The 949,105-nt window shown below is 45.6% G+C and overlaps 2 protein-coding genes and 4 long non-coding RNA genes across 26 annotated transcripts in view; 4 read left to right on the top strand and 2 right to left on the bottom strand.

The window, feature by feature from the left end:
- Positions 1-107,828: 107,828 nt before the first annotated feature.
- LOC309606261 lies at positions 107,829-201,245 on the top strand. The gene is made up of 2 exons (XR_014231741.1): positions 107,829-110,963; positions 151,801-201,245. It is a non-coding gene; the product is annotated as an uncharacterized lncRNA (long non-coding RNA).
- A 72,710-nt stretch (positions 201,246-273,955) lies between these two features.
- Positions 273,956-345,920, top strand: LOC309606255. Its single transcript, XR_014231731.1, has 9 exons — positions 273,956-286,971; positions 287,171-293,049; positions 293,400-295,453; positions 301,192-301,348; positions 309,348-309,648; positions 309,983-311,766; positions 312,192-312,624; positions 317,241-317,332; positions 343,558-345,920. It is a non-coding gene; the product is annotated as an uncharacterized lncRNA (long non-coding RNA).
- A 557-nt stretch (positions 345,921-346,477) lies between these two features.
- Positions 346,478-400,629, bottom strand: SNX19 (sorting nexin 19). 17 transcript variants are annotated; one of them, XM_082343078.1, is made up of 12 exons: positions 398,511-400,625; positions 396,252-396,390; positions 395,033-395,133; positions 394,805-394,924; positions 392,446-392,576; positions 391,156-391,252; positions 390,503-390,683; positions 387,941-388,070; positions 365,905-366,089; positions 365,023-365,110; positions 363,947-364,085; positions 346,478-353,876 (listed from the first exon to the last, which is right to left on the bottom strand). In XM_082343078.1, the coding sequence occupies exons 1-11, from the start codon at positions 400,221-400,223 to the stop codon at positions 363,953-363,955; spliced, it is 3,018 nt and encodes a 1,005-aa protein (XP_082199204.1). In that variant the 5' UTR covers positions 400,224-400,625; the 3' UTR covers positions 346,478-353,876; positions 363,947-363,952. The 17 variants fall into 17 exon arrangements, 12 of the variants coding, with proteins under 12 accessions (XP_082199204.1, XP_082199203.1, XP_082199205.1 ...); XM_082343077.1 differs by having other exon boundaries at positions 363,924-364,085; XM_082343079.1 differs by lacking the exon at positions 346,478-353,876 and adding an exon at positions 363,175-363,624.
- A 63-nt stretch (positions 400,630-400,692) lies between these two features.
- LOC309606252 lies at positions 400,693-772,432 on the top strand. Of its 2 annotated transcripts, XR_014231717.1 has the most exons (9): positions 400,700-400,815; positions 446,804-446,915; positions 560,218-560,406; positions 652,131-652,285; positions 654,050-654,078; positions 692,973-724,784; positions 728,041-728,410; positions 757,715-761,790; positions 771,253-772,432. It is a non-coding gene; the product is annotated as an uncharacterized lncRNA (long non-coding RNA). The 2 variants fall into 2 exon arrangements; XR_014231716.1 differs by lacking the exons at positions 654,050-654,078; positions 728,041-728,410; positions 757,715-761,790; positions 771,253-772,432 and adding exons at positions 638,978-639,150; positions 737,034-737,052 and having other exon boundaries at positions 400,693-400,815; positions 724,641-724,784.
- LOC309606266 lies at positions 544,982-556,009 on the bottom strand. Its single transcript, XR_014231746.1, has 3 exons — positions 553,475-556,009; positions 550,864-553,162; positions 544,982-550,825 (listed from the first exon to the last, which is right to left on the bottom strand). It is a non-coding gene; the product is annotated as an uncharacterized lncRNA (long non-coding RNA).
- Positions 772,433-803,819: 31,387 nt separating the features above from the next.
- Positions 803,820-949,105, top strand: part of NTM (neurotrimin) — a 935,126-nt gene continuing 789,840 nt past the window's right edge. For all 4 annotated transcript variants that reach the window (XM_082343112.1, XM_082343113.1, XM_082343114.1 and 1 more), the window contains exons 1-2: positions 803,820-803,929; positions 805,286-805,490. In XM_082343112.1, coding sequence (XP_082199238.1) covers positions 805,409-805,490 — 82 coding nt within the window. In that variant the 5' untranslated portion in view covers positions 803,820-803,929; positions 805,286-805,408. The remainder of the gene's footprint in view (positions 803,930-805,285; positions 805,491-949,105) is intronic.

The raw sequence follows: 949,105 nt of genomic DNA on the forward strand, positions 1-949,105 counted from the left end.
AAAGTGAGGAAGGTAGATTTCCTGTTCCCTTAGGGCGTTTCCAACATTCACAGTCTGGGTTTCTAGGCACAGTTATGCTTTACACTTTGGTGGATGATTATTTTGTTTCAATTTGGGATTCAGAGATGAGTGAGGGGTCTAAAGGAGGGGCTGGGACAAAGCTTTGGCACTTGATAGAAAGTCGTCGTGGAAGGAGCGGGGAGCCAGAAGAGCCTACATGACTCTCCGAGCTAGTTGGAGGCCTGGACGGGATCTGGAGGGGCTTAGGGTTGATGTCTAAGCTGGCAGTCAGCGACTGTAAGATCTCTGTAAAATTACCCACAACCTTGTCACATTTCTGGGGTTGTTATTTTTGGTATCCCTTCTGTTTTCCATTGTGGCAATTGCCAGCAAAAGCTTTGTGAGGAAAAGTTCCCATGGGTTGGTTTGGGGGTAAAGGAAAAACTGTTTCTCTGCCTACAACACTTTTGATACCAAATTCATGTGGTTTTTTTTTTTTTTTTTTCCTCTCGCCAACCAATTTTCCAACTCTCCGGGCACCAACTGGGTGTCGTATAGTTTCATTCATTTCTGGAATTAGCACCAGCCTCCGCAGGTTAAGAGCTCAGTCCCACAAGACTGCCTGCACTTCAGACACATCGCAAGTAATGGGTCCCCAGGGTCCGCACACTTCTGACCTACTTGGCTACAAAGTTGAGGGTTCCCACAGTTCCCTCTCAGGCTTGATAATTTGCTGGAATGGCTCACAGAACTCAGGGAAACACTTGCTTGTGTTTACTCGTTTATCATAAGGGACATGATCAAGGACACAGATAAGAGTCAGACGAGGAGGTACATAGGGCGAGGTCCAGGAGGGTCCCGACGCAGGAGCTTCTGTCCCTGTGGACTTGGGGTGCGTCACCCTCAGCATGTGGATATGTTGACCAACCCAGAAGCTTCCCAACCACATAGTGTAGGGATTTGTATGGAGGTTGCCTCGCACTGGAAACTGCAAGGGATTGAAAAGGAGCTCTGTACCAGGAACCAGCATCAAAGACCAAATATCAAAACAAAAAGATACTTCTAGCACTTCTGTCACTAAGGAAGTTACAAGTGCTTTAGGAGTTGTGTGTCAGGAACCAGGGGACAAAGACCAATATACATTTCTTATTGTGTTGCAGCAAATAACAGAGGAAGGGGAGAAGGCTGGGTCCCACCCCGCAGCGCAGCGAGTCTGGGGGCTCAGGAGAGCCCCAGGCAAAGTAATAGGGGCAGCGACTTAACACTGAAACGTCGAAAGCAGACAAACCTGCCTGTGTTTTCAAGCTTTCTGGAGAAGGAAGGAGCAGTTTCCTAACCTCACTGGCCTTTAAAGAGAGGCAGGAACAATTTGCTTTGTAATTCCTCCTCGGGAGAGGAATGTCTTCTTGCCCCAGTAGAGAAAAAGCCTCTATGATTGCACAAAGGTCTTGATTCCCTGGGCCATGCTCCCTGTGCCCAGCGAGCCCTGGCTGGTCCCCAGCAGGGCTGAGCTGGCACAGCCCACGGCCGCGTGTGTAACCCCACAGTCTTTCCATGGCCCCTGGCTTGTGCCCAGCCCTACCGGGTGAGTCAGGCCTGAAGCTGGCAGTCCTAGCAGCAAGTCCCAGAAGAGCCCAACGTCTCCTTCAAGCTCCCCAGACGCCACCCTCACTTGCCAGCCCACGTGGCCTGGAGGGGATTGCGGTGGCACCCTCACTGCACCCACTGTGAGGCCCAAGTGGGAGGAGACCCCTTACCGCCTCCGTCCTGGGGCCCTGGAAGGGGAGGCTCCTCCCTGCCTGCATGACGGGGCCTCCGGCGGGAGGAGACCCCAAGCTGCGTGGGAAGCTCAGCTCCCCCTCACCTCCCACCCGGCAGCACCGCTCAGCCCGTGCGTGCAGCTGGGAGGGCCTCGCATTGTTTTATTCTGCGCTTGTGGTCAGTAATGTAAATCACATTCCAAGCACTGGCCGGAATGTTGTTGAGGGAGATAACAGTCCCTGGCTTCCAGCGGCATTCCAAGGACGAAGCAGAGCTATTGGTTTCCAAAGGAGAGCGATCTTGGCAGAAAGGGCAAGATAGAGGGAGAGGGTGAGAGAAGGGAATCTCCTCCTGAAAAGTGGGATTTGGGAAAATGGTGAAAGTACTGTGATGGCAAATGCTCGGAGGTTGATGAGGTTTCAGCCGCATCCCTGAGCTGTCACAAACAGTCCCCTTCTACCCACCCCTCTCCCCTGTCCCCACGCGGGCCACAGTCTCAGACAGTATATGCAGGGGTTTAGGCCACCGCTCCCTGGGACTTCTGACCCCACGGGACTGGGATTCTAGACTCATCAGAGAGGACCTGTCACCACCACAGGTCATCAAGCAGAGACTCCTGATGTGGGGCTGCTGGTGGTGAGGATTTTGAGGAAAGAGTCTTTGGGAGGCCTAAGGACATGTATCTGGGGGATGCCATGACCCCGTCAAGGACCCTCCTGGGCCTGGGTCTGCAGAGCGTGGGGATCTGGCCCAGGCAGCAGGTACACACACACGGAGAGCAGGGCCCGGGGCCGGTCAAACACCAGGGAGCGATTCCCAGATGGAGGCTTCCCTGGGAACATGCGTCAGACCAGGAGGGATGATGGAGCTTGTCTTCTCTGGAACTATGAGGACCCTGCTCCGTGCAGGCAGCGTGTAACCTACAAACATGCTCCCACTTGCTCTTCACAGCCACCCTCTGTGGGTTGATCCATCCAGCCTTCTAGATGCTGAAACTGGTCTTTCAGAATATGACGTGACTTGTACAGTTACCCTGGCGAGTGGCGGAGCCAGGATTCAAGCCCAAGTTTGCTTCCTTCCAGAACTAGGCTCTTCTCTACTCCGCTGTGCTTTAGGAGGCCTTGTCAGCCTCTTGGTACGGCAGGGAGACAATGACCTTTCTTCAGTGACCAGTGTTCCGTTCTTCCGCCCTGAAAGATTTCTTGGGATGAGTGAGAGCATGTTCTTGAGGCAATGTTTTGTGGTTTCTAAAGGACTTCTTAACACAACCCAAACATGCCCTGATTCCTGTACAGGCAGACCTGGGAGATATTGCAGGTTCTGTTCCGGATCACCGCAATAAGGCAAATATCGCAATAAATCGAGTTGCACGAATTTTTTGGTGTCCTGGTGCATATAAAAGTTATATTTACACTATTCTGTAGTCTATTAAGGGTGCAATAGTATTATGACCAAAAAATGTACATACTTAGATTAAAAAATACTTTATTGCTAAAAAATGCAAACCATTGGGACTTCCCTGGTGGTCTAGTGGGTAAGACTCTGCGCTCCCAGTGGGGGGCAGTGGGGCCTGGGTTCGATCCCTGGTCGGGGAACTAGATCCCACATGCCACAACTAAGGAGTCCATATGCCGCAACAAAGAGTCTGCATGCTGCAACTGAAACGATCCCGCGTGCTGCAATGAAGATCCCGCGTGCCACAACTATGACCCGGCACAGCAAAAGAAAAAGAGAGAGAGAGAGAGAGAGAGAGAGAGAAAGAAAGAAAGAAAGAAAGGAAGAAAGAAAAAAACTAAAAAACATTTACTAAAAAAAAAAAGCTAACCATTATCTGTGCGAGTCGTAATCTTTGCAATACTAACATCAAAGATTACTGTCACAGATCACCATACCAAATATCAAAATAGTAATGAAAAAACTCGATATAGTGTGAGAATTACTGAAATGTGACACAGAGACATGAAGTGAGCAAATGCTGTCGGAAAAAATGTGCTGATAAACTTGCTCAACACAGGGTTACCACAAACCTTCAATTTACAAAAATGCAATATCCGCGAAGCATAATAAAGAGAGGTGCAATGAAAAGAGGTCTGCCTGTAACCTCTCCTAACAGGAAACCCATGCACTTGACTGCTTTCTTGGTATGTTTCCCAGGGGAGCGTTTTCTGAGGTTTTTTAGGGCTGGCATTTGACTCTTGGAAACATTCTGCCACCAAATGAACCTAGAGTTCAGAGAAGCCCCAGAAGTCTCAGATGGTTTGAGCTACTTTGAGTCAAAGGAGCAGAAAAGAACGATGAGATGTGAGTAAAACTGGCAAGGGAGTCCAGCAACCCCCATGACTCTTTATTTTCCCTGAAAACCTGGCAGGGGAAAAAAAAAACAAACCCAGAATTTTTTTTTCATTTTTTTCCTTAAAATAATTATTAAATATTTAAGTCATACATAAGGAACAAAGAATAATAAAATAAAACCTAGGTGCTAATCACCCAGTGTAAGAAATAACACATCACCAGTAGAGTTGAGGCCCCCGGGGGATGCCTGCCCTTTCGTGCCCCTCCCCACCTCTGCCCAGGGTAGGGGTGGAGCAAACATGACCTTGAATTTGGTGTTTATCACCCCCAGCCATTCCTTCATTCTCTCACTACATGTGTCTGTATCCCCAAACAATGCCTAGTTTGCTTGGTGTGCTTTTCAACCGTCCATGCAGGGTAGCATGTGCATTTACCTGCAGGGACCTGTGTTCTTCAACCTCTTACCTTCTTTGCTTACCGTTCTGCCTGTAGGCGTCATTCACGTGGGTACATGTAGTTCTAGTTTGCTTGCTTTTCAGTCTGGTATATTATTTCATTATTTAGATAGGAATGATGGACATTTAGGTAGTTTCCAGAATCCTGCTAATACAAACAGCTCTGCTGTGAAGATTCCTGTACGTGTTTTCCAGAGCATGTATTATGTGAGAGATTTTAGGGGTGGAATTTCTGGGCCATAGAGTATTTGCATCTTCAACTTCATTATGAGCTATTTCCAAATTGTTCTCCAATGTGATTTTACCATGCCCAGTTTTCCCAATTTGCCTTACTATTTTTTAGGGGCTGCCTTACCCACCAACCAGGGTTGCTTCTTGACCCACTAACCTGTTGGGTAATGATTCACCTGTCTCCAATTTCTTTCTCTTTTTCTCACCCTCTGGCTCCCAGGATTCCAGCAGGAAATAGGCACACTCAACTTAGGATAATTTGAGGAGAGAGTTAAATAAGGAGCAGGTTACAAAGGTGTGGGCCGGGGTAGGGAAAACCCAAGGGCTCGTGCAGCACCCCAGGTAGTAACTGTTGGGCTTAGTTTCCACACTCCCTGAAAGGTGAGGGGAGGAACGTGGTGAGGACCAGAGTTAGGGAGCTCTGTGTAGACAGGGCAGCCGGACATGTGCTGAGACTTTTGATTGGGGGACACAGCTTCAATTGCTTTAACTATAAAAGAGGGAATAACAGTACTTACCTCTGCAGCTTCTGTGTGAATCAATGGACCGATGTGTCCAGCAGAGTGCCTGGGCTGTAGCAAGCACTCAGTAAATGCCATTAGTTATTACTCTAAACCTGGAGTAAGTGACACTGCCTCCAGAATTCTCAAAGAATTTTCATAGCTGTTATTTCCCAATCTGTGTTGAAATATAAGTGGCTTAAGGTTATTCCTTTCATAGCTGTGTCCCCGACATTTAAAAAAATAGGAACTGTGTCATCTCCACTTTCTGTACTTTTCTGGGACTCTGCCTACTGCCTTTTCTCTAGGACCTCAGGAGTCAACATGGTTCCTGCTTCTTGGATATTGCAGAACTATTTCTGGGGGATGACTCTCCAAGGTTCTGAAGAATGAGTTTCTCAATCTCTCCCCCAGTTTTTATAATGAAACATATCAGACATACAAAACTGGAAAGAGTAGAGTTACCCTCTGCTTAGAATCTGTGATTATTATTTTACTGTATTTTCTTCATCTCTTTCATCGAGAGACCTTTTTTGTCAAACCATTTGGGAGTTGCACGCTGACACTTCACCCCTAAATACTTCAGCTGCATTTCCTGAGAATAAAGATTGTCTTCTACAGTCTACTATAAACATGATACCGTTATCATACCTAAGAAAACGAACAGTTCCGTGTCAGCATCTGATATCCAGTCCATATTCGCATTGCCCCAGTTGTTCCAAGAATGTCATTTATAGGATTCAGTCAAGCTTCTCACCTGGAATTTCGTTCTCTGGTTGTTTCCTCACGGTGCCCTTTGACTTGTTCCATTTCCCCCTGTCTTCCCCGCGTGGCTCTCATGCTGTCCCTGGCGTCCGGGGGCTCGTAGTGCCTGGTGTTCCACTGCTGGTGAAGCTGCTGGGTGACTTGGTCTCCTTGACTGTTTTTTAGGTGCCTTGAGGCCATTCACACCCTCTGTCCTCCGTGGAGTGGAGCTCAGCCAGCCCTCTCCCCTTCGGTTCCCCTACTCTTCCCTGAAGTCCAAGGTCCCTCTCTCCTTTTTACATGTACATTTTTTTTTTTTTTTTGGCCCCACCGAGTGGCTTGTGGGATCTTAGTTCCCCGACCAGGGATCGAAGCCGTGCCCCCTGCAGTGGAAGCACGGAGTCCTAACCACCGGACCGCCAGGGAAGTGCCATCTCCTTGATCTTCAATACCCCAAGACGCTGTTAGGGTAAAATAATAGGCGTGCACCTACTCCTATGAAAGGCCTTTCATATGTCTTCAGTTTTAAGTGGGTCATTTAAATTCAGTGATTCACTCATTTACTCCACAAATATCTGTATACCTGCCAGGTATCGGGCACCGGCACTAAGACTATCCAGAATATTCTTTTCTCTGCTTCCTTGCTGCTTCTGTGCTGGGTTCCTCCGCTCTGTCTGGTTGTGGCCCTCATGAGCTCGTCTTCCTCCTTTGGCCCTTCAATGCTGCTCTGTGCAGCCCTCTGCACAGCTCATTTCACACGCTCCCCTCCCTCCCCCCGCATCACGCGCTCTCCGGTTGCTTCCGTGAAAACCAGCACAGGGATGGCTCCTGAGTCTGCATTCTAAACCTCCCCTGGGCCGGTGCTCGCCAGACGCTCCCTGGCAGGGACCCCACATCTCATCACTCACTAGTCACATGACTTAATTCCACCTCCCAGATGTCTTGAAAGCTGTCCCCTCCGTTCCTGTCCACGGCTGCTGCCTTAGCGCAGGCCAGCATCACGTCTCATCCGGGAAATGTCAGGAGGCTGTTCCCTGTCCTCTGTGGTTTCAGATTCATCCCCTTTCAGTCCTTCCTCCAGGAATGACTTTCAGCCTCGATAGTAGATGGCCCATTTTGCGCTCTCCCGGCACCTCCGTGTCCTTCTGACACTGCACTAATGGTTTGTTTGTCTCTTCAGTTATACTCTGAGGACCTCGCGGGTGGGCCCTAATTGACCTTGCACTTGTGCTTGGCACACAGCCATAATATAACAGTAATAGCCATCCCTCAGCATTAACCATATACGAGGATTGTGTTAGGAGCTTTGCTTGTATTATTGTATTTATTCATCATACTAACATTATGCATGATGTTAAATTACTGTGCCCATTTGCATATGAAGAAGCTGAGGGCCTAAGACGTAAAGGACCTAGTATGTGTTCTCCCAACTTCTAAGTGGCAGTCAGGTCTCCATACTCCATATTTACTGAATGAGTTATAGAATGAAACCTCTTGTCCTGGCTCTCAGGAGGCTCACATTTAACTGGGGGGACAGGCGGATGACCGTGATGTGGCGTGGGAAGGTATGTGTTAGGTCTCGAGGTCTCGAGGTATGTGTTAGGTCTATGGGATTGTAGGAGAAGAAGTTGCAGTGATAATTTTCAGAGGATCTGGGAAGACCTCACAGAGGAAATGATGCCGGAGCTGGGTCTCAAAGAGTGAATAGAATTTGCTAGTAGCTAAGGAGGGAAGGCGTTCCTCACAGTGGGGCCAGCATGGACAATGGCACGAGAGTGTCAGGAATGGAAGTACTTGCTATGGTAGGACTACAGGGTGCTTGGGGTGGAGTGGTGGGAGATGAGGCTTGAAGGCTGGGCTGGGGTCTCATCATGAAGGCCCTTCATGCCACCTTAAGGAGTTTGTGCTTTGTTTGGTGGGCAATAGAGAGCCATGGAAAGATTTAAAATCAGATATTTAACTCAGATCAGATTTTAATCAGCTCACAACTCCGGTGAGCTTGAGCAAGCATGGATTAGGATAGGAAAAGACTGTTGGCAGAAACACCAAGTAAGAGGCTCCGGCAATAATCCAGATTCAAGACCATGAAACCTAGACCAGGGCAGTGTAAGTGGATTGGAGAAGATGACATAAATTCTAGAAATGTATACGGTTAAGGGTGAGCTGGTCTTGAAAACGAACTGTGTACAGAGTATGACAATGAAAGAAGTGTCAGAGGAAACTGCAGATCAATGTTTTCCCTGTCAGTGACTTCCGTGCTTTACAAAGGAAGTGTAAAATGAGGTCATTCTTTGACACATGGATATGACCATGGAACAAGGGGAGAGGAAAGTGGAAATTCTTGATCTCCTGTCTGGATTAAGTTTCGAAAATATAGTACTGCCAGGGTTCAGAGGGATGTGATGACTGATAGTTTTCTTTTCTCCTGTTGCTCCTAACTGCCAACCACACCTTCTTACTAACTGCCTTAGTTCCTGGAATCACATCCCCCTCCCTCTAATCTTACTATTCTGTGGTTAGCTTGGCACCAAGAAAACATACAAGGAGACATGGGAGGTTGAAAGGAAAAGGAAAGAGCAATCAGAGGAAAAGACAGTGAGATAGTTCACTATCTTTTCCTCCACATACAGTTGAAAGCAACTGTATGGTATTTCAAATGTATTTCAGCATAGGTCATATAAACAGATTTATTTTTTAATATACCCCCTGTATCTTTCCATTAACCATACACTGTGCATAATATATTTCAATACACATCTCTCAGGATGGGAATAGCAGGAACATATGTTAACAGAGTTATATTAACTCTAGGGACAATACCACTGGGTTACGAGATATTATGCCTCCATATGGTACCCATAAAGGATCCTGTGGCTTTATGTGTAACACATTCTGCTTTGGATTGGCAAATGGATTGGAGTCAGGCTGAGAAAAATGAGGATCTTCCGGATGAGAAGGTTTATGTACTGTTCTGGGCAAGAAAACCTTCTTAAAAGCAAACTGGGTAAACCTCCTTGCTGCCCAATCTCTATCTAAATGAAGATTCCAATGGTTAGGCCACTGCTATTTTCTCCCCACCATGCTGGGAAAGTCTGACGCATACATATTGCCTTTGAGATAATTAGATAAATACCTAACTGCTTAATGGGAAAGTCTCTCCATGAGTCTAGGGCACTATGTCTGAGTCACTTTGCTCTTATTTCTTCAAAAGTCACCTATCTACACATGGCTCTGGTAGCCTGGACAGTCATGGCCTGAGAGTCAGGAGACCCAGCCTTCTTTCTAGGCTATGCTACCACCAGGTGACTTTCTGCAGGTGACTTGTCTTTTCTCGGTGTCCAGTTCCTTTTTAGATGAGGCATTCAACTTGATCAGTAATTTCATGGTCCCTTTCAAGCTTTAAGACTCATCAGTTCCATAAATTGGAAATCTCAGCTCCAAGGGGATTTTCAAAAGCTTTTGTCTGTCACTTTTTCTGAAACAAAAGAAGATGAATTTTTTGGCTTTATACTTAGGAAATTTCCATGCTTCCCCACTTTTTTGGGAAGTGTCCCATCCGAAGCATGCCTACCTACTCTTCCATCTGCAGGCAGCCCTTGGAAGGAGAATAAATATTTAAGAAATCTCACTGCAACATAGGTTTGCTACTGCCTCTGGGGTTTCCTTAGTCCTTCTTGACTTCTAAAGTAGTTTTGGATGTCATGGACCAGGAAAGTGGTATTAAATATTTCCATTTCTTCCCTCTACTTATCAAACCCATACCTAGACACCAAAATCTGTTTTAAACTCTGCACTGCTGCCCAATGGGTAGCTCTCATCATTGCATTCTCTTTATACTGGGCCTTGGGGAGAGAAACCTGGACACCTTCTGGAAAGTGGGATAATAATAAGGCCGCTGCTGCTAATAATGGGGGGTTTTCTACATCCCACCCAGGCACTGTTAAGTCTTTATATGCTGTGTATGTTGTGTGTGTTTATAGCTTATAATTATTTATATTTATATTATATTTATATATATATATATATATATTATATATTTATATATATATATATTTATATATATATATATTTATATATATATATTATATATATTTATATATTATATTTATATATATATTTATATATATATATTATATATATATATTATATTATATATATATTATATATATATATATTATATATATATATTATTATTTATATTTATATTATATTTATATATATATATAATATATATATATTATATATATATTATATATATATATAATTATATATTATATATATATAATTATTTATATTTATATTATATTTATAATTATTTATATGCTATCCTCACAGCAGCTTGATAGATAATAGAACAATAAAGTTCAACTATTATTCCCATTCTGCAGATTAGAAAACTGACATTGGTTAAGTGACAACTAGGTTGGTAGGATTTAGGGCTAGAAACAGTGAGAATCGTTCCTCCTGGGTCTCTGATCTCACAGAAGTTCTCAACAGCCGAGTTTCTGTCTCAGCTGTTGTCTCAGGCATCAGAAGAGAAGGGATTTATTCTTGGACAGTGTCTTCAGTTTAGTCCGATAATTGTCTATTGTAGTATGTGCTTGGAGCTTTATAAGAAAGAAGCCCAAGAAATGGTCCTTGCCCTCAAAGGGCCTATAGTCCAGTTCAGAGGGCTGTGCAGAGTCTTAGGAAATAAATAAGTAGTGCAGAGTAGTCCAGAAAGTTTCCTAGAGGAGGAGGAGTTGGGGTGGGTGAGGACAGCCCAGCTTGAGTCTGGAGGCTGGAGAGGGATGGGAGGTGGCAGAGTGTGCATGGAGTGGAAGGTCGTCATCTCCTCGAGGCAGGCACTGCGTCCTTCCTTATTCTTTTTCTCCTCTTTCCCCCTTTTCCGTATTTATCATTTTCTCACCAGAATCCAGGAATGTGGAATATGAGACATATAGACTCTGCACTCAGAGGGCTCACAGTCGAAGGGAGCGACTGTATGATTAGCCTGAGCAAGGGCAGCAGCAGGGGTAGTGAGGCCTCTGCAGAGGCAGAGGTGCTGTGCCGGAGAGGGGCGGTGGGAGAGGGCAGATAAGAACCGGGCCTTGAGCCCTCACCCGGAAAGCTGGGGCTTTATGCTGAGCCACAGACATGGCGAGTCTGGTTTCCGAACAGGGACTAGCATTCTGAAATCACATGGTATTGACTGTTTTTAAGAAAGAGAAATGAGGAAAGGAGAGAAGACTATGGACATATGCTTTGTGCCAGAAATGAGTCTCTGCGTTAATGCGTTGAACTCTTTGAAGCCAACTGCAGGGAATTCTCCAACATGGCTGTGCCACGGCCTCTCTCCACCGGCAGCTGCTTCTGGAGGGATTTGGCAATGACAACTGAATTGACTTCTAGTGTCACATGGCTTCCTAGGTCTTCGTGTGGCCTCTGTGAGTTTAAGGAATTGTGTAGGAACTCGAGAGACGAAGAGCTGGAGCTGGAGACAGAGCAGCCTCCTTGACTTCGGTGAGGCTGAGGGCTACTGTCGTCCTCCTGGAGTTAAGCCTGTGCCTGACTCTTTTCCTTTTTAGCTCCTTCTCTATGAAAAAGGTCCAGTGCAATCCGAAAAATGAAACGGGCACCATAAAAGGGGGAGCAGGAAGCCAAGTGAGTGCAGAAAAAGAACAGTAATGAATTACTTAATAAACTACATGCATGCAAAACTCAAAGCTCCCGGGCGATAGGTATTGACTTACAAAACATGCTTCTTAGTTGACATGAGAACTGTTCTTTGATGAATGTAACCTATGGAAACACTCACTCATAAACGTGCAAGAATATTCCTAGGGATATCCATTATAGCACTGTGTGTAATTGAAAAGGAAGAAAGAAGAAAGAAAGAAAGAAAGAAAGAAAGAAAGAAAGAAAGAAAGAAAGAAAGAAAGAGGGGAAGGAAGAAAGAGGGGAAGGAAGAAAGAGGGGAAGGAAGGAAGGAAGAAAGGAAGAAAAGAAGGAAGGGAGGCCTTAGATTCCTACAAAAAGAGAACTATTTAAATCAATCGTGGTACATTTATCAAAAAGAATTCCATGTGGCAGATGAAAAGAACTGTGATAAAGCTGTGTATTAGTTTTCTGGGGTTGCCATAGCAAGTACCACAGACTGGGTGCCTTAAGCAATTTTCTCATAGTTCCGGAGGCTGGAAGTCCAAGATCAAGGTGTCAACAGGGTTGCTTTCTTCTCAGGCTTCTCTCCTTGGCTTTCAGCTACCTTCTCCTTGTGTCCTCACAGGGTCTTCCCTCTGTACCTGTCTGTGTCCTTTACTCTTCTTATAAGGGCACCAGTCATATTGAATAGGGACCCTAATGACCTCATTTTACCTTAATTACATCTTTAAATGCCCCATCTCCAAATACAGTCATATTTTGACATACTGGGGGTTGGGACCCCACCATATGAATTTTGGGGGAACACAATGTAGCCCATAACAAGCTACACATACTCATATGGAAAGGTGTCTAGAATTGTTAAAAATAAATAAATTGAAGATCAGTATAATAAGTATGATACCATTGTGAAAAAACTAGTATGTATGTAACAAATATGAATGTATGGGGACTTCCCTGAGAGTCCAGCGGTTAAGACTCCGTGCTTCCAATGCAGGGGGCGCGGGTTCCATCCCTGGTTAGGGAACTATGATCCCACGTTCCGCGAGGTGCGGCCAAAAACAATTGAAAAATATATGCATGTATGTACACCAAAAAACATTTGGAAGGATGTGCGTCAAACACTTAGCAGTGGAAATCTGTGTGAAAGAGGTGGGCATCGTGGTGAAGGGGAGATGGCTGTGTAACAATGGATTATGGGGATCTTTTTCCCATTTATTTATTGTATGAATTTCATTTTTAATATGTTTATTTTGGGGATTAGCTTAGTGATAAAGAGCACAAATCCCTAGACTGGGGTGGTTTGACTCATGATTTGAGCACAGACTCAAATCCCAGCTTTGCCTCTTTGTAACTGCTTCTCTAAACCTCTGGGGCTTTCTTCGTAATGGGGAAAATACTAATAAGATTTTTATGACAGTTACATTAGATAATGAATGTGAAACATTAGGCACAGTACTTGGCACTAAGTACTAAGACCAATGAATGTTAGCTATTTTTATTACCGTGTTAATAAAGAAAAAAAGCTCTCACTTGCAACTTGGGGTAAAGAGGTGTGTCCTTAACCCCTGAGTGTTGTTAGTTGAATCTGGTTCAATGGAACACATAATTGAAAGTCGGCCACGTATGCGAGGCGCTGTGATAAAATCTGCAGAGGAGCAACTCAGGTCAATGCCTGCCTGTGAATAGCGAACAACAGGCAGACACAGCTTCGTCTACAAAATAACCCTAACTCACAGGAGTCTTGTGACTGTCTGAGGGAGAAACACCTATAAAGCACTTAGTAAGAATTCAGTATAAGACAACCATCGTTACTGTTATTATTGTCCTCTCTTTTGTAGTAAAATCTACTTGGAAAATTAAATTTAGAAGGCAGCTCAGGAAGGACAGATTCAGGGAGATTACTTAAGGGAAGTGAAATCAAGCCATGCACATTCTGGTCTATTCCAGCCATCTCTAGAAGCAGATAGGAATACCTGTGATGGCTGGTCACTGTGTGTGGTCTACTCGGGTGAGGGGGATGGCGGTGGGGTGGGGAGTGCCGACAGATTTCCTTTTTCTCTTTTTCTTTCTTTCTTTATTAACTTTTAATTTTATATTGGAGTAGAGCCAATTAACAATGTTGTGATAGTTTCAGGTGCACAGCAAAGCGACTCAGCCGTTTGTATACATGTGTCCATTCTCCCCTAGACTCCCCTCCCATCCAGGCTGCCGCATAACACTGAGCGGAGTTCCCTGTGCTGTACAGCAGGCCCTTGTTGGTTATCCTTTTTAAATATAGCAGTGTGGACATGTCAGTCCCAGACTCCCAATATTCCTCTTTGGTCACCAAGAGCGTCTTTGTATATAGCTGCAAGTTATATCTACTTCGACCACTGTCCCACCCTGAGAGACTGGTCTTTTCCTGGCACTTCCTCCACGTGAATGGACGCGTTCCTGCAGATTCTCGTTCCTCGCCCTGTGCCTTGGAGCACACTTTTGTTCGTGGCCACCTGCTAGCCAGTCCTTGGTCAGGTGCACTGTGTTGGTCACCGCTCAGAAGTGACGGCGACGTCCCGGCACTGGGGCTTTTCCCTCTTGGGCTCATTAACAGGCCGGGGCTCGTCATCTCCGAGTGGGGCGCGTGCCCTTCCGGCCCCCTCTGCTCCCTGCGCGCCCCCTCCTCCTCCGCATCTGCGCCTTCGGACTCCTCCGTGTAACCCTAAGGGGCTGGCTTATCAAGACCCACTTGACTGAAAAATAAAAAGACTATTTGGGATAGAAAAGGGGAGCAGTCCATTCCTCCTTTCCTCTGAAGGAAGTCCTGTGGAATTGGCCTTTGAGCGAAAGCGAACGTATATGTACGTATACGTACCCGTATGCGTGAACGCGTATATACGCGTAGGCTTTGGGCCCGACGCCGGAAGCTGGGAGGGGTCCGGCCAAGGGGCCGCAGGAAGAGGCCCAGGGAGCCAGCGGAGGGAGAGGGACGGAAGGCGGCGCCTGCAGGTGGAACCCTGGTCTCCAAGGCCACAAGCGACGGGGAAGCTCAGGTGAGTGGCCGTCGGTCGGGCTCACACCCGCACCTGGAGCAGGTGCGGGGCCTTGGGGAAGCCGGGCCGCGGAGCCGCCTTTCCGCTCAGGCTCCAGAGCCAAGCGGCAGGTTCAAGGCGGGTCTGCTGTGAACACGTGTGACCTTGGCTCCTTATCTGTACCTGGAGGTGATAGCAGTACCTGCCTGGCAGGTTCGCCGAGTGGACTAGGTGAGATAACCTGTGAGAAGGAATACCGAGCGCCTGGCGCTCTTCGTGTCGCCCGGTGCGCGCGGAGCGTGAGTGACGCAGGGCGCAGATGGGGGCGCGCGGCCGGCGGGGAGGGGAGGCGGCGACGGGTCACCCCCGCGGCTCCCGAGCCCCGCCGTCGCTTCCGGCGTCTCACAGCGGGTGTGACTCAGGCAGATTCTTAGGGGAAACGTCCCCCTCCCCACAAGGTCACTCTTCCAAGCCCCCAGGGTCCGGAGGGGCACCTCCTGAGCTTCAGGCCTCAAGGGCCCTCTTTCCTTGTTGGATCCTGGGGGCCCGGCCGGCAGAGAAAAGTGCCTCGGCTGCTGCTGTCGCCGGATCAGAGCAGACCCCACCCCCCTCGCCGGACAGGCGTCCCCCGAGAGGAGAAGGGGCCGCGGCTGGCTCCCCGGGGCCTGCGTGGTGGAAATATGAAGTGAGACCTTCCCTTGCACAGGGGAGCCTGAGCCAACCCCGGCGCGGCTTATCGCTTTGCTCAGCGCAGTGTTTGTTTTAAGAAAATCAAAGCACGTTCCTCTTCTGCGTCGAAGGGAGCAGGAGCGCGCTGGCCGCTGCCTGAGGAGGAGGGCTGCCGGGTGCCGAGGGGTCAGCTCACAGCTTCCCTCTTCTCGGTCCCCCTCGGGTCGTCCCCGTGCCCCTTCCTTGCGCAGCTAAGCGTTGTGGCGTCAGATTGCATCAGAGGCCCCAGACTTACGGCTGTGCATCCTGCAGTCTCTCAGAATTTGGCTCTGGGAGGCGAGGCTGCCTGGAGTTCACCCACCTCTGAGGACCTCGGGGCTCCCCGGTCGCAGCCCTTCCCCTCCGCTCAGCTGTAGCCCTTCCTCCGCTCCAGGCTCTGCAACCCCAGGCTTCTCCTTGCTGGACCATCCCTCGTGACTCCAGCTTCTAACTCACGAGTCTGCAGGCAGGGAGGCCTTGGCTGGACAGGAAGGTTATCCCTGCCGTCCTCCGATTTCTGCCCCTTCTCCTTCCTTCCTCCCATCCCAGACCCCCTAGTGGTGGAGCCAAGGCCATGTTCTCCCTCCCTCGCTCCTGGGAGGGTCAGAGCCCCCGGTTTCCCCCCCACCTCCACTGAGGGTCAAAGTTTCTTATTGGCAGCCATTGAAGGGGCTGAGACCAGCTCTCCAAGGCCCACCACTGGATTGGGAACAAACAGCTCATTGTTTGAGGTGCTTTTAGGACCCCTCAGAGTCCACTGGGTCACCGGGTGCCCTGGGCCAGGACTCGGACGAGGCCTGCGTGTGAACTCTGGAAGGCCGCTTGGGGCTTCGTGGAGCTGGGTCACAGCAGCAGCAGTGAATAGTGGGTAACCCGGGGAGTGCTTTACAGGGTTCAGATCGCTTTTCATGGCCAGAGTCTTGCAGTATAAATTGCAGTGCGCCTAGGTTTAAACTTTTTTTTTTTTTTTTAAATATGGGTATTTTCAAACACACAAAAGCAGAGAGAATAGGACAGTGAAAGCCCAGGTACCTGGTCACCCAGATTCAGGAAGCCCTGACTTTCTGCTGCTGCTGTTTCCTCAGCGCTGGCACCACCATGCCCAGTTCTCGCCTCTCTTTGCAGCACTCTCTTCTTTAACTTGCAAACAATTGATGACTTTTAAGATGAATTTGTCACATGCCCTTCTGCCACAGTAATTATGGTTTATTATCGTAGCTTTTTTTTTCTACTCAGGAGGCATGATCTGTTTTAATAGAGAGCTGAATCCAATGGCAATTTATTGTCAGAAAGAGCAGCCCAACCTCATGCCAAATGGAAAATAGTTGTTTGAGGCAAGCATTTTCCGACACCCAGTCAGACAGCATTAAATAATGATGTGACTGGCCGATTTCGCAGCTGTGTGGGGCTAGTGGGTCGGCTGGGGGCTGGCTCGTACTGGAGCCCTTTCTGATCCTCCCCCAGAAGCAGGGCCTCCCTGGGTTAGAGGCCTGTCCTAACTGGTTTGGGGAGGGGGCAGCTGGTTTGGGGAGGGGGCAGCTGGTTTGGGGAGGGGGCAGCTGAGGATGCTGCTCTCAGTGTTATTCATCAGCCTTTTAAAAGGACCGACACCCTGATTCCTGCAAAAGGCAGCTCCTAGAAAGGGTTTATCTTTCCCAGTGTCGGTATAATCTTTTTTTCTGACAATGAGAGCTAAGAACGTTATCATATTTTGCTTTTTGCCTTGGCTACCAGGAAGCTTAGCACTCAATTTAGAGCCCACTTGCAGTGACTGTTTCACCTCTGGTTGCAGTTAACTTATCTCCCCCAATTCCTCTCTCCATTTCTGATTTCTCAGTTTTGCCTTATGTGCCAGGGCTTAGGGGTTTTATTGTACCCAACCTTCAATTTCATTCCATTGAAATTAGGAGTGGTAGAAATTAAAAACAAAAGCAAACAATGCAACCTCACCTTCCCTGTGATCCTTGCCCACGGAGACTTGTTTGTGAGAAGGCAAAGAGGTTAAAGTACTAGGCCCAGTTCACGTAGTAGGTGGTGCATACACACACACACACACACACACACACATGCACACACACACACACACACACATATATATAAAATGCCTTTATATATATATATACACACACACACATATACATGTATATACAATGCCTTTACACTTTGTAATTTATGGTTTATACTTTTAAAAGGGCTTCCTCATCGGGAGCAAATTGTCTCAGTTTGTCCTTGATTCAAAGAACTCACTGCCCACTTTATCTGTGTCCTACTAGGCAGTATGGGTGGACAAATAAACGTAAAACAAACACGTGTCCTCAGGGAATTTACACTTTAGTAGGGAATATCAGACATGTTCATCTAATTATAACACAAGATAAGAAGTGTGGGAGTGTTTTAAATAAAGTTTTTAGGGGTTGAGAGGAGGGAGAAGTTATTTGAAGATGAACTAGGGCAGACTTTGTGTAGATGGTTGGCATTTAAGTTGATTTTTTTTTGATGTGGACCATTTTTAAAGTCTTTATGGAATTTGTTACAATATTGCTTCTGTTTTATGTTTTGGTTTTTTGGCCCTGAGGCAAGTGGGATCTTACTTAGTTCCCTGACCAGGAATCGAACCCACACCCCCTGCATTGGAAGGTGAAGCCTTAACCACTGGACCACCCCAGAAGTCCCTAAGTTGATTTTTGAAGGTGAGGGAAGGCATAGATGTAGACCCTCCTATCTTGCTATGACCTCCATGTTACAGAGGATGAAATCAGTGCAGAGAGAGGAAGGAAGTTTTCCCACATCACCCAGTTAGAAGATATTACTGTTGTAACCACGCCATCTGCCTCTCCGTGTTGAAGCTGGTCCTGTGGCTTTAGGGCAACTGTAGGCTGGATTGAATTTGTTCGTAGGTGACAATTATTTAATTCATGCTACTTAAATTGTCAGAGCCCAAGCCTTGGTTTTTGGGGCAGTGCGTTTTTTTATTTGCAAGGGACAAAACATTATCTTGAGCTAACTTAGGGTAAAAAATGGGAATGCATGGAGGCCACCAGAGTATCTCAGATCATTTAAGGAAGTGTTGAAGAACCAACTGGGGCTCAGAGACAGCTGGGACCGGGCAGGACATGTCACAAGGAGCCACTCTTTGTATCTGTGGTTCTATCAGAGTGTCAGCCTACCTCCCCCCAACCTTCCTGCCCTCCCCAGCCTGTGCCCAACCTTCAGGGCTGAGCTTGAATTAGGAACTTGGGACATGGATGTCTTTTTCCCACGGATGTCTGCCCTTGCTCCGGTCTGATATAGAACTTATTCTTTGTCTGGCTCCTTTGAAAGCAATTGTATGTACCCCCTTCCTTCTGCCTGACCTCCAATACCCCTCACAGTCCTGAAGGAGAACTGGCTTCACGTGGTTCTTAGGACAGGGCAAGGCAAGGCGGCCCCGACAGCTGATGTTTTGCATCCCCTGCTGCCATGACTTTAGGATCTGCCGTGTTCCATTTCTGGATCTCTTCAGCTCTCCTTTTGTCATTTTTTTAAATAAAAATTTTTATTTTGAGATAGCTGCAGATTTCAGGCAGTTATAAGAAATCAGAGAGAGCCCATGTGCCCTTTACCCAGTTTCCCCAATGATAACATCTTGCAAAACTGTACTGTAATATCACAACCAGGATACTAATGGTGATACAGAGCATTTCCAGCATGACTGGGTGTCTTCATGCTGCCCTTTTATAGTGATTTCCCTCTCACTCTCATCCCCTCCTTAGCCCCTGGCAACTGCTAATCAATAGTTTGTTCCTCTTTGTTGTGAGCCGTATTCCATGGTATGGCTGTACTGCTGTGGGTTTCAGCATCTGGGCTGTTTTAAGTTTTTGGCTAACATGAAAAACCCTGCTTATATAAACATTTGTGTACAGGTTTTTGTGTGAAATGTCTTTATTTCTCTGGGATAAATGCTAAGAAGTTCAACTGCTAGATTTATGGTAGTGGCATTTAAAAAAAAATTAGACATACTTAAAGAATTAGACATTTTAAAGTGCAGTATTAGGTTCACAGCAAAATTGAGCAGACAGTGCAGAGATTTCCCATATATTCCTGGCCCTCTTGCACATGCAATCTCCCCACTATCAATGAGCCTACTTGACACAGCATTATTGCCCAAAGTCCACAGTTTGTAAGAGTTTACTCTTGGTTTTGTACATTCTATGAGTTTTGACAAATGTATATGGATCCACCATTAAAGTGGATCACAGAATATTTTCAGTGCCCTAATATTCCCCTGTGCTCTACCTATTCATCCTTCCTTCCCTCCCCGCCAGGCCCTGACAACCATTGATCTTTTCAGTACCTCCATAGTTTTGCCTTCTGAGAATGTCATATGCAGTAGTTGGAGTCGTACAATATGTAGACTTTTCAGATTGACTTTTTTCACTTAGTAATATGCATTTAAGTTCCCCCCATGCATTTTCATGGCTTGATAGCTCATTTATTTTCAGTGCTGAATAATATTCCAGTGTCTGGTTGTACCACAGTTTATGTGGCCATTCACCTACTAAACGATATCTTAGTTGCTTCCAAGTTTTAGCAATTATGAATAAAGCTGCTATAAACAATCATATGCAGGTTTTTGTGTATACACAAGTTTTCAACTTATTTGGTAAATACCAAGGAGTGTAATTGCTAGATCATTTGGTAAAGTATATTTAGTTTTGTAAGAAACTGCCAAATTGTCTTCTAAAGTGACTGGCTGTACCATTTTGCATTCCTGCCAGCAGTGAATTAGAGTTTCTGTTGCTCTACATCCTCACCAGAATTTGCTGTTGTCAGTGTTTTGGATTTTGGTCATTCTAATAGGTATGTAGTAATACGTTACTGTTTTAATTTGCAATTTCTTAATGACATGTGATGTTGAGCATCTTTTAATATGCTAATTTTCCTTCTGTATATCTTCTTTGGTGAGGTGTCTGTTCAGGTCTTTTGCCCATTTAAAATCAGGTTGTTCAGTTTCTTATTGTTGAGTTTTAAGAGTTCTTTGCATATGTTGGGTATTAGTCTTTTATCAGATATATCTGTTGATATGATGAATTATATTAATTGATTTTCAAACGTTGAACCAGCCTTGCATATCAGGGATAAATTCCACTTAATCGTGGCGTATAATTCTTTTTATACATTGTTGGATTATATTTGCTAATATTTTGTTCCACATGAGCTTGAGAAGCATCTGTGTTCTTCTGTTGTTGAGTGACATAGTCTATAGATGTCAATTATATCTGGTTTATTGATGCTTTTGAGTTCAACATAGAGTTCAACTATGTCCCTACGATTTTCTGTCTTCTGGATCTGTTTCTGATAGAAGGGTATTGAGTCTCCAACTATAATGGTGGGTTTATCTATTTCTCCTTGAAGTTTTATCACTTTTTGCCACACATTTTTGATGCTCGGTTGTTAGGTTCATTCACATTAAGGATTGTTATGTCTTCTAGGAAAATTGATCCCCATGTCACTATGTGATGCTCCTCTTTATCCCTGATTACTTTCTTTGCTCTGAAGTCTGGTCTGTCTGAAATTAGTATAGCTCTGCCCTTTCTTTTGATTAGTATTAGCATGATGTATCTTTTTTTTTTTTTTAACGTCTTTATTGGAGTATAATTGCTTTACAGTGGTGTGTTAGTTTCTGCTTTATAACAAAGTGAATCAGCTATACATATACATATATCCCCATATCTCCTCCCTCTTGCATCTCCCTCCCACCCTCCCTATCCCACCCCTCTAGGTGGTCACAAAGCACCCAGCTGATCTCCCTGTGCTATGTGGCTGCTTCCCACTAGCTGTCTGTTTTACATTTGGTAGTGTGTATATGTCCATGCCACTCTCTCACTTCATCCCAGCTTACCCTTTTCCCTCCCCGTGTGCTCAAGTCCATTCTCCGTGTCTTTATTCCTGTCCTGCCCCTAGGTTCTTCAGAACCATTTTTAAAAAAATTTTAGATTCCATATATATGTGTTAGCATACGGTGTTTGTTTTTCTCTTTCTGACTTACTTCACTCTGTATGACAGACTCTAGGTCCATCCACCTCACTATAAATAACTCAATTTCGTTTCTTTTTATGGCTGAATAATATTCCATTGTATATATGTGCCACATCTTCTTTATCCATTCATCTGTCGATGGACACTTAGCTTGCTTCCATGTCCTGGCTATTGTAAATACAGCTGCAATGAACACTGTGGTCCATGACTCTTTTTGAATTATGGTTTTCTCAGGGTATATGCCCAGTAGTGGGATTGCTGGGTCGTATGGTAGTTCTATTTTTAGTTTTTAAGGAACCTCCATACTGTTCTCCATAGTGGCTGTATCAGTTTACATTCCCACCAACAGTGCAAGAGGGTTCCCTTTTCTCCACACCCTCTCCAGCATTTATTGTTTGTAGATTTTTTGGTGATGGCCATTCTGACCAGTGTGAGGTGATACCTCATTGTAGTTTTGATTTGCATTTCTCTCATGATTAATGATGTTGAGCATCCTTTCATGTGTTTGTTGGCAATCTGTATATCTTCTTTGGCGAAATGCCTATTTAGGTCTTCTGCCCATTTTGGGATTGGGTTGTTTGTTTTTTTGATATTGAGCTGCATGAGCTGCTTGTAAATTTTGGAGATTAATCCTTTGTCAGTTGCTTTGTTTGAAAATATTTTCTCCCATTCTGAGGGTTGTCTTTTCATCTTGTTTATGTTTTCCTTTGCTGTGCAAAAGTTTTTAAGTTTCATTAGGTCCCATTTGTTTTTTTTTGTTTTTATTTCCATTTCTCTAGGAGGTGGGTCAAAAAGGATCTTGCTGTGATTTACGTCATAGAGTGTTCTGCCTATGTTTTCCTCTAACAGTTTTATAGTGTCTGGCCTTACATTTAGGTCTCTAATCCATTTTGAGTTTATGTTTGTGTATGGTGTTAGGGAGTGTTCTAATTTCATTCTTTTACATGTACCTGTCCAGTTTTCCCAGCACCACTATTGAAGAAGCTGTCTTTTCTCCACTGTATATTCTTGCCTCCTTTATCAAAAATAAGGTGACCATATGTGCGTGGGTTTATCTCTGGGCTTTCTATCCTGTTCCATTGATCTATATTTCTGTTTTTGTGCCAGTACCAAACTGTCTTGATTACTGTAGCTTTGTAGTATAGTCTGAAGTCCAGGAGCTTGATTCCTCCAGCTCCGTTTTTCTTTCTCAAGATTGCTTTGGCTATTCAGGGTCTTTTGTGTTTCCATACAAATTGTGAAATTTTTTATTCTAGTTCTGTGAAAAATGCCATTGGTAGTTTGATAGGGATTGCATTGAATCTGTAGATTGCTTTGGGTAGTATAGTCATTTTCACAAAGTTGATTCTTCCAATCCAAGAACATGGTATATCTCTCCATCTGTTTGTATCATCTCAAATTTCTTTCATTGGTGTCTTAAGAGTTTTCTGCATAGAGGTCTTTTGTCTTCTTAGGTAGGTTTATTCCTAGGTATTTTATTCTTTTTGTTGAAATGGTAAATGGGATTGTTTCCTTAATTTGTCTTTCAGATTTTTCATCATTAGTGTATAGGAATGCAAGAGATTTCTGTGCATTAATTTTGTATCCTGCTACTTTACCGAATTCATTGATTAGCTCTAGTAGTTTTCTGGTAGCATCTTTAGGATTCTCTATGTATAATATCATGTCAAGCATGATGTATCTTTATTCATTTACTTTTAACCTATATGTGTCTTTATACTGAAAGTGGGTTTCTTATAGACAATGTATAGCTGGGTCCTTTTTTTTTTTTTTAATCCACTGTGACAATCTCTGTCTTTTAATTGATATATTTAAACCGTTGACATTTAGCATGATTACTGACATAGTTGGATTAATCTCTGCCATATTTGTTACTGTTTTCTATTTGTTGCCCTTGTCTTTGTTCCTAGTTTTGTCTTCCACTCCTTTCTTGTCTTTTGTGGTTCTAATTGAGTATTTTATGATTCCATTTTCTCTCCTTTCTTAGCATATCAGTTATACTTTTTTTTTTAACTTCTTTTAGTGGTTGCCTTAAATTTTGAAATATACATTTACAACTAATCCAAGGCCACTTCCAAATAACATTATACTGATTCACAGGTACCGCATATACCTAATAATAAGAAAGTTATCCTAGTTCTTCCCTTTCATCCCTTGTATCTTTGCTGCCATTCATTTCACTTATACATATGCATAAATACATACACACACACACAAGCATACACAATTGAATACATTGTTGCTATTATTATTTTGAACCAACTGTTATCTGTTAGATCAATTAAGAATAAGAAACTAAAAGTTTTATTTTACCTTTACTAATTTTTTCTCTGATGTGCTTGCTTCCTTTCTTTATGTAGGCCCAAGTTTCTGACCTATATCACTTTCCTTTTCTCTGAAGAACTTCTTTTAACATCTATTTCAAGGCAGGTCTAGCAACAAATTCCCTCAATTTCTGTTTGTCTGAGGAAGACTTTATTCCTCTTTACTTTTGAAGGATAATTTCACAGAGTACAGAATTTTAGGCTGGTCATTTTTTCTTTTCAATACTTTAAATATTTTACTTCATTTTCTTCTTGCTTTATGGTTTCTGCTGAGGAGAATTCAGATGTAATTCTTATCTTTGCTTCTCTAAAGGTAAGGTGTTTTTTTTTTTTTTTTTCCCCCTGGCTGCACTGTACTGCATGTGGGATCTTAGTTCCCCGACCAGGGATCGAACCGTGCCCTCTGCAGTGGAAGCGCAGATTCTTAGCCACTGGACCGCCAGGGAAGTCCCTAAAGGTAAGGTATTTTTAAACCTTACCTCTGTCTTCTTGAGAGGTATTTTTTTTTTAATCTTTGATTTTCTGCACTTTGACTGTGACATGCCTAGGTGTCTTTGTTTGTTTGCTTGTTTTTGCATTTATCCTGCTTGGTGTTCTCTGAGTTTTTTGGTTTTGTGGTTTGGTGTCATTAATTTTGGGGCAAAAAAAATCTCAGTCATTATTGCTTCAAGTATTTCTTCTGTTTCTTTCTCTTTTTCTTTTCCTTTTGGTATTTTCATTACATGTATGTTGTACTTTTTGTAGTTGTCCCAAAGTTCTTGGATATTCTGTTCTTTTTTTTTCCCCAGTTCTTTTTCTTTTTGCTTTTCAGTTTTGGAAGTTTCTACTGAAATATCCTCAAGCAAAGAGATTTTTTCCTTAGCCATGTCCAGTCTACTGCTGAGCCCTTCAAAGGCATTCTTCATTTCTTTTACAGTGTTTTTGATCTCTAGCATTACTTTTTCTTTCTTCCTTAGAATTTCCATCTCTCTACTTACATTGCTCATTTGTTCTTGCATGCTGTCTACTTTATCCATTAGCGCTTTTAGCAAATTAATCATAGCTGTTTTAAATTCCTGGTCTGATAATTCCAATATTCTTGCCATATTCAAGTCTGGTTCTGATGCTTGCTCTGTCTCTTCATACTGTGTTTTTTGCCTTTTAGCATGTCTTATAATTTTTTTCTTGATGGCTGTATATGATGTAAAAGAAACTGGTAAATAGACCTTTAGTAATGTGCCAGATATTGGAGGGGGGAGGGAGGCTTTCTATAGTCCTGTGATTAGATCTCAGTCTTTTAGTGAGACTGTGTCTCTGGAATGTGAACCTTACACATGCTGCTCAGTTTTTTTCACCTCTGTAATATCAAAATTTGTTACTCTTCATTTCTTAGTAATATCCCATGGTATGAATGTGCCACATTGGTTTCAGCATTCACCTACTGAAGGGCATTTGGGCTGTTTCAAATTTTTGGCTATAATGAGAAAAGCTACTATAAATATTTGTGCATAGGTTTTTGTGTGAGAATGTCTTCATTTATCTGGGATAATTCCCAGGAGTGCAAATTGCTGGGTCATACGGTTGTTGCATGTTTAGTTTTTTAAGAAACTGCCAAACTGTTTTCCAGAGTGGCTGTACCATTTTATATTCCCATCAGTCATGTGTAAGTGATCTTGTTTCTCCCATCACTATTTTTTATTTTAGCCATTCTGATAGGTATGCAGTGATAGTTCAGGGGGTTTTAATTTGTATTTCCATAATGGCAAATAAAGTTGAACATCTTTTCATGTGCTGATTTGCCATCTTTAGATCCTCTTTGAATATGGCTCTTCATGTCTTTTGCTCATTTTCTAATTGGATTATTTATTTTTCTACTGAGTTTTGAGTGTTCTATATATATTCTAGATACTAGTCCTTTGTTAGATATGCATTTTGAAAATATTTTCTCCCAGTTTGTAGACTTCTTGATAGGGTCTTCTGCAGAGCAAATGTTTTGAATTTTGATGAAGTCCAGTTTATCATTTTTCCTTTTGTGGATTATGATTTTGGTCCCATGTCTAGGAACTCTTTGCCCAGCCCTATATCCCAAAGATTTTCTCCTATTTAAAAAAAAAGTTTTACAGTTTTATGTTTTATATTTAAGTCCATGATCCATTCTGAGTGAAATTTTTAATGAGGTGTGAGACTTGGATTGAAGTTCATTTTGTTGCCTCTGGGTGTCTAGTTCTTCCAGCACCATTTGTTGAAAGGCTATATTTGCCTCCATGAATTGCTTTTGCACCTTTATCAGTAAACAATTTGGCATATTTGTGTGGGTCTGTGTCTGGGTTCTCTATTCTGTTGCATTGATCTGTGTAGTTTTCCTTCTGCCAGTACACACAGTCTTCATTACTATAGCTATATAATGTCTTGAAATTGGGTAGATGATTTTCTCTTATTCTTCTTTCTCAAAATTTCTTTTAGCTATTCTAGTTTGTTTGCTGTTCCATCTAAATTTTAGAGTAACTTTGTATACAGCTACAAAAATCCTTGATGGCATTTTGATAAGAATTATGTTAAATCTGTATATAAATTTGGGGAGAATTGACATCTTTACTATGTTGAGTCTTACAATCCATGAACATGATATGTCTCTCCATTTATTTAGGAATTCTTTCTTTCATTAGCATTTGGTAGTTTTTAACATAAAAATTCTGTACATGTTTTGTTAGATTTACACTTAAGTGTTTAATTTTTTTCAGTTATTGTAAGTGGTATAGTATTTGTACCTTTGGTATCTATGTGTTCATTGCTAGTATGTAGAAATGCAGTTAACTTTAAAATGTTTATCTTGTACCTTGGAAGCTTGCTGAACTCACTCAATTCCAGGACCTTTAAAAACATAGATTCCTTGAGATTTTCCACATATATAATAATGTTATCTGAAAATAGGGATAGTTTTATTTCTTCATTTTGGATCTGTATGCCTTTTATTTCCTTTCCTTCCCCTATTACACTGGCTAGAACTTTCAGCACTATGTAAATGAGAGAAGTGAGGGCAGACGCCCTTGTTTTGATCCCAGACTTGGGGGGGCGAAAACATTCATTTTTTCACCATTAAGTACATTGGCTGTAGGTTTTTGTAGATGCTTTTTATCAGTTTGAGGAAGATCTTTCTATTGCTAGTTATCTGAGTGTTTTTATGATATATAGGTGTTGAATTTTGTCAAATGCTTTTTCCATATTGACTGATACCATCATGAGCTGTTTCTTCTTTAGCCTGTTATATGGGGGTGACACTGATTGTGAATTGAGTCACCCTTGCATACCTGGAAGACATCCTATTAAATTATACACTTAGTCAAGTCAAATTCTTTTCTGTATTGCTAAATTCTATTTGCTAATGTTTTATTAAAGATTTTGGTATTATATTTATGAGGGATACTGGTGTGTTTTCTTTTTCTGCGTTGTCTTTAGTATCAGGATAATGCTTACTTCATTAAATTGAGAAGTGTTTTCTTCTCTTCCATTTTCTGGAAGAGCTTGTATAGAATTGGTGCTAAATCTTCTTTGGGTAGAATTCTCTATGAAACCGTTTGGGCCCAGAGATTTCTTTTTGGGGCATTTAAAAAATTACAAATTCAATTTTCTTAATAGTTAAGGACTATTCTAATTGTCTGTTTCATTTTGGATGAGTTGTGATAGTTTGTGTTTTTCAAGAAATTAGTGTATTTCATTTAAGTTGTTAAATTTATGTATGCAGAGTTGTTCATAGTATTCTCTTATCTTCATGATGTTTATGAAGTATTCAGTGTTAGCCTCTATTTCATTCCTAATATTATTAATTTATATCTTGTCTTTTTTTCTTTTTTAATCTTCTTAGAGTTTTGTCAATTTTATTGATCTTTTTAAAGAAGAAGTTTTTTGTTTCATAATTTTTTTCCCTATTTTAGTTTTCAACTTCACTGATTTCTGCTTTTCTCTTTGTTTTCTTCCTTCCACTTTTTTGGGTTTATTTGTTCTTTTTCTAGGTTATTGAGGTGGGAGCTTAGGTCCTAGATTGGAGACTTACACTGTTTTCTAACGTATCATTTAGGCCTATAAATTGCCCTCAAAGCACTGCTTTATCTGTGTCCCACAAATTTTGATATGCTGTTATTATTGTTTTCATTCAGTTCAATTTTTAAAAAAAAATTTTCCTTGAGAATTCCCCTTTGACCTATGTATTATTTAGAAGTGTGTTGTTTATTTCCCTGTTATCTTTCTGTTATTGATTTCTAGTTTGGTTCCACTGTCGTCAGAGAACACACTATGTGATTTCAGTTCTTTTAACTTTGCTGAGGTTGGTTTTGTGGTCCAGGATATGGTTTATCTTGGTATATGTTTTGAGGGAACTTGAAAAGAGTATGTATTCTGCTGTTATTGGGTGGAGTGTTCTGTAAATGTCCATGAGATCCTGCTGGTTGATGATGGTGTTGAGTTCTTTCATACTCTTGGTGATTTTCTGTCTAATTTTTTAATTAATTTTTGGATAGTGGTATTAAAGTCCCCAAATATAATTGTGGGTTTGTCTATTTTTTCCTCTCAGTTCTATCAGTTTTTGCCTCACATATTTTGCAGTTTTGTTGTTTGGTACATACACATTTAGAATTGCAGGGGAAGGTCACCTTCTACTGCCAGGTGAGAGTAGAATTCTGAATCCCTCCCTGGATCTGTCTAATGACACCTGAGGAGGCTCCTCATTACTGCTGGGCATGGGGGGGTATTTCTGGCTCCTTGCTAGGCCTCCACTGAAACTTCCTGGCTGGCAGGGGGAGGAGTGCCTTGTTCTGCTTCCCATGTGGCCTCCACTGACTCTAGGGGAGGGAGGGTGTGTTGGTTTCATTACTGCTGGGTGACAGTGAGTCCTGTCTCCTCTGACACAAACTCTGCAGGTTGGGGGTTACCTCATTATTTCCATGTGGACTTGAAGTCCAGGACTCCATTGGTCTCCACTTGGACCCCAAGGGAAGGTGACATCACTGCCCGGTGGGGATGAAGCTCCCAGCGGCCTTCTTGACCTTCTAAGTGACAGTACCATGCAGGGATGTTGAGGGTGTCTTGTTGCACCCTGATGGAGCAGGTGAGGGGTAGCTCCCCACCCAGCTTTCCTGGATCACAGCCTTTTTCCGTGGCATTTGGCTGGAGTAGAGCGGTGATCGACTACAAGTTTTCTGTCTTTCTAGGCTCCCTTTTCCAGGTTCTTTGGCCAAAGAGAGAAGAGTTTTTCTGGGAGTTTGTCTGTTTTTGGGTCTGTTTGCTGTCTTCTTCAGCTCCAAGTCTGGTACGTACGAGGAAAAAAATAAGCTCAGAAAACTGACTGCTGTGTTGTCATCAGATTCTGAGGTCCCTCGCCAGTCTGCCTTTTTCTTTCCACTTTTCAGAGTCTTCTTGTATTTGATTTGTATATTCTATCCAGGACTTTTAGTTGTATATGGTGGAAGGAATAGGAAAAATATGTCTACTCCATCTTCCCAGAAATGGAAGTTGAGCTCTCTCTTTGAACCCTCAACAAAAGTTATCACAATAGTCTAAATTGGGGACTGGGATCCTGGGGAAGGGCAGCTTTTACAATTTTTAAATTTAATTTTTTTATACTTTAAATGTTTTAAAACATATATTAAAAATATATTTAACACTTAATATTAACAGCCAGGAACTGTGCAAGCTGCTTTACAAATATCATCTCATTTAACCCTCACAATTACCCTTTGTATGGGCATTGCCGGTGTGCTCAGTTTACAGATCAGGAAACTGGGGCCTGGTAAGCAGTTTACCATGAGTTGCTCAGATGGTGAGTTTAGAGTTGGGCTCTGAACCTGTACCTGATTTCAAAGATTCTCTTGAGAGGCTAACCTCTGTGTTGTCTGGGAGGCCTGGCAGGCTGCTGGCTTGTTGATGGTTGTTGACTGAAGGAGTTATGTCTGTTATTTGGCCAGAATCTTACTTGCTGTGGTCATTGGTGTCTTTCAGGACTCTCACTGACCCAGGAGGGTACTGGGGACAATTCTTAGAGTGTCAGAGGTTGAGCTCAGGATCTCAGGGACGATTCTCCCTTTTTTACAGTCTCCAAACCAAAACAAGTCCTTTCCTTATAAAGGGTCTGTTCTATCTGACTGCCTCATAGAAACTTGGATTTGTTTAAAAGTTTGGCCAGGTTCTTTAACCTGTACCTAACTTTATTTGTACCCCTGAGTCTCTAAATTAGAAAAGAAAGTCTTCCTCAGCCTACGGAGGCCTCTGGCTGTGCCTGTGAATGCCTGTAAAAGGAGATTTTTTCCCTGTCATATGCTTGCTGGGTTTTTTACTCAGGAGGCCTGGTTTAAAACCAAACATATAACATTTGTCTTGGAGCTTAACTAATTCCACCAACCTGATGTTCTCTTTAAAGTGCAGTCGTGACTGCAAAGGATGTGGTGAAGAAAAAAAGGAACACCCTTCACATGTCATATCCCTGTCTCTGGCTGGAGCTGAAAGCCCACTTTTAACACTCTTTCCTGCATGGGACCTGCTTCTATTGGGGAAGCAGCTGGGGGAAGGTGAAGGTTGAGCATTAAAGCGATAGAATTTGTAGGTTCCTGGGAAATGTAGCCACATGCAAACAAACGTGTGGGTGTTCCTTGATTTTCACCCTCACATTTTAGAAACTGTGATGAACCTGTAGGCAGAAAGAATGTGTCTAACTTGATACAAAGGCTTTGGAATCAGAGACACATTAGTTCCACCTTGGCTTCTCCACTTGTGTATCATTGGAAAGGGTCCTTAACCTCTCTGAGTGTCCGCTTCCTCAGCTGTGAAGTGAGGATGACAACACCTGACCCAGTGTTGCTGTTGGGAGGATTACAGTAGACAATGCAGGGAAAATGCCCTGTACAGAGTAAGTGCCCTGTGAACATTCACAATACATGACACGATCAAAATGCAACTTAATATTTTGTGTGTCTCATCATCCCTGTAAAATTACTCAGCATGTGCAATCTTCTCTTGCCCTAGAAGGATACTCCAGCAGGTACATCTTACCAACACATTAATTCTCCAACAGCCTCAATTCAGAAACTGCAACGTCCAGTTGAAGACAATAATAAAAATGCTGAACTAGATTTAATGTTAAACTTCCTCCCCTCCCTTGGCTCAGGTGAGCCTCAGGTGGGGTCCCTCTGGAGCCTGCAGTAGGAGCGAAGTGAGGGATGTGCTTGGTTCTCTATTTTTCAGCCCTTTCTTCTCATCTTCCTCTCTTACCTTCTGATTGGTTTCTTTCCCCTCCATGGATGGGAAGGTGGATAAGGAGTGGTGAGAAAAGGTAGGGGGCAGAGGACATAGAAAAGGTTCATTCTTGACTGGAGATTTCCCAAAGTGGCTTTGTGCTTTGGGTGTGAAGAGCACTCTCTTGTGTGGGCACTTTGGTGGGTTCTCCCAGCACACTCCCTTCTGCAGACCCCTCGACCTAGAAGCTGTATTTTAAATCTACAGAACTGTATAAAAGGAAACCTGAACAATATTATTTACTTAAAAAAAATTGAACCTTTCTGATTATTTCTTTGGGGATGTGCTAAAATTACAAGTTTATTCAGTGAAAATCAAAACCAAAAATAGTTTGAGGCAAAACATCACTCTGAAGTGATGGGTGAAAATAGAAAATGCTGTGTTAAGAAAGCCATGCTCACTAATATTTTGCACAGTGCATTACAAATGAGGAACAGCATACTGAAGGTATGTAAGATGTTTTACGTAAGTCTCATGGTAACTACAAAACAAAAACCTATGGTAGATAAAGACAAGGAGAAAGGAATCAAAGCACACCACCACAGAAAATATCAAACCACAAAGGAAGAGAGCAAGAGAGGAAGATAGGAACAAAGGAACTACAAAACAGCCAGAAAACAATGAAGAAAATGGCAATATTAAGCCCATACTTATCAATAATTACTTTAAATGTAAAGGGACTAAATTCTACAATAAAAAGACACAGAGTGGGTGAATGGAATAAAAAAACAAGCCCCAATTAAATGCTGCCTACAAGAGACTCACTTCATCTTTAGGGACACACGTAGACTGAAAGTGAAGAGGTGGAAAAAGGTATTCCATATAAATAGAAACCAAAGTATAGTATATAGCTATACTTATATCAGATAATGTAGACTTCAACTAAAAAACTGTCAAAAGAGTCAAAGAAGGTCATTATATAATGATAAAGGGGTCAGTTCATCAAGTGGATATAACAATCGTAAATATTTATGCACCCATCATAGGAGCACCTAAATACATAAAGCAAACACCAACATATCTGAAGGGAGAAATATAAAGCAATACAATAATAGGAGGGGACTTCAATAATCCACTTTCAACGATGGATAGATCACCCAGACATAAAATCAGTGTGGAAACACTGGATTTAAACTATATGTTAGAGGGACTTCCCTGGTGGCACAGTGGTTAAGAATCCACCCGCTAATGCAGGGCACACGGGTTAGATCCCTGGTCTGGGAAGATCCCACATGCCGTGGAACAACTAAGCCCGTGTGCCACAACTACTGAACCCACGGGCCACAACTACTGAAGCCCGTGCACCTAGAGCCCATGCTCCACAACAAGAGAAGCCGCCGCAATGAGAAGTCCGAGCACTGCATCGAAGAGTAGCCCCCACTCGCCACAGCTAGAGAAAGCCTGCACGCAGCAATGAAGACCCGACACAGCCAAAATTAAAAATAAATAAATAAATTTATTTATTAAAAAAAATAAACTATATGTTAGAGCAGATGGACCCAAAGGACATATAGAACATCCCATCCAATAGCAGCAGAAGACACATTCTTCTCAAGCACACGTGGTTCCAGGATAAGTCATGCAGCCACATCCACCTGGGCCATGTGCATCTTTACTTTCTCAGGAGTGACCCCACACCAGGTCGCTTTATCTTCTTCCGTTGGCAAGAAACACAGTGCAGGTTTTCTGAGGAATCTCGTAGCAGCCCCTTCTCACTAGCCTTGGGGTGAGACGGTCACCCCAAGTGGGGGAGGGGTGGGACTCGCAGCTCAGCCACAGCTCTCCCCACAGAACTTTCTTCCTGCACCTTTTCCCACAACTCTTGGTTCCCTTCCTGTATTACTGATTTGCCCAAGCATCCCAGAGTGGTGCAATTTGTCCTGGAACATTTACTGCGTGAGGTCCACACATAGGAATTGGTCTCATACTTCTGGTGGTACCAATCTTTATGATATGAATTCTTCTGCTGAAACTTTAATTTTAGCATCCTTTCACACATTTAATAGGCCCAGAATCTACATCTTTTTAATTTTAGTTACACTCCCTTTCCTGCCAAATCCAGGCTGATTTCTTCCCTTTCTGCCCTCCTGACAAAGGGCTCTGCGTGGTTACCCCGACCAAGTGTACCTTGTTCCCCACCATTTTGGAGAACTGGTCCCAAATGATGACACTGGTCTTCAGTGCTGAACTCCAGGTTCAGTAGCGGTCCTCACAGGTGGACACTCAGATTCAAGCGCACATCCGCCATGGGCATGGGTGCGGGTGGGAGGAGGCAGAGGGACACGAAGACAGGAGAAGCTGAGCTTGGGTGATCAGAGTAGCTTGCACCCTGCAGTGTGATCAGCGGACAGTGCCTCAGCACTGGCACCTCTGCCCCGGGGGAGCCTCAGCACAGAGGTCAGCAAGGTATCCGGCATCAGGCTCAGCTCAGAACTGTGGGGAGGTTGCAGTTGGGAGGACAGCATGGGTGGTGGTGGAGAAGGCTCCCCTCCAGGCTGCTGGTGCCCGGGGCTTCCCCAAGCGTCCTGGAGCTTTCCAGGCTCGTTTCCTGTCTGTGCTCCCTTCCTCGCCCACCTCTCTCACTAACTCAAGCCCTCCTGGGGAAGAACCTCAGTGAGGACCATGCAGGGAGAGGAGGGAAGGGGGGCACAGGGACTGGGCATGGTGCCCTTCCAGACCGCCCCCTGAAGCAGCTGGTAGGACCTTGGCCAGTTGGGTTGTCCGCTCCTCACTCAGAATCTCCCCAGTAGCGCGAGCGGCTGCGGTCTGCGCTCCAAGCAGGCATGAGGACCAGCCCTGCCCAGCCTTCCCCCGTTTGGCTGACGTCCTGCATGCTGGCCCCAGTGGCGCACACACCTAGTTCTCATGCTGGAGCTCAGGCCAAGTGGCCTCATCTCCCCCGCAGCCTCCGCGTGTCTCCAGCTGATGATTTACGGCTGCCCGTTAACTCTATTCAAACGGCTCAGCTCTTGGGAACATCTGCTCTGCGGTAGAGCAAGCTGTGTTTGCAGTGACACATGGTCAGACTCTTCTGGGGACAGATTAGGCTCACAGAGTGACAGACGCCTGAACTTCTGCTGCCTGGGGAAAGCCAGCCTCCCTCTTAGCTCGTCAGAGAGCAAGCAGACCTTCTCCTTACCTTCATCCATGGCCCCAGACCTCAGCAGGGTCCCAGGCCTCTGCCCGGTCCTCTTGCCTCCAGTACCTTCCCTCGTATTCTGGCTCTGATGGCAGAGAGGAGATCGTAAGTCTAGACCAGTGATTCTTAAAGCACAGAGTGCTGGGCCCACCCCCAGAATTTCTGATTCAGTAGGTCTGGGGTGGGGGCCAATAGCTTGCCTTTCTAACAAGTTCCCAGGTGCTGTGATGTTGATGATCTGGGAGCCCCACTTTGAGAACCACTGGCCTTGACCAACCCTAAAAGGAGGCACCTCTCTGGGCAGGTTAGAAGGATCCCAGGGCTGAGTGGAGGATGGATTGGATGCTATGTTGATGAAATATAGATTTGGGCGGGAAACCTTTGAGATGCTGAGCTCTCGGCAGAGATTGTAGGGACTCAGGTTGCCAAAGACCGTGTTGTTCTGGAGTGAAGATCTCCCAAGGGTCTGCACAGGCTTGAGGGAAATCACATGTATTGATTTAATCAGCCCCCGATGAGTCTCAGAACCCCAGTGTCAGAATCTGGGTAGAGAGCCCGCTGAGCTTGGTTCGTGGGCACGGGGTCGGCCGCCCCTGCTTTGCTGTCTGGGTGTCTGTTGAAGAGTGTGGTCTGCCCAGCAGGCGTCCTGGGAAGAGTCCACACCACAGAGCCTGAACCACCCGGTGGAAGGACTGTCTTCTAGGGAGGCGAGGGACCCCAACCTGGACTCTCCAACTCGACTCCTGGAGGACTCTGCCTTTGGGCACCTTGTCCCCATTGCCTACACTCTCCCCCTGCTCAGAATTAATGGCACCTGCTCAGAATCTGATCTGCAAGCTCCTGCATCGGCCTCGGGGCTTGAGGAGGCAGCTGAGTCTCCACTGCACGCGTATCTGTTCCAATCCCCAGCTCTCAGGAGGCCCACGTGGTCTTGGTTCCTGTTTAGCCAAGTGCAGGGTGCAGGCCAGGGCTGAAAGAATCCCGCAGTGATCTGAAGGGTCAGTGCTCGTGTGGAGGAGAGATGACATCTGGGCAGACAGGCCACCGGTCAGGCAGCGCCGAAGGAGCAGGTGCGGGTGAGGGTGCAGGTGGGGACAGTGGATCAGCTCCTCGAAACCACAGTGGTACACAGGCGGCTGGCCCCGTACGAGATGGACATCTCGAAATGTGACTCTCTGCTCCGAAATCCATCCCTCGAAAGTGTCCCGGCAGCCCAGGGAAGGCCGTGTGAGGACACCTCTCTCCTGCAGACACTCCCTCTGCCCTTCTCCTTTCCGGCTCTTTCTGATGCCTCCTCTCCCGCCCAGCCCTCGCCTGTTTGGCTTTGGTGATTCTTCCTTCCCAGGCTGCTGCCCCTTGGATGTGGGCTTGGTGACCAGCATGGAGAGTCTCGGGGGTGGCAGGTTGAGAGAAGGGGACGGTGATGTCCAGTCGTGTGTTGGCCCTTTGGTGTAGCTGGGTGTTGCAGAACAAGAGGAACTACAGAGGAGAATACTGAGACTCAGGAAAGTTACCCACTTGCCCCCAGTAGTGATTAGTTGGCAGAACTGGGATTTGGTTCCAGAACCCGGGGTTCCCGAGCCTAGTTTCCTCTATCTCCCAGCCCCCTTATGTGGGATCTCCTCTGAGGCTCTCCTTAGAGTCACCGATATTTGCAGGAATAACAGGAGACAAGTATGCCTTTGCATATAATTCGCCTACACCTGTCCACATGTTTAAAAAGTCTGCCCTCTCTGTGTCGGTCAGGGTTTAATCAGGGAAGCAGATCCACTATTGTGGGAGTTATGGGAGAAGAGATTTCTTATAGGAATGGATCCTACACCACCTGGGAGGTGCTGGGCAGAGCTGGAGGTGTGCCAGTTGGAGAAGCCCCCTTGCTGAAATGACCCCACAAAGCAGGAGGGGGTGAGGAAGTCCACCGGAAACCAAGTATCTGATGGCCAGGCCCCCGTTTCTGCCTCCAAAGCTACTGAAGTCCCACTTCTGGCTAAGTCTAACCCAGAACCATCCAGGGAAGGGGATTCTGGGAAATGGCTCCAGTGTAACCCAGTTGTCAGCAGGACCATTTCCACGATATATTTTTGGGTTCTTGGTTATTAGTCAGTGAGTTCAATTCCCCCCCTACCTACTTTCTCTGACTACAAACCTTACACCAGAGAGGAGAGAGAGAGACCCTTAGGGGCTCTAAAAAAGTCCCTGGGAGAACTTCTCTGCCATAACTGAAATCCACTGATTTTCCTTAAAAGGCAAATTCTTCAAGGCCAGCCCTGCATAGACTTTAACCCCGAGCCCTGTAACCAGGGGGATCACATGCCCTAGTTCCCCAGCTCCAGTGTACAGCTGTTGTGCTGCATAATTGTTAACGATGCCCCCTTGCGTTCTCAGGAGGATGCTGGTTTGGAGGACAGATCGTACGGTCGCTTGGCCTTTACCTCAGCATTGAGTTGTACTGGCAGGTGAAGAGGGTGGGGAGCTGAGGGCACTGAAGTGGGGCTGCTGGGATTCCCTGGAGGCCCCACCTTCTACCCCCTGCTTCTCAGTCACCCAGGGTTACCATGGGGGGAGGGGAGGTGATTGGGCTGCAACATCAAGATCTGATGCTGAAACAGGGAGAAAACCGGACTAAGCTCCCCCATCCCAGTGCCCCTCTGCTTCCCAGGAATTCCAGGAGAGTTCCCACCAGGTGTTCCTGCTCTTCCAACGCCTCCCCAATCCCCTGCGCCCTGGTCTGGGGCTTGGTGGGCAAGGGAAGCCCAGCCAGTGCGGCTCAGTGCCCGCCATAACCTCGCTCTTCCCTGGGCTCAGGGTGGTGCTGCCCAAGGTCTGGGGCTGCGCTTCCGTCCTCATCTCCTTCTCGTAGCTCAAGGCCATTTGCTTAATTCAGTTTTGGCTCCACAAGAGAACTGTGGTTTAAGTCAATGGTTAATTGAAATCCGAGACATTTAACATCTCTTTCCTTCAGGTCTTGGGTTTACTACACGAACGAGTAAATGGAATGAATGGAGAAATCAGTAGCTTAGGTAAAGATAATACATACGTGCTATGGGGAGGCAGTTAGGATGAATCTTACCATTAAATCTGCCTTCACGACCTTCCCAGGTCTGGTACGAGAGAATATTCCTCTGGCTGTTGTGGAAACCATGATGGTTGGGCCCAACTAACACAGGGATTTGGGAAGAGAAAGCTCAGGCTTTGTTTGGGGGACGGAGGTGGGGATGGGGCCTTGGGCAGGTGACTTAAGCTCTCCAAGCTCACCTTCCTTCTCTGTAGAACTGGGATGACACTACCTGCCTCACAGGATGATTAGAAATAGGGAGGCATTATTTATATAAATCAATCAACAGTAAGTGATCACTCAGTAGCGCTCTTGGCGACGCTGGTGTTTATTCTCAGCCGTCCCCCAAACGCAGTTCTGCTGTTCTACTCGCATCCTCCAAGCGCTTCCTGCTCGTTCCCACGCTGCTCCTCTCTAGGCCACCTCTTGTCCCCTGAAATGCTTCCCATCCACCCTTTTCATGCCCGAGTCATGGAGTCCCATCTCTCCACGAAGCCTTCCTGAGGTCTCTGTGTCTCCTCTGAGTTCCTTCCTTCCCTTGGCACTGATCACGCTGCTTTGGGTTGCCATGTGCCTGTCTGTGGACAGCTGCGGTCTTATCTCTCCAGGGAGGTGGTCGGGTCCTTGCAGACGGGAAATCTTTCTTTTTTATCCCCTCCTGGTACAAGTGCTGGCTCACGCACGCAGTGGTGTCTGATGACAGCTTGCAGAACGTCAGATGCAGCCTTCTCTCTAGTACCGAGCTTTTATGGGAAGACAAACTTGAGAACAGTGGAGTGTTTACTCCACAAATTCCTCCGTTTCCCAACAATATCCTCAAGATTGTATCTGTCCTACCCTCCCCCGTCATTTCCCAACATGGACTTCTGGGGTTGCAGCAGAAACCTAAGGATCAAAGGACCCCACCGTCTGAGGAGGCTGCATTTCAGTTACGTTCGGAGCGTGCTTCTGGAAGTAGAAACGTCCTTCCCAAAGTACTGGTCCCAGAGAAAAGACTGGTGGCCACCTTGGCCTTCTTTGCCGTTTAAGCGTAGTATCTAAAAGTAGCCCTTTCCTTGCCAAGAACATCAGGGCTTGGCTTGGGAGGACTGACGTGTGTGTGTGCTCACACGCATGTGTGCACATGCGTGTAGAGAGGGCTGATGGGAAGGGGACAAGGTGGGGCTGAAACTTCATCCAGATTGACCCCATATATTTGGATGTGCCGCAGATGTAGGAACTGCATGAACATTAGTTTATAGCCATGGCATTCTTTCAAACTAAAGTTCACTCAGAAATTCATATATAATAAAACACACCAAGGTGGAGCTGCTCCGGGGGAACCCAAGGGTGGGAGAGGGTCCAAGGAAGCTCCAAGAACATTATCAGAACTGATACCATGAATCTCATTTTTCTTGCCAAAGAAGGAGGAATACTGGCGTCTTTTTCACTCTTAGAAAGTGCCTAGCGTGGGAGGAACTGCTGTTAGGGCCCATTTACATTTTACGCCTTTCTGTGAGGTTATGGAGCCTAAAGTCGGGCGATGTTTTTGCTTCAGCCTCCGGACTCCTTTCTCCTCTGCTCCTGAGGAGGGGCAGACGGGAGGTGCCGCAGACTCAGGCAGTGACAGAGTCAAGTGCGCTGTGGCCTTCACAGCGTTGCTCGCGTCCAGGGTGGAGGCGGCAGGATCCCCCCGAGCGGGACTCTGCGTGGAGCGCAGCGTGGGAGGCGGGCGTCTGTGTGAGGCCTGGGTGGGGGGTGAGGCCCGCCGCGTGTGGTCCCTGCAGCCTCGGGGCCACGGGAGGCTCGGGCTTGGATGTCGCTCTGGGCGTTGGAGGCGCTTGGGCTGCTTCCAGCAGAGCTGGTGGGTGTTGAGAGGCCACGGGTGACGGCTGCGGGGACGGCACCAGCCCCCGCCCGGCCTCTGCGGTGGCCGGTTTCCGCCGCGGCCGTGTCGCACGCTGTGTGGGAAAGCGGGGCGCCCAGGGTGGAGACCCCGACGGCGCGGGTGTAGCCTGGGAGGGGCCTGGGAGGGCGGCCGAAGTGCGAGTCTCGAGTCTCTCGGGGCGGGGGTGGGGGGGAATACGGAGAAAGGGCTTGAAAAGCCGGATAAGGCATTTCTCCAGCGCTTGGCTCTTTATCTCTGAAAATTAAAGCCAGGCCTGTGCTGGAACGTTCCGCTTGAGATTCTGCTGGGAAGTTTAAAAGATTGGGGAAGACTGGTTGGCCAGTCGGACTTTTCTGCCTCAGTTGATAGCATATGGGCGGGGGTGGGCACACAGTGTTTTGGTGTTTATCCTTCATCGGTTGGTTGTTGAGTACCTGCTGGGTTCCAGACCCTGGCTTAAGAGGTGGATGAAACTGAAGTCATGGCTCTGCTCTTAGAGAGCTCATGGTCTAGTGAAGAAGGCAGGCAAGTAAATAGATGATGGCGTGATAGGATACTCATCCTGGAAAATATCAATAATATATGATATATAATATATTTATTAGCACATAATAGGGTACTAATATTAATATACTACTATTAACATACTAATCTATTAGTATATAATATACATCAATTATATAACTGTGGATAGTAACTTAGTAGAGTGTATATATACACATACACATATATACACTATTATGTATATGTATACATACATGCTATATAGTATATCATATAGTATGTATACTCTATTGATATACTGTATTTGGATGTATAGATCTGTATATTGGTATATATACGCGTATAAGTACTTTGCTGTTGCCCTTACCTCCGCTAACTCAGATAATCCCTGCCACAGTTCTGTGCTAGTAAGTGCATTAACTGGACTTGAACCCCACAGTCTTCCCTCAGGTGGATACAGGGTGCAAGAGGAGATCTGAAATAAGAATAACTCTGCCCCCAGGAGTTGGAGAGGTTTCACAGAGAACAGGTTGTCTGCCCGAGATTATGGCTGTCTCCGTGTTGGGGGTGGAGAGGCGGGTGGGGGGGGCGTGGAAGGTGGTCCGAGTAAAGTATCAGTACTTCCTGGGGCATGGATATGGGGGAGAGAAAGGCATACGTGTCAGGTCAGCCCAGATCAGGTCTGGGAACCAGAACACACCCTGGACCGTCCAGCCCAAGCCCCGTCCTCCCACCTCCTAGAGGGCAGTGGCTAGCCCCCCCCCCCCCCCCGGCAACGCGTGCACAGTTCTATCAGCTGAGTGCAGTACAGGCTGCAGGCCGTCCTGGCGACAACAGAGCTGAATCCACCAGTGTGGGGAGGGAGCGGAGGTTGGGGGAGGGCTGGAGCTGTCTGTTTCCCAGCAGTGGTGCCCGTCCCGGCCCTGAGCTCTTTGCCAGAGGGGTCAGCGTAACCATGGAGAGGGGAGCTGCCTGAGCTGTTGCTCAGCCTCCGGCACGTGGAGCCCGGTGGCCTGGGTCAGCTGGCCATCTGCATCTTGTTGCGCGTCCCTACTCCTGGGAGCCCTGCTCTCTGGCCCATCTGTCCAGCTGAAGGGGAGGTTTTCAGGCAGAGGGACGTTCTTGCTGTGTTTCTCTAACCAAACAGATGCTTCGAACAAATAAACAGACCAGGAAGCTTGGAGGGGCTGTGTCAGGCTTCGCTGAGACGTGCTGTCCTTTTTGAAGGCTGTTGACGTGCTCAAAGGGATCAACATCCAGGGCCAGATCATATCTGACCGTGTGTTGAGGCCAGAATTCTCAGATCATTCATAAAATGACAGTATTTGTTGAATGCTTTACGGTTTCCAAAGATCCGAGATCACCAGCCAACAAAGAGTGGACGGGGGGCCTTGCGTTCAAGTTCTTGGCCTCCAAATCGTGGGCTCTTTTCTCTGCCTGTGCGATTCTCAACCTTGGTAGGTCCGTCCAGAGAACGTTAGAGGGCCCCTGGGAAATTGCAAGGTTGCTTTGACTGACCCTGTGATTGTATCGATAACAGACCCTTGCTTCCTTTAGGAGAACAGGCTGGAGGAAACCTATAGGTTAGAGCTCTGAGGTTTTGTTCCGGGGACGGTTCCCTGTTGTCAGACCTTCCCCATCCTGGGGCGGATGGTGAGCCCAGCTCTGCAAACAAACAGACCTGGGTTTTTGGACTCGGCCTCCATTCAGCAGGACCTTGGATGAATTCCTTCACTTCTCTGGGTCTTGGTTTCCCTCTCAGTAAAGTGGGGACGACCATGCCTTGCTCATGGGGTTTTGCGAGGACTCATAGGGGAGTGTTGAACAACTGTGACCTCCCTTCCCGTTTCTCTCCTGGCTTGTTCCTCAAGCCTCTTCTGGCAGGAAAACCGCATCCAATTGCTTGGCCCCCTCCTCCCTTCCCTTGGCTGCCTCTTCTTCAGGCTGCTGCATACGCTCATCCAGCCCCGTCTTAGTCCCCATGAGACTCAGCACTTGGCTACTGTACAGCTCCCTGCAAACATGCTGATAAGGGTTTGATAGTCTTGACTGAGATAACCCCATACAGTCGTCCCTCCGTGTCTGTGGGGGATTGGCTCTAGGACCCCCACGGATACCAGAATCTGCAGATCCTCAAGTGCTTTGTGTAAAATGGCGTAGTATTTATATATAACCCTCGCACATCCTCCTGTACACTTTAAATCATCTCTAGATGACTTACAATGCCTAATCCAATGTAAATGCCATGTAAATAGTTGCCAGTGAATGACAAATTCAAGTCTTACTTTTTGGAATTTTCTGGAATTTTTGTGCGTGCATGTTTGTGAATAATTTCAACCCGGACTCGGTTGAATCCACAGATGCAGAACCCGTGGATACGGAGGGCGGATACAGTGCTTAGCAGAGCAGCTGGCTTGCTAACCTGTTCAGGAAATGTTAGCTATGACTATTACTGTTAAGTGGGATTCATGAGGGAAAACTGAAATGATTCACAAAATCTTGGGCCTGGAAGAGACCTTTGCGAATGTTCTTCTCCGTTTCCGCTTTTGACAGATGAGGTCTCAGTGGCAGAGTAAGTTCAGCTGTGGGGGTAGGTCCCGGGGCTAACTCATTCATTCATTCATTACCACTCACCGAACACTTACTCTGTGCCAAGTGCTGCACCAGGTATTGGTATAAGGAGACCCAGTGCCAGCCGCCAATGAGCTCATCATCTCCCTGGAGAGGCAGACACATAAGCAGGGGACAGTGCATGTGGAAGGTGCAGTAGTGGAAGCAGGCATGGGGGTTTGGAGAGAGTCAAGGAGAAGCCTCTATTACATTGTCAGAGGGTCGGCAAACACTTCCTGGAGCTGGTGGTGCCTGAGCTGAGCTTTTAAGAAGCAGACTCTCAGCAGGTTAAGTGGAGATTCTTGGTGGGCAGATCAGGCGTTCCTAGTGAAGGAGGGAAAGAACACAGTGCCTCCAGGGGAATCATGCGGCTCCTGACTTTTGGAGCCAGACTCTGTAGAAGAGGAATCTCGAGCAGGAGTTTTGAGGAAGAGAGAACGCTTAATTGGTAGAGTGAACTTTCTCTCCTGAACAAAGCCTTGAAGGCAGAAGCAACAAAATTGTATATGGGGCCCTGCAAATGGATTGGAGTGGAGAGGCCTTGGCCAGATGACGGGATGGAAACTGGTGGAAGGCTTTGAGGTCTGCTCGCTTTCTCAGGTTCTTCCCTGTGGGTTATAGGAGAACACATACATCTCCCAAACATATATTTGCTGAAAAAAGCATTACCATAAAGGGAGTAAGAAAGCAGGACAGCAGATGAGCGCGTGGCATCTGTGAGTGTGCAGTGCTTGTGAGTTCAGTGTGAGAGCCGTCTCCCCGAGGGCAGAGTGTGCAGTTGTGTGTTAGGAGCAGGGTCCCACGTGGCGTGCGCGGCCAGTGCGGATGTAACAGTTCTCTCAGTTACCTGCTCACTGCCCGGAGAGGACAGGTGAGCATCACCTGAGAAACGGCACTTCAGGGGTTAGATGGGCACCTCCAACCAGCAGGGGGTTCTTTTCTGATACATTTCTTGTTATAATGCAGCATTGGTCAGGGTTCTTGGTTGTGAAGAAAAGACTCCAGCTGGTTAACTTAAGCAGAAACTAGATTTATTGGTCGTATTCACTAGCTCTTGAAATCTATGGGAAGACGAGTGAGCCAGTCTTGGGCACACACCAAGGAGGCAAGGCTCTGCCAAAACCCTACTGTGGGAACAGTGGGCTTGGGGTGCTGCTTCTGCTGTCGCACCTTCAGGCTCCACTCCCCCTAGAAACCCGCCTTCACAAGATCATCTCTAACTGGTCCTTGGCTCTTAACTCGGAGTTAAACTGTGTGGTAGCCTCCGATGGGCCACACCTCGGTCACATGCCCTTTCTCCAGCTGCGAGGGAAGAGGGGGAGGAGCTATGTGGCCTCTTGGGCTACCAAGGAGGCCTGTCTTCCACTTAACTTGGGATTTCTTCCCCCAGTAGGAGAGTGTTTGGATGCTGGGTGGCCCCAAGTGACAAATATCTACCATGTTCTTTGACCTTATAGGTCTGGCTCTCAAAGACCTTTGTTCTCCAAAGCTGCCCACCTCTGCTTCCGTAGCAGTTCTGAGGCCTGAACAACTAAGGGGTTTTCTCCATCAGTCTTGGGAATGTCCACCTCTTTTTTTTTCTAATACTGATTTAGTTCTTTTTAAAATATTTATTTATTTATTTTGGCTGCACCGGGTCTTAGTTGCGGCACGCAGGATCTTCGTGGCGGCATGCGGGATCTTTTTTTTTTTTTTTTTTTTTTTAGTTTCAGCATACGGACTCTTAGTTGCAGCATGCATGCGGGATCTAATTCCCTGACCAGGGATCGAACCCAGGCCCCCTGCATTGGGAGTGTGGATTCTTACCCACTGGGCCACCAGGGAAGTCCCAGGGAGTGTCCACCTCTTGAATTCTCTTTTTTTTTTTTAAGATTCCAATCACCTCTTGAATTCTTGACTGGTCTCCTCTAACTCTTTCCCTGAAAATTGGATACTACTTTTCTTTGATTGAAAAGAGATACAATTGCTTAACTATAAAGAGGATTCCTTCTTCCTCTGAGAGATTTCTGCCAACAGACTCTTCTTGCCCTAGACTGTGTACATCACAGGTGGGCAGGAGGGAGGGGGCCACTTAGTCAGTCTCTCTGACTTTTTCAGCTTTTCCCTGCTTTGACAAATGGCATAAATCACACTCTCATTGGTTAGGCCCAAGTTAAAAAAAACCTAAGAGCCAGCCTTCCTGCTTTCCTTCCTTCCTTCCTTCCTCCCTCCCTCTCTCCCTCCCCCCCCTTCCTTTGTCCCCTCCCCTCCCTTCCCCTTCTCTCCCTCCTTTCCTTCTTTCTTTCTCTCTTGATCTTTTAATGGATCTCATTTGGGTTGCCTCAGAACTCACCTGACCATGGATTTACCTCCTAGAATCAGAGGAGATGGTTGGGGAACCTGCGTGGAGATATGGGTTTTGAGCCTCTTTGGAATGCCAACAATACTTGTACTGATTTACTTATAATGAGAAAATCTGACTCTGTCCATAAAATGGTCTGAGATCATTCATCTTTCAAAGGGTCATCTCTTGATTTGTCAGAGCACTAGGATGTCCAGGGATGGATAATACAGACCTTTTGCTTTGCTTCCTTTTTCTTCTTGCCCCCTGATCTTTAGCCAGTTGGTTATTTCCTAATCCTGCCACTGGAGAATGAAAGAAGGAAGAGAAGGTGAAACTCGTTTCCTTGCCTTTACATCTCATGAGCTCTCTCTCCAGGAAAAGTTTCCGTGTGGATGGCTCAAGATGTCCACGTTAAAATGAAGTCCCTGCATAGTTTATCCATGTCTTTCTGCCACCCTTCAAATTTTCTTCCTCTCCACTATATCTCTTCATTAGGTCTAGGAACCTTGCCAAAAGCCTGCATGATGACGTGAGGTCTTTAGGAAACCCTGCAGACCTTAGGTTTTTATCAATAGAAGCTATGGCTGTTCCAAATACAGAAAGGACATAATTTCATGATTGCCCAAATTTCTCCAAAGGTCAGAGTTAAATCTCTTTATGGAATCAGTTTGCCTCATAGGGGTTAAAAGAGGAGGGGTAACATCCCCCTTCCTGTTTAACAGATCACATTCCCAAGGTGAATCCAACTGGAGGAGTAGAATTTGGGGAGGCAATGGTTCCTTAATCACTAAGGTGTTAGCGTTACGAAGAAGTTCCTGGTCAGTTGAAGACCAGAACTAGAATCTAACTTTCAGCCCAAGGCTTGGTGGGTTAGAGCCCAGGGTTCAAAGCTCCACCACCATGTGTGACTTCCCTGTCACAGGCACATGGCATTATCAAGTCTCAATTACTCATGACCTTTAACTCTGCTTTTCCTCCCTTCTCTTCCTCTCTCCCCTTCCCTGGGGGACCAAGACCCAGAGCCACATTCCTGCATTATCACACTTCCTTCTGCAGACTGGACAGGCTCATTCCAGGATACTGATCTGTGTGAAAGCTCTCCAGGGCTGGTGGGAACACTGCCCCCAGAACCTGACTTGTTTCAGAAGCTTATCTTCTGGCACTTGCTCCTCCAAAGAAAAAGGCTTAGGCAAGAGGATAAAAGAGGCAGACCAAGGTTGTGTGAAGTGGAGTGTTCTGTGCAGACTCACAGCCCACCCTACGGATGACAGTGAGAATGAAATAAATCTTGCCTAAGCCCCTCACCTACAATTTATAAGAAATAAATGAATATGTCCAACTTCCCTTTTACCTGGCCACACTCAGGGTCATTGTCGTAGCCCTTTTATTACCTACTCTGGGTCCGGTGAGCTGTGGCTCCAGTGGGGTTACCAGGTGGAATAGTCATCACCTATGGCTACCCCTAAACAGGAGCTGTGCCTTGTCAGTTTCACTGGGAGAGGGTGTGGGGCAAGCTGGTACCATGGCTAAAACCTCCGTCGGACGTTAGAGAGTTTTAGTGAGGGATGTGGGTAGCTGTATGTATGTATACACACGTGAATATGTGCAAGAGGGAGTGTATATTTGTTGGGTCCTCATGTTTGCTTCAAATGGATGTTTGGGTTTGAGGCCAGGGGGATGGCAGGTGCTGGGAGAGGCGGAGGATGGGGGAAGCTGGAGCTGGGGGAGTGGAATGGCTGCGGTAGGAGTGGGGGAGGCGTGTGAAATGTGGGTGGCATGAGAACTGATTTTACGGCTGAATGGAGCCTGAAAATTCTTTGTCTGGCTAAAGTCAAAGAATAAAAATTTTTTTATGGTGTAGAAATGATTTTATGTTTTCCCTTCTCTTCTTTGGTTCCTTTTGTATAATAATTTGCCAGACTCCCTCCAAAAAATCCCCCCAATGGGTTCAGGGTCCGGAAAGCACTGCTGAACTCCGTGGGAAGGAGTGGCCACAGGGGCAGAGTGGGCTCAGCTCTCTGGGCTGCTGGCTTCCTCCCCTGCCAGGAGGCCAGATCCCTGCCCACCCATTTGGAAAGGCTGCTGTTTATCTTTTGTTTTGGTTTTCATTGGCACTTTCTTTCTTCCTTTTAAACTGTGTCCAATCAAATTGGCACAGATGAGGCTTGGGTAGACCAGTTGGAGCCATCCCGTTACTCCTGCCTATTGAATTCTGGGATTTCTGCTTCCTGCCCCATCCTGTCTTCTGACCCCGACTCACCCTGCCTCTATTGACATCACCCTTTATCCTCCTTGTCTGTGTCTATAACTCTTTGGTATTGGGGTGGCAGTGGTGAGTGTCATAACAAAACCATTAAGAGAAAGGAACGCATTTTACCAACATCATTAGCCATTTGGATCCTCATTGGCCCCATACTTTCTCCATTCTGCAGACAGAACACTGAGTTATGGAGAGACAAAATGGACCGCATGCTTGCTTTACCGGACTAGTAATGGGTGTGGCTTTTCGGTTCTTCATTTGGTTCTTTGAACACTCATTTCCTGTTCTTACCCGATTGGAGATACGGAGGAGACAGTTGGATCATAGAATTTTACAGCTGGAAAAATCCTTATGGAACAGTGGCATAGAGGGGTCTTCAGTAGTGCTCTGGGGACCCCCCTCGGAAATGACCTGCTCGACTTCAGTCTGAACAGCTCCATGCCTACTGACTACATATCTTGAGCTTTGGCAAGTTGGAAACTCCTTGGGTGAATTTCACCCACTTTCTCTATTTAATGATGAAAAAAATGAGCCAGATGATCAAAAGAAAACAAATATCTTCAACCAAGAGCTCTACTTACTTGTAATCTGTTCACTACTTAAATAACACACACATACACACACATGCAAAACAAAGCCCAAATGTTTTAATATTTAGTTGCCATTAATTAAGACATGTGGAAATGCTTTACATAATCCTAGGGGTAAAACCGTGTGAAGTTTTTGTTAAAAATGCTTTTTTGGGCAGGGCAGGAGAAGTTTGTTCTCAACGTAAATGACCATGGCATGGGACAGTCTTGACTTTTATATTTTAAGAATGTAAGTGGTGGTGACATAGTGATAGGAGATAAGGTCCAGATGCTGGATAACAATGTTAAGGCTGCTGATTAAACTTCTTTTTTGTTGGTGACAAGTGATTCTTCTCTGGATGTTGAAAGTAACAGAGTTTGGGATAACAAACTGGAGAAAGAAGAACTTGAAGATCACCTGGTGGTTTATTTCCACCGTCATTGGTCCTCTGCTGGAAATGCTTTGCTTGCTGCAATCCTAAATTGAAAGAGCTTGCTTGGCCCGCAAGGGGCTGGGTGGCCACAATTAAAACAAAAAGCCAGAAAATATGAATTTCATCAATATGAAGCTCATCTATGCAATTGTGCAATGAAATCTGATTTCAACATATCCTAATATCTTGCCTTGCCTGAATATTTTTTTCGGTGAGTGATTATTTGAAACAATAATTCAGAATCTTTTCAATTTTAGATCCCCAGACAGTGAGATCATCATTGCTCTCATCCATTTCATGTAAAAGTATTGGAATATGGGAATCTTTAGATCATTGAATCTGGAGGAACATATAGATCATGTGGTTCAATAATTTCCAAACTATTCTCCAAGGAGAGAGAGAGAGAGGGAGAGAGAGAGAGAGAGATACTTAAGGGTAAGGAGTTGGTCCTAAGTAGGAGCTTTTAGGCTCCCCAGGTCCGCTTCAACCAGAGAAACTCTATATGGTTGACTGTTCATATCACAATTGCCTGGTAGAGCTTTAGAAACTGTAGTCCCTGATACAGATAGATCTTACGTTGGTTAAATCATGGTTTTCAAGCTTTTTTTTTAGCCATGGAATTATTTTTTTCTACATAAAATCTTCTGATTATATATATGTGTATGCATATATACCATTTATGTATATGTATATATTTTATCATATATAATATACATAAATGTAAATTATGTTATCATATGTTACATATGATAAAGTGTATGTTATATAAATAAATGGCTAATACCAGAATGAATGTGATTGAAGAGTAAGTGGAGGACCCAAAGCCCTACCAGCCTGGTGTCCTTGGTCTTCTGAGATACTTTTATGCAACTTTACTATTTCAGGAACACAGAATGGAAATCAATACTGTAGACAACAGGTATGTATCCAAAAGACTATGTGTAAGTGGAATCTTTGCAGATGAAATAGCATCTTATTTGCCCATATGCACTTTAGCTGAGGCAGAACAGCCATAAGCAGACGCCACGGAAGAAGTATTTTAAAGAGATGGCAAAGTTGCATTTCCAGTGAAGTAGCATAGCCGCAGCCCTCGAGAAGCAAAAGCGGTAGGTAAGCCAGGCTGTTTCTGATCATCAGATGGCCCGGATGGTCTGGGATGAAGCTCACTGTGAAAGGGGGTGAGTGCTCCAAATGAAAGACAAGATGCCCAGCTGAACGTAACTCCAGGTACCAAACTAGCTGATGGCAGCTCCAGCAAATCCCGAGGAAAGTTGTCTTGGTTTCCATGTGGCATGGAAACACTTGAGATCACCGCTGTACCATCGAAAGTTCATTTTCTAACACTGTTTCCGATGCTCTGCTCCTGCTCTGGCCCCTTCAGTGATCCCCACACTGGACACACCCTGTGGGCAGGCATCGGCATCCTTCAATTCCCTGAGTTGCTGGGGCCATCAGGTCAGCTGGCCTCCTGTCCTTGCTCAGTCATTTTGTTTGTATGTGGACTTTGGGATTTCCTGAATGCCCTGGGTGAGGCATGGGCAGGAGATTTACCAGGAAGTGGTGGGATTACATAAGGCAGAGGTCAAAGAAAGCATTTGGTTCTAGGTAGGGACTAGTGAGTAATGAGATTTTTAATTTTTAAATCCAACTATAAATTTTTCTTAATGAAAACCATCTAAGGAGGTTTTATGGCTAATCTCATGGTTGCTGTTTGCTTTAGGGGAGTTTTTGAGCCCCTCCTGTTGTCAATGGTCACATCTATACAATAGGCGGCCGGAAATGCGTTCACCTTCACAAGATGCTATTTCCAACCCATCCTCCGTGATTTGGGTGGGTGGGTTGTTTGTCCTGAGTCACCTGCTTTTCAGCATAGCCCATCTCATAACTCATATATGACTTTTTCAGACGCCGGTTTGGGGGTGTGGGGTAAAGTCTGTGGTTTAAGAATAGGCTTTTTCTCTGTGGGAAACTGGGAGGCCGTGTTACGGTGATCCTGGTCTCGGCCTCTTTGCACAGTTAATTAATTCTAATGACAAATATTTACTGTGTCTCCAACAAAGCAGGCCATGCTCCAACTGACTGAGATGCTCTGTTGTGGTATTGGAGAGTGCGTTTGAAAAAGTAATGATTTTAAAATGTAGTTACCAACCCCAGGGTCTGCAGGCACAATGACAGGCATTCTTCTGGCTTGAAAACCATTCTTGACCATGGGGGGACTTGCCCACGATGTCTGGGTTGGAGATCTTGCTTCCTTTCCACCGCTGGGGGAAGAGAGGCAGTTCTTGGCCCTGCGCCAGTGTTTGTAATCCTCCCAGCAGGCTCCCACATCTTCTGGGTGGGCCTGCGTCTTTTGTTACATGTTTGTCCCCTAACCCTGACCACTTCTGAACTCTCACAGAGAAGGCGCCCAGGAGCTGTTCAGTGGGGTAGGCGGGCTGGTGGGCGCCCTCAGGCCTAATTTGTTTGGCTTCTCTTCAGCCCCTCAGCACTAATTCATTTGTTTGCATTTGGTTAAAAAAAAAAAATCTGTCTTTATTGTCTACCCTTTATTTCCTGGAATTTGACATGAAAGTTGTCATTGTTTTAGTTAGTGGCCTGCAAAGGAGTAAACCATTTGAGCAGCAATTCTCCATGGCAGGGGTTTCAGATTATTTGAGTTTTAAGTCTGGGTGTCCATTCTGTTAGAATTGAATGTGCACCGAATTTGGGGCAGGGAGAAGGGGGGCTGTATTCATTTTTGAACTCTTTTAGGCTGTAATGAAAACCAGCTGCTTCTCCAGCAAGTGCCTTACTTTTGCCATTAGAAAGCCTCGCAGTGAAGCTAAAGCTATAGAGGTGTCTTGTGTTTTGACTTTTCCTCGTTTAACCTTCTTGCGTTTTACCTTTTATCTTTCAGTCCTTCAGCCCTTGGTGGTGGATTGGTTGGTACCTTCTCTCCTGACACCTTCTGTGTTTCTGGCACTGTTGGCCCTTTTAGTTAGTGGGGGACCGACTTTTCCATCACTCAGCCGTGAGGGCGGAAGTGGTAGATGCCTCCTGAGCAGGGTGGCCCCTTCAGTTTGCATCTGGGCTGAGGCCCAACTTCTCTGCTGGCCGCATATAACCCTGATGCCAGGTCCAAACAGGGCACATTATTTTGGGTGCCAGGAGAACATTCCTTCACATGTGCCATTCTACTGGGCATCTCCAGTCACCTTTTCTCCAGAAGAGTAGCACTGAATTAAAATCCTTGCCTGGGTTTACAGGCTGATGAGCAGGAGGGTGGCGGGGGGGGGACAGCAGGAAATGTAGCGGAGGGGCTGCACAGGCCATCTCCACCGTTTTGGTCCCGTGAGACTGCGGAGGACTGATTTACTAGCTGCTTCCTTCACCTTGCACGTGTGATGCAGGCAGATGAGGGAATGCACTTTTTTCCCGTCTGTAATCGAATGCTTAAAAATGGGGCAATGAGGTGAGCTATATAATGCAAACCTTCGTGTCGGAAAATCCAGAAGAAATAGGTAAGGAAAAGAAGATGGAGTGAAGACGGCCTGAGGGAAAAAGAAGATTAAAAATAAGTGAAGAGAGGGACTCCCCTGGCGGTCCAGTGGTTAGGACTCTGCGCTCCCACTGCAGGAGGTGCGGATTTGATCCCTGGTCGGGGAACTAAGATCCCGCATGCCTCGCCATGCGGCCAAGTAAAAAAAAAAGTCAGTCTTTAAAAAAAATAAGTGTAAAGGATTATTGGGATTGAATGGGAGAGAAAGTTCAAAAAGGTGAGTAAAACATCAGTAATGGAATCAAAGAAGGCATAGGAGGACTTGCTCCCTGCCCTCCTCCCCTGAAATAGAGAGAAGGATTGGGGGAGGGGTTGACCAGGAGATTGAATTTATAGGTCAGTGGAAGAAATGGTGAGAATGAGAATAAGTAACTCAGATTTTTAGGTCATTGGACACCCCTGAAGCTGTGGGTAATGTGCACTTCAGAAGGATTTGGGCAAATTTCCGCAGAACCAATTCGGAGAACGTGATATAGTGTGTCCTGACTCTTTATGGAGGACGTGCTCTGTAGGACCAGAGAAATACACGCAGCTGAGGCTTTACAACTGTATCCAGTTTCCGTGTAGTTCTCTTTCTTTTCTGGTTCTCACAACACTTGTCTGTGTTCAGATATATTTAGCTCCTGAGTCTCTTCAGCACAGTGAATTGCTTCTGTCATTTACTCAGTTGGTTTTAGTATATTTTCTCGTTCCTCAAAAGACTGAGATTCTTAGGGACGAGGAGAATGCTTTATTTTTCTTTTGTAGTATTCACAGCCTTGCGGGGTGGTGAGCAGGTGGTAGGTGCTGAGGTAGATGGGGCAAGTGGTGACTTCATAGGAGAAGCCGGCTCGCCTGTCTTCCTCCCTCCCTCCCTCCCTCCCTCTCTCCCTCCCTCCCCCCTCACTCCCTCCCCCCTCCTCCCTCTCCCTTTTCACCTTCTTCTCTCCATCTCTCCTTTCCTTCCATCCAATATTTGTCAGAAACTGACCACGTGCCATGCACTGTTCTAGGCCCTGGGCATGAGCAGCGAACAAGCAGACAAGATCTGATGAAGCTTACGTTCCAGCAGGGGAGGAAGACAACACAAGGAAATGAACATGTGCCTAACACACCATGTGCTATGGAGGGCGGGGGAGGGGAGAGAGGGTAAAGAGGCAGCAGTAGAAGGAGGGCAGGGGTTCCAGTTTGTACAGGGTGCAGGGAATGTCCTTTTTAAATTAGGGACATTTGAGTAGAGGCCTGAATGACATGGAGAGATCTCCTGGGGAGGAGCGTCCAGGTGTAGGGAACAGGGAGCCCAGAGGAGAACATGCCCAGTGTGTCTGGAGGGCAGCAAGGAGGCTGGTGGGCTGGAGAGGGTCCTGAGGGGCAGATGAGGTCAGAGAGGGACCAGGGCCCGGACCACGCAGGTCCTTACAGCCACGGTAGGTAAGCATATCGGATTCTCCTTCGGGCGAGATGGGGAGCTGCTGTGTGGAGGTTGGGAGCCCGCAGGGGCTGCTGCAAAGTTGAGGGCAGAACGCTGGCAGCTGGGACCGGGGCGGGGGTGGCTGAGATGAAGGCAGTGGCCGGAGCCGATGGTGTTGGCTGATGGGCTCGAGGAGGGGAATGACGGAAGTGCCAGAGGTGAAGATCACCCAAGGATTCGGGCCTTGCCCGAAGGTTTGTGTGTGTAACTTGAGGTTCGTGACTCTGGACAAGTCCTTGGATGAAGGAAGCCTGGGATGAGCCTGGGCCTCCGTTTCCCCATGACTGGTCTGGGCTGATGAACATCTGAACGGTGGTGGCCACACCCAGCCTCAGGTCCAGGTGAGAGGGGCATAAGTGAGGTTCAGGATAAGTCATTTGTTCATTCTACACGTATTTACAGAGCATCTATTATGGCTGCATTCTAGCCGATGGTTCAGGTCGTTTCACCTCTTTTATCCAGCTGGCATCTACTGTTGTTTTGGGACCTGAACTCCTTCTGAGTTCAAAAAAATCCAATCCAATTCTACTTCAGTATGGTTGAAGGTGGTCAGTGCTCTGTAAATAGGTTTTAGTTTTAGAGCAGTTTTAGGTTCACGGCAAAATTGAGCAGAAAGTACGGAGATTTCCCATATGCCATCTGTCTCCACACACACACAGTCTCCCCTTCTGTTAACATCCTCCGTCAGAGGGGTGCACACGTTACAATCAGTGAACCTACAGTGGGCGTCATCATCACCCAAAGTCCATAGTTTACAGTATATAGTTCGCTCTTGAGTGAAGCAGTCCATGAGTTTTGACGCATGTATGATAACATGGTTCTGTCATTACAGTATCGCACAGAATAGCTTCACTGCCCGAAAAATCCTCTGCATGATCTTAGTTCCACCTGCTCGTCCCACCGCTGCCAACCCCGCCCGCCGCCTAGCCCACCACTGATCTTTTTATTGTCTACGTAGTTTTGGCTTTTCCAGAGTGTCATAGAGTGGGAATCATACAGCATGTAGCCTTTTCAGATTGGCGTCTTTCACTTAGTGATGTGTATTTCAGTTCCCTCCACGTCTTTTTATGGCTGAGAGCTCATTTCTTTTCAGTGCTGAGTAATATTCCATTGTTTGGATGGACCACAGTTTATGTAATCCTTTCAACCTACCAAAAGGGATTCTAATTGCTCCCAAGTTCTAGCAGTTAGGAATAAAGCTACTTTAAATATCTGTGTGCAGGTTTTTGTGTGGGCCGAAGTTTTCAGTTTATTTGCTTAAACTTACACAGCACTGTATGTCAATCATATCTCAGTAAAACTGAAAGAAAAAACCAGAAATTGCCAAAGTGTCTTCCGAAGTGTCTGTACCACTTCGGGCTCCCACCAGCAGTGGGTGAGTTTCTTTTGCTCTACATCCTCAGCACCCTTCAGTGGTGTCAGCGTTTTGGAGTCATCCCTCTAGTAGGTGTGCAGTGGTATTTCATCGTTGTTTTAATTTGAAATTTCCTGACAACGTGTTGTTAAGCATCTTTTCACATTCTTATTTTCCACGTGTATATCTTCTTTGGTGAGGTGTCTGTTCAAGCCTTTTGCCCATTTTTTTAATCGGATTGTTCATTTTCTTATTGTTGAGTTTCAAGAGTTTTCGGGTGTATTTTGGATGACAGTCCTTTCTCAGAGGCGTCCTTTGCAAATACTTTCTCCCCGACTGTGGCTTGTCTTCTCATTCGCTCGACAGTGTTTTTCGCAAGCAGACGTTTTTAATTGTAATGAAGTCCAGCTTATTGTCTTTCTTTCATGGATTGTGCCTTTGGTGCCGTATGTTAAACGTCATCGCCAAGCCCAAGGTCATCTAGACATTCTCCTATTTCGTCTTAGACAGGTGTTATTTAGTGTTTGTTCAGTGCACTTTAAGGACTGTATATGGCTTCTGAAACTGTCCACTCAACTCTTCCCTTCCTTCTCATCTCTTCTTTAGTACCCCATCTCACGCAAGTGAAAAACACAGATTATCATAACTCCCAACAGCTCGCGTTCTTCTGCCTCACAGATGGAAAGGGAGATTGTTTGGCTTCTAATTAAGTCTGTTGGAGGATCCTAGGAGACCCTGGCCAACAGGCCACTCCTGATTTTCTCCACTGTTTTATTCAGAGATACATACCTTCTCGCCTACGGCCTCAGCTTTCTTATATTACTGGGCCTGCCGTCCACAGCTGCACCCCGCCTCCCCCGGCAACCTTGCCCTGGATTCTCTCACATCCCGTCTGAGTCAGGAATAAACTGGGCCAGAACCGACTTTAAAACTCTTTTAGTCAAGGCTTTTTTTATTGTTGACAAAGTTCTGGAAATGATGACGGTTGAGCTGACTGGTATATTATGTTCCAGTGAAAAATTGTGATGATGCAAAGAGCAACAGTGCCACGAAAATCTTCAGCGCATCTGCACCTACACTAAGGTTGTGGGTTACGCCCAAGTGACCTCAGCGTCATTTTGACCCAGTTTGCATCTAGGACTGATTGCCAATTTCTTTCAAAATCCTGTGCTGACTTCACAAACCCCTAAAATTTGGCTTTCCTTCCCAGTTGCCTTTATTTTTGGCTTTGCTTTTGCTGCGTGCTGTGCATAAACCTTTCCTTAGGATTTTGGAGGTTTAACTTTGACTCTTGTGGGTAAGTGGCCAGCTTAGGCGCCATGACCCTGAGGAACCAGAAACCCAGAAGGGAAGTCATGGAAAATATCCAAAGAACTGGATATCCATCCTCCTGAAGCAAGTTCAGAGCTGGCTCAGAGATCTGGTAACTGCTGCATCCTTCAACCCAAAGGTGGCCAGGGCTGGGGCGGAAGCTGGGGCATGCCCAGTGCAAGGATGGAGTTGAGGAGGAGTTATGGCGTCAGCCAGGATTGGGTGAAGGCAGCACTTTGGGGGAACGCTGTCCTGCCAGCAAGCTTTGTGGGAAAAGAGCTAGTGATAAAATTGTCAAGTGTTATTAGGAAAGATTATTTTAAAAGTACAGTGCCCATGATTAATTTGTAAGCAGAGAGGAGTCGAAGGAGAAATGGAGGATGGTGCATGATGGGAGTGGCTCAACAACGACATTCAAGCAGGTGAGAGAATCACCTGCGGGGGCTGGAGGAGGAGCAGAGGCTGGAGGGGAGCCAGTGTGTCAGAGCACGGCCCCTGGGGTCGGCAGTAGACTGGTTCCATCACAGCCACCAGGGAGCTCGAGAATTTACCTAAGATTCCAACTGAGTGGGTTTGGGTTAAGACCTAGGAATCTGTTTCCAAAAACAGCTCCCTCCCTCGCTCCATTCCCATGTCAGGCTGATTAACCTGTGGGTGTGTGAAGTCATCAGCTTAGACAAGGGGTAGGCAAGAGTGTCTGGGCCAAATCCAACCTGTAGAGACCCTTTTTTTACAGCCTTGAGTTAAGAATGGTTTTTTACATTTTTAAGGAATTGTATTAAAAAAACACACACAAACTAAAAGCAAAAAACCCAAAAAAGAATATATGACAAAAATGTCAGTGGCCTGCAGAGCCTAAAATATTTACTACCTGGCCCTTTACAGAAAAAGTTTGCCTCCCCTGGCTTAATAGGGGATAAATAAACCTGATGTTACAGCTGGTGAAGAGGTAACACAATGGGTCACCTTCCTTCCAGGTAGGGAACCTTTGCTTTGGGTGTGGTTCTTGTTGCGGAGGGGTGCACTGCCACTTTTTAAACTCCTTTGTTTTCAGGTGCTGGTAAGTGCATCATATTTGCACCAAGGCATTAAGGTTATGGATAAGGCAGGGATCCAGTGGGCTGCCCATTAAGGGGATTATTTAAAATTATTTCAATGTTTCCTTTGTTTAGCTGGGGGAGGAGAGAGCAGATCAGACCTTGGAAGTTGAGGGAAAAAATTATCGGTTAGACAAATATAAGGCACTTAAGTAGGCATGTATTGTAATGAGATAAGGGTGGACTACAGTTTTTGAAAAATGGCTTTGCAAATGCTGTCTTACCTCCAGGTATACAAATTTGCCCAAGAGGGAGGGAAGGAGAGGGGGAGGGAAGAAGGGATATGAAGAAAGTGGAAAGGGAAACTTTGGGAAAGGATCTGATCCCAGGCTTTCTTGAAAAGCTAGACCAGTCACCCAAACTCAAGACGAAGGCTGAGGCTCGTGGCAAGGGCTGGTTTTTGTGTGCCCTTTGCAGCCAGCACTCATGCCCAGGGATTGCAGGTTGAGGGAGTTTGGCTGCAGATGGCGTGTGAGGGAAGATCTGTGACGCTGGTGTCTGTGTGGTGTTCCCCAGGTAATGCTGAGAAGTCCATCCTGGCTCTAGGGGCAAATGCGGACTGTTGATCTGAGTGGGGTTGTTACGGGGAAGAACAAAATCTGGCTACATGTTGGATCTGTTTCTTTTACTTTAACCTTTGCTACCCGCTGCTTTGGTTCACTAAAAGGGTACTGTCTATACGTAATGGCCTGCCTCGGGGAACCCTGCCCCTCTGCCTGAATGTTAAACCAAAGTGCCTTTGTTCAGGGAAACATGCTGACCCTGTCCACCTGTGGATGGCTGCAAGAAAGAAGAAATTAACACGTCCCCTCCCTGAGGCTGGCCATTCCAGGTGATATTTGCAAAACTTATGGCCTTTTTACTTTACTTCCTCATCTCCTCCCCTTCTCTGTTCTATAAAAGAAACTGGCATCCAGACCCCGGTAAGATGGTCTTTTTGAAACACTAGTCTGCCATCTTCTGGGTCTGCGGGCTTTCCGAATAAAGTCGTACTCCTTGCCTCCACACCTCGTCTCCCGAGTTATTGGCCTGTCGTGCGGTGAGCAGAGCAAGCGTGGACTCCGTGACAGGGTGAGTGGTCAGGGCAACATCCACGAAAGCGATGAGCCACTGGGTCGAGGATGCGGTACCTTTGAATTCAGTGAAGCCTGGGGTTCCTGGAAAACTCACGTACAAAGTAACTGCGAGAGAGAGACCCTAGGCTTTCTGCCAATACGTCATGGGGCTTGAACAATTTGCTAAAAAGCCCAAAGCACCATATTTGCCTTTTTACCCTGAGTCTGTATAGGTTGGTCACACACATTCATTTATTCCTGTACCACTGTGGAAATAGAGGCTAGGGAAGTGGAGTGACTGGCCCAAGTCACACACTGAGTCAGGGAGTCAGAACCCCACCCAGGCCTGTGTGAGTCCAAAGTTACTCTCCTTCCACGTGACCGCGGGCAGAATCATGGATTATTAAGGAGATCCTATGGATTATGAGCCATTTTCAAACGAGAAAACGGAGGCTCAGAGAAGTGAAGCAATTTGTTCAAGGTTGCTCAACTGATGACCAGAATTCCTGTAGGCCCGCTTCGGGAATGGGGAGATCTGAGTGGCCATGGACTTTCAAGAACTTCTTATCAGAGGCATTGAGAATGTCAAATGGAGTGTGTTGAAACCCATAGGAACAAAGGAGCACTGAGGGAAAAGCGAGCTTTGCAGAATGAACACATCTCACTTTTCTTAATGACCTGCTAGTCGATGCCCTCTTTGAAAGGGCTTTTAGAGGGCAGGAAGGTTCTAAGCCGTTTTCAGCAGTTTGGCTCCAGAGAGTACCTATTTATATATTTATTAGCTCTTTAAACGTTAACTTGGCTGGTCTGAAGCAATCACCTCAGAGTTTGGAGTTCATGGACACAGGCCAGGGAAGGGAACATGCCTCTCCACCCAGCCCAGCACCTGGGAGCAGGAGTCTTGGCGGACACCCAGCCATTGGGCACACCTGTGATCTGGCTACCCTGACCTGTCAGGTAGCTCGGGTGCTAATGGCAGTGGAAGGGATGCCCAAGAAGGGGCTGGAAATCAACCACATCTTCAAGTTCCTGTCTCAGGGCCCCATTTGAGAAGCTGCCACTGTCCAGATGAGTCCAAAGGCCAAGATCTCTGCAAATCAGTGAATTTTCAGAGCATGGAGGGTGTACGGTTTCCTGATGTGTATATCTCAGAGAAGCCCTGGTACACTTCAGTTTCTGAAGATGGTGCAATGCCTAGAGAAGTTGTGAAATGTTCTTGGATGATGCTTCAGTGCAGAATCTAATCACTTTTCTGGGGTAAGTTGGCCGAGGGCGTTCTTAGAGGTGGGAAAAGGACTGGGTGACCTCTTTAATCTCTCGTCTTAGAGAGGTCACAGTTTTGCCCGTAAGAGCTAAGTAAGATGCAGACTCATGAAAATGTGACAGGAATTGAATTCCTGGGGGCAGCTGGCCCAGACGGGGGAGGTTATTCAGACTCTTGAGCCTGTTTCCGGCTTTCCCTCCCCAGTGCAGTGGATGTAAACCCGAGTAAGACGTGCAGTGAAAGTGGACACTCCCTGCCTTTCATCAAGCTCGGGCCATTTCTGTGGTCAGAAAAGATAGCACAGGCCTGGCCTGTTCACCCACAAAGGGAGGGTTATTTCCCTGCAGGGCCTTTGGTAAAACACTCAAAGGAGATTAGAGCTAAGGAGGCCTTAAAGAATTTCTTGCTTGATGCCCTTGTTTTCAGGGGAAGAAAATAAAGCTCAGAGAGGAGATATGAGTGATTAACTTGAAGCCCACACAGTATGGTAGGGGCAAGGATGAATGGGACTCCTGGTCTTCAGATTCTCAGGCCAGTAGGTTTATGACCTGCTGTACTGCCTTCTACTGCCTCTCTGAAATAGGGCTATCATATTAAAATCCACAGTCCACAGCAAAAGGAGGGAGGAGCCAAATTCATTCATTCATCCATTCATTCATTCAAAAACTTTACTGAGCTGCTGTTGGGTATAACGAAGAACAAAGCTGGTAAGACTCCACCCTCATGGTGCTCATAGAAACAGGTGTTTGTGGAGAACACACGTGGGCTTAGTTCTCTTGTTCTTTCACTTTCTTCAGTTGGTGAAAAACAGATACAGTAAGTCTCCTATATATAAACCTTCCAGTTGTGAACTTTCAAAGATGTGAACGTGTGTTCCATCACCATCAGGCACGAGTGAAATTGCAACTTGCCCTCCGTCTCCTATTGCTGACGATCCTTCAGCTCTACCATCTCCCACCTCCTCTCCCTCCTCCAGGCAGTAGTTCTTCTTGCCTGTTCACTCGATGCCAGCCCCTGGATGCCAGCTGTTGTACTGTACTACTGTACTATTCAAGGTACTGTACTGTAAGATTAAAAACGTTTTCTTTGGGCTTCCCTGGTGGCCCAGTGGTTGGGAATCTGCCTGCCAGTGCAGGGGACACGGGTTCGAGCCCTGGTCCGGGAAGATCCCACATGTCGTGGAGCAACTGTGTGCCACAATTGGCACGGGCTGTGTTCCATAACTGCTGAGCCTGTGCTCTGGAGCCTGTGAGCCACAACTACTGAGCCCGCACGCCACAGCTGGTGAGGCCCGTGTGCCTGGAGCCCGTGCTCCGCAACAGGAGAGGCCCGCGCACTGCAATGAAGAGTGGACCCCGCTTACTGCAACTAGAGAAAGCCCGCGTGCAGCAACGGAGACCCAACGCAGCAAAAAATAAACAAATAAGTAAATAAATTTATTTAAAAAACAAAAAACAAAAAAAAAGTTTTATTTTTTCTGTACTTTTTCTTAGAAAAAAAAATTTATTTATTTATTTATTTATTTATGGCTGTGTTGGGTCTTCGTTTCTGTGCAAGGGCTTTCTCTAGTTGTGGCAAGCGGGGGCCACTCTTCATTGCGGTGTGTGGGCCTCTCACTATCGCGGCCTCTCTTGTTGTGGAGCACAGGCTCCAGACGCGCAGGCTCAGTAGTTGTGGCTCACGGGCCTAGTTGCTCCGCGGCATGTGGGATCTTCCCAGACCAGGGCTCGAACCCGTGCCCCCTGCATTGGCAGGCAGATTCTCAACCACTGTGCCACCAGGGAAGCCCTGTGTATGTTTTTTATGTATTATTTGTGTGAAAAGTATTACACCTGTTAATTAGTATTAAACCTATTACAGTACAGTACTGTGTAGCCAATTGTGTTAGTTGGGTACCTAGGCTAACTTTGTTGGACTTACTAACAAATTGGGCGCTCTTGGAACAGAACTCGTTCGTTTGCAGGGGACTTACTGTACACAGAAAAGGAGTTTTCAGGGAGGTGGAGAGAGGGAGAGGGCGTGGAGGAGAGAGAGGGAGAAGGAAGGGTGTAAGAAGGAGAGAGGCAGAGAATATCTCCCAAAAGGCATGCACAGGGAGGGAAATATTTGGCTGCTTCTTCTTCTTTTTTAAAAATTAATTGTGGTTAGCTGAACTGTATCAGACTCCCTTAACTCTCCCCAATGCAGACTTTTCTGCTTTCTGGTAAACTTGAGTTGCTATGGTGAGAGAGCGGCCTGGGACAAGTCAAACGTAAAACATTGGAAACAGCACCCCAACGCAGTGCAACACATCAAAGAGTTAATTAGAATGACCTGCCATGTGTTTCCCATTCCCTGCCACAGATTCGATGGCCTTCTGACTGATCACCTGCTTTTCCAAGCAAAGCTTTAGGCCTGTTCTCAGCTCTCCTTTCTTGCGTGTGTTAAGAATGGATGAGGGCACAGAAGGTAGGGGAAGGGGACGAAATGTCTGTTCCTCCAGAAGCCTTTCCCAGGTCCTGCTGGGACTCTTCCCGTTTCCGCCCCTAATCTGATGTCATTCGCCTTGGTGACTTCTCTCCTAGGCATGATTACAGCTAACTTGTGAAAGTGTGCTCTGACGTCCGCAGGAACAGCCCACAGGGCACCTCCATGCTTCAGTTGGTGCCATCTGTTCCACAGCCTTGGGCAGCAGAAATGGCTGGGTGACCCTGCTTCCCATGTACAGGCTTGGGGACGGAGGCCCAGGCAGGGGTTAACGGATGGCCTGCGGTCATTTCCACGGACGTAGGTTCGAGCTTGAGCCTCTGAACTCCAGGCCGCGGCTCAGCAGTTCTTTCTGCAGTTCTGCTGTGCTGTCAGTGGTTTGTGAACTTGGAGGGCACAGGGCAACGAGCATCTGACCGTGAATCAAAAAAAGAGGGGAAAGCCGTTTCCTCTGTCTCAGCTGTAAAGTCAGAGAGTCGAAAAGCGGGTTTACCTCTCACGTCCCAACCGGCTCTAACATCCCCTGCTACGTGGTTTCATGATAGGAGGACATGGACTGAGGCGGGGCCCCTGAGAGGCAGTTGTGGGTAGTTCTATAACATCAAATATTCCATTTTGTACAGAAATGTATTTATTCAAAACGTTATCATTTCTTTCTGGCCATACATGATCATTCTTAATATTAGTGGTTAACCTTTCAGATCTAAAATTTGATTTCACATACCAATAGGAATGGCCGTCATCAAAAAATCTACAAATAACAGATGCTGGAGAGGGTGTGGAGAAAAGGGAACCATCCTACACCGCTGGTGGGAATGTAAGTTGGTGCAGCCACTGTGGAGAACAGCATGGAGGTTCCTCAGAAAATTAAAGGTAGAGTTACCATATGATCCAGCAATCCCACTCCTGAGCACGTATCTGGAAAAGATGAAAACTCTAATTCGAAAAGGTACATGCACCCCAATGTTTAAAGCAGCACTACTTACAATAGCCAAGACATGGAAACAACCTAAATGTCCATCGACAGAGGAATGGATAAAGAAGATGTGATATGCACATACAATGGAATACTACTCAGCCATGAAAAAGAGTGAAATAATGCCATTTGCAGCAACATGGATGGACCTGGAGAGTATCATACTAAGTGAAGTCAGTCAGACAGAGAAAGGCAAATATCATATGATATTGCTTATATGTGGAATCTAAAAAAATGATACGAATGAACTTATTTACAAAACAGAAATAGACTCACAGACATAGAAAAATTATGGTTACCAAAGGGGTAAGTGGGGGGAGGGATAAATTAGGAGTGTGAGATTAATAGATAAACACCACTATATATAAAACAATCAACAAGGACGTACTATATAGCACAGGGAACTACACTCAGTATCTTGTAATAACCTATAATGGAAAAGAATCTAAAGAATATATATCTATACATAGATATGTATATATGAATCACTTTGCTGTACACCTGAAACTAATACAGCATTGTAAATCAACTATATTTCAATAAAAATGAAAAACAATTGATTTTAGTGGTTTACCCAGAGGTGTTCAATGAGTCAGGGTTTAACCAGACCAACAATGACAATGCAATGACCAACGATAACCAACAATAAAAATTGCAAGCATTTACTGGGCACAAAACAGAAAGCGTTTTTTTCTGGAATATTCTAATTTAATCTCCCCCAACAACCCGTGAGGGAGGTACTGTTGTCATCCTTGTCAGTGAGGAACTAGGACTAAGATGCCAGATTTGCTTAATGTCTTCAGCCAGTTAAGACTAGATCCAGGACTGAAATCCAGGCAGCCTGTCTGCAGAATTGGCTCTTTTACTGATGGAATTTGCTAAGATACAGTGGGTGAGGTTCTGGTTAGAGGTGAGCGAGGGCACTCATCTTTGGAAGGCCCTCCACTGAGGACACCGAGGGACAGGTAAGACTTTCCTTGGAGATCTAGGATCAAAGGGATGCTTGGAGAGATGCTTCCGTCCGACAGGTCTGATGATGTAGCAACAACCCTGGGTGGTGGCGGAGATGCCCCGAGAGTCTCACTCTCAGTTTCCTGACTCCTGCGGACCCTCACCCTCTGTTATGACAACACAACATTACCTCAGATTCATTGCAACTCAACTGAGTAGGTTACCACGAGCCACATTCCAGCGTGTGTTCCTGGGCCCACTCTGATGGGACTTGTGGGAGACTCTGGTGCCCTTAATTGAATTTGTAAGGCATCCTGTTCTCCTTGACGGAAAATGGGGAGAAGCCCTGCTCCCATCAACAACACATTTTACAGCCATCTCCCGAGTGGTTTATTTCTGTAGATGGAGAATCTCAGTCATTTTATGTTCTTATTGTTTTCAATTTACTGACCAAATTCTGGGACCAGACCCAATTTGAGGTTTGTAACGTCTTGTGTGTTATTATAGAGAGAAGTAGGGCACAATGAATGAATTTCTCATTTTTGCCTCTGATTCAGGCCCTGGTTTTTAAGTGGGGCAGTAGGAGTTCCACAGTCATGTGTGTAGATATATGTAGATACAGATATACATGCATATAACACATTTAATCAGAAGTATGCATATTTGATCTCATAGACTGTCTCTGGGGAGAAACTCTCTGGCTTCGTTTTTTTATGTAGCTCACGTGCTGGGCTGTGATAGACTCAGCTCCTACCCTTTCGCTCTCTTTGCTTTAACACTTCTCCCACATCAAGTGTTTTCATAACAGGAATTAGATCGCACATTATTTATCTCGTAATTAATGTAATTTAACACCACTTATGCAGCACATGCTGTGGGCTGGACACTGCTCCAAGCACGTTACAAATATTAGCTGATGCAATCCTATTATAACTCTTGGAAGTGGGTCCTATTACTGTCCTCGTTTTACAGACCAGGAAATTGAGGCAAGTTTCCTTATCTGCTGCAGAACTGGATTTGTATGGCGGGGAGTGGATGTGCAACCCTGCTGCTTTGTTTGAGAGTTCTGTGTTTTGTTTTCCATACAAAAGAATGACAAAAAGCTGTGATCTGATAGTGCTGGGAGGGAGAGAAAAAGAAGAGCTATTCCTCTTGAGCAGAAAAGCCAGAATCATCAAAGGCTGGATTTACTTAATGATATACTGGTTTTATGGCTAAACACTTATAACTATTAAAAACACTTTTATTATTAAAATTCCTGCAGGAAACATAACTTTGTTATGGTGACACTTAAACTTTCTGGCTTCTAACTTCCCTACCCTTTGAAATAATTCTGTGCATAATGTGATTTTTAATCATCTGTGGTTTCTTTGGAATGCAGAGATCATGTTCAAGCATCTCAGGGTGTCCTTCTTAAGGCTCTAGGCCTCCTCGTCTTTGCATACAAGATGCCTATTGCCCAGGATACTTGGTCTCCGTCCTCCAGCAGGCAGGGCTCCAGGGAAGAATGTCCAACAACAGCCGAGCCCTCCTCTGACGCACCAGAAGCCGAGGCTTGGGTGATGGAGCCCGTCAAACCTGGGCTCACCCCACGAGTGGCTCACGTGTCTGAGCTGTGGCTTTGACCAGGATGGTAGTGGACAGGGGCTGGGAGGCCAGTGAGTCAAGCTGTGCTTTGGAGGTGGAATAGACAGGACTTGATGGTTACCTAGTCCTGGGGCAGAGGAAGAGGGGTCCGCTGTAGAATAGGAATTGTCTGGATTTTTGCCTCTCACTGACGTGGGTTCAGGGACGCTGTCTTCCTAGTGCGTCCCACAGTGCTTGGCACCTAGTAAACAACTGAAAAATATTTATTGACTTTGTGTATGAATGAGTGATGGGTGAAGAAAATGTGACCCGACAAAATTCTGTGACCTGCCGAAGGTCACGTAACTACTTAATGGCAGAACTAACTTTGGAATCTAGGTTACCTGAGTATGATACAGCTTTTGGAGTTACGTCCTTTTTGTGGTCTCTCTTGTCTCCCTTTCAGATGTTTAACTCTTTGAAGGCAGGGACTGTGTACAGATCAGTATAACAGAAGCTGCTATTTGGCAGTGGAGACTGAGTCAAAGCTGTATGTCTGTGTGCATGTATGTGCACTTTTTTTTTTTTTAATAAATTTATTTATTTTATTTATTTATTTTTGGCTACGTTGGGTCTTTGTTGCTGCACGCGAGCTACTCTCCATTACGGTGTGTGGGTTTCTCATTGCAGTGGCTTCTCTTGTTGCAGAGCCCGGGCTCTAGGCACGTGGGCTTCAGTAGTTGTGGCACACGGGCTCAGTAGTTGTGGCTCGCGGGCTCTAGAGCGCAGGCTCGGTAGTTGTGGCACACTGGCTTAGTTGCTCCATGGCATGTGGGATCTTCCTGGACCAGGGCTCGAAGCTGTGTCCCCTGCATCGGCAGGCAGATTTTTAACCACTGAGCCACCAGGGAAGCCCTGCACTTTTGTTAGACACGATGTGCTTTTCTTCCGGGGGTGATGGAGCGGGGAATTGGGGAAAGGCTGGAAACTGACAGATACTGTAGGATTCCCAGGTCCTTCCACTTCCACAAATGGCCACTTTACTTTTTCTTTGTCTCTGTCCTTTCTTCTCCATTCCATCCTAGCAACAGCCCTACCTGCCCCTTGTTTGGATAGCAGCCTCTTCACCGTCCCCTTTTGTCTTGTTATGTACAGGCCACTGGCCTCGTGAAATACTTGTCTCAGCTTTGCCACGCATTAGCAGGGTGATGTTGTCCAAGACATTTATTTTTTCAGAGCTTGAGTTTACTCATTTGTCAAAAGTAGATAATGACAAAAAATCCCCTCCTAATACTGTAAAAATTTGTCGAAAGTAACTGTGAGAATCAGGCCAGACCACAAAGGCTGGGCCAGGCTGGAGCACTGGAGAGACCAACCAGCCAGACTTGGCTCCGGTGACCTCCTCTTTGGTTCGCAATTGGGAAACTTCTGGAGGTTTCTGTGAAGCTGTTGAGGACAAGGCCTGCTTTTGGGTAAACCTGCTGTGTAGGTTCTAAAGGGTTCTCATACTATTAATGCTGTTAAGGTTCTAGTGCCAGAATCTTCTCTGTGCTGGATATTTTTGCACACTTTATCATATTTGATCAACACGACAAAGGTGAGTAGATATAATTATCTCCATTTTTTCTTTCTTTTTTTCTGGCCGCACTGCATGGCACGTGGGATCTTAGTTCCCCAACCAGGGATTGAACCCGCGCCCCCTGCATTCTAAGTGAGGTGTCTTAACCACTGGACTACCAGGGAAGTCCCAATTATCTCTGTTTTACAGCCGTGGTACTGATAGAAATGTTAAGTAACTTACCCAAGACCACAAAATCAGGTTTATTTCATTCCCAAGCTTATTCATTTTAAGTGACAGTTATTTTCAAACTATATACTTCGCAGGCAGAATCTGTGTCATGTAACTGTCCCCCCGGTGCCTTGCATGTAAGAAGTACTTAGTGCATATTTTTTGATGCATAAATGGGTAGATACCAACCTGTTTTATAGGTTATAAAGTTGAGGGGCTCTTGGAAAAGAATTAAGATCTCTGAGAAGACTATGGTGGGCCTGCTTGAGGTCTAGGCCTAAACTGAAGCTGGGATGCAGAAGTACAGAAGAAATGCTAGAAAGGAAACTGAGTAGTAGTTTGAATGAGATTCCTTCTTCTCCTTTTCATGCCTTCTTATTCAGTATTCGGATAATTTTGTACTTGGTGATGGAGGTTGGTCTATTTCTTCTATTCACTCAATAAATATTTACCAAACGCCTATAGAGCGTCAGACATGGTGGTACACACTCTAAATCAGTAGATCTTTGATTTCTCTTATCCTCACGAGGAAGGGAAAAGAAGGAGGTTGGAGAGAGACATGCAGGAGTATTGGGAACCATTGGTACTTAAGATGTTCCCATCTTCTCCAGCCTTCAAAAGTTACCAATGCCCAAATAACAGTCGTCTAAGTCTCCATTCCACTGCTATAAAGGATTCAGTATTTTATTAGGTTTTCCTCCTCAAGTAATTTTTGGGAACCCTTACGGAAACGATTCCCCAAATCCTCCCGTTCTAGCCAGGCAATCTGATAGTGTCTGGCTCTGGTACGATGCTCTGCTTCTGCTGGTCACTCCTTGTCCTCTTGTTGCTTCTCCAGGCTGTTGTCTTTCTGCTTCTTCCTGAGGGCAAATCAAAAAGTTTCTTTATAAGACAGCTTAAATCTAGATTTAGAAAAAACAATCTAATGCTACAGGTCAATAATTCTTAGAGTTATGCTCAATTTATATGCCCAAATAGAATATTTAACTTCTCAACATCTCAGTTGGAAGTATTTGCATATATATCTATATATATATATATATATATATATATATATATAGATATAGTGCCTGAGTGTTACTAAAAGGTAGCATTAAATGTTGCTTCCAGTATATTCTGTAATATACATGTGTATCAAATCATCACTTTGTGCACCTTAAACTTACACATTATATGTGAGTTATATCTGCATAAAGCTGGGGGGAAAAGGCAATAATCTGCTTCATAAAATATTTTAGAAATTATAAAAAAAAATATAAAGAAAACAAAACGAAAAACTTAACGTATACCATATGCATTTCCTTGCTATTATGCAGTATACTTAATTACCATTTTGCTAACTGCATGATCTACTCATTAGATATACTGGTTCAGTTTATGAAACCATTGTCTTATGTTTTGTCATTTAGGTTGTATTCAATTTTCACTTTTACAAATAAAACATTAGTAAACATTAAAAAACTGTTGCTTCTAGAATTAAAAGGCAGTCTTTGCTCTAAAATACAGAAGAAGTTCATTGCAACCCTCCAATATTTATATAACTATTAGGAGGTAGAATCTAAAAGGAAAGACCAGAGCATAGTGTCTTAGCCTCAGTTCTACCTGAAGTGAGGGCCTTATGGAGACAGTTATTTGGGGAAGTGATATCACTGAGCAGGAGTTGGGCTGGAGGCAGGAGACTGAACAGGGGGAGAGAGACCCGCATGTGTCACTGTGCTGGTCACTGCCATGGGTGACTGAGGCTCTGTCCTGCTGGGAAGTGTCTGAGAAACTGTGGACTGCACCTCTCCTGCCTTAAGTACAGACATTGGGTAGTTTCTCCACTGGCTCTGGCTCCAGTGCCCAGTGATCCAGGTCGCCCCGTGGGTCATTACTTCCCTCACTTCCAGGTTTGCCCGTATGTCAGATGACCGGTGAGTGAGGAGGTGCCCTGGGGAGGAAAGTGAGACCTAGCAGCTACTGTCAAGTTCAGCCTGCATTCCTCTCTGAACTGTCCCTTTTATTTATCATGTCGCTTTCAGCCAAGAGCTGCTCACCAGTTCGAGGGTCAATTGCTCATTAAGGCTGTGGGCTGCCTGAAGAAAGCACAAATAATATGCAGAGTAAACTAAAATCAGAGCAAATGAGATGGCCTTTGCCAATGGCGGCTCCCCCTGCTTCCCATTTTTCCTCGGCTGCCACTTATTTAGTCACTTAGTGTCCCCGACGCCGCATTAGGCTCTTTACAAGGATTACCTGTCTGGTTTAATGCTCATGAGGTGGACACCATTACGCTTCCCTTTGGAGGGTTGGTTGGCAGAAGCAGACATTGTGGATCTGCTCTCTCAGTGCACCCCTGTCTGTCGCCAGAGGAGTGAGAGGCTTTGATATACGTGAAGACAAGTGACTATTCTCACTAAGGCTTGGAAAAGGCCTAGCCAACCAACCCCCATCAGTCTTTTCTGAGACTCTGCTCTATTTTCTTCTGAACCTATTATTTATTGGTTTATCTCTTTGCTTATTTTCGGTTTCCCAGCACTAGAACATCACCTTTATGGGATTGGGAGTTTATCTGTTTTGTTAGCACATTGCCTGGGACATACTATGTAAATATGTAGTTAATACATATTTACTACCGAATGAAAAAGGAAACAGCAGCTTTTATTGGTGTAGGAGCAAGGAAATTCGTCCTGTATGAGACCCTTTTGATAAAGAAGGGGGTATGGGTAGCGGCAAGTTGCAAAGTCTCAGGGAGCAGATAGAGGTCTCAACTGCGAACCGGCACAACGTGGAGTCAGTGATGAGGAAATGCAGAGAAAAAGAACGAGAAGGGAAAAGATGGGAAGGATTCACTCACGGTCACCCCATTTATCAATATTTATTGGACTTTAGCTGTCCCGGTACATAATAGAGGACACAGTGGTTGGATACGATGTGATAAAATGTAGGGAAAAGAGCAACGGGGGTGGGGGGCGAGGGGAGATGAGAAACTGGAGAGATTTAGAGGAAGAAAGAGGCCTGCAAGAAGGCTCCCTGTAAAATATTTGCAATGGCCCGGCGTTCTCTCTGAAGCATCTGCGTAGAGCTGTGGTATGTGTTAGGGAGAGGATTACAAGAAGTCTCACAATAGAGGGACCTACAGAGAATTTGACTTTGTGGCCAAGTTTTCAGAGTCAGAGGGCAAAGCTAATGTTTTCTACTGATGCAGGTCATCAGATGTCATGCAGAAACGGAGAGCAGCTTTCGTCAAGAAAAAAACAAGAATAAACTAACAATTATGGAAAAATTAGTTCCCCAAGGGTGAGTTTCTTGAAAGTGGCAAGGTTTAGAAAACCTGAGAGGAAGAAGCAACCAAACCAATCGTCTTGGGCTTGGGGGATGTGGATCGTGGGATTGGGTGCCGTGTATTCAGCCAAGAGTTGAACCTGAACTCTATGTCCTGTGAATCACTGTCTTCCTCATCAAAATGAACTTGTCACACAGACCTGCAAAGAGGTTGAGGATCCCAAGGGTCCCAGGACACGTGCCTGCTCTTCCTTCTTTGTGTCAGAGCCCCTCTTGCAGGGCTGACGGGCTGTGCTTCCTGTCTGTGGGAACAGGGTGTGGCCGGGTTGGAGGCTGGAATCAGAAGACCTTCCTGAGTCCCACCCCCCAACCCCCTGTCTTTCTGTCTGTGTCGGAGCTCTAGGGGACCAGATCCCAGGCTGGCATTCCTGACCTTTCCTGAAATTCTCTGTGCTGTTCTAACATAATATCACTGTTATATAAGTGATATAAGTCAAGCCAGGAACATGCAGTCCAGGGAAGAACTAAGTTTTCTGTTTTGATTTCTTCTTCTTCTTTTTTTTTTTTTTTTTTTTGGCAAAAACTTGTTGCTCCCATCCCTGCGAGGGCAGAAATCAAGTCCGCTTGGTACGGAGGGGGAGAGGGTCGTCTGCTTGACAGCACTGTAGCCTGGCGCCTGTTCTGGAGGCCCCGCTGGTTGCAGAGACACCCCGTGGAAAAGCGGGGCGTGGGGTGCCCTGGGCTCACCCGGGAGGTACTCTAGCTCCCACGCTGGCTCCCACAGATGTCAGCCAGGGCCAGGTCCCCTCGGTGACCTGGACGGCTGATCTGACAAGACTGCCTGGATCACACAGTGCACAGAGCGCCATCTGAGTTAGGGTAGAGTCTCATCGAGGGAATACTTTTTCCCCAGTAGAAGTTACAGGAATTATTGAACAGATTATGAAATTGGTATCATTTCTGGGGTCATCCTTCTATCAGCTGCCCAGGCTGGAAAATTTGGGGTCGTGCTGAAATTTCTCCCTTTCCTTTATGCCCTTGATAGAAGCAGTGACCGAACCCAGCATGACAGCAGTGTCTCTCAGTGACCCCTTTCCTCTTGCCCTGCCGTGCCCAGGGCACTCCCCGCCCCGAGTCGGGGAGGCAGCCGGGAGGGAGGGGAGCATGGGCTCTGGAGAAAGACACTCTGGGTGTACATTTTGGCTCTGTTGTGTGACTTGGACAAGCTAACCTTTCTGTCCCTCAAGTTATTCTTATAAAATGGGATTGACAGTACTTCTTAGTTTGCAGGGAAATAACATTTATTAAAATGCAGGTGACTCAAGTCTGGTCCCAATTGTTCTTTTAGATGAGGTGATTAGTAGAAAAAAGTTTATAAGGATCTGCACCAAAATGTTAATAATGTTTTTCTATTGAGGTGGGATTTATGGGCTTTTTAAAATAACTTGCATCTTTGTGCTTTTCTATATTTTAAAAATTTCCACAATGAACACGTGTTACTCTTGTAACTAAAAATCATAAATAGGAATTAAAATTCCACCAAACCTTCAAGAACCAGCTGAGATGATACTTTTATTAAAATTTTCCAGATCTTCCCGTTGGCAGAGATCAGTCTCTGAGCAAGTTACTGAATCAATCACAGGTATCTTGCTCACCTGTTGAATGGGGCCTAAAATCTTTAAGTGAAAAAAAATACACTATGATGTATATGTAATATAGATATGTATTATATATATTGTATGTGTGTGTGTGTGTATATATATATATATATATACAGTATTCTCTGTGTATGTATATATATATTACGATATATATATATGCATATATTCCAATATGTTTCAACGCCTGGTTTATAGAAAGTACTTAATAAATGCACTTTTCTTTTCCGGAATACCAGAAGCACTTTGTACCTCTCTTTAAGCACTTAATGTATTTTGTTTTGTATTATGGCTATTTGTGAACTTCCTGTATCTGCTGCTAGATTCCGAGACCTCTGAGGGCAACAGCTGTGTGCTCCTCATCTCTTGCCACATAGGGCTTAATGTCTTGTACGTCGTAGGTGCTAAATGTACTTGTTGAGTGATTGAAAGCCCAGGTGAAGGAAGAGGCCCCAGAAGTAAATGCTGAGTCTGAGTCGCGCCCTCCAGGGATTCGGGCATTCAGTGTCTGACCCTGGGCCACCTGGGTAGTTGCTCAGCAAGGGTTTGTTGGTTGGGTGGGCACACGGCACACATTGCAACAGGGACCCAGGGTTCTTGCAAGGGAAGCAGGAGCCCAGGTGAACGAGCCCGGCCCACGGACGGTGCCCCAGTCACCGTGAGAAGGTTGGTTCTTAGAACTGGATGGAGTCCCTCCAACTCCAGGACCTGCTCCTGAGGGCCAAGGAGAGTGAAAGAGAAAATGAAGGAAAGGAGCAGGAAAGAGTGTTTGCTTGAACGTCTTAAGAGACTGGGGAGGAGCAAATATTCCCGCTTTGGTGACAAGGTGGGGAATAGATTCTCCCCAGGTCAACTGCAGCATCACTGACCTCCCCTCTACCGACCGTCGGGCCCAGGAGGACTTTATCACGAGCAAGAGCCATGATAGAGCTTGGCAACTTCATAGAGCTTGACACTCGGAGCAGAAGAGAAAGAAGAGAGCAGGGGCCCCTTGGCAGCTGAGAGGGCTGGGGATCTGGGCATGGGGGAGCACTTCCTGAGAACTCCCATAACCAGTTGTTAATAAAAACTGGAGATTTTGACAGATTGGATAGAAGTGGGCAGAGCCTGAGTAACGCTGGTTATCCTGTCCCTGTGGTGCTCTTTTTCTCTTGGCTAATATGCAGCCCAAGGAATATGTATGGATATAATCTATATATGGTGTGTTTGGAGTGAAGAGGTAGTTTGAAAGAGAGAAACAAGAAATACAGAAAGGTTAGTGATCCACTGAGAGAACAGATGTGCCAACTGGGACACAAGACAGGAGGAAGTTAAACCCTGATCTCATTGTCGTGTTGTACCTGCTCACTTATAGCTCAGGGAACCATGGTGGGACGGAGTCCCAGAGTTCTAGCCTGTTCAGTGGGCTCCCAGGGGTTCATGAGACCTCATGTGATGTCACTGGGAGCAGAACTGGGAGGAGGTGGGACTTTTAAAAAAAATTTATAGAAGCTTTATTGAGATGTAATTTCATGCCATGAAATTCACCTAAACTGTACAATTCACTGATTTTTAGAATATTCATGGAGTTGTACAACCATTGAGGAGGTGGGACTTTGAATGTTCTCTGACATTTTCTCCAACACCCTTTGCCAAGAGTTGTGATATTCACGTCTATCTATTCACTGAGATAATTTGTTTCGAGAAGGAAATAGTGTAGGGGGCTGGTGTTTGTGTGTATAAGTGTGTGTATGTGTGTGTATGTGTATGTATGTATGTGCATGCATGTACGTAAAGAACAAATAAAAATATACCTCTTTTTTTTTTTTTTGCATGTGACACAATGTTTGTGATATTCTTGGTACGACCAGAAAAGAAGAATAATTAAAACTGTTACATATTTGAGTATGTAACTTTAAGAACTTAGTGATTAAGGAGGTGTTAACAGAACACCAACATAGACAATGAAATATCTTTTGGGCACATTACAGATTTTGTCACTGTTTCACATACATCCTTTCATCTGATTCTATGACAACCGTGTGGGTAGAGGTGGGTAGAGTACTCTGGTCCCATTTTACAGGGGAGTAAACACTGGGAGGGTGAAGGGATTGTCCACAGTGAGTGACAGGAACTGTACCTAGGCCTTTAGACTCAAAATCTCTTACTACTGCACCGAGAGCAGCAACCTTTTGCACCTTATCTCTCATTTTACACCTTTTATATAAAACATTTTATATCTCAAATATATACATATCTTAGATCTTACCAATCATTCTATCAAAAAATCTTGGTGTTATTCTGACAGAAATAGAAAGTCCACTTTTCCTGAGAACGGTGTGCATATATTCATAGTCTGTTTCTCTGTGATTTCCAATCAAGCTTATGGACATAAAGTTTTTTAAAGACTATTATTGGGAGTGCACTGAAGATGATATCTTAGTTGTTATTCTGAAAGCGGTGTGTCCACTTTGACCTTTGTGTCCCACTGATGACACCCCCCACCCATGGGTGGTTCGGACGACTCAGTGGTGTTGATGTGGGTGCATTGCAGGAAGGAGGTGAGGGAAAACTAAAAGACTGTGAGTGTGGTGGGCATGCAGATGTACTGCCAGGGTCCTTTGGAGGGAGGACTTGTTGCCCGGGTGCTGGGAGTGTTGTCAGCAGACAGCCGCCAGGGCTCAGACCCTTAGGGAGCTGCCTCGCCCAGGGTCACGCCCTTCTGGGGGTGGCCTGCTTCCAATGACTGATCAAGGTGGAGTGTAAAAGTGCAGCTATTTTGGCCAATTCAGGACCACTCCGAGGGGCCGTTTGCTCCAGTGTTCCCTGTAGAGCCGGCCGAGGGAGGCTGTGGAACCTTCATTACAATCTGACCCCTTCCTGTGCCCACTCCTGCCTCCTTCCTCTCCTTCCAGAGGCTGGGGTCCCAGGGGTGTTCCCCGTCTATCACCCTGAACTCTGCACTCCTCTCAGGGTCCATGTCTTGGAGAGCTCAAACCACAACAGTTAGCTTTAGCTATGCTTTTTTTTTGGAGCAGGGGTTGGTAAACATTTCTGTAAAGGGCCACATAGTAAATGTTTTAGCCCTCGCAGTCCAACTCTGCCTTGGTAGCATGAAAGCAGCCGCAGATAATACGTGGATGAATGAGCCTGGCTGTGTTCCAATAAAACTTTATTTACAAAAGTAAGTGCTTGGCTGGATTTGGACTGTGTGTGTAGTTTGCCAGAGATTTACTGATTACTGAAAATTACTGCTAAATTTCAGATAACTGGGGAATTCTGGAGAACTCCTGATTAATTTCTTCATGACCACGCTCTATAAGTTATAGAGCAGTTTATTATTGTGCATGCCGAGTGCTGAATGCTGGGTAAAGCCAGTCCTGACAGCCCCCAAACACAGTTTCAACATAAGACAGACGTACGATCTAATGTGAGAAGGGACGTCTAGCAGTTGTCTTCCGCCCTGCACAGAGTCATTGCCCTTAGGCCTGGTTCATCACTGACTCTGGCATCCCCTTCCCGGGATCCATGGAGATGGAGAAAGAGGACTCCCACGGGGAGGGATGGAGGAAGGAAAGGGCCGGGCCTCCGCCAGGACCTTTGCTTGTGCTATTTCACTTCATCCTCTCAACCTGTGTCGTCCCCACTTCACACGGGAAGAGATGGTCTCAGAGAAGGTGAGGAATCTGGTTTGCAATGCTCGTCAACAGGGGGATTGATTTCAAACCCTGTGTCGGGCTCGAAAGCCATGCCCTTTCCACTACCCCAAGCTGACCCGTCGCCTCGGCCTTGGATTGCAGATGGTTTCTCTTTAAACCCTGATCGTTTCTGCCTGAGAGGGTTTGGCGCAAGAAATTGGATCCCGGACCAGCTCTCGTGGCTCTGTTCCTGGGGTTCACTGGAGGCTGAGTTTCCACATTCTTGCTGCTGGCCAGCTCTGGGCCGTGGCATCTGACGAGCCGAGGCTTTTGGCTCCTTGGGCCTGACGGGGCGGTGCTGGCTGTGATGGGTCCACTTTCCTTCCGTGCTGGTATGAGTGCGGTGGGGGCCTGCAGCAGACCCTCTCGCCTCCCTTCTGTGAGGCAGCCGTCATCAACCCCCCTGGCCTTTTCTTCACAGCCTGTTTCAGGAGGCTGGCCAACTCCTTGGGAAGGTGAGAGAGGAAATTGGGAGGCTGGGGGCTGGAGGGACCCGTGCTCCCACTGTGCTCTCTTACCCTGGGCTGATGGAAATAGCACTGCTCTGGTCCCCAGAGACCTGGCTGTAGCCCGGGCTCCGCTGCACCTCAGCAGGGTGGCCCTGGGTGAGCCCCGGAGTACCTTGGAACTGCTCTTCTTCCACGTGAGAAGGGTGAGCGTTCAGCTGGTCTGTTCACTGCATGGTGTGGTTGTGAGTGACAGGTGAAGGAAAGCAGCGGGAGAGGGGGCGGGGCGGAGCCCAGCGGTTCTCACCTGTCAGCGCGCATCGGCACCGCCTGTTCAGGAAGGCCAGCTGGAGCAAGAGTGTCTAATTGTGAAGATCTGGGGTGGGCCCTGGGAAACCTGCCTTTCTGACAAGTTTCTTACTCATCCTTCAAGGCCCTTTTCAAGTTTCTTTTCTGCAAAGCCTTCCTTAAGTACTGATCTCACTCCTGAACTTTTAAGCTGGGACGTCCCACAGATGTCCGCACTCCTGTGTGATGTCACCATGGCACAGCAGCAGCTGCCTGCATGCTCTGTTGGGCAGGATGCTGGAACCACATGGAGGCTCAGGGAGGAGATGTGTGGACGGGGAGGTGGTGGCGTGCACGGTATGACAGATACTTGTCGTCCCCGACTTAGAGACTCTGCTGTATTTTCTGTGTGCTGGGGTTGGCTTTACAATGAAATGATGCACTTCCTGCTGACAGCTGCAGTGTCTTTTACTGCTGCATCTTCTCTGATGCTTGGCCTTGAGCACATCACTCTGTGCACAGGACCGTGTCCTGTTTATTTTGAGTTCTCAGGACAACCATAGTGGTGCCAGGTGACGGCAGTGGCTGCAAATATTCTTTGCTTAGTCAAATAATAATTTCCAAATACTGGAAAAATGTTCCCCCCAATTTTTGTTCCAGTCACAGTTTCACAATGGTAAACATGATGTACTTTATTTGTTTATTTAAAAATTTTATTGAAGTGTAGTTGATTTACAATGTTGTGTTAATTTCTGCTGTACAGCCAAGTGACTCAGTTATACGTACATAGATTCTTTTTCATGTTCTTTTCCATTATGGTTTATCACAGGATATTGAATATAATTCCCTGTGCTATACAGTAGGACCTTGATGTTTATCAATCCTGTATATACTAGTTTGCATAAACACGAAGCACTTTAAACTTTAATCTGTATTATTAACAGTTTCCCCGTCACTTTCTTAAGTCTAGACAATCAACAAGCCAACAAATCAGGCCTTGATTTACAGTTTTTGTCAATTTTTGTGGTCAAAATACTCCCACCCTGGCCAATTTCAAGCTACCAAAGTGGTGCCACTGAATGCAGAGCTGAGGAGAGATGCTGGGTGGCACCACTGTGTAGTATTCCCACCACGCAGACACAGTAGACAGAAATAACCTTACAGCACAAGTAAACTTACAAGGAAGGGATGGGTTTTGAGTATTTATTACCTTTTTAAAAATATAATTGATTTGGTTGGTTCGCACAATCCCTAAAACTTTAACAACTGGCTCTTGTGTGTTCCCTCCAGCATACCACTGGGTGAATTGGTGTAGATTTGCATAAGTTAGGGCTTTTTTGGTTGCAGTGAATAAAAGCTTAATTTAAACTGGCTTAAACCAAGAAGGTATATTTTGACTCACAAACTTGAAAGCTTACGGAAGGGGAGGATGGGTCTGGCTTCAGGTCAGGTGTCATTAGGATCTCCTCTCTCTTTCAGCTTTTCTGTCCTCTGTGTGGTGTCAAGATGCCTGCTTACAGCTCAGGCCTCATCCTCCGAGATTTTAGTCTGCCAGAGAAGAAGCAAGCGTTTGATCCTCCTGGCTCTGTGTTCCGTGTTTGTCCCTAAACCAGGCACTGTAGCCAGAGAAGTGTGAGGCTGTCTGCTGTGGACTAACTTGTCCCCCACCAAACTCATATGTTAAAGCATGAACCCCCAATGTGATAGTATTTGGGGATGGGGGACTTTGGGAGGTAAAGTTTGGATGAGGTGGTGAGGGTGGGGCCCTCATGATATTAGTGCCCTTATAAGAAGAGTCCAGAGAACTTCCCCTTTCTCTCTACCATGTGAGGACATGGTGAGAAGGTGGCCATCTGCAAGCCAGGAGGAGAGCCCTTACTGGAACCAAATTGACCTGTACCTTGATCTTGGACATTCCAGCCTCCAGAACTGTAAGAAATAAATTCCCATTACTTTGACCACTCAGTCTGTGGTATTTTGTTATGGAACCCTGAGCTGAGTAAGACACTCTCCTTGGCCAGGCTCACCCTGACAGCTGGGGTGGAGTCAGTTTCACCCAAGTTCCTGGACTGAAAGTGGAGAGGGAGTGATTCCTTAGGGGAAATTCCAGATAAAGTTACTAGAAGGGCGATTGGAAGCAGGCAGCAAAGCAAATATCCATTGTAAGACCTCTCTTTGGACAGAAGGAATAGTTTCCTGACTCAGAGGGTTCAGGTATCAGGGGACCCTTTCTGGGAATGGGATTGGAGCACTCCTTCTGTGTATAAGGGGGTAAAGAGAGGAGGAAAAGATGGAGAGCTTAGGGCCAGCCGCTGTCCATGTAGCTCCATGATTTGGGGCCTTGGCCTCCCCCTGGGGGACATGGCAAGAAGTTTCTGGCACAAAGACTGCTGTGAATTTTGCTCCCTGAGTCCCAGGTTTCCAAGTTTAGTGGCTTGGGTGAGAAGTTTGTGCCTGGGAATGGGAGCTCTAAGAAGAAGTATCTTTGCAGGGGAGTATCTTGCTGACACTAGGAGTATCTAGCTGATACTAGGAGTTTCTAGCTGATACTAGGAGTATTGTGCTGGTATTAGGAGTATCTTGCTTACACTAGGAGTATCTAGCTGATACTAGGAGTTTCTAGCTGATACTAGGAGTATCGTGCTGGTACTAGGAGTATCTTGCTGACACTAGGAGTATCTTGCTGACACTAGGAGTATCTAGCTGATACTAGGAGTTTCTAGCTGATACTAGGAGTATTGTGCTGGTATTAGGAGTATCTTGCTGATACTAGGAGTATCGTGCTGGTACTAGGAGTATCTTGCTGATGTTTGGTGCGAGTTCTGGACTGGCCTCCCCTCACATCACTCCTTAAGACCCATCGCCCTTAGCCCGAGAGCAGCCCCTTGCACTTGGTGGATGAAAAATTTTACAGGTGTCCAGAAAAATGAAGTGCAGGCGGGAGGGTCACAGACCAATATCTCCACCAGAAGATTTGAAAGAAAAGGAGCTGGGGTGAGCAGTGGGCAAATATGGATGCAGCATTTTATATAAACTTCTAAGGCGGTGAAAGGGAGAGAAACTTTGAGTAGAACCAGATGGTGGTTTATCTGTTCCAGACTAATGGCTGGTTCCTCAGGGTCAGTCAGGGCCATGGGTACAGGAGAAAACGCCAAGCTTCCTGGCCGGCAGCAGTTCCAAAATTCCCTCTATCCTCAGAGGTTGACAAGAGATGACCTGGTGTTAGCCCTGCACTTTGGGGTTTATATGCAATGGAGTGGTGTGGGAAGAGCCAGCCACGTGCCTGTAGAATGTGCAATACAGTGAGATTCTCTCGTGTATGCTGGGCACTGAGCCAGATGTTGTCACACACTCATCTTCATTGGATCACTTCAACTACTCTCAACCGTAGTCAGTTTTTCCCGTTTACAGAAGAGGACCCTGAGGCTCAGAGCCCACAGTTGGACAGCTAGTAAGTGGCATTGCCACGCTCTAACCCAGACCTTTCTGACTTCCATGGCCCCGTTGACTTCCTTCACACGAATGTGAGCTGCAGGTGTAGCAGGCACTGGTCGGGCCGTCTTCACACGGGCAACCATCCTCTTAGCTGTTCTACAGGGCAGAGTTGTGTCTTGTTTGCAACCACACCCCTAGTGGCTAAGGTGAAAGATGAAAAAATACAGATTATGTATACTTTTCTTAATAGCCCTCAGAGTAGGCATTTAAAAAATTCCTACTGCAGAAATGAGGGAACTGAACCTCAGAGTTCAGATATGTTTCCTAAGCTCTCATAGATTGTTACTCAAACTCAGGTCTGTGTGGATTCAAAGCTGGTGATCTGTTATTTGGTGTATCTTCCCCCTTGACCTGCCCTGGGGGATATTCGGCTCCTATCCCCACTGGGTTGAGAGTGAGCTGGATGTGGACGGGGACGGGGACAGTAGAGTGGTGGGATTTGCATCAGTCTGGAGTTAAAAGAGGAGCCAAGAGGTAGACCAGTAAGCTGGTTGCAGTCACTACCCCCTTTTTCAATTAGAATGTCTGCTTTACTTATTGCAATTTCTTTCTTTTTTTTTTATACAGCAGGTTCTTATTAGTTATCTATTTCGTACACATATTGGTGTATATATGTCAATCACAATCTCCCAATTCATCCCACCACCACCCGCCTCCCCCCCGCCCCCCCACTTTTTCCTCTTGGTGTCCATATGTTTGTTCTCTATGTCTGTGTCTCTACTTCTGCCTTGCAAACTGGTTCATCTGCACCAGTTTCTAGATTCCACATATATGTGTTAATATACGATACTTGTTTTTCTTTTTCTGACTTACTTCACTCTGTATGACAGTCTCGAGGTCCATCCACGTCTCTACAAATGACCCAATTTCTTTCCTTCTTATTGCTGAGTAATATTCCATTGTATATATGTACCACATCTCCCTTATCCATTCATCTGTTGATGGGCATGTAGGTTGCTTCCATGACCTGGCTATTGTAAACAGTGCTGCAGTGAACATTGGGGTGCATGTGTCTTTTTGAATGATGGTTTTCTCTGGGTATATGCCCAGTAGTGGGATTGCTGGGTCATATGGTAATTCTATTTTTAGTTTTTTAAGGAATCTCCATACTGTTCTGCATAGTGGCTGTATCAATTTACATTCCCACCAACAGTGCAAGAGGGTTCCCTTTTCTCCACACCCTCTCCAGCAATTATTGTTTTTAGATTTTCTGATGATGCCCATTCTAACCAGTGTGAGGTGATACCTCATTGTAGTTTTGATTTGCAATTCTCTAATAATTAGTGATGTTGAACAGCTTTTTATGTGCCTCTTGGCCATCTGTATGTCTTCTTTGGAGAAATGTCTATTTAGGTCTTCTGCCCATTTTTTGATTTGGTTGTTTTTGTTATTTTTTTTTAAAAATATTGAGCTTCATGAGCTGTTTTTATGTTTTGGAGATTAGTCCTTTGTCTGTTGATTAGTTTGCAAATACTTTCTCCCATTCTGAGGGTTGTCTTTTTGTCTTGTTTATAGTTTCCTTTGCTGTGCAAAAGCTTTTAAGTTTCATTAGGTCCCATTTGTTTTTTTTTTGTATTTATCTCCATTACTCTAGGAGGTAGGTCAAAAAAGGTCTTGCTGTGATGTATGTCAAAGAGTGTTCTTCCTGTGTTTTCCTCTAAGAGTTTTATAGTGTCTGGTCTTACCTTTAGGTCTTTAATCCATTTTTTTTTTATGCTAAATGTTTTTTTGTTTTTGTTTTTTTTGGTAATTTTTATTTTATTTATTTATTTATGGCTGTGTTGGGTCTTCGTTTCTGTGCGAGGGCTTTCTCTAGTTGCAGCAAGTGGGGGCCACTCTTCATCACGGTGCGCGGGCCTCTCACTATCACGGCATCTCTTGTTGCAGAACACAGGCTCCAGACGCGCAGGCTCAGCAATTGTGGCTCACGGGCCTAGTTGCTCAGCGGCATGTGGGATCTTCCCAGGGCTCGAACCCGTGTCCCCTGCATTGGCAGGCAGATTCTCAACCACTGCGCCACCAGGGAAGCCCTCTTTAATCCATTTTGAGTTTATTTTTGTGTATGGTGTTAGGGAGTGTTCTAGTTTCATTCTTTTACATGTAGCTGTCCAGTTTTCCCAGCACCACTTATTGAAGAGGCTGTCTTTTCTCCATTGTATATTCTTGCATCCTTTATCAAAGATAAGGTGACCATATGTGCGTGGGTTTATCTCTGTCCTTTCTATCCTGTTCCATTGATCTATATTTCTGTTTTTGTGCCAGTACCATATTGTCTTGATTACCGTAGCTTTGTAGTATAGTCTGAAGTCAGGGAGTCTGATTCCTCCAGCTCTGTTTTTCCCCTCAAGATTGCTTTGGCTATTCGGGGTCTTTTGTGTCTCCATACAAATTTGAAGATTTTTTGTTTTAGATCTGTAAAAAATGCCACTGGTAATTTGATAGGGATTGCTTTGAATCTGTAGATTACTTTGGGTAGTATAGTCATTTTCACAATATTGATTCTTCCAATCCAAGAACATGGTATATCTCTCTGTTTGTGTCATCTTTGATTTGTTTCATCAGTGTCTTATAGTTTTCTGAGTACAGGTCTTTTACCTCCTTAGGTAGGTTTATTCCTAGGTATTTTATTCTTTTTGTTGCAGTGGTGAATGGGATTGTTTCCTTAATTTCTCTTTCTGATTTTTCATTGTTAGCGTATAAGAATGCAAGAGATTTCTGTGCATTAATTTTGTATCCTGCAGCTTTACCAGATTCATTGATTAGCTCTAGTAGTTTTCTGGTGGCATCTTTAGGATTATCTATGTATAGTATCATGTCATCTACAAACAGTGACAGTTTTGCTTCTTTTCCAATTTGTATTCCTTTTATTTCTTTTTCTTCTCTGACTGCCGTGGCTAGGACTTCCAAAACTATGTTGAATAATAGTGGTGAGAGTGGACATCCTTGTCTTGTTCCTAATCTTAGAGGAAAATGCTTTCAGTTTTTCACCCTTCAGAATAATGTTTGCTGTGGGTTTGTCATATATGACCTTTATTATGTTGAGGTAGGTTCCCTCTATGCCCACTTTCTGGAGAGTTTTTATCATAAATGGTGTTGAATTTTGTCAAAAGCTTTTTCTGCATCTATTGAGATGATCATATGGTTTTTATTCTTCAATTTGTTAATATGGTGTATCACATTGATTGCTTTGTGTATATTGAAGAATCCTTGCATACTGGGATAAATCCCACTTGATCATGGTGTATGATCCTTTTAATGTGTTGTTGGATTCTGTTTGCTAATATTTTGTTGAGGATTTTTGCATCTATATTTATCAGTGATATTGGTCTGTAATTTTCTTTTTTTGTAGTATCTTTGTCTAGTTTTGGTATCAGGGTGATGGTGGCCTCGTAGAATGAGTTTGGGAGTGTTCCTTCCTCTGCAATTTTTTGGAAGAGTTTGAGAAGGATGGGTGTTAGCTGTTCTCTAAATGTTTGATAGAATTCGCCTGTGAAGCCATCTGGTCCCGGGCTTTTGTTTGTTGAAAGATTTTTAATCACAGTTTCAATTTCAGTGTTTGTGATTGGTCTGTTCATATTTTCTGTTTCTTCCTGGTTCAGTCTTGGAAGGTTGTGCTTTTCTAAAAATTTGTCCATTTCTTCCAAGTTGTCCATTTTGTAGGCATATAGTTGCTTGTAGTAATCTCTCATGATCCTTTATATTTCTGCAGAGTCAGTTGTTCCTTCTCTTTTTTAATTTCTAATTCTATTGATTTGAGTCTTCTCCCTTTTTTTCTTGATGATTCTGGCTAATGGTTTATCAATTTTATTTATCTTCTCAAAGAACCAGCTTTTAGTTTTATTGATCTTTGCTATTGTTTCCTTCATTTCTTTTTCATTTATTTCTGATCTGATTTTTATTATTTTTTTCCTTCTGCTAACTTTGGGGGTTTTTTTGTTCTTCTTTCTCTAACTGCTTTAGGTGTAAAGTTAGGTTGTTTATTTGAGATGTTTCCTGTTTCTTGAGGTAGGATGGTATTGCTATAAACTTCCCTGTAAGAACTGCTTTTGCTGCATCCCATAGGTTTTGGGTCATCGTGTTTTCATTGTCATTTGTTTCTAGGTATTTTTTGATTTCCTCTTTGATTTCTTCAGTAATCTCTTGGTTATTTAGTAGTGTATTGTTTAGCCTCCATGTGTTTTTATTTTTTACAGTTTTTTTTTCCTGTAATTGATATCTAGTCTCAAAGCGTTGTGGTCAGAAAAGATACTTGATACGATTTCAATTTTCTTAAATTTACCAAGGCTTGATTTGTGACCCAAGATATGATCTATCCTGGAGAATGTTCCATGAGCACTTGAGAAGAAAGTGTATTGTGTTTTTTTTGGATGGAATGTCCTATAAATATCAATTAAGTCCATCTTGTTTAATGTGTCATTTAAAGCTTGTGTTTCCTTATTTATTTTCATTTTGGATGATCTGTCCATTGGTGAAAGTGGGGTGTTAACGTCCCCTTCTATTATTGTGTTACTGTCGATTTCACCTTTTATGGCTGTTAGCATTTGCCTTATGTATTGAGGTGCTCCAATGTTGGGTGCATATATATTTACAATTGTTATGTCTTCTTCTGGGATTGATCCCTTGATCATTATGTAGTGTCCTTCTTTGTCTCTTGTAACATTCTTTATTTTAAAGTCTATTTTATCTGAGATGAGTATTGCTACTTCAGCTTTCTTTTGATTTCCATTTGCATGGAATATCTTTTTCCATCCCCTCACTTTCAGTCTGTATGTGTCCCTAGGTCTGAAATGGGTCTCTTGTAGACAGCATATATACGGGTCTTGTTTTTGTATCCATTCAGCCAGTCTATGTCTTTTGGTGGGAGCATTTAATCCATTCACATTTAAGGTAATTATCAATATGTATGTTCTTATTACCATTTTCTTAATTGTTTTGGGTTTGTTTTTGTAGGTCGTTTTCTTCTCTTGTGTTTCCGCCTTGGAGAAGTTCCTTTAGCATTTGTTGTAGAGCTGGTTTGGTGGTGCTGAATTCTCTTAGCTTTGCTTGTCTGTAAAGCTTTTGATTTCTCCATCGACTCTGAATGAGATCCTTGCTGGGTAGAGTAATCTTGGTTGTAGGTTCTTCCCTTTCATAACTTTAAACATATCGTGCCACTCCTTTCTGGCTTGTAGAGTTTCTGCTGAGAAATTAGCTGTTAACCTTATGGGAGATCCCTTGTATGTTTTTGTCATTTTTCCCTTGTTGCTTTTAATATTTTTTCTTTGTATTTAATTTTTGATAGTTTGATTAATATGTGTCTTGGTGTGTTTCTTCTTGTGTTTATCCTGCCTGGGACTCTCTGCACTCCCTGGACTTGGGTAGCTATTTCCTTTCCCATGTTAGGGAAGTTTTGACTATAATCTCTTCAAATATCTTCTTGGGTCCTTTCTCTCTCTCTTCTCCTTCTGGGACCCCTATAATGTGAATGTTGGTGCATTTAATGTTGTCCCAGAGGTCTTTTAGGCTGTCTTCATTTCTTTTGATTCTTTTTTCTTTATTCTGTTCTGCAGCAGTGAATTCCACCATTCTGTCTTCCAGGTCACTTTTCCATTCTTCTGCCTCAGTTATTCAGCTATTGAGTCCTTCTAGTGTATTATTCATTTCAGTTATTGTATTGTTCATCTCTGTTTGTTGTTCTTTAATTCTTCTAGGTGTTTTTTCTTTAATTCTTCTAGGTTTTTGTTAATCATTTTTTACATCTTCTCAGTCTTTGCCTCCATTCTTTTTCCGAGGTCCTGGTTCATCTTCATTATCATTATTCTGAATTCTTTTTCTGGAATAAGAATCTATCTCCACTTCATTTAGTTGTTTTTCCAAGGTTTTATCTTGTTCCTTCATCAGGTACCTAGTCCTCTGCCTCTTCATGTTGTCTGTCTTTCTGTGAATGTGGTTTTCATTCCACAGGCTGCAGGATCATAGTTCTTCTTGCTTCTGCTCGCAATTTCTTTCTTATCATTGTATTTTTTTCCCCAAGTGGAAGGTTTTTATTTATTTATTTATTTTGCCCTTACAAACATTTTATAAGTAGAAAATATTATTCAGAGGTTTCTTTGGTTTTTAAAACTTAATGTCTAATTTATTAAAGTTATATACCTACTATATAATTTATAAAGTTATATACCTAGTTTTACCTTAAAGTTCAATTTATAAATTTTATTATGTTTATAAGTTTATCAAATGTTGTCAGTTACTTTTAAGGAGGTGTTTGATTAATAATTGGGCCCATTTGTAGACATAAATGCCTCTAAGCTTTTAAAGCTGCATGTATACATTGAATATTTTAAACTCATTTTGATGTACTTCAGTATCCTAACAAAATAAACCTTCTAAAATTTTAAGTAACTTTTATAAATTTAATAAAATAAACTTAAATATATGGCGGTCCTTAAGTACACTAACTGTTCCAAAACTGTATATAAACTAAGAAAAATTAAACTTATACAAGTCTAAATCAATTAATCACACATTGAAAATTGGAACTTTCAGTATAGGTATATTTTATAATAGTTCAAGGAAGTTGTCTTGAATGTTACACGTACTTATACTACCAAATAGGCACAGATTTTTTTCTTAATGCATAAATATTAATGTTCTAAGTTTGATTCTCTTAAACATTTCTATTCTTAGTTCTAAATCTCCCCAGAGTTGAAAGATGCATACCCACTAAGGAAATAATAATGCCATTCCAAGCAATTTTGGGAGAATTTGGAGATTTTAGCTAGGATCTTAACCTGGATTCTCACCAGCCCCATCTGTAGCCCACACCAGGAACTTTATAATGCTACGAGCTATTGGTCTTGTATATGGGACCGTACAAACTGGTGTGACCACACGACTACTTACCGCTGGCACCTACCCTGTTTGTTGGGACCTGCAATGTCCGGAGTGTTAAGAATTTACATTCATTTTACTCCACTAAAGCTTTGTCTAGTCGTGGAAACCTGCAACCAACTCAGGCTGCTACACGGCTTGACTTGATTTCATTTTCCTTTGTCTAGGATATATTAATTTCTTTTCCATTTAGCTCCAATGAGCTTTGATGTTGATGGAATTCTATCTTCTTTGCATATTCTTCCTGAGCAGTAGGACCACACAACTCACACAGTTATTAAAATGATATCCGATTACATCCTGCAAGTCTCACAGCCTCTAGGGCCAAATGCCTGATTATTTTACAATGGTTTCTATTGTTTCAAAAGATGTTTTAAAACATAACACTGGTAGAATCTTCAAGATTTGGAAGAAAGAACAAATATTTTGGGAGCACCTGCTAGGAGCCAAGTTACTTTATGTATATTATTTCGTTTTTGTCCTCCAACACACCTTTCAAGTGTTTATTTTTCTCCCCATATTCAAATGAAGAAGGCGGTTAAGTTTCTGAGGCCATATGGCAAATAAATGGTGAAGCTAAGACTAGCTTTTAGGATTGTTTGCAGAATTCATGATCCTCGATGCTGTTCCCATGGCTGTGAAGGTTTTATTACCAGGCTCTCTGAACCATGGGCCCAAACTCCAGAGTTCTTCACTCTGACCACCAAAACTTTCTAGTTCAGTCTGGTCTTTCCAGACCACTGCAGGGCTCCAAAGCAATATCTGTTCTCCTTCCCCTCACGGTCCTTAAGTCACCCAAAACACGGTTCAAGATTTCCAAAGAGTTTCATGACAGCAGCCCATGGACGGCAAGTCCTAAGATGCCAGTTACAGCCACAGCCATGGGTCCATGTCCCGGGTCCTGAGGGGACAGCCAAGTTCAAGCCTGACCTTGGCTGAAGTCCTAACAGTCCTTCAGCCCCACCCTAGACATCTTGGGCTTCCTTCCCTCTCTGGGAGGCATCCAAAGAGTCCTAGAGATGAGTGCTTTTCTTTGCCTTTTTCTCTGTTTGCCCAGGTGAGTACTGCTCTCTCTGACAAGCCGTAGTGCAGCTTAGGACTCAACACCTTCCTGCGAAAGAGGGTGGGAATTGGGGGGTGGACACAGCTCTAGGGGCTGAGCCAGCTTCCTCTGCAGCCCATAGGCCAGCCGGGCCTCTTCTTTCCAGTCTATGAGTGCAGGAAGCACTCATAGACATTCCATGTCCCCTTTGCTGAGGGTGGGGCCCAGCAGGTGGCATTTGAGTGACACCTGCTGTGGAGACCAGTGTGGCCCGTGGTGGACGGGAGCCACAAACACAACCACCTTGGGACTGGGAGTAGGAGTCCCTGACTCCCGTCTTGGCTTTGTCATTGATGAGCTGTGTGATTTTTGGGCCGAAGTATAATTTAAGGTGGCCTCTGCCCATTGTTTAGAATTCTTATTTTATTTTAAAAATGTTCTTTCTGACTTTTTTAGACATAGGCTTTAAAAAAAATCACAGATCACTCTTGCACATACATAAAAAAGGAAAATATGAGTGAAATAAACAGATTAAAGTGTTCTTAAAATGTCCTCATATTCCTGAGTTGCTTTTTGGCTTAGGCATTAAAAACCCCATTTTCCCACACAGTTGTCCTGAGTGCGAGGTAAGGATGTGATGGGAACCTTCGCTGATGGTTGTGATCTTGGGTGGCCTTGGCCCGCAGTGGCTTGAAGCAGGATTTCGGTTCCCGGCCAGAGATTGAGGTCGGGCCGCGGCAGTGAGAGTGCTGAATCCTAGCCACTAGACCAGTGACCAGTGACAAGGCCCTGGCCCTTCGGCTTTGCAGAAATGAATTCCCACAAAGTAGGAAAGTAGTGAAACAACTAAAGTGTTTATTAGGAGGAAAAATAGTACGTGTGGATAGACACATGGGTGGACTCAGAGAGAGTCGCGCCCTTGTGGCAGTTTAAATCACTTATATGGGGAATTTCTTCTGTGTTTCCTTTGGCCAATCTTGCTTTGCCTGGTTCTGAGTCCATATTTGGTTTATCTCAGGGTCCTCCCATGTGTACGCCCATCTCTTAGCCAAGATGGATTCCATCGAAGAGCCTTATGGGTAGGTTGACATCACTCCCCTTTTGACCTCCAAGGAGCTTTTCTGTGCATGTATAGTCAGTCAGGAAGGTCTCCTTGACTTCGAGCATGAGAAATATGTGGTCCCTGTCTCTTATCTGGGCAGGGCTCAGCCTCTCCTATCTTCATCTTGGAGTATCTGACCACAGGGGACAAATTCCAGCTGCTCATCCTGGGGTCCATCTATCTCCTGCCTCAGTTGAAGGTTGATGGTATGGTGACAAGGAAGGCACCCAGGAATGCCCAAATTCTGCCTCCCTAATCACACTCCCAGCAAGCCTTCTAAGAGTCCTAAGGCACTGCCCAGGGAGCAGTGGTTGAACAGGAAAACAAGTGTCACTTGGCTGTCAGTCCTGATAACTCTCATCAAACTAAGAACTCTGATCAAAGGTCCTTAGAGCCCAGGTCATGGGAAGCCTAATGAAGGCCTTTGCTTTGGCTTTAAGTCCCAGTTTGGGACTAGCCTGGGAAGTGGGGGTTAATGGGGGAGACTGGGGCCATCTCTAAGGTTTAACTGTCCATTTTGCACCAGGAGATTCTTCCTGAAATCCTTCTGGTTTTCTGGTTTCTTCATCGAAGGGTAGCTCAGAGCACCATATATAGCCACGGGCTCTGGGGCCAGGTCCACACTCTGGACTGGCATGGGTGCCAACTGTTGGGCCAGACGCAAGAGCTTGAATCTCAGTCATGAGGCTGGGTCACACAGCCGGGAGAAGACATCTGAAAGGGAGTCAGTGGTTCTGTGGAGCTCCATTGTTTTCTGGAAGAGGCAGGCTGTTCAGTGTTAATAGCCACATTCTTCTTGCAGACAAGAGAACCTTTGGTGGGATGATTCACTGCCCCTCCCAACCTCGCCTTCCCTTATCACTTCACAGGATGCTGCACAGACAGAAGGTATTTAAACCTGTGGGCTTGGACCCGTTTTCTCCTCCCTCCTAGATAACCAGTTCTCTTTCCTTTTCACTATGGGACTAAGCAGGGAAGTGGGAGGAGGTTGGTATTAGTGATGGGAAATGATCCTTTCCCCCTCATCAAGAAAATAATCAAACTTCATATCCCTAAGTGGCCTTGAGGAACCTTGGCTAAAGTTTCTTGCTCAATTCCCAGGAAGAGCTGAGAAACTACTTAAGACAAGCATGGGGTGATCCTAGTCGTCTGTGCTTTCCAAGCAAGTAGAGTGGATTGGGACACCCTGTGAAGCCAAAAAGATGTGAGTATGGATGTGTTTCAAAGTGGTTACAACCATGGGTTTGGAGCCACAGAGAGCTGGTTTTGACTTCTGGCCCTGCTACTTACTTTGTGAGATTGGGCTCTTAGCTCTCTCTAAACCTCAGTTCCCGTCTCTAGAAGTGGATGGCAACAATGCCCACCTTATGTGTGCAGTGACGCTCTTAGCCCAGTGCCTGGCACCCCCTAACAGTCAATAAATGATAGCTGTTATTATTACCTAGGGCGGGAAGGAGCCGATGACTCAGCACAGAACTAGCCATTTAGCACAGAAATTCCTCTTATAGTCCATTGCCTTCCCTACCACCATCCCCGCCCCCCCCCCCCCCCCAGCACAATCTACTAATATCTGTAAAATCTTGGCACAGTGCGATGTCTTGCCTTAAATGATGTAATGAAGGAGCCACTGCCAGGGTGTGGTGAGATGTAGTGAATGTGTGAAGATGTGGTCCCAAGTCAGGGGATGAGGATGAGTTTACTAATTCTTTCGTCACTAGATTATTATGACAGTCCCATCAGCCGGTGAAATGTATCATTGCCATGGTCCAGTTTTCTTCTAGTTTCTGGATAAAGATGTTAAGTCTTTGGTTTTTAAAGCTCCCAGCACCTTCCCATCTCTAATTGAAAACAATAATTATAGAATGATGTTTCCAGAAATACCATCAGGAACTGAATGCTGATTTCTGTGTAAGAGCCCATCTGTAAAGGGGGATATTCTGTGACTTTATTAAACTCTTGTCCTTAGGATGCTAGCATTAAAGTTATGGGTGGCTGCAAGCAGCTTTAAGGATAAGGAAAACAATAAGAAGCCTTTCAGTGCCAAATAGCAGGTCTTTTCTAGGTAAATAGAGTCCGCTCCTAAGGAATAGTTCAACCAGCTAAGAATCTGGAAATCCACATTGTGGCCATTCATCACAGTTGAATTCCAACTTATTCCAGAAGTTGTTCAGACTGAGTGAGAGACTGAGGCACCTTATTTCAAAGTTCTCCCTTCATTGCTCAGCTGAAGAGCCAGACCAAAAGGATTTGAAGATAAGGAAAAGTGAGACTCCAATTAGGGTTGAACAGTTCTTTATCAGAAAGTCACAGAGTGTTGGCTCTGGGAAGAATCTCAGAGATGGGCTAGTATCCTGATCCAAAGCATTCATTTTACAGATGTAGACTCAGGTGTACGTGGGTGGAGTGCTTAAGATCACTGGAGACCAGAGTCCAGATTTCCTGGTTGCTGGTCCTGGTTCCTCTTCTTCCAGAAATCATTGTCACCTGTTTGTGGGTTGCTTGCTGGGTATGAGGGTATGGAGGTTCTAAGACACCTCCTGTTACACCATAGTACCGTGTAGTCAGATAAACAAGGTATGTTCACGTGAAGTAGTAATAGTATTTGAGGCTTGTGTGATAGGCACCATCAGTGTGATGGGAGTTGAGGCAGAAGAGGAGAGATTTTTTCATTTCTGATGGGCCAGGGAAGCTTTCAGAGAAGGTAGGATTTCAGGAGGGTCATAAAGAATGTGTGTGATTTGGATGAGAGGAGAGGAAGGCCATTCTAAGTAGGACAAAGACATGTTCAGAGGAGAAAAGTTAGGACAGTAAAAGGAATATTTACGAGTCAGAGACAGTTTGGCTGAAGTGATCATTTTCCTGGGATCACAGGTGTTATAATTGGAAGGTGTGCCAGAGATCCTGAGACCCAATTCCTTCATTTTACTGGTGAGAGTATTAGGTCCAGAAAGTTAAAGTGGCTTGGCCAAGGTTACATGGCTATGAAGAGCAGATGGGGGGGTTACAACCCTGGCCCATGACTTCTTATCCAGTACGTTTCCCACTACACCCTGCTGACCTAGGGCAGTGATAACAGAGAGACAGAAAGACCACAGAGGACCTCGCAGGAGACACAAGACATTTGTGAATTAAGCACTGAAACCTTTGAATGTTTTTGAACTGGGCAGTTAACCCGTGGTCAGAGTGATGAGCTGGGGGTGGCATGCAGGATGGATGGGAGGGATTGAAAGGAGAGGCACAGAGAAAGTGACCAATTAAAGACGCCCAGACCTAGACCAGCTATGAAATAACAGGAACTGAGGTGGTAGCAGGAGAGAAGATGAAGAGGAGAGGATGACTGTGAGAGAGATTAAGCCATTGGCTATGGGAGAGCCAGGGAACAGGAGAGGATGGAGTCAAAGGCCACTCTGCAAGTTCAGGGTTGACCAGTTGTCTGTGGAAGAAACCACCTTACACTTTCCCCTTAGCTCTTCACTCACTTGTTCATTCTTTCTTTCAACCAATGTTTTTGAGCCTGTGGAAGGCATTCCATGTTCACCCCAGCCAGCAACCCACTGAACGTGATGCTTTTGTTGTTTTCTTGGGATCTGCCCCCTGGAACTCTTCTTGGTCAGAGTTTTTGGAGAGAACCGAGGCTGAGTCAGGAGAACAGCTTGGTTATTGAAAAGAAAAGAACCTGATTGTCTGGGAGGGTGTTGAAAAGCCAGCAAGATTTCAAACGCGAGGAGGATCAAAATGTCCTGGGAAGTGGGGAGGCGGGCCCTGTGCACACAGAAGCTCCTGGTCTTAGGGAGAATAAAAAATGCCAGTGTGATGTCAACCAAGGGACTCTTGTGCACTCAATAGCTGCCTATAGGAGTGGTGAACACACTTGGTCCTGGGGCCAGGCTGGGGTGGCTCTAGGCACGGGCTGCTGCCTCCCCGGAGAGTGGAAGGGCCTGTGTCTACCATCAGAATGGGGGCAGGTGCTGAGGGCTTCTTACGTCAAAGGGGGACCCCAAGACCACAGCTTTAGAAGACGGATTGCTGCTGAAGGCAGAGTCTGTGCTTTCCTCCCCGTTCGCTCTCTCTCTCGGTGATTCGTACCCCCACCTGATCTTTGGATGCCTTTAATGACTATGCTTTGTCTTTCTCCCCTTGGCAGTTGTGGCTGTTTTTATCCCGAAGGTTTAGTCTTACCAACTGGACTCTTGAACAAATATGACAAATAGGTCAAAACACATGGACCAACTAACAGATTCGTTGTAGCTGTATTGAGATGCCTTCTCTCCTGCACCTGGGCCAAGTATAACAGTTCTAGGCAGACTTTGAAATGATTTAACTTATTTAACTTATTTTTATTTCTGTCTCCTAATAATACCAAGTGAAAATAGGGTGGAAGGAGGTCCATAAAATAGGTTGGGGAAACACGGTCAAAACCTCCAAGTCAAATAGCTTCCCATTCACCTTCCAAAATGCATGATTGCTGTGAATGTCCTCTGGTTGCCTCTTGTACCCTCTGAGGTCAGGGTGGTTTGGGTTTACAGAGATGCTCTGGAACCTTTGCTCCGCTGCTTTCTAGTGTGTGAATCTGGTAAATTACACTGAGTATCTCTGGACTTTGGTCTTCCTCTGTAACATCGGTAGGATCCCTACTTTGCATAGTGTTAGCAGGACAGTTTAGCAAGTCTCTAGCTAAGAGGAGGTGTGGATTAGGATTAGATCTGGGTGAGACCAGCTCAGAGTTTAGGACCTGGTGTTCAATTCATACTGGTATCTCAGAGTTATTTCCTATGTGGGATGCTGGGATCAGAGAAGATGGATCTCAAATGTGATCATCAGGAAAGAGGTGCCTGTGATGGGGGCTGCCAAGCCCGAGTTCATCCTGAAGGTCAGCTCCCTAGATACCATGGACAGATGCCCATTTAGACGTGATTATAGGAAGCCCGAGGGCCGGGCAGTGAGTGGTTAGGGGAGTCGTGTCCCGGCACGAAACACTCGGTGACTTGTGCGAGCTGCAAGCTGAGCCGGGAATGCCATCCAGGTGTCCTGACTCCCCACCGCCTTCCGCGCCTAATGATAAGGCCCCTTCCCTCTCCCTGTATCCGGGGTTGGACATGTCGGGAGCCAAGAGAGTGACCTCAGGGCATCCGGTGAGCTCACTCTGCTGCTCTGGTCTGGATGTGGAGAAGTGCTATCGGAGCTCCGAGGGAAGGGCTTTGCACCCTGGTTTTCTCAGAGGCCAGTGGTGGGAAAAGGTCCTTCCCTGGAGACTAGAAGGACTTAGTGAACTTTGAGAAGGCTCCAGAGGCCTGGGCAACAAGGGCCACTGAAGCGTTGAAGGGAAGGGAGAGAATGATTGATGAGGGAAACCTAAATGAAAGAACTTGCTAGCTTGACCTCAGCACCAACTGAGGGGCGTGGGAGAACATTCTGCAAATATTTCAGAGGCATCGGTGCCAGAGAACTCAGTGGCTGAACCTGGATGCAAGGGAAGGGAGGGAGCGTAGGGCTAAGTCTGTCAAGGAAATCTTTCCCAGAGCCGTCAGGAGGCAGGCCTCCTCCTCAGGGACCCCGTCTGTGTGGGCATCTCCCCATGGCACAGGGTTTAAGGGCTTGCAGGTTCCAGGATACAGACCACAGGGGCCAGGGAAATAGGCCCAGATCACTTTTCCTGTAGAGAAACTGGGCAGAAAGCATAAAGCAAGACAGGAAGTGGGGCTTCCCTGGTGGCGCAGTGGTTAAGAATCCGCCTGCCAATGCAGGGGACACAGGTTTGAGCCCCGGTCTGAGAAGATCCCACATGCCGCGGAGCAAATAAGCCCGTGCGCCACAACTACTGAGCCTGCACTCTAGAACCCGTGAGCCACAACTACTGAGCCCACGTGCCACAACTACTGAAAGCCCGCGCTCCTAGAGCCCGTGCTCTACAACAAGAAAAGCCACCACAGTGGGAAGACCGCGCACTGCAGTGAAGAGTAGCCCCCACTCGCCGCAACTAGACAAACACCGCGCGCAGCAACGAAGACCAAACACAGCCATTTAAAAAAAAAAAAAGACAGGAAGTGAGAACCAGGTAGATGGGAGAGCCTTGTCTTTCTCTCTCTGTCCTCTTCTAATCGGTTTTCTGGGGGTCCGTGTTATCTGTGTCAGTTGTGGCCTCTTCCCCCTTCCCCAGGGCCCCTCCCTGTACCATCTTCCTAGCCTAGGCCTCCCCAGCCTTCACAGGCAAGTTCAATCTCCACCTTCTTCAGGAAGCCCATCCCAGCCTCAAATACTGTCATTATGCACCCTCCACCCTTGAAGAGCCACAATACTAAAGGTTCTGAGATGTCCTATGGTAAAGAAATATTTTGGAATTTGTTTATCCTAGTAATTCTTCAATCTGTTTGATCACAAAATTCTGGTTTTAGGCAACTATATTACATGCTGGCTTAGAGGTTTCCTCCTGGTGAGGAAGTCATGTACATATGACTGGCTCCCTCAATCACATCCTAAGAGCTTCAGTGGCGAAGACCACATGTGCTGCTTCCTTTGCAACTCGCATAGCACATATATCAGATCCTAGGTGCCCACAACATTTGGGCTTAATTAAAAGGGAAGAGGAACATCAGAAACCAAATGAAAAAACAAATGACAAAACTGGGGAAAATTTGCAATATACGTAGGAAGGAATGATATCTTGAACAGAGAGAAATTTTTGACAATAAGAAAAGCAGTGAATGCTGCAATAGAAATGGGAAAGAAATCAAGAACATTCAAATCACAGAAGAAGAAATACACAGAACTTATATACATTCGGATAAGTATTTAACCTCACAGTAATAAAAAATATGAAATAAAAAAATGAAGTGCCATCTTATCAATTAAGCTGGCAAAAAAGAAAGGGTTGGGTAGTGAGGATATAGGGAAATAAGCACTCTTTTACACTACTGGCTTTTTTTTTTTAAATTTATTTATTATTTATTTATTATTTATTTTTGGCTGTGTTGGGTCTTTGTTTCTGTGCGAGGGCTTTCTCTAGTTATGGCAAGCGGGGGCCACTCTTCATCACGGTGCGCGGGCCTCTCACTATCGCGGCCTCTCCCGTTGTGGAGCACAGGCTCCAGACGTGCAGGCTCAGTAGTTGTGGCTCACGGGCCTAGTTGCTCCGCGGCATGTGGGATCTTCCCAGACCAGGGCTTGAACCCATGTCCCCTGCATTGGCAGGCAGATTCTCAACCACTGCGCCACCAGGGAAGCCCACTACTGGCTTTTTAAAAAAACAGTAACTTTTTTTTCAAGGGTGTGCTAAAAAATAGTAATTTTCACATCACAAACCATTTATCAAAAACCTGTTATTTCTGGCTGTGTAATATTCCATAATATGGAGTGTAAAAATTCATTTGGCTGCCATTTTGACTGGGCATTTAAGTTATTTCCAAGGGTTTGTCTGATCTTAGATTACTTCCTTAGCATCAAATTTTAATAATGTGCTAGTTATATACTGCTATGTACCAAATCACCCCAAAGCTAACAAAATATTAAATAGTTCAAAACAACAATTATAATTAAATCTGGTTTCTGTGGGTTAAGAGTTTGAACAGGGTACAGTGGGGCAGCTTGTCTCTGTTCCATGATTTCTGGAACCTCATCTGGAAGCCTGGAGGCCTGGGTCTGAATCACTCCCGTGTCTGGCATTGATGCTTCAATGGGGCTGTCAGCTGGGGCCCCTCCATGTAGCTTCCTCGTGTGGCCTGGGCTTCCTCACAACATGGCGGTGGGGATCCGAGGGCAAATAAGAAGGGTATGGTATTAGTTTCCCCTTGCTGCTGTAACAAGTTACCACAGACTTAGTGGCTCAAACCAACACAAATTAATTTTCCTATTGTTCTGGCAGTCAGAAGTCTGGAATGTCTCTTACCTGTCTGAGGTCAAGGTGTTGACAGGGAGGTGCTTCTTTTGGAGGCTCCAGGGGAGAATTCATTTCCTGGTCTTTTCCGGCATCTCAAGCTGCATTTCTTGCATTCTCTGGCTTGCGGCCCCTTCCTTCACCTTCAGAGCCGGCCGCAGAGCACTTTGCTTCAGTGTCACATTGCCTTCTTCATCTTGGTCAAACCTCCCTCTGCCTCCCTCATGTAAAGACAGTAGTGACTGCATTCGGGGCTCACCCAGGTAATCCAGGGAGACCTCTCATCTCAAGATCTTTGACTTAATCACATCCACGACATCTCGTTTGCCTTATAAGGTAGAATTCACAGAATGGTGGTTGGCAGAGACTGGGGGGTGGGAAACAGGGAGAGGTTGGTCAAAGGGTACAGACTTTCAGTTACGAGATGAATAAGTGCTGGGGATCTAATGTACAGCATGGTGACTATAGCCACGAATACTGTGCTGTACACTTGAAATTTTCTAAGAGAATAAACCTTAAGTATTCTCACTAACAAAGAAACAAAGGGTGATTATGTGAGGTGATGGATATGTTAATGAATCCGATTTTGCTGATCATTGCACAATGAATATGTATATCAAATCATCGCATTGTACACTTTAAATATATTACAACTTAATTTGTCAGTTCTACCTCAAAAAAGCTGAACAAAAAGGTATCATTCACAGGTTCAATGGACTTGGATCTGCACAACTCCGGGGGCGCATTTTCAGCCTACTGCAGTGACTGAGGGTTTTCTTTCTCTTTTAGCTGGGTTTAGGGGAAGCCGTACAGTGGCATGGTGGGAGCTGTGGGTGGAGCTGTGGCACTGGGGCACTGGGGCAGCTGTGGTGGGCGGCGTGGAATCTGGGTTACTTGCACACGCAGCTTACTCATGCCCTCTGGTCCTGCTCAAGCTCAGTCCCTGAAATGCCCTTTCTGGTTTAGGGGGATTGTCGCTGGGAGCATCAGTGTTGTGACTTGGTAGGTCTGACGGAGCACAGCTTATAATGGGCAGCGCTGAGTGTGTGGTCACTTGGTGTCCTGTGGTCAAGCATCCTGTCTCTCCCAGGGCCCAGTCATATGCTAATGACTGTGCTTGAATGATTTATAAATCCCTGCTGGAGACAGCATAGACTTACTTCAGAATCCCGAAGGACTGCGTGGTGATTTTGCCACCAAGCTGACTGTAATATCTATTATGATGAATCTTTTCCCAACGCTGCCACTAGCAACACCACAAGGTCTGCCAGATAAAATGGCCCAAGTGTCAAGGCTATTAGCACCATGGCTTGGACCTGCTGCAGAGAACTTTCCTGCTCTGGAACCCCCTCAAGGCTGCCAGCTTCCCATGTCATCCAGTATAAGGAGAAGGACAACATTTCTAGATGTGGAATGTGTTGTGTTAAGAACCCAAGGAAGGGACTTCCCTGGTGGCGCAGTGGTTAAGAATCTGCCTGCCCACGCAGGGGATACGGGTTTGAGCCTTGGTCCTGGAAGATCCCACATGCCGCGGAGCAGCTAAGCCCGTGCGCCACTACTACTGAGCCTGCGCTCTAGAGCCCGCGAGCCACAGCTACTGAGCCTGTGCACCACAACTACTGAAGCCCGCGAGCCTAGAGCCCGTGCTCTGCAACAAGAGAAGCCACCACAATGAGAAGCCCGTGCACCTCAACAAAGAGTAGCCCCTGCTCACCGCAACTAGAGAAAGCCCGTGTGCAGCAACAAAGATCCAACACAGCCAAAAAAATTAAAAATAAATAAATAAAATCTATTAAAAAAAAAAAAAAAAAGAACCCAAGGAAAGCTACCAGGCACTGAGCATCCTTCTTTGTGGTGGGGATGCAAGATGCAGCAGTGCATCTTTTACTGTGGAAGGATATCCTGGATGCTTCTTACTCTTGTACCCTAAACACTTAATTGAAGTGACTGATCCGTGGATCCTCGTAGGTTTTATAAACCACCCCTGGAGCGCATGTGTCTTCCCCGTGCCTCTTGCCTTGTCTTCCCAGCAAGCATGAGGTTGCTGATGTAGTGGGTCAGTGTGATACCCTGTGGGCTGTCTAGGCAGTCAGATCTCTTTGGATTATATTGTGACAGAGGGTGGGCGAGTTCACACAGCCCTGTGGAGAATCTGTAAAGGAATATTGTTTTCTGCCGCACACAAGTGCAAACTGTTTCTGATTCTCTTTTTTATTTATTTATAAATTTATTTATTTATTTATCTATTTTTTGGCTGCATTGGGTCTTCGTTGCTGCGCACGGGCTTTCTCTAGTTGCGGCGAGCGGGGGCTACTCTTGGTTGCGGTGCGCGGGCTTCTCATTGCGGTGGCTTCTCGTTGTGGAGCATGCGCTCTAGGTGCATGGGCTTCAGTAGTTGTGGCGTGTGGGCTTCAGTAGTTGTGGCTCGTGGGCTCTAGAGCACAGGCTTCAGTAGCTGTGGCGCACGGGCTTAGTTGCTCCGCGGCATGTGGGATCTTCCCGGACCAGGGCTCAAACCCATGTCCCCTGCATTGGCAGGTGGATTCTTAACCACTGCACCACCAGGGAAGTCCCTGATTCTCTTTTTTAAATTGGAATGGAAAAGAATGCATTTGCAAAAGCAGTGGTCACATACCCTGAGGTCTTGTTAATCTGCTCCAGCAATAGTGTCACTTTGGACACAGCAGCTGCAATGGCAGTTCCTACACATTTAGGCCTGTGGTGGTTTATAGACACTCTCCGTAGCTTGTTGGTTTCTGCAGGGACCAGACTAATGAATTAAATGAAATATTATAGGGATCAAAGACCCAGCATCTTGTGGGTCATTAATGCTGACACTCATCCTGCCGTCCCCCCAGGGACATGATACTTTGGCTGCGATTCAGAGGTTCCCAATGAGCTTTTCCAACTGTGATAGCTCCGATCCCGTGAGCCAGGGATCCAGCGTGAGGGTTAGTCCATCGGCCCAGTATCCCAGCTCCAGTGACATCCTCGGGGACTGTGCGCAGCAAGTCTGTGGACACAGGGCCTCTGCGAGCTGAACCTCAGCCAGGCCTGCATTTGTGACCTGGCTCTAGAGGCCTCATTCTAACAGGGGAGCCATTATGACGCTTTGGGTCTCTGGCTGTTGATGTCAGCTAGGACCCTCTGTTCAGCAGTCCTGGAGAATTCTGGTTCTTTCCTTTCCCTTATATACGATCACCTGAGCAAATGGCAGTAAGACCCTTTGGGGAACCACAGGGTATGTATTTGCCGTGGAGTTGCAGGGTCCCTCCTCCTGGGAATCTAGCCATCTCTCCGGTCAGTGGTTCCAGGCAGCTGTGGAGCGAGGGATCCTGCAAAGGATTGTGTTTCTTATTTGAGGTGACCGTCTGCCTTCAGCCTCTTGCTCCTCCAGTGGTGACTTTTTGGGATTATAGATACTCAGCAGCACCCTTGTTGCCTCTATTTCTTGGGAGCTTTGTCATTCCTGTGGGTATGAAGAAGTCCAGCTTTGTGACTGCCTTTCCCAACGTCAAATTTAACTGGAAATCCTATATTTGCTAAATCCAGCAATCCCGGCCCCTCTAATCTTCTTAGTGATCGGTGGCCTGGGGAAGAATGGCCTTTGGGTTCTCTAGGGACGGACGTGATGCCTTAGCAGGGCTTCTGCCTCGCAGTCTGTGTTGTGCACCCCAGCACGCCCGCTCCCCCAGCCTCTTCTTGCCTCCCTGTGCTGTCTGCCAGAGCAGCTGGAGCATTTCCGTTTGCTGAGTGGCCATTGCTTTCCCCTGGTCTTAGGAGCCATCCCAGCAGCTGTTTGCTCCATTCCCTGTGGTCCTTTCGAGGGTGTAAAATCCATTAATCAGAGAGAGTGCCCTGAAGTCAGTCAGTGTCTGCTTACCTGGTCTTACATCCTGGTCACTTTGTTTTTGTTTTGGCCTGTCCCAATGTACTGATAGGAACATACCAATAATCCAATATTCTTTCTTTTTTCCTTTTAAAAAAATTGGGGTATAGTTGATTTACAATATTATACAGTATTAGTTTCAGGTGCACAACATAGCGATTAAAATTTTTGTAGCTGCATCCTGGCTACTTTGATCTAGTGCCTTCAAGCTCAAGCCCAGGAGTGATCCCGCGGGGCCTGCTGGCACGGGCATGCTGATTCTTCCACTTCCTCTGGTGGGTAGTTTCTTTCCTTCCCTCTTGGACACAGCGTATGTGACGTGTCTGTCAGAGTCACAGAGCTGAACTTAACTCTAGTTAACTGTTCCAGCACCCAGGAGAGGGGATGGGGTCAGCTTCGAAGGGGGCACCTCTTGCCTCGTGGGGAGAAGGAGGGCCCTGGAGCACCGTCCATCGCTGAAGTGCTAGCTGTCTGTAGGGAAGGCTGGGCCACCACTGCAAGGCCCGAGGCTCTGGAAGGACAGGAAGTCTGCAGGGTCTACATCTTCCATCAGGACGTCCCCGGTTTTTCAGGGTCCCACGTTTTGCCCACCAGGGATCTCCCTTTTGCAGAAGAGACCCACTGGCTGAGTATTGAAATGCTTCTGGAGCTCCGTGTTTCTGGAGCTCTGTGACTCTAACAGACACTGAGCCTGTCACTTAGCTGTGTCTGTTTGTCCACTGCAGGGGACAAGGTCCTCACTGGGGGCTCCCTTGATGGCCCCCTAGCTCACACATATAGCCATTAAATGTTAGTGGCCCTGGTGTCCGTCCCTTTGCAGGGCAACGTTGTAACGCAGCAGTAATCAGCCAACTCTGCTGTCTTTGTAGGCATTATCCCGCCCATATTTTAAAAATGCCACAGCACTCCTCTCTACTGGGACGTTCCCTAGGGCACCACTGGTGGAATCTTTAGCGATGTGGGCCATCATCTTGTGCTAGACACCATCTGTGCCTCATCTACCAAAAAGGATGGTGGTGGTGGTGGGGTCCAGTGCCCAATCCTTATCTTTTTCTTCTTGGACCACTCCTGGGGCTACTTGTGTGAGCAGTGTCCTCAGAGAAGCAGATGCCAGTAAGGATGAGAAAAAATGGGGAGGGGGCTGAGGGAGCTGGGGGAGCATTCAGCCTGTAGTATCGGTCTGTCCCTGGGTGAAGGTGGAGGAGAGAGGGGAAGGTTGGTGGAAGCATCTCAGTCTGCAGTAAAGTTCTGAGAGAGACCCCAGGGGAGTGTTCAAGCCGAGGTGGCTTGTCAGAGGTGCGCTGTGTCTTCTAGTTGCTGGCCTGCTGAGAATCCCTGCCATTTGCTGGGAACAGCCGGTGGGACGTGTAGCCTCAGAGTGACAGTAGGGATGGAGTTCAGAGACTGGTAGCTGGTGCTGTCAGCCAGTTAGTCTCCTACCACTGGGGGCATGAGAGGGGCGTTTCCATGGTTCCCACAGGGACCATGTCCATATGATCTCTGGACTCCAGATCAGAGGCTGAATTAGCACCACCTTCATTATCGTAGAGGTTCTAACAGAGGCTGTTATACCCTTGCCTTGGTCTTTATCCTGAGCTCCCCATGCTATATTGGCCGCTTCCTATATTTGGTCTGTGCTGTGATTTAATCTGTTATAGGCTATATTTTAATTTGAGAAATTTTACTGGGTAGAGAGACTGGAGATAAGTTGTTGTATTTATATTCTTTCTAAAATCTGAGTGCAGATTGATCAGTTATTTCAAAGTTTTTCTCTTTTTATAATATCATGTAGCGCTAAAGAAGTCAATGCATGTTTTCAACATGCTGCCCAAGTTCACACGTTCATTATATATATTTTCACTCTCCAAGTTACTGCTGGATGTAAGTTTACCAAATATTTCACCGCCGTATAACACAAGTTGCCATTTTCTTAGCCTCTGCCTACTGTCCAGTTTCAAAGCCCAATGCCATATATTTTAGCTTTTTGTTGTAGCAGAATCCCATTTCTATGCCAGTAAATATCAATTTCTATGTCATTAAATTATTGTTTCAGTAATAGTCCATAACAAACAATCAACAACATCGTATACAACAATGAGGCTTGATTGAGCTCATGCCTCTCTGAGTTAGCAGACACAGGCTGGACCCTGTTGGGGCAGCTCTACTCCATGGGTCTCTCATCCTTCTTGTGGGACCAGCAGGCCAGCTTGGAAGGTTCTTTCCAAGGTGATGGCAGAAGCACAGAACAAGTTCAATTGTATAAGTGCTTCTTTTGTCCTTGGTTACTTTGCACTTGCAAACCTCCCATTGGTCAAAAGCCCAGGGGCAAGGATGCCATCCTCTGCTCCTGGAGATGAAGAGAGGAGAGAATGTTTCTGAACAATGATCTCTTTGACCACAGGTATTTACTCTATCTTTGTTGCAAACCACGTTTCCATTTTATTGTTTGGAGGTCAATTCTGCTTTCAAAGATCTTTGAAGTCAAAGAAGTTAAAGTTTTCCTGGAACCAGAAGGCTAATTTTTGTAAACACTTGTGGGGCTACTTTCAAGTCTCTATGAATAGTCTAAGATTGAAGGTAAAGAGGTGGTCTGAGAAGAATGGGTTCCTTGTTGGAATTCCACCCATGTTCCCTTTGTATCTTAGGACTCCAGGGGAAGCCCTCAAAAACTCTAGAACTCTCCCCAGCCACTGACCCCAGGAACAGATAGACAAGAGCTTTCCTTCTGGTACACGATGACTTTCTTTTTTTTTTTTTTCCAGTTATCATTTATTGACCAGTGACTGTGTCAAATGCTGTGTTAAATGCTTCAAATGTGGTATCTCACAGGATCATCATAGTGCCATGAGGTTGGCATTCTTATTACCCTTATTATACTCTCTTCCGGATGTGTAAGTGATATGCCTTAAATCTCACAGCAAAGTAAAAGGGATTTGAACTTGAAAGTTTCTGCTCTGACTCCAAAGTCAGTGCTTCTAACCTTTTCAATCAACACTAACCTTTTTATCTGAATCCTGCTCCTGTCTCCTCTTCCATCAAAACAGAGACATCTCTACTGCCCAAGAGGCTCTTAAGATCCCAATGAAACCAACAGAAACTGCTGACTCAGCAGAATTTAACTATAGACCACTGTCAGAGGTGTAAATGGTGCTGGGAGGTTAGCCTCGCATTGAGTGTCGCCATGAGAAAGTACAGCTTGCTGAAGGTTGGTTGCCAAGTACCGCTCTGTGCCCTGGTCTGTGTTGAGGAAGCCGCAGGGGCTGTGCAGAGGAAGTCAGCCCCTCCCTGCCAGATGCTCCTTTTCCTCTCTTCCTAACAGTAAATGCTGCTTCAGGAGGCTCTGCATTGTAGGGCGGGGGCCGGGGGTCAAGGGAGGAGGGGTGGTGAAGGATTTATTGTCCAGTGAACAAAAGACCAAGGGACTCCCTTTTGGAAGTTTCGTTTGGGGTCTCAGGCCATCGACACAGAGCAGCTCAAGCAGAAACCCCACGACCACCGTGTTCTGGAAATTTGCTCTAAGCTGTCTTCCTCTTTCCTCCATAATCCCTGCCCCACTCGGCTGCCCACTGCCCAGCTCAGCATCTCTGGCCGGCCTTTGTCTCGGCAGTAAACTTTCTAGCTCCATCTCCGAGGGAGTTGTCTTCATTTCAGGGTTGGAAGCGCCTCACCTTCAAATTACACAGTCAGTTTCTCGAGAAGAATGAGATAATGGACCTGAAAGTGCTGTAACAGGAAAAAGGAGAAGAATGAAGTAGAAACCAAAGCGTCGCCCCCCTCAAGCCCCATGTCCAGTGTGCAATTAAAAGAAATAGAGAGAGCTGGATTGGCCAGAAAAAGTACAGGTGTTTGGGGGGAAGGTGGCAGGAAGGGAAATTTCTAACTTAGAAGTGGCCCTTCCTGTAGGGACAGATTAACTGGGGACCATGGGAATCTGAGCTTAAAATCCCTGAGAGCTGACAGCAGCTCATGATAGCAAGCCCAGGGCCTCACAACTTCCTGACATGGAAACTCAGGTACAGAAACATCTCAAAGATTTAGAAGTTTACCTAGATCAACCCTCTCCTGCTCCCCACTTCTCTCTCCAGCTCATGCTTGGTTCTCTTTGACAGCTCAGCTTGTCTTCTGCCCTCTGGTTGGAAACATCCAATCATGCTAAACTCCCTCTGTTCTGAGACAGAGCTTTCTCTCCTTGGGCAGGTGATGGTGTTTTACCTTCACCACCCTTCCTGATCCACTATGCTCTGGAATTGGAGTTAAAGCACTGTGAGCAGGGTTTGGAGGTAAAGGATGTGTTGAGGGTGTGGGAAATAAGGAAGAGAGGATTTACAGCATTTCCCTGTGCAGAGAGAGTAAGAGGCAGATGAGGCTGGAGAGGTACTGGGAGGAGGTGCTCACAGGCTGCAGTCAGCTGGATGTGCTCTCAGTCCCGGACTGATGCACGAGACGCAGGCATCCCAACCGCCCTCTTAGTAAATGGCAACCCCCCAGCAAGAGGCTGAATTTCCCCACATGAGGGTTTACAAGATCTTGCCTTGGCTCTGGAACACAGTTATTCCCAAAGCTCAGAAAGTCAGAAAATGATGGAGTAGCAAGGAGACAAAGAGTGGGGCAGTGGGAGAAAGAGAAAGAGGGAAAGAGGGAGAAATCCACAAAGACAGGAAGTGACCCTGAGAGACGGAGCATAACAAAGGGAGGGGCAGTGAGTGTGGACAGACAGGGAGAAAAGCGTGAAGAGTTAGAGGGTAGAGGACAGAGGAAGAGAAACTGAGTGACTGCAAGGCTGCCCAGGGCGGCAGCATCTGTGATGCACCCTCGTGGCTTCTTCTGGGCGACCTGACTCCTCCAGGACCAGGTCTCCAGGCTGGGGACCTCAGCGGGCAGGGCAGAGGGAGGCGGGGGCTGCGTTTGGAGGGCTGTGGACGCTTCTGCTCTGTCTGACCTGGTCCCTGAGCACCCCAGGAAAATGGGCGCTGGCTGGGGAAGGGGGGTCTGGGCAGAACCGCTGAGCACTGTCACCACCTGGCCTCCTGCTGCTGTCAGAGAGGCTGACGGGAGTAAAAGGTGGGCCCCCGTCCCCCCAGCAGGAGCCCCTCAGCGGCCATCCGGACAGCCCTGAAGCCAGGCAGCGGGCGGTCCCACCAGGGACCTGGGAGGGACGGGGAGGGGCACAGGTGCACACGTGCAGGTGGCTCCAGTGCTTGCCACATCTGGATCCACTTATGAGATGAGAGGAGAGACATTCCAGGCTCGCCGCCCCTCTTCTTAGGGGTTGGGAAAATAGACTGGGGTGGGCTAGGGGTTACGGCCCAGGGTGGCTGGGAATTGGGCCTGGTGTGGGCTTTGTGTTTTCATTTTCATCAGTGAAACATGTTTGCAAAAAACCTTTTCTAAACTCTGAAGAGCTATTTGCTATTACCCCGTCCTCACCACAAGCCCTGGGGAACGTGGTCCCCAGTTTAAAGAAGAGGAGGCAAGGGCAGGGGTGGGTCACAGGGTCATGCAGGAAGACTCCACGTCCAGGGCTCTGTCCATCTTGGTGTATTAGCAGCGGCTCTCCTGAAGGCCTGGGATGGTGTTAGTTCTGGACTTTGCTAGCTGGGGGAGTGGGCAGGACGTGGCTTTCACTCTCCTTAGGTGCACAACCTCAAAGTTGAGAGCTATGTCTCATTCGGCGGACAGTCCGAGCACCTCAAGCCCGAGAGGCAGCGTCTCAGATAATGCTGAGATACTGTTCCGAAGAGGCAAGGGGGGAGTCAGGATATATATTAGGAGTTTTTGCAACAAAAGACCAGGTAGTGGGAACATCAAAAGATTACTGTTAATCAAAGAAAACCAGACATCTCAAGTTAATGAAATTAGCACTTTTCTATGTATGGGACGATGCAAAGTCTGGGCTCACTGACATCATTCCTTTGATGTGCACCTCGGCTGTCTGGGGCCAGTATCCTGCGTTTTCACATCCTGAGTCACTTCAGGTGCACTGTTGTCAGGGGTGGCTGCAGCAGTTGACTGCTAGACGGTGGGCATCCTGTCCCGTACTGAGTTTCCTCAGGGCTCACCTGGGGAGGCTGTAATGTGTGGCTTGATGGCTGCAACATCTTTGTTTACTGATATGGCAGCAGTATTTTAGTTCACAGAGGTCTACCTGCATTACCTGTGGAGCTGCATGGAGTAAAGGGAAAAAAACATTCCCTCTCTTTGTTTCCCACCCCTGGGGTAAAGCCACCAGCTGCTAAGCATATGTCTAGCGTGTGACTCTTGCCAGGGCTCACATACCTAGGAAGGTACACTCTGGGCCCAGTAAAAAATCAGAGATGGTCTGCCTCTCACAAGAAACCCTGGGGTAGGGGAGAAACAACTGGATACCAATAGCACATTGCAGGGTGCAGTGGAGGGGACCTTGACGTCTTCCAGTAATCCCAGACCCTCCCCTGCCCAACACGGCCAGCCTCAGTCAGAACCCAAGGAACTTGGGTTGGTAGGATCCAAATTTAACCCTGCAAGTTTTTATTTTGTGCAAGCGTGTAAAGTTTGCTGCGGGAGGTTGAAACTGAGCAAACTAGTTCCGTCTCACAGTCGAGTCGATGGGCCAAGACCAGCACTCCTGGACCCGCAGTAACAGGAGTGCACGTGCACAGAGAGGAAGGAGCAGACACGGTGCTGTGTGAGATCAAAGGAGCGAGGCGGTCCCTCCGGAGAGTGAGAAATCAGGGAAAGCTTCTCGGGAGAGGTGGCAAGCAGGGGGCCATTTCAGATCTACATGGAGCTTCACAGTTTGCAAGACTTTTGCATGCATTACTTTGATATACAATGTTACGGTAACAAATGTTGGTGAAGTGGAGGAACAAGCAATAGCCTGCTGCTGAAAGCATAAATGGAGCATAAATGCGTGTAATGTACTGGGAAGCAACCTGACACCATCAGATTTCAAAATTGTAGGAATTTGTGCTGCAGACACCCTGACACATACGGGCAGATGGGCGTGAACAAGAGACCCACTCTCACAATGTTCGTAGTAGCCAAAGACTGAAAGCAACCCAAGTGTTCATCCCTAGGGATCAGATTGTGAATTACAGGACATCCAAGTCGTGGAACCCCGTGCCGCCATCAAAAAGAATAAGGTAGCTCCGTACGTGTTGTCATGAAAACAATCTCTAAAATGTAATTTTAAGTAAGACGTAAAGCAAGGCAAAGAGTGGAATGTACAATATATTCTCATTTGTGTAACAGTTGGGCACGTGTTTATGGAGGACCAGGAAATTTCCAGAAGGACACACAAAAAGCTGTTAACAGTGGTTATTTCTGGGGAAGTAGGGTGAGGGTCTGGAGTGGGAGATGAACTGTGAAAACATTTTCAGTGGTTGTGAAATGGATCGTATAGTTAGAAGGGTACACTGAACGTATGTGCTATCTGAAAAGTCATTACAAAACAGGGCAGACTGAAGGCATTTTGTGTAATAAATTCTTGTACTCAGAATTTAATAGCATTTGCATATAGTAATATGTTACTCTTCCTGTTTGAAACAACCTCTGTGAGGCAGACAAAAGTATCTTTTCCCGTCGCAGCTTCGCAGGACTGGCAGGGGCCGGGTGCTTGGTGGGAAGGCGTGGCAGTCTGCGGGGGCTGGAGGAGGCGGGGCAGGAGGAGGCGGGGCAGGAGGAGGCGGGGCAGGAGGAGGCGGGGCAGGAGGAGGCGGGGCTGGAGGAGGCGGGGCAGGAGCCCCGAGCCAGGTGCTGAGCTGGGGTTGCCAGGCCAGGTCTGGAGTTTGTTAGCTTCCGAGGACTTATCTGGGGTTTTGGGGAGTGACACCATCCGAGACTTACAAGGAGGAACTAAAATCAAGTTGACATGTACACACTGCTGTATATGAAATAGGTAACCAACAGGACCTACTGCAGAGCACAGGGAACTCTACTCAACACTCTGTACTGACCTATATGGGAAAAGAAATTGAAAAAGAACACATACACACATACATGTATGCGTACAACTGAATCACTTTGCTGGACACCTGAAACTAACACAACATTGTTCATCAACTCTACTCCAATATAAAATAAAAATTAAAAAAAAAAATCAAACGCTCCGATGGTCAGCAGGTCCATCAGCCAAGCAGAGTAGCCCGGTTGAGGTCGGGGGGAGGGGCTGGTTTTCCCGGCTGGACTCCAAGAGCAGCGAGGGCGGCACCTGCTGACCCTGCGGGGGGCGTCCTGTCCCCATTTTACAGACGAGGAGACTGAGTCCCACGGGGAGCAGGTACCTTGCTCGAGGCCACACGGCTGGTACTTGGCAGGGTGCGGGGATCGGACTCCACGTTGCCTGGTTACGAAGCCCGCGCAGCCCTCTCTGCGTCCCGTTTCCCTCTCCCTTTGTCTGACGCCCGCTAGTGGTCTGGTGGCCTTGCCTGCCTCTTACTCTGGGAGCTGGTGACGCTGGCCCCGCCTCCGAGACGGGTGTGGAGGGAATGCCAAGGTGGATACACGTGACTCTGGAGGCCCCCGGGCCCTCTGGTCCCTTCACCTGCCCTCCGTCCGTCATGGGGCCTCCCCGTGCGTGAGGAAACTGCAGGGCAGGGGAGCGGCGTCGAGAGTGAGTGGAAGCTTCCCGGAGCGCGGCCCGGGGGGCGTGTGGGCTCGGGAGTCAGAGCCCTGGGCCTCCCTTTGCTCCTCTCTAACCTCGTGGGCCTCTGAGCGGCCTTGCGCGTGCCCAGCTTTGCGGGGTGTCTGCACGCAGCTTCTGAGGCACGGAAGGCGCTGATGGCGGTGCTCCCTTCCTGCCTCCGCGGATCACACCAGTTTTATCTTTCAGTCTGGCACATCCCACTGATGAGCGCCATTTCCTGATGTCTGACACAGACTCCGGAGCAAGATTTGGCTAGAATCCTAAAAAAAAAAAAAAAAAAAAAAGGAGGAAAGAAAGAAAGAAAAAGAAAAAGAGGAAGGGAGAAAGAAGGAAAGAGGGAGAGAGAGAGAGAAAGAAAAAAAAAAAAGAAAAGGAGAGAGAGAAAAGAAGGAAGGAAGGATGGAAAGAAAGAGAGAAACAGTAGATGCTGCAGGGTGGCCTGGGTTCTGGACCGTGACCCCTGGATTTGTACAGAGGCACGAGGGAAGCCAGCCATCCTCCGGATACTGCAGAACTGGTGAGGAGCGGGGCCATTTTCACAGTCTCGATTCGGCTGTGTGCCGGCCGGGATGGCGGTCGGGTTTGGTCACAGGGCCTTATTTGTTTTGGTGGAGCCACAGGCTGTGATAGAGGCCTGCAGGGCCGCCTTCCTTCTCTGGGAGTTTGGTGGGAAGCACCAACGTAATAATCCTGATTTATGTCTCTAGCCAACCCCCAAGCACAGCTCCAGCCCTGACAGAAGTAATTCTCCCTTGAACAGAAACGGGTGGGAAAAGTGCCAGTTTGCGCCTGTGCTGTACATTCTTCTCCTTGACAGGACGGGGCTCCAGGAATATTTCACCTTCATAATCTTGGCCACAGTCGGGGGTTTGCGAAGCTGTCTAAATCCAGTTTATCAGCAGGAATAAATGCCCTCAGACTTAAAAAGTGGGAAGCTGAACTTGGCTCCGTTGGGCTGATGATTTATGGAGAAACGGAGAGCTGGGAATGGAGGAGGTGATGTGGGGCGGGGGGAGACAAGGTCTGTGGGGCTCCACTCACAGCCTATAGAAGCAGCGGCGTGTCCTGTAACGAGAGATCGGGTTCCAAGATATATTTCCTCCTGTGAAGGATACGGCGGCTGGCACCCGTCACGTGGTAGGGACAGAGGAACTCCGTAGGGATGCAGCTGCCTTTGGGATGCTTGGGAGGTGTGGGATGGACCCGAATGGGGCCCAGGGCTGGGTCTGCGAGAGCTGTGGCCTTGAGGTGTGCGTCCTGTCCCTGTGGGACCCGCTGCACCTGGGTTCCCTTGTTCGCATCCTCCTGCAGCTCCTGAAACTCCATTCTCTCCATAAATCATCTCAGACTGATGTCCCTATGGAGTGTCCTCTCCCTCTGCAAGGACCACTCCAGGACCTTATGTGGCCCAGCCAAATCAATGGTTTTCCTCCTTGTACATTTTGCCATGTGTTCTGTCTCTGTGACATCTGTGAGGTGACCCCCAACTTCGTGCAGGTAGAATCTCAAAGAATAAGCAGTGTGCTTGACACAGTGGGATCTGGGGTCAGGCTGCCTGGGCTGGCATCTCAGCTGTGCTACTTAATAGATGTGTAATTTGGGTGAGTTTTCCCCATGCCTCAGTTTTCTCATCTGTAATATGCGGGCAGTAATCGTGCAAGTAAACCCATTATTGGGAGAATGAAATTGAACCATAACTTAGCTCAGTATCTAGCACGTGGTTTTCGTTCATTACACAGTCTCATCAGAGTGATTGGTGATGGAGATGGTGATGATGGTGATGATGGTGATGATGGTAATGATGGTGATGGTGGTGATGGGGAGGATGGGGAGGATGGTGGGGAGGATGATGGTAATGTGATGGTGATGATAAGACAAGCATGGCTTTACAGTCACTAAAAAATACTGTGAACAAAGGACTGTTTTAAACTGCAAACCTTTTTGCAGGTTCTGTAACTAAGCTGTCTTTTGCTTTTTTGTAGATTTTGATAATCAGCACCGGAGTCTCCTCTCAGCTCCTCCCTGGGCACAGCGCAGTGAAAAGAGCATGAGCTTTGGACTCACACGGGCCTGGAACAGAACTGTGATCATGGATAGTAATCCCTCTGAGCCTCAGTTTCCTCATCTATGAAATGGGAGCGGTGATGGCAACTTCACACAAGTGTGGGCGGAGGGGTTGAGACGACCTGTACAGCCCACTGACCACAGCAGAGCATGGTGAGTGCCCACCTACTAGTTTCTTTTTCCCTCCCTTGCTCCATAGGTTCTAGGCTTCATCTGTCTAAATCCTCTTTCTCTCTCAAGATTTGTTTGAGACCTGCCTGCTCCATAAATTCTCCCCCAGATAACTGGACAAATCCCCTGTCCTTAATACATTTACAGCTTCACGTCACTGAGTTGGAGATGCCAGGTCACTTTGACCTGCTGGGCTGGAATGCCATTGCTTTGGGTTTTGTAATCCTGAGGCTGATTCCCTTCGACTCAGAGAATTTGCCCAGAAAATGTAGATGTAACTTGCTTCCCAGCTAGAAGGAAGACTCTTCGAAGGTGGTTTTCTGTCTCACCCGCAATTGTGGATCTCGCTCCTAGCACAAAGCCTGACAAATAGTGGACCCCAGTATGTGACTGTGGAGTGAAGGAAGGAACGCATGACGCTCTAGAGAGGCAGGGAGACCCTTTACAGTTCAGAGAGGCCTCCCTCGCCACTCTGGGGGAAGCTCTTACCCAGCACCAGCTATGTGGTTATGTCAGAGGGGCTCAGGCCTCCAGTGTGGCTCTGCAAACAAGGGGAAAAAACCAAGAGCTTTCTGATTAGCCTGCTCTGTTTGGATTGGCATCAGGTTTTCAGTTGGAATGAGAGCCTCGGACGTGAATATCGGAGTCATTCCATACGAGAGGAAGCCTTGTTGGCTCAGCCTCCAACTTTGATGTGGAGCATATGGGCCTGGGGGTGCGACCTCAAGACAGGAGGGGGGAAGGGCACAGAGGGACCGCTTGCGTTTGGAACTTCCCAGGTCCTTCCCCGGTCATTCCCATCGGCCGGGAGTTCTAACTTGCCCGGCATGGTCAGGGGTCAGGAATAGCAGGTTCTAACCTGGGCTCTGTTGCTAGCTAGCTGTGTGACCTTAGGCCAGTCACTTTACCTCTCTGGGCTTCAGTTTCCCCATCTGTAAAATGACAGGGTAGATTAGATGATCCCTTCTCATTGTTCTATGACATTTTTTGTTAGTCTGCAGTTTGTTACATCCTGGCCAGGGAGCACTGACATTTCTGATGTATGTTGAAGAGTTGGGGGAATTGGGAGGAGATACTGAGAAATGGAGATGTAAAACACACCCTGAAATGGAACCCAAAGCTCCTTTCCCCGGTCCTTGGCACTGTAACTACCTTCCCCTCTGCTTTTGCCTGTCCTCTACCGGCCCCCAAAGATGAGCCTCGTGGGAGATGCCGCAGGTGTGGAGGAAGCGCTGGACGTCCCTTAACCTGCGAGCCTTGGTTTTCTCATCTGTGTGGAGACACTGCTGCCACCTCCTTTACTTGGGGGCGGTGAGGTTGGAGCAAAGTCGAACGTGTGCTGAGCCTTGGAACGTGTCAAGCAACACGTAAACATGAGGAGTGGCGATTGTGGCATAGAGCTGGCCCCACTGGGAAAAACAGGGCGAACGTCTCTCTGCAGGTGGCCCCTTTCTTCCTCGAAGATGCTTCTGCTGCTCTCGGTCAATGGCCTGCCGTGTTCGGTTTTCCCGGCCCCTTTGAAGCAGAAACGCTGCCGTCTGAGTCTTTATTTCTCTTCACGCTTTCCCCCTGGTGCAGAAAACGCATTTTCCATGTGATTTGGCTTAACTGGCTTATCGTGTGCGACAGCATCTCCAGGTCTTAGAAGAAGAGCGCTTTTCTCTCAATCCCTGGGGCAGATGCCAGGGACATCTGGGGTCAGTTTGATGCTCTCCTTCATGACCCGGGCAGAGCTGGGTGTACAGAGGTAAGGGCACTGCTCCTGTGTTTTGGTTTCACCACGTGTTAGTTGAGAGTTGGACGGAACCTCAGGTAACATAGCCCAGCTCCCCTCTTGGACATGAGAGTGAGGGTCTGGCTTGAAGTCATCAATCGGGCTAGTTTAAAAGGCGCAGGGACCAGGACTCAGTCTCTGGACCACTTCTAGCGCTCTTTCTAGGGTACCACATAGATTCCTTTCTTCTTCTTTCACTCACTCCCCATCCCTCCCCATTCCTCCCTTCACCTTTGTCCTTTTGCTCTCTTCTCCGGAGCCCATTTGCTGTAACTCTCAGAATGGAAAAGTTTTCTGAGTTTCTGGGGCAGGCAGGCTGCTTGGTAGGGTTGGGTGACCCCAAAGCAGCTGGGGCGTGTTCTCAGGACGTCACATCACCGGGGAACATCCAGGGCGTCCGTTCACTACATCAGCTTCTTCCCAGAAATCCTGGGGGTGCAGCAGCTGGAGATCCCACCCGCAAGCCCCACGGCTGAGGGGTCGGAGACATGCCCTGTGAACTGGGTTCTGTGGTGCAGGTGCCCCCGTCCCCCGCCCCCTCCCTCACTGACGTGGAAGGAGGGCTGGTGTGTGTTGAACGCCTGCAACACAAGTGCGGGCTAAGGTCTCCCCCCCGCCCGCACCCTTACCCACCCCTGCCGTCTCGCCTCCATTCGGGGCATCCCGTCTACTTGGCAGCCGTCTCCAGGGTCACCCAGATAGCGCCGGCCCAAGTTCAAGAGCCCCTTGCGGCCCAATACCGCGTTGGCTTGTAAGGGGAGCTCACCCTGGGTAGATTTCACCCTCTGGCAACAGCTGACTCTGTGTATTCAGACGAGAACAATTTTCTTCCCCTTGCACTTTCAACAAGTTCAACCTCAGGGCACCCCCCCCCCCCACAACCCCGCCCCGCTCTGCTGCCCCAAACAATAAAAGGCAGAAGGAGAAGGTACAGGGTGGGGAGACCATCTGCGCTAATTGAGCTGTCTGCTGAGCCCGGGTTTCCTGGATCTGGGCTGTCTCAGGGCCCAAATGGGCCAGTTTGCGGCTAATGGGAAAGGGAGCTGTTTTATTTCCTAATCACTCTTAGAGATAACTGCTCAGTGCATGGGGGAGACGCCTCCGCAGCAGAAGCTGACTGGCAGCCCCATCGCCGTCCTTCCTCCGGGGCTGGGCTGGAGCTGGCTCAGCAGGAAAGCCGGCGGGGCTGGGGAGCATCCTGATGGCCTCAGTGCTGTGTCTGTGATGTGTGACGTACCAAAACAAGTCGGGATGCAGTGTCCAGGCACAGCCTGGCGCTAGGCTGGAGCCCTCACCTGGGCACAGCTCCCTGTTGTTCTCTTACCTCCACACTCCCAGCCAGTGACCACCCTGGAGAGGGGCGATTGGCTCAGAGCCCCTCCCCATGGAGGAGAGGGCTGGAGTGTCACTGCCTTTGGCCCTCCGTGGTCTAGACTTTCACGTGAAAAGACAAGTGTGCGGTGGGTGTTGCTCTGATTGGACCTGGCCACTCTTTGGTGTTGAGGTCACGTGCGCGCAGGGCTGGCAAGCTGGGCTCGTTTCATCCCGGGACGTGACGGCCTGGGATCCGATCAGGTTTGGGAGGCTGAAGGGAGGGCAGATGCGGAGGCAGCACGAAAGCCAACCTCACTGTCATTTGAGAACATTTTCTTCTCCCCAGCTTGGCGTTCAAGGCCCTCGGCTCTCTCCCTGCTTGTCCTGCCAACCTGGTGTCCTTCTCCTTGTCCTGCCCCCAGCCCTCACCCACGTCCATCATTCCGCGAACATTCCCGGGACTCCAGGACGCCTTTGCTGTCACCGTGCCTTCTGCTGCCACTGTCCTTCCCTCATGTCCAAACCACAACCATAAACTGAGTCCTTGGTTATACTCCATTTCTTTCCCGACTCCTTGTATGCCCCTCTGAGCGTTTCCTCTGGACCTTCTTTATCCCGCCGTTAGACCACCGAGAACAGTTATGTCTGTTGCTCATGAAGGGTCCTGTCTCTCTCTAGCTGGGTTGAGCTCCCTGAGAGAGAGATTTCCTGTTTCCTCACGGCTGTGTCCCCAGCTGGGCTGGCACAGGGCCCTGTGAGTAGGTGTGAGATAATTGCCGGGAGGGATGAGCCATCCTGAAGCGTGCATCACCATACATTTGCATAGAGCGTACAGCGCATTTACATAGCGCGCCGTAAAGATGGAGTTCCGGCTCTCGGTAGCTCTTAGCCTTATTGAAGGATAGATGATTTACAATGCTGTGTTAATTTCTGCTGTATAGCAAAGTGATTCAGTTATACATATATATAATTCTTTTTTATATGTTCTTCCATTATGTTTTGTCATAGGATATTGAATATATTTCCCTGTGCTATACGGTAGGACCTTGTGGTTTATCCATCCTATATATGCTAGTTTGCATCTGCTAACTCCAGATTCCCCTATCTCTTTCTTATTTTCTAGATGAAGAGACTAAGGTTCCAACAGGTGACTTGCTGATAGTCATATATAAGCAGTTAATGACACAGTGAGATCTGCTCACTCTGGTCACCTTGTCTTGTGGTTTTTGGAGAAGGCTTTTCTATCAAAGCTCCTGGGGTTTCCAGGGATAGTTCTGGATTCCCCCACCTTGCCTTGTCAGTCTCACCTGACACGTTCTAGTTTGAAAATCCTGGGAAGCCTGCTCTAGACCACTCTATGCCAAATTCTGGAGGGGAACCAACTTAAATTCAAAACACCACTTGCACTGGAACCCCAGGTCCTTAGGCCCTTCCATAAGCACTGCTGGATTCCTAGCTCTGTCTCCTGGGGCATGACCTTGCAATGGATTTTAGATTGTAGTTGATGGGAAGAAAAAAGAAAATTGAAATTAAAACTAAATGAGAATAGCATGTAGAAACGTGGGGAGGGCAGATCTGGGAGCTGGGACCCTGGGTTCTAAAAGGAGAAAGATGTTCTTCCCATGAACAAGTCATCTGCAGGCTTCCAATGAGTCTCGTGTAGGGACAGGGACACCTATGCCCCCAGACTCCCTCCACTAAGAAAAGGAGAAGGTTCTGGACTGGAGCTTTCTCCAGGTGCTGGGCTGATCGAGTTGGGCTCAGGCTCAGGGCTGGTGAATGAGGCATCTGAGAACAACTGGCCAAGTCCTCAGAACCTCTTTGGCAACTAGATTTAGGAACCCGTTGGGGTGAAGGGGAGAGACGCAAATATTCCCCTTCCTCCCTGACTCAACAACCTTCATGAGCCTCATTTTCAAGCTCTGAAAAGAAGTGATTTCTAACTGTCTTTTCCTTGTCCAGGGCTCTTTGGAAAAAATAAGACAAACAGGGTTAGAAGGAGGGCAGCCCAGCCAGGCGGGTGTCCCAGCTGGGGATGTGCCCAGGATGAGCCTGGGCACCGGTCTTATGGGTACCCTCGTCCCAGTGGGCCTGGGCCAGCCCAGGTTTTCTCTCCTCTGCCGGAAGGTGATGGGGGAAACAGGAGGCCTGGGGGCGTTCTTGGGTGCTGCCCCAGCCTCTGCTTTCTCCCTTTCTCTGAAAAATGTGTGTTGTATTATTTGACCGGAGAGAACATCCTTTGAAGAGACTGTGAAACCCAAAGAAAGTCTTTTATTTGCCATCCAGGGACCTTCTTTGAGGGCTCCAGCCACAGGGGTCAGAGCTGGCCAGAGGCCCAAGGGCAGTCTTCCTTGAGTCTCAGATGTGAGCTGTGGCTTCCAGGTAGGGGCTGAGATTTGGATTTGCCTTGTCCCCACGTGGCTTTTGGCTGCAGGGCTCAGGGAATCCTACTGCCAGGAGGGACTCACTTCCACAATCTGGCTGGCTCAGGGCCTGATGGCCCCGTCCAAGCAACCGTGGCCTGCAGACCACAGAAATGGTTGGATGTTGTGGTGTGGGCCCTGTTCAATCAGAAGCATCACCAGTGAGAAGAGTTTGGAGCATTTCTCCGTTGCACAAGTCCACCTTGAATTTTGCCTTGCCCTACCCACGGTTTCTCGGTCACTAGTGTTTATTCCCACTCTCTCTGTGCTCAGAAAAGAAACTCTTAGGTCTATTAGCTACTTGAAGTGGGACAGGATTTCGGGGATACCTGAGGCTCAGAGGTCAGGAGAAGGAATGGAGAAGGAGGTCTTAAGACTTGTGTTACTTTGTGCAGTCAGACAGACGTTGAAGAAACTGTCATGTCCTGATTTTTCCAATTGCTATGACGCACAAACTCTCTTCTTAATCATTTTTTTTTTTTTTGGACTGTGTGTTTACTTCGGGCCCTGGATCCTTTGCCTGGATTTCTTTAGATTGGCTGTGGAAACCAAAGCCCAGGGAAATTAGTGCTATTATTTCTAAAGTCTGCCATGGACTTGTTTTCTGACCTTAGAGACAGCTGAGAGAGCCTCTCTCCCTATATCTTGAATCATGCTTTGTTACCCGAGGGGAATCAGATTGGCTACTTTTTCTAAGATCTCTATATATCAGGAAGAGAAGCAAGTGGGCTAGATTCTGCAGGGCTTCAAAAGGCCAAACCGGGAATAAGAAAACTCAGCTGGGTCCAGAGCCGGCAAAGGTGATGAGTTGTGAGGTGTCATTGGAACCAGGCGAGTTGGAGTCCCTGGAGATTTTCCTGAGGGCATCGTGTCCCCAAATTCCACCTTTTGCCTCATCTGAGAGGGTCTGGCTTGGCAGAATGATTTTCCAGGAGTGAACTTCCCTCTTCCTTCTTACCCTTCTCCCTTCAACTTAAAACCTTGTCTCTACTCCACTGATTTCTCCAGGTTTTCCATTTTAGAAACAAGGGCCTGTTAAGCATAAGAAAACCAAACGTCTGCTGGTTGTCATGTGTGCTTCCAGAAATAGTGCCCAGCTGCCATTTAAGATCTCAAAGTCAGAATTGCCAAGGAAGCATCTGAAGTGGGCTCGAGGAGTGGGGTGACTTGCAGTGGCCTGGTGGCTATTCGACTCCACACATGGACCACGTGTTCCTTGGGTAGTTGGACTGTCTCTTTCTCTGGGTCCCTCTGGCTAGTCTGCAGCTCAGCAGCCCCCAGAGGATACAGAGAAAGATTTGGCCCTTAACTGACCAGAGATTAGCCACCATTAACTGCAAGACAGTTAGGGGTCTGGTGTAGCCCAGAGGTCAAGAGCAAGTGCTGTGTAGCCAGACCCACCTCTACGCTTCCTTGCTGTGTGACCTCGGGCAAGTTATTCAAAGAAGGTCCCTGGCGGGTGTCCCAGCTGGGGATGTGCCCAGGATGAGCCTGGGCAACGGTCTGTTGGGTACCCTCGTCCCAGTGGGCCTGGGCCAGCCCAGGTTTTCTGGCCAGCCCAGTTACTCAAAGAAGGTCCCTGGATGGCAAATAAAAGACTTTCTTTGAGTTTCACAGTCTCTTCAATAACTAAAGCCTCATGCATGAGTGGGGATAATAATATCTGCCTTATAAGGTTGCTGTAATGATTAAATAACATCGAGGAGGTGCTTAGCAGAGTCCTGGCCGAGAGTAAGCACTGAGTACACGGTCGCTATTAGCAGATGTAAATTTACCTGTGGTGACGCTCCTTTCCTGGTGTGTACAAATCTCCCAATGTGATGAGCAAGAGCTGGCTTTCTTGTCTGGGTCACCCACTAGGCTGTGAGCTTCTTATTCTGTTCAGTGCATTTCCTTGGAACCTAGGAGATGCTCTCTGTTTGTTGAATAAATTAAAGAATGAACTGCTTCAGTAGGTTGGGAGAGAGGCAACTCCTAGGGTGAATGTCTAAGTGCTTCTTTGGAGAGGACAGGATAATGTGACCTGCCGAGACCCCCCCCAGCACCAATTTGCTTAGAGTCTCCGGCAGCTGGAGATAATGCTGAGACCAAGAATTCGCCCAGGAATGGGGGTCTCGGGGAGCCTTGTGGTTTCTGTTCTGCCCCTAACTCAGGAAGGCCCTTTCAGTGCAGTGCAGACACTCCCAGGCCCCTCATTCCACACCAATCTTGGGGTCACCGTTCACATTAAAGTCCCCGTAGATGGTGCCGGTGGAGCTGTGCCCTGTGTGGCCGAGCGGCTGTACGTGGCCGCCCTGGACGCTCCCAGCGTTGCGAACAACCTAGATTCCTTGACACTAGGACTTGCCTTCCAAAGGATGGGTCACTTTCAGTGACCTGAAAGAAATGAGGGAGGTAGAAAGAATAAAGGCAGTTACAATAGCTCCTCTGGAGATAGAACTGCAGGACCATGGGGGAGGGGGGGAGGGCACGGCGAGGGTTCCGTGTCCTGGAGCCGGCTCGCGGGGTCACGAGACCTGACAGAGGGCATCTCTTCCCCACTCCGTGGTGAGAGCATTTACACCACGGAAAGCGGCACACGACAGCTGGTTGTTACATATGCACAGCGCACCCCTGATTTCGGCTGAAGGCCAAGGACGTCCATAAGAAGCCGGAGAGAGGATGGCAAGGAGGGTAGAAGGAGATCCGGGGTGTGTGTCAGCCTCCCGGGGAAACACCAGTGGGAAAACGGAGTTTCCCTAGCTGGATGCAGTTTGAAAAGAGCTCACAGGCCCAGCCTGCTGAGAGCAGTTGTCTTTTCAGTTTGAGCGCTGTGATAGCATGGCAGTTTGGCATTAACTCTTTCTGGGGCTGACCCTGCCTTGACACATGGGGGATGCCTTGGGCCTGAGGCAGCTGGACTTTCCCAGGAAACAAAGGTGGTGGAGAAAAAGGTGGGAGCAGCCAGTGCTGCAGCAGCCCAGCCCCCGGGTCCACACGACTGCCCCCGGCCTCCGTGCGGGTCCTGCTTGGTGCCGTCACCTCCCCGGCTAAGTGCTGGGAGCTCTCTCCAACAGGTAAGACCCACATAATAATCTAAACTTCAGTTTCACTCAGCAGTGTCTGACATGCAGTGGACACGCTAAAAAGAAAGAAAAAAACCCTCATATGGATGGATGGAGGGTTTGAGTATGCTCTGAACTGTTTGCTTATGTATATTATCTCACTTATTGGGTTGGCCAAAAGGCCATAAGATGTTATGTTATGGAAAAACCGGAACGAACCTTTTGGCCAACCCAAATTGTAAGCCTAAGAGCCCTGAGAATCGAGCACTGTGATTCTATTCCCATCATAGCAAAGAGGCCCTGAGACACAGGGACCCCCCTCCCTAGGAAGGGACAGACCCACGATGCCAGCACAGCCCCCGTTTTTACTGGCTGTGCTGGACACTTGGTTGGGATTTGAACACATGTAGAGGAGAGAGAGGCAGATACAGTGTGACCTGTGTAACCTGTGCTGTCTCTGATTGGTCCTGGCTCTGAGGCTTCGTTTTATCTGGGAAACTCTGACACCCCCTGGCACAGTCAGGCCCACTGTAACACCCCTCTCTCCCCCTGGGGGTTTTAAAAAATGTCCACTGGTTCTGTGCTCTGGCCCCCAGATCTCTTTCTGCCTTTCATCTTCCATTTGTTCATTTAGCCGCTTGTTAAAGCCAGCTTATTCCTGGGAAAGGTATACCGTGTGTGTGTGTGTGTGTGTGTGTGTGTGTGTGTGTGTGTAATAACAATAAGAAACCCAACTCCTAAGCCTCAGGTTTCACTCTGCTGCTTGTTAATTTTAACAAGGCAGCCGGAGGTTTGGGCTGAGAGCTTGCTTTTCTATCAGCCACAGCTTTTCCTCCCCCTGGATTTCCTGTGTGTAGTTTTCCGAGGTAAAGAGTCGTGGTAGAGGCGAGACTGAATCGCTCCAAACTAACAGCAGCAGCTCTCAAGACCTGGGCAAAGGGAGCCTCACACGGGGCCAACCTTGGTCCTTCAACATAAGAACCTTTTATAGCACACTGGTTCTGGGCCGGGGCTTGGCTCAGCATGGGAGACACAGCACAGATGGAGACGATCGGGTCTCCGAGAAGCACAGTCTAGTGGTAGGGGTTAGCCGTGCCCGAGGGTTATTACAAAACCCTGCACGATGCTCCGGCAGTGGCACAGGCTGAGGCTGGAATGCAAAGGAAAGAGCAGATTCTGGACCTGCAGTCTTCTTGGAGGAAGTCAGATTTGAATTGGCCTTTGAGGGGTAGGCAGGTGCTTTTATTTGTTGTTTTAGTTTTGCCTTTTACAAGCAGGGAACAGCCCGTTGAGTGAAGGCCCAGAGGTGAGCAGCTGTGGAAGCAGTGACCCCCCTGGGGAGATGAGATGAGAGTGCAGGTGAGGGTGAAGGCAAGGTGAGGAAGACCCCTGGGAGCCAGGTCGTGAGGACCACGTAAGGTCATATAAGGAGTCTGGTTTTTTTTTAGGCAAATGATGGTCACTATGGGCTATCATGTGTTGGAGGGACATGACCAGAACTGTGCTCTAGAAAGACACCTGGTAAGTGGTCCTCTGGGTCCAGAGGTGGGGGTCGTCACTTAGGAGGCTGTTGGGATGCACACGAGGAGGAGTGAGTGCCGAGCGAATGGAGAGGAGGGATTGGGCGCAGGAGACGACTCGGGGGGAGGCCAGGAGCTGCTGACGGTCACTCTGACGTCTTGAACTCAGGTGATGTTGACGTTAACAGACAACAGAGATGAGGAGCCAAGGAAGGAAGGGGAGGGGGCTTTCTGAGGTTGAGTTCGAGTTCAGCTGGTAAATCACTGAAGCTACAGATGCTGCAGATCCAACTGCCAGCTACAGGTGCGGTCAGGATACTGGCTTTGGGTTTCTCCGCATGGAGGTGAAGCAGAAATTCTAAAAGAGGAAGATGATCTTCGAAGGCAACACAGGTGGGGTGATTAGAGGGTGAGGAAGGGAATCAGGAGAGTTTAGGGCTCCAAAGCCGAGGCGAGGAGAGCCTTTGAGAAAGGGAGGGGTCCATGTGCTAGGGGCTGCAGACAGGTAGGGGTGAGAGGTGGGAAGACTTTGCCATTAGGAAGACACTGCTGACAACCTGGGGAGAGAAGATTCAGGAGGGTGGCAGCCTCGGAAGTCACAGCATGGAGGCTTGGGTGGAAGGTTCGGAGGTGTTGCCTACACAGTATTCATTCATTAGTGCATTCATCATAAATCCTCTGAGCGCCTGGTGTGCTCCAGGCGCTGAAGTAAGTAAGCACCAGGGCTACTGCAGGGAACAAGCAAGATGGAGACATTTTCTTTCTTCCATAGAGCTTGCAACTCAATAGAGTAAGCCCCCTGCATACGAACCTGCAAGTTGGGAACTTTCAAAGATGCGAACGTGCGTTCGCATGTCCAATTAGATAAGTTAGTTCACGTGTCTGGTGTACATTGTCACGTGCGTGCATCCTCTACAAGTGGTTGTGCTTTTGTGTACTTTACTGTATGGTACTGTACAGAGTACAGTGTCTTCATTTCAAGCCCAGGATGTCTGGAAGCAAGCGTAAAAGCAGCGGTGATGTAGCTGGTACTACTGTACTTCTCAAGGTGCTGTCCTGTAATATTAAAAATGTGTTCTTTAGTTTTCGTGTTTGTTTGTTTGTTTATGTATTATTTGTGTGAAAAGCATTATAAGCCTTTTACAGTACAGTACTATATAGCCGATTGTGTTAGTTGGGTACCTAGGCTAACTTTGTTGGACTTACAAACAAACTGGACTTGCAAACGCGCTCTCAGAACGGAAGTCGTTTGTATGTAGGGGACTTACTGTAGAGGAAATAAGCATTAAACCCAGAATTACTAAGAGGTTATTTAATTGTATTATGACCTCTTAGTCTGAGGATCAGGAAAGGCTTCTCTGAGGAAGTGCCATGGAAACTGAGACCAAGGCGGAGTTAGTCAGGCAAAAGCGGGGGGTGGGGGGAGTGGAGGGAAGGGGAGGAGGGGGCAGAGCAGAGGGCCCAGAGAAGAAAGGGGCTTGGTGAGAGGGAGGGACGAAGGGGAGATCCCTGGGGCTCCCTGAACAGGAGGGTGTGGCTTCCTTTGGAAGTTTGTCAGTGGAGCCAAGACAGATATGAGCGTCTTGAGGGGCAGAGGTCTATGTGAAGCTGTGGTGGTGATGAGGGAGAGTCAGGGTGGGAGGCGGGCCAGAATGGGAGACTCTGCTGCTGGTGTCCAAGGAGCAAACACGGAACTTTCTGCGGAGGGGGCCGCATGGCGGGGACTTCCTGGGGCCCCCAGGACCTGAAGGCAGCCTCAGGATGACAGCCAGTGAGAAGCGGGGGCCCCGTCACGCGTCTGCAAGGAAGCCACCTCTGCCCACAACCTAAATGAGTGGCATTAGATTCTTCCGAAGTCGAGCCTCCCAGTGAGAATGCAGCCTCCACCGCCTCCTCCTGAGATCCTGAGCTGAGCCCGAAGCCCTGATGCCCGAAGGCTGTGGGGTAATAAAAGGGTGTTGTCTTGTGTGGCCAGGTGTGTAGTTTGCTACCCAGCAACAGAACAGTAATACGCTCAGTATCTTAAGGCTGAGGTGTTGGAGGCTGTGGGCATGGAGTCGTAGAGGACGTGAGAATAAGATGTTGAGAGCATTGGGAAGGGCTGCCAGCTCTGTGTCTGGGTAGAAAGGTCATGGAGGAGGGCAGGTAAAGAGAGGATGGAGGGAGAGAACTAGGCGAGGAGGAAGACAGGAGTCTCTGATTCTCAGAGACATTCCTGGATAGACTTATTTTATCTTTTCCCCGTTTCCCTTCCATTGAGAGTGTCCTCTGCTCTGAGACGTCCCCTCCTCCCTCCTCACCGTTAGGCTCTTCCCCAGTGACTTAATGTAAGATGCTGAGCTAACTAGGGCCTGGTTGGGGCAACGCTGATAATCATTTAAAAAAATGTTTTCCTTATTTTTCTTTCCTCTGAAAATATTATTTACGTGAAAGTGCATTAAATATCTCAAGTCTATTTTAATAAATTTTAAGTTAAAAACTATAATTCACCCAGAATTCTACCATTTTAACCTATTTACTGGTGTTATTTTTTGGGTGGTTCTTTCCAGCCTCTTGACACGCAAGTATACCTCTACATAGTTGTGATCACAGTTACATAGAAAGCTGAAATTATTATTTATATTTTGTGATTGCAAGACTTACACATGCTCCTTAAACATGTACATATAATGTTGAATTTTCCCTTACCATAGACATTCTTCCATGTTTTTTCATAATTTTTCTCGTTATTTTATGGCTAATAGTCTATAGAATTGAAATAATTTACTTTAATATTTGTAGGTTGCTATGGTTGTTAAATTTTCTAGATTATGCTTTAAAACCACCTTTATGCAAATAACTTCTTTTGAGAAAAAAATTTAGGATAAACTCTTATAAGTGAAGTTACTGAGTCAAAGGTAAAAAACATTTTTATGGCACTAGATGTATATATACCCATTAAAAAAAAAACGTCTAAAGGTAATTGAAGTACTGCTCTTCCTTGTATCACAGAGTAAGCAGTTATCTGAGATAATTCCCTTAGGACTTAGCCCTATGACTGGGTAGTGATTTAGGAAGGTGACCCTCTTAGGGCATAGGGGTCTAATTCCCACAGATCACCCATCCGTCAACCTATCCCTTCCCTGTATCCACCCATCTACCCACTCACATATCCACCTACCTATCCGTCCCTCCATCCTTCCATCCCTCCTTCCCCAGTAAGCATCCCCTCTTAGCCCGGCACAGTGCTCCCACTGTTATTAAGGGAAAGTGATTAGGGTTACTCCTGTCTTCCATACATAACTCTGTCTGAAGTTTTTCTGACTTCCTTCCCCTTCTCTGGTTTGCCTTTGATGTTCACTTAATCAATCTTTTGGGTTTAAAAGTTTTGGCAGAAAGAAAACCTTGGCCCATCTTATGTGCCTCCCTCCTCATCCTTATAAGGACACTTCTGCTCATGTTCCAGACAAGTAGTGAAGATAGAATAGTATTGTTTCCACCTTAAAAAAACAGCTCCTGCCTTTCACAGGAAGAGAACGTTAATCCGTGCTGGTGATATGGTCCTTTCCCTGATGCCAGGCCTGCCAAGAAATATGACACAGTAATCTTATTAAAACAAGGCGTATTGTTTTCCACAGTGTGAAGAAAATTAAAGGGAGGCCATTAACTCAATGGTTCTTAGGATTTTGAGATTCTTCCTTTAGGTTTTACACCCCACATACTTCTGTTTTTCTTAAATTTCGCTGTGGTAGGTTGGGCAGTATCTCTGCAGAGCTTTGGAAAGGACGTGAGGAGAAACAGAAGACATGGACGGTGCAGCCAGACCGGGGGGTGGACCTTCCCTCCCTCCCTGCCCTCCTCCTTCCTCTCATCCCTCTTTCCTTCATTCCTTCCTTCCCTCCTTTACAGCATTCCTGAGCCGAGCCATAGGAATGAAATTACTTACATCAGCAAGTCTCCTGTTCATTCTCAAGCATTCTGGGCTTCTATATCTGTGTGTGTAAAGCCCGGCTCTGCCATCATTCAGAGAAGGAAATGATTAGGTTTGTTTCTCCGGAGCCTTCTCCCTCTTCTAGTGACCAGCGAATACTTTCTGACAGAACCTGCTTTGGTTCGCGTCAGTCTTCCCCACAGGAAAATGACTCTGTCTGAAATGAAATGCATTATGTGTCCAGCGCTGTGTGACCTGCCACCGTCCACACTAAATGTGTCCATTTTTAACTAGACCCCCGCGTTTCTTTGAAATGATTATTTATCCTTCCCCAACTTCCCTTGTCCACTTGCTCTCCTCCCTCTCGGTGTTTTTCTTCCCTGCTTTTCCTCGCAGCCTAACATTTTCAGTCTTAACCGAGCTCCTGGGTTGTCTTCGTTGAGCTGAAGCCTCTCTGAGGACACTTTTTCCTCCATTGACTTTTTCTGTAGTGTTTCTCTTTTAGGTAATCCTGGCTTTATGCAGAAAATCAATCAATAGATATGTACTTGGTGTGTATGTGCAGGACACTGGTGGGTGTCTTGGAGGAAAGAAGAAACTTGGTTCTGCCCACAAGGAGCTTGTAGAGTATTTGGGGAGAGGATCTGGGCAGTAGGAAAACTTCCCGCCAAATCCCCCAAACGAGCCAAAACCAAAAAACCAACGACCCTACGGTTTGGTGTATTCCTGTGAAGACTTCTCTTCGCAGCTCTTCCTCCACTGAGCTCTTCCTTCCCTACGTGGGAGTTCTCCTCGAGGGCAGGGAGTCCTCTCTATAGGCCCACTTAGCTCTGGTCATTCACCCCGAAGAGCCTTTACTGAAGGCCTTCTGTTTGTCAGTGCTGTGTTACGCCGGATACTGGTGCACAGCTGCTGGTCAAGCCAGGCAGCTGAGCTGTCACAGGATTTCAGGAGAAGGAAGAGGTCACTTTGGGTTGGGGTGGACGACAGGGTGGGCATTAAGAACGTGAGCATTGGGTGCATGGGCAGGGGGGCCCACAGAGGCTTTCCAGGTGGGAGAAGCAGAGCTAACAGGAGCACAGGCGCTGGGTGGTGTTAACGCAGGTCCTGGGGGGAGTGGGGAGGACGGTCTGGTTAACGTGGAGAGTTTCTGTCTGCGGCAGATCAGGTGGGGGAGGACGGCTTTCGTGCTGGGAAGGGCCGTGGCTGCTCACCCAGCCATGCTCCGTTGCCCAGCTTCTCACCTGCTTGTAGGCACTTTCTGCTGCTTCCTGGCCCCTTCTCTCCTTTTTCCTCTGATGGACTGGGGCTGGGTTTCTGCAGGCATATCAGATTGCAAGTTCTAATATCATGTTTGGATACTGTGCACCGCTGTGCTCTTAATGCAAACATCTGGCTTACCTCTGCGTAAACCTGTCTGCTCTTGAGGGCCCCTGTGCCTCCGTGTTTACAGAAGGCTCTCGACTGCTTTACGTATTTACAACTCTCAGCTTCAGTTCTCACACAGAGAAGCCCAGTCACAGATATCTCTCAGAGAGAACTCATAAAATCATGTCATGTGAGGGCTAGATGGGGTTTTAGAGCTCAGACCTCCTCGTTGCATGGGTGATGCCACCAAGGCCCACAGAGGGTGGTTGTTTATCCGGGTCCATGCTGCCAACTTGCTTAGTCATCACTTATGTGCCTATTGTTCATGTATTTAGTAAAACATTGAAGAAGTGCCTATAAAGGCCACATGCTGAAGCAAATGTGAATAAACCATGAGGAACAGACTTGAGGAACTCACATTCTAGTGGGACAGACTTAGGAAGAGATCATTACAAGCCCGTGATAAGTGCTATAATAGTGAAATGAGCAAAGGGGGGAGGAAGGGGTTAGCTTTGTCTTGGCACACCAGGGAAGACATCACGGAAGGGATGTCTTTATTTTTGTTATTCATTTTTTTTTTTTTATTGGGGTATAGTTGCTTTACAATGTTGTGTTAGTTTCTGCTGTACAGTGAAGTGAATCAGCTATATGTATACATATATCCCCTCTTTTTTGGATTTCCTTCCCATTAGGTCACCACAGAGCATTGAATAGAGTTCCCTGTGCTATACAGCAGGTTCTCATTAGTCATCTGTTTTCAGAAGGGATGTCTTTAGAACTGGACCTCGAGAGATGAGGAAGGGGTCACCGGGCAGAGATGAAGCAAGGACACCCCAGGCAGGGGGGAAGAACAAAATCAGCCAAAAATCATGGAAGGGGATGAGTTGCCCTGGTCATGATAAGGGTACACTGTGGCTTGAGGGTGGGAGACACGGCCACCGAGCAAGGTAGGGGTCAGATTGTGAACGGCTGGCGGGCATGTGGTCCTTGCTAAGGTAGCACTGAGCTGGTGAAGGTCTTTCATCAGGAACTGGTCTGATTTGACTTGTTTTTCTTTAGTACAATACCATCTATGATATTGTGGCAGAGGACGTGGAGTGTGAGAGACTGATGGTAGGGAAATGAATCAGAGGATTGATACTTAAAGTCAATCCTGATGTGGTCCTGACTTTGTTTGGTGGTAACAGATTTGCAGACGGTGGACCTGATTTGGACGATGTGTCTTAAGTGGAAAGGACAGGAGTTGGTAACCAAATGGATCTGGGGGATGAGAAAGAAGGGAGAGAGGAGGGTGGCAGAAGTTTTTAGCTTGATGGGCCGGCCATTCATGATGGAAGCATGTCATTAGCTGAAGGGATGTAGAAGGACGGGTGGATATGGGTGGGGAGTGAAGGGGGACATGCAGTGACTGAGTTGGTTACATGCTTCCAGGAAGAGAGGGGCAGTGGGGGCTGGAGATTTGGGTCTTGGCATTTAGATCTGGGTGTTATCACATCACAAGTAGATGTGTCAAGGCTGTAACCCAACGTGAAATTGACGGATTCCCGGTTCCAAAGTCTAATCCAATCACCAGGCTGTTCAACCTCCCTTTCTCTATCCACGTCCCAGTTCTTGTTTGAATCTGACTGGAGTGAAGGGAGTTGACTAAGTGGCCTCTCTCACTCCAGTCAAGACCAAGGAATCCCTGTTGTGTGTCTTTTCTTTTTTCCCCCCCCCCACCCCCGAGTCATTTCCCACGACTGATGGCACCTCAGGACTCCAGGGGAGGGCCCGTCAGATGGAGTTTATCTATTTAATGAAAAGGACTTAATAGTTTGGTTTTGTTTCCCCTGGTTCTTTAGTTTTCTTTCTCCCTCCCTCTCCTTCCCTGGGCTTTGCAGGGGGGGGAACGGGTCAGCAGCTTGGCCAAAACATTCTTGAGTATTTAATTCTTCGGCTGTTTTACAAGCCTGCCTGGTTTATGTAGCTAATCTCTCTCGTGCTTGTCCCTAGAGGAGTGTGAGTGTGTGTGTGTGTGTGTGTGTGTGTGTGTGTGTGTGTGTGTGTGTGTTGGTTGATGCAGGAGGCGGGGTATGGCCGTGGGGCCCTATTCAGTCAAGAGGCCTGAAAGCATCATAAAGTCTGGGGTGCCTGCCTGTGCTCAGCTCTTCTGTCCTTGTCCACTGGGTCCGGGTTTCTGTGCATACGCTCCTCCCGCCTTCTTGTTCAGTCTGGGGAGCTTGGTGAAGTTGTTTGTTTCAAGGTTTGCTGTGAGGTCTGAAGACTCTGCAAAGATATAGACAGACCCGACCCCAGGCTTTTGCTGTCTGTGGGCATCCCTGTGTCCAGAGCCGACAGTGAATAGCCACTTGCTTAGTCACTCCCAGGCTGTCTCTTTCTTCCTTAGAATGACACTGACCACTAGGGAGTTTTCTGCTGACCCAAGTCTCCCACTCCCTGCTGCCTTTCTTTTGCAAGAACTGTGACCAGCTCTCACATGCAGCATGCTCTGAATTCCCGAGTCCAGAGACAGCCCTCCCAGCCAGCCTATCAAGCTAATATTAATTGGAACTTTTATAAAGGGCTCCCGATCAAGGAGTGGAGGACACGGTGCGACAGCAGGGGAACGGGCTTGGGAATCAGAAAAATGCAGGTGGTGGTGTGGTGGTGTCTCCACTGTAGCAGGCCTGTTTCTCCCTGGCAGAAAACGAGATGACTCCGTGATTCTGAAGTTTCCCAGATGCCTTGGATTTCATCTTAGGAAAGTATGTACATTCCTGATGGATGGGCAGTGGGAAAAGAATAGTTTTTGATGCTTCTTATGTGCTAGGTCTTCTGTGAATGCTCGTAGACATCATCTCACTAAATGTGACAAATCGTTGAGAAATAGACATTACTATTATTATTATTATCATAATTATTATTATTATTTACATTGTACAAATGAAGAAACTGAGGGTCAGATGATGTGTCCGAGGTGGTTCTGCTAAGAAGTGCAGGGCCGAGCTGGGTTCCTTAGACCCCACACTGTAGTACTGCATGATTTTTATGGCATTTTCTCCTACACTCACATATCGGATTCCCTCCATAAAAATGTGTGGCCAGGCTAAGTATGATTATCCCCATTTGACAAATGAGGAAACTGTGGCTAAGAAAGGTTAAGTACTTGGCCAGAGCCGCAGGGCTAATTAGGAGTAGAGGCACTCTTAGATCTTGATCTGATTCTTAGTCCAGACTTTTCCTGCCTACTCTTTCTTGTCACTGCTGTACTCAGTCTTATTCCCGGGTCTTGTTTTTTGAAGTCTGAAAAATTCCCCTGTATTAATCTCCAAATTTAAAGTGTAACTTAAAGAGTCCCAGGGAAAACAAATCAATTGAAGTGCTTTCCGTCAAGGCTACAAAATCCACCCCAGAATTAATGGGACAGTTATTGTTTATAAAATGCTAACTTGATTAAAAACATATTTGTTGAGGATTAGCAAGTCTGTAATAGCTATAAATCTCCTTCATGGTGATTAGAATCTTAAAGTATGTTTCCAATAACAATGCAATTATTATATGATAATTGCCTGAGTAAAATAGAACTAAATGCATATTTGGTGAGTATAGGTTTCAGTCTTTAACACACGATGAGCGTGGGATTGTGGGGTTGGGACAATAGGAACAACAAAGGTCTCTTTAAAAGAAGAGAGTGAATGGGAATATGAGACAAGTAGGCAAGGCCCCCCAACCTCCTACCCTCTGTGCCCCAGACCTGCCTGGGCCTTGTTGACTTTTCACATGGTGTCCATGCCAAGTGTTTTCACTGCATTTCCAGAGGTACCTAAAGTATTTCCTGGGCGTGAGTCAAGGAAGAAGAAGCAAGGGGGCAGGGCCAGCAGACTGGGCTGTGCGGCCAGCCCAGGTGGCTTGTCATCCCTTGCCCTGCCCCAGCCAACTCTTTGAGCTGCTGTTGGAAGGGTATAAATAGAAGGAATTACATAATAGTATCATTTTGTGGGAACAAGGTTTAACAACCACCATAGAACTGTTGGGATTCCAGTGACAAGAGTTTTGCTGTCACTGTGATCTTAGGGGACATTATTTATCATACACTGAGATGGAATCGATGGCATATTAAGCTATTCGACAGATAGCGTTTCCTATACCAGATGTGACCATGTGGTCTTAATCATGCACTCTCATATGTCAGGCCTTACATTATTTATTCATTCATTCACCCATTAAACACGTATTTATTGAGTGCTCATTAATTGTCAGGCACTGGTAGGCATTATAAGTGAATATATATGAGGGATAGAATAAGCCACACTCTGCTGATGTGATTTTAGGGTGTGGGGAAAAGTTCTGGACTAAACTGTCCCATTACTTTTTATTTCGTTTATTCAACAAATATTTATTGAAATCTTCTTAAATACTAGGAATGAATCTAGATGCCAGGTCTATGGCAGGGAGCAAAACAAATTCTTGTCCTCATTGGGGATACCTTCTTGATGCCTGAAATTAGTTTATAGAGGATAAAATGTTCCATTGCACAATAAGGAAGAAGCCTTGAAAAGGTCTTCATATTAGAAAGAGAAAAGTAAAACTATCTCGATTTGCAGATGACATGATCTTGTATATAGATAATCCTAAAATATGCACAAAAAACTATTAGAGCTCATAAAAGAATTCAGCAAAGTTGCAGGATACAAGATCAAAATAAAGATATCTATTATATTTTAATACACTAGCAATGAATGATCCAAAAATAAAGTTAAGAAAACAATTCCATTTACAGAAGCATCAAAAAATAATAAAATACTTAGGGATAAACTTAACAAAAGGAGAGTAAGACTTGTGCATTGAAAACTATGAAACTTTATTGAAAGAAATTAAATAGTACCTAAGTAAATGGAAAGATACCTTGCATTTATGGATTGGAAGACTTAATATTGCTAGGATGGCAATAGTTCCCAAATTGCTCTTCAGATTTAATGCAGTCCCTATAAAAATCTCAGCTGCCTTTTTTTGTTTGCAGAGATTGACAAGTTCCTAAAATTCATATATAAATGCAGGAGACCCAGAGTAGCCCAATCTTGCAAAAGAAGAAAAAAGTTGGAATATTCATACTTCTCAATTTCAAAACTTATGACAACGTTTCAGTGATGAAGATTATATGGTACTGGCATAAGGAGAGATATATAGATCAAAGAAATAGAATTGAGAATCCAGAAATAAACCGTTACATTTATGGTCAATTGATCAAGACAATTGAATGGGGAATGAATAGTCTTTTCAACAAACAGTGCTGAGGCATTTGACTATCCACATGCAAAAGAATGAATTTGGACCCCTACCTCACATCATATACTCATATCATTAACTAAAACTGGATCATAGACCTAAACGTTAAGACCTAAAACTGTAAAACTCTTAGAGAAAACAGTCATTTTGGATCAGACTGTGGTTCCTTATATATGACACCAAAAGCACAAGCAACCAAAGGGAAAAAAAAATAAATTGTACTTCATCAAAATTACCAACTTTTGTGTTTCAAAAGTCACAATCAAGAAAGTGAAAAGACAACCCACAGAATGTAGAATATATTTGCAAATCATATATTTAATAAGGATCTGGTATCCATAATAAAAAAAAAAAATACCTTACAACTCAACAGTGAAAAAGACAATCAGCCTAATTAAAAAATGAGCAAAGGATTTGAATAGACATTTCCCTAAAGAAGATATATAACTGGCCAATAAGCACAGGAAAAAATGTTCAACATCATTAGTTATTAGGGAAATGGAAATCAAAACCACAATGAGGTATCATTTCACACCCACCAGGGTGGCTATTAGAAAAGTAATGGACAATTATAAATGTTGATGAGGATGTAGAGACAGTGGAATCCTCATATCTTTCTGGTGAGATTGTAAACTGGTGCAGCCACTTTGGGAAACAGTTTGTTAGTTCCTCAAAAAGCTAAACATAGAGTTATCATATAATCCAACAATTCCACTCCTAGGTATATAGCCAAGAGAATTGAAGACATGTATCCACACAAAACTGTGTACACAAATGTTCATATCAGCCTCATTCATAATAGCCCCAAATAGGAACAACTCAAATATTCAAAAATTGATGAATGGATAATAAACTCTGGTATATCCATACAATGAAATATTATTCAGCCATAAAAAGGAACAAAGTACTGATCCGTGCTACAACATGGATAACTTCGACAACATTATGCTCAGTGACAGAAGCCAGACACAAAAGATCTCTTATTGTATGATTCCATTTATATGAAATGTCTGGAAAAGGCAAATCCATAGAGACAGAAAGTTAATCAGTGGTTGTTAGGAGTTGGGGGAAGGAGAGATTGAAGAATGACTGCTAATGTTTATGGGTAAGGGGTTTCTTTCTGGGGTAATGAAAATATTCTGGAATTAGATTGTTGTTACAGTTGTACAGTTTTGTGAATACACAACCACTGAACTGTACACTCTAAAAGGGTGAAGTTTATGATATGTGAATTGTATCTTAATAAAAAGTGTGAGAAAAAATTCAAAAGACTTGAAATGCAAACACTCCTAAGAGAAGCTGTAAATGACTGATTTTTTATCTATTGCAGTATCTGGTACACAGTAGGTGTTCAACATATATTTGTTGAATAAATGAATGAAAAATCAAGTTTTTTCCCCTAGGAATCAGGTTTTGATGAGAGAAGAGACAAAAGGCAAAGAGCAACTTGAGGGAACTACAATACAAAGCAGGGGTGGGTGGGTGTGGATGGAGACCAATAGCTAAGACATTTCATCTTTTCATAATTTCACCTGGGCCTGGGGCTGTCTCTGTCTGCTCCTATAGCCTCCCTTCTCTGACCTGGTTTGGTTTTGCCCCTCCCCTCCCAGGGTATCCCTAGTGCCTGTTACGTAATAGGATCTCAAGGAAGACTTGTTTAATAAACAAATGATTGAAACTTCAGGAGCTTGTTCTAGCCTCCTTGGTCATTTTGGGGAGAGTTGGGCGCTTGAGGGAAGTTGCAGTTCTTTGGAGAGAAAGCCAGGTTCACCTTTTGCAGCAGGATCCTCTTACTGGACAGAAAACTAAGCCCTGGCCCCTCGGCCCTCTGCACAGCTGTGTGCAAGGCTTGGAATCCCGTTCCTCATTCCCAGGCGACGTGGCCTGGAGCTAAGCCAGGCCATCGGAGGGAAGGGATATTCCGGAACAGCAGATCCTGCAGTTATCGGAGGACTTGACCTGACTTAGTGGTGGGGAAAGCCGTGGTGGGTTCAGTCCTTTCTCTAAGCTGTGCAGCTGAGAGAATTGGCCAGCAGTTACTGTGAGGGCTTTGCGGACGTGTTCATAGTTAGCTAAGGACTGTACTCGGTCGACAGTACACGTGTTATACGGATGGCTTCGTACATCTGTGTTGTTAAAGAAAGTATGAACTGTACAAAACACACATTTATGTGTGTGAGAGAAGCGTGTATTCATTTAACGAATACTTCCTTACATACCTTAAAGAATACCATTAAGAAACAAATTCATTAGAATAATGTAAGAAGGACAGGACCAATTTTTCGTCCTGCTCTGTGACTAAGTGTGGGTCTTTGGACATGTGACCTTACCTCTCTGGCTCCCATGTCCTCATCTGCAGAAATTCAATGTTTCGTTCCTAGCTCTTGAGTCTGCCTTTTTCTGCTTACATGCCAGAGGTGATAAGGGCAAGGAACATGAAAGCTAAAGCCTTTTTAAAATAATTATTACCAAATAAAATCAACATGAAATGAAGTTCTCTTATAAAATCAGGAGCCAATAATAATAATAGATTTTACTCTGCTGTAAACTAAGCATGCCTGGGGTCAAAAAGTGGGACCCAAGAAAAGCCTTTAACTCAGCTTGGGGAACACATGAGTTAGTCCCTCTGCCATTAAGCATTGTATGCAGGGCTGATCTACGTGCCTTTTATTTCTCAAGTTCTAAAATAATGTGATAGTAGCTAACTTATTTTGAGTACTTCCTGTATGGCAGGTGTTGTGCTAAACAGTGTGCTGGTTTTATGTCATTTAATTTTCATGACAGTCTTATGAGGTAGGTATGATTATTCTCTTCCTTTTACAGATGAAGAAACTGAAGCACAGAAAAGTTTCTTGCTCAAGGTCAACAGATAGTGAATGACAGAGAGAGATTTCAAACACAGGCAGTGTAACTGCAGACCCAGCACTCTCTTAACTACTGTACAACACTGCCTCCTGTCTTGGGATTCTAAGACGTGAAATCCTGAATCTCGTGAGATCCCTCCCAAAACTATAGAGTAAGATGTAGGCTAATAGTAGTGTTAGTGGTTTATCATCAAAGGAGGAACAACCATTTCTTGAACTATATCATGGTTTTGCAAGAGGATTCCTTTTGGTAAGTAGGATGGCTTAGATGGTGTTGGCTCAGTCATTGGCATGGGTCATGCGGAGCCTGGGCACAGCACCTAGACCCCATCCTCTGTGTCCTTCTTAGTTGATGGCAAGCCACAGGGCAGTCTTCAGAGTCTTGGTTTTCTATGGTAGTCTGCTCCTTGGTTCTGATTTGGTTTGTGGGCATAGAGAAAATAAACAGAGAAGCAAAGAGAAGAATGGAGTCCTTTTGGAGATGGGGCTGAAGGATGTTTCAGGGAGACCACTTATCACTGCGTCTGTGATTCAGAGACAAAACTAGCCAACAAGTGCCCACTGACATGGGAGAGCAGGCCTGAGGGAAGCAAGGTTGGTTCCACTCTCCATGGCGAGGTTCCCAGACTTTGGTTTATGAGCAGTAAATTCCTCCATGAGGTTTGTCTTTTCATTTTATTAGAGAAAGTTTTCCTCATAAAGTTCTCCCCCAGACCATCAAAACTCCCTCAAACTCTTGGGAACTGCATTCCATCTGCATGCCTTGTGGTTTCCTCCCCCCACCCCCCAGTGTATCTTCTTCCCTCTCTTGTTAGTAATTCCATTTCGGTCTCCCTCTCCATCCACTCCATCCCAGTTAGCGATCCCAAGAAGCTTTGTTTTTCTAGAGCTGCCATTTTGAAAATGTTGCCTCCTGCTCTAGGAACTGCTTTAAGGGAAAGACAGATACTTCTCCACTTAGCCATAAGATGGGGGGGGGGTCACCCAAGGATCTGCATTCCTAGCACAGTGGCTGGCACCTACTGGGCGCTACATCTACATGAACTATTGTCATCATTAAAAATCAGATTTTTCTCCTAAAACCGAGTTGACATTCTCAAATGTTTTGAATCTAGAAGACCTGAGAGTATGTGGGATTGCATGAATCACCACCGCGGAGCTATACAGAAACCGATTTTGTTATTCTTATTCCTGACAGCTCACCACAAAGTGACTTCCTGAAAACCCCGCAGAGCGTTAGCAAAGGCCCTGGGAAAAGGACTGGGGACCCCACCTCGCCCCTTGCTATGTTAGGCAGCAAACCCTGCTTTCCTCCGCCAGGACCAGCAACCCGACGACGTTCCCACTGCCAGATACTAGCTTCCCTGCCGAGTGAGGCAGGTTGGAGAGGCAGATGTGAGCCAAGTGGGGCGCGATTTGAGTCGTATCCTGGGAAATGTGTGTCAGCAGCAGGTGAAAGATGTTAAGTTTCGTGTGGACTGTGCACCGGATGAAAGGTGAGGAGCACAGGAGCCCTCAGCTTCACCTTCGTGCGCAAACCCACTTTCTGTTACGTGGAGAACTGCACGGCGAGGCTGCAGGATGGAATGCAGAGCAGTCCTGGGGGCCAGGGATTAGGATGCGGGGGGGGGCGGGAGTGCTGACATTAGGGTCCAGCTTCTACCAGTCATGGGACCACGAGGCCCAAAGAGGCAATAATTGCACCGCGATGTGAATGTACTTGATGTCACTGAAATATACACTCGAAAATGACTAAGATGGTAAGTTTGAAGTTACGTGTATCTTACCACAATTAAAAAGAACAAGCTGAAAGCATAGAGAGTAAAGTATTAAACAACATTAACAACAACAACAAAGGCAATACTTTGCCCCCAGTTCTTAGCCTCAAGCAACAGAATAGGGAACCAAACAGCTGAACTTGAGGACCAAGGGGGACGGAGTGTGTGCAGGCCCTCTGTGCAGACCGTACCGACGTGCACTTTGATTATTAAGGCTCCATCTGGGCCTCTGACCACTCATCTTGCCCAGCGTCGTCCCTGGGACCTAAGAGGAGGTCTTTCCTCACCAAAAATGCAGGCTCCTCCCAGGTTGAAATTTTCTTCCAGGGGTTCTGCCTAGGACCTAGCTGTCAGCACACACTAGCTCTCAGACACTTATCCTGCACGTCTCCCTGCACCGCAAAGCTTGGGCAGACATCTGTGCCTTCCTGTTCCTCACTTGAGACAGCCTGATATTTGCAAAGGAACACTGCTAAAAACTAACAGAAATCAACGAGGAAATAATGACCCAAAGTACAAATTGCATTAGTAGAAAAGAGGCTCTACTTTACTAAACACATATTACAGATTAGTCAGAAAACTAAGTGCTTGGCGTGTCATTTTTAATCCTTACGATACTGTGGATGGAAATTACTAGTGTGCTTTTTTAAAGTCAAGGATACTTCTGCTCAGAGATCTTAGGCACAGAGTGAGGCTAAACCAAGACTCAAACCCCAGTCTGACTGGCTCCAAAGTCTTTACTTTTCCCTCTGTGCTGCTCCTAGATTTCCCATCCAAAGGCTTCCGTAGAAACGGCAGAGAGCTTTAGCAGATGCCCACGTGCCCATGATAACCATGTTCTACCCCTGTTTTCAGGCTCGTCTTTAGGCCTGTGTCTGCCCCCCTTAGCTCCTGCCTCTCTGTTCTAAGCTCACGGGGACAGGGCTTTGCTGGCTCGCTCACTGCTGCACACCCACTGCCAAGAACAGAGCTTGGTGCAGAGTAGGTGTTCATAAATACTTGCCAAATGGAAGAAGGAATGACTGATTTCTTGGTGACTTTGCATTCTCCCAGCACTCAAGGGCTGGTCTCTTTGTCCATCTTGTCCTGTTTCCAATATCAACTTTCATTTGTAACTCATTATTCAGACCTCAGTGACTTCCTTCTTCATATCAGTTTCCAAGTAACCCTGTTAGCTGTCAGTAAATTTGAGTTCCATCGAATGGGCAAGTCCTTTCATAGCCCACGCGACCTTCCTTAACCACCTGCAGAGCACCATGGGCTGTATTGTTCACTCAGGGGAATAGTGATGGTGATTCTCATCACGGTGATGATGCATAAATAACATTTATGGAGCAGTTAATACGCTACAGGAATCAGGCTAGGAACTTTCCATGCATCTTCCAGTTTAATCCTCATAACACCTTTGACATAATCATCCCCATTTCACAGATGAGAGAAACTGAGACTGGGAGAAACTGAGAGAAGCAGGTTTAGTGAAATGGCCAAGGTCATGCATAGTTCTCTCTGCCTCCAAAACTTTAAACCACTTTGTACTTTGCAACCCTAAGTTTTTCTGCCTATCATGTCACAAAATACACTTAGAATAAGCTCCACCTGTTACAGCAGACCTATGGTATCACAACACCCTACAACAACCATACCATCTGCACCATAAAAATCATCCTTTTGCACATAGACTTGGAAGAGCCCACTTGGTTGATGAGATTGTCCCATCCCCCCTCCTTCTGGGATCCTCCACCAGCGCTGCATTTCCTAACCCACTTCCTTCCTTTCAAAGAACGCAGCCCTTCCAGAAAGCCCTCAAGCTGTATAAATTTTGCCTGGACCCCGTTCAAGATCAGTATTTTACACTTAATCTGCTTCTCGATGGAGTAATCAGGATCAAGAGGATTTACGAGGAGCGGTTCCCTGGAGCCTGACTTTTCTCTCATGTTTCATCATTTATTTATAGTCTTGTGTCTTCTGTGAACTTCAGCCCCATCCTGGGGCCTCCAGTTGTGTGATACTATCGGATGGCCCATCACTGCTGGAGTGGATGTTCTTAGCGATGAAAAGAAGAGGTGGGGGCGGAGGGAAAGTATGGGGCCTTGATGCTCTGGCAGCTCAGTGTGGGCTGGGGCGTTGGTGTGACTTCTCTGGAGCTTGCGGTCAGCTGCCTCTCCACCACCTGCCTTGATTCGATTCTGGTTCTTGGTGGTCAGTTTCCTCGGGATCTCTAGAACCCAAGCCTTACCTTCCTTTGCACCTGGCTGGCTCATCTTTTGCATTGAGTTCAACATTGGAGGTGGAGAGGGAGGTGGGGGGAAGAGGAGAAGTTTCAGTCCCCTATGAGTTCAGATGGAAAAAAGCATACGGGATTTGAGCACATCTCCGTATTACCCCTGGAACGGTTTCAGGTTTTTATAAGACCCAAGCAGCATCTGCTGATGCCCCTTCTCTTCAAGGTCAAACGTTCCATGATTCTGGAGTGAGCAAATCTGTGTTTCCAGATTTGTCCAGGACCCCGTCTTCCTCACCTTGACTGGAGCCTGCACGGTCCTGATGGAGGCTTCCTTTGCAGCCTCTTGCAGGCTCACGTTTGGCGAGGTGGGGCTGCCCGTCCTTCCCTCCTGCTGTCACTTTGAGATCACTGCCCACAGGGACTGATTCTTTTCTCCAGAGACTGTTTTAAAGTTCATGATGTTCACTTTTTTGTTTGTCTTTCTGTTCGCTGCAAGAGAACTCTGAATTCTGACAGAAATTCTGCCAGTTAGAAAGATAATTTTGCAAGGTCACTCAAAGTGTTGGGAAAATTGGATACCGGAATTTTTAAGATCCCTGGTCCACCAAGGGATCTTCAGGGCTCTCACAAGATCCAGAGAGAGACCCATATGACAGCCCTTGGGAACTTTCCCCTTTTAAATGCTTCTGTTTAGTTATTTATGTTTAAAATTAATTGATTTATTTATTTTTGGCTGCGTTGGGTCTTCATTGCAGTGCATGGGCTTCTTGTTGCGGTGGCCTTTCTTGTTGCAGAACACAGGCTCTAGGCGTGCGGGCTCAGTACTTGTGGCTCGTGGGCTCTAGAGTGCAGGCTCAGTAGTTGTGACGCACCGGCTTAGTTGCTCTGTGGCATGTGGAATCTTCCCAGACCAGGGATCGAACCCATGTCCCCTGCATTGGCAGGTGGATTCTTAACCACTGCACCACCAGGGAAGTCCTGCTTCTGTTTATTTTTAATAAAATATTTCCACACATACAAAGATAAAATATAATGTATATAAGATATAAAAGATAATAAATACTCCTGGACCCGTCACCCAACTTGAGAAATAGAATGTTGCCAAAATGCTGAAGCACCCCTTAGCCCTCCCTATTGGTTATATTCTCCCTTCAGGGGAATTTTATGTTTACTGTTCTTTTGCTTTTCATTACAGTTCGAAAGCTTATTTAGTAAGATGAATCTATTTTATAAATTCGTGTGCATTTGAACTTTATATGAATAGTATCACATGGGATAATTTTTTGTGTCTTAGGTTTTGTAGATTCATCTGAATTGATGCATGTAGCCATAGTTAATTCATTTTTACAGGCATATATGACTACGTCACACTTTTTTTGCCATCCCCCTGTCCCTGTGCATTGGGTTGTTCTCCATTATGCTATTAAAGGTAATACTGCGGTGAATATTCTTGGCTGTGTTTCCTGGGAACATGGGCAGGATTTTCTGCTGGGTCACAGTATTTCTCTGCGTGGATCCTCTTCTTACTCAGTGACCTTGTTCCTGGTTGTTACCCTCAGAGCCTGTGATGCACACGCTGGTGGTGTAAATGTAAACAAAGCACAAGGCCTTCCTTGGGCCACTCCCAGTTTGGTGGAACAACTAATCCCGGCATTCATGCTGATCACCCCACTGGAACCCCGGCCCAGAGTTCTTGGAGGTCAGCTGGCCTCTCTCTGCTGGTCATCTTACCCCTTCCCTGCCTCAAAATCACTATCTTTACTTATTCCTTACCCCTGACCCCTGCCACCTTTTTGGATCCCAGACAGTCTCTGCTTTCCAAGTCAAATCTTTGACCTGTCCTCTTGATTCTATCCAGTGGACCAAACCCCCCAACCACTCTTTCATACATTTTTATTTTCAGTTCACAGTTTTTCTGTAAAATTATTGTAGAATTAGGCTCTTAGTAGACACATTCCAGTCTTAGTTAGGATTGGGCTAGAGACTGGACAGGATGACCCAAGGCAGTCTCTGGACTCAGCAGTGTGGCTTATCCCGTGAACTTCAGTGCTGTCAGTTTCATATGAGTGAACCTAGGCCTGATCTGCCTGCGTACCTGTCTGTCTGTCTCTTTCTCTCCTTGCTCCCTCCACCTCTCTTTCTCAAACTTGCACAGACGTTGTAAGAACACTGATAAGAACCTTTCCCACCATGACTCTTGGAGAGTAAGTTGGTGACATGATACACCATCAGCTCTGAACACTTTCATGTGTATTTTCTGCAAACGAGCACTCTTATGCATAAGCAAAACACAGCCACCAAAACCAGGAAATTGAGTGATCCATCACCACCATTTAACCCTCAGACCCCATTTGATTTCTTCTTACTGTCCTGGTAAAGTCTCTTATAGCAACAGGATCTGGTCTAGAACCAGTCACACCTCCTCAGCTCCTTCAGTCTACAGTAGTGCCTCGATCTTTCCTTGACTTCATGCTCTTGACAGTTTTGAAGATGAGCCCAATTATTTTGTAGAATGTCCCTCAGTTTCGGTTTACTGCCGTTTCCTCATGATTAAATTTAAGTTATACATCTTCGCTAGGAATTTTCCAGAAGTGATGCTGCGTTCCTCCCATTGTGCTACTAAAGGGCATATTATTTAAATGTGTCCCATTGCTGAGGATGTTAATTTTAATCACTAGATTAAGATGGTATCTCTTAGACCTCCTCACTGTAAAGTTACTTTTCTCCTCTTTATAATTAATGAATATTTCATGAGAAGTTGCTCTGAGACTCTGTAAATATACTGTTAATCATAAACTTTCAATTTATTCATCAACTTATTTATGTCAGTATGAACTCATGGATTCCTATTTTATTCAATGTATTTTTGATCTGTTGCTATTTATTATCATTATTTATTTCGGTACTAAATTGTCAAGCTGGCTTTTGTGTTCTTGTGACATGTTCCATCATTCTTTGAAAACTGCCTCATTTTCTGGCACAAAAAGTTGTTTCAGGCTCATCTTTTACTTTTTCTATTCTGTCTCAGAATCAGCCATTCTTCTAAGCAATCCTGGATTCTTTTAGTGAAAAATGGTATTTGGAAACCAAATTCTGGGTGTTAGATGACTTTACTGCTCTTGGGGTGTTACTGCTCCCAATCCCCTCTCAGAGGGAAGAGCCAGGGAACGCACACGTGTTTACATCTATGTTCCTCTGTGTATTGAGGACCATGAATTCACATTTATATCTCTAATTCCAGCCCATAGGGTTCATTCCAGTTTTTTTCCTTTCCATTTTGTTAACTGTGATGGTGAATTTCATGTGTCAACCTGATTGGGCCACAGGGACCTCAGATATTTGGTTAAACATGATTCTGGATGTGTCCATGAGGGTGTTTCTGGCTGAGATAACCATTTGAATTGGTAGGCTGAGTAAACCAGATTACCTCCCCAGTGTGGGTGGGTCTGATCCAATCCAGTGAAGTCCCGAATAGAACATAAAGGCTGAGTAAGAGAGAATTCACTCCCTCTGCCTGACCATCTTCAGGCTAGGACATTGGTCTTCTTCTGCCTTTGGACTCAGACTTGGACTGAAACTTACACCGTTAGCTCTCCTTGTTCTCAGGTCTTTGGACCAGAATTACACCATCGGCTCTCCTGGGACTCCAGCTTGTTGACTGCAGATCTCAGGACTTGTCAGCTTCCATAATTACGTGAGCCAATTCTTTATGATAAATCTTGTTCTCTCTTTGTCTCTCTGTCTACATCTATATTTACATCTCCTACTGTTTCTGTTTCTCTGGTGAATCCATACTAATACAGTAGCCCAGTGGAAAGCCTGGCTTCCATAATTCTCAATATATTTACTTGTTTGATCAGTCATCCTATATGTTAACCATTTCCCCTTACTTCCAGCACCCAACTCCCCCTATATGGAGACTGTCTTCACCTCTCTGAGGCTCTGACAACCTGTGCTGGCTGCCCTTTTGCACACATGGCCTCTTTGCCCAACGTGGGCTCTGAGACCCCTCGAGGGCCCAGGTCACCCTCTTGTGCTGACACCTGGCTCATGTTGCTGTCCCTTCCCCACTGCTTAAATGCCTACCTTGCTCACCTTCACCAGTAGCTTTAGGACTGAATTATTAGGAAGGATAGGGAAGGGGAGAGACAGGAAGGGGAGGGAAGAGAAATGGTGGTGAAAATAAAGAGGAGGAGGAACAGGAAGAGGGATCTGATTTTTCTTTTAAAATCTAGCTCCTTCCTTGCCAACTACTTATTTGCCATTGCCACCGATGCATCCTGTAGGTGCTTTAAAGTCTACATATCTGAAGCTGTTGCTATTTCCTCTCTAGTAAAAACTCTTCTCTACTCTTCTACTCAGCTGATGGGAGTACAAATGGTTTATTCTTTCTGGAGGACAGTTTGGCAATATGGTTCAAAAGGCTTTAAAAAATCCTATACATTTTTTGACTTCAAACTGTACTTTTAGGAATTTATACTAAAGAAATAATTAAAGATGTACAGAGAGATTCAGCTTTAAAAATATTAATTATAGCTAAAATTGGAGTCGTGCAGAATGTTTTGTATCAAGGGAGCAGATAGAGTAAATTGTGATAAATCCATAAGGTAGGATCCTATGTAAACAGTATAATAATGCTGAATTACAGTTATTGATGGGGAAAGATGTTCACTGTATGTTGTTAGGTGAAAAAGGTATAAAATGGAATGATCCTAATTATAATGAAAATATTAGAAATATATATGTGTAGGTAAAGAAAAACTTTGGAGGGTATATCAAAAGGGAATGTTAACAGTCAGATTATGGACTTCTATTTTCAGGGTTTTTTTCCCCTTAATGGAGTTTCCAGGTTTTTCTTTACTGAATACTTTTATTTATACAATAATCAAAAGTTACGGAAAGAAAACAACACACAGCCTTGTCCTGACTCTACCATCTCTGTTAATGGTATAGCCATTCTTGAAGTCATCAAACCCTTTGGATCATCCTGGATGACTCTGTCTCATCGGTCACAGAGTGCTGTTGATTCTCCTTTCACAGTACTTCTTGAGGTGTCCCTTCCTTTCCTGCTGCCACCTCCCCAGGTCAGACCTCATCACCTTCCGCTGATGGAGTTCCACTCCACCCTGACCCAGGCAGCCAGGTGAGTGGCCTTGGGGTAGTTCTGTGATCACCTTTCTTCCTGCACAGAAATCTCCAGTGGTCCTCTGCGTCCTGAATAAAGGTTGGATGTCTTAGCTCAGCCTTCCATAACCTGGTCCCAGCCTGTGTTTCCTTACACTGATTTCATAATTCAGCTCTGTGCTCCAGCAAACATGTTCTAGCTTCACTTTCTTCAAACATATATTGTATTTCCCAGCTTCTGTGGTTTGCTCAACTGCTGGCCATTCTGGAATTACCTTTTCCTTCTACCCTTATTTCTACTCATTCTCCAGTGCTCCGCTCATGTCATCTCTTTTCTGGTGTCTCTCCCCGTGGGTGCCCCTGGATGTAATTTCCCCATCTCCGAACAAGGTAGCATGTTGTGCCCTTCCCATTTTATAGCCCATGTTCAGCACTCTCTGCTTTCTTCAGTTGGGCACACTGTCTCCCCTAGGGTATAGTTAATCCACCCCAGAATCCGAGCCTCCTTCCTCGGAATTCTTCAACCTTCCTGTCCATTTCATTCCCTACTTCATGTTGGAGAAAACCAGAAATGGAGATCCTAAGACTTGGACTTAACTCCTTAATCTTCTTCCTTGAAATTGTCTGCTTCTCAACTCACTGGGCTATAGTTTCCGCCCCTCAAAATGCTCTCAAAATTGACCTGGCAAAGATCATCCTGATCTCCATCTGCTAAATCCAATAAACTCAAGTATGTGAGGGGTACAGGGACTCTGTAGCTGGACAGAGTAGGGTTGGAGTCCCAACTTCCTCTTTCACTGTCTCTGCCTTGTGCAAGTTACATATGTTCTTCAAGGACCAGTTTCCTCATCTAGTAAATGGAGGGGAATAATTGTACCTTCTTACTAGGATAGCAGTAAAAATGACACGTGATGATGTTAGAGAGTGTTTGGACCCGTGTGTTGGACACTACGCAGTGCTCTGTAAACATTAGCTACTGTTAGGACACCGTCAAGTCTAAGCACCTTGCACTGGCTTCTACCTGCCCTTCACCCTTATCCCCTCTTGCAGCCGTGCCCTCCTGCCCATCCCATACGCTTTATGCTTCAATGAGAGCAGACTCCCTAGAGCTTCCCAAGCACACTCACTCTGTTCCATCTCTGAGGTTTTGTGTCTGCTCTTTCTTTAACCAAGAATATCCTTCACCCATTCCTTGTTTAACTGATTGAACTCCTATCCAGCTTTTTTTTTTTTAAACATTGAGGATTCTTTTTAATATTTATTTATTTATTTATTTTTGGCTGTGTTGGGTCTTCGTTTCTGTACGAGGGCTTTCTCTAGTTGTGGCAGGCGGGGGCCACTTTTCATCGCGGTGCGCGGGCCTCTCACTATCATGGCCTCTCTTGTTGCGGAGCACAGGCTCCAGACGCGCAGGCTCAGTAGTTGTGGCTCACGGGCCCAGTTGCTCCGCGGCATGTGGGATCTTCCCAGACCAGGGCTCGAACCCGTGTCCCCCACATTAGCAGGCAGATTCTCAACCACTGCGCCACCAGGGAAGCCCCCTATCCAGCTTTTGAAATCTAATTCGCAAGTCATCTCCTAGTGAAACCCTACCCGCCTCTTCTCTGGCAGAGGGAGGATTTCCTTCCTCGCCTGTGCAGTCTTTGTACCTTGCCTGTGTTTCCATGTTGCGTCACCGCACTGCGCTAAATCTTACTGTTGACGTTGTCACCTCCACAGCTATAGCCTCCTTTGCTCGGTCCCCATTCCTCTTTGTGTGTGTGCAGCACGTCTTAGACAGTCAGTAATATTTGCTGTATGAAAAGCATGGAAGGAGGCAGAGCTCAGAAAGAGCAGAGACCGGACTTGAGATCAGGACTTTTTACTCCTAATGCCATTTCCTTCACTGACATCCCCCAAAGTCACAAGCACATCGAGTCAGTTTTTCGGGTTGTCATCTAATGTCTGATGGCCCTGGATTGACCCTGAGAGTGAGATTTACTGTCTACTATTATAAAAGCTTTAGACCCCAGCCCATCTCAAAGGACTTGTGCAAAGAAGGGACTAAAGTATGTCAGAAACCAGCGGGGAGGTGGAAGGTTCTGAGGGTGAAAGCAGGAGCCTCCAAAGCCCCCATCAAAAACAAAATAAAAACTCTTTCTAAAAGCTCAGTAAAAAGAGAAAGACACTTAAAAAAAAAAACTGATATTAACGTGATCTCCAGGCTGTGTTTATTGAAACAATCTTAGGTCCATAATCAAAACAATGTTTTTATCATTTCCCCTCCAGGCTGGTCACAAGCTACAAACTGGATCGTTTGACACACATCTCTCGTGCACTTGAAACTCAAATTGAAACTCTGCCATTGTAACTGTACAAAGAAAAATAACTTTTCAAAGCCCCACATATATATTTTTCTGATTCATCCTTTTGATATTTTACTTGGATCAAAACCCAAATTCACTTGGTTTTCTCCAAGCACACATTTGGGCTACTTCCATCATTGTTCTTGGAAATGATTTTTCCTTTTGACATACTGTGCGTTCAATATACAACCTGGTCAACGCCATCACAGGCTGTGCCAGGGACTCCCTCATGGGGTGTCAGGAGCTTCTCTGAAATATAGTCTTCATGTAGGTTGACCAGCTGCTTAGTTGTGCAATGTTCAGGAAAGTGTGTGTGTGTGTGTGTGTGTGTGTGTCAGAGTGAGTGAGTTCGGTGTTTGCTGGGGGAAATGCTGGGTTAGCATGTTTGGAGAATTTCTGTGGCCTGTTGGCTGATATGAATAAATGTCAGAACATGTTTTGGGAAGATATGTGTGTATGTTTTCATTTATCTGAGGGAGGAACCTAAGCTAGAGGAGACTGAACTTGGGGAGACATTGTGTCTCCTGGGTGATGTAGGCAGAGGACGTTTGTTAGGACAAAATGGAAAGCTCGTCAAAACTGGCAAATTTTGACTGTATGTCTGGGAGGGGAAGAGTCAGCTTCTTCCAGTGTCGTGGGGTTTTAGCCTGGCAGCTTGTAGGAACGGAGGCAGCCTGTCGGGGGCACGGGCAGGAGAATGGAACTAGCTCTGCTTTGGCCTCACGCTCAAGATGCCAACCTCCTTGTTTTCCCAGGCCATCCAGTGGGTGCACTGCCACCACCCAATAGAACTCAGCTCCTCTATGTAGCCTAAGCTCTGCTGTACCTCCTCCCGAGGCATTTCCCTGCCCCGTCACAGGCCTTTGCCCCTACCGTCCCCTTTACTCTTATGCCTGGTCTCCTCTTTCCTTTGTTTTCCTGTCGTATCTCTCTTTGTTATTGATGCTGGCTGTCTTCTGCTCTCGCGGTCTGTGCCACCTTAGTTCACGCCCCTCTGACTTTATTTTTGCCCGTATTTTCCCTATTGCTTCTCACCTCTGCTTGTCTTTAGACGCTGCCTTCCTCATTCATGGCTGCTCATCTTCCCTGCCCTTCTCTTCTTCTCCCCCAAGCTCTGCATCTGTGCTATCAAATGGGAACCTGGGAAAATCACTGGGCAGGTAAGGAAGACCGCAGTAGAAGACTGAAGGAATATAAATGCCACGATAGGCAGGAACTATTAGAATTCCTTGGAAGAATTCAAATTCTTTTCACTTGGGCTGCTCTGAATACACAATGGGAGAATCAGAGCCAATCAAGTAATGATGCTGCCTCTGGCTCATTGCAGTTCATTTTTAATAAATGTTACAGCTGGATACAATGACCAGATGAATTTTAAGGTCCTCCCAGTGCTGAGATTCTATGGTTGGTAGAATATTACAGCTGTAATATTTTAAAACCGTGTATTGTCTACAATCACGGGTGCTGTAATTGTCTAGTCTAATTATGGCTAAAGGCCATCCATTTATGTCCTAGCTACAAGGACCAGCCACGTTCTAAGCTCTGCAGAGTCGTTGGAAAGGCATTGCTTTCCTCTCCTCTTGTCGCTGCTGCAGCCAGAGCCAGGGAACTCTAGCACACCCAGACCTTTCAGAGAGGCCAGAGACGCTGCTTTCCAATTCCTCCCACAATCTGGGGAGGAGATGAGATAGCAGTGCTTTCATTCCAGTGTTGCTGTGGCTTCAAAACACCATAAAGCAAACCGAGAATGGCCCTGGCAGAGACTTCAGTCCTGGCCTCGGTATCCTCCCTGTCTTGAAGAAGGCCTGTCAGAATCCTCCAACTTCTCAACAAAAGTAGGTGGTGTGGACATGGATGTTAGGGCCCCCTTGAGGAGGAACCTCTAGTTCTTGGAGGACATCCTTCCTATGATCTTCTGCCAGAATTCAAGTGGCTACCAGGTAAGGGACTGTATCTTGGCTTGACTGGCACCTGGCCAGGTGTGATGGGGAATTTTATGGGTCACCTTGGCTAGCCCACAGTACCCAAGTTTTTGGTCAAACACCAGTCCAGATGTTGGTGTGAAGGTATTTTTTTAAAAGATGAGATTAACATTTAAATCAGTTGACTTTGAGTAAAGCAGATTATCCTCCATAATGGAAGTGGGCCTCATGCAATCAGTTGAAGGCTTAAGAGGAAAGAGACTGAAGTCCCCCAAGGAAGAAGGAATTCTACCTCTAAATGGCCTTTAGACTCGAGATCGTAACATAACTTTTCTCTGGGTTTCCAGACTGCTGTTTTTGGACTTGCCGGTCTCCGCAATCACGTGAGCCAATTCCTTAAAATAAATCTCTCTCTCTCTCTCTCTCTCACTCTGTCTCTCTTTCTCTCCAGTTGACCCTTGAACAACATGGATTTGAACTGTGCAGGTTCACTTATATGCATATTTTTTTCAATAAATACATACTGCAGTACTACATGCTCTGTAGTTGGTTGCATCCGTGGATGTGGAACCACAGATATGGAGACTGACTGTAAAGATATAGGCGGATTTCTGACTGCACGGGGGAGTGGTACCCTAACCCCTGTGTTGCTCAAGGGTCAACAGTGTTCATATATACACATCCTATTGGTTCTGTTTCTCTAGAGAATCCTGACTAATACACCAGGCGAGGACTAATCTGGACAGAGAAGAAGGTGCCCTTTGTTTCATTGGTTAATGTATCCCCTGCAAGAAGGTCCTTAGAACAACGCACTGAGTGTCCAGGATTAAATTTGATCCTGATGAATGACTGTGTTTGTGTCCCCACTTCAGGGTGACCAACCATCTTGGTTTGCCTGGGACTGAGGGGTTTCCTGGGATGTGGACTGTTTAGGGCTAAAACTGGGAAACCTAGGAGTAAATTGGTCAACCTACCCGACTTTCACAAATTGGGCTGCTGATTTTTCTCTATTCAAGTATCCAAACTTCTGGAGAACATTACAGAGGGCACCTCTGGTGGACTTACTGAGAAACTTAACGTCCCCCTAGATCTTGGTTATTGATACAACAGGTATACAGCACCTATCACAAACATGTCATTTCAAGGCTCTGGAGTTGCATCCAGGAACCAGTCAGAGCCTTACATAAACATGTTCTCCTAATGTCCCTGAAGCACTTTAATTATGAGTGTGCCTCCTGCCAGCGAGTGCATTTGTACCCTGGCTGTAGAACAGTCCTGAGATTCTCAGCACTGGTTGCCACAAGCCACAGCAGCCCCTGCCCAGGTCCAGTTCTGTGGGCATGGTGCTTGGGGAAGCCACAGCTGTGTATCCATGAGGCCAGGACCGGAACCCTGCCTTATGAAATACTGATGCTTTGTGACTTCCAGTTTTCTGGCAAAATCCCCTGTGACTGTCACACGCCCTCCAAGTGCCCCTGTGCTAAGTCTTTCATGCCACAGCCCCTTCTTGTGACTGGCTCCCAAGTGGAATGTCTGTGCCCAAGCCCCCCAGCAGAATCTACACAAGATCAAGGGCCTCCCTCTGCTAAACTCCTTTCCTTTGGGGTATGGTTCCTTGGCCCCCCAGTCTGTGAGATGGGATAATGGAAGAAGCTGGGGCTTGAGGATGTTGATGCCCCCTTGCCTGGTCACCCTGTTCCCCTCCTTTGGGGGACTGAGTCACAGCCTCTCGAAGAGACTAAGGTCTGGAGGGCCCCCATGCCGTCAGGTCCTCACAGGCCAAGCACTTCCATGTGGCATGTGGTTCTTGATGGGAAAAGCTATCTGTTGGGGATTATTGTGTTGTTATCTGCCAGACACTAAACTTCAGTGCTCAGAAAAGCCAAAGCCCCACGCACTCTCACCCAGTCATAGCCGCTGGCCAAGAAGTGCTCACCCCCCCAGGCATGGGTATCTGCAGACAGAAACCAAACCTCTCAACGGCCTCTATGGCAGGTACTGCGTAGACATCTCCCTCTGTGCAGCAGATTTTACAGATGAGGAAATGCGCTCCTAGAGATTAACTGGCATGTCCGATGTCGTGCAGTTTCCTTCTTCTGATGCCTCACAGCTTAACAAATCACACATACGTGATATACTTCAATCTTGGGTTCATCCCCTGTGAACGTGACATGAGGATGGATGTGGGATAGACTGTAAAAAACAGCCACAAACACGCCTCTCCCTGTATGATAGCTCGTGCACTGTGAGCTTGCTCTTCTCCCATCAGGAAGTGGAAGCTTGCTCTTCTCTCCTGGAATCTGGGCTTGGCCAGCCAACTTGCTCTGGCTGATGCGACATTAGCAAATATGCCGCGAGATGAGGCTTGAAAAGTGCTTGTGCATCGGGACTTGCCTTCCCCGCCTGCTGGAAACCTCCTTCTGCTCTGCCTCGTGCTGAGACGTGAGATGAACCACCAGGAGGGCTGTGATGCCGTCTTAGACCCCCAGCTCCCAGCTGACCCTCCCACTGACTGTAGTTGCATGATTCCAGGAGAGACTGCTCAGCTGAAGCTTACTTAATTATGCGTAGATTTGTGAGCTAATAAATAATTCAGATGGTTTGTTATACAGCAGCAGATAACTGATACGGAAGGCAAAGGAGCAGCAAATGCACACCCACACACCCTCACACCCACACCCACGTTCACACGGCAGATAATCCCATGCCGAACTAGCGTTATTTTGCACTGCACCAAGCGGAGGACGCTCCCTGCTAAACCTGCAGAGAGAGCCCGCCTGGACCGCTGGGCCTGCATTCCTGTCTTTCTCTCTCTTTCTATTACTTCCTATTATATTCTTATTTCAGACTCTGTGTTGGGAGGGGTTGGCGGTGGCGGTGGAACGCTATGCCTGGGACTCTCTCCCTTCTACAGGATAATGAAGTACTAGTTCTCGGGTTCATGCTTCTGCTTTGCAAATTCTAAAGCTGCAGATGTTTCAAGAACGCACAGTTCTTCCTCCTTTCCTTCTTTCTGTTGAGCTCAGAGTTCAGTGTCTCCTTTTGCTGTGTGTGTGTGTGTGTGTGTGTGTGTGTGTGTGTTGGGGGGAGAATGGGAATGGGAGGAAGCGTCCTCTGACCCCTCTATGAGTGGAGGGTGGGGTTGATGAGAAAACGTTGAGAAGTGTCCACTCCAGGGTAGGGTTGGTTTGTATATGAGTGTGAGGATGAATTTCCTTCCAGATACTAATTCTGCCTTCCTCTCATCTAGTTTACCTGAGAAATTACAAGAGAAATTTGTATTTCTCTTTGGAACATAACGTAGGCCTTATTTCTTATGACCTAAAAATCCTGTCTGTTTAAACTTTCCATCCAGTGAAAAACAGTACCATTTATACGAGGTATAAGTGTCCTTTCCCTCCCCAGACTAAGTTTCTCATCATTATTGTATTATGTTTAGGCACTCATGGAGTGCATTGTAATTTAAAATAAAAATATCTCAGATTGTCACTCAGTTTTTCATACTATGTCTTTTATAAAAAAGAATGTCAGCAAGATTTGGTTCGATATTTTGGTTGAAACCATCCAGCAAACATCTAGAGCAGGAGATGGCAAACTTTCTGTAAGGGTAAAGTAGTAAATATTTCAGGCTTTTCTTTCATGTGGTTTTGGTCAGAGCTACTCAACTCTGCTCTTGCAGCACCGAGGCAACTCTGAGGCAACAGTAAATGAATATGCATGGCTGTGTACCAGTAAAGCTCTATTTTAAAAAGCTGGTGCAGGCTAGATTTGGCCCGGTAGGTCATAGTTTGTCAACCCCTGCTCTAGGACTTGGGCTTTCTGAGCTGTAGGCACACAGTCCTTGGAGTTATACATCAACCTTCCCAAGAGGACTTTGATTATACGCACTGCGACGCTGGTGTTGGACCTTCGGTAGTATCTAATCTCATCCTTTTATTTTACAGGTGAAGCAACAGGGGCTCAAAAAAGTGAAGCAAGATCACCCAGAATTAGGAAACAGAACCCATCCTCCCGACTCTTAGCCAAGAGTACACCAGTTGCAAGGTATCCTTCTTTGAAAACTTCCAGCAAGTTTCTAAGAGCCTTTAACAGTAAGAACAGCTAACATCTGTATGTCATTTTATGATTTACTATGGTAGGACACGGTATCCTATCTTGTACGTGAACAGACTGATCTCATTGACTTAAGTGACTTGCTCATGATTGCAGAGTCAGTAAGTGATAGATCCAGACACAAGCTTGTGCCTTTGGACCCTAAGACTGGTGCTCTTTTTAGCTCCCTCAAGCCTGATTGCCCCGTAGACTCAGTTCTGCAGAGAATGCTCCACTCGCATCGGTCTGGCAGGGTGCAGAACCAGTGAAATAGGGAGAAGGTGGTACCTTCCCGTTTAATTGGGAGCTTTGGTCCTGAATGTGCTCCTGGGTAGAGCAGTGGAGGGGATCCTTCTTCACTCCTGCCTTTGACGATTTGATCCCGAAGTCTGCGCCTGGCTGGTGTGAGATCTTACAGTGATCCCAGCACTTGAAGTTTAGTATCTCCAGTGTTTCCTGGCACTGCCCCAAGACATGCAAGAATCTGGAATCCACATCAGCTTTTGTTGCATAGGTTCTCAGAGATTAGAGAATGCAAGGCACTTGCTGAATAGTGGTCGTTAAATACAGAATGATTCAGGCACATAAGCTTAGCCCTAGAAATGCTTTCTGCAGCCTGTCTTTTTTTTCCTGAGGGGAGGAAGTGGTGAGTTTGTGCATCCTGGAGGCCAGGTACACCTGGGACAGTACAGGGTGCCCAGAGACAAGGCACTACCTGGTATCTGTCAGTCCCTTCTAACCTCTCTGTGACGACCTGCCAGGGCTGTGGTGCCTGGCAGCCTCCTCCCCATCACACTCCTGAACACTGCTGAGCCCGGCCCAGCTAAGCCCAGCCTGCCAAACAACCCGGCACACAGAGCACAGTGAGCTGCCTGCAAGAATGCAGGGGCTGCGGCCAAGGCCTGCTTGGGTTGATTATCATTTATTGTGGTGTATTTATTTAATTACATTTGCAATTTCTTCTTTATTTTCCTTCCTTGCTCTTGGATGGCTTATGACAAGACTTTCTGGCATCACATCTAATTATACTACTTTAAAATTCTCCCTTCACTTTCAATCTACTGGCGAATATTTTTCAACAAACTTGATGGGATTAAAACTAAATTGGCCAGATGGCTTCTTTGCACCTAATTTAGCACAGCCCAATGGTGCCAGATTTCCAGGGCACAGGGACCCTTTATCCCCTCACTCACTTCCTTGAGCTGCTCAGCTCTGTTCTGCCTTTTATATTTATCAAATCTGGAGGTGGATTTAAGGAAATGCACAGATGTTCCTGAGCTAAGAGGAGCCCTGAGGCTTTAGGGTTTGGCAGAGAATTGCAGTAACGTGCTGGGAGAGGCCCTAAGTGGCATGAAAGGTCATCCTTTCATCGTCCAGTTCTGCTCCCTAGAGCCCAGCTAATAAGGGGGGTAAATGGGCTAGAACTGTGAGGCTGGACCTGGGTTTCATTTTCTGTCCCTATTATGTTCATTGTCTAAATTGGTTAGAGGATATGAGAATTTTCTGGTTAACGCTTAGATTTGTCCATCTATCCAATATTTCCTAAGTTCCTCTAACATGCCAGGCACTGATCTAGAAGCTAGGATATCATTGTGAGTAAGAACGACAGTTTTGCTCTATCAGAACCTGTGGTTTATTTAGGGGAAAATATTAAATAAAGGTGGTCCAGGTGTTGGTAGAACCCTCCTTTTTTCTTGGAACGGGAATCTTTCATAACCCACAAGGAAATTAGGAGTTTTGGACTTATCCATCTTTCTTCTCCGTAGGTGTAGGTTCTTCCTTGAATCTTCAATCTCAAATAGCATTCACTAGATGAACACAGGGGTTCACTGACTCTTTGTTTCTCAGACTCCAGCCCATGAATGAGGATGCAGGGGGATCCAATATTGACCAGAGAAATTTGCTGACCTGCCAGTTCCCTCTTTAACTGTAATGTTAGGTAAAGATATTACTCTAAGGTAAACATAAGCTTTGAACATCAAGCAACAAAAGACAGCGATCATGAAGAAGTAGGAAGCATATGAGGGGAGTCCTACAATTGCCCCAGCTTACTATCTGGAAAATGTTTTCAGGTCATGATACAGATGAGAGGAACCCAGGCAGGGCAGTTTCTTTCCTAAGTTGAGAAGATGGAGCTGGGAGTGCAGGAAAGCCAAGACAGCTAGGATTATCAGGGAAGATCACCAGAGAGGAGAGAGCTGCACAGAGAGGGTGTCCCCTTCAAGTGTTCAGCTGAGTACTGATCAGGCCATGCACATGAGAAAATTATCCAAAGTTGGGGGAAGAATCACCTTGAAAGCATTAGGGAAAAACGATAACTGAACATCACATAGGGTTAGAGTATTGCCTGTTTCCCAAATCCGCGGTAGAAAATCTCATAATTTAAGGGGCATCAGGTAGAGTTTTAAGAAGAGTCTTCCTCAACAGTGGGGAAGATTACTCCTACACTAAATGCAGCTCTGGTTTCCACCTAGCAAAGTTTGAAGCAAGTTCTGAAAGGGTCAAATGTTTTCAAGTAACTTAGCCATATTCTAAAATCCAAATTTGGAATATTTATAAGGATACAAAAATATCTAGCACATGACAAGGTAAAATCACAATGTCTGGCATCCATTAGAAAGTTACTAGATGTGCAAAGAAACAGGAAAATGAAACCCATAATGAGGAGAAAAAAAATCAATCAACCAAAAGTGACACAGAAATGACACAGATGATAGAATTAATAGGAAAGGACATCAGAACAGTAATTGTGACTGTATTCTGCATACTCAAAAAAGGTGGAGAAAGGATAGAACACATTAAGTAGACACAGAAAAAATGTTTAAAAAGACACAAAAACTTCTAGAAGTGAAGGTTGCAGTGTCTGAGATTTAAAAATACACTAGGTGGGATCAATGACAGATTAAATATTGCGGAAGAAAAGATTAGAAACTTAAGGACATAATAATAGAGACTATATAAAATAAAACACAGAAAAATGCTGAAGAAAAAAAAATAGACCATTAATGAGCTGTGGGGTGACTCAAATGGCCGAATAGCTACATAATGGAGTCCCTCAAAAAGAGGGCACATGGTAAAAAAATTGAATAAATAACGGCAAAATTTTGTTCAAATTTACGGAAATAATAAATCCACAGATTCAAGAAGTTAAAGTATAATATGAAGAAAACTACATGAAAACACATAATCAGTTTGCTTAAAACCAGTTATAAAAAGAACACTTTAAAGCAACCAGGGGAAAAAGACACATTGTATGTAATGTGGAACAAATGGAAAACAAATAAATTTAAATTCAATCATATAAATGTCAGTGGTCTAAATACTTTAATTAAAAGGCAGAGAATATCAGCTTGAAACATAAGACACAACTTTATGCTTCTTAGAAGAAAGCCAATTTAAGTGTAAGAACACAAACATATTGCAAGTGAGGGATGGAAAAAGATATACCATGATAATACTAATGACAAGACAGCTGGATTGCTACATTATGATCAGATTAACAAGGATTTCGGAGTAAAGAATATTACTGGGATACATTGGGTCATTTCATAATAATAAAAAGGTCACTTCAAGAGGACATTATAAATCTAAATGTTTACACACCTAATAACAGAGCTTCAAAATACATGAAGTAAACACTGATAGGTAGGACTGCTAGATGAAATACACAATTCTAACATTATAGTCAGAAATTTCAACATCCTTCCATCAATAATTGACAGAACAAGTAGGCAGAATGACTAATTATAAAGAAGACTTGGAAAACACTATCAACCTACTTGACCTTAAAATTTACATTTATAGAACACTCCATCTAACAAAGCAGAATACACTTCTCTTCAAATGCACATAGAATATTGACCAAGATGTGTCATATTCTGGGCCATAAAACAGTCTCGATATATTTTAAAGGATTCAATTCATGCAAAGTAGTTCTTTGAGTATAATTGAATTAAATTGGAAATAAGTAACAGAAAAATTTCTGGAAAATTCCTAAATATTTGGAAAAAACATACATCTAAGTAAGCAATGGGTCAAAATGGAAATAAAAATGAAAATTAAAAATTAATTTAAACTGAATAAAAATAAAAACACAAAACATCAAAACTTGTGGGATGCAGTTAAGGCAGTACATTGAGGGGTGTTTATAGCAATAAACACCTATATTGGAAAAGAAGAAAGGTTTTGAATCACTGATGTCAGCTTTCACCCTGAGAAATTAGAAAAAGAAGAGCAAATTAAACCCAGAAGAAAAGGAATAATAAAGATCAGAGTGGAAATGAATGAAATAAAAAAGAGAAAACTATAGAACAAAAAAACCCCCAAAGTTGTTTCTTTGAAATGATCAATAAAATTGATGAAACTCTAGCCAGACTTACTAGTAAGTAAAAAACGAAGAATATGCAAATTACCAATATCAGGAATGAGATAGCTGATAGCACACTGGGTCCTACAGATGCTAGAAGAATAGGGCAATCGTATGAACAGCTTTATGTCAACAAATTACACAACTCATATGAAATGGACAAATTCCTTGAAAAATATAAATTACCAAAACTCATTCAAGAAAAATAACTTGAAACCTTCCACAAAGTACACTACAGGTCCAGAAGTCTTTTTGGGTGACTTCTACCAAACATTTAAAGAAAAATACCAATTATAGACAAACTACTTTAGAAAACTGAAGAGGAGGGGGCACTTCATAACTACTATTATGAGGTCAGTATTAGTCTGATATCAAAACTAGGTAAAAACATTATAAGAAAAAATTATCGACAAACATACATCATGAACTTAGAAGCAAAAATGCTTAATAAAATGTTAGCAAATTCAATCTAACAATAAAGTAAAAAGAATAATGCCGCAAGACCAAGTTGATTTATCCTAGGAATGAGAAAGTTTGATTTAACATTAGAAAATCCATGTTATTAACCCATTAAAAAAAGGAAAAATATATGAGTTTTTCCATAGATGCAGAAAAACATTTGACAAAATTTAATATACATTCATGATAAAAACTCAGCAAAGTTGGATTAGAAGAGAACTTTCTCAATCTGATAAAGGCAGTCTACAAAAGTCTCTTCGATTAACATTATTCTTAATGTTGAAAGACTCAGTGCTTTCCCTCAAAATCAGGAACAAGATAAGGATATCCATTTCAACCACTTCTATTCAGCATTATATTATAGGTTCTAGCCAGTACAATTAGGCAAGAAAAAAATGAAAGTCACCCAGATTGGAAAGGAAGAAGTAAATTGTCTTTATTTATAGAAGACATGCTTGTCTATGTAGAAAATCCCATGCAATCTACAAAAAAGCTACTAGAACTAATAAGGGAATTTTGTAAGGTTGCAGGGTATAAGATCAGTGTTTAAAAATCAATTATATTTCTATATGTTAGCAACAATCAAAATTAAAATGAAAATACCATTTATAATTGAATCACAAAATAGAAATGCCTAGGGATAAATTGAACAAAAGATGTGCAAGATGTTTACACTGAAATTACAAAGCAAAGCTGAGACAGAATTAAAGAGGAATTAAATGAAAGCTATATTTTGTTTATGGATTGGAAGACCAAGCATTGTGAAAATGTCAGTTCTCCCCAGATTGATCTACGGATTCAATACAATCCCAATCAAAATCCCAGAAGTTTTTTTTTTTGAAACTTTAGAAAGTTTCAAACTGATTTACAAATTCACTTGGAAAAGCTTTTAAGTTTAATTAGGTCCCATTTGAAAAAAAAAATTTCACTTGGACATATAAAGGACCTAGAATAGTAAAAATAAATCTTAAAAAGAACAAATTTGAATTAATCCTTGAACACACTTTGAGACTTATTATAAAGTTAACAATGTGGCATTGAACTCAAGGGATGCAAATAGATCATGGAATGTAATAGAGTCCAGAAATAGATCCACACATGTATGATGTATACAGTCAATAGATTTTAAATTTTATTTATTAACAGACTTTATTTTTAGAGAAGTTTTAGGTTCACAGAAAAATTAAGCAGAAACTACAGAGAATTCTTATATATCCTCATACTACCTTCCCACCCCCAGTTTCCCCTATTATTAACATTTTGCATCAGTGTAATTAATATGTTATAATTGATTATAACAATATTGATTAAAATAATACTGATACATTATTATTAACCAAAGTCCATAGTTTACATTAGGGTTTGCTCTTTGTGTTGCACGTTCTATGGGTTTTGCAAAATGCAAAATGTCATATATCCACAATTACAGTATCATACAGAGAAGTTTAACTGCTCTAAACCTCCCTCGTGCTCCACCTATTCATCGCTCCCCAGGGATCTTTTTATTGTCTCCATAGTTTTACCTTTTCCAGAATGCCATATACTTTGAATCACACAAGTATATAGCCTTGTCAGATTGGCTTCTTTCATTACAAATTTGCATTTAAGTTCCTCCATGTCTTTTCCCGGCTTGATAGGTCATTTCTTTTTAGTGCTGCATAACATTGCATTGCACGATGTGCCACGGTTTGTTTATCCATTCACTTACTGAAGGACACCTGGGTTGCTTACAGTTTTTGGCAATTATGGATAAAGCTGCTACAAACATTTGTGTGCAGATTTTTGTGTCGATCTGTTTCCAGCTCCTTTGGGCAAATACCAAGGAGTGTGGCTGCTGGATTGCATGGTCAGAGTGTGTTTAGCTTTGTAAGAAATTGCCAAACCATCTTCCAAAGTGACTCTACCATTATTGGCATCCCCACCAGCAATGAATGAGAGTTCCTGTTGCTCCAGATCCCTTGCCAGCATTTGGTGTTGTCAGTGTTTTGGATTTTTGCTGTTTTAATAGGTTGTGGTGGTATTTCGTTGCTGTTTTAATTTGCCTTTCTCTGATGACATAGGATGTGGAATACCTTTTCATATGCTTACTTGCCATCTGTATACCATCTTTGCTGTGGTGTCTGTTCAGGTTTTTTGCTCATTTTTAATTTGGCTTATTCTCTTATTGTTGAGCTTTGAAAGTTGAGTTTTAAGAGTTCTTTGTATGTTTTGAATACTAGTCAATTAGCAGTTATGTGGTTTGCAAGCCGTTTCTCCCAGTCCGTCTTGTCTTTTCATTTTCTTCACAGAGTCTTTTGCAGAGCGAAGTTTTAAATTTTAATGGAGTCCACAGTTCTTTTAGCTGCAGTCCCTTTATTACGCAGGAGCCCTAATGAGATGGTGGTAATGTGTGGGTGAAGGGGGGAGGGGAAGCATTCTGTGATCACCTGACTATGTCTCAGTCATAATCATGTGACTGTGAGCCTGTACCTCTGGGCAGTGACCTTCATGACTGCTTCTCAGCTTCTCCCTGTGCCCTCTCAGGCAAGACTGGAAAGCTAGAGGAGGCTGGAGTTCGGTTTTCCCGTCACCACGTTGACAGCCAGAGGGGCTGGTGTTGGGCATACTGCTTCTCCCAGGTCAGTCAGGCTCTGGTGGAATAGTCTCCCTTGAAGGCAGACTTTTGTTAAGGAGAGAGAGAGAACTCTGGGCATGTTACAAAATGACTATTGCTCTCCGGTTGGAAGTGTGAGGAGATTTTTCTCTGATCTTTGCCCTGAGAACTTCCTGGGGTTCCTGGAGGGTAAACTGATGAAGGTGTGGGGGGCTTGCCTAAGACTGGGCTCCCAGGAGCTTTTAATCGCTCAAGCTAGACCACAGCTCCCTCTGCAGAAATTAGTTAATTATCCCTTAAGTGTTCCTACTGGGCTCCAGCTAGGGTTTTTGCTCCTGTAAGTTCTGTTTCTCTGTATCCACCTGTCACTGCGATTTGCCCTTTGACCTCAATTCTCTGACAGATCTAAGAGGAGCGGTTGGTTTTTAGTTTGTTAGCATTTTTTCTTGTTGTGAGGATGGGGATGCTGACTTCCAAGCCCCTAACATGTGTGACTGGAAACCGGAAGTTGTCCCTCGATTTTTGACAAAGGTACAAAGGCAATATTGACAAATAGTAATGGAACAATGGGATATCCATATTTAAAAGAAGAACTCTGATCCGTTCTCTGCACTATATGCAAAAATTAACTCAGAACGCATCATAGAACTTGAACGTAAAACTTAAAACTATGAAACATCTAGGAAAAAACTAAGGAGAAAAATCTTCTTAAACTTGGGACAGGCAAAGATTTCTTAGATACAACATCAAAAGCATGATCCATGAAAGAAAAATTGTTAAAATAGACTTCACCAAAGTTAAGTATTTCTGATCTAAAGACACCACTAAGACAGGCAAGCCACAAGGAAAAAGTATTCGCAAAGCACATAGCTATTAAAGGACTGGTACTCAGAATATATAAAATCTCTTTATTAAGAAAATAAACAACCTAATTAAAAAATAGGCAAAAGATTTGAACATGTGCTTCACCAAAGAAGATATATAGCTGGCAGAAAAGCATGTGAAAAGATGTTCAGCATTGTTTGTTATTAACGAAATGAAAACACAAATTAAACCTGCAATAAAATACAGCTGCAGCCCTATTAGAATGTCTAAAATTTAAGAGCTTGACCATACCAAGTGCAGACGAGGATATGGAGGGCCTGTATCTTTCATACACTGTTGGTGGGAATGTAAAACATGCATTCCCTATGGAATGTTTGACAGTTTCTTTAAAAGTGACACAAGTACCATAGGACGCAGCCATTATCATCCTAGTATTCATCTAAGAGAATTAAAAGCATATGTCTATACGAAGGCTTTTACTGAATGTTCATAGCAACTTGTTTGTAGTAGTCTAAAACTGGGAACAACTCAAATGTCCATTAACAGGTGAGTGGTTAAGTTGTGGTATATTCGTACAATGGACTACAGTCATCAATAAGGAAGTAATGAAGTATTGATACACCTGCAACAACATGTCAGAATCCCAAAATAGTTATCCTGAGTGGAAGAAGCCAGACATAAAAGAGTATATAGTGTAGGTTTCCATTTATATAAAAGTCTAGAATATATAAACTAATTTATAGTGACAGAAGGCAGATCAGTGGTTGTCTGGGGATGGAATGTCAGGGTGGGGCTGAGGAAACTTTTGGAGTGATTATATATCCATTTATATATCCATAGACTATATAAGCATATGTCCATATAATATATATTACATATATTTATACACATACACACACATATATATGTGTGTGTGTATATATATGTATCATTAGCTTGATTATGGTTTGGTTTCATGGGTGTATATATATGTAGAAATTATCAAATTTTTACATTTTAAATCATGCAGTTTATTATGTGTCGATTACCCAAATAAAGCTTTCAAAAAAAACCAAAAGTAACTAAGTGTTGGTGGGAAACTCTTCCCAGATTAGGGAACAGTATTGTGAAGTCCCTGATACAGGAAACAGCTGTGAACAAAGAGGACCACTGACTCTTCTAGTGAAAGGGACCGGTGAGGTCATCTTATCCATCCCCCTGTCCCCATGAAGGTAACAAGGGAAAGCTTTCCAAAGACAGGATTCTGTACTACTTTTAAGATGTTTTGTTTTTAAAATTACTGAATTTTGATCATGTTTGTATCGGGCCACATGGTATTCAACAGTATAGCAAAATCCTTCTCCCACAGAGCTCACTTTGCATGGGAGACAGACAAGATGATGGAGTTTATAAACAGTATGTGATACAGAATGGCACAGACGGGTGCTGTGAAGCAGAGAGAAGGGGCGGGGGTGGCTAGTAGTTTGTGGAAGGCCTCCCAGGAAAACAGCAAATGCTGTGCAAATTTGTGTCCCATCCCCAGAGGGAGATTGCAGAGCCTCTGGTCATTAGCATTCTGATTGGGAGAAATTCCCCTGTCTAACAAGAATCCCTTCATTATAATTAACATTATATCTTGTTTTCTCCTAGAAGAGACAGAACTAGCATATCAGTAGGTTATGACATATCACCTTGCCTACATTGGAGGCATGAAAAATTCATTTGTACATTTAAACTTTTATATAGTCTCTGCCCTCAAGTTGAGATAACTGTAGATTCACATGCAGTTTTAAAGAGCAATACAGAGAGATCCCGGGTACTCTTTGCCCGGTTTCCCCAATGGTAACATTTTGCAAGGCTAAAGTACAATATCATGATCAGTATACTGATGTTGGTAAAATCCACCAATCTTGTTTAGATTTCCCCAGTTTTACATGTACTCGTTTGTGTGTGTGTGTGTGTGTGTGTGTGTGTATTTAGTTCTATGCAGTTTTATCACATATGTCGGTTCTTGTGTCCACTCTCAGAGTCCTGATATAAAATAGCTCCTCATCACAAGGATTCTTTGTTTCCCCCTTTAGAGGGAAACACCACTTTCCTCTCACTGCCCAGCCCCTACTGTTTCTAACCTATAGTAATCACTAATCTCTTCTCCATCTCTGTAATTTTGTCATTTCAAGAAGGTTGTATAAATGGAATCATACCATACATAATTTAGGGGGATTGCCTTTTCTTTACTCAACATAATTCTCTTGGGATTCATCCACACTTTATTGTATAAACATAGCTCATTCCTTTTTCTTGCTGAGTAGTATTCCTTAGTATGCATGTACCATCATTTGTTTAACCTTTCACCCGCTGAAGGACTTCTGGGCTGTTTCCAGTTGTGGGCTATTATTACAAGTAAAGTGGCCATGATCATTCATGTGCAGGTTTTTGTGTTTATATACGTCTTCATTTTTATGGGATAAATGCCCAAAGGGACAGTTGCTGGGTTGTATGGTATTGCATGTTTAGTTATATAAGGAACTGCCAAATTGTTTTCCTGAATGGCTGCCGCATTTTACATTTCCACCGGCAATGAACGGAGAGGTAATTCTGTTTCTCTTCCTCTTCACAAGGATTTGATATTGTCACTGTTTTTTGTTTTGGCCATTCTGATAGGTATCTGGTGATATCTCATTGTGGCTTTAACTTATATTAGTGTGTGACTGTGAACAAGATTTAACTACAGAAAGGAAAAAAAGAGAAGAGTAACAGGTGTTCAATAAGAAATCTTTGGGTCACTCTGTTCACCCAAGTTGAGGAAGGACCTCACAAAGCCCTCCAGGGATAGATTGAAAGAATGTTCTATGGGGTACAGAATAAAGAATGCTGCCTGCCAGGTTGGGTTTAACAATACACTTGCAATGTATACAGGGAGCTTAAGGAGTAAAACCTGCTTTTAAAGATCTTGAAAATGTATGCACGTCAGCATGTTTATGCATCATAATCATTTTCTAAACTAGAGAGGACTTGAATCTTCCAACTTGCAATCTCAGTTCAAAGATAAGCTTAGGACAGCATTGTCCAAAGTGTATTCTCCAGAACTCTTGTTCTCAGAGGTGCTTATAGATGTTACGGGAAGTAGGTGAAAGCCAGTAAAACTGGCTTTATGAGAAGTTAGAATATGAGTAATCATGTGAAACTCTTGTAGGAGCATCTACTCTGCAAACGAATAGGTCTATTTAAGCCATGAAATCCCTCTCTTTTGAGGAATACACTTTGGTGATGCTGACCTAGGGAAAAGCTTATGCTCTGCAAATGTAATATAAAACCGAGATTGGAAATCAGTCGGCTGTCCGGGAGCAGTTAAGCAGGGTTCTCTGCTCAGGATAATAATGGTAAAAATGCATACCTTTGTATATTATTTCTTAACTTTATTAAACAGCCCCAAGAGCAGGGGTCTGGGCTGTGGTGTGCCAGAAGCCAGGGTCAGGCCTGGGAACCCCTCCCTCTGATGTGAGAGGGGGTGTCTTGGGGAGAAGCCAAGTGAGAAAGCATGGTGGGCTGTCCAGGAGAAGGCTCCGGGCAGAGAGGAAGACACTGGGTGTGCACCAGCGGGAGGAAGCTACATTTTTCAATAACATTTTTCACAGATGCTATCACCTTTTCTACTGTTCGACTTCAAAATTGCAACTGTTCTACATCAATAAGAACAAAGGTGGGAGGAAGAGCCTGGAGGAAATCCCTTGGCCAGTGAGTGCAGGGGTCACATCTCTCTATAGGGATGAGAGCCAGGAGCCTAGGCAGGGACAGAGCCATTAAAGGTGGCCACGTATGAACACGTCCCCTGCTCACCTTGGACCCATTTAAGAGACTGTGTGTGCTCCTGGGTTGACTCAGACCTAAGGCCCTGATTGTCTCATTTCTCAAGCGGGAAGCAGTCTCAGGACCATTTCTTTGGCTTCTACCCTCTCGGGAGACCAGGCGCTATGGAGTGATTGGATATTGCAGGGATCTGACGTTTCTTTCACTACAGACTCTAACACCCCATCCTGTAATGTCTAGGCTGTCGGACAGCTGTGCCGGGGCTCAAGAACTCTACGTCGTGGCCTCTGAGCAGGCAGATTTGGTCCAGAGGGTATGCTGCTGCTGGTGAGTCCTTCTCAAAACAGAATTTTTTTCTCTGGTATCGCGTGGTGGTTTCAGAATGGGGGCTGGAAGGTAGTTGAGGTGTCACACAGACCAAATGGCTTTCTTTGTGTTCAGAATGAGTTGGGCATCTTTAGAAAGCTGTTCTCTACTTGCCGTCTTTCTAGAGACAAAGTTGTAGGTGCCTCTGAGCAGAGACTTCCTAAAGATTCATCCTGCACAGAACTGGTTCCAGAACTAAGGGACCACAGGAAGAGGAGGTGGTAAAGAAGGAGGACTATACTGAGATCTGAATAAGCTTGGAGGAGGCCAACTTCTCTCCCACTTTCTTCATTACAGAGAGCGCTGGGGCTTCTGCAGGGAGAGGCAGTGGACGAGGGTTACCATGGGGTTGTGAGGTCACAGCCATCTGTGGACCAAGGGGAAGCATAGGTGGAAGCAGTCCTGACTCCCTACCCAGTCCCAGGGGGCTCCCAGCCCTTCCCTTACAGCTTGAAGCAGACCGTTGCCCCCATACTGGGATTCCAATGCCTAGTTTATTTTCTGGAGCCCCCTGGGGCTGGGTGGGGAGTCAGGACTGCTGACCCAGGCCTTGGTCTGTGGCTTCTGTAAGTTTTATTACGTTAATATAGAGTCAGAGACCAATGATCCTGACCCCCTCTGGGATGCAGAAAATTCTTAGAACACAGACAGGACCCAGCAGTTTCCTGGCAGTTGGATGTAACATCTTTCGAAGAGTGGCCTTACCTCGCTGTGGAATAGGCACCAATACCCAGCCTAGAAGCCTTTGCTTCTCCAGGCACCAGTGGGTAGTGGGTGAGGGTGCCTCCATACGGGGTCCCTTTTCTCCCTGGCCTGGAGGGCTGGGGGCCCTGCAGGTGGTGAGCAGGCAACTGATGGAGCAGTGTGGTCCAGGGGTTTGGGCCACCTCATGGCGCAGGGCCTCTGGCAGCCTTCTCAGAACTGTATCTGATTTTTACCGGAGACCCTGGCTGAGAATCCAGAGCTCTGGGGCTTAGTGAGCCCCAGATGTGTCCATTCTCTGACACAACCGGTGAGTAGCTTTTCTGGCTACCTTCTTCCTGGCTGCCAGGAGCTCTGGTAGACTTTTTGCAACAGCTTGCCATTCAGAAGAAAGGAACTGCCCACATTTCTGTGTTCTCTGCCATAAATGGGAAAAAATATGACAGAATTTGAATTGCTTTTCTCCCCCCGTGGGATAGAGTATTTTACGTTTGATTATTTTCACCCTGCTTCATTCCACAAGGCATATGAGGTGGCTTACACAAATGCATCTAAAGGAATGAAAATAAATAATCGAATGAGTCAGGGTGATGGGAAAATATTAATAAAGTGAAGCCATAAATAATTTTATCACCCAAAAATGCACACGCTGTGGTCCTGTATGTATCCTAGGGTTGGGTCACAAGTTTGCACGTATGGTGAAGGAGGTTAAAGTCCTAAAACACAATTCACTGAAAATTTTAACCAAGGAATAAACCATGCAGTGTTTGAGTCCAGAACAGGACACAAGTTGTATATCTAAGAGCAACTTTTTCATTTTTCTTTATTAGTTTTAATATGCTATTTGATTTATACAAAAGGATATTCATAACCTATATGTAAGTTATACATTACAGTAATATAATAAGTATCCATGAACCTGAAGGATACATTCCCTAACTTGTATCTACCCACGTGCTCCCTCTTCCTCCCTTTGTCCTGCTTCTTCTCTCCCGCCAGAGAGAATCACTATCTGAAATTGTCTTTACCATTCTTTGGATTTTTCATTTTGTTTTATCCACAATGCATAAATACAGAAATGATATTTTGTTTAGTTTTGCTCTTTTTAAGTTTTGTTAAAATAATATACCAATTGAAGTCTTCTGGGATTCTTTCTTTTCCATTCAACGTCGTTTCCAAGATTCCCTCATGTTGTTGCATGTATGTGCGGTTCATGCTTTTTTACTGCTTTGTAACCATGCTTTTTGTGAATATACCATGCTTTATCCATTCCCTGTTGTTGACCCTATCGGTAGCTTCTCGTATTGTGCTATTATGAACATTTGTGCTGAATCTTTTTGGCAGATGTCTCCTGGTGCATGTATTCCAGACTGTGTCTAGGGTCATATGTGTGAATAGAATTATTGGGTAGGCTTTGTAAGATAATGCCAAAGTGTTTTCCAAAGCTGTTGTACCAAGGTACAATCCTGCCAGTAGAGTACGACCTTCCTCAAATCCTTATCCTTTCCAATATTTGACATTGTTAGACTTATTAATTGTTGTCAGTATAGTGGTATGAAAATGATCTCATGTGACACTAATTGCATTTCCTTGACTGGTAAGACAGTTGAATTTCACGTATTGATTTGTTTCATGTTTTTCCTCTTCTGAGAAGTATCTTTTTCTTATGTATTTTGCATATTCTTTTATTGGGTCTTTTTCTTATTGATTCATATGAATATTTTATGTATCTTGTCTTCGGCCAACTTTTCATTTCCTAGCCAGGCGATTTTGTTTCTGACTTCAGTTTTTCTTCTATATGCTGATTACTCACAAGTTTAAGTATTCAGCCCGAGACTTCCTTTTGAGTGCCACACCCATGAGCCCAACCGTGTACTCAACATCTTTACTTGGATGTCCCGTAGGATTCCGAGGTTCAACGTGTCCAAAATTGAGCTCATCATCTTCCCACCCTGGCCGAATTCTTTAATTTTGTTTTCTATCTCAGGACCATCACCACCAACGACTCAGGTGTCCAAGCCCCAAACTTAAGTGTGGTTTTTGATGCAAGCCTCCCTCATATGCTATGCTCAGTCCATCAGTTAGGATACTAATTCATAAATATCCCTTGAATCCATTTTTGTCTCTGAAACCTGAATGCCACTTCTTTATTCAATGATCACAGGAAACCCTAACCCTTGCAGAGCCCTCCTAACTGGCCTGTCATCTTGCTTCCCTCCAATCCACGCTGTGTAGTGCAGCCAGGTGATACCTTTCCAAAGCACACGATGTGGTCAGGTAACTCCCTGGTTAAACAGTTTTCATGGCTTCTATTTCTTACGAAGGTCCAAGCCCAAGAGACTCCTCGTCAGGCCCCACTTCACCTCTTGCTCCTCATCTGTGGCCAAATCCTCTGCTTGCCCTGTGCTCAGTTGTACCCAGATATGGTAGAAACTGTGTTATCTGATAAAATTAATAAAAATTATTGGGTAAAACAGAGAACCATAAAAATGATGTATACATGGGATGCATATTTTATTTCAAAACACGTAAATGTACATTTATTCAGCAATGTTTTGAAATAGGGCCAAGACCTTTTCTTGGAGTGTCTGTAAGTTGATGGGTGTTGAGAGTCATCTTTCTTGCATGAACCACACCAGTAATGGATTATTTATGATTTCCAGTTGCAGTCTTCCAAAAAGTGTATCATAGACTTGACACTTGAGAAGCAATGTGAGTGCGTAATTCTTCTATCTTTTAAAGGCTTTTTTTCCTCCTCAAGCTGTTGAAGTTGTTTTACCCATACCTAATTTGATAATATTTTCTTTTTAGGATTCACCTTCCTGAAATCTTTTCAAAGCATTCTACTTAGAATAAAAACAGCAACTTTCTTTTCACAATCATATTTCATGAGTTTACATGGTATTTAATTAAATTGCATTAAAACTGACATAAACAGCTTTGGGAACAAACACAGCTGACCCTTGATAAGCATTTAACTCATCTGGGGGTGCAGAAGTGCACAGGCTTACAACCGTGCATGCTCAGTGTGCTGTGGGCGGCAGTCAGTTTGTTTTACAAAAGAGTTGATATAAGGGAAGGCTGCTTTAGAGAAGGTCTACTCTATTTGCAGTTCTTTAAATGCTCATCTCCAGGCTTTTGCCTGAGTCGTTTCTTCTGCTTCGGATCCTGTTTTCCATTTAAGTTCACTCCTAATTCTTCTTCAAGTGTCAGTGTACTTATCGCTCATCTGATAAGCTTTCTCCGACTCCCTAGGACTTGGATAGAAACCTCACTATGTGCTACCATGGGTTTCTATCTCCCTCTCTGAGGTTCCTCAACATTTGGGGTCAGATTATTCTTTTGTGTTGGGGTCTGTTCCGTGCACTGTAAGATGTTTAGTGTCATCCTTTGCCTCCCCTAGATGCCAGTAGCACCCTCCCCCAAGCTGTGACAATCAAAGATGTCTTCAGATGTTACCCATGTGCCCTGGGGGACAGAATTGCCCTGGTAGAGAACCACTGCTCTAGATTATAAATGTTTTTTGAACGACTGAATGACTTTATTACTTGGCCTGATACAAAATCGAACAGCAACAAAGCAGCCTATAGATTCAGGAAAGTACTCAGGTGCTCTTTCAGGCAGTATCTCCATCCTGCAAAATACATTTCAGTGCACTTTTTATTTGGAGCTTTGCTGCCGGCCTAGGAAGTTGTTTTTACTGCCTGCAGGAAAATGCGATGATGTTTTGTATATTTTATGTTATTTTTAGCCTGCTTTGCCATCTGCCCAAATCTTAGGCCTTCATAGTGGGAAAGACATTCTACCGGTCAACTGAGATCTACAGTACATTTCCAGGTACATTTTGATCTCCGTGCTCCTGAAGTTTGTGTAGGAATGACTCTATGTAAGAAGGGAGGGGTGGGTTAGACGCACGGTTAGCTTAGCACGCCATCCTGTTCAACAGTCTCTCTGTACTGTACCCCTTGCAAACCAGCTCACTAGACCTCTAGGTGGGAATCATATTTCCTGGACACTGTCCCACCTATCTATGGGAACTTTAGTCATTTGTTTGACAAATATTTTTGAGCACCTAATATTTTGAGCTAGACGCTGGATTAAATGCTGACCATCATACATATGTTATGTGATTTACCTAAAAATAAGTTTAGGTGATAGAGACACTAGTCCATCATTGGACTCAATGCTGGTCAGAATCCTCCGTGTTGTCTAGTTTATGCCTCCCTCGATTTAAGGGAATGTTGGGAGGTGATTAAGAAGACAAAGAAATGGTTAAAAGGCTGACTGTCTTGCTTGAGGAATTGCCGTGAACACTGAGGTTCTCGCCTGTGGGACATCAGCAGCGAGGTGACAGGTCTCATCTAGAAAAGGGGTCCCTCACAGACGCACGGGTCCAGGCAGCACGGACACCACGGATGCCTTCCTGACCTCTGTGCTGTCGGCCCCACTGGTGACAGCGGTCTCACCCACTGTCCTTGAGACCCTCCCTTCCGCCCTGCTGTGTTTGTGCTGCACCTGGGCCTGCAGGACCGTCCCGCGGAACTCTCACTAGGAAATCCCTACCTGCTGAACTCTGCTTGGGGAAGATAGGTTTACCTGAACACTCCCAGGAATAACTGTTGTGCTTTGTGACTTTTTCCCTCCTTGAGCTGTTGGAAATACCGAGTTTGATGACGAAGCTCTGACGGGCACACTAGCTTTCTGTTAGCTGACTGCCTGCAGAGGATCAGAGGGAAATTCCTGCAGGGCTCCCTGCTCTGGTCCACCCTGGCTTCATTTTCCATCTCTGATGCTTCCAGCCGTGCAAACATACACAGCGTCACCATGGCGACTCCGGGACAGATACATGCATGTGAAGAGCGCATGAGGCAAATCTCTCCTCTGATGCATTGTTAGGAGAGGAGAAAGCCTTTAAAGGCTCTCAGAGCCACCCTGTTGCCCCCTGATTTTCACACAAGAGCAGCTACCTCACTCGTCAGCATAATATCCTTTCCCTTGTATTTTGCTTTGCTCGTGGAAGTGACCTCAAGCTCAGGGAGATGTCACTCCAGGATGAACAGAGCCTCGGACCCCTAGACCCACCTTACGTGGTTTGCCCGCTGTTGGATGGGGCTGTGGCCTCCACACTGGACTGTAAGCTCCCTGTTCTCCGACCAAGACCTCTCACCTCTGTGAGCGTCTGACGTTGACCCTCCCACCTCTATTCCCACCATGCCCACCTCCTCACATTGGGGTCATTGCTCCCCTTGCTTCTGTCCGCTTTCCCCCCCAGCCCCCTGCCATCCTGTGTCCCATCCTGTGGGACAGTCTTTCCAGGGCTATTCCTGAGGGAGCTGGTTATGACCATGTCACACTGGGTTCTGGTTCACGTCTGACCTTTTTTTCCAGGTGAAATCAGGCTTAAGTGAATACAAAGCAATGACAGGGAGAACGGCTGCAGCCTGAAGAATACACAGCAGCAGCGAAATGGGGGTGCAAATGGGCGGGGGTGGCTCAGTGGGGGGCACTGGGGGCAGAAGAGGGGTCGGCGGGTGCGGGGAGCAAAGGGCAGGGCTTATCTGTCAGCCCCACCACACGGGGTGTGTCCAGAGGGCCAACTCTGATCACTTGCTAATACGTTTTGGGTGCTGTGCTGGGGAGGGATGCTGCCCTCTGCTTCTGCACTAGAGGGTGATTGATGGTGGTCACTGGCCGATGCCTGTGGTTGGTACGGCAGGCGAGGCTTTCTTCCCCTGAAATAAATGAGTGTATCTTCCCTAACGGTGGGGAGGAAGAAAGTCGATGACCAGGTATCTCTTTGGAGAAGGAACAGCAGATCAGAATAGGTCAATTTTCATCAAGTCAGCCCTCGGTTCTAGAAGGAGAGTCCACCTACTTTGTCATCAAGCCCCAGGTTCTCTGTCTGGCTTTCAGGATTTGCCTCGACCTGGCTCAGACCAACTTTAACTCCACCTTCTCAGCACACCCCTCCTGCTGCGCCAGGCACATTGCCTTTTTAGTTCTTGAAGGCAGCATCCTACTGCCTGCTTCCGTGTCTTGAGTCCTTCCCCTGCCTCCTGAAATCACTTGCTGTAAAGGCCGAGCTCAGGACCACTGCCTTCACCAGTGTGAGGACAGGTGCCTCCTGGGGGGGCTCTCTCCTGCCCCCTGCAGCCCTGGCCCCTATAGTCCGCACACGCGTCTTCCCACACGGCCTCCTGTGTGTAAGGCCTGTCGTGTGGTAGACGGAGCTCCAAGCTAGAGACTGTTCTGCTTACCAAGCCCCAGGGACAGGGCCAGACTTGTGGGGAGTGCTTTGTTACCACATGCTGAGATTCCGTCTTCTTCAGAAGTCTGCATTGCCCCTGTGGCACGCTCTTGGTTACCTACCCAATCTGCATTTCCTTCTTCTGCCTTGGTCACAAGACCCGGTGTTACTCCAGTAGCCTTATGCCCAGCTGAAAGGCAACCTTTCCCAGGCTACTACCCAGCTAAGGGTTAAAACAAAAGGGAAGCAAACATTCTGGGGCAGGACTTCCAGGCAAGTTTCTTAAGAGGAGGACAGAGTTAAGTGTTCTGCAAATATTTCTTTTCCCAGTTTGCAGCTTTTATTTTCTTAACAACGTTTTCCAAAGAGAAAAAGCTTTCAGTTTTGGTGAAGTCCTGGTGGTCACTTTCTTCTTTTATGCTTCACGCTTTTGGTGTCATAGCTAAGAAGTCTGTCTTACCCGTGACCACAAAGACTTTCTCCTGTATTTTCTTCTAGTATAGTTCTAGTTTTAGCACTTACTTTTAAGCCTCTGGTCCATTTGAGTTAATATTTATATAAGGTGTAAGGTGAGGGTCAAGGTTAATTTTTTTCTCTTTTCATAAGGATGCCCCATTGTTCTGAGTGCCATGTGTTAAAATGACCCAGGTTTTAATCTAGCATTAGGGGCCTCTGCGGCTGGGCTTCACGGGGTCCTAGAACCACTTGAACTTGCTTGTGACATGTTGTGAGTATGTGCACATATAACTTAGGAATGGGAGGATGGAAATGGGGCTTTCACCAGGTTCTGGAAGGGACCCCTGACCCCCAAAAGGGTGCAGGTCCCCACTGTCACGTAACGCAGCCTTCTTCACCTCACTGAACAAGGGCAGCCACAGACTAGAAGAAAGGGACGTCAAACAGTGCGTGCGAGCCCCTTTGGACTTCCTGGGAAGAAAACAATAAGATCCGTTGGGAGAAAGCCTGTACAAACATACACAAACTGCTCTTAATAATAGTATGAGAGCAGAGGCAGTAAAACCTTGTAAAGTCTGGTACTAGGCATCTTTAACATAACACATAATTCACAGCGGCTGTGTGTTTGTTTCTTCTGGACCACTGTGTTTTAAATGGAAGAACCTCACTGAGCAAGAGTGTTTAAAATGAAACTGTAATTAAGGGGATTTTGTGAAAGTGGCCGAAATTAATATTCAGAATTCAGAGTCTTGTAATCCCCAAACATCAACCAGCTCTCATCACCAGAGAGCATCGCTCGCCGACAGGAATGGTCGTGAGGCTCTGAAAACAGCGGATGCTGAACCCCCGGAGCCGCAGGACACCCGCTGCCCTGGGTCTGAGCAGCAGTGGCCACTCCCCCGAGGGTGAGGATGGGACACACATTCCTGACGGGAAAGAGAGCTGGACACTCATCAGCCTTTCATTCCCCGGGGCAGCTTCTTGCCCCGCATTTTCCAAGATTTTGGTCAGACCACCCATCAGCTGACCTTTCCAGGTCTCTGTTTCCTGGGGAGTGTCCACTGTGACTCAGACCACGACGCTGGGGCCCCCTGATCCACGGCAGCCGCAGCCCCGAGCGCTGGAAGGAATCTTGGATGTTGGCTGCTCTGGCCCTTTAATTGACGGTGAAGAACATCGGCGCCCAGGGAAGACGTGAAGTCACTTGCCCAAGTTCACAGCTGTAGAGGCAGAACTGGAAGTAGAAGCTGGTGTCCTGACGGCCACACCAGCCTGCTTTCCACTCTACACGGAGGAGAAAAATGGAAAAGCAAACAGACCACGGAGTCAGCCGGAGCTGGGTTTGGGTTCTGACTTTTTCCTTGTAACCTGTGTAACTTTGAAAAGTCACTTAACCTTTCTAGTTTGCAGTGTCCTCATTGGAAAACAGAGATAAATATTCAGCAAATATTGATTAAGCACCTTTCCTGGACCAGCACTTGCTGCTTTTGGTCCTGGGTACACAGGGAGGGAGACAGGCCAAGTCCCTTGGCCCGAGACATGGCCCTTGTACCCTAGAGGGTGTGAAGGGTGGAACAGGGCCTCTCTGAGAAGGTTATTGTCAGCATTAAATGAGGAAGGGAGGGTGGGGTGAAATGGGAGATTGGGACTGACATATATACACTACTGTGTATAAAATAGATAACTAATGAGAACCTACTGTACAGCACAGGGAACTCTCCTCAGTGCTCTGTGGTGACCTAAATGGGAAGGAAATCCAGAAAAGAGGGGATATATGTATACGTATAGCAGATTCGCTTTGCTGTACAGCAGAAACTAACACAACTCTGTAAAGCAACTAGGCTCCAGTAAAAATTAATTAAATAAATAAAAACAAAAATAAAAATTCACTTATAAAAAAAAATAAATGAGGTGGTAAATGTGAGTCTCTTAACACAGTTCTTGGCCAAGTAGACATTTAATAAATGGTAGCTGTAATTGTTACTGTATATTCCAAATATACGTATGTATGTATTCACAGTCTCCCAAAAGAGGGCAGACTGCTGGGGTGGCAGGGCCCTGTCTCAGTTTCCTGTCCGGGATCAGTGTCTGTGCTCCCCAGGCGGCCCCTGACAGTCTGTTCAGGGACTAGAGTACTGCCTTCACCTACCTTCAGATTCTCAAGTATCGTCCTCACTTCTCTAACAGCCTAGTGATTAATCCAGATGCCACCCTCAGTTTCTCAGTGGGGACCTCTCCTGGAAGTCTGCAGGGGCTGGTGACCCTCCTCCAGCCGCCTGTGCCCTGCAGCTGGCATTTCCCCTGTGGCCCGCTCAGCTCCTTTGCACTCCTCTGGCCCTGCTTTGGTGCTGGCCTGACCTGCCATCTGGCTCCCTGATCCCTCATGTGGGACAGGTTTGCTCTCTCCTGCCCGGCGCTGTTGTCCTCCCAGGCCTCTCGTAAGGTGCAGGTAATGCGATTCCTGCCAACAGTCCAGCACCAGCCCTTAGAGCACCAAGTACACTCCCGGCTTCCATCTCATCCCATCTCCAAGCCCACAGTCTCTTCTGCAGTAATGGGACCTATGGGTGGGGAGAAAAGCCCTTGGCTTTAGAAGCTTGTAAACTGTACATCCACCAACCCTCACATGTGGGGCAGGGTGAGCTGCGACTTTGGTTGGTGGGTACAGACAGAGACAGCCGTTCAGAAAGGAGAGAAAATGAGAATTAGAATGACCCATCAACACTTAGCAGGGGGATGCTGAAATCACGTCTCTCCTTCCACTGTCAAATCTCCATGATGTTCTTGTGAATGCTCCCTGATATATCAGAGTCTATAAACAGTTCAACCCAAACTAGAGAAAGTTAGGGTTATAAAAAGAGCAATATAAATTTAAGAGAGTGTGTTTCTGGATGGCAAGCCAGTTTCTGAACAGTTCATGTCTCTTCATCTTGTCTTTAGTGAAGACAATTGAGAATTAGGTAATGATAATAGCTAACAATTATGGAGCACTCAGAGATACTGTTCTAAGTACTTTAGAAAAATTAACTTACTTAAGCCTCAAAACAACCCTATGAGGTAGGCAGTACTGTAAGTCACTGTATTATAGGTGAAGAAACTGAGGCATCAGGAGGTTAAGTAATTGGTCCAAGGATATGCAGCTGAGGTCCAACCCCTGGCAGTTTAGCTCCTGAGCCATCCTGCACCACCACCTATGATCCATTTATTACTCAGTAACTCACACAAGAGAAATGCTTTTTATCTTATCCCAGGCAGGAGCAGTAATTTCACACAAGTGTGCATTCCAACCACATTCTGTTGTCAGAAGCTGTTACTGGGGCAGCCGTGGAAGGGGAGGAGCGGGCGCACATGCCAGGTTGTGGTTTTCCTTCCTGTTGCTTCAGGGCAAGAAGGGGATCTCCATCCTTTCTTCCCTTGGAAAGCTGGGTCATAGCCTTCCATCTCTCTGTAGTGGCAGCCTCTGATCCTTCCACCTGGGAAGGCTCCCTCCTTGTCCAGACTGTTTCTGTTAAAAAAAAAAAAAACTCGTTAAAAAAATCCCAGAAGATTTGTAAATCAAGGTGTACTTGAATGAGAAGTGATTATTCTGATTGGCAAACTGGGGGTCAGGAGCTGGGCATGGATAACGCAGCCCCCTTTCTCTGCGTGCTTCCTGTATCTGCCGATGCACTCCCCTTATCCTTGCTTTCTACAGCAGAGACTTGAGAGGGTGGGTTCTGCTCCTGCAGGTGAGGCATACCTGGTCTAGGGCTGCCGTGGCTGGGTGGTTAAGTCTGGTGAATTTCAGAGTTCAGTGTGGGGGAGCCCATTGTTGCTGCACATCTAAGCCATGTTTCCCAAAAGTTACTTTGGTAGGAAAATTGGTATTGTTATCTTGCCTTTTAATTTGGTTCCAAACATGCACAGGGAAAGGGGGAGCTAACCATTTCCTTTCCTATCACTAGAGTTGGCCAAATCAATCTTGAGGTATGGTTAAGAATATACATAGGTACATATACACAAATATACATGGATAAAGAGCTGTGAATCAAGAATCACAAGTGTTTCAAAGAAGGATGCATGTGGTGGTTTTACTTTCTTCCCCTAGGCTGAATCCACTATGCTTGGGAGCTGGACTCTTAGGAGGTAGAGAAGGTCTGAGTGTCCTAAAGTAAATTATCTGTTGTCCATGGAGCTGAGGTTTCCCCAATCTGACTTTCAAGTAGACAGGATGGAATGCAGAAGTAGGCTCAGAGCAGAGGCAACTCGAAAACCTAAGTGGTAATGCCAAAACAATACTGGGCTGGACTCAGAAATAGATTATATGAGTTTTGGTTAGCCTGGGTTTGGTGATCTCAAACCTTGACATACAGGAAACAGTTAACTAGAAAGATGAACAGATATGTACCATTTGGACAAGAATTTGTTCACTACCACAGATTGCATGCAATAAATGTCATTTCCTGAGTGCCCATTATGTACAGGCATTTCCATATCCACTCTTTCAGTCATTATCCTGACCAACTTATTGAGGAAGCTGGGAAGCAGAGAGGTTGAGGTTAAGGGAATTGTACAGAATCATAGAGCAGGAGATGAGATTTGAGCTCAGGATTCAACAGGGCACATCTTTTTTTTCCATTGTATGATCTAAGGACACAGGATTCCATTAAGTATGGAAAAATGACATAGTCACTGTTTTTTAAGGAGCTTAAAGTTGAACTGAAGACAAATACACACCCATGATAAAAAGATTAATTGTCAAATATGCTCAAAGAGCTAAAGAGCTAAAACATGAACAAAAACTAAAGGAAATCAGGAAAACAAAATGAGAATACAAAAAAAAAGAGAGAAATTTTTAAAAATAAATTTATTTATTTATTTATTTTTGACTGCGTTGGGTCTTCGTTGCTGCATGTGGGCTTTCTCTAGTTGTGGTGAGTGGGGGCTACTCTTCGTTGTTGTGTGCGGGCTTCTCATTGTGGTGGCTTCTCTTGTTATGGAGCATGGGCTCTAGGCACGTGGGCTTCAGTAGTTGTGGCATGCGGGCTCAGTAGTTGTGGCTCGTGGGCTCTAGAGCACAGGCTCAGTAGTTGTGGCACACGGGCTTAGTTGCTCTGCGGCATGTGGGATCATCCTGCACCAGGGCTCGAACCCGGGTCCCCTGCATGGGCAGGCAGATTCTTAACCACTGCACCGCCAGGGAAGTCAGAGATAGAAATTATATAAAGGAACTAAACAGAAGTTCTGCAGCTGAAAACTATCATAGCTTAAATAAAAAATACACTGGGGGGGATAAAGAAAAAGCATATGGGAGATGGTGGACTAGGAAGACCCCAAGCTCATCTCGTCCTACAAATACACCAAAACTACAAACACATATAGAAAAACTCTCTCTGAGAACAACCTTAAGACTAGCAGAACAGCTTTTCTACAACCAAGGGTATAAAGAAAAACCCACACTGTGACTGGTAGGAAGGGAAGAGAAGTGATCTCGTTGGGACCCACACCCCTGGTCGGCAACCAGAAGAGGAGGTGGCTATCACAAGCTCGGGGATCCTCCCTAAGGAGTAGGGGTTCGAGCCCCACATTGGGCACCCCAGCCCCAGGATCTGGCACTAGGAAGACAAGCCCCCTTGGCTGGTTTTGAAAAACAGTGGGGCTTACTGGAGGGCTGTAGGAATCAAGACTTCACTCTTAAAGGCTCACACACAGACTTGCTCACTCCCAGGGAAATGCAAATCAAAACCAAAATGAGATATCATTTCACACTTGTCAGAATGGCTATTGTTAAAAAGACAAAAAATAACAAGTGTTGTTGAGGATGTGGAGAAAAGGGAACCCTCTTGCACTGTTGGTGGGAATGTAAATTGATGCAGCCACTATGGAAAACAGTATGGAGGTTCCTCAAAAAATTAAAAATAGAACTACTACATGATCCAGCAATTCCATTCCTGGGTAATTATCTGAAGAAAACAAAAACACTAATTCAAAAAGATATATGCACCAGAATGTTCATAGCAGCAGTATTTACAATAGCCAAGATATTGAAGAAACCAAAGTGCCCATTGACAGGTAAATGGATAAAGAAGGTGTGATCAGCTATAAAAAGGAAAGATAGATGAGCCATAAAAAAGAATGAAATCTTGTTATTTGTGAAAACATGGGTAGACCTAGAGGGTATTATGTTAAGTGAAATAAGTCAGACAGAGAAAGACAAATACTATATGATTTCACTTATATGTGGAATCTGAAAAACAAAACAAACGAACAAATATAGTAAAACAGAAACAGACTCACAGATACAAAGAACAAACTAGTGGTTACCACAGGGGAGAGAGGTGTGGGGAGCGGCAAAATAGGTGAAGAGGATTAAGAGGTACAAACTGCCAGTTATAAAGTAAATAAGTCACAGGGATGTGATGTATAGCACAGGGAATATAGTCAATATCTTATATGAACTTTGTATGATGTGTAACCTATAAAAAAACTGAATCACTATGTTGTACACCTGAAACTAATATAAATATTGTAAGTCAACTATACTTTAATAAATTAAAAGAATAAAGGGAAAAAAAAGTGAAAAATTCATGAGGGGGTTCAACGGCAGGTTTGAGCATGCAGAAGAACCAATGCAGAAGATAGGATGATTAAAATGATCCAATCTGAGGATCAGAAAGAAATAGGGACAAAGAAAAGTGAACAAAGCATAAAGGATTGGGAACTATCAAGCAAGTCAACATAACATTATGGGGTCCCAGTAGGAGAAGAGAAAGGAACAGAAAGATTATTTGAAGAAATAATGGCTGAAAAGTGTCAAATTTGATGAAAGACGTAAATCTACGAATGCAAGAAGCTCAACTAACTCCAAGTAGGCTAATAAACTCAGCGACCCACTCTGAGACACATTCTAATAAAATTGTTGAAATTTCAGAAGAGAGAAACTTGAAAGCAGAAAGAGGTAAACAACTTGTCATGTAAAAGGGATCCTTAATATTGTAGGTTTATTACCCAATTTCTCATCAGAAACTTTGGAGGCAGGATATAGTGGGATGATATATTTAAATTGCTGAAAGAAAACATATTGCAGTTACGAATTCTGTATCTGACAAAAATGTCCTCCAAAAATGAGATATAAATTACGATGTTTCTAGATAAGCAAAAGCTAAGGGGTTTTATTATAACTAGATCTGCTAAAGGGAGTTCTTCAGGTTGAAATGAAAGGACACTAGACAACAATTTGAAGCTATAGAAAGAAATAACAATCTCCTGTAAAGTTAAATACACGGATGAACATAAAAGCCAGTATTATTGCAATTTTGGTTTTTAACTCCACTTTAAATTTTCTACAACATTTGTAAAGCAAATGTATAAAAAAGAATTATAAACTTATGTTATTGGGCAATGTATACAGATGTAATTTGTGGTGTTACTAACATGAAGTGGAGGGCAGAGCTGTATAGGATTAGAGTTTTAATATGCCATTGAAGTTAAGCTGGTACCAATTCAAATGAGATTATTACAATTTTAGGATATTATAAGTAATCCCAATAGTAACCACAATGAAATATACACAAAAAGAAACAAGAAAGGGATCAAAATGTGTCACTACAAAAAATCAACTAAACAGAACAGAAAACAATAATGAAGCAAATGAGGGAAAGAAAACAAATGGCAAAATGTCAGAAGTAAGTCATTCCTTATCAATAATTACCTTAAATATAGATGGATTATACTCCCCAACCAAAAAGGCACAGATTGAAAGAATGGATTAAAACATATGATCTAACTATAGGCTGTCTATAAGAGACTCACTTTACATCTAAAGACACAAATAGATTGAAAGTGAAAGAATGGAAAAAAAAAATTCCATGTGAAGAATCACCAGCAGAGAGCTGGAGTGCCTACATTAATATCAGAAAGAATATACTTTAAATCAAAAACTGTTACAAGAGACAAAGACAATGTATGTTAATAAAAGCATCAATTTATCAGGAAAATCTAACAATTATAAGCATACATGCACCAAACATCAGATCCCCCCAATATATTAAGCAAACATTGACAGAATTGAAGAGAGAAATGGACAGCTCTACAATAATAGAGACTTCAATACCCCCACTTTCAATAATGGATAAAACAACCAGATAGAAGATCAATAAGGAAATAGAGCATGTGAAGAACACTGTAAGCCAATTAGACCTAGCAGACACATACAGAACACATCACCCAATAATAGCAGAATACATATTTTCTCAAGTGTACTTGGAACATTCTCCATGATAGATCATATGTTAGGTCACAAAACAAGTCTTAATAAAGTGAAAAACTTAAATCATACAAAGTATCTTTTCTGATCACAATGGGCTGAAGCTAAAAATGAGTAACAGGAGGAAAATTGGAAAATTCACAAGCATGTAGAAATTAAACAACATAGCCTTAAACCATCAATGGGTCAAAGAAGAAATCACAGGGAAATTAGAAAACACCTTGAAACAAATGAAACGAAAACACAACATACAAAACTTCTGGAATACTTTAAAGGGAGTGCTAAGAGGGAAATTATATCTATAAATGCATCCATTAAAAAAAATAAGATCTCAAATCAATAACTTAACTTTATGACTTAAAAAACTAGAAAAAGAGCAATCTAAACCTAAAGCAAACAGAAGGAAGCAATTGATAAAAATTGGAACAGAGATAAATAAAATAGAGCCAAGAAAAACCATAGAGAAATTTAATGAAACCAAGAGTTGTTTCTTTGAAAAGGTCAACAAAATTGACAAACCTTTAGTTAGACTGACTAAGAACAGAAGAGAGGATACTCAAATAGCTAAAATCAGGAATGAAAGGGGGCTACTACTACTAACTTTACAGAAATAAAAAAGATTTTAAGAGAATGCTATGAACATTCGTACACCAACAAGTTGGGTAATCTAGATGAAATGGACAAATTCCAAGAAACACAATCTACTAACAATGATTCTTGAAGAAATATAAAATACGACTAGTAAGGTGATTGAATTAGTAATTAAAAACCTCTGAACAAAGAAAAGCCCGAAGAATGGCTTCACTGGTAAATTCTACCAAACATGTAGAGAAGAATGACCACCAATCCTCAAACTCTTCCAAAAAACTGAAGAGGAGGGCACACGTTTTAGCTCTTTCTATGAGGCCAGTATTAACTTGATACCAGAGCCAGACAGAGACAATACAGTAAAAGAAAACTACAGACCAATATCCCTCATGAATATTGCTGGAAAAATCCTCAAGAAAATACTAGCAAACCAGATTCAGCAGCATATTAAAAGGATTATACAATATGACCAAGTGAGTTTTATTTCTGGAATGCAAGGCTGTTTCAACATAAGGTAATTAATCAATGTAATATATCACAGTAATAGAATAAAGAAATAAAACACATAATCACCTCAATTGATGCAGAAGACCATTTGACAATATTCAATACCCTTTCATGGTAAAAAAATACTCCATAAACTAAGAATAGAAGGAAACTTCCTCAAGGTGTTAAGGCCACCTATGAAAAACCAACAGCTAGTATACTCAATGGTGAAAGTGATAATTTTTAAAAAAAATCAGGAACAAGACATGAATACCTGCTTTCATCACTTCTACTCAACACAGTATTGGAAGTTAGAGCAATTAGGCAAGAAAAAGAAACAAAAGGCATCTAAATTAGAACGGAAGACATAGAAGTATTTCTGTTTGCAGGTGATATGATTTTTATATATAGAAAACCCTAAGATTCCCCCCACACAAAAAACTGTTAGAGCTAATAAACACATTCAACAAACAGTGGGATACAAAATCAAGATACAGAAATCAGTTGCCTTTTTATACACTAGCAATGAGCAATTTGAAAAGGAAATCAGGAAAACAATTCCATTTACAATCACATCTAAAGTACATAAAATACATAGGAATAAATTTAATTGAGGAAGCAAAAGACTTGTAAACTTGAAAATTAAAAAACATTACGGAAAACAATGAAAGAAGATATAAATAGGTAAAGAGGCAGCCTGTATTCATGAATTGGAAGATGTAATATTGTTCAGATGACAATAGTACCCAAAGTGACCTTCAAATTTATGGCAATCCCTATCAAAATCCCAACAATATGTTCTGCAGAGATAGAAAAATTCATCTCAAAATTCATATGGACTATCAAGAGACCCCAGGTAGCCAAAACAATCTTGAAAAAAAAGAACAAATTTGGAGGAACATTTAATGGGGAAAGGACAGTTCTCAGTACAACTGGTACTGAGAGAATTAGATATCTACAGGCAAAAGATGAAGTTGGATCCATCCCTAACACCACATACAAACATTAACTCAAAATGGAATAAAGACCTAAACATAAGAACTGAAACTATGAAGCTATGAAATACAGGGGAAAACTTCAGGACATTGAATTTGACAATGATTTTTTGGGTGTGACAGCAAAAGCACAGATAACAAAAGGAAAAGAGATAAATTCGAATTCATAAAAATTAACTTTGGGGCATCAAGGGACACTGTCAAGAGAGTGCAAAAGCAGACCACAGAATGGAAGAAAATATTTGGAAATTGTATATTTGATAAGAGATAATATCTAGAATATATAAAGAGCTCCTACAACTCAATAATGACAGCAAAACACCCAATTCAAATATGGACAAAGGGCTTGAATAGATATTTCTCCAAAGAAGACATACAAAAGGTCAATGAGCACCTGAAAAGATGCTCCACACCACTAAGCATTAAGAAAATGCAAACCAAAACCAACAATTAAATTCTACTTCATATTTCTTAGGATGACTATTGTAAAAAAGGCAAAAAAGGAAAATAAGTGTTGTCGAGGATGTGGAAAAATTTGAACCCTTTTGCATTGCTGATGGGAATGTAAAATGTTGCAGCTGCTGTGGAAAACTATTCTGTGGTTTCTCAAAAAGTTAAACATAGAATTACCACATGATTCAGAAATTCCACTTCTGTGTACCCAAAGTTATTGAAAGCAGTGACCCAAACAGATACTTGTTCACCAATTTTCAATAAAACTTTATCACAGTAGTCAAAAGGCAACAACAACACAAATGTTCATTACCAGTGAATGTGTCATACATACGCACAGTGGAATTTTCAGCCTTAAAATGGAATGAAATTTTGATACATGGTACAACATGGTTGAACCTAGAAAACGTGCTAAGTGAAATAAGCTAGACATAGAGGACAAGTATTGTATGATTCCACTTACATGAGTATTTAGAACAGGCAAATTCATAGAGACAGAAAGTAGAGTAGTAGTAGTTTCTGTTTGGGATGATGAGAAAGCTCTGGAAATGAATAGTGGTGATGGTTGCACGACATCATGAATATTCTTAATCCCCTGAATTGTACATTAAAAATGATTAAAATGGTAAATTTTATGTTATGTTTATTTTACCACCAAAAATCACAAAAGAAACCATTTGCCACCACTTAAAAGACAGCAATAATGTTATATGATGAGTAGATATATTTTAACTTGTATTTTCCCAGAAACAATTGTTCATACTAAATCATCCATATTCTTTTGCTTGGTTCTACTTTATAACCAATGATATCCCAGGTCTTTGCGAGATGGCCAGCTGAGCTTTGTGGTCCATATGTGAGAGGATTCTCTTATCCCCTCCACCCCTCACTTGTCATATATACAAATCCAACATATTAATATTCACTTAAAAAATTGAGATGTAATTGACCTATAACATGATATTAGTTTCAGATGCACAACATACTGATTCAATATATGAATATATTGTGAAATGATCACCACCATAAATCTAGTTAACAGCCATCACCACATACAGTTACTGTATTTTTTTCTTGTGGTGAGAACTTTTAAGATCTGCTCTCTTAGCAACTTTGAAATGTACAATACATTATTATTAACTACAGTCATTTAAAAACATATGTGTTTATTTAGGTTTTGGAAATTAGATGTAGACAGAGCGCATATATTTATTGTGGTCGTGATTTTTAAATTTTCCTCTCTGAAAAGCTACTTAAAATTGATGATTTATTTTATAATCAATGGCGTATGTAAATAGGAGAAATATGGTGGTAACCCTAAACTTTAAATGGTGTGTGAAAATCATAAGGAAGTAATCAGTCAAGAGGGAATTAAGTGAAAGAACTTAAGTGAGGGAGACTTCTTGGTGCTAACTTCTGGGGCTGGCTGGAAAGTGGCAACACAAAATAAAGAAGGAAGGAAGGTTTACATTTTAAGAGAACAGATGAGTAGAGAGGTATCAAGACATAAATATGTCAGTCTCCATTCTAAGACCTTTATATATGTATGTTCACCCATAAACCTCATGACAAGCCTAAGAGGTGGATTTTACTATTAACCACACTTTACAGATGAAGAAATTCAGGCACAGAATAAGTAATCCCTGCAAGGTCACAGCGCTAGTAATTGACACAGCTATGATTTGAACCCTCTCACCACCGCTAGCTCTGCCTGCTCTTGCTCCTGGTGAGAGAGGAATCCTTGAAAAAGGAAATAAGTATTTACTGAACATTTAGAACTATTAGCAAGCGAATTTGTAATGGTTGAACACCATTATATGGTTGACTGTTGGCCAAGGAGTACGTGAGAAAGGACCTTCCTGTAACTGGTGAGTAGGCTGATTCTTGAGGGTGTATTTTGATTTCTGTATGGTGGAAGCACGGTTGGACTTAGACCTGTAGTGGGTGAAGATACCTCCCTGTGTGTGGGAAAGGGTCTCTCCAGGTGGAGTGAGTCACAGTGTGTTTTGAGTGTGGGGATATGAGAATGGCTTGGATAGGCAGTGTTTACTAGGTAGTCATAGCTAAATGATTAGGTGCTTGCTTTCATGACCTCCATTTTCAAATAAGAAAATTGAGCCTTAGAAAAACAGAGTAACTCTCCCACAGCTGGGACCCCAATACAGGCCTGTCTGACTTGATCCCCTGAGCTCTGAACTAAAGAGTTAGGGAAGCCTGCATCCTCAGCCAGACACATTTCTGGAGCTTTTCTCTAAAAAGCTTGGCAAGCTTTGTGTTATGTTTTTGTAAGGGAGGCGATGTCTTGTTCTTTTATGTGCTGATTAATGCTTCAGAGCCATTCCAAAGGGAGGTCTCCAGGGATACAGGACTTCCTGTGTTACCCACAAGCTTGATATGTATATCTTTTATGTCTTCATATAATTGGCTGATAAAAATGTTGAACAAGAGATGACCAGAACTGGGCGGCATTTCAGAATAATCTCAAAAGACTGACATTATGGGCCAAAATCAGTAAGATGAAATTCAACTGGGTAAAATGTCCAGGCCTCACTTAAGGTTAAAAATAAATTATATAAATACAAGGTGGTACAGAACTGGTTTGAAAAAGCTTGGTTGACTGCTCTTAAGATAAGACCACATTGTGAAATAATGAATCAAAGAGGGTGGATTCTTAGGTGGCATTAAAAGCAGGATTCATATCCAGAGCAGGGGAGATGGTACACCATTGTCTGTGGTGCTGGTCACGTGGTTTAGGTCCACCCAAAAAATCAGATTAATTCTGCATGAAGAGGGACCCTGACAACCAGAGGACTGCAGTCAAAGGGAGTGGGATGGTTAATTGTTGAGAAAACCATGACCAATGAGAAATAATTCAGGATACTTGAGGCAGAGAAGAGCCTCGATAAGAGAAGCCTTTGAGAGCAGCTAAGTTACACATTCTTCACTGGGAGCTCACTAGAAATTCTGAGGCTCTCCTGCACCAGCAAGCATAGGTATGGAGAATCCTGGGGTAAGGAAAGGATAGAGAACATCTCGTCTTATTCTAAACAAACACGTCATGCTGCATTTCAACTCTGTTGTGAGCGTCCCGTGTTGTCTTGGGGCGCGCAGTGAGTCAGTCACATCCTAGAATTACAGTGGGAAGTGGGGCCCATCCTGCGGTGTCCATTTGATGGCCCCGCCCTGAGGTCCAGATGTCAGGAGGCACTGGATTTCTAAGGGAATTAGCCCGAGGGGTAGACTGTTTAGATGCCTCTGGCTCTCCATGCTAAGACTCTCTGTAAACCTCTATGATCTGAGCTGACCACAGGTAGCTCCGGATACTTAAAGGGAGCTTTCAGAATTGAAGAGTTTCCTTTCTCTTTCAACAAAGTCTATTGTCCAGCTGTGAGAACCCAAGAAAGTCATCTTTTATACTCATTGCTGAGTAACAGCTTCTTTGTTCCAGTAGATATGATTGATTCTATAAGTGGACAGCTTAAGAGCGCCATAATTTAACGGAAATTAAAAAATACATTTGTTTAGATATTATTCCTAAATAATAAAGGAGGCAGGTAACGTGTGGTAGGGAAAGAGAGTGGTCATGGAGCTGGAAGACACTAGGGTTTAGACTACAGTGTTGGAGTTGAGCCTACATCTTAGCATTTTTAATAAAGAACTGACGATTTAATGAATAAGAGATAAACTTTTTCTAGAATCAATACTTTTGTTGCAAGGATCATTGTATAAATGATTGCAATGGCACAATAACTTCGTAGAAGTTTTCCTTAAAAATGCAGAAATGCCTTTCATTTCTCTGTTTCTTACACCTACCCCCAACCAAAGTCAAATGCTGGAAAACAGGAAGTACTTGATAAATGTCTGTTGAAAACAGAATATATTTTAAGAACTGAGCTGTTTTGTATAGACTATATGCATACTAGGAATTAAAAGAAGGTAAAAAACTATGTTTCATCTGGGCAAGTCATTATGAACTTGGGTTGAGGCATAATGGTGAGGGTTCATGCATGAATGGTTAAGAGGTCCCTGTCCTTGTTATCATTGAAATAACCTTTATATTTAGGGGATTTACATGGAAACGTTAGGTTTGTCAAGGAGCTGAATTATTCAGCTCTCCCCATCAGAGTTTAGAAAAAGTCCTCAATAGTCTATAAACTCACCTGTACCCATACCTGTCTTCCTTTCCTTTCCTTCAGCCTTGGAGGACAAGGCAGTGCTTTTTCAACCTTTCTGTGTTCTTGGCACACCTTTAAATTAAGAGACTCAAAAAAAAAAAAAGTATAACGCCAGCAAACAACTAAGGGAAATGACTACATGAGGCAAACAAAGCTTCAGTGTGTACAAAGGAATCCCCAGTTATCATGCTTTTCATTGTCTTTCTTCAGCACCAGGTTGCTGTTGCAATGTTTACTGCCCCTACTGAGCTCTCTTACATGGTCTTGAAAAGCTCTAGCATGTTCCAGGAAACACGCCACCCTTCTTTTGCACCGGCTTGTCACTGTGCTCCGTCTCTCACCTCTTATTTACAGGAAGCTGTAAGCAGCTCTCGGCCACCCTTCCAAACCTTCTCACTCAGCATTATGCCGGGCAGATATTGGCGATTACAGTGCGGATAAGCGATTGCGATACAAATAAATCTCCCACACTGATCACAGCGGTGTAGGGCACGGAGGTGAGGCATCCCTTCTTCCGCTCAGGCTAACCCATGGGCTGTGTCCTTGCCTTGTTCCCTCCTGACTCCTTTGGGACTTTGTCCTCTGTCATTTCTTTCTCCTTTATTTTCAACGCCCCCGCCTTTTGACTTCAAATCTCTCCCCCTTCTTCACTCTGTCCTCCCAGCGACCCTCTCTTTTTACTAGCTTTTGGGGAAAGTGATCTATGTTCACAGGCTCATTCTGCATAATCCATTCGTTTTCTCAAACCTCTCGCAGTCTGGCTTTTGTGTACGTTCGACTGCAATTGCTCTTCCTTGGTCACTGCTCACCTTCTCGCAACTCTTTTCTGGGCTCTTTCAGTCCTAATTTACTGGAACTCTGCAGCATCTGCTCATCCATCACTCTTTCCTCTTCAAGATCCCTCTTCCCTTGGCTCTTTTTGCGCCACGTGTCCAAACACACCTTCTCTTTCCCTCACAAATCTTCCTTCCTTCTGCCTACCCTGTAACTGGGTGCTCACGCTTGATCAGCTCCTCTTCATAGGCTAATGCTCTCCCCGGGTGATCTTATCCACCCACAAGCTTTTCATCATCGCTTATGTGTGGATGACTCTCAAGTCTAAATTTCCAGCCCAGACTTCTCTTCTAAGCTTCTAATTCAACATGTCCGAAGTGGATCCCTTCTTCCTCCTCTGAAATACACCTGGAATTTTCTATCTCACTTGGGGGCAACAGCCATAAAGTCACTCAAGATAGAAATCTGATGTTATCTTTGACTCTTCCCCCTCCGATTCAGTTATCAATTCTCACTGTTTTTCTTTTCTCAGTAGTTCTTGAACGATTTTTTTCTGGTTCATCCCAACAGCCATAGCTTTATTTCAGACCCTCATCTCTTCTGTCCAGATGGCAGAAACAGCCTCAACACTGATCCTGCTGTTTCCAGACCTCTCCCTCACCAGTTCATGCTCCACAGAGCCATGAGATTGATCTCTTTAAACCTAAACCAGGCATATCACCAAACCCAGCGACTTCTTGGACCACAGGCTCCAACCTGACCTAGAGTCTCTCCATCATCTCCCTCCCCATCTCATCTCCCACCACTTCGGACCTGACTCCTTCCCCCCCCCAGCAGTGAGCACAGCAGTACATGTGTCCTTCCCATGAAGCTCAGATCCCTCCACTCTGGTCTTCCCTGCCTTTCTCGGCTCCGATCAAAAGTTTGCTCCTTTCTCCTCCCAATCTCTTCCCTACTAGCTACTCCCAATACAATTCCCAGCCCCTCCTGCTCACCCCTCCTGTGTCCAATGAAGCAGATATTCCCAAGGGCTCAAGAAATTTTGTCTGTAGACAGATGTCACTCACCGCACTGATTTGCAAACTTTGTTTCTATAACAATAATTATTTTAAAAACGACCAAAGTAACATGATGTACGCAATTCAGAAAGCTTAGAGGAAAACATCATTCAAAGTCCCTCTAGTCCTAGAAACTCCATTATCAAAACAGTGATAGTTGGGGGCTTCCCGGTGGCGCAGTGGTTAAGAATCTGCCTGCCAATGCAGGGGACCCGGGTTGGAGCCCTGGTCCAGGAAGATCCCACGTGCCGCGGAGCAACTAAGGTCATGTGCCACAACTACTGAACCCACGTGCCACAACTACTGAAGCCCGCGTGCCTAGAGCCCATGCTCTGCAACAAGAGAAGCCACCACAATGAGAAGCCCGTGCACCACAACGAAGAGTAGCCCCCGCTCGCCGCAACTAGAGAAAGCCCACGCACAGCAACGAAGACCCAGTGCAGCCAAAAATAAATAAATAAATTTATTTAAAAAAAATAGTGATAGTGGACGGTGGTTAGGACTCTGTGCTTTCACTGCCGAGGGTGCAGGTTTGATCCCTGGTCGGGGAACTAAGATCCTGCAAGCCGTGGGGTGCAGCCAAAAAATAAAAAAATATATACAAAATAAGCAGAGATTCTAAGTCTCTGCCAAAAAAAAATAGTGATAGTGCAGATACTACTCCAGTCCCCTTTCTGTGTGTGTAGGGGCGTATGGATTTTTATAGAATAGTGGTATCATACATCTTTCTTTCAAAATATATTGAGCACTTAAACATGCTCTGAGCACAGGCCCTACCCTCATTCAGCTACAGTCTAGTTGGAGAGTCAGACATTAATCAAAGAGTCACACAAATGAACACAAAGTCTGGTTCTGTTTACATAGTTGAAGAGGATGAAGGAGAGGCACATGGAACCTTGAGGGCATAAGATAGAGACACTGACTACTCAGGAGATGAAAACGAATGAGTTAAGATCTAAGAGAAGCTAGGAGTTAACCGTCTCGGAAGGGTTGTGTATTGTCGAGCCATCTGCTGTGAATGCTTCTTTTTCTTTCATTTTTGCACTTAATAAACTGCAAGCATTTTTGTGGTTAAAATTTATTTATGACACTGAAGTACTTTAGGCATAGTATTCAATCATATGGATATATTGCAGTTTAATAAATTTCCTAACATCAGTATTTAAGTATCCTACTTTTTATTATGAATTATGCTGCAAGGAATATTTTTGCACATATATCTCTGTGTGTGTCTCTGATAATTTCCTAAGGATATTATTTCTACAAGTGGGAGTGCTGTGTCCCAGGGTGTACTTATTAAAGTTTCTGCAATTGACTGCCAAATTGCATTCTGGAAAGGCTCTCCTGATCTACTTCCCTTCCACCAGCCGTGCGGGGATGCCGGCTCTGCGTGTCCACAAGCTCTGGCACTCTTCTCTCTTTTCAATCTTGACAGATTTTAATTATTAAAAAAAATGGCATCTCACTGAAGTTTTAATTTTTTTTAACGTCTTTATGTCTTTGCTTGCCATCGAGGCTGAACTTTTAAATAGATTTCTGTGTGTGCAAATTTCTTCTGCCAATTGTCTATTTGTGTCACTGTATTGTTTTCAAATTGTCTCAGTATTTTTTTTCTCTTTAGCTCGTTGAAGGCAGAGCCACTTTTGGCCCAATCTGTTCCCTCACACATAGTCGGTACTAAAAGGAGGCTGTTTTTAAGTGACTGGTTTCTGGGGCTTCGCCAACTACCTGGCCCGAGTGAGGGTGGCAGCAGACAAGGCAGTAGACTTTATCTACTCTCTTAGATAATCACCCTGATTAGAGAACAAGATCTTCCCTCTGAATCACATGATTTGGTGACACATACAAGATTCACTTCTGCTACTACACAGCCCCATGTACCTAATCTTAAAGATCCCTAAAATATAAGGAAGAACTGAGCTCAGTGGTCTAACATGTCTCTTCAATATTATCTTCTCCTTTAAACCTCCAGCTCCCAAGAGGTCATGATGAAGCCAAGGAGAAGGGCAGTGGGCAAACACTGGATAGCTGGGCGAGGTTCCAAGCTAAGATGCTGAAATCTCTAGGGCCTATGAGTAATCAGTCTTCAGTGTCTGCGAGGCAAGGATGAGGATGGCGGAAAGGATATAAAAGCACACAATATATGCAGTGATTTGAAGATATGTGTGTTTATCCAATAAAAGAAATGATTTCAGGAGTGAGAAAATATAAAATCTGTCCTCAATTGCACTTTAAGTATAAAAGCTATAAAAACACAAATTTTTATAACTCAAATTGGATATGACATAATGGGTTAATAAAGGAACGTGATTTACTTTGCACAAGCCACTACTGCTTATAAGTTTATTCATTCATTCATTCATTCTTCGTTCATTTTACAAATATCTTTTAAGTTCCTAACAGGAGCCAGACACTGTGGTAAGTGCTGAAAGCTCAAAGGAGAACAGGACAGCCATTATCTGTCTGGAGATGAGAGAATCGGGAATATCATTGCGTCAGGATCAGGAATTAGCTCTGCTCTGGGGGGCCATCAGCTGTAGTGTGTAACATGCTGACTTCGCTTGAGTGCCTTCGTTTATCGTAACAGAGGGAGATAAGGGGTTAGAAGCATTTGTAAGAAACACTGTTAATGCCAGTGCTGGTGGTCATTCAGTAGTCATAGGAAGAGCAGGCAAAATCTTTTGGGTAAAAGGAAAGTGTAACCAGACACTGGATTTGCTCAGTGGTGTTTTAAGTTTTAAAACTATCCACTTAAGGCTTTATTGTCGAAATGTCTTCATGAAACAAATTGAAAAAAAAACCACTTTGTTATCTTGAGTCTAAAGCTCTCTCACTTTAATTTCCCTTTTTTTATTGAGTGAGTCCTACTATAATGCCTTATTATAGAAGGCAAGTTTTCCTGGGATTCTACTTTGAACGACGGGACAGCCTGCATTTGAGGTCTATCTCTTGCTCTGTGTGGCCAAGTGTCAAGGAATGCCAATGACCAGAAGCTGCAGGGAAGCAGATTTTGGTTCAACATAAGGAAGAAGAATTTTGTTAAGGAAGAAAACCAGAAAGGATTACCATTTCTTTCAGAATGGTAATGAGTTGTCTCTATACTAATAGCAATGATGATAAAGATAAGGATGATAGTTTGGGATTAGCAGATGCAAACTGTTATATAGAGAATGGATAAACAACAAGGTCCTAATGTATAACACAGCGAACTATATTCAATATCCTGGGATAAACCATAATGAAAAAGAATATATATATGTATAACTGAGTCACTTTGCTGTACAGCAGAAATTAACACAACATTGTAAATCAACTATACTTCAATTTTAAAAAACAGCAAATAAAAAAATCATATTAAAAAAAAGAGATGAGGACGATAGCTACAGCAATGACACTTTCTGTCCACGTACTACGTTCCCATGTGCTGCGCTACAAATTTTGCATGCATTGTTTCATTTAATCTCAAAAATACCCAAGACCTGTTACGATCCATATACATATATAGATGATAAAAGTGAAGATGAGCTAGGCTGAACTACTGACCCAAAGTCACAAAGTTAGAAAGGGACAGCACCAGGCTCTGAACACCTGCTTTGGAGCCCCAGCTCCAAAGCCTCTGTTCTCAATTATTAGGCTGCTTGGTCAGGTGTTCATCACTGGAGGTGTTCAAGCATAAATTGGATTATTGCATGAATGAAACTATAAGGAGAGGATTCAAACTTCAGATGAGAATGGGGGTCACTGGGCTGGGTAACAGCTAAGTCACTAATTTCTAAGCACTTTTGGTAATGGATCCTGTTGAGAATTTGACAACAGTCTGTGGGCTTTCTCCTTAGAAAAATCCATGTGTGCACACAGAGGCAAACCGTCACAACACAACATTTTGGAGAGTGGGGATGCTCAGGAATCCCTTGGCACCATCTGTGGGCCCTGGGTAGAAAGTCCTTGATCAAAAGACACTTTTGCTCTGGGACATGCTTTTGGAGGTGAATTTCCCTCCAAGTTCTAACTACAGGTGTGGCGATGGTGCCACCACCATATGGCTCTAATAGGAAAAAGCAAAACAAAACACCGAGGTAAAACAGAGAAGCCCTTTTGACACGTTTCTCAAAGCAGGCTTTATGTGCCATTGGAAATCTCTCCCTTGGCTGTTACAACTTCAGGTGCATTCTGAATGACTCAGAAATAGAGACGCAAACCATATGTAAAGCCTCTCCTCATATTATTATTTATGGGGCACAAGAGCCTGTACCTCCCCAGCAAGCCCCATTGCCCATAAAGATGGGAAGTAAAGCCTGGGGAGGAGGGGCGAGATCGTGGAGGGAAAGTGTCTTGGAAGGAAATATTTTTATGTGTTGTTGATTTCTGGTTCCTGCCTTGCCTCGCAGCGCATGTGTTTCCAATCTGGAATGAGCTCCTGAGCTTAATATCTAGAGAGAGGCCATCAGGCCCAGGGCCCCTCCTCTACCGCTCCACTCCCTGCTCCCCGCCTGCGCTCCAGCGGATGGGAGCTCTGGTTCTCCGGGTCTGGAAGACATTCCTCAGCTGGCCCGGGCTCTCCGAGTCTGGCACCCGCCTCAAAAACACATACGCATGTGTGTGAGCACGTGTGCATCGTATGGGGTTTCATTCTCATTTAAACCTTCTCGTTTGGACGTTTGGATTGCAGAAGTTTCCGGGGGATTATGGATGCGTGTTAGGGCCTTCTGGGTCCCCTGGGGAAGGTTACAGTGTTTTTCCTCTCCTCCCACCAGCTCTGCTATTTTAACGCACTGTTAACATGCTGAATTGCTTTCGCACCGTCCTCGGAACGGACCTTTCTGCACAGGTTCCTGACGATTTCTTTGTGAGGCTCTGCAGGTAGGCAGGTTTGCAGAGCAGGAGAGAGGCCAGAGGATGTTCAGCAAACATGTTTTTGTGTGGCTGTAGCCCTTGTTTCTGCTCTGCTTTGACTCGGGCCCTCTAACTTGTCTTCGAGCCATTGGTGAAAGCCTCCCAGTTCCTTTCTCTGCCTCTACTTTTCTTCTCATTCAATTCATCCACCCTGCTGGTTGCCCAGCAACCTTTGTCAATCGCAAAAAATGTCATCATATAGCTTAAAAGCCTCCAGCGCCCCCTGACATTTTCTTATAAACAATAATCCCAATAACTTCTACCAGTTGTGGGCTCTTACTCTGTGCCAGGCACCTAGCCAAGCGTTTTTCGCACAGGACTCCCGATAGCTTCCAAACCACCTAACCAAGTGGGGCTTACTGTTCTCACTTCACCGATGAGAAGCTTGAGAGTCTGTACCCAAGGTCACACAGCTGGCGAGCACTGACATTGTGCAAAGTTGTGCAGCTCATACCTGTGCAGGGGCGCCAGGTGGCTGGTCAACCTCGCCAGGCCTCTGCTTGCCAAGCCCTTTGCCTCAAGAAGCCCCTTTTCTGATTCACTCTGTATTTAGGGGGCAAGTTTCATCCTTCAGGTCTTAACCAACTACCTCCTGTGATTGCTGCCTTCTGGGCTAGTCCATTTGCTGCTGGTGCTGGTAGGGATACAGAGATAATCAAATAAGGCTCCTAAGCTCAGAAATGCACAGTTCTGTTGGGGAGATGGTACAGTGATGGCAGATGGCCAGTGGATAATTCCACTCCCATGGGCTAAGTGTAAAGGTAGGACTATACACAACACACTCTGGGAACGCAGAGGAAAACCGTCTTATCCACCTTGGTTAGGGAGCAGAACACCATGAAGAAGTCCAGGAAGGCTTCCTGGAGGAAGATGATGTCTGAGAAGTCGTAACAGCGAGGCCCAGTTGGCCAGATGGAGGTGGAGGCAGAGGAGAAGAAGGAATGCCAGCGGTAGGAACACGAGCACAGAACGAAAGTGTGAGGAACAACATGTTTTGGAAAACCCCTTTGTGAGTGAATTTGCAGTGGAGAAACTTTAAATCTTAAGGGAAGATGCAGTTGGAGACCTAAGTCAGGGTAAACCTATGAAAGCACTTTACAAAAAATTTCCCATTCTCTAAAATAAGGGTAGAGCTTCCACACAACTTAAATTATCCTGACGGCACCTGGTTCCTCTAGCCAGGTCCCAGGGGTGCGGGGAGGCTGGGGTGCTTTGGGGGAAAGAGCTTTGAGGCACCTGTACTGAGCTGCACATCATTTGGGGGCAGGTTTTCTTACACTTCCTCCCAAGTGTCTGGGACTTTTTTTTGTCTTCACTCTGCTCTCTATTCGCTTGGTGCCAAAGCCCACCCTGTTGCTTGCCCATCACACCCACCTCTGCTCCAGTTTCACTCCAAGCTCCACTGGCTAGGGAATTCTAAGGTCCCCTCCACTTCCTTATCCCCTGGGCTTCAGTGTATGAAATCTACTCTCATTACACATCGTTTCCCTTCTGTTCTTGAACTATTTAAAAATGTATCCAGGGACTTCCCTGGTAGCTCAGTGGTTAAGAATCCGCCTACTAACGCAGGGGACACGGGTTCGATCCCTGGTCCGGGAAGATCCCACATGCCGCGGGGCAACTAAGCCCGTGCACCACAACTACTGAGCCTGCGTGCCACAACTACTGAAGCCCGTGCACCTAGAACCTGTGCTCTGCAACAAGAAAAGACACTGCAATGAGAAGCCCGTGCACGGCAACGAAGAGTAGCCTCCACTTGCCGCTACTAGAGAAAGCCCACACGCAGCAATGAAGACCCGATGCAGCCAAAAATTAAAATTATTTAATTAATTTAAAAAAATGTATCCAAAGTGATGCCTGCATAGAGTCAAACAGTGTGACAGGGATGATAAAGTGTTTCAAGCCCCACCTTCTCTCATTTATATATAAGTTGCGTCGTTTGCAACTCTCAGCTTTTTCATTAGGTATTGATAGTCATGTTTCCGAGTAATGTGCTATTATTTATTGTTGTTGTGTTTTCATTTAAGACATCACATGTTGGCCTCTTACCATAGTAGATGAGAATTTTAGTTTTATCACAGTCTGCCCCTGCAACACATACATAGTTTTCCTTCCTATATTCCATAATTCACAATTTTGGTTAAACCAGTACTACACTTTTACAGGATTATGGTTATATAAATATTAATAATTGAGCCACAAACTGTAACAATTACATTACTTTCTTTTATAAAACTTTTTTTATGGAGTCATTTTTCTTCACTAAAATTTCTATGAATCTATCAAACTTAGGCCTCCAACTCTTAGAGCATTGTAAAAGCTCTCTCCACAGGGTCAGAAGCACCAGGCAGATCATTGGTCTCCCCGCCCCTCTCAGGCCCCTTCCTGTGCCTGCCCCGCCTCCTCCTGCTGGGATCTGCACTGACTCCTCTCCAGGCCTGCTGTCTGGCAGTCCCTGGGTCCTCCTTCCTCCGTCCCCACCGTCCCGCTCTCTTCTGACTTAGACCCCCTATTCCCTGAATATTGCATCTTCTTTCTTGCTTTATTTTCTCCTTCCTCCACTATGGTTGGTGAAGCAGTGGCTTCTTGAGAAGGGTACATGGGCGATAAAGAGTACATGGGAGGTAAAATTTTGAAAACATCTTTATTCTACTCTCACACTTGACTGAGTTTGACTGGCTTTAGAATTCTGGGTTGGGAACGATTTCTGCACATACTTTGGAAGGCATTGTTCCATTGTATTTTAGCTTTCTATTGTTGCTCTTGGAAAGTCCAAAGCAATTCTGATTCCTGATTCTTTATATACTAATTTTTTCTCTCCAGTATATGTGTTACTTTTTTTTTTCTCTTTCTAGAGGTTTTTAGGGTCTTCTCATTATCTGGCCCTTTCTGAAATTTCACAATGATATGTCTTACATGGATTTTTTTTCATACTTGGTGGACTCCTTCAGTCTAGAAACTCACTTTGGTTTTGGGAAATTTTCTTGTATTATTTCTTTAATTACTTCCTCCCTTAGATCTTATATGTTCCCCTCAATTGGAAATTGAATATAGGACTCTCTGGATTTGTCCTCTAATTTCTCACTTTTCCTCTCCTAGCTTCCATTCTTTACTTTTGGTTCTGGGAAATTTCCTGAACTTTAACTTCCTCTCCATCCAATTGCTTTTTTGTATTTTTAATTTTCACTAACACTTTGAATCCCCAAGAGCTCTTTCTGCTTCTCTGAATGTGACTTTCTTCCAATAGCATCCTGTTCTTGAATGTGGTATCTTCTCATCTGTCTGAGAATGTTAATACCTTGTTTTGTTAAAAAAGTGTTGCCTGGAAATAGAGACACAGATGTAGAGAACAAACGTATGGACACCAAGGGGAGAAGTGGGGGTGGGGTGGTGGTGGTGGGATGAACTGGGAGATTGGGATTGACATGTATACACTGATATGTATAAAATAGATAACTAATAAGAACCTGTTGTATAAAAAAATAAATTAATTAAATTAAATTTAAAAAAATGTTTCATTGGGATATAGCCTTTCCCATTCAAAAAAAAAAAAAAATGTTGCCTGCTCCCTCCATTGTCTATCTGTCTGTCTCTCTGTGAATACAACTTTTCTGCTTAATTCCTGTCCTCATGTTAGAGGCTTTCATAAAATGTTTAGTGAACTCAGCTGTCTTTGCTTATTTAAGAGTGAGACACTACAAAGCTTTTGGAAGTTCTAGGGTGGGGCCTCAGCTTGATGAGGGGGGAGTTTCATTGTAACATTCTTTTGCTGGGAAGGAGGAGAGACCCACAGTCTTCAGTATTGTAGGCTTTTTCTTTTATTCAGAGAGGACTCTTCCAGTCTCCTGACTAGAAAGGCACAGGCCTGTCTTGCAGGGTTCTGGTGTGTCAGGGGGCACAAGAGTGGGGGGCCTCCCTGTTCAGTTTGTAGACCTTCACATCATCCCTCTGTTTCCACAGAGCTCGCTGGCTCTGCCCTCTGCCACATGTGGTGTCCCCAAGTCCAGAACCTCCCTGTTGCAATCCTTGCTTCTGGTGTTGGGGAGAGAGTCATATGGTATCTACAGGGTTGGAAAGGGGCCGGGGGTGGGTCTAACTCCTCCTAATATAGACTTTCTCTTTTCTCAACCTCCAAATAACCTCATCCACCAACTTCTGAGCCTTTCTGAGGTTCTGTGTTCCAACTGGGCTCCTTGCTATCTCTCCCTCTGCGGTCACTCACTTTTTTTTTTTTTGCCCCTCTGGTAGGTCAGTTCCTGTTCATCCATCCACTTCCTATCTTCCAACGTTTTGTTGATGTCTGTCCGCTGCTGTTGTCTCTCTCATTCTCTGTGTCTCCTTATGATTTCATAATTTTACCTTCATTTTATTAGCATTTTAGAAGAGAATATAGGTTAGTGATTGTGTTCACTTTGCCATATCAAAGTAATATTTTACCTTCCTTTTCCTTTCCTGATCTTTAATCCCTCTTTTTAAAATTATTTACAATAGTAGAGAATGCAATTTGAATATGTTGGTACTAAAAAGCTTGTGTTGGGACTTCCCTGGTGGCGCATTGGTTAAGAATCCGCCTGCCAATGCAAGGGACATGGGTTCGAGCCCTGGTCCGGGAAGATCCCACATGCTGCGGAGCAACTAAGCCCGTGTGCCACAACTACCGAGCCTGCACTCTACAGCCCGTGAGACACAACTACTGAGCCCATGTGCCACAACTACTGAAGCCTGTGCGCCTAAAACCTGTGCTCTGCAACAAGAGGAACCACTGCAATGAGAAGCCCATGCCCAGCAACAAAGAATAGACCCTGCTCACTGCAACTAGAGAAAGCCCACGTGCAGCAACTAAGACCCAACGCAGCCAAAAAAAAAAAAACTGTGAGTAAAGGAAAGTTGCCAGTAGGTTTTGGTGTCTGAAATAAGTCCAAGGGAGTAAGAATTCTCATTCCCCAAAGGAGGCAGTATGATCTCTTGAAGCACGACACTGGATGGTGGTCAGGAGACTTGAGTTCTTCCAATTTTAATTCTCCCACTAGATAGCTGTGCAACCTTGGGCGGATTAGTTCTCCTCTCTGGGACTCAGTTTCCCCCAGAAGAAGAGTGTTCTTGTTCTTTATTACTAAGTCCCTGAGACTGAGCACTCACCTAAGGAAGAGCAGTTGTTGGCAAGGAATCGTGCATGAAGGCAAACACCCATAAAAGGGTCCACGTTCCAATGAAGTCCTTACATTTTTATTAAGTTTTCTCTATGTATTCTCAAAGAATCTTCTTAATTTAGGGGAAAATATTTTTTTCCCACTGTCTCTGAGATACTCTCCCCGTTCCCTGAAGCTTTGGTGCCAGCTGACTTCCAGGCGAAAGAACCTGCCTTTTCTCAAATAAGAAGACATTCCTAAAAATAGAGTAAGTTCTTTCTCTAGGAAGAATTTCAGTGAATCATGCTCCTCAACCCCCGTTTAGTGATATATTTATTTGTGCACTTGGATGTTCAATGCCTGCTTTCTCTGCTAGATCTTAAGTTCCATGAGGGCAGGGACCTGGTGTGTCTTGTTTCTTCCTATACCTGTTGTTCCTTGCCCAGGGCCTGACACATGATGGGCGATTTAATGAATAAATTGGATAATAACAATTCAGAGATTCTAAAATCACCCATTCCCTAGAGAAAGGGACTCCCGACACAGCAGGGAATTTAATTGTAGATGTGCTCTTATCTTCAGATGAGGGAAGGTGTGGAAGAGCAACTTTTTATGGTGGATAAAGAAGAGAAATAGGGATTTTATTTGAAACCAATGAGGAGTGCTCTGGAGATTTTGAAGGAAGTTGGAGTTAATTCATTCTGTTTGCTTTTGGCCCAGAATATGACCCTTGTATGATTACTGATTTGGGAGTGGTATAAAAAGAATAGAAAGGTTACTGTATCCTTAGTGTATTACATGTATTGTTTTAGTTAATTCTCTCAGCAACACAGGAATGTAGGTATTATTATCCTGATTTTACAGATAAGAAAACTGAAGCACAGAAAATTTATATAAATTGCTCACAAATACAGGTGGTAATGTTAGAGGTAGGTTTTAAACTCAGAGAGTCCAACTTCTTAGCATCTTAAAAAGATTAAAGATAAGGAAGAATTCTTATATTTATCCTCATTTTTACTATTTCCAACACTCTTCATTTGTTTGTGTAGATCCAAATTTCCATTTGGTGTCATATTCTTTCTACCTGAAGAAATTCCTGTCACATTTCTTTTAGTGTAGGACTGGTGGCAATGAACTCTCTCAGCTTTTTTTGTGTGTCCGAAAACATATTTTTTAAAATTCATTTTTGAAAGGTGTTTTCACTGAATATAGAAATCTGGACTGATGTTTTTTCTTTTAGTGCTTTAAAGGTGTCTTTCTATTGTCTTGTAGCCTGCACGGTTTCTGACTAGAAGTCTGTGATAATTCTTATCTTTATTTCTTTACAGGTAATGTATCCTTTTTCTCTGGCTGCCTTCAAAATTTTCTTTTTATCTTTGGTTTAAAGCAGGTTAACTATGATATGTCTGTTTGTGAGTGTGTGTATGTATGTGTTTTAATCCTGTTTGTGATTCTTTGAGCTTCTTGGATCTGTGGTTTGTTATCTTTCGTTAATTTTGGAAAATTCTTAGCTATTAGTTCTTCAAATACCTCTTCTGTCCTGTTCTCTCCCTTTAACTTCTGGAACTCCAATTGCACATATGTTAGACCATTTGCTATTATCTCACAGCTCCTGGGATGCTCTCTTTTGTTGTTTTCTGCTCTTTTTGGGGTCTCCATTTCAACCACTTGGGAGGGGAATTGCCTATTCCTTTGAAGTTCCCCCAAGACCCTCCTCTCTTCTTTCCAAATCAATTTCTTGTCTACCAGAAAGTGTATTATCAAACATTACCTCTTCATTTGGTGACAACTGAATTACTCCATTTTGTGTGATGCAATAACAGGAAATTACGTGGATATAGACAGAAACTCTGATTTATCCATGTAGATTTGGTCCACACAACAAGCTGAGAAGCAGACATAGAGAATCTAAGTAATGTGGCCAAGGTCACACAGCTGGTAAGTGGTGGAGTCAGGCTGACTGGGTCCAGAGACCCACGCATATACTCACTGGTTTATGGTGCTTCTCTAAAGTCGCTCAGCTAGAATTGTGAGAAACAGACCCAAGTGTGTACCTTCCATTTCTAAATACCAAGTGCTTTCCACCATGTTAGACTGGAAAGATCAGTTCGGATGAGGGAGTTGACCTGAAGGAACTCTTGTGCTTTTGGCCTTGGGGGGTGGGTGTGTAGAAGGATAATGAGATCTGACATGCCTCTTTTACCAAATTAGACTCTACTCAGTGGGAGCTAATTGTCCAGGAATCTTGTCTTTCTTCCCTTACAGAGATCTCTTTCCAGGACAAAATCTGTTCCCAGCTGTTTTCTCAGCCTCAGAACTGAGGTGAAGGGACCACCACTGGTGGAAAGTCCCTCTCTGACTTTAGTAGCCCATTTCTGAGGAAGGGCAGAAGGCCACACTACATGTGCAGGGCACCACAATTGTTATCAGCTCCAGAAATTGCCCAACTCTGAGAGTGCTGACAAGGGCAGGTGGTTCTGCAAGATGGTGCTTTTTAACAGCAGACATGGCCAGGGAAAGAAGCAGCCTACGGAAGCAGCTGTGATGTCTCAGGGGCTCAAGTCGCTCCAAGGCATTTCCAAGAACAGAGAGCCTAGGTCCTCTGGGTGCTGCTGGTCTTTGCAAACGTCGGTAAGCAGTGTTCATGGATTTCTAAACTCCTCAAAGCCCAGGGAATAAATATTAGAAAAAGCCACAACAGTTTAGGCAGCGTATGCCATAGAACGTCAAGCTGGTAAGGGAATGTAGGGAAGCCACTAGGGTGGAGATGGGCTCCAGTGATTTGTTAGCTGTCTAGTTACCTACATCGATGCTCTACTAGGAATATGTGAAGATAAGATAGATATAAAAATGGACATTTATGATGAAGAAAACAGTGTAATACACCTTAAAATAATCACAGAAATAGTTATCAAGTATTTACTGTAGAAAAGATATGATTCCAACCATTTTGTAGGCTCAAAGATTTTTCAGATATTATCTCTGGCTCCTAGAAACATGAGCCTAACTGGAGAAAGAAGATGTACACATAAAAAGCTAGTCCTATATGACAGCATATGGGAGAGGCAACATGAAATATTTATCCTAATATAGTCATGCTTGGTTTCAAATCTTTTATTCATCCTGTGGTTTTAGCTAACTACCTGAGCCACATTTTCCTTACTTTTAAAGTGGGAATACTGCCATCACCTCATACAACTACTAAGTATTAAATGAGGAAAAACATGTAAAACACCTAGGTTGGCCTTAGGCATGTATTCAGACCTTAATGGTTGTTGGATCTAAATGTAATAAGTGGTTGTACTAGTTTGCTAGGGCTGCTGTAACAAGGTGTACAGACTGGGTGGCTTAAACAACAGAAATGTATCCTCTCACTGCTCTGGAGGCCAGAAGTCCAAGGTCAAGGTGTTGGCAGTGTTGGTTCCTTCTGAGGGCTGTGAGGAAGACATGCTCCATGCTTTTCTCTCAGCCTCTTGTGGTTTTCTAGCCATCTTCGGTGTTCCTTGGCTGGTAGACACATCACCCAAATCTCTACCCTCATGTTCACATGGTGTTCTTCCTGTCTGCATGTCTGCGTGTACTTTTTACAAGGACACCAATCATATTGGATTAGGGGCCCACCCTACTCCAAATATGGCCTCATCTGAACTAATCACATCTGTAACAACCCTTTTTCCAAATGAGGTCACATTCTGAGTTATGTAGGACTTCAGCATATGAATTTGGTGGTGGGAGTGGCTGTGTGCAATCTAACCCATAATGGTGGTAAAGGAAAAAATATTCTAGAGAAGGCAGAGGAGATGGAGATAGATCACTGGTATCCAGGGTGATCAGTGAAACCTTCTTAGATCACGTGGGACTTGACCCAGGACTTGGCAGTTGGCAGGGACTTGGTGGTGGTGAGGCATGGGGGGCATGATACTGGGGGAAAATGTGGTGAGCAAAGATGTAAAGGCGGAAATGTGGAGGTGTGATTAGCTGGATGGGAGAGTATGGGCCAGGGAGTACTTTGGAGGCCCTTGACTGCTCAAGTAAGGAGTTTGCACTTCATACTCTTGGCAGGAAGAAGCCCTTGAAAGCTTATGACGCATACCACAGAGACAAATCAGCAGTCCTAAGAAGGCCTGAAAAATGTAAATATTTGCCCCAGTTATTGAAAATGACACTAGAGACCCCTATTAGTAGTGCATTCACTAAGAGTTACTTTGCAGTAGTGGATTGGATTGTGTGAACTCCTCCGGTGTCCACTCTGGAGCTCTTTGCATATATGCGGCCCCTTGGCTGTTGGACTTAGGATTATGGTCTGTAACCAGAAGAGAGCTTGTCTGTGGGCCAAGTGACCTGGTTTATATGGCAGGCGGACCAGATGAATAGAATACGTAGTGTTCTCAGGGCTGAAGGGAGGATACACAATGGAGATCTGGCAGACTGTGTTAATAGGGAAATGCTGGTGAGGAAGGGGGAGCTCCAAGGAAGGGACAGTTGGCTCACTGAATGGAGAGATGGCAGAAAACACAAAGAGCAGTTTTAAGAAGCTCAGGTGTCACAGGCTGCCGCGGCTCACTGCCTAGGCTGTTCATCCTCGCTCCATTAGAATCTCAACACCTAGGTCATCCAAGAACCAAAACCTCATGGAAAAGTGAAAAATGTACTCAGTCCATCAATCGTTTGGTCTATAGGATGCCAGCTGATTTCAAGGGAAACTACTGTTTAATCTCAGTTGTCAGTTGCCATGGCAGCAAACCAGCACTGCCCTAGTGTCTGACACATCTGACCCGTCACTCAGCGCAACAGCAACATCTGGCACCAAGCAATTCTTGTGGGCAATTCCGCAGTCACCACGGGCTGTGTAGGTTCGGTAATTAACTTGTCATCACCCTCCACTGGTGGCCAGAAATTTCCACCGGTTCTGGATGGCTTAGTTCAGGGTGTGAGCCATGGTGTGGGAAGGTTTTCTTGCCCTGGCTCTTGGAACCAAGCCTGGCACTTCTGTTGGGAGAGTTTGCTGCTTGTCTGTGTACTTTCAGTTATGCAGAGTTCTGCAGTACTATGTTCCTATTACAGAGAGAACCCAAACTCAAAGCACATGTAAGCTGACCAGACCCTTCTAATGTGTAAATACTTAGATTTTATATATAACTGGCATGAGACTCACGGTATGTAAAAAACTGCACTGGGTTCTCTGCACCTGGGTTTCTTTCCCTAAGGTCCCCTACTCACTTGAGAATTGGATACCAAACCTATTTCCTGCCTGTAGTGACCCTTGGCTCTGATTATCCCCCAACATGAGATAACACATGTAAAACACACTTGTTTGGCACTTGACATATTGCAACCTCTGAATAAATGGTGGATTAAAAACAATACTTACAATCACTCCCAAAACAGAGGCTTCCCAAGTCTAGAAATCACCTTGTATTTTGGGTTTCTTATGAACAGTCGTATCCAAATGGTAACCCTGATGGCAATTATCAGGGAAGGAAGAGGTGTTGGCTTCTCTGGTGTGGTCAGCAGTCAGGGTATCAGCTTTAATCGGTGATCAGGAAGGAGGTGTGTGCTTTCCAGATGTGACGGGGATTGGTGGTCCTTCTTGTTTTCTTTCTCAGCTCTAAGTCGTTCAGTAGAAAACTCCAGAGCTAGAAGACATTTGAGGGTAATAGTTGATTGTTCCTAGTTTTACCCATTAAATTATGTCAAGTTAGAGAAATAATCATTCACCTTTTTGTCTGTGGCTTCAGTATTGTTCTGGACACAATGAGATCCAGAGAAGACAGAAGACATGATTCCTGTGATCAGAAATCTATCATTTAGTTAGCTAAAGAAGACATTCATACCCGAAAACAATAAATAAAGAACCTCAGGAAAAGATTTTCAAAACTTCCCAGGTACTACCCAATGCAATCTATAGATTCAATGCAATTCTTATCAAAATATTGGATTGGCCAAAAAGTTCATTCAGGTTTTCTGTAACATCTTATGGAAAAACCCAAACAAACTTTTTGGCCAGCCCAGTACCTTGCAGAAATAGAAAAATTTATCCCCACATTCAAATGAAATCTCAAGGGACCACAAATAGCCAACAAAATCTTGACAAAGAACAAAGTTAAAAGTCTCACCCTTCCTGATTTCAAAACTTACTACAAAGCTGCAGTAATCAACATAACATGGTACGGGCATAAAGACAGACATATAGACCAATAGAATAGAGAGCCCAGAAATAAACCCCTGCATATATAGTCAAATGATTTTAAACAGAAGTTCCAAGACCATTCAAAGAGGAAAGGACAGTTTGTTTGTTTGTTTGTTTTTCAACAAATGGTGCTGGGAAAACTGGATATTCACCACAAAAAAATAAAATTAGACACTTACCTTATGCCATACACACAGATTAACTCGAAGTGGGTAACAAAATCTAAATGTAAGGGCTAAAACTATAAAACTCTTAGAAGAAAACACAGAGAGAAAGCTTATGATACTGGATTTGGCAATGATTTTTGTGGATATGACTCCAAAAGCACAAGTAACAAAAGAAAAAAAATAGATAAATTGGACTTCATCAAAATTTAAAACTGTGTGCATCAAAGGACACGGTCAAAAGAGTGAAAAGGCAAGCCACAGAATGGGGGTAAATATTTGCAAATCATATATCTGATACGGGATTAACATCTAGAATATATAAAGAATTCCTACAACTCAACAACAAAAACAACGCAATTAAAAAATGGTCAAAGGACTTGAATAGACATTTCTCCGAAGAAGATATACAGATGGCCAATAAACACAAAACATGCTCAACATCAGTAGCCATTAGGGAAATCCAAATTAAAACCACAATGACACGCCACTTCTTACCCATTAGAACAACTGTTATAAAAACAAAATGAAAACAGAAAATAACAAGCCTAGTAAGGTAGTGGAGAAATTGGAACGCTTGTGCATTGCTGGTGAGAATATAAAAGGGTACAGCCACTGTGGAAAACAGTATGGCAGTTCCTCAAAAAATTAAACATTGAATTACCGGCAATTCCACTCCTGGGTATATACCCAAAATAATTGAAATCAGGAATTCAAACAGATACATGTACACCAATGTTCACAGCAGCATTATTCACAATAGCAAAAGGTGGAAACAACCCAAATGTCCTTTGACAGATTAGTAAACAAACAAAACACAATGGAATATTATTTAGCCTTTCAAAGGAATGATAATTATGAAACATGATACAGCATGAATGAACCTTAAAGATATTAAGCTAAGTGAAATAAGCCAGACACGAAAGGACAAATATTGTATGATTCCACTTATATGAAGTACCCAGAGTAGTCAAATTGATAGAGACAGAAATGGTGGTTGCCAGGGGCTAGATGGGTGGAGGATGGGAAGTTATTGTTTAATGGGTATGGAGTTTCAGTGTCAGGAAGATGAAAGAGTTCTGGAGATGGATGGTGGTGATGTTTGCACAACAATGTGAATGTATTTAATCCCATTGAACTGTACACTTAAAATGGTTAAAATGATTTTATATTATATTTTACCACAATTTAAAAAAATTCCCAGGGAATCCAGATGAAAAAAAAGAGCAGCCTGGGAGAGAATGGAGAAGGATGGCTTCTTGGAGGAGCAGGGTCTTCACAGAAGTAGTGACTGCAGATTGACAGGGGAAGACTGAAGAGCACTTGTCAAAGGCTCAGAGTTGGGTCTGGTTATGGGAAAAAAATGTTTGCAAACCATATGTCTGATAGGAGTTAATATCCAAAATAAACAGGGAAGTCATACAACTCAACAGCAAAAAACCCAAATAACCCAATTAAAAAATGGGCAAAGGATCTGATTACTTTTCCAGAGAAGATGTATGAGTGGCCAACAGGTACTGTACATGAAAAGATGCTCAACACCAGTAATAATTAGGGAAATTCAAGTCAAAACCACAATGAGATATCGTCTCATTCTTGTCAGAATGGCTATCATCCAAAAGACAAAGCTAACAAAAGCTGATGCGGAGAAGAGGGAACCCTCTTTCACTGTTGGTGGGAATGTAAATTGGTGCAGCCACTATAGAAAACAGTATGGAGGTTCCTCAAAAAATTGAAAAAAGAGCTGCCGTATGATCCAGCAATTCCACTTCTGGGAATGTATCTGAAGAAAACTAAAACACTATGTCAAAGAGCTACCTGCATCCCCATGTTCATAGCAGCATTATTTACAATAGCCAAGACATCAACAGACCAGTGCATAAAGAAGTCGTAAGATATATATATATATATTTGTGACAACATGGATGGACCTTGAGAGCATTATGCTGAGTGAAATAAGTCAGAGAGAGAAAGACAAATACTTATGATCTCACTTATATGTGGAATCTAAAACAACAAAAACAACCAAACTCATAAAAGAAGAGATCCCATTTGTGGTTGACTGGAGAAGGGAGTGGAAGGAGGGGGAGTTGAATGAAAGTGGTCAAGAGGCACCAACTTCCAGTTATCAGAGAACTAAGCACTAGGGATGTAATGTACAATATGATGAGTATAGCTAACACCGCTGTATGGTGTGCAGGAAAGTTGTTAAGAGGGTAGATGCTAAGAGTTCTCATCCCAGGAAAAGAAATTTTTTTGTATCTGTATGAGATGATGGATGTCAAGTAAACTTATTGTGGTCATCATTGCATGATATTTGTGAGTCAAATCATTATTCTAAACTTATACAGTGCTGTATGTCAATGATATCTCAATAAAACTGGAAGAACCCCAGTAGGATCTGGTTAAGATACGTGTGGAGGGTGCAGAGAGGCCTGGTCTGGCAGGAGCAGGAGGCAGGTCGTGGCTCGCTGGGCGATGAGGCTGGATAAACGTGGGGCGGGGGCGGGGGGTGAGTCAGCAGGAGGGCTGCCTGGTGGTGGCTGGGAGAGACCAGGCCGGCACATGCCAGGAAGAGGAAGCATTGCCGCTGTGTTATCAGAGTGGCCTGGCAGAGAAAGAGCAGGAAGAAGGAGACAGGCAGAATGGCCAGGACCCTGCTGAAGCCACCAAGCCCAAGGCGTCAGGGTTCGGGCTAGGGGATTGGTAGGCGTGGGAATGAGAGGCCCTGGTGAACCTTTGCAGCCGGGCATGATCCCCACCTTCTCCTCTTGGTCGCCAGTGGTCGTCTGGGCCCTCCGCAGTGAAGAGCGGAGGGTCAGAGCTTTGAAAATGTGAGTCAGATGTGTCTGAGGGATAGAGAGAGGGCTTATCTGGGGGAGTTTCTCCAGATTATGGTCTAGTAGATGGGAGTCGGGTTAGACGATAACTAGGGCTTGAGTATTAATTTCTCAGTTCACACCATAGCCAGGCACTCTGGAAGGTACACACAACAGTGACCAGGAAGACAGGCACCTGCTCTCACGTGGCTTCCTGCCCTCGGTTTGTGTCATCCCTGTTGCAGTGAGCTCACCTGTGCCAGTGCCTGGCTTAATACCTGGTGTAGAGTAGAGGCTTAAAATGACACCTCTTGTTTTCACTGCTTCTCATGGTTCTAGGTGTCCCATCAAGTCATCCTTCATCACTTTGTCACTGCTCGTGTGTGCTCTTTGCACACACACCTCTCTCCCCTGCTCTTTCTGGGGGCTGTAAAGCTAATCCCGGATCAGCCACAGGCATGAGCTCACCGGGCGTGAAGTGGGATTGACGTTGCCTAGCAACTGGGAAAATAGCTCCCGCGGGCCTCACGGGGGCTCCAGAACCTCATCCCCGGGGCACGTGGGAACGGAAGAGCTTCAGTTGAAATAAAGATACAAACAAACCAAACTGGTCCCCAGACATCACGCTTCAGGCGCCTGTGTCTCAGGGGAATGATGATATTTGCATCCTGCTTAACCACCTTTTCAAGCTCCAACACGTCCCTGCAAGAGTCAGATAGGAGGGATGAGCAATCAGGGCTGGAAAATCTGTAAACCCTGCGCACAGAGATTCACACACACACACACACACACACACACAGCGATGTAGAAATGCACACGCTCACGCACTTGGCGCTGACTTCCTGTTCCGTCCGTCAGCACTGAGTCAGGGGAGCTGGTTGCATGTCAGAGGCCATCAAGCATCCTGCGTGTTTGGATCAGTGAATGAGGACACAAGTCACTCAGGTCAGAGATGTTATGCAACCCTGTGTGATGGATGCCTGCTTCCCTTCCTTGTCTTTCTCCAACACACACACTTCTGTCTGAAAGACAGAAGCCCGCTGTCAGCCATGCCACGTGGGGAGGCGGCGGGTGCTCAGGAACTAATTCATGTCTGCAGCCACGGGTAGTCCTGGTTTGCTTGTGGAGGTGCTTCAGGGACTCCGTTCCTGCAGAGGGATGATTTTAGGGTAATGAGAGATTTTTCAGCAGGATAGCTATGCTGAAGAATTTTCTGCCAGATTGCTAGGTCAGAGGCAGGAGTAGGGCAGAGTGAGTGATGCAGTGACCCCGTAAGGATTGCTTTGCCCCCCTACCCCCCATCCGTGGAAGGTGGCATGGTTAAAAGCCTAGAAAACAAGGCCTGGAGAGATGAGGTCTCCCTCCACCTGTAGGTGATCACTCGTCCCACCAGGAGGAGAGTGAGGTTGGCTGGGCTTTCATACTGCAGGTTAGTGTAGTGGGCCCTGGGGCAGTTTGGCGGGGAATGAGTCCTGGGTCTGCCCCTTACTGGCTATTTGGCCCAAGTCCTCCTAAGGACAGTGAGACTCGTGATGCCTCGTAGGGTGGGTGTGGGAGATATTGAGGGTGTGAGCGTGGTTCAAAGCCCAGACCCCGGAGCCCTGGTAACTTTTCCCACTCTGAAGACCTAGCATTTGTGTGAGCTTTCCTACTTCCAGATCCACAGCCGCTCACCTCGGTGCCTTTATCTGGTAGAATATCATCAGCTCTCCTGTCCCCCAGTCTCTGGCCTTGACTGTTTGACTCTCACTTGATCACTTCCTGTCTTTTGGCAGGTCCTTTACGTCACCATCCCTGCCCCCCACCCACCCGTCATTGTTCTGACCCTGTGACCAACTCCTAGCTTGTTAGAAAATTCTCAAGCCCCAAGCCAACATATAACATTTATAAGATAACTTAATAATGGCAAGGTTTTAAAAATTATTAACCCAATTCATATATGCTTAGACTCAGTGCTTTTACTTCTTCAGTCATAATTTGAGTCTTGGGACTGGGCTAGAGCCAGGGTTTCTGGTTCTGATCTTGTAACATTTTCCTCCTGCAGACCTGAGGTAGGAATTAGGGTGACCCTGAGTGGATTGTGAGCCAGAGCTAATCCAGGATGAATCTGAAATGAAAAGGGGTCTGTAGAAGTGATCATCTCCCCATTCGTACTTCCAATTCACTCCAAATTTCACTCCAGTTTGGCTTTACCCTCACCACTATATTGAAATGGCTTTTGCTAAAGTCGGGAATATGTGCTCTATCTAATGGGCATCTGGGCATCGTTAAGTTTTTTGGACTGTTGTATATTTTAATACAAACTTATATCTATTCAGAATATAAGGTATGTCTAATTATTCAAAGTTCCAGTGGCTGAGATTATCACAAGCATTAGAAAGAGAACGCATACTTTGTAACAAACGTGAGCTTAGGCACAGTTTTACGTACAGTATTTTACCTTCAGGAAATCCAGAATCTCTAGAAATTATTAACATTATAAAGAGGTTGATTTTTTTTTTTTTTTAGAAATTCACGTTCTTTCTTTCTTTATTTATTTATTTATGACTGTGTTGGGTCTTCGTTTCTGTGCGAGGGCTTTCTCTAGTTGTGGCAAGTGGGGACCACTCTTCATCGCGGTGCGCGGGCCTCTCACCATCGCGGCCTCTCTTGTTGCGGAGCACAGGCTCCAGACGCGCAGGCTCAGTAATTGTGGCTCACGGGCCCAGTTGCTCCGTGGCATGTGGGATCTTCCCAGACCAGGGCTCGAACCCGTGTCCCCTGCATTGGCAGGCAGATTCTCAACCACTGCGCCACCAGGGAAGCCCCAGAGGTTGATTTTTATAAGTGTTTCCCCTCAACTTTGGCTAAATGTACCCACATTAAAATACTGACATTGTCTTTGATCCTGAAGGAGAACTGTATAGTGTATAGACTTGCTTTAAACCTTACTCAAGAATGATATTTATGCAAAGCTCTCTGTGAGATATATACTCATATATGTTAGGAAGATAGCATTCTGAATTTTCACATTCCCAGGTAATGTTAACCAGACTAAAAAATAAGCAGAACCAATGCTATTATATATGTCCTTTTGCTGGGAAATTTCTCAAGTAATGGGGTCGCATTCAGGAAATAATCCTCAAAAATATAAACTCTTACACAAAATTTCTCTAAGTAAGCCTCTTTTCAAATTCTTCAGTTGACAGCAATACTTAAAACTCTTTCACTGTAAACTCTTAGCTTGCAATGTTTTGATTTTTTCCTGAATCTTGAACATTCCTAAGTGCCATTAAATATATTATCTTCTGCTTCTTCTTAAAAAGAACTAATGTTCTCAGAAGGATCATTATCAATGTCCTCATCTGATTCAGAATCGACCCCTTTAGCTATTTGGTTCTGGGGCAAGAGTTACCTGGATGATGAGCTTGACCACCTTTGTAGGAAAAATGTCTTCTTCCACATCTGGTCCTCCTCCTCGGTCACCTCCGAGTAACATTCCAGGAAGGCAGCTGTGTTCTAGTCTTAAAGGCGTCTGCTAGAGACATATCTCTCGATGATGCTGAGCTTCCACTTTGAGTAGAAGCATCTAGAACCGTGCCGGGTTTACCAGTTTATTATAAAGGATACAACATGGGAACAGCCGAATGAAATGCAAGAGATGCATAGGGCAAGGTGGGGAGGAGTTTCCACCCCCCCCCCCCCAGCATGTCCACATTCCCCAGCCTGGAGGCTCCACACCACTCGTTTCCCCTTCCTTGTCCACATGGGGCTTTCACACCGCTGACCGCTCCCTCCTGGGACACTCTGTTGCCTTCTGTGACACCACAGGCTTTGGTTGGCTTCCTGCTTCTCCGGCCATTTAGTCTCTGTCTCCTTTGATGGATCTTCTCCTTCTGCCCAGCCTTTAATCTTAGAATTTCTCAGGTCTTGATCTGAGAGCACCTTGTCTTCTCATTTACTTCCCTCTGGGAGATCTCACCCACATCCATGGATTCAAATACCATCCATAGGAAGACTACTCCCAAACTTATGTCTGTAGGTAAGACCGCTCTGCTGAGCTCTGCACTCACACAGGCAGCTCGGGTCCATTCTACCTGCTACCCAAGTCCATGCACATCTCCCTCTCCTCCACCCCATCCTGCGTCCACACTCACTGTCCTCAGGTGGATGACTGTGACAGCTCTGAGAGGACTCTCTGCCTCCACTCCCATGTCCTTTGCACTCAGCCGCTAAAGTGATTATTTATAAATGCAAACCAGACTCTATCGTTTGCCTGTGGGACACTCTTCACTGGCTCATCATTATTCCTAGAATATTCCAATATTCTTTTAAAAATTTTTTTAATTTAAAAAAATTTTTGTCCGTGCTGCATGGCTTGCGGGATCTTAGTTCCCCAACCAGGGATCAAACCCGAGCCCTCGGCAGTGAAAGCGCAGAGTCCTAACCGCTGCACCGCCAGAGAATTCCCAAATATTCCAGTATTCTTAACATGACCTCTTAGGTCTTGAATGATCCCACTCCTGGTCATGTCTTCGGCCCTCTGGCTTTCTTTCGGGTTCTTGAATTTACCATGTTTCTATCCATCTCAGAGCCTTCTCACATCCACTCCCTCGTCAGTTGTGCCCCTTTTATATGCTTGTGTGGTGACATGGACTTTTCCTTCGTGGCTCTTATCACAATTGGCACTAAATATCTGTGAAATTATTTGTTTGTTGTCTGTTCCTCCCACCGAAATGCCCCTTAAAGCCAGACACGTGTCTCTTTTGTTCAACTGTTCATCCCTAATGCTGAGCAGAGTTTTTTTACTCAGTAAATACTTCTTGAAGCACCGAATAAACCAATGAGGGGATGAGGGGATGGGAAGACCCTGGCACCCGGCTTTTGCCTGAACCTCAAAGTGGTTGTTCGGGTTGGTGCCTCTGGATAGAAGTGAAGCCTGTCTTTCCTCCAGATGTGGATTGTAGACTTCACAGGGGGGACTGTCTGTATTAAGGTCTTTGGGCATCCCCGAGGACAGCATTGTGTGTGCATAAGCTTGGTGGCAACCCCGTGAGCCTACAGGGTGTCCAGCTTGGTTCCATTGTGAGGAGGGAGATTGTGTCATTGCTTCACTTTGACAAGTAATGAATTGGTAGCATGATGCTGTGAAAAGAGCAGAGTTCAGGCTCAAGCAACAAATAAACTTGGGTCTGAATCCCAGTTCACCAGCCTATTATCTTGTAAAATCAGACAAGTTATTTAACTTCTCCAAGCCTCCAGGTTGGGTACCTATGTCATTGGGTTGTTGTGAGAATTAAATGATATAATCCACGCTAAGTGCTCAGCTCAGGGTTTGGCACATAGAACTGGTTAAATGTTGCTGTTGTTGTGCTTTATTATCAGTGGTCCCAATTCTCTAACAACAAACAATTATTAGATAACGATTAATAATAATGATTTGACCTTGGCTGGGGTGTTTCCTCGAACTGTAAGAGTATCATCTTTCTTGGACCAGATGACCTCTGTAGTCTCTCCAGCTTTAAGATTCAGTGATTCAGGGAACTTTGAGGACTCATGCATTCTGGAACTCTTTGAAACACTTCCATGGGAGGGGTAAGGATCATTTCTCTTTGCAAGCATGCTCAGTCAGTTGGATTGTCCTGGAAGATATGCAGGAATGACACACAGGGGAGAGGAAAGTCTTGGCCACTCTGGCTTGGTCCTGCCTGGAACCTGGTACTTGTGGGTGGAACTAGAGACAGATGTGTCATGGCAGCCACATTATGAACATCTTACTGGGAATGATGGCAGGAGAGGAACCAGAGAAGCAGGATGACCTGAATTTATTTTCTTGGAAAGAAGATTTTGTTGGCAGAACTCCTGCTTTGCCTCATACATGGGCAGACAGGCTAACGGAGCAGGAGGCATGGGGTTTGAACCACTCCCTTGCTGCTGGCCAAGCCCGAGAGCATCATCTCTAAGACCGTGGACCTTGGCTCCAACTCACACTTGCCTTCTTCAGAGGTCCCGGCTGTCCTTCTGCCCCTTTGGTGATCTGCCATTAATCTGATACATGTGGACTCTGAATCCATTTGGATGAAATATGTGGGAGGAAAAGAAAAGAATGCAGAAAAGGACAGACTTCAAGTGGGAAGAGATGGGGGGTGAAGAATGGAGGTATCCCAGTGTAACAGATAGGATTCTATCCGGTGGAGTGACAGAAAACCCCAAGTTAACAGTGATTTAAGCAAGGTGAAGGTTTATTTGTCCCACGTATGAATGTTAGGAGGCAGATTGTACCGTGTTGTGGCTCCACAATGCTCAGGACCAGACTCCTTCTATGTCCCTCCTCTGCCACCTTCAGCACGCACTTTCCAACCTGTGGTCCAGGCTGCTTGCACTTGTGCATTCTAGGCAGCTGGGAAAGGAAAGAGGGAAGAGGGGAGGGGAGGGCACGTGCCTTCTGTTTAACGGCACCTCCCAGACATTGAACACGTTGCTTCGACTTATATCCCGCTGGCCAATACTTAGTCACATGGCCTCATGCAGCTGCAGAAAGGCTGGGAGATGTGGCTTTATTCTGAATGGCCACATGCTGGCCTAACTTTTGTGGGGTTCTATTACTGAGGAAGAAGGTGAGAACAGCCTGAAGACAAGAACGGCCCCTGTAGAGTGATGTCATAAGAATAGTCACGGTCAGCCTCGGGCGTCGGCTCTGGGGCCAGGCAGCCAGACCTGCCTGGAATCTTCATTCTACAGATGCTAGCCGTGCAACGCTGGCACATTTCTGAATCTCACTGAACATCAGTCGTCTCTTCTGTAAGTCACACTAATAATAACCACTTCAGAGAATTATCACCGGAATTTTAATCGCGGTCATGTTTGTTAATTGCCCGGTATCCTTCCTGGCAAGCAGTTGGAGCTTACGATAAATGTTAATGATGACCCTGTGTGTTTTGGATGGGGATACTCCCCAGGGATGTCCTTTTCCTTTGGCCCAACTGGAAATGAGATTTGTAGCTGGCTGTCATCCTTCTTGTGACCATGACCCACACCCTTCAGAAAGACCATCATTTTCTCTTTAGATAGATCCATCTCTTGCTTGGGTTTTGAGTTCCTCTGGAAGCCAAGATCTCCTGGACAGAATGGAGCCCTGACGTTTCAAAAGTCATAGCTTACGAGAAGAAAACATCAGTGAATTCCCTCTTTAAGAGTGCTTCATTCCCTCAGACGTGCATTTAATTTAGGCTTAATAAAGCAAGTATTTAATAACTGCTTATTAAAACATATCTGTGGCTTGTGGTGTGCCTCCATTTCCATCTTCTCCTCCCCCCACTACCTAGTGGTCAATGTTTGTACTCCTCCAAAAAGATTTTTGTTAATTGCTATTCATTGCAGGAAAAGAACATGCCAAAGGCTACTCCTTCCACCTCTGTCCCCTTGATGAGCATACCCCAGCCCGTGCCCCTAAAATACAAGGCGTATGGTGAACTTGGATATCTGCTGGATGGCTCTCTCTTGCGGGCTGTGCATCTGGCCCAGGTGCTGTGCCTGCAGCTGGACTGAGGCAGGGCTGGGCTCTGTATGTTTCCTTTGCACAGGACCGGCAGTGTCAGGTGTGAGTTCTGATCAAATTGAAGGATAATTGAATGATACTTGACATTTATGCAGAGTTTTGCAATTCATAGAACATTTTCCTATGTCAGTATAAATAACAAGGAAAATACCAACCATTTATTGAATATGTATTCTAAGTATTTCGTATACATTATCTCTAAATTTTACCATCCAGCATGATGGGCATTATTTTATACCAGTTTTACAGATTAGTAAACTGAGGCTCAGAGAGTAGAGATGACTTAACAAGGATGCAAGCTCAAAGGAGGCAATTCTCAAAAGAGGCAAACTTGGGGCGCAAATGATTTTCCTGATTCCACGATACTTTCTTACCTCTTAAGGGAGCAAAGTAGAAGAAAGAAGAAAAGGACAGACTGGGGCCATACAAGCTCTACCTGGAAGGAAAGATTTTAGAACCACAGCTGAAGAGTCCCTGCAGAAAGATTCTGCATGTTCTAAACAGCCCAGGAGCCACTCATCCTTTTGCTGTCTCCCAGACTCCTTTTGAGCTGGGGTGAGGAGGGCAGCTGTCTCTGACGATTACTGGCTAGGAAGGCTGGAGAGAGAGATGCTGTCTTCAGACAGGACAGCTGAAGCTCAGCACCACTGGCAGGTGGTCCCATCAGGAGGAGCTGGCAGGACACCTGATTATTATTAACAATGCCATTTTTTTCCCTGTTTCATGTTACAGTTTCCTTGGCCTCTTTCATTCTCCAATTGTTTCTCTTATGGTGAGATTCATACTTCTTAAGCATCAATACATATGCTTTTTCCTATAATTTTTATAAAACAGTTTCAAAATGCATTATCAATATTACTAGTAACATAAAAACTACTGAGTAGCATTTAATATTTCTGTTATCATTTAGATGTGCTGTGCAGTTGGGCTATTTTGTGTTTTTGATGTTCAATTTTATGGCTTGTTTTCTTTTCCTGTTTGCTTTAATGGTATTGTTTTTATATCTAAAGCACTTACTTATTTTTTAAATTTCATTTTTGTTTTATATTGGAGTATAGTTGATTTACAATGTTGTGTTAGTTTCAGGGGTACAGCTAAGTGATTCAGTTATGCATATACATATATCCAACATTTACTTATTTGAAATACAAAATATTGAAAAACATATGCTCAGAAGATTTCACTCTCATGCATAACTTCTGCAGTCAGTTTTCTTCAGGGAACCACTTTCACTCGTGTCTGGACTCTTCTTCCAATTATTTTTGCAAATACGTGTGTGTATGTATATAAGTGTGTTTTTCGCAGATACTTATCTATTGAAAAGAAGATATTCTTATTTTTTTCCTCATTAAGATAACACAGAATGTTTAATTGTTAAATCAGACTTAACGTGGATCTAGGTCTTACCCGGTTCCAATTTATATATGATACAAAGACATAGGCAAGAGTCACATTCCAGCCAAGCAGTCTTCCTTGGAAGAGGTGCCGGACCATCCATTGCTCTCCAGTGCCTTTTCTCTTGCAGCAGGATGTGTTCTGCTTCATGTTTAACGGGCAAAGATTCAGCAACGAACATGGAATGTTGCTGCTTTGGCAGAGAACTGTGCAGGGTTCCCGCGTGAAGGTTAGCTGATTTCCAACACCGAGGGTAGAGGCGGTGTTTCTGGAAACTCAGTGATGCCATGTGATCACTGTTTGGTCAATGCCGTTTGGGGCACTAGGTGCATCACTGGGGTAAGAGCTTTACAAACGCTGTCTCATTAAATTCTCACAACATCCTTGTGAAGTCAACGTTATGATCTGTTTTACAAATGAGGAAAATGAGGCTTTGAGGTTAATGCCCGAGGATGCACAGCTGATTAGTGATAGACCCAGGATTTGCCTCTAGTTAGATTCCAATGAGCATGTAACTACTATATTAAATGCAAATAAAGTACTTATCACAGTGAAATACTTAGTAAAGAGCTGAGGGCCTGGAACATAGCAAGTACTCAGTTACTGGTAATTATTGTCTAAGCAACAGAGTTTTGAGCTCACCGGGGGCAGGGATGGACCATTGCATATATATGTATTTTTTCGTCTCCAAGTGTACAATGCAGGACCAGCCCGTAAATGCTTCACAGTCGCTGACCGACAGTGGCTTCAGAAGTAGGACCATCAGCGGAGAAGGAACAATGTCACTTGAGTTCAGTGCTAGCTCAAGGCATGCATTGTGGACATGTTTGGTGACAGTTGACGCTCGCCTTTCCCAGAGGAGCCCAGACTGCTGGGTTAGAGTCTCAGGCTCTCCTGGGGGTGAAAGAGCCTGGGAAAAGCCACGAGAAGGAACAATAAGGTCATTGCCAGCTGTAAAAGTTCTAGGATTTGGTTTCCAAAGAACAGGGAGAGAAAATGGGCTAACTGAGTTTTCAGATCTCAGTGCATCCAAGGGGACTTTCCTAATTCTTGTAACCAGCCACTAACTGGTGAGTCAAGTGTGCGGTCAGAAAGCAGGGGAGAGGCCAGTGTTGAACACCCTTTTTGGGGGGGAAGTGTCCAAAAATCATTCTGGCCTAATTTACTCTCAATCTTTGTAGGAAAAACTAGGGGCACTCAAAGGAGCATTGCATGTTCGGACCAGCATTTTCCAGCCTGGTCGGCAGCTCTCCCCCAGTCACACTTGCCATCCTCTCCGTGTGGTGCCTCCCTCATCCCAGGAGGCTCGGGTCCAGGTCCACCCCCCAGCCATCCGGTCCATCAGCCTGTATTGCGTTTGGTCCGCTCTTCGGCTGAGGGGACCCCTCAGGAGCCATGATTAGCTCCCCACTAGGGCAAACTCCATTCTTGTCCAGTATGTGGACAGCGGGTCAAGCCAGAAAGCTTGGGTAACCTTGAAGCATCTGCAAGGGCGTCATCCCAGCCCGGCTCTGGGACACCCGCGAGGTCCACCTGGAAAGGACTGATGGGGCTTTGTGAACAGGCCTCCCCGTCTTCATAGGCTGACAGCTAGAGGGAGTTAAAAAGATTTCTTTTGGGTTTATTTTGGGGTGGGTTTGAAAGCTCCCCCCTCTTGCTCTGTTTTTCTTTTTAGACAGCTTTGCACAAGGGGCAAGTCTCCTGCCAGAAGACCTCGTAATGCCCCTCTTCGGGGACTGAATTTATCCGCTCAGCTGTCCCTTGTAAATTTATTCCTGTGTGAGATTTTTCCCAAACCATTCATTCCTCCGCTTAGCTCAGGCATCTGGAATGCAGAAAAAAAAAATACATTTTTCTTTTTCTTTTCTTTTCTTTTTTTTTTTTTTTTTTTTCAAGAATGTGCTTTTTGTGTGCTGGAGGGGCTGGGCTGAAGAGAAAACAAAACAAACGTGCGCCCCGAGGCCCATACACCCACGGGTGTATGTGGAGGCATGGGGGCCGCTCTGGGTTGGTGGGTGGCACAAGGCCCTGGAGGCCAGCGAGGAGACGTCTGCAACGTGGGCCTCAGGTCCCCAGCCTGGGCCGGCCGGCCAGAGGAACACCTCACTGGGTGTTTCCATGGCAACATCACAGTTTAACTGGAATGGAAAGCCTCGTGCTTTAGAGCCAGGAGCGGCTCTCCAGCTGCACGTGTGCACCAGGCAGGTCCGTGGGGAGGAGTGGGGTGTTGGGAACTTTTACTTTATTTTTCCTCGAGTGATTATGGTCTCTGAGGCAGGTGAGGGCTGTGGAAGGGCTGGAGGTGACATATGTGCTTAAAGAATTTGGGTTGCCTTGGGGACAGTGAGAATTTTTCCTGCAAGGCATGACCTCTGGGGAGACCCTGCGTCTGGAGCAAACAGAGAAAGGCGTGCTGGCGTGAGCAGGGTGTGAGCAGCTGGCCTGCCGGCCTCTGCACCCCCAGGATGTTTCTCCTCCCGGGGTATCCCAGCCCCTGTGGATGGTTGAAAATTTATCAGCAATGGCAGAAGAGTCAGGACAGGAGTTTGCCCCGTTTCCTGGAAAGGACCCCAGTGCCTTGGCGCAAAGAGGGTCTGCAGTGAGCGTTAAGCACAGGAGGTTAGCGGTCCGGGCTGCGTGCTTCTCCAGCCGCAGGCAGATGGACACTTGTGCCCCAGTTCTGGGTTCCTGCCCGTGCCCGCAGCATTTTGTGAGGGCTTCTGTCGAGAGCAGCTGCACGGGAGCACGGAGGTCCCTACCCCACCCAGAATCTCAGTTTTCCCTTATGGGCTGGCAGACATGTTTTAGAATCAATGAGCCTACTCCGTCTTTTTTCTGCCTATGGAATATATGTGCCTTTTGGATGCAGGCGCCACTTATATCCCTACAACACAGGGTAAGATTGGGGGGCTTGCAGCGCTGTGCTGATTTTTCTCACATTCTCAAGGGCCTGCCACCAGTCTGGGAGGCTGAGCTAATTTGCATGCTTATGGTTTTAGGGAGGGATCCCTTCTTCTGTTGTGTGCTTGGAGACTCCCTCCCCTTTATCTGCAGCTGGGTTGATGGGGCTCAAATGACTGTATGCCATGTCCAGGAAGAGGCAAAAGAGAAATGGAAGAGGAAGCGTCTGTCTTTAGGGAGATGGTGGTCTGATGGGGAGTATGGGAGGACCTGGAGGGCCACACCAGACTGGAGGACAAGTCAGAGATGGGCAAGGCACAGGCTTCTCAAGCTTCAAGGTGCCTAAGAAGCAGCTGGTCCTCTTGTTAAGGGACCCATTCAGTCACTGTGGGCGTGCTGAGGTTCGGCCTTTCTGACAAGCTCCAAGGTGATGCCCGTGCTGCTGGTCCTTTGGCTGCCCTTTGGGTAGCAAAGGCTACAATACTCATCCCGTGGGGACAGGAAGGGAGTTTTGCACGGTGGAGAATGGAAGGATATTCTCAGTATGACTTTCCTGCCATTGTCCGCTGGCAGGGTGGTAGTTTTTCTTTTGTGAGCTCACCTTTCCTGGTGTTGTCCTCCCATAAACACTAAGCAAAAACCCACAATTCATACACCAGTTGTCAGTGTCAGTGTGCCACTCCTTGGAATGAATGAGTTTAGGGGCAACTGTGGAATTGCAATATCACTTCATGGCTAAGGGTTCAGCCCTTGACGTCAGACAGACCAGGATTTGAATCCTGGCTCCGTCACTTCCATAGCTATGCAAACTTGGAGAAGCTACCTGTTCTCTATATACTTAATTTCCTCAACCGTGAGGACTAAATGTAATAATCCGTGTGAAGCACCGAATTTATACTAGCGATTACCATGACTGGTTACTCAGTTATTGATACATGTCAGAAGTTACGAGCTGGAGGCCCACAGGCTATATCTACCCTTTCCCCGGACCCAGATGGGTTTTGTTTGGCCCGTGCAGTATTTTAAATAACATTGACTTAGTTGCCAACATCTTAAAATTGGGAAATTTCACCTAACAATTGGAATTTGAGGCTTATGTTGAAAAATCATTAGCTCTGACAAACCTGGCACCAATTTCTTGCATGGGAACAGCCGCCTAGTGGCGGGGCTGAGCGGGGGCTGGCAACTTTCCATGGGGTCAACGCCTCCATCTCACCGCCCTCAGCCCCGTCCTCTCGTTTGCATTATCTCCTCCCTGTGGGCACGTGCCCTTGGGTCCCCACCCCTGTAGGGTCCCTTCTGACTCTAGAATTCTAGTTACTTTGGCTCACTGATGTGTAATAGGGGCTTCTGGAACTCAGCAAGTTAAGGGGTACCTTGCCAATGACACACCTACTGCTTAAATGAAAGAACTCTGGGGGCCTCTTCTTTGCCATCCAACAGAGCGGCCGCCTTTATTGCTGTCAGGAGTACCTCGGGGCCAGAACCGTCTGGCTCTAGAAAGCCTCCCTCATCCATCACTGACCACTGGTCATCCCAGTAGCCTGTCTTCCTTGTCTCTCCCCAGAGTCTAAAGTGCTCTGACCTCGGCCTTGCAGTTTGGGTACGTGCGTCTCTTGCCCTGGTGCTGACATCTGGGTGATATATGAGCATCCTATGCTCTCGTTGGACTCTTGCTTTTTTTTAGCGTCTCCAGAGCTGCCTGGACCCAGTGCCCGTGAACTTTGCTCCTGGAGTTAACGGCAGCGCTAGACTCTGCTCCTGGCCGTGGCCCGGAAGTACTCCTGGTGCCCGTGTGGGAAGGGCCATGATGGGAAGGAGGCTTCTGGTTTGCTCTTTCTCTTAATCTCCCAGCTTTTAATGTTTTACGGGCCGGAGGTGGAGCTACATGGCAGAGAGGAGGCACGGAATGAAGATAAAAGCCCTGAGCCTTTGATTCTTTTCTTCATGGGCTCTTAGGTGGACCCACAAGTTCATGGAAATTCCGTGAGCGCTGAGGCCTAGGCAACTCCCATAAAGTGCGTGAGCCCTGGGGAGGCGCTGGCCCGGGTGCGAGGACCTCCCAGGGCCTGAGGTCTGGGAGGGACCGCTTGGCTGTTTCTGTGGGTGGATGGGCTTCTCTGATCCTTCGTGAATAACCCTGCCTGAGTTCTGGCCTCTTCCCCACAGCTTCCGCCCTCGGGGTGGGGGGTTTCAGGAGTGCCGTGGCTATTGGCTCTGTGAACAGTGAGAAGGAGGTGCGGCTGCCCTTTGGAAAGGTGACTGAGGACTCTGTTTACCAAATTCTCCAACTCTGGGGACACGTGCTCCACGAATGTTAGTTCGTAGGTTTGTGAGAGGCGGTGGACTAGGGACTCGGTAAACGAGCTTCGACGTTGTTGCCGTCAGCTCTAGAAAGTGGGCACAGAGCAACAGAGCATTTTCACAAGAGCCGAGGAAACTACTCGTTTGTGCAGAATCAAGCTTGCTAGTCAGGTCCCTTCAACCAACTTGCCAGGAGAGCCAGGAAAATCCCATTTATTTTCTAGAGTATGGAGCGCCTTTAGAGAATCTGCTCATGTTCAGCGATGTAAAGACAGCTCGCCTGGAGCAGAGGCCAGGGTACATCCCCTGCACGTCTGGGCACGAGCGGCCTTGTCCTCTCCAAGTGTCCGGCTGTCCCGGCTCGTGCAGACAGGCCTCCCGGGGGCTGATGGGATTTGAACCCGGTGGCCCGAGGCTGGCCCAGAAAGAGGCTGCTCGGCCCCCCTGCATCTCTCACGGCCCCACCTGCCTGAGTCTGTTCCCCACAGAGGCCAGGTTCCTTCGCAGCAGGTCACCCGAGGCTGCGTCCTTTCCCACCACAGATCTGCAGCAGCAGCATCTGGAGCTCTGCAAATGCAGATCCACTGAGTCAGAGCCTGGAAGGGGCCGGGATGGCACTGCTAACAAGCGCCCCAGTGACTCTGAGCTTCAGAACCGCCAGACTCACACGTGGACTTCACAGACTCACACGGAGAATGTTTCTCATTCCTCCACTTAAAACAGTCTTTCGTAGTGTCTCTGCTTAGAGCGGGGAAGTTCCAGGAACCTAGTGCCAAGCCCAGAGGGGACAGGCTGTGGGCTCCCCAAGCAGCCCATGCAGCCTCAGGTCCGGCATCCAGGGCCTCGTTACCTGGGACGCCTGCTGCGAGGGAGCGTGTGTAACCAGCTCTAGATGTCCTTCCCGTCAGGCACCAATTGCTTTCTTTAAAGGCTTGAGCTGAATGTCCCCTGGTTCCAGGTGGAATGCATTTTCACTTAAAACCATCAAATGTTGGCTCTGAAGGGAATTTAGAGATCTCTTCCAGAGCCCCCATTATTATAAATGAGAAATTATAGGCTGGAAACAGACAGAAAATGCTATGATGATATATCCCTGAATCCCCATTCAAGGAGTTTCATGGAGAGAGGGACTTAGGAGGAGAGCAGTCAACTAGGAACAAAATCATTCTCCCCAAATCCAGCCGTTGCCTGGGGAGAGATGACCTCTAGTTTCCTGAGAAGCCTTTTAAAGGGGAGGTGGCTGCCAGGCAGGGGTTCGGAAACCTGTGCTCCCCAGGCTTTCCCGTCGGCTCAGAGAGGACGACTCGCCGGGCCCCAGCCTGCCCGAGGAGACTCTTCACCCAGACGCGCTCCAGCCCCTAACTTGCGTGCGGTACGGTTTATTCCGTAAACAGTAAGTGCCAGTTACGTGCTGAGCTCTACTCTAGGCCCTGGGATATGCCACGAACAGGAAAGATGGGAGCTACTTTCACCGAGCTTACACGCTAATTCTAAACTTCCTTAGTTCAGTTTCTGTATTTTTAACTGTCCAGTGCCTGCCTTGGGAGAGCGTTTTGATGCTTGGATTTTTGAGAAGGAATAATTCACTCATTTTCTCATTCTGGGGATTTTCACAGGCAGGACTGCAGTGTCAGGCCTTCAGTGCACCCAGTGGGCCAAGTGCTGCTTCAAGTGCTGGGGATTCGAGCGTGTACAAGGCAGACACGGTCCCTCTCTCCTTCTCGCAAGGAGCTTGCAGTCGGGTGTAGAGAGACGGGAAATCAATAGATAAAGAGCAGGGTAATTATGGTGGTGAGTGCTTGGGTGATAGGACAGGGAGTGACTGGGAGGAGGGGGTGACAAAAGGGGTTGCATCGGAACGGAGATTTGAATGAGAAAAGGAGCCCGTGCAGAAGTAGGACAGAGAACAGCACGTGCAAAGGCCGGAGCAGAGAGAAGGGGAGAGGCAGGGGCTGGACCACACGGACCTCAGGGGGCCTTGCTGGTGGAGGTTGGGGTTTAAGCTACAGGGACGTGATCTGATTCACATTGTTAAGCGGTCCTCTAGTTGTATTGAAGAGAAAGGAGGTGGTGAGGTGAGGAGGAAGGCGGGAAGTCTGTTGGGAGGCACTGCAGTCGCGTGGGCAGGAGATGACAGAGGCAGGAGTGGAGGTGGAGAGCTGGCGTCAGGAAGGATGTGTTTTGGGGGAACAGCTGGAAAGATTTGGGGCTTGAGGGCTTCTTGCGTGAGAACCCTTTGAAAAGCACGAAATATGTAAGGGAAGATTAGAATTTTCTAGAGTCACTTTGTGAGCTTCAGAAGGGCGGGTGCCGTGTCTATTGTGTGCACCACTGTGTACAGGACAGGCTCACAAGTAGACGCATGGCAAACACTTCCTGAATGAGGAAGTGAGAGGAATGGTGATCAATGTGGACGTTTCCTTTTTAAAAGTGAGATTAAATTAACCCAGAGAAATTAGCATAAAATGAAGTACATGTATCTTAACGTGTTCTCCTTGATGAGTTTCACTCTGGTTTTCTGTGGCCATGTTACCAAGTTCTGGCTCGTGTTTCAAGCTGCTTCTCTTCTCTGCCCATGACCAGACTAAAATGTGACCTCTCGAGTCTTGGTGGATGGGGCTTCTGGCGTGGAGCCGTTGGAGCCCCTCCGGTCACTGATCATGAAGAGGGCATCGTGACCACAGCTGGTGTCCCAGCATCTCCACGCTCCGGCCGAGGGCATCCCATGAATGAAGACAAGAAGGAGTTGCTGAGTTAGCTATTAATCCAGTTGGGACTGAAGGTTTCTAGGAAGAGCAAAGGGCTCAAGTGGGTCTCCAGCTGTCTGGATAGAGCAGAGATCTGGGCTGGAGAAAGGGGCAGGAGAGGACTTGAACCAAGGGAAGGTTGGTGCATCCTGGAGAAAAATGACTCGAAACTAGGCGGTGGGGAAAAGAGATGCTGGCCGTCCCCCCAGGGCTGCGCTCAGCGCACTCCCTTGACAGGTGCGCCACCGCCTTGGCTGTTTCTCAGCTCTGATGCGGCAGGGGTTAGCTGATAGATTGTTGTTTGGTAGAGATGCAAATAATTGCTGTTGGAGGCAAAGATAACCACAAAGGTTATTATGGTTTGTGACCATGTGAGACATTAGCCAGTTTAGGTTTTAACCTAGTGATCTTATCCTAACTTTTCTTTATTCGACTGCCTATAAAAAAATCAAACTTTTCAAATTGTCATCTGCAGCAGTTTGAAAGTCTTACTGCTCCCCTCATTGCTTAATGGATTGTATAAACTCTGTGCCACGTCTTCATTTTATATTGCCCGAGAGTCATCATGTCACCTCTTTGAAAATGGCCTTTGTGTCATCTCTTCTTCTGAAGCTGTATCATTTCCTGCCCTCACCCGGTACCCCCTCCTCTCCCTGCCCCCTCCTAGGCAAGCTGGTGGGTGCGACAGCGTGCCTGTCTGTTCACCGTGTGTGGAGGGAGGTGGTGTTTAAACACGGCACTGAGGATACAAACACACATGGTGAACAATCTGTTTAGGTTTCCATTTGCCAAGTTGTTCCAGGGTCCGGGGTTGCCAGCTCGGGAACCAGTGACTCATTCTGAATGGAAACCCTGTACAGCAAAGTGAGGCTCCATTCTACCCCCGACAGGGCTGCCGTGACCCCACCTACCTGGCACTGTCTCCCCCCTTTTCATGTGCCCATGGGAACCGGGACTTTACCTCCACAGGGCTTTCCTCATCAGACCTCGCAAAGTTGCCAGGTGGGGTGGAGGGAAAACAAAGGTGGCTCTTGAAGCCCCAGGAGCTGGCCTTAAATCCTGACGCTCCTAGGGTGTGCAAAGGGCTGAGGGGCAGGTTGAGGTGAAGCAGGAACAGTCTGCGGCTTGTCAGGAAAGGAGCAAGAGAGTAATTCCATGTTAGCGCTGACTGACCTTGGGCAGCCTATGGCTGCATAATTGCCTTGTAAAACGGCGTGGAGAAGCCGTGTCTGTGGAAGTGGCAGATGGCTGGGGGCCAGGAGTCCTCCCACATCTGGCAAAGCCACAAGCAGCGCAGCGTGGAGGGTGCAGGAGCCGTGGGTGGAGATGGGGGTGGGGAGGGGGAAGAGAGCAGGCAGGGCATAACCCCGTCACCCTCATCTGTGTCCCATCTGGTGCATTTTGCCTCCGCTTCCATGTGCTCTGTCAGGATGGCAGTGACAGCTCATTCTTTGTTCCAGGTGAAGTATGAAGTGCTTCACATACGTCACTCAATCTTCACAGCTGCCTTATGGAATAAGTAGTATTATCACAGAAGAGATCACTGAGCTCAGAGAGGTTGAGCAATTTGCCTACAGTCACACAGCAGGCAAGGGGCAGAGATAGGACTCGAATCCTGGTCTGTTTGGCTCCCCAGCACCTTATTACTATGTTATACTCGCCCCTTCAGGTTAGATTGCGAACTGGGTTGTGAAAAAAGATTTATAAGGGGATGCAGTAACTGCCAAGTTCTTCCCTCTGACAGGATTGAATTTTCGGTGCGGCCGTGAGCTTAATGAGAGCAAAAGCTCAGGCCTTACACTGCTTTATGTGCCCTCAGACTCCAGAAGTGCTAGGCGTGCACGGAGAGGACAAAAGCGATATTACTGCTGTGAACTTTCATTAGGAGGGATAGAGTTCTGTTACGGGTTTGGAAAAAATCCATCCTCTCAAGAGACTATATAATGCTCAAAACAGCTTTAGAAATTCTCTTTGGAAATTGCTTTCTGAGCCTCAGGCACATAAATATATTTTTATATATATCCTCAATCATGGCAAGCCTGAGTCCTTGGAGGCTAGCTTTAAATGTTCTAGAAATCCAAAGCCTGTTCTGAGCCAGATTTGGTGAAGGAGGTGAAGGGCCAATGTCAAATCTTCAGTTTTGTTTCCAAACAAGCTGGTGTTGGGATAAAGCAGCTCTTCTGACGGGCTCTGAAGACGCATCTACGCGAGAGGAATTTTAACGAGGTTTGAGCAGACGCCTGTATGTTGGGTCCTGGCCTGCTCGCCAGCGTCATCTGAAACTGCCTCCTGCTCACCCTCTGTCCCCGTCACCTGGCTTCCTTTCGGTTCCTTGGGGCCGACACGTGTCACCTGCCCGAGACCTTTGCCCACATGGTCATCTAGCACTCTTTTTTCCGGGCTTGTGTGTCCAGCCTGAGCTTCAGTGTCATTTCCACGGCGTGACCTCACCTGTCATTCCCTCTGTGGCGCCCTTTTTCTTTGCGATTGTGACGACCAGCTCCAGTGCGTTTTTACTTGTAAAGCACCTCGGCTGTGACAGCACCTGCGAGCCCCACGGTGGCAGGCACTCTTTTGTTTTGCCCACCGCTGTGCCCTAAGCATTCAGCATGAGGCATATTTTTGACGTTCAACCAAAGAATAAATAAACAGGAGCCTCCAAGTCACCCTAAGTTACCAAGCTGCTGCTCTGCCCACCTCTGAAGGGCTCCCCCTTCATCCACAGCCACGGGTCTCCTTCCTCTTTGTGCTTCTTGAAAGACACTCCTCAGGCTGTTTTTACCTGTCTTTTCTTTTCAGGCTAAATTTCATCTTCTGCCCCGCTCTCTGGAGAGCTCCACCCAAAGTTTCCAAGGGTCCCATGCTCATTTCTACACACCTGCTCTCTGGGCACCGGGAACCCATCTCGAGGACTAGAGTGATCTTTTTCCCTCTTGCTCCTTTTCCTGTGCTTTTTCTCTGGAATGTTCTAAATTCTGTCCAGTCTCCTGAAAAGAACCTGTAAAGTGTTCTTCACCTTCTCCTTCTCTTCTTCCATGTTCAACTTGGCACCAAGAGAACTTAACTCTGCTCATGGAATGTCACTGGCATCTTGAATTCCCTATCTATTCTGATGAGAAAATTCCAGGGTCAGCCCTCACTATTTTTCTTTCTTTTTAAAAAAAAAAAAATGTATTTATTTATTTACTTTTGGCTGCGTCAGGTCTTAGTTGTGGCACACGGGATCTTTCACTGCGGTGCGCAGGCTTCTCTCTAGCTGTGGCTTGCGAGCTCCAGAGCGTGCAGGCTCGGTAGTTGTGGCGTGTGGGCTTAGTTGCCCCGAGGCATGTGGGATCTTAGTTCCCCGACCAGGGATCGAACCTGCATCCCCTGCATTGGAAGGCGGATTCTTAACCACTGGACCACCAGGGAAGTCCCAGTCCTCGTTATTTTTCATTTGGACGATTGGAACAGCCTCAGAACCTGCTCCCACCCCTAGGCAGCTGTCAGACTTTCCCCCAACCTGACAGTTCTTGTTGAAACAGCCATCTAAGTGCCGTGTTGACCCTCCATTGTCTAAAGAGTAAAGCCCACACTCTGGCTTTATCCACCGTCGCGTCCTTCACTGTCTTCAGCCCGGGTGTTCTCAGAGTGTGGTCCACCATCGCATCCTTCACTGTCTTCAGCCCGGGTGTTCTCAGAGTGTGGTCCACCATCACGTCCTTCACTGTCTTCAGCCCGGGTGTTCTCAGAGTGTGGTCCACCATCGCGTCCTTCACTGTCTTCAGCCCGGGTGTTCTCAGAGTGTGGTCCCTGGATCCTCAGCATCACATCATCTGGGAGCCTGAGAGAAATGCAGATCCTTGGGCACCACCCCAGACCCACCGAATCAGAAACTCCTGAAGGGGGGCCGGGGGAGCACGCCATGTTTTCCTCAGTCCTCCGGGCGATCCTAACGCTCGCTGGAGTTTGAGGACCTCTGCTCTAGCTGTGTCTGGTTTGTCATTTATCTCTGAGAATTACCATCCTTTTTGGGCCTCCGTGCCCTTGCTTGTACTTTTTCATCTGAGTGGAAGAATTTGTCTTCTTCACACCATCCCGCACTCTATGCTTCTTCCACCTGTCAAGTTCCTGTTCGTGATTCCAGGTCCTGCCTGAATGTTACTCCTCCGTGAAGTGTTCCCTGATTCTCAGTCAGAATAAATGGCTCTCACCTTTGAATTTTCGCTGACTGTGCCCCTGAAGTCCTGAGAAGCGTTTGCTTCTGCCTTGTTAATTGTTTGTCTTCCCCACTGGACCGTGAGCTCCCAGAGACCGGTGTTGGTGATGTTGTTGTCCCAGTAGCCACGGCCTCCCATGTAATAAGCATTTTCTGAGTTGACTTCGGTCAATGTCCTATTTCATGTGCATTGTCAGGAAAGGGTGAGGTTTGTCTTGGGTAGAGAACCAGGCCAGAGACCAATAGCATCCCACCCCTCCAGGAACCTGATGTCCCAAGTTAGCTGCTCTGTGGCTCCTCCCATGTAATTGGGTCATCCAGAGTTGGGTAGCTTGATTTTGGAGACATACCTGCAATGGCTGGAAGCCTCTTTCTCAAAGATAGGATATCTGGAGTGAACAGAACAGAGAGCACATCATCAGATGGTCAGAAGGATGGTGATAGGAACGACTCAGGACTCCAAGCCCACATACCTAAGCTAACAAAACAAGTGGAGACTGTCATACCCCCGCCCCTCAGTAAAGAAACAAAGAGCTGTAGCTTTTTGATCTACCAGGTCAGCCAATTGTTCCTGGTATGGACATGGCAAAGCACTTTTAATTATGAGGCCATTAAGTAACATTTGATCTTTTTTTCCCCCCTTTGCTTGTAATGAGCTGAATTGTGTCTCCTAAAAAATCCGTATGTTGAAACCCTAACCTCCAATGTGACTGTATTTGGAGATGGGGCTTTTAAAAAGGTAATTAAGGTTAAATGAGATCATAAGGGTGTGGCCCTAATCCCCATAGGACTGTGTCCTTATTAGAAGAGGAAGAGACACCAGGGATGCCCCCCAGAGAGAAGGACAAACAGATGAGAGGACAGAGCAAGAAGATGGCCATCTGCAAGCCAAGGAGAGAGGCCACAGGAGAAACCAACCCTGCCAACACCTGGATCTTGGGCTTCCAGACTCCAGAACTGTGCGAAATAGATGTTTATTGTTTAAGCAGTCCAGTCTGTGATATTTTGTTATGGCAGCCCTAGCTGACTAGTACACTGCTGCTTTCATTTTTTTTCTCCATCCTTTTCTTTTCCCGACTCTTATATTCCCATCTACTCAATCTCTATCTTTCATTATTTTATTTTCTTTATTTCTTCATAAAAACAACAACAAACCTGACAAAAGAGCATAGACTAATTCAGAGACTGTGGTTTCGAATTTTATTGGGTAGCTCAGAATCAGCAGACTGGAAGTTTTGGTTTCCCTGGTAACAAATCTTTCATCTGAAATCATGTGTGCCATTAGAGCTTTAATATATATGTATGCAAACGCCGATAAATATATATATATCTGCTCACAATTACATGTCACTTTGGTGAGTCTTGTGGGTCCACCCTTCCTGATATGATTCTGGGCTTTCACTCAGTTCTAATGTGACTGGAGACTAAATGATTAAAGAATTTAATTTATGCCCCAACTTAAGTGAGGGGCATATTTCCCAATTCTGTCTCCTATATCCTCCCTCCACCCAAGATCTTCAAGTCCCAGAAAATAATCTAAGAAGGGAAATCCTTTGCTGTGCCTTTAACATGACTATTTCAGTGATCTCTGGAATAGATACTGCTTGTTACATAAGTGGGAAAAATGTGAGGATACATGCAACCAAGATGGAATTATTTTAGAATGGAAAGGAGATACAATTAGCCAATTGCTAATTTTTTCCTGGTATATGCCAGGGCTAGAGATTACATCCTGGCCCACTACAATAACTGAGCAAAGAAACAATAATGATGAGGACAATCACAATTTAAGAAATTTTCACCTTACCTTATATAGTTTTGTCATTTATAGATGATACTATGAAAGTCCTGAGGAATTAGTATTATTGATTCAATTTTACAGATGAGGAGAAGGCAAGATCAGTGGAGGTATGGGGTTTGCCCGATGTAGCACGTAATCAGCAAGTGTCAGTACCAGGACATGAACATCCAAGTGTGATACATCTTCCACTGGTATCTGTAAGGGCTTTGACTTTAAACTATTCCTTCTTTCTTCCTCATTCTTTACGTCCTTGCCTTCTGGGATGCCAATTTCATGTATGTTAGGCTCTTTATATTCTGCATATCTCACACTTCGGTCTGCCCTTCAGTATTTTTTTTTTTTTTTCTATTCACATGTCTTTAGGTTCACCAGCTTGACTTCTGCTGTTAGAAACGTCCAATGAATTCTTACTTTCAGGTATTGCCATCCTAGAATGTCCACTTGCTTCTTTTTTTGATAGATTCCAGTTCTCTGTTGAAATTCTTCATCTTTTCAGCCATCTTTTTTGCACACCGTTTTCTCTGTTTTCTTTTAAATATTTATAGTAGTTATCTTCAAGGTCCTTCTCTGCTAAGTCTAACCTTTGGATATTTTGTGGATCTGCTTTATTGTCTATTTTTTTGCTCGTGAATATCGGTCACATTTTCCTACTTCCTGTCATATCTCATTATTTATGGTTGTTTGCCAGATGTTTTGTATAAAAAAATTGAGAGTGAAGTTAAGGTTACTTCCCCCCAGGAAGGCTTTGCCCTTTCCCCAGAGGGACAGGCAGTGTAAGGGGCTCATCACCTCGACGCCATGAGAACGTAGACTGGGTCGTGCCTGGGTTGCAGTTGGACTCAGTTCTCTCTGGCTTCAAATGTCTCGGGGTGAGACCTGGTGCGTATTTGTCCCAGGCCCCTTCCTCTAGTGGGACTTTGTCTCCTAAGAAATGTGAGGCTGAGGGAGGTCCGACTCTTGGTCCAACCCCTATCTGGGCGAAGTTCCCCTGGGCTTTGGATTGAGATCTTGCTGTGTCTCTGTCACTCTGTCATAAAAATTTAGCCTCCACATCCTGCAGGTTCAAAATCTGCCAAAGGTCTGATGGGGAGCCCTGTTGGGTATGGAGGCAAGCCCCTCCCACTAGTGTGACCATCTCCCAGGAGCTTTGAGGCTTTGGGTGATTTCACTTCTCCTTGCTGGCTCAGCCCCCAGTCTCCTGCCCACCCCCAGTGCAGTAACTGTCCTGTGGGGAAGCCAGCCATGCGTCTGGGACTCCTCTGGATCCATGCCCTAACACCAGGCTGCAGAGCTTGGACAAGCCCCCCGAGTTCTCTTTTCTCTGCACACGGTAAGCCCGGTCCTCAGACTGGGCCTTGGTAAATGCCCCACCCCGCCTGGGGAAGAAAACTGTCAGCAACCTCAACTCACTTTGCATGTGCTCTTTCCGTCTGGGAGTGTCATTCTTATAGTCCTCTTTGCTGCTGTGGTTCTCCACACTGTTTTTAAAAACATGATTCTGTGATGTGTCTTTATTTCCCCGAGCTGTTACAGTGGGAGGAATGCCTTGCCTCTACCTACTGACTCCTACTCGGACGCAAAAGTCTAAAAATTGACTATTTTTTATATCTATTTTTTTTGTCAGTGAGAACACAGTGAGTCACATTGTTTTGCCAATATTTTATTACGAACATTTTCAAACATACAGCAAAGCTGAAGTTTACAGTGAACAACCCATGTACCTAGTGGTTTGTTGGTAAGCTGGCTCTCTGGATGAAAAATTTAAAAAGCTCTGATTTGTATGGTTTGCTGATTTCTATGGTGTAGACATTCCCACCATGGCCAATTTCAAGCTACCAATGTAACTTGGGGAAGATTTGGGCAAAATCTGCTCTCGTGAGCGAGTGCAAGGACACCACTGTGTAGAACCATCACCTAGATTCTAACGCTAACATTTTAGTACCCTTGTTTTTTCACATGTGTATCCGGCCCTGTTTCCACCATCAATCCATCTTATTGTCTGTGAATATCAGATAGAATTCCCTCTAAATACTTCAGCATGCATATTAACCAGGGTTTAATATTTGTTCACAGTATTTCTTCCGATGAAAAAGGAACTCTCGGTCTTAATTGTACATTGGTTGAGTTTTGACAAAGTCTTACCCTTGTGTAATCCAGACACTATCAAGATATAAAAGAGTACATTTATCCCAGAAATTTCCCTCAAAGTTTGGCCAACTAAAGCTTTTAGCTTTTCTAGACATGAACTGTCACTCACCCATGAATTCTTCATCATACTTGATCATTTCATCCTAAATGTATGTCTTTGTATTGGTTCCATTTGACACTCACCAGGAGGAATAATCAGAAATTTGCAAACATCTAACTTTGAAAGTAGGTGCCTCTTAAGAGCCTGAGAGCTTCGGTACCAATAATGTACACCCTCAGTGAGTCATGCCAAAAAAGCATTGCAGAAGTCAAACACAGATCAAGTCCCCAGACCCCCAGGTTGGACAAGCAGCCTCACACCCCATCCCTTCAGATTCCCTTCAGCTCCAGCTCCCATACTAAGTGTATGTGAATTAATTCGTAATAGTCCCACGATATCATTGTCCTCCCAAGGAACAAGCCTTTCCTACCTCCCCCCCCGGCTGAGCTTGACCACACTTCACTTGGCAATGTGTGCATTTGGCTTTCACCTGTCATATCTCAAGGAAAAATATCAGTCAATAGCGAATTGAATTCACAATTCAGGAAAACACTCAGCAAGAAAAGGGAGAAAACAGTCATTTGCCTTCAGCTGTGAGGAAGGATATGTTAGACTCAAGTAGTGCGAAATATGGACAGCGTCTCAAGTTCTAAACCACAAATCCATGTTCCAGATGAGGAAGGCAGGTTTGGAGAAGAGCAACAGAAATCTCTTGCCTAAAGTGCCAAGAATTATTATTATTTTCAAAAATAACTTCACATATTAGCAATGACAGTGACCAGGATATGACAGCCGCCTTTTATTACTGAGAACTGTTAAGATCATAATATCTTACACATGTGTCACGGTTTATATAGGTTTTGTTCTGGTTACCTCACTTGCCAGACCTGCTAAGAATGGATGGAAGTTATAAGAAGGCAGGTGTCTTTAACCATTAGAGCTGGGTAACAATTACATGAGTTATTGGTAGAAGCTTCCAGATTTCATGACCACATGACTCTCCAGTGGCCATATTTCCCAAACTGAATTTGGGTCACGTTTTTGCCAAGTAAAAATATGATACCCGGAGATAATAGAACATTCAGGAGATGGTTGTTGTTATTCAGTTAACTCAACAAAGATACAGTTTTTCTAGTCTCTTTTTACATACGTACATAGTTATGCTTTGGAGGATAATAGTTCATGAGTTCATTTAACCGTTTTCCTACTATTGCACATTTTGGTGTTTCTGATTTTTCCATGTGACAAATATTGTCACAATAAATATCATAATATAGAAAGCTTTCTCTGTGTGTTGAGTTATTACTTAAACATAGACTGAGGGGCCTACTCCTTTTTAACACCCTTGAGCAACACAATAAAATCCTCTTCCAAAAAATTTGTATCAATTTACAAACCTGTATAAAATGTATCAGAGAGCCCATTTCACTGCACTCTTACCAACACTGAGTGACCGTAATATATTGGACACTGAAAATGTGGGCGGTTCATGAGGATCCAGGCTGGATATTAACTCTCCAAATTTGGGGAATGTTATAAAACAGGCTCTGATTGGTAGGTTTACCTGAATGAACTTGAAGGTCCCGTCTAAACGGCTAGGATTATATTTCTAATCGATTTTAATTGCAACATAGCTAGTTCTACCATGATTGGTTTTACACTAAAGCGATTATTTTCCTCAAAACACTGCTAAAAATATACAGGAAGAGCCTAAATGGCATAGCTAGTTCATATGACTGATGTTGGTGTAATCTTTTGTTCCTCAGGATTTTGTAGACTAAAGTGGGCGTGCTTGCAAATTAATTCACACCAGATGCAAATTATCTTTATTATTTAGTTATATATGTGTATGTTTGTATATACCATATATATATATATATATTTCATATGTATATGTCAGCTCAGGCTGCCATAGCAAAATATCTTAGACTGGGTGGTTTAAGTTAACAGACATTTATTTCTCACAGTTCTGGAGACTGGAAGTCCAAGATCTGGGTATCAGCATGATCAGCATGGTCGGGTCTGGTGAGAGCTCTCTCCCTGACTCACAGATGGCTGCCTTCTCTCTGTGTCCTCACACGGCAGAGAGAGAGAGAGAGAGACAGAGACAGAGACAGAGAGAGAGAGAGAGAGAGAGGGAGGGAGAGGGAAAGGGAGGGAGAGATCTTCTTATAAGGCCACAGTCCTGTTGGGTTATGAACTTTCCTATGGTCTTATTTAACCTTAATTACCTCCTAGAGACCCGATCTCCAGATATCATCACATTGGGAGTTAGGGCTTCAGTGTATGGATTTATGGGGAACACAGTTCAATCTATAGCAAATGTATCTTTAATAAAAATGTATTTGGGGGATAATATTTTAACAGTAGTAAAATATATTTTTTAAAGTATAAGCCATCAAATCGGTTTTGTTTTCAGTCTGAAGCTTTTGTCTCAAGCATCTTTCTTTGACCCCTCGTGCCATCTATCAGTACTTCCTGAGTGAGATGGGACACTAATTCTCCAAATAAACAGAGACAAACAGCGTCCAGCTTCTCTGAGACGTTGACCTCAGACTTTGTTCCCTTCAGACTAAGGATCAAGACCCTGTTACGGTTATCTACTGCTACATAACACATCATCCCCAAATTTAGTGGCGGAAAACAATAATCATTTTATTATCGGTCATGGTTTCAGTGGGTCAGGAATTTGGGAATGTGTGGCTGGTTGATTCTGGCCTGGGGTCTCTCATGTGGTTGTCACCAGATGGTCATTGAAACTGGAACGGTGGAGGAGAGACTGGAGCAGCCGGAGTCTGGCCAGGGCACTCTCTGTCTCTCTCTGCACTGTCTCAGGGCCTCTCCGTGTGGCTCTTCTGCCTGGGCTACGTTGTGCTTCCTCACAGCATGGTGGACTCAGGGCAATCAGACCACTTGCATGGTGGCCCAGTGCTCTAGCGTGGTGTTCCACCTCACAAGATGACTCAGCCTCTGAAGCCATGCAGTGTCACGCCCTTGACATTCTGTTGGTTACAAATGAGGCAAAACTCACCCACATTCAAAGGAAGGAGAATTAGATGCCACCATTTGCTGGGAGGACGGCAAGGTTGTGGAAGAACAAATGGAATGAATTATTGTTGCATCCAACTTTGGGGAATACAATCTGCCACAAGCCATTTCATAGAGACTCCAGACCGAGAAATGGATGTTTCCCACTAGCTCTCTATGGACGGTCCCAATCCTGCGACGTGGTGTCCTGTTCTGGGCACTTATTTTAACTGAGGTGCATGGGAGGATGTGAAAGCTCATCCTATGAGGAATGATCCTAGGAACTAGCTTCATTTTTCCCTGGTTGAGAGATGTACAAGGACCACACTAACTTGGCACATTTGAAGGGTGCTTGTGTAGGAAAGGGAGCAGGTCTGGTCTGGGCTTCAGGAGGGTGGATGAACCACAGGGCTTTTCAAGGACCCTGAGTCAAACTCAGAGACTTCCTTGGCCAGTTACCTCTATCTATTACATATTCTGCATACAGATTTCTTTTAAAATCTCTGTTGATTAAAAAGAAAAAGTTTTCAAACCACTGGACTTGATCAAATAAAAGAGTGCTACAGTGGCAAGGTCACGAACCTGCCTGCCAAGGTCACCAACCTGCTGGGTGGTTTTTGATGGTCTAGAACCAGGGTCAGCAAACTTTTCTGCGAAGGGCCGAATAGTAAATATTTTAGGATTTGTGGTTCATACTGTCTTTGTTGCAATATTAAACTCTGCCATTGTCACATGAAAGCAGCCACATACCACACATACATGAATTAAAGGAGTGGTCGGACCAGATTTGGCCCACTAGCCATGTCCACAGTTTGCTGACTCTGGTCTACATCAGGCCGGCTTGAGCAAGTGAGCTGAAAATGCACTGGTTTTTCATGGGGGTGAAGAGCTCCCGGAAGCTGGAGTGGGGGCAGAGGGAACATCGCTGCTGTGGTGCCCCCTCCTTTCTTGGGGTGAACTCACTCTGACTTTGAACAGATTCTCTGTGTATGGCTGGGACATTGGGAGCCACGCATGCTCAGACAAAGGGGGGGACCATAGTAGGAACAAGAGTGCACAAGCCATCCATTCTTATCACTGTGTGTTTCATTATTGTACTGCAAGGTCTTTGGAAAGAGAGCTGAGGCTTTTATTCGCCTTGAAACCAGCTTCAACCCCCAGAACAATGCTGTCCATTCTGTGGATGGTCAGCAAACCCTCGCTGACTGTCTTTGTTTCTTCACCTGCGATGAGAGCTTCCCAGGCCCATATGGAAGCCTAAAAGTTCACAAGGGACTAATTCAATGTGACTCTTCCAAGGGAAGTTCAGTCCCTGTGGGAAGTGATTACACACTGATGGAATTTTTGTGCACTGCAGGGAAAAATGATCTTTGCCTCTTGGCTGTGTTGCAGTAGTAAGTGGGAGACGTTATTTCTAAGAGTGCAGCTTTTCCCGGCACTGATAAGGATGGAATGCAGGCGACCATGGAGATTCAGGTCACTAATTAGTCCCAGAAGCCTCTCTGCCTTGAATCACTGTTACATTAATTATGCAACAAATTAGAATGTTTGCAAAGGCCCAGGGCCAAGTGTGCTGCGGAGGCTGGTGACAGCATGGAGAGATCAAGGGACGTCCCGCCCAGCACACCTCGGGGACCAGAGGCCAAACCCAAGGCCTGAGCACGCAGTGACCCTGCCTGATCTCTGACCCAGCTGCTTGCATGCTTGCAGCCTCCTGCCTGTGAGCTTGTTGTTGGCACAGAGACCGACAAAGGCGGGGGTGGGAAGGAGGCGCGATGGCCACCCCTCGCTTGGGTCCGCCCTCTGAGTTCTGCTATAGTCGTGCTCAGCCAAGAAGAGACACCACACAGCCATTTGGACATTTTATTTCCACAGTAACACATAGAAGAGACTTCCAGGTGTCTGTTAACGAGGATATAACATGTCTGGACTGTTGTCTGCCTTTGGGTTTTTATCTCAAGGTTTTAGAGTTGGGTGGACATGGCTGTAGCTTGGGTTCAACTCTTTTATCTCCTCCTCCTCTTCCTCCACCTCCTCCTCCCTGCTTGTCTTCTCCAGGAGCATAAAACCAAAATATACTCAGTGCTCGGTTGTAAAATAAACAGATGATAAATAGCAGTCTCTGTGCCTGTTGGGCTATAATTCCATCGAGGGCCTGGGTTGAAGTCATAAACCATAAGACGTGAAGCGTGACCCACAAATAGGCTTCAAGATGGAATTACAGCCCCATAATTCAAAATGGACCTTTGAAAAAATAATTCTCAAACCCTAGTTTTAATTCGGGAAAAGATCCCCGGCTGTAATGACATCTTCTGATCAGTTCATCAGTAAACAAATAATTCCTCTGTGTAAATCTGTGACATTTGTTAATATTGGGTTGAGCACCTTACCTGGTCTCTAGAGAGGTTACAAATGAAACCAGGCAGTGGTGTCCCAAACAGAACCAAAGAAAGGGAAGCTGTAGTCCCACAGTGAAAAAGTTCACCACAGATGAACATAAGTGAGCACAAGGTGAGGATGCAACTTGGGACTGATAGGAAGAAATGTGGGTTCCTGACAACAGGGGGCTGTCATCTCTCAGCTCTGCATTTCACACCTTCATCTTCCCTGTTCTCACTGTTGTGATATGTAGGGACTGAGGCTGAGGACTACTCAGATTGACATAAATTCCATCCCTGCTCTGTATCTTGCCTCTTTTCTAAACGTGCTGGCTACTTTTCAGACTGATTGTCCTTGATCTCATAATTCATTAAAGCAAGTTGATCTCGTACAACTCAAGAGTTATGAGGGGCTTTTTCAAGATGGTTTCTTGTGTGATGAAAACAAATATTCACACCTAACAGAGAAAATAAACCAAATCCAACAATTCTGCAGGAGGTGTATGTTTAAATGGCAGCTTCTGGTGATCATAAATTAAGCCATCAGAACCCCCTAGGGATCCACTGTAGCCTGGGTATTAAATGGAACAACATATGTGCAAGGGCTGGCAGATGGGAAGGGCTTAATATATGGTCGTTCATGGACACGATTTGTACCATAAAATCAGAAATTCTTTATGTATGCCCTTGTATATAGCTATGTGCTTTCTTCAACAAGGCTGTTATCTATAACAGAGATCTATAGCTATGAAGAAAAGAAAAGCAACAGAAAAGAACAATTTAAGATAAACTCTCAGGCCAAAATGGACAAAGAATAAGAATTTTTATCAGAGTTATTGAGGTGTAAGTTTCATATGGGCTTTGTATTTAATCTACTCTTTCTTTTGTAGTTTCTTAGAGTGGAAACTTAGATAATTAATTTGAGATCTTTCTTTTTCAAATACAAGCATTAAAGTTATAAATTTCCCTCTAAGTACTGCTTTGGCTGCATCCCACACATTTTGATATGTTATATCTTCATTTTTGTTTTGGTTCAAAATGTTTTCTAATTTCTCTTATGATTAAGTTTCAACTTACAGGTTATTTATTTTCTAAAGGTTTGGGGATTTTCCAGAAATCTTTCTGGTGTTGATTTCTATTTTAAATTCTGTTATGATCAGAGAACATACTTTGCATGATTTAAATTCCCTTAAATTTACTGAGACTTGTTTTATGATCCAGAATACAGTTTTTCTTTGTGAATGTTATATGTACATTTGAAAAGATTTCGTATTCTGCTGTTGCTGGATGGAGAATTCTTTTATTATTATTATTATTATAAAAGTGTCAGGTGTACAGCATTTATAGTTCAACATCTGTATACACTACAGTGTATACATTTTTGTATACACAAAAAATGTCTTGTAGGCAGACTATAGGTGTTTTGCTTTTAAAATTCAATCTGACAATCTCTGATTTTTGATTAGAGTATGAAACATTTTTTTTTTTAAATATCTTTTGTGCAGGTGTGCTGTTGACAGATCCCTTCAGTTTTTATTTGTGTGCAATATTTTTTTCTATCTCTAACATTCTCTATTTTGTCTTCATTTTTGAAAGATAATTTTCCTGGGAATACAATTCTATAAGAGTTTCTTTCAGCATTTTAAGGTATTGCTCCATTTCCTTTTGGTTTGCATATTTTATCATAAGAAGTCTGTTGTCATGCTTGTCTTTATTACCCTGTATGTAATATACCTTTTATCTCTGGCTGCTTTTAAGATTTTCTTTTTGTCTCTCTTTTTTAGCAATTTGATTATAATCTACTTTGACATGGTTTTCTTTATATTTATTCTGCTTGGGTTCCACTGACTTATTTTGGACATGTGGGCTTATAGTCTCCACTAAATTTGGATAAACTTTAAGCTATTATTTCTTCATATATCTCTCCTTTTCCTCTCTGGGACTCTAATTATACATGTTAGAGTTCTTTAATATTGTTCCATAAGTGCTATATATAATTTTAATTTTTTGTTAATCTTTTTTTTCTGTACTTAATTTTGGACATTTTCTATAGCTATGTCTTCTGATAGTTTACTGATCTGTTCTTCTATAGTGTCTAATCAGCTCTTAATCTATTCAGTATATTTTTTGTTTCAGATGATTTAATTTTCACCTCTAGAAATTCCATTTCAGGCTCTCTCTCTTTTAAAAACATTTCTTTTGGCTCCTCATCATGTTTGTGTTTCCCACTCCTTCTTGAGCATATTAAGTGTATTTATAATAGCTGTTTTAAAGTCTTTGTTTTCCAGTTTCTAAATTTCTGTCATTTCTGATTCTGCTTCTATTTACTGACTGTTTCCTGGTTATGGGCCATATATTTCTACGTTTTCGCATACCTGTTAATTTTTTCCTTGATGCCACACGTTGTGAAATTTTATATTGTCGAGTGCTGGATTGTGCCATATTTCTTTTAATTGTGTTCAACTTTGTTCTGGCATTCAATTAGAACAGTGGTTGCCTCTGGGCAATGGTGACAATGGGGTGTTGGTTACGTGGGTGTGTATTGATATTTGTCACAAAATCTACCAAAATATACACTTATGACTTGTGCATTTTACTTTAAGTAAATTACACTCAATAAAAAATATTTTTTAATGTTATACATGTCATTTTAAAATTTTGAAATAACCAAATATATAGAGAGCAGAAACAAAGTTCTATTTCACTTCTCCTCAATTATCTCTTAATTATTCCCTCTTCCCCAGAATCTCACCACTCATATAACAAGTTAAATCATTATCTCCTTCAAAATCTTTATCTATGGATTACAGATATAACTTCATGGTTAAGATCACAGGCTCTAGAAAGTAGACTGTCTCAGACAGAATCATGATTTTAAACTCCTTACTAAATTAGTTTCGCCTAGCTTTGAACATCATATACATGGACTTAGAAAGTAAGCATCATTATGTGTCTCATCTCCCTCCCTCATTGCCATATTATTTAGGTTCATTGTTGTTATTGCTTGTATCAATAGTTTATTCCTTTTTATTGTATTCAGTTGTATTTACCATTTTATGGTAATTCCCCAATTTGTGTATCCATTCTCCAGCTGATAGATATGTGGGCTGTATCCAGTTGGACTGTCATGATAAAAGTTTCTGGGAAATTCTTGTATACATTTTTGGTGGACATATGTTTTCATTTCTCTTGGGTAAATATTTAGGGATGAACTTGCTGGTTTAAGTTTAAGTCTTTAAAAAACTCTATTTTTGGAAGTGGTTGTACCATTCACCTTCAGCAAAGTGTGAGCATTTCAGTTCCTCTGTATCCTTACCAGCACATGGTATGGGACAGTTTTCTTTTGTTTTTTTAAATTTTAGCCATTCTAATAGATGTGTAGTGATATCTTTTGTGGTTTTAATGTTTATTTCCCTGATGACTGATGATGTTAGTATTTTCTTGTGCTTATTGGCCCTTCGTGTATCTTCCCTTGTGTAGTATCTGTTCCAAGCTCTTTGCTCATTGTTCTGTTACCTATCATAGTGTAATACAAATACTCCCATAACTTAGTGGCTTAAGCAGCAGTGTTGAATTTTGTTTACGAATCTTCAGTTTGGGCAGGGTTCATTTAACCACCTGATTTCTGCTCCACCTGCATCAGTTGGGGCTGGAATGGTCCCTCCAAGATGGCTCAGCCACATGCCTGGCAAGTTGGTGGTGCCAGCTGGGAACTCAGCTGAGGCTCCCACCCAGGAGCCTTGGTTCCTTTTCCTTTTATGTCATTAATGAGAAATCAGAATGTATAAAAAAGAAATTCTCTCAAACATTAAAATTATATTTGCAGATGGAGATTACAGTTTCTTTTCTTCTCAAGCCCAAGAAGTACCTGAAAGTGTCTAGGAAATAGTCACAGACTAAATACAGCTTATCTTCTCAGGGCATCAATTTTAACTATGCAATTTTGGGTAAAATCACATTTATTTTATATTAAAATAAACAGATAGATAATGGTATAGGATACAAATGGCATATGAATATTTGAAATTAAAAGTCATAATTTAAAAAACTCACCTTGGAGAGAAACCTTAGGGCAAGGATCTCAGTTGCTGGGGGATGAAGGCTTTCTCTCCTCTGGGACTGTGACAGAAAAGTTTGAGAAATTCTACAGACTCACGGAGCAAGGAGTCGAAGTCCTGCTCTTTATTTAAGATCTGTAGCCGTGACTGGATCGAGGCCATAAATGTGCTGTATTTGCCCAGACATCTGCTCTATTTAGTTTATTTAGTTTTAGTCACAGAATGAGCAGTTTTTACCCCGTGTGAGGTGCTACCCTCAAAACTGTTCATCTGTTCCTCAGTATGTCGTTGGCTGATAGAGTCTGAATGAAATGTCTGTTTCTCTGACCCTCCACTGAGTCAAGATACAGTCAGCAGCCTTCCCTTCTCTTCTAGCTGCATACAGGACTGAGGATACCACAAACCATTCCTTCCAGTTGACTGCTGAGGGGTACACGAGGAATAGTTTTTCATTGCGTTTAGGGGTCCCAAGTATTCTGCCTTGCACATGGGCCATCAGAGCACCTAGAGCACCAGCCCTCTGATATAGGACAGTAGTGACCTTGACAGGCCAATACCATGAAAGATGAGCAGGAACTCCCTTCTTAAGCCATCTATCATTCATAAACACCTTGATTCAGACTAGCTGGCCATGAAGTTAAAACATGTCCTTAAATTCTTAAACACTATTACCATCAAAAGGTGGAATCTAATCCCCCGTCCCTTGAACATAGACCAGCCTTGGTGACCTGCTGTAATGAACATAATTAGGTAGAACTGACATTGTGTGACTTTTCAAACTAGGGTAGCGGAGGCAGCACAGCTTCTTCCCAGAGTGTGAGCCTTCTCTTTCTCTGTCTCTATCTCTCTGTCTCTGTCTCTCTCAATATACATTATTTGGGGCCCTGAGCCAACATGTAAGAAATCCAGCTACTCAGAAGCTACCAGGCTGAAAAGTCCACGTGGAGAGAACGCGTGGACATAGAGACAGGTGCTCAGGGGTCCCTACTGCTCCAGCCTCCGGAGTCTGAGATCTCCCAGTCCAGGCACCAGGCATGTGAGTAAGGAGCTTTCAGAGGATTCTTGCCCTCAAGCTGCCCCAGCTGCTGCCACGTGGAGCAGAGAGGAGCTGTCCTGCTGCCCAAATTGCAGAGTCACGAGCAAAGTAAATGTTATGTTGTTGCTCTAAGTCACTAAGTTTGGAGGAGGTGTGTTCAGTAGTAACAGGAGATCAATGGATTCTTTCCTATTGCTTAGCAACACTAAGGAAATGGGACATAAGTAAATAAAATTTTGGTTATAGAGGAAAGGAGTATGACAGAGAATCCAGGATCACAATGCATTAAAAGAGAGAACAGGATTAAAAATGTGGAAGTTAAATTACTTTCACAGATTTTATTTGCAATAAATATGTCTGATCACAGAACCTTGGACGTTTTAATTTGGAAGAGATCTTAGGGCTCATAAAACTCAATCCATTTTTTTTTAAGTGAGGCTCAAAGAGTCAACTGACTTGGGCAGGATTCCAGAGCCAGACTAGGGCCCAAACCTCCAAACTTCCACTGACAGCAGTATCTTTTTTCTCAAAGACATAGGTAATAAAACTCACCAATTTAGCAAAAAACAAGGACAAAGTCAAATAAACCAATGTAACAGCAGCAACAAAAGTACCCCACAGCCTACATGGCTATTTCTAAAAGTAATTGTCCTTGCTAAGCCTCTACCTGCCTGCCGTGTCCCTACAGTTAAGTCCTTGATATGTAAAGGGAAGCAGCTGGAGAATTTGCAGTTCCAGCTCTTCAGGCCAAGAGAATGAGTCTCCCCATCCTACTGTTATTTCATCACAAACGTCGTCAGCACATTTGCGAAGTGCTTACCATGTGCTACCAATGGTGCTAAGTGTACTTTGTGCGCATCAAGTTTACTGAGGTGTAATTTACGTATACTACAAAGCAACCATATTAAAGGGGTAGTTAGCTCAATGAGTTTGACAAATGTATGACCTGTGTGGCCACTGCTGTAATCAAGATACAGAACATTTCTATCCCCTCACGTCTAAAAACTTCCTTTATGCTCCTCTGCAGATAATCCCCTTTCCCTGTGCCCAGGCACCCTGAAATCCTTTCTATCACTAGACATTTTTTTTTTGCCTGCTCTAGAATTTCATAGAAATAGAATCATACCGTATGTAGTCTTTTGTGTCTGTCTTCTTTCACTCAGCATGTTTTCCAGATTCCTCAAGATAATTGTGTGTATAATAGTTTGTGGTGTTTTACCGTTAACTAGTACTCCATTGTATAGCTATACCACAATCTGCTTATCTACTCTGTGATTGATGGATTTGGGGGTTGTTTCCAGTTTGGGGCAATTATGAATAAAGCTGCTATAAACATTCTCATAAAAGTCTTTTTGTGGACGTATGCTTTTATTTCTCTCAGGCAAACACCTAAAGATGGGTTATATGATAAGTATACATTTACTTTATAAGAAACTGTCAAAATGTTTTCCAAAGTAGTCGTATTATTTCACAGCCCTAACAGATATTTGTGAGGGTTCCAGTTGCTCCACAGATTTGTACTCTAGTGGGTGTGCAGTGGTACCTCATTGTGGTGTTAATTTATATTTCCCAGGCAATTAGTGGTGTAAAATTTTCTTATTTCTGTTTGCTACTTATATAACTTTTTTGTGTTTTTTTTTCAAAATATGTGAAAATTATTTCAGTATACATAGGGCTTAATTAATGAAATATTTTATAATACTGAAGAAATCATATGCCAAAGTGTGCAACTGAAACTTGGCATACAATAATCAGTTATATTCCTGAATGTTTTGAGACAAAAGAAGTACTTAAACAACAGATGGTCAACACCCTGAGTTCTAGACATCACAGCACCAACGTATATTTTGTGTGACTATTGAAATATATGAAAAATCTCAAAAAGAGACAAAAGAAATGTTAGGATGCTTTCATAATCATCTTAAGAAGTCTTTTTCGTCATTAGAATAAAGATGCCTTGAAAAAGCAAAATAAGCCTAAGAAAGTTTTTCGGCAGAAAATATATAAAAATTGTTGAGAGCACAAAACAGGGTAAATGGGAAAAAACCCACCATGATAAACATGTTGAAGCAATTGATACACAGGTTTTATTTAAAGACAGGACTCTGTTAAAGCAAAGTGAGGAGTTTAACAAATCTTCTTCCCCCAAAAAACAAGTAGAACTGGAAAAACAATCAAAAACAACTATTTCAGGGCTCTGATAATCAACCAGGGACAAACAAGAAATTGAGAAGTGTTTATTCATGAAAATCTGCTAGAACTTTGGATGATAAAAGTGGAGGTCTACAGAGAATCTACAGCCCTTTTGCATGGAACTGTTCCTCCCCCAAACCCCCTCCAAAAGCTTGGTCAGCAAAGTAGTCTTACAAGGGCAGGCCTGCTCATGAAAACCAGCAGCTAGAGGGGGCTGACTTGATTTGGGTGGAAGGCCAAAACCCATTCCTGGCAGCATTATCAGTAGAAGTATCATACCTGATAGAAGTGAATGGGGAATTCCCATAGCTTTGCTAACCTGAGTTTGTAGTCCCAGTTGTGGCAAGTGACAGACCAGTCAAAAATTTAACAGGGAGATGCTGGAAATGAGAGGACCATAGAAGGGATAGATAAGCTCTCCATACCTCCCTGGATGAATAGGGGACAATGCTCATCTTTACGGGGCACCCAAGAAGGTCCAGAGGAAAGTAAAGCCTAGGAAGACTGGAAAACTGCCTGAACTTTGAATGCTTCCCTTAACATGCACACAGATCTATCAGCAGAGGGTGGAAGCTTTATAGGCTCAAGGTTCTTGAGCACAACCTCTTATGAACAGTTCACTTACCAGTAAGCTATGCAGACACAGGACAACCCCTAGGAAGCTAGGCAGAAAAACAAAACAAGAATTTAAAAACAACTGAGCAGAGGCATCAGTGGCTGCATGTCTCAGGGAGATAGATTCTGCGGATTAAGTCCAAGTAAGTTGCTAACAACCACCACCTCATGGAAAAAATATAATCCAGAAATGTAACAATATATGGTCTAAAGTGTCAGTTTTCAAGAAAACATCACGAGATATTCAAAGTAACAGGAAAATGTGATCCATTCTCAGGAAAAAAAAAGTCTGTAGAAACTGAGTGGACCCAGATGTTATATTTAGCACACAAAGGCTTCAAAGAAGTTCCTAGAATATATTTAAAAAATTAAACAAAAGTATGATGGCAATGATCCTCAAATAGGAATTCTCAGTAGAGAAACAGAAACAATAAAAAGGAACCAGTGGAAATTCTAGAATTTTAAAGCACAAAAACTGAAACAAAAAATTAATTAAATGGGTGAATTTGAGATGGCAGAATAAAGAATCAGTGAACTTTAAGATAAATCAATAGAAACGATCCCATCTGTAGACTAGAGAGGAAAATAGATTGAAAAAATAATGAACAGAGCTTCAGAGACCTATAACACAACATTAAACACACCAATGTATAATGGAAGTCCCAGAAGGTGAAGAAAGAAATGGCAGAAAAAATACTTGAGGAAATAATGGCTGAAAATTTCACAAATTTGCTGTAAAATATTAATCTACACATCCTGAGTAGATCAACAAACCCTGAGTAAAATAAACATAAAAGTCTCCAGCCCAGACATCACAGTTAAATTATTGAAAACTAAACACAAACAGAAAATCTTAAAAGCAGCAAGAGAAAAACTCATCCTAAACTGGGGAACAACAATGCAATTAATGGCCCAGTTCTTATCTGGAACAAGGGAGGCCAGAAAGCAGTGGAATGAAACAAAGTGATGAAAGAAAGTAGTCAACCATGAATTTTATATCTCAGAAATTAACATGAAATACAGACATTTCCAGATAAACAAAGACTGAGAGAATTTATTGTTAGCAGAACAGCCTTAGAAGAAATTCTATAGAAAATGAAAGGAAATGGGAATTCCCTGGCAGTCCAGTGGTTAGGACTCCGTGCTTCCACTGCCAGGGACCTGGATTTGATCCAATCCCTCGACCCCTGGTCAGGAACCTAAGATCCTGCAAGCCACGTAGTGTGGCCCAAGAAAGAAGGAAAGAAAATGAAAGAAAATGAAAGGAAATGAACCAATATGGCAAATCCACAGGAAGAAATGAAGAACACTGGAAATGGCAACTGTGTAGGTAAATATAAAATCCATCTGCTTGTATAAAGCAATAATTATAACATTGTATTATTGGGTTTATAGCATTAATATAGGTTTAATATATATGACAATAATAGCACAAAGGAGAGGGGAGGAAATGAAGCTATATAGGAATAAAGGTGCTATATCCTACTGAAATTAAGTCAATATTAATATGAATTATATTGATAAATTAAGATGTATATTTTAATCCCTGGAGCAAACAATAAGAAAATAACTAAAAACAAAACAAAACAAAAAAAACCCAAATCAATAGAGGAATTAAAATGATATACCAAAAAATGTTTGTTCAACCTAAAAGCTAGCAGTAAAGGAAGAACAGAGGAATAAAAAAGACAAGAGCCATATTGAAAACAAAAAGCAAAATGACAGATGCAAATCCAATCATGTCAAAAATCACATTAAATAGTCCATTAAATAAACTAAACAGTTCAATGAAAATAGTGATATTATCAGATTAGAAACAAAAGAAAGATTACACTATGTGCCGACTACAAGAAACACACTTCAAATTTAAAAAATACAGCTAGATTGAAAGTTAAAAAATGGAAAAGACATATTATACAAACAGTAAACAAAAGAGAGGTAGAGTGGCTATATTAATTCATATTAAACAAAATAGTCTCGTAGAAAATACATATTAGTAGAGAAAAACAGTGACATTTCATAATAAAAAGGTCACTACATCATGAAGATATAATTATTTAAAATGTATATGCACCTAACAAGACCCTAAAATACAAAGAGCAAAAACTGAGAGAATCGAAAGGCAATATAGACTATTCAATACTTATAGTTCAAAATTTCAAGACCCTTGATATTGATAGGACAAGTAGGTGGAAAATTAATAAAGATATAGAAGGTTTGAAAAACAGTTAACTGACATGATCTAACTGACATTTATAGAACACTTTACCCAACAGAAGCAAAATACATTCTTTTAAGGGCTTGTGGGACATTCTCCAGGAGAGACCATATGATAGGCCTTAAATCAAGTTTCCATGACTGTAAAAGGATTGAAGTTACTCAAAGCATGTTTTCCAACTGCAATAGAATTAAATTAGAAAGCAACAACAGAAATCTGAGAATTCCCCAAATATCCGAAAATTAAACAACACATTTCTAAATAACCCAGATCAAAGAAGAAATCACAAGGGGAATTAGAAACTATTTTGAATAGAATGAAGACAGCATATATAAAACTTTATGGGATACAGCTAAAGAAGTGCTTAAAGGGAAAGTTACGGCTTTAAAGATGAATATTAAATGTATTCACTGTCGAGAAAGACCATCGTTATAAACTAGAAAAAGTCTTATTGTATGAATAGATCCTAGACTTCATTGGTTCAGTGTTGGTTTCTCTTTGTCAAAGGTTTTTAAGACTTTAAATGTATATCATTGCATTTTGTATATATATTGATACATACATAACATATAACATATTATAAAATGCTTTATCAAGGAAGGGTCTTCTAGACTATCACCACAGACACAAAATTCATTCTAGGACCCAACAAAGCCTTTGGTCACTGTTAACGACGAAACAATACTATGACTATACTGGGTTTTTCCGTTTGGGGCTTCCTCTGGCTTATAAATTCCCAAGGACAAGGTGCTGGTGAGGCTGCACCCAAGGCCAGATTCCTTGTTGAGATTCAGTGGGGCTCCCTACTCCTCTGCCTCCTGGGCCGGATGACCTGAAACAAAGCCCTCTGAATAGCTCTTCTCTCTGGTCGCCCAGGCCCCTGGTTTTCCTTTTTAATTTCTTTGTAAAATACCCACTTTTCAAAGGGTGCCTGTTCCTGAAATAGACACCCATGGGAGGGCAGTGGGACGGGGTATCACATCCATGGTTGCTATCTCGGTTCCCTTGACTGCTCCGTATTGTTCTTTCTTCCCGCTCAGCTGGCAGTCCTGGCTACGCCCAAGGCTTGACTGGTTTGCATTTATGTGGCTTATCTGCACCCGAGTCTATTCTTCCTCACCTTTGGGCTTCATTCTCTGCGTTCCCTGGTCATCTTTCTTTGACACCATTGACCTCCAAAGGTCTCTCAGGGGATTCTAGGGCTGAGCCAGAATACAAGGGGAGAGGTGTGGTTATCAGAGGTCCCAGACTGTGGGGGGAGGAGAGAAGAGGAAGCTGTCTTCTCAGATGTTCACTTATCAAGCCCAGTTTACAGGCCCGGGCAGTGGACCAGCTCCCTCTGCCTAAGTGCAGGGGGCCGGCTGCAAACAGAAGGCCCTGCCCGTCCCCACTTAAATGTCCTCATTGGTCTGTCCAGGTCACCCAGGGGAGAAGAAAAGTTATTACTTGCAGAGAGAGCACCAAGGAGGTGGGCTTTAGGAAACACAATTGAATTGTGAAGAATATTAATCAAAGAGGGTGTGAAAAACCAGGGTTGCTGATGTGAATGAGGCCAGGTCATCGTGGGGGGGTGTGGAGGGATGGGCGCCAGTGTCAGGGACGGCACAGGTGAGGGATAAGCACGACCAAGGGGCATCAGTGGCGGGGCCAGTGAGAACTTGTGTCCTGGGCTCAGAACCAGGTCTCTCCCTGTATGGCTGCAGACTGAGCCTGAGACACTGGAGGAAGTCTGAAGACTGAAGGTGAGTGGTCACTATTACTGTCCACAGTTTATAACTACTTCATCCTTTAAAGGCCTTTGTCTCGTTCTCTATGTTCAGTCAAGCACCTCTTTTTTTATAATCCCATCTTTTAGGAAACTTTCAGGCTTTAGAACAGCTCTCTCATCAGAATCATTGGGGCAGCATATTTATTTCATTCAAGCATGTATTGAGCGCCTACTGTGTATATGCCATGCAAAGAGTAAGCCTTCTTGGGATGAGGAAGCGACAGTGGGAGACTTGGGGTTCCTCTCTGCCGTTAGATGGGATCCGGTCTTGATCTTGTTTCCCTCACAGGCCCTCGGTGACCAGTGTGAGCTCAGCACACCTTTGCTGAGCTGGGTTGTCACCTGAGGACCCTGACGCTTTCTGCTAGTGCAGCAGGACTGGTCCGTTTTCTGAGGAGCCTGAAAATAATTGTGATTAGTTGTGAATGGTAATGATGTAACAGCACTTGCATCTAAGTGAAAGTAGGTGACAGAGTGGAGAGGAGTGGAAAGGGCAAGATAGAAGAAGAAAAGTTTTCCAGAGAACAGGGGTAATGGAGAGGCGTTCTGGGGATAAAAGGTAGAGCTGGTTAAAGGGACAAAGAGAGCAGCCAGCAGCCAGCCGACGTTAATTCACGAGCGGGGGCGTGAAGGGGAGCTGTGTTCCCAGGGGACAGATGGGCATCGCCGTGCTGTGCGCTCCCAGCCTAAATGTACAGAAAACACCCACCAAACGGCAACTGTCTGTGTGTATGCTTGCGGTGTCGGTGGGCTCTGCAGTATCTCAGGAAGAGCCACCGAGGGCTTCAGAGGGGACACAAAGACAAATATAGTTTTTTCCTTGCAAAAAAGGTCACCAAAAATATTCCAAGCCTGAAATGCTTCGCACCAAGCCATCTGGCCACCCGGAGTGACCTGAGTATGGGGTTGGACCGTGCGTATCGTAGCAGTGCAGGTACTTGGGTTCTGGTTGGCCTCATCGGGGTGCACCCCCAAACCGTTTCTTGGGATTTGGGGGCGATGTGACCTGTAGAGTCACTGAGGCAGGGCGTGAAGGGGAGGGGCGGGCAGAAGCAAGTGGGGAAGAAGGAACCCCATCTGCCCTCACCTATCCCATTGCATCCTCGAACATTGCCTGTCCTCTTGGCCCAAGCTGGTGAAGAATCGGGCTAAGAACAGAGTGAGTGTGGAGACGCTCCTTTGAACAGGTGTTAGGAGACAGATCTCCCCGCTTGCCCACTGCCCGCACAGACAGGAGAGGGCGGCTTGTTCCACCGAAGGCTTCTGTGGCCTGAACCACTGAGGGGCCAACAAAGCAGCAGCAACGTGGTGGCGAGGCAGGGATGGAGCACACGTGGGGCCCCCCTGTTCCGAGCCCTGAGTCTCCTTGTCCGTAAACGGGCTTAGTGCACCCCACCGGTGTGACACACGAGGTGGTGTGCGTGGGAAAGCTGCGTACAAAGTGCTGCAGCGTGTGTCCCCGGCACCCGGAGGTCCCCGGGCGGGGCTGGGTCCCCGGCAAGCTGTGTGGCTGGTCCTTTGCCCCACTTATCCCAGCACCGCAGCCACTGGCACTCGCCCCTGCCCTGGGACCACCTGGCTTGGCGGAGGCGAGCCTCTGTGAGGGGCTCTCTCAGCTCTCTATGTCTGTTCCTCTCCAGATGCTCCTTGTCCAGGGCAACCACACACACAGTGCCATTTTGCAATATATCTTCATCTTGTAGAGAAGAGCCTTGCCTCCTCTTCCTGGCTTGGCATCTGCGGCCTGGCTGCGTTAGTCTTGAATGGCCCTGGGCTGCCTCGGCCTCGGAGCTGGCACGGCCTTGTTATGCCAGCTGGAGAAGGACGACACACCTGCGGGGTGCGAGGCGGGGTCTGGGAGGTGGCCGGGCAGGGGTCCTAATGACTCGAGGTGACACAGGCTTGCCAGCACGACCTCACCTCTTTATCTCCCCAGGCAGGCTCTCCAGGCTCTGTGGAGGAACTGGGGTGTTTGTGCAGCTGCCCCGGCCCTGGGGCAATGCTCCGTCTCACCTGGGGTCACGCTTTCTGGCCTCCAGGTGGGGTCTGTGCTCAAGGGCAGGCCCCTCTCAGGTCTCTGGCTTACAGAATACTCAGGCTGCTGTCTTTTCTTCTCATTTCATGTTTGGACAAGGTATTGTTTTAAACAAGAAAACTGAAAAACAGGTGGGCTGTGGTTTCCAGACTTTACATCTCCGGCATCATGATAGAAACCAGGAGTCAACCCATCTGACGCTCCGGGACCTGATTCTGCATTTCTGACACTGGCAAAGTCCTCACGGAAGAGGCAGTGCTGGAGCTGCCAGCTGGGGAGCAGGCCGGGGCTCCCCATCCCCTCCAAACGCCACTGTCCCTTCAGCCAGAGAACTCGGGATGGGGGCTGACTAAGCGTCACGTGCTGTGGGGGAGGCGCTGACCCACCATCTGGAACAGGCGCCTGGAGCTGTTTTTCCAGGGGTGGTTGGTTACAGGAGGTGCTCAGTCACCAGTGGTCTCTGCCCCAGTCACCCCTGGAGCCCAGGCTCTTCTTTAGAGTTGGGGGTTCAGCAGTGTGGGACTTAGGACTGTGTTTTTCTATGTACAGAGTGGCCCTTTGAAGGATCAAGTCTGCATCCCACATGACATCGTCTCCTCAGAGGCGAAGAATGAATTGTTCCCAGCGGGCTGCTCAGCTACACGTGACATAAAGTAACAAGCGACACGGGACTGCAGACGGACCCCAGAGACCAAGCTCTGCTTCCTCATCACCCGCACGAGGGATCTGAGTAGAAAAGAAGTCTTGTGAACACAAGAAAAAGTATTTGGAGAAAACATTCTGAACATTCGCCGTGGACATGCTTGTAACAAGGAAAACTTCTCAGAGTCACTCAGGGTTGCCAGGGGCTGGCTCATCGGGGGTCCCTGTGAAGCCCCCCTCTCCTCACGGAGGCGTGGAGTCTGCAGGAGAACATGTGTGGGAACACCTAACACAGTGTTCCCCAAAATGTGCTCCATGCAGCCCTTGTCCTTGGGAGTCATTTTTATCAGGAAAGGGTTCCCTGGTCACGTAAGATTGCAAGATGCTGCCTGCCCTGCTTGGAGAGTCACAGTATACATTAATGACACCTAAGAAAACTTTTAACTGAATTTAACCCCATGCTTCCCAAATTTGTTTGATGGTAGAATGCTAATATTGCAAAATATCCGTGGAACACATTTTGGGGAAAGCTGCTTTACTGGAAGATGTTACATGATGCCTGCAACTGGCAGTATCTCCTTTTCAAGCCAGGAAGTTCATATTCCTCAGGGCTCACGGCCTTGGTTCATTTGAATGGATGAGTGGTCCGTGCGGGCTCAGGGCTGAGTTTGCAACCCTCTCCTGCAGACTAGAAATTTGATGTGACATCCTTCCGAAGGATAGGGAGCGGGGGATCTATTGCCTTTAAAAATTAACTTTCTCACATTGATGATAAAAACTTTAGGGTTACAGAAATAATGCATTTGTGCTCTGAGACTAAAAGGTTAATCCTGTTCAACAGTTTTCCATCGGGATCTGTTGCTCTGGAACGGCCACTTAGGAAGTCTGGATGGAGATATTGTTTTAAACGTCTGAGAGTCAGAGACCTTTACTTCCATGGTTTCCCTTGGAACTCAGGCTCGTGCCTGTACCAGGCCCTCCATTCTAGATTTACTGAATGGAATCCATAGAGCTTAGCTTTATGTAGCGTCTGGCAACCAAGCGAGTGTGTAGTCCTTTGTGTGGGTCATTCCTGACTTATTTGCACGTCTTGGGTTTTTGGTGGACAAGAATTTATGACCTGAGGTTTGGAAATGCTTAGTCAGAGCCCCAAACCTTCCACAGAGTTCCTCTAGGCACTTCAGTTCTGGCCTCGCTTACAAAGGCTTCCTATTCAGCACTTCACACATTTTCTTGGGAGCCTTGTTCCTGCTGGCACAGAGCTCCATATTCTTGCCTCACCTGCTACTCTTCTGATAATTCATCATGTGGACACTGTGGTTTCTCTCCTGGCTGCATTTTGCTGTGTGATGTTCACCCATTGCCCCACCTGGACCTCTAACCCAGCTTCAAAGCCCTGATGGAACATTCTGTTCCCTTACAGTTACCCTTCATCTCAGCTAAGAAGTCTTGAAAACCTGTTCCAAGGGGTGAAACACAGGCTTACCTATGTTCTTCCTCTCCCAGCCCACTAACCGATTTCATGTCTGCTATAGATTTACCTTCAAAGGGGAACCAGGTGAAAGGGGGACGCAGAAGACCACGTTGAGTTCTGGGGCTGCTTCGGTTTCCCAGTCTTGATAAATTTCCCGGCTAAGAAAACATTCCCCCTGGAGCCATCTCTGCTGACCCCTCTGTGACACCTTTGGGGCTTGACAGCAAATCAATGACTCCTGAGGTCAAAGGAGTTCTGGCTTCAAAGGAAAGATGCCAGACATGGGTGCCTTTGCTGGCCGGTGTCCCCTCTCTCCTTACTTTTGATTGATTCTTATACACTGAAGGAGACAGAAAGTGCCCATCAGTCATCCCACAGGTCACCCCCGACACACGCTTGTAATTACAGTGTGATCGCTTGCTGTCTGTGTGGCGCATGCGTGCTTGACCCGACTTGAGGCTCCTTCCTTCCAGCCCCTTCCTTGAGGGCAGGTCCTGCAGAAGGGCACCATGTTATATGCATTGAAGTGACTCAACAAAAGCCTTTTGACTAAATCTGGGTTTACATGATGTTTAAAAGAGAAACATTAACTCCGCTCTTTTGTCTACATAATGTCACTTATTTGACGGATTATTTCGCCAGACATTGCCAGCTGATGCACATGGCAGCAGAGCCAATGTGCAGGGATGTGTCTGGGCGTGAGAAGCGTCCCAGCTTTCATTCTTTGGATGGATGGAACTTGTACAAAGTGGTGCTTATCCAGTGTGCTCATCACTTCCCAGGAGCTGAGCTGGGATGGGCTTAGGTGGTCCTTAAAACTGTCACCCAACAGGATAACTGCAGAAACCACAGAATAATTTGCAAGGTGCATAGAAAAACGGTTGCCTCAGATGTGCCCTCAGCACTCACCCGTATTTACATCGTGGAAGAAGAGTTTTGCTTCTTTCACAATGAGCTCTATGTGTCTCTGCCTGGCTTTCTTTTTGCGTGGGCCACTTCTCTTCCCTGGACCCAGCCTCTCTTCCTTTCTTTGCCCTGCTTTCCTCTGAAGGCCACCTGTGTATGCTGACTATCTCGATGGTAGCCAGGGAAATATACACAGAAACCCTCCCAGAAATAACATGGTAAATTCTGGTGCAAGGGGGATTGAGCTGTATCACAGTGCCAGGGACGTCCAGGAGGATTTCTCAATTTCTGAAAGTCTAGGATGGATGCATGGCTAGAAAAATTCCTAAATAAGAAACAAACAGGCAATGTCACCATGAGGTTCTCCTGCCTTCTCATTAAAATCTTCTGTTCTCCTGCCTGTCATCCCCAGCTTCGACATTGCCATGGGCAAGGAGGGTGTGAGCCAGATTTTAAAATAATTGTGTAATCGACCACCTGGCCTTCATAACAGTATCTGGCCCTGGACTTTGTGTAAGACCTTAGGCAACTTTTTAAACCTGAGAGGTATATAGTCTGAAGGCAATTAAAATAGGTGTTAGCCAGAGCCACCTGGAAATGAGTTCTGACTCACTGATGGGTGGCAGTCAAGAAGATATTTTGCAATGTAACTTCATCAGGTCTGAGAGTTCATTGCGGGGCCTGGTGTTGAGGAAGAGGTTCTGGTTACGTAAATATCTGGTTATCTACAGTATTTTAATAACAACGACCCTTTAAATTTTTAATAATAAGTACCTGATTATTTTTTATTTTGTTTTATTTTGTTTTATTTATTATTTATTTATTTATTTTTGGCTCTGTTGGGTCTTCGTTTCTGTATGAGGGCTTTCTCTAGTTGCGGCGAGCGGGGACCACTCTTCATTGTGGTGCGCGGGCCTCTCACTATCGCGGCCTTTAAATTTTTTAATGCTTATTATGTGCCAGCCGTAGAGTTGGATGTCATTCTATAAAAAATTTAGCTCATGTGGAAGGTAATTTTACTGTCCTCCTCATTTAGCTGTGAGGAGACTGAGGCTTGGGGAGCGGGAGCAACCTGTCTAAGCTCGTGCTGCCACTTGACCCCTGGCCAAGTCTGACCCAAAGCCCAGTCACTTCTGCTCTCTGCTCCACTGCCTCCTGGATGGTAACAGAGGGCAGGATGGGGAGGGGTCATACGAGCTTCCTTGCTCTGAATTCGGGTGGAAATAACCACGGCGTCAGGCACCCCATTATTGGGTTTGGGCCCCAGCTCCAGGCACTAACGGGAAGCCTGAGTGAATGACCGTGTTTGATAAGGGCAGTGATTCTGACAGGGTCTACACAGTTCTCTGAGAGCAATGCCTATCTCGTAGGGTCTTGTGGTTGAACAAGAGAATGTTTACAAAGTGCCTGACAAATACTAAATAAAAATAATTAGTTATGAAAGTAGGTGTTGGAAATTTTCAAGTCATTTCACAATGACAATTTCAACCATTTTTCTTCCCTTTCATTCTTCCCCAGATCATTTCTGGTCAAGATGGAAATTTGTCTTTCACGTTATTTAGGGCTCGGTTTCCTGAGTTCTTTTTACCCGGGACAGTCACATTCTTTACACCGAACACAGCAGCTTCTACAAGAGCAATTCCCTTCTGAGTGTTTGTGGCGGTAAAAATGATGAATCTTCATAGGGTAATAATGATTATGATTATAATAACGATTCCCACTTATTTAGTATTTAGTGCTAATGTGCTAAGCCCTTTTGCATGCATTTTCAATGAACTCTAAAATAATCCTATGAGATAAGTGTTATTCTACACATTTTACAGATTAGCAATGTCACCCACTTTCTCCAGGCAGTCAGCGTCTGGTTTTGCCTGGTCACGGGTTGCTGGTAGGCACCCAAAACTGTGGGCGTCCTGGCACCTTCCCCATCTCTTCTGTAAAGAATGGTCCGTTTGCTGGCAGCCATTCCCAAGCACAGTGTCTGCCAACGCAGGGGTCTTCCCACCTTCTCCGCAACGTATGTGGTATAGCCTTGTATCCGGGTGTCCTCAGACCCCCCGCCCATGTTCTCCGTATACAGTTACTGGCACATCCTTCCCTCCACCTTCCGTCCACTGGGACTGCTCGCCCACAAGCTCATACCCATGAGCATGTCCTCTATCAGGAGGCGTTAAAAGTCACAGGACACCATGGCACAGCCTCAGAGAGCCAGTTGTACTCCAAGTGTGAGGACCCAAACCAGCTAAGCAATTTTAACCTGTCACGTACCGCTTAAAGCATGTTTATAGCAAAACCTTCTATAGAGTAGAATGCAACACTTCCATACATTTACAAATAATGCAGTCTGGAGGAGAATACGTCCCTAGACACCAACAATCAACGTGCTTATGTGCCTCCAGCAGGTCCTTTGGTGGAAGAGGCTGAGAAGTTCCTGACCATGATATTTATGGACAGTTTACAGTAGCTGCATGGGCACAGGGTAAACAACCAAGAGAGTGTCTGAGCCAGCCTGATGGGAGCTGCCAGTGTGACAGATGGTATGTGTATGTTGAAAATCCAAACCAAGCCTGTTCTTCGGGCATCTGAATTAGTTTCCCTGGGGCAGCCATACCTAGATCCCACAGGCCAGGTGGCTTAAACAACAGGAATTTATTCTTGCAGTACTGGAAGCTGGAAGTCTAAGGTCCAGATGTTGGCAGGTTTGCTTTCTCATGAGGTCTCCTTCCTTGGCGTGCAGAGGGCCGCCTTCTCAGTGTGTCCTCTCATGGTCATCCCTCTGTGTGTGCAAACTTCCTCTTCTTGTAAGGACACCAGTCTGACTGGATCAGGACCCACCTTAACGGCCTCATTTTAACTTAGTCACCTTTCTTAAAGGCCCTATTACAAAATACAGTCACATTCTGCGGTGCTGGGGGTTAGGACTTCAACATATAAATGTGGCGGGACACAATTCAGCCCATGACAGCATTTAAGGCAGTGTCACAAACAAGGCGACACCTTAAGTGGGCTCTAAAGCAATAACAGGGGCTCGCTGGCCACACAAGCAGATGAGGGTGAAGCTGGGTGGGGAAGGAGCCAGTCCAGACAGCGCCCTGTGTGTGTGGAAGCGCAGGAGGCCACATGTTCTGGAGCCTGGGATGAGGGAAGGGGTGGACGTGGAGCCGTGACGGAGACCACACCAGGCAGGGGGCTGAGCTAGCGGCCTGGAGGGGGACAGTGATGGGGCCAGATCTGCACTGAGGAAGCTGGTCCTAGACATGCCAGAGCATGTGATGTGGAGAGTGAGACTCGGATAAGGGGGGCTGTTAGAGGGTTGATCAGAGCCCCTTGTGGGACTGGGTTCAGCAGGTTGAACCCAAAGTCTCTTTTTCAGACCTAACTTAGTTCCCTTCCGTGGGAGTCGAAGACCATGTCCCTCATTCACAGTGAGAAAATTACTGTAGCTAATATCTTGCAGAGTAAGTGTGTGTCAGGCAACGGTTTAAGCCCTTTACCGATATGAGCTTATTTAGCCTTCTCAATGATTATTCCCCCACTTTACAGAAAAGAAAATTGAGGCCCACTGAGATCATATGGCCTCCCTAGGGCCAGAGAACTGATGGGGTAGAGCCAGGATGCAAGCTCAGGCAGGTTGGAGCCCTTGCTCTTAATCCCCACCCCGCCTTGTCTCTGCTGGGCAACCAACTACCCGCTGAATCCCTGCAGGCTGGTGGTGGGTTTCTGTCCTGCCAGCTTCCAGGACGTGGAGCTTGTTCCTCGGAACTCCCGAGGTTTTGTAATAAACGTCATTAGGTTGACTGAACATAGGTAAATCCTTTCCCAGGCTACTAGATTTGCTCTATGACACATTCATAATTAATTATTGCTGGTTGAATGTGCTCAGTGGGCTGAAGCTGGAGGTGGGATAAATAAGACTTTGGCTCTGTCCTAAGGAGCTCACAGTCTAGACTCCAGAGTGCATGTGAAGGGCCCAGTTACTACAGTGGAGAAACAACTCCGGAACTCTCCATAACAGAAAGCTGCATTCAGAGGGACGGTATTGCAGGTAAGAAAGGGAACATCCTTTCCTTTCAGAAGGGGCTCCCATCACATGCTCCAAGACAGCATTACAGGGAGATGGTGGCAGAGGGAGGGACGCACTTATTTATGGAACTTATCACTGGGGGGTCATGGCTGTGTGTACGGATGAGACGTCTGGACACGTCTAAGCAGTAGACCCACAAGTGCCAAGGAAGCCAGATGGATTCATTCATTCATTCATTCATTCATTCCACGCATACATTGATAGCCCACTATGTGCCAGGTGGTCTACTAAGTGGTGAGTGAGTATAAGATTAAACCGTCTTTCAGGAATTCACTGCCGTGGTCTCACCCTGCGGTGGGGATACGTCTTGTCATTAAGCATCAGAAAACCCTTCCTCTGTTTCTCGTCCTCAGCACCCACTTGGAAGATAGAGGCCTTTGAACAGGACTGGGTCTCAGTGCCCTCCCCACTCAGCCAGTGAGCCTTCTTCCTGTTACATTCGGCATAAAATATCATAGGGAAAAGCTCTCCTGCTGTCCACACTGACGCATCACCTTGGTACTCGGGTCTGAATGAGCATCTCGAGACAAAGTGCACGCAGCCCATCAGTGACCCCCCTCACCTGAAACAAAATCCCCTGGATGTGTATAGAAACCATAAGAGCTCATTGTCACAACCTTCCATCGTTCCCACCACCCTCAAAAGGCACTGACTCCAGGAAAAGGGCTCTGGTTCCGGGAATCTTTTACTCACCATTGCTCAGAGAAAGTCTCCCTCTTCTGTGTGTTTACAATGAGAGGGAGAGAAACTGAGGCTGCTGGACGCCAAGAGGAAACAGACACAACTAAATAACAAACAGTGAACAAACACAAATAGTTAAGAACAAATACTGGCTTTGCACAAAAGCCAAGAGTGTAGGGGCCCTGTCACATTTACAGAAGGGAGCCTTGTTCCCACAGACAGGGACCACCTCCGTGTCCCAGCCTCCCTGGACTTGGCAGGGATTGAAAGTCCCCGAGGAAGCTGGGTACGACCTGCAGTGCACCATTTTGGAAAGGGTAGAAGGTGTGAGGGGCTTCTGGACCTTTGTGGAGAAGTCACGAGGGGCTGGAGTTGTCGCCTGCAAAGTCCCTTCCATTCTCAGGTCCTCTGAATTGGCTTTCTACCATCTGTCTTTTACAGTGTAGACAGAGTTAATTAACTGCCCTCACTTTTCCCACTGCTCTGCCTCGGTGGGGAGGGATAACCAGGAATAACTGATTCACACATCCCCAGAGAGAGGGAACTGCAGAGAAAAACTTGCCTTGGACAAACAGTCTGCTGTCCACCAAGCAAAACATGTGGACATTTGGAAATATCTAAATGATCGGTGGACATTCTTCAGTTTTAATTCTCATGCAGCAAGTGCCTTTTGTGAGGGGTCCACCGTGCATATATTTAGCATCAGGGAGACTTGGCCAGAAACGAGTGTGTGTGCGTGTGTGTGTATGTCTGTGTGCATAAGCATGCATGTGTATATATGCGGCTGTCTGGGTGTGAGTCTGTGTGTAATATGAGTGTGTGAGAGAGCATGTGGGAAGGTGTGCGTGTATATGAGTTTTATGTGTGAGTGTATATGAGTGTACGTGAATATGCCAGTTTGTCAGTTTGTGAAAGTGAGTGTAGGCGTGTGTGAGAGCTTAGTGAGTGTGTGTGTCTGCGTGCACACCCAGAAACACATGTCCATGTGTCTGAGGGCTCTTGGAAAACAAGACCCTGGATTCCAGCTGGTGATATGGGCAGTATTTCCTGAAATTGCTTCTGACTCATAAGCACTCTAAGACCAGCTAAAATAATACAAAACAATTCAAATATGCAGAGACTTGGGTTTGCTTTCTTTTGGTTAGTTTACATAAGGGAAGTTGTTATTGAACAGGGAATTTATCCGAAGGTTTCCTGAGTGCAGCCCTGTCCTGACTCAGGGTGGCTTTTGCTTGCCTGTGCTGCTGGCCTGCATCAGGCTGTATGTGACAGCTGCAGTCGTAACCAATTTTGCTCAGAGCTCAAGGTTACAGAGCATCTGCCTGACCTCATCGCGGTTTTCATGCCATGGCATGAGCATATAATGGGAATCACAGCAAGCTGGAATCAGGAGTCCGCGTGACCTGGGGAAGGTCAGCGAAGCTCTTGGAGCCCAGCCCGGTCCCGGACCAACCTGGGATCCACACCATCTGCCTTTCCTGCCTTGGAAACGGATGAAGAAAAATGAGAAGCACATTGAAAAAGGCACCAACCTTATTACTTGGTGATCACCTTTTGATACTGAGCAGTAAAGTCAAGTGACTCTGAAAGTCGGCCCCTGTGGTCTCTGAAGACCAGTCTGAATTTCCTTAGGTTTCCACGACTCCTTGCACTGTAGCCACCTACGAAGGGAGAGAGAAAAGGAATATTGTCTCGTGTACTGACTGTCCCAATCCACTGATTTAGAATAAGCCTTTATGTTCCACTATCTCTAAATAAAGTTTGATTTGAAAAATGCCTGAACCTCTCTCTTTGCTCATGTGCTCCTGTCTTGGCCTCTGTCCTTCCTGCAGGGGATGGCCTGTCCCCCACACATTAGAGGCCACCTCCACCTCCTTTGCCTGGGGAAGCCACAGAGCATCCCACTGGGGTGGGAACACAGCGTCACACGGTCCAGATCCCCGGCTGGACACACACCGCGACTCCACCCCCGCAGTCTGCAGTTCTCTCCTTGGAAGGGAGAGTGAGGCCTGGGTTCCAGGCAGATCTGGGCAGACGGGAATTCCACCGTGGATGCCAGCTTAGACTTCCTCTCTTCAAAGGGTACACACTGCGGGCACAGATCATCTCTTTGGAAGTTTAGATCAAAGAAATAAGAGTCAAAGATAAAAGCCGTTCTCTCGTGCCTGTGATGAGAGCCAGCAGAATCCCATTGTCACTGCCCTAATTTTTTCTTCGCCTCTTAGCCATGTCCCTCCCTGACTTTGGAAACCTTCCCTGTATTGAGTGAATGTTCAAGGGGCCCCTCTCTGTGTGAGGTAGGGCTTAAAGGAGAGGCTGCAAACAAGACACACAGGCCCTGCCCTCATGGCGCTGCAGACAAAAACAGGAAAGGAAGACACGAGCCACGAACTAGGGTGAAATATCACGTGTTCCGAACGGGGTGTGCATGTGGCTGTGAGCACAGCGCTCAGGGATTTCGCCTTCTCTAGGGGTCAGGGTCGCCATCCTTGGGGAGATGAGGTGAAATTTGGGGGGCCTGCAAGGTAAGCTCCATGAGGACCGTCCCCAGAGGGTGCCTTACACAGGAAATGCCCCCTAAATATTTGTTGAAGGGATAACAGAGGAGTTAACAAAAGGGGATGGTTCTGTGGAGGAGACGCCAGGCCGAGAGAACTTTGCATCTGACGGCCGGGTGCTCAGCCCAGCAAAAGAGGTCCTCACGGCCGCGCTGGACAGAGCAGCACAGGGAGCTGGGGGGAGCCTAGGAGCCAAAGCTCGATCAGGAGGCAGAGGCCAGCGGGCGGTCTCCAACTTTGTCGAGGAGTTTGGGCTTATTCGGGGGTCACAGGAGCCAATACACGCTTTGAGGTGCCACCACGCTCAGACAGGTACTGCCCATGTTGAAGTGGTCCTTCTCAAACTCTAATGGGCCATGGAACCACGTGGGCATCTTGTTAAAACGCAGATTGTTCAGTGGCTGGAGCCTGGGGTTCTGCACCAGCTCCGAGGGCCTATGCTGCTGGTTGTAGGCATTGCACTTTGAGAAGCAGAGGTACAAGATGCTGTGGAAATGTTGGCTTCCTGGCCACGTAATGACCGATATCTCTTCATGACGGAGGATGTGTGAAGTTCTGTGGTTCATTTCGGTACAAAGGATAATCACATCTCAGAAATGGCATGGGTCTTCATTCTGAGGCACCTAACCTTAATAACTCCTGTTTCCGGGAGGAAGGGGAGCCTGTCACTGGGGACATCGTCTGCTGGTGGTGACCAAGTTTAATAGCAGCAGCAGTGGCTCTGGACCCCAGGTTTCCCAGAGTATCAGCTAAAAATTCTTTCTCCTTTACTAAACCAGCTCCATTTTTCACACGGCCTTTCGCCTACTGTGTCCCACCAGGATATGGGTGGAGGCCGGCTGTGCCTAGAACAGGCCGTCAGCTCATACCGGAGAGGATTCTGGCCACCGCCCGAGTCCTGGAGGATTAACTGCAGTGCTCTGTGGCCTTGGAGCCAGGCCAGCCCAGAAAGTTTCCCAAGCCCAGATTAGCCACAGCCTGAGATGTGCTCGCAGTAACACTCTCATGGTCCTTCTCTTTTCTGGATTTTAATGAGTTCAGGAGCCCACCCATCAGGTGATGCCCTGGTGCCCAGAGTGAATGACCAATGCTCCAGCCACCAGGGTGGGTCCTGGGAAGACCTACAGTGGTAGGAGGTCGCCTGTGGTGCTGTAGTGGGCAGCAGGTATAGAATATTCCTCCAGCTGAAAATATTCCTCACTTGCTTGTCCTTGTTGACTCCATTTCCACCACCAGTTATTCATTCTTTGGTTTAAGCACTGCCTCACTGCCCATTCTTTTTTTAAAAAACCTGAGGTTAACTGTTAAGTCACTAACACCTTAGTAAGAACTAGGCCATCAGCTCTTCCCCAGACATTAGGGAAGGTGTCTTGGCTGGAGAAGGCCCCTGCGATGGGGACGAGGACCAGAACAAAGCAGAGAAAGGAGAGGCAGGAGACATGAGATGAAGCTTGCTAACTTCACCATCTCGTCCGGGGCCAACTCTGATTTTGACCTCCAGATGCTTCCTATTTTTTATGGCTCCTAATCAAAGTTGGTGGTGATGTAAGGAACTGGAGTGAAACCAGGCTTTCAGGTTCCAGGTGGAGTTTACAGTAAAGATATGAGTAATACCTGCCACTTGCATGTGCCTCTCTGTCCCACAGACAGTATGAATCCCTGGAAAACCATGTGTGCCACCTCCAGGGTGGGACAGAGGTGAGGCCAAGGTCAAGGACAGAAAGTATAGGATTTCTGAACAGAAATGAAAATGCACTTTGGTTCCATAATACCTCCCACAGTCCCTTGAAATAATGCTGTGTCACCTTCAGAGCACCGCCACACATGTGTCTTTTCTTTTTTTTTAAAGATTTTTTTGATGTGGACCATTTTTAAAGTCTTTATTGAATTTGGTACAATATTGCTTCTGTTTTACGTTTTGTATTTTCGGCCATGAGGCATGTGGGATCTTAGCTACCCGACCAGGGATCGAACCTGCACCCCCTGCATTGGAAGGTGAAGTCTTAACCACTGGACCGCCAGGGAAGTCCCATGTGTCTTATCTTTATGTCAACAGTTACGCTGTCAGAAAAGAAGGCAAATATTCTACTATGGCATAAAGGCCACTGAGGGATGTGTGATCCCCTGAATTCATGTTTCTGAGCGCCACACTGGAGTGGCTTTGGAAGCCGAATTTTAACTGTCTGTAGGGGTGGGTGGGCTTGCCTTTGAGAAATTCGGAGGACTTCATAATAGAGTTGGAGGGTTACATACATGGCTGAATTTGATCTTTAAGAGGGTGGGAGCTGCGTCCCGCTCATGTGGGCATCCCTCTCGGCGCCCAGCGCAGTGCTTTGCACCTATTATGTTCTTTTTTTAAAAAATAAATTTATTTATTTTATTTATTTATTTTTGGCTGCGTTGGGTCTTCGTTGCTGTGCTTGGACTTCCTCTAGCTGCAGCGAGCGGGAGCTACTCTTTGTCACGGTGCTTGGGCTTCTCATTGTGGTGGCTTCTCTTGTTGCAGAGCACGGGCTCTAGGTGCATGGGCTTCAGTAGTTGTGGCTCACGGGCTTAGTTGCTCTGTGGCATGTGGGATCTTCCCAGACCAGGGCTCGAATCCATGTCCCCTGCATTGGCAGGTGGATTCTTAACCACTGCGCCACCAGGGAAGTCCCTGTATGTATTATGTTCTTAACAAATGTTGGCAGAAGCTTAATGGTGGTGGAAATAGTCATAGACCTGGCATCTGAGCAGGGCCTCTTTAAATGAACAAGATTTTAGGAGACAAGGCCTGGGGTGGAAGGTATCCCAGAAGGAAGAGCTATGAAAACCAAAGGCATGGACGGGGTTTTCAGGGATTGGAGAGGAATCCTCCTGTTTGCTTGGAGCATAGAGTGTGTATCAGGAAGAACTGGGGGACAGGATTACAAAAATGAGGTCGAATCATATTGGGGAGGACCTTGAATTTAGAGATTCGTGTAGTTCAGAAGCAGTGGGGCAATGTGGAACCCATGTCTACATGTGTTTGGGGTACAAGGTAGGCTAACAAAATGTCAGATGGGATTTATTTCCACACTACTAACACATCTTATTTTTTTTTGCGCGCCTAAATCTTTTTTTATTTTTTATTTTGGTTCCAATTCATCCTTCTCTCTCTTTTTTTTAAATTTTATTGAAGTATAGTTGATTTACAATATTGTGTTTAGTTTCAGGTGTAAAACAAAGTGATTCAGTTATATATATATATATATATATATATATATTCTTTTTCAGGTTCTTTTCCCATATAGGTTATTACAAAATACTGAGTACAGTTCCTTGTGCTATACAGTATATCCTTGTTGTTTATCTATTTTATATATAGTAGTGTGTAATGTTACTCCCACCCTCCTAATTTATCCCTCCCTTCCCCCTTCCCCTATGGTAACCTTAAGTTTGTTTTCTATGTCTGTGTAAGCCACCTTCTTAATGCCAGAACAAAGCAATTTGGGAGGATTCGTGTAAACCCAAACAACCCCTAAAACCTTGACATTGCCTAAACTGTAATCTGCAGCCCTCCCCTTGGGAAATCTCTAATCCTCACATCAGTGACCACCTGAGTGGTACTGGGCCCTAAATTTTTATCTCCAGCCCATCCTCTCTGGAGCTTATGATTCCAGAAACTATCTGAGCATCAGATGTCCAGTAAGTGCCAGATGTCCCAGATGTCCAGTAAGTGCCTCACCTCCAACTTCTGCTGCTGTAGACCCAGTATTTCCCCTGATCCTCTTCTCATATCTCCTGTCTTGGTTCAGTGTATTCACCTGATCACCTAAATCAGAAACTGGGGGTCACTTTTACCCTCATGCATCTAAACAAGAGCCTTGGGGTCCCATTTATCAGCTATGGCCCCTTTCCTACCCTGGAGAAGTTTGCAGTCGAAATGTTTTGCCTTTTCTTTTTCACATTTCCCTATGTGTGGGATTTCTCCCAATTCAGCCAGCTATGATCTTCTATCTCTAAAGTGGTAGCGGGGAGGAACATTCTACTATAACAAGAAAATGGAGAAAAGGGGTCAGTATTCAGTATCTGACTACCAACCTAGGATTTCTGAGTTCTGATAAGATTAGCCTTCAAAGCAGGATTCGTTGAGAGAAACACCTTTTTTCTATATTCCTTAAAATACCAATAACATATCAAGAGTCAGCTTTTGGGGGCTAAATCTTGAACTTGCCATAAGTCAAGGCTAGAGAAGTCTCAGGATCCTAAGGAAAATTCCCTCCTTCTATGAGAGGAAAGAAAGCCCAACCCTTGTGTCCAGTGAGGAGTGGGAAGGGGGAGACGGCCTGAGAGGTCGGTCAGACCCATGTGTCCTGACTTCTCCCCAGCAAGCTGAAGCGCCAGAGGGTGGGGTCGGTAGAGGAGTGGAGGGAAAGGCGTGGGGCACCGAGGGCTGTGCCCGCCCCTCACTTAGAGGCCCGCATGGCCCTGCACCGGCAGGGAAGCCACGGCAGGGTAAGGACGGCCCCGTGGCGCAGTGGGCAGTGAGCGTGCCTGGGGTATCGCTCCCGGGCACCCCCTCCTCCGTGACAGGGAGGGATGCAGAAACCCCTGTGCGCTGTGCAGGATGCAGGCCTTCAGGGGGAGGATGGAAGACGTGGCACAAGAGGCAAAAAGGGGGGCTGGTCCGACAGGGACATCTCCAGGCCCGCCTGAGTCCCGAGAGCAGAACAGGAGCAGGTGGGGCAGCGAGCGGCAGAGGCAGCGGGCTCCCAGTGCTCAGCGGGGAGAGGAACGCTGCCAGGCGCCCAGAGAGCCTGGGGCCCGGAGGGAGACCTGCGGGTCCCAGCCTTCCAGGACACCCAGACCCCGTCTCGGGAGAGGCCAAGCCGTGGAGCGGATGCCTGAGGACAGAACTTTACCTGAGAGACTGAGTGACCCCAGTGAGACTGCTGGAACCAGAGGAGACCCGAATACTCTCAATTACAAGGGAATCTTATCTGGTAACAGAGAGCCCTGAGGAGCTGACACGCTACAGTGCAGACCACCTCGAAACCGTCATGTTCAGTGGAAGCAGCCAGTCATTAAAAGAGCACACTTTCAGTTTATTGCCTTTGGTTGGAGACTAAAGGTCACTGGAGGAAACACCCCTTTGCAATCCCCTGGTCTGCAATGAGGAAACTGTCACCTACACTGTACGAATCCTCTCTGTGAGGACTCAGGAAAAGTGCTTTGGCCTTAGATTCAGGAAGGTTGTTCTTCTCCTGAACAACTGGCTGACGTTTATCTTATAAGCATTGTGACACGTATAAAGGATACTTCCCTGCTGGTGTTGATTGCTGGGTAGCTGGGAGCCAGATTCGTGATCCATCCCTTGTCACTCCCTTCTCCTTATTTAAGCACACACAGACACAGACACACACAGGCACACACACACAGACACACACAGACACAGGCACACACACACAGACACACACACACAGGCACACACACACACACAGGCACAGACACAGGCACACACACACAGGCGCACACACACACAGAGACACACACACAGGCACACACACACACACACACACAGACACAGGCACACACACACAGACACACACACAGGCACACACACACAGACACACACACACACACACACACACACACACACACACACACACACAATGTGCTCATCTCATGCCTGCCTCCAGTTTTGGTCCCTACCCTATGCTCTTTTTCTCTGTGTTGTCTGCTTCTGTTTTTTAATATCTTCCTGTGTTCTATGTGTATGTACGGAACCATTCTGTTTTGGAATAAGTAGGATAGAAATCAGAGCTCCAGAACATCTCCTGAATCTGCCCCCTTGGCTCAAGGCTTCCTGCGTCCCCGTGGATTGTTGTCAATAGGCTCCTGATTGTTCCCCCAGACTCGTGTCTCATTTCTGTGCATTCATGCTCCACACTGCTGCTAAAAACATCTTTTCACAATTGCCTCTGTTCATAAATCTTCCATGTCACCCCCTTGGTTTTAAAATGGGGCCACGTTTCCCAGGTGGGCATGACCCAGGTGTCAGCGCCTGACCCGGCCGGCCTCCCACCTCCTTCAAGGCCGGCCCTTCCTGTCCCTGCACCGTGCGCTCTTTCCCCCTTTCTCTCGGCCTCTGCGCGTCTCTCTTCCCTCTGGATGCCTGTGTCCCCCGATCTCTCTGAGGAAATCTCACTCATCTGAAGCCCCCGCGTCTGCACTCCAGAATCCCTCGGAGTCGCTTCTGCTTGACTGTAACCACCCCCGTGGTCGATGGGCTCCTTAGAGCAGGGACGTTCTTCATCTTTGCATCATGGGTCCTTAGTGCTGGGTTTGGTTTATAGTAATGATGGTTGAATTAATTTGAGTATGTAGAAGTTGATGGCTTACAAATAATATCACCTTTTCTTTCTTTTCCACTGAATTCAGAACATTGGAGACTGATGCTGAAATCAAACAGAGGACGAGACCAAAATACCAGCTTTACTGCTGCTGAAGTTAGAAGCTGCAGCATAGATGCCGGTCAAACCAGGTTTCCTAGGGCTTTGCTCCAAGATCATTGTTGGGATGAGTCAGCTGGGGACAGCTGGGTTTTCTAGAGCAGATCTGGTTACCCAGAATCACTTCCTCACTCCTCGAGACAGAGACAACCCTCCAGACTCACCCCCCCAAGCTGGGCCTGGGCCGGGGCCGCGTGTGCTGGGGCTGTGGATGCTGAACTGGGTGGACGCAGCTGCTCTGGGGACAGACCCATCCCAGAGAGATGCCTGGAGGAGCCCAGCCTCTCACTCAGTTCCTCATTCCCAATCCACCTGCTGTTGGGTAAGTCGCTCCTCCACCAAGAGAGGGGACGTGGAGGAGAGGAATGTATTCCCTCAATACCTTCCCAAGGTGAAGTTTCTGTTTGTGGGCCAAGAGGACAGAACCAAGGGAGAGAGGGTGTTAGGCAGGGTCCTATCATTAACACAAAGCATTTCTTACTGATCTGAGCAGAAATGACAACTGGGATGTACTGAGCATTACTATGAATCCTGCTGGGTGGGAAACTGACATTATGGTTGTGTTAGAAAAAATAGTGTTTTATTTTTTTTTAATTTTTATTAGAGTATAGTTGATTTACAATGTTGTGTTAGTTTCAGGTGTACAGCGAAGTGAATCAGTTATACATATACATATATCCACTCTTTTTTTTTTTCAATTCTTTTCCCATATAGGCCATTACAGAGGATTGAGTAGAGTTCCCTGTGCAATACAGCAGGTTCTTATTACTTATCTATTTTATATATAGTAGTGTGGATATGTCAATCCCAATCTCCTAATTTATCCCTCCACCCCACCACCCCCCTTATCCCCTGGTAACAGTCAGTTTGTTTTCTACATCTGTGACTCTACTTCTGTTTTGTAAATAAGTTCATTTGTACCCCTTTTTTTAGATTCCACATATAAGCGATATCATATGATATTTGTCTTTCTGTGTCTGACTTCACTCAGTATGACAATCTCTAGGTCCATCCACATTGCTGCAAATGGCATTATTTTGCTCTTTTTTATGGCTGAGTAATATTCCATTGTACATATGTACCACATCTTCTTTATCCAGTCCTGTGTTGATGGACATTTAGGTTGCTTCCATGTCCTGTTCCATGTTCCACTATTGTAAATAGTGCTGCAATGAACATTGGGGTGTATGTACTTTTGAATTAGAGTTTTCTCCAGATATATGCCCAGGAATAGGATTGCTGGGTCATATGGTAGTTCTGTTTTTAGTCTTTTAAGGAACCTCCATACTGTTCTCCATAGTGGCTGTACCAACCTACATTCCCACCAACAGTGTAGGAGGGTTCCATTTTCTCCACACCCTCTCTTTTTATCAGTTAGAAATGCACATTGAGATATGTATGGGTGGAACAATATGGTATCTTGGATTTATTTTAAAATACTTCAGCCAAAACCAAAAACAAAATAAGAGGTGAGGGGAGGAGCAGAAATGGGTGAAATAATCAGCCAAATACTGATAATTGATGAACTGGGTGATAGGTACACAGGGGTCCATTATGCTATTCCCTTTGATTTTCTGAATGCTTGAAATGTTCCATAACAAAGTTTTATATGAAAGGATATTGGGGAGCTTAGGGAATCTCTTGAGTTGTCTACTAAACCAGGATGGGAGGTAAGGCATCCAGGAGTGACACCCCAAGCCATCCACAGGAGGGTGACCGATGGAGGCCGCCTCTGGGTCCCCCACTACTGCCGCGTCCAGGAACCAGATGCAGCGGTAACCTCCGTCCTCTGCAGCCAGAATGGAGCTTCTTCGGACGACTGGCTTCTAGAGCAAAGTCTGGGGCAGGAGCGGGATTGGCTGAGCCTGGGTCACCAGGCCCCCATGTCCTGCCCTGACCGGGGCGGTGAGCATCGGGCAGCTGCACTTCTCTGGTGGGTGGTGGGCTCTGCCTCGTCCAGTGCAGGAAGGGGAATCCATCTTTACAAAGAAAGGTTAATTTCCACGGCGAAGAGGAAATGGTTCTCCCACCCTTTGAAGCGCATTTCCATTTCCATTAGGTTTTCACTGTAGCCTCTACAGCGTTAGCTCTTGTGCCGTTCTTCTCATTTTACAGGTATTTTCATACCCGTTTTCCTATAATTCTAGTGATATTATGTTTGTCGTTTACAAGGTGTTCTCACACTCATTCTCCACAACCACCGTGTGAGCCAGGGTCCTCCCATGTTACAGATGAGACGCACCCAAGTCCCCAGGCCTTTGAGGAGGTGACCTCAGACTTCAAAACCGTGAGTCCCACCCTGAGACCAGCCTGTGTCGTTTCCACTGCGATGCAACCAAACTTACGGCTATGACTTTCGGCCAGGTTTTGAGCATGTATTCTTCTTTATCTCAATCTAATCAAGAGCCAAAAAGTCATGGATTTTTGTCCTCTTTCGGTAACTTTTTGGGATAGTTTTTCTCAATCCTTTGAGGCTTGTCACAAGCAAACACAAGAATACCAAAATTCTATGAGCAGTTAGAATTTCAGACAGAGCTGTAAACTTGCTATCACTTCTAGGCAACATCGAAGAATACCCGGTTTAAGATCCCTGTCGATCAGTTGGCAGCTCCCATAGAAGCCCGGTGAGTTAACTGTCAAAGAATCTGAAGTATGAAATAGGTTGAAAGGCGATTTTAAACCTGGAAAATGGATTGGTGATGCAGGACACTGTTGGACCCCAAATACCAAAAATCAACGGAGATGCTTGCCTGCGATTCCCGGCAGCCTCCCCGAGGAGTGTTTACACAGGGCACCTGGAAAGGGACGGAGCTCTGCAAAGTGTCAGGGAGGGGCTGGTGCTCTGGATGCAAAGAACTGGCCTCAGCACATTCCGAGGGAAAAAGTGGAGAAAAAGTATGACGTGATGTCAAAAGAAGGTACGGGCCCAGCAAGCTCTCCCCTGCTGCTTAATACAGGAAATATTTCCCAAACATCTCGGCTAATCCTGCACCGATACAATGAGAAATGAGCCCGTCTGGCGGCCAAGCAGTTATTAAACAAGGACAAGAAAATATTCCCGCCCATAGCAACGGAGCCAAAGATAACAGCGGGGAATAGTGAAGCTGCAGAGAAAAGGCAGATACAAAACATTCAATCCTGGGAGCCCCCCAAGGCGACTGACGCGTGAGAAAAATAAAGGGCCTCGTTTTGCCCAAGAAGCTAAGCAATGCTCCCGTGCCCTTGGGCACGCTCCCTTCCCTTGTAAACCCCAGGACGTCGTGTACGGCCAGGATCCACGGGAACTTGGCCTCAGGAAAGAGAGAGATAGGCGGTAGAAATGACAGGCAGGACTGAACCGAACCGGGGCCGCACCTTGGGGCTTTCAGAGCTGGTAACTGGCCTGTTGATGCAGCAGACGTGGAAGGCAGGAAGATTCAGGCTGCGTTCTCACTGGCAGGAACACGGGGTCCACACACACTGTGGGTGGTGCAGACTTCGTGTAGCAGAGGGAGACTTGCTTTCCAATAAATACTCCTCTTCAACGCCCCTTGCTTATCAAAGTGCTCACTTTCCCAGTGTTCTTCCGAGCTCTCTGTTCAAGGTGGGAGGGAACTCCTCCTGGGTAGTCAATCTCTCACCGACACCTTGTGGCTGCATCCAAGGGGAGCTGTTCCGTTTGTCTTTAATGAAGAGGTTGAGTTCGTGCTTCGTGCTTCGTGCTTCGGCGGCAGCAGTAGCAGCTAGTGAGACGTGGAGCCGGGGGGCAGAGGCAGCAGCAACTGGAAAAGTACTACTACTTTACAGCTGTACTACTGTAAATAACAGTAGTACAGCTGTAAGTAGTAGTACTTTTACTACTTTAAAAGTACTTATGTTATTTGTCACTGCAACAAACATGTTGGAGAATCTTGGAATTTTATGGCTGAATGGATTTTTAGAAATCATCCAGTGGGCTTGTTTTACAGAAGGGAAACTGAGGCTGAGAGTTTAAAATTGTTTGTTCAGGAGGAGCCTGGCCCTGTCCTCCTGGCTTCTGGGTCAGCGCACCGTTCACGGTATCATTCTACCTAGTCCCCTCCTTCAACTGGGAAATACATAAACTAGACTCATATTATTTTAGAGTTCTTTTAGGAAGAAAATGAAAAATCTTCCCTGTCTTGGCGACCTGCCCACAAATTGTTAGCTTCATTGGTCCACAGCAAAATTATCCAAGTTCCTTTAAGTCATCCTTGCAATGTTTTTAAATTTTAAGAAGTTAAGCCCCTGTAATTCTATACGGAGGTGAACTGTGTGTGTACCGGCAACACCAGTTCCAAATCCACCCACTCTCTTCCCCTATGGGCACGCTCCCTTCCCAGTACATCTGTCTTCTACAGAGGGGCTGTCCACATGATGAGAAAACCACAGGCTGAAGAGTACAAAGTTACCTCAACAGTTAGTTCTTTGCTCTAGACCACGGATGACTGCCCTCACACACCTTGAGTGCCCCCTACTCTCCAGAGACTGAACTGACCTACTTTGGCACCACGTGAAGATCACACCTGGGTCTCCGACACACACGGTGAGGAATGCAGCCTCGGGAGTCAGACGGCTCTCAGCTGTGCAAATGACACACCCTCTTTGGGCCTCAGTTTCCTCATCTGTAAAACAAGGGTCAAAATAGTGGCTCCCGGGACTTCCCTGGTGGTGCAGTGATTAAGAATCTGCCTGCCAGTGCAGGGGACATGGGTTCGAGCCCTGGTCTGGGAAGATCCCACATACTGCGGAGCAACTAAGCTCATGCACCGCAACTACTGAGCCTGCGCTCTAGAGCCCACGAGCCACAACTACTGAGCCCGTGAGCCACAACTACTGAGCCCGCATGCCATAACTACTGAGCCTGCGCACCTAGAGCCCGTGCTCCACAACAAGAGAAGCCACCGCAATGAGAAGCCCGCGCACCGCAATGAAGAGTAGCCCCCACTCGCTGCAACTAGAGAAAGCCTGCACGCAGCAACGAAGACCCAGCACAGCCAAAAATAAATTAGTTAATTAATTAAAAAAAAAAAAATAGTGGCTCCCTCAAGGGTGATGAAGGGCAAATGAAGATGTAATGAGAGAGTCCATTTAAAAGGTTTCAAAAGAGGGCTTGGCACAGAAAAATTGCTAACTATCATTATTTCAGTGACTATTGAACTCAAAAAAATGTAAGGAAAAAAATGGGAATATTAGATTTCTGCCAACAGCCTGGTCCATTTATCTTTAAGAGCATTGGCTTATCTCCAGATTTCAAGCTGCTGGGGACAATTTTACAAACTTTTAATCAGTTGCTTTCCCTGCAACTCCAATTTCAATCTTGTGTGCATGGAAAGGGGTGGGGCAGGTATGCTGAGACTATGGCTCTCCCTTACCAAAGCGCTACGAGCACCCAGATGTCTCCTCTCATCAGTGTTGATGTGTCATCTCTTGACCCTTCTTAAATATAAGTTTAGCTAAGACCTCCATTAACATTTTCAAAAGGAAAACACACACACACACACACACACACACACACACACACACACACACACAAATATAGAAACAATTGAGCAAAAGTAGTTTAGATTTCTTAGAGTATAGTCACCAATTGTTGGTTGCCAGAGCTTAAAAAGTACCCCGTCCTTACCTCGTTGTCTTTGATATGACCTGGATAAATGACAGTCAACAACTTTGAACTCATGGCAGGTTTGGGTTGGCCCAGCTGCCAAGTTGGGCAAGAATTCGATCCCTCCTGGAACTTTCTCCACAGCCCTTTTTCCAGCTGAGGGCTGGTGTCCATCTCCTCTGGACCCTCCCTCTAGGTCCCACCCTGTTCTGGTCCCTTAAGTGAGAGGGACCCTTTGTGTCCGTCTCTGGGCTTTGAGGCAGCCTTCCGTCTAACCTCTCTCCTGGAGTTTTCCGTGGTTCCAGATTCCACCTTTGCCTGTTTGATCCTTTCCTCTCTGCCTGTTCTATTTCTGTGCAAGTTTTGTTTGGCTGAAGCACGTCCACCCGCCAGAAATGAACACTTGTTCTCCCCTTCTCAAAGGCTTCCGGTCTTCATCCATCATCGAACATAGCAGTAGGCTCTGGCCTCTGTGACGGCCACATCTTTCTCTAGGGTCAGCCGGCCTTACATCTCCTCCTTCCAAACCTCGACTTCCCTTTACCACCACCCATTAGGTTCTCTTTCCCTGTGATCTAATTTGTTGTGAGCAAATATACTGGGACCTGATTTGCTGGACACAAATGATGGACAGCTCCTTTTCTCAATGACTGATCAAATCTTTTCTGCTTCGCTTTTTCGGCACTACCCCCTTCCTCAAATTTCCTTTGTTGACTCATTCCTCTGGAGGCTTTAAGAATCTTCTGAAATTCTGACATAAGTTGATAGAATTGAACACGTTATGCGCATACTGTATCTTCCACATATAGCAGATGGAAAAAGACATCATTTCCACCTAAAGAATATGAGGCTTATTCCTTGTCACTTGGTTGAACAAGGATTTATTTACTCCTTGGATGGTTGCTGAGGTGATGGATGGGAAGTGTCACTGCCTTAGGTAACCCAATCAATTACTTGCTGCCAGTTGTAACCAGTTTGCTGAAAGAGCAATAAGCAAGGACCCGATACCGTTCAGGTCACAGCATATTGTAGAAAATAGTAATTGTATTATGACCAAAGAGATCCAGATACTTTAGCCCCTGGGGGCTCTGCCTTCTCCAGGCCTCACACAGTTGCCCTGAGAGCTGAGGGAATTATTATCTCAGCTCATCCTAACGCATGTTGCTCAGGCCCAGGAGTGGGGAAGCTTGGCTTGAGGTTTCCAGTGGGAGTACCTTAATTGTGTATTTACACCCCTGCCCATCAAACCTTCTCCATCCAATCTCCCTGCTCCAAGTCCGAAGAAAGTCTTGGCAGATCCCTTTGCTCTCCCAGGTACTTTCAGGCATAGTCTCATTTTCCATCTAATTAAAAAATATAGGACTTCCCTGGTGGCCCAGTGGTTAAGACTCCGTGCTTCCACTACAGGGCACATGGGTTCGATCCCTGGCTGGGGAAATAAGATCCCACATGCTGTGCGGCACGGGCAAAAAAAAAAAAGATAAAATAAAAAAATAAATAAAAATATAATCTCTTACCCATTTCGAAGCTTCTCCCCTTGCCCACAGCAGGCTCAGAACCTGCATCAGGCAGCTGGGCTGTCTTTGTCCCCCTGCTCCACCTTCCTTCCGATGAGTTTGGGTGGAAAGGAAAGAAGAGATGAGGGCGGCCTTGGCTGGTGCCGTTGATACTGGGGTTGGTGCCTGCGGTGTGGCAGACACCCCAGTGCTGACTTTCGGCTGGGACACCACTGCACCCCGCCCCCCCCACACACACCCTTTCCTGTGGGTCACCTCACCCTGGAAGGCAGCCGCTCTTTAACTGATGCCTCAGTGCTGACCCCTCAGCCAAAGGGAAAGCTCAGTCAGGGTGCGTCACCATTGGTGGACATGCAGCTGCTTCCCCTGCAATCCCTTGCCTGTGTCTTTGCATCACAGGAGGCACCAGCCCACCTCCAACCTTTGGGCTTTCCACATACGGGGGAGACACCAGTCTTCCGATCCAGAGACAAAGGATAAGTTCTTCCAAAATCCCTCCAGGCGTCCCTCCAGCCCCTGGTAGCCCTGGGGCTGTGTTTACCATTCAAAGCCCCTCAGCAGACCAGCAGACCAGCAACCCACCCCACCCATATGTCAGGAGAAAGAGGAGAAAATGAATATGGAGGCAGGTTGCTGATAAGACTCGTCGGGAGTTTTTTGTTTCTTTCAGTTTTAAGAATTAAACCAAGCTTTCGTTTTTGTGAACTCTCAGCAATACTTAGTGCAGCCTGCAATGAACATTCATCAAAGTCTATCGTTGAAGAAGTGGTACTGCTGCCCAAGTCTGTTTTGAATCCAGTACGGCTCTCTTTGTGCTGTTTCTGCAGCACCAAAGTCCTCATGTAAAGCCTTTCTCAGAGTCCAGGTTAGGCTTTTTACTACTACTTGTGCCCTGGATGCTGTAACCTGTCTTTTAACACATCATCAGAGACCCTTGAGATTCTCAAATGATTATGTTTCAAATGTGAGAATTGTAATGCCTTCCAGGAAAAAGATGTTTTTCTTAGCCATACTCAGCAAATCCCATGCAATATATTGAATGATCTACATGAAAATGTTTGGGCAGTGCATTTCCTCAGAGGGCAGGCCGCCACATTCCTTACCTATGAATAAAGCTTTCTAGGTGGCACAAAGAGGTAATGCCCAGACTGAAATCTCCTGAGGCCAAGTTTTCTCCAGTTGACATTCCCCTCACAGCTGCTAGTATCCTGTGGAATGGGCACCACTATTACCACAGCAGAACCAGGGCATTAGAGGAGCGGCATTTTCACACTCTCCTTGGAGCTCCTGCAGTGGGTATATTTTGTAAATGTTACAGAGCCAGTCATTCAGAATATACAGAGATGGGAAAAAAACATAAAGCAGGAAATAAAAACAAACAAACAGAACAACAACAAGAAAAAAAAATAACAAACAAAAAACCCAATCTCCTCACCCCAACACCCAGAACTGGGAGCAAATCCTTTCACCAAATGTACTGTTGGTGATGTCAGAGAGGAATGTCCTACCAGAGGCTGTTAAAAGCATTTAGAAGGTCATATAAATGGAATCCTACAGTATGTAACCTTTTTTTTTTTTTTTTTTTTTAATGTTCACACTGAGCAGCTTGTGGGACCTTAGTTCCCTGACCAGGGATTGAACCTGGACCCTCAGCAGTGAGAGTGTAGAGTTCTAACCACTGGACTGCCAGGGAATTCCCAGTAAGTAACCTTTTGAGACTGACTTCTCTCACTCAGCACGATGTCTTCGAGATTCATTTGAGTTGTTGCCTGTATCAATATAGTTTATTCCTTTGTATTTCTGAGAATAACAATGTAATTAAACATATCAACAAGCAGAAAAATGCACCTTTTAAAATCATCTCTAAACAATAAACAGAAAATCATATGAAAAATTCAACATTCGTTCCTGATTTTAGAAGAAATCCCAGAAACAGAAATAATAAACTAGAAATAAAAGGGAACTTCTTCAATCTGAAAAAGGGTATCTACAAAGAGCCTGCAACCAACATAATTCTTATTGCTGAAAACCTCTGTGCTTTCCCCGTAAGATCAGCAATAAGGATAGAATGTCTGATCTTACTATTCAACATTATACTAGAGGTTCTAACCAATGCAACAACACAAGAAAAAAAAAAAAGGAATTCAGATTGGGAAGGAAGGAAGAAGGCAACTTATGTTTAATCATAGATGACATGATCATGTACATAGAAAGTCCTAAAGAATTTATAAAGTGCTACTAGAACTTTGTGAGTTAACTCACAGTAAGTGAGTTAAGCAAGATTGAACACAAGGCTAATAAGCAAAAATCAATTATATATCCATATTCTAGCAACAATCAGACATTGATATAAAAGGAACAATAGCATTAATGATAGCATCAAAAATATGAAGTACTTCAAGAAAATAAAAGATGTACGAGCCCTGTGCACTGAAACTACAGAAACATTGCTGTGGGAAATTAAAGAACTAAGAAATGAAGAGATATATCATGTTCATGGATCAAAAACTCAAGCTTTTAAAGGTGTCAATTCTTCCTTCTTTGATATATAGATTCAATGTAATCCCATTGACAATCTTAGTAGCCTTGTTTAGAAATTGACAAGCTGATTCTAAAATTTATGGAAATGTCAAAGACCTAAAATAGCTTTTGAAAAAGAAAAATCAAAGTTTATGACTTACACTGCATAAAATCAAGAGTCATTATAAAGCCACAGAAATCAATATAGTGTAGTGTTGACATGAAGACAGAAAATTAGATTAGTGGAACAGAAATAAGCATTCAGAAATGATCCCATGCATATATTGTCTATTGATATTTGACAAAGGGGCCAGGGTAATTCAATGGTGAAAGGTTAGTCTTTTCAACAAATGGTGCTGGGATAGTCATCTGTGGTAGACAAAATTCTAAAGATGTCTCCCCCACATTCTGTATTCTAATTATTCAAAGTAATATAGGTACTATTGCTAAAGGTACTTTGTAGATGTAACGAAGTTTATAGACCTTTAGATAAGGAGATTATCTAGGATTATCCACATGGACACAATATAATCACTTGAGTCCTTAAAAACAGAGAAATTTCTCTGGCTGGAATCAGAGCTGTTGGATCATATGGTAACTCTATTTTTAGTTTTTAAGGACCCTCCATACTGTTCTCCATAGTGGCTGCACCAATTTACACTCCCACCAACAGTGTAGGAGGGTTCCTTTTTCTCCACACCCTCTTCAGCATTTATTATCTGTAGACTTTTTGATGATGGCCGTTCTGACCAGTGTGAGGTGGTACCTCATTGTAGTTTTGATTTGCATTTATCTAATTAGCAATGCTGAGCATCTTTTCATGTGCCTGTTGGCCATCTGTATGTCTTCTTTGGGGAAATGTCTATTTAGGTCTTCTGCCCATTTTTGATTGGGTTGTTTGTTTTTATATTATGAGTTCTGTGAGCTGTTTGTATATTTTGGACATTAAACCCTTGTTGGTTGCATCACTTGCAAATATTTTCTCCCATTCTGTAGGTTGTCTTTTCGTTTTGTGTATGGTTTCCTTTGCTGTGCAAAAGCTTATAAGTTTGATTTGCTTATTTTTGCTTTTATTTCTATTGCCTTGGGAGACGGATCAAGGGAACTACTATTAAAGTGAAGGAATTGATTGGGAAAGAATGGGATCCTGTAAGTTGGAATGGAGGTGTGTGGGAAGATCCCAATAAAGCTGAGGATGTGGAGCCCCTGAATCCTGTTGAGTCTTCTTTCCTGGTGGAAGAGGTCACCCCAATCTCAATGTAAGCAGCTTTGCACCACCATTAGACGTGGCCTCCCCTCCCCCACTGGGAGTAGCCTCTATACCTCCATTTGAGGGGATGCACCCTGTCTCGCCTGAGGAGACTGTGATGGCCTCCCCTGAGGTGATTCTCATGCAAGACACTGCTGATTCTCCTCAGAGCCCACCCCCACTACCCCTCCTCGTTTCTAGACTCAAGCCCCAGCTAAAGATGAGGCACAAGGTGTGACCCACGAGGAGGTGAGCTATACTCCAAAAGAGCTACTTGAGTGTCTTCATTCATCCAGATTGAAATCCATGGAACATGTGTGGGAATGGAGATTAAGGAAATGGGGTCATGGTGGACATCGGATCCAGTTTTTCCCATTGGATCAGACTCACAAAGCTGAAGTTCTGCATTTGATGTTGCAGCTTAAGGAGTTAGGCAGGGCTCTTATCTTACAGTTTGATTGGTCGGATGAAACATGGACCAAAACGTGGTCCATGGGGAGCAAGCTGGAAATGCCAGACTTGCCTTGGTTTAATGTGGAAGAATGGATGCAGTGGCTTAGGGAGATAGAAATGTTTGATAGATTTGTCACTTAAGACCCACTCACCCCCCCAGGAGGGTCCAGAAGACATACTTTCACCACTACTATGAGGGATAAATTTGTGAACGGAGTCCTGGCATCCTTGGAGAGCTCTGTGATTGCTCCTCTCTGAAGGGCTGACCTCAGAATAGAAACTGTAGCCACTGAGTTGTCCTTACTCTATTATGAATACTTGTGTGTGTGTGTGTTACATGATATGGAAGATGTATCATAGTGTTGATGTATTATTAATATTACATCATAGTATTTAAGTTGCAGGATATCAAGGAGAAGAGTCGACATCACCCAAGGACCTTACATCCTCTTCTGGGGAAAGAGTTAGTGCATTTTCAGTTGTATGCAGGATAGCTGTATCATATTAGATGGAAGGTTGATCTTGTTATTGTCTTCATTTGGAGCTTAATTATGGCCTAAAGAGATGTGTGTGAGTATCAGGTTGACAAGGGGTCATCTTGTGATGGTTAATATTATGTGTTAACTTGGCTGGGCCACAATGCCCAAATATCTGGTCAAACACTACACTAGATGTTTCTGGGAGTGTGGTGTTGGAGAGAGTAACATTTAAGTTGGTGGACTTTGGGTAAAACAGATTGTCCTTCATAATGTGGGTGGACCTCATCCCATGAGGTGAAGGCCTCATGTTTTCGACTATTTGTGTCCTCCCCAGAATACATATGTTGAGGCCCTAGCCTCCAATGTGATGGTCTTAAGAGGTGGGGCCTTTGGTAGGTAATTAGGTTTAGATAATCCCATGATGAGATTTGTAAGAAGAGAGACACCGGGGCTTTCTCTCTTCTGCAAATGAGGACACAGCAAGTATACAGTCATCTGTAAGCCAGGAAGAGGGCCCTCACCCTCATGCTAGCACCCTGATCTCAGACTTCCTAGCCTCTAGAACTGTGAGAAATAAAAGCTTGTTTTTTAAGCCACCCCATCTATGGTATTTTGTTGTAGCAGCTGAGCAGACACCTGACTAGAACAAAAAACTGACCTCCCCTGAGCAAGAAGGAATTCTGCCAGCAGACGGCATTTGGACTTGAAAGACAGCATCGGCTCTTGTGTGGGGGTCCAGCTTCCAGACTACCCTGAAGATATTGGATATGCCAGCCTCCATAATCACACGTGCCAACTCCTTAAAATAAACCTCTCTGTGTATACACATCCTATTGGCTCTGTTTTTCTGGAGAAGTCTGACTAATGTAGTCACTTTGGAAAACAGTTTGGTGATTTCTTAAAAAGTTAAACATTCACCTTTCACATGACTTAGTCATTCCATTTACCTAAGAGAAATAAGCACACATTCATGCAAGGACTTGTATATGGATGCTTATAGCATCTTTATTTCTAATACCTGCAAAACAGAAACCTCTCAAAATATTCATTAATAGGTGAATTGATAAACTGTGGTACATCCATATAATGGAGTCATACTTAGCAATAGGAAGGAATACTGTTACCCACAACATGATAAATCTCAAATAATTGTGCTGCATGATTTCTTTTACATAAAATTCTAGAGAATACAAACCTGTCTATAGGGTCTGAAAGCAGTTCGGTGGTTGCCAGGAGATGGGAGTGGGGATGGAAGTTCTGAAGGAGCATGAGGAAACTTTTGGAAGTGATGGATGTGTTCATTATCGTGATTGTGGCAGTGGTTTCACACGTCAAAAACCATCAAATTGTACACTTTAAATATGTGCAGTTTATTGCATGTCAGTTACACCCCAGTAAAGCCGTAAGTGCCCCCCAAACAACAACGACAACAAAGCAGATGCAGACCATACCTTCCTGGTACTCACTGTTAGTGGGATAATAATCGCTAATATTTGCAGAGCTCTTCGTATGTGCCCTGAGCCTCTATATGTCATTTCTTTCAGCATTATTATTTCCTTTTAATAGAGGAGAAAAGTGAGCTTAGAGAGGTTAAATAACTTGCCTAACTTCTCTAACTTCACCTCTCTATCCAGAAATGTGAGACCAGAGCCACTGACTATGGACACTGACTCCACAGCCGTTCTCATGTGGGGCTGAGTATAGGGGAGAGCAAAGAGGGGCGACAAGCGCACAAATGAGCCTGGGACAGAAACACAGCCTGGCGTGCCAAACTCAGGAGCCAAACCTTTATCCTTCAATTCCATGTGTCAAGTCAAGGGTTGCTGTCCTTCAGCCAGATAAGATGAGAATCAGCAAAAATGGATTGAAATGAAGGATAAAAGAATGGGGATAAGAAAGGGATGGAGAGAAGGGAGGGAGGAAGGAAGGTGCAAGCCAGCTCATATCCTCAAGGAATTTAAGTGATAATTTAAACATAAAAAAGCACACTTCTTGTAGGGCTGGGGAGAGTGGGCTGAGATACACAATCTGGAGGCCCAAGGCCTTGATGGATGCGGCTGATGAGGGGTGGGTGGTTGTGAGGCTCAACTGCTCACACTCCTACCTAGTAATTCATTTTCTTTGGTACCCACGTCTGAAGGGCAGTTGGGGAAATTCACTCTAGTTTTACAGGAATCAGGAATGACCTCTACCACTGGAAGATGATGGATAAAGTGGGAGGACAGAGGGGGATTCAGTCAATGTTTCTTGGAATTTCCTTGGAAATGCTGAAGATACCTTAGGAGGAAAACTTTGTGGACGTTGAGATCATAGCATAATTACCACTCAGAGTACAGATGCTTACTCACAATGGATAATTCCAATGACCTAGAGGGAAATTACTCACATTGGGACAATACAGAGAGAATATCTCAATTATAGCATTTTATTACTATTATAAGTTATAAATGTGTTTAACTTATTGGAAATGTAATAGTATGGCTCCCCAAAATATAATTCTTTTCTTTCAAAAACACAAATATGCTTATTTTTCTGAAGACACCAAGAGACGCATTCTGAGTCATGGACTTAAGACAGTCTGTTATGGACTAAAAGTTTGTCCCCCCTGGATTCATGTGCTGAGGCTCTAACTTCCAAAGTGATAGTATTGAGAGGTGGGGCTTTGGGGAGGTAATTAGGTCATGAGGGTGGGGCCCTCATATGGGGTTAGTGCCCTTATAAGGAGAGACACCAGAGATTCCTCTCTCTCTCCACCAGGTGAGGACATAGTGAAAATGCAGCTGTCTGCAGGCCAGGAAGAGAGCTCTCACCAGGAACTGAATCAGTCGGATCCTTGATCTGGGACTTCCAGCCTCCAGAACTGTGAGAAAATAAGTGTCTATTGTTTAAGTCCCCCAGTTGTGGTATTTTGTAATGACAGCCCCAGCAGATGAAGACACAAGATTACTGCAATTCATTCATTAATAAAGCAAATGGAATCTCTTCAAACATCTTAGCTCAACCTACCTGCATAGGAGACAAAGTGACAGGAAGAGACTCCCTAACATACCTGTGACTTAAGGTGAAGCTTCACGTTTGTGACTTTTAATGGACTCAGCTATAAAATGAGGGGCTGAATTCACATGCCCTTAGCCCATCTGGTTCCTAGGGAATCCGTCAGACTGCCCTTCTGTTTACTGTTGGTTGAGTTGTTATGACCTCTATTTCTTCTCAGCCTTAAGGGGTGACAAAGAGACAGGACGATTTCAGTTTTCTATTTCTGGAGGGTTCTCATCTATCTGCAAGTTTTATGTGATTTCTTACCTTTAAGAACAGATTTTCCTGGGACTTCCCTGGTGGTCCAGTGGTTAAGACTCCATGCTGCACTTCCACTGCAGGGGGTGTGGGTTTGATCCCTGGTTGGGGACCTAAGATCCCGCATGCCATGCAGCGCGGCCAAAAAAAAATTTTTTTTCCTAAGGTTGAAGGTGATGGAAATAGCTTCCTGCGGCTTTGGAGCAATCATGAACGGTTAATATGTGAAGTGCCTTAGGGCAAGTTTATCTGCCAGACAACTAGTTCTAAGTTCTTGAAGAGCTAAAGCACTAGGGCTAGTTCAGTGACACCTGCTGTCTCTGCTCTGATTTAGAGCTGTTTGTGGTGAGGCGTGCCAGCAACAGGTGTGGAGGCCTCACCTGTCATCAAAGGTAAGTGGGCAAGGCCAACTAGGCCATGCAAAATTGTTCGTGTGTATGGTTGTTCCAGCTCCCCTTTGAACGGCTGTCCGGGGAAGGGCTAGATGGACACTGGAGCCATCTGGCCATCTGGGTGGGTGGAGGAAGGTGGAGTGTTTCATGGAATTTCACAGTCCCCTTGACAGGCATAACCTGAGCCATTAGACTGATCTCATCCATCTTGATGTTATTTCTCTCAACAAGCAATAACCTTAGCTTTCCATGGCTTGTGGTTTCTGTAAGCTGGGAATGAATTCCTTGACTCTGAGTGAAGGTGTCCAATTGGAAACAGTAAAAAAAATATTTAGTCCATAAAGACATTTTGTCATCAGGGAGTGCCCTGAATTTGGAAGAGGCCAGTGGATAAAAGTCACTTTGGAAATCTGTGTGGAGCCAGAGGAGTGATTCGTCAGCCACTCAGGCATTCTTATAACCAACATTTATTAAGCATCTGTTGTGTACTAGACCCTATGCAACAAATGTCAGATATCAGAGGTGAACATATACAGGTCTTGTTTTCAAGGAACTCATGTATTAGTAAGAGAGATGAAAGCATGAACTGTTAGATTTTTTAAAATTAATTTTTATTGGAGCATAGTTGCTTTACAATGTTGTGTTAGTTTCTGCTGTACAGCAAAGTGAATTAGCTATATGTATACATATATCCCCTCTTTCATTGAGTAGAATTCCCTGTGCTATACAGTAGGTTCTCATTAGTTATCTATTTTATAGATAGTATCAAGAGTGTATATATGTCAATCCCAATCTCCCAATTCATCCCACCCCTGCCTTTCCCCTCCTTGGTGCCCATACGTTTGTTCTCTACGTCTGTGTCTCTATTTCTGCTTTGCAAATAAGATCATCTATACCATTTTTCTAGATTCCACATATGTGTTAATATATATTTGTTTTTCTCTTTCTGACTTAGTTCACTCTGTATAACAGTCTCTAGGTCCATCCACGTCTCTGCAGATGACCCAATTTCATTCCTTTTTATGGCTGAGTAATATTCCATTGTATATATGTACCACATCTTCTTTATCCAGTCTTCTGTTGATGGACATCTAGGTTGCTTCCAAGTCCTGGCTATTGTAAATAGTGTTGCAATGAACATTGGGGTGCATGTGTCTTTTTGAATTAACGTTTTCTCTGGGTATATGCTCAGGAGTGGGATTGCTGGGTCATATAGTAGCTCTATTTTTAGTTTTTTAAGGAACCTCCATACTGTTCTCCATAGTGGCTGTATCAATTTACATTCCCACCAACAGTGCAAGAGGGTTCCCTTTTCTCCACACCCTCTCCAGTATTTATTGTTTGTAGATTTTTTATGAACTGTTAGATTTAATCACATGAAATTGCAGACATTCAACCACTTTGGTCTATTAAAAACCGACAATTTCATATGGTTCAATCAGATGCTATTGTGTCTTCTGTATAACAGGCTACGGGAACAGAGGAATGAGTGGTTAATTTCCATGTTGGATCGTTGTCAAAAGGCTTTACTGAGGAGATAACATTTAACCTTGGCCTGAAAGGGGGAATAAAAGTTTGAAAATATTGTAAAAGGTGAGGTGAGAGGAAGTAAGTTGCATTTATGCCATAAATACTTATTGAGCGTCTACTATGTGCAGGATGGTATCACACGCTTACGATACAGTGTTCAGCCTATACAGTTGAAAGTCTCTGTCTCCCTGGAATTTACATTCCAAAGAGGGATCCTGGGAATAAACACCCAATTAATTATTTAATTACAGTTCTGATTGGTGCTAAGAAGAAGCAAGTCTGCTAGGAGAGCAAGTTACAGGGGCCTGACCTGACCTGTGGATTCTCCAAGATAAAAAGGAATTAGCCAGAAAGAGATATGGGTGGAGGAGAGCATTCCAGACAGACGAACTGCATGTGCAAAGGCCCTGCAGCAGGCCAAGGGAGCAATGTTTCACCTCTCAGATTTTAATGATCCTAAGAGTATATGTCTCTATGATATGATCCCATTCCCAGGGGCTCTGACACTTGGTAAACACACAGGAGAAGACCCGGGTTCTAAGGTGTAGCCAAATCACTAACAAGGTGACTTGGGTGAAGATATCTTAGCCAGGAGCTATCTGTTTGGAAAGAAAATTAATTAATAAAATAAAAAATGAATGAAAATGAAAGCAAAACAAATAATTAAGGATATTGATTTTTTTCCCCAATTGTTCAAGTTTTCAACCTCCTTTTCAGATCCCTGCTGATTCTCCTTACGCCTGAAGCCCGGATAGCCTTAGAAGAAATAGGCTTAAAACCTGTTGGGAGGTTTAACCTGAAAGTGTGTCAGAGTCGCCCACCTGGGTGGGGCACAGGCTGATTTCAGTGCCCTCCCATTTGGACACGCGTGGACCACTTCTGAAAGGCTCAGCCCTCTGCCACAGGCTTTACCAACGGACTCCACACGGAGGGAGTGCCCTCGGGGTCTGACCAGCTGAGGACACAGCTGAACCGGGCCTGGGCTGCTGGCAGAGGTGAGGAAAGGAATGGTGATGGGATGGAGAGGCCGGGGGCTCATGCCACCTGACAGTCCCTCTGCATATTTCACAGCTTTTCTTCGTGTTTGGCATTGTTATTAATTTAAACACACCTTTGCAAATACAGTTTTTAATAAGGAGGCTATTATTTTTTCATGTGCTTTAATATATGCTTGTGAAAATTTTTCACCTGCAGATTTAGTTCCTCGTGGACAATATCCAGCACAGAGCCTAGAGGCAGAGCCTCCTCAGACCAATTAGCCAAATCAGCCAATTCCTCGCAGAAAATCCCTGACTTCATTTTTGAACTCGAATAAGTTTCCTCGCATCCCCGTGACAACTGTCTCGCTTCTGAATCCCCATTCTTACAGAGAATCGTAAGACCTTCATCTGACCTTGTCGCCTGGGTGAAGTAAGGGGCCTCTACCTCCAGTATTTTCTAAGGACATTTCCCTCTGTCCCTGTCCGGGGCTCTCTGGAAGGAGAGGTGTGGTGCCCTGGAGGCTTTCACCCTTGTGAGCTTCAGGATGGGTGAGGGGCATGCAGTTTTTTTATAAAGTGGGAGAAGGACGGCTGGGGTAAAAAATCGTTGAGAAATGTGAAGTACAGGTCTGTTCTTAGGCAGAAAAAAATACAAATTTAAATCGAGCATCTGAAAATTAATTTCCTCAAGACTGTCAGTGCCTGAAGAGCCCCTGGAAAAATGTTCTTGTACCCCTTTTGCAGAATACTGATTTAAAAACAACTCTTGTCGGCCAACTTGGTCCCTGAGCCCTCTGTTCATTTAGTGTTTAGAACGCGGCCACTCACCTCTCCCCAAAGTTTACTAAATCCACTTCTCTCCTTTTAGAAGAGTGTGCGCCTGGAGGACAAACCATCCCGAGGTGAAGTTGCCCTGACGCCCACAGGCTGCAGGCTCCTGTCCCATACAGATTCCCGGCCCTGAGCTTCTGAAGATGGGATCGGCCTCAGGTAAGTCCTGTGGCGGAGCTGGTGGGCTTAATGGAGCTCCAGTCTGTCTCCATGACAACAGAACAAACGGTGTATTTTATAGAGTCAGTTTTGCTCTGGCTAAAAGAACCTCAACCTGTCTAGCACTGATTTTATAGGTCTAGAAACCGAAGCCAGAGATATGGGGGGGGTTGGCGTTCCCCAAATCTCACTGTTAGCAAGTGGCAGAACTGGGCTGGAAGTTGATTCCCCAAAACCAGGGCTACCCCGAGGAAATGAAACACTGGTTGGCATCACAAAGATAAAACAAATGGGTTCACTGACCAGACCTTTCACATTTTCCTCGCTGCCCTGGTATCTTTTAGATACAGTTGTGATTTCTTCATCTTGGAAGCCAGATGGTCATGGACCTCCCCCGGATTTTAAGAGGAATCACAGCTAGAGATGTCTGGAAGGGTTTTTTGGCTATGACTTTCCTAAGAATAAGTTTTTTAGAATTTCTATCACCTTCCAGGTGGGCACACGGTCCCCAGGATTCCTTCTGGACTTGGGCTGCAGAGGAGCCTGAAACTGAAGTCCTTCAAATCATTCCAAATTGCAGGCACTTGAAAATAAATGTCTTTTAAAACTTGAGCAATGTTTGCCTCACCTCTGGGGCTTTTCTCGGTTAATTCAGACTTGATGGCTTATTCCCACTTTGCACCTGCTGGAAATTCCAGAGGATCAGCAGTCCAGCCATGACCAACCACCAGTTAAAGACCCCAGCCAGCTGCACTTGACTCAAACATTAGGTAGCCTTCCACGGTTCTGGAAGAGGCCAACATAAATCCCTGTGCTGAGTGGGACTCCGGAGATGGGGGGAAGCCCAGTCCTGTAGCCTCTTGGTTGGGACTCATCACCTCGCCATACCTCTGTCCAAAATGATCCTGAGCTGTAGCAGAAGTCAGCATAATGATCCATCTGAAGCTTAGTCTGTGGAGGGCGCAGACGAATCAAGTCTCTCGAGCTGGAAAAAAGCAGAGAAATGAATTACTGGTGAATTTAGGAAGACTAGAGAGTTCATCAGTGTAATCAGAAACCATTTTAGCATCCAAATTAGCAATCTCATTTCCTGAGTCCATTGGGTAATTACTTCTCTTCATTTTAGAAGTGCCTATAATAAACCCCTTAAAAAATAAATTCAAGTAACTTTGCAGAAAAATAAGAATCCAAATGGATATGAAACTTAATTATCTACAGTCTAAAAATATTAGAATGAGTAAGGATGTTAGAGATGCTCTGTATTCAACTATACGTCAATAAATTTTTTTTTTTTTTTTGGCCGCACAGCGAAGCATGTGGGACCTTAGATCCCTGACCAGGAATCGAACCCGCACCCCCTGCATTGGAAGCGTGGAATCTTAGCCACTGGACTGCCAGGGAAGTCCCTCAATACAATTTTCAAAAATAAAAAAAATTAAAAAAATTTAAAACCCCAAAAGAAATGCTCTGTAAAATGGAGATAATATACACACCACATAGAATTGTGCTGCAGATGAACTGTCACAATGACCATGAGGCATTTGGCCAGAGCCTTGTTTATACAACTCTGATTTCATCTAATTCAGCCTGTCATTTTATAGACGGAGGACCTGAGGCCTGGGGAAACTTCCTTGTCTATGGTCAGAAAGCTGCTGTGAGCTGACCGGGTCCTGGGCTGACACCCAATTTACAGTCCTTTCTACTTTACATGCTTCCAACACCCAGCCAGTGTAAATCAGCACATTTTGGCTTAACCCTTTAAACTCCAGAAAGCGCTGAGGGAGATAAGATTTCTCGAAGACTTCTGGTGTGTGTGTCACAAAAGTTGCTTGAGGCTGCTGGACGACTCACGTGGAAGCTTTGGTTTCCTCCTGAACCTTCTGCCTTCCTGTTGGTTACAAGCTGCTTTCACATCAGCCTGAGGCCTGATTGGAGAAGTGCTGGCTTAGGGGTATGACACATGCTTGAAACACGTATCAGGGTCCTTCTGGAAGGAGAACTGGGGAGAAGGTGGTAAAGGCTTATAAGATGGGGGATGTTTTAAAAAACAGAAGCTACGGAGCCTTCTCTCTTTTACCCCAAATTTCTAGAAATCTCACCTACAATGGATATTTATTTTGGCCTTTCTCAGAATCATTCAAGCCCATTTTATATCAGAATTTAGAGGAGCTGGCTAAGGGGAGAATATTAATTGTGAAAGCATGGGGATGACTGGCTGGGTCCATCCTGCTGGAATTTCCACCAGGGGCTCAGTAACTGACAAGCAGAGGTAGATCACTCAATTCATATGCTATTACAACTTTGCATAATAACACATAAATCTTACAAATTTTCTTTACCTTAAAGCCATCAAACACACTGATGATATAAATGTATTTTTCCTAAACATAATTAGAATACGTTATTACTAATATATTCTCTTAAATTCACTCCCTTAAAAGTGGTTCATCTTTCTCCCTGTTAATTGAATTTGACTATTTTCACAGCTTTATATCCTTTCTACTCTAGTTTATATTTAGCTACTATTTAAAAAATTCCTTTATTCCTGTATGTTAGTTATTTCTTCTGTCTTTCTTCTTTCCCCTAGTACTGTTTTAGATTTAAAAACATACATTTTGGGGGGATTGGAGAAGGAAGGCTGAAAAGTGTACTTGTTCAGCCAGACTTATCCAACCATGGGCATTTATTCTTCACAACGTTCCATCCTGTCTTTTGAGATGTGTGTGTGTGTGTGTGTGTGTGTGTGTGTGTGTGTGTGTGTGTGTCTATGGTCTATATCTGTATCTATGTATAGGAAAGCTGTGATACATCAGCTTTTTTAAAAAGATGGATAAATTGTATGTATTTATAATTTTGCATTCTGCTTTTGGTTTTCGAATGTCAGCTGAGGCCTCCCTGCCTCTTTTGAGATTGGACACAATGCGCAGGAACTTCCCAGCCCCATTGCCTATGGATTTCCAAAGTTCTCCCCAACATCTCTCTGCACTTCTGGGGAGCGGGCAGAGTGGAGTTTGTGCTGTTAAGGCCTCTTCTGCTTCTGGGAATTCCCTGGTGGTCCCGTGGTTAGGACTCGGCGCTTTCACCGCTGTGGGTCCTGGTTCAATCCCTGGTCAGGGAACTAAGATCCCACAAGCCATGCGGTGAGGCCAAAAGGCAAAAAAAAAAGGCCTCTTCTGCTTCTTGGCTACTCCTTTCCTTCCTGTAACTTTGTCTCCATTTACAGCCCATAAAACGCTGTCTGTTCTGTGATCAAATAGACCCAAACCTCCAGTTATGAAGGTAAGCAGGGAAGACCCTCTAAGAATGCATCCATGTTGAAATGAGTCACCGACAGCGATCAGAGCGTCCTAGCATTGTGCTGTTGATATCGAGTCATGTGGGCGAGAAAAAAAATGTTCCTACCATTTATTGAAACTGTGTGTGCTTATGGAGCTCCCGCCAGCCACGCTAGCTAGGTATCATAGAAACCCCAGAGACCCCTAGTGAAGACGCCTGTGAGCAGCAAATATTTTGAGGCAAAATGTTGAACTAAAACGAGGGGTGGGCAGACCATCAAGATGGGAAACTGCACCCCTGTGGCTCCGTTTCTTTCCTGTCCTAAAACTGACAGGAAAGGTGTACTATCACCAACTATGAAAATTCCTAACAGGACTGCAAATTAAAGAGATGACTTTGGTTAGCTAGAAATTATTAGGAATTTCTAAAAGACATTTGATAGAGAGAAGCAAAGTTAAGCGAGAAGCCAGTCCCCGCAACATTCCGAGGAGTGGTCTCCAAACAACCAAGTAAAGATGGTACCGGCAGTAGAAGTGGCAGCCGGCACAAGGAGTGGGTCCTGAGCCCCCATCTGGCGACTGCACATTCTACATCCACGGGTGTGTGTAAATGCACCAGGAGGGGTCTGGGATTGGGTGGGCTTGTCAAGTGGGACTTAAGCTATACCTTCCTTTTAAAAAATGTTTATTTTACATTGCAAACTTAAACATATAATTGCTCGTTTTAAGGGGGATATTTTCTCTGGGATTTTAAAAAAGAAGCAATCGCATTCCGTTAAAGGGATTCAGGACGAGCTTCACGCTGGAGGCAGGATTCTCCCTACGACTTGAAGCAGAGATGACGGAAAGAGCATGCGGGAGCGGGTGGAGATGGGGAGTGAGGAGCTCGTTAGGGTGTGGTGAGCAAGCCGGGAACTAGATGTGTGAAGGGGCAGGGCTGCAACATAGGCTGAGGAGGACTTGGGGGCCAGATTCGCTCGTGTTTACTGTACTCTGTGCACAAAGCAGAGTGGGAGATTTTTGAGCAGGGCAGTTACAGTGTATGACTTCTACTCTGGCACAGGTGTGTGTCCCAGGTGGGTGCAAACCGAAGCAAAGCTCTAACTGGGAGCTAGTAAAAGGCTAATGCGGACAGTTGCCTCAAATTCCCTAATGCCTCGCTCCCGACAATGCCAACAGGAATAGGGAAGGAGGAGAGGCATTTGCAATAGACTCTGATAGTGTTTGCCCTGGGATGGAGGAAGAGAGCGGAGAATGGAGAGAGGAAGGCTGGAGACACACAGCATGGTCCAATCCTGCAGTTGCATCTGGGAGGTGAAGGCAGACATGCCCCTGAATTTAATTACCGGACAGTGGGAGGTGACCTGTGACAGAGCAATTCCAGCAGGTGGTGGGGGTCAGGGTGCAGAGCTGGGGGGAGAGTGGGTGCTGTGAGGGCACCTCGGTTGCATTGTTTAGCACCTTGGTAGTGATGGGAAGGAGAGAGAGGCCACCAGAGGGGAAAGCTGTTTTAGGAATACTCTCCTTTCTGAAAGACCCTTGACCTCACCCACTCTCCTACCTTCCTTCTTGTCTCACTGTGCACTCCACTCTTTTCAGAAAAGATCGAAGGCTGGGAGAGGCAGTTGGAGGGTTGGGGTCACATTGTACATTTTCCCAAATCTGACTCCCTAGGTTACAAACTGCTCCTTGAACAACTGCCAGCCGCGATGGGACCAGAGATGCCGAGATGATGGGATGGACGGGATGGGATTCTGCATTCTCAGACTTCCTCCTTCCTCCTCCCCAGGACCCCTGCTCTGAAAAATCATCCTTGGCATGACGTACAGTGAGTCAGCTGTTCAGCGGACAAAACTACTTCAGAGCTTGAAAGTAAAATAAAAGGTTGGGTTGAGAGTTTAGGGTGGGGGAGTTCGGACTTGAGATTTCTCTCTCCAATTTATTACAACATCCAGACTAGAGTCCAGGCCCCGGGAGCTAATCACCATAATGAGAGGCACTCAACTGTTTTGTTTCTGAATAGCGTTTAACAGGGCAGCAAATTTGGAAAGCATCACTTTTTTCCTTAGGGAGTGATAAAATGACCTATTTGTTCTGAGTGGATTAATGAGTACAGACTAGCTGGTAGACTCGTACAAGCAGGACACATTTTATAATAGTATGAATGTCTACACGCAGGTCTAGCGGCATCACAGGAAGAAGCAGAGGCATCCAAATGTTAGATTTTATAAAGCAGGAAGCAGGAGGTCGCTCACGGCGTTTGATTTGGAACCAAAGCCGCCCACATAATGTGGCCTTGATGCAAGGTGGAATTGAAGGTTGATTTCACCACCTTCAGGACCTTCAGTCACCTGCCCGCCAAAAACCCCCAAGGAAAGGAGGCAGGTGAGAACAGTTGGGCAGCACTGTCCTCTCCAGCCAGCGTTTGGGGAAGATGTAAGGACAGAGACCGGGCTCTCTCTGGAGGTCTCTCCATCCCTCCTATAGGATGTGGGTCATAAAAGCCTGAGCTCCCTGTAGAGTGGATTTGTTTGTTTTGTTTTGTTTTGTTTTGGGGCCAACAATAAGAAATACTGACATACAAATTGTACGAGGCAGAGAAGGGGGAGGCGATTCCCCACCTTCCTCTCCCCAACCCCGCCGCCCTGTCTCCGGCTGGTGGCCCCCATGGCTGAACCCAGCGGAACCCTGCTGCTACGGCGGCTTGAGAAGCACAGCCCGCAGGGTCGGCCCCCGAGAGACGGAGCAGATGGGGTGTGAGGAGCAATGTGTAGTCGACCAGCAGGCCCAGGACCGGCCCAGAGATGCGTCGCCTCATTGTTTCAGCTCATTTAGCACAGTTCAGCTACTTTGAGTTTTCGACAGGGTCTCACCCTGCCTTTCATTTCCTTCCCCTCTAGGGCTCTTCCCTCCTTTGCCGTGTTTTCCTTCTATTTCTGATCCTTTCAAGATTTCTTGGTTATGAAGAAGCAAAACCGTTGTCTTCTGGGACACAGGCTCATTTCTCAATTTCTGGGGAAAGCACTTCGTGGGAAACTAACGCATGGATAGAGGCCGGTTGTGAGGCAGACAGGGCGAAAGAGCCCGTGTTGGCGTCAGCGCAGGTCGGGCTGATGCAGAGGTGGACCAGGAGACGCCCGCGGAGGGGAGGGTTAGCAGAGGAGACCTAATCAAAGCTGTGAAGGAGACGGGACTTGTCTCCCATCGGCCTTTCCTTTTTAGGAACCAGTGCTTCTTTGCTGTTCTGTCCTCCCACTGCCCTCAACCCTCTTAAACAGAAGCCCAGAGCTAAACCCAAGCAGGCTTGCAAACAAACACAAACAAATCTTTGCTTTGTGCTGAGACGAGACCATTGGTGCCTCACCGTGAATTCGGTTCCCATCCCTCTCCCAGGGGACTTGCATTGAGCGTTTCACCTCAAATTATGAAATGAAACGCCTTGTGCGCTGTTAAGGAGATGTGAGGTGCGGGGAGTCCGTGTCACCCCTTGAAGCCTATCAGCTGCTTGTGTGCAGGGCAGGTTCTGGTCGGGGACGTGGGCAACGGAGAAGGGCAGGCAGCAAGAGGGAGGCGACGCTGACCGTCCTGGGGGCAGGCATCAGGCTGCGCTCTGGACCGAGCCTCCTGCTCTCTGGCCTCTTGGGTTTAAGTCAGAGGTCTCCTGAGCGCTGAAAAACTAGGTGGAGCAGGATATCTGTGTCAGATCAGAAAATGAGGTCAGTAAAGCCTTAGTGAGCCTCTGATGAGGTTGGAGTGGAGCTAGAAACCGTGCCACCCAGAGCGCCTGGTGGGTTGAGTTTGTCCTGCAGACCAGAGTGGGCATGAGAGCCAAGGAAGGCAGAGGGGAAAAATAAAGGAGCTGAGTGATAAAGTTATGTAAAGAAAAACAGAAGAGAAAAACATGGCCTAATCCAAAAAGAACCCACTTACATTTTGATTTCATGTAATATACTTCCTGCTCTACAATGAGAAGTCCCATCCTCCCCCGTGCTATGTGATACCAGGCAGGGCGAAATCCCTGAGCCCTGGTCGGAACAGCTCTCAGAAAAACATCTGCGTGGATTTGCTGGCTTTCCTTAAACAAGGGCCAGCTCAGCTCCTCCAGGGCCGTGTGCAGCAAAGCTGACGACAGGCTCTGCAAGGAAAATACAAGAAGTTCTCCCTCGGTTACAAGGGGCTCTCTCCTTCCAGACCAGGCTGCAGAGAATCCTCTGGGGGTGACGGCAGTTCAGGTGAGGAGTGAGGGGCTTGAGTGGTGACGACCTTAAACCAGACCTTGGTTTAGGCACCCAGGTCCTGCCCCCTCTCCCCCCCCTCCCCACCCCCAGACAACAGGGCCCAGGAGGTTCTTGCTACAGGATGTGGCTATGGAGGTTGGGCAGCGGGGGAAAGGTGGGCTGGGGAGTGGGGTAGGGGGGTGTCGAGTGAGACCGAGCCTGCTGCCTGGGTCATCGTTGGAACAAGGAGTAAATTCTGCTCAAGTTATGCGATAAACCAATCAATTTCTGTCTTGGGAAGTGAGAACATGTGGTGCCCCCAGTGAGGGGGCGCCTGTCAGGCCCAGACTCTGCCCTGAACCTCAGTGGGCAATGCTTTCCATGAAGACTGCTCCCCATCTCAGGTGTGGCCGTGCTGAGTCCTAGAGCTGTACAGATGGGAGGCCTTGCTGGGCTACATCCACACTCAGCCCCAGAGGTGATCTGAGCATGCAGTTGAAGTCCACTAATATGATCTTGTAAAAAAGATTTCCACTGCGAGGTGAGGCTCAACTGCTGTGGCTTCTTGAGACCACGTTCTTCCGTGTATGTGTCCAGCTCGCTCTCGTATCTATATCGGCTTCTAAAATGCTTTCTCTGCTTTAACACCTTGAGCATTATTTTTTTTTTTTTTTTTTTTTAGGTAAGAAGTGGATTTATTTAGAGAGAAACACGCTCTACAGACAGAGTGTGGGCCATCTCAGAAATCAAGAGGCCCCAGGGTACGGGGTGGTTAGTTTTTAATGGACTGGGTAATTTCTTTTTTTACTTCCTAAATTTTATTTATTTATTTTTTATACAGCAGGTTCTTATTAGTTATGTATTTTGTACATATTAGTGTATACATGCCCATCCCAATCTCCCAGTTCATCCCACCACCACCACCTAACCCCCTACTTTCCCCCCCTTGGTGTCCATACGTTTGTTCTCACAAACATATGGACACAGATGTAGAGAACAAACGTTTGAACATTTTCTTAAATGTGACCAGTCTGAGTAGCTGGAGCAGAGGGACGGTGGAACACTCTAGATCATCCTCTCCAGTCAGTGGTGCTTCCCAGAGGACCGCCATCTCGGTGGCCTGGAGCCCTGAACCTCGGCCCAGTCCGCTTTGTCCTGAGAGCCCACGGAGCCAGCTTCTTCCCTTGGCCTGATATTATCCTCCCCTGGCGGTGAGCAAGCGGGTGTGACATTCAGAGGGCCTAGTTATTGGTAATCTTGACCTAACTGGCCTTGATATGACTTAGCCACTCGTGCTTTGGAACGAAAGTGGTCCTGGTGAGAAAGCCGGGGATGGAGACTGGAGCGATACTCTGAGAACTTATCCGGTTCTGTATCTCTTGCTGGCTTAGAGGCCGGTGGATCCCAGGAACTGATCTCTCATGCTTCCTCCTAATCCCGTTTTTGAGGAACACGCAAAAATGTTGGCCATGTGATTCAGCATACAAATCGCATCTTAGGTAATAATTCCAGGACATATGACTAGAAAACTAGTGATAACAAAGAAATGCCTATTAAGCATTTAACAATAGATCTTAGACGTGGCCATGAGATGGGCTTCATCCGTTGCCCTGTTTCCACCTGTCCTAAGATTTCCGGAGAGAGAGAGAGTGATTGGAAGTAAGATTATGGCTCTTAAGTGAAGGATCTACTTTTCTCTAATTGGTTAGACCTTAAAGGAAGGATTTATGTTCATATGAATTGTGCAGAAAGGAATTTTAACAAATAGGCAGTGGGAGACAACATAGACTGAGAGCATAATTCAGAGAAGAAAAGGCCTTCCAGGAAGGACTCACATACACTGCAAACTCTCCAGTCACAAGAAAGTCCTCTGTGTACTGGAGTGCCCTAGTGAGTGCATTGGATGCGTTTATTCATACCGTTAGTAACTAGTCCATAGCTTGTCCTCCCGTTGCTAATAACAGAGACCTGAACTGCCCTGAAGCCACACCTTGCTGGATCTCCAGGGTTTCTCAGCCTCAGCACAGTGACATTTCGGGCTGGATCGTTTATTGTTGGGGGAAGGGTGTCCTATGCATCGTAGGATGTTCAGCTGCGTCCCTGCCCCTACCCACTAGATGCCTCTGGCACCCCTCTCCCAGTCACGCAACCAAAAAGGTTTCCCGACCTTGCCCCGTTGTTCCCAGGGGACGAAATCCCTCCTCTCCCCCATGGTGAGAACCAACGAGGTAGAGGAATGACATCTTTTTTCTCCAATGTTTCCCAACAATTAAGTTAGCTCTTTGGGGAGCCCAGAGGGACAGAAGGCATCATTCCGCATAATGCCGATCCCCAGCAGGCTGACGGAGGGAGGAGCGCGGACCACATGGGTGCCCCGAGTTAACGACTCCCGTCTGGGGGTGGAGGTGTGAAAGGTCACCGTGACAGCAGTCACGCCCACTCCCACCCCCAGCCCCTGGGTTTCCCATGAACAAACCCCATCAAGTGCTGAGTGAGCCAGATCCTGCTGAGGCTGTGAGAAAACAGGCATTCTGGATTCAGAACATTAAAACAACTCTTTGGCAACAGGCAATGACTAGAGCAGAGATGAATAATGACATGTCCCCCTGGAAGAATCCCTCTTATTTTCATAGGAATGATGTCTTTGTGTGCTGAGGCAGAGGCACGGGGGAAAGTGCTGTCTACATACAAAATGCTCCCCAAACATATGACGTGATCCCAAAAACTCTGGACAGGAGGATATAACTTCAAAAACAAAACCAAAAACAAACAAAAAAAAAAAGCAAAACCCTCTTGGCTTTGTAGATAGAGCTGATACTTCCTCTATATTGAAAAAAAAATGCTTCTGTGGTCAGTCACATCTGAATGCTGTTGGGTGAGGTAACCCTGGGGTTTCCATGGAGACATGTTTTCCAGTGGTGCCTGCATCAGGACACTTCGCTGTGCTGCTTCTCATCTGCAGCTGAGCCCCTGGATGCTGAGGGAAGAAAGTCATGCCCCAAACTGAGACACACCCCAAAGGGGAAGAAAGCCGTGGCACCAGGGAGACTTTCCAAACCCTTTCTATCTGCGGACCTCAGAGTCCCATTTGTGCATAAGGAGACCGATCTGGGGACAGCAGTGGTTTCTGAGCTTGCAGTGAAGGTAAGACAGAGACGGGGTAGAGTGGGACGTGCGTGAAGACCAGGCATGTGAGACTGACTCCGCCCACTGGTGCTCAAGTCCAAAGAGGCGTCTGCTTTGAACTCTCCCTTTGAAGTGGGAGCTGGCCCTTGCTGCCAGCATTCTGGGTTCTCCATAGTGGAGACATTTCTGTTGCCACAAATAGATTAGAAAAGGCTTTTGACAGTAACATTTGGCTGGATTCAAGGACTCTGAAATCTCCTGGAGTAAGATTCATGAGCAGTCAGGCCGTGAGGCTAATCCATGAATGTCACGCACTTTATGGTAGGACTCAGCATGGCAGGTTTTCACAAGGAGCAATATTTATGTGACCCAGACAGGTGCCTACACAGCTTGAGATGCAACTCAGGCTCCCGTTCCTAATGGCTTTCTCTCTAAGGACCGACTCGTGTCCAGAAGAGGCTGGATCGGTCTCTGACGAGTGACGTCTCATGGTGGTTGTATCTGTTTCCAATAAGCCAAGTTTTATAGTCTGTCAGTGGACTGACTGCAGAGTTATAAAAAGTTGATCTCATAAAAGAGAAACATGAGTGGTTGACACATCACATTGTATCTGTGTCATTCTGTGCTCTGGCAGCTGCGCTGGCCCTCATTTATAGCAAAGGAGGTGACATAAAAGCAGAATAATCGGATTTCAACTATCATGGGGATTTCTCCACCCCATGGGGCTCTGAAGGGTGAGGACTATTGTGTGACTTCTGGTTTCCAAGGAAATATATTTTCCGTGCCACTGCTGAGATGTACTCAGTAAATTCCAAAAGGAATAAGGCAGAGTGGAATGGCTTCTAGCTTCTTCAGAGTGAGAACTGATAAATTCTTTGAAAGAAGTAAAAACAAAAGAAAGAAAGACCACAAACTAACATTCTTGAGGCTTTCAAGACTTTACCTAAGCAAAGAATTTTTCTGAAAATATCATGGCGACAGTTTTCACTTTATGGTATGTCTAGTTGCTGGGAGAGGTAGAGAGACAGTAGCTCCTTTTAAGAACAACTCCAGTCCTGAATATCCACCCTGCTTTGCAACCTGACCAAGACATACTTCTATCCCGGTTGCCCTGCCTCTTTTCAAAATTTTATTCCAACCAGCGTTCTAAACAGGGACGCAAGGAGAGGACCACCCATCATGTGATGCAAGACAGACCACCCATCATCAGCTGATGCAGGGACAGAATCATGACGCAGAGAAAGAGAATTACTTGTAAACCTATACGTGGATGGGAAGGTCATCAAGACCCGAGGCTACTCCAGGGACCAGTCTTCCCTCGTTGTGTCAGTTTTTATCTTCATAAAACTCTGTCTCCTGTCTCTACCAGCTGGCTTCCTCACCCTTAGCTCCCACGTGGCAATTTGAACCCAGCTTTGGATGCCCCAGCTTTGACTTAACCTCAGTGTGCCCTTCATTTGACCTCTGCCACTGATGCCTCAGTCCCCCAACTCACCTTTTCCGGCCACCATAGAGCTTTGGCAGCCTGTAGACTGGCTACCCCAGGTCCTTTAGCTTGCTCCTTGGGCTCCAGGAACAAGAGAATTGTGCTGCCACAGCTGCCAGGCGTGTGGTAGAGCATGTTCTCTGAGAGGGGCTGTGCCCTGCAAGTAGAGATCAACCTCTTAATAAGCCATTGGCCGCCATCCCAGATCTGAAAGACATCCCTCCATCCCTCCATGATTCAGCTCCAACTTTCTTTTCTGACCTTCCTTCTAGCCCAAATGAAGCACATGCTGGTCCTTGAGGACCTATCACGGACCAGGGTTCTTGGCCTCCTTAATCAATAGAAATTGATCAGAGGCCAGACAAGAAATTCAGGCAAGGCTTTATTGGGGGCTCCTGCTGCAGCAGGCGGGAGCGAGAACAAGTAACAGGTTCCCGTGTTTGCTTCCTAAGTGCGGGGGCGAGCTGGTTCCTTCTATGGGGTGAGGGTAGGGGCAGGTCCAGGGGTTGGGCTGGAGGGGTGGCTGAGGTGGTCTGCCCACCCCTTTGGTGGTGTTGAGGGCGGTGGGCATGCGCAGTACCCTGCTTTTGCTCCCGGCTCTTCAGAAGTGGCAGCTGGGTTTTTGGTCTTTTTGTATCTTATTGTTCATAATTTGCCCCAGCTGCTCATGCATGCAGTTATTTTTAATCCCTTATAAGTTTCTTTGTATCCTGTTGCTCAAGCAGACATGTTTCCAGGTGCAAGCCCCACAGCAAAGGGTGCCAGGTCCCAGCCTGTCTCAGACCCTCAGCTCTCTCGCCTCTGTGGATTTTCTCCACATATGGGAAACCTGCCACAATCCCCAGCCCCAGCCATTTTTCAAGGCTCATTCTTTCTGTAAAGCTTTCTCTGATCCTGCCTGATTGAAAAAAACCCAAAAAACAAAAAACTACACTCCCCTCTAATCCCACTAAGCATGTCTCATTGCAATGTGCTGTTGCCACACCCCAGCAGAAGGGGAGCCGATCACTCTACCCCTTGAATCTTGGGTTTGTTTTGGCCAATGGAATATCAGCAAACATGACATATGGAGGGGCTGGAAAAGTGCTTGTGCATCAGGGCTTTTCCTCTCTCTTGCTGATAGGGACCTTTTTTCCACCAGGAGAGTGAGGCTGGACCACATCTGGAGGACAAGAGGTCCCCTCCATCCCAGCCATCCCAGATGGATAAGCAAGGCCCTCCTAGATCACCTGGCACTGCGGAGCCAGCCCCAGACAGAAGAACCGACCGGCCCATTGCAGAATCATGAGAGGCAACAGGTAGGTGTCCTCTGAGTCACTGAATTTTGGAGCGGTTCATTATGCAGCAAAACCAAACTGATGTCCCATCCCTCTGCATCCTTCACATTGGAATCGCTCTCCTTTTTTGAAGCCCCATAGTATTTTGTCAGTATCTTTTATTGGACATTTGTCACTTTCTACATTTTCTCATCATCCTTTATGGAAACACTTAACATCAGTGAGAGAATAAATTACTTGAGGGCTGAATTCATGCTTGATTCATTTTTGTATTTCACCCAGCCTCCGCTCCCACAGCATCTAACTAACCCTGACATGGAGCAAACAACCAGCAGTGTTTGTAGGGTGAATCGGTAAAGGAGGGACAGCAGGGAGCCATGAGTGAGAACACAGATTTTAGAATTCCTGGGTGAAAACCCCAGTTCTGCTACTTACTAACGGAGTCTCCCTGGGAAAGTTATTAAGTCATTTTTTTTTGCCTCGGTTTCTTCATCTGTAAAGGGGAAAATAGCAGAATCTACATCGTGAGGTTGTTGTAAGGATTAAGCGAATTGGCAGCTGTTATTTGTGAACTAAATAAATGAGAGGCGTCCACTGCTGCTTCTCTAGTCCATCCAGCCAAGGCCACACTCAGTGTCATCTCCATTCTCCACATCCGCCAAAGGTCCTCTTTTTTTAAAAATTAAACAATCAATTAATTGATTTTTAAAACTTGAGATATAATTGACATATAATGTTATATAAGTTTAAGGTGTACAACATGTTGGTTTGATGTACTTATATGTTGAGACATGATTATCACCACAGTGTGATATGTTTCATGTTCGCATCTTAAAATTAGGTAAATGACCTCATCTTTCAAGCTCGAATTCATTTTTAGTTTTAATTTTATTTTATACAAGTTATAGACAGTTCCCTGTTCTCTGCGTTTAGAAGTATAAACAATATAAATCTGTTAATTCTGTACATAATATTTGTAATTATGATGTAACGCTATCCTATCCTTAAAACATTTAAAATAAACCCTTTATGTGCAAAAAAAAAAAAAAACAAAAAAGTCTTGAGCCTCGTCTACTGAGTAACAGAATGTAACTGACGGTCAACTGGTCCAATGAGCCAGCGTAAATAGAGATGGCTGGACTCTGCCCGGGCCCCACCCCCACCCCCGTGCTTTGGAGCAGAGGGAAATTGAAAAGGAGATCGCCGTTAAAAGCATGGTCTTTGGAGCCATTTGGACCACGATGTGCATCCTTGCTTTATCAGGCACTGCTCAGGGGACCCTGGGAAGACGACCTATCTCTCTGAGTCCCCATTTCTTCATCTTCATTGGATGCACAGCCATCACTCCTCCTCCACGGCCTCCTGTTGTTACTGCTACTTCTCTCTCTGCTACAGTGGCTGTGCCGTCTTGCCTGAAGGAGATGCTCAATGCCAGGGATATCTGCCAAAGGCCCCATTTTAAATTCAACCAGTTAAGGACTGCCTGGAAATACCCTCTTCGTGTCCCGTAGCTTCCGTTTTGCAAGGGCTGTTGAGTTCTGCCTCCATATATGGTGGCCATTTGCACAGCTGTGAGACACCTCCTCCAACAAGTGCCACTTGTTACTCCGCAGTGGTAACAAGCTGTGAGCCTGGACTGGCCACACCAAATGTCAAAGGGGATAGAAGAGAGAGTGGTGCTGGAGAATGTGGCTGCACTGGGCTCTTGATTTCACCTTCCAAATATCCTTTCAATCTGTCCATTCCCACAGCTGCCGCCCTAGTCCAGGCTCCTATCCTGTCTCACCTAGACAGCTGCAAATGCCTCCGTCTTACTTGAGATACCCCGAGAAAGCAGAGCCTAAAAGGACTTCTTTGCAGATTGCTCATTTAGGAGTAATCCCAGGAATCAGAAGGGAGGGGCAGGCAGAGTGGGAGGAGAAGGAACGTCTATATAAGAGTGCGTAAGTGAGGTCGCCGCCGTGGGACCTAAACCCAACCTGGGACCTGAAGAGTGGGTTCTGATTGCCCATGAGGAGCGTTTATCCACCGGCTCCCATTCTCCACTGGCTGAGGGTTGCTCCTGGAAGCACAGACTCTCGTGCACATTCAGATCATTCCTACATGTGCACCAACAGCTTCCCTGGCATCGGTGTCACTGAAGAGGCCCCAGGGAAGGCGGCATTTGAGGTGAAGCCCACCTGGGAGAGTCCGCCATGGCCGTGGCCATGGCTGAATTCAAAGGGGATGCTGAACAGGTGTGGGGCAGGGCAGCTAAGGTTTCCTGTACCATCTCCTAACTGTACAGTCTCTTCCTGTACAGTCTCTACCCTTATCAGTGCTCGCTCTTCTTTGCGCAGGAGCTACAGTGATTATGTTTTCAAAACGTTAAATGGATCTGTCACATATACCCTCTGAACCCCCAGGGCTTAAATCAGGTCTATGGAGAAAGGTCACAATCCTGAGATGGCCTAGGAAGCCCTGCCACCTCTGCCCACTGCTCCTGCCCACCCCCACCTCACTCTCCGGGAATGGGCCACCCTACCTCCTTGCCATCTTGTCCAAAGTGCTGTGCCCACTCTGACCACAGGGCCTTTGCACATGCCGTTCCTTCTTTCACTAGCACACCCCTGTTTGTCCTTCACCTCTCAGCTCAAGCGTTGTTTCTACAGAGGAGCCTTTTGAACCCCATCTCTGGGATGAGCCAGGGTCCTTTGTCAAGCCTGTTGGAGAACCCGACAGTCTCCTTTTAGAGGATCTGGTGGCAGCATTTACCTAGCTGGGGGCAGGGGGACGGTAGCTGGAGGGGAAGTCTGGGAGAACAACTGACTTCTCGCTGCATAGCCTTTGGGACCTTTGGAAATTTATGCCCTGTTCTCATGTTACCAACTAAACTATTAGGTAATTAAACCTAAATCAGAGCAATAAGACAACTGCAAAAATCCTCATTAATTGGCCAACTGATCGTCCTGGTTACTGTGTCTGGACGGCTGCTGCTTCGGGACCCTGCCTGTCCCAGGGCCTCCTCTCCCCCTGAGCCCGTTCACTGCCAAGCTGCATCTGAATGCCGTGGGACATGTCTTATTCTCTTCCGGAGATGAGATGGGTCGGGAGAATGTATCTTCCTGGTTCCTTGAGTGTATGTTGTGCCCTTTATTCAAGATTTGTGCTCCCCCGACTTCCTGAAGGGCTTACGCTGGCTGAGAGCCTGGGATGCCGTGTGGGGAGAAATGTTTGAGCATCACACTTCCAGGACTCTCTCCGAGAAGCAGATGGAGATGTTTCAGTCACCTGATTTGAACAGATCACAAAACTTAGGCAATAAGTTTGACTTTTAAACTCTCTGGCAACCAAGGCCGAAAAAAGGGGAGCAAAGTTCTTGGCTTTGGAAAAATTTCATCCAGGAATGTGTCTGAGTTTCAGAGTTTCAGGAAGAGCTGCTAATTTTTGAACTTTCTCTCCAAAGACTCAGACTGCCTTCCCTAAGCACAGGCCCTTCCTTCTTTTTAACGGCTTGATTGAGGTTTAGTTGATACACAATAAACTGCACGTGTTAATGAATACAGTTTGATGAGTTTGGACACATGTGAACACCTGCGACGCCATCACCCTGTTTTCAGAGTAATCGACATAGCATCACCTCCGCAGGTGTCCTTGTGTCCCTCTGTTTGATGGTTGTGTAATGTAGTGACAACACTTAACGTGAGACCTACTCTCTTAAGAAATTTTTTTTTTAATTAATTAATTTATTTATTTTTGGCTGTGTTGGGTTTTCGTTTCTGTGCAAGGGCTTTCTCTAGTTGTGGCAAGCGGGGGCCACTCTTCATCGCGGTGCACGGGCCTCTCACTGTCGTGGCCTCTCTTGTTGCGGAGCACAGGCTCCAGACGCGCAGGCTCAGTGGCTGTGGCTCATGGGCCCAGTTGCTCCGCGGCATGTGGGATCTTCCCGGACCAGGGCTCGAACGCGTGTCCCCTGCATTGGCTGGCAGACTCTCAACCACTGCACCACCAGGGAAGCCCCAAGAAAATTTTAAGTGTACAACACAGTATTTTTGACTATAAGCCCTACACGGTACAGCAGATCTCCAGAACTAATTCATCTTGCGTAACTAAAACTTTATACCGGGCAGGCACTCCCCACTTCGCCCCTCCCCCCCGCCCAGTAACCACTGTTCTACCCTCTGCTTCTACGTCTATTTGAGATTCTCATATAAGGGGCATCATGCGGTATATGCCCTTCTGTGTTTGGCTTTTTTCACCGAGCACACTATCCTCTAGGTTCAACCATGTTGTCACAAATGGCACTCAATGTCCATCAACTGATGGGTGGGTAAAGAAAACATGAAATGTACATACAGGGGAATATTACTCAGCCTTTAAAAAGAAGGGAAGCAGTACTTCCCTGGTGGTCCAGTGGTTAAGACGCCACGCCTCCACTGCAGGGGGCACAGGTTCGATCCCTGGTTGGGGAACTAAGATCCCATGTGCTGCGTGGTGTGGCCAAAAAAGAAAAGAAAGAGAAAAGAAGAAGAAAGAAGGGAAGCAGTCCCTCTCTTCTTCATTCATCCTTTTTTAAAAATTTAATTTACTTTTTATTTTATATTGTAGTATAGTTGATCTTCATGAATCCATGTTTTTAAGCTCTCACCCCTCAAAACATGCCTCCTCTGACTCTCCTGTGCCTCGGTTCTCTCTCTCTCCCCGTTGTCCTCTCCCCACTCTTGCTTCTCCCCCTTTTCTCCTCACCCCCTAACTCTGCCTCCCTGCCCTTTCACACACCCATCCACAAGCTTCCTGTTCCTTCAGTTTTCACCATCTGAAGTGCTTCCTGCAACATGCAAGACTTGAAAGGGAACAGACAGGACTCAGCTGTCACTGAACTTTCCTTCCCTTCCCAGCCCTTTCCCCAAGGGCTTCAGAATATTTCAGGCCCAGTGCAGCGCTCTCCTTCTGTAGATGCACCACTGCCATCCCTCATAATGTTACTGACCAGGGTTCTTGGCTTTCCCCAATCAATAGAAATTGATCAGAGGCCAGACAAGAAATTCAGGCCAGGCTTTATTGGGGGCCCTGCTGCAGCAGCCGGGAGCGAGAAGAGACAACAGGTTCCCTTGCTTGCTCGCTCCCTGAGGGGGGAGGGGGGGCGGTTGGCGAGCTGGTTCCTTACATGGGGTGAGGGTAGGGGTGTGTCCAGGGCTCGGGCTGGAGGGGTGGCTTAGGTGTTTTGCCCACCCCCTCTGGGGGTGGTGTGTGCAGAGGGCATGCGCAGTTCCCCGCTTTTGCTCCCAACACCCTGTTTTTGCTCCAGGCTCTTCAAAAGTGGCAGTTGGGTTTTTTGGTCTCTTTATATCTTTTAGGTCCAGAATTCGTCCCAACTGCACATGCACGCAGTTATTTTTAGTCCCATAGAGTTTCTGTGTATTTTGTTGCTCCAGGAGAGGTGTGTCCAGGTGCAAACACTGCAGCAAAGGGTCCCAGGTCCCAGCCTGTCTCAATAAGAGCCGGAGAGCAACTTCCCCTTGGGCTTCTTGGGGAAAGGGAGGTATCCACCCCGTCTGCCTCCCCGCTCCCCGCTGTGCTGTCAGGTACCTCCCAGCCAGGTGCACCCGAGGCCCAAAGCCAACACCAAGTTCCCTGCTGGGCCGGGCGAGTCAAGTGTGGCCCCCGCTCTCCTGCACCCTGGCCTCAGACAGCTGCTCCCCACCAGGAACACGTGATTGATGGAACCTCTCCAGAGAAATCCGCCTCGGCCCGCGCTGTAGGCAGAGCTGCTAATGATCACAGTTTAAATGGCTTTGCCAACAACAGAGCACAAAGGTCTTTAAAAGAGAGTCATCCCTTGTCTATCAGAAGAGCAGAGCCAGTTGTTAATACTTTATTACAGTTTATCTCCAGAGATGGGGGTGGAGAAGGGAGGCCTGGGGAGTTATTTCCATGTGTAGATAGACTCAGGCCTGACGTTTGTATGTCACTCGTGGCCAGAGTTCCTTTTTCTTTTTACTCCAGAGAGGAAAAATAAAACTGAATCTGCCCACTTAACAGCTCAAGGCATCTCATGCTGTTCAACAGCAGATGGCACTGGGATGCCTTGGAGCTGTCCTCGTTACCAGGGATCTCTGTGCAATGGGCACAGCCCCAGCAGCCTTTCTGCCCCATGTGGCCAGGCACATGAGCGCTTTTTTGGGATCCTTCCCAAATCAGTCTGGGACCAAAGGATATCAGCTGGTGCCCCCAAATCAAAACACTGTCTTCCACCATTTTTCTTCTCATTTGGATGTCTTTGGAATTTGTGTCTGAGAGGAGCGTCCTGGGACGTTTATAGGTGAGGCTTGTGGTTTGTGAGCTGGGGGAGAGAAGGGGAGAGGAGGAGGAGGGGATGGGGAGAGGTCGAGTGGTGTGAGGAGGAGCTGGTGGTGGTTTAACAGGGTTATTAAGGGTGGAAGTTGTTGGGGGGGTGGGTATCGCTGTGGGCAGAATGCAGCCTTGGAGCCTGGGGACTGGATTAGACAGGCTCCGGGATTGGAGCAGGGGACTCAGGACATTTGAGGTAAAGGTTTTGAACCCATGAAGGCCTTTCTTTGTCTCTGCATCTCATCTCTGCTTGCTTCCTTCATTCCCTTCTGCATTCATGCATCAGAAAATACCAGCATTTTGTATAGCACAGGGAGATCAGCTCGGTGCTTTGTGACCACCTAGAGGGGTGGGATAGGGAGGGTGGGAGGGAGACACAAGAGGGAGGGGATATGGGGATATATGTATACATATAGCTGATTCACTTTGTTATACAGCAGAAACTAACACACCATTGTAAAGCAATTATACTCCAATAAAGATGTTTAAAAAAAAAAAAGTAGCCATGGTGAGGAAAGTTCTCATTTAGTCTTTGTAACCATCTTTAAAAAGAGTAGAGGATGTCCTATTCTATTATTCTATCACGACTGCTTTATAGACATATTTAACAATGTAAAACTTTTAAATTATCTGTTAAATCTTATTTACAGAAAAAAAAAAAAAAAAGAAAATACCAGCGTTTGCCAGGTGCCAGCTCCTGGCGACACAGCCGTGTAAAGACAAACGTATTTGTTCTCCTCACAGGGCTTCCATCCTCTTTGCCTCTCTGGGCAAGGCCCTCAGAGGTGAGTCATTCTACTGCGGGAAGCTAACTCCACCCCCGAGGTCTGATGGAGGGGCTCTTGTCCATAAACAGCTGCCATGGGGCACAGCAGGAGGTGGGCAGATGCTGCTGGAGAGGGCACAGCAGCGGCCCTGCCAAAAACAGCCCTTAAATGGAAAACACACAGGCAGCTCATGGCTTATTAAGTGAGGTTGTCTGACAAAGCAGCGGATCTAGCCTGGAGAAGAGAAGGAGGGTGGGCAGGGCACGCTACAGGATCTTCAAGATCTGAAGGATGTCACAGAAGGAAAAAGGTGGGGGCATTTGTAGCGACCCCAGAGAACACAGTTTACAATGCTGGCTGGAAGCTACAGGAAAATTAATGTTGGCTTAATGTAAGGAAAAATTATCTAAAACGTGGATGTGTCTGGAAACACGTGCGCCGCTCCCTTGAGGGGAGGAGGCCGCCCCCGTGGAGAGGGCAGGCAGCCCCCGTGCCTCCTGCTGGTCCTGGCGCAGGAGAGACGCCACACCGCGTGCACAGCCTGTCTGCGCGACGTCCAGCGTCCCGGCTGACTTTATGATTTTGAGATGCTGTGAAACATTGAGCAACTTTATCTTAAACACCGCCACCACTTATTTCTAATTTGAGGGCTCCTTTCACATACAACTTTCTGTGGAGTGGGGAAAAAAGTTTCCAAGGCCTTGCCCGTCTTTGCTCCCTCTGGAAAACCATCGGAGGCACCTTCTCTCTTGAGTGTTTCATCTGGCAAACTCTGGGCAAACAGGGCCCGGTGCCTTATAAACACGGCGAGGTTACACACGCTTCTGCGACCCTGGAAAACACACACTGTCCTTGTCCTGGTTTATGGTTCATTTTCAGATGATGCTCTGAGGTCTTCACTCATTCTTATTTCCTTTTCTCAGGTTGAAGAGGCGGGAGTTAAATGCCGGTGGGTGAGTTGCCACCAGGATCGTGAAAGCTGCCCTCTGAGAAAGGAGCGTCGCTCTGAAGGGAAGCTGACATTCCTGGGGAATTTGGGGCCACGCCTGGGACGGCAGTGCCAGCAGAAGGGCACCTGCCGTGCACAGTGGGTGTGCTGTCTCCCTGGGGTTCGCCGTGGCCGTGCGTCTGACTCTCCCGGGTGGCTTGTCCCCAGGCCTGAGTGCTGGGCTGGATCCTACACGTGGCTGCCGCCACCCGGAACTTGCCTGAGCAGCCCCCCAGGTTCTGGGCCTTTCCTTGTGAGGCAGGGGTGGGCACTGCAGGGAAGGGCAGGGGGTGGGGAGTAACCGTGTGAGCGATCTTGACTCTGGAGTCCGGCGCTGGAGGTCGTTTCAGCTTTAGGTGCCGGGGGTGGGGGGTGTCATGCCAGGGCAGCGTTGCCTTGGTAAAGGCTGCCTCCCTGCCTGGAAGAGACTTGAACCCGCTTGGAGGTTTTCAAAACCAGCCGGGTTGCAGGAAAGGAAGAGGATGTCCTTCCTGTCACCTTGGATTTATCATGTTCTTCCTTCTCATGCACATCATGCCCACGTTGCTAAAACCACTGCATTTTTTCCAGGCAGCATCTCCTTGGTCGAGAGCCCAGGTGCTGTTACAAGCTGCACCCATGCCCTGGTATCCCCGTGACATGGCCTGCCCCCCGGGAAAGGAGAGACACCGGCCCTTCGGAAAGACACGCGGTGATGCCAGAGCCGGAAGCACACAGCAAGGCTGACAGCACCCCCGTCTCCAAATGCAGCTGTTTCCTCACGGCCCCCAGGAAGGAGATCCGGCTGTTGCCTCAGCATCCTGCGTCAGCTTCTAACAGCCCCGTGAGTGGGCGGAATGCTCCAGAAGGAATCCTGTGCCCCGTGGGCCCGCTTTGTGCATCTCCGTCACCGTGGCGTCAGGCTCCTTCTGGCCCTGTTTGACTCAACGTTGATTGCAGCCTTAATACTCAAGTTCTTGATGAAATCCTCTCTTTGACTTCTGCTAACTTATAACACCCCTTCAAAGCCCCTGGCGTCCCAGAGGCACTGGGTTCTGGACCAAACACCAGGCGCCATCCCCCAGTCCCCCAGGTGAGTGTAGCCAGGGCGTCTCTAAAACGCCAAGTGGCCAACCTGCAAGTGGACAGCCGGCCGAGGGTGACCCTGCTTGTGGAGCGGGGCCCGGCAGGCTCGGCCGGTGCAGGGCGTCCCGTTACTCTGCGGCTTGACCTGCCTGGTTCGCCGTCGGCTGAGGCCGGAGCCCAGACGGTAGGCCCGACTCAGCTGTGTCCTCGGGTCCCACACAACATCTTTGTCACGAAGCTTGGCAAGGACTGCTGAGTTCTTCCTTTCTGTTACCCCAGAATCATGCTCTGGGAGGGAAGGTGCTCCGGCCGGCCTGTCTGGAAGACTAGGTTGAGGCTCCTAAGGTGGGATTTCAGCCCCTGTGGGGCTTTGATGTGCAGGGAAAGGAGAGGGGGCTGCTGGCGGTCTCACTGAAGTGCAGAGACCCAAAGCCATACACGGAGCGTGAGGAATCCAGCCCGGGCAGCAGATTCATTAGGCCAGTCTGGGAAGGCTGCTTCAGCCTTGGCGACGGTCGAGCTCCCGGGGGCCGTGACTACACCGCATATTTATTTGAATTCCCTCACGTAACCCAGCACAGAGCTTTGCCCAAGTGGACAGACTAGCTCAGCGGAGCAGGGGGTGCAGCCTGGAGCCTGACTGTCTGGGTTCGGATCCCTGCTCTGTCCTTCAGCCCTGGGACGTGCGGCCGAGTCAACCGCCCTCTGTGGGCCTCGGTGTACTTGTCTGTCCAGTGGAGGCAGCGAGAGCCCCTGCTTCTGAGGCCGTTGCGTTCAGAACAGTGTTTGGCTGACTTGCTCCCACTGTGCAGCGCCCGGCAGGCACTGGGAGAGGAGAGCGGAATCCAGGGGCATCAGACTGGCGGCTGCCCCGGGGCGTAGACGTGGGCCCCTTGTCTCGGGCACTTATCTTTTACCCTGGTGTCTGTCAACTGTTTTACACGTTGGGGACTTTTGGAATTACTCGAATCACCTGACCAAGACAGCCCAGAAGAAACCAGCACGGAGACTGAGACTCCGCGGCGAGGCCGTGAGCAGAGACCACCCGCGGCCTTTCTACGGCCCGCGCTCGGGCTCAAATGTACGGCTCAGCGGTGCCGGGCTCTGGGTTACGCCGCCCGGCTCCCCTTGTGTCCAGAGGTGTGTCAGGAGCGGGGCAGACCCCGGGGCCCCAGCCCAGAATGCCGCTCAGATAAGTCTCCGTGGGAGTTTGTACTTAGCCTCTGGCCTTGCTGGCCCCAGGCTCTGGCCACCTGAGAAAGTGGCCGGAGACGACAGAAAATCACAGGGTAAGTCACAGGCCAGGTGTCCAGGGAGGGGCCTGCGAGGGACCGTCCCGGGAGTCCTGTGCGGGGGAGGACGCCCTAGCAGAGGAGCCCATGCTCAGCTCGGGCCCTCCCCGACCCCTCCTCCCGAAAGCCTCAACCGACAGAAATCGCCCCCAAGGGTGGGCGCCGGCCTCTCTCGCCCCTTCCCCTGCGCTGAGCTCGCTGTCGGGCAGGCGCTGCTTCTGCCAGGCCCCTGGGCTCCCCTGGGCCCCGAGCTGCCCAGAGAAGACGAGCAGGGTGATCACTGGCCCAGCTCTTCGGAACCATTGCGAGGCTGAAGACAGTGAAGCTTGGCAAGAAGCCCACCACCAAATCCCCTCTCCTCTGTGGCACCCCCAGCCCCTGTTCTCTCTTCCTCTCCTCCTCACCTTTCTATCCATCCATAGGCGGCTGAGAGCATCGGCCAGCAGCGCTCCAGTTCCAGAGGCACCGGCTCAGTCCTGTGGATTCGGAGAGTCTGGGTACTGGGGGAAGGGCTAACTGGATTCTGGAAGCCTCTCTCCCCGGGGAGGCGGGGCCAGATTCAGCCAAGGCCCCACCATCTGTGCGAGGAGATGGCGTGCCTTCCCCGAGCTGCCCCCCTGCTCTGTGCAGCAGACGCTTGGCTCTGGCGGCGGATGTGGAAACTGAGGCAGGGCTGAGGGAGGCTGTGGGCAACCCGGCATCCACCCCAGGACCCCCTCAGGCTCTGCGCTCTGGCGAGCTCAGCACTGCGTCTGAAGAAAGTCCTCTGACAAAGAGGACACAAAGGTCCGCAAAGGCAGGACCAGCTGAAGAAGGGTCTGGAACTGGAGGGGCCCTGGGACAGCCAGGGAGGAGGTGACCGGGACAGCTGTGGTCCCTTTTAGTTCCCAGGCTCCACACCACTCCTGAATTCCTCTGGGAAGTGTCAGGGTCCCCGCAGCCGCTGTTTTCCCACTGCTGCACCCCAGGGTCTAGAGCTGTGCCTGGCACATGGTGGCCTCTTGGCAAATCTGCCTCTGCTGGGGACGGGCATCATGGAGAGGGGCAGCAGGGGCTCTCAGGGCTCCAGGGCCCTTTCTGTTTCAGTCTTAGAATGGCCTGGGGGTTGGGGCGGGGGACCAGGGAAGCGAGTGTGGTGTGTCTCCAAGGTTCTCAGCCAGCACCCGCCCCCCGCCATTCCTGCCTGCCTTTACCCCACTGCCACCCCACCGCCCTGCCACCCCATTCCCACAGCTTCCCTCCCCTCCTCCATCCTCTGACGTTAAGATGTTCACATTCGGTCTCACCTCGTTTGTCTTAAGTGTCAAGGTCTTAAGCTAAAGAAATAAATCTCTAAGATGACTGATCTCAGGCATCAACAGGAGAGAGGAAGGCCTGTCTTGGGGAGGGGGTGACAATGGGGACTTCAGGGGCACAGAAAATCCCCATGAGACCCAGCTCCCCGGCTACCAGCCCAGGGGTGCCTTTCTTCTCAACACAGCCCCTCACTGCAGCGAGTCCAGGGGTCAGCGGTCTGCGAGGGCGGCTCCCCGGCTCACCTTTCCAGCTACCTGGGTGTGGCCTGGGGACAGGGAGCCTGGGCTTCCAGAACAGACGATTTCAATTTAAGGCGGCATTTGGGGAGAATACTGTTCCATTTGCTCACTTTTCTTAGTCCTCCCCCCAAAACTTGATTCAGTCAACAGTGGATGAGAAAGGCCTGTTTCTAGCAATGCCACTGTGAGAAAGAGAAAAATCAGCAGCACAAAGCAGGCTGGGTTCTCATCGGGAAGAGGGCACTTGGGGGGGTAAAGAAACAGAGGCCGAGCAAACACGGGGCGACCCTGAGCTCACCGCACTCCCTGGTGGTTGACCTTTCATCCCACGTGGGACCCCAGAAAAGGCACGAGAGCACGGGGAGCCCCAGTGATGATTACGCCCAGGGACACATACCTGCTCATTGCCTGGTTTCCATTAAACCGGCCTGATCTCTTTAGGCCTTTGTTTATTTTCATGGCTGATGCAACCCAACCAGACTGATGAGTCTGGATCTTTCTTTTTCTTATGTTGTTTCCTGTTTCGTTGAATGTGTTCAATATTTCTGTGCATATTCATTTCTCATCTGATGCTGCCAAAGAGAACCATGGCCCTTATTTCCTCTCCCAAGGCCATGGTCTGGACACGGTTCATCGTCAAAGGGAGAGAATCTTTGGGAAAGATGAAGGGTTTCGGTCCAGCCTCTACACCCTTTTGGAGTTGGACAAGCTGAGTTTCTAAAGTGAAACTGTTGGCTGGACTCGGAGTCCCAGCCCTGGGCCAGAATGAGATGTTCAGGAAAGGTGTTTCTAGGAGGCATGTTGCTTTGAAAATTTCCAAGTCTGGGCTTGAGGATTTGGGATAAAGTGACCCTCCTACCTTTCTGAGATTCTCTTTCTGTTGGTTTCCTCGGAGATCCATCTACCAGCCTAGCTCTGGGCCTGGCCAGAACTAATGGCCCTGGGTTTGGAAATATCCCCAAATACAATCTCCTCCAAGGGTTTTACCCTTCACTTGGAACTCCACTGGGCCTTTTAAAGTAGATTGAATCCATATGTTTCTGATTCATTTACACTTAACTCATCAGAATGTTCCCTTTTTTATGAGTGATTTGTTGTCTTAAGATGCCTTTTGTAGTCTTGTTTATAAGCATTTCTTTTACCCTTAGAAACAAGATACCATGTCTTGTTAAAGCATGGGGGTAGGGGCAGTGGTGGTAAAAATATAACTTCAGGTATGAGTTTTGGTTCGCAAAGGGGAATGCAATGTTTCAGCAGAGCTCTTTGGTTGGTCGAAAGATTTCTCTATTTGCTCAGAGCGTGAGACTGGCAATGGCTGTCCGCACCCCTCCTCCTAGGCTGGAAACTCAGTGAGTGCTTCTCTGAGCAGCAGTGTAACACTAGGCAAATTGCTTCATGTCTTCTCTCCTCAAATCCTTCGTCTGTAAAATGGGGATACTAATACTCCCTGCCTCACGGGGCTGTTGTGGTAATAATGTGCTGAGGCTGTTACAAAAGCATGAGTCATGCAGAATTAGCTAGAGTTCCTTTATGCAGTGCCAAGCCCATGCATTGCTCTATCCTTTCCTTCATATGCCACCCCTCTGGTCCACTTAGACTCCAATTAATCCTCCAGGACTGAGTGCAAACATCTCCTGTTCTAAGACCTTCTCTGCTCACCAGCCTTGATCGTCAGTTTTTCCTCCATGTCCCTGCACACGTCTTACACACTTCTCTGTTGTCAGTCTCCTTGCTTGTTGGCTTTTTTGTTTATATAACCTGACTACCCCCATTTGGAAACTGGCATCTCCTTGAGGGCAGGAAAGTGGTATTCATCTTGGTTTTCCAAAGCCCAGGACAGAGTCTGACCCATAGGAGGTGCTCAACAATAGTTTGAAATTAAGGAGATAAAAACAGAAAAGGGGACACAATGCTGCCCATTCTTTTTGTACTCAGGATGAATCTGGTTAACTGTACGTGGCTTTATAAGGAAGGAGACTGATGGAGTGATACAGTGACCACAGGGTCTTCAGCATGATGTGGGCTGGGGGTGGCAAGGGAGAGAAAGGGACCAGAGGAGACTTGGGATCTGAACCACAGAGGCAGAGCAAGTTCCGTGGAGAAGGTGAAGAGTTCATTTTGGGATGTGTGGAACGCAACACTCAGGTGAAAATATCTTGCAAAATGTGGAAGTGTGGGCTGGGGAAAGTTTGGATCTATAGATGTTGAAACACTGAGGGGACTTCTGAAGTTAGGGTAGGTCATACCACAGGGGAAGCATGGTCTCTTTGCCTTGGAACATAAACTATCAGCCACTAACATTTTTTATTTTTCTAGATATTTAGAGTATAAAGTTAGGTCGTTCATTAGAGGTCTTTCTGTAGCATTTACAGCTATAAATTTCCCTCTTAGCACTTCTTTCACTGCATCCCATAAGTTCTGACATGTTGTGTTTTCATTTTCACTTGTCTCAAGGTATTTTACAGTTTCCCTTGTGCTTTTTTCTTTGACTCATTGGTTGTTGAAGAGTGTGTTGTTTAATTTCCACATATTTGTGGATTTTCCAGTTTCCCTTCTGCTATTGATTTCTAGTTTCATTCCATTGTGGTTGGAAAAGATACTTTGTATGCTTTCAATTTTTAAAAATCTGTTAAGACTTGTTTTGTGGCCTAACATATGGTCTATCCTGGACAATGTTCCATATGCAGTTGAGAGAAATGTGTATTGTGCTGTTGTTGGGTGGAGTGTTCTGAATATGTCCGTTAGGTCCAGCTGGTTCCTAGGTTTGTTCAAGTCTTCCATTTCCTTGTGGATCTTCTGTCTGGTGGTTTTGTCAGTTACGGAAAGGGGATATTGCAGTCTCCTACTATTATACAGTAGTGTTTCTATCAGTGTTTGCTTCATATATTTGGAGCTCTGATTCCTGTTGCATATATGTTTATACTTGTTATAGCTTCTTGGTGAATTGACCCTTTTATCAATATATAATGTCCTTCTTTATCTCTCGTAATAGCTTTAGACTTAAAGTATATTTTGTCTGGTATTTGTATAGCCACCTCAGCTCTCCTTTTGTTACTATTTGCATGGAATGTCTTTTTCCATCTTTCACTTTCAATCTATAGGTGTCCTTAGATCTAAAGTAAGTTTCTTATAGGCAGCATAAAGGTAGATCATGCTTTTTTATCCATTCTGCCAGTGTTTGTCTTTTGATTGCAAATTTTAAACCATTTACATTTAAAGTAATTAGTAATAAGGAAAGACTTATGCCATTTTGTTAGTTTTCTGTATGTCTTATAGCCTTTTTTCCCTCATATCCTCTATTACTGCCTTCCTTTGTGTTTAGTTGTGGGTTTTTTTGTTTTTTGTTTTTGTTTGTTTGTTTTTTGTAGTGACATGTTTTGATTTCCTTCCTATTTCCTTTTGTGTATATTCTATGTGTGTTTTCTTGGTGGTTATCATGGGGATTATATATAACCATCCTAAAGTTATAACAATCTATTTTGAATTGATACCAACTTAACTTCAATTACATACAAAAACTCTACTCCTTTACAATTCCATTTGACCCCAACTTTATGTTATTGATGCCACAAATTACATCTTTATATCTTGTATACCAGTGAACATAGATTTATAATTATTTTTATGCATTTCTCTTTTAAATTCTGTTGAAAATAAAAAGTGAAATTATAAAGCAAAATTAGAATAGTACTCACTTTTATATTTGTCCATGTATTTACCTTTACCAGAGGTCTGTATCTTCCTAGGGCTGTGAGTAGCATTATAGCATCCTTGCATTTCAACCTGAAGGAGTCCCTGCAGCGTTTCTTGTAGGGCACAACCAGTGGTAATGAATTCCCTGTTTTTGCTTATCTGGGAGTATCTTAACTTCTCCCTCATTTTTGAAGGACAGTGTTGCTGAATATAGAACTCTCACCTGACAATTTTTTCTTTCAGCACGTTAAATATATCATCCCATTGCCTTCTGTCCTCTGAGTTTTCCAATAAGAAATTTGGCTGATAATCTTACAGAGTATCCTTTGTACACGGTGAGTAACTTTCCTCTTGCTGCTTCAAGATTTTTCTCTTTGTCTTTCAACAGATTAATTATAATGTGTCTCAGTGTGGGTCTTTTTGGTTTTATCCTACTTGGAACTTATTGAGTTTTTTGAATTCATAGATTCATGTCTTTCCTTAAATTTGAGAAGTTTTCAGCCATTATTTCATCAAATAAACTCTCTGATCCTTTTTCTCTTCTCCTTCTGGGACTTCCATAATGCATATATTGGTCTGCTTGATGAGGTTTTGTAAGTCTCGTAGGTTCTGTTCACTTTTCTTTATTCTTTTTTCTTTCTGCTCCTCAGACTTAATAATTGCAAATGTCCTGTCTTTGGGTTCATTGATTTTTTCTTTTTCCTGTTCAAGTCTGTTGTTGAGCCCCTCTAGTTAATTTTTCAGTTTAGTTACAGATATCCCACACTTTTTGAAAGTTTGCTTCATGCCACTTCTCTTTTACAAAAGACCTATATTAGTAACTGTTTTTACTAACCAAAATAGATCAGAAGAAAAAAGTGAAAATAGCATTAAGCATTTGTTTTGCAGTGAGCCATTTTAGAGACAGTACTTCCTCAGGAACTAGACTCAGTATCTCAGCATCAAGTCACCATAGTTTTGAACTCCGTCTGTGAGCATCTATGCTTTATCCTGATTTATTTTGTGCATCCATTAACTAGATGTATCCTAAGATAATTTCTTCTTTACTTTATGCTATTTTGGCTTACAAAAAGTTTCACAGAAATGCTATACTTTCAGAGAGTGGGAAAAACCTTATTGTACTTTTCAGTTTCAGAATTTCTGTTTGGTTCCTTTAGGTAATTTCTATCTCTATTCTCATTTTGTTCGTATATTGTTTCCTGATTCCTTTCAGTTCTTTGCCCATGCTTTCCTTTAGCTCTTTAAGAATATTTTAGATGACTGTTTTCTCACAGATACAAAGAACAGATTGATGGTTGCCAGGGGCAATGGAGAAATGGGTAAAGGTGGTCAAATGTACTTCTAGTTATAAAATAAGTCCTGATGATGTAATGTACAACATGGTGACTAGAGTTAATAATACTGTATAGTATATTTGAAAGTTAAGATCTTAAAAGTTCTCACAAGAAAAATAATATAACTCTGTCTCGTGATGGATGTTAACTAGAGTTACTGTGGTGGTGATTTTGCAGTATATACATATATCAAATCATTATGTTGTACACCTGAAACTAATATACTGTTATATGTCAATCATGTCTCAATATCAAATCAAATCAAATCTTTGGTACACACATTGAATTTCCTTACTAAAATATGAGAAATTCTGAATTCCAAAACACAGTTGGTTCCAAGAATCAGATAAAAGATGTGGATATGTGTTAAAAGCAGTTGTCTCTGAGTACCGGGACATATACTTTGTTTATTTATACATTTTTTGCACTTTCAATACTTTCTATACAGTACATATATTATTTTTAAAATTATAAAAATATCTTAACAAAGTACATATTCATTGCAGATATCACAGGACATCTGCTACCCATATTCTTTTAACAATTAATCCAGTTAGTTTCTTTAATCTTGAAAGAAATAAAATACAGTTCTCCAAAAATTATAGAATAATCAGGCTTTTCACCAGCAGGAATTTTCTTCCACTTTAATTATTCCAGATAAGGATGGGGTATTGCCTCTGAATTTTTCTCCCACAGCCATTTATTTCCTTTAAGGAATAACTGGAAGCCAGCAGGCTTGTTTTAGAAGGAATTCACATGTCAGGTGACAGTGCTTTTCAAACTTTTCTGCCAAACGGAATAGAATGAACAGGTATTCCCAGGGGCTTAAGAGCACAAACCCTGTCTGCTCCGTTCTCTTCTGTAACCTAGTTGTTACAGAACCTGGCAGGAGTGAGCAAATGGGTGAAAAAATGAATAAGCCAATAACTAATTTTCTCTATAGAGCATTGTGTAAAAATAATTCTACTTGCCGTACTTTAAGGATCAAAGAAACTCCTCATAGAAACACATAGCTTATTTAACATGTCTCTTTGGAAGTTAATCAGTAACTCCTAGAACCAGTAATTTTCTCAGTGGTCAACCTAGTTAAAAAAACAAAAAAAGACAATTGTTTGAAGTCTTTGTCTTGTATCCAATGTTTGTATTTCTTCAGGGATGGTTTCTGCCATTTAATTTTTTTCCTTTGAATGGGCCATGTTTTACCGTTTCTTACATGTTTTATTGTATGCTTGTGATTTTCTTTTGTTGAAAACTGAGCATTTGAAAAAACAACTACCCCTCCCAGTGCAGACTGGCTCTGGGCTGGGGAAATCCTTAAGTAATTAGACAGGCATGTCCTGAGCCTCTGGATCAGCTCACAGAGAAAGCTTAGGGCCTTCTCAGGGCTTTTCTGAGCATGTGTCTTGCATGGGCCTGTGTGTGGCTTTTCAATTACCCCATATACACAGTTGCTTATAAATGTCTTAACTGCACAGAGTCTCACCTCAGTTTCTCCTTGGGGCCTTAGATGGTTTACTGTGTGTCTCCACCCATAATCCTTTGTCCCAGACACCTGCAGGTCTGTAGTTTCCCTGCAGCTTTCCTGAGCAGTGCCAGGTGCTTCACTCTGCCTCAGATCTGAATCAGGTGAAACAGAGACCAGTCCTTCAAGCAGCCCCCAGATAGGTTATAACATTGCAAATCTGCTCTGCTCCCTCCTGTTCAAGGGAGGGGACTGGGAACAGCTGTGTCCTCCAAACCAAGAGCACGCTACACCAGGGAGAGGGCGGGGAAAGGGCAAGCAAAAATACCACAGAATTTCCTACTGTTTAGGGTGTGGCAATTTCTTTGAGTGTGGCACTTTTTTTTTTTTAAACATCTTTATTGGAGTATTATTGCTTTACAATGGTGTGTTAGTTTCTGCTTTATAACAAAGTGAATCAGCTATACATATACATATATCCCCACATCTCCTCCCTCTTGCGTCTCCCTCCCCCCTCCCTATCCCACCCCTCTAGGTGGTCACAAAGCACCGAGCTGATCTCCCTGTGCTACGCGGCTGCTTCCCACTAGCTATCTATTTTACATTTGGTGGTGTATATATGTCCATGCCACTCTCTCACTTCGTCCCAGCTTACCCTTCCCCCTTCCCGTGTCCTCAAGTCCATTGTCTACGTCTGCGTCTTTATTCCTGTCCTGCCCCCTAGGTTCTTCAGAACGATTTTTGTTTTTTGTTTTTTTTTTAGATTCCATATATATGTGTTAGCATACAGTATTTGTTTTTCTCTTGGTTACTGTAGACCTTGGATTGTTTTTCCATAACTCATATAAGGTTATTTTATCCAATTTTTGGTGGGTTCTTTTGATGTCTCCGTGAGGAAATAAGGGAGTTTCCTAGTCTGCCATTTATTTTGCTGGTGTTTCTCTCCATTATCATTTTTATGACTCCTTTTCACCCCCTGGCTGACACATATCCCTGACAGACCAAAAGGAAGGCAGATGAGGGTCACGTGTGATAGCAGATGAGTTTCTCCCATGGGTAGTATCTCTGCTACTTAGGAGCAACAAGCTATGAGAAACAGAGGCCTTGGGAAGGCTAGCTCTTCCCATCCCAACCACTATTCCCAAATATCAAACAACTCTATCCTGGTATAACTGGACCAGGTGGTGATTCTTCCATGGTTGATCCAATGTGTGTCTCATTTTAGACAAGCAGCTCTGAAAAGACTCAGTTTCCCTGAAAGCAAAGCTGGACACAGGTGCATCCACATAAATAGTTTATTTGGGAGGTGATTCCAAGTTGCAGGAATGAGGATGGGAGAGGGTGATAAACAGAAGAAGAAAAAGCCAATATGAGAAAGTTCTGTGGCCACTGGGGGCTCAATTTTGTTGGACTTCCCAAGAAGTAGACAGAGCCATTCATCCCCAGGAATTGCCCACAGGAAGGCTGGGGAGCCAGAGTACTTATTAATTGTAAAAAGTTGTTCTTGGGGACACTAAATCTTTCCTCTGAGCTACTTATCCTGAATTACCTGGGCTCCCGTCTATTTCTGAGGTATTACCCAGCACGTAAGGCAGCAGCGGACTCTGCCATTGGTCAAGGGTGTGTGTGAGCTGGCTCAAGTGGTACTCTGTGAAAACTGAGGATGCTGATGGGGGTTGGGCAGGGTCAAAGGTGTCTGCAACATGGCAGTCACGCTACAGCCTCATAAGTATGTATGTTTGTTGTTCTGTCAAGCAGAACTCAGCAGTGTAAATGCAGCATCTCATTTCTCCTCTTGCTCCTTGCTCTTTCCCTTCTCTCCTTTATCCTTGTCAAATTTCACCCGTTAAAAAAGGTGTCAGTACCATAATATAGAGAAGTGAATCCTATGCTTTTCCAAGCCACTGGTGATATACAAGTTTTCCCTTTGTTTTCGTAGTTTCCTAGTGGCTGGTAATCAGAGATATACATCTCAATCCCAGAGGAAAGTCCTTAGCGTATTCTTGGACTTTCCAAGGTGACTTTCTGGGTGTTGAGGAAACAGGGGATCAGGGGTTCCCCAACAGCTATGGGTCTGACTAGTGACCCTGCACTGGTCTGTACTGGCTTCTATATGGCAAATGCAGCACAAAGGAGGTGCCCGACAACCCTGTGTGTGATCTGCAGCCATTCATTCTCTTCTCCCTTAGGATTTCTTTTGGCTGAACAGCAGGCTCTCTGGCCTCTGCAACTAGAGAACATCACTAACATAACAAACGCTGGGCAGCTGCTGGGAGCTGGAGATGGTTCATGAGGAAGAGCTGCGTGAGGCTTGACCCTCAGGGAGAAGCAACACCAAATCCCACCACCACAGGCTGCTTTCCATTTGGATTTAGTGCAAATGAGGCATAATAACAATTAGGTGTATTTGGAGGGGAAGGAAATTAAAAAGGCATTTCATTTGGAGTAAGGAGAGTGGGTAAAGAGAGAAGAAATTCTATGAATGACAGCAGACAGAACCTTTTCTAGACCTGCCAGAGGTATAAACCATTATGAATCATTAGTTTTATGAGAGTAGGAACTTTCACTCTTACTTATGTGATTCTGTACTAAATAATCCACGACTAGAACCCAAAACACCCTGTGGTTGCACAAGTGTGGCTGTGTGAAAGGAGAGGGTTAGGAGGAGAGGCTCTGTTCTTGAGACAACTGGGGACACTGGGTCAGAGAGTCTGGGATGGTTCCTGGAGTTGGATATTTAGTGGTAAATATCTAGGCTAAGATGTTCTGGGAAAGGTTGTCAAGACGTGGGGCTTTAAATCTTGGGAGAAGATTTTTTTTTTGTAAGTTCATTTGAAATTCCCTAGAAACTGCTTATTTCACGATAATAAAAGGAACAAAAATAATCTACGTGAAAACATTAATCATAGGAGGTTGAAAAGGCAAACACACTGTGTCTGTAGACAACTGCAAATAAATTTTGGTTGCCTTCCTTAAGCAATGCCAGCTGTGGGTTTGCTTTCGCAAACCAAGATGGACTCTGAGGAGAAAGGAGAGGTAAGGGTTTCTCCACCAAAGACCCTACGTGTGTTTGGGGTAAGACAACTATATTCTATTACTTTCCTCCTCGAATCACTATTGTAATTTGAGGCTTACAGTAGTGGTGTAATGAATGTTTGTTTGTTCAACTAAATATCTCAATAGCCCAAAGTCTACTTGGATTAAGCAAATTAAAATGACTGAAGTTGAATTCTGTGACTTTACTAAGCTTTCCCACCCATTGTGTTCAGAGATAGCTTTTAAGAGAAGTTGATCAAAAAGCTTCAAACGGTGAATGTGTATATTTTACGGCACAGCGTAGTGATAGAAAGCATGAGCTTTGGTGTCAGATCTGAGTTTCTGGTTCTGATCTCGGAGAGGCAGCCATGAGTGGTGGCGTGAAGTGAGATCTTAGTTCCCTGCCCAGGAATTCAACCTGGGTAGCCGGGATGAAAACCTGGAATCCTAGCCACCAGATCCCGTGGCTCTTGCCCCCAGTGAAAAATGCATTTCTCACGGAGACGGAAACTATAAAAACAGGTACAAAGTTTATTATTAGAGACATAGCACAACAACAAGTGGGAGAGCACACAGAGAAACAGTTTAGTTAAGACAGAAGCAAGGCAGAGATGCACACCTGGAGAGAAAGGGTGTGGGCGTCCCCCCTAATGAGGAGGAGCGCGGTAAAGAGACTGTTAAGTCATTTCTATAGGGCAGTTCTTCCGGGTCTTTGTTTACCTTTGGTCAATTACCTTCGGTTTCTTTTTCCACACCTGACCTGTCTTTCTGCGCATGGGCAATGTCTCCCTTACCCCAAGGATGGGAAATATATGACCTCTTGATCCTTTACTCAAAAAGGGTTTAGCCCCTCTCTGTCCCTGCCATGACTGTTATCTTAAGGCATCTACAGGAGACAAATCCTGGCTGTTTACCCTGTCTCTGTCATTGCTTCCATCTCGGAGAGCAAACAGGAGGCTGGTCATAAATGCCTAACCTGGAGCCCACCTGTCTCCTGTCTCAGGAAATGCAAACAGGAGGCTAATTGTAAGTGTCTGGTCTGAAGCCCACTTTTTTCCTGCCTCGGTTCCATCATTTGTTAGTTTCTTGACTGTGAGAAAATTGTTCAGCCTCTTTAAAGCTTAGTTTCATCAATTATAAAATGGATACAATAACTGTATGTACCCTATGGAATTATGGAGATTAAATGAGATAATTTCTTGTAGAATACTTAGCACAGTATTTTGCACAGAGAGCACACTCAGTGTTCCTTGTAGTTGGTCATCAATATCCTCCTCTTTTCTTCCTCCTCACCTAGAACAAGGATGGGTAAACTATGGCCTATGGCCAGTTTTTGTAAATAAAGTTTTATTGGAACCCAGCCATGTCCATTTGTTTACGTATTTCCTAGGGTAGCTTTCACCCTACAGGGCAGAGTTGAGTAATGGTGACAGAGACTGTATGGCTGGGAAAGTCTAAAATATTTAGTATCTGACTTTTTGCAGAAAAAATTTGCTGACCCCTGCTCTAGAAGCATGAAAATCTGGGGAAGTGTTCATGCTGTTCTTGATCTTAATTTACCAGGATAACTTTGATTGGAAGAAACTAGATGAATGAGCCCATAAAGCAACAGAATATTATGTTTACTTCATAGGTTTCCAAAACATACTAAGGGGCAGAGATGAAGAAATGCTAAGAGGAAAAACAGAGATAGAATCTTTTGGCTTAAAAGAAAAGGCACAGAAGCAAGCAGAGAAATCCTACTGACTTAGAGGATAATTGTTTCCATGGGCATTGAGCGTGTCTTAAGTTATTTTATTAAGATAGAGATTCCTGTTTCTGAGTCCCTAGATGTAATATGGAGAAAGCCATAGGGCATGTATAGCATGGAAGTATTTGCACATAATAATAGATATGGTATTTGTTCCCAGTAATTTTTTTTTTCTTTAAATCTGACAGTCAAATACAGAATATGGTGGAATTCCTGGTCTTCTAAAATTCTCTTTTTAGACTCATAGATGAGAAAATCATCTTAAAACTCACTTGGAAGGAAGGAGTGACTAAAGTTGGAAACTTAGTAACATATTGGAAAGAGACTTAACAAGGACCAAAAACAATACCTGAAAGATTAGATAAAAACTGCTCTAGGAAGATCAGCTGAAAGAGGGGGAGAAACAGAAGGGGCTTTCCCAGGGAGCAGGGTGTCTCTAAAGAAGAGACCCAGGCCAGGGGAGACCACAGGGCAGGGTTAGGGTTAAGATCAAGGAACTGGCCAGCCTCAGCCTGGGAGCCAGGATCCCTTTTGATGCAAACGCCCATCTTCCGGCCCAAGGTGCTGTGTTAGATGACCTTCTTGTTTCCCGTTGATCATCCAGAAGGAATGATGGACGACCATCGGTGCCCTGAAGTTTTGCTCAACTCTTTTCAAACTACCCTACATAATCCTAGGACTGCACTGGGACACACTCTGTGGGCACATGGTGATTGTTGGGAAGTCGTTAAGAAACTGGTGTCCAGAAGTTCCCGAGTATTTCTCTTTGTCTCTTAGATTGTTCTAAAATTTGTAATTGTGATCATGTAAAGCACTGAGAACAGTGCCTGCAGAGCAGGGGCTTAATTCATGATAGCTATTTTTATTTTCATTGTTGAAACCCAACTAGAAACTTTGGTTTTTGCTGTTTCATAAAGAAATTCTGTTTGTTTCTTTACAATGAACAAGCAAAAAGCACTCTGTCTGAAAAGTCAATGTAGCTTTCAGATTCTCACCCTTAGAAAGTCCTAATCTTAAACACCCCCTTTCCCTCAATCTGTGATAAACTCCTCATCTGGCAATTTGCAGAAGGAGCCACTGCCCAGGACCATTCACGAGCTACACATATACAACCCCAATCTGCTTTTTGTTTCTAATTCTTGAATGAATGTCCTAAAATTCCCCATATGATAAAATCCCTCTACCAGCTCTTTCTTTCCCAGGAACACTATGATTGCTCTTTTGTAGATTTGCAGGATAAGAGAAATTTGAACATTTAAATAATAATATATTTTAAAAGGCATAATGGGGTTAGTTTAGGGAAAACAACCCATCTCACATCATGTGCAGAAGAAATCAATATGTTTTGGAGTTCATTGGGGAACCAGAGAATATTTGATTTTATGAGAGTATTAAGTTTTCATTGAATTACGTCTTTGTTCAAAGCAATTGGGTTCATCTACTGAAATGGGAAGTTTAACTCAGTGATCTTTGGACTAGTAAAATTTAAACCATGATGAGAATCTTCTGATGAATCCGTTCTTTTAACAAAGACTCTGTTGGGCCAGATTTTGGATGTTCCCTGGAGATGAGTTGGTGGTGGCTATTGACCGCCTCTACAAGTAGCCAAGGCAAGCATGCCCAGTGCCCTTAAGTGGCCCAAGCACGTTGGAATAACTAGTGGAAGAGGAGGCAGGAGCACCAGGTCTTACTTATTAGGGTTTTGCCCCTAATAGTTGAAGCTCCCAAACATCTCTGGACTTTAATTTTGTCATCTGTTAAAATAAGTATATAAAACTACTGGTGATCCCAAAATGCTGCTCTGATGTCAAGCTAGTTACTTAAAACTCTCCAGGGGAGATTGTTAAAAAAAAAAGACACCTCTTAGCATAAATCTGGAAACAACTTAACTGTCCATCAGTAGGGGGCTGGTTAAGTAAGCTGTGGTAGATCCAACCATAAGTGCCTTTTAAGAAGCATGAAGCAGACCTTCATGGTTGGTGTAGAAATATCCCTCAGTAATGTTATCAAGTGAAAAAAGCAAAGTGCAGAGCAACATGTGTGGCGAATTCCTCTTGTGTAGGTGAAAATGCAGAGATGGGGCATAGACTTGTTTTCTGTTTTTGTTTCTTGAAGGATGTACAAGAAACTGTAAATAGTGTTTATCTATGTAAACTAACTGCTCTGCACATTTCAGGGATTATTAGTAATAACAATGATAATGTTATCAGTTAAGGATGTGTTCTGATGCCTTGTTTCCTTTGTGCCCTTCAACTTGTATCTATTACTATGTGATTACAAGCAGCTAACTTGGAGTTGTGGGAAGAACACTGCATGAACCGCGTCAACCTGCGTTTAAATCATCTACTAGTGAGTGATCTTGTGCAAGTAACTTCCCTTCTCTGGAGCTCAGTGTTCTCATCTTTTAAATGGGGTGGCAGGACGAGCAATCAAATGCGGGGCTTCTATTTTAACTTGCACGTGGCGTTTATCACCTATCTTGGAGACACAGACGCACAGAAACACACTCAAACAGAAAAACGAGAAACGATCACGAACTGAGTCTCAGCAAATACTTGTGAGCACTTTCTTTGCTAGCACTTTTCTGTGGGGAATAGAGAGGAAATAACTGTCCTGGAGAAACTCTATGATCTTGTGTGAGAGGAAAAACATACTTGCATGAAATAAACAGCAAATAACATGGAGCTGCATAGGAACAACCCTGGATTTGTTTCTCTCATTGTATGGCGCTCACTTTAAAATATTACTCACCTGAAACTCAAGAAGACCAGGCTTAGCAATGAAAGTCAAACCCGAGTCCCTTGGCCACACTTGCACTGATCTGTAAAATAAAGGATGAGATGGATGGTCACTAGGTTCCTTGGCAGTGATGATATCTATGACTGTGCCATCTCTGAGAGCAGGTCCAAACTGAGGAATTGCTTTCCCCTGACACCAGATTCAGTAGAGTCTCCATTTCCAATTCAGGGCTCTGACAACCCCATATAACTCCTGTGTGCAAAATTCCCCAAAGATAAAGTCTAAGAGCAGGCCCTCACTGAGTCAGTCCCGTTGTTTCTCTTGGCTCCACCCTGTCTGCAGTGCATCGGAGGGGACTGAGCTGGGGCACCCAGGTGGCTGTCCGGAGGCCCAGTCACAAAGGCCCCAGTGAGCACGGGAACCAGCACAGGACAGGGGCTCCGGGCGGGTCAGACTTGACGCCTATCTTGACCCCATTGGTAGCCAGAGTCTGATAAAGACGTGATTGAGCTGAGGATTTCTTCCTGACAGCTTAACGGATGGCTGTAATTAGGGGGCCTGCACGGAGGGTGTGGAGACACAAACTCCATTGTTGGGAGGCTAAACGCTAGAAAGGTCAAGGCCAAAATATGGTATGAAAGAAGCTCAAGGTTTTCCAATATGGGTTGACTGGGCACGACCAAGTACACTGTTTCCTGTTGGTTCCTGGCCCCAGGATTGTCCTCGATGGTGGGTCTCTGCACTGGAGCTTCAGTCCTTCAAGCTGTGACCCCAGAGACCAGCAGCATGAAGGTGGAGTCTGAGAGGTTATCCGCGGAAGATCTCAGAAAGCACTGGACTTTCTCTCCTTCTCTGAGAACCATTTCCCCAAGAATAATAATCATGAGGTTGACAATAATAACCAAAACACATGCATAGATTTCTAATGTTACATTTAATCAATATTTGTTAGGTCTGTTTATGCCTTGTTGTCAAAATGATGATTAATGAAAGTGGCTTTAAGCCCAAGACAGTTTCTGAGACTTCTTAGGCCTTTTTCTTAGAAGCTAGAAGTCACAGTGTGCCAGCCATAACAAGATCCAACTTACGACGATAAAAAATACAGTGAGTAATGGCAATAATGTCCTCATAGAGGAAAACAACAGCTCATGATTTGGACAGAAACCCAGGGAGTCAGTGAAACTCCCAACCTTGGAGGGGTTATAGGCTGGACTTGGAAATATCCTTACCTGTTTCAGCACTAGTGAGTTCATTTCCTGGTGAAGTTGGTAAAGTAGACATCTCGAAGGAGGTTCAATAATCAAAGAATTAGATAATCCCAGGGTTGGAAGGGATTTGGGAGGCCACAGCTTGAATTGTGTTTCTAATAGTCCTGCCAAGTAGCTGACCCTCCTCTGCTGTAAGAATTCTGGTGTTCGGAAGCTCTACCTATTTATATAGCCAATTCCAATTTGGGCAGCCATGAGTTTTGAAAACTTTTCCTAATATTGGGCTAAAAGCTGTTTCTTTCTACCTTCCACCGATCAGACCTGCTGTACCCCTTGGAGTTACGTAGAACACGGTTAAGTCCCTCCTGTATATATAACCAAAACTGCCTATATGATTTGCAGGGCTCAATGCAAAATGAAGAGTCGGGCCCCCCTGTTAAAAATTGTTAAGAATTTCAAGGTGGTGCCCACAGAGCATTGAGCCCCACATGGCTGGACAGGTGAGCACACCTGTACGTAACTGTCTTGTTTTGATTCTGAATGACTGGACGTGGCAGAGTGAAAACAGAAGGGGACATTTTTCCTCCACTTTGTGTTAAATTCTTTCTCAATTCCTTCTTCCTTCCTGCAGATTCCGTAGAATATTCAGGTCATTTTCAGGTATTAAAAAGTCCAGTGCCGTCTTTTATCAAACTCCAAACTCTCCTCTGATCGCTGCCTTTGCCTCTCCTGCCAGGCCTGGGGGCTGGGAAGCCTGCAGAGACCCGTCCCCCTCACTGGTCTTCCTGTCCTTCCCACGATTCTTGTTGCATTGGCTTTTCTGGGGCACAAGGTGGTGGCAGAAGGGCCTTCCCTACGTGACGGGTACAGGTGTGATGGGGCAGAAGCGCCCTCTGTGCTGAGGACCCAAGGCTGCCTCTTCCTCTCATGGGGCTTTTCTAGGTTCTTTGAGCCCCTCCCACTTCGCATGTTCAACTGCTGTTTTCTGGCGTGGGTGTCGCCTGCCTTTGCTGGCTGCTCACGACATCCTCCTAGCCTGTGGCTGGTGGCTCACCTCAGTCCTCTTCTGCTGAGGTCACCCACCCTGCACCCCAACTTCGGTGGCCCCCTTGGATAGAGAGGTTTTCAAGCTGCTTCATGGCTGGTCTCTCCCCTGGGGTTCGTATTTGGACCTTGGGTAACAGGTCTTTTTGTCCCGCCTCTGGTATCGCTGCTCAGGTCAATGCAGCTTTCTCTTCGTTCTGCCAACATGGCCCTCAAACCCCCAAGCCAGAGATGGCCTTTTTCCTTCAGACTTTCTTCCACACTCTCCCCTAATCCAAGGGACGTGTGTCAAAGCCACTGGGAGCTTCTTTAAAGCTCATCTCAGTTGGCCTGAGCAGCAGAGAGTTAGGAGGGCACGTGGGCACAAAGCTTTTTTTTTTGGAGAAACGTCACCTTTATTGCTCCCTCCTAATGGATTCTTAATCTTTCCCATCATCTGGAGGTGGGTGACAGGCTAACGCAAGCAGGAAAAAATCTTGGCCTCACACCTTGCTTTAAATTTGGGGTGTGGACACCCATTGGACAAAGTGTGGGGCTTCAACAGAAACTGAGACCATAAGAGACGTCCCACTTTGACATCCTGTTGCACAAGTAATGCCCTGGGAAGCCCTGGGCTGCTATGGACTGAGGGTGTCCCCCAAATTCACAAGTTGAAGCCCCAAGCCCCAATGTGCCTCATGGAGGTAGGTTTTTTATAGAAGTAATTAGGGTCAAATGAGGTCATAAAGGTGGGGACCTGATCCAACAGGATTAGTGTCCTTATAAGAAGAGACCAGAGAGATTTCTCTATCTCTGCCATGTGAGGACACAGCTAGAAGGTGACCATCTGCAGACTAGGAAGAGAGCTCTCACCAGGAACCAAGTCAGCCACCTCAATCTTGGACATCCAGCCTCTAGAAGTGTGAGAAATCAATGTCTATCGTTGAGGCTGCCCAGCCTGTGGTGTTCTGCTAAGGCAGCTGATGAGGACAGGACTCCGTGCTTCCTTGAGTGTAGCCTTTTTTATCTTCTATGCTGCGTTTTCTGAATAATGCAGGTGCAGAACTTATATTTACAAATCTTTTAATTGTTTTTCCTTCAGATTCAGCCCTTTGTTCCAAATTCATCAATTTATTCAAAACTTCTTCCTGATCTTAAAGTACCTCCTCACACAATATGTACTAATGAAAAGGGGAAAACAGTACCTTAACAGTGGAGAAACCGGCAGACACCCCTGTCAAGTGGTCACAGTTCACATCACCGTGATACGTCATGTGAACATCACGCAGGCCTGAGAGGATGCACCGAGAAGGACACAGCCTCACTGTTGTGTTCTTGCTCAAAATGCACAACCTCCATCTTACCTGGAGAAAACACCGGGCAGGGCAGACCCAGACTGAGGAACATTCTATAAAATAACTAACCTGAACTCTTCAAAGTTGTCAAAGACAGACTGAGGAGCCATCTCACAGGTTCTTGGAGACTAAGGAGGCGTTACAGCTAAATGTGACGTGGGACGCTGGATGGGGTGCTGGGCCAGAAAAAGGACATTACTGGGTCTGATTCTGACACCGAATCCGATGTGTATGTTTTTTTCACACCACCAAGCAATTAATTCAGTTCTGACCCTGTCTGCCTGGAGACAGCACCAGATCCCACAGGGTAAGGGCTCAGCCCTATAAGGCCCCAACCCCCAATCACAAGCCGGATGGAACCCTCCTCCGGTTCCATTAATTTGCCTAAGTGGCTCATAGAACTCAGAGAAACATTTACTTCTGTTTACTAGGTTATCATAGAAGGACATAACTCAGGAGCAGCCAGACGGAAGAGATGAGTCGGGCAAGATGCGGGGAGAGAGCGAGCAGCCCTGAGTGTCCTCTCTCCCCAGATCTCTCCTAACCCTGTCCTTTTGGGCTTTTATGGGGGCTTCAGTACAGAGGCGTGGTGGATTAGACCACTGGCCATTGGTGATAAAATTCAATCTCCAGCCCCTCTCCCCTTCCCTGGAGTTAGGAGTGGGGGTGGTCTGAAAGTGACAAACATCTAATCACCAAGGTTGGTCCCCCTGGCAACAAGCCCTGACCTGAGGTGACCTGGGGCTTTCCAAAGTCACCTCATTAACATAACAAAAGACACCTTGATTGCTTTCATAACAGAAAATTCCAAGGGCTTTAGGAGCCCTGAGCTAGGAATGGGGACCAAGACCAAGTATATATTTCATATTATAAATCACATTATTATAGTGGAAAAATGGGTGAAATTCAAATAAGGTCTGTACATTAGTTAAGAGTATTGGATCAATGATAATCTCTTCCTTTCAATCATTTTACTATTATTTTATAAGATTTTAACATAAGGGAAGGCTGTGTGAAAGATGTATAGGAACTTTGCGTTATTTTTGCAACTTTTCTTTAAGTCTATCATTATTTCAAACAAGAAGCTTAAAAAACAGATTCACTGAGCACCTGTTCTGGGCTGTTCTCTAGGCCGGGGAGATCTTGGTGAACAAGACAGATGCAGCTCTGAGGCTCGGAGCTCAGTCTGCAGAAGGACAAGTAAGCAGGTATTTTTGGTAGAGACAGTAAGTTAGGACAGGTGTATGGACACCATACAATGGAGAGAATATAAGAGGGTGAGAGCAAGCTGGAAGTGACATCTAAGCTGAACCCTGAAGACTGGGGAGGAGTTTTCCAAATAAAGTAGGGGCTCGTGGGAGTCAGATCTGGGGAGCCGTCCAGGCAGAAGGGACAAACTGTGCACAGGCGTGTCCTTTGGGGCAAGTATGTCCTGCATGTGCTGGAGGGCAGGAAGGGTGGGTATGTGTGGTCTGGGGACAGGGGGTGAATGAAGGCAGCACGTTTATGAGAGAGAACGTCGAGGGGAGTGGGACCCGTTCGTGAAAGGTTCATCCATCCTGAGGAGGATGTAGGCCTGGGAAGCCGTTGAAGGGTTCCCAGCAGGGCTTTGAAAGGAGGTTTGCGATCTGGTAAAAGCTCTGGGGCTGCCGAGGGGCTGGCTGATGAGTGGGGTTGAGGGCAGAGTCAGAGGAGCCCGGAGAGGCCGAGAGGTCACGTAGGTGAGAGGCCGCGGCCTGAGGGGGCCCAGAAGTCAGCAGGTGGCCAGTGTCTCTGAGTCCACTGCTGTCCCTGTAGGATGGGAAGGGATGGAAGTAGTGCCTCCCATGAGTCGCGTTCCCTGCTGGACACCTGACTCCCATCCTTCACTCTGCGCCTGCAGGAAGCGTGTGTGAGCCGCAGGTCACCCCCCTGTCACTTGCAGGTGACTCTGGTTCTGGGAGGTTCCACGGTTGACCCCCAGTCCCAGGGGAGTAAACATGCCCAGGTCTGTGTGACCCCGGAGCTCATCCTTTCTTTATGGAAAAACATCACACACAACCCGACATCCCTTCAGGCGCTGGGTGTGGACCAGCCTCACTGATAACACCCAAAGAGCGGGGGGTCGTGCTCCCCGCGGAGCCTTCGTTTACCTGGCGCCGAGCGGGGCCCACGGGGCACAAAGTCTGTTCTGCCCTTTCACATGCTGTTCCGGTTAGGTGTTTATGCAATGATTTAAAATGATTTCTCTTTCAGATTTGTGTACAGTTCTTCTTTTCCACACTCAGCTGTGTTTCATGTTCAACTTAAATCCAGGTTCAAAGTTTTTCACAAGATGTTCTTGGATTATAAACTAAAGAGACCCAAAAGGCAGAGCTTTCAAAACGAATTAGGTCTCAAATTATGCAATTTCATGTCAGGGTTAAGTCTATAAATACATTCTTGTGTTGCTCTGGGTCATCCTAACACGTCCTTGGTTTTTTAAGTGAGCTTCTGGATATTTATTCTCAAGGTCTCTCTCTTTGAACTCTCATGCCTTCCCTCCCTACCTACAAAGGAACCCATCTTTCCCTCTGGCCATTTAAACCTCCCCTCTGAGGCTACATCGTTTTCCAGAACTTTCCATTACTTATCTTTCTGCAGGCCCTTAGCTGTCTCTCTCTGTAAAGGTGCCCACTGTGGCTCTCAGCTCTCCACTCCACTGAGCCTCAGAAGGGAACACACTTCCCGCAGAACCACATACATCCAAGCTTAGGGGATCCATTGATCTCCCAGAGCCTGTGATAGACACCGTTGCTGGTAATTTGCATTCTGCCCAGGACAGCAACAATTCTTAGGGCTTAGTCTTCGTGAGAAGATGGGACCCTGGCCTTCCGCAACCCCAAACACAAACAATAACAATCAACCCTCTACTCGAGTTCCTTTGGGACCAATCCACTTAAGAAGAGAATGTCTTGGAGAACATTTTAATTCTTATAACTGAGATATTTATCATCGAGAAGCATAGCCATGCCTGTGTCGCCAGGCTCTCTGGGTTATTTCAGCCGAACCTCAGTGCTGGGGTGAGTCTAGGAGTTCTCAGGCCAGTCATTTGGAAGCAGGACAAAATAAGACTTTACATGATAGTCTGGGCAGGTCCCAGGCAGGAGGAGAACGCCGTCTTAATCCAAGGGAATAGATTTTTAATGGTGAAAACTTCAGGTACCTTGTTAGCAGAGAGTGAAAAACTGTGCAGGAGGCTCCTGTTTTGTCCTTTTGTGATGCAGACCTTCAGAATTTTCTATCACTTCCATGTAGTTTGGTACAAGTGAGGATATTTCAAGGAATTTTTGATGTTTAAATGGTGAATAAAATACAGTTTTCTCAAGGCAAACATTTGTTTACTTGGATACCAGATATTCAAATGTAAGTAAGATAAGAGTCCTGCACCAAGGGGGAAAGTGGGGGGTGGCGGTGGTGATGGGATGAATTGGGAGATTGGGATTGACATGTATACACAAATATGTATAAAATAGATAACTAATAAGAACCTGATGTATAAAAAAATAAATAAAATAAAATTTTTTAAAAAGGTAAATTAATTAAATAAAAAAAAGATAAGAGTCCTGCCTTTGAGTAGTTTAAACTCTTATCAGAGAGAAACAGATTTTAGCAGTAAACAAAGGATCACCATACAGCTCATTAACCAAGGTTGCCGCGTTATGTAGACTCGCCATGATGACACAGAGGAAAGAGCATGTCTGCTCCAGGGTCATAGGCAGCTTCCTGGAGATTTTTAGAAAGTAGTTTGACACTGTTGCCAAAGGTAAGGTGACAGGTGAGGCATGGGAGAGGCATTTCACACAGGGGCGGGTGACCAGCCGTCCTGGGAGAGGGGGCTGAGGGGTCCTACCGTGCAGGACCTTCTGCAGCCAGAGCAGTCCCAGGTCCCAAGCAGGCCTGGTGCTCACCCCCTGGGGAGGGATGCAAGCAGGGGATGCCACGGCCCCTCCCTTTTTTTTTTTTTAACATCTTTATTGGAGTATAATTGCTTCACAATGGTGTGTTAGTTTCTGCTGTATAACAAAGTGAATCAGCTATACGTATATATATATCCCCATATCTCTTCCCTCTTGCGTCTCCCTCCCACCCTCTCTATCCCACCCCTCTAGGTGGTCATGAAGCACCAACCTGATCTCCCTGTGCTATGCGGCTGCTTCCCACTAGCTATCTATTTTACATTTGGTAGTGTGTATATGTCCATGCCACTCTCTCGCTTCGTCCTAACTTACCCTTCCCCCTCCCTGTGTCCTCAAGTCCATTCCCTACGTCTGCATCTTTATTCCTGTCCTGCCTCTAGGTTCATCAGAACCTTTTTTTTCCCCCTTAGATTCCATATATATGTGTGAGCATACTGTATTTGTTTTTCTCTTTCTGACTTACTTCACTCTGTATGACAGGCTCTAGGTCCATCCATCTCACTACAAATAACTCAATTTCGTTTCTTCTTATGACTGAGTAATATTCCATTGTATATATGTGCCACATCTTCTTTATCCAGTCATCTGTCGATGGACACTTAGGTTGCTTCCATGTCCTGGTTATTGTAAATAGAGCTGCAATGAACATTGTGGTACATGACTCTTTTTGAATTATGGTTTTCTCAGGGTATATGCCCAGTAGTGGGATTGCTGGGTCGTATGGTAGTTCTATTTTTAGATTTTAAGGAACCTCCATACTGTTCTCCATAGTGGCTGTATCAGTTTACATTCCCACCAACAGTGCAAGAGGGTTCCCTTTTCTTCACACCCTCTCCAGCATTTATTGTTTGTAGATTTTTTGGTGATGGCCATTCTGACCAGTGTGAGGTGATACCTCATTGTAGTTTTGATTTGCATTTCTCTCATGATTAATGATGTTGAGCATCCTTTCATGTGTTTGTTGGCAATCTGTATATCTTCTTTGGCGAAATGCCTATTTAGGTCTTCTGCCCATTTTGGGATTGGGTTGTTTGTTTTTTTGATATTGAGCTGCATGAGCTGCTTGTAAATTTTGGAGATTAATCCTTTGTCAGTTGCTTCATTTGCAAATATTTTCTCCCATTCTGAGGGTTGTCTTTTCATCTTGTTTATGGTTTCCTTTGCTGTGCAAAAGCTTTGAAGTTTCATTAGGTCCCATTTGTTTATTTTTGTTTTTATTTCCATTTCTCTAGGAGGTGGGTCAAAAAGGATCTTCCTATGACTTATGTCATAGAGTGTTCTGCCTATGTTTTCCTCTAAGAGTTTTATAGTGTCTGGCCTTACATTTAGGTCTTTAATCCATTTTGAGTTTATTATTGTGTATGGTGTTAGGGAGTGGTCTAATTTCATTCTTTTACATGTAGCTGTCCAGTTTCCCAGCACCACTTATTGAAGAGGCTGTCTTTTCTCCATTGTATATTCTTGCCTCCTTTATCAAAAATAAGGTGACCATATGTGTGTGGGCTTATCTCTGGGCTTTCTATCCTGTTCCATTGATCTATATTTCTGTTTTTGTGCCAGTACCATACTGTCTTGATGACTGTAGTTTTGTAGTATAGTCTGAAGTCCAGGAGCCTGATTCCTCCAGCTCTGTTTTTCTTTCTCAAGATTGTTTTGGCTATTCGGGGCCTTTTGTGTTTCCATACAAATTGTGAAATTTTTGTTCTACTTCTGTGAAAAATGCCATTGGTAGTTTGATAGGGATTGCACTCAATCTGTAGATTGCTTTGGGTAGTATAGTCATTTTCACAGTGCTTATTCTTCCAATCCAAGGACATCATATATCTTTCCACCTGTTTGTATCATCTTTAATTTCTTTCATCAGTGTCTTATAGTTTTCTGCATACAGGTCTTTTGTCTGCCTAGGTAGGTTTATTTGCAGGTATTTTGTTCTTTTGTTGCAATGGTAAATGGGAGTGTTTCCTTAATTTCTCTTTCAGGTTTTTCATCATTAGTGTATAGGAATGCAAGAGATTTTTGTGCATTAATTTTTTTTTTTTAAAGAAATTCACATTCTTTTATTTATTTATTTATTTATTTATTTATTTATTTATTTATTTATGACTGTGTTGAGTCTTCGTTTCTGTGCGAGGGCTTTCTCTAGTTGCGGCAAGTGGGGACCACTCTTCATCGCGGTGCGCGGGCCTCTCACCATCGCGGCCTCTCTTGTTGCGGAGCACAGGCTCCAGATGCGCAGGCTCAGTAATTGTGGCTCACGGGCCCAGTTGCTCCATGGCATATGGGATCTTCCCAGACCAGGGCTCGAACCCGTATCCCCTGCATTGGCAGGCAGATTCTCAACCACTGCGCCACCAGGGAAGCCCTGTGCATTAATTTTGTATCCTGTTACTTTACCAAATTCATTGATTAGCTCTAGTCATTTTCTGGGAGCATCTTTAGGATTCTCTATATATAGTATCATGTCATCTGCAAACAGTGACAGCTTTACATCTTCTTTTCCTATTTGGATTCCTATTGTTTCTTTTTCTTCTCTAATTGCTGTAGCTAAAACTTCCAAAGCTATGTTGAATAATAGTGGTGAGAGTGGGCAACCTTGTCATGTTCCTGATCTTAGTGGAAATGGTTTCAGTTTTTCACCACTGAGAATGATGTTGGCTGTGGGTTTGTCATATATGGCCTTTATTATGTTGAGGTAAGTTACCTCTATGCCTACTTACTGGAGGGTTTTTATCATAAATGGTGTTGAATTTTGTCGAAAGCTTTTTCTGCATCTATTGAGATGATCATATGGTTTTTATCCTTCAGTTTGTTAATTTAGTGTACCACGTTGATTGATTTGCGTACATTGAAGAATCCTTGCATTCCTGGGATAAACCCCACTTGATCATGGTGTATGATCCTTTTAATGTGCTGTTGGATTCTGTTTGCTAGTATTTTGTTGAGGATTTTTGCATCTATGTTCATCAGTGATATTGGCCTGTAGTTTTCTTTCTTTGTGACATCTTTGTGTGGTTTTGGTATCAGGGTGATGGTGGCCTCATAGAATGAGTTTGGGAGTGTTCCTCCCTCTGCTATATTGTGGAAGAGTTTGAGAAGGATAAGTGTTAACTCTTCTCTAAATGTTTGATAGAATTCGCCTGTGAAGACATCTGGTCCTGGGCTTTTGTTTGTTGGAAGATTTTTAATCACAGTCTCAATTTCAGTGCTTGTGATTGGTCTGTTTATATTTTCTATTTCTTCCTGGTTCAGTCTCAGAAGGTTGTGCTTTTCTAAGAATTTGTCCATTTCTTCTAGGTTGTCCATTTTATTGGCATATAGTTGCTTGTAGTAATCTCTCATGATCATTTGTAACTGCAGTGTCAGTTGTTACTTCTTTTTTATTTCTAATTCTATTGATTTGAGTCTTCTCCCTTTTTTTCTTGATGAGTCTGGCTAATGGTTTATCAATTTTGTTTATCTTCTCAAAGAACCAGCTTTTAGTTTTATTGATCTTTGCTATTGTTTCCTTCATTTCTTTTTCATTTATTTCTGATCTGATCTTTATGATTTCCTTCCTTCTGCTAACTTTGGGGGTTTTTTGTTCTTCTTTCTCTAATTGCTTTAGGTTGTAAGGTTAGGTTGTTTATTTCAGATGTTTCTTGTTTCTTGAGATAGGATGGTATTGCTATAAACTTCCCAGTGAGAACTGCTTTTGCTGCATCCCATAGGTTTTGGGTCATCGTGTTTTCATTGTCATTTGTTTCTAGGTATTTTTTGATTTCCTCTTTGATTTCTTCAGTGATGTCTTGGTTATTAAGTAGTGTATTGTTTAGCCTCCATGTGTTCTTTTTTTTACAGATTTTTTCTTGTAATTGATATCTAGTCTCATAGCATTGTGGTTGGAAAAGATACTTGATATGATTTCAATTTTCTTAAATTTACCAAGGCTTGATTTGTGACCCAAGATATGATCTATCCTGGAGAATATTCCATGAGGACTTGAGAAGAAAGTGTATTCTGTTGCTTTTGGATGGAATGTCCTATAAATATCAATTAAGTCCATCTTGTTTAATATATCATTTAAAGCTTGTGTTTCCTTATTTATTTTCATTTTGGATGATCTGTCCATTGGTGAAAGTGGGGTGTTAAAGTCCCCTACTATGATTGTGTTACTGTCAATTTCCCCTTTTATGGCTGTTAGCATTTGCCTTATGTATTGAGGTGATCCTCTGTTGGATGTAGAAATATTTACAGTTGTTGTATCTTCTTCTTGGATTGATCCCTTGATCATTATGTAGTGTCCTTCTTTGTCTCTTGTAACAGTCTTTATTTTAGAGTCTATTTTGTCTGATATGAGAATTGCTACTCCAGCTTTCTTTTGATTTCCATTTGCATGGATTATCTTTTTCCATCCCCTCACTTTCAGTCTGTATGTGTTCCGAGGTCTGAAGTGGGTCTCTTGTAGACAGCATATATACGGGTCTTGTTTTTGTATCCATTCAGCCAGTCTATGTCTTTTGGTTGGAGCATTTAATACATTTACATTTAAGGTAATTATCGATATGTATGTTCCTATTACCATTTTCTTAATTGTTTTGGGTTTGTTATTGTAGGTCTTTTCCTTCTCTTGTGTTTCCTGCCTAGAGAAGTTCCTTTAGCGTTTGTTGTAAAGCTGGTTTGGTGGTGCTGAATTCTCTTATTTTTGCTTGTCTGTAAAGGTTTTAATTTCTCCATCGAATCTGAATGAGATCCTTGCTGGGTAGAGTAATCCTGGTTGTAGGTTTTTCCCTTTCATCACGTTAAATATGTCCTGCCACTCCCTTCTGCCTTGCAGAGTTTCTGCTGAAAGATCAGCTGTTACCCTTATGGGGATTCCCTTGTAGGTTATTCGTTGTGTTTCCCTTGCTGCTTTTAATATTTTTTCTTTGTATTTAATTTTTGATAGTTTGATTAATATGTGTCTTGGCGTGTTTCTCCTTGGATTTATCCTGTATGGGACTCTCTGTGCTTCCTGGACTTGACTATTTCCTTTCCCATATTAGGGAAGTTTTCAACTATAATCTCTTCAAATATATTCTCTGTCTCTTTCTTTTTCTCTTCTTTTTCTGGGACCCCTATAATTCAAATGTTAGTGCATTTAATGTTGTCCCAGAGGTCTTTGAGGCTGTCTTCAATTCTTTTCATTCTTTTTTCTTTATTCTGCTCTGCAGTAGTTATTTCCACTATTTTATCTTCCAGGTCACTTATCCGTTATTCTGCCTCAGTTATTCTGCTATTGATTCCTTCTAGAGAATTTTTAATTTCATTTATTGTGTTATTCCTCATTGTTTGTTTGCTCTTTAGTTCTTCTAGGTCCTTGTTAAACGTTTCTTGTATTTTCTCCAATCTATTTCCAAGATTTTGGACCATCTTTACTATCATTACTCTGAATTCTTTTTCAGGTAGACTGCCTATTTCCTCTTCATTTGTTTGGTCTGGTGGGTTTTTACCTTGCTCCTTCATCTGCTGTGTGTTTCTCTGTCTTCTCATTTTGCTTAACTTACTGTGTTTGGGGTCTCCATTGAAGACTGGAGGCTTTGTAGTTTCAGGCTGCAGGTTCATAGTTTCCATTGTTTTTGGTGTATGCCCCCAGTGGCTAAGGTTGGTGCAGTGGGTTGTGTAGGTTTCCTGGTGGAGGGGACTGGTGCCTGTGTTCTGGTGGATGAGGCTGGATCTTGTCTTTCTGGTGGGCAGGACTGCATCCGGTGGTGTGTTTTGGGGTGTCTGTGACCTTATTATGATTTTAGGCAGCCTCTCTGCTGATGGGTGGGGTTGTGTTCCTGTCTTGCTAGTTGTTTGGCATGGGGTGTCCAGCACTGGAGCTTGCTGGTCGTTGAGTGGAGCTGGGTCTTAGCGTTAAGATGGAGATCTCTGGGAGAGCTTTCGCCATTTGATATTATGTGGAGCCAGGAGGTCTCTGGTGGACCAGTGTCCTGAAGTTGGCTGTCCCACCTCAGAGGCACAGGCCTGACACCCGGCTGGAGCACCAAGACCCTGTCAGCCACATGGCTCAGAAGAAAAGGGAGAAAGAAAGAAAGAAAAGAAGAAAGGAAGGAAGGAAGGAAGGAAGGAAGGAAGGAAGGAAGGAAGGAAGGAAGGAAGAAAGAAAGAAAGGGAAAGAAAGAAAGAAAGAAAGAGAAGAAAAGAAAAGAAAAGAAAAATAATAATTATTAAAAATTAAAAAGTAATAAAAAAAGAAAAAAAAAACAAAAATGGACGGACAGAACGCTAGGACAAATGGTGAAAGCGAAGCTATACAGACAAAATCTCACACAGAAGCATACACATACGCACTCACAAAAAGAGAAAAAGGGGGAAAAAACATATATATATCGTTGCTCCCAAAGTCCACCTCCTCAATTTGGGAGGATTTGTTGTCTATTCAGGTATTCCACAGATGCAGGTACATCAAGTTGATTGTGGAGATTTAATCCGCTGCTCCTGAGGCTGCTGGGAGAGATTTCCCTTTCTGTTCTTTGTTTGCACAGCTCCCGGGGTTCAGCTTTGGATGTGGCCCCGCCTCTGCGTGTAGGTCGCCTGAGGGCGTCTGTTCCCCGCCCAGACAGGACGGGGTTAAAGGAGCAGCTGCTTCGGGGGCTCTGGCTCACTCAGGCCGGGGGGAGGGAGCGGTACGGAGGAGGCGGGGCGAGCCTGCGGCGTCAGAGGCGTCGTGACGTTGCAGCAGCGTGAGGCGCGCCGTGCGTTCTCCCGGGGAAGTTGTCCCTGGATCACGGGACCCTGGCCGTGGTGGGCTGCACGGGCTCCCGGGAGGGGATGTGTGGAGAGTGACCTGTGCTCGCACACAGGCTTCTTGGTGGCGGCAGCAGCAGCCTTAGCGTCTCATGCCCGTCTCTGGGGTCCGCGCTGTTAGCCGCGGCTCGTGCCCGTCTCTGGAGCTCGTTTAGGCGGCGCTCTGAATCCCCTCTCCTCGCGCACCAGGAAACAAAGAGGTAAGAAAAAGTCTCTTGCCTCTTCGGCAGCTGCAGACTTTTCCCGGACTCCCTCCCGGCTAGCTGTGGTGCGCTAACCCCTTCAGGCTGTGTTCATGCAGCCAACCCTAGTCCTCTCCCTGCGATCCGACCGCAGCCCGAGCCTCCGCTCCCAGCCCCGCCCGCCCCGGCGGGGGAGCAGACGAGCCTCTCGGGCTGGTGAGCGCTGCTCGGCGCCGCTCCTCCGTGCGGGAATCTCTCCGCTGTGCCCTCCGCACCCCTGTGGCTGTGCTCTCCTCTGTGTCTCCGAAGCTCCCCCCCTCCGCCCCCTGCAGTCTCCGCCTGCGAAGGGGCTTCCTAGTGCGTGGAAACCTTTCCTCCTTCACGGCTCCCTCCCACTGGTGCAGGCCCCGTCCCTATTCTTTTGTCTCTGTTGTTTGTTTTTTCTTCTGCCCTACCCAGGTACGTGGGGAGTTTCTTGCCTTTTGGGAGGTCTGAGGTCTTCTGCCAGCGTTCAGTGGGTGTTCTGTAGGAGCAGTTCCACGTGTAGATGTATTTCTACTGTATCTGTGGGGAGGAAGGTGATCTCCGCGTCTTACTCTTCCTCCATTTTGAAGGTCTCTTCCCCTCCCATTTTTATAATAACTGTCTGTTCTGTGCATCAGTGTTCTTTTTCTTTTTAGGGTCCCTTTTTTTCTCTGAGGTAGCAAGGATTTTGCTTATTATATGCTATTTATAGTGAGAGCTTCAAGCTCCGCTTTCAGTAACAAATTACACCTCATTTGCTCTTTAAACAAATGCGATGCTTCGGCAAAGGCCTGAATCGGAAGAAGAGAGAACTGAGATGCTGTCGCTGTGCTTTCTTTTCTCTTTCTCCCCGTTTATTGACTCCTCCTCCTCCTGGTCTCTGCCTGCTCCTGGGGCCCCAGGACCTTCACTTTAACACGTCTTCCAAAGAAGTAGCAGGGAAGCCCATCTGATCCGGAGAAACTTGTTCCTGGTTCTGGAAGCAGCGATGCAAGAAGCAGCCAAACGGGCACAGAGCAAATCTGTTGAGAATCTCAAGAGGGAGGTATCTAACAGAATCATACTAACAATGACAGTATTTTGCTTCCTTCAAAAGCACTCCAAGTGCTTCACCCATATTAGCTAATCTCGTGTGGTGAGGAGGTGCGATTACAGCTAGCCAGGGGTTTATTGTCAAAGCCATCAGGCCACAGGAATTCCGTTGGTCACAGTATTTATAGTGGCTCCTTTTCCGTGTCTGATTCCCCACGCCTTCCTCTTAAGGAGCCTCAGTATTGGTGAGAATGCATTTGTATCCTCACTCTTTAAAAACTAAACACAAGGGCTTCCCTGGTGGCGCAGTCGTTGAGAATCGTCCTGCCAATGCAGGGGACACAGGTTCAAGCCCTGGTCCAGGAAGATCCCACATGCTGCGGAGCAACTAAGCCCGTGCGCCACAACTACTTAGCCTGCGTGCCACAACTACCGAAGCCTGCACGCCTAGACCCCGTGTTCCACAACAAGAGAAGCCACCGCAATGAGAAGCCCACGCACCGCAATGAAGAGTAGCCCCCGCTCGCCGCAACTAGAGGAAGCCCGCGTGCAGCACCGAAGACCCAATGCAGCCAAAAATAAATAAAATAAATAAATTTATTAAAAAAATAAAATAAAAACTAACCATGAGGGTTGAAGTAGAGGGTCTCTTTCGTCCCAACATACAATTTCGCATTTACAAAAACATCTCTCTCTACTGTATTTTCAGAGGTTTCCCCATCTCTTCGCCAATCACACAAGAGCGAGTGGAGCTTCGGGCAGACGAGGCACATGGAACCGCACAGAAGTTTCAATAGTTGTGCTGAGATTTGACCCCCGAGAACTCTCAGAGCAAACGGCTGACCACTTAACCTCTGCAGTGGTGACCGCTTCTGTCTGAAAAATGGAAGCAGTGGGATCCACTGGACGGCCTGTAGGTCCTTGAAAGTAGCGGCTGCAGAGCTGACCCATCAGGGCGCCTTCAGCACAGTGCCTGGCACACTGTGAGGCCTCCCTGCATATTCGCTTACCTTCTCATTAATGAGTCTGCAGAGGGAAAGCATCAGACTAAAGACGAGGGAGTCTAACTCTTCAACACGCGAAAATATGAACAGGGACAAAGTGGGCAGCAGACGTCCCCTTTACATCCCCTCTACATCACGGGATTCCCAGGCCCCCAGTGCCCTCCTGACTCCCCAGAGCCGTGGTGCCCTGAGAAAGCTTCTGTCTTCCAGGGAATAGCTGGTATTCCCATTGTCCCATTCCTTGCTTATTTAATAAAGATTTGGAAGAGAGAGTAAAAGTAGGTGAAAGTTATGTGTTTGAGCATCAGACACACCTGAGTTCCATTCTTGGCTCTGTCACTTATTAGATGTGTCATCTCAGGAAAATCGTTTAATAACTCAGAGCCTGTTCTTTATCTGCAAACCGATGACAGCACCGCCCACCTCCAAAGAGTGCTGTGCAGAGACTGGGGACACGGGGGTCCCCTGCTCATCATGGTCACTCAGGGACTCAGGCTGAGGCTGCCGGGTGGCTGAACCAAAAGGGAAAGAGAGCTCCCAAGGGTCTCTCGTTAGCATTTTAAATGGGTAACAGGCCCACTTACATCGGATGGGCGAGGACCAGTCACACGGTGCCACCCACCCACAAAGGGTCTGGGAAGTACATTCCCCACAGGTGCCAGGAAAGCTGAGAGCCAGAAACATTTGGCAACTAGTGCAGCGTGTAAAGTAGCTGGCACTACGATGGGTGTGCTCTAAGGGCTGCATCCAGGCTAGCTATATTTTAGTTTCGATCTGTTTTATATAAAATGTTGTTTATGTACTATTTTAGTATATTCAGGAGTGTCCATGGCCGATAATTCATTGACGTATTATGTTCTCCCTTTCAGAAATACCCACAGTTGAAGAGAAGATTCGTGGAGATGTGATACTAAACCTCGAGGAATGAATCTCACCAGTAGCTCAGATGGTGGAAGGCTTCAGGTTTCCAGAGGAGGCAGCATCTGGCCTGGTTTGGGCATGTGGGTAGCATCTCAGACACAAGGAGCCAAGGGCGACCTCAGCATGGGGCACAGAGCACCTGAGTTCTCCACTACGGGCCTGGGAATTTATCTACCACTTGCTCATTTGTTTATTCATCGACTGTTTACTGAATGCTCATATGTGCCGGGGCCGTGGCTCTGAGGACAACAGACACTGCCTTCAGACGATGCGTTTTAGGGGAGAAGACACATGAAGCACAAGTAGGTGGTGGTAACTGCAGAGCCAAGGGTGTCGGATGTGCCGGGGTGCACGGGGTGGGAGGGGGTAGCTGCTTTATCTGGGGTGGTCAGAGAAGGAATTGAGGGAGCAGGCCTTGGGGATCTGGGTGAAGAGCATCCGTGACAGAGGGGCTGCAGGACCAGGGAAGAGTGCCACGGTGGAAAGAACAGGATCTAGGAGTGGAGTATCGGGGCTTCGTTGGTTCTGCTACTGATTTGCGCTGGTTCTTGGACCCAATGACAAAGTACCATGATTGTGAGGATGGCCTAGGAGCTGGGCCACGTGGATGTGAATCCCAGCTTTGCCACTTACGACTAGATGAGCTGGCAAGTTACTTGTCCTTCCCAAGCTTCCATTTTGCCATCTGAAAATATGGGGGAAACCCTCGTCCTCCATGCCCTCTTTGGGAGGATTAAATGAGTTAATTCATATAGAGCACCGAAACCAGGGCCGGACCTGCTGTGAGCCCAAGCTGACGGCAGCTATTTCTATGAGAGCAAGTTGTTTCTCCTCTATGGGGTGCAGTACTGTCATCCCAGATTGTGAGCTTCGGAGAGGTGGTCTCTTTAAGTGCTCAACTCACAGATTCTTGGAAATCTGATGCTAATTTACCTGTTATTTTATGGACCATTTCATGTCATTTGTTAACTGCTTTTTCTTTTTGTTTTTACGGTCTGCCCCCACCACTGTCCTCTTGCAGGAGTTAGCTTCTTTCCAGTGATGCTGAGTGTGGGGTCCTTCACTTGTCTTTGCTAGAATTCCACTTCTCTCTGCCTCACTGGTGGGCTTTATTCCTTCCGGGATCTTTACACAGCACTCAGTACACCTAGTTGATTAAAAACATTCTATTAATTTCAATACACTGGCAAGGGATCTCTGTAGCAGAGACTTTAAAAAATGAAATTTCAGGCTGTTTTCTGTTTGGAGACCAAGTGTCTGGGTCCACAAAATCACAGACACTCACGGATGGCCCTCCCTGCAACACTGTCCCGGATGCTAACAGAGCTTTGCACGGCCCACCTGACTACTGCCCTGGCCATGGTGCCCCAGACAGGGGGACACGTGAAAATCCCTCCAGGCTCTCCAGAACCCACGGTGCACTGCGATCCTCGACGCTGGGACCAGCTGGTGCTCATGCTGGACGGACAGGGGTTTTAGAATGAAAACTGAAACCAGGGATCTGATATCTCTGGGTACCAGCGACGCCAGACTTCACTTCCCCAGCTGGTGGTCAATTCCATAAGGACCCTGGTGAGGAGGGATCGGAAATCCCGGACGGGAGTGCCAGTGCCACCATTTATGAACTCTGTGACCTGAGTCTCACGTTTCTTATCTATAAAATGTGGGTCTGCACCTTTGTCTTGATGAATAAATGACAATATGTGGCTTTATAAATTCTTTACTTATTCTGCATAAATAATGCATGTGCATATTTATCTTGCTAAATAAATATACAGCGGCTCTTCAGTTTTAGATCCTGACAAGTCCACAACCTACTGAGTCTATTGTATTTCTTGGTCAGGTTGGAAGCAGAGAGAACAGTGCCTGGAGAGGGCTCTGGGTCCAGGTAAACCCAGCAGAGGGTGGACCTTGTAAGGGTGTCTCCCCCTTCTCCCTCACCCTGGGGATTACTTGTTTATCAACTAGTGAGTGCAGATTCATGCACCTGTAAATAAATCGTGCTCTTAGCGATGCTCCCTGGCCCAGAGCATGTGGACCCTGACACCCGGGGAGGGACATCTGGACCCAGCCTGAAGCCCCTGTCTGGTCCCGCGTCCTCACCCGGCTCCTTTCCTGCCACCTGTCACTCACACGCGCCCGCTTAGCCTGCAGGCTGCCTTGGCCGCCTCTGCTCTGGCTGCCCCTCTGCCCACATCAGCTTGCAGACCGTCTAGAATCTCCCCACGCCCCTCCCCATCCTGCCCACCAAGACGCTGTCCAGCACAGGGCTTGTCCTTTTCATTCCTAAGTCCTGAGCCCACTTGGTCCTACAGTATGGCTTTAATTTATGTTGGGCGAACACATGGAAGGTCGAAGAAGCTGCGGGGAAAGAGAATGAATGACTTCCTTCCAGGTCTCCCGGCAAAGCAGCTGCGCAGCCAGAACCCCAAACTGAGAATCCGGTTCCTACCTGGAGCTTTCCATCGAGTCAGGCTAGCTAGGGCCTGGCTGTGCTTCTGGGGCGGGGAAGCCGCGTTTGGTGGGGCCGCGGCGACATCTCCTTTGGGATCGCCCTCCGCCCGCAGGGGCGCCACCTGCCCGCCACGGGGACGCTGCCCTCGCGCCCAGCGGGGACCGCTCCCTGCTTGTGGCTGAGGCAACAGCGCCACCTGCTGGCCTTGAGGCCCCGGCCGCGGCCTGACTCCGGAGGTCTCGGGCGCCCTCCGGTGGGCATTCGGAAGATGCAGCTCAAAAGTGGCCTGGTTACTCCCAGGGCGCCGAGAACCATGATGTCCCTGGGGCCTTTGCCACCTTTGATGTTTGAGCCATGCTGTGGGCCCGCACTGGAACCGAGCCTAGAAAGCAAGGCTTTATAGCAACCTAGGATGCAGACGATCAGAGTCGTATGATGGAACAAGTTTCCAGGCACAGATGACATGGCACGCTCCCTGGTGACAGAAGGTCCACACAGCTCCCCCAAGTGGCACATACAGCCGTGGGAAAGGCGGTGGTGGTGAGAAAGAATTGTGGAGGAATTGGGAAGTAAAAAGAAGTGGAGGGAAAGGAAGGGGTGCTATTTTGACCTCCACACCCCTCCTCCAGGACTGAAGTCACCGACGAGGCCATTTGAGAAGAGCAGGCTGAAGTGTAGACAGCCTCTCCCCAGGACGAGGTCTGCGGCGTTTCCAGTTACCCTTGTCCGAGCCCTTCAGGAACACACCCGGCCCTGAGTGTCCCCGCGTCGCCGTCCTGTTACTGCCGATCATTGTTGGCTCTGCTGGAGCTCAGCTGCCCTCGGCTCCTGTGTCAGCCATGTAAGAATCTCAGAGGCTTGGGAACGTGAGCCCAGCTTGAAATATACTTCCCTGAAGGGCTTATTTTGTTTTGGGACAAGTCTCATGCCAATCTGTCCTGCCAAGAAATGATCGGTGTTGAACCGTTGGTTTCCATTGCTGTCGAACACAATCTTACACGGAGAGTAAGGGGGCAGTCACCCTGGAGGGCCAGCTGGGAGAGAAGGCTTCTGACTAGCTGGGACTTTCTTAGAAGCCCCTGGAGAATTTTTTTTTAAAGGAATGTCTAGAATGGCTGATGTCCGATGGGCAGCACTGAGTGGGTCCCGTCCATCTAAAGTGGCTGCAGTCAGATTCCACAGGTGTCCAGGGAGAAGGGCGAACAGAGGCCCAGAGCCCCTGCTTAGCTTTGGGCACAGGCTTGGATTTCCTCTATTCCAAATGCAGACCGTCCTGCAGGGTCCCGCCTAGCACACAAAGGTGGGGAAGAATGCACAGGCGATGTCCCAGTGTTTGTGCAGGTCTTCGGCTACTGAAGGGAGTCTGGACAACATTGGTAGAGAACCTTGCTTTCCAGTCATGCCTCTTAAGACACCTGAAGGTGTGAGGAGGTGAAATTTGACGCTGCTGGCCTTGTTCTCGTGTTTGTTTTGTTTTTCATCCTCATAAAACTCATTTGAATGCAAAACCAGTAGAAAATTGATAGCTCAGAACATGTTCGGATGAATCGTCCCGTCAGACCCTGTTTTAGGAAGAGCTGACGGCTGCTTAGAAGTCAGAGACACTGACCTTGCGAGTGTTCACTGCATTCGTTCTCCCTCCCTGGGCGTCAGGTTCCTACTCTGTGCAGTTGGGGGTTGACTGACTTTCAAGGACCTTTACAGCTCTGGTGCTCTTTGGTTCTTTAAAATGAAGTCTTATATCATCCCGCGGTTGACTACCCATCCCATTATCACGCGTAATGGTCCTGACTTTACCAAGGAATGTTCATCAGCTCATGCATTTCCCCACCCATTCATTCAGCAAACGGTGAGTGCCTGCAACGTTCCGGCACTGCTGTGGGCACCAAGGACAAGCTGGGAATAAAGCGAGGTCCTGGCTCGCCTGGAGCTTGCAGTCTTGCGGGGGTCAGTCACGCACGATAAAAAAATCTAAAAATGTGTAGCGTCGTGTACTGTCCTACAGCGTGAGATAACGTAATGACAGTCAGCTGGTAATAAGTGCTAGGAAGACAAATAAAGCGGACAGGGGTTGTGGCATGAGGAAAGCTGTTTTCTAGACAGCGTGATCAGGAGAGTCCTCTCTGAGAAGAGAAGGTGGCATTTGGCGAGAGACGGATGGAAGGCGATGGAGAGATGGATGAGGGCGTGAGCACTGGACGTCCGGGCAGACGCGCGGACGGGAGAGCCGCGCAGAGGCCCGATGCGAGCGTGCTGGGCCTGGCGGAGGGAGGCGAGGAGGCTGCGCGTGGGAAAGGAGGCTGCATCCCTGGATCCCATCTTGGGTTTTGATGCCAAGTGTGCTGGATGCCATTGGAGCTGGTGTGTTCTTGAGTCAGTGTTGTGAGCATGCCTCCTGGCACTGGGGGCTCCGACAGGTAAACTACAGTCTCCGCGTGCAAGGGCCTCGAAGGCGCCCGGGTGCCCGCATGTGGCGGTAACGGGCGGTGGCAGGAGGAGCAGTGTGCGGGATGGAAGCAGCGGTGCAGGCTCCCGCCCTGGAGGAGCTCCGCCTGGGGCCTGGAGGCTGGGCGCTCCGTGCTGTGCCCAGCAGGAGGCATGCCCGGACCACCGAGAAGAGGCTTGAGCAGGAAGGAGTCGGTGGGACAGAGGCAGGAGTGGGAGGGACCCACCTGGGCAATGGCTGGGCTGCCACAGCAGTTCTCACGGCAGAGGTGGCGGAGTGAGAGAGTGAGCAGGCTGGCCAAGGAGGCCAGGGCCCGCCCGCACTCCTCCTCCCCGAGCTGCACGGGAAGGGGCAGATCCTCACCCAGAAGGTCATCACGACCGAGTGGCCAGGCCCTGCTGCCCTCTCTTGCGCACAAGAGGTGCATGGTCCCCCCTGAGGCCTCGGCCCCTCCAAGTGCTGAAAGGGATGGCTCCTCGTAGGCCACCAGGCCCCACCTGCCCTGCGGGGGAAGCCATCGCCCGCAGGGGCCCAGCTAAGGAAGGGTGGCAGCTCAGCGTGGCCGTGAGCCCACGTCTTTCGTCGTGTGACCAGCTGCTGTCTGCATTCAGACTGAGCCCTCCAGGTGCTCAAGGGCCTCCCGACCAGGGACCGCCTTTCTGCGGACCAACGTGATTGTCCAAAAGTGAGCCTGTCTGCACCTCGGCCTGTGTTTCCCCGTGGCTGCTTCTGGGCGGGAAGAGTTGCAGGACCCCAACTTACTGGGCACAGATTGGAGCCGAGGGCCCCCGGCCGTCTGTCCACTGAGAGCTGGGATGTGCCGCGCTCCCGGGACCAGCCGCCTTGAGCCGGGGCTGCCAGCAGCACGCCAGTGCCCGCCCACTGCCACCGGCCATGAGATAATGTCTCTCCATTTCGGGACTGTGACATAGTTACATCAGACCTCAGTGGCCAGTGCGCACATTCCAGGCCGGAGACCAGGGTGGCAGCGGAGAAACCTGAGCTGCGAGGAGACATTCTTAGGCTCAAAAATCACAAACCCGAGAGGGAAAGGCACTTGATCAGAAAACAACACCATTCAGGTTATTTTAATGCCCTGGATTTGCGCTGCCCTTTAAGTGGAGCCCCTTCTGTTGCGGGACTTTGGTGCCAAGTGACCCTGGGGCAGATGACTTTCACTTGTTGTTAACTGAAGAACAAGGTCACGTCTGGCTTGGTGCGCTCCCCGAGCTGTGGTTCCGCCTGCGTTTTCCGTGCACACGCCTTGCTCTCAGACGGCGGCACAGACCAGGTTCTGAGGCTCAGTGGCAGCCGGCCTGGTGTGAGCATACAGAGAACTCTCTTCCCTCCCCCAAGACAACTCCTGAAACATCTCCCCTTTTCAAGCACTGTGGTGTTGAACGCCATCTGGGCAAGTTCTCTGACCACCTGAACTTGCAACCAAGGGGTAGGGATGATTGTCACCTACTCAGAGACCCCACCACCAATCCCTCAGACAGACAGTCCATTCATGAATTAAGCACTGTTTATGTCCCTGCTGAGTCCTGAGCTTTTGCTACGTGCAACGGAGTGTACAAAGCCACAAACAACATAGTCCGTACTCGCAAGAAGTACATAATAAAAGTGCAAAAGACAAGACTTGTACTCAGAGAGTCAGAAACCAATGGTCCAGAATCAAGTAGTCTGGCACCGATGAAAATGGCAAGAGGAAGGAAGAGAAGAGAGACTTTTCCAGTGGACACTTGGCCTGAGTGAATGCTGGGAGGTAGGAAGGAGAATCACCATAGCAACAAGTCACCCTGAGCCTTGTCTCTTAAGACTGAAGGAAGAAGGCCTTTCCCCAGGACAGCGGGAGTGTCTGCCTTCAGGCTGTCAGTAATACTGGATGAGAGAGCTTGGTTTATAAACTTTTGAAACTTTAGAGGGTTGACAACCTGCCCAGAGCAACGGGAAGCAGCTTTGTTTAATGGAGTTCCAGAGATGTTAGCTCTGGACCCAATAAACGGAGACTTGGATGAGCTTTTCACTGAAACGTGGATGGCCTTAGGTTCTGGTCTGCACGCTGAGGATGACACCAGTGGGGGAGGTGGAAATATCCCTGAGCTGGAAGTTGGGGGACTCGGGTTCTAGTCTCGGCTTCAACAATGAAAACGACAAACATTTATTACGCACCGTGTGCTAGAGCTTGTTCTAAGGATCCTAAATATAACCCCTTCTCCTGCCTGTTCTCTGTGATGAGAGTGCCATGTTATTCCCATTTAATGAATGAAAAAACTAAGGCACGGAGATTTTAAACCACCTACTGAAGGACACAGAGCTAATCAGTAGCAGAGCTGGGATTCACACCTGGTTGTCTGTCGGCAGAACTATTTCTTAACCCCTGTGCTGCTGCCTCTTGAAAAAGTGGGTGACTGATCTTGGGCAAAAGTTTCTTTTTCAGTAAAATGAAGACACTGATAACTCCCCCAAATTACCTTAAAAAGTGATTGTCAAGATCTAAATAAAATATTGGATATGAAATACTTCATAATTTAGAAAGTCCTATACATGTGTAAAGTATTACATTCCTCAGAGGAATGATGAAAAGATAAAATGGAAGGAGAGCTGATGGAAAAGACTCTAGAAAAATGAAAACCAAAAGTGTGTACTTTGATTATCAACCCGAGACAGGCTAATCGGGGATGAATAGGTCCTTGGACTCTGTGGAAGTCTGGGGGTGTGGCTTATTCCTCAAAGCTGTATGGTAGCCTTAATCCATGTGATTTTGGCAGGCTTAAAGAGGGAAAATGGAGGATAGGGACTTTTCTTCTAGGAGCCCAGAGAAAGTCAAGACAGTCCTCTCAGAGTCAAAGCTACATTCTTTCCTCCCTCACTTTCATCATGCTTCGTTCCTTCCTTCCTTCTTTCCTCAAACTGAGACCCAAATGAAGTGGAAGAAAATCTCTACTGAGATAAGAAAGAGTCAAGATGAAATATAATCATTCATTCGTTTTGATGACAAACATTCAGAGAGCATCATCTCTGTTCCAGAAACTGGCCAGGGACTGGAAGTCACCATCTTTGCTCTCTAACTGATGTGACAGAGCTGGACAGGGTTTCATCCAATATCCAGCCCATCCTCTGTATGGAAAGAAAGAAAGAAAAGTCCAGAGAAGTGAAGAGGTTTGTTCAAGGTCACCGTGCCCAGGCAAATGTGTGTTCCTCCCCATTTCAGCCATTCCCTTCTGGGTGGATTTGGGGTGAGGGGGAATTTGTTCACAGTCCGTATACTGCCCTGTGACAACAATTCCAAAGAATGTCAGGTGATTTTTTTAAAGCTCATCTTTGAAATGGTTCTTTCTCTGCCTGTATACGCCTGAAGAGTTAAATAGGAACAATCTATGTAGGGGTCTCATGGGCCATTGATCACCTGCTTTCCCGTGTCAAGGAGTGCTTCCCTGTAAGACTGAGATCCGCACCCATGTATGGAGTTGTGTGTTCCTGTGAGATGAAACAGTCAGTTACGGCCACTGAACACCTAACCAGTCCCCGGGGAGCTGACTCTCTGCTCCTCTCCCGTCTTACCTTCCCTTGTCATGTGCTGGTGGCCGAATCTTCCCCACTGACTGCAAGATAATTCACATCCTCGGGTGTTACTGCTCCCTCCCACTTCAGCTCAGCATTATAAACAAGACAAAATGTAATAAAAAGGTAAAAAAGACAAACAAAAACACCTTTCACCAGGGGCTGGGTTGGGGACTAGAGAGTACGTCTGTCATTGGGGGAAAACAACACCCCTTTTTAGTCCAGACTTCATCAGATTCCTCCTGTGGTGATAGAGAGGTCCTTTCATCCCAGCAACCAGGAGGCTCCAGCTGGGCGTGTGCTGCTGAGATGGGTCCTGGCTAAGGGCCGCCAGTCTGGGGCCTGCTTCTGGGGACGTCGGCACCTCCGATGAGATAGTCAGCCTGAGAGGCATGGGAGGCGGGGCCCGGTGTTCCTGCTGCAGCTATGAAACCCACTCAGACAGCCTCCTCCCACACTGATCTGAGAAGCTGGCAGATCTTTACAGCGGGGGTGCTAACAGACGTCTAAGGCTTCACCTCTGCTCAGTGGAAGGTTCTTGCTGTCATCTGGCTTTTAAGGGGGGTTTGAGGGGTGTGGCTCCATCGTGGGTAGGAAGATGGAGAGAAAATTGCCAGATGGCGTTGAGGATTCCAAGTCTACCAGAAGAGAAAGAAAGACATTACTCACTGACAAAAGAAGGCTGCCAACTCCACTTACAGATCAAGCTTTTGTGTGCAGGCAAAGTCTGTCCTGAGCCCGTGTGAGAGGATGAAGGAACCAGCCACGGCCTCTGAGAATTTGTGAGACGACAGAACATTTAAGGGGAAACTAGGGAGATGCCACGGTGTAGTAGTTGGAGAAATCACAGTACACAAGACAATCTGCCCCCAAGGGCTCTACAGCCGCTGGAAAGGACAGACGGGCACATCCTCAGGGGCAGGTCAGGACAGACCTGCTCCAGGTGCAGCTCCATGAGCACAGCTGGATACAGTCCAAGCAAGGTGTGCTGAGCCCAGCCAATTCAAGGGAAACTTCTGTTTCATTACGTTTCATTTCTTAAAAAGGAACTTCTTCATTACACATTGCTTCTCAGGGCAGCAGGTAAGAGGCACACAGAACTATGACCAGATACAATCAGCAACCACTTCTGCTTTTACATGGCATCTTTCCCACCTGAGCATTAATTATTTGGCATTTTCTCCCTGGTTTTCAGAAAGTTTCTCTAGGAGGTTGAACTTACAGAGATGATTTAAGGGAGAGGGAAGCTTCAGCAGTATCTCCAGAGGCTGTTTTGCATTTTCTAATGTCTGAAATTTTTACAACAGGTTTTCGATGGAAAATTCAACAAGTCACTAAACTCTCCGAGTCTCAGAACCCAGACTTAAAGTCAGGGGAAGAGATTCCCATGGCTAACCTTTCTAGTCGTGTGTCCTGTCAGCTTGGACTGCCATAACAAAATCCCACAGGCTGGGTGGCTTCAACAGAAACTTATTTCTCATGGTTCTGGAGGCCGAGAAGTCCAAGATCAAGATGCTGGCAAGGTAGGTTTCATCCTGAGGCCATTTCTCTTGGTTTTTAGGTGGCCACCTTCTCACTGGGGGCCCACGTGACCTCTACATGTGCGTGAGGAGAGGAAGCTCTGGTGTCTCTTCCTCTTCATGCAAGGGCACTAATTTCATCATGGGGGCTTCCACCCTCATGACCTCGTCTAAACCTAACTACCTCCCCCTGGCTCACTTCCTGATACCATCACACTGGGGGCTAGGGCTTCAACATAAAAATTCTGCGGTGGGAGGGACACAAGCATTTTGTCTACAACATTGTGTGAATAGTTTGGAACATGTAAAGCATTTATGAAAATGTTCAATCTTAGGGTTGATGGTTATTCTGATTTCACAGAAGGGAATACTAGGGCAATCTTCCTCATAGAATATCAAATATGGAGTCAAGTATAAGAAATATCATACATTTAAGGTTTACCTGTAATCTTAAGTTGATGTCCATATTAATATATCATAGAGACAAGTAGACTAGTGGGACAGCCAAGTCAACCCACCAAGACTGGTAAGCTGATACAGGAGAAAAATTTAAGGAATAAAGAGAGAGCAACTTTTGAGTTGCATAAGAAAGGAAAAATGACAGAGCTATGAAGTCTTTATAAACATTTTTTTTCCTGTTATTATTTACTTAGTTTGGTTTTTAAGAAAAGGGTTTCAGAAATAAACACAGGAAAGGATTGGGTGAAGCAAACTATTGGTCCAAGGCTGCCTGCTATGAACAAGACTAGATGAGGAAAATTTCTATCACTTGGGAAACATCTACAGAAACCCTAATCTTACATAGATCTCAGGTCACTCCACTCCAGCAGTGGGCATTCTTCCACATCCCAAACCTCAGTACGCGGAGCCTGCTGAAACACAAGCTCTCACTCACCTCAATCCTCTCCAGACTGCTAGAAGGAGGTGCACAGCCCTGCTCTTCAAGCATTGCAGCCATGAGTATTACTGCCGTCTCCACACATGCATACTTATCTCCCCTCTTATCTGTCCAGACAAGCTCTCGCCTTGTAAGCAAATGCCGTATGCCACTCACAAGCCCATATCTGTGCAAGGCACACACCTGTATATGGGGGCAAATTCTGTTTCAAACATTAAAACAACAGCTTCTACCTCATCCAAACAGATTGTTGAAAAGGAAACTTTCTGGGTCCTCACCCATATGCAGGATATACAAAGCTGTCTGGAACAGATCTGGTATTAATTACCTTGTGCTCTACAGTGGAATAAGTGCTTGCTTAATCCCAAGGAGGTTTACACTGGAGACTGACCAACCTGCCCCGGGGTGGATACACAACCAATCTTGGCTCCAGAGACTATTTCACATCATGTGTTGTGCAAATGTGCACTGGCACAGGAATGGACTTCGTTCCACAGCAGATGGGATCCTTCTTCCGTGGGCCGACTCTAAGATAATATATGACCCAAGCACTACATTGTCTAGAGCTTCTTACTTTTCACGAAATGCATCACTGTCTTAATTCTCAGACTGAACTTCTTCCTCCTTTACCTGCGCTTGCCCTCTTTCAAGTCATGGCCTGGAGTCTCCTTCTGGGGCCCAGAAACAGCAGGCGACTTTCATGTTGACCTGCAGCTAATTTGGATGTCTTAGATTCCTAAGTTTTCATTCTGATGGCAGCTGCCCGGTTTTGATCTGTGTTTGGGCAAATAGTTGCAGCAGCAAACTTGGTGGGGAAGATAGCAAACACCTGTGAGAGTGAAGAGGCATTTATACTAGGCTTCCTTTTCTTCATGGTTATTACTGTGTCTTTGAAGAGTTTTCCTTGCCGTATCTTAGACATGACTTAAACTATTAGAGAAGGTGTGAAATAGAGAATTTTAGATCTGGGACCAAAGGATTTCCAGAAAGCAAGTGGGAGAGAAAGCTGTTTTTCTCCTCATGGAAACTGCATTCCTTACAAATTTGTGTCTGGGGCAGGAAGAAGTTGAGAATATTTCTTGCAGGCAGATTTTTGTTTTGTCTTCTGATCCCAGTGAGGTAAAGAGTAGGTGAAGGTGGGGGACTTGGAAAGTAAACAGGGTATGCTGGGTTTTTTTGTGGCTGGATCATTTTAGAAACCATTTTCAAATCAGGACCAATTTTCTTTAAAAAGCGTATAGTTTTAGAACCTTACGGCCTACATACTTAGACGGCAAACAGCACTCTTATAAAACTGTGTGGGTTTTGGCAACAGAAAAATGAACTTCTTTCATTTGATATTTGCTTTAGAATAAAGATATAAGGTCCTAAAAAGGAAAACTTGGCTCCGCCTCATCCCTTTCTCCAGCTTTTGTCCCCAGCAAATTCTTCTTTCATTCAACTTATTCACATACTTTACCTCCTAAGAGTTGATAAGCATAATAGTCCTTAAACGAGCTTCAGTATTTATTTTGCACTAGGTAGATAAAAGCGTTGAGAAGGCAGCGGGATATAACGGGAGTAGGACAGATACAACGTTCGTTGCCCTTGAAGAATTATAACCTCTTGCTGAAGACCCCACATGTATGCACAAGGACCTGAGAGGCAGCATGTTGATAGATAACTCTGAGTGGCACAATCAGATAAAGCTTTAAGGAGAAGGTTGAACTTGAATGGCTCTGACACACAGAGGGTGCCCACCCAGGCGCAGCTGGAGGAAGGAAGGGAATCTACCTGGAGAAAGAGCATGGGCCAAAGGACAGAAGCAGGAGAGAGCAGAACACAAGCCCCTAGACTTCTGTGAAACTATCTCATCCAACTTCCTGGCTAAACCAACTCCATAATACATTCTGTCCCCAAGTAAAAGTCCTACTGCCAACCAAGCCCACATGATTCTCCTAGAGACACATGAAGCCTTAATGAACGTTGCCCTCACTGTTCTTGAAAGAATCTGGTTTGCCATCACTTTGTTGAATTTGGACTCCATGTATTTGTAAAGGATATAAACTCTAAAGAAAGGGCTGGTTTTTTCCTCAATAAGGTCTGTCCTCCCTAATGGCAAGATATGAAATGAAATGCAGACATTTTGCTAAATCATGGTAAATCTTTCTGATAGCTACAGGGGCAGAATGATTCTTTTATCAAGGGGCACAGGCAAAAGGGCTGATGCCCCGAGCTTATAGATCACCACACAATGCTATACCCAGCACAGAGAAGTCACAGCTTCTGTGGTCACGATAGTGCCTTTATCTGCAATCTCAGACTTTTGTGTTTATCTGTCTTGGTCTCTATCCCCCATTGATTAATCCAAGTGTCTGGAAGTAAGTATGACCCACTCTCCATTGGTCATAATAATATAGTGCAACGGTAACAGGGAACATATGGGGAAGAAAAAAAAGTCGAAGTGTGCACGTGACCACATGTAAAATAAACAACAAGGATTTCCTGTATAGCACAGGGAACTATATTAAATGTCTTGTAATAAACTATAATGAAAATAATCGAAACATAAAAAATGGATATACACATATATACGTATAACCAAATCACTTTGCTGTACACCTGAAACTAACACAACATTGTAAATCAACTACACTTCAATTGAGAAAAAGTCAAAGTGTGGATTATTTATATATAAGCCGCAGATTTACCTCCTTAACCTTTATGACACTTTAATACTAAAATTAGCTTGCACTTCCTAAACGAACATTGGTGAGAAAGAGGCCTATCTGGGATTAAAATGAGTAGATAACGTCACTTAGGAAATGTTTTCTAAGTTTGGATCTTGATTCTATTACTTTTCTTTCATTCCCCTCCAGCCCTCCACACCCAGAAACAGTGTGCCAGCGGCCCCTAGAGAAGCGCCTTTGGGTGAGGTCTGCAGTATCAAGATGTGTGGGGAAACCAGACTCTGTCCTGCTGGTGAAGACTGCAAAGCCAGGAGGAGTTCTCTGTATCCTATCACTTGCTTGTGTGCACTTCCAGAAAAGCCGAGTTCACGGGTACTTTCAGACCAGAGACAGGTGGGAGGGCGCGGGACGCGGCGGGAGGGCGCAGCGAACCTGAGAAGAGCGCGGCGCACGTGCCCCGGGGGCCGCCGGCGCCCGAACTTCCTCCACCGCTTCGTGCTGCCTCTGCTTCAACTCCGCTGCTGCCGGCTCACAGCGGGGAAACGCTAGGATGATTTGCACTTGTTTCTGGCTTGGCACATTCTTCCGGGTTCGCGTTTCCCTGCCGCGTCTGCGCACTGAGAAGGGGGCGCGGGGGTACCGCGTGGGCTGGCCGCCCCCCCGCCCCGGCTCCCCGAGCCCCAGCGTGTTGTGCGTGGCAGCCTGCCCGCCCTGTACACCGCAGAGGAGCGACGCAGTCGGCTGGCTGGAAACCCTTCCGCCTTCAGCGCTTTGTTCTCTCTGATTTCTGGCTCTCCCGGTGGAAAGCAGACAGAGGAGCCAAGCTGTGGCGCAGCTCGCCCAGCGGGGCTTCAGTGAGCACAGCCTCATGGTTTCCCTCCCTCCCGTTACGGCTCCTTCCCGGTTCCCGCTCCCACCTGTAGCCCGCAGGGCTGGCTAACCTTCCCCTCCTCCCCCTCAGAAACGCCCCTCCCTCCAGCGCGCAGGACGGCGAGGAGCGACGGCAGGTTCCTGGGCGGCGGCGTTGGAGGCCGGCCTGAGCGCGGCCGGCGGGGCCTCCGGAAGCCAGGCTGCCCCACGGCTCCCCCAGGCGCTGAGGCGGGGCCGGTAACGGCACCGATGCGTCCCCGCGGGGCACCGGCGCTTTGCAAGCCTGCTCTTACACGTGATCTCAATCGACTCCCAAGAGGGTTGTGACGTTTTTGCCCCTTTTTCTACGAGACCTGAGTCTCGGGGCAGGTGAGTTACCCCACCACATGGCAGCCTCACAGCCGACCAGGTGGCAGGGCGAGGACCCCGCCACGTCATACGCAGGCAGCAGCGGCAACAGGCTGGCAGGGAGGAAGGGGTCAGAAGGGGCTGAGGCAGGAGCCGAGTCCCAGCGGCAGGACCAGGCCGGGCCGCTCGCGCGCCTGTGCTCGAGCCCCCCGTTCCCCCCGTTGCCGTTAGCAGGCCTGCAGATGAGAGACGCTCTCAGGGGGACTCTTCCTTGACCCCCACCGTGCAGAGGGAAGCCACCGAGGTCCCTCAGCCGCCGGGCCCTCGTGCGCACAGACCCCCTCCGCCTGACTCCCCGGCTCTCCAGCCTCGGCGGCGCTCGCCCCTCCCTCCCCACACACCGGGCTGCCCTGTGCTGGGCCGCACGCAGCTCTGTCTTTAAAACAGTTTTTTAAAATTTCTGCATTGCTGTAAAATACACGCAACATTTACCGTGTCAACCACTTCTAAGCGTGCGGCTCAGCAGGGTTACAGATACTCACACTGCTGCAGACCGGTCTCCAGGACGGCTTCCCCTCGTGAAGCGGAACCTCCGCACCCGCTACACGGCCACCCCGGGCCCCTGGACCGCCATTCAATCTGTCCTGTGGGCCTGGCCGCTCGGGGCACCTCAGATGAGCGAGGCCGGGCAGGATGCGTATTCCGAGGACTACTCTCCGTATCTCTACCCACCTGGTGCACCGTTCCCTCCACCTGGACGCCGCCCCATTCCTGCGCCGGCTAATTCCCGTTAATCCTCTAGGAGTCAACTCAGATGTTATCACCTCAGGCTCTCCCAGGCTCCCCAGTCTCAATTAAGTGCCCTTCCTGTATATTTAGTGCTGCGTTAACTGCACCCAGCTGGAGGCGGCGTCCCCGTTCTAAGCCCCGACACTGGAGGTGCGGTTGAAGGCCTGCACGCTCCCGGGCTACGTCTGGGAGCTCGTGCGAATGCGCTTCGCTAGGCCTTCACCAGGGCGCCAGGTGACTCACGCACACGCTCAAGTTCAGCACGCACTGTTCTCGCTAGGCGAGGGGGCTGCGAACGGCTCCTGGGCTAAACCCAGCCGGCTGCCCTCTGCGCGGGGAACACAGCCCGTCACCCGAACACGCCCTGCCTGTGGCTGCTTTCACACCACAGTGGGAGGGCTGCGCAGCCGCAACGGAGACCACCATGGGGCCACACGGCCTGAAAGACGTATTCCCTGGCCCTTTACCGCAGACGTCTACTGGACCACAGGCTCCTTCCAAGGGAGAACCCGTCTTATTTTGCTTTGTAAGAAGAAAGGCAGATTAGCACAATGGTTGTGTGTGTGGGCTTGAGGGCAGACTGACAAGATTTGTATCTCAGCTCTGCCATTTCCCTCAAGTGACTGGCAGGTCACCGTCTCGCTGTGCCTCATGTTCCCTTATAAAATGGGGACAGAGTCGAACTACGTTACAGGGCTGATGTGTGGGTTACGTAAGGTAACATACATGAAGTGCTTCACATGGCACCTTCCGCAAACGTTACCCTTAGCTGGTTCGTTATTTTTAGAGCACCGGGGACTTTGGTGATGTTGGCAGGATGGACCCTGCACCTGACACTGTTTATCAACGCCCATTCTCTGCTTCTTCCTTGCTAACATCTAATTGTTTTTTCAGGTATCTAACCTTCCTGGAGAGTGACCTCCTCCCTGGGCGACAAACACCGCTATGAGCCAGTCGTGGTCACGCATGCTCAATGTCAGTGGGCTGGCTTAGGGGCGGGCAGTTCTGGCCAACGAGTCACGAGCTGAGGGATCTTGGAGGGCTTCTGGAAAACGGTTTCCTCATTCTTTAGAAGAAAACATGGGAGAGATGCCCCCGTTCTCTCATGGATATTGTTATATGTGAATGTGATGCCCTGAACTGCAGCAACCATGAGAGTTGGCAGTCTGAGGGCGAGCTAACATGTTTACAAGGGCAAAGCAAAAAGATGGGAAGAATCTGGGCCCTCTATGAGGTTAGAGTTGCTGAATCCATCAAGCCCTGGGCCTCACCCACTCAGGTACTGATCTGAGGGAAGACAATAAATGTTCCTAGTAATTTAATTTCAGTCTAAAGCAACCTAACTCATATAGCCAGGGACCACGTTGACACGTATTTTTACTCCGCCCAGGACCTCACAACTGTTCTTGGCTGCCATGAGCAAAGGACGAGTGGAAGTTGGAAATGAATGGGCTGGGTAGGAGAATCACGAATGTTCCAGGTTAGTGTAGGTCCAATTCTTCATTCATCACTCACTCTCTCAGCTGGAGTATCTTTTCCTGAGACCTGTGGCTCTCTCCCAAATGCTTATCTCTCTTGTCTGAACCTACTACCTAAACATGGGAGGTCGTTTCAGAGCCAGATGGGGTTTGATTATTTCCTTGACGATATCCATTATTTCCCTTCTGGGTAGAAGGAGGGTCTGCAGACAGCTGATCTTTTTGGGGCAGAGAGTATGGAGGTGGGGTCTCTTATAGAACACGAAATACAAGGAAGTGTTCTTTGGGCTGGAAGTATCAAAAGATTGCTTAGAACTTACAGTTATAGGGGTTTAACGGTGTGTCAGCCTGTATACTGGTTTTGTGTCATATCTGAGCCAGAACTAGTAGCAGAGATTCAAAGCAATATAGGTGGCAAGTACACCTGAGAGCGAAGCACGGGGAGAGAAGGGTAGCAGAGTGCGGGGCTGCCCCCCACCTCTCCGGGAGAGCAGCCTGGCCCTGGTGGTGGGAGGTGGCGGAGCAGCACAGTGTCAGGTGGGACCCCCTGCAATCCCCCACCCCGCAGACACTTACCACAGGGAGAGATGCTGAGCGGCTTCTCCTGTGAGTGCCCAGGGTGGGAGAGGCTCTGAGAACTCTGGAGCCATAAAGTGACTGTAGCAATCAACTTTTAAGGCAGAAGGAACCAAGTGACATGACCTTGTTCATCCCCTTGCCTTTAGGCACCAACAGTACCGCTAAAGCCCCGTTACCTCAGAACATGTTTGATGGTTAAAAGCCTTCCGGGGTGGGGTGCGGGGAAGCAGAAAGATTTCACAGCTTTCTCCCATGAGCCGTTTTAATCTAAGAGAACCTTGACGCTTGTCCTAGACCCACCCTGTTCTCGCCAGTCCAACCCCAAGACCCTCCTCCAAGTCGGAGGGTCCCAGTTCAGTGGCAGCAGGCGCTCCCCAGCAAGTGCAAGCTAAAGGGACGAGGGTGAGCGACCCCCGCCCCCGCCCCGCGCGAGACCTACGTGCAGCGCCTGCCTCCTGGCTGTCTGTCCCTCCTTTCCTTCCACCAATTTCTACGAATTGTCCGTCTTTCTAATGGACGCCATGCCTTTGCTTTCACCACTGGTGCTCTTCAAGACTAATTAGATCCTGAAGGAACAGGAAGTAAAAAGCTGTTTCTGGGTAAGTTGCTAATGTTCTTGGTTTAGAGTTAAAGTTCCCTGCCAGAGACTTGCGGAGAGAGAACCCTCACCCCTCTGGGCATTCTCAGACAAGGAGGAAGTGCTTCCCTTCCCTTGGGCAGCTCTGGGCTGAATATGCAACTTGCCATGCAACTGGGTTGAAGAAAGACAGAGAAGGCCACAAAGGTCAAAACTCACTTGCTCTTGGGGAGGGGGTTAGAAAGCTAGTAAAGAAAACCTGCGGTGCAGCTGTCTTTCAGGAGAGGGTATGGAGGGTGGGACGGATCTACCAGAAGTGCTGTCGGTCCGCGCTGAGGTCTTTGGGACAGGAAGAGTGCAGCCACCCAGGGAGAAAGCCTGCAGTGACACCCTCTGCGGGGCCGGTGTGCTGGAAGGAGTGCCTTGAGAAAGGTTTCCCTCCCTCTTGCGGGGCTGTTGGGAAGCTAGGTAGGACCAGGGGTCTGGCTTTCAAGAGTGGCGCCGAATGAATTTTTAGTTTCCTGGTGGGAACAGAGAACTCAGAAGATTGTTTTCTCCTCTAGGAAAATCTGGCCGTGGTTTTTCTCCTGGTCTCCCGAGAGCGTGCGCTGGTGGGTGAGGCACACGTGTGCACAGGGCCAGGCTGTCGGCAAACCGCCTTAGCGAGGAGGGCAAAGGAGAGGCAAAAGGGGCTCATTCCTCTACCTCACAGCTTCCTTTTCCAAAGGAAGCAGGATCCACCCACCAGCAACAGTCCAAACACCACCAAAGAGGCATGGAAACGGGTATGCATGCAATTGGTACATATACCCCCCCTCATCGCCTGCTACAAATGGAGTATAAGCTGGGGGAGAACTGAGCCACTGAGACCCCAGGCCTTCTGAGCCACAGCCCAGTTCCAGAGGCACAGCCCTCGTGCCTGGTCTCCGGGTGGCAGAGTAATGCTCCCTTCCTAACCTTCGAAGAAATGGGTGAATAACCTCTGGCTAAGGGGAGATGCCCATCTTCTTAGGGCTGCCTGGGCTGTCTGCGGCAGAGCCGGTCACGGCGGACTCCTCAGCAGAGGCACCGAGATCCAAGAATTCCAGGATGATGTCCCAAAGGCAGTAAATCAAGTGCCTGAAACAAATGAACAGAACAACTTAAGAGGAGGGTCTGGCTCGGTCTAGAGACACCAGATCCTGTTTATGACATTTCTCTTCCCTCCCCCTTTCCCCTCGACCGATAGCCTTAGTGGACTCCAAACACCAACAGCTGGACAAAGCCTCTGCCATGAAATAAAAGTCTGCTGAGCTCACAAAGGCTGTGGCCCCAGTGAAGGTGGAGATGGTACTTGAGACTAGATGTGAGGAAATTCCGCATTGCTTTATAGCTAGCTACATGAGCACATTGGCACCGCTCTGAAGAACTCTACGGGAGGGAAAAATCCCTGTGATAACAACTTACTAAGAATTTTCAGGTTACCAGTGATGAGGTAAAGCCAGGAGCCTTGAGGTGCGAGAGTTAATAGACACGGGGTGCTGCAGGGCGGGGGGTGAGGGGGAGTGGACGAGCACTCAACACGTGCAGAAGATTCCATCCCAAGGCACCAGCCAGGGGAACACTGACCTCTCTGTGCTATTCGAGGAGGGAGCACCAGCATTTCTGGTCCCCTTATCAGAGGCCGACTCATCATCTTGTCTACCTCGCATCAGGCAAAGACCCATGCTGAAAGTACTGCCCAGGCCAAGGGCTGTTCTCGAGATGCTCACAGGGGCAGGCAGGTGTCAGGAAGAACAGGCCTGGGGGCTGACAGGGCCTTTTCAGTAGCTCACGTCGGGGCCTGCATCGAGTTCTTCCAAATGCAAACGGTGGCTGGTCCCACCAGCTTCCGGCCACCTGACACCTGCTCAGAAGCCAGCAGAGTGGGTTTTACCCAGCGTGCGTGGACCTGGTCATCACACTCTGGGGCCAGGGCCCAGGGCAAGGAGAGACTGCGGCACTGTTCCTCTCAGTGAGGCTGTTCACCCAGAAACCCGAGATGCCTCAGACCAGAGGCGGCTTCAGCTGTGCCCACCTGTTGATGAGGGGCTGCCGCAGTGACTCCAAGACAAGACTCCAGCTCAGCCGGCATTTGTTCACCCCAAGGATTCCTACCACGATATCTGAAGAGGAGAAACAGATGTGGTTTCAGTGTCACCGCTGAAGCTTTAGCTTCTAAGGGGTTTGTCTCCTCAAGATATCTGCTGTCTTTAATCATACTGGGTACTTCTGGCACACCTCTGAACCACATAGCCGAACTAAAATCGTCAGAAAACAGGGAAAAGCCAAGAAAAATGTTTCTTAACTTTAGGTATCTAAATGAGAATGGGCCTCAAGAAACAATCCGGTAACCCGTCACTAAAGTGCAGGTACTTCTGATACAACAGTTTAGGCTGGAGAACAGAGGTTAATAAGAGTGAATAACACTGTCCAAGGGTAAGAGTTCACTACTGCACCCTGCTTCCCCCAGCACAGCCACAGGCAACAAACTGCCTTCCTCGCCCTCCAAAAAAACCACATAAAGCAAAGGGAAAAAACCTTTTTCAGAATTTGTTTTTATCTACTGCTAAGGACCATGCACTTCACTCACTGGTCCCAAGTTAGCAAGCTCAGCTTCTGCAGGCCCTGTATCATTTTCTTCCCTGGTCCAAAATGCCGTGAGTCGGCAGAGAGCCAGAAGTCTTCACCTGGCGGGAAAATGAAGAGACCCGCCCTGAAGTGAGCCTCCCCGTTCCCCCAGCATTGCTGCAAGTCCTGACCATCGTCCTGTCAGCCTCAGAAACGGTGGGTCAACAAACTTTTTGAGTTTAGCCACAGTCCAGGCCCTTTTAAAAAACGGGGAAGGGGGTGGGCCACGGTGGTGAAGCCGGATGGGAAGGAAGAGTTACTGGTACAATCAGTCTCCGCGTCCAGTCACCTGGCAGGACTCCCATCAGGCTCTGCAAAGCCTGCTTCTCAGCAGCCGCCTTCTGCGCCTGGGTCCTTGCGGGCCGAGGACACTCAGGCAAAAGCCCGCCAGGCCAGATGGATTCCTGGAGAAGCCGGAGGTACTGCACCCAGCGCTGAGGACACGTCAGAGTAGCTACCTGCACCTCTAGCCACCTGTGGTTGAAGACAGAAGGGTCAGGTAAACCTGCAGGACAGGACGCAGCGAGGCGTGAGTCACGTGAGCAATCAGAACAGAGCAAAGCCAAGTGAGCACCGACTCTCACAGGTGAAACCAAGCCAAGCAACAACTTGGGATCACAGAATTTGAAGATGAGTAACAATACTACCATAATTATTCACTGAGTGTCTGCTATGAGGCACGTGTAGTATTAGGGGCTTTAGAACAGAACATTAAGGGGGCCTCTGGCTCTGGGGAAGGCTGCACCTTTCCAACTGTCCTCCAGTGGAAAGCACTGCAACTTCTCAGTAACGTGTGCACACAGCCTTCAGAGTGCAGGGTTTGGTGATTTTATACACATCCCTCTCCCCGGCCACCCTGTACATATCCAGTTGCTCTTCAAGCCCCCAGGACCTGTCCTGAGGACTCCCTTCGCCTGCCCTTTGCTCCTTACGGACCAGGCCTTCTCCGTTCCAGTAACAGAAATCTGTCCCTCTGGCAAAACCTGTTCAAACTCCACCTCCTCCACGAAATCCTTCCTGAGCATTCCAGCCAGAAATGCTCTCTCTCCTCAGGCCTCCTTTGGCACTCAGTTCTAGAACACAGATTTAGCACCAGAATTTCACGCTGGAACATAAATTATTTTCTCATGTTATCTACAGCTTGACTTTTCCAACTAAATTGTAAGCACCACAAGAGTTCCCCATAACAAAAATTTCCCAAGGTGAAATATTTGTTGATTGACTGGCAATTGTTCTTATTACAATGAAAATTTACCCCTTTGTCTTGCTTCCAAAAACGAGTCAGTAACGCTGAGGGGGCAGGTATGCCAAACCTGCAGTTCCTGCAAGGCGTTTCAACGTTAATTCTTTGTCTCTGCATCTTTTCAGAGTGATACGGTCGGTCACTAGCTGAGGTTTAAGACTGCAGAGGCCTCCTTAGGAGGTCCCATTTTGAGACTGGCATGGCTGTGGCTGCGATGAATGAACCATCAGCCACGTTACGCACGCACAGGAGACTCTATTTGGTACCGCACCACATGCAGCTCATGCCATCACTCTCAACCCGAGCTACTTGTCGCCCATCCAAGAGCAGAGGGGGCTGCCAACGCAAACTTTATTTAACCTCCACTCTGCCAGACAGTCTGCATTCCACTCAAGCTAGGCATTCCAGCTTTGGGGGCTGCAATCTCCCAAGCCCAGGGCTCACAAATGATTCTAAGAATAGGAAGTCTGAAAGGTAATGGCAGGGCAAGAATGGCAGACGTCGATGGAGATCAAGAGCGGCACAAAGCTGCTCTTGCCCAAAATAGCCATCACAATCGTATTGTTATTATAAGGGCTGCATCTCCTTCTTATAGGGCTTTTCATTCAGCGAGTCTAAGACGCCTGATGAAAGGGATCCAGTAGCAAGAATTCCTGTTCCTGTTTATAGAAGAGGGTCACCAAAGGGAGGTGGATGCGATGACCTGATCAGGTTCTCTGCAGGGAATCAAGTGACCCAACTCATCTTCACCTCAAGCCACATACACTTGTGTGACTTTAGCTAAGGTGAAGGACGTGCACCAGCGTCTCACCTAAGTGATTTGAGGGAGAGGGGCAAGGACCTGAGAGTCAAAATATTTAAGTCCTCCAAAGGAGCCAGGAGAATCCTAAACAAGAAGGCTTCAAGCCAGCATTAGTTCTAGCTCAGCTTCTCATTCACAGACGCATACAATAGGCTGGCTTGCCCTTCTGTTTGCCCTTCTCTTTGTCCTCAGGAGCCAGTAGTACCTGTGACTCAACTCTTCAGAGAGATCTTAACATCCACTCAACCCTTCCTCGGCTAAGCATAACATACGACAGCAAACCTGGGCACCTCGGTCACCTTCAGGGCACGTTTTACAACGTATGAGTCTCACGGTTTTGAGTCAATGGTCATTCACTCGATGGGAACAGGACCTCGAGCTGCATTTGGGCAAGGAGGTCCTCTTTGTTCTCTTCCACAGTGACTGAGTGTCTCATGCACACATGCTTGATGCAAAACAAATGTGTGCACGTGGCAAAATATAAACTTATACAAATACACTAGACTGTACCTCATCAAACTCTACATGGGGGTGTTGGGAAGAAGAATCAAAGTGTGAAAAAGTAAGAGTAAGCTGTTCTTAACCTAGGAGTGGGAAGGTTAAAAAGAAATCTGTGCCTTGAAGCAAAAGGAATGGAACTTATGTGTCTGCAATCCAGTGTGTCATAACAGCTTTTCCAGCATCAGTTTCTGGAATCTGCTGCTATCACTATTAAGCTAACAGACAGCTCAAGTTTCAAGGGGGATATACACACACATATCCCTTGGACTATTTACTATTTACAAATTATTTACAAGAAATCATCTACTAAATACAAATGTTATTGTTTATGTAATACAAGATGCATGAGGTAAATACGCTAAAATAAATACGGTAGAGAATAGCCTCAAATAGCACTGGTTTTATTTTCTACTACTATTCTAGTTCTGATATTTGATTTAGATATCTTCTTCTGCCATCCTACCTTTTTCCCAAAGAAAAGAAGAAGAAAAAAAGCCAAACCACATCTGTTCTGTCTGGCCATCTCTGAATGATTCAGAGCACAAAGAAGCCTTACTAGGGGGCCCAGAATAGGCAATAAAGTGAGAAAACAACAACAACAGATGCACACTGAGACATGCAAGAGCCGCTATGACGCAGACGTGGGATGCAGAGACCAGGGCGTCCCTTCCCCTGGGCGCACACGTCCAGTCCACGCTCAAAGGAACCTGGTCTGAAACAGCTACACGTAGAGGGACGAAGCTGTGGCTGAAAAGGAGACAGTTTGACACTAGGGCTTAAGATGGCACTTCAAGGTTAGCAGAAGGTCATTTTCCATCAGAACAGCAGAATCAAACCTCAAGAGTAAGGGGAGAAAGCTTTAAGGGACCACATCTAATTAGCCAAATTCCCCTCACTTCTTTTCTAAGATTGCTGCTATGGCTGAGTAGGAAGGCCCTGAATAAGTATGGCTTAATGGGGAGGGAGGGGGAGAAGGACAGTGAAATAATAACAGAAAATATTCCTAAGAGCAATAACAATATTCTAACAAAAATGCCTGGTGCAGTCTAAATGAGAGGCAGTAACGGGCTCCTCCCTGAATCCTCTTCACCCGCTGGGCTGTACCTCTGTATCCAACACAAGGGCGATGGCGCCTCAGCCACTTACAACCCACCGGAAGTACCAAATACAGGTCAAAGAGAAAAAGAGAGAAAAAGAAGGTGACATTAAAGCTTCTGTCACTTTAAACAGATCTACAGACTGCAAGTGTCCACTCATCCCGTCACCCTTAGAGGAGGGTTAACAGTCATTTAAATGGGTTGTTGGGCACAGGATATTTCTCAAACTGTGGCTGAACAGCATTAGAGGTCATGGCATCTGCGCTGTGGTTTGTGACAACGTTTAAAAGAACACCTAAATGTAAATAGGTAAGAACAGAAAACATAAAAGCGCACCTCAAGTTTTGGGTCCCTTTTACTTATGCATGTATATATGGATATAGCAGATCTGTATTTGTGTGTGTGTGTGTGTGTGTGTGTGTGTGTGTGCGTGTGTGCGCGTGTGTGTGTTCATAGTGGGTCATGATGTAAAACGTATTTTTTACTGTGAGATGAAGTTTAAAACAAGTTTGAAAAACATCGATATGGTATAAGGAATTAAGAGTTCCAAGAGAAGGAGGAAAAAGCTCAAGCCACCTTTTCAGCCTCCTGGAGACAGTTCCCACCTCCCCCCGCCCCCAAGCACCCTGTGAAATGTTTACAGTGGCATAAACCCCAAGACTGTGTTCTGTACCCACAGTCCTAGCACACTGCTCTGAGCGTTTGCTCATGAAATCAGTAGGCCCAATCGATTGGGTGGAGAGAAAGGAGATCTTGAGGATGATGGTGTGGGTCCAAGGTATTTCCCATTACACAAGTTGTTTTTGCCAACTTCACACCTGATAAAATTAATGGTTCCCTTCCCTCTGATTCCTTTCCCAGGCCTCTGCCTTCCTGCTATGGCCCCTTTGTGTGTTTACAGACAGTTCCTCCCTCTCTGTGCTCAGCTCTAGGCTTCCCAGTCCTACAGCAGCCAGACCCAGGTTGCTCGGCTGTGCCTGAGAGAGTTCAGGCCCTCTGACTGTGTATCTAGGTCACCATCCTTTCCTGCCCTGTGTGGGGAGAAGAATGAGGAGGAAATGAACTTCAAGGGCAAGAAACTCCTGTTTCTTCCTCCCAGTGACTATTGTGAAATCTAAAGTGGCTTGTAGAGTCTCACACAATTTCTTCTTTGATTTTTGCTTTCATGTTTTAAATCATGGATCCACATCTTTAAAACATGTGCTTCAAAGGAAGACTACTGACTGAACATCATGATTTAAGAATCTGAGTTCTATAGTTTTATATCTAGCCACAAACAGTTTTTGTTTTTGATTAGTAACATATAAGTTGCAGATACAAAATTAATATGCTTTAAGAACTGAAGTATTTTTAACCAAGGAGGTTAAAGAAATCCTCTGTTGAACCTTAGAGGTTATCTTTTCCAATCTCACCAATTCACAAATGAAAACACTGAGAAAAAAACAAGCATTTCATAGCAAGAGGCTTATAGAAACATACAACTTTAGAGCTGGAAGGAAAGAGGTTACCCTATCTAACCTCCTCCCAAAGTAGAAATCCCCTGTGTGATATCATGGCAGAGCCAAGGGTTCTGGCCTCTGACTCCAGAAAGTTGGGCTTTTATCTTAGCTCTGCCACCAATGAGGAATGTGACTTTGGGGAAGTTGCGTAATTCCTGAAAAGGGTAATTTCAATTCATTTGGGATGCTTCTTAAATACTGGCACCAAAATCTGCCTCCTTGTAACTTCCAGTCATTGCTCCTATTTATATCCTCAGAAGTTTAACAGGAGGTATTAAAGTTACTTGGTCAAATCTCTTTCAAAAGACAACACTATGCATTTTTAAATTCAGCTATTATGCTAAGTCTCCTCCACAAGGTATACATCTTTGATTCTGCCAACGTCAAGGTTGAGCACACAGAAGACAATCAACATCAGAGGAATGAAGGAGAGAAATGAACCACTCCTCATCCTGGTTCCCTCCTCTGGGTGTGGGCTGCTTTGTTATTCTCTCTTAAAATGGAGTGCCCAGAACCAAACACAACTTCCAGATGTGCTCTGACCAGCAAAAAATGCAGATTAGTGCCTTGCTTGATCCAGACACCATACTTCTATTAATATAGTCGAAGACTGTGTTGGCTTTTTGGGCACACACATCAAAGCACTGACTCATACTGAGTTTGCAGTCAATTAGAACCCTAAGTCCACGTACGTACTTTAACAAAAAATCACATGCGCCTGTTAAGCCTAGACTTGTCCTTTTGTACTTGTGTAATTTTTAAAAAAATCTAAATTGATTTATAATATTTATTTCTATTAAATTCCGTCTTGTTTGCTTTAGACTATCATTCTAACTCTTTTAATCCTTTTGAATCTTAACTTCTGTCACCCAGAGTATTAATTATACCTCTAAGATTAGAGTTACTTGCAAATTTCTGATGAACAGGGTAAGTTCAATGCTCTTTCACTAGAAAATGCCCTCCAGGCTATCAATCTATTAGCTACTTGGGCTAAAGACACTCAGTTAGCCATGGACCACTTAAAAGTACCACAGTCCAGACCATGTATGTCCATATGGATATTAGGAAAATATGGCATAAGCTTGTTGAAATTCACAGACAATATAACAATCAATGCATTCCTTTCATTTAATGGTCTGATAGTCCTGCTAAGCAAGAAAGAAACCTTGCTAATCAGGCAGGGTGCATTCCCACTGAATGCACACTGGGTTCCAAGGCTTGCTGTTTCTCTTCCTGAGTGTTCACAAAACATCTACTTCGTAATCTACTTCAGAAATTTCCAGAGATAAATGTCAGGGTCAGGAGCCTGTATCCATTTTTTAAAAGGCCAGATATTTGTCCATCTCCAACCCAACACATCTCTATATGGAAATTTTCTTAATGATCTTAGGTCTTCAATGATAAATACAAATTCTTTCGGTTCCATGGAACAGAATTCATCTGGGTCAGGTACATGAGTTTTAAAGCAGACTGAATGCTCTCTTATTATTTTCATTCCTATTTTAGTCTTCAATACTAGTTTAATCACATTTGCTCAATTCTTCTTGTTAGACCCTTTTCCTTTACAGAAAAAAACAGAAATTAAATACCCTAGGCAAAAAGTATACCAATTCGTTGTTGAATAAATGATTTCTCAATGTAACCAGTTAATACTACAGCATCTGTTCCAAACAATTTACCTGTATTTTCTTTGTTCTTCTTGTTTTTAACATGTGCATTTTTTTTTTTTTTTTTTAAAAAATCTTTTCCACTAACATTTATCCACAATGTCAGCTCCTTCTGAGCCAAGCTTTTTGGACACCATTCTTATCAGTTCTAGTTTCTGTTGTCTGCATTACTCAGTATGTGTCCCCTTTCTCTGTTTTTTATATATGTTCATCTATAGTCTGATCTCAGTTAACTACTCTGGTTTCATTTGATGCTGATTCTTTTCCTTTCTTACTGGAGTCATGTGTTTGTTTATTCCATTTACTCAGTACATACTGGTTGAGCTTCTTAAAAGTACCAAAAGAATAAGATTGTAAAATTTTGAGGGGAGGGATCTCAATTCATTTTGGTATATTCCTCAGCATTTACTGTAAGAGTGCCCTTCACATAATAAGGCATCAAATATAGACTGAATGAATCAACCTTATTCCAAAACTCTCAGCGATAACTTCCAGTGTTAAAACTTTAAGTTCACTTGTTATTATGGCATATAAGACAGGATTCTCTGTTATGTTCTTCTGTGCACTCTAGTACCTCTCACCTACCTCTACTTTCCTCTCTCTGTCAGCTGTTTTCCATTACATCCACTTCTAGCTGTATCTGCGTTTTTCTTGCAGCTTCCTCCTCTTTGCTGAGTTGACGGGTCTCCCGTCAAGTATACTCTTCCTACCACCCTTGAGTCATGTTCTAACCGTAGTCAGGAGTCCACCAGGTGAGCATCGTTTGCCAGAGGAAGAAAATTTAAAAACCTTTCCTCGGTACCAGCTACACAATTAACTATTCATTCCACATTTTCCTTTTTCTTCCAAAGACAGAGCTTACAGATAAAAGAAAGGATGAAAATCTAGGCCTCCAAGTCCTGATGTTTTCTACTAAAAATCTCAAAATTGTTAGAGATATAGTCCATGCTTCCTCATGTGTCATTATTTCTTTTTACACAAAGGTAGGTAATAATCTATTGATTTATTGATTTAATAAGCAACAAGAAACTTCCAGCATCACAAGTCAGACATCCTGTTGAGAAGGATACTATGCCGTTCTGTTAGTTATGCTTCTCAATCCACAAGGTAGGAGACAGAGTCACCCTGGACTTCTCCTCTCCTCCACCCCTAATCCATGTGCCCCACGCAACACCACATATTTATTGAAACAATTACCGAACCTAGTTGAGCGACCTCCTCAGTGCTCAGTTTCTCATGAATTCATCACCCCTTTACTATCGCTGTAGCAATCACCTTAGTTTCGGTCCCCATCACCTTTCATTTCTGTCAGTGTAACTCTTTCCTAATTTGTCTCCCCGGCTCTAACGTTTCTTCCTTCCATTAATCCTCGACAGCACTACTGAAGTGCTTTTTCTAAGTTACAAAGTTGATCATGTCATCATCTATTTAAATTCTGTACATGGTTTCCTAATAAATGGGGGTCGAATCCTACATTCTTTGAATAGCGCACAGGGCTCTGTATGGGTCGGTGCCTACTGAACTCTTCGGTGTAATCTCTGGCCACTCTGGCTGCACGTCGTATATTCCCAATCGTACCTGACTTCTTCGAGAAGAAGAAGTGCACACAAATACGCCACACTGCTTCACAACTCTGCCTTCAATGCTCTATTCTACAATGTCAGCTCTCGATTTCCCTTCATCCTTTAAATTCTATCTCAGATGTCATCTCCTCCATAAGCCTTCCCTGGGCTTCTCATAATTTACTTAGTCCCTTCTCTTAATCATGTATAGAGTTCTTTTTAAAGTCCTAACTTCATACTATAACTCCTTATTTGTAAGATTGCAGGGTAGGAATTTGGGGTCTTTTTTTGTATTTTAATCACTTAACAGTGTCTGGCACATCGTAGGTAATCAATAAATATTAGTTACTAAGTGAATTAATGATGTAAATGGGACAAACACTGGTCTTAAACATGGCGCACAGCTCAAACTAAGCTGTGCAGACGGCAAACCTCCCAATACTTAAAGCAGTGAAAGAACAGTGAGCTCTTAATTATTTGTGCTTATGGAGGAGGACAATAATTTTAAAAAAAAGTAGACAATCTAGAAATCCTTTGTATTTGGCACTTGAGATGTATTTATATAAGCATTTGGCAGATTTATTTTCCTAAGAACTTTTGTTTAGGCTAATATAAAAATTGAACTGTGTGCCAATACACCAGCTGTAGGGTGGATGTTATAAGAAGTATCCTGGGTAATAAGTCAGCTGAGCTACAATTATGAATCCGTCATGAATAATCCATGCACTTCACACCTGGTTATGTACCGCCCCGGAAGGGAAGAGAGGTGGAAGGCAAGGGAGTGGGCCAGCTGGGCTTCGTGTCTGGCACACTCCAGAGATCCTAGAGAGGAGACACAGCTGCCAGCAGTCTATGTTTTTGTCAGTTTTCCTGGCAAATAGGCCCAGAGGACAGAAGAGACTGAAAGTCAAACAAAAGCAAAGGGGTTATGCGGACCGTGAGTCACACTTGTATTCTGGGAAGTGCTCCTGACGGATGGAGCAGTATCGAGCCGGTTCCAACCCATTACTTGAAGCTATAGTAAGAAGAATACAAGGTAGCAGAATGTCTGGGTACCAACGGCCAAAAGCAAAGGTCTGGCTACCTTCCTAACAAATGCAGAATGAGAGGGAGCCGGTTGGGGGTTCTGTGTTCATGGGATAAATGAGATTGATGGCAAGTGGAAATGTTTAGAAATCTGTTCTAGACTTGAGCAGTGTGACACTTGTAGGATTCCAATTTTAAAGATGAGTACACAAATCTATGCCCCTCTGAAGGCCTTCAGGACAACTTTTCTCAGCCCCACACTATGTGGCCATAAATGTACCATAAACCAGCTCTGAAAAATCGGGACCGATAGATCTCAAAGCTGGGCAAAATCAGTCACACGTTTTGGATATCTGCCCGTTTTTCATCTGACCCAAGTAAAAGCAGCAGCAGGACATCTTTCTCACAATCAGTAACTCCCTCCGAGTCTCTGGAACCACCATGTCTCTCCTCCAAGTCTGAGAGGTTCCTGTCCAGAAGAGGCCATCACAGTTTTCATCCCAACACTGCACATAAAACTGGTCCATACCCTTCAGGGGAAAAAAAGCTCGGTAGCCACAAGAGCCACAAAGGCTTCACAAAGCGTGTTGTAATGAGTGAAAACAGCACTGAAAAGCCACACACAGGATTAAGCCTGGTTTGGCCACTTCGAAGTTGAAACAACTCTCTGAGTTCTGGATTCCTTCTTAAGACTGATTCTTGCCTTGCTTCCTTCACAAAGTTAACGAGATGAAAGGAAAAAAATGAAAGCATTTTTGAAAGTGCTTGTGTGTTTGTGTACGTGTCAGAGAAAGACTCCTTTGGATCCTCTTGAAAAATTCTACCAGATCCAAGGGACTAAATGATGGCAGGATGCTGAGGGAACTTTGCATTTCATGCTTTAGCTTTCCTTTTGTAAGACTTACTCTTCTCCTGGCAGGTTCAGGGATGTAAATGTTAGAAGGGCGAACCACCTCAGTACTGTTTACAGAGGTTGCGGAGGGCTCCCTGGGGTGATGGTAACTTGAGGACACTATTCAGAACCCTTCCTAAAACGAGACCTCTCTACACTCAACTATGAAACAATCACCACAGGGACTGCAGGGTCCAAAGTGACTCCCTTTCCTTCTTTCCTTGGTCCCGTGTGGACAGCAAGCCTGGCTCGTTCTCAGTCACCAGGTAGTTATCCTGACCCTTTCCTTTCTCAGCACCTACAGTAGGGAGGTGGGTGGGGAAAGGAAAGGCTGATTAAAATGGCCACGCATTCAGAAGAATACTGTGTCTGGTGGAGGGTAAAGGTCAGGGAGAGGGAGAGAAGCAGAGCTGGAGCACTGGGAAGAAGGGCAAGACACAAAGGAGGGCAGCAGCGGGAATTTAGTGGTTGTCTTGACAACCAGACCCCTGTGGTTCCCAGTGACTCTACCTCACAGGGAGATCTCCAGGCTCTGCTCTGGGCAAAGACGGTCACTACAGGAGGGGAGAAAGGAGGGGGACTTCTGGAGGAGGGAGAGGTGATAAGGAAGTACGTGCTCCACTTGATGCACCGGCTCCCAACGTCCACAAATATTAGAGATCACAGACTTAGAGTGTGCTCAGCCACGAGGTGGAAGAGAAGAATTAGGGATGTATGTAAACAAGCAGACATGGCAGAGTTTCAAATTATGCTGTGAAAATGGCGAGAGTAAGCTGGAAAAGACCAGCCTTGAAGAGAACAAAGGATGAACGTGAGAAGCAGATGTCGAAGTTAAGAAAGCAGGACAAACATTGGCAGAAGACGGGGAAGAAGGAAAGTGAGTATGATGAATAGAATCACCTTGGGGGAGAAGAACTGCCCGAAGGTGTCTGTTCTAAGTTAACTGTCTACAGGCAGAATTTAAAAACCTTTCCAAACAGAAGGCTATCCATCCCGACACTAAGAATACAGGACACAGCAGTGACAACTCCAGCATCTCCACACAGCAGAGATTTTGGGGGCCCGACTTGTGGTTGGAAAACAAGAGGGAGAGAGGAGGAGGTGGCAGAGGGAGTACCTTGAAGCTGCATTTACACAGCAAGCACACTGTGTTTACAAAGATTCTATATTTATGGGGGTTAAATCACCCCAAGAAAACCTTTGGTCCTATAATTATATCAGTGTTAGATAAAAGTATGTTTCCCACCAGTTCACCTCGACTCCCTCCCTGCTCCAGTACCAGATAGGCTGCAGGGCACTTGGTGAAGTCTCTGTCTCAAGACAGAGGTAAAGGCATTAACATTGGCTCCATCTCCAAACCAAAGTTGATAGGAAAAAGCCAAACGATCTCCACCCGTGGCTGAAAGCAACAGGCTGATAAGGTTCCCAGTATCAGTGCAATCTGACAATCTCTACCTCAGTGACATGTGTATCTAGGACTCGGGTATCCTAGAAAGGCCTTCTTGAGCATAGGACCAACTAGCTTACAGAGAGTACTGACAAAATTTTTCAACCTCAAGATGTCCGGCTGATTTTATCAGCTATAAAAACCCTGGTTCACTCTGGGTTCCTGAGTCAAAACTGTTCTCAACAAATCAGCTCTAGCACTGAACCCCCAAGGGGCTGCTCCAAGGGGCACCTTCCGGCAGCACACACTGCTCAGAGAAGTGCGTGCTGAAGGACAATCAAAACAGGAGGAGGGGGAAGGATAAAAGAAACTGGGCTGGTCTCAAAGTCAAGGGCACGAAGGAGAGGGCAGATAAGCTGCCTCTGAATCGTGGAGCAGGACAACGAACTGTTTCATTACGATCAACACCAGGGCAAGGACCTAAAATTGCAGAATAAACACAGCTCCCTCAAAGAAGGTAAATAGGTATCGTTTAACCTGCAGCGCCACCTGGTGCCCAGGGAGAAATCCCATCCTAACTCCCCCAAGCAGCAATGGCCTGGCGGGCTTTCCATAATGTATTTAACAAAACAAAAGGATCCCTCTCTCTGCACACGGACACTCAGAACGGGGCTGGCTGAAAATATTCAAAATATGTTTAAAGGTTACTTTTAATTGTAAGAGTAAAAATAATGTCCCTTTCCCTCTAAAAATGTTTCAGTGCCTGGAACATTCTTTACCCTAAACTGGTCTAAATGATTCCTCTAATGCAAGGTCTAGCTTTAAACACTTTCCTCTCTAAAGCCTACCTAACGTTTACCCCCAAGAATCCTTATGATTATTTCTTTTTACTGTGTTTATGGTCTATACTGTGTCATTTGACCTCACACTGTTCAGTATTTCTGATTCTTATGGATTATCTCTTCTCTTAGGCTGAAAGGACCTTAACACAGAAATGGTGCCATAGTAGGTCTGAAGAGCTAGTTCCCAACAAGTACTTAAGTAGACACAGGCATCAAATCTTTTTTTTTTTTTTTAAATATTAATTAATTTATTTATTTATTTTGGCTCTGTTGGGTCTTCATTTCTGTGCGAGGGCTTTCTCTAGTTGTGGCAAGCGGGGGCCACTCTTCATCGCGGTGCACGGGCCTCTCACTATCGCGGCCTCTCTTGTTGTGGAGCACAGGCTCCAGACGCGTAGGCTCAGTAATTGTGGCTCACGGGCCTAGCCGCTCCGCGGCATGTGGGATCTTCCCAGACCAGGGCTCGAACCCGTGTCCCCTGCATTGGCAGGCAGATTCTCAACCACTGCGCCACCAGGGAAGCCAGGCATCAAATCTTACACAGACTTTTCAAAAATTATCTGTAAAGAGATCACCATACAAGAACCAAATAAAGTGAGTTTCCTAGAAAGTAAAGGAAGAGGGCTGGGAGTATCTGGGTTAAGGGGCAGTTCCCTGGTTCTGAAGCTCTGAGTTTCTGCTCCGGGTGTGACTTGGGGAGATGTTAGGTAAGTATGTGAGGAGGACAAGATGGAGTTCAGAGACAGCTAACATGAAGGAAGAGACCCTGATCTGAAGGATGCAGAAAAGGCCATCTGTCTCACGGGGTCTTTGCTACCAACAGATCACAAAGCAGGCTCACTATAAAGACCTCGCCAAAAAACCACTGCAATGTAAACACATTATCTGTCCTACATCAGACGTGTGACTGCCCTAGCAAATGACAGTCCTAAGGAAAAGGAAGGTGGAGCTTGTAAAGATGGACGAGGACTCCCATTTATTGAGTGCCACATGGCAGGCATGCATCAACAGGCTTCAGTCACTTCATGAGCGAGGCACTGTTACTCCCACTTGGAGAGTAACTGAGGCAAAGGGAAGTTGAGTGACTTGTTCTAAGTCACATAGAGAGCAAGCCTCAAAGCATGATTTGAATTCAGACTTCAAAGCCCACATCCTTACTTCCCCATGTGGAAGCAAAGAGGCTGAGAAGGCAAAGCAGCAACAGATGCTTCCAGAGGGGGCAAGCTTAGATGGGACCTCACAGTGGGAGGCCTACGATGGCAGAGGGCACTGCGTTCTTCTGGAAAGGAGAATGCCCCCGGAATGGAGATGGCCCGAGGTCCAACCACGGCTCTGGGAATGGGAGCTGCCCAACTAAAGACCTGTGGGGCAGGCAAGGAAGGGGGTTTCCGTTTACATTTGTGTTTCTCATCCCCAGCAGTGCTGAGGAATCCCTGAGACTCTCACCAGTGACGAGGAGAGGGACCGATTCAACTGGAAGGGCATGTGATGTTCATTCATCTGACAAATACTAAGTGCCTTCCATATGCGCAGCTAAGTGCCTATAACAGAATGGTGAGTAAGACAGAGTCCCTGCCCACAAGATGCTTACAGTCTGAAACTGTCCTCAAAAAGTGTCTTAGGTTCCTCTCTGTAGTTAGACAGGCAAGAGATACCAATAACCTGACTTGGAAAAAAGGTTTTAAAGCTTAAATACATCGATGATATTCTGTTTTTTTCTTAACTGCTACCACTTCTGTACCTTTGAGACTATGAGATTTTAAGAGCATGCACCACACACAGAAGTGCAAATGCACACCTACCTGTTACAACTTTAAAGATGTATTCAAGTAGAAACTATCAGTACACGATAAGAAAGGCATGATGCCTTTATCCTAAGATGGGAGTAGAATAAGAGACCCCTAAGAAATACGACAGTGAGGTCACTCATACAATTGGAGACTGTTGGGGCCCATCCTGACCCAGTCTACGGAAGTCAAGAGCTTCCCTTTTTCAAGGTCTAGTGGAAGAGGCACGGGACAAGTAGTGTTCCTCTTCCCCAGGAAGCACAATACAACCTGAACAAAGGCACTGCTGCAGAACATAGATTTCAGCCCCTTAAAACCAGCCCAGGGCTAGAACTAGAGGGCCAGGAGATAATCGGACAGGAAAACTGGAAGACTTAGTTTGAGATAATTTTGTATCTGGGACTCTTGCAAAAGTATGCATTTTTCTACAAAAGCTATGCAAAGAAAGAGATCAGGTGTAAGACACCACAAGGCACCAGAGCTGAATTGAAAGAGAAATTTATGGAGCAAAGGAAGAAACCATAATCCATGTTTCCTGAGAAACTCTGAATCGTAACTCTGAGAATCTTTTTCTGACTGGGAATAGGATGTAGAATAGAGATACCAAAGGGAGACTATATAATTTCTGATCCGGAAGTGCTTTAAGAATACAGGTGGAAATGAATTTATATGCTACCATCAAATACATGTGTCTCTGAGGCCAGTTAGATGGAAAGTAAGAAAGATTAGATGGAAGTAGTGCACAGGGACTTTCAGGTGAGGCCAATTCTAGTGGCCACTGCTTCGTGAGAAAGCTTGCTCAGTGGGGAGGCCCGTATGCAGTGGTAGGAAGGGCACAGGCTTGCAGGCCAGGATGACTTAAGTGGAATCTTAGATGTGGCCCTTACTAGCTCTGTGATTCTGGGAAGCTTATTTAATCTGAATATCATTTTCCTCACTTATAAAATACATGTGTACCTCACAGAATTGAACTGCACCTTAGTATATAAAGTACACAGCTGCTTACCTGATCTAGTTAGTATTTAATAAATGTCAATTCCTTTTCTGGTGTAATTGCTCATGACCTTTTAGTGGTGGGCCCGGAGCTTCCCGTAAGATATAACCATCGTCAGAAAGACCATTTATCTATCTGCTACTTAGACATGCCCACCGAGAAAGAGGCCCTTGAACGGACTCCACTTAGAGAACACCTCAGATTCTGGAGTGATCGAAGAGAATGGCAGAGGCAGAAGAGCTCACGGTCATCCACTCATAATTGCCCTTAAGGAAAATGAATGTTCCCACCTGCGAACACAGCGCTCTCCGATGGTCCCATACACTGTCCATAAACCTTCTCCTGACCTTTCCTGGGAGACGGTTTGTAGAGACCTCCCTTCTAAGACAGCGATTCCACGGCCTGGCACAAGGTCCAGAGCTTGCCATTGAATTTTCTCCTGGACCCACTGCTGGCTGAACAACTTAACCTGACATATTCTTTTTTTTCTTCTTCCTCTCTATCTGCTTCCTGACTTCACGTACTTTTCTACTCTCCTATGCCCACAGATCACAGAACTTTCTCTTTTTTCCCAACTCTTCTGCCATGCTACTCCAATCCCACGTGCCCTCAACACACACACATGCTCACTCACCCACACTCACTCTTTGAGAAATCCTGACACAGATGCCAGGAATGTGTCTGCTGTCCTTTTGACACAGAGCCTGATGCCATCTTCGGGGCCACGGGGAGGGCAGCGCCACAGGACGTGGCACTCGTGTTCTCTGCTGCTGGCCTGGCTCGTATTTTTATCGTGGCTCTGCTCTTGGCATCCAGGCGGGGAACCGGGCCAGCTTCTTCTCATTCCTTCACTCTACATCAGGACTCCGTAATAATCTCACCCCTCACCTTGGCTGGGTCTTCCTGCCCCAAACCTTCTACCATCAATGGAGCACAGTACATCTCTCCTCTTTCCCTCCAACCCAGTCAATGTCTGAGTCCGTGTCCGGTTCCCTAAACCTGATTCTCATGCCTGCAGGGATACTGTCAGTTTCTGCTGTTTTCGGACATGAGCAGTCTACACAAGCTGGACTCACTCCTTGGCTTAGACTGCTACCCCCACTCCTCTCCCCTCCCTTAGACTCTAACTCCAAATAAGGAGTGCTCCTTCTTACATAATTGGATGTTCCCAGCACAGAAGCTGACACACGAGGTCAGGCGCGCATGTGTGCAAGACTTCCCTTTGACTTAACGATGCCTTTTTTGGGCATCTAACTCTCTTCAGCTCCCTGCCCCCTCTCCCTCCACACCACCAACAATCAAGGGAGATTTATGGAGCCTGTCTCAAATCAGAACTCTTCCAACCTTGGCGTGGAACGAGGGGTCAGAAGGTTGAATTTACTCTCTCTCTTTTTTTTCCCTTGCAGGCCAGAGATAGAGAAGGAGGCGGGAGGAGGGGAGGGGAGAGAGGGAGAGAGAGAGAGAGATTGAGCCTGTGCAGGAGAGGGAAAAAGTGAGAGAGTGCATGCTTCTGATCTGGCAGCAGTCCCTGTTGTCCCAGGCAGGTAGTTATGCATGCAGGTCTTTTAAGGGAGCAAGGAGAATAAGGAAAGCTGGAAGCAGAAGAAATTAACTTATCTTCTTGGAGATGATAATGCTGGAGGTTGGAAAATGACGACATTTTTAAAAGGAGATGCGTCTAAGTCTAGATGCCATCAGGCATGGCAGTGTGTTCAGGATAACCAGAGAAGTGGTGGTAGCTACCTGTGGCATCAACACCAACTCTCCTTCTCTTTAGAACTTAAAGAAAGAGAATCCGAGTATTCTGCAAAAGGATATGGCTCAGACACAAGTGGCTTCAGGGAGAGAACAGACATGCTGCCTCCTGAGCAGCAGTCACGGGGACAGTCTTGGAGAGGTCAGCACTGACCTGGCTGGGACCAGCCACACCTCTCTGGGGTAGTAAGGACAGGCGGAGCAGGAGGTGCCCGCGGCTGTGGGGAGGTATCACGTTCCAGCGTATTTGCTTACCAAAGCAAATAAAGCCCAAGAATGTAGCACTGCATGAACCTCTTTTTAAAAATAAAAATGCGAGCTGTCCAGGGGACAAGTAACATGGGCCGACTTCAGGCTGCTGCAGAGTACTGTGTTGTATGTGAGTGCGCGTACCTGGAAATGCAGTTTTTGTTTTACAAACTGACTGGCAGTCTCCTCCTGGGGAATGTATACTGCTTTGAACCAAAGACTTTTGGGCTGGCTTTTACCCTTTCAAATCATAGGGCAAACATCTGATCCTGAGAGACAGTCACCGTAGCTGAACATCAGACAAACCTGGGTTCAGATTGTGCCTGTAGTATACTTATTAGCTCTGTGATCTTGAATGAATAACCACAATTCTTTATAAGCCTTTGCATCTTTGAGGTGGGGATCATAATAGGTCTTTCACACGGCTTTTAAGGGCATTCAATGATATGCTCGTAGTGTTCAGCACAGTGTCTGCACAAAGTAAACTCTCAACAAAAGTTTGCCGGATGGTAAATCCTGAAGCTGGTAAGACTATTAATGTCTACACTCTGAACCCTGAACTAAGCCCTGTCTTTTCCATGTGTACCATGCACATGGAACTTGCTGGTATAGACCATGGGCCACAGGCATCAGATCCTCTGAGCCTCTGCGGGGTGGGCACTGGGATTCCTTCTCCGATGTCCATGACTTCTTGACTGCTATCTTAAGGAAGCTTCAAGAACAATGTGAACCCAACACAAGATAGTTGAGAAGATGGCCAAGTATATCATTAAAAAAGCTGGGAGTAATGATTTATAGAGAAAGGTGAAAGGCCTTGAACAGGGAAGAGTGAGACTTCATTTAATTCTAGTTTGTAGAGGCTCAGGGCAAGGAGGGTGTCAACAGCTGTGTTCCTATTTCTGTTGCAGCTCATACAAAACAAAATGGGCTTAAGAATAAAGTTTTATTAGATATAAGAACTTTCTGACAGGAAGAAATACGGGGCAACTCAACAAGTACAAAATGTCATCACTTGGAAGTACCTAGGATGAACAGAGGTTAACAGACCACAGTTACAGAGAGTTTTCCAAAAGTAACTAGCCACAAAATTCTTTTCTTGCACAGTATTCATTTTGGCTTCATTCAAGTTCACTATAAACATTCAGAATTTTCTCCCTTTAACAACAAAAAAAGATGCCACCCAATTAAAAAAAAAGTGAAAAGAGAAGAAAGTCAAGGGAAATTCAGCCACAAGCCCTCTCCCTGATTTTGTTTATGGCAGGAGCTACATTCACCAGACAGCCATCTACCCAGCTAACCAGGTGTGGTTCCAGTGGAACTGTCAGGGTATGGGGACGGAAAGGGGAGGAACTTAGCCTGACTCCAAGTTCTTCTCGTGAGGAAAGGTGCAACTTGATTCCAGCAGCACCAGTAAACCTGGAGAACAGTGCCGCACCCTGTACCGAACCTGTGCTTGTCTGTGCTGCAGGGAGACCAGGTGGCCTGCCGCCTGCTGTCAGAAGCGGGGAGGTTCTGGTTGTCGCCTTCGCAAATGAGCCCACTGGCATAAAGTCACCTCGAAAGGCCTCACACGCGGCCCTGTGTAGAAGAACAGGGGTTGGGTGCAGTCGCAGAGACAGGCAGAGTAGGAGCAGCGCATGCATGCTGCAGCAGGAGACTGATCCGGGTGGGCCTCCGGAACAGGGGGCAGAATCTGGGGCCACTAGCTGGAGGAATCAGAAACAGAATGCACTTTACCCTTCTTTCCTTTTCCTGAAGCGCAAACATGAAGACCTAACATTTACTGGACATGTTCTATGCACCTAGATACCTACTGATAGACATCATTACTATTCCGAAGCTCAGAGAGATTAAAGACAGCAGAGTCGCAGTACACTGAAGTGGATAAGAACTTGGGCTTTGGAAGACCTGGGTTTGATTTCTACCCTCACCAAGCATTCACTTTGTGATCATGGATAAGGCCCTCAGTTCTCACCCCCGCTAAACCGTAAAATATGTAAAAGTAGGCACCATGTCTTATACTGACCAGCTCTTAATATTTTTTCAGTGAATAAAGGAATAAGACCAAAACAATCACCCAGCTGGAGAGAGAGAGGAGTATTTTAAGGTAAAGTGGGATGTTTGCCACAATGCAGGCTTACACATGTCTACAGTCAGGTCAAGAAACAGCTTACACTAGAGAGCACCATCTATTTACTTCACAACCCACCCTCCACCTTACTGTCTCCTCCCTATCACGAGACAATTTATGATCATCGCCCACTGAGGTAATGCAACCCGGCTTGGAATTCTCACAGCCTGCAATTCCCCTGGATTTAATTCCTGTATTAAAGCTCCCTAGCTACATAAAATACCATCTCTTCAATGACCTTCCTGTTATTCCCCAAATACACTTCTCTCTTCTTTCTGGCCCAAGCTCTTTAATATTCTGAGTTATTCAAACTTCAGGTAACCTTCCTACCTTTTTTATATATGAATCTCACTCCTTTTTGAATTTCTCCAGATTCATCTGTACTTTTCTGTTACTACTGAATAATTTCTTGTGTTCTGAAACCAATTTATCATGTAAATGACTTCAGGAGGTGGGGAGTCAACGACGACACACTAGCTCGTTTAGGATGTTCCCATTTTGGGGGAAGGTGAGCAAAGGTAAGCCTAACAAAGGAAGAGAAATGAAGCCTCAATCAGCAACATTCACACGTGACTGAACAAAACATACGAAGACTCTACTTTCCAGTGTAAAGGTATTGAGAAGGGAAATGTTTATTCTTTTGTCCAATCTTTAATGAGCATCTTCTATGTCCCAGGCCCTGTGGAAGCTGCTGGGGACATAAGCCAGTTCTGGCCCTTAAAGAACCACTGGTCTAGGGCAGGGTTTCTCAGCCTCTGCACTACTGAGGGCGTAGATGCATCCTATTTGGGGCAGGATAACTCGTTGCTGTCTGGGGCGGAGAGGGCGCTCTGCAGCATCCGTGGCCTCTAGCCACAGCCTGCCTCCCTCCCCAGTTGTGACAACCAAAAGTATTTCCAGATGTCACCAAATACCCTGGGGGAAAACTGACACGCTGGATGAATCACTGGTTTTGGGAAAGTAGACCATTTCTCTAATACACTGTGTTAAGTATTATTATCAAAACTTTGAGATTAGAGAAGAAGACTCCTTAGATCCAGGGAAAAATGGGAGAGGATGCCATAAAAAGTTTCACAGAATAAATGACGTTGAATGTTGGTTTTTGAAAAATATTTAGCAGTAGGCCAAGCAGACAAGAAGAGGGGAAGTTTAGGACACAGGGAGAGAGCAGGAAAAGAACGAGTGAAGAAGACAATGAGGCAGAGACAAGAGGACGAAGAGAGGCCTGAAGGAAAAGCGCCCACAGAGCGCTGAGGCCGCGGGGGACGGCGCGCACGGGGAGAGCTGGAGACAAGGCTGGGGCCCGATCACCTAAGAAAGGAGGTGGCATTTTACCATAATAAATGAATATATATTTTAAACACAGTGGAGCCCTTTTTCAAACAAAACCTTACCTAGACCCCCAGTCTATTAAACTGATCAAAATGGTCCACTCGGTTTTCCCCCTGGCTTCCAAGTTGGCTTCTGAAGTGCCTCTGTGGAACCCTAAAACTCTGGAAAGCATGTTGGAAAAATCACTCTTGTAGGCAACAGAGCATCCTGATGGATATTAAGTGCAGGATATATGTTCGTATTTGCTTTTCAGAAAAAGCAGCCTTGAGGCAGAACTGAGTATGGAGGAGGGACAAGGGTGAAAGCGAGGCAGAGACCAGTCCGCATTTTATACGTGGGCTTCACACGGAGACTGGTCTTCAGGCTGCGATACATAGGAAGAAGCACATTGGCTTTGAAGTTGTGCACATCCAGTTTCAAATTCCACTATGTCATTAACTATGGCCTTGGGTATGCTGGCCGACCTTGCCAAGCTCTACTTTCTTATTCTGTGAAATGGGGCTACCTACCTCACTTGGTTGCTGTAAGAAAATATACGTCAACAGAGGTCAGGTGCTGGAATTGATAAACACTCAGCAAATATAAACGTGCATCCTTTTCTTTCACTTAGTTTCCTAACGATGAAACCTTACTAAGACTCCCTGATCCTATGTAACTTTAAGTGTGGAAGGGGCAATTTAATTGCTTGTTGTTAATGGATTTCCTACTTGTTGCAGAATAGATACATAATTCTTTAAGTTTTTATTTGTATTTTTGGAGTGGCCTATTAGCATGAGCCGCATGCTAACAGAAGAGTTCAGGATTTGGCTTCTTCTTACTCTGGGATCTGCCAGGATGTCTCATGCAAGAGTGGCCAAAGCTCAAGCACTACTGTGTCTGTCTGGTTCAGAGACAGTGTCTCTGGCCTTCTTCAGTTCAGCAAGGCTTGCATCAGTTTCATGGTTAGGAAGTCAGGAGCTAAAAACTCCATCTATGTACAAATCTTTCAGGAGATTCAAGTGGTGTTGGGATCACAAAGCCTGAATTATAAAATTCAAGTTTTAAATCTAAGTATCCTTTTATTCCTTACCATCCTGTGTCAGTAAGTGCTTCTTCAGTAGTGAATATGTACACCCCTCCTGGAGAAAATAATATTTATTTTGAGCACTGACCAGTTTTCTCCTTGTCTTTCTCATTGCTTATCGTCACAGTGACTATACACTGTTAGTTAAGAGACACATCCACTGTAACAAGGTGAAAGGTATAGGGCCTGGGGGTAAAACTGGGTGGAGAATTGATCCTAGAGGAGGAAGAGTTCAGCTGAAGTATCTGAGATCACAGGTGGTGCCTGTCATTCAGTGGCTGATGCCAGAAGTCTTACAGAAGCAGACCCATTCACGCTTTAGACGACAAGGTGATACTCTCCAGGCACTCTTCATCCCTGTACCCCTAGAACAGAGATTTTATCTTCTCTTATGGCCACAGGTTTCCTGGACTCTATACTTTCCCTTTCTAGTGGAGAATTAGGCATCACATCCAACCCCTGTCCAACCTGAGACTCTAATGTGAAGCAGTCCTACCTCTGAATCAGGGTCCCAAAGATGAGATGAATAACTTTCTGCACGTTCTCCGTACACAGCCAGCTCCACTGTTCCATCAGCAGCAAGAGAAGCAGATCCAGGGCTGTGTCAGCCAACTCTGTCTCTGTTCCTGGGGAATGAAATGGCATCAAGAGTAACTCAGAAGAGACCCATACTTGAGGAACACATTTCAGTGCACTGGGTCTTCTCCATCTTTATATCAATCATCTTAAATTTTTGTAATCTATCTGTATTCAAGTCAAGAGATGTTTACTTCATTTCTACAAAGTTCAGCAATAGGCTCTGTATTTCTTTACAATTCTTTTATGTTCCTTAGTCACTTAGTAAGTATTGCTTATCTTTAAAAAGATTTTGCATATAATTATTTTACCTCCCTAGCTTCTGTTTCTTTTGTACTTCCCCCAGGAAGCTGAATACATTTTGTTCCAAGGAAGTGCTCACAACTGGTGACTAACGGGAACTGGCAAGGTCCACTCCCTTCCATCCTTGTATTCCACTAGCCTCCACAAAGTAGCAAGGAAATGTTGTGAGCAGCAGACCTGAGATTCACTTCTCCATAAAAAAGTTGCTTTGAAAGCATCTCCATTACACAGAGCTGATGGGTTAGGATCCAGGAGACTTCAGTTTGATTTTGAGATAGTATGTGGCTGTAGGAAAAACACTACACCTTTGGTAAAATGCTATGACAATTACTCATTTCTTTCCTGTTCCAAAGACTGGAAGGACCACAAATACGCTCATACCCAGGCTGAGCTGAACTCTCTTAAATAGATGTATTTTATGGATGCAAGCACTGTTCTCTAACCCTGTTCATGGGGTCCCATGTCACTTCTGATTTGCTTCCCAGGAAACTGCCCCAGAAATACATACTGTTCCTGAATAAATCTCAGCTGTAACCACAGCTACAGCTGTGATTAATGTTATAATTAATCACCAACAATCATTTTATTAGCCTAGGACCAATGGGTATTCTCTGCACCAGCTGGCCCCAGCACTTCTCGCTTAAGGGTTCTTTAGAACATGAATGATTTCAAATTTGGATAAATCTGCTAGAACTGAACCTTACTTTCTTCTCAATCCCATTCAGTATATATTTTCTTTTTTCTGCACTGTATTTCAAGGGGGCATGGGAGCTGATGTGTCTACTTTCTAGTCATTTGCTCAAAATGGGATGTTCTGTTCCTTGGAAAATAGCATTCCTTATTCACCCTCTTCAATTCTATCATTTTCTCAGGTTTAGCATTTACCCAGAGCTGCCATCACGTGGTGACAATTAGTCATAGCAGTAAAAAATAAGCGAACACAAACAAGGCACCAGGTCCTCTTGATGAAAGTGGTAAATTATCTACCACGTGAACATGTTGAGTCTCTCAGGGCTGGTAGAAGGGCTCAGGCATAAATTATCCCTTTAGAGATATAATGTTCAAAATTTAAAGACTTGAATTTGGCTAGAATTATTTTACCCATCCCATTTTATTTATAATTTCTTAGAGTTCTCTGATGATTTTGCTGTCATAACACTTCATTTACTTAACCAGTGAGATGTAAGCTCTGTGAACAGAGATTTTTCATAGAGTTAAGCTGAGGTCCGTAGAGCAGAGGTCAGGTGAGTGTGGGCACCTGAGAAACAGTGGTGAAATCAGCCCTTTTTCCTTTTCTGAACCCAAGATTTTGTGACCTTTTATTTTCAGTGGGAGCCTTTGTTTTGGGGGATTTGAAAAACTTTCTTCTTAGAAAAAGTTTTGGCTCAGCAAACCTACTAATATCCAGGGCTCCCAATTTTTCCTCTGCAGAAAACATGTGCACTGCTGGGAAGTAAACCTGCCCTGCCTCAAATGCTTACGAGGCGAGAGTGGTGTCCTCACCTCTTCCTCTCTGCTCTACCTTGGCTAACTTGGTGGTGTCATTTGCCACGGCAGTAAGTAAACCAGAAGGAACAGATCCAGGGGAAAAGATGAATTCCATTCTGTGAATGCTGTATTTCAGCTGCCCTATAGTACAACTAAGTGTAGATTTCCAGTAGGCAGTTGGAAATACACCTCTAGTATTGAGGCGTCACCAGCGTATGTGTTAGGGTTGAAACCAACCAACAGATGAGATCACCCAGGAATGCGCAGAGTAAGAACAGAGAGCCAAAAATAAAGCTCTGGAAGGCTGAGGAGCCAACGAAGGGGACTGAGGTGGGGCCACAACAGAGGCAGAAAGAGAACCAGGGAAGTGGCACCACAGACATCAACAGAAGAAAATTTCTAAATAAAGGGAGTCGTCCGAAGATATGCCAAAGCATGCCAAAAATAAATAACGATGGTATTACAACCGTGGATCTTATCTTGCTGGAACTCCCTGTTTACGTGCCACGCTCCTCTGCTCGACTCAGCTCTGGGACTGTGTCGTATTCCTCTCTGAATCCCAGCAGAGTACCTCAAACGTAAGTGTTTAACACCTGGCTTGCTCAGCTGAACAGACGAGAAACTGCAGCGACGAATCCCAACAATCCCAGGTCCCAGGCGGACTGCGCCCTGGCTCCCGTCTGTCGCTTACCGGGATCACTGTTGCTGAGGTCTCGGGCCGGCACGGCTGCATCTGACACGCAGTCATCCACACATCCCTCGGAGATGTGTTCAGAACCTTTTCCTGGGGCCTCTGCTGGCTGCGTTTCTAGTAACTTTGTCTGCTTTTCAATAAAGGATTCCATCCCAGACATGGAGAGGATCTCTGACTCCTGAAGAAAGAGCAAGTGGCACGTCACATGAAGTACGTAGAAAGCATCAGGGCAACGGCAGCACTAGTGGTTCCGCTGTTCCTTCCCTGTAAGTGTCATGAGTAGAGGACCCACTGACTCTGTGACCACCTAAGTTTTTTTTTTTTTAACCTAAATTGCAAGGAAAACAATGCCTCTGTAGTCTCACTTGCCACAAAAACTTGCGTTTTCTTCCAGGAACTGGCTTTCTCATTCTCTCATCCATTATTCCAAGCCCACAGCTCTTGAGAAGCCAACCTGCCAACCCAGAACTAGTAGGAATTCCAAACCACTCTGAGAAAATACTCCTAGAATAAAAATCAGAGATCCAGATGGTTAAGTCCTTTAGGAAGGCACCTAAGTCCTTCCTGATTTTGGAGACTGTCTCAGCTGCCTATAACTGCAGGTTCAGCATCCCAGCATTAAGTCCAAGAATTCTCCAGGGGCTTCTTACCACACTGCCTTCCCGGAGACAATAGAGAATCTTCTCGTGTGCCTCAGTTATATTCAGTGCTGGAGCAATTTTACTGGATGAGAACCTCAGTCTGGACCTGGTACAGAAACGAAGAGCAGAAACAGTATGTAATTCATGGTCTTGATCCCCATACAAAAGGGATGACAGGTATTAATACCACAAAACAAGAACACCCATACTTATTCTTAGGAGCTTACTATGGTTCAGGGTCAGAAAGACCTAGCCCTGAAAACCCCCAAACAATACATATTCTTGCAATTCTTAATATACAGTGCAACACTTGCACTAAGCTATGCCTACCCTGCGTTTGCAAAAGGACTTTTGCTAATGTAAAATAAGGACCAGTCTGTCACGGTTGTATTCCCATAGGCTAGAAGAGTGGCTAGCACATACTATGCACTCGTTAAAAATTTGTTGAAGATTAAACAGACAAGTGGCACAGACCAAGATTGTCCTTGTTGTTCACACCTTTTTGCACATCCACTATTCCCCTTGTGTTCCAAATAAAACCAGGGAAAGAACCACAAGTGCTAACCTCAATGTTTCAAGGAATAGGGTTCTTATAAGCACAGGCACCATGGTTACCCTTCAAATATGGGCCCAGTAAAAAAAAAAAGGCTAAGAATTGTGAGTTATTGCTGGCCCATGAAACATGAACACAAAGACAGACAGACAGACACACGCACATTCTACAACCCCCCATCCCCCATTCTCTCTCTCCATTCGTAATGGCCCAGATACAGATACAAAGTGTCCAGGAAGGGAAGTGTGGTGCCGTCCCTCTCCACATGCTGGCTCTGAGTGCTGCCAGAGAGCACCTGGGACCCTAGTGCAGGAGAGAGTAGCAGCAATAGCCAGTGACTAAAATCGGCCCTGTAGGTGTCCATTCTAGCCCATTTCTGTTTACTGCTAGTACACTCAACTTCTGAGCCAAGATTTCCAGAAACGATGACAGAGATCAGTCATAAGCCTTAATTCTTAAAGGGAGAGAAACATCTCAATTTTCCAGGGGAATAAAAAAGGAGAATATCCATATTCCAGAATTTTCCTTCTAATCAAAATTCCCTGGTTAGTTTGGGCCCTGGGTTCTCATGGCAAGACAAACATTCAGCAAGTGTGCCTGTGCAGGATCTCAGGCTCAGTCTGTGGTCTGGCTTTGTATAAAAACTGGTAGGTATGACCCATCTCCTCTCTTCTAGGGCCTAAGAGTGGGAATGGGCTTTGGTTGAAAACTGGGGATCAACCTGAGAACTGGGAATGGTTTCTCACTTGGTAGCCTTCTTGCCTTCTGGCTGGGGCTTGCTTTCTGTCTCGGCCTCACTCAGCTCCTCTGTGGGGCTCTGGGGCTCAGAGCGAGGAAATGCTGTCTTCAAGGTGTCCACGATAGCGCTCACCACCACCTGCAGAGGTCAGAGATGCAGGGTCAGACAGAAACCACCAAGGTGCTTTCTGCACCCAGGACAAGTAGACGGCTGGCCTATCTAGCAGAGCCTTATCTATCCACACAGACACTAGCTAATGACTTAGTGGAAACTCTCCCCTTTTCTCTCTGGCCATAAAAATCTTTTTCCTCACAGAGTTAAGACAAACAATGTCATGGTAAAGAAGCCAAAACAATGGGATAAATAATAATCTGGGAGTTCTACAGGCTGGTGAAATACTTTTCATTTTCAGTATTTTTCTTTTCATACAGAAGAATGATTTTTTTTTTTTTTTGGCCGCGTTGGGTCTTTGTTGCTGCGTGTGGGCTTTCTCTAGTTGCGGTGAGCAGGGGCTACTCTTTGCTGCCGTGCACGGGCTTCTCATTGTGGTGGCTTCTCTTGTCGCGGAGCACGGGCTCTAGGCGTGCAGGCTTCAGCAGTTGCAGCACGAGGGTTCGGTAGTTGTGGCTTGTGGGCTCTAGAGCGCAGGCTCAGTAGTTGTGGCACATGGGATTAGTTGCTCCGCGGCATGTGGGATCTTCCCGGACCCAGGCTCGAACCCGTGTTCCCTGCATTGGCAGGTGGATTCTTAACCACTGACCCACCAGGGAAGTATTCATACAGAAGAATGATTTTTCGTTTCCAAACTGATAATACTTTCACCAAGATGTGACTAAGTGGAAGGAATATAGATAGGAATATATGGAGAAAAGGAAGAGTGAAAAAGATTATCAAAATAAGAAATACACTCTAGAAACATATGTGATATAAAAATGCTCAGAGCAATTCACACAGAGTAAAAAATCTGGTTTTCCAGTTAATTCGAACAATTTCTCTTCTTTAACTAGAGAAAGAATAACAAAAATCACTCAGGTTAAAGTTAAGGAATCTGGAATTGATATAAACTTCTCTACTCATAAGGACGAAATGAAACAATCCTCACTGAAGAGTAAGAATTATTTCTATTTCTCAGAATGGGAAAATGACATACAGACATTTGCTAAAAAGAAAAAAGAACAAACAAATGAAACCCTAAAATATCAAAACAGAAGGAGACATTTACTTTTCCTTTGGTGCCTCTGGCTCATTAATTAACACTGCTGGCTCAGAGCAGCGCGGCACTTGCTTGACCTTATTCCGTGTTAGTCCTCCACGAGCACAGCCAGCACAGCCGAGGCAAGGCTGAAATGGTCAAGCAGGACCACAGTAAAGACCGGGGGACAGTAACCCAGGGAAAGAACACAGAGAACCGCGTGAATGCGGATAACGTAGCTGAGAAAATACAACTCGCTCTTCTCGGCTCACAGGATGGTAGTCTGTGGCGAGGGTCCATATCTGTCTTGTTCACTCCTGTATCATCAGCAACGCATACAGTACGTGGCTTTAAGTAGGCGTGCAGGGGGCGGATGTTGAAAAAATCAATGAAGGAACACATCAGCATGGATGAACATACCTGCAGGGAACTCTGGGGATTTTACCTCGTTTATCCTTTTCTGAGTCGCAGTTTTTTCCTCACAGCACTGAATGTCTCCTAACTACCACCACATGAAGTTCCACTGTATCACTTTATCCCCTGAAGTCTAGATGAGAAGAGGGAGAGGCCTCTTCTGCCACAAAAGTCAGTGTTTTCTAACCTCTTAAAACATATGCATTTTTTGATAAGCAGAAACCTCAGCCTTCTGCCCTGGAGGCGTTAAAATCAGTTGGCAACCTCTGCTCACAGGCTCCAGTGTGGTGCTCAAAAGTCCTTCTCCTACCGTCTCCAAAGGTTCTGAGTTACCATCTTGAAGAAGGTACAGTTCTCTCACACTCTTCTCCAGCAGAGAATCACGACACAAACCTAAGTCCAGCTCGGTGTCCTGTCTTAGGGCTCCTTCCTGAGTGACCGACCCTGGGAATGACCTTCGTCTCCGGGAGAGACCTTCCTACCCCACCTATCTGTGGAGATGCAGAAGCACCCTTACACCCATCCCCTGGAATCAAAACGCCATGACATCCCTGGGAGACGCGTGTACACCGACTGCGGGGGTATCGTATCCTCATCAGCTGCTTGTCACTGTCGTTCGGCAAGCAGACGACTTAACCAGTACTGGCAACAGGTCTTGAAAATCCCAGTGCGTGTTCCACTTACTGCTGGGTGTGCGTCTCCCACCCCCGCCTCCACACTGATGAGAAACTAAGGCTGAGCACGGCGGCCCCGCTCATACCTTGTCTATTCTGGAGACCATGAACGGTTTCTTGACAAAGGCAATACGAGCATCTGTGTTCAGAGCAAGGAACTCCTGCATCTCCTCACTGTTAGCGATCTCAGGAATGGCACAGAGTTGCTGCAAGAGACACAAGAAGGACTTCAAAGAGAAATTCTGGTCCCCAGCTCTCTCCACCTTGGCTTGGGTGTCTGTCCGTTGGCTAGAACGAGAGCAGAGGGTGCTGACCTTCAGGAATGATTCCAAGAGGCTCTTGCGGGCTTCCACTCTGTCACTATCCATGTTTCCAAATGGAAGATCCGGGAAGAGCTTCTTAGGACCCTTCACATCTTAAAAAAAAAAGTTAATTCATTAACATTCACTAAGAGCCATTCCATATAAAAAGCATCCTGTATGTAAAGGAAATAGAACTGCTGAACGCATTTCCCGGGGATCTGTGCTCCCTCACCTGCGGGCTGGAGCTGAGAGGCGGCCCGAGGCTGGCGAGGGAGCTGGGTCCCAAGGCCTGGGGCGCATCCCTTCAGAGTCCCTCCCCTGGGTCCTCCCTTCCTTGGGACTTTTTTTACTTCAGGAGTTCCAAATATACCCCAGGAATATAATACAGACAACCTACTTTCATTATTAATGATAATATTAAGGTATAAGAGGCCAAACACTATAGTGGCTATGAATAAGGGCCCGGAAGTTTAAATTTTGGCTCCAAGCCCTACTACAATAATGACCTTAGGCAACTTGCTTAATCTTTGTTTCTTTTCTGTAAAATGGGGATAATGATAGTATCTATCTTATAGACTGTTATGAGAACTAAATGAGTTAATAAGTATAAAGCGCTTAGTAGAGAACTGGGCATATATTTTCAGTATCAATTATCGTTATTAAGAAAGAAAATGTGCAACTGAAATCCACAATTTATGCCAAAACTTATTAAAATGTTTGAGTGATCGCTGGCGTTTTTTTAAAAAACAAAGCAGCTGCTTACTAGCTTATTTTTCGAGTAAAATTTTATGTTTTCTTATTGTTCCTGTGCCTCACGAGTACCAAACAGCACACCAAAAAGCCTGTTGTTCAAGGAAAGCTGGCAAGGATTCCTAGATAATATTTTAATATCTAAGGGCAATCCATCTATGAATTTGGAAAAGTTAATTTAACACCTCACACCACCTCACAGGCACAGGTGGACTGTGCAAGTTTCCTTCCTAAGCTTAAACTAGATGGGGCCCCAGAACAAAGCATTCGGTGGCAAAGAAGCACCTTGCAAAGGATGTCATTAGCACTGTCCAGCACTAAAACCCAAAACACCCAAAAGCAAACTGGGGAGCACAGGATCCCTGAGGCTGCACGCTCCCCCTCCACCCTCCCCGCAAACCAACAGGCCTCCAGCCTCTCAGATCAGGGTGGCTCGATGTGAACAGCAAGCAGGCATTCTGGGGCTGGGGTAACTCCTGACTTTTGATGAACTTTCGTAGATCGGATTTCTCCTCCAGACGGGTCTGCAGATTCAGGAACTCACGGTAACGGCGGTTCACGGTGTGGTAGGCCAGCTGCTGCAGGCCACTGCTGTTCTCGCTGTCAAGGGCAGTCTCATACTGTCGGGTGAACAAATTTGTTTACTGCATCAGCTTACTGGTCACACAGTAAGAGCAGAGTAGGGGTAAAGGGAGCAAGATGTTCCTATGCTGTTCCTGAACCTATTCGATCTGACTGTTGCTCTAAGTTGTAATGAATAACTCAAACTGAGTGAATTACGGAACGAGATGCATTTCCCAACAGACGTGGCCTAGGAAGTGAAAAATGAGTTTTACTGCCCTCCACTCCTTCTTCCATCTCAAAGCTCTCCCTGCAAACACTCTCTTTACTTATAACTATTTTCAAATCCCAAAGACACAGTATAAAAAAGAAGGTACAACACTGATAAAAATGACACTGCCTCTTTCATCCCTAATTATGGGGTTGGATGTTATAAGGGGATAACCATCTTGTCATTATACGCAAGCAGTGATTATCTGTATTAGTTGGGGAAGAACAAATAATCCAAAACAGCCGATGAACAAAAATCATTTGTTTGCCTGGAATGCATTAAAGGAACATGTGTTTTTGTTTTGCCTTGGGCAAATTAATTATCATTCTTGGGAGTGACGCTGAATTTTTCTTCCTGAGCACAGATCATCTGTATGATGAGAAGTCATGTGGAGACTGGAGATGTTTTAAGGGGTCAGAGTCTGCTGTCTTCATAGGCTTGGAGAGCTGGTATGTGGGAAAAGACGACAGTGCTGAAAGTTCCCCCAAAGCAAACACCCTGAACAGCATGAAAGCTGCAACTTCATACCTACAGGGGGAGACTTTTTGACAGAGTAGTTAAGATATATTAAATTCTGTGGAAGAACAATATATGTGCTTGTTCTCATTAAGAGTAGGTTACTGTTATTGTTTGGTTAAGGTATTATACTGTGGGCAAGTGATGGAAGAAACGATCTCCTTGTTGGTGGGACTTGAGGCTGGTGTTTAAAATTTTTCTAGAGGCAGAGAGAGGTATTCCTTATGAGCTGAAATGAGCAAAGTAGTCCCTGAGACCAGTACTGAGAAGGAAGGGTCTAGATAAGACATGCATGTGGAATTCAGGTTAGAACTCTCAGACTTGGAGCACCTGGGAGTTATGATGCTCTCTGTGGAACAGTCTGCTCCTGGAGGGACACTATTTGATACTGATACGGTCCCAAGCTTGGCTGCACCTCAAAATCACTTGGGCTGGGCTTCCCTGGTGGCGCAGTGGTTGAGAATCTGCCTGCCAATGCAGGGGACACGGGTTCGAGCCCTGGTCTGGGAAGATCACACATGCCGCGGAGCAACTAGGCCCGTGAGCCACAATTACTGAGCCTGCGCGTCTGGAGCCTGTGCTCCGCAACAAGAGAGGCCACGATAGTAAGAGGCCCGCGCACCGCGATGAAGAGTGGCCCCCACTTGCCGCAACAAGAGAAAGCCCTCGCGCAGAAACGAAGACCCAACGCAGCCATAAATAAATAAATAAATAAAAATTTAACAACAACAAAAAAAATCACTTGGGCTGCAGACTCTGCTGTCAGAACACGGATTCTGATAGGCGCTGACGGATTCTGAATGCGAATTTCCCAAGAATGGGCCCCAAGATTCGTATTTTTTTAAAAATACAACTCTCCAGTTGACCTGGAGGCAGCCTGTCCCAAAACCAGCTTTAGGGAGCTGCTGCTCTAATGGAACCAGACACCTGATCCTTGAACCCCCTTCACATCGTTTCTGCCAAGCAGTTCCTACTACTGCTCTTAAACATCTCTAGGAATGAAAAACTTGCTACCTTTTGAGGTATATATAGGTAAATAACCTTCCTTCCTAAAACAAAAAGTATTAAAGATACTAGTACTTAAAAAAAGAAAGAAATTAGCAGGGAAGAAGTTTGGAAAGAATCTCTGGACAAGACTGTATCCATTGGGAACCACTGAAAAATACGACTCTCGGTATAGCAAGATTCTAGGATTGTTTGTGAGGGTATCAGAGAGAGGCCTACTCTGCTTCACAAACGAGCTTCAGACCATTCACATACAGACGCTGGCTGAATTAACCATAGCAAACTAAGTAAGAGTAGCCTCTCCCCCTCAAAACACTAGCTTCACTGACTCTGCTTTCCGACTCATTCCCAGACCAGAGTGGACGACCACAGTTCTAACCCCGTTACCTTCACCGTGTAGAGCGTGTATGGGTGGAATCCGGTGCCGCTGTGCTCTCGAGCAGTAATGGTGCCGGTAATACGAAGGTTCTGGATGACAACGGGGCCATCTGGACTGCTCAGGGGCTCAAAGCTGAAGGTGGCTGAGCTGAGGGGACCAGGTGGAGAGGAGGAGAGCAGTACCTGTGGGAGACCAGGATCTAGGGAGCTCACACCGTTGGTGAGATCTTTCTCTAAGCACGAGGGTCGTGGGGGACACATCCTTTCCGGACTGGCCAGCAAAGTTGTAAGAGAGGTGACATCTCCCTGCTCTACTTCCTTGTCTGCTGTGTCAATGTGGATCTCTGGGCAGGAATTCAGCATGGAGACAAGCAGGCCGGTCTCTGTTTCTGTTCCTGGACCCTCCTCAGCCTCTGCTCCTTCAATCCCTTCGGATCCCTCATCATCCTTAGACTCCAGAGACTGGGAACCCCCTAGGGCACACAAGGAGTCCTGAATCCTGGCAGAGAGGAAGTTGCCTGGGTTCATGAGCATGATGGCTTCTTTGCCCAGTTCAGACAACGGAGACTCCAGCTCTGCGTCTTCGGACAAGAACAGAGGCTGCAGGAAGTGAGAAGAGTTGTTTCCTACTTCTCTCTCTTCTAGCACTCCCCCCAAATCTCCCTCCAGGGCTTCGTGGCCTTCTTCAACTTCTGGGGAGGGGTGTGAAGGCTCACTACAGTCTAGGAGCACTGGGGCTGGAGAAGGGGCTCTCGCATCTGCTAGACTCTGGACCTCCACAATCAGTGGCAGAGATGTGGGCACTGAGGGCTGTTCCAGGGCGCTGGCTGGGCAGAGTGGCTTACCCACTGCTGCTGGGCCAGTTCTGGCCTTGGAAAAGATGCCCACTAGCACAAGGTGGATCCAGTCCGGGTCTGAGAGCTTGCCGATCAGCGGTAAGATGACATTGCAAGTAATGAGTTCCACCACTACATGGCGGCCGGTCCGGGTCTCCAAGTGGGGCTTTGGCACTAGGCCTCGAAGCAACACGTTCACGATGCCACGTGTGTAGGCGACCTCAGCCCTGGGACTCTGTACTGCGGGATGTGGGGCGGTGGCCTGGCAGTAAGCTTCCCAGAGCTGGGAGGGCTCACCTGTGCCACTCTGCTTCCCTGCCGTGGCCTCCTTTGCCTGAAGATAGCTCTGCAGGTGACAACCACAGAGAGTCAGAACCCTCTGGGCAAGAGCATGTCTGTCCACCCTGGCCATCCTCCTCCGGAGCTCCTGGACCAACCCTCGCATGGCTGCCTCCATTTCCTCCTCGAAGGCGGGCTCCTGGCTCACCGTGCGATACCAGGACGACACGAAGTCCCGCATGACCATCCGGATGGTGCGGTCGATCTCCTGCTCCAGCTGCCTCTCGGCCTCGGGGTTTGGGGGGCAGACGGCCATGGGGATGAAGCGCTCCAGGTGCAGCCGACCCGAAGGCCCCACGATGGCGTCGGAGCCCAGCCATCCTCCCAGCACCAGCAGCAGCGCAGACAGAAGGCACAGGAGCCACACGTTGACCAGGAGATGGATGACCAGGAGCCAGCCGAGCACGGCCCCCAGGGCCACCAGCTTCCGGCTACTCAGCAGGTGACTAAGGCTGGGCCCGGCCGGGGGCTCCTGCGCCGCGGTCGCGGTCTCTGCCTTCATGGCGAGCGGGAGGGGGCTTCCCAGACCAGCTCCCCCCTCCTCCATGTCAGAGCCGGCGATGGGGCGCCGACTGCGGCGCGGACACGAGAGCCGGGCGGCGGGCCCCGACGTCCTACAGGCAGGGCCCGGCGACAGGAGCGGCTCGGCGGCTCGGCCTCGCCGCAGCCCCCTCCGGCCGGGGCGCGGCCCTCGAGGAAAACCCTGCGGCCTTCATGGTGCCCGGGCGGCGGCCCGCGGCCTCAGAGGGTGGGCAGGGCCGTGGGCCCACCGAACACTCACGGACGCCGAGGACCGGGGCGCCCGGGAACGGCTCGCGCTGCGCCCCGCCCCGCTGAGTCCCACCTGCAGTGAACGCAGCGGCACCTCCTCCGCAGCCTCAGAGGGGCCCTCGCCAGGCTGGAGCCGCCGGGCGCCTGCGCTTCGCAACCCGGCTCTTGTCTAAGCGGCCAGCCGGCCGGGCACCGGCGACCACTTCCGGGTCGGCGGGCGCGAGGCATGTTGGGAGAGCGCCGCGCGCCCCGCGTCCCGGCGCGTCCCGGCGCCGCCTGGTGGTGAGGAGCCGCCGTGAGCGCACAGCGCGAGCCTGCCAAGCGTGCGCCCACTTCCCGGAGGTGCGGACCTGTGAGCAGGCTTGCAGGTAAGGACCCTCCGAGACTCACTTCCCGCTCCAGGGATTAAATGAAGTTTGCAGACACCGGGTACCGTTTAGGCAAACTCAGTAGTTCAGTTACTTTAATCTCATGTGGGCATTTTTTAGTTGGCCTGGTGATACATTTTAACGTTCACCCCCCACTCCCCAGCGCCCCTCTCCCAACACCCATGCTCAGCTCACAGAACTTGTGCTGAGGAATTGCTGAATACAAGGCATAAAACATTAACGCAGAGATAGATTTATTCCTAAAATTTCATAATACCGTTTAATAAAATCTTCTTTTGTGATTTGGGGTTATTTGCTGGTGGCATTGCCCGAGCAATCAAATCTTTTGAGCGTCTGCTAGGTTCAATCCCTGTGATAGGTAGTGTGGAGGAGTAGAAGCGGTCCTTGTCCTCAAGAACCTTGCAGGTAATTGCGGAGACGAGTTCTTGGGTCATGAGTGAATATTTAATAATGCACGTCAGTATGGGATATGGTCAAATGCAAATTATTATACGTATGAGGGGGAGGAAAGGTCACCGTGGGTTGTAGTGGTTAAGGGAGACCTCAAAGAGAAGGGAGCCTTTCTGCTGCCTTTCTATTCCCCTCCATCTCTTCTTCCCTTTTCCTCCCCAATTATATAGGAAAAGAAAGCAGAGGTAGAGATGTATGTTCAGACAGTCTTCTGATAGATTTGCTTGGGAATGTGCTCTGTTTGATTGGTTTTGGGTTTTTTGCCTTCAGTTGTCCACACAGACGGAATTACCTGTAGGAAAATTAAGTATCCGACAGTAGCACTGACCAGGTGTAAGAGTGTTGGTGCCAGTTTCATGTGAAGCCGGCTTCCTTCAGCATTTTGGTCCCCGGGAGCTCCGTGTGCATGTGGCTTTCCTTTTTATTTTGGCACGGGACGTGTATCATTTGTACAGGGCTGTTCATGGTTGTCTTCAACACTCTCTGTGCTGTTAGCAGCCTTTCATCGTGATGGCCTTAGTCCCCACATATTTAGAGGAATCTTCAGGCAAACTCCAGCCCAAAATTGTGCCAACAGGAAGCATATCGTGGCTTCTCCTCTCATCTCCTTTTCTGCTTTTGGGGTAAAGATCTCTTTTGAATGCAAAGGGAACCATCGTTTAGATGTGGGGCATAGTTCATGACTATCACTTCTAAAGCAAAAGTTGGATTTAGCATCAAAGTGCCCACAAAGCAAACTGGGCACATTCCTGAGCTCCCAGAACGCTGGCCACTTTGCTGGTGCTCTGCTTCTCACAGAAAAGGAGCCTCAGAAGTGAGTGCTGCTGTCTCTGTCCTCCCAGACCATTCCATTGTCCTCAGGGGCAGTTAGAAGATCACAGAGAAATGTCCCTGCCACCGAGCCAAGAACTAAAATAAGAAGTGGATGACGGGGACTCCCCTGGTGGCGCAGTGGTTAAGAATCGCCTGCCAATGCAGGGGACACGGGTTCAAGCCCTGCGCTGGGAAGATCCCACATGCCATGGAGCAACTAAGCCCATGTGCCACAACTGCTGAGCCTGTGCTCTAGAGTCCGCGAGCCACAGCTACTGAGCCTGTGTGCCACAACTACTGAAGCCCGTGTGCCTAGAGCTCGTGCTCCACAACAAGAGAAGCCACTACAATGAGAAGCCTGCACACCGCAACGAGTAGACCTCGCTCGCCGCAACTAGAGAAAGCCCGCGTGCAGCAACAAAGACTCAATGCAGCCAAAAATAAATAAATAAATAAATAAACTTATTAAAAAAAAAAAAAGAAAAGAAGTGGATGATGGAGGGACTGAGGATGAGTCTGAAGACTTCCCCAAGATGGTTCAGAGAGGAAGTTTACTCTGCAGCAGAATCTGGAATGCTCAGGGCAGGAAGAAACTGACCTTGTAAGTGGGCACTGTGCCACCTGACCAGATGGTCTGGAGCACTGAGGTAGCCGAGAGTGCCTTCCTGATCCTGAAGTGGATGTGATGAGGCAGGACCCGCAGATGAACATGCCAGCGCACTTGTCATTTTGACTGGTGTGAGCTGCTGCCTGGGGGTCTGGGGCGAAGGGCCTCAGTCTCCAAACAGATTAATCACTGGGAGGAGGTGGGAGCAGGACTGGTGTCTGGTGGTGGTGACGGTGTGTGTACATGGCGGGGGAGGCTGGCTGTTTGGCCACATCATTCACTATCTCTGAGATCCTTCTTTCTTTCCTTCTTATCATTTCTCAAAATATTCTAGGCGTCTTGCCAGAGTGCTGGGGATAACAGGACACATAAGACACTGTAATTCACCTAAGGGAACTCAGTCTAGTTACAGGACAGAGACACTATTGCGGTGGTTTTTTTTTTTTTTTTTTACATTTTGGCCATGTGGCATGTGGGATCTTAGTTACCTGACCAGGGATCGAACCATGCCCCCTATGGTGGAAGCACAGAGTCCTAACCACTGGACCGCCAGGGAAGTCCCTGTTGTGTATTGTTTTTTTGTTTTTTTTCACCTTTATTGGAGTATAATTGCTTTACAATGTTGCGTTAGTTTCTGCTGTACAACAAAGTGAATCAGCTATATGTATACATATATCCCCATATCCCCTCCCTCTTGAGCCTCCCTCCCACCCTCCCTATCCCACGCCTCCAAGTTGTCACAAAGCACCAAGCTGATCTCCCTGTGCTATGCAGCAGCTTCCCACTAGCTGTTTTACATTTGGTAGTGTATATATGTCAATGCCATTCTCTCACTTTGTCCCAGCCTCCCCTTCCCCACCTCCCCAGTGTCCTTAAGTCCATTCTCTACGTCTGCGTCTTTATTCCTGCCCTGCCACTAGGTTCATCAGTACTGTTTTTCTAGATTCCATATATATGCGTTAGCATACGATATTTGTTTTTATCTTTCTGATTTACTTCACTCTGTATGACAAACTCTAGGTCCATCCACCTCACTACAAATAACTCAATTTCGTTCCTTCTTATGGCTGAGTAATATTCCATTGTATATATGTGCCACATCTTCTTTATCCATTCTTCTGTCGATGGACATTTAGATTGCTTCCATGTCCTGGCTATTGTAAATAGTGCTGCAGTGAACATTGTGGTACATGTCTCTTTCTGACCTATGGTTTTCTCAGGGTATATGCCCAGTAGTGGGATTGCAGGATCATATGGTAGTTCTATTTTTAGTTTTTTAAGGAACCTCCATGTTCTCCATAGTGGCTGTATCAATTTACATTCCCACTAACAGTGCAAGAGGGTTCCCTTTTCTCCACACCCTCTCCAGCATTTGTTGTTTGTAGATTTTTTGATGATGGCCATTCTGACTGGTGTGAGGTGATACCTCATTGTGGTTTTGATTTGATCTAATGATTAGAGATGTTGAGCATCTTTTCATGTGTCTGTTGGCAGTCTGTATATCTTCTTTGGAGGAATGTCTATTTAGGTCTTCTGCCCATTTTTGGATTGGGTTGTTTGTTTTTTTGATATTGAGCTGCATGAACTGCTTGTATATTTTGGAGATTAATTTGGAGATTTATCCTTTGTCAGTTGCTTCATTTGCAAATATTTTCTCCCATTCTGAGGGCTGTCTTTTGGTCTTGTTTATGGTTTCCTTTGCTGTGCAAAAGCTTTTAAGTTTCATTAGGTCCCATTTGTTTATTTTCGTTTTTATTTCCATTACTTTAGGAGGTGGGTCAGAAAGGATCTTGCTGTGATTTATGTCATAGAGTGTTCTGCCTATGTTTTCCTCTAAGAGTTTGATAATGTCTGGCCTTACATTTAGGTCTTTAATCCATTTTGAGTTTATTTTTGTGTATGGTGTTAGGGAGTGTTCTAATTTCATTCTTTTACATGTAGCTGTCCAGTTTTCCCAGCACCACTTATTGAAGAGGCTGACTTTTCTCCATTGTATATTCTTGCCTCCTTTGTCAAAGATAAGGTGACCATATGTGCGTTGGTTTATCTCTGGGCTTTCTATCCTGTTCTATTGATCTATATTTCTGTTTTTGTGCCAGTACCATACCGTCTTGATTACTGTAGCTTTGTAGTATAGTCTGAAGTCAAGGAGTTTGATTCCTCCAGCTCCATTTTTCTTTCTCAAATTGCTTTGGCTATTCAGGGTCTTCTGTGTTTCCATACAAATTGTAAAGTTTTTTGTTCTGGTTCTGTGAAAAATGCCATTGGTAATTTGATAGGGATTGCATTGAATCTGTAGATTGCTTTGGGTAGTATAGTCATTTTCATGTGTATTGTTTTGATATGGTTTCAAATCCACTTGTTTGTGACTTAAGTTGACTTAATCCACTTCTTTATGACAAAAGACCCAAAAAAGTTGTTTTTAGAAGTAAAGTTGTTTTGATATAAGAGTAAAGTATGTTGTGACATCATCTCATCAGTTGACCTTGATGAGCACTTAGCAGCTCAGCTGCTGAGGGACCCCTGGGGGCTTATTGATAAGAACATGTTGGGAAGCAACCCCGGGGAGGAGACACTGAGACTCTAAATACCGAGAGTTTGTGAGGAATATCTGAGAGTTTCTGTGTGGGCAAAAGCCACCGTTTGCTGGTTTAGGTCTCTTAAGATCCTGAGACACCTGCTCCTGCCGTGGCCAGGCTGCTCTGGGCCGGCAGTGGTGGGAAACTGTGCAGCGGTCTCAGGCAGAGAGGGGACAGCGTTCCTGCCAGAGGAGTGCTCCTCTGGGCAGTGGCACCAGCACTGAGAAGGTCCCTGGAGTGATAACCCTTGGAGCAGCCTCGCCTGCCCCCAGCACCAACACCTTGTTCCCTAGCAATGTACGCTAGCAACAACGGACTCTAGTTGTGAGCTGGCAGCTGGAAGTCAGCTCTCGGTGGCTTTCCCAGGTACCAGCTTGTATAAAGGTACAGCTTGAACTACATTTGGTCTTTATTTCTTTCATCTCCCCTCGCCTGGAACAAGAGTGTAATTTATCATTTGTTTGGTGTCTGTTATTTCTTTATGGGCTTATTAAGAGACATTACCCTGTATGCTCTTTGCTTGTGCAATTCCCACAGTGAACCTGTGTTCAATAAACTATTGGCAAAGACAAGCTCAGTCTCTGAGCTTAATTTTGCCCCCAAAACAAAACAGACATGTAAGTAGATAAATATAACTAAATGTTATCCCGTGGGGTATGCTAGTTGCAGTAGAAGTACAATAACCTGGGAACTCAGAGGAGGGTGGTCAACTGGGGAATTGGGTGGTGCCGTTAAAGTCTTCATAGAAAGTTTACTCTTCAGTTGGAAAAAGAAAAAGAAGTAAGTTATTTTAGGTGAATGGAGGGTACAGAGAGCAAGGGGAATGGGGGGGTGTCTTTTAGGCAGAGGCAGCCATGAGAAACAAGCAGGGACAAGGCAGGGGTGCTGTAGCAAGAGGACAGGACGGAGGCAGCTCATGTCCCACCTCGATTTTCTCTCAAAAAGAGGAGTCACGGTAATGCAGGGAAAAGAGGGGTAGTGACGGGACAGGTGACTTGGGAAGAGTTGATGGTGTGGAATTATTGCTACAAGAAGTAGAAGGAAGTAATGAAGGTCATGGAGAAAAAGGAAGGGGGACCAAGGACCAAGCTGAGGTTAAATATCACGACTTTGTAGTGGTGCCAGTATGTGTTATTGAGCTATTTTCTCCTGAGGTGTTTAGCCCTCTCAGTATAGGAGAGAAGAAGGAAGGGGGCTGGTTTGCTGTGATATCTGAGGTGTCTGGGTAGAGGAAGTGAAGGGATGAGTTGCTCAGACCTTGGCATCCTGAGGAGAGAGCTGCTCAGGTTTAAATTCACGGTGTCTGGGTGTCCAGGGAAGGAAATGCAACAGGAGAGGGAAATGAGTTGTGAGAACAGGGTTAGGGGTCCTGGGAGAGAGGGAGCGGGCCAGAAGAACAGGAATCTGTGGTTATAGATTTGCCTCTTGGAGCCTAGGTTTGTGTGCTGGTGATGCCCTACCAAATTACTACAAACTCAGTACATTTATTCTCCTACAGTGCGAGAGGTCAGAAGTCTAGGCTGAGTTGGCAGGGCGGCATTCCTTTTGGAGGCTCTAAGAGAGGGTCTGCTTTCTTGCCCTTTCCAGCTGCCTGCATCCCCTCGCTCACGGCCTCATGTTACATCATCCTCTGCGTCTGTTGTCACGTCTCTTTCACTCTGACCTTCCTGACTTCCTCTTACAAAGACCACTGTGATTGCATTGAGCCCTCCCAGACAACCCAGGAGAGTCTTCCCATGTCAAGATTCTTACCTTAATCACACCTGCAAAATCCCTTTTGCCATGTACGGTAACATAGTCACAGGTTCTGGGGATTAAGGTGAGGACATCTTTGGGGGTCCATTATTTGACTTTCTACAGAACCTTCGTATCTAGAGATGAAAACGTTTCTGTGATGGTGAAGTCTGGGTGTGGCAAAGTAATGAGTTCCTGAAGTAGAGTATGGATAATGTATTAGGGCTGAGGAAGAAACTCTGAATCTGTTTTTGAGAGGCTGATCCACACAGGATTGGCGGTCACTAATGCTAAGCTAGGGAGAGGGACCATGGTCTTGGTACACACGTTCTCAATAAATGAGAAGGATGGCCAGGAGGTTGATGGATGATATAATGAGAAGAGTAAAGTATGGAAATACCAAAAAAGGAGGAGGAAATTTTGCACAAATTAGAAATTGAGTCATCTGAAAGAAGCTATGCAGGGCTGGGACATTGTTGTGACATCTCACACCCTGCCTTAGACGCAGTGTTGAAAAATAAATAGCCACCAGAAGGCAGCAGGGAAAAATTGCATCTTATCTATTCATTCACTCTCTATTCATAAATCCATCCATCCATTCATCCAACAGACATTAACCAGATATTGAGAATTCAAAGATGGATTTCATATGGTTGCTTTTCTTAAAGGATTCACAATCTAGTGATAGGCACTGACAGAATGTGTAAAGTTCTATAAAAAAATGTGTCAGAACATGGGAATGCAGAGAATTAGGGGATGTTTCATGGAAGAGGTGACATTTGAGTTGGCCTTGGAGGATGGCTAAATTTCCCATGAAGATGAGAGGAACTGGTCATTTCAGGAATAAGGACTACTGAGTAAGCTCCCGAACTAGTTTGCTGGGACTGTTATAACAATATACCACAGACCTTCAGCAACAGAAATTTATTGTCTCACAGTTCTGGAGGATGGAAGTCCAAGGTTAAGGTGCTGACTGGCCTCTATGGAGGCCTCTCTCCTTGGCTTGCAGATGGCGGTCTTGCTGTGTCTTCACACGTGCCTTTCCTTTGTGGTGCCTCCCTGGTGTCTCCCTCTCTTTTAAGGACACCAGTCATGTAGGATTAGGGTCCACCCATGTAACCTCATTTAACCTTAGTCACCCTTTAAAGGCCTGTATTAGTCAGGGTTCTCCAGGGAAACAGAACATATACACGTATACGTATATGTAGACGTAGCTGCACATTTATTATGGGGAGTTGCCAGTGAGGCTGAGAAGTCCCAGGATGTGCCATCGGTCAGCTGGATGCCCAGGAGAGCTGGTGGTGTGGTTTAATCTGAGCCTGAAAACCTGAGAACCAGGGAGCTGTGGTATAAATCCCAGTCCAGGAGCCAGAGAAGGTGAGATGAGATGTCCCAGTTTGGTCCATGAGGCAGGAGAAAAGGGGTAAATTCTTCCTGCTTCCTCTGCCTCTTGTTCTGTTCAGACCCTCGATGGATTGGATGAGGCCCACCCACGTTTGGGAGGATGCTTTACTTTACTGAGTCCACTGATTCAAATGTTAATCTCTTCCAGCAACACCTCACAGACGCACCCAGAAATCATGTTTACTTTGAGCACCCTGTAGCCAGTCAAGTTAACATAAAATTAACTGTCACCAGGCCCTGTTTCTAAATACAGTCACTTCTGAGGTGTACCGGGGGGTTAGGACTTCAACATATGAATTTTAGGGGGACACAATCCAGTCCATAACAGTTCCTTTCTATCTGTGGGTTCTCTGAATGGTCACATTTTGATGATCAAGATACTGAAAAAGACAATGATAATTTTAGTAGTTTTCAAGGCACATAAAAATGGAAATAACAATGACCTGCAAGTTAAAGAGACCTAGGCTTAAATTCTACGTCTGGCTGTACAAAATACTAAGTGTTCTAATAGTCTCTTCCATGGCAGAACAACTAGGTCCTAAATAGAAAATACTTTTTGATGAATTGGGCTCATAAGAGGATGAGAAGTAGGTGATGAGTTCAAGGTACACTGTCTTGGCCCACTCCATTAAGTTCCATAGTCATTAGCTACTACATTAACAGTTAAAAGGGAAAATTCATATTATCTCAGCAGATGCAGAAAAAGCATGTAATAATATTCAATATTCATTCATGACTTTAAACTAAAAGCAAAACAAAGAAACCTCATAACAAACCATGATAGGAAGGTATTTCCTTGACTTAAAATATCATTCTGAGTAGGAAACATAAAAGCATTTTTTCCATGCAATTATTTTATTATATTTAAATATGTTAATAGGTCTATTGAGGTCTAATTGACATAAAATAAATTGCACATACTAAAAGCACACAAGTTGATAAGCTCTGACATACGTATACACCCATGAAACCACCACCGCAGTCATGATAACGTATCCGTCATCTTCACAAGTTCCCTCCTGCCCTGTCAGCATTGCCCTGCCCCCTCCCCCAGGCTTTCTCTCACTTTAGAACAGTTTGAATTTTGCAGAAATCATACACAATGGATTTCTGTGTGTCTGGCTTCTCTTACCCAGCATAGTTATTTTGCGGTGGATCAACTGTTTATTCCTTTTTATACCTGAGAAGTGTGTCCCACTGTATGGATATATGATAACGTGTTTATTCATTCACCTCTTGGTGGACGTTGGATTGTTTGAAGTTTATGACTATTACAGATGAAGCTGGTGTGAACTTTTGTGTGCAAGTCTTTGTATGGAGATATCCTTTCATTTCTCTTAGAAAAATGCCTGTGGGGGCTGCCGAAGGCTCCAAACAGCATCCCTATTGATCACTGACCTTCAAGCACCATTGATCTGCTGGGTCACGTGGCCCAAGTGGCAGAGCAGCATGCATTTCAGCCTGGACCCGTTGCAGAACCTTCTCTTGTTCTGGGCCCTAGTCAAAACTAGCAGCTTTTCATGTCACTTGGAAGTGGGCCAGAGTAACGACCCGAATGAGGAATAGGTTGCCTCTAAAATCCAAAGTGGGCCGCTAGGCATTGTTCCTGGGGTATACAGGAATATCTCAACATGCACCACAGCACTGGATTTCTAGAAGTTTCACGGAGGTGGAAGGCATCTGAATTTTTCTTGTATTTATTTCCCACCCTCTGATGTGCAAATGCCTTACCAATAAGTCTAGAATAGTTGCCAGTTCTAGCCTGCTAGCTCATCAATGTCAATAATATTATCAGTGGAATGAAACAGCGTGATGTTCTGTGGAAGGTAAAGGCAGCCAAGTCTCTGTGGACGAACTTAACGACCTAAGGCTGGAGCATGGATGTACCCCTGTCAGGACAGCGAAGGCATGTTGCCAGCTTAAGTGCTTCTGGTGGTCTTTACTAATAGCCATCAAGAAAAAAGCCTTTCCCAGATGAACAGCTGCATAACAGGTAGGAGGGATGTGCTAATGTGTTCAAGCAGTGAAATCACATCTGGAACAGCAGATGTAATTGGAGTCCCCACCTGATGAAGTTTATGATAATCTACTGCCAGTCTCCAAGATCCAGCTGTTTTCTGCACTGACCAAATAGGGGAGTTGAATGCGGATGTGGTGGGAATCACCGGCCCTGCATCCTTCAAGTCCTTGATGGTGGCACCAATCTCTGATCCATCCAGGAACATGGCGTTGCTTTTGGTTTACTGTTTTCCTAGGAAGAGGCAGTTTTAGTGGCTTCCACTTGGCCTTTTCTATGATAGTAGCTCTCACTCTACAGGCTAGGGAGGCAGTGTGGGGATCCTGCCAATTGCTCGGTATGTCTGCTCCAATTTCGCATTCTGGAACTGTGGAAATAACCACAGGATGGGTTCATGGGCCCACTGGACCCACTGTGAGATGGACCTGAACTAAAACCCCATTGATCATCTCACCTCCACAAGCCTGTACTCTGACTGATGGGCCACAGTGACATTTTGGGCCTCCTGGAATTAATGACAGTTCAGAACCTGTGTTCAGTAATCCCCCAAAGTCTGATTATTTTCCTTTTCCCTAATGAACATCACCCTGGTAAAACACGTTCAAGTCTGAGAATTGATTGAAGGGGCATCACTTTCTGTTTTGTTGATTCAAGTTAGACGTCTATACACTTGACCTAGAGCTCTTCCACTTAATTTAGCAGATTGCCCATCTATTTCTCCTCTAGGGATGATGATCAACTAGCCAATGCCATAGGTCCCTGTGAGTCAGATTATTCTGATTACTGCTTTGACCCGGCTGTCCTATGGTAATCGCACCCACCTTGTCTTTGACGGTTAAGTGCCCCCACTTGACCCGTGCTACCAAGGGATCCAATTATCTCTATTGCATTTAAGTATCTTATTCAGAGGCAGTAGATCCTGCTGTCATTTCTGGGCTACAGAGAAGAGCGACCACAGTTAAGGATGCCAGGGCTCCCCTCACCATTTATTTCCCCTGTTTGTGGCGAAAGGCATGTCACTTGCACCCTCTCACACAGAGCGAGCAGGTCTTATGTGATAAATTCATTGTAACATTCTAATCTCCCTAATAAGCCTTTGGATACTTTCCTCTACAGTACACCAAGGCAGTTCTGGCATTTCATTTTCACGTGGTGTTGGCCAACTTTCTGTCCGTGTTTCAGCTAATTAACCAAACAAACAGGGAACTTTCTAACCCCTGAAGCTATAACATTGAATCCTGAATCTCTGCTTAGTGGGCCCATATCAATAAATTTGACCTGATCCAATTCTACCATTTTTCCCACACCCTTAATGTCTCTTACTACACATATTCTCCAGATTTCTGTCTGTATAAATTGGAAAAATCATGCAGTGCTTTTCGAGTGTAGTACACCTCCTAACAGGTCACGCTTTGTGTCTCACCAGTGGGGGCCTGCTGGGATTTGAATCCTGCTACAGGTCTAGAAACAAAGATGGGTCATCCTGGGGGGGGGGTGGGCCCCGAGGAGAGCCAGCAGCATCTTGCAAGGCAGCTACTCAGGACGGGTCGTTACAGTTTCCTCAGGCAAAGCTGGGCTAACCTCTTCAGCCGGGGAGAGAAGGGCTGCTTCTACCAGCAAAGAAGACCCAGCAGGATTTAAGGGTTTAGCATCCCCAGCTGCATCAGGATCTGCCCGTATGTCCCCATTCCAATCTTCAGGATCCTGTTCCTTCCCAGACAGTGCTCTCTGTTTAACAGAGTATATATCCTGTGAAGTTGAGAACTCAGTTTGCTTTGTAATTCAGCTACTTGTAGGGTGAGACTCGGAGTTAGGCTTTCAGAAATCTCAGTTCTGCAGCTGTAGGAGATGCAGTTTTCTTTCACGGATGGCATAGACACTTTCAGTTAATTGACACTGCGTTTGAGCTGGGAACTTGAGGCCTTGAACTCTTCCTTTTCTTTTCCTACTTTCTCCAGTGCACTTAGGGGCAACCAGCCAAGCTCATTATCCTTGTTATTTTAACTAAACTAGGTATCAAATACGTGGTCACCCAGCACCTTGCTTTTTATAAGCATTTGATTAGAGTATCCAGTGATGATATTCTGTATATTTTTTGCCACATCACACCACAGACTATCAGTGCTTTTTACCACTGGAAGTGTTGTCATTAATGCCTTTAAATATAGTCTGATTAGAGAACCAATTCCAGAGATCCCAAACCAATTCAGAAAACTTATACTTAAGATTCTGTTTCTCTCTCTCTTTATATATGTCCTGCATATATAGAGGATTTAAATAACAAATATACGTTTATTATAGTATTATAAATAATATATGTTTATGAATATATTAACTAAATAATAAATGTATACATGTATAAATTATCTGTCTGTCTAGAGATTTGTTTCAAGGAATTGCCTCATGCAGTCGTAGGGGCTTGCATATCCAAAATCTGTAGGGCAAATCACAGGCAGAAATTGATGCTGCAGTGTTGGGGGAGAATTTCTCATTTGGAAAATCTCACATTTTGGTCTGAAGGACTTTCAGCTGTTGCGATGAGGCCCACCCACATTATCCAGGACAGTCTCCTTTACTTAAAGTCGATTGATTGTAGATGTTAACCACACCTACAAAATACTTTCACAGCTGCTAGATTAGTGTAGATTAAATAACTGGGTGCTATGCCTAGCTAAGTCGAGGCATCAAAACTAACACATCATCTAATAATTTTTCTATATCCATTGAAATAATCGTATGGTTTGTTAATATATAAGTTTCTCTGACGAATGTTCTAATGCTAACCCAACCTTGGATTCCTGGGACAAGCCCCTTTTGGTCACAATATATTATTCTTTTTAAAAATATTATTAGATTTGATTGGCTAAAATTTTGTTAAGACTTTTTGCATCTATATTTATGAGGGATATGTATAGCTGTAGTTCTCTTGTAATGTCTTAGGTTTGGGTGTCAGAGGAATAGTGGCCTTAAAGAATGAATTGGGAAGAAGTTCTTTATTTTCCATTTCTCTGCCATTATTCTTTTTTATGCTCTGCTAAAAATTTGGCTAACAAGATCCCTTTCAAACTGTGTTCTAGCTTTATTAGTGTTGGAATGATTATGTGGTTTTTGTGCATTTATTTCTAACCCATTTGTGTTATGTTTAAAGTGGGTTTCTTGTAGGCATAGACTCCTTGCTTTTTTATCTATGTGGATGTTTAGACCATCTGTATTTAATGTGCCAATTTATATGGTTGAGTTTCAATCTACCATCTTGCTATTTGTTTTTCATTTGTCCCATCTATTCTTTGTTTCTTTTCTTCTGTTTTTCTTCCCTCTTTTGGATTAAATGAACATTTTAACGATTCTATATTTTCTTCTTTATTGCCTCATTTGCTATAATTTTTTAAGTGTTTCATTTAAGGTTTATAAGACACATTGTTAATTTAATACAGTCTACTTTCAGGTAATGTTATACCACTTTACATATAATTTAAGAATATTACAACAGTCTACTTCCATTTTTCGGTTTCTGACCACGGTGGTATTGCTGTCATACATTTAACTTCAGCATATTTTGTAAGTCCCAAAATACATTTTATTATTTTTGCTTTAAAGAGTGAACTGCCTTTTAAAGGAACTTAAGTAATAAAAATATATTTTATATTTACCGATGTAGTTACCATCTCTGGTGCTCTTCATTTCTTTGGTAGAGAAGATATTTCCTTCTGGAATCATTTTCTTTCTGCCCGAAGGATTCCTTAACATTTTTTGTGGTGCCATTCTGCTGGTAATAAAAATTTCCACATTTTTTAATGCCTGAAAATGTCTTTATTTCACCTTTTAAAGGTGTATTCTCTGGGAATGGAATTCAAGGTTGTTGACAGTTTCTTTTTTTTCCTCAGTTCTTTAAGGATATTGCTTCACTTTCTTCTGGCTTCCACTGTTTCTGATGAGAAATCTGTTACCGTTCTTATCTTTGTTCCTCTGGTGAAACATACCTTTTATCTCTGGCTGCTTTGAATTTTTCTCTTAAGCTCTGGTTTTTAGTAATTTGATTATGATGTTCTTTCTTGTATATTTCTTCATGTTTCTTGTACTTGAGGTTTATTGAGGTTCTTGGGTCTATGGATGTATAGTTTTCATCAGTTTTGGGAATATTTTGGCTATTATTTTCACCTGTATTTCTGCCCCTTATCCTCTTTTTTTTCAGACTCCAAAAATACATGTATTCGGTCTCTTGAATTTGCCAAACAGCTCACTGAGCCTCTGCTCATTTTCTTTTTTTTGTCTTTTTCCTTTCCATGTTTTTTTTTTTAATAAATTCATTTATTTATTTTTGGCTGCGTTGGGTCTTCATTGCTGCACACGGGCTTTCTCTAGTTGTGGCGAGCGGGAGCTACTCTTTGTTGCGGTGCGCGGGCTTCTCATTGCGGTGGCTTCTCTTGTTGCGGAGCATGGGCTCTAGGCACGCGGGCTTCAATAGTTGTGGCACGTGGGCTCAGTAGTTGTGGCTCACGGGCTCTAGAACGCAGGCTCAGTAGTTGTGGTGCACGGGCTTAGTTCCTCCACGGCATGTGGGATCTTCCCGGACCAGGGCTTGAACCCCTGTCTCCTGCATCAGCAGGCGGATTCTTAACCACTGCGCCACCAGGGAAGTCCCCCTCTCCATGTTTTGTGCTGGATAGTTTCTATTGCTATGTCTTCAAATTCACTAATATTTTCTTTTGCAATGTCTAATATACTGTTAATCTATTCACTGTATTTTCTGTCTCAGAAATTGTAGTTATCATCTCTTGAAGTCCAATTTGGGAATTAAAAAAAATTTTCCCCATCTCTAACATGTTAAATATTTCCTCTAGTTTCTGGAACTTATAGAATACAGTTGTGTCTTTGTCTGCTAATCCTGTCACCTGTATCATTTCTGGATGGTTCTTACTGAGATTCATTTTTTTCTTTATTATGTTTAGCATATTTCTCTTCTTCTTTGCATGGCTGGTCATTTTATACTGGATGTCATAGATGGTAAATTTTATCTTGTTGTATGCCAGATATTTTCTATTCCTATAAATATTCTTGAGCTTTGTTCTAAGACACAGTTAAGGTACTTAGAAACAATTGATCCTTTGGGTCTTAATGTTTCAGCGTTGTTGGGTGGAACCAGAGCAACATTTGGTTCGGGGCTAATTTTGCCCTACTTAGGCTAAATCCTTCTGGGTACCATACCTGATGTTTTTTGAATTGTTGGATTTTCTAGTCTGGCTGGTAGCAAACAGTACCGTTCTCATCCCATGTCAGTGCTGGATACCATTTCTTCTTTTCCTTTTGAATGTGTTTCCCCCACTGGTTTTGGGGAGTGTCCTCCCTTGCATGTGCTGATCAGTACTAAGTTGAAGATTATAGAGGGATCCTCTGCAGATATTCAGTGTTCTCTGTCCAGATTTCTCCTCTCCAGTACTCTGTCCTGCAAGCTCTAGCCATCTTGGCCTTAAGACTTCCAGTTATATCCTCTCAACTCAGACCACCTGTTCTTGTCTCCAGTGTGGCCTGGAAACCCTCTTTAGGCCATTCATTGGTAGAGTGAGTGTAGATGTCACCTTGTTTGTTCTTGTTTCTCAGGGATCACTTTGTTTTGTTGACTAATGTCCAGTGTCTTGGAAGACATTGTTTCATACATTTTTTCTGGTTTTATTATTTCAGGAGGGAGGGTAGATATTACCCGTCTTACTCCATCTTTTTCAGTTGTGGAAGTACCACTTGCTTCCCACTCCTCTTTCATACGTCACTCTTTTTTCTTTTCAGACCTCAGATGCAGAGGGTGGTTCATCATTCTTTGCAATTCATGGCAGGTAACATTGGTATACATAAGGATCTTCTATTTTAATTTTCCACGTTTTTCTTTTGACTCCTACTCTCATTATTTCCCCTACCATGAATAATTATTTTAACGAGTTAATTTGTATATTTTTGTTGGAGTTCATGCAAATATGTATGTTGGATATTTTGTGTATTTTACATTTATACAAATGGTATTAAGGCATAAATCACTTTTTTTTTTAACTTAGCACTATGTCTTTAATGTTCATTTATATTCCCATGCATATATCTGATCTATTAGTGCTTTCTGCTATGTAGTAAACCATTGTATGCATCTAACATATGCATGTATTTACTCTCCTAGAGATAAAGAGAGATTTCCTTCCACATCCTATCACCAAATAATGCAATGACAAATATCCTTGTACATTTTCCTTCCTAGACTTAAGTGAGAAAACTGCCACAGTCCCCCCACACATAGAGCAAAACTCTTCTCTAATAACCCAAAGTCCCATTCAGGTAGTGCACCTGGTTCAAAATCCAGGTATCTGGATGATGCTTATTCCTCTCCATCAGGTCTTATTTTAGTTTCTTGTGGTTTACTGATGAGAAAATAAAAGGCAAAGTACCTTCGTGCCAGTACTTCACATTCAATATAAAATAATGGGTATGTGATTGCTAATTGTCTCCAGGAATTTGTTCTCCCTTTCCTCCTTTCAGTAGTACAGTTTTAGTTGGGCACATGGCTGCTTGGCTACAGACCACATTTTCTAAACTCCCCTGCAGGGAGGTGTGGACTTATGACAAACATGGAGTCAATGCAATATACGTAAAAGTGATGTGTGTACCTTATGTGTTACCTCCTTAAAGACAGGATACTCACTCTGGACTTCTAACTAGCAAGGAATTGACAAATTCCTTGTAGAATCAGAAAAGGAGGCCACAATCATGTATTAAGGAAGACAGCTCTACTCTGCCAGCCTAAGACCTTGGGTTGCCTCTTAGAGTCCACTTTCTTTAGAGTATTAGCTCAGAAAAAAATAAACTTCTACTTTGGTGTCTTTTTTCTATAACAACTTAGCCTTTATCTTTACTAATACAAATAAGAAAAGATAATTAGAATGAAACTCCTATTTGGAAAGCAAAGAATGAGGAACACCAAAGGTCATCAGATCTTGCTGGGCATGAATTGTGACAGCTCCCACCCTGGCAGTAGGGCTGGGGCTTGCCTAGCCCAGCTGGCTGCCCTTGGTTCTGCTCTCTGGAAGTAAGTCCAGTTTCCATTGTTCCTTGTCTTTGTCCTCTGTTTTTATTTTTGCTTTTGTTTTTTTCTTTCCCACTGCTCTCCATAGATGTATCTAGAAAAGGTATTGGAAAATGTGCCTTTTTGGAACTGCATTATCTACACAGCCCAGTTCCTGCTAGTACAGTTTTGGGGCCCAACTGTAGCTTTAAGGATTGAACATTCTTACACTTCTAAAGGCAAGGGTTTGGTTTTTGCATTAATATAATGCCTCACAAACTAAATAGCTTTCAATCTTTGCGTTTCTGATCAGCTCCACGTAAAAGTAAACACATCCAATGATCACTTCAGATTGTAGTTTTTACATCCTTCAAATCTCTTTTAGTTACTAGCTTTTGTGCTCAGCTCATAACTCTCTCAGTCAGTTTAATGGTAGCTATATTAAAGCCATTTGCAAAGATGGTCTGGTGTGGAAAGGCATCATCCTTAGTCTGAGTGTTGCCACTAGATTATCTCCCGTTCTCCAGTTGGTGAGAACAGTTAATGGGAGATTCTTGAGAAAGGCTCTGAGTAGCAATCTCATTGCCTGTTGTTTGGGGATACAGAGTCAGTTGATTTTTCTAAGACAGCCAAACCCCAAATCCTAGTTTCAGTCAACCAGATTGCAGCCTGTCTTTAAGGTTATGATGTGGAAGTTTCACATATTATTTCTCCCCATAGACCATTGCCCTGAAGTTGGTCATTTGGTCACACCTAGCTGCAAGTAGCAATGATCCCAGATAAAACTCATAGTGTCCTATTACTAAAAAGAGAATATACATATATATATATGGTATAGTTAGCTGTCTCGGCCACACATGTAGATTGGAAATAAGAAACAAAACTCTTATCTTTTCAGATGTAATGACTTGTCAGTATAGAAACCTCAAATAATTTATTGACAAATTATTAGAAGTAATGAGAGGGTTTATCTAAGTGTCTAAAGAACAGTATCTAGAAATTATTTACATTTCTACATATAGTCAATAAAACGTTAGAAAATAATATTAAAAAATAAAATTTACAATAACAAAAATTTTTTAAAAAGACGCTTAGGTATAAATCTAACCAACCATGTAGGAACTTTGTGGGGAAGATTATAAAATTTGATTGAAAGACATTAATGGTCAGTGTCCATGGAAAGAAATTCTCAATACTATAAAGATATTAATTCTCTTCCAATTAATTTATAATTCAATCCCAATAAAAATCCCAACAATGTTTTGAGTGAAACATGACAGATTGATTCTATAATTTATATGGAAATTAAAAGGGTCAAGAATTGTCAGAATACTAAAGGAGAGGAATAAGGTAGAAGAACTTGCCCTACCAGATATCAAGTTTATTATAAAACTATGGTGATTCAGATTCTGTGCTATTGGTGTGAGGATTGACACATTTTCCAATGAAACAAGAAAGAGTCCTGAAACAGATTGATAAATATATATGATCCAAGAAGCTTATAGATTAACTGGAGGAAAAAGGAAAGAAGGGACTATTCAATAATCGTTCTGGGACAATTGATTTTTCCACACCAAAAGAACGGTATAAGATCTCGACTGTAAAAAAGAGCACAAAAATCAATTCCAGATGCATTAAGGACTTAATACGAAAGCAAAACTTTAAAACTGTTAGAAGAAAATGTGGGAAAATATATTTCAGATCTCAGGGTAGAGGAATATCTTTTAAAAAGACAAAAATCACTAACCAAGATAGGATTGATGAATTTTATTACAGTAGAACTTAGAATTTCTGTTCATCAAAGTCATGATGAAGAAAGTGGAAAGACAAGCAATATACTAGCAGAAGTTATTTGCAACACATTCTTGAAAATGCATTTGTATCTATAGACATAAAAAACTATAAACCACCAAGAAGAAAACCCAAATAACCCAATAAACAACCTAGCAAAGTAAATGAATTCCATAGAAGAGAAAATATGGTGAGAAAGCACTTAAAATTATTTTAAAACTTATTAGTAAATCAGAAAAACATAAATTAAGACTACAATAAATGCATCCATTAGATAGGCAAAAATCAAAGCATTTAACAATATTCAATATTAGAGAAGATGTAAATTAATAGGAGCTCTTATCCACTCTGGTGGGTATGTGAACCTTAAAGAACGTTGGAAAACAATTTGGCCCAGTGAAATGGAACATTTATGTAGTTTATTTCCCATCAATCCCCCTCCAAGGTGTATATCCTATAAAAACTCTTCACATGTACACTGAGAGACAGATAAGATTGTTCATAGCAGTAGTTTTCATAATATAAAAAAAATTGGACACATCTTAAGTACTCATTCCCAGAACTACACCCACATGTAACAGCTTGGATAAATCTCAGTGACAAAACAAATCTTTAGAACAGTGCTTCTCAAACTTTGTTATGCAGGCATACTGTCAAAATGAAGCTTCTCATTTAGTGGATCTGGGCTAGTGCCCCAGATTCTGCATTTCTAACAAGCTTTTGGGTGATGCTGTTGCTGCTGGTCTGCAGATCACATTGTTGATTAGCAAGGGCCTAAGACTCCATATAGTAAATACCTTCATTATGGAGCACAAAACCAAGATATACCAAGCAGTGTGTTACTTAGGTAAATTGTGCATATGTGTGGGATAAACTAACAAAAAAGGCAATTATAAAATTCAGCCTAGTGGTTACTATGTGGGGGACCAGGACCAGGAGGAGTGAATTAGGTAGATGTTATAGTTCTTAAGTTGTATAGTGGATCATGGATTTGTTGTATTGACTAGCTCTGTAATCTTGACCTCAACCTTTGGACATGGATTCATAATCAGTAGAAAGGCAGGATTAAGTTAGTAGGCATTTTCCATCCTAACTATGCACCAGAATCACTTAGGGAGATTTTAAAAAACACCAATACCTACTCCCAGTTGCCTGACGTTCTGATTTAATTGGTCTGGGTTGAAACTTGGGTGTGGTGTTTACTAAAAGATTACCCTGCAGTGCTCATGTGTGACTAGGTCTGAGAACCATGGTAACAGACCACCTCTGATATTCCTCTTAATCGTCTGTGATTTGAACATACAGAAGTTTTTTCTTATTAGATCGACTTCTTGGAAAGGCTTTCCTGGTTCAGCTTAAATATCATGTTCTTCAGTAATTAACATAGGACCTTTTAAACTGTAATCTCCCTGACCAGCAGGGGCTGTGTCATCTGGCTCACCTATTGTTCCCCCGTTCCCCTGTATGATACCCAGCGAGAGTTGTCACCAAATGCACCTATGAAGGTACTGGTGAATGATGGGGCACTGAATGTTAACCAGAGGTTTCCTCCAGGTCAATTTTTATCTTTCCTCTGGGTTCCCACAGCAATTTACATTGACTGCATTAAGGCCGTACTACTTCTCAGTACAACTGTTGGCAGGTCTGTCTCTCCCACTTTACTGTGAGCTCCTCAAGGCCAGGCTCAGGGTTGTATTATTTTTAGACCCTCAGAGCTTAGTCCAGTGCCTCAATAACTGGTTGGCGAAGTAGCAGATAAATGACTTTTGAAAGATTTTCTACAACGTGCTATGACACTTTGCTGCTTCAGTCGGTCATAATTTAATCATCCAGGAATCAAGGCTTCAGAAGCATCAGTCTGCAGAGAGGGTCTCGCTATTCACTCTGCAGAAAATAAATTTAACATTTTAGAGCAGTTTGAGGTTCACAGAAAAATTGAGCAGAGAGTACAGAGTGTACCCATATGCTCTCTGCCCGCCCCCCCCACATGCACAGCCCTCCGCACTGTCGACATCCTGACCTCCCGCACCTCAGAGGTACATTTGTTATAATCGATGAACCTACACTGACATTATTATCACCCAAAGGCCATAGTTTCCATTAGGGTTCACTCTTTGTGTTGTACTTTCTATGAGTTTTGACAAATGTGACAAGTATCCACGATTATAGTATCATCTAGAATAGTCACTGCCCTAAAAATCCTCTGTACTGCACCCATTCAGCCCCACTGGCAACCACTGATCTATTTATTGTCTTCATAGTTTTGCCTTTTCCAGAACGTCACATAGTTGGAATCATATAATATGTAGACTTTTCAGATTGGCTTCTTTCACTTGGTAGTACACAGTTAAGTTTCCTCTATGTCTGTTCATGGCTTGACTGCTTGTTTCTCTGTAATGTTGAATAATATTCTATTTTCTGGATGCACTATAGTTTATTTATCTATTCACCTATTGAAGGACATCTTGGTTGCTTCCAAGTTTGGCCAATTATGAGTAAAGCTGCAATAAACTTCTGTGTTCAGGTTTTTGTGTGAACATAAGTTTTCAGCTCCTTTGGGTAAATACCAAGGAGTGGGATTGCTGGATCGTATGGTAAGAGTATGTTTATTTTTGTAAGAAAGTGCCAAACTGTCTTCCAGAGTGTCTGTACCATTTTGCATTCTTATCAGTAATGAATGAGAGTTCCCGTTGCTTCACATCCTTGTCAGCATTTGGTGTTGTCAGTGTTCCGGAGTTTGGCCATTCTAATAGGCGTGTAGTAGTATCTCATTGTTATTGTAATTTGCAATTCCCTAATGACATATGATGTTAAGCATCCTTTCATTTGCTTATTTTTCATCTGTATATCTTCTTTGGTGAGGTGTCTGTTCAGGTCTTTTACTCATTTTTAAATTGGGCTGTTCATTTTCTTTTTGTCGAATTTTAGGAGTTCTTTGTATATTTTGAATGACAGTCCTTTGTCAGATATATCTTTTGAAAAATTTTCTATCAGTTTGTGGCTTATCTTCTCAATCTCATGACATAGATTTGTTTTCATATCTTTGATATAAAACTGAAATCTGATTATTTGCATTTTTATGCCAGAAGTGGAGAAAAGAAAAAAAATCTAGTTAATTGAGGATGTAGGCTAATGTCCAGGTTGATTGAGGCTTTATTATCTCTGGCTTTGGCAGGCAATGACATACCCATCATTTCCCCATCCCTTAAGTTGGGTGAGACAAAAAGACTGTCATGCCCTCACACTCATTCCATCTTTGTGCCTGGTCCCACTCTATCTCCCCTTACCTGGCCAAACTATTGATGGCCAGAAACCTGGGTGAATAAGAGTGACAATGAGGCCCCTTTCTTCTCTCTCCCACATACTCTAGACTTTTATGGCAGCTGATCACCAATGAGAAGGGATTAAATGTACAGAAGTAGGAGGTAGACCAGTTGCACAAGTTGTATATTCCTCACTAGCTGTCTGTGAGCTAATCATTCAGTGGATAAAAGACTTCTTTGGAGCCGAAAGTTAGAGAGAGAGAGAGAGACTTGGGAATGTGCTCAGCATTTATTTTTGGAGCTCCTTGGGAGATGAGAATGGACCCGCAGAAGTCAATTCCTCGTGAAGGACTGGCGTCTTTGATGACAGACAAGCAAGAGGCTGTGGCCCTTAACTCTGCTTGGGTCTGTTTGCCAGCACTGGCTGAGCCCAGGCAAATGGCTGTGGGAAATTTCCTTCATAAGCAGCCTGGGCTTGCAAGTGGGGGCCTTGCACGTCTTCTGGGCTTCACTGGGAAGCAGAAGCAATTTCGAGGTCCCTGAGAGCACAGTGAAAGGGCCTTGGGAGAACAGTTTCAGAGTGTCGGGAGCTCGGGTGTAGTCCTTGCCTGTTCCTCCTGCCCGCGCCGCTGGCCTCGCAGACAGACCTTGCCTAAGTCTTTCGTCTTGTCATGTTCAAGGCCCTGTGTGTCTTGTTCCAGTTCATCTCTCCACCTAGCTGCACCTCCTTATACTCCCCTGCATGAATCCTGCCCTGCAGAGGCCTCCTCCTCAGTGTTTTCCTGACGCGCACGATGCCTCCCTTTCGGGCTCCTTTCTTCTCTCTTGGCCTTTAACCCTCTCCCCTGGTGCTCTCATCCCTCCCCTAATCTTACCCAAAGGGAATTAAAGAACTCACGCGTACTAGAAAGAGACGAACTGGTCTTTTGTTCTTTGGTAGTACACTTGACTCTTGAACAACACAGGTTTGAACTTTGCAGTCCACTTATACACACATTTAAAAAAAAATTTTTGTATGTCTTTATTTCTTTTAAAAAAATTTTTATTTTATATTGGAGTAGAGTTGATTAACAATGTTGTGTTAGTTTCAGGTGTACAGCAAATTGATTCAGTTATACATATACACGTGTCTATTCTTCTTCAAATTACTTACCCATTTAGGTTATTACAGAGTATTGAGCAGAGTTCCCCGTGCTATACAGTAGGTCCTTGTTGGTTATCTATTTTATTTTTATTTTTTATTAATTTTTATTGGAGTATAGTTGCTTTACAATGTTGTAATGTTTCTTGCTGTATAGCAAAGTGAATCAGTCATTCGTATACACATATCCACTCTTTCTTAGATTTCCTTCCCATTTAGGTCAGTACAGAGCATCGAGTAGAGTTCCCTGTGCTATACAGTAGGTTCTCATTAGCTATCTATTGTATGCATAGTAGTGTATATATGTCAGTCCCGATCTCCCAATTCATCCCGCCCCACTACACACATTTTTTTCAAGAGTAAATAGTACGGTACTATACCATCTGAGGTTGGTCAAATCCGTGGATGCGGAGGAACTGTGGACATGAAGCCGGCTATGTACAGAGGGCTGACTTTAAGTGATATGCAGATTTTCCACTGTGCGCAGGGTTGGCGCCCCTAACCCCTGCATTGTTCAAGGGTTAACTGTATTTGGAAAACAACTTTAAACATGTGTAGGTAACTGGGAATTACTCTTCTACCTTTAGGAGAACCTCACTGAAACGACTGCCAGGAACACCCAATTCTCAGAAAATGTCCTCCGGGAATTTCAGTAATATGCAGTTTTGAGAGAAGGCACTTACTGTGCTGGTTAAGAGCACAGGCTCTGGGACAGGTACCCGAGATCCAATTTCAGTGCCATAATTTGAAAACTCTGGGCCTTTGGCCAGGTCACCAAACCTCAGTTTTCTCATATGGGAATATTGATAACATTTACCTCCTAGGATTGTAAGGAGGGCTAAGCAATTTATATGTGTAAAAGGCTTTAGAATCTGGTACATAGTATGTGCAATAGAGTATATGAATGTTTGCTATTAGTTTTAATGAGAAGTGAAAAATTTGGTTTTTCAGTAGACAACATTTTTCAGGCTCTTGGCACTCCTCATTTTCAAATGCTTCCTGTTAAGGTAGTGAGTGGGAAGTGGAGAGGAGGCTTCCTGAACGCTGGAAGATCGTTCCAAACATCTAGGTGTGGTGCTTGTACTTTCTATCAACAGGTTTCCCAGGAGCCTCCTCCTCACCCCGCCAGCCACACAAAGCCATTCTCCTGCTGCCACTCAGGTTTGTCTTCTGTAGCCATCTGCAATAGGGACTTGTCAAGGGTGAAATGAACAATTTTTATCATTATTTCTAATTCTTCTTGATGTCTCAGTCATTGAAGTTTTCACATTCAGGGCCATTTGGGTGTCATCAACGCATCAGGTTTAAAGAGGAAAGATGATGAATCGTGAATGTTTATGAGGAAATGGCAGCAATGATCATGATGGTAATGAAGAGGGAAGTGAAGAGACTGGCCCACTGGGATGTTCCTCCCAGCCCGGGATGGTGGTGGAGTGGCTCCAGTGGTCTTGGGCATTACCATTGCACCAAGATGGATGGAGTGTCTTACCCAGCAGCCCTTGCAGATTCATTGTTTTTTTTTTTTAGAAATATGCCTTGTGGAACCAGGTTTGCAAGTTTTACATTGAGTGAACAGCTATTTCTTATGTTAAGTTATTTCAGCTGTAGAGTAGAGAATTGTTGAAATAAATGGCTGGAGAATTTGAATTGCATTCATTCTTGACATTGGAACTGACAAATAGCTTCATTCCCCCACTGAAATGGAAAGTTCATTACTTTGAGATGCAGGCATGTTCTGGGGAGATGGGGTGTCCACATTTTATTTTAGTGTAACTCTTCTAAGATACTGTGATAGCGTGAAATAAAATGCTTTTCTGAAATCCTGTTGGGATCCATCCCTTGCCCCATTCTCCACATTTGACTGGAAATAAAACCAATTAAAACATTAATTTATAACTAGTATAAAACACGATCTGACAGCTGGTTATTACTGTCTGAGCACGGAGTTCTCAGGGGGAATAGAACTGGTAGGTGGTGGAGGCAGCATGAGAACTCAGCATCCAGATGGATTGAGTTGGATCACCTGCTAGTCGGAACCTGCCCACCAGGTGCTGGGCATCTCCAAAGAGAAACCATCAAAGCTGGAGATCTGGAGGACAGACTTGCCAGAGTCCTGGAAATGCAATAATTGTAGATTTCTCCTTGACATTTTCTAGCATTGGAGGCTTCTCGCCACCCTGCCAGCAGGAATCACTGCAAGGAGAGAGGCAATGAGTGTGGCACTCAACGAAGCCGTGAACACGGCGGAGTTCAGGGGTGGCAGGGATGCAGGCTTGCTGGAGCTGCTGGGATACTCACCTGGGCCCTCCTGCTGCAGCTCAGCCCATCCTTCTGATGGTGTCATCAGAGGAAGTGGGACACAGCTGCTCATCCTCTCCACACTACCCTTTCCCAGCTTAAAGTCCTTGATCACTGCATCGCCTCACCTTTTCCTCTCAAACTTGTCAGAGGCCTGCACATCTAACAGACTTCATGAATCGTAGCTTACCCGGTTCCACACTGGAGAACAGCCACCCCACTCACTCTGTTGACTTAATGCCGATCATTAATTTATAAAGGCCTGATGAAGGGGCCTCATCCATATGGAAAGCACAGATTTCTTCTTCTTGTCTCCTTAGCATCCGGTGCCCATGGAATGATTCCTGCTCCCTGGTAGGAATCTCCAGTGCAGAATGTGGTCATCAGTGCAGCCTCTGTGAGACCCTTGTGGGTATTTCTGGCAACTTTCAAGCCAAAATCTGTACTGGAGCTGGAATTTGACCCTGACCGTTCAAGCACAACACAGTCCAGGACTTCTGGGACCCCCTCTTCCACAGGGCTTGAGAGAAGTCTTCTGCAGTCTTAGGGATCCAAAAAGCACTGTATCAGAGGAACATGGGTGTGTCCAGTTCACTAAAGGAAAGCTCTTTTGTAGACGAGCTCACCTCAGTCCCTCAATAGAACCAGTGCTCGTTTCTCTGGAAGCTCTAGAATTTTAACTGTAGCGTGTGATCTCTGGTAGCTTTGCAGATACAATTAAAGCAGCAGCAGCTGTGCCTGTGCCCAAGCGGAATCCTCTCCTGCCACACTCATCCTGACGCTCCTCAGTGTAATTGCTTCATACACATCTGCTTGACTTGAAAGCTCCCGCTTTCTTCTCTACTCTCCCTTATTAGAAGAAAATCGGGAATTGAATCCTGTGATTAAAGAAAGAAGCTTCCAAGCCTGGGACCAAATAGGTTTTTTGCAGCCATTCATCTGTGCTAGGTAGTCCTGAGGTATGAAGCAGAGCACCAAAGCGTAACTTGAGGGGTCACAGAACCTGCTGTCCTGGGTACCATCCTAGGCATGCACATCGGAAAGGATCTTGAAGGATAGGAATTGAGTGTCCAAGGTAGAAGCAATTATGCCTTCTTCCAAGAGTGGTCTGAATGTTATTTTTCTATAAGAACTTCAGTATTCTGTGGGCTGGATAATAAAATGCTGATAGTATGGTGATGATTTCATGAGTTGAGTTTCCCAAGTTATCTAGCTGCTGTTGCTAATGATAGCAGTTATCATTTTTGAGCCCTTACTATGGGCCAGTCATTATACCAAGCACTTTAGTATTTCATTTTTTTCAATCTTCATCTGGTTTAATTCTTCTATACCCTTGTATTCAGTGACTGAACCAGATCACTTTCTTATAACTTGGTTATACTTACTCTAGGCCCAGTGATGACATGACAGCCAGAGGTGTTAGCTGTCATTTCCAGGCTAAAAGTCAGTAAAGATCTAGGCTCCAGGACATTCAGAAGAGAGAATAGAGATTTAAGCTCTATCAGTTTGCCAATAATATGGGAGACGTAATCCAGCTTTTCTACTAAAGCAGAAGGAGAGAGTTGTGCGTTAGTATCTGTTCTTTGTTGGATTCTGCTGGTCTTGACTTACAGGGCAGTGTTTGTCAATAATTTGCATTCTTCTATTTCCCAGTGAACTGTGAACATGGTTGCGTAGCTTCCATGGGAAATTAGGTGTGTACGTTTCTGGGGCATGGTGGAGGGATGAGAGAGGACAAGGTAAGATGGAGCACCAATTCTTCAGCCTGATCCAAAAGGTCAAAATTCATTTCGAGTGAGTGTATCACTGATGTGGTAGTTCTGTTTCTGGGACATGTCTTATCTATTCTCATCTCTGTGTCTCTGCACATTGTTCCTTTATTCCTGGGTGGTCTTGGTCCCTCATATCTGATTTCCGATTTCTACTCCTCACCTTACAGATTCTTTCTAATCCTTGAAGGCTTTCAACTCCTACTTAGACTTCTTTCTTTCCTCTATCCTTTCTTTCCTTTCCTTCCTTTTCTCTTTGATTCTTGTCTGTACCAGTAAAAATTTGGTCATCATATTGTTCAGTATAGAGGTTAAATGTGAAAGCACGTGGGCTTTGAAGCAAGATGGTTTGGGTTTCAATCCCAGCTCTTACACTTCCTATCTGTATGACCATGGGAAATCTCTTTAACTTCTCTGTGCCTCAGTTTCCTCATCTGTAAATAGGACTGGCCTTTTTTTGATGGTTTCCTTTTCTATGCAAAAGCTTTTAAGTTTAATTAGGTCCCATTTGTTTATCTTTGCTTTTGTTTCCTTTGCTTTAGGAGACAGATCCAAAAAAATATTGCCATGATTTATGTAAAAGAGTGTTCTGCCTATGTTTTCTTCTATTAGTTTTATGGTTTCCAGTCTTACATTTAGGTCTTTAAACCATTTTGAGTTTATTTTTGTATATGTGAGAAAATGTTCTAATTTAATCCTTTTACATGTGGCTGTCCAGCTTTCCCAGCACCACTTAAAGAACAGACTGTCTTTTCTCCACTTTATGTTCTTGCTTCCTTTGTCATAGATTAATTGACCATAAGTGTGTAAGTTTATTTCTGGGCTTTCTATTCTGTTCCATTGATCTACATTTCTGCTTTTGTGCCAGTACCATATTGTTTTGATTACTGTAACTTTGTAGTATACTCTGAAGTCAGAGAATGTGATTCTTCCTGCTCTGTTCTTCTTTCTCAAGATTATTTTGGCTCCTCGGGGTCTTTTGTGTTTCCATACAAGTTTTAAAATTGTTTGTTCTAGTTCTGTGAAAAACACCATTGGCATTTTGATAGGGATTGCATTGAATATGTAGATTGCCTTGGGTAGTATGGTCATCTTAACAATATTAGTTCTTCTAATCCATGAACATGGCATATCTGTCCATCTGTTTGTGTTGTCTTCAGTTTCTTTCATCAGTGTCTTAAAGTTTTACGAGTACTGGTCTTTTACCTCCTTAATTAGATTTATTCCTAAGTATTTTATTCTTTTTGATGCAATTGTAAATGGGATTGTTTCCTTAATTTCTCTTTCTCTTAGTTCATCATTAGTGTATAGAAATGCAATGGATTCTAACAGGAAAATTCTATTAGATTTTCAATATTCATATTGTCAAGGAATTTTCTTGAATGCCAAGATTCTAAGGCCAGAATCTTGGGACCAGAGTCCTTATGGTACTAGAAAGAGTTGAGGCTGCTCAGTCCACAGTGCCAGACACCCAGGCATGGTCAGCTTGCAGTTTCATGTTCTGATTAACCATTACCAGTGGGTTAATTTTGAGGTTACATATATAAAGATTCTGAGGTTCTTTCACTTCCTGAGGTTTGTGTTTGTCTCAAAGTATATTCATGTTCAGCTTAAATCTGTTTTAAAATTCATATAACCTTGAATTTATAACAGAACAAGGACATAACTTTTCAAAAGAAGCTGAACCATAAACATTACCAGGGAGCTGCACTTTTAACGTTTAAAAGGTAAACTTAAGCAATGTATTGAAATTTCCCATATCTGATGGGGACTGTGGGGCATAGAGGGTGGACTATTGGGCAGAACAAGAGGCTGGCTTTCCCTCCGCCCAAAGAAACATGCATAAGAAGGGATTGTTGTGGTGTTATATTATGATATGTTTGTCTTTTATCCATTTGCAGTGTTGGTTGTGATGGTAAACTGAAGGTGATTCATTGCTGGTAGATTGGTCTGGCTGCTGGAAGTGTTATGAGGGTGAAGGGGAGAAGAAAAGAGGAATTAGGGTAGGGTGGTAAGTCTGTGTGTTTGCCCAGGGAAGACAGAGACACCCAAGGAAAGCAGGGAAATCAAATTGCTGGGGATGTTAGGATTAACTGAGGGAGTATTTTTTACACATCAGACCATTACATGGGACAGAAAATTTATATTACAGATTAAAGCCCAAGAGATCTCTGGGTAAAAGAAAATTATGAAAAAGAATGAAAGATGGAGACAGATTAAAACAGAATTTTTCAGTGGATTTCAGATGTTTTCTGTAATGAGTAGCACATTCAATTGTATATGAGGTTAAGGTTATTTGTTGGCATGTGATTGATACTATCAGTATCTGAAGGTAATCAGAATTTTGTAATAAACAGACTAATGGCAGACTTTGAGGTTATAAGAAAGGATTATAGCGCATGGTTAAGAGTTTGTGTTCTCTTCCCAGTTGGAAATGGAGACTTAGCAAGTGGTTAACTAGAGTAATGGCTCCCTGCTGTCTACTTGCTACTCGTATATCTTGGAATTCTTGAGGCAAGATGAGATTTCCCATGAGAGTGAATATGGCCTGTCCTCCTGCCTTCTCCCCTTCACACCTGAAGAGCTATCCTCATTGTCTATCAGGATTCCATCCCAGCCTTCCACAACCTGGGTCTCAGAACTCTTAGGAAAGGATGCATAACAAAAGCCAAAATTATATACTCTTATCAGGAGAATTAAAGGCTCTAAAGAAGAAAGACTGTAGAGAGAAAACTGATGAAAATGCTAAAAAATCAGAATTGTGCATCTATGCACAGAGGGCCTTTTAATCAAGGTCTACAGATTTAGCTGAAGTGAAGAAATTATTCAACGCAAGCCTGCAGGGAAAACCAGGGATAGATTAAGCAATGATTGATAAATTTAGCAGGTAATTATTTCTATTTTTTAAAAGTTTTTCTTTAATTGCATTTCCCTTTAAATGTGGAAGGTAGATTCCATATTTATGTGTTAGCATATGGTATTTGTTTTTCTCTTTCTGACTTACTTCACTCTGTATGACAGACTCTAGGTCTATCCACCTCACTACAAATAACTCAATTTCATTTCTTTTTATGGCTGAGAAATATTCCATTGTATATATGTGCCACCACGGGGAGGGGGAAGGGTAAGCTGGGGCGAAGTGAGAGAGTGGCATGGACATATATACACTACCAAATGTAAAATAAATAGCTAGTGGGAAGCAGCCACATAGCACAGGGAGATCAGCTTTGTGACCACCTAGAGGGGTGGGATAGGGAGGGTGGGAGGGAGACGCAAGAGGGAGGAGATATGGGGATATGTGTATATGTATAGCTGATTCACTTTGTTATAAAGCAGAAACTAACACACCATTGTAAAGCAATTATATTTCAATAGAGATGCTGAAAAAAAAAATGTGTAAGGTAGGAGTCTTATGCAGAGTTCAGATAAGTCATTCAGTGTTTGGCAACCTAGTAAAGAAACTATGAGATGTGGCTTGGTGTGTGAAATGTTAGGGATTCCCAGAAGGGTGCTCATCCCTAGGGAAAGGGAACCTGGCCTACAAGCTTGATCTGAATTAGAAAGAGAGCCTCAGAGTCTGAAAGGAGAGTGATTCTGAGTACAATGTACTGTCTGCTGTATGGATTTGTAGGAGCACAGAGCAAACGCTTTGAGCCCCAGGTTCCTTAAGGTGGAAGCTGAAGTCATTGATTTGAGACTTTTTTTCTTTTCTGAGATGGATAGTTAGTGCTATAGATTTCCCTCTTACTACTGTGTTAGCTGTATCTCACAAATTTTGACATAATATGATATATGTATATGTATTATATATGTGATACATTATATATAATACTTTCAGTTCCAAATACTTTCTAGTTTCACTATTGATTCCTTCCCTGATCAGTGTACCTCTTAGGAGTTTGTTACCAGCTTCCAAATATTTGGGGAATTTTCCATATATCTTTCTGCAATTCATTTCTAATTTACTTTCATTGTGGTCAGAGAACATGTTTTGTATGCCGTGAATACTTTAAAATCTATCATATTATGGCCCAGAATATGATCTGCCTTGGTATGTTCTGTATGCACTTGGAAAGAATATGTATTCTGCTGTTGTTAGGTGAGGTGTTCTATAAATGTCAATTAGATCAAATTGATTGCTATATCCTTACTTATTTTTGGTCTAGTTGTTCTGTCAGTTATTGAGAGAGCAGCATTGATGCCTCCAAGTATAATTGTGGATTTGTCTCTACATCCTTTTGTTCTCTCTGCTTTTTTCTTTATATTCTTTGAAAATTTTTTAGGTGCATAAAATTTTTTTAGGATTTTTATATCCTCTTGATAAATTAATCCATTTAACATTATTAAATGAGCTCTTTATTTCTGATAATATTGTTTCCTCTGAAGTCTACTTTGTCTTATGTTAATATTGCCACTCCAACTTTCTTTTGATTAGTGTTATATCTTTTCCTATTCTTTTGATTTTCATCTACTTTTGTTTTATATTTAAGGTTTTTTGATAACTGAATAATATGTTGTTTCTTGTTTTATTCATTTTTATTCAATCTGAGGATCCCTATCTTTTAATTCAGGTGTTTAGACCACTTACACTTAATTTAATTATTGATGGCTGGATTTAAATCTACTGTCTTACTGTATGTTTTCTATTTGTTCTATCAATTATTTGTTCCCCCTTTTCATATTTTTCTGCCTTCTTTTGAATTGAGTATTTATTATAATTCCATTTAATATCTTTGTAATGTATTAGCTAAATATCTTTGTTATTTTAGCTGCATTATAATATGAACCTTTAACTTGTCACAGTCTACCTTCCAGTGATAACCTATTATATGTAGAGTATAAGAGTTTTACCACAGTATATTTCCATTTCTCTCTTCTCAGCCTTTGTGTTATTATTTTTTAAAATTTTATTGGACTATAGTTGATTTACAGTGTTACGTTAGTTTCAGGTGTACAGCATAGGGATTCAGTTATACATATACATGTATTCATTCTTTTTCAGATTCTTTTCCCATAAAGATCATTACAGAGTATTGAGCAGAGTTCCCTGTGCTCTACAGTAGGTCCTTGTTGGTTATCTGTTTCATATATAGTAGTGTATGTATGTTAATCCCAAGCTCCTAATTTATCCCTCCCTCCACCCACGTTTCTCCTTTGGTAACCATAAGTTTGTTTTCGAAATCTGTGAGTCTGCTTGTTTTGTTAAATAAGTTAACATATATCATTAAAAAAAAAATTAGATTCCACGTATGAGTGATATCATATTTGTCTTTCTCTGTCTGACTTAACTTCACTTAGTATGATAATCTCTAGGTCCATCCATGTTGCTGCAAATGGCATTATTTCCTCCTTTTTTATGGCTGGATAATATTCCGTTGTATATATCTACCACATCTTCTTTATCCATTCTTCTGTCGATGGACACTTAGGTTGCTTCCATGTCCTGGCTATTGTAAATAGAGCTGCAATGAACATTGTGGTACATGACTCTTTTTGAATTATGGTTTTCTCAGGGTATATGCCCAGGAGTGAAATTGCTGGATCACATGGTAGCTCTATTTTTAGTTTTTTAAGGAACCTCCATACTGTTCTTCATAGTGGCTGTATCAATTTACAGTCCCACCAACAGTGTAAGAGGGTTCTCTTTTCTTCACACCCTCTCCAGCATTTACTGTTTGTAGACTTTTTGATGATGGCCATTCTGACCAGTGTGAGGTGATACCTCATTGTAGTTTTGATTTGCATTTCTCTGGTAATTTGTGATGTTGAGCATCCTTTCGTGTGCTTTTTGTCAGCCTTTGTGTTATTTTTAACAAACTTTTTACTTCTATATATGTTATAAAACCCATAGTATATCGTTATTATTTTTGCTTTAAACAGTATCATATTTCTTAAAAGTATTTAAATAATAAGAAAATTATCTTAACATATACCTATATGGTTTCCATTTCTGGTGCTTTTTATATGGATTGGGACCATTATCTGGATTTTTTTTTTTTTTTTTTTTTTACTGTTTTGCTTGAAACAATTTCTTTAACTTTTCTTGTAGAGCAGGTCTTCTAGTAATGAATTCTTTCAGATTTTTAATGTCTGAAATAGTTTTTATTTCATACTCTTTTTTTTTAAAGTTTACTTTTTATTTATTTATTTATTTATTTATTTATTTTATGTCTGTGTTGGGTCTTCGTTTCTGTGCGAGGGCTTTCTCTAGTTGCGGCAAGTGGGGGCCACTCTTCATCGCGGTGCGCGGGCCTCTCATTATCGCGGCCTCTCTTGTTGCGGAGCACAGGCTCCAGATGCGCAGGCTCAGCAATTGTGGCTCACGGGCCCAGCTGTTCCGCGGCATGTGGGATCTTCCCAGACCAGGGCTCGAACCCGTGTCCCCTGCATTGGCAGGCAGATTCTCAACCACTGCGCCACCAGGGAAGTCCCCTCATACTCATTTTTTTTTTTTGTAGTAATCATTTATTTCTTGCATCTTTGTAAAAATAGATGAATCTTATCTTCTTTGACTGTTTGCTCAACATACATATTAAATACCCTCATACTCATTTTTGAAAGATATTTTCACTGGGTAAAGAAATGTAGGATCAAAGTTTTTTTTCTTTCAGTACTTTGAAGTACTTCTGGCTTGTATTGTTATTAATGAATAATCTGTTGTCATCCTTATGACATATGTTCTTTTGTATATAACTGCTAGATTTTCTACTTATCGGTTTTAAGCAATTTGTCATGGTGTAGTTTTCTTCACATTTCTTGAGCTTAAGATTTGTTGAGATTCCTTAGAGCAGTGGAATTGTAGTTTTCATAAAATTTGGATAATGTATAGTCCTTATTTCTTCCAGTATTTTTGCTGTCCCTCCCATCTCTTATTTAACTCTATTTCCTTAATTCAAGGCGGGTGCTGGGCTCTGCTGGGGTTCCTTCCCCGAGCTCTCTCCAGGAAGTAGACTGGGCAATAACAGGGCTAAGCTTGTTTACTTCTCATCACTCAGCATTGTCCCTTGATGCCTAATGTCTAATGTCTTTAGGACCATTATTTCATTATCTGTCTTGATCTTTAGCTGTTTTAGGTGGGAGGTTATATCCAGTTGCTGTTAACTTCTTCTTGGCTCATTGTTCATGTCTGGAGTGTTCTGGGACATGAACAAAAGTGCTGGGCAGGAGACGACTCTGCCTGGAATGGGTCGTGTCTCAGAATTGCATGTGTGCTGTTCCCTCTGCAGAGAACACTCTTGCACATACTGCTCACCTAGTTAACTCCTATTAGTCTTCTAAGTCTCAATCTACACGTGACTTTGTTTAGAAGCCTGCTCTATGAGCCTCTGTCCTTTTGTAACTTCTCCTTTTAGATGATTCCATGGTATTCTGTACTTTTAGCTGCACTCACTCATAGTATATTTCTTTTCCTTGTCTTTCTTCACCACAAGGTTATAAGCTCTATGAGGACAGAAACATAGCTGTCTTATTTCCTGCAACAGTGTAAGAGGGTTCCCTTTCTGCTACTGGATCAAAGTAGGTGTTTAGTAAATGTTTTTTTGGCCAGTAAATAGGAGAAGATGAAAGCAGTTGTGTGTGGTAGGGGCAATGGTACCTGGTGGGTGATGGGTACTCAGCATAAACATTAACTGTGGCTTGTGTAAACCACGTGGCAGCTGACTGACATTACTGACCAGACTATGAGCAAGCATATTTGAGATATGTACTAAAAAATTCCAGAAAAACTTCAGGGTTGGGGACAAGGGGAATTCTATAGGGTAATAAGATCTTTCATGGATAGATTTGTGGGGCAGGGAGAGTCAGTAAAATCTAGGTTATCATTATTGTGATTTTATCTGTCTTTATAGCTGGTGTGCATGGGGATATACTATGTATATCATCATTATATCATAATATATCATTATATACTATGCTATCGTGTATCATAATTTATAATGTTATATAGGAGAAATATGTATTTTTATTTGTTTGTGTGTTGTTTGTTTTACCCCCATGACATAAACTCTGTGAAGTCAGGTACTTGGTTTTTTGTGTTGTCTGCCCCATCCCTGATTCTAGAGCCATCTTTTTCACATTGCAGTTACTCAATAAGTATTGGTTAAATACATGAGTGAGATATTTTTATACTACTCTATTTTAATTCTGTTTAAGTAGTATGCTAAACTACCATTTTTTTCTTTTTTGTTTATTTTTTTTAAACACAATTAAGTGAAAATCAAACTACATTCTCTCTTCATTTTATTATGCCTATAGGGAGTCTGGCTACTGAGATTAAAACGGTTTAACTAAGGCTCCAGTGTCCACCTGGTGGCAGCTTAACTTCATCACAGTCAAATTACCTCAGAGGAAATGAACAGCTTTCCAAGAGCTGAGCTTGACAACTCAAACATGTAGAAGCCCCAGGGCGCCCACGTGTCCACGCTGTACCTGGCTCTGGAGACAAGGGCAGCCCCACATTAAGCAGTGGGGAGACATCATTAAGGTTATGATTAAACCGCCTTGCAGGGCAAAAAAAATAGCCTGCTGAGAGAAGGCCAGAGTCCTGCCCAAAACATCACTGCTTTGTTATTTATTACAAATTTCTGGTGATTTCCCTTCCTAAATCAAAAGTAGTAATGGGAGTATTACTGCCTCAACATGCAGGTTGGCAGGATAAAGGCTAGGATGCACAGGGTTGGGTGTAATAGAAGCAGTGAATGAACAAGGATTTATAGGTGCCCAAGAGGTAGAGTTCTAGGGGACAGCCAGGGTCAAGTACAGGGTAGGGTGCTCAGCAGGGAGACTTGAGAGCTGACCCTGGGAGGATCAGAGATATGGCCAAGAAGGTGTTGACCTGAAGCAGATCGACTGCCAGATAGTTTTTCAACAAAGATGGGTTTATTCAAGATGAGTAGAGAATGGCAATTAGGGGGCTGCAACCATGGCGAGCCATGTGCATGTCCCCCCATTTCAAGGGAAGGAGAACTCTTTTATAGGGGGGAAAAGGAAGCTGGGAGGGCTGGAGTAAACAAAGAGTCCATGGCTTTTCATTGGTTGAGTCCTCACCAGGAAAGAAGTATCTTTCATCTTCCTGTTGGGCTCTGCTGTGGTCACAGGGCATGAGAGCTCCTCCTTCTGGTCTCCCAGTTCTATTTAACTGAGATTTCTGTTTATTAATTTTTTACAAAGGACACCTGAAGATCAGTAATTTGGGAAAGTGTGTGTGGCGCTGGTGTTGAGGGCGGAGCAAATAGTTTTCAGGGTGATCTGACTTAGATCTGCAGGATGGCATCTTTCCCCAGAGCTGCCTTTAATGGAAAGCTAAGAACATGTCAGCTCTTGGTGCCCAGATGTTGAGTACCACCTGCCCCTCCCTCCATAGCTATTTTGGCTTATGATAACAGAGTGAGTTCCAGATGGGAAAGGCTTGACTCTATCTAGGTAATGCATTTGATGTGTCTATTAGGGCAAAGCAAAAAAAAAAAAAAATCAAATACCAGTGTTATTCTTTATCCATTGTTGCTGTCAGGGTTCAGTGCATGAAACAGAAACCACTCTGGGTCTCTTAGGCAGAAAGGGACTTAATATGGAAAATTAGGTGCTTCAAAATAATTGGAATTGCTGCAGAATGGAGTTGAGGGTTGAAATTGCTGAGCTCAAGGGCACAACACTAGAGCTGCAATCCAGGGATCAGAAAGCCACCGTCTTTGTCACAAATGCCTCTTGACACTCGTGGAGCTGGGGACTAGGCACTGGGATGCCAAGTCTGGCTGCCACCACTGCATCTTGATTCTCATATGTTCCGGACGTTACCTGCCAGCATAAACAGCAAAGGATAGCAGCCTCTGTTCACTTCCATCTTCCGAATATCACTCCAGTGGATCCAATGGCTAGAACCTAAGTTGGATGCAGAGTCTGAGAGACTGGGGAGTGTGGGATTTTGTTTTCATTTTAGTATTCATTTCTCTCTAGTGAGGCCAGGACCAGGGTGAAGCAGAGAGGCACCCGGGGGCATGAAATTTACAGAGGTGCTGGCTCTCAGGGTCAGGCAGGTGCAGGTGTTCACCTCATAGTAGTACTGTGATAATTAAATGAGATAAATCTTTTACAGAACTTAGTGTAATTTTAACACGTGATGAGTGCTCACTAATTGCTGGGTCAATACCTTTTAGCTCTAGGGAGAAAAGGAAAAATGACGTAACTTTCTCTTCTCCTATGAATGTTCTTCAAAGAATTTTTTCCTTCGATGAATCTCTAGCCTTATGTTATATAGGCTTTTGAGGGTGATGGTCATAAGGCCAGTTTGGCCACTTTTCAGTGAGTCGTGCTGTTTGTGTGTAGCGCCTCTCTAGAATGTATGGGCGTCTGTTACCTTTATCCTAAGCTTTGAGCATTCAGCCACAAGGAAAGATCTTTTTAACATCTTGTCACACCTCCCTAATTCTTCCACACGTAATGGCAGCCTCTGAAAATTATACCTTAGAATGTCATCATTTTTTACTTAATGATTGTTTGAAATATAGATACCCATAGAACAACTTAGGTGTTTCCATATTTTGGCTATTGTGAATAATGCTGTGATGAACATAGGGGTGCAGATAGCTCTTTGATATCATGATTTCATTTCTTTCAGGTACACACCCAGAAATGTAATTGCTGGATCATATAATAAAAATTATCATAATTTAATTATTTTGAGGAACCTCCATACTGTTTTCCACAGTGACCGCACCAATTTACATTCCTGCCAACAGTGCTCAAGGGTTCCCTTTTCTCCACACCCTAAGCAGCATTTGTTGTCTCTTGTTTTTTGAGGACAGCCATTCTAACAGGTGTGAGGTGGTAGCTTATTGTGGTTTTGATTTGCATTTCTCTTATGATTAGTGATGTTGAGCATCTTTTCATGTACCTCTCGGCCATTTGTATGTCTTATTTGGAAAAATATCTACTCAGGTTTTCAGCCCATTTTAAAATCAGATCATTATTATTATTATTTTTGCTATTGAATTGTATGAGTTCTTTATATATTTTGGATATTAACCCTTTATCAGAGATATGGCTTGCAAATATTTCCTCCCATTCTGTAGGTTGCCTGTTACTTGTGTTGATTGTTTCTTTTGCTCTGTAGAAGCTTTGTAGCTTGATGTAGTCCACTTGTTTATTTTTGCTTTTGTTGTTTGTGCTTTTGGCATCATAGCCAAAAGCATTGTTGTGAAGACCAATGTCTTATAGGAGTTTTATGGTTTCAGGTCTTACATTTAAGTCTTTAAACCTTTTTGGGTTAATTTTTGTGGTTGTTCTAAGATAGAAGTCCAATTTCATCGTTTTGCATATGAATATCCAGGTTTCCCAGCACCATTTACTGAAGAACGTTTCCTTTCCCCATTGAATATCCTTGGCTTCTTTGTCAAATATTAGTTGACTGTATATGTGTGGGTTTATTTCTGGGCTTTGATCCTGTTCCACTGGTTAATGTGTCTTTTTGCAAGTAACATCCTGTTTTTATTATTACAACTTTATAGTAAAGTTTGAAATAAGGAAGTATAATGCCTCCAACTTTGATCTTTTTTTAAAAAGATTACTTTGGCTATTCAGGGTCTTTTGTGGTTCCATGTGAATTTTAAGATCGTTTCTTCTATTTCTGTGAAAAATGCCATTGGAATTTTGTTAGGGATTGCATCAAATCTATAGATGGCTTTGAATAGTCATATAATCACTTTGAAAAATTATTTGTCATTATCTCTTCATGTTAAATATGTACATCTTATAACCACCAAGTTCTTGCCTAACAAAATATATGTAAAGAATAATTATAATTGCCCTTGTAACAATTAAAAGACAGAGAAAACCAAAGTTCCACTGAAAGTAAAATAGATAGATTTGGTATGTTCATATAATAAACTTCTACATGTCTATGAAAATGAATTACTATTGTACATAATAAAATATATAATTCTTATAAATACAATGTTATCAAAAGAATCCAATCCTGAAAGGACCCATTCTGTGTTATTTCATTTATATAATGTTTAAAAATAGGCTGTATAAAGTTATGGTGTCAGAATAGTACTTATCTTTGGGGAGGAGAAACAGACAGTGATTAAGAGCAGGCATGAGGGGGCTTTTGGGGTGCTGCTAATATTACATGAATGTGTTCTCTTTATGACATTTCATGAAGCTTAAGATTTGTGGTCTTTTCTGTATGTTTGTTACATTCCAGTAAAAATGTAAAAAAAAAAAAAAAATGCTACCAAAAAAAAAAAAAAGAAAATATAAGGAAAGGACCTGAATAGAAAAGAAAAAAATGAAAGTGGTATTTTGTTATTAAATATCATTTTTTATGTTAAAATTGAACAATACTTACAAAGTTCAACTATAACAGTAAGGTTATTTTAATGACTAGAAATCAGCATTTATTTGCATATCAGCATGATATTTGCATTTTTGCCCCATTGACCTATTTTCTCCTCTATCAACAAGTCTCTGAAACACGAAGGTACGTAGTTCAAATGATGTATATATATATTTTTTAACTTTTTTATTGGAATATAATTGCTTTACAATGGTGTGTTAGTTTCTGCTGTATAACAAAGTGAATCAGCTCTACGTATACATATATCCCCATATCCCCTCCCTCTTCTGTCTCCCTCCCACCCTCCCTATCCCACCCCTCTAGGTGGTCACAAAGCACTGAGCTGATCTCCCTGTGCTATGCAGCTGCTTCTCACTAGCTATCTATTTTACACTTGGTAGTGTGTATGTCCATGCCACGCTCTCACTTCGTCCCAGCTTACCTTCCCCCTTCTCTGTGTCCTCAGGTCCATTCTCTGTGTCTGCGTCTTTATTCCTGTCCTGCCCCTGTGTTCTTCAGAACCATTTTTTTTGTTTGTTTTAGATTCCCTATACATATGTGTTAGCATACGGTATTTGTTTTTCTCTTTCTGACTTACTTCACTCTGTATGACAGACTCTAGGTCCATCCACCTCACTACAAATAACTGAATTTTGTTTCTTTTTATGGCTGAGTAATATTCCATTGTATATATGTGCCACATCTTCTTTATCCATTCATCTGTTGATGGACACTTAGGTTGCTTCCATGTCCTGGCTATTGTAAATAGTGCTGCAATGAACATTTTGGTACATGTCTCTTTTTGAATTATGGTTTTCTCAGGGTAGATGCCCAGTAGTGGGATCGCTGGGTCATATGGTAGTTCTATTTTTAGTTTTTTAAGGAACCTCCATACTGTTCTCCATAGTGGCTGTATCAATTTACATTTCCACCAACAGTGCAAGACTATACTACAAAGCTACAGTAATCAAGGCAGTATGGTACTGGCACAAAAACAGAAATACAGATCAATGGAACAGGATAGAAAGCCCAGAGATCAACCCATGCACATATGGTCACCTTATCTTTGATAAAGGAGGCAAGAATATACAATGGAGAAAAGACAGCCTTTTCAATAAGTGGTGCTGGGAAAACTGGACAGCTACATGTAAAAGAATGAAATTAGAATACTCCCTAACACCATACACAAAAATAAACTCAGAATGGATTAAACACCTAAATGTAAGGCCAGACACTATAAAACTCTTAGAGGAAAACATAGGCAGAACACTCTATGACATAAATCACAGCAAGATCCTTTTTGACCCACCTCCTAGAGAAAGGGAAATAAAAACAAAAATGAACAAATAGTACCTAATGAAACTTAAAAGCTTTTGCACAGCAAAGGAAACCATAAAAAAGACAAAAAGACAACCCTCAGAATGGGAGAAAATATTTGTAAACGAAGCAACTGACAAAGGATTAATCTCCAAAATATGCAAGCAGCTCATGCAGCTTAAATCAAAAAAACAAACAACCCAATCCAAAAATGGGCAGAAGACCTAAATAGACATTTCTCCAAAGAAGATATACAGATTGCCAACAAACATATGAAAGGATGCTCAACATCACTAATCATTAGAGAAATACAAATCAAAAATACAATGAGGTATCACCTCACAGTGGTTAGAATGGCCATCATCAAAAAATCTACAAACAATAAATGCTGGAGAGGGTGTGGATCTATATGTTTTTAAACTGCTCACCTTGCAGTTTCAAGATGGTGGGAATGCTCTCAACTGACGTCTGTGCAGAATCTAGTGACTGCCATCCCACAAGTTAATGCATCTGTTTGTGTGCAGGGCACTGAAAACTGACATAAAATATATTTGCATGTACACACCATTTTCTTAAATATATGCAGCTACCTCTCTCTCTATCATCTATCTATCTACCTATCTATCTATCTACCTATCATCTATCTATCATCTATCTATATCTATCTAATCTATCTATCATCTATCTATCTATATCTATCTATCTATCATCTATCTATATATATCTATCATCTATCTATCTATCCATCCATCTACCATCTATCTATATATATCTATCATCTATCTAGCTAGCTAGCTAGCTATCTACGTACCTACCTATCTATCTTTCTATCTATCATTTGGATCAAATATGTAGAGTACCCCCCTCCCCACCAAAACCTGGAAGGACACAGTCTGGAACCCCCGGGACTGTTTGTTTCCTTCATTTCTCACATTCTGCCTGCCTGATTGTAAGATGGTGGTTGGAAACCTAACTCATCTCCTGGGGGTAGGTTGTCTCCCTGCTTCTGAGGGTTAGCCTGCCAAGAAGGCAACCAAACCTTTACTAACCTCTGGGCAAAAGCTCCTATTTTCCTTTGTGTGTAGAAGGCCATGGCAGCTGCTTGCTGCTTCTGTACACCCCGCGGGCCCTCCTGAGGTGGGGCGATGGAGGTGGCTGTGGACGTGGAGTTACTCTGCTGGGGAAGCGTGGAAAGCAGAGCCTTTCACTGTTTCACACCCACCTTCGTGCCTGCGACACAGAAAAACAGTAACAGGAATGTCTCCACAGACCTCGTGGAAGCCAAAGTGTTGAGTGAAATTGTTGCTTTCTGTTTGCAAAGGCAGGCTTTTCACTTCTCACCTCACTTAAAACGGATCTGACAAGAATTTGGCACAAGCGCTCCCACCCTCCCCCCTGAAACACTCTTGACACCACAGCCTCCCTGTGCTCCTTTTACCCCTCAGGTTCTCAGGATTCTTTGCTGATTCCTCTGCTTTTCCCTAACCTTTATATATTAGCATTCCTTTAAGCTCTATCACAACCCTCTTGGCTCACTCTACATACTTTCTCCCTGGGTAATCTCATCCATTTCCATGGTTTTAAATATCACATATATGTCAACAATGCCAAATTATATATCCAAGCTCACTATCTTGTTCTGAGCATCCAAAGAAACTGACACTGTCAAAGGAATATGAGCTCACAAAAGTAAGCGATCATTTGAGTTACATAAGGATTAAAAAGAAAGATGCACCATATGGTACCTATTCTAGAGGAATAATTAATGGAGTGGAACAAACAATTTAAAATAAGAAGTATTTTCAAAGAAATAAAGATATTGAAAATAAGAAGCATAAGTAAGCAGTCGTTAAGAAAAGCCAGAGTGGCATTAGTGGTTATTTCTCTGGCAGAGTTGTGGATGAGGCTAAAGAATCTCCTCCAAGATGAAGGGGGACTTAGGTGAGGCCCCAAGAGAATGGTGTAACCTCATGCAATAAGATCACCTTGACAACAAAAGACCACAGATTGTAGGAGAAGCAGCCCACGATTGGAGACACCCCTGCCCACTTTAAGTCAAAATCTCCTCTCTTCCCCCACTGCTGCTGCCTTCTTTCCTGAACAAGACAGGTAAGAGTAGGGCTTCCTGAAGTTTGCACCCAGATGGGCAGATGAGGACAGGAGAACCAGCAATAGGAGAAGGAAGGAGAGAGAAAGAAGGCAAGAGTGAGAGTCCTGCCTGGACACTGGAGAGAGAATATGCGTGCAACTATAAAAACAACATTTGAATTTGACAGAATATTTTCCTGAATGAGACTGAGATTTTAATAAATGGATGAGTGTGAGATAACAGAAAATACCTATATCAGTCTCTGCCCCTGATTCCCAGCACTGAACTCCTGAAACCCTTATAATTTCCTAAGTAATAAAAGTATCAAAAGCATCTTTTGTTCTAATGAGGCGACTCTAGCTGGGTTCCTGGTTGGGGGCTGGTCACCAGAAAGACCAAACTGTGATTAGAACCTTGAAATTTTCAGCCCAAACCCCCATCCTCCAGAGAGGGGAGAGGGGCTGGAAATAGAGTGATGAAGTCTCCATGAAATCCCCAAAGTATGGGGTCGAGGAGCTTCCCGGTGGGTGAACACGTCCTCAGTGGGAGAGTGATGCACCCCAACTTCCCAGGGACAGACCTCCTGGGTCAGGACCCTCCTAGACCTCACCCTGTGTATCTCTTCATCTGGCTGTTCATCTGTATCCTTTACCATATCCTTTAATAAACTGGTAAACGTGTCTCCATGAGTTCTGTGCACCACTCTAGCAAACTAATCACATCCAAGGGGGAGGTTGTTGGAACTTTCAGTCTATAGCAGGTTGGTCAGAAGCACAGGTGACCGCCTGGGCTTGTGACTGGCATCTGACGTGTGTGTGTGTGTGTATGTGTGTGTCTGTGTGTGTGTGTGTGTGTGTGGTGGGGAGTCTTGTGGGACTGAGCCCTTCACCTGCGGAACCTAATGCCATCTCCAGGTAGAGAGTGTCAGAACTGAGTTAAATCATAGGACACCCAGCTAGTGTCACAGAGAATTGCTTGTGGTGGGGAAAAACCTCTATACATTCACTGACTAGAAGTGTCAGGAGTGAAGGGTTCTGGGGGAATAGCAAAGGAGACACACAGGAGGGAAACACAGTAGGGAAGAACTGGGTTTTTCCTTACAACAGGAGGGAAAGACTGAGTTTTTCCATTTTAATAAGATTATGGAAATAATTAGACTGGACTAAAATTTAAATAGAAATAGATTGGAAAGAAAACGAGATGAGTGCTCTAGGCAGACTGCCTGTTCAATGCCAAGAAAAGTGCAAGCAATTTTGAGAGTAAAACATATTTCGTGCTGTACCTAACTGAACTGAGAACCAATTATTTACTGACCACCAGACATGTAAAAATGATTGTCTAGGTGTTAGAGATAGAGCCGTGCATAATTCTGACAAAAATCTCTCCCCTCAGGGAGCTTACTTTCTGGTGGAAATCAAAGCAGGTATATGTGTTACCTACTGAGGAATGTCCAAGCCTGTCCTGATCAGGCTCTAGAGCATCGCTGTTCGGTGGAACTTTCTGGAAAAGTTCTATATCTGCGCAGTCCAGTAGCTACATGTGGCAGGCGTGACTCAGGAACTCTCAAGTCTTATTTAATTTTAACTCATTTAAATTTAAATAGCCGCCTGTGTCTAGTGGCTACCATATTGGACAGAGCAGCTCTAAGTTTTAGTGAAATTGGACAATCGACTTTTATTGAAAGCCCCCTTACTAACCAGGACTCAGAAACCAATCCATATGACTGTTCCATGGACACTCCTTTAAGAATAAAGAGTTTAATAAATATCAATTAGAGATACCCTGTTATTTGTGTTATTTAGGACGTTGATATCATTACTGATTATACTCCATCACTTGATGATTCATGGACTGAGGATGGGTGTGGACTAAGACTTCCCTCACTTTTGGGCTCTGGCCGTGTCTCCGCTTCCAGAGTTCATTACCTTGTTCTTAGCTGGACACTGTGCTTCCTATAATCGCTGCTTATTTGGAAATGAAGCTTTCAGGAAAATGTCTCAATTACCATTTTACACTTAATATGAGACATGTAAGGAAAGAGATATTCCCTTTTGCCTCACCACAAATCACCATGAGGTTTTGGAACTTTGAGGGCTTTCTAGCTTTGCTGGAGCATGAGGTCACATATGCAGCAGTAGGTCCTTGAAGACAAAAATAGAGCAGCTATTTAGACTTCATGAACATGTTTGATTCTCTCAAGAATAAATGGGGGAGGGTCATGGAGAATTGGAAATAAATACATGATAGAGTTGTTCAGGAGCTTGGTGGCATCAGGCCAACATCTCTGTGAACCTCTTGACCTTTGCTTCATGTTTGTCATTTCATGGTTAGCAAATGGCTGCTGGGGATCCAGACATCATGTCCACATTCAAGGGAGGAAAGCATGGGAAAGAGGGGAAAGACTTTGTCAGGTACATCCATTCCATTCCCCCCAAAAAACATAATCTCTCCCAGGAACGTCCTGCATGTGTGTCGTTAGCCACCCAGACACTATGAGCTTTCAGGGAGGATGCAGAAGCAAGCATGTAGCCTGACACAGTGACACCCCAAATAAAATCAAAGTTCAATCAGCAAAGAAGAAGGGGGAAGTGAGCCTTGAACAAGCGACTAACAGTACCTAACACAGTAGGGATTCAACTTATTTTTCTTTATATAGTGAACCTGTTTCTCAGAAGAGAAAAAGCCATTACTGATTTTTCACAACAATCTTTAAATTACAGGTCTCTCAGTCCGTGGGATTGAAATGAAACAAATACTAGCAATAGGCTCATGCCAGTCTCAGAATCACTTTTTTATTTCAATGAATAGTGCTGATGGGTTGAGCTCATTTCAGTAGCTGGATGCTTCCTACCCTAATAGGAGCATTGTCCCAGGAGCCTCCTCAGCTATGTATGCAAATACATTCCTGTCAAATCCTAACATCAGTTTGACATACATGCTTCAACATGGTTGAATTCCTGTGGAAATTATTCAGGTGAAGAATAGGGCAGATGGAATGGCACCACACAAATACGGGAAAGAGCTGAAACAGTAAAGAAATAACAAGTCAGCAAGCATAATAAGTCATGGAGAGATTGGCTGGAGAGAAGGAAGGGGCCATGTCATGCACAATCTTGGAGGCCAGTGGTAAGGAGTGAAGATTGTATTCTAAGCACAGTAAGAAGCTCTTGAGGTACTTGGTTCAAACAGAGTGCACGCCTGGTTTACGAACTGTCACTAGTGTAGTCATCCATGGGAAAAACAATTTAAATGTGTTCAAATGTCTTCTGTTAAGTTGAATAAGCAATTTGTCAATTTCAGTGTATTCAATGAATTGCTTTGATAGGCATCTCCTGTATGTCACACATCCAAGGAGGAAACGCACCTGTGTGCATCAGAGGGGGCTCTCCGTAGACTTCTCTCTTCCCACTGCACAGAGCTGCAGAGTTCTCTGGCAAGTAAGTATCCCTTTCATGGGTTCTAGTTTCTCTTTTGTACTCTTATGCCATTATGTATGAGTTTCATTATGCGTGTGCTCCCCAAATAACTGGGCCTATCATGTCTATTAAAGAAACCAATGGACATTCTGACTCTTGGAAATGATTACTTTTGCTTAAGAAAATGTTTGGCTCCTGTAGGGGTAGGTAACATGATACAGGGTTAAGAGTGGATGGGAAGGTAAGTCAGGGATCAATTCAGTAGTCTAAGAGAGCACGGTGCTTGGGTTAGATTGGTGCTAATGGACACAAGGAACCATGGGTGACTTGAGATGTATTTTGGAGGAAAAAATTGAATTAACGATGGATTCAGTTAAGGTAGGCATACAGAGAGAATAATCAAGTATAACTTCCAGAGTGCTGGCAGAGTACTGGTTGCATACTATTAAGGCTTATTGCATGAATGAGAAAAAGGGGGTATGATAGTCACGACATGTACAATGCTTTCCAGTTTTAAAATAATTTGAACCTACGTCTTAAGATATGGTAGGACAGGGTTTATTATTTTACATTCTTTGCAGACGTGGAAACAGAGGCTCACTGCCTCTTAGTTCTGCTTTTGCCAATCTGGAGACTGGTCAGAGACAGAAGATGTGATGTGGGAAAGAGAGAGGACATACACAAAGAGGTCAGATGAATCTTAGAGAAGAGGAAATTAGAAGACGGCGAGGAAAGTTGTGCGGGGATGGGGAAGAGACCTGGCGTAGCTGGGACCTGCGGGAGCTATGGGGAGGCACTGTGCACTCTTGAGTGGTGTGGGTGTAGGTGAGGGTTGGGTCTCCTTTTGATGTGCTTGAAGAGCTGTAAGGAAAAGATTGTTTTGTTTTGTTTTTTTGGTGGGGGTTTGTAATAACTTTTGATGGGTGAGGTATTTCTGCTTCTGTGTGATTCCAGGTAGAGACTGAGTTCATTAAGATTCCAGCTTTCATGCTGTTCATATCGTTTTGTTGCCTTGAGCACACATGTGAAATGGAACTTGAATGAAGGCTGATTTGGAAAGCAGAGCATGATTTGGGGGCAGTGAGAAAATGGGTTTGACCAGTTTTATGTTAAACTTTGTGAAAGACAAGTTGGACAGGTCCATTGGATACAGGTTATAGAAGGCCTGGGAAAAAATGTGAATTGAAATCCTTACTAGCCAGATGTGCTGTAAATGCTCTGTCCTGCTGAAAAGAATTTTTAGAAATATAGAAAATTATTAAGATGATAAAAAATATTCATAGTACCATCATGTGGAAAAAAACTTTTACTATTTTAGGGTGTTTCTTCTAGCCTTTTATATGGGTGCATGTATAAACGTGTGTAAAAACTTCATAATATTTTAATAATTGAAATTATAATATACATAACATTTTACAACATATTTAAAGTGCTCGGTGGACACTTTCATATTAAATAATCTTCACAAAATAATTGTTGAGGGCAAGACAGTAGTTCATCATATGGGTGAACCATGAGTTATTTAACCCTTTCCTTACAGACTTTATTTTAGCTATTCTGCCATTCCTCTAGTGAATCTTATCATTTGCTATTTCTTTTTTAGCCATTATAAATGGCACTAATTTGGTACTTGATAAATTTTTCAGAATTAGAATCTTTTACTGGTCAGAGGTAGTGGACACTGGTGCCCACTTTGGCAGCACATCTACTAAAATTGGAACAATACAGAGATTAGCATGGTTCTTGTGCAAGGATGACACGCACATTCGTGAAATGTTCTGTATATTTGGATGTTAACTAGACGGTGATCATTTCACAGTTTATACAAACGTCAAATCACCATGTGTTGTAGCTGAAACTCATGTAATGTTGTGTGTCAATTATACCTTAATTTTAAAAAAGTAATGGACACTTTTAGAGACCTTGGTAGATATTGCCCAATGGCCATCTAGGTTTGAACCCCTTCGGATGCCTTTTAGCAAATGATTGGATTTCCTATTTCACTGTCTCCTCCCCAATACTGGGAATTAACTTTTAAAACATGAAAAATAATATCTCATGGTCTTCATTTGCATGTCTTTGGTTCCTAGAGAGTTTATTGGCTATTTTTCTTTCAAAACGTACATTCACGTGTTCCGTTTATCTTTCTGTTCTGTCTTCATCACTTAAGACAACTTGGACCCAAAACAGAGTGGTAACTAAATAAATATTTTTACGATTGACTGAAAATCCGTTGGACTACCACCCAGGAACCAGTAATGCATACAGTTTTTGTGGTTCCTCTTCTATCCATCTTCCCAAATTTAATGATTTCTCCTATGAGATGTAGTATTCAGAGAAAATGTGATTTTTTTTTCCCTACTCCCTGTAATCCTAAGAGACATACTCTCAGTTGAAATTTTCTCTCTTCATTTTCACTGTTCTTCATACATCATTAGTGGGAGCTGTTGCGTTATGGGAGGGCAGTGTCTGGACTGCATATTTATTGAACTCTAATTGTGTGCCTAAATGAATATGCCAGCCATGCAACTACCAATGTAAGTCTTAAAAATAATAATTTGCGTAACTAGCCGACAGGAAGGCTTGAGCTATTATTTAAGTTCATATATAACATTACATCGTCAAGTGTTAATTTATGCTCTGTCCTTTCCAGAATGATTGAGCTGTTTGGTAGTTTTATTTATGACTCATGCTTAGATCCATTTTCCAGTGCTGATAATGTTGAGATAATGGGGATTTATAGTTCACCCTGACAAGAGGCCATAAAACAAATGGCTGGATGTTTTCTCTATTGCTACAGGCTCAATTTGTATCATAAAGTACTTAATAATTGTTATTAATGAACGCTCTGTGGTTGGTATATAGACACAGCTGGGAATCACATCTGTTATCAGACAGCCTGTGTTGAGTAAAGCACAAACACTGCAGGGAACTAATAGCTACAAAAGGAAATGACATCACAGGGCCATAGGAAGTGCCATAGATATTAGCTGCACTGAGACAGAAGAGAATTAGGATGGATTTTAGGAGAAATGACAGAATTTGGCTCTTTTTAAAAATTTTCTTTCATGTGGATCACAAATATCTTCAATTGTGAGCCTGAGTTCCAGGGTCAATCCATATATTATATATGAGTAAAACATATATCTTATTTTTTTAGATGAAAACAAATAAAAATAGACCAAATTCAGCTTACCAACTTACGCCTTCCAGGCTTATCTTCTGCTGCTCCTCTCGAAACACTCTGATATTCCATCCAAATTGGGTTCTTCGCCTTTGTTTTTGCAGACTTACGCTTTCCTGCCTGTGTGCTTTTCCTTATATTGTTACCTCTAGTTGAGTCCATTTCCCTCAAACTATTTCAAAAGAAAAAGAACTTTCTTTCTTTGACTTTTCTTCCTTCCTCCCTCCCTTTCTTTTTCATTTTTCCTCTCCCCTCTCCTCTCCTCTCCTTCCCTCCCTCCCTCCTTCCCTCTCTCCCTCCCTTCCTTCCTAACTTTTTTCTCTTTCTCTGTCTTTTTTTCCCTTATTTGTCCACATTATCAACTTTCATTTTTTTCATTCACCACTGGCAAACATATGAATATATTTCATATGTGTCATTTGATTATATGTAGTCTTACAAGATAGGTTTTGCTTTGGGTGCCTGTTTTTTTTTTAATTTAAGGAAATCATCGTAAATTATAGACCTCATTTTACTTCTTTAACTTAGCAATGAAGTGCCAACCACGGGGCCCTGTGAACATCTAGTCCATTCTTTCTAAAGTTTCCTAAAACTCGATGTGTATCCACCAGATCTGATCTGTCCACTCGGTTGGTGATGGACACTCACATTGCTCTGAATCCCTATCACAATAAGCAAGGTGATGATGGGCATTTTTATGTATGTTGCTTGTGGGTCTATGAAAGAATTTGCTGCATTCCTGGGAGTGTAATTGCTCGGTCACAAAGTGTGTGTAAACTTGATTTGACTAAATGCCCACAGGTAGCTCTCAAGAATGCTTCACCATTCTTCTCTCTGCAGGAGTACGTGTTGGTTCTTGTATCCCTATGTTCTACCAATAGTTGGGATTGCCTAGTTTTACATTTTAACCACATTAACAGAGGTACAATGATATTTCATGATTGTTCTCCTTTGTGTCTGTGATTACCACTGAGAGTGAACATCTCTTGACTGGCTTATTAGTTCTTGTGGTTCGTTCTATTTTAATCACCTATTCATATTTTTGCCCATTTTTTCTCTTGGGTTATCTGTCTCTTGTGGACTTAAAGGAATTTCTTGTATATTTGTACATTGTCCGTTTTAGATATTGCAAATATTTTCTTACAATCTGTCATTTCTCCGTTAACGCTATCCATATTCTTCTCCATTAAACAAAAATAATTAGTTTTGATGTAATTATACTTAACACATTTATGCCTGAGGATTTCTGCTTTTCAAGTATTTTAAAAAGAATTCTTCCCCACCTCTAAATCACAAATATAAATTCTGACACTTTCTTCTATTGATTTTCTATTTTATCTTTCATTAATCTATCTGGATTCTATTTTTATATGTGATGCTATTTAGGGATACAATTTTAGTTTCTCCCTAATATTATATACAAAACAACCCACCCTTTCACCTTTGATTCATGGTGCTGTATTTCTATATTTATCATATATTAAGTTCTCACCTATACATGGTCTTCTCTGAGTTTGCTCTTTTGTTCCATTGGCCTATTTGCCCATCAGTTCTCATATCAATAGCTGCTTACTTTATTACTCTATGTTAGGACAGGCAGTCTACCATGGGCACTGAGCGTCCCTGAACATGCCTGCTGAGTGTGCCAAACCGCAAGGCTTATTTATCCCCAAACTGAGCAGTTTCTGTAGCTGGTCACATAGGCAACCAGGTAGGTACGTGACCATAGCATGGCTACTTCTCACTCTCTGGTGGAGGAGACAGGGAAGAGAGAGGGAGAGACTGTCTTGTTTCCTGCTTATGACAGAAGGCGCCATAACCACCTGGGTGGGGCTGTTTGGACCGCCGTTGTGCACCATTTTTATTGCTCCTACTGCTAAATGTATAATTAGTATTGATGTTTTACCTGCTTGTGCTATGAACCCTCATAAAATTCAAGGGGGATTGTCCCAATGGAAAGAGTCACTTTTAGAGAATTGATAGTTGATACGACAGACCACCAATGAGGTTTCCAGTTGCCCCCATGTTGTACAACAGAAACGATACAGAATTCCAGGAAGTGAAAAGGAAATCACAGTGTTGGGGTCCGTAAACCCCAAGGACCCTTTTGAACTACAAGTATCTGCTACTGATAACTGCTGACTGAAACTAATATTGGTGTATGTTCTGGCAACACATGAATGTGTACTCTGCTGTTTTGGGATGTAATATTCATTAATACCAATTATGTCGAGTTTGTTGATAGTGCTGTTCAAGTCCTCTTTATGCTTGCTAATTTTCTGTCTGTCTTGCCTATCAATTACTGATTGAGGAGTGTTGAAACCTCTTATCATAATTGTGGATTTGTCTGTTTCTTGTTTCAGTTGTTTTTGCTTCATATATTTTGAATCTGTTATTAGATGCAAACACATTTAAAATTGCTATTTTTTTTATGAATTAATCACTTTATCCTTACTTTTTATCTCTGGCGGTAATACTTGTTATGAAGTCTGCCTCGTCTCACATTGTCTTAGCCATCCCAGCTTGCTTACAATTAATGTTTATATGAAATAACTGTTCCTGTCTTCCAGTTTTAACTTACGCAGGTCTTTATATTTGAGGTGGGTTTCTTGGATATCACATTTAGCTATTTTTCTGAAGTCCCATTTGAGAATCTTTGACTTAAGTAGGAACGTATAGACCAAGAGTCAACAAATCATTTCTGTAAAGGGCCAGTTGGTAAATATTTTAGGCTCTTGAAGCACATAGCCTGCTGAAAATGCACAACTCTGCTGTAACAACATGGAATTAGAATCTTTTTAAGTTTCCATATTACCTCCATTTTTTTTTTTTTTTTACTGATTAGGTAAAAAAAAACTTTGTGTTTTCATTAGTGATTGCTGTATGGTTTTTTTTTTTTTAAACATCTTTATTGAAGTATAATTGCTTTACAATGGTGTGTTAGTTTCTGCTTTATAACAAAGTGAATCAGTTATACATATACATATGTTCCCATATCTCTTCCCTCTTGCATCTCCCTCCCTCCCACCCTCCCCATCCCACCCCTCTAGGTGGTCACAAAGCACCGAGCTGATCTCCCTGTACTATGCGGCTGCTTACCACTAGCTATCTATTTTACATTTTGTATGCTGTATGGTTTATAATATACATCTTTACCTTTTCACAGTATACCTATAAAATAATATTGTAACACTTTACAGATTAAGATTCCTAAATACTTTTACTTTCCACCCAGTCATTTGTGCTATTTTTTGTCACATATATTTGCCTCTATTTATAAGTACTATAATACATACTCATTACTTTTTCCCTAGCTTTACTGAGGTAAAATGGCACAAAATTACAATATATTTAAAGTGTACAGTGTGATTATTTGATATACAAATACATTGTGAAAGGATTTCTACTATCAAGTTAATTAACACGTCACATATTTACCTCTTTTGGAGGGGTGAGAACACAAATTCTATCCTCTTAGCAAATTTCAATTATACAATGCACTATTACCAACCATAATAACTGTGTTATACATTAGATCCTCAGAACTTATTCACCTTATGACTGAAATTTTGTGCACTTTTACCAACCTCTCCCTATTTCCTCCACCCCCAACCCCTGACAACCACCATTCTACTCTGTTTCTATTAGTTCAAAAAAAATTTGTTTTTAGAGTCCATATATGTGTTATTATGAAGTATTTGTCTTTCTCTGTCTGCCTTATTTCATTTAGCATAATGCCCTCCAGGTTTATCCATGTTTCACAAATGGCAGGATTTCCTTCTTTTTAAAGGCTCAATAATATTCCACTGTGTGTGTGTGTGTGTGTGTGTGCATGAGTGCATGCATGTGTGTATGTATCACATTTTCTTTATCCATTTATCCTTTGATGGACACTTAGGTTGTTTCCTTACCTTGGCTGTTGTGAATAATGCTGCAATGAACACGGGAGTACAGATGTCTTTGAGATAATGATTTTGCTTCCTTTAGATATATGTCCGGAAGTGGGGTTGCTGGATCATGTGGCAGTTCTCTTTTTAATCCCTTGTGGAACCTCCATACTGTTTTCCATAGCAGCTGTACCAGTTTATATTCCTACCAACAGTGTACAAGCGTTCACTATTCTCCACATCTTTGCCAGCATTTGTAATCTCTTGTCTTTTTGATAATAGACATCCTAATAGATGTGAGGTGATATATCTCTTTTTTTTTTTGTACTTCCCTGATGATTAGTGATGAGAACTTTTTCATGTACCTATTGACCATTTGTATATCTTCTTTGGGAAAATGTCTGTTCAGGTGGGTTTCCCATTTTTAATTGGGCTTTTTGGTGTTTTGGTATTGAGTTGTATGAGTTCCTTGGATATCTTGGATATTAACCCCTTATCAGATATGTGGTTTGCAAATGTTTTCTCCAATTCCATAGGTTGCCTTTTCATTTTGTCAATGGTTTCCTTTGCTGTGGAGAATCTTTTTAATTTGATGTAGTCCCACTTGTTTATTCTTGCTTTTGGTGTCAAATCCAAAAAATTATTTCCAAGACCAATGTCATGGAGATTTTCCCCTATGTTTTCTTCTAGGAGTTTTATAGTTTCAGGTCTTACATTCAAGTCTTTAATCCATTTTGAGTTATTTTTGTGAGTGGTGTAATATAGGGGTCCAGTTTCATTCTTTTGCATGTGGATATCCAGTTTTCTCAGCATTATTTATTAAATAGACTACCTTTTCCCCATTGCATTGCATGTTCTTGGCTCCTTTGTTAAGTATTAATTGACCATATACTCATGAGTTATTTCTGGGCTTTCTATTCTGTCCCGTTGATCTATATGTCTGTTTTAATACCAATACCATATTGTTTTGGTTACTAAAGATTTGCAATAGAGTCTAAAATCAGAAAGTATGATGCCTCCAACTTTGTTTCTCTTTCTCAAGATTTCTTTGGCTGTTTGGGGTCTTTTGTGGTTCCATACAGATTTTAAGATTGTTTTATCTATTTCTGTGAAAAATGCTATTGGAATTTTGATAGGGATTGCTTTGAATTTGTACATGGCTCTGGGTAGTATGGACATTTTAACAATATTAATTCTTCCAATCCATGAGCACAGAATGTCTTTCTGTTTATTTGTGTCTTCTTTAATTTCTTTCATCAACGTCTTATAGTTTTCAGTATACAGATCTTTCACATCCTTGGTTAAATTTATTCCTAAGTATTTTATTGTGTTTTGATGCTATTGTATATGGGATTGTTTTCTTAATTTCTCTTTCTGATAGTTAGTTGTTAGTGTATAGAAAGGCAAGTGATTTTTGTACGTTGATTTTGTATCCTGCAACTTTACTGAATTTGTTTATTAGTTCTAAAAGTTTTTTCTTTTTTTTTTTGGTGTAGTCTTTAGGCTTTTCTATATGTAATATCATGTCATCTGCAAACAGAAACAGTTTTACTTCTTCCTTTCTGATTTGGATGACTTTTATTTCATTTTCTTGCCTAATTGCTCTGGCTAGGAACAAACTTCTAGTATTATGTTGAATAAAAGTGGTGAAAGTGGACCTTCTTGTCTTTTCCCTGATCTTAGAGGAAATGCTTTTATTGTATGTTAAGGACACTCAGCTTTTCACTGTTGAGTGTGATGTTAGCTGTGGGCTTGTCATATATGGCCTTTATTATGTTGAGATACGTTCCTTCTCTACCAAATTGTTGAGAGTTTTTCTCATAAGAGGATATTGAATTTTTTCAAGTGCTTTTTCTGCATCTATTGAGATGATTATGATTTTATATTTTATTCTATTAATGTAATGTGTTACATTTATTAATCTGTGTATGTTGAATCGTCATTGCATCCCAGGAATAAATCCCACTTTGTCATGGTGTATGATCCTTTTAACATACTGTTGAATTCTGTTTGCTAATATTTTGTGGAAGTTTTTAACATCAGTGTTCATCCGGGATGTTGGCCTGTAATTCTGTTTTATTATAGTGTCCTTGTTTGGCTTTGTTATCAGGGTAAAGATGGCCTCATTAAATGAATTTGAAAGTGTTTCTTCCTCTTCTATTTTTTTGGAAGAGTTTGGGAAGAATTGGTATTAGTTCTTTAAATGTTTGGTAGAATTCACCTGTAAAGCCATTTAGTTCTGGACTTTTCTTTGTTGGGATGTTTTTGATTACTAATTCAATCTCTTTACTAGTGATTGGGATGAGGAGAGTGTTGAAATATATCCATCTTTTTTTGGTGTGACCTCTGAGCTGATGTAGAGAATGAAGAGATGAGGCTGAAATACTCTAAATAAATACTTCTGGCATATAAGTGCATCTACATCTATAGACTCTACATCTACAGATGCAGAGTTCACATAGAGTTGATGAGTACATTTAATATCTCTGTGCCTTTAGTAGCACATGCCCCATGACTTAGGAAATGAAGGTACTGCTATGATTTTAAATTACTTAGAAGCTGGCTATTTAAACAATTTCTTACACCATCAAGGGTTGATATTTAATTTGGAGAAGGCATATTTGTTTAAAAGTAAATGTGAGGTACTAGGTATATTAAAAATATAATGGCTATCTCTGTGAATTGCTTTGGAAATGAAAACATGCTCAAAGGCAATAGTAGAGCTCTTACAAGGAAATGTGGGAATGTTTGGAACTTTAATAATAAAGTTCTAAACAGTAGGGGACTAGCAGCTTGGCAGCATACTGAGCCAGGGGAGATGATACCCAGCAGGTTGTATGATGGAATGTTACAGGAACCATGAGAGGATGAAGCAGAATGGTAGATAGATCAAGATTACCAAGTCTAACTGGTGTCTTTGTCTCAGGTCTGAACATATCTGGGTTCTAAACTTGGGAAGCAATTCTGGAGCTCATCTAGCCCAGATCCTATCAAGTGCAAAAATATTCTTTAAAATATGTCACCCATTTTTGTTTGATTGCTCCCATTGATGGGGACCTCACAACCAAAAACAACCCATTTTCTCTTTGAAAAGCACTAGTTGATTGAAAGTTCTTCCTTGACTAATTCTAAAATCTGCCTCCTGTAAACTCACTCACTGGCTCTAGTTCTGTTCTCTGGGAAAATCAAGAGGGAGTTCTGTACTCTTGGAATAATAATGCCCCATGCCTCCTTCAGTTGGCAGGAGGGTGGAGAGGGGGTGTAAGATTCCTACATATACCTGCCTCTTACCATTCACAGCCTCAGTTGTAACCACCAAAAACGTTTCCAGATATTGCCAAATGTCCCCTGGTTGGGGGGCAAAGTTGCTCTCCATTAAGAACCATTGTCCTAGATTCTCAGTTTTCAACCTCCTTTCCTTCAAACATTTTTCTCCTTTACAGCCAAATGTTTTGAGAGTTATCTTTATTTTCCTCATTTTTCTCTCCTATAAACCTCTCAATTTCATTTTAGCCAAGGCATCTGATCTTGGCACTCCTCTAAAGCTGATCTTCTTAAGGTCACCAAGGAACTCCATGTTGCTAAATCCCATGTTCAGTGGTCAGTCATCATCTTACCTGACCTATCAGAAACGTTTGACATAGTTGATCACTTTTTCTTCTTTAAAGAAATTTCTTTACCTTCTAAGTCACCACAATCTTGACTTTTCTCCTACGTTATTGACTGATATTTACCTCCTTTGCTAGTGCCTCTTTATTGCCTCATCCCTGTAACTCAGTATGCTGCAGGGCCACGTGCTTGCCTTTCTTTTCTATTCTATCTGCATTATTCTCTTATGACCCCATCCAGTCTTTAAATAATATCCATATATTATTGGCTCCATAGTTTGATATCCAACTGGGCTTATCATTTTAACTTCATTCTCTTATCCAGCTGCTACTCAAGATCTCAATTTGCAAATATATCAGGCAGTTCAAACGTGACATTCTCCAAAGCAAACTTCCAATTCTCCTCTCTAAATCTACTCTTTTTGTAGTCTTTATTTCACTATGACACTGATCCAAGTCCTAAACAGTATATGATCTCTACTCCTGGATTTCTTTATGTTGTCCACATGAATTCTAGACCAAAGTGTCTGTGTTGGCTGCTTTATAATGAATAGATGGGGAAAAACATTATGCAGGATTATCATTGGGGTTGGTGAAAATGTAGGCCTTTGACTTAAGCTTTCTTTTTTACTGTGTAAAAATGTAAAAAATCCTAATTAGACTAATACGACATGATCATTATAATAAATCCATTAGTTTATAAGGTACTAAGAGAAAGTAAAGGTCACACTGAAATACCCACCATTAATATTTTGGTGACCATCCTTACATGCATTATTTTTTCAATATATACTACACATTAATTTAAATAAATGGGATTATGTTAATGTATGTGTTTTGGATACATGTATTAATGCCCTTTCCTGCTCTGTGCTCTGCCTTCCCCAACCCTGCTCATACTTCCCGAGGATAACAACATGGGGTGTACTTTGCATGCACAGCTTTCTCCATATTTATATAGTCGTGTTATAATAAGGCATCCAGTTTTGGTTTTCTTTGTATTTAGCCTTCTTGAACTTCTTTGATGATCTTGGATTTGTAAGTTAATGCTTTTAAAAAATACCATATAGGATATTTAGACCATTATTTCTTCAGATATGTTTTTATTGCTTTATTGGCTCTTCTTTTGGCCCATCTCTGATTACACATATGTTCAACCATTAAATGTTTTCCCATAGGTAACTGAGTCATTTCATTTCTAAATCTTTTTGTTTTTCTTGTTCTTCACTTTCAAAACATTTTTATATTTCTGTCCTCAAATTCATTGATACTTTCCTCTGAAATTTTCAGTCTAGTGTTAAGACAGTCCAGTCCTTTGTTGTTGTTGTTTTTCCAGATATTGTACTTTTCTGTTCTAGAGTTTCCATTTAGTTCATTTTTTTGTGTGTGGTTTCCATTTCTCTGGCACATTTCCCCCATCTGTTCATTCCTTATGTCCATCTTTTTCTTTGAAATCTTGAACAATAATAGCATTAAAGTTCTTGTTATCTGGGTTATCTTGGGTTCTATTTCTGTTCACTACTTTTTCTCATAACAGTGGGTCATATTTCTTGTTTCTTTTTTCCCCATATCTGATACAATTTTCATTATATTTTGGATATTGTAAATGTTATGTGGTAGGGTCTCTGGATTCTTTAATGTTCCTCTGAAGAGTGATTATTTTGCTCTAATAGGCAGTTAAATAACTGGCTAATTACCTTGAAATTTTGGAGGCCTCGTTTTACACTTTGTTAGCAGTTCTGTTTTGTATTTGCTCTCATTCCTATGGTGACATTCTTAGTTCTGGGATGTAGCCTTTATTTCTAAATATGATACTTCTGGGATTTCAGTGGAAGCCCAAGGTGTTTCTAAGTGTTTCTAATTTAGTGTGATTCAAACTTCAGATTCTGCTTTCACTGTGGGGGGCAACAGGCGAATTGTCTCCTCAGTTTTGTCTTCATCTGTTGCTTTCTGCTGGACTCACTGAAGCCTTCTTCATGCATGTGCCATTCATGGGTCAGCCAAGGAGTTTATACACAGATTTTGGGGCTTGTTCCTCTCCAGTTTTCTCCATTCCTGGATTTTTCTTTTCAATTTCCAGTTTCTCTGGAATACTTGAACTTTGTCCCATGACTTTTCAAGTTAAAGAAACTGAGGTTTTTCTGCTTGGGTCCTAGAGGCCACTTACCATAAGGCCTTAGTGCCCTTAGATAAGAAGCCATATGTGCTGGTTACTTTTGTATGTCAGTTTGGCTGGGTTATAGTACTCACTCAATCGAACACTGTGATGTAGGTATTTTGTAGGTGGGGTTAAGATCAGTCAGTTGACTTTAAGTAAAGCAGATTATCTTCTATAATACGAGTGGGACTCATGCAATCAGTCTTAAGTATTTTCATATTTTCTATTATAATCTCCTCTGATCTTTCAATTATTTAGAAATTTTTAATACATTTTTCCAGTATATATGATTGTGAGCTGCATGATGGTTAACCTGATACGAATTACTCTGCCATATGACAAATCTGCATTTTTCCAATAATATTGGACTAACCTTGTATTCCTGAGATAAATTTAATTTGGCCATTACATTAATACTATTATACATTACTTGATTTGATTTGCTAACATTTGCCTTTGGAGTTTTACATTGAGATTCATAATTAAAATTTGTCTATAATTTTTCCTTCTTGTACCAACCTTGTGAAGTTTTAGAATAAGTGATATGCTAGTTGCCTAAAATAAATTGATGTGTTTTTCTTCCTTAAAGGTTATCTAGAAATATTTGTCTACCATTAGTTTGTTTTTCTTTTTCTTGAATTTTAGGCAGAACCTGCCTGTAAATGTATCTGGACTTGGTATTTTTATTATGGAAAGATTAACTACAAGTTAAATTAAAAATGGTTATAGGACCATTGATCTTTTCTATTTCTTCTTCAATAAATGATAGTAATCTATAATTTTCTTAGAACTGGTATCATTTCTTTATGCCTTATAATTTAGTGGCATGAAGTTTTTGATAATAGTCACCTATAATTATTTTATTATCTGCCATATCACCAGTTATACCAAGCTAGAGATACTTAATATTTTATACATTTTATTTTGTTGTTGGTGGTGGTAGTGGTGGTTGTGGTGTTCTCTCTTTCTCTTTTTTATCTTGTTATACATTTGTGAATTTTATTGGTATTTTCTGATTTTATTTTATTGGCTTTGCTGATTTCATTATATTAAATTTTTTAAAAAGTTGAGATATAATTGACACATAACACTATCTGAGTTTAAGGTATACAATGTGTTGGTTTAATACATTTATATATCACAACGTAATTACTACAGTAGTGTTAGCTAGTACCTTTATCATGTCACATATTTATCATCTCTTTTTTGTGTTGAGAACAGTTAAGATTTAGTCTCTTAGCAACTTTGAAGTTTATAATACAGTGTGGTTGATTATAATCACTGTTCTTTATTAGATCTTCAAAACATATCTATCTACTGACTGTAAATTTATACCCTTAAACAACATCTCCCCAACTCCCCCACCTCCTAGCCAGTGGTAACCACCATTCTACTCTGTTTTTACAAGTTCAGATTTTTTTTAGATTACACATGTAGGTGATATCATACAGTGTTTGTTGTTCTCTGTCTGACTTATGTCACTTAGCCTAGTGTCTTCACGGTCTATGTAGGTTGTCACAAAATGGCAGGATTTCCTTCTTTCTCATGGCTAAATAACATTCATATATATATATATATATATGTGTGTGTGTGTGTGTATATATACATACATATATATATACACATACATATATATATATGTATGTATGTATCTATCTCACATCTTCTTTATCCATTCATCCACTGACAAATACTTAAGTTGTTTCCATATCTTGGCTGTTGTGAATAATAACAGCAATAAACCTGCGTGTGTAGATATCCTTTCGAGATGATGGTTTCAATTCTTTCAGATATATCCCCAGAAGTGGGATTGCTAGATCATACGGTAGTTCAGTTTTTAATTTTTGAGGAAAGTCATACTGTTTTTCATAATGGCTGTAGTAATTCTTTATTATCTTTTGCTTCTTATTTCATTAATGGCTGCTTTTAAATTATTATGCCCTTACTTCAACTTTCTCCATATTTATTCTGATGTTCTTATTTAAACTTATTAATGTTATTTCATCTTTTTTTTCATCTTTTTAACCCTTGTTCTTTTCTAATATAAAGATTTAAGATCAGGAATTTATTCGAAGTACCACGTTAGCTGTATCCCACAAGTTTTGATATGCACTTTTTTTTAATCCTTCAGGCTTAAGCATTTTCTTATTTTCCATTATATCTCCTCTGAACTTTCAATCATTTATAAATGCTTTATTTTATAATTTCAGAAATGAGTTTAAAAATTGTTTTCTTACAGTTACTGATTTCTGTTAAGTGACTTTTTAATTGAAGGAGAGTATATTTTGTATGTTACCAATTCCTGGAAGTTTTTTGAGACTTGCTTTAGTGCCTACGTGTTGTACATTTTCATGTGTCCCATGTGAATTTGCATAAAATGTGCCTCTTCAAGTTATTGTTGGATTTTAGAGGGCTGCCAACAATATATACTTAACTTTTCCACAACAGTTCTGGTAACAATCAAAAAGTAAAACAGAAAGTTGACAGATGGAGTCCAAACTATCATTTCTATTACTGACCGAGCTGATGTTAGCAAACATGGCTTATGTCCATGGGAAAGTAAGTGTTTTAACATTAAACCTCAGATTTAGGCAGCATTTTCCATCTGGTCACAGGGAGTGCTGGGCTCAGGTGGCCCTCTAGGATAACTGGTGGTGGCTGTTACGGTCAATGACGGCGCCGAGTAGCTAAGCAGAGTGTGTGGTCCCTGTTGGAAGCTTGGTTCCAGGGGAAAGAGAAGAGGAAGCGCCTAGCATCTGTATGTCACATTTTTCCTTCTACTCTGAAGAGCCAAATTAATCCCTTAGCGAAGAGTGTGCCAGGACTGGAGAGAGGTCAGAGGTGTCACTCCAGTGGAACCCACCCCCTCAGGAAAGGACATATCAGGGGTATCGTCCTCCTAACATTGTTCTCTGTGTGGTCATCACTTCAAGCTTGTTCACTGCGTTTCTCAAGTCTTTCAAATCCTTATTCTATGACAGCTCAGCCAAGCATGTAAAATATTTATATATATTAGCAAGTACTTTCAAGTTTTTGTATGCGTTGTACATCATACTGCTAAAATAAATGTTTATGTTTTATAGATTTTTGCCTTTTTCTTTATTAAATCTCCGTCTCCTCATCTGAAATAGTTTTTGTTGTATTTTCCTAATTTAAGAGGACTACTAAGTTCCTTTCAGTTTTAGTTTTCTTTAATAATAAAAGCATTTAATGTTATATATTTTCTTCTGAGCATCGTTTTTACCTTGCCTCATGTTTTGTTATATTTTGTTCTTCTTTTCTTTGGTCTTAAGCATTTTTTAAAGGGGACATAAGGTTAAAATGAACACCAAGAGTGGTCTCTCTGAAAAAAAAAAAACCTGTTGAGTGACAACAAATAGTTGGAGAGTTATTTGTGAAGAAAAACCCCATGCTATTAACCCAGGTGACAGTAGGGGTAATATTTGGTGCAGTGTAGGCTGGTTGTATCTGTGTGAGTCACCGATTTTTGTTTCGATTTACCCCCTTTGACTTGACTACATTCTTCTGGATTCCTTCTTAAGTCAATTTCTAGATGCCTCTTTCCTGCATAAGAACTCAATTCTGTCTGCCCCCCCCCCATTCTCCAAGCACAGCACCTCCAAAGAAGACAGTGCTTACGTGATGAAGAAGGTTGTTACCTAGGGATGTAACGTTGGTGAAAGTAACTCTCTTTTCCTGCATTATTCTATCACTCTACATGATTTGCCCATTCAGCAGGCAGTGAGAAAGGAGGGGATGCTCTTCTCCAAGGAAAGAAGTGTCAGCTGGGAGATGGGGGCGGGCGGTGAAGAGACAACAGGATTTCTGTAAGTGACTTCTCCAGTCCTGGTCACTTCTCATGACTTACGACAGCATATGGCCCCTGAGTAAGTGGGTAACTCTAGTATAACAGTCGACAAAAAAACAACAAAGGGGAATAATAAGTGTTAGCAAAGATGTGGAGAAATTGGAACCCTTGTGCATTACTGGTGGGTATGTAAAATGGTGCAGCCACTGTGGGAAGCAGTGTGGCAGCTCTTTAAAAAATTAAACACAGAACTACCATGTGATCCAGCAATTCCACTTCTAGGTATAGACCCAAAAGCATTGAAAGCAAGTACTCAGATACTTGTTCCTAGCATTATTCACAACAGTCAAAATGTAGAAACAATCCCAATGCTCATTAATACATGACGGGATAAATAAAATGTGATATATTCATACAATGAATCTATATTTATATAATGGAATATTACTCAACTGTAAAAAGAAATGAAATTCTGACAGACACTATAACATGGAAGAACCTTGGAAACCATATGCTATGTGAAATAAACCAGACACAAAAGGACAAATATTGTATGATTACACTTATGTGAGGTATCTAGAATAGTCAAATTCAGAGACAGAAAATAGAACAGTGGTTATCAGAGGTTGGGGGAAGAGAGGAATGGAAGTTATTCTTTAATGAATACAGAGCTTCTGTTTGGGATTATGAAAAAATTCTGGAAAGAGATAGTGGTGATGTTTTTTCAACATTGTGAATGTACCTAATACCACCGAATTGCAAACTTAAAAATGGTCAAAATGGTAAATTTTGTGTGTGTTTTTCCCCAATAAAAAAGCAAAAAGTTGGGGAAAAATAACTCGTATAGTTCTTTAAATGCTTTTGCACCCATCTTCTTTGATCCTCTAGGGTTATCCTCCCCTGCCATGCTCTTCCAGATCATCCTGTGCTCATCCTTTTATACCACTGATCCCAGAGAGCTAGAGTATTTGTTAAATTGTTGCCATCGCTAGACTGCAAGTTTTGAGAGGGCAGATTGTCTTCGTCTTGTTCACTGTTGTGACCCAGGACCTATTATGATGTCTGACAAAGAGTAGGAGTTCAGATATTCCTTGAACACAATAACAAGTCTTACAGATATGTTAAATGATAGCTAGAAATCTCAAGTCTTCTGACTCTAAATCTAGTCTTTTTTATTGGGGCAACTCCATATTTTCTAATGACTTCTCTACTTCCAAGTACTTCTAGCATTTTGGCCAAACTGTGTATAGGTATGGATGGTAGATTTATCTTTCCCTGATATAGCTTTTGCAATGGGCACACTACTTTAGGTTTTAATTGTGAATTCCACTACAACCTTGAAGATTTTTTCCTTGTTTTCCTGACATCACCTTTCCCTCATCACCTATAAGATTAGTTCTGAAAATATTAAGGCGGAATTTCCCAGGAAAAAATGGAACTGACAGGGACTTCCCTGGTGGCGCTGTGGTTAAGAATCTGCCTGCCAATTGGCAGGGGACACCGGTTCGATCCCTGGTCTGGGAAGATCCCACATGCTGCAAAGCAACTAAGCCTGTGCGCCACAACTACTGAGCCTGCGCTCTAGAGCCCACAAGCCACAACTACTGAAGCCCGCGCGCCTAGAGCCCATACTCTGCAACAGGAGAAGCCACCGCAATGAGAAGCCCACGCACGTCAACAAAGAGTAGCCCCTGCTCGCTGCAACTAGAGAAAGCCCACACACAGCAACGAAGACCCAATGCAGCCAAAAATAAAAATGAAATAAAATAAAATAAGTAAACTAAAAAAAATGGAACTGACAGATCTGCAGCAATACTCCTGAATAAACCAGAGATGTAATCACCCATTATCATATTTTTGTTGAAAAGTTTCCTTTTACTCCTCACATCCTCCATCAATCCAAAGAGTTTCTAAGGCACATTCTTTTCAGAATGAAGGTCACCTCAATACCAAAAATATATGGACGTTTCCAGATAACAGTTTCCAAATGCATTATTTGTATACATTTGGCTATTTTGGAATTTGGTGGGGGGCTGTCAAAGGAAAGTAGCCGAAAAGCACAAGAATTCTGTCTGGGTCCCAGGAGGGGAGAGGAAGAAGGCTTGAGAGGTGAGGGTGTTAGTTGTGTGAACACAGAATGTGGTGGGCAAGCTCATTGGTGCTATGACAGGACTGTCCCCAGCAGAGGGCGATGTTGGTCTGTGTGAAGCCTCCTGGGTACCCCCTCAACCCCGGCACCAGCATCCTTTGATCATTGCGGTTTTGTCTTCTTGCCATTACTCTTTTTAGCTTTGGTGACCATAACCTTAGGAAAGCCTTGAGATCTGAGGTTTGGGCAATGGTTCAGGGTTTACTGGGAAATACCGTATTCACTTTCTCAGGAAGGAAAGCGCTCTTTCTAGTTGGCACCAAAGACCTGGGGACAGTGGCTGGAACTAAAATTAACAAGAAAGCTTTCAAGGCAAACAGCTCCATCTCTTCTCCCAGACACAGCTTCTTCTTCTCTTTGAACACTTGGCTTTGAAATCAAACCTATTTTCTGCAGGTTGGAAAGAAATGTGGGAGCAGGCAAGCCCTGTTTAAGTATGGCTTGTCTTGGAGAAGTGTGCTTCCAGGATTAAATTAGCTGAGCATGTGAGCAGATGACAGCCCAGAAAGACAGGGGAGTGATGTAATTTTCATTCGACAGCAAGCTAAGGGACATCTTGGTAGCGCACGCAAGAAGCCTGGGAAATGCCGGGCAGTCACGAATGCTAAAGCCTTTGGGATTCCTGCCAAGGGGATGTGGCTTACATGCTCCAGGCCATGACAACTTCATAGGCAACACAGAGAGTGACAGGTTGGCTTACGCGGAGGTTTTACACTTTGTATGCTCGAAGGCACTACTTACCCACCACTTCCTACTTTTGCAGACACCTCCACTTCCAGAGAGATTAGAAGACACCTTTTACCCTTGAAGTGATAGTATTCAGTTACCCACGTGAGTGCAGAAGTGGGCATTGTGGAAAGAATTCTGTGGTCTCTTACCGTAGACGGCTGCTGGGGGTATGAATTCATGGAGTTTTGCATTAAAAGGTCAAGGCTCTTATTAAGAGTGGGGTGAACAGGAATCAGGCCTTGTGGCTAAGAGCTGGGGAGGGGTGGTTAAGAGGAGAAAATGTACATTTACTGGACACTTGTGTCATGCCTGCACTTTTCCTCTGTTAGCAACCTCACAGCCTTGTTGCATTGGGGCTTTTTTCTCCTCTTTTACCCTGTAGTCAGCTTAGGAGAGTTTAAGGAATTCATCTGAACTCACAGGGTTAGAGCCAGGATTGGACTCAGGTGTGTCTGCCTACAAATTCCTGGCTCTTCCCCCCGTGCCCCCAGCAACACCGGACTCCTCTGGGCTTAAGGAGATCAAATCTTTCCACATGTGTAGCTCAGCTGCCGTCCCAGGGAAGGTGCAGAAATTGTTAGAGGGAGAAGTGGCCTATGGGAAGTGGGTGCATCCACATCTTAGCTTCTTTCCAGTATCAAGGGTGCAGACTGGACCAGCCCCCAGACTGCTTCTCTCTTGGGAAGGTTACAGCCCAGGCCAGTGTGGTCTGAGAACCTTATTAATCAGAGCCCATGCTGTCAGGCTCCTGGGCCCAATCTGTAAAGTCTGTGTTCACCATGCAGAGGGCCCGGAGGCTTCTGGGAAGAAGATATTCCCTTGAAGAGGCTGTTTGTGGCTTCATTAAAACCTCTAGGAAGGAGTGCATTTTGGTACAAAGAAGAAATCATTGGGTCTAGGAGACAATGTGTAGCACTCAAATGTGTTCTGCTGACCAGCTTTGCCTGCATAGATTCTGAGGACGTGATGATGGTGATAAAGACAGGGTACCTGGCTACATGAGGTCCCCGAGCAGCAGCTTTGGATTTGGTCCACATGAAATCAGCATGACCTCTGGGTCAGGAGTCAAGTGGGAAGTGGTGAACTCTGGCCAGTAATATGGTGCAGACAGAGTCCAGGAGGTGGGAGGACCACCCGAGGCCTGAAGCAGTTTGCTCTGGGTGACTGCGAATCACTCATTATTTCTAAACGCGACCTGATACACTGCAGCCCCAAACTCCTCAGTCGTGGGAGGGGGCGCTTACCAAGACGCTGTCCTGTACGGGGAGAAGGTGAAAGTGTTCCCCCAGATACAATGCAGTTTAAGCCCCGCATGCATGGGACGGCCCCGTCGTGAGCCTTCCTGCCTTTGCTCCGCTGCTCTCGCCTCTCAGAATGCTCTGTCTTCTGCAGCTGGTTCAGTCCCAGTCGTTTTTCAAGACCCACTTGTCACCTCTCTTTTCATTTTTCCTTCCTCATTGTCAAACATGGCACCAAATAGCCTGTTGATAAGTCAGAGCTGAGCTTGGCACTTACTGTGGTGAGAAAGAACACTGCGTTGACAGACTTCTCAGAGGGTCTTGGGTGGGCTAGGGCAAAGCCAGGACACTCATGAAGTTTTGAAGTCTTGTTTAAGGTGAGTCTTTAAATGCAGAAGCTTGCTTAGGATTGCAGAACGATCAAGATATGAGTCTACGATTGGTGGATACAGGGAGATGAGGGTTTTGAGGACAGGATGGGAAGTGACTTGAATCATAAACAATGAATTTGATGTTATCTATGGAAAAGTTGATCCATTTTAAATGGATTTTCAAGGATGTTCAGCTATTTGCAAAAGGTGTCTTCCTGGGCAAGGGTTTCCTGGAAGAGTCAAGTCCTGTTGGGGAAGATGGCAGGGTAGCCCCATCATACGATGTGAGCTGTGTGGGTGTGGATGGCTTTTGTTCTCACCATCCACAGAAGACGACTTCTCCCGCCGTGGTGAACACAGCCGCCTGTTCACACCGCATCACAGCGCTCATCCCTGGACATGCCAACCTGTCTCCACATGTGTGTCTCTTGAGGCCAGAGCTTACAAACAATCAGACCTGCAAACATCGAAAATGCTTGTGGAATTAATGAAAGAACATTTTCAAATGTGGTCCCTACACCAGTAACGGGCTGTGTTACAGTTTACAGAGAAATTCTTCAATCCGTGTTCAGGTATGCTACTCCCCTGTCTTCCCTCCTCTTGCCCTGCCTCTGGCACTCAAAGAACATGGGAGAAAAATGTGATCAATTTGGAGAGAGGAAGAAGTATGAAGCTAAACCTCCTGCATTTAGTCGTTAATCAGAAGCATGGGTGTATATTTCTGAGGGAGGGAAAATGGTCAAAATAAGCATTAACAATGTAATGTAACTTAGATAAACCTGGCGTGAATTGTTGGCAGACTGCCATTTTCTTCTGAATTACTGCATAAATTTCAAGCCGGGTTACTTTTCTGGCTACAGTATTATCATGCCTTCGTTTTCTTGCTTAATCTTCCAGAATCACTCAGAATGCAATGTCTGAGCTTTGCTACAGTAATTGCCGGGGAGGGAGCTTGGCCAGACTAATCAGGGGTCACGTCACGAGTTTTCTCCTGGGCCCACAGCAGTCACTAGAAAGGAAACTCGGCCAGGACTCAGAGCCCCTGTGTTATTTGCCGTTTGTGTATTCAGACAGCACAGGGGGAGCATCTTCCAGCAGTTTCTTCCCTATCCGTGACTCCACTTAGTATTGGAGTCTGCAGATTTTCTACTAGAGCCGTCAGTGAAAGGATGAAAGAAGGTGGGTGGTGGGAGGGAGCTGAACCAGGGCAGGATTACAGTAGCGCCAGATAACGAGGATGCCAATGATGCAGCGTGATGGATTCCCATTTGCAGAACGGCCTTGTCAATAAGAGCCCTTCCCATTTTCACTGAAGAAATCAAAAGGCAACAATCGATTCACTCTTCCTCCTGGTTACGCGTGTGGGTCTCTTCGCTCTGTAGGCAATCTAGCTGACCAAATAGCAGGGGTATCATTTAGGGATGCAGAGTCCCGAGAAAGGGAGGAAGAAAACAGGTGGTGTGTCCACATTGGTCCACTGCTGGTCAGAAGAGCAGTTCTAGACGAAGGTGATGTCCTTTGAATAAAAGGGTGAAATTAGGAGTTAGCAGAGGATGGTCAATATCTTGGTGAAGAACAAGGAGAGGTGACTTAGTATTGACTAATAGCTGAAACCAATAGGTAACATTTATTGAGCCCGTAAATAATTTGTCTCACAACAGAATACTACACAGAAGTGAAAATGAAGAAATAACATCTATATCATGAACAAATCTCCCTAACATAATTTTAAGGGCCAAAAGTAGGTCCCATACATGTCATACGATACTCTTTTTCGTAAGGTCTAAAAATTCAACAATACATTGTTAGGTATATACACATTCATAAAAATAAAACAAAAAAGCTGGGAAATGATCCATACAGCATGCAGGTTGGTGGTTGTCTCTTTGGGAGAGGGAAGTGAGTTGGGAGGAGCTTATAGGTTGATGGGTTATTGGATGTTCATTATATTATAAATAAATGCATAAAATAAAAGAGTGCTGCATAGACAAATGATGGGCATGTGTCATGGGCCAAGGACACAATTAATTCCAATTCTGTGTACCTGCAGTGGACACAGACACAGACTCAGATACAGATATCAAACAAACAGCCGAACACAACACATCAGACACTGAGCATGTGCCCTGGGCAGATGGTGGGCTCAGCATCTTGTACGTGTCATCTCATTGACTCCTTATGACCACTTTATGACATATGTATGTTATAAACCCCATTTTACGTACAAGGGTATTAGGCTCAGAGAGGTTAAATCACTTGCCCGAGGTCCTGTGGAGGTCGGATGGTAAAACCAGGACTTGAACTAAGTCTAGCAGCTAAGCTCTATCTCTATCATTCAGAATTCCTAGCTCAGTTCCTTCTCGAACCTTGACGCTCCCTGGAGCTCCTCACTTTGGTTACACCTGCTGCCCTAGCACCTAGCATGTTATACAGCACTGGTCGGTCCGTGTGTGTGAAACACCCAACAGCTCCTTTAGGCTGACGCTGCCACTGTGGGCCCTGCCCAAGGGAGTGGGGCTGGGTGGTCCTTACACGGACGTGTCCACTGCCTGACTTGATGTGAACACCTTACCCACCAGGGGTCTTGCCATAGTCTGGTGGTTGTTCTGTGAGATGGTCTGAGGTAGGGAACTCAGCCTCGGAACTGAGGGTGCTAAGCTAATCAGCCTTGATCTCCCAGAATTTGGATGGTAGGGTATGCACAGCATGGACCAGCTGACGGAGAATGGAGACAGCAAAGGAGAGAGAGGTCATGAGAAGCCAGGCAGGGCCTGAGACAGACCAAGAAAGGGACACAGAACATAGTTATGGCCTGTGATTCTCTAGATACATGTATATACTGCACTTGCCCACCATGTCAAGTGTTCTCGTGAATGCAGTAGAAAGACGAAGCAGGAGTAATTATGGATGAGATATGGTGAATTCCCTTTTCTTTATAATGTGTGCAAAAGACGGTTGTAAATGCACCTGCTTTTCTCAAACTAGAGATTTCCATATAGCAACCCTTTCTTAGGACTGACTTAGAGGCCACAGAGCATCTGGAGAGCCCAAGGAAGAAACTAGCATGAGGAAATAAAATTAAGTTGAAAACCTCCTTTGACATTTAAGAAAAGTCAACAACCATCTAAGTGATGAGAGAGACCAGAAATATAACTGGCTGAATGTCAATTTTAAAACTAGAAAGATAGCTGCTACTTTATCTCACTAAGCAGGTGTTTCTGAGCAGTAAGTAACTCACGGACGGTCTATTAAACTTTAATGCTTGTGATAACAGCGAAGGGCATGTTGCCGCCCTCCTAAGAATACATATATATGTAAATAAACAGCAATTGCCAGCATTTATGCTTTGCACCATTTTCTTTTCACGGTTGTTTTACTGCGTTATCTTTTGCTATTATCTTGACCACAAGCCCCTGCTGCATGAAGCTGATTTGCCATCGTGGACAGAACAACCTAATGTAATTAACTATCTGGGAAGTGTACAGTGATCATTTCCACATAAAAAAGCTTCTCTCCTTGAATGGACACCCTCCCAATAAGGCACTGATTTCACTGCTTGTAAAACAGGGGATGAGATGCTAATTTTTCCTGGAGTGGGGAAGCATATTTTTTCCCTGCTTTCTTTTTAGTTTAAACTCATCATCTCTGTGAGGTTTTTATTGAAATAGTAATTATGGCACATCAAAATGACTTTAAAAAATATACAGAAGAAAGAGATGGAGCAACGTTAATTGGAAAAAGTTTAGATAGGAAGAGAGGTGCTATTTGCATCAGCCCGATGAGAGTTATTACCTAATAATGAGACTTTGCACTCCTAGTACACTGGCTTTTGTATCTGAGCCTTTAAAAACCATGAGCTAATGAAGCTTCCTTCCTGCTGTCATTGCCAGCTGATGAATGGAGAAAATAAGCCACCAGGACCAGGTGAACTTGGCTTTTCTTCAGTTCAAACCGCTTATTAATGCCATGGTTTGGAATAAAACTTAGAAACTCCACCTCTCGAGTTCTCGTGCTTGTTTGTTTCTGAAGGGTAGAAAAATCAGCCACTCCAAAACATGCCATTTATGTTGAATTAAAGTTACTTAAGAAACAGCCGGTGCCAGTAGGACTCTCTGATCCTCCTTTGTCCCCCAAAAGCATCTCCCATGTGAACGATACCCTTCCTGTACCAGGAGGAAGAGAGACATCCTCATCACCAGAGATTCAAGGCTGAGAAGGCTGTACAAACAGACCTTGATACTTCTCCACGAATTTACTACCCCAAGCCCAAATCCCATGTTTTGTCAATTCTTCACAAATGTATTGCCTCTTTGTCCAAAAGGTATACCAGCTGCCTGCTTTGGTTACTTCTTTGAGTCTCCTAGTTTTCTGGATTGCCGTACGTGTGAAATTTGTTTTCCTCCCATGAATCTGTCTTGCATCAATTTAATTACCAGGCCAGCAGAAGAACCTCGACGGGAAGAAGAGAAATGTTTTCCTCCCTACCCTTCCTTTTTCTGGAATGCTCAAGGTCCTCATTCTCTGCCCGGTACAGCAAGGTCCTGTAACCGAAAGTGGGGTGCAGCTGCTCACTGCACAAAAGCCAATAAAGAGGCCAGGCTGGTGAAAAGGAAAGTTTGCTTTATTTTGGATGCTGGCAACCGGGGGAGGGGTGGGAGGGCAGACGCCTGTCCAAAGGCCGACTCCCCCCACACCCCCTGCGGACAATCAGGGGGCAAGAGCTTTTGAAGACGGAGGGGCCTACAGGCAGAAACAGCACGGTCACCTCTGACAGTCATCTTGTAATTGGTCATCGGTGGTCTGACCAGCATCATCTTCATTGCTTTAGATACAGTTAATCTTCAGTTCCAGGTTTGGTTTGTTTCCATTTCTTTGAGGCCAATTCTCGGAATTGTGGCAGCTTATGTCGTGGCTACAGCCTGGGCATCATGTAGTTCACTTCTTCCACCTGGTAGGGGTTTCAGTATCTATAAGACAGCTCACAGGATACGGCTCAGAATATTATCTGTAGCCCTTAAGGAGGACCTAAAGGTCCTTGATGACTAAACTATTATTATTTGGTCTCCTTTGGCTGTTTTCCTTTGTCTCTGCATTCTCTCACTTGTCTGATTAACTTTGGCTAGAGTTCTTCCACAGACAAAAGGCAGGCTGAGGACACCGGGTTAGGGTTAGGGTTGCGGGGGGGAAAGGACCTTAGGGTCCTGCTCCGTTTCAGTCCCAAGGTGCAGAGATGGTGAGGAGTAGTGGTGCCGTGCTGGGAGCCGGATGTGAGAACTCATACCCCGTGGGGCTTAGTGGACTTCGCGGTTGAAACCAAGTCCTCTCATGGAAACGAGGAGGGGAGGAGAGTGGCACAGCTGTGTGCAAGGGCAGTTGTTACATAGTCCGGAATTTGCCCGCTGGTTGGTAAATCTGAGGTCGCTGGAAATCAGTCGTAATGGGAGTATTTCACCTCGGATATCTGCAAACACTGCGGTTAGGGCTCCCTCACCGCCACCTGAGGAAGGCCACCCTCCCCCACGCCCCAAGCCAGTTCACCAGCACACCAACCAGAGTGTGTAAAGGGAACTAACTGAGTTTCTGGGGTGTCAGAAGAGTCCTTTAAAACTGTTTTGTGGCAATTCCCTGGCGGTCCAGTGGTTAGGACTCGGCGCTCTCACTGCCGAGGGCCTGGGTTCAATCCCTGGTCGGGGAACTAAGATCCCACAAAAAAACTGTTTTGCATCCTGCGTGAAAAGTAGGGTGTTATAGTCATAAATCAGAAGGTGACACTGAAATGGAGAGAGAAAGAAATTCCCTGGGAGTTTAGGAAACTTGGGTTTATGCTGTAAATGCCTGTAAAGTCTGAGTTTTGGGCCATCAATTAGGTGGTTTGGGAAAATCTGTCACCAGAATCACGAAGTGAGCCTTTACCTTCCCTGGGAGTTTTGCCTTATTGCTGTGTCCTCTTCCATCTCCATTCGGTTCCTGTCATTGATCCATTAATTCATTCAGCAAGTTAGTGTTAATTCCTCCCTGAAGGAGTATTTTTATTTTAAATGGAAAAGCAGGAAGAAGCGGCCCAAACAATAAGCTAATGCTTAATTTAACATTTTGTGCAGATACTTTCCTACACATTTTATAATTATTTACTGATTTAATCCTCAAAAAACCAATTAGGTGCATATTACTAGTATCCCTATTTTACAGATAAGAAAACAGGTTCTGAGAGTTTTATGTATCTCTCTTTTGGCAGTGCCTGGACAGAGCTTGCTCAATTAATATGTAGACAGTAACCTTTACATAGACATCTGGATGTTAAAGAAGGCCATTCTGGGGTCCCTTTTTGGATTCTGTAGAGGAAAGAATACTGAATTAGAAATCTGAATACCTGCATTCTAGAATCCTCCTCTGCTACTTATTTCATCTCCTGGAGACTCTCTTTTTCATGCAAATACAGATAATATCTCCTTTGTTTTCCTTCTTTGTTTTGGTGAGGGCTGAGGAGACAATGGAAGAGCTTTCTGGTTCATGGTGAGTTGTTTTGCAAATGTAAAACTAATTTCGTTTTCTTCTTACTTGAGTTCTGTCTGCATCCCTTTTTTCTTACCGTCAACTTTTCCCCATGGTCTCCATCAGTCTAAGAGATTAATTTCTACGCCAAAGAAGGTGATCTTTTAAGTTATTTCCTTAAAACTTGCTAAGATCCTTGAACTGACAAACAGTATTTTATAAAAATGCCGAGGTATCACACTGATGTGCAAATTTATGCCTAATTCCTGGGAGAGGGGTCTCAGGTCCTCAGAACAAGCCTTAACCCATTACCCTGGCAGCAATCCAGGTACATACACACGCGCATCTGTATGTGCAGTACATGCATTTAAACTGATGGGGGAAGCGGAGATGGACAGGACCAGCCATATGGCGAATGACTCATGCAGCACCAATAGCAAAACTGCGAGTCATCACCTCGTCTGCTGCTCTGAGCTTGCTGCAGAGAGCAAGGTCATATCAGCCCATCGCATCTACTATCGCCCTTGTCTTCCTAATGTCCTTTCTGCTCCACCCACACACCCTCACCTTCTCTCAGAGCCTCAGAGCCCCTGGACCTCATCTCTCAAATCAGCCTCCAGGTCTGTCCGTCCACTCATCCCAGGAGGAAAGCCACCTTTCCTACACCAAGTTGCTCGTTCTGCCCCCTGGGTCATACCCACCCACTCTAAAGGAAATGTGGCGTCCCTCCCCACACACTGGGCAGGATCCTTCAGCCAGGGAAGGGCCAGCTTGCAGAGGCAGAATCGGGTCCAGCAAGCACATCAGACTTACCCTGCTGACAGCTTAAACTCTGCCCTGGGTTTTAGTGGTGGCTCTACGTCTAATTGGCCAGTGTTGGTTTAAACAACCTAGAACTAGACTGTACTGTTCGAAGTCTGCTGCAAAGAGGAACACGCTTATAGGTTAACATGACTGAGCATTTATTAAGTGCCAGGCACTCTCCTCAATGATTTACAGGCATTATCACTCTTAATCCTCCCATCAACCCAGGAGGTAATTACTATTCTAATTCCCATCTTATAGGAGAACCAACAAACACAGAGAGGGAAGGCAAGTTGCCCAAGGCCACACCCTCAGTAGAACTGAGGAGCCTTACCCAAGAGTCTACATTCTTCAACACATTCCTCTATTCCACCTCCTCCAAAAGTGCTTTGGTGTATTACTTTCTTCCCACAGTGTAATGGCAGGATGGGCTGTGTTAAGCAGAATCTTAAGAGGGGCCCATCATCCTGGTGTTACACCCTGCATAGTCTCTTCCCCTTATGTGTTGGGGGACAGGGCCTGGGACTTGCTTCTACCGGTAGAATAGGGCAAAGGTGATGGGGTGTCGCTTGTAGGACCTCGTTGCCTTATCTGAGCCTCGTCTTAGCAGCCTGGAGTGAAAGAGACTCCGATGCTGGCCTTGAAGAGGCAAATAGCCATGACCCGCCCATGGAGAGGACCACATGGCAGGGAGATGCTGGAGGGCTTTAGGGCCAGAAGGCTGTCTCTAGCCAACTGCCAGTGAGAAGCAGAGACCCTCAGTCTGCAAGGAAGCGAGCCCTGTCAACCGTCTGAATGAGGTGGAGTTGGAGCTTCCCCAGTCGAGCTTCTCGGTTGGACTGCAGCCTGGCTCACACCTTGCTGGCGGCCTCATGAGAGTCTGAGCGCAGGGCCCAGTTAAGCCAGGCTGGGATTCCTAATACACAGAGTCTGTAAGATGATAAATAGGTATGATTTAAGCTGCTGGGTTTATGGTAGTTTTTTTGGCTGCAGTGGAAAACTAATCCAGGCTAAGGAGTTTGCCCAAGGTCGGATCCTTAATAAAAGACAGAGCTGGGATTTGAACCAGTTCAAATCGGAACACAGGGTGCTGCCACAAGTGCCATTTCTTAGCCACTTCTTTATTCTGCATCTTTCACAAGTATATTTATAGGTGATTTCCTGTTCAATAATGTAATTATTCCTTCAGCTTTCTACTGCTTTAGCAACTCATAGCCCGTAATGTTCTTGACAGGAGAGAACTTCAAGGGGCATTTGATAATACCTTTCAGAGAGCTCATCCCCTCTTTGACTTTCTTTTGGTTGTTGACAACACTGCCAACTGCATGTGTCACAGTCTCTGGCCACTTGAGACCCACTAGTGCCCTCACAGTAGTTTCAGGTTTTGAGGGGTCTGTACGATGTCCCCTAAATTACATAATATTATATCATAGGTAGGAAGATTAGATCTCTACGAAGAAAGCCATGAAGATTTTAGATGTGAGGAAATGTAGAATGTAAGAATGACATTTAAAGCACTTAGCTGGAGACGCTAAATAAATAAAGAGACCAAACAGGAAAGAAAGCTGACCAGGATAAAGGGCTATTTTGGCCTTGGGGTAGTATGTCAGATCCCTTGTTAAAAATGATTTTATAATTTGTGCCCTTGAGTCCAGTCAGAATCGGTGACATAATTTGCAGGACCCAGTGTCAAAGGAAATGCAGGGCCTCTTGTTCAAAAGTGAAGAATTTCAAGGCAGTGAGAGCAGAACATGAAACCAAGCACGGGGCCCTTCTGAGTGGGGAGCTGTGAGGGGCTGCACAGACTGGTCCCGTGAGGCCAGCCCTGAGCACAGTTCCCACAAACCCGAGGCGTCCTGGGTCTCTGGTGGTGATTGTTAGACGTGTATTCCTATTGTAATAACTCTTTTTCTCTCTGTGCGTCTAACCTGCTCACTTACTCAAAAGTGCTCTCAAGCCGATACCTAGAATTTACACGATGTCCCCCTTCCATCCCATCTGCCCTTCGTTACACTGGAATGGGTTTAAAAAAAAATTTTTTTTTAATTTTTAATTTTAATTAAAAAATTTTTTATTTTATATTGGAGTAGAGTTGATTGACAATGTTGTGTTAGTTTCAGGTGTACAGCAAGGTGATTCAGTGATATGTATACACGTATCTATTCTTTTTCAAACTCTTTTCCCATTTAGGGTATTACAGAGTATTGAGCAGAGTTCCCTGTGCTATACAGGAGGCCCTTGTTGGTTATCTGTTTTAAATATAGCAGCGTGTACGTGTCAATCGCAAATGGGCTTATTTACAAAACAGAAACAGACTCACAGACTTAGAGGCGAACTTACGGTTACCAGGGAGGAAGGGCTGTGGGGCGGGCAGGGATAGGTTGGGAGTTTGGGATGCACTGGAGTTTTAATCTGTGAGGTCGGGAGGGCTCTTATCTTTACAGATCAGAGAATTTAATAGCAAAAATGGTTAATACTTTGCTCAAAGTCACACAGGAAATGTGGTGCCCTTTTATCTGCATCTTCTCCTCATAGGATCGTAAAGCTAAGTGAGGGCCAATTTCTCATCCTTGTCCTTATTTTGTGCCCCCTGCCCTCTGCCCCAGCCCAGCCCATCGTCCTAGTACAGCGTGGTGCCCTCAGGGTGGTGGCGCAGGATATACTGATCATTTACGAGGTTGGTTGAAATTCATTGGTATGACCCAGGGAAGAGGCTTTTTGTGGGGATGAGTGGAATGGACTTTCTGTCCATTCCAGTCCCACTGCCACCCGGATCCTGGTTTTCTCCATCCCGTCCTTTGTTCCTTTCTTTTCTATAAAGCCCTTGGGGAAAAGATTTCTTCCATAAGAAGCTATGTCCTTATGTCCTGTGACAGCTCCTTTTATGAACATTGTAACTGTTTTGAGAGGCATTTGGAGGTTTAAGCAATGAGGTTGAGGGGATTCAACTTTCCTGTACCATCAGATCACCTGCAGCCTAAGGTGCCACGGCAGGCGGGGACTCAACTTTGAAAGAACTTAGAAGTCCTTCTTCAGCACAGGCTGCCTTCGTTTCTCTTCCATCCTTCTAACCCCTCAGTCTACTGACAGCACTGTCTGTAGTCTATAGCTCTCCTCCTGTTTTCAACACTGTTTGGGCAAAATCTATTTGATTTCTGCTCATATTGTATGATTACAGTTAACTGTGTGGTACAGTCCAGTTATGAACTTTTAGAGCTGGGACTTTAGACTAATTTAACCCAATCTCCTCCTTTCATCAAGAGGAAAACCAAGGCATTGCAGTTTTTAGGATAACACAACAATCACCAGCAAATCCACAGCCAAGACTCATGGCTTCTAATTGCACATCCACTGCTCTTTCCTGCACACCAAGCAACTCCTTTCTCTATGGAGTTATTTATTATCTTCCTAGCTATGACCTCAGCATGTTTATTCTTCCACGGTTGCCCTTGGTCCTAAGGTATATTAAATATCACTCTTCTTCAGTTGTGCACATGACTCCACACCAGGACTGTGTCCAGATCATCCGTCTTGGATTCATCTCCTCTTTCCCTCTTCTTTTTGCAGGTGTGGGTGGGTGGTAGTGGTGATGAATACTAAACAGTTCCAATTCATTTATCCCTTCTCAGTATTTCATCTTTATTGATACTCAACTGTTAAAATTACACAAATTCTAACTTGAACACTTTCTAAATATTTAAGACCCAGCATGTTTAAAAGAACATAAAAGACCCCTCCCTCTCTCCTCCCATTCCCTTCAGCCTCTGCTGGCTGCTGCCCTGTGGTGAACTTCTGTCCTTGGATGCTGAGCACCAATGATGATTTCTATTGCATAGTCTGTCTTCTTGTCCTCATAGTTTACCTTCAAGGCATCCTCTTTTATGGTAGGATTTCAAAACTATGAGGCTCCAATTCACCATACGTTAGATACATCTATTAACATGAATTAAAATTAGGTCTACAAGTGTCCAGACTCTAACTTTCTCCATATTGTCCTCTCCATTTCCTTCAAATAGGAGCTAGGTCTTTGAGAAGAAAAATGGAAGAAATATGAGATCAGCAAACTACCCTTGACTTATTGGCTGACATTTGGTGCACAAATCACCACAACCTGTACGTGGAGGGAATGTCCTTTGGAAAGAAATACATTTCTGTCACGGTTCTCTCCCTCCAAGCTGAGCTCTGGGACTCTTCTGGGGGTCTAGCCATGCATTTTATCATTTCATAATGTCTGATAATATCCCAAGATAGATTCCCTAGGTCAGATGAGTAGCTGCCCCAGTCAAGACTGGGGGTATCTACCCATGAAGAGGCTCTGTCTGCCAGGAAATGGAGAAAGGGAGAGAGGAACAAATATCCAGAGCTGCTGCCTGGCTGATTCCTGGAAGGTTAGATTCTCGGAATCAGAGGGAAAGCTGAAATAAAGGGTTGATGGCCATCGAAACACCGTGGTAACTGCCAGAGATCTGTGTGTGGAGGCACATCAATGACAAATGAGGCCAGCAGGAGTGTGCCATGTGCCGGATGGTGTGTCAGGACCTATTCAGATGCAAACCTCAGTCGGTGGCATCTCCAAACTGTGTTATCTTTTCTTTCCCATCATTTTGCATAATCCAAGTCCATAACTCACTCACGTCTATTTTTATTTTCTAACCTACTTCTTTTATTCCTTCTGCATGACCCTTGCCAATGAACTGGGGGAGCGCAGCTGGTCACATCTGTGCTGAAACCCAATTGGACAGAATGCTGATGTGTCCACAGCTCCACTCTGTCTGGACAAAATGGCCTAGAGGTCAATTCTATAGGTTTGCATATGTGGTGGGGTGTGTGTGCGCGTGTGTGAGCGTGTGCGTGTGTGTGCGCTGCAGGATTGGCTGCAAGCCTTTGATAACAAACTGAACAATACTGTTTATATTCACATGGGGAAAGACTTGACGACAGTACTGAGCTCTTCACAGCATAATTACAACTTGCTGAGTGCTGCGGCTCTGGTGAACAATGAAGATATAATCAGTGCACCTATTTGTCCTCCTGGATTCCAGCTGCTAAAGCAATTTCTTTTTCACAGAACTGACAATTTGGCAGTTCTTGTGAAAATCCACCGTTTCCCCCCTGAAATCCTGTGAAATGGAGCTTGCCGGAGGAAACACTGTGAAGGCAGCCTGGTCCCTGCATCATCTCCATGAAATTAGGCAGATCGTATTTCCAGCACCGCTAGCCTGATTGCATGTTTGTTTAAAATGACAGTTGATGTTGTGTGTCTCTTTCATTAGGGAGGCTCAGCGATCTTGACATTATTAAGTAACGGCAGCCTTTCCTGCATGTAAACACGAATCCACAGAGACATCTCAGATAGCTCTTGAAGGAGAAGAAGGCTCTTGGAATGTGGGGAACCAACAGAAGGATCTCGGCCATATTTGCAATTTGGCAGGTGTATTATTAGCCACTCACAAGCAAGTCATTTTCCATGAGGCCTAAACACCAAGATTCAGAGGGCAGCCATCAACGTCTGGGTTCAAGCACTTAAAGTGGCCAAATCAAGTAGAGGGGAAACGGGGGACTTCTGGAGGAGAGAGGAAGCCAGGGTAGGGCTCATTGACTTTCTTTTCTCTTGTTCTTGGAGCCCTGGCTGCATTAAGCAGCTAATGCTGGATAATGACTTACACACAGACAGGAATGATCACTTTGTTTTCTGAATATTTTGAATTGTATAGGCACCCTGAAGCCTTGATGTTAAGTGATCAGAGTTTTGTGGACTGGGAGACCTGGATATGATTTTTATGGTGTTTTCTCCTCAAGTATTTTTAGGGTAGCCTGTTGCTACCCTTTTCATACCTAGGGTGCCCTCCATCAGAGGCCTTTGTGACGGTGGAACGCGGTGACACTCACTTCTGCTCCTCAGTCAGACTCATTTGTGGCTGTCCCTTCCTGGCCGGGAGTCCTTGCCTCCTCTCTCTCAGGCACTGACCCTCTGCAAACCTGCTTAGCTGCCTGAGAGAATATTCCAGCAGAGCCTCTGCTCCTGCTCGGTTCTTGCCCAGCCATCTTCCTACTCATCGCATCCGGCTCCTGGCCTTGGGCCGGGTCTAGGTCTACACCCCACCCCCGCCCCAATTCCAGCCACCTGTCCTCTGGGAGGGCTCCCCCGAGAAGTTCACACCACGCTGTGTCCTTAAAGAGGCGACCCCGAATTAACTCTTTGCTGACCTCATGTGGTCCACTGTGGTTCCACACAGGCCTCCAGCCCCCAGTCCCACCCCTGTGTTGGGAATGGAACCAACAGCAGGGCAGTCATGATTCTTGTGAGAAGAGAGGGGTGGGCAAAGGAGTAAAATTATGCTTAGGTCTATAAAAAAGGAGGGATGACCTCGGAACCTCAAAATCATTGCTGTCCCCTCCCTCTCTCCTCTCTCCTCTTCCCCACAGAAGTCATTAATTTCACCTTGTAGATCCTTCTCCAGAATGCAGAGTGGGAGGGTAGGGAAGGTGTTCCTGCCCAGACGAGTGTGCTCGAAGCCACCACATACCGCACGAGCTCAGTAGAGAGTCTATTGTAGATAAATGGCCTCCAGATGGGGCAGATGTAAACGTAATTACATGGACCACCACGGAATGCTTGAATACACACTTTACTGAACTGCCCAAGATGCTGGTCCAAAATCAGCATGAGACAAAGAAAGCTCAATTTCAGAGAACTTGCATTATGTTATCAGTACACCCTGGAAATAGTAGCATCCATCTCCACATAAGAGGATTTTAGTCTGGTTTGCCCAAGACAGTCTCCATTTACATCCAAAGTCCTGGGTGAATTATTAAGAGCACCTCCTTTCACTTTGAAAAGTATTCTGATTTGGATGACAAATTACGTGGTCACCCTACCTGCAGGTTACTTGGTGTCTTTAATTGTCCTAAGCCCCAGATGAGCAACAGTCAAAAAGTTTAGAGAAATGATTTTTGTGTCCAAATGAAGAAGGGTTTGGAAAGTGAGTTTATTAAGAGAACAGGTGAACAATAAGAATATATAATCAAGCAAAATACTGGAGATAGAGAAGAGATGACAAAAACTAGGAGGCTCGAGGGAAGTAAAACTTGGAAAGACTCTCAGAGGTGACAGTAAGTAGGGAACTTTCACGGCTACTCTCCTTGGGAGGAAAGAGAGTAATTATTTGCTTCAGCATTTGGACATTAAGGGTGTTTATTAATCAGGAAACTTTGATCTCTCTTCCTAGACCCTTGTCCCTTTGGTTTTCTTGAGGGGTCTATTTGGGTAAAGGATCAACCAGGCCCCTTGTCAAAGGAAGTGATGACATATTCTTCTTGTTCTCCAAAGTGCTTTTGTGGGAATCATCAATTTCTTGAACAGGAGAGTTGAGCTGGCGTTTGATCAGACAGGGGAAACCCACCATCTGCAATAGGCCCTTTGTCCGTCTGGAAAATTACTGAACTGCAGTACATCAAAACTATACACAAACAGAAATCAATTGCTCGAGATCCCAGCTCTGACCACAAAGTCAATAAGAATGACAAGAATAAATTTGTTCTTCCCTTAAATGCTCTTAGAACACAAATGGAATGGAACTCAAATATGGCGAGATGTGTAAGAGGGGCCTTTGAAGACTGAGGATGAAGAAGAAATGAGAGAATCCAAGAGAGGATGATGTGGTCAAGGAAAAAAAGAAATAGACCAAGGAGGTAGATATGGTGGAAATTACCAGAAAACAAGAGGGAACTCCTCTTCTTCCTGAAACGTTGTATAAACTATTTTTCTATAACATTTTTTTGTACCTCAAAGGAAGAAAAGGATAAATAGGTAATTGCTAGCAGCTCTGTTATACTTGCCAGAAGGTGGGAAATGGAGATATTAGAGCCCTATAGAAAAGCATGCAGAATCATCACATTTAGGCAAAGTAATCATGATAATATATAAAAATAGTAATAATAGCTCATTCTTGTTGGACTCTAAAGATGTGTCAGGCATTTTCTGAAGTGCATTATGTTTATTAATTCATTTGATTTTTACAACTATTTTATGGGGTAGATCCTATTATCATCCTTATTGTACAAATGAGGAAACTGAGGTACAGAGAGGCTAAGATAATTATGCAGTTCACATAATCAGTAAATGTCAGATTTGAGATTTAGGACAATTGGTTGGGATTGGAGATGAATGCAAGTTCTTGGTTCCATTCAAGATTCAATGCATGGAGCGAGGGACATTGTGGAAGTTTTCCAGAGCCTAAATATAGAAACAAAGACACCTCAATCTCATGTATGTATTCAGGAAAGAAAACCAAGAGCCCATGATTGTGAGTGAGGTGAATGGATTTCCAGATATAAGTCACCCAAGATGTATTTGTGATCAATTCAACCTGCCCCCTTAATATTCATTATGGATGTGTTTCATAACTGAGCTTGTTATATTATAATTATCGCTTTTTTATAAGCATACTTGCCTGATATGTTAGCCTGAGGGTTGGAGATGTGGAGGATAGGTCAGACTAATATTTTATGAAACAGGTTTCTGGAGAAGAATTGTGAAAAACAATGATGGGGATTCATAAGGAGAAGAATATGTGTCTTACAGAATGGAGAGAATTCATCAAGCTCTGGCAGCAAGACCACAGAGCAAAACCAGGTCATGAAATTACAGGAAAATGCTCTGAAGTTAAGCTGACCAACACTCTTGTCCTGATTTTCTATTGCCTTTGTTTATCACTAGTAAAGCAGTTCTAAAGTATCTTTTCCCTCAAGGAGCTTATTATCTAGCTGGGAAGATGATCTTCATAAAAGTGTGTATGCTAATTTCAACCCAGGTAGACTGCAGACTCTTCAAGGTCAAGGAATGTATTATCTCAAGTAAAAGGAAATCCAACTAAAAGTGGCTTGACCAAGAAGACACCTATTATCTCACAAAGAGTTCAGAGACATGGTATGACCATGTTGATTAATGTGCTGCTTCAAAGTTATCCAGAGCTCCAGGGTCCACTTCTCTGATTTTCTTGACTTTTCCCTCTTGGTCTCAAAATGGCTGCTGCAGTTCCAGGAATCACAGACGATGTCAATGTCCAGAGTCAGAAAAGGAAATATCTATATCTTTGTTTCCTTTTTAAGAATAAGCAAGACCTTCCAAGAAGTCTTTCCACATACTTATCCTCATCAGTCATAGGCCAAGGTTGCCTCATATGCCCAGGACTAAACTGCTAACTTGGCAAGGCAGAATGAAGTTACCATGATTGCTGGCTTAGACCAGCAGGTCTCAAACTGTGGACCATGGATGTGTGGGGCCTCCAAGATCCTTTCAGAGGGTCAGCAGAATCAAACAGTTTTTGTAAGAAGATTAAGACATTATTGGTCTTTTTGACTGTGTAGATATTTGGTATGAAAGCAATGATGGGTAAAACAGATGGTACCTTATCATGAATCAAGGCAAAGGTATCAAACTGCACAAATAGCCACTGTGTTCTCCACTGCCATAAGCTCATAGTCTAGAAAGATGCCAGTTTCACTTTAAAATATCCTTGATGAAACAGTAAAAATGACTAATTTTATTAAATCTTGGCCCTTAAATATTTTTTAAAAATTTAATTTGTTTTAATTGTTAATTAAAACATGGATTTATAACATAAGTTTCATGTGTACAGCATTATATTTCTACTTCTGTATACCCTACAACATGCTTACCACTAAAAATTAATTTTCCAGGGTACAGTTGATCCTCTTTCCCCATTTTGCTCTCCCCCAACCCCCTCCCCTCTGGTAACCACTAGTCTGTTCTCTGTATTTATTTTGTTTTTGTTTGGTTTAGTCTGTTCTCTGTATTTATTTTGTTTTTGTTTGGTTTATTAGTTTTTAATATTCCACATGTCAGTGAAATCAAACGGTATTTGTATTTCTCCATCTGACTTATTTCACTTAGCATGAAAACCTCAAGGTCCATCCATGTTGTCACAAGTGGCAAGATTTCATCTTTTTTTATGGCTAATAATCCATTGTATATATGTATACATATATATACATTTTCTTCATTCATATGTCGATGGGCACTTAGGTTGTTTCCATATGTTGGCTATTGTAAATAATGCTGCAATGAACATGAGGGTGCAGGTATCTTTTCGGATTAGTGTTTTTGTATTCTTTGGATAACTACTCAGGGGTGTAATAGCTGGATCATATGATAATTCTATTTTTAATTTTTTGAGGAAGTGACTGCACCAATTTACATTTCACCAACAGTGTCAGAGGATTCCCTTTTCTCCACATCCTTGTCAACACTTGTTATTTCTTGCCTTTTTGATAATAGCCTTTCTGACAGGAGTGAGGTGATATTTCACTGTGACTCTGATTTGCATTTCCCTATCAGTGATGTCTTTTCATGTGCCTGTTGGCCATCTGTATGTCTTCTTTGGAAAAATGTCTATTTAGCCCCTCTGCCCATCTTTTAATTGGGTTGTTTGTCTTCTTGTTGTTGTTGACTTATATGAGTTTTTAAATATATTTTGGATATTAACCAGTTATTGGATATATCATTTGCAAATATCTTCTCCTATTCTGTAGGTTGTCTTTTCATTTTAAAAAAATTTTTATTTATTTATTTTTTTGGCCACACTGTGTGGCTTAGTTCCCCAACCAGGGATCAAACCTGGGCCCTCAGCAGTGAGAGCATGGAGCCCTAACCACTGGATCACCAGGGGAATTCCCTGTCTTTTCATTTTATTGATGGTTTCCTTTGTTTTGCAGAAGTTTTTCAGTTTGATGTAATCCTATTTGTTTGTTTTTGCTTTTTTTCCCCTTGCCTGGGGAAACATTATCTAGAAAGATACTGCTAAGACCAGTGTCAAAGAGTGTACTGCCTATGTTTTCTTCTAGGAGTTTTATGGTTTCAGGTCTTACATTCAAGTCTTTAATCCAGTTTGAGTTAATGTTTGTGTATGGTGTGAGATAGTGGTCTAATTTCATTTATTTTGCATGTGGTTGTCCAGTTTTTCCACCACTTTTATTGAAGAGACTATCCTGTCACCATTGTATGTTCTTTGCTTCTTTGTCATAAATTAATTGTCCATATATGCGTGTGTTTATTCTGGGGCTCTCAATTCTACTTCTTTGATCTGTGTATCTCTTTTTCTGCCAGTGCCGTGCTGTTTTGATCACTATGGCTCCGTAGTATAGTTTGAAATCAGGGACTGTGATACCTCCAGCTCTGTTCTTTTTTCTCAGGATTGCTTTAACTATGCAGAGTCTTTTGTGGTTGCATGTGAATTTTAGAATTTTTGGTTCATTTCTGTGAAAAATATCCTTGGGATTTTGACCGGAATTGGATTGAATCTATAGATTGCTTTAGGCAATAAGGACATTTTGACAATGTTAATTCTTCCAACTCATGAGCACAGAATATTTTTCCATTTATTTGTGTCTGCCTCAGTTTCTTTCATCAGCGTCTTACAGCTTTCAGTGTAGGGATCTTTCACCTCCTTGGTTAAATTTATTCCTAGGTATTTTATTCTTCTTGTTGCAATTTTAAATGGGATTGTTTCTTAATTTCTCTTTCTGACAGTTCGTTGTTAACATATAGAAATGCAACAAATTTCTGTATGTTGATTTTTTATCTTGCAGCTTTATTGTATTTGTTTATTATTTCTAATAGTTTTTTTTGTGTGTGTGGCATCTTTAGGTTTTCTATATATAAAATCATGCTATCTGCAAATACTGACAGTTTTTTTTTTTTCCTTTCCAATTTGGATGACTTTTACTTCTTTTTCTTGCCTAATTGCTCTGGCTAGAACTTCCAATACTGTGTTGAATAATAGTGGTGAGAGTGAGCATCCTTGTCTTGTTACTGATCTTCGAGGTATAGCTTTCAATTTCTCACCATTGAGTATGATGTTAGCTGTGGGTTTATATGGCTTTGATTATGTTGAGGTGTGTCCCTTCTATATCCACTTTATTGAGAGATTTATCATAAATGTGTGTTAAATCTTGTGAAATGCTTTTTCTGTATTTATTGAGATGGTCATGCCATTTTTATCCTTCATTTTGTAAATGTGGTGTATCACGTTGATTAATTTGTAGGTGTTGAACCATCCTTGCATCACTAATAAATCCTACTTGATCTTTTTGATGTATTATTGAATTTGGTTTGCTGATATTTTGTTGAGGATTTTTGTATCTATGTTCTTCAGAGAAACTAGCCTGTAATCTTCTTTTTCGTGTGTATTGTCTTTGTAAAATAAATTAGAAAGTATTCCCTTCTCTTTAATTCTTTGGAATAGTGTGAGAAGAATAGGTATTAAATCTTCTTAGAATATTTGGTAGAATTCACCTCTGAAGCCCATCTGGTCCTTGACTTTTGTTTTTTGGGGAGCTTTTTGATTACTGTTTCAATCTCTGTACTAGTGATCAGTTTATTCAGATTTTCTATTTCTTCCTGATTCAGTCTCAGAAGCTTGTATGATTCTAAGAATTTGTCCATTTCTTCTAGGTTGTCCAATTTGTTGGTGTATAGATAGTCATGATATTCTTTTATAAGTCTTTGTCTTTCTATGGTATCTGTTGTTATTTATCATCTTTCTTTTCTGATTTTATTAAATATTTATTTTTTTAATATTCTGTGTGACAAAATGGGAAGTACACATAAAGCACTTCTGTTGCATTCTGAAATATAAAGGTTATCTTGAGGCAAAAACACTTGGGTGATTATTTGAATGGTAAGCTAAAGTATCCACTTTTTTCACAAAGCACCACTTTCAGCTGAAAGAACAACAGACTAACTATGGTTATTCAGACTTAGATATTTGGCAGAAAATTTCAAAGGAATGAAGTGAGTCACTTCAAAAAGAAAACAACTGACAGTATAGTCATCCCTCAGTATTTGTGGGGCATTTGTTCCAGGACCCCCGCAGATCCCAAAATCCATGAATGCTCAAGTCCCTTATATAAAATGACATAATATTTGCATATAATCTACACACATCCTCCTGCATACTTTAAATCATTTCTAGATTACTTATAATACCTAATACGATGTAAATGCTATGTAAATAATTGTAAAAGCAATGTAAATGCTATGTAAATATTTGCTGGATCACGGCAAATTCAAGTTGTACTTTTTGGAACTTTCTGGAAAAAACTTTTTCTGAATATTTTCAATCTGTTGGTTGAATCTGCAGATGTGGGACCCATAGATACAGGAGGCCAACTGTATTTGTTGCCAAGGATAAAATATGAGCTTTCAAATGAAAATTAGAGTTTCGGAAAAACCTGTATCTGTTACTGGCAGCTTGACATTGTCCCAATGCTTAAAGACTTTTTCTGATGAAATTGGTGGTGATATTAACAAATGTGTTCTTTTTTGATATTGCATAAGTGAAATAAGTGAACATTTGGAAGATGTGCATAATTTAGTGAACCAATATTTTCCAAATGACCAAGGCATGCTGTTATAAAATCATACATGGGTAAATGGTCCACTCAAATAGCGAGATAAATCAATGGATTTTAGTGCAATACAATATGAAAAGGTAATTCACTTGGTTTAAGATTCCACGTTGCAACTAAGCTTAAAGAAACCACCACTTGCAAGTTTTCAAATATCAAAAAATATCCACAATTACCTGAAAAGCAAATACTCCTCTCTTTTTAAAACTACATACCTATGTAATTAAAGACCAAGTTTTCTTCATATACTTCAACCAAAACAAATATTACAACAGATTGAATGTAGAAGCAAAGATGAAAATTCAGCTGTTTTCTATTAAGCCATATCAGAAAGAGGTTTACAAAAGTGTAAAGCAATGCCACTTGTCTCAGCAAACTGTTTTGGAACATGTATTTTTCATTAAAAATATGTTAATTATGTTAATGTGTACTGGGTTTATTATTGTTCTTTTAGAAAAATTTACATACACATATTTACAAATTTTCTCAATTTAAAATTCTAATCTGGTAAATATCAATAGATATAATATTTGTTTTGGTTGAAGAGGCAATGAGAAGCCCGCGCACTGCAACGAAGAGTGGCCCCCGCTGCCCACAACTGGAGAAGGCCCATGCGCAGCGATGAAGACCCAATGCGGCCAAAAATAAATAAGTTTATAAAAAAAAAAAAGAACAAAATACCCCAAAACCCGCATGGATCCAGCCCCAGATTCTTGAGGCTCCTTCCTGACACGGTCACCTCGGGACCTTTGCCGTTCATTCTACCTACCCTAGCCCGCACACTCATACAAGCCCTATCACCTCTCTGTCTCCTGGACTAGACCGTAAGCTGGTAGCAGGCCTTGTTCATACTCTCGTCTTCTCTGACTTTGCATTTCTAGGCCTAACACATGTTTGGTCTGTATTGGGGACTTACTAATGCTTTTAAGGATAGTTGTGACCTGGAGCTATTTTCTACTCCTGAAGGGATACAGGTGTGAGGGCACCCCTGAGGATACATGGAGCTTGGCAGGATACAGCTTGGCAGTCAGCTCCAGAGGAGACCAAAGGCCTGGTTTGGAGATGTCATACTGAGCTATCACTCTGGGGCCACCTGTAACCACCTTATTCCTGCCCCTTTTCTCCCTGACTCCTTGAGATTCTGTTTCTCTCCTGTTCCCCAGGGTCATCCCAGATCTGAACTAAGCTTTTCCTCAGCATCTCAGCCCCTGGCTGTGCAAGTCTGGGTTCCCATCTTGCTCCTGGTTCCATCTTACTCTCTCCCTATTGCACAAGCCGTTCCCTTGGCCTGAAATATTCTCCCCTGGTTTCCTCTCCAGTAAACACCCGCTCACCCCTCAAGACCCAGCTCCAAAGTTTCATGTCCTGTGACATTTTCCCTGGTTCCTCCAGGAAGGATGAACGACCTCCTTTCCCCCATAGCTTTCTGTTTGCATCTGTGTTACAGCCCTGCTTACTGAGGCTCAGGCTTTGCTGTTTTCACATCTCCCGGACATGCTGGGAGCTCTCTGGGCCAGAGCCTTCGCCTTATCCCTCAACGTGCGTGCAGCACGTAGCAAAGAAGCAGCATGTACTACGTGATCCACAGATGCTCGGGGTTCAGCCAGGGAACGAGGACAGCATCTCAGGGCTGAGTCTTGGGCCACTTGTCTGACCATGTCTTCATTTTCTACATAGCTCACCCCACCCGCTCACTCTCCTGTCTTTTTTCTACTCTTCTTTGCCTTCAGAGCTGGAGCCTTTCCTTGGGAGTCCTGGGAGCCCGCGTCTCACCCAGGGCCCAGCTGCTGAATAATCACTGCCAATTAGGATACACAGGTATTGTCGTTCAGCATAAGTTTTCACAGGGCAGTATTCTGTCCGTACTAAGTAGTAGGTTATACATGTGCGTGCACTAGTCGGAGGGTGTTTTTCAAATGATGAATCTATTAACTTATTAACTTGGGTCTATTGAGCCCCTGTGTCATGCCTAGCACTAGTGATACGGGGGACTGCAGAAGACAAAGACGTAAATTAGCTTTATTTATTTGGAATTGCCGATATTTGGCCCTACCAGAGGAGTTTTTTATGTAGCTGGGTTGCTCGGTGGACATGCAGAGAGGAGAGAAGGGTGGTAGGACCACCGCAGGATTCCTGAGGGAGGTAATGTGTGTTTGGGTTGTTGGGAGGCCAGGAAGCAGAATTTGCCTTGGGTCCTGAAAGTGGGTGAGTCGTGTTCTGGAGGGTAACACACCCAGACGCTGGAGGACTAAGAAAGCTCTATGTTTGGGGCGGGCTGGCAGGACCCTCGTGGGGAGCTTGTGCTGAGCCCGCGGGGAAGCAGGGCTGCTTGGACCAGCAGGGCCAGGTCACACAGGGCAGGTAACAGCAAGCCTGGGGAAACCATCTTGACGTGCCTAGTGGAAGTTTTAGGACAGACCGGCAATTCCACCCAGTTGTGTTTTGCGGCGATTACACTGACAATGTTCTAGGTTCGATAATGTTCTCCTTTTAAGATTTTTTGGATCCAGGGATGCTAATTAGCAACGAAGATATGTTAGATTTACTAATTTCCTTTAAAGATTGTCTGGCCTCGTAATAAAGAGGGATTGAGAGTAAGCTGTTTGCTCTGCTTAAAATTTGGAGGCTACCTGCTGAGGCGTATTCCAGCTGTGCTTGGGGCCTTTGCACCCTCATCTTGGGAAAGACGTCTCTGTGCTGGCTTCCCAAGTCAGAAGGCATCTGTAGAAAGCTGTTTCCTGATTGAAACTCTGACCCTGAGGCTTCTAGCAGCTCAGAACTGCATCTCTGAAGTTCACTGCGCCCAGCGTCTTCTGAAATACAAGAAAGCCTTTCATTTAAATTATCTTTTTGGCCAGGGATCTTACCTTCAACTCACTGACTCATGACTGTAGCTGTGTGCATGGTCTGCAGTGCATTATCTGAGACCATTGGGAAGAACTGGTGGCTCTAAAAACAGACAACAAAACTGCTGACTCACAGCAGAGGGTGGTAGCATGTTGAGAATCTTTACCTCAACCCAAGTCCTAAAGGGAAGAAGTGATCTCGTAACTCATCATGGCCAATTCCGTCTAACCACCATGGATGCCATTATTTTTATGTGAAAACCCATTTTGAATTTCAAGTCAAGACCTCAAGCACCCAATTTTTTCCCCTAGCCCAGTTTTGGGAAAGGAGGGAGTCTTCACATTTTCTCTTACTCTGAGACTCAGCCCTGGGAGTGGGATTTGGAAGATGAACAGCCAGGGACTGTTCTGGTTCAGACCTTGTGTCCTTGTTCACCTGTGACTAGTGCCTGGTTTAATTTTCAGATGTTCCCAATTTGCACAATACCATGAAATCCCTGAAAGATATTCTCCCCCCATGACCCTGCTTCGGAGGCTCTAAGAGCGATCCCAGGGGAGGAAGAGGGTGGGGTGGGAGAGAGGGAGAGCCTGGGGGGGGTGTCCCAGGAATGTCTGTAGGGGCCCACAGATCTCTTGTGACCACGCCAGCCAGAAAGGTTGCTAACGAAGGCTCTGCCGTGAGGAATCTTGGGAGGGCTGATTTCTGCTTCAGGAACAGTGTCTGCTTCCAAAGAGAAAAAGGAAGAACACAAAATGGGAGGAACACCAGAGAAGCTCATTTCAAACTGGGCTTCGTGAGCCTGGGCGTCTCCTGCTACGGGCTCTTCTCCCCTCTGGTAAGAGAGAGGCAGCAGGTTTTATTCCCTGGAAATCCTGCTGACCATGGGAAAGAGGGAGATGCAGCCAGAAGCTCAGAGCGCCTCCTCCCCACGGGCTGACGCTGTTTCCTGCCAAACAGAAAACGGCTGTGAAATGTCAGTTTGGGATGTGTTGCTGAGCCTTCGCTGGTAACTCCTTCTCCTGGGGGTTCGGTGCAATCCCATCGTTCTGCCAGCGATTCCCCCTTCTGTCAGTCAATAGACCCCCAAAGAATTGCCTCCACCAACTCCTCCGTCTCCCAGGGAAGCTGATCCCTAAGGGGAGGAGAAACAAGCTAGTGAACCACATCAGAAGGCGAAGCAGAAGGAAAATCTCTCCTAGGAAGGTCAAGGCAGCACAGGCCTCCTTATGAGATGATACGGCAACAGGGTCCGGGACTGGGAGAGAATCTTCAGCGGCAAACTAGACCCGAGTCGGAGGGGAAACGAAGGGAAGAACAGCGTCGGCGGCTTTTTACCCTGTGCGCCTCATAAAATGAATGATCAAAAGTAAATTACAGACTTGCAAATGGGTGGTTAACGACTGAGACAATATGAGTGCAGAGAGAAGCTCATCAAAACATGCTGGGCAAGAGCGGGAACGGGAAGCACGGAATACAAATGACGCGCAGTAAAGTCGGAGCATCAAAGCCAAGGTCCCCCGGCGGGGGGCCGGGGTCGTCCCCCCGCCATCCGGGGCGGCAAGGGGAGAACTCGCCGAGGCTGCTTTCAAAGGAGGAGGAGATGAAGGGACTGTGTGCAGGAAGAAAGTAATAAGGGGGAGCACGTGCAAAGGAGGCAGCACAAGGCACAAAGCCCTGCTCCCTGGGAAGCTACGGGAACAGCCTTCCTCCTCTCCGGTGGGTGGGCCGGCAGCGGACGGGGGCTGGGGAGAGCAGGGGAGGCGGCAGCCTCTCCACACCGCCGAGGCCCTGCACTCTAGCAGTCACAGAGGAGGTGAGGCTGGGGTCGGGGGGCCCCAGGTGCAGGCAAGACCTCTGTGGAGCCCGCTTCGCGACCTAGCCCGCCAGCCGCTGCTCATTCCGTGGGGACTTGAAGAAAGGGTGCTGAACTCAGGTTCCAGCCGCTGCTAATTCCATGGGGACTTGAAGAAAGGGTGCTGAACTCAGGTTCCGGCTGCTGCTCATTCCATGGGGACTTGAAGAAAGGGTGCTGAACTCAGGTTCCGGCTGCTGCTAATTCCATGGGGACTTGAAGAAAAGGTGCTGAACTCAGGTTCCGGCTGCTGCTCATTCCATGGGGACTTGAAGAAAGGGTGGTGAACTCAGGTTCCGGCTGCTGCTCATTCCATGGGGACTTGAAGAAAGGGTGGTGAACTCAGGTTCCGGCAGTGCTTTAGTGGGAAGGAGGGAGCCAGGCAGAGCCCTGCTGCTGCAGTGAAACCGGCACTTCTAGGAGGCGTGCCCCACGGTAGTAACATCTTCACCATTTTGGAGGAGGATGGGGGCCTGAGGCGAACCTGTAGAGCCGCCGATTCTCTAAGGAGGGTGGATGCCGCTGCAGCCTGCAAAGCCATACACATTCATCCAATGGGTTCATCCAGTGAATTCCCTGGCCGTCCAGTGGTTAGGATTCCGCGCTTTCAGTGCAGAGGGCCTGGGTTCGACCCCTGGTTGGGGAACTAAGATCCCGCAAGCCTCGCGGCGCAGCCAAGAAAAAAAAAATAGACTGTGTTTGTTGATGAATGTTGCAGTTTGTTCAGGGTACGGTAGGGGCACAGGGGAGGTAGTGGGGATTCTCGGCATCAGAGCCAGTGCAGAGTCAGGCCACGCTAATTCTGCTCTCAAGCCGGCAGGTCTTGAGGTTGTTTACTGTGGGTGGAGGGAGGTTTCTTTTCTTTATTTTTATATGTATATTTTTTATTTTTTGGCCACGCCACGTGGCATGTGGGATCTTTGTTCCCCGACCAGGGATGGAACCTGCGCCCCCTGCATTGGAAGCGTGGAGTCTTAACCACTCGCCTGCCAGGGAAGTGCCAAGGTTTCTTTAATTCTCTCTGTGCCATCCTGCAGAAAGACTGCAGTGGGATGCCCCAGAATCCACAAGGTGCCCTCAGGTGGTGATGCTTTTGGAAAGGGAATTAAGAGCCAGCACTCTCTGTCAGACGATTATAGAGGAGACGAATGACAAGGGAAAATGGAAAGGAAACGGACAGACAGCCTGCAGAGCGGTATTTCAACCTCAACACAAAACATTTGGTAGTAATTATAGAATAACCTTCATTTTAGTGCAAATAAGCCTGTAATTAAGATAAGGGACCTGCCATTTGGCAGCGTTTTTGTTGTTTGTTTTTATTTTTAAAATTTTTTGGGGGGTGACAATTAGGGTTTCTCAGACATTCCTCTGCTTTATTGATGAGTAGTCATTACATTTATGGATCGTGTTGTGAGTGCAATATTTGGATAACTGCAGAATAGAAATTAGTGTCACTTACTTTCAGCTGCCCCCAGCAAAAGAAAAAAAAATGTGTACAGTGCATAATGTTGACATAAGCAAAACTTGCTAAGTGGCATGGCCCTGGACGACACCACATAATGTGTTGCCCCAGATCACCAGGAGCCTGAGACAAATGCACTGAGTCCGGAATTACAGGAGGAAACAAACAGCTTTGTTGATGACTTCTAGCAGAGATGCTGAGTGCTTGCAAAGCATCCTCAGTGATACCAAGTACCTTCCCTTGGTGGAAAATGGGCAGAATCAAGGGCACAATTTTTAGACATTCTCTCAATAGGGTCTTCAGAGAGGTAATATGTTGACCTGGCCTGCATGTTTGTGACACGGAACAAGTCTCTTAACCTCTTTTGCCAAGTTAATATTGATCACTTCACGTATCACCTGCTATTGACTCTGGTTGACTCACACTCTGGATTAGGAAAAGTCAGACCCCCAAGGTACATTGAAAACAAAAGGGCTCTTTGCTAGGTAAGCAGTCATTCATTTATGCATTCAACACACACACACACACACACACACACACGTTTCTTTTTCTGTGTGTGTGTTTTCTTTTTTTTTGTTAGCATCTTCTAGCACCAGAGCTATTCTAGATGCTTGGCGATACAGTAGTGATACACAGGCATCTACCTGAGCTAAACCATCCACAGCGTGCCTGGATCACTTCTGCGGGCACATCTGGCTGCTCTTTCTGGAGGCTTCGTCCAACCACCTCAACCAGCCCTTGATACCTCTTTTCTCTAACTCGTTGACTCATTTTGGGATGGAAACCTTCTTTTCAGCTAGAAAACATTAGAAGCGGAGGGTTTCCAAGCTGCTGAAAGGTCCAGCAAGTTCAATTTATTTCTTTAATTAACAAGGGTGTTGCTTTAATAGTTCATTAGCCATCACTTAATTAAAGAAAACTTTTTTTTCTCCTAAAATATACAGAACTCAAACTCAAAGCTCCTCAGACATTGTTCTCTTCCAGAGGTTTGTTAAGCAGTCTGAATGCTATGCTGTATCCTTCAGGAAGTAGTCACATAGTTGCCTCCTTAGTTTTTTTTTCAATTGTGCTTTGAAAGGATACGGTATATTTCTAGGCTCCTTTGCTGGATTGGAGAAGTTTGGGACAATAAGCTGGGTACCCCGAGCAAAGACAAATTCAGATGCAAACCGGACAGGTCTGCCTCTGCTCACACAGGCTGAGGCAGACCCACACCACACCCCCATTCTAACTTGTCCTCTGACACTTTCCTTCTCGATAACGAGAGAATTTTACAAAAAATTGTATGCGTGAAATGAACATACCTTGCCTGAAAAGCTGATTTCATAGCTTTCCTTAGACTCTCTTTATCTCTATTAGGCGTTATCTGTTTTTCTGGCTATAGACGTTTCCTAGGGAACCTAAGACACACACCCTCGGTAGAGTTTATACACGGCCACCAAGGACTGAGGTGTGTTGTTGGATTAACTGGGGGGTATTTAACAAAACCTTCATGTCTTTTAAGTGTCTACTGTTGTGTCCTCTGGGGTGATTGTTAACTTTAAGAGCCATTTCAAGGTTCAATAAAAGTCGTGGAGGTGAGGGGGCCCACAGAGCCTCGGGTGCCCGTCCTCACCGTTCTGTATCACCCACACAGTGAACTGGTGGGCTGTTCTTCGGTGCCCACAGATATGTACGCTCACCCTTCATTTTAATTCAAGAGACACCTCCTCCATGCAGCCATCTGTAATCTCCCCTAAGAGCACTGGAATAAACAAGCCATGCTAACAATAGTTGCTCCTATTCTCAAGGTAGAAAATGGATCTTAAGATTGTTGAAACTTAGCATTTGGGGAATTATATGCAGCTTCTACATTGGAACAATGTAGAACAATGTAGAAGCTGCATAGGATTCCCCAAATGGTTCATTTTGGGTGTGTCCTGCCAAGCTTCCTTTGTACCGGGAGGGTCACCTTTTCAAGCATTGTATTCACAAGGCTTTGAGGCCAATATTGCCTGGAGTTCTTAGGAAGCCTGAAACTGGGGGAAATGATCTCAATTCCCATACTTCAGACTTAGATATTCTATTTAATAGTTAAATAAGGCTGTCTTCCTATCGCGTTTGGAGAGAATATCCTGAAGTTCATGGGCTTTGATTCCTCTAGTTAGAGCCTGAGAGTTGGGAAGGGCAACCTGACCTTGAGGGAAGGAGGACAAATTGAAGGGACTCCCGACCTGGGTGGTCAGTAGGCGCCAGTCACATGGCAAAAGGTTTAGAAAAAAGGTGACCATCCACGACCCCTATGGAGAGACTTGTCGGTGGATTTGGGAGAGTTATACATCATCATTTAATTTTAATTCTCCCTTTTAATTCTTGTAGTTCCTTTCCCCCCTAAACTTCAATCACGTTTTTAAACTACTGCAGTTCTGGGTGAGCTGTGCTTAGAGCTGTAATGGAGGGATCGAGGTCTACACTTTGGGGGATGGAGGTGGCGGAGGGCTGGGGTGGTGCTGAGAGGCAGCCGTGAGAAATCGGAGGGAATGGGCAGAAAAACCTGAGGCAGTGACTTGCAGAGAAAGCTGATGCACAGCATGAAGATAGATTTGTGCAAGGTTCAAGTACTCCCACCGGGGGAAGGGACTGGATTCCTCACAGTGAATCGGGGGCTCAACCCTGTAATTCGGTTCTATAATTTGGTATCCAAATGAATGATAAGCCCCACCTGCCCTGGGAGGTTTTTTGGCCAGAGAGCTTACTCACTCCTCTTGCTCTCTGACTTCTAACCAGTTCAGTTAAAAGTGGATCCAAGGATCTACATGGAGATCAAAAGACAGCATTTGCTTTTTAACTGGTACATCTACATTGGAAAACATAGAAGATTCAGTTACCTTAAATTTTGGGACCTGCAGAACCCTGGTGTGGGCAGGGACCACCAAGTTGCAGCAGGATGAAGAAGAGATGAACATAAAAGATATTTTCAGATGACTGCAACAGATACTGCTAATAATTCTGGGATTCCTTGCATACATTCAGATTATTGGGAAACGTTCAATTCAGCTAAAGAGTAGTGAAAAAATATATATGTTATTTTGCCATCCAAGTTCATGGACTCCCTGAATTCTATCCTTGGCTTCCTGAGGGGTCTGTGGACCAGATTAAGTAGTCCTTCCTTAGGAAGAAACTTAATGAGCAAGAAAACCGTCAACCAGCATTTTTAAGGGATTGATTGGGCTACAGAGACCCGGGTATCTCGACTATCCCTCCAGATGCATCTCCACAGGGGATTAAAGTCAGTGAAGGTGGGAGAGTGTGTCTTTCTGGCCCCAGCTGCCTCCGCCTACCCCATGCTCTGCTCCAGATCTGCCCTGACTTGAGTTTTTTTGCTCTCTTCACTAGCTCACAGTGCCCTGAACAGCCACCCACAGCCTGCTTCATTTGAATTTCACAATGTTCCGAAGTGAGAAAAGCTCATTTAGTTTCCCCTCACTCTCTCCTGAAGGAAAAGCAAACCAAACACACACAAAATGACCGGTATCTTTCCAGATGCAGACAAATCATCTCTTTCCAGGACATTTTCTTTTCACTTTAGACAGCAGTGGGGGACTTGATCAGCAACACACAAGGATGGTTCATTAGGGATGGGGGAGGGGCACCCCAACAGTCACCGTCCTCACCCACCGCCTGCTGCTGTGAAGACCACGGGGAAAGGGGTACAGTCAGAAGAGCACATGGTAGACGGGGTGGGCTTTTTGTTGACCTTCCCGACAAACACTGGAGAATAAGGTCCCTCTGTGACTTCGATGTTGTCTTTGTCAAATCAGCTATATTTGGACATGTCCAGGACTGTGAATGTCATCATGAACCATTTAGCTGAGGGCCTACTATGTGCTTGGCACTATACAGGGCGCCGTGTTGGCTGCAAAGAGGAACTCAGTGGTGAACAACAGTAAACATCAGTCTCACCTCCCTACACCTGCCTGCCACAGATTTTGGGGTGGTTAACTTTATGTGTCAGTGTGACCAGGCCATGGTGCCAGACACATGATCAAACATTGTTCTGGATCTTCTTGTGAAGGTTTTTTTTGGAAAGAGATTAACATTTAAACTGGTGGACTTTGAGTAAAGCAGATTGCCCTCCGTAAAGTGGGTGGGCCTCGTCCAGTCAGTTGAAGGCCTGAATGGAATGAAGTCTGAGCTCCCAGAAAAAGAGGGAATCCTGCCAGCAGATGACTTCCCGACTAGAACTGCAACATTGAATATCCCCTGGGTGTCCCTCCTGCTAACCCACCCGGCAGATGTTGGACTTGCCAACCTTCACCATCACATGAACCAATTCCTTATCATAAATCTTTTTCTACACACACACACACACACATACGTGCACACGCACACACTGTTGGCTCTGTTTCTCTGGAGAACCCTGATTAATACAGATATTTTACACCTTTCTCTTTCATCTGATTTGCTACTCTTAGGGCACATTTCCCCTGGTGGAAGTTGTCTATGATCAGGTTCTCCCATAGCAGCATTGCTCTCTGTTTCTCTGGGGACTTGGCAGAGAAATTAATCTATCTCTTTAGCCTTGGATTTCTGCAGGGAGCATCCAAACTTGCAGGAATCACCTTTGACTTAAGCAGAGGAATAAGCAAGATAAAAATGATTATAGAATACTCAAATATTTGCTTTCTTCCGTGAACTCGGAATAGAGTGATTTTCTCATCTGACAATACAGTTGTTACAATCCCGGGCCACAGAGAAGGGGCCAAATCCCTGATACATCTAGTCCAGGGTTTAGAGGAGACAGGGTGCAACTGGGAAACAGGCTTTGGTTCTGCCGGTTTCCAGCTATTCCTGCTGCACACCCTCTCCTCAGAGTGCCCCTGCTCATCCATGGCTTCAGTCTCCAGTGTCATGCTGGTGACTGTCATGGCCCGGGCCAGCACTGAGTCCACAATGCATACATCCAGTGTGTCTTTTCAGCCCCTCTGGGATGTCTCATGGGCTTCTTAATCTTAACGTGTTGAAATCTAAGTACATCATCTTTGCTACAGATTCCAAGTCCTACCCCTTTCCTGTCTTCTGCCTCAGCGACTGTGCCTCTGCTTACCCAGTTGTCTAAACCGGAAACCTGGGATTATTAATATAGCCTAAATCTCTATCTTTTTCTTCCTTCATTTTCAATAGTTTTGGTACAGTTCTTTATCCTTTCAGAACTACTTTATGGTGGTCTCTTTTCAGGGATCCCCTTTTCCTCTTTCACTTTACCCTCCACACTTCTAATCCAGTGACTTTTCCCATGTTCAAATAGTTGTCTAGCCCTTTAAAATCCTGTAAAGGCTTTCTATCAATTTCAGGATAATGTTCAAACCTCTCAGCATCGTGTATTATTACTGCTGCATAAAAAATAATTCCCAAACTTGTGGCTTAAAGCAGCAAACATTTGCTCTGTCATACAGCTTCCGAGCGATAGGAATGTGAGCGTGGCTTGGCTGGAGTCCTGGCTTAGGGTCTCTCATGAGGCTGCGGTCGAGCTGTTGGCCTGGGCTTCAGTCTCTGGAGACTTGGCTCTGGGATCTACTTCAAGCTCATTCACATGACTGTTGGCAGGAATCTTCACTTTTTTACCTCATGGGTCTCTCCAGAGAGAGAGAGCACGAAAGATGGAAGCCGCAGTGCTTTATAGCCTAATTTCAGGTGTGACACACCATCACTTCTGCCTTATGCTCTGGTCATACAGACCAACCTCCATGCAGGAAGGGACCACACAAATGTCTGGATGCTGGAATGTAGGGTTCATGGTGGGTCCATTTGGAGACTGAGTACCATATATGGCATTTAGCAACTTTCAAAGATCTTGCTTTTGCTTACTTTTCCTGCTTCTTTTCTTATTATACTCTGTCAGTCTCCCTCATCACCATTAACTACTTCCTCACACTCTGGCCTCTAGCTTCCAATGCACTGTGTCTTTCAAAACTGTTGGCCATTACGTGCTGCTCCCTCTGCTTGAAAAATCCTTTTAACCCTCTTTATCTTGCCTGCATAATTGTCTTGCCTTTTATGACTCCCTACTGCCAAAAGCCTCCATGACATCTTTTCCCCCCAACTCTAGGTCTTTCTCTGTACTTGCACAGCAGCCCACATTTACCTCTATCATTGCTTCTTTAAATTCTCTTCTAATTATTAGTTTATGAATCCCCTGCGTTCTACTGTGATGTTTCTGAGCTCAGAGACAGTGGATGTTTTATCACCTACTTTATTCCCAACGTCACTCAAAATGCTGGAACACAATAGGAGTTTTAATAAATGTATGATGAATGAGTGAATAAATGAATGCACAGTTTGCTGCAGAATATGAATTTTAGGGAGGAAGGAATATAAGCCCTTCTATCAGATTTTATTACATCTCATAATCTTGTGGGTCAGGAATACAGGAAAACTTACTCTTGGCAATTCTTCTGCCTCACATGGCATTGAGTGAAGTCACCTCAGTGGTATACGGCTTGCATATAAGCTTGTCTGGAAAGTTAAAGATGGTTTTACTTCAGTGACTGGCACCTTGTAAGCCATGGCTAAAAGGAATCAGGCTCAGTTGGGAGGATCTATTTATGGCCTCACGAGAACTGGGGCTGGGGGTAGTCAGGCTTCTTGTATGGCAGCTAAGGGCTCCCAAAGAGAGTGTTCCAAGAAAGCAAAGCAGAAGCTTCAGGACTTCTGACCTAACCTTGGGAGCATTGCTTAAACTGCATTTAGTGATTCAAGCGTGCAAAGAGCCAGCTCGTGTCCAAGAAAAGGATAACAGATGGTCACGAGCACCAGGTGGCAAGCCTCACTGAGGAGCCAGCTTTGGAGATTAGCTCCCACAACTATAACCAACTATTGTCATGTTCTACCGATGCTAAGTTTCTCTGCTATTGTTCCGGAAATGTAATTTTCAAACGTTGTCATCCTGTCTTCATTAATAAGAAAGAGAAATGAGGATTACTGTTGTACATTTAGGTGGATGTGTAGCTGGATAAAAATCATAGACATAGGATGTTCACCATAAAATACATGTCAAACCTTAAAGGAAGCCTATACTGGCCTGACCAAGGGCTCCTTTCTTCATACTGCAACATGTCAATGGATAGTTTGATGAAGAGTCTCAACTGCAGTGGAATCTCTTTCTTAAGGGAGTTTTGGGGGTGTAAAGGCCATTTTTGATTGTCACAAAGACAATCAAATGTTGTCACTAATACTTAATTGCATCCTGCAATATATGGGCCAGTCCCATACAGCAAAGAATTATCCTGACCAAAATTCCGTTAGCACTCCATATTGAGAAACACTGAATACATGAAGATAAGCCTCCCCCATTTGCTAATGTCACAACCTAATATGATTATGATGGGAGAGCACTGGCTCGATAGCAGATTATGGAGGAAAAAACAGATTTTAGTTGGATGCAAGCTTGATAATAGCCAACACCACGATGTATCGGCCCAAAGTTACTGTTGTGTTAAGCTATATTAATAGAAATTTCAGTCCACTATATACTGGTCAGAATTCTCTAGGAGTTTTATGGTCACTTCTGGGCACCTGGTTTTAAGAGTGGCATGGATGAATCAAAGAATGGCCACCAGGAGGACAGAGAGTCTAGAAGTCATGCCTTATGAGTGGGAAACACGATAGCTATCTTCAAATATTTAAAATATTATGTGGAAGAAGGATTAGGCATAGTCTTTGAGATGCTATAAAGCAGCATTAGTATAAATGAAGGAAGACTTTTCTAACAATTGAAACAGTTTGTCAAAAAATGGAGCATTCTGCCTTGGGGGATAATTAACCTTCCTTAGGAGCGTCCCGGGAGAACAGAGAGGACTGCCGTGGACCATGGGGTGATTTGAAATGAACTATTACAACGGGGACTCTTGTATGGGGTGGTACCTCTAAATTACCTCCCATCATTATTGTTCTTTTAGGATTCGTGGACTCATGTTTATGCAATACTTAATGGACACCATCTCTCCATACTTTTATAATAATGTCTCAGCTCTTAATACATTTTTCTCATTTTGTAACCCCAAATAAGTCCCTTCAGCTATCTAAACTTTTGTTTCTTTGATCATAAAATAGGAAATCATAGTGCCTGACATATTTTCCTAACCAGATAGCTATGATAATCGAACTACATAATAGTATTAAACTGTAAAGTATATGAAAATATGAGAGATGATTTATTTTGTTTTCCACAAAAGCTGTGGCCAGTCAATGTGCATTCCTACAACTGTCTTATGTCTGGGAGAAATGTTTTAACATTCTTTTTAAAGGCCATTTGAATGACTTATAATTGTTTTCCTTTTCCCGATAAGGTGTGAAGGTCTCTAATAGCTGTCAACAAAGTGTCGTGGAGTGATTTAAGTGGCACTCACTCTTCTCTTATTGGTTGGCCTTTATTTGATCCAATACAGAGAACAACTTTTGAACAAAAGGGAGGAGGCAAGAAGGGGTGAAGGGGAAATATGTTAGATAAGCTGTTACTTAAATGATGTTTATTTTGGGAAAAAATGCCGTCATCATCACCTTCAAAGACCAAATGTGCATCGGCATCTACTCTCTTCCTTTGACACGGCTCCCTCCACAGTTACTGCAATAGCCCAAACTCCTCTGCTTGTTACCGGAAACCATCGACAGGAAAAATAACACATGGACATAAGCTAAGTTTTGTGGTTGTTTTTAAGAGATTCAAGTTTGCCAAATCAGCCCTTCCAAGTTCTAAGAAAGAAAACCAAATTATTGTTCATTTAATGTTTAATGAAATTTATTATAGCTAGTAATGCTGGTTTCAGGTTGAATTTATGGTACACTAATTTTCGAGTTTTATGTGTTCTATCTGTACTTTATAGCACATTGGGGTCTCTTGCATAATCAACATGTACAATACACTTATGCCCATTTTATGTGATTATAGAAGTTTATAGTTCCCCCCTTATATCATACTGCTAGCAATGTCTGTGATTTATTTGATGCCAAATTCTTGATGTGGAACACAAGTCCCAATTATAGCAATCTTCCTGTAGGGAAATGGTATTTGGTTCATAACAATCCACTTTAGTATGAGATTTCTAGGAATGCAGTTACACAATGAAGCAACGGTATGCATTTTCACTAGAGGCAAGTGGCTGTTTTTGTTTGTTATTTGTTTTCTAAGGATAAAGACGATAGTTCTTCCCAGGAGAAATACACATAAGCCTCCCAGGAGTAAAAGTGATGCTTGATCTGTCAGTGGACATGACCATTGTTTGTCTTCCGTGGCACTGAGTTCAGAGCCATGCCTCCCTCTACCCTTCTGCAAGGGTTCCCACATCAAATAACACACCGGAAAGGGGTTGTCGAGAACACCTTGTGCAAGTCCCACCCTGCACAACCAGGAAGAACATTGAGGTCCAGTACTCCCAGGAGGGACTTGCCCTGGACCATGGAGCTGATCAAGGCCACCCCACACTGAATTCAGATCTGAATGCAAGCCCAGGGTGGCTTGTGCTCTTCACGTATCTCCTTACTATGGTGGTGCCATAGTTGCTGAAGCAAGCAGGAGGCACATTGTGTATTTGGCATTAGATACCTGCTACGGAAATGCCCCCGCCCCCAGCCCTGCTATTCCCCCCGACCCAGGTGTTCTGATTGTAATCCATACTCTTCCAGGGCATTGGGTAAAATCTGGGAGATTCTTTTTTTTTTTTAATTAATTTTTATTGGAGTATAGTTGCTTTACAATGTTGTGTTAGTTTCTGCTGTACAGCACAGTGAATCAGCTATACGTATACATATATCCCCTCTTTTTTTGGAGTTCCTTCCCATTTAGGTCACCACAGAGCAATGAGTAGAGTTCCCTGTGCTGTACAGTAGGTTCTCATCAGTTACCTGTTTTATATATCGTAGTGTATATATGTCAATCCCAATCTCCCAGTTCATCCCACTGCCCCCTTCCCCCACTTGGTGTCCATATGTTTGTTCTCTAGAGACTGTCATACAGAGTGAAGTAAGTCAGAAAGAGAAAAACAAATATGATATCGCTTATATGTGGAATCTAGAAAAATGATAGATAAACTTATTTGCAAAGCAGAAGTCTGGGAGATTCTAAAACCTCTGCAAAGAAAGGGAAAATGCCGTTTGAGGTGCCAGAGGAGAATTAATGTGACGGCCCCTGTGATGGTTGCCCCCCATTCGCCGACCCCTCTGGGCCCAAGGCATCCCACGCCCAGATTAGCTGCTTCCTGTGTGCTTATTTATGTGCCATCAGCCAATACCCTTCAGCAAGAGTAGCAGCAGCCTTGATTTGTTTTCCCCTTTTACAGCTCTGTTGCTGGAAGAGGTGGATGGAACATTTAATTTGGCATTAAATTCTATTCTGGGGCATCGTCCCCTGTGGCAAAGGTGATGTGGATGGTTTGCATTTATGATTTTGCTCAGTTCAACTCATTTTTATGCCCAGGGGAGAGTTTCTGCTCAAGCTTTTCTTGCTTCCCTTGCAGTTTTATTTCTGATTTCATATAGGCGATTTCATAGAGTGAAAGAGTCTGCTTTCCCTTTGTAGCCAGACTGCCATTTTTCCATTAGAAGTGTTGGCAACAGCCTTGTTTCTGCATCTATGTGCAAAATAGCGCATTTGAATTCGGAGGGTAGTTCTCTTCTTGAGGGATGTGGTCTGTGTCAGCGGCAGACATGCCAGGGATGTGACGTGCATGCCAGGGGAGGGGGTTCATCTCAGCTCTCCCTTCCTTTTTGCGTGTTTACCTCTGGTTTCATAGTGGGTGGTACGTACAGGGGAGGGTTTGCTTCTTTATCCTTGAATCACCTTCAGCTGGGTTGACAGCCAGCTTGCTCTGTGTATTAGTGTGTTAGATCCAGAATGCACAGGAAATTGCTATCACGCCTCCCAAGGTGAGATCTCTTAAAGGCTTACGGCTTTGCTGAATTGCTGCGGCTCCCAGACCTGCCGGCAGCCCCCGTCTCGAGACCCCACAGCATTCTCAATTGCTGGTTTCTCTGCTTACAATTGCCCTCTGCCCTGTACTTCTTCTTAAGGTGGTCCCCTCTCCTTAGCACTCAGTCCCAAATTCCTTTCTCCAGAAACAAGAAAAAAAAGTTTGCCCCTGTTAAAAAGATAACAGGCCCCAAATGGAGTCACTTGTGCTCAGTCACCAAAGCGCGACTTCATACCTCACCTAATTGCAGTTTCAACCTCTCCAAGGAGTGGGGTCTTCAGGTCATCTGGCATGACCTGGTCAGCACTGGTGAGGGGTCCTGCCTGGGAGACCCCTGACACCGCCCCAGGGGAAGGTGACCTTGCCTGAAACGATCCAGTCTTTGCTGGAAACGTCCTTGTCCTGCCCTCTTTTACCTAGAAAAGTCTTCCATTTTGTACAGCTCTTCAGAGCTCCTTCCTATGTGCTGTGTGAGCTGCTACCCGATTCATGAATCAAGACCATAAGGCCTTTAAAATACACTCCGTTGAATTCTGTTTTCAACCCCCCAACTTTCCTGCTCCCACTGCAGCACTGACCACACTGGTCCTCTCGCCATTTTTCTGGCCTCTGTCTGGCCTCTTCCTTCAGTGTGTCCTTGGCAGGGAGCAGCCTGTGTGTGGATACAGGAGTCGTGGGGGACAGGGCTGAGGTGAAGGGAGAAACTGAGGCACGGGGGGACGTTGCCCCCTACCCCTTCTCCCTCTGCCCCTTCAGGGGTTTCTCCATCACTGAATTTTCCAGGTGGATACTTGCCCCTGGCACCCAGCCTGTTGGAATGCAAAACCCTTTGTTTCTGAGGAAGCCTTTCTTCCTCCTGTTTGTGAGGGAAAAGAAATAAAAAAGGAGAGAAAACCACAATTAAGCTGCAAGCCCCACATAGAGCCTGAGGCTGTTGAAGACAAAAAGGTTTGTGAAAAATAAATTGAGAAAGAGAAACAGGCAAAAATGCCCCATAATTTTCTCTGTGCTTGGCCTGTTTCTACAGTTCCACTGTGGATGAACATTCTGTCTGTTCTAGCAGTGGCTCAGGACGTGGCTAACCAGGAACCAGTCCCTTAATGCCACGCGGACCCCACCACCCCGGAACTCTGTGGTGTGGACCCCCAGAAGGGGTCCCCCGAGGTCCGCGGGGCAGTAGACGCTGTGAGCGATTCCAGCGCTCATCGCTAGATGGAGCCGTTGCTACGCACAAGTCCGCAGCCCCCAGGGCCCTGGGGTAGGAGCGAAGCCCTTAGCTGGGGGGCAGCATTTTTCGAGTGGTACTTGTTTAAGAGAATCCATTTCTCTTCCAGTTAGTCCAGAAGCCCAGCTCCTAGCACAGGTGCGCAAGAATTCTGGGTGTGGATTCATTCAAGCATCTTTATGTGCATGCACGTGTGTGCGCGCGCGCGTATGCACGCTCCCACCCACTACCTTTACCAACTATTTTCCTGAGGCCTGGACCAGTCCCACTGGCAACCGCAGTCTCTCCAGGCGGCTCTTCTGTAGCCTGAAGCTCCCCGTTTTGGGGTGAGACTCTGGCTTTGTGAACACACAGCTTCCATGTAATTAGCTGTCTAATTGCTCGCCCACACTGAGCCCATGTGTGTGTTACTAGTTATGATTTATTTAAAAACCCTCTGCCATTCTTTGCTCTCTGCTTCCTCTCTATTGAAGGGCCAAGGGAGGGATTTGATTTGCAAACTGTTGTGAATGGTAAGTTTACCTTCCTCTGCATGGTCTGGACTCTTCCTTCAAAATCCAGGCCTTGTCTTGGACCCAGTCGCAGCAGCCTGCCTGCTGCCTGCTACCTCTCCCTCCTACAGCACAGGGTCTGAGGACGGGGTGGCTGTACCACCTGGAAGGTAGCAACTACCACATCAGGTGTCACCCCCCCAGATCTGTATTTCTAACACAGAAATTACAGCCGCCTTTCACACCCGTGTGCACGGCTGCTCACCGGGCATCCCCACCTGAGTGCACACAGGCAGTTTCAACTCAACATGTGCACGGCTGGATCCCAGCTTTAGCCCCAAACCCGTTCTCTCTATACCTCCTCTTGTCCGGGGTAGAGACCTAGAGTCCTTGAGTTCTCACTCTCCCTCACTCCCAGTTTCTGCCTTCAGGTTTGATCAGTTTACTTCCTGCTCTCTCTCCACCCGTCTGGGCTTCCCCGCTCTCCCTGCTGCTGTTGGAACCCAAACCTGCCATCCTGGCCTGGGGCACAGCCACGGCCTCCCCCTTGTCTCCCTGTGTCCAGTCTTGAGACTCACACCCATCTCACTCCATCCACAGCATGGCTGCAGGCTGATCTGCCTACACACCACGTGCCCTTGCCCCTCGCCTGTTCGAAAGTCCTCGCAGACCCCAGCACGTCTCATCAGGCCTTTCCCGAGGTGCGCTCTGTCCCCCCCTCATCTCCCGGGGTCCCCCCGACACTGAATGCTCCAGGCTCGCCTGGCCTGCAGCTCCCTCAGGCCATGCTGCAGAGACACCGTCTCCATCCTGGCCTGGAGAGACCCATGTTCATCCCTCGGCTTAGCCTCACCTGTCCCCACAGGTGTAGGTGTTACACCTTTCTGTCGGAGCCCTTATCGCAGGCAATGTCAGTCTTCCTCGCCTTGTTCGTCCCCCCCAGAGATGACCAGCTCCATGAGGCAGGGACCCCACTGGTCTCCCCAGCTCCTAACACCTAATGGTCACCCTGCAAGTGCTGAGTGGACAGACAGAAGCCACGATTCGCACCGGCACTGCAGTGTAGGGTGTGTGTGTGTGTGTGTGTGTGTGTGTGTGTGTGTGTGTGTGAGAGAGAGAGAGAGAGAGAGAAACAGGAGGAGTTATGGGGCTCACAGCAGGCCCTCAATTTCTCCCTTTTAGTTAATTATTATCTAAATGAAGACCCGCAGGGCACATGGCAGTTTGCTTGCCCCCTGCCGGAGGCTGCCTACGAAGTGCAGTATTCAGAGTATACAGATGTCCTCATAACAAATGCATGCCCTGAAGGTGAGGAGAACCTCTGATAAAGGGACCCCTGCATAAGCAAAGGGCTGAGAATCAGGCGCTAGTCATCAAGGGCCCTGGATTCTGGACAGACGGTGACTGGTCCCCCTCATTGCGAGACCTAACCAGGGACGAGGAGGCACAGAGAGGGACAGGGGGAAGACAGCGATGCTACTGCAGGCCTGCTTTAGCTTGGAGATGGTCCAGGTGAAGCCTGGATGTGGACGCGGTGCTTCCTGAGTGTGGGGGACACAGGGAAGCTGCGAAGGGCTGCCCAGGTCCCTGGAGCTCGCTGCTACGCCCGGGGAAGGCCCTCGGCATCCAGCCTCCGACCCCCAGCCCCTTCTGGGTCTCCTTACTGCCTCACCCATCATGCCCTGCCCAGAGCAGCCTGATCTGGTGACCACGCCAGGTACAGGAATAGAGAGGCCCCGCCATCCTGGCCTGGACAGGGACACAGTGATGGCAGCTGTCACCGCGGAGCCCCCGCTGTTGGCTGAGGTTTTGTCAGGTCTGCGTCACAGTTGGACTTCCCTCTTCCCAATATTTTATCTTCTTTGTTTCCATAGATGTTGACCCCTGACTAATATATTGCACCCCGAACTCCATCTCAGAGTCAGTTTTAGAGAATCCAACCTAGGAGGCAGCTGAGCCAGGTTGGTACTAAGATGCAGTTAGTCTACGGGGGAATTTTGGAGCTGGCTGGCTCACTGTCTGGCCGGCAAGAGGAGTCCTTCGCTGCAGGCAGGTGGACTAAAGAGAGTCTCCAGCACAAAGTCAGGGTCCAGTGGTTAAACCTCACTGATGGGGCACTGGCAGGAGGGGATACACTAGTGGGCACAATATGTCAGGTGTTTGAAAGGTATGGAGAAGATATTAGCTCTAAGGACAACAGGATTGGACGGCTATTGCTAGGGGTTATTGATGCTCTGCAGAATGAAAAGAAACAGCTGAGAGTAACAGGCAACTGAAAGCCAGGTGTGAAAGCCGGAGGGTGTCTTTGGTTGCGAACAAAGGAGGTCAAGCAGATGGGCTGAGGAAGTTAAGGACTAGGGCCAGCACTCCCGGGCAGAACAGTTGAGCTTCAATTACTAGGTTAACCACCCAGGTCAATGTATGATTCAAAATATATAAATTCTAAAAAATGCAAACTAACCGAAAGTGACAGAAAGCAGATGGGTGATTGCCTGGAGACAGAGGGGAAGGAGGGATTACCTAGGGCACTTGGGAACTTTCCGCTATGCTCATTATCTTGACTGTGCTGTTGGCTTCATAGGTGTATACATATGTCAAAACTGAATTGTATGCTTTGAACATGTGCAGTTCATTGTATGTCAGTTATACCCCCGATAAAGCTGTTGAAAAGAAAAGAAAAAAGAAAAGAAAAGAAAACAGTTGAGCTTCAATTACTAGGTAAAAGGCAAGTCTTTGATACCACGGGCAGGGCCCAGGTTAGTAACACTTGGGATTCTGGCTGACTGGTCGGGGGCCTGGAATGATAAAGATGGGAAGATTGGAGGGTGGGGGGATGGGCATATGGAAGTGAGAGCCATGTGTGAAGGTCTTTGTACCACACGTTAATGCCACCTGAGGTCATCTCCAGGGAAGAGGCACTAAACAACTGCCGAGATAAAATGACGGGCAAGTGGACATTAGCCATGGGCATATGAATGAAGGGGCCATGGTGGCCAGGATGGTGGGCATGGGCCCAACAGCACAGACTCCCACTCACCAAGGCTGATTTCTGCCACCGCTGTTCAACCTACTGGCAGCAGAGATTAATGTTCAGATTCCAAAGTGGCCCTATCCCTTAAGGAGACCAACTGGACATTTAATGGTAACTTGGCTACCATCTTAGTCTATCCTGGCTACTATAACAAAAATACCACAGACTGGCTGGCTTATAAACAATAGAGGTTAATTTCTCACAGTCTGGAGGTGGGAGGTCCAACACTAAAGTGCTGGCAGTTTTGGTGTCTGGTGAGAACCCACTTCCTGGTTCATAGATGACTGTCTCCTCCCTGTGTCCTCACTTGACAGAAGCGGGGAAGGACCTCTCTGGGGGTCTCTTTTACAAGAGCACTAATCCCATGCATGGGCGCTCCACCCTCAGGATCTAAGCATTCCCCAAAGGCCCCACCTCCTAATACCATCACATTGGGTGTCAGGATTTCAACATAAGAATTTTGGGGGGCATTTAAACATTTCTTATTGCAACTACATTTCCATTCTGAAAGGGCCTGGGTTTCATTTTCACAGGAATTGGTACGTATTTAGGACATTGGTTTGCCTTTCTGGTCCACAGGTCTCAGCAAGTGCTACCATCAGAGAGGGTATGGGGGCTTTGATCCACTAACTCTGAATCCCACATTTCATTGTGCCGGGCCAGGGAACCCAGTTTGCAGCAAAGGACATATGGAGCGGTCCATGGCCATGGGATCCATTAGACACCTCACATTAGACACTGCCCAGATTCTCTTGAGTTGATAGAGCATTGGAATGGTTTGCTCAAGTTGTAAGTGACAGTAGTTTGGAGGCAACATTATGGGAGGACAGGATACCATTCTCTGGGATGCAGTATACCTACTGAAGCAAAGACATGTACGTGCAACTGTGTCCCCAGTAGAAAAAAAAAAAAACACATGAGTCTAGGAATCAAGGGGTGGGGAGCAGGGCTGAACCCACTAGGGCACCGCTAGTGCCCACTGGGGAACTTGTGCAGATCTAGGCTCTTCAGGGTTAGAGGTCCTGGCCCCCCTAAGGGTGCGCTTTACGGGGCACACAGCAAGAGTCACGTTGAATTATATGCTGTGGCTGTGGCCTGGCACTTTGGGCATCTTGTGTCTGTGGATTAATGGACAAGAAGAGGAGTCATAGCTTTGCATCAGTAATCGATCCCAATAATCAGGAACGGGTGGAGCTGGAGCACACAGTGGGTCCAGGGGGCAATAGATGTGGCTATTTCTAGGCACTGACTTGTCTAATTGTAAATGGACAGGTCCAGCAACACAGCCCTGAGTATGGCATTGTGGCCAGAGGCCCAGGACCCTCTGGGATTAGTGTCACACAGCAAGATACGCCCTGTGGGCAGCAGAGGTTGCTGGCTAAGGGTGACGGAGTCTAGACTGGACTCTGGGGGATGGAGACGACAATCATTAACCACATGCCTCAGAGGGACTGGCCGAGGGTTGTCCCAACAGCCCTCCTGTTCCTCAGGAGCACGGGTTGCCCAAGTTCCGGAGGAGCTACTCCCTAAACAAACGTGGAGAAATGGATCCAGGGGGCAAAGGGGAGGGCCGTGGGCGACACGGAGACATGTTACCCAGCTGCCCTTCAGGGAAGGACTTACTGCCCAGACGTGAGACACCTTCCTGCTCTCAGCTTCTCAGGGTGGACCTCGGCTGAAGTGGTGGCCTCACCCGAGGTCTCGTCTCACTGAGGCAGCACGTGCTTGCGCCGAGACAGGGGGGGCCCAACACGAGGTAACCCTGATGGGCACCCCTCGCTCCCAAGTGCCCGCCAGCTTGACTGAGGCCTTGTTGGGCCGCCTCCTGTTCCCTGCTCTCCCCCTGCCCAGCCTGCTCCCTCCCCTTTCTTCCTCTCTTTCTGATCCCTAGTGGACATCTTGCACCCCAAACTCGGCCTCGCAGTCTGCCTCAGAGACCCCAACGGTGGCACCACCCATTGGCACGAGCCTTTCTGCCTCTGGCTAGGACGTTCTTGGTCTCACGCTCGGCGTCTGTTCTCAACACTGAGATTCCGTGGCCTGCATTCTTCATGGTAGACTCTCCTGTGGCTCCCACTGAGTTCTGAAACTTAGTGTGGAGAAAGCCTGAGTGGAAAACACTCTGTTTTGAGTTTGAAAAAGAAAATCCCCCAGTAATCTTGACCACACATCCAATTCTTGGCCACGAATCTGTTTCTTCTCATAGTTTCACTGGGGTCCTTTCATGGAATTGAGATTGGATTCACTGGAGGAGCTTTCATCCAGTCTTTCTGTGATTGGAGCAGAAAACAGGAGAGAAACTTCTGTTCAAGACCAGGTGGCTAAAAAGTAACAACTTGTCAGAAAAGGATAAATGTAGATGTTTGAAAATACCAGTTCTGAGAGGACAACAGTAATAAGTGTAGCAGACCCAGTTATTGTGAGGTCCTAGAGCCATTTGACCACTTCTGCCATCTCCCCACCACAGCCCCTCCCCCCAAGTCTCCAAGCCTTCACTGCTTTTGCTGGGCCCAGGCCTGAGCTGACCAGTCGCACGGAGGCCCTGGCTTCTCCAGAAGTGACCTGAGGGGCCTGGTCACACGGCTCAGGACAGAGGTCATTCTCTGCGAGGTGAATTATGACCAGTAAAAGACAAGTGACGAAGAGGAGACAAGAGATGGCTCATCCAGCCCTTTTCTTCCCAATGTCTTGTCCTTAAACGTGGTGCTTCTGGGTGGCCTCCCTGGAGGTGACCCTTGGGATGAAAAGCCAGCAGTGTTTCCTTGTTAAGCTGTGGCTATCTTGTTAACACACGATCTCGGACCTTCAGTTTGCTTTTCCTCCTTCCCTGTTTCTCTTCCTTTTCCTCTCATTCTTGTTTCCTGGCATTTTGCCTGTCGCCTCCCCTATTAAGGGTTCTCACATGAGCTTTGCCCCACGATCCGTTTCCCAGGGAACCCAGGCCAAGACAACTCACACATACTGAGTTCTCGGTGAGTTAGACAGTGTTGTTAGTGCTGTGTGGGTATCAACTGCTTTCTTCTCCAAGTTAGCACGACCAAGTGGGCGCTATTTTCATCTCCATCGTGCAGGAGAAGAAAGTGAAACACAGAGGGTTTCGGTGACTTGCCCAAGGTCCCCATGCTAGTCAAGCTAAGAAACAAGATTTAGGTCAGACATTCCGGCTCCTAAGTTTATTGTCTTGCCTCTTGACGAACGGCCACTGTCAGAGCATCAGCTAAGACGTTCATGTTTCAAATATCACATGAGCTGGTACCTTTAGAAAGTCTCCTCCGATGGATACAGAAGAAGTATTATTTATTTCTGAAAGGAAACTCCTTTAACACCCTCTGCATTGAAAGACTTGTGTTTATTGAGTGTCTGTGATCGTTGCAGCCTGGGTTCTGAAAATGAATCTAGCCATAGATTTATTTGTTTATTTTTGTTCTTGTAGTTTGATTTTTGGTTGTCAGTGCTGTCCGTTGACGGATACTCTCAGCTAGCAGCGCCTTCCTCCCTCCTCCTCTGTGTTTGCCCCACCGACCAGGTGTTGATAAGCACTGCCTTCCACTGATGCTCTCACTCAAAACCACAGAGAGGAGCTTCTGGTGGGCTGTGTGGCCTCGAGTGAGATGTTGGGGGAAAGGTGAACGGAGGGCCTGCCAGAAACGCCCAGCTTCTTGCCCTGTGTCTGTTAACCTTCGCGTCCTGTTCCAACAGGGGTCGGTGGACACATTTGAAGTCCGTGAATAGCCTGAAATGTATGAAAATTTATGAGAAGATCAGCATCTGCATTTTTTTTTTCTGGGAAGGAGTAAAGGGAGGATGTACACATTTCATCAGGTTCTCAGAACCATTGCTATTATGGAAAAAAAACAAACCCTAAATTTTAAGCCTGAGTATTACTCCTTTCTGTGCAGCCTCACGTGCATCATTTCACAGTTGGGGTCTCAGTTTCCTCGTGTGGAAACGGAACACTAGTACTTCATAATGTCCACGTTTGCTGCAGTGGTCCCAGGAGATAAACACTGTCTGTAGAGGGACCTGATCTCCACGGGACCTGATCAGCATGGGGTGGGCGGTCATTCCTCCCTGTGGATCCAAGATTGTAGGGGGTGGAAGGGGTGAGACTCTGACAGTAACCAAGTATGCATGTGTTAGGTTTGACCCATCCAGAAGCTGACCTTCAGAAAGGACCTGAGTGTGAGTATACGTGGGAGGTGATGCCAGGATGCATTTGGAGGAATGCTTGCGTGAACGGGAGGGGACAGATGCCCACACAGTGTGTGAGAGTCAGAGGTTGTTTCCGCGAGCAGCTCGGACTCAGTCCCAAAGGGACTGTCCCAACACGCCCCTGAGTTGTCAGCCCCGAGGGCCAAGCGTGCTCCTGAAGCCAGAGGACGCGCTCATGCAGAGGCACAGGTGCTGCGTGAGCGGCCACCCGCGTGGACTAGCGTGGAAGGGCCAGGAGCAAGCCTCGTGGGCACCGGCAGGGGTGGCCGCAGCAACCAGAGATAGAAGACAGCCACTTGCATTATTCGTATTGTATCCCAAGCATAGCTTCCTGCTAGAGTCACCTGGAAGACTGAAAAAAAACAATCAGTTTCCAGGACCTGTATTTGGGAAATTTTAATTCAGTATGTCTAGGGCAAAGTCCAATAATGGGCATTTTCCAAAGGATCTGTAGGTAATTCTAATGATCAGTCAGTTTGGGAAACATGGCACTTAAAAAACCCATTTAATGTAGATATAATTTGCTCCATTTTGAAGGTAAGGAAACTGAGTCCTGACATGCTAAGTATTTTATGCAATATTTCTTGTAGATTGTGGTGAAAACAGAGTTCCAGTTAGTGCCCATCTCTTTACCTTGGTGTCCCGCTGCCTCTTCCAGAACCTCTTTCTCTTTTAGATGCTGCATCTCTTGAACTTCAAGGGAAAGGGTGGGATATGTATCTGATGAAGTGGAGAATCCTAGCCTTGCTCCCGCCAAAGGCATCTGTGTTACCTACCAACAGAGCGAAGCCTCTGGGTGGTCTTCAGATATGCTCCTTTCTTATCATTTCCTCTGCCCTGGCCAGCTTCCTGACAGGCCATGCCTGGATTATTGAAAGTCCCCCTGTCTTCAGCCACCCCTTCCTCCAGCTCTGTGACCCCTGCCAACACAGCCTGCGTCCGCTGCTCTCTTTCCTGGAAACCTGCAGGGACTCCCCATTCCTTCTCTTATCAAACGGGGTCAAACACTCCTGATGGGATACAGAGCCCTCCACAACCCAATTCCCATCCTGCATCTCCAGCCTTCATCTTGTGTCTCAAGGATGATTTATCAGTCGGCATCCTGGTAGGAAAACAGAAACCTCTCCAGGTATTTGAACAGAGACAGTTTAAAATAGGGACTTGATTAGATGGGTTTTGGAGGACTGAAAAAAAGCAAAAAGGGGACCCTGGGGTATTACAGAGGCTAGAACTACAGGAAGCAGCTATGATCCTAAAGCTGGAAGGTCAAAGGGAAGAGATTGGGATTATTAGAACCTGGAAGCTCCGAGCAGCTCTGTGGAAATGCGGCTCGGATCTCGAAGGAGGGGGAGCTACCCCACAGCTGCTGGAACCTCAGGAGCTCAGAGGGGGTCCTTCAGAGGCGGTCCCCGCACCCCTGGGGGCTGAGCAGGGCTTACTCAGCTTCTGCGGTAGCTCAGGAGTTTGGAGAAAGTCCCTCGTGCTCCTGGGTTTACCTCTCTGATGAGGGGGGCTTGTATCTCCGAGGGATATAACAAGTCCGGAAGTCAAAGGGTCCTAGAGATTGGAATGGTTGCTGCTGTCAGGGTGACGAGCCATTGGTACAAGCCCACAGGAAGGGAGGAGCCCCATGCATGCCCCTGCCTTCCGGCCTCACCCCCGTGTCCCCTGTTGGTGCGGCCTAGAGGGAGCCAGCTGACAGAGGAGATGGGTAACGGGCAGCTCCCCAGCCCCGGCCCCATGTAGCTGAGTAAGGATGGTGCTTCCATGCTGAGAGACAGCAGCTCGATAACTGGCCCGAGTCTGGGATGCTCGTCACCGGATACGCTTGGCCCCTGTTTATCTCAGTTGGGGCTCATGCTATCCTACCTTGATGCAACTTTCTTCCCACCCACAGATTGGTCCGCATCAACACTCCATGTCTCCTCTCTGTGCAGCCTTCCAGGCTGTTCCCAAGCCAGAAAAAAGCCTTTCCTTACTTGTTTTCCTCCAGCGTTCGTGCTTCTGTAAAGCAAGGATCACATTGTGTTACCATTGCTTGCTTCAAATCTGCATCTTCTGCTTGAAGGTGAACTCTTCAAGTGAAGGATGTTGCTTTATTACTCTGTCTCCAAGAGTTCAGTGAGTGTGTGTCACATTGCCAAAGGCCAGGTGTATGAATGAAGAAATGGCGGAAGTGGCAGATTCCCGGCTTTCAGAATACAAGGTGCGAACGAGCGGACAGATCTAGGGGAGGTGGGTGGGCCTTGCCCTTTCTCCCTGTCAACAATCTTAGCTGTTGCAAAACATGGAAACAAGAAAATAAAACAAGCATTGCTTCTAGGATTGTTTTAGAATTTAGAAATCCCATTGGATTTCTAGCTCCCATGTCCCTTTGGTCCAAAGAAAACAGAATCTGACAGACGTTTGGTTCCATTCAGCATAGCTCACTTCTCTGTTCCCTTCTCTTTTACCTCTTTTCTCTTATTTCTGCAGGACCTTGATTGTTTCCCCCTAGCAATTAATTCCTGCTGAGGTGTTAATAATTGGTTTGAGGTTCTGGGGTAATTTTTGTTTTAATGTGAATTCCCAAGGACTGACAGTTCTTCTAGAATCTATATTGCTAATGGCAGAATTTTAGATCTTTACAACAGGCTGTGAGTGAAGGTATTTTTGGAAGCCTTTGTATTCATCCTTGTGTTCCTAAAAACTCATTCAAATTCAGATCCAGCAAGTGCTCATCCAGCATTAGGTTATTCTCAGCATTCTATTAAGCACTTTTGCATTCGATGTATCACCAAATTGGATCTTCACAGCAACTCGGAGGTATTTATATCTAAGGAAACTGGGGATCAGAGAGATCAAATGAATTGCCTGTGATCACACAGCACATAAGTGACAGGGCTGGAATTTAAATGCAGGTCCGTTTGACTCCATGCTCATGGCTCCTTTTCCATTAAGTCTGCTTATAAGTGGTCTCAGCTCCAAAATAGACCCTAATGCAGAAGGAAAAGCCAGGACCCTGTAGAGCAGGACCTTCCTCCTCCAGAGGGCAAGGATATATGGGTCCATAGTGCTTCAAAACTTCAGCCCCAGGTGATGCATGAGTCTCCTTCTCCCAAGGAGAAATTGACTGCAAGGCTGTGGTCCAGTAGCAACATCCCTTTGGATGGCCTTTCTGCTGGGTCACTTGACTTCCCTGACCGTGGGCTTTCTCTGTTGTGGAATTAGAGACTTGTGTGATACGATCTCCAAGGTTCCCTTCAGGTTGAAGAGAGAATAAATACCCTCTGTTTTGGAATGCGGGGCTCTTTTACCTTCAAGGTCAAGGCCTCCGTTGAGTCTTTAAGGACTCTCAGAAGATGAGGAAGAGTCAGATGTGTTGGGAACCTCAAATCTCTGGTTTAAAAATCAGCTTTTGTGGGGTAGGAGCCCCAACTGGCAGTTTATGACCTGTGGGGGAGATGAATCAGCAGGTCTTGGGCCCCAGCATGAACAAGTGTCCCCAACATAAACTTTAGGGGTCTAGGCCGACCACTCATGACAAATCCATGCCGATTAACCCAGTGCTTGCTTGCTCAGTATTTGGAATGGGTCTTAAGCTGCCTCGGGTAAATGCTAAATAATTCATGACGCTCTGGTCCTGCTATTGTGGCCTCCGACGGCTCTCGACTCTGCCCTTTTCTGCCGCCCCCCGAGCTCCTGTGAATTATGGTTTGGGGAGGAAGACATGTGAGGATGCCAGTCCCCAGGGAACGGAGACAAGCACAGTCATGGTTTCTATGGCACCCTCGAGACCCCACGCTGCTGAGCCTCTCACATCTCTGATCCCAACATTTAGAGCTGCCTTGTAGTTCACCTGAGGACATGTTCCAGGGAAATCATAGAATATTTCGTAGTGTTATTACATTTCCTCCTGCACCTTTCATCCCAGAGGATACAAAAATGCTTTGCTAACAAAACATCCAGGGAGATTTCACCCATTTCTAAAATCAAGCTGCTCTTTCTTACTTTTTCCTCTCACCACACCCCTTCTATTTGCCTTCCCTCCCTCCATTTCCACCTGGATTTTTATGACCCTTCATTGCCTAACACATAACAATCAGATGTCTTACTCTGGTTGTGTTAATTTCCTATGGTGGCTGAGACAAATTACTGCAAACGCGGTTGCTTATAACAATACACGTTTTTCCTCTTACGGTTCTGGGGTCAGAAATCCGGAATGCCTTTCACTGGGCCGAAACCAAGGTGTTGGCAGGCCGTGCTTCCTCCGAGGCTCCAGAGGAGACTTTTCCCTGCCTTCTCCTGCTCTTAGGCTTGCATTCCTCGCATTCCTTGGCTCATGGCCTCTTCCACCATCTTCAAGGGCAGCAGCATAGCATCTCTGGTTGTCTCTCTGGTCCATCTTCTCATTGCCTTCTCTTCTACACTGAAACCTCCCTCTGCCTTTCTCTTATAAGGACACTTCTGAAGACGTTTAGGGTCTACTGGCATAACCCAAGATAATCTCGTCATACCTGCAAAGTCACATTTGCCAATAAAGTAACAGGTTCCAGGGATCAGAGTTTCAGTATCTTTGGGGCCATCATCCAGCCTATCGCACCTGGCAATGAAGGCTCTTTTCACCTGACCAATGTCACCATCTGATTTCCCACCAGTCCCACCATACACCTTAGGCAACTGGACTGATCAGCTGTGTTCAAAACGTTTTGCATATTTCTGCTTTGGTGTCTTTACTCATGATTTTCTCTTTGTTTGGACCAGAAATGCTTCCTTTCCCCCATGGTTACCTGCCCTCCCCGTTCACCCAAGCTGGAGCAAATCCCTCTGAAGTGTGTGCCATTCCTCAGCTCGCTTACTTAAGGTTGGGCAGGGGGCTTCCTGGCTTTCCTGCTAGGCTGTGTGCTCCTTGCCTGCGAGGACTCTCCATCCCTCACAAGACCCTCTGCCTGCCTTTCACATGGTGGGGGCCTTGAGTAAATGCCACATAGATTATTCCCACAGGAATGAAAGGACAGGGAAAATTTGCAGGTTGATTCTTCAAGCCACAATTTTGTCATGCATCAAACGCTTATTGTCCATTGAAAAATATTTATTAGGTTTTTCTCTGATTCCAGTCCAAATGACAGTGATGAACAGGTATGCCTTAGCAGTTAAGGAACTTAAGACTTTGAGACTTTGGACACTGAACAAGCAAGTATGATTCCTGCAAAGTGAAAGAGAGGATCTGGGTGCTGTAGGAGCACCCACCAGGGGCCTATCTCACCTCACCGTGAGAGTCGGTGGAATTCATTCAGCAATTAGAGCTTCTGTTAAAAGGACAATCATAACATTATTATTCATAACAAAGATCCACCTTTCATTTGCATAGTGCCTTTTATGAGGCGTGACCATAATGTAATAGAATGCTTTTTTATTTTTTAAGCAAACATAACGAATTATATTACAGGGAATCTCAGCACTGGAGAGGATCTTAAAGGCCATGCTGTTCAACTCTCTTTCCGCTGCAGCTGTTCCGTGTACAACATGCCTGCTATGTGTTTGAACATTCTGCAAGGAGTGTCGTTTTTCAGAAAAGTCACCTTGGATATACATGTACATTAGAGAGTACAGAAGAAGGCAGGTGCCATATGCATCTGTCAATATATAAAATTTGTATATAGATCTATATTGTATATATAGATACATATGGGTATATGTGTATATATGTGTAAATATGTATACACACACAAGCACACACACACATGCATATATATATATATGCACTTTTTAAGTCTGAACAAAACTCTAAGTTTTTATTTGAAGACTTGCTGTGAAAGACAATTCCCCATGTTTCCTGGCTTTGTATGTGTATAAAGACTTATAAAGACAGTTTCTGGTGAGGGGTTAAGTCTAGGCGGGGGAAGGAGAGAGAAGCTGCACCAGTTCTGAGGTCTAGAGTTCAGTGAAACCTCAATGCTGAAGGAGCATTCGGTTAACCGATTAACCTAATAGCAATATATTAATACATTATGGGTACAAATGATTTGTAAATGCAAAAGAAATTAGCTTATGCTAATACACACACACACACACATATATGTATGTACGTATATATTTATGTATGTATATATACATGTTTGTAGCAACTGTGCTGCAATTCTGCAATTCTGAGAGAGGACTTCCAAAAATATTTTGGAAAATAGCATTATTGTTGGAACCTGCTGGGATATACCTATACTCTCTCAAAGTGACTAATTTGACCAGGAGCACATACATGCATATAAAAGTCTGGAGGTGTTTTAAAATTATTTCCTCTGTAATTATCTCAAAACAGCTTCCCAGGGATGACATCTGCACAGCAGCTCTTCCCCTTTCCTAAAACGAGGTCCAGGCTCAGCAGGAGGTGGCTTAGTGGGAAGACCGTGAGCCTCAGGGTCACCAGACAGACGTGAGGTCAGATCATGGCTCTCCCACTTAACTGTGTGGCCTTAATTAAGTTACTTGCTATCTCTGAGTCAGTTTCATCTATAAAATGAGGCTACTAACACTTTCTTCACTGGACAGTTGCCAAGAGTAAATCTGCTTGGCATGTAGTGGAAGCTCAAGTTACAGTCTACCCTTTTATGCAGAAGCTGGGACTGGTCTTATATCCAATTTTATGGTAAATAAAATAAGAAATAAGAATGTAAGATGCTTTTTCTAAGGTTCTATAATTTTCTGAATACAAAGGCCAGGTTAATTGTTTCTGATATACGATTCTTTTTTCTGTCCAAAAAGATGCACATGGGTTTTCCTTTTTTTTTTGGAAATAAATACAAACATACGCTTCTGTGCACACGAACCTATACCCTCTTCTGACACGTTGTCTGACTTTTCAGCTACGTGGATTGGCCTCCTCACAGACTCAAGACGGTGCCCTGGGACCTTGTTTTTTGAAATCAGAATCTGTATCAGATGGCTTCATGGGGTAGCATATTTTAATACAAGGCTGCATCTTACGGTTTTCGGGTGCTCTGATGACACAGGAGAGCTCACCTGAAGTCTCGTCTCCTGCTTGACTCCTACTCCTGCAGTAGGCAGTTTGCCTGCAGGACTGTGCCCCGTTCGCCGCCAGCATGCAGTGCACTGAGCCTGCATCACCCTTTGCTCTCATTAAGTGGATCCACCCTGACCTCGGGGGTGAAAGCGTGGCTCGATCATAGGCAGGGAGCCAGGGTCACTGTGTCAGTGACTAGGGGTTTATTTTGACGGTTAGATCTTACACAGCTGGGAAGGAACTGGCAAAGCGAAGGTCAGAAAGGGAGTGGGAGGGAGAGAAAATGAGCCAGCAACCAACCGGTCCATCTGAGACTATGTCCAGCCTTGGGAACACAGGGGAGATGTTGCTCTCTGCACCTGTCCCCTTTGTGGGTCCCCAGCAGGTGCTGAGCACGGGTCTGCGGCTGCTCGGCAGGGTCGGTAGATGAGAGGAAGGGCTGGATGAGGAGCGGACGGGCGTGATGAGACCCGCTGGGCGATTCTGCACGTGTCCATCCCCACGTCTGATTATGGCGACCTTCATAGGCAACCCGATTGGCTACAGGTTCACTCCTGCCTTCCATATCTTGTGCAAATGCTTGTTTTGACCGGTTCCAACTTGCAAACATACAGAGAAGAGATTCTGGGGTAAGTTGTTTCCGTTTCACCAAGTTGACACAGCATCGTCCATCAGTCATTTACTGAAGGAAATGAGGTTCATTGCATGTGCACTTGCCTCCTCTCACCTGTACTCACCTCCAAGTCCCCGTCCCTTCTTGTGATGGGAAATTGGTATAAATAATAATTACTTATTATTTTTATTGTGGTAAAATGTATACACAAGTCTCATGGGTGATTCAACATGTTTTGAAATATATATATTTGTATGTACATATATATATATATATATATATACACCTATGTAATCAATACCCCAATGAAACCTTGTAAGCTTGGAAACCAGTTCTCATGAGCTCTCCAAATTTGTTCTTCTTTTTAAGATTGTAAAGGCTATTCTAGCCCTTTGGTTTTTTTCACATACATTTTAGAGCAAACTTCTTAATGTCTATGAAATGTCTGGTTGGAATTTTTATTGGGATTGCATTGACTCAATAGAAAATTTGGGGAGAGTTGACACTAATAATATTGACTCTTCAAATCCATGAATGGCATCTATCTCTTTATTAATTTATATTTTCTTTAATCTCAGCAATATTTTGTAGTTTTCAATGTGGATCTTCAGCACATCTTTTGTTAATTTTATTCCTAAGTGCTGTGTGTCTCATGATGTTATGGTAAATGGTATTTTAAAATTTCATTATCCAAATGTTGCATACTGGCTATTGTAACCTTGTATCCTGTGACCTTAATTTATTCACTTCTAAATTTTAATAGAATTTTTTTTTTTTGGTAGCTTCCTTAGGATTTTGTACATAAACTCTCATAAATGCCTATTGTATAAACAGAATTCCTTTCCTTTCAATTTTTATGCTTTTTGTTTACTTTTCATGCCTCCTTGTCTCTGGCTAGAACCTCTATTACAATAATGAATAGGAAGTTAAAAGAAACATTCTCACTGTTTTCCTCAAATAAAGGGGAAAGAGTTCAGTATTTCACCATTAAGTGTATTGTTAATCATAGGCTTATTTTGTAGATGTCATCAGATTAAGAAGTCCCATTCTATTCCTACTTTGCTCAGTTTCAACCATGAATGGGAGTTGAGTTTTGTCAAATGATTTTTAAATTTAAATGGTTATCTATTGGTATAATATATAATTTTCTCCCTTGCTTTGTTAATATGGTGAATTATATTGATGGGGTTTTTTTTTACATCTTTATTGGAGTATAATTGCTTTACAATGGTGTGTTAGTTTCTGCTTTATAGCAAAGTGAATCAGCTATACATATACATATATCCCCATATCTCCTCCCTCTTGTGTCTCCCTCCCACCCTCCCTATCCCACCCCTCTAGGTGGTCACAAAGCACCGAGCTGATCTCCCTGTGCTATATGCAGCTGCTTCCCACTAGCTATCTATTTTACATTTGGTAGTGTATATATGTCCATGCCACTCTCTCACTTCGTCCCAGCTTACCTTTCCCCTTCCCCATGTTCTCAAGTCCATTCTCTACGTCTGCGTCTTTATTCCTGTCCTGCCCCTAAGTTCTTCAGAACCATTTTTTTTTTCTAGATTCTATATATATGTGTTAGCATACGGTATTTGTTTTTGTCTTTCTGACTTACTTCACTCTGTATGACATACTCTAGGTCCATCCACCTCTCTACAAATAACTCAATTTTGTTTCTTTTTATAGCTGACTAATATTCCATTGTATATATGTGCCACATCTTCTTTATCCATTCATCTGTCGATGGACATTTAGATTGTTTCCATGTCCTGGCTATCATAAACAGAGCTGCAATGAACATTGTGCTACATGACTCTTTTTGAATTATGGTTTTCTCAGGGTATATGCCCAGTGGTGGGATTGCTGGGTCGTATGGTAGTTCTATTTTTAGTTTTCTAAGGAACCTCCATACTGTTCTTCATAGTGGCTGTATCAATTTCATTCCCACCAACAGTGCAAGAGGGTTCCCTTTTCTCCATACCCTCTCTAGCATTTATTTTTTGTAGATTTTTTGATGATGGCCATTCTGACTGGTGTGAGGTGATACCTCATTGTAGTTTTGATTTGCTTCTCTAATGATTAGTGATGTTGAGCATCCTTTCATGTGTTTGCTGGCGATCTGTATATCTTCTTTGGAGAAATGTCTGTTTAGGTCTTCTGCCCATTTTTGGATTGGGTTGTTTGTTTTTTTGATATTGAGCTGAATGAGTTGCTTGTAAATTTTGGAGATTAATCCTTTGTCAGTTGCTTCATTTACAAATATTTTCCCCCAATCTGAGGGTGGTCTTTTCGTCTTGTTTATGGTTTCCTTTGCTGTGCAAAAGCTTTTAAGTTTCATTAGGTCCATTTGTTCTTTTTTGTTTTTATTTCCATTTCTCTAGGAGGTGGGTCAAAAAGGATTTTGCTGTAATTTATGTCATAGAGTGTTCTGCCTATGTTTTCCTCTAAGAATTTTATAGTGTCTGGCCTTACATTTAGGTCTTTAATCCATTCTGAGTTTATTTTTGTGTGTGGTGTTAGGGAGTGTTCTAATTTCATTCTTTTCCATGTAGCTGTCCAGTTTTCCCAGCACCACTTATTGAAAAGGCTGTCTTTTCTCCATTGTATATTCTTGCCTTCTTTGTCAAAGAAAAGGTGACCTTATCTACGTGGGTTTATCTCTGGGCTTTCTATATTGTTCCATTGATCTGTATTTCTGTTTTTGTGCCAGTACCATACTGTCTTGATTACTGTAGGTTTGTAGTATAGTCTGATGTATCCTGTATGGGACTCTCTGTGCTTCCTGGACTTGATTGACTATTTCCTTTTCCATATTAGGGAAGTTTTCAACTATAATCTCTTCAAATATTTTCTCAGTCCCTTTCTTTTTCTCTTTTTCTTCTGGGACCCCTATAATTCGAATGTTGGTGAATGTTGTCCCAGAGGTCTCTAAGACTGTCCTCAATTCTTTTTTCTTTATTCTGCTCTGTGGTAGTTATTTCCACTATTTTATCTTCCAGGTCACATATCCGTTCTTCTGCCTCAGTTATTCTGCTATTGATTCCTTCTAGAGAATTTTTAATTTCATTTATTGTGTTGTTCATCATTGTTTGTTTGCTCTTTAGTTCCTCTAGGTCCTGGTTAAACGTTTCTTATATTTTCTCCATTCTATTTCCAAGATTTTGGATCATCTTTACTATCATTACTCTGAATTCTTTTTCAGGTAGACTGCCTATTTCCTCTTCATTTGTTTGGTCTGGTGGGTTTTTAACTTGCTCCTTCATCTGCTATGTGTTTCTCTGTCTTCTCAGTTTGTTAACTTACTGTGTTTGGGGTCTCCTTTTCACAGGATGCAGGTTCATAGTTCCCATTGTTTTTTGTGTCTGCGCCCAGTGGGTAAGACTGGGTCAGTGGGTTGTGTAGGCTTCCTGGTGGAGGGGACTGGTGCCTGTGTTCTCATGGATGAGGCTGGATCTTGCCTTTCTGGTGGGCGGGACCGCATCCAGTGGTGTGTTTTGGGGTGTCTGTGACCGTATTATGATTTTAGACAGCCTCTCTGCTAATGGGTGGTGTTGTGTTCCTATCTTGCTAGTTGTTTGGCATAGGGTGTCCAGCACTGTAACTTGCTGGTTGTTGAGTAGAGCTGGATCTTCGCATTGAGATGGAGATCTCTGGGAGAGCTTTTGCCATTTGATATTACGTGGAGTTGGGAGGTTTCTGGTGGAGCAATGTCCTGAACTCAGCTCCTCCACCTCAGAGGCACAGGCCTGACACTGGGCTGGAGCACCAAGACCCTGTCAGCCACATGGCTAGAAGAAAAGGGAGAAAAAAAGAAAGAAAGAAAGAATAAAATAAAATAAAGTTATTAAAATAAAAAATAAAAAAATTATTAAAAATAAAAAAATTAAAATGTAGTAAACAAAAAAGAAAGAAAGAAAGAAGAGAGCAACAAAACCAAAAAACAAATTCACCAATGATAACAAGCACTAAAAACTATACTAAAACAAACAAACAAAAAATGGACAGACAGAACACTAGGACAAATGGTAAAAGCAAAGCTATACAGACAAAATCACACAAAGTATACACATACACACTCACAAAAAGAGAAAAAGGACAAATATATATATATATATATATATATATAAAGGAAGCTAGCAACCAAATCAACAAACAAATCTACCAATGATAATAAACTGTAAACACTAAACTAAGATAAACATAAAACCAGAAACAAATTAGACGCAGAAAGCAATCCCAAGTCTACAGTTGCTCCCAACGTTCACTGCCTCAATTTTTGGATGATTCGTTGTCTATTCAGGTATTCCACAGATGCAGGGTACATCAAGTTGATTGTAGAGATTTAATCCGCTGCTCCTGAAGCTGCAGGGAGAGATTTCCCTTTCTCTTCTTTGTTCGCACAGCTCCTTGGGTTCAGGTTTGGATTTGGCCCTGCCTCTGCATGTAGGTCGCCTGAGGGCGTCTGTTCTTTGCCCAGACAGGACAGGGTTAGAGGAGCAGCTGATTCGGGAGCTCTGGCTCACTCACGCCAGGGGGAGGGGTGTGGATGCGGGGAAAGCCTGCGGCAGCAGAGGCCAGCGTAACATTGCAGCAGCGTGAGGCACGCCATGTGTTCTCCTGGGGACGTTGTCCCTGGATCACGGGACCCTGGCAGTGGCGGGCTGCACAGGCTCCCGGGAGGGGCGGTGTGGAGAGTGACCTGCGCTTGCTCACAGACTTCTTGGTGGCGGCAGCAGCAGCCTTAGCGTCTCATGCCCGTCTCTGGGGTCCACGTCGATAGCCGTGGCTCACGCCCATCTCTGGAGCTCATTTAGGCAATGCTCTGAATCCCCTCTCCTCACGCACCCGAAACAATGGTCTCTTGCCTCTTTGGCAGCTCCATACCTTTTCCCGGACTCCCTCCTGGCTAGCTGTGGTGCAGTAGCCCCCTTCAGGCTGTGTTCACGCAGCCAACCCCAGTCCTCTCCCTGCGGTCCGACCGAAGCCCAAGCCTCAGCTCCCAGCCCCCGCCCACCCCGGCGGGTGATCAGACAAGCCTCTCGGGCTGGTGAGTGCTGGTCGGCACCGATCCTCTGTGTGGGAATCTCTCTGCTTTGCCCTCCACACCCCTGTTGCTGCGCTCTCCTCCGCGGCTCCGAAGCTCCCCCCACCACCCCCCGTCTCCTCCAGTGAAGGGGCTTCCTAGTGTTTGGAAACTTTTCCTCCTTCAGAGCTCCCTCCCACTGGTGCAGGTACCATCTGTATTCTTTTGTCTCTGTTTTTTCCTTTTTTCTTTTGCCCTACCCAGGTACATGGAGAGTTTCTTGCCTTTCGGGAGGTCTGAGGTCTCTGCCAGCATCCAGTAGGTGTTCTGGAGGAGCTGTTCTACATGTAGATGTATTCTGATGTATTTGTGAGGAGTAAGGTGATTTCCACGTCTTACTCTTCCGCCATCTTGAAGGTCTCCTCTATTGATTGGTCTTTGAATGTTAAAACTACCTTGCTTTCCAGGTGTAATGGTACATATGACCTGGTATATATGACTCTGTGTGGACATAATTTGAAATTCTTATATATTGGTGGGTTTGATTTGCTAATATTTTGTGAAGGATTTTTGTGTCTTTGTTCAGGGGAGATATTTGATCACAATTTTTCTTACTTAAAATGTCTTCAGGTTTTGAAAGGAGGATTTTGCTGGCTTCATAAACCAAATGTAACATGGTCCTTCTTTTTTTCATTTTCTGAGGGAGGTTGTGAATGACTTCATTATTTCTTAAGTATGTCATATAATTACTGGTAAACCATCTGGACTGTAAATTTTCTTTTTGGTTATGAATTTCACATTAAAAAAGGTAGATATGGGCTACTTTTATTTTCTATATTTTTTGTGTCAGTTTTACAAAATTGTGTATTCAAGGAATTTGTTCAGTTCATCTAAGTTGTTAAATTTATTGGCATAAAGTTGTTATAATGTTCCTTATTATGCTGTTTATAAGTCTGTAGGATCTGTAGTGACAGTCCCCTTTCTATTTCTGATAGTGACAATTAAACTATTCTCTATTTTTCTTGATCATTCTTGCTCAGATTTTCTCAATCTTTCAAAGATTTTCTTGTGTTCTATGTTTCTTCTATTTATTTTGGGTTTAACATTCTCTTTTTTTTCTAGCTTCTTTTAATGGAAACTTAGATCACTTATTTAAAATATTTTACTTTTAATATAAGCCTTTAAAGTAATAAATTTCTCTCCTAGCGCCATTTTAGAGGCATCACATAAATTTTGACATGTTGTATTTTTATTATCATTCAATTCAAGGTATTTTCTAATATCTCTTATGAGTTATACTTTGATTCATGGATTGTTTAGAAGCATGCTCCTTAATTTCCAAATATTCAAGTATTTCTACATGTTTTTATTATTTTCTTATTTGATCCTTTGTTGTCAGAAGACATATGTGCAAGATTTCAACCTTCTGAAATGTATTGAAACTTATTTTATGGTCCAATATGTAGTCTATATTGACATATATGTGTACATATGTTATATCATGTACACATGAAATATGTGTATTCCATAATTTTAGGGTTATATTGTTCTAAAAATCTTAATTAGATCAAGGCAGTTTTTAGTATTGTACGAATCTTTGTATTTCCTTATTGATTTTTTTCTCTAGTTTTTCTAACAATTTCTGATTGAGAGATTTTTAAATCTCTAACTCTATGTATTTTCCTATTTCTCCCTTTATTTATGTCATTTCCTGCTACATGTATTTTGATGCTCTGTTTTTACAAGCACTGACAGGACTGTTCTATCTTCCAGAAGAACTGATCTCTTTTATCATTGTGGTATTTCTCTCTTTGTCTCTGGTAATTCCTTGTCAAGATATCTGTTTTTTCTGTTAGCAGTATAGCTATGCAAGCCTCTTTTGGTTACTGTTTATGTGATTTATCTTGTCCCATTCTTTTTCTTTCAGTGTATCAGGGATTTTATATTTATAGTAACATCTCTTGTAGACAGCATATGATTGAGTCTTGCTTTTTTGTCCAGTCTGAAAATCTCTTCCCTTAATTGGAGTTGTAATCCACTTGCTTTTTAGTGTAATTAATGAAGATTTTGGATTTAATCTACCATCTTGCTATTTATTTTCCACTTGTTTCATCTTTCTATTTTGTTTATTAGTATCTCCTTTCCTGCCTTCTTTTGAATTCCAGATATTTTAGAATTCAATTTCATTTATTCTGTTGGCTTTTTAGCCATACCTCTTTGTATTTTTTCAGAGTTGTTCTAGGAATTAACTTCTCAGTCTACTTAAAGTTAATATTGCATCTCATCACATATCATTAGGAGTACAATTCCATTTACCCTCATCTTTTGTGCTACTGTTTTCACATATTTTACTTTTAAATGTATTAAAAACAGAAAATAATTGTTTTATTTTTGCTTTAAAAAGTCAGCTGTTTTTTGAAGGGATTAAGAGAAGAAAAAATAATGTTGTTTATATTGGTCTAGATATTTATCTATTCCTGGGCTCTTCATTCCTTCTTGTATATCAGAAGTTCCATTCTTCAGTGTGAAGAACTTTTAGCACAACTGTAGTGAAGATCTGCTGAACATGAATTCTTTCAGTTTCCAGTTACCTAAATATATGTTTATTTCACCTTCACTTTTGTTTTAAAGATTATTTTTGCTAAATATAAAATTTTAGGTAATTTTGGGATTTTGTTTTGTTTTCTTTTTCCATTAAGCACTTTACAGAATTTGCTCTTTTGTCTTCTAGCTTTCAATGTTTCTGATGAGAAATCAGGCATCATTTGTATCATTGTTCTACTGTCTGTAATGTATTTTCCACTGGCTTTTTAAAGATTTTCTATTTATATTTGGATTTCAGTAATTTAAATACGATGTACATACATTTTTGCTTTTGTTTTTAAATTCTTCATGAGTTCACTGGCCTTGTATTTGAACTTCAGAATTCTTGGTTTATTTGGGAAGGTTTTGGTTATTATTTCTTTAATATTTTTCTTCTCCATTTTTTTTTCTTCTTCTGGAAATGAACTATGTGTATAACACTTGTGACTGTTTCACAGGACAAGGATTCTATATTATTTTATTTTAAAAAGTTTTTCTCTCTCTTCTTCAGTTTGGATAATAAATATGGATCTATCTAATAGGCTCACTGACCCTTTCTTCTGAAGTCTCTGATCTGTACTTAAGCTCATTCAATACATTTCACTTCAGATATTGTAATTTCAGTGTTAGAATTTCCATTTAGTCCTTTTAATCTCTCCTTAAACTTTTATGTATTTACTTGGTTATATTTATACTATTTTTGAACATATTTATTAATAGCCACTTTAAAGTCCTTGTCTACAAATTCCAAATCTGGGTCATCTTAGGGTCTGTTTCTATTGACTATCTTTTCCCTTGATTATAGGTCACATTTTCCTGCTTTCTTGCATATCTAATAATTTCTTATTATATGCTGGACTCTGTGGGTAATGCATCATAAGGAGACTGGATTATGTTGTCCTTTTAAAAAGAAAGTTGAATTTTATTCTAGTAAGCAGTTAAGTTATTGGCAGGTCCTTTTGGCCCTGTTAGGATTATTTTCTTCTTTATTAAGGTGGACCCAATTCAGATTGTCTTTAGTCCTAGGGTGCAGCTCTTACTTTAGAACCTGGTCCTTACTGTTAAGGAATGCCCTTTCTGAGGTCTCAGCGGAATGCCTAAGGTTCTCAGTGAGATATCTTTACTGTCTCCTAGAATTGTGTGACTTCTGGTATCTCCACTCATCTCCATCTCCCAGAGCACCCGTTCTCTGCTAGGCCTTGTGGACATTCACCCCTTTTGAGGTCACCCTTCTGTGTAGCTCCCTTCTCTCCTTTATCCTGTCCTGTAAATTTGAGGAGCATTGCTCGTCCTGAACACTAATCTCTGTTTCCAGAGAGCTCTGCTCAAGCTCCACTTCCCTGTGCCATTTTCTGAAAAGTATTCCTGGTCAGAAAGCATATGCAAATAGGAAGTTCACCTTGTATGTTTTCCTTCTCTCTAGGATTATGGTTCTGTGCTTCCTGCTGTCCAATGCCTGTAAAGAGTTTCCTTGTACATTTACTTGGTTTTATAGTTGTGTACAGTGGGAAGCTAAAACTGAAAGTCTCATAATTGCTTCAGGTTATTTTGGATACTTATATAGTTTTTCTTTCTTTTTCTCCTCTTTTTTTTCTCCCCATCTCTTTCTTTTTCTCCACTCTTCCTTCTTCCCTTCATCTCTTTCTCCCTCCCTCCTTCCTTCCTTCCTTGCCTCCCTCCCTCCCTCCCTTCTTTCCTTCCTTTTCTGCCATCAAGACTATAATACCAGCCACTTTCAGAATTTGCCCACCTTTCCACTGCTCGAAATACATTCAGTACAATACCTCCTCTGAATGTTGGTAACATTCATTATCTTCCTGGATCCCTCTACAAGTGAGGGGTTGGTGACTATTTTGAATGGCAGCTTCTTGGTCAGCAGAGAGTATGCAATGGAGCTGTGTAACAAGTTTCTTTGAAGCCATTTGTTTGAAGAGCTGAAGTTTCTATATTGCCCACTGACTGCATCACAAGGGACAGATAAAGTGGACTAATGAAATAATGAATGTTGGAAGAGAAATCGCCATCTAGTGTGTTCCTGAATATTTTAATATTTAAAAAAAAAACTTTAAAATCTCACTTCTAAAGGCAAAGAAGTTAGGGTTGTTACTTTGATTTTCAGCAACTACAAGGGAATCTGATTAAATAATTAGGGTAGAAAATTCCATTCTCTTTTGAATAGCAGTCTGTCAGGTGGCCAGTGAACTACAATAGTTCTCACAGATCCTTTATATATATTTTTTACCCATTCTCTACTAGAATTGGGTCATTTATATTTCAACGGCCTCCAGGTTATTCTAAAGTTTTTGGTCATTAGTCTATTACAGGTGCTGAGTCTCTTGCTCTGCATAGGTCACCAATGGACAAATGCAACAATTGCAATAGTATTTGCTTATTAGAGAAGAAAATTTTACATTCAGAGGCCTGGGGTATTACAAACCCAATTCCAAAACTAGATCGTACTTTTGGTTCAGCTACAAAAAATCTCATGAGAAAAAAATATTGAGCACTTCATCTATTTCTCTATTACGTTTTATCACATTTCATCTTGTATTATGTTTTAATGTAATAGATCTTACTTATTTGTTTGTTTTTCATCTGTTTTCCACACTAGCATGGTCAGGTCCATTAGAACAGAATCCTTGTGGGTTTTATCCGTTGCTCTCTTCTCAGAGTCTAGAATAGCTAACAGTAGGTTCTCAGTAAATATTTTTTTTTTGCATGTATATCTCATCTCTTCTTTCTGGACTACAAATCCTTGAGGATATGTAGTGTCTTACCCATCTCAAACATTTGTTTGCCTGTGGAACAATTAATAATGGCTGAATGATTTGATAAATGAATGAAACCTCTGAAGATTTCAGTTAATGCCACCAAATATTAAAGTTGAAAGAGGGGTTGAATACTCAGGAGTGAGAAAGAGGCAAGATCCAGAGCTTGGAAGGGAAGGAGGCATGCTTGATTTTTGTGAAGAGTCCTTCCTGCCTATGGCCAGCAGCTACAAAATCTCATTTGGTACTTTCTATAGAGACACTGACTCCAGGCAGAGTATTGTTGAATTATGGAGGTCAGGGACTGGAGGTAGGATTCTGCAGTCTTTTCTTGGCTGTTTAGCTGTCTGTGCACAGAATGACCTTGGAGAATCATAGCCTCTTTGTGCTGCTCTGTCCCTATAGAGATGAGAGAGCAGAAGAGAAGAGCCTTCTTCCCCCTTCCCACGTAAGTGTTTGTTTTTAGCCTCATGAATTTGCCAGAGTGCTTAGATACCAAGGTGACAGACATCGGAGAAAATGTGACAGCAAAATAACTTGTTAGGAAGACATATAGAAATGAAGTGCATTCCTAAAGGGGGTTGGAGCATGGGGTCTGGAATCATTTAGTGAAAAGTTTGGAGATCTTTTTTTGAATTTAGTAAGTAGGCAGTTCAGTCCTGATTCAGACAGGAGCTTGGCTAGCGTTAAGGAAATGAGGTAGTTCTAATGAGCCGTGATTTGCGTCACCCCATAGGGGTCTTAGGTCGGGCATGAATGGCAGGAGCTGAAGCCAGACAGAATTAGAACTCAATGTGCCACTTGTCTCCACTAACACGTTTGGCCTGCTGTGATGATTGCTATTCCGACACTGAGAAGCTGCCTCTGAAGGTCCCACATATTCCAAGGTCCCACAAATCATTACTCTTTTTTCCAGCTCAAGCCTTCTATGGCTCCATGTTTGTTATAGTAGGAAGTAATACTGTGGACAAGCAGGGAGACATAGCCTTTTGTTTACCTGTTTTTTTGCTTCTTTGTTACCTGTATGTAGGGGGCGGGTGGGGACTGTCAGGTAGAGATAGTAATGAGGATGGGAAAGGGCTGGGGGAAGAGGCTGGGAAGAGTAATACCCGTCTTTATTTTGCTGGCACCTTCATTTGCAGCCACATCACAAGAGAGAAGTACTGAGAGCCATCGGAGTTGCCATAACAACTAATAAACTGTAATTAGTCAAAGGAGGGGGTAGAGTCAAGAGTACAAAAAAACAAAAACAAGAAAGGAAGAAAGAAAGAGAGAGAAAGAGAGAGGAAGGAAGGAAGGAAGACATCTAAGAAAGGGAAGTAAGCTTTCAGTGTACAATGATGTGGATATAAAAGTGTGTTTTAGAATGTAGTGGTGAAGAACATAGGATAATGAATTAAAATATGGGAGGGGAGATGAAGAAAATGACAACCATTTATGTAAGGGTATATGTTTAAAAAAAATTGAAAAATGAGAGAAAATTCTAAAAGAGAGTTGATTTGAGATAGCAAACCAGAAGGATATCACACACACACACACACACACACACCCTCCAGGAGAGGAGTTTGAACCATCATGCAAGGCCAAAATGACTTAGGTGATTTTTGTGTCACAGTTGCCAAGAGTGCCTTTCCTGATTGAACTGATGCATTGCATGTGGGGTTGCCTTGTGTCCCCACGGGTCAGTGCCTTTTCATTACTTCCTATCCACCTCACAGACCACAGTCTATTCCACATCTACTGCCCTTCCAGCTTCCTGGAGAACGGTGCCAGCGAGAAGTGACAGAGGCGTGATAACTGGATGGGAGGCAGCGGGCATGCCCGACAGCTTCCTTCAAAGCCTGGGCTGATAAGTGTCAAGAGATAAGTGGATTTATTCATTCAGTAGATACTTTTTGAGTCTCAAATCCCAACTATAAGTTGGGTGTGCAGTGCTGGAGAGGGGGACAACTATGGTTTGTGACCACAGGGAAGTTGAAGTTGTGTTTGTGTCTATAATCGAGAGTGGAATTTAGGGAGTTGGGCAGGGAAGGGACCGCAGTGTGTCTGAAGTCTGTTCACAAGCTCTGCTGGGAATCAGAGGAGCCACACGGTAGTGGCTGCCCGAGAGCAGGAGGAGGGAAGGGAAGCTGAGGAGGGAGAGTCGTGAGCCTGTTCCCCGGTAGGAAAAGGATCAAAGTGTCTGCCATTCAGAAGATTAACCTTCCCAGCAATCAAAGACCTCCGCTTCTTCCACCTTGGATGAGTAACACATGGATTCCTTTTGCTGCTGATCTGAGCTCACCTTATCCCTCATGAGCAGGGAGGATCATGGTTCCCTCAGTGGACTTGACAACCGTGTCTTACAGAAGAATGAGGCTGATGAAGTGTGGCTGTTCCTGTTTTCAGTTAGAAACATTAGCAAACTCAACTACAAAAGGCCGCGGCGCAGAACAAAAAACTTGTAACGTGCAAAGTACAATAGAAATCTCCTGGCTGCAAACGGAAGTGTCTTTGGCTGCCAAGACAGAGGGGCCTTGCAGAAGATAGAGCATGAAAGGGATTCTGCACAAAACCGAAGTCAGAACACAATGGTATATATTTCAGGCCCATGAAAGGATGTGTGGCAGCAATACTAAAGAGACATGATTTTCCTACAGAATGAGGGCAGGGGGAGAGCAGAAACCCAATCAGCCAATACAACTAACTGTGCAGAGAAACAGATTGGGTCCTGTAAAGGGAGAGAGGAAAAAAGGCTTATTTTTTATGAATTAATCTCTAGTTGGTTTTCATAAGTTGTTCAGAAACCAGCAAGCATATGAATAATACATACTGTACACAGCCCCCGAAACACAGAGCTATATCCAGTGGAGATTGTGAAAATGAAGGCGTTTGGAGAAATATAATTGAGTAAAGGGAACAGAGAGAAGGCATCTGAAGGTGCAGTTGTGAGCAGCAGCGGGGAACAGATACCCTGGGGAGGGGGGAATGTCTGTTTCTTACTTCCCCAATTAGGTTGCAGATTCTTGGAGAGCTGGGAGAACCTTTTCATCTCTTACAAATGTGTGTTTCCCCAGGTTGTATAACACAATACTTTGCACATAGCAGATGCTCAAAATATTAAGAGATAAATTAATTCATTGTTGATGTGGTGATGAATTTGGCTGATTACAAGGCTGGTAATCATTGTATCATTGGTATGGAAACAGAAAGAAGAAATTTATATTCTTGGGACCAACATTAATACAGGTGAGGCACTCTTTAGTTGCCTACATGGATAAATAAACCCAGGGATGGTGTGCCTCAGTGATGTTTTATATGGTGGTACAATTTATTGATTGGCCAATCAATTCCAGAGTGGCATACTTACTTTATCTAAAGCCTGCAATAGTGAGCTGAAGTTTGAGGTCTTGATCGGTGCTTCTACAGAACAATAGTCCCACAAGAAGCTCTGTGGAAAAAGGATTCCATGGCCAATTAGGTTTAGGAAGTGCTGCTTTCTATATTCCCCTCATTATCATTTAAAAGGCTCAGAGAAATTCTACAGTAAATTGCCCTGTTGAACCTTGTTTAATCCAATGCTTTCCAAACTAAGTTGACCATGGAAGGTTTTCTTTTTCTTTATTTCCTTCACTTAAAAAAAAATACCCATTAGCATCTTTCAGAACTAGTTTTCCATGAAGTGAACTTTGAGGAATTCTGGTTTGGGTGAGCATTAAGAAACAGGGCATTTACCAAGTGTCTTCCCTGTTCTGTGAATGGAGGTGAGGCTGGAAAGGGTAACCTACACAGGGATCCTTCTCCTAGGGGGCTTGGGATGTAGTAGGGGAGACAAACCATCAACCATACACACCATGCCCATATAGTTCTTTGACGGGAACCATAGGCTGTGCTCCTTGTAAAGCCGACCGTGGATGTCATCTCATCATCCAGCAGGATCTTCTTACTCCTTCCCTGAGCCCCCAACATTCCATCCACTGTGCCTCCTTTACCTGGGTCATGGGCTCCATCCCCAACCCAAGCATCCTGGACCCCCAACCAAAGCCACTATGATGTGTGCTGCAGCGACCAGCTGCTATAAGGCATTGCCACTCAGCAGCGTCAGAACAGCTGTTGCAGTTACTCATGGACTTTTCTGATTGGCCCTCACCACTGCTGCTCAGAAGAGTGGTACCAAGCACCCTTCACTCTTCAGAGGATGTGAGGGGCTGCTCCAGGTGACTCTGGCTGCTGAAGCTCTCTGTAAACAGGTCATATGGACCCTATTGTGCAGCTGTTTCCATAGCAGCACCTCACAGGGCATGAGACCCACACTTCTGAGTCTCTACCAGCAACCTAACAGAAGTTAGACAGACCTGCTCTCATTGTCCTAATGTCACCGAGTTCCTCTCCAGCCCCAGTGACAGAGGGCTGAGCCCAGGGACCCCCTGGAGGACCCCTGTGATGATGAATTTTCAGCCAGTGATGTTATCTGATCCCCATCTTGCACCTTTCCACAGTCCTCGGCCATGTAGTCTTGAGGGCCGCTCAGTCCTTCCTCCCGTGTGAAACAAGGCTGACCTTTCCATGGAGATGGCAGCTTCTGCTCCTCCCCTCGGAGGTGCCTGGTGAGGAGAGGGGGCTGCTTCTTCTACTACAGTTAGCTATTTGCATTTCTGGCCCAATCCTTCATCATCTGCCACCTCTGCACCCATACACACCTGCTCTGTCTTATCCTTTTGGTCCCATCATAAGACTGTAGCTGAGTTTCAAGGCTAGTCCTAGATTTACCAGCTTTGCCACTAACTAGGGGACTCTGGGCAAGTTAACCATCTCAAGCCTCCAGTTCTTCATCTGGAAAGTGAGGATGACATCGCTTGCTGTAGATTATCTCATAATTTAACGAACTCCTGCGGTGCAGAGACCCCAGTGTATGGCAGGCACTTAACTGTGACTAGTGTCCTCACTTCCGATGCTCCTCCCAGTCGGTGCTGTCCGGTAGAGCGTTCTGTGAGGATGGACATGTTTTACACCTGTGCTGTCTGGCGTGGAAGCTGTGGGCTGCATGGGTAGCCCTTGAAATGGTGCCAGCGCAACTGAGGAAATGAAATTTTAATTTTACTTAGTTTTATTGATTTAAATAGCCACAGAAGGCTAGCAGCTACCATACTGAACGACAGAGCTCTCTATAAATTAACTAACCAGCAGTTTTTAATATCCAGGGTGTCCAGAAGATGAACCAGAATTCAGTCTGGGGGATCAGAGGCCAAAGCTTTTGGCTATACACCCGCACTACATTTCCCCGAGGGATTCGATACCATTATGAACACAGAGAGCGTCTAGAAATATGGCCAAGATAGGGGCAGCTGCCATGGCTCTCTGCCCTGAGGCCTGGGGGGGAATTCACACGCCCGTTTTCCTGGACATGCTTCTCTGAGAAGGAGGCTGGGTCTTGGTGGGATTTCAAATATGCCTGAGTCTGAAGAAGATGTTATACATAGTGGAGAGGCTTTGAAAATCTTGCCACAGAAATGTAGGAGGCCCATCAGATTCCATTCTACTCGATTCCATACAATTATATCCATCACTGGTCTAGAGATGAAATAATGATATTTGCCAAAGAGATTTTAGAACCTTGCCAGTTAACTCACTGCACCATCTAACCTAATGTGAAGTCACTTCTCCCTTAGACCCAAGCGAAACGTATAAATGTCAAGGTCTTGGAAACCTTAAAACCATCAGATATAGAGGGTTAGATAATTTGGTGGTGGGGAATGTAAATTTGGTGAAGAATTAGAATAACATGCAATATTTATTTTTGTAGTACAATTTACATATCTAAAATCATTTTGCTAAGAAGAAACATAAAATGTATTATGTATAACTTGATTTGCTCATAAAATTATCATTTAGGTAAAATTAGAGATGTGAAGAACTGGAAAAACAAAATGGAAAAAGTAGGAGAGAACAGATTTTTTTACTGATTCATTTTCTTTGTATATTTATTTAACAAAAAGCATCCTCGGTGGGGGGGTGGAAAGTTCCTTCTGATATATTCCTTTCTTTCCCTTCCTTCCTCCCTCCCTCCCTCCCTCCCTCCCTTCCTTCCTTCCTTTTTTTTCCCTCTTGGGTCTTCACATCTTCATCTAAAACACTCCTTTTTCAGTTTCAGCCTATTTTCTTGTTACAGGTGCAGCAGTGGAAAAGAGTTACCCATTGTCTCCCTTAAACCATCCTCCCAAGTCACAGTTACTTAGAGACATCTCAGGTGTCTCCCCGTTACAGTTGGGCATCCCTGTTTTTTCCCATCCTTCCCCTCCTCCCACCCTTCTGCTCTCAAGCCCGGGGCCCCAAGGGGAGCAGGTGTTGCCCACCTGTCTGTTTCCGTGTGGCTTCCGTGTGGATCCATGGATCTCTCCCATCTGGTCCGTGGGTAGGCTGGTGCTGGCTGGTAGAGGAGGGAGACTGAGAACCCTAATCACAGCAACTCCTATCTCTGAACTGTTCATCATGGGCCAGGTTCTCTCCTAAGCACACTGCATTCATTACTCCCTTCAATCCTCCCCCAACTCTGAAAGTACAAAGCTGTGGTGATTCCATTTCAGAGATGGAGAAAGCACGGCTTAAGGAAGGTTAAGTAGCTTGCTTGAGGTCATGCAGCTGGTAAGCTAGTGAGCCAACCTGTAGCCTGGATTCAAACCCAGTTTGTGTGACTCCCACCTATGGCCTATTACCCACTACCCAGCAGTGCCTTAAAACAAGAATCCTATTTACAGAGGCCTTGATGGTTAAAAAAATTTCTACACACACTAGCTTATGTGATTTTCACTGCAACAACTTTCCTGGGGGAGATACAGGGGAAACTAGAATCCCCATTGTAGAGATATGCAGATAGGGTCAGAGAGGTTAGATGCCCTGCCCAAGATCACACAGTAAATGGTGCTGGCATTCAAACAGCATGTTTCCTACCGGAATTTCCCTTCTCTCTGCACAACAGTTGGCCTGAACAGAGGGACATGTCTTTGGAACTAATGTACGCACATACGCAGACTTTTCAGACCTGATGCCAATGAATCAAGAGTTGGGTAGAGGGGTTCGAAGGCTGGCATAGCCCAGGGGGTTTCTACCACTGTCCTGATACTGAGTTTACAACAAGGATTGAGAGACAACAGGAGGGAATGCTTCTGGCCTTTCTTGCTGTTTTTGTTTATTTGTTTCTTCTTTCAAAATTCTCTTTATGAGGCTGCCATAAAAACACTCATTAGGCAGTGTTGATTTTCATTAATGTTGATTCTCCAAGAGCTTAATCAATCTTCTGTGACCAATGACCTCCTTCCCATGGGAGAAGAAAGCTGTTTAACAAATTAGCTTTACAGATTGTAGGTAAGGCATACAGATGTGATGTAGCCTGTGTTGCCAAAACAGGACGTGGATTAGTGGTTTAATTTGCACAAAACCAATAGGGTTCACGTGTGTCCTTGCTGTTCCCAAAATGCATCACTAGAAAGCAGCCCTCCCCCTCTCCCCTCCCCGCTCCAGCCCTTCTTGCTCTCCTTCCTGGAGCTCACTTTTGCCTTCTGTGAAATCTCTGCTTTGAATGCACCCGGAGGCAACAGCACATGTGTGGTCAGTGGGAAGGATACGCAAACCCCAGATGCACAGAGGAAAGGAGACAGAGGGAAATCGCATGGTTGCCTGCGTCGACTTGGAGCCTGGCGACTTCACTAGGGACCGTGATTGTTCAAGGTCGACAGGTAGAACCTTCCCTCTCGAAAGGAACCCCCATCTGGGAGTCCCTCGGCTGAACTTCCACTGGTACAGAGACTAGTGTTGTGGGTTAACTAGGTATCGTGTCCTTTCCAGGTGGCCTTTGCAAAGGCAGGTGTCTCCTGGATGGGTGGCCCCGACCGTCACTGGGAGAAGCCCTGGAGCCTTGGATAGAAGGGGTCATGGGCCTTGGGGCAAAGGCGGGGCAAAGACACCCTTTGCCCACACTGCAGCTCTACTCGTGCTGGGTCTGGCGGTGCCGACCTCCATCGAGTCTCCAGTTCCTGCCGTCGGTGCTGGTCCGGCTGCTGCTCGTCTGGACGGGAAGCCCCTCCGAGGGCCCCAGAGGAGCTGGGGTCGGAGCAGCACAGACACCAGCCTGTGCTTATGCTTCCAGGGCCCCCACAGCTGCCCCCTTGTTTTATCTTCCTGGGATTCCTGTCGGGGGGTGAGGAGGGCCAGGGTTACTGTACTCCTGTGATGGAGAAGGCATGGCCCAGAGACGAGGCTCCACCCCACAGACCAGGATCTTCCAGGACCTTCTCGCTGTTTTTTTTAATTTTTTTTTTGGCATGTGGGATCTTAGTTACCCGACCAGGGATCGAACCCGCGCCCCCTGCATTGGAAGCACAGAGTCTTAACTACTGGACCGCAAGGGAAGTCCCTTTTTTTTTTTTTAAAATCAGGACCGTCTCTTCTGAGGGGAGAAGGGAAGTGGGGCAGCTCTTCCTCTTTTGAGTCCAGCTGGTGGGGCGAGAAGTTCCCTTGGTTCCACTGGCAGGTGTCCCTGCCCACCTTCCGGTTTCCCTGTCCGCCCCCGTGGGCTCCGGTGCTGAGCTGGCCGCGCCCCTGGTGCAGGAGAGTGAGAACTCGCTGTGCTTCGTTTACAGGTCTCTCAGAACAGGACAGACGCGCATCCGGGCTGTCACCTGAGGCCTGCAGGTGCAGTGGGGCCGGGACAGGCTGGGGCGCTAGGGCTGCTCGCAGCCCCCGTCCCGCCTTCTCCTGGCCCGGCCGTGTGCCCGGATGGCCCGGCTTATGCGACAGGGAGCCGCCTGCCTCACCCCGCCTGCCGCCCGTCCCCGCAGGCTGTAGTGCAGTCGCATGTCCGCAATCAGGCCGCCGCTGTCAGCTCCGCAGCCACGTGCCATAGTGAGTCAGGCCCAGCCTGGCCGAGGAGGCTGCAGGACAGGCTACAGGGTCGGGGAGGGGAGACTTGCCCTGGGTCCCCAGGGGACTAGCGCTGGCGGTGCAGGAAGGAGTTAGTAAGGCCGCAGACTTTCCTTCTGCCTGCATCCCTTTCGCTCTTCTTTAAATTGGTCAAATGTATGTTGAATACCCACTGCACGCCGCAGCCCTGTAACAGGCCCCGGGGAGGGCCAGGCAGAGACGAGGGAACAAGACTAACGCCCTGCCCTCAGGGACCCTTCCTGTTCGCAAGTGGAGTGCCCTTTGCCTGCGGGTTTTTTTTTTTTAAACATCTTTATTGGAATATAATTGTCTTACAATGGTGTGTTAGTTTCTGCTGAAAAACAAAGTGAATCAGCTATACGTATACATATATCCCCATATCCCCTCCCTCTTGTGTCTCCCTCCCATCCTTCATTGCAGCTCTATTTACAATAGCCAGGACATGGAAGCAACCTAAATGTCCATCGCCTGCGGTTTTTATGGAGATGTGATTATTTTCTGACTTCTGTAAGAGTGTCCTGAAACAGTGGCCCTTTGGGGCTGAGCCCCCATTGTTTACTCTAGGCGAGCCAGCTGTTTAGTTAGCACCCAGCGCTCTGCCCTTTGCTTAGTTGGTCCTCAGTCAACCGTTGATAAATGATACATAAATGGACCTTTTGGACACATCTTTTTCCTCCTCTTGGGACGAGGGTCTCTATCGATCAGTTGCTATAATTTCTTGAGCTCCTACTGTGCGTGAGACAGTCTGCTGAATGAATTAGATGCAGCAGTTCTAACCTTCACGACAGTGCTGCAAGGCATGTGTTTTTATCTCAGTTTATGGATGAGAAAAGGGAAATGCAAAGAAGTGAACGAATCGGTCCAGGATTACGTAACCAGGGAAGTGCAGTCCAGGATGCAAAACCACGTTTTCAGTCTTCAGAGCCCTGGTCTTTCCCCTGCTCTTTATGACCAGGTGGAACAATCCGGCCATTAGGCCAGAGTTTCTACCCATTGGTTGTTACATGGGAAAAGTCAAACAGAAAAGGTCAAGTCGCAGCCCGAGTGCCCGCTGGCCCGTGACACCTCCGTGTTTCGGGGCGCTTCTGAGGAAGAGTCAGGGCTCCTCGGCCTGGCCAGGCCTCCTATATTCCTCTGTGGCCCTGGGTAGGACTTCCGCCAAGGCCTCACGTTACCTTCTAGGGGATCACGGGTGCAAGACAGTGTAGAAACAGACGCTCAAGCTCTCTCCTTGAAACTGGGCACAGTCTTCAATGGAAACTCAGATTCTGACGTTTCCTGGTGATCTTGGAACTGTTCCCCAAGAGCAATGACTTTCAGCCACAGCCGTCCCTTGGGCTGGAAGCGAGGCAGTGACCTCAAGGTGAAAGTCTCCGTATCCCATTACCAATCCAATTACCCAGCACTCACAGGTTAGATGGGAACTGCCAGACCGGAACCCAACAATGGATCATTTAGTTCTGTGTCTTGTCTCTGACAGTAGTCAGGCCCTAGAGTTTCACTCAGACACTTCTTATTGTCAGTCTGCAGGCGCACCAGCTTGCTCTCCTTTAAATGAAGGAATGGAGCTGGTCTTGGAGATGGTGGGCAGCACAGAAACCCACTGTATGACTGTAGCTCCCACCCAGTCCCAGCCCTGATACCCATAATCGTTAAGTCGTTGAACAAATGTTTATTGAGCAGCTACTGTATGCTGGGCCGTGCTAGGCACTGGACACACAATGGTGGACAAAGTCTCTGCTCTCACGGGCTTGCATTGGGTTGGGAGAATCCAGGCAATAATGATTAAACAGATGGACATATGACAATTGTTAGAAGTACTACGGAAAAAACACAGCATGATAAAGAGGATGCATAGTGGTGGGGAGTTGGTTCTCTGGCTCGCAGGTGGCCAGGGAAGGCGTCTCTGATAAGGTGACATTTCAAAGGCTTGAAGGCATTGTAAGGGCATGAAAAGGCTGTCTGAAGGAGATAGCTGTCTTTGGCCTTGTGTATTGGGGGTTGGGGAAGGTCTTTAGGCTAGAAGCAAAAAACTAAGCGCAATAGAAATATATCTGGGTGCTTGAGGAATAGGAGAATAGCAAGGTGGCCGGTGTAGCCGGAAGGAAGGAGTGAAGAGAGCAGAGATGCTTTCAGGGAGGTTGTATGGCCCAGATCACAGAGGCTTCAGGGACCACGATGTGGACTTTGGCTTTCATTCCGCGTGACATGGGAAGCCATTCGTAGGGTTTGAGTAGTAAAGATCACATCGCACCTAAGCATTCATTAAACATATCTGCAGGTAAATATTTGTTGAATGAATACATGAAATCCTTGTTGGGTGATTGAAAGAGCAAATATCACTGAATCACACAAGTAACTACACAGAGACGAAGAGTTCCTAGAATAACATCCTGTGTCCATATTTGCTCAGAAGAGAGGGATGTCTTCCCACTGAAAAAGCAATTAGCTGTCAGGCTACTTTGCTTTTTGTCCTCCAAACGGAGGGTGGATCTTGATGCTAGGAGCAGAAAACTAAAAGGACACAGGGCAAGCGATAGAAAGCGTGCAATCCCGTATTCTTTGGGGGAAGGTAGTGATTCTCCTGCCTGGACAGGCGAGGACAGCGCCCCTCTGAATGAGGCCGTTTTTCTGGAGACGCAGAGTAGGCATTTCTCACGGGGCTTGGTTTGAGGCAAGGTCCCTGCCCGGGTACCTCTCTGCCTTCTGTTTCAGGGCCTGGAATTCCACATCACAGGTCCATCCTCTTCTTGAGCTTTGGAAACAACTTTACTCTTTAGGAGTCTTCTCTCCAACAGGATGGGGGTAAACCCCTTATACTGTCTCCTCTCTTAGTACCAAGTCTCCTGTTCAAACGCCACCTTTTTGAAGATGCCTTTTTTACTCCTCTCCCCGACTCCCTTTCTTGCAGGACTCATAGCTTCTCTCTTCCCTCGCTCACGGTTTGGCCGATGCCCTGGGTGCCATCTGCACTTGTTTCCCTTTCAGACCCGGCTTCCTTGATCCCGGGAACATTGACCTTCATCTCCGCCCTCCGCATCCAGCACGGTGTCTGCACACAGTGCTCGTGGCATCTTGCATTCTTTTCCTTCTTTCCTTTTCATCTTTCCTCCCTTCCTTCCCCCCTGTTTTCTTGCTTTTGTTTTTAATGAAGCAGGATGACAGTCGTTAAGAGAGCACGCGTGCAGTTCGACAAGTCTTTGGGCACATCCCGCGTGTGCCGGATTTCTACTGAGTCATGAGCCAACCAGGTCATTGGATTTTTTTTTTTTAAAGCTTTTGCTTTTATCATCAAGGCAGCACGAGATCACTAGAAAAAATTAGAAAATATAGGTAAGCCTTCTTACCTATAAAAACCAGCTCTATGCTACCACCCCAAGAAAATACCTGTTAATATTTGCATGGGTATCCTCCTGAAATCGTCTTCTAAAACGCAGGCCTTTGAGAGGCCCCACTTGCTGGGTTACGTGCAAAAACCAGGGAAGGGGTGGAGGTGGGGTTAAGGGCCCCGTGCTGGGTAGGGACTGAGGTGGTGAGATGGCGTCGGAGAGGCTGCTGACTGCCTGTCTCTGATGCCACCCTCGGCATTTCTTGCCCATGTCAGACCGAAGAGCCCAGGCTGACCATCGGTCCTGCGGGCTCGAGCTGTCAGAGCCACCAGCAGCGTGACGTTCTAACGTCAAACAGTCTGGCGCTTCGGAGCTTGAGCATCTCCTCCTTTCCCAGACTCTCCGGGGCCTTCTTTCCCTTCCTGGGAGGTCCCAGGCTTCCTGCTACGCACCTGACAGCCCTCAGTCCTGGAATCCACAGGTATCTGCCTTTACTGAGGACTTCACAGCCTTGACTCAATTACCCACCTGCACGTTACTACTTAATGGACTGAACCTACGAAAAGCAAACCCGTGCTGATCGATAGAGAAATAATTTTGCAAATTGTGGGCATACATCTTTAGAGATCTGTGTGCACTGCCATTTGTTAAAATGCTGAAAAGGTAAATCAATTTTCTTTATTAAAACACAACTGCTTCATCTATTGCTAGTTTAGGCAGAGGCCAGGGAGGCAGGGTGTGGGGAGGGAAGGGGAGGAGTCTTTGAACTGCTTTCTTGCCCTTCATTCAGGGGTCATTTGTTAGTCTAAAGGGGTCAAGTGTTGGGGAGGAGAGGAGAGCTTTCAGGTTGGCAAATGCTTTAACGTTAGAAGAAAAAGCAGTCCCGGGCTAGTGTGATGTGTAGGAAAGATCCGCTTGAAACTGTAGAAAAGGGGTGCAAAGGATAAAAAAAAAAACAAGACATCTCTTATCCTCATAATTCCAGAGTGTATCAGCCAGGATAAGTTAGATTAAAGCCATGGTAACAAACTCAAAACCTCAGTGGCTTGAGATAGCCAAGTTTTATTTCTTGTTTACAAAGCCTCTGTAGAGGCATTGTTTGCCATTGGGGGCCAGGCTGATGGAAGAGCCATCGACTCACACTTGGTGGCTCACCTTGACCGAGATAAAGAGAGGAGCAATGGATCACACACGGTGGGGAGTCAGTCCCTGCTGCTCTCACGTCGTTGGCCGGGAAATGGGGAGCGGAAGTGGCGTCCTGTCACGTGTCCTGATGGAGGAGAGGCAGAGCTCTTGGGGGCAGTTCTGGTGACCGCCACACACGACAACCTGGGACCTCTCCTTTAGGGCATCTCAATGAGTTGGTCAGCAACAGAGAAAGGAAGCTCAGAAGGTAGGGGGATGGTACAGAGTGTGGCTGTGAGATAACGTCTGTGGAAGCATCTTCTCTTGGGCCTGGCACAGGTGACCTTGTTTTTTCTGCATTTTAACGTGCCCAGCACTGGGCTAAGTTGTCCAAATACACTATCTCATTCAGTCCTCACGACAGCTCTCTCGTTATCATCATTTTGCAGACTTGGAAGCTCTTTTCCTTCCACAAGAAAGATCATCATGGCTTTTGATCCATCGTGGATCATCAGGTCCCTCCCAGCTCCCATCACCCATCACATCATGAAAAGGTTAAAGGACCAGACACTGCTGGTGGCCTTGGGAGAGTCACTTGCCTTTTCTGGGCCTTGGTTTCCTTATGAGCTAAAAACTGAGACAGATCGGCCCAAACCAGACTCTAAGATCCTCTCCCAGTCTCTTGTTCCATGGGATTTTAATGGCTTACATAATTTTAGTGGTTTTGCACCTGGGTTAAGTGGACAGTGAAGAACTGTGGTTTCTGGTATCAGTGTGAACAGAATGTTCCCTTTAAATCACACCTGAGGAAACTACAACCCAAAGAAGCCATTTTTTTTTTAAATTTATTTTATTGAAGTATAGTTGATTTACAATTTGTGTTAATTTCTGCGGTACACCAAAGTGATTCAGTTATACATACATATACATTATTTTTCATATTCTTTTCCATTATGGTTTATCACAGGATATTGAATATTGTTCCCTGTGCTATACAGTAGGACCTTGTTGTTTATCCATTGTATATATAATAGTTTGCATCTGCTAATCCCAAGCTCCCAATCAAACACTCCCCCGCCCCCCTCCCCCTTGGCAACCACAAGTCTGATCTCTATGTCTGTGAGTCTATTTCTGTTTTGTAGATAAGTTCATTTGTGTCATATTTTATATTCCACATATAAGTGATATCATATGGTATTTGTCTTTCTCTTTCTGACTTACTTCACTTAGTATGATCATCTCTAGGTCTATCCATGTAGCTGCAAATGGCATTATTTCATCCTTTTCTTATGGCTGAGTAGCATTCCATTGTAAATATGTACCACATCTTCTTTATCCATTCCTCTGTTGATGGACATTTAGGTTGCTTCCATGTCTTGACTATTGTGAATACTGCCGCTATGAACATTGTGGTGCATGTATCTTTTCAAATTATAGTTTCCTCTGGATATATGCCCAGGAGTGGAATTGCTGGATCATACAGCAACTCTATTTTTAATTTTTTGAGGAAACTCCATACTGTTCTCCATAATGGCTGTACCAATTTACATTCCCGCCAACAGTGTAGGAGGGTTCCCTTTCAAAGAAGCCAAGTTTTGAGTCCACAATGTCATAATAACATTGTTCAGCCAAAGGCTTTCCAATGTTAACAAACTATTATTAATGTTGAATTTCAAGAGGCATTTTGTGTCTCCCGTGCAAGAAAATGTGCTCAGGAATCATCTGAGGAGGGAGGCTTCAGGAGCAGAGTGTCAGGATGTGTCTTATGCAGCCTCACTGCCAGGGGCCATATGTGGACGTTTACACTCCCCATCCCATGACGGATCTTAGAACCACCCAGAAGTAGGGCCCTGACGACCAGTCTGCTTCTAACCGCTTTGCTTAAAACAGACACTGACTCAAAAATCAAGTCCCTTGGCCAGACCTGGGGAGGCTGGGGTCGTAGGCAGTGTCATCTCTGGATTGGGTATGACAGAGGGACGGAGCCAAGAGTGTAGTGGACTGAGGGGCACCAAGCAGTCTGATGCACTGTGGTGGGACAGGGCCAGGGAACGTGTGCAACTCCCCCATGACGAAGCCCCAGCCCTCCTGGGGGGTGCCTGAGACAAGTGGGGACACAGGCTCCCCATTCTGGATACTCAGTCTGTATAGAAACTGTTCTCAGCCCTTTGCGAGCTTATTTCCTTTAGTCCTCTTACCATCAACACTTTGCAGAGGAGAAAACTGAGGAACAGAGCATTTAAGGAACTTGTCTAAACACGCACAGGCCTGAGTGATGGAGCCAGACTCTGCAGCAAGGCTGTGACTTCATACTCTCAATGGTTCTCTGCAATCTCAGGGGGCTGGGTCATTTAAAAGTCACAGGAGATCTAGACACCAGATAGAAGCCACCAGGAAGGGACTGCCCAACCCCCAGGCTCCAGGAGCCCTGTGGCAGCTATGTCTCCAGCTTCTATGATTGTGGGGCTCACTCCCTGAGGTCCTGGCAGGCAGGAACTGTCTCCATCGTTTCTATTTCCTAGCACTTCACAGCATCTGTACACAGTAGGTGCTCATTAACTATTCGCTCAAAGAATAAACATGGTTAGACTGGGCTGTATATTTTATAAAAGAATTGAAAAATCTGGGGATAGGTCATTGGGTAATTTAAAGATGGTTAGTGGAAACCCAAATATTTGAAGGGTTGGGAAGAAAACGTAGTCTGATTTTTTTTTTTTAACCCAGAGAAAAGAAGGCTGGGAGGTATAAGGATGGTTCGTCCCCTGAGAGGTTTTTATACAGTGTTTTGGACCATTTATCAAAGTTTTTTGAGCACTCACTATGCGTTGGGTGCTGTCCTTTGCCCTGGGACGGCAGTGGCCACGAGACAAAGACCTGCCCTGCCTGGAACTTGGTCCCTAGCACTCTTGCCCTGTACAGGGGTGGATGGAGGCTTCACAGACCCGGGATTTTCCTGCCTTCACCCTAGAAGGTAATGAATAGTGGAAGACTCACAGGTCCTCAAGATTTTTCAAGAGAGAAGAATTCTTGCTGTAGGAACTTTGTTCAGACAGAAAAGAAATCATCTCATGTCTGCATCAGAGGGAAATAGCTGATGGAGTCAAGTTAGCTATTTTTAAATTCTGTACTAATTTTTCAGCAATTTTCATGGAATCTCAGGGTTCTGTGGGGCTGCAGGAGCCAGGTGGAGGGGAAGGTGGGAGGAGGGGAGGGGGAGCTTAGCAAGGGTTCAAGGTTTCCTGCTGCTCTCTGATTGGAATGGTTGTTTGGTTCTGTGTATTCAGGGGTCACAGGTGAGACCTGCACATCTGACTCTGTTGCTTATTGCCTGTGTGTCCTTGGACAATTTCTTTAAACTCTCTGTTCCTCAGTTTTCTCTTGTAAAAAATAAAAGGATCCTGCTCCTTCAAACAGATAAACACAAATGGCTCCAAAAGTCCCTGTTTAGGATTTGGCCTGGTTTGTCCTGCCCTCACAAGCACTTGTGGGAACTGTGAGGGGAAGGAAGCGCCCTTGCCCCCCAGGTGCAGGGAGGCTGTAATGAGAAATCAGCTGCTGCATTGACTTCTGAAAAAAAAAAACACTCCCTTATGCCGATGTGCAGAGAACAGCCTCTAGCTGAGCTGAGGGGGGGATGTCGGACTCCCTGGGCAAAGACCTAGAAGCACAAGACACACAGGCTTAGAGGAGGGGGGCAGTCGGGGTTTCCTTGCAGACAGTGGATGGAGCAAAGGGGAAGTGAGTAGGGGAGACACCGTCCACACAGACGGCTGCTCAGGGATGGATGAGGGAGCTCACAGATACGGGCCCATCGGCCTCTTTAGTCTCTGTGTCCTGGGCTGATTATTAGACAGAGAAAGGAGATGGAAACCCTAGGCTCCGAGGCCGAGAAGCTGGGCTCAGATCCTCGTTACACTACTTAATGGCCATGAGGTCGGGGGCATCTTAAAACTTCCCTGTTTATAAACTGGGAAGGCCACGTGGGTCTTAGCTGATAGGATCGGTAACGTGTCCATCACAGGCTCAGCACATTTTAGTTGAAATCATTTCGAAGCCCAACAAACAAACCTGTTGTAGAGAAAGTCACTGTGGGAGGGACGAGTTCCTGCCTTCGGGACTGTCCTTTCTTGGGGGACAACAAAGGACAGATGTGCAAACCCGGCACGTAGAGAAGGTCGTGCAGGTGTGTGGGGGAGGCGGGCAGAAGACATCCTGGAAGAGCTGGCGTGGATGAGGGAACTTTCTTGGATGCGCAGAAGAGGCATATGTGAGTGATTCAGGTGAGGCAGAAAGGAGAGGCCCGAGTTCGTGGAGTCCAGCGCCTGGTACAGGCCTCACCGTTCACTGTCTGTCCACCTGTCAGCCACGGCAGGAGGGTGGCTGGATCTAGAGGATGGGGCCGAGTTCTGCAGGGACTTTCTGGAAATGGAGAAATGGTGGAGGGTTCTGGGGGAGCTGGTGGTTCCGGCTGACAAGGTGATGGAGTTGTGACTAAAAAAATAGAGAGGAAGACGGAAACCCACCATCAATCCACTTTCTCAGGCAGTGGAGACAGATAAACTCTCTTCCTCGATGTCAGACATTACTTTTCCCCCCTTCACCTTTTCAGGTTCATTGAAGGTGACACCAAGTTGCCATTTTTCTTCCCGCCTGGCCCCCTTGACCCTTGACTTGACTGACTTGACTGACCCTTGACTTGACCCCTGGACTTCCTGACTTTTCCCACAGGGGCTTCCTCCAGCTCATTTTTGCATCCATGTTCAGGGATGTGGGGTGTTATGGTGAAGAACAGCTTGTGCTGGTTAGAATCTGAAGATAGCAAAGCGGGGAGGTCTCTCCAGGGCCCTGCTCAGCCCTTAAGCCTGATGCACTCACCCCAAAATGCCATCCCGATGTCCACACAAATCACTAGTCTGTCTTTCTTATCCCCTCCCTTGTACTTTCCTTCTTTTCATTTTCTCTGTAAGTACTGATAATTCAACTTCTACTGTAGCAAAGAGTTTACATTTTTAATATTTCCTTTATGTGTCATGTGAATGTGAGTTATGATCTGCATTGTAGTGATGAGGAACCTAGGATTCAGAGCATTTAGTGAGGATTGGAGTCAGGCTGCAAGTAACACCAAACCTCAAATAATAGCCGTTATACAAAAAACATTTAAAATGAAGTTTGAAAGTAGGCAGCCCAGGGGTGGCATTGTTAGGGATCCAGCCTTCTCCATTCCTGGGTGTGGCCCTTTTCCAAATGGGTCCATGATGGCAGCTAGAAACAGCGCCAGCCATTGTGTATATATTCCAGACAGCTGAAGGGAGAAATAGGCCAAGAAAGGACAAAATCTCACACACCTGCCCCTTTGGTCTCATTAGCTAGAACTTGGTCACCTGGCCACACTTAGCTTCAAGGGGACTAGACAATGTTGTCTTTATTCCAAGTGGCCACGTATAAACTAAAAGCAGGAGTTTTATTATTTAGTGATGAAGTAGAGAACAGATATTGTGGGGTGGGTGACTATCAGGGTCATGCACATGTGATGCCCATGTGTCTTGCCCAGGGTCCTAGACCAGCAAGGGAAAGAACTTAAACCTAGGTCTTTGATTTAAGGTCCAGTGCTCTTTTCAGTACATGGGGGTAGCCCGAGGGGGACCCAGCAGGCACTGGCAGGACCCTAACCAAAAGATGAGCTACACTTTCTGCTCTGAAGTGTTGTCCAGTCGTTGAGATATCTAACTTATGAAATATACAATAAATGTTAAACAGTATGTATCAAGAGAATATGCATTTACATACTGTGACTGCAACAAGAGATCAAAAGAAAGGACCATTTCCCTGTGGGCTGGAGCTGCCAACGATGGTTCCAGGTCTGAGCTTTGGAGGCCTACTTTGAGGACTGGCTTGTTTTGTATGTAGAGGGAATGGGGGCTCTTTGATGGGGAGCTTGTTGGGGAGGTGGCTTTCTTATCTTTGGAGGACAGGATGCTCCTGATAGAAGAATTGCCGCTCAACTGATGTCTGAGCTAAAATAGAAAATAAAATAAAATAAGCCTATCCTTCCGCACACATATACTCTGAAAACTCTTTACTGCAATAACAATATCGACCCACACCTCCCCGCTATAGTAATAGTAATGGCTGACGTTTACTGAGGGCTTATGTGTTCTGAGCCCTCAGTGCTCACTTGTTCTTCTCACAGTCTTCAGGAGTAGGAATTATTTTGCTTTTATTTTATAGTCAAGTAACTGAAGCACAGAGTGTTTTAGTAACTGGCCCAAGTGAGAGCTAATGTTCAGATTTAGGCACTGATTCCAGCATCTTCGTTCCGCACGTGAGGCTGCACAACTTTTCCTGCAGCAGCCCTGTGTTTGGGAGCAGAAGCCTTTAAAGCTGCAGACTGAGCAACGTCCTCGCTGTAAGAGAGGGCGTTCCAGGGAACACAGGGTCACGTTTACGGGGCTGAGGGCAAAGCCCGTGTCCCGAGAGCCTGATGGTGGGAGCGCCTTTGCTGCTGGGTTGTTTTTTATTGTTATGGGTGAAATTATTGTGCCCAGGCCTTTTGGACATGATAAGTCTTCCAGTTCTAAAAACTGAAATGAGAAGGGTGAGGCCCAGAGATTTGGGTAAGTCTTTGGGTCTCCTTGGCCTTAGTGCCCGCCCCCGGGTGCTGTCTGCAGTTTCCGGTTCAGTTCTACGAAGCTCTGTGGCACTGTGCAGCATTCATGCCCGTCCTCATCCTGTCTTCCCGGTTATGAAGCTAAAACATGGACCGAGGCCCAGCTCAGGGTGGCGGCAACAGCTCCCCCTGCACGGTTCCAGGTATCACTTCCTATGTCTTCGCTCAGTAATGCTTGAGGCCTGCAGCTCCCAGTGAAGCCTACACACCCACCTTCACGAGCCCCGTGCAGACAGTCTGCACCCACTCACCAAGCATTTGTTAAGCTCCTACTATGTTCCACACGTTGCATTGTGCCTGGAGACACAAAGGTGAATAAGATACTGGCCTCGGCTCCGTCAGAGTAGAGATTTTTTTTTTTTAATTAATTAATTAATTAATTAATTTTTGGGTGTGTTGGGTCTTCGTTTCTGTGCGAGGGCTTTCTCCAGTTGCGGTGAGCGGGGGCCACTCTTCATCGCGGTGCACGGGCCTCTCACTATCGCGGCCTCTCTTGTTGCGGAGCACAGACTCCAGATGCGCAGGCTCAGCAGTTGTGGCTCACGGGCCTAGTTGCTCCGCGGCATGTGGGATCTTCCCAGACCAGGGCTCGAACCCGTGTCCCCTGCATTGGCAGGCAGATTCTCAACCACTGCGCCACCAGGGAAGCCCCAGAGTAGAGATTCTTAACCTGAGTCCCAAGAATGGTTTTTGGGGGATCGGTAGACACCCTAAAACTGTGTGCAACATTTTGTGTATCTGCTAAGATGCTCACATTCTTCCCTAGGGAGACATTTCATAGTTTTCATCAAATTCTATAAGTTTGTAATCCAGAAAAGAGTGTGAATCATTGACCAGATGGTCAAGACAGACTTCTCAACAAATATTCAGAACACAGTATCATAGCTCTATGTAGAGACATGAGTGAATTGCCATAGAATTTGGGGGCAGAACAACTCACACTTTCACCTGGGGATCGAGGTGGATCAGGCTCCCTCAGCAGGTGCTGTCATCTGGGGCTCGGGGAATAAGTGGGCCCTGGGTTCGTGGGGAGGCACGGGGAGGGCCCTACATGGTGTGAACTCAGGGGCCCAGTAGATCCGAACTGTCCTGTACGAAGAGAATGCACATCTGGATTTCGATGTTGGGTTTACAGGCTGGGAGGGCTTGTGAAGTGGGGATGGAGGAGGAATGTTGATTTTTGAAAGTCAATGCCTTGGATTTTCCGTTTGGGTAGGGAGGGTGGCGGTTGGGAGCAGGCAGAGGAGAGAGTCCCTGATATGTCCCTGATCTGAGTAGCAGGAATCTGACCTCTGCAGACAGGCGGCCTGAATCTCGGAGAAGGTCAACTTCCCATCTCAGCTTCCCGTTCCTGCAAACCGGGCTTGATTTTTGATAAATAAATCATGCCATCTTCCCTTCACATCCTGCCCTAAATAAAAACATTCACGTTACCACCACTTCACAACCAGCCACTGTGGGCCCCTGACAATCAATTACCCACCGGAGATGAAATTATTGTTTAATGGCTCCTGGAATGGGCTCCCACTCTGACATTCATCACAATCAATAATGCATCAGCAGGGACAAAAGAAATTACCTGCCTCCCGCTAAGTGAAAGAGTCCATTTCTACGCGGCACAGCCCCTTCACGCCTCTCGGGCAGCCCAGCATAGGTGGGTTTGCACATCACAGAGCGGCTCCCTTGGGGAGGTGGGCAAGTACGTTCCAGGGTGGGAGTATGTCCATCGCTACCCACTCGGGCTGGGCACAGTCGGTCAGGGCTTGTGGGTGGGCCAGAGATGGGATGGCGAGCGAGTGGTGATGGCTGATCAGATTCAGAGTGAACCAGTCGCCTCTCTCCCTTCCCATCCTTTTTCAATGGACATTGCGTCTCCATGATTTTCTATAGAGATGGACAGGAAATAATTTCCTTATAGATATTTTGTAGGCCACTGGGTTTGGCTTCTGGTGAACCCTGGACCTGCCGCTTCCTGCAGGATGACCATAGATGAATTTTTCACCTCTTAGATCTGAGTTATTTTACCCATATAATATACTTAATAACATTGACTGTACACACTTGTTGTGAGGATTAAATGGAAGATCATATATAATGTGCCCAACAGGCAATCCTTTCCCTTCCCATTCGTATTTGGGAAAATATTCTGTAGATGGTGTGATTCACCCTGGTATTGCCAATGGGTGAAGCTAATTTATAAACAAGGACAGATTAAGAGAGAAATCATATTTAGATTTCAAGTCCCCAAATCTTAGAGAACTTCCATGTTATTTCATCAGCAAATAGACTGGAGACACCAGTTCTATCATTAGATCAGCTCAGAGTCATTGTAACCAAACCAGAGCCCAAGATACAAAGATTTCCCTCTTTCCTTCCCTCCCTCCCTCATTGATCCACCCATTTACTTGTTCACCTATTTTTATTGGGTGCCAACTGTGGACCAGGTGTTATATTAGGCCCTGGGGATACACAGATACAGATTCACTGCGTTTCCCTCTGAACCCTCTCGCAAAGAACTTGCAGTAGAGTGTAGATAAAGAGTCCCAAGTAGTTAACCATAGAGTGTACAGTGGGTACCAAGTCTCCTTGGGTAGGCATGGAAGGCTTCCATGAGGAGGCAATGCCTGAGCTCACTCTCACCAGCGAGGCAGGCGTTTGCTGTTGCACAGGTAGGGGGGACCCGAGGGAGAGGGCATGTGTCTTACTGCTACTTGGTCATGATTTCCCCCATCAGTTCCTTACTGTTTTTCCCAGTCTCAAGATTTCGTGCTGTGCTCACGGGTAAATTAATCCAAGGCGAGCCGAGGGATTTGTCTGACATCATTGAGAGGTTAGAGATAGAACCAGAACTGGGATTCCCTTGTCCTGATTCTCAGCCCAGGCTCTTTAACCTTTGCTGTGCCTATGAAGAGCCTTGTATGGAAGGAGCAGGTTCATTCAACACTCATCAGCCTTCATCAAGGTCCGCAGCCTGCTGAGCCATGGTGAGGAAGGAGGTGACGTAAAGATGGAAATGATCTCAAAGTGAGACATGCAGATAACTAATAGCAGTGCCATTTAGCAGGTGTTGAGAAGGGGTAAAGCGAGGTACCAGGTATGCACAGAGGAAGAACAGTGCACTTTGCTGGTGAGGAAAAGGTGTCCTAGACAAGCTGGCATTTAAGGAGTTTGTGACCACCTAGAGGGGTGGGATAGGGAGTGTGGGAGGGAGACGCAAGAGGGAGGAGATATGGGGATGTATGTATATGTATAGCTGATTCACTTTGTTATACAGCAGAAACTAACACACCATTGTAAAGCAATTAGACTCCAATAAAGGTGTTAAAAAAAAAAAGAACAACTATCTTTGCTGGACTGCACATAGCTCGGCTCGCCGTTGCCTTGAAGTAGCCAGGAATTCTAAGGTCCCGTGATGCAGCGTTGCTCCCGTTTGTTAGCCACCTGCCCACCTTCTTGACGTGTGGGCTTCCTGACTGATTAAAACTGGAATCTGCTCCTTCAGCTGCACACTGAGTGCTTCTCTGTCTGTGTTTCCTTCTGAGCCCGAGTCCGGATGCTTGGCAATAGTGAAGCAACAAGGCGTGCGTGAGACCGGCACTGTCTGTGGAGGAGTGTTTTATTATGATTACAACATGCGATTCCTTACAACAGCAACCCATATTGGTCATTACGTGCTGAGAGCCATCAACTCTGTGCTCTGAAGGGTGCAACTTTATTGTCAAGAACGCTTGATTGCTTGCCTCTGCTTTTATAACCTTGGCTTGCACCTTAGGCTCCATCCTAAAGATTAGTGGAGAACCCAAGAATGAGATCTTGGCAAATCCAAAAACTTGGATGAACTTCCCCCTGCAGACTCCTGTTCCCTGCAGAGATGGGCATCCGGATGACTTACCTAAGCGGCTGCAGACACCTGGGCTGGCGAGTGAGGACTGTGAACCCTGGGGCTGCCGAATGGAGAAGTCAGTGCCTGGAGAGGCAGCTGCATGCCCAAGCAGAGACTCCTGCTGTTCATCGTATTTGATGTTTCCCTGACTTCGTTTTGAATTTATTTTCCCATTGGCTAAACATCCTGAAATTCTACCACTGGACACCCATTGCTCTGGGTTCATGAGACCTCACTCTTATTATTCACTTTCTTTTCTCCTCTTTCTCTGTCCCACACTCCTTCTCTCCCTCCCTCCCTTGCTCTTTCTTAACACAAATGTAGGGGATTATTTTAGTCCTAGTCTTACAAAACTGAAATCACTTAAGTACATTTCTCTGCAACTTGTTTTTCTCTGAACCATATATCACAGAAATCCCCCCAGGTCAATCAATACAGATTGAACAAGACCACATTCTTTTTATTAGTTGAAGAATATTTTATGGTGTGAGTGTTCTTGGAGTGTTTAACCTTTTCCTGTATTGAGTGAGTTTCCACTTGTAGTCACTACAGACTCTGGTGCAGTAACCATCCTGTACGCATACTCTTTGACACTCTACTTTTGTTTCTAGGGGTAGGAGCTCTTACGTGTGATTTAGGGGGCAAAGTAGGTGTATATTTTGAATTTTAATAGATCTTGCCAGGTCATTGTAGCCATTCATGTTCTCGCCAGCAGTGTTTGAGAGGGCCTTACCTCCAGGATTCTTACCAGGTGAAAATCTCTTTTAAAATGCACATTCTTCTGGAAAAGTGTCTAACCAGCAGTCGAAAATAACAATGTCTACAATGTGTATAATTTTTTTTGCAGTTTACAAAGTGCTTTTATCACATGTATTATCTCATTCACCCCTACAAAAGTCCTTCTGGATGGTTTTTGTATAGAAGCAGAAACTTAGGCTCAGAATGCAGAGCGATTTGCCCAAGACCAGGGTCAGAGAGACATCAAATCCAGAACCGATGATCGATGACGCATTCCCTTACACCAGCCCCATCTTTATATTTAAGTGTCAGTTATTTGGTCCCCAGATGCAATGAACACAGTGCCTGTCTGTGCTCATGGCCGGGCCCCGCTACTAAGGACCTGGCTGGCATTGGACAAGTTTGCTTCACTTCCTGTGACACCAATTCCTTGTCAGTAACATTGTAGCCAAAATTCCGCCTCTGTACCCTGGTACCAAATTGAATCTTGGGGACAGTTTTGGGTGAAGTAGAAAAGAATAGCCTTATTGCCTTGCCAGGCAGAGGGGGCCACAGCTAATGCCCTCAAAACTGTGTGTCCCGACCTGGAGGGGGTAGTGAGGAGTTTTATAGTAATGGTTCAAAGAGGGCGTGGTCAGCTCGTGGACATTCTTCTGACTGGTTGGTGGGGAGGTAAGCAGGAGTCGGCATCATAAACTTTCTGGTTCCAACTGGTCTGGGGTCTCCGTGCTCGTGGGTGGCAGACAGTTAACTTCTCCCCCCTGGAGGGAGTTTCAGTATCTGCAGAACAGCTCAAAGACATTGTGATGTGCATCCCCTGAGGGGGCACCAGGACCTGCCTCACGGCTGCACTGTGGTTTCTCCACTGCTCCTCCCTTGTCTCTGCAGCCCCTCCCTTCCTAATCAGTAACTGTTTGAACCTGCCCTTTGGAACTCTGGGAAGGTCAAGGAGGCTGAGTGAAGCCTATTTCCTACAAATAAGAAACAAGGGGCACAGAAAGGCTTTTGTGCCCAGGAGTCCCACAGGGTCCTGCTGGGTTTCTACATGAGGGGCTGAGCTGGGTGCTCTCCAGTATCCTTCCAGCCCTAACAACAGTGGCTCAGAGGAGGGGGATGGTGCTAACAGGGATGTAGAAGCCTAAGGAAAAGGGAATTCTAAAGGGGGTGGGGAACACAGTGGGGAAAAGGAGGAAGGGCTTCTTTAAAATCACAGAACACTGCACTAACCACACATTCTGTGTATTGAGGATTAAAGCCACACAGTTCGAATTACGTCCAGCTTAACACCCGGCCTGCTGCCCCTGACATTGGTTGTTCGCCACTGGGATGATCGATGTGCAGTGTTGGCAGCAGAGCGGGTAAGGCCAGGCAGGAACTGAGGAAACTGGGATTCTTCTTTCTGCACCTTGAGGCAAATACCCAAATGATCTTGGAGCATGTGTTCCTGAAGTATTGGGTTGGCTAAAAAGTTCGTATGGAAAAACCCAAATGAACTTTTTGGCCAATTCAATACTTGTAAATTCTGGAGTTTAAAGACTTATTGTGTGCCAGGCAGACTGTTAGTAGCTTAATGTCCTTTGAGCTATCTTCCCTGGAGGATGGTCGTATTCTGTACGAGGGTTTTTCTGGCAGATTCTTTAGGTCAGATAGGCTTGATGTGCTCAACTTACCACTGAGGCGACTTCGGAAGCCTCATGTCGAGGTGGGTCTGCTGCACCCTTGGGTCTTTTTTTATACAATCCGTTGTCAATCCGGTCTTACCTGTCCTATCGATTAATTTTTTTCTGATTATACAAATAACACATAATCATTATAAAGGTATTAGTAAGCATTAACATGAGTGTAAATAGCCTTCTAGTCCTTAAAAAAGTTTTTAAAAACACACACAATGAGGTCTGGCTCTGTGTGTGTGTGTGTGTGTGTGTGTATCTATAATTTTGATCCACTCCATGTTAGAACATCAGCATTTTCTCTGCCCCTCACCTGGACGAGATGTTCACTCCAGCCTTGTCCAGCAGGGGCAGGTGGAGAACTGGGAAGAGAGTTTTTCACAGATGCACGTTACTTTTCAAAGCAATGGCTTCACCCACTGTAGAAATGAGTTCCCTTAGGAACTTAGTCTCTCAGTGATCAAATGAGCAGTTCCTCCTCCCCTGAGGGAAAGCTGGGAAGAGAGCTGAGAGAAGGTGGTGGGGTTTCCTCTCCCTGAGCTGAGGCTGCAGCCTGGGGAGGAGGCCCCAAGAATTCCCTCCCCCGACACGTGTTTCCCTTACCAGCTTCAAGACGGCCATATGAGAAAATAGAGACTGTTGGGTAGAGATGCCTTGACTTGGTGTATTTCCCTATGAAAGATGTCAGGATCTGGGATGACTGGGTTAAAGATACACGTTTTAGCATTTCTGCAGATTTGTTCAATTTAACTTTAAAACTAAATGTATGTGAAAATACTTTGAAACTGAAAAGTGACATCTAAATAACACTAGGATCATTATTGCTATTAATTTGAATTTTGTTGTTTGGGGACCCGGTTTTCAGTCTGTATTTAAATATTCAGGCACATGTGAATGTAGATTAGTTTCATCTGTTTTTTCATCCATAAAGTGAGTATGATAATAATGCCTACTTTGTGTTTTTTTTTTTTTTTCCTTGAGGATCGGATGAAATAATGTGGACGAAAGTGCTTTGTAAACTGTAAAGTACTAATCAGATGTTAATAATAATAATGTTTATTATTAAATTAGCCATCCTTCCTACCTTTCCAGTATCTGAAGCATTTTAAGCAAGTCTTCAATCCATTTCTACTGAGGAGTATTGGATATGCCCCGGGGAGAGAAAGCTTGAGGCTGGTCACCTGTCCCACAGTGAGTCCTCGTATTGATGCTGGATGGACAGAGTGGACGCAATGATGCCCCAGCCTGACACTTCATGACTCCATGGCTGTGATGCTTGGGGTAAGTGCCTACAGCTTCCTGAACCAGATAAAACATATAACCCGGAATCCATATGGCATGTGTGTACATAAGGACCAAATAGCATAATGCTTGGCATATCATCCTGGCTTACTAATAATTACTCTTAGTTGAAGGTTACCCTTAGCTCCATGATGAAAGGACAATTATCACATATTTTGGCTGAGCAAGGGGAGCAGGTTCCGACTGGCCAGTCGAGGGACCTGAGGCTGCTGAAGAACGTTAAAAAAAACCCTTGATACTAAGTTCTTTCTTTGTTTAGACACTAATGGATATTATTACCTTTATCCATCATGATTCAATGGAGCAAATGCTGATTCTGGGAATTATATTAGGAGAATCTGAGCTTTTTAAAAGTTCAAAGTAGCAGGCAAAGCATCATCGGAAACTGAGTAGTTTGGGGTAAAACTCAGGCAGGGAACAGGTGTTTGACTCTGGTTTTGTCTTAGCCTCACGTGGGGTGGAGCGGAGTCTCGCCTCTTGACTTGCGTGAAACTGGCTCTGAACTTGGAATTCCCCTCATAGTGCGCCCTCCTGGTTTGTTATCTTACTGGGTCTGACTCAGACTTGGGCGGGGTGGGGTTGGGCGGTGACGGCTGCCCCAGGACTGCAGGGGGCTCCCAGGCAGAGGATTCTGTTAAGTTCAGGGGAGGGGAGTTTTGTCCAAGGTCCGGTTTCTCAGGGACGGGATGTGGAGCTCTGGGAATTGAAGCAGTGTTTCTGAGCATCGAGCGCCAGTGAAGCTGGGGTGTAGGGCTGGAGCAGGCAGCGAGGTCAAACCCGCAGAATGAGGAGAGAGAAAAGGAGGCAGATGGGAATCACGCGGCGCCCGTGTTTAGCTGTAATCTAACATGACTTTCCCCTCTGTCGGCGAAGGGGGGCACGTGATGTTAACATTCATTATCATGTCATATTCGATTGACTGCCAGGATTTATTATACTTTCTGCTGTTACACCCGGAATACTGACGAAACCTATTCCCTTGCCCAAGGAAGGCCTCTGCTTTCTAATCTTCACAGAATAACAGGGAGGTGGAAGGCCATCAATACCAGAGTAATGAATGTCAGAGTGAGGCCAGACCAGCGGCACCTTAATTCCAGAAGCAGCAGGAAAAGGAGGGAAGAGGGGCTAGAGGGACGCGAGCCTGCCTCTGGAACGTGAAGCACAGAGCTGGGCTGGCGGCTCACTATCCAGGGGCAGCCGAGGGGTGGCTCCCTGTGGGTGTGTCGGTGTCGACGACTAGCGTGTGTCTTCGTACAATCGTCCAGGAGGAGCTGCGGACCACAGTGCGGGGAGCAGGAGAAGCCATTCCCACCACGAAGACAATCCAGCATTTTGCCTAAGTTACTTAATCACCCCCAGAACTGTTTACTGAGGATCCCCTAGGGACCAGGCACTGTACTAAGCTTCTAGGGGTCCAGGAACAGACAAATGACCTAATGGCTACTGGACAAGGTTGTAAGTTCGGTCATAGAGTTTCGATGGGTCACTCGAATATTTATTAAAGCTATTTGTTTAAGACACTGAGCTAGATGCTAGAAATGTGAGGAGGAATAAAACAGGATCTGTGTGGTCTGGGACTTCACGGAGAGTGCTGGGGGAGTCCAGGGCAGGGAGACCTAGCACCTAGGTCTGTGCTAGACCCTGTCTGAGGCGGGAGGAGAGGCACAGCACTGGCCAGAGGGCAGCTGGTAGCCAGTAGCGAAGCAGATGCGGGGCAGCAAGGGTTCCTGGAGAGGGACCGTGTGTGAAAAGGCTCAGAGCCAGGAAGAGAGCGTCTGGTTGAGGAACTTGCGCAAGCACGGGGTGCGCTGGAGCGCAGGGGGCTGTGAGGGGAGGTGGCAGGGAAGCCACCAGCCCTACCCCGCAAAGTGCCATCAGAGGAGCCTTACGTCCTCGGGGAGGTCACTCTTCCAGGCTGCATTTGCCTCCCAACAGTCCATTGCCCCCTGTTTAGGGCTCCTTTTCCCATTTCTCCCTCACCTCCTCTCCACCTCATCTCCCTTCTCTCCACCTTATCTGTCTACCTCACTTCTACCTTCTCCACCCTATTCCCTCTCCACCTTATCCTAACTTACATCTCCAGCAGCATTTTTATCTGAGTTAGGTGTTAGGTGACAATGGCTGATGAGCCCAAGGGACTTACTTTTCAATGGAGATTCCTAAACTTTGGACAACTTCGCCTTCAGACCCCTGAGGCCTGGGTGGGATGTGTATTGGGGGGAGTGAGCAGAGGCAGTCAATTTTCCCTGCACCTCTCAAATTATACTACCTGTTCCTAAAACTCATCGGCTTAGGGGAGGGGAGGATGGAGAAAGTGATTTCTGGGTGCCCTGAATTCAGATAAAGGTGTGATTTCTTTAGTCAGATTGTTAAAGGCCGGGGCTATGTCCAGGCCTGAATCCTGAAGGATGGAACTCAAGCATGGGTTCTGTTTTTTTTATTTGGATAGAGAAAATTCCAGAGAGGTTTTGTTTCTCACATTTATCTTAGCCCTGAAGAACATCACCAGGATTGGGGGGGCCAGAAACTCAATGTTTTAAATTCTGAAGAAAGAGCTCTCATATGGAAAGCTGGGTTTTTATTTATCTTAGAATGATTCTGATTTGCTGGAGCCCTCGGGTGGGTCAACTGAGGTAACGTTATCTTACCAGTTTTCTGTAAACCAAAGGATACATTTGCATCTTTGTTTGTACAAATTAAAATAATCATTTACATACACATTTGCATAATGTAAGAACTCTGTGTACATAAGATTAAATTAATTAGTAGCGCTGATAGGTACTTTGTATCTAAAAGCACCGACAGCATGATCTGGCGGAAAGAGCTCAGGTTCTGAAGGCTTTGAGGCAGAATCGGGTCCACATCCTTCATCTACCACTTACTGGCCGTGTGGCTTCTCTTTGAGTCTCAGTTTCTTCGTGTATAAAAATAGGTAAAATAATCTCAACCTCACCTACCTATTGTTTAAGGCCCAGATAATTGAATAATGGATACAGTAAGTCCCCAGTGCAATGCCTGGTACGGGAGGGTGTGGGATGTAAGTCTGTTCTTTTGACAGCTCAGGATTGTGGCCCAAACTGAGAAGCTCCTGAAGAGCAGTCTGGCAGGTGCCTCTCTGTGTTTTCTCTAAAGAAAGGGAGGGTGAGCCGCTGGACGGTTGTGAGATGAAAACACAGATAAGCTGAGCTGGGCGCACGGCCGACTGTCCCAGCGTTCAGGGACCATCGTGTTTCCCGGGTCTCACTGCGCTTCTTAACCAGCGTGATTGCACGCTCAGAGGTGGGTCTGCACGTGTTGGGAACGCCATTCCTCGGCCCCGCCGTCCCTCCTTTATGCTCACGCGGAGAAGTCCAGCCCTCGGCTTACCCGTGTGCGGACCGTGATGGGAGCAGGGGCAGGTGGCTGGAGGAGAAGACCCCTCACCGCGTCGTGTTAGCTGGAGTCAGTCGCTGAGAAGTAGATCCCGAGCTGGAGCTTGAGGTGGGTGGGCGGGGCTGACCCCTCTGAAGGATGCAGCTGGGGAGGGAGGGGTCGACAAGGAAAACTTGCAGAATGTGAGGGGGTCTGCCACCTGTGACAGAGTAAGGAGAGCCCAAGATCGTGCTGCAATTCTGAGAAAGTCTCGGCCAACGCAGTGGGGAGCCGTGGGGCAAAGGCAGCCAGTGGAGCCGTCCCACGAGGGGAACCCCCCCCTCAGCCACGGGCTGGGCGCTGACAGGCAGAGCGTGGCTTTGGCGCAGATGTCCTGTCCGATCCTGAAGGTCCTGCACTGGGGAGCCTGTCGGGTAGCTGCCCTTCTCCAGCCGCTGCAGGTTCTCTCTTGAAACGGAGCCGGAGGGACACACCCCCCTGGCTCCTGCACAGGCCGCTACGGGTGTTCCTTTAAATGAAGACCAGAAACAGCCAATGGGTCTTTAGCGCCACCGGCCAGCACGACCACGTGGCCTTTGTCAGTTCACTCCCCCCCGCGGAGCGCTTCACACCTTCATTGCTCGCCTCAAAGTTCTGAAGCTCTCCTGCTCTCAGAAACTTTCTGTCCTTTATTTCCCTGAGGGACCACCAGGGGTAACCCAGCACCATGAGCCTCTCACGATTTCTGCGCCTGTACCCACGCGCTCTGCCTTCTTGCCCGTTAGAGGCTGTGCCCTCCAGTCTACAGCCCACGCCTCCACCTGTGTGCCGGGTGCCCTCCACTTGGAGGCTCGGGACCCTCACTCTGCACCTCTTACCCCTCAGCAGAGGGCTGTGCATTTAGCACCTCACTCCCGCATGCCTCCGAGTGACACTCCTGGAGATGCTTGTCCGTGTCCTTCATTTCCATTTTCTGCTTCCACATTTTTCTGGATCTCAATCCAATGCAGATTCTGTTCTGTCCACACACTGGTGAGGTTGCTCGGTCCAGGGGCGTCACTTTCCATCACTTCTCGTCCGCATCTTCCGGTTCCCCTGCTCCCCTTCTTGGAAAGCCTTCGTCACGTGGTTTCAGAGACACTGTGCCCTCGGTTTCCTCCTCCTCACGGTCACCCCTCAGTGTCCATTCCTCGTGTCTCCTAGTCTCTACTGTCTCGTAAACCGGAAAGCTGCAGGACTCAGTTTTCACACCTCTGTCCGGTCTAAACGTACTGCCTAAGCCATCTCGTCTCCTTCATGGCTTTGAACAACAGCTGTTCACGGGCACCTTCCATCTCCGGCCCTGCCCTCCTCGTTTACCTCCAGACTGGTGTGTCCAACCGTCTCCACTTGGATATCGAATAGATATTTGAGAGTCAACAGGTACAAAACAGAATCCTTGGTTCCCGCCCCTCCTCCAAAACTCCTCCTCTCCTCTTTATCCAGGAATTCAGACCGAAATTCTTGCAGTCATCCTTGACTCCTCTTTCACACCCCGCATCCAAACTATCAACACACTATCCAGGCTGGACCTTTGAAACACATCCTGGATGTGGTTACTTTTCAGTTCCTCCAGCTCCAGCCTCTACTCCCAGCCCATAGCGCCTCTCCCTGCACAGCCAGGATGACCACCAACTAACCTCCTGCGGCCACTCACTGCCCTGGGCTCTGGTCTCCACATAGCTAGTGGTCAGACCATTCCCCAGCTAACAAGCTTCCCAGGGCTTCTGTCCCACTAAGCCCTCAAGCTTCAAATTTCCCTTAAACCTAGTGGCTTATAGCAGTTTTATGGACTGAATGTGTCTCCCAAAATTCACATGTTGAAACCCTACCCCCCAATGTAATGCATTAGGAGGCGGGGCCTTTGGGAGGTAATTAGGATTAGATGATGTCGTGAGGGTGGAGCTTCATGATGGGATTAGTGCCCTTATAAGAGTCACCAGAGGGCTTCCCTGGTGGCACAGTGGTTAAGAATCCGCCTGCCAATGCAGGGGGCACAGGATCGATCCCTGGTCTGGGAAGATTCCACATGCCGTGGAGCAACTAAGCCCATGCACCACAACTACTGAGCCTGCGCTCTAGAGCCTGCGAGCCACAACTACTGAAGCCTGTGTGCCTAGAGCCCGTGCTCCGCAACAAGAGAAGCCATCGCAGTGAGAAGCCTGCACACCGCAATGAAGAGTAGCCCCCGCTGGCCGCAACTAGAGAAAGCCCGCGCGCAGCAATGAAGACTCAATGCAGCCAAAAATAAATAAATTTAAAAAAAAAAAAAAAAAGAAAGAGTCATCAGAGAGCTTGCTTCCTCTCTCTGCCCTCCACTGTGTGAAGGTCCCAGGGGAAGCCGTCAGCCTACACTCCAGAAGAGGCTCTCACCAGAGCCAGAGCACACTGGCACTCTGATCTTGGACTTCCAGCCTCCAGAACTGTGAGGAATACATTTCTCTTGTTTATAAACCACCCAGTTGAGCGGATAAGACAAGCAGCAACTACTTTTATTATGTCTCATGATTCTGTGGGTCAGGAATCCAGGCAGGCCTGAGTTAGGTGATGCTTCCCTTCTACACGGCATCAACTGGGGTCACTCAGTAGGATTCAGCTTGTGGCTGGTCTGGTGTAGAGAGTCCAAGATGACTTTACTCTCATGCCTGGCACCTTGGCAGGAGGATTGAAAGGCTGAGCTCCACTGGACCCAGTTGGGCCCCCCTTCCTCACCATGTAGCCCAAGGCCTCTCCACATTATCTCTCCAGCAGCACCTCTACATGGTAGCTAAGGGGTAGCTAAGGGCTCCCAGAGACCAGAATAGGAGATGGAAATTCTCCGAAGCCCAGGTCCAGAGCTGGCCCAGCATCACTTGTCTATGGGGCAAAGCCGTCACAGGCCAGCCCAGATCCCTGGGGAGGAGAAACACACCTCTCCTGTCAATGGGAGTGGGAGCAAAGCATTTATGGCCACTTTGAAACCACCACACTAAAAGTACAATTAGGCTTCTATTTTACAGAGTACAATGCCCTGAATGATCTGTCTCTGGCTACCATTCCAACCTCATTTTCTCTGCTGATTCTATCACAGTCATTCCAGTGTCCTTGCTGTTCCTGGAATATTTTTCTGATTCAACATTTGCACTTACTGGAATCCCCCAAACATTCATGCCCATCTCTCGTTCTCCGTTCAGGGTATGCTCAAAGGCTACAACTCAGAGAGGCATTCTCTCAGCTGGCCCAGCCTCTCTTCCTGTGACACACACAGTTACCCTTCATCCCCCTGGTCATCCCCTGGACTTCTGTTCCCTGTGGTTTGCTTACTCTTTGTTTTTCCCCTGGAATGGGATGTTTCCTGTTTTGCTGCCACTGAATCTCCAGCCCCTAGAAGAGTGAAGTACACTTAGAAGGCCCTCAGAAAACGTTTGTTAAATGCTGGAGAAACCAAGTAACTCCTGTGTCTTCAAGAAGCTTAGCAGTGATGTGGGGAGACCAGGCAGCAACACGGTTGTCCTCCCAAGCGCCTCGTTAGAAATCGCTGGACTTGACTTGCATTTGTTTCCTATAATTGTGTGTGGGAACCAAAGGAAAGGAAAGTCCCAAATGCAGTGATAGAAGAGAGGTCCCTGACCTTCCTTGCAATCACTGAAGCTGGCAGCCTCTGGTGTTTTCTGTTTGGCTCCGGTACGTCAGTATAATCGAAGCCTGTGTGTGATGGGCGGGTGGTCCTGCGTTCGCAGATGCTCTTGTCTTGCAGTGGTGGTGTGTGGGCGGGGGTGGAATGTTCACTCAGAATGAACGCTTCTTCCTGAGACTTCTAGGATGAAAATGAGTGTAAGGCACCATGACTTTGCCAGTAGATTGTTTTCTTCGTCCTTAAGTTCCCAGCACAGAGCTGAGTGCCAGTCACAAAATAGGCACTCAGTAAATATTAGTAAAATAATGAATTCTATTGGGGATTATGTAAGTGGCTCCTGTTGGATTCGAATGTGACTTGGTGCTACTGACCAGAACCCTGGCCAACTCTGAGTAGCACTTACAGGGCCGAGGCTGGCGGCAAAAGTGTAACGGGGTGCTGTGGAAAAGTCTCCTGGCCTGGCCTGCCTGTGCCTCTGTAAGACTCAAGACCGCCGTGGCAGAAAGCGACAGAGACCCACCATGAGCTACCTAAACAAAGTGGCCTCCACGATGGAGGGACCCTGGGGTATCTTGTGGAATCCATGGAGTTGGAGTACCAAGGCAGGGCTGGGAAGTCCAAGGTGGCAGCTGGGTCTCAGGAGGGAACAGAGCTGGTGCTTGAAATGCTGGCAGGACACTCCTTATCCTGCGCTCAGGTTTTCCTGCTGTGTGTTGGCAACTTTCTTTCACACTGGGTACCAGGTTTCCACTTACGGCAAAAAAACATGCCCACCTACAACATTCCAGATGTATGGTTTTGGTGAGAAGAGGGAAGGTCATAGGACTCGATCATAGACTGAACCTCAGTAGATGAGTAGGAGGGACCCGTTGGTCCAGCTGTTATAGGTGTTGCACCCTGAGAAAATCAACCGTAGTCAGAAGGTGGAGTCAGGTAAGGACACAATAGGTCACATGACCTGGAAGACTTGGGGGGATAAGAAGATGGTTCTCAAAGAAGGGCTGAACCCTGCTGAGCGGACAGTCACGTAGCTGCCGCGTCCACCTTCTGGGTGATGCTGATGCATGTGTCACCACTCTGAGGGACGGATGTAGCTGTGTTTTTTCCCACGTGGTCACATCTTCCATCTACAGGTGATTGTGCCTTGGCCCCGAGGGCAGCCCGTCCATATGCTCCATACGCTATGCACTAGCCCGAGTGGAAACACTGGGCCTGAGTAGATTATTTCCTAGGAAACGTGGAGTTGGGAAATGTGGAGATTGAAGGAGTTAGCACAGGAGCAGAAGCCGACAGGCTGTATTGGGAGATGACGCAGCATGGATTTGGACTCAACAGCCAAAGCCACACGGTGCTCCAAGTTATCAGGAGGAAAAGCCAGTTGTAAGCGCAGGAAGATGCTCAGAGACGTAAGTCAGGAGCTGAGACACAGGCAGAAACTGATGGCCGTGACAGAGGTGGAGGTGGAGTGGGGAGAGATGTGACCCCCCCAGAGAAGGACTAATAACTGATTCTTAGTGATTGCTGGACTTCTGTTACCATTCTAGTTTCAGTCTCAGGCTACCTGTAAGGTTGGCGTAAACTCTTTTATATAAGGAAGCTCGAGAAGGTCTCTGTTCCTTGAACGAGAGAAGTTTGAAGGAAAACTTTGTCCTTATGTTTTCCTGTCCCCCTGTCCTCGGTTGTGTGCTCTGCCCCCTCTGCTCAGGCCAGTTCTGGAGAACAGATTAGGAAATTAAAGGACTGGGTATTCATGGTGAAAGTAAGGAAGAGGAAGAGGATTCTCCCAGGTAAAAGATGAGGAAACTGGGGTCATATAGTTAGACATCTGGCTGGAGGTTAGACAGTGGGTGACAGATTCCAAACCAGGTCCAACACCTTTCATTCCATCACAATGGCCTCACCTTCCTTTACTTACACCAAAGCTGATATGGTCCCAGGACGATCCAGTAGAATAACATTTACAAGAAAAACTCTACAGAGAAAGTGAATTTTACTTTGGCACCACTAAACAGCATCCTGCATTATGTTTAAATTCACCTGTTATGTCTCTCTCTCTCTCTCTCCCTCTCTCTTTCTCTCTCTCTCACACACACACACAGCTGAAGAAGAGAAAAAAGCACACAGTTCTACATTAAATCATTGTTCTCCTCTGAAAAAATGAAGATAAATACTTTTCCACTGTGATTGATTGACTAACTTTAATTAATACTACTGGGAATATGATTTTTTAAAATTACCTTAACTAAATTTTAGCATTTAATTTAACTTGAACAATCATTGCTTCATTAATACCTGTAGTGGTTTGAATGGTGGCCCCCCCAAAGGATATGTCCACATTCTAACCCTTATAACATGTGAGTGTGAACTTACTGGGAAAAAGGATTTTTGTAATTAATGTAATTAATTTGAGGATTTTGAGATGAGATCATCTGGATTAGCTGGGAGGAACCTAAATCCAAAGGCAAGTTTATTTATAGGAGACAGAAAAGGACACAGAGGGGAGGAGGTCATGTGAACACAGAGGCAGAACTTGGAGTGATATGACCACAAGCCAAGGAACACCTGGCACCTCCTGGAAGAGGCTGGGAAGGTTCTTCCTGAGAGCCCTCTTGGGGAGCTTGACCCTGTTGCATCTGAATTTTGGACTTCTGAGCTTCAGAACTGTGAGAGAATAAATTTCTGTTTTTTAAGCCATTTTGTGCTAATTTGTTACTGCAGCCACAGTGTACTAAAACCATATGCTTCCTTTTTCTTTTAAGAAAATTTTTACTTTCTTTTGCCTCTGTTTCCTCAAGCTAATTCATAATACTTGCTTTGTGATCTGGTCATGGTTTTATGAGCATTTATTGAGTATTTACTACGTTTCAGGCACAACGTCAAGAGTTTTAGAGGAATATCCTCCTTCTTTTTTTTTTGGCCATGCCACGTGGCATGCAGGATCTTAGCTCCCTGACCAGGGGTCGAACCTGTGCCCCCTGCAGTGGAAGCACAGAGTCCTAACCACTGAATCATCGGGGAATTCCTCAGAATATCCTCTTTTAACTTTACTACAAACATATGAGCTTATAACATTATTCTCCTCCTTTTATGTGCAGGAAACCTTAGAGAAGTTAAATTATTTCTTAATGAAAAAAACTGGAAAGTGAAAAGATGAGGATTTGAACCCAGGCCATCAGAGTCACGAGCCCACAAGTTGTACCCTGCAGGGTTCAGTTTTGAATCTAAAGACCTGCTCTAGCTGCTTTAAGGCTTTAAAGACTAGACATTTCAGAAAATCAAAGTCTGCCTCTTCGGCTGGTCAACTGCCTGAACAAATCTATATGGTGTTATCTCTTACCTGTCCATTGCATCCAGGTGCCTCCCTTGCTAAAAAAGAGCTACCTTCCTCCATGCACCTTCTCTCTGCCACTCAGCTCATTTTCAGCTCACATCTGTGTCTCGTGCCTTCCCTCCAGTCTGAAATGACATGAGAGGTAAACAGTTCCAATGTGACATGCCCTGACGTCTCTTTCCAGTGAAATTAAGGTTATCCTATAGGGACCAGTTTTCTAATCTCTCTACAATGTCCCTCCTCTCAACAGACATTAAATTATTATTACTTTTTTGCATATGATGCTAGAAATCATTCTTTAGATTCTTCAGTGAAAGACCACTGGCGATTGTATCAGAGGGTTAGGGCTAAGCTCGTTCTTTCTCTCTGAAACATTTAAACCTTAAATCTACTGAACATTTAAAATGGAAATCCATAAAAGAGGGGATATATGTATACGTATAGCTGATTCACTTTGCCGTGCAGTATAAACTAACATAATACTGTAAAGCAACTATACTCCAATAAAAAATTTTTTAAAAATGGAATTTGAATAAAGGGAAACATTTTTCGAGCACGCTTACACAGTAGTTTTCTTCCTTCAAACTTGGCTGGTTAGGAGGAATCCTTAACTGATTGTTTTCTTGGCATAAGCCAATATTTCTCTAAGTTGATAGGAAACTGAACAGAGCAATGAAATGTTACCAGCCCTTGTCCTTCCCCGGAACTCTACAAGGTTTGTTCATATGCGTGTGCTCTCTAGGGGGCCCCTGGCTGTCCTTGTCACCAACAGTCCCATTTCTGCCAACACCCTCACAAGTGATATGAAGGGTATTTCAAGACAATCTAACAATCTCCTGAAACACTGAGGAAGCAGGAGAGAAAAGTATGCATCATGGGTACCATTAGCTTTAAATTAAAAACACTACTCCCTCTCCCATCACACACACACACACACGCGTGCGCACATACACATACACACACACCCAGCCACCAGAATTTTTAAAAAAAAGAAGGACATGCCTAGTCAGGATTATTTATGTAAACGCTTTAAAGAATGGGCCTAAAGATATTTTTCTTCTTAGCAGCCTTTTGAGCAGTTTCTATCTTTTTCATCTGTTTTCATCTAAGCTGTACTTCAGTGCCTTTTAACTGTATAGTTTTATGTGTCACCACTGATGCTAGTCGCCAGATAAATACAGCAGAGGGCTGGCATAGATCTTCTTTATGGGCGATATATATACAAAGTGGCTTTCACATTTGTACACGTGCTCCATAGCTTTGGAACCTGAAGCTGACAGGAGAAAAAATAAACCAACTTTGTAAAGTAGCATATTCCCAATAGTTTAAGGCACTGAAGAAATCTTAACAACCCTCTTTATTATGATGTATTGACCGCATTCGTTCAGCGGCAGACATTTATTTTGTGGCTCCCAAGTTTCAGGCACTCTGCTAGGTATTGTGGATGCCTCCATGACTAAAATATGGGCCGTGCTTGAGACTTTTAAAGCCTTGAAAGGCAGGCCTGGGTATACGTGAACTGAAACAAAACAATGCGATAATTTAGAGTGTCTTGGGAGCGCAGAGGAGAGGGCAAGCGACATTTTCCAGGAGTAGGGTCAGCAGAAGCTTCAGAGCACGACCAAATTCAGTGGCTTCCTGGGACCAAAGAGTTAATGGAGGTATATTCAGTGCAGAAAACAGCATTTACTCTCCCTGAAAAAATAGGACAGTAAGTGGGTGACAAATTGCTGCCGTGTTTATTTCTTCCTTAAGAAATGGACATATTACAAGCCACCGTGAACCCTTTTTCTTGCTCGCCGAGGTCTGCCCTTAGCTCATGTGGGAGAAGAAAATAATGAGAAATGATAACTGCCTTCAAATATTGAAGGTGCTGTCTGGTGGAGAAAGCATAACACTGGCTCAGAGTTACTCCAGAGGGTCATGGCCGGGCCCCCAAGACAACAGTTAGAAGGAGGGAGATTGTAGCTTCCTGTGAAAAAGAGAGCTGCCTCGTGGACCTTGGCTGCCTTGTGGGGCAGTGAGTTCCCCATCACCAGCAGGGTTCAAGCAGAGGTAGAGGATCGTGTCTGGAGGAATAAGGAGGCTCAGCTTTCTTTTACTCCAGCGGGTTCTTCCCTGGGTACGTTCATTTGTGTTGAATTAAGGAGCAGGAGGTGGGGGAAACAGTGGGGTTTAGGACAAGATCTCCAAGTGGAATAATTCCGCCTGTGATCCAGTCAAACTTCTTCACACCTCTGGAGGGAAAGAGGCCTGGATATTATCATCCCAGCTCCATAGAGGAGGAAACCTCCAAAACTCAGCGAGGATAGCATCTACCTGCCACTAAGGGAGGGGTGGGAGGCTTATCTCATTAGGAGATGGTGGGGCTCACAGACGCTCGGAAGAAAGGAAAGCGGAAGGGCAACGTGCTGTTTATTTATAAAGACAGATTCCACATACAGTGCCTGCAGGGGATTTAGTGCCGCGCTTCGAGTGAGTAAATCCCTCCAGTGTCAGAGACATAAGACGTTGTCAAGCTGCCTCTGAGACAATGTGATCATAAAGTCTTAGAACCGAAATACCTCCAGTCACCTTGGTAAGAAAATAATCCTCTCTCAAGTGATGCTTTGAAATGTAATGGGGTCACTCCCTATCCAGTAAGTGAACTGCGGAGGTGTGCTGGGGCCGACACGGGCCCTGGGAATGGGCCTGCAGGGCACAGCGAGGATGCTGCTTTCTCTCGCACTCCGAGTCCTCCCCAGGCGGACCCCAATCTGCTTTTAGAGTCCCGTTTCCCATGACTGTCCTCCCCGAAGCATGTGCCTCATCTAAGTGGTCCCCTCCACCTGCCCAGCAAGGCCATGGTGAAGAGTTCCAGCCGGCGGAACAGCCAGGGCTGGGCAGGGAACACTCCATCTCTTGAACGTGGCTTTGGATCAACAGGCAGGATAAAATGAAGGCCAGGCTGCGTTTGTTTTGATAGCCAGAGCTGGAGCCGATGATCATAAATGCATCTGGCCAGGTGACCAGGGGGTAGGAGCCTTGTAGGAATGCCCCATCCCCACAGCCCGCTCCTGGCCATGTCACAGCTGAGTCCATGTGGGTATGGAGAACGGGACAGGGGGACCGTGGTTCAGTCTGAGGTCAGGAAAGGAGTCTCGGGGGCAAGAGATGGGGTATCAGCCAGCCTGGGGTCCACAGCAGTCATGCGACTTAACCCCAGAGAGAGGAGTTTCCCTGAAAGAACCTTGCAACCAAATGCCGTTTCAACGTGGGATTGACCTAGAGAGAACTCAGTCTCATTAAGACAACATTCTGTGCGGAAGTGAAGGGCGCATCTGTTCCTGCCGCGTCTGTGGGCCTGGATCTTGATGCCAATCGTCAGGAAGGATCTGACCTCACGGACCTGGCAGTTCTATATAACAATAGCCAGAGAGATTCTTTAACGTGGAGCTTTGTGAAGGTGACAAAAGGATTTAAGTGTGACAGAACTCACAACATGTAATGAGAACTACCTACAGTTCATTTTACACTGCAGTAGAGAGCAAGGGAAGAGCAGAGTTTCAGCTTCTTTTCACTAAGGGATTGATGATAATCCTTACTGTGGTTTAACCCATTTGGTTTTGATACAATCTGGATCCCTCTTGACTATTTCCCATATTGACCTTAACTCAAAATATCTATGCTAGTGTAAATATTCCTCGCTAAAGTAGTTTGCCAATGCGCTTATTCCAAAGGGCAGTTTTTAAGGCCTGAGTCATTATTAGCTGAGTTCTATGGAAAGCTGAACTTCCCCCAGTATGTTCCTCAAATAGCTGGTTGTGCTGACATGTCTCTGAGGTCCTCTAACCTGAGCACCCTTTGGCCGCTACCTGAGATGGATGAGGCTGGGTCGATAGACAAGAACCAGACCAGAAACAGCCTGCCAGACCATGTTGAAGACCTAGCCTTGAGCTTTATACTGTGGGCCGTGGGAGTCATTGAAGGCTATTAAGCAGGGCAGTAGATGAATCTGGAAGCAGAACATTGAGAGTGGATGCAGAGAAATGAAATCCTAGTAACCTATGGGCTTGTCATCTGATTTATTTCTCTTGAGTCTGGACCCATTTTGTATATGCTCCAATAGGCAGATCATCTCCCAGGCAGAGCAGGATGCTGGTAGTGAAATGCCAATTGCTCCCACAGTACATGGACATAAGGAAAAGATTTTCAAGTACTTGAATTTGGAAGTTCAGAGTAGAAATGAATGAGAAAAAGATTTTGAGGATAGAGGGGTCCTTGGTGATGGGAATGGAATTAACTTTATCTTTGGAAGGTTGGATTAGAAGGAACCACTACACAGAGAATCAAATTGTTCTCTATTGGCCTGGGAACTGATGTTTTTGACTTGAATCCGGTGCAATTCTTTGGCCTTCTGAAGCTTGTGAGACTTCACATTTCTAGGAAGAGTCTGTCTGTGGCTGGCCCAGTGGTGGAGCCATGGAGGAAGTGACTTGAATACCAAACTAGTTCTCCTGTTGTGTGAAGGCCCAATGACCGTAGGAGAGATAAACGTGGTGGTTGGTAGAATGACTCTGGAGAGCCCTTCAAGGCCATTAGTCCTTCCTGTCTGTCAGCCTAGGGTAAGGAATATAGGATGGGTGACTGAAGTTACAAAGTGAAGACAGAAACACATTTCTGTCAAAACTGGAAATCAAATGGAGGCCCTCAGACAAAGGTGATTGGGTGGGGTAGCTAGGGAGGTGGACTCTTTCTTGGATGAACAAGCGGAGTCCCTTACTTAGAAAAAAGAGAGACATTTCATGAGTGTGCCACTGACTATGACACTGACATTGTTACCTCATATAGGTGGTGTCAGTGATAAACCAAACCAACCAGGGTCAAGTAGAGTTTGGCAATGATCAGTGGAGATTTACAGATTTCTCAGTCCTCTTTTGGCATGAACAGGTCCTTCACAGGTATTTGGAAACTTTGGTATCTTCTTGGTAAATGATCACTAGATTTCTGGCACTGAAATCCAAAGGATGAGTTGGATCTAATGAAGCAAAGCGTGGGGGGTGATGATGAGTTAATTCTCAAATATTCCTGCAAAGAAAATATTGTGTCCAAAAGCCTGAGAGCAAGAAATGTGATATTGCCTTCAGCATGTTGAGGTTATGACATGGTCAAGGAATCACAAGAAATAGATTCATGAAAATCCTCATAGGTCCTTTTAAAGAATTTAGGCAACGAAGGTCTTTAATAAATTTTAAAGTGGAAAATAAAGTGACAAACTTGGAGTCCAGGCAGCTGAGGTGATGGAAGCTTTGAGATGGGGAGACCTGTGAAGAGACCCTGGGGTGAAGCCTTTAGAGATGAATATCTGAGCTCAAGCCTCAGCTGCAGGCATGGAGGAGATGAGAAGGATCCAGAAAGTAGAAAGCACGATTGGTCTGACTTGGGGATTGTATTAGTCAGGGTTCTCCAGAGAAACAGAACCAATAGGATACATATGGAGATAATGAGGAGAAGATTTATGATGGACATTGGGTCACATGATTATGGAGGCCAAGAAGTTCTGTGATCTGCTGTCTGCAGGCTGGAGCCCCAGTAAAGCCAGTGGGGTAATTCAGCCTGAGTGTGAAGGCCTGATAATCTAGGGCCAATGGTGTGGGCCCTGGTCTGCATCTGAAAGCCCTATTACCCAGTGTCTGAGGGCAGGAGAAGATGGATATCTCAGCTCAAGTGAATTAGCTCTTCCTCTGCATTTTCTGTTGTATTCAGGCCATCAGTGGGTTGGATGATTCAGGCCATCAGTGGGTTGGATGATGCAGCCCACATGGGTGAGGATGATCTTCTTTACTCAGTCTACTGATTCAAATGCTTATCTCTTCCAGAGACACCCTCACAGAAATAGTGTGTACCAGCTTTCTGGGCATCTTTTACTCCAATCAAGTTGACACATAAAATTAACCATCACCGTGATGAATTAATATGAAAAGTTAGAGGGAGGAGACAAAGGCCAGTTTTCTAATTTGGATGGTGGGCCCCTCAAATAGTAGATGACAAGAAATGACAATCAATGACAAGAAAATTAGGCAGAGGAGAAGGTTTTGGGGAAAGAGGGTCACCGATTTTTAGATATGCTGAGTATGGCGTATTGCAAGGCAAGCTAGAAAAAATATCCATCTGCAGCTCTGGTAAGAAGTCCAGACTGGAAACTTGGGTTTAGGAGACATTAACTTATGGGTGGTGATTAAGATAATGAAAGAGGATGTGTTGGCTTGGGGAAAGCCTTAAGCACGTATGAGACAGAACACACTGGGTCTCTGGTAATCAGGTGATCTGGGCCTTGGAGATTCCTTCCCTCCCTGTTTTGACAGCACAGCAAGACGCCAGTGAGACAGGCCTGAGTTAGCTCGTTGGACAGGCTGAACTCCGGAGCCTTTTCCTCTTTCCAGTAACATCATTTCTTTGAAAAGGAAGTTTCCACTTACACTGTTGACTCAATGTTCTCTGCCCCCTTCTCATCTCTCCCATAAATATGGAGTGTAATACAAACGTGTACAACATGATAGGGTCTCTTAGACCACGGTGTACCCAGCCATGTCTAACCTAAACAGAGGACCAAGGCTGCCTGTGCTCTGCCACTGCTTTCTCATAGGTTCTTCCTCAATAAGTCTTTTTTATGTTTTCAATGCATGGTACTGGTGGTGGTGGTGATGGTGGTGGTGGTGGTGTGTGTGTGTCTGTGCCCCCTTTGCATGGCATCTGTCCTTACCTGACTTGGGGGAAATGGACTTGGGTCAATGAAATGACCTCAAAACCAAGGTTCTGGCTAATACACCCAGGACTCACTGGGAATTAGCTGGAGAGATTAGGAGCATGTAATTTTTTCCATTCAGAAGTCAGTATAGGATTTTATGCAAGAGAGTGTGATGGTTTTCAATTTTCTTTTGGAGGATTGGCATAAAATTCCATAATAAAAATGAAACCCAAACCCTTGAAGACTGTCTTTGAAAGGAGAAGGTCATGGTAGGAAGGGTTCTTGGAACTCAGGACTCTGATTTTTCTTCTAGAAATTCCTTTTGTAAGTTTCTTTCTGACATCCATCATCTTAGCCAGTTCAGCATGATGGGGACATTTTCACTCTAAGACCCTTCCCTTCACACCCCTTCCTTACAACCCTGCAGCAAGGCCCAATGCTCTCATTCATTGTTTCAAAAATGGATAAACAATAATTCAAATGAGACTTTACTAAAATTAAGGAGATTTTTAAATGACAAATATGGCAAATTGTTATTGAGTGTTTACTTTATGCAGGGGATTATCTGGGGTGCAATAGCTTATTTGCTCTTCACAACAACCCCATGAGGTAAATCCTGTGATTATTCCCATTTTAGAGATAATGAAGGAGGCAGAGGGAGACTAAATAACATTTCCAAGAGGACTCAGCTAATTAGTGGTGGAGTCAGGATATGAAAGAAAGCAGTTTGCCTCCAGGCTCTGGCTCTTAACTACTCTGATGTGTTGTCTCCAAGAAGTAAACAGAAGATAACACACATCTCAGGAATCTTGACATGGATGGCTTGTCCTTGATTTACGGGTTCATAGAGTCCTCTTCATAAATAGTCAAGGGTAGGTAGGAAATAAGTCCTCCCTTTTGCCCTAAACTAGTCCCTTGCTCTAGACATCAGCTCAGCACCCATTGCCCCAGGGGTACATACCTCCATCTCTACCACTAGAAGCCCAGGCCCTAGAGATTGAAGACCAGAGAGGGACATAAAAGGAGGCCTTTCCTCCCTAGAGCCTGCTTTCTATAGTCTGGAGTTCAGCCTGAGGCATCTGCGCTGTCTGGGAGATTGTCAACAGCAATTACTTCCCTTTTTGGTGCTGGCCCTCCCTCCACAAAAGAGCAGGTCTCTCAGCTCTGTATTTGCATCAACAGAGCAAACCCCCAGTGCAAACGGGAATTGCCCACTTGTTCCACCATTGTGTAGGTTGCTATCTGGGGTGGCTGGGAATTTCTTGACCCCTCTAGGTAGAACTCCTGTCTCTCTCCCTCTCTCTCTTCTCTTTCTCTCCCTCCCCCTCTCTGACCCCGACTGTAACCTGCTCCTGATTCAATCATGGTGCCTGCTGCATTCTCCTCTGGGCTAGTCTGTAGATACCTTAAGGACAGTGATTTGCCCTCTGCTTCTGTAGCGCCTCTTGTTTTACCAGGTGGGTTCATACAAAATATGTGTTCAATGGATGAATGAGTGAACGGGTCAACTTAATGCAGTGCAGTCCTATTTTTAAATATCCGGCCTTCTGCCCTTGGGCTCCTCTCTCAAAAGGTCTCCTGAACATTTTAATCTGTTGAATATTCTAGAAAATAGATCACACAATTCAGTGGTAACTTAATATATTCCTGTAGACTCTTCTACTAATCAACTTAGTGATTTAGCCACACTGGACTTCATTGTCATTTTATAGTGCTTTGCTAATCTGTCATTTTTATTCTCATCCTATTTCCCTACCCCCTAATCTGTAATAATTTTTACTATCTTCTGTGTAGCAGTTTTTATCTCTCGTAATCAATATTAATTTCATTATAAGATCACATTTGGAGATGGAGCTGTTTGCTTGGTTCAAGTTTGGAGCTCGAGAGGTAGTTTGTGGAATCTGTGTTTTCAAAGGAAATTTATTAAGATAATTATCTGCCAGGCTTGCAGGAAAATTTCCATCTCATTGTTGCACAGCTCCTATACTAGTAGGTTTCTGCTTCAAGGTGACGGGGTCACTCTTGGAGAGAGGTTGCCACAGCCTGGGTGAAGGGAGTGTGTGGAGTCGGAGGGAACGGAATCCAACTGGCAGGTGGCATTGGCCCCGTTGCCCTGGATCTGTGTACAGCTGGCGCGGGGGGGACTTGGCGTTGGGAGACCGAAGCGCCGCTCCAAACTCTCAGAAGCATTTGATACTCTGTGTGGAGTGACAGTTCTAGGATCAAAGCCATCAACAAGAAGGGGCCAACGGGAGAAAAGGTGGGGGTGCTGATGAACAGGTATCAAAGCCAATATTCAGGAGAATTGCAGGGGTCTCAGAACACAATTTAGAAATTAATGGGAAACTTTTGCCCCATATTCCAAATACTTTATTAATTCAAGACATCCAGTTTGTCATGAAACCTAAAAGGGTTTTGGTGGAATTATTTATATTAAGATGAATAATAGGAATGACTTACTCATCATTTAAAAAGCCAGGGTGTTGCTATACAATTGCAGAAGAGGAGCCAAATAAGAAATCACTTCTGTTCTTTCTGGAATCGGCATTCTGAAAATTCAGAACGAACCTTTCTTTTCTTGGCTTGTTTTTTTTTGTCAGGAGAACGTTATCAATTGAGTAATTATGTAGAGGTTCCCATGGGGTAAATGCCGAAACTGGAGATGGCTCTTTAAAAAGGGAACATAAATAACATCATGGCTTATTCACAAAGGAGTCCCTCTGGTTCATAAATAGATCCAGGAGATGATGGAGCTAGAGGCAAAACTCACCTCCTGAGGATGGGAATGTACGTCCGTCTCTTTTCTCCATGCTCACACATTAGTCTGTTTCTTTTTCCCATTCTCTGTCTGAACAGCTAAATGAAACCTGCTCTAGCATCCTGCCTCTTTCTCCCTCCTTCCTTTTCCCATTTTCTCCTCCTCCCTCTCTCCCCTCGTCTTCCTCTCTCTCTCTTCTCTCCTGTTCAACATTCTCTCTAAATTTTCCTCTCAGATTCCCCCCAGAATATATGCTAATTTAAAAAATTACATTGTTTTCTTCAGGCTTTTTTTGGGGGGGTGGTGGGCTCACACACTTCAATGCTCATACCTAGAGCAGGAGGTGCCCACTAATAGCATCTTTTAACTGCGTTTTTGCTGTGAAGGTCCTATTAGGGTATATTTTGTCTTCTCATTTTCATTATTTAATTTGATCTTCAGAAGCACCTTGGAAAGAGGTAGGGAAATATCTTGCCTAGTTTGGTGGATGAGGAAACCCAAACAAGACACGTCCCCTGTGCAGGCGGCCCTGTCTGGAAAGCGGCGACCTCAGAAGCAGAGCCGGGTTTCATTCACGGCCTCTTGCCTTTGTGCCCATCCAGCTCCCGGGGCATCACCGCCTGGGTCTCCTGCTGTCTCCACATCACTCTCGCCATTCTGTGATTTAATCTCCAAACAGAAGCTCAAGTGGCCTTTTCAAATACACATCTGATCTTGCCGCATCATGGTATAAATGGCTTCACTTTGCTGGTGGGATGAAGGCCAATCTATTTCACGCACCCACAGGCCTGCAGTTTCACCCCATGGCTCCATCTTGGCGGTGCCTCCACGGTTCCCACCCCAAACACGATGCTGTCCTTTCAGCCCCTGGTCTTGCTCTGCTCCCTCCCATCACAGCTGCTCTGTTCCCTCTGAAGGGAGTGATCTCTCCTCATTTCCTGACTCCAGACATTGGCTCAAGTATTGATTCCATGAGCAATCTTCCCTGACTACCTGCCCCACAGTGGTACCTGGTCAGGTCCTTCTCTCCCTTCTTCTCAGGTACAGTAGAAATTTCACACTCACGTGTATGAAATGTTGCATATACTTTACAAATATTTGATTCATGGGTATCTATCTCCTCCAATAGCCTTTAGGCTCCATGAGGCCAGAGGCTGTCTTTATTTGCTCACTATTGTATCTTACTAGATGCTCAAAGTATATTTATGGAACCATGTCAGTGATGATAGAACTGAACTGTGTAGGGGCTAAGGACATATGATTCCCCTATGTGACTTGTCATGGGACGGTGTGACTTTGGGGCCTGGCCAACTTAACCACTTCTTTAGGGATTGGGTCAAACACAATGGCTCAGTATGGAAATTGAAGGCAGTTCAAGAGAACCTTGAAAACTAAGAGGAACCATTAACAAAGGTAGTGGAAGATGGCTCTCCAAGAGTAGTGTGAGATGCTGAGTCATCGGTGAAGACTTTCCTGATCAACTCAGGTCCAGCTGGACGTTACCTGCTCTTTTTCCCCTCCCACCTTGTGCAGTCCTGATCTTTACATGCCTGCATCTCCAACTCCACTCAGCTCTCTCAGGGCAGGGTCGTGTTGTATTTCTGTTTGCCCATCCACCTTCCCACGTGGTTTCTAACATGGAGGAATTTAACTAATATTTGCAGAATGAATGAATTGCACTTATTAGTAAGCAAAGCCAACCCACACCTCTATATAATCAGGAAGAACCCACTGAGCTAGTGTTCCGTAAAGGGTGAAGGGTAACAGTGGGTCTCAAGCCAAGGGAGGGTCCTTTGCAGTGTCTTTGGTTCTCTCTCCCAGGCCTACGTCTGCTTCACTGAGGGGCGATGAGAAGTTTCATCTCATTGATATCATGCCAGATTCATTTCATCTCTTCCACGGGACACTTGGGGTTTGGTGGAAAAGTGGTGGCTTTGGTGCCACACGTACCTGATTTTGTCACTCGTCAGGTCTGTGGCCTTCCACAACTCACCTGGGCTTCGGCTATCCCACTGTGGAGAAGAGAGAATAATTTCTTCTTCTCAAGGTTGTCATATGGCTCCTGAGACGGGGACAAATTTCACCAGCATGTGAGTGTCCCCAGCCCCCCAGCCCCGGCCACCAAAGAACACGTTGTCTTTGTCCACAGCTGCATGACTCTCCTTTCTCTTCCTCCTAATGAGAATTCAGTCTCTGACAGCAAGTTCTGCAGATTTTTTTGATGCAGAATCAAGTGAAAGAATAAAGAGAGATGTGATTAGAGACATGGGTGGTAACAAGAAAGGAACAAAAGACCAGGGCCTGTGGCTGGAGCCCGGGTGTTTTCGGGGAGAACGTGGGGTGTCAGAGAGGCTCCCTGATTCCAGGGCAGCTGTAGGGCAGTAGAGAGCTGGAGCTGACAGTCAAGGTGTTTTGTTTGTCTGTTTTTAGGCAATATCGCTCTGTCTTATGAACTGGATTCTCTTTACGTTGTTTAAGAGGGTTGAAATTGAAATCCCTTTAAACACTTACATTTATAACTTTCAGACTGTGATCCTTTGAATAAATCACTCTTCCAAGATTGGACCACATGGAGGCCCGGACCTTAGTGGACATTTCCTTAGATGACATGATACATGCGAGGCCCCCCAAGGACAGCCTGGAACATAATAGGCACTTAATAAATTACTCCCATTCTCCCCACATTCCTCTGGCCATACTGACACTGTCCTGGGTCAGGTAGACAGGGTAATGAGGCAGATGAAGACAGTTATTGAGGTAGGTCACCCCGAAGCCCCCCTTTTCTTCAATTATTTGAATGTTTCTAGGGGAACTGTGTTTGGGGCTTGAATTATTTAGATAATTGATCTGAATCTCTGGTACACTTGCCCTTGAGTCAGAAAGCACTGCACGGCTTGTTGCAAAGTTGGCTTCTGGGGTTTACTTCTCTTTCCTAGGTTGTTTATTGAAAATGGTGGATAAAATCTGATGTTCTCCAGCCAGCTGCCAATTATGGGTGTGATCCTGGGTCCGATTGGCTAGACGTGAGTTGACGTGCAGGTCAGCCTCGGGGCCGCAGCGACATGGTGACGCTCCAACTGCCAGAGCTGGGCCGACCTTTCCAGTTGACGTTGGCAGGTTCAGGGCTCTGTGGAGAAGACGGCTGCTCTGAATGGCAGCTAAGACAAAAAAAGGAAAGAAGGAAAAAAATCAAAAAACAAATAAATAAAACACAAGTAGAGAAAGAAGATTTTGACATCAAAGGAAATAAATGCTGTGAAAGACGGAGAGAAGTTTCTGATGGTTCAGATCTCATCGGTGGCTGGCCGCCTCCCCCTCTCGACTCTCTTGTCTGTGTTTTGGGGAAGACGGAGGGAGACATTCTCTCTGATTTTTGCCAAGTGAAAGATGCTTCATATGGTAATCAGCCCCTTCTGAGGAGGAGAACAACGATGGTGGAAGTATAGCTCCAGCAGCAATGATTATCCAGTCCCTACTTGTCTCTGGTGTTGGCTCAGACCAAAAAAGATGAAGGGGAGAGGGGGGACCACGAAAAGAGGCAATTTTAATCGTGTACCACGGGGCATTCTGGACTTCTCAAACCGAGGGGAGCAGAGCTGGTGCTGGGGAGCTGGACGGATCCTGGATTTTTACCTTGACGCTCACTGAAACTGACTTTGGGTCATTACTTCTGTTTTTAATTTCCATACTTGACTCCCCCTGAAGGATGTGGGCACTTGCTTAGGAACTTGTGTTGAATCCTAATCCGCCTGTCTCCTCCCAGGCCCGGTGAAGGTGACGTTAAACGGTGGGAGGGGCAGCCCTGGAACGGGAGCCCTGCCACCCCATCCCACCACGGCTCAGGCGGCCTGCCCACGGCCTGCTGCTGTCCCTCTCATGACTGGTTTAGGGTTTTCTCCAGGCTCATAAAGATAAGCCTTTACTCTCCGAGGCGCGTGGAGGGAAGTCCCTTCAAAAGCAAGCCTCGCTCAGGAGCCCTTCAGTGGCCTCTTGCCATCCTCACCTGCCCATTCAGCCCTGTCCATGGAGGGGACACGACATGGCGAAAACAACACGTGCTTCGGAGCCAATGACCTGCTCCGTTACCTGCCAGCTGTGCCACCTTGGGAAAGGGGAGACAGTTCCTACCCATTCAGTGGGACTGCTAAGCGGAATGCATACCTTTTGGGAGGGTAATTAGACCCAGAAATACAGCGAGGGAAAGAGAGAGTGAGGGTGAGTGTGCCTAACGCACTGCCAGGCATACAGCAGGCATCATTACCAGGCAGGAGTGTCCAGCTTCCCGCGGACTCGGAGAGCCGGCTCCCTCCGGCACACCCATCTGGGTACTGGGGTCACGGCAGGAAAAGCGTGCATCCCATAGGGAACTGCTGGGGAATCTCGGATTATTTTCAGTCTCTTACACACGGAAACCACAGGCTACACTCATCTTCGGGCAGGCGGTGGCCAGGCCTGGAGATCGGTATGCAGCCCGAGAAGCAGGCAGGCATCTTTGACGTGTTAATGATATTCTCCCACCACAGAGCTGCTTCCGTGTGCCTCTGGGCTGGTTCACATCTCTGGTGATTAAGGAAACAAACACATGGGCTTATAATAAACGTTGTACATGAGGGCTGCTGCTGCAGAGTATTCAGAAAGCCCCATGGGTGAGAGACAGAAGGTCTAAGGGAAAAAATCTGACGTTATCATTCGTTGAAGGCCTGCAGAAGTTTGAGGCCTGCAGAAGTGGGACCCTATTATAATACTCTATATTGCAACCTTTCTCAAAAAAACATTCCCAGTCTTAATTGAGAAGTGATTAATGTATAAATTGCAAGCATATCTATCATAACTTAATGGAAGGAGATATTTGCGGGTGGGAAAGGGGGTAGGGTCTTTATATGTGTCTCATAAATCAGTGCTTCTGAAGCTGCATTGTATAGGGATCACTCGGGACTTTTGTTAAAATACAGATTCTGATGCAGTTGGTCTGGGGTAGGGCCTGAGAGTCTGCATTTCTAAAGCTCCCGGGTACTGCTGGTCCGCGGACCACACTCTGAGTAACAAGGCACAACATTTCCGTGGCAATCTCTGCCCCCGATGCTGAGCGGGTAGAGGCAGGAGGGGCCTGATTCATTCAACTTCCTTCTTGGACCACGTTTTACATTTCACTGGTTCTGCTTCAGCTGGAATCCCACTTGATCCATCAGGTGCGTCCTCCCCAGCGTCCTGGAGACACATCTAAAAAGACAAACAAACGCCGAATCTGGGGGCTTCTATCCAGAGCTCAGTGGGTGAGAGATGGCACAGCTCCCCGGGATCTCCCCAGCAAGAATTCCGTCTCCAGGCTGCTGCTCTTCCCATGTTTGGACAATGATGATTAAAGGCCCACACGTTTCCAGCTAAGTGTTGGAGACTGGCTGGCAGACTTGAATATACTAGCTTTTCCAGAGGTTGATAAGCACCTGGGAGATATCGTTCATGCTGAGCAGGACTACACAGATTACCCCGCATCTGGAACCAATTGCTGTACAGGTACCTGGGCTGCAGAGGAGCAGGTGAGAAAAGGCTGCCAGCGGACAAAGAAAGAGCCTCCTGACTGCAGGCAGAGGGGACGCAGCTGCAGCCCTGGGACGCTGCGTGGCCTCCGTCTTCAGTGATGAGAGCAGCATCTCCCCGGTGGAGCCGAGAGGAGCAGAGGAGTCAGTCTACTCGCTGGCAACCCAGAGAGGAGGGTTTTGCAGAGAGTGTGGAAAAATGTAGATTCTCATCACTATAGATTAGAGTGCACGGATCACGCTGAGCTCCAAGTACCAGACACAAGTGAGAGCACAAGTCGCGATGGCTAAGCTGACATCCTTCAAGGGCTTCTGTGTGCCAGGGCTGTCCCCTTGTCCCTACATGCGCTACTCTGTGAATCCTCAGAACGGCTCTTTGAAGTAGGTAGGTTCTTTGTTATTCCCATTTTATTGATGAAAAAACTGAGGCCTAGAGTGGTGAAGCAAGTCGCCCAAGAACACGCCCCTGGTGGGTGGAGCTGAGGAAACTCAGAGTATCCTGTGAACATAACAGATGGTGGAGAAACAGGGGAGGGGCCACCAACAGTCTCTTCCCCTCAGCACGTCCTCCTGCTGGCAATGCCAATTTCCCTCCCCGGACACTCCATGGAGACTTCTGCCGCCCTGCCTTAGGGCTCTCAGGTGTCCACTCCCGACCCTCGCCCACCCCTGCCATCCTAGGTCCACACAGGACGCATCCTGCCCTCAGTTCTTCTTCCTTGGCGATGCCCGCCGTCCCCTGATCGCTACTGGGAACCTGCACATCCTACTGTCCTCGCCTCTTAGCTGCGTCCTCTGAAATGACCACGATAACAACCAGCACGGCTCATGGTGCTGGTCCGTGCGGGTCCCCTGCTGGGAGCGGGCTGGCTCAGGTCACCCTGACTGTGTGCCCCCGTCCCCTGCAAGGGGGCACTCGCAGAATATGATGCTAGTAGAACCCTAGTCCTGAGTTAAGGATACACATGGCTACTCCCACCCTGGGTCAAAGGGTAGAGATGACGCATGTAACCCAGAAACAGCAAAGATTCCTTCTCTCAGAACTTAACACTACTAACCTAGCCTTTTACTTGCCTTTTTTTTTTTTAATAGATCTTTATTGGAGTATAATTACTTCACAATACTGTGTTAGTTTCTGTTGCACAACAAAGCGAATCAGCCATATGCATACACATGTCCCCATATGCCCTCCCTCTTGAGCCTCCCTCCCATCCTCCCTATCCCACTCTCTCCTGATGCTCCCCACCTCTTAGAATTTCTCTGCACTATTTTAGCCCTTCCCATTTCTAGCTATTTCCTTTGATTTCTTCTCTTCTGCCTGGAGGGGAACTGCTCCCCATGTGGTAGGCTAAAAAAATGGCATCGCAAAGATATATTCGCCTCCTAATCCCTGGAACCGGTGAATATCACCTTATATGGTAAAGAGTGAATCTCACCTTATAGGGCAAAAGATGGAATTAAGTTAAATATTTTGAAACGAGGATTACTCTGGATTATCAAGTTAGGCCCTAAATCCAATCATAAATGACCTTATAAGAATGTGACAGGGAAAGTTTTGAGACAGATACACAGAGAAGGCAAAAATAGACATTTGCATCAGTCAGGATTCTCCTGAGAAACATAACTGATAGAAGATGATAGATAGATAGATGATAGATAGATAGATAGATAGATAGACAGATAGATGATAGATTTATTATGATTATGGAGGCTTAGAAGTCCCATACAATCTGCTGTCCACAAGCTGGAGACCCAGAAGAGCTGGTGGCGTAGTTCCCATCCAAATCTGAAGACCTGAAAACCAGGAGAGTCTCAGGGCAGGAGAAGGTTGATGTCCAGCTCAGGTCGTCAGGCAGAGAGAGCCAATCTCCCCTTCCTCTGCCTTTTTGGCCTATTTAAGCCCTCAAGGAATTGGATGATGCCCTCCCACATTGGGGGGAGGGGTGATGTGCTTTATTCAATCAATCAATTCAAAGCAGACACAGCCGGTAATAATGTTTAGGCAAATACCTGGGCACTCTGTGACCCAGTCAAGGTGGCACATAAAATTAGCCATCATGACATAGGAGCAGTGCAGCCACAAGGTAAGGAAAGCCAACTTCCCCCAGAGGCTGGAAGAGGCAAGGGTCAGGTTTTCCCTCAGCGCCTTGTCAGAGGGAGGGCAGCCCTGCTGACACCTTGATTTTGGAGTTCCCCAGATTCGTGAGAGAATACATTTGTATTGTTTTAAGCCACCCTCATTGTATAAAATCATTTTTCCCACACGCTGCCTCTCCGCAGAAGCTGCTGCCTCTCCCCCACTCTCAGTGCTGTTTAATGCCCCGCAGCCCTCCACCTCTGCACCTGCCGTGCTTCTCCTCACTGCCCTGTGCGGGCTTCCCTGCCCTCAGATAAGGACGGCAGCATCCTCTCGGGCGCCAGCCTGCATTCCTTCCTCCTTCTTCTCCGGTCACCTCCGCTTCTGTCCATCCTTTCTGTGAGGCTGCTCCTTCCTTCGGGCCTCCCTTCTTCTGCCTGCCTTTGAAACATGGGTTCCCCTCTGGGTTCCCTCCTTAGCCCACCTCTCCTCTCAATCCGACGCCCCACTCCCAAGGGTTGAGCTACAAGGCCCATGGTTGTTTGGGAGGGCTCTAACCACGTCCCGTTCCAAACCTCAATCACTTCTCCCCGACTCCCACAAACCAAGCAGACTTTACCTCTTCTGGGTTTGTTAAAAAGGAGCAATCACCCATGGCCACTAAACCGAAGTGTATTCAGTTGATCAGAAGAGGCCATTGACACAGCAGGATCTGTATACACAGGCTTTAATCGGAGTCCTGTGGTCCGCTGTCCGTGCTTTCCAAACATTCTTTGTCCTGTGTTGTGATGGCACAGCCAGAGGGGGGACCAGAAATAGCTTCCCTGTAGCTGGGGGTCATGCAGGCCTCCACCCTTTCACTAGGTAATTCCCTCAGTGTTTCAAGCTCATTCACTTGTTCCCGAAAAACAGGAAGATGTCATTGGGCATGAGCCCAGCTCGCTGGCCACTGGCTCATCGGAACGTGTGACCCATTCAGTCCTCCAGTTGCTGTCAAACAAGAAAGGCTCAGCAAGAGGACTTTGAGAGCAATGAGTTAGGGGGTCGTCAGCCGCTGTCCCGCTCAGCTGGAAAGGTGGCCCCCGACCCTGGGGAGAGCAGTGGTGCGTAACAGGCTAGGCTGGTGACTCTTAAAGGTGGGAGTCAGAATCACTTCCCTGAGTATAGTTACTTAGGTGGAGGTATTTTCTGCAGTTAAACAGGCTTCTCTGACCACGAGGGGCTACCAGCTCTGCGTGGGTGACTCCCAAGTCCTTTCCTCTACCCGGGGCCACTCCGCTAAGCTTGTCTTGCCCTCATCTGCCTGGATGTTGTTACTGACCCGTTGCCCCACATACACCTCCTGCTCCAGGTTCCAAACTGAATTCATTGCCTTTCTCCTCCTGTATTTTAAATTTCGCCCCTAAGTTACTTACATTTGTTAGTATCCCTATCCCCTCGTGACTACGCAGGACGCCGGGGAATCACTCTTGAGTCCTCCCTGCCTCCCCACCCCTTCGCCTGCCTTTCGGTATTTTGTCTCAGCTGGCCTTCTAAATCTTCCCTGACTCTTCCCCCTCTCCTTTATCCTACACCTTTCTTGATTATATGGCCTTGGGCAAGCTCTTGGCCTCCCTGTACTCTATTTTCTCTTCTGTAAAACAGAGGTATCAATAGTGCTTTCCTAATAGAGTTGTTGCAAGAATTAACTATGTAATACTTTGAATTTGAATGATGTCTGGCACATAACAAGCACTTGGTTCAGACCTTCATCATCTTCTCTCTGTAAAACTGTGATATTGACTACTGGGCTTTCTTCCTTATTTTGTCTTGCTCAAAGCTATTCTTTCCAGAACTACCAACGTGTTTGGGGATCTAACCCACAGACCTAAGCACATTACTCCTCTTTTAAAACTCTTCCGTGGTTCCCCATCACCTACAGGAGAAGACAAGAATTTCTTAAGAAGGTAAATGAGCGCCTCCAGGTACAGTCTAGCTTTCAGCCCTCGGCATCTTCTGACTCACATTTTACTTTCTGTCTGTACTAATCTGTGTGCATGTCACCGAGTCCCTGAAGGTGGGAGAGCAGGTGCTTCTGAACTTCCTTTTCTCGGAGGTGTCCCACCGCCACTTAAACCCACACCTTTGGCCACGTGGCTTCCCCTGGTCAATTTAAGACTTCGTTCACGTGTACCCCTGTACCTTTACAGACTTGGCTAGGTGCCCCTGACGCCAGGTGCCTCCGTACACACCTGGATGATAAAGCCCCACAGACTGTTCGTGCGGTTCTGCGTTTGCCTCCCTACAGCCTTTCTTTCCCTCTTTGTATTCATGGCACGAACCTCCGCAGCACACAGTGAGCGTCCAAAGATACTTGCTGTGCCTGACTATCTCCTAGGTTGAGGTGCTCTCCAGATGGGTCCGCGGAAGCCACTGCTTTGCACTTTGAGCTGGGGAAGCGAGAGGAGGGGACTGCACGATTCCAAGGCTGTCTGTTCTGGCAGGATGCAGCATGGAGGCGGCTCCTGGAGCTGGGCAGGGGGGCGCTGCAGTGGAATGAACTGATCGTTAGGAAGCAGCTGCTCTGACACGATTAACACATAACACTGAGGCCAGTTAAGGCCACAGGGGCCAGGTTCTGAAATGCAGAAGGCTGGCACCCCTGGCCGACACAGGTCTAGAGGGTGAGACAGCTGTGGGGCTGGCCACGGGGCACAGCTGGAAGGGACAAGCACGGTTCCTGAGTGACCCCGACTGCAGGTAGATGGTGGGGTTTGGAGGGGTTTTCATCGCGTTGCCCCTCTTCCTGTCCCGGGAAGGCGTATGATAGCAGTCTCCCAGCCCAGGAAGGCACGTGAACTTGAGCAGAGCAGGGTGGCGATGCTGCTCAGTTGCTAGGTGAGGTGTGGAGGACTGGGCTCAGTCATGCCAGGAGGGATAATCAGCCAGAACCGGAGAGAGGTGACCCAGGCAGGCTCTCAGGCATCTGAGCACAGCGTGGCAGGGAGAGCGGTCAGGATCGACTCGGGTAGTGGTGGTGAGGATGCCAGGGCCATCCTTGGGCGCTGTCTCCCCGAGGGAGTGGCAGCTGGAAGCCGTCTGGAGCGACAGGGTCATCAGGCAGCTGGGCCCGGGTGCGGGGTCCTCGGTTGAAGAAGGCGGCTAATTCCGAGCTTCACCAGGTGTTGGGGCACTGCTGACCGGCCGCCGTTTCTGGTTCTTCGATGCAGTGTCCGTCCTCTCAGTGACAGGGCGCAGCATCATTTTGAAAGTAGCTTTCAGGGGAAACAAGACACACTTCCACATGGAACGAGCCCGTGGATTGTGGGAGGCGCCCTGATTTCAGAAATACTCAAAAGTCTTCCACGGAGAGGAATGCGGCTTTCATTTGCTCTGTGATTGGCGCCTCAGGAAGTGGGGCAAGACGGGTCCCACGGTGGGCATCCCCACGGGAGGCAAAGGCAGGCAGCCCCGGGACGTTCCGCGCGTGCGGGCTCAGGGGTCCTCCGGTTCCCGTGGGGGACGGCGAGGAAGGCAAGGAGCCCCCTGCCTTCGGGACCGCCTCCATCCTGCTTTGCTCACTTCTGCAGGCTGGCTTTGTCCGGCTGCCAGGCCCCAGAACGGTCCTGCTCTCTCTTCCCTCCAAGCAGGGCTGGGTTGGGATCCGCCTTCTGCTGTGACGCTTCCAAGACCCCCTGGGAGACGCCGTCGTCCTCATCGCCTGCCCAAGGGCTGTGCGTCCTTCCCTGTCAGGGCCGGCCATCCCCGTCCCCGTGGGCGGCTGTATAAGATTGGTTGTCTTCCGTGAGGAGCCCCAGAGCAGCTGTCCGTCCCGCTTTTGGGGTGTTTTTATGCTGGTTCTTCATCTCTTCCTGGGTTTGCTGTCCCAGATGATGGATATTCCATAAGAGCCCTCTTCACCTCCTGTACACTGTCAGGGAAGCAATTTATCACTGCATTTTAAAAAAAAATCCTCATTAAGGCAAATTAAGGCAGCAAAGCTGGCAACAGAGGGTTTTTTGAAAAAAATAGTGTTCATGAAATATTTATTAAAACAGCCATTGTAATAAATATTTGAAAACCAGTTATTAACTTTAAGTCATATCAGTGTCAAGCATACGTTATATGCCGTCTGTTCCGCTAATTGAGTGTCAGGGTCAGACGCTCCGTCTCCCGGCAGGTCAGCTGGAGCCACGCGTCCACGCGCTCTGGTGGCTTCCCCAAAGTCTCTGCCAAAGAAGCCTCCAGAACTGAGATCGTCTGGAAACGGAGCAGCTCCCGGGACGCATGGGCCTCTAATGGCTCCGTGTCCAGCCGTAGACAGGCGCTTGCAGCGGCAGCGATGTGGCAACGTCAGCACGGGCAGGAGGGGAATTACGGGATCGCCCGAGGCAGAGGACTGTGTCTGCCAGCATTTACGATTTGTTTGGAGATGGGATCAGTAGCCTCACAGAAATATTTAATTCTAGGAAATACTAGAGATTGCGTGGAGCCAGCCCTGAGTCCAGCCAGGTGTGGTCTTCGCTGCACCAACCACACCTGTTTGTGTTTCCATTTGGTTTGCTTTCTTTTCTTGTACACGTGATGCGTCCACTTGTGATCCCAGCCCGTCTCAGCACCTGTGAATCCCGCCTCTACCCGCATGGTACCCGGGACCCTCGTGAAGACCAGGGCACGAGCCCTGCCTCCACGCCCCTCTGCCTCTGCGCTCAGCCTCCCCAGCCGCTATCCCTGCCGTGTTCTCCTGTCTCCATCTTCACCTCCTGCTTGGCTCTTTATTTGTCTTTTTCGTTAATGCAAAGAAATCGTGACGAGGAAGACACAGACAATCCACGAGCCCCTCACCAGGAACGAACCTTGCCACGTGACCCCGCTCTGTGGGCGTTATCGGTGCTGCTGTCGGCTCCCTCCATTCTGACCTCCGTCCCACGGGCTCTCCCCGCCGCAGGGACATTGACCCTTCTTGGGTTCCTCTGCTCTTTGAGCGCCTTCCGGCAGTGGGACCGTTCCCTTGCCTGGAATGCTTTTCCCTGCGTCTTAGCGATCAGCTTCCTCTCCTTGTTTCTCAGTCCTCTGCTCAAGCGCCACCTCCTAGGGTTACAGCCCTGTGATGGGCTTTCAGAGCTCCCCATACCTGCTCTCGTAGACCTCACCACAGCTGTCGTTTTATGTTTGTTTATGGGACTGTTCCACCAACGTCTGTGTTTCCAACAGCTGTAAGATCCATGAGCAGAAAGACCTTGTTTCACCCCCCTTGGAACTTGAGCACCTTTTGCACGGAAGCTGACACGTGGCAGGTGCAAAATAAACATTTGTGGAGGGCATCAGTTAAGAGGGGGTGACTAGTGGATGGCCCACAGCTATCTTCTCTCCAGACACTTGGCATAAACTCCTACATTTTGACATGGTATGAACCACTATACATGATTATTATTTATTTATTTTGTTTTATTATTTATTTATTTATTTGTGTGTTATTTATTTAACACACAAAACCAAACAATAGGCATATTCTTGTGTTATTGTTCCCATTAAGAGAGGACTCAGAGGCTCAGAGAGGTTAGATAATTTGTTTAGGGTCACACAGCTAGTGAAGGATAGGTCCCAGGCTTGTTGACTTCTAATTTCAGGCTCTTTCCTTTATGCCTTGCAGCTTCCTCTAAAGTTTAGCCTACCTGTGAAGTATTCCAGTGCAAAAGCTATAGTGAATATATGCATGTAGTGCAAAAGCCACAGTGAATATACGCATATAGCGCAAAAGCCATAGTGAATATATGCACGTAAAGATTCGTTTTCTTGACGCTATCATTTCCTCCAGTCAGCTCCCTTGCTCACTTCTTATGACCACCCCCCCAAGACATCTTGCATCTGGCTTAAGGTATGTTCCTTGAATCCTGTCCCTGACAGTTCCAAAGCCTGCAAAGATGCTATCACAAAGTACCGGCAAATATAATAATAATAAAGCTGTTCAGACCTGATGAGGGGGCAAAGCCAATTATTATTTTTCAATACAGTATAAGCTGAATGATTTGCCAGTGGGGCAAGATAATTATCCCATGAGCTTTCCTGAAAGAACAGAATAAATGCTCATTCTGTAAACTACAACCTCATGCAAAGCAAAGGAGGAAAATAAATCTTAATGTCAGGATAATAACAGATACAGTAAAATCAATATTGATTATTTGGAGGAAAAGGCAGTAAAAACGTTAAGTTCTAAGGCTAAAATTATACTTTAAAAAGCTGGAGTTTAAACAGAGTAAGGCTCAGGAATGCATATAAAGCATTTTCTGAGCAGCAGTACAAATGTTTTATTTCTGGTGTCAACACGCTCTGCTTTATGGGAGGAAGCCGCTGCGTGTCTGAGGCCCTCAGAAGCAGAATGCGGGGCGTCATCCCGGCGGCTTCTATTAATTGCGATCTCGAGGGTTCTACAAATCTCTTACCTTTGTTTTTGGCCCTGTCGTATTTCTCCAGGGCTATGGGGGAACGATGGAGAAATATGTAACTTTCACGTTGATATAAGTGCAAAGAAAAAACGAAGAGCAGAAACAGCCAGGAAAAAAGTAAACTCAGCTGCTCTTTGTGTGACATCAGGCGGATCACCCGCTCGGCTCTCCTCTTCTGGGAAGTGGAGGTCTCTCTGCATCAGGATGAAGAACCGGTTCTCCATGGAGGCTCACGGATGCACAGAGAGAGGAAATTGAAGACCAAGTGGAAGGAAAATGCCAGATAATTTAGTTTATTTTGAAAGAGAAAGTGGCCTGAAGCAGACCAAGCATATCCAGCTCAACACGAGAAAACACCCCCAATTCAGTGACACTGAGCCGTGTTTCCTAGGATGTGCCATCCGTGTTTCCCTTCCAGCACAACAAAACGGGAAGAAGGAAGAAAGGCTCACAGAGCGGACTGGCCGGGCAAGGGTGAAAGGGAGAGAGGGAGGCGATCCAGTAGTGGGAGAGACGCAGCAGAGAGAAGCATGCTGGCACCCACCAGCCCTACCCCTGCTTTCACCTGGTCTCGTAACCTGTCACTCAGTCTTCCGGGACACCAGTGTCCTCTTCTCTCAAGCAGCGAAGGAAGGGCAAGGGGATGGCTGAGGCCTCCTCAACCCCATGGCCCTGGAGGCTGTAATGCCCTGGACCACGACCTGCCCGTCACCTGGGCTCTGTGCCTCCGAGATGCTCCCTGTCAACTCAGTTTCTATCGAGATGATACATGCGTATGGCAATAAATCAAACAGAATGGAAGGCTGATGGTGCAAATAAGTCCTCCCTGCCCCCTCCCCCCATTCCCAATCCCACTGAGGTCCTTTCAGGGCAGCGACTGTCAGCCTTGACTACATACTCCAATCATCTGGGGACTGAAAGCATCTCAGCGCTCCAGCCTCACCCTACAGGAATGACAGCAGAGCCTGGGGTGGGACCAGACATCAGTGTTCTTTGCAGCTTCCCCCCGTGATGGTCTCAGCCCCCCGGCTCCGAGGCTGAGACCAGGTTCTAATCTAGGGCCTAACCATGACTAGGAAGTACGTCTAAAACTCGATGTCTTGATTTATCAATTTTAGTCAATATTCATTTACTTCTTATACGAATGGCAATAATTTAGATTATGAATGCTCTCCTCATACACACACACATCTCTCAGTATTTGAAACTTTTCTTGTTGTTTTAAAATTTACCCTTGACAAGCCTGATACATCATTTACGTTTGGGTCTGTGGCACAAGCAAGGCTTCTGGTTTTCGTCCACAGGTTTTCTTTAAGAGTTGAAAACTAATCAAGAGCATTTACATTATTGTGACCATGAAGAATATTATTCAATCTCTGGCCAAGGGAAGGGCTGGGATTGCATTTCCTCCTCTCTGGGGGTCCCCTCTAGGAGGTTGCTCCTAGATTTGGAGTCAAATAGAGTCTTTGCTCAGACCCTATCATTTGCTTAAAATCGTGCCTCATTTTACACTGCTTCTTATTTAGGACATGAATTTCTTATGCAGTATTTTCTCATGAGGAATTAATGACCTTGTCCAGGACCACTGCCTTTGTCACACCCTCAATTATTTTTCAAACTCTCAGTGACACCTGCCCCCCTGTGTCCCCGTGTTCCCTGCTCGCCTCCATCCATCCCTCCATCCTCCCCACTCAGTCTCTATGGGCGATTTTTTGGCTTCACACACAGCAGCTGTCGTGAAACGTCCTTTGCTGCTCTCTTAAATGAAGTCCTCTGTTTCTCGGATCACACGTTTTTTCTCTTCTGGGGTTATGGAGTACATTCCCAAATAATTTCCCCAAAAAGGGTGGTTTAGAAGTAAAAGTTTTTAGTCCTTACATTTTTTAAAGTGACATTACTCTTACAGTTGATTGATTGTCTAGGTGAGCATCAAGTTCTGGATTAAAATTATATTTCCTCTGAATGTTGAAAGCATCACTATACTAGTTTCCTCCATCCAGGTGGCTAATTGGGAATCAGATGAAATGCACGCCTGATTCTCATAACTTGATAGGTAACTCTTTTATTAATACTCTGGAAGCTTTTAGAATCTTCTATTTAGAATCTGGTTGGAGTAGTTTTTTGGCTAATTTTTTGTTACTTCGAAGCTTTTAGAATCTTCTCTTTATCACTGATAATATGTCTAGATGTAGGTCTTTTTGTTTTAATCTAAAAAACTCATGTCTTTCAGCTCTGGAAATTCTCATCTGTTATTTCATCAATAATTCTTTCCTTCTAAATTCTGTTTTTTTTCTGTCTAGGCCTCACATTAGTTGGACGTTAGATCTTTTGAATTGTTTCTCTTCAGCTCTTAGTTTCCCTCATTTCTTTTCTTTAACTTCTTGCTTTATATCTGGGAGATTTTCTTAAGTTTGTTTTCCATTTATAGCACTTAAAATGTATCAGTTATATGTTTAATATTTATGAGTTCATTCTTATGCTCCAATTACTCTTTTTCATAAGGAAGAAAATATCTTCTTGCATCTCTCTGAGATGGTGATGATGATGATGGTGGTGGTGGTGATGGTGCTGAAAGTTGTCTTCTGTTTTCAAAATCACATCTTGTTCTTCCAGGGTTCTTTTTTATTTTTCTGTTTGTTTATCTAAGCCTTTCTCTTTTCTGCTCTGGTTCACATATTACAAGAGATCTTTGTTTGCCTCTTAATACGTAAGAAAGAATTACTGGGGATTCTGACTGTGGGCTCTGGGCATGGTGGGGTGGAACCACAGAGCGCCAACCTGCTTAACTAAAAGCCTTAACTTCGTACAGTCTGTCCAACTTCTTGAGTAAACACTTTTCTCCTTTGTTTTCAGTTTGACTTTTCATTCCCTCCCTCTGCTTTGCCTGCTCGCTGCCCGCCCAGAACCATATTGGCCTCCCTGGGGTGGCTGGACGCCACCTCACGTGAAGCCCCTTGTAGGCAGTGGCCTTTGGTACTTGCTTCATTACTCACCCCTGCTTTCCATCTCCAAGAAGTGCATTAAAATGTCTATTTGTGGGCCTCCCTGGTGGCGCAGTGGTTGAGAATCTGCCTGCCAATGCAGGGGACACGGGTTCGAGCCCTGGTCTGGGAAGATCCCACATGCCGCGGGGCAACTGGGCCCGTGAGCCACAACTACTGAGCCTGCGCGTCTGGAGCCTGTGCTCCGCAACAAGAGAGGCCGCGATAGTGAGAGGCCCGCGCATCGCGATGAAGAGTGGCCCCCGCTCACCGCAATTAGAGAAAGCCCTCGCACAGAAACGAAGACCCAACACAGCCATAAATAAATAAATTAATTAATTTTAAAAATGTCTCTTTGTTAGCCACACGCCCATATCCAAGCTCCTCTTCTCATAGCTCATACCTGTGATGTTATTCCTTTTTACGTGTCTGTACTCGCATTTCAATTGTTTCTTAGAAGGAACTGGAGACCTAGTCCACTATTTTAACCCTAGCAGAATTCTTGAAGATGTTAAATTATTGCTGAATAAAAGGTCTTCAATTCCAACTTATAGTTAAGTCTTCTGAATTTCTGTTCTGGATCAGGCAGCTTTCTGAGAAAGAAACATTTTCTGGACTCAATTGTCAGGGATCCTAGCAATATGACCCTAAGCTAGATAAAACCCAGTCAAGGACTAGCACCTGCCAATCATAGGACCACAGCCCCAGAACCAGACAGAATCAGACAGAACTGCTCAGATTTTCTGGTAATAGCTTCTCATTTTAGGAATCAGAGAAACTTAACTGACCTGCCCAAATCACACAGCCAATGACCCTCAGTCTTCTAACTCTCCTTCCACAGTTCTTTCCACTGCACTACCCTTAATTTTAATTAAATTGGTGTTGATTAAAATAAAATTCAGATCCTTTACCTGGTGGTTAAAAGGCTGTCTTTGAATAGGCCCAGCTCATGAAGCACAAATGAGATCATATCAGAGAACCACAAATTCTAACAGCAACTTTAAAATAAAACTCAAACTTTTTTAGTATGTTTTTCTAGGGACCACATGGTGGACTCAAAATGTAGACACAACTATTTTCCCTGGTGGCAACATGGTATTTTGGGGACCTACTCCTGCAGAGTCAGGGCCAGCGGTGGCCGCAGCAGAGCAAAGCCCTGTGGTCCAGAGATCCTGGCTGTGGTCAGATGGACACAGCACCTGGAAGACGGTCCAAGGAGGCACCTCCATAAGCAGGTGGCTCATACCATCAACCACAGCAGAGACCATGGGTCCCAGGAGTCCCAAGTGGTTTTCCCTAAGGGAAAGTGAATCGTGTTATTTACAAAGCAAATCATCTGAGTCTGCTGGAGACTACATTTTTTTTTAAATCCAAAAAAAAAAAGAAAGAAAAAAGAGGATAATGAAGCCCAGCTCAGGCCTGGCTCACAGGCTCACATTAAAGCAGATGTAAAACAGATTTACAGCAGCATACTGCTGTGCTTTTATGTGAGGCTGAGCTAAGGCGGGCCCATCCATCTCTGATGGAACTGAAGTGAGTGAGATTTAAAAGGTGGCCTTTCTTTCTTGCATAATAGGTTGGACTCTTCAGAGTAAAAAGAATCGAAAGATGTTAAGCATGATATTTATAATGGCAACATTGCACACCTATTTTGGTAATAGGCTTTAAGTACTTAAGACACAGAATCATCTTATATTTCATGTGCTAGGCTGTGTCTCTTCCTTTGTCAGTTCGTCACATAGGCGTTGATGTCAACACAGCCTGCAAGTAAACGGTTGTTAACCCTGAGAGCTGATATCCGGGGCCTTCATTAGCTTAGTATTCAAGAGGTCTTAAATTCCCAGGAGGATTCAGAGGGTGTGGAATTGGATTGTTTCACGGGATAGAGGGGCTGATCTACAACGTGGGAAAACCCTGGGTAATAATTACAAAGTTTATTTAGTCTTCCAGAAGTTTAGTCTTTCTGTCATGAAATACTCATAAATCAGATACATCCCAAAAGTCTCCCCCTTCTGTGTTTTTTGTTAACAACGTAGGCAGAGTTGCAAACCTTTGTGATGGTTTTTTCAGGGAGGTTATTGCTTCGGAGGTGAAGTTAGAAAATTTTCAGGACCTTCACCAGGTCTGGTCATCGCTGTCACCAACAAATTTGGACACTTGGATTTTCTTCCAGGTGTCTGGGAGAGGAGGGGAGAGGCTGTTGAGTGCAGAAAGGGAAACGGAGAAGTTTTTCCTGGTGTGACCCAGCGGGAGGCGAGGCTCCAATATTGCACTAACATCCCAAAAGAAGCCGAGGAGCTTCCCGATTCATTGCTGCAGAAGCTAAAGGCAGGTTATGCTGGATGAGGTGAGAATGAGTTTCAGAGTCAGATAAGGACACCTGAGCTTTGTAGGGAAAGTTAAAATGAGAACAATATCTTTGTCCATATTGAGTGCAGAGCAATTAGGTGAGACAGCAGAGGAGATAGGAGAAGACATACCGAGAGAGGAAAAGTTGATTAATTTCCCCACTTCTAGTGTGAAAAGTTCATCAACTGAAAAGCCAAGAGTGCATGAATAACTAGGTAATAATGCATTTCACTGTCACGATGCCTCGCTTAATTCATTCCTCCCCCACCTACCCCTCGCGCCTGTCTTAGGTTTATCATATTAACATACAGTTTTTGGTATCTCTTTGCATCCCTAATTTTTTTTTACAACCTCCCAGCAAGGGTCAGTGACAAGTTCCCACTGTTAGAAAGAGAATAAAAACATAACACAGATTTTTTTTTCATTTTTAATTTTTTTATTAATATTATTTTTTTAACTTTTTATTTTAAGTCAGAGTAGAGTTGATTATCAATGTTGTGATAGTTTCAGGTGTACAGCAAAGTGATTCAGTTATACGTATACATGTATCTATTCTTCTTCAAATTATTTTCCCATTTATGTTGTTACATAATATTGAGCAGAGTTCCCTATGCTGTACAGTAGGTCCTTGTTGGTTATCCACTCTTTAAAAATTTTTTTAATATTTATTTATTTTATTTATTTATTTTTGGCTGCATTGTGTCTTTGTTGCTGTGCACAGGCTTTCTCTAGCTGTGGTGTGCGGGCTTCTCATTGAGGTGGCTTCTCTTGTTGCGGAGCACGGGCTCTAGGCATGCGGGCTTCAGTAGTTGTGGTGCACGGGCTTCAGTAGTTGTGGCACGTGGGCTCAGTAGTTGTGGCTCGCGGGCTCTAGAGCGCAGGCTTAGTAGTTGTGGCACACGAGCTTTGTTGCTCCACAGCATGTGGGATCTTCCCGGACCAGGGCTTGAACCCGTGTCCCCTGCATTGGCAGGTGGATTCTTAACCACTGCGCCATCAGGGAAGCCCTGGTTATCCATTTTTAACACACATTAATAAAGCCAGATCTACCCAATATTCTGTAATAACCTAAATGGGAAAAGAATTTGAAAAAGTATAGATACATGTGTATGTATAACTGGATCACTGTGCTGTACACCTGAAACTAGCACAGCATTGTAAATCAACTATACTCCAATATAAAATAAAATTTTTTTTAAATAAATAAAAAAATAAAACCAGTCTTGCCTGGGCCTGTGCTGTCCCTCTGACCATGCAGAATCATCGAAGGGCCCCAGGTAATCTTGAGGGCCTTGATGATCTCTTCACACCCAAAGAGGAAATACGAGTTAATATTTTCTTCCTTTTACTGTAAGAATCTTCAGCGCACCAGGCTTTTGGTTTTCGATGAGAACCCACAAATATATATTAATAAATCTATGTATGCTTAAAATTTTGCATAAGTTTAATGCCATCTTCCTTCCTTGTCAGTCACGGATCCAATAATAGCAGCAGTGAGCATAAGAACAGCGTATGCATTTATATAGGTAAAGAGTCACATCCTCTTTTTCTGGAAGATTTCTGAGTCGACAAGAGAGCTATTAGCCTACCAATTTATGTGTATTTCTCTCCAGGGTGAACTAAGACCAGATGTTCATAACCTTAAACTAAGCATACATTTGGCAATTCAGCAAAAAAATTGGATTTTGTTTGGTGGGGAAAGCTCTGGACATTTTGGCCTAGTCTTGTCTAGTTTCACTCCTGAATTTCTCGTCGAGTCACCCCCAGGGCTCACCCTCATCAGTTAGTGACTCACGTCTCCTGGGTTCTGTGCCGAGTAGATGCTCCCCTCCTTGGGCTGTACATCCCCCACTCCCCCGAATGCTCCACGGACACCCTCTGCAGTGTAAACGACAAGGGGAATTTCATTAGCGCAACAGAATTTAATTATCCATTTTTAGAATCAAGCGAGGATGTGGGGCTTACAGCTCAGCACTTGCCAGAAGTGCCCGGGGACCATCTTCTCTGAAGATGAGCACGTGTGGTGTGTTCAGAGGCTGGGTTTTCCTGCTCCTTCTGCAAACCTACAGAGGCTGCTCCATCCCCACTGCCAACCTCACTTCAAACCCTGCTGAGTACTGAGCCTGAATCCTAGGCAGAGAATCCCAGTCCTTAGATCTCACCAGAGTTTTTATTTTGATCATGTTTCCATTTATCTTGTTTTTTTTTTTTTTTTTTGTCACGTACTCTTTTATCCACAGTCCTGTATACGACCGGGTCAGTTTATGCCTTCTTCAATCACGAAGCTCTGTTTCTCTTTGAGTTATTTTTTTTTTTTTTTTTTTACAGTTGGATTAGCTAGTTTGAGGGAGGAAAGAGAATCATTTCAGCTTTGCCCCCGTTTGAACTTGCTTTGTGCCTCCGCACCTCCCACTGAAGTAGTGGGCTGATGTGCCGCGTTTGACACTCAGGAAAAGCTACCTGCCGTCAATGGAGAGCTGCTATTGGCCCCGTCGGATGGGGCTGCCCCAGAAAGGCCTTTCCTCCCAGCTTCCTGGATGATGTCTGTGGGCTCACAGGGACTGAATAGCACATAACTTGCAGGCACAAGGGCGTTTAAATGTGAGGACACTTGTTCGATGTTCTTGGTTTATGCGTTTCTCCCTGACAGTCTGTTTGAGTGTCCTTTGTGCAACCTCTGTGATGTTCCAGGACAAAGGGAAAAGAAAGGGCCTTGAAGTTTGCCAGAATCCCTTTTAAAAATATCTTTCTTTCCCTCTGACAATTGGGATAACTCTTGACTTCAGATCTCAAAGCCCTAAACGCTCCCCTGAACCCCAGGTTTGTCTGTCTCAGTTCCTAATTGACGTATCCATGGAAGGGTCTTCAGGCGCCTCAAACTGGACGGTTCCCAGCATGTTCATTCTCCCCACCAAATCTGCTTCTTCCCCGGTCGTCATCCTAGTAGATGGAACCACCATTGCTTTAGTTGCCCAGGCAACTACATCTAATTACTTAAGTGAGGATGTCTCCTTGCTTCCTCGTCCTTCATTGCATCTCCCCAAACATAAAATCTAACAGCAAGTCCTATCAACTTTGTCTCAGAAATATGTCCGCAATCCATCTCCTCTTCATCTCTCCTGCCACCACTCTAGTCCCGGCTACCGTAAATTTTATTGGGCCTTCTGTGAGAGCCCCTCATCCTTCTCCTGCTCTCTCATCTACCTCTGAATCATTTATCTACCTAATTTTAAAATAGGGAATAAAAGAACATTTTCTCATGGTTTAATAAAGCATAAAAGGGCATACAGTAAAAACCACCCCACAGTACTGTACCACATCTATTCTCTCTCCTCTAACAAATACTAAATAAAAACCAAAAAATAATTACCAACTTAGGCCAAACCATACGCAGTTGCTAATGTCTGATAATTTTTGACCTCCAAAAATGGCACTTGAATATGCTTTCATCTATTAGTTTCTCACAATCCCTTTTAGCTCTTTTGCAACGTATAGACATATAAATACAACAAAGTATAATTTGTGACCCACTCCCCCATTTTACACAAAAAAGCAGTATCTTTTATAATCTGGTTTGTACCAACTCTTTTTTCATTTAAAAATCTAGGTTGTACCAAGATAGATTTGTACCAACTCTGGTACCAACTGGTTTGTACCAACTCTTTTTTCATTTAAAAATCTATCTTGGGGATATTTTGTTAACAGTAAGTGGAGTGATTTTATTTTTTTTAAACAACCGCTGAGCAGTTCCATTATATGGATAGACCCTTATCAATTGTCTTTCTCTGCTATTGATGGACATTTAGGCTCTTCCCAATATTTTGCCATTTCACAATGCTGCAGTGAATGACCTTGTATGTACACTGCTTCATAAACAGTAAATTCTTATTGAGGTTTTTTTCTGTCACTCTTCCCTTCCTCCAATCCGTTCTCTAACAACCGAGGTGATCTTTTTTTTTTTTTTTAAATTAATTAATTAATTAATTTATGGCTGTGTTGTGTCTTCGTTTCTGTGCGAGGGCTTTCTCTAGTTGTGGCAAGCGGGGGGCCACTCTTCATCGCGGTGCGCGGGCCTCTCACTGTCGCGGCCTCTCCTGTTGCGGAGCACAGGCTCCAATTACTGAGCGCAGGCTCAGTAGTTGTGGCTCACGGGCCCAGTTGCTCCGCGGCATGTGGGATCTTCCCAGACCAGGGCTCGAACCCGTGTCCCCTGCATTGGCAGGCGGATTCCTAACCACTGCACCACCAGGTGATCTTTTTAAAATGTAATTCAAATGATGCTATCCTTATGCTTAAGATCCTCCAGTGACTTCCCATCACATTCAAAATAAAAACCCCCGAAGTCAAGACGGCCGACATGGCCCCAAGGGATTCAGCTTCTGCTGATCTCCATCCTCATCCTGTGCCCACGCCCCTCCCCCCTGGTCACCAAACTCCAGCCTTCTCAGTGTTCCTCAAACATGCCAAGTTTATTCTGCATCGTAGGAACTGCGATCGAATTGCCTAGAATGCTGTCTCCTGGATTTTCACATCGCTGTCTCCCTGCCACTTAGGTTGTGATATGCTGGTTGGTTTTCAACATTCAGCTCTCTGGAAAAGAAAGAAGCCATGATTTGTAGCACTGGAAGCACAGAATTTGTAGATTTGTAGCATAAAACATGTGAGAGATATTCTGCTTTGGCCTACTTAAAGCTGCCAACGTAATTTCAAACAACTCACACAGCTGTGGAAATACCTGTTCTTCTGAAGTGGTAGCCAGGTCCAGCACAACAGTGCTTTAAATATTTCTCTTCCTGAGCACCAAATTTAGAGTAGGCTCCAATCACTATGAAGGGGCTTTCTTTTATATTTCACTTTAACCGTATCACCATCGATCTAATCTTTTCTTCTTCCTTTACTCATTTGACTATTGAATGATTCCCGATCCTCCTCTCACCCAACACACACACCCACACACACACACACACACACACACACACACACACACACACTCACACACACCCACAAAAGAATCTGAGCTCCAGGAAAGTAGGGACCTTCCAGGTTTCTGTTTCCTGGGCTTAGATTGGTATCTGGAACATAATAGGTACTCAGAAAATATTCGTAGAATGAACATGTGAATAAATGATTTCAATCACTGATCAATTCCCTAGCCTAATTTTGACTCCAAATCTTTAAACATCGTTCTTCCTGGTTTCCACCTGAATATGTTCCAAACATCTGACGTGACTCCCGTAGGACCAGTCTCATTTACATTTTCCTACTGTGTGGTCACTGTTTCTCTGATGGCTTCAGCGGCGGACCTCTCTGTGCTCTGCTTCCACGCGGCCGTCCAGCCTCACTCCCGAGCAGCCGCTGCCCCATCGGCCAGGTCTGCTGGGCACCCCTGCCCACGAAGAGCCGCGTTGCTTCCCATTTCTGTGTCTTTGCATACAATATTCACCTACTCCTATTTGAACATTTCCTCTTCTTCCCTTTTCTATTACAGTTCTTCACAGCCCAATTCAAATCCTAGTTCCTTCTTGAAGATTTCTCCTTCTCTTCAACCCATACAGATATTTTCCTTCTCTGAACTTGTATTTACAGTAGAGAAAATATCAACCCTTGACCTAAAACAGAGGGTGCACCTTTTTTGGGATTTGTTTTTGTTTTATTGAAATATAGTTGATTTACAATATTCTGTTAGTTTCAGGGGGTGCAGCAAACTGATTCAGTTATTCATACATATATGTAGATACCTACATTCTTTTTCTTGATTCTTTTCCATTATAGTTTATTACAAGATAATGAATATAGTTCCCTGTGGAGGGTGCATCTTAAACATGGACTGTTTAATCTGGTGACATTAATGAATTGATATTAATTTTCTTAGGGATTATATAGAATGTCTTTATTTCTGGAAGATACTTGTTTGAAGTATTTAAGAATGGGGGGTCATGATGTCTACAATTTACTTACAAATTATTTTTGATTGAGGGTAGAGAGGAAAAGAGGGGATAAAGAGAGAGAGAATGGGGGAAAATGTTAATATTGGTGCACCGAGATGAGGGGTCTGTAGTTGTTCACTATTGTATTATTTTTTCATTATTCCTGTAGGTTTGAAAATTTTAGTATGGAATGTTGAAAGGTAAAGATGCATCAGAAATCTCTATTAAGCTTTATGACATACAGTTTTCTGGATCCTACCCCTGAAGATCTATAGGTTCTGATTCAGTAGGTCTGGGTGTTTAGGTCCAGGGATAGGTATTTTTATAAAATTCCACAGTTGATTCTGATGTGCAGCGTCTTAGGTTGGGCTTCCTAGAAGGCTGGTGTGAGCCCACGTGCTTCCCTGGGAACAGCTCTCAGGAGGAGGGGAGTGAGGGAAGCCGAGACAGCTATGGTCAAAGCTAAGAAGGACGTGGCCTCAGCTGGAGACTGACATGAGGTTGATCCCATGGGAAAGCTCTGGAGCACAAGTCACCCTGCAGCTCAGTCCCATTTTAGGGCAAGGGCCTGGCTTTTCGTATCCCCAGCCACTTGGTCACTGCTGAGGTCTGGTCCAGAAGTGGGGCTGGTGGTGGGAGGGAGGTGCCCAGGTGAAGATCTGCCCTGGGCACTTCTCTGTAGGAGACATGGGGTGGGGGACACAGGAGCAGCAGGCAGTGAAGGGCACCTGGGCAGGACCTGAGTGTTGAGAAGCATCACTACCGTCAAAGAGGCGTGGGTTCGAAATATATGGCTCCTTATTTTCTATGTCCTGTCTCCCCAGCCTGAGGGCAGAGACCATGTCTTCAGCCATGAATGTCTTCTACAGAAGTTAGCACGGTGTCGGGCACATTATACACAACCAGTAACTTCTTGCTGGCTACTTGACTTGCCCTAGCTCCGCACTCGTTAACAGCCTCTACCCAAGCCATCAGAGAAGTGCCCTTAGGAGACAGGATTGCGTGAGTGGCACGGCAAGGAGTTGACTCGCACAGGGATAAGAGATACAGCTTTCAACTTGCACAAGAATCCCATCTATGGCTGCCGGCTCCTCATCACCTGCTCTCTATGATGCTCCCTATTCAGAACAATACATATTATCTCAGCGGGGTCTCCTCAGAAACAAACCCCAAGACATGGATTCAAGGACAAGTAGTTTATTTGGGAGGTGATTCTAGGACACACTAGTAGGAAAGTGGGGACTGAGATGGGGGAGGGAAGGCAAGTTACCACCATGGGTTCATCAAGTTACCAGCATGGAATGTGCACCTTAGTGTTTTCACACCCAAGAGCCTAGGGAGCTAAGATACTTACCTGCCAATCACATCGATCATTGCTGGGGGGCTCCTCTTGTGGGATTGGGAGACCTGAACGCTCGGCCCTTCTTGCCAGCGCTTGGTGGCGGCAGAGCCGTGTCCTGCCACGAACGAAGGCCCTGAGGCAAAGCGATGCACCAACAGGACACTGGCCAGGAGCACACCTGCAGCTCCCAGCCCACCTCATTTTACCTGCACAGTATCCCTTCACGGGAGGCAATGATATCCTCTCTTGTGGACTAGGAAAGGGAGACTTCCAGATCTTGCCTATTTCATACTTGGCAAAGCAGAATCTGAGCTCTGGTGCCTGTCCCAACAGTCTGTGCTCTTACTTCTAACTGAAATGGCTTCTTGACACATAGCAACGCAGGTGCCAGTAGCAATTATGTCGATGGTGCTCACGACGATTACTACTGTGGAACTGATGGATGGATGGTCTAGGGTGGCTGGCAGCTCTCTTCAGGCCAGAGCTCAATGGTGAATAAAAATCCCCTGGGTGGTAGTAATTTGGAAATAGGTTTAAAGGCAGCACAGACCCTCCTAAGTAGCAAAGGTCAGCCTGTCTGGAGAACCATTCCTGCAGGAGCCGGGGGCACTGAGTGATTTCTCTGGAACCACCTAAGCCTCTAGGAACGCCTGTCATTTCTCTGTCGGTCACAGCTCTAGCCTGTGTGGGGTTCCAGTGGCTGCTGCCCACCTTCACATTAGTCCAGAGTCCCCCCCTTACGTCCTTCTGCATCTCCACCAGCTGTCAGAGCCCGACTGTTCTCTTCCAGAGGCGTCAGCTCAGCTGTGCTGATTGAAGACTCTGAGATCTGTAAGCACAAGGAATAGAACTCATGGGGAGGGGCTGAGGCTGGAAGAGCAGAGCTCCAAGTTGACTCACGAGGGTGGACAAGCTGTCGCTCTGGCGGGGATTTCTGTGTTCAAAGTGCGCACGAGTCTCCGATGTGTCCTGATTACTTTTTGTGGGTTTCCCCAGGTCTGTAAGACCTGCCACTACATTGACCAGTCCTGGGGCACCTTTCACAGGAAGCATGTGCCCATCACCTGGGCACCATAACGTGTTTGTTTGCTCAGTCAGCTGGGTGCACAGCGCTTCACTGGGCCTAGAGCTGGGGCACCTAGATCTGAGTCATAGAAAAGAAGTGATTAATGTCTCCATTGCCATGAAACAGTGGCAAAGAAACCCACGTGGAAAGCTGCAGACTCAGAGTGCTTCACAGGAGGCTGGCGGTTGATCCTAGAAATCCTAGCGGGGTGGGCAGAGGCGGGGAGTTAGATTTGATGGTCACTAAATTTCCTTCCCAATTCTAAGGTCCTACGATTCTATATCAAAGGCAAAGGATATTTCTATCTCTACCTGTAAAATAAATTTGAGAACTACTCTGTCCATATATATTTATTTATAAATTATGTATATATTACTGTACTAATGAGTGGCTTACATTATAAAACTCATGTGTATGTATGTTTTCAAAGGATGACATTAAAATATAGATCGACAACCAAATATTTTCTTCGAGGTCCCTGTGGGATAAACTTACACCTCTCTGGAGGTGTAAGCCTTCTAGTTTGGGTACCTCTGCTGTAAATACAATACTTCCTTTCGCTGTTTTACCTAATACTACTTTGTAGGACCAAAGGGATTTAGACAAAACAAAGCTTCCAAGTGGACCACGTGCAGAGCCATTTAGAGCACAGGAGCTCTGGGGTCAGCGACACCCAGGTTTAAATTCCGGCTCCACTAATTTTTGCCATGTGACCTCACAGTGACTACTTACCACAGTGAGCCTCAGCTTTTTCACTTGTAAAACAGACCTAATGGTGATCATCATGCCCAGCTTATAAGGCTGTTGGGATAAATGGAGGTAAAGCCTGTAAAATACTTAGTATTATGCCTGACACAGAATAAGGATACAAGAGGGAGTTCCCTGGCAGTCTAGTGGTTAGGACTTGGCGCTTGCACTGCCTTGGCCTGGGTTCCATCCCTGGTTGGGAAACTGAGATCCCGCAAGCCGCAAGGGGCAGCCAAAATTAGAGAAAAAAAAAAAGATACAAGAAATGGCAACTACCACTGCGATTTTAAAATTAACATTTGCTTCCCCTGTCAACCATCACCTTCCCCAGCACACAGCGTGAGTCGTTGCTCTTGGAAAGACCCAAGCACCTCAGTGTGCAGGAAAGCTCACCGCTGTGACACTCACCCAAGCTCCCTGGGCTTGGGCACCTGCTGCTTCCTCCTGAAGCCCTCAAGGTCCCCCCAAAAGTGCCTCTAGGACAAGTTCCCACCACGATCCTTCAAGGTGGCCTCATCCCACCCATGGTCATCACCATGAAATTCATTGTTATGGAAAGAGAGTAGAAAATCTTCCCGTTGTAGCGGATGGGCCCAGTGACACAGAGGAGGGGGAGAGAGCACCCTGATTTTGGAGATGACTTGAGAAGTTCTGTGTGTGCTGCCCCTGCTGCTTCCACTCAGAGGCCTTTCTTCCCAGAGAGTGAAGTTGCTCCTTTCATTATCTTTTTTTTTTTTTTTTGAGCACAACACATTACAATTTTTCCTGAAATTTTTTCCTGGCCAAGATTAAAAATTAAGAGGTGGAACCAGAATTTGCCATTGATGAGTTGTGCCACACTGGGGAAATTGTTCATCTAGCTATCAGTTTATTCATCTGTAAACTGGGGATATAAATCAGAATAAAAATGGGTGATGTAAGGAAAAGTGCTTTGTATATATTTCCATACATATGTCAGGAATTATTTTTGGTTCTTTCTCTGAGGGGAAATGGTATGATAAAATTGTGAACAAAGATAAACTGTATTTTGATACTCTGTGCCTCTGTGGATGCTCTCGTTGAGAGAGAGAGAGAGAGAAAGAGGGAGAGAGGGAGGGAGAGGGAGAGAGAGAGATTTCTCGGTGTAATTTCAGTAAGCAGGCTTCAGAATTGGAGGGGAACAAAATGAAGGGTGAGGAGTTTATTATAATTCTGATCTATTGCACCATCTAAAAAAGACATCTATTTGAACTCCTGTTCAAGCAGCAATTACCTGGAAAATAAATGTAATAAGAATCTCCTAAGTTGGCAGTAAAATTAGCATCACTGAATTTTAATTAATAGTCCAGCTTGGAAGGAATATACTTCTCCTTAGATGAAAAGAATGACCTTAACCATGGAGCGAGCTCACCCAAATCAGTACTTTCAGGAGGTATTTTTTTCCTCTCTGAGTCTCCTAGAGATTTTTTGCACCCCCGATGTCACCGGGAGCTCATCCCGAAGAAATAAGGTTGATCACCAGCCTCCTCTGTGGGCCTCCGTTTCCTCCATTGTGAAATGGTGGAAACGTGTTTGGATGGGGAAGACTTGGACCCATGACCTCTTGGGTCCCTTTTAGCTTTAATGCGTTCTGTGTTTTGATCGGGACATTGTTGCTTCCGGGTGTCTCTGTTCTAAACCTTGCGGTAATAACGGCAATGAGGCTTATGGTCATGAGGACAGGGGTTTATTGAGAACCCAGGATGTGCCGGGCACTGAGTGAGGAGCTCTGCGAGCATTATTAACTGTGGTTTCCTGGCGTCCCTTTGCAGTAGCTGTTATTTGTGTGCCCATTTTACAGATGAGGAAAAAGATGCTCAGCTAAGCCTTGCCTGAGGCCGTCCAGGTGGGCACCAAGTGGCCATGGGTGGTAACGGGGGTGATAAAAATTAAGTGAAGGTTTTTCACTGCAACCGTTGGGCGTCGCAATGCTTTGAGAGTCAGAGGAAGGTCCAGCTTCTGGGACTCAGACTTAGCAGGGCCAAGTCTCTCACGACATCCACAGACACCCAACACATTACAATTCCCCTGCAGAGTCCCTGCTCTTCCCACTTCCATCAAAGGCAGTGTGATTATTTCCTTACTCTAGTACTCTGGGCATTTTGAGATCACCTTTGGTGATTTCTCCTTCTTCATTCTTCATATGCAGGAATTCATCAAATTCTGTTCTTTCATAACTTGATTCAGTGATAGTGTGTCAGAGATGGCAAGAGAGTTATAATAATAACTCCTTCATTTATATATAGTGCTGTAGCATTTTTCAAAGGGCATCCATGTGCATTATCTTATTGAATCCTCACAATGGCCCCTGAAATAGATGATCTGTATGTTACAGACGAAGAGATGGAAGCTCAGAGGGGACCACATCAGACAGCCAACACCAGGCAGAGTCGTGATGGAGCCCCGGCCCCGTGCTCCCTGCAACCTGCTTCTCCTCTGTGTCTCCTATATTTGTCTTCTGTTTTTTATTTCCACAGTTTCTACCAAAGTCTAAGTCCACATCAGCTCAGCTCTGCTTTCTGTAACAGCCTTGGGGCTGGTATCCTTGATTTCTGTCAGTCTATTGCAATCCAGGTTTAAATCCTAATTCCTGGTTTTAAACCTCCAATAGATCCCTATTACTTGGATCTAAGTTACATTCCCCTAGACTCTCTCAAGGTTCCCATAACCTGTCCTTACTCTACCTTTGCAAGTTCATGTCCCACCTTTCTCTCTCATCATTGGGTCTCCCTACCATCCTCCGTATATATCAGGCCGTTTGCTGTGTGATTTGTTTACAGAAGTGATTCCTAGCAGATCTGGTTCATCTTTGCATCCCCAGCACCTGTCACTCTGCCAGGCACATGGTAAGCTCTCAGCTCCCTGAATACATGGCCATGACCCTTTGCATTCTATTCTCATCACTAAAAGCCTCAATTCTTAAAGACCCAACAGCATCACATTGGAATAATCCTAAATTCTGGGTAATACTTGGAGTTTATATCTTTGCTATTTAAAGTCTGGACCAGAGGAATAGGGACCACCTTGGAGCTTGTAAGAAACGCAGACTCTCAGGGAGCCTCATCCTTAATCAAGGTCTACATTTTAACAAGGTCCTAGGTGACTGGCTATCACATTAGGTCCTAAGATGCATTGAACCAAAGGTTCTAGTCCTAATGTGATGGCCAACAGAGGCTTTAATTCACAAAAGCCTGATTTGAATCCCAGCTCTACCACCTACTAGTTGCGTGACCTTGAATACACTAGTAAAATTCTTTGGGCCTCTGTTTCTTTATACATTGACTGAGGATAATAATAACTCGCCAACCGTGAGAGAGGTATTCTGTACGCATTATTACTAGCCAGCACAAACACTTGCGTCGGGCATATTCTTACCCCATTTTAGAGCTGAGAAAACTGAGGCTGCTTGGTGCTGGCCAAGTAACAACGCATTAGATGGCAGAGTTGCAATTCAAACCTAACCTACTTGATGATAAATGTCATTTTCACTCCACCTCACCATTCTGTTCTCTGCATTGTCAGGTGAGAGCACATATTATTGTGAAGGTTGAATAGGACTCCGGTTGTCATGTGCTTTGTGCCCTGCAAAGCTGCATACAAACGTTATTAGTCATCAATCGTATTACCAGCTCAAATTGTTGTCTAATTGCCTTAAATATTTTTTGTTTCCTTGCAGTTAATAGTGTTCTTCCTTATTGCCCGGGTATTTGATGAATTTGAGGTACCACTTCTTGCCGTGAACAAGAAATATCAAATACACACTGAATGTGCATGTGGATGCTTGCATTCGCTGATGAGTGACGAGCCAGAGAGGAAATGAAAGGAGGTAGAACGTAGGGAAGAAGAAGACAAATTGGCATTTGATTGATCTGGGGGACAGGACAGTGTGAAAGAAAATTGATTAGAAGTAGGGCTAAGAAAGTAAAAGAGATGAACCTGGAGTGTTTTTGATTATTCAAAGAGGACGTTAGGATTCTTGAGAATGTCCCAGGTGGCAAAAGCTAGGAAGGAGCTGGTCATTGGGTTTAGATATGGATTTCTGTAAGCTGAGTGTGGTATTTTTCCAGGAAGTCGGGCTTTCTCTTGCCATGCTATTTGTCCTTTTTGTATATTAATGTATTATTCACCCATCGGTGTTGCTGTGAGAGTTTTAAAATGGGAAGAATAATCCGGTGGTCAAAATAAGACCTTAGCAACATCTAGAAACTAGAGAGAGTTGGCGTTGTTCCTGGAAGTACTTGCACAGTGTGTGACGTCACCGAGTGCATCTGCCGTCACCCCCGCCCCGTCCTCCTGCCTTGGTGCGCAGAGTGGTCACCACTGTGGTGGGAGTACAGCGCCACTGCGGGACCTGACTTGTGCACTCCTCCAGGGGCCCCTCCAGGGAGGCTTCGTTCTCAGTCACGGCAGAGGAGCTGAAGCAGCGTATCTGGTTTCCAGTAGGGCCGGGACGTTTAGAACCGGGGAAGAGAGAAGGCGTCAACCAGCTCAGGATGCCTGGAACTACTTTAGATTTTAATTTAAACTCAAGGATTGTGTATAGAAAACAGTGAGGAATGAATGTCTTAAGGACTGGAAGCTGAGAGAGAGTTCTAGCGAGTCTAGAAGCTGAAGTCCTAGGGAGCTAAGGGGGGAATCCAGAGTCTCTTCCTGAGCTGGGTCCAGCTGGACCGCACATCTGCACTGGGTACCTATAACGTACAGATTTGCATTGAGTCAGTATTCTTAGACCCTCACACTGTTCCCAGCTGGGTGAAGAGTAGCCCAATCCCAAGGAAAACTAAGGGAAAGGGCTAAACTTCCAGAGCCCAGTGTAAGGAGCTAAGAAAGGCAGTATCACATACGTTGATTTGGGGAATAACTTTGTATTTCATTACACATCCCAGTAAAATAATAATCTGCTTCAGGGCAGGGACCAGGACAGCTGACATGCAATTAGAAAAATACTGACCTCAGAGTCAAAATGCTTTTGTTTAGACGTTCAGCTTTGCATTTAATTGCCGTATGCTCTGTAAATTTACTAAATCTTCGTCTATAAAATAGAATAATAATACATTTCATGGTTATTAAAATTAAATATGATGCCTGAGAACATTTTTGTAACTGCTGGTTTATCTGTTTTCGTGTTACCCTAATATTTGAAACTCGATTCCATATATGGAAACTTTAAAAATCAGTGATAGTGACTTACTGAATGCTCGCGGTGTGCTAGGCACGGCATTAAAGATCTTATGGTCATCCTGTCTAAGCCTTGTGATATCTATTTTTTTTTTTTTTAGAAATTCTGTTTTTAATTGGTGTGAAGTGGGGTTGGGATCAGCAGGTTTTTTTTTGTTTGTTTTTTGCTTTTTTTTTTTCACTGCACATTTTTTATTATTATTTTTTTAATTAATTTGTTTATTTTTGGCTGTGTTGGGTCTTCGTTTCTGTGCGAGGGCTTTCTCCAGTTGTGGCAAGCGGGGGCCACTCTTCATCGCGGTGCGCGGGCCTCTCACTATCGCGGCCTCTCGTTGCGGAGCACAGGCTCCAGACGCGCAGGCTCAGTAGTTGTGGCTCACGGGCCCAGTTGCTCCGCGGCATGTGGGATCTTCCCAGACCAGAGCTCGAACCCGTGTCCCCTGCATTGGCAGGCAGACTCTCAACCACTGCACCACCAGGGAAGCCCCCTTGTGATATCTTTTTGCATTAGATACTATTATTGGCCACATTTTACAGATGAGTGAATTAACAAGATGAACTAACTAACGCAAGGTGGTAGACTTGCTGGATGGCAGAACCAGAACTGGAAGTACCAGCCATCTCTCTAAAGCCTGGACCACCTTGGCCTTTCAGTTCCAGCATCATGAGGGACAGCTGGCCGGCAAGCCCAGGGATTTGATCTGTAGTAACATGAGGGAGGAGCAGGGCTGTTGGATGAGTCGATCCTTGTTTGCCCTAAAGTCACAGACCAACATCTTTGGAGGAAAAGATGTTTTCGGTGTAGGGGCCCAGTTAAAGCTGGATTTCAGATAAACAGTGAATGTATATCCCACACATAATCTGGAACATACTTATACTAAAAATTATTTGTTATATTTTTATGTGCTAAATCTGGCAGCCCTATTATAGGAAGGCATCAGTCTCAGAATTGATTAGAATCTACCAGAACCTACACCTATAATTTGGTCTCAGGGCTTGGCTGGGATGTGAGGAGTGTTTCTGGAAGTGGGAGGACGAACGTCAGTGCACTGCAGCAGGACAGTCTAGATTGGGCCTCGGGACATCTGCTTCCAGTTCCAGGGACACTTGCCTGGATGGGGTGCGCCTTCCCCCAAGCCCGCTGGCTCTACAGTCCCTGCAGATCTTCCCACAGTTCCTGGCAGCAGCGTACCTTTTGTGCCTGGGTTTTGGAGCAGGAGATGTTGGAGTCGTTGCAGTGTAAGTGGGTGTTGTTTCCAGGAACCAAAATTTTGGGCAGAGAAGTGGCTGTGAAGCAGGGTATGTCACAGGACTGTTTGTAGGAGCCAGGGGTGAGGAGAGAATTTACATGTAAAAACTGAAAACCAATTCATCCAGAGCCAATTTCGGCTCAGACTAGGGGGAAAATTGCTGTTCAAATTGGTATTTCCATTGCCGGGTTTATTGAAAAAATGAAATAAAAAAAGCCTCTTTGTTTTATGAATTTGTTGTAGATTACCAATAAAAGGGGGGAAAAGGGGTTTATACTTTCTAGTTGGTGGCGAGCCAGATTTTGACAGGCCTTTTCTAAGAGCAAAAATGCTCATGGATGAGCCAGGATACATCCTGTTCCATGAAGAGCCCACGACTCGGGGTCTCTGGATGGAATCTTTCCTCTGGCATGCATCGGTGAATTCTGCCCTCCTTCCTGGAGGCTGGAAGCTGCTTGCCCCCATGTCAAAGCTGGGGAGTTTTGGTAAGGAGAGTGGCTTTCCCAAGGTCACAGGTGGACAAAGCAGGTGGTAGCTGCTGGGCAGAGCAGATGAGATTCCCTGCAGCTGGGCCTAGACCCTCTTCCTTCTACAGACCCCCCCAGACCCCCTCCCAGACCTGAGCAGGAAGCCTAGGCTAACTGATGCCCCTGGAAACACTTGACCTGTCCCCATCGTTCCCTCAAGTTTACGGCCACCTTAAGGCCTGAAGTCTGCTCCTCTCCCTGGTACTCTCTCACTTCCAGCCCTCTCTCACTGGTGTTCTCAGTCCTTCCCGGCTTCTCTCAGTCTGTAATGTGCAGGGATCATAACTTGTGGGGTCGTACAAGAAGCCAGCAGCCCTTCCATAATTGCCACTGACATGGAAACACAGGAGCAAATGAGTAGCCATTCATATGTCTCTGCATGACAGAACAGAAACCTCTACTGAGGAATTAAAGCTGTAAGCATCCTACAGGGCCCCTACCTGCAAACCAGCTCCCGACATCTGGAACGGCAGCTCGGTGGAGCCACTCTGCTGTCACCACGCTGCTGCCTGCCGGCTGCAGCTCAACTGTCAGAGCAGAAGGGACAGGACGGGAGGTGTGGGAGGAGGAAGGAGGGGGGTGACCAATCGGAACCTGGTGACAGAAGGCCCCTTCCCCTACAGTGACCACAGTGACAGAGAGGCCCCACCCACCCCTGCATGGAGGCGCTCAGAAAGCCTGCTTGTGACAAAGGCCCTGTCCTCGCAAGAAGCATTAGCCGCTTTGTGGCTGGTCTCCCATCTGGTTGACAGGCATGTGACAGCTCAGAGTTCGTGCTCCTGGAGGGAAAAGCACTTGGGGCCGAGCAGAGGGGAGAAGCTGCAGGGTGGGGGCTGCCCACGTGGCCATGTCTGGGTCCCCGAGAGGGACAGCGCGTCACCGCCAGGGATGACTGAACCACACAGGGGGCCCAGGAGAAATCCAACCGGTGATCCTTAGAAGTGGGAGCCTAGCGAAGGGGGCTATCTTGGGGCAGAGATGAACTCTTTCTGGCAGTGGGAGGGATGTTGGCGGCGGGGATGGCATCCCCTGCTCGAAGCAGCTGGTGAAATGTGACTGGTCTACCGGGGCGGGAATTCCCAGGCCTGGAGCTTTTTGCTGCTTTGCTGAATGACATGGATCCTTAGCTACTCACAGCCATTTGCATGGAGTTTGCGGGGCCTTGAGCTGAGGGTTGGCTGGAGACGCCTCCCCTTTCCTTCCCTTTATCTCCTTTGCCCTAGGCTCAGCCTTGTGCCCCAGCAGTGGCCCCTGCATGTGGCCCAGCTCTCAGGAGCCAGTCTCAGAAACATGGCCTGGGTAACTTGCCCCTGGAAACTCTTTCTTAGGTCCTTTGTGCCTTACTTTTCCTATTTGTGAAATGGGAAGAAAAGTATTGGCTGGACACCATCTTTAAGTACTCATCTGAGTGAGTCAGGGTCTGAGATTTGAGACCTAAAGTCTTCATCCCCTAGTTGACCCAGATGAGAGCTGCCACAGCTGAAATCCTCCTGTTTCTAGGGAAATTGAGAAGGGTGAAAGTGAGGAAAACAGAAAGGAGTCCTTCCCCACAATAATTTAGGGGTAAAATTGAAAATACAATTTTTTTCTGTATAAACCAATTTTGAGATTTCATGGAATGGTGCTAAAAATAAACAGCAGGTTATCCTATTTTACATCAAGGCAAAATGAGTAGGTGTTACTTCCAGGTGTAATCCTACTGCTGGTTGTCATGTGGCTTTAGTTCCCAGGAGAACATGGGTTGCCAGCAGGAGAGAAAAATAGGGCTTCTAAGCTGACCTTCTCTCCAGCCAGCAAACCAGGTGTGAGCACTGCTCTCTGCTTACCTGTGACACCTCACTGAGGCCTTGGCATCAGTCAGTCTACATATTTTTTTACCTTTACATTCACACACATTGCTCTAAAATTCCTGGACTTTTCAGGACTTTTAAGACACTGCGGGGTGGGTTGGTAAAAGGGAGGAGTGTGGGCTCAGAGAACAGTTTCCACTCCATATCCTGTTTCCTCACCCATGAACCACAGGCAGGACCATAGGCAAACTTTGTTCCCCAAGCCTGCCATCTTACCTGCCAGCGGGAATAGGAATCTCACCCACTAGTGTGGTGGGAAGGCGGAGGGGCCGCTGCAAGTACTTGCTCAGCACACACCTGGCAATGAATAAATTATTCCCTGTGCTTCCTGGGCTGGCCTCAACAGTAATCATCCGATGTCACTTTTCTGCTAAGGGATAGAGTGACACAAAACAGCAACATAAGCTACTATTCTGAGTTCATTTTTATGAGGGGAGATGGCTGGTTTTGGTCCCACCACCTCCAAGTTGGAACCCACGATAGAGTGCTGAAAAAGCAAAGACAGTGTGTCTGACCTGCACAGCAACCTGGGAATGGATGGGTCGTCGTGCAGATGCAAAGTCAAAGGACTGAAAAAGTCTTCTAGGAGTCATCTGATCTGGGATCCAGTCTTTTGGATGTAAAAAACACATAAACTAGAAATTGATGTTTGGCTCGTGTAAAAATATTTTGAAGATTCCCATTAAAGAGACTTTACCTGGAGGATTATATAGCATATCTTACCATCTATGCAAACTAAAGGGCAGAAAAAAGCATATATATTTGCCTGTATACGATAGACTATTTCTGGAATGATTCATTAGAAATCAGTAACTGGCCCCGGGAACTCTTTCTTAGGTCCTTTGTGCCTTAGTTTTCCTATCTGCAAAATGGGAAGAAAAATACTGGTTGTACACCATCTTCAAATACTAAAGGGATGAGTCAGTGTCTGAGGTTTGACACCTAAAGTCTTCATCCCCTAGTTTACCCAGATGAAATGCTAGTGAGAGGAATTTGATGGTGTAGATCAGGAATCAGAGGAAACGATTTCACGGGTTGCCCTGGGTATCTTTTAAATTTTGAACTACGTGAATGTATTGATTAGCTATTCAAAGGAAAAATAAATAAATAGAATTCAAACTTAGAATAGAGACTATACCTAGTGAAAATCAAAGTAGTTGCTGTTAATTTCTAAGAAGTTACTTTAATATTTGTAAAGCATGCTATGGCAGATGTACTTCAAAGATAAAATGTCGATTTTAGTTAATGCCCAGAGAAAATCACCTTCTTTGTGTCTGTGCCTGGGCTGTCTCATCAAGGATTAGCCCCCAGAAGCAGTATTGGTGCCCGTGTGGACTTGGCATGTGGGTAGCGAGCTGGCCTGGTTAGGGCTCAACCCCCTGTGAAGCTGAGGCCTTAGGTTTGAGCCGTCACTGGCCCTTTAAGTCCCCTCCGTTCTGGAGACACAGATTGTGCCCCTCACTGTGATTAGCTGACTGTGGATGTGGCCGCTGGCCTCGCAGTGACAACCCTGGGAAGTCTGGTGATCAAGTTCATTACTGAGGAGAAAGACAGCTGAGGCGGTGTCAGAGGTGAGAGGACCGAGGGATACGCGGAGCCTGGCACCCAGGCATTGCCTGTGGCAGCAGTGGGCCCACAGAGGACAACCTGGCAGGTTTTATCCTAGGCACCTTCAGTCTTCCTCACGTGGTTCCCCACCTGCCACTTCTATTCCTGTCCTGGATGCTTAGACTTTATGGCCAGGATTGGGACAAGTGCCTAAGTTGGGATGGGGTTGGAGCTGTGGCTACAGTGCCTAAACAGCTTCACTGGACATTCAAGCTAAATACCTGATCATGTGTGGGGAGTCTTCCGACCTGGCATCGATTCCTCCTCTGCGTTCTCCCTGGAATCAGCACTCCTGATATTCTTTGCACGAGAAAGTTCTGCAAGAGTGGCATGCCGTGTGTGTGTGTGTGTGTGTGTGTGTTTGTGGATTGGAGGGCATATGGTGGGGGAGATGCAGCATGAACAGCCTTTACTCCCCTTCTTAGTGCTGAAGGTTTTCTAGATCCCCCTGGGGCTGGGAGCGGTGGGAGCGGGCTGGGCTCTAGTCCTTGTCTAACCACGTCTGTCTCTCCTACCGTTTCCCATATAAGGTTCGCAGGCCTCCACAGGTTGGAATAATAGTTTTAATAACATCCACTTGTAAAAATGTTTTCTATTTCTAGCCCTGCTTGCATGCTAATTGTTCCATTCACTAGACAGAACAAGCCCATGAAATGGGCTTATCTCCATTTTCCAGATAAAGAGATTGGGGCCGGCCTCAAGTGTCTGGCTCAGCAGAGGGATGGAGACTCACAGAGCTCTCCTGGTCCCTAAACATAGCTGTTCCTCCCAACACGATGGCCTGGGACGCTTGGTGTTTGTGCTTCAAGGTCTGATTAAAAAGCCGGAAGGGCACACCATTGGCAGGGAGCTTGCTCACAAATTAAGTGATATTCTCCCAAGAAAGTTTTCATTCGAGCCTAGATTTAAGCCCAAGTCCAGACTAGTTCTCATTTCACCTGAACTTAGTTTGAATGGCTACCTGTTAGTGTTCACTGGTGCTTACCTAGCAGGAAGTTATTGGTAAATATCATGCATTTACCCATAATTACACAGCCATGCAGATTACTCACTAATTACACTCAGCAGGTGAAAAAGTCATTAGCACAACATATCCCCAGTACGGGGGGGCAAAGGAGGCATGCTATTCTGTATTAATTTGGTAATTGCATATTATTGACCATATCAAGGGTTATTTTGACACAGAACGATAACGAAGAGCTGTGGGCTTCACCTGCTGAAGCCATTTGCCAGCACAAGTCAAGGGCAGTGTGACTGCTCCCTTCCATCCTCCAGTGTGAACTAGGGGACGGCCAGCCCAGGAGGGACCCTTGGAGGTCTCGGGCCAGCCCCGTGGCCGAACAGCCGACTTGCCGTTACCCACGTGCGTCTGTTCCAAACAAATGAAACATCCTAGCCCAGCCTCCCCAAAGCCCAGCGTGTTCCTGAGCTGCAGTGTGCTCAGGGAATTAACACTAATTTTAATATTAGCCCTAAGCAAAGCATAATTAGAAAGATAAATCTTCAGCAACTCTCTCCTACCCAGACCTCTCCACCACCACCTCCCATGCACATCCCAGCCCCCTGCCATAATGCAGTATGAAGCCAAATACAAATGGCTCTGAGATGATCTGTAAGAACACATTTGTTCAGCTAATTGAACGCTGGTTCCGACGTCAGGCAGAAACCAGTGGTGTGACACCTGTGAGGGTGGGAAAGCCCTGCCTCCGACCCTTGGAGGAGGGTACTGCCGGGCGTGGACCTTCCCCTGCTTGTGCCATCAGCTCAAACACCGTACATCATTTGTTCCTGGAGCAGCTGCTCACTTACCGTGCCCACAAGAACCTATAAAGCCAATGGTGAGATATTTCTTGCGTGAAATGATGCCGCCTTGGACTTCAAATGCCCATCTTCATCTCCAGAAGTAACTGTTCATCTTTCATAGCTTTTTGTCACTGCAGAAGGACTCTCCTCGTTTCTCCTTGAGAAGCACACGCAGGTAGGCAGACAAAAGCCTGGTGACTTAAGGAAGGAGGGACCATGATACCAATAGGGTCAGCCTTACCCCCAGAGGCAGGGAACATGGTCTGACATTGTGGTCGGTAGGCTGCTCTCCATCCCTGAGGTCGCGGAGAGCTGAGCCCGTGCAGACCTGAGTACAGCTGGACTCTCAGTTATTGAGAGAAAAGAAGGTATAGGATTTAGGGAGAACTTGGCATGTGGGTTGGGTACCTTTGAACTTTCTGCTTCACTCTGTTGCAAACGGGCTTGGCTGGTGAGAACAGGCCATCTTGGTTCAGAAGACAAAACTCTGTTTCGCGTTCTTATTTATCTTTCTTCAAAGAGTCACTAAACAGCCAGCACAGTTTGCCTTCACCGAAGACCCAGGGAACGCGTCCTCCTTTGGCAAGTGCTAAGTACCTTGCTGACAGCATCACCATCAGCCTGCAAAGTGGATACTAAAGGGAAGAGTGAAGAAGGCAACTCGGGAGCAGAGCCTGGCAGCCAGGACCCTGGAGTCGGCCTCTGCCCCCGGGTGGGGCAAGAAGGACTATGTCCAAAACCACCCCAGGCTCTGGCCATTTCCTCAGGTCCTTTCTGCCGCTCCGGCCCCAGGTGCAGCTCTTGTGGTTTTCCCGCGGACACCTCGTGAGCTGCTAACAGCAGAGCAGAATTCTGAGCCTTGTGTTCCTCGCATGTTCCCCACACTTTTTTACGCTACAACTGTCGCCTTTGGCTTTCTTTGTAAATTTCTGCTCTTTATATTTATTACAAGGTGTTAAATATGGGAGGTGGGGGGACAGTGGGGACGGTGGATCACAGCTCAATTCCAGAACCGTGCAGCAAGCTTGCTCCCTGCTGCTGGCACCCACCGATTTCTAACCTGCCCCTAGGTCAAGTTCTAAACCTGGAGGGTCCACCCACCCACCTACAAGCATCCTCCGTGGTGCATACCCCCAGCCTTTCCTCCTAGGTCCCCAGTTACCTCACATCTCACGATGTGTGGTTAGAGGCAGACCTGTGAAGGGGCTGGGGTGGGAAGGGTGCACACACCCCACTTTACCCCTGCTCCCTGAGCTTTGTTTGAGGTGCTTCCAAGGGATTTGCAAATCTGCAACATGCATGTCCTCCGGGCTCTTTCTCATGCTCTTTCCTCCTCTTGGAATTTCCATTTTTTTCCATGTTTTCTCCATCTTTTTTTTTGAGATTTTTAAAGAATTGAAGTCCAGTTGATGTACAATATTATATGTTACAGGTGTACAGTATGATGATACATGATTTTTAAAGGTTATATTCCATTTATAGTTATTATAAAATATTGGCTATATTCCCCGTGTGGTACCGTATGTCTTGGAGCTTACTTTATACCTAATAGTTTGTACCTCTTACTCCCCTACCCCGATATTGCCCCTCCCCACTCTAACCACTACCATTGTTCTCTGTATCTGTGAGTCTGCTTCTTTTTTGTTATATTCACTAGTTTGTTGTATTTTTTAGATTCCACATATAAGTGGTATCTTACAGTATTTGTCTTTGGGAATTTCTGGGTTCTTTTGTGGGGACTCATTCATGGACCAGCTGTGGTTCCCCCTTTGTCACTGTTTCCCCAGTGACCTCTAGCTGATTTCATCCCTCCCTCCTCTGATTCCCTATTGGCCGCAGACACAGACAGAACAAGTGGTTGGGCATGGGGGGTGTGCTTTTTCTATTAGTTTGCAGGCCTCTTTTTTTTATTGAAGTAGAGTTGATTTACAGTGTTGTGTTAGTTTCTGGTATGCAGCAAAGTGATTCAGTTTTATATATATATATTCTTTTTCATTATGATTTATTACAGGATATTGAATATAGTTCCCTGTGCTATACAGTAGGTCCTTGTTGGTTATCTATTTTATATTTACTAGTGTGTATCTGTTAATCCCAAACTCTTAATTTATCCCTTCCCCTGCTTTCCCCTTTGGGAACCATAAGTTTGTTTCCTATGTCTGTGGGTCTGTTTCTGTTTTGTAAATAAGTTCATTTGTATCATTATTTTAGATTCCACATATAAGTGGTATTATATGATATTTGTCTTTCTCTGACTTACTTCACTTACTATGATAATCTATAGGTCCATCCATGTTGCTGCAAATGGCATTATTTCATTCCTTTTTATGTCTGAGTAGCATTCCATTGTATATAGAGACCACATCTTGCAGGCTTCTCTTTTGAGATCTGGATTCCATCTTATTCATCTTAACATCCTTGGTGCCAAGAGCGATACCAAGACACAGAGCAAGCCCCGCGTGAAGCCAGAGGGGGCCTAGCTCTCAAGGTGAGCAAGACTGTCCAGTGATGGAGGGTCACCTTGACCTTTCTAAATACTAGGGAATCTATGGGAAAGGGCCTGACATCTCTCAGTACCTACTATGTGCTAAATGCTGGGTAAGCCCGTCGCATCTGTTTCTCCATTTAATTCTCAGGATAAATGAAATAGGTATTCCCACGCCCTTAACAGGTGGAGGAAGGCTTGCAGGGGTTGAGGTGACTCAGGCTAGTAAACGGCAGATCCCTCTGCAATTCGTGTTTCTCTGGCTCGAAAGCATGTGTGTTTTCCCGCCCTGTGCTGCCTCCCCGGCGGGGAGGGGCAGGCGGTGAGGGGAGAGAGGGGTCTCCCTCTCCACCAGGAGCACCGTCTCCTGGGAGCTCGGCTGTCTTCCAGCCCTATGGAAGGGATGTACTCCTCTTCTTTTCCAGGGTCGCAGACCCTGCCTGAGGGAAACCAGGTAACATCCACCTTCTCCATGTGTCGTGCTTTCTGATGAACTGTCGGACTCAACCTGACAATTTCTAACCAAATTTCAGGCTCTACCGTGTGCACTGTTGTCTGTGTTCCGACAGCCTCTGCAATCGTTGCTCAGGGCAAGTCATTCTGGCTCCTGCACAGTGGAACCAGAAGTTCACTCTGAATGTGGGCTATTCACCATGGCTGCCTGAACACAGTGTCGTTTCCCAGACACACTTCCTCTGAGCCCGCCGCCCCGCACTTCTCTTGTTAAAATGCCACTCACTGGATCTTTCAGCCATATAAAGGTTTTATATGATCTATCACATGCTGCTTTAATTGCTGCTGCTTATTTATTATGATTGTATCTGAATTGCCATGGAGAGCCAATGCTGAGTCGGCGAAGGTACCCAAAGACGCTTTGTTGTCAGCGAGGCAGCGGGTCTGGGTTACAGAGTGGAGGGCTACGAGGATCGGGCGGACGGGACGGGACAGTCCCGCCGACCCGTGGGGCTGGTGTGGAATTGTGAGTCTGCATGCAGTCGCTTCGGAGGAGCGGGGTCTCTGTTTAGAGTAAGCGCTCCTAGAGACAAGCAGCTGAGCGTCTTCCCGAGCCTTGTACAGCCCTTGTAGGATTGACTTAAGTCAAATATGCTGTAGTCCCTTCATCAAAATAACTCTCCCAGTCCGGTCTCCGTGTTTCCTCCCTCAGTAACGACGGTGCTGTCAGGATCCAGCCAAGAGCCCTCTCACCCACCCCTTGCCCACCCCAAGGACTGAGTGACATAAAAATTTCCCACGTGGCGTCATCACTCCTCACCGGTCAGCCTCACATTCGAAGTGGCCATCGCCACACAGGGTTCACATACGCTAAAGCCCATCCCTCTGTGGAAGGGCTCTGCTCAGAGTGTACAAGCCGGGCCATTGCAGGCCATTCGTCCACCAGTGACTAACTGAGCCTTTAATCTGGCCGGGCCTGTGCGAGGTACTCCCTCCACACCACCATCCTTGGTGCTGGGGGGTACGGAGGGGCTGGTAGGAGCTGCAGAGAATGAGAAGATCTGGTTCCCATCTCCCTGGAGCTAAGGCTGGTGGGCGGGCGGAGGTGGGGGGGGATAGATACACAGAACTACCAGCAGTAGCGTCACACGGCAGGTGAACCGTGTCACCTGCTCCCTTCTCTGCGCTCCAGCGCTCCAGCGCTACCGAACAGCTCACGTCAGTGTCCTCAGGTGCAGAACCTGCAAGATGTCCCTGCATTCCATGACCTCAGAGTCCTTGTGTCTGTTGGGAGGAAGGACGAACGACAGTCAGCTCCCTGAGGAAACAATCTCTCCCTTTGTTCATTGCTTCAGTCGGAGAAAGCATCTCCGTTCTTCCCTTGGTACTTTAGGCTTATTGGTGGGAAAAGTATTGTAGGAAGAAAGTAGATCTACCTCCATGGGATGAAACTGTGGACAGAGAGGCCAGGGGGAGGGAGGAGAGCGGGGGGCAGCCCTAGCAGGAAGGCAGTGGCCTCGGGGTGATGGGCATTGGGGAACCCCAGGGTAGGATCTGCTCTGAGAAGAAAGTGAGGAAGCGGCCGTCTGTGTGCAGAGTGGCTGAGAGCCAGGCCGGCACGGAGAATCTTCAAGGGGATAAATACTAAGAGATTTCCATCCCTTTTGGGATGAGTGCCAGGGAAAGAGGCCAAGATTCCAGGGAACACAGCCAGCACAGGGTTATTGTAATCCCTGGGAGGATTCATTTGCCAGCTACTAAAGCAAAAGCAAGCAGCACCCTGAAATGGAGACTAGCTATTTCGGAGCAATTAGCCATTGGTGCCTGCTGCTGTCTTTGGAGAAACTCCAGAAGCCAGCAGGGTAAGGAGGAGGGCAGGAAGCTGTGGTCGGCTGCGGGGAGATGACTCCATCCTGGGTACCTCTTCCCACCTGACAGCTCCCTGTGGATGCAACTCAGGGGCTCCTGTTCCCACGGTGGGGGGGGGGGCGGTGGGCAGTCTACCCCTGCCCTCAGGATGGCACTGAATCGTCTGTCACAGCCTCAGTCCACAGGACACTCCCCACAGCCGAGAACACACGGTCCAGGTTAGAACAGGTCAGGTTCTCTGCTCACATCAGCTGCTCTCAGCCTGGGACCCAGGGACCCTTTGGGGAATTTGCCCACACCTGACCCTCAGAGCAAGCAGTAACTGTGCAGGTGACCCTAAGGCAGGAGATGGATGGGTCCCAGCGTGAGCAGCTGGAGTTCGTTCCCTGTGGACGGAAACGCCAAAATATCAATAGCAGGACAATCGAGAGAGGACGCTGGGCCCCGCCCAGAGAAGAAATAAAAAACCACATGTTCCTCGTTCTCGAAATCAAGGAGACCTCCCCGACTACACATGCACAGAAAGGCTCCCTGGAGGTCAAAAAGGAAGGGGCACCACCCCATAGTAAGTGATGTCAACTACCCATAGGCCTCTTCGGTGGAATCCATCTTGGCTAAAAGATGCGCGCGCACACATGGGAGGACCTTGAGATAAACCAAATACAGACTCAGAACCAGGCAAAGCAAGATGACTGGCCAAAGGAAACCCGGAAGAAATGCCCATATAAGTGATTCAAACTGCCACGAGGGAACGACTCTCTCTTGCTGAGCCGGCCCCTGTGTCTATCCACACGTGCTGTGCTCTTTTCCTCCTAATAAACACTGTACTTGTTTCACTGTTTTCCATCTCTATGTGGAAATTCATTTCTACACAGCTGACATCACTTGTCACTGGCCACTAATCCCTGGTGATCTAGTGGCTGGGATTCGGCGCTCTCACTGCCGTGGCCCGACCTCAGCCTCTGGCCAGGAACCGAAATCCTGCTTCAAGCCGCTGCAGGCCGAGGCCACCCGAGGTCAACCCCATCTCTCAGTCATGGATGGGTGTGTGTGTTTTTTATTTTACCTTCCCAATCTTGTTTGGGGAACAGTGAATCACCAGAAATTATTTATAAAAACAGAGAAAGGCTAGAGAGGTCCTTACTACTCCCATGCTCTCATTAATGTGCTATAAAAACGTAGCTCCCCACCATGACCGCTTCAAGAAGAACCAGTAAAACGCGGATGTACTGGGGCGAAGGCAGGATGGGGGCACAGGTTGGACGTAAATTCATTAACTCACTGCTCAGTACTGGAAGAGCTGCTGCCTTTTCTCTCTTCACTGCCTCCTGAAAGTATTTCAGACTCTGGTCTTACTGACTTGGGTGCCTGTGGGTCCTTCCTGGCTTCTCGGGGCTTGGAGCTCCTGGGGGCACCTCCAGCTCGTTTGCCGGGGTCGGGAACCCTGCATAGTCCTGGGGGTGTCCTGTGTCCACTTCCCTGCCTGTCCCCCCAGGCCTTCCTGTGAGCTGTGGCCACTCTCTGGAAATAAATCCATTGGAGTAGAAAGGGATTAGGGTCATTACAGCTGAATAATTAGTAACAAACTTCCAACTTTATGAAGCAAAAGAAGTGGTACATGTTTCATTCAGCCTGCATCACTGCACTGAACACAGGGAGAACTGATTGCAAGGTAAGTGTTCCACCTGCCGGGGTAGATGAACACTGGGGAGGGAAGAGATGGGATGAATGGACACGAGCTACCATTACAACGTCAAGTATAAATGCAGGCATCCCAACAGCTCTTTAAGCAGGGATCTCCTTTGTGCAATGAAAAATAACTTTCCACCTCTTTCCTGTGGACCATTCTAGGTCCTGGTCCTTTTTCCACCCCACCCCACTGCCATCCACCACCCCCAAACTGCTCAGGCTCTGCCCATAGGCAGGGCTGGCGCTAGGATGGCCCTTGCTCCAAGCTGAGAAGAGATGCCCTCTTCCCGGTGTTTAGTGACAGGATTATTGGGGTGGGTTAGCATCTTACTAGCCTGAAGGTGAACTTGGACTGCCTTTTGAGAAATCATGTCTCTGTGGACGTCTGCCGGGAGGTCACAGCGGTAACAGAGAGGACAGACCACGATCCCAGCGGCAGTCCCGGGAAGCAGTCCCAGCAAGCTCTGCGCTGGATGCTGAAGTGGGGAAGACAGGAGACAGCAGAATATCACAGAGGGGTGTGGACAGCTAATGCCCAAAGGGCTTCCCCATAGGATCCCCCACTCCAACTGCTAAAGAAGAACCAGCTCCCTGAGACGCTCCCCTTCACTGGAGGCCAGGCGGTACCCAGTGACGCCCGGCAGAGGGAGCCTTCCGGGCCCCAGAACACAGCCCAGCGCAGATGCCGGTGCTTCTGTGTGCTGTTCAGTCTCTCTGAGGGTGGATGAGAAGAGAGACCTGGGAGAAGGGCGAGGAAAGGCTTTGCTTCAGGTCGTTGTGACCCTCGAAGGAGGCAGTAGCTCTGAGGATGACCCCGTCTCCCGGTCATGGATGGGTGTCTGTTTGTTGACCTTCTCAATCCTGTTGCCCAAGGACTTACATGAAAGAAGTTAGTATTTCCCAAGCACCCCTCATTTGGGAGGCAACCCCAGGGGAAGGCAGTTTGGAATTAAACGTGTTATTTTTCGAGGCCTGACAGAGGTAAGGCCTCTGGCCATGAGGCTGGTCCTTCTCTGAAACCCGTCGGCCTTAGGACCAGTCTCCCCCCACTGCACCTAGGTGCGTCTCGCCTGCACTGGTTCTCTTTCCTGGGCATGAGCCTCGCCTCCCCTGCTGCAGCCTAGCCTTCTGGGTGCAGAGGCCTTGCCGAGCCTTGCCTCCCACCCCCATCCCCGCAGTGTGGCCTAGAGCAGGGCCCTGGCGGGGGGGTGGTCAACAGGCTAGGTAGTATGGGAACAGGGGTGAGTAATTCCTTGGCCCTTCTCTCTTGCCCCGTGTGCTCCCCTTCCCTCACAATCCCTAGCATTCATGCGAGGCTGAAAGATGATAAAGGGCTACCCCCAGGCTGTGTGGACGGGATGGAGAGCAGCCCTCGTCTTTGCTTGAAAGATGGAGAGAGAGCTTCTTGTACACACGTGATCAGCAGTCTCCCTGTGTCCACGGCACATCAGCTAGCTGGCTGGAGGATGGCTTACCAGGGACACTGACAATTCACCTGCAGGACCTGCTCTGCCAGAGTCATCATCAAAAGACAACTCTGGGCTCAAGTCATACCCAAGACAGTGCGTTACCTCTGCACGCTCGCCGGGGAAGCACAGCCGTCAAAGCTCCCTGGGAACCCTGGGTGAGCGCAGGCTGGGCAGGGGGTGGGGGGGTCCTAGGACATAGCCCCAGGCCAGAGAGGCAGCGGCTGGGGGCCTGGGGGCAGGACCCGAGTTCTGGTGGGACCACTGCCACCCACCAGCAGGGCCCCTGCTAATGAGAGGGAGCCTGTGGGCAGGCCCAGCTGAGCCCCAGCTCGGGGACAGGCGCTGACAGCCCGCAAGACCGCAGGCAGAGGGTGAGACGGACTTGGAGAATTCAGGAGAGCCTGGCATTCGACAAAGGGGCTGCAAGGCTGTCAGGAAGCTGGAAGCCAACACGGGCCGAGCTGCTGGCCTCAGCGGGGAGGTGGGAGCCCCGAGTGCAGCGGCACCATCTGAACATCTTGATTTGCTGCTAATTGAGCAGCCAACACAGCAGAACCACGTGGCCCCGTGCAGCTGAGACCTGAGACTCAAGTTCCCCTGGCTCTCGGGGAGCAGGAGGCCCACCTGCCAGGGCTGCGGGGAAGGCTGGCGGTGCCAGGGAGAGCGGGCTGGGCAGGGCTGCCAGCCAGTGCGGCCGGGGCCTGGCCACAGTCCCGAGGAAGGCCTGGCTCCAAGGCTCCGCTTCCCGCAAGGCCCTCCTCCCAGCTGGCAGGACGGGCATCTTCTGAACCATGGTGGCGATTCTAGCCCAGGCCCCGTCTGTGCTCCTCACGTGCACCTCACACGCTGTCCTGCGTCATCCTCACCCCTCACCCCATCCTAGGGGGGATGCAACTCAGGGTTCAGGAAGGTTAGGTGACCAGGTGACAGCTAACAAGCAATAAGGCTGGGACGTGACCCCCGTGGTTCTTGGCTTCAGAAATGTTGCTTGACAGCCTCAGTGTAATTCGGGGGAAAAAAAAGGATTTGTCCTTCTGTGACTGGCTTATTTCACTCAGCCTAACATCCTCCGGGGTCATCCATGCCGTCCCATATGGCAGTACGTCAGTATGTTTTCTTTTTTAAGGCTGAATAATATTCCATTATATGTGTGTGTGTATATATATAATATATATATATAATATATATATATGTATATGATTTTCTTTATTCAGTTAATGGGCACTTAGGTTGTTTCCACATCTTGGCTATTGTGAATAACGCTGCAGTGAACATGGGGGTGCAGGTATTTCTTCAAAATCCTGACCTCAATTCTTTTGGATAAATACCCAGAGGTGAGGTTTTGGATCATATAATTTTCTACAATTCCACTTATGAGTTACCTGAAACAGCCCAACTCAAAAGGAAACCCTCTTACACTGTTGGTGGGAATGTAAATTGGTAGAGCCACTATGGAAAACAGTACAGAGGTTCCTCAAAAAAGCTAAAAATAGAGTTACCATATGATCCTGCAATCCCACCCTTGGGCATATATCTGGAGAAAACCGTAATTCGAAAAGATACATGCACCCCAATGTTCATAGTAGTACTATTCACAATAGCCAAGACATGGAAACAACCTAAGTGCCTATCGACAGATGAATGGATAAAGCAGATGTGGTACATATATATATACAATGGAATACTTCTCAGCCATAAAAAAGAATGAAATAATGCCATTTGCAGCAACATGGATGGACCTAGAGATTATCATACTAAGTGAAGTAAGTCAGAAAGAGAAAGAAAAATACCACATGATATCACTTATATGTGATATCTAAAATATGACAAAAATGAACGTATCTATGAAACAGAAACAGACCCACAGACATAGAGAACAGACTTGTGTTTGCCAGGGGGGAGAGGGGGTGGGGAAGGGATGGATTGGGAGTTTGGGATTAGCAGATGCAAACTATCCCATATAGGATGGATAAACAAAAGGGTCCTACTGTATAGCACAGGGAACTATGTTCAGTATCCTGTGATAAACTATAATGGAAAAGAATATGAAAAAGAATGTAGGCATATATGTATACCTGAATCACTTTGCTGTACAGCAGGAATTAACACAACATTATAAATCAACTATACATCAATAAAATAAATTAAAAATAAAATAAAATAGTCCATCTCCTAGAAGCACAGACTAGAAGGGCAAGGGCGGTGGCCTGGGGCTGGGGGGAGGGGAAAAAGGAGTTGTTCAACAGGTATAACGTTTCAGTTGTGCCGAGTGAGTAAATTCGAGAGATCTGCCTGTAGATGACATTGTGCCTGTAGGTTAACAATACTGTATTGTGCACTTAAACATCTGTTAAGAAGGGAGGTCTCATGTTAAGTGCTCTTACCACGATAAAATAAAATTTTTAAAAAAAGGGAAGAAGGAAAGAAGGGATCCACGGTGACCCCATCAGTCATAACTTTCATGAATTTCTTTAAAACTTTTTGATTCTAAACATAAGTGGGGAAGATTTGGGGCACTGGACTATCTCATACTCATCTGATACTTTGCCGTCTACACAATGCTTTTACAATAACATCATGTTTGGTCTTCACCACTTCGCAAGGTAGATATTTTCTCCATTTTTTCAGATGTGGGTAAACTGAGGTTCAGGTGATGAGGAGGGTCCCCTGATAACGGAGCTGGTACCCACCTTTGGACACTATCTAGGGCCCGCCCCGCTCACCACGTGGTGTCCTTGGCAGAGTCATCCAGGGGGTGGGGCACTGATGTGAGGCCGGCCTTCACTCTGGAATCAAGCCCGGCCGCCCCGCCCACCTCCCCGTCCCCACTGCCCAGCTCCGATATGTCAAATGCTGATGCGTCCGTTCCAAACACGCTATTTTGGGGGTGTCATCCTTCAAATCCACTTGTCCCGTCGTTTGACTAATCCAGGAGATTGGGCCACTGCGAGGAGGCTTTGACGTAGCGGGAGGAGTGTTTAAGTACGTGTGCCCGTCTCTCGGTATCTGGGTGCTTCTCCCTCCTGGCGGCCCCGAGGAGGGGAAGGCCGGGCTCGCACAGGTGAGGGAGGGCCCGTTGTGCAGCCCTGTGTGTCCCCTGTAGATGAGAAAGCCAGCACAAATGAAGAGAAAGGTCTGGAGTCTCACTTTTTTTTTTTTACCGAAAGTGAAAAATCAATTCGTGACCTTAAAGAAGTTTATGAATTCCTAGCTTAGGAATCAATGCGCATTGATTTCTGTGCCTCTGCATGGCTGTACATGTACACCATCGAGTGATGAAAGCTGGGTTCTGTCGGGCTCGGAGCGGGGATAAGCAGGCACCATTTCTAACAGATTGCCAAGAGTGAAAAAGGAGAAAAAAAAAGTCCACTGTGCAGCATCTCAGCCTGGAGCCTGCGGCCTCTGGCTGTGACTGCCGGGTCCCCGCTCCGGCTGGGATCCCTGACCCGCCCCCTCACTCCCCTTCCTCACGCCCCTTCAGCTCCATGCCTTCCCACACACACCTGCCTTCCCGGAGGCGGTTTTCTCAGCTTAGATTTACAGCTTAGATTTCTCTTAGATTTAGTATTTCCAAAGCACCCCTCATTTGGGTGCTAAGGATTGCTTTGGGTGAGGGACTGCTAAGGAAGAGAAAGATGGGAGCAGGACAGACAAGCACAGAAGGTGTCACGTAAGGGTGACTTGATAATTTACTTTTTTTTTTTAACATCTTTATTGGAGTATAATTGCTTTACATTGGTGTGTTAGTTTCTGCTTTATAACGAAGTAAATCAGTTATACATATATATATGTTCCCATATCTCTTCCCTCTCGTGTCTCCCTCCCTATCCCACCCTCCCTATCCCACCCCTCTAGGTGGTCACAAAGCACCGAGCTGATCTCCCTGTGCTATGCGACTGCTTCCCGCTAGCTATCTATTTTACATTTAGTAGTGTATATATGTCCATGCCACTCTCTCACCCTGTCACATCTTACCCTTCCCCCTCCCCATATCCCCAAGTCCATTCTCTAGTAGGTCTGTGTCTTTATTCCCGTCTTGTCACTAGGTTCTTCATGACCTTTTTTTTTTTTTCCCTTAGATTCCATATATATGTGTTAACATACTGTATTTGTTTTTCTCTTTCTGACTTACTTCACTCTGTATGACAGACTCTAACTCCATCCATCTCACTACAAATACCTCCATTTTGTTTCTTTTTATGGCTAAGTAATAGTCCATTGTATATATGTGCCACATCTTCTTTATCCATTCATCTGATGATGGACACTTAGGTTGCTTCCATGTCCTGGCTATTGTAAATAGAGCTGCAATGAACATTTTGGTACATGACTCTTTTTGAATTCTGGTTTTCTCAGGGTATATGCCCAGTAGTGGGATTGCTGGGTCATATGGTAGTTCTAGTTTTAGTTTTTTAAGGAACCTCCATACTGTTCTCCATAGTGGCTGTATCAATTTACATTCCCACCAACAGTGCAAGAGGGTTCCCTTTTCTCCACACCCTCTCCAGCATTTATTGTTTCTAGATTTTTTGACAATGGCCATTCTGACCGGTGTGAGATGATATCTCATTGTAGTTTTGATTTGCATTTCTCTAATGATTAATGATGTTGAGCATTCTTTCATGGTGTCTGTTGGCCATCTGTATATCTTCTTTGGAGAAATGTCTGTTTAGGTCTTCTGCCCATTTTTGGATTGGGTTTTTTTTGTTTTTTGTTTTGATATTGAGCTGCATGAGCTGCTTGTAAATCTTGGAGATTAATCCTTTGTCAGTTGCTTCATTTGCAAATATTTTCTCCCATTCTGAGGGTTGTCTTTTGGTCTTGTTTATGGTTTCCTTTGCTGTGCAAAAGCTTTTAAGTTTCATTAGGTCCCACTTGTTTATTTGTGTTTTTATTTCCATTTCTCTAGGAGTTGGGTCAAAAAGGATCTTGCTGTGATTTATGTCATAGAGTGTTCTGCCTAAGTTTTCCTCTAAGAGTTTGATGATGTTTGGCCTTACATTTAGGTCTTTAATCCATTTTGAGTTTATTTTTGTGTATGGTGTTAGGGAGTGTTCTAATTTCCTTCTTTTACACGTACCTGTCCAGTTTTCCCAGCACCACTTATTGAAGAGGCTGTCTTTTCTTCATTGTATATGCTTGCCTCCTTTATCAACGATAAGGTGACCATATGTGCGTGGGTTTATCTCTGGGCTTTCTATCCTGTTCCATTGATCTATGTTTCTGTGTTTGTGCCAGTACCAAACTGTCTTGGTTACTGTAGCTTTGTAATATAGTCTGAAGTCAGGGAGCCTGATTCCTCCAGCTCCATTTTTCGTTCTCAAGATTGCTTTGGCTATTCAGGGTCTTTTGTGTTTCCATACAAATTGTGAAATTTTTTGTTCTAGTTCTGTGAAAAATGCCAGTGGTAGTTTGATAGGGATTGCATTGAATCTGTAGATTGCTTTGGGTAGTAGAGTCATTTCCACAATGTTGATTCTTCCAATCCAAGAATGTGGTATATCTCTCCATCTATTTGTATCATCTTTAATTTCTTTCATCAGTGTCCTATAATTTTCTGCATACAGGTCTTTTGTCTCCTTAGGTAGGTTTATTCCTAGATATTTTATTCTTTTTGTTGCAATGGTAAACGGGAGTGTTTTCTTAATTTCACTTTCAGATTTTTCATCATTAGTGTATAGGAATGCAAGAGACTTCTGTGCATTAATTTTGTATCCTGCTACTTTGATAATTTACATTTGAACACCGTATCCCGTTTAAAGAATGCTTTTCCATACGTTATGCCATCTGATCACCTAACACCCGTGGTTTTTGGTCAGAGCAGGTATCACTGTCCTCATTTTACAAACAAGGGAGCGGATACTAAGACAGCTTGTGATATAACTGGTATGTAACAGAGCCGGCACTGACGGGAGGTCCCTGCACCCCGTCTCACGCACTGGGGCGCCTTCTCCAGTGCTCAGCGGACAGGGCAGCTCTGCCGTGTTGGCACCTGTAGGCTAAAGGAGAATAATCTGTATGTAGAGGGAAAACGTGCAGACGGGCCTGAAACACTGACAGAAGGTAATGCAACTGAACTGGTAGGAGAATAAACACACATGTTTGGGGGGCACCGAGATGGGAGAATCTGGGCCAGAGAAAGAGGCAAGTGAAGGTGGACTTGGGGTCCTGCTTGACAGAGGGGGCAAAGCCGTGGGCCACCAGTTTCAAGACCGCTGGCCTGAGCTGCAGCCTAGCGGCTGGGATGGCCCCTGGAACTGGACTGTCTCCAGGTGATCTCCGTCCCCCACTGCCACACTCCTGCGCCTGCTGTGACTTCTAGCTCAGTGGGTGCCATTTGTCATTGTTTGGTCCAGGGACCCAGAGCCCTCTCCCTTACCCTCCACCTCCCATCAGTCACCAGCTCTTATTGATTTCACTTCTTACATTTTCTTGAATCCCCTTCTTTTATTCCTCCTCTGTCTCTCCTAGTTCAAGTTCCCATAACTTCTTACAGAATGTATTGGTGTCCCCTCCACAGATACGTCTATCTATATGATTTTTAAAAACCCATTGTGAGGGAATAAGCTGCTTCTGGTCTTAACTGTGATTTCTCCCTTTTATCTCTCCTCTCCCTTTCCTCCCTAAATAGACAGGTCACGAGCACAGGCCAGGACCACAGGATCCAGAAGTAACTGGCATGGAGAGATGGCCTGCAACTGCTGAAGGACTCCCCACACCTCCCCAAGTCTGTGGGAGGGAGTCTCTCAAAAAGATTGTGGTGGAAGTTTTTTTAGAACCTGGTCACATAGGGAGCTTGAAAGAGAAATTAAGGTGACTTATAAAAAGATGTATTTCTTATATACACCTAAATTCATTCACACACACTAGCCCCATGTATCACCAATAAATCTCAGAGACTTTCAAATTTCAGTTTAAAACAAAGCAACATTTCATGTCTCTCCCTACAACACCCCCTGAGGCCTCAACAGCCGCCTGAGTGACCCAGCTTAAATGTGCCTCTGATCATTTCATTCCCAAATTGAAAACCCTCGGGGCCTCTGCATGCCCACAGGATCAAGTCTAAAGGTCTTAGTGGGGTCGTCTGTGATCTCCACCCCTCCCCCATCTCTCCGGGTTTCTTCCTCTCTACCTTCTCTCTCCTGTGTTCTAGTGTGGATCTCAGCCCCTCCCACGCTGTTTCAGACCCCATCACCTTTACTCACGCTGTTCCCTCAGGCGACATCCTTCTCCCCCAGTTCCTTGTCACCTGGACAATTTCCACTCAACCTTAGAACTTGTCTCCTCAAAGGTCACTTCTTCCAGAAGCCTCCCCTGGCCCCAGGCTGACCCCGCAGTGCTTTCTCCGAGAACCCCTCTCACACCACCACACCCATCTTGAGCCCAGCTCTGCAGGAGGGCTTGGTGTGCCTAGGTAAGGTCGAGGTCAAGGTCACAGTTGCTGGAGGGGCAATGGCAGGTGGGAGAATAGCCTTCAGGAGAAACCTGTCTGCTCCCCCCACTTCCTGTCTCAGGGAGGACTCGGGGGTGGGGTTGAATTTGAGGCCCTTCATGGGTTGGCTTCCACGAGGCTTTCAGCTCTGGAAAAAATAAATACTGGTGGCTTAAATGAGTGTGTGAAATGAAAGGTCAAGGAGTAATAGTTAACCAAAGTGACTTCTGGCACAAACGGTCAGCACTTTGGGAATAAAATTCCCTCTGTTTCTTTGGGGCTTCTGGGCCCTTCTTTTCACTGAAGGCTAGTTAAACGTGGCTCGGAGAGGGACAGAGAGAGAAGTCTCCCCACCTCTGTGCCCCCAAAGGGGTAATGGGCTCCAGAGAAAGGGGAGGGGGGCGGTCCACAGGCTTCCGTCTGTGACCCCGTCCCCTGTTCTCTCCCTTGACCTCTTCTGCATCGTCGGCACTGGGACAAAGGCGTGGGGGGCATCTCGAGCTGGGAAATGTTGAGCTGATAATAACTAGGGATCCTGGTCAGTGCCCAACACCACATTTGCCTGATGTCGAGGGCTAGGTTACAACGAATGGCTGCAGATGGCGGCCGTGCAGCACACAGCACGGAGGAGAGCTGGGATGGAGGGAGGTGGGACCAGCCTTTGAGCCCCAGTCCTGAGTCCTGCAGCAGAACCAGCAAATAATCAGCCCTGGGGACCCCACAGCCAGAAGCCAGGCTTCCTCTGGCACCTGCTGGGGTGCCTCTTGTTTCCTTTGGTCCGTGTGTGTGTCGCTGTGTCTGCGGATCACGTGTGCTGCATTCATACGCATACATACGTACATGCGGGTGAAGAATTGCGCAGAGAGGGGCCGGTGGTTTGGGTCCTCCTCTCTCACAGGTTTGCACTTATTTGGTCTGGGAGGGAGCGTCAGTTGGAGGATGCCTGCTCAGAACGGTGCAGAACCTTCTGGTACCCACTGTGCACACAGAGAGGGACAAGAGACAGGGAGGGTTTCAACGCAACCTGTGAAGCCAGCCGACTCGTAATCAGAGCAGCCCGTTATAGAGGCTGGTTTGTAAAGGAGAGAAAACCTCCCTTAAAGATCCCTGGAAATGCTTGCCAGGGAGACATACCTGCTCTGGGGTCAGTGAACAGTCATCCTCGGGCTTGCGGGGCTGAGGCAGGTAAGGAAGGGGGAGGAGATGACAGGACTGTTGTCTGGGGCAGGACAGAAAGGTGCAGCGTGGAGAAGGGGCAGGCCCAGCAAGATGGCCGGCGTCCTGCTTTATTTCGTGGAAAAGAAAATTCACTCAGAAACATCATACGGAGGAAAATCAACAGCCTGGAGTCAGGATGCGCCAACTCCTCACAAACCAGTCATTTTAATCGTGATGGGGAAGGCGGCTGGGAGAAGGATTGGGGCTTGATCTCCCCAGTTGGCAGGCAGAGGCCGTCCTGTGGGGTGGATATCTCTGCTTGGAGGTATTGCTTTTCATGTGTGTGTCGGCGGGCGGGGATCATAGGAGAATGGGGGAGAGGAGCTACAAGGAACACGTACTGAGAGAGACAAGCGTTTCTCAACCTCGGCAGCTTTGGCATTTGGGGCAGGATAATTCTTTTTTTTTTTTTTTTTTTTTTAAATTTATTTATTTAGTTAGTTTTAGCTGTGTTGGGTCTTCGTTTCTGTGCGAGGGCTTTCTCCAGTTGCGGCGAGTGGGGGCCACTCTTCATCGCGGTGCGCGGGCCTCTCACTGTCGCGGCCTCTCCCGTTGTGGAGCACAGGCTCCAGACGCGCAGGCTCAGTAGTTGTGGCTCACGGGCTTAGTTGCTCCGCGGCATGTGGGTTCCTCCCAGACCAGGGCTCGCACCCGTGTCCCCTGCACTGGCAGGCAGATTCTTAACCACTGCTCCACCAGGGAAGCCCTGGGGCAGGATAATTCTTGGTTGCATCTGGGGCAGGATAATTCTTGGTTGCATCTGGGGCAGGATAATTTTTGGTTGCATTTGGGGCAGGATAATTCTTGGTTGCATTTGGGGCAGGATAATTCTTGGTTGCATTTGGGGCAGGATAATTCGTGGTTGCATTTGGGGCAGGATAATTCGTGGTTGCATTTGGGGCAGGATAATTCTTGGTTGCATCTGGGGCAGGATAATTCTTGGCTGCGGGAGCTGTCCTGTGCATTGTAGGATGTTCAACAGCATCCCTGGTCCCTACCTACCAGACGCCAGTTGTATCTGCTTCCCCCCACCCAGTTGTGACAACCCAAAATGTTTCCAGATATCACCAAATGTCCTCTGGGGGAAGAATCAGCCCTGGTTGAGAAACCCTGAGTCTGTGCTGGGCACTTCTCCCTCATTCTCTCCTGTAATTCTCACTACACACAGGCCTTTGTCCCTTATTCGAGACAAGAAGCCAGGCTGGAACTAGACCCCAGATCTGTCTGATTCCAAGGTCTGGTCTCTGTGTTCCACCAGCTTCCACGGGCGTGGAGTCCATGCCAAGTCCCCTGACTGAGGACAGTCTCTGTTCAGGGAAAACATGCAGAGACCTGATAGGAATGCCCTTCCACTGTCCAATGACCTTGGACATGACTCTATGAACATCTGGAAGACCCCCTGTCCCTCTCCTCTCTTCTTAACTTCAGCCGCACCAGAGATTCCAAGACGGGAGAGTCCATCCATCCTTCAGCTCAAGTGAAATCTTGGTCTGCAGCGGGGAGGGGAGAGAGCGGAAGAGGAAGCACAGAGAAGGAACAGTATGTGAAGCCAGTTCACATCTCAGTATGAAGAAACCCACCAGGCTCAAATTCACTGGAAAGTAAGTGCCTTTCTCTACCAGCTCCTATTTACAGTAGAAGTAGGAGACTTTGCAGGTGAAAGCAAAGCAACATCCTTTCCTGTTGATATTGGGAACCTAAGAAAAAAATACCGTGTTCATTGGTTAGGTTTCCAGATGAGTTTACTATTTTAGTACCTGTAGTAATACTATTATTGTGGTGAAATTAGCACCACTGGTGGTGTGCTGTGTGGTTCGTTATCACTGAAGAAACCACGCATGAGAATCAAACACTTCTAAATGTTCATCATTGATATTTATGGCTATTTTACAATTTAGGGCCTTACCTGTTCTTACCTGAAATTTTTGAACAGTCCCTAAACAGAGTTCCCCGACTCCAGTCTCCACCTTATCTATTTAGCCAGTGTCTCGTCTATATTTATGTGAGACTGATATTTCCATAGTATAAATCTGCCCATCCCTCTCCTCTTTCAGTGCTGCAAAGGCTCCTTCTCAAACCTCAGGATAAAATTTAAATTACTTGGCATGACTCACAGGATTTTCTGAATATGAGTTAGACCTATTGTTTGCCACTCCTATACCGAGCTTATATTTCAATCACACAGAACCAGTGGAAATTCTCCAAATGCTCTTGCTTTCTTCGTTTCTCTATAAACTTTTGTACCTGCTGTACACTTTGCCTGGAATATCCTCCCCATTTTTCTCTAGCTGGTTAATTTCTTCTTGTTTTTGAAGACTCAGCTCAAGGGTCTCTTCTTTCTAGAACTCTTCCTTAACGCTCTCCTCCTTTGTCTACTCCGTTTGCCTTTTGCAGTAACCCGAGCAGGCCATGGTGACATCCTAAGTCGGAAAGTTACTTGCTAATTTCTCTGTCTCCTTCACTAGCCTGTGAGTGTCTCAAGGGCAGGGAATGTGTCTTAGTCATCACTTTACCCTCAGTGCCTAGCAGAATGCCTGACATAGAAAAGATGGAAGAAATAATAAATGTTTGTCAGATACTTGGCTGGCTGTACCCATTAGTCATTGATGGTTCCACCCAATCGCTTACCTTCTCCTTTTGGACACCCTAACTTAGATCCTATTCAAACCTTAGAATTGATCAGAAACACTCTCACCCAGATCTTAAGAAACTAGTGAGCCATTTGGGGAGGGATCAGTTATTTTTTATTATTCCTCTGTGAAGTATTGTATTGAGTGACTGAGCCCTCAATGTTCAATCTCTTCCACCACTTGAACGCTTGAAAACCAGAGGGGGTGAGTCTGGAAAACACAGTAGATGTCGGGATTAAAGCAAAGGGAGTGTCTTCTGCCTTTGCTGGATTTGAAGTTCCCCTCTGACACATGCTCATTGTTTATTATTCATGGTGCATTTTACTTGTTCAGAAGGTTTAAGAATCGTTGCTATTGGGTTGCTATTGGGTTCGGGGCATGCCAAGTGGTCTTTGTCTTCCCAGTTAATTAGTTATCTCTTCACCAACACCACGATGATCCTTTGCATACAGTAGGTGCGCTATCACTGGATCTACTAACTGACTGACTTAGCAGTATGTTCTGCCTGAGGGCAGGAAAGAAAAAGAAACCTCCTTAGGATGCTTTATTCCAAGACCAGTCATAGTAAGGATTCAAGCTGTGCTGAGCTGAGCTGAGCAATTTACGTAAACTCTTTATTTATTAATTTATTTAGCTTGCCCACCCACCTTTCTTCACAGCTGCAAATGCCTTTTGACACAACTGTGGATTAGGCAAGGTGTCAGAAATGTGTTAGGCACAGAAGGTTTGGAGACTGTTTGGCTGTTAATAACCTGTGACGAGTGTCAGTGGGGCCCCTGGATTAGCTGGCGCTGGATGGAGCACAGCTCAGCAGCCCTGCCCCGGGACCCTTTCCCCCTTGGGCTCTGCTTTCTCTGCTTTCTCTTGGCCGGGTCGGGGGGTGTTTCCAGCCACCAAGGGGAACCAGCCTGTGTGATAGGACCCCGGGAGAAATCCTGTGCCTCATGTTATCCGAGGGAGGAAGAAAGTTTTCCTCTTCCTTGGCTACAGCAGATTTATTTGTGAACCAAATGTAGTGCCACTTGACAGTCTAAAGGGTCAGACTGCGAACGGAATTGATGAAAACTTTGTAATAGCACATGCATCTAATACACAGACTACTGGTAATGGGTGGAATTGATTTTTTTAAAGTAACTGGATTTAGTATCTCCTTTCCTCCCTAACTCCAGGAAGAGACAGGAACGTTGATGTTTGCAGAGTTTTCTTGAGGAGGATGGTGTGGCCTTGTCCCCAAAGAGGAAGGCGTGGATGGGTCATGAGCACTGCAGAGGTGGGGACTGTGAGTTCAGAGATAGAGTTGGAACCCTCCAGAGACAGGTGAGAGGAGAGACCAGTGCCTTGACACGCCCCAGGTGTGAGGCCTGGATTCTACAAGGCAGACTGTAGCAGAGGAACATCTTCAAAGCCCAAGAGATGGATGGCAGATGACAAGGACAAGGGCTGGTGCTGGGCGGTGACCTTCGTCGGTGGCCGTAGCAATAGGAAAAGTCAAGACTGGGACCATCATAAGAGTCCATGGAGGGAAAAAGAGAGGAGGCCCCAAATTACTGAGCCTGGTAGCTGGGAGCTCACGGCAGATCAAGTCTGATTTTGAGAAATAAAGTGACGTTCCTTGGATTCTGCTAGCATACTAGCTACTATTTTTGGAGAAGCTGGGAACCTCCTAGAAACATGGGAATAAAAATAAACAGATTGTTGATTAGGCTCCATGCTCTATGAGCCTCTGTACGGAGAGCTGCCTCTCTTGGCTGCCTAAACTGGGCTAATGCAGTTTCTGTCCTCGAAGAGCTTGTATTCTGAGAAATTCTGGTAGTCTGTGTTTTTACAGGAGTTTAGAATTAGTTTATTCTTTAGCATGTCTCCCTAGGAGAGAAGAGAGTAAGGAAGGTAGGTTGGGAGCAAGTAGATTTTCAAGCCCTTTTTGTTTTGACACTGAAGCCACATTCAAGCCTGACTCCCGTTGGATATAAACGTATAACCTAGAATCCATTGCCCGCCGCCTGGAGGCTCTGGTTGGGAGCACTGGCTCTGGAGTCAAAGGCAGACCTGGGTTGCAGTTTCTGCTCTGTAATTCATGCTTGCACCACCTTGGTGAAGCCCCTTGCCCCATAACCTTAATAGTGTCTCCATCTGGAAAATGCAGTTCTTTTTTTTTTTTGGCCACGCGGCTCGCCTTGAGGGATCTTAGTTCAGGGAACGAACCCGTGCCCCCTGCAGTGGAAGCTCAGAGTCCTGACCACTGGACCGCCAGGGAAGTCCCTGGAAAATGTAGTTCTTAATAGTTCCTACCTCATGGCGCTGCTAAGGATTCCAAATGTGATGGAACTTGCATCTTAACGGAGCATATAGGCTATCTACAAAGAAATAAATATTTATTCTGATGTCAAAAAGTGAAAAGTGCTGTGAAATTAAAACAGAGCCAGGGTAGGTGGTTATTTTCGGTCCTGGTGGTTGGGAAGGGCCCGCTCCCAGGAGACGGCATTGAGCAGCACCTGGGTGGGGGCGAGGTGAGGGTGTGAGAGCTGATATATGTAAAGAACATACTTTCTTTCAGACCCCAAGCTCAATGTTCCAGAACTGCTTGTTACTCTCTTATTGAAACACACAACAACTGATTCAGGACTAAGGCCCCGCTCATGAGAACAGGGGTTAAGGAGACATGGCAACTCTCTTTCTTGTACTGAGTCTGAGTCTGCAAGGCTCTGGCAATGACAACGCGTACATAATTTGCTACCTTGGAAGATGTCCTAACTATCGAGATAATACCCTTGAAAGATTGCTCAAGGAGATGTAAAGAATGAAATGTAAAAGGAACAAGGGGATATATGCAGGGTAGAGAAAAAGAAAGCATATAGGAGTGTGTGTGTGTGTGTGTGTGTGTGTGTGTGTGTGTGTGTGTGTGTGTGTATGAAAGAGAGAGAGAGAAAGAGAGGAAAAGATACCAGAAATGAGAAGGGGTGTAGAAACTAAGAGATGCTTTTTATAATTTTTTAATAAAGGATATATTCTGAGTCAATGGATTTCACTGGGTCTCAGTGGGTTTCTGAGCCCCAAGTTTCTTGCGATGCATTAGCCGGACTGTATAAAGAATTGGCTCCCAGAAAGGCACGATCATTTGTTCTCAGTTCTGTGTGCTCCCCAATCCCCCACCGCTTGATGTCAACTTTTGACATTTTCCATCGGGCAATTTATACACTATCACCTGCCAGCCTTCCCACAGTACTCGTGTTTGTTTGATCTCATACAAACTCCCCTCTCCGATCTGTTGATGAAATAATAAATCTGGGGACCTTTGAACATAGTGCGCTGTGGGAGATCACAAATGGAAATCTTTTCTCGACACTTAAGCATCCTGAATGCTGAGTCCCCAGTGCTGATGGGGCTACATTGTGCATCTCCGTTTAGACACATTTAGACAAACCCATCAAGCAGGAGTCCCTAAAAGCCTGTAATTTTCCAGGCAATATGGGAGATACCACATTGGTAATGGAAGATTCCTATAAAGCAGCATGATCCTGAGCTAAGCTATCTATTTACTTGAATTAAATTGTTTTAAGCACTTCTGAGCTCCTGGTGTGATAGCAGGAGCCTCACAAGATTTAACTTAAAGACATGGGCCTGACCCTCAAGAAACTTGAAGTCCCAAATAGCATGTTCCTTTGGGGTATTAATATTTCTCAAACACTTTTTGGTATCTCATAGCCCTGTGAACATCTTCAGGGACTCACTTGGTTGCTGAATACATTTTAGGCTCTTTAACCTGGAATTCAGTCTTCCCCAGGTGCTTTGCAGCCTGTCTCCCAATTTTCTCCCTTCAAAACCCTCTTCTCTGACCCCCTGCCCCACTCCCAGCCCCTGAGCACTGCCGGGCACCGCTGTCCCTGCCCTTCCCATTCCTGAGAACTCGCTTCAGAGCCTACTTCTTCCATGCATTTCCTCATCCCTCTTCTTTTATTTTTTTTAATGGCTTTCTTTTTTAGAGCAGTTTTAGGTTGACAGCAAAACTGAGCAGAAAATACAGAGTTTTCCCATATGCCCGTCTCCCCACACCCAAGCCTCCCCTACTATCCGCTTTCCCCACTACAGAGGTGCATTTGTTACAGCTGATGGACCTACACTGACACGTCATCGTCACCCCAAATTCACAGTTTGCACACGAGGGTTCACTCTGGTGTCCCTCATTCTGTGGGTTTTGACAAACGTATAATGACAGGTATCCTCATCATAGCATCGTGCAAAGTAGTTCCACTGCCCTGAAAACCCACTGGACTCTGCCTGTTCATCCTTCCCCCCCAAACCCTGACAACCACTGATTTTTTATTGTCCCCATAGTTTTGCCTTTTTCAGAAAGTCATGCAGTTGGAATCATACAGTATGCAGGCTTCTTTCCCTCAGTAACAATATGCATTTAAGGTTCCCCCATGTCTCCTCATCGCTTGATAGGTCATTTCTTTTTAGTGTTGATAATATTCCTTTGTCTGGATGTGCCATGCCTTGCCGCTCCTTCAGAAATTCTGGTAGTTCTTAATGTCCAGACCTGCTCTGTCTGATACATGGGCTGCTAGCTACATAACATTTAAATAAAATGGGTGTTTAGATTTAAAATAATTAACATTAAGTAAAATAAAAAATTCAGTTTCTCAGTCACATTAGCTACACTGAGACTGATCGGTAGCCGTGTGTGGCTGGCGGCTACTGTTTTAGCCCAGATACGGGGCAGCTCTGATCATTCAGAAGGTTCTACTGCAGACATAGCCCTGCTCTAGACTATTGATCTTGGTCACTAGGCATGTTATTTTTTTTTACTTTTTTGCCTGCACCACGCAGCTTGGGGGATCTTAGTTCCCAAACCAGGGATTGAACCCGGTCCCTCAGCAGTGAAAGCCTGGAGTCCTAACCACTGGACCGCCAGGGAATTCCCACTTCCCACTAAGCATGTTAATGTATTGAGGTTCTACCGTAGTTTGATGCCTTGTCAAATTAATGTACGTTAACTAACTTAATCCCATTCACAGCCCTATGAGTGTGGTGCTATCACTATTCCCATTTTACACAGGAAAATCTGAAGGTCAGAAAGGTTAAGTGATACATCCAATGTCGCACAGTTAGCGGCGGCGGGGCCAGGACTGGAGCCAGGTGTCCCCCACGCCAGGACACTGTTCTCAGATGCTAAGCATGCCGCCGGTCATCTGCTCTGTGATAGCTGCTCCTTCACTCCCCATCCTAAAATCCGCCATCAGCAGGGGTTGCACATAATCTATCGTTTACAGATGAGAACACTGAGATTTCAAAATGTGAGAAAGTGTCCGCGGTCCCAGAGGTGAAGTCATCGGCAGAACAGAGGCTGGACGCCCAGCCCCTCCCGGCCAGACCGGTAGCCTTTGTTCCGCCCTGTTTTCTGGGATGCAGGGGCTGTCGCCTACTTCGGCAGCACCACAGCAGTCAGCATAAAGCCTTTGGCAAAGCCAGATCTCTGCTTGCCGAGGGACGTGGAGAGGAGAGACCACAGTCTAGCTTCCTCCGCGCCGGGAGCTGTGAGGGGTTTGTGAGACTAGAATGTCTTTCACACTCCTTCCTGGGCTATGGTTTGCCTTCTTCTGAGAAGGACGGAGCAGACGTGAGGTGGTGATGAAGAACACGGCACTGGCCGTCGGGAGCAATGACTCATTCATTCACCAGCGTTCGACATTTATTGGGCACCCACTGCATGGCAAACCCTGATACAAGACTGGGTCCAGATGTGAGCAAGGAAGCTGGGAAGGCGATGTGCAAATTCAACGCTGGAGCCAGAGACAGAGGACGACCTGCCAGCAGCAGCCAAGCAGTGCGGGGTGGGAGGGAGGAGACCGGCCCAGATGCTGTCTTTTGCAGAGACAAAACTTGTGGAGGATCAAGTGGCCTCCTTGGAGAATGCCTGGCAAATGCTCAAAGCAAGATCAATTTCTGACTTTTTCTCTGTGTAGGAGAAGCCTTCTGACCCTGGTGGATGTGCCTGTAGCTACAGAACCAGCTGTGACTTCATATTTACAGCTGGAATTTACAGCTCTGCCCTCCCAACCCCCTAAGACGGCCAAGGTCCCTTCAAATGGACATTTGAGCTTGGTCTGATTTTCAGTACTTCCTGGGGAGAAGAAAGAAAAGAAAAGAGTTGGGAGGATGATGGTGGAGGGAGGAAGTGTCTGCCTTCAGGTCACTGGGTGGTGACTATTGAGTGGACGGGCACGGCCCCCGCTGGACCACAAGGCCAAGGCAGGTGGGGAGCAGGGCAGTTTTCTAGAAGTCTGGTACAGTCCCCGTGCAGACTTCCGCCCGCCCCCGGGAGCCTCCCCCCCGCAGCTGTGGAGGACACGGCAGCCGCCGTGCTTAGCTGAGTGCGTGGCTGGCGCGGCCGCCCCCCAGGCCAGGCCTCGGCTCCACCTGCTGCCGCAGCTTCGTGCCCTTCCTGCCCTGGAAGCGTGACGGCTGCTCCTAGCGCCCCCCTCCCCCCGGGGCCGGACCTGAGCCCCCAGCGCTTTCTCCTGCCTGCCTGCTCCTCTGTGGCCGCCCTGCTCAGCCTACCCTCCATCGCTTCTGTAGCCCCTGTCCTGCTCCAGGTGCTTCTTCCTGCCTGCCTGCTGCCGAGTCTGGAGACGGAATCTCAGATCCCCCTGGCTGAGCAGACGGGGTGCAGCTGGCCAGCTCTGCCGTTTGCCTCCCGCCCCTGCCCTCCCCTCAGACACAGGTGACCAGAGCGACCCTTTTAAGCATCAGTTGCCTCTTGCCATTCCTTGACTCGGGGCTCTAATGGCTGCCATTCATCCTGAGAGCGGAGGCCAGGTTCCCTTCATCAAGGAACAACAAAGCTTTACACGACCTGACCCCGGCCCATCGCTCCCCCTCTCACTCACTTGGCTCCAGCCACACTGGCCCCCCGGCCGCTCCTCTCATGTGCCCGCTCACCCTGGACAAGGGCTGCCCGCTTCTCCCGTCCCTGGGGGGCTCTTCCCCTGGACGGCCACGTCGCTCACTTCTCTGCTGCCTTCAGTGTAGACCAGCCAGGCTAGAAAGAGAGCTTGCAAAAGGATAAGATGAGAAAGACATCCAAATTCCCCTCCTCCCCCTCCTTCCCTTCCCTTCTGGCAGGCTCTAGCCTCTTCACTCTGGTTCTGTTTTTCTCCAGAGCATGTGCCAGACACGGCTGAATCCAGGGCTCAGCCACCTCTGGAATCTCTCCCGTCTCATGGCTCTTCTTTCCTCTGGTTCAGCTTCACTCCCTTCTCCACAGTGTTGGCAAAATAGCCTCCAGCCTCTCTGGGCTTTAGCCTTCAGTTTGCAAAGCCAGTACAAACAGCAGGCTCCATTTCCAATGGTTCCTGAAGGAGGACAAGGGCTGGTTCTCCCTGGACCAACTTGAGACTTGGCTTATTTTCGAACTACCCTGTGTGGCCAGGGGAGGGGGCCCTTCTGCTTGGCAAGGCCCGGGTCGCATATCTGTCCCTGGAAATGGAGTGGGGGTGGGATAAGCCCTGCCCAAAGCACCGAGCTTGAAACTGATGCGCAATGGTTCCCAAAGGGAGATTCGGGCACAGCTCCCAGGAGAAGGGGAAATGGACCCAGGGCAGGTGAGAAGACTCCACATTCACTGGGTTCCCCCAACCACTTCCCCGTTTGCTTCCCAGCTCTTCCCCCCGGGCCCATCCTGTCTGCATCCTGCAGTCGTTTTGAACTCACAAAATATACTGTATGATCTGTTACTTTCCTGTTAGTAAGTCTTTGGTGCCTAGAGGTTAAAGTCCAAGCATCTTAGACCAGCATTAAAAGCCACCACAGATCGGCCTCACCTCATCTTTCCCATCTTGTCTCCTTGAAAGCTCTCAGCCTGGCCTGGTGGGTCTGCTCACTCCCGAATCCCCCTCCCATGCTTTCTGTGTGTGAGCACCCCCCTCCCAAAATATAGCGGTGTCACCTCCAACCTGACCACTTCCTTCAATACCTGGCTGTGCCTTTCTGAAGCCCTAGAATATTGACCACTTCTGACCTTTCCTATACATTGTCCTACATTGTTAGCTATCCACGCAAGACCTCTCCCTCCATTCCTCCAAGCCCGTTGTAGGTCACTTGAGGGTAGAGACCATCTTGCATGTTCCCCGTAGCCCCAACTGTGAGAACCCGATAAATCATGATTGATTGTTTAGATGCCACTCTTCCTACATATCAGCCTTATTCCAGAGAGCTTGCCTCTGCCTCCGCAGGCCCTGCAGATGGATGCTGAGACTGTGGGTTGTGTGTGACATTAAGGACAAGTCAGTGGGTCACTGAAGGAGTTAGAAACGTGAAGAGTCTTCACACACTCTGTCCCCCCCTTCTCTCTTCCTGTCTCCTTCCTCAAAAGGAGGGTATTTCCTCACCAGGGATCAGTGTGATCCCTCAGATTGTTCCTAGTGGCCTCTTGTCCTCTGGAGATGGGTTCCGTGCTCTCATCTAACTGGTCAACCCCTGCTTTCTTTTCTTCACCCCTCCCCCACTGCTTGCCAACCGAGTGCCTCCTGGGGCTTTGCTCTCCCACTTCACACTCTCCCTCGGACACTGCCGTGCTGTTGTGGGCACTGCCCTCCAGCCAGGAGAGCTGGCCATGTGACCTTGAGCTCTCTGAGTCTCAGTACTCAGGTTGTAAGGTAGAGATGCAGGTTGTACTTCACAGTTATCACACAGACCAAATGAATAAGGCATGAAAACGCTTCTGATGGTGCTAGATGCATAGCGAGCGCTCAGCTTCTGGTGATGGAGCACAGTCTGTCTCAGCTGCTGCCTCTTTGGTCACGGCTGACATGAGGCTGCCATCTAGTAGGCTTGCAGCTGACCACTGTGAGGGGCTGGTGGGGATGGGGGCCAAGTCAGGCCCCACGTCCTCCTGGGGCAGGGAGCATGGATGTCTGCTCTGGCTCTGAGGTGTGAGCGTGCGGCCGTCGTGCTTCTGTGGGTCCATAGCCCAGTCCCCAGGCGTGGGTCTGCCAGCATCTCCAGTGGTCTCCCTGCTCATCAGAGGGTGGAGCAGAAATCCTAATCTGACCCCCACGTGGCTCTGGGTCACTTTTCCTACCAACTCCTGCTTCACGCTGTAGGTGGCACACAGGGCAGGGGGCTACGTTGAGTTTGCAGGTTTTCATTTTTGTGAAGCTCAGGCCCACCCTCCCTCCACTTTTTAGTAATTTTCCGGATCATCAGGTAGAATGAGTGTGTTGATGGGGACATAACCAGTGCTCCTATGGCACAGAGACCTTCAAGTGAACGGGAATAAAATATACCAAGAGTGGCTCTGTGAGGATAAAATCCTACCATGAGAACAAGCTTTAGAGCCAGACCCCCGTTCTGAACCGTAAAGAAGTCGAGAACTTGAGCCCAGGAAGGAAGAAGGAACAGGGAGAAGAGGCAGAACTCAGTAACACGGCACAGCATTTCCAAGAGTGTGTGCACCTGCCCCTGCAGAGCTGACTCGGTGGGCAAACTGCTCGGAGAACAACGCGTGTGACGCCACCCACTGGAGCTCTGCGGGGCACATCGATGTAACCTCAGAAGTCCTAAAGGGAAAAAAAATGTGTTTGATCTGATGTAGCTGAGTTTTTGCCAGATTAGATGGGTAGAGCAACACTTTTTTTCTGCATAACGACTATGAACACTCCGCAGAGCTATTGTTTCTCAGAGTATGTCATCAACCACACAAAGTTATACACAGCTTCATATTGGACTCTGTGTACATGGTAGGAGTTCATTCACTCCTTCAAAAATATTTTTGATCCCCTACTGTGCACCAGACTCTTAGGCCCAATGATGAGAAAGACAAATCCTCCACCTCATGGAGCTTACCTTCTCCTGGGCAGAGACAGATGAAAAGCACACCAGATGGTGACAAGTAGGGTAAACAAGGGCCCCTATCTGCAGAGAAGGTGGGAGGGATGGACTAGAATTTCAGGTGTGTGTATGTGGGGGGTAGATAAGTCACCCAGACATCATCCCAGGAGAGGAAGCATCAGGGCCTGGCCCCAGATGTGGGATGTGCCATCTGGGTCTGAAGAGCTGCAAGGAAGCCAGTGAGTTCGTGAGGGGCGGGGGTGGGGTTTAAGGGACAGGAGGGAGGAGGTGTCAGAGGGGGTGCTGGAATGATTCCATGAGAGGCTCAGAGAAGGGGAGGCCTGGGGGAGGGCAGGAGTGAAGGAAGGATAGCAGAAAGACCTCATGGCGTTCCACACGTCGGGAACGATCACAAGGGAAGGTGGGAGGTGGAGAGCACAGCACATGCTCTGGGCTCGAGGTCACAGGATGTGGACTCAAGTCCCCCCCCCAGATCTCCGTCCCACAGTTACCAGGCAGGAGAGCGGCAGCCCTCCCCAGGACGCTGGGTGGTTATACATGATGCTGTGTGGTTATGTGTGTGCCAAGTGCCACAGAAAGCAATGGGATGGTTTCCACAGAAACAGGTACTCGGGCACCTTTGCCAGCAGGGATGTGTGAACCGCTCTATCCCATCACGGTTCAGGCAGAGGCAGGAGGCTGGTCTCTAGGACGCATTGGACAGCTTTCTTGCTCTAAATGCCCTCTCCCAATCGCCACCCCTCAATGAGGTAAGAAATAGGTACTATTGCCCATCACGTTTTAGAAACAGGGGGACCATGAGAGCAGTTAGGAGTTTTGTTTGAGTTCTTCCTGGAAGTCAACACTTGGAAGAGGAGCCAAGATAGGGCTCCACAGTTCTGTCTGTCCTGCTGACCATGACGCATTTCCAGAAGCTAGCCACGCGTTCTGTAAAAAGTTGTAATTGTGGTAAAATACACATAACATAGAATAACATCTTAACCATTTTTAAGTGTACAGTTGAGTGTTAAGTGCATTCACATTGTTGTGTAACCCATCTCCAGACGTCTGTTCATCTTACAAAATGGAAACCCTGCCCATTAAACAAGAATTCCCCCATTCCCCCTCCCCCCAGCCCCTGGCAACCACCATTCTACTTTCTGTCTCTATGAATTTGATGACCCTGGGGATCTCTGATAAATGGAATCATACAGTATTTATCTTTTTGTGACAGATTTTCTTCACTTAGCATAATGTCCCCAAGGTTTGTCCATGTTATATGTGCCAGAATTTCTTTCTTCTGTAACACTGGATAATATTCCATTATATATATTTATCCATGCATCCATCAGTGGACACCTGGGTTGCTTCCTTCTTTTGGCTATTGTGAATAACGCTGCTTTGAACACAGGTGTACGAATATCTGTTTGAGACCCCATCTTCAATTCTTGTCCAGAAGTAGAATTGCTGAATGGAAAATATGGTGATTATATTTTCAATTTCTTGAGAAACCTTCATACTATTTTTCATAGTAACTACACCACTTTACATTCCCACATATAAGGCACAAGAGTTCCAATTCCTCCACACCTTTGCCAACACTTCTATTTTATGTTTTTGTTTCTTTGTTTGTTTGGTTTGACTTTCTTTTATAGTAGTCATCCCATTGGGTGTGAGGTATGTCTCGTGGTTTTGATTTGCATGTTTTTAATGATTAGTGATGTTGACTACCTTTTCATGTGATTTTTGGCCATCTGTGTATCTTCTATTCATGTCCTTTGGCCATTTTTAAGAGGGTTGTTTGTTTGCTAGTCAAGAAATTTTAATGATCACTGGGATAAGATAATAAATATAAAGGAATAGGGCAAGCTGGGCTAAGGGTTTATCAGCTCTGACTCCAATATCCCAGCTGGCTGAACCTCTCAACCTCCCCACGGACATGGCCAAGCCTCCTATTCAGGGTGGCTGTTGACACTAGTGGTGAGAAATTCTGCCCCCCAAGAAAGGACTGGGGAGAACCAGGGCTGGCTTTAGGGCCCTACCTTTCATCCAAACTGAGGTTGAAGAAGAAATTATTTCTGTGTAAACAAAAATTTTTGTCCTTTCCCTTTTCCCTTTTCCAGCCCAATCTGAAGTATTACTGTATCCCCAGCAACCACAGCAACTATAACCAGCACCATCCCGACCACCACCACTGCTACCAGCATGTATCACGAGCTCACCGTGGACCACATCTGGTGCCCCCATGGCTGGAATCCATCGGTGTTCAAATCCCGAGGTGAGAAATCGCCAGCCATTAAGTCATCTGATTGGCTAAACATCCTAAGCATCTGAAACTGAGAAGACAATGTGCGTCTGCTTTTTTTGTTTTTCATCCACACCAGAAAGTAATGAAGTGGTGGTTGGGAATTTTAAGCAGCAGCTTCAGTCAGGCTGGGTGGTTTATAGAGATCAACTTACCCCCTTGGAGTGCTCAGCAACCAACCAGAAGGCTTTCCCAAACCAAGCAATTTTATAATTAAGTGATAATTGTTTTTTGGAGGGTTTTTTTTTCCCCTGGGTAGCCTAGAGAAAGATAAACAGCTGCAGGAATCAATAAGCATCAAGGTCATAGGCTGAATTATTTACCAGTTCTCTGCTATTTATCTCAAACTTTCCTCTCTACAAGGAAAAAATTGTGTCTACTTCACATGAGATTTAGAATGTACCTGGTTTAGTTTCACAGTTGTTATTACTGTCTTTACCTTTTTATGACTGAGCAAAATTGCTGTTTCGTGAACAAAGTCTAGAGAGTGGGAGTATGGAAGGGTCTGATGCCAGGGTTCATTCACTGGGCTGGGCCCTAAGCTGTAGGAATACTGGGGTTGGGGGATGGGCAGCAAAAGATGCAGGCTGTGTGCACCTAGCCCCATACATTGCTTATTTTCATGATTACTACAATATCTCCCTAACAGCCCTCCTCACCTTCTCGTTCTTATCCCACCCACTATGGATGCCGCAATCAGTCAAAATGATCTTTCCTAAACCCAAATCTGTCAATTCTCTATGAAGAAGTCTCTAGGATGATCTAAATCCACATAAGGAATCCACCCGTACATTCCTTATGGGTTTTGCAGCATCGTTCCCCTCTGTGCACACCTGGCCTCATGTCCTGCTACTCCCTGACTTCCTCACTAAATTCCTGCTGTACTTCTTTGAGTTCTTCAAACCTACCACGCTCTATCCCCTCAGGGTCACCTCAGCTGTTGGTCCTGATGGAATAATATCCTTCTCTTTCCCAGGGTAAGCCCAACTCATCTACATTCTATTAGCCCCCCCTTTTAAGTCTGGGTGATTGCCACTTCCTGGGTCCCCCCAGAGCACACATCCCAACCCCCATGACATGTCTTGGGTCATTTGAGATGAAGGACCATGCTTATATGAGCATGTATTATATCACTAATAATAGTTCAATGTCTAGTCTATAATAGATAGTCAATACCTATTTGTGCAGTTGATGAAGGAATCTCATAAGTTACCTTGGGCCACGGAGAAGGAAATGGAGCTCAGGGAAAGTGTTGCCTGGTAGAATGTTGCTGTGAAATTGTAACTAAGCCTCTCTGAAAAGCACCTTGCTTGCCTTCGGCTGAACCACACGCTAACAGAAAATAGCTGTGAAGGTTTAAAGAAAGCACTATACTCTATAAAAATTAATATTAAAACTCAATATATTGAGAGTTGGTTATTTTTTTATAAGATTATTATTCCTCTAAGCAAACCTGCCCATTTCCATGTATTTTACTATCGAATCAATTCGTATACAACCTTAAATAACATGTTCTATAAAACAACAAGATATCTGCACCAAAAATATGCACTTTTTGGTGAGTCCTTCACTTTTTCAGACCATTAGCATATTCAATAACAGGTACAGGAATAAAGAGAGATTCAGGGGACTGTCTAGGCTAGATAGATGTGCTTGACCTCTACCAATTCCGAGCTGAGTTAGAAGCACCTACACCTCAAATCAAATTGACTTAATGTTATTTCATGTCCTTTGCAGGCACATTTCCAGTTTTTCTTCTTTGGCTGGTAGGTAACTTTGGGTCACCTCTATGTGTTTATATGGTGCCAAATATTTGGATGGAAGGCTATGTGATAAATGTGAACAAAATATCTGGGTAGATAACTCAGATTTTCTTCTTTATTTGGAGTTTTGAGTGCTTTGTAGACAAATCTAAGACACGTGGTTTCCTATCTGAGGTCCTTCATCTTCCTTGTGGTCTTGGATGTTGATCCTGGCTCCAGGCCAGGGACCAGGCGCTCTGGCTCAGTGTGCTTACAGAGCTGTGAGCAGCTTTGAAAGAGCTCCTTGATCTCTATTAAGGGTGTAGATACCAATGATGCACTCATTTTCCCACTTTCTTTCTCACTCCTCCATTAATGACCAGAAACTATTAATGACCAGAATCAATCTGGCTGCTTGGTGAGATTAGAGGACTTTTACTTGTCTTGCAACTGCTTGTAGGAAGCCAGGTGCAGCGTCAGTTTATCATGAACTCACTTTCTCTCTCTGCATCTCTGCTATTAAGTAACGCCACCCTGGGGCTTGTTCCTGATAAAGCAGCTTTATAGAAGGCAAAGTGATGGGTCTCCACACAACCCTGGTTATTATTCTCCATCCAGGGATGGCTTAAGTTAAGTAAGGCAACATGTTGGAGCTAAGCAGTCCCTCCTGAGAATCTTGGTTTTAATTCTGAGACAGTGTTTATCTTGAGAAGAGATTTTTCAGAGGTTAGATAGGGCCAGGCCTACATAGGGGCTGAGAGGCTGGATAGGACACACCACTGGCTATTTGGAAGGATTCAAATAACGCTACAGCAGGAACTCGAACCAGCTTTGTGGAATATTCTGAAACCCAATTCTTCACGTTAATCATTCTAATCCTAACATCCAGAGACTGGAGGGGAGCCGTGTCCCCATGAGGACCACTGAAAGGTAAATCCTGAGAACAAATGGAAAGTGCTGGAAATAGGAGCAGCTGAAACTGAGAGCCCAGGAAGCCTGCAGCCCAGAAAAAGCTGGTTTAGGATCAGGCAAATGATTAGGTGATTAGGAAATCCTATGCAGTACAGTGAGCAGGCAAGCTTATTCTTCTTTCCATTGATTAGACACCAGCAGATGTTTGGAAGGGTGAGGGCATATCCCATGCCACACAGGTTGACACTTGAATCTGTATATGTGTATTGTTTTCCCTTGCTGAAAAACTGCATTTACTATTTATCCATAGAACTTCTCTACTTTCTTAAAGACTATCAATCAACTGCCCTGTTTTATAAGAAATACGTTGATTCTATCATAGACAAAGTTAGCAAGCATTAAAGTAGGGATTGGATACTCTTTTCAAAGTCCCTGTCCCCAGTTAAAAAGTGATAGCACTTTCTAATTGTTTGCTTTAAATCGGGATAACACAGGGCTTGCATAAGAAATTTGAGATACCATGCAAAGTTACCAAATTTTCTTGGGCAAAGAAAATTAAAGAGGTACTATATTAGTTGAGATTTATTCTAAGCTGCTATTACAGAGACCCACTCAGTGCAATGCTTAAATGAGAATTAAAAATCTCAGACTTTTTATTAAAAGTGCTTCTCAGCCAGCAGACAGGTGGACAGAAACTTAGGACACACACACACACCCCTTTCCTTTTAAGGCACAACTAGGAAGTGGCAGCCCTCAGTCACATGGCCACACAGCCAGGCAAGGCTGGGAAACCAGCCTTCAGCTGGGTACCAATGTTCCCAGGTAAGAACCAGGAATTCTGTTATTGAAGGAAGAAGGGTCAAATGATATTGGTGGACAAGTTGCAGGTTCTTCCACAGGTGCAGACATAGAAGGAATGCAGGACAACATGGAATTCAAGATATTAAACTACTACTTGGACTGAGGTTGCAATTGAAATAAAAAAGAGGAGAAAAAGGAACTTGAGTTGGGTAAATGGCAGTCCTCCCAGACTTAGATAAAGAGGATCAAACATAGATATGTATGTTGCAAATAGAAGAGGAAAGGAGTATGTAGTCCACTTTCAAGTCCTTTAAATTTGGTCCAAACCAGCGTAAATGGGGCTCAACTCTATTCAGTTGTGTTGCTTGATAGTGGCAGGCCCATAAGGCAGTTCTCTTTAATTGGGCTGGATTTGAAAATTTGTAATTCTTTAGCTCTTTATTTTGAAATGTCCCTCTTTATTCCCGGTGATATCACATGTTCTGGAGTCTACATTATCTGAAATTAACAGTCTCTCCAGCTTTCTTATTGTTAATGTTTGCTTAACGTATTTTTTTATACATACCTGTGTCTTCATATTTAAAGAGGTTTCTTGTAGACAAGACATAGTTGAGTCTTGCACATGTATTCAGTCTGACAATTTCTGCCTTTTATTTGACGCATTTAGACCATTTATATTTAATGTGATTATTGATATAGTTGGATTTAAGTCTACCATGTTGCTACTGGTTTTCCTTTTGTTTCATGTGCTCTTTGATCTTATGTCATCATTTTCTGTGGCTTTTTTGGATTAATTAAGGATTTTCTATGATTCCGTTTTATGTCCACTACTGGCTAATTAGTTACATCTTTTGTTTTATTTAATTTAATTTAATTTTTAGTTTTTAGTGGTTGTTCTAGGGTTTATAATATGCCCTTAACTTATCATAGACTGTTCTGAAACAATATTACATCATTTCTTATATAATGTAAGATCCTTACAACAAACACTTACATTTTCCTGTTCATCCTTTGTGCTATTTGGATTGTACATTTTACGTATACATATATTATAAAATCCCATAATATGTTACTATTTTTTTTGCTTTGAACATTCATTTGTCTTTTGAGAAATTAAAAGATGAGGAAAAAAGGAAATATTAATATTTTAAAATACTTTTTATTTCTTTGTGTAGATCTATAGTTCCATCTGTTGCAATTTTTCTTCTGCCCAAATAACTTCTTTCAATATTCCTTGTAGGACTGATATACTGGTAGTAAATTCTTTCAGCTTTTGTTTGCCTGAAATAGGTTTTATTTTGTCTTCAGTTTTAAAGGCTATTTTCACTGAATATGATGAGATTGTACAGAAATAGTAGTTATAATATGAGGGTCTTTTTAATGAGGAATTGATAATATTCACTAAAATGAGTTGACCAAAATGTTTGTCTGTACACTACTGGCCAGTTTTATTACATGGCGGGAATGTAATTATTTTGTTGAACAAAATAATTTTTTTAAATTGGGGTATAGATTTTTTAAAATTGGTATATAGTTGCTTTACAATGTTGTGTTAGTTTCTGCTGTACAGTGAAGTGAATCAGCTGTATGTTTACATATATCCCCTCTTTTTAAAATTTCCTTCTCATTTAGGTCACCAAAGAGCACTGAGTAAAGTTCCCTGTGCTATACAGCAGGTTCTCATTAGTTATATGTTTTATACTTATTAGTGTATATATGTCAATCCCAATCTCCCAATTCATCCGACCCACCCCCTTCCCCACTTGGTGTCCATATGTTTGTTCTCTACATCTGTGTCTCTATTTCTGCTTTGCAAACAGTTTCTTCTGTACCATTTTTGTAGATTCCACACATATGCGTTAATATACGATATTTGTTTTTCTCTTTCTGATGTATTTCACTCTGTATGACAGTCTCTAGGTCCATCCACGTCTCTACAAATGACCCAATTTAATTCCTTTTTATGGCTGAGTAATATTCCATTGTATATATGTACCACATCTTCTTTATCCATTCATCTGTCAACAGACATTTAGGTTGCTTCCATGTCCTGGCTATTGTAAATAATACTGCAGTGAACATTGGGGTGCATGTGTCTTTTTGAATTATGGTTTTCTCAGGGTATATGCCCAGTAGTGGGATTGCTGAGTCAAATGGTAATTCTATTTTTAGTTTTTTAAGGGACCTCCATACTGTTCTCCATAGTGGCTGTATCAGTTTACATTCCCACCAACAGTGTAAGAGGGTTCCCTTTTCTCCATACCCTCTCCAGCATTTAACAAAATAATTTTTAATAAAAACTTAAAATGATTATAGTAAGTATGAATTCAACATATACTCATTTTTCTCTACATTAACAGTGGGTTTTTTTGTTGTTTTAGTTTTTTTGGGTTTTTTTTGTTTGTTTTTAAACAGTGGTTTACAAACATTGATGGTGTATGTCCTGGAAGGCTTGCAGCTGTGAGGAACAGAGGAGGAATATTCCTGGGTGAGGGTGTGGTGTGTGTGTGTGCAGGAGTTCTAATTGAAGCCCAGTAATTGAAGCTTGAAGCATGACTCTAGGGATTCCTCTACTGACAGAGACATTGAGCAGCCACTCAAGTTGTAGACGAAAGAATAAATATCTCTGTTCCACTTTGTCTTTAGTTCTGCAACACTGTAAAGCAGGTAGGACTGAAAATTATCAGGGTGTGAAATGAATACTCAGGGACTTAATAGTGAAGGAATGGACAAAACATCAGAGGCATTTTAGAAAGTACCTTTCTGGACAACCAATCAGGGTACTTTGTTGGGCTGTCTCTAAAAGGAGCCACACACTGGATAAACAGCCATTTTATTTTATTTATGTATTTTTTAATATCTTTATTGGAGTATAATTGCTTTACAATGTTGTGTTAGTTTCTGCTGTACAACAAAGCAAATCAGCTATATGTATAAATATATCCCCCATCCCCTACCTCTTGAGCGTCCCTCCCCCCCTCCCTATCCCACTCCTCTAGGTTGTCACAAAGCATCAAGCTGATCTCCCTGTGCTATGCAGCAACTTCCCACTAGCTACCTATTCTACATTTGGTAGTGTATGTATGTCAATGCTACTCTCTCACTTACTTCGTCCCAGCTTCTCCTTCCCCCCTGCGTCCTCAAGTCCGTTCTCTATGTCTGTGTCTTTATTCCTGCCCTGCCACTAGGTTCATCAGCACCATTTTTTTGAAAGATACATGTACCACAATGTTCACTGCAGCACTATTTACAATAGCCAGGACATGGAAGCAACCTAAATGTCCATCGATAGATGAATGGATAAAGAAAATGTGGCACATGTATACAATGGACTATTATTCAGCCATAAAAAGGAATGAAATTGAGTTATTTGTACTGAGGTGGATGGACCTAGAGTCTGTCATACAGAGTGAAGTACGTCAGAAAGAGAAAAATACCGTATGCTAACGCGCATATACGGCATCTAAAAAACAGTCATTTTAGAGCTTCCCTATAAGGCATATTTCAGATGTTTTCCAGATGGGCGCACTATTGACAAATAGTTTATCAAGAGTTTTATTAAAAAGTCAAGGCCAGGGTTGTCAAGCAGAGAAGCCAAAATGACAGCAAGTTGCACAGCTGGGCGAGATGGTTTCCAAGTTATTCTTGGGGGTTATTGAGAGACCTATGTAATTGGTAGCTAATCTTACACAGATCAGATAAAAAAGATTATTATCATGCTTTTTGGGGATATCTTGGACTACCTATAAATTGGGTAACCCTTGGTATTGAAGACAGAGTATTTGGGAGCTGAATACGACTTTATCAGAACGTAATCCTAAAAGTATATACGGCCTGGCACATACATACTCCTATGCCTTCCCACTCAACCAGAGTAGGAGGCTCTCTTTTCCTCGAAAGATGCTGCTATTGGCAATCGCATTGGCAACAATTAGCTGAGGCCAGAAGAAAGTCATCTTTTTTTTTTTTTAACATCTTTATTGGAGTATAACTGCTTTACACTGTTGTGTTAGTTGCTGCTGTATAACAAAGTGAATCAGCCATATGGATACATAGATCCCCATATCCCCTCCCTCTTGCATCTCCCTCCCACCCTCCCTATCCCACCCCTCTAGGTGGTCACAAAGCACGGAGCTGATCTCCCTGTGTTATGCGGCTGCTTCCCACTAGCTACCTATTTTACATTTGGTAGTGTATATATGTTAATGCAATGCCACTCTCTCACTTCATCTCAGCTACCCTTCCCCCTCCCCATGTCCTCAAGTCCATTCTCTACATCTGTGTCTTTATTCCTGTCCTGCCCCTAGGTTCTTCAGAATCATTTTTTTTTTAGACTCCATATATATGTGTTAGCATATGGTATTTGTTTTTCTTTTTCTGACTTACTTCACTCTGTATGACAGACTCTAGGTCCATCCACCTCACTACAAATAACTCAATTTCATTTCTTTTTATGGCTGAGTAATATTCCATTGTATATATGTGCCACATCTTCTTTATCCATTCATCTGTCAGTGGACACTTAGGTTGCATCCATGTCCTGGCTATTGTAAATAGTGCTGCAGTGAATATTGTGGTACATGACTCTTTCTGAATTATGGTTTTCTCAGGGTATATGCCCAGTAGTGGGATTGCTCAGTCATATGGTAGTTCTATTTTTTAGTTTTTTAAGGAAACTCCATACTGTTCTCCATAGTGGCTGTATCAATTTACATTCCCACTGACAGTGCAAGAGGGTTCCCTTTTACCACACCCTCTCCAGCATTTATCGTTTGTAGATTTTTTGATGATGGCCATTCTGACAAGAGTGAGGTGATACCTCATTGTAGTTTTGATTTACATTTTTCTAATGCATACTGATGCTGATCATCCTTTCATGTGTTTGTTGGCAATCTGTATATCCTTTTTGGAGAAATGTCTATTTAGGTCTTCTGCCCATTTTTGGATTGGGTTGTTTGCTTTTTTGATATTGAGCTGCATGAGCTTCTTGTATATTTTGGAGATTAATCCTTTGTCAGTTGCTTCATTTGCAAATATTTTCTCGCATTCTGAGGGTTGTCTTTTTGTCTTGTATATGTTTTCCTTTGCTGTGCAAAAGCTTTGAAGTTTCATTAGAAACAAGTTTCATTTGTTTATTTTTGTTTTTATTTCCATTTCCCTAGGAGATGGGTCAAAAAGGATCTTGCTATGATTTATGTCATAGAGTGTTCTGCCTAAGTTTTCCTCTAAGAGATTTATAGTGTCTGGCCTTACATTTAGGTCTTTAATCCATTTTGAGTTTATTTTTGTGTGTGGTGTTAGGGAGTGTTCTAATTTCGTTCTTTTACATGTAGCTGTCCAGTTTTCCCAGCAACACTTATTGAAGAGGCTGTCTTTTCTCCATTGCATATTCATGCCTCCTTTATAAAAGAAAAGGTGACCTTATGTGCGTAGGTTTATCTCTGGGCTTTCTAACCTATTCCATTCATCTATATTTCTGTTTTGGTGCCAGTACCATACTGTCTTGATTACTGTAGCTTTGTAGTAGAGTCTGAAGTCAGGGAGCCTGATTCCTCCAGCTCCATTTTTCTTTCTCAAGTTTGCTTTGGCTATTCGGGGTCTTTTGTGTTTCCATACAAATTGTGAAATTTTTTGTTCTAGTTCTGTGAAAAATGCCATTGGTAGTTTGATAAGGATTGCCTTGAATCTGTTTGCTTTGGGTAGTATAGTCATTTTCATAATGTTGATTCTTCCAGTCCAGGAACATGGTATATCTCTCCATCTGCTTGTATCATCTTTAATTTCTTTCATCAGTGTCCTATAGTTTTCTGCATACAGGTATTTTGTCTGCTTAGGTAGTTTTATTCCTAGGTATTTTATTCCTTTTGTTGCAATGGTAAATGGGAGGGTTTCCTTAATTTCTCTTTCAGATTTTTCATCATTAGTGTATAGGAATGCAAGAGATTTCTGTGCATTAATTTTGTATCCTGCTACTTTACCAAATTCATTGATTAGCTCTAGTAGTTTTCTGGTAGCATCTTTAGGATTCCCTATGTATAGTGTCATGTCATCTGCAAACAGTGAAAGTTTTATTCTTTTCCAATTTGGATTCCTTTTATTTCTTTTTCTTCTCTGATTGCTGTGGCTAACACTTCCAAAACTATGTTGAATAATAGTGGTGAGAGTGGGCAACCTTGTCTTGTTCCTGATCTTAGTGGAAATGGTTTCAGTTTTTCACCATTGAGGACAATGCTGGCTGTGGGTTTGTCATATGTGGCCTTTATTATGTTGAGGAAAGTTCCCTCTATGCCTACTTTCTACAGGGCTTTTATCATAAATGGGTGTTGAATTTTGTCGAAAGCTTTCTCTGCATCTATTGAGATGATCATATGGTTTTTCTCCTTCAGTTTGTTAATGTGATGTATCACGTTGATTGATTTGCGAATATTGAAGAATCCTTGCATTCCTGGAATAAACCCCACTTGATCATGGTGTATAATCCTTTTAATATGCTGTTGGATTCTGTTTGCTAGTATTTTGTTGAGGATTTTTGCATCTATGTTCATCAGTGATATTGGCCTGTAGTTTTCTTTCTTTGTGACATCTTTGTCTGGTTTTGGTATCAGGGTGATGGTGGCCTCGTAGAATGAATTGGGAAGTGTTCCTCCCTCTGCAATATTTTGGAAGAGTTTGAGAAGGATAGGTGTTAGCTCTTCTCTAAATGTTTGATAGAATTCGCCAGTGAAGCCATCTGGTCCTGGGCTTTTGTTTGTTGGAAGATTTTTAATCACAGTTTCAATTTCAGTGCTTGTGATTGGTCTGTTCATATTTTCTATTTCTTCCTAGTTCAGTCTCGGTAGGTCGTGCATTTCTAAGAATCTGTCCATTGCTTCCAAGTTGTCCATTTTATTGGCATAGAGTTGCTTGTAGTAATCTCTCATGATCGTTTGTATTTCTGCAGTGTCAGTGGTTACTTCTCCTTTTTCATTTCTAATTCTATTGATTTGAGTTTTCTCCCTTTTTCTCTTGATGAGTCTGGCTAATGGTTTGTCAATTTTGTTTATCTTCTCGAAGAACCAGCTTTTAGTTTCATTGATTTTTGCTATTGTTTCCTTCATTTCTTTTTCATTTATTTCTGACCTGATCTTTATGATTTCTTTCCTTCTGCTAGCTTTGGGGTTTTTTTGTTCTTCTTTCTCTAATTGCTTTAGGTGCAAGGTTAGGTTGTTTATTCGAGATGTTTCCTGTTTCTTGAGGTAGGCTTGTATTGCTATAAACTTCCCTCTTAGCACTGCTTTTGCTGCGTCCCATAGGTTTTGGGTCGTCGTGTCTCCATTGTCATTTGCTTCTAGGTATTTTTTGATTTCCCCTTTGATTTCTTCAGTGATCACTTCGTTATTAAGTAGTGTATTGTGTAGCCTCCATGTGTTTTTATTTTTTACAGATCTTTTCCTGTAATTGATATCTAGTCTCATAGCGTTGTGGTCGGAAAAGATACTTGATACGATTTCAATTTTCTTAAATTTACCAAGGCTTGATTTGTGACCCAAGATATGATCTATCCTGGAGAATGTTCCATGAGCACTTGAGAAAAATGTGTATTCTGTTGTTTTTGGGTGGAATGTCCTATAAATATCAATTAAGTCCATCTTGTTTAATGTATCATTTAAAGCTTGTGTTTCCTTATTTATTTTCATTTTGGATGATCTGTCCATTGGTGAAAGTGGGGTGTTAAAGTCCCCTACTATGATGGTGTTGCTGTCGATTTCCCCTTTTATGGCTGTTAGTATTTGCCTTATGTATTGAGGTGATCCTATGTTGGGTGCATAAATATTTACAATTGTTATACCTTCCTCTTGGATCGATCCCTTGATCATTATATAGTGTCCTTCTTTGTCTCTTGTAATAGTCTTTATTTTAAAGTCTATTTTGTCTGATATGAGAATTGCTGCTCCAGCTTTCTTTTGATTTCCATTTGCATGGAATATCTTTTTCCATCCCCTCACTTTCAGTCTGTATGTGTCTCTAGGTCTGAAGTGGGTCTCTTGTAGACAGCATATATATGGGTCTTGTTTTTGTATCCATTCAGCCAGTCTGTGTCTTTTGGTGGGAGCATTTAATCCATTTACATTCAAGGTAATTATCGATATGTATGTTCCTATTCCCATTTTCTTAAATGTTTTGGGTTTGTTATTGTAGGTGTTTTCCTTCTCTTGTGTTTCTTGCCTAGAGAAGTTCCTTTAGCATTTGTTGTAAAGCTGGTTTGGTGGTGCTGAACTCTCTCAGCTTTTGCTTGTCTGTAAAGGTTTTAATTTCTCCATCAAATCTGAATGAGATCCTTGCTGGGTAGAGTAACCTTGGTTTTAGGTTTTTCTCCTTCATCACTTTAAGTATATCCTGCCACTCCCTTCTGGCTTGCAGAGTTTCTGCTGAAAGATCAGATGTTAACCTTATGGGGATTCCCTTATGTGTTATTTGTTGTTTTTCCCTTGCTGCTTTTAATATGTTTTCTTTGTATTTAATTTTTGACAGTTTGATTAATATGTGTCTTGGCGTGTTTCTCCTTGAATTTATCCTGTATGGGACTCTCTGTGCTTCCAGGACTTGATTAACTATTTCCTTTCCCATATTAGGGAAGTTTTCAACTATAATCTCTTCAAATATTTTCTCAGTCCCTTTCTTTTTCTCTTCTTCTTCTGGGACCCCTATAATTCAAATGTTGGTGCATTTAATGTTGTCCCAGAGGTCTCTGAGACTGTCCTCAGTTCTTTTCATTCTTTTTTCTTTATCCTGCTCTGCAGTAGTTATTTCCACCATTTTATCTTCCAGGTCACTTATCCTTTCTTCTGCCTCAGTTATTCTGCTATTGATCCCATCTAGAGTATTTTTAATTTCATTAATTGTGTTTTTCATCGTTGCTTGGTTCCTCTTTAGTTCTTCTACGTCCTTGTTAAATGTTTCTTGCATTTTGTCTATTCTATTTCCAAGATTTTGGATCATCCTTACTATCATTATTCTGAATTCTTTTTCAGGTAGACTACCTATTTCCTCTTTATTTGTTAGGTCTGGTGTGTTTTGACCCTGCTCCTTCATCTGCTGTGTGTTTTTCTGTCGTCTCATTTTGCTTATCTTACTGTGTTTCAGGTCTCCTTTTCACAGGCTGCAGGTTTGTAGTTCCCGTTGTTTTTGGTATCTGCCCCCAGTGGCTAAGGTTGGTTCAGTGGGTTGTGTAGGCTTCCTGGTGGAGGGGACTAGTGCCTGTGTTCTGGTGGATGAGGCTGGATCTTGTCTTTCTGGTGGGCACGTCCACGTCTGGTGGTGTGTTTTTGGGTGTCTGTGGCCTTATTATGATTTTAGGCAGCCTCTCTGCTAATGGATGGGGCTGTGTTCCTGTCTTGCTAGTTGTTTGGCATAGGGTGTCCAGCACTGTAGCTTGCTGGTTGTTGAGCGAAGCTGGGTCTTGATGTTGAGATGGAGATCTCTGAGAGATTTTTGCTGTTTGGTATTATGTGGAGCTGGGAGGTCTCTTGTGGACCAGTGTCCTGAAGTTGGCTCTCCCACCTCAGAGGCACAGCCCTGATGCCTGGCTGGAGCACCAAGAGCCTTTCATCCACACGGCTCAGAGTAAAAGGGAGAAAAGATAGAAAGAAAGAAAGAAAGAGGATATAATATAGTGAAGTAAAGTAAAGCTATTATAAAGCAAAGCTGTACAGACAAAATCTCACCCAGAAGCATACACATATACACTCACAAAAAAAGGAAAAGGGGAAAAATTAATATATCCTGCTCCCAAAGTCCACCTCCTGAATTTGGGATGATTCGTTGTCTATTCAGGTATTCAACAGATGCAGGCACATCAAGTTGTTTGTGGAGTTTTAATCCGCTGCTTCTGAGGCTGCATGGAGAGATTTCCCTTTGTTCGTACAGCTCCCGGGGTTCAGCTTTGGATTTGGACCCGCCTCTGCGTGTAGGTCGCCTGCGGGCGTCTGTTCTTCGCTCAGACAGGACGGGGTTAAAGGAGCAGCTGCTTCGGGGGCTCTGGCTCACTCAGGCGGGGGGGAGGGAGCGGTTCGGAGGAGGCGGGGCGAGCCTGCGGCGTCAGAGGCGTCGTGACGTTGCAGCAGCCCGAGGCGCGCCGTGCGTTCTCCCGGGGAAGTTTTCCCCGGATCACGGGACCCTGGCCGTGGCGGGCTGCAGAGGCTCCCGGGAGGGGCGGTGTGGAGAGTGACCTGTGCTCGCACACAGGCTTCTTGGTGGCGGCAGCAGCAGCCTTAGAGTCTCACGCCCGTCTCTGGGGTTCGCGCTGATGGCCGCGGCTCGCGCCCGTTTCTGGAGCTCGTTTAGGCGGCGCTCTGAATCCCCTCTCCTCGCGCACCAGGAAACAAAGAGGTAAGAAAAAGTCTCTTGCCTCTTCGGCAGCTGCAGACCTTTTCCCGGACTCCCTCCCGGCCAGCTGTGGCGCACTAACCCCTTCAGGCCGTGTTCACGCCGCCAACCCCAGTCCTCTCCCTGCGATCCGACGGAAGCCCGAGCCTCAGCTCCCAGCCCTGCCCGCCCCGGCGAGGGAGCCGACAAGCCTCTCGGGCTGCTGAGTGCTGCTCGGCGCCGAGCCTCTGTGCGGGAATCTCTCCGCTTTACCCTCCGCACCCCTGTGGCTGTGCTCTCCTCTGTGTCTCCGAAGCTTCCCCCCTCTGCTACCCGCAGTCTCCGCCCGCGAAGGGGCTTCCTAGTGTGTGGAAACCTTTCCTCCTTCACAGCTCCCTCCCACTGGTGCAGGTCCCGGCCCTATTCTTTTGTCTCTGTTATTTCTTTTTTCTTTTGCCCTACCCAAGTACGTGGGGAGTTTCTTGCCTTTTGGGAGGTCTGACGTTTTCTGCCAGCGTTCAGTGGGTGTTCTGTGGGAGCAGTTCCACGTGTAGATGTATTTCTAATGTATCTGTGGGAAGGAAGGTGATCTCCGCGTCTTACTCTTCCGCCATCTTCTCTGATCCCCCAGTGTATGGTCTGTGCATTAATTTTGTACCCTGTTACTTTACCAAATTCATTGATTAGCTCTAGTAGTTTTCTGGTAGCATCTTTAGGATTCCCTATGTATAGTATCATGTCATCTGCAAACAGTGAAAGTTTTATTCTTTTCCAATTTGGATTCCTTTTATTTCTTTTTCTTCTCTGATTGCTGTGGCTAAAACTTCCAAAACTATATTGACTAATAGTGGACAACCTTGTTTTGTTCCTGATCTTAGTGGAAATGGTTTCAGTTTTTCACCATTGAGAACAATGTTGGCTGTGGGTTTGTCATATATGGCCTTTATTATGTTGAGGTATGTTCCCTCTATGCCTACTTTCTGGAGAGTTTTTATCATAAATTGGTGTTGAATTTTGTCAAAAGCTTTTTCTGCATCTATTGAGAAGATCGTATGGTTTTTATCCTTCAATTTGTTAATATGGTGTATCACATTGATTGATTTGTATATACTGAAGAATCCTTGCATCCTGGGATAAACCCCACTGGATCATGGTGTATAACCTTTTTAACGTGCTGCTGGATTCTTTTTGCTAGTATTTTGTTGAGGATTTTTGCATCTATGTTCATCAGTGATATTGGCCTGTAGTTTTCTTTTTTTGTGACATCTTTCTCTGGTTTTGGTATCAGGGTGATGGTGGCCTCGTAGAATATGTTTGGGAGTGTTCCTCCCTCTGCTATATTTTGGAAGAGTTTGAGAAGGATAGGTGTTAGCTCTTCTCTAAATGTTTGATAGAATTCGCCTGCGAATCCATCTGTTCCTGAGCTTTTGTTTGCTGGAAGATTTTTAATCACAGTTTCAATTTCAGTGCTTGTGATTGGTCTGTTCATATTTTCTACCTCTTCCTGGTTCAGTCTCGGAAGGTTGTGCTTTTCTAGGAATTTGTCCATTTTTTTCAGGTTGTCCATTTTATTTATATAGTTACTTGTAGTAATCTCTCATGATCCTTTGTATTTCTGCAGTGTCAGTTGTTACTTCTCCTTTTTCATTTCTAATTCTGTTGCGTTGAGTCTTCTCCCTTTTTTTCTTGATGAGTCTGGCTAATGGCTTATCAATTTTGTTTATCATCTCAAAGAACCAGCTTTTAGTTTTATTGATCTTTGCTATTTTTTCCTTCAATTTCTTTTCATTTATTTCTGATCTGATCTTTATGATTTCTTTCCTTCTGCTAACTCTGGAGTTTTTTGTTCTTCTTTCTCTAATTGCTTTAGGTGTAAGGTTAGGTTGTTTATTTGAGATGTTTCTTGTTTCTTGAGGTAGGCTTGTATTGCTATAAACTTCCCTCTTAGAACTGCTTTTGCTGCATCCCATAGGTTTTGGGCCGTCGTGTTTTCATTGTCATTTATTTCTAGGTATTCTTTGATTTCCTCTTTGATTTCTTCAGTGATCTCTTGGGTATTTAGTCATGTATTGTTTACCCTCCATGTGTTTGTAATTTTTACAGTTTTTTCCCTGTAATTGATATCTAGTCTCATAGCATTGTGGTCGGAAAAGATACTTGATATGATTTCAATTTTCTTAAATTTACTAAGGCTTGATTTGTGACCCAAGATATGATCTATCCTGGAGAATGTTCCATGAGCACTTGAGAAGAAAGTGTATTCTGTTGTTTTTGGATGGAATGTCCTATAAATGTCAATTGAGTACATCTTGTTTAATGTGTCATTTAAAGCTTGTGTTTCCTTATTTATTTTCATTTTGGTTGACCTGTCCATTGGTGAAAGTGGGGTGTTAATGTCCCATACTATCATTGTGTTACTGTCGATTTCCTATCTTATGGCTGTTAGCATTTGCCTTATGTATTGAGGTGATCCTACATTGGGTGCATAAATATTTACAACTGTTATACCTTCCTCTTGGATTGATCCCTTGATCATTATGTAGTGTCCTTCTCTGTCTCTTGTAATAGTCTTTATTGTAAAGTCTATTTTGTTTGATATGAGAATTGCCAGTCCAGCTCTCTTTTGATTTCCATTTGCATGGAATATCTTTTTCCATCCCCTCACTTTCAGTCTGTATGTGTCCCTAGGTCTGAAGTGGGCCTCTTGTAGACAACATATATATGGGTCTTGTTTTTGTATCCATTCAGCCAGTCTATGTTTTTTGGTTGGAACATTTAATCCATTTACATTTAAGGTAATTATTGATATGTATGTTCCTATTACCATTTTCTTAACTGTCTTGGGTTTGTTATTGTAGGTCTTTTCCTTCTCTTGTGTTTCCTGCCTAGAGAAGTTTCTTTAGTATTTGTTGTAAAGCTGGTATGGTGGTGCTGAATTCTCTTAGCTTTTGCTTGTCTGTAAAGGTTTTAATTTCTCTGTCGAATCTGAATGAGATCCTTGCTGGGTAGAGTAATCTTGGTTGTAGGTTTTTTCTTTTCATCACTTTAAATATGTCCTGCCACTCCCTTCTGGCTTGCAGAGTTTTGCTGAAAGATCAACTGTTAACCTTATGGGGATTCCTTTGTTTGTTATTTGTTGCTTTTCCCTTGCTGCTTTAAATATTTTTTCTTTGTATTTAATTTTTGATAGTTTGATTAATATGTGTCTTGCCGTGTTTCTCCTTCGGTTTATCCTCTATGGGACTCTCTGCGTTTTCTGGACTTGATTGACTATTTCCTCTTCCATATTAGGAACGTTTTCAAATCTAATCTCTTCAAATATTTTCTCAGTCCCTTTCTTTTTCTCTTCTTCTTGTGGGACCACTATAATTCGAATGTTGGTGTGTTTAATGTTGTCCCAGAGATCTCTGAGATTGTCCTCAATTCTTTTCATTCTTTTTTCTTTTTTCTGCTCTGCAGTAGTTATTTTCACTATTTTATCTTCCAGGTCACTTATCTGTTCTTCTGCCTCAGTTATTCTGCTATTGATTCATTCTAGAGAATTTTTAATTTCATTTACTGGGTTGTTCATCATTGTTTGTTTGCTCTTTATTTCTTCTAGGTCCTTGTTAAACGTTTCTTGTATTTTCTCCATTGTGTTTCCAAGATTTTGGACCTTCTTTACTATCATTACTCTGAATTCTTTTTCAGATAGACTGCCTATTTCCTCTTCATTTGTTTGGTCTGGTGGGTTTTTACTTTGCTCCTTCATCTGCTGTGTATTTCTCTGGCTTCTCATTTTGCTTAACCTACTGTGTTTGGGGTCTCTTTTTCACAGGCTGCAGGTTCGTAGTTGCTGTTGTTTTTGGTGTCTTTCCGCAGTGGGTATGGTTGGTTCAGTGGGTTGTGTAGGCTTCCTGGTGGAGGGGACTGGTGCCTGTGTTCTGGTGGATGAGGCTGGATCTTGTCTTTCTGGTGGGCAGGACTGTGTCTGGTGGTGTGTTTTGGGGTATCTGTGAACGTTTTATGATTTTAGGCTGCCTCTCTGCTAGTGGGTGGGGCTGTGTTCCTGTCTTGCTTGTTGTTTGGAATGGGGTGTTCAGCACTGGAGCTTGCTGATCATTGAGTGGATCTCGGTCTTAGCCTTGAGACAGAGATCTCTGGGAGAGCTCTCGCCAATTGATATTATGTGGGGCTGGGAGGACTCTGGTGGTCCAGTGTCCTGAACTCGGCTCTCCCATCTCAGAGGCTCAGGCCTGACTCCCGGCCAGGGCACCAAGACCCTGTCAGCCACACAGCTGCAGCATCAGTCTGCCATTATTTTTGCTTTCTTTCTCTCTCAACAACTGAGCACGATAACATACGCCATCTTTCTCCTGAACTGGGAGATGCTGAAGGAGAGCTGGTGGGAGTAGGAGTAGCCGAAGTCACAGTTGAGGCTTGAGTCCAGTGAAGTCCAAACAGCGCGAACCACCTTTCTCCTGTGCCCTGCACCGACTTTCCAAAAGTCATCTTAATTAATTTAGCCACAGCCACAGGGAGACCACCCTGATTCTGGAATTGGGGAAAAACTACCATAATGAATTGTCATTACTGCTCCTAACATATAGGAGTCTATCAAGAACCTATAGAGTTCAAGTTCATCTGTTCAACGTTAAAGCATGCCTTTATCTAGCCATGCTTTCCAAGAAAACTTGTTTTTTATTTATAATCTTTTTCTTGTCCTGGAAAAAATATGTACTCCTGTTTGAGTTCATCTGAATTCAAATTCTAGGGAAAAATAATTTTGTGCTACTTTTCCTCTGTCATTAGAATACAGAAGGTGACAGTGTGTAGGCTGTGGGCTTTCACACCTGGGAGTAGAAGTGGCACTGAAATGGCTTTGCATTCATCCTGGAAATGCATTGAATGACCACTGCTACTGCTGGTGATGAAGACTCAGAGATGGTCAAGGTGTACATGGTCCCTGCCTTCATGGAGCTCCAATGCAGTGATAGAGAAAGGTAGTAAAGAGGAGTCATACACATAATTATCTGAGTAGTTTCTGGGTTGGGGGGAGCCTAAAGTGCTCAGAACTAATGTTTTGGGGGTGTTTAATTTATTCTGGGAGTTGAAGGCTGAGAAATGAAAGATGAGAAGTTAAGAGGAAAAAGGGCCAGGGTGGGAGTGCATGTGGAGGTCCAGAAGTGGGGAGGAGCTTGATTACATTGGAGGAAAGAGAAAAAGCCAGTGTCCAGGGACCAGAGTGAGGGAGAGGGTGGTTGTATGGCAATGAGGTGCTGATTTGGGGCTCAATCATGCTGGACCATGGAGACCATTCTAAGGACTTGGAACTTCATTCTAAGATCACTGGGAAATCATTGAATCCTTTTAAAACATGATCGTGATTTAAGGCAAAACATGATTTGCCTTTTCAGAGGAAAATGGGCTGGAAAGAGGTAGGAATGTATGCAGAAAGGTGTTGCCGAAGGGTGAAACTGAGCTAAGATTCTAATACTTTACAGATGGTCTTGGCCATTCTCTCATCCTTCTGCATGCTCCAGCCAAATTAAATACTCTTTTGTAACACTTAGGGAATAGAAGTCCATTTGTTAGGCAAGTGCACAGGGAAGAAAAGAGAAAAAAATGGCACAAATTACCTGCTCCTCCACTACCATTATGCCAGACTCTCCCTCACCGGGGACGTGACTTGTGGTGCTGGTGGAGCTTGTTTATCATCCTGGAGAGAGCCAGGGGAGTAGATGTGGATGTTAGGGTATTATCTTAATGAATTTGGATACTATACAAACCGCAGTAGCCCTCGTCTGCAGACAAAACTTTCATAATTCCTCTCCTATTTCTGCCTTTTGAACAAATCTAGTTTTTCACTGTATCTCCATCCTGAGTTATCTCAGAAACAGGGGACTTGTCTGTCAGGATGTACCACACTCCCAAGATCCAGGAAAGGGGCTGGGGGAAACTAGAGTCTAACTCTCATTGGGTCAACATGTCTTTCTTACTTAGACAAGTTTACTGAATTAAAAAACAACAACAACAAAACAATCCAAAAAAACCAATCTTCTATTGGGACAGATTAACCAGTAATAAATTCTTTTTGACTCACATTGTTTGGAACCAATCCTATGGAATGTCTGCCCTTCAGTACCGATATGGCCTTGGTTTTGTTTGTGCTTTTTGCTTATTTGTTTCAGTGGTGGTGATAATCAGTAGAGGAAAATTCCTGTAGAGGCTGAAGCATGCTTTATGATTTTTCTTCCCATCATCCAGGGTTAGCAAACCACAAAAATACTCTTTTATAGCACTTAGGGTAAAAGATATTTTTAAAATATCCTCTACAGGAGACTGTCTCTGTGATAGGATCATCGAGACCAAAATTATCCCTACTACACTCAAGCTTAGTTTTCATTTCTCATCTCAGAAGATCTCCAGAAGGGTTTAAAGTGATACTACTTAGGTGTGGTTCATGGACTGGTGCCAGGCCATGAAATGCTTGTCACTGGTCTGCGATGAGGCACATATACAAACTGAAAATAAGCATATAGAAATTTTCATAAACATTTCTATAACTTTTTACCTGCTCTGTGGAATCGAATAAAGAATTCAAGCTAGTATTTTATATGTCTTAATTTTTTTTTCATTTTCCTTGTAATTCATTTCTGTTGTATTTTATAAAATCATTTAATCCAAAAGGATTGGAAAAAGAACCAAAGCCTCAAAACCTGGTCCTCCCTGAACTATTTGATTTTTTGCAACTTCTTATTACTCTATAAAGAGTTTAAATAAAAAGCTAAAATCTATGAAAGAACATGTTAAAAAAATAGCTGCTCCCTCCTCACAGATAGTTAGAGAAACACTAAAGCACTAGCCTTGGACTGAATCAGCCAGACAAACAGGGGGAAGAGTAACTTTTTAAAAAAATTGTAAGTTCATGGTTAGTAGTTATGGCAGGACTCATGAGGATGTAATCTATTGCTCCCTTTTTTATCCATTATCTATAATAGTGCTGTGTAAGGAAATCAAGCAAACACACACAAAGACCAGTGGCATAAAGCAATGAACACTGGGCCAGCTGTGGCCCACAGGGGTCTCTCAGTCTCCAGTGGACTAGCCTGGGCTTGTTCCAAGAGGGCACAGGAGAGGTGGCAAGGCCCCTCCAGGCCTGGGCTCAGAATTGACATTCTCACTGTGTTCCATGGGCAAGTTATGAGGCCAGAACGGGTTCCAGGGGTGGAGGAATGGATTCCACTCGATAGGATGCTGGATAAAGAAAGGGGAAGAATCGGGGCCATTTTACAGTCAACTTACCAGGTCCTGGTAATCGTATGAGCTTCTACATTCTCCAAAAAATCAGGGTGAGTTCAGATTTCAGATGTTAGTGCCTGACTTCCCGGCCCTCAGGGCTGTTGATGAAATTCTGCCCCTCTCCGTCAAGTGACCAAAATAGACACCATTAATTGATCACTATACTTACTCTGCTGATGAACTTGGAATTGACTTTAGAATCTTTAGAATTGGATTTACAAATTGAAATCTATCACTTAATGCTGCAATTATGGACAGTCAGGAGCAGCTCGGGGGCCACGGCCCCTCAGAGGGCAGCACGTGTGTGCTGCATGGTTAGTGAGAGGTGAATCTACCTTCTTGGCTACTAATCTTGACCCCTCACGGTTACTGTAGTCCAGTTATAAGGCCCATGGATATCTGTCTACAACCTGAAAAGCAGAAGAACAGCCAGACCTTTGTCAAGGCAAGCTATCTATGTTCTCCCACCTGTGGCAGGTAGCATCAGGCTGCACGTGGAGGTCCGTGGAGCTTCTCTGGGTTAACACACAGTGTAGTTTTGTTAGTCTGGGGATTATCAAGGGTAACGGATGTGGTTAGAATACTAGAACTTCTCAGGAATGGCACAAATGAAGCCTGAACACATTACATAACATACTGGGTCTGAATTCAGGGCATGGATGAAATTATATTTTGGATGCTCTCCTATAATCTTGGAAGACTGAAGGAGAAGGTGGAGGGAACTAGGAGCTGCATGAAATGATGAGGATTTCCCTGCTGCAGGAACGGTGTTCCTTGCCCAGTGGGCCGTAGGAGTTGCCATGGCTGAACCCAGCACAGGTGAGCCCTGGAGATGGGCTGGAAGCCTGGGCAGAATTCTTGACAAAGCAAAAGTTCTCCTGAGCTTGGCATTAGTTGAAATCTGTCTCTGTTACAATGATAAAGCTTCCAAAGAACAATTGAAGAGACCTGGGGATGTAAGAGAGGCAGAAACAATGCATCAGCCTTTCTTCAACAGCATCTCTGCATTGGACCTTGTGACAAAAACATCACATAATTGTATTGAACCTTTACGCCAATTCAGGAAGATTGTAGGCCCACTTTACAGGGAGTCAAGGATGGTTAAGTGAGTTGCCCAGGGTTCCATGGGGGATCAGTTATAGAGTCAATATTTAACTCAGATATGTGACATTAGAGCCTGTCTATATACTATACTGTATGACCTCTCAGGATTTGAGAGCTTTGAAAAGACAGGGGTTGGCCTGGTTTGTTCCAGGGATAAGGGTGCATGAGACTCGATGGTGGAGAAGCAGTGCGGTTTGGATCCAGGGGAGACTGAGGCAGCTGTAGCTAGACCAGGGGCACAACATGCATCTTAGCACTTCCCGTGGAGTCCTTGAAAGACACAAAGACCCCAATGAACTTCCCTGTGTGCTTTGGTTGGCCAAGTAGGACCCAGCCCACCAAGAGGCAGGCCCCAGTAGCAGGTGGACTGAGAAGGGTATGAATTTGGGGGCTCAGATGCGTGAGAAACCTTCAGGGGTGAAGAGCTTCTCATCACGCTAGTCCAGTAAGAGGGAGTGGGGTTGGGAGGAAAAGACGACTGGGGAGGTGTCAACAGGTAATAGAAGTCCACCTGGGCCGTCAGTCTAGAGTGGTCTGACAGACGTGGGCAGGCCCTGCCATGGAGGGGGACACAGTGACAAGGCCTAGGTCTCAGGGGCTGGGTGAGTCCCCCAAGGATAAGGCAGATAACGCAGAGACAAGAGCACAAGAGGGGCCTGACTGCAGGATGCAGCCTCTCCTCAGCCCCAGCATCCCCAGTTCCCAGCCCCAAGACAGAGCACAGAAAGGGGCAACCTGGGGGCGAGTCAGCTCGAGGATGTTGCGTGAGGATTCTTCAGCTGCCCCGTCAAGGACTGTACTGGTCCCACCCTGCGCTCAGGCCTGAACGCATGGACAGAGGCCGAAGGAGCAGAGTTACTTGCAGCAGAAGGCTTGGGGCAGGGAGACAGGAGATCCAGATGGCTTGATAGTTAGCAAAGGGGAGAGATTTATCAGTTTTTCCCCTGCCCTGTCGTCTTAGGCCCTGCTTCAGACAGACCCAGGACTTCACACACACGGCCTGGGGAGCTCTATTTAATTTTTTTTCTTTTATTTTGTAGCGTTCTGAACCAGTAAATTGTCACAGTCTCATATTGGGCTGGTTCCAAAAAAAAAGTTAAATTGGCTGGAATTACAGGAGAGATTTGAGTTAGACGTGTCAGAGAACTTCCTGATCTGAAGGGCACCAACAGGAGACACTAGAGTTGTCTCCTCTGCTGTCACTCTTGCTCTTTTTCTCCACCCAGTCCCTTCTCTCTTTGGAGTATCTTCCCCCTCTTTCCTCTTGCATTTCACTTATTGATTTTAGCCGGAGCCAGGAGAGAGCTCGTTACCGCAGCCTTGTTCCTGAGGGGGGAATTGACATGGAGATGCTGTATTCTGTGTGCTGGGAGAGGAGGAATGACAACCTCATGTTAAATTTATGCGTTCTCATTTTTGTTGAGGATGACTATTTCTGTACATTTTATTTCACCCTTTAAACATTTATGTTCCTGTGTTATGATTAATTAAGTGTAGTAAAATGAAGTGTTTGCAAAGGTAAAAATACCCTGACTTCTCTGGAGTCTTTGTACTTCGCCTTCTTTTTACTATTGTCAGTTCGTATTTCTTTGTTCTTTTCTCCTGTTTGTCACCTTTCTTTATTTTTCCCTTTTGCTCCTCGGGGCCAGTCTTTCAGTCCCCATGCCAGCAAAGTGTCTGCTGATGCCGGATGCTTTCAAGACAACAGGAGGGATGTAAATTGATAGAGCCACTATGGAGAACAGTAGGGAGGCTCCTTAAAAAACTAAAAATAGAACTACCATATGACCCAGCAATCCCACTACTGGGCATATACCCTGAGAAAAGCATAATTCAAAAAGAGTCATGTACCACAATGTTCACTGCAGCACTATTTATAATAGCCAGTACATGGAAGCAACCTAAATGTCCATCGACAGATGAATGGATAAAGAAGATGTGGCACATATATACAATGGAATATTACTCAGCCATAAAAAGAATGAAACTGAGTTATTTGTAGTGAGGTGGATGGACCTAGAGTCTGTCATACAGAGTGAAGTAAGTCAGAAAGAGAAAAACAAATACCGTATGCTAACACATATATGGAATCTAAGAAAAAAAAAAAAGGTTCTGAAGAACCTAGGGGCAGGACAGGAATAAAGACGCAGATGTAGAGAATGGACTTGAGGACATGGGGAGGGGGAAGGGTAAACTGGGGCGAAGTGAGAGAGTAGCATGGACATATGTACATCACCAAATGTAAAATAGATAGCTAGTGGGAAGCAACCACATAGCACAGGGAGATCAGCTCGGTGCTTTGTGACCACCTAGAGGGGTGGGATAGGGAGGGTGGGAGGGAGACGCAAGAGGGAGGAGATAGGGGGGTATATGTATATGTATAGCTGATTCACTTTGTTATAAAGCAGAAACTAACACACCATTGTAAAGCAATTATACTCCAATAAAGATGTTTAAAAAAAAAGAATTAAAAAAAAAAGACAAAGGGGGTTATTCTAACCAAAGAAGCAGCCCTCTTTCCTCTCCCCCCCTCCCCTGCCTCCTCTTCCCTTCCTTCCTCTTCTCTTTTTTTCATCCATCTCCTCCCATTTTCCCATCCCAATGGATCCTTCCCATAATAAGTTTTATCCAGAAAATGGCAGTGACCGGTAGAGTCAGCCCACAATGTCACAAGCCGAGGGAAATTCAACAGCATTGGTGAGTGGGCATCTCTTGGGCCTATGTGCCCAAATCAGATAGGATGATGAGTTATGGTCACCAGAAGAACATTCTGGGGTCACCATCTCTAACTTGCAGGTCGATAGTCTTAATGAAGTGACTAGAAGTACAAATAAAAGTTACCTTCAAAGTTAATTTGTTTAAACCTTCTGACACTCAATTCTAAATCTGTCAGAAGAAGGGCTTTGTCGAGCGTTGGTTTAGAGATGCCTCCATCCAAGGTTGAAATGATTTACTAAAGGCTTTTGGAGCAGACTTAAAGGTGCTGATGGACAAATATTCATTTGACTAAGTCAGTGGTTCTCAGACATCCAGCTCACTTGGTGGGCTCATTAAAATGCAGGTTCTTGGACCTCCTCTCAAAAGATCCTGGTTTGGTGTGTCTGGGAAGGGGCCCAAGAAGCTGCATTTTCAACAAGGTCTTTGGTGATTCTAAAGCAGGCCATTCCTGGACTGCACTCTGTGTGCTTAAATGAATAAAGGCTGTCGTTATTCTTGAGATGAGGGTGAGGAAAAAATTGTAAGTGATCCGTGAGGTTACTCGGGTATTTGTGCCCTCAGTGTATGTAAAGTTCTGTGCGGGACCCTGAGTGGGAGGCAAGGAAATAGAAGCCCAGGTCCGTGTCAGCCGGTCTTCACCTGTCTTTTTTTAACTGAAGTATAGTTGGTTTACAATGTTGTGCAAATCTCTGCTGAACAGCAAAGTGACTCAGTTTTGCACAAATATACAATATTTTTAAAATATTCTTTTCCATGATGGTTTATCCCGGGAGATTGGATATAGTTCCCTGTGCTGTACAGTAGGACCTTGTTGTTTATCCATCCTAAATGTCGTAGTTGATCTGCTAACCCCAAACTCCCAGTCCTTCCCTCTCCTTTCCGTCCTCCCCTTGGCAACCACAAGTCTGATCTCTGTGTCTGTGGACTTCACCTGTCTTTAACTGCTCCTCCGAGGTTTGAAACTGGGTTAATTTCTCCACATCACAGTGTGGTCAGGTACCCCCTTTTCCTGCATTCGCTTCCCTAGGTCTTATACTAGGCATTTACCGTATAAACACACAAACAATCCAGGAAAATAAAATAGAAAATATTGTAGTAGTAGTAGTAGCAGTAGTGGTATCTGAACGAAGGTCTAGGGCTACATCCAGCCAAGGGCGTCCTGCGGTCTGCATGGAAATGATGCTGAGCATGGCCTCTCTTCTAAAGTGGGGCAGCCAAGGCGCCTGAACATGTTCAGAACGAGGTTTGTGTGCTGCCTCATTGCTTCTGACAGAGGCAGAAGGGCCTCGCCCTTGACAGGTCTCAGGGCCTCGCCCCGGATGCTTGGGTGCAAACCCCAGTGTCCTGGCAAAGCTCCCACTGGGAGGGTCAGCTTCTTATGCTTTAAGCCCCTCGGCCCCTTGTTTACATCCTGCTTCTTCCCCTCGTCCCTTAATTATGGTCTCGTCGTCAGGATTGGTGGAACCGTCCTTGCTGCCCTTCTCAGGGCAAGATATTTTCCTGCCCTTTGCTTCACCTGCCAACTGTGAACAGCCAGCCTAGGGCAGTGCCAGGGCCCGGGAGGCGCCTTGAAAGACTTGCAGGTTCCTGAGAGGCAGGAGACTGCAGACACAAACTCTGTGCTTTGCAGCTGCCATGGCCGGGGTGGGGACATTGAGCCGGGGGCAGTGCAACTGTGTGTCTGTGTGTGTGTGTGTGTGTGTCTGTGTGTCTGTGTGCGCCCGCATGCTCATGTTTATGAGGGAGATCTGAGTGTAGGTAGATGGAGTCGACCTCCACTTTGAGAAGAGTGATTTCTTAAAGGGTTCCTTCAAATTAGCCTTTTAAAATTATATAAAGGGAGTATCAAAAGATTATCTATGTAAAAATCGACTTTGGAATTTTACATACTTTAAATTGGTTTGCCATCAATATTCTGTGTGGTATAAGTCATTTTGGCTTCATTTCTTTGGGGAGGATGACAAATCGCTCTCATCCCTGCCCTTGTGAAAGCTATCGATGGGATGCGCGCCTGAACTTGACATACTATTTTGTTTAAGTTTCACAGGATTATGATTCCTGAAAAGTCCACCCACGTGCTCCCGGTTAAGAAACACTGGCTGGGGTGGATAAGAAACACCCTTGTATTTCTTGAGTATAAGCTGGGCTCAAGACCCAGAAAAGGTAGGTATCAAAAAGGCGTAAACCCAGTGTGGATTACAGAACTAACCTGAGCATCTTAGACTGAAAGGGACTCAGAAACTGGGTGTTGTTTTACCTCATATTCCCTTGTATGTTGTTTGTTGCTTTTCCCTTGCTGCTTTAAATATTTTTTCCTTGTATTTAATTTTTGTTAGTTTGATTAATATGTGCCGTGCCGTGTTTCTCTTTGGATTTATCCTGTATGGGACTCTCTGCGCTTCCTGGACTTGATTGACTATTTCCTCTTCCATATTAGGAAATTTTTCAACTCTAATCTCTTCAAATATTTTCTCAGTCCCTTTCTTTTTCTCTTCTTCTTCTGGGACCCCTGTAATTTGAATGTTGGTGTGTTTAATGTTGTCCCAGAGGTCTCTGAGACTGTCCTCAATTCTTTTCATTCTTTTTTCTTTATTCTGCTCTGCAGTCGTTATTTCCACTCTTTTATCTTCCAGGTCACTTATCCGTTCTTCTGCCTCAGTTATTCTGCTATTGATCCCTTCTAGAGAATTTTAAATTTCATTTATTGTGTTGTTCATCATTGATTGTTTGCTCTTTAGTTCTTCTAGGTCCTTGTTAAACGTTTCTTGTATTTTCTCCATTCTATTTCCAAGATTTTGGATCATCCTTACTATCATTATTCTGAATTCTTTTTCAGGTAGACTGCCTATTTCTTCTTCATTTGTTTGGTCTGGTGGGTTTTTACCTTGCTCCTTCATCTGATGCATATTTCTCTGTCTTCTCATTTTGCTTAACTTACTGTTTTGGGGTCTCCTTTTCGCAGGCTGCAGGTTCGTAGTTCCTGTTGTTTTTGGTGTCTGCTCCCAGTGGCTAAGGTTGGTTCAGTGGGTTGTGTAGGCTTCCTGGTGGAGGGGACTGGTGCCTGTGTTCTGGTGGATGAGGCTGGATCTTGTCTTTCTGGTGGGCAGGACTGCGTCGGTGGTGTGATTTGGGGTGTATATGAACTTATTATGGTTTTAGGCAGCCTCTCTGCTGATGGGTGGGGTTGTGTTCCTGTCTTGCTTGTTGTTTGGCATGGGGTGTCCAGCACTGGAGCTTGCTGGTTGTTGAGTGGAGCTGCGTTTAGCATTGAGATGGAGATCTCTGGCAGTGCTCTCGCCATTTGATATTACATGGTGTCAGGAGGTGTCTGGTCGTCCAATGTCCTGAACTCGGCTCTCCCACCTCAGAGGCTCAGGCCTCACAGCCAGCCGGAGCACCAAGACCCTGTCAGCCACACGGCCAGGTACGTGGTTAGGTTCTTGCCTTTTGGGAGGTCTGAGGTCTTCTGCCAGCGTTCAGTAGGTGTTCTGTAGGAGTTGTTCCACATGTAGATGTATTTCTGATGTAATTGTGGGAAGGAAGGTGATCTCCACGTCTTACTCCTCTGCCATCTTGAGGGTCCTCTTGAGTTCCTAATAGTTGTATTTTTTTTCACAATGATACTGGGATGTGATTATTTTTATCCCCGTTTTGCAATGAGGAACTAAAGGCTCAGAGAAGTTGGATTACTGACCGTAGATCCCCCAGCTAGTGACAGAGGTACCAGCCTTGGTCAGCTGGGTTTTCCACCCTCCGGTCTCTGCTGTTACCTGCACCACCGTTCTTCTCGGTGCTGCCCAGGAATCACAGAGCTGAACACACGGGTCTTCCCTGGATCCTCGTGACAACCAGCCCTCTTATCCCCTCGTATAAATGAAGGAAGGGGTGCTTAGAGAACAAGTGGAATTTCCCCGGCCAGCGCGCGCCCAGCTTTGCGTGCATGTTTTATGTTCCCACGTGGGTTTTTCCTCCTCCCACCTCCCACGTCACCACCCACCACTGCCTGCAAACCCATGCTGCCCCCTCGCTGAGCGGCATCCTCAGGAGAGCCAGCCGGCCCTCTGCACAGCCCCGGGCTGCGCCCTCTGCGGCGTCTCCTTGGACCAGCCGCGCCGCGGCCCCCGACTCAGGCGGCGTCCGAGGCCGTAACACTCTCCTCTCCTCTTATCACGCAACAAAAACTCGTGGGGGAAAATGAATTCATCCAGACCAAAAAAAAATAAAAAATAAAAAAAGCAACCCTTTCCTCCAAGTTAATTAATTTGAGCACTGTTTTCAGGAAAAGCATTTCTTGAATTCCTGTCGCTGAAGGCAGTTTTCCTGCCACAATCACTCAGTGTTCCTGACAGAAAGGAGCACAGTCACTCCTTGAGAGAAGGCGCCTGGCAGAAGGCTGAGGGGAAAGCAGGTTTCTACAGCCACTGAAGGGGCCGCTAAGGCTGTGGAGGGCCCGCTCCCCAACCCCAGGGAAGCTCCGGTGCCTGATAAACATGGGCCTCTCCGCAGGGAACAGTGACTGCTGTGGGTGCATATGTGCGCACACATGACTGTACGTGTGTGATGTGTGTGCACATGTCTGTACGTGTATGCGAGCACACGTGTGCACATGTGTGTGCATGTCTGTGTCTATGCATGTGTGTGTGTACATGTGCCGTGGATGGAGGGGGTAGCAGGAGTTTTGCATCCACAGGGACCCTGGGCGCGGGGGCCAGCCCGTGTGTACAGGCGGGGCCAGCCTGTGTGTACAGGCGGGGTAGCCCGTGTGTACACGCGGGGCCGCCTTCCACAAGCCCTGGAGGCCAATTGTCTCAGAGTATCTCTGTTCCTACTTCTGTGCCTTGGCATCCTTTCAAGCCCAGGTCCAGCCAGGCTCTCTCCAGGGCATGGAGTTGACCATTACTGATGGGGAAACTACGATGGAGCTTTTTCTGCTCTTGGAAATAGGGGCAAAATGTAGGGTCAGGGCCCTGGTTCCCTTAGCCAGGAAGGGTGATAACAGCTTCCATTCATCAAGCAGCCAGGCGCTGGGCAGAGCACTTTCTGCACTGGCACACATTTCTTCTTAGTACGCTTCCAACACCCCTGACAAGTTGCCATTTGGATCACTGGTTTACAGGGGAGTAAACTGAGGCTCAGAGGCCATATGGGCCCCGCGCTTCACACAATACAGCCAGGCTTTGAGCTCCAGTCAGCTCAACTGTCAGGGCTCCGCGCTGAACCACTGCACAGCCTTGCAGCCTGTTACCAAGTCCTGGGCTCCCCTCTGGCTGGGCCTCCTGCCAAAGGAACCGTGGACCTGGGACAGGCTCGACCAGGAAGAATGTCAGAGCAGAACTAGGGCTTCTTCTTCTCTCTGGAACGGAAAATCTCTCCATGGACTTCCCTAGCTGGAGGACAGAAGCCACTTCTGCTCTGAGGGGTAAGGGTGATTCCGAGGAGGGGTAGCCCTGAGAGAGGCAGAGAGGCGGCCTGAGCTGCTTGCACACAAAGGGCCCGGGGCAGGGCGGCGGCCTCAGGGCCCAGCGGGCCAGCACTTCCCCCGGCGCCTTTGCTCCTTACGGCTGTGGCTCGCTGACATCATTCCAGAGCCGGTAATCACGCAGGAGTAACTTGAGGATAAGATATGATTTCCTCCTCCAGGTGGCAGGTAGCAAACCTCCTTCCTCCTCCCTGAAACTCACCTTCCTCGTTTGCAAAACGGGCATGTTCCTAGTACCGGTCTCATAACGTAGCGGGGAAGAGACGGGATGGAAGAGGGTCCGTCTAAGGCACACTGCCCTGTCGCGGCACAGAGGAGGGGCGCAGCTAGCGGTTGATGCGGGTGTTGATCTGATCATCATTGTGTTGGTAATTCACCAAATCCTGTAGGAATTCTCCCGAGCTCCTGCGGAAGCTCAGGCTACAGTGTATCTTTCTCACCCAGAGTTGAGTGTATCCACACGATTCATAGTTCATTAGAGGAGGCTGTGTCCTGCTAAACAAGGCCCCTAGGAGTTGAGGACATTTCTAACAAGCATTTTAAGTAAATCTGTGGAGTCTGAAGCCAGGACGGAGAACGTCTTTTCCTCAGGCCTGTTTGTGCTCCCTTTGGACCAGCATACCCTGCATCTGAGCCGACAGCTCTTTCTTCTTTCCTAAATCACAAGGGCTGGAAGCACCACTCCGGGGCACTGGCATGTCCCCTGAGAAAGCCTGACGCTTTCTCAGGGGACATGAGGAAGATGGGATGTGCTCGCCTTGCACACGACTTTGGGACTTCATCTGTGTCCCTCAGCCCTTGTCTGTCAGACCAGACCGGATTTAAGTGTTCTCATGCTTTTAGTCTCTTTCTCCTCTGCCTTACATTTATTCATTTACGTTTTAGCTCCTCTCCAGGTCTGATGTGTTTCCCTTTAATCAATTCATCCACAGATGTTTGTCTAATTTGGTGGCTCTCAACCTGATTATAGGTTAGAATTACTTGGGGGAAATTTTAAAAATCCTGGCACCTAGAGGCTGGATGGGGGGAAGATGGGCTATTGATCAAGGGGACAGAATTTTAGCACCTAATGTACAGCATGGGGACTTCCACGTATACTTGGAATTTGCTAAAAGAATAAAGAATAGATCTCAAGTGCTCTCATCACACACAAAAAAGGTAACTCTGCGAGGTGAAGGATGTGTTAATTAACTTGATGGTGAGGATCATTTCACAATGTATGCCTGTATCACAACACATACTGTACACTTTAAAGATATATACAATTTGTATTTGTCCAAAGAAAGGAAAAGAAAAAAATTAGCAGGGAAGCTGTATGTAGGGAATGGGAAAGGAGGGCGTGAAGGTTGGCACGTCAGAGTGTGGGGTACCTGGGGCAGGACAGTCCTTCACGGGTGCTGTAGAGGGGGCTTAGAGCCAGAGGGGGTCCAGGGCACATGACGGGGGTGGGGATGGGAGGCAGGAAGGGACTTCAGCAAGTTGAAGGGAAACACGGTTTCTTTTAAAGTAAAGTTAGCCAACTATGGCCCATGAGCCGAATCCAACCTTCTGTCTGTTTCGTACAGCCCAGCTAAATGTCTGGAAAAAAAAAAAAACTGTGACACAAGAAAATTGTATAAAATTGAAATTTCAGTATCCATTGGTAAAGTTTCCTTGTAACAAACGTACGGAAAAAAAGGTACTGGCACCCACGTCCCATCTCAGATCAACTAAAAAGGGTTAGGCTTGGGGAGGAGGGGTCTTGGGTTTCCGTTGTTCTTTCAAAGCTTCTGAGGTGGCTAAAGAACCCAAGCTGAGAATTAGTCATCCAGTTCTCACTCTATGTTGGTAAGAATCCCCGCCTTGCGAGGTGGATTCAAAAACTCGAAATGCGATGGTGTCTGTAATTCTTTGTAAACTAGACAGAAACAAGCGTGCAGATGTTTCCTGCTGCCCTGGGCTCTTAGACAGAAGCTCTCGGTTGGATTCCAGGTGTCGGTGCGCCGTGAGCACAGCTCTCACCTGCAGTCCTAGCCCCCCCACCTGCCCGCTGTTTGCAGCCCCCTTTCCTCCCCAGCTCGCCCCGGGCAGCCCGCATTGACCTGCACCTGCCTCGGGGTGTCCCTAGGCCTGGCTGATGTCACAGGTAGCTTCCAGCCAGAGATCCATCCCTGCGGCAGGACAGAGCCCTCGAATTCATGTCACTTGTAAGCTGATCTGACTTGCTGTCGGTCGGGAGATGAAATGGTCCCTGACAGGCACTAAGGTGATCCTCTGAGCCGTACCTTGTCCACCCAGGGCACTGCTTCCTGGAAATGGGCCCCTTGGCCAGGTCCACCGAGCAATTACCGCCGCACAGAGAACCCCTGCCTTGCAGCTGCGTTCAGCAAGTCAGACAGAGCCTGTGTCAAATCCATTGTCACACGGTGTTACCCCATCCCCAATTCCATATGTGAAATAAATTACCACACATCAGGGCATGTTCTACTCCGTAATGGAGCATTTGTCTGTACCATTGTTTGCATCGAGGGGGCAGGAAGAATCATTATCAAGCGATTGGAAATAGATTTTATATCTGCACCAACAGAGGAGGGGCTGGAGCTAAGGTAACTGGATTTAGAGCCTTGGAGGGAGCCCCATGGAGTCCCTGTGCCCTGCCCCCAGGGCTGGAGGGTTCGGAGAGGATGCTGCGTGAGGCTCCTCCAGGCAATGAAGAAAATATTTATTCACACCTGGAGGGTAAGAATAACTTCCTCTGCATCTTTTAGATTCTATTAGGTTCTTTGACTCCAGAGAGCTGGCCTTTGTCCATCGTAACCCACACACGGCGTAGCCCTCCCACCAAGGAGATAGAGAAGCAAGCTTGAAAGCCTAGGCTTGAAATAAGACCACCTTGATAGGAATCCCCATCCAGCCACTTCATTGCTGTGGGGTTGCGGACAAGGCAACCACCTCTAAACCTCAGTTTCTTTACCTGTAAAATGGGGGTAATAAAAGCACCAGCCCAGTTCTCCCTCTCTGTTGGAGGAATTAAAAGAGACAGTGCCTGTAAAACATTTAGTCCTGTACCCGGTACTATTTTATTTCCTAAACCTTAGTGTCTTAGTCAGTTTGGGCTGCTGAAACAAAATATCACAGACCGAGTGGCTTATAAGCAATAGAAATTATTTCTCTCAGTCTGGAGGCTGGGAAGTCCAAGAGCAAAGTGCCAGCAGGCCCTCTGTCTGATTCAGAGATGCTGTGTCCTCACATGTGGAAGGGGCGAGGGAGGTCCCTGGGGTCTCTTTTACAAGGGCACTAATCCCTCATCACCCCCCATAGGCCCCGCCTCCAAATAGCATCACATCGGGATTAGGTTTCAGCATTTTGGGGTGATACATTCAGTCTTTAACACAACACCGAATACTGTTTTAAATTAAAAATTTTCTTCTCCAGCCTCCTCTAATCACAGAGGCTCTTGTCCTTCAGTCACGCTAAACACCTTCTCAGAATATCATCTTCTGAAGTCATTTTTCTTCTTTCTCCCCCTCCTGCACACCTGCTGGGGAAGGAGCTGGCCTTGCTTACCGTTGAAACCTCCCCAGCTCCAAAGTCCTAAACGTGGCTGGTGAATTCAAATAAACACACACGCCACCTTTGCATGCACAAAGACAAAGAAAACCGATGAAGGTTAATTTTTTTGGCCCTTCTCATAATGACTCGTCCATAACGATTTCTACTGGTTGCATTTTCTTCTGTGACAGAAACAATTTACTGCATTCCTGCAAAGCCCATTTTCTCAGCATGATCTAGTTGTGTGGTGGTTTGGGAAGTAATTTACCGATAGTTTGCTTCAAAATAGCTTACAAAGACAAAGGGGTTCTGTTGACACCAAGGTGCATTCCTTATGGGCTGGGAAAATAGGATAAAACAATTTAAAAAGTAAAAACATGGTATTATCGTCACTTTGAACTTCGGCTGTAAATCACACACCCCTAGATGAGACAGGCCTCTCCTCCCCTTCATCCCCATGTCTTGCTCTGAGTGCCAGCTGAGCGCTAGCTTGCTCTGCGTGTTTGCATGGGCAGATTCTCGTTACATCTTGCTGGAAGCACGGTTTCCTGTTTGATCCTGAGCCCCATCCTCAGAACGCCAATGCACGCCTTTCTTCTGTGTTCTGCCTGCCTTTCACACCTGTAGAGGCAGGTAACCCATGCCAGACCCATAACTCAGGAGTCCCACAGAGTCCTCACCTCCAAGGATGCTGTCCTTGGTCCCCACTCTTTTATCCCCTGAAGATTCCTCTGTCTGGGAGTGTCGATGCGGGCTCTCCCAGGGCTTCTCCATTCAAGTTGCAGAGCAGAGAACTTTCGGGCTGACCCCGGCCAGTCCCCGACTTTGGGCAGAAGCCATGAGCCTTGTCCCCATCCTTCAGCTCCCCAGGGAGGGAGACGACTCAGCCCCACCCGATAATCCGCTCCAGGCTGAGCTCCTTCTCCAAATTAGACAGGATTTAGGCTTCGTCTTGGTCTTAGAGCCAGCATACATTTGTTATTGGTTTTGCCCAAGGTTTTATGCTCCTTTTAAAATTAATAATGATTTTAGGATTTTATAATGGTCAAGGTTTATGATCGTCAGTCTAATCCTATAAGCCTAAATCCTAAGCCAACATGAACTACGCTCAGGACGGCCCCAGCAGCTGCACAGACCTTTGATTTCCTGAGCAGTTGACATGAGGAGGGGAGAGAGAAACAGCCACTGTTAGCTCCAAATTGCATTCTCGCCAACCGAGGGGACCCTGTGGAAATTTACTCCTAAAGGAGAGGACTTCATGGACCTTTACATTTATTAAAGATGAATTTGTTTAGGTTGCATTTATAATTTTAAGCAAATATTGGGTTACTATACTACATTTCTGGGCATTTTATTGTTTACTCTCTAATCATTTGCTCATTAGCAAATGTCTATTGAAGACCTACTATGTGCTAGGCCTTGTGACAGACTCCAAAAATATTTTTTAAGTGGTCTCTGCTTTGGAGACATCCTCCCAGTTCAGTGGAGGATGTCCACATTCTCAAAAATATCCTTTTCTTTCTATAGCTGTAATTTTCCCCTCCTTTCGCTGGCTGGTTAGAGCTTGAAAGTGATGAGGATTCCCGAGAAATGCTGCTGACTTGATATGAGTAACGTTCCCATCCATTTCTGCCTCCTGACATCTTGACTGTTCCTTTCTCCTTTCTGTTCCTTCAGCAGAGGAAGATGTATGTTCATTTCTAAACAAAAATACCCATGACCCATGAAAGTATCCGAGAAAAGGTCACATTTCAAAGAAGTAGCCCAGAATCCAGCCTGTCTCGTTTTTTTCTGTCCTGATTTCTGTTGAGTCCCGAGCATATGCTAATTTGTACTGCATTGTCATAGTGACAGCTGGGATCCCGGGGCAGAGAGTTAATTCTCTGTTTCTCAAGTCTCCAGAGTCAGGCAAACAGGTAAGAAGTACAGCGGGTCTGCAGATGGAACACGTTAAGGCTGGAATTGTGCCATCTCTACTCCACCTTCATGGCTGGTACCAATGTCCTGGAGTAACCTGGGAGGGGCATCGCCAAGGAGTGCAACCGTGGTCACACAGTTATCACTGGGCCTCCCCTGGGCCACTTGGCCAAATTCAGGGCATTGTTTTCCTCACCCTTCCCTCCTGGGAGGTGCTGAGCACAGCTAAGTGACCCTGGGATCCTGAGGAGGAGGCTGACAGTTGTCTTGACCTGCCAGGGAGTCCTGGAGAGACAAGTGTCTGGTTAATAGTAGAACCAGCTACTTGACAAGGATCTTTTAATTTATTAGAGGGAGGCTTCAGATGGCAGGTGGTTGGAACCAGGAAGGAAAAAAGTGGGCAAATAGTGTTTCTTTTTGCTACTGGCATTGCCTTCGGAAACAACTCTCACCCCCACCTCTTTGGCCCATTGGGGGCTGGGCTGATTGACCAGCACCAATAGGAAAAGACTTCATCACAGAGCCTCTTCCCCCATCTAACTGAGACCAATGCATTTTATTTAACTGGCATCACCCCATGGCACTGGGACATCTAGAATTTGTCTCTGTGGCCTTTTTTATGCTCCTGGCAGGACTCCTGAGGCCAACCCAAAAGGGCAGCTTTGGCTGTTGAACAGGTGACTCCCTTAATTTGGGATGAACTGAGTGTCAGCAAATTGGAAATCAAGGGCAGCCCAGGAAACTGTCAATTTGAAGCAGTCTGCCGTGTGTCCAAACGATCCTTAGGAGCTGGATTTTGGAAGCTTGTTTACATTGGTTTATGTAATAGCTACAATACCCCAGGTAGATTAAGTAATTTCTTCATTTAGAACATCCAAACCTGTATGACTTTTGAGAGACTTCCTCCAGCTTGTCAAGGGCAAACACTTGCTTTATTGCTCTCCCCGATTCTTTACTTAAAGACAACAGACTGCTTCCTCCCTTGTGGCGACTACAGGAGCAGAGGTGAGTGGAAATTACTGCAGATGTTTTATGATGTTCAAGCCCTTGCAGTCCTACTCCACAGACTGGCTAATAGCTTCTCTCCTGTGTTTTCTCAATCTGTCTCCTGTAATTTTTCCTCCCATTTTCTTTCCAAGTCAAGATCTTTGCCCTTTGCGTGAAGCATAATAATACTTAGCATTTATGCAAAGCTCTGCACTTGTAAGACTCTAATGATCATTAATTAACCAATCCACACAAGACATAATGCTTGTGCAGCAGGCCAGCGGCTACCCCATTGCACAGATGGGAAAACTGAGGTCCCAGTGGACCGGCTCACAACCCGAAGCTAGGTAATCCTTCTCCCACATCAGAGCCTCTGGCTTCAAGTGAAGGCTCCCTTCACACTTGGCGCCCAGGAGTAGTCGAGAGAGAGAAAGGGAGAAAGATCAGAAGTTGCTTTCTCTATTAAAATCCAACCCGTTCCCATTTTCAATGGTTTTCTCAGTAATCTGAGCTGTGGAGAATTCCAGACATGTCCAACAGAAACTGCCCACCCTGCACTTTTGGGGCTCCTCATGGCTTATAAGTCCATCCCCGCCTATCACCCACGTCATCAATGGAAACCAGAAACATTCAATCAGGACTCAAGACTAATTCCTATCCAGCGCCTCTTGTGTGGCTTCCTCTGAGTGCGCCCACCTTCTCGTGTGGTCTCCTAGGCTCGATTTGATTGGCTTATTTATGGGGCAGAATCAATAACTCCACTGTAGTCAAGCTACAATATGTTTACTGCTTCACCATTTCTACAAGGTTCATCTTCCTTTTGGGGATTGAATTGGTCGGACATGATGGGTTCCTTTTAAAGCCACATTGGTAATTACCCAACACATAATCATTTTTCTCCCCATTTATTCTTTCTTGATTTATCTTGGGAATATTTATCATGGGCAAGTTAGGTGTTGTTACTAATCTCTCACTTTCTGAGTCCTGATCTTTCTGGCTTTCTAAAAACACACATGAGTTGGTCTTTTTCTAGTCTTTGGAAAACTTACAAGTCTTTCATGAGTTCTCAAAAATGGGATTTGCTGAAACTAAAATTCCATCCATCATTTTTTTTTTTTAATTAATTAATTTATGGCTGTTTTGGGTCTTAGTTTCTGTGCGAGGGCTTTCCCTACTTGCGGCAAGTGGGGGCCACTCTTCATCGCGGTGCACGGGCCTCTCACCATCGCGACCTCTCTTGTTGCGGAGCACAGGCTCCAGACGCGCAGGCCCAGTAGCCGTGGCTCACGGGCCCAGCCGCTCCGCGGCATGTGGGATCTTCCCAGACCAGGGCCCGAACCCGTGTCCCCTGCATCGGCAGGCAGATTCTCAACCACTGCGCCACCAGGGAAGCCCCATCCGTCATTTTTTTAATGACAGCATCCACTAAGTTATAAGACTTCGAATGGCAGGGGCAATATTTTATTCAATTTTTTTATTGCGATGGTGCCCTGGCAGATTAACAGTTACTTAAAACCTGTGTGAAGTGCACCCAACCCTCTGGGAAATGCTGTGGAATATATTATCTTGCCCAAACTTCTAGGAATTTTCAATTTAGATGGGCGAGCAAGTCTTACAACCATGAAAGTTTTAGAGAATAGTAAATGACAATATGATCAAGGGCCAGAACTGACCGTAAAGGCCATGTGTATAATGCTCCAGCAAGTAGGATAATTAAGAGTGGGACCTTACAGCTACACGCCTGGCAGTGGGCTTTGAGTATAGCAAGAGACAGTTGGGGGCTTCCATTAGAGCTTTGGAGTCAGACAGATTTGGATTCAAACCCAAGCCTTCTGCCATTGAGTGGCTGTGTGATTTGGATGAGTTACTTGATTTCTGCAAGCCTTAGTTTACTCATCGGTAGTACAGGAATAATAATATTTCCAAAAATGCAGAAAAAAGAGAGTTCTGTCCCTTTTGTTCACTACTGTACCCTCATCAGCTGGAAAAGTACCTAAAAGATCAAAACATATTTGCTGAAACAATTGACCTCACTAGGTTTTTATTAGTTTAGGTAAAACATGTATATTAAACTTTTGGTAATACATGTATATTAAATTTTTAACACAGTATTTGGCATAAGTGCTCAGTAAAATCTTTTATTTTCATTATTATCATTTCACCCGGGCTTAGGAGTCTGACGTTCTGGTCATGGAGGATTTGAGTTCTATTTTTCCTGTAGCAATGAGGCAGCAGCATTTTTAAAAGAGTCTCAAGTCTGTAGAAAGCTGTACACACATTCTGACCTGGTCCATGCATCTCCTTGCCACTTTACCATGTTAATTCATCATTTGTTGACGCCTATCTTTCTGGATGATTTTGGTGTTTTCCTCAGATTATGTGACTTGCTGCATCTCTTTTTCTGCAGCCTCCATCTCCTCTTTTTTTAAAAAAAATTTTATTGAAACATAGTTGATTTACAGTGTTGAATTAGTTTCAGGTTATACTAAAGTGATACAGTTACACACACACGTGTATATATATATATTCTTTTTAAGATTCTTTTCCATTATAGGTTATTAAAAGATATTGAGTATAGTTCCCTGTGGTACACAGTAGGTCCTTGTCGTTACCTATTTTATAAATAGTATTATGTATATTTTAATCCCAAACTCCTAATTTATCCCTACCCCTCTTTCCCCTTTGGCAATCATATTTCTTTTCTATGTCTGTGAGTCTATTTCTGTTTTGTAAATAAGTTCATTTGTATCATTTTTTAGATTCCACATATAAGCAATATCATAGGATATTTGTCTCTGTCTGGCTTCACTTAGTATGATGATCTCTAGGTCCACCCATGTTGCTGCAAATGGTATTATTTCATTCTTTTTTATGGCTGAGTAATATTTCATTGTATGTATACACACACACATATATATATATATATATATATATATATATATATATATATATATATATATATATATATATACCACATCTTCTTTATCCATTCTTCTGTTGATGGACATTTAGGTTGCTTCCATGTCTTGGCTATTGTAAATAGTGCTGCATTGAACACTGGGGTGCATGTATCTTTTCAAATTATGGTTTTCTCCGGATATATGCCCAGGAGTGGGATTGCTGGATCATATGGTAGCTCTCTTTTTAGTTTTTTAAGGAACCTCTGTACTGTTCTCCATAGTGGCTGTATCAATTTACATTCCCACCAACAGTGTAGGAGGGTTCCCTTTTCTCCACACCCTCTCCAGCATTTATCATTTGTAGACTCTTTGATGAGGCTTTTCTGACTGGTGTGAGGTGTTGCCTCATTGTGGTTTTGATTGCATTTCTCTAATGATTAGCAATGTTGAGCATCTTTTCACATGGCTGTTGGCAATCCTCCATCTCATCTTGATAGTTGTAGGTAATTTTCTTATGAGTGACCAATGCCCAGTGTGAGCCCATGAGATACAGTCTGAAGTCCCACTAGCTCCTGGATAACTAGCTTACAGTTCTTGGGGAAGGTCCTCAGACCTTCTGGGAAATTGAAATGACTCCCTGACAGATGTGAAGCATTTTCCCAGCTACCTGGATTTTTTGAAATTCAGGACAGGACCAATTTACATTAGAGACACTATTTTTATAAAAAGAGTACAGACTAGGGGTCCAGACTCCGCCATTTGCTGGCTGTACAGTTCTGGAGAAATTAACCTCTTTGACTTTGAATTTCTTCTTCAATAAATTATGGTTAAAAATACCTACCAAATCAGGTGGTGGGCAGTGTTAAGGAAAATGTTGGGTGTGAAGCACTTTATATGCTGCCCGGCATATAAATTGCTTTTATTTTTCTGTTTCTTGTCTCCAGAAACCAAGGCCAGCTATTCATAAGTTCTCCAGAATGGGATCCATTGGTCCAGAAGTCACTTTTCATACATACAGAGAGTGATGCTCAAAGAACCAACTTCTTGCAACAAAGTCTGGGTGTGGCCTGTGCTTTCAGACACTCCGGAGTGCTGGGGGCTGCAGAGGATTCTCTGCATAACTAGAGTCCAATCTAACTCTGGCACCTGAGACCACAGCAAAGCAGCACAAGGTGTCAGGTCATGAGAGGGACGTGAAGGAGTGCAGAATCCCAGTGTGGCGGCAGTTCAGAGCTGGGGAGTTAGGGAGACCTTCCCTGAAGACACCCTGGAATCCTGCCCGGCCCTTGAAGAGCAAATCTGGGGGGTGGGGGAAACTGAGTGAGGTTTTTACTGTCAGAATATTGTAAAAAAATGGAGCTTTTCCTGAACTAGACTTACCAGGTGTTTTAGGGGTGGTGTAAATATGAGGATATATACACTACCTGGCAGTCAGGAGACGCCCCCAGCCCAGCAAGAGGCCATGGTGAGAGCAGATGAAGATCAAGGGAGACACAGGTCCCAGCTCCGTGCTTCTAGTACAGAGGGCAGGGCTGTCAATTGCTCTGCAGGCGGACCCGGCCAGCAGGGGCATTACGACAGGTGCCCAGGGGGCCGAGGAGACGAGTGCATATTTAGGGCCAGTGCATTTCACAAATCTCCGGGCTCCATTCACGGAAAATTCAGTAGGAAATGTCCCACCTAAAGTCCACACAAGACGGCATCCCCGAGGGTGGTCCATCCTGTACGGTGGTTCTTGCCCAGTCTACGTATGCCCTGGGGAGATGCTATCTGTAGTGAAGTAAGCCGGCAAACTCCACTCGATCAGACGAGATGGGTGCTCAGATAATGTTCACGAGGTGAAGGACCAGGCTATTATACTTAGATTTTGCTACTACCACAACCTTTTATATGTCACGTGTGGCAACACTGCAAAGTGCATCGCGCATTGACTGTAGCTCGGAATTCCTTCCATTCAAAGTGGGTTTTTATAGGCACATGTCTCTCCATGCTGTGTGGGTTGAGATTATTTTAAAAAGCAGTAAGAGGTCTCGCAATTGTCTTCTCTGACTTGCTCATTTTAAAAATCTATTCCCTCTCTTTCTTTCTTCCCTTCCTTCCCCTTCTTTTCCTTTCCCCTTGCCTATTTCTCTTTTTTCCTTCTTCCTTCTGTTGGCAAGGTGAACAAGATGCTTTCAAGGAACTCTGGCTGTGAGCATGAGCTCTACCTTGGGGCAGCTGAAGTCACATCGGGACCACATCTGATCCCTCTGATCTACTCCTCCTCCCCCTGCCTATATTTTATTTCTAACGCTACCTTTGAGTCTTGGCTTGTTTTTTCTCTATGGATTTTGTATTTGTCCCTTTTTGGAGTCTTTCAAGTTTTTTTTGACTGTGAGATACCACATGAAATATCTTTTACATGCTTATCCCAGCACGCATGGACAAATATACACACACATACATATAAAACAAATAAAATCATCGCTAAACAATACTTAACTTCATGCGGGATGCACTCTGACATTTTATATTCTATTCCGTTCTCCTCTGTTTCATCCCATCCATCCAATTTCACTTAAAAATAATTAACTGGATTCATTTCTTAACGCATTAATGGATAACTGGTAGTTTGAAAAACTCTTTTTTAAATGATCATTGACTTCTGAATTAGTTCCGTCTCTGAGTGGTCTTGGGTTTCTACCTGATTCCTGAATATTCTTGATTGGATTGTCTCCTTGAAATCCCAGCCAAAAATGATGAGACCAATAATATGTAGTAAAGAGCATGGAAACAAGTTTGACACGATTTTGTGGAAGCAGCCACATGAAATTAGTTTAGAACTGGAGGTCTCACATTTTATTCAATTTTTAAAATTTTTTTCTATTCTATTCTAAACCCCACCTGCATTTGGATGAAAATCCTGGCAGGCCCGTGCCTTTTTGCTCTCTATTATACAGGTGTGCACACTGGCCAGTCAGTGTGAACAATGGCAGTGGGTGATCCTTGTGAGTGTACCGAGACTCTCAGCTCAGTATCCGATTGGCTCTTGAGTAACCAATCTTTTGTTTAAGTCCCAAATGCAATCTGAGTTAGGAGATTAGAATATGCCATCTATCAGAGAAAGACAAATATCATATGCTATCGCTTATACGTGGAATCTAAAAAAAAAAGGATGGAAATGAAATTATATACAAAACAGACCCACAGACATAGAATACAAACTTATGGTTACCAAAGGGGAAGGGGGGGATAAATTAGGAGTTTGAGATTAATAGATACACACTATTGTATATAAAATAGATAACCAACAAGGACCTACTGTAAAGCACAGGGAACTATACTCAATATTTTGTAATAAACTATAAGGGAAACGAATATGAAAAAGAAAAAAATACGTATGTATATACATATATATAAAACTGAATCACTTTGCTGTACACCTGAAACTAACAACATTGTAAATCATTTATACTTCAATTAAAAAAAAAAAAGTTAGCCTTGAGAAGCAAAGCATGCCCATAGCAGAGCATTTTAGCTAGTGTAAAAAAAAAAGGCCATCTAGGGTTTTCATCACAATCCTGAACTTGGTTTAACATCACATCAGCCCTCAGTCAGCATGACAGTAGCCTGGTTCCTCTCCCACCTCCGGCCGTGCAGATGCCTCTGAAGGGGGTGGGCAGGGGCTGGAGATGGAGGAGTGGTCATGGGAACAGGGCCCTGCTTCCCGTGAGGGGATTGGGACCTGCCAGCTGAATAGAAAGGTACGTGTCCACATCGGGAGAATGATGTGAGAGGTCCCAGGTGGTGGGAACTGTCATGGACCCTCGTTGTCCTGTTCCCTCCTCCCTGGCAGGAGCCCTCTTGGACAGGATTCAAACTGGCTCTGGCCCACCTTCCCTTCTCTGGCCTGGCCTGTGTCTGGCCACAGGACGCTGGGAGTGCCGATCTAGAGGTAGCCGCCATCTGCTTTATCCTTTTCCTGTGAGTCAGGCAGAGGTCCACTGTCCCGCACACTGACTACCACAATCCTAGCCAGCTCTCTTGGGAAAAGAAGCAAGCATACTCCTTCCCCCCTAGAGGGCTTGTGTCTGGAAGCATGGTGACAGCCCTTCCAAAAAAAACCCCAAAAGCTCATCAAATCTTCCCTTGACCCTTTTATGTCTTGAAAGCAGGTGCAATGCTCAGAGCTGTGCAGTGAGCTTTCATTAATTTCCTTTGGAAATCTACATTCCTCTGACCACTCACTTTGAAATTTCCTACCTCGTGCATCTTGGCACCTCTGCTAAAACTTAATTTTTTTTCCTGTCACTTTATGAAAAATATTTAGAATGACAGGAGGTTATAAAGAAAAGGTAAACTGTTTTGCATCATAACCCTTTGTGTTACTGTAAACCAGGTCAAATCAATCAACCTCAAATAAAATATTCTGTTGCATTATTTAATTATGCCTTGCTTTACAGTAGATCTGATTTTTCAAAATCCCTGTAAACTTACCCTCTGAATAATCTTTTCATATTTAGGATTTGCTACTAAAATAATGGCAAAACAAAATCTGTAATCCACTCTTTTCTGTGTTCACAAATGGAATCTTAAAACAGGTATTCCAAGAAAAGAGGACATGGTATCCTTTTTCTCAGTGACCACAATAGTACTTGGAGGGTTAAGTTCAAGGTATAGCTCCCTACCCCCCTACCATCCCCCATCCCACCACACTATGAAGTAATGGGAGGAAGAGGGGAGCCCAGTTAAGCCACGAATTGAGTCAGGAAAATAAGGGATCACCATGGTGCAGGGGCTCGGGCTGGAGAGAACAGGGCTGGGGCGGGGGGGGGGCGGTCCATAAGGATGCAAAGAGGACCTGAGGCCTTTTGTGTTCCAGGCTCCTCTCATCCACTTGCCCACTTTAGCCTGGCCTTCGGGTAACTCAGCGTGTCCCGGTCTCTCTGCATCCTGCTAGCTCCTTTCTTCTCCTGGGTCTTACGGCCAGTAATGGGAAGATAATTGTCATCTGGTTTTGATCCAACCTTCCAGGTGGCAATATTTTCCTATTTTTCCTTCTTTTGATGGCAATTGAAATATTTTTACAATTCAACAGCTACTCTTGAATAATGAGAGTTTGGTTTGGAGGATGGGGTTTTCCAGGTGGAGGTCATACAGAAACACTTTGTGGATCGTAAAGGAACACGTAGAATAAGTATAACCTGAGGAGAAGATATTGCTATTTAAAAAACTAAATGACTTCATCCACTTGTGCATTATAAGGGACTGCAGTTTTTATCTCAGAGAAGATGGCTCTTTTGTTTAAGAAAGCCAATTAATAAACCTTTGGGTTAGGCTCCAAAGCCTAGTCTGCAGTGGCGGATTGAGACAAAAGAGAATTAAATCTCTCTGCATCATAGAGCAGAAGCCTTGACCCACGTGATCTAATTCCAGAGCTGGGTCACAATTAAAGCAGCACAGTCGGAGCTGGAGTCCCAGATTCGCATCTCCTGAGTCTGTCTTTGCCAGGGTCTAAGAACAGAGCCCGTGGTTCTGGTGCCTCTAGGTGCCCTTCTTCCAAAAACCATTCAATCTCCTCCATCTGGCAACCCTCTTCACCGCTTTCCCCCTGCCCTCCCTCCTGCAGGATTTGCCACTCATGGGTTGGGTTTGCAGAGCAGTAGCCTCTGGAAGGTCCAGTCTGTTCTCACTGGGACTGTGCCTCTGAGAATTCTCTTCTAGGCTACTGTCTTTTCTCACCCAGTAGAGGAAGGAGAAGCAGAAGCCTGGGGAGAAACACTCACTTGCTTAACCCCAGATGGGGGTGATGGGAAAGATGATCAACTCTCACATGTCAGTAATTTTTGTTCCTTCCTGAAAGTTACTGGAAATTACCTGGAAAGGAAAAGCATTTAGCTACTCTGGGAACTTAGGGAGTAAGACAGCAGTAGGGTGCGTTGGGGATCGAGTATGATCTATGTGGCTCCCAGGAGGTACCCAAAAAGGGGGCCGGAAGGAGAGTTCTTGTGCTGGGAGGAATTGATGGTTTTTAGGAACAATGGTATCTGGCATTGAATTTGATATGGTTTCTCTCATAGCCTAAAATTTCCTGCTCTTGTCTTAAAATCTTCGGTAAAAGCCTGTTAAATTCAACCACTGGTGGTTCTCTGGGGAATGAAGAGGAGGAACCACAGTCCAAGGTTGAGATGGAGCAAGCAGCTCGAGGGTGGAGGGAAGGAGCCAGGGCGAGAGAGGAGACCAGAGACTGGACTTCCAGACAAAAGAAGGGGGGTTTCTGTGGGGGGGGACCCAGGTGATGTGAGACAGTGATGCCTATGGGTCATCCACAAAGCAGATCATTCACCTCCAGGAACTAAGAGTTGTCTCAGCTCCCGAAGTCAGCCCTGGGCATGTCCAGCCCTAATGTGAGAGGGGCAGGTGTCCGATCATTATCCTCACCTCACCCTGGTCCCCCCAAGGCTGTCCCCGTCGCATCGCTGCAGTCAGCAGCAAAGATAGCATCCTCTGATGACCTGCAGATAACTGCCTAAGACAGCGTTTCTTCTCCATGGGAGTAGACACATGTTCTCTCCCTCTCTCTCTCTCCCTCCCTCTCTCCCCCTTTCTCCCCTTCTTTTGACTGATTCATTTGACACTCCCAAGGCAACCTTTCACTCACAGATTTTCTTTTAACCTCCAATTTATTCCCTTCACTTTTAACTCTTGCTTAGTTGCTTCCAGAAATATACTTCTTTCTCTCTCTCCAGTCTCCTTTGTTTTTCCTCCTGCCCCTCCCTGTCTCTCTTGCTCTTTCTTTCAATGTGTGAGAGGAAAATAAAACTGACTCTAATTATGGAGGATGCATAAGTAGTGCTAGGGATACACCTGCAGCAGAAGAAAGGCACCCCGTAAGTTTCCAAGGGAAATGACACGTCTTGAAGAGCCAGCGCCATCAACCTCAACAGCCCTTGAGGTAACCCCAAAGCCTCCTTCAAAAGCACCGCACAGGCTCCATCTACCTCCTTATCTTTCTCCAGTTAATCTTACTTTCCTCAAGAATGAACGTTCACGTCAAAAAAAAAAGACATTTCATCTTACTGTTCTACTGTTTGGTTTAATTACCGGTATCACACAGTGATTGTTTTCTGCAAAGTTTTCTTGCAACTATAGCATAGTGGAAGCACATTACGGGTTAGAGAGGCATTTGTGGGCTAGGCCAGAGCACTATTTATAACATCGTTTCTACGGGAAAGCCTATTCCAGGTCCCAAGCAGCTCACTTAAAAGTGAACTTTTTGATTATAGCTTGGATCAAAGCTTGCACCTGGGGAAGTGCTTGGTCATGCATCTACGGGATAGGCTTGTGATGGCTGCATCCATGCGTGTTTCCATCAGCACACAGCTCTCTTACCTGTTCTCAGTAACACATGGCTATGGGTCATGCTCTGGGCAACTTGCTAAAACGCAGAATCACTTGCAAAAAGGCAGGGGGATCCCTACTTTACGTAAGGGGCTCCCGTTCACGTATATAGTTCTGGGACTTTGCTTCTGGACACGAGAGGTGGTTTCCAGGAGAACATTGTTTATTCATAGGGAGCATAATCCTCCGGAGGGCTCAGAAGTCAACCCCTTTCCTGGCGGACCCCAGGAGCGGTGTTTTATGGTGGGAAATGCACAAGTGCTCTTTCCATGGCTCCTGTGGGTCATCTTGAGTTAGTCAACTTAGCTTTTCAAACCCCTTCACAACAATTATTTGGGGAAGATGTGTGTAATAAGCATCACACGCACACGCACACCCCTCCCCATTCATTTTCCAATCCCTTGTGATTCTTTGGCTGCACTAGGGTTGGCCAATGGAGGCTGTTTTCTGAACCTAAGAGCAGTTTGCTTTATGGATTGGGAACTTTAATCTTCAGAGCATTTACCTCCAGTGACGATCATCTGGGGAAAAAGAAATTGCCAGGGCAATGTTGTCCCAGGCCCCAGCTCCCAGAATGAGTCCCCTGTGGAGAGCCATTTACACTTAGGAAGAAATGTGATCACCTCATGCTTACTGGGGTGTTTGGGGTGATTTGAATTGCAATGCAGTGTATCCAATCCACAGAGTAGAGAAAACTGAACCAGTATCATTAAAGCTCTGAGTGTTGAAATAAGTGGCCTGGGCCTGGCTTTCCTGGCAATAAAAAAATTCAGCTGGTAGCAGCAGAATAAAAGAAGCCCTACTAAATATTGCCTGCGCCAGCTTCTCTGTGTGCATGTGTGTATGTGTATGTGTGTACGTGAGTATGTATACACACACACACATATTTTTTCTTCTGGTCACTGCTTTTTCTCTCTTAGATACATGACTTGTGGGAGGAACCAGATTGTTCCTCTGAGGGGCAGGAATATTTGCAAAGCCTCTAAATTCTTTTCCAGCTCCCTCTGAAAGATAAGGAGCTGAGGTGCCCTGGGGCTGTTGCAGGAGGGTTGTGTCCACACAGCATTAGCACTTCCTGATATACAGGCACCTTTGAAGCTGCTGGCAGCACCGCCCTTAATAACATTCTTCTTTACAAAGTGCTTGTTGTTAAATATTTATGAGGCCTTGCAAGATGGGCCCCTATCCCTGCCTGGGAATACATAAATGCCAGGTTGCTCTGCAGAAGGGAGACCTGCGGGTCTTTCCACCCCCTTCTCTGTGATGCTGCACGGCTCTGGGCTGATGACATCACTGCCTAGTGGAAGGGTGCTGCGGAGGTGTGGGTTCCAGAGCCAGAGCGGGACGGGGGTGGGAGGGGACGGGGTAGGACTTTTCCCGGCCGAGCAGGCTTTGCTCCTACCATCACAACATTTTAAATATTAACAGGAGCCAAAAATACGCTCATAAAAAATGAACAAAACTAAAATAAAAGGAAAGGCGATAGACTGGGGTGGGAGGGACGTTTGCAGTAAAGGTGACGAATGAAAAGCTAGTGGCTCTTCTCGTCAGCCCCTCGCGTCTCAGGTAGACAGGTGTTCAGCAGGAGGGCACAGCCACTGGTTTCCTGAGCTGGGCTGTGTCTGCACAGCACCTGAGGATCCGGCCACCTGAAGCTCCCGGTGCAGAAGGGCTGGAGCGGGGCCAGGGCGTCTGCATGTCTCTGCAGCCCCCAGGTGAAACCGAGCTGTTGCTGGTCCTCGGGGGGAGGCGGGGCCCTCGCCGTGCAGCCCAACAGAGCTTTCTGTGATGACCGACATGGTCCATATCCGTGATGTCCGGTCCAACCCAGCGGCTGCCAGCACATGTGGCTACTGAACCCTCGAAATGTGGCCAGTTGACTGGGGAACTGACATGTTAGTTTTATTCCATTTTAATTAACGTAAATGTAAATAGTCTCTTGTGACTTTTGGAGGAGGAAGAAGGAGGTTTCTGCCTGTTGTCTTGGTGGCCAGCTCTTATCAGTGAGAGGTGATGTCTGGAACTTGTCTGCCGCCCAAGGTGAAGCGCGGTGGAGCCCAGGGCACCCGGCAAGCTGAGGCAGGCTGGGCTGCAGCCTTGCTCCCGGCTTCCAGGTGGCACCTTCTTGGCCCAGCTGCCAACCTGCCTCTCTCCTGCCCACCCTGCCCTTGGCACAGATTAGACCCTGTGCCATGAGACACGGGTGAGGCCGGGGTCCCACCCAGGTCACATGTCCTTGCTAGTATCACAACAGCATGGTGCTTAGCACCCTTTTGCGGACACCCACTCCACGGAGCCTGTGTGTCCCCATCCGCCCCCGCGGCCCACGGGCACCCCTCCTCCCTGACTTTGGTTTGGGCTGTTGACAGGCTTCTCGTGAACAGGTGAGGCCACGGGACGTGGAGAGAGCGGGCACCAGCTTCAGACAAACACAGGTTCAAAACCTGACTTGCTTCTTCCCACCTGTGTGGTCTTGGGCAATTGCAACTTCCCTGAGCCTCAATTTCCTCACCTAAAAAATAGAGCTATGATTGTATCTACCCTTCAATAATGCTTTGAGGACTAGAGGTAATATTTACGAAATGTGCTCAGTAAATATCTGCTGCTGCTGCTAATAATAATAATATTAAATTCTATGCCTGATTTCTTCAGCTGGCCCACTGGCTCCATCTCCACTTATTCCTATTATTATTCTCTTCTTTCAATGATCCCACCGTTGATGTCCCCAAATCTTTAAAAAACAAAATAAATGAAGGCAGGGTATAAATTCCTAAGAGGAATTGCCAGATTTACTTTATTAAGTAGAGCACATGTGAGAGAAAATACCAGTAGAGAAAAAAAATCTTGGAATTGTTTTTAGTCCTGCTAATCATTGAATAAATGAAAAGAAAATCACTGCTCAAACTATTAAAGCATCTGTAAGAGCAGTATAAACTCTGTGCTGGTGGCACTGTAAATTGGGGCAATAATTCTGGAAAGTAATCTGGCAAAACTCATTCATGCAAGGACCATGTACTGAGTGCCAACCAAATTTCAGATATTTTGTTAGGCTCTGGGGATACAGAAATGAGTAAGAGCAGATCTTTATCCATAAAAGTTTATAGAATGAGCATTATGGAACACGTGTCCTCACCAAAAATGCAGCCTACTTCTTGACTCAGTAACCCCAAAGAAGTAATTTTTTAAAATATTTTCTTACAGTGATGTGCTTTGCTATGCCATCTACTATAGTGAAAAACTAGCTATTCCCCCAGATAACCAACAACTAAGAAATGTTTAAAATCATAATAAATTATCAACAGTAAAATGTAACATTGACATTCAAATTACAAACATGAGAGCTATGGAGACGTTGAAGATACTGTCAAATGAAAAGAACACAAAATACATTGACTATGAAAAATGATAGATGAACAAATTAAGAATCAGATATCAGTACATGTTAGAAATGGGGTTTTATGTTTTGAATGGAGCTTTACATTGTGGCAGTCATTAGAGCTGCTGATGCACACGGCCTCCACTAATCCTACGTCACCGCCTTCCTGCTTCCCGGATCGTGGTTTCAAGGGAGGATGGCAAGTCCCTGACCCCTGAAGTTAAGCAGGATCATGAAACTTGCTTGAATAAACGACATGGAAGTAGAAGGGCCACCCAGTACAGCTTGGTGAGAGCTGTAAAAGCCAGTCCTCTTAAGCTGGACCACTCACATCCCCTTGCCTGCCATGGCAACCAACTACAGTCCCCATGTCAGATGCTGCATCCGCCTGCATCCTGGAGGGAAGAGGTAGGCAGCAGAGTCCTAAACAACCGGAAATGCATATTTACCATGAGTGAAGGTAAATCTTTGTTATTTTTAGCCCTGCAGATTTCTTAACCAATATCCTGATCAATACAGGTATCTGTATTGTTTACTAATTTTTAAATTGTATCGATCACGTATTAATTCTAAAATGATAAGAATATGGCCTCGTAGAGCTGTGCCACAGATCACAAGATGCCATGCTCTGACCTTGGAACTCACCATTCAGGGGGCCTCCTCACATTCCATAAACATTAATGAGTTTGGACATCACTTTCCATGTTCTAATTTGGCAATTCTAAAACGTTGTGGTCTCAAAATCCCTTTATACACTTTAAAATAATTGAAGTCCTCAAAGAATGATTATTATGTGTGGGTTATCGCGATCAATATTTGCCATATTAGAAAGAAAAACTGAAAAGAGAGAGATTATTTATTAATGTAAAACAATAACCCCTTTATAGAAATGTATTCATGAAAAATAACCATAGTTTCCAAAATTTAAAAAAATTAGTAAGAAAATGTCATTATTTTACATTTAGCAAATCTCTTTAATGTCTGACTTCAGTTGGATTCTCAGATCTGCTTTTGCATTCAATCTGTTGGAATAGGTTGTTTTGGTTGAAGCAGATGAGGAAAATCTGGCCTCACACAGTTGTACAGTAGAAAAAAGAAGTATCCTAATAGGCTTTTCCAGTAACTATGGATGTTCTTCTTTGTTACTACACCAAAACTTGACAGGTGGTAGTAGTTTTTTAAAGGTCAACTGCAGTGTGAACTCTGAAACTGTGTCAGTGAACGTCTCAAAGTCTGTTATATAAAAATTCACGGGTCTATCTTGCACTCTTGATGGATCTTTTACCCGTCTGTGATTTTATAACATCAGGCATTGGCCATTTGGAAAATGCTGGTTTGTTGAGTTATTCAGATCATCCCAAAGTTGACACATTTCATAATATAATATCAAAAGTCACATTTATTAATATAACTACTGATTATATCAGAAAAGTATTCTTGAGTATTGGGAAGCTGTCAAGCTCATGGTGGCAGATACACGTTTTTTTAAAAATTCTGATTTTTGCTCAGAAGCTCATATTTTATCACTGGCAACAAATACTGTCAGTTGTTTTCCTTTAAGTGACAGCTCACTTTGCTCATTTTAAAGAAAATGTCTGCCAAATGCCTGAGTCTGAATAACCATGGCTTGTCTAGAATTTTCTCTTTCAAGCAAAAACTGGGTTCCAACAACAAAAAAAGTAGCTAGTTGAACCCATAACTCAATCACCTTGAAATAATCATCCTACTTGGTTTTGCGGCATATGTGCATTATGGGTACATCAGTTTCTCAACAGAATATTAAAAGGGTCTGTATTTAAGGGTTGAGATTTAATAAAATGAATAATTTTTACCGTTTCATTAAAGCGCGCTCCTAAGTGAACTGGCTTTTTATTTTTCTGTCTGTGGGCCTATGGTGGTGAAGAACAATATACTGGCCACTAAGACGTTTTGGTGCCACTGCTTGATTCCTGCTGAGGAGCCAGCATTTTTACCCACCATTGCTTCTGGATCACCCATGCAGGCATCAATGGAGCGGAAAAGCCAAATAGCATTCTTAGTATAACGTGAAAACGATTTTGACCCTCACGGGCTCCCGAGAAAGTGTTGAGGATGCCTGGAGACCTGCCATCCTGTCATGCCGCGTGGGCCGCTGCAGTGGAACGCCAGTCTCCTTCCCCTTCCTGCTCTCGGTACTGTTATCTATTGGGCTCCAGTTTCCTCGTCTGCAAAATAATAGCGTTCGTTCACTCATGCATGTGTTTATTCGTTCAACAGATATTTATAAACTGTTATGTGCACCCCCTGTGTGAGGCACTGGGGAATCCAGCCAAGAAAAGGCAGACAAAGTCTTTGAACTCATTTCATAGTCTAGATGGGACCAAAACAGTACCTATGCATGTCTCTGTGTGTGTGTGTGTGTGTGTGTGTGTGTGTGTGCATTTATTTAGATAAAAATGATATATAAACATTTAAAAAATCATACATGAGTGAAACCAGTACAGACGGTGGTATGTGCTAGAAATGACATGAACCAAAGTGCTCTGATGGGAATGGTCGGTGGGGCGGGGTGTGGGGAGGACCACAGTGGACCCAGGATGGGCAAGGAAACCTCTGTTCTGAGAAAGAGACACTTGAGCTGAGACATAAAGATGAGACGGTACCAGCAGGCACCTTTCCGACCCTAATTTCCTGTCATTTTGACAGAGCCCCACGGGGAACCTCAGACGTTTCTTTGGGATATAAAAGGGGTGGTTCAAGAGGACTTGGAAAGGGGTAGATAAGATTAATATCAGTCAACATTTATTAAGCACATATTACCTCCTTAAAGCAGGTTTTAAGGGCCTTACTTGTAATAACTCCAGTAACACAGTAACTCCATGAAATAGAATTCTATGATTTCCACTTTGTGCAAGATAAAATCAAGGTCCAGAGGTTACACAGGTAGGCGGTACTAGAGGCAGGATTCAAACCCAGGGAGTCTGAATGTCGAGGTATTAGCCGCTCCCTGCAGTACGTAGGAAACACTGTACCATTTCATAAAACATACAGAAACCCCCTAGATGGGTATCTATTATCACTAGTGTTGCTATAAATGCAGTTTAAAAATACATGTGTCTAATGGACACCAAGGGGGGAAAGGGGAGGTGGGATGAATTGGGAGATTGGGATTGACATATATACACTAATATGTATAAAATAATAACTAATTAGAACTTGCTGTATAGCACAGGGACCTCCACTTCACTGTACAGTAGAAACTAGCACAACATTGTATAACAACTATACCCCAGTTAAAAAAAAACACGTGTCTAAATAATACAAACTGAGTTGATTTTAAAATATTTCAGAAATTACAGGACATGTTATCTATAGACATGACTAAAATTGGAATAGTGGTAAGAGGAATGAAGTTTGAGCTATATAGAAGGGGTCAGGGAAGGAAAAGTACCGGGGATTAACTGTCTGCTTCTGGCCTCGTTCTGAGCCTGAAGGAGAAGGTTAAGTATCTGAGCTTGTGTGAGGAGCCGGCTCTGTACAGCTGCTCACACCTGAGGCGCTACTCTAAGAGCAAAGCAGGGAGAACGCTACTCACGACGCATGTCTAGGGGGCAAACCTCAGGACCGCTCTTTTTGATCAATTTGCTCCAGCTGCCTCTGCGCTCTGAAAGATGCGTCCACTGGCCTGTTCCTGAAATCCTTTCTTACATCTTACGAAAGTCTTCTCTCCTCACACATGCACACACTAATCTTGGCCTAAGGAGGGTTGGTGCCCCAGGTCTGGCTGTATTTCCTGTGAAAAGCAACACTGTTCTAAGAGCTGGTATTTAAATACTCTACTGGAATGTTTTGTAACTGAGCACCGGCGCGGTCTGCAAAGCCCGAGGTTTTATTAGTGGTGGCTTCTCGACTTGCTGTTACAGTCATGCAATCACAGGACACAGGTGTGCTTGGTCTTGACTTTCCCTTTCAAGAAACTTCTCTTTTTCTTGAGTAGCGTCCTTTAAGTTTGTTCTATTTTCTCAGGATGGATTTCAAATCTGGTCTTTTTTGTTTGCTTTTGTAACCAGCAGATAAGGTTCTGGAGAAACCAAACTAGAAGACAATCTGAATAAGAGTGTCTAGGAAATCGGTAGTTTTCATAATTTGATAGATGCTGAAGTGGATGTATCAGTTTGAAGAGGAAGGTTAAGTTGGAGTCAGCGCTGTGGAGGTTTTTGAGCGATAGGTCCCGGTTCATTTTGACAAACCAGCTGACGTATCCTGTCAGCAGAGACAATGAGGATTCTAAAAGTCTGATTTGTTGTAGATTCATGTCTCCTTTTTAGAGGGTGCGTTGGGCAGATGCAACCTGGATCTGGATGTTTTAACCCTGTTCTGCATGGAACACCATCTCAGCCTCATGAAGGGGATGGGATTACTCATTCCATCAACCGGTGTTCAGAGAGCACCTACTATGTGCAGGATGCAGGAATCATGCTGGGCACTGGAAAGACAGCGAACAAGGAGGCATTGCCCCACAGAGCTGGCTGCCTCACTGCTGCTGTGAGTGACATGTTATTACAGAAGTTAGTCCTGCTGACATACAGATACAGTGAAGCCTATGCTGTTAGCATAGATGGGAAAAGTCTTTATGATGAAAGGCCTAAAGATATGCCATTATTATTATTATTAATTACAGCTGACAGTGGGTAATGGTGGTAACAAGACCCGCATGTATATTAAGGTTTCCTTGTACCAAAAGGAGGATGGGTTTCTCATAAGAATCTAGTAGATACAAATTTTAGGTATGAATTCTTTCCTCTTCTCCTTACCCCCAAACACTCAGTTTTCTTGTGCCGTGAGCTTTCATGCCAAAATCTGGGCAACGGTTCCCTGTAAGCATTGTCCTTGGGGGAGGGTGGGCAATTATTACAACAAAGAAGTCCATTGTCTAATTACATATATAATTTAATGCGCAGCAGAAACAAAAGTCTTGGAAATGAAAACTTTCCATTTGTAAGTGCTGGGCTTTTGGAGAGAAACAAAGTATCAGGGCATGAAATGTATTCTACACCAACTATTGGATGGAATATATTACATGATGGAATGAAAGTTAGATTTCACATGACCAGAAGAGATGACCAGAACCCTTTCTGGTTACAATGGTTTCCAGAGAGATGCGGAAGTGGGCATGGACAAAACGTCACCGTTATGGGCCCCACTGCCTAGGAGCCCTCTCCACACCATCCCAGAGCCAGTGGTGGGTGGACGGCACGTGGTGGACGAATAGCCAGATAGGTTCAACATGAGGAGAAAAGGGGAGGCTGACACCTTCCTTCCTGGGTCCTCAGCTATGGAGAGTCCAGGTAAAGGAGGTGCCTGGAAAAATGGGCCTGGGGCCCTTTCACAGAACCCTGGCACTCCATGTGGTCCCAGGGAGCAGATGAGAGGTCCTGAGCCCCCAGGGAGGCACCGAAGGACGAGCAAGCGCAGAGAGAATTGAAACGGCCTGTGCTTGGGACAAAGATGACTCAGAGAGTTTGCTCCTGTCTGTCCCAGGACACGCTGGGATAGTGGGTGTCAGCAGAGACACCAGGGGAGGTGATGAGGACCGGAAGAGGCAGGCTGGTCCCATCCCAGAGGGAACCGGCAAAGGCGGAGGATGGAGATAGACCAGTAACAATGCCCTCAACAGCCCTGGATGACACCCAGCCTGCCAGCCTCCTTCTTCCCCTCACCCCGGTCAAGGTCAGTCAGGGAGGGGGGGGCACAGAACGGAGCACTTAGCCAAAATACGTTGTTTTAAACTAGAAGAAACAGACCAGCTTGAAGGGTCCAGGTTAAGTTTTCCACAACAGAGTACAAATGAAGGCTTAGGAAAGCTCAGTAATGGAGAAATATTGACATTCCATCTCAGTACATGTGAATTTGTGACACAGCAAGGTTGTGACAGTCGACATAATGGTTGATTCCCTCGTGGTTTGCACTTTGTTAGAGCTGCATCTGAGTGTTGGCTTAGATGAGAGCTCTAAGGTGACGTGTTGGCAGCAGGAGCTACAATCACTTAATCTGTAGGTGAACAATGGACAGGGTTTCTAAAGAGTTAACATAGGAAAGAGACGATATATATATCATGTATGTATTCAATCCCTGATGTGATTTCTGTCTGCAGTGGGGGAAACAAATCACATCCCTGACCAGACGAAATCTAAGCATTTTGTGGGTGAGTTGAAATTTTTAGTGAGTGCAAAGTTGCTTTGGATGACCTGCCAAGTTGATGCGTAGCATGAGTACGCCCTCAGTGTGCCCAGATCAATATAAATATGGACATCCCAGTGTGAATTAGGCAGGAAAAGTGGGACAATCTGACAGCCCCTTGCTGAGACACAGCGGCTCCCATCCCCTGGAAGGGCCTGAATAGCTGAGTGCAGCCCTGATGGACTACAGGAAAGAAAACAGCAGCCTGGAAATGCAGATGCTTTGGAGATGTTCGCTTGACAGACTGAAGCCTGTTTGTCATCTGGGCTGTCACCTATCAGAGCTTTAAATAGGAACCTCTATAGGATGTTACATAACCTGCTGGCTCACAACAGCCCCAGTGGAACGGAACCCAGGGTACCACGGAGGAGAAGCCGGCTGTGAGATGAAAGACGAGGCCCTGCTCTCCTTCCCCTTGATGGATTCCATGCCTCCGGCATCGGCATGCTTGAACACACAGCAAGGGGATGGAGACACATGCTCTTTAGGGCCTATGTCCATCAAGAGAAGAAAATTAGTCATGGCAAAGTTGGGAACAGAGTGGGAGAGAAAGGAGCAGGTTGCCTGTGGGGCTGGGCACTTGGGACAGTGCCCTGGGCGATGTAGGGACCTCACCCCCTTTCTGTCCTCCATCTACTTGATTGACGCTGCCCCTCCCCAACACCACTGGCCAACTGAAGGCTGAGAGTTGAACTCCATTTCCCCCTTCTGGGAAGGGATGTAGCTTCAGTCACACAAGACTATAATATGAGTTGAAATGTTCACAGGTTGGAAATCATGTAATGGTATGAGCTTTGGAGATGTCCTGTGGGCACAGTGTTGCTGGTTTGATTTGTACACTCTTCCAAGGAGGACGCAGCCCTTTGCTGATCCTTCCAGAAGGGAGAGGTTAAGTCAAGCAGAAGCCAGTCAGGGAATAATCAGTACAGAAGTACCTTGTTATATGCAATCGGTGTAATCCTGAGAATTTACATGTAAAGTTTGGTGATGAGTTTTATTTTAGAGACCCTGGAGGAGCTGGCTATTTTAAAGAATTCTGATGTAAGAGTAAAGAATTCCAATTCTATTGTGATGGGATGACTTACTCCCTATTCCTTAATTTATCTGTTCTGTAAATTTGAATTTTGCATATTAAGTTTTTCTTATCTCACTTATATTACCCACGCACTGCTGAGTCATCAGAGGGCATGAAGCAGAGAGTGAGATTTTGGATGTAAGTTTTCACATAATCATGATTATTTCACTAAAAAGAAGAGCCTTGTTGATAGGTTAAGGGGCTGTACTCAAGTGTGTGGAATTTTCATACATTCTTTGTGGCCACCTTGTGTTATATAGGGGTGACCACATTATCAGGCGTGACAGGTTATGTATGGTGCACGTAATCTGTAGCTGCAAATTCACATGAAATGATTGTTGAGACTGTCATGCTTTTGCAATGTGGTGGCAGCTCTACCAATAGAGGAGCAGGTATGGCTGGCAATATCCAGTTATAGTACACTATTTACAAAGTGACAGCAATCATTTCCCTTGTTTAATCTCCTCCCACACTGTTGGGTTTGCCCACACAACTTGTGTTGGCCAATGAAATACTAGCAAATGTAACTTAAGCAAAGGCTTGAAAATTGCTTGTGTTTTGTGGCTTGCTCTCTCTTGCTCCTCTGGTGAATGCTGTGACTACTACCATGAGAAGAAGCCCAGGCTAGTCTTTTTGACGACAAGAGATGTGCAAATGAGTCATCTTTATTGCCCCATAGAGAGCCTCAACCAGCAAGTAAGGAAAGCCATCCTGGACCATATAGCCCTAGCTGAGTCACCAGCTGATCACAATGATCAACCAAACCATCCCAGACAAGAACTGCCTAAGCAACCCACTGGAACTCCTAAAAAATAGTAAATGTTTGTTATTTAAAGCCACAGTTTTGGGGTTATTTGTTATGCAGCAAAAACTAACAGATACACGAGGTAGGCACAGTGAGTTACAAGTGTGTTTGTATAAGGGGGGAGGGTCATTGTCTGGATGACTTATGCACTGACAACTGTAACCTATCAATCAATTGATTATATAATGGGAAATTTGAAAACTAAAGAATTAATTAAGAGACGTTCACATGGATGATGGCTGAATTATACAGAGATATATTAAATAATTAACCTAGCTACGTATGTCAATAATTGACATATTTGTGACACAGGTGTGACATTATCTCACGAGGGAATTAGCACATTCTTGTAGCTTTAGATAGCTACTGGCAGAGTCTCAGAGTTGGTCCCATTCTTCACTGGCTTCCCTTGGGCTCCACATTTGTCCCTGCAGTCTGGTCCTCATCTTACGTGATAACAATGTCTGTAGAGTGTGTTGGCTACCAGTGAGCCTCAATATTGCTCTGTATTTATTTAGATCCAATTTATGTCGTTTTAAGCATTTTCCCTTAAAAGCTGCAGCTGCTACTGTTATGTCATTGTTAATTTAAAAAAATTTTGCTATTCCTATATTTTTGTATGTGCACATCTGCACGTGGCATAGCACTTGCTTCAGTCTTGTTTGGAAAAGTAATTCTACTTCAGTCTTGTACTTTCTATTTGATGTATATCATTGATCCATGCTGGTTGTGGCTTCCCTGAGCTTCACCAGCAACTGAGCTATGCTCATTTGCGTGACTTTTTGGGGCCATTTGCACCCACTTCTCAATGCTGGAGTCTTCCTGTCTTAGCTTGGCTTCTGTAACAAAATACCATAGACTCGGTGGCTTAAACAATACTTGTTTCTCACCATTCTGGAGGTGAGAAGTCCAAGATCAAGGCGCCGGCTGACCCAGTGTCTGGCGAGAGTTCTCTTCCCAGTTTGCAGAGGGTTATCTTCTCCTGGTATCCTTACAGGTTGGAGAGAGCAAGTTCTAGTCTCTTTCTCTCCATATAAGGGCACTAATCCCATCCCGAGGGCTGTACCCTCATGACCTCATCTAAACCTAATGACCTCCCAAAGGCCCTGCTTCCTAACGCCATCCCACTGAGGGTTAGGATTTCAACATATGAAATTCAGGAGGACACAAGCATACTCCCTTTAGTCATTTGTTCCCCTAAGCTTAGCAGTTAGACGTCCTGGAACCTTAAGGGTCTCTGCTCTGCTTGCATGGCTATTTGGCCATCCCCCTGCTTGGCCTTATGTTGATCTGACTGTGCTGGCTGACTTAGCGACAGTGACAGTACCCACTGCTGCCCAGCTTGACCCCTTCAGGGACAGCACACGCCATACACCGGAGGGACCACCTCTGTCTTCTCCACTGCCTCTCAGACTCAGCGATTTCTCTCATCATTGCTGACCCTGGCGTCAATAAATCTTGCATCTCCTCTTAGCTCACTGGGCTGGCTGTGTTTCTCATCCTTTTTGTTTGGAATGAAAAGGCCAAAGAGGGTCCCAATAAGCCTTTTGTGATGGAATTTCATGTGTCAACTTGACAGGGCCACAGGGAACCCAGACATTTAGTCAGACATTATCTGGGTGTATCTGTGAGGGTGTTTTGGGACGAGATGAACATTTGAATCTTCAGGCTGAGTGAAGCAGACTGCCCTCCCCCGTGTGGGTGGGCTTCGTCCAGCTGAATACAACGGAAGAGCTGAGCCCCCTGTGAGCAGGAGGGAGCTCCTCCCACATGCTGTGGGGCTGGGATGGCAGTGGTTTCCTGCCTTCAGACTGGAGCTCACCCTCGGCTCTCCTGGGGCTCTCATCTGCTGACTACAGATCTTGGGATTTCTCAGCCTCCAGCCTTGCATGAGCCAATTCCTTATCATAAATCTCTTTCTGTACAAGACACACACACACACACACAGACACCCCACTGGTTCTGTTTCTCTGGAGAACCCTAAGTCACCTATCTTTGAAAGCTATTTATCTCAGGAGAAAACAACAGACCCTTTCCTCATTTGTTTTCTTTACAAAATGCCCCCCTTCTCTAATAGCTATAGAATAAAGCGTAAATGGTCATGCTTAAGATACCTGATCCCAGGCATGCATTTAAATCATTACTGTTCTAGAAGAATCTGTCAAGTAACATTCTCAAAGTCTTTACTCTTTTTCTGACCCAAGATAGGCAAATTTTAATGACTTGAGAAGACAATAACCTGGAAATGGGTCTTCTTATGACCTATTGATGGAAAAAGAAAATCACATGACTGCTTTGGGATAAAGGTGGGAAGCAGATAAAGTAGAGGGGTGCATAGGGTGCGGTGAGAGAAGAGGGGAAACAATTTGACCCCTCATTCTGGGTTGTGCTCTAGGGGAAATAAAATTAATTCTGGGTAATCTGCTGTGAAGACGTGGTGATGTCACTGAGTTAGGCCTCCAGTGGTTTAAAAATAGAAATTTAGCTTGAGACGGGGGTGGTCTTGACAGGTCATAGACAGGATGGGCTGTGCTTCTCAGGTGCCAAGGGTGGGAGAGAAACAGCTCCAGGTTCTCTGGGGCTGAAGTGAGAGAGAAATAACAGGGGTCCCGAGCAGCTGTCCAAGGGGGGTGTTGAAGGGAAACTAGGTCAAGCAGACTTGAATTAACTGACTTGAAGCCATGTCCCAGAGATTCCTCATATGTATCCAATACTACCCCAAGATTCTCTGCCGCTCTAGTACAATAGTTTGTGTCCCTCTATTTACTGACTAATGTGCCAGAAAGGACAGAGTGGGGAGTGGCACCCCAGAGTCAAGTGGGGGACGGTCGCCCCCATGGCGTGAGGGAGGAGCATGGACTTGGAGGACTGGCGGGTTCCCCAAGACCCTGTGAGCACATTTCAGGAGCTGTGTCCTCATGGCTGCTCGGATCAGCCCACATCAGACGTGCCCAGGGGTCCGGGTCGCTCCCGGATCTGTAAAGGGAAGGGCATTCGCAAAGAGACATGCTCCTCTGCACACGGGATTTCCTGGTCTCGGGGGTACAGTGAGAGGAATGAGGCTTTCTTAGAAACTGCGCTCCCTGTGCTGGACTTTCCTTTTTCTTCTTGTGCTCACATATCCCAGTCTCTCAACTGTTTCATGTTTGGGGTCAATATGGAAACACTGGGGAATCCCCCTACCAGTGGAGGCCAGACTGGGAGCTGCCTGCAGCTAGGAGCTTGTTTCAAGCCTTCTCAAGTTTCCACCTCCAGCAGCATCTCTGTGTGGCTGAGAAAGCTCTTCAAGGGCTGTGCTGGTGTCATCAGCAGGGGGAACCGCGTGGGGAGCCAAGAGCTTTGCCGTGGCGCCTCCTGGCTGTGCTCTGGGAAACATGGGCAAAGGAGCATCTGAGCCAGGAGGCAGGCAGGGCGATCAGTGACAGACACGGTGCCCTGGGCTGGTCTCATGCCGACATGCCCGTCATACCTCTACACCTGCAAAGGGTTAGCCTTGCCTTGGCTAGCGAGCCCACCGAGGCAGTTCCTCTTTTGCAGCCTGGCGTGTAAGTGTACACAACAAAAGACAAATATTCTAACAGTAGAATGAGAAAGGGAACGAAAAATCTAGATTTCCCAGAGCTCGTCTCCAAGCAGGGAGCTCCTCAGCCTCCCCGTGTGCCTTTACCCAGCACGTTCGAGCAGGTGGCAGTTCTGATGCTCTGACCTGTTTGTTCCCCATCTCAGAGAATCACAGTGTGCTGGAGACAGAGGGACTTCTGAGATCATATAAACCAGTGTTCACTCCTGGTTTGAGTTTCTTCAAGCAATCATGTCTTGTAACCTGTCAATAAATGTATGTCAGGTTTGCCTGTGTGTGTCTGTGCATATAATGTTTACATTTGAAAAAGGCTGGGATGAAAGAATCAAATAGGTGGTTTACAGCAAGATAATTCAGAGCTTTTCAGATGTTAGTGTATACTCCAGTATTTCTAAAGCATGTTAAGCCAAAACCTCCAATAAGAAAGATACACACACGTGAACACACACACTCATGCACAACTTAAGCAAGAGTTTTATGAAACAGTATTTACCCTTATTATGTGTGATGCCCTCTGATATCTTTTATTCTAATTTCTTTTTTAAAAAATGTGCATTGAAACCTACTTAATTTCATGACAAATTTATCGGTCATGACCTGCAATTTGAAAAACTGGCAGAGTACAATTTTCTATGAGGGAGACATATTATTTGATATTTCCCCAATTTATTTGACCGTTGCATCCTTTCTGGTGGAGAGAATGTCCTACGGGACCGGTGTTCCATGGAACATGCTTTTTGGAAATGCTGAACTGGTCCAGGCCCTTCTTTTCATAGCTCAGAGCATGAAGACCAGAAACAGGACATGACTTGCCCAAAGTCACACAGCAAATTAGTTAGTGGCAGAGCTGGAGCCCAATATCAAGGTGACCTGATGCCTAGATTGGCTTGCTTTTTCTATACCCATACCCTGAGGAAGATGATGATTATGGCTATTGCCTTAAGAGATAGGCTAGTTAACAATCAATCAACACCTGCCAGCTAGAGGGTAATGAAGGAAGAAGCACAAAGGTGATTAAGACAATATTTCTTCACTTGAGAGACAGACACATACAGGTACCTGCGATATAAGCCAGACCATGATGGATGCTTGAATAAAGCCACGATCAGAGAACATGGGGAAATGGGGGAGGGGAACAGAGCCAAATGAACATGGATGGGAGAGCTGAGAAGACTTTTGAGAGCAGAATTTTAGTAATGCCTGGAGGGTTGGCCAGGACTTTCATACACACAAAAGGGAACAGATCAATTAGAGGTAATTAAGGGCACTTCGGAGTAAGAGACAGCATGAGCAAAGGTAGGGGAGGTACTTGAGTGTAGGGTACTGGGGAAGAGTGCCACTAGAGAAAATGCCTGGTGGGAGGGAAAGCTAGAACAACAGGGGATGGGCATTGTTCATGTAGGACCGCAATGCCTGGCTCTATCATTGGTATTATTTTATAGGCAATATGGGGTCAATGGGATATTTTTGAGCACTATTTTCAGTAAGATTTTTCTGGCATTCTGGAAGCTAGAATGTCAAGGAATATATAGAAGAGAGAAGATTCAGGTATGAAGTTGCTGCAATAGTTTAAGTACAGGGTAATAAGGACCCAAACCAACTCAGAGACAGTGGGGTTGAAAAGGAAAGTTGGTGCAAGAGATATATTTAAGTTAGAGTCATGGGGATTTGACAAGTAATTAGGGGAAGAAGAGGAGAATAGTGAGCTGAAAGGTCTCAGCACTTGGGTGAGTAGAGGACGATGATAGTATTATCCAGTGTACAGCGCCTTGGAAATGAAGTTTTAAGGGGAAGATGGTGATATCTTTGGAGGAGATGGGGTTGATGAATTTCAAGCTGAAAGATACTATCCATAACATTAGAAAAAAGCCAGTACTCACAAGGATCATTTGCAGGTTGGAGATTGCCCCTAGTTAACCCTGTCACACCATGGGTTCAGAGCTACTTAGTAATGAACTCTTTCTGGAACTAAACTTGAGTAGTTACAAGAGGAGTGTTTTCTGACTTCTTTTCCCTTGAAATATTTTTGCCCTGAGGTCTTTGTGCAACAGGGCTCTTTTCTTCAGTAGCCAAAGATACCAGAGACTTCCTCTAGGACTGGAAGGCATTTGGGCATTTCTGCAGTATTTACAGTATTAAGGTTGAGCATAAATGGGCGAATAACAATAATAGTCATCATGAAATGTGAGTGGCGATGAACAAGAAACATGTGGAATTTGGTAAAGAAATCAGCCAGACTAAGGTGGAAAAGTCATGACAGGTAGTCAAAAGTAAGTTTTCAAGATAGAGAGCGGTGAGATGCTGGAGGAATCTTAATGTTAAGAAGAAAAAATGTGGATATGGTAAAGCTGGAAATAGAAAACCATTACCTTCTTGGGGAAATTACATACTGCAAAGATGTCTTTAACAAGGTTTGTCTAGCATAAAAATTCTTGGTGAATCAAAATTGGGGAGTTACTCAAGTCAGGGAGACCTCTAAGGTCACTGCAGTAAATTAAAGGAGTTGAAGAGGATCATATCTAGTATGAGGAAACTAAAATTTTTCTTGCCAGGATTATCAATAACCTCTATTTAAAAAACATATGATATTCATTTGCTGTCTTCGGTATATTTAATCCTTTAACATTTTAGACGTTGTCAATCACTATCTTCTTTCTGAAACTCATCTTATAAGAAATTTGTTAACTCAAATATAATATATATAAAGAAAAATGCACAAATCAAAAGTGCACACATAAATTAGTTTTCATAAAGTCAAAACTCCCATGGAACCAACCTCCAGAGAAAGGAATAGGACATTAACCAACACCACAGGACTCCCCTTCTGTCCCTTCCTATTTACTTGCCTGAGCTCCAGAGCTAACCTCTATCCTGACTTCTACCGCATCAGTTAGTTTTGCCTATCCAGTTAATCTACATGAATGGAATCATATACCATGTATTCCTTTGTATCTGACTTCTAGTGCTTTGTAGTATGTTTGTAGGATGCATTCACGTTTTTATACAGCAGAAGTTTGTTCATTCTCATTGCTGAGTAGCATTCTATTCCATAAATATATCATGATCTAAATATTGTAGTGTTAATAGAGAGTTATTTCCAGTTTGTTTCTACTGTGAATAGTGCTTGCTATGAAAACTCTCATACATGTATTTTGGTGCATATATGTATACATTTCTATTGGGTATTCACCTAAAAGTGGAATTTCTAGGTCATATATTCACCTTCAGGAAATACTGAAAAACAGTTTTCCAAAGTGGTTATATCAGTTACACACCCACAAGTAGTGTATGTCAGTTCTAGTTGCTCTATCTCATCAACAATACTTGGTGTTATTGGTCTTTTCAAAGTAAGCCATGTGGTGATATTTTAGTGTTTTAAAATTCATGTTTCCCTGATGACTACTTAAATTGAATGCTTTCTTATGTGATGATTGCCACTTAGATATCATATCTTGTAAAATGTCTGTTCAAACCTTTTGCCCATTTTTAACTGAGATTTTGTCTTTTTTCTAAAATTATTATTTACATATTCTGGATATGAGTCCAGTCCTCTGTCAATTGCATATATTGCAAATATTCCTTTCCATTCTATGACTTAAGTTTTTACTTTCTTAGGTATGAAAATATAAATTCTTAATTTTAACAAAGTCCATTTTATTCATCTTTTTCTTTTGGTTAGTATTATTTATGTTCTTTTCAAGAAATCAGCCTAAATCAAAGTAATATAGATAGTGTTCTTTTTATCTTCCAGAAACATTGTTTTTTATTTTCGTTAGAAACTGAAATCCATCTGAAATTTGCTTTTGTATATGGTGTGAGGTAGGGGGTAAAAAAAATTCATTTTTTCCCACATTGATATTAAATTTATTCAATGTCACTTATTGAAAAGATTATCCTTTCTTCACATCACCACAGTATTATCATTTTTGTAAACCAAACGACTATATGAGGATTTCTTTTTCTTTCTTCCTTTCTTTCTTTCTTTCTTTCTTTCTTTCTTTCTTTCTTTCTTTCTTTTTTTTCTTTTCCCTAACACAGCCTATTTATTGGCTTTGTAATGACTGATAGTACATTTCTCTTAATGCAGTTATTCCAGTTTTTGGGTCACCCACCTAGCATATATGGGATCTGATTTTATCTCGATTGCACCCCTCCTACCATATGGTTGTGGCTTCTTCTTTGTCTTTGGATATAGAATATCTTTTTTGGTAGGTTCCAGTGTTTTTTTGTTGATGGTTGTTCAGCAGTTAGTTGTGATTTTGGTGTTTTCATGAGAGGGGGTGAGCTCATGTCCTTCTACTCCACCATCTATGAGAATTTCTTTCTGGGTTCTCTATAGTTCTTGTACAATACTATACTTGCTTAATTAGTATAGTTTTATAGCTTTGTAATGAGTCACGATATCTAGTAATTCAAGTGGGCCAACTTTCTTATTTTTTCAGATTGACTTGGTTGTTTTTATTCCTTTGTATCCTGGTAATTTTAGTATCAATTGGTCAGTTTCCACCAAAAATTACTGTTGGGATATTGATTAGGATTGCCTGGAATCTATGCATCAATTAGAAATGATTTAGCATTTTCACAATATTGAATCATTGAATCACCATCTGTACCATGCCTTATTTCTCCATTTATTTAGAATTTCTTTAATTTCTCTTAGGAATGATTTGTAGTTTTCTGTGTATGTGTACCTTTTGGTTAAATTTGTCCTCAGTGTTTGATGTTATACAAAGTTGTAAATGACAAGTTTTGTAATTTTCATAATTTCATTGTTTGTTGATGATAGTATATAGAAATATCACTGATTTTTATATAATTAACTTATGTCCAATGACCCTGATAAATCTGCTTATTAATTCTAGCAGTTGTTCTCCATAGATTATTTTAAAATTTTCTAGGCTCACCATCATGCTATCTGTAAATAATGAAGGTTTTAATTTTTTTCTTTCCAATCATGATACCCCTCTTTTTCTTGCCTTGTTGCACAGGCTATGACTTCCAATATAACTTTGAAAAAAGGTAATGATAATGGTTATCCTTGTCTTGTTTTTGGTCTCAAAGAAAAGTCTTCAAAATTTCATTAAATATTATTGCTATAACTTTGTTGTTGTTGATAATTGTTAGCAAATTAAGGAATCGCCTTTATATTTCTATTTTGGTAAGAGTTTTAAAAAAAATTTATATCACAAATTGTTGTTGGATGTCATCAAGTGTTCTGCATCTAATGAAATGTTAACAGATTTTTTCATTTAATTTACATATGTGCTAAATTATATTGATCATTTTGTTTTGAATTTTCAAAACTGATTTTGAAAGAGGTGGCTTTTACTTTTTTTTGTAATGTTTTTGTAATATTTTGGTCACAAAAGTTATGTTGATCTCATAAAGCTAGTTAGAACTAATCTGCTGTGAAATTCCTCTGTTGTATTTATAATTTCAGGGCTTTTTTTTCCAGTTTAAGAATTTCTGTTTGATATGTTGATATATGTTGTGCTTTCTGGTACAATTCTCCATCCAGTCATTCATTTTCTTGAACACATTAATTACAGCTATTTAGAGTTCATTTCTGAAAACCCAAGTCAGTATCCCCTGTGACTGTTTTCTACTGTCTCTTTTCCTTTTGGCTTGTATTTTAATGTGTCTGATAATATATGTTTTTAATTCTAGACCTGGAATATAAAGGATTAGAGAGGCTCTGGATGATGTTACCTTTCTGCAGAGTAGTTCACCTTACTCTCTGGCAGCCAACTAGAGTAGAAAAAGACCACATCCATCCAATCAGAGAGTGAGCTAACAAAAGGCAGGGTCCCAGACTGTGAAGCCACCTTCTGAGTCTTTCTCACTCCTAGGGTCTAGCCCTTCAAAGGTTCTGACTGAGACCTGAATCTAATAGATGCCTCCCAAATATTTAGTAAATGAATGAATAAGTGAATGAATGTTGGGAATAGAGGGGAAGAGTAACTGTGATGAACAACGCAGAAAAAAAGAAATGTTTCCAAATAGTAAATTAGATTTAAGGACAAAGAGGGAGGGATTATAAATAGCAAAACATTTTTAGACTGTGTATCATGGTATCACTGATAACAGTCAGTCATTGAGAGCAGGCTTGAGGTGTTTGGAATGGAGACACATAGGAAGAGGCAGGGCAGGTTATGAGTTCTAAGTTAGATAACATTGGGTGATATAAGACAACCCAAGGGCAGACCTATGGTAGACAGTTACAAACATGGGATACGGGTTGAGAGGTCTAGGCTGAAGGAGGAGAAGGACATCGAAGCTACTTTCCAGCCCACAGGTTACAGCATGTGCAAATTTCATAAGACTATATAGATTTGACAGCTATTTAGAATGTTATTTATGGATATAACAAGAGAAATTTGGACCCAATGAGAACAAGAACTAGAACTCAAAAGTTCTGCCTTCTGAAAAGTCCAGTTATGAATTAAGTTCTCTCCGAAGTTCAAAGAGATTTTGAATGAACAAGCAGAAGATATTTGTCTATTTTTCTGAGAGGAAACTCTCAAGGGGTTATCTTTTCTGCTCATCTTCCTGGGTGCTCTGTAACCTCAGGGCTGCTAAGCATGGTTATAGGGAACACATTCCTTTATAAAAGAAATAATTTTAATGGTTCCTTAATACTCCCTATATAGGCTCCTGGCTATTTGGAAGGTCTTTCATTGGTTAATCCACTCCTGACCCGTAAAGTAGTTCTGTTATTTGTCCTCCTGCATATCTACATATTGATAAAATACAGAATTCAGTACCAGAGTAGGCAGCTGAGCTGCAAGACTCACCTAGGTAGCCTACTGACCATTCTGTTTAGAAAGTTACTGAACCACACGAATCTATTTAGTAACCTACGTTTTTCTGTTGTGGGTCTGTATATATTCCTTGGGAGAAATATTCTGGACAGTCTCAGTGATGGCTCAGGACTGCATCTCTCTCTTTCTGGGCAATGATGGAGCAGGAATCCATGTATTTGTGGCTTCAGCTGAGCCTCCGGAACGAATTATAGTAATGGTTCCAGGGGCCCGTTAGTATCCTAGAGTCTGTAATAGGTGTTTCTAGTTCTCATGAAAATATTGAACAAACATCAAGGAAAGATGTTTTACAACCTGGAGCTAATGCAGAGGGTCGTTAACATTGTTATTAGAAACAATCCAGATGATTTAGCCAAGACCTTTGACAAGGGTGTACACCTGTCTGCCTGTCTGTGGATAACAGGTGGCTGTTTATTACCCATGCTGTTCATTAGATGAAGGATAAGGCTGGGGATGGGAGGGATGTCCACTCCAGAGCGTCTAAATGGGGAGAGTGTGAACTAAGAGATCACAAGGACTCCATCACAGATGGCACACTCGGTGCCCAGGTCAAGCTGTGGGCACAGGGACAGCAAGAGACTGCCCTCAGGTCGTCTGGCTGCTTTACCTCCAAACTCGAATTGCATCTTCTCCCAGAATTCTCCTTAACATGAACACTACCAGCAGTTTACATCATTTTTACTATTGTGATACACCCTTGCCATTATTTTGGGCATTTGAGGCTGGTGAAATTCTCCATTTTACCATCACCATTACTGAGTTATTTCTTCCTGATAATACTGGGATTGTGTAACTGCTACAGGAATAACTTGAGCCTCAAGCTGAATCGTGCTTTGGCAAAGTGAGTGAGAAATTCTGGGTGATTACTATGCAGTCATTTTTTTTAATTAAAAAGTAAAATAATACTTATTTAGAAGAGCTTAAATTGACTAATTTACTTTAATGAACAACTTCAGTAACAAATCAAACAATACCAAAATGTTTGGTAAATGACCAAGAAAAAAACATACACGTAGACTCACAAGAGCCATGCATTGTTTTTCTTAATGAACTTGTAACCCATTTGCCTGTCTCTCAAGCCTGTTCACAGCTAGGCTTTATATGAAGCCACTTACATCTCTGGAAGAGCGTAGCAAGTTTCTGTTGTCTTCTGCTGCATCTCTTACATGTCTCACTCACAGTTGGGATGTTGAGTCACCGTCCTTGTCTCTTTTTCTTACTGCCTGGACAGTTTCTCCATTCTTACAACACTATAGCTCATTCTTGAGCCTGTCTTCCCATTGCTTGGTGGTTGGACGATTATAAATATCAACAATAACCGACAAGTTCACTAATACTTTTTGAATTCTCTTTATTATATGTCAGATCCATTTCCTAATGCTTTAAATGCATTATCTAATTTAGCATGCCTAGGAAGTCAGTTCCTAGTTTGGGGACGGACGGAGTCTCGTGGAGATAAGATAACTGGCTGTCCCCACAGTGAGAGATGGCACTGCTGGGGATGAACATACCTCATCCTTTCTCTGAATATCCTGAGACCATAGTAAACCCTCAAACTTTGATGTGTTGGCAAATCACCAGTGAATTTTGTTACAATGCAGATTCTGATTCTGGGAACTGGGATGGGGCTAGGATTCTGCATTTTTAACAGGTTCCCTGGGGAGGTGCTGTAGCTGGTCCTGGATCAACACTGAGTGATAAATAAGGCCAAGATGGAATTCCTTCTTCCTTGAGGAAGGGGTGGGGGTGGGTTACTTGGAGGGTATCCTCACATCATCTAAAATCTGAAAGTGTCGCCTCTACTCCATCCCATTGCATTTTCCAAGTCCCAGAGGGAAATAAATTCAGTCTTTCTTTTTCTCTGTTTCCATTTCAACGGACTATCCCTGTGGACATCCACAGGAAAAGCTTTCTCTGTTGCAGCGGGTCTAGTGCAGGCCATTGCCCCTCTGTTTTTCAGCAAACACCCTTGGATGATGAGTTGCTATTGGACAGGAGCAAAACTTTTGATCTTCTTAGAAAGTCACTCCATTGTTTGCTTCAAAAATGCCCCGAGGCTGCCAGTTCCCCCAATTGAGGCTTTAAACTTATGATGGCCATTTATCTATTTTCAACCCTTTTAAATTCCTTCTCATTCGTGTGATTTGGGACAGGGGAGAGGGCAGCACCTGAATGGCCACTACTCACCATTCATTATCCAATAGATCTCTATTAAGCCAAAGAATTTTTTCCCAATTGTTTCTTTCCTTCTAGGGATAAAGACCTCTTTTCACCCATTATGCCTCTGATCATTTTGCTGCCCTTTTCTGAAACTTCACTTTGTTGGCTCTGCTTTCTTTGAGGCAAAGATGATCAAAGTAGTTCTAAGCATGCCAGCAATTTTTACAATAAATAGCATTTTCTGGGTTATTTTTCATTCCCATTTTAATGCAGCTCACTCACCTTGCTTGTTCTTTAAACTGTTCCTGTGCATTTTCTATGGCTTTATATCAAACAGAAAAGTCACTTCAGATTACATCAGAGTACTTGCCCCTACCCTGAATTCGCTTTAACCTAATGTTGAGGTTGGAGAAATTCAGTAAATTGTGTTCTCCACAATGGTTTCCTTTTCCTTTTTTCCCCTTCTTCCTGGAGTTTATTGGAAGCATAGTGGTCTGCCCTGGCCAGAAGTAAATCTGAGAAGAATTGAGAATTTAAGAGTTTTTCAAGCCTTTATCCAATCATAGCCATTCCTGTCAGCAACATAGTGTTCCTATAGCCTGTGTTCTTCTCACTTTCTGGGTCTTCCCAATGGATAATTAATCACCTACCAATGGCATCTATTTCTGCTTTTCCAACTCCAACTCACTCTTACTACTATGACTACTTGCTACCATTCCTATTAAAGGCTAAAATTTCCTGAACACGTACTATGTACCAGGCACATTTTAAGAGCATCACACATGTTAACTCTATACCACTCAGTAGGTGGGTTCAATTATTATTCCACTTTACAGATGAGGAAATCAAGGCCCAGAGAGGCCCATGGTTTGACCAGGATCACACAGCTAGTAAGTGGAGGAGGTGGGATGGAACTCAGGCACTCTGGCTCTGGAGACCCACGTTTTTACCACCCATCTCCTTACTATGTAATAGTCAGTGCATTCAATGCTTTATATACATGAATTAAATTTCAGTAATAGTATGCCTTATTTGAGGAACTCCATGTTTCATTTAAAACTAAATATATCTCCGTCCTTCAGAAAGAGGTATTGATTAAAATAAAGGAGTAAGCAAAGGCCAGAGACTCCATCTACAAATTATAAGGTCAGTGCCATGCTTGTCACAGTTGATAATTATGGGTTTACCTCTTGCAGGCTCCATATAGACACTGAGTACCTTGAGGGCAGGAGGTGAGTTTTATTCATCTATGAATCAGCCTGCAATGGTCCCTAAGGAAGGTCTACGCACTCTTCTCTCTATGGCTGTGGAACTGATGCAAAGCTGCGCAGTATCTGAGGGTGAGTCTGGGGGGCTGGGTGTGAGGACCCTGGATGGGCTCCTTCCCTCATTGCTTGGCTCTGGAAGGTTGCTCCACATAAATGCTATTTTCTCTGACTTCCTTCTCTTCTCTCTGTACTCTGAGCAATCTTCCCTCTGCTTGTGCCGGCCACATTTTGCAGCTTCCTCTGGCTACACGTTATTGTCTTTAGAGGGGAAAAAGCTGAATTCTGGCTTCCATGTCACAGTTGACTGTACAGAGCTGGAGGGCAGAGCTCATTCTCCCTCCAAATTCCTTTTATGCCTATAATTCAACACGCTGTCACCATCAGGATTAGACAACTCCCATTTGGTCAACCCAAGAAGTCAATTCCATTGACTTTGTTCCTTGTGACCTAGTACGCTGGCCTAAGAGAGGTTCTCCCAGACTGCTTGATATCCTGAAGCTCTTATAGGTGACAAGGACCATTGTCCCCATCCCACATTTTATACCCACCTTGCATCCCTGGTGGGTGTGGGATTAGTCAAGACATCTGAGTTTTCCCGGTCATACCCGCTGTGTCCCTCAATATTCAGAGAGGACGATACTTACCTTGTAAGGTCCTCAGTTGATGATACTTCATGGGGAAAATGCCAAACACAACACAGGAACACAGTAATCATTTTAACAAGCGCTGCATGCCCCTTCCTGTTGTTCCTCTAATTCCCTCTCCTGTCTCTATTTCATCTTCACACTAAACTCTGAGCAGAGAGAGTGGACTTTGCTGTGTTTGTATAAAGTGAAACTGAGGCCAAGGAAGACTTGCCTACAGTAACAGTTCAAGTCACAAGCCCAACACCTCACTCAGTAACAATTGATCAGGGCAGCTTTTATTCTCAGTAAAGTATATTCACTCTCTGTGGTGGGGAATTTGGGTTCTAGGAATCCAAATGCAAATACAAAATCATACCAGCAAGCGTTTAAAATAAAATGGTAACAATAATGTTGACACTTGCATTCATGTAGTGAATTTGTTTACTGGCTGTGTTGTACAAAGCATGTTTATAGGTCTCCTTCCAAACACACTTCAGCTGAGTGCCATTTCAGTGGTGTAGTAGAAGGTAGCATCAGGAGGAACTCTCAGTTACAAGTAACAGGTTTATTTTATATTTTGTTATAACAAAGACATGGTGGTAGGCAGTGGCTCATGTTGGTTCAGCAGCTCAGTGATGTTAGGGCTCAATTCAGCCTGTATGTAATTCTATTCATCTCCTCAATGTCATAACATGGCTGCAGCAGCACCAAGAATCAAGTCCTGCATTCCAGTTAGGAAGCATGGTGCAGCACAGGGCATTTCTCTTACCAAGGAGGAAAACCCTTCCCTTTTACATCTCTTTGACTAAAATGGAATTAATGTCCACCTCTGGATTAGGGGCTGAGCTCATGTTTCCTAAAATCAAAGGATCCCCTAAACAAATGTGGGGTGAGGTTCTGTCTGTTAGCAAGGAGAACTGGCTTTTAGGAAGGCAGTTAGCAGTGCCTGACATAAAAGAACATTGGCCTAGAAGGAAAATGAGCAAGAGGTCGGTTCTTTTTCTCCCACTGGCTAACTGATGCGCATTGTAAAATCCTCATGTCTCTGCTTACCTGAAAACTAAAGACAATAATAGAATACTTCACATAGGGATGCAGTGAGGAAATATACGTATGCAGAAATTTTCTGAAGATTAAAAGTACTGTGAAAAGCAAATTATTATACTTAGAACATTTTTTTTTTCATTTGGGGGACTACTAGAGGGGCATAAAACTGTCTTTTCCTGATGGAAGTCACAGCCAGGTAGGAAACCCAAGCTGCTCATATACGAAATTAGAAATAATCTAAGGTTTAACTATCAACTCAAGACAACAATAGCAAAGTTATTACCAGTAGTGTAAAGAGACAATAAAAAGTGATGGTTAAGACTTAAGGATTTGTAAGTTACATATACCTGAGCTGAAGTCCCAATTCCAGCATATCTTAGCTGTGTGATCTTGGGCCATTCACTTATCTTTTGAGTCTCACTTTCCTTATTTTTAAAACAGAAAAAAGTTCCTTCCCCCCAAGCTTTTAAGGTTTTAAATCACATGAAAATATACACAAAATACTTAGTACAGCATCTGGCAAAGGAGATGAACTCAGTAAATGTTAATTAATGAATAGTAATACGTGATTTACTAGACATTTCTCTTCCCTCCAACCATTCCCCCATCCGTTAAGGAACCAGGTGCCCCTGTCTCCCTGGGAGATCGCTGTCTTTTACCGTATTGAACAGGTCCTGAATGATCTCAGTCCTCATGCAGGGTCCCTGAAGCTCCAGATTAACCTTTTTCCCAGGATGATTATTGACAATTTACCCTTAGTCTTTGCTTCCTGCTGCTTAACTGATTTTGGATTTGCAATGAGACTGTGCTTCTAGCCCTGAGTTTGCAAATGAACTCATTCCCTTCTTTGCCTGAATCTTGGCCTCTTGTTACATTGAGTGAAAATGACCCAAACTGAATTTTTCCCTGGCCTGGAAGAGAGCAGGGAATGAGAGATGGGAAAATGTCAAGTGATCAATCAGAAAAAGGGAGACCCCTTAAATAAGGTCTCCTCTGTCTCGTGTCCAGATCCTATTTCACTCCCATGAACACAGTTCAGAATTTTGGGAGAAACGGAAGATGACCAACTGTGATGGGTTTAGGGCATGATTCTTTCTATCTTAAAAAAAGGTATTTAACACATGAACACTATTATTTGGAGACTTAGTCTGGGGCTGTTTCACTTGTCAGAAATGTAATCAGGAATTGAACTGCTACAGTAGCACACTGCAATTTAAATTAGAATTGCAGGAGGGCTAGACCACAGGGAACAGGATTTTAACCCTTGACAGTTACAGGGAAGGCTGTGTAGACCGCTTCTCTGCTGTAAAACAGGACAGGATTTTAGGTGATGTCAGTTGCTGTCTGTCTCAGCATCTCTCAGCTGTAGCCACACATTCATCCTAACGTTAGCGCGTTCTTCCCTCCTCCCCTCCTATGCCACACCAGGCTAGAGAAGGCAGGACACCGCAAGCTCAGACCTGTGGGCTGGTAGGGTCTGCAGAAACCTTTGAGTGATTGATGGACTCCGGACAGGCCTGCAGCCCTCCGGCGCCCACCAAGTTGCAGCTTCCTACACACGGTTCACTCTGGAGACCTGGAGGAACCGCTGTCCCTCTTGGAGCTGCTGCTTAACTGGGTTTTGTGCCTGCTCTTTTCTTACAAACCCCCTCCAGTAATGGCTGAAAATGGACCGCAGTTCCTCAGCACCGAGTCAGGTCCTGCTGCAGGTCGATGGTCCCCTCTGCCCGGAAAGTCCAGAAGCCCGGGAGCCAGCCACTGCCCTGAGCCCTAGCGGGACCTTGCACAGGTCGGCCAACCTCCAGTGGCCGGTTCCAAAACCGCATCAGCTTCCTCTTCTCAGCTTCCGCTCTGCCACCCTCCTCCCCAAGACGCCCCAGAACTGAAGACTGGGTGTGCTTTAGAGCCAGTCCACCTGAACCGTAAACATGACATTTTTCTGCATGAACTTTCAGATACCACCCGGTTCCACTTTCCAAGCTGGGCTACCAAACCCCAGGGGTATCAGCAGTGGCCTCTTGCAAGGTATTGGAACAAATATATCCGGTTCAAATCCTGACTCTGCCACGTACTGTGTGTCCTTGGGTAAGTCACCACCTTCTCTGAGCACGCAGCTCCTCATCTGGGGATGGAGATGACGAAACCTCACCATGCAGTCATTCAAGTAACACGCTCAGAACTGCACCTGGCGCAGAGTAAGTGACGATACAAAGTACCTGTGATATTATGATAGATGATTCAGGAAGGTAAACCTTTGTTGTCCTGTGCCTTCAAGTGGTAGTACTTGACTGCAACTTTTTTAAAAAATGGTTTTAAACATTAAAACAAACATGAACTCATAGTGAAGCAGAGTACAACATCCACATAAATTTTTAAGATAAAACAGGTGACTTCCAAAAACTTCCATGCTTATTGTGTACTGCTTCAGGCTCCCCCTCTGACAGCCTGGGGGTAGAAGCTCTTTCCTCTGCTGTTTGAGGTATTTCAAAGACCTGAGCAATAAACAATACAGCTTAAGTCAGAAAGAGAAGAATGCAGGAAACTTGTGGGGAGCAGACCCATGTGTGAGCTATGGGTAATGATTAAGGAGATTCAGATTGTTCTGGGCTGTTTTCACAGTAGACATTTAGCGCTATGTCCTTCATCAGCTCCTCCCAGCCCTTCCTATCAAACGAACACTCCCATCATGGCTGTAGAGGAACCGCCCAAGTTGTAATCTGGAGAGAAGCCCGGTTAGGAAACTCTGCGAGCAGAGATGTTTCTTAAATTCTTTGCACCTCAGTTTCCTCATCTGGAAAATGGGTGGGTAATTCTTATCTCACAGAGCTGTAGTGGAACTAGATACGTGTCGCTAAGTTTTCTAGCACATTTCCTGGCCCTTCCCAGCATCCCTACTCCCGCTGCCCTGGCCCTGGCCACCTCCACCCCTGACCTGGGCACTGTGATGGCCTCCTCACTGGTCTCCGTTTCTCATCTCTCCACACCCCCTGCCCCTGCCTCCACTCACGCCAGGGCAGCCAGAACGGTCTCTGAAGAACTGAGCTGCCCCTAGAACAGCTCCTGGGTGGACGGAGCGGAGCAGGTGGATGAGTCGGCTGTAGCTGAGCTCCCGTTGCACCCAGAACGCCCTTTGGTGGACTCCCTTCCCACCGCTGCACAGGTCTGGCTGTGGCAGAGATCCACGGCAGTGACCAACAACCCTCCATCTGCCCACGGTCTGCAGAGAAGCCCAGCCTTGCCTGCGTCGTCTTCTAGTTGCACACAACTTAGAGAATCACTCTAAAACAAAGAATAAGATTTGCATATGGGCATGAGGCAAAAAATAAAAAAAAAATTATCCCTAAGCAGGAAGCCACACAGCCCATAATTGCTGTAGGTATCTAAGGTGCCAGGACTCTGCTGCCCAGTGACGCTGCAAACCAGCTTTTTCATCATAAAGGAATGAGCTGCCAATGATTTTCATAGCTTGATTAACACTCTTCAAACCGATCTCCATTGGGTGCAGAAGTGAAGCCTGGGGAAGATGGATGTTTCCTATTACTTGATGTAATGACTGTGAGGCAGGCTAATGAAACCTTTACAGCCCGAGTTTATAGGAAAAACCCAACAAACACAGATCAATACCTGAGTTACAGTTGGAATGCATTGATAAATGGGTGACAGGCTGTGGGCCTGGCCTCCGCATAGGAATGGACTGCAGGGAAGAGGGGTTGGGGCTTGTTGAGAGGGAGCTGGAGATAAAAAAGATGAAGGAGAAGGGTCCATCGGCTGGGCTGATGGGGCCTAAGGGTGCCGGGAAGAGGCTGTGATCTGAGCGTGTGGATGTCAAGGGAAAGAGAAGCACCAGATGCCCCGGAGGTGAGAGGGAGGGAGAGAGGAGGGCGTCTACCCAGCTGGCTTTGTGGTGAAGGCATCGGGTCCAGAAGTGAGTGATGGTGGATGCTCGTGGCCAATGGCGACCCGCCTCTGGGTCATGATGAGAACGGGCAGACCCTCTACCCTCGCTGTCCCTTCCGCTAATTAAAACCTCACCCCCGCTGTTTCCGTTCCTAGCGCTCATTAAGATTTCCTCGCCATGATGCAGACATCCTTTTGTTGCCTGAGTCCTGGGATCAGATCCCCGGCCAGGAAGGCCAGCGCGTGTGCTCAGCTACAGCCTCTGTTCTGCTGCCACTCAGAAGCCACCCTGGGGCAAGGTGACACCAACTGCCGGCCAGGGCCAGCCAAGAAAGTCTCAGCTTCTGACACACTGCCCATTCATTTTCTCAGACAGCATTCCTGGGCACAGCTTGTGGCTCAGGGAAAGAATGCAGATTGGAAAAATTCATAGCTTTGGCAGAAAACCCTTCACCTCCCCCACGTCCTCAGCCTTTGCTTAAGTTTGCGAGGAGGCTGCAGCGGCCGCCCTCTCCCCAAGCCCCTCGCCGACTCCCCCGCCCCCTCTCGACTGTGCTCGTTGTCTGTCTGGCCCAGGAGAGGGATTTCTGTGTGTTTTCTCATTGCCGTGTCCCCAGCTCTGAGAATCCCTGTGTTAGCAACCCGCGGGGGACGGGTGTGCTGGGCTCCGCTCGGTGCCTGTTCACTCCTCGCCACGGGCCTGCGAGCTGAACCGGCTCCACTCAACAGACGAGGAGACCGAGACCGGAGCGAGAGACAGTGAGGAACCTGCCCAGCGGGAAGCTGCCGACAGAGACGGACCCGAGCCTCCAAGGATCCGGGCTGCGGTCCTAAAGCCCACGGCCTTTCCCCGTCACTCGGCTGCATCCCAGAGAAGATTCCAGGCCGCACAACTAGCGGAGCTGGCCCACAGCCTCCAGGCACGGGACACGTGGCCAGAGACTCACGCGGCACGTGCCAGCACGTCCACTGCCGCCACCCCGCTGGGCGGTAATGAGAACCACCTGCTGCGAGACAAAGGCAGCAAGAGCAGAGCGGCCGGGCCGTGGGCTGGAAATAGCTGCAGGGAACGGCAGCAGGCTGGCTGGGCACAGGCGGGCGGGCAGGGGCCGGGCGCGCCCTCTGTAGCCGGGGCGGGCAGAGAGCCCAGGAGACGGCGCTTCCTCAGGACCTCCGGCCTTGGCCTGACAAAGGGAAACGTGAGCTAGCACGTGTGAGCTTTGAACGCGTGTCCCACACTGTGCTACACGCCCCCCTACGCTGCACTGGATTTGCTACTTAAAATAATTCTGTGCGATGGGTCTCACTCCCGTCCTGCAAAGGAGGAAACTGAGGCTCATCCAGGCCACCCTCAGGAGGGAGAAGCAGGGGGCCCAGTAAGGGGACGCAGCTCCCGAGCTGGGCTGGGCGGAGCTGGGGCCCCGAGGCCCCGAGGGAGGTGGCGGCTGCCACTCTGCAGATGCTGCGCTTCTTCCTGGGAGGACTCCTGCCCCCCCACCCCCTCTCCGCCGGGACCCGCGCTTCCTCCTGGGAGGACTCCTGCCCCCCCACCCCCTCTCCGCCGGGACCCGCGCTTCCTCCTGGGAGGACTCCTGCCCCCCCACCCCCTCTCCGCCGGGACCCGCGCTTCCTCCTGGGAGGACTCCTGCCCCCCCACCCCCTCTCCGCCGGGACCCGCGCTTCCTCCTGGGAGGACTCCTGCCCCCCCACCCCCTCTCCGCCAGGACCCGCGCTTCCTCCTGGGAGGACTCCTGCCTCCCCACCCCCTCTCCACCAGGACCCACGGCTCCACCTTTGAGGTCAGGGAAGCCATCACGTCTCTGACACCCTCTCCAGCCTCCCCCGTTAGACCCTGTGGTTGGAGAACCTGACCTAATGCCTAGCATGCTGGCGCCTAGCTGGTCGGGACTCAAATATTTGATGGCAGACAAATCAGTTACTAAATAAAAGGTCTAGAGCAGCACCGCCCAATAGAACCCTCGGCAGGGATAGAGGGGTACTTTAGTCCGTGCCACCCAGGGCAGCAGCCCCTGGTCACAGGTGGCCCCGGCTGTCATGTTGGACATCACGTCTAGAGACGTGGGCTTTCTCTGCTTCCACCACTGCTGCCATCAACCAGCTCGTTTAGTCATGACGATGTTGAGGATGGAGACCCAGCTGATTCCACTCTTGGGTGAATCCAGCTTCTCAGAACATGACGAGCCCATCTTGAAATATCTTTGGGGAACTTCCTCCATGTTCGTTAGCTGTTGGTCCCAGCTAGCCCCCAGGATCATGATTTTTAAAAAGCTTGAGGATTCGGCTCTCCACGGGCCCCAAAGCCCTCTCTGACAGTAAGGCAGGCTTGTTCAGCAATTCAGAGGACCATTTTGGGTCCATTTTGCTTCTCAGCTCATTGCCAGGGGAAGCCGACCGCAGAGACAAAACCCGGTGTTAGCAGGCTGGGGGGCTTTTGGGTGGAGATTGGGGTACAGAGCGGGTAGCACCCAGACCAAAGGCATCTGCGTGGGAGCAGTTTAGCATCTCCCAGGGTTCAAACACCGGGACACGTCAATCACCACCCCAGGAACTGGTGCATCAGGAACAGATGGATACTTGTTTAGAACAATCTGTTCTTCCTTCCAGAGCACGTGGGACCTACCTGAGAGTTGAACAAGGATCAGGGATGGCAGGTGGCAGGAGCTTTGGTCTCAGACTGTCGACAGGGCCGTGAGCCCAGCTCTAAAGGGAACATAATCTAGCTTCCTGCTCCCCAGTGTGGTTTTTGGGAGAGAGCCAGGTGGATCAGTGGCCCCTGGGTGATGGGAGGCCCCCGGGTTTAAGTGGCAGAATCACCATGTTTCCCAGTTAGGCCGAGCGTCCAGGGGAGGCGCCAGCTTGGGGCACCTCCTGGCTCGGTCCCCACTGACCTGAGAGCTCGCTCTTGGAGAAGCCTTTCAAAGGTGCTCCCTGGGAAATGAAGAAGATGTGATTGTGGCTCTCACCCAACCCTGGGGGCCCCTGGGTTCTAGGTGTTAGTGGTTTACTGGAATATTGAGCGTAGCGGGGAGAGATGGGGGAGGACGACAGTCCTCCAGGTTGTGCTGGGACACGAGACACCGTGGATGTCGTACTCCCGCTCCACCCCACCCCTGTGTATCTCTGCCATCCCTCCCCCCACCCTGGGCCAGGCACACTTCCCACCCAGGAGCGCTCCTTCTTCTTCTTCCTTCTTCTTTCTTTCTCTCCTATCCCAGGCCCCCTTTCCTCCTGAGCTGCAAGGGCACGTTCCCTCCCAGCCCCGGGGGGCGCAGGATTCCATAATCCGCGCACTGACCCCAGAAGGGAGGCCGTGGCAGCTAAGCTAATCCGAGGCAGCAGACTTGAGCCCAGAATTCTCAGGATGCTCCGAGGAGTGGCTCAGGGTGGAGCAAACACGTTTCTTTGGTATTGGTTGAGGCAGCTCTGTACAACGGAAAATGCCTTTTTTCCTGGCTGTCGGGATCTCTCTAGACCGGCCTCTGTCGCAGCCTGAGGGCAGAGCCTTAGCATCTAGGGCCTCAGTTTCCTAATCGGTCGAATAAGGGCATTGGACCAGGTCCCATGCTTGTAGGGCTATGTCCCTGAGAGGCCGTCGCAGGGATGGAGGGGGCTGGGACCCTGGAACCCGCACCTCGGCTTCCTCTAGATTACTTACGCTCTTCTCTCTTTTGTTGGTTTACATTCCTGTGTAAGATTTGGTTTGCAGGAAACATTTGGGGGCTAAAAATACTTTGAAATTGCTTGACTAGATGGTCTCCTAGGTGCCCTTTCCGCTCCATAATTTTAAGGTAGCACCTGCTAATTGGCTCCGATCGTAAACCCAGGTCAGAGACCAACAGCTTGTGGTAAGAAGTCCTGAGACTGTGTTTCAACTCATTTTAGCAATTTGCTCACTTCTTTACATTTGACACTCGGGGTTACATCTGTAGCTGTTTTTGTGTGTCTGAGCAGTTTTGTTCTGAAGTGAAATCTCTGCACTCTGGGCGATTGTACAGGGAGGTCTGTCTCCCGTCTCCTTTTCCCTCTGCGGTGGCTACAGGACTGTGGTCAGGTCTGTGAGGGAGGCCAAGGTCGTGCCTTTGTCCATCTCTTCTGGAGACTCGTGATGCCTCTGTCCCAGGAGGGGTCACCGCAGGAGGGGGAGAGTGGTTTCATTCACAGGTCATGGGAGAAGATGTACCTTACTACCCTTAGGCCAAATATAATGACACACGAAGCACTCAGTAGTCCCCGAAGGTCACCCATAGGATGGATCCAGTGGCTTTGTCATGAATACCCATTCTAAGTGCCAAAGCTTCAATTCACCTCTTCCTGCTACCCCGCTCTTTGGGTTTGTGTGCTAGGAATCATGCTGCGAAACCTGCTTTTGGGAAGAGAGCTGAAGAACTCCTTTACCCTCCAGGGTGCTTTGTTATTTTCTTTTTAAATCAACTTTATTAAGGAGTAAATGACATACAATAAAGCAGGCCCAGTTTAAGAGCACAGTTCAATGATTCTGAGAACTGTGTCCCCGAGTGACTACCACTCCAATGAAAACGGAGAACATTTCTACCACCCAACCCTCTCTGTGTACTGTGGGTGCCAGAACGGCATGGTGGGTAAGAGAGGGCAGGGGGTGATGGAGACCCTTTGTGTCTTGACTGGGTTTGAGTTACATGGACTACATTTGTCGACATCCATGCAACTGGACGCTTAAAATGTGCCCGATTTATAATCGAAGAAAGTGAAGCTTAGAAAGATTAAATCCATTTCTCAGTGCCACACCCTAGGGCTGACCCTCGATCTGACCCAAGGACCAGCGGATTTCTCTCCCGTTCTCTGACCTACCCTGCTGTTCTTCCTCCCTTCATTACCATGTTCAGAGATGGAGGTGATGCAAACTGGGGACTAGCCGTCTGGCCCAACTTTCTCATTGCAAATAAAGAAGGAAACAGACACTGGGAGGTGAGGTGCTTTAGGCAGCAAATCAGCGGTGAAGCCCAGACCAGGGCCCGCACTCAGTACACTGTGAGTCCAGGGGTGGTGCCGTACATGGTGATGCCAGTGATCTCATACCAAGTATGACTGCTCAGATTTCGCAGGGCCTCCGCACACAAGAAGAGCTCTTAATGTCCTATTTTATGGCAATGACACTTCCTGTGAACACGGAGTGCCCTACAGTCACACTTCTCAGGCCGAACCAGACTGCACAGTGAATCCCACGAGGACCTTGCTAAAGTACAGATTCTGATTTAGAAAGGCCCGGGCATCCCAAAACATCTTTGAAGGATGCAAAAACAAAATTAAGTAAATTCAACGTAGACACTCCCTTAATTTTCGTCTCTCCCTACAGAAGACACACAGGCACACACTTCATAGTCGTAGATCACCGTGAGCTTCTGATACCAACCTCGATTTGATCACCAAAAACCTTGACTGTAAGACAAATCCTTGGACATGGATTGATTGGTCACACCCACAAAGCACAGCTGAACATTTCGTTGGCTTACACTTTCCAGCTGGAATTAGATATCACAGGATTGAGTGTTTTGATTGACTTTGCACCTGGGTCAGTTACAACTGCCGGTCCCAGGGACGCTGCTGCACTACGAGGTTTTCATCTCACGTTGTCAGAACCACTGTTGGCTGGTGATGGATTGACAGATCCCAATCCAAGCCCAATCGCTCTTCCTTTCCGTCTAGAAGGATTTGGGATTTACTGATCTCCGTCCAGGCTCATCTGGGGAGAACAATGCTGCTACAGCAGAGACGATGCCACTTGGGGTCCCGCATTGTGGGCTTTTGTTTCTCCTGCCAACTCCAGCCAAGGCTTTATCTGCAGTACCTTCGGCAGCTGGCAGGCATGATTCCTGCCTCAGACGAATCTGATTCCCCATTCCACTGTGTGTCCTTTGATGGCGTATTCATTTAGGCACATTACAGTCATACAGATGCAGGCTGACCCAGTTAGCTCTACATGCGTTGTGAATCCAGTTAATTGTATATCAACTAATTGCATAATTCATTTATTAAGGGACGGAATTAAAATCCAAGTGCTGCAGCTCCTCTTCAGAGCACCAGCGTTGGTGAGAAGCAAGGCTTTGGAAGAATGTCACTTTTCAGAGCCATGATTCTGCTCTCCCCCAAACTTATTCATAAGCTCTCTTTTTTTTTCTAACTTTGAATAAAGAGCCATTTCATGAAATTAGTAAGTATGAGATTTTTTTAAAAGCTACTTTATTAAAATTATTGATAATCCTTTATATCTTGTTGCATAATATTGGGGAACAAATATAGACAGATCACACTGGTGCCACCCAAAAGAATAGATTTGAGAATACATATTCCCAATTTAGAAGGAATTCAGCTTTCTCCTCTGTCCCTCCGGGTACCCCCTCCTGGAAAGACCATCCACTGCTGAATGGTCAGGGCTACATGAAGTCTCTGATCACTGGGAGAGATACACTCTTACCACCTGTGGGCCCCAGAACCCTGGTCTTGGATGACGGTTTCTACAGGAGGTTGCCTCTTGCCAGTTGCCAGCAGCAGAAAACAAAGGTGCAGTGTGACTTCTTCCTAACAGCCTGCCCTAAGCGACCACCCTACTGTTCCCAAAGTCTTCTCAGTGCTGGTTCGGGGAGCAAATCATCACACTTCTTTCTGCGGCTTTCCCACAAGTGTAGGAATAGCCCTCTCAGTCTACGTCTTAGGTTGGGCTTCTCCAGCATTTAAGTGCAAATTCTGTACGTAGGAAGTGAACTCAGGAAGCTCTGGATGAGGAGTGAGAAGTAAGACAGGAACAAGACGACCTGGAGAAGGGGCGTGTTATCAAGCAGGACATCGCCGTGAAGACCTCTGGGAGACCGCAGGGAGCATTCTCAGCTGTCCCACCCAGGAGTGAAGAAGCTGCCGTGTTTATCCTCCAGTTCTCACCCACCGTCGCTCAGGACTTCTCCTGGGAGCATTAACTCCTTGATGTTTGTAGGAAGACGCTCTCTCAAATGGCCTGAGAGAAAGTCCTCAGGTGGAGAGCCGCAGGTGACTGTGAAGGGGTTCTAGGGGCGGGTGTGGAATGTTGAGAGCCGAGGGGAGATGGGCAGGGCACTGATGGCCAGGAGTAACCCTGGGATCTAAAGAAGCTCACACCAGCCCAATTTAATAGCTTCCAGCCTGTCTACCCTGTGGGTTCAGAACAAACTGACCACTGCCTCTACAGAGAGAAATTTCCCCACCAGCCCTTGTTTTATACTCTTCCCTACATCCCAGAGTCCTAAATTTCTGCCTCAGGATTAAGTCTCTTCCCAGACAGACTCTCATTGTGTCGCATAAATTCTTTTCAGGGAAAGCACATCCATACCCACAGGAGTATATTCTGTCTCTATTTCCTGAGAAAACAGTTAAAACGTTATCTGTCTGTAGGATGTTTCTCAATATGGGGGTTGGCTAAATCCAATACAGTATTATCTTGTTAACAATAAAATAGTAATACCTTCCTTTCATATTCTTTTTATAATTTGCAATGCACTTGTATTTCTGAGTTGATTCTACCCAAAACTCCTAAGAGGGAGGCATCATTAGAGATCAGCAAGAAGAAAACCAAATCTCTAACAGGGTCATTTGGACCCTGGGGCAGCATGAAATAGCTAAGAACTCAGTTGACCTGGGTCCCAGTGTTGGGTCCTTCGTTTACCAGCCGTGGGCCCAAACACGACTACCTGAATCCCCTGAGACTGCTTCCTCAAATACGAAGTGAAATTTGGAATAGTGCATCCACTGAGTTGTCTTGAGGCTTAAATGGGATAATGAAGTCAGGATGGGTCATTGGTACTTAGTATGAACCGACTCAGCTGAAGTCCCCCAGCACACCCACAGCCTGAGCCGGGCTCCTCTGGCTGTGAGGCTTGTCCTCTGTCCCACCATCCAGGTTCCTTGTTAAATCCTGAAAAATGAGCCCAAATCAGGCATTTTGAGGTTGGGTTTGTGCTGAACTTTCTTTTCAACTCCTATAAAACCTGTAGCCCACCTTGGTGTAAGAAGTGGGAGGAGGGGGATTCCCAGGCCTGCGAATAGAGAGAAAGTGATTGAAAAATAAGAATAAAAGCATAAATCGACCCAAATAGCTGCAGCTTCCACGGGTTTAAGAGAATGAATGTCATGTACCCGGCACAAAACTATCTTAACCAGAATGAATTTGCCTTTTTATGCTGCAAAGAGGCTGGAAAGACACTTACAGGGTCTTGGTGTCACTGGCATCATCTTTATGTTCTTCAATGAATGACAGATAAGGGATTCGTCTTATTACAGGAGAAAGGGCCAAATGTGTTTGCTTTCAAGTACAGAATAAAATGAAGTGCATATTCTCAATGTGGAACTTCATTTTGATTACCTGTCTGGAGGAGGAGAGCAGAAAAATAGCCTCCTAGACCCACCCAAACTCTCCCCCCGCCTTTTTTTTATTTGTTACTGAAGCAAAATGAGGCCAATTGTTGGAAATTTCTGTGCAGCCCTGAATGCCTCAATGGTGACTCTCACTGAGATTAATGCATTTAATTTACCTCTTTGGTATATCAGAGACGCTATTCAGCAGCCAGTTGGGAATTCCTGGGCCTAGAAGCTGCTCCATGATGAGATGCACTCCGGCTATCTCGACACGGGCTTGTTTGCAGGGCTTTTGTGAAAAGGAAGAAGTGGGGTGGGCCTTGCATGTCCAGACCCCCGCCCCTTCCTCCATAGGTGGCCATAAGCTAAAATAATGGGAAAGGTTGAAATACAAGGCAAGACAAACACCAAAGACCTGTAGTTACCATCCTTCCACGTGTTCTGTACTGTCCTCTGTCACTGTGGCCTCATCAGTAAAGGAATCACTTCCATTCAAGGCAAAGTTTCCCACTGAGGGGATGAATTAAGGGGGCTGAATAGTTTTCTTTGTGGTTCAGCAGTTTTTGGCTTTCTGACGTTAAGTATCAGCTTTGGCATCGCTCAGGATGGAGAGTAGCAAAGCTGCTTCTCCTTCCTCATTTATTCTCAAGTATCCAATGCCGGCCACTCTGCTAGGTCTGGGAGTGCAGTCGGTACAAGAGACACATGATCCAGGTCTTCCCGGTGCTTCTAGCCTGTTAGGGGAGGTCAGTTGTACACAGACAATCACACAGATCTATTTAATTACAGTTTTGTTAAATGTCACAAGAGGAATACACAGGAGACCCAATCCAGACTGGAGAATTTCAAGAACGTTATTCCATAGGAGGCATAAGAAACATTATATTTTGAAGGATGAGGAAGAGCGTGTAAGGGCTGAGGCGAGAGTAGAACCCAGGCTTCCGGGCTTCTAACCTATAACTCATTCCCTGGCCTGTATCTGATCCTGTTTGTGGCATCTCTAGACTTGAGGCTGTCTCATGGCAAACACCTATGAATCTCCAGAGGGCAGGAACTCTGCCTCTTTGAGCTTTTCTGTTCCCAGCATTCAGTGTGATGCTTTTCCCCAAGAGCCCGGTAGGATGAGAGGTACTCTCCTTCAACATTTCCTGGGTGCCTATCCTCAGTGTAGAGTTGTAAATTACTCTACCCTATCTCCTCGAAGGATGGGGAGATATTTAGCTGCTTCTCACTCCACTCCTCCAATCCCACCAGGAGTATCTTCAGCAGGAAATCACTCCAAAGGATTTACCTTTAGAAATGGAAAAGTAAAGCTTTCGTCCAAGACTTCCTAGGCAACTTTACGTACGGTTAAAATAGGAGTAAATACCTGCTAGCCATGCCTCAGAGACATTGCAGGCTCCATTCCAGACCACTGCAATAAAGCAATTATTGCAATAAAGCAAGTTACACAAGTTTTTTTTTTTCCAGTGCATGTCAACATTATGTTTACATTCTATAAAGTGTATAATAGCTTTATGTCTAAGAAATGTACATATACCTTAATTTAAAAATACTTTATTTTTAAAAATGCTAACCATTATCTGAGTCTTCAGTGGGTCATAATCTTTTTGCTGGTGGAGGGTTTTGCCTCAGTGTGGATGGCTGCCTACTGATCAGGCTGGTGGCTGCTGAAGGCTGGGGTGGCAATGTCTTAAAATAAGACAATGAAGTTTGCCACCTCAATTGACTCTTTCTTTCACAAACGATTTCTCTGTAGCATGTAATGCTGTTTGATAGCATTTTATCCACGGTAGAACTTCTTTCAGAATGGAAGTCAATCCCCTCAAAATCCTGATGATGCTTCATCAGCTAAGTCTATGTCATATTTTAAATCGTCTGTTGTCATTTCCACCATCTTCACAGCACCTTCACTAGGAGTAGATTCCATCTCAAGAAACCACTTTCTTTGCTCATCCATGAGAAGCAACTCCTCATCCTTGAAAGTTTTATCATGACATTGCAGCAATTCAGTCACATTTTCAGGCTCCACTTCTAATTCTAGTTCTCTTGCTATTTCTACCACGTCTGCAGTTACTTTCCTCCACTGAGGTCTTGAATCCCTTGAAGTCATCCATGAGGGTTGGAATCCACTTCTTCCAAACTCCTGTTAATATTGATATTTTAATATTGATAAGCTAGGTATTGACTTCTCCTCTCTAGCTATGAAAGTCCTAGATGGAATCTTCTTCCAATATAAGGCTGTTTCATCTACATTGAAAATCTGTTGTTTAGTGTAGCCTCCTTTGTTAATTATCTTAACTAGATCTTCTGGGTAACTTGTTGCAGCTTCTACATCAGCACTTGCTGCTTCACCTTGCACTTTATGTTATGGAGATGGCTTCTTTCCTTAAATCCCATGAATCAACCTTTGCTAACTTCAAACTCTTCTTCTGCAGCTTCCTCACCTCTCTCAGCCTTCATAGAATTGAAGAGAGTCAGGGCCTTGCTCTGGATTAGGATTCGGCTTAACGGAAAGGGCCTGGCTTAAGGGTCTTCTAGCCAGACCCCTAAAACTTTCTCTGTATCAGCAATAAAGCTGTTTGACTCTCTTATCATTCGTGTGTTCACTGGAGTAGCACTTTTAATTTCCTTCAAGAACTTTTCCTTTGCCTTTCCAACTTGGCTAACTGCTTGGTGCAAGAGACCCAGCTTTCAGCCCATCTCAGCTTTTAACATGCCTTCCCCACTAAGCTTAAACATTTCTAGCTTTTGATTTAAAGAGAGACGTGTGACTCTTCCTTTCACTTGAACATTCATTCATTATAGGTTAATTGGCCCAATTTCAATATTGTTGTATCTCAGGGAATAGGGAGGCCTGAGGAGAAGGAGAGAGAGGGGGGAATGGCCAGTAAGGAGCAGTCAGACACACATATTTGTGGATTAAGTTTACCATCTTATTTGGGTGTAGTTTGTGGCGCTCCCAAACAATACAATAGTAACATCAAAGATCACTGATCACAGATCACCGTAACAAATCTAATCAAAATGAAAGCATTTGAAATATTGTGAGAATTATCAAAATGTGACACAGACACGAAGTGAGCAAATGTTGGAAAAATGTTGCAATACATTTGCTCAACGCAGGGCTGCCACAAACCTTCAATTTGTAAAAATTGCAATTTCCGTAAAGCACAGTAAAATGAGGTATGCCTGTATGTGGTTCCCTATGCATGGATAGATTTTCTCTTGATACTCAGAAAAATCCTATAAGATGCTGCCTCTGAAGATGAAATTCAACAGGAACACAAGATGTTGTCCCTTCAGAAGGTAAACAAATCTTCTAGACCAGAGCAAGGTCTCCAATGCAATTTCCCACATGCATTGTGGCGTGGTGAGGACTCCTACAACAGACAAGAGCAAACAGCACCTTTTTGAAATTCAAATCATGGATAATATATGTAGAATTTGGAACTAGTGTTTACAAAAGATTGTGAATGCATGTTTCAAAACCAGCTTCAAGTGCAAATGGAGACTTTCTACGTGACATCGGGAGCTTATTGCTTCTTTGGGGGCCTCGGTAGTTCCATTTTCCAGCATGGGACCACTGCTGTTGTGATATTTTTTTCCTGATTACGATAAAGATGGATGAGGCACTTGGAAAATGCCAGAGGTGGGTATGATCTGAAACAGTGTCATTACTGCTTTGCAACTCCTGCATGTCAGAGAGAACCGACTGAGGGTGGGACACAAAGCCCTGCCCTCTCTCCCCCCCCACGCCACTCAGTCCTTTAATGGCCTGACTGGGGGGTCTGGAGGAAGCATTGGCCCTGCCCACAACCCCACTGGGCTGGTTGTCAATCAGGAATGGTCCCAGCTCTCTCCCCCCCGTGCCCCGCCCTGCGCCATCCCTGTTTCTCCACCGCGGGGACCCTGAGCTCCAAGGAGGAGACGCATCGCGCAGCGTGATGTGTGAGCCTCCAGGGCTCCATCATTCACCCTGAAACGCTGTCACGGAGCCAAGTTAGTTCTCCTGTGACATTAAAAACCTCACTTCAGTGAGGAAAACAAACAGATAAAGAACACCAACTAATGACTTTGGAAGGCTAGAGAGCAGCTGAAGTATTGTTTTTTTTAACGCAATAGATTTTAAACGGCATTTCCGATAATGAGCAAGTTACCCAGTTACTGCACTCTTCTCATTCCGAACACCTGTCCCAGTGATTCTCAATCCCCGGAGTGACTTTTATTTTTAACGATATTTATTATCATGAGTGTTATCACATTAGATGAAGCCCGCTGAAGCCAGACGCCACGTGCGTTGATGGCACCTAAGGCGGTGCGTCCAGGGAGAGGTTTTCATCTTCCTTCAGAGGCTGCAGCTGTTCTGAGCTGCCATGACTGCTGGTCCCCAGCGGACCAGGAGGTAAGCTCAGAACCACCCTGCAGGATAAGATCACCCGAGGGTCTCACATGACTGTCATCTCAAAGGGACTCAGCATTTCACAAAGCGCCTTCTGGAGACAAATCTAAGAGGAGCTCCACTTGGCGTCCAAAGGCCAGTGCTACGGGGTTTGGGACAAAGCGGCTCTGTCATTGCCACACAGCAATTCCGTCTGCTCCTGAGAAACTTCAGGAAGGCAAAGGGACGAGGGCTCAGACATGGCATTGGTGCGTCCCTTTTTGCTCTTCAGACAAGACCTGAAATCAGGCAAAGGGTAGATGTACGGTCCCTGCCTTGTCTCCAGTACAGGGCCTGTCACCTGCCCTTGCGAGTGATCTAACCTCAGAGAGAAACTCACCCACATTCAACTGCTAAGGAGCATGTTATCAAAGAACATTCTTTTAGTCATTTATTAACATTTATGAGAGCCCGCTGTATATTTTATATGTGACCTCCGATATGCCAGTTTGAAGACGGAGACCCTGCCTTTAAGAGGGTTCTGATCCTCGTTACTAGGGGAGGTGGCCATGGACACTCATAGTTTAGTTGAGGACGGTAATAATAGTTAGCAGTCCAAGGACCTGGCAGTGCCAGCTGTTCAAGCCTCACCACAACCTCCGCTCCACACACTGAGACACAGAGAAATAACTCATCCAAGGCCACATGACACTAAGAGGTAGATCTGGGGTTTGGAACCCAAGAAGTTGGTGTCCAGAGTCACGCACCGAGGCACCATGCTCGACAGCTTCCCACAAAGATGGGCAGGGAGCATGAAATTACTACCATTTTTGGCTTGTTTACACTGCAGGCTAACCGATATTACAAGCATTTAACACGTGTTACATAATTTAATGCTTAGAACTACCCAGCCAGGTAGTCAGGACTTTGGGCTGTAAGCAGCAGATTTAAGTGGGACTTAAGTGCTTCCCTGGTGGTGCAGTGGGTAAGATTCTGAGCTCCCAATTCAGGGGGCCCAGCTTTGATCCCTGGTCAGGGAACTAGATGCCACATGCCACTACTAAGAAGTCCGCATGCCGCAACTAAGAAGACCGCATGCCTCAACTAAAGATCCCGAATGGCTCAAGACCCGGTGCAGCCAAAATAAATAATAAATAAATAAATAAATATTAAAAAAAAGAAATAGACTTAAGTAAAAAGACGCGTTTAACACAAGGAGCTAATAGAATCAAACAATCAGGGCAGATCCCAGGATCACAGTGGCCAGAACCAGGGACATAAGCATTGTCAGGACTCTCTTTCATTCCCTCTCCTTCTCTCTCCTCCCCCTCCTCTTCCCCTCCCCTTCCCTCTCTGCCTTCCTCTCCCCCTTTCCTTCCTCCCTCCCCTCCTCTCTTCTTTTCCTCCCCCCCTCTCTCCCCCCTCTCTCTCTCTCCCCCCTCCCCCTTCTCTCTCTCTCCCCCCCCTCTCCCCCCTCTCCCTCTCCCCCCTCTCTCTCCCCCCTCTCTCCCCCCTCTCTCCCCCCTCTCTCCCCCCTCTCTCTCCCCCTCCCCCCTCTCTCTCTCTCTCCCCCCTCTCTCTCTCTCTCCCCCCTCTCTCTCTCTCTCCCCCCCCTCCCTCCCCCCTCTCTCTCCCTCCCCCCCCCCTCTCCCCCCTCTCTCTCATCTCTGGTCTACTCTTCATGTTAGCTTCCCTCTGACCTACTACACCCCAGCTTTTATGACACAGTGAAGGCAAAGAAGTCTGGCAGCCCCTGACTTACACCCTCACATCTTTACCTTCAGAGTAAAAGGTTCCTCTCCCCTACCCCCAGCTCTTAGAAATTTCTTAGTGAGGACATTGGCTTGTCTTGTATCGAGTGCCTACTCTTAGACTGAACACTATGCCTGATTAGCAAAGAAAGGTCATAAAAAATGCCATTTCTATTCAGACCACACCTTAGGCTGGGGGGTGTGGGAAACAAGTGTTTCTTCAAAAGAAGGGGTGAGAAGGGTGACATGACCATTGAAAGAATCATTAGAAACTTAAGAGCCAGTCCGATGTATGTTTATTAGGTGTAGATGTATTGATACCCTATTTGCAGATGAGAAACTGGGATCGAGAGGGGTTAAGTAACTTGCTCAAAGCATCGTCTATTGCTCCTGAGGGATTTGAACGGGGAGGACGGGGACTGCATAATCAGGCTCTGTGTGGGGCGGCTTAGCCTCTAAACCATCTGGCACATCAGTAGGGATTGAACCACATACGAGTCCTCACGGGAGAGCTGGTCTACGCCCTGCTAACAGGAGGCCTCCATGGAGTGGAAGTCTTTTGCCTGGGTCAGAACAACAAGAGTGACGATTGAGTCCCTTCACAGAGATGCGGGGCAATGGGCTCTCTGTGCCCACAAAAGTTGCTTCGTGGTTGGAGTTTGCGCCTGGGGCTGAACGGTCGTGTCCCCTCAAAATGCAGCTTGTGTTCTTGAGGCTAAGCCATCATCACCTCACTGGGACATAAGGGCTATTCACACTTTTGTCTGTATCTGGATCTCACAGCCTCAGCCTACAGTTTCTTTCACTTCCCAGATCCTCCAAAGTTGGGAAATGAGAAAAGCCAGGATGCCGGGTTGAACCCTGCCCTGCAGAGTTCACGAGGAAGCCGTGTATCTGCAATTCAGGCTCAAGCCTGCTTTAACTTGGAACTTCCCAGAATGCTGGGTTAGTGGTTCCCGTCCCTGAATTCCATGGCCATCTCCACCTCCATCACTCTTCCTAAGCCCTGCTTGAGTTACTTCCTCTAAGAAACTTTGTTTTAATCTCGAAGGACTGTCTCTCTCCTTCACTAGACTTCTGACAGTCTCTGTTAACCACTGCTACTGCTTCGCGTGCGTTTTCTGCTGTCCTCTTTTCCTTAGTCAGGACCTTCGCCTGCCCCCTGTCCTCACCCCCTGGTCCACGCATGCTTCTTGGTTCTTGTTCCCTCTGGTAGGGAGCCAATTCATGCCCCTACTGTTGGACACTGTCTTCTAGCTCTTTCTGCCAAGTAGGCTAGAATCCTAAGAATGTGCCCAGTTTCTCTTGTGAATTTAACTCCAATGAAAAAATCACGAGGGCCTCTTGGAAGGCAGCTAGCTCCCAGAATTCACCATTTCTCACCTGGCAGCTCCGCCCTCGGGAAGAAGAACCATCCACTTATTGGTAAGTTTCTGGCTCTGGACCCTGCTGTGTCACCTCCACTTCATCATCACTGCAAGGGCTTTGTTAAACGACCTCATAGAACCTGTCGTGTTTCACAATCTTGTTGGAATAAAGAGAGACATTGTCCTTTAATCACAAAAGAACGAACCAGAAAAAAAAAAAACAGGCACAAATCCTTAAGAATACTAATTATGAAGCATATACCTTTACTTCCTGGGCCCTGTCTCCTCTAGAGCCTAAACTGAATATACCCTAAGTTCCCTGTGGTTCAGTCTCAGAGTTCTGTTTTTTTCAAAGAACAAGTTCAGTGTCTGAAAAGTGAGGGGAAGTTTCTAAAATCTTCGTTCGATCCCTCAGAGGGGGTGGTGTCTCTTCATGAGCCTCTCTGACTCTTTTTTCTGTCTCTTTGTCTTCACCCTGGGTTTTTCTTATGTCCTCAGCTAGACCCTTCTGAATTATTAAGTTTTGGAGAGTTTCTCCCATTACCCAGATTTGTGCAACAAAGTAAAGCAGAACGTAGATGCAGCAAGAAGAATACTCCTCTCTAAGCCGCGTGCCTGTATATGAGTACGCATGTATGTGTGCATGTGTCCACCGGTACTGTCCTGACTGCTGTCCTGCTACAGCGGAGGACTGGGTCCTTTCTGCCAGGTCAGCAGCTGAGGGGCCGCAGTGCTTTGGCCCAGGGACCTTCCGGTGCTGGTCTGACTCACAGGCAGACCTTTGGCGCTTCTGCTTCCTGGAGGGGGGCAGGGAGGACAGGCTTGAGTCTCAGTTGTTTCAATTCACTTAGCAGCTACTTCATTAAAATTTCCCTCCATAAGAGAAAGATATTCCCCTTGTCGTTTATAACATTTTTTGAGAGTTGCCTCTCCGTAGACCCCCAAGTTAGCCAGAGAAGAATAAAGGTAATTAATGAATGTCCCTGCCCTCAAAGAATGTGGACATTAGGGAAGAGGTCTGTCTCTCTGTCTCTCCCTCCCTTTCCCTCTTTTCCTGCCCTTCCCTCTCCTCCTCCCTCTCCCCCTCCCTCTATCTCTCTCACAAGTACATAAACGTACACATTCATACACTATAGAAACACTTAGAAACCGACATGTAAGCAACTATAAAAATAGAATTCCAATGACTGCACACTTTTAAAGTATACGGGGAGATTCTTTGACACTTCTTGGACGAGGTGGTCAGCAAAAACATATTCTCAAAAGACATATTTTATAGGTGCTTGTTTTCTCAACTTGAATAATGTGTTGCTTTTATCATTACAGAATGGGAAATTATCAGAATCAAATATATGTTTCTTCTCAGAATTGTGATCCAGACAGTCTCCCTGGATTCATTCCCTTCTCAGTTCTTCATTGAGCCCTGACTTTGTGCCAAGTACAAAGTCTGGGGGTCCTGCATACAGAGATGACTGAGACTGGACCCCACCCTCGGGCACCCAGAGGTCGTGTGGGCAGTGCCCCTCCAGGCACGTGGTGAGCCCACAGTCCAGGGGCACACAACAAGCTAGGACAGAGGAAGGATACAGCACCTTGGGTAAAGGCGCTATTAAAGAGAATTCCTGAAGGAAGTGATGCCTCAGATGTGTCTCCAAGGGCCCGTAGTAGTAGCCAGGTGAAGACCTGGTAGGAAGGTCATTGCGGCAGAGGCCACAGAGCAGCAGGGCCCAGAGATGAGATCTGGCTGGAGCAGCCAAGAGTGCTCTTGAGTTGGGGCGAGGACAACCTCACGGTGGCCGGTGCTCCTGCAGCCTGACCTCCAAAGGAGGGCAGGTTGGGGGATGACAGTGGACAGACACAGAGGCCAGATGATGACGGTCTTGTGAGCCGTGGGGAGGGTCTTGGATTTTCCCTGCAGGGTGCAGGTGGGGCACAGGAGTGAGTGGTAATTTGAGTCTGGGGGGAATGTTGTCAGACATTTATTTTGCATAGCTCGCCGTGTGCCAGGGTTGGATTTGAGAGCAGTTAGCAGACAGGGGATCAGTTTGTGGTCTGCTGCACTAATCCAGATCAGAACCAAGGGTGGATAAATTAGAATGAAAGAAAAGGATTCTAGAAACCCCTAGGAGATAAAATTAGTAGGATTGGTAAGTGAATTTTAATCACAAATCATCTTGGCAAATGTCAGCTCTATTCTTCCACTGGATCAATCCAGAGAGCCGTGGAGTGGAGTCATCCCTGAGTCCAGGTCTCTCCAATTCTCAGCATCTCTGGTCAGCCTCCCCGCCTCCACTGTGACCGTGGCCCTAGCCACCGGCACACTTCATCAGGAGACTCTCGCCCATCCCGCCCGGCCTTCAGTGTGTTCTCTGGACGGCAGAGAGGGCCGGTTAAAACCTCTGCTCAGAAGCCTCCAGAGCTTCTCATTTCACCCAGCAGAAGTCAAAATCCTTAAAAAGCCCTAAAACCCCACATGGCCTCCATCCCCCTCCAGCCTCTGCTCCCTTTCTCCTGCCGGCCTCCCTGCGTTCCCTCCCCCCATGGGGCCATGCCCCTCCCCTGCTCCTCTTCTAGGCCAGACGTGTTCCCATCAGGGTCCCCGCGCTTGCTGTTCCCTGATGAGTGCATATGGCTCCCCTCTTCACTTCCCGTAGGTCTTTATTCACATGTCACCATGGCAAGGCCTTCCCAAGGCCCCGGGTAAAGTTGCAATGGTCCCCCCCAGCCCGGCATGTTCTCCCTCCCCACTTCGTGCATCTCCTTGGCCCCCTCACTGCCCAACATCTAACGAATTGTCATCTCTACACCGGCATTGCCTGAGGGTTCCCAGCTCTATCCCTATTGCCTCGAATAGTGGGTATTCAGTGTACCCTTCCTGTTGGAATAAGTGAATAAGCAAAGGCACTGATTACATGGAGAGAGAGGTGGCTGGTGTCCCCAGTGAGGGTGGGTGGGTAACCAAGAGCGCAGGACAGCAGGGCAGGAGGCAGGTGACTGTGACGTCTGTGTGTGATACACAGGTTAGACACTGTCCAGTTCAAGCCACAGAATTCCCATAGATGATCCCAGAGGACAATGTGTTTCTATAAAAGTAAGAGTGAACTGACTGTTATGACGAACTGAGAAAGAAAACCACAAAAGCCCTGCTGCCAGCCAGAGTCGGGACCCAGTGCAGCCCAGGGAACGCATGAGTGGGCTCAAAGCAAACCCCAAAGAAAGGGAGGCAGGTACAGGGATGGGGAAGACTGTCCAAGTGTGAGGGGCGCTGGGGACAAAGAAGAAGGCAGTGAGTTGTTCCTTTATATTTGTAAAACGAAATGTGCTTAGTCCAGCCGCCCCGTGGATTTCCCACCGTGAAAGAGCCGAAGGCGTCCAGTGCAGCCCGAGCGCCGGGCCTTGGAGCCCAGGCCCACGCCTGCCGACGACCACGTCCTTGTGCCCCAACGTGCCGGGGGCTCCGCTCACCACAAAGACAAACTTTTGGGTTTTCTTCCGGCTCCTGGTGGGCACTTATCTGTGTGCGACACCCACACAGACGCATGAGAGGCAGAGAGCGCTCTGCATTGCTGAATGGGAGTTTAGACTGTGCACCCAGCTTGACTTCCAGCCGGCACGCCTGGAAAAGGCCCAGACACTCGGGTCCGCAGCTCAGCCCCCTCTCGCCAGGGTCCCTGGGGAGCATCTGGAGGCTGGATGTTCCCGCTCACGGCGAGGTCTCTTCACCCGCATCTCCCCTTCTGCACCCTGCTCCCTGCTAACGCACACGGGGCAGAGCTCCCCCTCCTGAGTCCTTTCCAGTCCTTCCCATAGCGGAGCCTACAGTGCGTGCGTGCGTGTGTGTGTGTGAGTGTGAGTGTGAGTAGCGATGTATGTTGTCTGTGCAATGTGCCCATGCACGCAGTAATGTCTGCGTGTCTGTGCGTGTGGGTACAGCCGCATTGTCACATGTTGGATGGCTGACACAGGAAAGCTGTCTAGCACGATGATTCAGAGCATGTGGGGCAGAGGCTTCAGATCCGTGTCAAAGCCTCGCTCTGCCATTTGCTAACTTTTGATCTTAAGGAAGTACACAATGTCTGTAAGCTTTCCTTCTCATCTCGAAAATGGGGAGAATAATATCTGCTCTTCAGGGTTTTGAAAAGACTTCATTAGACAAAGTGGGAGAGTGTAGGGTTAAAAAGTGGGATAGTTAGTGGTTATGGTTAAAAGTTTAATAAAATGACAACGGACCCTTGACACAGAGTAAAAGGCACATACAAAACTGGAGAAGAAAGAAATATATGGAAAGAGAAGTGTGAGTAGGTTTGTGGCATGTGTGCAGGCCTTGGGAGAGGAGGCCTCTGCGTGAGGACGCCGGGTCGGCCTGGCCCACCTGTACCGGTGTCCGGTGCTGCCAGCGGAGACGCCCGAGCAGGCTTCCCCGACAGGCCCGCGTTGAGTGGAGCCGCGGCCCAGCCAGCTCAGCAGGGCTGCTCTGATTCTGCACTAAGAGCATCTCCTCTTCCCCATCCTTGGATGACTCTCCGAACAGGAGGCCAAGGAGAAGGCCAGGCAGGAACAGGCGTGGGGACCAGGTGGCCTCTGCCCGCTTCCGGAACGCGCCTGCCCGGGAGATGGGGCCTCCTTTCCTAGGAGCCCCTGTGGAAAGTACACACAGGATCTGGCTCTCAGGGGCTCTTAAGCCAACCTCCCTGGAAACCAGCTTCACTCAAAAATGTTTAATTAACACGCTCCCACCTTCTTAAAAATAGGAAAGAAAAATCGACAAACACTAAGTGGTTACAATCCTCTGATCAAAGTGGTTTTAAATAGGTTGTACTCAGCTTCAGGCCCTCTCTCATCTCTAATCTCAAGCCAAAGACGTGGACTAATTCTTCAGGAAGGGGCCTGATGTGTCCCAAATGTGTCATATGACAACTGCACACTTGCCCGTGGCAGCCGTGGTCTCTTCCATTTTATATGCAGCTTAATAGCTGGATTCATAACAAAGGAGGAGCATTTCAAAATCTTCCAAACCCTTGCTCCTTTATCCCTGGTGATGGGGTTGTTTGCTAAGCTTAGCAATTTGGGGTGAGGACGGAGTGTGGATCCAGTGAGCCAAATATTTCCAACAACACAGGCCTCAGGGCCTTTGCACTGGTCCCTCAGCCTGGAAAGCTCATACCCCGTATCTTCATAGCTCCCTCGGCTCCTCTGTCTTGATTCAAGCATTGATTTCTCAGGGAAGCTTTCCCTGGTCCAGAATTTGAACACTCCCCGCACAGAGATTATCTCCCCCCTTCCTGCTTCACTGTGTTCCTGGGCGCGGACCACTTTCTAAACTGAAGACACTTGACTGATTTAAGTTGTTCATCATCTGTGTCCCTCTCAAGGAGGCAGGCAACAGAGATCTTTGTCTATTTGGGGCTCTGATGTATTCCAGGGTCTGGAATAGCACCTGGCATTTAGAAGGGGCTCACTCAATGTTTGTTGGAGGAGAGGCAGTGGTTAAAAGGCTGGATTTTACAAGAATCGCTGAAACTCAAATCCCAGGTCCACCACTGACAAGCTCCTGACCTTGGGTACCGCTTCTCCTGGCTTCTCTGTGCCTTGGTCTCTTCATCTGTAAAATGGGGTGATGGTAACAGTACCTACTCACAGAGTTGTTATGAATATTAAGGGGTGCTAATATGTAAGATATTTAAACAGAGCTTGATACGTGATGTGGGATTTACAAGTGTCCTTTTTGACTATTGCTGGTAACAAGGACACCCAACAGTTATTAAGTACTTCTGTGCGCCGACGGTCCGATTGAGCGGGCTAATATATGTAAAGTACTTGGAATAGCGCTTGGCACATTTACATGGATAATAAGTATTAGCTATCATTTTATCTCGTTTCATACACAAACCACACAGTGAGGCAGATACAATTACTGTGCTGATTAAGCTCGGGGAGGTTACTTACCTCTCCCCAAGCCAGCCTGCTGTAAAGTGCAAATCCAGAGCCACCCCCAACATGAGGCATCCTTACGGGGGGACTGACTGGCCTCAGTCACACTTCCAAGGCACAGGTGTCATTGTTTGCTCACCGGCTGGTCTCTTCTTGACTAGCTGTTACTTTTAATAACTGTAAGGGGAACTCTGAGACCCCTTGGATCACCACGCCCCCGAAGTTCAAAGTCTACGCGTCTATTCTCTCCTTGATGAGGATGGGTTACAGGTAATTTGTCACCTGGGGACTGTTGAATGAAATTGTTTAAATTGGCTCAGTACAGACACTAAGTCCAGAGCGCGAAGCTTCCGAACCGACCTGGTTTGGGAACTGAGGCTGTGGCTTTCCCCTGAGGGCTCTCAGTGTAGGGGCTGCCCTAGGACACCCAGCTGAGGGCTCTCGGTGTAGGTGCTGCCCTAGGACACCCAGCTGAGGGCTCTCAGGGTAGGGGCTGCCGTAGGACCCCCAGCTGAGGGCTCTCGGTGTAGGTGCTGCCCTAGGACCCCCAGCTGAGGGCTCTCGGTGTAGGTGCTGCCCTAGGACCCCCAGCTGAGGGCTCTCGGTGTAGGTGCTGCCCTAGGACACCCAGCTGAGGGCTCTCGGTGTAGGGGCTGCCCTAGGACACCCAGCTGAGGGCTCTCGGTGTAGGGGCTGCCCTAGGACCCCCAGCTGAGGGCTCTCGGTGTAGGTGCTGCCCTAGGACCCCCAGCTGAGGGCTCTCGGTGTAGGGGCTGCCCTAGGACCCCCAGCTGAGGGCTCTCGGTGTAGGTGCTGCCCTAGGACCCCCAGCTGAGGGCTCTCGGTGTAGGTGCTGCCCTAGGACACCCAGCTGAGGGCTCTCGGTGTAGGTGCTGCCCTAGGACCCCCAGCTGAGGGCTCTCGGTGTAGGTGCTGCCCTAGGACCCCCAGCTGAGGGCTCTCGGTGTAGGTGCTGCCCTAGGACCCCCAGCTGAGGGCTCTCGGTGTAGGTGCTGCCCTAGGACCCCCAGCTGAGGGCTCTCGGTGTAGGTGCTGCCCTAGGACCCCCAGCTGAGGGCTCTCGGTGTAGGTGCTGCCCTAGGACCCCCAGCTGAGGGCTCTCGGTGTAGGTGCTGCCCTAGGACCCCCAGCTGAGGGCTCTCGGTGTAGGTGCTGCCCTAGGACCCCCAGCTGAGGGCTCTCGGTGTAGGGGCGGCCCTAGGACCCCCAGCTGAGGGCTCTCGGTGTAGGTGCTGCCCTAGGACCCCCAGCTGAGGGCTCTCGGTGTAGGTGCTGCCCTAGGACCCCCAGCTGAGGGCTCTCGGTGTAGGTGCTGCCCTAGGACCCCCAGCTGAGGGCTTGCGGTGTAGGGGCGGCCCTAGGACCCCCAGCTGAGGGCTCTCGGTGTAGGGGCGGCCCTAGGACCCCCAGCTGAGGGCTCTCGGTGTAGGGGCGGCCCTAGGACCCCCAGCTGAGGGCTCTCGGTGTAGGTGCTGCCCTAGGACCCCCAGCTGAGTGCTCTCGGTGTAGGGGCGGCCCTAGGACCCCCAGCTGAGGGCTCTCGGTGTAGGTGCTGCCCTAGGACCCCCAGCTGAGGGCTCTCGGTGTAGGGGCTGCCCTAGGACACCCAGCTGAGGGCTCTCGGTGTAGGTGCTGCCCTAGGACCCCCAGCTGAGGGCTCTCGGTGTAGGTGCTGCCCTAGGACACCCAGCTGAGGGCTCTCGGTGTAGGTGCTGCCCTAGGACACCCAGCTGAGGGCTCTCGGTGTAGGTGCTGCCCTAGGACCCCCAGCTGAGGGCTCTCGGTGTAGGTGCTGCCCTAGGACCCCCAGCTGAGGGCTCTCGGTGTAGGTGCTGCCCTAGGACCCCCAGCTGAGGGCTCTCGGTGTAGGTGCTGCCCTAGGACCCCCAGCTGAGGGCTTGCGGTGTAGGGGCGGCCCTAGGACCCCCAGCTGAGGGCTCTCGGTGTAGGGGCGGCCCTAGGACCCCCAGCTGAGGGCTCTCGGTGTAGGGGCGGCCCTAGGACCCCCAGCTCCCGCACGCCCCTTCCTGCAGGAGTGCTCTCGGCCAGCCTGACGGGCACCGTCTTAAGGTCTCAGAGTCGAGGGGCATTTTCAGAACTGAGGGCAGAAGTGGGAGACACTCAGCAGGTGAGCTGAACGGTGACAGTTTTGAGTGGCAGCAACGCCCGCAGGGACAGCCCCAAACAGCACTCCTTGGGAGGGTTCGGCTTCTCTTTGGTTCCTGGCCTGAAATCCCCTCTTGCCTCAGCAGGTAGGTCATCACCGCCGAGAGGCATTTGTTTCTGCAGCTAAGGAGACAGTGCCCTGGGTCTGCAGCCTCAGGGCCCAGAGCTTGTCCCAGGAGGATGGTGAGGAGTAGGATGCAGGAGAGCCTTTCTGCCCGGGGGCAGGCTACGGGTACAGTCCTAGGCTGTGCCTGCATCAGGCTCAGCGAGAGAGAAGCTCTACAAATGGGCGATTGGAGAAGTCACCCAGGTGGGACCAGGGAAGCGGGATGGAATAACACAGGGAGGGAAAGAAAGCATGCAGCCTGACGGGCTCTATTAATAGGAGGAAAGAGAACAGGAGCACAGGCAGCCGAAATAGCAGGTGCGGGGATGAGAGAGACGGAGATGGAGAGGGGATGACCAGAGAGAAGGGAGAGGACGCAGGGTGGGGCGGGGGCCGGGGGAGGTGGCCTCATGGAACTGATACGTACAGAAGATGTTCTTCCTCATTGGGAGGCCTGCGTGTTGGCCCAGACGGCATCCAAAAGCTCTTTTACTGCTGAATGTCAGGAGCAAGGCTCACAGCATGCCAGCAAGGGCAACCTGGGCGAGGGGTTGAAGGTGGCATGAGCAACTTTAGGAATCACCTGAAGACCCTTCCTGCCCCTACATGAGCCTCATAGCCTACTTCTTCCTTCCTTTTGTTTTCTGCTGAAATGTCCAAATTTGATGTCACTTTGGGGAGTAAAGTACACATTGGTCTCTGTAGGGGAGCTCCTTGAATAGCCTATGTTACCAAAGAAAGCTGGCGGGTCTGGTTGCCCTCTTCCGAGGGCACCAGAACCTTGCTGAGCTGTCCCGTGGGAGGACACATGCAGAGTGAAGCTTCCAGCACAGGGGGGCAGGCTGGCCTTCCTAGCAGGACCCCTGGAGAAACGAGGCCAAGGGAGAGAGTGTGGGTGTGCTGGGTGGAGGGACAGCCAGGGTGGGTGGTGGCGAGGCCCAGCAATACGAGAACATACGGCTGGGCCTCAGAAAGCATCATGTCGGCCCCGAGTCACGCCCTGGAGCAGAGCTGTCTCCTGCCCTTTCCTTCCTTTGCTGTTTCCCCTCAAGAAGCAGGAAGCTGCCTTTCTCACAGGACATTTCTCTCCCATCTCTTCTTTCCTCTCTGCTCAGGATGGAATCTCAGAAATCCCAAATATCTTTTTTTTAAATTATTTTTTATGAAGAAGCAATTAGTCGTTCTGACAAGTTCTTGGAACACCATAATGAAATATTGGAGAAAAGTAGAACAGCCCCACGCAGATTTTCTCAGCGCCTCTTGCTTCAAAAAATACTCCTCCAAAGCTGTGTATTGTAAAACTAAAACATAAACACTTCTCTTATGCAATAGACACCTGAGTGTCTGTGACATCGCGTGTCACCGGTGTTCCTTGTTTCTGCTTCGCTCTTTTTGCTTCCTCCTCTTATACCGGAGCAGGAAAGGAGGAGGGGGGAGCAGTTGGAAGAAGAAGGGGCAGAGAGGCAGAGGGATGCAGATGGGTGTTGCCGAAATTTGGCCTCTGTTCACTGGTGCTGAACAGAAACGTGTAGAGAGAGTTTTGGGTGAAGTAGAAAAGAATAGCTTTATAGATTTGCCAGGCAGAGGGGACCACAGCGGGCTCCTGCCCTCAAAGCTGTGTGTCCCGCCCTGGAGGGGCTAGTGAGAACTCTTACAGTGTTCGAGGAGCAGGGTGTGATCAGCTCGTGGACATCCTTCTGATTGGTCAGTGGTGAGGTAATTGGGAGTCAGCACCATCAACCTTCCGGTTCCAACCGGTCTGGGGTCTACATGCTTGTGGACAGCAGACAGTTAACTTCTCCCACCCGGTCGGGGTTTCAGTATCTGCAAAACAGCTCAAAGGACATGGCTCAGAATATTATCTATAATTCTTGAGGAAGAACTAAACGTCCTTGACTTTGTTTAATGGATAAACTATTATTCTTTTGTCTTGCTTGACTGTTTTCTTTTCTTTCTGCATTTTCTCACTTAACTGATTAAATTTATTCTTTGACTAAAGTTTTTCTACGGAGAAAAGGCAGGCAGAGGGCATGGCTTGGGGGTCTATTCTGGGAAAGCCTCATAGGGTCCTGCTCGGTTCCATGGGGGTGAAGGAGGAGGACGAGGAAGATGAGACACAGGGCATCCGGCTGAGTTCAGGGTTCTGGGAAACACGTTTAGTAAATCAAAATTGAAAACCAGACTCCTTGTCAATATTTTTAAAATGTTTTTCTTTTGAATACAGAGGAGAGATGTTGTGGTGTTGTTTGGTTTTCTTCATTAGAGAGAGATCAATTTCTGTTTTTGGCAAGTAAGATTCTGCTTTGAGAGTGGAGAGGATGGTGCAGTGGGAGGGTTTGGAATTCTCCACTCAGAGTAGGAGAATCCCAGAATTAGCAAGTGTGGACTATCAGATTCTGTTTAAGGCCTTTTCTTGCATGCAGAGAGATTACACCTGAGCCACTTAACGCTAAGTCTCAAGGGCTCCAGTTGGTCCCACTTCTATTAAAAATCTCGCCTAACAGGAGAGCATAGTATTTTTTTTTAAGAGGTAAAAGAGAAAAGCTGATGATGGTACTAGTCTAACTCTAAATGATACTAGTTCTTCTAATCACTCAGTGATGCAGTATGTTTGCCATCTAATTTCATCCAAAACACCCTAAACTGAAAATAAAGTGCTATTTAATAGGCATGCAAAGATGTCATTTCATTTTGCTGAATGTTCTAGTGGCAACTACTAATTATTTCAATGTATTTTTTTCCTGTAATTATTTGAAACAGACTATTCAGAGCTCCCCAGTAACTTCAAAAATATTTCGGTGTCCTACAGAAATTCAATAGTATAAATTTAAATAGCTTTTTCCCTCCTTTCTTCAATTTGCTGAGAATACAGCTGCATGAGATTGAGGGAGGAAACACTTCTTGTGCAAACAGAAAGCAGCCGAAGAAGAAGAAGAAAGAAAAATCCCATCCCTAAACCCTCTCCTTCTACCTGGAGGCCCCTTTCCTGCTGCATTCAATTTCCTTCTGGTTCTCGTGGGCAGGTGATAGAACTAATCCACCAGATGCTATTTGTAACTTTCTCTGGCCAGAGAGAGGCTGGCAGGATGGGGATGGCAGATACAGGTGCCTAGTTGGCTGAGGAATTGTGTCATTGTTTGCAAGGCTACCTCCTCCCAGAACCAAGCCCCGATTCCCATGTATACCATTTGGGAGGATGAAGAATGACCAGCCAGACCGCGACCCCCTGGCAGCCACTGAGGGGCCGCCCTGCTGGGTGCAGACATCCCGGAAGCAGTTCCAATGTCCCTCTGAAAAGGAGGTCAGCACCACGTGTCTTTCTCTCCCAAGGAACTCTCTACCCGCCGGCCATAGCACGGCCAGCACTGCAGTGAGGACATGAGGGGTAAGAGGGAGCTGTATAGACGGGTCACCTACGAGGGACAGCAGAGCGGAGAACCTTGATCCTGTCCAGCTTCTTTATTTGACCCTCCTGCGGCATCAACATTGTGAAGGAAGTTTCCCCGGAGCGAGATGAATAAACTATATATACAGCAGGTACACTCAGCCATGCATGGTGGGGTTTCTGTTCTGCGAGGAGCGTATCCATTGCACACAAGTCCACGGACCTTCCCTAAAAGCCACGGTGCTCAGAGGCAACATTATCTGGCGATAACGCCCTTTCCTGTGCATCCGCCCACATGGGAATAAGTGACAGGCTCCAGCCTGCGTGCTGGGCCGGCTCTGAGGGGTGAGCGGTGTGGGGCAGGGCTGAAGCTGGCCGCTGCGGGATGGGCCTCAGCTCACCCGCCTCCTGGCTGGGCTTTCTCCCTTCCTCGTGCTGCTCCTCCACCCCGACAGGTCCTTTAAGGATCTATTAAAGATCACTTGCACATGACAAAAGTGAAAAACACAACATATTTCTAGAATCATGCTGCCTAATCTCTAGCTGTGTGGCAGAGATCAAGAAATGGGGGGAGAAGTTATAAAAAAAGTCAACTTTTCTTTCCTATCATTGAAGAGTCCCTACTTCCATGTGTACATATTCTGTCTTCCATTTCATCTTTTCAAGAATATCTTAACAGTGTAAAGCAACTGTACTCCAATAAAAAAAAAAAAATACCTAAATGCAAATCTCAGCTAGGCACAAGTTAACCAAACAATATTTACTTGAGAGATAAAGAGCTGTAGGAGGACTGATCCATCCAGGAAGAGGAAGTTCTGCTGGCCAGTACAGAAAGCTCAGGGGGCATCACCATGACTCCCAGTCCTGGGAGCAAGGACCCTCCAGGAATATTGCCACCAGGAAGCAAAGCTAGACAGCAGGACCACATTGCTCTCTGCAAGTGTGCTGAGAAGCCATGAGGTGACTTCCCTGAAGCCTTAGGGTGGGTCCTGCCAGAAGCCCAAGTTTGGTGAGTCCCACCTTGGGGGAATTTCCGACTTTAAAATGTCCCGATCTTTTGCTCACGTGTCTCATTTTTACTGGCTGAGGGAGTCGGTAAGTAAAATGTGACATTTATATGTACTTTAATGGCATTCGAAATCCTCGCCTGCGTTGGTTCTCCCAGCACCCTGCGTACTCACTTGGTGGATGAGAAAATGTGCTTTGAGATGGATGTGGGTTCCCAACCTCACCCAAACTCTTAAGTGGCTAAGTGGAGGGATGTCCTTGCTGTGACAGCTTCATATCTCCTTTAATTTCTTAATCCATACCTCAACCTAGATGTCCCAAGAGTACATCACAACCTTCATGTTCATTGCCATTTCTCTGAAGTTGTTTATCCTCCTGAAATGACCCCTCCCCATTCCCTATAACCATCAGTGGAGCCAAAACCATCAAAGTCAGCCTTGATTCTTCCCTCTCCTGGATGCTCTGGTCACTCAGGTAATTAGTCATCATTTTTACCTGCTAAGTGGATCATAAGCCTTCCCTTCTTCTCATCTTACTAAACATGCATTCCTGTCTGTCATCAGGTTTGTCCCCTCAAATCCATCCTCCATACAGAGCAACCTCTGTCCATTCAGAATCCCACAGCTTGGTTTCCACTTGAAAACCTTCAGTGGTCCCTCACATCCTTCAACATCAGTGTAGTTGGGAGTCTGGGGTCCAGACTACTTACTTCTTTGCCACCTGACCGTCCCTGAAGGCGGGCCAAGTCTGCAGAGCCTTAGGGCTCCAGGACATCCAGTTTGAAAGTCACTGGATTATAGAATAAAAAGATCTTTCCATGCAGTGAAAGCTCTCCAAGCCCTGGCCTTAGCCCACCTCTCCAGTCTCATTCCTTGTCATTTACCGTCTTCCAGTTTATATAACACAGGAAGGAACACTGAGAAAATGGTAAACATTATTTCCTCTATTTGTTTTACAGATGAGACCACCAAGTCCTGGTGTGCCTAAGTAACACGCTCAAGGAGATGGCGTGAACCCCTGAGGCAGGTGGACCAGAGTCCACACTGCTCTTCACGACTAGCCACCTGTGCCCCTCATCGGACACCTCCTGGGATGGCCGTGCCGAGTGGAGTCCAGGTTGTTTTCTGCGCCCATAGAGGAGGCAGAATGTTTGATCCTGGCCTTCAGAGAACCCAGACAGAAACACTTAAGTATCCTTAAATGCACTCAAATAAAAAGGGCAATTAATTCAGCTCTGAGAAGGACAGATTCCGATCTATAAAATATTGACCTCATAAGGTGGCAAGGATAAATACGATAATGTATATGGAAGACCTCTGTGCTCTTGAAAGCAGAGAGCAGAAGCACGGACTTGCAGGAGCTGGGCAGGTACCATAAATGACTTTTCTATCCAAGGGGGATGGGGGGGACACAGGGGATCCCCACCCCATTTAAAAAAGCAGCAGCTACTCAGTTCTAACCGGCCGTTATTGCCCGAGATTCGGAAGGAACCTCTCAGTACGGCCAACACTTCTGATTTTTAAAAAGAAATCTTGTTGCAAAATGTTGTCCCACCTAATTGTTTTTCATCACGTATGGATCAAACAAAACGTCAGGAAACTGGGAGAGGGCTTTGGCCTGGAATCTGCCAGTTTGCAGCCTCTGCCTTAGAAAGGGCTTCGGGGATGGCGGCTTTGTAGTTAGAGAAGCAGAATCTCACAAAGCAAACCACCTAAGGGCCGAGGAGTTTGGAGTTGGCAGAAGTGTCCTCCCTGGGAGGGTGCGGTTGTAGCGGGCTCAGGAGAAGGAGACCCAGGACCGTCTGAAGACAGGGAAACAAACATCAGAGTGAACATCACCACGCAGGCAGAAAATTACAAGTGTCGGAATCAATCTGCTCTTCGGAGTCACAGGACCCAATCAAGGTGGAAAACAATAAGGAAAAAACTAAAATCAATGAGCTCCACGTGGTTTGTTTGGAACACTGGCTCCAAAAAGGAGTCGCATAAAACGGTGCCATCTTCCTCGGCCCTTTAGTTTTCTCACTTCCCCAAAAGCCGAGGAAAACAGAACAAAACACTCTCCCTTCACATCGAATTTTGTGAAGGATTCATAAACTGGATTCTCTCATCCTCTTGCTTAGAACCTTTTATGACTTTCCCAACTATATTCAAGGAGATAAAAGGCAAACTCAAAAATTTCAGCAGATAACCAGAACCTATAAAACACATTTCAGAAGGATAAAATAGAAATCAAACCATAAAAAAAAAGAAGCCCGCAATAAACCGTCTGTCCTCCAAGCCTATTTTACCCAGTCTTCCTCATCCTGTGAAGACAATTCTATCTTTCTGATTGTTCAGGCCCATTAGAATCAGTGCTGACTGCCCACTCTGTCATGCCCCACACTTGACCCATCAGGAAATCCTATTGGCTCCACCTTCAAAATATACCTGAAATCCAAGCACTTCCTTCAGCTCTGCTACTAATACCTTCACTGAGTCAACGGTGTCTCACCTGGATCATCGCAGGGGCCTCCTGCTTGTTTTCCAGCTTCTACCTAGGCCCCTACATCAGTAAGAATAGGCTACCTGTGGAGCAGAAATAATTCTCAATCTCTCAGTCGCTTAACCAACAAAGTTACGAGAACGCTCACTCCCACGGTTGAAATAGGTTGGTTGGTGGAGGGACTCTGTCCATCTCTTGCCCACCCAGACTGATGAACAGCCACCATTGCCATCACGTGGTGCTGGCAGAGCTGCCCAGGGGCCCTGGAAGGCTCCACCAGAAGTGAAATGTGTGACATCTGGTTACGCCTCACTGGCCAAGCCAGTCACATGAGGGTACAATCCAGCCATGTCCCAGGAGAAGCAGACATACTCTGTGGATACACGAAGGACCAACACACACCCCCTAGGATCTGTTCTCAGCCCAGCAGACTGAGCCATCTTTTTAAGACCTAAGCTGGAAGGTGTCACCTTCCTGCCCTCCATTTCCTTGAGTCAAACAAAGCCAGAGCTCCTGTGATGACAGCAAAGTGCCACATGATCCCATGCCCCATTATGTCTCTGGTCCCATGTGTCCTACTTTCTGTTCCTTTGCTCACTCCATTCCTGAGCCATTGAGCTTCCTCCTTCCTGTTCCTCAAACAAGCCAGGTGCAGTCCCATCTTTGGGCTTCCGCAGTGGCTATTCCCTCTGCCTAGATGTATACGTGCATGGCTAGTTCCTTCAAGTTTCCATCTGACCTCCTTAAATTTTTTGTTCTCAAATGTCTTCTTACTTCAAATTGCATCCATACATCCCTATGTTTGACCAGGGGAACCATAGCTTCTTAGCTGCATTATCTTGAGAAATTTGCTTAATCTCTCAAAGTTTCAATATCCTCCCTTGTAAGATTAGATTGATGGTATGTGACTTGCTGGGTTATTATGAACATTGAATGAGAAAATATACACACGACGTTACACTCTTAGTTGGCACCAGCATAAGGCTGGTTCCTCTTGCCCATCCCCAATTGTAAAACAGCACAACAGCCATTTAATGGTCATTTGTAGAATTTCATACTTTGGGGGGTTAGAAGGGACCTTAAAGTTTATCTGGTCTAGTGTTTCCTAATTATCTCCAGATCCTTGTCGATGCAAACCAAAACATAACAAAGCAAAAATAGAACAAAACCAAAACACAACCCCCCTCCCAATTCTATGGCCAAATAAGTAAGGGAGGAAAGTTTCTCCTATTTATGCTCAATTTTTGGAGATTCAGAACTCACGTTAGCATATTAAAAACTCTGAGAATCCTTGCGGTAAAGAAACCTGTTCAACTTTGTTTGAACCAACATTCTCCAAACTTAACTGACCACAGAACCCTGCATTTTCCCCTTCACATTAATGCTTATTAACATCCTGTAGAACTAATGTTCTGTTGAACACAACTTGGGAAGTGCTGAGCTAGTCTAAATCTCACAGTTACTTGAGAACTAAGCTGTAGACCAGAGAGGTTAAGTGCTCAGCCCACTGTGGCACAGAGGCAGAGTGAGACTGGACCCTGACCTGGACACAATCCAGGGCCAGGTTCCTCATTTCACACTCATTTCTTTTTTTTTTTTTTTAATATCTTTATTGGAGTATAATTGCTTTACAATGGTGTGTTAGTTTCTGCTTTATAACAAAGTGAATCAGTTATACATATACATATGTTCCCATATCTCTTCCCTCTTGCATCTCCCTCCCTCCCACCCTCCCTATCCCACCCCTCTAGGTGGTCACAAAGCACCGAGCTGATCTCCCTGTGCTATGCGGCTGCTTCCCACTAGCTAGTTATTTTACATTTGGTAGTGTATATACGTCCATGACACTCTCTCACCCTGTCACATCTCACCCCTCCCCCTCCCCATATCCTCAAGTCCATTCTCTAGTAGGTCTGTGTCTTTATTCCCGTCTTGCCACTAGGTTCTTCATGACCTTTTTTTCCCCTTAGATTCCATATATATGTGTTAGCATACTGTATTTGTTTTTCTCTTTCTGACTTACTTCACTCTGTATGACAGACTCTGTCTCCATCCACCTCATTACAAATACCTCCATTTCATTTCTTTTTATGGCTGAGTAATATTCCATTGTATATATGTGTCACATCTTCTTTATCCATTCATCCGATGATGGACACTTAGGTTGCTTCCATGTCCTGGCTATTGTAAATAGAGCTGCAATGAACATTTTGGTACATGACTCTTTTTGAATTATGGTTTTCTCAGGGTATATGCCCAGCAGTGGGATTGCTGGGTCATATGGTAGTTCTATTTTTAGTTTTTTAAGGAACCTCCATACTGTTCTCCATAGTGGCTGTATCAATTTACATTCCCACCAATAGTGCAAGAGGGTTCCCTTTTCTCCACACCCTCTCCAGCATTTATTGTTTGTAGATTTTTTGATGATGGCCATCCTGACCAGTGTGAGATGATACCTCATTGTAGTTTTGATTTGCATTTCTCTAATGATTAATAATGTTGAGCATTCTTTCATGTGTCTGTTGGCCATCTGTATATCTTCTTTGGAGAAATGTCTGTTTAGGTCTTCTGCCCATTTTTGGATTGGGTTGTTTGTTTCTTTGTTATTGAGCTGCATGAGCTGCTTGTAAATCTTGGAGATTAATCCTTTGTCAGTTGCTTCATTTGCAAATATTTTCTCCCATTCTGAGGGTTGTCTTTTGGTCTTGTTTATGGTTTCCTTTGCTGTGCAAAAGCTTTTAAGTTTCATTAGGTCCCATTTGTTTATTTGTGTTTTTATTTCCATTTCTCTAGGGGCTGGGTCAAAAAGGATCTTGCTATGATGTATGTCATAGAGTGTTCTGCCTATGTTTTCCTCTAGGAGTTTGATAGTGTCTGGCCTTACACTTAGGTCTTTAATCCATTTTGAGTTTATTTTTGTGTATGGTGTCAGGGAGTGTTCTAATTTCATACTTTTACATGTACCTGTCCAATTTTCCCAGCACCATTTATTGAAGAGGCTGTCTTTTCTCCACTGTATATGCTTGCCTCCTTTATCGAAGATAAGGTGACCATATGTGCATGGGTTTATCTCTGGGCTTTCTATCCTGTTCCATTGATCTATATTTCTGTTTTTGTGCCAGTACCAAACTGTCTTGATTACTGTAGCTTTGTAATATAGTCTGAAGTCAGGGAGCCTGATTCCTCCAGCTCCATTTTTCGTTCTCAAGATTGCTTTGGCTATTCGGGGTCTTTTGTGTCTCCATACAAATTGTGAAATTTTTTGTTCTAGTTCTGTGAAAATTGCCAGTGGTAATTTGATAGGGATTGCATTGAATCTGTAGATTGCTTTGGGTAGTAGAGTCATTTTCACAATGTTGATTCTTCCAATCCAAGAACATGCTATATCTCTCCATCTATTTGTGTCATCTTTAATTTCTTTCATCAGTGTCCTATAATTTTCTGCATACAGGTCTTTTGTCTCCTTAGGTAGGTTTATTCCTAGATATTTTATTCTTTTTGTTGCAATGGTAAACGGGAGTGTTTTCTTAATTTCACTTTCAGATTTTTCATCATTAGTATATAGGAATGCAAGAGATTTCTGTGCATTAATTTTGTATCCTGCTACTTTACCAAATTCATTGATTAGCTCTAGTAGTTTTCTGGTAGCATCTTTAGGATCCTCTGTGTAGAGTATCATGTCATCTGCAAACAGTGACAGCTTTACTTCTTCTTTTCCGATTTGGATTCCTTTTATTTCTTTTTCTTCTCTGATTGCTGTGGCTAACACTTCCAAAACTATGTTGAATAATAGTGGTGAGAGTGGGCAACCTTGTCTTGTTCCTGATCTTAGTGGAAATGGTTTCAGTTTTTCACCATTGAGGACAATGTTGGCTGTGGGTTTGTCATATATGGCCTTTATTATGTTGAGGAAAGTTCCCTCTATGCCTACTTTCTGCAGGGCTTTTATCATAAATGGGTGTTGAATTTTGTCGAAAGCTTTCTCTGCATCTATTGAGATGATCATATGGTTTTTCTCCTTCAATTTGTTAATATGATGTATCACATTGATTGATTTGCATATATTGAAGAATCCTTGTATTCCTGGAATAAACCCCACTTGATCATGGTGTATGAGCCTTTTAATATGCTGTTGGATTCTGCTTGCTAGTATTTTGTTGAGGATTTTTGCATCTATGTTCATCAGTGATATTGGCCTGTAGTTTTCTTTCTTTGTGACATCTTTGTCTGGTTTTGGTATCAGGGTGATGGTGACCTCGTAGAATGAGTTGGGAAGTGTTCCTCCCTCTGCAATATTTTGGAAGACTTTGAGAAGGATAGGTGTTAGCTCTTCTCTAAATGTTTGATAGAATTCGCCAGTGAAGCCATCTGGTCCTGGGCTTTTGTATGTTGGAAGATTTTTAATCACAGTTTCAATTTCAGTGCTTGTGATTGGTCTGTTCATATTTTCTATTTCTTCCTGGTTCAGTCTCGGCAGGTTGTGCATTTCTAAGAATCTGTCCATTTCTTCCAGGTTGTCCATTTTATTGGCATAGAGTTGCTTGTAGTAATCTCTCATGATCGTTTGTATTTCTGCAGTGTCAGTGGTTACTTCTCCTTTTTCATTTCTAATTCTATTGATTTGAGTCTTCTCCCTTTTTCTCTTGATGAGTCTGGCTAATGGTTTGTCAATTTTGTTTATCTTCTCGAAGAACCAGCTTTTAGTTTCATTGATTTTTGCTATTGTTTCCTTCATTTCTTTTTCATTTATTTCTGATCTGATCTTTGTGATTTCTTTCCTTCTGCTAGCTTTGGGGTTTTTTTGCTCTTCTTTCTCTAATTGCTTTAGGTGCAAGGTTAGGTTGTTTATTCGAGATGTTTCCTGTTTCTTGAGGTAGGCTTGTATTGCTATAAACTTCCCTCTTAGAACTGCTTTTGCTGCGTCCCATAGGTTTTGGGTCGTCGTGTCTCCATTGTCATTTGTTTCTAGGTATTTTTTGATTTCCCCTTTGATTTCTTCAGTGATCACTTCGTTATTAAGTAGTGTATTGTGTAGCCTCCACGTGTTTGTATTTTTTACAGATCTTTTCCTGTAATTGATATCTAGTCTCATAGTGTTGTGGTCGGAAAAGATACTTGATGCGATTTCAATTTTCTTAAATTTACCAAGGCTTGATTTGTGACCCAAGATATGATCTATCCTGGAGAATATTCCATGAGCACTTGAGAAAAATGTGTATTCTGTTGTTTTTGGGTGGACTGTCCTATAAATATCAGTTAAGTCCATCTTGTTTAATGTATCATTTAAAGCTTGTGTTTCCTTATTTATTTTCATTTTGGATGATCTGTCCATTGGTGAAAGTGGGGTGTTAAAGTCCCCTACTATGATTGTGTTACTGTCGATTTCCCCTTTTATGGCTGTTAGTATTTGCCTTATGTATTGAGGTGCTCCTATGTTGGGTGCATAAATATTTACAATTGTTATACCTTCCTCTTGGATCGATCCCTTGATCATTATATAGTGTCCTTCTTTGTCTCTTGTAATAGTCTTTATTTTAAAGTCTATTTTGTCTGATATGAGAATTGCTACTCCAGCTTTCTTTTGATTTCCATTTGCATGGAATATCTTTTTCCATCCCCTCACTTTCAGTCTGTATGTGTCTCTAGGTCTGAAGTGGGTCTCTTGTAGACAGCATATATATGGGTCTTGTTTGTGTATCCATTCAGCCAGTCTGTGTCTTTTGGTGGGAGCATTTAATCCATTTACATTCAAGGTAATTATCGATATGTATGTTCCTATTCCCATTTTCTTAAATGTTTTGGGTTTGTTATTGTAGGTGTTTTCCTTCTCTTGTGTTTCTTGCCTAGAGAAATTCCTTTAGCATTTGTTGTAAAGCTGGTTTGGTGGTGCTGAACTCTCTCAGCTTTTGCTTGTCTGTAAAGGTTTTAATTTCTCCGTCAAATCTGAATGAGATCCTTGCTGGGTAGAGTAACCTTGGTTTTAGGTTTTTTTCCTTCATCACTTTAACTATATCCTGCCACTCCCTTCTGGCTTGCAGAGTTTCTGCTGAAAGATCAGCTGTTAACCTTATGGGGATTCCCTTGTGTGTTATTTGTTGTTTTTCCCTTGCTGCTTTTAATATGTTTTCTTTATATTTAATTTTTGATAGTTTGATTAATATGTGTCTTGGCATGTTTCTCCTTGGATTTATCCTGTATGGGACTCTCTGTGCTTCCAGGACTTGATTAACTATTTCCTTTCCCATATTAGGGAAGTTTTCAACTATAATCTCTTCAAATATTTTCTCAGTCCCTTTCTTTTTCTCTTCTTCTTCTGGGACCTCTATAATTCGAATGTTGGTGCATTTAATGTTGTCCCAGAGGTCTCTGAGACTGTCCTCAGTTCTTTTCATTCTTTTTTCTTTATTCTGCTCTGCAGTAGTTATTTCCACTATTTTATCTTCCAGGTCACTTATGCGTTCTTCTGCCTCAGTTATTCTGCTATTGATCCCATCTACAGTATTTTTAATTTCATTTATTGTCTTGTTCATCTCTGGTGTGTTTTGACTCTGCTCCTTCACCTGCTGTGTGTTTTTTTTAAAAATTTTATTTATTTATTTATTTATTTATTTATGGCTGTGTTGGGTCTTAGTCTCTGTGCAAGGGCTTTCTCTAGTTGCGGCAAGTGGGGGCCACTATTCATCGCGGCACAGGCCTCTCACTATCGCGGCCTTTTGTTGCGGAGCACGGGCTCCAGATGTGCAGTCTCAGTAATTGTGGCTCACGGGCCTAGTTGCTCAGCAGCATGTGGGATCTTCCCAGACCAGGGCTCGAACCCGTGTCCCCTGCATTAGCAGGCAGATTCTCAACCACTGTGCCACCAGGGAAGCCCTGCTGTGTGTTTTTTGTCTTCTCATTTTGCTTATCTTACTGTGTTTGGGGTCTCCTTTTCACAGGCTGCAGGTTCGTAGTTCCCATTGTTTTTGGTATCTGTCCCCAGTGGCTAAGGTTGGTTCAGTGGGTTGTGTAGGCTTCCTGGTGGAGGGGACTAGTGCCTGTGTTCTGGTGGATGAGGCTGGATCTTGTCTTTCTGGTGGGCACGTCCACGTCTGGTGATGTGTTTTGGGGTGTCTGTGGCCTTATTATGATTTTAGGCAGCCTCTCTGCTAATGGATGGGGCTGTGTTCCTGTCTTGCTAGTTGTTTGGCATAGGGTGTCCAGCACTGTAGCTTGCTGGTTGTTGAGCGAAGCTGGGTCTTGATGTTGAGATGGAGATCTCTGAGAGATTTTCGCCGTTTGGTATTACGTGGAGCTGGGAGGTCTCTTGTGGACCAGTGTCCTGAAGTTGGCTCTCCCACCTCAGAGGCACAGCCCTGATGCCTGGCTGGAGCACCAAGAGCCTTTCATCCACACGGCTCAGAATAAAAGGGAGAAAAAAAATAGAAAGAAAGAAAGAAAGAGGGTAAAATAAAATAAAATAAAGCTATTATAATAAAAAGATAAGAAAAAGAAATTATTAAGAATAAATTTATTAAGAAGAAAAAAAGAATTTTTTTAATGTTTTAAAAATAGATTTATTAATTTTTATAATAAAAAATAAGAAAAATTTTTTTTAATTTTTTAAAATAAAAAATATGAAAAAACTTATTAAAAAATTTTTTTAATTTCTAAAAGTAGAAAATAAGGAAAAAATTATTAAGAAAACATTTATTAGGAAAAAAAATTTTTTTAAGTAAAAAAAGAATAAAGAAAAAAAAAAAAAAAAACGGACGGACCTAACCCTAGGACTAATGGTGAAAGCAAAGCTATACAGACAAAATCTCACCCAGAAGCATACACATATACACTCACAAAAAAAGGAAAAGGGGAAAAATTAATATATCCTGCTCCCAAAGTCCACCTCCTGAATTTGGGATGATTCGTTGTCTATTCAGGTATTCAACAGATGCAGGCACATCAAGTTGTTTGTGGAGCTTTAATCCGCTGCTCCTGAGGCTGCTGGGCGGGATTTCCCTTTCTCTTCTTTGTTCGCACAGCTCCCGGGGTTCAGCTTTGGATTTGGACCCGCCTCTGCGTGTAGGTCGCCTGAGGGCGTCTGTTCTTTGCTCACACAGGACGGGGTTAAAGGAGCAGCTGCTTCGGGGGCTCTGGCTCACTCAGGCTGGGGGGAGGGAGCGGTACAGAGGAGGCGGGGCGAGCCTGCGGCGTCAGAGGCGTCGTGACGTTGCAGCAGCCCGAGGCGCGCCGTGCATTCTCCCGGGAAGTTGTCCCTGTATCGCGGGAGCCTGGCCGTGGCGGGCTGCAGAGGCTCCCGGGAGGGGCGGTGTGGAGAGTGACCTGTGCTCGCACACAGGCTTCTTGGTGGCGGCAGCAGCAGCCTTAGCGTCTCCTGCCCGTTTCTGGGGTCCGCGCTGACAACCGCGGCTCGTGCCCGTCTCTGGAGCTCGTTTAGGCGGCGCTCTGAATCCCCTCTCCTCGCGCACCAGGAAACAAAGAGGTAAGAAAAAGTCTCTTGCCTCTTCGGCAGCTGCAGCCTTTTTCCCGGACTCCCTCCCAGCTCGCCGTGGCGCACTAACCCCTTCAGGCTGTGTTCACGCCGCCAACCCCCGTCCTCTCCCTGCGATCCGCCCGAAGCCCGAGCCTCAGCTCCCAGCCCCGCCCGCCCCGGCGGGGGAGCAGACAAGCCTCTCGGGCTGGTGAGCGCTGCTCGGCGCCGAGCCTCCGTGCGGGAACCTCTCCGCTTTGCCCTCCGCACCCCTGTGGCTGCGCTCTCCTCCGTGGCTCCGAAGCTTCCCCCCTCCGCCACCCGCAGTCTCTGCCCGCGAAGGGACTTCCTAGTGCGTGGAAACCTTTCCTCCTTCACGGCTCCCTCCTGCTGGTGCAGGTCCCGTCCCTATTCTTTTGTCTCTGTTATTTCTTTTTTCTTTTGCCCTACCCAAGTACGTGGGGAGTTTCTTGCCTTTTGGGAGGTCTGACGTTTTCTGCCAGCGTTCAGTGGGTGTTCTGTGGGAGCAGTTCCACGTGTAGAAGTATTTCTAATGTATCTGTGGGAAGGAAGGTGATCTCCGCGTCTTACTCTTCCGCCATCTTGCCCAGACCCTCTCCACACTCATTTCTTGATGAATAAAGTCATCAAACGTGAAAATGGAAAGACACTTTCTCTTATTTACTGACATTGTCAGACTCACTCTCGTGCCCTGAATCAGAGATCAGGGCTTTCACTGTCCATTTTCATCCCCTCACCTTGTTCTTGCAGCAAGAAGTTTCGTTTACCCCTGAGGTCCTCCTTCCACTTTGGATTTCAGGGTGCAAAAAAAAAAAAAAAACCTTTGAGAGCAATGTCCAGGCAGAGCTGTTAGTTATTATTTATCTGTGCCTGGGTGTCTTAGTAGACTGTATGTCTAAATGAGGGGGGAAATTGCTCTATAAATAAAGCAACAATCACCCCATGGCTCTACCGCGTGGGAGAACTCACAGACCAAAATCTGCGACAGATGATCTGTCATTCCCTAGACCCCCTCCCCACCCTTAAAGCCTACCTACCACATGCTCATGCCTTCTTTATCCTTTTCTCCTCTCCTGGGCAACGAGATGTGACAGGTGGACATTTTCTGAGTATAAACGTTTTCAAACAAGATGGATGGGCTGAGTCCATGGGCTGAGCATATACTGTTGGGAAACTTAGCTCCTGGCTGAGTGTTAACGATGCTTTCTTCCCCAGTGTGCCCTGGTTTATTTAAGAACAGTTTATAAGCGCTACCTCTGGAGCCGTGTCTGTATCTCTGTTGTTATTTATGTCTATGAAGATTATGTATTTCAGTAATGTACTTTATTCTCAGACATTGTGACATTAGTTGCAAAATGATGTCTGTGATTGACACGGGGTTGTGTGTATCACATACTTTCTTCTCTGATCTTTATGAGATCTTGGTTCTGATTGGCTTGTTTATGCCCCACAATCACACCTTGAGATGTACAGGGACGATATGACGCCTCCTTTTCCTTATCGTAGGTAAGTTGAGGCACAGATCAGAGACGTGTCTTGCCCAAGATCAAATGATCAGATGTCTAGACATTTGAAGAACCTGGACTTGAATTCATCCTTTGACTCTAAATCCTGGACTGTCTTCACACTCATGATTCCTGACCTTGGAAAGGTTGTCTTCAATACTCCTGCCTTGTTCCTGCATGGGCTCCTCGGTGACTTGGAAACCGCACATGGTGGAGGCCAAGGTCAGGGCTGACAGAGGTGTAAGTGCCCAGGACCCTAGCCTTCCAGTGAGACGCACGCTGCCATCACCACCATCATGACTGAGCAGACAGACTTCCCAATCTACCCCCGGCCCTGGGCTAAGTGAACAAGAGAAAGGTGTGATCTAACCACAGCACCAGTCCATTCTGTGTGCAATACATTTGTAGGCATTAGTTAACAAGGGATGTGTACAAGCAGTAAAATATATAATATCTCCCAAAATAAGAACAGCTTTAATGTGTTAGCTTTCCTGATTATAAAAGCAACACGTTTACTGCAAACAACATGGAAAGTACAGAAACCTATGGAAAAGAACGTGAACATCAATTATTTCCCATTCCCCAAAGGAACCCGAGGCAAACATCTTGGCTGGACTCTCTCCAGGTACAGGTCTCGCTCACCTGCCCACGAGCCTCTGCAGGAGGCAACACGGGTCCCTCCATCTCTGCTCTTCCGACATGGCTGCTTTAGTACCAGCTATAAACACAAACAAATTTAGTCAATTCTAGAGGGTGCCAATGGAAAAAAAGAAAATCCGGTTTGCTGTGGCTGTAACATATCAGTTCTTAAACTTTATAAGATCATAGACCTCTCTGAGATTTTGATGAAAGCCGTGGATACTTCTCAGAGAAAAAAAAATCTGTCGACATACACAGGATACTTTGCATATAACATTAAGGAATTCAGGAATTCTACCTGTAATTCCCCTGAAGCCCTATCAAGTCAGAAAGTCTCCTGCTGTAAATGAAGAAAGAAGTATTCATAACTCTTATCACAATCCATATTTATATATTTGTTTACTTATGTAATATTTCTCTCTCCCACTAGATTATGAGTTTCACAATAGCAGAGATGGTTTATTTTATTCAAAGATGTACAGGCGGTGCCTGGTAGCTAAGATGTCTCAGTTATTTGTGAAATGAAGTAACAAATGAACGAATGAATGTGTGCGTACGGGTGTTCCTTTGCGCCAGCAGCGACTTATGCATGATGTAAATAGGAGGACTAGTTAGGGAAAAAATAGGAAGGGGGAAGTTTGTATCTGCTTTTTTTATACAGGTATAAAAAAAGATGGTAGGGTAGGGTGCCATTTTGCGAAGAGATAGTATTAGTTGTTTGGCGGGGGTGGGGATTATAAATTTTTCATCCAGGTAGGGAGAGCAGCAGTAGCCTGGGTCCTTGGAAACCCTGCCTCATGGTCTCATCACAGGAGGATCTTTTCATCTACTTGGTAGATGTTGTCTGACCCGGATGCATGATGGGAGGGTATAACCCGACATTGCTCACCATTTTTCCTCCTTCCCATTTATGTTCTTCCAAATGCCTACTTTTCCCTGAATTCAATACCGGTCTGCTCAGGATCCAGCCTCTGTCTCCCTCATACTCAGTGTCTGGAAGCTCATATCAGATTGCTCACAAACAATGAATTCCTTATTGGCTACGTTTCCATGGAAGACAATGGTCTTTACTCCAAATCATTGGTCCTGCCGGTGACTAGGTTTGCCTCTGCAATGCCCCTTGGGCTGCATTCCACTAGATTCCTTCTTGGAAGTTCAGGCTTGAATGTGTCATGCAGCTGTGCTTCAGAGAGAGAAAGAGGGGTTAAGTGATGTACAGAGCAGGGTGTCATCTCTTGGTCTCTGCTGCTTGTCATTACCTTGTGCAGTGTACTCAGCACTAATCTCGCAATCAACACAAATATGCTTGGTGAGCTGAGCAGTGCAAAGCAATAAACTGGATGGGAAGGTTAGATCACAGCCATGCGAAGGGGGCGAGAGGCACAGGCGGGGTGGGTGGGAAAGAGCAGGGACCCGTGGAGTGGCCCTGAGTCTGCCTGCGGGGAAGCGAGCGGAGCTCTTCAAGGTAGGACCACAGGGACCTCTCAGCTCTCGCTGCCCTCTCTCTTGACGTCACCGGCTTTTGAGACTTTCTAGCTTCTAACTCCAGCTGTTAGAGTGAGAATACCTGGCACCTAGTAGATAATCAATAAACACATGCTGATTTAAACAGAGGGAATGATTTGGTTAAATTATTCAAACATTTATTGAATGTCTCTCTTCCAGAGATTGGGCTCCAGATGCCATTGTCTGTTCTAGTCTGGAAGAAGGAAATTCACACAGAATAATAATAAATGTATAATGTCAAAAGAGCTGGAATAGACTTAAGTTACTGTTCCGTGAAAGTGCAAAGAAAGAAGTGACTCTCTTAGCCTGCAACATCAGGAGAACATCTAAAGAGCGATACGTGAGTCTGTATTTACTTGATCCACTAATATTGAGCACCTACAACATGCCAGGGGATGTGAAAAGCACTGAGAATAAAATGATGCAAAATCATTTTGGACTTAAAGGAGCTCACATTTTACTGGGGGAAACAGACCAATGAAAAGGCATTTGAGGGTGAGCGCTTGTGTTTGGTTTACTATTGTTTACAATGATGCGTTTGCTCCTCTGTGGGAGTATTATTACATGTGCTCATTCCTTCCCTGCATCCTGATGATAGGCTTGGCCATGCAGGGGCTCTGGCCAGTTGAATGTGAGTGTATGTTGCCTACACCATGTCCGGTCAGGGACTTTACATCCTATGGATGCTCCATTCAGTCTCTTATGTTCCTATGCCACCTGCCATGAGAACAGTATGTCTCAAAAGGGGGCTGCCCCCCAAGCAGGGCCTGGAAGAGAGGCTGCCCTGAGCAGATCTGAGCCTGACCCACAGCCTGAAGCAGAGACTCAGCAGCCAGGTCTTATCTGTAGACATGAAACACGAGCAACAAAGATGTCTTTCTGGTTTTGCTCTAAGCTAATGAGACTTGGGACTGCTTGTTACACAGTGTCACTTAGAGTGATCTAACTAATACAGTGGTAATAGGGGTGAAGCAGAGACCATAGTAAGGGAACATGAGGGAAGTTCAAATGCCAGCCTAGAGCAATGGTCAGCAAAGACTGCCTGGGAGAAGAGGGGCATCTAAGCTGAGTCCTGAGCAGAGAAACGTTGGAAGAAGAAGGATGATCCAGAAAGTGGAGACACTCAGGTAAAGGCCCAAATATAAGAGCTAGTGTGATATAACGAAGGCAATAATTTAGTAGAGTTGAAGCTTAAGTATGAGCTTCTGTGTATAGAAAGAGAGTATGGAGGGCAGGGTGGGGGCCAGATTAGTGAGAGACAAGACTGGGGAGGTAAGAGAAACCGTCTCATGAAGGATGTCCTGTGCTGTGTCAGCAGTGTGGACTTCATCTTCTGGACGATAGTCACTGAAGGCATTTAGAGGAGGGGTGGGCAGTAGCTTGGCATTTGAAAGTGATCATTCTGGCTGCTTTTGGAGGACTGACTGGAGAGAGAGAGAGAAAACTTGAAGCCAAGGAGGCAGTTAAGAGGCCTTTGCTATATAGGTGTGAGAGACAGGGTGCGTGTAGAGAAAAGAGTGTGGGTGGAGGTCCTTGGGGGCTGGGATCCAGAAGACTTGGAAATTGATGAGGGGCAACGTACAAATAGGAAAGCGGAAGGACTGCTAGGTTCCTGGAGAAGCAGTGAATGAATGGTGATGCCCTTCTCTCTCCTAGGAAATAGTACAAGGATTAGGTTTAGAGTCGGGTGATGGGAGGGAGAGGGTGAGTTCTACTGGGGGCATACAGAATATAAGGTGCCGCAGAGACATCTGAATGAAAATATCCTTTCAGCGTTGGATATATGGGCCTGGAGCTCAGGAGAGAGATCTGGCTTGAGAAAGAGATTTGGGGGTCATCAGGATAGAGATGGTAATTGAAGCCTTGGGAATAGTTTAGAGTGAAAGTATACAAAACGAGAAAAAAACAACAACACAGTGCTTAAATGAGATAGAAATAATGCAGAAATTATTTCCTCCAGAAACCATGGCTGTAAAGCAGGGTGCAGGACGGAGGTGTAGCCCGAGGAGGATGCAGGGGTGCCATGGGTTGAATTTTGCCCCTCCCCCAAATTCATACGTTGCAGTCCTAATCCCTAGCACCTCCATATGTAAGCTTATTTGGAAATAGAGTCATTGTAGATGTAACCAGTGAAGATGAGGTTATTCTGGAGTGGGATGGGCCCTAATCTAATGTGTTAGACGTTCTTTTGAAAAAGGAAATTTGGACACAGAGACATGCACACAGAATGCCTTGTGAAGATTGGGTTTTACTACCACAAGCCAAGGAACTACCAGAAGCCAGAAGAGAGACCTGGAAGAGACCCTTCTCTTGTGGCTTTAGCGGGAGCACGGCCCTGCCCACACCTTGAATTTGGACTCTGGTCTCCAGAATTGTGAGACAATAATGTCTGTTGTCTATGCCGCACGGCCGGTGGTGCTTTGTTACAACAGTCCTCAGAAACTAACACAAAGGATGAGGATGGGGTTTGGGTTTGTGGTTTCTTTGTTTAACATGGCATACTTAAATGGCAGTAGGAAAGGTCTGGCAAAGGAAAGGGAGGCTGGAGATATAACTGATGGAAGAAAGCCTCTGAGGAGGAAGGAGGAGGGAAATGCAGTCCAGAGCCTTGAGGGCTGACAGCAGAGGCAGCACAGGTGGAGGTGGGTACAAAGATGCTTGTGTAGGCAAAGGACAGGAGCTTGAGACAATTTCAGGTTGATGTTCCTTTGGAGTCTCTGCTCAGGTATCACCTTATCAGTGAAGATCCTCTTTACCGTCTTTTAAAAATGTCCATCTGTTCCCTGCCCTCTTTTTATTTTTCTCTGTGACAACTTCGCTATTGGACATACTGTGCAGTAGTGAACTTGCTCATTTGTTTGCTGTCATTCACTTCCCACTGGAATGTAAGCTCTACAAGGTTTTGTCTCTTATATTCACTGCTGTATACCTAGAACCCAGAAGTATCCCTTGCTCACGGAGGGACTCAATAAATACTTGTTAAATGAATGGATGATTGGATGATGACTTCTAGTTTTTCAAGGGAAGCAGGAGGCAAGGTCATCTGCCGAGGGAGGAGGGGAGAGGCGTTTGGGGAAGCATAGAAGGAGCACCAGGCAATGTTAAGAGCCCAGTGGAAGTTGGAGACCTGAGATAATTTGTGAGTTGTGATTTTCTCCAAAGGTTCTTCACAGATCCCATGAAGGAGGGGAGATGGATCCAGGGTTGAAGCTTTTTCAAGGTCAGCATAACGGAAAGAAAAAGATCAAGGACATTTTGGGAACTTGGCAGCAGGAGTTGCTTTTGCTTGAAGTGTTAGATCATGGGGTCTTGCCTGGATGGAGAAAAGGAATGAAGACAGGAGGGGACAGATGGGCAGGGGAGGAGGAGGAAACAGCCCTTATGATAATGAAACAGAGAATTCCAGGCCCAGTGAGCTGCTCATCCTAATGAATGGGGCTATGGAGGAGAGCCCTATGTGGGAAGGAGCCAAGTAAGACAGGAGATGGGGAAGGGTCCTATGTACCATATGAGGGGTATTGTTATGGAAAGGGCTCTGGACTTGGAATCAAGACCCAGGTTCACTTTGGTCTCTGAAATTTACTAATGCATGATTTCATGTGAATTATTCTCTCTAGGTATCCATTTTCTCATTTTTAAACTAGAGATAATAATAACATCTTTCTCATGGAACATTTATGAGGATTGAATGAAATAAGATATGCAAATGCAACTAGTATATTTAAGAGAATAAATCAGATGACATATGATACTGCATATTGCCTGCATAGAACAAGTGTCCCATAAATATTTGTATTCTATTTTGCTCTTTGTTTGCTTATTTGGTTTTCTTTTTAGGCTAGAGGTTCACCCCTAGAATGTAGGTATGAGCAGGGTATGGGAGAAATGAGAGCTATTTGATTCATCTGGGGAATGTTTTTAATACTAGACATGATTTCAATATTCCCTCCAACTTCATCCTCAACCTTCAAAGAATAGCTGCAGGAGGTAGTGGACTACCTTTAAAAGTTTTTCTGTAGGTGAATAACGGGTCCTGATCTGCAAACACAGCTCTGGCGTTAGTGTAAAAAAATAGGTGGTGGAAGAGACCAGAGGGCATTACAGAGAGTAATGTTGAGGGGTAATGTAGGGGTCATGTTGAGGTCAAGATGCTTCTCTTGGCAGGAGACTGGGAAAAAGAGAGGTCCATTTGACCTCTGATTAACTTTTTGGGTGTCTAAGGAGTTAGATATTAGGAAAAATGACTTGGATTCTCTATAGTTTATGTTTGAAAGACTGGTCAAGCTTCAAATCCTGAATCTTCCATTATTGGGTGTATAACCTGGACTACTTACATCATCTTTCAGCTCTTTTTTTCTCATATGAAAAATAGAGAAAATAAAACTCACCGCAGAGGACTACTCTGGTGATAAATTGAGCTTATGCATCCTGAGGGCCTGTCATGGAGGTCCCATCAGGCACTAAGTAAGTGCTCACTAAATGACAGTAGTGGTGATTGTTGATTTTGGTGTTATTGGTTTCCGTGGGTCTCTGGGGTGGAGAAATCTCTGAGTTTTACAACAGGTAAATAATCATGAGCTCTGTAGATAGAAGATAATGTTTAGTTAATGTATTATTTAGGGTAGATGATAATCTCCATAATAAAGTGATTCTGAATTACAATGTTTTAAACAAAAGAGAATCTTATTCCTCTCTCACCTGACAGCACAGAGTCTGTGGAGTGGCTCTCCATTCCCAAGAAGTGGGTCTACCTCCAAGTCCAAGGCAGCTGCTCTGTTCTCTCATCTCTAAAACTCAGGGAAGACCTATCACTAGAAGAAGAAAATGAACAATGAGCTAAAAAGAAAGGACAGGGTGACCCTGGGCAAGGGAACTTGAGTGGGAAAAATGTCAAAGACTCATCCATTTTAAGCATCTCTATGACTTGGAAAATTCTTAGCGGGGCATGGTTCACCCTTCATCTGCTAAAGCTGAATCAGATGTAACCTGGTCCATGTGGCTAAGTTACAGAGAGTCCTAGAGCCAAAGACCCAGGAGGGTGATTACCACAGAAGCCCTATAGGTGGAGAATCAGGTGGCCTTCAGGTAGGACCTTCATCCTGGTTTGCCTGGGACAGCCTTCGTTTTAGCAGAAAAAGTCCCACATCTCAGGAAACCACTCAGTCCCAGGGAAACCAGGATGGTTGGTCAACATTTCGCCAGGTTTTATTTAGAAATTTTTTTTTCATTGTTGCTTCAGTTACCACCAAGGAAGGTGACCGTTCTTTCTCGTATCCCTATAATAGCAACATGCCCAGACACACACCCCACACACACATACACCCCAGAACTTCTCCATTGGGTTGACGTGCTATGGTCAAGCTCTTATGGAAATATCAGGATCAAGGAAAAATAGAATTCATTCATTTATTGAGCACTTATTACACGCTGACAGTACACCAAGGACTATGTTAAGCACATAATATACAAGGACAAATGAGACATGAACTGTGTTTCCCAAATGTTCACAGTTGACTTGGGAGGAGATATCAGTAAACTGATGATTACAATGGAATGTGGAAAGTGCTGTGATGGAAAGAAGCTCAGGATACATAGGAATAGAGGGGAAGGTGTCCAGCCAAGCCTGAGGAAAGTGGGGCAGGTCTCTTGGACATAGTGACCCTGAGTTCCTGCTTGGAAGACAGATACTAAGTTTTCAGGCAAAGTAAGTGTGGGGAGGAAAGTGGGGCTGAGTGTGGGGAGAGAGGGAGGGTAGGATGAAGAGGGGAGAGAGCTCTGCGAAGCAAAGGGAGCATCTGAGTAGCTGGCACACGGCTTTGGAGTTGAGACTTAAGAAGCTGAGACTTAAGAAGTAAGTTGGCTGAGTGATAGCTCTTCCCTTCAAAAGCCCATTCCTTTATCACTTCTTCCCACACTGGGGTTGCTGGTTGTTAGAACTGTGCATAGATCCTCATGAACCTCTGGAAAGTGAGACGGCTTCTTCTGAAACCTTCATCTTTAACGCTGCTCAACATTCTGAGAGCAGGTGGATTAAGTCCATCAGAAGAGGATGACACACGAGTCCAGAAATGTCCCTGGAGTCCTGACTCCCATCCCTCGGCATGCCCAGCCAAGAAGCATGCAGATAAATACTAGAAAGTGTGAGCTCTCCAAATGCAGGTGAAGCGCCTATGAATTCATCCTTATCCTCCAGAGCTGTCTCATGCTGGCCGCATGTCTCTAATGGGGCTGTGTTAAGCTGCTCTAGGGTCCGAGGAAGGTACAAAGTTAGAGGTTCTTCCCATTGCTTCCATGAAGAGTATTTAAAATATTGACTAAAATAAGTAATTAAATCACAGGTTTCCATGATTGAGTCCAGTCAAAATCCTACTCGATATTTATACTAACATTTGTCAGAACTTAAGTTGCGTGAGCTTCTCCTCCTGAAACCAGATCCCGTCCTGCTCAAGGTTTAACTTCACAAGTCTCTTCTGTCTCAGATAAGTTATTAGCAACATCAACAGGTACTTGTGAGAGAAACACCTGGGATGCATTTCTTGGCCCTGACTTGAAGAATAATATGGACTGAACTGTGTCCCCTCAAAATTCATAGTGGAAGCTCTCACCCCCAATGTGACTGTATCTGAAGATAGACTGTATCTTAATTAGATATCTAATTAAGGTTGAATCAGGTCATCGGGTGGGGCTCTCATCCAACAGGACTGGTGTCTTTATAAGAGGAAGAGACATCAGATCTCCCTCCACCCCGAAACTCCAGGCTGTGCACACAGAGGGAAAGCCACGTGAGACAAAGCAAGAAAGCGGCCGTCTGCCGGCCAGGAGGGAGCTCTCATTAGAAACTGAATGCTGCACCTTGACCTTCGACTTCCAGCCTCCAGAACCATGAGAAGACACACTTCTGGTGTTCAAGACGCCTGGTCCGTGGCATTTTGTTGTGGAAACCCCAGCAAACTCGTCTGTCCCCTTTGGAAGATGTCTTCGTTCCTCTTCAGATGAATCTCTTCTACCAGCTGCCACAGCCCCAGCCTCTTCACTGGATAAGGAAAAACAGCGAAGGACCTGTTCCTGAACCTCAGCCAGCCAGAGGGCAGCACTCTTGCTGGGAGAATGGGAGTGGCCTGGTCCTGCGCAGACTTCTGCATCCTTAGTTCCTCTCTACCCTGAATAAGGTGAGGGAAGCCTAGGAAGAAAAATGAAAATAAATGACAATGGCAGTAGAACTCTGAAGCTCCACGTCTTAGCAGGGTTTCAGGGGTGTTTTGGAGACGAGGCCAGGCTACAGTGTATCTTTGCTGGAAAGCTTGCTCCTTTCCTGGTCTGGGGGCAAATGGGCACCCCTGCCTCCGAGATCTCCCCGGGGATCCTTTTTCTCTAGAGAAACTGGAGCCAGTCCATCTACACGGGACAGCTCTTATTTCTTAGCCAGCAGGAAGCATCGTCAGTGAAGAAAGTTCCCTAATTACCGGCACACCTCCCAGCAGAGCTCGAGTGTGTGAGCCGGGACGAGTCATGAGGATGCATCTGGAAGGCTCACGGAGAGAAGACGGAGGCGCTCCCTCGCCGGCACTTATGAAGAATTCATGGATATTCTTGCTGCAGCCCCTTCATTTAGCCAGAACCCTTGCATAAGAGGCATGCATAATTGAAAGGCCCAAACCGTCAGCTTCTCCATGAGAGCAGAGGCCGGCATCCCGCGTGTAGCTGGGTGCACACACACAGGGGTGCAGGGCGGGCCCTCTGACAGCTTCCTCTGCGGCCTCGGCGTTACTTTATATTTAGTGCTTTATAGTTAGTGGCACCCTATCCAGCATGGGGTATTTCTTATCTAAGGAGATGGGTGCTGGACAGTCCCTGTGGGATGGACAGTGTCGGGAGGGTCTCTCCATCTCACGGGTGGTTGATCTAGAATCTAGGTAACTGTTTTATAACTGCAAGTCATGCCACATTATGGGTCACAAAATCAATGTATTGGGTCATGGTCAGCATTTTTTAAAAAGAATGCAGTACAATAGAATACAAATTTTTGGTATACACACATACACACTCACACACACAAAGTGTCCTGATGTAAAATGTGGATCACAATAAAAATTTTGAAAGCCATTGGGGTCTGTGAACTTTAAGTCCCTTTTAAACCCGAAATTCCATAATTATATGAATCTTCTACTTTGTGCTGAGCGCTGAGCAAGGCATTGTGGGATTCGAATGGGTTGAAGATGGTCCCTGAACTAGGGCCCTGGTCCAGGGAGGGAAGCCAATAAATAGTATAATTCCAAGCTCCTAGCCTCGGCCAGGCACTCTGCTAGACTCTTTCTTATGTCTTATTTCTTTTAATCTCAGCAAAAATCCTGTGAGATGTGTATTTTTCTTTTCATTTTCTGGGTGAGGAGACAGGCTCAGAAAGACGTATGTCACATAGTGATCACGGAATACAAGACTTCACGTGAAATAATGGGGGAAAGATTACATTCCCAAGTGTTTGCTTCGGGCAATAATGGTCATAGGGAACCCATGAGAGAAGGGATCAGTGTGAATTGTCCCTGCAGGCTGACTGGTTCTCAGTGGTAGCCTTTGTGGACAAGGCCCTTCTAAGTTTGGGGGACAGAATAAAGAAAGAAGCAGAATAAAGTTGAGATCAATTCAAAACACAGGGACTGCATTCCAGGCTCTGTGTTAGGCCCTGGAACACAGCAGCAAGCACCAAACATCCCTGCCCCCAAGGAGTTTAAACCGGAGAGCAGCCTCTTGCAGACAGAAGCATTTGGGGTATGCTGCCTGCTTTTATATCTGAGAGAGTATTTAGGAGACTCAAGCAATTCCCTGTTACCTGGAACTTATAGTTGTAAATGGTTGGCCCATGTAAAAAGCGTTCTTTTTTTTCCCAGGCTACCAGGTTTCACTGATTAGAATAAGAACAATTTACTGAATAGCACAGAAGGTCTGGAAGAGGCTGGTGCTGTTTCAGAGCAGCCAAGAATACAATCAGGGAGTTTCTCAGGCAGGGAATGCTCTCAATAAAACCCAAAGTTTTAGCCAACCAGCCAGGGTGTGGGCTTGGATGAGGTTCACCCAGGATGCTTCACGTGCAGAGCTGGTGCCAGGTGTTGCTCCCAAGACCCAATCATCCTTTGGGTGTCTCATCTTTGCCTCTCTGTCATATGCCTCTTATTATTCTGACTTGCCATGCCAGGGTTGAAATATCTCCCCGGTGTTTCACTGGTACCCACCAACCACTTCTCTCCAACATTTTCTCATCTCTGTATCACATCTTCTAACAGAGCCAACCACTGCGTCCTGGATTTCGTTCTTTGTCCTATTCTGTGTTCCTTCACCAGCTTTTCTGTTTTTGCAAAAGCCAGCAAAATGTCTCTTTGTCCGTCTCCTCTCTTTTTCCAACTCATGTCATTCCCAATTCACACCTCAGAGAGTGGCTGTGAGGCAACTTTTACACACAGAGCACATGCCAACTCCCCCAAACACCTGCCATCTCTCAAACTAAGCTCCTTTAGGAGGTTTTCCCTGACTGTAGATCAGAAAGGCACCATCTCACCTTACAGAAACATCCTTTTTATAAAACGGCTTCTCAAAATGAATTCAGTGCAGCAGACACACAAAATCCTTAAGAATGGCAGTCTACCTTTGCAGTGTGGCCTTAGGACAGGTGTTTCCAATGGGGGAATTCCTTGTCTTTCTACTGTCTTATGTGGTGCTTACAAGCTGGGAGGGTTCAGACAGCAGAGGCAAGACTGGGGTAGACCAATCCATTCACACACAGCTAGTGAATTTATTGCGTGCAATGCCCTGTTGTGGACACACGTACTGGGGATGCAGAAGGTGAAAGGAGAAACTCTGTTCTTCAGTAGTTTGCAGTTGAGTTGGAAGAGGGAGATGCAGATGTTTGTAAGAATTCCTGACAGAGGACAGAATCCTAAGGGAAAGTGACACGTGTGGTTCCCAAGTGCTCCGGGCAGGTGCCTTGCTTGCTTGTATGTTTGTTTCTCTTTTCTCTCAAGCTCAACAGGCCCACAGTCTTCCTGGGAACCATCAGACAGCTTCTGGGTTCTTGGCTTCCCCTCCCCGACGCGTGTCTCCGCCTCTCAGCCTCCCCACCTTCCCCCGCAGTCAGGAGAGGGCTCCCTGAGGATGGATAAGAGTGGTGGTTTCATCTTCCCAGCACTGTGTTCAGGGCTGGGAAGGGCACCCTGATGAGTCAGGAGCTTGGAGCAACTGCTGAGGGTATTAAATAATACAAAACTAGTGTTTGGTTTTCAAAATAACCCAAATAAAAGCAAAATATTTTCTGCCTAATTTTGTCCATGAGAGTTTCTTGGCTCTCTTATTACTTTTATGATACAAATATTTCATGACCATCGTTTCAAAAGAATAAATGAGGGACTTCCCTGGTGGCACGGTGGTTAAGAATCCCCCTGCCAATGCAGGGGACAGGGATTTGAGCCCTGGTCCGGGAAGATCCCTCATGCCACGGAACAACTAAGCCCGTGTGCCACAACTACTGAGACTGCACTCTAGAGCCCGTGAGCCACAACTACTGAGCCCGCGTGCCACAACAACTGAAGCCCACACGCCTAGAGCCGGTGCTCTGCAACAAGAGAAGCCACCGCAATGAGAAGCCCGCGCACCGCAATGAAGTATAGCCCCTGCTCGCTGCAACTAGAGAAAGCCCACGTGCAGCAATGAAGACCCAACACAGCCAAAAATAAGTAAATAAATAAATAAATCTTTAAAATAAAAAAATAAAAGAATATGAAATTATACTAAGTACAATATGAGAGCTACTCTTCACCCCTCCTTCACCCCTCCCCCGAGGCGAGCACCGTCTGCCCACTGACTCACCTCCATTCCCCTCTCAAGATAGACACGGATACTTATCTTTTATCGATGAATGGCATACTATACTCATTGCTCTTTGATTATTTTCATGTAATAATAGCGTTCAGAGACACATAAGTACATTAGCGATACCCCATTTGTAAACAACTGTATAGCACTCTGTAAAAGGGAAGAACAAAAATGAACCTTAAAATATTCCTTACGATGGCAATCTATGTGGTGCTTGTTTCTATTATTAGACAAAACTGCAGTCAGCACACTTGTAGCCGGCTCCTTGTGCCCTTGCATATTTCTCCAGAAAAGAGAACCTCAAGGTAGAATTGTTGACCAAAAGGAAAAACACGTTTAAAATGTTGATTGATGTTTCACGTATGGCCCAGTGGTGTGTGAAATGCTCTTCTCTTCCACCCTCAGCAACCCTTGATATTATCAATATTTTAAAACTATTGTCAATCTATTGCAGGGCGTGGAGTGGAGAACCTCGTTATTGTTTAAACTTGAATACCTCTGCTTACTAGTTGGCTTGAAGCTCTTCTCGTATGTTTGTTTGTTTTTTTGTGTTTCCTTTCTGTGTATTGTTTACTTGCCTGTTTTTATACTGTGGCGTTGATGGGTATGGAGATGTACTGCATCCCTCACATATACTCAGCTTCCTAGGGGCTCCAACCTCTGGCAGGCTGCCTGTCTTATCATAATGATTGGCAGGAGTGCCTTAGGTATTCCGGATGCCAAGTGAAAGCTGCAAATGTAATGGGCTCCAAACTCATCAGCCAGAAGTGAAACTCTCCTCATTTCCCTCTAACTTAATTTGATGTCCACCCTTTCCACTAGATGGCAGAAGCTGAATCTCAGACCCAACCATCATGGCTCTTTTCCTTGGCTTGGGGTCAAGTTTCTGGGGTATATGGGTACGAAGGTGTTGTTGGCAGGATGCATCTGGTCTTCAGTCACATTTTGTCCACGCTGCCTCCCCTGAGAAAAACTTTATATCCTCTGGTTCTTGATCTTTAAGTTAAAGCTGAGTCATTCTTTGTTGCCATTCAAGGTGACTTGACTTGCTACTTCAGTGCTATTATTTGGTGCATAGGGATAATTTAGCTGTTTTTGCGTGTGTTACACATGAGAGAAAACTCTGAGTACCTGTCAAACCCATCCTTCCAGACACACCACACAGGCATTTTTGAGCCATTGCTCTCCCACCACACAGGGCTGGGTTAAGGAGAGGGCACGTTGGGGTCTTGTGTATCCCTGGGCCTCACTTAAGAAAAAGAGAGGTAAGACTCCTTGTTTCTGAGTTTTCTGTCACTTGTATCTCCACCACACACACACACACAGCCCCTACGACAACAGCCTGTGGCAGGATTTCTTTCTCAAGATAACGAGTTTCTCAATTCTTTTTATTTCCTTTTCAACTCCTTTTCTTCGCGAAGCCACTAAAAAATCTTGATTGAGAATGGAGACAATCAAATCTGCAGATTGAGATGGTTACAAACACGTTTTTCCAAATGTTATTCTATGCCATGTCCTAGGCTTTTGAAATTCGAAAACTGAGAAGGGACCCTTTCGTTCTCTGCATTATTCTGTGTCATGTGTTCTCTGAGGCAAGGAACGTAGAACGCCCTTGCTGCTGCCGAGATGAGGAGGGGGCAGCTGGGTGAGGGGATAGGGGGCCTGCATAACAGGAAGGTAGAGAAAAATCAGTTATATCAAAATATTACTCCACTGCACCAGTATTTCTTTTACTTGTCTTTTAACTTTGTTTATGGAGTCTTTTGTCATGCAGACATTTAGAATTTTTGTACAGAAAAACCTGTCAATCTTTTCCTTTATAAATTCTAGGTTTTGTATCTTGCTTAGGAAAGCCTCCCAGTACACAATTTAAAAACACATTCTCTGATATTTCCCTCAAATACTTAAAGAATTTTCTTCTTTATATTAAACTCTTCATCCCATCTTGAATTAATTTTTTTGTAAGATCAAGAGAAAAATTGTCTCTGTCTGTGTCTATTTGTCTTTCTCTCTCTTTTCCTTTTAGATAGACAATTATCATTTTCCCAGCACCATTTATTTAATAGTGAATTCCTTCCCCACTGCTTTAAAACAATCTTTATTATAAACTAATTGCCCGTAGGCACACAAATCTTATTCTAAACTGTATTCTAGAGTATTCCAGACACAGAATAAGGATGAGATGGCAGTTGTATGTTTCTTCCTCAATTGGCTTCCTTTCCTGTGTGTATTTCATGAAGATGAATGTGATTCTAATGTCTGAAGAGAATGTTTTCAAGCAACAAGTTTCTAAATTTAAACAAGTGGCTTCATTTTTGATCCACCTCTAAAAAAAGAGTGAACCCTTCCAATTCTGGAGGGAAAAAAATGCTTATGCTAGACTCCTAAGGGAGTTTAAAAGACCATCTGACTGTATGTAATTTTATATCTGATGGGACTCCACTGTATTCTTTTGCTGGTAGATGCATTTTGAAATTTATTTGGTGATTATTTTTCTATTCAGGGTTTCTGCCTACTGAGTCAATGTTGGCAGTTCCATATTCCTAAGAAACCATTTATTTCATCTAGATATTCAGAACTATTGGCTTAGAGCTATACCTCACATTCTCCCAATATTTAAAATTTAATTCATGTCTTCTTTCTTATTTCCAATAGTGCTTGTATAATATATTTCCTTCAATCACACTAGCCTGGGTTTTATCTATTTTATTGGTCTTTTCAAATGACCAGATTTTATTTTTATTGATCAGGTTTTCTGTTTTTATTGTTGTTTCTTTTATATCATTCTCTTTTGTGGTTATTTGTTTCCTTCATTGACTCTATGATTCATTTTCAAATTTTCCCTTGTAGCCAACATTGCCCATTTGCTATATACCTCTGGCCAATGAACTCTACTAGGATTTAAGGAAAACATTTGTTTTCCTTTAAAATGGGGTGGACAAAAGCTACCACACTCTTCTCCTTCCTGCTTGGATATGAATGAAATGTCTGGAGAAGCAACAGATATCTTGAGTGATACGGCAAAGGTTAACAAAATCGTAAAACCCTTGGCTGGATACTATTTAAACACTGACTTAACACCAGTAACCACCCATTTCTGGACTTGCTTTTTTTTTTTTTTTAACATCTTTATTGGCGTATAATTGCTTTACAACGGTGTGTTAGTTTATGCTGTATAACAAAGTGAATCAGCTATACATATACATATATCCCCATGTCTCCTCCCTCTTGCATCTCCCTCCCACCCTCCCTATGCCAACCGTCTAGGTGGACACAAAGCACCGAGCTGATTTCCCTGTGCTATGCAGCTGCTTCCCACTAGCTATCTATTTTACATTTGGTAGTGTATATATGTCCATGCCACTCTCTCACTTCGTCCCAGCTTACCCTTCCTCCTCCCTGTGTCCTCAAGTCCATTCTCTATGTCTGCATCTTTATTCCTGTCCTGCCCCTAGGTTCTTCAGAGCCTTTTTTTTTTTTTTAGATTCCATATATATGTGTTAGCATATGGTATTTATTTTTCTCTTTCTGACTTACTTCACTCTATATGACAGTCTCTATGTCCATCCACCTCACTACAAATAATTCAATTTCGTTTCTTTTTATGACTGAGTAATATTCCATTGCATATATGTGTCACATCTTCTTTATCCATTCATCTGTCGATGGACACTTAGGTTGCTTCCATGTCCTGGCTATGTAAATAGAGCTGCAATGAACATTGTAGTACATGACTCTTTTTGAATTATGGTTTTCTCAGGGCATATGCCCAGTAGTGGGATTGCTGGGCCGCATGGTAGTTCTATTTTTAGTTTTTTGAGGAACCTCCATACTGTTCTCCATAGTAGCTGTATCAATTTACATTCCCACCAACAGTGCAAGAGGGTTCCCTTTTCTCCACACCCTCTCCAGCATCTACTGTTTGTAGATTTTTTGATGATGGCCATTCTGACTGGTGTGAGATGATACCTCATTGTAGTTTTGATTTACATTTCTCTCATGATTAGTGATGTTGAGCATTCTTTCATGTGTTTGTTGGCAATCTGTATATCTTCTTTGGAGAAATGTCTATTTAGGTCTTCTGCCCATTTTTGGATTGGTTTTTTTTTGGGTTTTTTTTTGATATTGAGCTGCATGAACTGCTTGTATTTTTTGGAGATTAATCCTTTGTCAGTTGCTTCATTGGCAAATATTTTCTCCCATTCTGAGGGTTGTCTTTTGGTCTTGTTTATGGTTTCCTTTGCTGTGCAAAAGCTTTTAAGTTTCATTAGGTCCCATTTGTTTATTTTTGTTTTTATTTCCATTTCTGTAGGAGGTGGGTCAAAAAGGATCTTGCTGGGATTTATGTCATAGAGTGTTCTGCTTATGTTTTCCTCTAAAGGTTTTATAGTGTCTGGCCTTATATTTAGGTCTTTAATCCATTTTGAGTTTTTTTTGTGTATGGTGTTAAGAGAGTGTTCTAATTTCATTCTTTTACATGTAGCTGTCCAGTTTTCCCAGCACCACTTATTGAAGAGGCTGTCTTTTCTCCATTATAAATTCTTGACTACTTTATCAAAGATAAGGTGACCATATGTGCGTGGGTTTATCTCTGGGTTTTCTATCCTATTCCATTGATCTATATTTCTGTTTTTGTGCCAGTACCATACTGTCTTGATTACTGTAGCTTTGTAGTATAGTCTGAAGTCAGGGAACCTGATTCCTCCAGCTGTTTTTCTTTCTCATGATTGCTTTGGCTATTCAGGGTCTTTTGTGTTTCTATACAAATTGTGAAATTTTTTGTTCTAGTTCCATGAAAAATGCCATTGGTAGTTTGATAAGGATTGCCTTGAATCTGTAGATTGCTTTGGGTAGTAGAGTCATTTCCACAATGTTGATTCTTCCAAACCAAGAACATGGTATATCTCTCCATCTGTTTGTATCATCTTTAATTTCTTTCATCAGTGTCATAGTTTTCTGCATACAGGTCTTTTGTCTCCCTAGGTAGGTTTATTCCTAGGTATTTTATTCTTTTTGTTGCAATGGTAAATGGAAATGTTTACTTAATTTCTCTTTCAGATTTTTCATCATTAGTGTATAGGAATGCAAGAGATTTCTGTGCATTAATTTTGTATCCTGCTACTTTACCAAATTCATTGCTTGGCTCTAGTAGTTTTCTGGTAGCATCTTTAGGATTCTCTATGTATAGTATCATATCATCTGCAAACAGTGACAGTTCAACTTCTTCTTTTCTGATTTGGATTCCTTTTCTTTCTTTTTCTTTTCTGATTGCTGGGGCTAAAACTTCCGAAACTATGTTGAATAACAGTGGTGAGAGTGGGCAACCTTGTTTTGTTCCTGATCTTAGTGGAAATGGTTTCCGTTTTTCACCATTAAGCAAGATGTTGGCTGTGGGTTTGTCATATATAGCCTTTAATATGTTAAGGTAAGTTCCCTCTATGCCTACTTTCTGGACTGTTTTATCATAAGTGGGTGTTGAATTATGTCTAAAGATTTTTCTGCATCTATTGAGATGATCATATCGTTTTTCTCCTTCAATCTGTTAATATGGTTTATCACATTGATTGATTTGCATATACTGAAGAATCCTTGCATCCCTGGGATAAATCCCACTTGATCATGGTGTATGATCCTTTTAATGTGCTGTTGGATTCTGTTTGCTAGTATTTTGTTGAGGATTTTTGCATCTATATTGATCAGTGATATTGGCCTGTAGTTTTCTTTTTTTGTGGCATCTTTGCCTGGTTTTGGTATCAGGGTGATGGTGGCCTCATAGAATGAGTTTGGGAGTGTTCCTCCCTCTGCTATATTTTGGAAGAGTTTGAGAAGTCCATCTCTTAATATGTATGTTCCTATTACCATTTTCTTAATTGTTTTGGGTTATTGCAATTCTTTTCCTTCTCTTGTGTTCCTGCCTAGAGAAGTTCCATTAGCATTTGTTGTAGAGCTGGTTTGGTGGTGCTGAATTCTCTTAGCTTTTGCTTCTTTGTAAAGATTTTAATTTCTCCATCAAATCTGAATGAGATCCTTGCTGGGTAGAGTAATCTTGGTTTTGGGTTTTTCCATTTCATCACTTTAAATATGTCCTGCCACTCGCTTCTGGTTTGCAGAGTTTCTGCTGAAAGATCAGCTGTTAACCTTATGGGGATTCCCTTGTATGTTATTTGTTGCTTTTCCCTTGCTGCTTTAAATATTTTTTCTTTGTATTATTTTTTGATAGTTTGATTAATATATGTCTTGGCATATTTCTCCTTGGATGTATCCTGTATGGGACTCTCTGTACTTCCTGGACTTGATTGACTATTTCCTTACCCATATTAGGAAGTTTTCAACTATAATCTCTTCAAATATTTTCTCAGTCCCTTTTTATTTTCTTCTTCTTCTGGCACCCCTATAATTTGAATGTTGGTGCATTTAATGTTGTCCCAGAGGTCACTGAGATTGTCCTCAATTCTTTTCATTCTTTTTTCTTTATTCTGCTCTGCAGTAGTTATTTCCACTATTTTATCTTCCAGGTCACCTATCCATTCTTCTGCCTCAGTTATTCTGCTATTGATTCCTTCTAGAGAATTTTTAATTTCATTTATTGTGTTGTTCATCATTGTTTGTTTTCCTTTAGTTCTTCTATGTCCTTGTTAAACGTTTCTTGTATTTTCTCCATTCTATTTCCAAGATTTTGGATCATCTTTACTATCATTTCTCTGAATTCTTTTTCAGGTAGACTGCCTATTTCCTCTTCATTTGTTTGGTCTGGTGGGTTTTTACCTTGTTCCTTCATCTGCTGTGTATTTCTCTGTCTTCTCATTTTGCTTAACTTACTGTATTTGGGGTCTCCTTTTTGCAGGCTGCAGGTTCGTAGTTCCTGTTGTTTTTGGTGTCTGCTCCCAGTGGGTAAGGTTGGTTCAGTGGGTTTTGTAGGTTTCCTGGTGGAGCGGACTTGTGCCTGTGTTCTGGTGGATGAGGCTGGATCTTGTCTTTATGGTGTGCAGGACCACATCTGGTGGTGTGTTTTGGGGTGTCTGTGAACTTATTATGTTTTTAGGCAGCCTCTTTGCTAATGGGTGGTGTTGTGTTCCTATCTTGCTAGTTGTTTGGCATAGGGTGTCTAGCACTGTAGCTTGCTGGTCATTGAATGGAGCTGGGTCTTAGCGTTGAGATGGAGATCTCTGGGAGAGCTTTCTGCATTTGATATTACATGGGGCCAGGAGGTCCCTGCTGGACCAATGTCCTGAACTTGGCTCTCCCACCTCAGTGGCTCAGGCCTGACACCTGGCCAGAGCACTAAGACCCTGTCAGATACTTGTCTCAGAAGAAAAGGGAGAAAAAAGAAAGAAAGAAAGAAAGAAAAAAATAAAATAAAATAAAGTTATATTTTAGAAAAAATATTAAAAATTAAAAAGTAATAAAAAAAAGAAAGAGAGAAAGAAAGAAGAGAGCAACCAAACCAAAAAACAAATCCACCAATGATAACAAGCATTAAAAACTATACTAAAAAAAAAAAGGACAGTCAGAACCGTAGGACAAATGGAAAAAGCAAAGCTATACAGACAAAATCACATAAAGTAGAATACACATACACACTCACAAAAAGAGAAAAAGAAAAAAATATATATATATTAAAAAAAAAGGAAAAGAGCAACCAAATCAATAAGCAAATCTACCAATGATAATAAGCTCTGAATACTAAACTAAGATAAACATAAAACCAGAAACAAGTTAGATGCAGAAAGCATACCCCAAGTCTGCAGTTCCTCCCAAAGTCCACCACCTCAATTTTGGGATGATTCGTTGTCTATTCAGGTATTCCACAGGTGCAGGTACATCAAGTTGACTGTGGAGATTTAGTCCACTGCTCCTGAGGCTGCATGGAGAGATTTCCCTTTCTCGTCTTTGTTCACACATCTCCTGGGGTTCAACTTTAGATTTGGCCCTGCCTCTGCATGTAGGTCACCTGAGGGTGTCTTTTGGGAAGTCTGAGGTCTTCTGCCAGTGTTCAGCAGGTGTTCTGTAGGAGTTGTTCCACATGTAGATGTATTTTTGATGTATTCGTGGGGAGGAAGGTGATCTCCACGTCTTACTCCTCTGCCCTCTTGAAGGCACCGCCTGGACTTCCTTTTAAGTAAAGAAAAACAACACCTGGTTCTCTTTTTTTTAAGGCACTGCTTGTTTGGGTATTTTTGTTTGTTATTTGTAAAGTTTTCCTAATGGACATGTATAGCTATTGAATTTACTTCTAATGCTTCTTATTGTCTAAGAATGTCACTGAAGACTATAGATTTCCTAGGCCACATTCCATGTGATTTACTATATAATGTTCTCATTCTTTTATAAATATTTTGTAATTATTATTTGAATTTCTGCTTAAACCAGGATTTCTCTTTTCAAGTAATTTCCCTGATTTCTCTCTTAAGTCTTAATTTTAATGTATTTTGTTCTGAGAACATGGCTTATAGCATTCTGACCATTAAATGTATTGAGATTTTTTTTTTTTTGGCCTGAACATAGCTGGTTTGTGAAAATTCTGTTGTGTTTGAAAAGGAGGAGCATTCTCCATTTTTTGAATTCAATTATTTTTCTCTCTCTTTCTATATCTATCATTTACCTATCTATCTACATAACTATATCTGTCTAATTCATTTATTTTCGGATTGTTGATTGTGTTATGAAAATTTTCTGAGAACTTTTTTTTGCTTATTTGCACTCTCATTTTTTGAGAATTGTATTAATATTTTTTATTTTAATAGTAGAATTGTCCATTTCTCCTTGCATATACAAAAATTTTTATTTTGTAACCATTTTGTTCATATCACTAAAGCTCATGACTATTATTTCTTCTTGGGGGGTTGTACTATTGATCCTATACATAGCACTGTTTCTTGTGGTTAGTCTTTCTACCTTGATTTCTGTTCTTTGATATTAATATCTTTGTACCTGTTTTTGTTATTATTTTCCTGGCATATTACTAAAACTTCTATGTTGCTTTATTTTATTTGTATTTCTCCTAAGTAGCCTAAAACCAAAAATTTCCCCAAATCTGTGAATCTCTGTGTTTTGATAAAGTTAATATACTCATATTTATTGGTAGTATAATCTTAGTACTTTTTCTAATTATCTACCTCTATATTTTCTATGTATCATTCTTTGCAGTTGCTTATTTAGCCCTCTCTCAGATTTTTTGCCACATTTTTATACTTGTCTGTGATTTTTTTCTTTTCCTTTTCATTCTTTTATTTCTTCTCTCAAATAGTTTAGATGTTATACATTATCTTTCAATTTTTCTGCAGATCATCCATACATCTTTAACATGGAATTAAATGTATTTTTGTAAAATTACCTAGAGTTAATAATTAGGCTTTTTCCTTTTCTTAAGGACACAGAATTTTAGCATTTTAAAATATTTTCCTTGTTTCCTGTGCCACTGCTCTCCAAGCATCAAAACACTTGGTCTCTTCCATACATGTACCTGTATTACTTTGGGACTTAAAATGCACTTCTTTATCTTCTTGATTATTTTTCGTAATAATCATCCTGTTCAATTAACCTGTCCTGTTGCTGACCAGTACCTAGTGCAGATACAGCATCTAGCATTGTGCCTTCTACGAGGTATCTCTTGAATCTTGCCTCTGCTTGTTATCTCACTGCCACTGCCTTAGTCTGGGCCATCTCACTTTTGCCTAAACTCTTCCTTTGACCTCCCAGGTGATGGCTCTGCCCCCCCTATGAGTTAGCATAAGCTAAAAAAGTCCTCTTTTTTGCTGGAAGGGTCTGAGATTCTAGAGTTCTTTTTTTATGCCAGTTAGTGCCATTTTCTTGATTTATTCAGTATCTTTTACATTTATAACCGTTGGTCAGTCTCCCTCTTAAACTGTAAGCAACTTTAGGAAAAAACCCAAATTTGCTAATAGTTTTATCTATAGTACTTGCAAAGTGTCCAGCTCACAGTAGGTGCTAAATTAGCACTGGACCATCCATCAAATGAACCAATGTTTCCCTGGATGGGAGGATGCAGTATACCTGTATCTGGACAAGACACAGAGCCTATCACAATGCCTGCAAAGCTGGGGCCCAGTAAGTCTCTTCAACTTGACTGAGAAATGGAATACAGCTCTATGTTAAATCTGAAGGAAATAAAGACATTCGGCATGTTTGCAATCTGACCAATGTTCTTCTCACGTGAGGACGTCATTTGGAATCAGGAACTGTGGTGTGAGGCTGGGGGTCAGACCTCATGGGCTCCCCTTCTGGGTGGATGATACCATGTCACCCTGATCTTTTTGCTGCTCACTTTTCCATCTCTAAGATGCGGAAGAAAAATAAAGGTTAGCAAACATACCATCACAACCAATGTAGACATTAGAATTCTGGTTGTCTTTTCAGTACTTTCACTTTGACACATGATTTGGATTGAACTATGACTGTGAATGAAGTAGACACACGTTTGGATGTGAGTGTGTGAGCGCGTGTAGTGGTACTTTCAGCTTTTATTAAGACTCTCACCTCCTTGCCCCATGTAGGTGCCTTCCTTGTGCAGTGACATTTCCACAAACATTTCATTTCTAATAACATCAAATACAAACATACTCGTTAAAGCCACGTCATCTGTGTGGCTGCATGATGGTATTTCCGGATTGCTGAAGGAGGTGTGGGCCGTGTCTATGTGTGCACGTTCCCATCAACGGTGGGTGACAGGACCCTGAGCATGGAGGGCCCCGGAATCTCCCTCTCTCCTAGGAACACCCCTCCTTTTGAAAGGGATGGATTCAGGGAGTCACTTCTTCTCCCATATGTTAGTAGCTAATTTTAAGTATTTCAATATTTTGCCAACATATTACACACCCAGAAAGCTTCTCCAGACTCAATGCCAGGGGAATATAACTAAAGCCTAACTCATCTATCAAGTCAAGAATCTACTCAATTAAAAAAAAAAAAGTAAAGAAATCAAAGTTAGAGCCAATACTAATCAGAGTTTTAATGTAAAAATCAATCCTTTGTTTACTTAAAAAAACCCAAAATAATTATATTTGTCTACCTGATTGAGCCATAATTGTTTTCTAGTAGGAGAGGTAATATATATTCAGCCACCAACTAAGTGCTGATGGCTTTACGTACGTGCTGTGTTTAATCCTCTGCGGTTCCTTTTGCTCCCCTAGTTCGCTAATAGGGCATCTGTAACTCACACAGCTGAAGCGTCCTATAAGCAACCCAGCTTTTCCTAACCTCAATGACCACACAGCTATTCTGCCTCTAGGCCTCTACTTTATCCCGATACTTTCTTCTCTCATAAGGTGCTATTTCTGTTAATGTTTTTATTATTGTTATTACATGATCTGTGTGTGTATGTGTGTGTGTGCTTTTTCTTTTTTGCTCTGTGTTACATAATTATGACCAACGTCTGGACCAGTGAAAAGTGGAGAGGAAGTTAGGGAGGTTGGTTCCAGCACCCCCTCCACTGCCCAAGGGGAGCTTCTCTCTCTGCATCTTCTCTCTCTTCAGGACGTCCGGGTCCTGCCTTTAGTCCCATCACTTCTCTAAGAGTGCTTCCAAATCTACCATGCTATCATCATCTCTACCCCAGTCTCCCATCCAAAGACAAACATGACAATAACAAAGATTGCAAATATTTTAAGAAAGGGTTATGAGATAGAATATGCAAATGTACTTTGAAAATAGAAATTCAATGTAAAGATGTACAAGAGTTAGTGTTATGGATCTGTCCATAAACAACAGAATAATTCCTTTGTAAGCTGCCTCAAATTCATGTATTTTATTTCCTTACCATTTAGCCTTTGTATCATCCTAACCTAAAGCTTATACAGAATGGTGGGAATGGTCTGCACACAGCGGACGGTGGGTCAGTACTCTTAGCCAGACAAAGGGCAGAGCACATGGGCTCAGTGACTCAGGAATGCTTCAGGAGGCTGTCTCTGTCTTTCTTCTTCTGGGCATAAATCAAAGACTCCAGCTTTCTAGGCTGCCAGTTCAACACCTTTTGTAGGCACTTAATTCACTCAGAAATTAAAAATATATACATAATCCTTAGAGAAAGTACCATTATTCTTCAGCTTGACACATGATTTGATTTTAAGCCTTATATGTCTCCTCTACATCCTACTGTGGGTTAGAACCAGTCAAATGTCTATGATGAACGGCTATTGCTGCCTGGGCTGGCCACCTCCCACACAGACTCCGCCGATACCCTCCTCGAAGAATCGTTGCCTCCCCCTTCCCTGCAGAAGCCATCTGTGTAGTTACGGGGACTGTACATGGACAAGCCAGGTGTTAAGAGTATCACGTCGTGCCTTCTTACCACTAGATCTCCTGTCTCCTGCCTTGCAAAGCAGCGCTCAGGATCACCAGGAAGGCCCATTCTGACATCCCTGTCAGCACCCCCAGCCCCTGGGGTCGCCACCCTCGTTCCCCCCTCCCCTGTCCCCACACTCCCGATAACACACACACTTTTTTGTTCTCACCATCACCTCTTCTTTCACAGCCTGTTCTTTGCAACAAAGCTGAAACCCCTTCCCCCTGAATTCATCCACCCCTTCCAGGTATGGTTATACTTTTAAGGATTCAGGACTTTCAGTTACAAAGAATACAATTTGGGGAAGTGAGCACACGGGGCTGTTTCCTTGGACAGAGGCGGTTTCAGGTATCTGTACACATTCTGGAGTAAAAGGAATGACAGTGGGGACTTCCCTGGTGGCGCAGTGGTTAAGAATCCGCCTGCCAATGCAGGGCACACGGGTTCGAGCCCTGGTCTGGGAAGATCCCACATGCTGCGGAGCAACTAAGCCCGTGTGCCACAACTACTGAGCCTGTGCTCTAGAGCCCGTGAGCCGCAACTACTGAGCCCGCGTGCCACAACTACTGAAGCCCGCACACCTAGAGCCCGTGCTCCACAACAAGAGAAGCCACCGCAATGAGAAGCCTGCGCACCACAACGAAGACCCAATGACGAAGACCCAATGCAGCCAAAAATAAATAGATAAATAAATTTATTAAAAGAAAAAAAAAAAAAAAGAAATGACAGTGGACATGGAGCTAAAAGACCTCCCTCTGCTCCCGGTTCAGCTTCAACTCGTATGAACCTGAGGATGTCACTGCCCTTCTCCAGACACCACTTCTTCGTGTGAAATGACAGTCGGGGACGCCCATGGAAACGTTCCTGGATGCCGTGTATTTCACTGTCTTCCCGAAATCTGGCTGGTAGAATTCAACAGGCTTCTAGGAGAGCATGAAGCCAAACGATTCAGAAATATATAAACCTTTCCTTAGACCAGACGCCTCCCCATAAAGTCTTCCAGTTAGATATTTACATAGAGGGAAGTGGCCAAAAGCAGTAAAGTGACAATTTATTGTCAAATAGGCGGAGTCATCAACCCCCATGCAGGGAAGTGGGCTGTTCCAGGTACCCCAGGGACCCTTCTACCTCTAGGTTCAAGCCTGGCGCCCACCCTCATACCACGATCTGTGCAGCCTCCTGGGGCACAGGCTGCCGGGACGCACGTGAGTGCCGGAGTCACGCGCATGTGTGACCTGTAGGAGCAGGGAGCCACTGCCCCACAGTCCGCCCAGTTAGACAAGGAGAAGCACTGGGTGGGCAGCTGTCCAAGCCCCAAAGGCCAAGGAGGGAGGGGTCTCCTCTGAGGGAGGGCCTTGATTCACTGTACGTTCCGCCAGAGTAACCTCCAGAAATACCAGTTCCTATTGCTTTCACTGTCTCAGAATCCCCGGCAACTCTGCTTCTCAAATTCAGTTCACACCTCTCAGACATCAAGACCTCCCAGGTAAGGCCCAGATGACACGCCTTCTCAGTGCTCTTGGACACACAGCCTCAAACCCACCAGGATGGGTCACCTTGATTTCCCCGGAGCCCCACGTTCACCTCCAACCCTTGGCCCAGTGGTCCCCCTCGGCATGGATGAACTGCCCCGTCTCGCATTCAAAGTGGACCAGGGCTGATGCCTTTCCCATGCCTCTCACTGACCACCCTGACTGTTTCACTCTGGGTATCAGTTTCACTTGCAGCATAGACCAAGGTGAGGCGAAGAGCAGGGTTTGGGTGTTGAGAAGGCCTGGCCAGTGGCTCCCTGCGTGACCGCGGACATGGTACTCAGTCTCTGTACTTGCCGATGGAGGGTAAGAGCATTCTGCCTCCAGGGCCGCTGTTAGGGTTAAGTGAGAAGACACATGAAAATGCCAGCGTGGCGTCTGTCATACAGAGACGCTCACTAAGCAGGGGTTTACTCCCTCCCCCCCAACCCTTAGGAAGACGGATTTGGTCCACCTTGACTCTGTCTGTGACCTTATTTTAATTCCAATTTGATAATAACACTAATCTTGTAAGTAAGGGACCATAGACACCTCCATTCTTCCTAGGGCTTCAGGCAATATCTAGGTATTTGCCAGCTCTCAGGGGAAGTAGTGTGGGGAGGAGAGGGGAGCAAAGGGTGTTTGTGTTCATCTGTCCCCACATGGACCCTTCAGTCCAGATGCCTTCAGTTGCAAGTGACAGAAACTCAATCTGAAATAACTGAAGCAAATAAGGGTGTGTGTCTGCCTTCAGGCTTGACTTGTCCTACTTTCAGTGATGCTTTCTCCTCTTGGTTCTCCTCCTAGTTTTGGTTGACTTTTTTCCTTGCAGACTTTCTCCATCTGTTAGGAAATTTACCCTCTGGAGCAGCATCTGTTTCCAAACAGCGCCTAGAAAACTCTCAGGGAAGAAACTGATTGGTCAGCCCTGGGCCACTTGCCCATCTTCACACAGAGAGGGTAGCAGCCCAGTCAAGCCACATGGAGCTGATTCCTGGGGGCGAGCAGGACAGTGTGCCAACAGTCCCCACCTTCCACAGAGCCGAGAAAACTGCTGGCAACAAGCATCCCGGGGGCAGTGACTCGCGGTCGAGTTCATGCTGAATATTACCCAGCACTGTGATTGGTTTTTTCAAGCAAGCTCATTATAAAGACATTGGAGCCAATGTGTGTGTTAGACGTTGTATCAGGGCTTTGAGAGTCTTCATTTTGGTTAATTCACATCGACTCTGTGAAGTAGATATTATTATTTCCACTTTAAGGACAAGATGGGCGGAGATGAGATGAGATGAGAAAATTGAGGATCGCAGAATTGAAGCTGATAAATGGAATTAGACTCAAATCCAGGTCTTCTGATTTTAAATGTTAAATTCTTTCTGTTATATTACTATGCCGTATGGCTTCTTTTTGAGATGATGATGATAATTCGTAGAAACCCAGGTGAGATGACTTGTGCCTGTAATTCCAGTTAGAAAACACGGACCATGTTCCGCTTGTAGGAACGTGGATATAAATCTCTGTGTCCTTAATCTCTGTGCTGCTAAGGGTTCGACTTTCATTGTAATATCAGCTTAGGCAAATTATCCATAAATCAGGGAATCGGCTTTAAGTAGAATTCTCTAAATAGACCCCACAGAATTCCAGCATTATTGGTACCCTGACCACATCACATGTGTTCACATCAGAAGTGACCATATAACGTGGGAGCCACATTCAAGATGGCTTTCCAGGGAGACCCTTGGAAATGTGGGGACCGTCTTCCTCCTCCAGCTTGGCTTTCTCCCTCCGGAAGGGACACTGCAAGTCAGAGCTGGGCCCCTTGCTCCACCCCAGGTGTGGGAGGGCAGGCAGTGCCCCCTGCCCCGGAGGCGGGCTCACCGCCACCCAGCCTCGGCCAGGCGGCCACAGCGGGCAGAGGCAGAGTGGAGCAGTGGCATCTGTCAAGTCCTGAACGTTATTTCAGGGCTGCTCTTTAGGTTGAAGCCCCCGTGGTCCTTTCCATAACGGCTGCGAGGAATAAAACCCGCTGCCCACCCCCTACCCCCCAGCACACACCTCCTCCTCCTCCTCACGGGCCTCCGTCTCCAGCCGTGGACCAGGCCCCCCATGTGTGTGTGGTTGTCACCGCCCTCCCAGGCAGGGGGGCTGTGCTCAGGTTCAGCTGGCCTCGGACCGCGGGGCAGCCGGGCCCGCTGTGACCTTCTGGGGCTTGCTGTCTGGGCTTGCCGTCCGGTTCAGCGAGGGGCCAGGTGTGCACGGGCCAGTTCACAGAGAATCAGTCCCCATTTGCCCTTGCTCACCGCGGAGAAGCTTCAGCTCCCGGTTCACAAAATGCCATCCTGGCTGCCTCTCCTCAGAAGTTAAAGACCTCATCAGCTTCCCCTTCCTTATTCCTTATTTCTTATTCCTCTTCCTCCTTCCTAATCTGCAAACAGAAAAATCACTTCTGCGGTAAATTTCTCTTAACTTCACGGGGTGTGGATGGTGAGAAAATACCATTCTGCCTAGAACAGGAGGCCCCTTTCCTGACGTTAATTTTGTCCTAGGACCATTCACCCTCCTCTGACCCTTGAACTGGGAAGCAAATGGTGCATACCGTGCATCTGGCCAATCCAAGAGGCAAATCTCGTCCTGCAGACACCTGACGAGAAGTACTTGCGCCTCCGAGCTCGGCGGAAGGAGCCCTGATTGTTGAGTGAAGAGCTGCGATTTCCAAGGATGCCCCCCCAATGAGAGCTCCCCCCGGTCAGGGCCTCCAGAGTCACAGAATCCCTGCACGGCCCGGGCCACCCCATACAGAAGGACCCGGACACACGCTGTTTGGGGCAGTTGCAGCAGAGCAGATTCCCAGCCCTGAGGCCCGAAAGACTGAGATTAAAATGGAAAAAAGGAAAGAGAAAATGCAGACTGCTTCCATGTGATCCATCCGTTAGGTAAAGGATGGGCCTGGTTGAGCAAAGCCCTGGGTGGACCCGCTTTCTCCTCTGTAACTACACCAATGATCTTTTGGATGCCCAACAGGCCTATGTGGGTGCCCCTGCATGTAGCCCACATCAGAGGAGAGGAAAAGATGTCTTCTCCACCAGGTGCTTCTGTGAAACATGTAGGCCGCTGGGGAGTTTTACCCCATGGTAAACTCCAGCGTTGAAAGAGGTATAGGTCTCCAGATAGCTTAGCACTGAGCAGTACTCAGACTCCAAATTAGGCTTTGGGTTCGACAGTCCCTAAGGAGAGAGTTCACCTTGGTGAACGCAGGAGGTGCGATTCTGGAATGAAGCTCCCCAGGGGTTTGGTTCACAAGCACCGAGAGCGCCTCCCTAGGACACGTAGCACACCACTTCAGTCTCCATTTGACTAAAACGGTAAAACAAATGAAAACTAGCTGATGGTTACGACGTACGGTGATGGTGGGCATGAGTTATAGCTAGTATCCCCATTCAGACGTGGAGCTGAGATGACTCAGCCAAGGTCCCACGGCCCCAGGGATCTGAACCGGCTGGATGCAGCCCAGCCTGTGAGCGCGGTCACCAAGCCATGCTGACCAGGACGAGTGTCTGTTGAGCGTGCCCGTGTGTGTCAGGCACGGTTACATTATCTGTGCGTAGAGGGTAACTAAGATGGATCAGAATTTGTGCCAGGGTTCATTTTTTAAAATCTTTTAAAAATTTTATGGCAACATAGCAGGGCAAGATCAGGGCTCTCAAACAGCTTTCAAGAGCCCCAAAGTTAGGTGGTGTATTTCCATCCTCCATTTTTGATTTATGGTATCGCTTGACTGTGCATTCTTCCCTCTGCTTCAGATCTGGTCTCTACCTCACTTTGAAGGTATAGCATGACTCTCACCATCTCCACAGGGCTTTTTTTTTTTTTTAAGTATTTATTTATTTATTTATGGCTGTGTTGGGTCCTCGTTTCTGTGCGAGGGCTTTCTCTAGTTGTGGCAAGCGGGGGCCACTCTTCATCGCGGTGCGCGGGCCTCTCACTATCGCGGCCTCTCTTGTTGCGGAGCACAGGCTCCAGACGCGCAGGCTCAGTAATTGTGGCTCACGGGCCCAGCTGCTCCACGGCACGTGGGATCTTCCCAGACCAGGGCTCAAACCCCTGTCCCCTGCATTGGCAGGCAGACTCTCAACCACTGCGCCACCAGGGAAGCCCTCCACAGGGCTTTTTAAAACTATCGTAGAAAATGCCCATCTATCACTTCTTTGCATTCAGGTAAAATTACTAATTATCTGCACCAACCATTTGCAACTCAGTTATTACTAAAAGTAATACGTGGGTTTTCTATATGCTCTCTATGGATGTATGTGTTGTTTCATATAATTTTTAATAACATAGGCTATTAGCAATAGCAAAGGGATGGATATAGAAGATGTATATATACAATGGAATATTACTCAGCCATAAAAAGGAATGAAATTGGGTCATTTGTAGAGATGTGGATGGACCTAGAGACTGTCATACAGAGTGAGTAAGTCAGAAAGAGAAAAACAAATATCGTATATTAATGCATATATGTGGAATCTGAAATATTGGTATAGACGATCTTATTTACAAAGCAGAAATAGAGACAGAGACATAGAGAACAAACGTATGGATACCAAGGGGGAAAGGGGGTGTGTGGGATGAATTGGGAGATTAGGATTGACATATATACACTATTGATACTATGTATAAAATAGATAACTAATGAGAACCTACTGTATAGCACAGGGAACTATACTCAATGTTCTGTAATGACCTAAATGGGAGGGAAATCCAAAAAAGAGGGGATATATGTATACGTATAGCTGATTCATTTTGCTGTACAGCAGAAATTAACACAACATTGTAAAGCAACTATACTCCAATAAAAATTAAAAAACAAAACAAAACAAAAACAATAGCAAAGGGGTTATACGTAAGACTGTCTGATATCTATATTCCCTTATGGTAGTTAGCATAGGATAGTATTTTAGAGGTTGGTCTGAGAGACAAATGCTCAGGTTCACATCACATCCTGGCTCCATTGCTGACCGGCTGTGGACAAGTTTTCCTTGAGCCTCAATGTCCTCATCTGTAAAATGGGGATGATAAGTGTACCTCTTCATAGGTTGTGAGAACTTAAAGAGAAAAATGCATGCAAAACACTGGCTCTCATGCCTGGCACATAGCAAATGCTCAATACATGTCAACTAGAATGATTAGTTTATTACTGTGGGCACGCCTATGGATGCTTAAAAGAAATTGGTGAATGTACAGATTTGTTGCAGGTCCGGGTGAGGACACTTGTAAATGTTGGTCTCTGTCTCTTCAGGTAGGGACGAAAGGCTTACCGGTGACCCGCTGTCTTCCTCGTCACTCTGGAGAGCAGTGAAGTGGCAGTAGAGGAATCCACCCTGCCTTCTGTGCTGGGTGGTTGTTACCGTGGCCAAAGCCACTCCGGAGCATCTAACTGCACGTGCCACTCTGTGGAGCACTGCACAAGGAGACCGGTCTAGAGATAAGATGCTTGTCCCTTGGGAGATCAGAACATCAAGGGCATTTTGGTGGACGCGTGAATTAGAACGCAGTGGCAGAAAAAAAAAAAAGTTAACATGGAAAGCCTTTAAAATGAAAAGAGACTTGAGACACAGCCCTTTCACTGTACAGACGAGAGGCCACGGTTCACAGAAATAAAATGACCTGCTCCCAGTCCCTCGGTTTGTGTGGAGCTGCAGCTAGGATCCAGGTCTCCAGACCCCACTGCCCCTTCCACTCAGAGCCGTGGGGCTGCACACCTGCGGGGGGCGCCTCTCTCCCTCACGCACAGCACAAGGTGAGCAGCGCCTCTGAGGCTTGTGCAAAATGGCAGCGCTGCTTCCTGTTCACCTGTGCACCCGGTGAGTACTTCTGTTGTACGCAGTTCAAGGTTATGTACATTAAAATTATTATGGGGGTTACAAGGAAGTATCGTAATTACTGTGGAAATCTGGAAGAAATACTTCAAAAATGTGTGTGTTGAGGCATCATGATGGTATGCATGTGTCAGAATCAGCTAAGGAAGGTGCCGTGAACAGGCTAAGTTTTCCAGAATTTTTGTGTGCATCACATAACTTGCTTCCCGTAAGAGAAAACCACAAATTAGATCATCAGTTTTCAGGACCTTAGAGTTAGCAGATCTCTCAAAAAGTCATCACATCCATTAGATTTTTTCTGTCAGAGTTATATTCTTACCCATCATCAAGGAGATGCATGTCTGCAGCTCTCTGAGGACATTTTGCAACCACACACAAAGTCTATACTCAGAAAGTCCTTCGGTGTGTCTAACCTAAGTCTGTCTTGCTGCAGTTTAAATAAACCACAAGCACTTACATTATTTATCTTAGTGAAAGTGGATTGACTGAGGCATGTAGAATAAACTCACCCCTTGTTCCCTTTTGGAGAATCTTCTCCATATTCGGACTGCAGCTCTTCTCAAATCTCAGAAGCCCCATCTCTTTTCATGGTATCATACACACATGGATGACTTCAGGAAATAAACTTAGTGAATGAAATATAGGAGTAATACAGATATTCTGAAACAGGAGTGACAGGAGAAGAAAATAGAAAGTTATTTATTATTTTCAAAGCAACAAAGTAGGAGGTTGATTGGAAAAGGTGAAAGATGAGAGAGAGAGAGGAAAAAAAAATTGTCATTGAATGATATTTTCATCGGAGAGGAAAATAAGTACCAACAATGAAATCTGACTCATCTTTGCAAGTTTCACCAAGCATGAAAATGTCCCTTTAAAATTTCCCGTAAGTGGTTGCTGGCTGCGGGATTTTTCCAGTGTAAACGGAATCTGAGTTCAGGAGGCCAGGGAATGCCAGAAGGAAAGGGATTTTTTGCTGCTTGGGGTTCTGAGATTGTCAGTTTAAAAAATGAAAGTAATATAGAAGGGGCAAAGTGGCATTTATCATGCCATCTCTCCAGGCTCCTGTCTCTTTAATCAGCTAGCCTGATTTGCCCAGTAAATGATTCCTGAGTGTGTGTGTGTGTGTGTGTGTGTGTGTGTGTGTGTGTGTGCGCGCGCGTGCCCGCGCGCGCGTGTGTTGTAGCTCTGTCAATCCTTGGATTAGAACCAATGATTGCAGCTTGTAGGAGGGCTGTCCAGGGCCAGATTGTACGAGGTGTCTCAGTGCCAGAGTATGAGGAGAGATAATTACTGAGAAGTCACACTCTCTCCCATCCTTGGCTTTCTTGTGGTGTCCTTCAGCAAAACAGTGGATTTAAATCTCCTTCCACCAGCTTGAGAGCAACGCAATCTGTCAGGAAAGGAAGAAAGAAAGAAAAAACCCGAACCTGACAAAAAAGAAGAAAAAGAAGAAAAAAAAAAATCATGAAAACCATCCAGGCAAAAATGCACAATTCTATCTCTTGGGCAATCTTCACAGCGCTGGCTGCTCTGTTTCTCTTTCAAGGTAAGAGCTTGCTATTGATTTGCCTACAGTCGACCCAGGAATTGTACAGTGTGCTGTTGATGATTCGCAGACTCTCTGAGTCGGCTCTGCTGTGCGGTTGGTTTGCAGGTGGGGGAGAGAGCGTCCGACCAGCATGGCTGGGAGTTCATCCTCCCTCCCAGGCTGTGAGGATATTGATTTGATGCTGGCTGCTGCCGGAACGGTGGGTGGGTGTGTGGGGCGGGGGGGGGGGGGGATGTACGTGCAGAAGTAAAATGTGTCTGGGGCTCCCGTTCGGTACGTGGCTGTGTGCTGGTCCCCTGGACCTCCGTACATTCTTGCACACACACGATAGATGGAGACACATGGAATCACGGATTCAGAGGGCGACGGGGCTGCTAACGCATTGCTTATGGTACTGGGAAGAAATTACGAGAGGAAACTTTAAATATCTATCGGCCAGTAAACTTGCAAAGCTTCTGCAAGGAGCAAACAGAAAATGCAGGCTAGGCATAATCAGGTACCTGTGCATCGTGGTCAGAGAGCCAGCTAGAAGGGCTGGATCAGTCTGCAGCAGTGGTGGGCAGCCGGGGCAGTTTCCCATGTGTTTTGGGGTGTGTTTGTGGAGGGGGGCAGCGGGGTGTGGTGACAAGCGGGTAAGAGGCTGTAGGAGCCAGCAGGGCTCTGAAATTCTGGAAAGCTCTCCTAAGTTGAAGGGAGAGAGGCATGAAGAGTCGAATGCTAATGTTCGGTTTCTTCCTCTTCTGGGAAGCGGAGCCGAGGGGCTGCAGTTGGGGCCAGGCTTGCTGGGGCTGAGCGCGCGCTGTGACGTGGCCCTGCGGTGCTGGGGTGGCTTGGGATCCGCTTCAACCTTGAGTCCACTCGCTGCACCGGGTGGCCCCGCTCTGTGTCCCGGCTTTCATGTCCCAGCAGCAGCATTACCTGCCCACCTGCTTGCTCCCATCCCCCCTGTCCTTTGAGGGTCTGGCTTGCCTCTTTCTTTTTTGAAGATCCCTGCACTCCCAGGGACTGAGACGGGCAGAGAAACTTTCCCCGGGTGGTCCAGCACCATCTCCCAGAGGACCCCTTGTGGAAGCTCAGCCCTGGCAGCTGAGTCCCCAGAGGAAAGTTCACTCCCAGGGGGTGGAGAAGGCTGAGGAGTCCCAGCCACCTGATTCCCTTCCCCACTGCAGCACTGGGCTTTCGTGGTCCGGACTGGTCCCCACCTCGGGTCCCGCTGACCTCCCTCTGAGGGTGGGCTTTGGGGACTGTCCCCTTGCCATAGTTGCAGGGGTGACCACACAAGGTGGGCAGAGGGACCAGGCTGGGAAGAATCAAATGCGTGTGCACCTTCGGCTGAGGCTCGAGGGGGAGGAAGGGGGCCCCGGAGGGATCTGAGTTGGACGCAAGCAAGTCCATTGTGCAGGATCTCCTTGCCTCGCCTGCTGCACCCAGCCTCGGGGGCGCCGGCCTCGGGGTGTCTCTCCTCCCTCACGGGGTGGTGGGTGTGAGAGTGAAGGAGGCCACGTGGCGGCAGCCCTGATTGACTCCTCTTACGTAACAAGGAGCTGTGACAGCATGTGTGTGTGTGTGCATGCGCGCGCGTGTGTGCAAACCCCAGCTTGTACTGGGTGAACAGGGGCTCACCAGTGAGGTCAGAGCCCCAACTCTGGCAGGGGGGAAACTGAGTCCAGAGCCAGGGAGCCTCAGGGGAACAGCTTCTATCATGTTAACCACAGAAGCGGAAACTAACTAGGCAAGGGGTGGAGTGAGGGGTCAGAGGAAGGGACAGGGAAGGTCCCAAGACCTCCATAATTTCCATCTGTCCTGAGGTCTGTGTCTCTTCCATCTGTAACTTCAAACCGGAGACAATGGCCAAAATTCCACCATCCACAGCCCCACTGGCTGCATGCCAGGAGCCCCAGGGCCATGCTGAATTTACATATAAATTAGCATACGTGATTTTTTTTTTCATCAGAAATAAATGCAGGGAAGCATAATATTTGCTCATACTTTGAATCATTCCTGAATAGATGGGAAGGAAGTGGTGATGCAAAATTCTCCAGGGGGAATTCTGATTTTGCATTCTTGTTGCCGTCTTGGGGTGGGGATGGAGGTGACTTGGTTACCCCAGCTCTCCTCACATTCTACCAAATCCTGCTTTTCCTAAGACGAATAATGGCTTTATTTGTGCTACCCACCTCGAGCCAGTTCTGAATAGCCTTCAAAGTGTCACAAAAGAACCGGGCTGCCCAATTTTAAGGCAAAGGGACCCCCAAGACCCCTGAGCCACAGGCCAGTTGGGCCAGCCAACATGATGTGTGTTTTCTCTTCAAGGGGGTGGGAGCTGGAGTCGGCCAGCTACCTCTTATCAAACTCACAGAATTACTGAGGCAGCCACGTCTTGCCTGCAATAATCCACCCCTATTGCCTTGACCCAGTGGGACTAGTTAGAATGCAGTACACATTCTAAGGCAATTTTTTCTTCTCCTCTTGTTTTTGTTTTAAGCTGGCTCTTCCTAAAGCCGTTACTTCCTGGGTTTCTTGCCTTCTTGAAAAGGTGTCCGGGGCTAGGGGCGGGTGATGGACGCCTCCCTGACCTGCTCCTCACCTCTACCCCACCAGCAACGATGATCCAGCTTAGATGGGGAGGGAGTCAGCACTGATTAGTGATGGGCGGGAGGGAGGGGGTGATTAGCGCCCTGGGGCTCTGGCCCTAAGAAGATCTGAGGTTGATTAACAAGAGCTCCTCCTAGTTCCTGGGAACCAGAGTGAGGACCGGGATTAGGCCGCTGTCCTTTGCAGCACGCCGCCCACCTTCTGCCACTGAGAGGCTCTGACAGGAATGGCTGGTGGTGCTGCAGCTTCTCTCCTCCTGGGAACCCGACCATTTCTCCTTCGAAGGATTAATGCTCCTTTCAGCACCTTCCGAGGAGCTTGGCTAGATTCCTGTCTTACCTTTCTCATTTTCTCTCACCTTCTCACATCCCGCATCAACGCACCTGCCCACTTACACACAGGCAGGGCAGCGGGGAAGGGGGAGGAGATGGGGCTAGGTTCACCCTCTCGTTCTCTGGGCACCAGCAACATGGACACCGTTCAGCTGGGCGGATTGGCCAAGTTCCTGCCACTCACAGTAAACACTTGGGTGCCAGCCGCAGCCTGAGCTGGGCAGAGCTTCTGAGATGTGAGGGGGGCAGATGAGACCATAACAATGTCTACTGGCAAAGTGAAAAATCGGTTTGGGATGATGGGATCCTGGGCCTGATGTAAGCATTGTGGGCACTTGGAGGCATGGCCAAAAAGACGTTCAGGGGAGACTGCAGAAGGGCTTCACAGTGTGGACCCTGGCTGCCAGGCTTGGCGCTGCCAACTGGGGGCGAGCCATGGGTGAGCCGCGGATGGCACAACAAATGCTGCTCACCTCCACCCTTCACACACGGTGACGGTCCTCGGGGCATTTGATCGAGGTGGCCGGAGGGTCCCAGCCGGGGCCATTCTTGGGTCGCAGCTTTAGTTGCCAGGCACACAGCCTTGTCCTGGTGCTGCTTCTTCCCTTTGTCAGTTTTAAAGCCAAATATGAGCCCTGGAACCCCTTCTCACCCTGTGACATCTGCCCCTGACTTCCGTGGTTTCCCAGTGGCCTCTCCTATGGTGCTGAGATGAAGGGTGCTGAGCTGTGTCCCTGAAGGGCCTCTCCTGGTCCCCTGCTTGTGTGCTCTGCCGGGCGCTGTGTCCCAGCAGCTCCCCGGGGCTCTGCCCCTGCACCCATGCAGTCTGGCAGCCCTGAGGAGCAGCGACCCAGGCTGGGGCCAGCTATGTGTCATGGATGGGCCACACAAGTGTTGGCTTTAGCCACAGTTTATCCCTTGGGATGAGGTGAGCTCTCTCAACATCCTAAGCAGTGGTGACATTTCTGAGTCAATGTGGGACATGTGATTCTGGGACGTCCAGGAACATGCTGGAAGGATTTGCAATGCTCTTGCCATCTGCTCCTGGTGGAAACAAGTTGGAGAGGACGATTGTGTCTAGGATTTGTCTCTGTTCCAGAATTTTTAGGTTTGGAGCTCATGACCTGCTCTTGCCCATCAACTAGAATGATAAAGATGCAAAAAACTCCCACTTTGCTTTATATGTAACCTCAGCAGAGGTCCTACAGACCCTTCAAATACCCTAATGAGCGTGCCTGCCAGATTTCCAGCCAGTTCTGGTGGCCTGAGCACGGCTGGGTGGGGAGCAGGTACATCCAAACTCAAAGTCCCCCATGTTTTCTGTAGGTGGAAATACTTCCCTCTGTGCGCCCGTCTCCCCACCTGCCTCAGCATGGGAAGCAACTCCCCTGGGTGTTGTAAGGACTCATTAAAGCTTGTAACGCGGCAAACATGTGGTGCTAAGTGGAGCTCCATGCTGAGCCTGCTGGTATTTACGCAGCTCCTTCTCTTTCTGCTCTACTGGCTTGTTACATGTTTATTTTATGTCTGTAGTCATTTGAAATTCAATAAAACTAATTAAACATAAAAAATGAAAACACGCAAAAATAAGGTAATCGACGGTGTACAAGTCGGATGGGGTTGGGTACCACATCTTCCCAGGTGTCTCCTCCCACCTGGTGGCAGAGGCCTCCTGCCCTTAGAGGATGTGCTGGTGAAGACAGTAAGGGATTTAGAAGAAATGTGCGGCGGGGACCATACCTCCCATCGCTTTGTAGGGGGAGACTGTTCAGGGAGGGGCAGGGGGTGGGACCAATGGCAGTGGGAGGGGCCCTGGGGAGGAGGAGGGTGGAGCCAAGAGTTCTAGAGGAAAAAAAACAGCTCTAAGCTGTACTGGCAAAGGGTAGGAAGAAGAGGACTCTATCCTCTGCCTTGACTGATTTCGTCCAGTAACCTCTAGAATTTGTATTTTATTTTATGTATTTATGTATCTGTTTCTGCAACCTTCTGGACTGAGCCCGCTCTTGCTGTGGCAGCTTAAACTTACAGGAGCTTCCGCGAAGAGATGTGTGTTCCTCCGCCATCCCTCTCCTTCTCGCTCTCCCTGCTTCTCCCTCTCTTCCTCTCCCCTTTCCTCCCTCCCTCTTTCTGCCATCTCTCCTCCTCTTCTCTGCCCTCCCTATTCTCTTTCTCTCTCTCCCCTTTTCTTTCTCCCTTTCATTTTCCCTTCTCCTCCGTGGGAAACATAATTGATCAGCTGACAGATCTGGGTCAAGCTGGCAGGGGCTGCTCCGCCTTGCACAGGCTTGCCCAGGAGAGGAGGGGGGTCTGTCCTCCCAGGTCACAAGGAGCCCAGATGACGCAGTGCAGTGATGGTGCGGGGACCAAAGAACCAGTGGCGAGTTCATGCCCCATAAGTGTGGCTGGGACCCTACTGACGGCAGCGTCCTCAGCTGTTGCATGTCCTGGACACTCCAGTGTTCCACGTCCCTTTTCCCTTTGCCTCTTTCCTGCTTCTGTTTAGCTTCTACACACTGCTTGCTCCCGTGCCCTCGTTCTTCTTTCTGCTTGCCTCCCTACCTTTTCTCCTCTTTCCAAAACCAGGACAGGAGATCTCAGAATCTCCCCCACTTAAGTCATATTAGAGAAATGGCCTTTGGTTTACTTGCAAGAAGAAAAACAGAAACTCTGCCAGAAGAGCTCTGTAAGTCATTTGCAAACCGCAGAACAAACCAACAACGATTCACATTTTCATTGCTGAGAAAAAAGTATTTCAAGAGAGACTGTCAAGCTGAGAAACCAAATATTGGAAAACACGTTCTTCAGCTCTGTTACTAAGGACATCTTAGGTTACTAAATTTGATTTCTTTCTTTTTTTTTTTTTTTTTTTTTTGGCTTCTCGAAGAGTATTGTCCTTTACAGTAATAGAAGAATGTTCAAAAGATGGACGGGTTTTGGCTTCAATTGCTCATTCAAATTCACGCTCCAGAGGTGCCTCCTTTGCTTCTCCTTGGTGGTGGTGTCACCAAGCTCTAATCCAACACAGACTAGATCTAGTTGTTTATTTGTCCGTTGGTTCAATCACCTGGCAAGTGTTTATTGAGTTCCTATTATGTTCCCTGCATTGTCGTAGGTGCTGGGAATATATCAGTGATCAAAGCAACTAAAGACAGAGTATGGGGACTTCCCTGGTGGTCCGGTGGTTAAGACTTCACCTTCCAATACAGGGGGTGCGAGTTTGATCCTTGGTTGGGGAGCTAAGATTCTACATGCCTTGTGGCCGAAAAACCAAAACATAAAACAGAAGCAATATGGTAACAAATTCAATAAAAGACTTTAATAATGGTCCACATCAAAAAAATGCTTAAAAAAAAAAAAAAGAGTACAGTCTCCCAGATTTGATTTGATTTGCCGTTCTTTATAATCACATTGGGAAGAAGCAACAGGACCAGAAGCAAGGGGGGGCGTGTTGCGTGTCGTGGCCTCCTGCACAGTTGCTTGTGCAAATTATGATGGGCGGGAGGAACGCAGCAGCCCTGGATGCTTGTTTTTAGGTGGGGAGCACTGGGGGAGGAAGCTCCACCTGGCTCTGGGTCCATCCTGTAGCAGCTGCTGCCTCTGCTGCGACACCTTGACTCCTGCCGCAAGGGGCTCAGGGCTGTGTGACGCTCCCTCAGTTAGCACAAGGATGGCGAAACCTGGCATGAGGTGGTTGGCTTTGTGACTACTGGCTCTTGTCATTCGAGTTATTGGTTGATTCTTGGCACCGTTGCCATCCTATCCAGCGGCCTGTCCGCCACGTTTGTGCCCTGCCTTCTGCATAGAACTAGACGGTCAAAGCGGGCAACGGGGGCCACTTACACAGGGCAGGGCAGGGTTTGCTGAGGCAGCTGGTCGGGGTGAGGCAAATGCAGTTCAGGGGACTCTGAGGGATTCAAATTTCAAGGTAGACTTAAGATGACCTCCCTTCTGAGAACCTTTTTTTTTTTTTTTTTGCTACCCACTCATCACACCCTAATTTAGGGTTCCTGGAATAATAGACACGCGTCGTCATTTATTTGTTCTCCTCTGATGCTCCAGCTGTGGTTGGGACACAAGTCTTCTTTCAATTGTCAACTTGTGTGTTCAGCCTTATGTACCCAAGGGGAATCGAGCTTTTCTTCCGCTCACATTGTGTGCTGTGGCTGCCCCCGGATGCTTTAGGAACACTGCTTACCCCACTGCTTCTGTCTGCATTCCCATAGTGGTGGTGATGCTTCTTAGCTTTTCCCCTGTAGGAGAACAGGTAAGTGCCTTTCTCACGGACCCATGATTCTTCCAAGTCAAGCAACCTGGAGCAATTCTACCTCTTCTGACCCTGTCTCAGATGTTAGAAGGTCCTCAGTGGGTAGGTGCAATGTGTCTTTATTTGCAATATTCCCATTTTCTAAGCCAGTGGTCTTCAAATTTGTTCTACCATAGAATCACCTGAGGAGCTTTATAAAAGTGTCAATGTCTGGACCCTATCCCAGAACAATTACATCACAATCTCTTTGTGAGCTGTTTGGATATTTTTCAGAGCTCTCTAAGGGGTTCCAATCTGTGGCCAGGTTTGCAAACCATACCTCTCAAGTCATCTGAAAATGTTCTCTGACCTGGAATAAGACACATCCACTCCATGAGCCTCAGTTGCTTCATCTCTAAAATAAAGCAGTTGGACTAAAAGATTTTCAAGGTTCATTTCAAGTCCCACATTCTGCAATTCCGCATATCGTCTTTTTGAGTCTACTCCTTGAAAGGTAGTGGTGCTAGAAGAAAATATTCAGAAGCAGTCTCTGTTTGTAGGAAGCTAAGAATATGAACACAGTCACAGACGGACGACCAAAGTCGGAACGTGTGAGTGGTGTGTGTGCACACAAACACTACACACTGTATCATACATACTGTATCACATATCTGTACATGCATGCGCTTCTTCATCAAGAAGGCGTCCTTCAGGTGGGAAGAAAGGATGAACTAGTCACGGCATTTCAGGTAGGGGGACTCAGGAACGATAACGATCAACCCTATAGGAGAAATTCAAGAGCCTTGGAATATGTGAATATGGGTCAAGAATGAATGTGTTAGAGGCAGATTTAGAGCAAGCTAAGTGATGGTGAGCCTTGGCAGAAACTCCATTCATAAGTGTGAAGCTTTGCATTTCTCCCTCCTGGCTTCCACTCCCGCTCGCTCCCCAGGAACTGGCTACGAAGCCTGCTGCTTCCACCGCTCTCCTTCTCACAGGCAACAAAGGCTCCGTGCTCAGAACCCCAATGGCAATTTGGCAGCTACTGTGTTAGGCAGAGTGATGCTGGCCCTCCCCTCCAAGCCAGGTCAGATCCTGCAGTGCAGGCAGGAGTGAAAGCTTGCCTGTTTTGATGGAGTCAGCAGGTGTAGGAGGCGCCGGGGGAGCAGAGCTATCATGCAAATTTGTACCAAGTGCAGTCACTGGGTAACTCACAAAGTGTTCACGCTACTGTGTCAGGCAAGCCAGAGTCACAGCCAGCCGAACCCAGAGGAACGTTCAGGATGGTTTAGTTCAATCCCTCTCTTGGAGCTCTAACACCCCAAAAGTGCAGCTGCAGTGGTCCCCTAACTTCTGTCTCCAGTATGGGGGGAACTTGCATCTCTCCAGAGAGCTATTACATCTGACCGTTCAGGAAGACAGGGAGACAAAGGAGAAGGAGAATCTGTCTTCTTATCGATTCCAGCCATTTGCTCGAGGTCTGGAGAGAACACACAACATAGCGGCTGGATGGCCTGGGTCCAAACCTTGGCTCTGCCACTTCCTAGTCTGAAACCTTTGGCGATTTAATCAACTTCTGTGGGTGATTCAGTTTCCTCTTGTATATAACAGAGCTACTTCTGAGTCTTACCTTTAAGGCTGGTATGAGGATTAAATAAGTTACTGCAGATAAAGTGCTTGGCACATAGTAAGCTCTCAGTAAATATCACCTAATAGTATTATGATTGCTGCTAATACTACTACCCACAAGGCTGATTTTTCTTCCACATGACTTTTCTTCAAATATTTGAAAACAGGATTCCCTCCCCTTCTCCCTTAGTTAAATATTCCAAGCTTTTCTCCTATATTTCTCTGTATAATCATTCATAGATAGGGTGCTGATGGCCCTTTTCTAAAGTTATTCTGGCTACTTTATGTTCTTTTTAAGGTAAATCTCCTCCCAGTGTGCTCTGAGTAGCCCAGAATATTACAGGATGTGGCCTCTCCTGATTCCAGATCAGGATAAAATGAAGTCTCAGCTCTTTGGAAAGGCATGACCCAGGAGCGCCGGCCTCTCGCCTCACCCTACCCCTGGTCTGTGGATTCCTAGGGCTTTTCTGAGGTTTCCACCGCCTAGTACTCGGGCACATGCTCCCCCTGCTGAGGGCTGCCCCGCCCACCTGGAAAACGCTTGTGACTCACCACAAAACTCCAGGCTCAGCGTCCCTTTGAAGCCCCTCCTTCTCTCTGTTCTGCCTCCACTGCTCTGGCACTTCCTTCCGGCCTTCGTGTCCGCTGACATCTGTGTGGCTACCTGCTGACACGTCTGTCTCCCCTCACTGGCCCGTGAACTCCTGGAGGCCCGGGACCGCCTTGTATATCTGCACACTCAGCACAGTACCTGACGCACGGGCGACCAGCGTTTATGGATAAGACGAAAGGGGAGAGAGAGAGAGAGAGAGAGAAAGACGCCCTTAGGTGTATGAGGAGCCACAGAACCCTATAGACTCAGGGTGAGCTGTAATTAACCCTTCCTTCTCCTATGCCTGTGTTGTACTGTGCACGCGGCAGCCTGGCCTCGAAACTTACCCTTTCTGAAGTCTTTTTATTAGATTCAACTCATATCTTCCTCCGACAAGATCTTTTTTGGACCCTGAATATGTAATCCCACACATCAGTAATCCCTCCTGGTTATAACCAGATGTAAACCAGATGTGATAGGTGCCCAGGGAGCGGGAGATGAGCTCACTCTTTCTGGCTAAACTCACCCAAGAGCAGGAAGTGGGACCTCCAGTGGTCAGCGGGTCCAAAGTGTGGACCAAGGGACTGCTCTCTGAACCACTTTGGCATCAGAGGGGGCACCAGGGGCCAGGGAAGCGTGCACCTGAGAAAAAAGGAGAGTGACTGGGGGGATTTGTTTATCTGGAGAAGGCAAAGTGGACGAGTGCTTCTTACCTGCTTCTTCCAACCTGCTCTGCCTCTTTCTTCACCATCCATTGCCCCCCACAGCATTTGACTGTCCTCTAAACAGCCAGAGGACACCTGGCCCAAACATGAAAAGACTGACAACCTTCTTTCTCAATGCAATTGGTGATGCACAGACATCTGCAGGTAGATAAACCCTTTTGCCCAGTCTGAAAGCAAATAAGAATGATTATTCTATATTTCTTCTTCCTTTTCCCGTAAAACTTCTGAATAGGAGGATCCGAATGTCTTATCACCACTTTTTCATTACTTTCTTGCACTGCTGAAGCCTTGTCCAAGGCTGGAATAGTTTAATCATCAAACCCAGAAGCGTTTTCGGACTTCTAGAGTTGCGGGAGGTACCTTGGAATTAGCCCGATCTCCCACCCAAGACAACCATCCCACCTGAATGATGTTCACTAATTCCTGCTCACCAACTCCAGGATTTCCAGTGAGCACACGCTCACTGCCAGAGTCGTGGTCCCAGTTCCGGCTGTCTATCCAAATCGCCTGTGGAGATTGTCATAAGCAGAGGCCCAGGTTCAACTCACAAAAGTTCTCATTAAATGGATCAGAATGGGGCAAGGTCACCTCTGCTTTGAAACACCTATGACTCTACAGTGCAGATACAGTGGAGATCAACTGATACTAGCCTCCCTTTGCATAGTGGATAAACTCTGTGAGAAAATACTGTTCAGTATAAATTCTATCCTTCCTCTTTATAAACAGGGCTCTAAACTTGTTCAGGGCAGCAATGTGCCTGTTTATAATACGTACCTCTGAGATTTCCTTAGAGCTGAGGATGGTCATGCCATGCAGGTCAGGCCAATGGAAAGTGAGCAGAAGTTTCCCGGGTGGGAGTTTGAGGGTTATACTCAGGAAGGCTGTGCTTTGTGAACCCTACCACCCCCCTCCCCCAGCCTTTTCTTGACTGAGAGCCTGGCATACTACCCGGGGGTCCAGGAACCAACTTGCAAACAGGAGGACAAAATGGCATCAGAATGGCAAACACATCCAGAATGGCAAAACAGGAAGCTCTTAGGTTGAACTAAATGGACTTGCTGTTTTAGTAAATCAAAAATAGCTGAGTATGAACAATTTCACATGGCTCAATCTAACAGAAGGACCCCAAGTTCAAGAAAACATAGCAGTGATGCCAGCTCTGGAATACCTATGTCCACACTTATTATTTATGGAAAAAAATCCCCATATAATTAGGTTTCAATTACTTGCAGTTGAATACAATCCTGGAGAATCTACGTGGAGCAAAAATTTGCCTCTTCCTAACTTATGCCAGTTAGAGCCACTCAAAATACAAGCAATATTGTGTGATGCAGTTTCTTTCTAAGAGAAAACTATTATGGACCCAAGTTATCTTATCTTGACACTCTTAGTTCCTTCTCGTCTTTATCACGGGCATCACTCCTAGACCACTAATCACCCTGATCACTATCTTCTAAAGTTGCTCCAGTTTGATAATGATCCACTAAAAGGCATTACCAGAGAGATTGTTCCTGACATAGTCTGATCGGCAGGGTGTGGAGTGGGCTATTACCTACCACAGTTTGGACTTTATATCTAGGACCACTTTATTATTATATTCATTTCTTTTCCTTTTCAGATATTCCACGCGATTGCTCATTGGTGTTGCACTCATTCCCCTGACTAAAATTATTCAAGACCTCTCCCATGCTTGCTTTTAAGTATATGAAATTTCATTTCACGTGGGTCCATTATTTAAATCCATTGAGACTAGTTTTGTATTCTGATAAGCTGTCACCATCAGCTTCGTGTCATCCCCAAGTGATATAGACTTGTCACGTCCACATCACCAAGGTGAATGATTAAAAAAAAGCAAAATCATAGATTCAAGGGCATGGCCGAGTTCTTACTTACATTTTTATTTCATCCACTCCAGAATGATTTATTCAGACCCTACTGTGTGCTGGCCATAAACAACAGGTCCTGGTTCTTATACTCAGTGAAGTAAGACAATTCAATACAACATACTATGTGCTGGGATAAACGCAAGTCATGTTTGCTATGGCAGCATCTAGATTTCTGAGGTCAGAGAACTCTTCTAGAAGGAAGAGATGTTAAAGCTGAGACACAAAGGTGAAGAGATTCAACCAGGTAAGAGGAGAGAAAAGTGCTACAATGAAAGGAAATGGCGTAGGCCAAAGCCTAGAGGCAGGAGGGCATGGTAGGAATTTAGGAATCCAGTATCCCATCTGGCTAGATTGAATGTGTTTGTACAGTTTGTGGGGATAAAGCGGGGGTGGAGGGGCAGGTTGTAGGTAGGAAGACAAGGGGTGTAGGTAGAGAAGTAGTCACAGGTCAGACCTTGAATGGCTTTATGGTTCTTGTTAAAGAGTGTATTCTGAGGAAAGAAAGGGTGTGGAAGGGCTGTATGCCCAACAGCAGCATGATTAGCTTTGCAGTTTTAATCGTTAAATAACATTGTTTGGGTTACTTAAAAATGTTAAAATGTTCCTCTAGTTGCAGTGGGGGAGTGAATTAAAAGGGGACAAGAGTAGAGGTATGGCAGCCAATCAGGCATGAGTTAGCCAGGTGAGAATACGTGGCAGAGACCCAGAGACACGGGTATCCAAGGGTCCTAGACTTAGAGGGTGTGACCTGGAGATGGAGAGCAAAAACAATGGTGTGTGAGAAAGGGAAATGGAAGAGGACTTCTAGTATCCGGGTAAATGGGACACAGGCAGGTTTTAGGGGGGTGGTGATGAAAGCAATTTGGGTCATGATGGTTTTATTGGTGTACACAGAGCACTGCACTATGAAGTTAGTTGGACGGCTCTGGAACCCTGGAAAGTTATCTGAGCTTGAACGAAGACGGTCTTCAACACAGACACAGTTAATTACCCAGGAAGAGAGTAGAGAGGAGGTGAAGAGAAATGGGGCAGACAACTAGGATTTAAGGATTGGGAAGGGAAGAGATCTTGGGAAAACGATTGACGAGAAGTGGCCAAAACATGGGAGAAAAACCAGGAGAGGATGACGGCATCGGGGTCAGAGGACATGTGTTTGGGGAAGGCAGGAGTGTTAGCCTAATCAAATGCGGCTGAAGATCAAGTAAGGTCCGACTTAGGGATGAATATCTTCTGTCCTCTTGGGAGCACAGTCTTGTGGGCTAGAGCCATAGTGTGGGGATAAAGTGGGGTGAGAATAAAAATGTGGATAATTATTTCAAAATTTTTTAAAGAGAGAGAAAGTAGGGAGACCAAGGGTGGGCTGCAGATGGAGAGAAGTTTGTTACCTTTGTAAGATGGGGAAGCCGGCTCTGAATGCGTGTGGTAGGGGCTGCTACAGGGGGGCATGAAGGGGGGCACAGGAGGTGTCGGACTGGGTGAGGGCCCTCGGGGAATGTAGGCGGTGGGGTGGGAGCAAATCTTGAGCACAGGCAGAAAAATGGGTCTTAAAGAGAAGGAGACAGACCAGTATCGTTAGCATTTAAAGAAGGAGCCACATGTTTGGAAATATCCATTACCATTGGATTCAGCCACAAATGACAACAATACACAGTGAGAGTGGCTTAAAGAAGACAGGAATTTATCTCTGGTTACAAAAACATTCCACTGTGTTCCTGGCTGGAGTTCCTGAGGGACCCCATCCTGTCTGTGGCTTGGATCCATTGTACATGGTCTAAGTTGGCAGCATCCTTGGGCCAGGCCGTGAGATGAAAGAGAAGAAACAGAAGAAGGGGCAGAACGCACACGCGGACTGCATCCCAAAGAAGCTCCCTCCCTGGAAGCCCTCACAGGACACCCTTCCTCACACGCCTTGGGCCAGAACTTGGTCACACGGCCACATTGAGATGCAGGAGAGGGTGGGAAAGGTACCATCCACTTTGGATGACCACATGCCCAGACAAATTCAGGGGCCTACAACCATGGAAGAAGAGGGCTGTGAATATTAAGAGGCAGTTCTCCTGTTGTATGAAAGGGGGGAGGTTAAACTTCCCTTGACGAGGATGCGAGAGGCCCTCAGCCTAAACAAGAAGCACATGGTTAAGGCATCACCACTCTCTGTGATCTCACCCTGGCTTTTCCACATCTCTAGTCATTAGGGAAATGCAAATCAAAACCATAATTCGATACTACTTTATGCCTATTAGGATGGTTATCAGTTTTTAAAAATGGTGATGATACAGAGAAACTGAATTAGGACCCTTGTGCACTGCTGGTGGGAAGGTAAACCGGTACAGCCACTGTGGAAAACAGTTCTTCGTTCCTCAAAAAATTAAAAATGGAATTACCACATGATCTAGCAATTCCACTTCTAGGTATATACCCCCAAAAGTTGAAAGCAGAGACTCAAACAGATATTTGCACCCCAATGGTCATAGCAGCATTATTCACAATAGCCAAAAATAGAAGCAACCCAAGTGCCCACCCATGGAGGAATGGATAAACAAAACGTGGTCTGTGCACACAACCAAATATCATCCAGCCTTAAGGAAATGAGTGAATAAAATCCTGACACAGGCTATAACAAGGAAGGACCTTGAAGCCATGATGCTAAGTGAAAGGTCAGACACCAAAGGACAAATATTGTATGACACAACTTCTATGAGGTACTTGGAATAGGCAAATTCATAGGGACAGAAAGTAGAATAGAAGTTACCAGGAGCAGGGGATGGGGAGTTATTATTTCATGGGTATAGAGTTTCTGTTTGGGATGATGAGAGATTTGGGGAGATAAATCTGATGGCTGTACAACATTGTGAATGTTCTTAATGCCACTGAATTGTATGCTTAAAAGTGGTTAAAATGGTAAATTTTATGTTATGTGTATTTTACCACAATAAAGAAAAATGGAAAAAAGAGAGAAAGCTGTCTTTGGCACTCTATGGATTCAGGCAAAGTTTTTTTTTTTTTTAAAGAAACTGCAACCTATTTTATTTATTTTTGGCTGTGTTGGGTCTTCGTTTCTGTGCGAGGGCTTTCTCTAGTTGCGGCGAGCGGGGGCCACTCTTCATCGCGCTGCGCAGGCCTCTCACTATGGCAGCCTCTCTTGTTGCGGAGCACAGGCTCCAGATGCGCAGGCTCAGCAGTTGTGGCTCACGGGCCCAGTTGCTCCGCGGCATGTGGGATCTTCCCAGACCAGGGCTCGAACCCGTGTCCCCTGCGTCGGCAGGCAGACTCTCAACCACTGCGCCACCAGGGAAGCCCCCAGGCAAAGTTTTAAGCTTAGCGACAGGAAGCAGAAGAAGTTTATGTTTGATCGTTTTTATCTTCTCTGAGTTTAATTCGGGGAAGGTCTGTGTCTGCACGCATGCGTATACAGGTTCCTGTGTATGCCTATAGCTCTGTAAGCTGGCTTTCCCAGGAAGCAGAAAAGGACTGAACATAGGTGTTTGCATAGTGGTGGAGGGCACTGGCCAGCAAATCAGAGGGATTCCACGTAGTATTAACCACTCCTTTCCTCACAACATTCTTTTTTCTCTGGATTTTAAAATGATTGTTATCATTATTTTTTGTTGAAGTGTGGTGGCTCATGTGCAATGTTATATGTTACAGGCATACAACAGAGTGATTCATAATTTTTAATGGCTATACTCCATTTATAGTTATTAGAAAATATTGGCTACATTCCTCTTTTCTCTGGATTTGTAAGATACGATATGACCTACCCCCCACTTATTTCCATCTCTTTTCCTGGTTCTTGCCCACCATCTAGGGGACGGAGAGACCTTCTCCCAGACATGGTCAGAGCTCATCTCCAACTCAGTTCTCACATTAATTAACTCTGCAAGGAATTACAAAGGTAGAGTTTTACATTGCCAGTTTACAGAACCTATCCGAGTAAAATATATTTCTTGATTTCCACATCGACCAGAATATCCTTTTCTCATCCCAGTTCCATCATTAACTCTAACTTTAGAAATTGAGGGTTTTTTTCTTTTTCCTGAAGGCTTTATTTTCCTCATCTGTAAATGGGATATTTAAACTTCCTTAGAATGTAGTTTTCACGTTTACTTGAATTATCCTGGGAAACTTGTCCCTCAATTCCTACTGGAAAAGTAAAGCCAAGGATCTTAGGAGGTTTCTGAACAGTGTAGGCGTTCGTGTCTGTCCCTCCCCATGAGGGCATCTGCACCCCCTTCCCTCCCCTCCCCCCTCCCACTCCCACAGTCGCTCACAACTCGCTCGCATTCTGTCTCTGCACCGTCCCTGCGTCTCACTGTCGGCTCAGGCTGCCGTCACTGTCTGTGGACTAACGCTGTGTCTGAACAGGTCTCCTGCTACCAGTTTGCCTCCCAGTTCAGCCCGTCCTCCATCTTGCCCATCATTAATTATCTTGCTACAAAAACAAATTTTGCCACTTCAGTCATTTGCTAAAAATCTCCACTAGCCCACAAGGCTCTCAAGATAAAGCCGGAGTTCCTTAACTTGGCAGGGTCCTTCCCTATCCTTCCCTATCCTGCCCCAGCCTCAGTCCTGTTCTGTCTCCCAGAGTCCTCCTCATATGGCCCTCCAGCCCCACTGACCTGGACATTGACCTGGACACTGACCCCAACGCTGACCCTGGACACTGACCCAGAAACTGACCTTAGATACTGACCCAGAAACTGACTATAGACACTGATCCAGAAACTGACTATAGACACTGACAGGACACTGACACCCTTTCACCTCTCGGTGACCTTGCAGAGCTGCTCTCTGCCCGGTATGTCCTTCCTGCAGGTTCAGCACCGTGCAACCCTGCACACACTTGTTTCAACGTTGAGAGGGACGGACAGAAGATGGCCAGGAAGAGAATTTGAAAAGCTGAAAAAGGAGAACAACAGGGTTTTGGGACCTGCTTTAACCCACTGACTCTATCCTTAGAGGATCCCTCCCAGAGGTTTCCTTGTTAGGAGTCGGCCTTGGAGTCCAGGGCTTCCGTCCAGTCTGATCTGAGCAAAGTCCCTGAATCAGAAAGTCTGGGACTTTCTAAAAGGCAGCTCCCTGCGTCTCAAGAAGCCCTTCTGGTGGGCGAGTCACCCTACGGTGACTCCATTCTCTGTAATTGTATTGCAACTAATAGGATATGAAGAAAATGGTACCAGAGGAGCAGGTCTTTCAACACCGTTTTCCAATCAGCCGAAATAATGACTTGCAGGGGAAAGCCTTGAAAAGTACCAACACGCAAAATATAACATCATCTAGGACTACCCATTATTCCAAATGCTAGTTTAGGGTTCGTTCTTTCTTTCCTTCTCCATTTCGAGAACTGCTGACGTGAAGCGGTCATGCCGCACAGGTGAGGAGCTCTGATTGGAAGGGCCGCCCCTCAGGGCTCTGTGGGCCTCATGGGAGGGGTCTCGGTTTCTCTGGAATATTCCCACCTTAGGAAAGAACCACCAGACAAAGCAAGCTTCGTGGTATGGAAGCTATGGAAATATGTAGACTATGTAAGTAAATGCAAATTCCCTTTTGCTCAGGTTGCCAGAGTTAGTAAATAAAAATCCAGGATGCCCAACACATTTAAATTCCAGATAAACAACGCATAACTTTTAATTATGCATAGCACATACTTATATTAAAAAATTATTTGCTATTTATCTGAAATTCAGATCGAACTGTGCATCTTATTTTTGTTCTGTTTTTATCTGGCACCCTATTTTTGATCCATACATGTTCGGTACCTAAGGAAAATAGCCTGATCAGAATTAGGAGACTAAACAGTGAAAGTAAGTTTTCACAGTTTATTTTCTTTTTAATGGGGAGGTACATGGTTTGGCAGGGAAAAAAAAGGACGGCTGCTCTTTCTGGCTCATTGGATTATTTGTAAAATCTACATTTGGGAGAGAAAGAGAAGCAGAGAGACAGAGAGAGAAACAGATGGTGGTTGAAAATGGCCCATGTTCCAGAAAGTCCCTCCCCTCTGTTGAGAAAACTGAGCACCTACTATGGTCCACGCCCTGGATCCACACCCCCGACAACAGAAATGAGGGGCAGCTTCAGGGAGACTGCATCCCCTCCCCCCCCAGGCTGCGCCTCCTGACAGCTTTTCTACAGCCACCCCCCCCTTACCTGTCCCAGGTGGCAGGATGCCACCTCAGAGGGCGGGGCTGTGGTTCAAAGACTGGGGGATGAGTGACAGGCATCCTAACGGGATGCAGCTGAGGGAGCCGCTTGCTGACAGAACAATTTGCTGGCGCCCAGAATATCCGCCCAGCTCCGCGAAGCGGAAGCCCGGGCGTCAGAAGAAATTTCAGGATTTTATCATTCGCCGGGGTGTCAGGTTTTCTGCGAGCCGCACACTTCCCACGGCACTTTTCCAGACCTGCGGCCTTGACACGCTACCCATAGAGGCTTCCAGAGCCCCAGGAATAACAGGCAAAACTATTCCCTTTTTCTCCCCCCTGATCCACTGGTGTTTATGTAAATGACGGAAAAAGCAGTTTTCGGCTTATTTCCGAAGCTTAAAGGCTTCGTGAGAAGCCTATTATTGAAAAATCAGAAACTGCAAAGCAACTTCTTAGACAATGAATTAGCAGCTCAAGGAGCGCCTGTAAGGCCGAGTGCTCGGTAACTGGCTGCCTTGCAAATAGGAACTCCCCCGGGGGTTCAGTCATCAAACACGTGGCAACAGGCTGTCTGTTTCAACACAGTGAGTAATCAAAGGAGATTTGCAGTTAATCCAAATATAACAGAGAAGTATCCAGGGGAAGGCCGGGAAGAGGAGAAACTAGAAGAAAGGTGAGGAGTGGACCGGCGCTTTCCGACCTGGAGTTCCATGTGCCACTGGGACAACGTTGGGGGCCAGGAGGGCTGACCCACCCGAGCGCTTGAGGCACCAACTACCCAGAGGCTTGGCTCTGCGTTGACGCAAACCAGACAATGAACCTGGCACCTGCCTCTTCTGCTTGACCAGCGAGGTAAATTTTGGGAGGGAATGAACTAGCATTTGCTGATTTGCTTGACAATTCTGAGTCCCAGACTGGTTTGAGGGGCGGGGGTCAGTCAGGTGGGGATGGACTTGTTACATCTGGAGGTGCTGGTTTGGTGGTGGTTCCACGTCGTCCTTCAGGGGACGGTTCCCAATATACGGCTATCACAGTGCTTCTCAGAGTGTGGTCAGCGCCGCCTGGGAACTTGTCAGAAATGCCGACTCGGAGGCCCTACCCGGCCCCAGACCTGTCAACGCTCAGAAACTCTGAAGAGAGGCCCAGCAGTGTGCGGATTAAGAGGCCCTTCAGGTGATTCTGATGTTCGCCGTTGCTCTGGTTTGAGAACCACTGGGTAATGTGATCACGTGGACGCCCCAGGTTCTTCTGCAGGCTTGCCTGTGAGGGAAGCCCTGGCCAGTTCCAGATCCTGGAGCAATTCTGGGCTGACCACTCCCTGCCCTGGTCCCCTCGTGGGGCTTTGGGGCTGTGGGGAGAGAAACCGAACATTTATTAAACACATCCTAGTTCTCAGTACCAGGCACTGGTAAATGTTTTATGTGTGATATTTTATTTAATCCTTTCTACAATTTGTGAGCCAGGTGTTGCCGATAGGATTTTATTGCTGACAAAACTGTGGCTCAGAAAAGTCAGCTCGCCAGGGTCCAGACATTTCCAGAGACTATGCTCTTTTCACGGAACCCTACAGCACCTCTGACCAATGTGTCATCTGCCCACAGAACGCCTTGGGTGCCACCTACACAAAGCTCATGCCAGCCTGGCAGGGCCGGCTCTCCCTTCCACCCTCCCCCACCCAGCCGGCTCCTTGCCTCATGTTAATTTCCCACCTGAGTACTGAGCACTTTATAAATAGCAAATCTAAAATGAATTTTCTACCAGCGATCATTAGCTCCCTTGACATCCATTAAACATTCTCGCAAGCAGAGTGAAGTGACAAAAGGGATTGATTTTTACAGTATGCTTAATAGGGGAAAGAAAGAAAGGTGTTGACAAGTCCTTTTTTTTTTTTTTTTTCTGTCCTGATATCACGAGGAATTTGAAATCAGTCAAATGACTTTTATCTGCAGAAAAGAAGGCTAGGATTGGGGGCGAGAGGAGAGAGGGTGGAGGGTGGCAGCATCCCAGCTCAGCCCATTCCTGCATCCGTGACAGGTAAACATGCAGTTAGTTAGCTAGTGCCAACCACCAAGATGAACATGTCAGATTTAATGTTTCAAAATATATAGGGTCCAAGCCGGGGAGGGCGTGGGGCCTGGCGGGGGCTGGGAGCGAGTGGGGAGAGGGAAAATCAGCTATCTTCTGCTGAAACTATTGGAAGAATAAATATGTTGATGCAATAGCTGGAGTTGGAGAAGGCTGGCATATGAGGCACTGTAGCTGAAAATTCAACTTTGATTTCAATTTTCATATTTGTCAGCAATAATTAGATTCACGAAATGTTTTGCCACTGTTCTAAAATACTAATAAGTAGGGGCCTTTGTAGTGTGGTTAATGGAGTCTTTTTTTCCTAGTGGGCTAGAAAAATTCCATTAAGGCGAAAAGTCATACTATATTACAGCACTTCAACATCATGGACCTGGCTGCTGCAGAAACGTCTTCCGAGACTGGAGCCCTCTCTTTGAACCAGAGCCCTTGGCTGGGAAGGGGCTTGAGGCTTCATATGCCTCAGCTGTCCATCATTTTCGACCTGCATAGACCTCCGTGAGTCATGGCGGAAGCCAGCCAGCCAGCCAGCCAGCCAGCCAGCCAGCCAGAGACGAAAAGAGAAGCAAATGCAATAAGGCATCGTCGTCGAAAGGATGAGCCTTTATAAGCATCGCCTCCTGGAGCAGGTGGAAGAGAGGACAGGAGTAGAGGGTGGGCGGGGGGCAGCTGTCCCTGGCTGGGAAGTGTGGCTCCCGCCCGGGGAGAGGAAATCCGTTCTCTGTCCTTCTTCAGACTGGACTCCCTGCTTGTGGTTTAATGCTGCAGCCCCACCAGTGCAGAACCTACGCACCTGTATGCCCCTCTCCTCCCAGGCCCCATTCTGCTCAGCACAGGCTGGATTCTCTGGGGACAGGGTTTGATTAGAAGGTTCGAGGTCTAAGATTTTTGAGTGACTTTTCCCTGGGATGCCTCAACCTCCCTCTGATGTCCCAGGAAACTCCCTGCAGGGAGCATGTTCTGGGGGTAAATGTCTGCCCCTGCCTGGGTCAGAGTGTAACTCCCGCATCCTCCAGAGAGTCTGACAGAGACGGAGGGTGGGGGACTGCAGCATCCTCGCCTCCGTTGTTCCCATCTCAGCACCACTCCCCTGCCGTCGCGCTGGGCCCACTCAGAGGGCTGGCATCTCTCTGGGACCCCTGGGCAGACTGCGGCTGCAGAGACAGCGGCCTCTTATCTGGGCTCTCGGAATCCAGTGAACTCAAGAGCTCCGCTGTGATGCTGTTTAACTCTCCTCCCGCAAGTTGTGAAGAGAAGCCCCCAGCTGTCAGCCCTGAGGCCTCCACCTCCACAGCAACAGAAGAAAGCAAGCCCAGTGGACGTGTGTGCTCTTCTCCACCGGCTCCCACACTCCCCCTCGCAAGAAACTATGCTTTGCTCGGCCCAGGAGTGGAGTGACTTGGGGCCGACGCACCTGAGCCGTGAGTGGGAGATGGACGGAGGACTGTGTGCGTGGCAGGAACCCGACCAGGACAGCAGCTCCGCCTGGATAAAGCACAGCTTGCTGGAGCCGCTCATGGTGAAGGTAGGGTACATCCATCTCGCGAATGCGGGGTCCCCCTCCCGGTCACCCTACCGGGATCCTGCTTTCCTGGGCCTTTGCCCCCGTGCGTGTCTCTCGTGAACATTGAACAGGAGCCTGGGCTCCTTCCCCAAAGCTCACACACCTTCCTTGGCCCAGGCCTCTCGCCGCTCCCCTCCCCCACCAATCGCGCCGCCGCCTTGCTTCTCCCCAGTGGCACGTGCTAGATCTTATCCCTGGGCAGCACTTCAAGATGAAAGGAGGAGGGGGTATTACATCCACCAGTGATACGGCGTGGCAATTGGGAAAGGCTTTTGTTGTGTCATTTCCTACTTCCTTCAGACTATTAAGCAAACAAAAGTGCTTGTGGAATGAGAAATGTAAATGGCCCACGCAAGCCGATTAATCCTAGATGTACAATTCCATTAATAAGGCCGCTTTTTAATAGGCGGCTCTGGCAGCAGCAGCGGGCAGGCTAGGAATTGATGTATTCTCTGTAATTGTATTGCAACTAATAGGATATGAAGAAAATGGTACCAGAGAAGCAGGTCTTTCAACACCGTTTTCCAATCAGCCGAAATAATGACTTGCAGGGGAAAGCCTTGAAAAGTACCAACACGCAAAATATAACATCATCCAGGACTACCCATTATTCCAAATGCTAGTTTAGGGTTCGTTCTTTCCTTCTCCTGACCCCTCTCCGTCTCCCTCTCTCTTCCAACACAGGTAATAACCTAAACCCAGTCCCCTGGCAGGTAGAGCTCCAGGGAGACCCACCCATCCATGGCCCCAGCTTTCCCTGATGTAGGGATGCAGGGCCGGCCGGCTGGCTGAGATTGTTGTGCCAGCAGATTTGGAGGTCACGGTGGGGAGGGAGAGAGGCAGTGCGCTGTATAAGGGAGAAGACCCTAGAAGGGACCCAGTGCTGGCTCTTAGACTAGTTAGTTGAGTAACTTTGGACCAGCCCCTTCACCTCTCTGGGTGCCCTTCCAGCCCCAAAATGCAGGGAATCTGAGTGCGTTTTCAAAGAGCAGGCTAGGAGGAAGCTGGCCTCCCAGCGTTCCAGGGAAGAGCAGAGCCGATGACCGTGCCCAGGACCTGAATGCCCGTGGCCCGGAGGCTCCGCGGGGCCCAGGTGCCTGCACTTGGCGTGGCTTCTCCCCAGGGCCCCGCCGTGCATTCTAGTCACGGATAAACGCGTTCATCACCCCTTCCTTCACGCTCTCGTTCGACAAATATTGACGGGGCGCCTCCGACGCACCAGGCTCTGCTCTAGGTTCTGATCAGGCAGCGGTGAGTAAAGTGGACCAAAACCCACCCCTGTCCTCGCAGCACGTGTGGAGTCAGCAAGGCTTCCGCTGAGCCCTCGCCGCGGGCCGTGCGGCAGGCCTGGGCCTCCTTGCTGGCTGAGGCCACCCCAGGGTCCCAGGACAGGAAGCAGAGCGCCTGGCCTCCTTGCTGGCTGAGGCCACCCCAGGGTCCCAGGACAGGAAGCAGAGCGCCTGGCCTCTGCCGGCCCCGCCTCTGCTGTGGGCACAGTGGAGCCAGGGCCCCTGCCAGCCCCTCGCTCCCCTGCCTGCCTCTCCGGGTCACCGGCTCTCTCTCCTGCCCATTTGTATGCGGACTCTGACCCTCGCTTGGTCGCAGGCTGGAGAGTAAATACGAAAAGAAAAGGCGAAGCACATTTCAGTTGAAATCCCCAAGGAAACTGATGTGATTGCCGTACAGAAATGGTGCCAATAAGGGCAGGAAGGAATATTGCTTTTATAGCTTTGGGGACATGAAACATTTAGGAAATGTGATTGACTGGCAGGGTCTAATTTATCATTTATCTCATTCCCTCTGCTCCCTGGCTGTCTTCTCCCAACACACGGGCGGACATGTACGGGCAAACTTCTTTCCCCTTTTTGCTTTCCTTTCTTCTTCTTCTCTCTCGGAGACTTGGATTTATCATTATTCTGTTAAGCGGGAGAACTCCTGTGGCTATTTATAATTAATGCTCAGAAACCTGCCAATCCATTTAATGACACTGGCAGGTCACGGCCCCGTTATAGCTCTCCATTAATCATCATTAGAACAGCTCTGAGTTTTTACATTCTTTTTAAATGTTAATTCACCTCTGTAATGCTTCTTTTAGTTAAAACTGTAAAGAGGCAAGTGGCTGGTGCCTCGGTGCTGGCCCGCTGGGGGAAAGGCATGGAGGAGTTGATAAAGCCTGGTTGGCTTCTTCTGTTCTTTTGTCCTCCACCCCCTATCCCCAGCACCAGATGTCTACTCAGTTTGTTCTGTGGTTGCCTATATTTATCTGTAGCAAAAGTGCCCAGTGACTTAAAGTTCTGGGCAGATAAACACACTCTGATGTCTTTGGACTCCCGGGGCCAAGGCAACAACCTCTGAGGAGTTGCTCACCCAGGGTCCTGACGTGGTTTGGTAGCTCCTAAAGGTGACAGGGCACAAAAGTGCCCAGGGGTAACTGGGGCCGAGAACTGCCCATGTGGCTCTTCCAACACTCACAGACACACAGCACATGAGCCGCTAAAAGGGGTCACATCACATGAAGAATCCTCTCTGTGTCACGAGAGTTCGCCACCTGCCTTACTTTTGCCACTAATGGACTCTGAGACTTTGGGCAAAACATTTCACCTCCCTCCACATCTACAAAACGGGGCCCATGTCTGTCCTGCCTAGCAAGTGTGGTTAAATCCGCAGGGAGTAAATAGAGTTGACATTGTACTAAACTTTTAAAACTGTGGTATCGATGCAAAGTGTCAGGTCTTGCCCTTCCCTGCGTCTCCACACACGCATCCTGCCCTCTTACCCTGGGGTCATTCATACCCGCGTATGTGCTCTCAAACCTCATAGCCATTCCATTTATGTCTTCTTTCTCAAGCCAGAAAAGTATATTTTGAATCATCAAAATCTCCGTAGCAGGAAGAATGTTAAATTGGGAAGGGTGGGAATCTAAATTTGAGTATCCACTCTGTTACTTATTAACTGTGCAACTCTGAGCAACTTCACCTCTCTGAGCCTCAGGTCTCTTATTTTTGGACTTCATGTTTATAAGGCCCCTTGACCTAGTAAAGCCTGTGATTTTCTTGCCAACCCCAAAGGGCCATGGCAGGGACTCAGCCCTGACAGGGATAAACTGGTCCCTTTGACCATCTGAGCTCTTAAATTCTCCTTGTCTTGTGAAGCAACATGGCCTAGAGTTTAGAACTCTAACAAAAGAAAACACAGGTAGATGAGGAGAATAGAAAGTATATATTTAATTCATTTTTGACTCTGATTTCTCTTGATACCATGCACCTATGTGCGAGGCATTTGGAAACTCAAACCATGGGCTTGACCTTATTTTCAAGGTGACCTCAAATCCAGCGGTTGAGCTGAGATGACCCCTTAGGACCTGTGGGGTACCAGGCACCTGATCCTTTTTAATGCTTCTCCAAAGTAGGTTCACCTCATTTCATGCATGAGTAAACTGAGGCTCAAAGAGGTAGTGTGGTAGTTCATGGTTCATGTAGCTTGTACACTGCAGGGTCACAGGTCAAACCCAGACCTCTCGAATTTAAGTCCAGCTTTTTTTCTGTTTTTTTGGTATCACTTCATCTTGTCTCCCTCCCCCCACCTTGATGAATGATGATTAGGTGATATACCTTGGATGAAATATAGACATAATCTAGCAGCTGCTCGTGTACTGGCATGCATTGTAACTAGTGACCTTTGACTTGGGCTAAAAACTTCCTTTCCTGGGTTCCTTCCTCAGTGTGCTTACATTCACGTGGGCATTACGGTGCGGAAGTGAGTTTCCGTGGGGTCTTCTACAGGGAAGCCCACCATGCTTAGTGTTCCCCTCTGTGTGGTCCCAAGGCCCATCCTCATAGGGACCACCACGCCTCCCCTCCCCCCCACAAGCATCACTGACACTCCAAGCAGACACCAGTCCCCGGGCTGGGCTTTGGCCATCTGTTCTGCCCATCACTTGACAATGCAATAAAACCTGCTTGACAATCATGTCTGCACAAAGGGCAGAGAGGCTGCACAGCAAAAAGCTGTGTAAAATTCCTTCCTGCAAAGGCTGCATCAAGAATACTCAGGCCAAAAAGAGCTCAAACGGCAAGCGGGGTATTGTGTCATCTTCCTCCTTCTCATTTCACTCCTTTGCTTTATTAATGGATTTGTGTCAGTTCTTACTTGGTACAAGTTAATAATAGTAAGGCCTTATGATGGTGCAATGCTGTACACATTTGAAAAGGCTTTCACAAATCTGTGGTCTCTTTAAATCTTCATGGCTGTAGCTGGATTTTAGAACTAAAGGCCTTAGAAAACACTTAACTCTCTCAGCTGATTATTATTGATGTATTTAGTTTAGTTTAAGTAATGTATCCTTATTAAATATAATTTGGACACATACAAAAATAGCTTTAAAAAGATTTAAAGTCACTCACGCACAATTACATTTAATGTATTTTCTTCCCATTCTTCCCTTATTCTCTGCCGTAGTTTTTATTATATAGCTGTAATCTTATCATTTATATCTCATTTTTTCTTTTAAGAATAGATCAGAGGCAATTTTCCATGTTGTTATTTAGTATTAGGGAACATAATTTTAATTGGTTTCATGACATTGTATCAAGTAGATGTACAGTACCATTACCCTATGTTTGGACATTTATGTTGCTCTAATTGGGGGCTGTTATAAATAATGTTTCAGTGAACATCTCCATGAATATAGCCTTATTCCAGTTTTAGGATTGTTTCCTTAGACCAGATCACTAGAAATCCCATTGCCACCACTTCTCTTAATACCCTCAGGGAAACTGAGGCAGAGAGAGATGAAGTGAGTCTAGGTCCCGTGGACTGTCAGAAGAGCTGCACTTAGGCCGCAAGTCAGGTCTCTTGCCTCCTGGTCTCACATTTTTTCCATTCAGTGCCAGTCTTTAGAATTTCTAAATAAAAGGGCTTGAAAATGTCTTGGGTGTCCACAAAAAAATAATTTTATTTTTAATATAAAGTAAAATATTGTGGTTGAGAAAAAACACAGTAAGAGCTACCATGAATTCTGAAGCGCTTGTGAACAATGTATATGAAATCAAATGCAGCAGCCTCCCTGTGTACTTGGAAATAACACAAGCCGTATATGCTGAGAAATACCTGTTTCATCTGCTCACAATGCTTGATGTACATGTGGATTCTGAATCCCTCTTAAACTCTTGTTCCCTCTTCGCATCCCACCCCAAGCTAGGTCCATTGTCCTTTAAGAAGAAGGCATCCATCCTGAGTCTTCTGCCAGGATATTCATTCCAAGCTAGAACCCATGGGAACCACAGTTACCTCCCTCTGGACCTGTCCTGTCCTCTTTAATTCATGGGTAGCTGAGTGGTAGAAGGGAGACAGAGTGGCTCTTCTGAATACTGAGAGTTGGAACAGACCTGCAATAAGTTTTATGTAAAGATTTCAAGGCTTTGCAACTGGAGAGAATAGTCTCCAATACTAACAATGGTTTAAACGTACCGACTGCCTACTAGGTACTAGGTATGATCCTAACTGCCATGTATGCGTTATTTTCATTAGTTTTTACAGTGTTTCTGTGAAGAGGGTGCTACATTCATCATGATTTTTCCAGTTGAGAAAACTGAAGTGGACAGTTGTTCAGTGCACACAGAAACTAGACATAGGGTGGGGCTTTAAGCCTCGGAAGCACGGCTGTCAGTCCCCTCCTCTTACCTGTGCAAACACGGCCTCCTTCACCCCGTGACTCCGCAACACTGAGAAGTGTGATGAGGCAGGTGGTGGTCCTTATGTGGTCAGCTCACTCAGAAGCCAGTGATGGGGTGAGGGAGAGTGTGACTCTCGGGACCGGCCCTGTTCTTTTTTTTTCCTTTTTATTTCAAGATAACTTTATTTTTTAAGCAGGTCACAACCCTGAGCTTCTGGCCCATTCTGCCACTGCACGAGCTACTTGCCCAGCAGTTGAGGGGCACTCTTTAGTAGCATGTTTGGAAAGTGAATCAAAATCCGTATAAAACAAATATTCCAATAGTTTCCATAGGAACACAGATAAGTGTGACCCCATCTCCTAGTCTTCCACATTGCCGCATCTGTGCCAACGGTACTCACATAGACATCTCAAAACCAGCAGTAATTAAGTGGTCTCCCCCCCCAAAACCCTTAATTCAAGATAAGCTCGCAGTTAACACCTACAAGAATGGCATCTACACATTAATATGAGCTGCTCACAGGCTGCTGAGTGATCTTTGTTCCACTCTTCCAAGCACAGGACACAGGCACAGTGCCAACACCGTGCTCCCCTACTCTGAGTGGGAAGTCGTGGTTCTGGACTTGTTGCATCAGTTGCCATGTTGACCCTGACATCACTTAGTAGATCTTGTTGCATCAGTTGCCATGTTGACCCTGACATCACTTAGTAGATCTGACCTTCCTCTTTTACCGGCTGGCTCTCCAGAATCACAGAGACAACACTTCCTCCTGCGTAGACGCGGATGGGTGGGTGTCCAGGCAGCAACCTCGTTTGACCTGAGCTCTGTGCTCTGCATGATTAGGAAGATCATAACTGATGATCATGATTACAGCATTCGAGTGGACCACAAAAAATTGCCAACATTTAACCATTTCGATGTCCACTAACGTCATTTTCGTAAGGCTTGTCTTAGTATACGTCTGGGCCTGATTGCCTTAGCACGGCTCAACGTGGGTTGGTGGCATACTGCAGTGAAGGGGGGACGGTGGGCATATGGCTGCTGTACCCACCCCCAGCCAGCATAGGGAAGCTGCAAGGGGACCCTGCACAACCTAGAGTCTTGTAGGATGAGGAAGCTATGGATAGATGATTAGGATGTCACGTGTCCCTTCTCTCCAGTCTCTCTTCATGTCCCCTCCTGTGAACCAGCTCTCCTGAGCAGCTGCAACTCAGGTTCTGCTCTTACCAGCTTTCATGAGGACTCGTGTTGGGGTTCTGACCTCCTTTTGCTGAAGACCATACTCCTTTTCTGAGATGTAAGGCACCAGAGGAGCACCCTCCAGAAGCACGGTCTTTATCCCTGGGCAGCATCTTGTTCTAAATTCCTGCAGCGCTGAGCAAAGCACGGGGTTTAGAACTAGAGGGGCCTTGGTTTGAGTCCTGATTCTACCACCTGTTATGTGGCCTTGAGCAGTTTGTTTCTTCTCTCTTAGCTTGGGTTTTATCAACTACAGGCGATACCAATGATTAAGTTCTGGAATGTGTGTAAAATTGTCCATGCTTCATGGCCTTGGGACACATTTTGCTCCCCTTTCTTTCTGAATATGGTGACCTGGGAGGATGCCAGGGAAGGAAGTCTGAGGTTATCTTTTCATGGAGAAACTATGTGCTGAACCGGAAGTTGGCCCCAAAGTTCCAACAAGTGCAGGTGTGTTTGTGTGGACAGTGGACCCCGGCATTCAAAATGTCACGTTTTAGAAAATCTAGGACATGTGTTCCTTATTATTTAATCTCTCTCCCTTGAGCTTGGAGTAAAACCAGTTTTCTGCCTCCTCACTCTGGGCCTAACCTTCTAAGTTTCTGGAGTCTGAAACTGAACTTCCTTAATAAACAGCCCCCTTTGGCCCCCTGGAGCTAGGAAAACATAGAAAGAGTGAGGCATATATAGAGACAAACAGAAACTTAGAGAGAGAAAAAGACAGTGGAAGTGGCATGGAGAGAGAAGACAGAGATAGATAGATAGATAGATAGATAGATAGATAGATAGATAGATAGATGATAGATAGATATTAAAACCCTTAAAATCCCAAAAGTCAACAATACTTGGTGATCAGAAAAGCCTTTAATTAAAAACAAAATCCTATAGGCCTTATAAAGCATCCCCACTAAACTCCCAGGGCACCTAGATTTACCTGTTCCCATGGAAGGTCCACATCCCATCAAGATCTGTAGCATTCAAGTGTGTTTGCCACACTCTTTTGCTCAGGGAAGACTGCTGGGATGTCTCTTTCAGTTGTTTCCTTTGGTTAAAAGATGGTTTTTAAAAACAAGTAGACAAGGCTTCAAATCCCCGATGAGTCCTGTGCTGGCTGTAAGTTATTTGACCTCGTTAAGTCAGCCGTAATACTTTAGTCCTAGTGTTGTTATAAAGATAAATGAAGTGATATATGGCTGTGCTTGATATGTAACAGGTATTCAGTCAATAGAGACACTGTATTTTAATTTCTGATGTTTAGATGTGTCTGTAATGGCTACTTCTTTCTCCACCTTCCATTGTGTGTCCTTCATGCTCACCAGCATCCCTCTTCTTTCTGAGGACATTGGGTATTTGGACAAGATGTTCTAATTGGGGCAATTAGAAACGGTAAACTGAAAGAATTCCCTTCAGACATATTTTATCATGAAAATCTCCTTCCTTACCCCATAATTATCTCATCATCATAGGAGTCAGACCACTGGACTTATTTTTTAAAATTTAAACTAAGAGTTTCAGCAAGAGAGAGACTAAACCATGAGTGGTGTCTGCTGGGTGGCCTCTTAGTTTCAGATGGAGGTAAGAGATGCTTAGCTGTGCCTTGCTCAGCCATCAGGGTCTTGGCAGAAGTCACCTTGCTGCTGCGGGATGGCACTCCCTGTGAGCTGAGACTTATTCTGAGATGGTTCCTGGATGTGGCATCAACTTTGGCAAGACAGCTGGCAGGGACTGGGCAGGGTCTCCACTGGTTTGTACGGGTGGGAGCATTTGGCCTCAGTGGGCCCTCAGCAGAGTCTATTTCAAAAATAATGTTATAGATGTAACACCATGAAAATTGTGTCATATCTTAAATACAAGGATAAAATAGTAGATCCACATTTAGCAATTATTGTGACCTCTGTCACACTGCTCCGTCCCATACGCGGAACACCTCTAGGATTCCAAGTCTTGTACGGTATTCAGAGAGAATGGTCAATGGGGACCATTTCTTCTCTCCCCTAGAGGGATAACTAGGTCATAGAGGAAATAGCACCAACTGTCAGAGGATCCTGCTTGCCCAGTGGCCAAATGGAGTTTGGCAGACGACGCCCCTTGGGAAAGGTTCAAGAAATGAAAACTAAGAGGAAAAACGTGTTACATGAATACCCATGTACTGAGGGAAGTAAGTCAGACAGAGAAAGAGAAATATTGTATAACATCCCTTACACGCAGAATCTAAAAAGAAATGATGCAAATGAACTTATTTACAAAACAGAAACAGACTCAAAGACTTAGAGAATGAACTTAAGGGGGAAGTTCATTCCCATCCCCCCTTCCCTGGGGGAAGGGTTGGGAGAAGGGATAGTTAGGGAGTTTGGGACTGACATGTACACACTGCTATATTTAAAATAGATAACCAACAAGGACCTACTGTACAGCACAGGGAACTCTGCTCAATATTATGTAACAGCCTAAGTGGGAAAAGAATTTGATAAAGAATAGATACATGTGTATGTATAACTGAATCACTTTGCTGTACACCTGAAACTAACATTGTAAATCAACTCTACTCAAGTATAAAATAAAAAGTTAAAAAAATGAATACCCATAGAAGATGGGCCCCAAAAATGGGAGTTGTAGGAAAGAAGCACATGCCAGTAAACCGTAGAGCCAGTGTAGATTCAAGTTCATGCCTACATGGGATGGAAAGATACTTGGAAACAACCCAGAACTGAACATAAGCCTACAAGAGAATACTAGTACCTGGAAAGTAATTATTAAAACAAAGCATACAATCCAGGGTAAAAAGTATAGACACAGCAGGATATCCTCTGGTCATACTGGTTCTCTTGAACCTTTATTAGAACCCTTATTGAACTTTTTTTTAAAATAAATTTATTTATTTATTTTAATTTTTGGCTGCGTTGGGTCTTCGTTGCTGCGCTCGGGCTTTCTCTAGTTGTGGTGAGCGGGGGCTACTCTTCATTGCAGTGTGCGGGCTTCTCGTTGTGGCTTCTCTTTTTGTGGAGCACGGGCTCTAGGCACGTGGGCTTCAGTAGTTGTGGCTCGTGGGTTCTAGAGCACAGGCTCAGTAGTTGTGGTGCACGGACTTAGTTGCTCCGTGGCATGTGGAATCTTCTGGGACCAGGGCTTGAACATGTGTCCCCTGCATTGGCAGGCAGATGACAGATTCTTAACCACTGTGCCACCAGGGAAGTCCCCCTTATTGAACTTTTATGGTATCTGCTAGTATCCCAGAGCGTTCCATGGAAATGATCAAAAGGTCATATCATAGGGCCTATGAGGACCATTGTGAGGAAATAGGATCTGCAGCAGGATAAAGAAATTTAAGGGATGACTTAATACAAGCTCACAATTAAAATAAAGGGCACTCCATGAGGGTGACAAGCAGCTGCTTTTCATTAGGCTTTGGGGACTCGAGAAGGTGACACCTGATTTCACTGCAGCAGGGAAAGCTTAGACTGCATGCAAAGAAAGACCAACTCACCCGTTCACACTTCTCCCAGATTTGGAGGTCTTTAGGCCTCCTGCACTGTGGTCATGCTCCGAGAAGAGACACTGCCTTCACTCCCCTCAGACGGGCTCACTCCTTCTTTCGGGAAGTTGTCTCTGTCTCTGCCTTGTAGAATACCGAGACCCTCCATTGCTCACCAAAGATACCCCCTTGTCTCAAAGGTTACAGCACGTTACCAAAACCACGGACCCCACAATTTTTTGCCCCTCTCCTCTTTCCACTTTGCTCCTTACTTACCATGAATGCTTTGGGGCTATAATCCCTCCTTTGCAAACTCCCTCAACTCCCTCATTCTTGTTCCTTCTGTTGTAATTTCCTGGCAAAACCGCAAGCCTGGTTGAAAACAGCTATCCACATCTTCTGATCCTGGACTTGGGAAGCCAGACCTTGCTGGAAGAACGGAAAAAATAAACTGTGATGTCATTTTAAATCTCAGTGGGCACTTACTGCTGACTGAGAATCCTGCTGTACATTCCCAGGAGTTTGCCTTCCTTTCCTCTGAGACAGCAAATTTGTACTTTCTCCCCTCTACTCAAAACTGGAGCTGACTCATCTTCCAGATACCAAATCTTCCTCCCTACCTGCCTCTCATTTCCAGACCCATCCTTCCCTCCTGCTATAAGAGAAAAAAAAAATCCCTTTCAGAATTTATGCTCTGGGGCCTCTCCCCTCCTCCCTCAAGGATTGCAACCCTGCAATTCTTTCTTCTTTCGATACATCATGACTTCATTCCTCTCCACTGGACCACTTCCATCTGCACTCACACCTGTTCTAGTGTCTCCCATCTTTAAAACAACAACTGTCCCATCGACAACTTCTCCTGAGCTCACAGCCTCCTTCAGGTACAGACATACTTTGCTGGTCCCCCTCCCAGTAAAGCTTCTCAAAAGAATGATCTTTACTTATCGTCTTCACTTTTCCGCCTGGCTCATTCTTCCACTTTCCCGTCTGGTGTGGGTCCACTCCACCCCGCCTGTCCTCAGCAAGGTCATCAGCAACATTTATCCTGCCAATTACAGTGGTCAGTTCCCAGCCTTTAATCTGCCTCTCAGAGGCACTTGACATAGTTGACCCTTTCTTCCTTTCTGAAAATGTTCCTCTTGGCTTCCTTGGTATCACAACTCTCCTGGTTTTCTTCCCACATCACTGAGCACTCCTTTTCTGTGTCTTTTTCTGATTTCTTCTCCTCTGCCTCATATCTGTGTGCAGGTTTTCCAAGGGCTTGGTCCTCAGGCATCTTCTCTCTCCACTTTTCTAGGACAGCTAGCTCATCCAGCATCATGGTTGCCAACACCTCTCTGTACAGGTGACCGCCATATATGTGTCTCCGGCCCAGACTCTGCCCGTGAACTCTAGCTATATAAAGACGTCTCAAACTTAATATATCATTTCATTCATTCAATGACCCATATTTTCTCACCTTATTAAAATCTCTGAAATTGGAATGGCTCCTACAATCAATGACATCATCTCTGTTTGCCGAGTGGAGAGGTTTAGCTGCCATTGCCTGCACGAGCACGAACTTGGCCACGTTTTCTTCACTTCCTTGAGTGATGTGCGTTGTCAGTATGACATGTGTTAGCTTTATTGCCACTTAAAATTTCTTCAAAAAATGATATTTTCAATCACATATTGATTTAACGTTGAGAAGAAAATCATGTATTCAGAAATTCATAGAGACAGAAGAGCAGGGTGTAAATTTGATAATAGGCAAGTCCTATTTGTCTTTGGAAGAATGACCACAACAATCAAAGGCTTTATAGAATCTAAGCTAGAAAGGATGCCCATAGTTGACAATTTTGTTGTTGAGATACATACAAACTTCAACTTAAGGCAGAGGGAATTGCTAAGTCCTTTGCAGTAGAAAAAGACTTCAGACCTATAGAGGTTGATATGACCAGTTGAAAGTGTTTGGCTTTTCATATCTTATTAGTACTTAAGTGAATGGTGTCCAAAATGGAATTCGTTATCCTACCATCTTGCACCCCATGGAGAGGCTGCTCTTCCCTCAGTTTTTCTAACTCACTAACTGGCACCCTTCTTAACATGTTCCTTAAACACAACACCTAAGAATTATCCTTGTTCCTCCCTTTTGTTCACCCCTAACATCAAATCTATCTGCTTTTCTTGTTATTTCTGCCTGTAAAATAAATCTCCCATCCATTTTCATTCCCTTCACCCAAATGCCTTCATCCAAGGGGTCATGGCATCTTGCCTGGACCATTGCAGTAGTCAGTTCTGCTGCTTTCACATTGCCCATCCATCCTGTACCTCATGAGCCTGACAATCCATTCTCCAGCCTAAATAATGCTTTCTAGCATAAAGTGGACTTTATCACTCCCCGTTTATGCTAAGAATAAGACCACATTCCTCCCTGCAGCCCCCAGACTTTGAAGTCATGGACCTTGCCTGCCTCTAAGAGGTCCTCATATATCACCACCTTCCCCAGTGACTTTGCTCCAGGATCTCGGCCCATCCTCTGTCCTCTGTTTCTCACACTTGTCTTACTCCAGGACCTTTCCATTTGCTAGGATTTCTGCCTGGAGCTTTCCTCCTCCAGACCTTCCTGGGCAGGGCTGTTTTCTGTAATTCAGTCTCCGAGAGGCCATTCTCACTGAACCTCTGTAAATATGCCCCATCCTTCTCTAGCCATCATTCAGTACAACTTCTCACAGAGCCCCTACTAATTTCTGAGGCTAGCTTGTTAATTTGTTTACTTGTGTATCGTTTATTTCCTCCAACCAAGATGTTAGTTCAAGAGAGAAGGGGATCATCATCTCCTTTATTATTGTATCTTGAAGACTTAAGGTGGTGTTTGGTAACTAGGTGATGATCGATCAATAATGTTAGAATTCATGAAGGAACAGATAGTCCACCTTTTTTTCTAGGAGGTAGTGTCTCTGAATGGAAGAGTGATAACTTTCCTCAAAAACATAAAATGTAATACCCTTCCAGAAACTGAGAAATTTGTTACACCTCACTTACCCTCTGTTTACTTATTTGTAGAGTGGTCATACAGAAATCCTTATCTCTCTGGGATGTTTCGAGTGTTAAATGGAACAATTTATGCAAACAAATATTTTGCCAAATGGGAAACCTTATCCTGTTACTCTGAGAATGGGATGAAAGCTCTTGTCCCCCTCGCAGGGTGCTGGGCTGTAGTCTAAGAAAATGCACAGATGTGCGTTGGATTCTGCACCTAATACCTGCAAAGACCGCAGGTAAAGACACCTTTCCCCACACAAACACGCATTGTTACCTTGGTCCGCCCTGAGTCAGTTTTCAGGTTGATTACAACGATTTGGAAAGTTAAGGTGCTTTCTCTTTACAGGTAATGAGCCAGGACACTGTTTTATGTTGTAAATATCGAAGGCCCAGTCTGTCCCTAGTTCCAGGCACTGGTTCGCTCCTGAGAGGCCCCCTCCACTTTCTGCTTCTGTCAGTAGCTGATGTGTATACACCATTTTAATTGGTGTATACACCAATTAAAAGACAGAAATTATCAGAATGTTTCTAGAGAATAGTTACAAGACTGGGTTTAAACAAACAAACAAAACAACAACAAAAAAAACCAAAGGCCCTCAGGAGAAGTCCTTAGTGGCTCAGTGTGTCTGTCATGGGATTCAGTGTGTTTTCAGCCGCAATAGATCTGTTAACGTAGCCAGAAAAGAGCATCACAAAAGGGAGCCCGGCACTCCACGCTGTCAGTTCTTACACAGGGGCTGCATTCGATGGCCTGGAGGCAGTACCGTGGGGCAATTGTGGGATATTTTATAGCAGCTCCCAGTCTGCACACCAGAGAGCCCAGTGGCCAAGGACAGAAAGGGAGCATGCAGAAATGATGTGGGCAGCCTGTGCCAGGTGCAGAGAGAGCAGAGGGCATCCAGGGAGGAGCCCTGGGGGAGAAGAGCAGTCCGTGGACTTGGAAGCTACCAGGATGAAGCTCGACACCCTCTCTGCTCTGGGCTCAGGATTTGTCACACTTGCTGCCTTAACTCAAAGACTCTGAGATGGTCCCTGGTTGACTGGATGTTGAGAGGCAGGGGCCACATGGTCAGAAACGTTCCTGGGATATCACATTCGGGGGCTCTCTGGCCTCACGGCCCCATCGTCTGGCTTCTGGGCAGGAGAGAAGGCGATGCAGATGAGGTTGGGACCCTCCCCTTTCTCTGAGCAAATATGTCAATAGCATTTGGGTTAATGAACTGTGCCTTTAAATAAATGGTTCTTATCTCACCACAGTGGTGTTAAATTGTCAGGATTTTAAATTAACTTAATAGTTTCGTGGATGGTACTTATTCACTGCTTACCCGGAAAGTGAACACGGCCCCCAGACTGGGTTTCTTATTGAATTATGCAACAGTTAGTTATTTCATTTGGGTTTAAGGTGAAATATTTAGGATTAATGTGCAATGCCTCAACGCCCCCCTTAATGGGCATTTCCAGGCCTACCCTAAACTAAAAGCCCACCATTCATCATTGGGTCACTCTGTGTTCTTCAGGCTTCTTGCCCAGGAATGGCCAACAGCCTCTTGGAAACACCCTCCCTGCTGAGAGGGAGACAAAATGCCCATCTTGTCTTCCTTTTGTTCATATGTACAAATATTTACTGAGAGGGGCAAACCCCTACCCTGCCTGTAGGAAGCTTACCATCTATATGTTAGAAAGCTATAAATATATAAGAGAGGGAAGTTATGAAATTCCAGAACTTCTGAAGAAGAAGGAGAAATTAATTCTGTCCTGGGGAGAGGAAGAATTGGGGTAAAGCTTCACAAAGGTAACATTTGAGCAGAGCCTTGAAAAAATACATATTTATATGCATGGAGCTGTGAAGAGCAATCCAGGTAGATTTTTAATCCTGTGCTTGTCTACCTTACAATGAGCAGCTTGTAGGCCAAAAGAATTGTCGCTTTTATTTATTTTTTATTTTTTTAACATCTTTATTGGAGTATAATTGCTTTACAATGGTGTGTTAGTTTCTGCTGTATAACAAAGTGAATCAGCTCTACATATACATATATCCCCATATCTCCTCCCTCTTGCGTCTCCCTCCCACCCTCCCTATCCCACCCCTCTAGGTGGTCACAAAGCACCGAGCTGATCTCCCTGTGCTATGTGGCTGCTTCCCACTAGCTATCTGTTTTACATTTGGTAGTATATATAAGTCCATGCCACTCTCTCACTTTGTCCCAGCTTACCCTTCCCCCTCCCTGTGTCCTCAGGTCCATTCTCTATGTCTGTGTCTTTAGAATTGCCACTTTTAAAAGAGCAATTACTGTGAGACTGATAAGTTCTTTGCCAGAACCTTATGAGATATAAAGTAGTATCGTTTCCATTTTACAGATGAGAAAATAGGCTCAGAGAGGGTAAATACTTTGCCCAAAACCACACAGCCTTAGGCACACAAAGAGTTTAACCAAAGCCCAAGTGGCCTGGTAGCACTGTTTTGGAAGCAATTCCTCTCTACAGGAATTTACTCCAGCGGGCTCATCCTCACCACAAAGCAGATTCATCCATCAATGCATCAAAAATTGCGTTTGGAAAAAAAGAGATGACTTCGCATGCAATGAACAGGTGGTAATTCTGTGCAAAGCACGGTGCCTGGCAGGTACTGAGGCAGATACCCAGGCGAGGATGGCAGGATCTGTACCCTCCGAGGAGGTCAGGACAGGCGGAGGAGGCTCTCCATCTCTATAGACCGGAGATGTGTGATCCAGGACCAAAATCACCCATGTCGGCGGCGAGCAAATAAGGGAAGGTGACGGCCACATGCTAACTGCAGAGCGGAAGGTAGAAAGACTGGGAAGTATTAGCATCAAAGGCCGTCTGAGAAGCAGGAGGATGAAGGGGGCTTACAGGGATGCTGAGACGGGCGCTCCCCCATCTGAACTTGGAGCCCCCCATTGAGCCCCGGTTCAGGCCCCCACCAGGCCATGTCCATGGCCCCCAGGTGGGTGCAGCAAGCTGAGCTGGGCAAACAGCCGGGGCGGGCGGGGCTCCTTCTACAGACGGGGTGTGGGTTCCCAGCAGCCGTCAGTCCTGCCCGGCTGGGGACTTCAGGTGTCTCTGCCGGGGGCAAGGACTCTGCTGTGACTGTGGAGAAGCAGAAAACAAACCCCGGCCCCCTTTCAGCTCCTTGGCGGGTCCCTGGGAGAGGCACAAGGGGGCCTGCTGAGTGCAGTGACCTTGAGAAAGTCAGGCGCGCGTCTGAAGTGGCGCAGCAGCGCTGGGGCAGGGGGAGCGGCACAGCCATCAAGGAAAGGCTGTGCATAAAGGATCCCTTCTCCCTTTCTTCTGGCGCAGACACAGGCCCCAACTTCATTCTGCATTCATAAAGCTTCCCTTGGAAGCGCCTTTAAGTACTGCTGAGGGCGGCTTGAAGAAGCATGTTGGAGGGTCAAACACACATCTCCTTGGGCTTTCTTTCATCTGCCTCAAAACCAAAAATCTCTCCTTTTTTAATCGCCGCCTCCTGTAAAAAGGGCTAATCTTTTGTTCGCAACAGTCTCCAGTGGCCCAGAATCTCAGCAATTAATACAGGAGAGAGGGGAGAGGAGGCAGGGGCTCCTGCCCATGGGAAGAGGGAAGCAGGTCAGAAAGGGAGGCTGCAGGATGTGGCGGGCACTGGCCAGGGGTCCCAGGAGGGCGGAAGCCTGCAAGGTGCTGCCTGAGCAGGCCCGGCCTCAGAGAAGGGTGATTTTTGGGTGCAAATCTGCTCCTGTGGCCTCACCAGTCAATCCAAACTGGCGCCTTCGAGAAGGGGCCCGGAATGAGAAGGGATTTCACCTGACTGCGCACTTAGACCCCCTTCTTCCTCCTGGGACCCTTCCTCTGATCCCCTGTAGCAGCCTCTTTTTTGTAATTACTTTGTCTTTAATCAAGGCACTCACCCTTCATCTCTGTCATAAACGGATTCATTATTTTCCTGATCTCTGATTATGGTTTGTTGCTTTAGAATTACATTTCTAAAACAATATATGCTACCACCTGGCTTAAAAGCCTTCAGTGGCACTTGGTTTCTCTTATGGTAAAACTCTGAACACTGCAGCATGGTTTAAGGTCCTTGTGCCCTGAGTTTTATAAACTCCCATCCTCCTGTGCCTCCAGGCCCCTCCCCAGACACCCTGCACTTCTGCCCACTTGGATATGATCTGATGGGACTTTGTCCCGGGAGTTACCCCGCCCTCGAGCCTTCCTCTCTTTCCCCACCTGGCAAATCCCTTCTTGTCCTTTAAAACTCTGCTCAACATCACTTCCTCTGTGAAGCCTTCTTGCACTCTTCCGGGGGTTTTAATCATTTTCTCTGTGATGCTTGCAGGGCGGTCCATGTGCTCCGCTAATAACGTGCTTATTGAGTTATCTCTTAATGATTTGTTCGTGTGGACATTTTTTTGCCTCCATGAGATTTTCAAAAGCGTGGAGTGTGCCTTACCCTTCTTTCTAGCACAACGCCTGCGACCTAGCTGACCCTGAACACGTGTCTGAGCTAAAGATTGCCAAGTATTCAAGGATATAATATAATAACCTACCCCTCCGACATTCAAACGTAGGGAAGGAAAGAGGAGGAAAGGTTTCTGGGTTCCAGTGATTTTGTTTCATCAGGTGAGCCTAAGGGGCTAGAGGGAAAGGCCTGCTGGAGGATAGAGGTAGGTGTGTGTGTGTGTGTGTGTGTGTGTGTGTGTGTGTGTGTGTGTGTGTGTGTGTGTGTGTGTGTGTGTGTGTGTGTGTGTGTGTGTGTGTGTGTGTGTGTGTGTGTGTGTGTGTGTGTGTGTGTGTGTGTGTGTGTGTGTGTGTGTGTGTGCGTGCGCGCGCTGATGAAGCCAATTACCAGGGAGGAGACTGCAATTAGCAACTACCGGGGTTCCTGAAATCAAGAGCAAAGGATGCTCTGCTCCCAGACTTGGAGGGGAGACCCACAGTGGCCCCAAATCTTAGTTGCAGGGGGGATACCTCTCTGCCCACCATACCAGATTTGCAGAGCACAGAGAGCATGCTGCAAATCAGCGCACATGGCTGCCACTTTTTTATTCTTTTCCCCCAATTATGTGTTTGGAACAGAGCCCCGAGGACAGTTTTATGCAGCAAAGGGAACAAAACCTTAAGCCGCATTTGTCGCACTTCTGTGAAGGAAGCTGTCGCAAATCCCCCCGCACAGCTAGATCTGAAATCGTGGTGCCTCCTCTCTGTTCTTGGGCCCGGGGACCCCTGGACCCGGAGCTCCCGTGTGCCCTGCCCCTCTGCCTGGGGAGTGAAAGCTGGGTGCCAGCTCAGAGAGTCATTCAGTGTCCCTGCAGATCTAAGAGCACATCGCCCTTCAGTGTATTGACCCTGAGAGTTATGTCTTTACCTCCTCCTTCCCTGCACCATGTTAGCCTGAGAAGTCCTGTCAAAGGGACGTGAGAGCCAAGGAAGCTTTGATCTCATGAGCCTGTGGATGCTAATCATGGGTAATGATGAACTCAGCGTCTGGGACCTAGGGAGGCTGTCAGGGAGGACCAGCCCCGGGGGCAGCATGGGTCACCTTCTGGGTGTTTTAGTTTGGTGGAAATGATGCCTTGTGGAAGGAAGGGGGGGCAGGGAGGAAGGAAGGAAGGAAGGAGGGAGGGAGGAAGGAAGGAGGGAGGAAGGAAGGAAGGAGGGGGGGAGGAAGGAAGGAGGAAGGAAAGAAGGAAGGAGGGAGGGAGGAGGGAAGGAAGGAGGGAGGGAGGAAGCAAGGAGGAAGGAAGGAGGGAGGAAGGAGGGAGGGAGGAAGGAAGGAAGGAGGGAGGGAGGAAGGAAGGAAGGAGGGAGGAAGGAAGGAGGAAGGAAGGAAGGAGGAAGGAAGGAAGGAGGGAGGGAGGGAGAAAGAAGGGAGGGAAAAAAGAAAGGAAGGAAAGAAAGAAAAAGAATAAGCTCGTGAGTGGTATGGGGAAGAAAAGCAAATAGACCAAATAGTTTGGTTTTCTGTGCATTTTCAATCCAAAGCAGACATTTATGAACGGAATATTCACCTCTATAATCTTTGGCCCTTCAACTTTCGGGTAGTAATCTGGAATATTAAGACAAAACCGCCCTCCCCTCCCCATTGCATCAAGTTAGTCATTTCGATACTTAGCAGAAGTAGAAGAGTTCTATTAATTCCCAAGTAATTGATAGTAATGAATTTGTTCTCTGACTGCTGTGGTTTATTGATGACACTTGTGTCTGATCTGCTCTCTGTGCTTGTAAGTATAGGATACATGCTTGGCTTTTTGAGTTAATAAAATCTACAAAGTGGTTTCAAAAGAGAATATGTACTCAAATGTAATTCTTGGCAAAAGCAGCTACCTCTTCATGGGGAGTGTGTGTGTGTGTTTCTGAATCATCACTAATTACAAGAAAGGGAAAATGCCTGCTTTCTACTGGTTTGTTTAGATGGAAAACAACTAGGACAGAACCATTTGGTGCTGAGGTGGCTTTAGATTCTGAGTGGAGCTTTGGCCTTTGCCAGTTACAGGGGTCTCAGGCCAGAGAGTATTTCAGCTATAACAAGACCTCATGCTGGATTGGGGTGAAGATGAGACAGAATCCTGCTTGGCTTTGTGAGGTCACCATGAGTCTTTTCTCCCCTCCGGACCCCACCTCCTCCGTGTGCCTGTTGAATTACACGATGGCAGATTCTCCAAGGGAAAGGGTGGGGGTACAAGGGTTGGAATTGAGGCAACCACCTCGGAAAAGCCACTGCTGGCAAATAATATTGTTACGAATGTTAGGGAAGTAATGAAAATGAACTCATCATTTCCCAAAATATTTATGTATTGAAAGTAATTCCGACTGATTGCCTTGAAGTAGCATTTTCTTCTGTTTCCGTGATAACCAGTGGGAATGCGTCTCCCTTTGCTTTCAGGATCCAGCCCCAAGTGTGTGGCCTTCTCGTGGGTGGAGATGGGGGGGTGGACCTAACCCAGTGACACAGCCTGACTTCCAACCCTGACATTGCCCGAGCCGTCCAGCCCTCCCTCCCGGAGCTTCGGGAAGAGTCCGGCCCTGCGGGGATACTTGCTGTTCTCTCCCCGAGGGAGGAGCCCTGGTCAGTTCAGTGCCACCTCCTCCATGCCACAGCCCGAAAGACACAGTGGCCGGAATCAACTAAGGCAGACACACCGACAGCTGGGTTGCCACACCCAAGGATTTTATTAAAAATAATCCTGTTTGGGGCAGTCTTGTCTTTTGAAGCTGCCTGTACGTACATTGTTCCTGTAGGAGAGGCAGAGGCTCCTGAGGTCACGGGGAGGTGGCCTCCTGTGCCCAGACGGTGGAAGCAAACCGGGACAAACCCCAGTCAGGCAGGTGGAACACTCAATTCCTAGGCCTGGTTTGGCCCTAACCGGCTACGTGACTCTGGGCCAACCCCAAACGCTTTCAGTCTCGGTTTCATCCACCTTATATGTAAAGAGATAGATCTTCAAGGTTCCTTCCTCTATGACATTCTTGAATTCTGGAGAAAACTCCATATGCAGAGAAAGAAAAGACCAGGAGGTTCTGGTTAAAGGTGGGATAACATGAAAAATAGATAAACTCGGGAGACAAATTGTACAGGGTGTCCCCTCCCAAATGCTGCAAGGTGAAGTGAGCGGAAGGGCCTGGGGTGTGGCCGTCCTGGGGTCAGGGCTGCTGTCCAGGACCGAGCAGGTAGCCTCTTGGCTACCCTGGCCTCCCGCTGCCTCGGTGCAGCTGCCCCCCTGCTGAGGCCCTGGATCGCTGAGCCCGGGGAGGAGATCGGTGCTCAAGGTCAGACCAGACTCTGTCCCGTGACAGAGATGCTGCAGCAGACCAGGGCAGCAGCCAAGACTACCACTTCACTGGGGAGTGTTGAGGAGTGGGCAGGGTCCTTAGGAGGAGGGCAGAGCAATGTCAGCACTCTGAGATCATTTGGACGCATGCATCCTTGTCTCCCGTGCCCGACCCTGGCCTTTTGCCCAGAGTCCATGATATTTGCAGGTGATGGATGGAGGTGCCCACTGGGTTCCCCGTTCCTTCTTTAACTTTGTCAAAATCTGCATGTCTATTCCTCCAGTGAGAGTGCCTTGCTTTACCCATTGGTGTATGCCATCTCCCTAATTTCTTGCAGCCTCTTTCTAACCCTTCACAGGCTTGTGTGTTATTCCTTCAATCTCCAAACAGGATTCTTTGTACAATGCAGCTGCCCAGGCCTCTGGAAAGCAGTTATGCATTCCCGAAACCCAGACGATTCCAGTCTGCCCGTCCTGCCCCTTGACACCAAGTGAGAACAGTCATGATGACTTTGGGGGGCCTCAGGTGTGAGCCCAGATCTGATCCTTCCCTGAGAGACTGATACGACCATTTATTGAATGACCATTTAGTGACTCCGAGGGCAGGCCATCTGGGAAAATAATAGGGGCTGGAATTGGAATGGAGTTGAGCTGTAATCATAGACTCTTAGAAAGGATCCTAGGCGATTTTCTAAGTCAATGGGTTGCAGACTTTTTTTTACACTAGTGGCACCTTTATGACAAGAGAATCTCTAGCAGGCCCCCATGTACAAAGCAGATACCTGGCTCTGCTGGTGGCAGCAGGCGGAGCCTGGAGCCAGAGGTGCTTGGTCCTCAGGGACGCTTTGCCCTGGCCTTGTGAGCACGTGCTATTGATCTAAGCTAATAAACTCTGCTACAGATGAGGTCATTAAGGACAGTGCTTCAGTAAATTATTTATTTCCATGTCTCTTGATTTTGTAATCCTGAGACATGTACCAATAGACATGTACCATATTATTAAACACAAGCAAAATGATTCTAAATTGTTTATCTAAAGTTGCACATCTGATGAGGAACAGGACAGGAACCGGAATCATGGGTACCTGCCCTGTAGGCTAGTACTCCCGCCTTTAAGCTAGAGTACCAGCCGGCAGAATCACGATCAAGTACTAGCCACTTGTTAAGAAAGCAAATTCTCAAGCCCAACTCCAGACCAACTGCACCTGAAACTACAGAGAAGAGACCCAGAAATCTGTGTTTCTACCAGGCCTCCAGGTGACCCTGATGCATGCTGAGTGCAGCTGTTGTGGCCTAAACCTTGATGATCCTTGAACTTTCCCAGTACTTTAGAATGTTCTTAGTGTTACATGGGTTAAGGCTTTGGGTGTTTTTATGTGTTTATTTTGGAAGTGGGCCCAGGAGGAGGGAGAGAAGATTTAGAATATACAGAAGGCCCCACACTCATTACTTTGGGATGAAGGTCAACAGATTTAGCAAATAAAAAATACAGGCTGCCCAGTTAAATTTATTGTTCAGATAAACAATGAAAAATATTTTAGTATAAGTATGCAATATTTAGGACATATTGATGCTAAAAAATTGTTTTTTATCTGCAGTTCACTTTTAATCGGGCATCCTGTATTTTATCTGGCAACCCTATTTGGGACAGATCACAAATTGGGAACATTTCCTTTTTCAGTCTTTTTCTCCTCCCTTCTGTAGACCCAAAGTCAGACACCTATCTCACTGCAGTGCTTTTACTTCCCAAATCTCTTTCTGTGTTGGTGAGAGAAGCTGGCAGAGAGAGGAACTAAAGCATGTGAAATGGTAAAGGGAGTAGCCTTCCAGCTCACCATTTTTAACCATCATTATTTCACTCGCACCGTCACCACACTGTAGAAACTGCTGAGTAAGAGGCCAAGAAAACCTTGGCAGAATCACACAACTGCCTCTCTCTCCCTCTGCATCCCACCCAGCAAGCAAGCTCCCCAGCCTGTCTGTCACCCCCACGTCTGCTGATGAACTCACCAGGCTGGCCAATGAACTGCTCATGGTCCCATCTGGACTTTACCAACAACACCAAGTCCATATTTGTCAGACACAGAGTCAGACTCAGCAGCAGACTCAGCTTCCACTGGGTGGGGGGCAGGAGTGGGGACCCCATGGTGGGCGGCAGAGAAAGTCCCATCGGTTTTACTGTAAGATCTTCCAAATGAACTTGAACATCCAGTCGGACTTGATTTGAAAATCCAAGGAAACGGGTCTATAGTCTTATTTTTGATGTACTGTCCTAGGTAATGGAGCTTGAATTAGGGAGTAGATTTGGAGATTGGGAGGCAGAAAAATGCAAATAGAATGGAAACCCCCCCAAAAAATGTTTTCTCACTGTATTCCTTGTCTGACTTCCTTTGGTGGTGGAGTTAGGCTGAGAGTCAGTAGACCCATTTTCTAGTCTCAATTCTATTTTAATATTAACACGTGACCTTGAGTGAGTCACAAAATCTTTCTTGTTCTCAATCTTCTCATTTGTAAAGTGAGGATACTTTGTGAAATTAGCCAACCTCTAGCTCAATAACTTATAAATTATATCATTTTTTCTCAGGACCGGCTAAACTCTTTCCCAGATCTCTGCTTATCTGAATGGCAGCTTAAGCCCCTTCCAGCACCAGCAAACTATGACAGGCAAGATGTCAACCGATCAAATACCACTTGTTTCACCCCTAGGATTGTGCATTAAACAATGAAGGGGAGGAGACAGCTGATACCTTTTCCCCCTTGCCTTCTACAGTGATAATAGCAAAGCCTACCCAAACTATGGACTCAGGGGGCAGAATTTACTGAAACACGATTTTGGACTAGGGATCCTTTGACCTGATCAGTGTAGCCTATCCTTGGTGGGGAAGACTTTCCCGGCTCTAGAAAGAGCTGAATTTTGTTAGACATTAAGGAGCTTCTTATTTGATATTAGCGGGAACTGGACAGATAAGTTCATTTGTCTAGAGGGTAGTATGCAGCCCTCTGTGCATAGGTTGAAAACTTAATCATTGAGGGGAAAACACGTTCTGACACAGAGGACTGCAGGGGAGGGGAGCAGGCGCAGTGATGTACTCTGGTGTGGCTGGATGGGCTGAAGCTGGTGTGCTGCGTCCCTGCCAGCTGTCATAGGCTATTCCCACTGGCATGTACACATGTCCCCCGGGGCAGACCTGCAATGCACACACAGGCACCACACCTAGCTGGATCCCCGCAGAGGGCAAGGCATGGGCAAGGCATTTTGAAACCATAATAACCCAAAGGCCCCCAAGTTCCTGTTCGTGCAGGAACAGATCAGCATTTCATTTTTCTACTTGTCCCGGGGCTCTCTCGCTATAGGAGAAGGGTCCCACAGTTAGCTCTGTCCTGGATGTCGGGTTGTTCTCAACACACTTTAACTCTTCAGAGAATTTACGTGAAGGAACGTTAGAGCTACTCTTCCAGGCTGAATTTTTTATTTAGAAGGAAAATGCCACACTCATTATCTTAGTGGAGGTGTTCAGTTTGGCAATTAAAATGAGGGTTGTAAAATTTATCAAGAAAAGGACAGAATCAAAGAACCTAAGGCAATCATAGCCCTTCAAAATCCATCTGGACCGTCCCTCTTCCTAAAGGAAGATAGGGCCCAACCCTCCCCGCAAGAAGGAGATCAGACAAAGGCTTTCCTTCCCTTGATTCATACCATATACAGTTAGGAAGTTGTATGTTGTATCTCACCTAAAACTCCCCTTTGGCAGTGCAAGTCTTTTGGAAAACAAACAGCTCACGGTGGAAAATGTCCTTAGCTTTTGGCAGCCTCCTGAAAGGTTTGGTTACAGGTTTCATTTGCTCTTTTAATGGGATTTTCTGTGAGTTATTGGCAGTCAGAAGGGTTCAGACAACTGGCTGAACAGGAGGCATCATGAGATCATAGAATTTTAGAGCTGGAGGGAACACTTGGGCTTGCCTTCCAGACAGAGATCATTTTGTCTGAGGTCCAGCTAGGAGGTGGTGAGGCGGGGGTGATTTCATCCAGTCTTCTTTGCCACACGACTAGACTGATGGAGACCTTTAAATGTCAACAAAGCAATTTTGAATGGAGTTCAGAGCCCACTGGGATCCTAGCATCAGAGCTGTGATGCTGGAGGAATTATAGGAACCGAGTGTCTGTAGATCTCGTGGAAGCATCCTGCACGGGCTGCAGCCTGCTAGCTTTATCAGCACGTTGGAAAACAGCCCGTCTGTGGCCAGGAGCTATCGGTGCAGATCACTATCACAGTAGAGCACAGGTCGGACACGACCAAAAGATGCCCAAATCTCCTTTGTTTCCCATCTCCCACTCACCGGGGAACTGGTAACAGTTCTTTCAAAGACTGGGCTGTGAGCGAATCCGAGCAGGTAGAAAAGGAACAGACACCTTGTCTGAACTCACCCACTGCAGCCCATGCAGAGGGAGTGGGGGGCAGAGGCTGGTGCAGGGATGATGTGGGCCATGATTGAGTCGTCTCTGAAGGCTGCCCGTCCAGTCACAGACCAGACGTGATTATGTTGCTGTTTGTCTCCTGTGCAAGGCCAGCTGCCTGTACCCTGGCAGGAATCGCTGTGCGGTTAGGAGTGATAAAATTGACATGAGATTTTCCTGGATAGTGTGCTGGTTCTCTGTTAAAACTCAAAAAAGCAGAATAAGTCGCCAGGGCTTTGTCTGCCTGTCTGTTGATATTTGTGTGTCATGTGTGTACTGACATATGGACAGAGTCTCAAACCAAGGAGGGTCTGTGCCCCAAACTGAATCTCCCATGTATTGAAATAAGGGTTTCATCACCAAATGGCCAGAGGCAATCACCAAGGCATGCACTTATGAGACCAGGACGCAGGTCAGGGTGAGTTGAGCATCTCTTCTGGATTAGCTTTGATAGATCCATCCATCTTTCCATTCAACCACCATCTATTCATTTATCCATCCACCCAACAGATGGCCCAGCTGCTCAGTGTACCTGGATGAAAAGAACTGACCTGAGCTTGGTCCTCACCCTTAGCTCATTGTCTAGTGGGAGAGTCATCAGTCCTAGAAGGAGCAGCTACATTGCTAGTAAAGTATTTGTCTGATTTTATTCTATACATGTAAGAGAAGCTGTTATTATATGCAGGTAAATAAACAGAACATTGCAATGTGTGGTAAGTGCTGGGACATAGGGAGCGACGTGGTGTGGACACTGGGACCGTATAAAAAGTGAAATAGGGAGAACGGGGGAGGGTAGAGGGTGGATTTCCTGAGAGAGAGTGATCCACAGAAGAGCTCTGGGGAGAGGGACATTTAAGCTGAAACCTGAAGGATCAAGAGAGACCAGCGGTGGAAAGAGGAGGCGGAGGGAGGAACATGCGAGAAGGCTGTGAGGCGGGAAAACAGCCCAGCAGGTGGCAGGGGCTAAAGGAGCCAAATGAGAGGGAAGGAGACAGACACCTGATCACGCAGGGGTCTGAAGGCCATAAAAAGTTGGTTAAATTTTAAGTGCGATGGTAGGACACTGAGGGAGGGATGGAGTATCCAGGGATTCTTCTAGCTGCTGGGTGTAGGTGAAATTGGAGGAGGGCAACAGCAGGCATTGGGGGGCTGTCGTAGTAGCCTGGGCAAGAGATGCCCGTGGCTTGAACAGGAGAGAATGTGGGTCAGGGCTGGATGCCCATCATTCTTGGAGATGTAAAGCTGAGTCGTCCGTGCCCCAGAATCTCCCTGGAGGACTAGACCATGGGGGGCTCCATCAGCTTCTCCCGGCCTTCGTTAGTTGTGAGCAGGTGATCGGCGCCAGGTATAGTGTCCTGTTCTTGCTTAACAGTTTCTCAGTGGAACTTTGTAAATGACAGCGCAGGAGGCTGAATAATGGTCCCCCAAAGCTATCCACACCCTAATCCCGGGAACCTGTATGTTACTTTACATGGCAAAAGGGATTTCGCTGATGTGATTAGGTTACAGGGATGGGAAGGTGATCCTGGATTACTCAGGTGGACCCAGTGCAATGACAAAAGTCCTTATAAGAGGGAGGCAAGAAGGTCAAAGGCAGTAGCAGGAGCTATGACCATGGAAATGGGAGGTTGGAGGGATGCAAAGAGGGGCCACAAGCCAAGGCCTGTGGGCAGCCTCTAGAAGCTGAAAAGAGCAAAGATTCTCCTCTGGAGCCTCCAGAAGGAACCAGCCCTGTGGAAACCCTGACTTCAGCTTAGTGAGACCTGTGTTGGATATCTGACCTATAGAACTGTAAGATCATACATTTCCGTGGTTTTAAGCCATGAAGTTTGTGCTAATCTGTTCCAGCAGCAATGAGAAACTAATACAGAAGGTAGCAACGTGACATTGTGTAACCTCAAGGCCCACTTCATGTGTCAGGATCTGTTTTCCGCACCCTCCCAGGTCCCCTGTTTCAGACCCACTGGCCTGAGACTGGCCTCCCATTACAATGCAGGTAGAGTTTGCTTCCCTTACCAGAGCAGCCGACTGAGACACACAAGCCTCGAGCTTCTGGAATTGGACAGGCTAAAGAAACATAACCCAGAAAACCAAGCAAAGAATGTATTTCTTTTTCTGTTTTATAACAGTCAGTTTCCGTCCTATAGCCAACAGTGGCAAGAATGATGGCTTGGTAGAACTACTGAGTATTTGTTGGCAGGTGCTTGGTCTAACTGTGTTCAGTGATCTCAAGCTTTCTCCATTCGGTCCTGCCCAGGCTCCGGCACTGGCCTTTCTCTCTCACATCCTCATCCCTTCCTTCAGTCTCTTTCTATTCAGAGCCAACGGAGTGTGTCTGCCCTTCAGAGTCTGGATCAGAGCACGCTGACCCCTGTGGGGTGTGCGATGGACTGGCCGCTTGTAGAGGGCTCCGCTAGAAGAGGAATTCCCAACAACTTCTTAACTGAGAAATCAAGCACTTGCCCTGAAATAAACTTATACATCTGTCTGACCGCTCTGCACTGGGTCCCACCATGCACGTCTGCATGGGGCCGTCAAGTCCAGTGGCGTGGCTGTGCAGTGATTCCTGCAGGGGCTGACCAAAGGCCCTTGGCTAATCTTTTTCTCTGTGAAAGCAACAGAGCTCCCCAGTGGAGGAGAGGACCAAGGCCTCTAAGGAAGTCTTAGAATCCTGCCCTCCTTGAGGCTCCTTCCCTTGCCAGGCTGCAGGCACACGGTTCTGCCTGGGGGAAAGAGAAGGGATTGGACAGTGCTGAAGGTTCTTCTGGATCCTTTGACCTTTTCTCCACATAGACTCTTTCTTTGAAACCAAGACTAATGATCTGGTAACCTCCAGACTAGACTTCCGGAACAGGGGCTTAATTAGGGCTCATTTATAGGAAGTTATTGCATATGCAGTTCCAGGTGACTTCCCCAAGGGCTAGAGACAAAGATGACAGGGGTGACATGGGTCAAGACTTAGACTCTCTCTTTCCCAGAACTGTTGCTCTGTCCTGCCTGGTTTAGGGTTCCCACGCTACCTCAAATTTAAACAAAACATTTGCTGACTAACCTACATCCCTTTATTAAGTGCGCTCCACCTTAGCCTCAGAGAGATGCATATTTAGCACTGTGATTATTTGGGGTTAGCTATTTTTTCCTCTTATGAATACACACGAGGACTTTCCTTTTCCTCCTAACTTTGTTATGGTGAATGCCTCGCTAATAAGGGTTGTACCTCTAAATGCATTTTACTTCCATAATTACTAAAGGGCTTAAGTACTCTCTGGAGATACTAGCTATTTCTGTGTCCTGTGAGCAGGCAGTGGTCAGGAGCATGAGCTGTTGAAAAATCCCCAGATCAGAAAACCCAGAGAGTTCTCACGTTCAGTTCTGAACCCCACAGTTTGGCTACAATGTAATGCACCTACTTGGTGTAAGTATCCTGCTTTGTCCTGATGGTTATCTTGGTTGAGCAGAGGAGAGCCTAGGATTCGGATTGGCTGTTCAGAGGAATAGCCGTGACATCTGATAGCAGCTGAATATTTCTTGCCAAGTATATCAGAAATGGATGTGTGCCTGGCTCTGATCTGCTGTCTCCCTTCTGCCCCTTCTGCCAGATTCTCCATCGAGACACCTGTCCCCTGTGTCTGGATGTCTGTCTCCTCCCCACAGAAATTTCCACCTGTGTCCCCTTGCCCTGTCCCATCTGGGTGAGGAAGGTGCCCAACTTCCAGTTCTTCTGTCCGTGTCCACTGCCTCTCCTTCTCTTCCGGTGAGCCCTTCCATGGCACTTCCTGTCCCTCTGGACTCAGCTCAGGTTTCTGACCATGAACTTGCACTGATGGTGACCCTTCAGAGTTGACACTCCAGTTTAGGACCTCCAGCTTTCCATACCTGTGGTCGGTAGGCCAGGGGGTTTCTGAAAGAGAGATGATAAAAGATATAGTCCCTCTGTATGTTTTAAAGTAGCCCCCAAGTCCCAAGGAGGGGACACAGTGGGCTCTGATGGATGCTATACACACAGGGTACCTATTGCTGCATCCAGGGAAGCCTGAATTTAGGAAATCTACAGCTTGGATAACAAGAAGTTAAGTAGGCCTGTTCATTGTCCCTGGGGATCTGTTATCTCATCTTTCAAGGTTACCAGCTGCATAAACAACCCTGAAGATAAAAATTCTGCTAAAACAATTGATTAGAGTCTTGTATCTGATTTTATTTTCTTTTTTAAAAAACATGTTCATAACTTTCTATTAAAATTTGTGTATTTATTTTGCTCACAGTTTTTTGTTTGTTTGTTTATTTTTGTTTTTGTTTCTGTCATTCCCCACTAGAATATAAACTCCATGAGGGCAGAGATCTCTGTCTTTTTTGTCACCATTGTACCTTGAACACCTAAAACAGTGTCTGGCTCCAAATAGTGACTCAATTAACATTCTTGTTCATGTACAAGAGCTCCTACAGGTTAAATAATGTAAAGCTGTTGAGATAATGGGTATATTATTTTTAACTTAAATATACATTTTGAAATTGCTTTTAAAGATGAGTATACCAGTTTATGCACCCATTAGCTGTGTATGAGAGTTAACAATTTTTCACATTTTTACAAGCCAATGTTACTGAAACACTGCAGTATTTTGCGGAGGGATGGGTATGAAATGGCTTCAAAGTTGCCTTTTCCTAATTATCAATGAGGTAAAGGACCTTTGCTTATGTTTATTGGCCATTCCAGATTCTTCGTCTATGAGGAATCTATGAGCATATTTTTGTCTATTTTTCTGTTTGATAGTTAGCTTTTTTCTTGTTTATTTGTCTGAGTCAATTGTATATTCTAGGTATTGATCCTTATTGATTACATGAGTTGCAAATACCTTCTGTCAGTGTTTTTATTTTGTCACTTCCACTTGTTTCTGATACCTTTCGATGCAATTTTAAAATTTAATGATGTCAAATTTACTAATTTTTTCCTATATATTTTGTGCAGTTTTTGTATTTTTTAAAAAATCCTGCTTTACTCAAGAACATAAAGAAATACTCCTGATTTCCTTCTAAAAGTGTGAAAGTTTGCTTTTTGCCTGTAAGACTTTAAACTACTGAATTTAATTTTTGTGCACATGTAAAACACAATTTTTTTCATTTGGATACCAAAATATGGCAGCACCATTTATCAAGTATGTATACACATATACACCCATATACCGACATCTGTATTTATTTCTATAAGTAACTATAGATATTAGGACCTTTTTATTTTTCAATTTATTCAAACTGAAGAAAAAGAACAATTTACCTGTTTCTCTCATCGCCCCACCAATCCGCTCTCTGCATCCAATGACCTTATTTTATCTATATCTATATATTTACATTATAATATATAAAATATATTTTATATATTTAGTATATAACATAATATGAATATATATTTAGATATATTTCGATTTTACATGTAAGAGAAATCATACAGTATTTGTCTTTCTCTGTCTAATTTCACTTAGCATAATGCTCTTGAGGTCCATCTATGTTGTCACAAATTGCAAGAATTATTCTTTTTTATGGCTGAGCAATAGTCCATTGTATATATGTACCACATCTTCTTTATCCATTCATCCACCAATGGACAGTTAGGTTGTTTCCATATCTTGGCTATTGTAAATAATTTTACAATGAACATAGAGGTTCGTATATCTTTTTGAATGAGTGCTTTTGTTTTCTTCTGCTAAATACCCAGAAGTGGAATTGCTAGATCATATAATAGTTCTATTTTTAATTTTTTGAGGACTTCATACTGTCTTCCATAGTGGCTGCACCAATCACACCTTCCCACCTTTATTGCATGAGGGTTCCCTTTTCTCCACATCCTCGCCAACACTTGTCATTTCTAGTCTTTTTGATAATAGCCATTCCGACAGGTGTGAGGTGATATCCCATTGTGGTTTTGATTTGCGTTTCCCTGATGAGTAGTGATGTAAAACGTCTTTTCATGTTTCTATTGGCCATCTGTATGTCTTCTTTGGAAAATGTCTGTTCAGATCTTCTATGCGTTTTTAAATTGCATTGTTTGGTATTGGGTTGTATGAGTTCTTTATGTATTTTGGATATTGGTCCCTTATCAGATACATAATTTTCAAATATTTTCTCCCATTCAGTAGATTGCCTTTTCATTCTGTTGATGGTTTCCTTTGCTATGTAGAAACATTTTTGTTTGATATGGTCCCACTTGCTTATTTTTACTTTTGTTGCTTTTTCTTTTGGTGTCAGATTCAAAAAATCATTGCCAAGACTTTTGTTAAGGAGCTTACAACCTATATTTTCTTCTAGGAGTTTTATGGTTTCATGTCTTATATTCAAGTCTTTAATCCATTTTAAGTTAATTTCTATGTATGGTGTAAGGTAGGGGTCCAGTTTCACTCTTTTGCATGTGACTATCCAGTTTTCCCAACACTATTTGTTGAAGAGACTGTCCTTTCCCCATGATGTATTCATAGCTCCTTTGTTGTAAATTAATTGACCACATATGTGTGGGTTTACTTCTGTGCTCTCTCTTCTGTTCCATCGGTCTGTGTGTCTGTTTTTATGTCAGTACCACACATTTAATTACTAGAGCTTTGTAATATAATTTGAAATCAGGGAGCATTATGCCTCCAGTTTTGTCCTTATTTCTCAAGATTTGGCTACTTGGGGTCTTTTGTCATTCCATATATTGATAAATTTTAGGATTATATTAGTTCTGTGGGAAATGTCATGGGCATTTTGATAAGGACTACATTAAATCTGTAAATTGCTTTGGATAGTATGGACATTTTAATAATATTAAATCTTCTGATCCATGAGTGTGGAATATTTTTCCATTTATTTGTGTCTTCTTCAACTTCTTTTATTAATGTCTTATAGTTTTCAATATACATGTCTTTCACCTCCTTGGTTAAATTTACTTCTAGTTATTTTATTCTTTTCGATGCAATTGTAAATGAGATTTTTTTTTAAAATTCTCTTTCTTGATAGTTTGTTGTTAGTATATAGAAAGGCAACAGGCTTTTGTATATTGATTTTGTATCCTGCATCTTTATTGTATTTGTTTATTATTTCTCATAGTTTTTTGGCAGGATCTTTGGGGTTTTCTATATATAATATCACGCTATCTGCAAATAGTGACAGTTTTACTTCTTCTTTTCCGATCTGGATGACTTTTCTTTTTTTTGCCTAATTGCTGTGGCTAGGACTTCCAGTATTACATTGAATAAAAGTGGCAAGAGTGGACATACTTGTCTTGTTACTGATCTTAGAGGAAAAGCTTCTAGCTTTTCATGGTTGAGTATGATATTGGTTGTGTGCTTGTTATATATGGCCTTTATTATGTTGAGGTAGGTTCCCTCTGTACCCACTTGGTTGAGAGTTTTTATCATAAATGAATGTTTAATTTTGTCAAATGCTTTTTCTGAATCTATTGAGATGATCATATGATTTTTATCCTTCATTTTGTTAATGTGTTGTATCATGTTGATTCATTTGCAAATGTTGAAACATCCTTGCATCCTGGAATAAATACCACTTGATCATGGAGTATGATCCTTTTAGTGTATTATTAAATTCAGTTTGCTAATATTCTGTTGAGGATTTTCATATCTATGTTCATCAGGGAATATTGTCCTGTAATTTTCTTTACTTGTAATGTCCTTGTCTGGCTTTGGTATCAGGATAATGCTGGCCTTGTAAAATGAGTTTGGAAGCATTCCCTCCTCTTCAATTTTTGGGAAAAGTTTGAGAAGGATCAGTATTAAATCTTCTTTGAGTGTTTGGTAGAATTCACCTGTGAAGCCGTCTGGTCCTGGACTTTTGTTTGTTGGGAGGCTTTTTGATTACTGATTCAATCTCCTTATAAGTAGTTGGTTTGTTCAGATTTTCTCATTCATCATGATTCAGTCTTGGTAGGTTATGTATTTCTAGGAATTTATCCATTTATTCTAGGTAATACAATTTGTTAGTGGATAGTTGTGCATAGTAGTCTCTTATGATCCTTTTTATTTCTGTGGTGTGGAAGATCCATTCAAGATGGCAACATGGGAAGATCTGAAACTCATCTCCTCCCAGAGACACACTGAGTCTACAGCTACATATGGAAATTTTTTCTCTTAAGAAAAAACCTATAGTCTGGCTGAGTGATTATTTCACATCAGGCAAACAAGAGGAAAACCACATCAATGCATATAGGAGAGGCTGGAACAAAATCTCGCCATAAATCTCACCTGTTGTGATTTCACCCCACAACCAGGAGGGGACTCAAAACCCAGAGTTTCTCCCTGAGGAGTGAGGGGTTTGAACCCCATATTGGGCATCCAAACTTTTAAGACATGCACTTGAGAGATGATCCCCTAAAACATCTACCTTTGAAAACCAGTAGGACTTGTGTCCTGAGACCCACAAGACTCCAGTGATCTGAGAAATTGCTCTTAAAGTGTTCATGTGCTTAGACTCACTCACCCCAGGGCCCAACTCAGAGGCCAATCAGGCCCATACTTAAAGTGAAGGAGGCTTCCCTGCTTATATTAAAGCATCAGCCTGAGGGGCAGGCATCTCATTCAACACAAACATCTAGGATCCTGATGGAACACTCCCTGGGGATAAAGACAGGCAGGTGCCATCTTCGGGCTCTCCCTTTGTCGTGATCCAGAGCACCAGGATGTCCTGGGAGGGAGCTTTGACATGCGTCCAGTGCCCCTATTTTTGTGGCTGCTCCCTAGGGACCCCTCTCCGTCACCTGGATCTGGAGCCCAGGGGAGCCTGCATGCCTGGTCCCATGGGAATGTAATAATTGGTGTCACCCCGACAGGAGTGCGTACCCCTGTCCAGTGCTCCAACTTCTGTGACTGATGCTAGGGGTCACCTTTACGTTGCCTGATAGCCAGTGCGGCTTATGCTCCTGAGTCCCACAGGACTGCAACCTGCAGAGAAAGAGTTCTTAAACATCAGCCACCCCCCGGGCACAGAACGAGGTAATAAACCCGGAGCCCAGTGTTTCTGTGAAGGAGTCCAGTTAACTAATCATCACGACTGTGGCTTGACAGGCAGGCTTCTAATTCTAATTAAACACATATCTTGGGGTTGACTGTAATCCTCTCTAGAGACCCCAGAGGGAAGGCACTGTCTTCGCACTCACCTTCTGCTGCATTCCAGAGCACCAGTGTCGCCTGGAGGGGAGCTTTACATGTGTCTGGTGCCCTGAGTTTTGTGGTTGCCACCCAGGAGACACCCCCTGATCACCTGGCTCTGGTGGCCAGAGGGGCTTGCATTCCTGGGTCCCATGGGACTATGGCAACTGGGGATATTATTCTTGGCAGGCTACCACCCCCAGGGCACTGCATAGACAGCAAAATGGGATACACACCCCAAGTGTGTCTGTGGAGGAGGCTTCTTTGCTTGTCCTGGAGCTTTGGCCTGAGGGCTGCGTTAGTGACCTGCAGATCTGCTCTCAGGGCACACTGGCTGTGGATGCCTTCTAGGTGCTTTCCCTCCACCTTGCTCCAGCTCGCTGGTATCACCCAGAAAGGTGCTTGTCTGGAGCCCCAATGTCTGTAACTGCTGCCCAGGAGACACTGCCTGATCACCTGGCTCTGGTCGACAGTGGGACTTACTCTTGTGGTCCCACAGGAATGTATATATTTGCATACTTTTAAAAGCTGATAAATGAGGGTCTGGCTTCCAGTCAGCCGGAATCTAGGTGCTGAGATACTTCCCTTTGGGACACTGCCACATCCTCAACTACTGGGAGCCATTAACCATATACAGGCCCTTGGACATGCCCGAAGGTGTGAGCTCAGCAAGGTTGAACAACAAGCTTTATTTCCTACATGAGATTGGGAGAGGTGGTGGTTTCATCTGCTGTATTGAAAACAACACAGAGAGTCAAGCAACATTAAAAAAAAAAAAAAAAAAAAAGAGGAATATGTCCCAAATGAAAGAACAAGATAAAACCGGAGGGGAAAAGAAAACCACAACCTCCACCCTCCCCCCAAAACTTAAAACTTAATGAAATGGAGATAAGTAATTTACCTGATAAGGAGTTAAAAGTAGTTGTCACAAAGATGCACACTGAACTGGAACAAAGAATGGATAAACACAAATGACAAAGGGATGGAAAATATAAGGAAGTACCAAATAGAAGTCACAGAGCTGAAGGATATAGTAATTGAACTGAAAAATACACTAGCGGGGGTTCAACAGCAGATTAGATCAAACAGAAGAAAAGATCAGTGAACTCAAAGACAAGGCAGTGTAACTCAATCAGAGCAGCAAAAAGAAAAAAAATAACTTAAAAAAAGTGAAGGTAGCTTAAGCGACTTACGGGACAACATAAAACAGTCGAACGTTCGCATTATAGGGCTCCCAGAAGGAGAAAGAGAGAAAGGGACAGAAACACTGCTTGAAGAAATAATGGCTGAACATTTCCCTAACACCCAGATCCAGGAAGCCCAGAGAGTTCCAAATAAGAAGAACCTGAAGAGACCCACACCAAGACACATTATAATTAAAATGTCAAATGTTAAAGATAAAGAGAGAATCTTAAAAGCAACAAGAGACAACTTGTTACATACAAGGGAAGCCCCATAAGACTATCCACAGATTTTACAGCAGAAATTTTGCAGGTCAGAGTGGCGTGATATATTCAAAGTGCTGGAAAAAAAAAAAATCTCACAACCAAGAATACTCTACCCTGCAAAGTTGTCCTTTAAAATTGAAGGAGAGCTAAAGAGTTTCGCAGACAAGCAGAAGCTAAAGGAATTAGTTCATCACCACTAAACCAGCCTTACAGGAAACGTTAAAGGGACTTCTTTAAGCTGAAAAGAAAGGGTACTAATTAGTAATAAGGACACATATGAAAGAATAAATCACACTAGAAAGGTAAATACATAGCAAAAGTAGTAGATATTCACTTACTTATAAAGCTAGTATGAAAGTTAAAACAAAAGTAGTAAAAATAACAATGATTACAATAATTAGTTAAGGGATACGTAAGATAAAAGATGTTATAATGTGACATTAAAAACATGCAATTGGGGTGGAGAGTAATAGTTCATCTAGATTAGCGTGCTCAGGATGCCGTAACAAAATACCACACACTGGTGGGTTAAACAACGTAAATTTATTTTCTCACAGTTGGAAATCTAAGACTAGTGTGTTGGTAGATTTGGTTTCTCCTGAGACCTCTCTCCTTGGCCACCGTCTTGCTGTGTCCTCATATGGTCTTTCATCTGTGCACATGCCTCTGGCATCTCTCTGTGTGTCTGAATTTCCTCCTCTTATAAGGACACCAGTCAGATTGCATTAGGGCCCACTCATGTCCATTTTGCATTAATTATCCCTGTAAAGATCTCTCCTCCAAATATTCTGAGGTGCTGGGGGTTAGGACTTCAACATATGAATTTTGGGGAGGCACAACTCAGCCATAGCACCACCCTATATAGCTCTTCATTACACCCTGCTAACCATAGGCATGAGAATAGTAATTATTAGTATTATTTTCACAACAAGTCCTAAAACATGTGGAGTATTTACTGTATGCCATGAACCATTCCAAACCCTAAAAATGTTATCTCATTCTTAAGCATAAACTTAAATAACTTGCCATGGACACTCAGCTGGTAAGTAGATACAGGACTCGAATCCAGGAAGTCTGGCTCTGAATCTCTACTCTTAACCTCTCTGCTCTATGAGTACTACCACTAATAATCACATTTAATGAGAATTCCTATGTGCCCGGCATGATCTTAAGAGCTTCATGGATATTACCTCATTTAACCCTGCAGTCCCTCCTAAGGCAAGTGTTTCAAAATCACCCTCTTCCAGGAGGAAACAGATGCTGGCAGGATAAAATTCACTCGAGGTTCACTGATACAAAGCTAGTGAACATGACAGTCAGGGGGTGAATGTGTCTGTCTGACTACACAAAGCAAAGTTCTCAACCATCACGCAATGCGCCTCCTGACCTTAGAAGGTAGGAAATCCTGGACTGCGTCTAGGGGGAAACAGCAGTCATGCTCCCCTTAACTTGGCTCCATAAAAGCCCCTTTAAGCGAATACCTTACTTTTCTAAGTCTTGGTTTCCCCATAGGGGAGGCGGAATTCAGTCGATCAAAAAATGAGGAGAGGGGCTTCCCTGGTGGTGCAGTGGTTAAGAATCTGCCTGCTAATGCAGGGGACATGGGTTCGAGCCCTGGTCCCGGAAGACCCCACATGCCGCGGAGCAACTAAGCCCGTGCGCCACCACTACTGAGCCCATGTGCCACAACTACTGAAGCCCGTGCACCTAGAGCCCATGCTCCGCAATGAGAAGCCCGCGCACCTCAACGAAGAGTAGCCCCCGCTCACCGCAACTAGAGAAAGCCCGCGCGCAGCGACGAAGACCCAACGCAGCCAAAAGTGATAAATAAATAAAGTAAATAAATTTATTTAAAAAAATGAGGAGAGGAGTAAAAAGCTTTTCTTCTTTGAAATGCTGGAAAAAGGATGCTGTGTCAAGCATCACCCAATTTTCAGTTTCACTTTGGAAAGAAGCATTTTGCTTTGGCTTTTAAAGTAGAAGAACATTACCACTGAAACTGTGTGCTTGGAAATCAGTGGTAGATGAGAAGTGGCAGTCAAATAGCTGAGTCTTTAAAAAGACCATTCATTCTCCATGAGGTACACATGAAATTGAAAACCAAAAGCTGTGAGGTCCTTCGGAAACCCACTGTGAAAACTGTCCTGGGTAAATCTCAGAATCCCCACAGTTAGCAAGTATCTTCCAAAGTAAATTGGCCCATCCTCCCTCCTCCAGATCATATAGAACATGATCTATTTTAGACACCAGTCTGAGTAGGAAATCTCGGGATAGAACCTCCTTCTTTCCCCTACCTGTCAAAGGAACACATTCCAGTATAAATCAAGAAGGCAGCATAGGGGAAATCACTGCAAATGGCTAATTTTATTCCTTCTCCTATACTTTAAATCCACCTGCTTATTTGATACATTTCTCACGTGTAATTTATTTCTCCTAAATTTTAAATAGTTGTTGAATGTTGAATAAATCATTAGCTTAAGATCAAGGACCATATCTCTTATCGTTCTTGTTTCTACTTGATAACAGTGAATGACGTCATCTGCAGCAGCGAGCAATCAATACCAAGATCTGTGTTTGCTAAGCATTTACTAAGTACCAGGCATCATCCTAGGAGCAGTACATCTTTGCTATACAAAACATGGTGCCAGACCAGCAGCATTTTCTTTGTTTGGGAGATTTATAGAAATGCAGTCACTCAGACCCCATCCCACCTCCTGAATCAGCATCTGCATTTCAACAAGACACTAGGGTGATCCCTCTGCACATCCTGACCTGAGAGATACAGCTTTCCCTCAGTTCATTTATCCCTTACGTTAACTCTAGGAGGTAGGGATTATTGCCCCATTTTACAGATGAGAAAACTGAGGCTCAGGAAAATTAAGTTGCCCAAGGTCTTAGTTACTAAATTGGTGTCAGGGGTTCAAATTCAGTTCTCTCTGTCTCCATACTCCATGCTTTTTCTGTTCTGCTATGGCTTTAGAGGAGAAAACATCTATGGTAAAGATTCAGCTCTGATGATGCCTGGGTTCCCTGCGTTTTCTGAAGTTTGCTGGGATAAAGCTGATATAGTTAGAATGTCTGAAGGCGCTGACCAGTAGAATGTCTGTAAGTGTAGTTCATTCCTTCGTTCACTCTTGTGAGACCACGTTGTTGTTGAGGTTCTCTTGGAACCTGGCAGTATGAGGGGGACATCCAGGGTACAGAGCCTAAGGGGCTTGGTGCTTGCCTGGGAGGGATGCTTGTTTCTGAGAAGTCGTGAATGTACTGGCCGCTCAAGAGACCAGGGGTGCTTCTGATATCAACTCACAATCCTCTAAAATGGCAGGCTTCCTGGAGCTCGAGGTATGCCAGTTACCCCCAGGTAATAAAGTATTTTGGTCCTTCTACATGGCTGGTCAGGATGCAGCATCTTTCCCCCTATTGTCTAGGGAGGGAGTTATAGGGAGCAGTTTGGAGTTCCTCTAGTAACACCAGCGGCCAGGCTCTGCTTTCCCAGCTCCAGTCTCTCTCAAGTGGGGCATTTCCATTTTCTTGAGGTTCCTCCAGGAAGAGGCTGGATGTGGTGTCCACCTGGCCAGCTGGTGAGGGAAACAGCCCCGCCCGCAGACTCCCACTTCACATCCAGAGTGGGGAGTGAGCTTAAAGCTGCCTGGCAAATAAACCCTAATGGCTTTTCTCTTGCATTTACATTATCACGAGTTTCTTTGACAGGCGTTATGATGATAAACGAAAAATGCTTTGCACCATTACATCAAGCACTAATGCAGAGTGCAAAAAACTTCTGCCTTTTTTTTAAGAAGGGGAAAAAGAGAGAAAATAGCAGATGGGAAAGTAATTGGCTCCTGGCGTCCTGCTAAGTTATTTGCATACGGGCCTGCATGGGGGCTGCCTGGAGGTGGTGCCACTCACACTGCCCTGGGGCAGGTCCCTGCCTGCCGCCTGCCTTCTCTACACTGCAAAGGGTTGCCAGCCTGGATTTTCCATTTCTCAGGGATTCCTGAGCCACTTAGGCCCACTGGGCAGGCAGGCAAGCTGAGTTATGCAGCCTCCTCCAATCATTACAGATAAATGCCTGACGTATCTGATTGGCCTGTGAGCCAGCATGCTGTCCTCAGAAGGAGAGTGCTGATGATTTACGGTCCAGTTGCAATAGCTTACTTTTATTTTGTATCCTCTTATTCTTCATTTGTTTTCCTTCTCAAATTTAAGTGCGCTTTGTTGTGAAGATCATCGGATTAGGAAGCAAAAGGCTTGAACTGAAGCTCTCATTTTCTCTCCTGCCTTCAAATCGTGAGGGAGCCATTCTGGGACTCAGTTTCCCCATCTTTAAAGTGGAGATGTTTGATACTTTGATACTCTTGGGGGTTGTTTGTTCCATTTTGCTTTGTTCGGTTTGATTTTTTTGGTGTTTGCTTGGTAGGGGGCAGGTGAGAAATAATTTAACTGAAATACTGTGTGTGCGAGGTTTTGTACAAGGTAAAGACATAGTGTCCACACAACTCTCACCAGCTCCTTGCTGAGACTTACAGACCAGGATGTCTAAACAGTGTGGGACCAAGCATCTCAGTCAATAGCAGCCTTTTGATGGTAAGACCCCCAAAACACTGAAGTAAATAATAAACACATTTAAAACCCTACAACAGGATAAAGAAGACTTAGAAATCTGAGTGGGGAAGGAGTTCTGAGGCTGGGGTCGAATTCTGGCCCCCCTCCAAAATCACTAAAACAACTTGTTCATAACGCAAAGCTGAGTCCGTCGCTTCCCGTGGTAAGGGGAGCACGCCGTGTCTGCGTGGTCTTTCTGATGCTCCTGGAAGGAACGGCACATCCAGGCTCCTTTTGAGATGTCCAAGCCTGGTTTTAAGGGGGTCTTTCAATGTGAGCGCTAAAGAGGGGCTGATTAGGATCCAGAAAGACCCCAATGCAACCGCTTAGGATGGGTAGACACAAGGAGTCCTGGGGGAAGCTGGCCTTTGATGTTTTTTATTGATGACTTAATGGGTCTTTCAGGAAGCTCCTGGAAGGAATAATAAAGTTATCTGGAAATGTTACCTTCCTGGGCAAGAGTCTTAGAAATACGAAAGTGTTGATGAAGACAGTGGAAGAGGAAAGACGGTGAGAAATGCAGAGTGTGGGGTCTCGTCTCACCAAGTGGGACCTTTCGAAGCTGGTCACAGGGGGACAGTCTCTGCAGCTGGGGATCCGTGGCCCTCGCTGCTGGCAGACTGTGCGTGTCACCTCCTGGAAGCAGCCATTGAGGGCCTGATGGGTCCTGCAGCCAGAAGGGTCCTGTTTGGCCAGGAGGTGACCTTGTCCTTTGGATCCTTTGCAACCTTCCTGAAGACAATTAGTGGCCACAATCTGGGTGTCAGGATGAAGTCTGGGAACGGAGAGCGCACGTTCTTGCTTTTGAGTCCACGTGTTTCTTTGTTGGTCCCGTGAGTGAGGAGGGTGGGTATCCTGCTTAGGGCGGTGGTGGGAGGGCGGCAGGGAGCCTGGAAGGAGCCCAGGAAGCACTGCATCTGCGTGCCGGCCAGCGGGACCTGAGGGCCCCGGCTTCACACCGTGAAGTGACCCAGAGCTCCGGGCGGGCGGGGGGAGAATCTCTCCACTCCCAGATTCTAAGGAGTTGTATTGAGCAACTCTGAATAAAAAACAATTAAGTTTGCTAGAGGTCTGCGAAATCAGATCTAATCTCTTTGGGGACTTGGAAAAGACAAGCAAACAAAAGGGCTGAGTTATCGATCGCTGCATTTCAGGGGCTCTTAATCTGAAATGAAATCAGCCTGGCCTGAGGCCCAGAGGCCAGAGACCCTGCTATTCATCCCCTCCTGCACACACCCCCCTCCCCGCCACCGTCAGGAGGCCCACCTGTCAGAACCAGGACTCCTTGCTTGAAGAGTGCATTAGCAGGCAGGTGGCAGGTGGCAGAGAGCTGCGGCCACTGGGCTTTCCTGGGCACAAAAGGCAGAGGAAGAACCGGAGTATTTTCTTAAGTGTAAAGCAGAGGGGCAAACTGGGCTCACGGCTCCACATCACTCCTCTTCACATCTCGAGAGAGGTACCTGGTCCGGCGGCCGTGCTTGGCCTCCATCCTCCCATTTCCCTTTGAGGAGGTGCTGTCACTCTATTATCTTCCCCACAATCTGTCTTTACCCCTTTGACCTTCAGAGCTGGAGGGGGAAGGCGGGACTGGTGTGGTGCGGGGGACTTGCGCAGGAGAAGGAAGGCTTTGACCTTGAATAAAGGAGCCCGTGGCTTCCCCTGAGTTCAGGTCACCTCTGGGATAAAGGAGAGGCAGCTGGGGTCTCACTGGGCATGTCCAGTCCTGGAGCCGGAGATCAGCACCTGAGGGGGCAAGGTATCGATCTGGGTTTTGTTTTATTTTTTTGGTAATTGTAAGAAAGATCATTTCATACTTCCTGAAGCAAACCAAAGGAGGTCTGAAAAAAAAAAAAGGTGGCTCCTTTGGCAATTACCCTGAAAAGATGCAGCAGATAACTCAGAATGCCTTACAAGTTACTGAGAAAGAAGCTTCTCAATTGACTTCTTAGACCTGGGGCTTAGGAAAGAGGAAAATGACCAACACCTATCAGTTCGTGAGACCGCTTTGTCTTAGCCCATTCAGCCTGCTATACAGAATATCATAGACTGAGTGGCTTCTAAACAAGGGAGGTTTATTTCTCACAGTTTTAGAATCTGGGAAGTCCAAGATCAGGGTGCCAGCAGATTCGGTGTCTGGCGGGAGCTTGCTTCCTGGTTCATAGATGGCTGTCTTGTTGTGTCCTCACGTGGTGGAAGGGGCGCGGGGGCACTCTGGAGCCCTTTCACAAAGACACTAATCCCGTTCGTCAGGGCTCCATCCTTATAACCTAATCACTCCTCAGAGGCCCCACCTCCTAACACCATCACGTTGGAGATTAGGCTTCAACATACGAATTTGGGGAGGACATATTCAGTCTTTAGCATCTTTGAACTGTGGTCCCCAGGAAACCACAAGTGAACTGAACTCATAGGACAGGTGAATGTGAAAATCTTCAAACTAATAGCTTAAAGTCTTTACGTCACCATGAATAGGATTGGACCTCACCTCCATGCCCCCTGCCCCTCAATGTTCTGCCCACACCCCCAGTCTTCTAAGAGGGTCTCTAAACCTTCTTTCTCAGCCCACTGCATTGCCTCCATTGCGACCCTGGTCAGTGTCAACCATGACCTTACCACTGACTAGTCTCATCCCTTCTTCAGCTGGATTTCCTTGGCAGCTAGGGCACTGCATTCTTCTGCTTCTCCTTCTGCCTCTGGAACTGTGCCTTTGTTCGCTCTTCTGCGTTTCTCTGGTCGACTTAACATCCAGGTTTGCCGAGGTTTCCCCTTTGACTCTCTCTTACATTTCTGTACCCTCCGAGTGATCGCTCTATCCCCACAACTTCTGCTCTCAGTGTCACCAAAGGACAACCAAATTTACATCTTTAGCCCAGCTCTCTCCCCCTCTGATCTAGGTACCTATTTCCAGCTACCAATTAAACGTGTACCTGGACATCCCACAGGTCTCTCACACTCCATACATAGAAAACCAGATTCTTAAATCTTCTCCTCACCACATTGCTGGGACTAATGGAACCTCCATTCACCTGGTTTCCCAGGCTGGAACTTTTGACAGAACCTTCACTCTTCTCTCTGTCCAGCTCCTTCTTCAGTTTAAATCCATACCTCATGGCTTAGCATATGAGGGTCATCATAAGCTGGCCATAGCCACCTTTCCTGGCCTACACCTCCATCCAATCTAGGCCAGTTTTCTACCATACTACCTCCTTTTAGTGCTCTCTAGCATTGCGTATTTACTTATTTATTCTTTGTTCATTTGTCTATAAATATCTACTATGTGTCTGGCCTCTTTCCCTTTTGATGGCTTCAGTGCCTTATTCTATGAGACCCGCTTCGGATGATGGCTCCTTTAGGAAGCCTCCTCTATTCTACCAGATGGAACTGACCACTTACTCCTGGGTCTTCCCAGGGTATACACCTCCCCTGCCTGTGTCTCACTATGTGGTGACATATCTGCCCCTGCCCCCAGACTGGCGGAAAGAACAGAAAGAAATTACTTCTTTATCTTTGTATCATTCCAACTTTGTAGCACAATTTCTGGCACACAACAGAACCTCAATAAATCTTGGTACAATAAATGAGTAGATGTTTGGATTAGGAATAAATTCTGCTTCAGACATTGGTAAATCTTAGAGGTAGATGTGGTCCTGCCAAGGAGCTCTCACCTGAGTCCTGGAAGATGGTAATGCTTTGTGTTTAATTTGGAAGGGACTGAGGGATGGTAAGGAGACCTGCTGAACAGGAATCAAGCCAGGGAAGGGGGCCCGGGAGAGAGGCAGCCTCCTCAGAAAAGAGTGCAAAGGGCACAGTGAGATGGAGAAAAGCCCAGGTTCTCCCTCACTTCCAAGATGTGGGCAAGGATCCCGCTAGCCTGATTTCTATTTGTAAATAGGAAGACGTTTGTTGTAAGAATTCAGTGAGTATCCTACGTGCATTCACAAGTCATTCATGAACCCAGATTTTGGATGTCATTATTTTTTGGAGTAATTATCTGTAAAGCTGATGATAATGATGATTATGAAAAAAATATGAATAATAAAGACCGAGTGACACAAAAATTAATAGCTGTATAACTTACACAGGAAAATTGAAACCTGAAAATAACTGGAGAACACTAAAGCCCTTTGAATTGACAACTCCGCTATTTCCATACATGGTGTTTGAACACTTATCAGACTAGGGGACTCTCATGTAAAGAAATGCTTAAGAATGCAGCTTTGTCTAGTCTCTGTATGACTCAGGTTTTTCACTCATACAATATTGCTCCAGTGCACGTATTCAGTGGGATTTATAATGCAATTATGAATTCATGCCATAAACCCTTCCTAGTCTCCAAAAATAGCTTGCATTTCCTACCGATGTGTCCCGGGGCACCCTGATCTTACCCTTACCGTGGCACTGACATTGCAATTGTTGGTTTACTTCTCAGTCTGTCTCAAATGTTATTTGAGCATCTTGTTCAGTGTGCCCCTGGTACTTAGTGGAGTGTGAAACTCCTAAGTTGGATATTTATTCATTCATTGACACACACAGGGGAGAGCCTCCACTGTGCTGGCCCCCAGCTTGAGCCGTGCCCCTCAAGTGTCCATTCACGGACACTGTGGAAAAATGGGGCTCAGCCATAGGAATTATTTAATGGACATTGCAGTAAGTCCAATACAGCAAAAACATGGGCCCCTGACCATGTTTGAAGGTGTGGGATTTTTGAGGAAATTTTATTAAGATCTAAAATACGAGAAAGAGAAAGAGTTATCCATACTGAGCTTGCAAGGGAAGCTGGGTGTGAGGACCCATCCAGGCTGAGAGAGGCTGAAACCAAACACCTGAGCCCCAGACAGATAAAGGATGGGTTCCCCGGGTTACCAAGTCAGCTAAGAGCAGAGGATGGATTAGAATCCAGGGGGTTTATCCCAGGCCACACCGCACAATGCAGAGCTGTGGTCGGGAAAACAAGAGAAAGCCTTGAGGGACTTGAGAGTGACAGTGGGCCAAGATCCATACTGACTGCAGGAAAGGAAAACAGCGACTTCAGGCTGCAAGTCACATCACGTTCATGGTCACTAGAGAGTTCTCCTTCAGCAAGACACCTGTCCTGCCCCTTATCAGGCACTCAGATGGCAAGAGCGGCGCTGACGGGTCCCAGACCCCTGACAGTGCACCTCGACCACTTTCTTCTATTAGAAATCCTCCCTGCAGGTTACAGCAGTGAGGGGCCTCTCGGGGCCACACATCCCAGATCCTGGGTAATCTGCTTCCCCAGAAGGCTCTCTCCCAGCAGGATCCTGCAGGCTGCCTCCCTAAGAGCCTCTGAAGCCTGGAGCTGGATCCCAGGCAGTGTCTTCTGCACCCGCCGGGCTATCCCCTGGGGCGCAAGGCAGCCTCCCACCCACGACTGCGGGGGAGAGGCCGTGCTGACGCACATTGGCTTGATTTGCGGCAGCTCTGGGCAGGGGGTCTCGGAGACGTGCAGACACCCCTGGTGTGGCTTGGGTTTGTCTTTTGCGTTTTCTCAGTGGTGTCTGCCTGTTTTTGTGGCTGCTCTGCCCAGGACTGCTGCGTTCCCATGGGGAATCGCTCACTAGGAGTGTGGGTTTCCCATCTGGGCGTTGTGGACAGAGGGAGGGGAGAGAAAAGGAAAAGAGCAGACTGGAGGGGAATTAGTCACTCAGCACTGTGAGGGCACAGCCCCTGGAGATCTACTTCTTGCCTGAGACACCCCCTCCCGACACCTCCCTGTATACTCATGCTTACTTGGGGCGGGGTGGCAGTGGGGACTGACAGGCAGAAAAGGTAAAAAGATACCTCTGAGCAAAGGCAGGTCTAGGCTCAGGATCTGCTGGCCTGCCGCTCCACAGACGCGGAGCTCCAGGACAGGAGAAGACCTGTGCTCACTGACTAGCCCCAGCCCCCGGCCCTTTAAGCCATGTGTTCATTCAGTAAATGTGCATTATCTCATTTGATTCGCACAACCATCCTGAGATCTGGGTGGAATAGTTTTGGTCTTTACGTCCATTTCACAGATGAAGAGGTGAGCCTCTCAAGGTCACACAGAGCCTGGAGCCCAGCAAGCATCTTCTGGTACGGCAGTCTCTGGGTGAGGGTCTGCTTGCCCCTCGGGTCCCCACGCAGAAGCAGAGCCCTGGGTGGAACAGAGCCCAGCAAGGAGACCCTCCATTCCTCATCACACTCCCCCTGCCCCCACCTCCCCCTCCTCCCCACTCCTGTCCTCCCCCATCACTCCCCTCCCCTCCCCCTACTCCCCACTCTTGCCCTCCCCCCTCACTCCCCTCCCCTCCCCCTACTCCCCACTCCTGCCCTCCCCATCACCCCCCCTCCCCATCACTCTCCCTCCTCTCCCCCTCCCCCTCCTCCCCACTCCTGTCCTCCCCCGTCACTCCCCCCCTCCCCCACATCCCCTACTCCCCACTTCTGTCCTCCCCCATCACTCCCACCTCCCTCCTCCCCCACCTCCCCCTACTCCCTGCTCCTGACTTCCTCCATCACTCCCATCACCCCCTCCCCCACCATACCCTATCTTTCTCCCCCACCCCTCACCACCCCCATCCCCCAGCATTTCTAAACCTTCTTGTTTGAGCGGTGGAAGGAGGAATGATGAAAGGTCCCTACAAAAATAATTTTCAAGGAAGAAACACTTCTATCCCTAATGATCCTTATTTGAGAACTTAAAGAAAGTTGAATGCGTGCAGGAGATTTTGAACCTTCCCAGCGGGGAGGGAGGAGCGGGCCCTCTGCACTTTGACAAGTTTGAATTCTTACTGCCAAGAACACTGTGGAGGAGTTGGGGGAGTGGGTAAATCCTCTTCGGGGAGCGAGCTGCCCCTTTTGATGCAGGAAGATAGACTTGAGGATGAGCTGGGCTGCAGACATGTTCACTGCTTCCTTTATTCTCTGCGCGGCGCTGGGGGACCACGGTGAGCACAGCGACGCCCACAGGTACGGACTCTGCACTCTGGTGGGGAGACAGGCAGTAAACGGATAATCTTCCCATGAAACAGTGACGCGTGCTCCGCAGAACGTGTTTCTGTGAGAGAGACTGACAGCAGACCCCGTTTATATTAGAGGGTGTCAGGGAAGACATTTTTGAGGAAGTGACAATTAAACGGAGATGACAAAGCGATAAACTCCACCCAATTGAGAGAGATACATGAATTGTTCAAGGTCACATAGGTAGGGCACAGTAGAATTAGGACTGGGGTCAGAGGATATTATTTTTATCAAAATAATCATATATCTACAAGTACACTACAAGCATAATTAAAAAATAACAACCGGCCTCACTCTCCCCACCCAAAAGTCCATACTTCAAAGCCAACCATTCTCAACTCCCATCTGTTTATTTGGATATTTACCTCCGGGTTTCTAAATACCATGCTTATAAAGCTATTTCCTAAGTTCTAGACACCAATTTACTACAGAAAATGAAGGGCTAGCACTCTTAGACCTCCCCTTAGCACATTTACTTCTCCCATTTTCCCAATATATAGGTTTACATCAAACGTTTGGTCAAATCAATAGCCAATGTTCCTATTATTGATACAATGCAAATCAAGCCAAGTAAATTATAATTTCATTTACTTTCTTATACAACTTCCTACTTTTCTTGGAGTTACTTATTTTTCTGTGCACGTATGCCTGTTTCTCCAGAATCTTTCTCATTGTGCTGTAAATAAGTCTCACACATGAGGCAATCTAGCAGTTTTTATTGTTGTTGCCTGTTTGTTTGAGCATCTCTTCTAGAACCTTCTATTGGCCTGCTCCATTTGAGCTGGTTGCACTGCAGGCCTGTTTCACAGCTGTCATCCAGCTATTTAACCTTGGAATCATCTGCTCCCTCGCCCAGTTTGGAATTAATGTTTCTAGGACCGATGACTTCTGTTTACTTGATTTCTCCTGTGTTTTGGAGGCACACACTTTTCAGCTCCTTCCTGAGGAAAGCGTTGACAACTTGCTTGTTTGAAAAATATCATACATCTTTCTTCACCCCTGATTGTTAGTCAGGTTAGACATAGAAATCTCGCCTCAACGTGTTTTTACCTCGGAATTTCCTTGTTATCCTGTAGCTTCCAGAGTGGCTGTTTAGAAATGTTGTGCTACTCTGGTTCCTGTGTCTTTGTATGTGATCTGTAGTTTTCCTAGAAAGGTCTTAGGCAATATTCTTTATCCCTGGTATTTTGAAATGTCTTCATAGAGTGCCTTGGTGTGGGCTATTTTTTTTTTTTTTAACTTACTCTCCTAGGTACTTGGTGAATTCCTTTTCAATCAGTTTTGGAAACAAATCTTTTGATATTTATTTGCTAATTTTCTCCTCTTTTTTTTTTTCTCTTTTTCTTTCTGGACGTTCCATTAAATGGATATATATAAATATACACACATACATATATATACACACACATATATATATATATATTCTCCCATTTCTATTTTCTATCTCTTTATTCTACTTTCTGGGAGATCTCCTCCACTTTATCATCTTATATTTAAAATTAATATCACCTTATGCAATGGTTTCAGCTGTAGCATTTTTAATTCCTAACACTTCTTCAGTGTTCTCTCCCGTTTGGTTTTGTTTGAGAAGCAAGCGCTAAGAAGCCCTTCGGGAGGTCTGTGTGGGAGCGTGTTGACCTGAGAGCCTCTTGTAGGGAATGGTGAGCTGCCCGACGCTCCGTGGAGGATCTTCAAGTATCAACAGTTTTGCTCCTTTCTTGTGGGTGCATTTTTCAGCAAAAACTCCCAGCCTGCTGAACTGTCCATCATCTCTGAGCCTGGAGCCTTGTCCGCAAGCATCCTCACACTGGGCGTGCATCGGGGTCATCTGCAGGGCTGGTTAAAACACAGGTTACCAGGCTTCACCCCCGAGGTTCTGATCAGGAGTTCTGGGATGCAGCCTGTGACTCTGCGTTTCTAACAAGTTCCCAGGTAACCCTGATGAACGCTTCTAGGGCAAAAGCTTTCCATCTCTTACCAGGATAGAAGTCTGGTTTTCAAGTCTGAGAAAGGTTTTAGGGAATACGCCTTCTTCTCGTAGAGACTTTCAAGTCTTCTTGTTTTTTGCCTCATCCATGACCACAGGCTCCACAAAGATATGGTGTCGCAAATCCACGAGTATTTCTAGAGCGCTGCAGCCTAAGTCAGCTTGCTGCTCCCATCCGGGCATTTTGGTTTTAACTTTCCCTGCTTGGCTAAATCAGTGACTATTTGTTCATCTGCTTTCTGTCCTATACAATTTTGTCAACATATTTCATCTGCTGATGTTTTCTCCCCTGTTTCATTTGTCACTATAGATTTTTTTTTCTTTACTGTTATTTTGGACGGTATTGGAAGGAAGCAGAACGTGACACAGCTCTTCAGGCCACAATAATTAGTCATGTCAGGAGTTTTTTCGATGGTAGGGCTTTGCTTCTCTTCTTACAGGAAGTACAACTGCCTGTGGCAGTGCACTCAGAATAGGCTGGAGCTGCCCCCGACCAGGGCCCAGGGACCATGTTCCCGCCATCATCCTCATCACAAAAGATACTCTCATCCTCACTCCTGCTGAGCAAGGAATGCTTCCAACCACACAAAGAAGAAAAAGCAGTTTGACATTTTCTCAACTATTTGGAATTTTTTCTAGCACAACAAGCTGTTTATCCTCTGCTTTGATTCTTATTAAATTAAGGAGGGAGAAAAGAAATCAATTCACTCTCCGTATGCTGCTCGGTAAAAACCGCCACTCACTAAACACTATGGAATATGTAGGAAAGAGGAAAAAAAGATAAATCCATCAACTAACAAGATAAGCGCCTTGTTCCTCCATCTGTTACTGCTGTGTCCTTATCTAGGATAGGAGTGTGGCAGCCACAATATATCTGTGTCAGGTATTATATTCCAAAGTCATATGAATGAATTTTCATGCAGGAACCATCCATGAGCTCACCGAGCCACAACTAAATTTGTCCTGAGGCACGCACTGTCTTTTTGCACTTGGAAGTCCATTGAATTCACAGGCAGGAGGGTGATGGTGTCTGTCTTCCAGCTTTTCCAGCTTTGACTCTCTCACTGCCGTGCAGGGGCTGGTGGTGAGGACTTAGTTGATTCACCTCTGAGGACGTGCCAATGTCCTTACAGGAGACAGGAAAGCATTGGAGGCCTGGACGAGATGGATATAGAGGTCTGCGTATGGGTACAGCTATAAAGATTGCATCATTGATTAGATGATTGATTAGCTGTGCCACTTCTTAGCTGGGGAAAACTACAGAAGAGTGTTCCATTGGAATGACATCCCAGGCACTTGAGCAGCCCCAATTATCCTGTGATGATTCCTCATTCAAAAACAGAGTTTATTTTGAGGACTGAGCCCTGACTGAGCTCCCAGGTGCAGACAGAGATGCTGACACGTGGCGTCAGAACCCGTGCTTTGGCATCTCTGACAGGAGCTGAGAGATATGGTAGATAGATATAACTGTTTGCAGCCACGGTGGAGTCTGAGCTTTGCATTTTATTACAGAGACGGTGTAATTCGTCTATATTATCATCACTGTCATCGTCATCATCCTCAGCAGCAGTGGCACTACACCAGCGGGGACATCACAGCTTTCAGCACCTGGTGAAAACCTTATCCGTGTTCATCTCTGTCCTCCTAGCCTGACAGCATTGAACACATAACACAGGGGATGTGCTGGACAGCGTGACTTAGGCTGTAGGGTTCACGAGCTAGAATTGTATCAGGGGTCCAGGTGAGATACACGAGCAACTCAACTTTGTAAGTGGTCAAAGCCTAGAAAGAAGGGAAGCAAGCAAAAAAAGAAAAACAACGCTGCAAATAAATTCAGGGAATGAAGACTTATTATACTGTGGTAGAGTAAAGGAGAGTGAAAGGTGAAGTTTTTCTTCCAAGTTTCAAGCTATGATGCGTAGGTTTAGGAGTAGGAGAGAATAGGTCATATTCCAAAGTTTTCTTTCGAATATATTGGGATTGAGATGCCTGAGAGACATCAGCTGAAGGAGGGCTGTCCTACAAGAGGGCTGTCCTACAAGAAGTGAGTGTATGAGTCTAGAACTCAAGGGTGATGTCCAGGCCCAGAGATGCAGATGTGGGACCATCGGTGCACAGGTGGTGTGTTAGACAGCCCTAGATGGTGTCCAACGATTCACATCTACTGATCTTCATGCCCTGTGTAATCTCTTCCCCTTGGGTGTGGGCTGGATTATTCTCACTTTTAATGAGTGGACTACAGCAGAAGTGATGAGATATCCCTTCCAAGGTGATGTTATAAAAATATTGTGACTTCCACCTTGGGCTCTCTTTATCAGCCCCTCTTGGATCACTCACCTTGGTGAAAGCCGGCTTCCATGGTGTGAGGCAGCCCTGTGGGGAGACCCAGCGGGCCAGCAAAGACTGTGTGAATGAGCTTGGAAAAAGACCCCCCACCCTGCCCCATCCCCTCAGTGGAGACTTTAGTTGAAACCATGGTTCTGGCCAATTGCTTGACTGCATCCTGGAGAGAGCTTGAGTCTGAGGGACTCAGCTAAGCCTCTTTCTGATTCCTTACCCACAGGGACCATGAGATAATAAATGTTTTTGGCATCAAGTTGCTAAGTTTTAGGGTAATTTATTACATAACAATGGACTACTAATACAGGTGGTTAAAATTATGAAACTATTTGAGCTCCGGGAAGATGGTGTAGAGAAAGAAACATAGACCCTGATGCTCACTAATGCCTAAAGGAAACAAACAAACAAAAAGAGAGTCGATATGCAGAACAAAAGAAACAGTAAGAGTAAAATGAGAAAAAACAGGGCAACTTGGCTTTATAAAAAACACAGGAAATGCATTTTATAGAAAGAAAGAGATCAACAGTATTCAATGCTGCAGATAACTCAAATAATATAAGGTCGGAAGTGTCCTATAGTTTCGGCAATTGGGATATAGTCTGGCTGATCTTAGCAAGAGTGGTTTCGGTGGAGGAGGGAGGAATAAAAACCAGATGGCAGTGGCTGAGGAATAAATGGTACATGAGGAAGGGGAGAAGGTGGTCGTAGACTATGTTTTTTGTTTTGGTTTGGTTTTTGACTATGTTTGGAGAAAAATGATTGAGGAAGGGAGACGGATTGTATGATAAAAGAAGATGTGACAAAATGATGGCTTTTCCTGATGGAAGGGCTTGGATGCATTTCTGACTACAAATAGGGACAGAGGAGAGGGAGTGGGAATTTCAGGACAGGTTAGGGATGACCAGTGGAAGAAAGGCACAGAGAAAGTGGGAGAAGCTGGGGTCAAGCACACAGGTGGAGGGAGCTGGCCCAAATAGGACTGTAGCTCATCAGCTAAGACGGGAGATACAAAGATATGGAAGATACAAAGATACAAGGGAAGAAGTGGGTACATATATGTGCTTCTGGGAAGGAGGATGAGAAATTGTAAGAGAGTACCCTTGACCTTGATTTTCTTAGAAAAGCAGGCAGGGGGGTAGATCAAGACAGTGCTTTTCAAATGTTTCCACTCAGTGTCCCTAACGAGAGAGGAGTTAATGCACGTTCCCTAGGAATCTGAAGTCATAGCAGAGTGGCCAGCCGCAAGCTAAAAAATTAAAATTCATCATTAATACATACTATTCATATTACATTCATATTGTAGCCGTATTTTCATATGTTTTAAATTTGTTGTATTTAACTTTCCTCCGAAGTTAAAAATGTAAGTTTCTGAAAGCTGCATTATATTTATCTCTTTTGTAGTATTTATATTATATTTACATCATCTTGTCTTCTTTGTATTATTATGTTTATCTAGGCACATTGCCCTATATTATGTGTAACTTGGTGTATTGCCCTGAGGGTATTTCTCAAGTGGCTTGCAAGTTCCAGCCTTAAACCATTAGCACCCACTGTCACATGAGCTCAGTCAGATTTTGAGATTCATTCAGGTCTCAGTGGTCACCTTGGGAAGCACAGAACTTCACCAGAGTGAATGAATGAGAAACAGAAAATGCACATCTAGTTGAGGAGTTGAGAAGGCAGAGGGAGAGGTCTCAAGCCCGGGGCAACATCGCCAGACTCGGGCTCTGCGGGGCAGCAGCGGTGGGGCTGTGTCCTCGTGGAGCACACGGAGGAGTTGGTATTTGAGGTCGGGCGTGGGGTAGAGTAATCAGCCCCAGAATTGCCGGAGTCGGCTGGAGGCAGTGGAGGTTGGGGAGGGGTGTAAGAGTGTGAGTGACAAGAACACACTTGACTTCCCCATTTTCCCAAGTGACGGACCCGATGGGCATTAACTCCTGCAAGGTGAGATTTTATACACACCATCTAAGCTCCTTTGTTCTGGGGGGACACCACATAAATTATTGTGAGCCCACTTCATTTTTCTTCTAGATCAGGGATTGGCAAACTAACTCCCACTGGTCAAATCCAGCCCCTGCCTCCCCCCACCTCTTTTAGTAAATCAAGTTTCCTTGGAATATAGTCATGCTTATTTGCTGGCATATTGTCCATGGCTGGCTTTCCCTGATAACGACAGATTTGAATAATTGTGACAAAGACTTTATGGTTCACCAAGCCTAAAATATTTATCTGGCTATTTATAGAAAAAGACCTCTGTGTTAGAATGACCTATATCATGAGATAAAACTTAGCAAATACATTTTAGAGATCCTTCTTGCTCATTCTTGACAATGGTTCTGAGTTTTCAGAAATTTAATCTAAGACTCCTCAAGCCTGATGGGGGAAGGGCTACCTTACCCTTAAGAGAGTCCCCAGCCTTCACCTGAACCCCCTCAAGGTTGGCACGGTGAACCTATGAGAATTTCTGGGCTCAAACCCAGTCTGCATTCCAACAGAACTTCCTCAGTCTAGCTCACCCTTGTAATAGTTTCCCCACACTCTCCAGTTGGCAGAAGCTCTACTGGGAAGCGGATTTGCTTTGTCTTTATTCACCTTTCTCAGCTGTTCCCCTTCCAAATTTTACTTTTTCTCTCTTTTAGATCTTCCGAGCAAGCACACTCAGAGTTCTGGACTCAGACTCTTCTTCCCTCTTCTCTGATCCTCAGTAGAAATGCCGAGCAGACCTAGTTAGCACATTTAAAAAAAAAAAAAACAAGTATTCTTCATATAAAAGGACTTGCGCCAGCCATTACATTGAGGCATGCATTTATGCATTTATTCACCTTCCTCTCCTTCACCTTTGAAATGCAGAACTTCTGGAACCATTTGAAGTGAGTTCTCACAGCCTCCCCCATAGCACTGGATCCCAGAACCTTCCTCAAGCCCTAATGGCGTCTCTGACTCAGGGTTTGAGATGAAGTCAGTGAGCCTCTGGATGACGGACTTGTGGCGCTCAGCACACCCTGGGGCTTCCATCTTCACTGGTTTCCAAAAGGTTCACAGGAAACGTGCTGTAATTCTAATAGGTCTCAGTTGTCACAAGGACCTAATCTGAAAGTTGGCTGTGGAACTTCACAACCAACAGTCTAACTGTACTTAAAGGCATGTGGCAGATTCAAATTTAACAGTAGCTGATTTTAAAAATCAGCAAGGTCCAGCCCAGTGCATAGAGCCTGCAGCAGGGATATAGGTCTAGTAGCCTTCTGGTCTTGGAATATCTGTTTATTTATAGCAGAGACCCCCAGGTGGTGGCGCTGGCCATCCGGCCCAGTCAGTCTGACCAGTCCCCAGCTCCTGCAAGTCCGTTCATGAAACCTAGGCCGTGGAGATGGAAGTTAGGAGAAGGTATGATTTGCTGGGTTATGTGGATTTGCAAGGTTCTCCTTAGGTCCCTTCTGACAACTGCAGATCGATTCATTTTATACCCCACCTACTCCGAAAGCAATCCTTCCTTGGGCTGGATCAGGGTTATCAGAAAAAGGGGGAAAGAAAGGTTGTGATATTTACATGCCCAGGAGCAATGGCCTGGACTCTTAATGCACGTTATGAATGCCTACCCACTGCTGGGCGCCTACTATATGGGCGTGTGATGCTGGCTCTTTGCATCTGTTAGCTACAGGGCGAGGGAGTGAGTATCATTGGCCAGAATGGCAGTGTACTGCTCCTGACAAGAAAAGCAGCCCTCGTGCGACCCACAGGTGACTTCCCAGGGGCACTACGTGCAGGAGAAAGCTTCAGCTAGCAGGGCCTTGAGCTTTGTTTGTTAGGAGGTGGTGACAACATTTCACAGTGCAGAAACCAGGTGAGGGCCAGTGGGTGCCACGAATGTGAAGCTTTTGAGAGAAAGCAATACGTGGTGAGGGTTTTTGAGGAGGTTTCGCTCTGTGGCACATGGTGTAGTTCCCCTGCTTGCCCCTTAAATATGCCTGCATTCCTTGTTGCCGAATTTCTGAAATAGCACGTTGCACCCGGGTGTGAAGGGATCCAGCTTCGCACAGGCCACGTGCAGCTACAGCTCTCTACTGGGCACCTGCTAGGTACCAAGCACCCTCCTACACCCTTGATATACATTTTCTCATGTATTCTTCAAAAAAGATCTCTGAAGAGTATCTAATATTGCTAAACATGTAGACTCAAGGAGGTTAAGTAAATTGGCCCCAAATCACACCGACAGTTAAGAGGCAAAGGTAGGTTTCCCACCCAGGTCAGCCTCGTTCCAGACCCTGGCATCTGTCTGCGGAGACTGGCAGGTGTCAGTAAGCACGTCTGGATGGGCTGGGGGTGGAGAGGCTGCCAGAAGTACCTGCATCTAACTATTACCCTAACTAAGAATAATGTCAGGAAGGGAGGCAGTAACAGGATGTGAATATGAATGTGTCATGTGCGCCGAAGCCCCCAAAATCATTATTTTTGCTTTGAATCCTTTGCCATTTTATAGGATCCATGGCAAGGCCACCCCCTCCCCGGCAGGGATCACTGAGTTGCTTGTGTTGGCACAGTCTCTTGTTTAGTGATCTTTCCCAGGCTTTGAGGACTTGTACATGGGCTGGAAAAGCCTGCTTTGGGGACGACCACGATGATAGGTTGCAGAGCCCCTAATGTGCTTCTTAGACCCCTAAAAGCCAAGGTTATCGGGCAGTTCCTTCTCTTGGCTTTTCCCCAGGCCGATGCTTCGGTTTATGCTTTTATCTCTGCAGAGTGCACGGGCTTACAGAGAATTGAAGAGATGTCCCTTCCCTTTTCCTTCCCAGTTAGGCCCTGACGGATTTTGGTCGTCTCTTCAGAGCTCCCAAATCCCTGCTCTCATTTCAATTAGAGCGCTCTCTGCAGCGGTACAGGCTGGGCTGAAAAATCGACGCCTGGTCCCCACGTTAGAGCTGATTCATCTCTTTCCTGAGCTCGGCCGCTCTTGGCTGGGGAGGAGGGAGAATGGAGCAATCTTTCAGAATAAATATGGTTTGTTTGTGTTTGTATTTGCTTCCATGCTGAATTCTGATTGCATCCGGCACCCCGACACCACAATTATTATTAATTTCCCCCGTCTGCTCTCCGAATCTTGCTGCCACAGAGATGCGATGATGGATAATGTTAGATGTGGTAATTGGATGTGCTGGGGGAAGGGAAAGGAGGGAAAGGCAGATGTTTCATTATGAGATTTGAATCTGAGTTCGGGCCTCCAGAGCAGAGGCCTGAAACGAAACTGCACCGGGGCATCTGGGATCAGGAAGGACCCCGTCCCGACGCCACAGGCCTGTCATCCTGGGTCTGCATCTTCGCCCCACTGACTCCCCTTGGGCGGTTGGATTTCACACCCGCTTGAGGTGAAGCAAGTAAGGCAGAAGGTGGAAACCTGGCCCGTCCTGACTCCTCAGACCTTTGCCCCGCCCCCCCCCGTTTGAGTACAGGGGGCACACAGCCTGGCTGAGTGACCACAGCCAGCAGGTCCTGTCGGCGGGTGAAATCAGAACACGCTTGCAATGCCTCCTGATTCGTGTTTACAGATGGGGCCTTGCTACCCCTGCCAAGCTCCAAATCTTAGAGCTGAAGAGGCTGGTCTCTAGCGAGGAAGCAGCTCGGAGGGACTGCCCTGTGCCGGGCCCTCCCGCACCCAGGCTGCCTGAGCCCCCGGGAGAGGCGTGAGGAGCTAAGAGGAGGGAAGGCCAGGCCCCCTGAGTCACCTCCTCTGCTGACGGGCACCTGGTCCCTCCTAGCACAGTCTGTCCTCCCACCCCTCATTCTCCTGGCTACGTGTGCTCATCTTCCCGGCCTCACAAATGCCAGCTTCCAGCCTGATGGGAGGAGGAAGGGCAGGAGAAAGCTGTGTCTCTAGAATATACACCTGTGCAGGTGTGCGGCCCTACCTGAGATTCTCGAGGATGAGCTGGGAGAATCTGAAAGAGGGTCCGGGCAGTGAAGTTGGACTCTGCCCTCCCCGGGGACCAGCGAGACCTGACAGGGGCTGACAAGATCCCTCACTCACAGGAAAGCCTGCCACCAGCCTCTTCTTGGCTGTGAGGTTCTGTCAGTCAGTTCAGGCCACGTGGAAGAAAGGGATGCCTCAGGCCAGGGTAGCTCCTATCTGGTTCCCATGAGATTTTTTCCAGCGCCACCAAGCAGTTCTCCAGTTCTCCGTGGACACTGCCCACTGCAAGTTTCACTCAGTCCTGACACTTTGTGTCTGAAGACCGCCACGGGTTAAGGACTCAGTCTCGCAAGACTGCCCCCACTCAGACGCCAATTCCAAGTCCAGGTTGTCACCTGCGGCTGTAAATCGGAGGTTCCCATGACCCCCTCCTCAGGTTCAGTTAATTTGTAGAGTGGCTCACAGAACTCAGAGGAACATTTACTCATGATTACCAGATAAAAGATCGTATAGAGGATACTTCATCTGGATAAACAGCCAGATGAAGAAGCACAGGGCAGGTTCAGAAGGATCCCACGTGTAGGGGCTTATGCCCCCATGGGGCTGGCGTGCACCACCCAGGAAGCTCATCCCATCTTGCTCAAGAGTTTTGACAAAATTTAATCTGCAGCCCCTCCTTCCCCTCCCAGAGGTCCAGGTGGGGCTCAAAGTTCCAGCCCTCTAATCACTTGGTCTCTCTGGTGACCAGGCCCATCTGCCCCTTTCTAGGGCCACCACCTTAAGTCACCTCATTAGCATACGCTCAGAAGGGGCTTCTGTTTTTCATTGAAGTAGAGTTGATCTACAATGTTGTGTTAATTTCTGCCATACAGCAAAGTGACTCAGTTATACATACATATATTCTTTTTCATCTTCTTTTCCATTATGGTTCATCACAGGATATTGAATATAGTTCCCTGTGCTATACAGTAGGACCTTGTTTTTTATCCATCCTGTATATAGTACTTTGCACCTGCTAATCCCAAACTCCCAGTCTTTCCTTCCCCACCCGCCTCCCCCTTGGCAACCACAAGTCTGATCTCTATGTCTGTGAGTCTGTTTTTGTTTCGTAGATATGTTCATTTGTGCCGTATTTTAGATTCCACATATAAGTGATATCATATGGTATTTGTCTTTCTCTTTCTGACTGAGTTCACTTAGTATGACATTCTCTAGGTCCATCTATGTTGCTGCAAATGGCATTATTTCCTTCTTTTTTATGGCTGAGTGGTATGCCATTGTGTATATATACCACATCTTCTTTATAAAAGGGGCTTCTTCTGAAGGACAAAACACAGTCCTTTCACTCAGGAAATTCCAAGGGTTTGAGGAGGTCTGTGCCTGGAACAGGGACAAAGACCGAACATATTTCTTATGATACCGCGCTTGCCCTTGGATGTTCCTCTGAAGTTCAGAGGCTGACAGGCCAGTGATGTTGGTGACCCCAAAGACACAGGGCAAGGATACTGCATGCTAGTGGCCTTCGACCTCAGCTGAGCTGGATCCCAGCAGAGCTGGAGGCGTGGCAGCCACAGTCATTTTGGGGTCTTCTTGGGGGGGCATCTCTGAAGCCCCCGCTTCTGCTTGGGAGAAGGCTCTTGTTCATCCTCCATGGACCCTCCAGGGGCTGCAGCAGGGCCCACAGTACACAGGTACAGAAAGAAGGGGGTCAGAAACCTGCAGTGAACAAGCGGCATCTGGCACACAAAGGCGCTGTGCCAGACGCTCCAGGGAAGGGAGAGTGTTTAGGGACAGAGCTATAAATCGGCCCAGTCAGATTAGGCGCTTACATTTATTGTTTTCTCATCAGCACGGATACTGTTGCTGGTAATGGAGCTGCCGCGCAGTAACTCACGCATGAGATTAGCAGCAGAGGAAGGATGGGAGGGGTGGGTGAGGAGAGCCCGAGGGGGACTAGGTGTGGCCACTCGCTCGTGGGCTTCAGCAGGGCCAGCAGACTGGGGCCTGTGTTTCTGATGTACAGATGGGAAGGGGACTCTGGAGATAGAGCCCAGCTTCCTCACTTTCCTGATGGGGAGCAAAGACCCGGGTGGATGAAAGGCCATACCTCAGGGCGCATGGCAAGCTGGTGGCAGAGCCGGGGCCGGGATGTAGAGAGGTTGACTTGCCTTTGCAGTGAGCCTTTCCTCTGTGCGTTCTTGCCTACAGAATGGTTAGCAGCGCAGGGAGGAGAGAGCACAGTGGATGCACAGCCAGATGGCAATTCCAGCATCGCCCAGCTCTTTCTCTCCTTCATCTTTTCCCATTCAAACCCTCTCTCCTCTCCTAATGAACTTGAGCTCTCTCTGTCCTTGTGGTAATTTCCACCAGCTGTCCCTTTACAGGAGCGAGTGCATGCGTGTGTGTGTGTGTGTGTGTGCGTAAATGTGTGCGCACAGAGTCAGCGGGGGCCCCAGGTGTGCTGGCTGAGTGTGTCTCTCAGTGAGGCCCTAGACAGCCCTCAGAAGCCCAGCTTATCTCACACCTGTGCCCTGACTGCAAAAGTCTGTCCGGACAAATGGGACTCCATGGTCAACTCACTCTGGGTGCTAGACGGAAACTGGGTGAGTCAAGGAGGGATGCCCCCTGCCTACTCCCTGCACCCATTCAGTTCCAGGCATTTTCCCCTCATTTACTCATACCAGCGCTGGATCTGGAGCTGAGGCCAGATGTGCTTTAGTGAAGGTTTTGGTCCCCTCCTGAGGGAGTCGCTGTTCCAGGGCCTCAGCAGGAGATCCTAACAAACATCTTTTCTCTCCTTTCCTGCAGGCCTCAGGGTAGGCTGCTTTATTTAATCCTTCAAGTTGCTACCACTTACTTTGTCCCTCAAAAACCTTCTCAAGGACTAAGCTCCTGCATGGAACAGTCTTCTGGGTACCACCTTCCCATCCCCATCTTCACTGACTTCTCTCTCCGCCCTCAGCTTCTTTTGGGTTTCTCCAGTAGATGGGGAAGAACACCAAAGTTCACCCATGGGGCAGGGAATCACAGTGGGGTCCACGGGCAGACCCAGGAGTGATGCACGGCCACTCTGGGCTCTATTGGCTAGAACCCAGGGGCAGTGCCACTGCCCCTGGAGTCCCCACCTGCCTCTCTCCTCTCTCTGGGATGCACCACCTAGAGCCCTTCTGTTTTCACTTGACTGATTCCTACTCTGCCAGCTTCTAAGTCAAGTTGTGTTTTACTCCAGGGAGCCTCCCCTGCGCCCTTAACCAGGAGGTCGCCCCCCTCCTGCCGTATGACACCCTGTACAGCCTTACAGCCCTCATCACAGTGTCTACTCTCCTCACCCACCTTTCTCACTAGATCACGCCCTTCTCCAGGCCTAGGCCATAACTTGTCTTTTTTGGGGGTATTTTTCTGGTTCTTAATAGAAATTATAACTTAGAATCACTTGGAGATTTTTAAAAATATCTGTGCTTGGACCTTACCTTCAAATAATTAAATCAGAGTCTTCAGAATATTAGGTCCTGATATATTTTTGTTAAAAGCTCCTATATTCATTCAGGGTTGAGAACCATTATAGTAGATGCCTCAGAAATGTTTGCTGAATGAATGAACACGTCTCTCCAGCATGTAGGGATGCAGAGGAGATGGGGCAGCACAATGGGGTCCCCCTAGTGCCCAGAAACTCCCCTGGAAGGGTTATGCCCCTTTCATGTGGTCTCTGTACCTAGAAGTCAATCTGTATCAGCCATTTTTGAAAAACCATTTAAACTTGTTCTGGATATTATACATTGAACACAGTAGAGTCCGTTTCTTCTATTTACAGAACTAGAGGGAAAAGGTGTCTATGTAGAGAAAAAAAAAAGTAAATACTTGGCAGACATTTTATTCTAAGCAGTTACTAATTGCCAACTATATGCCTAATGTCCCGTGGGCCTGTGAGACACACACACGCAGTGTAAAGGCATGGATTTTCAGTCTAGGTGTGGGAACCAAGCGGATGCACGAGGCAGAGTTTTGCAGATGAGTATTTTCTCTAGATGTTTTTAAGGACCACATTACCTGGGACAGATACTTAGAGAAGAAGACAGCGGACCATCAGGTGCTAATTATGCAGTGCAGAAGTAACGTACAAGGAGTGAGTGGGGGGAGAGATCACTGTGGGCTGTGTCTCAGAGAAAGCTCTGCAGAGGAGCGCGGCCGTGGGTTCAGGCTGGAAGGACGTGCCCACACAGGGCTGGGTGGGGGAGAGGAAGCCCGTCCCGGCCAGAGAGCTAGCGTGCGCAGATTCAGAAACAGCACGTGCATCTGGACGTTTGTAAAGAGGTGTGACTAGGACAGGAAGGGCTTGGGGGGAGGAACATGAAATCCACATGTCTGGGGAGGGCGGGCCGGATTAGGAAGGACTTGGGGCCGGAGGTGAGACTGACCCCGGGGATAGTGAGTGAGGAGCGTCACGGGCGTGGGACCTGGGACCCCGCGGGCATCACGTGTGAGAGCCGATCGTGACAGCGGTGCGCGTGGCAGATGGGACAGAGCACAGGCGGCAGCGCAGAGGCCCGTAGGGATCCGGGTCAGGTGGGTGCTGTGAGCATGACCTCATCGGGCTCCCACGCACGTGATGGGGGGCGGTGGCAGTGGTGCGCTGCGCGGCTCCTGGAGGGCCGGGAGCCTGGGCGTCTCCAGGGCGGCTGCCCGCAAGGCCTAAACAACGGCTTGGCTGGGCTTCTGTGCTGTTGCCCCATTTCCCGAGCCCTTAGCATCCTTTCCTCCTGTAGCTGGAGGTAATTCGGGGCCCTGGGATTTAGACCTGGGGTACAGCCTCCCTTGGAAGGGGTGGCGGAGTGGGTGCCATGGTGGGCGGGCTCAATGCTATTTTGTCACGGTGAATGTCTTCTCAATGGTTGGAGTTTTCTGAGCTTCATGGGCTGAGAAATGGAAGCTCATGTGCTTGGCCACGACCGGGCCTCCCATCCTCTGTTTTGCTGTCGGGCACTGGGCAGCCTCCCGGCCTCGGGCCCCTCCGTCTCTCCGAGGTTCTCTGAGGCGCGGAAGCCTGTCGCCTGAGCACACCTGACTCAGCCCACGGTCCACGGTGGTCTCAGGTGGGAGCCCCCCTTTGAAGGCTCCCTCCTTTTTCATATGTAAGACTCGGGGAAAGATTTTCCCCTTCCCGGAGCCTAGATCCTCAGCAGAGGGCCACTTACTTCCGGGGGTGCTGGATTTAAATGGGCTGGCAAGATGCTTCCTGAACCAGGTGATGTGTGTTCTCATTTGTAAAAAGGGGTGAACAGGGCCTTTATTCAATCTTGTAGAGGCAAGTGATGACAAATGAACGTATCTGCTGTGTAGCAGCAGCTCTGTGAGGAAAGCTGTGATTAACATAGACATTTCTTTTCATCCCTGTGCAGCCCCAAGGGGTTTCTTGACTTTCCCAAGATGCTGGCTAGTCGTGGTCCTTGGGGTGAACCCAGAGCTTCTGAGGTTCTGAGAGGCCCACCTCCTTCTCCATCAGCACAGACGGGTCTGAGACAGGCTGAGCAGTCCCTGCCATGCCTTTGTGTGGGTTTTTTATCACTCAGGTGACTGGGATTGCTCCTTTATCCAGTGTCCCCTTAGGAAAAACAATACTAATAATCACTACTGCGGCCCAGCTCCCTTTAGGGATGTGCAGTTGTCAGTGTCCTGAGGGACAAAGCACACAGGATTCTGGTTTCCTTTCGCTCTGGGACTGGCTCTCCCAAGACCAGACTTCCACCTATTTCTCAGAGGAGCTGCGTGTCCTAAAAGCAGACATATTTTGGGGGCATAAATGCTTCCTGAATCTCTGAGCTTCCTTTCATGCCCACATCAACCTCTCAGGACCACTGGTCAAAGACAGAGACCCAGGACCACCGCCCCGCCCCCCGGAATTCGTGGCAGGGGGAGCTCCTCTCAGAGGTGCGTGTGGGAAGCACACCTAGTTTGGGAAAGTGAGAAGCAGGAGAAGGAAAAATTGCCTTCTGTAGACACCCCAACCTCTGCAGCTTCCCAACACGTGCTTTCAAAGAGAGACCTCTTGTGATTATAATTAATACCGATGAGTGACTGGAAATACTTCTCTTTTTAGAAGCCTTGAGGGACAGTCCGTAATCCCACCGCAAATCGGGGAGCCGGTTTTCTGGGTGAACAGTAGAAACTGCTTCTTTGGTGGTGGAGAGAGACAGAGAGAGGGAGAGACAGTACAAGGCAGAGAGTAGTTTTATCCAAAAAACAAGCAAATCAAGGAAAAGAGCTCCTCTAGGAATGATCGAGCCCTCGGGCCTCATAGAAGAGCCAGTTTTGCACACTGCTGTGCTGTATGCCGGTGTAGAGTACACACAGCTGGGGTGAAATGAAGTGCCTGACGTCTCATGCCCCCGGCCACCCGGTCCATGCTGAAAACATAAGGTCTGCCACGTCTAATGTCTGCCCAGCCTTTGCTCCAAAATCCACCTGACGAGGAGAGCGTGATTCCTAGCAATGTCTCCAAACTCTCCATTCCTCTCCGGCTGGACCACAGTCCAGCACACACTGCTGCTGCCTGCTTCCTCCTTGACTTGGAGCCAGGGCTGGGGACTTTGTGGGTGGAGACGGGGGAGGTGGAGAGGTAGAGCACGTATATCCATCCAAGGAAGCACACGGCTTGCCGGTGCTATTAATTTTCGGAAGTCAGTCTCCACAGGCAGTGTGTGTGCCTGGAGTGGTGAAGGGGCCGGGAGCAGGGAGGAACCCCCCCGGAGACTTAGAAATTAACGACATGCACAGCACGCCTCCACATCCCGATTTGCTAACAAGCGGGGCCACAGAGAGAAGAGAACTCACCTGTATACAGATCCCGTATTTGGCATAGTTTAAATAATTTTAAATGCAACTGTCAGCCTTAAGCTCTGAAATGTGCCTCCAGCAAAAGATAAACACAGAGAGGAGAAGATTGCAGGGTGGGGCAGGGTGGGGGGACTCCAGGGAAGGAGGAAGACATCACAATCTTTAATATTTTTAATCAGCCTGTTTTTCCAAAACAGGAAACATTGTTGCAGGTACCCTTGCAGACTATAAATTTTCCGATTTTTGGTGTGTGCTATTCAATGCAAGCGTGATAGTTCCATTTCAGAGGCTCAGCAGGACTGAAAATCTCTGCTTGGCGGCCGCTGGGCCAATGAAGGCATCAGGTGCTGTCTGCGGGTGGCTCAGCTGTAGACCTGCAAGTGTGAGGGGGCTGCCGCCCTGAGGGCGGGCGGAGGCCTTGGTCACAGCCTGGAGGCAAGGTGGTGCTGCAGGCCGAGGTCCAGAGGTGGCCCACCCAAGCGGCTGTGCATCATCTAAAGCAGCGGTCCCCAGCCTTTCGGGCACCAGGGACCGGTTTTGTGGAAGACAGTTTTTCCACGGACGGGGGCGATGGGAGCGATGGCGGGGATGGTTCAGGAGGTAATGCGAGCAACGGGAAGCAGCAGTCGAAGCTTCGCCGGCCTGCCAGCAGCTCACCTCCTGCTGTGCAGCTCAGTTCCTAACAGGCCGCGCACTGGTACCAGTCCGCAGCGGCCTGGGGGCTGGGGACTCCTGATGTAAAGGTCTGCACACCCCCAGGTGTCCCTGTTCTCAGGCTGCAATGGGTGTTTCCACCATCAGACTCAGATCCCTGGGTTTAGACCTCTGCCTGGGAGCTGAAACCTTACTGAGAGCCTTACCACAAAGGAGTAGACCACGGAGCATGGCAGGGTCTAGAATTTGGTTAGAGGGTCTGTTCCCTGGGAGGAAATGGGCCCCCGAGGTAGGGAAGGCTGCTGAGAAAAACAGAGGCAGGGTCTCAAAACCCTTGGGTAGGTGCTCAGAGTCAGATGGAACTTGGCTTAAATTCAGGTTCAAATGGAAGCCTGAGCCCAGGGGCTGGGAGGGGAACTGGAAGGGAGGAGTGGGCTTAATTGGCCAGGGCGCTGACGCAATGCAGTTCCTTGCTGGTGGCTGGGCCTGGTCTGGGGGTGGCATGGCCGTCGGGGCAGGCCTCAGACACTCCTCAACATGGCACATCTTCCCCTCTTTGAATGGTCGAGACTGCCCTCACTCCCTGTCCTCATCGGGCATGCCAAAGTCCAGGGCCACCGCTCCTTGCCTGGGGGGTTGGGGGCAGGGTAGCCAGCAGGAGAAGTCAGAGGTCAAGTTCAGCTCCAAGGGAAACAGGACTGACTGAGAAGGGAAAGCAGAGATCAAAAGCAAACCTCAGTATCATGCATAGTGTTAACTTGGAACCAAAGAACACCTTGGACTGTGGGGAAGATCCCGCCTCCGGGGACAGGTCAGCTGGGAACTGGGAAGAGTGCCTGGGGCTGGCTGTGTCGAGGTCACCCATAACCTGGCGACAGCCCTCCTGGGGGAATGGTGGAGACATGCAGATTTGCATAATTTGATGAAGGACCACAGGAGATGTATTTATAGGGTCCAATGGAGGACAGAGAAGGAAAGTGTGTCCCGACATCCCTGGGGAGCTCCTTCCCCAAACTCTGCCGACCAAGGTCCCAGCCCTCCTTCCAGGCCCATCATAAAAGCCATCCCCTCCAGGAATCTCGGCCGCCATCTACCTTCCCTCTCATCCTCTCCTGCTCAGTCGGACTGATTCACTTTATTTTTATGATGGTTTTCGTGTTACTGTTTCCACTGCTTGTTCCTGTCAACATTGTAAGCAGCTTAAGGAAAGGGGCTGTGCCTTATGCATTCTTCACATTCTACTTGACCTCTGCACCTGGCACCTTACCTGGAAGAGCCAAGCCAGAAAGTGTTTGCCGAACTGAATGTTGAGAGTTGTTACCAACCTCAGGCTCCGCCTTCCCAAGGCTGTCTTGACTGGGTTGTCAAATACTAGAGGCCCCTTGCGCTCACCAGTAAGGCTGCCAAATAGGCAGCGGAGATTCTCCCACACCTTCTCTGCAGCTTCATCACCCAGGTTCTGAAACGGCGTGTGGCTCCTGAAGATACGTTTGAAATGATCTTGTAGATTCATTCGTATGCACATCACTGAAGGCCTAAACTCTATGTCTATCTATATGATTGTTGAGAACAGGAAATAGGCCATATTTATTCTGAATATGCAGAACCTTAGCTGTTACTTGGTGCCTGCTTTTAAGAAGAAAGACTATAGAAAAAAAGTATCACTAGGACGACTGTGAGCACTTAGAAAGGAAAGCATACGCACTAGACGAAAGCACCAGCTCACTGCCACAAAGCCCTAGCAGCCCAATCTCATTTCCTTTTTATAACAAGTTACTTGGGAAATTTGGTAGACATCACTTTTTAAATGTAAGCATGGCATTTCCCAGGGTCCTCATGATGTTCCCAGGGGGTGGGTGGGTTTGCACTCCATAGTGTTCTGAGTAACGGATCAGTGTCAACCTGGAAAGAGGCCTTTGTCTTTGACCCTGTCCTGTTTGACATTTTTACCAGCATTAGATGAAGAAACAGCAGGTACACAGATCACACTTTCACCTAATTCAAAGCCGGGCTGGATAGTTAATAGTCAGCAGGACAGAACTGAGTTTCAAAGGATCTTGACAAGCTCAGGAAGTGGGCCAGGTTTTGAAAAAATGGGACACTTATCTCAAAGCAGTAAAAAGAAGGAAGGCTCAGTAGCAGAACTTTAAAAAACGTTTAGGAATTTTAGTTGCTAGAAAGCATAACGTGACATTAGTGCAATGTAACTTCCCCAGAAGTTGATATATGAGACCGTATTAATAGACCAATAGCACCCAGAACAAACTGCATTTGCAGCATTATAAGCAGTTAGGGATTCAGAGGCAAACAGAATCATAGCCAAGCAGCCTCGATGATGAATAGACTGTATAATGTGTCTCGTGATTCTTAGGTTGAGTTATGGAAGGAAGTGAGGGAGCTTAGCTTCACGCCTAGAGAGGAAAAGGCTGAAGGAAGACCCATTGATTGTCTTCAAGTACTTTGAAATGTCTCATGTAAATTCCACTTATTTTGAATGGCCCCCAAAACCAAATGTAAGATCGATGGATGAAGTAATAGGGTAACAGATTTTGGCTTAATACAAAGATGGAGATTCTAGTATCCAGATTGTCTATAGGTGAAATAATAATAACAATGATAGTATCGATGGTGCTGGTGATGATGATGAAGTGAGCAACAACTCCTGCAGGCTCATCAAGCACGTCTTACTCCAAACACAGTGCTTGATTCCACTAGACCATCAGGAAGGTGAGCTGACATCACCGGGAAGAGGCAGCCATTGGGTGAGCAGTGATGTCGCAGAGGAGCTTTGAGTATCAGGAGGTCGAACAAGATGACCTTAGGTTCTGGAAATGCTGGAAATATAGTGCCTTTTCTAAAGCTTGCACACAGAATTGTCAGCACAAAATATTTTTATTCTTCAAATATTTTATATTGTTTCCTCTGGATGTTTTCAAGTGTAAGGGGAATTGTGAAGGTGAGGGTGTTGGTTGTAAAATCTCCCCTTGCCCCACATCTGAGTGAGGGGTTGCCTGTGAGCCAGAATCTATGGGTGTGTCTGCAGGTGATCACTGCACGTTGTATTGCTTATACACAATCGATGTGTTGGTTGCTTATAACCAATCACGCGCCAAAGTGACCTGGGTTGGCCGGTGCACTCCAGTCCCACCTCCCTGCTGCGATGGAGTGTCTGTCACTCAGTCAGAAAGTTGGCACCATGGGGATGTACACATCCTAGGAAAGCATCCCACATATCTTTGCAGTTTCAATGTCGTTAAAATGCCCAGCACCTACTGTATTCAACGATTTGGGGTTGGTTAAAAGAAGATTAGAAAAGAACTAAAGAAAAATCTCTGTAGAACTGACCTTAAGAGATGTGAGAGATCAAATACAGAGAGGTTCAAGTTAAACATGCCCTCACCTTGTACCCCAGCAAGCCCGAGAGGAACAAGGACCCGGGTTCACACACACACCTGCATGTGAATATCTGTAACGGCTTTGTAATAATTTCCCCAAACTGGCAACAGCCCAGATATCTTTCAATGGGTGAGCAGATTAAAAAACTCAGGTACATCCTCCCGATGGGATACTACACAGCAGTAAAAAATAAGGGACTTCTGATACACAGACCACCATGGCTGAACCTGGAATGCTTTATGCTAATCCAAAGAGGCCAGACCCAAAAGGCTAAAGATTGTGTGATTCCATTCACATAACATTCTTGAAAGGGCAAAACTATAGTGGCAGAAAACAGGCTGGCCTTGGGGGAGAAACAGACTACACAGGAGCATGAGCGAGCTTTGTAGGTGATGGAGATGTCCCGTACCTTGATTACAGTGGTGGTTACATGACTGCGTGTTCATTAGAACGTGTAGAACTATACACTAAGAATGGTGAATTTTACTCTAGTAAATTATACCTCACTTTAAAAAAGCAAACAACAACACAGTGGAGGCTGGTGAGGACTGGATTAGTCTCAGAGGAGGTGGGATAAAAAGTGGGCTTTGAGTTGGTGAGTTAGGTTCAGCTGGGAAGAGGGATGGGCTATGGCCACGTGAATTCTGTGTTTCTTTTTCCCGCGTTCTCTTTTCGCTGGTGTCCCGTTGCTGCCTTTCATCCTGCACCAAGCAGGTCCCTCCCCATCCCAGCAGTGGGTAGCTCTCCCAGGGCCCTGCCAGTGGCACCATCCTCTCCAGAGGGTGGGCAGCCTGAGGCCTGAAGCTTCCTGCCTTCCCTGCTGCACCCTGAGGGACTCAAAAGGTTCACCCCGAATTACAAAGGGCCACTGGCCTCTGCCTGAGGAGCAGGTGGGGGTCAGAAGAGGCTCTCACTATTTCAAAGTTTCAAGTACGATTTCTCCTCATCCTCTTCAAATACGGTCAAGAAATGGCCAACCCAGGCCTTTCAAGAACTGGGCTCTAGGCCCAGGTTTGCCTTGAGGTCTGTGAGTTCACCTCTCCGGCTTCAACTTTCCCATCTGGAAAAAGATTATAAAAAGATGACAAGGTGTGTGAGGGCCTTGCTGGCACCATCCTTGTGTCCTCAGCAGAAGCCTTGCTGCTGACACACGCTTTATCCCGCGTTCCTCCAAGTGGTGCCACCGGGCACACACACCAGGATCCCTGGAAGGGTACATGCAGCTGCAGGGGATTTGGCAGGGAGCACGTGTCACCAGAGGTCATCACCCACAGCAGCGGGGCACAGGGGAGCGTTGGAACCCTGGCTCTGTCCCTCAACTTGTGACCTCAGTTTTCACAGCTGAAAGTTGCAGATAATCACCTGTACCCTGTTGAGTGGTCACTGAGGACTAAACACTGAGGATAAGTGTGTTAGGCAGGCATAGAGTATTTAATAAATAACAGCTGCTAATATGTGTCATTATTATTTTTTAACAAATTAAGAATTTATTTTATTATATAATCAAAGAAAACAAACTTAGAATATCTCCAAACCTAATTTGATGACTCTATTATCATCCATTATTTTCATCACTTTCTTTTTTTTTTTTTAATTTCATTGAAGTAGAGTTGATTTACAATGTTGTGTTAGTTTCAGGTGTACAGCAAAGTGATCCAGTTATACATATACATACATTCATTCTTTGTCAAATCTTTTCTCATATAGGTTATCACAGAATACTGAGCAGAGTTCCCTGTGCTATACAGTAGGTCCTTGCTTCTTATCTGTTTTATATAGAGTAGTGTGTGTACGTTAATCCCAAGCTCCTAGTTTATCCCTCCCCACCGCATTTCCCCTTTGGTAACCACAAGTTTGTTTTCGAAATCTGTGAGTCTATTCCTGTTTTGCAAATAAGTTCATTTATATCATTTTTTGAAAAATTAGATTCCACAAGCGAGTGATACCATATGACGTTTGTCTTTCTCTGTCTGACTTCACTTAGTATGATCATCTCTAGGTCTGTCCACGTATAGTATGATTATTATTACCATTAACATCAAAGGTGTAACAGTCATTATCTGAGAAACAGTCCAACACACCACTATGCCAGCTATCACCTACCTGCAGATCTGACCCTTATAAATATTCTCCTCTCTGACCCTTTCTTTGATGCTGGGGTGGCAGTCTGATTCCCAGCCTCAGTCCCAGACCGACTTGGGCTCCGAATCCTGGAGGCTCAGGGCTGCACGCTCATCTGGCAATGGCTCCGGGGGATCCAGGCCGGGAGGAGAGGATGGAGCCTGGAGGCTGCAGCTGTGGCAGCTTCTGGCTTCCAGAGATTGATTTATCACCAGGTTGCTGATGAATGTGTGGGAAACACTGGTGATGAAACAGCACGAGCCGTAATTAAAGTAACAGCTCCTGTGCGTTAAACCCTGTTTACGTGGTGCTTGGCTTTCTAGCCAGTTTCTCGTCTCCCTCTTTAGGACAGAGTGCCTCTTCCGTCTGGAGACTTTGGTTAGAGCACTGCTGAGTGCAAGGAAGGGGCCAGGGACCAGGGACCCAGGAGGACAGAAGCTGGTCCTTGATTCCAGCCGGTCCTGCAGCCCTGGCCTGGTGTGGATGTCTCCTGAGAACAGGGACTTGCAAACACGCTGCAGAGCTGGAAACTTTGGGGAACCAAAGAACTATGAATGTCAAGGAGGGACATCGTCTCTTCCAACAGCTGCAGTGACCAACAGGAAGGGGGGAGCGCGTCGTAAATCCGTCACTAAATCCGCTCTTGCTGGCAGCCGGGCCCAAGCTGAGCGGCGTGTTTCTGGGGGGTAAATGCTGAGGCGTCACGCAGACTTTGCCCGACTGAGTCTCTAACACCAGCCCCACTCTCTAGGTTTCCTTCTCTCTTCTTGGCTCCCCCTCCTCTTTCCTCTCTTTTCCTAACTGCCCCTCCCCTACTCTCAATTTGGCCAAAGTCCTGCAGACTCAGACACTGTGACACCCCAAACAGGCACACAAATCAGGATGTCTTTTGACAGAATCCTGGGAACCAGCTGTGTCCTCTGAGAGGCCAAGATGTCCTTCTGGCAGCCAAGAAACACGTTTTGGCAAAGACTCCGGCAGAATTTCATCTATCAATGTCCAACCAGGGCTACCAGGGTCAAGGGTAGCCACAAATCATGCTTTAAAAATTGGTCAAATAATTTGCCTGCTTTTCCTAAAAATCTCAAGCCCCTGAACACGTCCGACTGGGTGGATACCTTCTTGGACCAGGTCTCCAACTGTCACGTTTACCCATTGTTTCCGCTACCTGGATTCAAGGATGAGTGGTACTAAAACACAGGGGGAAATGACACACGTAGACACCCATACGCTGTGCTAGGTCTGGCCAATCCCCACTCTTCCCCAGTGGTGGATAAATCCCAAGAACGTAGGACCGCAGAACGACTTATCTTTGGCCTTGGTGTATGTTAGGCAATGAATGCACTGTGGCATCACCTTCCTAATTAGGCTCCGCTCGGCTGATAAATGAGCTTGTGTCCCTTGAATACATCCCAGCTGGATGGCGAGGCTGAGCTGCTGGGGGATGAACTGCGAACAGACGGCCCCACAAGTGGGTGGCGGGCGGGATCGCCACCTGGGCTGCGGTTCCTGTGCACAGTTACTGCTTCGACTGCAGCCCGCGCTTTGTCTGCGTTCCAGACTGGAAGAGGGAATGATAGGCTGACTCAGACCAGCATCTGAGAGGACTCCAGCGGGCCACGCACTAGGAAGAACCTACAGGAGCAGGAAGCCGTGACGGGGGCCATGCCCGCCGGGGGACAGCCGTGCCACCCACGTTGCCGGCTTAGTGCACCTTGTTCTATTCACAGTCAAAATCCTTGTCACCTGTGGGAGCCACTGTCCCCAGGTCCTGTGGCCTAAGACCTTGGGACCTGTGTATTAATCCGAGGTTCCTTGGGTGCTGTGATTTCACAGAGCAGAGCACAAACTCTGATGGAAAGTCGATAAAGTATTGAATTCCACAGCCGACACTGTCTTTCCTTTCTCAGAATTCCAAACCAGGCTATCGTTAGCACAGACGGACAGGGTGAGGTACTCCCGTCCGACTGCAACAGAGCAACCCGCAAAGCCTGTTTCTGCAGGTGTGTGTGTGAGGAATTGTACCTAGGCTGGTAGAAAAGGCCTGTGGTGGTCCCCTGACCATTCCTGGTATCACAGAGCCCTTGTCTGTCCTCCAAAGCCCCAGCAGGGTGGCCTGGTGGTTGCTAATAACCGACAGATGTCTGATGAACACTGGGGGTATCGGCCTTTGAGCTACCGTATCACCAAGCAGGGCTCTCAAGCAGGGCAGGATATGTGTCTATCAGGCTCCTCTAAGCTTTTGCCCAAAGCCATCACCTTTGGCACATTCAGCGGACAGCCAGCCACAGGGGAGCAGGTGCGTGATGTCTTCCCCCCAGATTCCAAAGATGCCTGACAGCCAAGGATTCTGCCCGTGAAAGGAGCCCAGGGGAGAAAGCAAGGGAGAGAGGAAGGAGGGAGAAGACAGAGAAGGAAGTGTGAACAGGAGAAGTGGGGGTATTTTCCGAGCTGATAGCCATGATTCATTAAGTACTTCCTAAGGACCAGGCCCTGTGCAAAGTTGTATCTCATTTAATTATTAGAGCAAGCTTATTACAATGGGTGTTATTATTGTCTCCACTTTATAGCTGAGGAAACTTACATGCTGAAAACTTAAGCAACTGCCTTAGGACGTGTAAGAGTAGACACTGCAGCTGGCATGAGGCTTAAGGAATTGTGAAGGTTTGGGAAAAGTGACAACGGAATCCTAATCTCAGTTCTTGGGAACCCACACTCCCCTGGAGCCGCGCAGGCCTGTGCTCGTTCTTCCCCAGGCTCCGCCACATGAGAACCACTCTTCTCTCTCTCTCTCTCAGATGTTGTGCAGCACAATTAGTTAATGCTTATAATGTGCTTTCAACAAGGAAAGTGCCACTGAAATTCACAGCATTGCTAACCCCTTGGTGACTACATCTATAAATTCCCTCCTTTCCATGGAAATTAGGCAGCTGAGTATATCATGGCTCCAAATCACTGCACTTGCTGATAGAGCAATAGAATCAAATATAAAACTAATATATTTAGAAAGGAGACAGGTTATTTGAAAGCAAAATCACAAAGCAATGATTTCTTCTTTCCTTGTAAGTTATTTTCTTAGGGTTGGGGATTTGTAGGATTATTCTTCTTGGACACTGTGCTTTCACGTCTCCTTTAGAGGAGAAGCATTGGCCGACTCTGCGGTTCATGTCACACACAGACTCACACGCACACAGACACCACACACACATACATGGACACACACACACCACACACACACAGATACACACACACCATACACACAAAGACACACCACATACACTGCACACACACATACATGGACACACACACCCTGCACACACACACAGACACATGGACACACACACACACCACACACACATACACAGACACACCACACACACATACATGGACACACACACAGACACACCACACACACAAACACACTGCACACACATGCATGGACACACACACCATACACACAGATACACACACCACACACACATACATGGACACACACAGAGACACACCACACACACTGCACACACATGCATGGACACACACACCATACACACAGATACACACACACCACACACACAAACACCCATGAACACGCACCACACACACACACACCACACACACACAAACACACATACCACACACAGATACACACACACCATACATGACTCTCAACCCAACACTTAGGTTTCCTGCCTACAGGGAGTTTGAAGAACTGCTTTAGCAGATTGTGAATGATGAATGGGGAATTTTTTTTTTAAATCTATACTTATTGGTAAAGGAAAGATAGGGAAGGGAGAGGGCAAAGGAGGACACAGAGGAAGTAAGAGGAAGGAAAGGCACAGGGTGGGGATGGAGAGCAAGAGGGAAAAGCAGAGAGTCCCCGGGGGGGAGTGAGCTGTGATGGGAGAAGCCGAGCTCTTGACAAACTTGCCCGTGGCAGCCCCCTCCCCCCGGGACATGTAAACATTTCCCTCGTTCCCACTACAGGCAGCCGGAGCCCGGCCGGCCCCCAGGAGGGCTCTGGGCTCTATCAGCCCAGCCGCCTGCCAGACAACCAAGGATCCCAGCTGTACTTGGAACTCCAGTGTAGACCAGTCCTGAACTGGCCACTCTGAAGTTTCCCCCAGGTGCTTTTGCATGTTTCTTTGAGGAGATGCCTGCCCTGGCTGCAGGTCTACTTATTCTCATCAACCTGAGATTCCTCATTGTTGGACTGTCAGTGTTATTCAAACTGCAGGCTGCAACCCATTAGAGGTTATTAAATATTTTAGTGGCTTCCACCTGTGATTTTTTAAAAAAATGAAATGAATTATCAAAGTGCATGTCATAACGTAAGGATATTTTATGAACATTTTATTTCAGTAGAGTGTGGCGTGTGTGTGTGTGTGCAGTGTTGTGATATAGGACGAATTTGATATTTTAGGTCACTGTCAAATGTTGAAAGCCACGGACCAAGTGACCCAGCAGGCCTGTACCTCTGACTCTGAGCTGCTCCACAAGGCCACTTGGGTCTAGAAAACATGGGCCAGGAAGTCTTCCGATGACAAGCTCTCCTATGTTCCCTCTGTCTGGGGGGTTAGATGTTCGAGAAGATTCTAGCCTATCCTCGACATCCAAGACGTAACATTCTGGAGTGCGCTTGGGCAGCTGGGGATGAGCACGGTTGGGGAAAGGGCTGAGATCAGGTGAGTCTACACTGATCCAACAGGAAGGGTGTCTAACACAAGAGCTTCCAGACGCAGAGCTGACTCTGCTGGCTGGGGCCCACTCCCCGTCTTGCCTGTCTGCTCAGTCACGTCTGCTTGACTGGCGGACTCAGGAAACCCGATGAGAGGTAACACCCCATATGACGATGTCAACACTGGTTAGCTGGGTTGATTGGCATCCCTGGGATCTGACTTTGTGCACAAGCCCGCTGCAGATCACGTTAGTGGTTGAGAAATTAAAACGTTGCTCAGTGCCTAATAAATGCAGCATGTGCCTCCTATTAGCACATTCCAGCTGCATCTCGGGGAACCAGGAAGCAGCAACAGTTTCTAAATTATTTAGCAGTTCCCTTACCTCCCCCCCCCACAAAAGAGAGTTGGCTTAGGCATTTCTTTATTTCATGGACTGATATGCAGAGTAATTGCTTTGGGTTTTTGCAGGGTTTTTTTTTTTTTTTCCTATGGATTTTCTTTTCCTGATTCAACATCAGGGGGGGAAAAAAAGAGAGAAAATATCGTGTCAATGTCATTTGAATCATAATAGCTACAAATTCACTCCCCTGAATAAATAGAGAAGCTTATTTATCAAACACAGACAAGATGTCTGTTGTGTTGTTAACAGAGGGAGAGAGATTTGAGTCGGCAGAAGCAATCGCAGAAGTTTGCGTGATTCCAGAGCTCCCTGGAGAGCAGCAAGCATGCAGCTACTTCCCTGGCCTGGGACCTCGGGTGTTGGAAGCTGACTGGCCCCCCAAACTTGGCTGTCAGGGCCCGTCAGGGGGTGAACCTAGAGGCTGAGGGGGGCAGGCAGCTCAGGACATCCTGCCAGGACCTGAGGAGGGAGGCAGTGCATGTCCCATTCAGCTCCTGGTCCTTTTAGGGCGGAGGGAATGGAGAATGGCTGAACTGCCAGCGTGAAAGGGCAAACAGAGAGTGTTAGTTTGTCTGTGACTCTAGCCTTTTTATGCTATTTCATTTTCCGTCTTCATCTGGGAAGGGCCAGCTGCTTTCTGTTGCAAACACAAGTTTCTGGTGCATCCTCACCACCTCTCCCCTCCCTCACCAGCCCCTCTGGGTCCCAACACGATGCCACCGTTATCTCCCCTCTGGGAGCCCCCCTGGAAGAAGCAGCAGATGTAACGGCGATGGCTCTTATCTGTTGAGTAGCTACATCCAGGGCTCTTCTAAGTGCTTTACAGGTATTATCTCCTCTAATGCTCACAGTAAACTGTGAGGCTATTTTATGACAAGTTGATCTCGATGAGAACACCAAATCCCAGGTCGACTGATGACTTGCCCAAGGTCATTCCCACAGCCACGTGTCCAGCTAGGATTTGAGCCCTACCTTCATCCACACAGATAGACACCTGGACTGTGGATCAGGCGACCTGGTTTTCATCCCTAACAGCTGAGTTATCTTTGATCAGTTGCCCGTATCTCTCTGGAACTCAGTTTCTGGGTAACAACACACTGTCATAGTGGGGAGAATTGGCTCCTGGTTTTAGACCCTTGCACTGCCACAACGTGACCTTGGGGGGGTTACTTGACATTTGCTTGTTCGTCTACAAAGTGGAGTTGATGATTGTAATATCTCCCTGGTGGTAGCAGCTTTGGAGATTCGGTGGGTTACCACAGGTGGGAGGGTTCAAGCCCAGCTTGGTGCGCGGTCGGCTCTCAGTACGTGTGCGTTATCGGTACTCAGCTTCCGTCTGTGTGTCCAGGAGATGCAGTGATCATTAAGGCCTACTTTAGTTTGGAAAGTCTATGAATCAGGTCTCTGTGTACACTTCCCTAAAGCTCTGTAGCTATCCATGGTGTTACGCCAATGAGAACGAAATTAGAGGGTGAAAACGGGAATGGCTACAAGCAGTATGAATGCCTGACACGGCTGCATCTTTCACACAGGCAACGCCTGTTTGTGTCGACACCTCTCTTCATATGAACGTGTCCACCTCACATTATCCCTTTTGGTAGGGCAGAGATTACATTCCCTTCTTAAAGAACTGCCCGGTGATTAGCCCAGGGTCCAAAAGTGAGTGGAAATAGCAGAACCTCGGTCCACATGCCCAGCTTCCAAGACAGTCCTCACTTGTCTGCAAGGCGAAGGGATTTGAGATTCTGAATCAAACCCCAAGCAAGGAGGCGCCTTAGAAAATGAGCTTTTTGTCTAAATGTATTAGGCATTTTCTATTCCAAAATAAAAGACTGGGCAAAGCGTCCTGGCTGTATTTCACCAGCTCATCTTTTTCTAAACATAAAAATTTACCACTTTTCCTTTTTCTGACTAGAGAGCAATTAATCTTGTCTCTTCTAGACCCTCACACTGGCGCATAGTACAACTGTCATGAAAGCAGACGGTTCCCTAGGGGAAGAGAAAAGTGAAACATCCCAAAACAGCAAGAATGACTGGAGAGTTCAAAGCCTGGCCAGTGGGAGCCCATGAAGCTGCCTCAAGGCTCCCCCAGTTCTTCGAGGATGTCGTCTGGGGGAGTCAGATCCGCTTCCCTGGGCGGCAGGCAGGGGGTGCAGGTCAGAGCAGAAAGGAGCACCGGTGGGTCACTTGCATGCAGCAAGGCTATACCTGGTCCTGAGGGACAGGGAAAGCTCAGAGACCTGTGAACGTGAAAGAGAAAGCAGAAGCCTTTTGTTGAGTGAGAAGCAGAAAAGCAATGTCTGTCAACACTTGCATTTCCAAATCGCACAGCCGGTGTATTCTAGACCATGGAACCCATTTCTGAGCTGTGCTGTGCTCCCTCAGGAAATCATAGCTCGGGGTTGACAGGGAACCTGACATCCTCTGAAGCCGAGCATCATGCTGGGAACATAGCAAATGCTCAGCAAATTCCCGAAAAATCAAATTGGATTGTCCAAACTGAATCCAACTGAAATATTATCTAAGAGTGTTGTTAGCTCTTAAACAGCAATGTGGGGAGGGCAGTCATGACCCAGGTAATCCAACAAGAATGACTAATCTCCAGGACAATTCTGTGGTTCCTCTAAATATATAGTGTTCTGTATCTATTTGCCTTCCCAAAGAGGTTTTTCCTTGGTTGATTCATTCACTCATTTAGCCAATCTTTATGAAGTTCATACAATATGCCCGGCACCGTACTAGGAAATACAAGGAGATTAAGACAGCCACAGTCTTTGCCCACACAGATTTGACCATATATGGGGAAAAGATCAATATTACACCATAGTTAAAGGAATTTTTTAATTGCAGTAGTTCCATATGATAGTGAGAATTAGAGAGTGTTTTAAGAGTATATAACAGGAAGCCCTACCCAAATCTGCCCCAGGCGGCAGGGTGGAGGTGAGGGAAGAAGGCTTTGAGGACAGGACACTTATATTAAGACTTGGGGAATGAGTGTGAGAATTCCAGGAAAGTTTGGGGGAGGGCAGGCTAAGGTGTTTGCCTTTCTTAAGGACTTCTGACCCATCGTTGGTTGGCTGGTGTGGACACGGGCCCCTAAATCCACCCTGTTCTCAGGTCTTCAGGACGGCCTGGTTTTGTTCATGCCTCAGAGGAGGAGGAGGTGCTCCTGGGAGCTCCGTCTGCCAGGCTGGGATGTGGGGATTCACTAGACCTTCGGCTGCCCATCTTCACACCCTGCTCGCTCAAGAGTGGTGTCATCCTGGGAATGAGCTCTTTCCACCAACGCCTTGAAAGGGGCAGAATCAGAATCTGCTCAGCCAGGGGATTCACTGGGAGCACAGGTACGCTGCCCAGTGCCGTGAGAATTCCAACTAGTTTCTTGACACTAAGACATTTCAATTAACGGGTGGCACTCACACCAGCATCTCTCTCTCCCCTGGCTTCCCAGTCAGTCGGCTGTGTATTATAAATAACAATAAGCTGGCCCAGTCAGAGGATGTAATCCAGTCTCTTCTTTCTGCTGACATCAACGGGATTCCCTCAAGTGACTTTCTGTGTGGGTATTTAATTGGGAGACACATGGGGAAGCCAGCCTGCTTGTGTAGTCGTGTTGGGTATGTCCCACTGGTGTCAGGCCCACCCCCTGGAAGGGCCCTGAGCATCACTCATGGCCCCGGAGACTATTGCAAGAGGATTAGGGAATACCAGGGATGAAGGGGATCAGCTTGGAGGTTTGAAAACAAAGGGAACATGATCCCACAAACAAAAACAGTTGCCCTGGTTTCTGATTTAACTTGTTCAGAACCTAACGTTTATTGATTGTGTGTGAGTGTGTGTGAGTGTGTGTGTGTGTGTGTGTGTGTGTGTGTGTGTGTTGGTGAGTGGTTAATAAAGAAGGGGGAAGAACATTGAAGAATGCCATAGTTACGAAATACAAGATAGCAAATGTTAGGTGCCAAAAGAAAGGCACAGTCATTTATCCAAACAATTTCAGCTCCACTTTCTTTATCTAGGAAGAAGGAAATAGGAGAAGATTTAAATTTTTATTTCTTTTGTTCATCTGGTGATGAATATATACAACAGCCCTCTAAGGAAATATTTAACATACCTATTTGACAGAAGCTGAGGCTAAGAAAGCACAGTTAATAAGTGGCAGGTATTTGATTCAGACCCATGTCTGTGTGACTCCAAATCCTGTATTAATTCCACTCTATGCCAGGGCTTCGGCCACCTCTCAATCCCTTCTCAAGCTTCTTGTATATCATAATGCTTAATTAATGTGCAAAATATCTGTTCCCACTGCAGACATGCAATAGATTTTAGTCCTGTAGAGAATAGGAGGCGCAGTCATAATACTAATAATGACAATAGTCGCTAATATTTACATGGTGATTACTATTTTCTAAGCTTCCTTCCGAGCATTTTATAAATATTAACTCATTCAGTGAAGTACCTGCATCTAGACAACTGGCTTCCAAACACCTCACCATCGTGCCCTGAAACCTGATTATTTGGGGGTCGGGGCCAGGCGGCAGGCTAGAGAAGAAAGCAGGCTGTTAACCCACTGCTGAGGCCAGGGCTGGGGCAGGCTGGGGTGCCTTGGGCTGTAGCACAGGAGTTCCAGGCCAAAATCCAAATTCCCCATGCTTTGCCAGTTGCTCCAAGAATTTTTCTTATGGGGTCCATGAGCTGAATGTAGGGACCTGGATGGCGGAGGGAGGGGCTGTGAATCAGTGGGCGAGGGTGTGTTCACCAGACACTCGATTTTCCCCCTATTCCCCACTAGGGGCTCAATTTTTCTCTGCAGCACCTGGGGATGCCACGGATAAAGATGTCCTTTATCCTCTCAGCAAAGAGGCTGGGATGGGCAGGTTTTAAATCATATCAGAAGAAGTAGAGATTGGATACTAGTGAGAATTTCCTGGCTGCGAGGTTTTTGAGAAGCTTGGAAGCATAATTGAGACGCAAGGGGAGGTGGGAGCTTCGTCCATCATGGCAGTGCGGTCGCAGTCAGCTCCCTCTCCTGTTCCCTTGTGGTTGCTCACTTCGTTATACAGCAGAAACTAACGCACCATTGTAAAGCAATTATACTCCAATAAAGATGTTAAAAATAAAATAAAATAATAAAATAAACAGAACCACCCTCCATGCCTAACTGCCAGGTGTAGCTACAATTTGCTCCATCATTCTCACCTCAGGGCATGAGGTGCCCCTCCCCCTGCTGTGGGCTGACCCTGACGCTCTTACCACCAATCCCGCCCACCCCCATCCCCCCTGGAACTTTGGTCCATTTATCTCTGGCCTCTCTCTCCAGCATCTTTAACCTCTTCTTCCCTTTGACCAGTTTTTTTTTGACCTACCTTTTTCAACCTATCAAGTTTTTCTTAGAAACTAAGAAAAGCAATGAACCTTAAACAGTCCTCTTCTAATAATTGCATCTCTCTCCTTCCATTATCATCCGGATTTCTTGAAAGGGTAGTTCACACCCCCACTGTTTTCACCTTATTACCTCATATTCACTTCTCAAGCAACTGTAATCTGACCTCTTGCCCCCCCTATTTCACTCAAATTGCTCTCATTAAAGTCAGAAATAATGACCTCCTACATGACAAAATCTACAAAGCACTTCCAGGGTTTCTGTGATCTTTCTCTGAACGTAGTATTCACATCTCACATCTTTGTTGGCGTTGAGGCACCTCACCACCCCCTCCATCCGGCAACTCCTTCTCCTCAGCTTCTAGGATACCTGCTTTTCTTTTCCAAGTATCACCTTAAAATGTTGGTTCCTTCTGGTTCTACCCTTAGCTCACTTATTTCTCGACATGGTCTCCTTGCAATTTCATCTATACTCATGTTCTGAAGTCCCACTTGGATGCTAATAATCCCCAAATCTCTGTCTCTGGTCCCTGAGTTCCATACCTACATATCCAACTGCGTGCTGGACAGAGTCACCTGAATGCCTCCCCAGCACCATGTGCTTCACATTCTTTATATCTGACGTGGAATTCATCATCTTCATGTCTTGTCCTGTTTTTCTCTGAACTCTCTTTCTTGACTTGTAGCATCTGCATCTGCTCAGTTCCCCAGCCAGGAACGTGGACTTTTCAATATTCATCTTTCTCCAGAGCTCCTCTTACAATGTCACCACTCCTGGAATCTATTTGAATGCTAATCCCCCTTTTGTCATTCCTGATGCCACTAACTTAGTTCGGCTTCTCTGTAGATCATTCCTAGACGACTACAGTGGCCTCCTGTCTGCTCTCCTTGCCCCCGCTCTGAGCATCCCCGGTCCACCAAACAGATTGAACATGCTGCTCCCAGGACAGTATTTCCAAAATGTTGAGCTGACTCTGTGAGTGTCCATATCCGACTGGACAAAGCTTAAGCTTTTCCAAGTTACATAGAAGGATTTAATTTATGTGCCATCGGCACCTTCTCCACCTCAGGGCCTACCCTTTCTCTTCCTGTGACATGGGTTTCATGCTACTTGCGATTACCCCAGCCTATGCTGACTCCGTGTTTCCTACCCTCTGCTCAGAGTGCCCCTTTGCCTACAGCATCCCGCATCCTCTCTCCTCCGTCATGTCTTTGGATCCATTAGCTCTTTAATCTGTCCTCTCAGCTGGCTGAGCACAGCCCTTTATAAACAAGGGAATAAATTTGTCAAGTCAAGCCCAATCTTACAAGTAGGTAGGATGGGTGCCTACCCATGTGGTTCAAGTAATGAAGCTTAAGAAAACTCATAACTAGTTATCTTTCATTGTTTAAAATTATTTCATTACTGGGTCATTCTTTTGATTGCCTTTGTTTTGTTTGTTTGTTTTGTTTTTGGAGAATCCTCTATAGATTTCTGTGGAAGAAGGTTAATCCCATGAACCTTAATAGTTCCACGTATTATGGAGAGGGGTCATGGCAGTTAGTTGAGAGTGAGGCTCTTGGTAAAATGGGACACAAGATGAAAAACTGCATCGAGGACGTGGAGGAGTGTTACTTCACAGAGAGCGGAGAACACGTCAATTCAACGTCCATATCACAGAACTCACTTGATCCAATCATGTGGATAACGCCAGTAAGTTAGGAACCAAATTAATGCCCAGGTCACGAAAAAAGAGAAAAGATAAAAAGATCTCTTGCGTAATAAATAATCATCACCCATGGAGCCCTATGGTCATTTCCCTAAAAAACAAACTGTCAAAGAGAGATTGCTTAATGTGGTCCTGTGAGATGGGCCAACATACCATCTGAGCTTTAGAAATAAAACATAAAGGTAAGGCACTTAGTATCCTCTAGGTGGTTGAATGCAGAGTGAGGAAGAAATTATGTTACCATCAAAAGGCTGGGAAGAGAAGGAAGAGAGGCAGGAAGAGAAGGACACGTTCAACGAACTTGTGTTGAGCATCTACCCAGAGAGTGTTACTCCACTGAGATTATGTTGGACCAGTGTGGGCATGAACCCTGCTATGAGTATCCACCTGGCACATGGTAGGTACTCAGTATAAGTATTTGTGGAGGGAGGGGATGGAGAAAGGAAGGAAGGAAGGAAGGAAGGAAGGAAGGAAGGAAGGAAGGAAGGAGGGAGGAAACAGGTGCCCTATTGTTAGTTGGTCTAGAATAGCTTAAAGCAAATGAATCTCTATTAAAAGTTTACTGTCAAAAAAAAAAAAAAGTTTACTGTCTAGCTTTTCAGCCTGTGGTATGTTCTTGCCCATGGCATGTTCTTTTAGAAAATTCATACTGTGTCTATTCCCCATTAAGGTGAGGGAGCACTTTATCAGGCCACGCTGTGGCCTATACATCAATTCAGCATGTTAAATCTGATGAGTTATTAAACCAGACAGCAAGTGAGTGGTAGAGCTGGGCTTTAAAACCAGGTACCAAGAGCACCCCAGCCAATCGTGCACCTGGGTCCTGTAGCCGTGCTGGGGATCAGAGGATGGCTTCCTGCTTGTCTAGACCCCTGGATGGGCGGCCATCTGGCACGCGCCAAGAAGGGGAGAAGAAAGGTGGTTCCTTGCTCAGGGCTGGGGTAAGCCCAGTCCTTGTTTTCTAATCAGTCTCAGTTATTTACAGGGCCCAGAACAATGGGGGGAGGGCAAGCTTATAACTTTTGTTCAGAGGGGTTTATGTGCATTCTGGGCCAGTTTTGTAAGACAGCTGCCCCAATAAAGGATTTATCAAGACAATAAAAAAGAGAGGGAAGAGCTCTGGTGAGAACAGCCCTTTTATATTATGAGAGGCTAAGAGGGAATACAGTACTTTGAACAAATGCCACACTTCACCTGAGCCCATCCCACCCAGCCTTCTCCAGCCCAGACCAACACACAGGCAGAAGAGCTCTCGGATCTTCATCTCAGGGTCTTAATACTACAGGCATTGGATAATTCTTTTTGTCTTCTGGCACCCAACCCCAATTCCCTTATCCCAGATGGGTTGTCTCTTTTTATAGTAATGGCTTTCCTATTTGGGCTATTCTTGGGGATTTCAAAGATGGCTTGTTCTAGCCAATGAAAGAGTTTTTAGTTGAAATTGGTCACCTCAACCATGTGAAAGTCACAAACAGGTAACCACATAATGCACCACCACCATTTCAGTTCCACTGGGCTCTTTCCTGAGTGTCTACTCTGCACTGTGCATGTGTTGGGTGTGAGGGATGAGAGGCAGATTTCAGGCAGCTCCGGGCTTGTGGAGGTCACCAGTCACCAGGAACGCTCACTAGTGCCTGCATACCACCTTGCACAACCAGGAGTTTAGTAAAGGCTTATTTATTGGGTTGGCCAAAAAGTTCGTTTGGGTTTTTCCATAAGATCTTATGGAAAAATCCAAACGAACTTTTTGGCCAACCACCGTAATGATTCATTTGCTCAGTTATTCATAATTCATCCATATGACCGTCACACTTGTTTTGAGCACCTGCTATGTGCCTTCAATATAGAGGTGGATTAGCAACAGTCTCCCTGCCCTTGAGAAGCATTTTAGAGCCTGGTGGAGGAGACAGACAATTGCAATGCAATGGAAAGTGTGTTCCAACAGAACTTCACCTAAGGAGCAAGATTTCCAGACAGAGGGAAGACACATGTATTCCAGGCAGACAGAGCAGCATGTATAAAATGTGAGAAGGGTGGAAGAGAGCATGAGAGTTCCTGGAAACTGTTAGATCTTAGGTGCAGGGCATCATAGGGTAGGTGGTGATGGAACGTTTGAGGAATCTGGAAGAGGAGATGGTGAGAAATGAGGCTGTGGCCAGTTAAGGCTTGAATTCCTTACTGTAGGCCCAGGAAGTCCTCAAACAGTGTGAAAAGTGGAGTCAGCAATATGGAAAGACGTAGTTCTGGAAATTAGTGGACCAAACAGAGGGCTGTTATATTAATGCAGGAAAGGGATGATGAAGAAATGAACTGGGCCTGGGGCCATAGGTGTGGAAGGAAAGGAGTGATTTGGAAGGTGATTGGGAGGCAAAGGTGAGGGTCATGATAGGTGGTGTGTGTGTGTGGACAGGGCAGGGCTCAGAGGAGGGTAAACTCACCTCAGGACAGAATTTAGGGGGTGCCGATACTCAGTGATAAAGATGAATCATATTTTGATGCAATATTTTAAGGCATAAAATTGAACGCTAAATAAAAACCCCATGATTAACAACAGATGGAATTTTAAAATAGACACCGATCATTATTACCAATTTTTCCTTTTGCCTCTGGCTCCGATATGGCTTGACATGGTAATGTACTGATTCTGGCTTTTTGTAAAATTTTAGTAACTGGTTCATTACTTTTTTTTTGGTATGATTTTGAGTTTTTTTAAATGTTGCATTAAAATATTGTTTATCTCATTCACTATCTTTTAGGGGCGCCCTCTTAGATTTTGCGCCAAGTCAGGTGTCCCGTTCTCCTCACCCTAGTCCTGGCCCTGGAATAGGTCTGGGGTCAGAGAGGGGCAGGCGTCAGGAACGATCGTAATGTGCTGTTGAGTAGAGTATGCTGATGCCCTGCGATGGAGCTTTTCTCCATGGAAGGACTGCACAGTCTGCTTCTAAAAGTGACTTTCTTCCTAGATACCTTTCCTCTGCCCACCAAGCTTGCCATTTTCTGCTAGGAGTTTTCACCAAGTGCAGACTTCATGCACACCCTGCCTACTGCCCTCCATTTGCGCAAACTGAGTTTGGGTCTCCCATGATGAAACTTACATACAGCTTGTATACAACTTGCCTAAATGCTACACGTGCTTTGGAATAGGCATGGAAATTGGTTTCTAAGCTCCGGCAGTTTCTAAAATAGGGGTGGTTTAAAACAAAGTGGTGCTATAAAAGGGATTCCTACAGAGCAGGTTGTGGGAAATAGCAGTGCACCTCTAAAATGGAAAACCTGGGGAAAGAGTCATAAAGGGCACCCAGCCAGTGCTGGGAAAGGGCGGCACAAGAGGGGAGCGTGGTCTGCCAGGGGGAACAGTCAGCTCCGTCTCCAGCTCCTCGGGGCAGTGAAACTCATTTGTATCCATCCCCCGAAGCTTCTCTTCGCTTTATATCCTGGCTTGATGCAGACATAATATATTCTGTCAGTGCAAAATTTGGCCTAAAATAAGACTGTGGCCTTTGGAAATCCAGGAGGGAATCGGGTGGGGGGATTTCCAAATTAATTGCAATGTGCATCTGGAGTACAGTGGGGATGGTGAGGGGAACAGGGTAGGGTACGAGCTGTATCATTGTGTACAAGGCAGTGCTTGGGTGGAGAAAATGACCGAATGGGCAGGAACGGGCATTAATATAGAGAATTTGATAATGAGGGAGGGTGGATGAAAATTTGAGTGGAGTTGCCTGATAGCTTCAATTTCCTTAGAGAAGTAGGAGAAAATATTGCTTTCTGAGAGTATGGGGTTGAGATGAATCATTAGCAGGATAGTAAAGGTTAAGACAAGGGGAGAGAGGATTGACCAAAGATCGTGCATGGATCTGGAGGGGTCCTTGCAGACCTTCTGCACTTGGAGGCCACGGATGCACATGACTCCAATCTACGCAGTTGTGTGATTTTTTATCTCCGGGCAAAGGCTTGGAGAAGGCAAGCCCTGGGACTGATCCCAGGTTGGGAGTATGTAAGGCAGGTGAGGGATGAGCATAGAAGAGGGAGAAGTCTAGACGTAGCCAGCATCAGGGGCAGTGACTGATGGGACCAGCGATGCTGTGGGGAGAGACAAAGCATGAAGACTCTCAAGCTTCCAAGTGTCTATCTACGTCACTTGTTGAAAGCACAGGATGCGGCTGAAAGATCTGTGTGTTATAGGTGCTGCCTCGGCAGGACCAGCCCCGGATCGGCGGAGGCAGCCACGGCGCCACAGCACTCTAGCAACCGGGGCCCCTTTTGCTATGGTGGCGTCCCTACAATCATGATGACCTCTGCGTCATTACATTACCATCTCTTCTCTTGAAATGCAGCCACAAAGACCCCTCTTAGGCAGAAGAAGGCGTCTTATCTGCTTCTCCGGAGCACCATTTAGGAACGGGCATCCCCGTACGGAAGATTTATTTCCTTAGTAGCACTGTTTGTTTCCCCCCGCCCCCTACTCATCCTAAAATTGCGAAAATGTGGAAGTCAATAACGCAGGCACCATCCTCAGGTTGCTAATGAAGACGGATGCTGCTAATAGTTCTTACGACCGTGCTGAATACAGCTGTCAGAGCAGGAGGGAAGCTGAGAAGGTGGTGTGCAATTAACCTGGTTAAAATTAGGCCAAGGAACCCAAGGTTAATGGCCCTGGGAATGGGAACATTAATGACCACTGCTGGTCAAGCCCCTTTTTGTCTTACTCATTAGAGATGCCTTTTATATTCTATGAGATCCTGGCCTTTGGCCCTGGGACCAAGGGTGATGGAGAGCTGCCACTCCCCCAGATGACGTGTTACGCATCCTGACAGCTTCCACCTAGCACTTGATCCCCCATCACAACATCCCGCTACAGTGTGTAGCAGATCCCAAACACGCCCGCCATCTGCTGAGCACCGCTGACGAGGGCTAAGACACACACATGATGCATATTCATGGACCAAAACCACTCCGGGTTTTCATCCAACAGACTGACAAAAGTGTGACATCCCCTTGCTTTCACCTGTTTGGTGCTGGTGTTCCATTTTCTACACACTCCTGGGTGAGCTGGAATAGAATCTTTAACCACTCCGGAATGGGTCCTCAGACACATTTGACGGGGACAGAGTTATTAACATGTGAATCTTCACGGCCTTCCACCCTGAAGTGATTGACAAAGAGGATGCTATTTCTGTCCACTCTCTATCTCTTTTTCCCCATTTCCTTTTACCCTCCGAAAGAGAAGTCTACCTTTGCTGGAGCTAATCTCCTGTGATAAGCTTTTGTGATGTAAATTTGGGACACTGGGTAGACAGAGACAGAGCTGGAGTAGGGGCGATGAGGCATAAACTTGGGGGAGAGAAGAAAAAAAGCCCAGACCCAGCGGAGGAGTGAGAACAGTCCCATTCAGGATGGGAGTGATTTGCTGGGGGAAGCTGAGCCCGGGGCTGGAAAAGAAAGACGTTTCAAGGGAGCTGTGTGGCGTGCATGAGAGGGGAAGCACAAGCAGGGGAAGGTAGATTTTAAGAAGTCTGGTTGTTGTTATCAGTCAGTCTCTTTGGGCATTTTTAGAGAGAGACAAATAAACACTGGTATCAGTTTTAATTCCGTCCAGTTGTTGGAGCGCTTCCCTTCCCATGGAGGACACTGGGATTATCCGGATTATCCAGTCGTGTTTAAACTGGAAGTGGAAGGTCGAGGCTCAGACAAGGACAGTGACCTTGCTTCCCCCTCTTGACCTTAGAGTCAGAAACACGTTTCTTGGTGCTCCCTTCACTAACAGATTTCAACAAAGCAGAGTGTGTTAAAAATTCCTGAGTACCAAGCCGCTCCCTGCTATCCACAGTAACATGTCTCTAGAAGGCTCTATGGTCACCCATCAGTTTCGTGCATTCTTATGTAAGTCTTCTATAAACTCTCAGGAGGAGATATTATCTTCCCATTTCATAAATGTGAAAACTGAGGTACAGGGCCCTAGAATGACACATTAGTCCGTGGTTAGGTTACAAGGTTCATGAGAAGCAGCTTAACTTAGGGTTTATGTTTGAAGTTTTGTAAAAGGGAAGATGAACAAAGAGGGAAAGATATTGAACGTGGAAACTGAGTTCTTAAATAGAGGCCAGGATTTCAGTAAAAACCATGAGGCTCCTGGGTTCTCTTACATGCGGTCACTTTGAGCTTTTCATTGAGAGTCAGGGGGACAAACAGAGGAGCAGAGATGCAGTGTTTCATCCCACATCTCAGCCTCAGATGGCTGGTGGTCCTCCACTCACGGAGCCCTTTCCTTTGGCTCCAACAAAAGGGCGGCGAGGGGAGTGGTGTCTGTCCTCCGCCCTTGGCAGTGAAGGGCTGGGTAGACAGGCAAGGCAAAGACGCCCACATTGTCCTGACAGCCTTGGCATTTCCTCCACAAACCTGCGAGATAACTCAAGCCGTTAAATCATCCCACATCACATGCAGTGACTGTCATTTTTCTGTGTGAACATCTCACTAGCTGCATACCGGCATCTCAATAGCCACGGTGCCCTAATTTTCTTCGTCGGAGACAACAAAACCAAAGGTGATGAGTAGCAGGAGGGACCGAGTCCCAGGGGCACGCTCTCTGGGGGAGTCTCTTGGGTTTAAATACATCTAAAGCAGATCCAAAAGAAAGTGGTGATTACAGGCTAATTTTCTGCCTGCATTATGTTGTGTCCCATCATCTACACAAACAGCAATCGCTTTATGCCAGGAATCTTTTGACTGAATTCCTCTTATTCGTAAATTCTGTATTAAAAAAAGAAAAAAAAAGATAGTGGCTGAAGGAAGATTTTTCAATTTAAAGGTGAGACCATCAGCATCCCAGTAAAAGACACAAGACTGGCACAGAGCCAGGAGATAAGCTTTTCCTGTTCAAATGCAAATGCTGGAGAAGGAGAAATGGTCCAATGGTCTGGTCCTGCAACTTTGCAGGATAGGGTCTGGGAAGACCACACCTTTAGCTTTAGGAGGACACAGCTCTGCCTCCTGCAAGCACCCTGGTTTCCTGGCAAGAAAGCTGACAGTGGGTTGAGGTGTGGAGCATAGGTGAGGAAAGGCTGGTAAATTTAGCCAAGTCTGAGTCATTCCAGGTGGAAGTGAGGGGAACACATGAGACCCTCCTTTCCCTGCATCAATACTGCCCTTTCCCAGGGACAACGAAAGTCAACTCGGCACTGAGTTGCGCTGAGACCCTCTTTCTCTTCCAGTCTGGGGCTCAGTCCTAAAGTCATCTATGATAGTCGTTCATTCACGCGTCATCCATTCTATGACCATTTCCGAAGCATCTTCTAAGTTGCAGACAGTGGGCCACGCCCAGGGAATTAAAAAACACAGTCATGAAAAGGAGGCTGTCAGCATAACAGTCAAACGGAAATAGAACATGGGCACTGGAATCAGAGAGATCTGAATGGAAATTTTCACCAACGCCTGTCTTGCCTGAGATAAATAACTTATGACTTCATACTCGTAAGTTGGGGTACAGGGAGGGGATTACTGATACCTGCTTCAGAGAGTTGTTGAAAGGATTAATAACGCATGTAAAGCAGTTATCACAGAGTCTATCACCAAATCAGTGCTCAGGAACCATGGGTTGTTCCACCCTCCTTCTGAACTCTCATTTGGTACCTGAACCTTTTTTTCCCAGAGATGCTTCTGACTTACAACCTTCAGGGCATCAACCCCCCAGGCCAACATCACTTACTTGTGCCTGTTAAGATACAAGTCTACGATCCTCTTGACACAAGGAGGCTGGGAGGAGGGATAGAGACTGTGCCATGTACAGTGGAGTATGGGGGATTTGGGTTCCAAGGGAACAGAGGGCTACAGAGGGGCCCTTCTTTGCCGGGTACACGTTAGGCCTTGTTTATAGATTGTTCTGCAGGCTTGTGGGGTGGGGAGGGGGTAGGAATCCCTGCTCCATCCGACCTCAACCACTCCAGAATGTCTCCAGCGAGGTCAGGAGGACAAATAAGAAATGGGAACTTCCCAGAGCCCCAGAAGAGTGCTAAGCCTTAGTCTTTGATCACCAAGGCATGTCCAGTTCTGAGGACATATGGTAGGATCATTAATTCCTAAATGGAATAAAGATTTGTGCTGCAGTTGAGAATAAGCTGTAAATTAGTAATTAATCAAGTTTTTGCAGACAGAGTTTGGAGACCAGGGAAGATCAGCTTACCCTCCAGCCATCCCCGGGGGGAACCTGGGACTTAATTTAAACTTATCTCCATGTGTCAAGTACCAGTGCCAAGGTGTATATTTTACTTTTCTTGAACATGTTGACCCCAGGCTCCTGCAGTGCTCATATTATTATGGAACCTTATAAATGACTAACGACCTCCAACGTTGAATGCAGCTTCAAGGGCACGGTTGTGAGGGAGAGAAGGAGGGTGTAGGTCTCTATTTCTAGGAGAGCCTCGGAACAGATTGTAATCCACATTTTGCCTATGATGAGTTGTGTGACCTTGGATGAATTACTTTATTTCTTTGAGCATGTCATATCCTCTAGAAAATGGGGATTGTATCAGCTGACAGGGTTGTTGTGAGGTTTAATTTAGATAACACATTTTAAATACCAAGCAGAGCGATCGCCATTTACTGGAGGCGCAGTTAATATTGGTTCCCTGCTACAGAAGGCAGGATGAAGGACACTTGGCAAAGAAGTAGTGTCTGATGATGATGATGGTCATGATCAGAGCATCACTGTGGGTGTTCAGAAAGGAGGACAAGCATGAGACTCCACTGCCTCCAGAACATACTGGTGAGTCGGCTGCAAGGAGTGGAAATGGGGATGGAGATGGCTTTGCTGATTCATGCCACCAGCAGGGCCCTGAAGTCCAATTCCAGGCAGAAGAGCCGTCCTCGGCACCCTTGGCGACAGGCTGCATGAGGATATGGATTGCCCCACGGGCTCACTCAGCTCTGTCTTCTCCACCTCAGGGTCTCAGGGCCACCCACCAGCTCACCTCCTCTGCCAACCGTGAGATGCTCTCACATGGGTCCCTTAGCTCCCTGACCTTCGCCACCCAGCTCTGCCTCTGAGTAACCCTCTGAAACCTGCCAGAAATGGACCTCCTAGATTGCATCTCACTGGTCAGGAATTGACAAGGGCTTAAAGGAACTGAGCCCCACGCCATCCCTTCTTCCAGATCCACTGGAATCTGGAGGTGGTTTCCTAAGGCATCAGGTTCTCTCACTGTCAAGTTGAGCATCTCCAGTCACCCATGGCTGACTGTCAGCTCTTTGGCTTTCCTCTTTTCCTTTCTAACCGCGTTCTTCTCCAACTTCCCTTTCTCCCTCATCGTCTCATTCAGCCTTGCTCACACTTGCTGAGTCAACGAGCCCTTTTCCTGCTGCCCGTCTCAGAAAGCAGACAAATAGCAGGATGCCAGCCCTGGATGGGCCATAAATAATGCATAGTGCACAGAAACAGCTGGAGAGGCCCTCTGATTACAAAGAGATCTTTAGATAACAGAGTATCCTAGTTACTCTTCTTAATGCCACCAGTTCTTCATTCTGAGAGGCACCCACCTGCTTGTTCATCAATAGGGACCCCCAGTGAAGGGCGGTGTTTCTCCTGCTGTCTGATCCCAGCTCTACCACCAGGAAGGCCTGTCTGACATCCTCTCCTGATGCCATTCCCTGGACCCCTGGACACCTGCTGTAATGGTGGGCAGGCTAAATCAGTTCAAGCCTTATGTTTCACTATTTTAAACTCTTGTTATGGTTTTGATGGCTTGGCGCTTGCTGAATTCTGGAAGAGATGAAGAGCTCTAACTCAGCGCCCTGATGTATTTTAAATATAGTGCCTGATACGTTCCATATTCAGGACTAAGGGCTTGGTGAATACTGGATGCCCCAGTATTTACAGGTTTACAGAAACCTGTAAAGTAGGTTATTATCATTTCCAGTTTCGGTTGAGGAAAGTACAACTCAGATAAGTCAACTGATTATTTCTAGGTCACCGAGCTAAAACATTATAAACCTAAGATTGAAATGTAGTATCTGTGACTTCATCTTCCATATTCATTTTTCTTTCTGCTGATTAGGAGTCAGGGTGAGGAGATTCACATAGGGGAGTATGTCAGTCAGGGTAGCAGAAGACAGAATTGCAGTTGGATCAAAGGAAGACAGGGTCAGGAAGAGGGGATGGACAGAATTTGTAGGCAGGTACAGGAAATCCAGCAGGAATGTTGAGACTCCCAGTGATTCACAATCAAGGGTAGCTGTTAGCACCTCTAGACCTAGAGGGAAAGGGAGCAGAGATGTTGTAATTGAAGCCAAGTGAGAGCTGGAGCCAAGGAACAGGGTCTGCCTTCCAGGATCTGTGGCTTGGAAGGCTTGGCCACTGTCAAGACTCAGCCTGAAGCACAGAGGAGGAAACAGGAGAAAAGGGCCGCCTTCTTGGGGAGGCATTTGCCAAACACAACTGGAAGCAGCCTGCGAAGAAGAAAGTAATGCCTTGGTGGAATCAGCATCCCCTGACACAGAGCAGAGCAGGTAGCGGATAGCCTGTCAGGGGCTGGACCGTAGAGCATCGCCAGCATAGAGAGTCGGCACATTTGGCGACTTGTTCTTTATCATTTGAAATATGCAAGAGGTGCTGCCTCCTGCCCCAGGCTGTTCCCCCAGGGTTGGATTTCCCATGAAGCTGATGAAATTGAAGCTTTGAAGTCTATTTCCATTGTGTCTCGCTGTACAATAGACTACCTAGAAACTTGATGGCTTAAAACAAAAATTTCTTATTTCCTATATTTCTGTGGGTTGGCCAGGTGGTTCTTCCGCTTCTCATGGTGTCAGCCGGAGTCACTTGTGCAGCTGATTTCAGCTGTGTGTCAGCTGGGTCTGAAGCATACAGGACAGCTCCCCGAGCATGTCTGGGGCCCTCACTTCTCCTGCATGTACTCTCTTTCCACGAGATCGCTCATCGTTCAGTACCTGAACCTCCTTACACGGCAGCTGGCTTCCAGAAGAGCAAAAGCAGGAACCTGGGCCTCATACTATTATTGGTCAAAAAATGTCACTGATTCAAGCGAAGGGAATACAGACTCTTCTGCAGGTAGGAAAGAGCAGCATGCACGTACAGGGCAGGAAGATTGTCGGGGCCTCTTTTCAGGCAATCCGGCACTGTCTGCCTTCTCTCTGCAGCAATTCATATTTCTCTTATATGGAAACTATATTCACCACTCCCAGGATGCCCGACCTTTCATCCACTGTGGCATCAAGTTCAAGTCCAGTATCTCATGATCTGTGATGGGTAGAGATGTTTGTGAGGCTCTGTGGGTTGGGCACCTCTCAAGCTAAAGAACCGTGATCTGAAAATACAAGTTCCTCCATGTTCAACAGATAGTTGTGTGTGATATAATGATAATACAGGGACAGGATAATTGCAATAAACACTCCCATTCAAAAAGGAGAGGAACGGGACACACTAGCAGTTACTGGTGCATAGCAATTCTAAAATCCAGAGAGGCTTTGCTGCCCCTTCACCCTTCCTGGGGGCAAAGAATTTTCTTTGATTAGGGTCAAGTTCTGCCTCTGAGGGTTTCTGGATCCACTGCTTTTGGTTCTACCGTCTGGACTCCTGGCTTTGCCCTCTGACTCATTCTTCCTTTTTCACAAGACGTAGCCCAGGCTTGCCGCTGAATGACTGAAGCCTGCTTGCTTCAGGAACGTGGGAGCTTCACGACCTTTTTCACTTGGAACTTCTCTGGTCCTTTATCCAACCTGGCAGTTCTCTCATCAGGACAAAGCTCTTTAACTATAACGTGTTATCTACCAATCTTACGGGGTTTATTCCACGCACCATGCCCCGGCACACTTCCTTCTGGGATTGACCTCTTTCCATGCTGGGAACGCAGCGCTGCTGCGGAAGAGCGTGGTTCTAGGAGTCCTTCTGTCTTGCCCAGAGTCTAGGGGGCATCGCCGTGAATGTTCCAGGGACTGCAGCCAAGGGTCTCCAGTCACTGCCTTGCTTTGCTCTTTTCTCTAAGGCCCTCATTTTGAGACGCTTTGCCCCCCAGACACTATCCTGGGGTCCCTGTATTTCCTCCAAATTCTGTTCGGACACAGGTCAGCTCTTCTTCGGCAGTACCTTAACATACTCCGTGGGAAGGGGCCAATTGGCATTGGCAGCATTTTGCCTGGAACTGTCTTGGCCAAGTTTGTGATGTACCCACTCACCTCCCTGCTCTTCCGGCCCCTGCGAATGCCCCCCTTCTAGCCTTTGCTGCCACATCACGTCCGAGCCAAGCCACGTGTCTAGCACAGCATCACGCTCCTGGGTGCATTTAGTTGTCTCTTACTGCTTTAGTTATTTATTACTGAACAGAAAACCTTCCCAAATCTTAATGGCTTTACAACGACAACTACTTACTTACTCATGACTTTGCAATTAATTCAGAGCTCAGCAGGGATAACTCACCTGTGCTCCCCAAGGCGACAGTGGGGTCATCCACGTGGCTGCATTCATCTATGCTCCTTTGGGACTGGAACATCTAAGAAGGGCTCAACCCACTATGTCTTGAGACAGTCTGTTCTATAGCAATAGATAACAGAAACAGGGCCCTGGGGGAAGAAAATAGTCACCTAGTCAAATACATTTTGTAAACTATAGAAAAGTAAGACAGTTTAGCTGTAATTAATCAGGACTTTTATTACTTCTAATCTGACATAACATTCGTCATACTTTCCCTCTGTCAGGTGCCATTTGAATGGCCGTAAGCATTTTGGGACTCCACCTCAGAGGAATTTGAGTTGGGGACACATCTAGTTTGGGTTTAGTCAGATGTACTTTTCACAGTTCCCTGTCACTAGATGGCTCCCAGAGTGCTCTGACTGCCAGAGACACCCAGCTACCCAATGTCACACTGCTATGTGAGTGTGTCCTCAGGGCCCGGCTTGGGAATATGTGGGGAGTGGAGGAGAAACAAGCTTTGAATGGTGAGAAGCTGCAGGCTAGTTTGTGGGAAATTCTTCCAAATATCATAGCACACAAATGAAAGAAATTTGATAGATGTGTTTCCAGATTTGGCCCAAATCTTAAGAATTCTCATGACATTAATGATCATGATTTGAGAAGCCGAAATAAACTGTTCTGAACTATCAATTTAAAAAATCAGCCATGCTAGAGGACACATTGGATTATCTTTCATTTTTTTCTATAGAAAATATTATAAAATTATTATCATGTGAAGAATTGATAAATATATATAGCTAAGAATATAGGAAAATATTACTGAAAGGTATTGGAAGAGAGTTAATATCAATACATTATTTTTTCTAGATTTTCTGATATTTATGGGTATATTTTAGTTTTAAAATATTTACAACTTGTAATTTCTCATTTTAAATACATCCGTAGTTATTTTTTTAAATGTTAAATTTCTTTTCTTTTTTTAATTGAAGTATAGTTGCTGTACAATATCATATAAGTTACAGGTGTACAATATAGTGATTCACAATTTTTAAAGATAACCTCCATACTTATTTTTATATTTGTAATCTCATGTTCTTCTTTTTAAAGAGAACCTGAAAACTGTATAAGATTCAGTCCCACTGAATCTGGGCCATGTCTGTACCTAGACCAGGGGCCATAAAAGGTGTTCACTAATAACATCTTGGAGCTGGTGCTGTCTCTCAGCATGCGGGAGCCACGCTCAGTGTAAAATGACTTATCTGCGTTGTCTTTCTGGGAAGATAGAGAATCAGAGGATCCCAGGGCAAGATTAGACAAGATGAGCTATGAAAAAAGCAAAGAAGAAAGTTGCCTTACCTGGTGGCTGCCGAGGCAGAGGGGGGAACATTGCCTTGTGACCATGGGACCCTTTCAGTCCTGAAGCTCCCTAAGATCTGGGAGCACAGGATAATAATACTGCTAATAACAGCACCAACGACATAGCTCAGCCCACTTATGTAGTTATTGTTTCAGGCATCGTTTTGAGCACTTTGTATGTATTAACTCATTGGGCCCTTAGCAACGCTGTAAATCTCCATGTCCCCTCTATTTGTAACCTGGGGAAGCAGGCACAGAGAGGGGAGGGACCCGCCCCCGCCCAGGGCACGCTGCCTCTGTGTGGTGGGGCTAGGGCTGCTTCCTTACCTACTTAACTACTTGCATCAATCTAGCAACATGCAGCTGACTAAGCAGTTTTACAGAGAGCGTCTCACTTGCAATCCTAATAGCCCTGAAAAGTTGGCAGGACAGTTGCTGCTACTTTCACGTTATGGGTGATTAATTGAAATCTAAAACTGCAAAGTGACTTATTCATGATCAGGTAGCCAGTAAGCGGTGGTATTAGAACTGAAAGCAGACTCTTGTGTGCTTTTCATTATATCATGCTGTGGATTAATACATTTCAGCCAGAGTACTTTTCAGTTTCTGTAACATCTTTTTGTATAATGCTAACGTAATAACATGTACCACTTTATAAAAAGGTATTATTATCCCAGTGCTACTATAGAGAAACGAGTGAGTCGGAGAGATGGCACACGAGCTGCACTGAGCGCCAGCTTCTTACTCCAAATTCACAGGCGGCACTCACTCCCTCACAAGTGGTGGTGCGTCCCGTCTGCTTGCCAAATCCTGAGCACAGCTTGGCTCTTCAGATGCTGGGGGAACAGAGGGTAGAACCAACGCCCCAGGACTTGGAAGTGCCTGGTGGGCCCAGGAAACTTTGAGAGGATTGATGTGGCTGGAGCGTAGGGTGGATGGATGTCAAATTGAAAAACAATTAAGACCAGAGGGCAGAGGTTTTGAGTAGCATGATGTGAGCATTATTTTGCAGGGAGTGAGTATCGGGTACACACAGAAATCTGTACTAAACAACAGTGAATAAACTAAAGAAAGCAAAGTGTGTTCTTTAGCTGCAAACTGCAGTCTAGGCTGCGAGTGACAAATGTATATAAGGGAAGGAGGAAAAACAACAAGAAAGCAACAACTTAAAAATATTAATGTAAGAATAGGTCAATCTCTTAACAGAAAATTAGTATCTATCTATAGAGTCTCAGGGTCACAGAACTATAAATAAAAGGGTACTACAATAACCATAATATTTAAAATGCCCCAGGGAGTGCATGGGAACACTGCTTACTAAATATTTTCTGTTTAAAGTTGACCTAGAAGGTGACCCAGGTTGTAGCTTTGCCAGTGGCCATTGATAAGTGGGAGAATTCTCTTTGCCCCATAGTCCATTAGATTAATTTCCCTTAAACTCCTCAATGGGGGTGATGGTGATGATAATGATGGTGATGGTGATGGTGATCATGATGATGATGACGGTGATGATGGATGATGATGGTGATGATGGTGATGATGGTGATGGTGATGGTGACGATGATGATGGTGATGGTGATGGTGACGATGATGATGGTGATGATGATGATGTTGATGATGATGATGGTGATGGTGAGATGATGATGTTGATGATGGTGATGGTGATGGTGATCATGATGATGATGATGATGGTGATGGTGATGGTGATCATGATGATGATGATGGTGATGGTGATGATGATGATGATGGTGACGATGATGATGGTGATGATGATGATGTTGACGATGGTGATGATGATGATGATGGTGATGGTGATGATGATGATGATGGTGACGATGATGATGGTGATGATGATGATGTTGACGATGGTGATGGTGATGGTGATGATGATGATGTTGATGATGGTGGTGGTGATGGTGATGATGATGATGTTGATGATGGTGATGATGATGATCATGATGATGATGGTGGTGATGGTGATGATGATGGTGATGATGATGATGATGGTGATGGTGATGATGGTGATGATGATGATGATGGTGATGATGGTGATGATGGTGATGATGGTGATGATAATGTTGATGATGTGATGATGATGGTGATGGTGATGATGATGATGATGATGTGATGATGATGATGTTGATGATGGTGATGATGATGGTGATGATGATGATGCTGATGATGGTGATGATGATGGTGATGGTGATGATGGTGATGATGGTGATGATGATGGTGATGATGGTGGTGATGGTGGTGATGGTGATGGTGATGATGATGGTGATGATGGTGATGATGATGGTGATGATGGTGATGATGGTAGTGATGGTGATGATAATGGTGATGATGGTGATGATGATGGTGATGATGGTGATGATAATGATGATGATGTGATGATGATGATGTTGATGATAGTGATGATGGCCTTCATTGTTCATTGCTGGCTATGTTGTAGGTCATAGGCACTGCCCCTGATTCAAAACTACTCTTCACGTTAGGTACCAGTCCCCCACTTTACAGATGAGGCAGTGAGGCCCAGAAACGTAAGTGGTTTCCCAAGTGGTAAACCAGAGCTAAAGTCAGATCAAAAAGGACATAAACCTCAGAACCTTTCCCTGTGCTTTACCTCCCGCTTCCTTTGTCCAGAAACCAGTATTGGGATTCTATTTTCTACTCAGTCAAGGCTGAGCAACTGATTTTCATATTTATGGCGTCTACACTTGAGCCTAACCTACATGTCCATCCTAACTTTTTTCCCTGTAGCCTCTTGTTTCAACTTTATTCTCTTACAAACTTGTAAGCATTTCTCCTCAAACATCTTTTCTTCTTGTACCCCTAAGTGTCTGTCATTCAATAAGTTCTATTAACCCAGCTTTTTCCAAGTACTTTTCTCAACACGTACACAGCTCTCTCTTTCTCAAATATGCTTCTTTCCAGCTCTATCAAACCCCTATATGTCATTTAAGGTTTTGCTCTCATGTGTCAGGTGCATAGTAAATCTGAATAAATAATCACTACTATCATTACTGCTATCTACATCATTATTATCGATCATCCAATAAATATTTTAGTGCCGACAACCTGTTCAAGCTCTGTGAGGTGTTAGGAATACAATGACAAATAATACATGATATTGGTCTCAGGGAACCATGGTGAAGTGTGTGTATGTTGGCGGGGGTGGAAGCCAGTGTGGTGACACACAGTACAGCGTGTTGGAGTGACTAATGGCACTGAGGAAGGATGGAGTCCATTTCTGAGTTATCAGAGAAAGCTCTCCAGAGGAGGTACCTCTGAGCCTAATAAACACGTCAAAATTAGCCAAAAAACACAGCTTCATGTTAGGATTAGGGGTTTTTTGAGTCACCAGACTTTAAGTGCTAAAACTGGGACAGTCCCAGGCAAACCTGGCAAATATTTTTGAATGAATGAGTAAATCATGCATAAGTCCATGGGCAGAATAATCCCACACCCAGTGACCTCCCTCTGATATTCGCAAACCCAAATCTGCTGAGTCTCTGCAGCTGTCCCTGCAGGGTCCCATCCAGTGGTGCTCATTTGGGACTTGCGTTGATGGCAGGGTTTTTTTTTTTTTTTTTTTTTTTTAAAGGAATTCCTTTTATTTTATTATTTATTTATTTATTTATTTTTGGCTGTGTTGGGTCTTCGTTTCTGTGCGAGGGCTTTCTCTAGTTGTGGCAAGCGGGGGCCACTCTTCATCGCGGTGCACGGGCCTCTCACTATCGCGGCCTCTCTTGTTGCGGAGCACAGGCTCCAGACGCGCAGGCTCAGTAATTGTGGCTCACGGGCCCAGTTGCTCCGCGGCATGTGGGATCTTCCCAGACCAGGGCTCGAACCCGTGTCCCCTGCATTGGCAGGCAGATTCTCAACCACTGCACCACCAGGGAAGCCCGATGGCAGGGTTTTAATAACAAAAGATGGAGAAGAAGATGTAACAGTCACCAGAGATGGGAGAGGACGGCTCTGGGAAATTTCTCTCTCTCCCTCCCAAGCCTGTGCGTTTCATTAAAATATGTATGACAACATTTCTCCTCATATTATTGTATTACACCAACCTTAATTGCATAATTCAACATTTTCAAGGGTATTTGGAGGAAATTTGGATGGTTCATTGACTGGTATTTGAAGGAAGCCGAGAATTAAATTAAAAAACATGAGGGGAAATTAGTAGTAAAAGAGACTGAAGGGCTGACGTGGCCTGACTCTGAGCTCATCACGCACGCCGTCCGGGGTCTTCGGGTCTCTCACCCTCCACGTAGCCCCCTGTCCCCAGCCTGGTCACCGGGGCCAGGAGGACAGCGCGGCCAGCGGCTGCTGTGGGCGTCTCTCCTCCACGCGCCCTGCCGTTGTTTGTGTTGTGATTTCTGACATGCGTTCTGCAGATTGCATGTTTCGCCTGCTCCGTTGAATGCGCGCGGCTCTCGGGCTGATTGCAATCAGGCTGATGGGGAGCAGCGGCGGCCAAGGCCTTCTCCTCCGGATGGTGCGGTGGTGAGGCCCCCGGCCCCCTGCTCTGTCCTGCAGGCTTTCCCCTCCCGCCATGCTCCCCTGGAACTTCCTCCCGCCCAGCAGAGGTTCCCCACACTCCCAATGGCCCTCCTCCCGGGCTGAGATCAGGCCCGCGGCCTGGGCCTGCAGCCAGAAGGAACCGGCCTGTAAAGAGGCTGGGCAGGGGGACCGGCTGCTCCAGGACGGCACCCCCAGAGCCCATGGCAGACATTCCTGCCCCAAAGCCCTGTTCCCACCCTGGGAGCAGCCCTACTCCAGGCTCAGCAAAAGCCTCAGGTTCAAGTTTGTCTCCTAGCTGCATTCCCAGACCACCTGCACATCAACAGAATGTCTCATTACCAACCCCCCTCCCCCCCCAGATGCTGCATCCCACTTCACTGGTGCGATGGCTTTGTCAGCAAAAGAGATCGCTGGAGGGTGGCAGAGGTGTTAGTTTATCAGAATGGATGACAAGATTTTGAAAAGTGATGGCGAGCGATCTGAATTGGCTTCCAATCCCAGCAAGAGGCAAACGTGAGATGTTTGGCTGAATCCAAAACTGAACTCCTTAGGGCTGAACGCAAGTTGGCATCTGTGGAGTCAAATGTTCAGAATGAAACAGACACCCCTTCCCCTGTCTGGACATCAGCTTGTCTGGCGTAGCCCCCGCAAGAGGCCTGGGGACGCGGGTGCATTCTGGGGTCATTTCCTGTTCTGGGATTTAGAGTTCGTGGCTGAGAATAACGTAGGTGATGGTTTTCACACCCCCTCACACCAAAGAATGATGCTTTCAAGGTCCTGCTGGCAGCCAGCGGGGGTATGGCCTCAATCTGAGGAAGGGGCGGCCTCCTGGAGGCTCTGAAGCTGTGCTCCTGTCACGTCCCCGGCATCTCCGAGAACTCCTCCTTGCTCTGGCTCTAGGGCACTTGCATTCACCTTGGAGGGGCCCTACCTGGGACAGCGGCCAAGTCCCTGCCTGCAGACAAAGCAGGGAGCAGACCCCAGCAGGCCAGGTGGTCAGGGGCGCCGCGGCCTGGGTCCCACACACACCCTGTGCCCGTCATCACTCACCTGGGGGGCAGGGGGTAGGTGCAGAGGCTCCCAGAAGCTGTGTGCCGAGTGGGTAAAGATCAGCCAATCCCTTTTCGCTGGGGGCATCCTGACCCAGCGTCTCCATCAGCTTATTTGGAAGCAGTTAGTTTGTTCCAGTTCAGTACTCCACTCAGTAAAGCTGGTAGTGCCTGATGTGAATCCCAGATAGGTGTGTGGCTCCAGGCCCGCTGGCCGCCCCTCCTGAGGGCCCGCAGCTCCACCAGCCCACAGGCCCCCGCGAGTGGAAACCAGGTGGCGTGAACATCGTAAGCAGGGACCATAGGAGTCACGGCCGTGACTCTGAATGCGCATGGAGGGGCCTTGAGAGGCCTCACCCCGGAGCACAGGCACCCACACATCCCAGCCCACAGTCACCCCCGTGCCCCTACCTCTGGGCCCCCCTGGACAGAGATGGGATTTGCTATTACTGAATTCTCAGAATTTGGGCTTTGCCTCACAGCAGGGCTGTTCAGGTTTGGGGAGAGAAACATGGCTCTAGGGGATGCTCTGGTCAGGGAGGAGGGTCACCATTTCCACCTCCCCCCCACCAGCCCCTGGTGAGTGGGACCCTATCTCCCACTCCCCATCTCCCGCGCCCCCATCTCCTGCCCGCCATCGCCCACCCCCATCCTTCTATTTGCTGCTGCCTGAGCCGTGTCTGCCACGCTCCAGTGCTCTGGATGGTGCAAAAGAGGACAGAGGCAGCTTTGACTGGACGTTAGGAATACAGGCTCTGCAGTCAGACAGAGCGAAGCTCAAGTCCTGGCTCTGCCTCATGCTGGTCGCGTGACTTGAGACAGACCTGAGCCTCTGTTTCCACGTTCCATAACACCGAGCGAACGCTCCTCGCCTTGTGGAGCGGTTGGGAGACGGATGCACTTGTCGCTCTGCATGTTGCTAAATGCTGGTTAACTGTTACTGAAATAATTGTATATTTTGTGCTGTTGTTTTATTGATTCTGTTATTGTTATTTTTATTATGGTTATTACAAGGTTCTTCTGAGTCCTGCAGATAGCTGTGACCTCTGCCCTGGGGCCAGGACCTTTCCCCTCCTGTTTCTCCAAAATCCATGGCAAGTTATTGCCCATTACTTCTGTTCTTTCCCTGTTGTCTAGTCTCATTCAAAATGCTGATTCCCCCAGCCTGCCTTCCCATCTTGGCATTTGCGTATACATGAGCGGCTCCTTCCCAGGCTGGAGCGGGCTGCACTGGGCCTGGAAGGGAGCTCCGCTGGGGAGGGCAGCCTGGGGTGCCCCGGCCCGGCTGCCAGGAGGGGCCACTGCTCAGCTCTCCTCTGGTCTCCTTTTTCTCATGTGCCCTTTTCTGGAGGCAGCTGCTCCCGCCACGGATGCTCCTAACCAGCGTGGTCTTGCCAGCGTCCGGTCCAGACGGGAGGTGTGACCTGTGCTGTCCTCGGTGCAGGAGGCTGGTCCTGGCACTCCCATTCCAGGAGCGGCATCACTTGGCCGAGTGGTCCCGGGACATTCCGTTCCGGCACTTGGAGGCCACTCAGAGCCTAGTGCAGCCACGCACTAAACACAGTGATTATTGCAGCTCGTGTAGCCTGGAAGATGTACCCACCGAGCAGGTGTCCGTAATGTCATGGGAGAATCTCGGAGCACGGATTCAATGATTTTTCACATTCTTTTGTGGAGTGATTGAGTGGTGGACAAAGAAAACATTCTTGGGGTCCATAGATGGGTTCAAATACAACCTTGTCACTCAACAGCTGGGTCACCTAGGTACTCAACTGCGCTGAGCCTCAGTGTTCTCACCTTTAGAATGGGTCCAGTGGTAACTGCCCCGCGGAGGTAAAATGGTGTTGAAGCAGGTCCTGGTCTTGCCCACAGAGTGACCACCGGCACCTCCACTGACAGCCCCTGGGCCCAGCTGCTCCTGTCTCCAGCCGGGACTACTCCAACCACCCCTGGAGTCCTCCCACCCACACGTCCCACTCGTTTCTTTCCAATCCCTCCTCCACACCGTAGAGAATGTCCTTTTCAAAACACAAACTGGATCATATCATTCACTTGTGTTAAACTCTAAATCGGCTCCCCTTCTCTGGGGAAAAAAGGTCAAAAATCTCTAACTTGTCCTCTGGGCCCTTCCACTCTTGTTTCACACACTGGCCAATTATAATTTTTAAAAATATGCCAAATTCCTTCTGCATCAGGGAAAAGTCTCCTGAGCCCCCAAACCAGATTAAGTCCCTTTACTGAGCTCTGGGTCTGTCCCATGCTGTTACCGTGTGCCTGTGCGTCGTCAGCTATCCACGTAGTTCCCGTGATTCGTTTATATTTTATTATTTTGTGACTCATTCGCCCTCTTTGAGAAACTGCATCCCTGCCGAGAACCCCCTGGTGATGTGTGTTCCGGCATGGATCAGGGGTAAAAGAAGTGAAAAGAAGTGCTGTGTGTGTCCCTGGAAGTCGGGGTGGGGTGGAATTCACTGGAAGGACTTCGTGTGCTCCCTGGCCTGCCTCCTAGCAGGAGTGCCATCCTGGGGCTCCCAACTCAGCACTGATGGCCCTGGGCTCCAGAACCCACAGTCCTCCCTGCAGCGGCTCTGTCCCCTCATGACCACAGTGGATACTAGAGAAAACAAACCTCCCAAGACGTGAACTGTGTAGACCTGTCCTGAGAGGGCTCCACGCTTTCTTCTTCTTTCTCTGGCCAGGTTATGCATTTCACTCTCGCAGGGAGCAGGAACCTCTGTAGAAGGGCCTGTTGCCTCTTCTTTAAACCTTTATCCCCAAGGGGACCATTAGGAGCTAAGATTTACCTATTCCACAAATATTTATTGAGTGCGTATTCCCATGAAGCTCTGCTCCACATCGTCTAGTTTACCTGTTTCTCATCCCTCACAACACGCCCATGAGGCAGACGTTATGTTTACCCTCATTTTACAGCTGAGACCCCCGAGGCACAGAGAAGTGAAGTCTTGGGCCTAGGACCCCCCCAGTGAGTAAGAGGTGCAGCTGGAAATAATCCAGAGTCTGACCTCAAGCCTGCCTAGAGCGCCTGTGCAATCCAGCCAGACAGGCGGCATCCTGACCTCATGGGGTTTACGCTCTGGTGAGAGTAACAGACAGCAAATAAGGCAATAAGGACAAGCAACAAAGCCTCTTTGTCAGAGCAGCGAGCACTGTGAAGAGTCTGGAGGAGGGAAGGGACACAGTGTGGCTTGGCAGGGGATGCGGTGGGCGCAGGAGGTGGTTGACCAGGGCCTGTGGGAGGAGCTGGCTGCCCAGATATCCCGAGGAAGAAGGTTCCAGGCAGAGGGCCGGGCGGGGGAGGGCTTGTCCTGTTTGGGAGTGAGAAGGGACACGGCAGGGGATGAGCCCAGAGCGGGGCGGGGAGGGGAGGGGAGGGGAGGCCACTGGAGGGTCCTTGAGAGAATGATGCTAAGATCGGACCTGCATGGTGAAGAGGTCATCCTGGCTGCTTTTGGGGAGTGGACTCGGGAGGACCCATGACAGGGTTTTGCCAGTCCAAGTATGAGATAACGTGGACGTGGAGTAGATGCAGGCCGTGTTTTTGAGGCCCTGTTGTGACAGCCTTTGCTCTAGAACTGAAGGCAGGACAGCAGGTGAGAGAAAGCAGGAGCAATGATGATCACCAGGGTTTTGGCCTGAGCAGCTTGTTGGATGGGAAGAACAGGGGAGGAACAGGTGTGTGTGTGCGAACAGGTCGGCCGGAGTCAGGGGTTCTGCTGTGAACTGTGAGGTTGAAGTTCTCTGTTAGACTTGAGTGGAGATGCCATCAGTGGATCTGTGAGTTTGGAGCTCAAGGTGGGATGGAGACTGGACACAGCAGCATTAGGACGGCCTTAAAGCGCTGGACAGGGTGAGAGCTCAGATAGAGTGTAGACAGAGGGGGCCGTGGGGAGGAATGGTGCCCTGCAGTCCTGGGGGGTCACGAGGAAGAGGAGAAGCCAGCAAATGACCTGCGGGGAGGAGATGCAGGCGTGTGCACCCAACACAGCAAAGGGAGGGAGGGATGGTAAGAGGGCTGACAGCCCGTCGGGCAGGATGCTGCCGGGATCTCTGACTCTGGTCCCTTCGCTCCCAGTTCCCCCATTTATTTTTCTCCATCACTCACCCTCCGCACACAAGGCACCTGTTTGTTCAGGCTGAGGTCAGTCTTCCCATAGAACACAGCCTCATGGGCAGGTGGGCAGGGAGTTTTGCCTCTCTGTCTATTTAGAGACGTATCCCTGGTGCCGGGGACAGGCCCAGCATGTCACCAACGTTGAGCAAAGTACCCCACTGAGTGAATGTGTCATTTGAGGGAGAGACCGAGTAAGATAAGGACTGAGAAGTGCCCACTGGCTTTGATAGGTCAGAAGTCACTGTTTTTCGTGGCGACCTGAATTCCGGTCAAGGGAAAATGAGGACTGAGGAAGTGCAGATGGAGGAGACAGAGAACTTCTTCGGGGGCTTCGGGGAGACCTTTGGCTGGTTGATGTCTCTTTGTTTTCATTGGGAGACATTGAAACAAGTTGGCCTGGCATCTGCAGGCTGACAGGATTGTCCAGGGCAGGGGAAGCCCTGGAGGTGAGGAAACAAAGATGGATAAAGGCAGGAAGCGGCCTGGTGGGGACGCAGAGGGGATGCACGTGGAATCCCGAGCACAGAGAGGGCTTGACTTGAGGTGGAAGTGGAAACACGAGGACACATGGAGCAGACACGTGGGGGTGGGTTTGCCAGGGCCGGGGGGAAGATGGCTTGTTTTCTTCTGATTGTGTCCAGCCCCTCACAGGTGTGAGAAGTGAGGTCTCCATCTGGGGAAGGAAGGCGGGTTGGAGAAAGTGGGAGCTGTAAGGTGGTCCCCTCCGGGGGAAAGGAAAGTGGATTCGCTGCGAGAATGTACAGGGATCGTCGGGCAGTTCAGGCCCACTCGGTCTCTGAGGCCATAGGCTTGAATTAGGCCAGGTGGCGTGGCTTTCCTTCTTCTCTGATCCGTTCACTTGCTCTGTTAGAGGCGAAGTTCCCTGGAGTGGGGATGAACTCAGATGCCAACGTCAGAAGGGCTGCTCCTGCCTCCAGAGCGGGCCATCCAGCAGGAAGGCCTGAGCCAGGGCCTTCAGAGGGAACCTGTGACCCGTCCCCGAGGCCCACCCCAGCCAGCACCAGCCGGCCCAGCGGCCCCCCAGGCCCCTCTTCCGCCCCGTCCCGCTGTAGACCCGGCGCTCCTCCCTCCATAGCCGGGCCCACCGGTGCCCAGCCGCCAGCTGCCCCCGCTGCCCCTTCCGCTGTCGCCACAGACCCACCCCACCGCTGACTTCAGAATGTGGGTCCAGAGGCACAAACGGACCTTCCCCTGCCGGGGGATGCCCTCAAATCAGGTGGAGCTGCAGCCGCCCATCACCGCCCCGGTTAACCCCTCGGGGCTTGACAGGAATGGATTTCTCAGACAGAGGTTTGGGGCAAAAGAGCGTGAAGGGATTGAAAATAGCTGAGCACCAGCATGATGCCCGCTCCCAGCTCCAGGTGGAATTTGGGGTCCACTTCACAGGGCGCTGGGGGTCTCTCTCACAGACGGCGTTGCCTGAATCACGTGTGATGCTTCTCTGCCTGTCTCTGGGCTGGACTGTGTCTCCCTAGATTCGCAGCCTTCCACACTCGCCCTGGTCTGTGTGCACCTCCACACAGCTGTGGGCTGCCGGACTCCCCGGATATGCGTCTCTGTATTGATCTGCAGGTTCAATATGCAGTGCAGTTCCCTGCCATCATGCGTCCTGTCAGTCTGTCCATCCCTTTCTGCTGCTTCTGTCCGCACATGTGCCCGCATCTCACTCCATCCCGTGGCGGCCATGTCTCTTCCTCTGGCAGTTGGCACTCAAGCCTCAGAATCAACATATGCATGTTGAAATCAACCCCCCTTGTCCTCAGTCATATCGTCCCCGGCTGGCCAGCAGGCAGAGGGTGTCGTCACGAGTCAGGACACTGCTCTGCACCTACAGCAGGTGGGGTCGGGGGACAGGCATCTGATCTTAGAGCCACTAAGCTGTCTCCTCCTTCCTCTTCTCTCTCAGCCTCACCTGCCCCATCTGAGAAGTAAGGGCCATGTGCCCTGTCAGACAGGAGTACTTTGAAGTTTAGATGACAAGATGTCACTGTATGTCTAGCTCAGCTTATGGCACATAGTCGGTCTTTTAAATGCTCTTGAAACTATGGTGTATGGTCTAAATCTCAAACGTGTAATACAACAACCGTTTATAGAGTAATTATTCTCACCATGTTAAAGACTTTATATGCTTTGTTGTGTTTAATTTTTTACAAAACCCAATGACCTGGATTATCAGTGTGGTCCCAGAAACAACAGCGTTGATATTACCTGGGAATTTTTAAAATGCAGACAGGGAATGAGGAGACTTCAGTTTAATGAGCTGTGTGATCTTGGGTCTGTTGCTTCACCTCTCTGAGCATCTGTTGCTTCATTGATAAAGTGAAGTGATTGAACCCGACACTATGACAATGCCCCTCGGTGACCATCCTTTTGTTTTGCAGATGACTGTGTTTTGACAGTCTGTGGGCAGGAGAAGTTTGTCAGCATTTCTGTTGGATGTCAGTTACTGCTCTGGCAATGGTGTGGGGTGTGGCAAAGAGGATGTGAGAGGCTGTAAGAGAGCAGTCAGGTTCTGAAATCCAAACCTGGCTTCCCCTAAAACCACTCCCTTTCGAGCACAGACAAATCAGAGGGCCCTGTGTCAATTACCTTTTGTGATTATTCTGGAGCCTGTTTGTTGGACCAGAGGCCCTTTCATACATCATTCCTAGGAATTTTCTCAAGGGGTTTATGGACCAAGGACATCTGGTGCCTGAGGCTTTATGTCTGTTGGTATGATCATTCCAAACGGGGGAAGGGCCTATAACACTCCAAGTGCTGGTGCCCAAATATCTTTAATTCCTTCTGAAGGGTCGGGGTTATTTCTCCATCGGGAGTGCTAATGGGATTCTAATACCCTGGCAAATGGGATTTTTTACAACTGCCATTCTGCAGTTACTGAGATGGCGTGTCGCTGGGACAGCCCTATAAATCCTGCCCGTCACTCTGAGGAGGAGGAGAGGGGGAGAGGGACCACAGGGAGGGCTGGCTCACGCTGTGGCGCCGACCACGTGTGTGTCAGGGCCCGCTGGGGGCGCCGCTCTGGATCCAGTTCTCAGGATGAGTTACTAACTGCCCTGGAGAGCCCAGCTAAGCTGTGACAATATGGCAGGGTCCACAGCCCCAGGGCCTCAAAGAAACAGAATTTGATGGAAAGGAGGAAGAGGACTGTAAGAAATCTACTTTTCTCTTTGCCTCTGTCCCTTTACATTTGCTTCTCTAAGGCCTCTGTTTTGAGGGCTTCTGGACAGAAGACTTAAGGTTACTTTCCACAAGCAGGTACCCCTGTCCTTTCGAGCTCAGTGGGGCAGGACCCCAAGAACATGGTGGGTATTGTGGAGAAGGAACAGCAATGGCCCCATCTTGATGTTGGGTACAAACAGGTGCCTCAGAGTAAAATCATGGTGAAAAACAGATAGATAGACACTTCACATTCAGGCTAATTACCCTATAAACACGGGCTCCTTGTGAAGCTGGGTCCCCGTGTCAGCACACCATCTACTGAGAGCCTTCATTAGATCCCTGCCACGGAGGAGAGAGACAGCCGAGCAGATTATGTTCTTTCTATTGTAGAGATGAACAGTAAAACTCGAGACCTGAAATAAGTTGTTCCAGGACACACCAGTGTTCAGTTGCTGAGATTGGACTCAACCCCAGATTTTGTGATTTGAACCCAACCTTCCCCGCGCTTGGCCACGTTGCTTTCTCCAGGGAGATGGAGGCGGAAGCCTCCTCCTTGAGGTCAGGCTGTCTCAGAAAGAAAGCATCACTAAGGAGGGTGTTGTAAGTTGGGGCGCTGGGTTGCTTATGAGTGGGGGGGTTTGTCTAAGGACCACCTGACCTTGGTGCCGCCGTCCAAGGACACCTCCCGAGGGTCCCATTCCGAGCTCCCCTTCACACCGTCCGTGCGGCGCACCTGCAGTTCTCTCTGGTTTGGGGCTCCTTTTCTGAGCTTTGCTTGCCTTCCTCCTTCCCTGCCCCACCACACCCTGACACAGACAGATCACTGGGCGGCTTCACATTGTGTCGTGAGCCTGCTTTGTCCAGACCAAAATGTCAGCCTCTCCGGGGCCAGGCTGCAGCAAGCATTTACTGAGTAAATAATATTTGCATAACTGGACCCTATGGAGGAGATGAAGAAATATAAAACCCGGCTGGAGTTTTCAAGGAACTTACAAATGTCCTGGATCGATAGGCTATATCCATCCGTAAGTGCAAAATCACAGCAATTTGTTGCCATTGCTTAGCTCCTCATAGTCTGCAACACGTTTATGACAACATCTCATCCCAGCCTCCCGTTAGGGAGAGGACATTAGGATTTTAATTCCTTCTTTAAAGATAAGGAAAACAGGTAGACTGAGGCTGGTCCAAATTTATGACGTTAGAAAGCTCTTTAACTACAGCTCCATCTTAGGCCTGTAGTTTCAAGTAGATGGGGCTGGCAAATAAGATGATGCCAGTTTGCAAAATATAGATGCAAATGCCACAGTCATCAGCGGAAGAACGAAATCATCAAGCAAGAAGGAACCGCCTTCACCAAGGCAGGGATGTGTAGGGGGAGACCGTGTTTTCCATTTCTCTAGAATTGCTTCTCTGTGACTCGATGAGTGAGCACAGCAGAGTCTGTGGAGAGCAGGGCTGTGGGCCCCCTGGGCTGCGGCCACATGGCCGTCATGTCACAGGGACCGGAACTCACAAGTTGCAGGAAGCCACCCAGACTCTCCCACTGAGGGGGACAGCTGTGCAGCTCCAGTTCTGGGGTGAGCTCTGTCCCTCAGCACCAGCATCAGGCTGCCTTCCTCCCTGCCTGGTCGGCCAGCACCACAGACCTGCCACGCTCCACCCGGCTCCATGGTCCTGCAGCTGCAGCCCGGAGAGACAGAGCCTGCGAAGGTGGCATCTTCCTGGTGGAGGCACCCAGCCCTGCATAGCCCCTCTGTCTGTGTCACTCCCTGGTCTAGATGGAAACGGATGGACCTGCGGTGCATTCTCCCCTCCTGGTTCCTAGCTACCCAAAGAATGCAGCTTGGAGCCAGACAGCCCTCAGTTCAAATACAGCTCCAACTCTCAATAGCTGTACGATTGCGTTCAATTTACTAGCTTCCTCTGCGTAATAACTTTAGCCTCAATTTTTTCCAATCTGAATAACAATTCCTACCTGCCATAGAACCGTTGTTATCATTCGGTTCTTACTGCATTTGTTTTATTATCACTAGACCTTTCTGGAAGGCCCAGGGGCCTGTGGAACTGGAGGCTCTGATGCTCAGCCAGGGGGATGGCACAGAGCTCTGCCTGGCTGGGCAGGGTCTACCGTGCCTGCTCGGCTGTGAGAAGAGCTTGCTGCAACAAAGCCTGCGTCCCGATTCCCTGGAGCGAGCCAGGAGCCATCTGAGTGGAAGGAAACTGGCATACCGCGTCCTAACCTAGGTTCTGCCCCCAACTTTCAGTGCGGTTTGGGGAAGTCGTTTAATGTTTCAGAAACTCTAGTTTTTCAGGTTGAAAACCATTTTGAAGAGAATATGACCCCTCTAGGCTATTGGGAGGATGGAGGGAGAGAACACCCACACTTCATGAGCCGTACAGCCCTGTGCTCCAGGCCAGGCGGTCTCTAAGGGGTGCTTTGAGGAGCTCCCCATCCATCCCTCTGACGCCCACACACGTAGACGCATCTGAGCAGGGAGGCCAGGTGGTTGGTGGACACAGGTTCCCGAGACCAGCAGCAGAGGTTCGAAAGGAACCACGCCAGCCCCTCAGGGCCAGAGACAAGTGGATGAGCCCAGCAGGTGAGGCTGGGACGACAGCCAGTGGGAAGAGCACAGCAGTTCCAGGCCCTAATTGAATCAAAGTGCGATGGAGGCAGCTTGGCTGCAGCAGCCCTTGGTCTGTCTCTGGCCAGGGCACGTGTGATAGTCATGCTATTTCCCTACAATCTCTAACCACCCCTCTCATTTCCCTCCAGTCTTAAGGATGATTTGAATACAGCAATGTCGGTGCCAGGCTTCAATCTGAAGCCTAAGACCTCATGTCAGCTTGACTTTAGGCCTGCACTTGAGAAACAAACAACCAAACCAAAACAAAACAAAGATCCCGAGGTTATGCATATTACATGATTGCATCCAGTCTCTGCTGAGGATTGATTTTTCTCCATCCCCAATTGCAGGAAGCCAGGAGGATGGGATTACTGTCTTGGGCAATCACGAGCTCAGGCACCTGGCAGCTGAGGGCTCCACCTCCTCTTTCTACACCCTTGTAAATAGGCAACATCTAGCTGCATCCTACCGCCAGAATCCCCAGCTCGTGTGGCACGAGGCATTTACTCAATCCCATTATAACTGGAAGCGCTTTGCAAAGCCAGTCTCCGTGTCATAGGGTGACCTCTCAGATCAGGAGTGCAGCAGAGCCTGACCCACACCTGGGCCCAAAGGCAGGCGGCCCAGACCTGTGGCCCCGGGTTTGCAGCCTCAGGGAAGCCAGACCCACCTACCGTCCACACGGAGTCCAGGGACGTGGGAAGGGGGAAAGAAGAGAGCCAGGGGCCAGAGAGGTACCACGCACTGCAGTGCAGAGACCTGCCATTCCCTGGCCTCCTGGGCCCCGGCCACCTCACCTGGAGCCCTGAGCCCCCTGCGGCCTCGCCCCCTCCCTGAAGACTCTGGCTCTGAGGAGCCGGGTAACAGGGCCCGGCTGTGCTTCCTTCCTTCTCCTTGGTGTGAGTTCCAGCTAGACCTGTCCCGGCTCTTCCTGGCCAGGAAGAAGCCAGCCCAGAGCCGGCTCTGAGCCCCCGAGCTAATGACAGCAGAGGCTGGGACTCACAGGGTGGGCATGAGCGCACGACCAGGCCCGGCGGTGCTGGCCCAGCTGCAGGTGCTCTGCCTTGTTGTCTGCCCTCTCCCGTTTCCTTAGCCACCGACCAGACCCGGATTCACCCCTGGGTGGGAGGAGATCGTCACTTGTGTCATCCCTGAAGGGACAGCCCCACCCCCTCTGCTCGCTCCCTGTGCTGGCCCACGTGTGCCTTCTGGAAAGTTTCCCCTTCCTTAGTCTTGTTCAATTGGCACTACTGAGGTTGGAGCCTGGTTCTGTACGTGTCCTCGAGGCCGGTCCTGGTGTCCTGACTTGTCCTTTCCGGCCCTTTTCTCCAGCTGCGCTCAGTTCCGTGTTCTGTTCCACGGTCACAGCATTTCTGCCCACGATGCTGCATCCTCTTCGCTTCCTCCAGGAAGGCTCCAACGGCCCTCACTCAGGACATCACGCAACAGGCATCGCACCCTGCGCGGCATTAATGCCGAAGCGGGACCCCGTCCACTGCTGAGGGTGTGAACCCAAACCTCTTTTCTAGAAAGAAGCAGCCTGACAGCAGTGCTGTCCCCAGGGACCCCCCCCCCCTTCCCAGCAGTGCTGAGGCCACAGGGAAGGATTACGGCCTCTGCACCCAGCCTCTGGGGGTTGCGTGGTGATAGACTGCGGGGTGAGTGGCGGGGAGCAAGCCCGCTGGACCAGAAACACTGGAGCGTCACCAAGAAGGACCGTGCAACACAAGTCAGGGGTTTGCTCGTCTGTCAGCTGTGGTGCGAGGGGCAGGAGCAGGCGTCTCGGGTTTGTGGGAGGTGGGATTAAGGAATCTAGCAGCTTCCTTCCTTAAACCCTCCTCCCACTGTCAGAGGTGGTGATGGTAGAATGAAAGAACCAATATGAAAGTGCTTTGAACTTTTTTTAGGCTCAAAGGAGCTTTAAGGATCTAAAGTATTATGATTATCTTTTAACCGTCTGATAATATTGATTCTATGGGAGTATGGTGGGCTCTGCGGCTGGCTGGCTGGAAGCTGAATGTCTTTCTAAGTATTGTTGTGTAAAGGTCCTTGGCAACTGAGATTCGGAGGAAGATTTATAAAGGTGGTGGAGGGCCAGAGGTGAAGTTTTATCTTAATCGTGTGCTGGGAAGTGGCTTTCTGCCAGCTCACAGCCCAGGAGGAAGAGAATCAAATGTACCCCCCTTCCCCGCAGCACCATCACCTCCTGATAGACTCTGTGCCATTTTCACCGTGGGTCCTCCCTCAGGCACGTGGGCTCCCAAGCCATCACCAGGCACCACCAGGAAAAATAGGTATAAATGATAATAATAATAATAAAATAGTAAGTCAGCTGACACTCTCACTAATGTCCCAGAAGAGAAAGCAGAAGAAACTCACCCCTAACATAAACACTTTGATTTAATTTCCTAAAGTAGGATTCTGTGGCCGCTGATAAAGTAGAAAGATCACAGATCTCAGAGTCGGAGCAAATGGGGTGGGAATCCAGCCCTGATGTGTGCTAGTCATGGAGTCTTAGGTTCTTTAAGTGTAGATAATATTAATGTCGACCTCATCATGTTGTTTTAAAATTCAGATGGGAAGGAGCATGTAAAGCATTCAGCTGACTGTCTGGCACATGAAAACTCTCAAGTACTGTTAGCTATTATTAACGTCGGTACTATTGCCAGGCTTTGCAAAGTCTCAGAATCACCTCCAGATGTTTTTTAAATGCAGATGTAGGGGCTCATCCCCCAAGACTAATGAATCAGAATCTCCTTCTCACCAAAGAGCAGAATCACTGACCTGACTCACAGTTTTGTGAGGATTAACTTAGATGATGTAAGTCAAGTGGACAGCACACAGTGGGGCCTCAGTATTTGTTTACACCCAGACTCAGACGAGGGGAAAGGCAGGAACAGGGCTCTCCGCCCATGGATGTGGTGCTTTGGCTCCCTGCGAACATTACTCACCTGCTGAACAATCTGGTGCCTTGCATCCTCGGCCACTAACACAGCCCTTAAATGTTGGGATTATGAAGGTACCACTGAAGACCTGGATAGACTCACCTATCCAGAGAGCAGGTAACAGATGAGGTAGGCGTTCTCCATGAGTTCAAAGTGAGAATTGTGAAGACCATTTTCTGCTGGTGTCGGGCACATTATTTTAGGAATGTGTAATTCTGGCCTTGGAAGCCAAGCCTGGTTCAAAATAATAATTCACAGTTAATGAACTTACAGGGTTATGGCCCTAGAATCAGAGCTTTCCTCTCGTTCATTTGGCCAGTTTGCTTGGATCAGGTGCCTAAGCACAGAAATGAGAAACATTTCAGAAAGATTGCACATATAAAGCTGCCTGTGAAAGTCCAGGATAATTTAGGCCATTTTTGTTTAATTATACTATGTACTGCCATGGTAGGGATGATCAAATTAATATTTTCTACCTAGTTTCCAGGTGGGGAAATAGTCATAAAGAGAAGACTCATATGGAATTTGGGTTTAGAAAATATGGACAACTTCCTAAACTTTGTAGCATTTCCAATGAGTTAAGTAGAACCTATTTGTCCCATTGATAACAATGTGTATTGGTTTGTTTGTTTAATAAACACATTAGATATAGAGAAAGCACCGCTTGATTGAATAGATTTCCTTTAATCAGTGTTCTATTCCTAGAGTGTGCTTGTAATTTCCCAGAGTGCTTTTACATATATTATCTGATTTGATCTACACCATGGTTTTATGTAGCAGGAAGTAGGCGTTATTTCATTTCATGTAACAGATGGAGAAATCGAGGCTTGAGCTCCTTGAGCAATTAGTCCAGGGGACATGGTGGCCTTGCCAGAGCCGGGACCCCACGCTTCTGAGTCTCCAAGCTGTGCCCTTTCCACACGATGACACTGCCCTCTTGAAAAGTCACACCCTGCCTTATGAGAAAATATGTGTTGTATTAACTTGGCTTTGGGGGATGGAGACCTTGAAAACTACCGTAGAAGAATTTCTTGTGTCGCTGCCCAGGGAGGTCATCTCTGCTTGTCTCTCTCTATCTCTTCCTCTTCTATAACATAAAAAGGATTTTTTTTTTTGGCCTCCTCTTGGGCCCTTTAAAGTAGTTTCCACAGAAGTAGATATAGAGCCACTGCAGATTGCATTTCAGGGTTGGTTGCTGGAGCAGGAAAGGTGACCACGGCAGAGCAGGTGGCCATCTATCTTGATATGGTGGTGCAGACTCAGGAGAAGGGTTACCATTGGAAGTAGCTATATGCCTGCCTAGGGGGGATATGCAGGCGGGTTGAAGAGTCTTTCCCAGTGTTGGCAGAGACTCGAACGTTGAGGGTAGTGATCAGAAAGTCTGTCGTCTCATTGCTTATGCTGTGGCCAAGGTCTGAACTGCTGACTGGGTCTCATCTACAGAAATCCTAACCACGCCCTTCAAGGGACTTGATCGTGGCTGCACCGAGAATCTTTGTGTAAGATTCTGCACAGCGCGTAGAAAAACCAGAATCTGGCTGCCCGAGTCACATGCCAAACAAAGCCTCCAGGGTCGTTGTACCAGGGGCCCTTCCCTTTCAGGGTCAACTCCGCCCTTCCTCTGCGGCCCAGCCTGAATATTAGCACTGGGTGCATCCCAAACGTTTAATCACAAGGGTCATTAGTAAGAGGCAAAAATAACACGCAGGCTGGCAAACGGTGGTGCTGGGTGATCTGACTGAGTTCTTCTTCATTCTGCTTACATGTTAAATCCAATGTCTCACATATGCCCTTTCTATATCCTTCCTAACTGGTTGCACAAGCATCACTTATTTTTTTTTAGCTGAGTGGAGTGGTACCCAGTCTCTTTGGTCTAACTCTTCTTTGTTTCTGCCTCAGGCAGAATGGCCTTCTACTCCTCGGCAGGTCCCTGGAGAGACTTTACAAGACCCCTGCCCCTGTATTCACTGGCTTAGACCTGCCTAGGTCTAATGAGCCTATTTTCTAGCCAAAATCTCCACTCATTTAACTTCCCTTACCAACTTTCTCATTCTCCACCCTCCCTCTAGCCCCAGCCCCTGCTGCTACCCAAGGTCACGCAGCCCATCGGTACCGCTCAGTATTCTGGATATCAGTTCAGCCATTCGAATTAGCACTAACACAAGCATCCTTATTTACATGGAATGCACAGAAGGTGACATTCTGTCTGTAACAATAGGTTATAATTATCATGTCTCTCATTTGTATTCCATTTTACAGCTTCTTGAATTGTTTTCACATGCATCACCCCATTTGGTTCTGCTTACAAGGCTGGGATGTAGGCAATTACTAATTCATTCCTTCACTCACCAAATATTGATCGAGGGGCTGGGGAAGCCGAGGTGATTAAGACGGGCATGGTTCTGCCCTGGTGCAGCTTACATTCTGGACGTGATAGATGCTACCTTCTGCGTTTTACAGCTGAGTAAATGAGGCCCAGAGAAGTTAGAATCAAGTCACTCACCTAGTAAGTGCAAGAGTGAGGGCTGGAACGGAGATTTGTGGAATTTACTCCTGGGTTGCCTCTCCTTCACCTGGCTGTTTCTCTGAGGATACAGGAAGTCCTCACCACACACAGAGGCTGTGTTTCAGAAGCTGAGTACTTGGAATTCAGGACGCATTCTCCCATAGAGATTATGTTATGAATGGTTACTATGTTACAAGGCCATTCCACAAAAGCCCAGTTAACCCATTTAACCCATAATGTAGCTGAAGCATGCTCTTAATAGGACAATCCCTTCCACCGCCACACCGTCGAGGAGGACTTTCTCTGGGCTCATTCAAAACTGGTGCCAGGTGAATACAATGAATTTTTGGCCTTTGGATTGCCTTCCTTACTCACTGTAGGCAGGGCATCCTCTCAGTGTAACAGGCCTACCTACTTTCCCCCATTTGTTTATTTTCCTTATATTTTCTGTTCTCTCTAATTTTGTATGTGTTGCAAGGAGTTCATACATACAAGCATCAAGCTTGGTTTGTGTGGATTGTACACTATTAAATGAGGAAGTGATTGTCTGGCTTAAGGACAAATGTATGTCTGTTTCCATAGATACCTGATCACAATAACTAATTAGACCAACATGTTTCCCAAAGCCGATTCCAGGGGGCAATTCAGATGTGACATACTCCAAACATCCTATATTGCAGGTGTATTTTTCTTTTTATTTCTCTTTAGTAGCATCCGTAAATAACCTCTGAGGCCTTTAATAGAGACTAAATGAAGAGAGATCAGGAGTTTTGCCACTTGATGCGTTGAAGCAACATTAGGTAAACATCACGTCTCACCCACATGTCTGAACAATAATCTGTTGAACCGCTTCCAGGGTTGCTTCATGAGGAAAAGCCTACACTTCAAAACTGAGACCCAAGGGATGTACCTTTCCTTCCCTTCTTCTGCCCCCGTCTCCCATCTGGGGCTTCATTAGGACCTGAAACCTACATGGAGGTGGTTATGACCAACCCAACTCTTTTTTACCAGTAGGTCTCGGCATCTTGTGTTTTGTTTCTGCGTTAGTACCTGGGAGGTGGTGGATAGAGGCTGCAACCTCTGTCCTGTTCCACAGGTGCATTATGGAATCACCAGAGTATAAAACATCCTAGAATTCCTATAGTGTTGGTAAAGCAGGAGCTGCCAATAATAATAATTATTATTGTAATTATTATTATTATCAAGCATCCAACATGTAGAGACACTGTTCTAGATACTTTATAAAGATTCTTTTGAGTCCTCCTGGCAATCAGATATTATCACAGTTTTGAGATAAACAAGTTAAGCTTGAAAAGTTTAGGTCATTTGCCTAAGACCATGAAGCTTACAAAGCAGCACTGGGATTGGAAACCAGGGGTCTGTTGATTTCAGTACACCAACAAGTTCAAAGGCCTCTGAGAAACCCCAAGTGTCCATTTTCTTTAGTGTCTGTCCACCATCCTTAGGTAGTGTCCAAGATAGTAGTTTGATTTATGAATGTCCTTAGACCTTGACTCTTTCTTAGACACTCAGGGAGCAGTTTAAGCTTTTTAAAAAATCTTTCCAAATACAAGTGATCTATGATGGTTAACTTCGATTTTATGCTTTATGTGTCTTATGACAGCCCAGTCGCCATTGCCATGCCATGATCCTACCTTTACCTCGACGACTTAATGAGTTAAAAGCTTTATATGTATATTACCTTAAAGGAGAAAAAAATGCCCTGAAATCCACCACTTAGCACCCCTCCATCCAAGTATGTCCTAAAAGGACTCTGCACATGTAGGAAGCTGAAACATGCTTGCTTCTTCTCTGCATGTTATTAAGACCCCTGTATCCGTACCTCACTACCTCCTGCTTCCCCTTTGTAATCTCCAAAGATCTCTATGCCTGGAGTTTTCATAAATCCATGTTTCTCTCATTTCTAATATAATAATAAGTCAAAAGTCTCTTGGAATCATAAGCAAATTAAAATAGAAATTGATGTGATTTACGTGAAAGGACAGCCACGCAGATATATATGAAAAGACAACAGGGAAGGGTGAGTGGCTCTGGTTCCTGGATGAAAGAGATGAGCAATTTTGTGGTTGTTAGTCAAGCTCGGGGGTGTATAAGTATTAACAGCTGGGGTCACTCCAGACCCTCTCTCCTTCTGAGTTCGTCATCCACGGGCTGGCTTTTGAGCAAGTCTTATTCTTCTTAGGACCATTGATAACTGCAATTACTGGAAGAAGGAGAGAAGGTTTGGGAGAACCAAAGTCCAGCCTTGTACAAATCAGCTGACTCATGAATTAGGTGACCACTTGCATTGCTAACGATATTTGCAGGACAACAGAGAAGAGCCCCCTTGTTGATACCTGTGGGGCTTCATTTTTACTAATGTTAAGTGTAGAAATAAAACAAGATGATTTGCTGAAATCTCGACTAATATGCATTTCATAACAACTACTGTGCAATTCACAGCTGAATTCATGAGCCATCAGGGTTACGCATTTCTGTAAAACAGAGACCTCTAACTTGGAAAAGCTTTCTCCAGGGAAACAGAGCTATTTGAGCTAAATCAAAACAAGATTAAGGAGTGATTAAAGTGCTGCAAATAAGACCTGTGTGGAAAGGTTGGGGAAGTGGGATTATTGAACTTGGGGCAGAAAAGCTGCAGAGATTTCAGGAAAACTTCAAGTGTCCCAAACATTCTCCAACCACTGTTTTCCTCTGTCTCCACAGAGCATAGAGCAGGAGGGATGAGCTAAAGCTGTATCATTAGGGATTTAGGTCAGTCAATGGCTCTCAAGCCCACCTGCATGTAAAAATCACTCAGCAACTGTGTAAGCCATACTGTTGCCTGGGTCTTATCCTAGACTAATGAATCTCCAGAGGTGAGACCGAAGCATTAGCATTTTCTTTAAGTTATTTTGGTGATTCTTATATGTAGCCAGAGTTGAGAACTACTGGGTTGAATAAAGGGGCTGATTTCCTGAAACATGGGTCCCAGAAACAGGTCAGGAAATCATCTATAGATGTTTTTTTTAAAATCTAGGTGAGTCATACTTGAGTTGCTCTGGTTATGGCTATGCCAGTTGACTTAGTAAACCCGTTTCTGACTTGACCATCTACTTCAGCTACTTAGTGGCCTGGGAACCTCAAGTCACAGAGGATATCTCAGCATAGATTTTCAGTCAATATGTGTCGAATGGAGATATGAATGAATGAATGCTAAAGGACCTCAAAGGAGAGCAGTTGGCAGTTTGCAATGCTGATCTGCAGAGGTGAATTTCAGGAATGGCTTCCCCAAGGCAAGCGATACTTAAAGAAAATGCCGCAGGGTTTTTGTGATGCAAAAATACCTGCTAAACTTCAAGACTTTCATACCCAAGAGTCATAATGATAGAAGTCAGAATTCAAAGGACAACAAGGCAGTGGGTGGTATAGAAGTGGTGGTGGGTTGTTGATAAGTCATTTGTGAAGTTTCGAAATAGAGTGAAGAGACAGTAAGGTACACCTGGGGGTGAAACATTTTCTGTTCAAGTTCAAAGATAGAGAGGAGGGGGGCGGTGAGGAGGAGCTAAGGTGCTGGGCAGGGTGGCACAGCTGAGAGAAGTCTCCAGAGGAGATAAGATTGAAGACAGAGGTAGAAGGCTTCTCAGAGCAACTCAGGTGGCGTCTCTGGCCCAGTTAGCTATGGCTGTGAAACAAACTAACCTAAAACCATCCTGACTTTTGGATCAGGAATTTGGTCAGAACTTGGCTGGGTGATTCTCCTGCCCTTCATGTATCAAATAGAGTCAGTTGGTGGAATTTGGGTGGTGGAATTTGGGTGGTCCACCAGGTGGACCCCTGGAGGGTCCAAGGCCACTTACTTTGCGTGCCT

The sequence above is a fragment of the Balaenoptera borealis genome (assembly GCF_965194805.1).
Source record: "Balaenoptera borealis genome assembly, chromosome: 11".
NCBI classification, from domain to species: Eukaryota; Metazoa; Chordata; class Mammalia; order Artiodactyla; family Balaenopteridae; genus Balaenoptera; species Balaenoptera borealis.

Bases quoted from the DNA above. Each gene is read 5' to 3' on its own strand.
- SNX19 (XM_082343078.1), bottom strand. From the start codon at position 400,223: ATGGAGGAGGGGGGAGCTGGTCTGGGAAGCCCCCTCCCGCTCGCCATG. The intron at 394,925-395,032 runs GTCAGCACCCTC...TGTCTCTTGCAG, and splicing joins TCTTGGAATCATTCCTGAAG to CAACTCTGTGCCATTCCTGA. The intron at 392,577-394,804 runs GTATGAGCGGGG...TGACCTCTGCAG, and splicing joins TGGTCTCCAGAATAGACAAG to GTGGTGGTGAGCGCTATCGT.